We start from the raw sequence: 1,067,045 nt of genomic DNA on the forward strand, positions 1-1,067,045 counted from the left end.
CAGCCAGAAAGAGTAGCCCTTTATTTGTGCAGCTGGATGACACAAAGCAGAGCAGGTTCTGATCAGCAGAAAAAACTTCCCACATAAGAGCAAAGAGTGTGGTTTGCCAGTAACTGGGTTCTCGCCAGTTTCTGCTGCCTGCACCACTACGCAGGAAGGGTAAAAAAAACATGGTGGTGAGGCTGTGGCAGTAAATCAGCTCTTTGCCCAGCAAAGCAACTGTGCCAAGATGACATTCATCCCTCACAACACCTCATACTGTTGCCCTTTGGACAACTGCACCTCTTCAGCCTGGAGCTGGCATCTCCTAGAAATCTCAAAAATGTTTTGAAGGGATGAAAATATCATCAGTGCAAACTCCTGTTCCTCAGCATGGTCTGTTCCCCGGGCACTAACCTTCTGTTCTGTTACAAAAAGAAACTTGCTTTTCCTCCACGCATGTGAAAAACAGGGATTTGTACCTGCGAGCAAATCTGTCACTGCGAGCCTTGTTAGCTTGCCTGTACAGTTACCTGTGCTGTGTTGGGGCTGGCCAGCTCACTGCCACTTTGGGACCACACTTCTCTCGGCTGTTCCTAATCACCTAACCAGTGCTCTCTTCCTGAAGCAGGTTTTTTGTATTGGTTTTGGTTTGTTTATGGTCTAGGTTTTGTGTGTGTTAATGCTCAGGTGCTGACTGAAAAGCCCGAGGGAGTAATACTGCGCTGTGGTTTGGCTTTCCCTGCCAGAAAGGTGGGTTATGCCATCTGAGAGCCTCCTGCCCTCTTCTAAAGTGGAAATGCTTCATTCTCAGAAGGATGTAAAAAGCAATTACCAATGAAACAAAACAGATCTCACACACACAGACACACACCCCACTCCCCCTTTTTGTCCACTCTTACTGAATCTGGGCACCTGTGTTTCCACCGAAGCCACACAGAAAGCCACCTGCTCAATAGTCTTGCTTTTGACTGGCAGAGCCGCTCAACCTGGTGACCAAGCAGAAGAGGCGATGCTTACGGAGGGCAGAGGGAGACTGAAGAGTGTGATAAATGCTGAGGGCAGAGCACAGACAGATTAAAAAGACAGTTTTTCAAAACAGGGGGACCCAAGGGCCTAGGCACGGCAGGGGCAGGCACTGCCCTGGGAAAGATAGTAACTCATCATCTACATGTCAGAATTGCATGTAGAACCAGAAAGGAGAATCCATAATTGTACTGCTCAAGAAAAAAAAAAAAACCACTTTATTTTTTTAATTAATATACACCTGAGAATATTTCATTAGAACAACATTCTTATGATATTCTGCAGTGCTAGTGAGTTTGATATACAGTTATATCACAAGTGCAAGGAAGGCAACAGGGTATTTGAAAAATTTAAACACTTCACCTTGATAACAAGGAGCTTTGTCAGAATCACATATAAAACACAAAGTACTGCCTGAAATAATAATTAAAAAAAACCCATACTTGTCCACCCCACGCTTGTTTTAGCTTTGTAACATGTCTGTAAACTGAAATAGCCGGTGTTTTAAATAATCTGATTGCAAAACTAAGAGTTAAACATTTTTATTAGTAGGTGCAGCCACTTGTCCTCCTCTTTACCACTGTCACTTCAAAAGCCATGCAAATCAGCAGTCCTTACACACACAGAGAAAAAAAAATAATTCTCTGTGCACTAAAAATTACTCGCTTGTTAATCATGTAAAAAAGATACCTATTTATTAAATTATTTTAATTCAAAGTGTTCCATGACAAGCTAATGTAATATTCCTTCACCTTTGTTGCTAAGCTGTATTGCACCAGAAATATTTGAATCTGTTTTGTATAGAACAGGGACAGTAATGAAACAGATAGCCTGCAGCAGTTAGTATCTGAGAAAGGTTAATACTTTCTGTAAACTTGTTTTAGCAAAGCTATTGCTAACTGACCCGTTTATCTTGAAGACACTTCTTTATCACAAGAACATACAACTCACACAATGATGTAACAAGTGATGACTAAAAAAAGTATTATCTATTGTACCATCAAGATATTTCGCATTAATTATATATACTGTAAAACGTTTTAATATATTCAATTAAAACAGTCTAAATAACATCACTTGCCAAATAACATGAACTCTGTTATGGAACGCAAAGACATGCATTAAATTCTAGGATTAAAAATGGATACAACTACAAGAAAAACAACGAGCAGCAAGTTTTAAATGTGCATATGCTGTCAAAACAAAATAAAATCCAACAGTCCACTTCAACCCATGCAAGTCTGCACAGTTCATACATCCACCTTATGAACATGAACGATATGCATGCAATCAACAACTTAACTTCTTGAAGTTCATAAACCTTTTTAAGGCGCTCAAGATCTTCCAGAGAGTACTGATTATTCTGGTTTTCTGCAAGTAAATCAAACAGTTTTTGAACCTGTTCTTTTTCGGTTTTGCTAAGAAGAGCCAGCATCACCTGAAAAAAACAGATTATTTTATAATTAGCACAAGCTGATTGAAAATCGTAGTACCTGACAGATACAAAATCAAGTGTTCCGTTTCCTTTAGGTTTCTGTGCAACTTAAATACACATTCAACCTAGGTTCTTACCTTAAATCTTTCCGCTTTGCTCAAGTAGAAAAGGTGCTGATATACAAGGCCAGGATCTTTCCCAACTACATAATATTCCAATGACTCGATAAAAATCAGAAAGATTTCTCCTTCAAGTTTGTTACTTAGCAGCACTGGCATTTTTTTGGATCAGTAAGGTGTAAAAGATCTGCACAAGCAGCTTTATCCTTATTGGCATTCACTGCGTTTATAATCTGACCAAAGTCGTAAGCATTAGATGGTTCAAATACACAGCTTCTCAGAGGGCTTCAGTGGCACACTCTTTTGAACTGCTCTTTAGAAGTAACACCATCAGTCACATCTTCTGATGTAGCCAGCTGTCCCTCTTCCTGTTCATCAGTCACCTTCACAAGAAAATGGCAACAAATCGTTTTCACGTGGACATGTAGATACCTGAAGCTTCATAACTGCATGCATATATATATCCCTTAATAACATCATTAAATTAAAAGGTAGTATGTTACTCTTCTAAAGTAAAAGAAAGGCACCTATGTTCTTTGCTATACTTCCCCCCCAGAACAGTAACTCTCTATTCATCTTTAAAGGCTGTGGTCAAAAGTATGTATTTTACACTTCCTTTCACTGCTTGGCCCTCCACTGTTGACAGGCAACTGAAGACCGCTGGCAGAAAGCCAAGGGGGACTGTACATATATTCTAGATGCGAAGTTGCAGAAATCAAGCAGAACTGAAGTCAAATCACCAGATATCCACGTTTCACTTTACTGCTGCGCCTTCAGAATCATACAGGGTACAGCAAGCTCTATCAGGTTGCTGGTTTGAGTCTTGCCGTGGAATGAGAAAGCTCAGCATGCTCTGACTGCCCAAATACCCACTTAACTTTTCCCAAATTTCCAGCCTGTATCAAGTTTCATGAATCAGTCGCTAGAAAATTAACCGTGGGTTCAAACTACATTTGCCAAAAGCTATTTCAAGCTACCACGAGTTGTGGAATTAGTATAAACTGACTAAAACTCACTGAACAGGGTCTCCTCAAAGGATGCCAAGTGTTTCAAAAAGTCTGAAGATATGGTGTCACATAGTACAGGGGAACTAGCTTAGTTCATTTGTAGAAAATACTGCATTGTGCTTATAGATATTCTCTGTTTTTCAACAATCCTTAGTATCAAGAGAGAAATCCTGACTGTCTTTTATATAATTATAGCTTGATTAAAATGGAGTAATGATGATAAATTCCAGCTTCTAATTTGCCTTACTTTTCTTTGCAGTCTGTTTTCATGGAACTACCTTGTACTACAGCAGTTAAGACAGGCTGTCTAAGGGGGCAGCTGTAATTACGACAGCAAACATAAATGCTTCCTGCCCCACCCCCAGAAAAATTACCACTGCCAGTAATGTAGTTAGCTGGCCCCTGAACAATGCAGTCACTTCCCAAACCTGCCCTAAACACTCTCCAGGTCCCTTTGTTTGTCACAGCTCTGAGCTTAACTAACGCTATACCCGACTCACACCAGTTACATAAAATCCCATGAACTCGTGACAGTGTGAAGTGTTTCAATAAAACACATTGTTTCTGTATTAATAACTGCAGTTTCCATTATGCCACTATTTCGAAATTATATTATCAAATTACAGTATCACTGTACAGACTGGGAACTATGTAATTTAACTATATATTTTTAAATGAAAAGGGGAAAAAACCCCAAACATTCTTGAAAAATCAGCAAAGCTACAATCCAAAAATATCAGATGACTGAGAAAATCCTTTTACTGCCTAATTCTACCCAGAACTCTCAAGGCTAACATTTTGATCCATTACATAACACTACACCACACGTTTCTTTTATAAGATCCTAGAGATGTTTTACCCATACTCTTGCTCTTTAAAGGAGGATTTCACTCTTCAGAGCAGTAACTTTACTACTAGCGCCGAACAGCCAGCACGCCTGCTGACAATGAACCTTTGCCAGCACTGCCCCAGAGGCTTCCTGAGTAGCACAGCCCTGAAAAGTAAACCTGCTATTTGTCAGCCATATTCTGTAAAACAGGTATTTCAAAGTCTAACCAATTTTTGTTTACAAAGAGCGTGTCCTCAACTGTAGTGCCATCTAAATGTACTTTCTCCATTTCTGCCGTGGTTCTGCATACACTTCAAAGCAGCCCACGCTTTACTATAGAACGTATATAGACACTGAACACGTCACATGCAAGAATCCCCCAGTAGATCCTCAAAATTACACAAAAAATACAACTCCACCCCCAAAAACCATAGAGCTATGAAGTGCAAAACAAAAACTTTAATATTATCTCTTCAAGTCTGTTGCTTCTGTAATGCCTGCTTTTAAAAATGAACAGGTATACCTCTTGTATGGTTATTTTCTTCCTTTGCTTTTGCTGATGGCCAGCTACAGTGCTGCTGTCAAGATTGAGCAGCTGGGTTACCTCCTCTAGTTCCTTTCTTGCTTCAAGAATGTTTGGATCTATTAGAAGCACTCTGTTGAAATCATCAACACTGGCTTGATAATTCTGTAAGTAGAAGGGAATATAATTTTTTCATAAGCACACCACTAGAAAAATAAATTTGAACTACCATACTGTCCTTTAGAATTAAGAAAAATAAAAATGCTAGGATCTTTACAGTAAAGTAGACAAAAATAATCCAAATACAGCCAGTGCAATTTCATTAGAGGGAAACAAGGAAACTGAGGGTGAGTTTGACTTCATATTTTGCAACTAAATATTTCTATATTAAATATGTAATATGACATAATTTATTCTGAGAAACATATTCCCTGTATCAAAGAATTGATTATTGAACATTGCTGCTTTCAAGCATAATTGCTTACAGTTTAACACTTCTTCAAGATTAATATAATGTGTGTCCATCAACAGTTTGCATACTTGCTTTGCCAATAAAAGAGTTAATTAAGCTTAAATTAAAAATACACCTAATCTTCCTGTACTTCAATCCAACAGTCCATTTCTTACAGTTTGAGAAGGGAAATTTTTGGTAATACTTCAGAAGATTGCGATTATGTTACGAACTCTGGGATTAACAGGATTAGAAGGACAAATGCAGCGACAGAGTGGCATTAGGACACAGTTCCTCCATCATCAGTCTTGTCATTTGTTTCGTGTTTTTATTTCAAATTTTGACATTAGAAATTATGAGGTTTTTAGACTAAATTTTCTGGAGACAAAAGTTAATAGTATCAATTCTGAGGAAGACTGGAATATCACATGGAAAAATCAAGACACCTTGAGGGATGGAGCATCAAAAATAAGAATGAAATGTAGCAGTAAACAGTAAAAGACCATGCAGATAGTAAAAGGTCAACATGATCTCTCTGTGCGAGGGACCTAATATTTCTTCTGTTCCCAAGCACTATCATAAGGTTAGTGATAATGACTCTTAAGTCATGCATATCATCATGAAAAAATTCCTCATTTTCCAGCTGAGGTACTTCTTCAGCATTTCAACTGTAATAAAAACATTAGTGTATAAGTCACTCATATTCTTTTTGCTACACAGTGTTTTGTTCAATACTGATGACCAGTATTCAAGGTGCAGACATTGCAGCAAGTCTGTAAGTGAACTGAAGTCTACTCTATCATGAAAGAAGTGTAAGAGAACTAGAATTATTTAGCCTTAGCAAATGAATGCAGAAAGGGGGCAGATTGCTTCCATCAGAAAACAGCTTCTGATTAAGCTAAACCATCTGAATTACAGATGTGAAGATTCACAACTACAGGAAAAAAGATTCTGAAAACAATCACAAGGGTCAGCAAACAACTAACCCTTCTGGATTTAACTGCAGCCTGCCAGACTTCTCAACAAAAATCATGCAAGGTGGTTGTAGGCAAAGCAAGAGACCGGACTATCAGCTGTAGGAGATGCAGTCTGAAGTCCTGTGTCCTATGTTACAGGCCTAATTCATCACACAAGCACAACCTTTTTACTGATCTTCCCTTAACTGCATCTCAGTAAATCTATTTAAAAAAACCCCTCATTTACTTAATTAAATTCCACTGCAGCTTTTGTGGTTAAGTATCTGGATATTTATACACAAATAACACTTCCCAGCTTAGTTAGGTCTTTGCCAAACTACATGCTTTTAGCTCTTGAAATTTTTCATTACGGTCATCTGTCAGCCTCCAATGACTTTTGTTGCTTTTTCTGGTTTTATGAATCACTCACATCCCTGGAATTAGCAATAGTGAAGGCATTAAATCCAATGACAACAAAACATTTTGGGAGTCCCCAGGTCAGACTGGTCTGAAGGAATCTATGAACAGTGTGTTTCAGGTTATGTTTTCGATAATACAAAAATAGTATTTTTTTTCTAGGGTATTAAAAAAAGCAGAAGTTATTTCTCCAATTCTTTACGTTCTTCACTAGTATGTAATCTCCCTTTTTTGGTAGAATCACTTTGCTCATGTTTTTACTCATTTTTTATCAGCTTCAACAATGTAAGGTTACAAATTATTAATACCAGGTAGCTTGGTACAGTTACAGAAAAGATTTTACATAAAATTAAGACACTTCACCTTTGAAAATTAATCAAAGCAAACTTTCAAAATTTCATAGCTCCTGTAACAGAGGAACAAATTTATCACGAACAAAAGATCCCGTGGTTCCTGCTACTTGCATCTGGAATTATAACACGGAATGAGAGCAGGCTAGCACACTACCAAGCACAAACACATTGTCCTCAGGCAATCTGTTAGCTGAGACACAATCAGGTAGTTTTTTGTTAAAGGCATCAAACATAATGGAGGTCTGAGGTAACTATTCATTTGATGGACACTTGCTCAAACTTGGTGGACGGTTGGAGTTATCGCCTCCAGTTACAAAGAGCAACATGGGAGAAAACACTTAAGATGCTTGTTTAAAGACACCTGTAAAATGTAATACAAAGTAGGTAACAGCTGCCATCATGAGCCAACAGAAGTGAGAAGCTGATGACTTAACACCAGGTAAAAGCTGACAGGCAGAGTAAGGATTGCTGTGAAAGTGTAGGGGCCAACTGGTATCACTGAAGAAGGGGAGCCAACAGGATGGAACATGATGATTTGTAGTTTTATAGAGATTTGTAGTCAAAATCAAGATGGATATAAGCAATGTTAAGTCTGCATTTATGACAATCGGGTAAAAGGATACTCAAAAAACTGTGCGTAAGATGAGCACAATACAGTCACCACCACCCACTGTGTAGATGGAAAGAAAAGGTTGAGTACGGGCACTGTTCAAAGAGTGAGAAAGTAGATTACTGACAAAGGTTTGTAACAGAAGGAAGAGGGAGAAAATGAAGATAATTAAACCCCTGGCTCAATATGACAAGCACTCAAATATGAGCAGATGCCAAAAGACGGCCTGCAATTTCAGTCTGGACAGATGAAGACCAACTTGGAGAGAATCCATTTATCATCAGCAAAGATATAATAAACACCTTGACAGAAAAAACAGACCAGGGTACCCAGAAGAATATTAGAACATTAGAACAGAAACTTGCTTAACCTATCTCCAGTCAAGCCTCATTTATTACAATATTTTTGTATTTTCTCAAATTATTACAAGTCAACATGCAGGTTTTTATGTTGCAAAAGTATTTATATAATATTTTATGTGTGCCTAATGCTCTACAAAATACTAAATCATCAGCACTGCATACTTTGTATTCACTCATTGACTCAACTACCTGATTGCCTTTGAAGAGGATAAGCGAGTTTAGAAGTGCTTAAGAATACCTGCTATGTTCTTTTTCCTCACCTGTAATCCTTTGTACGCTAGTGCTCTTCTATAAAAAGCTTTAATATTAGAATCTTCTATCTGAAGAACATGATCACAATCCTGCTTAGCCTCTTCATATTTATACAGTTTCAAGTAACAGAGAGCTCTAACACAGAAAAACAGAATACACTGCAATATAAGTAAATTCTACAGTACTGTAGTGCCAACAGCATCTGACTTATAAATGTTAACTACAATACTTCACACAATTCAGTCTCAATGTGGTATTTTTTAAAGTACATCAAAACCAGTAAGTATTAATGACATCACTGGATGGATTTAAAGAGGGCCAATTCCTGCAATAAAAGTCAAAAATCACATATGACTAATGCTCGAAGTAAGGCAGATACGTTAAGTATTTTAAAAGCAAAGCCTATGCAGGTGTAATATCAGAGTACAAGGCCTGATATAGTATGGATTTTATACGTCCATTCTGGCTAAAAATGTGCTCTAAGTTAAATAAGCAATAATGCTTTCTGCACCTAATTATTACTTGGAAGTCTCCTATTCAAGTGCTGGCCTAATCAAATCCTTCTTAGTTTGTGAAAGCTGGTAAGATTACAGCATAAAGAATTATGCTGCAGAATTAGGTCAACCTTTAAAATAATGCTGTTGTATGACTGTGTTCCTACTTTCACTTTCTCAAAATGTACATTTTCTCTGAATTATTAGTCTTCATATTTGAGATACTGCCACTGCATGTTAGTTTTTAATTAAAATCATACCAATATTCTCAAAAAATGCTGCAAAATGCTATGCTAATTAGAACTTTTACTATTGCTTACTCTATTTATATAAAGATTTAAAGATCTGTATCAGTGACATTAATACTTGTTCCCCTTGGAAAATAACACAGTTTCAAAAAAAAAAATAAATCAATTTTTTTTATTGGAAACACTCATCAAGTGGTAAAAAAAAAGATATTTTTTTTTACCACAGTGACTGAAAGGATCTCTATTTGCAGAGAGAAAAATACAACTCTTGTTATCTCACAAAGTGGTGTTAGATTTTGGACCTTTACCTGTTAGTGTAGATTGTACATTCCTCGGTATTTAACTTCATGCATTCACTGTATTTATTTACAGCTTCTTCGTATTTACCCTTTTTTACAAAATCATTCCCTTCATTTTTTAATGTCTTGAACTTCTCCTCAGCTTTCTCACCTACGTTACAAAAGGATCACAGTGTTACATAAGAAGGTCAGTTCATTAGAGGTATCTGAATAATCTACCCAGACTAAGAATAAATGCCTGGTAACTGAAGTATCTTTATCAGTCTGTGCATTGTTGTTTGTGTCCCAGATTCTCCCTGCTGCTCTAAGAAAGGCATAAACTAACATATCTACATTTGGCACAACACGTATTTCCCCATGCAGCAGGGTAATTACTTTGCTGAAAATAAGGGGAATGCCAACAGACAGCTCTACACCTTCACCTCCTTCCACCTGCCCCTTTGTCTGGTAAAGAATGACTATCTCCACTAAGATACTAGTTTTATTTACAATGGTGGTGATTTAATCAGCAGGATTAAAGGCCTTCTAGATTTCCACCATCACACCAAGACAGCCATAATTTGATCTAGTATTCTTTCTGCAAGCAGCTATCTATCACAATTACTATGCTAAACTGACGACGACAAACAAGTCATCACATCAGCAGGGGTTGGTGATACACCAGTAATATTCTGTTAATAACTATTTATAAAAGAGGTTTTGAGGAACCTGAAACACATAACTAAACTTTTTTTAGCTGATAACTGGGTTCTTCCATAATTGGTTTTCCTACTAAACTCCACAACATTTGTTGCATATGCTTCTGGGTTAGACTGCAATCATAGCTATGTTTGCACTGGAAAACCAATCCTGACCGCTGTTTCGTGTCTCCGTTGTGAGCAAGCAATGATTAATAACATAGCTCTAAGTAAACGTAATGGAAAAATCTACTTTTTGTACCTTGCTAAAGAATATAAGTCCCTTGCCAAGCTTCAGGTTTTAAACACTGTATATAATCAGATAATTTTAACCAGTAATTAAAGTCAGTGAATTCTTTTATGAAAACATGGCAGTGCCCCATGCCAGAAAACTACATGTGGACTTGGGGAAAAAATAAAGTTAGTGACGTGAAACTAGAACAGATTTATGCTAGAAACACAACTAAATTATAACTCAACTTGTAATACAAAAAACAACAGACAATTGTTGCAAAAAAAGTGTCAGCCCACAGTAAGGTTTAAGGACTGACCGAACATTGCTGGCATGCTTCCAGTGCAAGCTATCACTGTCAGGTCCCACTGACTTAGTACCGGCATGAGAAGGCAACCACAACCTTAGAGTCACACTTCAGTCGAGAAACTCGTTACACGGTCTTCACTTAGTATTTCTAAAAACAAAACCTAACCAAAGTGCACTATTTGAAATAGACTGAGGCACGTTTTGCAACAACATGCCACAGAGCACACTTCATGAAGGCAGTGATGGTCAGTTTTGTTAACTTTCCTAACAGGCCAAACACAATCACAAGTGTTCTCAGGAGCCACTTATCTGTGTACTTTTCGCTAATGTGATCTTCAAATCCTCTCTCCTAACAAAATTAGATAAGGTTATATAGATACAAATTTACTACTTCAAAGGTTTAAATAGGTTAGTTACACACCGAAATAAAAATCCACAAGTTGTATTCTTTAATAACAGAAAAAGCCTGGAGTGCGATCCATACAACAAAAAGCGCTTTTCAAGCTAAGCACTTCTGTTTAATAGCAACTGTGCAACATACTAGTTTTCTACTTCATTTTAAAAAAAGTTGAACCCAATTGCTGCCCAATCCTTAAGAGTGATGAACCAGTAATGACAGGTAGTGACAAAAACTGTAATGAAAATACCTGCCACTGGACATTTTAAAAAGTAAGGTCAAATTTTTATTAATCTAATTGAGCTTAAATAACATTCCTCATGTTTCTTAAAAGAAAAACAATTTTCTATTGCAGTAATGCATTATGGACAGATAAACCTACCACTGTTACGTATTTGGCCAGCAACCCAGTTATGCATTGCAGCCTCTCATGTGTTAAGGGGGAATTATCTTCAGCATTACTTTTCTTTATAAGGAAATAAAACTCAAAGGGGAACCAATTAACAGCTGAGAAAAAAAAAATCATACAGTTAAGGCCTCTGCAAAAACAATGTTTAATGTCAATAAAAAATTAATCAGAAAGGTTCCTTCACCTGATTTACTGGAGGAGAAAAATGGAATTGCAATGAAGGGAAAAAAAAACAGGAGGAAGAAAGTTTCCTAAACTACCATCTAACCTAAACTAACATCTTTGAAAGGCGACTACTAAATGGCTGCTGTCAAAGTTAGAATCCCTTTAAAAAAAACAAAAAACAAAATAAATAAAAAACCAGCAGTGTTCTTTTATAATCCATTTCACCACTACTAGCCACCTACAAGTCTACCCTTTCTATTCTGAAGAGCTGAGTAATGCTTTCATGACAATTAAATGACAGCTACAGATTATGTAGTTCATTATGTTACCAAGGTTGCGTGTTTGGGTGGTGGGCTTTTTGGAGAAAACTGTGTTATAACTGTAGTACGATGTCAGGGAAACTACTGATACTTATAGGTCTCAATATACTACTGATGAGTATTTCTGCTATATTTTCTTTTATTTTATGTAACTTCAGAAATTACATGCTGCAAACTACATCACTTGGCTTTAAAAAATATATCATAACTGTGGCTCCACAAAGCACATTAAACCCAATCCCATAAATGACCATCACCTAACTTGGCTTTTCACAAGGTCTCTGATAAGTATTTTCTAAAGCAGTTTCTTTGACAATATTAAATAGTATTCCATTTTTCAATTTATTTTTTTTTTACATATATTTGCATTAACTACATACGATTCATCTGCAACTGTTCTTCTCTGTTGGTATCTGTAGTACTTCTTGGCTTATTCTCTGGAGTAAAGCTTCCTCCATCCCACCTGTGTAGCTGAGCAGCAACTGGGACAACTGGGATTGGTGGCAGTTTCTCCCTCCAACTGGGACCATCTTGATCTATTAGTGTCTTTGTTATTCTGAAAGAGAAAAACCCCACCAACATGACTTTTTATATATTTAAAACACGCTTTAATAGCTTACACCCAAATTAATTAATGCAATGTTACAGTCTTTGAAAAAACTGAACAATTATCCTTAAGACTAATTCAAAAAAAGATCGTGACAGCAGTTAATGGTATTGCACTCATTTAAGATTTAGATTTACTTTAAGTATTCATGCTCACATTTAGAAGACAAGAAGCTGACTTCACCATGATCTGTAAATATTTAAGCAAATGACTAATTTTTTAACTAAGCTCTAAATGCTGCCTACCACATGCAATAAAAAACAGGAAAAAATTATGGTTTGGTTTTGTTTACTCTTCTCAGCTGTTCATAGGTGTTATTTGTAACAAGTGCAGATTACAATATTCTCAGACAAAGCGTGGTAACTAAATTTACCAATGTCAAATGAAATGTTTTACACAACAATTTTCTTAATAGTCAATGCAGGTCACAAAGTAGGCATTAAGTTGCATTTTACAGAACTGTCAGAAATTAGTCAATCAATCATTCTTTATCCCCATTTAAAAATGCAAAGAAAAATGTAAAAAGGGGGGGGGGGGGGCAGAGTTCAAATATTTCTGTACATGAGAAATCCATTCAAGTGGGAATTTCCCACTGCTGTGATTATTTTGGAGAAAGACCTAAGTAAACATAATGAGTAAAGCCATACAAGATTTCATGGTCCCATTATAATTATTGTAGTGTTTAAAAAAAAGAACAAACCACAAATAAATATTCATCAATTACGAGAATAATAGTGAGATAAATGTCTTCTGATGTCAAAATGAGCTTGAGTCAAGTTCAACTGGTGGTAAGTCTAATATCTACTTTAACAAAGGAAAATTCTGAACTGAGTACCAAAGCAAGTCACATTGATACTATAGCCAATAAACCTGAAAATTGTGTATTAGGTGCACTTCTACCTAACACAGGTGTAAAAAACATACTGCACCAACACACATCCAAAAAACCTCAAAAACCCCTTAAGAACCTTGAATAGGGCATCAAGAATGAGATATAGAATGAGCATAAATTACCCAATTGAGTTTTCTTGCTCAGTTTTGTTTTTTTCAAATTATTTTAATGACAGCTATAAAACAAACAAACAAACACACACCTTGGTATATTACTACTGCAACAGAGTCAGAGCATTCAGGAACAAATTCTTTTCCCATTAGGGTCTGATAGAAAAACCAATACAAGAAGCAGCACCTGTTCTAATATTCTTTATCATAAAAGAGAAATTACCAAAATTTTTTAAAGAACTATACAGACTAGAATGGCTATTTGTAGAGCTATGTAATACGTTTTTTTATGTATTACATAATGCTGCATGAAACAAAATTTCTTACATTTTTTAATTGAAAGCAAATTTCTTCATATACAGAACATCACATTTCATAGTATTATCTCAAGTTTTCTAAGCGAACAAGAATATTATTTTTCTGTAGGTTTGCTGCATATGCCCTTCTAGGGCTCTCCTCTGCCTGTGTCATTACTAAGCAACATTTTATAGGACCTACCAACTAAGTAGCTTGTCCAAGTTCTACTGTGCTCTAATTTTACTAAAACTTTAGTTTTTTAATAATATCCTGAATTCAATTGTTAAGAAAAATGTGGCACACTACCCTAAATTAAAGAGCCCTAAGTTTTACTGAGGTTATTTTATTAGAGAGCAAAACTGTACACTTCATTAAAAAGTCGATTCATTACATTTAGGTATTTCCCATAGAAAGTAACAGAATAATTCTACAGTAAACCAGGGTCCCATTGACTTCCTGTTTATTTTTTCTCCATTTATCATAATGGGCTTAAAACATTGGAGAAAAAAACCTGATACATTTCATCAAAATCAACAGAAAGAATCCTGCACGATTTGATGATCAATCGACTGCTTGTAATACAATCATCTAAGCACAGTCTTCTGCAAAAATGCATACCTGTGTGCCGTGGTTAGATCTCATAAAAAAGCTGGGACAAACACAATCACTCCCTACCACCAACACCCTAACTTGACCCAACAATCCCGCAGTTTTGGAATTTATCACAGATTTATTTGTACAGTACAATACTCACATGGGACTTTGTAATAAAAGCTCCCAAGCTATCTAATACAATTTGCTAACTGATACTAAAGGAGTTGAGACAACTGGAACGAAACTTCAACTCAGTAAATGAAAAAAGTGAAAAGCAAATAGTAAAATACTCAAGAGGAAATTAAAATACATAAAATAGGAAAATCACTGACGTTCACAAAGCTAGAAAAATGCCACTAATTAAAAACGTGCTTGAAATGCATTTTCCTGTGACTTGGCATGCACTATTAAAAGAAACAGTCCTTTCATTTTATCTAAAAATCACCTCAGAATAACCAATATAAGACACAATTCAATGATAAACACTCAAATAACTCTTTACACTTGTTTTCAGTTTACTTCTCATAAAAATACGTACTTACATTCTTAATTATTTCCTTTTGATTACAAAATGATCAGGTAAAGACTTTATATTAAAAATCCTACTTGTCTTTTACTTGACAATTATTAAAAATACCAGACCGAACATACATTTGATTCCAAGATTTTGGAAAGCCTGCTTAGTTAGCTAAGTACAGAACGACAAGCTTTAACACATTTATCAAACCCACCCTCAGACACAAGTGAGATTATGAATTTTTCCTGCCAGCTTCCTATCACCATCCAATGTCCCACAGGAACTTAAATAAATCCTCCAATAAAAGCAGGTTGTTAAGACTCAATATTCCTGATATTAAAAAAAATTAAGTTACATTTTGGGGTTGTCCCTTTAAGTTAAAAGGCAGTAAAAGAACCATCATTTTTGTTAAAATTAGTTTTTAAAAGGCCTGTTACTTTGGAAATGAAAATGAGTACTTTGATAAACAATTTCAGTTGAATTCATAAATGATAAAATATTAAAAAATAAATTATAGTTAAAGTTCTATTACGCAGCAGGTCTATGCTTTAGAAACTGAGAATTTGCAAGCAAAACTGAATTACCAGCAGAAGAGAAGAAGGAAGAAGCAGCTGAAATAAGGTGATGGGTTGCCAGGGAGGAAAGAGTAATGAACAGTGAAGCTAAAAACATAAGGAAGGCCTAGAGAGGAGAAAAGGAAGAGTGTTAAGGGAAAAAAGGGAAATAAGCTTATTACTAAGCAAGTTACAAGTCAAGAAGAAATATGAAAAGAGTATCTGCAGATAAAATAAGCCAAGATTTTTTAAAAAGTGTAATAATCACAGAGATACCAAGACGAGCAGCTGTCTCAGTAATCCCAGTGCTCTATTCTCAGTGTAGATACAGGAGTTCAGTAGCAATGTGTTGTGTTACCAAAAGTAATAAGACTTCTCGGAGATCATAAAGTGTCATTATCTCCTTTGCCTACCTCTGGTCAAATAAGCAGAATTTCAAGATATTATGAACTTTTAAATGAAGTGATAATGTGGGTGTTTGTGGCCTTGACTTAAAAAAGAAAAAAAATAAAGGTACCAGAATCCATTGTTAAAAGTCACGTGCATGTGGGTTCCTGCTCAATGACTAATGGCTGTTCTGCTTTCATTAATACTTTTTTTCCCCATTAAAAGAAAAAATGAAAGGGAACAGAAAATCCTATCATTTACGCACTTAAGTACTTACTATATATTAATAAGATACAATTACAATAGTGTGTATACACTAATTTTATGCTATTAAAATAAAATTATAGAAATTGAGATGGCTCTCTTGGCAACAAGAATTAATGCTGGAAGTACTGACACAAGTTAAAATAATATTCAATTATATTTTTTAAACCTCTAAGCTTTGTAGCCAACTACTGTATCAAGCTACATCCGTGTTTCCACAACTGCAGCACACTGAAGGATTCCTGCTTAACACAAATCTCCAACTGCCAACAGGAAGGCTGCTAATATGAAAAGGAAACAATTATCAGGGAAAAGGTATGGACCTTGAAGTATTGGTATCAGATATAAGTTAGGCAAGAAAATAAGTTGAGGAAACAGTAAAAAAAGCCTTTTAAGTACTATATTTTTAAAAACAGAAAGTGACCTACTGCTGGCAGAGGAAAACTGTGAAGCTATAGAGAAACAACTAAATGAAAAGTCAGTCCTCTAGTTACAACGCACTAGTTGTGACAACCCTGCCTCCGAGGGATACAGAACAGAGGGAGCATGTAAAACAAATGAAACTGAATTCTACTTTTCTGATACCAGTCAAAATAAAAAAAACTTGTAAATGGAGTTACCTATTAGCACTATCATTTGCTGCTTGGATGCTGCTGTCTATTTGTAGGACTGTTTTATAATCAATGTATGCCTGTCGATACCGCTCCATAGACTCATTTGCCATTGCTCGTCGTAGAAGAGGCTTAAGGGAAAACGGCTGAAGCTCCAGAGCTCTGGAGAAAACAAAAGAAAAATGCAGGACTGAAACAGAGTAACTGAAGTAATATTAATAAAACTATTTTATTTATTTCATTGATTAAGGTATACACAACTAGATGTAACAACTGTGATTTCAGATGGGCGTTACAGTAACATAACCAAGGAAAATGAGACTAAGTGGTTTAGACATGCAGTTATGAATTTGTTAGTGCTTTTACTACAACTTACTTTACTCAAATGCCTATCTTCCACCTAGAAAACTGCTTCCATCACCAAGAAAAGATTAATGTAATGACAGCTGTTTAAGAACAAAAGCCATTTTTCTTAAGTCATGCCTAGATCTATGGGGATTTCAAGTATATGGTGCATTTGCCTACATGATTTTCAGTTCTTCCTTACACGGAAGTATGCATGTAAAAAACAGATTTAGTGAGACATGAATATACACCTGTCTTTTTTTGGCTTTTAGTTTTTTGCCTGTCTTTTGGCTGTTTGCTCTTCTGATTGTGTCTGCTCAACACTGAGCTCAAATGCTGACACTATGCAGTTAGAGTGCCTTTTCCAGCAATATGGAACAGCAGTCCACAAACCTTTATTTGTTAAAGACCATCTTTTATAAATCAATTATTCTTGCTAAAGAGAAATAAACTTTGAAATACTGAAATTACAATGAGTCTAGCCAATTAGATTTCATGGAATCATAAAGTAATTCAGGCTGAGAGGTCCCCAGTCCAACTTTCTGCTACAGCTAGGGTCAGCTCTGAGATCAGACAAGGTTACTCAGGGCTCTATCCAGTTGGGCCTTGAAGACCTCCAAGGGAATCACTGCACATCTCCGGGCAACCTGTTGCAATACTCTGGACTGGTCATCAGGAAAAGGTTTCTCCTAATACATAGTTCAAACCTTGTGTGGTTAAACTTTTGCCTGATGTCTCTCGTCCTCCCACAATGCACTGCCAGAAAGAGCCAGGATTCATCCTCTGGATAATCTCCTCATAGGTACTAGCAGGCTGCTCTTAGGACCCCTGCAAGCCATTCTCCTCTAAGCTGAAGAAACCCAGCTCCCTTGGACTCTCCTCTGCAGGCAACTGTTCCAGAGTTCACAACCACCTCAGTGACACTTTCACTGAACTCACTGCAGTTGACCACTGTCTTTCTTGTACTGGGGAAGCTGAAAACCAACATAGTTAACATAGATGTTGTCCAGCAACTGCCGAGTACAAGGGGATAATCATTCTCCCCAGTCCACTGGCTGTGCTCCTGTTCATAAGCCCAGGAGGCTGTTGGCCACCTTTCCTGTAAATTGGCTTTGCACCACTACTCTCCCCTAAAGCTAGAGAAACAGTGATTTCTAGAATAAACATTTCCATTTCAGAAATATTTCAACACTCCATTTATGTTGCTGAATGCATTTGAAAAACAGAACAGCACACAACATTGTAATCCCTACAAAACCTCTGCAAAAATGCCTGACGTTCTGTAACTCAGATGAATATTAATGCAATTTCAGGTTCCTAACATCAAGAACGAAGAAAAAAACAGCCATAAATTCAGGGGAAGACAACATTGTTTGTCAAATAGCATCAGTGGGAATGGAAAGCTGCATTTCCAGGGCAGAATGCAAAGGTAATACAGCCAGAGACCAAACCACACCACAGTACTAAATAAATCAACATCAGTGCACAGAAGCCCTACTTCAGTCTCTGTAACAAGAATCAAAAGCACTCCAAATCAGAGTCTTGAGACAAAAGGAGATCCAACAGAGGGGGTTTTATACACTTCTAAGCCCTAAATAGCTGAAACAATACAAGACAAGTGTTAAATACTTATTTTTGTATCACGAATATAAGCACTACACCATTTTTTGCTTTGATTTCAAGTGACATTCATAAATCATCTTTTATGTTACGTTACCTACAGAAGATTTAATTGGCATTGTCAATTCATATGTGTTTGCAGTTTTGCAGTTCTGCTTCTCAGTCTCTAAATTATTTCTACCTCTGTTGTGTTAATTAAGCATCATGGGTCCTTGTGCATCCAGGAAATATGCATGACATTAAGGACACTATCATTAAGTATTAAGAAAGTAAGCTTCCAGTTGGTAGGAGTACAACCCCACACACCTTTGTATTACTGATTTCAATTGAAGTCTTACGTACTTCAAACATCCTGAATAGAAAAATGTGATGGCTGCTATGTACGCCACCTTGTTTCACCAGTCAGCTGTCTATGGTCCTGCATCTACTTTAACAGAATATTTTTAACAAGTCAATTTTTTCAGATGACATTTTTAGAGAACTTTTCTGTCAGGTAGAATATATACAGCAAGTCAAATACTTAGTTAATACAAAGGTACATGCGTATTTTCTTTTTAGTTTTGGGTGGGTATTTGTAATGGTTGGGTTATGCTGTAAAAAACCCCAACAGATTAATTAGTAAGATTTCTAACTTTCTTGGAATCCTTTGGTGAACCTTAAGACTCAATCTCACTAACCCCATTTATGAAAATATAAAAAAAGACATCTAGAAATACAGTAATAGTTTAGTGGGAGGAAGTGTTTGGAAGTTATTGAAGGCATCTGATCTTCTTGAACTCCTGTACCCTTAGAAGCCACAATAAGTAGAAAGGATTTTAGCTCAATTCCTGAACAGCTGTGATTACTGTTTACAACTATGACAAGTATACATTAAAAAAACAACAAACCAAAACAACAAACCAAACACAGAGAACACACATATATATATACACTATACACATGCCTGAAAGCAATTTCCAACAGCTGGCTTAACAATGCTTTTACATGTAAGTTACTGCAGAGCATCACTGAAGTACATTACTTCCTTTATCACTGCCTTTATATTAAAAATTTTAATTCTGCTATGCATTTCTGTGTACACAAGAAGCCTAATGACTGCCCTCATAGAGTAAGAGTAAGTAAAAAGTTACTCCTTCCCCAAGTTCCATGTGATTGTTTACATAACTGACAAAGATACCTGTCATTTAGACAGGGAATCAGACTTCACTGAAGACTGTTCTAAGTCAAAGTGCGATAGCAATGCATCAGTTAAAATGTTAATCATCATCAGGAATGCTATTGCTCTACATGGCAGGTTGCAATTTACCTGTTACAATCCTGAATGCAGTCACTGCAGTTCCCTTCTTTGAGGTAACACGCTGCTCTGTTTGAGTACAAGATACTTAAATCATCTGGACTTTGCTCTCCTAAAAGAGGTTACAATTAAAATCAAAGACCTTTACTAAAATGACATTCAAGAATTAAAGACTTGCACACTCGTAAGTTGCACTGCAGTGATGCAGTTTGCTGACAATGCAAAGCTCTAAGGAGCTTTCCTTTATCACATCACCTAGAATATCTAGTTATTCAAACAAATAAAACGCAAACAGCTCTGCCCCAAGAAAATTAAATATTATTTCACTCATCTTCCTGTATTTCTTGTGATGTGAACTGTCCTCTACTGAGATGACAAAGAATTTACTGCACAGTAACTCCTGCCAAAAATCCTGGAACAGACACGGTTACTTTAATTTCTAGTTCCTTTATATAATCTAAGCGATCCTAGATTTAAGTATAAGGTGTTACACTCACCTAGACCAATGACATATTCAATTGCTTCCGAGTATCTGAGCACAGCTTCTCCAAACTGTCCACTCTTAAATAACTCGTTTCCTTCACTTTTTAGTTTTGCTGCAGTAGGAGGAAGTGAAGTAGAACTGCCGCCACCAGCCGACTGCGACCCTGCTCCATTCGACCTGGAGACCTCAGCTTCAGAGCTTTCCCTCTTTTGATCACTGTGTAAATAGCCATTAACTTCACCTTCGTGGTCTGACAAATGCTTTTGTCGTTCATTCTCTGATGTGCCTTTTTTTAACCCACTCTCGGTGGATTCCTTCTGCTTCTGCGTCTCTCTGTCGCCTGCCTTACTGCCTCCTCCTTTGCTATGAAACTTTCTCTGCGCGTTCCCCATCACTGCCTCCACCACTGCTGCCTCTCCTCTTACTGGCACACCAGTTTCTGCAAGGAAGTTAATGAGCTGAGTTAAGAGCTTGCATCATCAGAAGAAACTATTGTCCTGGCAAAAGAGGGGTGTACAGCCAAAGAACACAGTACCAAATTCTTCAAACAGCCTAATGTTATGAAGACTTATTTGCCTCAGAAAATGCTTCCAGGAACACAGAAAAATTCCTACTTACAAGCAACTTGCAATTATTACTGAGAAGGTGTTACTATGAAATCTTTTTTCTCCTTGCTGGGCATACTGTGAACCCCTGTCCTGTAGTGTCAGAATGGTACAGGGTTCACCTTGCAATTTACTCTTTAAATACTGGCTAGTTTAATACTGATACTTTGATTTTCCATGACCAAATCAAAATGCTTGCATGTTAAAATTAGAACACACAGCTAAGAAACCAGTAATGTTGCACACTTCAAAATTCTCAAATATAACAGAAGGGATAAAAGCTTATAAATCATTCTCAAAAAGGCTTCATTTAAACACGTCAAAAAGCCCTTTCTAGACACTTCTGATCTTTCAACTTTCACTATTATTACTAATTTAACTACAAAAAATCATACAATAAATAAACGTTAATGTTTAATACACTTATTTATTTATTCATTAGTCACCTGAATTTCTAACAGATTGCCACCACAATATTTAAATATAGATTTCTGCAGAAAGCCTGACTCTTGACACTACCAGTCACACAAAGGCAACTCTATGTTTTCGTACTATTAAGATGCTGGGTTTTCACCTTCCCTTAACCTGGCATATTCATCTGTCAAACAGAATTTTTTCATGCCTTCATATACTGGAGTGATACTTTCAATTGATGTAAACTTAACTTCTGAAGTTGATTGAATATGCATGAACTCCAGGCTGCTCCAGCTTACAGAAATTATCTTTTTAATGCACAAATTGAAATCAAACTGAACAGTATGGTAAAGCATAACATTTTTAAAAAGATTAAGATTCCCCAGTGCCTAACAGACAAAAGCTCCAACTGCCGCCTCCTTAGCTGTGATGTCTTTTTTGAAATGTGAATGTAAGTTCATACACCACAGTGGGAAAAATGATAGGATACATCTATTCTACCCACACAGGCATTTTTATAAAACTTAAAAGTAAACTATTTCTATTTGAGACATCAATCCATCCATTCATCCATCCAATCTGACAGTGCCAAATATGCAAAAGAGGTTTAAAGTCTATTTGGTAGGGAGGATGAGGGTAAAAGGCTAGCTGGGTATGTAAGTGAAGACAGTAGTAGTATAATAATGATTTCCTTCGAACACATGCTAAAAGACTTTCATTTTGCATCCACCAAAACAGAGATTACTCTGTATACCTTCTACTAAAAAAAAAGGGAAAAAGCTATTTTAAATGTCACAAGCAAACAGGTGACAGGACAATTTTTAGAAAACATGGCAGAACACTCTTGAAGAGCATTCCAGCTGCTAGAGACAAAGAAAAAGCAAGAAAGGCAGATAACGTGTGATGCGAATGTCATTAATGTCAACATCACTTCCTGAATACAGGAGAAAACTTCTTGAAGTGCAGAGAATCAATCCCAGATTAAACAGGAAACACTCACAGCATTTGGAGTCCCCCTGAAAACAGGAATACTCCTAATTAACTTATTTAGCTGTCAGGATATGCTAATTGCCTAAGTAATTCTGCACTGAGTAAACATGCTTCACAAAACTGTACTGATGGATTTCTCACATCTAATTCTCACTGTCTTTCAGTTTCAGTGTTTATAACATAAACGATATTCCAGTACTGGTCTCTACAGAGTAATGTATTCATGAAAGAGTATTCTGGGCTTTGCTTTAAAAAAAAAATAATAAAATCAGCACTTAGGAAATTTTCTTTTTAAAAGAAGTCTAGATATATTATAAATTCCAAAGAAAAGTTAAAGGTACTGAAACATATGGACAGGATTTTGACCAGAACAACAACAAAGACAACAAATACAAACTATAAAGAATTTTGTTACTATTAAAATAACAAACTTCAAATGGAAGGACTGTCATAAAACAAATGCTACTGAATACTCCAAAAGGAATATTTGAAGGTGTGGTTTTTTTAATGGATCATGCTGTCTTTCATTTAAAATTAATTTTCAGTACACTGAGTATTTATCTTCCAGAAGCATGGCACAAAGATGACAGCAGAATGAAAAGCAATATATCTAAGTTCAGTTCACAATGAATTCACCTATTACAAAGCCAGGACATATTTTCAAGTCTTATCAGCTCTGGACTAGATGAAGGTAACTAGAACGGTCCAAATCTCCACAGATTAATTTTTAATAATGTTAAATATTTTTTTTCCACACACGGTCAGCAAACATCAGTTTTGTATTATGTGTTCTTGGTTTAGCCGATCCAAGATGGTACCTGGATTGTTCTCAGCCAGAACGTGTAACAAATAGACTTCTCAAATAACTGATCTCTGCAGTCTTTGTTTATAAAGAAGAAAAAAAAGATTTACTGATCAGCATTTATACTGACACTGTAATTGAGGGATTTTTCTTAACTTCACCATTACAAGTGCATATCTAAAGTGAATTTTCAATGCTGTTTATTTTAACATGATCTAAATTTTCATACTGATAGCTTGCAACAGCCTAAAAGCCACAGTAGGTTGGGCCCCATTGTGCTACATGTTAGACAATTATAAATTAGTTCCTTCTTCAAAGAGTTTACAATTCTAAAAATTCAAAAATAGCAAATGAACAAGCTCACTGGAAAGATCAAGGAGTATAGAATAACTACTGTATCGAGTGACTAGCTGGCCAAATGTGCTCATACAAGACCAGCTTCTAACCATAAGGAGAACTGACACAATCCATTATTCAAGGCTAGGATGGCAAAGAAGCTTCCTATTCCAGTAAAATTCTAGTCACAGAGATTACTAAAAATTAAGATTTGAATAGTATAAATTCATACACGGCACAAAGGCCAAGTGAACAAGGATACAGAGCAGCCGGTAAGCATTAAACAACAGGTAACATCTCTATCTCAGACCCACAGTGGTAGGGGAGAGCAGAAAGCAATACCAGGAATGCTGAAAATACAACAGCAAGCACAACCGATGGCTTGAGTAGGAAAGAACTCTAATTGTTTCCTACCCAATAGGCTTTGCTTCTCAACAAATCAAACACTTCAAAATGCAAATCTAAGACCTTACTCACTGTTCTCTGTCAAAAGCCGTGAAATATTAACACATATGTTGAAGAATTATCTGTAAAATCAAATAAATGTTTCATTATTCCACATGGAATAATTCAGGAAAAAGTAAAAATGTAAAGACAAAGAATCCAGTTTTATCTGAAGATGTCTGTTTCATAAAACACGTTTAGAAAATCAACAAGAGAAATTCAGTGTGTTATCAACCCATATGTGTTTTGGAAAGCTGTAAATCGGTGATTATGATGACAGCTCTATTTATTTAGGGGCAGAAAGCCCATTACTTCAAAGAAACCACAATACATGGTCAAGACCAGTTGAGAACACAGTATATAATTCATCAAGAATGCTTAGAGTTTTTATACTTATTCAGCTCCTAACAACATTCCCATAAAAAGACTATCTAATGAAAGAAAACTAAGTCACAAGACAGTGGATTGATAGAAGGAAAAACTCTAAGAACAGTTCCAAATCATGGTACTGTTGTGTTCAATGCCAAAGACTTTAATTTGGTGCTATCAAGTAGAAAACAGATTGGAAAAGAAAAATCACAAAACAATTCTCTGTAGCCAACTGCTGTGGCACCAAGTAAATTTAATACACACTGGCAGTGAAACCAGAAGCCAGGTGAAGGATTTAACACAAAGGAAAAAGGCGTTCTGACGCTTCAATGCCAAGTCTCAGTGTACCAAATCAGCAATCTCACGGTGCACAAAACAGGAGGACACGTAAAAAATTTTTTTTAAAAAAAAATTATAACCTGAACTGGGAAAAAGGTCTTACCCAGAAGAAGAATATTCTGTTCACCTCTGAAGTGTAACAAATAAACAATACACAAAGAAAACACTCTTTAGGCAACATCTTTTCCCATTGTCAACTTACAAAACAGAATTTTGTCTGTTATGAGGTTTCTTGTATGTGCTTGAAAGTGTATCTTTTAAAGAGAGATCTGTTGTCAACTTTAGCGGTAACAGGTTGAAAATCATTTTAAAGCACACTTAGGCGTTATTTGTTTAAATCCACTCTCCTTTTTATGAATAAATATTTGCTAAATTTCAGAACTGTTTACTACAGTATTTTTTTAAATTATTGTAACAGATCAAGTAAATACTGCACAATTTAGCAGATTTTTATGAATTAAAAGGGGCTTTTACAATATATTTATCTTTAAACCATATTTATCACTTGAGATTGTAAATTCTATACACATGTCGAAACATCAGATGCTTTGTCAAGCACATACAATTTTGGTTTTTACAGTGCCTGAATTATTAATTTTTACAGTCTCTAGAACAAGCAATTTTCCATCTCCATTGTACAAAAAGGATTTTATTTACTTTAATTTTCAGTTACATAGAAAATGAGGAGAGACTACAGTTTATTTAGACTGTTTTGTTCAAAGCTGAGACATCAACTCTCCAGAGCTAAAGAAAAAAAAAAATTTTGTTGGTTTTCTTCCAATCTCTAAATGATAAGTTTGGTAGGAATGCATGAGGCTTACCAACTAGGATGTGAAATAAATGTCACTAGTACATGACAGGACTAGGACTACATGGAATATATGACTAGATGTATAGAGAATATATATAAAGATGCTTAATCTACTTATTGCTGTTAGGTTCACAGAACATCGCAAATTTATTCAACAACTGCAATTACTTTGTATTTGTTTCCAGTTATACTTGAAAGTAATCTATGAAGATGCTTGCCTCCTAAATCTCAAAAATGCTATGTATATCACATGAACACATGTGACATTGATGTCAGTTGACAATCTTCCCTATGTTTAAAAGCCTAACCTTTCATCAACAGAATGGGAGCCTTCCTATGGAGCTAGAAGGCACTTAGTCATCTGAATGCTCCCAATGGAAAGCAACTCCAAATTAACTCATATTTAAGGCTAGGGGCATGACCCATCCTTTCTTCTACGGTTTTAGCTGAGGAGAGCTCGTGGATTATCTACCAATTTTGAAAAATGTAGCATACAAGTAACACATTATTAACACACACGTACAGTCTAATATTCACACTTAAGATGGAAAACCCACAGACTGATTTAATGTCAAGATAAAGAACTACATAGGCCACCGAAAACACAAAAGTCACAGCTGTCACACCACATTACCTTAAAGAACAAACAGAAAGCAGCAAGGGTGGAAATCAACCTAGGGACGTTAGTTACTCTTGTTGCATGTTCAGACATGCAGCTGAATCTAAAAGCAACCTGCCAGTGCAAGCCTCAACAGCCCCCTGCTGCCTCGCTTCCTCCTGCAAGTCATGTATTCTGATTATGCCAGTAGCTCATCCCAGCAGCTTTGCAGTGAGTCACACGCTACACCAGAAATGGGAGCTGCACTTCAACTGCTTGTAAACTACATACAGTACAAGAATTACACATTGTTTACCTCCAATACATACTTTTGGAGCACACAGATGATCTCTTACATTAAAAACAAAAAGAGATTGATAGTTTTCAAAACAAACAACAACAAAATCAAAATTACATGCCACTTGATCATTTTTGCACCCTTTGATCCTATCAAGGCAGGAAAATGCAGAAGAAAAATGAGATGGTGGGAAGGCTGGAGAGCTGTGCAAGAGAAAGGGCTAAGGAATCCAAAATGTTCTCTTAATGCCAGAAGAAATTCCCAGCTGGGTCCACATCAAAAGGATAGGTAGAAAATTACACAGGACACAGACAAGTAGGCAATTTATAGCAACATTTTCCATGTGCCTCTGTTATAACCTTTCTAGAAATAATTCCAAAGATGTGTAATAAAACTGAACTCTAGATGTCATATTCTGGTCTACTTCAAGTAGTGAATGTAATTTTAATTTTCAAACAGGCAAAATTCTTCGCAAGCAAATATGGATGAATTGTGCAAATAAATATTGCAATATCAAAAGCAGTATTTTTTTCCCCTCAGGTTAAAATTAAATCAGAAATTACATGACATTACCTTTATCTCCACTGCTTCTTTCACATTCTTCTGTGTTTTCCCCTCCTTTTTCATCACCTTCTGAATCCTCTATATCTTGAATAAGTATTCTTTTTCCTTTGCCATGAGTCTCAGACGCAGGCTTTAAGCTTTTCAGTTTCTTTTCAATCTCGAGCAGATTTTTCTGCAAGGGAAAACCCAGCAATAACAGAAGCCTTTTTTTATAGGTATACAAATTGTAATTTATATACAGAAAATACATTCTCTTAAATAATCCATGTAATATCCTGAGGAACTATTGAGATAAATGTTACCAATATAAAACCAGAGAAAATAAATGTGATTCTTCCAAAAGTCAGTACCAAAACCAAGATCAACACTCTATTTCTGTCTCAGAAACTCAGAGGACATCACACAAACGAATAAATACTTTTCTTGATCAAACTGCTTATTAAGCAAAAAGCATTTTAAAAGAAAAAAAGTAGATTGTACTATTGGGATTATCTGGCACGGCCTACTCAGAAGAGCCGCCACGGGAAACAAGGCTTCTTTCCAGAATCTCCAAAAAAGCCTAAAATCTGTTTATGAAAATTTATGCTATGGATATCTGATGGAGGAGTGTAACTGATAGAACTAGAACTAAGAGACAACAATTTCTCTAGCAGTATAGCAGAAGGATGCTGTTGAATAATGAAAAGGTTTGCTCTTCTTGCAAGAACTGCAAATCAGATGATCAAACAGCCTCAAATTCCATACACATTTTTTGATTACTCAATAAAAAAATACTCCAACTGCATTTTATACTTTCAGAGCAGAGTAAGACACACCCCACATTATGCACTATGCTGAATTTAACTCAATGCAGTAGTACAAGGAAGTGCCATTTCAGTACTCACTTCCTCAAGAAAAAAAACAAAACAAGGACAGGAACAAGCAACAATTCACGTGGACAAAGTACCTTGAAGAATTACAGTTACTGACAAGCAATTTACCTTTATATTAGTGGCTCTGCACATGAACGTTCACTCCATATGTTTTCCATACGTTCCTATTTCACCCAAGAAGGTTTTGAGGATCCTCTAAGCAAAGAGCAACTCAAAAAATATACTGCCAAGGGCTTGTGACTTCCAGATGTCTCAGCCAAGGCATAATGGCTGGCACAGATACGGACAAAGCACAGACATCTGCTCTCAGCTACAGAAGCATCCCTCAGCAAAGCTACCAATGTATTTAGATCTCGGGAAGAATTTACGCAGAATGAGTATCTTACGTTTGGTACTGTAAGAAGTCTCAGCACAGCCTATCTGGTCATCTTTTCACCAAGACTGTTGTGGAGTTTGTCAACACAGACTCACAAACTATTTAGTAGTTCTGTCTGGTAAACACAAAAAAACCCCAAAAACCAAAAGCTCTTTTAGAACTCAAATCAAGAGAGAGGTGTTTAAAAAGAAGGTGGTGTGGGGGGAAGGCAGGCAGGTCGATTCCTTGGATAATGTGAAACCTGGGAACTATTCTGGACAGGAATTGAGCTCCAAGAACACCCTGAAAGGGATGAATGTTCATGTAGCGAATTTGACTTAACAGGCTTGGACCTCTCTCACTGGTGCAAGCAATAGCAGTGCTCAAATAACTCTACAGAAAGAAGTAGCAATCAAGCAAGCTGCTAGCAGCTCAGAATGTGCCAACAAGAGCTGAAGAGAATTCAGGTGATGAGGCAATTGCACAGCATCCAGAAGTCATATTAAAAAAAAATTGGAGGGTTATGATGGACTACTAATTAACAAAGAGCAATTTAGTATAGAACTGCCTAGTACTGTAGACTCTCAGGACATGTAGAGACCAAATGCAAGGACTGGTTTCTAAGCCACAAAACACCCCTAAAGAAGATACCAATGAATTTAGGACACTAACCAATCCTCTCCTAAATAGCTTAAGTAATAGTAGTACAAGGACCACATTCTGACCTTAAGTTTCCAAAGAAAGCACCCAGCTTTCTTAGATCCAAAATTTGCTAAGAAGGGTCCAGATTCATTAGAAGGTATGAAACGTTTCTCATTCTAGCCTGGAGGTGAGAAATTATTTCTAACATCACACTGAGGTGAGGATAGATCCCAAGTCCTCTCCTTTTGGGTTAACTTCACCACAACAATAAAACCTTGGCATCTCTTTTGAATTTTTCTTGTAAATAGTGCATCAAACTTAAATACACCTATCCCCAATGGATCTTTTGAGAAAAAATCCTGAGTAACTTTGATCAGCTGACGCTAGCTAGTAAGTGTAAGCAGGTTCAGCAGCAAAATTTTATTTAGACACCTACATTATGTTAACAGAGAAGACTTGAGTGCCTACAAGTTCTCTCAATTAAATAACAAACAGAAGATCTGGTCACATTAAATACCTAATTTCCACCACAGTCATGCACCTACGTGGTCTTGGGAAACTGATCATTGGCATAGTAGATTGACTGTGTCCTCAAAACTCATATTCAAATCAAACAATATAAACTGTACTCACTTTATGCTACACAACTGCATACAACCTCTTTATAGTCATATTCGACTGATTTATCTTTACCTTAGCTGCAGCATTTTCTGGTTCAACACATAATACTTTGGTCAGATCCTCCATAGCTGTCTGGTAATTCTGCAGCTGATTGTGTACTGTGGCACGGCGCATTAAAGCTACAAAGGAGGAAGAAAGTGTATTATTTCTGTATTAAAAGCATAAAGTGGATAAAAAGACACTATTTTTTCTAGCTATATTAAGTGCAAAATAGGTTTTTAAAATTCTGCATTTATTTCATAATGACTGTACTAGTAGTAACTATTCTCTTCATCATTTTTAACAATGCAATTTCACATGACACTCTTTAAGACAGTGATCATGAATTGTGAAACATCTTTTCATCCTGTTCCAATTCTTCCCCTCCTCCCATGCAAATACAGTTAGCTACATTCAAGCTCTTGCCTTCAGAAAGGATTAAATCAGCAACTTCCATTGTTTTCATATCACTTTTAAGGCAATTAACACTTCAGTGTGGGTATTACGGAAACAATGCATTGCATGAATACAAGAGGGCTTACAGTCATCACATGAACAACTAGAGTTAGCCCCATGCTACCACATAAGGATACCCATTACAGACAACAGGACAAACTGCGTAAAACTTCCCTGATCCCAAAAATACTTTTAAAGTTAGTTTGGGGAGCTACTCTGTTCCCTTATTTGTGTTTGGACTTGATCTAAAGCTCAGTTTAGTCAACTAACAACATGAATAGGTACGTACTATTTAATTTGCTAGAAATAAAATAATACATAGAAGGGCAAGTTTGTATTCTACTTTACCTTTTACATTGCCAGGTTCCATGTCTAGTACCTTCTCACAATCCTGCAAAGCACTGTCCCAGTCCTGAAGTTTGATTTCTGCTTGAGCTTTGTTATTATATGCAGCTGCAGTGGGTATTACTGATATACTCCTGAAAAAAGGGAATATTGACCAAGGTAGGCTCGTAGTTAGAAAACCTGAATGTAGAAACACTTCATTATTGGAAGCTGAAAACAGCATTACAACAATATGAATACTGATAGTATAACCACAATAGTGGTTGGAAACTTGTTCCTGCGAGACCAGAGGCAACCATCCACCAAGCAGATTTACCATCTTCAGAGGTCTGTTGCTGGCTCAGATCTGAGATGTTGCAGTGAAGATGTGATTGACTCATCTGTTACTTGAACTATGACCTCTTGCTGCCATTCACATAGACTCAAATGAAACTGCCAAATGAAACCTTTGAGAGTATCAAGAGTAACTACAGAGCTCTGAAGGTTATGCTAAAGAGTACAGGAGGCTACACGAGCTTCTCCTTGATCTTGCTTATAAAACAGAAAGACTCAGGTAGCAGTGGGTGAACTGTCCAGGTCAGTGTCTGGCTGGGTAGCTGGTACTGTAGGTAGGGCTTTAGCTTCTATAACAACAGGATCATCTCTGAGGAATAAGGACAACTGGGATGCATATGACAAAGTGGTGCAAGAGAATCTTTGCTAACACCCTTGCTAATCTAGCAAGAAGAACTCTAAACTGTGTTCACTGGGAAGAGAGGGCAATATGGAAGTGCCAGGGGGACAGCACACTGGAAGAGACTCACACTTCCCTTCTGAAAAAAGCACAGCTGGAGGACAATCTCAAGGGCTCGTACACAAATGCACAAAGCATGGGAAACAGAAGAATAAAAGGTCTACGCAGCTATGATCTCAGTGGGATAACAGAGATATAGCAGGACAACACGTGTGGCTGGAGAGCTGTGATAGATGCATGCAGGCCCTTTAGAAAGACTAGGAAGGTGAGGAGGAGGAGATGCCTTCTAGTCTATGCAGCTATTAAATGTGTTAAGGTTTGTCTTGGAACAGGCAAGAGAGTGACAAGCCAGTCAAGAGAGCTGGTGGGTAAGGGTAAGAGTAAGAGGTCAGACTGACAAGACGGTATCATGGTAAGCATCTGTTTCAGGCTGCTTCATGAAGAGTAAGCAGAATTCTTCTTCAGGCAGCCAGAGAAATCCTCATACTTACAGGCTTTGGTTCCCATGGGGGATCTGAACTACCCTGGTATCTTCTAGAAGCGCAAAATGACAAGGCACCAGAATTCTATGACATTTCTGGAGCAGATTGAGGGCAACAAGTTGATGAGGGGGAATGCTCTGCTGGAATTATTATTCACAATCAAGCACTAGTTGTGAATGCAAAAGTTGATGACAGCCTTGGCTGCAGCAACCATGAGATTGTAGAGTTTAAGATTCTGAGAGAAATAAGCAAAATGAACACTAGAAATGGACACTAGCCCTGGACTTCAGAAGGCAAGATTTTGGCCTGTTGAGGAATCTGCTTGGCAGGATTACAGGAAGAATGCCCAGTAGGGCAAAGAGTGCCAAGAGCTGATCTAAGGACAGCTGCCTCAAAGCACAAGAATGATCCTTTCCAAAGTACAGGAAGTCAAGCAAGCACAGAACAAGGGATGACCAGAGAACTCTTGACAGGTGGCAGTGGTTATAGGCTACCCAGAAGGAATGTAGAGACACTGGCTAAGTGCAAGTGATGGAATTAAGAAAGCAAAAGCTCAGCTGAGGTTGAAACTAGAAAAGGGACACAAAAAGCAACAAGAAACATTTTTGGCTGGTTCCCCCCCACCCCACCCCCCCATCTATCAGCAGCAAAACAAAGATTAAGGAAACTGTGGGACCACTGGTCAATGCAGCAGAGGAACTAGAGAGAAAGGACATGGAAAAGTTTGAGTTTTTTCCAGTTTCTTTGCCTCATCTTCATTGGTAAGGTTTGCTGTCAGGCTTCATCGAGTCTAGGGGCAGATTCTGTAGGAGGGAAGCAGTACCCATAACACTGGAAGATAAAGTTAGGAAACAATACATTGGATATACATGAGTTCCGAATGGGGTGTTCGGAAAACTGGCCAACATTACTACAAGACTGCTCTATATCATCTTCGAAAAGTCATGGTGATTGGGAGAGGTTCCTGGTGACTGGTAAAGGCAAATGTCACATGTATCTTCAAGAACAGCAAGGTGAAGGACCTGGTGAACTACAGGCTGGTCAATCTAACCTCAGTTCTCAGAAAGATTACAAAGTAAGCCTTCCTGAATTCCTGTCCAGGCATATAAAGGATAAAAAGGTGACTGGCAACAGATAGCATAGATTTTACCAAGGGCAAACTACGCCAAGACCTGCCTGATAGCTTGCTTTGCTTACTGGCTCAGTGAAGGAAGGAAGAACAGAGGATGTTGCTTACCTTGACTGTAACAAAGCCTCTGACATGATGTCCCACAGTATTCTTCCAGCCAAACAGGTAAAACATGGACTAGATAGGTTGACAGTAAGGCAGACAGAAAACTAACTAGGCTGCTGGGCTCAAATAACTGAGCCACATAAAGTCCAACCGGTGTCCAGTTACTAATGGCCTGCATTTGGGATCAATATTTTTAAACATCTTTATCAGGGGGTATAAGACGGAATAGAAGACACCCCCCAGAAAGTTTGTCAATGATACAAAGCTGAGGAGAAACAGTCAATAATACACTGGACAGCAGAAGTCCAGTCAAAAGGACCTTAACAGGCCAGAGGAATGGGCTGGCAGACTTCTCAGGAAGTTCAAAAAAGGCAAGTACAAACCCCTGCTCCTGAAACAGAGTAACTCCAGCAACAGTACAGGCTGGGTGCCAACTAGCTAGAAAGCAGCTTTGCAGGAAAGGACCTGAGGGCTCTGGTGGACAACAAAATGAACAGGAGTTAACAGTGTGCTCTCAAGGCAAAGGTGACATACTGCATGCTGGGCCATATTATCAAGACTGTAGCCAAGTCAGCAGAAGTGATTCTTCCCGTCTCTTCAGCACCTATGAGAGGCAAGTGGAATGCCTGCGTGCAGTCTGGGGCTCTGCTGTACACAAAAGGCACGAACAGACTGCAGTGAGTCCTGCATGCCACCGGGATACGTAGGGGACTGCAGTACATGCAATACTTACGAGGAGAGTCTAAGGTAACTAGGTTTGTTCAGCCAGAGTGAAGGGTCAGGGGAGGTCTTGTAGCTGTTTTCAATTACTTAATGGGAAGGTATCAAGAAGACAGAGCCACATACCCTTCTCAGAAGTGCACACTGATAGGACAGAAGGCAAGAGACACAACTTGCAAAAAGGGAATTTCTGATGACATCTTAGGAAAATTTACTGGAGGAGTAGGTAGATACTGCAACAGGCTACCCAGAGAGGTTCTGATATCTCCAAGGATGGAGATATTAAAAACTTAATTGAACAAAGCCCTGAGTGAGTAACCTAATCTAACTTGGCCCTACTTTGATAGGCAATTTGCCCAAAATATCATTCCCTTGCAACCTAAACTATCGTATGATTCTGCAGTGTAAATGAAATTAGTAAGCACAGTGATTTCACTAGAGGTACGCAGAAAAACAGGCAAGACCCATTTATTTTACAATCACATCAGTACAATAGAATTATGTCAGAGCATGGCCTCTGCAAAAGTTTTGACTCTCTTTAGAAAGAAGAGAGGTTTGGTTTTTTGTAAAATGGAAAGTATTCTCTACGTTCACCTTAGAACAGGAGGCCTCATCACAAGACAGTGAATAACTGTACCCTGTGGTTCTTTTTATACAGAACTCTAGTCTTTTTCTATTTTAGCCACATACAAATAACCCCTTCAGAATATTACCAATTCACTCCAATATATGTTTTATTTAAAAATTTCTAAATGTAAGAAAATAGGAATTCTTAATGGTATTATAAAAGTGCCCAGCTAGAACAGCATGCAATGTCAGTATCATATGTTTCAGAAGGTGTACTACAATGCCTCACGGGGGTCAAATAAGAAAAGACTCTCCATTAGGAAAGATTCTGCCCATCCTTACTAATTAATACCTTATTTATGCCCCCAAAGCAGAGATTTTTACTTATTTTTATAGTATGGATTTCCATTTTATTTATTGTATATGAAATACAGCAATGGATGTTTTTTACATTCACGTCCACGTATTAAAAAAACCAAGAAAGATGTTAAGGCTGCAATTCAAGAAAAATAAACCCAAAACACCACTACCACAAATGCCTCAGTTTAAACAGCCTGTGCACTATGCATACATTTGTGCACGTACACACATGAACAATCTCCAGGTAAATTTTCATAAGCTGTTCTACAAAACCCTGCCTTGTTCAAGGACAGTGCTTTAGGTGCTTCCTAAAGTTTTATCTATTCAATATCTATTTTATTACTGTAGCACACAATTTATTCCTATTCATTATTTTCTCCACACTTGACTGCACTGACCACAGATGCATTAACTTTCTCATAATTTTTTTTTTAGGATATCCCACTATAATATCATAGCCCATGAATTATCTTAATATTTCACCTTACCATAGTGCCGTACCATTACCCTCAGTTTGCACTGGTAATTAATACCCCAAGGCTCCCCAGGATGCTTTCAATTTCTAAGTGATAACTTTGACACTTCCAGGATCTGTGAGTTTTTTTAAAGTCCTTATAACTTCAAGGCATGAAGTTAAACATGTTTAACTTATTTATTTTCAATTAAGAATTCTTCCATTAAGAAATTGAGGGTTTTTTAATGTTAGTTTAATGTGTGAGCAGTGAGCACTTTTGCAAGTCAGACCTCTAGTGTCTCGAGATGGGTAACGTGCAAATGAGAAACAAATGCTGGTCTCCCAAAAATCCTGGTTTGTATAAATGACATCATCTTTGAACACTGTGAAAAAGGTAGAGAAAAAGCCCTAGTTCTGCCAAGGTAGCATTCAAAAAATACCTTAACTGAAATGTTACCCTTCCCTTCCTGTTGTTCTCAATTCCATTCACCTTCAACTTTTGTACTTTTGAAACAGATACAACAGAGGTCCTGTAGCAACAACCTCTATTTATACAAATAAAGCAAAAGTCTGAACGTAGACCACGGAGCACTAAATAAGGCACACAACCTGTAAGAGGCTCTCTCGTTTTTCTTTTTATCCTTTTTTTTTTTTTATTTTTGTGTTTATACAATTATTTTCTAGACTGCCACCAATAACAGTGTTATGATGAAGCTGCACACTGGTTTTTTCTTTCTCCTAAGAAGAGGGACTTTTATATATCTAGAATATCAATTTTACTTACTAATAATTGAGATAATCCTACTGATATCATTAATTAGAATTATTTTTAAAATAATTCAGTTTCTCAATTCACTGCTTATCCTTTTATTTTTGCAAACTTGCCCTTGAATCTCAATCTGATGGAGCTTGTGACACCTGCAGATTGCATCCTGTCACTCTCTAGCCACTTCTCTTCCTGATAAATAAAAATTAGTATCAGGATGCAACAGTGCTTTAAGTATTTTTCTGTCAAATCTTTTTGCCCTTTTGAAAATAATCTAATTGTCACTAGTTGCTTCAGTAAGAAGTTGCTTTATTTACACTGCTCTAAAAATATTCACAAGTAATAGTCATTGAAATAACAGAACACAATAGTGTTTACTCACCGAGTGTAATATGTCACTGCCTCCACATAATCACCAGTGGCAAAGGCTTCATTGCCCTTTTCTCTTTCACGAGTAGCAATAAAAATCTTCTCTTTCTTTGTCATGCCTAGGAAAAAATTATATACAGAACAATAAACAACTCGCATAGGTGCAATCAAAACACTGTCAGCTAAAATACTTTGAATGTAATAATCTGTATATTATTTTTTTCAAATAACATGGCTTACTAAAAGATACATATATATATATATATTTTGTTTTCTATAATAAAAACCTAAATTATTCTGATAGGCATACAATTCAGAGTGCAAGACAGAAAGTGGCTGGCTAACCTCTACCATGGGTTTATAATAGCAGATGTATGCTTCACTTCTTTACCACCTAGGGCTCTCAACCTAAACACAACATAATTATTTTAAATTATTAACACCAAGACTAGTTTTTTTCAAATATGTCTCTAAGATCAGTTGGCCTTGTAATAACTTTTAGAATCTTTAGGGCCTGAAAAATAGATAAAGACACTTTTGACTCTATAATACGCTTCTTCAGTTTGCATTCACAGTCTACTACACAGTATTACCATTAAAGAAAAAGTATGTTTCTAAGACATTACCAGTTACATCTATTTTCTTTTCAATTATAGGTAGACGTGGCCTACTAAAGAATCTTGCTTTTGAGTTACTTTCTTCACAGCCTTCATCAATTTTAGAACATTCCTTTTCTACATCGAACCTAAAATTAATAAAAATCACAAATTCAGTAATGCTGTGTATGAAGACTCCTCTACTAATAGAAAAGTTTCCATTATAAACTAAAGGAAAAGAGAAATAAAGGTTGTGTTCAATTACCCATGACTAGCTAGGAAAAAGATGTTTAGTCTTATCTCCTTTCCTTGTGGTGGTGTTTTGGGTTTTTTTGTGTGCTTCTCCTGCTTATATTTTACCTCTCCTCTTCCTCCTCCCTTCTGGTTAAAACCAAACAAACCAAACCAAGAAAAATGTCTGCATCACCTCCTCACCATCTCCCCAGAAAAGACAGGCAAAACTTAAGCAACACTATGAGGCAGCTCAGTTCCAGCCCTATCAAACATTTCCATTAACCTTTACCAAAATACCTATGAAACAGCTTCAATACAATTAATATGGTAAACAAGAAAGATTTCAAAATAGTCTCAGACACTTCCAAGGTGTCTCAGACACTTCCAAGCTACGCTAAAGCTGCTTTTCAAAACAGTGTTTAGGAATTTATATCAAATAAATATTGTCACCACACTCCTATAAAACAAATAGTGTAGGAATTGGTCATTACTCTATCTGGAAACACTAAATTCACTGCTTTTCTGTGTAAGACAATGAAAAATAAACAGCCTTTGTTTTCCACAATAATCTTGACAATATGAATGAATTCTATCTGAAATAGACACACAATTTTGAAAATTTATCCAATTCAAAACATTTTCAGGCAAGACTAGTTGTTCTCCATTTTGATTCTGACCTTTTGCTAACTTGCTTTTACCTTTTTATGATAAAGTTAACCACATTTCAAATTAAGTGTTTTTCAAATATGAAGTGAAACATTTTGTCCAGAAATTGCATAAACAATATTTTGAAGGTTTTGAAACTAACCCAAAGATGTTTTGAAAACATGACGTGCTTCAAACCAGAAAACTTGTTTCAAATAATTTCTGTTTCTGTATACTCATATAATCCAAAATAAATACATTACATGGGAAAATTCACAAACCATAGTATTATCAGCATGCTAAAGCACTTTAAGATAGAGTATATAAAACTGTAAACAAAATCCCCAAATGGTTACTTCAAAGGATACAGTGGAAAGGGGGATGAAAGAATAAATTGTTGCAGAAGTTGTTCTGATAACTTATTTTGTTCACATTTGAGTAGGAAGGCCCCCATTTCTGAAACACCCATGCATGAAAATAACTAATATGCACAACTGTTTGTAATAACAGCATCTTATGCAGACAGGGTTTTTGTAAGGGTTTTGGGTAGAGCGAAGCATTCTAAGAATTACATTACCCAAACCCCACAGTCTCTAGATTTAGCTCCCCATCTACTGCACTGGAAACTTACGTGTCCTCGCTCTGGTTCTACAGCATCACATTCCAGATTTCAGGAGCTAGAGAGATGCTGCTACTACGCAACACACAGAAATACATGTATTTCCCCTTCCATGTTCAATGATTTGGGGGCATCAATCTGTCACATAACTTGGGAGGGTAACATGCCACCACTACATGATGCAGAGTGTGTCTTTGCATCAGGGCTCCATCCACTCTAGAAATATTCAGTTACTGTCTAAACCTCTAATTATGTGTAATTGCATCTGAGCAAACTGATGCACCTGCCTCAAGCTCATTCTTTGAGGTCGGTAGGGCTCAGTGCAGAAATAAGGATTCATCAGTCGTGTTTTTAATTGAGAATTGTGGCTTGAGATACACAGAACATAAAATTTATAAGCCCATGTTAAATAACCCTAGAAGTGCTTTCAAAAAAAGGATAAATTAAGATAATTGTAATTCCTTATTTTTATGTAACTCCATAGATTTTATATCCTAGATATTGAAAGGAAAAATGAAATCTGAAACAAAATCACTTTTATTTCTATTTTCTGCTGACTTGCTGTCTTTCATGCAGCTTGTACAAAAGTATAGATTGACTTGGTCTCAGCTGTTAGCACCACACTGCATTATTTGCATTTTAACAGAACATTTACTATGAAAAACCTAAGTTTCACCCAAGTGTTAGAATTCCCTGAAACGTTTACCGTAATGCTGTATTTCTGGAAAACACTTTAAAAAACCACCACATTCCATTATTAAACAAATATGTAAGATTTAATAAAAACCTAAATGTAATGGATTTAACATACTTGTCCCATTCACAGTAATCCCGTGGTATGTTTTTCTTGTTTCTTTGTTTGTTTTGTAATTTTTTGTTCTGAAAGAGAAACAGACTGTAAGACAATTTTTAAAGCAGGAATTCACAGGCTTTTTGTTTTGTTTCAGCAATACATATTCCTAGTAACTAACACTATGCATGACTAATTTCAGCATAGCCTTGACTACTTAATTCATCTTGCTCTAAAAAGAATCTTCATATATTTCACATATCATTGTATTCTGAGGAGCTCTTCAGTCTCACACTCTCTCTACTGCCCTGTTAAATGTCACAGAGGCACCGAATAAACTTTCAGATAGGAGACTGCTCTTCCTAATTAGTATCTTGTGCTGCCATCTTCCAATTCTTTCAACACAGCAACTCAGAGAACCTGTGCTAAGGTCTTGGGAAAACCCAGCCTTGTGATGAGGTGTTGGATGCTGAGATTGAATCGGTAATTTTGTTTTAAGCTTGCAATTCCCAAGAGAATGCAATGGCACAGATTTTCAAAGTCCCCGGACCCCTCACAACAAGCTTATAAATGTCTGACTTCAAAACACTGCCTGGACTTCTTTTGACTGTTTCATACTCAAGCTAACTCCCAAGATGATTTACACTCATTCTAGCTTTTAGACAAGCTCCATCATTAAGGTTTGCCTTACCTAAAATTTATCCTTAGGACCTTCCTGCAACAATCAGTCCCAACCACACATTCAACTGACTTGCATCACAACCCACCTCCTACACAAACGGAACCTTTGGCATCTCTTCTACCTCTGTCATCAGACATATTTCTGATATGTCCCTCCTTGTTCATTGACTTCAATGATACTTAATAGCAAGGTGTGGCTGCAAACGAGCATTCCACAGTAGAACAGCCAGTTCCCATCTGGTCTGCCCTGGCTGTTGAGCCCTCCTCTTACCTTGCAATCCATCAGACAGTTCAACCAATGTTAAGTGTAAAGTTGCAGATTTACAATTTTCTGGGTGCAAACAAACCATTTGATACGAGATTACAGTACAATCCCTGAATATCTGTACCAGTTCAACCAAGCACGTGATAAACTGGACCAAAGAAACAAGCTGCAACCTCTTACACTAGCTTTACCAGTGGTGACACCGTAACAAGGAAATACTTCTGCAGTTGGATGTAAACACCTCAATTTACATTATGCAAATGTGACCCCCTTCCTGTAAACACTTCTGACGACCTATAATGTTAGGTTACACAAACTTTTATAGCATATAACTTTAGAATTACTCTTAATGTTCTCAGTCTTTCAAGAAGATAGACAAACTGACTGATACATTTAGGGATTAGTACATGTTTGGAGGAGGTAACTCCCAAACATGGCTTCCTGAAACATCAGTTATTATGTATGTGTCCTGGTATATATTACAAACTTACTAATATAAAAAATATCAATTTTTTTTTCAAACCAGAAGTTCTTAACTTAAATAACCACAAAACCAGTGACACACTCAGAAGAAAATTCAAGGTATTTACACTAATGCAACTTTAATTTAGGGAGAGAACTACAGCATGCCCTTTTAAGGAATAAGGCAGAACCATTGATTCAAAAATGCACAGTTTTTAAAATTCCAGGTCTCATATTCTGGGGACCTTTGAAAATAAGTTGCAGATCCAGCAGAGTCAGTAATTTCTCAATCAGTAATATTTCAGAGCATCTTATCCAAGTGGCTTTAATGAAAAAGGTATGTTTGCATGCTGTGGAACTGGGCGGTATGTGGGTATGTAAAGTCTGCCCAAGTCATTTTTCTTGCCAGAACTCACAACGCATGGGTCCCACAAGGTTACAAGCCCAGCGAACAACTTCTGGACCAAAGATCAAAGCAGACTGACTTCAGGTGATACAAAATTTGGCATTGGTTCTCCTCTTGGCCCTGTGTGATGGTCTAAGACATTCTATTCTGTGCCAGCTAACCAGTATTCTTTTTTAGTTCAGAGTATCCAAAATAACATGAAGTCTATATAGGCAGTATCACAATGGATGTTTATAACATAAAACTTGGAATGTGTGTTGCATGCCCTGGACTGTAGCATGAGGAGGTATCTGAGGACAGAAATCTTTCTGGAATAGGAAACTGAGTTTGGCAAAGGAACCTAACTCTGCTGAAACGCCATCAATACAGTATTTTGGAAGTGAGTATCTTTAAACCCATGCTTTAGTTCTGTCCTGGAAAGTGAGGCATCAAAAATAATAATTAAGCAATGTGGGCAGTTAAGAACAGAAAAACTGAAGCTCTCTCCAGTCCTCTTTTTATTTTGTGGTATAGACATAACCTCACAGTCCTGAGCAGTCTGTCCTGAAAGAAAGACAGGGGTCTAAGACAGAAACTTTCATATTGTGTTAAAGAGGGAAATATTCCAAAAATGGATAGAAAAAGAATGAACTTTATGCAAAATCTTCCCCATGATTCCACACCACATAAATAAATAAAAACACCACATAGAATTATAAGCTATTAGTAGTGAATTGAAACTGTACCTACATTTAGTATCAGCATGAAAATTGTATCACAAATGCACCAAACTTGTACCCATTGGTGAAATCCACTCTTTTAGGGTCAATAAGGATTTCCACAACTGGTTTCATTAAAGTTACTGAACTTTTTATGCATCTGAAGAGTCTTTAATCAAATAAAAATGTAAAATTATGGAAGTGGTTTTGGATTTCCTTCTAGCAGAGAGGAGAAACTTATCATGCCAACTTCATAGGTGATAATATGCTACAAAATTATGTGACGCCAGTGCAAAAAATAATTATAGTTTTAGCTGATCAGCTAAACATGTTTAAAACTTGTAAGATCGCACATAGCTTTATCAGCAAGAAAGAAATAACACTTGTTTAAGTATATTATTCTGATTTTTTTGAGATTTCGTATTACAGGTATAAATCTAGTGTATACTACAGAAACATTCTTTTTATTCAGTAATGGTCTAGTAGTGGTATAACTGCACTGCTACGTAAAAAGACTGAATTCTAACACTCATTTTCAAGCCCCCCTTCTCTCTTCCAGGACAGGTTACAATTCACTTCAAAGGCCATCTGCTTGGACAAAAGGAATGGAAATCACATACCACGGATAAGGCATAAGGCTATATTTAGGTTTCCTGGGTAATAATGCTAACACCTAAACATTGTATGGAGAAAAAAAGTGATAAAAACTTGACCTGAAGACTGTTGCATTTTTTAAAATAGAAAAAAAATTTCTGAATAAATATTTTGTCTTTGAATGGAGAACACATACTCTTTAGGAAAACTGTGTATCCTAGATTTCAAGCCACATTCCACCATTTTAGGCTTATATTCTGATCTGGATCCACTGAGTTCACATGATAATTTATTTACCATTTCCTGCTCTAGGAAACACACAAGACATAAATCAAGAGTAAAGCTACAGTGGCACTCTACATCTCAGCAAAACAGTATAGTTAAGAGGAACACGCATTGCAAAATGTGAAAGAGGACAGATTAATTAAAAAAAAAACCAACCAAACCCCCAAAAACCAACTCAAAAGCACGCCTTGGTCACAATACTAACCACTTACAAAGCGTTACACTGAAATACCCAGCCTCTTTGTATACCACATAACAGAGAATGCCTTATTATCCCAAATGTCTTGGTCTGATCTTGAAGTACCAGCTGACAAAAAGTAGTTTCTGACAACATGGGAACATGAATCAGGTATTTACCAATATCCAATTATTCCAATAAAATCTGCCGTATTAACAATTAGTAAGAAATATCACAAGACCTGTAAGGATCCGTTCATAACATTTCTCACTTCCACACTTCCAAAAAGGTAAATCCTTCAGTTAATCTGTTGTAACAGTGCCACAATTCTAAAGAAAAATAGTGAGAATCAGACCGAACCCACCTATGATAACATCGGACAATTCACAAACATGCCATCCCACACCTACTTTTCTACCAGTCCCTCCTACAGACTGCATTTAGTACGAGTAAGAAAAGCTGCTCACAGACGAAACAGATGGCAGGCAGATAAATGAAAAAAAAAACATGAGAAACCCAATACCTAGGAAAAAATGTAACCTTTTATTCTGTAGTTCTGAAGATTTGTTAGGTATGCTTTATGGCTAAAGCTGGAATACCAACTTAAGGTATAAAATAAGGGGAATCAAAAGCTACATGTGTGCAGTAGAACCCAATGAAGAAGTGGCTATAGAGTGAAACAGTGCAGAGGGTCTCCAACATCCACACTGTATGTGTTTCACGGTATTTATTTTGGACTAGTTCCTGTCTGAGCTCATGGAACAAAAGCCTACTGGCAGCTACAGGAAATCTCCTGGCATCATTTCATCTGAAAGGAACCTAGTTCATATGCTTAAACACTACTTTGAAATATGAATCAAAGAACATAAAAGGGTGTTTAAGGAGATTTGATCCAGAAATGAATTCTTGATCAGAATTAAAACATTATTACAGGACACATGCTAGTACTAAGGAGGCACTTTTGTTTAAGCATTGGTCTCTTGCAAGGGAACTACAAGGGTTTTATTTTCTGGTTAAAAAATAAATCTACTAAGAAAGACTCAATGACTAGAAATTTGTGCATATAAAACTTCCTAATTTTAGAAATACATGTAATTAACATACATTAGAAGACTGGAGATACCTGATTAGCAGGAAGACAGCTGCTGGAACAACGAATAGGAGGCAATTTATCTTGTTTTTCATGCAGTGTGTCTGCTCTTGGGAACTGTGGTTTCTTATCATCTTCATACATTTCTGTCACCCAGCTCTGAAAATAAATAAATATCTGTACCTTAAAGCAGGAAAGCAGACAGACTTCATAGCCTACAATGACCCTAACAACTCTCCCTGTAATGCACTGTTCTTAATGGGGAAAAGCAATTAAGACAAAAACCAACTGTATTTTTTTTAATAAAAATCTAAAAAAACCCACAGTTAAAATGGGCATTAAAGATTCAGTGGCATTAATTCAAGAAAATTTTAAAACCCCCAACATAATTCTTTTATCATTTCCTCATTTAATCAAATAATTACATTCTACTTAGGCACAAAAGGAAGATTGATACATCAAAGTGATTATATTACTGACCATTATAAATTAGAGTTATACTGTACCATCAGTTCATCATTAATTGTTTCCCATTCTTCAGCTGTGAAATCAGAAGCTGTGGCTGCAGGCTTATCTTTTCTCAGAGCTCTGCTCCTTGGATCTAAATGCTCAATACGCTTTTCACAAAACAATGTAAGTTCAGGATAACATCCCTCTTCACCAGACCTTTAAAATGCAAAGATATAAAAGTTACAAAAAAGAATTAAACTGCACTGTGTCCTCCACATATCTCTCCAGGTGTAGTCACCACAGTGACTGCAGAGGACTGTTTTCCTGTTACATTTTAATTCCACTATCACTTAACAACGTTTTGATCAGAAAATTCCAGTGAGTTAACCTTCAATCACTTTCCAATGGCCACAGACAATTCACAAATACTATCATAGTGCTCATAAAAAAATGCTTCTGTCATATTCAGCAAAAGTTAAACAGGCACGGCATCTGAAATTACCACAGTTACACAAGATGACTTCATGACAGAACCAAAACCCAGCAGCAGCATTTAAGAAAAACCTGGCATTGAGTTACTCAAACCTTTTGGGTGGTTAGAACAGGACTTAGATTTTCTAGCGTTATCATTTGGAGACTTTTAACATGATTACTTCATATTTTAATTTTTAAATTAGAAAGTCACAAAGAGGTTCAAGGCAAGTAGAGTATTTAGGTAAGAGTTCCTTCAAATTTAACAGAACAGGAATATAAATTGGTAATGAAGGTAAGAAAATACAATGTTTACCTTAACACCCTAAGAATCTTTTCCAGGTGTTTAACATCTGTGCATTTTTCAATGAACTTGTAGTCCAGATGACCGATAGGTATTTGAAACGTTTTAGTGGTTCCTTGGTCCAGCCAAAATGGTACTGACTCATCACCCATACCTATTAAAAGGAAAAAATACAGTGATTCTATAGGCACTTAGTTCTATTTTGAAGCAACGCTTATTAATTTAAGGAATAACCAACTCTGTTATGCAAGCAGACCTACAGCCACAAAAGAGAAATTTCAAATTTGAACACCTGATCACACAAACTTCTTGACAGAGGTTTACTGAAAAAAGTACACTTTGGAAAAAGGCTACGTACAGCTCTATTGCTTGTGCAAGCAGTCAGACTGCTTAAAAAGAAATTGCCAATTTTTGCCTACCGCATTCTCTATTTTTCTTTAAACACAATATGGTACTGTGGTGGGGATGAACGAGAAGATGATGCAGGACTCTCTATTTTTTTCAGAGCGTAGATGTTACCCAACTCAGTGTATCTAATGGAATGATAACCTTTGGCTTCTCTGTAGCCAAAATAAATCCAATTGTCTTTCCTCACTAACTGCATTTTCTGGGCCTCTGATTATTTATGTTACTATATATTATATTGGGTGTTAGATATACATATATATTGTATACATATTATTACATTTCTATTATTACTGTACTAAACCTGCATCTTTTCCAGTAAGTCTGTAAGTGATGACGTGAGGTGTTCAGACTGGGCACTTCCAGCCTCCCTGTACCTTTGACCTGCTCACCTGCATCTTTTTCTATTTTGATTCCAAGCTCTATGGAGCAGAAATTCTCCCCTCATGTTATATAGTGCTTAAAGCAGTAAACAAGTACAGTAAGAGCAGCTAGCTCATATGTGTTAACAACTATGTATGAATATAAACCTGACTAAAATAACTGTGTTCTAACATCTAGCATAGTTACACATATTAGCCTGCAGTCGCACAAAAATGTTTACAATACAGTATCACTTAAATAATTACTAGTTATAATTAGGTATTACATAAGGATAGGATTCTGCCCCCAAAATGTAACGGTTTCAGGACAGGAAAAGACACAACATGCACGGAAAGAGACGAATACAGGAAATAATTAGGGGTAAAACGCAAAAAACATCACAAACCTGCAACCTTTCCTCCCGTGCCGGTGTTTCCAGAGGCGTTAGGAACCGGACACCACACCTCGGTTGCGCAGGGCGCAGCTCTACTACAACACAACTTTCACGCCGCGGAGCCAGGAATTTACCTTCCCAAGGCCACCGAAGGCTCCCCTCACGGCGCGGCCGGGGCGCGGGCAGCCCCAGCCTAGCAACTGTTGCTATGTACAACATGGCGGCCGCGCCCGGGCGAGCGGCGGCGCGCACACGGGGCTGTCTTCCCCGGTGACCCCCGTACAAGGCTCCCCAGCGCCGGCAGACACACCGACGCGACGGCCCGGACTGCAACACCCACCTGCCCGGTGCCCCGGTGCCGCCATGGTGCAGCCGCCACCCGTCGCTGGGCTCCGCCGGCCGCCGCGCATGCGCAGCTGGGCTGTGGCGGAGGCCGCGCTGCCGCCCCCCTCCTTCCTCCGCCGGGCGGGAGCGGAGCCCCTAGGTCAGGGCTGAGCGGGGCGACGGGGGCAGAAATACAGGTTTAGTAAAACATCACCCGTTCGCTTTCAACGGAGCATTTCATTCAGCTTCGAACCACCACTCCCCTCCCAACACCGGTCTCCACAACGCCACGGCCCGCCAGCGCGGCAGGCCCCGGCGGCGCTCGCTGAGGCAGGCCCGGGCCCGGGCCCCCGCCCCCTCCCGGCAGCAGCAGCTGCTCTTCCCCGCAGCTCTCCGGTCGAAGGAAGCGCCCCAGCTGCCCAGCCCTGACCCCCACCGCAGCTCCTGTGGCGTTGGCACTGTCTTCTCTAGCGGGCGGCCCTTGAGCTCGCCCCTCTGAGCAGCCACGGCAGCGGCCCCCTTGTTTCTGTGGTGCAGGCTGGTCAGCAAACTGGTAGCAACTGCGCAGTATAAATGATAACATTTTTACGTGAGTGTATCTGGCTTCCAGGGAAAAACCTAGGCAAGAAATGCCTGAACAGCTAAGATACTTAAGAAAATCTTAACCAAACAGCCTCAAAACAAAATCTGGTAAGTGCTTTTTTACCCCCTGAAACGACCCACTGCAGTTCATTTATGAGCCAGTACACAGTCATGCAGTCCGTAACAAAGACACCTTACTACATTGGTAACAGTTGAACACTTCACATTAATAGCATCATTAACACCATCAAAATTGAGAATTGGAAGCACTTAAGGAGGTTACATAAGCATCAGACACAATCCAGCAGTTTCTTGTAGTACACTTCAATGATAAGGATATTTTATTATTACTTAATACACATCCCAGACAGATGGATGCAAAAAGTTTTGGACCATCAATATAAAACCACTTTGGTCTTTTTATTACAGACCTCTGAGAAGTCACCTGAAAAGCAAAACAAGGTGCTATTTTAGTTTTGGAACACTACCCAGATTAGCTTTATAGCACAGATCTAATTCATTCCTTGAGGTACAACAAAATCAAGAAGCACTTTGGAAATTTGTTTACACACTGCTTCTTAATGTTTACCTTGCCTCCTGCCCTCTTCTGAGAGATGATTTTTCTGGCACTTCGTCCGCAACAGAGGAATTCACTCAAACCAGTGATTTTATGCAATTCACAGCAGTCCAAAGAACATTTAACAAAGTTAAAGTGTAAAGTTGAGAGTAATGAAAACAAGGTTAACTCACTGAAGTTACCACTGAACCTGAAAAAACTATCATATACTCTAACTACAATTTAAACAACAGCTTTAGAAATCTACTGCTGGAAGACAATATAGACAAAATTTAGTATCACAGTAAACTTTAATATGTCAATATCTTAAAACACAAATAAGAGTATGCATTTGTACAGAAATGGATTTACAGAGCAAAGTTATCAGCAAGATTAAACTGCATCATGAAGTCACTGTGTCTTCAGCAAACATCATCGGGCATCAAAAACCACCACTAGGTTAGTGCAGTTAAAGAAAAAAATGTAGTTGAAAAAAGACTCGGAGCTGGGGGGGAGGAGAAGACAGACTGTCTAAGTCTAAAGTCGCAACTAACTACATAAAGCATTTCCAAACTCATCTTTCATCTTTAATGAACCCTACAACACTTTTATTAAAAGGCTGAATAATATCAACAATGCACAGTATGTCACCCAGCAGACTATCATAGCTTATTATATCTTGCATAGAAAATGAAAAAAAAAACCAAAAGAGAAAGCGCCAGGAAAGAAAACAAGGTGCCCAATCACGCTTCAGAGACTTTCCTATAACACTCTGCTCTACTGTCTTGATTTTTAGCCTTGAAGGATTCTTACAATTACTCAAATCTTCTCTTCCGTTTCCCTTATATGGCTTGTCTCTATTCACAGCTTAAGTGCACGTGTAAAAGGATACATCTTTTTGTCCTCTTCTTGTACATTATTCTGTAGCCACATTCTCTGCATCTGATAGGATCTCTTGCTTTTATCTCATTTTCTGTATGACATTCTGATGTGATGGAGTGGGTAAACAAAATCAGAATTGTTAACACACAGATAACTTTCAAAAGTCACAATAGTCAAATTGCAAGATGTGGCAAACAACAGAAAATAACTGTAGTGAATTTGTATGAAAAGCTGAATGATATCAAGATACTGTGACAAAAAAAAAAAAAGCAAATTTACCTTCTATTAAGGTCAGGCAGGATCTTGCTAAACTCACCAAATTCTTATTGCACAGATTACATTCCGCTCTTAATACAACTAGACTGTCTACTAATGAAAACTTCAGCTCAGCCCCCAAAAGACCCAAGTTTACTTTCTTAAAACAAAATAGTTCAGATATTCCTGAAATGACAATTGAAAATCACCAATTTTTAAAATTTTTAAGTTGCTGACTTATCTACATGTAAGAGAGAATTTGACTACTGCACTTCAAAAAAAGCTGACTGACCATATAGCATTCTAAAAAAAATAAATTCTCTGCGATGCACTAAGTAGAAGGTCCACTATCTGCACCACAAGCAGACACAGAGAAAGCATCCTCTAGAGATGGAGACCTTCCAAACAGCAAGACAAGCTCTAATGAATCACTTCCACGTGGCTATCCATATATAACCTGTATATGTGGTACCATCAGTATGTAAAGCTTTAAAGAACATCAGGATCCACACTTGTATTTATGTACACTTCAGTGCAATGATTACACAGTCTTCATTATTAAAACACTGAGTCTCAAATAACAAGTAAAAAAATTCACTGATGTCTTCTCTTTACCTCCACAAATGTAAATCATTGGCTGCTGCTTTGGAGGCTGCACATCCTTCTGTGAATCCATGTCCTAAACAAAAAACACCGAACATGCAAACCAGCTTTCTTTTTTAATTCATTTTTCAAGGCATACACAAACCCTTATGCCAGCAAATAGCATTCATGATGCTTCTTTATGAGCATGACTCTCAGATGCTTTTGTTTAATATTACAGTAAGGATTGTTTCCCTATTTTCAGAGTTTGTTTCAGTATAAATTCAACTAGGAAAACTAGGGTCTTGGAAACAGAAAGATAGGCTTGACAAAAACAGTTCATCCTTTGTTTAAGAGAGTCTGACCAGCACTTGACAAATCACCTTGTTAAAGCCCTCAATATGCCACTCCATTGGAGAAAACTGGAGATAATTCACTAAATTCCACATCTTTTAAATAAGGTTTTGCTCTATCATAACCATAGCAGCATCTTAATCCATGTTAAAGTCTTTTTGTGTCAGTACATTATTGTAAAATATAAGCAGTCACCTATTAGCACTTGAAAACAGCAGTGCCTTCCAAAACAGCTGAACTAAGGAGGATGTGCTCATTTTGGCTGGGATAGAGTTAATTTTCTTCACAGTAGCTAGTATGTGTTATGTTTTGGATTTGTGCTGGAAACAGTGCTGATAACAGAGATGTTTTAGTTACTGCTGAGCAGGGCTTACACAGAGTCAAGGCCTTTTCTGCTTCTCACACCGCCCCACCAGTGAGGAGGCTAGGGAGCAAAGGAAGTTGGGAAGGGACACAGCCAGGACAGCTGACCCAACTGATCAAAGGGATATTCCATACCGTACAACATCATGCTCAGCATATAGAGCTGGGGAAGAAAGAGGAAGGGGGACACACATTCAAAGTGATGGCATTTGTCTTCCCAAGTAACTCTTACAGGTGATGGAGCCCTGCTTTCCTGGAGATGGCTTAACACCTGCCTGCCCATGGGAAATGGTAAACGAATTCCTTGCTTTGCTGTCTTTATCCAACCTACTTTGTGAGTTTTCTCACTTTTACTCTTCTAATTCTCTCCCCCATCCCACTGGGGATGCAGTTTTATGGGGCCTAGTTGCCAGCTGGTGTTAAATCACGACAGAGGACCACAGATGCAACTAAATGACTTGAATTGGTGCTGCTCATACAGCAAAGTAATACTACTGCTAAAGACAGCAGTGCTCTACAGCTATGTATTTTGCAGGGAGGTGCCATGGTTTAGACAGCCTTCGCGTACCCTACAACTGTAAGTAACTGCCAATCTGACAGGGCCAAGAGGCACACAGATGCACCAACGTGCACCAGCGCGCAACCGTTACCACATCGGAGCACCGGCCGCGCTACTCCTGCCCGGGGCGCCACACGTACTTGTGAAAGGCAAACCCGCCCCTTCCCGCCCCGCGACGGAGGAGCCGGGCGGGCGGGCGGCCCTTCTCACAGCCCACCGCCCCCGCGGCCCTAGGCAGCCCAGTTCCGCACCGGGACCACCCCACAGCCCCGCGGTGCTTTTACACAAAAGAAAAGCCTACAAGGTTGGGGCGACCCTTCCCCTGCTCACCACAGCCACACCCCCCACAAGCCAAGGCGACCACCGGCTGCAAAGAGAGGAACCCGAAAACCCCCGGCCACCGCCAACCCACCTGCGTAAGCAACTCCGGGGGCCCGGGCGCTGGTTGATGACGACAACGCGGGCGCCGCCGGAGGCGGGGCCGGTGCCGCCGACGCCGATTGCGCGGCCCGCCCCGCGGTGCCCGGTGCCGCCCTGAGCCGTGTAGCTCAGTGCGTGCCGTTATGCGGCTGGCGGTGCCCTGGTACCGTGCGGAGACCGCACCGCAGCTGTGCCCTGCCCTGCCCTGCCCTGTGAGTGAGGGAGCTGCGGGAACCCTGGGGCCCCGGCCCGAGCGGCTGGGCCCCGGCAGCAAGCGGCCGGCAGCTCCCGCCTCCTCCCTGCTGAATAATTTCAGTTGAGAACGTAATAAATATTTAGCTGCCGGCGTGAACCACTTTGGAGAAAAGCAGTATATTTGCTGGCATTTTTTAATAGATGTTTTCATATGAGTAGCAGCGTCAGTTTCCTAAGCAGAAGGTAGGCAGCGGCGCCCTGGGTGGCTGTGTCCGGCGGTCCCCCACCCGCTCTGTTCGCTCGGGGGGGGAGAACGCCCCGTGCCAGCTCCGATCTACGGCTGGGACCTCGCAACCGCCGAGGTGTTTTACCTCAACGCCCTTTCTCTTTTCAGAAGCATTTTACCTAAGATTTTACCTAAAACCCGCATCTTGATATCTTAATGTCGTGGGTGGTATCATATGTACTTACATTAAACTAAACTTACAAGCTGTGATACTACCTGTTGTAAGGTCGTATTATGAAAGAAGTTGAAATGTCGGCGATTCCCGAACGTACTGAAGTGAAATGGTACTGACGAGATTTTAAACGGGTTTTGTTGCTCTCAGTCCCTGGAGGTATGGATTTTGAATTTTCGATAGACACTCTCTAGAATCAGCTATCATTGCTTTATTCCTGGGGAAAAAAAAAATTAACAAATACTGTGTTTTGTGTATATGACGATTTAAATTACTTCATCATTCACAAGGTTCCCTATTTCAAGGAAAGGTATTTCTTTTTCTGAATACCTAGTTAAAATTGTTTCCTAAGCACCTGACTGCATTGCTATGTATGAGGGTTTATCAGTTGTAATTAATGATGTTGTCCTCATAGTAGCAAATCACCTTCATACATTGACCTATAGCTTATCTAAAATAAATGTGAGGAGTAATGAAGAAGCGCGGTTTTCCTAATTTTGTATGAAGTTAAACGTAATGGAAACACAATGATGATTTTGGGCAGCTCCCTTGCTTCTCCATACCGCTGTGTGTGAATAAAGCTAAATACAACTATTGGAGTGCCAGAATAAAGCACGAGCAAGAAAAACGGTATGTGAAAGGCAGAGCTATTCGTCTCGATTCTGAGTTCCCCGTGCCATTACTGCCGCCGTCCTCTCCTCCGCCAGCGCCGTCGTAGGTGCGGGTGCGTGCCCAGAGTTTGAGGATGGGGGGGGGACACACAATCCTGAACCCTACATCTCCTGGTAAACGCACACTAAGTAATTACCATCTCATAAATACAGAAGTAAAAAACAACTGGCGTTATTTCTCCAGGCTCGTTTTGTATTTTAAATATGTATGCGTTTGTCAGACCGGTAATTTTAAAAGGGCTTGGTAATGATACCACCATGAAAAAGTCAGTTAATTCTGTGAAAATAAGGTCTCCGCTGTTAAGAAAGAAATCATGTAATTGCTCGATTATTGGCATCCTTTAACTGTTCCCTTGGGAAAATAGGACGTTTTGCCAGATCTTAAAGCTTCGGTTACTTCAACCCTTTCTGACAAAGTCCACCTCCTTCGAAAGGAGTGTGCTTTAACAGTGGAACTCCATTTTGATGAGCTGATAAACACCAGTCCTAAAGATGCTCGTTGGATTTAGAGTAGCAAAAGGCTAGGACTACGTGGGAGACGTCCACTGTCCCGTACAGTGAAACAGCTCTTAGGGAATCAGTAGCAAAGGGTGAGGAAAGGCTTGTGGGGCGAGGTGGGAGGTGCAGGGGTATTTTTTAGATGGGAAGGAAATGCTGAGCGCAGCGTGTGTATTGCATACCGTCTTATCTCATTTTATTTGTTTAGAAGCAGTGTTCTCAGGCTTTAGTTGGGGTTTTGTTTGGGTGGGATTTTTTTTTTCTGGTGGTGAGTCTTTTTGTTAAATCACGCTTTTTCGTGTGATGCTTCTGTGTATTGCATTAAATGCCGCAATTAAAACTTGTTACATTTCTTGGATATTTTTGATCCAAGTCATGTAAGTCCATTCGAGTTTAAGTGACAGAGACAGAACATGCAGCTGCTGTGTCCCTGCTTGAAAGAGGTAGCAAGATGTCAATTTCACATAAAAGATTATTTTATAAATAAATACATCTATTTGAAAAAATAATTTCTTCTGATACATGTCAAATAGATGATACTACAGAAAGCACTTTCTGAAAACCTGTATAACATTCCAGAAAGTCTCTAATGATTTCTCCTTCTGGAAAGGAAGGGGCAGATACCCCAATAGCCTTCCTCGTTTTATCCATAACTGCTACCTTGTAGTCATATAAAACAATATTCTTTATCTAACAATGTCACAGTTTCCCCCGGCTCTGGATAGGTAACTAAAATCCGTGTTCCCCCTCGGGCCGTTCTCAGTCTGCCAGGCGCCGCTGCCAGCGGGTGGGCTGTGAAAGGCTGGAGGAGCGGCGGCTGCCGAAGGGCTGCAGGCATGCCACACCTCACGTACGAGGATTACGTTAGTTAATTTCGGCGTTTCTTTGCAAAGTCTCTATTTCGCTTCTTTCAACGTAGGCGTTGCTCTTAGAGTCACACACGAAGATTTTCCATCCCTCGTTCAGACCTGACATTGCGCCGGTGGAGGGAGAAAACTGGAAGTGTAAGCAGGGAAAGAACCAGAAAAATGAGAGATAACCCAGAGTAAACGTTACATTAGCGAGGTGGAGGAATACCCAGCAGAAGGTGAAAAATAAACAATGATTCACTCGGCCTTTCCTATGTCTCTGTGTAGCAAGCACCTGCTTCCCCCCCGGGGAAGCTGCTGCAAGGGTCTGCCGGTTCCCCGCCGCCGGCAGCCCCCCCCCCCCGCGCCTGTTTGAGGCCAGCAGGTAGGCAGGTGAGCCTGTGTAGCCCCACGTTATCCTTACCGAGCTCAGGAAAAACAGGCACCCAAGTGTTTTTGTTTTTAATCCAGATTAACTAAAAACACGGCAAAAACTAGGCGATATCAAGGGGCACCTCCCACCCGATTGACAGCTGACTTAAAGGAGACAAGCGCTCTGTGATTGCTTTGTTCCTGGGTCGTCGGGTACAAATTTACTAATTAACTCGGATTAATTAGCGACGTTACGGCTCAAGCTTAAAGGCTGTGGTGCAGATGAGGTTCATTAGCTGCGAAAGCCTCTGGCTGGCCGTGATCGACCAGCGCCTCTGAAGCCGCCCCCTTCAGCTCTGGCGCCCCCCCGGGAGGGAGCTGAGAGGGCTCTCACAGAGGCGGGAAAGCCTCTCCCTCACAGGGCACCTGAGAAGAAGCAGAGCAAAGGGAGGAACGACTCAGGGGCGCTGTTAGTGGTGGGCTGGGTGCGGCGGAGGCCGTAGGGATGAAGCGTAAAGCGTGAGGAGAAAGGCGAACCTTGCCCGTATCAGTTCGTGCCCCGAAGGAACGCGTTCTGCCGCTCGGCAGAGCCGCTCTCCTCAGGCTCCCCGCCCCAAGGCGGCGCCGCTCTCCCGAGGGCCGCAGCGCGGCAGCGGTTGGTAAGGGCGGGTAGTTCAAATCCAAGCGAGGGAAAGCAGCGGCCGCCGCACGCGAGGAGCCGGTGTGGGTGGAGAGAAGCCAAGCGGCTCCTCGCTAAGGGCAACGGGCCCCAGAGCCAGGTCGGCGAGCTGCTGAGGCGGCAGGATTCCTGCTCTCTCCAGCCAGCCGGGGAGGGAGGCTCCTCGCCTTCACCCCTTCTTGGGGGGCGCCGCCGACCGCCTCAGCCGCCCTCGGTGGTAGGGGGCCTCTAGGCGCCGTTCCCTGTGCCCAGCGACCTGCTCGATGAGGGGGTGAAACTGTTGCTTTCGTGTCCGTCATCCCAGGTGACCGAGAGACTTTCGGGTGCTGCTCCCTAGGTAGTCGTCAATTATCTTCGTCTCTGGGTAATTAGACGTTGTAGTGAACGCGTGTATAGACCAACTGAAAACTGTCTCAGCTGAATGTTTCTTTTACACCTCTCTCTATGTCCTTTCTCACTTTAGGTTATCGGTAGGGTAAACAACACTTTGAATAGAGTACCTTTGCTTTGGAAGATCTCGAGTTGCTTCACAAACTAGGGTAAGTGACCCACGTATTACAGATAGGATTTAGCCATGCCATCTTCAACATTAATACATTTGAAAGTATTGATGACTTCTCTAGTTCTAGATCTGGGTGCTCAAAGAGCAGAATCTTCAGGTATCTGCAGTAAAACTGACTCTGGTATCTTTTAAACCAGAGAAAATATTCTTTTACCACTAAAACTTTGCCTTTGTTTTCTTAACAACGGTGAACAGTGGAAAAAAAAAAGTACAGAAAGCATCTTGTTTGAGGCATAAATGTTCAGTGTGTGTTACTAGTGAATGTAAATTAGTACCAGCAACAGGCACCACTCTATCCTAGGACTCGTGTCTAAATTACAGGCACTATTTACACTGCCTTCTAGTAACCCATGTTTTTACCACTTCAGGAGGCTCTGTAAGATTAGGCTTGTCAGAAATTGTTCCTTGCCTAAACGTCCAAATCCTGTTCTTAATTTAGTTTGGGTCTCTGAATATGAAATATTCTGTTCTGTAAATTGTCAGGAAGTTTGCAGCTGACTTGTAGATCAATTTGAGAACTACAAAATTAATAATAGGTACGAGAAATGTGTAGAGCACAAGAATCTACGCTTAGCAGATATGGATTTTATTCCTTCCTCTATAACTGACTTGCTGTGTGACTAGTCTTTTCTTCCCTGCACATCTGTTTTATGATGTCTAAAACAACGTTAATAATACTTTTAGAATTTACTTCAAGATCCTCAAATGAGAAGGACTTGATGTCATGTATCAAATCCAGTAGACGAAACCTTTCTCCTGATTAAAAAAGCAAGTGCTTATAAAACAGTAGACAAGTCATAAGAGTTTTTATTGGGCATCTCTTATGAGTAGCATGACGCTCAATCATGTGGTGTTCAGCACCTCTGAAGGGCTTTCCCTTTTGTACTGTGTTAGTAAAATGAGACCTTGTGTCAAATTAAATCTTAATTTGCACAAGTAATACGTTTTGGGGGGAAAAAGTAAGTATACAAACCTGAGGTGTATACTGGGATTTACTGTAAAGAAGTATAATGGACATTGTTCACTCGGTGTCTGTAATTGCAGTGGCTTCCCTATAATTTTTCAAGTGCTGCTCAAAATCGATACTGTAAGCTCACAGGCTCCACCTGCTGGGCGTTGGCGTATTTACAGGTTTTCGGCTTTTAGGCTACCAACGCTCCTTTAACACTGCTATTTTGATCTCCCCTACAGCTGCAAAAACTTGTTTTTCTGTGATTTTTACGTTACTTGAAACACAGGTTTGCTTAATTCTTTTTTTATTGTCATATTTTAAATTTACTATACTCTTAATTGTTAATAATATTAGGTATTTTCTCCCATGGAATGTCCTGAGAATGAAACATCAGGGTAATCGTGGGTATGTGACCCTTTTTTTTTTTTTTTTTTTTTTTTTTTTTTTTTTTGGTGGGATTGGGATTTTGTATAGCAGTCTCTAAATAGCATTAAGAGTTTAAATCTCTGCCCATCAGCATTTTTGGTAGGAGTATCTCCTGGCAATGTTCATTAACTAACTGCAGTTCACCAAAATTCAGGGGGGGAAAAAACCCCACATACCTGTTCTTTCTTTAGATTACACAAAGATAAGGTCTTATTGTTACTACAGGTTTCTTTATAGGTCTTCCTCCTTTTACAAAAAGAGCTACGCTGATGTGGTCCTCTGCTCATAGTGTGAGTAATCAACTGAAGAGCAGCAGTGTACTACACCAAGGCACTTCATACCTTTTTCCTATATTTTAAATGCTATTTTCCAGTTTGACACTGTTTTCAGCTTATTGCCTAAAATGTTGAAAAGTGACGCAGATAAAAGGCTAGACACTGCTTTGAGTTGGTCCTGCACTGTCAAGGAAGCTACCCTAGTTTATGTAATAACTAGCTTATGTGTTTTGCATTTGCACTGTCATTTATTTTGCTAAGCAATAAAAGAGAATGAAGAAAAAGCAGCGAGGGAAAACAAATGTGAAGGTAAGGGAAAGGAAGCAGGCCACACTTCAGTTTGTCTTTTTGGAATTATCTTATACTTTGCTTTCCTGGAACAATTCTTCTAAATTACATGGACGGATTTTTTTTTTTTTGCATTTTAAATCTGTTTGATTTCTTACTGATATTAGCATGATTCTGTAGGCCTTCATCCAGGTTCTCACAGTCTGCCGTTTGATATCCTGTTCCTTTTGAACTTCTGTAAGCTGCTGTCTCCTCACAGCAGAAAACAAAACGAGATACTTTCTATACTGCAATGATCTTATAAAGTGCCTGTAGTACGGGTCAAAAAATGCTAATAACCCAAGATCAGAGAACAGTCTGTGTGCACCCACCCACCCACAGGCAATTTGGGTTCCCGCTACCTGTATTTGGTGGCTTAGGGCTTGACTAATTCAGGACTATTGGGATATTAGCAGTGTCTTAGTATTTAGTGTTTAAACCACCTTGTAAAGATTCCTATTTCTGTCTGTTCTGGAAATCAGTCAATATTTCCATGCTTTATGTTTCAAAATACCAGCAATATACCCCAGTAAAAGGTGCTGATTCAAACTTTGAAAGTCTTGCAATGTTGATGTGAACTGCTACATTTTCTGTGAGAACAGCCCTCATACTGGCATTACTCATAACATGTTTTATACGGTTACTGTGTCTGGTGTATATAGAAGGCAGTGACCTGTTGCCACTGGTTAGGGTGGAGAAACTTTGCCAGGTATGAATGTCAAAAAATGTAAGTCCGTATTCTTATACCTCTTATTTAAATGGGTGCATCAGCCACATGTAACTTTTCTAGGAAAATATATAGTAACTCTTAAAAGCTTTTATACTTACAAAGTTTAAAAGAAATAATCTTTCCATGTACATGGTGAGAGGATGTACAGTCAGTCTGTCAGTTTCTTTTAAAGAGTTTAAAACTTCATAAAACTCAGTTTACTGGCAGAGCTGAGCAAAAGCAGAGAGCTTCTTTACAAAGTAACATTAAAATGTTAAGGCAGGTAAGAATGCACTGTTCACTTTGTAACTAGGGGTTAAATTCTATTCACTCCAGGGTCTGTAGAGATCAAAATAACAGGGATACCTGTGGACTTGTGACTTCATGATTAATCCTCTCATTTTTCTTAAGGAGAAAATGGCATTTGTCTGAACTCATGTATTACTGTAGTTTCTAGTTCTCGAGGACTGAACTGTTAGCGGTTGGATGAACCAGTAACACAATGCTAATAAAAGTTTTGATTCTAGTGGAATGAGAGGGAGTTTTCTCATTTATTTCAGTACAAATGAGACTAATAGCTCTTTTGCTTGTTTGAAGTGTTTTTCCTTGGATGAGAATTGACAGATAAATGAGCTAACTGAATGTATGTTTTAATTTGCCTCACTTACGGTATACTATGCATTTTAATTACTCCCTTTAACCATCTACTTGATAGTAATTTATCTTTGTGTTCATGTATAAGCACTGTTTCTACTAAGACTAATGAAAACACTTTTGTCATGGCTGCTAGCTTGATAGACTTACACAAGGCTTTCTCACTAATCTGAGGGTGTTTTTGTGACTGCTTTTATCATTTGTTTCAGAAATAACATTGGTGTCTTCATCTACAAAGTCCAAGTGCCAAGGAGAAGATGTCAGACAGTCATTCAATAACGTTCAATGTTCTTAAAAGAAATAGATTAACATCTCCCAGCAGTAATTTTAAATACTCCAATTTTAATGACACATGTTGTGCTTCAGTATTTTTGGACAGCAGAGGCAACGAGTCAGTAAAAGATCTTGATGTAGACCATAAAGAAGCACCGAGTGTAACTAGTTTATCATTGCTACAAGAGCATTCTGAGCCCAATCATCCAAATACCCTTTTCCCTGTGACCTCTTGTGAAAATGAAATTAATTCTATCTCCTTATCAGAAAGAAGAGAAGCAAATAGAAGTGTAGATCTTTTTGAAACTCCTAGAGCGAGTAGAAAAGGCTCCTCACTACGCAGGTGGCTGCTTTTATCTAAGGCTGTTCCAGCTGGCACAACTGTAGGATGCTGTGAAAGGCAAGCTAGTTCTTCAGGAAGCAGCAGGAAAAAAATATTCTCTTGTGGTTTGAGCTCTGAAGAAAAACTTCCACAAACTACTTCAGATTCTTCAAAAGGTCAAAGTTACAAACCTCTGACAACTAGCACCTCAAAAACTGAAGACTCTAATCCTGTTTGCCCAAAAAGGAGACTTTCCTTTTCACAACAAAGGACTTCTACGCTAGATGAGTCCAAATGTAAGGACCCCTTATTGCTAGAACCAGAATGTTTATCTCCAATTCAGTGTAAGGATATTACTGTTAGTAACACCAATGAATTAAATGAAAGTGTCCTTATGAATGTTAGTGGTGGGTTGCTTAGGACTCCTACTTATGTAGGTGTGTTACCTGAGACCAATGAGGGTAAGTTCGTGACTTCTATCAACAGTCTTGTAGAGAACTTTAACTTTGAACTATGTGATACAAAGTCTCCCCCTGCCAGGGTGGCAAGTTACCCAGATCTTTCAACACCTGAGGACAGTGGATATAATTCACTTCATTTGGACAAATCGGGAGACTCATTGTCTGATCATGAGGGATCTTTCCAAGAGTTCTTCCAAAAACATAAAGAAGGTTCCAACATACTAGATAGTAAGAGAAAGACAAGAAAACTTGAGCGAGTTAGAAGGTTATCCACTCTTCGGGAACAGGGCTCACAGTCAGAGACAGAAGATCATCATGGCAGTCCTTCTACATCAACATGTATGTTAACAGAAGAAAGAAACCTTGACAGTGAAGGCCATGCATTAATTTTAGAAGAAGAGCCTAGTGGAGATGTAGTTCGAAGTCATGGAGATCTCTCAAGAACTCCAGCTCTGAAAATAGTTCATGATATTTGCTTGCAAAGACGAAGATCAGACCAAAGTCAAATATCAGAGAATATTGATGGAACAGAAATACTTGCATTAGAACATGTTCTTGCTGGACTTATTGGCAAGAAAATGGGCCTTGAAAAATTAGATATTTTAACAGAATTAAAATACAGAAATTTAAAACATGTTCTTGCTATAGTTTTAGATGCTTTGACAGTGGAAAGTCTATGCAGGTAAGTACTACTCCCCAGCCACCTCCGCCCCAAAAAGGGGAAAATATGTGTTTCTGCAAATAGAAGAATAAGTTCTGGAATAGCAGGTGGTGTCAATAGAATTTTTTTGTTTCTGAGGAAATTAAAAAGTTTTGTCACCATTAACTAAGTGGCTTTTTCTGTGTAGTTCTAAAAATATATTGTATGGGGGAACTAAAAAACTAAACCAACAAAAAGCCAAACATGGGAATTATTAAACTTAAAACTAAATCATAGTACTTACAATTTTACAATGTATTAAACATTTCTTTAAGCCTAGAAAGCAATTTCTTATTAAAAGTTCCTCAATAATGCATAGTACTCAAAAAACCACTTTCTAGATCTGTTCTTATGTATTTAATTTCATCAATTATTTCTAAGTACAAAGATTACTCAAAGAATTTTGGTTCATGACTAATGTTCTACATTAACTTTCAATCAATAGAATCTGTCACTTATTTTGAAGAATTTAAGAATGCCATGTGTGTTAATAGTTACAAAGGGAATGGGAGGATAGGTGGAAGTGTAAGTGCATGGATGTTTTCAGAACACTTAACAATCAAAAATGCGACTTTAGAAACAAACCTGGTAAGTGGCTTATGTGGGAGCAAGAAATTTATTTAATTTTGTAAGTCAAAATATGCTGTTATTTATATCGCAATTGTTTTCTAGACTCTTCTGTTATTCTATACAGTGGTGCATAAGAGTACAAAAGATCTGTGTTTCATAACAATACATTGTATTAGTATATAGCAGTAGTCTGGAAAATAACCAGACGAGTATATGATATCATGCACAAATCTTTAAAAGGTAGTCTTACTATCATGACTTCTGTACAACTCTGCAGAAATGTGAAAGTGGATACTTTTTTAATTTGTTCCAGTATTTGGAAAGTAAGCAAAACCTGGCGTGAAATCATTGTACAAGATAAAAGTGCAGATAAGAGGAGAAAGTCGTACATAGAACAACACCTGAAAGAGGAAGCTGGGGTAAGGTTTGTCTCAAAGGTAATATTTTTTCAAGTGTGAAAGATGACTAGTCAGAGGAAACTTCTTGTAAAGCTACACAAAGGCAGCTGATACAGTTCCAACATCAATATGTGAAGGATTCTAACAGGAGAATTAATAGCTTTTATTGCTTTTTGAACTGTTTGCAGTTTGAGTACTAGTCTTTCAACCACATAAGACTTTCTCTACCTGTTTTCCTGAGAATCCTGTAGCATCTCTTCCTCAGATGATTCTGGATTTAGATATTAAACCCATACCTTTGTGCCATGCTGTTCCTTATTTTCCATTTCACTCTAGTCTGCAGTGCTGTAGGACCCCCTCTAGACTACTTCCTGATTATTTTCAGGAATGCTTGAAGCTAAGTTTCTTCATGGTGTACTTCTGAACATTGGAAGGACATATAGAAGTTTTTAAAGGGGTATCTAGAAAATCAAACATATTAATAGAAAAGTATTTTTTTCAGATTCTCCACATGTGTATACATATGCACTTCAGTGTAACCTTGCTTTAATTCTGACAAAACTTAGGTTTGCTGTTTCAATGCTTGCTGTTGAGTTGTGTCCTAATTCAGAAACGTGAGGACCAGCAGAGAGTGCTAAAAGGCAGCTAGCTTTTCATCCTACTCATTGGACTCTTTTTCTAATGGTTCCTGTCTCTTGTTCCCTTAATAAATATAGACATTTAATGGGAAATACATGTACTATACATAATTTCCTTTTCTAATGTGTTATTGCAGATGGAAAACCAAAAAAGGTGAAAAATAGCTGCAAATTCTAAGAAAACCCTAATTTGCTTGCTTTTGTGTTGGTTTTTTTTGGTTTTTTTGTTTCCCTTTCTTTATAATTATAAAACTTTACCAGGAATATTTCTTGAAAGCTGAAGATGCTGCCACAAGAGTTAATGTTCTCAGTAGATCTGCTCTAAGGCCTGTTCAAGCTCAAGCCAGAACTCCTGTAGCACAAACACCACCATCATACGCTGAACTTAAACCCAGGAGATGCAGTTCTGCTCCCCATTCAACTAGTAGACAGGAAGAATACATAAAAGTAAGTAGCTAAACCCCTTCACTTTCAGGTGTTATAAAACTTTCATTTACTAGAACTAAGTAGCTTTTCTCTCCCTCCTCTTGCTACAGGTTGCTAAAACGCTTTTCACTGACGAAGCTCTAAAACCCTGTCCAAGATGTCAATATCCTGCTAAGTATCAATTGTTAAAGAAATGGGGACTATGTAGCAGAGAGGCATGTGCATTTGAGTTCTGTATTTTATGTCTGTGTGCATTCCATGGGTCAAAAGAATGTAATAGTCTATCTGCAAAACAGAAGAACAAAAAAGATGCTCTTCCGGGAAGTGCCCAAAGCAAAAGAAATTTAAAAAGACTCTAAATTTGTAAGGCGTGTAAGTCCTTATATTAATTCCTCTTCCCCTTCTCCTAAATTTCGAATCTTGTTCATATTATTCCTAAATATATGCATTCTGAAATTCATGTTCAATGTGTTTTTGACAACTTATCAAGATGCCTTCTCACGTACATATCTTAATCAATTTAATATATTTGGTTTTGAAAAGTGAACATTTTAAAACATTTTATGTCTTGTTTTAACTATTCTGTAGTAGCTAGGCATTTACTAACATTTTTTTAATAAAGTATCTTGAATGTACTCCTCAATATCTACCTTACAGCACCTCATAGATGTTTAAAAATGTGATTCTTGTCTTAATGACAAATTAAAGAAATACACTTAAAAAAATATTTTAAATGGGATTTATTTATTCACTTTAAATTACAGTAAATGCTTTAAACATATATTAAAGTGGGGCGTTAGGTACATATGCACAAAATACTCCCTATATAAATGATGTTACCTCAAAAGCAATATATTAGTTGTCTGAATCTTACATCAGTATAATTATTTTGTTATTCTCTTAGCCTCTGTAATGCAAGTCAATATAATAATGATTTCTAAACCAAGCTGATATTTTGTGGATATTCTATTGTACTGATTTTTACAGAGGTTTTCTTTACTTGAAAACTTCAGGTGATACAGTATATATTCACATATCTAAATATGCTGTTTCATTACCCTTGTTGTGAGCTTACCTTTATACTTAGCCTAACCTTACTTCAGCTCCAGCTACTGGATAATCTTCATACTTCTGCTTGAATTAAAGTATCATCTACTGCTAGAAATCATTTTTTCTCTAGCTGTAGATTGATTAATGGAAATATCTGATTTTGCTCTTGAACTAAATATGCTGATCCTTCACAGGAAAAGAATTCAGTCTGTTTCTTGGACCTCAAATGATTTTTGTGGTGTGATGGGTTTAAAAAAAAAACAACAAAACCAACCCCACCCCCACCCCCCCCAGCAATAATAAATAGCTTGCAATACAGGTGATGGAAGTGGACATGGTATTTGCTCTATGAAGATATATTATATATTATAATTTTTTTCTCTAATTGACATCATCCTACTTGTCCTTTCAAGGAGTTAATTTGTCACAAGCATCTTGCAGAATGCTTGTAGTCAGCTGTGTTTCTTCCCCACTCTCCCTCTGTTTTTGTCCTATGTGTTCTATTTTTGATGTTGTAACTTTACTATGTGTATTTGTAGGTAAGCCTTATCATAGAGATTTAAAAAGTAGTCTGATTAAAAGGAGCTTTCAACTAAGCAATAGGCTGTGTATTTGCCTCTATTAATATTTGTTTGCACAAACTTTTTATTTTCATTGTCTGAAAATCATAACTGAGACTTTTCTTTTTCTGTCTTTACATACAACCTGTGGATGTTAAAGGCAAATGAACCATGATAATTCACTTCAGAATGTTCTAGAGACATCACTTCCTATTTCTAATCTCTAACTGTTGTGAATTGTAATTTGGTTAGTAATTTCAGCATACTTGATTTCTGGGATAGGAGCTCCACATAGCATTTGGAAGGAGGAGCAGCAACATGGTTAGTAAAATGCCATAGAAGTTTTAGTACTAACACTATTAACCAAACATAGTATCATTAAAGAAGGCATCGAACCAATATCTGCCAGAATACCATGTTTATTGCATGAATAAAACTATGAACACTGTCATTACATATTTGTATTTCCTAAGCCTTTGCATTATTCTTGTTTAACATTAGACTGGTAACACTTGAACCGGAAGATTGAAAGAGGAGTTTATATAGAATCTATTATGGCGGAACAATGGAGGGGAAGGATTTTGGGGCAAGCTAGGCAATACAGAGGTATGTGTGTATGCAGTTTTGGCTTAGGAAGAATGGGATCTATTACAGAGGATGAGACTGCAAGTGGGAAGATTGCTAAATTACTTGTTTAATATTTGCATTTCCCTATTTGCTTGGAACTAAGTGTTCAATGTCTACTTAGAAGTTAATTTAGTTCAGAGAGCTCTATTGGATTGGTTCTCTTATTCTTATGAATAGTTAGTTTATACCTTTTTAGAAATGTTTAATAATTTCTGTTCAAGGTTAAACTGACATGATGAAGAACTTTCTAGTCAGGAAGTTTTATTGCATAAGAATCTGACCATATGTAGTTTAACTTTACAGTAACTTAATTTGGATTAGCTTTTTTCTTATCATTGAACTATCAAATAAAATAGAGGATAGTAGTAACTACAATTTGCAATAAGTACAGCGTATCATAGCATGTCAGATTGCTATTGGCATCACTGCATTTTTACCTATGCTAAATACCAATATACTATGCCTCTTAAAAAATAAGAGGGTGTGGGAAGAATGAAGCTTTAAATGCATCCTTGAAATTGATGGGAGAGTTATGACAGATGGTGAGAGGATTTAGCTCTCCTGATGTATGGGTTGCAGTCCAGTCCAGAAATATGTGAGGTGCAAGCCTTGTTTTGAGAACTTTAGCAATGGTTCTGAAAGTATTTCTGAAACAGATGCACCTTTGGACAGAAAGCCATATGGGAACTCAGTTTAAGAATCAGTTCTTAAGTATCCTTTCCTTTTTGAGGAAAAAATTCTGGTAAGCGTTGTGTGACTTGTGTGATCTTATCCAAAGAGTTTGCTTTTGCTAAAATCTGAATAATTCCAAAAGAATAGGGATGGTAAATTGGTTCTGGTATAGACAGTATTTGGTTTTAAAGACAGTATCTTTGATATCTGTGGTGTCCTCCCAACAAGGAGTAGCTTGAGAGAAAAAATACTTTAATCCTATTTCACAATTCTAAACACACCCCCCCATTTTGCATGTTTAATTTTTCCCCTTCTAAATCTGTCTTACAAAAATCTTGAATTAAATATTTCTTGTTCAGTTCAGTCTATCACAAATGTAACTATGCTCTGGTGTTCAGGTGCAATGAGTTCTCTGCTGTCATTGACTGCTATACCAGGGGTGGGTAGAAGTGAGAAAGCCAGACTTCTCACCAATGGGTAATGCTCCTTTCTGTGACAGTGTTTTTTGGTTGTTTTTTTTTTTAAATTAACTTTATTCCTTGACCTAAGGGAGATGTGAAATAGTTGTATACTTGATGTGTGGCTAAAGGATAACGGCTGTAATAAAGCACAAAGTATGCTATAGTTATCTAATAGTTTGGGTGAAAGGAATCAAAATTATTTCATGATATTTGATTGCTTTATTGACAGAAATGAAGCCTGCAGGGTAGGTGAGTCGGAGTAACTTTTTTGAGTCCCTGTTAGTACGCTTTTTTCTGTACAGTGTATCCCTCAATTAGTCTCCATCAGATACCACTAAGCTATAGGAGTCTGGACTTGAATGAGACAGCAAAGGAGAACACAGGTTTCTACTTTTTAAAAAGTCAAAACCAACACCCCTCCCCACAATCCCCAAAACCCCCAAACCACCACAAAAACCAAACAACAAAAAAAACAACCCCAAAAAACCAAAGAAACTCAACCCCTCCTCCAAAACCCACAAATACCACCCCCCCCCCAAAAAAAAACCCTCAAACCTAACATGCAGCCCCCCAAAACTACCACCACCAAAAAAAACCCCAGTCTGTAAGTGTCTAGCAGTTTAGGGACTGATGCCCAGCATCTTTCTTTTTCTACTGGGCTGAATTAATTATCAGAGACCTGAGGTCAGGTACTAACACTTCTAACTAGCACAGCGAAGAAAGATGCAAGGATGCAAAAGTGGTCCTTGGGTAGAAATTACGATGGTCAAGAGTTTCCTAAAATACCATGCCTGTGATTATTCTCCAGCTCAAGAGTTTTTCTTATAATTGACAACAGATCATTGGAAAAGGAGTGAATTGTCTTTCACTTCGGAAGATGAGGATAGTGAGATTAATTTTAATGTTCAAGATAATATTGGGTTTATTTGCTGCTGAAAACCTTATTTTTGCAATGCTTATTTCCCTTCAGACAGGCATGATCTCTAGTGGGAGGAATGATATTCTCTACAAAAGATACGCAGGGAATGCATTTAGTTTTCTGAAGGTAATGGTTTGAGCCAGTGCTGTGGGTTTAAATTCTAAAATAAAATTCTTAAAGTAACCTTTTGCTATTGACAGATGTTGCTGCAAGAATTGTACTTCATAAATCTTTTTTTTTTTTGAGCAGCAACCATAAACCTCAAGTGGTTTGTGAGAAGGAAATTAAAATTACTTAAGTCTCTGATCATTTTTTCCTTGGTGACAAGTATGGAAGAGCTGAGGCAAAAAACCCTGTTATATATCTTTGGAATTGTTTATAGGATAGAGAATGTTAGTATGCTCTATCACTAACTAGCTAAAAAAGATAATTTTTTGGTGAAATTAATGAGCTCAAACATTAGTCCAGTTATTTTCCTAGTCCATATATTGGCTATTAATTAGTACTCCTTAGACAATTTAGGCCACATAGGTTAACTTTAATATAAGAAATAATTCATTTTCTTTCTGTTTTCATAGGCACATGAAGAAATACAGCAGTGCTAGATTAGAAAGGGGCTTCTGGAGTCTAGTGCCAAGCTCTTCTGTCAATTTACCAAGCTCTGTTTTAAAACTGAATAGAATACTGTTTCGTGACCTTTATGTTGGAGACCTATTCCAGATTGTGCTACTATTCATTTAAGCAGTTGTTTTTTTTAGCATTGCTATTTAAATAGCTATTCATTACATCTGTTCCTCTCCTTGGACTTTTTTCCCCTCAATGTTATGTGTAGTATAATTATCCCCTTATTCATTATTTAATTCACAAAAAACTCTGAACTTAAGCCTGTCTTAAAGAAGAATCAATGCAACCAGTATTCCAGGTAAAACCTCCTCAAGATCTTGAATAGTACTAGGGCTTTCTTTTCTCTACCAGAAATATTTTGACAAATGCATATTAAGATTAGCATTTCTTCTATATCTTCTGCACACTCACAGTTCAGTCACTAGGCGTAGTACCCCCACATTCCTCTCACAAATTTTGGAAAGATCTCACTTTTTTTCCCATAGATTCTTACTGAACCTTAAGTGTGTAATCTTGTACTTTGTACTGCTAAGATTCAGGCTTTATTCTTTCTCTACTTCAGTTTCGTGGTGATTTAGTATTTGGTGTAATTATATTATATCTTTATAAGTACAAATTCTTTGTAGTGAGTCTTACAGGATTCTTTTTCCATGTAAAACATCTAGCAGATTCTGTTATCAGTTGTCAGATGCCCCAACAAAATCTGACTGCTGCTTGGAAATGTGTTTGTTTTTAGTTAAACTCAAATCTTGCTTTTACTTCCAGAGCTCCGATTAGTTGAAATTCTCATTACAAAAAGACATTTTTCTTCCTCTTAACTTTGACAAACCTCTGTGCTGTATTAGAACCTGCCCAAACTTGTTGGAAGCCTAAATGCTAGTAAGGCCTTATTGAGCTGGGTGCTAATGGATGACTATTAAAGAAACAGCTCTTCAGCTGAAAATATGGATGGCATGGCATTCTGAATGAACTCATGAGAACTACTGAATACTAGAAACTTAATATAAAAAAAGATTTCTGACTTGGAGACTGGAGTTCATGTGTTAAAAGCCCCTCTAATTTTTCCCCTCCATGCTCTAAAACTCATTCTGAAAACAGTTCTGCGAGGGTTGTTGTGTCTTAATATTCTGCAGGCACCTTCAACCTCTGGCAAATGGGATGTGGAAACTGTGCCTGTATTTCAGCTGCTTCTTTTCAGTCCTGAATCATAGTGAAAAATGTATTTCTGTAAGCTGTTCAAACTTAAGACATTGTGTTATGAGTAGAACCAGCTGAAGAAGTATTAAGGATAGTAACTCCTAGGAAAAGAGGGACAGCTAGCTGGAAAGCAATAGCACCCTAGATAACTTTTAGCAAGACTTACTATGTTTATCATTTGGACATGCAAGTTCATTGCAGAATTAGTCAGCAGTTGTGCAGTAGTCTTCCACTTCAGGAAAAATGTTAATTATCATCCTGAAGTGCTGCTGTTACCTAAATGGCGGACTCCTATCTCATGTTCACTGAGCAGACACTACAGTTTCCTAAGTACTGAATTGGATGTGACACATCATTTGGGACCTGAAGAACACATCTCCTAGAAGTGCTTTGTTATGCCAGCACTCAGTACCTAGCCTGTATGTAGGCCATTGGGATACAAAATGGAGCTTTCCACTAGTATGAATCCATCACATTTTCCTGGTGCACATTTAGATAGATTAGATGCCACACAGATTGTGGCAATAGAAACACCTTTGGCTTTTAAATGCTAATTTTAGTTGTTGAGAACATTCTCGCATCTTGAGAAAAATTTTGTACAGAAGAAACACTCCCACAAAATATTGCATTTTCAGGTTTATCTTTATCCTTTTCCCATTGTATAGTCTGATGTACAAAACTTGTTATTGGGATGCAGTTATTCTCCAGCCTTGCTGTTGGAAGTGTTTCTGTCAAGAAGTTGTTCTAAGACTCTGTGCCAAAGAAGCATGGTAAGATGGAGCATGATAGGTCCTGTGTTCTGGACTTTTTCATTGGTTTAAATAATTGTCACAGGGAGAATGTAATACAACACAGAACAGACAATAAGAAAACTAATTCTTGAAATGCTTTGCTCAATTAACTGAGTTAAATGTGAAACTACCTTAAGGGTTGAACTGCCTTCCCCACTGAAAATAGTGCTTGATTTTAAATACATACATTCTGTTGATAAAAATATTTTATCACAAGGGGGCACCAAAGATTTTTCTTACAGAGCAGAAATTTAGTTTTATTTCTTTAACCCTTACACACTAACTCAACATTACAAATGAAAAATGTTTTGAATAGCTTAAAGCAAGGGTGGCCATAATTCCTCCCCTCAGGAGCTGCATACCAAAATCTTCAAGAGAAGAGTGGCATCCTGGGAAGCAAATTCAGATGGTATTACTTCTCCAGGGCCTCCTTTACAGGGTGAAGCTGTGCTGGGCGCACAGCCAGGTCCTACAGCAACCAGGCAAGACCATAGCATCATAGACTGGCCTAAACAGTGCTTGCTGGCTCAGCTCCTCTTTCAGCCTACGAACTTGGATTATCCAGCAGTCTCCATGCTAGCCTGGTGTTGGCTACAAAGCTTAATTCTTTCATGGAAGTGTTGCAGTTGAAGTATTTGAGAATTGATAACTTCAGGACCTGCATGCTCTGGATTTTGTTTCCCAACTACAGAAAATGTATTTGATAATAAAATCCAATATAGTTTTACAAACTATGAAACTACAAGTGCTGCCTCAATCTACCAGGATTTAAAATGATCACAGGAAAAATATTTTATTGCATGCATTTTATTCATTTATTCATACTTAATTGATTTTTCTGATGGCTACAGTGAACAAGAAAGGGAAAACATTAACTTTTTTTTAAACTCAAAATTGTGAAGGGGCTAAGTATTCCCACAGAAGATATTTTAAAGCAATATCAGAATGGCAGCATTTTCTTTAGTCTCTTAAATGAAGACTGGGTGACAATCTTATCTTAATGTGTGCTTTATTATTTAACTAGGCATTTCTGGAGTCTAGGAGAGCAATAGGGAAGCAGAATACCTATGAAATAAGAAGGCTATAATTTTGTATGCTTTTCTGAGGTATTATTGAAATCTTAAGGAGTACCTATTAGTTATGGATTCCTATACCATTCTTAACATCTGTTGTGTTGACACTGCTGTGTTCTGGAAGCTGATGTACATGAAATCTTTTTCTTCTTTCCTCCTGATTTTTTTTTTTTTCTTTTTTTAGCTGGATCAGTCTCCCAGTCTGCTTCATTATACAACTACACAAGCAGTTATGGCAGTGTAACACAAAAAGGTGGGAACTGGTGGTCAGTGGGATGCGCTGTCTTAAACAGCACTGCTGCTATCCACAGGCTTGATGCATCAGTAATATCTCATGTGGATAACTAAGCTCTTAGCTGCAGAATCCTGGGTTTGGGGACAATTGGGGTTATCTGATTGTAACAGCAAGACTGGAAAGACATGCATGTGTTTAGTGTTCCTTGTTGAGTATATGCCACCTACTGCCAGGAGATGATCTTGTTAAAGGATGTGTTTGGCGTTATTGGCGTATGTTGCTTTTTTTCCTCTTTGCACAAGCTTTCATATGCTTCTTGTGTTAGCCTTTTAGTTGGCTGGAACACCTGTTAAGCTAAGATCAAGGAACTGACCTGACTTAAACCAAGCTACAAGTAATCCTCCCCCAAATTTGTCATGCAATTTGCTTGCACAACTAAAAAGTGGTGGTAAACTTGCAAAGCTTAAATAAGCTCAACCAAAATGTATTACAAACCATGACTCCAGTTTACCTGCATGAAAAGCAGAGAATAGACAATAACAATCCAATCTTTTGTGCATAGTGCCAAAATTTTGGATACAACCCTTGATAGTAAAATCTGTGATAAATAACTGTCACAGTTTTGTTGGATCTGTATCTTACATTTCAGTTGAAAGCTATGCTGCAATAACTGTAGTAGGGCTGCTAGCAAACAAATTTTCTCCACCTTGCTGTAAACTCATGCACTATGCCGATTTTACCTTGTATGTGGTTTGATAGCTGTGGGTCTAGTAGTTCTTTCCTGATTTTCATATTGTCTTCACAGAATGACTATTTCTAATATACTACTTCAAACTGCCATGATCTTGCTGCATAGTTTTTTTCAATTGTCTTAATGCTCCTTTCCAAACTTAGAAAAGATAGCGTGATATTCTGAAGTTCTAGCAGTTATTTCTTAGTACACTCATACAAATTTCTGAAGGAATCAGACGACTGCAAGTATGAAGTGGTTGGTTGGCATGTATGAAGTAGCAAGAGTACAAATGTGTATCACAAGTTAAGTGGTCCTTCCAAATTCTGATTCACTTTCCAGGTATGCCTCTATTCCCTTTATCTTTTTCAAGACCCATACTAAGCGAAGGGAAATAAAACTTTATTTAAAGCCTTTAAACTTGATAAAACACCTCTACCTTGTCCTGATACAATGAAGTTGTTAGATGAATCCTTGGGACATTGGTGATGTGGACAAATCAAGGAATATTCTGAAGTGACTATCCAAATAGAGATTCTTGTTGAGGTCAAGCTCTTTGGACCTGCCTTCCCTCTGACAGTCTTCTCCATTACTGAAAGGTTTCTAATGTTCATAGACCAAAGCTACGTCAAATCTTTCTTTACTATTTATAGAATCACAGAATCATTTATGTTGGAAAAGATCTTTAAGATCATCAAGTCCAACCATTAACCCAGCATTGCCAAGTCCATCACTAAACCCTAAGTGCCACATCTGTCCTCCCTTCAGGGATGGTTGACTACACCACTTCCCAGGGCAGCCTGTTCCAATGCTTGATCACTCTTTCAGTGAAGAAATTTTCCCTAATATCCAATCTAAACCTCCTCTGGCTCAACTTGAAGCTGTTTCCTCTTGCCCTATCAGTTCTTACCTGGGAGAAGAGACTGACACCCACCTCACAGCAGAGAGTGAGAAGGTCCCTCTGAGTCTCCAAACTAAACAACCCCAGCTCCCTCAGCCACTCCTCACAAGACCTGTGCTCCAGACCCTTCACCAGCTCCATTGTCCATCTCTGGACACACTCCAGCACCTCGCTGTCCCTCTTGCAGCGAGGGGCCCAAAACTGAACACAGTATTTGAGGTGTGGCCTCACCAGTGCTGAGTACAGAAGAGACACTATCTCTTCCCTAGTTCTGCTGGCCACACTGTTTCTGATACTAAGCCAGGATGATATTGGCCCTTCCTATATTATTTTTAAGTACTTTCTTTTTTCTCTTCACCTAGACAGTGTTCCAGGAATGTTTTTTTTCTCCTTCCAGAATTCTTTTGAGTACTCGTATTCCCAATAGCTGTTTCCTCAGGTGTCTGCATTAACTTCTTCTGACAGCAGCAGAATTGCATTAAATGGTGCTATAAACTAGAACTAACAGACTCGATACACACAGGCTGTACCACCACAACAGGCAGCTTCTGCTACTTTGCCAACGGAATAATTTAAGGTTTTTAAGCACCAGCTATCTGATGATCGATATGTGCTTTCCTCTCAGGATCTAACTCTCATTTTGGCAGTTCTGCTGTCAATATTTAAATTGGAAACAGGTGCTAGGAAACCTGTTTATGAGATTGCTGCTTTCAGATGCAAAAACTTAAATTTGTGGCAATTATCCAAAGAAGAAAGAGTAGTTACATTTAACTGAAGTTGGATTTCCGTAAAGCTATTTAGGTATTACAGATATCACATGATGAAACATCCACCTATACCTAGGATGGGGTGCTTCTATTGAGAATTGATGGAAATTATTTCCTAGCTGCCCTTGATGATCCCTCTCTATGCCTATCTGCATTTTTTTAACAGTCTCTGCTGCTATTTGGATGACTAATTAATTATGGGGATGTTCAAGACTTCATTGTGACTGCTGCCAGGAATCAAACACAGGTTAGCACCTAAAAACACAAGTGTGCATTTGGATTTAATAAAGCAATCTAATTTACGTCTTCTCTTTACTTGAGCAAGTCACAAGGAGACTTCTTCACCCAGCAGGCTGGCATAGCTTATTCCCTTGATTCTTCCCGTGCAAAATTGTCTCAGCAGTTTTGATCTGATCTGCCTGAGTGATACTTTGAAACACTTTCCCTGGTGAATGGTTGAAAGCATAAATTTCTGAGAAGTATGGAGGAAAAGGACAATGACAGATTAAAGTATTGACTGAAAGTTCACCTCTCCAAATGGCTTACCAGTAATAAGCAGAGGAGGGAGATGCCAGCAGGGATGGAGAGGATCATTTATGTTTTCTCCCCATTTGTCTTCCTGTGCAGATCTCCTTCTGTGCTGGCCTTCTGCTAGGTTACTATTTTCTAATAATTCTAATGATTTGAAACCTACTTCTAGTCTTACTTTCTCTTGTCTAGAATTTTACTGGTATCACCTTTTTTAGAACTTACTCTCCATCCTGTCTAGCCATTTATCTTTTCTACAAGATCAGATGCTTTTTGGGATAGATCATGGCTTTGACTATATCTATGAAACATTCTGTAGATCTGCAGTTCTGCTAGGCTAAATAAAAAAGTGAAAATAAGAGAAGAGCATGGAAAAAGGAAAAGATGGAAAAGGAGGAAAATAACCTTTATCTTTATATTTCAGCTTCACCAGCTGGTGGACTTTTAACTGGCAATATAAAATCAGGACTGAAATGCACACACACAAAGTATTTGACCTAAATGTGTGTTGCTAGCTAAGATAATGAGAAAGTGGTAACGACTGCTGATAGATTCTTCATGAGAGAGTACAGTGTGTATTTCCTGATGAGCTTATTCAAAAATACAATCTTTAAAGCACGCTACAGAGAGAACAAAGACTTAAGAGTTTTATACCAAAACATACAAGATGAAAGAAGGAGACAAAAAGGACTTTTGTTTCTTTATTGACTCGTTTCCAAACTTGAATTCTATCTCAGCTGACTTGTGGCTTCCACTTCTAGTTTAAAAAAAAATACATTTGTCATGTTTCTGTTATTTTTTCTTCAAAAATTACAAGCAGCTAGGGAAGTTTAGGAGAATGTTATATACCAAAGACTATGTCTAAGCCTACATCAGAAAGAAAAAGTGGCAGGAGGAAAAGGAGTGGAATGAACATCAGCTTTTTTTCAAAGTTTTAACATTTGAAATCGTATTAAGTAGTTTGGTTAGAAGACAATGCAGCCTCATATGAACCAGTGCAAATCTACCTGTTGGAAAATTTTTACTTTACATTTATTTTGTGGGCTATCTTGTTATGCATATTTTTATTACATATACATTAGGTGTACATATTTGAAAATTTTCATAATCACAATAGAACATGTCCTGACACATGGCACTAAGAAATTGTTTAAATGTATGACATTCAGTGTTAACCTACTATTTGTTGTGTTATATCGGATAGAATTTGCATACAGTGAATTTAAGCATAGTTAGTACTTTATCAGAATACTGATCACAGCTCAGTTTGAATCTTTATTTCTGGTGAATGTGTTTTTCATATACATAAAACTTTCAGCTGCAGTGCATATATCGGTTAAGATATTATTCAGCTTATCTTTTAAGTTTTGGAAATATTGTTCTTCCCTTTAAGTGAAAAAACCCCCACAAAACGATCTACCCTAAAAAGCTAATTAGACAGCTAACAACACTCCACCAAGGCGATTGGATGTATTATTCTGGCATTTGGTAATTACAGCAGTAATTACTAGCCGTACCCCCAGGAGTGGGAATGCACATCTGGAGTAGAGGGTGTAAAATACCATGTGTTTCTGGGAGATGAAGCCATTTTTCTTGCCTCTATGATATTTGATTTGCTGCTTATTCATTTTTTGACAGTCATCAATTCCTGAACTTTAAGCTGTAGTCCAGTCCCTGAGCATGTGCATTTGTTCTGTTTTTACATGACCATGGATTCCACCAGTCATGTATGAATTAAAATGAAACTTTTTTCACAGCTGAAGAGTATGACTGGAGATACTATACTGTTCTGTGAAAGGGGGCACAAATATTAAGAGTCTTCTGGGAATGGGAACCTCCTTGTGCATCTTGGACATTTTGTGAACACAGCTGATGGATTAGGCTCCTCAAAGAAGCCCTTTGTGTAACTTGCGTACATGACTTCTTGTACAACTGATCGCAGTTGATTTATGCCAAGCTGCTGAAATCAGTGCTGTCCTGGAAACAAGCAGTGGTAGGACCTTTGAGGGAGCTTTCATGCCAAAAAACCTGAAGGTGCCTGAAGAAATTATGCAGACCTAGGATCAGATACTAGCGACGTAGGATGTCTTTCAGATCACAGTTGTGGAACACCTAAAGCCTGCTGAAATCCTCATATGGGAGCCTGAATTCCTTCTTTACATAGCTTTTGTTGACCATACCAGAAATGTGACTTTTTCCTTATATCCTAGAGTACCCCCTCGAGCCAGGGAAGAAACTAACAATCTGGGAGTAGACTGTTCTATGGCTCTTAATATCTATTCTCCTTCCACGTAGGCTATTTATAAACTTCTCCTTAACCGGGAGAAAATGTAGCTGCCTTTGGATTTCTGCTAGGTCCAGGCCTGGGCAGCAGGTGGAAGCAGGGAAGGCTGTTACCAAGTCTGCAGGTTGCATTTCTGGCACATCACAGTGGAGCTGTTTGTACCTGTTAGGGAACAGCCCAGGTTTCACCGCAGCCTTAGCAAGACAAAGCTCCACATGTTTTCTTGCTTAACTGCAGGGGAAGTTCTCTACCATAGGCAGTACTGACTTTGTTACTTGGGGTCAAACCTTACAGCCTGCTTATGGATGCAGGTTTGTTTGATGCATGATGTAAATCCATTGGTCATTAGTGGTATGATTTGAGATTTATATTTTTTTTAAGGCAAAATCCCACGTGGCTTGAGGGTTTTGCTAACATAGGAGAAGCTAGAGTATCATTTTGGATTAAGAGCTGCCTAGGTCAGTTAAGAAAAGAGCATTTCATTTTATTTCTTGCTGCAAGTATCCTCAAATTCCTAGTTCACAGGCATCTCTTTTGGGACCATATCATCAGTGTGCCTGATGCCTACTTCAGAGAGATTTGTATCAGCAGTAGAAGTTATTTGCTTAGCGCTGAGCTCATCCCATGCATTGTTTGCAGTGCCATAGCAACCCTGCCTTGCTGTGAGCCACACAGCAGAGCCAGCCTGCCCCGGTGCAGACCAGCAGTCCCCAGCCAGACCGAGGAACTCTGCAGCTTCTACTTCTGGTCTGCAGTCAAGGATTTCACCTTTGCAAATGAGGCCGTAAACCTGCAGATGGGGGTGCCAGCCCTTATGTATGTAGATCCAGGATGCAGTCGAAGAGGCTTACCACTGGTATGTAATGGTTTCCACCTGGGGTGATGGACTGAATCTGTGTCAGATGAGGTCTGACCCCAGGATGATTGTCTCAAGTACAGACATGGTGATACAAAAGTGGGGGATTTTGAACTGCTAGGTTTAAACTTGCCCAGCAAAATACATCAATCTGAAGAGAGAACTTTACTCCCTTCAAATGGCATCACAAAAAATGGAATATTCTCTTAAAATGGGTGAGATTTGGTTAGCTGGGAATGCCCACAATTACATTTATTTCAATTTTATTGTATGATTCGTAATATTTGCTGTTCAAGGCTCCCAGAGTTTCATACAAATCTGTATTTTTGTTAAAAAACAGTAAGTAACCAAATTTGCTGAAAGAAGTTAACTGATATGTATGAGAAATAATCTAGTTCAATAATACTTGTATTATCTTTAAATCATTCTTGTGATAGTCAACCTTTTTATGCACGGGTCAACATCACTGCATGTTCTTCGAGTTTATTTTACTTCCTTAGGCTGTTATTTTATTTCAGAATATGCAGGAAGGTTGTCATGCTTCACTACTTTTTGTTTCTGTTCGGTAATCATAGCTGAACAAGCTTGACTGTATTGCTTGGATAACGTATGATTTTCAGTTTTTGTGTTTCAGAGCCTCCGTGTATAACAGAAGAAGTGCTTGTAAGTATGCTTTATAAGCTTTGATCCTTCATTTTGTCATGCAACTGTAGAGCAAAAAAAGCAAAAAACATTTTTGGAAACTGTTGTCTAGTTTCTCTTTTCTTTCCTCTGTGAAAGTATGCAGTATTGAGTACTTTCTTACAGTTTTCTCAGACAAAAATTAACTAGCTTGAAAATAAGAAAAAAAAAGTAACGGGAAACTGGAGAATAAGGATGGAAATGGAAAGTGAGATAGGCTGAAGGAAGGAAACAATCAACTGAGAGGTTCAACATGACAAGTTTAACAACCTTCTCCTTATTTACCTTTCTTGCTTGTAGTTCATTGTAGGATTTCCCTGAAGTTTGTCTTCTCATTTGAAGAGATGTTTGCTTGCTACCCCATATGAAATGACACCTTAAATCTTGTAGCATAGGTAACATTTGTCTCTTCCACATTTTGGATGCCTTTGTAACTGTGTATTTTACAGTACAAATGTATTGCTATTTCTTTTGAGAGCCTCTAGATACTATTTTATTATCATAAACAGAAGTAACACGAATTCAGGTAGAGATAAACTATATACCTCCCAAAGGTGGCTGGATCAGTAGCACAACTGAAGTGCATCTACACTCATGCATGCAGCATGGGCAACAAACAGGAGGAGCTGAGAGCCATTGTGCAGCAGGAAAACTACGGCATAGTTTGGAAACACGGTGGGATGAGTTGCACAACTGGAGTGCTGCAGTGGATGGCTATAAACTCTTCAGAAGGGATAGGCAAGGAAGGAGAGGTAGTGGGGTAGTCCTGTATGTTAGGGGGTGTTTGATGGTCTAGAGCTTAATGATGGTAACAACAAAGTCAAATGCGTATGGGTAAGGACCAGGGGGAGGGCCAACAAGGCAGATGTCATGGTGGGAGTCTGTTAGAGACCAGCTGGCCAGGATGAAGAAGCAGACAAAATATTATATAAGCAGCTGGGAGAAGCCTTGTAATCGCTAGCCCTTGTTCTCATGGAGGACTTCAAGTTACTGGATGTCTGCTGAAGGTACAACACAGTGGAGAGGAAATTGTCTCGGAGGTTCCTGGAGTGTGTGGAAGACACCTGCCTGGCACAGCTGGTGAGTGAGCCAGCCAGGGGAGATGCCCCCCGCTGGACCTGCTCTTTGCGACCAGAGAAGGACTGGTGGGCGATGTGGTGGTCAGAGGATGCCTTGGGCATAGCGATCATGAAATGTTTTTCAATTCTTAGAGAGGTAAGGAGGTGGGTCAGTAGAACTGCTGCCTTGGACTTCCAGAGGGCAGACTTTGGCTTGTTTAGGAGCCTGGTTGACAGAGTCCCTTGGGAGGCAGCCCTGAAGGGTCTGGAGCACAGGTCTTATGAGGAGCAGCTGAGGGAACTGGGGTTGCTTAGTCTGGAGTTTTGTACTTTTTCATGATGGCAGCAATAGAGAAAACTATCAAATACTATAGGTAGAAAATCATTAGATTTGTTTCCATAAAATAGCCAAGAAATTGTTGTATACCATTGACAAAAGGATTTTAAAATGCCTTTCAGTGTTAAAAGAGTGACAGAAATCAGGATAGGCCTGGGATATTTCTATTTGAACACAAATTGCATGAAGGCAAAACTGCAGTTTTGGACCAATTTTTAGCACACTTTGACCTCCAGTTGCAATTGTAAGGCAGCTTTTTCTAGTCATAACATGGACTGTGCAGTAGGAAAGATGGCATGGGAAGAAACAAAATGATTCCTGACACAAAAATCTATGCTATAGTATTGTATATACAACTCTACAACCTATATTGTGCAACTATGAAAGTGCAACTATGCTTTCAAATGGAAATGAGGCTAACCGCAGAAAAACTTCCAAAAGCCATAGTAAAGTCTATTGTGTATAGATGCAGTAAGATCAGTAAGTAGTGAAGCTTGCATTAATAAGATCATAAATATTTTATTGATTAATTGACCACTATGTTTACATTTCTTGCCATTATATGGGACTACAGAGAATTATATCCTTGACAAATTAAAAACATGTTACCTGCATATTCTTAAAGAGCTTATATTTCAGCCAGCAATAAATTAATTGTTTTGGATAAGTCTTTTGAAACAATAAAATATTTTCACGGGGTATTATCATATCTAGCCATCTTCAGATTGATCCTTATCAGTGTTAGATCTAATCATGCATTACCCAAACCAAACACGAGGCAGACTGCAGCTTGCTTTTAATGAATTTGTTTGTTGTTTCAGCACTTGCTGAACTAAGATTTCTCGATCTGACTAATTGCCTAGTGACAGCAGTGAGAGCATTTCCTGTTGACTTCAAAATGTTTTGAGTTAGGCACCTTGCTAAATTCTCTTATTTAATCAGTGTCCTAACATCTCCAGGTCCATGGTACTGCAATTGCATTGGACTGTGCACCTGTGATCCAAATAAAGTGCAATCTCTGTAATGCAGAAAACCTTGCTTTCAGTGTTAGCTTTCTCCAGGAATGTGCATGAGCTAACTTGCCTGCCTGTATCAGTTACAGCAGCAACCATAAGTGCTAAGAGAGAAATGTTGGCAGACCAAGGATGGACAAACACCATCAGGTCTGGTTCTGACTTGTCATGCAGCACATACGGGCCTTCCTGAGATCATATTAATGTACATTAACTCAAGATTTCTTCTTTACTTGAGTACAAGCTGTCTCTTATTTCAGTTAGGCACTGTGAGGTTTGGATCAAGGTACTGCGTGCCTACAAGTGACATACATGGTGCGCAAACCTCTCTTTAATGCTATTCCTCACCAGTGCATTTCAGTGCTATGAACTTAAGAATGAGAAAACAAGATTTGTGTCACAAGACTTTTGTTGATATTGGCAAATACTTTTGATTCAGGTGCATTCTCCTTGAGTTGCAAGACAGAAATAATAGAATATTCAAGAAACAGGAACTCCTAAAAACTTTTGAGAAGTCCTCATTTTCCTGAAGACAGGTTTCTGAAGACCAATGGAATAATGTTCTACTTTTACCTTCTGTTGGAATACGGGTGATGGTGTTGACTGCAGTAGAAATAAGATTGGGATCCATACTTATTTATTTGTCAACAGCAAAAAAAAATAATTTATATTCTACAGCTTTTGAGTCTTGTTAGCAGGATTTACAATGCAGGGGTCAGAAAGGGTATGAAACCACCTGCTGATGCTGCCTTCACTTCTGATGAAGTCAACAGGAACCCTCCCAGTTCTGTCAGATTTAAACTATGGCATACACTGCTTGCTTGATGAGCCAGATTATAGATCAGTGAACTGTTTTCTTATTCCCAAAACATCCCCAAGCAGCAGCATGGGAGCAGAAGCAGCCTCTGGTGAACTTTTATACTCCCCTCCTTCCCAGATGCAAGAGAGAAAGGTATAATGTGGGGAATTTCTAAACTGTTAGCGTATCCATATTTTTTCAAGAGTAAACACTCAGATTTTCAGCTTTTAGAAGCTGTTAGATTTATGAACACTGAATTTGTGAATTTCTTGAGAAAGGATTTACTTTCTTATGTGTTTTTTAAATTGCTGAGAACCTCAGTAGTGTGCAATGGCTAGGTTATAATGATGCAATGATTATATTCTCAAAAGTGGGAAATAACATTTTGCAAAAGTTTGCATGCCATATCTCATGGAGAAATAATTGAGGCAACAGTGCATTCAACCCATGTCAGCACAGATTAGTACAAGCCTTGCTTTGTGGTTTTGTCTCCCTACAGGAAGAATACTTAGCCACAGATGATATGCTTGTGGACTACTTCAATGAATTTTTGAGTCTTCCAGTAAGTGCCTTACAGAAATCTCTTGCAAAATACAAGAAATATCTTACTAAGATTAATAGTAAGGTAATTCAACTTAGAATATTTCGCATTTTGCCACTGGGTAGTTAAATGGCTTTTACAATATGTCTGTAATTTAATGGCAACAACTCTTTATTGCTCAATGTTATTTTCAGTATCAGGAAAAAACACCTAGTATCTGGGCTTCTGGGGACATGTTTTCTCTTGCAGATTTATGTATTTAAATCACAGTGCACCAAACCAGTATAATTAGGAAATGAAAGACGCATAAATACTTATTAAAAAAGTATAAGGAGTCCACTTCTATTCCAGTACCACATGCTGACATAACAAATGTTTGTCCTTTTGCATTCTTCTGGTAACACACTCGGTGATTAATAAATATTCTAGCTCAGGAACCAACTCAGTTTCTCTTCATGGCTGTGAAGGTCTCAAAGTTGGCACTTCCCTCTTCTCCCTTTCCATCTGCATCTAGAAGTATGTAGCCTTACGCTGTGTTCTGTGTGCTGATCAGGTTGCAGTTAGACCACCATACCCAGTGCCCTATATTAAATCCATTGCCCTACATTTTGTTCCTTTTCCCCATAAACTACCCTGCCTCCCCACACTCTCACAAGAGTCATATGTACTATCCTGCTCCCTTAATGTAGCAACCTCACCCAATAGTATTCATGGCCCTATCTTCATTCTCTCCATCCCTACACCTCACACCCATACTCCCCTGCAAGGTTGCTCAGACCTTTCCACAGTGTCACAGTGGCTCCTGTGGGGTCTCCCAGCCAATCTACCACAGAGCTGCCCCACAGTCTGTCCCCCTCCTAAAGTACTACAGTCCAACAGACTGCACTACGACAACATATACTCATTTCTGCAGTTTGCTTGGTAGGCACCATCACCAGCATTAGGAAAGGGAAGAATATTTCTTGATGCTTCTTGGACCTAAGACTGTGGTGCAGCCTCTTTTGGAATAAATTCAGTTAGATTCAGGCTTACTAAACTAAACATAGATGTGCTCTCTAAGACAAACTGAACTAGATATAGATGTGCTTTCTAAGCCACATCATAGATTTGTGTAAAAGTACACATAATGGGAGTTGCAGAACTAAGGATGGTAGAATGGTGTTCTAATGCCCATTTTTTTATCTTAAAATAGAATCTGGAGGTATCAACTTTACATCAGTGTGGATTTTGTTCATAGCAGTGATACTGACTTCTTTCAGGAGCTCAGACTTTCACCACACTGCCAGATTTTTTCAAAGCTAGGGAGATACAGATGGAAGAAAATTGTGGAGAGAGGACTGTGTTTTTTCTCTCTCTCTTTTTTTTTTTTTTTTTTTTATTCCCCTTGCAGCTGCTTTAGGATGTCTGCCTAAATCCGAGCCTAACTACATAGCTTTTAAACCCAGATCTCCTTCCATGTGCCACGTTGTTCTTAGCATCGGGATACCATCCTGCACATCTCTGCTGCTTATTTGGAAATGATGGTACATTTTTTCCCCATATCACAGAGGATCGACTGGGTAAGAAGTTCAGCCTACTTAGTCTCTGGGTCTCCTTGGACATGCACAGATTCCAGGATATCTATTAGAGGCCAAAATTCCTTGGCCTCAGAGGGCTCCTCAGCCCACAGTCCTGGAACAGCTCAGCATCTCTGAACCACAGCAATTGTCCAGGTGCTCCTTACAGCTCTGGAAGCCCACAGAAAAGAATTCATGGACACTCCCGAGTAAACATGGTTTTACACTGGTAATCTTAATAGGTTTTTAACATGACACATGATGTCTCTTCTATATATTTAGGAAAACAGATGCTCTATTATCTATTTACCTGTAATGTTCTCATAATTGCTTTTGTTTTCTCATTGGTCTTTTCCTGAGGATTTACCCTCTTCAGGATTAAGTTATATTAATGCCTTGAGTTCTGTGGTTTGAATACCTTATATTCCCAATTCCCCTCTCCTTCTCAGAAGGTTTCTGCTAAAACACTGCATTGAAATTTCCATTGCTTTATTCTTGTTGTGCTTATACACTGTTGCCTAGGAACAGTATTACCCAGGTGTGCTAGTAGTTAGGCAACAAGTTAAACTGAAAATATTGTGTGACTTGATACAAGAAATCAGGGGTAGCGTGTGCTTATTTTAAGAGACTGCTGCTGTGTTGATTTATACCAATAGAGTATGGAAAATTGTAACACTGGGGACTTGCTATAGCGGCAGCAGATTTTTTTTTCTTTGATTTACAGTATATCCTCTCAGATATTCTGTTGTTATAATAATATTCAATACAATCTGACTTGAATATCTAGGTACTCCAAAGATCTACATACTGTAATGGAGGATAGTCTGTACAGAAAGTATTTCTGCAAGATAAAATAATACAAATAAACCTCATGAGGGCACTTGTTGCCCATAATATGGTGATTTCACAGTAGCAGAATTCAATTACATGACACACAAACAAGTTACACCTTCCTTAGTAACTAATCTAAAATGAAAGATTTAAGAGAAACATTGGTCTGGATACATTTCCATTTCTAGCTGGTCAGGCATCCCTAGAATTCAAATCTTTCATCCATGTATTTGAAACATCCCAGAATATGTTTAGCCAGGAGTGAAATTTCAGAAGTCAGAAACTGCCATCCAGCTCAGTGTTGGAGGCTTAAGAAAGAAAGCACAGTAGTGTCAACTTGTCTCCTGCACGCTGCAAGCTGCCTGCTACTCACTCCACTCCAAGTCCATGCTGGGGCCTTACCCCTCATATTCCAGTTACCAGTGATCTTGATGAGGACACACTCCTTATCTTTGCAACCTCAAGGGGTTGCACTAGAAATAAAAGACCTAACTGCATCTCAGCTGAAGCATATTCAGGAGATGACACTCTTCATTTCATAATGAGTCTCTGGCTGTGGGTTTCTCTTGCAGCACAAAGCTATCAAGTAACCACAATTTTATCAACTTCAGATTTGAAGACTACTTCTTTTGAAAGTCATTCTCACTATAAAAGCTCTCCACTGAGTAGTCTGGGATCCAGGATTTGATGCAGGTGATGATTCTGAAAACAAACAAAGCCCAAGTAACAAAGTTTGGGCCAATCGGTCATTCTGAAAACAGAACTGTCCTGAAAACCTAGTGCTGTGGAGAGTAAAACCAGACCTGATCTACGAGAAGCAGGTGATGGAAAGTGCAGGAAGCAATCAGCTCTGCTGCACAGTTCAGGCCCTTCTCTGTTTTGAAGATGGCTGTGAATATTTCAATGCATCAATTTAAGGCATGAATGTGTGCTCATTAGTTTCCTCTTGTCTTTTCCAGCTGTGTGGAGGGAGGCTGCAGGTGCAAAAACAACCTCCCTTAAAATGGCTTTTACATGAGAAAGGCTCTACTTGTATGATATGTTGAGACTTATCCAGGACTAAAACTTGCTTGATATCTTTGACATCCAAGGAAGCAAAAGAAGCATTCCTGACATCTTATTGATAGTGACTTTTCTCAAAATGCTCTTCTCCTTTCTCTTAATTAGGTTGTGGTATGTGGTTGTGACTTGTGTCTTATCAACAGAAGGGAAATCCTGGACTCGTTAAAGTCAGTGGGAGAGTTGCCATTGACCATTGTGTGCAGTGTGAATTTTCCAGGCACTTGATAGAGCTGCTCAGATTCTCTTCTGGTCTGGACTCTCACTGACGTTTATTTATGATACACACATACCCATCTTAAGGAAGTTTTGGCAAAGCTCCTGGATGAGGTCTCTATTCATTCCCACCCTTTCAGGGCCTTAACCTAAGAAGCGGCCAAGCTGTGGTCACTCTCTTTCTCTTGGGATCAAACTACATTATTTGGGGTGGGATGTGGTGAGCATATTTACACATTTGTTAACTGTATCTGAAGTGAAGTATATCTGAAAACTGTTAAGGCAGAGAACAGTGAGATTTATATGTCTGATATCCTGGCAACACGGTGATGGATGCTGTTTTGGTTTCTGTTTTGGGAGGACTGAGAGAAATTTGCCTTCCTTTCAGTTAAGTGTATAACTTTAGGTTTCAGAATTATGTATTCTATTTATTCTTCAACTGAAACCATATTCAGTGTGCACTTGATGGCTAAGAGATTCTTTGCTGTCAAAAATGTACATGCAATTGTTTGTTTATTTAATAGTATTGCTGTACCACAGTCTGAAAACAGCTTTTTGTTGTTTGCTTGGAGAATTTTTCTGAAGCTGAGATTACTACACTGAGTTCATCGGTCATACTGGGTTCAAGGGGAGAACTGCCTGAGTGAAATAGTTTGTATACAGTCTTTGTTGGTATTCTCAAGTCCTTGTTGATCCTATTTATTGTGCTAAATCAATAATGTATGAAGCCCAAGCTTCAAGGCTCCTGCCAAACCTGATTTATTTTTTCTTAATATCTTGAGGTATAATTTGGCTCTGGAGTTTTCCCTCTCTGTCTTCAAAGGATCAAAAATTGGCCCAAACTAGAGAAAGAATGATACACTTAGTCTTTGGTTAGTGTATTTTACTTGTCTGTAAAAAGCCAAACCACTTGCCAAATGTGGGGTAAGAAAGACATTTCTTAGTATATTAGATTGGCACACATAATTTTCCCCCTTCCTTTATAGTGTAGGCTGTCATCCACTCCTTAACACAGGCATCTTCACTGAAGAGATTCCTCATTATTGCAAAGACCTAGAATATTGGTGGTGTCATAAACCTCTCTCATTATTATCCTGTGAAACATTGTAGGATTTTACAGCACTTGGCTTCAGTGGGAAAGGTTTTATGTTTACTACAGAGTATTGAACAGGGTTTTTTTGTGTGGCTTGTAATGTGTGGGAATGGTTAGTGCATTTTGCTCCAAAGTTCTTCACATACTGAAAGGGAAATGGATTGACTGATCCTTTCTCCTGTACTGTAACTGGGAAAATGTTTCCTACAAGAAATCAGGTTAATTATATTTGGTTTTGTGTTCCCATCTGATTTTTGTCATAACATGATCACTTTTATTTTTGTGGTGGGGATGAGTTAAGGTCAGGACCTGTTCTTTTGTTATACTAATAAAAACATTCTGATTTCTCATTCTAGTTTTCTTAAGTAAGCAAGTAATATACACTTGTCCAGAAAGGTTTTAACTATTCTAAAATGCTTTTATATGATAGTTTGATAAGATGCTCTATCTGGTAGAATTTGGGTACAGAATCATAGATCACTTAGGCTGGAAGGGGCTTTGCGGAGGTCTGTAGTCCAGCTTCTTGCTCAAAGCAGGGTCAGTGCTTTAGTATAGAGATCAGGTTGCCTGGCACTTTCTCCAGCTGATCTTGATAACCTCCAACAAACAATTCCATAGTATCTCTGGACAGCCTGTTACAATGCTAATCATCCCCAAATTGCCTTTTTTTCTTATACCCATTTGAGACCTCTGTTGTTTCAGTGTATGACCATGGTCTCTTGTCCTTCCACCATGTACCTCTGTGGAAAGCCTGGCTGTAACTTCTCAGTAACCCCTTTGTAAGTACTGTAAGACTTCTGCTAGGTCCTCTCTGAGCTGTCTCCATGCTAAACAAGTCCTCTACCCTCGGCCTCTCCTCACAGGGCAAATGTTCCAGCCTCTGACTGTCTCAGTGGTCTTCTGCTGAACTTACTGAAATATATGAACATTCTTCTTGTACTGGGGACCCAAATCTGGGTGAAGTATTTCAGATATAGTGTTACTAGTGTCAAGCAAAGAGGATCTGCTGGCTGCTCTCTGACTGATACAAGAAGTATGCATGCCTCCTGATGTTCTTGGGGATAGGTAATTATACCTTGGTCCAAAACCCAGAAGTCTGGACTAGAACCACCTTTTTGAGTCAAATATGTAGCGTATGAAGTCTTAATGTTCTTCTCCCATCAGTGTATGCTATTTTGTTCCATTAGTACATTTGTCTTATAAATGATTTGTAGTCGGGCTCCCAAAATAGCAATATACTTTACATTTTAAAAATCGCCACTAACATCTGTTTCACTACGTTAAAAGTTGCTGTATGTTTTCTGTTCAGTTAATTAGAAAGCATACTGAAAAAAGTAGACATAGAATAAGTTACAAAGGATTAAGTAAAAGTAGATGTGTGTGATAAACTAACACTTAGTTTTCAAGTTGAACAACATGGAACTAAAATAATCTGGTTGTGTCTAGTCATGCAGCCCTATATTTTGGAATTTGGACTTTGTTTGCTTTTTTCCACTAGCAAGAACATTTCAAATCTTAAGAGACTGAGGCACCTTGTTTCTTAGTGTGCTTTCTTCAAAACATAAAATAAATGAGAATACATTTGGAGGTTATTAAGGTTGCACTTAGTCACTTAAAAGCTGGTAGCAGCCCAAATTAGGTTTGAAAGTAAATGAAATGTACACATAGCAAATTGGGAGGAGGACTGAATGAAGTATAGAGAAATCCACTACACATAAAAGGCTCTTTAGACTGCTGTTCAGTACATCTGGAGAAAAAACACTAAAACCTGCAGAGTACCCTGGAGAAAATTAATGCCAGAAGAGGCACAAGGTGTCAGAGAACAAAAACCAAGTCATGATTTCAACTGAAGTTAGGTAACTAAACAGAGTAATGCAATTCGATGCCTGGCTCTAAGCAGTGACAGTCTGATGTCATAGGCACGAATCATACACTTAAAGCTCTCACATGCTATGTGCTTTGCCAGGCTGAGCCTCCACAGTGGGAAGTTATGGAATAAGCAGGGAATGTTGTAACCACATGTTGCAGCCACATGGTTCGATCCTGGGCATTGCTCTACAAGACGTTGATCAACAAGGGGGCTTCAAACAGAAGCAACAAAATAGCTAACACTGATGTGTTTACTTTGGAATTAAACAGGTGTGAAGAAGAATAAAACTGGCCTGTAATATATTTTTATATGTAGCGTGTATTCAGCATATCTAGTATGTATATGAATTATGTCTATGTGTGTGTATATATGATATATGAAAAAGTTCAAGGAAATGAAAAATTCAGTGCTTGAAAAAATAAAATAATCTTATTAAGTGCAGGGGAACGACAACTGTACAAACACCAGGTGGGATCCTGTCTGGAATGAAGCCAAAAAGAATTTTGGCACTAGGTCTGGATATGGCCAGGATTTTCTTCAGTTCTTAAATACAACATACGCTTTTGTTTTCCAGCTCTGTGCGGAGACGCTTATATGCTCTGGTTGTATATAATCTTGTATTCATAACTGTCTTGGGTATCCCCCATTACTTCTATAAAATCCATCCGTATTTTCTTTCTTCATTTCAAGTAAGAGAATTTGAAAGATAGTCTTTTAGGGAAATACCTAATATGAGAGGTCAAAAGATGAAAGATGGCTTTGTTTTGATGTGTACACAAGTAATGGTTTTTTTGGAGTTGACAGAAGTTACAATTAGCTGAAGTTGAAATTTGGTCTACCCCATGTATTACACAGTACCTGTCTGAACTAGTGATGTACAATAAAACTTACTACAGGCCATAGGTTTTGGTAGGTGTTTGACCTACAAGTAATAACATGGTGAAAAGCCTTTCCTACATATGGAAACCTTCAGATTCATCCTCCTCAAATGCATCTCACATTTAAAAGGTCAGCTTCATTGTTAAACTTTTCAAGCCTTAATTGTTTGTGGTAAAGAATGAGAGAATAACATTGGAGATTTGATCACGTAGGTAAGTAGTCCCCTGCAGAACAGTTACTAAAGTCACTGTGAATTATATATTCTAAACATTTGTGTACTGGATCTATTATTTGCATGTGAAAAAGACTGGTCTGTGTTCTAGAATGAGTTAAATTCTTGACAATTAAGCATAGCTGAGACAAAAAGTAGGAATGCTTTGGAAAGCTGTACAGCAAAGAGACTAAAGAAAGGAATACAGAAAAATTACTATTTCAGACCCTGAACATAAGCTACAGCAGGCAAGAGAAAGAAGCCTTGTAGTACCAACTTGTGTTCTATAGGATGCTTCTATACGTCAAAAAGTAACTTTCTTAAATGAAAGAGTTCCCTTTTCTTTTGCAGACTTTTGTCCAGCCAGTTAAGTTTAACTCTGACTTTGGGGTTTTTGAAGTAGTTAATGATGCCCCACAATGCCTGGAAAGCCAGCTGAAAAAAATTCCACATGATCAGAAACCTCCAAACCCTATTTATGATGTTCTAAGGAAAGCAAAGAATGATGGGCAGCTCTCCAAAATGCGCAGCACTTCTCCAACCTTCTATATTGATCCAAATTACAACACTCTGGTAAGCATCTTATAGCCCCTGATTTTATATTTAGATCTTACTGTAGAGATACTGGCAGTAGTTATTGTTGTGTTTGGCTTGGTAGCTTGGGAAAAATGTTAATTTATGTTAGGAAAACATAATGATGGGCCAGATTATGCCCTGCAACGCACATGTGTCTAGCAGACAAGTGAATGGAATTACAGATGTACATCCTGTAGCACAGAATTTTGAAGATTCTGTAGGGCAGGATTCAGTTGTGTGGTCTGAATATTTTTTAATATTAAAAGAAAAAATATTATGACAACAGTTACTTTAGTAGTGATCCCTGGAATGTGCAAATTGACTGAAACTAATGCATCTCAGTCTTTCCTTATTAATTAATTTCCTTGTGTGGCTATGAGCTCATCTGTGGTCTGGCAACACATAAGTCTCTCTTCCATTAATTCCCAAAGGATTTACATGGTTAGCATCAATTGAAATGGCCAGAGAAAATAATCTTTGGCAACAAGAAGGCTAAACTAATGGAAAGATAGGTTGGATTTTAGAAAAAAAAATCCTGTTTCAGACTTGCTCAGACAGAATCAATTTTGGTTTTCTTACCTGTTTACTTTCAGGGCTTTTTTCAGTATCAAATTGGGCAAGTTAAAATCAGGAGTTGAAGCACCATATACACATGAGAGGATACAAGACGGTGAAGTTAGTTGTGGGAGTTTGCCTCTAAACAACAGCTTTGAAGGAGAAAAAGTATTTCACTGGGATACTTGGTTTATTCCTTTCTTGCTTATTTTGCATTGGTGTGACCGATGTGACTTCAGTTCATTTCATTCAAGGCCAGTCTAAGGTCTTGCTACATTTTCAGAAGGGGCTGCTCTGTATTACGTCATAGCTGGAAAGCTGAGGGAAAAGCAGGGAGTTGTAACAGACTGCTGCTTCGCTTAGTGCGAGCTTAATGATTTTCAGAAAAGAAAACAGTGTTGAGAGAGAGGTCAAAAGGCAATGATGATTAAGAAAATGATAGTAATGTGAGACTGCAATTATATGCATCTAAACTGGACAAATGTTACAATAAGACAAGGCTCACAGACACCCTTACTGTGTCAAATAATTATTTTCACCAATACTTTGCTTGAGAGCAAAAAAGCAGAAAAGCTAGTCTGGATTTCTTATTTGCTCTCAGGATTCAATAGAGGAAATATTATGTGCTTGTGCAAGTGTGGTTAACCTTGCTCTTGGGGATAACATCACATCATGGCAACTGTGAATGGCCTTTCTTGACAAATTCAAAGTAATTTCACTATTACTTACATCTTTCATGTGGTTTGAAGCAACAAGGCTCCTGTATTATTTAAGAACATTTCTCTGGGCCATTTTCCATAGATGGGAAGCACGATAGCCCTTTGAGGAGCTGTACCTTTCTGTACACTTCCTTCTCCTTTTGAGGGGAAAGGGTGATATTTCTCATTTTTGATTCCTCCTTTACTGGACAGGTAACATAGACGCATTACGCAGCTCAGCTTGGTATCTCAAGGTTGAGCTGGAACAAAAGGCCTGCAAAACAACATACCAAAAATTGTTACTGCCACTACACAAGGTGAAAGAAGGCAGCTTCATTCATTGTACTACGCTGTAACTGAACCAGAAGAAGTCACCCCAGACCAACTGCATCAAGTAGTTCAGTTCAAATCAAATAGGATTTGATCTTTCAGGCATTGGGTGATGCTGCCTTGTTTGATTTGACTGCTTTCTTTACACTAAAGAGATTGAACATTACATTGCTACAAAAAGTTACCTTGAGTGGCCATCACTGGCACATTACTAATGAAAATGAGCTATAACTGGAGAATCTCAGTAGGCCCTTCAGGCTACAGCCTGAATTAAAACACATCTTCCCTAAGAAATACACCTAGTGGTATTTTTCTCTGTATTTTACTTCCCTCTCAGACTGTTACAAATTTACAGGTAAGAAAAAGTTCTCTGCATGTGTGCATGCGTAATTGCAAATTATTGATATGGAGGTAAGTATCTTCTTATCGGTATTCAAAATCAACATGGTGTAAAATATATTAAGAAAAAAAAACTGCAGAGTTGGGTAGAATTGATCACAACTATGGAAAGAAACTGGCTGGCATCCCACATACCTTACTTCAGAGAAACCCCAGTTCAGCAAAGCACTTAAGTATGTGTTTAACTTTAATCAAGGGAAGTTAAACACATGCTTAAACTTAAACACGTGCTAAAAGCTTTGCTGGATTGGGTCCCAGCAAGGCCTAAGGCTGACTGGGTAAGGAAGCTAACCAAGGTAACAAACCCCATCAGATTAAATGTAGCATCTTTCTCTGTGCAATGAGAAAGACTAGAGATTCTTTTGTTCTGATACTATACATAAATTTGTGTACCAGCCATGTACAGATGTGAACATGTTATGAATCACTCAGATAAAAAACTGGGCTGTGAGTCAGCAAATACATAAATATTAAATGCCAAAATAAAGAGACAATCTTCAGTATTTCAGAAAAGCTTGTCTGTTACCAAAAAGAGGCATACACTATGTGGTTGGGAATAATTAGCCTCCATCTCCACAAATTACATTGTATGAGCCACTGCCAACATAAGCTTTCCATATTTTGAAGTATTTTCTTCTCTCTAAATGAAACCACCCACTTTCTGAGTAATTCAGATTTTTTTTCAATCCCCTACAGATATATATGAGGCAGAAATAACCCTTGTCCCTAATGGATTATTAGCTCATGGAAAGAAAATTTAAAATGTAATCTGCATAAACCGATTATTTGATATAGCAAGTAGCATGATCCTTGCCCAAACTTCACCTGTTTTTATGGACAAGGGGACTTACTACATTCTTCCAAATCGTCAGTCTTAACCACTAAAAGGAAAAATGCACCTCAGATAAATAAAACAGGCTATCCCCTAAGAGTGGAAGAAATATGCTCTTAAAAAACATGTTACAAAGTGTGCTGTGTGTCATTTCTAAGGGAAATATCTATGGATCACTGTGGTTTATAATGCTCTCTGTGTGAGACCCTAGGCATAGTTTTTTGGTTAGCTGGCTCTGTGTAGCTCACTGCTTAACACCTCCCTTTCACACCGCAAACCACTCTTTGGAGGCATCTTCCTTTCTGCTTTGAGGAGGCACTCAGACCTTCGGAGCAGAAATCTGTTATGGGCACGACTCATAACACACTTAGGTTTCCACTATCATAGTTACTGTATGCAATGCAGTTATGCAATGCTGCAGCATGGAAGTGGGAAAGGTGGTAACTGATTGGCTTTTTATTTTTTCAGTTTTATTTTTAATATCCACAGTGCTCTCGTTCTGGGGGATAATTTAACATAAGCATTCCTTATTCTTTGAATTATTGAGGAAAAATGTGATAGTGTTTATGTGTAACATGCGATAAAGTCAGAAAAATTAGCAGTTTCCTATTGCAGAAAATTTATGAGCGTCTAATTTGTATTTGGAACTGTACAGTAAAAGCATGATTCATACACACATTATTTCTGAAGGAAAACCACCCATGATTTGTTTAGAAAACTGCACACATAGGTGAAATCAGATTTAGACCTTTTTAGCTGTTAATAGGAAAGCAAATTAACTCAATTGTCCCAGCATGATTAAGGCTAAACTGGATAATAAAGGTGATACTCACTGTGTATTTGTCTTCCTGAGACAGCTTCTGTAGAAGGGGGGTGGAGAGAATCAGTTACATGGCAAACAAACCAAGAAAGTCAAGAATGTTGCAAAACTTTGGCATTTCTTTTTAATAGTGTCTTGACCGAGAACAGGCAATTCAGTGGATTAAGAAAGAAAGGCTTCCAGCATTCCTAGAAAGTGACTGTTACTTTGAATACAGGTATTGCAAACTTCTACGCTGCCTTTCAGTTTTAAATTTGTACATTTTTCTCTTCTGTTTAATTTACCTTGACAGTACTCTTAACATGTTTTCTCCCACCTCTAGTCCTGTTTGTTTAATTTTAGAATTCTAGTGACCTGGATAAAGACTTTTATCACTCATAATTCTGTAATTTTCCTTGACCATGAATTACATACTATATCACACTGTTACAAAGAGAGTAAGGATGGGGTTTACTGATTTCTAAATGTCTGTTCCACAGAGATATCATGGTAGCAATACATCTTTCTCTGTCAATATGTAAGCCACATAAGTGGAAGTTATGAATCCATGAAATCTATTTGGAAAAAACAGCCAGTCCTTTTTATTTCAATTATTAGTTTTGTGTCTTTGGGCCCAGTGTCAGACTTCCTTTTGCAAGGCCCTTTGTGGGATGCTGTGGCATAGTCAAATGATTTACACACTTGCTATATTTTTCCAGATGTCCTTTCAGCAGATGTTCAGGAGATTTATTGTACTTTTTGGGAGGATCTGCCTCTACATTTCTTAAGGTTATGTCTGGATGCTGATAGTTGTGGTGTGTTTCAGAAGCCCTAAAAGAAGAGGCAGCCTGGTAGTGCAGTTCACAGAACTCATGTTTGCTGATTGTCACGACAGACTAATTACTGGGGTATAGATATCTACATTAAAAATTTCAAAATATTTTAAACTTTCAATATCCCAAAGACTGCACTTTTCCTCCATCTCTCTGTTAAACTCTGGAATGTCTGGGACAGTCAAGGAGAAAACCACGCAAAGAACAATCAAACCATGAAAGAATGCTTTATTTTACCTTTAGTAGCAGTCTGCTTTACAGGTATCTCAGCCTTACGAAACACTAGCTTTGATCTTCTGCTATAGCAAAGTATTTCTTTGATCAAGCAGAGTTACCTATGAGTATTGGTAAAATACTCAATACATAAAACTAACTTGAAGCATGGACCTAATTTCCATTGACATCAGTGATTTAAGTGCTTTCCTGAATCAGAATCTAGATAAACTGAGATGCTAAAAGGAAAACTTGCGTTTAAAGGTGAAGACAGCCTAACCCTAGAACAAAATGCTATTTGCCCTCAAATATGGGGGACAAACAAAACTGGGCATTCGTTCATGGTTGCAGGCTCAGGCACAGGCTTCTTTTTCCCTTCACATGCACCTTGGTTGGTTTTGTACTGCTTTCTTAGTTAAGTTCTGCTCCAGTTATTGCAGTTCTAAGACTGCCTTTCCTGAGCACTGCGAGGTTCATGCGAACACAAGGTAGCACTGGCATGCGTTTCAGTACTATGAAGTCCTCATACAGCAGCCAGCTGAATATTATAGCGCCAGCTGTCTTGTTATCATCTGAAAGTTCAATTAGTATGATTGCTGCTGTGCACTGCTGCTGGAAGATTGCTTGTATCAGGAGCAGGAAATAAAGTGCCTGGTGGTGAAACAGGGCTTCTGCAACCTGGGAGAATATTTCCATTTTAGTGATTAAAATGTTCAAGGGCTTCTGGGCAGGGCTTGAAACTGCATAGATACATGCGAGGTCATCCTGACAGAAATCGGTTTTACTGGTAAAGCTTGATAATGCAAAGCAGGCCACCATCTGTAAAGCTGGTGGACTATGGAGTGACAACATTGGCATTTACATATGTGACAGCAGGCGAAGGGTGAAATAATAAAGCTGATCATTAAGTTCTCTTTAACAATTTATTTTTAGATTGATCATGTTTTTTATTGCCTATTCTGGGGAAAATCAACTGTTTATCTGATTAAAAGCTAAAATCAACTATTGTCTCAACATTTAATTTCAGGCTGGCTAAATTGATATCACAGGTAGAATGGAGCAAGACTGGCATTAGTTTCATTATAGATAGTGACTACTATCCCTGGATAAGGAAGCAAGACCCAAGTTCTCCCCCTCCTGAGGAGGATGACATCTTGTTGACTATGAAGAAGTTCTACATATCGCTTGGCCAGGTAAATAAGCATGTTTAGCGGGTGTAACATCAAGAGAGACTGAAAGTATTGGGTTAAATTATTGTAACTGAGATCATAACGTAATTGGACAACTGATTCTCTGAATATCCCTTATTTTCAAAGCTCTTTGTGCTATAGAAGAAGGTTAATGGATTGTAATAAAGCTTAAACAGAAACAGCGTTAACAGTATGCTCAGCAACTGTTATACAGCTCTCTTCACTGGGAGCTATAACTACAGAAATCTACACAGACTGCACAAAATGCCTATAGACACTAAGCCCTCTGCTCTCAGAAACACTGCAATAAATAGAGAAATTTGGATTATTCTATGACATTTCTTTTCCTAGGCTACAGTTTCCCAGACAAAGGATTGGTTTACATTAGCACAACAAAGTGAATCCACGAAAACTACAGATTCATTTACGGATCCTGTAGCTTCTAGTCAAATTCAAGATATTCAGCGTTTGCCTGGGCAGCATGAAAGAGACGATTCATTAAGTGAAAACCATAGCCTTCTGGGTAAGTAATAGGGGCTCAGCCGTAGTATTTATAACATAACTCTGACTAGGTGGAAAGAAAAGGCATTCCAAGGAATTGCTGCTAACTCCACTTACTACCTTCTGAGTATCACATGGAACCTTAGGCTGCAGACAGGGATTTGTTTCTTTCCATAGACACAACATTGTATCAAAATTAGAGCTAGTAGCCAAGTAGTGTTGTGGTAGTAGAAGCCTCTTTTCTCACATATTTCTATAGATATCTCAAAGTTTCAGCTGAGGTTCCCCGCCACCCCCCCCACCCCATCCCCCCATTTGATATGTTTTGAAAGACTTTCTTGTCTGGATTCTTTGGGTATTTGATAATGTATGATTTGTACTGCAGCCACTTTCTTAGGTTATTTATGTTGGGCACTTAAAGGCCCTTTGGCTGCCAGTTTTTATGAATCGTATAGAACATGGTTGCTTGTGACGTTTCTGTCTGTCTGTCAAATTTAACTGAAATTGTTCAGCAGGTTTCAAAGGTACTGAGAGAACATACAGAAGCACATATGGACATACCTGATTGCATAGCCTTGCTCCTGCTCTGTAGGCAATAGCAAGATGAATAGAGAAGACTCAGCTCATATGTTAGTTCTCCCCCATTTTCATAAACGAAAACATTTTAGACTCAGTATTCACCTGGTGTAGGGGTCAGGCACTAGAAGCAATAAAGGGCATCAGCTGAGTTTTTCAGAGCCAATTATAAAGAGTTCAATAGCTGAAGGTATTTTCTTGGACAATCCCATTTGAATTCCTTGCTCACTGCTTCAGTTGCATCAGGGTTATCAATGAATATCTTGAGCAAAACCCTGAGACACTTGGCTTTTGATTACTCAAGAGCGGTGTACCTCTCTCCCTAATTGCCTCAGGTCTTATGAAATTATTCTTTATGGTTTAGTTTCACAGAACCGTTAAGAAGCTCTAATTTTGATTGTCAAGTGAAAACATTTGAAATAACTTTAGAAATAAGAGAAGATATTTTAAATCACACTGGTATTTATTTTAATGTCAACATATTGTGCCATATGTACTTATACACAAAATTATGTAAGTGCAGAGCAGGGAATCTCTATGCCATATTCCTAATCCAAGTGTCTCTCTGTGACAGTGGCCAGCCCTGGAAGTGGCTTATTTTGAGAACAAGTTGGAAGGAATGTCTAAGTGCCACAGTCATTTATTGCCTGGGCCTTCATAGAGCGTTATGTAGACATTACAAATATGACTTTAATGGATCTTAAAAAGGCTTTAGCTCCTTTTCTATTACAGCCTTATGTACTGCATGTGCGCAGAGATTGTAGCAGTCTCCTCACTGACAATGTTTTGTCTTAGTGATACAACAGAGTATGAAAGCCTGCATATTAGCTTTAATAAAATATAGAATTCTATAGTTTAAACACTGGATTGATATGAAGATGTTGAGCCACAATTGAACTATGACTTTTTTTTTTTCTTACTTTCACTTAGATTCTGCTGCTGTTCACAATATCTGAGTTATTCTGCGCAGTTTTACAGGGCTGACTTGTACAGTGACAGCAGCATTAACCTAGTATGTATAGTCAAGGTCATCTTTGCTAACATGCTCCAGAAGTACTTGATTTGCTGAAAGTCTGGCAGAAGTAGAAAAGATATTCGAGCAAGTTAAAGCAGTAAGTTTCTTTCTCAACAGACCAGGATGGCAGGGCATGCTTAATAGGATGGGGATAATGAGGAGTCGAATAAAAGGAATTAAGTAGAGAAGTGTAGACCAAAAGACCAGGGCTGGTTACTGTTCTGAACTTGTTAGTTATGAAACATCTCTAAATGGAAAGGACTCATTTCTGGGTGGCAGACCAGACTGCAGAATTGTTAAATGTTTACAGAGCCCTTGACATAATAATTTGCTTTGTTGTCCTTCTATGTATGTCAAGATTTTACCCAACTGACAGAGGTCTGTTCGATGTTTTAGTCTTTTGCAATAATCACCATAAGTAGACAAATAATTATCACTTACTAGCTTCCTCAGGCCTAAACAAAAAACAGTCCTGCTGCATACAGTGACTTTGATCAAACTATGACCAAATGCTCAGGAAGAAACCAGGCCTTGCAGCAGAACAAGGTGGTTTAAGAAGTGCTGAGGAGCTGGGATGCTCAGCTGAGTAAACAAGAAAATTGGCTCCAGGGGGAATTGTTCCTGAACTCTGCTGGAATGAAACAGGGAATGGGTTTCTGAGTCGTGGGGCTGAGTTTCTAGCCAGATAGCAACAGCAGAAGTACCTCTGCTATTCCCTGCTCTGCAGTATGACATGGTCTGATTGTTCTGCAGCAGCACAATATAAAGACGTTGCGTTTTTTTAACTTGGAAATGTGATATGCAAGAGAACAGTCCTGAATCAAAAGGCTGTTCAATTAACTTCTCTGATTTAATTGCAGAAGCAGGTTCCCTGTCTAAGGAATGCCACCAATGGAGTTTCCTTTCCCCTTCAAGGACAGTATCAGCAAAAGCCGACATTATTAAGGAGACATCCAGAGAGGCTGAGGGGGGTTCTTCTGTGGCCATTGCTGAACCTCCTTCCCACACTCAGTTAAGAGTTTATCTAGACCCCAAATGGGACAATGCAACAAAAGAAGAGAATGAACAGGAAAGCAAAACTTTTCAGACACCGGAAGAATTTATCCCAGCTTATACTCAATTTGTAGCGAAGGAATCCATTTCAGAACTGACCCACCAGCCAGCTGCTGACATTGAGGGTGATGTGGATTTCCACAAACAGCCTGAAGAATTCAAACACAAGTTAGCAAATAATGTATGTGTCTGTGGTACTGCAGAGTCACTCTCTTCCCAAAGTTCTTCTCCATTTACTGTCTTGGACTCTAAGGGGGATGTAAGAGAACAAGATATGGAAGAAGTAAGCTTGAGATTAAGTTCTGAAAGTGATGGGGCAGACAGCGGGGCTGCCTGGTGTATCAGTCACAGGACTTACGACACTGGCAACAGACATGAGTTTGAAAGATTCAAGAAGTTAATTAAAGGAACGCTTGGGGAGAGGTACTTGTGGCTCTGGATGGATATTGAAAGACTGAAGGCTTTTAAGGACACTGCAAGACAGCAAAGGTACTTCCATTATTTAACAGTTATTCCCATTGTTTTAATACGTAATTGTAACCCAGCTAGAAAATGCAGGTTTTGAGATTTCATAATAAACTGTAATGTTCGAATAGAACAGACACAATTAAAGTAATCACGAGTGTTCTGACAAGGTAATTCAGGAATGACTGCTGAAGCTGATAAAACTTTTTGCAGAGTCATGTTTGCAAGGCTTACATGAAGTCAGAATTGCTGTAGTATTAAGGCTTTGTTTGAAAGAGATTTGGAAAATAGATGGCAACACAAAGAAAAGAAGAACAAAAGAACTTAAATTCACAAGTAGGGCATTCAGTATGACAAACTGCTTTAATGAAAGGCTCTGCTGGATTCAAATTGTCTGTTCTGAGGCACTGTACGTTTTACCTTATACACAACCTGTCTCTAATTTGTGGAAAAATTGTTTTGGCTTCTGCCACTTGCAATTAAAAACATGTTGCATGACAACAGTTTAACCAGTAGGATGAACTGTACTGGTTTCTGCATAGCATCTGATACATGTTTATGTGACTATTTTTGTTGACTCAAGGCAACTCAGTAAGATGAAAAAACTCTATCTGTTGAGCAGTGGAGACTTCTTCCTCGGTTCAGAAGTGTTACTCAGACTTGATCTACTGCATGGAGATCAGTGGAATATAAGGCATTTAAGACTGATTCAGCCTGAAGTATTGAAACCTCTACTTCTTTACTGGTATGAAAAAATGAACATGAATCTATTGTTTACAAATTTTCCTTTTCTCTGATAAGCATATTAGGTTTGTTTCATCTCACTTATCTCATTGCAATTATAGGAAGCAATGTCATAAATAGTAGCAGATGTTACCTCCGAATTTTTGACTGAGCCTAAAATACACTGCGATCTGCTGAGAAGCCGGGTAAATCTGCCTTATTGAGCCCTTGTTATTCTACTGCCAGAGCATCTGAGTTACTTTATGTATAGCTGCCTTGGATACCATTCAATTAAACTTTAGGCTGCAGGGTAGAGAAACCCCTCCAGGCACAGAAGGCCAATTCTGTCCTAACCTATTCCCTAGATTGCCCTTCTCAAGTTTCTGAGGATGTTCTGCATATACATCTATATGGAATTTGACCCTGAAACTTTACTGTTCAATGTCTGTCATATAAAATGCCTTTTACATATTGACAGCTTAAGCAAGAATACAAATTCTAATGTGTTTCCAAAACATAACCTAAAGTTTTGAAGGTCTTGTCTCCTCCCTAAGGGGGATCAACAAATTGCAGGCATAAACAAATGCCTGCAATTGTGAACTTTGCTGCAGAACCTCATGAGAATTGTGGTCTGTATCTTGTGACCTACAATCCTTTCCTATTCTTTGCTGTAGGATGGATGGGGTATATCTTCCTGCAGACTCATAAAAAGGCAACTATGTAATGGTGCAGAATTTGCAACCTAAGTTTATTTATGTGTAGCTTTCTTTTAGGTTTGGAAGAGTGCAATTTCTAAAAATATCTTTAAGACTAACTTTTAATTCTAGGTACTTATAGCATCATCTCTTAGAATCATAGTATCACTTAGGCTGGAAAAGACCTTTAAGATCAAGTCCAACCATTAACCCAGCACTGCCAAGTCCATCATTAAACCATGTCCCTAAGCACCGCATCTATGCATTTTTTAAACACTTCCAGGGATGTTGATTACATCACATCCCTGGTGGGCAGCCTGTTCCAATGCTTGACCACTCTTTCACTGAAGAAATTTTTCCTAATATCCAATCTAAACCTCCCCTGGTGCAACTTGAAGCTGTTTCCTCTTGTCCTGTTGCTTGTTACCTGGGAGACCCACCCCCATCTGCCTACAGCCTCCTTTCAGGTAGCTACAGAGTGGTAAGTTCCCCCCGAGCCTCCTCCTCTCCAGACTAAGCAACCCCAGTTCCCTCAGCTGCTCCTCATAAGACCTGTGCTCCAGACCCTTCAGGGCTGCCTCCCAAGGGACTCTGTCAACCAGGCTCCTAAACAAGCCAAAGTCTGCCCTCTGGAAGTCCAAGGCAGCAGTTCTACTGACCCACCTCCTTACCTCTCTAAGAATTGAAAAACATTTCATGATCGCTATGCCCAAGGCATCCTCTGACCACCACATCGCCCACCAGTCCTTCTCTGGTCGCAAAGAGCAGGTCCAGCGGGGGGCATCTCCCCTGGCTGGCTCACTCACCAGCTGTGCCAGGCAGGTGTCTTCCACACACTCCAGGAACCTCCGAGACAATTTCCTCTCCACTGTGTTGTACCTTCAGCAGACATCCAGTAACTTGAAGTCCTCCATGAGAACAAGGGCTAGCGATTACAAGGCTTCTCCCAGCTGCTTATATAATATTTTGTCTGCTTCTTCATCCTGGCCAGCTGGTCTCTAACAGACTCCCACCATGACATCTGCCTTGTTGGCCCTCCCCCTGGTCCTTACCCATACGCATTTGACTTTGTTGTTACCATCATTAAGCTCTAGACCATCAAACACCCCCTAACATACAGGACTACCCCACTACCTCTCCTTCCTTGCCTATCCCTTCTGAAGAGTTTATAGCCATCCACTGCAGCACTCCAGTTGTGCAACTCATCCCACCGTGTTTCCAAACTATGCCGTAGTTTTCCTGCTGCACAATGGCTCTCAGCTCCTCCTGTTTGTTGCCCATGCTGCGTGCATGGGTGTAGATGCACTTCAGTTGTGCTATTGATCTTGTCTCCAACCCTGGCATGCCACCCCCAGGCTCATCTCTACCGAGTCTGGGTTTATTTCCTTCCCCCTTCAAACCTATTTTAAAGCTCTCTCAATGAGCCCTGCTAACTCCTGACTGAGGATCCTTTTCCTGCTTTGAGGTGAACCCTGTCTGTTGCCAGCAGGCTTGGTGCTGTGTAAACTGGCCCTTGATAAAAAAACCCAAAATTCAGCTGGTGATACCAGGCCCAGAGACAGGTGTTGATCTCTGCATTCCTCCGATTACACGCACCATCATTCCCTGCAACTGGCAGGACAGAAGAAAACACTCCTTATGCTTCTGATGCAGTAAATCTTGATACAATAAATACCATCATGGGGAGAATAAAAAAAAAAACCAAAAACACCACCCCCCCCCCCGCCAAATCACTCAGTATTTAATGTTTTGGGAAAGTCCTACTTATTAGCTTTTTTTTTTTTTTTTTCCCTAGGGCTCCCAGATTTCGTGTCACTCATTCAACAGCAATAGAAACTGCCAGTGCAAAACTGAAGCTCTGGCACACATACCAAGAGAGACCAAGGGTGGACATTGATCCTTTTCCACAAATAGTATCACTTCTACCATTTACACCTAAATCTTGTGTGCCTAGGATAACACCTTCCCTTCCTCAGGTAAGTAGGACCACAACACTGAAAACCAAAGCCTCGTCCCATCAAAAATAATGATAAAACTCCTTGAACTCAATGGAACAAGAATTTGGTACTTTGTTGTTAGAGTGTCAAGATTTAGCAAGCTGGTCTGTTGCAGATGTTTGTATATAAAAATGCAACAGAATATTACTATATTTTATGCAATGGATTGCTAAAAAATGAGTTAAATTACCTTCTCAGTTACATTCTGGCTATTTAATAAGCCTTTTGGATAGATATTTTAGTTCAAAATACTCAGAACTGCAAAATAAGTACCTAGCAGTGCAGATTCTGTCTTTCAATCAGCTTTATCTTAATACAGAGTAGTCCTTACAACTTCACTGCAGTTATCCTGAATCTACCCCTCATGTTTGTAGAAAGGGCAGAGTTCTGCTCATTTTCTATCACCACAGTCCTTCAATCAGCTACATGTGATTTTTGCCTTCTCAGAGGGCCATGAGCCACACAAACAGACCTTTTCACAGCATCTAGCTTGCAGGTGGCCAATTCAATTTTGACTCTTCTCCTTGAAAGTCTGAATTTGAGAGGTAACTGCAATAAAAGCTGCAGGTTTCCAGTAATGCAGTGTTAAGCCTCAGGGAAGAAGGTACTTGGAGATTGTGAATCGAGACTGTGGTTCCAGTATCAAGAACTGGGTGGGCTATGCCACAGATCTGTTCACACACATCTCTGTTACTTTGAGGTGGATAGTTTTAGACTATGATTCTATTTGTAAAAAAGTTAATTCATGGAGGCAATGGAGGAAAAACAGTGGGATAGATTTCCTGTTCAGAAGAAGTTGGGTTCAGGAGCCAGATTCCTGCTGATCACAGCAGGAATGGGAGCCAGAAGCAGCTGCCTCTTAAAGACTAGTTCTGGCTTCACAAGGTGTGCTAATGACCCAGGACTAGCTGCAGGTCAGGCAGACAGGATCCTAACTCTGCAGGTTTTCCAGTCCCTGTTGAGTTCAGCCCTTGAAGAAAACTATGACCTGGCACCTATGAACCTCACAGAATCAGCTGATGGATTTCTTCTTGCTGCTTTTTTCTTTATTCTTCTGTGAGAAATCTGGACTTTGGAGTCTTCCAGCTGCACTGTGCTTGCAAGAGCTTAGAATGAGCAGCAAGTCTGGGTCAATTTCTGAGGACACTATGAATGCAACTGTTGTCTCCAAAAAGTCAAAGCATGATGTTGTTCAAAATAAGTCAGTGATGGTGTGGCAGAATGCCCCCTTTCTTTCCCAGTCTGAATGAATGTATCTGCCTTACAGTGAGCTACTTCATCTTAGGAAAGATTCACAAAACACGTTCACATATTCTTCACCTGACATCCTCTGTAATTCTGTAGAAATGCACGTAACATATTTCTACCCATTAAAAACATAATTTTTAAGCTATAGTGGATATTAAGGTATGCTGAAAGATCTTGCAAGATATTCAGAGAAGCTTTTTGCAATTTGTGGTTTTACATATTGTGATTGACAAGGAAAAACAGTTCTGAAAGCCCTTGAATGTTTTTGAGTAGTTAATAAGAACATTAAGAAAACACAAAGGTGGAAAAATGATCAGAATTGCCTTATTTTGCTGTTATGCCTTTTAGAAAAGTAGAACAAAATCACCAACAACTTCATTAAAACTAGCTATGCCAAATTTCTCTTCGAAGAGATCATCAAGATTATCACCTACCCTGCCATCAAGTCAAAGCCCCCGAAAGGATGACATTTCTAGTAGTAGAAAGTGGTAAGTACAAAAATCCCTTGTACATCTTTCTGCACACCAACATACTTTGAATATTTATGAAACATTTTTAGAGCTTACTGTTTTAATGAATACTTTAATAGAATCATCTGCTTAGTGAAGCACAGTTATGGTACAGATCGCACGCATGGAGAATTCCTCCCTGGCTGATTAGTTTCTTGTTTGTTTGTGCCACAACAGGAAAAAAACTATTTCTCCAAATACAAGTGTTTTACACTCTCTTGTGTAAAGTTGATATTCTCTACATACATTAATCTTCTTTTAACCCATTCCAGTGCTCGCCCTCAAAAATATTCCGTGTCAGTAATTTCCACAGGGCCACATGAAAAAGTATTCCTCTACTTTTTCGCATTTATTATAAATTTGAACTCCATGTACTTTTTCCTCTACTATTCACTATGTCATTTTGCCTCTCTCATGACCCTTCATTGTTGTTTATTTTATCAGCAGTCCTAGTTTTTTCTTAAATATGTATTGAAGGTTTTGTTTGTTTGTGGATCCAGGCCAAAGTCAGTGAGCAGAGACATGATTCAGTGCATAGCTTTGGATGACACTGAAGACTCAAAATACCAGAGTCATAGAAAATACACCTATGCTGAGCTCCTCCCTGTAAGTACTACTTGAAAATATTAGTTGTCTTGAGTCACGGGTTAAAACACTTTATTCTGTAATATTAAAGGGGAAGTAGTCAATGATGGGGAGAAATTGGTTTGATTATGTGAATGTCAATGCCTTATGCAGAGGTATAATTAGAATATCAACATTTTCTGTGTGGTATCTGTCACTATTTGATAGGAAATCATCACACATACAGAGGTTTATTTTCACTAGAAAGCGTTGATCTTCTCCATGGTGACCATGTGTTCAGTAGGCTATTATGGAAAATGTACTGGTTAAATGTTTCAGTGGAATTGTTGCATAGGAATGTATACCAGACTTACAGTGAAAATTGAATCTACCCTAGAAAGTCATTAAAATAGTAAAACTCATAAGGGGAAAATGCATCACATGTACAATTCCTCTTTATTGCTTGTGTACTTTATTCTTTTCTTTGTTGAATTATTGCCTGCTAAGCAGGCTCTCAATCCAGCAAGCCTCAGGAAGGACAGACTGCACAGAAGAGCCTTTGCTCAATAACGGTTAAATTGCTGACAAATTGAACACGTGAGATGTCAAGATCTGGCAATTTAAAATATATCCAAAACCTTTCATGTTTGTGGAATGGTCTCAAAACAGTCTGCTCTTTCATGGAGGTATTGATACCCATGGCCTCACAACTAAAAAAACCCAACATATTATGAAATCTGGGCCTGTTTACACATGCATGGAGTCTGCTGATCATTTGAGCACGATTGATTGTTTTTCACAACAAAATCATACTTTGTTTATTACTTCACTGCAATAATTTTACTTCTTTGTTAATTTTGACAGAAGAAAAAGCTAGTCTTTGCATTTAGGGGAAATTTGCCACCGTGAACTATTCGTTTTTATACACCTTCATCATATACTTTCAAAGTTTCCCTCTGGCTGAGGGAGGACAATGCTACCCATTTACACTTACAGGGCTAGACTGGAACCTACAGTCAGGGCCCAACATTTGACATCACAAATATGATGCAAAAGGGAATGCAGGGATTCATAGTTTAACTTCATATGGGGGAGGGGGATCTTCCTACTCTGCCTTAGAAGTCTGGCTTCTCCATCCCTGTTACTGTTTGGAAAGAAGCTGGTTGTTAGCCACCACACTCATCTGCTCTCACTTCTGCTATCAGAGACAGCAAGTCAGCCAAAGTTTCTCTCTTGTGATAATCAGAAGCTAATTTACCTTTGCAACCTCCTCTGGATACTCTGTGAGTGTTGTCAAAATGGATGTACTCTTCCTTGAACACTCCAGGAGCTAGCCACAGTAAAGCGCATGGATTTCTTGCCCCCTAAAATGCTCATGATTTTGTTGCTGATGTGGTGTAACCCCAGGAGACATATCTTTTGTTCCATGCTAGTTAATTGTTTTGAAGCTTTACCAAATAACCACCTGTTAACTTCTCTTAATTCAAAACATAATAGGCTGAGCTGAGACAACTTTTGACAGCTCAGTGATATGGTTTAGTATCATTGGAATTCCCTGGATTCACAGCTAAAGGGTTAATGATAGAATTAAGACCAGGTTTGTTTTTCTGTTTGAAGTATTGAGGAACCACCTAAGGGATGTTATGGCCATTTTGCTGCTCTACATGCCTTCACTCATCAGACTTACTCCATTGGATGTGACTATTTAGTGGGAAAATGGTATGGAGAGCTATGATCAGTTGCATATGTTGTAGAAAATGGAGCCTAGTTTCTTGGGATGAAGATACTAATTGAACACACTGCATGGCCCTCCATTGTAATGTACTGACATTTGAAAATAATGAAAGCCTCTTGTTTCTTGCTGTATAACTATACTTTTTTTGTCCAGGGGAAAAGTGCTGCTGGCAGTGTTGTCTTAAGGGGATCAAGAATGGAAAGCATGCTGCAGTCTCTTTATTTGGAGAACAGAGCAGGCTACTACTTCACACACTTCTGTGAGAAGTCAGGGAATAAGGTATGAGCATTTTCCTACCCTGTGATAATTTAGTCCACAATTGACTGAATGCCAAGTTTTAGAGGGCAGTCAGACTGGAAAAAAAAAAAAAAAAAAAAAAGGAGAAAGAAAGATTGATGACTGGATGACTTATTACTTGTGAGACTCCAATCCCTCAACAATAATAAACTGTTCATGTGTATATTCATACTAATGACAGGTCTTAACCAAGCTGTCAGATCTTAACTGTCTCAAACCTATTGGAAATCTGATTGTACCATCAGGGATAAAAAAAGACTAATCATTTTTAAAAACTAGCCTTTAACTTGGCAGAAAAAATGAGGCCTTAACCCACAAAAACATCTTTTAAAAAGATGGAAAATTTGCTAAGCTATTACTCATGATAATCTCCCTCCTTCTTACTTGTTGGGTTAGTGATGTCCAAAATCTCTAACGTTTTAAAAACGTTCTTCTGCTTCCATGAAGCTTCTTGGATTTCTGAGAAACATAGCACTATTTCTTCTCTGCAGTCAGCAGATCCATCATTCATTGCTGGGTGTGAATTGAGGATTGGTTGGAACAAGTTATGAATCTGAGTCAGTGTTTAGTGGCTTTGCAGAAAAATTGAGTCTTTAGGGGAGATGTGAATGCAATCAAGATGGACATCTGTTTCACTGCTGGCACAACCCAGAATCCAGCAGCAGTAGCTAGAAATGTCTTTGGCTACTAGAATGCAAGAGCCAATGTTTCCAAAGCTGGATACCTTCAGCTAAAAGTGTTAAATGTGTATAGATAGATATCTAAACAAAAGTAACTTAGTTTTTCATCAGAGATAGGCACTCACCCACATGTCCTCTAGCCTTTGCAGGTGCCAGGCTCCTTTGAAAATTTACTTAAGGTTTTGTCTACAGCTGTGGAGCCTGTTTCACTCATATGCCGGATCTGGCAGGCTTCAGTTTGTGAAGCAAAGTTCCTTGCCCCTGTCTTTTTGGAGCACTTTATTGTCCAGTGATGGGGTTTTCAGGGCATTTTAAAGATCAAAACCCCATAAGTACATGATTAAAACAAAGAACTTGGGGAAAGATCTAGACTCCTTCTCCTGAAAGGTCTTTTGATGTTTGTTTGAATTTATGAAATGAGGCCAAGCCTCTGTGCCTCAGAAATGCATGTAATAAAAATGTAATGATAGCCCCAGTAACATGTCAAGTACACAATATTTAATTGTTTTGGTTATTGTTGCAAAATGCTATTACACCATGGCACAAATTCTGTGTGTCCATTATCAGCATTTCTTATTTAGTACTGGCTTTATGCCGTTGAAATGTGGTTACTCTTCAAATGTTAACTACAATATTAACAATTTTAATGACCAATGATGCATAAAGGATACAATAAAAGATATAGTATCACAGTGACAATGCTATTAAATATGTTGTCCTTCTGCCAATATACAACAGAAGATTAAATCCATCTTAAATTGAGCTTGATTTATGATGACCCCAAGGAGCTAAATAATTACTTGCATTGGAAAGTCAGCCTTTTATAAAGCTGTGATTTTTGGGTAGCAATAACTTACAATATTTTTCATCTCTAGTTGTGGAAGAACAGTGTGTACTTTTGGTTTGACCTACAGGCTTATCATCAGCTATTCTACCAAGAAACTCTTCACCCTTGTAAAATACGCAAGCAAGCTCAAGTAAGTTGTAAATAGTGTGTTTTCCCTTCACAAATATATTTGTTCATTCCCTTCACAATTACATTTATTCATTGTATAGACTGAAAAGAAGATAGAAATTAGAAAAGTTTCCAAATCTTGACAACTCATGCTGAAGTAAATCTGAGTTGTGGACAATAAAAGAAGCTCTTTGGAATGTTTCCATGGAATTTCTTGATTTAAATGTTAAACACGCATAGTTTGACTTCTAGGCTCTGCTGTCTGTTCCCAGTCTTATCTATTATACTCAGTTTACCTACTCTCCCCTTTGCTACTCTGTCGTATTTGGAAACTGTCTGCTTAGTGTTAACATCAGAGATAATATTTTTACTAAATCATGTAAATGTGCTGCACCTTTCCTTCCATCTCTCATGTGGATTAGACTTGCAGGTCTCACAGTCCAGACCTCAGATAATGACCTTAGTCATGAAAATAGGTCTTTCAGTTTGCAGTCCTGTTTTTCTGATTTTCAGGGTACCATTATGCTCTCTTCACAGTTGTCAACCCCACACCCCACCCCCATTTGATCTTTAGAGCCTCATTTACTGTCAAGCAGCACTGATATTTCCTACAGATGAGCATACACTTTAAGTCAGGGAATAAACCAAAAGTGAACTGGTTCACCACAGCCCATAGGTGCTGATGGCTGTCACTGAGCACAAAATAGTCCCATACTGCCAGGGAAGGAGGCTGCAGTCATGTGATATCATTAGAAGTACACCAAGCAACTTTTAAAACCACTTTGTGAAATGTTGGTCTGTTTTTTTCTCTGCAAACTTTGTGTAGGAGTATATCCTACCTGCATATTTCAATATATGCTGTAATAGAGCAAAGCTACTGCATATGTCATTGGAACAAGTATCTGTAGAGAGCAGTGGAGAATAATATCTTTGTACAGCTTATGTTAGTGAGCATCTGGACTTCCTTGAACTTTTCTTCTTTTCCTGCACGGAGGTTTTACTGGGACAAGTGACAGAATTTTGCATACTTGTCCAGAATTCTCACCTGAATCAGTGTTGTTTGTACAGAAACTCCAAGCAGGGTCCAAGGCATGGACGACTCCTTCTCTCTTGTCACATGTTGGCCGACTTGAACTGCTACCTTATTTAGTTGTTTTCCTCTCCAGCTCTACTTACAGCCTGAGGCTGAGACCAACTGACTGTACTCCACTAAGACTGACTGTCTCCTGTATCTGCCCAGGCCTGTGTGTGGCTAGGGACCCTGCTCACAACAGGCTTGCAAGTTAATCACATCTAGACTGTGTCTTCATTTTCCTATATGTTTTGTTGCATGACAGATCTTAGGTTACGGTCCATGATGGTTTTCAATTTGGTTTCATTTCACTTACACTCTTACGCTCTTTCTGCAGTGGTTGCATGGCTGAAAACTAAGGCTCCGGTCTTTTTTACTTATCTTATTTCCAGTGCCGGCCTGGTGGTGACAGCAGAACATTGTACAATCAGTATTACCAGGCAATTGTGGAGCGCTACATACACATAGCCATTAAAGTAAATACATCAAAACGAAATACATGAAACTGTTCCATTAGCATAACTAACAGCTGAAATGTAACATAACAAATCAACACATGTGCTGCAACATTTGGTATCATTCTCAAGCTTGCCTTTTAAGGCTACACAAAAATTGTTCTTGTTTTCGTTGGAACACGGTAAAGAGTCAAGCTGCAACCAATCTACAGGATCTGCTTATGGAAGAGATGCCTTCCCAAATTCTGCACTCACCTTTGGCACAATAAGATACTCCTAAGAGAATGTGAATCACATTCACACAACACATTGTCATATATATTTTAGTATTTATTACAGAAAGAGACATCCAGAGTATTCTGTACATGTTCTGCCTGCTTCCTGTTAGAAACAAGAGCAAACCTGGATTGCTGTCTATCTGCTACTCATTGTTTCATTTGTCAGGCATTTTTATTTCAGCTTTATGATAGAGTAAGGAAATGCATTCCAAGGTGTATATAAATTCATCCAAGCAAAGAAATTATGATGAGAATGAAATCTGATGGATAAGAACAATGATGAATACTGGTAATCATCCAGGAACGTATATGGTTATTCACTATAAACTTACACACAGAAGTGTAAAATAAATTGGGAAAGAAAAGCAATAAAGAAACACATATCATAGTTTTCAATAAAAAAATAGCTATTTAGAGTTAGAAAATTTAATACAGTTATAGGAAGTACAGTATTTTAACACTAGAATCAATTTAGATAAAGGGAGTTACCATCACTGTGAACTTTTAGGGTCAGACACAAGATTTATGTTAGTGGAAAGTGATGATGGGGGTTAAGGCAATTTAGCCTTTCTATTTAAGACCAACCAGTGCATTGTATTCTTTCAACATACGATTCTGTCAAGCAGCTGCACAAGGCCCTCATTTGGATCAGAGCAATATCTATGCTTTTGGGCAGCAATATAAGCACTCAAGCACTTGGACTTAAATGTTTTTGTGTTTGTTGTAGTCATTCTGAGATTGCTTACCAAAGCTGCCTCATCTGGGGATAAATTCACACCAAAACCCAAGGCTGGAACAATCCCTGATTTGGAAAGTCATAAATGAGACCAAGGTCTTAATCTGAATTTCCTAAGCATTTTGTATCTTCAGATTTGTGCCATTATATGTAATTTCAAGATGCAAACTCTGACCAGATTTCCAGACAGGGTTTTGGGTTCAATCCATCACTTATTCTAATAGATTTATAGAAAAAGGTATAGCTGGCAGGTAGGAAAATTCTTTGTGTTTTGCAAAAAGAACAAAACATCAAATAAATTATGATGTGCACTTGACGTCACACGCTTAAAATTTTTGTATGAATCTAATAACGTTTAAGTTCATTTAATCTATTTTTTCCTGTTTATACTTTAGGAGATTAGCAAATGCAAGTTTCACTGTTCCACTGAGATTCAGAAAACCACAAGAATTCCATGACATGGGAGTCAAAAAAGGCTATGAATATTCTTTTTCAAAGGATAAAATGTATTTTCCCCCTATACCTTACTAACTTCATTGCCCACTGTTGAAGGTTGTGAACACTGACACTTTTCTGCCTTTTTAGCATGTCTAGAATACTTTCCAGTTGATTTTCCTGCAGTCCTTGCATTCATATCAGTGCAGATCTACAGATGCACCTGAACCCTCAAGCAAGGGAGACAGGGATGAAAGCTCCTTCTCATTTCTCCCCTATCAGCAAGTGCATGCATTCAGTTTCTCACTTTGTGATACTTTCTACTCGGTGAGTCAAATCCCATAGCAATGGATTCTTACAAGAATTTAAGCAAAAAGATGGCATCATGCCAGATCCTCAGACACTGTAAATCTCTGTCCTTCAAAACTGAAGAGGCCATCCTGATTACAGCACTATGGGTCTGGCTGGTCCTTTGAGTTTGGAAAAGTGCACTCTTATAGGTAGCTTAACCAACTCTAAAATTCTGCTTCACACCAGCCCTAACTATTTTTTCTTGAAAAAAAAGGTCTGTCTTTACTATGTTGCAGGTTTGCATGTGAAATTATACAGGACTGGGGGTACTTCTGCAGGTAAAGCAGATACGGCAATATATAAAGACAGGGTTTATGTGAGCAGCTTGTCAATAGTGTTTGGCCAAAGTTTCCTTAGTCTGAGCAATTTCTGACTCTGTAGGCTGATATTTTTTGTCAGCTCTGAAGAAGAGTAGCAAATATATGCAAGTTAACCCATTTCATATGAAATCATGGGGGAAAGAAGAGTTCCTCCCAGTAAACTTGTGGAGTGTTTGTTTCAGCTTTATTATTAAAACTATGCTAAAAACGAGCAGTCATTTAAAAAATCAGGTTAAATGTCTGTTACACTATTGAGGACCTATCTTGGACCCTTTTCACTGATATACACACACCCTGTGTGGTTTTATGAGTCATAGCAGGTGGAGCAATGTAGCCCTAGTGACGAATACAATTGTTAACCCCCTCTTTAAAATGTCTCTTTTAAAAAATGCCACATTTCCCTGTCATTGGACTGGTCCTTTCTAATTTGGCTGTTTTATACGTTAAATGATTTGGATCAGACTAGAACATGATGTAACTGAAAATTTAGTAGTGTTAGGGTTCTTCAAAATAACTTCCAACTTTTGAAATCACTATGAATCTAATTAATACTGTGTTAAATCTAAAATTATTTGGGGATTTGCTGAGAAGGGCATAATTTAGGATAAATGTGGTCTTGTTCTTCAGCTAGGACTCTTCCTGTAGATGTCCTCACTCTCTGACCTTACCCTTACACCTGGAGGTCTTTACTGCACTGATAATATGGGCCACAATAGCCACAAACCATCTTTGCTTTCAGCGATTAGATCTGTGTAGAAAGGGGATGGAATCCTGCACAGATGGTAAATATAGTAGTCGCAACACGTTCTGACTGGGGGATGGATGCCAGCCATCATAGCCCTGTATTCCTCAGCGTCCTGGTATCAGGGGAGTCTAAAGGGTCTGTTTCAAATTTTTAAGGTGCAAAACAATCGGGATGTAGGCTGGTACTGTTGCTGCTTGAAAGAAAGAGTCTTATAAATCAGAATTTCATTCAAAACAAACAGAAACATAATTATTTAATGTACTCAAATATTCTCCTACTGTGTTTGAAATTTAAACCCAACAGTGTTTTATTAGTGTTTGAACACAGAGTAGATGTATTATTTTCTTCTTTTTTACTGCTTTGTACATCTGCTAGTTACAGCTGGATTTTAGCAACATAAGGAAAATGAGAATTATCAGAAACCTGCATCCTTCATTATCAAAACTGTGTGATAATAAATAGTGAAGACGGGCTCTCCAGTGCCATCCTAAAGAGAAATTCTGATTTATGCTACTAATCTGATCCCCTGTCCATGTATTTGAAAACTAGACTTTGACAATATGAAGAGAAAACATTTACATGTATATGAAATTTATTACATAAGCATCCTTTTTCACTTGAGTTCATAGCTGCACTCAGAATCATGATGTATTCGAAAGATATTCTGGCATGTCTTCTTACAAGATATTCCTGGAAGAAAGTGTTTTTCTCTGATTTTTCAATGTGGGTTTTTTTTTTTTTTTTGTAGCAATTTATGAAACATTAAAAACCCAAGAATTTGACTTAGGGGACTATTTGGAAAAAAAATTCATCTGAAATAAATAAAAAAAATTATACTTCAAGAATGAGCTGCTAGTGAGAAGGAAGCATTCTCCAGGTTCAGTTTTCTTCTGTTTGTACATGTTAAATGTCAAACTATGTGCTTCATAAAAAAGCAGATGGTAATCCTTGCTTTGCTGAGGATTTAGACCTCAGTTGTGCAGTGGTATCTCCTGTTATGGATCCTGTAGCATGATGGAGCTTCACTAATATTGAAGAACTGTGGAAGAGAATCTCCATACAGAATGAAATCTTATAATTTTTCATTAATTTTAACTTTAAATTTACAAATTCCCATCTATTCAGAAGAAGTAAAAACCCCTCACAAGCTGACCCAGCACATATTCTGCAAAACAACAATACAACTTCATGAATAGTGCAGTTGCTATACTGATTGCGGTTATCTGAATTTAATTAAGAATAAACCACATACCTCCAAGCAAAAATTACATTAAGCATTATTTTGTGATCTAACTAATTTAACAAGTAGGAGTAAAAATAGTAGGGAGGTCAGTTATGGCAATAACTGAATTTTGGACGAAATAGTATTATTGGTAAAACAAGGCAGGTGTAATTAGATATACATTCAGAATATACAGCAGGGCAGTGGGGACAAATATGCATTCATTCTTTCCTTCAACGGACTGTGACCATTGGAACGGATGACAGCTAAGAAACAGTTTTCTTCTGTTTTATTGTAGTTCCTTTATGCAACTTACATTGCCCCATCTGCCAGTATGGACATTGGACTTCATCAGAGTAAGAAAAACATGATTTATCAGAAAATTGACCCAGCTTTTGAGGATCTTTTTGACCCAGCAGAAGAGTATATCCTCACTGTTCTGCTAGAACCATGGACGAAGATGGTGGAAGCAGACAAATATACTTATGGAAAGGTAACTGATCTGGATGATACTGTGAAAAATATTTATGTCATGGAATAAAATTACAAGAGCCTTCGTATGCAACCCTGTTACATTTATAGTCAGGAAGGGAGTATTATGGGATGTTTTGCTTACCCCTTTCTAAGCTAATGTGTGGAATAGACTGAGCTTCCTGTGAGCAGACTTGCCATCTGAAAAGAAGGTCAGGCTTCAGTAGACCTCTTGGTCTGTGAATTAGGGAGGAATGCATCTTGCTATGGCAAAATTTTCTCTTTCACTCCGGAAGTGTCATGGATCTGCAATCTTATAATTGATAAAAAGTAATTTTCTTACGATAGATTGCCCACAAGCCTTCTATGTTTTTAATGATAAGTACAAAATAAGCTGTGTTTCTAGAGTGTCAGTGCAGTGATACTAGGTCCGTATTAATTGTATTGAGTATTTCTTAGTGTTTACAATGAAAATGCAGCTACTGCTTAGCATAAGAGGAAATGTGATATGGTGACCCAGCTGTATGTACCCCCAATACTTTTTAGGTAGCTGCCCTGCTGTGTAAGGACTAACTGTGCCCTGCAGGCTTCCTGAAGTAGGTGGCTCAGTGGTGTACTCAGTTCTAATCCCAGAAAGCCCCTGCAGGCTCATGCACATTGGAGGAGATGGCTGCAGTCCTGACTCTGTTTTTGACAAATAAGAACAAGAAATGATGGAGGCAGTGGTGGATGCTGTGGCTTTACGCTCTTCGTAAACTTATCTGCAAGTTACCAGTTGTAATCAGACTTCTAATTCCAAGTCTTTAACATCTCTCTCTTGGATATGGAAGGAGAAACTTACAATGGGGAATCAGGAGGTGGAGCGCAGGAAGTTAGTTCTTGTTCCTGTTTTTCTCCACTATGACCTTAGATGAAGCATCTCCATTTTTACAGGAAATATCATCACTTACTGCTGATACTTCTGTCAGCATGTAATGAGAACATGCATGCACTGCCCCCTGCAAAACATTTTTAAATGGGGAAGTTCTGTAGTACAATGTATTTTTCTTACGATATTATGCATGCATGTATGAACAACTAGGAGAACAGATGCCTAAAATCAAAGTTGAGAACAGTTTTCTAGGCCTTTTAGGTGGTGGCCAGTATAAAACATTTAAGAATATAGAACAGAAAAAAAACATTCAGCAGTACTGCCAGCTTCAGCACCTTGCAACTGAGAAGACTAATGAAGCAGAGCTCTTATCCAGATTTTTATGTTTAATAGTCTTTGATGATTTTTCCCCCCATGGGTTTATGTGAATGTGTCTTGAGTCATTTTACATCTTCAGCCTCACTGTAGTAGTAGGTTCCATGGTTTAATCATGCAACAGGAGAAAAAAGAAAAGCTTACCTTAGTTTGTTTGCAGACTTCTCCCTGATAATTTAACCTGGTACGCCGGTTATTTAACCTGGTACGCCAGTTTGGCATGTCATGAGGAACTTGTCATATCCTCAATGTTGTTATGCTTTTACGTGTTTTGGTTGTGTCCAACTTCAATTACATTTCTTTGAAACTCAGGAATCCTGGACTATTTGACCTCTCCTCTTACAGAAGGTGTTCCATACCTTAGTTACACTTATCATCCCCATCTGTATCTGTTATTTTATATTTTGATGCGATACAAGCAGTACTTGAGATCTGGGATGCACTAAGGATTACCCAGCGGCAGAATCAGAATTGTGTTTTCTGTTTTGCTCTTTGTTCCTTTCCTAATCGTTCCTATGCTTCTAATTGTCTTTTGACTCCTGGTGAACTTTGAGTGGATGTGCCAAATGTAAGCTAACAGCCAACTGCAAGGATTCCAAGATCTCTTTACTAGTAACAACTAATGGAAAGCCCTAATTTGGAGCTCACTGGAACGACCTAATGTTTATTGTCCTTGAATTCAGCTGCCCTTTTATCATGCGGATGCTAAAGTGTCCTGAAATCCTGCAGTTCTTCACAGTCAATTTATTTTTTTGCTCTGTGGAATCATTTTGCAAACTTTGTTGTATCCTCACTCACCGCTTTTCCAGATAATTTCTAAATGTTTAAAAAACCAACCTCAGCACAGACCCCCGTGAGACTCCAATAGGAACCCCACCCCATAATTTATTTCTTTATTTTTTATTTTCTATCTTCTAATTAATTCACAAGGGGACTTTCCTTCTCATCCTGTGATAACTTAATTTCCTTAAGAAATTTTGAAAGTTTGAACATTGAAAAAAAACTTACTAAAATGAAATATACTAATCCAAACACATCTGCAAAATAATATTTTTGTTTTTCAGCATCTTTTCTAAGCTTTCTGATAAATTTTTTTTCCTAAGCTATTTCAGCTGTAATTGCTTATGACCTGCAGAATACTGTGCAATTGACCACTGCTTTCATTAATCTGAAATGTTATTTACTTTCAGGCTAGTTTTACAGTACAGTCTTTCATAAATCTATATTTTCCATGTGTATTATCAGTACTAGTTGTCTAATATATATTGCCAGTCCCCACTAAGTCAAGTCATTGACTCAATCGATTATTAGTATACATCATTTTTGTATAAAAAGGACTCTGCTTTTGACGACTCTCTGAGTGTTTTCATTGCTTCTAGTGATGGAAGAATTCCTCCAGAGTAAGAACTGAAAATATAAACTTTTGCTTTAAGTTAGTGCACGTGTCATTTTATACCTCCTTGAGTTAACAGAGGGATGATCTATTACCTTTTCGGTTTAGATGATGCTTTGCTTTGCAAGTGTAGTTACGTGCAGACTTCTCGGTGCCCTAATAGCACAAACCTCTTAATCAGGGCACGAAAAACCAGAACTTAATCCTTTTGAGTGCACAATACATGTGTTTCTGAAGAGTTATAATACACAGACATAAAACGACCTGTTCTAGGAGGCACTCGAGTCTCTTTGTACTAGGCGCAGCCTGATGCTTAGACGCACTCCTTCCCAGCACAGGAGACAAGGTCTGCTTTGTATTTTGTTCAGTCCCTGGCTCTACTCTTCCCCTTTGTTCTACCATACAGCAAGATATATTTGGCCCATAATGAAACAAGATATTTTATCAAGAATTAGGTGAGTCCAAAATTGTTTATTTGGGACGTGGTCAGTATGTATCTATATTTTTATTTTTAAATGAAACATGAAAACGGGAGTTCCTTTTTATTGTTGACTCTCATCCTGTCTCTGCTTTCTGTTTAAACTTTATGAAAAATGTTCTGAATTATTTTCCTATTTACTTTTAAACTACTTATTCTTTTAAAGGAAAGAATACCCAAAAGCACTTTAAAACAGTGGAATAGAGTTACACTGAGCCTGAAGGCATTCAGATAACACGGTGATTAGTGTGGTATTCACACTTAGACAAAAGCGTAATGAATATTAATCTAAAAACTCTCTTCTCTCCCTTGCACATCAACTCTTGTATAATAAAACCACAGCTTTCTAATCTTTGTAATGGATGTGCTAATCGGTATAACACATTGACTCAATTTTGCTAAATACCCTAAAACCCGCATTTGAATGGTTCAAGAGGGTCACCAAACCGTTGGTCCGTTATGCAGTTACTGAATGTTTGCACATAACCTGGAGAACGGCTCTAGTTATGTATATAAGGCTTCTAATTTAGTTTAAAAATGCCAATACTTCATGAATTCTAATCATGCACAATTTATTATTTTAAGGCATTACCTGGTATAAAACTAAGGAAGGGGCCAAGACTGAAAGTCTGAAAGCTTTCACCTTCATTGTTTAGATATTATAGCATCTTAAGTTTCCATTTCTGGAAGTCTGTGGCACTCTATCTTTTTCACACTTCTCACTGAAAGTCATTGTTTTAAGACCTTTTTGTGTTTCTCAGTGGCACTTTGACACACTATTTGCTGGTATAGGCAATCAGGTAAGTCTGACACAATATACATAATATAATATATACACAATATAATTGAGTAATTTTTAAAACACAAAGTTCTTTTCTTAAAGATATAGTTATTTAGTGGTGTTTTGTGGAAATCTACATTAAATTAATCTACATTATAATTTTATTCTACCAGAACTTTTAACTGAATTGTTTGTCACAAGGATGTGACTTCTAGTGTCTTTTAAATATCAGCCTCATTACTGGCAAACGTATTCTTTTCTGTCCACTGTCACTGGCAAAGTGCCTGACCAGTTCTCCATCTTTCTATAATGTGTACTGTAGGGATGACATAAGATATTATTTTTATTAGGTGGAGCTGGTGGAAGAAACTCGACAGTTGGACTCTGTGTACTTTAGAAAGCTCCAGGCTTTGCATCAAGAGACTGGTTCCAAGAAGGATGAGGTAAGACAAGTACCTACTAACAAAAACAAATGCTTTCTATCAGAGGGGGTTAACACTTTGCGTATCAGCAATAAAAGACTGACCAAATCCCAGTCTGGAGAGGCAAGTAGTCTGATTTCTACCATTCATTTTGGGGAATGATTAACAGCCTTTTTTTAATTACGAATACAGGTCTTCTGTCAGTTACATCAATATCAGACCACTGTATAATTGCAGTCAATGAGATAGTTTTCACTAAAGTCTGTGGAATGTATTTTGGGCCCTTATTCTTGAGTAAATATATGAATTTCAAGTAAATTACAGGTATATATTGATTTATTTGATTATGGAACCCACACACACTGGTATGTTTAAAGCAAACATAGAACTAAAGCTGATTAAGAGCTGGAGCCTTCATTTTTTTTCTCAGCAATCAAAAACTGTTGTAGAGGAAAGTTGTCTAATGCAAGGATTCCTAGACTGAGCAAAATACAGAGATGAAAAAAGCAGTTATGCAAGGGAAATAATTTCTTCCCTCAGAGTACTGTTGCTGACACGTGTCTGCCATGCCACCCTGATGCTCTCAAAGAAGATCAGCACTTGCATCAAGTTCACAAAGAATCGACAGGTCCTAATCTATCTGACCTGATCCACGACAAAATGAAGTTAGAACAGTTCTGGGCTTTTCTTAATGAGCATTCTGCAGGGTACGTTTCTTTGTTATTATTATTTTACCCATTTCTAAGTTCAGAAGAAATTTTTGCTGGGGATCCTGGCTATCTAAATGTTCACAAGATTTAGTTGTTTTAAAGAATGTGTTTGTATATTTATGAAATCCACATGCACATTGTTCAGGCAACTCAATTGTCTTAACATTTTGGGGGTAAATATTCTCTTGTCATAACATGTTTGTATTACAGTTCTGCTTTCAGTTTCTGCTTTGATTAGTGGCAAACCCCTGAGTAGAGCAATTAGCCTATAATAAATAAAAATTTATATTTTTAAGTACAGATCTAATTTAGTACATTTTAAAGATTAAAGCTAGATGTTATAAAAATGTACAAATAGAAGACAGCCATGTTATTCCCACAGTTGTGAAAGTAACTGCAGCTGTGTGTTTGCACTGATCTGAACAGAATAAGGTATCATCTTGTAGCAGATACAGTTTATGTAGGGTTTTTGAAAAAGTGAGCCCATTTGTTTAGAAATGAAGATCTAAACAGAAGTTCCAGCAGAAGTAAATGTCAGTTTGCCAACCCCGCAACTGCCGCCACCCCCCACCATCACCCCCCACAAGCCCCACACTAATCTCTATCCTGTTTTAGGAAAAGGCAAATATACTTTTTAAGTAACTGCTATCATGTCCTTAAATTGTCATTTCCTTCCTTTAATCTAGGTTCCCATGAGCTGATGTTTTGCATATTGCCTATTGCTTCTAGTCAAGCACTGCTATTACATTAGCTTGGATATTGGTCAGCTTTTTTAAAAGTGTCCAGAGATGGGTATCTAGCACAGGATTCCTCTGGCCAAGACTCAGTGTCATCACTTCTGCTTATCATCATAGGTTCTCTTTGTAGTCAGAGAGAGAAATACATGCTTCTGGACACAATTCTTCTAATTCTGAAGGTAACATCTAAAACCAGTTTGGATGGATCATTTCTAAGGACGGCTATATCTGCTCACTGACTACAAAAAGACTGTAGGTAATAAGTTCAGATAGAGATTCTCATGCGGTGGGTGTCTATGGTCAAGTGACTTCTGAGTTGTCTAGACCAATGGTCTCCAAACTTTTCTCGTCATGCATCCCATCAGTAAAGAGCATGAACCCTCAATATATGCATATTTATTTTTTAATAAAGTATATTAATGTGATACTGAAGTTCTAATATTTTCTTCCTGCCTCCTAATGAACTGTCTCACATACCTCCTGGGGTGCACACACCCCACTTTGGAGACTGCTGGTCTAGAGTTCCTCTCTAACTGGGGAAACAGTAGGAATCACAACAGGTCACTGGCTAGGATGGGGTCCTGGACAGGTGTGCTGAACTGCATCTGGGACTTCTGGCCTCTCTGTTAATCATGGACAAGTATCATATTAAGTGACAGAGCCAGGCAGAGAAATTTTTAACTTACATAGAAATTTTCTTTTGTAAAAATTAATGATGAGGAAAAACATTTGAAAAAGTCTCACAAAACAGTGTTTTAGAGCTGGGTCCAGATCTAGTAACTCTGAAGTCCAGCTGGCATGCTATAGTAAAAATCCTTAATGGTGCTATAAGCTGAAGGGATCCTAGAACTAACGCAGTCTGGAAAATTTCAGCAAAAAACAACAAATGTGTCATTTGCCTTTTCCATTAAAATTTATGGTTCTGTTATTGCCCAATTGTAAGTGACCCAAGTTTTGGGAAGGCTGATGAGTACCTAGGCACAAATTCTGGTAAACTAAACAAAGTTCCATTAATTAATATATTAAAAAATATATAGGGTATATTCACACAATTGCAGGACAATTTGTGTTACTTTGGGTTAGTGAGTTACCACTTGTTAGTCTTGCCAGACTAACTGAATATGCACATGCTCCTGATCTGTTGAAAAGAAAAAGTAGAGTGTGCTAGGATAAGCCATCACTGTAAACAGTTTAACCTAACACAGTTTAAGATTATATATTTCGCATTTAAATAAGGGACATATTTGATCAGTTGTCATAAGCAGATGCCAAGAAGTAACTCCATAAACCACAGTAACTGTAACTTGGATTGTTTGCATTTGGGTGAACTTATTCATGTTGTGAGGAACTAGTAAATGAAAGAATTTCATTCTCAATAGAACTTAGGTCTGTAAGGGTCTCAAAATACTTTTGAAAGGGGGACATCTGTTCTTAAATCAGTCGGATGCTTTCAAAAGTTTTACTCATAGATTAATGCTTTGGAAAAGCCAGTTAGTAGCTGAATGGAAAAGTGAAACAGAATTGTCTGAATTTAATGTTTCATACTTCCTGCTGCAAATACATTGAACATCCTCATTAAAATACTCACAAAACTTCAGCTAGTAAGATACTATCAGAAAACAGTCATACAAATTAAACTGAAATTGTAGGTATGTCACTTATTCTGTCCTCTGTTTTAAAGAACAAAACCAATATATGTCCTATTAAAACAAATTGATAGTATACACTCAAAAGACTATGAACAATACATAGATCAAGAATTGCACATGGAGATTATTTGTCATTACTGGGAATAATGAAATAAGTAGTAGAATCAGTAATTTTTGAAAACGTAGCCCACAAACCGCCCTAGACACAAGATTTACCATACATAGTTTTTCTCTGCCTACATGGGGTAGGAAGGGGATGATTTCTGGGGCTGATGTTCCCGGCTGTCATCCCTGCTCTTTTCTCAGGCAATGTGATGAGGAAGCAGAACAAGAGGTGTCGACTCGTCTCTTGGTGGCTCACAGCCTCAGTACTGCTTCAGATTCTCATCTGTTTAATTTTTCTTTCTGCCTGAGAGCTCTGCGCTATGGGTCTGGTTCACAGTCCCTGCTGGATTTAGCAGTGGCACATTGAGGAGATTACTCCTTTCAGGGTAGCCCAGAAGGGACCCTAAATGAGACTCCTAAGATGTGTGTTTGATCAGCCTGTTCAGCAAGTGCCACAACCTCACCAGATGGTACCGGCAAAGAAAAAAATGACATAACATTTCAGTCCAATCTGACCTGGTATTTAGGACTTGAACACTTTGGTGGCTTGTGGTTAAACTAGTAACTCCCTAGAATGTTGATGAAATTAACTCACTATTAAAATAACATTCTGTTTAAATTTGTTTGTAGCATGGATCTCATGTGCTGGCTAGATATTGAACAGTTCAGAAAGATGCTCCACAAGGATAAAGAAAAAAGGGAGGAAAAATCTAAGGACATTAAAAACAAGTACTTAAACAAAAGTTACTTCTTCGGACCCAACAGCCCAGCTACCAGAGAAAAACAAGAGCAGGTATCAGCTGCAAAAGTGTTCATAATGAACAATCACACTGAATGTGACTGAGATAAAAGAAGCTTTCCTCCAGCTTTTCCCCAAGCCATCTCCTCAAATCTTACCAATATTTTTGGCCAGACATCTGGTTCTGTTCTGGTTGTGGGGGTCCCTTCCTTCCTGTTCAGGCTCTTCCTCCCCTCTCTTTACAGAACATCTCTCTTAAACCCTGATCTGAGGCCGCAGCCAGAGCTTGCACAACACAGCTCAGAAAAAGTGTAAAAATGGCTTTCAGGCAGAGTAACTTGTCTCAGCTTTCTATTTTAGTATGTCAGTAAAGCCACAGACAGCAAGTCTGAGCTGTGGTACTCCGATCTATCTTTATACTTCAGGAAATTTACTTGGTCAAGCTTGGGTATTATTTGCTGGAGCCTGTATTCTATTATAGGTAGGGACAATTGTAATCTGTCCCTTTTATGAAAAGTACATGTGAGCCTTGGGTAAGCATGCATTAAATGCTTTGCTTACAGTTAAGCTCATGCTTTGCTAAATCAAGGATGTAGAGAGATAAAGGACTTTTGGTATACACAAAAGTTTATGTCATGTGTTGTTGTATTTGGATTACTTAGCTAATGCATTCAGGTGGAGGATGGGGACAAATCCTTCATGATCGACTTTCGGCAGCGGTTCTGCTAGGAATTCAGCAATGTGTCCAGGAGAGATTAGAAAAACAATGGCTGCCATTGTTCCTGGCAGATGAACACCATGGGGCGGAGAGACAAGCAAAGGTAATTTTTTAACAAAGCAACACATCCTGGCATTGTTTTTGTTTGGCTCATAATTTGCCATTCAGATAAAATGGTTCAGAGGAAAAGCAGTCCACAGCTCACATTCAGTCATTGAAAGAGATGCTGTAGCATGTACAGGTTGAAGCATTTAACTCGCTAATTGTGAAGGCAGTTCCTCTGAAGGCTTAGTCTAGCTGACAGTAGTTAGATCCTAAATCTGAAGGAACTGGCGTTAGCTCCATTGCCAGCCAGGCTGCCAGGGGAGTAAACTAATCTTTGCTGTAGTGCAGCACTCTCTGTATGCCATTTTGTCCTAGTCATACACTTGCACACAGAAGAACTGCTGCTTTGTGTAAAGGATTTGCCCAAGGGGACAAGAACACAAGCAAATGAATGGGCTTCCCACGCTGTATTCTCTCTCTTACACTGCCCATATTCTCCCATCTGGAGCTGCACTGCCTGTAGAAATGACTCCAGGACTTGTGAAATTCTGCTGAGTGGGGAGGTTAACTGCTGCAAGCCTTAGACCAATTGGTTACTTCAGAAAGTTGCCAGAAAAGTGGGAATGAGGAGCCTTTCACTCCTGCTGGTTCATTAGAAAGACTGGGGAATGGGCAGAGCAGCTAACATCTGCCTTTTATGAGAGTGCCTCTGTAGCTGGGATCTGTGTAGGGGCAAATAGACTTGTTTTTTTGCACTTCCACAACAGCTCTGAAATGTGAATTACACAGCAGAGGGAAACTTTACAGTTCCACCAAGCAGACACATATGCACACTGCATTGATTCGTAAAACTTGTTTTCCATGATCTTTTTAGCATCAAGAACATTGTCAGAAGTGTTGTCACAAGTGCATATGATCTGGATCCTTTTCATTGATTCAGAGCACTAAGCAATCTGACAAGTATAGGTTCTGGCAAGACAAATTTTAATTTTAATAACGATTATGTGATTAAAACAAAATTTCCTAACCCTCTGCGTTTTTAGCTGAACTCTGCCTTCTTTACAAGGCATGGCACAAGACCATGCAATAAGGCTAAGTTGCTTCCAGGTCTGGAAGCTAGCTCATGCCTCTTCTTGCACCTGCTGCACTGTACTGGCAGGGAGAGCAGCCCACGCAGTTTGGAAAATGCTGCATTCAACACTAATATACAGTTTAGAGGATATACATACTTCTAATGAGCTTTTCCTAACTCCGTTTATGTCTGACTGCTCTTTTCTCTTTCTTATTGCAAATTCAGAGGATGAAAAGGTCCTTTGAAGAAAGTATTTTAGAAGAAATGAAACCAGATGACATTCTCCACTTGGCTTCATATTTCACAGTGACCAAACACTGTGGGCATGCTATGTAGTCCTTATTCAGAAAATCTGCCCTTGATTTGAGGTGTATTTTTGCTACAAAGACGCTGCAGGATCAAGACTATATTTCTGATGCAGCTGTCCAAAGGAACTGAAAACATTTCATTAAAAAAAAAAAAGCCCCAAATTTGTTCCTAATATAAGTGATCCCTCAAAACATGATGGGTAAGGTAAACTAGTGGGAAAGCACAGTCTGCTGCTATTGCTTCTTGTCTTCTCTAACTCCCCGGTCTTAATGAGCATGTGCTCATTTATAGCTGAAGGGATGTCATTCAGAGTGGGTCCACAACAAGTTTCAGATATAAAAATGTATACAAAGACATATCAGCTATTTACCACTGTGGTCTTGGTCATTAGAAGGCTGAACATAAAACAAGAATTGTTAAAAAATACAATAATAATCCTTTGTTCAAATGTAGATAAAGGACATAACTGAAGATCTTTCACACCAAAAACAGGAGAAGACAGCTAGGATGTGGAAGGCAAGTGAAGTTTATTATGTCTCTTTTGTGTGCGGTTTCACTGTCTTTTTTGTTTGGACCTTGCACATCCTTCACAGTTTCCCTGCTAACAGTGTGAGGCCCAAATGTAATGCTGTCAAAAGCAGGCATGATTGTATTTGCTGTAATGGACTGATTACTCACATTACTGGTGATTTTAGCTCCCTGCTGGATGTTCATGGTAAATTTCTCGCCCTTCCTGGCTGGAAAGGTCACACTTGAAAACAACGTCTCTTGTTCTGGGCTTTGGAGCACTCTTAACCCTCCTCAAACTGATATTGTACCTTTAATTCACTTTTATCTGTATTTTGCATGCAGTGGACTTATTGGGACAAGCTGTTCATTCCAGCATCTGGTAGTTTATTTATTATTGCAAGTGGATTACGTGCAGACACAAAAGGGAATGTGAAGTATGCAGTGGAGTGGGCAGGTTTAATCATATCTCACAGTATCTGTTTCATTTAGAATTGTATTTTAATCTTACAGCACTGAGATAATATCAATTTTAAACATCTTAAACCTTTATAATAATACATTTCATCAGATGTTTGCCAGTTTTTTCCTTTTGAAGAGCAGTGAACTCTTCGTGATTGCCAACATACAAGTTGTGTACATTTATTCAGTTGAACTTTTATTGTCTGTTGAAATCAAACTGGAGACCCGGTCACCAATTATCCATGCAAACCATTAGCTCGAAAGGGATCCAAAGTGCATGTGGGTTCTGTTAACTGAGTTTTCCCTTTGTCTGTTTGTCGGGAAGATGGTTATTTTCCATGTTCTGCTTCAAGATTGTTGACCCATAAAATAAGCAGTGTTCGTATATTAGTATAGGGACGGGAGCAATGTTTTGTTCTTCCCTTCATGAATATGCCCCAGAAGTAATTTTCCCCACAAGTTGTCTAAATCCTGGTCACAGGGGATAGAACATGTTTGGAGAATTGGAGGAGGGCTGAGAAGATCCCACCTTTCTGTCTAAGTTCAGCTGACTTTATTTTAACCAGAGGACCTTTTGGACAGCCACCACCCACCCTCTTGCAAGGGTAGGCTCTATGGTAGGACATTAAGCCTAACCCCTGTTTTTAAGAGAAGCTGCAGAAAGACCTTCATCTTAGAATCAGGTTAGATTTCCAGGACTGTCTGCAACAACTACAAATGTTTCTGTCCCATGCTGACCATTGAACAGCACTCCATCCCTTGACGACTTCAAGAGTTTTATACCACTGTTAGAAGACAGTTTTCATTCATCTATCTGATAACAAAAAGGAGTCGTTTGGCTTGCTCCTCAGTGGCAGCACAATAACTGTTCAGGAAGGCAGGCCAGCCTGAGCTTAATTTCAGACAAACTATCCCTGCATAAGCCATCTTTATTTCTCCACCCTTTCCTGGCTGCCTACCGCTCTGTGCTTTGCAGCATGAGGATTTCCAAAACGCTTTGATGCCTTTAAAGTGTGTTTTACTATTGGTAGCTTTATTCCGCAGAGAGCAAACTCTCTGGCTTCTGTTGGTGATCATGGCAACACATTTCAAAGCTCATTTTGTTGGTGAGATCCCTGTCAGAAGCATTTTACAACTTTAAGCTATGTGGTTTGTCTGTTCCTTTTTCTTTGTTGTTTGTTTGCACAAAACTCAAACTGTTCTCTAGAAAAGTAGCCTGTTGCCATAATCAATAACAATAGCTGTTTCCATACTTTATAGTATGTAGTCATATGGTCTAAATCATTGTCAGTCATTTCCTCTCCCATCACGTCTTCCAAAAAATGTTGCCCAAACCAAACTGGAAAAAAAAAAAAGAAAAGAAAAAGAAAAAAGGAGAGAAAGAAATGAAACCTTGCCACATTCTATTGTATCCATGTCATAAACTCATAAACTATTGAAAGTTAGGGTCAGTGCAAAGATAAGAATCAGACAGTTTATGCTAACTAATGCTTTTGTTATTGCTTTTTGAAACAAAGTTTATTTGGTGCATTTATTTCTTCTTTCAACAGCATGTGGACAATAAGCGGGTTTCTTCATCTAGTGAAATAATTGCTTTCCGCAAAGCGCTGTTGAATCCAGTGACAGCAAATCAATTTCAACACTTTGTGTCACTGAAAGGAGACCTACTGGAGAATGGAGTGCTCTTTTGGCAAGAAGTACAGAAGTATAAGGTATGGTGGTAAAATGGAGCAAGGGGAGTATCATTGAATTTGTAAGCAAATGCATCCATTACTGCATATTAGGAGAATTTAAACAAGAATATCTCTTAAGAATTTCCTTTTTCATAGCAAAAGCTCTTTCACCGTTTAAACTATTTTTTTCTGCAATGAAAATCCTCACTTCTTAAGGGTAGCTATTTTTAAGGACTTGAATGTATTATCCCTGTATTTCCTCAGGCTTCTGCAAACTGTAACATTCTTCTGAGTCTCGAAAGGGACACTACCAACTAGCTAATGCTCAGATTTTGGTATACCTCTGTTGAGCAGTAGAAAATATGCAAGCATTAAAATGTTCATTCTGTCTTTATAGTTACACACTGTTAAATAATGGGATTGTTGCCAAAGTTGTTAATCCCTCAAAAATCAGAGAAAACTTTTAAATTCTGTCAAATATACAGATGTAAAGATAGTATCTACCCAAAAAACCTGTATGTATAATGCAGACCCCCAGCTCCCTTGCACTCTGTGCACTCACATTTGACTGCAGCTGAGGATGTGGCCAAGGTGAAACATGATGGGGAAGGTCAGCAGGGATTGCCTCTCTCCCAGATTACATACATGTGAAATTGCTGCTGTGTGGGGTGAAACATAATGGGCGACTTCTGGAGTGAGCCTTTAAATCACACTGCAGCCCCCTAGTAGCACCCTAGACTGAATGCAGGAGCACCAGGGATCATTCCCTTGTTCATCATTCCTTTTGTCTCTGGGACATTACTGATGCAAAAGTGCTACTGGAGTGCAGAGCCTCTCCCGGGCTCCTAAATGTAGCCTGGGTGCACATGGCAGGCAGGGAGAATGAGGTTAGCTAACAATCTCAAGAATTAGGAGGTAAATACAGTTGATGCTTCAGTAGCACTTGGAGATCCTCTGCAGGCATGTGGGTATATTTTCACTGTTTAATTTTATGCATTTGAATTTGGGGTCTGCTTTAGAAGCTGAAGCTGCTTTGTTTCCAGGAGGGAATCACCCCTCTTCACAGAGGCTTCGATCTTCAAGCAGGGAATCATCAGCCAAAATGCTCGCTGCGGGTGCTGTTGTCTCTCTCTGGGTTACAGAGTGACTAGCTTAGACTAGAAACTGGACATGAAGGCACCTGTAGTTCCATCACATAAATCCTTCTTAAAATATTTGATGATTTTCAGACTTGTGACTTTTCATTGCTACATGGTGGAGGACATGTAAACTTTCTGCAGCTTAATGTGGAGTGTAGATTAGACTGTTTTCTTTGTGGATCTGCTCTCCGAAGAAAGCCTTCGTTGTTTTATTTTTGTGGTGTCGTGTCTGCCCCCCCCCCCCCCCAATTCCCCCATTTGTGTTAATTTTATTTGTCTTCTTATCAAGAAAAAGTACAATCTGACCGTATTTCTACAAGCATGCGATTTGTCATGGTTGGCAGTTGATGCTCTTTATAGAAGCAAAGGGCTGGAGTAGTAGGAGCGCTGTGGGTCAGGCTGAACCGGAGGAATATTGCCAAGGACGTGGGCAGCGCTTTGCACAGTGCATACTTGTGTTGTCTGAGCCCTGTCATGCACTCAGTTTAGACAGAACTCCCTTTAGGAGTCAATGACTGCATTGCTCCTTGTAACCCATCAGGGTGGCAGCACATCTTGGGAGAATAAAAAAAATATATTTTATTTTAAAAAAATATGAAGAAATCTAACTCTGTGGATCATTTCCATCTGTTCCTCTATGCTCATGTCTCATCTCTCTTCATATCACATGGCTTGTTTGTCTTCCCTCTTACTACAGCTCTGTGCTTTTTCTTCTATGCTAGATCAGCAAAGGAAGCCATAATATGTTCTTAGGATATATTGAGTATGTTTTTGTATTGCCTTACTTTCCTCATTGTAGCTGTTATCATTCTCTTTTTTCCTTCACAAAACTAAAAAGTATTCATAATCAAACAAGCCAGCTCTTTCACATACCACATTTCTGGTGAAAAGCCTTGTATTTAATTTCTTCACAAAGTGAATATCCAGCCTCCTATACCAAAACTAAATGCATATTCTTCATTTAAAGATCTCTTTTTCTGAAAATTCTCTGAGTGTTTACTGTGACTCTAGTAGATATATGTGACAACCTCCTAGTGTTATAGACATTTCCTGGTGTTTATGTATAGATGGAAGGTTTGTGTTTCAAAGCATGTGAGGGAAGTTCTTCGAATCATTTTTCCTTCCCATCAAAGTCCAATGGTAGCATTCTCAGAGTGTGAAAACACAGTAATAACAGGTTTTACAAGAACAACAGGATCACATAAAAAAAAGTGGAAAACCCCCAGTGGTCCTTTGGGATCTCACCCTTGTAAATTCAGGTTTGTTTTGTATTCTGTCCCTCACAGAGTTATTTCAAATACTGAGGTTTTGGGAAACTAGAAAATCTTACTGAGTGGTGAAATTAGATTTCAATGATTTACTGGTAGCTGAAATTGTCCCCTCTTGCACCAACGTTCCTGGTCATGATACTCTGTACCCTCTAAATAACTGCCCCCTTTTCTTGGAGTATTTAGAGCATTTCTTTGTCTTGGTACCATGGCTATGCTAGTCATAGCAGGCTCATTGGGAAAATCAGTGCATTTCACACCTGTAGGTGAGTTTTTCTTTTCACATATACCTCCTATTTGCCAGTAACGTACTTAGACTGAATGCAGGATAAAACTAACCTGTTCCATCAGAATGTGCAGGCAGAGGTTATCCCCTAAAAGCAATGCTTGTTACACATCTGCATTTGCAAACCAGAAGTTCCATTCATGTCTTAACTATGTCTTTGACCATGCACATTTGCAATAAGAATTTTGTCCTACATACTGAAGGAATTTATTGTATAATTATTTTTGTATGACTTTTACTCTTTGATCACTGGGCCCCTGTAAAGGGTCTTGCGTCTCTCCATTGACTGAAAATGCTATTTTTCATCTTTCAGGACTTGTGCCATTCTCATTGTGATGATGCCACAATCCAGAAAAAGATCACAGCTATTATTGACTGCTTTATTAATTCCACCATACCCCCAGCTTTGCAGATTGACATCCCAACTGAACAAGCAAAAAAGATTTTGGAGCACAGGAAAGAACTAGGACCTTACATTTTTAGAGAGGCACAGGTAAGAAGCTGGGAGAATATCTGTTAATAGGTCTGGCTAGAGTCTGTGTGCCCAGTTTTTAAGGACAGGCTTATGTGACAATTTGGACTCTGTATGTAAGGCTGGGCATGAAGGAGAATGCTATAGTTATGCCTTTCAATGAAGATTGAATGGTGGAGATGACAGAGGAGCTTCAGATATTTACTGCTCAGTAACTGGACTATGTCTGACAGCTAGCTGATCTTGGAAAGGTGTTACCCAGGTCTGTGTTAGGAATTCTGGCAGTAGAAATTAATTCTGTCTATGTTTCTAGTTGCTTGTTCTTTACACCTTGATTAATGTCAGAGAAGTAATCTGCACTTAGAAAGTTTGTATTTTTTTTGTAGTTTATGATAAAAAAGCAGATGTGAGTAAAGCACAAGGACAGCTTAACTTACAGAACAGCTTTCGCTTCTGTTACAGAAAGTCTGTATTAAATGGCTGTAGACAATTTTCTCTCTGATCTTTGTACTCATCAGACAGAACAGCAATTTGTGAACCTTTACTACAGACTGTTTTCTAATTCCTTGTTACTGTCTTCTCTGTCTTACCTTCTAAACCCAAGAAAGCTAGTTCTTTTCCTATAAAATTGCTGTCAACACATTTAAACATTGACTGTGAGTCCATAAAGTGTTTGGATCACAAAAGATGAATGGTTTGTCAGAGAAAAGGGTTCATATAGGTCCTAAGAGGAATACAGCCTGTGTAAAACCCAGTGAACTCCAGATATGTGGCACAAAACCAAGGGAAGAACTTGGCCCAAAAGCTGTGACTGGAACATGACAGTGACTCACATGTCACTTTCAAGTCTGTTGAGCCAGAAGCAAGTGAGGTGCTGAGCATGCTCGGCTCGTTTGAAGCCAAGTTTCTCAATGAGAATTAAACGTCTAAATAAATTGAAAACTGTAAGCCTTAGTACGTGCAGCAACAGAATTCACTGAACCCCTCTGTTTGCTTTTTCTAAAATTGTTTTTCTTACTCTAGTTCAAAAACGACCCTGTGAGAGATTATATCATTTAAAAATTATCCAAGATTTGCTCATAGATCTGTAATGTGGTTTAAGAGCCTTTCCAGAGGCAAAAAAGTATTTCCTTTCTCTTAAGGAAGGAAAAAAGCTCTCTCCCTAATGAACAGAATATTTGAAATACTTGAACAGAACAGTGGTGCAAAAGCAATCCTACTGGTGTATATTTTATCAAGAGTACTTGTAAAAAATGATGGATGTTTTCATTAATGCAAACAATTGTTTAGGGAAATATAAAAAAAGAAAGTGCCTTTTAACTGTGTTTTAGGAAGATTTCTCACCAGTAATAAACACACTGATGAAAAGCATGTGCCGAGCAAAGCTGGGCTGAAATGTCAGGACACAGTACGTGGGAGGAACAAGGCTGTGTATTCAAAAAGAAATAGTTATTTCATTGTCATGGTAAACTACATTTCATTTTACAGTAAACTTGGTTTTCTTAATACAGTCAAGACCAACTTTCTTTTCTTTCTGTGCAGATGAGTATTTTTGCTCTTCTGTTTAAATTTTGGCCGAAATTTTGTAAGTTTCGAAGCAATTTGGCTAGTGACAAAATTCTACTTGCCTTGGAGAGAAAAAAGGAAAAAAAGATGCGAAAGAAAGAAGGCAAAACAGCAGAGGTAAGGCTCACAAAATTTCACGTGGCAGCTGACAAACTGCATAAAAACTCCTTCATGAGCAAACATTCGTGAATTCAAACAACCCTTTCTTAGCCGGATCCAAAGCTACCTAAATCCTGTTGTTAGAATTCCAGCTTTACATGGAACCTGGTCCTAGGGCAATTAGCTCCCAATCCTGTTGATGCATATACATATGTTTAACTTGAAGCAGATGAGTCAACGGAATACTCCTTTCATTAAGCAGGGGGAAAATGTATTTTAGTCATCTTTTGTGCCAAGAGAACAGCAAAAAAGAGGGCTGAACTAAAAAAAGAGTAATCTATGTACAGTCCATGTGTACAACGGGTAACTGCTGACCTGTTTGCATTTCAGTATGTACTGTCCTATTTTAGAATTTACAGTTCTGGGTCACTATTGAAAGCAAAACAGAGCAAAACAAAACCAGATTTCATATCTGTTTTTCAGAAGGAGCATTTGAAAAGTCTGCACGTTATTTTAAAAAATATTTATGTTCTAATTGCTTTGTGTAGTCTTTGTCTTTTCTTGAGTGTTTCTCAGCTTTGACAGTGAAATTGTTAGACTGTTCACAATGAGTTTCCAGACAGTTTCAGTACATTAACAGAACTGTGACCTCTACAGCGGAATGCTTGCTTGTAAAGTTGTTTTTCTTGGAATTTTATTATTAAAATATATTGGACTTTTTCTATTGATTATAGGCTTAATAAAAGTTTATTTTTTACGAAATGTGATTGTTCAGCCAGCTTTGAGGAGAGAACATTCCTTTAAGAGCAGAGAAATCATTGGACATGCAAACTATCAGAAGTAGCATTAAAAGCTCTTTACATATTTTAAATACTGCGTACAAATGTGTTGAGATGTTACTCATGATGAAAACCATATGAGTACCTGGACAGATAAAGACATATATGCTCATAAGAACATGTACAAATTGTTGTCCTGTTTTAGACACATGAAAACTGAGGACCAGTGAAGCATTACTCAAGGCCACACACCAATGTCAAGTCAAGTCTAAAATCCAAGAACTCATGTTCCTTTCTCCAAAGCACGTTGCCTCCATACAGATATATCTGGCAAGGCCATTGGCAATACTTACAGTGCAAGAATGCAATATTTCAAAGTAATGCACTTCTGTGATTTCACAGACTTATTTTTTCCATCTGTTTGTTGCCTGTCTATAAGATTTCTGATTAAGATCAAGGAAGTAAAGAGCAAATCTTGGCCAGGAGGGCAAAAGCCTAGCTTTTATGGAGAACAAATGGGAAAGGTGAATTACCCTTCTAAGCTGGGAAATAGGGTAAGAAATTTTAGAAAATGACAGGCAGAGAATGCAGATCAGTAAACAGTTTGCAGACTATATTTCTCACAAAAAATTATCAGTGAACCAATTGCCTTTTAAAATTTCTTGAAAGAGTAAGTGGAACAGATAAGTTTGTGAAGCCCTTTCCCCCTTCTATTAATGTTTAAAGAATTTGCCATTCCCTGTTCTCTTGTCTGAGATTTCTGTCCCCTCAGTGACAAATGATTCACTATCCCTGAAGGATACTGCAACAGCAGGTTGGCAGCTTGTATAAGGTGATGATTTCTTGGCATTTAAAATAATGTCTATGCTCCTCTGCCCCACCAGGCTCATGTTGAAGGAGTGGAAAGCTCTGGCAAGGGTTAGAATTTTTTTTTTTTCTTGTATGTGTTTCCCCCCTGCCACCACAAATCAGTTGCCATTTGGGGTTTATGTCAAATGGAACAATCATGGTCTTGGGGGAGGAATTTTACTTTCTCCTTCCTCCCAGATTTTTGCCTGGGATGCCCAATCTACCTGGGCTCACCTCACTTTCTGAACTGACTGGAGAAGAGTTGGATTTTTATGTAGTATATTGGAAAAAATAGGCAGATAAGGAGGTTTTGACTGCATGACTTTGTATTATTTGACTATCTCAGTATTTTTTGTGTGTGCCTATTTGTTATTTTTGGAGCAAATCCTATCAAAGGCTTCCTGGCAATGGACAGTACAGGGGAGGAGTGGCTGACAGCAAGGGACACCATGCAAGCACTGTACAATGCTAAGACCTCTTTTAAGCTTAGTGTCTGGAAGGCAGGGATGGGAAGGTACAGGGTAAAGTAAGCTTGAACTGAAATAGTTGCTTTAGAAGATGTTGCTTTCGGAAAGCATGGTTTGCTTCTCTGTTTTCACACATTTGCCCTTAGTGTGGCGCAGATATATGGGCTCATCTTTGGCCCATCTGGGGATTTATTCACTAACGCTAGATGCACATGCCACATATTTTTAAAGATATCATTAGTCAAATTTTTCAGATTGCCTTGATGCCAGTATTTGTAATTTGTTGTATATACAGTTGCATTTTATCTCCAAAATAGATTTTGGATTTTTTGCTTTCAAGCATACAAAATAGTTTTAATTTACACTGCAGACCTGTACTTACTCTTTCCATGCCCTTAGCAGAGAAAGGTAAAGCCATAAGCATTAATTTTCCTTTTCCATGTTTCCCTCATCTCTCTTTAAGCATCTTAGCAGTAAGTTTATTTATTAGTAAGTGGTGTAATGTCATGGGATATGACATTGCCTAATTTATTATGAGAAGACATTATTAAAGACCTCACTTAATGCACCATTCTCATTGAGAAAGCTAGCAAATGTAAACTGTAGTATATTAGTACACACACTAATTCTGTATTTGCTTTGGCATCCCGGTTCCCTCAGTTGAGCATACCACAGAATTTAGTAAGCCTGCTTCTTGGAGAGGAGATAAACATCACACTGCCTGCACAGTTCTATACCCAAAAGTCACTTATAGATGATGGGTTCATAGGAAAGTGGGGATGACGAGGAAGGAAAAGGCACTTTGGAAACAAGGAAGTAAGATATTCTGATCCTTTTCCAGATCTTTCAGGGACTTTCTGAGTGACTTTAGGAACCATTTGACCTCTAATTCTCACTTTCTCATTTGCAACATGACAGGGTTATATTACCCACCTTATGGAGATGTTGTGGGGTTAATTATGTGAGGTTAATTATGAACATTGATTGATGTTCAGAAAGAGTCTTGGGGCCATCAGACAAGATGTGCAAAGGTGCAGCCTTAGTAAAACACTAGAGCAACATGAAAATGACAAAGTTAATCACCAGTGCAGTTTACCAAGGGTTACAACACCTTGTCCTTCACTGTAAATGTTTTAAATCAGATTGCTTCTTCTCCTAACATGTATACTGTAGTTCATTCACAGCTACTGGATCAAGCTGGAATTAATCATGACAAATCCTGTGTTCTACATTTATATGTGAGGCCTAATTAGAGGGTCACAATGGCCTCTCTGTCCTTGAAATACATTCTGTTGCAGATCTGCCCTCTCACTTAGCTATATTTTGGAGCAGGCATTGAATCTGAAAGGAGGACAGACTGCAGGAGTGTAGAGGTCAGGAAACTTTGATTAGGACAAAAAAAAAAAAAGCCTTAAAAAAGCAGTATCTTTTGCTATTTTTTATTATTCCCAATGTGATGAATTATGAAACCGTGCATTACAAAACGTTACTGCGTATGACACTATCTTGTTTCCAATGGCAATTTTTAATCCCTCAGACTTTGGTTTTTACTTTAGCTCAGTAACTATTGTTTACATCTAATTATGAGTTCTTATTATTGGCAGGGTAAAGAAGTGGGAACAAAACTCATTGGTCTATCAGGCAGTGCTTTTGTAGATAACATCAGTGTGGAGAGAGGACCTGCATCATTTTCAGATGGATATGAGTGGCAGGTGAGTAATAAACATGTTCCTACAGATATCATAATTCAAGAGAGATAAAATGATCTTGGAAGAATGGGAAGGTGGAGTTTGGTTTTGAAGACTACTGTCACATGGTTCTTCAATAAATTTTCATTCTTCCACAATTAACTTTGCTGGTATAAGTTTACCTACCTTACAAGTGATTTTTTCCTTTATTTATTTATTTTTTTCAGATTTAGATTCTCAGTAGTATTAATATATAACAACATATTAAGCTCTTTAGGTGTGTAGATTTTAAAAGAATCTTTATTTAAATGTAAATAGAAGAAAAGGAAGTTCAATTCTGGAATAAGAAGCTTTTCATTACTTGTGAAATTCATATCCAGAAAGAATTTGAAACCTGTTCTGCTCATATGTCAAAACCTGAAGCTGAACTAATTTAGAAAATCTAGGTATTTGAATAGAAAATCTGGCAGAAAATAGCTCTTCAGTACTTCTTCCAGAACAACTCTCCTGATGCATCAAATCTCTAGTGAAAAGGTAACAGTTTTATTAGAGAAACAGGAAGAACAGACATGCCACCTTGGGCATATCAAGGGGTCTTTCATAGCTGAGTTGACACTGCCATAACATAATTGGGAATCTATGCGACCACATAATCAGAACTATGTCAGATGATGCAAGAGTAAATCACACTTCAGCCACTGCTTGTATTCCATAGAGCTCTTCCCATGACATTACATTAGCAATGAGAAGAACATAGAAGCAGGCAGCCTAAAATACCACTGAAATATGAAAATGCAGTTCAAATGGCATAGTAAAGCTTACACTTTTATCCCTTAAACGGACCTTTTAACTTTTGTTCATACTTATTAAAAAAAAAAAAGGCAGGTTGAGTGAGCCAGTATATCAATACCATATGCCTAAGCCCTCAAAAAGAGGCAGGTAATTGCAGAAAGAGCAAGCATCTTTTACATAGCAGTTTCTTCTCCAAGCCCCTTTCTGCTTTAGGAAGATGCTAGAAGTCATGAGTCATGACATGACATGACAAATTGGCCCCAAACTTCTCATGTTGTAGGGAAAAAAAAAAGCCCAAATAAAAGTATAGTTCCCATACTGATTTGGGAGAGTGACCTAAAATTTACATGGAATGCAAACTGTGGTTGTTGCATTACAAAAAGCAACATTTGTTCCTTAGAAAAGAAGAGGATGACACCTCCTGTTGATCTGCCTGTAACCGTAGCAGTGTTCTGCCTGAGAGGGCAGGCAGAAAAAACTGTGAGGCTAATGACAGCTTTGATGATTTGAGAAAGGACACACTGGAAGGATGTGGCAGAGAGATAAAATCGAGTCCTCAGTAGCACGAAACAGTAATATTTTGGGAGGGGAAAGGTCTGTTTTATTTAGGTTTTGAAGACAAAGGGAGAGAGAATAGGACTCAGGCAAGGGATGGAGAATAAATGAATGTAAATATCACATCTGTCGAACTTGCTTAAACTGCATTTCATGGTGTTTTGAGATGTGCTTATTTGCAGCAATACTATTTTTCCCATTATTCCAATATTGTAATGAAAAAAAATCCTTTTCTTAATAATTGTGATTATTTAATAACAGGGATATAACATAAACAAGGGTTTTGTCTCACTTGAAATGGATCAGGAGCTGCTAGCAACATGGTCTGGAGGCTGATGGTTTTTAATGGTTCTTGCAGGCTTCCTGGTCCTATTCCAAGTACATAGAAGCCTTGGAGGAGGAGAGAATACTCCTTAAAATGCAGGAAGATCTAGAGAAAACCTCATCATCATCATTCCTTACAGGTTGTTAACCAAGTTCTGTACTTTAGGAAGACAAGTTTATAGTTTAGGTGACATTCTCTCAGTATAAGGATTTTGTTTCCTCTGCCTTGGAGTTGCATACATAAACCTCTGCCTTCCTTATGCTGTCTGCAAGTGAGTTGCTCTTTGTACCATTCTTCTGAATGATAAGGTTTCTAAGAAAGGGAAAGTTGCAGGGAATCAGAATTGCCTTTACTGCCCAGGTCCCACTGCAGAGAGGAATATGGCCATTTCTTCATTCTGCAGTGACATGGCAACTGTATTTGGTTCACATACACCAGGGGTCCTCAAACTTTTTAAATGGGGCCGGTGTGCGGATGAAGTGGCAGGCAGTCATCTGTGGCTGCTTGGTTTCCCCCCAACCCCCAGCGGGGGGGCAGGGGGGTTCTGTAAATACCGGGGACTGGACTGAGGACCCTGGGGGGCCGTATCTGGCCCGCGGGCCGTAGTTTGAAGACCCCTGACATACACATTTCACCTCCCTGGTTTCTTGTGCTTCATCAACTTACATATAACCAGAGAGATGAAACTTTCGTTCTCACCAGTTTTTCAGTTTCAGGGGATGTAAGAGGCATTGCTTCATCCTTGTTTCAGCTGTGAATATCCTCTTAGGTCTTCCCCAAGGACATTATGACCTGTTTATTCATTAAGTGACTCCATTTAGCAGTAGGGCTAGCAATAGCACTATGTAATATTAAACCCCTTCAGCTTCCCGTCATTATAATTTTCTTTCCATATGCAGGTACCTCATCTATGTCCTTTCTGAAGCCTGGAAACTCTGAGAAATCCACCATTTCTCCAAAGAGTAGTGTGATTTTGGAGAAACACTCAAATCTTCCTAAGAAACAGAAAGTGAGTACTGGACGACCAACAAGTGTGCATTGAAATTTGGATTCTTAAAAGCTATTTTTCCTGCTGTCAGTGCTGATGCTTATTAGTAGCAAGTTACTCCAATCATGTTTACCTGAAGCTGTACAGCCTCAACATGAAGGCAAGTTTATTTTTCACTCCCACTGTGGTTAGTGGACCTAACGTTGACCAGATGGAATTTTGTTGCAAAACGGTCATCTTTGAAATGCATTTATCTAAGCTTTCCAGTTAAAATATTTTAAATAGGAGCATGAGATGACTGGAGGAAGCTCAGACCCCATGGAGTTACTGGCAAGGGCCTGACACAGAACTAGCAATAGATCATCTCTGCCGAAGCCAATTAAATATTAGAATGGGAATAATAAGTGTGACAGCAAAGAGATCTGATAAAGACAAAACCCCTCAGATTTTGCTTCAAAGCTTGAATTCGCAGATGGAAGAGTCCCCTGGAGGTTTTGTTTTATTTCTTTAAGCCTTTGCTGAAATTAGATGGACTTAAAAAATTGATAGAACTTGGACTGTTGCTCCCCTTCCTTTTCTGCTCCTCCTTCTGCTTCTAATTCTATACTGCAACACTGCTGTTTTAGGCAAGTTTGGTGTCCTGCCTTTACTAATCCTCCTAAACTTCTCAGTATCTGAACACACTCCTGTGGCAGGGTTTTCTGCAGGTGGCTTCAGAGAAAACTAGCATTCCTTGGTCTTCCCTCATGTTCTCTTTCTGCCTCCTTATCACCTCCTCTAGTTGCAGCTAAAGTCATCCAGTTGTCTCTGCCCTTGTGCACCTCTGCAGGTGTTACTATACTTCACACATGTATGCCTTCCTGTACTGCAGCTGTGCTTTGCAGGCAGCTGTATCCCTGTGGGGACTCCTTGCACCGGGGCTTTGGCCCTGCTCCGTGGCTCAGAGGCCCCCAGCAGGCCCCAGTGCTCAGAGGGCCCACAAGGCACCAGCAGTCCCTGCTGCGGCCCAGCAGCTCCTGGCCCTCCCTGTTACCCCAAACCCGCGAGTCGCATTTCTGCCAGGCATCAGGCTGTGTCACAGGCTAATGCAATGAGGAAGTAACGGCCTTGAGCGGTTTGAGAGGTCTCTCCCACCACCTTCAGTTGCAGCCCACTCTGGAAATTTGTCTGCCTTGCCCAGTCCCTCCCAATAACTCAAGTGGTGCCACTGCTTTCGAGTGGTTTCCTCTTCTTCCGCCATGACACCCTCTGGCAGTTCTCCTCAGCCGCGTTCTCTGCACTGATCTGATCACCGCTGGTGGGGTGAGACATCTACAAAAGACCGCTGCTGCTCTTCATGGGACAGCTTCTCTCCACTTTGTTACAGAGGAGGTAACACTTTGTGTATGGGGTACAAATGCCCAGGCCCTGGCAGCGGCCCCTGTGAGTAGCGGCCGGGGCTGCCCCATGCTGGGCACAGCTGGCTCCAATGTACCTGCCTCAGGGCACAGGTGAGCCCCGCAGCCATGATGGTGGCACTCTGAAGAAACATATTTAAGAGCAAGGAAAGCCAGAGGGAGGAAGAGAAAATAAAAAGAGTGAAAAACAACATAGGGAACACCCAGGCCACAGGAGGCAGAGGAGGGTGAGGAGGAAGAGGTGTTCTGTGGTGGAGCAGATATTCCCTGCAGCCCGTGGAGGACCCATGTTGCAGCAGAGGAAAAGAGTGAGAAGGAAGAAGAAACTTCCCAGTGCCTCACCAAAGGGACGGAGTGAAACCTGTGGTGATAATAAGGAGGGGAGAAGAGGTGCTTGGAGTCAACTTGAACCTGGGAAAGGGGGTGCATTTTCTCTAAGTGTGTAAATGTTGGTTTCTTCTTTTTCTTGTTTTTGGTTTCCCACTACCTAAATCAGTAATGATTTATTGTAATTGGCAATAAATTATTTTCCCCAGTTTAGCCTGTAACAGTAATTGGTCAGCAAGCTCCCTGTCTTTAGCTTGACCCAAAGGCTTTCTCTTTCCTGTTTTTCCTCTTTCCTCCCCTTGTCCTGCTGGAGGGTGGGGAGTGAGTGGAAGACTGGCTGCTAGTGAGGGCCAACCCAACCACTCTTTGTTTCTCTCTTTTTGATGTATTTATTGGAGAACTGTTCTGGCTATTTCAACTGGCTACAACAGAGCGATGACATTGTGTTAACTTTTGCAGGCAGATAAAATCTCTCTGAGGAAGGGCATGAAGAGACATTCAATGGAGGTGAGCAGGAGACACAAAAAATAATGTGGATGCAATGTTTGTCCTTACGTTTCCAGAGCAAAGGTAACAACCTGGAATATGATTAACAACCACGGGACATTAGTCAAGGGTAGAAAATAAACATCTTCAAATGTGTTCCATATCAACATGATTGTGATACTGGGTCTTGTGTTACTTATTTGGTTAATAGTACACCTTGAGGATCAAATCAGAGTAAGATTGGACTGAAACAACTAGGTGGTCTTGGTCCTAAAGATCTTATGATCAAACCCAGTCCTTCGGTGCCTGATCTAATGAATAAGTAATTCTTATAATCTGCATTGAACTGACAGTCCTGAAACATTATGTCCTGGCACACTATGCTCTCAGTACTGCAATTCACACAACTTCTATTCGTCAGGGATAACTCATGTGTCTGAGCTACCATAAAATCAGATGCTCTCGTGATTTGCTCCCAATCCAGTCTAATTCCTGGTCCAAAGTACACCTTCTGCCTCATTTCTGAGTTTTGATCCACAAGAAAGGCTTAAAATACATTGGGACACAGATGTGATTGAGAACTTCAGTAAAATGTCATTCTTCCCAAGGCATTACTCACTGGAAGGTTGCAGGAGCTCATTGCCTTTGTGTAGCTCTCCCTATTTTCTTGTTTCTTTTCACAATTTGAAGAGTTTTAGAAAGAGTTGGGGCAGAGTTGATGTGTTGCGATTAAGGCCAAAAGATTAATTTGGGAGTTAAGAGGGGGCAGGGGCAGAATTAACTGCTAGGCAGGGGACAGGCTGATGGTAGACCCCTCGACATTTTTCAGACCACTTAAAACACCAGTCCCCAGCCACAAAGTTGTTTGGCTCCATTCTTCTCTACATGTGTGTAACGCATGTAAGAGAAAGGCAGATCAGTGAGCTCCAGCTTGGTGAGTTCCTGAGGACTACCCCAGAGTTAGGGATGGGAATTTTTGTCTTCTGCTAACCCTCCCAACCTCTTGGACAAGGAGAACAAGCCACGTAGCCCTGTCCCAGTTGTCAGAAGCAAAGGTTCTTCACTTGGAGCTCTTAGATAACACTGCTAAGGACCATTCATGAGTGCCTTCCTCCTCAGTGTGGACTGGCAGGTAAGGACAACTAATAGTCTTTTTCCTTTTCACTCTTGACACAATGACCAAGAGTTGTATGGGATTTCCATCAGGAGTTGCTTCAGACAGGCTGTCAGGGCAGAAAGACACTCTTTCATGGATATAGCTGCCCTGCTCATATATCCTCACAGAAGGAGCAAGGGAGATCATTGGTTCAGTTCCTACTTTCCCCACAGTTCAGTTTGCTTCGTGCTTATCTCCATTCCTTTTATGTTTGGGTGGTTTGCTCGTGTGACATTACCTGAGAAGGATGTCTTGGGTGGAAGCCACAAGGGGGTAAACCATAAAATTCTTGTCCCTGTTTTTCACATTTTCCCAAACTTCACAGATGCAGTAAACTTTAATGCTCAGTACATCTGGGGACAGTGGAATGTAGCATCTTGTAGTGAGCAGAGCACATGTGGTACTGTGTGGCCTACCACTCATTAATGTGAAAGGCAAAGAAGAATCATGAAATGCCATAAATGCAGTGATGTATGTCAGTCTAAAAAACATGTGAAAGGCCACCTTCTACTGCTGTGGTCAGTACAGTGCACGCAACCAAATGCTGGAGTGCAGCAGTCAGTTTCTGTTTTGTTGTATTCTTGATTTCATGGCATTCTGAGACAGTTAAATAACACATAGACAATGCTTATCTTATGCGGGTAGCTTTGACTTGAATCGTATTTGGATTACTTCTAAAATGAAAAATATTATCCAGATATTTGTCACAGATGATAAAAGTCCTTGTGAATATGTTCCAGCTCTGCCAAATTGTTAATGAAAACTTACCAGCCCCCATGCAAAAAACTACTGTCCCAGACAGTTGCTATGATTAATACCATACACGGCTATCAAAAACAAACAAAAAAAAAGAACTTTGTGTACTTCAATGAGTAGAATTTTGCAAGCTGGCTCTATCGACTCAAAGTTCCACAAACTGATGATAACCCTCAATCCAGTTTGCTGTTCTGTCTCCATGTTAACTGAAATATATATGCATGTATGTATGTGTGTATATACACATTGTACAGTCATTTAAATGCTGTGTCTTTAGCATGCAGCTGAGGAGGATCACATGTATTAATAATGCTAGAAATACATGTCATATCATTATGCCCATTTTATATGTTAATTTTAAAGAAATATTGAGCAATTGGACAGGTAATATATTAGGAGACAGGCACCCTTTCATTTCTGGGTTACTGAATCTAATTGGATCCAATGGTAGATTCACCATAAATGCTATTTAGTGCTATATCTGAAATGGTATAGTGGTTTTAATCTCACCCCGAGAGACCAAGTAATGATTATTGCCAGTTCCAGCAGGGAGCCTGAAAACTGAACAGGTGTAGAGACCTAACAACCTCAGAAAGCTTGCTCTGCTGTTGCCTTTTTATCTTGCTCTTGAGATCTGTCCTCTCTCAAGTTGCTCATCTGCCACCTGTGTGAGCTCAGCAGTTTTAAAGAACTGTTTTAAAGTTTAAAAAACAACCCCAGCACCTCTCCCTTTAGACAACTAAAACTTTATTCCTTGTTTATTTTAACTACATATACTTTGCCACTTTCAGAAGTCTATAGCAGAACAACAGTTCTTTGTGGAGTTTGCTGCTACAGATAATAAAATCAATTCTGTTTTCAGATACCTACAAACCTAGAAACTCCTCTGGATAGATTTACACTTTAGTGGTGTTCAAAATAAACAATCCAAACATATTCATTCAGACTTACTTTTGTTGTTCACTCCCAAGTAATGCAACATATTGGGACTACTTTGGAATGTTTTTAAGCCATCATTCGGATTTGTAAATATTTACACTTAGATGATATTACTGGGTATTTCACTTTTCTCTCCCCAGACCTGTCATGTTTATTAAAACATTTTATTATCTTTGAGGGTGTGGTCCTGAAGTTGCTCACGCAGATACTTTTGATGTCAACACTAGCTGTGACTATGCACTTCAGAAATGGCGTTATACATTTCACTTTGACTTCTCTGCTGCTATTGCATGACACAAAGCACCAGACTGTGAGATGAATTCCTGAAAATATGTAGTGCTTGATTATGTTACTAAGGTGCACACCTAACAATAGTTTACACAAGTGGCAGTGGTGGTCACCAGGCCATTTAAAAAGGGCCACAATTCCTTCTCATTTGTGTCTGCACAATGCTGCTCTGCGATGGCTTCTGTACATCTCATGATCTCTTTTTAGTGGCTGTTTCTGAGAGTCCTGTTAATGAGGAACATTCTTAGACTCTGAGCTGTGGATTTTTTTTGTCCCTTTCAAGGTGTGCATATCTAGTATCTAATCCTCAGGCACTGAGATCAGCAACAAAGACAGGTGCTTTGCAGGCACAGCAGTAGACCAGATTCAGCAGACCCAGTTTCTGTCATTGGTTTTCTTGTTATGCAGTACTGGGTGGCCAAGGCCAGACTGCTTTGTGCCACACCTTCTATGTCTTACATGAGAAGGATTATTGTGACTCACTTTGCAAATATGTTTGACTTAAAAAAAGAAAAAACCTGCATGAATGAGGTCTACAGATAAAAGCATCAGTGAGCTGGGTATTTTCATAAATGTGGGACTCTCAGTTTCCTGCTGTTGAGAGTTCTGAAAAAGGGCAAGTGTCCCTTCATTGCTCATTCCGTCCCTTTAGTCCTATAAAGTATTACAGATCTGGGGACATCTTCTGTCCTCTGCCCCTTGTATGCTTGTGAAATGGCTAGCCTCAATCCCACCCAACACTATTGTTCCAGCCAAAACTGTTGACTTCAGCTTGTGTGTGTGTAAAAATGAATGAAAAGAGACCAGATGTTTCAAGGTTCTGTCCCAAACTCGGAACAGAAAATCCTTAAATTATTTATGTTTCTGATGTTAAATATGGGGCCAAACTGATCATTGTGCAGTTGTCTGGGGCAAACAGAGCTGCAGGAATCCAGCTTGAATTTGACCTGTTTAAACTGTCCCGTTACATTAAACTGATGATTTTTGTTACTGCCTTTTCATAGAAATGCTTTTAGTCAGTCATTGTGAATTGTGTCTGAATACAGCTAAGATGGGGTTAACTGGTATTTTTTTTTTAAGATTATGGAACATTGCTGGTTTTAATACATTCAGTAGTTGCTGTAAAAATGTTAGGGAAAGACAGGTTTGAACAAAAATTTTAGATCTGGATCTGTACCCACAGTTCAAACCTACCTCTAATGGCCTGATTTGGAGCATTCCCAGGATTTCAGCGAGTTATAATTCACATCTGTGTTTCTAACTCCTTCAAGCATGATTGTTTGAATGTGCACTTTTGGAACAGGTCCATGTCTAATAAGCTAAATTGTAGTTCCCAAATCAGAAGCCACATGGTTTTGCTATATAGTTTTTTATTTTTCCTCTTATTATGTAGCCTTCAAATAAGGTTCGGTCAGTCCAGTACATTGGATTAATACAAAACACCAAAGTCTACACTTTCTACCTGCCTGCTAATGAACTCACACGTTTTGATTTCTACCAGCAATTTAGCAAAGCATTTGCACAATGGCCACGATGGATACTTCTCTGCCAAGTAATAATTTATCAGTGCACTGGAGCAGATTGGAATTATGCAGGACCCACTAAACTGTCCTAGTATGGTAAGGGTAGTCAAGGTATAGATGAGATTCTCTTACTTTTAATATTCATTGAGCCAAGCTAATTTATATGTCAAGTGCAGGCTGCATTTACTTGGATTTTCCACTATTTCTCTACTAATTAAAATATTTTAGTTTCATGGTAACATATGTGAAAGCGTTGACAACAGCATTGCTTATTCCACATGTTAATTATGTATTTGTTCAGAGTATGCTGATGAACTGTGTGCATTTCTCACGTTAAGATTTCATTTCATGTCAAAGGAAAAGTGGAAATGTAGTAAGTGGATTTGTGCTTTTAATTTTAGATACTTCTTTTTCCCCTAAAAAAATCTTGTCTATGATTCCTCTGTACCATATGCATTTGGAAATCTTTTGTTGGCAAGAAGTTTAAAAAGAAAGTAATCCTCACTTCTCAGAAAAGGATTTTTGAACAAAGCAGTGCAATTGTGCCATTAATGAGAAAGTTAAATGAAACAAATGACAAGGCGAGCAAGAAAAAGACACAGCATCACAGTCAAGGAATGCACAGGGACACAATATCTTATGCAATATTCCCCATCTGTCAAAGTCAGTAAATACAGAGATTTAATTGGAAATACTCATTATAATAGGCCATAGTGCCTATGGTTCAGTAAATGCAATCAACAAGCTTATAGCATTCTTCGTAGTTTTCACTTGTAGGCATCTTGATGGATTTCATCCCAGATGTGAGACCCAACTGATCTGTGCTGGTTTTGTAAACCTCATACCCTGATTTTTTTGAATACCACTCATTTCTGGAAAAGGTACTTTGGCAACTGAATCTGTCACACCTCAAGAGTAATTTATACCTTTACAGTTTTCTGTGTGTATATATGTGTGCGCAGCCATGTATACATATCTGTAAAATCTGTACTTCATGGATTTGTGTGTGCTTGTATGCAATAATATATACACTACACACATATATGCATAATATTACCTTGTTTGGTAAACTGTTTTACTGTTAAAATCACATAGTGCATAAGTTTGGTGTATACCACCTTTTTCCTAATACAATATTCTAACCATTTTCTTCTGTGTATTTTTTTGAAATGAAGGTCTTTACATTTCATTAAAACATTTGAGTTTGTACTTACTTGCATTTGAGGGGACAGAGCCATTACACTTGCTTTGTGGTGGAACACGGCTCTTTCCAGAGGTCTGCACAGTTGTTGGAAGGAGAAAATAAATGCACTTTTGGGGAGTTCTTTTTCCTCTAGAAAGCATATGCAAGAAAAAAATTAACTTTCTCTGTGTTTTTTCTCCCAAATGAGAAAGTAATTAATAGCATGTGTTGGGCCATTCACTAAAGACTACGATAAATGATTTACAATTTTCAAGCTAATGAACTGAATGCCTGATCTAAAAAAGGAATGTGTATGATGGTGTTCATCTTCCAGTTATGACCTTCCAGTTCAAAGATCATCTTAACTCCTGTCTGCCTGATCCTCAGATTTGTTGAACTTGTTCTCTTAATTCATGTCTTCAGTGGTGCTCAACACCTGGCAATCGTAGGCCTTCAGAAAGCTGTTCAAAGGATGAAAATAGCAATCTTTTTCTTTTTCTTGTTCTTTTCTTCTTGTTCTTTTTTCTTTTTCTTGTTCTTTTTTCTTTTTCTTGGTTTTTTTAATTTATTTTTTTTTAATTTTTTTTCCGTGAAACACCAGGAAAGTACGGCTTTGTCACTGAGCTCCACACGAAATTATATTAAAAAAAACCAAAGTGAAAAAAAACAAAGCACAGAAATATATAAGCTTAGTTGGGCTTGCCAAGGTAATATATAGTACTAATCACAGATTGTATTCTGAGACGATAGTTAAGCATTGGAAACAAACTGCCCTCAGAGCTTTTGGTAACCTTACTGTCATCAGAGGGGTTCTAAAAACAGATAAGATATGCACATCTGCCAGGAATGACGAAGTATATTAAGACCCATATTGGGGCAGGGGAGTGAGTAGATGAACTCTTGAGGGACTTATTTTCTCTGAATCCATATTCAGGTTTTCTGAATACAAAAGCTTAGCCTCTGCTAAGGAATCTTACGAGAGTCAAGGGCCGTGACACTTCATTTGCTCTGCACCCGAAACTCCCACTGAAGCCAATTATTCAATCTAATTTAACAAAGACCACAGCTTCTCTGGCTGTGCAATTGTTGGTAACCATCAACAAACTGATTCATCTACAATTGGGCCAAATGTTACAAAATCTGTTTCTGAGTTCTTGTTTGTACCCCCATCATAAGATTACACCAAAATTAAAGCATGCAGTACTTGAACTAACTTCAAAGGCTGAGCTTGCACTTCTAGCTAGTTCAGCCTTTTTATTGGTTCATGTTTTCCATTTGGCTTCAACATCCTGTTCCTTACTGATGCCCTTCTAGAGTTTCATTTACAAATATTACGTCCCTGGTTAGTGAGCCATGCTAATTAATACTGTGGTGGAGGCTATGGATTATAGTAATCTCATGCCTCCTGCTTGGAAAAACGCTGCAATTTTTCCAGACGTTTACATGTAATGCCATATTGAACATGGCCAAATTTGTCTTAGGAAAATGTATCCTGAACTCATTTAATCAAAATATATTTAACTAAGGTTGCTTACGCTGTTATCTATTGCCAGTTTTGTTAATCATGAAGCTCAAAAATTTCAATGCAGTAGAAACCCGAGATCCACAATTTCCTAATTAGATTATTTCAAATAAAACAGTAAAGTTAAAACAGGCTGGTTTAAGTATACATATTTTTAAAAGTTTATGCGAATAACAAGTTTGTTAAAAAAACACAAACAGATGATTTGACTACTTTCTGGAAGCCTCACACATTTGACCATGCCCCACCTTTCAAACCTGGGACCACAGTCTAACATGGATTTTAGCTCCACGGGGGATTCTGTAGACAGAGGCTCCCTGACTGCTGGGACCTCAAGTGTTGGTAAAGTTATGATTGTAAAGAAAATCCATTATATTTGCAGCACCACCAAATATCAAATAAAAGCTATGGAGTCTTTGCACAACATAGCAATTCTAAATGGATAGGTTCTTCCAACACTAAAATCAACAAAAGCAATGGCATTTTTTAGGAAGAGGGGATATATTTTATTAGACCAGGTGATGTACTTGGAAACAACAGACAAACTTTCAGGCTCACAATTTGTTAACCAGGTCATAAAGAGGTCAAGAAATACATAATCTCTGGGGTACTTGTTATTGTATTTTTGTTTTCAATTGTGTTTGGAACTCTCTTTTCATATACAGACACAATCTGGTTGATGTGACTGCAGTATGATGACACAAGTCTGAAAGCAACACTCCCCTCTCCTTCTAGACAGTCATTTAAGATCAGAAAACAAAACTTGGCAACATTTTGGAACACTTACCACGTCACCACCTCAACATGAATTAAAACAGTCTAAAATGAGAGGTTTAGAAACCTATGAGAAAAAGTCTAAAAACTTGCCACAGGAAACAATTGCAAAAGTGGCACTTTACACATAACCTGGGCCAGTCGTTTTTGTCAGAATGAGCTCTGTATTGTACTGGGTAAATCAAATAAAGGGCATAGATGTCTCTAGGTTAAATCTTACAGCTCCAAATTTTTAGGTGTCACTCTCTTGGGGTGCAGTCCCTAACCTGAGCAAGGCCTCTTCTCCTCTCTACACAGCTCGCTCCTCTGAGAGGAGCACACCAAGCCGAGAGCTGCCCTGAGCAAGCATGTTGAACCTAACCAAGGAAGGGGCCAAATGTAGCGCCTTGTGGAGAGTGAGTCTGATCTTTTATTTGAAGGAGGCTTTCCCACTTCAGAGCCACTGTTTTATACCCACAGGTAAGTTGGTCTGTCATTTTCTGTGAGAATTAGTTCCTTGAGCCAAATTACAGTTGTATGAACAGCAGTAGTTGGCCACTGTCTAATTTCCTAGAAGTCAGAGGATCACTGGTCACATCTAGGAAAAACAGAAGGTAATAAAAGGTCTGGTCTAAACCCTACTAAGGTATGAAGAACGCTTCTTGTTTCCATGGCATTGGACTACCAAAGGGTACCCATGAATCTTCTGCTCAGACTTACTGTAACGCGTGCATGATCAAAGTACGGGTAAATGTACCAGGTGCTTGCGTGTACAGGATTGTCACCAGTATTGCTGGGCAGGTCATGCAGACATTGTCTGCCATATGATAGCTTCCATACGTTATATGGTGTTTGGAGGCAGAGAATTTTACCTTGTGTGGAACTAAACCATGTCACAGTGCATCAACCAAGCTGTGCTTTGAAAAGGAGTGTGAAAACTTGGTCTTTTGTCCTTGTGTTGCGGTCCTTGCTTTCATTTTCAAAAGGAGGATCTCTGCTCCCATGCTGTTCTTACCTTGGACACTTTCTGGAGCTGAACCCAAGCTAGGAATGCTTGTGGCCTACATCCGATGGGCTGTCAGTTGCTGGATGTGACTGTAGAGACTGTAGAGACTGAATTACATGTAAGAATTTCATGCACCTATTGGTTAAACTGTAGATTGGAGTATTTGTCTGTAAAAGTGGTTTAACTCCACAGGTTCCTGGAAAAACAAGGACGAGGAATGAAAAAACTCTCTCAGAGTAAGGGACTTCTATGCAAATACAGAGGAGTAAAGGAATGACGTAAAAACATTGGGTTTGATGACTTTATTTCCATTGCAGACAGGCTACATGACATTTAAAACCACAAAAGAGAGAAGAATCCTGGCATCATGTAAAGGGCTTTGAGCAATGAAAAGGGACTGGAAAGAGGTGCTTCTGTGGGTGGGTTTTTGTTTTTTCCTAAGAAATCAGATGATAATGTAGAACATTTCTGGCAACAAATGATGAAGTTAGACTTGTCTAAGTTAAACTTTTAGGTAAGAATGACACATACGTGGAGTGTTACTTGTTTAAAAAGCCATTTATCTAAACAAGGTTTTCCTGTTAAAAGAAGCAGGGTGATTGTTTCAGATAGGCCCTCTGAACCTGGAGGACCTCAGAGTGAGAACAATTAATACAGAACCATATTCCAGAAAACAAAATAGGGAGAAAAAAGCATCACATGAATGTTAATGTCTACGCTGTGGAACCTGGTGTGTTTTCTAGTTCTTGGGCCTGAATGCACATTAGCCATGTCTTACCTGCAAGTCGGGAACTTGGGAAGTAGCCAAATCTCTCTGTTAACAATAGAACTCGTGATGATACCAACACAGCATCATTCACATAATTATATCACTATTTGATGTGTATAAAAATACCAAAATCTGTCTCTTTACAAGTTGAACAAAACCTAAGAAATTGCTTTTTTTTTGAGGTTTTTCTATTTCAGAAGCATGCATAAAATCAACAAACGCTTGTGAAATCCCTGTCCACTCCATTTATTCCGATTTGAACTTTTGCTTTTTTTTCCTCTCATTTGTTTATAATGCCCTGTTGGAAGTACAAAAATATTTTTCTTGCCCCTACTAGTTTTTGCATTTTCCATTTAGGAATCATTGATTCACCCTCATTTTTTGTACAGCTGCCATTCCAAATCTGTTAACTTCTTGTGCCACAATATCTTTCTTTGTTCCATAGCACCATTGGTTGATGTCAATGCAGCCGTGGTAAGAGAGTATTTGATTAGTTAATTTCTTGCACAGAAATGGGAGGAGGAGCACAGATGTATGCATTTTCATATGTGGCACATAGCATTGTTTGAATTTTTTTTCTTTTGTGATAGAGAGGTAGATTTTATAATAAATCAAACTATTGAGGAATGCAGCCAGTTCAGGGGATTGCTGATGTCCCATGTGATCTTTTTCCAGTAGATTTTTGGTTCTAATTTGATCCAGATTATGATTATCTAAAGACTTTTTGTGGCATGTGCAAAATCACTTGATTGTCACAGTCCTGTTCCGAGTCGGCTCCAGTCCACACCACAGAAAGTACAATCCTAAGTATCACAGCTGGCACTCTCAGTGGAAAATACAAGGATATACTGCCTGAATTTTCTCTCAGTACAGTCAGAGGTAGATTTTATTTTAAATTTCAGTGGAGCACAAGGAAGAAATGATTTAGCATTAATGCCTTCCATCACTCCTCAAAAGATGATCCCTTTCAGGGACACCATGAAGAAAGCTCAATTGTTGCTGGCACTGCAGTATTTTGGAGAGGAAAAGAGGACTGCAGATTCTAGTTTGGTAACTGTGACACCTTTTGAGCAAACAGTCCTAATATTCATGTCCAAAAGACAACTGGAGCAGGTGCCAGAAACCTCAGGGACTGGGTGTACTGGGAAGGAAATAACTGCTGTTGTCTCTGTATCATGCCTCTGTCTTTTTAGAAGGGTTCTTTGCTTTGATGCATTTGGATACATGGGGTCCACTCAAGGCCAAAACTGCATTCAGTCTTATAATCCACTCAGAAACCGGAGTGGTAGGAAGCAACTCTGAGCACTGACTTAACGGAGCTGATTATCTCCGCCCTCCTTCCACGGCTCTTCCTCTAGTGTATCCTATATCCTTTTTTATCCCTTATCTGCACAGTCCCAAACTGCCCTTTATACAGTACAATAAGGAGTTGGCTGTATATTCCACAGTAATGACACAAAGTAATAATAACAATTAGCACTTTGTTTAGCATCTTAGCTATAACAGAAAGACGCCTAGCCAGCCGTACCTCAGGCACATGGGGAAACTGGTCACACAGAAAAGAATTTGATGACCTGGCCAGCCATGAAGTAAGCTATTGAAAACTGCAATCAAGATTTCTTTATTTGCAGACCGAGGTCCATCCACCAAAATATTCTGTCTCACCAAGACTGGCGCTTATAGGAAAATTCCTCATATATAATTTATAATGATAGTAGCCACGAAACCCACTCTGCTTTTATTCCAATTGATTTCGTATCCTCTTTTTCTGACATTGTGTAATAAAAGGGCAAGTTGAGCCGAGCTTTTTAAGGTCCCCTAGACAACTCTCCCTGCCATTTCCTTCCTGGTCTCACCGAATGACTGCATGAGCTCACCTCAGGAACAGCAGCACCCTTGTGGACCCACGTATTTCCCAAGATCCCCCACATCCCCCACAACCCCGTTATAGACACATCTTGTCATTCTTTTCTCATGACATCATTAACATTTGGCTTTTTGTGTGGATCCACATGGGAAAAACTCTCGGACAGACATTTTTCATTTTGGTCTCAACTATTGTAACAAACTTTTCTTCAATTTGAGGAACCTTGTCCAAATCACATCTATTGAGACTGCTGTTGCGAAGAACATTCTCCCAGCTCGTAGCTACAGCTGTATGATTTCTCTCCGCAATTTTCTACTGTCACTTTCCTCTTCTTTAATCCCATCGAAGGAAAAGCAACTTCTCTTCAGTTTTAAGGGGCCATCTCCTCTGTCATTTGGTATTGGGATCTGCTGGCTTTGGCAAGGGAGCGCAAGGGTGGAATGAATACCTTGCTGCACAGGAGAGGCTTCATTTTTTTCAAGGCAGGAATTTATAGCATTTAGTGTAAATCCCACTGAGGGTCCCCAGGAATAAAAACGACAATACCACATGCAGGTGGTGATTAGGTGGAAGCCATGGGCAAAGCACACATGCACCTCATTTCCAAGAAAGGTAGGAAAGCCGGTGGAGGGATACCTACAAAGGATTACAGATGGCTTGTTTCTGGGCTTGGCCAATCACTCTTGGTGACCCGTGTAGGTTATTATTTCACGTATTCTGGTATTATGGCTGTTTGGGTTTGATGGCCGCTCTGAAAATCTGGGAAAGCGCCCGACGTGCGCGGCAAGGGCAGAGGGCCCGGCCTGCCGGGCTTGCGGCGGGCAGCGAGCGCCCGCAGGGCCGGGGGGCTCTCGGCGGGCGGGAGCGCGGCGGCGGCGCCCGGCTCGGCCCGGCCGCCTCAGCTGAGGGCGCTGCTCGCGCCCGCCTCTGCTCTGCGGGGCGCTCGGTGCCCGGCGGGCCTGAGGCGGCGGCAGGGCCCCCGCTGAGCCCTCCGGCCGGCACCGCAGCATCTGCCCGGGCGCCCTTCAGGCGGCGGCGGCGGCGCCCCCCCCTCGCTAACTCCCGCTCCGCGCCACACGGGGCCCGCGCCGCGCGCGCTGCCGCGTTTGGGCTGAGCCGCTCGCCGTACCCGGGCGGCCGCCTCCCGCGCATGCGGGCTGCCGGGGCCGCAGAGGGGAGGGCGCCCGGCCGGCGGGGCGGAAGGACGTTGGTGGGCCCGCGCTGAGGTGAGGCCGCGCTGCCGCTCCCTGCTTCTGCGGCCGGGTCCCCGCTGCCCACCACCCCGGGGGCTGCCGGCCGCCGCTGTCCTCGGCCGCGGCCCCCGCCCCGCGGCGGCTGCCCGTGACCTCTGCGCGTCCCTGAGGGCGGCGGGGACGGGCGCTGCGTCGGGCGCGCTGCTGGGGGGCAGGGGGCGGCCGCGCCTGCTGTGAGGGAGGATCTGCGCGGGGCTCGGCTCAGCCTGGCTGCGGCAGCTTTCTCCGTGGCCGGAGAGGGGTCTGTCGGTGGTGGTTCCTCCTAAACGTGGGAGGAGAGCGGGCTGCGGTCAGCTCCAAGGCCTGTGGGGACCAAGGCCCTTGGGGACAGCTGGGCCGCCGCCAGGTCTCCGCTCCTGCTGCGCGGCCCTGTGGGCGCAGGAGGCGGCGCAGAGGGCAGCGCTGTCCGGGACTGCTCCCGCCTGGGTGCGCCTTCAACCTCTGTTCAGAGAGAGCCGCCTGCTTCAGCCCCAGTAACACCTTACCCGACAGAAAAACATCCTTTAATGCAGTAGGGTTTGCAGTTTGGAAAAAAAAAAACCCAAACCAGGTCAAGAGGCATGTGCTTTTCCTTAGAAATGAATAAAAGGTCGTCAATGTTCTGAATGTCTTCTGAGGTAAACACCAGGACAGCAGGCCTGAAATGGTAGACCCCTGCGGGGAGGGAAGGATTTAGTATGAAAAGCAAAGGCCACTCTTGATTCCGTGAGTACTGGATGTAAGGAGTATTAAAACTTACTTAGATTCACATCATAAATAGGTTGTCCTTGAATGTTGTCCCTTAAATCGTCTCATTGAAAAGTCAAATAGAGGAGTGCTGTTGCTTATGTTGTGAAGATTATTATTACACAATATAAAAAACATAATTTTCTGGAATAGAGTTACAGAAAATTATTTAAGTAGAGCTTCTTGTCCCACAATTCTTTTTTTTTCCTCCTTTCTTCTAGGAAATATCACCATGTCGTCTGCATTGTTGCCTAAGCCACAAATGCGTCGCCTGTTGGCCAGGCGGATGAAGTTTCACCTGTTTGGGGCATTCTTTGTGTCTGTGGGATGTGCAGCTTTATACAAGGTGAGCCCCATAGTCATTCAGTTATAAACTGGACTCATTAGAGTGTTTTAAGAATTCATAATATTTTTTTGTTGAGATGTGGTTGAGCTGTTCATCAGAAAGCTTTAGCAGTGTATTTTTGTAAGCATGTTTCCAGAACATAAATAAATCTTCCTAATCTTCATTTGAAGAAACGATACAAATAACCTGATGCTTTAAGCTGTTGTGATGAAGATCACGCAATTCGTGACAACTTAACCTCGAGTGTCCTAGTCCTAGACTGCTCTTGATCATTTGCACGGTTGATGTATGTTAACTCTAGATAGTCTGTGTTTCTCTCTGTCACAGTATCTGAGGCTTGAGAGAGTTGTCAAAAGTCTTTGTTTTATCTCTAGACTGATCCCAGAAAAGTTGCTCATAAACATTTAGGAAAACCCAGCCTTCACACTGAAGATGTTAGTGTGGGGAAGACTAGTATGGTACTTTTAGCCTCTCTTTTGAAGTATTGTGTGGAAATGGAGCATTACATTTCCAAAAAAGCCCACTTACAGACTGGGGTTTGTTTTTTGTGGTCCTTAAGACACTTCTGATAAAAGAGTGGTAGTTGTTCTTGAGCACCTTTACTAAGTAATTCTCGGATCTCATACACAAAGCAAGCAACAGAGTTTGAATTTCTGTGGAAGAACTGGATCTTGGTTTGTCCGTTGGACTCATTCTAATACTATTTGCAGCATTTGAGTACTCAGGAAGCCTTTGATAAAAGTGACTAGCAATTAAGTTAATTTCAGGCTGTTCATCACGGAAACATCACAGCGGACTTAAACTTCTCAGAGATCAACAAATGTCTATCAGAAACAATAAGCTTGCACAGTTAAAGCTCAACATTACTTAACACATCTGTTAAGAGGTAGGCAAGTTTGTCTGTGGTCAGACTGACAGTATTATTTTATTAACAATCTGTGGATTTATACCTTATTTGGCACCCCATATTAATACACTAGTAAGGCAGAAGACAATATTTAAAACAAGTAACATGGATCTAAGTAGTGATTTACTTTGTTAGATGTTAGAAACTGTTGGAGAAAACCACCGTGGACTTTCCTGCACATTTTGGGGGGCTTTTTGAGCATACCCCTGCGCTTCAGTATCTAAGGAGTCAGGATTGTGTCTTTTTATGTCGGTGAGCTGTAAGGGTGGCTTAGCACTCTTGTAAAATTTTACCAGACTTCTGTAGTTGACCTACAGTGTAGCTGAAATGTAATGCATTGTTTTAGGATGCCATATCATCTGGAGTTACAATTTTGCAGCTGCCTGCAGGCACAAAAATTGCCATACCGGCATGTTTTTACATCTAAAACTATTAGCAGGGAGGGCATTGGACACTTAAGTGTCAATATAGGTGGAGCGTTTCTGGATCTTAAAGGAGTGATGTACTGTCTTGTAATGGGCTTTCTTTTTAAGGTTTTACTTCAGACATTGTTTTTTCTGACCAATGGTCAGGTAGCCTGAACTGTGGATTTCAACAGTAACAAAGTAATATGTTAGTAATTTGAGCTGAAGGATTTTAAGAGTGACAGCCACTGACACAAATCATAGCAGTGATAGAAAATGTGTTTGTAAAGCTTTGCAAGCTTTAATTTTCTCTGCGTTACTTTCCAGTTTGGAGTTGCTGAACCCCGAAAGCGAGCTTATGCGGAGTTCTATAAAAACTATGACCCCATGAAGGACTTTGAAGCCATGAGAGCAGCTGGTGTGTTTGAGTCTGCACCACCCAAATGATGGTAAGGCACCTTAGTAGTAAGCTACTCTGCATTAGAACAAGAGTAAATTTGTTTCAGTGAAACACTGTGCTTCTGTTTGGAGGCTTTTCCTTTCTGATCAAATAGAAAGGTGCTCCCAAAGAAAAAAGATCCAAACTGCCTTTGAGAGACCACTGGGTAATAAAACCTTGAAGAAATAGGGGAACTAGGGAGTGAAGAGTAAGGGCAGAGTAGAAAGTTCCTGAGTACCTTTTGGGTAACTTGTTTAATTGTGTGATATAGGAGACTTGCACAGAGTGATGCCAGGCCTTTCCCTCCTCACGCAGCCATGCAGAGGAGACAAAGCTGAACTATAAGACTTGCCTGATACCACTGTTACATTGATGCTGTCACATCTTGAACTGCTTAGCTTCAGGCGATCTATATCTACTGCTTATGTCTTGTGGTGGTACAGTGAATGAGAAAATGGAGAGGCTGTTTCTCTCTCATAGCATGCATCTTAATGCAAGAAACAGAGACTGTTTGCACATATCCTTTCGTCTCTTGAAGTAGTGAGAGGAGGAAGATAACTAGTCATGAGGGGAAATATATTTACATACATACATAAATATATATATAAATTGCAGTGGTGTGCAGTTCTGTATACTAATATTCAGATTTTTGCCAGGCTGAATTAAGCTTGAATTGAACTTTGTTCACAATGCTGTTTTCCTAACACTTAACACTGCCTTTTGTTTGAAGACTACCAAACTTTGTTCTCCCTTACTTGTCATAACACCAGGAGAAAAAAGTTTTGATTTCAACCTTGTCGTAGTTATTAATAAGCACACCCACTGAACAGCACAAGCTTATGATGAGACAACTCAATAAAGAATTCCTCCCCCTTTCTTGATCCAAATCTCTTACACCGAGTTCTCTGTTTCTCTTAAAATGAATTTAAACTAATCTAGAATGATAGCTTTTTCATTCTTTTGGAATGTTTTCATATTGTGATCATTATTGTGATAATCTGTGGCTCTAATTATCCTGGCCAGCTGGATTTTCTCAGCCTCTTTGTGTAAAGAAGCAAGATTGAGTAAAAGATTTGTACTTAACACTATTAATGCTTAATTCTCTTGTGTGACTATCTATAACTATCTGGTTTCTGCATAACACAATTACATAAAAAATGCAGAGCTCCAGCTCTTGTAACAAATTTAAAAAGAAAAAAAATATGGCAGTTTCTCTGTTTCTTGGTGTGGTGTGTTTTTTTTTTTTTTTTTTTTTGTGAGAGAGGGAAACTTCTGTTCTTTAGCTATGACTGCAACAAAAATAATGAAATTGCAAGTTTACCTGGTTTTAATCTTGGTAATTCTGCCTCTGGTTTGGTCCTATTGCTAATATATAGGCACTTTCAAACTTTTCTTAGACACTGGAATTGCATTCTTTAGTCAGGTGGCCTTCATCAGAGTATTCTGAAAGACCATCTGGTGGTAAAATCATTTGAAACAAACACTGTCAACAAGGATGCATGTTGAATACTTAATTGGAATCATGAGCAGGATTTTTTTCAGTGCAAATAGAGCTCCATTCTTGGTTAACTTATGTTCTCATTTGCAGCTTAAAAAAAATAGTTACACATTGTGTGCACCTGTTAAAATTAAATGTTTCCTAAACATCTATTCCATCCTTTAATTACGCCAGCTCAAAAGAAAATGTGAAAGACAGATCTTTAAATGTGATTTTGTTTGAATTGCTGATGCTTCTTACTCCTTAGCCTATTTATGTAACAACTGAAATTTTTCACTCCGTAGTAGTAGAAAGAGGTGGGCTTTTTTTAGTGCCTGCACAGGAATACTTAAGTAGAAGGAGAAAATGCCAGTGTTTCAAGTGTTCTGGAAAGACTTTGAAAAGAACAAGTACACAGAACAGATGGAAGACATTTTCATTTGCCTCAGTAGTCTAGATCTTAGCTGTGGAAGCTGGATGGAGGTTGAATTTGATGCTTTTTTTGGTATAGTTACCTAAAGGGTGCAGTCATGCATGCATTACATCTCCTGTTTTATTGGAATATATTCTGTACGTGGCAGTGAATACAGTGTTTTAATGTCATTGAACACTCATTCCAAAATCAGTACTTGGCCCGAAGATTAAGGAGAGGGTAGGGTAGGCAGGGAGGGGAATTCCTCGGTTAGGGTGTTTGTTAGCTTGGCATTCTCCACGAGTTTGTTTCTGCTGGGCATGCGGGCAACTTGGTACCTGAGGGTGAATTTACACTGTTTCGTCTACTTGTCGTGGCCTTTGTGTGGTGACACTGGTAATGGAAACGAAGTGCAAGTATAAATTCAAGGAGTATTGTACCTCTGCTGTGTGCTCAGTAATAAAGGGGCAAGCTAAGAGTTCGGTGCTAACCACTTGCAAGACTGTTGTCATGGAGCAGAGCTGGTCTTGGATTGTGTTCAAGGTAATGGGGAGAAGCAATTTGAATTTGGTTTTCTTCCTTCCTTGGTAGGTTGCCTACACCACTTGTTTCCTCTCTGGCTCCTGTCTGAAAGCTGCATTCCTTTCTCTTTCAGGCCCTTAGCAAGATTGATTCAGTTATCAGTGTGGCATGTACAGTGAATCTGATGTGCTGTGCAGTATTGTTCCAGCTCTTGATTTGTTCCATGTTTCACTTCTGTTTGCCACATGAAGGGTGTGTGAATCTTAAAGCATCAGGAAATAACAGGGGGAATTCCTCTAGACTAAACCACCACATAAACATTTCTCTCTATTGCTTTGCATTCATACATACTAATATGTTTACTTAGAGCGTGAAGTTTGTCCAACATAACTTAGTATTTTTCTTTTTTTCATCTTGCAGATCCCCTCCAGTCTAAGGAGACTTGATGACCGAACCTTATTTGTTCAGTGAATGGTAAAGTGTAACGCACTTCGGTGCATGGCATGCTCTAATGTAACTCAATAAATAAAATACATATGTCAGTGGCGCTTAGTTGTCGTCTTTAATGTTGAAATGCTTAAATGCTCAGATGCTGGGAAGAGTGGTGGTAAGTCTTCATAAATTGCTCAAGATTACCAAGTCAAGTTTTCTTTCCCCCAGGAATTATTTGCATCTCTGTTTTGGCCAAATTCCACATTTGATCACCAAGTATATCCCTAAGCAGTTACAGCTAGGTTGTCCCAGCTGCTGGTGGGAATTTGCAAGAGGATCGTTGTTGCAGGAAGGGAGAGGCTGGATTTCTGGAAGGGTTGGTGTTACCTCTGGCTTCACAAGGTGAACTGACCTTGAGGCGAAAGAATTTGGATAGGAATTCTGGAAATATACTAGCCAACCTTCCTATCTTTTTCTACTGCCATCACTGTATTGCCTTCTTACAGCAGCGAACTGTTACATCAAACATCAAGACCTACAGACTGCAAATGCCCGCTCTTATACGTGGTATGTTACTTTGATTGGAACATGGACTCTGAACTGCAGGTACGTTCATATATATTTGATGTACAAGGGGAGAGAGGGTAAAACCAGACCAAAAAAAAGAAGAAATACTTACTTTAGGGTGTTACAGTAATGAAAAATCTTTGTGTGCTGCTTTTAGACACGTACAATCTTTTTAATATCTGGAAGTAGTCAGCTAAGCATAGTTTTGATCTCTGCTACATGCTGTGTCGTCCAAGACCTGATGCTCTGTCTTCTGCCAGGAGACCCGTCATTCAGAGTGCAGCGTGCACATTGCCGCTTGCCCAGGTTGAAGACGGTACCAGGACTGTAGCTCTTGATTGCTGAACGTGGGTACCAGGAGAGGAGCCCAGGCTGGTTGTGTGAAAAGGAGGGAAGGCTGGTATGAAGCAGCATGACAAATTAAGCCATCTGTGTTGTATTTGAAGGTCTTCAGTTCAAATGCTGTTTGGAGTAACTTACTATTTTAAATGGCTCATTAATGATAACACTTAATAGGTATCCGTGAGCAACGTTTGGACTAATGCGGGGCGTGCAAAGAAGTAATGCATTTGATCCAGAACACTATTCCAGCACAACGTGGGATTGTCTCTAAACTTTCCATATAGGCAGTGTTTCCTTGAAGCGAAGAAGGAATTCAATAGAGGTGCAGGGGAAACCATCTAGTAAGCAAAATATTCCTGCTCCTATAAATGTAAACCAGAGCTTAACGATAGCAAATGATACCTGTTTATCTTCCCAATGTACAGTATAAACACTGTACGTCATTAAGCGCTGACCAGCTTTTTCTCAGGCTTGTCTGCAGGTTTAAATAGCCAGGGGTCGTCAGTCATACTGACAGCTTCAGGGGCAAGGAGACTTGCTACTGCTAGGTGTGCAGGCTAATAGACCTGACTTCTCTCGCAGCTCTAGCCCCCTTACATTCTTCCCAGTTGCTATGAATTACTTTAATTCTAAGTTTCTTCTGAACTGCTATAGCAGAGAGCAGGTATTGTTGTAGTCTGTGTTCCTTCAATTACCAGCCCATAATGATTTAAAGAAATGAGTTTTGTGAGTGACGATAGCTTTTTTTAACCATATGGCAAAGATGTCTTTCGCTTTTCTTTTCATCTGTGCTTTTGAGAGTCTGCGGGTTGTAATTGTTGCTTGTTGTGTGTGTTACGGTTTCACAAAGGATGCAAAGCAAGTGCTTCCCTTCGGTGGGCAATGCCAGCCAGCCCGTAGCTTGCTCTCCTTTGCAGTGGGCAGGGAGGGCGATGCTGGGTACCTAACGTAGTAGGCAGAAGGGCTAACCCTTGTCTGAAATGGGTACCAACCCATCCAGTTTCCTAATTTTCCTTTTTTTATTTTCTCTCCTTCTTTTCTTTTTCTGCCTTGGCCAGCAAGAGTTCAGTTAATTCCATTTTACAAACAATTGGGAGTGGGACTTGGCATAGTACAAAAAGAAGACCGCTGTGTGTGAGACCCTCATCAGCTGCTTGTGATAGGGTCTGGCGTGCTGTTTGTAAGCGATGTGGAGCTGAAAAACATGCTTGTCTGCTCTGAGACCATCCCTACCCTCTGTAAAGGTTTTTTGCTGTATTTATGTATGAAATGCTATATAAAAAAGAATTGTTTGACCTAAACTACTTTGGGAAAGGTTTTGCTGTGCATAAGCTTGACTATGCCTTCAAATTTTTGGCTGGCTGGCTTTATTCTCGAGTGTTTGAGGAATGATTGATTGTTCTGGAAGCAAACTAAAAAGACAGATCTGAAGTTGCGAGCTCTCCAGGTCTAAAGAGCATTATGAGCGTAGGCATGTTTTAAGAGTACGCATTGGAGTGCCTCAGCAGCTAAGTACAGGCAGCTGCTCTTTGGACAACTTTGTTTTCATAGTTCACACAGCTCATATGTAGGAGAGGCTGATTTATGTGCCGTCTCCACACTGTTTCCATACATGTGGTCAGAAGGGGGAGAAAGAACCTGCCTAATGCAGTAAAGATGCTAGCTTAATTCACTGAAGAAGAGTGTAATTTAAGCAAGTGTTTATTTCAGGAGAATATAATTCAGGAAAAACACAAATGTATCTCAAACAATGGCTGCATACAAAGTTTTAGAAATTAAACTGCTGCCTTCCCGCATTTTTTACGGGTATGTTTGCATCCTCTTGGCTGGTTTGTGTACTACATATATAACGAACAGATTAGTCTTAATTCAAATGGTGACTAGAGTGCTGTTTTGTTCAGTTATGCTTTTGTGACTAAAACTTCTCAGCAAGCTGATCATCAGTTTTTACTTCCAAAGTGGTGCCGTGATCTATTGCATTTTCTGGTACACGACAAAAGTCCAGTGAACAACTGGAGTGTCATGGGGTCTGCATCACCTGTACATCTGTCTTGCTGTTGTACATGGGGACCTGTTGATTCTCTTGTAACCGAATGACCAAATAGCTCACAAAACCAAGTATTACAGGAATAGCTTTATTATCTTTAAACAATTCCATTATATTACAATTTATCCACCAATATGCAAAATTATAACTATTAAACTATTTCCATAAAATATTCAGGAATGAAGCATGTTTGTGTATATACATATACATTTTTTTTAAATAGTGTTAATTTAAACGGTGACTAAGTTATTAAATCACTCTATGAAATGTTGATAACGGATGGGCTTATTTCACAGTCGGAAAAGGACAGTGCAATCCCAGGCTTCTGTATTTTCAGTACACAAGAGACACAGCTTTTAGAAATACCATTTAACAAAACCAAACTCACAAGAAAAACATTGCGGTTACTACATTCTTATTTACTGTGCATTTGGTCATATCAAGTATGCATAGAAGTTACTAACTAGAAAGCATATGTATCTGCTCCAAATGATGATCAGACTTTATTCCAGTTCTTGTCACCTATTCCAACCATGTTCAGGATTCCCCAGACAAAACTCGTGTCCGTAAGTACATGGAAAAGGGGAGAAAAGTAACACGCATAGTTGAAAACCAGGTAAGCTTTTGTTTCTTAAAACAAAACTGCCATAGCCACGTTTGGTTTATAAAGTAGTCTTAACTCCCCAGAGACAGTAATTTCTTGTCTACTACAAACTAAAACATCTGAAAAATAAGACAAATAAGCTTTCTCTGTGTCTTGATGTGTTTAACATTATATTCATAAGCGTATTGTGTTGGCATCATTAACTATTAATATAATTGGTGCCCGTGGGTCCAGGCTTTTCAATTAACTTGAAAAAAACCACCAAACCCCACCTCATTTTGCTTAGCACTTATTTGAAAGGCCACGTTTTTAAATATCCCTGGGTTTATCTGTTCAAAGATGATAAGCATAAAGTGAATTAGGGCTTAAGTGACCACATACTGTGCGGTGGTAACAGATCAGCAGGCTATACTTGGCACCCGCCCAGCTACGTTACATTGAGCTCATAGATTTTTGGTAGGTTTTTAAGGAGACTAAGCTCTGTTTCTTAAATTTTTCAACTGCATGTTACTGGCTTCCAGCTAATGACCAGACAATGTACAATGTCATATATACATTGAACATCCTTCTGAAAATTTGATGGTGGATAAAATAAAGTTTCTGTATACAGACAGTTTTAAAAATAAATTCACATTGTAGTTCATGTTTTGTTCTCCAAACCACACAAAGGCACTAGTTTACATGAAGGACTAATGTCCTGCAAAACTTCAGTCAAATAAAGAAGCTATTTTAAGGTTAAAGTGGTGCTAAACCCCAGCTGTCACTAGTAACTTAAAACAGCCACAAGTGGGTTTTTCAGATTTAGTGGGGGAAAATGTTTTGCCTCAGGATGTACGTGTTGGGGGGGAGCGTGTCTGTGGGGGGAAAGGCTCAGCCTGAGCAAGTTTTTACAGCTGAGTTATAAACCTGTTTTATAACAGAAACTAGCAGATCCTTAAATATGATATAGTAGGTATTGATGCGCATTTTGCGTGTGTGGTGAAAATGTCTGCATGCAATTTTTCCTTACTCTCTGATTTTTGGTTATTGAAAAGAAAAAGGATTTTGATTGAGCTATAGTCCAAGGCTGTTCCTTTTCACTGTATTCATTTGCTAGAACACTTTCCTTCCAGCACTAGTATTTTGGCTGGAATGCAGGAATGTTGTCAAGATTAGAAAAGCTCTTGGGCTTTGTTATCATCTCCTACTTCCTCAAGAATTATATGCATCTCGACTTGATGTAGGTTACTGCAAAGAAAGCATTACTTTCAAAACGGTATTACTATACTCACCACAAATAATTATTAATTAAATCCTTTCCTCAAGGCTTTATTTTTCACCATGGTGAATTTGCTAATGAATACTTGGGCAAAATTTGGATCAACTACATACTGATACGTTTTTGTTATGGTTGGAAGGTGTTCCGTAGCCACAGTTTGCAACGCTGGCACTGTGGAGGTGCTGGGAGCGAGGTGGTAAGATGTCTTTGTGACGTAGTCCACAAGGCGGTTGTACTGCTGTTCTGATAGTCTCTCTCTAGCTCCATCTGCCTGAAATCGGAGAAGATAAAATAGTTACTGAGTAACTGACTGTAATGGAATTTGGTAGTAAGGTAGAAGTAACTTCCACATTACTTTCTGTAGTTAAAAATCTCCCCCCCCCCCCGGGATCTTTCTTACAATAGTTTAACGGCCGTTTCAATAAACAGCGATCTCCCATAGTTTAATGCTTGGTCGATTAGTCCTCTCCCTTGCTCTTTTGGACACTTCTGAGAAGCTCTTCACTCTGCCATAGAAAATCTAAGCAGTATCTCTTCAGGATTTCAGGACTGGACACCTTGGTCAAAAGTAGGTCTTTACAACAGATCACTTCTTTGTAGACAGGAAAAGCATCTGAAACCCTTTTAGAAAAATGCCAGTAGCTCTTGGCTGTGCTCATCAGTTAGCTATTCTAATTAGCAAAACCATTTTCTCACAAAATAAGATTAAAGAGAGCCCATAGCTGTATCTGGGCAGTTAAGTCCTTAATGTATTTGATTTAAAATAAAGACTAGAAGCTACTTCCAGGTGAATGTTCTATGACAGGATATATCCTTCTGCTTCTGGTAACCAAAAAAGCTATTCTGGGTCAGAGGACACACACAACTGCATTTTTTTAAAACAAAATATTTTTTTGTTTAAAACATAAACTAAAGATGGTTTGGGTGTGTGGTTTTTGGAGAAAAAATTCAGGTGTCTACACAAACTGCCTTTTCCACCACCATGAGTTGGAAGGACTCCTCTGAACAAATGCCTCTTTACAGGCTGAAATATGTAGAGGTTCAAGGCTCTAGGCAAGAGCTTAAAGCGATGAAGTAACCTACCTCTAGTGGAAAAAAATACAGTAAAACAAGTAACGGTCAACAGAAAGGTGGCATCTACCATACGGTTCTAACCAGATAAGGTTATTAGATGAAAAGCCATGGGCAAATCTGGCTTTGGAAGATCACTCTGCTGTGCCCTTTATCTGAAGAAGAAATTGAAGATGACTATGTCTTGCTTGAGAAGGCAGGCATGCAGCTAGCTGCATGGAGTCAAAAAGACGCATCTCAGGAATGCCACCATGGATGCTACAAGTGATATCACTAGCAAAGTCATTCAAAATAGAAGTTATTTCCAAAATATGACAATGAACGAAAAGGCAGAAGCTGTCCTAGGGCTAGGCTCTGAGGCTTCCTTGTCTACACTTGGAGAACTGCCGACCGGTTTCATTTTTGCAGGGTTTAAAATGTCTTTGCTTGTCTGACGTTGCTCTGCGGATTCAAAGACTGCTCTCTTCTGACTGTCTTTCAGGGACTTCTACACACGCCTCACTACCTGTGATGATATTTTGAAAGAGTGCCATTGGATTCAATGTAACATTCACGATCAAGATGTTGTCACATCTCTGGACTGCAAGGCTCATTTTAAACAAAACACTGCTTATTTGAAGAAAGAATTAATATGATTGATAGACAGTGACATATGTCACACCCACATCAAAACATTCCCCTCTGGTTTTTTACTGTGCCTTTGGAGATGGATTTGCTGCTCGGCAAGTAGAAACACTCCTGTTTTCAATCATCACCACAAAAAATGCTGAAGAAAGCAGGCTGCATGAACAAGCCTAGAAGCTCAAGGTTGGGGTCTATGCCTAGAAACAACAGAAATGAGGAAATAGGCAGAGGAGAGCATGGTTTCCATGGATGACCTTAAAGGGAGGGAAAAAAAGCAGAAGGCAGGTTGCTGCAGCAGAGCTAACAGTAGAGAATGGTGTCTCTACTGTGTCGTCAGTCTGGTGGCACAGAAAAAGAACCTCAGCAGTCAATCTGTTTTGCCACTCGAAAGGAGAGAAATACGTTAATGTACCACCTACGTAAACCAGATTTTAAGTTACGGGGTAAATCTTGCACGTAGGTGGCTCCACGCTTTTTCCTGATGTCTGCTTCTAGGGAGGGAAACCCAGGGGACGCTGGTTATAGCTCTGCCTCCACACTGACCAAAGGACCCAAGTGATCAAAGGAGATGGAAAGGGTGCTGGCATCTCACCCACCTACTCGTCATCCAGCCCCAGGCTATATCCCACAGATACAGCTTAATTATTCAGGAGGAAATATTAACTGCACTTGGATGGTCTTCCAAAGTAACTGGGACCCTGCCTGCTTCCAGATGACTTCATCTGCAACCATGTGCTTCTCCAGCCAGTTTCAGTCTAGCTTATATTGCCAAGACAACAGAAACTTGGAATTGCTGTTATTGTACGTTTTTTCCTACATGGGACCTAAAACTGTCACTGAGTGTCTTAACCCACTGCTTTGAACAACTACAATGTTAACAGCCAGACCATTCAATGAATCAAACCTTAATCAAGGGCTGCTTAATGCACCTGCTAGAGGCATCTTAAAGATACCATGTCCTTTCATGCTAGGAGGCCATACTTTTGGGTTAAGAACTCCAGAATTGTCCTAAAACACCTCCCATTACGGCTTACAAAGAGTAAGCCTTCAGCAATTCTGACTCTATGGTAGCTACCAGCACCTTTGTTGTGCAGTCCAGATGTGTACGTGGCACTGATGGGCTGCTTTGTGCGCACCGACTAAGATTTGGTTCTTTAAGGTTTTTTTTCACTGTTTTATAAAATCCAGAGACTGGTTTTCAGCTCCAGAGATGATAACATGTAGCACTACCATGAAAACCCTGTTGCAGATCATCACAAAGAAATTCTGGAATATCTGAGATTCCAGGGTCCTTCAATTTTTTCCTGTCATCTTGATGTTACGAGCTACACCAAGAACAGCTGGAAGAGCAGGCCTTTTGAGTTTGATGTGTCTGGAAGCAAGCAGTGTCTCAATTACTTTGGAAGATGATCCAAGTACAATTAATGCTTCCCTTTCAATAACAATGTTGTCAGTGCTGGAGTTTTCAAGAATCCATCCAGGCTCTTCCTAGCCAGATGGATTAAGTTATATGTTGTGAGATGAACAAACCATCAGGCAAACCTATTGCTGAAGGAGTCAAAATATGCTCTATAATATCTCTGGTGATTACAGCTGTAGAATAACTCATGTTTGGTTTCCTAACAGTTCCAAGAAGCTGAGGAGAGGGAAGGGGAGAAACTGTTTCGGACAGAGCTAAAACAAAACTTTTGGCAATTATTTTTCTGAGCAGTAAGACAAAAAAGTGGATTTTTATAATGCTGAAACAAAATGTTTCAATTTGATGTATTACTTCTAGGATCTTTGACTAATTGATCAGAAAAATAAACATAATTTACATTTGGTAACATTACCTCTATTTTGCTAAACTCTCTGTAATATTTTGGTTGACCTGACTGGGCATTTTCCAGCTAAAAATTCTGGCCATCTTTACTAATGTACACGTACAGATGTGCCTGCACCTCAGCTGAGGACATCTTCAGTGCAACAAGGTGGCCTGCCACTAATGTTTATGAGTCGTGTCTCTTTAGGTGTAGGCCTGAGGCAGCTCCCCTGCAAGTCACAGCTGCTGCTCCTAAGGTTCCTTTCCTTCATCACGTTCAGAGTTTTTAGCAGCTCTTGTTGGGGAGCCGAAGGGGAGGCTCTGGCTCCCACCAGCACCGGTGCCCGCTTGCATCACCCGTAAACGCTTCTTGAAGAAATTCATTCCAATTTCTGTATGTGTATCCTTTACTGATAAATGTACACTATTTCGCTAGTAAAATGCTGGTCTGTTTTTAATGTGATACCCAGTTTCTATTGAGCTCACTCACTGAAGCTGAGCGTGCAACTGAATGTCCACCCTTTGTACCACAAAGCACCCCAAGCACCACACAACTGACGTGCTCAGCTGCAGAAAGGAAGTCACTAAGTATGAAATTTCCCAATCCAGCAAGGCAAAAAACTAATAAACATCACTTGCAAAAGAATATTACTTAAGTCCCGGTAATTACAAAAACTTTATGAAGCTTTTGTAATCTTGTATTGTGTAGGTGCCTTAGCATAAAAAAACCATTAAACTTGCTTACTCTTGTCTGCCTTACTTTTAACTGCTCCTCCTTATCACACATTTCTTTAAATTTTCACACAAATTTTCAGCATCAGCACCTGCATTCTGAAGGAATATTTTGCCAGGTCTGTTTTGTACAACATCGCTCAGCTTTTGCTGTGTTGCCGTCACTGACTTTGCTCCACCTGGGGCACAGGCACTCCTCACCGCTTTTATCATGCCATAGATTTTCACTGTGTTCTCAAGAGCTGGCATCAGCAAAAGAGATTCTGTACCGAGGTGGAGTGGCTCAAGGCTTACAGCTCCTGGCACTGCTATGCCACCGGAGTAGAACTCCCATATTTCTATCCAGAACTCCAGAAACAACCATGTTATTTGGTCCAGCACCTCCAAAGCAGGTCACATTTACGGCATGTACCAAAAAGTGTATGTGGGAACGCTGGACTCCGCACCTGCCACGTAGGGTTGGGCTCTGCGTGTACGGGAGCCACTTGCCCAGAAATCCTGCACATTCTCAGCTGCAGCAGCAGTGGGGACTAGAATTAGGCTCCCTGTCCCTTCCCTTCTCTTCTTCCAGACAGGCAGCACCTCTGCCTCATCACCTTCTTGCAGCAGCCTTTGGGCAAGCAGCCCTCTCCCCAGAGCAGCAGCCCGCTCCTTACCCGTGGATAGCCAGATACAGAGACAAGAGCCATCGCACTGCAGCCTAATGAAAAAAGGTCTGGGCTGGTGTTAAAATCAGGGTTAGGATGGGTTGAGTGCATCAAATGCCTTAGGGAGAACAAATTATCTTCCTCTTCCCTCCAGGACAGTAGCTCTGGACTGAGCAGGATAGTCTGGATTCAGTCTGATGTGCGCCTCCAGCAAGCACTCAGCACTCAGGAATAAAAAAGCTCAGCTTTGCCCACTTGCATCAAAATTTAAGTAATGCCTCATGTAGCTCTGTGGTGAGAGAAGGCAACTTCAGTCAACAGTGCGCTGTGAAACTGAGGTTAGTGGAAAGACAATAAATGTAAATAGAGAATTCAGCACTAAAAGAAAGCTTTCACAGAAAAATCCAAGTGCCGTCAAGACACAGATGAAGTCCTTGGTATGCTGGAATCAACGGCAAAACTCCTCAGTGACTTCAGTAAAGTTAGGAATTTACTGAAGGTGCTGAAGCCTCCCCTACGTTTTGGCACACTTCACGGGCTTTTACATGTTCTTTTCTTATATTTGAAACGGATGAATTTCTGGTATAGCAGTCTACGAACTACCTGACGCACTTTTATAAACAAAACAACCGGGACACGCATGTTCGTTCTTGAAATGATCTCTCATATGACTCCACTTAAGAATTTAATACAATAAAAACATTATTTCCCAAAAGTGTAGAAATATAACATTCTTCTACCATTAAAAGAAGATAATTCATCCAAAACCTCAGTATTCAAATGGCTTAGAGATCTTTCAAGATGAAGATGAAGGTTTTATGCTCTTACTGGCGAACACCCGGTGCATCCAATCTCAGCAAAAGCACTGATCCATTTTAAAGTTAGCTTTTGCAGAAGCAGGAAGATCTAAGCCAGCATACAGAAGATCTAAGCTAGATACAGCTAGCAGCCGAGCAAACCACTGCATCAGAAGTGGCAAGGTAAGAAAGACACCGAAAGCAGCACGCATCAGCACCACTGAACTGTTAAACCAGAATTCACAGCAGAATCAAAGGAACTGTTCTCACTGTGACTTTGTAGGCACAGGCAGCAACGCTGACTTGCCAAACAGCGAACACCTCACGCACGTGTAGTGAAGAGATGAGAATCTCTTCAGAGAAGAGGTGATGCCTACCGACAACCCAGACTTCCTCTACTTCTTCCCCTCAGAAAACTGCTGTCACAGATACGAAGGGTCATGATCAATAAAAGGACAGAAGGGAGGAGACATGTCCCTTTCACCCAAAGGGCGACACCGTCAGCTGTGAGGTTCAAGAAGACAGGTCTCCCTACCCAAAGGTGAGTACGCCTGTTGCCAAAAGCATCATCATCAGTGTAATGTTATCTTCAAATGAAAATCATACTCAAGTCTTTACCTCCAAATCAGAAGGCACTCTCTGTTGCTTTAGCTGCACCTTCAGCAGGTCTTTTTGTAGATCGTCTTCCAGACAGTCGATTTCAGTCACGGGGAATGCCTGCTGCTGCGTGTCTTCACTGATGCTGACCACAAAGAGCACCTCTGAGGTAAGCAGCAAGCAGCCTTCATGCTGCTGGCCTGATCCACTTACAATCATGACATCTAAGGCCATATGGACCTCCGGCCTTCCTAGAGATTGCAGCATTTTCCTGCATTATCAAGGAAAAAAAAAAAAAAAAGGAAAGAAAAGAAAAAAAAAAAAGGAAAAATAGAAGAAGAAGAAAAGTAGTCAGTGTTATGTGTTGGATTGACTTCTTTTGATTGCTCATGTTTTTACTTAAGCCTGTAGCTATCACGTACAAATACAAACTAAGCCAGGGAGTATATTTCAAATCTCCATTACTGAAAGATGTAAGACTTAAGATTTAGAGAATGAATGTGAAACTGTTACTTATCAAAACTTCTTAATCATTCACTGCAAAATTGGCCTAATAACTGTACTAGGTCAGCCTATTTCCCATCCTAATAGAAAAATTACCCTGAGAAATGGCTTACAAATTCAGTGCAGAAAATAAAGCTATCTTCACTAACAGCTGTTTCTGGAGATGTGCAGTATTTTTCTTGGGCTTCGTGCAACGATAAATAAGTAAGAACTCACTGAATGCCACTAAATAAAGATCAGCTCTGTAGTTCCAAAGCTGGAAGCAGATCAGCAGCCCATCATTTGCAGATTGGGTTTCTATGCACTACCTTTGTGTTTAATGTTCCCAAACAAACTGCCATAACTCAGCCTTTCCTAGGGAAGCAGCCTGTTAACTTGACCAAAGGCCAGAACCTATTAATAAACAATGTGCATGTAAAAATGAGCAAGTGTCTAAATAATTTTACCAGACATATTTGACGTGGCTATTTGGAGCCTGCTCAACGTGTTGATCATTTGGATGACAGCGCTGCTTGGGAAGCTGAGAAAGTCCAGCTCCGTGCAAAATACCTGTGGTAAGAGAATTTAAGTTTCTTAGTAGTTGTTTTCTACAACACAGTTACATGTTGCAGTGATGTCATCTGTTTAGAGCAGTTCATAAAATAGTGCAGATCCAAAATGATGTCACATCTTTGGAAGCTATAGTCAAGATAATTCATTAAATATTACAATGCAAGAGTTGTGCACTTAACCCCAGTGATCTTGCATTAGCAAGAAACAAAAAAAAACCCCACTGCATGTTCTCAGAATCAGCCATACACTTGCAATCAGGAGAAACATAATACTCCTGAGGGCCATCATCTTAGAGTTAGATCGGACGCATCGCTTAAGATTTATGTAGAAAAAATCAAGACCGTTTTTAACCTTCTTGCTTAATATTAAAATACTTCCATATACGTGTCACAATTGGTACAAATTAGAAGGCAAGTTTGCCTAGATACTGTATTTAAATGTTCAGTTACTTAATCCAGCTGTTAAACACAAATCCATATACATTTATGAGATCTCCCGGGGCATCTGGTTTATTGTGAATTCTTCTTAGTGCCAGCACAGAATGGAGACTACAAGAAGCAGTTAAACAGGTTTCTAAATAGACTATCCAAAGCTGAAGATGATACAGTATGTATGCTTTCAGATGGCTTGTAAACTTTTAAAGATGAGGTATAATCACCAGAAAGAGTGAGTGGGCTGCAAAAAATCCACAAATTAAGTAGTTTGAAAAATTTTTACGAGACAGACAGGAAGTAGGTTACACAGCAAGCACTAGTGTTGTGCAGTTTGGTGTAAAGTTACTCTTTAAATAAATAAAGACATTTTCTTTTGTCTAATTAGGCATTCCATTGAAGCAAAAGGCATTTTTGCATAAGGGTGTCAATAACTTAGATTCCTTTTTACACAATGGATAATAACTTAAACAAAACATCAGCGCTGAAAAAATAGCTTTAATTTTTAGCACACATGTTGATGGTAATACTTAAAAGCAGCATCCCAGTTGTAACAGTTGGCTTACCGAGGTTCTCAGCATTATGTGAGTGAAAATGTTATTTACAGATGGAGAAAGAGAGAACATGTGTTTATTTCTGTGTGGTCCCCCACCCCTCGGTCCCCCCCCAAGAGGCATGGTCCCACTTCCAATCCAGTTGTGGGTAAGAGTTACTTGAACTCTTGTGTGTTTTCCTCTCACGCACTGTCAGCTATTACTGATACAGTTTTTATGTTTTTTCCTGGCTAACCCTTTTTGTCACATGCTCGCGGAAAACATGATGTCTTGTATACAGTATCTGCAATGAAGAAGTGTCGCTCTACTTTACAAGTTCCTTGATAAAGACTGCAGCAGAATTAAATCTAGAAAGAATAATGACACGGGCAGCAAAAACAACACACAGGTAGCCGACGACAGACACAAGTTTCTGATTTTACCAATATGGGTTTTACACCTATGGGATGCGTAATTCAGGAGAACAGTTATTATTTACACTCCTGCAAACGAGATGAAGGTAACTTGAAAGAACTGTAATAATTAAATGTTTCATTATTTATTTAAATAGACTGCTTCAAGGAATGAGTTCTGAATTTAATGGGAAGCACAGAAACAATATCCTAAACTTAAGCCCTAGGAGAACTACTTGCATTCTAATCAACAGATCACAAACGTAAATATTGTTAGTGATTAAAGGCTTCAATCTTCAAGATTTGTCTGCTTTAATTAGTGAAGCAAAATTATTGACACGCTGTCCTTGTATCAACAGGTCTCCCTGCTTTCCTTCCCTGACTCCCCTCCCCTCTTTTAAATATCCAGACCAACAGCTTTGAATGACACTAGAAGCAAAGAAACTAGTCTATTTTTATATTTTACAGTTTTTGGTCATCGAGAAGCATTCATATCGATCTGAAAGGATTCACCACCACTGCCACTAAGTGCTCAGCCTAGCTGGAAAACCCACCCCTGGTTGTTAAAAGGTTGCCCGTGTATCCAAAAACGGGACTGTGTTCTCACAGCTCCCCAGTTTAAAGGGGATGATGCTCCCACTACATGAGTCACTTCTTTCTCCCAGGAACATAACTGTCTCTTTGTGTAGAGATAGCACAATTCTTTCCTTGCCATAACAAAGCAATCTCAAAATAACGCTCTAATTGGACAGAGCGTTGCTCTAATACTTTTACGTTAAAAAAACTCTTTTGTAAGCACATATGTTTCTGAAACTAATTCTACTGTATTCCAAGAATTACTTCATGCTTTCTGCATTCCATGTTTCTGTGGCTGTACAGTGCTGATCGGTAACACAAGAGAGAAGCACAACATGATGGCTTTTAAGAAAACCAGCACAACATTTATTTAACTATTTGGTCATGACATTTCTAAATCTTTCTCTAAGTCACACGGCTACTGAGCCGAACAAGAAAGACACAGCAGGTTGTATCTGAAGAGCATTTTACAATTTAAATGGAGATGCTGGAAATAGAGAAACTCACCGTAACCTGTCTGGGAGACGAGCTCAGCTGCCCCTCCGATAGGCTTTGTGAAGACGCCCATGATTCCTTTCCCCACACCCGAGATGACCCCTCTGGCTTTATGCCCAGCTGAAGCTTGGGCCTCAGATACTCGCTGAAAATTCTGCATTGGCTGATCCACGATTCCAGCAATTGCACCTGAAAAAACAAGAGTCCTCAGTAATTAGTGAAGATTAATATCCCAGAATAAGAGGAAATCTTACTACTGGATCTGAATGTTGCTCAGATTACAACTGTACCCCACCCTTCTTACACTGCTATTTAACATGCGACCAATTAGCTAAACAATACCTTAGCTTCAGTTTATGTTAAATCTCTACTTCCCCCCCCCCCCTTTTTAAAAATGTATCTTACTTCTTTAAACATTCAGATCACTTAACTTGACAGCATGTTTTCATCTTTTAACTGCTTTCGCTACATGCTTTTGCCGAGTTAGTTTAATTTAGCTCAGTCTGCGTAGCTATTCTGAAAATGCTGGGCTTGGAATAAAATCCAGCAGTTTCAGAAGACTTGAGCTTGCTATGGAAATGAGATTTTCACGTAAGCCTGAGACTGACTTCATGAGAATAAAAACTGCCTGTATTCAATAGATCATTTTTATATCCTCTTCCACTGCCAGAAATGTTCATAAGCTAATGCAACTTTTGATATATTACTAAGATCAGCAGAATTGGACTTTGAGACTTTCTGTTACTTTTTTGTGAAAACGATCATATTTTACTTTAATGCACACGGGTCAAACTTTTACAAGTGACACAGTGACCTTCCCAGCTTTTAGTATCAACAGAGAACTCCAACTTAAATCTTCCTAAATGTAAACAGGTATGTGAGGTGGTACATTTCTTTGATCTTGAGTTTACACTAGCCACTTAACCACAGACGTGTCTCTAGTTATTGCAATTTTGATAGATAAGCTATTTGGAAATTGCTAAGAGTACAAGGATTGGACAAAGTGACATCAGTTAGAAAACGATCTGCCTGATCCGAGGTTCTTTGCTCAGTGAAAAGCAAATTTGCGGCTCCTCGGCTGGCTCTCAGTTTGCACCTTCAGCTGCAAACGTCAAGATAAAGCAATTACTTAAGGAGCAGGACCAAGTGTCACCTCGGTAACCAGGCATTTTTACTGCAACCTAGACATCTCTGAAGATTCTGCTTTGTATGTGGAAGCAAATCCAGGCATATTTCCACAGATCTGGACAATCACAGCCGAGGTATTTGGCCCCATGTGTTTACCAGCGTGACATGTTCTAGTCAGCTAGCCACTAACCGGTTTTCAGATGGTTTTAGTTACCGTTACTGGATAAACGGAGAAGTTGCTGACTTTGAACAACAAGAACCAATATTGTATGCTGGTATTCTGTCCAAAGAAAAGATGACGATGAGAAGCAGCACACATTTTCCTAGATCCTTGCCCCTGGGATACCATCTATCAGCAATTCAAGAAACTTGCATCACCCGTAAATGCTTCTTGGAGAGATTCATTCCAATTTCTGCATGTGTATCCTTTACTGATAAATGTACACTATTTCGCTAGAAAATGCTGGTCTGTTTTTAATGTGATACCCAGTTTCTATTGAGCTCACTCACTGAAGCTGAGCGTGCAACTGAATGTCCACCCTTTGTACCACAAAGGCCACGACGCTTCCTTAATGCCAAGCCAGAGAAATGATACAATTTTCAATTCAATTCTGTTTCATTAGTACTTACCAGCTGCTCCTGCTGCTTTACAAAAATAATACCCCAACACTGCATTACACAATTGAGATTGTTCGTCCAGTCTTTTCTTTTGCACAATGTTGATGCATTTGAAGGCATAAAACAATACTTGGTGTTCTGTGAAGTTACAGTATTACGTTACCCTGTGACCTCCTTCACCCTATCTATTGAGGTCATCCACAGCAACTGCACTTTCAGAACAGAAGTTATTGCCTTATTAAATGTAATCCACCTAAGTCCTAGCACTAGTAAATTATTTACTGCAATACACTTGAGCAATGTTATAAGGTAATAATAAATAAGAGCCTACTCCAAAGGACCTGTGGTATGCTCCAGGCACTTCTCAGCTGGAATTAGGCCCAGAGGACAAGGAAACAGAATGGAAACTGCTGTGACTGTGTTATATAAGATTATTTATATAGTACCCCAAATAACGTATAGCTTAATTAGCCAGTTGTTAGTACTTCCACACTTTCTGTGATTCTGCCATTTTATGTACGCTCTGAACTTGTCTGTGAAGCTATTGCCCTTTCGTACCTCAAATCCCTTTCCAAGTCCTGTCTTTCTACCTGCAAGAAATACAACCAATTGTCTTCTCTCCCCTCTCTGCTCACCCTTCGTAATCTCTTAACTCGAATTGCAGCTCACTGACATAACTCATTCACATGCTGTGGTCATGCCCACAAATCACATAATAAACTATAACCTTACTCCTTTCATTAAGGAGTGGCTGGTCCTACCAGCCTTGCACCGGGGAGCCAGATCTATGCAGCTCCTTTCCTGTGTGCTTCATGTGTGGGCAAAGGGGAAAACAAAAATAGGTCAAAGGCTGAGCAACCTCAAATCCCAACAGCAGTGAGATTACGGTGACACACATGTGATGTTCATTGCACCTCCAAGCACCAGAAACTGTGCGAGGCAGATGTCCCCTGTCTCCATGTGGCTTCTTCCTTTCTAACATAAAGTCAGTGGTAGGAGCACCATGCTGGATAGACTTACCACAGAAGGTCTTTCTCCCCATGTTTCGGTAGGGTATCAGGGAAGCAGAGCATGGAACCACATGTAGAGTTTCCTCCCTTCCCACTCTCATTCTCACAGTCTAGAGACAGCTATGGTGTCCTACTGCTGTCCCTTCTCTGTAATGTCCCTTGCATATTTTTTTTTTTTTTTTTAATGAAACCATTCTCCATTTTTCTTTCCTTCCTTACCCTAGGCATTCAATTTTATATGCATGTCCACATATGTACACACAGATTATGTATGTATAAAGAAAACCTCAATAAAATTAAACACCAAAGAAACAAAACAAAAACATATTCTTCCATTACTGGACCAAAGAGGTTCCAGCCACACCGTAACATCTGCTAAACATCAGATGGGGTGCACTCTGGTTAATACATGTTGCTCAGTAACCATAAAAAAGATACTTTGATAACTACAAAATTCAGATAGTTCAGAGTATATCACTGTATTACTTCAAGAAGAATTTGATTACAGGCAGCAACTGGTTCATGCACAGACTGACAATGTTTGGTGAACACAGCACGGCTCACAGAGCTTAGCAAAGCTCGGGTTGCTTGTGACAAACTTTCAGACCAAGAAATAATTGGAAAAAATCCCCCACCAGGAGAAACTGGCCATGCTTTGCCACGAGACTGGAAGCTAGCCAAGCTGAAACCACTTTCGCTTCCTTTTCTTTTCTCTGTTGTCCTCCAGGATTGCTGCAAGTGTTCCACACCAAAAATACAGCTGAGGCGTAGTCTCATCACAGCAAACATCGCATAAAAGCACAGCTAAAAAAAAAGAGCACCTGTTGGCGTGTATTAATGCATTTGCAGAATTAGCGTGTGGAATAGCACACACTTTCAGGATTAGCACTGGCCCTTAGTATCTTGCTTGTAGATATGCAAATGCAGGGTGGCCCCGATTCAGTGATAATTGCGCAGCAAGAACAACCACCACCACTCTTAGTAACAAAAATTTGAACTTCTGAAATCCAGAATTTACCTTCTCTAGCAGCAGCGTTACACTGTCAGTCAGTATTACTATCAAGTCACTTTCCCCAAAAGCAGGAAGAAGAAACTGAAATGTTGAGCACCTTTGCCATTGTGCAAAATGTCTTCTCTAACCGTTGTCAGCTTTTCAGTTATTCACAAATGCTCACCTTCCTACAGGGAGCTACTTCAATTTGGTATTTTTCACTAGGACCAGTAGTTGGAAATAAAGCCTGTAGTTTCAATATTTTCTTTTACATGGTTATAAATTATTATTTTAAGCTTGACCCCATCACGCAGAACGCAAAAGATAGTTCCTTGGTGGGGAGTGCTCATCACCCAAATATTTCAAATGCAATTTGACTGCATTTTTGTCTAATCGTATAAAAGAATAACCACACCTATCACAAGCTTTTGCTTCTTTTCATGCACAAATGTTACTAAAATGACCCAGAAGTCTCCCCCAAATGAGAAAAGATGACGACAGCCGGCCAAAGATAACAATCAAATCAAACAACACCCTGACAGTGCTTGAGTCATTTAAAACGAGACAGGACAAAGCACTTAAGAATGTACCACAGGGAACAACTTGAACTGAGGAGGAGACAAGCGTACATGATTTTGGCCCTGATTCAGCAAAGCACTTAAGCACTTGCTTAAGTGCTTTGCTGAATCAGGGCCACCATGAGCCAGATTTTCAGAAAAATCAGAAATGCGCTCTTGTTTCTGCATAGATACCACAACGTATGTGAACTGAGGGCTCTTCTATGCCTGTGCCTAGGCATGAAATCTACTTTTGCAATTCTTTAAGCTGTTTGCATGAGTCAGAGGGCTTTTACAAACATGACAGTGCTGTGAGTATCGTAGAAATCTTTTTCACACTTCTCATTTTTACAGTTAGAAAGTCATAGAAATTACGGCTTCAAAGGGTCTTGCTCTCAGCATTCCTGTGCTCATCTGAACTCTTAATCCCTGTGAAATAAATTCACATAGCAGCCCCACTTCATTTTATTATGTATGAAGAACCAGTGTTTTCAGAGTAAGCATGTTCGTATTTACTCTGAACATGCCGGTGAAAGCAAGCAGCAGGGTGATACCTTCCCTTCAACTATGACTGCTTTTTTGGGGGAAGCCACAATAATCTTTAAAGTGAATAGTCAGGACAGAAACGGCTTTTTGATGTGTTGGTAAAGACTGAAATGTAGTTCTATTCATACTTTAGGTCTCAAGACAATGTACATGAATGCTGCTGTGTATACAGAGAAAATGGACTTTTTAAAAATCAGGTTTATATTAAAAAAATTATGCCTGATACAAATTCAGTGGAATATTTCTGATTCCTCCCTTAGTGACAGATCCCATACTTGTCAAGTCCAGCAACACAGTGACTATTTATCCAGGTGCTTTTTTGCATCCACACTACCAAGAACAGAAGTATTTAGCAGGGAGGAATCTCTAAATAGTAACAGTGGGAGTAAGAACAAGATCCTAGCTTGAGGAGGAACACTGCTGAAATGCTAACATGAACCCCTAAGTTTCTAACATGAAGTCTGATTTCTTAGGAAGTCAGGGACACTGAAATTCTAACTCTGTTTCAGTTTGTTTTCAACTAAGGCGTACTCCTGCAAACAAGGGAAGCCTTGTGCACAGGGAGGTACAGGCATGGCGTATTCGTGCATGCACGTTATGAGTCCCCAGCTTTCCTGAACAGCAGAAGCTTTGCCTTGTTACCACCAAAGCTACAAAGTTTCAGGATGTACAGCTCATGCTTTTAGCTCGGAAGGATTCTGGCCCGTCAGTGGAGAGCCACCATGTTATCTTGCTGTCTTTCTAACAACTGAGCCAAGATCACCACACCATTTCACCAGCACATATACACCAGGCTGACACAGTGCTTCTAAAAGTATAATCTTTCATCCAGCTACTCAACCTGACTGCCCTTAGTCCAATAAAACAAGAAGGAAAAATAAAATGTTCTCCAAACTGCCTTTGATTTGCAACGCCAGTAACAGCTTACTATTGGGATAGTAGCTACTAATACACAAAATTTCTCCTTTATGCACATTTCTCCCAGGACACTCACTTGCCGGTTTACAGGCATTATCAAATGACAGTGCTTCACATCATCTAATGTTATTGCTTAAAATAATTTCCAGTAACTTAACCCAAACTTGTAACATTTTTACCACTTCCTCTTTGGGGCTTTCAGGGTTGCGGTTGCAAATTTAGTTGTGTACACTACTGAAGATTAGGAAAGAGGACAAATCCTTTCAAGCTTCAGCTCTTCTAACCTTTTGCACTGCACTGCTTTTGGTCACTTTGATCTCTAAGGGATTCATACTCTTTAATACGTACTGAGGAACTCTGCCAAACAATACAGTTTTGCATTCTTTAGCTGTGTGACAAGTAGAAATAACCTAGAAAATTCAGCCCCTTACTGCAAAACTCCGTGCAGAGATTTTTTCTCATGTGGGTTAGTTTTCAGATCTTTAGGTACTATTTTGAAACAGGCAGAGTAATCTTCACTTCTAACCAAACCACTTGGCTACTTGATGAATGTAATTACAGTGAAACAGGATTATCTGTGTCTCTTTGTAAAAGCAGAATTCCTCATCAAAGCTTACTTAACATCTGCACTAAGTTCAAGTGGTTTTCAGACAGAACCATGAATCCCCGATATCTACACTGCAGCAAAACCAAGCAGGTTCAGTAGGCATTCCTGTAGCACTGGAAAGTAAACATCAGTGTGATGACGTCTTTGTGCTGACTTGGTTGCAAGTCATCCTGCCCAATGCAAAATTATTCTTTTCTTCTCAGATATACATCATGTACCAATGAAAATATTATTTCACAAAGAGAATGCAAACTCATTCTATATCCACAATTATTTTATCAGCAAAACACATATACAAAGGCCGCTAAACCTTGATAAAAAGAAACTATCTCAAATACATACCGTGAGGCTATTTCACAAGAAAACACCTAAACAAGCATAACTCGCAATTATAACTCACATGTAGAAAAGTCTGGTGAGCAGATCAGAAAACAGTATTATCACTCAACTTGATATTTAATAGTACATTACCTAGAAGGCTAATGCCTAAACGAGAGAGTCCCTGTCTCAGTCCTTCTCCCAGGCTCTCTGGAAGCTGCCTTCTCCATTCTTCTTGTCTGTTGTAATGTTCCTCATCCAGTGACAGCCTATCCATATTCCGAGCAAGACTTGTTGCCAGATTGGTAATTGACGTCAGCGTACCTAAATACATGGAGATAGACATTTGGTTCTGGATCAAAATGCTTTAATTTAAAACATGGAGATGTTCTATGCCTCACTGCAATACTGAGCTTACGAGCAGAACAGCAAGTCAATTGAAAAGTCGCCCATGTGTAGCATGCTTTACTATTCGTTAAGCATCACCACCCTGCTTCTCGGGTCCACGTCACGCCTGTCACATTAGCTTGCAACAGGTTTGCCCCGCCAGTGGGAACAACAACTCATTCGAACATCCTTCCCCAGTTTCCAAACTTCTGTAAGGCTAATCTAAACGGAGAGGTGTATGTGTGTGTGTGTGTGTGTGTGATGGAAAGGTAAACAAATATTTACAGAAGGAGCCCGCGAGGCCGCGTCCTGAGGGAGCCCAGAGCAGCCGCGAAGGGCTGGGGCAGCCGTGCCGGGGTCTCTCGGGCGGCCGAAGCCACGCGATGGCACTGTTTATACAGGCTTCGCACAACAAAAGCTGCTCCTGTTCTCAGGCCAGCCCAGCCCTGCTGTCAAAATCTATCCCCGTACTTACACAGTTATGACAACTGCATCTGCTTTTAAAAAAAAATAATAAAAAAAAATAATAAACATGATGAGGCGACAGAGTGTAGAATTTCTGATGGTTAGCAGAAGTACAGAACACCTTTAATATTTCTGCAGTTATCACATGAAATACTGGCTGAGCCAATCTCCATTTCCCACTGGGAGGTTTAAAATTCTGAAGTTTCTGAAACATTCTTATGCACTGTAGTTAAGCGGTGATCTGTTTAATACATAAGATGTTATATGTGAGCTTTGTTACCCTCCCAGCATTTTGCTGCAGCCTAGCAAGCCAAACAAAGCTGCAAGCAATATTGTTTAAAACTTTAACACATCCTTTAACAACGCATGACAACAAAGCAGTAGTTGGAGCAACAAAGTGAAAGCTCTACCTTTGGAAATGTGTTTTACAAATGATGTTGTTCCTCTGGAAACTCCACTGACAAACGCTCCTGGGCCTCTGGTCAGCCCTTCATAGGGGAGCCTAAAGAAATCGGCTATGCCATTCCCTATGCTTCTCACCAGACTAGCCGGACTTCCAAGAATTTCCAACGATCCGACAACCCAGCCTGTGCGGAGAAACAAGACACATGTTACGGCTGCAAAAACTGCAGAAGCAGCAGTTGTGAAAAGGTTATTCCTTAATTATCTTTTTCACACTAGAATTCATCGCATTATGAACTTCCTTTGAGCAAAACACAGGAAATAACTCATCTACTATGAATTCAGAAATGGCAATCTTTCATACTTCGTAAATCAAAGAAATCCTTTTGGCAAACTCACAAATAGCTTTAGAATGACTTCCTTCCAGGAGCTTCCCGTATTTCTGCTAAAAGTGTGCTAGGGAGGCGGATGCTAGAGCCTCACAGTTACGGAGGAACAGGGCTGCAAGTTCAGAGCGCTGGGTTGGTTTTAGATGCTATAAGGCAGCGTTGTGATTTCACATCCTTAGTGATAGAATTGTGACAGGGAGTTTACACTGATACAATGTACTGCTTTACGGGAGTGTGCAGGTCAATTGCTTGATGGAGTGTTAGGAAAGGAGATGCAGATTTTTGACAAGTGCTTAAGAAGTTATTTTAAATCCACCCCAACCCTTCTAAGCTGATCATTTTCTTTCAGAGTGCAGTGAAAGCCAGACAAATGTCTTTTGCTCAGTACAGTTGTGTAAACAGCAATGACATCTACATGCTGATTAGGTTACTCATAGGGGAGTATTCCTTATGCATATCCCAGGAGAGGTATCTGTGGATCTGGTTTCCTATATAAACGCAGGGTTGCCAGCAGCTTGCTGGATGGCCAAGCACACAGCAATCTGTTGCTGGAAAGCTGTTTGCAGGTCTTGCCTTTCTCAGGCTGGTTGGCAGCAGATTTATTAAGGAAATAGTGCTGCATAACTTTTTTTTTTTTCGGCAGCCCAGAAAGAGCGATTCAGAAATGGCAATAACCATTAAAGAGGAACCGCCTGGTCCTTGAGCCCCGGTACCATGAATTTCAACTGCCACTGCCAGAGCGACACAAGGCGCGACAGAGCCAGGAGGCTCTAAGACGGACAGACTGGCCTCCTGCTCTCCCGCTGAGGGCCCTTGATCTGCGCTGCCCTCCTCATTCCCATCTCATCACCACAAACTCCTGCTATCCAGATGCTTTTCTTGTTTTCTATTAACCCCTCCCAGTCACTCCTGTGGAAGGCTGAATCATGAAACTGAACAGAAGAGAAAATGTTACTCATATGAAATAAATTAATCTCATACTATCGTTCTAAGCTCCCGGAAAATCTATTATTCTTGTTGAATCTGTCCCACATTTCAGCCCTGGCAGGTTGAGAACTCCAGCATATGTAGTACAAAAAGCAGGAACCACAGTGGACATAAGGGAGAGGGTGGGATGGACTATGAAAACTAAAAAACAAGTACTACTGGCAACGCGACAAGCGGAGTGGCAACGAGAGCTGTGGCCCCACGATGCCTGCCCTAGAAAGGCGCATCCCCCTGGCAGTCCTTCCCTGCTGGGGACCGGGGGAAGCCAGCGCTCTGGGCTGGGCCTGCGACTCCCTCGCTGTAGTATTTTTAATAAATTATCTGTGCCACTGTGTGAAGTGATGAAAAGCTGGAGGGGTGGGGAGGCGTGTACAGATGGAAGAGATGCTCTTTCTGCTTTTTGTGATCAATAATGTTGCAATAATCCCTTAGAGCCTTTTTTTTTTTTCTTTTTTCCTCTAAGTATTCTTGGCATTCCTTGTCCTGAGGTGGTGGTGGTATGGAAAGCTGCTGCACGACACTGCGGCTTCGTGCCCTGCAACACCCCCAGCAGGCACTGCCAGCCTGGGACACCGGAGACCCCAACTCCACTCACCTGTTCGGCCAGTCAGTGTGTTCAGGAATGAAAACCAGATTAAAACCAGCAATGAAACCAGTTAAACACAAAGCTGAGGTGTTGCCTGCTATCCCAGGAGTGGGCTGTTGCAGCCTGGCTCTGGCCTGTGGGCTGTCGGTTTTGGGAAGCTCTGGAAGGACCGTCCTCACCCTTGGGGAGCATGGGAGGAATGTGCAACCTGCAGCAAAAGGGACGCTCCTTGGCCAATGCTCAGAGCAAAACAAATGGCTCCTCACTGCCAGTATGGACTACCCAGCCCAAGGAGGAAGGTGTGGGAGTAAGTCAGGAATACTGTACTCCATGTCAATTACCATTTCCCAAAGTATGCTTAGAAATTAGATCTACTAATATGAAATAATTATGACTCCATTAGCAGAGAGCCACTGCATTTACTTTATAGGCAACTATAGGGTTAGATCTAGCTGAGACTAGTGATATTTTTAAATAGAATTTTATTAACTGCTAAATAGAAGCCAACTTAATTAGAAAAGGATGGGAGACTTCCATTGCAAATTTTGCTAATTTGAGACAAGCAATGCTAATCAGCATATTTCAGCACAGCTCTCCAGCCCTGTTCATTGCTCACAAGATATGGATTCTGGCCGCTCCTTTGCAATGTATGGGGCAGCCTGATACACCCCCCACTAGCTGGCTTTGGGGCAAATCCTGCCCCCTCCCACAGGGCAGCAACGGTCTTGCACACAGCTAAGGACAAAATGAGACTATCCCACTTGGAGCATAAGGCAACAGCTGTATGGGAATGCCATTTGTGCAGATGCTACGATTTACGCGTCGGACAGCGGTGAGCAGAAAGGGGTCAAACAACCCATCATTTTGCTCATTAATGTGGTTAAAATGCAGGACAGTGAGGTCCTCTTCCACAAGAGACCAACCCAAGAAGTATAACTCAGCTGTCGGTGAGGAAAGGACTCAGGGTTTGCAGACCATATAACGCTTTTTGCTTGACTTCTTCCTTTTTAACTTTGTTGATACAGTCAGCCTTTTATCAAGTGTCACAAACTCTTCAAAATAAAGCATCTTCTTTGCCCAAGGAAACATTAAGTGATACAATTCACCATTTTAATCTTGATAACCCCTTTCAAAAAATACATTTTAGTTTTAGTGCTGTAAGTGGGATTTAAGAAGTAACTAAATATATGCTTATGTATTTACCTGAAAAGAAGTTCCACTGAAGCAGACTTTATTTCTTAACATTTAAACCTGCTTGATGTCAGCTACATCATGAGCCCAGAGCAAGGGGTGGCCTGTGCACTGTTGTACACTGCAAGGCTAGTGCAGGAGGAAAGACCCAGGGCCAGGTTCAGGAATCCCCAGCTAGCATATGTGCCTCACCTGGGATGCTGCAGATGAAAAGCCAGTATAACCCCAATTTCCTGCTGCAGTCTATCACCACTTGTATCACCACTCTGAGCCAGTTGGGGGGAGAAATATTCACGCTGTGGACCATATTTGGCCACAGTTTCACTCTTAATTAGCAAGAAACTAGATCTCGCCTTTTGTACTATGGGATTTGACTGCAAAACAAATCCAAGCAAGTAGCAGAAAGAAAAACCTGCAAATTTTGCAAGCAAAATAATGCAAGAAAATAATGAATCAGTGTACAATGTTCTGGTGCACAATTGTGTATGCAGTTGCCACAATCAGCTGTGCAAGTCAGGTATGCATACAGTGAAAGACCAGATCAGCATCTCACTACTTTGATTTATAAATACCTGAAATGCATGTGTACAATTTTGGATACTGTGCACAGAATTCAGGTCACAGCTCGGCCTGCAGCACAAATGGAAGCATCAGGATTTCAGACATTCTGACCATTAGTATTGCAGGAAAATACATTCTACATTTCAGTGTGTAGTATGTGTGCGATCATGGACAAGCTTCCTCCTGTCTCAGGTACAAATTCCATTCTACACTTAGACACATCAGAGACCAAGTTTCATGACTTCTAAATTAATATTTATGGGAAACAGAATGTACCTGCTAACCTAATAGAATAATTGCTCACTATCGATCCTATATGGGAAAAAGTTAGTAACAGCAAACTTCATAGTTCTTGGATCAAAGGACAACAAACATCTGTGTGCCAGTTTAGCATGAAGGCTGTATGAAGAAAGACAGATTCCTAATCATAAACTGCAGCCAAAAGGAGTTTTAACAACAAAACAACATTCAAGGCTATAATTTACTTCTGAATGCAGAGCAACATACTGAATAATTTGATTAAATTTAGTTTTGGGGAGTTTATGTGAGGAATGTGGGTTGATTCTGACTAGTCCTATAATATAAAATGACAAAACCTAAGCCAGCTAGAATACATTTTTATGCTGTGTTCAGGGTTTCATAAAGCCTTCAGGCAACTGGCTAATGTTTAGCACAACTTTACAAATCTTCATTGGTGTCTGTTCAGCCATTTTATTTTCCTTCTGTCACATGGCAGGACATGAAAGGTGTCTGAAAATATCATTATCAAACACTGTCTCAGAAAAAAAATAATTGTACGGCAAACATCTAGGTTATTCAGCTTGAGAGACAATCACAGAATCCTGGTCCCTAATAAAAATGTTACACGTTAAGGAAATGTACTGACCTGCTCTGAAAAGTGCTCCAGCAGCATAATGCATGGCCAAAGCATGGACAAGTTGCCTGGCAGTGGTGAAGATGGGTCCTCGCTCAAATACAGAGAAGGAGAGAGGGGTGTGATCTGAGGCTATATACAGTTTCAATGAAGCATGAATACTGACAAGGAGATTAACAGGTTGTATTGTTAATTTTCTTAACTTCACTGGCTTGACTAAAGCTCTTGCATGCTCTCTCACTTGTCCAGGCAGTGTCAGGGTAGTATCTGAAGTATTCATGGACTGACAAGCAGTTTTGTTTTCTGGAAGGTATGTATCAAACAAAGTCTTAATGTAGTAAATGAAGGTGTCCTCCACATACAGCCTAGCTGGTTTGAGCTCAAAGCTGAGGTCATTGATGTGAAACATGAAATTCTCTTCCTTGGAAAAAACAATGCAGAGTTTTATAAAGCAGTTTTCCTTATAGCTTTCCAAATCTTTGTTACAAACAACGAGGTTGTTCACTCTGGACCACTGCATGGTCTCATTTTTCTCTCCTTGGCACAGCAGAACTGCAAAATGGAAATTGGATTTGCTGTACAACTGATTGTCCAGTTGCAAGTCTTCACAATACACTTGGAGACTATGAAATTGTGGGAGGCCTTCTATGGCATCCCGTGGGAACTCCTGTGACAGGGGTCTCGGGTAGCTGGTGGTTGGGGCCATGTGGAGGAAAATGTTGTCTGCTGTGAGACGCAGAAGTTCAGATGACACTTTGTGGTTTGTAATATCATCAAAAGCAGCAAGACTTAACTGACTGATGAACACTTTCAGTGACAAGGTCTGCTCTTGAATTCTAGATAGGAGGAAAAAGTTTTGTTACTTCACGTATTTTGAGATGACCTAGCACCTTACTTTCTCAAAAACCTATCAGGAGACACGTTCTCTATTATATATGGAAAACTCCTTGTGCAAGTCCCATTAACGTTAATGGGATCTAGCAGCCTTAATCACCACAGTGGGTACCACCTTCAGAGGTCTTCTAAGAAATTAGATATTACACATCTATGCCAGGTTTCTCTTTCTTTCTTATTAGTCAACAGGATATTTTGGACAGGAACATCTCTATTTATACAGTAATTCCCTACTAAATTTGCAACAGAGCCAGATACTGAAGCAGACAACAAATACCATTTTCTGGTAATTCAAGTACAGCATCAGCTGTTACAATATTTTCTGGGAGCTAATACTGAGCGTTACTATTATGGATAATGCACTTCACATCACATGCAGCAAGTGCCCTCCAGTGAAGCCACCACAGCATTTTTATACCAATGGCACTGAGGGCCTCCCCCCCTCCAGTGTTAACTGCCCATTGCCAATTTAACTAGCAAGTGGGCTATTATGTACTGCTGATGACCAGTTTCTTGGGGATTAATACTTAATTACAGTGCAAATAAAAACAGTACAACAAATTCCAGTCTAATTGTAATGGCATTGCTGGAGGCCAGGCATTCTGCATCTTAGAAATAGGCAGTGTTATAATTGCACTTGAATGGAGCTGAGGACCAGGCTGCAGTGTGTTATGGAAGTGGGAAAGTCTTCTAAAGAGGAGTGAATGCAGTAATAAGTACAGGTAATTACTGACTGCAAGACTATTTCTACAGCCCTTGCACATCAAGCTTCCTACCAATTTTAGTGGGAGCTTGTACAATTATGGATGGCAGGGCCTGCCTAAATAGTTTTTAAACTGATGAACACGCTTAAAATTAATTATGATGGAATGTGTCTATTTTTAATGAACAACTCAGGACTTCTTTTTGTATTACACATCTAGTGTTTACCCTCAAGTGACATGACTTTTGATGCTAGATTGTCCTTTTTAAACTGTGATATACAAAGCATAACATATGGTCTAAACATATGCCATAAAGCATGCTGCAATATTAAACAAAACAAACAGTTAATCCAAAGTTCTTAAGTCGGTTAACACTTTGAAAGCTGACTGACCTCTCAGCAGTATTTGGCAATGCTTTCTATCATCTTTTATGTGCTTTATGTACCTGTTGAGGTTGATCTCGACAGGTCCTGCTCTTCCTTCTGGGGCCAAGGTTATGACTATTGTTCCACACTGATGGGCAATGTCCACATAAACATAGCCAAAGCCAGTTAAGAACACAATCTAGTGGAGAGAGTTAGAAACACATGGAATGTTGAAATGACTGTTTTTAATGTCATAATTCAAATTAATTCTATTAATGCCTTCTGGTTGAGATCTTTTGCTCAAATCATGATACTGTTCAGGAAAAACAGAAACAGATTTCAATACTTCAGAAAATAACAGATCTGATACTTTAAGTATTTTGGTTGTACAGTACGATGAAATTTGCATCTCATCCTTCAATTGTATAACTGAATACTGTTAAATAATATTTCTTCTCCAGAAATAAGGAAGATGTGCTGAGGAGGAGGGAGATTGTATGAAAAAAAGAATAAATTAGGAATTTTTGATTTGTGATTTTGGATTAAGGAGAAAGGCATACTCCTGGAGCTCTGCAAAATCCCACCTTCTACACCAGAAAACAAACCCTAAATTGACATTAATTTTCCTATGCCCTAGCTCAGAACTGGTTAGATGAATGCCTGATAGCATGATGCAAACCACATAAAGACTACAAAATAACATTTTGGATTCATGAAGACTTGCTTAACAACTCAACACTGAACACATTTTTAAGCCATCTAAACTGGTTTTGTGTGAAGACCTTCACAAGCAACATGGTGCCACACAGAAATGGGAAAAGTCTATTGGAAAGCATAAAACGTCTAAAAAGACAGGAAAATGGGAACTTGACAACAGGTTTGTGTCTTGCTTATAGATGTGCAAACTTTAATTCTAAACAATTTGTCCTTAGGAATAAATATTCTACCTAAAGAAATGACATATTGTTTTTGGAGCTTAATTCTGCAATATTTCCATGCAAGTTTTGTGTTTTTTCCAGAATATACAAGATTAAAGTCTTTTTAGGTTTGGAAAACTCCCAGCAGTCCTTGTTAGAGCAAGTTAGCTTCTGTTTTCTTGTAGGTCTACTATCAACACAATTGTTTACTAGACCGTAATGACACAAGTTATAATTTAAAGTAAAACTCAAGGAATAACACAAATATAATAGGCTAGCACAGGTAAAATAAACAGTTGTCTTGAAGAATCTTTCCTGCTTTTAACAAGTCACCAGAAAGAAAAGCACTTGGAAGTTCAGTAGGATCAGCACTTAAAATGATTCTTGTTACACGATTTATAATAACCTTGCACAGATAATGAAATTTTGTTCATCAAATTACGTCTTCTTCTTCTGAGAATTACACATAAGAGTATTTCTAATTTTGATATTCAGTTTCAATCCTTTGCTTATCTGAAAGAAATTCACAATCCTGCATGATAGCATTGGGAAAAAAAGGACATTTACTGAATTTTCAATACAGCTTCATTATTCCAAAACCCCCTCACTGACAATCAAAGATTGGTCATTGCAATTCCAATTTCAGATGGTTCTATCAAATCCTTTAATTTTAGTAAATTAATAATTTCTTCTTTTTAATAGGATAAGTAGTACCTATCTGTGACTAGGTAGAAAGAATACAAATTACTTAAGATCGTCTAAATCCCAGTTAGTTCACAATCGGAAGAGAGTTGTATGTGAAGCTATTAGCCTATTCCTTATTTACTTGTATTTACATTTTCCTAAGAGAAAGATGGAGTGAGAAATCCTGGGGAAATTCTCTACATGTAAATCCTAAAACTTCAATAACAAAAGGCTACACTTTTTATTTGAAGAGTTCTTCAAGTAGACAATGGTCCCCAAATGTTGTCTTAGCATCTAATTCCTTCTAGGAGCCAGATACTTATAAAGAACCCTGGTCTGGCATAACATTAATGACTGAAATTTGAAACCTTGCATTGCCTGACTGGCTTGCTGAATGAAACTGAACTACTTGCTATATAACATAACACTCAATAATCAAGAGCATTTTGTGATTGGTCCCCAGGGAAAACATCTGAAACTAGTATTTCTTTCAAAGAGCCAAGCAGTTTATGTTGATTCCATGTAAACTAATGACTTCAAAGATGGAAAAAATTCCCATCAAAAAGAATTACTCCAGTCAAGGCAGTTTTCATTTACCTCAAAACAGGAGAAAAATAACAGAAGGAAAGAAAAGGTTTTTTTTTGTTTTGTTTTAGAAAGACACAAGTAGCTTCTGTGAAGACACAGAGGGAGAATGACAGTGATAATTTCTACAAGATGTAAAGATAAAAATCCTGTGATAATTAAGTTACCAAACAGAAAGATTTTCCTGGATCCTGGGGGATTCTTTGCTTACAGGGCCTAGAAATTTTCAGGACTGATTTTTCCAGGGAACACCAGGTTCATTAGAAAGAAGTGAAAAAATTTCAGTGCTAGAAAGCCTGTATTTTTGACCTAGCTATTCTTAAAAACAACCAGCGAAGAAGGTAATCTGTATTCTAAAACTTCCACAGGAAGGGGTTTAGGAAGGGCAGCTCCCAAGACTTAAATAAAAAACCCCCTAAAAGCAGCAGAAAGGATATGCTTATTGCAGAGGAACAATATAACGTGCAGGTCAGGAAGACAACCATTTATGCTGTGAACTAGGAAATAGTTGATAATGATTTACTTGTGTTCCTTGATTGTTGATGTCCACAAAATCACTCCATTCATTTACTAATTCATCGGATGACATCACTTTCAGCAGAATGCTGGGCAACAAATCTCTTGTTTTGCAATCCGGGTAGCTGGAGACTTGATGGTAAAGTTCATGATGAACCGAACATTCAGCTGGAATCTTTCTACAGTAAACTTCAAACTTCGGTGTATCTGAAATTTCATAAAATATACAAGATTAGGCCTTTCTAAATCCCGTATGAAATCAAAACTCACCTATGCTTACAGAAATTACGGTTTCTGTTTGAAATATTACCAATAAATAAAAACATTACTTTTCTATTGGTTGGAATTTTACATATTTGGGTTTTTTCCTTTTCTATGTCATTAAGATTTACACAGATAATGTTCCACTTATCATTACATTAACAGACTGTAACTGGAATATTGACAATATGTTTTGTGTTACATTTGCAAATCTGAGGAGATTTAAATGTTCCATGGGATTGAACTGATGTCATCAAAACTCCACTGCCTACTAATTTCCTACAGCCAAGTCACCTTGACAGCTGGAACCAGGGAGACCCAAAAGCCTGGAGCCATGTAAGTTCATACTCCCGACCTCAGGATTAGCTCCAATAGCTTCCAGGCTTCAGTATCTTCCAGAGTCTCTCACTTTGAGACAGACCTTTATGAGGGCCATCAAGTTCTTGTTGTAACTAAAACACATACTGAACTCAACTTTGTATTGGAAATACAGTAAAATAATTTATACTACAACAGTGCACTGTTTCTAATTACTGCACACTACCTACCTTTCAAGTTTTCTTTCACAAGCAATGGAACAGAACACCTATTATGGATAATTATACGAGGACTAGGATCTTCTGTAAGTGTTAGGTATGTCACGCCAAGATGCTCTTGATAAGTCAGTGCTATAGCTCTACAAAAAAAATAAAGCAGATATATTTGATTATGCATGTTTTGGATGAAATCTTTACATATTATTACCCTGGACAATTAAAAACATTCAAAACTAGCATCTGTAAGATTCTTTATGATCAAGTTCCAATTTATATACATTTAGGCAAGTACATATCTCCACTGAGAATTGTATTTAAACAGAAGGACACATGGAAATAGCAAAAAAAAAGCAACATTAGAGAAGAAATTGCTTCACAGAGTCTACTCATGAGTTAAACTGAGCACGTGTGTTTGCAAGATGAGAGCCCTAGCCAGCAGAGATTTATATTAAATTAAAAACATGAGATTGTAGGCCCAAATTTTCAACATAAATCTTTAAAATTTTCCAGAAGAATTTGCACGCATACTTCTCTGATACACATGAAATATATTTTTAACAAATACATAAATCTGCAACTGACTGCTCCACTGGAATGATCCACAATGCTATCACCCTTTCAAATGCTAATGATATGGATCATCACTAAGTAAATTTCTAAAATTAAAATAAATTAATTTAGTTCTGCTCATTCACTACATAAAACGTCTTCATGCATAAACACAAAAACTTTTTTTTTTTCTTGTGCAAATGTATTGGCTATTTCTATAAAACTTCACCTCATGGTGATTTTAAAAATCCAAACAGTCTGAAAATTTGGTTAGGAGCAGAAAATCCTTTATGTCTATCTCAGAATTACAAGGAATCCTTTTCTTGTTTTTCCCATTAAATTTTTTTTTTCAAATCTGAAGACTGTCTAAGAGTCTTTGGTATCCACTATGACACCTCTTAGACTCTGCAGAGGAATTGTATGAGGGTTTGAATGATATCAAGCACTTCAGACAAGAGAAACAGCATATCACTGGTAATATATAATGATGCAGCTTCTCTAATTTCGGCAGATTGTTTCTTGTTAATACCAGTATAAGTATGAATAGATTCAGATATCAGGTCTGAGAACTGAAGTTGGGCACCTGACACATCATTGGACTGTTACTTTTAACTAGCTGGATGGATTTTTTTGTAAGCAGAATGCACATTTGGGTATTTCAAGCTTTAAAACTTGGAAATCTTTCCTTGTTGTAATCTCAAAATAGTTTCATTCTTTTCTGATTTTTCTGTTTATCTTCTTATTATTCTTACTAAAATATATTTTTACCTTTTATAAACAAACCCCAAATTTTTCTGTTGTATTATTTTACACTGTCCTTGAACTCGTTACCCATAAATTAAAGAGAACCATAATCTTGAATAAAAACTTTTCATGCTCTTTTGTATGCATGTAAAAAATAGCAGCCCATACATTTTAAAAATTGTACAACTTGTACACGGTCATAACATTAAACCATTTATAATAAAAGCATCAAAACCATCAGAAGATAACAATTTTTGAATTGAAGTAAGACTTGCCTTTACATATGTGGGGCATGTGTTACTCTGACTTTTGCATTAAACTCTTATGGTTTCTTACTAGCTGAGGCTTTACAGCAACAAGCAAAGTTCATTATTCGTGACTGTTCAGGGTACAGTACCTGGTACAAAATCCACTTTCAGTACAAACCCCTGTGGGCACTGCCACGCTCTGTCTAGCAAGCTCTTGTTTAATGACAGCTGGTAGGCTCCACAGCTCGCAGCTCGCACCGTAGCTGCCTGGACTGAAACTCAGCAACATGCGTTTTTCAGAAGGAGGCGCTCCTGAATTTAAGGAACTGGTGTCCGACATCAGGTCCCAGCAGGGCACAGCACTCAGCCCCTCACTGGGTGGTGCCCCAGCTGGACTGATGCTGAACACTGTACTGTCTGGTGAGTGGAAGCTCTGGAAAGGAAAAAGATGGTGGCAGCATGACTTGCTGGTTCCTTACAGAAGTTTATTCATGTTGATCTTGCACAGAACAGCCTCAGGAGCCAATAACTGCAACGAACTAAAGGTTGCACTAAGCCCACTGCATTAAAAGTTATTTGGCCAAATTCTGTCTTCAGGTATACTTACACAGTTAACTGAGCACGGTTATCTACAGTCCACTCTCAGTTCCATAAAATAACCCTACCAAAAGCAACAGTTACATCACTGTAATGTAACTGTGAGAAGAAAATCCATTTATAGATATAAAACTAACAATGGATTTTAGCCTCAACATTCTTTCAATTCCCCGTCCCTTAAGACTGCCACAAAATGCATAATGCACAAATGTACATACCGATGTGAAGAAAACTAATGCAGAAGGAAAACAATACAGAAACAAGGAACTTTAAAAATTTGTTTATCTGCCAACTCCTCTAGCAAGTTTGACTCTGAGAATTCTTTCCACATATTTTACTATAAAGGTAATCTTCAATAAATATGTATAAATGGTTGATTACAATATATTGACCATGCATACATTTTGGTTCCTGTAAGCTAGTCCTTAAATATCCTGTGTGTTTATTCGAAAACTGATATTCATGATTTGATGCAGTTCGTTGAAATACATAACCTTTGGGCACGTCTCTAGTTCTGCAGCTTTGTTCAGATAACTGGAATCTTCCCAAAAGGATAACAAAAAGTTTTCAGCTTGCCAGGCCAATATACCTCTTTTACACGCGAACTCAGTAAAAATTCTGAGAACAATTTCAACAGCTACTACGGATTACTCTGCTTATTTTACAGAAATGGCCATTAGTGCCTGAACAGATGGAGAACAGGCAGAACTAATTCTGCAATGTGCAAGAATCTCCTGCTTTGCACAGATTTCTGATCACAGATATTACTGGAGTTGAATTTACCCAGGATTCTTTATTTTAAATTAAAATTGTACAAAATAATTTATCATTATTATGTCTAAAGATTTCTGTTCAAGCTTTGCTATAAGCAGTTGAGACCATACAAACCTAACCACCCGTGTACTGCAGAGGACAAACTAAACCGGTGTCCACAGTGCCTTACCTCTTTTCCTGAGTGGGGTTGGGAAACAGAAAGCTGTGGCCTATAATAGATTTGATATGATGTATCGTTGATTATTGTTGTCTTATCTTCTATCTGTAGAATTTGTATACCTTGTCGAACCATCGAAGAAATGCAGAATTGACACAACTGTATGATAATAAAAACGATGATGAGGTCACACACAAAACATATTGAAATATAGTGACTGAACTGCCATTTTCTCTGTGACTGTGGAAAACCTGTCTATATTGGTGCACTTCCTAACTGGAGCCACATCACATACTTTTGAAGTTGCATCTGTCAATGTTTTCCATCAAGATTGAGAATTCATTAATTCTTTATCCAGGGGATATTGTATTATCTTGATGAGTTGGGCAGAACTTTTTTGGTGATCTAATTCTTGAAATTATACTTCATACACTGTTTATACTCTCATTATGTTTTACATGTATTAACATAATTAGGGAGGAGCTTTCACACTGTGTACATTTGATTGATTTCACCTGCTATATGACTTTATTTTTAAATAATGAAGTTATAAATCATGGTAATTTTCTTCTAACCTTTTGATGACCTGGAAAAGCACCAAGTTTTATTTCAGCTTCAATAAAACCTTCTTCGTCCAACGTTACTACTTCCCCATTATCAGCGTCCTTCCATTTCGGGGAGGTCACATTATGAACCAGTTTAATTGCCACTGATTTATGCACAGTATTAGTATTTGCCCAGTATATTCCAACCTGAAAAGCTTCCTGCAAGTGAAAAATGACCAATTATCACTCGTTAACAATTTGATACACTTCTACTAGAGTTAAATGTAGTTTCCAGTATAAAGTCAAACTCATTTCCTGCCTTTCCCCCTTTCATTCTTTCTGTGTGATACAAAAATAGAGAAAACCACTATGTGAATACAGGACTGATCCTCACGCTGGAATCAAGACCATAGCCTACACCGAGACATGTTAATAGGTATACCTTTTGTTTTAACAGACATGCATGGGGGAAATAAAGGATGGTAAAATAAACAGCAAGTATCAGATTGTACAATTGGAATCGACCAGCTGCTATGTCAAATTATTTAAATTCTTACAAAAATAAAAATATTAGGGTTGTGATAAGAAAGCACATGCAGGGCCAAGCTAAGGTATGTCAGAAGATCCGTTACACAAAACTCTGAATTCAGGAAGGCAGGCAGCCTGAAGAATCTTCCTTATTTGTAATTCACCCTACCTCATTATCAAACCTTTCTTGGTAGCATAAAGCTATGAAACAACTCAACCTAAAACACTCAAACCAAACATTCCTTCCTGTCTGTCAGCTTTGCTACTGTGGTCAAAACACTTCCCAGATGACAGGCTGGCACAGCAGGGGCCAAAGTCTTTATCTGGCCTTTACAGCACTTCACTTGGGCTGCTACATTATGCCCATGTTGTGGATTCACTGCCTGAATAGGGAGGAAGGCGAGAGGGCTGCTGGATCAGATGGCATGCAGGTCTTCTTTCTACAGTATCTTAGAGACAATTTTTAACTATGCATGTTTAAGACATGTTCTTCAAACACTGCTATCAAGTACGTTGTCCTACACACTTGGTGACTCAGTGAATGCGGCAAATTTCTGTTGTTATTTCTAGTCCTCATTGTATGACTAACAGATACAGTGACTGGAAGGTGGGAATCAACTGGGTTAACAGCAATTCTTCAGAATCGGCATGTTTAGCAGAACTGTGCCTGTTAACGTGAATGGCAAAGTTACCTCGAAGTTGGGAGGTATAATTACTTTCCCAGTAGGTACTTGAAGAACGATCTTCTCTCCTTCAAACAGCCAGAGGTCCCACTTGGACTGATTGATAAGCAAAGCCCAGGGCAGCAGTTCTATCAGCAGCGTTTTAACACACGGTTTCCACACTGACAGCTTTACCCGCATTGGGCTATCCCACTGGGACAGCTGTTCGTTGCTGTTCAAAAACAAACAAAAAAAGATAAAGCCAAAGGAATAATGAATTCAAGATTACAAATAAGAAGCTGTCATTTTCAGAAATTTGCGGTTTTTTGATTTTGAAATAGAAAACCAGTCTCCTCTTACCTTATCATTCTGGAACATACTGAGATGCTGCCAGACAGATCTAGCTATATGCAGGCTGTAAAAATGTATTTTTAACTATACAAACTCAACCTAAATTTGGTCAATTAAAGAAACTCCTTAACAGATTTACCACTGTCCTCCAGAACTAAACCTGTGACTTCTGTAGTTACAAAAATAAAATCACATTTCCATTCTTTTTTCATCAACTCCTCCTACAGCAACTCCCTGTTTCTGTACTGAGACAAACAACTTCTGAATAAACAACAGTTTCTAGAGCTGCAGTAAAGAAGATGCATTCACAAAAAAATAGTTCCATTTTTTTAATCCTTGCTGATGTCATCTTCTCAGTGTAATCAAGGGCAGCCCCTAGGCCAAACTACTTTTTTTTGCCACCTGCAACAGATTCTGCAGCTTATATACAGGAATCATGTAATTACTGAAAACACATTCACTGTTGATCACATACAGTCTTCTTGAACATGATTCCAGTTTATCTGAAAAGGCAATGCAACAAACATGAAGAAGGTTTAGCAAAGAATTACCTGTCTGAATCCTTTCTATTATATGGCCATGCAGGCTGGGGAGGATTAGCAGTGCCATAGAACTCGGACAGTATTTGGCTGACATTGCCACCTGGATGGGATTTAGTTGTTATCTGTTTAATTAGCGTGGTTGAGATAGGGACTGCACACTCTGATGGATCGTCTTCCTCCCTGTCATTGAAAATAAATTCAGTCACACAACAAGATCAAGCATGAGTAGCACTCACATTTTCTTTAATGAAGCTTTCCAAGCGTACTCTGCAGTAGGAAAACTCTTAAGGTAATCACGGATGAATCAAGTTATGATGTCTTAACAAGTTCCTGAGCATTAGCTGACACGCCTGAATTTGTTATGACACCGCAATGATCTTTCTGTCTGAGACTCTAGAAACTTCAGTATTCTCAAAACACATTTCAAGATCATTTAGGAATTTATTTTGCAAAACACAAAAACATGGACTGCTTAAGCAAACAAATGCCAAAGTGCTTAGGATAGTTCTACCAAATTTAATATTTCCTATCACAGCATTTCAGGCCACACATACTTGTTCTATTGTATCTCCTCTGTGTATACCATACTTTACGAAAAAAATGCACCAGAAGTTAAAGTGTAAATTATTCCTTCTTCTCCATAGAAATGAACCATTTTCAAGGAAAATGAGTATTCTACCTGGCTTGAAATGTCAGGTGGTGTGTAAGATCAGGCTCTATATTTTGCAGTGCTTTCTCTTGTCCTTTCCCTGGAATGACTTGTGTTTCATTCAGTCTCAGACTTCTTTTCTCCAAATGTATGATAATTGGGTCTGGAAGATGGCTCCTTACAATGAAAAGAGGGCTGAAAACAATCTACAAAAAGAAAACAATATACTAATTTATGGCTAATTCTACTCCAGTATTAGAACTGCTGAAAAAAGCTATTAATAAATCTTTGAAGTGGTCATTCTGCCCTTATTTCATTATATGACATATAAGGCATAAACATTTAGATTTCAGAGATGTTAAATGTACTTACTAATCGTTGCTGCACGTGAGAGTTGGGCTCTAAAGTCAAAATTGTGCACCACACATATGTAATTGAACTCTTTGAAGATGGTACCTGTATGCAGACAGATCAGAAGCATTACACTAAAATTATTTCAGGATGTTGATGTTCAACATTTCATATCAAATAGCAGTCTAAACAAAAAAGTCCCCACGTCACTCTGATGTTTTATTAATGCTATATTCCATATAGCTATTTTTAGTCATACCTGAATGACAGTGCTGTGTTCTGTATGTTTAGAACTTAGACAGACGTCCTGGGACCAGTCTTCATCTCCTGTAGCTTTCACACTCAGCTCAGTCAGCTCATTGTTTTCTAGGACATATGAAGGCAACTTCTGCTTGGCTGCAAGGCAGTTGATGTGTTCTTTAACAACGGCCTGTCCATCCTGACTAATGTAGTGCTGAACCACTTTCAGTTCAATACTTTCGGAAAGGTAACTACAGACTGTCTGTCTTCCACAGATTAGGATCTAAAACATACAAAAATATGCAGCTCATATATAAACAATTGTGAAAAAGAAAGGTCAAAATTGAATTACAGAGTGAAAACCTGTAAAAGAATAATCTTCCTATTTCAGGTTTTCCCAAGCACTGCTGAAGGCAGTGAATGGTAAAACATTATTTTTATTGGCCAAATGTATGTGCAATTTTATAGAAACCTAGGCATTAAAACACTTGAAATATTGCTAAGGCAGTATCCGGGCTTGAAAGAAACATGTAAAATATCCACTCTTGTTCCCACTGAACTCAGCAGTACTGCCCACCGCTGACATAGCTTTGGTTTGGATTTTAAGAGTACTGTTATGGTCTCTGAAAGCTGAGCCCTTTCTGAGCAGACACAGCGATGTACTTCAGAAGAAAGGTTTCTTTCACCTTGCTTTCCCATCACAATCCAGTAATCCAGACCTGTCAGTATTTTTGCTGTTCTAAAGCTTATAATTCCATTAAATGGCTGTACCATATTTCTGTATTTAAGTGCACTCACCTAGAAAATGACCAAATTAGACCCAGAGTTGTTGCTGTCCATCATGCGTGAATTTTTTAACATAGAACATATATCTGACTTTTTCTAAGCGATACCAAAGAACAGCATTCCACACGTATCCCTGCTACAACCATCTTCATTTCCTTTTCATTAACAAGGGCGCACACCATAACTACAACCTACCAAGCAAAATCTCAGCAGGGCTTTCAGTGACACCAAGCACTGTTTTTGGCTGATTAGCTATATTCCTGTTGCACAACATAAGGTGCTCTGCCATATCCATGAACTGAACATGTTACGTCCACCACATGCTCTGGCTTCTGCCAATGCAGGCAGAATGACTGCAGTATTATTACAGATCTCTTGACAAAGATAGGATGGGAAAAAGTACTGCACAGCAGCCCATTTTCAAATGTTAATTTGGTCATACCTTCTTTCTCTTTTAACAATACAAAGGCCTGAATTACAACCCAGAATAAGATATGAACAGTTTCTTAAAAAAATAAAATAGAATTCTGCTTCTCAAGAGCTTAAAATGGGCAAGAGAGTGTGTAACAAGCACTCAGACTGGAAACCACACAAAGGGATGTTTACTAGAACATGTAAAATATGTGGTGGCAATTGAGCTTTTAAATGCTGAGATCCATACCAAAGTGAAGAAAAGAGTTGTAAAAACTCCTGAAAATGACCCCAGAAAACTGTTATACTTGTTTTTTTTGCACTCAGATGGAGAGAACAACTAGTAAAGTAGCTAATTCATGAATAGATAAGTTTAAACTACTCATGTTATTTTTTGAAAACTGGATCAAATACTTACTTGCTTTTGCACTCCACTGAGCTGCTGAACCTTGATTATAAGTGATGCTGTCCAGCCCTTGTACTGAATAGTACGAATAAAAGTCCCTGTATTGTCCACACCGAATGGTTCAGACCACCGCCAGTTTCCCCAGCCTTCAATACAGATGTGTAACAGCTGGAAAGAAAGCAATTACTACTTCAATACATAACTGGGAAAAAACAGCCTTGCAGTAGGATATGAATTCCCATGGCAGTGAAATATGCTTGGGTTTAGAAGTCAGCAATGCTAAGCGCACCAGTTCCCTGAATGATCCCCTCATTCTGTGATTCTGTGACTTCAGATACAAGCAGAAGAATCAACAATACCATAAGATGGCTATGCATCATGCATTTCTATAAATTACCTGCTTTAACAGTGTATTTAGGATGATAAAAACGCAGCACACAACTGTTCAGAAAAAAAAGGGTAGGTAGACTAGAGAGCATAAAACAGGAAATAAGAGATTTTACTGCCCTTGAAATAGTTCTAGAAATCCACCCTCTTTATTACCAGCAAGGTGATATGGAATGCAGGTCCAGGCCAGATTTTTGGCCATCAGAAAAAGACAGAAAATTACAAATATCCTTCCCTTCAAAATAAAGAAGGATGCAAATCTATTTGTAGGTATACTTGCATAGGTCACATACATATGTGTGTTAAATGCAGAACTTAGCGTATTGCTGAGAGATGGGAAACATTTCATTTCTTACACAAATGTGGTGGCAAGTTCAAGCTTGACTGCATGAGAAGAAATTTAACTGCATAATTATACTCCCTGTGTGATTTATTCCGGAAAAGGAGTGGCTTTTTTCCAGTTTAACTTAAATCACTTCCAGAGCAATACAGTCTTTCATCATTTGAAGAGCCTTTCATCCATTTACCCACCATACGCACTTACCTCTATCCCATGGAGATTCTTTAAGCCAGAGTAGTGAAAATTGGTACTGTTCCATGTAGGTCAATGAAGTTACATAAATTTACGCCAGCTGAAGATCTGGCTATTTAGCTCTGTATAGATCTTTTGTGGCTGTGCAAACTTAAGGATGTGAGTTATATATAAGGGATCAAAGCAATAAGCATTCTGGGTAAAATTTATTCTTTGCAGAGGGCCAGCACAGAGCCTAAGCATCACTTAAGTCCTTTAAAACAGTTATATAAAGGCCTTGTGGGAATTCTTTCTTGAGGGTTGAATTTCACTCTGATTTTGGACATCTGTCATTAATTAATTTAAGTAATTGAGAACAGGATCAGGCCCAAAGTTTGATTATTTACACTAGAAAAAAATTGAAACCTGTAAATATTATGTTCTCCCATGATTTGTTTCCAGAAAGAGATAGCACTGGCCATGGGTCTGGTCAGTTGGACTTAGTGAAGGGCTGGACGTTGGGTTTTTTCATTGTTTTAAGAACCAACCACAGCAACAACTTTCAAAGATATTACAACTCAGTAGCCTGTTTGCAATTTGTGGTATCCTCAGCACAAGTTACACACAGAACAATAACATCCATTCAGTGGGTGGCTTTTGAATTTGCAAGAGTGATGACTGTTGCATTCAGATTCAAATTAGTTTTAAGCTGGAAGCACAAAGGCTAATAAGTGCCAGTGTGAACATGGGCATGTATCTGGATATGCATATGCGTGGGCACAGCTTTATATTCAAGAATATGTTGAGGGAAGCTGTGCACTAGGACATTCAAACTCATAAACAAACATGCCTCTTTGATTCTTAAGTATTAGTTACAGAAAACGAAAAACAAAACAAAACAAAAATTTCCAGTTGCAGTGGCTGGAATCAGTTCAGGTTCTTACAGAGGCAGCTGGGAATAAATCTCATCACATATGAAAACCAAGAGAAACAAGAAAACTGTTTACTTTGGAGTTTGGTAGCTGGAAATGACAGCCGAATAATGAGAAAAGGTACTAAGTGGTTAGTTTCAGCTAGAAGGCACACAAAATACGGTGTACTCCAAAGACAGATGTCATAGAACTGCCATAATTGATGATTAGGAATTGTATGTAGCTCCAATATTAGGATGTCTCCCACCCTGTATAAACAGCTTTGCTCACGAGTTAGAATGTTCCCAAGGAACACACGGTCAGCTTTCCCTGAGCAGTCATTAGCTGCCAAATGCTGCCTTACTAATTTTCTTTGTAGCACTGTGATTAGTCTGCATTTAATTTCATGGTTCAGAAAGAAAAATAAAAAAAAGCTATTATCATATATTGGAAATTTCTTATTTTATAAACATAGTATTTGTATATTAGTAAATGCTACGTACAAAGGAACAGCCCTCATCAGTTAAAGATATCTAATATATATGTATTAATGACATAACAATATAAGAATTGGGTGCTGTGCACATTTACTTTTGAGCCATGAGCCAAGAAACTGCATTCCATAAAAATGCAAAGGAATCTCTGGGTGAATCAGTTATTTAAATGTGAGATTTCTGGAATAAAGCTAGAAGCAATTAGTAAATGACACTAAGTGATACAGAGATATATGGCAGGAAATAAAAATTGAAGTAATTTTAGAAAATTGAGTAATCAACTGTTAGTGTTATTTCAGCAGAAGATGTCATAATAGATGGCGTCAGATACTCAACAAGGCAGAGCTCTGATGTTATAAAACTGACCTAATACTGCAGATTCACAGTAATTGCCATGTAACTCCCTTTCATTTATCAAACTTTAAGTAAATCCTAAATACTTATTAGACAGCCTGCTTAAAAAAAGTTCAACAAGCATAGCGAAGTATGGTACATATATCAGGAGAAAAGAAAAGTCATTGCAAAAAGATACAAAAATATTCAATGGACTTTAAAAGCATTCTAACAAATATAATCCAGTGATAAGTGGCAATTTATAGCTTAGAATTTAAAACAGACTATCTATTGTATATGAGAAGATCAGCACTCATGCAACCATTTGATTTCTGCATTTTCTGTTACAGAAACATATCAACAGATAACAGATTTTTTTGTTTTGACTAGACTTGGCCGAGGTTTGGATTTGTAATTCTGAGCCATTATGAATTTCTCTTTTTGGGAGGGAAAGAAATTGCCTTCAGGGAGGCAGACTAAGATGAAGGTGCTCCTAATGGAGCGAATGGCTAGAAAAGCTGTATTGGTTATCATGCCTCTTCTCAGAATGTTTCTATTCACTCCTGAAATTTTACTTAGGTTTTCAGCTAGACGTGCGAGTGAAGGATACAATCTGAGTAAATAAAGCTAAGTGTCATATGACAAGGCATGAAGATTAAAATGGAGGATTAAAAATGAGACTAAGAAGGGAGCCTGTCCAGAAAAGGCAGCATTTTCCAGCTGTGTAAGTAATTTAAAGCTTGTGCCCTCAGAATGCTTAGTGATTCAAATTTGATTTCTACTTTGGTTGCAGATCCACTGAAGTTAACTTGGATTCACTGTAGTTACATCGTATCTGTCTTCTAAGTGGAATGGGAAAACGCTTTTTGAAGAATAAGGGTTATTAGTCTCAACTCTGTGAGACTGTGAGAAATCAAGTGAGGACCTGGTTGATGGCGTGGCAGCAGTTGTACAAAATAGTAAAATAAAAAGCTGTGATGATGCAGCAGCATGGAAGAAACAATGACATGGAGATGGGACCTTAATTCTAAGACTTGAAGCTAAATGAATTTTTAATTACAAAATTAAAGGAGAAGAATGATACGTATTTTTTCGTTGTGTTTTCAGGATACAAGGTGGCCCTTGACCAGGATTAGGACTTACAACAATAAAACCAATTAGTATTTGAGGAAACAGCAAATGAAATGTTTATTCTGCAAATTACCAGCTGCAGCAGCCATCAGAAGAGTTCGAATTTCAGTTTGGCTTCATTTATTCATAGGACATGAGAGATCTGACCAGTTCTATGCCATCAGTCCTTGTAAGAAAGAAGGCCAGTACAGAGCATGGGAGAAAGCAATTTCTATCACCCCTATGCTGGTTAGTAGAAAAAAGTTCACACTCGGCAGACAAACTGACCCTTGTGGGCTCCTGGACACGTTGCAAGCCTCAATACAACCTGCAAAGCAGGCCTGAACCTCGCAGGAACAAGTTGGCTTTACATTACATACTGTGGAAAAGAAGTCTTTTGGTTCAGGAACAGTAGCCAAGTTATGAAGGTTCATGTGATTCAACAATAATATCAATCCCTATCCGCCCCAGATATTACTTAGAAAGTCAATTACATATAATATAATATAACCATTGATTTTTAATGCAGGACCCCAAAGAAAAGCAGCAATACATTTATCACTATCTGAACAGTGTAAAATAACATACTTTTTCCTTTTTTTTTTTTTTTTCCTGATGTTGCTCTGTAAATGACCTGGGAAGGTGAGGAGCGGCTGAGGGAACTGGGGTTGCTGAGCCTGGAGAAAAGGAGATTCAGGGAGACCTTATTGCTCTCTGCAGCTACCTGAGAGGTGGCTGTAAACAAGTAGGGGTCGGTCTCTTCTCCCAGATAACAAGAGATAGGACAAGAGGAAACAGCCTCAAGCTATGCCAGGGGAGTATTAGATTGGGTATTAGGAAAAATTTCTTCACTGAAAGGGGGGTCAAGCACCTGAACAGGCTGCCCAGGGAGGTGGTGGAATCATCATCCCTGGAGGTGTTTAAAAAACATGTAGATGTGGTGCTTGGTGACACGGTTTAGTGGTGGACTTGATGATCTTAAGGGTCCTTTCCAACCTAAACGATTCTATGATTCTACATAAAGTACAAAAGGTTGTGCAGAGAACCTGTAACATCCCTAAACAATAAATCAGGAAAATATCCCTGTAATAACTGACATACAAGTCACAGTTTCTAAGTTTGAACCCACAGAGTACTGTATATCATCTTACATTTTATATAACCCAATACCTGAAAGAATGGTAACTTGAAAATAAATAACAATGAATTATGATCCTGCTGCAGACGCAACATAAATGAAAATTTGGCTTCAGCCTTTTTTTTTTTGTAGGAGAATGAGGAGGTTCTTACTTATATTTATTTCCAAATCTACAACTGCCTTGAAGAATTATGTTTATAAAATTCTAGCAGAAGTTGTGCTTTGCAGGCACACTATTCAAAATAAGAGAAGAAAAACTTTAAATGGGTTCCAGTGAAAATATTACTAATATACTAACCACTACTAATATCTATTCAAGAATTTGTAAGTGTATGTCGAGGAGAACAGAAAAACAAATGATAGAGATCTTTTCCCTCAAAATCTATATAAGTAGCAAAAAAGTGGCACAGAGCTGTTTCAGGTTATAACCAGTAACTCAGCCACATTCTCATTGAAGTCATTGCCCAAATCAACACAGGAACTGATTTTTACACACTACACCTGCTGCTTCAAGTTAAGGACAGTGAAAAGTGAAAATGGACTGTTATCATAACCCCAGGAGAAGACTGGAGAAAGGTTTGGGAGATGGTATTTCAAATGCGGACTTCCCCTCTGCAACATTATTTTTTGCACAGAAAGGAAATTAATGAATTTAAATCCATTATTATTTGCTTCTTGAGAAGACACTGCTGAAGTTTGAGTGTGGGGAAAATTGCTAGTAATAACTAGCATGTCATAAAATATTTTTGCTGTTTATTCGCAAGCAAACAACCTCTGCAAAATAAATTCAGGGGACTCTTACATGAATAGCTGGTTTTTACATTTGCTGTGATCCCTAGTGGGACCCTCCGACTGCCTACTGTCTTGCAAGAAAGAATTCCTTAACTCTGAGTAAATTGCTAGGAAGATCTGATCTCTTTTAACTTCAGAGTTTCACCCTACGTATCGTATGCTCCAGCTCTTCTAAAAAACACAGCTGTCTTGGAGACAAACATGACTTCTGACATAACTGGGGCCCATCCCACAAAGAACTTGAAGATCAAGATAAGGAGTGCAGACTGACTGAATCCAATAATAACGTAGGAGCCAGGAGCAGAGCACAGTCTGTAGAGCACAGGAGTGATGTAGCTTCTCTTGCCTTGTAACGATATCTAACAGACCCTTAACTTTCATTAAAATGTGCAAAAGGAACTCACAAGGTCTGGCAACTTTTGCTCGAATTGCTTAAAGCCTCAAACATCATCAGTTTTGAACCTACCACAACTCTGAAAGGGACTATATAGTTGGGGGTGTCTTATACCTAAGGAAGGTCAAAATTGAACGAAATCTGAGGAAAACATGGGGGATGGAGCAGAGTAGAAGAGCAAGCATCAGACCTCAGACTTATTACTGAAATACTAGCCAAACTAGCGAGACTTGCAGGAATCAGAGTGAAAGTTAAAAGGGAAAGGTTAGGTTCCCTGTAATGTAGAAGATCCGGGCTGGGAAAAAATGAAGGAAGGAAGGAGCTTTAAGTTAAGCCAAACAGTTGGAGGGACACCATCAACAGTTGATAAATCCAAATCCTTGGTGTGCTATAGCTGTTTTCATAACATAAAAAAAGTTGAACAATTTTTAATTATACCCTAGAGTAGCTTCGTTAATATTGAAATTAATTCTAAATGTAAATAACGCATATGTAACTATCTACTACTACAAAAACAGCTTATTTTAGGCATATATATTTAGTTGTGTTAAATAATTCAAATGGTCAATTACTGCATCTCTCACTATGCTAAATTAGCAAAAGAAAAATGGATAATTTTACTGATGTGAATGTAAAAGAAATACAATCCTTTTAAAACTATTTATTTTCATTTAACTGAACTGCCTTGCCATACTAAAAAAACATTTTGCAGAGGTTAAATAAAGTATTTCATGGCAACCGCTGCCTCTTAGTGCCTGTGTAACAAGAAACATGAGCCAGCCAAAGTTGTGCAAGTTGGTTTTCTTTCCCAGTAAGAGAATGTGGTATCTAAGACCTTGTCCTAACTCATTTTATCCCCAAGAGTAAGTCAAGTAAGTCAAGTATGAACTAATGCCTGGAGGGAAGTCCCTGACTCCAGAAGTATGGATTATTTCACATTTATCTTACAATCTGCTCTCAGAGTTCTTAAAATTCACTAACTTGGCAAGTTGGGAATTATCATGAGAAATGAAATAATTTCATAACTATGAAGTCATCTAGCATTCCATGAATATGACACTCAGAGGGTTTGTCCATGCTTGGGCATTATTCTGACCTTTGGATAACAAGCTGTTAGATAGTTTTGCATGGAAACAATTAGAAAAGTGCCACAGCATAACAGGGACAACCTGATCTCTTAACTGAGTCGTCATTTTAATTTCAAGGATTTTATTAATCATTGACAAAATGTACATGACAACATTTGTAATAATATTTAAACAAATCTATTTCATATGATCTAAAATGATGAAGGATTGTGCTGTTTACGCTGTTCAGCTGAACTGCCATTCTGAAACACGCTAAATTTACAGTGATTTGTATTTAGCATTAACTAAATCAACAAAGTTTATATAGATACCAAGATTCTCGGACCTTTATAAAGAAAACTTGCTTCTGTCTCAACAGTGTGTGGAAAGACTGTGCTTCCATATATTTTCGGTGAAATTACCTCAGTGCTATTTTTTAGTCTAAAATTCCCAGCAAGAGATGGCTGTTGAAAAATGTTAAAAGACCAGAAGTGTTCTTGAAATTATTTCAAGGGCTGGGACAAGGGAGGTATCGCCCCTCTACTAGAAAAGCCTGCTGGCCAGCAACGTGGTTGAGTCAAGAGGAGTCAGCTGTTAGCTTTGCCATCTCCTGGGACATGGGAATCCAACATGACACTCCTGACTGTTTATCAGTCCAGTTCTTCAGTGAATCTGAATCTGATCAGAGCGAAACAGAATGGGGAAACCCTTTGACATCACCAACTTTCAGATGAAGAATGAACATCTGAAAAATGAATCTGAAGTTCCTACTGTCACCACACCCACTCCCTAATGTGTGATTTTGTTTTTTTGCTGGACTTTTCCACCTTTCATCCTGCACTTCTATTTTTCATTTAATGAGAAACTTACATAGCGGCCATGAAAATGGAATGCTTTGCATTGCTTAAGTCAGTGACTAAAAGGACAAGCTAAAGATCAATGTTTTAATATTTAAGCTCTCCAGATGTCAGATGGCTAATGCCATATGTTGTGCTGGTGGTCTTTAGCAGCTTGGCTGCAACTAACAAAAGGTATCAGTAACAAGCTACAGTTTTAACTCTTCCATTTTTCGCTTTGCTTGAAATAATCCTCATTTTCAAAACTCTTTCCAGTTTGTACCGTTAACTGAATTACACCATTATTAGGAATACAGCATAATCAGAACTACACCATTAGTAGAACTATCTAGAATGATGGTCAAAAAGACGTTCCCCCCAACAGAATAATTTTAAAAATAACCTGAAAACATTAAAGAAAAATATTAAGAGGAAAGTCTTACTTAGTTTTGGTTTTATATATAATTGTTTTAAACTTTTCCTTCTTTTTCCATGTATTTATGAAAAGGTTTAAATGATTTTTTGGGTGGTTGCTACAAAAGGCAGTGATAATTAGTTATGAAATGTAGGTCGCATTTAGTTAGCTTTCTATAAGCTTGGTTGTTATTTCTCCCTCACAGAACTGGAGGAGTTACGTCAGTTGTAACCCAAATGCAACTACTGTCACCTGATGAATAGGGATCCTGTCTCACAATCTGAGACTTGCCCAACCGCACAGAGCACAATCACCCATTTGGATTGCTCGCCTGTGGGCTAGGGCATCACTGGTGTTTGGTTTCTATGAGAAAACATACATCTTTTCTGAAAACGCGACAAGGGATGTACAGTGCTCCAGTGACTCTAAAAGTCACCAAATTCTCTAATTATTACACCAGCATACACATTTATAACAAGTCTGTGGCCATGGCGAGATGGTCCTTCATTAGCCTGCCTTCCTCTTAAGTTTTGACTTCAGTGTCAACTGCAACTGTTTACTCTGGCTGAATTTGCTCTGCACAGGCTACTGCACTCACGTACAACTCAGCAGTTTTGCATATCCACCAACTGACATATGAACTAAAACCACAGGAAATTTGCCATCCCTGCTTCCCAGTGAAACTTGAAACTTGTCAGCAGTGGAAGTGGGCACAGCTCCTGTTTAGAATCACCATCCAAATTTCACCCTCTTTCTCACATGCTAAGGCTGGCATTTTCCAGGGCTGTAGGGGAGTTACCCACTACACTTCTCCCAGGATCTGTAAAAATTTCAGTAACTCTTCAGCACTGCACTGCTGCACATCAAGCAGGGTGGCACAGGTCTCTAGTCTCCCACTCAGCAGGAGCTGGGTATATATTAAAAAGAAAATTAAAAAGCTTTGCTGTTTCATAAACACTTTTTTAAGAGATATAAATTCTTGCCCTGCCTTGAATCAAGATGAAAAGTCCCATTTTTCACCACCACTCAAGACAGCCAACAACATGGTTTCATTGAAATATTTCCTGTTGATAATTTTAAAACATTTTATTTCAGTTTCAGTGTTTATCCTTAAAAAAACACCCAAGAACAGAAACTGCATTATTTAAACTACATAAGTGGGGTGCTTCTGACAATTTCAAATCTTTTCTAATGCAAGCACATGCTGAGTTGAGAGACTTGTCCAGTTTGACCCTGTTCTGCAAACAATTTCAGTGAACAGATGCTTCTGGTAAAAACAATTCATTAAAAAAAATTCCCCAAACCTCTAATGTACATCACAGAAAACAGACACCGATCACTTAGTTATAAAAACCTGGCAAGCGATCTTCTTTTGCTTTTTTTCAGAAGCTTCAGTTTCCACAACCGCTCAGTTTTACAAAAAGCGGTCGTGCACATCCAGTTCTACCCTCAAGTAACTTCTAAACACTTCTGGCTTTCCTCAGTCTTTGTTTACCTTCTCTCTCTGATGCAGCCTCAGTGTGTGACTCCTGAAGGAACTGGAGCATTAGAGATGGTTGAGACCATACAGAAAACCAACGAATCAACACATAAAACCACCAGTAAGCTTCAGCAACTGCTGTATTCGAAGGGTTGTTTCTGACATACCTGCGGGGACTTGTGAGAGCGCCAGCTGTACTGGTGACTGTGGAGACTAGCCAGCAAAATATTTTCATCCGTATCCACCTGGCCAAACCGCAGTGTCTCTTGTGTGTCATTACAGATCACAAAATGGCTGAAGACCAACTCCTCTGCCTCAGGGCATTGGTTCTGAAAGGAAAGGGATATGAAAGCCAGTAAGCATCAGATTAATTGCAAGACATTTGGCAGCTGTCTGCCCAGTGGCGACTGTTACAACGCAGAAGTGCTTCAAGATCTCTTGCCGTTAGCTTTTGGTCTCATAGTACTCCGCAAAAATTACTGTTTGGATTGACAAAATATATCCTAAGACTTAACATATTTTACTTTATGTTTATGTAATGCTAATCTTAGAGATTTAAAACTACAATAAAAACTAGATTTCCTAACATATAAAAGATTTCAATGAAATTAAATTCAGTGGGAAATGACATGTCGCGTAGGGCAGACGGGGCGCTACAAGCATGAAGAGGCTTCTCTATGGCTGACAACTGATCTCTCAGGCCAACAGGCTGCACTTCCTCCTCCCCAGCTGCTGCTTCTACTATGAAATGTTGCTGTGGGTCAGCAGCAGAAGACTGTCTCTCTCTCCTGATACCACAACACTTAGAAAAATAACTAAAGAAAAAGCAGGAGACATGGGGAGAGTATTTTCACGGCTCCACAAGGCTAGTCTGAAAACACATCATGCAATTTGACAGTCTAATAGGAAAAATCAAAAACTATCATGGGTTTTAAAAGTATTTTAGATTTTACAATACTTTTTCTTCCTGCCTGCAGCATCCTTCCATCCCTCTTTTTCTGCTTTTCATCTGGCTACTTGTCACTCTGTTGATACAATGAGACTATATGATAGTCATAAAAATTACCAGAGCTACAGTTCTTCCGGCCCTGAAGGCACGAACTATAATCCCCTGTACGGGAGAGGTCAAAGTGTGACTGACAATTTGATTTGGGGATCATCTCTTGTGTATTTCTGTCGTAGTTGCTGCTGGGCTGCACCTTCCACTTACAAGCAACTACCGAGTAACCATAACATCTACACCCAGAAAGCAATATTTGGATAGTCTTCATGCAATTTAATGGGTATAACAAAGAATTCATCTTCTTGTGCTTTCTGTTACCTCCTTCTGACCCATCTTTCCTAGCACATACTTTTGACAACGCTTTATTGTTTGTTGGTTCCCTTCTCTCCACAATATAGCCCAGCTGCTCTTTTCTCATCCTTTCTTCCCATAACATTTTCTCTAACTTACAGGACCTCCACGGTCTTCAAGAGCTGACTCTGTTTCCCTTCCTTGCTCTCTCAGTGGACATTTAAACAGACATAATGAAGCTAGCACCTCCTCTGTCTATTATCATATGGGTCTCTAGTTCTTTGATAACAATGTGCCTGGAAGCCTACAGAAATTCAGAAATCAAATGTGAGAGAGAGAAAAACGTTTCCTCATCGATCCCTATGGATCTTTAATTATCCACAAAAAACAGTTTGGTACATTGCTAGTAGCACATTGCTGGGTGATATACATGGAACAGATTTTCTGAAAAGTGAAGTGTGCAAGATATGTCCAATTTAGCATCCTTTGAGATATGTTCACTACTATTATTACCTTCAGAAGAACCTAAGGTGCGTCTACAGGCAGGTTGGAATTCCTTTTGTGACAATGTCAGAATGGTTGGCATTTGTGCACAAAAATATTAACCCTAGGAGTATTTAAGCATGAGAACATTTAGATGAAAGCTTCTCTCCAAATCTCTTGAATTCTTCTGCATAAGATCAAGTATCTTCTGTGAAACAAGAGTCAGGTGAGTATAACTAAAACTGCACTTTTTCAAAGCAGTAAAACTCATTACAGGGCAATGTGTCTGTATTGCATTCAGTAGCAGATCTGGGTATGCTAAAGGCTGACATTTACAGTGCCACTTCAGAGCGCAGAGTTTATTTTGGCATTTTCTAGTGGTGGATCTATGACTTTTTACTGTAAAGCTGCCATACCCACACACCCATAAGTCTACCACAAATATATGTATTTTCCTGTTACAGCTTTGCAAAATGTTCTTTATAAAAGGGAGCATTTACTATCCACAGAGCTCAGCATGTTGTTATAGTCAAACCTAGATATAACCTCAGGGGAATTTAAGAAATTATTTTTTTTCATCCGATACATTTTTCTTGCTGGTTACACAGAGACTGGAAGAACATCACCAGAAGATTATGAACTTCCTTCTTCTCACCTGAATAACTATAGTTTCAAGTAAGTTAGAACTTGAACTGTTGGTTCTTGCACCTTCTGAAGGGAGAAAAGAATCTAGCCATGTTTTTGCATGCATAAAACTTCTAAATTGTACCGGGGGAATGTTATCCCATCAGGGATTATTAATAGACTTGCACACATTTTGGTGCTGATGAATGATTGCCACTAATATGCGATTTAAATGCCAGATTTGCTACTACAACTCACTGCTTTTAACAGCAACGCTTCTCAAAGTTAAGCAGAAGAGGTATTTAAAGCTCAATTTTATAACAGTTCCAAAGTATTAATCAAAGAGATGCCAAGATTTGCATAATAAGGTGTTGCTCCATGCTGCCAGGCTTAAGAGAGAGCTAGGGGTGCCTCAAGTCATGACAGTAACAGCTGACTAAAGGATTACCAAGGAAGCTTGTGGATATTTAGCTCAGTATGGCAACTACACACTGTACAGGCAGGGTTCGAGGCAACTCCTATTCTCCTTGTGGTAAATGCAGGAGATTTTTCCCAGACAGAGCACCACCCATGCTTCTTGGTTCCTGGGGAGCTACAGCAGCTCCTGCACTCATCACAGGGAATTGGATCCCGAATTTGCTACTGAAGTCTGACAGCAGAAGCTTCTAGGGTAAGCAGAAAGGGACCAAAAAACCCCAAATCAATAAAACAACAACCCACCAGCAAAAGGATGGAGTGAGGAAATCTGGATCGATAAAAGAGAGCGTAGAGAAACCAGACATAATAAAAACAAATAGAATTGGGCCATTTGTGAGGCAATAATGCTAAAGGGCTGAATGATGACTCCAGGAGCTGAAAACACCTAAGTGTGGATTAGCAAAAAAATTCCCTTTCTGAATTAAAACAGCAAATCAAAAGAATCAGTAGCAGATCAACAGCCTGATTAAGATAAAGATAGGGTCAGTTGCTGGGGGACAATTTCCTGCCGCTCTTTAGATTACTTTTCAGCTGTTCTTTTCTCTCAGAGAGGAATGGAAAGTGTCTCTCCTTTACTGGAGTTTCAAGTATTTTGTGAATTCTATTGAGAGAGGGGGAAAACATCCCACATAATACTAGTCACCAGGCTTTCCTTATCTCAGGACTTTCTGCTCAAGTCTCAGCTCACAGCTATTTCAAAGCATTTCTGGGTCTGGGAACCTCACCTCCCACCCCGCCAGCATAGATGCCTAGGCCTCTCTGTACGCACAAAGTTATTCTCTGTGTGCTTCACAAGCTACTGACGACCTGTGCGAGCCTTCTCTCTCTCTCTCACACACACACATACACCCCCCCCCCTCTCTAGTACCTAGTAATGTTTTTTGGACAGAAAGTCTTCAGCAATTTCTCATCTCCCTTGAAGTTCCTCTAAGATAAAAGAACATTTTCCTTCTGATTGTTTAAACTTCATTCTCATGTCAGTATCTTGACATTATCAGCTAGAAAATTAAATTGAAGCTACACGCAAATTTTCGGTACCCTTTTCCTTTGTTCTCTGTGCTTATGGTAGAAAGATGGGGAAACTACTGTGATCACAGATGTCATTTTGACTGATCCCAGCTCATTAAGAAAACTTATGCAACTGCCAACAGAAAGGTTAAGCACCATACGGACCTCGAGGAAAAGAAGTTCTAATGGTTCAACACAGGTTTAAACCAGGAGCTTTTATAAATGCTGAGGGGTTTAGGAAAACATTTGTATCGTGAGACCACAAAGGAATAGTTTTTTCCCAGGAATACTCACTTAGTACCATACCTGGGGAGCTGTTTTCTCAGCTGACCCTGTGTCTCTACACATCACAAAGCACTAATGCTATAAAACAATTTGTGAAGGTTTAAATGCACAAAGACATAGGAGAAAACACCCTCCCCCCACAGAGACATGCATTTGCTATCTCACTTGATACTCTGTACGATGTTGTTATTAAATAATAAAACTAAATTAATAACAATCTTGGAAGTTCACCACCCAGTTATTTGATTATTAAAACCATGACTGTAGCTTTGCATTTAGATGTGCATTAGCCTGATACTGCTTGTATTTAAACAGGTATTTCAGATTAGACAGTGAAATATGTCAAAAGGGGAAACTGTTTTTAAAAAGTGCTAATCCTCTCAGATTTTCAACATGTGACTTACAAGTATAAAGCAAGTTGTACGCCTGGTGTTTTTTAAGCTTAATCTACTTTCAAAATGTTCATCATTACTTAAAAAAAATAATAAAAAAATCAGTCCATATCTAGGAAACAAAGACACTGACAGAGGCTTCTGTTAATCCTGAACTCTTGACCTAAAGGTGCAGGGCCAAATTGTTTCATGCTTCATCTGTCTGTCCACTGACTACAACATCACTTGTTTCAGATATTAATCCAGTAAAAAATATGTGGAGAATTCAAATAACCTTTCCTGCTTATTAAATTCACGCTTCTAGTTGGCAGCATTTATACTGTATTTTGTGCGAACAGCAAACATCAAACAGGGCTTATCACTGGGAAATTCACTCCCTCCCTGTGCAGTATGTGCCACCCCCCGAAACCTGGAGGTAAAGCCACATACAAAATATCTTGGTAACAATTAATTTAATAAGCTGTTCTGAACCCACTTGTGTGTTAACTGTTCCCTAATTTCAAAGCGATGCAAGTTTTTAATCTCAAATACTCAGGGTTAGATACCCACCACATCAGAACATGGTGGCAAGTACCCTTGACATGAGAGGAAACGAGAAAATTACAGCAACAATTACAGAAGTATATCCTCCTGTGGCTCATGTTAACATTGCCAAATCCATGTATAAATCAGTACCAACTATTCATAGAATGTACCTGTCAGCAATATACTATGAGACATATGGCTCTACTTAATCAAATATACAATTCCACTTTTTCAGCTCAGAATATTCCTTCAAGGCACAGAGTAGTCAGTCAGTCATTCACACTGTGATGTGGTTTAAAACATTTAAATATTTATGCACCATATTTTATTTATATATATAGCTATGACTGAGCAATCTTTTTTTTTTTCCATCCTAAGAGGAAACTGACCTTTCTGAAGGCCATTTTGCAGTAGTTGCCACACATGTCTTAGATGAGGGACTAGTACCAAGTAAGAAATATTTTGGGTTTAAACGCCTACCAAGGACTCTCTTATACTTTCTATGTTTGTTTTTTATTAAAAGCATTGTTCAAAATATGACAAAAACCAGCAATTGGAGCTACAAAGATTTTTGTTCACATTGATATTTGAGCCAGCTGTAAAGATTTAAATCACACTAGATCTTGTTTTATGAATGTCCTTTTGCAACAAGAAAACCGTGGAATGCCCTTAAAAAAGAATTTTTTGATATAAAACAGATGTTTCATCCTTTTTTGGGGGCTTTGTTATTGTAGTGCCATGATAGGTAATTAATTCCCAGGCTCCACATAGGTCTTCAGGCAGATGAAGAGAATGATTTGATTTCAAGGCTATAGTGGAGTAAGGGAATTACAGGCCTTCGAGGGGTCATTGCAGAAGCAAGGTTCCTTATGCCAGGACTGGCTTCGGCCATTAATGCTGCTTGCACAGAATGTAATGTGAAACTAGTGTTGAGCTTCACTAAGGATAGAAGTAGTAGCTGGAAACAATATGCTCTACCGCTCAGACTGAGCTGTGCTTACGTATCACGCATCACTCACCTTTTCATAAATTAATGGAATATTATGCATTTCAAGACCAAGACTCTGATTATTCTGATATAAATCCATGTAGTTTTCACTGAAAACTCAAACAGTTCTGGCTACATTTGCCTTTACATATAGCATCATGTCTCCTAATTTTCATTGCTATCATGGAATTAACATTATAGTAAAAAACACTTTTAGTGCCAATCAAGCTTTTACATCTGCAATATTTTTATGAATGCAGTTGGTATTCTAATTTGCTATAATCACAAGAGCTAGATTTTTTTCTTATTATTGTATTTGCATACCTGCTGCAAGCTTGAATTGCTTTATTAGAGAATGGAAGTGCATATTGGCCCAAAGTTGATGAAAAATGGGGTCACATATCGTGCAGTCCGATAGTTTTCCACTGTGCTGCTTGAAAAGAGCAGTCTGCCCCCAGATTTTGAAAGGTTTCACCACCACTCTGCATAGTACGTTCGGCACTCCAAAAGTTACGTAGCTTGAGCTGAAAACTGTATCTCCTGGAACATCGACTCATCGCTCCACTGCCGAAGATATATATGAGGCTCATCCAAGGAAATTATCATGTATTCTAGTTCAGATGGCATGTTCTTATCAGATAAAAATGGCTGCAGAAAACTTTGGCAGAGCTTGAAAAGTAAAAGAACAAATGACTAGAACATCACCATTGCCACATTCTGTATGTTTTTGTAAATTATATTTTAACTGCTTGTACATATGATGAAAACAGTAAATTCATAGAAGAGTGACATTCTGAAATCTGAAATTAATCCTGTTCACACTGTTTATTAGAGTAAAATAGAACTGTAATTAATAGCAGCTGCAAACAAAAGTATCTGCAAACTCAAATCCTTCATGGCAAATAGACCAGCCAACCAAACCGCTTTATGTATACATTCCACAGTACTTCACGTTGCCACCTATTCAGAGCAGAGACCATATTACTGTGAGAATTTTTGCTATAGTAGATGTAGATGATACTCCACACATAGCAAATTGAATACAAAAAAAATTTAGCAATATAATATTTGCTGACATGTGACTGTACAGGGTAACAGGCTCCACCATGAAAATTGTCTTTGCTGCAATTACAGAGTTCAAGACCACAAACCCACTGAGATGCAACATATTACCCCATAATACTAGGAATTAAACAAAACAGTTTCCTGAGACTAAAGCATGAGAAATATATAATAAAAAAGATTTTATCGTGTTCACTGAAGTCCTGCAAAGTGCTGAGCGCTGTGGCAGCAGACACTGCGAGGCACGTACACCACTTGTGTAACATTAAGCATGTGAGTCTTTCCATTGATGTTATTATTTATGTTGCTGGAACCCCTCACATGCTTAAAATTAGCATATGCTCAAGTGCTCTACAGATTTGGAACCAAAACACTCATCACTTTCCAGGATCAAGCCCTATTATTCTACAAAAGCATAATGGATACAATAAGTTTTATGCTCCCTTCACATATAACACAGCACAACGGAGCCCCAAAACTTAAGGCCTTTAGGTGCTATAACAAGAACAACAACAGCATCAGCATAAACTCAGTTGCTGTTGAAAAATGAAACAGCTGGGTTTGATTTTAATCTGATTTTTGCTTTTTCCAGTACGTGTAATTTTAAAGATCAAGCATCTGGAATTGGAGTGTAATAGTGAGGAAGATTATGTACTGATAGAGGTAGCCAATAGACAAGAAATTATTTGCTAGATGTTGAGTGTCAGTCCTGGTATGATTTGATAATGAATATATTGTAATACTTGCAGAAACACAAAAACTACTCATGAAGAAAGCTGTCCCTGTCAAAATTATCTAAGATATTTGCTCATCTTCCATGAAAAGCATTCCTGGCATTTGAAAATCAGACAATAATCTAAAGATCTCTTGGAATGTATTTGCCATTAATGCAATGACAGAGAGCACTGAACAAAACCAGATGTAGCTCCAAAAGTCATCATAATTGAAATAACAGTTAAACCTGCAGTTCTCAGAGCTCTTCCAAGGAATTCTTACTAAAAGAGTTGCAAAATCATCAAATATTTTAATAGTACTGTTAATATGCTGGAAAATTTAAAAGATCAAATTCATTCACTAGGATGGCTCAAAACTGAAATGGCACTGCTGTCACCTAATCAGACTACGAAAAAACGGACGCTTCTACAGTTACCCACTATGGAGGGAGGAAGGGGGCTGATCAGCCCAGTCCCACTGCCTCCGTATGTACTTGCTCAATGCACAGAAGTCATCAGTTTACCTTCAGTCTGTATCCCTGCTGGCTGTGGATAATTTATTCAAGAATGCCTGTTAAATGAGGCAATGGGGACTACCGACAGCAAAAACAGCAAATAAGCAGCATGTATGAATTATAACGGTTTTATTCTTACTATAACGGACGTACGTACCTGTGCCTAGCTGATCAAGATGATGGCAGAGGTGACTTCCAAACAGGTCAATGGATCGACACACTCAGTGATGGCACAAACCACGGAGTAAAACAGGAGTCAACCCTGGTACAGGCTGCTAGCGCGGTGGGGGTTACAAGCTGATCGCATGCACTTTGTGAGCCAGATTCACTTTCTGAGCTGCAGAAGGTAGATAACAAAGCGGTAGTTCAGCACTCCTGGATTTTATTGCTTACAGTAGGACTTGACATGTGCCGTGTTGGTTTGCTGACATGGCCCACTGTCATCGTTTTCTTTTAACTGCTGATGTAGTGTATGTATTTTTTTCAAGCAGAGCACAGCAGATGAGACTGCAATCCAACAATACTTCTATCACACTGCACTTTCAATTTATAAACTGAAACACTTAAATCACAGAAGTGAAGCATATATACAGAAATAAAACCAAAATATCAGGTATCTTTAATTGCTGAAATAGCTAAACAGAGTACATTACCACTATTAAAGCTGTAAGGATGAGCTTTAAACAAGTTAATCTGGTCAAGAGAAATTTTTTTTTCCATTTTATTTTAAGGAAATCAGTGCACAGCCATTAAACTACTTCCATGCATAAACCCTGTCCCTGTAAACTTTCTTTCCTTTGCCCTTCTCACTCTACAGTCATCACTTAAAAAGAATCTCCAAGTGTTACAAGCTCAGCCTGGAGCCTTTTACTAGCACCTATTACAACATATTAATTCTACATTTAAAATGCCACCCCATTGATGTCTTTTTTGTAGCTGTGCTCCTGACGCCATGAATTTCCAAGCATTATCTTTTGGTCCCTTGAGAGAAACTAACACTACATCACAACTCTATAGGTTGCTAAGACACCACTGAAGTACAAATAAACTATCTAAATTAAGCCAAATCTACGCTTAATGTTCCTTATTCTCACTTTCTTTGCAGTTTGACAGTGAAGAGTTTTTGTTTAAAAGCATAGATTTGGTTCAAGAAAACAGAGTCCATGTCCTCAATCAAATACTGCTTGTATTTTTAAAATAAAATTTAACAAAAGATTAAGTAAGGCTAACTTACTATCTCTGTCAGAAAGTAATTAGCTTTCATAAAGCACCATGAATGGATTTTCATTGACTTTTAAAGATATTTTAAATTCAAATACTGGTTTTCAAAGGAATATGTCTTAGGCTTTTAGGACCAAATTTTTCATAATTCCATGAGTGTTACTGCAAAATTATGCAGAAATATAGTGGTACTCCAAAAGTTCAGCTGCCAATGTGTAGAATTCCATGGACAGGTAACTCTAATCAGTATATTTTGTGTTATAGTAACTAGCTAGTATGGTATATTGTAGATTAAATTCAACTTTAGATTTGTAGACATCAATTAAATACTTGTGTAGCAGTAAAACCAACTGTATTACCTAATTATCAAAGAATCAAGACAGGATATTAAGAATGAATTAAGCCGGTGAAGATGAAAGATAGATCACTTAATCAGATTTTTAGCTGCTTTCCTGTGCTTTACCTTTCAAATTGCCTGTTTCATTCAAAAATGGTGTTGTAGGCCTTTTGAGAACTGCCATCTTTGGAAATAAAATATTCTTGTGTTCACCACTAGAATATCTATGGGACTATGGGCTGCTTTTTCTTTGCTCTGCCATGGATATTCCTTAGACTGTTGGAACAAAGCACGGAAGCAAATCCAAAAGCCACCAACATTCTATGCTGATTTAGCCCATTTAAATACTCTTTGAACCCGTGAAACTGATTAGTTCTTCAGAATAACTGTCAATATTTTAAGAATTGTTGCTCATTGCATTATGATTAGAACTGAAGTCAGGGACATATGGAATGAAATAGGAAAGGGTAGAGGTGCAAAGAAATGTTAACCAAACTATGAGGAACTTTAAAAAACAGAATTACATTTTGATATTCTGAATTAAGACTTAATTTGCTACAACAGTTATAACACTCACTGCAGTACAAAGAAGGAACATTTACTTCTGAACTTAGAGGTTTATTCTGAAATTCCAGATTTCATTTCCTGGACACCTATTCCTTTTTATTTCCTTAGATATGTTTTTTCAAGATGGATATTTTCACAAAATAAAAAAACCCAAACCCTCCAATTCTATTTAGTCAAATTTTATATACCTGCTTCTTATTGATTGTGCATTTTACTGTGATGGGACCTTTGTCTTTTCTCACTCATAACTGCTTAAGAGGCTGGGAACAAAAAGATTCAAAACGGCGTTTTGTTTTCTCATGGACAGTTAGCTTGGAAACCAAAAGGGTCCACCACTGGAGTGATTCCCCTAAGAAATTCAAAGTCTGACCACATGCTTAAAGAACCTAACCAGAGAGAAACGGAAAATGAGGGTGGGAGAATGCTGCTCCCTGGGACAGAACTGGCCTTGCATCCTCTCCCATGCTAGGGAGGGACAAGCACTGGCAGTGAAGGACTGAGAGAGGCAGGACAATGTGGGCTATACCATGCTTTAGAAGGCAAAGTCACTCTACAGAGAGATCACCTTCTAGAAATCACCTGAAAAGAAATGCAACAGGGATTCTTTCATCACTGCTTTCCTACCTGCCCAGACTTCATTCAAGTGTTACTGTTTTATCTGGAAGGGGTCCATAACCCAGTTACAGTACAAAATATACTAAAAGCAGCATCCAAATTACTATAGTATTGCCTTAAAAAAGAACTGTAATAGAGATCATTATATTGAATGAATACCTAGTCCTTAAAATCACTACCATGACCTCCAATTTTTAAATTAAATCCCACTTAAACTTTTTGCTGAGGTAGACTTCTGTCAGACCTTTAGCACTGCTACTTTCTCTGTTTACCTTGCATAGAGCACAGAAATCAAGACACAGTCCATCACATACTGGGTGCGCAAGTAAATAAAGCGGTGTTAGCTGAAAACCCAGGAAACTTTCAATTACGCCTTGGTGAACATAGTAAGGAGCATTAATATGAGAGGTAGATCTGATTGTGAAATCAAAATTTGGACATCAAATAAATAAAATATCAAAAAAATCCCACATTCTCTTGGCTGCTTTGGAGCTACAAAACACAGTGTGGACTGTCCACAATTTTTCAGCTGGGGAGAAAAGGAATAACCAGCTTCTACTGCTTTGTGTTTGGCACAACATGCTGAGGGATGGGTGTAACAAAACCAAGGGAAATTCTAAATAAAGCTGACCTGTATTTAGTAACAGATTTTTTTTTAAATCCTGTGAAATATCAGGATTTTTAAAATGGAAAATACCTACATTCAAAGTCATCATGCAAAGCAGTTCAAGTTAAATATATGGCAACTGGGAACAATGACTTAACAGTGACCTGCATTATTCTTGTTATTTTAAGAGTGGAATATTTAAACCAAAACTGCCATTTGTGATGAAACCACAACATGGGAAAATATCCACTGGGAAGAAGAAAGAGACCACTTAACTCATTTAATTTATGACTCAAATGCTGGTCTGAACCCAAATTGTTAGAGGTCAAAATCCAGTACATCATTTACTTTGAATAAAAGCTAAAACAATTAGCAAGAAACATGATCACAATTCCTCACATTAATTTTAAAAAAGTAGCAATTTAATGCTTATTTAAAAGTTTTTCTACTTGTTTCATGGTTTGTATCTTAAGGCATTTTCAATTACTATTTCACATTAGTATGTCAGTAATTATAAAAATACTGTTTACATTACACAGGAGATACACAAATATATAAAACATCTTGTAATGTAACTCATTTAAACAAAGAATGATAACCCCTCCCCAAGCAAACCAGGGAGGGGCTTCAGTGTCTCACCAACCAAACAGAGCTATAATAAAAGTAACTTTGATTATAATTTGCCAGTCCTGCAACATGAAAATGCAATCTATAAAAACAATCTCCTTTTAATCCCTATTTTAAGGTCTTCCATAAACAGTCATGGATGTCATATATGATTCCTTCCATAGACATTACAGTAAATCCCCAAGGGGATGCTAAATTATTTCACTTAGGACTTAAGATTTATTTATTCATTGAATAAACATCATAAATGTTCATTCAAACCGTAGACATTCATTGAATAATGGTCTACAAAATAAACAACACACAATATATACTATGTCCCTATTCAGATAGCTCCTTCATTTTTATACATCTAATTATTCCTGACAATCTCCGAAAGAGCTTGCATACAACAGGATCTGGATCTGACATCTTTCCATATTCATTATTGATGTACTTCAGCCTGCCAGTACTGCTCAAGTATCAGCTGGATCCACATCTTCTCACAACCTTGCTGCTTTCCTGTCACATGAGACACATAAGTTTCATACTTTATAACTGATGTTAGGAATCAGCAATATAAGGTACTTAAACACAAAAGGATCAGCTCTCTGGTATTAATAACTAGCATAGCAAAAAGCCCTGCAGAATTTGAAGGAAAAAATATTATCATTGAGCAGCAGCTGCATGCATATGGCAGCTGTTAAGAGTCTGACCCAAAATACAGGATCAAACTAAGAAAACAAACTTTGACAAGACAGCATTTTTATACTTTACAATTAATCATGAATTAAATTTGCTAATCAGTCATACACTTACAGCATGTAACTAATATCAAATCATTATGAGTCTCCAGGAAAACTGAGATCAACTTCTACACAGTTTTTGCTTCTCTCTCTCACTCACAGATACTTCAGCCTTGAAGTTCCTTGGTCTACTCGGTATTAGCTTTAAGCACAGCTCCTTGTGGCTCTTCTCACAAGTCTGTAAGATCTCACGTTAAACACTTGCTTTAGGAACAAGCCTAACACTGAAATTTACCATGACATGGCGCAGTTTCTCTCTATCAAAACCAAAAAAAGCTTGGCATTTTTTCATCTAGTAGAATCCAGAAAACATTTTAGGGTGCTTGGTAACAAGAAAATATCCATGCCGGTAGCAATATGTTTGTTTGATGAAGTCACATTTTCAGCAAAGTTACTACCAGCACGGACTTCCTAAATTCTACTAGGGGTCTGGAAGGGTTGGCCTTCTCTGCAGGTCCGCAGTATCTGTCACCACCTGCTAAACAAGGCTTCCCTTTAACAGCATGTGATCCTTTGGGGCTTAACCGTTACTTTAAACTTGTTCTGTAGCTGTAACTATATGTATTTCAGTGCTTCCAATCTGTCTCAAAACCTCCAAGCCAGTGACGTGTGACTGGTATGATTTGCTCTATTTCCAACAAAGACAGTGTGCCCAAGCACCATCGGTCAAGGCCTCATCTCTGAGGAACAGCTGCTCCTTTTCAGACCCGTTAGTTTTCTCTGAGGAGGATCACTCCAGGTTGGTCAGGACTACTTCTTCCACACCAGTCCTTCCTGCAGTTGTCCTTAAGAAAGCCTGCAGTGCAGCCTTGCTTGAATATAGAGATCAGTTTGAATTTCTATCTGGAACTGCTGCTGAGACAGGGAATATAACCTTTCCTTTCTCTGGTTAAAATAGAGGTTTTCCTCATGTACCCCTCTCAGGTTTCAGGATTCTGGATGGAGTTTGCCCTTACCTGCATGAATCGTCAAATTCCCAGTCTACTGTTAGTTCATGTAGGTGTAAACTGCACATCTTGACATCATTATAAATTCCTCAGGCCACCAGAAGTGTCAGGACTAGTGACTGCAGTCTCTGTACATGAGCCTAAGGAGCTGTCAGTTCAAGACACTTTCCCTTGACTTCCCTCTTTCTCTTGTTTTTTTACCTTCAAATGCTTCAGTAGTGTGGTGCATGGTTTTTGCCGCCTTCTTTCCTCTCCTGCCATCCCTATTCTATTCAGTGAACTGCTAAGGCTTCAGTTTAATTCCTGTTCTTTCAGTTGTAGTTTCTGCTTTAGCTTTTCATATACACACACAAACTGGAAGACGTAGGGCTTCTAATATCATTGCTGCGGCCAGAGCAATTGCCTGCCCTAGGGTCTTCTGGTACCTCAAGGCCATTAGGGTATTTCTACCCCTTTATAACTTAACACCCTGATACTACTGAAGACGGTCACTATTGTGGAGCAGGCCTGCAGCCTCCCAGCTGAAAATCATTAGGTCAGACCTTCTAGGCAGGTTAATTAATGTCCTGTAAATATTTCTGATGTTAATCACAGTCCAGACTGGTTTTATACTGTATTTTTTTTACTTATCTGTATTTCTTTTTAACCCTAGCCTCCTTCTGAAGGATTACAACTCATTAGCTTATCAGAGCTCCCTGAATGAAAAATACTGCATATAGTGATGAACCCTATTTGAGCAGAGAACAATAAACATGATTACAGTGCCAAATGCCTGATGAAAAAAAAAAAATCTACTAAATTTCACTACTTCATTTTCAGTTCCCACCGAGTTCACATTTCTGTGGTGTTAAGCTGACCAGGAAGGCAATTTTGCCAAGGTCCCACAATCAGAGGAATTAACCTTGTCTAAAACACTTAACTTCTCAATGATGAAAATGCATTCTTTCACAATTAACATCAAGAAATCATTTCCAACCTGATACTATTAATGGAAACCAGATGTTCAATTTTGTTCATTGATTTTGTTAGACATGTTCATATTTCCTGATTTCTCTGAATTCTATAGCTGCATGTAACATACATGTGGATGCTACACACTCATTCAAGCATGTGTTCATACACAGGCAGCAACAATCAGCAAATATCAATGATCCAAAAGGGTCATGTGGGGTTTTCTGCTCCAGCTACAAAATGTTAAGAAAGTCTTTGAAAGCAATTCCACTGCTGTTTGTGAAGAGAACTTGTACTTGTTTCTTCTTACTCTACTTTATTAATTAAAACTGAATGAATGCAAATAGGCAGAGTATCTGTCATTGTACATTGTTTCCAGTTGAAAACACGAAGAAAAATGGATCCCCAGCATTTGAAAAAACTCATTAAATTTTTTCACTGTTAGCATAGTAAGCAAGCTGTATGAATAATAATTATGTAACGCTCTTGAAGTACTCCAGTTCTGTTTAATCCATTCAAAACAGACACTTCGCTTATTTTAGTCATTGACTTGCACTGAGGACAGAACGAAGGTGATGTATGGGGAGTGCATGGAAGCAGAATGTTTACTACTATGTTATACAATGGATTACACCTCAGCCTTCTTTTGATAATTAGCTAATTTTACTGCCCTGTGGAGCTAAGAGGTTTCAGGATATGGCCTCTTTGTCCACAATTTTCAGTAAACCTTGTATTCAGAAAATGGATGAAATGACACTGCCAGGCTGCTTGTAAAAGAAAGCTCTTTTTGTGCACACTCCATCACCTCGCATGAAAATGAACTACAGTCAATCTCATTTAAGACCAGCTACTCTTACTGCATATGAAAACAGTATCTTTTTTCCTAAGTATCTGGAAAAAGATTTCTCAAGATGTAGCGTTACATTTCTGTTTCCCTCCTCCTTTAAAATTACCTTTGGTCATCAGCCACATTCTGACTGCTGTTCAGGACAATCCTCCACAGATCGGAGGCTATGAGCTCTTTCTGATCATTCACAAGGTTGATACTGGGCAGCTGTAGTTCACAGACTTTGCTTTCTGATAGACTGAATTCCCGGAATGCAACAAATGATTTCTGAAGCTCATCCCAGTACTCCAAGCTGCAAGGAATCTGTGATAAAAGGGAGATGGCATAATTACTTTATGCTTGATTGCAAATATAATGGGATTTACTGTACACACTAAAAGTGCAAAACTAAAGTAAGCTGTCATATAGAATATCAGAATTGTAATCCTTACTCAGATTCTGTGCTGTCTTGACTTAAAATATTTTTAGAATGTCATTGCAGTATAACACTTCAAACCTTCTCTTACTAGGTACAGAAATAGCTACTTGTTCCATAGTACACAAGAATAACAAAGACTACTCAAGTAATCATTATTTGTACTATGCAGCCAAAAAGTCCATCAGATGTCATCACATCATGGTAGCAAGGACATTCTAATCATCATTAATTTTTTTTTTTGCTTGAACCAGCTCTTTTAATTTTATTGCATAACAAAATATAAATGTATTATTTACCCATTTATTTTCATATTAAAATGATCAAAGACGCAGAGTAAAAATTACGATAGACAACACAATACCTTGTGGTGAGCCAACACATGAATAAAAATCCTGGAAGAAATCATGAAGTACTTGTAATCACATGATCTTTTCTTTCATGGAATATGCTATTATAGACAACTCTGTGATTTTGGGAACCCAAACCCAATAAATACATAGCAGCTTCTGTTTAATCACATCCCTAATTTTAAGTCTGTAAATAACTCACTTGGATTACTCCTGGATGCATCACTGATCTGGAGAGAATGTTATTAAGAGGCATTTCTTAAGACAATAGAAAACAAATTTTAATAAAAGCATAGATTTAAAGGGTTGTGTCTTAGGCCTCCTTTTTTGGGGTTGGGGATAACAGCATGATAGTGAATGAGAATATGAATTTAAAACAAATGCAAACTCAGTAAGATATGAAGATTTTAGAATTAAGATACAGAAATCCACAGTTACTGCACTTGTACGTGTCAAGAAATACTAGAAATCAAGCTGACAAAAAGCAACTAGTACAAAATGCACGTGTATGTGCTATTACCTTTTTTATGCGTGTCTGTGTATAGACATACATACATAAATTACCAAGAAAAAGTAAGAATGTGGTAGATCTGCAAGTAAATCTAGGCACAGCTAAAAAAACCTCTGTAAGTATTCTTCCTTGTTGCTTAGTAAGGACTATAATGCACATGGAGGCGACAGCAGGCGGATTAATTAACAGGAATGAAGGTTAAGAAGAAAAATTCAGGGAGCTCAGTGGTTCAAGCTGAGGAGGGCAAGGGAACATATATAATCATCAAAGAATTCTGGAGGAATTACCATGTGGAACCACAGAGCCTGAAATATGGACTTTTACTACATCTGTCAAGTCACAATGATACCTGAAGACTGAAAAAAGAAACCACAGTCACCAACTTTTTTTTTAGGTCAGGATGGAGGGAAAAAGAAAAAAGTATCTGATAACTACCAGCAAAACTCTGATGCTAGTAATGTATATAATATAAAGTAGCATAGCAATATCAATCAGGAGTGCTGATTTAATTTCAAAGATTAGAGTCTGAGAAAAGGGATTGATTTAATATAGAAAAGCACAAGTCATATGTAAAGACAGCAACGCATTTGTTTAAAAGCTGCATATTCAATTGGAAAGGGTGAAGATACGTAAATGTCAGCTGGAAAATTCTGAGGCAGTATGATGATGCCTGGAAAAAGCAAATGTCATCCTGAGAGACATCAGGTGAGATACTTCCAAAAAGGAGGGGCAAATATTAATCGACTTGTGTAAGACACCAGTGGGGCCTCATCTGGAACGTAGCACACAAGTCCACTTCTACATGTTAAAACTGTATTAACTCATGGTAGGATCTGTGCAGAGCTGAGGACCAAAGGAAGGAAAACAAAAGGAACGCGACTGCTCTACCCAAACACCTCAGGAGACAAACAGTTAATAGAGGAAAAGGTCTACACGAACTATGGGTCAAAACTAAGCTGCTCTATGAATAAAGTGTAAGGCTAGAAACCTGAACAGAAAAAGGGAGGTTGAAGGACAGCCGTGGTGCTCAAGACAGCTGCTTTTAAAACCTTGATTTGTTAATAAGATGGAGACAGTAACAAGCATTGCCCCAGTGGGAGCAGGCTGGGCTCGATGAAAGTTGTTTTCTTTTCTGCGTTGCTAACTCTACAATGGTGCTGTGTACAACAACAGCAGTATGAAACATTACATTACGGTGTTTGTAGCCATATTTCAAAGTTATACTATATTTATTGTTTTTGCTCTTAGCGGCATTACAGAGTTTTAGATTTCTTCAAAACTTCTAAGTGTTCAATTAGTTGAACCTGCAACGCCTGTGGACAAACAGTCAAAATTGTAATACCATAGCAATGTCCCTACCTTCAATTAGGGATATATCCAAGGTATTCTCCTATGTTAACCCCAATGGCAACATCCATCATCCACTATCTTTCATACCACATGGTGTGGTCATTTACACTCTTTTTTAAACACTCTTTTTAAACCTCCACAGTCTTCATTTGTGATAAAACATTTGATTTTATTTAAAATATTACAATAGTTGGCATATTTCCTATAGCATAAAGTCTTGGAATTATATAATTACAAAAGGATCTGTATAATTTCTGACAAAAGGTTGCAGCCTTTCATGGTTGCACAAGTACTTCTACATATAGCGATATTTATTTCTGCATATTTTTAACTCTTAGTCCTTATAATACCTGGAGATTTTTTAGGACTCTGATTTGATATATTTGAATACTTGGTTTGGTCTTGTGCTTCCTATTGCCTATCAACACTTAAGTTACCTTTTCATGTTGATGTTGTTGAGTAACACATGTGCAACAAGTCTTGTAAAGCTATCCTATTATTTAGGATATTTATTTCTTTTAGATTACATCTCACAACAAAACTTTTTTTTTTTTTTAAAATATGGAAATCTCCCTAATGAGACTCTCACAAGATTGGATTAGAATAGCAAGTAGCGGGCATTTTAGAAGAGGCTAAACAAGGTGAACGAATTCTACCTATTCGCACAAAGATTAATGAGCTGGAAGAACAAGTAAAGAGCATAAAAAGGACTCTCACAAGTGGTACTACAATACGAAAACCAAAACTATCAGTAAGACTAGAGGAAAATGATATAGAGAGACTGAAAACAAAGACCGAAAATAAAGGCAGAACAAAACTTGAACACCCCCTCTCCTTCCCCCCCCGACTTCATATCTGTTGTTTAAAAAAAAGAAAACTAGGAATTTTAAAATTTCCACCCACTCAGTAGGTGGTGGAAATATTGAAACTTATCTTGAGGAAAATGTGGCAAAGTAAAATGATCAGAACAATTATGCTATAAAGAAGTAATAACTCCTCTTCAGGCTCTGATAACATAGTGTATTTGCCTTTCAGGAACTTCATGGTAACCTCTTAAGCAAATTATGAAGAATTTGGAAAGGCACAGGAATGACTGCTGGACTCAGCAGTATGAGTAGCCAGAAAGAATATACCACCTAACAAAGCAGGCTGGTAAGCACGTTGAAAAGATTCTTCCTCTTTATTTTTGCTCATGATTTTTTTTTGTAATTGTGTTGCAGTATGTTAATAATCTACCAGAGTAAGAGACAGTATCTTTTAAGGCATCATCTGCACATTAGAAGTAAAAAGTCAGACATGCCTTATGTGATTGCTTATATAAAATACAGCTCATGCTTTGGGACTGTCCAAACTGTAAGCTTTCTAGTTTGAAACTTGCAAAAGACTTAGTTGATTTAGAATTTCTGATTCCTACATATCTAGCTTTATTTGTTCTAGGGGGTTTATTACAAATGCCTGATCTGGGTAAGTTTAAGGAAAGATGGTAGCTCTGGGCAATATTAGCTGCCAAAAATAATAGTTGTGAAAGCCTGGAAATGGGCTATAATGCCAGAACTGAGTCATAGGCAGTGGGAATAAGTGAATTAGCTGCAACAAGAAATTCCCCATATGTAGAATTAAATATGGTACTTTCACCTTAAAATATTTGAATAAAACCTAAGCTATAATTCAGATAATTGTTACCTCTTAGAAAATGTGACGGCTAGTGCTGCCTCTATAAAACTAAATACTAACGAAGCATATCTAACCACAAACTTCTTTGCTAAAAAGCAAGCATGCTTCTTCAACAGACACTTCTCCAAAGCTTTTGTCTTCTTTCCCAGGTCTCAAAGAAAGTTTTAATTGCTACGATTTTATTCACCTGTAAACTCCAAATGGAACCATTACTGTACAGCCCCTGTCACTTACATGTGCATAAAACTGTGGGCTCAGATTTAACCAAGAATCTCCAGGTTCTGCTTTGCAAGAAAACCATGTACTATGGCACAAACACTTACTTAGAAGGATGATTATGGCAACAGAGAGCAAAACAGCAGTCAAATGCTTTTTATTCAGCAGCATTAACAACAGAGATCAGAAGCAGAAGTGAAAAGCTACATGAAAAGAGCCTAAACTTTGAGTATTTATAACAAAAACTGTTAGTAAGATAAATCTAAAACAAAGCAGAGAATTTGAAGGTTCCTCCTTTTTCTCATTACTGCTGTGGACTATAGACATGGGAGATCTGAAAACTGCATGGTACTGTTCTGATGAAGAATGAAAATGGTCTGTTAGTAAGTTTTGATAGGAAGGGAAGCAGCTCCCTCCCAGTGACAGTTCCAGTCCTGCCCCCTATAAGTAAAGGACGCAAAGAAACAACTCAGCTGAAACAATTGCCTTGGAGCAGAAATCTTTTGAATTAGGAGTGTGTGGATTCTTGTTCTCTGTGAATCTCTGTGAATACATAGTACTGTAACACAGACATTATGAGGATCACCTCTGTGAACATACATCAACTCTCTACAAAAGCTCTCAATTTCAGCAGAGCTGAAACCTCTGTAATTTTCCACAAAAAAACACCAAGCCCCAAACAAAAACTCAAAAACCTTCTTATAAATTTGCATCCTTCAAGTCATTTCCTGCATGCTTGTTAACCTATCAGCAAGACAGTATTAATAACCAACACAAAGTATTCCCACTAATGTACTACAACGTGATAGGTCCTGTTTTTTGTTATTCATCTTATCTTGTGTCACACATTACCTGTACCAGAATAATTTAATTCCTATTTGGAAACTAGGGGTCAAGAAATACTACAGACTCTGTTAACACTATGTTACGTATTAATATTTTCATCCATACGTTGTACACCCTATTGACCACATGGATACTCCTTATTCCCACTTTAATAAAACGCAATGGGAAAGAACTGACTGTTGATCCATATGTGCTTTTTAAAGGCTTTCATGATCACAACATGCTTCTAGATTTTCCTGTGACCTGATGTTATCCTCCCAGCTTTAGACTGCTTTGCTAATCTGGATTTGAAAAGCCTTGGGTGCCCACCACACATCACTAGGTATGTTTCTCTAGCTGAGCTCTCTAGCTAAGCAGAGGACCAACACCAGTGCACTTCCACAAGCTGTCACCTTACCATAACTGATCATACCTACAATTCACTATACATCTTGTCATAATGCGAACAGGTACCAGACACAGACGGCATTGCCATTTAGGATATAAATAAGTAAAATACCTCCATTTCTTAGCTAATCCCATCTTTTGCACAGACATCTTTTTTTATCTCTAGGAAAAAGCTACAGCCATCTGCCTGCTATTTTAAGGTTGCTGAATGAATCTATATAACAGTATGATTGCTTTATTATTTAAGTACTGGAGCATATAATTTTTAAACTCAATATAAAAAATGGACTTTTAACTATACACATGCAGATCTCTTTGGCTGCAAAATACATCTTGTCCAGCTGACAAAGAAAGAGATTAACAGCTGGGTTACAGAATGTGCTTGATGTTGCTTTCAGTGATGCTTCCTTTTGATTCATGTTTTTGCTAGAAAATAAGCTTTTACAGAATAAATGCTTACTTCTTGAATCTCAGCCCCTCAGATCGTGGGCGCTTCCTCTTGGAAATGAAGTTATCCTTGTTCCAGAAACAATTACTGTACAAGAAAATGTACACAGAAGGCAGGAAGCGTGTGTGTGTTTTATCTACTCCAAGCAGGGCCACCTAAGTGAATGAGAGGCAGAATACAATACAAACTAGCACTTTGTGTCAGACACCAACCCATGCTGAGATTTTAGCTCTAGTTTCCTGAGTGTGAATAAAATGATTGCTCTGTAATAAAGCTATTCTGTTATTAGGATATTTTACTGTTTTAAGGCCAACTGCCTTAAAAATATAATTCTGCCATTAGGTGAACAGAAGTCACAGTAGTAGGAAATAAAAAGCTTTATCCCAATTTTTATTAGGGAAAAATTCTTGGCAATAACTACCAAGAACATGACTATTAAATTTGATTTTGAAGTATTATTTATATAAAAATCGCAAAAGAACCCTGCAGAAAAATTTATTATGTAGAAAATACGCTCAAAAGAAAATTAATATTAAACAGAATAAAACCTCTGTAATATGCCTGTTCACATGACACACACAATCCAATCTGACCACTGGAACAATATTTTTGGACAACTGTAGGCCAATTCAACATCCACATTCCTGTTCAGCTTATGTGACTGACATTGTGACATCATCCTACAAACTGAACTGCCTGTTGGAAAACATTTTTTCAGCCTTCCTCAGGGCTAAGACTGTGTCATATCAGTGTGGAAAACAGCCTCTCCCGGCACAGGTCAACTACCAATTTTACCTTTTCATGAAGATCCAAATAAAGGAAAAAGATGGTGGTTTACAGTGAGGTAAAAATTTAGCCTAGTATCAGTAGTATTAGGAGTAATAGCAGTACTAAGATTAAAAACATTCTAGCCGTACAAAGTATTTGCTGCTCCCCCAGTTCATCTCCTTTGTGTTTTTATTACGGTTTTCTGTACTTTGACACCATTTTGATGTGTTACATACCTGTATATTTTTGGGCAGTAAAAGTTATTCCTCTATGGTGCACTCTCACTTTTCAACATTCAGGAATAATCAGATACCATACCTGGAGAAATTTTTCAAAATCTACCCATATAATTTCTTCACAGAATTTTTATACTTCTCTTTGAATTTGGTTTAACAAATTTTGTCCTCTAGAACATTTAAGTTACAAATACTCACTTTAAAACTGAATATGCAGTATCTGCTTAATTTAATTTTTTTTCCCTATTCATATTGAGGTCTTTGGCTGAATAATGAAAATAACTACTATTTTGCTTTCTAAGTAATAACATACACCTCAGCTCTTTCAACATTTAACAAATTTATTTATGATCCAATTAGAATATTTATTTTATTTAAATTTACATCTGTACTGTAGTTCATAAAATAAATATTAAATAGAGTTATAATAAAGAGATATGAAAGACAACTCCTGCCTTCTGAGAGAAACTGTTCTTTAAAAAATACATAACTGCCTTTTAGCTGACTTTGGAAAAAAGCTTCTATACATCTTCAACTAATAGAAGCTATAAAAACCCCTTTGTAATATTGGAACCAGTTGAGAAACCACAAGTATTCAAATGCAGGAAATCATGATTTTATAACATTTTAATGTGATCTACTCTTGGGAAACAAAGTTAACCAAGCCCTATTTCTGTACAGGAAATATTCCACTGTACAGTTGTAATACATTGTGGTGAGGGGTACAGCTGCAATTTTTTCACCTGTAATGCCCCACTGGTATTGTGGCTTACTGAATTGCATCAAGATTGCCTTCCTGTCCGGAAAGCCCTCTAAGTACAAACAAGACTCTAAGCCCAGGTTTTATTTTCCCTTGGTATCAGAATATGGTAATTTAAGAGCCCTGAGAAATGTTTTTTAACCTTTTAGAAGAAATATGTAGCATTCTTTTATTAGGAACTATGTTCTTTGCCTTTTTAAAACAACATGTGACCAACTTATCAATTTATCAGGCTAGCAGGTTCAGAGCAAATGCAGGTGTGTATAGTAATGTAATCTGTCACAGATACTGCCTTTTTTTCTTTATGGAAAATTACTCTAAACACACTAACAGCTTTTCTTAAGAAAGCACAGAAGAGCGCTATGCTATAAGTGAGATTTCGGCATGACTTTTTAAACAGGAAAATGTATGTAGTATTAAGTGTCAAACTCATTTTTTTCTACTAATTGTCATTCATCTTGAGACTGAGTTTATGTGAAGATCACTTGCTTTTCTAATAGCAAAAGCAACAGTATTTAATTTATTAGGAACTTAATTTATTGTTGCAAGTATTGAGAAACAAAAGTATATAGACAGGAGATCTTACATTAGGGACTTACCTACTTCTTGCAGTACTCCTCATTCTCTTTTTTTGATACAGGAAAAATCTTCCACATTTTATGGAAGGTGTTTCATTTTTTTAAGCTTCAGTATTTATTAATAATATAAGCATTATTCTGTTGAAATGTAGTTACCTCTGGGATTGAGGGTAGCAGCCTATTAATACCTAAAATACTGTGTAATTTTTGGTATATGGGCTATTTTGACCACATATTTTCACCACAGTAAAGCCTGGTTCCTACAAGCAGTGCCACAAGATCAGCATACAGCAGGAAGGGCTTGGGTTTGCAAAGTTTCATAAATCAGAGTTACAAAATCTGAAAAGTACAGAACACGAGGAGAGTGTAAATCTGTCATTAAGATAATCTGATGGTTTCGTCAGTCCTCTGGCACCCGGTAGAATTTTCACTGGCTCAGTAACCCCAAAGGGTAAATTTCAGTGTGATGCACAGGCAAATTATGCACAACTTCCATTAACATTCCCAACGAGTTACGCTTAACTCCCTGCAGACTGCACAGAAACTGTAAGCCAAACAATACAGTCTCATCTCAATGCAGTGAACACTAAGATCACACAGCAAAATAATTAAAATTATACACACAAAATACAGTAACAAAATAGTAAAGTCTAAGATAATCCTGCTCTCAGGCAAGGAAGTTCACAAATAATGTTTAAAGCTGGAATTCCTAAAGAGAACAGGCTCTGTTTCAACATCTGCTTAAGACTCACTGTGTAACACTGCAACTCCTTTAGCCCCTAAGTCCTTCCTTGCAAGAAAATTAAGACAATACTTATCATCAATAGTCAGAGTCTTAACTCTGGAAAATGTGCAGAATTCTGCCCAGCATCATAAAACTTGCTCACATCCAGATCATCTGAAGTGTAAGTGGCTCAGGCTGTAATGCAAGCCTACAGCCCTCAGACCAGTTGTTTACATGATGGCCTGCATCCTTTTTTGTATACATGCATGGATGTAAACACTGCTTCTACTGACAGAAAAGCAGTTTCCTATATTAGAATAAAAGGCATTTGTTACAGTCTAGTTTATGATCAGATATGCTCAATCATTATTCTGTATTCTGTATTTTGTTTCAAGCTTGTTGCAACTCTTCATGCAGTAGAGATCATAAACCCACCATATACAGTCTATGTATAGTAGAGGTATGACTAGTACAGTCATTTTTAACAATATCAAAAGGCAGAATTAACAAGAAATATAAGTTTTAAAAAGCAGAACCCCAGGCAAAGCACCAAATCTGCCTTCTGAGCAATTCACAACAGCTAGACAAATTATTTCATCATATGTCTAAAAAGTCTGATTATTTGAAGACAGTACTGAACTGTCTTCAGCATCTGGCAGCAGATTCAAAAATTTGCAAACCGACAGGTTTATCAATAAGCATGGTTGAACTTTACAGCTTATTATCTAATAACACTATGAACTTAAACTTAAATCACTAACCTGTCACACACAAATCATCTGGATTTCCAAAATAGTTGTTGCTTTGGGAATATAAGAAATAAATCAAACATGAATAAAATTTGTGGTTTCCCAAAAAGCTCTTTTCCCAGACTCTCAAATGCCCAGCTGAACACTGTAGCCCCAACAGGGAACGAAAAGTAAAAAGGAAGCAGAGCCAGCCAAAAATGAGGTATTCTCTGTTAAAAGGAAAAATGAATGTCTTTGACATTGATCATAATTCTTTTCCTGTTGACTGTCATGTCAAATCCTTCCTGGAATAATGACTTACAGTAGGTCTAATGTCAGTCATTTTTAAGCTCATGCTTCCTTAAGCCACTGTTAAAACAACCACAAGGTGTTAGAAAATGACTGTTTATTGGCTGACAGTGTTGAAAAAATCAGATTCCCAACTGCAGAGTTTGCAAATGTTTTATTTAAATAGCATAAGCATGTAAGGCAATGCAAAAGACCACTTTTTTGAATCATCACCTTTTGAAGTTAGAAATATTTTATGTTCTCCTAAAAGAGATTTCACCATATCTGTAAATGCTCTGAGTAAATTTAACCAGAGTGGTTTTATTTACCTGGTCTTTCTTTATTGTTTAATAAAGCCTGCAAGTTAAGCCCTTGCGGCCTCAGAACTATACTCACTAACCTAATTTTTGCCAGTAGACTTTGAGATTTGGTTAATTTAATCACCACTTTTCTAAACCATGACTAACTACTCTGTTTATTAGGATACTATATAAAGAAGAAAGGCCAAAAAAGGAGACCTTAGCACACATTCATCTTTTCATCAGCCATTATAATGCTGACTACACTTGCACGCAATAGGAATCCTGGCAGGTACACAAGGGAAACATCCTCTAATACAAAAACCTGTTAGGGGTATAGTTCAGTAGATATTTTATTTTAACTTCATATGGAGAAAAGAACAAATGCCATAGATTATCTTCCTTTTGTCTTGTAAGCTTTAACAGCTTGCATCTCTCACTGGATGACAATCCAGGAGAAAGAATTTTAAGTCTGTGTTGGTGATGCAGCTTAAATAAATCAGAGAGCTCAGAATTTGGAGCATTACACATTATACGACCAATTTGATTAGACAAATATGGTTTTCTCCACCTTTTAAATCCATGGCCACTTGTGTAAATGCTCTTGTGACAACACATAGCTTTTTGTTTGAGATATGGGGCAGTGCCAGCAATATCCCTTACTGGAAAGATAATGCTGCTATGGAATGGCAAACACTGAGATCTCTGTAAAAAGTTCACTAGCTAGCACAGGCCTGCAGCTGTACAGGAAATCATTGGCATGTCCTGTTCACCTGCTGGCACAGAAAAGCAAAATACCTCCTTGATGGCATACAAGTTGCTCTCCTATCTTGGTGAGCCCCTCCCAACCTAAACCTGTCAACCTTGCTCTTGGTAAAGATAAATGATATAAAAAAACTGGCTCAGATGAAATCACAAAAGTAGAAAAACCCCACAGGCTAATCAGAGGCAAAGACAAATAAATCTGAGATTCTCAAGATCGTAGGAACCCACAGGAAGACTTCAGGAAACTAGACGCATACAAGCACAGTTTTAAGCCACACAGCACGGATATCCAACAGCAGTTTCTTTGAGCTTAAATGCCTAAATGTAGCTACCTCCCTATTGGATCTGTACAATTTGAAAGTCACTGTTGAATCACTAACAGATTTTTTTTTCCTGCAACTCCTTCCTTCAAATTGTAAAAATACCACAGAAAATACCACTTACCCTTTCTCAAATGCTGCAGCCTGACTGATCCAAGGAACTGTACAAGCATGGTTGAATTTAGCTTACTTGATAGCTCTGAAATACAGTCCCTTACGATGTGGAATAAATTCTTCTTCAATTACTCTTTATGTTCTGGGACAGTAGCATTTTCTGCATAACTGTAACTATTTTCAGGAATTAGAAATTGCTCCTACTCCTTTCTTTCTTATGCCATATTTCCCAAGCAACTGGAACAATCAGGATGGAGGAAATGGCCACAAATTCTCTTTCAGCTGTCCTCATAACCAGCTCAAGCCAATGTTATCATTTGGGAGATGAGAAGAAAGACTGTGAAGCCCTTCCTCTGCAGTTTAGACTAGCACACTCCTTCCTGTTCCTGAGTTGCTCACGTATCTTCTAAACACCGATATCCCTGCAGGAGACATTTCTATATACCTTATAAAACATATCCTGCTTGAAGGCTGCTACCATGCTCTGAAGTCCTCAGTGGAAGACATTTTATGGACTGATTCACAAGAACGAGAATCATCACGACCAAGAGATTCCAACTTTAACTGCTACGTAACAAGTACATCACAGAGCAAATAAAAGACCTATTGTCACATAATGATAAGCTGGTTGCCTTGTAGAACACAGTTAACTGTTAAGCAGGGAAACTGAGGCATACCTTAGGTCTTCACATGTGAATACTTGCTGAGACAAATCTATTATCTGCACGGTTGTTACTATAGAAATCATCTGCACAAGAGTGTCCTAAATGTAACTGTTTGGAGCAAGAAGAATAGGCTTTGTGTCTCTGGTTTCGTGTACATACTTTCTTTAAACACATACTTTGGTGAAGTACTCACTGACTGAAAAAGGGAAAACGTAACCCCCATTTTTAAAAAGGAAAATAAAGAAGACCCGGGAAACTACAGGTTGGTCATTCTTACCTCTTTGCCTGGCAAGATCATGGAGCAGATCCTCCTGGAAACTATGCTAAGGCACATGGACAATAAGAAGGTGACTGGTGACAGTCAACATGACTTCACTCAGGGCATATTGTGCCTGACAAATTTGGTGGCCTTCTACAATGGGGTTACAGCATTGGTGGATAAGAGAAGAGCAATTGATGTCATCTACCTGGACTCATGCAAAGAATGTGACACTGTCCTGCACAACATCCTTGTCTCTCAACCGGAGAGACATGGATTTGATGGATGGACCACTCAGTGGGTAAGGAATTAGCTGGATGGTTGTACTCAAAGAGTTGCTGTCAATGGCTCAATGTTCAAGTGGAGACTGGTGATGAGTGGGCATTCCTTAGAGGTACGTACTGGGACTGGTGCTGTTCAACATGTTTGTCGGCAACATGGACACTGGGACTGAGTGCACCCTCAGCAAGTCTGTCGATGATACCATGTTGTGTGGTGCAGTCAACATGCTGGAGGGAAGGGATGCCATCCAGATTGACCTTAACAGGTTTGAGAGGTGGGCCTGTGCAAACCTCATGAAGTTCAACAAGGCCAAGTTCAAGGTCCTGCACGTGGGTCAGGGCAATCCCAAGCACAAATACAGGCTGAGTGGAGAATGGATTAAGAGCATCCCTGTGGGGAAAGACTTTGGGGTGTTGGTGGACAAAAAGCTCAACATGGCCCAGTAATGTGTGCCTGCAGCCCAGAAAGCCAACTGAACACTGGCCTGCATCAAAAGAAGTGTGGCCAGCAGGTCAAGAACATTAGTAGCATGTGAAAATGGGACAATGAGGGATGAAAAATTAAATAGAAAGGGGCTGCAACATCCAGTAAACAGGAAGAACAAGTTCAGATACTCTCAGTCTCCCAAGATATAATCCTGATGTAGTTTCTTGCAAGTGCATCTAGGATTTGCTGACTTCCTTCAAACAAATATATCAAAGCGCTATTTCAAAACTGCTAAAGAAAAGGCAACATGCTATGCCATGGCAGAAACATCAGTTCTTCATTTTCCCTCCACAAATAAAAACAACAATGTTGGGACTGTAAAAAAGGAAAGAAACTTGATCAGTGAAACTGCTTAACTTTGCCACAACACAAGTAAAGGCACAAGGAAAATAAGCTCTTGGGACAATCTGGAAATAGCAGCAAGGCAAGGTTTTACAGAAACTGTATAGTTCATATCAACCCTTATAATCTGAAGCTGTTTGCTTATCCTTTGGCTGCAACAGATGACACACAACTTCATTATCTAGAAAACTTCTCTTACTGGTGAAGCTTGTGCAAGTTCCAGGAATTTGAAGAACAGCCACAAAACCAAAGAGACTTCTAAAACCTACCCATGATTAAAGTGATATGCCAAAAGTTTAACAAAGGTAGATAGTCAGATGAAATGTCACAGCAACTTACTTGGAAAGAAAGAACATGCAACTGGCAAACTTCTAATTCAAGACAAACTACAGAAGTGCACCTTTGCCTGGATTTATGTTAAGTAATGGATTAAAGGAGACTAGTAACATTAGGTGAAACTATGGGTTCTCCTAGCATTTGAACATATACACAATCCTGGGAAAGTTTTTAAAATATATTTTTAATATACTTTGATATCATTATTGTCTTCAAATTTAGATCCTTTTTTTCAAAAAAGCTCTTGCAGATGTTCCTCTAAAGTTTCATGTCAAGAAGTGCATAAATGTGTTGCTTTGTCTTTTTTTTCTTTATATTTTGTGAATTTTCCATATGTGCTGAATACTCAATACATAAAGAAACAGATACATAGCCATACTTGGGAAAAAATGGAAGGCCTCATGATTAATTTAAATCAGAACCTAAATTTTGAGATGAGTATTTGGTAAATGTAGTTTATTTAAAAAATTTTAAAATCAACTCTGTATTACTTACTCTACCCACATATCTATGTTAGACTAATAAAAAACATGCATACTATCCATGTTTAAAATGGCTGTTTATCTACATAGTGTGGAGCTGCTCTGTGTAGGAGGTGCACGGCCATTTGTGGAAAATGTTATACATCACCACCTAGAGCCAGGCAACAGTTATTGCCATAATTAATGGCCCACTACCAAAATGTGGATCCTTCTGTAGGCATTTCTGCACTCCATGTGCTGCCCAAGACCACAGTTTTTGAATAGATGTCCTCTAATCTGGCTGATATCTTTCATCTCTTCTCTTGTAATTAAAAGCTCAAGGTAGTAATATAAGACTTACTACGAATTAATTAATCATAAAATTGACAGACCATAAGAAGAGAGCATACTACAGTAAAAAGCATCATGGTGGGAAGGTATACAGGGATGCTTGACCACAAACTTAAAATGAGACTGATGGACACAGTTTTCTGAGCTCAGTGCATAAGATTAAACGCAAATCTGAAGAATTACATGAGGACTAGTAGAAGCTGACAGAACCTGAACACTGGTAGCTGAGTGCTTCCCAGTCTCTACCTTACTGTCCGAGGCAATTGCAGAAGAAACAAGAGAATTGCAACTACCTTCTTTTCTCTGGACTGCAGCACGGCAGCACAAAGCAGCAGAATGTGTGTGCTACTGTAAGTCCAGCTAGGTATGCCCACTTGAAGAAGAACCGATATTCCCCCTGTAACAAGGTCATATTATTACACAAGCACATACATTAAGCTCATGATGTCTGTTATCTATAATGGGAACTTAACGTAATTATACCAAAAACTTGGTGTGCTGTGCTCTGAAAATACCATCCTGAAAGAAGGCAAATTGCTGGCTTTCATAGCAACCTAATAGGGTCATCAAGACAGCATACAATAATACAATTTTGATCTTTGATTCAAACCTCATGCCAAGTGGAGCTGATTTTTTTTCCCATTTAATTTTAATTTTCATATAACTGAAAGGAGCTGACATTTGGCTGTCTAGAGGGCAAAGAAATTGGCAGGACACTTACATGATCTCACTAACAGTATGTGCATGGTAATAACATTATACCATTTATCTGAGGAAGATTATCCTACTTATCCATAACTGAAAGCATATTGGTGAGTAATTCACTTTAAAAAGCAATTTTTAACATTATAGCAATAATGAAATAGAATTCAACATTTCTGAACAAATAGGAAGAACTGGGAGATATTTGTTTCCCTTGACTCACAACACTATTCTGATTAACAAGCAGATTGAAATTAAAAAAAACCCACAATTTGTAATACAAAAAGGAAACAGATTAACAAAATTAAAATTGAGCTAAAATCAAAATAGGTATGCAAGGAGTAAGTGAATTTATAAAAATGAATTACACTAGACAGGAGAGAATTTAACTTCCTGATTGTGTATCTTAAAAAGCAAAATTTCTCAGAGTTAGGGATCAGTCTAATTGTGAGATATGGTCTATTTTGGGGGCACAGTCACATAAATGCAGTGCTCAGCCCTCCTTTGAAGGGCAAACTGGACTGCCCACTTCAACCCTCTCAAAGCAAGATGAGGGAATAAAGACCCTTTTTCTCTACCTTGTAGATCTTACTAGAAGAAGTACAGCCATCTGCCATCATGTGGGAGAGGATGGACAGATTGGAGATTTGAGTTCAATCATTCCACTGAATCTTGGCAATTTCAGACCAGGTCTTTCCTCACATGTTTCAGTGGCAAATCAAATGAAGTCTGTGTAAAGACTGATGGATGAAATCATAGGAAGCCAGAATAAAAACTCTGTATGCTTGCAAACAAGAACTGATAAATTTGGCTATAGCTTATTATGTAATGGAAAACCTTTACAGGTAAGTGGTTAAAATGCTTGTACAAGTAGTTTTAAAACTAAAGATGTGCTCAAGCTGTGGAATTTACTTCCTATTGATTTTATAGAGCTCCTGACATTTGTTTTGTGCTAATTTTTAATAAACCTAAGTTTGAAAACATTCCCTTTACAGCAATAACGTTTTCTTTTGTTAATGAAAGTAGAAAACTCTCATTACCCACCTGAAGAACATCTCCAAGGTCAGCAGTGCTGATATCTGGGTCTTCAGTGGTATTAAAAGGAACAGGATTAATTCTCACAAGAGTGAGCACTCTGGGTTCTGGGTACCTCCACAACATCATTCCTGGACTATCCTCAGTTTCATTGTAAAACACAACTTCATAGGCACTGGGCAATTTTTGTGCTTCTGTCAAATGAAAGAAAGTTGCAATCTGTTATATAATTTCTAGAAAGAAACATGCTGGTTTATGAGACCAAAGTAGTTAAAAATAAACCCCTCAGGATCAAAAGGAGAGAAAATAAAAAAGTAATTTCCCTGACTTTTAAAAGATTACAGCTTAATGGAAAGAAATCAAAAAAGTATTATTCTTTTTTTTTCATTCTAGCAGATGTCTCTTCAACTGCTTTTCCAAAAAACCTAAAGTTATTCACTGTAAGAGGCAAGAAATCTTTAATAGCTTACTACTGTATTTTCTTTATAACTAAAAAAAAAAATAAATCTTGAGCAATAATACAATATTATTCTTCTTACCTGCATCTTGTATATACTGGAACAGGCCTGTTCTCAGATCATCTGAGGTATGCTCAGTTTTTGAGGCTTGATTCCTTTCCGTGGAAAAACAAGTGGGGTGCATACGTTCAGATACGAATGTCTCTACACTGCTCTTATTAGTAAGGTACTGCCACAGAAGCTCCCGGAGAAGAACTAAACAGTTCAAATGCTCTTGACCCCAGAAAACCTTTAAAAAAAATGGGGGGGGGGGGGGGGGGGGAAGATAAAGGAAGAGACAAACAATTACATACAAATATTTAGTAATTTTTGAAGGAAAAATCTTCCCAAAACAATAGGAATTTTATACAGCTTTCAGCCTGTTCTACCTTAATTGCTTTCAAGTATCCTGAATGTGACAACAAAAAACAGGAAGAAAAAAATATTTCTACAAAACAATTTGGTGATCATTTGAAGGAAAGCATTAATTCTTGTCACTTACAATGGATGCTGATGTTGCCTGGAAGAGCACAGATCTTAAAAGTCATATGCAAGAACTTGCATCTGAGTGCAGTACATAATGCTAGGGCTGGTCATAGGTTTTGCAGTTTACAATATGACAAAAAATACCTTAAAAATGCAAAGTTTAACCTGTTCAGAGAGCTTGTTGCTCCAAAAATGGAATTCTGAGATGCATTAAAAACTGAGTAAGAGATACCGCCAAGAAGATGACTAGAAAGACATACAAAAGGAAGTGGTAGCGAGGCGGGGTAGGTCTCTTCTCCAAAGTAACAAGCAATAGGACAAGAGAAAATGGCCTCAAGTTGTGCCAGGGGAGATTTAGATTGGATATTAGGGAATATTTTTTCACCAAAAGGGTTGTCAAGCATTGGAACAGGCTGCCCAGGGAGATGGTGGAATCACCATCCCTGGAGGGATTTGAAAGGCGTGTAGATGTAGTGCTTGGGGCATGGTTTATGATTCTATGAAGGACCATCTCAAACACAAGTCTTGAGCATATACAGCATTTGAACTGGATGTGCTTTAAGTTCTCAGAGTGAGGTTTAAGTGTAAAGTTTTTTGAAGTTTAAAACAGATATTCAGAAAAATATCTAATAAAAATTGGCATTAAAAATCCAGAAGATTCATACACTTTACAGCAAAATAAAAGGCAAGCAGACATTCCTTTCTTCCAGCTTTAACAAGCAGTGCTGCTTTTCTCAAATCAAACTTCTGTTTGAGAGAATCACAATAATGGGGACAAGTCCTTTAGTCTTCAGGTACAGAAGCGGGCCCAAAAGCAACAGGGAAGACAAGGAAGCAACTAGCAATTAGTAAAGAAATAAGACTTAGAACCAGCATGAGGTGAGATCAAAATCGCCAGACAGTAGAAGTCCATGGTAGGGGCAGGAGTAATGTAACAAATCAGGTGTGCACATGAAGAGTAGTACAAGTTCTTTTCACTAGGGAATACAAATTTTCAAATACGAAAAAAAAATAAATATCACAAGGTGCCTAAAGAGAGTGTAGTACAGCTGTCAAGAAGGAAGCTCTTCCTTCGCCTGCATCTACATGTAAACCTGCAGAAAAACTCAAAAAAGACCCTCTTGAATCACAGCTACAGCCAGTCCTGAGCTAAATAGTCCCGGGCTACGCAAGTCACCTCCCTAACTTAGCGCTTCTCTACTGCAGTTTGTAGAGTACCTCTGGGCTCAGGGTCCTACTCTTGGTCTAGTACCACCTCAGAGGAGCTCTGTGTCACGTGAGCTGATCCCAGAGGCCTCAGTCCCCCACTGATAAAGGGGGAGAGGAATGCTTCCCTCCCCGCTATTTTTATCAATTCTAGTTTTAGGCAGCTGAAAGTTGAGAGCATGGAACTCCTACTACCATATTCACAGATGAGGCACTGATTTCACGTAAGCTCTCTAGGCCCTGCTGCAATACAAATTAACAGTAGTAGAAGATGACATCCTGGTCAGAGCTGGTAAAATCATTAACTGTAAATAAATTAATTTGAATCAGAATTGCTAATGCCTTTGTCAGCATTCTCAAATCTATTCTGCCAAACCAAATAATTATTTTCTGCAAAAGCTAATTATCCCAGTGTATACTCTAAAAATAAATGGCTTTTGCAGATTTATAGACATTTTTCTGGTCCTTGTCAAAACCCCACAATTTTTTTTTTGGAAAAAAATCCACCCAACCACCCCCCCACCCCCAAAAAAACCAACCACCCACCCCAACCAACAACAAACCAAACAACCAAAAAAAACCCAACCAAAACCAAACCAAAAACCAACCACCAACTTTTTATTATTAACACATAGTGAAGCCAGGTACCTGTGAATAACAAATCCAAAAGAAGCAGAGAAACAAACTGACTTAATTTATTAAGATATAATTTTTAAGAATTTGTATTATTCAATTAGCCCTATTCCCAGCACTGTGGTTTTAAGAAATTTGAATGCAGATTCTGAGAAAAGACCTAATGACATGACTGTGTCAAAATTTCCTTTCTGTGTTTTATATGCTTGATTTATATATTTATTTTATAACATTTGGTGTGAATAGATACTACAATAAAAATAATTAAAACAAGACATATTTTAAAGCCCACTTGTTTAAGCCCCACAGAATCTATTTTTCATTTCAAGAACTCCCGTGCTTCTTGGACTGGATTCAAGTTGTGGGCACTTTCAAGAAGGAGACGATAGCATGGAAAACTGAATATTAATTGCTACAAACAACAGTTTATAATTACTCTCCTGAGAAACTGGTGTAAGTTTAAAAAGAAAGGATATGTATTTCTTAAAGCTACCCCTAGACATTACAGACACATAGCTCATGGACAGACAAACACACACACATCAGAACAGGGTCCTAGATATCAAGTGTTAGTAAATTGATCCCGTAGTTTGAAGGGAACACACACGTACAGCTACAATACATGGCTTAAGCAGTATTTAAAAAAAAAAAAACAAAACGCTGTACATAATTTTTCAATCAACAGCTTCACATGAAAGAATAGATACTTATTTTAAAAGGTAAAATAAAACCCACTGAAAACAAACAAGCAGAAAACCCTAACCCAATGAACTGCTGTAGGCTGCAAAGCTCTACAGGTTTTCATGCAAATTTATTTATGAAATCTCAATTATCCGGCCAGTCCAGCTCAATAGCAGAACCATCAGCAACTTATACAGACCTGCAGCAGTCCTCCTCTCAAATCGATGTATATTTTTGGAATAGATTGCTCTGGGCCAGGATCACCACTGTGCTTACACCACTTGGCTTCCACATTAACAGAGCAGCAAAAAGGGCCCATCAGAGATCTGGCTCTTTCTTTGAGACTTGTTTTAAGTAGGAAATCTTTTATGTCAAGGACAAAAGATGATCCATGGATTCCTGAAAAGAGAGAGGCAATTAATCCCACGGGTGGGCATTCTCCCAACATTTATGTGCTTATTTCCTGAATTCACTTTACCATGAGCCTGGGAATCTCTGCCCTCCTGAATTCACTTTACCATGAGCCTGGGAATCTCTGCCCACAAGCAATTGCTCACACAAGTAGCATCACTGACTCAACTCTCATGAAAATACTTATGCGGACAATTGCTCTCCTCTCCAAGCAAGAGCATCGTGGTTGGGCCACAAGACTTGTGATTTGTTTTTTTTTACCTTGCTCTTCCGACGCTGTTGAGCACAGTTTATAGTGTTGCAGTTACGAAGCAGGTATGTCTCATGCATATGCCTTACAAAAAACTATTTGCCAAAAAATTATGACTTTTTACATGTGTGAGTATTTTAAGGTTTATGAGAAGAGACATTTTTCATTAAACCATGAAATCTTTTTCAAAAGAGTGTATTAAGAACAAGAACAGCTGCTTCGCTTGATTATATTTTAAACTGATAAGAAATAGGTATTTTGAACGATTCTCTCTGCTTTTGTTCAGGTTAGTTATTATAAAATACTGCCTTGCTAGACTTTAGAGTGCTTAGCTGGAGAATAAGGGCAATGTTTGAATTCAAATAATTCAAAACAATTACTGTAACTCAAAATACGTAACGTCTGTTTACCAAAAAAACAGTTTAATCCAAACTTTTCATGTCACAACCATTTGCACTTCACACAGCTTTATAAAACATAAAAATGATAATGGCAGGTTAGATTTATGACAGAACTTACATACTCTCATTAAAGATGCAAACATTTTTAGGAAAGAAACACCATCTAGAAATGTCACATCTCTTGTGAATTTAACTTACTGCAAATCACTGTTTAATAACACAAACCATACTTAATATCACTGTATTCCTTTTGTATATTTACATTAAAAATACTGTATCAGAGACTGGGTTAAGTTTTTTTTTCTCTTCTGGTGCTCATACCTGGACTCAACTCTCTGAATACTGGATGTCATTTTCTAATCAAACTTTGTATTTGCAAAAGGCAAAAAATTAAAAACCACCTAAGGCTTACACACAGATGTCTCAAGGTACAGTTCCATTTTATATTTTCATACCTTTGCTTGTAGAAAAATCCCACAAAACCACAACACGCTGTTCTGAATACATGCATTAAAACTTCTCCCATGAACCTCTTCTAGAATCCAGAAAGAAGCCTGTCTGCATCCTGGGAGTTAAGATTTCATAATACTGAGAAATATTTTATAAATGGAAGAATTTTTTTTTTTTTTTTTTTAAATCCAGCTTCTACTAGGAAGGTGGGCTAACAGTCCCCATAGCAGTAACGGCATTGAACCCAGATCAAGTAGGAGCCACAAACAAGAATCTCTCCCTTGAGCAGTCTGGAGTTCAGTCAGAATGATCAAGGGCTCGAGCAAACAAACCTTTGCCTCGTGCCAACCAAAAGGTCTGTTGTTACCAATTGGGAAAGGGGTTTTAGCTCTGGATTGTTTAGGCTGGCTTCTGAACCTCTGGATTATTTAAGCTGGCTTCTGACCCTCTGGATCTAGTCTCATGTGGAACAGGTTTATAGGACAGAAACTATTCAGTGTTTTTTCGACACTGAACTTCAGTGATAATCAAGAAAACTAACGTCAACACACCCTGACGCCCCTCCTTTTGGTCCTGGTTCACTCGATTCTGTAAACTGTGGAATGAAGCAGCTTCACATACAGCCTTACACCAAGAAAAAGAGGTGGTTTTACAGGAAGGGCTCACCCTCATCCCGCTATGCTCAGTCTAGTTATTTTAAGAGGCACTACATGGAATATCTGGAAATTCAATTTTTTTATACTCTACATGCAATTTTGATTATAAAGAGGAGAAATTTTTGGTAGCTATTGCACAATTCTGCAATATACAGAAATGTTCTATAGTTTTATTGGAACATGTGCCAAGTTGCAGAAATAACAAAAGGGAAAAAGGAATGCCAGAATACAAGTGATTTTATTTATGTTTTCTTTCACTGGGATTACACTTGGAAGGATTATGCTTCGCAGTCTTTTCCTGTTGTCATCTCAACTCCAGAAAGTACAAAGAAAACACAATATTCAGTGGCTTAGAAACAGAAGTGAGCATTCCGCACATAATACTGCTGGTTCAAAATTAGCAGCGCCTTTCTCAAATGCCATGTAAAAAATGAGAAATGAAGACACATTTAATAATAAGAAAGTGTTGGTAAATTTTAAATAAATGAAATAATACAGGACACATCCATGGATTGTGTCCCACAAATACCAGGAAAAGCTCAGGGACTCAATAAGAGATTCTTGCTTTCTCGCTGCAACCCAGATTGCTCTTGTATATGCAAGAATGACACCCTCGTCCCTCTTGGATAAAGAGATTCTCAGAAAACATTAAGCTCTTAACAAAAAAAAAATAAATAACGCAGAGTGCATTCAGACAAACTTGCACAAAATGATGCCTTGAGGAACCTTAAGGAAAACAAATGAAGAACAAGTATGCGTAAACCCTAAAAACCAATAGTGAATGAAAAGATCTCTGGGCTTGAGGAAAGCTTTAACGGGGTACCATTACTATGGAAATCCTAAAAGGATGACAATAGAAAAGAAATAATCTCACATCATAAGGGAAGGGAGTAAAGAAGTACCAGTATGCACTAGAAGTGAGCTTATTTTAAGATTGCTAAATGCCATACTAATAAAGTGTATGCTCAGTTAGTGAAGCTGCTTTCCTATGGCTAAAGCAATTAATTATCTCAGAAAGGTAAAGATGCAAAATAATTCTCCTGTTTTTCTCCCTCCCACACACTATTTTCAGTCAGTCCTTTCACACATCTCTCACAAACTTCTATTGTAGAATTCTAACTTCAGTTTAAACAGATTAAATCAAAGTCTCCATTTGAAGTGAACTTGAGATGGCACCGCACAGAGGTAATATATCTTCATAAACGATTGTTGTGGTATGTAGAAGTTAATTTGTTCTGTTTGGATTATTGCTCATGAACACCAACACGCTTTGCAATGCGTGCAATAATTTACTTCTAGGAACAAATAGTTTCAAGACTTTTAAAATACTCGTCCAAGAGACTAATAAATATGAAGCACTTGCTTTGGACAGTGTTTAAAAAATGCTGCTAGCCCTCCATTGTCAGACTCCACCCAGACCCACAATAGCACCGCAACGTGCTGCCACACTAACTGAGCAAAATACAACTTACACCAGGCTTCTGGATGCCATTGGAAGGATCACTTTTATGATGACATATACTCAAAAGGAATATCCAGGTATTGTTATATGGTTGGGAATAACACAGGAGCGTTTAGAAAAAAAGCTAGTACTTGCTTAGTAACGTCAAGAAATGAACTTGTTCAGAAATCAGATGAAGATCATTACAACAGAATACTGAAGAAAATTTACTAAAAGACAACATTTACTTTGATATTCTAACATCTTTCTTTTTTACTCAGTAGAGACGATTCATGCTAACATTTACGAAGACAACTCATAGAACCCGAGTACCCTAATTTAGCTATAAATACAGATATTTAAGGGTTTGTATATAACTATAACATAGCTATATTAGCATTTACCAATACTAGGAGGCTCCGTGTGTGTTAAACTTCAGTGTGCATAAATCCATTTATATGTGTAGGAGAAAAAAAGAGTTGGCCCATTTTAACAGATGCAGAAAATACATTAAAAGAAACCTTGCTTTACAGTAACAATCACTTAGTGTTTAGGCAAAACAGGTGTTAAGAAAGAGTTCTGTTATTTTTCCTGGTTCACAGACAAAGGGAGAGACAATGTTTTGACATTAACTATGGACTTTCTGTTTTCAAAAACATTTTAATACTGATATTTGAATCAACTCCAAATGAAACAAGTAAAAATGTAGCAGGAGTTTTTTTTTCCTTCTGTTACGCTCTGTGCGTTTGCTCTTCCTTAGATAGCTGCAAATCCTGTTTGGTTCATTGCACTGTCACCTAATACAACATAGAGCACAATTTTAATTGGCAAACTTCTACATGGGAAAAGAGTTGTAAGAAAATGGAAACACATGTATTATAATAAATATTGCAAATAGCAGTGGACTGTACTTGAGCTATCTTTTGAAAAACCTCTTGGAAGCTAGTAGCTTTGCTACAACTTGTAGTGCTAGGAAGAAAACTTTTCCTGAGTGTGGGGCAGCTCAGAAGCAAGACTGTGTCCCAGAGCACAGAGGCTGCCACGCTGGTTTTAACTGGGCAAGATGCACATGAGTGATGCAGTCTTCCCTGACCGCAGCAGCTGGCAGACTGCATTCCCACCCAGAGGGTCACGGTGCGCTCTGAAGGAAGAAGTCCAGGCTCTCCCATGGGCCCTCTGAGCCTGGGCGGCAGAGATACAATCTGGCTGCTGAAAGTTAATTGGCAAGTGGTTTTCCTTACTACCTTCTGCTTTAATGCCACACGTTACTAAGGTGATAATCTGTGATATTTGCTTCTGAGCATTCACTTTTCATATTTGCAACTTCAGCAGCTGGCCTGAAGTTGCCAAAGATACCAAGACAGCTTTGAATACATAAATATGTTATATCTAACATATTGACAGAATTATCTACATTACTTTTTCCTCTTAAGAGAACTTCAGATTCATCATGTAATGAGTAGTTATTCTACAGTTACACTGCTCTGTTGACAGGTACCCTTTACAAAGCAGCTTCTGAGAAGAAAGGGTAACAAAGCTATGAAAATAATTACAGGGGAAACTCTGCAGCTAATTTAAAAGTCAGCCAATTTATTCAAGTCTGGAAACAGCAGTAGCAAACAAATGTTGAGACATAGTAAAGGACAATTTTCCAGGAGAGACTTAGTTAACAATCCGCTGACTGCACTGGATTTCTCATTAGTGTCGAGTTGAATCTTATGATAGTTCATTCTCCCCACGAGAACAATATTTACACATTATCAATTAACTATTCTTTGGTGAAAGAGAGTTTTTCAGCATTACATGGGGACACATGTGGGCTCTGTAAAAACATGAGATGTGTAACACACGGTAAACAGAAAGTAATGATCTTAAACAGGCCAAACCCTTGAATTCGTCACTAATAAATGTCCCCATGCATTCAGCAGTCCTGGCTGCTGGGAGCCTGTTTTCTTCAAGTACTTCAAACACTAAAATCCAGGAACATTTATTATTTTAATCCATTACAGGCAGTGCTTGATTTAACTTTATTGGTTGTGGTGGTGGTAGTAGTTATAGTGGGGGTAAAGCTATGTTCTTTTACACATCATTTCAAAAGGGCTTAATTATATTTTATAGCTCAGGCCAGGAATCCTGCTTGTTTTGTGTCTAACAAGGTTCAAACGGAGTTCAGGTCAGTGATGAATCAGAAGAGAAGTCAAAGATGGTTATCTATTTGAAATGAGCTCATCTCCCTTAAAGAAAAACTGGGCAGGTACATCATGTTCATTACACTACTGCATACTAAATAGCTGAAAAATCTCAATTCACTTGCTGATTTAGTAATTTTGGATTTTGTGATACCTGATCAGGGAGAGCATATTAAAGTTAAGATGTAAAGGGATTTTCATTTTTGGTCAAGGCTGTCTTTGGTATACAATAATTTAGAACATATTTGTAAAGCTCTGTATTGCTCTACCTTATCTTAATTAAGTGGAAAAAATGCATAATGGAAAACAACAAAAGTAGCGTTCATTTTTTCATCCATGAGTTCAGCTTTCAAAACAGAGTGCTATATTCATGTGAGTAATACTTGTATTACTTGTATCTTGTAATTCTTGTATCATAGATGTAATTCTTGTATCATAGACACTTTAATTCTAGATATAAGCGGTTTTTAGAAAAGTCACTAAACATTCCTACTCCAGCTTTATAGATGGGCATGGGGAGGTTCTTCAATTTAAAAACAATCTATGTATTTCACATCTTAATTTTAGGTGGTTGGTTGAAAACTTTGGTTTATTTTCAGGAGATAGCCAGGACCTAGAACTGTCACTGATTTATAAAGTTGTAATACTTAGCACTACTAAATCAGACAGTGAACAGTTGCACAGTAAACGAAGCATTACAAAATAGTGGATGCCTCTCAAAATGTAGCCCTATATAACTGCCACAAGGTTGAACTAGAATTACAGTGTTAGCGTCTTGCTCCTCTGCTCTGTGCTTGATTCGCTGGATTTCAACTGCTTTAATAAACGAGTCCATGAACTAGAGGGTAACTGCTCTTTATAAATAAACCATCCTGAAGATAGTGCCTGGCAGAACCTGAGCTCTTTGAGCCTCTGTAACCCAGTGAATTATGCTTGTGGAAGTCCAAGGATTGACAGATATACCCAGGCCACACAAACCAGACAGGTTTCCCTACACTCCTGGGATGTGGTTCCCCAGGGTTAAGGCTAGGCCAGGTCCAGGCTCCTATGTCTCTATCTTCCCTTCTCTTCAATCCTTCCTCCCCATCTCTCCTTTACATACTTCTCCAAATTCTCTTTGTGCCAGCACGGTCACTGCAGTGTACCTGTCCAGTGAGCCAGCTGAAGGAGATGATCTTGCTGGGAACTTTTCTTTCCTGTTGGGTTAGTTTTTCAGACAGATCAGTGCCCTGACTCAACTCAATGAACAGCTGCCTGAGTAACAGAGCTAACACAAGGCAGAGTGTGGAAATGTGTGGCCACAGTAACCTAAACTTCCTATGGAATTGCACCTTTTGTTTGGGCAGCAAGCTGGTGATCCCCCCCCCCCCCCCCCCCCCCCCAATTTTTGTCATGAAAAAAGAAGAGATCTGTTGCCAGTATGTAAACAATTTAAATAACTTAAGGAACTGATCCTTAAGACTGGGCAATAATGCCTGATCTCTGTGTTCTGTACCTCAACACAGCAAAACGTAGACTGAACTGGAGGGATTGCACAAAACCATAAAATGTACAAAGAAAACTTTCAGCTTTCACTGTTCTTTGTATTTTCTCATGAATGTAAATACCCTATAGAATTGACTACCATGAAAATGCTCTAACACCTACTACTGCCACATAAAGCATTGGGACCCACAAAACAAAAGAAAAATATCTGAAAAACCCACACAATTACTTTCACAATTAAAGTTTAGCAGATTACAAAACCAACCATATATTTGTTCTGAATCAAATTTCATTTGGAGTCTACCTTTTAAAGTTGAGTTATTTAAACTATAAATGCAGTTCTACAAACCTAGCGCACAATGTAATCAACCTACAACTAACTTTTTGTTTTCTCCCCCGCCCGTGAGTTAAGGTGCTAGTTCATCAGTAGCAATTCTGAACCCTGTTACAAAGTATCAGTAGGGAATCTAACCAGGATTAATAGTGGTACTCAGTCCTGGGATTAGGTGGTGTCCTGTTTCATGGATTTTAGGCCATCTGTTCTTCCCTCCTACATTATACTCCTGCAGAACTATAAACGCACCTCCACCTCAGGGACTATAGAAAGGAATTAGAATTCTTCTGCTTTTCATTATCACAAGATTCAGTAACTCATTTCACTGTCAGGATAATCCCCTTTTACTCTTTCTTTTGCGCTTGCAGGGTATGCCAAAATGACAAATAAAATCCCAGATGTTAGAGACCTGATGAGGTCTCCACCTTTTCTTGAGTGTTGGGTTTAAGCTACTTGGGACATGGTGTCAAATCTGACAGCACCCCGATGCCCACACCCAATATTCATTAAGGTTTGTTAGTGATTTGTATAGCTGTCTACAAGCTACACTTCCACCTCAATCCTCAGTGGCCATTTAAATATTTAGTTTGTCCTCTGGCTTTTACTGACAAAGAATTAATTTCCTATTGTTCAAGTGTTGGAAAGAGTTTATATTTCTTTCTAAAAGTAACAAAGGTCTTCTGGGTGTTGTAAATGGCTTGTTACTGCTGCATATTATTTTAGGTAGTCATATCTAATTCAATGTTTTATTTCCCCATGGGCTAACTTGCCTATCTGCAGCATCCAAAGGCTATGACAACGCCTTAGCAGAGTTTCCTCGAGAGGGTCAGTTAACTCCAGAATGAAATTTGGTCTTTGCTCCACACCAATTAATAGCTGAATTTAATTTTGAATACTTCTGTAAAGTATGTAATTTCTTTCAGGTTTAGTAAAAATACTTGTGATTATCATACACTCAACAAGTGTTTATTCCCCCCCCCTTATTTATATGCTAAAGTAATCATCTCTGCATGTAGGACAAAGGGCTGGGGAATTCTGTCTATGATCTTTGGAATATTTTATGTCCCTAACTCCCTCAGTTCAGACACTGAACTGCAAGACTTCCCTCCTGTGTCCAGCCAGACCAAAATAAGGCTGCACCGAGAGGCTACAGGCTTCTTGCTGTCTTTCACTCTGGGGAGGGTACAGTCCTCAACTTCTCTCATTTATCTGCTCTTTTGGCAGGTAGGTAGTGCTAATTTCAACACCAAGCCTAAATTAATTGAAAGCCATATGTTTAGAATTGCATTCTATTTCCTAGTATTTCTTGCTAAAAATTATTTCAGCTTTAATAGCATGTGACTGTTCTAGAGCAAGCTACATAGCTCAAGTGTGATAGCAAGCAGTCTAAAATCTGGGTACATGGCACTCGGGAGCTCTAACCACTTTGTAGAAGATGCCACATCCTTTACAGGATGAAAATCACTGAACCAGGTCTAACGATAGTTCTTGAAGTTGGGGTTTTTGGCAACAGTACAAATAAGCTGCCAAAAATGAACTAGATGTTTGTTATCGGCTTGTATGAAATGGGTACAAGTTTTAACTTGTAACTCTAAGTCACAAAATATAAAACAAATACAGATAACCATTTTATTTAACATCAGTATGACTTGAACTCCTACCCTTAAGGGTATCTGAAAAACTATACTGGTAGCCTTTTCTAAAGTAAAATGAATATCATCTTTTTTTGGAAAGGGATTTTGTTTTGGTTTGCTTTTTGCCAATATACTGCACCACATTCTACAACAGTATTACTTTACTAAAACCCAAATACTCGGGATTTCACCAGGAGTATGGAGGAGAATGTAAGTATTCCAGCAGAAATAGTAACCATGTTGTTATAAGTAACTGTTGTATTAAAACATGAAAAATGTCCAAAAAATTAAGTCCCTTGACACACTAAAGGTTTGGGGTTGTATAACAGTGCAGCAGGATATGTAGAAATGGAGGTGTTTTAATTTGATCCAACTGCAATGAGAGTGTTCAACACTTACAATTTATTTCATTAGAAGTGAAATAATTCAACTAATTAGCCCTTCTGTTTTTTAGAAGCTACATCTTCTACTTTCATGAGAAATTAAGACAAAAAGTTAAAACTGAAGGCCTTTAGTTTTCATGGTTAAATAGAAAGACTAGAGGGAAAACTGATAATTAAAAAAAAATGTTATATGGCAATCTTCTGTCTTGATTTCAGCAAAAAAAAATAATAATCAAAGCATTACACAAGGTCACACACTTTTGTTTTCCCCCTATAAGCAAGGAAAAATGCCGACAATACATTCTTGTGAGTTTTTTTTTGCTAAATAATTCCTAGCAAATAGGATTCCTTACAAACCAACTTCATCTCCTACGTTAAAACTCATCTGGAAAAGGGGTCGTTTACAGTGTTTATAAAACACTGCCACATAAAATGTGTAAAAAAACATATTTCACTAAAAATAGCTTGCGTAAGTATGGGATTAGAGTAGTTTCTACTGCTATAATTGTTCCTTTGTAGTTTTTTCCATGATGTTTCTGAACAGCGTTTTTAACTATGTTTATTAAAGTCAGCACATAAAAAAGGATCAAAGAGAAAGCTAGTGAGAACCAAAGAAACCCCAAGCGTATTGTGTTGTCTCACTGGGGAGTTATGCAGATTCAAGTAAACAAGTGCAAATTGTTGAGGTTTTAATGAAAATTTTCTACAATTATTGTATCTGAAGTCATTCTATATAATAACATCTGTACAGCAGATGGCCATACTGTACAAAAGGCAAGTAATGCTCCTTTTTCTTCCTCTGTTTTAACAGTACATCTGAGATGACTACTTTTGTCATTGTGCTTAGTTTGGTTCAGCAAATAATTTGTAAAATGCAGCTGTTGCAGATGGTCACAATAGTTATTTGACTGTAAAATCAAAGACACAGTGAAGTATTTGGGTATTAGTTTCATTCTGTAAAAAAAATATCTGACATTAACCCTGTTCAGCTCAAAAGGTATATCTATAAAGCCTTTTGTAAAAAGAAAATTAGCGAAGAACTGACATTTAAATACTCCTTGCTCAAAAGACACAACTACTACACTTTTTTCCAATTGAGTTAGCTTGCATAATTTCTTTACAATAATAAAACAAATCTAGTTAGTAACTGTGGTATTCTTCTGAAGTATTTTTAACACAAAATTATAACACCATTTCCCTCTCACTGAGTAATTTATCTTCGTTCCTGAAGGTATATTTTCCATTTTGGTTTCTATTAGCACTTTCATTTCAAATTATTAATTTTAGATAAAAGTTCAAACTATTTATTAAATGAATTTTTGCCAGTTTCAATCAGTTTTGTGGAAGTGTGTCTAAAACAATTTAGTGCATTGTCACAGTAACATGCAAAACCTCATGCACATGTATTTTTCTTATTATAAAGCAAAGGTAAGGCAACTTTAACTGGAAAAAAATGTGAAAAGTGTGTTGATGTCTGTTTATTGTTTGGTTATTAAAGTTTTTCATACAGAATAACTAATTACCATTTTCATTAGATTCAGCATCAGTGTTGCTTTACTTAACAATGCTTGCCAGACAACAAATGTACTGAAGATTCATGTACAGCTTGTGACATGAAAAATAGTTTGGCTTCCTCAGACTGCCAGAAGAACTAAGAAACAGAACTCTGTAGCAGAACATTTCTGAGGCTTAACGTGCAAGGCAAGGTACATTCTCTTTCTGGGAGGATGAAAAACTCCAGGATAAGTGATATGCACTGCTGACTTTGCCAAATTGCTTTATAGTACAGTGACAGAACAGGCTCAAGCTTTGATATATCAGAGCTTGCTGGAGACACTATAATGTACCATGAGACAGATAATGTACAAATGATAGAGGGGAAGTGATGGAAGGAAAGAGGATTATTACACAGAAAGAAACCTAGAACTATTTAAAGGACATTAGAAAGGCCTTTTCCTCAGTTGCAGTGCTTTCTGTGCTAGGCTTGTGATCTGATTGGAAAAGTTCCTGCCTGTGCTGTTGTTTATTTATGGATAAATCAAGAGTTTCAGGCTCCAGCACTTCCATACACTTTCATGTCCTATGAACCTTACATTTTTCATTTTTAACTTTTAAAACAATAAAGAAGCCATGAAACTTGCTGGCCTAAGGATAAATATTTCTGATGAAAAAGAAATAAATCACCACCTCGCTTGGCCTACAACTTGTTCCTTTCAGCTAAAGACCATTTTGCCTCACAAGATACTCTGCCAACTACCTACATCTGGCTCATATCCATATCATATAAATGTACCATCTTATTAATGTTATTAAAAGACTAATACAACAATTTCCAAAGACACTTAAAATTGTCTTTATTTTAATGAGTCTCTGGTATCCTGTTAATTATACCCAAGCTGTGAAGTTTCCTTGCAGTTCTGCAGTAATGAGGCTGGAGCACCCGTTTTCCCTGGGTGACTCTCAGCTGTGCAGAGGAAGCATGTAAAAATTTAAAACTTCACAAGCCTGGAGGAGAATAGTGATATGACTCAATAGTTACATAGCAGCATATGTCAGGGCTCTGAACAATTATTTCTGGTTTGGTTTTTTTTTTTTTTAACAGAAGTATAGGGTCCTAACAAGAAAATGTAGTTAGAGAGTGAAAACTGTCAAAATCTTGCCCTTTGAAGTATGTGCTGAATTATCAGAATACCTGAATAGTGGTTCTGGTAACCACTATTCCAGCCAGAATTCCATCAATAAATTAGTAATTACAAGCTAGGGGATATTAACTACAAAATTAAGTACTCTTTGGTGCTGCCTTACTGCAAGGGAAACTCAGGTAATGCAGTCCACTAGGTATTTGCTATTTTCTGTTGTAGATTTATTAAGTTAGCCAGAGGAGTTCCCTTCAGCGGCCCATGCTTTAAAATGGTTACTAGACCACCACTTGAACAAGTCAGTAGCACTTCCAACTTGGAAAAAACTCTTACCTGCACTTTTATGTCCACTTCTAATATTCAGGCTCCCAGTGAGGTTTGATAAAGAGACTAACAAACAAGGTTTACTGGGATGTGGGATGGTTTCCATCAAAATAACCACTTGAACAGTGTGAATGGAAATCTTCTGGAAGCAGGAAAGGGCCTGCCACAAATTTTCTTGTACTGAAGCCTTTTGCACAGCATTGGTGTGTGCAGCAGGTAGGAAATCCTTTGTACTGGAGTGCTTGGTTATTGAAGTGACATCTTCATCTGGAATAATGCCAGCTGGTGGAGCAGCCTCCTTCCTGGGCTCATCATCATTTGTGGTTACAATTTGCTTAAAAAACTGGTTTATTTGATCAAGTCTGACAAAACTGAGATTTGCTTTTAAAGGTTTTGATATGTCCACATTTATGTCAGCTGTAGGAGGGAATCAGAGAAAGAAGTATGAGAAGCTATAGTGCAATTATTCAAGCAAAGTAAAAATATTAGAAATTTAGTGGAGATAACATTATTCCTATCATGTTTAATTAAAAGAATAGAATCAATGGTAAAAAATCACGAAACTGTTTTTAGGAATAAATCTGAACCAAAACATCATGAAAAGTACTAGAAGCAATTTTCACTATATACAGTTTTAAAGCAAGAAACATGTCACAACATGAATCTTATTTCCCTGTTTCTTCCCAGGGATTACCACAGCTAACTGAAAGACACACACATTATTTGAGTGTGTAGGAGGGAAAATACATTAGTCCTTTTGTGTCAGAATGAAAATACACTTCACATTCTCTTGAGTTTTACATCCAATAGATCTATTTGACTAAAATCCAAAGACAACAGTGAACATTTTCAACACATTTAAATGAGTGAATAACATGTATATTTTGTTGTTTCCTATACACACCTAATGTGCAGTATTCTTCCATGCATTTTCAAGATGAAATGTAAAATAAAAAGCAAATATAAAAACAGAGATATGTTTAGATTTCTTTGTTTTCCAGGAAGATTGGAATAACCTAATATTTTAAAAATGTTCTTTGTCTCCTTAGTGAAGGATTTTGGTACTTCCCAGACTATTAAATTCTCACAGAATTTTTAGAAATCACAACTAATATGAAAAACATTGACAATAGTGATATTTTAGTAGCTGAGAAGTTGCAATTACCAAGATTATTTCACAGATAGGAAGCAGGATTTTATGATGCCTGAAACTCATTTCTGTGCTGCTATCTGCCTTTTTATCAGTACATTATACTTCATTACAGAAATCTAGCTTTAACTTAGGTTTTTAACATGTTTCATTTCAGATTCAGCTTTCATCCAGTAATGAGACAGCTACCCTGGGCACAGGGAAAAGCCTGCTTTTCACTTTGCTGTTTCATTCCCACAGCCTCACCCTCAAGAACCAAAAAATGAGTAAAATTTTGTGCATTTATCTAAACTAGATTATACGTTCAGAGAAAACAGCACTACTTAGTTTCAAGTTTCATTATAGATATAGGAAATACTGTTAACGGTTTTACACAGATTAATGACTATTTCATCAAAATTAGGACCTAGTTTCAACTTGTCCAGGATCACGCTCTACTTTTAATGCTGATGGAAACTTAATGAGCTTGTCTTCCACTCTTTAGGTAAATTACAAGTTTTAACAACAATGGTAAAGGGCTGCAGGAGCAGAGCTTTAGAGCTGCTCTTAAGCATAGGTTTATACTGACTTTAGAGAGTCCCAAGCACATGACAAAGCACTTTTATGACCCTCCCAAAATATCTGGGGGTTCTAAATTTACCTTAGGTGCTTTAGTATCTGAATAGATAATTCTCTGATTTATAAACTAGCAATTTTTCTGCAAAGAAAAATTTATTAATGGCCATGTAAGATTTTTTATAGCTGAATAAAAAACACCCAAACTTAGCCACTGCTAACTAAGATTTAAGACTGAAAAACTATTTTAATTGTAACTTACAATTTTAATCAATGGTTTTCTGAAAATACTTTCTCTTGTGTTAAAGCCTTCTATGCTGAAACTGTGGCAAAACACTAGCTAACACATGACCTAGTGGAAAGGCATGTATCAAAGCTAGGAAGCTGGACGTTACAAAAAAGCAAGATTTTTAGGCACCCAAACTCACACATGATCAACTTGGAAGATTTTTCAAAATACTTGTGTACTGATATTTTTAATTAAAACCAAGGGAAGAAAAATGTCATAACACTTTGGAAAATCTCTCCAACCTTCTTGGCACTAAAGAACACCCCAAGAGTCGCCTGCCTTTTTGCACACACCCTTGGTTCTCTCCTCCATTTGAATGGAAAAAGGAGACTTACGAAGAAAGTAGAGACCCATGTGACATTACAATATTAATTTACTTACGATACTCAAATGGAAAGGAGTGTTATTCTAATAAGTTTTTTAAAAAACCCCAAAACAACAAAAACCCAATCGAACAAACCAAGCAGCATTTTTAAAATGATCCAAGTCTGAAATCCAACTTGCACTAGGATTTGGGTTTCTGAACCATTTAGGCACTTTCAAATCAAGTCCCTTATCAACTTAATTTTCTCCATTAACAATGTAGTAATAAAGGAGTAAAACAGAAGATATGTGCTTGGCTTTGCTACATAATTAAGTCTGTAAGTTAATAAATGAGGAAAGGACCCTTATTGCTTGGTGTGACAGCTTTCACAGCTAACTGCTTTGCCAAAAGCACATTTTATTGCCAACACTTTCCTACGGTAGTATAGCCCAGAAGAGGAAAAAACCCACAACCCAAGAACTACTTAGACATAAGTTGATAGAACAGGTGGAAAGCTAAAGCCAGAGAATAAACTGATTGAGAAAGATTTAAAAGGAGATGAATTCAAGAGCAATAGTTCTCTCTTGGGCTTCCTCAGGCCAGGGCAGAGAAGACACAGGCTGCTGGTGAAGCTCAGTGGTGGAACATGCACAACACCTGGGGTGCTGGGCATGTGTTTTATCACTGCTGTTAGTCACTTGTTTTCACAACCACCACACTCATCTAAGAGAGCAATAAAAAAAATGGACGCTAGGACACCAGAGAAATGCAAATGAACTCCCTGTTTTCTGTTTGGAAACAACACATGTCACACAGAAAATGTTGTCATGACTGATAGCTTGACAAAGGCTTGTATTAAGTTATTATTATCCAGTGAATCAGCTCTGACCAAAGGTGGTGGCAGCCAGGAGCATAATTGCAGAGAATGTAATTCTGGAACCTTCACTGCAAATATTTTAACCATCTCATAATGACATAGGCTATTTTTACAACTGGGGAAAGATTATATAAGGAGATTCTTTGGCATTTTAAGTAAAATGTTCAAAAAATAAAAATCCAATTGAGCAATCAATATTTTTAGTCTTTGTCCCGTTTTACAATTTATACATAGCACTGTAAAAGAAACTTCAACATTTCTTCAAGAAAAACATATTTAAGTGATGGACAAACAGTGAAAACTGATGAAATATGAAGACCTATACATAGCAGCTGGTGAAAATAGATGTTCAGCAGCTTCTTCAGTCACTCAAAATGGGCTAAAAAGAGATGTTTCAATGTAAACGGTCACCTAGATGCAGCTGAAATAAAATTTCCAGCGTGCAAAATCCAAGGGAGACAGTCTTTTTAGATGATTTTAAACACCTTGGGAAGCAAATCACGCAGCACTGTGCAGATTCTGTACCGGTAGGAAAGCACTGGTTCCTATAATACAAACTCCTCTTTGAATTGTCCAAAATTACCTCGGAATCATGACAGAGAAAAAGGTAGCTCAAAGCTGCCTTTAACTTCTCAATTACACTGACAATTACATTGTCGATACTCTCTCTCCTTTGGCTGCTAGTGCCTTGCTACCACAATTATACCCCAATGCTTTCTTTAGATTAAAGGCATAGTAGCAATAACTTATTTTGCCAGGTGTTATCTATTTCCAGCAAATAAATAGTAAAGAAATTACTGTGTTTGTAAATAGATTTCATTCAAGTGAGTTATTTCTGATTGTGTTTATATCAGACTGAACTAGACAGTATTAGAGCAGTGTTTTTTTTATTACAGTGTAGCATTTGAGTGCAGAATTTAACTTGTTCTTTCTCTCTCTCAATTTCTTCACTATGTCTCTTTAGATTACCCATTAAATCCATGTCTGTCAATTATTAGTTTCTAATTGCCCTTCACAACTTTCTGAACAGCTACTAGGAAACAGAATGATGAAATGACTATTGAGTTAAAAGGTGATTAGATAAATATAAATAAATTACACTTATTATATGCTCACACCACACCAGGAGATGACTTAAGAGTGGAAGGGAAAGAATCACATTGCAATAATGAAATCAGAGAGGGAATTCGGGTCCCAGAGGCGATTCTACGGAGTTTATGTTAATGTACACCTTGTGGGGGACCAAAAATCAACTGGAATAGTTTCCTGAAAACCGTTTCCAGCTATTTTCTCATTTAAAAAGTTCCAACTTCACTTGACCCATTAGTCATCATATTACTTACATTTATTATGTATTTTGAAATCTATTACAAAAAACCCAATGGATTCAATATGGCCTGTTTGAACAAAATCATAACATCTATAAAAGAAAACCTATGAGCAGCACTCTGAAACTTCTGTCTGAAACAATTTCTTTCTTTGTCATTTTATTACTTTGAGCTTCAGATAGAAAATTTCAGGGTTATGTGTATTTTACCCTTGTTCTCCATAACATTCAGATTTGTACTGTGAAGATATAATTTTATGCTGTGAACTTCGGATAATGATATTATTCAAAAGGACTTTTTATTTGGTGGGCTAAGGAAGAATAAGCAACGCAAAAATAACAAAGTTCCTAGCAAGTTGCTTTAGGTCAATCCCAGCTCTTACTGAAGTCAGTGGGCTTATTCTAATATATGCCATAACTTAATGTACACCAGGTTATTATTTCCATGACTAATAAACTACCACAGTATACTCCTAATCTGAAAAACCAGAAAGTAAACTCCATGAAAATTATTTATAAGCTTTATTTATATGACTGGGATCTTTTCACAGACTATGAGAAAAGTTAAGAAAAATATGGCATCTTCCAAGAATGTGTTCCCTTCTCATACCCCTCATTCTGCAGTGAAACTTTTATTTTTTATAGCTAATATAGAAATACCAGGTCTTTCTCCCTCAGCGTGGACATGGGTCTCATTCTCCTCTACCCCAAGAAGGCGGTAAAATATTAAACTTCTTAATAAATAGTACTGTCATAGAAGAAACTACTGTTTGCCCTAAACTCTTAGGAGGATTGAATTTCCTAGTCCTAAACAGGAGAGGAGCAGACAACAGGCAGGAAACATTTCACCACCAGTAATATTCTTTCTCTGGGAGCCACCCATCCTGATGTAGGGAGTTTAAACAGAGGAAATCTGAGGAAAGTAAAGGTAATCTTGAGCCCTGATTCTGATTTGGAGTCAGGGTGGCCCTTCAGTAACAGAGAAATGGCTGAATTGCAAAAATTAAATTTATAAAAATAGGGAAGAGAGAGACATGTAAAGAAAAGACTAGCTGTACTGTTCTCAATTGTCCCTGGTCAGGCATCAAAAGAGAGACAAATTAAAAGAAATTGAAAAGCAAGAAGAATCCAAATGAATTGTTTTTATCCTCTAATTCATCATTCCCAATTTGGATCAAGGGAAAAGAAAGGAGAAACTTGAGACAAGGCTTCAGAGGCCATCTGCAGTCCATCTTTTATTCTGCTTCTGTGAGACAGATGCCAATTAGTCTGGAAGAGGCTGGTAGTCACTGCTCAGTATTTCTACCTACTGCTGTCTGTGTGCTGCAGCTCTACAGAAGCAGCTCTCTAAGGCCAATATGGCAAACTACAGCCTTCAGGGAGCTTAATCAACCTGAGCCATACAGGGTGTTCCCCAGCAATAACAACTCCTACTTCCATGACCTAGTATGTCACTGACATTATGGAAAGGTGACACTAAGACATTAACAGCTCTAGCTAGCCAGTGCCTGAGTTTCAGATCTCAGACAAGGGTCAGAGTGATGTCATTCTATTCATTTTTAAAAATTGTCACAATTGAACCAAAATAAATTGTTGTAGGTCAAGACGACCAAAGATACCATGAATAAATGATGGCGGGTTACTGCTGTTCATAGGATGTTGACTAAAATTAAGCAATTGTGCAACTACCAAATAACCTACAGAAAGGTGTCAAGAGTTGGGTGGTAAGGCCAAAAACTATAACGGGGACATTGGGAGCCACGACCATGAAAAGAAAACACTCATTAAGGGAAATGTTAACTCTCTCAAAGAGCCAGGGAAGTTGAAGCACAATATGGTGGCATGAAACAAATTTTTCCAGATCATGGAGCACGTTTGTGGAAAAGAAAAGAACCCATAAATACTAACTCTCTATGATGTGCTTAGCTGCTGAATAATACATATACATTAAGACATAAATGGGGGGGGGGGGGGTAAGAGGATTTCAGAAAATAGAGTGAATGTGTGAGGTAAGTTTTAAAAGAATGCTGCTGCACTGGAAAAGATACCAAGAAAATATTTCCCAACTTATCCATGTGGCTTTGGTGTGCAGTTTTAATTTTCAGTACTTAGCCATCTAAGAAACTAAATTTAAAATAGGTGTTGTAGACACTGCTTTCAGAAAAGTACTTTGATAATTTTATGCATTATTACACTGGTATTACAGACAATAGATGTGTCAAAACCAAAGCAATACCTACAGGCTGGTACACCTGTTTGGAATATTTCTCTTTGCCTTCTTAATCAAATAAATATCATTTCATGGCTACAGTGTCAGTGCTTTAAAAACTTGTTTGTAAAAGAGCAAAGGGAAAAAAAACCTACTAGAAAGCTCAAAAGTTTTGCAAATGACCCAGAGTTAATTAGAAAAGTCTGCACCCTGGCTAGTTCCCCTTCTCACGTGTCAGCTCTCATTAAATCAAAAAATTCTCATTTCAAAGTTAACAAACACCATGGTTAACAAAACTGTTAAACTGGGATCAAGTGGGCACATTCCTAGGTTTATATATGATGTCATGCTAAGCAGCCCACAGCTGAACTTGCAAGCAGTATGAATGATTTTTCAATATATTAAGTATCTGATCTAATGCTAATTTTCTCTCTATAGGCTAACTGTGCTGGGAACAGGTGGCCCTGCTTTCAATTACGGAGGGCTAACATGCCAGTGTGAGGCCTGGATTAGTTCACCTTCTCACAGGGAATTTGCCTCGGTTGGGAATGGATTTATTATGGCTTCACACATGGAATGGAGCTCATGTCAGCTGAGGGCAGTGATACATCATATGATTCAAATTAACCTGCTGTGGACTGTTCCGCAGGGCTGATATTGTGTATTAAAATGACGACATTTTTAAAACAGCTTGAAAGAAACCAGGATTGCTGAAGTGCAATGGTTCCAATTTGTTCCAACTAATCTATCACCTGCTGGAGATATTATTCTAGTGGGTTTCTGGTAGCTGCTATTTTCCAGGCTTCTCCATACCACTGACCTTGCTAATGGATACAGTTGTTGCCTCTGCAAACAGGGGGGAAAAAAAGCCAGAGAGAGTACCATGGTGCGGTTTTGTTTGTTGCTTTTTAACCATAAACCTAGCTCCAGTGCCATGCCCCTCGTGGTGTCCAAACTGTGCCACAGAGGGACTGGCAGGAAAGAGCAATCCCCCAGGTCACCCAGGTCTCACTTCATCTTTCAGTGGGACACGGCATTTCTTTGTTTGTCTGCATAGTTTCTTCTGTAGAAAGGATTTCAAAAGGCAAAGCAAGTATCAAGGACTGCAGCTGTTTTACACCTAGCCTAATGTCTTCCCAAGAAACTGCTGGGGGAAGAGGACTTTGGCATAAACCATCTATATTTTGCATGTATGAGTATTTTAAGGCAATTTGTATGAAGCTGTACTTCACAAACATGTTTTGTATCATTTGCATGCAGAAAGAATACATCAAAAAGGCAGCTTTTATAGCTAAGAAAGCATAGTTGTATTAAAAAAAATCCAAAGAAAGGACTAGAGGGTAAAGAGAATAGATTTTCAAACACTATTAAAACAAGATGGTCATATTTGTTCCTCACCTAATGAATAATATCTAATACTGAAGCAATAAATAGTTCTTTTACATGTATTAGACGAGAATTAGATGTACAATCCAGAAACAGACTGATTATAAAAGAGAAAGGGTCATGTAAACTGATGTAGATGGAATTTAAAAAATTTTAAATAATTAGTTACTGTAGAAAGAGAAAGAATAGTCCTTTAATACATTGTGGGGTTAAAGTTGAGGTCTGTTCCCACAGGCCTGATGATGAATGCTTATTTCTCCTAGGATCCTATTACCTTAAATCTGGAAGAAATGTCATTTTTCTTTAGTTGCCAAAAATGTACAAAATAATCAACTCATGCGGCAAGAAGTGCATTAATGTATCCTGTTATTCTCATTTAATTAGTGGTTTCCAAGTTTAGCTACTTGCTGTAGTTTTTTGATCTCCAAGCTAATATGGACTGACAACCTGGTTTCCTGTGTGGTGAAACCATATGATTTTTCTGTGGAACACTATCTACTTATCTACTTCAGCTGACAAACGATTTACAAGGAGTACCAGTTTTATCTAACACAGCAAACACTTGGAACCACTTGCAGATTTTTTCTTTTAACTGCTTGCATAGTAGTTTGCATCATACAGAAGATAGGCGTTTGATAGTTATATTTGAAATTTAACCTCAGCACACTAACAATGTATTTTGCAAGAAAAATGACATTACAATTAAACCACTGAACTTTAAACACTCATAATCTATACAGAAAGCCACATAGTTAACCCAGCTGCTACATCCAGACTTTTGTCTGCATAGGCACAGCTTCTAAAAATGTGCTGACTCTTTCAAACAGCATATCAGCTGTACCCAACAAGCATTTTAATAATTTACTTATTGCAGTTATAAAACACAGATACATAAATGAATATGAAAACGCACAGTATGCCTTAGAAAACATACCACTTAGCAGCAGCGTTATTTGCCAAATGTTCACCCAAAAAGTGTAGGCCCTCGAGGCCTGCAACATAAGCATACTTCAGCAGTGCCTTTATTTATTCAATTTATTAATTGTGATGTCTTCCATCACAAATATTGTTTGTCTGGTGACCTCACAAGAACTTCCCGGAGTTTTGCTCAGGTTCTCATCCTCAATGAACAACTGCCAACTTAGTCAGGATCTGGTGGTGTAGGCACTTTCTCCAGGCCTGCTGATGGCCAAGCTACCTCATTCTGGAAGCAGCTGTGGTTAGAAGACTTTCCCCCCCGGGAGAGTTAGTAACTTATTTTCCAGTAGCCTGCTGAGGAGCTGTCAAGCTTTCATAATGCTTTGTATGTGCCATTCTGATGCAATCATATGCGGAAAGTGCCTTCCATTACTCATCCAATGAAACCTCCAACCACCAAGGAAGGCTTCTTGGTAAAGGTTAGTTCATTTGAAGAGGATCTCACAGTGGCAACACCTAAGGTTAGAAAAATCTGCAATGGAATCCAGAGCTGTTTTGTTATATTATGCCAGCAAAACACTTCGTTAAAATTCAGAGTAATTACTGTTGAGTCATGTGTAATGGTAGTTCCAATTAGCAGCCAAAAGGTGATAAAAAAGCCCAATGCCATTTGGCTAAGAAGAGATCCTGCAGGAAATCTCTGAAGTTTGATATGCTTCGTGAAAATAAACAGACTGGTTTATGATGCATTAATTTATTGGGTTTTAGATCCCTATTTAGTCATATATCATGGAGGGATTTAACATCGATTCAAGATCTGACTGAATTGTTGAGAATGAAGTAGACACTTAGACTACTTGTGAATATATACTTTGCAATTTATACCAGCTTCCACGTCTGCTAGTTTAGTTAGAAGTCTGTCCTACTGGCAGGAGAGCATCAGGGAAAAACCTTCAGCTGTGTAATAAATTAAATATAAAGGCTGCGCCAAGAAACTACATTGAGAATCTTCAGAAAAGGGGAATGCACAGACAAAGGGTCTGGCAATATGGGAATCTGCCAGATGTGGGGAGAGAGAACAGAAAAGAATTGGGAGAGGGGGTGTGTGTGTGTATGTGTGTAAGGGTAAAGGAAAACCAATCTGGGAGCAGTAACGGAAAGGCCACTGATAGCAGGTGTTTCTACACCTCCTGTGCTGGTCACGATTAGAATGAAAATCCAATATTATCAATTAATCCTTTAGTCCAAATGGCAGTAGAACATGCAGTAGGTCTGAAGGTTCAAAGTCCTATTAACAAAGCCAAACAGGGATCAATATACAAAAGTTTTGCATTGTCAGGTGGTTTTAAAATCTTCTCTTAAAATAATGCTAAGGCAGCACAGAAAACAAAAAAAGGGGTAGTGATGAGGTTGTTCATGTACTTTATTCTTTCCTCGAGACTCCTGCCTGCCTACCTGCAAAAAATGGATTTTCAAGTTATGTAATTGAAGTATTTATAGTCAGCAGGTAAATATGTATGTCTTATTCTCTGGTTTTTCAATTTGCTGTCCTGTGGACTGATACGCAGAAGTGATTACTGCTTCACCCAAAACCAATATTAACTGTCTCCAACATTTAAATTTCTGTATTTTAAGCACCACCGAAAATTAAATGGTGAGTTTTAAATTGGTAACCTTAATATAATAAGAAAATCCTCAATTTCTGTGCCTCAGTTCCCTTCTGTGAAAAGGCAAGGGCATACTATTCCATCACCCATGGGAGGGTTGTACAGGTAAATTAGTATTTCTGTAGTGCTTAAATCTTAAAGCAGTAAGCAACGCAGAGGAAATATGGAATTCTGCTGTAGAGGCAGGTTTAGATAGTGTGCTGTAAGACTGTATGAATAGGGAAACACAGTACTGAAGAGTTACTCACTAAATGACTGATAACAGCTCATTCTGCATGCTGACTGAAGTAAGGATACTGGGGGGGGAAGTTACACAATTCAATGAATTATAAAAAATATGCAGAAACAAAATGAATTGCGATGGCACAGGTAAATGTGAATGTATTTTCTAACTTTTAATATAACTTCAATTATATTCTATGTAGTAATGTAGTTATAGATACAGAATTCACAAAATAGAGAATGGATGACATTTCAATTTGCAGGAGTTTCTGACACTCTAGGAGTGAAACTTCAAGTCACATTATTTTAAGTAAATGCTAATACACATTCATACTACACCACTTACATTTTGTGCTAATTAAAGAAACAGAATAACACTATTTGTTAAATTTTACAGTATCAGCACTTTAGATGATAGGAATTTGCAATGCCAGGTATCCAGATGCCAAAGAACTCATAGGAATGTGGCTTACAAAAATGTTCAGAAACATTTTAAAAGCCAGCTTTTATAAAGATAACTAATAAAATTTCAGTTGTTCTAGGGCTAGAAGCAGGTAGGTTTCATTCCACTGGAAATGTGCCAACTTCAGCTCTCCTGAGCAGTAAAATTTCTAAATTTACCTTGGGAAGAGAATAAATACTTAGACCTTAAACCTATGACTGGTCCATGACGGACCATTCCTCAACTTTGACTTCAATTCAGGGTAATTGCTGGAGGAAAATTTCACATTCATTAGCAAAGAATGCAACATTTTTCTTATTATCTAACGTGTGTGTCTATGTGTGCATATCTACAAATAGATTACATTAGAAAATACAGATTGAAGTGCAATGCTTACCTGGTCCATTAAGGAAGTCTTTAATTTGCACAGTGATAAAAGGAGGTGGAATACCACTTTTAGCATCTACCTCTCCTGCTACTGTCTGCAACCAGATCTTGCAATAATCCAGAGCTTCTGGTAGAGTCTTCCCAGGATCTATAGGTGATAATGATCATAGTCATTAATTATATTCCAGGAATTTGATACATAGACAATTGATTAAAGAGTATTTAAAAGTTTAAATTGTAACAAAGTAAATAATATTCCTAATAGAGCTGTTACACGTAACATTTGTGCCTATAGACAGATGCATGTGTATAACTATGCATGCATACACAGACAAGAGGGCAAAGCTGTAATTACACAAAGTATAGGAAACCCACAGAAATACCAAGTGAAATATGAGTAAAAACCATCAGTTACCACAAGATGACTTTAAATAGCACTCAATTTTAGCATTAATTATGATGACACTTAAGCAGTCCTTACAAGAGAATTTGTGCTCAAAACCTGCTACTTCTATATTGTATTTTCACCACCAGATAGAAAATAATAGATAAATTATAAAGGTTAAAAATCCAGAATGCTACCAGATCTCAGAAACAGAGCATAATGACAATATGGTTGTATCATTCTCTTTGGAGTTTCACTCAATAGCTTATCAGTAGCTATTCTTGCATACCACCTTGAATTGTATTCCTTTGATCAGTCTATAATATTACAATAGTACATTAAAATTAACTTCCTCCAAGTGCTATTCTTCATTTTCCACATATTACAAATGGCAAAACCAGTAGTGTAAACAGCTTTTTAATCTTCAGCAGCTCATGAACTTCATTATAATAGTCCTCAACTCTGGCACTACAGGTCTTAAGTTCTAAATAATCAATTATTCTTTGTTATCTAGACTTGCTACATTAATTATGGAATGTCTCTCATCTGCAATGATTTAAGGAGGTTTTCCTGATGTTATTCTCTTCCATTATCAGTCAATTAAAACCTACTATAATTACTTTATTTGAATTTCACTGAATGGATTGCTTTCAAGAGCACTATTTACATACCCACTATTATAGTCAACATATGGTATCGTGGTATCACAGTCATATGTGGACTGGGTATATAAAGCCAGCTTTGGAATTTGTATTTCTTGACCTTATCATGTGATTCATATAAAACTTGGCACATATGAACCCTTATGTGATTTCAAAGAACCTACTGAAACCAATTGATCATGACTTTAGATCTATATGGAAAAGATCAAAAGTTAGCACATTCTTCTGTTTTTATTTGATCAATTTTCAGGCAATGACTTTACAGCAGTATTTGTAGTGCATGGCATATACATTACAGCCTTTCCTTCCCTTTATTCCTGCTATACATTTATAAAAAGTCAGCTCTCAACAGTTATTTAAGAGCTGTCACTGCACACAACAGATTTGTATATTTTCCACGTGAATTTCTGTATTTTTATGGTTCTTAGCTCTTTCCTTTAATTACATTAACCAGAATGGTGTGGCACACTCCCTTTTCTGTAGTAACTACTTTAGGGAGTATCTTGTTTCCTGTGTCTGGAGTTTGTCTAGTATACTGAAAATACTAATAGTAAAAAATCTTTACCACCAAAGTACACATCTTTTGCAAAATCTAGGGATCTATACCATATCATCTTGTTCTGTGCTAGCAGCTCATCACAAATAAATAATACACTAATGTTTTTCAGAATATATAGTGTAAAGCACTGTAAAAAATTACTCAGCATTGTGCAATGAACATCACTGAATCAATTAAATTGATCTCTAAGTTACTGTTCCTTCAGAAGTATTAGTATAAACGTTTAGGTGTACCAATATGGGGCAAAATGTTGCAATATGCCACTATTTTGTCTCATTTCTGAAAGACGTCATCACATACTGTACATAGCAACCTTGATCATCTGCCGGCTTTTCAGAAAATCCAGTAAAATTAGTCAAACATTTCTTTTGAAGAATACTTTTATAGGTATTCCTATTACCCTAAAATGTGTTTATGTTATAAAATACCTAATAATTATTTCAAAGTTGCAGCTGTTTAAAGATGAAAATATCTTTGATGAAAAGAACTTACATAGCAGAAAATCCTTGGGTGACATAATACATTAGCTATACAAACCCTGCCCTCAAGGCATTGGGAATTGCAGCATGTAAGCACAGAATAAAAAAAAAAAAAGGAACCATGGGGCACTCAGATTATTTTGCTCTCTCATGTCTCCAAGGAGCACAGTACCATCACCTCTTCATTACCTGGGGCACTGCAGGACGGGGATACACAAATAATGAGAAGGACTCAAGAACTTGCAGATCAGGAATACAACACAAAGAAACCTCAATGCACAAAATTTGCCTGAGTCCATCAAAACATATTACATTTAACACAGCGCTGGCCTGACTGACTTCAAGCTTTTTTTTTTTTTTTTGTTCAAGTGAAACTGTGTTACTCTGAAATAATTCTGGAAGCAGGGTAGCTGCATTGACACAATTTTACACTAGAGGCAATAATCCTAAAGGATTATGCAAAGACTAATTTGAGTGCTTCCAAACATATGGCATATGGCTAATTTGGAACCTGGGTAACAGACCGCACCATACATCGAAATATGCCAGATAGGGATTAATAAGTAAGTTTTTACATAATGAGAAGAAAGCTAAAAATCCAGAGGTTTAAAAAATGACTGTGGTGGTGTATATCTCAAAAACTTGAAGGGAAATCCAAATAGGAGCTATAAAATGTATCTGGCTAAGACAAATTCATTTACATCAAAGGTCAAAAGACTGAAATATGTCTATCTTGGTTAAAATACTTTTTAAGGTAAAAAACAGCATACATATTTACATAGGATTAAAGATCAGGAAAGGAATAAAACAATATCTATCAATCGATCCCTATGCCAGGGGTACAGGAATTGCCAGAGAAGCAATCAAATGAAAAAGAGAAAGTTCAGGCTGAAAAGTGAGGAATTCCTGATGGGGAGAGGTGTTAGAAAAAGGAGTCTTCTCCCTCAAGGAAATGATGGAAACATTCAGAATGTTTAAAAATACACTTGACAGAACACTATAAAATATACAATAGGGAACAATTATGCATCAGCAGGGAACTGGTCTGAATAATATATTATAATAGGTCATTTCCATTTCCATTTTCTATGATTCTCCCAAAAATCAACACTTAAATTTGCAGTTATTTGTATAAAGAAAATGCTGGAGAAAACCCAAGGGATGCATATATAAGTAAAAGGAGAGGCTAGAATTACTCCACAGCAAGCCAAGAGAGAGAAAAGAAAGTCTTGAGAAGTGAAGAGCAGTGAAGACGGCCAGAAATTCTATCCTCTACACCATGTCAAAAATTTGTCTGTGGCAGCAAAAGAAAAATGGTGAGACAACTATCACAGATTGACAACCAAGACCGTAATTTAAAATCTGTAAGACAGAAGTTGAGGCCTTCAGTATGTCCACATTCGGAGACACACACACAGAGCTTTTTTTATTATTATTAGAAAAAAATAACCTCTAACTATTTTTGAATCTACCCAAACATCCAAAGCCACTTTTGGTCTTGTCAAGGCCCAGACCTCAGCTCCAAACTTTACAGTTTATGAAATATCTTCCTAACCTTAAATTGAATTTGCAAGCTTTTGATTTCACTGGCTATCCCCTCATTATTATGTCAATGGTAAAGCACAAACCCCAACCTTCTGAAGAAGGGGAAGGAAAGGAGGGAGGCAGGAGAAATTTCACATCTTGAAGATTTTCATTCTCCAGAATGTGCTTTTTTTCCAGTTTGCAACTGAGAGCCAGGGCAGCTCAGGGGGGCATAGCCTGTGGGAGGCATTAATAGGGGGGAATCTGTGATCCACAGCACCCCAACAGCTGCCAGGCAGGAGTGATGGGGCTACCGAGCGTGTGCACAGGACAGCAACTTGGCCTGTTCAGCTGGAACTTTACCCAGACCAAATGAGTTCTGCAACATGCTTTTATTTCAATGGATGAATCATATTTTGGTCTGCAGTCAATTTTAAAAGCCAGTACGATACTGCAATCATCTCTGCATTTCAAACTCTGAAGTGGAACTTTTGGTCTTTGTTTAAAAATGGTTTCCACTGGAATTTAAAGAACACAAGTGGGAAAACATTTCTACTAGAGTACTCACAAGTGCTGTGTCAGGAAGTTAAAAAATGAGCACTTACAGTAACCTGAAGAATGTACATTCCCAGGCCAGCTTGTCTTTACGGGTGGGGGCTGCACCCCCCACATCCATGGATGCAGATGTACTGGACAATAAATATACTCAGAGGGGAACAGGTGACACTCCAGCAAAACTCCCTCAATGCTATGCTAAGGGAACAGCCTTAAATCCTCTCTCTGCCTTGTAGGAAGCACAGACTGACAGAGAGGCAGTGAATCAGACTTCCTGCCAGAGCCAGCCTGCATTGCTCTCCATGCAGCCTGGGCTTTCCATTAGATCAGAGGTTACATGTGGTCTTAGCTACTGCATCTGCTCTTCATGGACCCCCTGCCATCAAAGGCGTGGGTGTAAAAAAAAAATAATAAAAAAAAAAATCAAGAATAATTCTGGATGGCCTCACAATGCCTGATTTTTGCAAATGCTTCACTGGCGGAAGTTGAAGAAATTCCATGCATAACAGATATTTACTGAGAAATTTTCTCTCCCTTAAAACAACCAAGCAACACAACCTCCTCTCTGAAAGTAAACAAACAAACAAATAGAAAAAAGATTTTTCAAGAATGCCCAGAGCACAATGGTCAGGAAATGAGGCAATTTTGTATCTGGATTACATTACCTGAAACAAAGCAAATAAAGATTTAAAAAAATATTTATAAAAGTGGCTTATGAGATTACATTAAAAACAATTGCACCCACTTTTATTTAAGTGGAAATGGCCAATGCTCTGTTGCAAAAACTAACGGTTAGCAGATGCTTTTTTATTAAATGTAGGATGAGCACTGAATAAAAAAAGCTTGTTTTTTAGTGTCTCAGGCTATTTATATAGAATCTTACAAATAAACGGAGGGAGCAACTAGTCTTTTTAATGGTGGTTATAAAGCAGTTAATATTTATTCCACTAATTTTATTTTGACTTGAAGTTCCTATACCTGGCAGTAGCATAATTACTATCAAACTGTTCAATTACGAAAATAATTAAAACCACAAACAAAGCAGTTTAGCACAACCATAATAAAACTGAGCCAACATTTTAATAACCTAGTAAGTCGTCTCTTCCTACAAAGTGACTTGCCAGTGGACTTGGTTGGACAGAAGGACTGGGGAAATTGAAAGCACAACCATCAGGTCTTTAGCTCCAAGGCAGGTAAATGCTCCCACATACAGACACTGGCCTGATGGAAATGTGCTGCTAATTGCTAATTAACATAGTAACCATACTTTCGTTTTAAATAGCCTATTTATTTCTATTTTATTCTGCAGTTCTTATTTATTTCATGTTTCAGGAAGCAAGCAAAAAATAACACTGCTAGTGTCAGAGAAGCCAAATTCTTTGGATGAAGTTTGGTGTTTCAGCCACTGTGCAACGCCCACTCACAAAAAAAGTGATAGCTCAATGTGCAAGATCTGAATTTTAAGCTCTATTAACTTGAAATTTTCCAAAATAAAAACAAAAGCCTTGTCCCAAATGAAATATATATGATTTCACAAAAATATTAAAAAATTATTTCTACACATGTTCAAAGCATTAAACCATCATAAGGCGGTAAGCTTAATTTTGTCACCAGCCCAGGATTAACTATTATTATCTTTAAAATTCATGCTGGTGCGGTCTTACAGGACAATTTCCCTGTTTTATTCAAAGTTTCATAAAACAGACTCTCATCTAATTACCTGTCAGAAGCATTTGTAAATTCTAGAGTATTCTTTGTTGACTTACAGGTGAACAATGTATTTCTTAGAAATACAGTAACAGGAGATTAAGGATGGGATATGTAACTAGATCCAAATTTCTACCAGCTTTTCTTTACACTAAATGTCTTTTTTGAATGAACATCCACCAAAAAATAAGACTTCCCTAATTTCACCAGAGAATTTTGTATTTGCTTCTTCTTGCCTTGCAAGATTTTAAGTTATTTCAGAACTAGATTTTTTCTTTTAGAAAAGCCATAAGAAATCATAACACAATTTTTCATAAGATCTGAATCTACTGTTGAACTAATAGTAAAGTCTTCAGAATTACACAAATGATTCAAAACAATTTTTCCACATGCTTTAAAGCATTCCTAAAATATTCCTATGCAGCATATATGGTGTGAATATATAAACACAGAATGACGATATGAAATGACAGTTTTTATTAGCATGTTTTGGATCTAATCTACATATCCCATATATAGCTTAACTATGTAAGCTTAATCATATTAGTATAAGTAACGAGAAACCATCCCCATAGGAGTACCAATAAAACTTTTTAACAAACATCACATATTTTTCCTTTTGCCCAGAAAAGTCTCAAATTTTTAGGCTGTGATGAAATTTGCTGTTATAGGCCTGACCTTCTGAGCTGCTGCTGTGCTGCTGCCTGTCTCCATCATGCGATGTAATGTGCACAGTGTTTTCATCAGTCCTGCTTGCCTAGTCCCACTGTTGAAGCTTTTTTTTCTTTCCATTTTTTTTTTTAAAGGGGGAAAATGCTACATCAGCTCTTATATTCCAGTTAAAATAGAGCTTTTATATTTAGCTTGTGTCCTTTTCCCCATCTTATCTTAGATAATGGAAAAAGCATTGCATACATACATATAGACACAAGAGCAGCAGTCTTCTAGAGAGTCTAACTGGAAATGCTCTTTAGCACCACTCACTGTAAATTAAACGTCATTTATGCCCTCTTCCCACTCTCCAGTCCTTGATATACAGAGAAATATAGGAATATAGTGCACACTTATTGTATAGAGGGAAAGAAGCTAACCTATTTCTTTCAAATAAACTTCATGTTGTTCTTCATTTGGATGATACATCTTTCAGATAAAACTGTCAGCAAATAGTCACAACATCAAAAAAAGTTGGTGTAGTGAAGACATCAACTGCAGCAGCAAAGAAAATGCCATGCAAAGCTGCTGATGCTGTACTATATGATATGCAATCTATAGAGTGTGTATATATGTACACACACATATACATAAAACAGATCATGGTTATTTTCCCTCAAATACAGGTGCTAGAAATAAAAAATGGAAATTTCCAAAACTAACATGTTACTACAGTGGTATGACAATATTAATCCTGAACGATGCAATTACAAACACAGCAGGTCTTCCTAAACAGGAGGCAATAAAAACTTTATACTATCTATTTTGCTGTGTGAATTAGTGTGTGACTTGAAGTGTGGATTAGTTTTATTAAGTTATTAATATATTCAGGATGCTGGTTTTAGGCACTAGAACTTTGGCACCCACTTCTCAAACTCTTTTGAGAAGAGCCCTAATGCTTCAGTAACAAGCACAGAACTCTGATACGCAAGTAGGGTACTCGATACTACCCACAAAGCAGCAGCATGAGATCAGAACTTCTGCCTTCACATAACATCACTCCTGCCTCCATACTCTTTTACCTTTGCCTGACATGGAAACAAAAAGCCAAAGAAAAGGATAAGACTCATGTAGAGCTAATCTTTGATCCTCCAAGACTATCTCTTTGTGTCTCAGTTAAACAACTGCTGGTGACTGAGAATCTCTCAGGCTGTATGTTCCTACTATCTTAATTATTTAAACTTCTTGACATTCTTCTGTACTCTCTGATCCACTTTCAGTTTATAGGAAGACCTTATTACAGCTTGTGTTTTCTAAAATCGCTCCTTTAAACAATGAAGACGGTGAAAGACTTCTGAAATTAGTTGTATGGGCAGAATGGAGAGAACTTTATCCGGTTTATTGGAAACGTGGTGGCAGCTTGTACAAGGACACACTTGAAAGTCTCAGACATGAGAAATGAATAAGCCTTACTGCATTTTTTCCAAAACACTAGGTTAATGAGGTTGTGATCTTTACCTTAAAACTACTCCAATTCTCCTCCAATCTTTGCTTTGTTAATTGATTTTTAAATTATTTTCATACTAATTGCTACAATGACTACATCTTATATAATATTTAACAAACATACATGAGAACCTGGAGTAAATCAAATTTGTGACACAGCTGTGTTTCTTTTTAGACAGGACTGCAACAACAGAAAAATATGAAAATGGAAGAATGATAAAAGAATATGTGGCAGAGAATGAATCTTCTCCCTGTTTTAATTATCTACTCTCTGGGCTTTCTAATCTTCCTCAGCGTTTAAGCCCTCTTAAAAATTCCACCATAGTTCAGATTTCTGAAAAAGATCTATTAAACCCAGAATTTTTAGTCTTTTGCATAAGCACACCATTTTGATGACAATTTTCAAAAGATACAATCTCATTCATTAAAGATTTGGTATAGATGCACAAAAAACCATGCCACTTTCCACAACTACTGGACTGTATGAACGAACACTGGCAAGAAAAAACGAGCAATGTTTTTTACCTACAGCTTTCAATCAGTGAACAATTTAAAACCCCACTGCAGATCTTCATGTCCTCATTTACAGTTTTTTTGGGGTAACACTCTGTAATAATGTATCTCATTAAATTCTTATACTCAGTAGTGGTTGCCAGACAAATGAATTGCAATACTTTGATTTCTCTCTTCAGCAGTACAGGCAAGACAGAAAAAGAAAATTCAGATTTTTTTATACTGAACAGTTATTCCTATATTTCTTATTATAAACTTTCCATATGAAATCAAAAAAGAAAAAAGAAAAAAAGCCATTCATTAAGAGAAGGAAATTCTTGCAAAATCCTATTACTCAGCTGAATGAAAACTTAAAATACATGACATCATTAGATGCCATTTGGAAGATCACTGTAATTTTCTTAAAGTTTATGATCAAAACACCCACTGCTTCTGCAATGTTTATCTTTAAATTTTATCAGTAGGCTAGTATAGGAAAACATTGTGATATTCAGTCATAAAAAATGCTTTTTATGAAATCAGCATGGCTTACAACACTTACTTCCTTAGAAAACATTGAGAAATCAGATTAATACAACAAGCCCTATCGCAATCCGGTAATGAGAAAGTAATATTGAAGAACAGGAAGAACTAGCTGCTAAAAGGTTAGATCTTAATTAATGTCAAACAATTTTAACACTTAAGTTGATTCAGCTGTGGGGTATAAGCCTAAAAATATGTCTATTTACCAATTGATTTTCAAAGATGCCCTAGAAGTCTCTCTAGCTGTTTTCCACTACTCTAGTAACTTTGAGATGCGCAATTATTTTGGCAGTTACCACCAGGAGTGAATGTTAAATGCTTTTACCTGTACACTTGTAGTCTGAGGATACTCCTTTAAGACCAGCGTCGAACACTGATATTTCTACCTTTTGCTTTCTGTGGTGGCAGCTCAGGAGCACAGAGGGCTGTGACACCACGAGGTAGAGAAACGGCTGCAGTTCTATGTCCCCTGTTCCCCTGCGGCCAGGCTGCCGAACAATAGTTATACCCAGGGCTTGTCGAGCAGACGATCTTGTGGAAGCATGCAGACTTTCCAGTGACAAAAGACCCGTTTTTCTCCCAGTAGACATAGGAATGTTACTGTTCAAAAGATCATCTGCTGTGACGGAGGAAATGCATGGCTGACTGGGCTTCTTGGTACCATGGCTGCCACCTGAGCCTGCTTCTGGAAGATTTAAGGAGCTTTTGCTTATTTTCTCACCATCTTTCCGATCTTGTACTGATTTTGATTTAGGTAAGGCAGTGCATGAGTAAGTCATCAAGGAGATGCGACTTGCTGTAACAAAAATGTCAAAGGGAATGAAATTGAGATTCTTCACAATGGAAGACTGGCGGGAAGGACGGGCAATGCGGTGCTGGCTGGTACCACTGTGCTGCTCGATCTGAACAATTCTGATCTTAACACTGTCACTGCCAATTCCACTGTCCTGTGCGCCACTATAACGGGAAGAAGTCTCAACTGTTCCTCCATCAGACACATCCATTCTTTTCTGCTCCTGTTTGGAAACCTGTAAAGGAAAATATTATATTACCTTCTGATATCCATATCCCAACTATTTCCATTTCAGTGGCAGCAAACAATCACTATATAAACATGATGTCAAAAAGGAGAATTATAAAAGAAAATATCTGCCAAGCTAACTTTAACACAGTAATCACTCATGGAAACACAGCAGGTGTCTGTTCCAATGAAATGATGACTCACAACAGATGAATTGCCAAAAGAACATGTGAAGGAAAAAAAAAAACCCCAAACCCAAACAAGGAGTAATAATTTCTAGGCTTAAACTACCTCTTTCTTTTTAATTTAAACCCTTTCCTTAAACTCTAAAGAATCTGCAAGAAATTTATGGCTTCATATAAAACCATCTCTCTGTGAAATAATGCATTGTAAATAAAAAGTCTGGTCAGAATTGTTTTCCAGTTTTGAGGATGGATACTCAAAAAGTCCTCTTTTGTGCTAAAATATTTTACCATGATTAGATGAAATAAAATGTAATATTAGTCTACTGCAAAATCACAGCAAGACTAAATGGAAACTGTACGCTGAAATGTATAAATATTATGTTATAGAAAAAATATTTTTCTTAAGAGTCATGGAAATGACAGCTGCCTTATATAAAACACCAAAGTTGAAGGAAACATCATTGCTATCTAAAGACTGGCTCTGCAACTAGGTACAAGTTCTTAGCTTACCAAAGCTCACCACGGCTACATACGGTCCTGGCAGTGATATTCACAGGCTTTCACATGAGAAATCATTTCATATAGAAATACTTAAAAAATATAACATACACCACTCAAACAGAAAAAAGAACATTCCTTCTATCACAGGAAATGCAAGTGTGAAACAAAAAATTGCAAGGCTGTGTCCAGGGACCACATAGTACTGAGTCAAAATACAGAGATATCCAAGACAAGGAAGTGCTTCAGGAAGAAAACACGTTCCATACTGCTTATGAAACAAGTACAAATCCTACAAAGAGCTTGAGGATGAGGTGGGGAGCATATGCTAAAATATTTGGGAAAAAAACCCTGCAGAAAATTAAACAAGAATAAAAATAATAATTATAATGATATATGGCTAACTCCGTGGATTCATATGGAGTTTAGAGTCTTGCGTTCACCCTGTATCGCTTTCATAGTGTAACTAACTCTTCCACCTGCGCTGCCCAGAAGTGTTTCTGCTTGGCTCCATACAAGAGCTAACATAAGAAATGCCCAATTCAATCAGACTTGTGACCCATCCAGCCCAATACGCTGTTTTTGACAGCACTAGGAGACTCTGTGGAGAGACACCACGGATCCTGGCCATTTCCAACAGTCTGTTTCTCTCCTACCTCCCAGGCATCCACAGCTGTTGCATTTGCAATGCCAGTGGTACGTACCTGTGTAGTTGTTTTAGTAACCATGCCTAGACTTGTCCATTAATTCATCCACTTTCTTTTTGAATATCCTGACAGTGTCTGGCCTCCAAACCTTCTGTGGCAGCAAGTTCCTTTTTTTTTTTTTTTTCCTTTTTCTTCTTGCCTTTGGTTTAAAACAAAGTGCCATTGCATTTCTCTGATCTCTTGTAGTGCATGATTTGAAAGTTCAGGTCCACATTCAGCTTTATCACTGTTGCTATGACTTTTTAAACTTTGATCATAGCCCCCCTCAGCCTTCTTCTCTCCAGACACAGAAATCCAAACCTTTTTAGTCTCTCCTCACAAAAAAGCTGCTTCAGCACCTTTGATCATTTTAGCTTTCCTTCTCTACTTCTGTAATTCCTCTATGCGCTTCCTGAGCACTCTACACAGTATTCAAGAAGTGGGATCACTATGGTTTTATGTAGCAGTAAAATGATGCCTTCTGTCTTGTTCTCAGTCTCCATCCTGATGATGTCCCATATTTTGTTGGGGTTTTTTGGCTACCACTGCACATTGAATCAATTATTTCATTTCTTTATTCCAGGACCTACTTCAATAGTTTCTTTTTATCTTCTCCACTCTAGTGAATCTTTGACAAGGGAGATACAAACTAGGGCAAACCATACCTTAACTTCCTCTTGAAAAATGTAATAAAGAATTAAAAGTACTTAGAAAACTTATCAGCAACTTAACTAAAGGATTGAAGGACAGCGAATTACTGAATTTCTTCAAATATTGGCCTTTATGTGTTATCATTAATAGATTTTACATATACTGCAGAAATTGGGCTGTCGGGGAGTTAAAGAAAAGCAGTTTTTTAAAAGGTTCCTTTATATTGTGTTTTATGAAACAAAGGGAGCAACCCCCTCTCCTTTTCTTTAAGGCAAAGAACATACTAGAAAAAAAGTATTACAGAGGAAATGCTAAAACAGAACCATTAACTAGCTGAGATTTTCTTTGAAAGGGTTTTTGCCAGTTCTGGTTACAATCTTTTCAGATTCACTCATGTACATATTTTTCAAATAACCAATAAAATTCCTTGCGGCTGATTTCTATGGCAGACTCGTATCACCGAGTTGTAAATGTGATACCACTTTTAATGCAGCCTCTGTAAAAATAACTAGGACCATTTTAATGAATTACTACATTGTGAGCCAAAAAATCCTGATTCCTCCTGATAGCCAAGCAAAGTTAGGCTATTTACACCTCAGCCTCTCTGTCTGGTAAACTATAAAGTCCTTTGCCCATATCCTGCACTGATGGTACTTTAAAAAAATGGTATAGATCATTTTATTGCTCCTGTGTTGAGGGCAAGCAGAAGGCAGAAAGGATGAAGCTGAGAAACAATATTGCCATATCATTTCATGGAAATGCTGCCTGAAACAAAGTAGAAAGCATATGCTGCTAAACCTGGCAATCTTTAATTGCTCCACAGCACAGTTCAGTCTGATGAAAAATCTTTTTTGAAAGCATTGTTCTGTAGTGAATGATGCTCTTATGGGTACCACATGGTATTCTCTTATTCTCCTCTATGCAGCAGAAATTTCTACAGCTACCTGACATTTAGATTATGCTTGACTTGGCTAGAGGGACTGAAAAGACAATGTCATCTACTAAATTATAATCTTCCAGGACGAAAAGCATTGCATGTGAATGACAGAGTGGAGTGAGACAGCACAGTGCTTCTGGTTTCTGAACCAGATCCTCTCTTCTAAATAGATTTGACATGAAGCCTAGTTCTTTTGTTCTGCCTCTTCTTCTAATTATTTATTAAAAATGCTGCTCTACAAAAAGCACCTCAAGAAAGGTAAGAAAGTAGCTCTGCCTTCACCCCCATTCAGACTATAGTTTCTCTGTGAAGACTGCTGCAAGGGTGCTAATTGGTCCCAACTGCTGAGTTTCCTGTTATGCGGACATTCGACTACAGAAACTTTACCGAGACTCCAAATCAAATCACGCAGGTCACCAAACAGCAGTCAGATGGTAACTTCTGCTCAGTACTAAGCAGTACGGAATATGAACCAGTGCCCGAAAGGTGAAAGACACCATATCCTATTACGGTTTTCCATGCCACCCGGTTCCACATGAAACTTTGACTTACGTATACTCTTACAACATATATTATTAAAGGTTGGAACAAGTGAGCAATGATTTGCAAGACAGCTTTATATAACACAACTCAGTACAAAATAAAGGTGCAGAAGTACCCCTGGAACTTCTTGCATCAATTTCAGTTCAGGAAGCATCAAGCCTTCCAATCAAGTTTCACAGTTAACAGAAAATGCATCTAGTAATAAACTTGGGAATCATTTAGGTATTTCTCTAATGGGATAAGGAGATGAGAGAGAATGACTCTCAGTATAACAACTCTAGAAAGATTCGTCGCTTTATTATGGAATAAATGGGCCAATACTTTAAAGATGTCAAGAACAGCAATATCAGCTTGCTGTTAGCAAATATAATGGTAACATTTATCATTGGGCTGTATTATATCAATTCTCTTACTCTTTACATAACCCATTTAAAATGAACAATAAAAGTTTTCTTTAATTAGCTACTGGTGTGCATTAACATGATCATGATCAAACCATAAAAACCAACTGTACATTACTCTGGTCCGCTATCCCATGTGTTTTAAATTATTTTAGTTGAAAATGTACTTTGAGTCCCTTTTAAAAGTTCGACCTTCTGCTTTCAGAGAATTAAATGCATATTACTGTAGTGGAGAAGATAATGTTTCAGACCTCCAGGCATATATTAAACACACTGGCAGCACATTAGACAAAATGCTTTACTTATTAGATACTTCCTATTCTAAACAGTGTCATCAAAGGCTAAAAACAAAATCCATATAAAAGCTGCGCAATGCTTCCACACAGAACCTGTGCCAAAATCCCTGTACTTTCCAGCTAATGAGGAAAGGATGTGTACTCTTAACATATGAATGTAAGATTTTCCAAGCATTCACATTAGGAAACAGGACTATTGATTCCACATGGCTTATGTTAAATGAAACTGTATTGGTAAAATAACCTTTAAGATATTTGGCATGATAACTATAATTAAACAGTATTCAAAGGAATAAAACAAAAGGGAATTTGGTTCCACAATGGCTAATTAAAATAAAATGAAAAAACACAGCATGTCATCTATCAAGATAAATTGTTATTGTTTAAGAACTATTTAAATACTGTTAAAATATACTTTAAGATAAAATCTAAAAGGACTGGAAAAATATTTGTGGCTTAAAAATGGATAGTTTGGTGAAGAAAAAAGTATAGGATGCTGAAATTTTATGCTGAGATAATAGCTTTAAAGCTTTGAGCATAACCAGATGGTACTTAAATCAGAGGAATTCTACAGTTTCACTCTCAGAATGAGTTGCAATATGGAAAGGTTTTCAATATCTAGAAAAAGCATGTCAAGATGACAGTTTACTTCTTAGATCACCTCAGTGCATTTTCTTGTCCTTTCACAGTTATATATCCTATCAATACTAGAGACCATAGAAAAGGTGTTGAAAGCTACACTAGTAGCTTGGGAACTGTGGCTAATTCTTCCTTTTCATGTTGAGATAGGTAACTTTACTAGCTTAACCCCTTGGGTTCAATAGGGCATATGACACATCTATCTAGTAGAAGGGCCTGGAAATAGCATGTCCTGTAGAACACACACAGATATGTACATCATAAAATCAAGAGTAAATAAATATATTTGCTTTTCAAAATTGGCAAGTAGTCCCATCTGAGCTCACTGCGATCTTAACCAGGTAACATTTATTTTCCATTCTTGATACAAGTACGTAGAGGGTAGAGATGTGTCTTCAAAGTTTTCACCCCACAAAGTGAGGCAATAAAACCATCCAGGTAAATATACAACCTAATACTTTAATAATTAGCACATTTGCCAGATCTCAGAGAGGTGTTTTACAACTGGCAACATTTTTTCATTATATTTTCACTTTCTTAATCTCTCAAGAGTTTTCAACAACAAATGTAAGCATGTGCAAATTTCACTATAAGCATTTCTATTTTTCTCATACTTTACAGGATAATTCTTTAATTAATAACTGTAAGCAACATAATCTTTGGAAGTACAACTGCTCTAGATCAAAAGCATCTACATCTGCTTAATTTTTCCAGCTTCTCATATTAATTATGGTTATATAATAACACTATTGAAGTAAAATTTCCAGCCTTCTGCACAGCCGTTCCTTAACTGATCAAAACCCCTCCGCCAATCATGAGATCATTCTTCACATTACATAACGTATGGAAAGAGTCACAAGTGAGAAACCACAGAATCAAAGTGCCAATCACATCTGCTCTGTTACTGTGGCATGTGACCTAGTTTTATTTGCTAAAAAGTAGTCATATTTTCATGGAAATAAAAATCTTGCCTACCGCACAAACAGCTACAGAAAAGGAATATGTTCCTTTCCCCTCCCCTCCCCGTTGTGCTTAAACTGGAATTACAAAGAAAACACTGCATAGTTTTTTTCTGGCTTTGTTCTAAGTACTTAATCTACTCCATCAAAGCCTTCAACAGTTTGGAAATTTATTTAATGTATCGTTGTTTTATGAAAAAACTTTTCTTGGTTAACCAAAGTTTGCTACATTGTTCCACTGAACACTTCAACTAAACCAATTTTATTTTGCTTTGCACATGAGTTGTAAGATTGACTGAAATTCTGACCATTATGAAAATTTTGTAAATTGACATATTAATCTTACATGGAAAATATAATAAAAGACATACATACAAGCATATCAGACTGCTAAATTATGTCTTCCAGTCTAATGAAGTTTCTCTAAATTTTAAATTAAAACTTCAGTCCTACAATTTAATCTAGACAGACTTGCTTCTACCTGTATCAATCCAACTGCAGAAAGAGTTCTGTATAACATGAATCCAATGCTATCCTTCAAAAAGGAAACTACTAAATCAAGCCAAAATGAGGCAGCAAAAATATCAGAAATGTCTGAAATAGTTTATTTCACATAAAAGTCAAATATATTTTTTTCTACTAAGGAATTTTCGTTTCAACCAAAATTTGCTGCAAAACAAATGATACCAATTTGCAGTGTAGCGGTGTACATGAGCTCCCAGACCTACAGAAATACTCCTGACAGGAATTCAATTGTAGTTTTCACAATACTTCAGGAATTATGTGAAAGATGTGATAGCAAGAAGCAATACAAACTCAGCTTCTTTATGCAATGTTTTTCCAGCTCCTCAAAAGTAAAGTGAGAGGCTTCATCTTGTTAAACTGTGATCCAAATATTCATAAATAAAAGCTGTGCTAAATGTTCCAGTTGTAACATGGGTATATGCAAATGCTAAACCCTTTCTAACACAACAGAATTATTTTTTTTAATCTTAATATAAACAGTATGTTTATATTGCTACCCTATGAAAGGCCAATACGAAACTTTTGTGCTTCAATTTTCTTTTTCTAAAGAAATGTTTTTAATTTAAAAAGAGCAGGCTGAAATCTGGCAAAGTCGCTTGTCCAACAGTAATTTTTCATTAATATTTTTTCTAAAAGTATTAGGTTTTTTGGTGTTAATTTTAAAATTTAATTTCAGAATTTTAAGTTTGTCTCGTATATAAAAATATACAGATTAAAAAAATACACATATTTACTTTAGACAAGGTGTGGGTTTGTTCATTTTCGCACTTTTTTTTTTTTTTTAAACCCAAGAAACAGCCTTTTTCTATGGGAGTTGCTTGCATATTTCACTTGGCCATTTTAAAAAGTAGTAGTTGAAATTTCAGCTTGATTTTGCACAACATTCTCTAACATTTCAGTGTTAAGATTTCACTGTAAGACTGCAGTTTTACCAGTCTCAGTTTTGAGTCACACTTTCATGCAGAAAGATACACTGAACTAAATGGTAGTTCACTGTTGACCTGATCTTACAGAAAGCAACTTTTGTCTCATCAAAGTAGCTGAACCTTTCAGGAAGCTGAGTTAACTCTCATTCACTGGTGTGACTAAGTACATCGAGAAAAAAAAACCCCAAACAACCCCACAACAAAAAACATTTAAGGACTTATAATTTTAAGTCATTAAGGCTGTGGCTTCACAACAGAAAGCTTGCTCTCAAACAGCAGAGACAGACCAATTACCTAATTCAGTGCCCAGTATGGCTGTATAAACAAGTTTGCCATTGGAATTGGCATGTCACAGCCTGCAGTGGGATTCTTTTAAGTGGTCTTGCCACTGACCAGTCCTGGGAAATCACAGAGCTACTGGGTGGCACCTACCACAATATTGGGCTTAGATGCAAAAAATCTGGGGTCCTACACACTGAAGGTTTTTTTTATGAGGTGTTCAATCACAGATCAAAAACTTTCTCAAGTGATAACTGTTTAAAGTAAGAATTCACTGAACTCCTAGATGCAAATAGATACAGATATATCTGATGATTCACTGTTATGACATCTGGAGATGAGAAATGTAACAAAATTATTTACTCCCATTGGAGTAAATTGGAATATTCTCCCATTGACTATTATTCAGTGTTTCGTAAATAAATGAAAAGATGCAGAAGCAAGTGTCAAATACACCCTGGCAGTGATTCAAAGCAGGATTCAACAAAGCCTCAAAATGAACATTTAGGCATCATTTTCTAGGATAGGATGTATGAACAATGGAAACAGTCATTATTGTAATGCAGTGAAGTAACCTGGTACTTGACTTTCATAATACAGAATCTACCTGCAGCCTCTTTAACTAAATAAGCATACAGTTAAATGAACTATCCCCAAAATCAAATGCTACAATATTTTCCTTAATACACATTATAGCCTTTATCTGTTTTCAGCTTCTTAAAGGCAATTAAAGTAACTAAATCCGCAGCAGATTAGAAGATGTCATGTACAAATGTTGCCCAACTAAACAAACTTCCTTCTACATTATTTCCAGTAATGTAAGTCAGACTGAGTCAGACCACAAGCAGAAAAATCCACAGTACAGGAGTCTCCAATGAGAAATGTCCAACTGCTGGCACACGATTGCTCACTGAAATGTGTGCTGGGATCTAGACTGCTTCGCATTTTAAAGCTTCCAGATGTCTGGAAAATTATCTTTTCTGCCTTTTTTTTTTTTTTTTTTTTTAAGGTTGTTACATCTTACCTGTATCAAACCAAATAAACTTCTATCTAGCCTAATATTTGACTAAATGATGTTTCAGTTTGTCAAGAGTGTCTTATAAAAAGACTACATGAGGAAGTAAAGCACATGAAGTGGTATGTGAACTAAAGACTAGGAAATTAAGAATTCCAGAATATGCTTTTTTTGGTAACAAGGCCATCACAAAATATCCCCATTTTTAGCAAGTTTTTTTGTCACAGCCTTGGTATGTAATTCCATACCAGACTGAATTTGTGTCTTTTCATCTGTGCCTTGTATGACTGTGTAAAACAGCCAGATCAGGGTCTTGAAGCATCAAAAAAGTAATCCCAAGAGGCAAAAACCCCAACAAAACCAAACCCCCAAAACCTGAGAAAAACTGTACTTGGTTTTTTTGGCCTGTTCTGTTTCCTGCACTGGTTCATTGTACTACTACAAAGCAGAGACAGAAAAGGACAGTCTGTGGCAGTGCAGCTTGGATTAGCTTAATGAGCCTCAAAATTGCATCCGAAATTGTGCTCTCTGAACTCATTTAAAAATAATTAAAGAGGAGAATTGTGGTATTGGAACAGGAACGAAAGGTCAGAAACAGGACCTCGGTAAGCCCAGTTCAGAAGCAGATGACACATGGAGCTGCATCTTCAGGCTTTCTGACTGATCAAGCCTGGCAGTCTTCCAACGGTCTTGGTGTCTTAATGCTAGGAGGCTGCTTCAAAGCAGCCAGCACTCAAACCATGCCGAAATTTGACTTTACACCTTACTGGAAAATCGATGGAGAATTATTATGAAGCACATCCTGCAGCAGTCTACCATTTTCACAGCTTCTAACTACAGAACCAGGATTTCACTGGAGCCATCTAACTGTGTGCTGACACAACACTGAAGACAATTGGAGTGCCTAGATACAAAGACAAGTTTTCTTCTTAACGAAAAACAGTTCTGGCCTTTACATGCTTCTGTATGGCATTATTATGGCATATTCAAGATGCAAAAAGATTGTAGATATTACGCAATATTATTTACATTTACTGCTTTTTCATGAAAATAACTTTCCAGATTTGGGCTGTGAAGTTCCTGTTGGTTCACTAACAAAACAATTGCTGCTTTCTTCTGCTTTTTCCCTACTTGTTGAATGTTATTAAAATACTTCTTAAATCTTATTCTAAGCATAATTTTTAAAATTATGCAACTGCTGCAGTGGCCATGCAGAAAATATGCACTGTTGTAAACGGAAATGCACATGGCATAAGAACAATACACCTGTGGTCCATATTTTCAATATATTTGTGAGGTGCTGCCTTAAAGTCAGTGTTCCAAATAGCTATGTAAAGTATCCCTTTCTGCACACTATTTTAAAAACATTGGTTCTCATTCCTAATACAGAAAAAACAACCTTTGAAAAGCAAGCTCATTATTGTCTGTTTTCTGGAATCTTCAGACAGCCCGAACAAGAGATGGACAGAACTGCCATATCTATTTAACACATGGTAAAACATGACATCTACAAATGTCATTTGAAATGTTCATCCTTTACTATACTGCTACAGAATATTTTACCAAAAACAATCTTTGAGAAGGCATCTTAGCATTTTCTGTTAGTCTCTAAAGCCTTTTTACGTTACCAAACCCGCAGTACATGCAGTGGTGTGACACAGCTATGAATTACTTTTAATCACATCTTTAACCTACAGCAAAATAAGTTAGGGAGAAGTATAAAATTAATGAGTGGAACAAAAAAACCTCTCCACATAAAGAAGTAATGTTCTGCTTGAATTATTACATAAATACTAACAAGCTTTAACTGTTTAGAGTGATGACCATTATTATGTATGTGTAAATATAATCATATATACAAATATATAGTACAAAAGTATGTAGTGGTTTGTTTTGTTGTGGATTTTTTTTAATTTTATTTTTTAAGTAGTTTTAAACTTTATAGCATCTACTGGGGAATTCCCAGTCTGTCAGAATGCAACAGACATGAATCTGGGAACTTGCTACTGAATTCAGGTTCAGCTTGCTGAAAAATACATGAAGCCTTGTTCAAACAGCCAGGACGTGCAACTTAGCCAAGATAACTTTCTGACTTTTATTATTCTGGTAGCTGGGCCATACTGACCCTGGGTATAAATCCATTTGCTATGCTGGGCTTCACAAAGACTCAATGAGACACCCAACTCCTAGCAGCCAACTTAGAAATTACTTTGTACAAACACCAAGGATCCAAGAGACACAATGGGTAAAATCCTCAGATGTTCAACATGTAATAAATATTTATCTGGCGAAAAATTTTCAGGAGCATGTAGATCAGTTAGGTGCCCATCTCCCACCAAAAAAATAAAGAGTTTGGCAGATAATTTCTTTGTGATTTTGAATCTCTCGTACTCTCTTCTGTCCCTGTTTTGGAAGGCAAGGAATCAGCAAAAGTAGCTGAACTGTGGAGACCAGACTGCATATTCCAGTAGGAAAACAAGAGACATACAAGTTACTGCAAGAACACAGGTAAACCAATGGAAACACACAAACCTAATTATCCCTGTAGCTATTAGAAGAAAAAATGCCTGACTTCCTAAAATACTGCCTTAACTCACTGTTCTTCAGACAAGTATGAGTTTCATGAAACCTGTAGGCAGGATCCCTACTCAGTAAAGATAAACAGATTTTCAGTTTTATAGATTCTCCGTTTTAACCAACTTTCCAATAATATGCAATAGATGTTACTGTTCTTTTCTGTGAATACTAGGTTGCTATTACTCCTCTGCTTTGATGGAGAAAGTTAAAATTTGTGGAAATCTTTACTTAGGAGGAGTCAAGAATGAAGTTTTCAGTCTTGATTCATGCAATGAGTCACAGGTAATTTGAGAGGAAGGTACAGTCTCAGTGAAATGAGAAAACTTGGAAATACTGCCTAGAAACATGCACTGAGGAAAAAAATTGCTAATATGCAAGGTTATTAAGCAAACTCATTAGGCATAGTAGAAACACTGAAGTTGCATACTATGTATGAACAACTGAGAGCTTTGTCTTCTCTCTAGATAGGTACTGGCGGCCAATTACCTGCAGAAATAACTACAGAGTAATTGGAAATAGCTGCAAACCTGAATCTGATTCAGTAAATGTGCATCGCATCATGTGCACCACTCATGTCAGTGACTCATCACAATCATAATCTATGATTTCACCATTTGATATAGCAACCAGTAACTCAGAGTGAAGCTAGCTGTAAAATTGGGAGTACTGTCCTGCTCTTTAATCTCCTCTATACCCATCAGAATCACTCTGCAATGTAAGTCAGTGTGACAACTACCTCTACTATCTAAAATGGGAATACAAACAGTACTGGATTTTATCATACTTATCGAAGCCACAGAACCTATGCACATGCTTTGTGGCCTTGTCACCAAAGGGTGACAGTGTACTAAACTGTAGTTCACACTAGTTTTACTATATTGGCTTTTGTGGTAGATGTAGAATACATCATATTAGAAATAAATGAAATACAGCTAGGCTCTTTATTATCCTTCCCGTCTGAACAGTGTTATCTGGGAAGAAACACTATTACATTCTCTGCCCCGTTCAAGGAAAGTCCAGTGCAACATTCAAATGATCAGGGTAAGTGAAAAATTATTATTACTGAGAAAGTGAACTTCCCTGAAAGCAGGGCATAAACCAAAAGCAAATATTTGGGATTTAAAGAGGCTCAGAAGTCCACATAAACCCAGAAATTAATGCTGCTGATCAGGGTGAGGATACTAATCAGGGAATTATTGTCTACTTTTGGAAGCCTCAACTGAAGCATAAAGTTCAAACTCTATTCTTCCATTCAAAACATCCAGTTTAAATTCAGCCACCTCAATTTTCACAGTGTGACTGTGGATGCAACTTGTGCAGCATTGCAGGGGGATGAATGAAACTCCCCTAGGAAATTTGAAATAGATTTTAAAAACTGCTTAGATTTGCAGCTTAAAACTAAATTGTGTATTTCTACAAATTCCAAGTTAACACACAACTCAAAGCATTTGTCACAAGAGTTTTTCACTGTACAAGACCTCTGTGCATGTGTGCACATCCACATATATGCCTATGTCCTTTTGAATAATCCTCATGTTTTTCCTGCATATCCCCAAAATGGACCCCTTCTCTTAAGGCTTGCTATTTTAGTGTGACTTTACTTCAGTCCTTCACCTCTTTTTTTTATTTCACTGAAAAGTAAGATGTGTGCTTTGAAGAGTCTTAGGAAAATCACAGCCATTTTCTTAATACAAGAATTGCATCTAGATTTCTACTGGAATGAAAATGTTTGCTCATAGGAAGTATCAAAAAGTACCGCACAGCCCTTCAAAAAGATATCTGCCTGCTGCTTTGGCAACAAACTCACAGAATGAAAAAGAACTTCCTAACAAGGGGAACGTGGTATGGTGATGACTCAAGATACTGGCAAGGACATTATTTTGCTAGTGTGCTTGAACTAACCAAAGATCACTTTATTTTCAGGAAAACATCCGACAAGTGGCTATATGGGAATCCAAGTACTGGTAAAACTACCAGGAAAATGATGCAAGTATTATTCAGTTATTCTAGATCAGAGGTTTTATTGGCATTCTCAAGAAGTTACACTTTTGAAACTCTCTGACATGATCAAGCTACAAGTTTATGTTTAAAACTGTATGAACAGAATAGTTCAGTGGTCATGTATGTTTCAAAAGATTTAGCCATTCCACAAATTTTAAGTACTGCATTAAATGCAAGACTCCACAGAAACCAAAATAATGTCTAGACCACCTGGCAAATCAAAATAATACATAGTCTATTTGCCCAATATAATACAAATAGTCTATCTGTCTTCATCTGAACTACTAACACATAACTTGTAAAATAAATGAAAACAACTTGGCTGAATGGAAATTGTGAAGCAAGAATCTAACACAAAAAAACTTTTTATCTACTTTTAACAAAGATGAGGGAACATTTTTTTTTGCCTTTCCAAGAAAGGGAGGAGTCCTCACCAAGTTTTTCTCAAGTGAAATGAACCCATTTCAGATTCACCAGAGGCAAAAACTCTTTATGGAGCAAAACCATCATTTACAGATTTTCAAGATTAGTTTCTCCTTGGCCTGTGATTTTCATTCAAGTGGGAATAATCTGTACAGGGTACAATTTCAGTATTGCTAGAATAGTGTTCCACCTAGTCTTTATAGTATGAAATAAGATTCTACTGTATTGCATGCTATCAGACTTAAGCAAACAAAGATCAATTTTAACTTCCTGCACAACACGTCAAACTATCAGCAACCACAACACAAAAAGTAAGAGGGCAGTGATATTTCTACCTCAAGGGAAAGAAAGTGTTTGTTAGGCATCAAGATACTTGGGGTTTAATTTTATTAGAATCTTTCTTGTCATAAAAGAACTCTCATACAATTTAAAGGATTAAATCTAGTAAATCTACTTACTACCCAAGTGGATAAGATTAATCTGTAGAACAACCTGCACTAAGAAAATGAAGTTATACATGGTGTAAATGTCATCCATCAATTCTATACACACGTGTGTCTGTAACATGCTAAATTTGTACACACATCTTTGTGATATTACGTACTTGGAAAAAAACCCCACACAGACATCAAATTAACTCATAGAGCTTCCTTTCACATTTCAAGGTTTCAGGTCTTTAACATGAACAGAAATAGGAAATGTATGCCACCTTACAAGTAAATATTCATCAGCTTACAAAGGTGCTGCAGTTTAGATAAGACTGATTCAGATTCATCCTTTCACTAAAGTCTAATGAATAAAGAATTCTGATCATAGATCGGAAAATTTTTAGTTTAAAACATTATAAAATTATTAAACTATAATATGACTGTAGCTGATCCTGATCAGCACAAAACTGGTTGTAAATGGCCTCAGGATATTATTGCTCAGACTCATGCAAATTCATTTGAGAGGAAATAGTAAACATTACTTAATTCTGTCCAATAAAATAAGCTGGACATCTTGAACAACTTTGCAACCATTTAGTTTTATATACATAGAAGGTTATTCTCTTTTATGCTTAAAGTCACTACCAAAAGAAAATTTAACATGAATATCCATGTCACTCTTCAAACAGAACAAAACGTTCTTGAATTTCTGCTGGAATAGACAAATGAGTTTTTGAGAAAATACCCTCATTTGTTTCCTGCCAAAATCTCTGGCATGAGTTACAGGATGTATCATTCTACTATGCAGCCTCAGACAATGCAGCATTACCTGAACCTGAAAACAGACTATAGCTGCCCAGAAAAGTTGAAAAAGTAGGAAGGCAGCTAATATTATTAATTGCAGTACACCAAAAAATTATGCCTCATTCTTAAGGGAGAGGGAAGTATAAAGTGAAGCTCCGGCCTTAAAGAAATCAGTATGAAGCAGCATATTTATCCCTGGTTGACCACTGAACTGAGTCCATACAAGCCACACAAGTGGCCAGTATTGACTGCCAGCTACTGAGTAACAGCTTTCTCTCAGTGGGCAACACCGGTTTTGGTTTCTCACCATTTATTACCTGATTTTCATAAAACAGATAAAAAAATAAGGAGATCAACATTGAGACTTCTATTCTGCTTTTTAATTTGGCAGAGAACACATAATATTACATACTATTTGAGGAAGACTGACATACACAATGACCATGTTAGCTTTATTTACTTCTAAAAATAGGTTAAAATGCATGAAAAAGACTCTTCCTCATGAGGGAATGCCAGAAAAGTGTGAGGATCCTTTCTGTAAAGAGAACAGGGAAGTTCAAAATCAAAATTGCTCACCGCCCACTGACTGTAACTTCAATTAAGTCTCTACCAGCTTCCAACTATCTTTTCTCCTTTTATTTTTAAGCTTACCCTTGAAGAAAAAAACCATTATTTTGCTTTAAAATGAAGAGAATTAGAGAACCCATGTGTTTATAATTACTGTCAAGAATCAAGTTTTCCGCACTACCAAGCAGGTGATGTTCCATACAGGAAAGAAACTGTAACTGGTGCTGTCTAAAGGTAACGTTGCCACAGCGTCAAACTTTACTGTATACTAGCGTTAGATGACTTAAAGGAGCAGATTAGTCAAGATCAAAGAATGCAGAACCCTCGGTCATACATCATGTGACCTAACACTCAAACTTTCGTCTCCTCATCAGACAATTAAGCAAATCATCACTATGACACATTCAATGTCCACAGTGTGAGAAAGTCCAAGCACGTGTTCTCTCACACTTCTGTTTAGGGTGAGTTTGAGCCACTGTGTTGTCTTCATTGATTTTGTCCTGCCTACGCTTCAACAACCAACTAGGTTTGTTACTTATGGCAAAGCTACAATAATTCTTATAGTTTCAATGTTTCTGGTTTTCTAATCCTTTTCTGCAAAAATGAACCAATATGATTTCTTGCATGTGTTCCATAATTTAAAGAACAATTTGAATTTTGGACCTATTTAATAACAATATTTTTATTATCTCTGTAATTAATACTTCAGATTTTTTGGTTAATACATTAAATGATCTGAAATGGCAAAGTTTTAAATTAACTTTAGATACCATTTAGTTTTTAAAAGCATTTTATTTTGATAAGAAACAATAATATTTAAGTTACTGATAACAAATATAAAATCCACAAGTTATGTTCAAAATATCGCTAGGCGGAGTATGCAATAAAGAGGTTGGAGAGAACATTTCTGTTGTTCATTTCTATTCCACTAAGGGTACAAGACAGAAGAAATGTAATTCATTGAGCAGAGACAAGAAAGTCTGGTTCAGATAACCAAGTACTGTAGGCTAAGGCTGGGGGGAGGTGGGAAAAGGTGGACCAAACCCTAACTTACACTTAAAACTCATGTAAAAATTGTTCTATACCATGAGGCTCCATCTTAAAACACATTGAAAAATACCAAAAGAAAGAGAAACCCCCCCAGTCCACGAGAGGTTAATTACTGCAAATGAGAACATAAAGGAAAATCAGCATTTGGGGTTTTTTGATTGTTTGTTTGTTCATTTTTTTCTGATTGTAAGTTTTTTAGTTTGCTGTCATAATTCTGCACCCCCCCACCCCGAAAATAAGAAAATAAGAACAGTCCCCACGAGGTATTTTCCCATTAGCCGTATATCAGCATGGCAGTGCCGTGACACCTTAAGAAAGTAGGAAGCCTTTAAATGCTATTGATACAAGAATTCACAGTGTTCTGATGAAACCCCTATATATTTTTCCTTTTATTAACAACACAAAACATATTTTGATGTTGAAGCAATATTCCTTGGAGTGTCCACACAAGGAAGATTTGAAAGTGTGCCTATCATTTACAAATTTATTTGCAGATTATTGTTTTGGGTAAATTCCTCCACAGCTATATTTTATGTGACATTTTGATATGCATCAATGTCCTACCACATTAAGCGGTTACAGAAGATGTTAAGGAAAATGTCAGAGAAATTCATCCTGAATAAGTCATGGTGTTTAAATGACTATGGGATACAACTTTTGATTTTCTTCCACATAGTTTCTGTGCTTGTGAACATCAAAAACTAGCAAGAAAAAATGGTTTGTTCCTAGCAAGAAGCAAATACATTTTGAATCTATAATTTCAAGTTTGGTTTTAGTATACTAAGAATTCTTTACCTTGTAAGTTTAGTATCTACCTTACTTACTATGTTTGTTGATCTTTCTCAACTACGTAAGTCAGAAAGCTTTTTATACAGACACTCCATTGTAAAATAAAAATTTTCTTAGCTTTGTATCTCAAAGAGAGACCACAAACCATTTTTTCACTTCAATTTTATATTTGCAGAATTTAAGTATGAAGATCTCTTAAATACAGCCATTCTGGTTGCAAGAATCAGTTTAAAACATTTGGTTTTTTTCCTAGTAGTTCTAGGACAGACACTAAAGACCACATATATTTACAGCAAAACAGATTTTCCTTTGTTTTCTAGTTCTTCATTTTCCTTTTTCACATTCTAAGTACATCACTCAGATTGATAAGAAATGCCACTCCTCCTTATCAAAACTTCGTGAGCTTTTAGGTTATGGGAGTGGTTCTCTTGTACAAATTAACATGCTGTGTACAAGGTATAGTGTGGATTTAGAGCACAAAGAAGTGGCCTCACTATAAAGGAAAGGAAGCTTAAGACATCTCCTATTGCTGGTGACACAAATTAGAGCCACTCTGAAGATCTAGTTGTGGCATTTGCTTAGGAACTACAGCTTTCTGCAATCCTTCTGATCTGAGAAAATGTTTGCCTGGAAATATTCCATTATTTCCAAAAAGATAAAATAAACACAAGTGTGTATAAGCAAGCCTAATTTTAAGCTAACCTTTGTCAAGCTGCTTCAGAACCTCTGTCAAACTGCTTCAAATCTAAATAATCCAAATTCTGTTACTGTCTCTCTATATTGTTTCTTAGGCTGTTATCTAAAACTTTACACTTTGTAGCCTAATTAGAAGTTTTATAAAAACACATGCTTTCACAAGTACAATCATGAAAAGAAAAGGAAGCTACATTTAATGATTCATTAATGCAAAACTGCAGCCCACACTTCTCACTTAATGATGTAATTGTTAACAATTATATTAATGTTAGATTAACCTGCTGCAATAGATTTGTGATTCTCCAATTGCTGTAGTGCTAATCCACCAGAAAGCATCTCATAGCTCAGGATATCAAAGATACAGTACTACACACTGTGTGATCTGCTCTTGCCTAAAATGAAAATCTAAAGCTTAAAACATGTGGCAAAACTGAGCAGATATGCAATATCTGATCAGTAATTGTGCAAACTACAAGAAACACAAAATTCCCTGAGAAGTATTTTTATTGGTTCTCATGTCAATACCTATGTATTGGGACGTTTCTGGGATGTCACTGTTACCATACACAAAGTTTGCTTCTAGTCATTGCAACAGATTTCAAATGCATAATGCAAAAAGTCTTTAAACCCTCAGGAAGCTATCTTCACACAACATTACCTTTTTTTATGTGCCAACACATTTTTGGATATCAAGACATACCTAAAATTGTCTGAGCTATATAAAACACAAACCCCAAGACTGTTTTGGCTCTCTAACACTGATTACCTTGGACTTCAAGAATCAAAAAGATAAACAGTTCCTTCAAAAGAAACTTGTAAAGGAGAATGCCAGCTTCTTAGTTTCAACATACTAAAAATACTTCAAATTACACAACCTTTCCATAAGGATGCTAACCAGTCAACACAACATCTGTGCAACATGTGCATCTGCCACTTCACACACTTTGGCTGTCTGGCTTCTTAAGTAGTATTATCTGGAACTTGTTTTACCAGATTTCTGATTATTATTATTATTTTTAAACAAAATACTAATGGAAAACAAACTTACAGCTTTTTTCAACAAAAAATACGGTACTATTTGATTTTTTTCTTTCTCCACAGAAGTAATAAATTGATAACCTTGACTAAAGTTTTATTATTCTTCACCCAAGAGCTTGCTCTGTTAAAGTACCATAAGCAAGAAAGACTGCTATAAACTCCATTAGCTATCATTCCTTCAAATTTTACATGTGATACAATTGTAATATCACTTTTGTATGTACCTCCTGCTGATCATGTTCTTTATCTTACAGTGAAGTTATAGCAACAACAAAAGGTTGATGAGACTTCCATAAACAGAAATAAACTACAAGAGAACATAAAAATGGTCCTACTGGGTCAGACCAAATGTCCTTCTAGATTCCTGTTCTCTGACAGCTGCCATAAGCGGATGCTTAGGGAAAAAAAAAGAAGTATAAATTAAGCAAGCATACAGAAATACTTCCTCAGCACACTCTTCCAGACTTCCTGAGCCAGCATATTACAAAGTCTAATTTACCAGAAATGCTTTCTTAAGCCTAATCTGCAGTGATAGAGAATGACTTATATCTTCTGCAGATATTACTGCAACATCTCTAATATGACAAATCAGTACACAGTTTGATCCAACTAGGCTAGAAAGGAATCAGCTGCTACAGATGCATTTTTCTATGCCTTCTCCCTTTTGGAGACCTCTAAGTTAACAATTTGCTGTAATTAGTGTGTTGCTCATTACTCATGGAACCATCTGCTGATTTTGTGTGGGTATCTGAGCAGATAGGAATTGCACTCCCCCACCCCTTTTCCCATTATTGGGGTGATTACAAATAACATTCTGCTCACTATGAAATATCCAATCTTCACATTAGATAGACTCAAAAATATTTTTTGTGGTAAAAGAACAAAATGCTGAAGTTGAAATAACTTTTTCTTCTTCCTTGTTCCCTCGCTCCCCCAGTATTAACATAATTTATTCAGGAAGCTGATGGGTTGTCTTTGCAATTTATCAGAACACTGTGGTTAGCCTTATGGAACATGTCATATCTGCTGGTGGGGTTTACTTGAAGTGATTGGCCCAAACCCAGGTCTAGAAGCAAAATATCATCTGGCAGGCTGATGAACACTGCTGAGGCCAGTGCTTGGGTAGCCTAGGTGAAGTGCTCAAAAGGCAAATACCTAGAAGCAGGTATTACAAAAGCAGAAAACATAAGCCAGCAGGTTGTGCCTTGAATTTCTGAAAGAAAACAAAGATCCACCCATACCAGGTTACTCCCCTTTTTGCTCAACACTGCCTCCAGGTGAATGACAGCTTGTGTCTACTGTATTGGCTTTTACTGCAAATTAGGCTTGAAATATGTATCATTCATGAATAAAAACTCCAACTAGACACTTCAGTCTCAGGTCATTCTTCGTGTGACCATTTTACCAGTACATTAGAGTCCATCCCTCACCAGCTCAATTGTTAAATACAGTTCCTCCTCAACTTTAACAAGAATTCTTTTTTCACATGTTTTGGGGGAAGAAATAACTTCTTAAGCATCAAATTTGTGCAGGATCTACTGTATTCTAATGGCTAGCAACACAGAGATAAAATAACAGTAAGTACACTGAAGGATTTTGGAAGCTTTGTTCATTGCTTAGGCAGAAATAACAGAACAACAGTAAGCACCAGGGGATGTCAGAGAGGGATCCAAAACAGGGACAATTTTTTGGTTTCTACTGATACTGTGAGCACATATTTCCATGTTTGTAACAAGTGATTGCTGAGTGCTGCATTCCTTACTGCAATTAAAAACTTGTGAATAAGAAAAGAATGACGGATGCAAAAGATGATGAATTTGGCTACGATTCTTTCAAGATATAGCTTATGCTGTACATCAGCTACCTATCTAAACTGCAGATTGTATGGGATAAATATGGACTTGTAGCTTACTGAAGCATGCATTTGGGCTAACAGACAATAAAAAAACAAGATCATGTAACTTGACAAATAGAAATGGAGGCGATAGGGAGAAATACAGCAGCAGGAGACAGAAAATGGGTGAAGACTTTAGATTACATCCTCTGGAAAATACTGCAGATATTTAACTTGACTTGAATTTTAAAAGCATCTTGTGTTCACTAGTATAATTGATTTCTCTCCTAGAGCCATAATCCTCACAGGGATTTTGTGAAGAACAAGTAAGCATTTCAAAGAACCTTTTAAGTTCTTCAGGGAACCCATAAAGTAACTGCACTTTGTATTGCTCTAATGTAGATAGTTATTAGACAGTAATGTTCCTCAGGGTAAATCTAAGCAAATATATTATGTATAGCCTTACTCTGAAGCTTATGGAAGAGTACTTTTTAAAAAATAATGGTGGTAATGACTTCAATGACCATATTTGATTGGGGAGTATAAGATTTACTGACTTGCACTAAGATATGTTATCCATGCGTGCCTACCTGGATAGCAGTAGAGCAAGATGCTTATCTTGTTTGTATTTAATTTCTTGTTCAAATAGGAGTTCTTGTATTTTCCACTTCTAAATGCTAGCATGACAAATAAATGCTGTCTTGCCAAAAATCGCCATGTGGGAAGTGATGGACACCAGGAAACAGACTTGTCAGACTAAGAAATTAACTCCTTGAGAACTCACCTGTTCTATCACTGATCAGAATTAAAGCTACTTATCATTTATAATAGAAAGACTTTTACTTCTAAGTACTTCCTAATTCTTCTAAGAATGAGGAAATATGGCCCTTTTATTAACATTGTACCTATAATCTTAGGTGTATCACTGAACAAAATCAGAACATGAACTGTACTTCGCTCATATTTGTATTTCTTTTCCACACACTTCTGCTTCTGTTGTCCATGTGCAGGTATTATATATTCTTCTTGTAAGTATTTGGCATATATTAACTCTGAAAAAGTGAATAATTACGAAAAGACAGCAACATTCTTTGCCCCTCAGGTAATTTATCAAACACCACATATGCGTCCCTACTCTAAACCTGTCAGGCAGATCAAAGCAATATTCTTTGCAATAGTAGACTATACTTTATGAAGAAGTCAGTACAATAGGTTTACTGTACATCAAAGATGAATTTATAAAAAAGTGTAAAGCCAGGGCTTATAATAAGTAAAAACACAGCCCTGGAGACCTGGCATGAAACTCTTTACAGAATATTAAAACACTTAAAAGAAAAAAATATTTACTCATAAATCATCATTTATTATTTTTGTGTACACTAGTCTTTACAACATTGCCCTATAAACCACCAAATATAGTCCATTTGGATATCACACCTTTAAAGTTTAAACAAGAGGTTGCTACTTCGATGACTGTCTATATTTATGTAATCAAAGCATAATACAGAGAACCACAACGTATTTTATTTTTGAGGCAGCACACAATTACTCAGTCCTCCTATTTACCAAGAACTTTCACTGAAATCAAGCTTCCTAATTGAGATTAATGATGTTTATAGTTGCTCAAAAACCCTCAGGATTTATCTAGTCAAATATTTGGAAGAGTGAAGTCTTTTTCACAACTGAAAATCTGTTTTTCTCCCCCATTTCCCCCCATTTTTCTCCTTCAATATACATGAAAAACATTTTTCCAATGAGATTCAAAGCTAGTATATATCCAGTATATTTTCTGTTTATTCTTCCAGCTTTAAAATCTAGTTAGCTATTTCAAATATCATTTCCAGGCAAAGGGGAAAAGAGGTAACACAGACTGCTACTCTGACATTTGGGCATTAAGAGCAATTATTGAATTTCTGAAATCACAGATTGTCATTTTTAAACAAAAAATAAGATGCAGTTATTAGAAAAATGTTATGAATTACTATAGTGGATTCGCTATCACTGAATGATTTTACTATTTTTAGAAAAATCCTTTATGAGACAGACAATCATTTAAAAATCTCTCATCTAAAAATGTCTCATCTAAAAATGAATTAATTGAAGGAAACTTGCAATTTGAGGTAATTCCAATCAGTCGTCTTCACTGTCACCTTAATCAAAGATTCTATAAAACTCTGAATTATCAAAACCCCCTAATGACAGAAGAGCGAGCACACCTGTCAGCTCTGCTTCCAATGTTAGACAGCTTTCCAAAGCACATCCTCTTTATTTGCCCAGATCAGTTTTAATGCCATTTCTTTCAGCCTTAACACTACTTGTCTCATTCAGACTACTCATATGACTTATCTGTCTGAAATGACACCCCTATCTATTTTCCAGTTGATACCTTTAATTTCATTTTGGTAATTTATATTTTCATTAAAGTTTGTTAAATCTAATTTACTTAAGTTCATAAATCAGTAAAAATTCCAGTCATTAGTTCTACCTTCAACAGTGACTACAACTGAACAAATCCAGTATCAATACCAATCCTTCAAAGCCCACTGGATGCATACAACAAAAGCCATGTGCACTGATGATTAGATAATCCCTTAATGAAGCCACACCCATTGCGACTGATGAAACAGTGTCATTCAATGTAACCATGCTTGGAAAAAAATAAGAGCAAGTAGATCAGTTTAAGTTACTGAATTAATTATTGGGTATTTGTTTAATAGATGCCTGCAATGACCTAATATCATTCTAACCTGCAATGCTAAACTGTTGAAAGAACAAAGTTAAGAACAGCTCTTGGCACTTGGAAGATTATAATAGGCTAATCAGCAAGTTAAACATTTCTCTAATAATTATTATTCTGGTTATACAGTCATAATAAAATATTCCAGGAATTCAGCAACGCCAAAACTTCAACTCTTCTATTTCACTACTAGAGCAACTACAACTTAAAACAGCATTCTGATCTTACTTTCAAGCCACAAGTACAGAATTCTATTTTTACTTGTAATAGTCTGATAAAAACTAACAACTCTCAGTATTACATCTTCTAGCCCTACCAAACAATATTACGTCAGTGGAATCAGATCCATTAATCTGGTTACATTTACATTGAAAGAAAAAACATTTTCTGAGAAGTCATAGTTTTACTGAGTATTTACAGTTTACTGGATTAAGGTATGTCTGTTGGTTTTGCACTTTGAGACCCATACATAGACCATTCCCAATTATAATAATACTTCAGGAAAAAATCAGACATACTACAAAAGGTATTATAATTCTAATTACTGAGAGAAATTGGCAGAGCCTACTTCTATCTAAATACAGAGTTTTATTTCCTGCACTACTGAATGTTCTTTGCAACCTTTCATTAATAATACTTTTAAAAGTCTTCAGATGTCTTTGCAAAAAGCATGTAATAAACTTCTGAATACTGTCAAATCAAAAACGTGCTAAATTGTCTAGCTTTGTCAGATAACCCAGAGACATGAAAGAACTAGGACAGCTCTTCCCTTTCAAGCCTAAAGAGCAAAATTTCAAATTCAGTTTTCAAGACTGCCTTGAAGAACTGATTGCAACAGATTCCTAGTAATAGCATAAGCAAGTAATTGTACGAACAGAAAAATGTTAATATTGGCCTCATTTGAAGGTCTACATTCATTTTTATACACTGCAAAAACAAAGGTAAAATTGAAAAGCAATCAAAGAGATCCTTTCTAGCAGATACCAAGTAGCATCCGTGCTTTTAAAAACAGAAAAACGGTATGATCACTTATGCTAGGAAAGTTTTGCTGGCTATACTAAAAAACAATTTCAGGATGAGACTTCTGCTCTATTCCTGTATTTCACAGAGTCTTTAAAAAACAGGGCCTACATTTTTCAGGTTTGTGAGGTTATTGGTAGGAACATAAAGCTATTAGGCACAAAGACCTGCAATTTTCTGATTGCATGCTTTTTAAGGGGAGAAGATTAATTTATTGTTCCTACTTTGCACCAAAGAGGACTTGCACTAGAAACGTCATTAATATAGCAATATACATTACCAGAGTATAACTGCCCTAATTGGACTGGTAAAACAGCTAATTTCTCTTTCCATTTACTTCAAGTACCCGTGCACTTCATCAAGAGTAAGATAAACCTGAGATAACCTACTCTAGTAGCTTCTAATCGTGTTTTCAAACACTGAGAGATTACAGAAATATCTATTCTTTAGGACAGGCATACTCTAAATTACAGATATAAACTGACTCTCACAAAAGAATGTAAAGTACTTTGAAAATGCACAATGCATGTTTTATAGCACAAAGTATTAAAACATAATTTATATCCAGACTGAGACCCAGACAGAAACTGTTAGAAATAGTTTGCGCTGAAAAATTATCCATTGTAATACTGCTGATTCTTACTCATTTACCACAAGCCAACAGGAATAGAGGGAAAAGGCAATCATTGCATTCTCCCACTTTTCTTTTGAGAAAGAACATCACTGCTCACAGCCAGACACGTAATGAAGTTCCCTTTAGTTAGTTATTCCTATAAATAATGAGCTGCACATGCATATTTTTTTTGGTGTTGAACTGAACACTATTGGATTACTGCCTTTCCAAGACTTAAACCTAAAATTCTTAAGCTGAGTTTCAAATAAAATTTAGACCATTATGCTGCCACAGGAGGCTGGGGGAGGAAAAGCACAAATACAAACTTTCTTTTTGTTTAAAATCTTCAAAAACCAACCACAATTGCTTCCCTGACTCCAAAAGTCAAATGTTTATTAACACATCAAAACCAGCTGATGTAAACTCAGGGTATTTCCAGTCTTAATTACTTGATTGTTTAAAAAAACATCATAAATTTATCATAATGAAGTCTGGATTGTTATTATAATTAATAATCAGAGTTTTTACACTTCAAATGAATACATGTACATATAGTCCTGGGCTAAAGGCAGGGATAAAAAAAATAATATCAATTTCCTATAACCATGAATCTTAAAAAAGGTAAATTACTAGTATCCCATTAGATTACTACTAGATTTTTACTTTGCTGAGTACATACAGACAAAACTGAAACAGAAATTACTTTGTTTTTGAATGCAATGTCCATTACTAAATGAACCCACACACTGTTGGAGAACCCTACATTTCTCTATAAAACATTAATTATGTTGGTTGACCAGAAGGGATGAGTGTTCATCTATGTAAAATTTCTATAAGAAAATAAGTTCTATTTCCAGTGTGTGAGACACATGTGTAATATCCATGGTACCTAATGCAAAACATCAAAAGAAAAAATGTTTTCCTTCCAGTGACTGGTGTCAAGCAGGTCACATCGCTTTACGGTACTAAACATCTGTTGGGCGTGAATTAATTTCAGTGGCATAGGTTTTCTTAATGAGCGATGTGCCAAAACTGTGATACAATGTAGATAGCCACCTGCTTTCAATCTGCTTAAATCCAGTCCCTTGAAAACTTTCCACCTCTTTCCTCAGTATACTCTCATTTACACATAAAAGAAGCAAATAAAATATTAATTATATAAGAGCAAGAATTCAACTTAAAGTAATACAGACAGGAATCTTGAGCAATGTCACAGTTCTGTCACTGCAATTTTTTTTTAAATACACTAAGCTTGCTTGCATAAAGGATACTTAAATTTAATTTCTTAAAAAATAAAGAACAAACAAGCTCTTCAAATCCTGCTGTTGAAGAGCCACAAATGGCTGTTCAACTCAGCCATGGAAAGATTGCTTTCTTTCCAACAAAACAGCTTAAACATTTAAGAAAAAGCTGTCTAGGCATGAGCCCCAGTCAGGTGCCACAGAGAGAGAAGGTGCTGAGAAACCTGCTGGTTCTCTGAAGTTTATCCATAACTGAGGCTGCAGGGCCAATAAACAAATATGTCAGCAGTAGGCTCTCTTCTCACAAGTAATTATATTACTGACAAGTAATTATACAACTTGTGAGAAGTAATTACAAAATAATTGTAATTGTGAGAAATATTATTACAAGGTAATTCATTAACTATTGATAATTTTTCACTGTTTATCCGGGGAAAAATAAATTAGATAAAGCATAGAATAAAAATCCATATTTCTAAGTTACAGTGAAAATGTTTCAAATTTAACTCAAAACTGCAGAGTTTGTAACTGACAAAAAAATAACGAGCAAATAAAAAAAAACCCCACACACTGAAAATTCCTGGAAACAGGAATGGCTGTATTATTGCTAAAAAGATTAGTTTTGGAGGGGAGAGGAAAATAGGAGGAATAGCCATATTATCAGCTGACTGAGCTGAACTTCAAATGAAATTTTGAAATGTTGGGGTTTATTTTAATTTTTGACTATTTTAGACAGTGACTTAAGAGCAAGACTCATGTAAAGTCAGAATTGTATCAGGCAACAAGCTCATGACAGATAAGTGTGTCTCTGATTTCAAACCTGCTCCTCATTTTGATGGGTCTTCTTGTCAGACTTGGAATACTTTATACAGAGGGTATGATGTAAGATTCTGGCTTTAGGTAGCTGAGAGGAAAGTCTTTTCCGCAGAGAAACTATTCCCATCATTGGTAAGCAATGTGGTAGCTGAGAACAAGAGCTCAATGCAGTGTACGTGTCTAGTCAACTAAGTTTCTACTGGATAAGGAAGAAGGTCCTCACCTAGATGAGTAATTGACCAATTGGTATCAATTAATCGACTACGAGTAAGAGTACAAGGCCAGTTTAGTGATTCATGGTTATCACTGTACTCTCATAGTGATCTATGCCAGGGCTGATCACATTCAATATATTCATGAATGGAAAAAGGAATGAAGAGCAATGTGAGAAATTTTTCTACGTATATTAACTTATCGAGGGTAATAATGACAAGGGCCAACTGTGAAGAAACCAAACCCCTAGAATGCTGAATGACAGGGCAATAAAGTAGCAGATTAAATACAATACGGGTAAATGTAAAGTGATGCAAGCAGGAGGAAAAAAACCCCAACCAACTGAAAGGAATTTAAAACGATAGCCTCCAAGTCGACTATTGTCACCTAAAAAGAAGTTCTTAACCTTATTATACACAGTTCTGTGAAAGAGTCAGGTAGCAGGAGAAGGAAAAGGATCAGTAGCAGACATAGCCCCCCAATTCTCTTATCAAGAATTACAGGAAAGGGAGATGGAACAAAAGGGAGAACATCACTGTGATGATACATAAATCCATGCGTGACTGACTGTATCTTGAATACTGGGTGCAATTCTGCTCTGGACCATGCCTCACTTACTCCTCAAAAATGAGCACTGTAAAACTGAAAAAGAGCCAGAACACTAACAAAAACAACTAATGGAACAGAACAGTTTATAGGTAACAATCCTAGTTAAAAAAATATCCTAGGATTCTTCAACTTGGAAGAAAAGACACAATGAAAACACAGTATGATCCAAGCATGTAAGATAAAACGTCCCAGAGATGGTGACTAAAAATATATTTTTTTCCCTAAGATAACTTGATTCAAGTATAAGTAAATAAACAAATAAACAAACAAAAGGTGGTGGTATTCCCACTGCATATAGTCAGCCATGGAAGTCCTTTCCACAGTTTATTGCAGATGATGAAAATTTGGATGAGTTTCAACGGCAACTGAACAAATCCATGAGAAAAAAACCCACTGAAGACTGTCATGTATATAGATATCACCACTATCTCTGCAAGTGCCTGAGCTGCAAATACTACATTACAGCTGCAAAAATATTGTAGGGGTGCACAATGATATCTGTTCTTATATTGTTTCCAAGTCATATGCTAATGTAAGACTAAATAAATGAGCCTCAGTTCAAGCCACTATGGCAATTACTGTATCACGTGCCTTAAATATCAACTATATTTACCTAGTCATGTCAATCATATTTGTCTAGTAATGGGTGTGAAATCTTCGTATTAAGTCCTTTTTACATTCTGTGCAGTAAGTTAAAAATACTGATGTATTTGTTGCAGGAAATATTCATGAAAATGGAAGGTACTTACAAAAACAAGAAGACCAAGCTAGAAATTTATAGTGGTGCTTTCTACACTTAAACAAAAAAACCCAAGCCCCAGGATATTATGGTACAAAAGGATTAAGTATGCCATCTTTTTCAAAAGATGACCCAGGAAAAACCCAACAGATTTTGAACAAAAGAAATCTGCCAGTGAAACTATAAGGTAACAAAGAAAATCTTCAGATCTGGTTCTTTTAAATTCAGGAAAAAAACCTGGAGACGGTATCATGATATTACGAAGGATTTTTGTTTCTGTGTGAGAAACAGGACAAGTCTTCAAATAATTTCAGAAGACAAAACCACATTTATCCTTGCTTTTATCACTTGATTTCTAAACCAGAGCAACTCTGCAGAATGAAAAGACTGGAGGACTGCATATGAATATCCTGAGTCAGGTCAAGATTACTGGAAGTTAAGACACTTAATGTGTGGATTTCTGAAACAAAGTAGACTGTAGGAGACAGAGAAGAAACAGAGGAGTCAGGAGACTGACAGAAGGAAAGAATGTTATATTAGCTTTATGACTCAAGAGTGGGTTTTTTTCTGTGGGATACTGGACAGAATACATACATAGATCAAAGAGCATCCCCATCTCTGGCTTTCTTAATAATGTGGTTCATCCCTGCCCCCTTTAAATATGTTTTTTATTTTGTTAAAAAGTATAAATATGTAAACTAGTTTGAAAACACTGGTTTCAAAAATAGCCATGTGTAATTCTTTATATATGGTTATTTTTAAAGCAGACTTAATATGATGATTACTTGATATTAATGAAAACCAAAACTATTTACTGTTGGTAAATCCACATGCCCTAGGCAGTCTTAATACACTGAAGTTCCGCCTTTTATCTTTTTATCTAATAAAAAGAGATTTACCTGCTTAATGATTTTTAGGCTTCAGAGAATGGAGTTCACTAATTTTTTGCCATTTTAACAAAGTGTGGCTTATTTTTTGAAATCCAAGGCAGATGAATAGAATTTACTGAACTTAAAATCACACAAATTCGGAAACAATAGGGGGCTGTTATGATTACTTAGAGAAAATAACATTAGAACCACTTAAATCATAAAACCACATCAGGTACTCTTCTGATACGAAAAAAAATCAGTGAAATGATGCCACCTCAACATCTTTTTGTCATGTCCCTTGGCAATGTTCTACACCAAATAAGATTTTCCCCACATCCAAACTTGAATAATGTCTTCTTTCATTTCAATTATATAACTCTTTGTATATCTCTATAATTCTTTATACAACTCTATACGATTCTCTCTCATCCTTGATGTTTGCACTTCTTAAATATTTGTGGCTTCACAGCTCCAAAACATTAATCTTGCCGCCAAGGTGTACGCATTTGACTCTTGTGATCCATTCCCTGCCCCATAAATCATACCCAGAATACCAAAATATTTCGTTGTCTTTCTTTGGAATACTGGTTAGCTTCAAAGGGCTGCTTGCTGGAAGAGCTGTCATCAGCCCACACAGCTGCGACCCTTGAGTGCTCACCTTGCTGGACAAAGAATCAGCAGGGAGGCCTACAGAAAGAGTGCTAGAGAGAAGCAGAAAAAGAGATGAGCTTTATATATTCACCTATTTCACTCGGACATTTACTGAAGCAGTAGAAACTATTTGCTCTGAAAAAATGCAAAGCATTGCAAAGTATCAAAGAAGATGAACACAGCTAAGTGACAAAACTAAGATGAACAAAGCAAAGCCTGACTGATGTGCTTTGCCCTTTGTTGGAATCCACAAAGCAGATACCTATCAGATTACCTTCTATAATAAAATGGCTGGATCTGTGGACTAGGGTAGAGCTGCGGATGTCATTTAGCTCAGCTTCAGCAAGGCTTTTAACACTTCCACAATATTCTTGTATCTAAGTCTGGACATTACAGTCTGGATGGGTTAACTACCCAATGGATATAAAACTAGTTGAAAGACTGAGCTCAGAGAGTATTGATTAATGGGAAGCAGTGAATATATGCACGGGCAGTGCTGCTATCCACATGGACCTAGACAGGTAGATGAATGCATCAAACAGGAACCTTAGGATGTTAAATGATGACAAATGTGAAGTCCTGTATGTAGGAAGGAGGATTCTCAGCAATGACGCAAGCTGGTTACAAAGCAGTCCCGGTGGACAGAAGCCAGTGATGGGTCTGGGCAGCAAAGGTGGCCAGCAGCATCTTGGACCTTATTGGCAGAAGCATGGTCAGTAGACTGAGGGAAGTGATTACTGCCTTGATTACTCAGCACTTGTGAGATGACATAGGGAATATTGTGTCCACTTTTGGTTCTCACAGGACAAGAAAAAAATATCAACTGAGTTCAACAAAGGGCACTGATATGGTTGCAAGATTAAGACAGCAACATCAGAAGATGATAAAAAGTTTAATCAGACAGCACCCATGGGCATGTATACAACTACCTGATTGCAACCCATAGAGAAGACAGTGCCAGACTTTTCTCAGAGGTGCCTGGTAATAGGATGACAGGCAATGGACACAAGTGTGAACACAAGAAACTCCAATTAGATATTAGGATTTTTAAGATTTTTTTTTTTTTTTAAAAAAAAACATTTGGGTGGTCAAGTAGGCTGCCCAGAGAGGTTGTGTAATTTCTCTTTGGAGGTATTCAAGACTTGATTGAAGCCCTAGAGCAACCTGATCTAATTAGGCCTGCTGTAAGCAGAGGCCTGGACTGTATGAACTCTGTAGGTTCCTTCCAATGTAAATTATTCCATGATTCTATCCTACCTTAAGCTTTGTATGCTAAAACCAATTCAACTGTAACTATATACATATGCATAACTGTATTTGGACAGACTTTAAGAGGAAACAAATACAAGATGAATATACAATTCATCACTACTGACTTTTCCTTTAAGTAAGGCCTCATACTGTAAAAACAGCTTCCTGAAAACAGGTGAAACACCACATGTTTAAATGTGGTTGAACAGCTTGCCTGCAAGAAAGATACACAATCTAGATTATTATCTTAATCAGTAATAGTGGAAGTACCTAAAGGAAAGTGAAACAGACTCATTGCCTTTAGTCACTGTCATATGAAATTCTATCCATAACCTGAGTTCCCATCCAACTTTTCTTTTGCCTCCCAGCCTTAGTGCTCAAAAGTCCCTTCAGAACTTAAATTTCCCTAAACCTTTTCACTACGTCTGAACGATGTAGTCTATATGCTGGATTGTTTTTTCTTTAAAGAGGCGAAATGGACACCTTCAGAAACAAGAGGTTTTTGCCACTTTCAGTAGTCAGTGGTCAGAGTTGTAAAAATTCAAATGCATTCCTAAAAGTTCTTTCAATATCTCATCTGCAGTGTCTTTAAAGTGGCACCAATGCCTAACAGACAGGTGAAGAACTTACCATTTGTGCCCTCTTCCTATTTTAAGCAACTCTTGAACCCTACAGCTTCTGTTACAGTTCATTTTTCAGTACATAACTACATTTTTTTGACAGATACTCAACAAAATCTTTGACAAGAATGTATCTCAATTTTTTCATTATTCTATAAGAAGGAATAACTATCAATAAAACCAAACTTCACTTACAGTCAGTTATCTCAAGAAATTCAAAGCATTCCTTTATCCCTGTTCCTATTCAGAGAATGCCTGTGTGCACTGTTTTTACATACTTTTGTTTACTGTGTGGTTACTCATTCATTCATGAGTCCCTGAAGAGAAGCATTGTATGTTTATAGGTTCTGAATACCCTTGAAAATAACTGAACAAGTACTTAATACAAACAATAGTGTAAATTAATGTACAAATAACAAAATAATATTTATTAAAAAATGCTCTATTCCTTTCAATTAAAAAAAAATAATCACAGCCATGCTATCTTGGGGCAGGTCTGGAAGACAGGTTTCATATATTCTGATTTGGAAATGCAAACTGTCTTGGCTTCTCCATTTCATTTTGTACTTTCCCATGGGGAATATAGTTTCTTTTTTTTTTATTTCCTACTCTTCTGCTAATCATGCTTAAGCATCTAATAGAAATACTGGTGAAAATCCTCAAATGCTATCAAATAAGAAGCTCTAAGTCTGCAAAGCAAATAGGCACTGTGGGGAAAAAGAGATCTTAAATCTACTTTCTATAAATCATCTTGCTGGATAAGACTGTGTTGAAAGTAAATGCAAGAGGAACACTGCAGCAGAAGATACAGAGCACAGATTCTGTGTATCACTATGACCTGCATAACAGCCTAGGTAATTTGCAATATGTTAGGAAAGCCTTTGAAGGCTTCCTAACTTCCATTTTTCTCTTAAAATATCAGACAGAACACATCCAAAGGTGTTTGAGGAACTGGCTAGTGCCACTGCTGGGATTCTCCTTATTGTGTGAACAGACATGTTGTCTGTGAGTCTTTAATATCTGGAAAACAGTAAATATCATGACCATCTTCAAAAAAAGCAAGGATGAGAATACAAGGAACTTCTTGATAGACAGCCTCATTGTAGTCTCTAGGAAGGTGGCAGAACCCATTTTCACATTTGAAGCGAATTCCAGGCATTTGAAGGCTAAAAAAGTTTCTGGAAACAAACAACATGGATTTACCAAACGGCAAATTCTGCTTTACCACAATCTGGTTGCCTCCTATGATGAGATGATTGATTCTGTGGATAGAGAATTGGATGACCTCTGCTTTGACCTTCAGAAAGTTTAGACAGATTTTTCCGCTGCAGACTTGTGTCCGAACGATTACGTGTGAACTGAATGCATGGACTGAAGATGGGTAAAACCCACGCTGGACCACTAAAATCAGAGAGTAATGGCCACTGTTCCAAAGTGTAGCTGAACTCTAGTTACACAGTGACATTCCTCAAGGTCTGATCATGTTTAATGTCTTTATTAAAGACCTGGGCAATGATACAAAACCTACCCAAAGAAATAGGTGATGCCAGACTGAGGGGAGCTGATACATTGAGGGGTTGTTGGGTTGCCATTCAAAGGGACATTGACAAAATGGGAGAATGGCTTAACAGAAACCTCATGAAGGTTAAAGTTTAACGCAAAGTCCTGCACATGAGATAGAAAAATCCCGAACTAAATACAGGCTGGAGGCCAACTGCTACAGAGTAACTTTGCAGAAAAGAACCCAAGGGTCCTGGTGGACAACAAATTGAACAAGTGATAGCTGCACGCCCCTGTAGGGTTGAAGTCTAAGTAGTTACTGGGCAGCATTTGGGCACTGTTAGTACCAGCATAGCCAGCAGATTAGAAGCGAGATAATTTCCTTTTATTAGATACTTGTGTGTCCACATCTAGAATACGCTCTAGCTCTGAGCTCAAGAGTAGAAAAAATATTGACAAAACTGAGTGTGCAGAGGATCATCAAAAGAGTTCACAGGTTTTATGATTTATGACAATTTATGAGGAGGGTGACAGCACTAGGTTTGTTCAGATAGAAAAAAGAGACCGCTAAGGATGGTGGTAGGGTTTCAAAATGCTGTTTCCAGTTACCTAAAGCAGGGTTATGAAGAAGATTAAGTCAGACTGTTCTTGGAGATGTATAGTGAAATGCTAAAAGGCAATGGTTAAAAGTTCTACTAAATAAAATTCTGAATTAATATAAAGACAAAAATTTGCCAAAGCAAGGCTTGTTATCAAAGGACAATTACCCAGAGTGGTAGTGCAACCTCCTTCCCTAAAGATAAAGATTTGACTGAACAGTGTGCTGAAAAACCTGACCCAACTTTGACAGCAGTGTTCTTTTCAGCAAAAGAATGGCTTCCAGAGGTGTCTTCCAAACTAAATTATGCTTTGATTCTTTCAATGAAATTAGCAGGTGTGAAGCTGCCACGTACAGGCTTCAGGCTTCATTCATTGAGATGAAAACAGAAGCATCAATCAGTGTATTACGTTTCTCTCTGTTGACTAAAGGAGAAACATGAGGTTAATAATAAATGTGCATATATTAGAGGGTGGGTTGACTTCATACAGGCACAGGAGATTACAGAACACTGAAGAAAGAACTGGACAAAAAGTAACCAGCTATTGGCTTCTACATTTTCAGTAAATCAAGATATAGTTCTACAGCTTAAAGAGAAGGCAAACATAACCTTGAACCAGAAATTACTCCATTACTCATCACAGGAGATCTCAATAATGCAAGGGAGATACCAATGAAGAACAAATAGGTATCTTGGGATGCAATCAACAAAAAGCTTTCTGAAATGATGTAGTAAATTACTTTTAAGTTTGTACAGTCCACATGCAGCACTTCCGCACAGTGCCAACTCAAAATTAAAATACTTGGCACCCATTCAAATCTCCTGATTCTATCCATTCCACTGACAACGGGAAAACAGTGCTCCATAAGTGCTCCACAAATTATTTATTGAAGATATTCCCATACTTATTTATTTATATTTCATCTCCAAAAGAAGCCCTGGGTCTGCAAAGTATCCAAAGAAAAGAAAGATACACTGCATTTCTTTTCAACATCTTCCGTGTTTCAGCATGGTAATGAAACGACGCCCTTAATTTGTCTCTATCCTTGGGAAGGGATAAAGGAGTTGGGGGTGATGTGATCCCTAGATTAGCAGATACAAACAAATTCTGTTGGTTTTTTTTTTTTTTTTTTTTTACAGGGTGAGCAGAAAGGAATATAAGTAGTTTGGCTGTTCTAGAGCATTCCTCACTTGCATCCAGATTCACATGCATGCTGAATCTGTGAGATCCAGGAAAGGAAGGGAAACAGTTTCTTCAGATTAGCCAGATTCTGTGAAAGGAATAGTTGATTGTGACTTGCTCTTTCACTTTTTGCCTAACTCTTTTTCTTACTTATGAAGATTTCTCAATAGGTCCAATAGCCATTCTAGTGGAATTAGTGCCTTGTCACACAATAGCTGCTACTGTGTTAAAGATGCTGTCAGCCTTACTAGATTCCTGGTTCTGAAGATAAGAAATACATATTTTGTTCTTAGGGAAAATTTTTCACTTTCTTTCCCCCTACCTTTTTTTGTAACAGCTCAGCAGTTTAATAATTTAAATTTACAAGTCTGTCACAGTCAGTGACTAGCCTTCAATGTAAACTGAGCTATCAACTTCCAAAAATAAAGAATGACACAGTCAAGAGATAGTTGCTGAACACTGTAAGATCACAGAAAAAATATGAGATTAATTGTTCAGAAGATGAAGGACCTTTGATGATGTACCTATCATCATTCTTACTGAAGAAATATGAGAATATTCGGAGGTGGATTGAATCTTATGGAATTGAGTGAAGACAGTTAATGTGAGTAATGTTCACCAGGCACAGAGAAAGTGTTTACTGGCTTTAGTGAAGCATAGCGTAGTATGTGAACTCAAAAAAGATGCCAAAGCTTCAATGAAAGGTAAAGTCAAATGGCAAAACCACCTCAAAAAACTACTTCAAAACTGATTTACTTCATCGTTTACGTAAGATAAATCTCCTTGTACATATGATTGTTGCAGAACCACTTTAATCTAATTTACTGAAAAATAATCTTGTTAAAATAACACTAATCCTATTGTTAGAGCAACACTAAAATGCATTTTAAAGCTAACCTACCAAACAATAATAAAACATGTATTTAATTTACCTATATAATTTTGTCTAAACGATACAAACCCATGATCAGAGCTATGGTACACTAAAAAAAACCCAAACAGCTGCACACCAAGCAAAAACCTACCTCGGTAGTGCTACTGGAAGGTTCCAGTCCAACCATATTGGCTTGTACCAGCTGCTGAAGAAGTTGTACTTGAGCTACATTGAGAAAGAAATCCAAGTTTGTTGTCACATTCACCTCCAAAGAATGACCACATACCAAGATTTCCTGTGGAGAAATTAAGGGAAAATACTAGATAACAGCTACTGGGGAAATAATTTTTAGCTTCTATATAACTGTATTGTGATTCTCTGCTGTAGTCAATGCTTCAACATCGTATATAGTATTAATTCAGTCTTTTTGGGAGAAAGTGGTGTATCAGGCTTCTAAACAAGGATGTGGCTTATTCTTTCATTTACTTTAAACAGCATAATTACTAATACAAATTTTGCAAGAAAAGCATCTCCTGAGTGAGGTCTTGTTTCTATCTCTTGGTAGTATCAAACAGTGGACTGTTAGATTTATATATTTTTTTAATTTCCTTGGCAATTACTCCAATTCTTTCCTTCCAAGAAAAGGATGTACTTTTTTTTTTTTTTTTTTTTTTTTTTTTTTTTTTTTTGTTAAACGTAAACTCTGCTTGACTTACAATGAAACCATGTATTGGAACTCACTGATAACCAACTTAATTGATTTCTCTTTGCCTGTAAAGCATTGTTAATACCTTGGCAAAGCTGGGTGGATGGCCACTGTTTTACTGGTGTTATCTAGGACAGAATTACTTGTTGGCAAGCAATAAAGAGATGAAAAAAAATAATGCAGTAAATTTGCTTAATAATTAAAAGTACTGCCCCTTCTCATGAGAAGGTTGCACAACATTCAAGCTCTTCATAGTCTAAACTAGACCTCTCCCTTCATCAGGGAATGTCATCCATGGAACATGTACAGAAAACACTGACATTTTTGAACAGAAGCATTAGTAAAGCTCAGAGGTTGTGTGGGGTTTTTTTTGGTTTGTTTTTGTTTTTGTTTTAATTTAATAACTTCTACGCATCTTAGCCACCTACTAAGCTTTCTGTCTTTTATACATTAAAAAATTTTCCATCTGCCCTTGTGATGATCTTTTACACAAAATATGAAGTTGTCAATTTTTTCTTTCTATACCCATTAGCTATTTTTTTCCAACAATATACACCTACTGCACATCGCAATGCAACACATACCTAATAACCATTCACACTCCTGTATCAGTTTTGCTCTTCCCAGAAGGTAGCCATTATAAGAAATACTCCTTGTGAGCTGAAAAAAACCTTTCTGATATTTCTCCCACATAAAATGTTTTAAATTCTTGAGCTACAAACTAATGCCAAAAAGGAAGCCAATACGTTTTCTGTGTAAATGCTTCACAGACCAATCATTAACAGACTGCTAAAAGTGATTGTTAAATCTGGAGTACCTTGAAGTACTCACAGTAATGGTTTGGGAATGGATGCTCTGTGGCATTCTGTGGCTTGAAAATCTTGCTAAAAGAACCCAGTTCAATTTTCTTCTTATAGATAGTGTATAGATTGCTTTTTCAGGCTTTATGAGAAGCTTGTGAATACAATGTTTTGTAACGCTGTACTATAGCACCTCTTCTCAACACCTTTCCATCACAAATCTTTTAAAAATATTGCTGGAAATCATTAAAGGATTCCCATTTTCTGAATTGCAAACAGGCTTATCTACCTCTGGACAGGCTGCCTTTAATATCAAATACTATACACAAATGCTTTCTCCAGCAGAGGAAGAACATTTCACTAGTGACTAAAACATTTATTTATTTTTTCTTTTCAGTTGGCGATCTTTGTATTTGGAAACACAACTGGACATTTCAACTGGTGGAAGAGTAAAATATTAAGATTATCCACATATTAAAAGTTATGCTATGTGTGTTCACATTTTATACTAACCTCTGGGTGTAAATTCTCTGTAGTGTCAATTTTTGTAAAAATAATTGCAGGAGCTGCAGTTATTCGAACTGTGAAATCAGTTAAAATTGGAGTTAAAATTGCTCTCCTTTCCTGTTGCCTCCTTATGCTAAAAAAAAAAAAAAAAAAAAAAAAGAAAAGAAAAGAAAAGATGAGATGACATTATAAATTGTTGAGGTACAAAAAATTCTCATATTCTTCTCTACATCCAGCATGTAGCATAAAACTGCTTCAATACCAGTTTGGCATTTCATTGCTAACTCAATAAGCATGAAATATCATCATTATAAATCATGTTAATTCCAATCCTGATGGCAGATTTTTTCTTTCATTTCACAGAAAATGTATGTCTAAATATTTGACTTCAACCCATCTTCAGGTAGATAAGTTGGCCATTTGACATTGCTGCTTCTACTGTTTAACAAACTATACAAAATCATTTGAGCAAAGAAAAAAAACTTTATTATCGGTATTTTTCAAACTTGCCCTTCACCTTATGAATAGCTGCCCTGAAGCTTGCATAATATTTGAATTAATGCATTGAAACTCTGTGGTGAAAAAATTCTGCACACAACATAACTGACACAAAAATCAAAGACATGGAAAATTAAAGAGCAAATCTCATGAAGCTCTAGGGATTGCACATTAACTTTATAATAACTATTGTCAGTGATGTTTAAAATGCCTTGAAAATGGAGTAATGTCAGTCTTCCTCCACTGCTTCTGTCACTGGTTGTTCCTAGTTGGTACCTTTCCATCTAAATATCAGTGTTTGCTTGCCAAGAATATTTGTGCCATTAAACTTGATAATTACATTTGTTTTCCATCTGAGTGTTTTGTTTTTTGTGTTTTATTTTTTTCCTTTAACCAAATACTAAGCCTAGAGGCACAACTATTATAGATGGATCACTAATAGCTTATGACAACACATTCCAAATAGCCAGAATCCTCTGGGTCAGGTCAAATAAACTATTGCCACAAAATGCCATCTAAGAACCTCTGATCGGGGCGGGGGGGGGGGGGGGGGGGGGGGGGGGGGAAGTAATTAGATCAAGATGGTGTTCAGCCCCTAAAAGAGGATACAGTTCAAATTCCTGGGAGAACTCTTCCATCCAGATAGTTTGTTAATAATTCCTTTTTCCTGTCATCATTTATAGAAATGCTAAATACCTGCATTTCACGAAGGAGAACTCTAAAAATTATCAAAAAGTTATTGGTCCAAGGTAAATTTTCCTGTGCTTACAAAATACAAATTTATCAACTGTGAAAAAATGCACGTTAAAAGTATACACTAAATTATGCAAATATCATGATATAAAAAAAAAAAAAAAAGACCAAACTATACTGCCATACAGAAGAAGAAAGCAGATCTATGCAGAACTCTACAGATATATCTGCATGTCTGTTAGGTAACCCTGTATTACCTTTATCTCACCATCTCAAGTAACAGAGATGCAGCAGTTTGGACATGAGCATAAATCACACAAGTGAGCCAGACGCATGAACTATGCAATTAGACAATTAGTCCTTACCATCAGCTACAATTATCCATGTTAATGTCATTAAACACTATAGTTATATGCCTGCCTATGCAGAAACCTCTGGACTGCATGTGGAATAGGTAATTAAATCTCTTGATTCAGGAATGGGTATCTATATACATAGCCTAGCAAAGGTAATGGTTCTGAAACTGATTCTGTTGAAAAACAGATCTTAAATGTGATGGTTTGTAGGCCAAGAGTTAGGCTGAAAAGAAATCAAATAGATAACATGACTGTAATTCAGTCAGCTTCAAAAGAGTCAAAATCCATAGATGACAACTTACTGCTTAAACTATTTCAATTTTGATGCTTCAAATTCTACTAAAAATTTGCTTGTGTCCTCAAAACATGTTAAAAGCATGGCGATCTATAAGGGAATATAAACTGTCAGATGACAGTAGGCCTTAAAGCTTTTAAATTTATTTAGGGCAAGAGTATACGGAAGTTAACAGCAGATGCCACAGAGCACAGAGCTACTATTTACTCAGCTCAACTCTAAAAAACTTATGCTTCAGCTGACCTTTACAAACACTGCTGAGCAGGCTGCACATTACCATAAGCAGTATGCGGTATGCTTAAGAGCAAGCCAATTAATGAGTGTTAGAACTACCATCTTACATTAAAAGCTCTAACATTTTGGTCAGCTGTAGCTCCACTGGTATCTAATGATGACTTTTAGAGCAAGACTAGTCTAATTAGATCCACAAACCAGAAAGCAGTGGTTAGCATACATCTTCAACTAAGAAAAGGGTGTTAGATTTTGCCAGTTCTACAAATGCTTCTCTCGCTGCCATCACCTTCATTTTAAATTTAAACCAGATGACTTCCTACCCAATTCCTACTTCCCCTTCTCAACAGGATGAGACAGAAATGCCTTTGCTTTTGAGAAGAATGAAAGACCTAAGTAGCAGAACAATACTATGAAAGAACACACAGCTATACATTAGAAAACTTCCAGCTGAAGGGGCATAAAAATGCTAGGAAGTATGATTTCAATACATGAAAGAGCTGTAAAAGCAAGTTACTTGTTGAACCTCAAACCCACAACTGGCTCTCTGCAATCATTGTTCAAATTATTTTTCAGCTCTTACATATTCCCATTTCTTCATTTTCAAATGCTATTCTAGTAGATACCTAGTACATCACATCTTAGAGTACTTTTTTTGGTAATATACATTGCTGATTTTTTTTAATCTTTTTTTTTAAAAAAGCATCCTTACACGATATCCCTGTCCTGCTCTACTTAGTACTTTCCATATTTCTAGTTGGTGAATGTGAAGCCCAGCCAAATCAAGTATTAGCAAAATAATTGTAAGTACAAACAGAAGGCAAACAGAGCACAGTAAATAATGAAGGGAGAGGATATGAGAAAGAGCACAAAAGGAACAAAGAAACAAATTCCACGTTGAATTATTAAGTCTTCCACACTGCACCTAAGTGCAGCGTTAACTTAACACAGGTGTACGCCACATGAGCTTATGAAAAAACTTGATTGTGAAGAGCGTAATGATGGCTCTATGTCTGCAGCACATTCATTCCATGGTTCATTTATGCATCTGTTATATATTTGTCTTGGAAAAAAAGGAAAAGCTAGTACTTTTAGAGATGTTAAAGCAGTTGATCATCTACACTTAAAAGTACAGCACATTTGAAAGACCATATGCTAATACAAAGCAACAAGGCAGCAAAGCAGTTGTGATAAAGCCTGGAGATGCCTTTTACTCAGTGCTGAATTTGGGCTGTATCTACACAATAATATGAACTCTGGTTATGGACCATGTATCCACACTGTAAAAGCACAGAACAAAAATGGTCTCTGTCCTCAAAGGCTTACAGTGTAAGTATAAGAAAAACCACACCTGCAGACCAAGAAGTAAGAGAGAACAACTAACAGCCCCATCAATAATGATATCTGTACAGTGGCAACCTGAAAGCTGTCTTATGAGTTTTTATATTACAGTATAACAGGAAAAAAAAATATTGAAGGATTTGGAAGACGACATTGCAATAACTTTGTGAATGATCACAGGAAATGTCTTTATAACATACAGGTTAGCCTAAGAGTGAGCAAGAAAGCACTTTGACAATTAAATGCGGCAGCCCTGGTAACTGGTACAATGAGGTCTGATGAGCAGTGAGCGTGGATGTGTCAAAATAAATGAAAAACGACATGTAAAGGGAAAGGGATAGACATAGGAGTCTGGAGGTACCTTGAAAGCAAAGACATATCTAATGGATAATATGACAAAAAATGTTGTTGGGAAAAAAAGAGAAAAAAAATGTGAAGAACAGTATTTTGTAATCAAAGCAACAATACTTGATTACATCAAATCAAATCATCAGTATCTGATTACATCCATACAGAAGCAGCTGAACTTATACAAGGAGGAAGGACTGCCAAAGAGATGATGCTGCACTAATTAAGGAGGTGTGATGATGTTAGACTGGATAAGCTGTGAAAATGCACAAGGAGGACTGCAATTTGGCCTTCTTATATGGAAAAAACTAATTGAAACAAACAGAAAATACTGGCCAGTAAAGCTAAACATAACTTAGATGTGAAACTTGGAAATGTTCCCCTTATAGTATTTTTCTTCATAATACCATACTGAATCTAGAGCCCTTATATACTTAAAAAATACATAGGTCAGGGAGAAACTCATATACATTCAATACATGAATGACAATCAAAGAGTTTACGTATGCAGTTTATGTATGCCATGTAAGTTTACTCTCTACAAAGAGATGAATCCTCACAAAGAATTCTGCAAATTGCAAAAGCAAAAACCCCCATGTATTAGCACAGAATAGGCCACGTAATCAAACAGTTTCTCTAGTAGTGTGAGGCATGCAAACCCGAAGATGTTATGTTGGTTAGCATGCTACCTTAGGACTTAGGAAAGATTTTTCTCTTGCAGGTTTCCCTTTCCCATGTAGTTATAAAATCAGTTAATCCCTGATGCAAAAATGTATTGGGATAACTACTAATGACATCATCATGCCTCAGATCTCCATCTCCCAGTGGACAGAAGAGTTCACATCCTTTTAGCTCTCTGAGGTATTGCAAAGACACATCAAGAGACAGTGAAAGAGCATAGCAACATTTTTAGGGCTATCTAATAATGAAAATTAGACAACAAACAAACCTACACCATCTGGCCATACAGAATTACTATTGTTATATAATTATGCCTCACTAAAGCTAATTTTCATCTTATTAAGACTGCCGTGCAACATTTCTTTGCAGTGGATTAGTAAAGAAAATAACATACTCCATCATACTGAGTAAGGCTTTGTACAAGTACACAGTATGAATACAAGCACGACTAAAATACAGGACTGAATACAAATGTATTGCGTTTTATTCCAAAAGATTCATAGGGAATGCCCCTACTTCCCTATATATCAATCTACAGATCACTTTTTTCTGGTCTTCCTTATTAAAACTGGGCAAGCTGGACGAAAATGAAAACTATTCAAAGAAAAATCTGCAGGAAACCTTTCTGAGGATCCTTGCAAAGCAAGAGTGGTATTTTGTTCAGTTTCGTACAACAGATCATTGGCTCCCTGGTGTATTCAATGAGAGTTGCAGAGAGCTGTTCCAGATGGTGGTATGCCAAGGACAAAACTGTAATGCAGTATATTGCCACACTCAATTCATTACCACACAGAGAAGTAATGCTTTTAAGCTCAATTAGTTTTTTTTTTTTAAAAAAAAAAAAAACCCAGAGTTTATTCAGGCTGCAGGAAGCAGAAGTTGCTGCTGGGAGCTGTAGAAGGACTGCACAGGGACGGGGGCGAGGCCTCAAGAGAGGATATATTTCTTTATTTCCTTCAGGGCTGTTGTTTTTTCCATTGAGAGGAGGGAGAGGGAGGAGGAGATCTGCAAGCTGAAAAAGCAGTTTTCAATCAAGAAAACTTCTTTTGGTTAAGTACTCCCAGTTCCCCACATGCTGTTTGGTAAAGGGAATAAATGTGGACAGGTTTCATTTGTACATAACCTTATTAGAACTGTCTGACTGTTTCCAGTATTCTTTTTATATATTACACCATCAGGGAGCTTTTTATAACATCTACAGTGAAGTATAAACATTTCATAATGGGAAGAGTTATGAGCCCTGATCCTCAGCACAGCACAGCATTTGGATGGTTTTTTTGAGAGATGGCACCCACCCTACTGGAGTGCTCCAATTCCCCCATTCTGCTTGGGATGACCTGCAAGGCACAGGAGGCATCAAACCGGCACTTCACAATAGTCCATCTTGAAGAGTTTTACACTAGACACCTTGAAATATTAAATAATTAGTGTCAAAGCAAGACTGCTTGCTTTCCAAAATACAGTGGAAAAGAGTAAGAAAAATATTCAGACCCATGAGAAATACTGAACTCCAGAAAACGTGGTGAGAAATTTTGAAGGATTTACTTTCTGTGTAGAGAGTTAAAGCTTTTAGATGACAAATTACGTCAAAAGCTTTCAAGTATTTGTTTGTACAGTATCCATAGGTCTTATATTTACAGTGATTTGAGTTTGATGCTGATTTTTAAAACAAGACCAAATTTCCACTCAGTCAACTAAATTACAATATAATCTACTCCAGAATTTTTATAGCTTCAGTTTATTTTTTAAAAAATATAGCAATGTTTTTAGAAATGGGAATGGAAAATGAATGGCTGGTATCTATGCTGAAGTTTCCTGTAAAGTATGTATGAAATATATGGATATAGGTTGGATTCCATACTGTACCACATATCACCTAAGAATTAAAAAATTAGGAGAAATCTCCAAATAGAATCTTAAAACCCAGTGAACCTAATAAACCATAGCACTGGGTCTAAACCATAAGTAAAAACAAACATTAGTATATTAAAACCAAACAAAGAAATTAATCCTAAAATAACTCAGTAAAAAAAAAATCATTATGTTCCAGGTTAAACATGTCTAAGAATTAAAAAAGAAAACAGTGTCACAACTAGGTCAAAGAATAAAGCTTCTGTGGTAGTTGCAGGAAATCTTAAGATAAACTTCGCCCTGAAAACACTAAGCACCATGTAAAACACCATGCAGCCACCCTCTTGATGCATGCTGGAAATATCTCAGTGGATGGCAGAGTTCAATGCAGGTTCTTCCACTTCTCAGCCCACCATTTCCACAGATCATAAAATAAATTCGGATGCGGCAAGACAGACTGCCAACTAAAAAGCAAAATGGCAAACATCCTGTAAAAAAACTGTAGTAAACTTGTAAAATTGTAAGTCAAAAGGACAAGAAAACACTCATACCAACTTTCTCTTTAAACAAATTCAAGCTGGAATTAAAATACTGTATTGCTTACCAGAAAGGAAAAGCTAATGCACTTAATTACAACTGATATAAATTAAAACCCAAGCAGAAGATTCACTCAAAAGCAATTTCAAAATATATATGTTTATTTGTCAAATATATTCTAATAATATTCTGCTGAAGGAAGAATGTCCAAGCAGGGGGGGCCCAGAGAGAGACAGAGAGAGAGATAACTCCGATTATCTGTACTAGCTGCTTCCCTTATTATCTTAATCGCTTTTCAGGAATCCCACCAAATTTCCTACCCAAACCTATAACCATAAAGCTCAGACCAAAGCGTGCTACCAATATGGTTTCAGTCGCCAATGGGCATGAAGAAGAAAGCCAGTTCCTCAGTGGCTGGTTTTGCTGTTTAGCTTTATTTGCAAATTGGCCAGAAGTCCTTTGGAAATTAATGTCATCTTATCTTTCAAGAAATGCCAGCAGCCCTACATTGTCTTGTAAGAAAGAACTTCATGGGCAACTTGCCCAACATCAAGGCCCAAGTAGAAGGTCATACACATTTTTTCAAGGCTAAGAATGTAAAAGAAAAATTGTCTATGGAATTATTAGTTCAAAAAAGAAATAAATCATTAAAAGACAGGAAAGGACTGGTACTACTTATAAATGAGGAACAGATACTACTACTGTGTTCAGATTTTTATCAGTACTCCTGTCACTTCTTACTTTGGTTAGATCAGCTTTTCCTGCCCTCTGTTTTTCAATGATGAACTGGAATTTATTCTTGATCACGTTTTTCCTGCACAGACTCATCCAGAGAGCTTATTTGCTCTCATGATTTCTCATCAATACTTCACTTAACAAAGCTCAGTCTGCATGCCATCCTCACATAGCTTCTTTTTGTACAGCTTGCCTGACTTTCAGAAAAATCTCTGAGTGTCTTCTCATCTTCCTTTTTTTTTTTTAAATTAAACCAGCAATATTTCACTACTTTCGTTATGACTCTCCCTGTTTTTCCATATCACTTTTAGAAACTCATCCCTCAATTCAGATAGGAAGGAATCTTATCTCAAGGACCATAAAATTATGCATGCATTTCATAAAAAATTGGATTGTTTTTACATGAATTAGACATAAAGGAATCTTAAATGAAAATAAATAAATAGACGTGCGGACAGGCATCTTTCTAGCAGAGATGATTCTAAATCCACTAAATGACTTTTGAAAGCTTGCTCTTGACCATCAGACCTTATTCCTGTGAGTTTGAAAAAGAGAACTTTGCTACACAGCCTAGAAAAATTCAGTTTTAAACCACCTGTATGAATTTTAACTATATTAAAACAAAAATAAAAATGTCAAGTTTTCAGAAATTGCCAATAAACCTCCTCTATTTTATATCGGAAAACCTTAACATTCAGAACACCATGAAAGTGCATGCATGCTTTATCTTACAACCATGTTTAACTAGAGGGCAGGGTTTTGCCTGCACATATCGTACAATACACAATAAAGGAGACTCAGCTGAAATATCTCATTCTCAAAATTCATCTGGTTTTAGTTACAGAAGTGCAAAAAACAGTTCAGAACCAATAGGAAATGTTCTCTAACTTAGAAATGTCTAAAGTGGTGTTAGTCAAGCTTTGTAAAAATACAAACAAAAGAATTAAAAAAACCACCCAACACCCAAAAACACAACAAAAAACAAACCAACCCTCCAAACCATCCCATTGCTTGTAGACAGACAAGCTGAAGTTGCAGCCCCAGAGTTATTTTTACAGCCATACAGTAAGCCACTCTGAAGAGAGCTTATAATGGAAACAAAGGCACACAGTAACTAGACAGCAACTACAGTGTAACAATAATAGTAATATACATTTCAAATGTATAATCCAGAACTCTGTGGAAATGGGCATGTAATGTAAAGCAAAACCAATACAGAATTGTTTGATTCAGATATACCGCAAATGATATCTGCGGTGTTTGTGCTACGTATATCTAGAAAAGAATAAGTTAAAGGAAAACTTCCTACCTACTGGCCATGTTCCATTCAAGTGCTGGATTTTGAGAATTTCTTTCACTCTCTGTCAAAACCCCTCCTTTTCCATTTTCCTTCTCTGGTTTCAACTGATTCCAATGAGCAGTACCAATGTTTATAGATTGAAGATCTATTTGATATTGTCTGTCTTCAACCTCTGATCCAGGGTCTCGAAGTATTCCTAGATTCAGTGCTCTCCTGTAATGCCAAAGGAGAAAAAAAAAAAAAAAAAATCAGCCGCAAAGGTCAAAGTCAGACCAATCAGATATACATTGACATACAAAATTAAGAAAATTAAGATAGCAATTTTGCCATTCTTGATTACTTCTAAGAATTATTTTAAGCCCACATATTTTTAAGTATCCAACTGCCTCTCTCCTATGGAATTCAATAGAAGATATATAAATAAATATATGCCAAAATTTAGCCAGATCCATCAAAATCAATATGAGATCAATCCATTGACTTCACTGCCCTTTCAATCACATCCATATGAGCACCCTTATGGGGTAGCAGGACTAATTCATATATACTGAACAGATAAAGGATGCCGCGTTCAAGTGCTCAAAAAGAACAGCTACATATCAGTATTATGAAGAAATTTATTGTGCGACAACTGTTTCACTGTTAAAATTTATCGAAAATTAAAAATTAAATAAAAAGTTCCAAAATGAGGGAAAAACATCTCAATCTTTTTAAGATGGAATTTCAGTACTGTGCTTTGTTATTTGAATTCTTCTGACAAGTGAGGAAAAAAAGCATTTTTGAGTGAACCGTTTTACTTACACATTCTGCTAAATTCTGCTAAGCTTGGGAAACAGTGCAGTGACATCCAATTTCAACAAACCATTCAAGAGCTATTGGATGAGTGGAGGCTGCTGAGACCATTAGGTTTTACTGGTGACCAGTATCAGAGGAGTCTCCTACTACCACTTGTCTTCTGCTAATAAGCACTAGTAAATCTTCCACAAAATTATCTTGCCCTTTCTATACTGGGAACAAGATAGCGTGCACAAACAATATGTGCACTGCTTATTTGATATTATAATAAAAATGCACAATTGCACTTATCATTGTTTTTCAAAATAAGCCAGTAAAGGGAGGATGGGGACCTTAAATATTATTTTTTTTTGCTTTCAATCTGTGATCACATCGAATTGTAGTCTATCTTTATTGATTTCATACATTGAGTTGAAGCTTAAGCTTCTTATTTGCATATGCCATCCAATCTACTGTTCCATTTTAGGTTGTTGTCTTATACTGGAGTCATTATTCAGTATACAACTGCTGTCTGCACAGAGAACTTAATTCTGCAGTTTGTTTAATCATTAAAGCTAATAATTCAAAAATAAGGATTAAAGCAGCACATCTCAACCTGTGATGCATGCACTGCATGCAATATATAAGTATAGGTATGCAACATATAAAGTATGTAACCATCTTAAAAGTGCAATTCCAGTGCTGCCCAAATCCAAACACAGCTGAAACTGCTAATACCATTGCCATTGTCACCAATGGAGTATGCTAGCAATTAAGAAAATTAAGTAATTAATCATATCTACCCACAGAGGCATGTAAATGGCAGGAAAGCCATTTTGATGAAGGCAACTGCCCAGTGAGACAGTATGATGGCACTGTTCAGAAGCCCTGTAATTTTCTCAAATGCTTAGCAGAAATACACTGAAAAACTGTTATGTCAGTAGTGGTATTTCAAAATTAAATGTGGTTTCTTAAAACTCAAGAATGTGTTTGTCAACTTTATACACAGAGAGATCTAACCACAGCAACTGTGTCTTTTATTATTCTTTCTAGGCATTATTTCATCAATATGAATGCAGTTCTGGTGTTTTGTTGGGTTTTTTTTCCTGTATTTTTTTTTCTTTTTTTTAAATTTAAAAAACCACAGTAGATTATTCTATGACCCAGTGTCTATTTACATACTTTGTCTAATGCAAATAAATATTGGAATATGTTTTGTGAAATATTACTGAAAATAAAGCACCAAATTTTGTATTATATGAAATCCACATTAGTATATAAAATACAAAGTATTACACTAATTTCACCTGCATAATGAATTCTCTCGTGCACTTCACAGTAAAGAATATTTTTCATTTGATCTTTTATGAGCAGCTTGATAATTCGCATCAAGTTGCATATAGCACTATATTCCTTAGGCTCATTCAGCACAACCATGACCTTATGAACTAAATTCCTAGAGCAAAATGTGACTGTATTATACCAATCTGAAACTTCCTGTTGTGGCAATGGCTTTCTTCCCCTGATGAATCTGCTTATTTAAATGCAAAACCCAATGAAATCACTCTCTGGCATACATTTTTAGGTGCAGCAAAATATGCAGACATACTATTCAGACCAAGGTACTAGTGCGTTGCATTGCTGGTATAAGATTTGTATATTGGATCTTTTTTTATTTGATCCAATTAATTTTGTAAAATCTCAAGGACTGGATAATGTTTGTACTGCTTTGGGATATCACAGCCGAACACTTTCACGCTGATATAAAAACTGCATGTTCATTCTGTTTCTACTGTTAACAAGCTCCTACATATAATACAAAACTCTTCCTCTGATCCTTTAGACACACCTTTAAAATCGAAGCAAATAAATCATGTTTCTATAATTACCCATTTCAAGAAACACAGATTCTACACATACATGCAAAATATGAAGATTAGTTATTAATGCCTTGATGTTTCAACTAAGCTGGTTATTACTTTCAGAAAATATATCCTGCCAGATTTATACAAAGATCAAAATATAGCCTTTTCCCAAATAAATTATATACACAGAGGCATTTACATAAGCACTCATTTCTGGTTTTCCATATAAACTATTTTCTTAAGTGCATACCCATTTGTTAGTTGTATACTTCCTAGAAGGATGAGAATAAGTTAAACTGTGGCAAAATTGGCCTAATCTTAAGCATACATGCTATGTACGAACTGTGCAGCCTTTTCAGTTCTGCAGCTTTCAAAATCCTTGTAGCAAGTAACATCAGAGAAACAGAGTAAGCCAAATTCATGATTTCTGTACCTGTAGCATAAAAGCTGTTTAACCAGCTGAAATGTACTGTAGAAGTTATGATTTTAATTGCTTCCCCTTTCTGAAAACAACTTCACTATCCCATCTGAACCCTTTGGCAGGTGGTGTAGAATACAACGGTTGGCCAATAATACAGTAAGATCATAAAGAACCAAAGAAGACCATAAGCATGTAACAGGAAACACAGCTTTAATGTTTTTCTTTTTTTAAATTGACTTAGCCTGGCTCAGGCTTTTTACGTGCTTATATAAGACACAGGTCACGTTGAACCAGTTACTACATGCTGCTGAATACGCATAATTTTGAGACCCACTGTAAAGACGTTGTATCTATTCACTTATAGCTCACCCAAGACCTACAAAAAACATGACAAAAAAATAGCATTTAAATACTATACATTATGTAATGATTAAGAGATATTCACAGACTTTACACACAACAGCAATTTCAGTTAGCATTTACTAGATCTCTGTGTGCACTCACTTCCCCTCTCAAGTACAGAGATAACAAACCTATCCAGATTCCAGTTATTAAAGGTTTTGTCTGGTGTAAAGGATTCTTCCTCTTCTAATTCAAAAAGGAAACAGACCTTGGATCAATATAAACAGTCTACAAGAGCAAACCCAGTGGCACCATGTTGGCCCAGGATATAGATAGAAGAGGCCTGTCCAAGAGGACCACGTTCTCTTTTGCTTAAGCTTGTGGGGTCCCAGCCCAAATGTAGCATGAAAAACCATCACTGTGAAAGAGACATGACTGAACAAGTGCAGAAATCACAACAATATTTATCAATGACCTAATGCTCCATAACTGCATTTTCCCCAATTAATTTCAATGAAGTTTCCTAACGTATTCTCCTCAACAACACCATCAAATGTGTTATATCAAACACGGGAAACTGAAACAACTGTTCCTTACAGAAGCAATCCACCACAGCTCCATTTGGAGTGAGATGCTGTAGATGTTAAGAAGGGCACAGAAGAAAAATGTGGTAAACCTAGAGCATCTATGGCAGGGGTCCCCAAACTTTTTAACCAGGGGGCCGGCGTGCAGATGAAGTGGCAGGCAGTCATCTGTGGCTGCTTGGTTTCCCCCCCCAACCCCCGGCGGGGGGGGCGGGGGGGTCTGTAAATACCGGGGGCCAGATCGAGGACCCTGGGGGGCCATATCCAGCCTGCGGGCCGTAGTTTGAGGACCCCTGATCTATGGTAACAATACAGGCCTTTGATAATGCTGAGTTGCTGTAGAGTAAAACCCCAGAGAGGAATCAGCCTTCCAAAGAAAGGCAACTAACACTAGAACCACTGGGAGAGAAACAGAACCTCCCCACCATCACAGAACATACACAGACATCAGACATGATCTTAGAACAGGAATAAAAAACATCCTGTAGCATCACAGCTCATGATGGAAGACTTGGATTTGCCCAAGTCTGGAGAGATTAAAAACATCTATTTGTGAGGAACACCAAAAGGAAGCTCTGTATCTTCCCCCAAGGGTAACCTCAGCTTTGCTTCCCCAGTCTGCCATCTGTCCATAGGGAGACTTACTTGTGGTTTAACCAACAGTGGTTTATGACTGCCAAGATGTTAGAAGCAGTTTATTTTAGTCTCGGTCAGTACAGCAGGCTCTCAAATGCGGTCAGCAGTAAACTCTTAATTCTCACTGTTTCTGCCTCTTTTCCCCAGGAACTATGCCACATACAATTGGCTTTGTTGGCAGCTGTTCCTTCTCCCCCTCTCCAGCTCAGCCTCAGAACTCAACTACTGTCCACATCCACGCTTGCCGGCAGCATACTCTGAATTGGATACCAGCAAATTTTTATTAAATACAAGTATAAACTGCGTACAGTAGGGCTCCCTTGTTTAACGCTTTACTGATTAGCAAGTGATACTATTTTGTTTGTATGTCTATACTCATGTCACTTTTCATTTTAATGTTACATTTAATCTTTACAGGAATTTGTTTAACAATGAAAACTACATTTTCCCTGATTAGTCTTGTGTTGGGTTCTGTACAGCCAGATACATCAGCCTTATCTACAGAAGACACATGGCAGGTGTCCTGTGAGTCAAAGTGGTTGAGGTACCATGGTTCATCCTCAGATGTTGAAGACCCTTATAAAAAGAAAACATCAGTGCTAGCTCCATGAGCCAAAGAAGAATGACTGACCACGCTTAAACATCTATATAGTGGACAAATACATCACATTGCTAACACAAAAGAAGAAGTTATTAATTGAAATCTAACTGAACACACTTTGTAGTCATTAATGGTCATACTTCTAACCCTATAGCAACTTGCAGTGTTTATAGCTTTTGTGAATAGACATAAATCAACTCAGAGAAATTACTTGTGCAATCAGTATGTTAAAAAAAAAAAAGACAAGCAGAGACTGAAACATATACAAAGATTTCTTTTGATTATGCTAGACTGCTTGAAACAATCAATATAGTGAAGCAAAAATACAAGTATAATGGGTAATTTACCTCTATTTTAAACTAATGTTGGATAAATGTCTGACTGGGGGCCCTGGTTCCTTTTTCATTCTGTATATCTACAGATGAACATCACGGTGAAGAGAGGAAACTGGTATAAGTGTAAAAAAGCTAAAGACGACGATCGACAAAGTAGCTATGAAGATCTTTAGGTAACACAAGAACAAGCATATTGGAGAAATTATAGAACTCAGTACTTACAAGTCATCAAAGAAATGATCTTCACTATGTCTCTCTCGATTGCCCTCAGACTTGCCATTTGGACTTCATCACTGCCCACTTGGAAGACCAGTAATGGATCGTAATCACAGGGCTGTACCAGACAAGGGAGTTTTCTAGTAACGTCCCTTACCCAGGCCCCAGGGAAGCAGCAGACTTCCCTATGCTTTGGGTCTGGTTGGCATATCAGGCCCTCTGCTCCTCAGAACGGAGCTCCCAATGACAGCCACCTTTCCTTTCTTCCTATGCAATGCATATATTCATAATGCAAAAGAGAAGATATTTAGTTTTGAACATATGGAAGAAGAAATCTAAGGAACTGAGCTCAGTGGTTCGTGAGCATTTTGCAGTGGCTGATACCCTCAAAAGGAACAGAAGATGCTGTCTCAGAGTTCGAGGTGACAAACCTAACTGGATGCATGGACACACAGACGATTTAAGCCTGTCAGGTCCAGGTCTTCATAGGCTGTGCACAAGTAGGTTTGGGACTAGGGAGACCGGCTGGCCTGCAGGACGTTTCCTGCTCTGTAAGGCTAGAACACACCAAAGGAAAACAGGAGAGGCAGGTTTCATTCCTATTGTCTCTAAACTTGCTTATTATGTGACTCTGAGCAAACAAATTAACATCTTCAACAGCTTACTCATATATATTGAGGGCATAATGCCAAAATGATGTTTGGAATATAATTAATTGCACAGAAAAATCATCTGATATACAATACTAAAGGAATGCAAAAATAAAAAAATACCTATAAAAATTAACTAGTGTAATTTAAAAATTGAGATACTATTTCTGTAACTATTTAAATATCTTTACTTTGAAACCCAGTAGGTATATATTCAGAGAAAAAAAAAACACAACACCCCCTCACTACCATTAATTATAGTGGTGGTGCCAGGTGGGTAATACTATAATTCCACTTGCTAACCATTTGGGAAGGTCAGATTTTAGTGAACAGGACCACACCAAGGTTAAGATTGGTAGCAGTGAACTGATCACATAAAAGCTACTGAACACATGAAAGGAGTTACAGTAGATCACACATCAAATATTTGGGCCCTGTGCTTCCTTCCTCTAGTCCTACGGGCAGGAAATGCTCTACATATCCTGTGAGATGACCACATTTAAAAGTAGCCCCTTGTTCCAAAGGCTCTAGTAGAATAATTGCCAACAAAGAGGCTGAAGAACTTCTGCAGTACAGTTGCCTTCTAGAGCTGTATCTGGAACAGTCTGAATGATCCTATGACGGTAAGGTATGGTAAACCATAAAGGAATTTCAGTCTCTAAAAAAAAAAAAAAGTGTAAAATGAAACAAAGCTAAAGTTTGCAGCTGTGCATTTAGATGTCATCTGTTTAATTACTTTTGTAATTTTATTGTTTAAATTCCTCAGCAAATATAACAGCATGAGCAAGTCTGGATTTTTAAAGATCAGTTTTTCATTTTCATCCTGTTTAATGTTTAGACAGTTTGAGGAATCCTGTTATAGTTTTGAAGCATTCACCAAAATTCAGGGAGCGCAGTATAAATATACAGTTGACAGACTGTATAAATGATAAGTATGCACAATTCCAAAGAAAGTTCTGTCTGATATTTTTGGATGCCATATGTTTCTAGAAAAAACAAGTGGAATAGAGTTTCTCTAAACAGAGTCAGTGAGGAGAGAGCCTGAAGAGTTTAAGTGGGTGGAGTGGAAGCCTGGGCTGGGGGTCAGCAAAAAAGCCAAAATACAATGTAACCCAAAGACTTCTATGCTTTTGTTTCATGGTAGAAATAATTTTATCTCAAAACTTAATGTTGTTTGGGAGTAAAAGGGTCTTTAATATTGATTTTTCAAATATTTCATGTGTACTTGGTTTATCACATAGCTATTGTAAACAAACCTGTGATCTTCCTATTGCTTTCATCCTGTATTTTACTTTGTTTTAGTTGATTCACCTCGTTTAGTGGTACAATACCTCAGACTTTTCAGATGTTCTATAAATTCACCTGGAAATACTGAGGTTGAGTTTCACTGAACAGTCTTCATAACTGATGCATGGAATTTCTCTAAATGGTGTGGTACAACCTGGTACAGTGGTACAAGCCAGAAGACATACTGTCCAAAGTGTGTTTGATAAGCTGACATGTGACAGGATTTCTTTTTGCTGTTGTGTCAGTATATCAAACTCATACCTGGACATCAATCAAATTCTATACAAAATAGAGCAGAATGTTAGAAATACATTAATACCATCTTTTCTTTTATATTAAACAATGTGTACAAATGCATATTTTCAGCACGTGTATACTGTAACAGATTGTTTACAGTATAGATAATACAACAAGAAACTACTGTAAAACACAAATATTTAACTTTCCAAGTCAGTTCACATTTATCTTTAACACTAATTAAATTAGTTTCTCAAGATGCCACTTGTATTTTCTTTTTCATTTTGCAGAATCATTGTATTCATAATGGCAAGCTGGAACTATTTTTTAAAATACTGTATATGATGATGTAAAATATGTCAATAGCCATGTCTTAAAAACAAAATTCCCTCCTTTAATTCTTTTCTGAAGTCCTTGCACTGCTTTTTCCCTTTAAATATCACTGGGAAACTGTCCTGGTAGAAAACTCATTCCATATTCTTTATAACATGTATTACCTTTCATGTTAAAACTAGTATTTTGTTTTCCTTAAAATCCCATTAAACTGTTGTTAATGGCATTTCCAAATTCAATGTTAATCTATGCTAACAAGATATATTGAAGGGGAGTTTACTTCTAAACACACTTCGGGAGGGGGGCGTGGAGAAAAGAGATGCAAATATCTTAATTTATTTTCAGTGATTCTTAGCACTGCAAAAGGCAGAAAATATTCCTAATCATATCAAAATAAGGATATATTGAGTAGTATGTATTTCACATTTCCCCAAAGAACTAAAATTTATCTTGTATGCAGTAAATGAAAGTAAAAGATTATGATCTGACTAGAAAAGCAGTATAGTTTCAAGCTTCTTCTAATCAGGTTGTAGAAGAAACCAGAGCCATCTATACGAGTCTGATCATCCCACACGAATCATTCCCTGCCAAAGGCAAAGAATGGCGGCTTTCACACACATTATAAGCTGTATGGGAGTACCTGAATCTTTACTTTTTTGTGCGTTTTAAGGCTCTAATGATACGCTTAAGGCATGCTACTTTTTAATTGAATATTCTTGAACTTATCTCCAGTATGCCTTTGGATCTTATTAGAAAATTTGGAATTCTGCAGAAATGCAGAGTCACTTTATTTAAAATAGTTTTAAACACAAAACTGAGCAGAGGAGAGTAAAATATGGAGGTTCAAATAGACCTCCCCCAGCTCACAAGTGAAATTGCAGCCAGTTCGGCACAGCTAGTGTCTTGAAACCAGACTGGTTGTTGTTTCTCCACTCTGAAATGCAATAAATACATATTGTATGATCCTAATATTTAGATTTATCTAGATTTACCAGCATGAAAAGTAAGATTCAAGTTGCCTCAGGAATGCACCAAGACAGGCTGGATGGAAGAATGACTCTTTAATCCTGAATAAAGGGGCAATCTCCAGCTGTTGAAATGATCCTTTTGCAGTGGAACGTGGAAAATTAAGAGGTGTCAAGACAACTTTAGAAAAGGAAGTAAAAAACACCTAGCCATTGCAAAAATCAAGTGACTGTTCGATTACCCAATTGAGAAGCTTATAAACTTCCTGTTGAAAACACAATTAGCCTACTTGAGAAATTCAGGTTTGCCTGAATGTAGAATTTCTTTCATAGGAAAACAGTATTTCAACTGTTTTCAAGCTTTATTCTTTTCCAGCTTTCCTCTTAATTTACATTGCAAATGGACAGGTTTCTGAAGATATTGATGCATAAGCGAATGTCAATTTTCTTTGATAATTGCCAAAGTCTCGTTTTTCCGACATGATGCATGTCTGCATAATAATTGCATGGACTGCATTTTATTTTCAGACAAGGAATCTGGTGTACTCCCACTCTTCCCAGTCCTCCTCCTTTTTTAAATATACTATACCTCCATAAAATTACTTTTCCTGAAAGCACATCTTGAATATTTGTACCTGTAAGTCTGAACTTTTCATTTCATGATTTAAATTAAATTCAACTGCTTTTCTTCAGCTATGTCCTATATAATGAATAAGTCCTGACTTCAGAGGTCAATGTAAAATCATCAGCGCCCACAAAATAGCAAGGGTTCTACCACTTTCAGTTTCCAGAGACAACTGCACCTTTGAGTTCACATAGCTGTGGGCTGGAATTCTTGCTACACAGACAGAAGCTAACCAACAGGCAAGACCTCGGTTATATAGAAAATTATTCCTCCACTTCCATGTTTAGTTCTTTCTGGAGGAAAGTTGATACTAATCAACTACATCCTAAATAAGCATTTCCAGGTTGCTTAATGTAAAGGCAGGCATGCTCATTTTAATTCTTAAAGGAATGAAAATGCTGAAGACAAAATGAAGAGCTGAAAGGCAATTGTTCACATTGGTGTTTCTCCTGTCTTCTTTTTATAAAATATTAGGACTTGAACAATCAAGATAGTGTTATCAAAACACAGGACAACACACAATTTATCTAAGTATTCTCTTCTCTCTGCTTAGAGAATTCTGCTTGTAACATAACAAAGTACAGAGTGCCCTCAAACTCCCTTGTCTTGCATTATTCCGTAATAGATTTTTGTAGGTTTTTTGTCAACTGCTTGAGAACCCGATAAAGCATAGTTCCAAAACCTTCCAGCTTTCATAAGATCTGTTATAGGGATTCCTTTCCTCTCAGAAAAAGCTTTTGAACATCCGTCTCTTCCATTACGAAAGTAAAATACCCTCTTCAACAAAGCACTTCCCCACCAGCATTTTCCAGTTTGTTCTGGCTTCGCAGGAGGACTGAAGCAGAGGAAGGAAGTGCTCCACTACACCATACTTTGATCATGGAGATTATGATACACCTTTTGACAGTATTTCACCAGTATTTTCTTTCTGGGATTCAAAGTAAAGCTTTTAGGTATGTTATTACTAGAGACCTCATCTCCTCTTTACTACATTTTTTTCTATTCTTTCTCAAAGTATGACTAACCGAACCACACCTAAAAGTCAAGCACATTCTTCTCAACTTACAACCACTGGAGAAAGTTTTCAAGAACTAACAACTTTGACAAAGGGTGTAAACTTCCTAGAAATCTAGGAAGGTTTTCTAAAAGAAACTAAAGCTACTGAGAAGTATTTTGCACACCACTGAAAGAAAGATGTTTGGAAAAAATTAGTCCATTCAGTGAAACATCCAGAAGATGTGGAAGGATGCAGCAAAACTTCAAGAGATCTGCTTGAAAGGTCAGTTTACAAACAAACTTCTGATACATAGATTCTTGCCTCAAAATCTGTAGCCAAGCTATGACTATAAGCCACACATTTTGAGTCCTATTCTTACAGTCAACTTTAAATGCACTAATTACTCCATATTATTAAATAAAATTACTGCAACTTAAATTTACAAATAATTTTTTTAGATTGAAGTGACTGTAGCTTTTTGTTTCTTCTATGATGAAAAATACATTGGTAACTTCTAAAATAAAAGCATACTACTGCTAGATCTTAAACTGTGATACCAATATGTTGAACTCTTTGAAAGTAAACTTTTACATCTGCACAGATGCACCACTTAAAAAAGGTTATTTATGTAGAGGCTTTTTAAAATATTTAGAATATGCTTTAAAGGATGAAAGCCAGAACAAATGAAACCTGTTAGGAATTTGACATCAAAACTAACCTTTAGGACAAGAGTATAAAATACATAAAAATCTTAAGAGAACCAGAAAGAACAGGTAAAGGACAACAAGCAGAGCCCAGATTTGAGAGAGTTCTCATTCATTATGAACTGTTGCTGAAGTAACTTTTGGCAGCAGGAGGCAACATATTCTTAAAAACCTACATCCTGCCATAGGAAGCCACAGAATACACCACTGCATTTGTAAACATTAAATATAAAGCCTTCACACCAAAACAGCTAAAGCCTACTATTCACCATGTACACAAAGCTTGTTAGAGATGTTTTTTTAACAGAGGTTTTAAGTAAGCTCCAATTACAAGGCAGTATTAGGCAAAAGTCATCCTCATCTACTCATAATATCCCCGCGTATTCACAGCATTGACCATGAAGACTACAGATTGCAATGTCTGGTAGTTGAACCGACTCCATGAGTCATCCAAAACATACAAATGGTACTGGTTATGAAGAAAACTGAGTATTACTTTCTGCCTGGAGCCAAAAAAAATAAATATGCAAGGACACTACACAGAAACAAATCCACACACACACAAATACCCAGCTCACTACACTGCCCATTTGGAAAACAGCAAATTCTATCATCTGTAGTTAGTTTGAGTCCAGTTTAGTAAATGTAGTTGCTTAAATTTTTTATGAGCTGCAATGTGTGAAGAATACAACATGTAGATTTTTAGAATTATTTTTAGAAAGCAACTTCTACAACACTTGCAGTTACATAATATATCAAGCATTTTTTTCTTTATTATGCCAAAAACATGGAAAAATCAACCATTGCAAGCTGTCTGAAGAATAAAATATCGAAAGACAGTCTGAACCAACACATACCAGAGGATTACATTCCTCTGAGTTTTGCTTTAATATACACAAACATATATACACATCCAACCTTAAACTGGGAAACAGAAAAATTTCAGATTTGCTTTGCAGCTGGTTTTGTTAATCTGCAACTTTCTTCCTGTTCCTTGAAACACTGTCACATACAAAGATTAAATACTAGCTAAATAACTTTGGTTATCAGGAAGAGTTCAAATCTCTTCTGTTCTTATCCTGCAAGTACAACATATATCTATGAACTCCGACGTTGTATTTGTATCACCTCCACCCACACCTATATGATTTTTATTGCTGGAGAACACACACTATCATACCAGAAAAATGGAGTATATGTGATTTATGTCAATCGTTGACACTGAACTCAATGGAGATGCCTGATACTATCTCTGTATTTTATTACTCTCAACATGCACTTGTGTTAGCCATTAACATACCAGTGTTAGCCATTGCCTTCTCAAAGAAATAAAAAAAACCCAACAACGCATCAGAGGGTATGAAAAAAGTTTTGAGAGGCTGAAGAATGCTACATTTGTCTTTGTGTCCTACAACTAATAAACCCCATAAGAATACGAACCAGTCCTAAAAACCAAAAAAACCAAAAAAAAAATACCCCAGTGATGTATTTATATCTTTAAGGACAATAACTTTTAAATCTGTTTTTTACTGCAGCATAATCAAGTTTAATAGTAATAGTGGGAGATAAAGTAGTGTGCACAGTAAGAGCTTAAACATAAGAAACATTAAACGTGACTTTTGACTGTACTGAAGGTGGCTGAGCACTAAGTTATCTTGGAATTTCAGTAAGGGCAAGGAACCATACTCACTTAAACAATACAATCTGAGTTGTTCAGGATAACAGAAACAAGAATTTAATTTTGCCATGGGAGCTTTGAATAGTATCCCATAGAGAAATATTCTCAAATAACATGTAACCACTCTGTATATTTTTCATAATCCTTTTTGTTAAATAATTGAAAACTAAAGTAGGAACACTTAAAAATGTTAAATGGAAAAGAAAGACATTGGAAAACAGTTTTGCAAAAGAAAGAAATCTTCTATCCAAAAAGTAGTTTAAGAACTGTGGTATGAATTTGTCATAGATAAAACCCTGTGAGGGACATCAGAGAACCCACAAATATTTATGGAATGAACCACAATCTGTATACAGAAGTTAACAAATGTCTCATTACAAATGGGATATGGTTTTCCCAGTAACAGAAGCACACAACTTGCATTATATTTAACTTGAGATGCTGTTATAATTAAAAATACTACAAAGAAAAAAGTTCGCTTTATATATTACTGGAAAATACTTTACAACTAACAAAACATTTGTTGAAACCAAATCTGATTGAAATTATATTTACTCAAAAACAGTTAAGAAGAAAACTGTATAGAATAATAAGGGTTTTAAAGCTTTTCTGAATTATTTTACAACAGTTATTTATCACAGCCAAGACTTTTGGATGTTAATTTTCATTATGTAAAACAGAAAAGTAACCTTGATATGTGGATTCAAACATACATTTTAAGAATCAGCAAAGGAAATCCTGGGAAGAAACTATAAGCAGTTTGTGTAAAATAATTTAACGTTACTTTAGTAACTTGCATAGGGGAACCCCTCCAACTCTTAAAATGACATTAATTCCCAAGGACCAACTATTTATTTTCTCCCACATTAACAGGAACCCAAACACCTCTGCTCATTCCCCCCAGTATTTTACAGTAACAAGCAAAATATAAAGCTACTTGGTTAGAAAAAAGGAATGATTAAAGAGAGGTAACTTGAAAGAAGAAAAGAAATGTAAAAACTTCAATAATGTTGCTTTATAACATAAACCATACAACAACTCACATAAATATTTGTAGCTTTCAGATTACCTTTTATTTTCCTGTTTTACAGCTCATCTGAAAATTTTTCATTGCATTCAAGTTGCTGAGCATGTAAACTGTGAAAGGTATCCTGGGATTTTGAAATGGTATTTAATGTCTTCTTTTTCTTTGTTTCTGTGCCTTTTTTTGTTTACTTTTTTTAAACTGTTACAGTCTGTTTAATAACGTTAATACTGAATCTGAGAATTTTATTAAAATTCTGTTCATAGTGTCAGATTCTATGCTGTATTTCAAAAGCCCCAAGCATGATGGCAGATTAACTGACCTAAGCCCAGGCTGCTGCAATACTACCCTTCTGCTAGGGCTAATGCCTGTGTGACTATACAATAAATAGGCTCAGGGCAACGACCTGACTGAAAAAATTGCCTGATGCCTCCATCAGCTCCCTCAGCCAGCTCACTATACACAACTACAACCAGCAAGACCACACCGCTGCAAAGAGAAGTAGGTCTCTTAGAATAGCTTGAGTTTAGATTTGCAACCTAGGTGGGCACAAAACTCATTGCCCAAAGAGAACCATAGTTTCAAGAAATATTAAAAATCAGGATTATGCCCACCTGACTCTGGGCTGCCCAAGGAAGCCCAGGGCCATGCTTCACTCCTTTAGCCCCTCCACTGGGCATGGCTAGTCTGCACATCAGTTGCTTCAGTGGGAGGTTGAGAGACCTCTCTATTCAAATAGCTCTTCAAACATCTGACATGTTTTCTCTCTGCCATGGTAAATCAATAATTAATTTGGGAAAGAATTAAGAGTTTGAAAAATATTTTCAAATGGGAAAAAGGGCCATTATTGGAGTTAAGGGAAGCAAATCATTACACAACCTGATTTCCCTGAAGAAGGGGTGTTTCAATGCTGGTTGAGAACAGAGAGAGACATGAGTTTTCTGAGGGGTTAATTTAAAATGTGCAAAAGGTTATGAAACTAGGTGAAGAAATTATTCTTGCTAGGGAGAAGATGACAAGAAGTGCAATAACCTTAAGGTCTCAATAAAAAGCCCCCACAACCAACTATGCATAACAAGTACTTATCATCTAAAGATTAGGAAATATCAAGGCAAGGAGTTCAAAATATTTAGCATTTCGGTATATAAAATGATAATAGAATATAATGAAAAGCTCAAAAAGATTAAAAATAACCAAAATTAAAACAAATTTTTATTTGTTTGAATTTATTTTGATTAGCTTCACCATAACAGGCTTCATCACAGCAGAACTGCAGCTTTTTGGAAAAAAGGAAATGGAAAAAACTATGTCAAACAGCACTTCAAACCAGTACAAAGGAAATCCTAATCTCTCCCCCACTCAGTCACCATAAACATATTACAGATTTCAAAACTGAAGTTGTATGAACTTCATGCGTCAAGCTCCATATATACCACAGAGCAAATACTAATGAACTGTGTTAAACCAGTGTTTGAAACAAGAAATATCACAGGATCAAGGAAACTCTGAGTTCAGGCTGCCACGTATCTTTACCTTAGCCTTGACTTTGCAGAACATACAGTAGTTAAGATCACCCACAGCTGAGAAGCCTTTTTATAGAACAAAGTATAGCACACTAGCTCAACAGTGAAAGCAATGCCCTTGTGAAAGTTTCACTTTACAACTGCTATTTACTTCTGACCTTAAGCTGTTAAATGATAGCATCTTTATTAAATAGTCAAAGAAATGAAGTACATGCTACAATAAGTTATATAAAATACGGCACTGAACACTTTGTAGACTCCTTTTTTGAAGAGATGCTTCTCTCATGCCTGTCTCCCAGCTTCACAGCTAAACTGTCTGACCTGAGAATTTCATGACCTGAACCTACAGGCCAGTTGGAAAGGAGTCTGGAAACCTATCGCTAATTTAGTTCTAAATCACACACAGGTGTCAGAATGAACTACACCTAAATAATGAAACGATCATAACCACAATGTAAACTCAAAAGCTTTACCAGAAAAACTAAATGCAGTGCCCTAAGCACTAATAGTGAGATCTTCACTCTCCTGCAACTCCTTCACTGCTAAGCAAGTGGACTAGAGTGAGGCAAACGGCCAAAATAAGGCTTGAACATGGAGCATGAAGACATAATTTACCCACTGAAGTGTGTGTGCAAGCCAGACATAGCTGGTCAGGCATTGACCTGGCACTGATACATGAGGCCAGAGGAGACTAACGCATTGCCCTGCACTGCTAAAGAATGGGCACCTTCACAAGATGCCCAAGCTCAGAGTGCTTCTCCTCATCACACCTCACCACTGGAATCCCTCCCAAACATGTATGCAAGTTCCCATGACCTTCCAGGTCAAATTTGAAGGAATTTGAGAAATCTGTGAAGTTGCTCTTTGAAATCTCTGCCTGTGTCTACAGCAGGACTATTGGGCACAAAACGCATCTCTGTGTATCTCAAAAAAAGTAACCTCATCCCCCCTCCTCCTCACAGAGGGCTGGGATGCTGCTGGGGTGAGGAACACAGTTGTGCAAATACCTCAGCCAAGTAGGAGCAGCATTACCAACTGAAAGGAAAAGCTTTGCAGATAGAATGCATATTAAGTTCTCAAAACAAAATTGAAAGTATCAATAAATCATTGAGGAGGGATGTTATTTTTAATATTTTATTTAATACACACATTGTTTGAGAGTTACTAGGAGACTTCAAAAAAATAACTTTAACAATTTTACAGATTTCACCTTTGCTCTGTTTGAATGAATTGGTTATTCCTTTGAATTCATTCTTTATTGACAGTTACTTGATCATTTTTTTTCCCTGACATATTTAATAAGGTTTCCAAAAGAGCTGCCTTGACTAACATCAAATGGATGCTTAAATAGCATAATAATGCCAGCACTCTCTCGCAGGAATGTTTCTATAAAGCATATTTCATTTTGCTTTCTACGAGGAACTGTACAAAGAAATTAAAATGTACTATAAGAATCAGATTCGGTGCTACTAAGTGAAAGAGAAAACATCAGGTGGGTATGTGTATTGACCACACAGTAATTAAACTGATTAATTAAATAGAAAATACAGTTGGAGAAATGCTGTTCTTATTACAAATTTATTTTGACTATCCAATTAAAAGGAAAAGTATTTCAAATACTGTATTTAGGCAAATTAGTTATGTATTATTGCAGATTATAGTAAAACTCACAATTAATGAAATTTCAAGTAAAAATAAGATTGGTAGTTAAAGCTGAACATTCTAAAAGTTGAATTCTGAATACAAATTTAGCTTTGAATAGCTTTTGGTATTAGATAATTAACAAGCTACATTTCTGAAACTAAATGGGCAGTTCCAGCTGTTATTTTACAATTAGTTTCCACTGAGGGTTTTAAATTAATAACTGTTGCAATAGAGTCAAACATGCCAATGTTAATTAGGAGTGGCGTTTCCATGTAATGCTATCCATATTTATGAATATTTTACTGGGCGAAAGGTCTAAGCAGACTTTTTTCTTTTTCATCCTCTCTACTAAAGATAGAAGAAGAGAGAAATGTAAAGCAGGAAAAGTCTTCACTTCCAAGCCCTGTTCCAGTGAGAGGTATAGGATTCTTACGGAAGATACGTGACATTCCTAAGGTCCTTATGCTAAAAACCCCATGGGTTCAAGTACAATAGCAAAGGACAGTATTTAGAACTTGCTATTTAATATGAACATTTTGATTTAAATCCCAATTGAACAATTAATAAAGCTAAAGATCTATGCAAAAAAATCTAAGATTGCATATCCCAATTAAATGTAGATATAACCCTGTTAAAAAAAGAAGACATATTGTGAGGAATAAAAACATCCTGGTCTGAAATCTGAAAAATTAGAAAATAAATTACAGGAACAAGTTTAAAATACTGTTACAATTTTTTTTTACTTAACACAGGAAGAATAGAACAGAAAATGGTGCCAGCTTAACTCGGTTTTATAACCTCTCAGTAATAAAAGAAATATTTCCATTTGAAATAGTAAGATTTTTTTTTTCCTAAAAGTTCTTTTCTATATAACATTACCTCTGCAGTTTTGATCCTTTTGAAATTGAAGAAAAACTGCAATAGAGATTTTATGATGCACTGTAACTTTCACTTTTTCTAATCCCCTATGGTATATATGCACATTTTATTAAGCGGCTCATTATTTCCATCAAAAACTACACATGCCTACATTTTTTCACTGATTATCTTTGTTGCCTTTATTCAAAGAAAAAGATAAAGAAACTCAGGTCGCTCAGCATTAGCTAACTCCTTGTTTGCGTACCAAATAAGCTTCAAGGAAGTATTCAAAAAAATAAACCAGAATTTTTCCATTAGAACCTTTATAAAATAATCAGCTCCTAAAAGGAAATTATTCATATTAGGTCTGCAGTCTAGGAAACATTTAGTTCTGTTAATACTAAATTTCAATGAAAAAAGATATTTTTTTTCTAACTGTTAATTGGTTTTAAAAGGAAAACATCAAGAACGAACCTTTTTGCTCATACCACAGTTACAGAAAATCCAGGATTTTTGTAACAATAATTTAAAGATAGAGTTTTTTGAATACAAACATGTCCCAAAGCAATTTAATACTGAACAAAAAAATATTCTGAAGAGAAGATGCTTATAGATGTGGGTGCTGTTGAAAAGTTTTGAAAAGCAGTTGATTTTCCAAACCACATTTGAAAGAAAAAGCAGATTTCCACACAGACTTCTGGCTATGTATGTGCTTCTTGCATAAACTCCTTCCATCATTCTTTCCTTCCGCTCACTCCAGCACTATCAGCACAGACACAGAAAATTGTTTATTACTCATCTTTTTTAACTGAAGGACTTTTGTGGGCATTACATGATTATTACATGCATGTTCTAGATAAAGCTCCTTGAAATAAAGATAAATAGCAGATATTTTATAAGAGAAACAACATTGTTTTGTTATTTGTAAATGTTTGAGTGTCAAAAGAAAACAGTAGACTATAAAAATGATGAACACAGCAGATTAGACATTTATGATAAAAAAGACTTGTATTGATGAAAAGTTTTATGAAAAAATAAGAAATAATTTACAGCTACCTTTTCATGATTAAATTCTTTACATGTAATTTTTTTGGGGGTGGGGGTGTTTAAAGAATTTCCATTTACATTCATAAATTGAAAACAGTCTAAGGACAGCTTTATGCTTTGATCTATGAAAGATCTATACATGAAAATGACCATGGAACATTCAGACCTGGACTATTAAGCTTTGATGTATGACATGAGTGAAATCCTTGGATCTCAAAAATGATGAATCCAGAGTGTAGACAATAATTAGATTTTTTATTAGCCAAGCTGAGGAAAGCTTGTGATTCCTTTCAACTAAAGTTTCAGAACTTGATAGTTTAGCAATATTAATTCTGAACTTTATAAGCAAGGCTTTTCACAATACCCTCCAAAGAGCCTGTATTCTCTGTGCTCTTTGTCAGTCGTTTCATTTTTGTATTAACAATATTTTACCTTAAAACTATTTCATTCTATCTGTTCATGGATACTCCCTAAAATTCTATTAAACAGTGTTTCATGTCAGTTTGCTAAAACAACCATGCTGGGGATGATTGGCAATTATCTACATAACCAAGCAGGCAATTTGCACAGTATTTGGTATAGCAGGGCCCTTATCCCAATTCAGAAGTAGAACTAAATGTCATCTCTATTTCACCTCCATGCTGCTTCATATTTAAGCAGAGCCATGCATCTACATCCTTTTATTTTTCAGTCAGAGAAATAGAATTGCTGGTTTTTGTGATGAGGTTCTCAGCCATTACCCTATTGATAACGTCCAGTTCTGCTGGTACTTACCACAGCTAGTGCTATTCATTGTTATAAACCCCCAACATACACACTTTTTAATTCAGTCCTTTTTATGTCATGTTTCCACTAACTAAAAGTGTTCAGAGATTCCAACTATGATCAGCTTAATTGCACTAAACACCGTTTGTATATACAGGACAATACTGTTGTAATCTAAAAAGGTGACAAAATGATCTCACAGAATGTGAGCTAATTGGGCAGAAAACTGGTTAAGATGACTACAGACACATTTGATTAGTTCCACTTCATTAAAGCATTATAATTTATTCATGCTGATATTCTACACTAGACACTTGTATTAAAAGAGAAAGAACTAAGGAAATGACAAAGGGAAAACACATGAAGACGCACAAAGAAAGAATTTTGGCATTTTGAGCTACCCCAGGAGATGCTACTCTGTTTGTTGCAGCCATCTCCATACACGGAAAGGGACCTTCTGGCCTGGTGCCCTCAGAATTGCTTTATATCCATCAAAAGTCTGTTCTTGTGACAAGTGATTAACAAACTAATAAATAATCTGCTAGGTTTGTTGTCCAGAGAAAGACTCGAGCAAATTGATCTAAATTGCTTTGAGTAGGAGGCTGGATGAGATGAACTAGAGAATTCCCTTCCAACTGAAATTATTCCATGATTCTTTGATTCCCTTGGATTTTTTTAACAGAATCAGCCACATAACTGCTTGTAGCACTCTCCACATAAAACCATATATTTATGTTTTTAGAGAAGTGCTCACTGCTAATAAACTGTAACTGATGTCCTCCAAAGTGATCAGAGCATTGCTACAAACACAACTGAAAAGTCTCTGTGCAGCTGGCATGCAGTTTAGTTCTTAATTTCATTACACTACTACTGTAGCAGAAGCATATCTTTGATGTTAGGTACCAAAGGTCCATAGATGAAGAGTTTTATGAAGATCTTGAGGAAAAAAACTTCAGCTGGAATTTTTATCTTACTAGACACCACAGCACCAAACAAGAGTGAGCCCAGGACTGAGAAATGCAATTTTTTTTGCCTCCAGAGAGATCACTGTTTTTTCCTGTAGTTACAGCATTTATAAAAAGTCCCTCCAATGTAATTTCTCGGATACCAAATAACTGGCTTTCACTCCATCAGGGCATTAACATGATTTCCCTGTCTCAGCGCTCTTCCTCACCAAAACTGCTAGACCTTTCTTTGTTTTGTCAAATGTATTTGACCATTCATTTGGCCACTTCACAAGTTCTAACATACACATGCTGTTCATACACAGCATGACTACACAAGGCAAGAAATGACCACATCATCTTGTTTTTCTGCAGCCTGCTAAGTCGTTTCCGAGCAGCAGCTCCCCCAATCCCAAGTTCAATATGATCAGGTAGCTAAACCCCCCAAAAATGTGGCGCTCTCCTTCACTGTGTAGGAGAAACTTCATTTACTCTGACTATCTGACTCCTCCAGTTTTAACTAACTGCTTTCCCCCCCTCTTTAGCCAGGCTAGGTACCTGCCTCACTTGCATCCTTATGCAAAAACACCTTTATTTTGTGCCCTGTCCCAAGTTCTTCTGGTATCTACAAGAGTTCTCCACAGAACCAGCAATTTCTTGATGGGAACATACAATTCTGGTCATATTTGTTGAAGACAAACACACCTTAGCTGGGGTTTAAGAATCAGAAATTCAGAAGAAATCCTAAAAACAAACTAACCAACTCCTAGGATTTAGTAGAAAAAAAAATGAAAAGGAAAAATTGTCTCTTACTGTGACCAGCTAAAAATGTGAAATTTCAGGAGCCATATATTTACTGTAATGGTACACGCATCTTTGTTTATTATGTGTATCAACAGTCAAAACTAAATTAATCCATTTTCTACTAGAGGGAATAGTTATTTTAAAACTAATTTTTATATGGTATAAGAAAACTGAAGTTACTATGTCAATACATTCCTTTCCAACTTCCAATAATCACCTGAAAAAAATATTTGTGCCCAAACTTTTGGGACATATTGTTTTTCCAGTATTCTATTTTCAGTTTAGTTCCCTCTACAAGTTAAGTAAACCAAGACACAGATGGAGCCACTTCAGCTTACAGGCAAGAAGCGCCCCAGTTTATTTAGTATGCAGCCATACAAGATTTACCTTTCATGCACTGGCATTCTGTTAATGATATATGAGCATATTCAGTTTTTAACATATAAATTTATGGGACAAATTTAAAAGATATTTGGGGATTCTATTCAGCCTTTAGCCAAGAAAAAGTTTCTCTGCCTTTCCTAAAAGAACAGTTTCTAAATGAGAAGCAAAAATTCTTCTTTCTCATGAAACACTACAAAAGTGACATTAATTGCATGTGGTTGTAGTTCAGACCTAAACAGAAGACTGTTTAAACCAAAGTGACACCACAAATTAAGTTTGTATCCCCACTCCAGAAACACTGCAAAGACAGTGGTTCAGACAACAATTTATTTTCTTTTATTCTATTAAAAGCAGCAGCGGCGAATTACAGGAGAAGAGAGGGTGGAAAAGACCAGAAGATGACATGTTGGGATTATTAGAATGCTGTAGCAGCTAATTCTTCAGTAATCAACAGGCTGCTATAATTACTTTTTTTTTTCTAGAGCCTCTCACGCTGGATATTGTACTACTTGTACCTCTGTTGATATTTACTGGGAAATCTTTCACCAAAATACATGAGCTACACATTGTGTGGGTTTGCTCATTTTACTACTTGATTTTTAAGCATTCTGTATTAGCTCCAGTTACACATTTTTGCTATCTAGTACCATCTACTGTGGGCAGGTTGAAAAGGGTAAGTATTGAGTTACAAAAAAAATTGTCATATTTGGAGAAATAAATACTAACATCAGGCTCGTGTTAAAAATATCCCACTGTTGGTTTTTCTTCCTTGAATACAGACTGTGTCTCCTGCCCTAACAATACAAAAACCTTTGTATTGTCTTATTTTCTGAAGAAAAATTGACAAATGGTAAAGTTCACTCCACTGGTCTAACAGCAGTGACTGCCATGTAAGAAAATGAATGGCTATCTCCAACCATGCTTCTGTAACTACAGTATGTTCTGGATCAAAGAATATGTTTTAGAAAATGCATCTACTTCAACTCCAAACTGGAATCTTGATATTTTTAATTAAAAAATATTTCTTTATATTGCTCAAAAGCATTGAGGCTTGCTTAAACAGATCAAAATAGCAACCCTCTTCCCAAAACCAAACGACCACCCACGACCAACTTCAATATTGTCTCATAAAATGCTGCAAAGTAACTTGACACTCTGCCCCGACGTTATTTTAAAAACACTAAAGCTAGTATAACTGGATGATTAAAGGAACAAAGATAAGACTGAGTCATATGACAGCTGCTGAGAAATTAGAAGAATGGTCATTGAAGCAGTTAGAGGAAATTACTGAAAATGGCAGACATTTCTCAGAAAAAGACACAGGAGGCATGAGGTTGTGAGACTGGTTACAAAGAAACCAGTAACAGTCAGATGAGAGATGTCTGTGGCCCACTGCTTATTTCTACCTTACTCATTTGCTGTCTTGATTTCTAAAGGAGGACTGGACCATATTGTAACTGTATAAAACTATGAAAACCAAATATAGACTGCAAAAACCTAGTCTGGGACATTTATGTATATAAGACCCAGAAACCCATAATGCAAAAAGACAACAGAATCTTTAAGCAATTGAGTGACTTCTGGTTTGAAAAGCACAGAATTTCTGTATTTCAGGTAAAGCCACAGACGCAAAGATACGAGACTCAAACACATAAACTGGCAGAGCTTCATTGATTTTAGATTTAAATTGCATCCTTTCTGTTGCTTACTCACTGACTTATGGCATGCATACGAGGAACATTGCATAGTTCCCCTAGGTGACAGAAACGACCTTATGGAAGCTGGTACTTGCAGCTTCCACTCTACCATAAGGGATTTTTCTGATATATTTTTGGTTGCTGTGAGAAGAGCAGAATCTACATTTGGTTCTATAACTCTCCAAGAGTCTCCTTGGACAAAGAGGGCAGAAGCAGGAAGAGCCTATGCAAACATTGGAAATATCTCTTTTATCTGTGGGTGCACTGAGAGTTGGATGAGGCCCTGTCATCCAAAGCGATTGCTGGTGCCAGGCTGCAAGGTTTCATCCACGAAAACCCCATCATACAATAGATACCATGCTCATTTTAAAAAAAATAAAATAAATTATAAACTACTATAACTAAACATACAACCAAACCCACTAATTTAAATGTTTCCACATGGAAATATAAAGAAAAAGACTCTCTAACAACTTCTAAGTGATCAGAAGTGAAACTGGAGATATTTCATGGTCTCCTAAAAATCCCAGTCTTGACAAAAAGTAAAACTTGCTGTCATTTTCTAGGCAGTAAATGTTTTACTGCTGGGAAAAGATTTTGATGTTTGTAATTTCTATTGAAGAGCACTATGAAGTAGTTAAAAATATTTCCACATCTGAAAAACAGACCAACGGGAAGTATAAGACACTTGTTCATCTGTATTTCTGTGACTTTTCTCACTTGGTATTATTTGCAACCATACTTTCATGTCTGGCAACAGTGCCAACTCTACTAAGGATCATATATTACTTTTATCATGTTGATTACATATGTTCACCAGTTTTGCTGCCTATATATGATTAGTGTGGTTTGCACATACTTAGTGACACAATCCAGAGCATGACATTTTCACAGAAAATGTGTTTACTGGCAAAGAGGTCCTTAGAAGTTTGCCTTCTTTTCAGCTTTGATCTACATGACATCAGGAAACCTACAGTTTGAATATATGTTTACCATTTATATTATTAAGATCTATCTCCTTCACACTATATGGCTACTGAGCACTTTGGTAGTCGCAAAAAATTTCCTTTCCTCTTAGGTGAACTTAGTAGTAGCTGAATAAAAAAAAGCCTCTTAAAATGTTCTCATCTGTGAGCTTAAGCTTTATAATGACTTGACATTTAAATTCTGTTATTCATCAGCACTTCACAGAAGAACTTGATTTGTCTAAATGGATTTGAAAGCCCACAAGTGAAGAAAATCAGAAAAACCTGCTTTTGAATATCAAAAGATTGTATGTGAAAAGTATTTTTACAGGCTGCACGTACCAGTTTTATTGATCAATTAACTTCTCCCAAAAATGAATTTTTCTGAGACCATATATTAAAACCCAAACCCTTCCCCCAACACTTACTGATAAATGTCTTTTCTGAGCACAGCTCTACTAAGGGGGTTGTCAGCCTGAGGAGCCATAGAGACAGATCCAATCTTGAGAACCAAAGTGTCTTCTTTAATTGCTGGATTAGCTGTAGTTAGGAGAACAGAAAATATGTTTGATTAGAAGTCAAATGCACATAGCAGAAATGCTGAAAACCTATTTCTTATAAAAATCTAAATAAGAATGTCTCCTAAGGATTCAGTTCTGCTCAGGAGCAACAACTAGTGCAAAAAAAAAAAAAGCCATGAAATTAATAGCATTGTTGTGATACCTAAGACAAAGCTACTGTCATTTAATTTCCCCACAGAGTTTTATCACGCAACTAAATCCTGGTCTGTGATTTCTCATTTTCTCTGATGCTTTTTTTTTTTTTTCTGTTCAAAATTATGTTAATCCCACAGACTACTTTGTGATCTGTCTGTTTGTCCAATAATTATCTGCTGATATATTAGCATGTAACACACTCTGAATCATACACCCTTTTTAATATGGGCCTAGGTCCTTTAGATGTAAAACACTACAGGATATTACGATGTAATCATCCTAGAAGCATTTGGTATGGGTTGCAACACACATGAAAAGTTCAAACACAAGGAATGAAACAAGAGAATCTGAAATCTGACACATATACAAAGTACAAGATGTAGTACTGGACAGTAAATTTCACATCAATAAAAAAATTATTCCAAGAAGAAAAAATTCCATTTTCTACTTCATCTCTATCATATTCAAATTTCACCCACATGTACAAATTCTTAGTTTTAAAAGCAGTAGTCATACTAGAAAACCAAAAAGTTCTGCCCAGAAAACACCAGCATTTCTTGTAGCAAACAAAGTGTGTAAATTTTCCTTACAGGAAAAGACTGAGTCTACTGCATCTCCTTCTCAGCAGACACAGACATACAGAAAGCATTTGGATAAGTTTCTGCTCAGAAGACTGCATCGTAACTAGGAAGGCCCCTGAGAACATGTGATGCAAGGTCAAAGAGTTCATCATCTGAAGTGAAATGGTCCACTGCAACACCAGCGTGACACATAACAAGGACGGAACAACATCACACTCACTCCCATGCCCAAGGAAATTCTGCAAGACTCTCATATCTGAGTTCTGAAAACAAAACGATAGTAGCAGAACATAGTTTAAATATTCCACTGAAGAGTGAAATTCCTGGTGTGGAAAGAATTAGCAAAATCTATGAGCTTAAAAAATGGCTTCTTCAGACCTGTTAATGTATCTGTGAATAAGACACCATGCTTTGCAGCTATACATACACATCTGTATATTTTTAAACAGATATATGAAATCACATAATTCACAGAAATTTTAATAAAATACTTTGAAACAACTGTAGGGAATGCTGCAGTAAACATGCAGCAGAATGGTAACACAAGTTCCAACACACAACTAAATCACAACAGAAGAGATTTACGTAAAAGAATATCATCTACTTAAAAAGCAAAGTCAAATTCTTTAGATCCCCAAAGCAGAGCAAAACCATATACAGATGGTTTGGTTGCCAGAACTAAGGTAGAAAAGTTAAGCTGACAACAAAGTCTTGTTTGTGACTAAATCAGAAACCATCTCTTCAACTTTTACATCAAAAAACACATAAGGCATTGTACCAAGTATTAGAATTGCTGCCACTGTACATTTAACATATTGGATTTTTTTTCCTGATACTCACATAAGAACTAGGAGCAAAGGTATTAAATATACTTCAAATTGTAATTGCATCTTAATTAGGTGGAAAATGCCTTAATCTGAGAAGTGGTTCTTAATAAAATATATCTTAGGCTAAGAATTTTAGTTTTTCTCTCACACACTGCAAAGCAAAATAAACACAGGACTACTCATCACAGTCTCTATTATGTAAGCATTTTAGGATTTTTTTTTCAAGGCTGGACATGGTTCTTTTGTGTACAGCTTCCTGTAGGTCAAGAAATTAAGTCAATCTCAGAAAGCACTACAGGAATTAATATTTTCAGCTGGTTTCTAATGAGTGGTAATCTGAGTCATGACTTAGGATGATGAATTCATATCTCCATTCAGTAACTGATGAATGATGTCTTAGCTTTTCAAAACGTATGAATGATGTAGTAAACATAACCACAGTCATTATAAATATATTACAAAAATGGGGGTGGGGGGGGTGGGGGTGGGGGTGGAAGTTCTATGCTACACAACATAAGTACAATCTTGGAAAACCTTACATAACCAAGCATAATAATGTTCAGAATCTCACTTGGTTTAACCCACTCATCTCAGTCGTCTCTTTGCTGAGCTAAAAACATTATGCTCTTTTAAACCTTCCTGGTAAGGCTTCTTCTTCAGCACTTTATTAACGTTTGTGGTGCTCTTCTGTACCCTCTCCACTTTTACCAACACCCATTTTTTATAACAGAAAGCAAATTGGACATGATATTCAATTATCTGCCACATACAGAAATACAGTTACCTTCCTTATTTCATTTCACTTATGTCCACTGTGACCCTTAAACTGTTTTCACCCACTGTTTCCCAGGAGAGCCTCTCCGGTCCTGAATAAATACTCTGCATAAATTGTTTCCCTGATATTTAACATGAGCTTTAAAAGATTCAGTATATTTTCAACAAGCAGTGATATAAGCAGTGATCCAGATGCATGGCCTATAGAGTCCTTAACATTATTTTCTTCTGGAAATACTTTGCAACATACGTTGATGCTAGCAGCAATGGTTTTATACTTACTTTCAGATTATTAAATACCAATTCCACTTATTATTCCCAACTGACAACTTGGTTTTGTCGTTTTTTTAGACTTCTACTTGGCCATTTTTAATTCATTTAACATTTCCACAGATATTGTATGGGGATGTATTTAAATTTGAATACCAAGAGACACAATGTCAAACTCCTTACAAAATTCTAGAGCGTATCAAAACTTTGCTAACATTTTATCAGCTAAGAATTGAAACCATAATAAAGAATGGAAGTCAGATGTGTTTAACAAGATTAATTTTCCATAAAACCATGTTTATTATCATGTAACAAATATGTAATTCTCCATTAACTGAATCCTGTAGTTGATTTTTTCCTTTATGTTCTCTGAGGGAGACTAATAAAAGCACCTGTCTTCATTTTATTTTAAAATCACACTTTTCATTTTACTAAATATACCTCCAGCTGTCTAAAACCTGCTCTTCCAAGGCGTGTTAAAAATTAGCCTCAGCAGACTAAGATCCCTGAGCACAAGTTACTCTTGATTTGAAACTGTTTAATAGTAAGCAAGGAGGATGTTACAGACCATATGTTATGACAAACTTCAAAGTAGAGAGTCATGCTCATGTGACAAGAATATATCACTTCTACAAATGCAGGACATACGTTTATTCAGTATGCTGCCTTTTCTTTTTCACTATCAACAAATTTATCATGTCCTTTCTACTGATTCCTGGTGTTTTGCTCCTAGTACGCACTAAAAAAAAGTTCTATTGTCCTCAACCAGCCAGATGTGGATTTTCCCTGTCTTCACCACTTCTTATCAGTTTTTCGCAATTCACATTTTTTATTTATAGTGTTCTGCTATGCAGTAATTCTTGTTTCTATTTGTTATATATTGCTTTTATATATCTAGTTGTCTTTACTTCTTCACTAAGTGTGGGCTGTTGGCCAGAGCTTGAGACACACCTGATATATTAACAAATAAACTCTGAGGGAAAGCAGTATTGCTTATTGTCTAGGATAAAATACTGTCCTGAAGTCCACCAGAAAAACAAATGTTCATCTGGTGCTGCTGCAAAACCCATGAAACTAAAATGTTATAAAATTGTGTGGGTATATGTGTGCATGCATGTGTGTAAATTCCTCAGGGGAAAATCCATGATTTTGATTATTTCACAGTGTTTATGTACCACAGTTCACTGTGCAAGTTTACTTTTGGATTGCAACAATATAGAACAGATTTGCTTTTTATTTTTTTTTAACTTGACACAAAGTCACAATTACATGTGCTTTTTTTTGGGAGGATAGTTTTCATAGCTATCAGTAGGTACAAGGTATGCACAGCAGATGACTGAATAGATGAAAAACTGAGGTAATTGTTCTACTTTTACTGCAGTGATAATGCAAATATTATTAGATTAAAAATCTCTCTTAATCAATGAATGAGGTCTTATGGGGGCATAATTCCACAACATATAACTTTTCTGACCTTGCACAACAGTAACACGGGTTATATTCAACTCTTACTCCTTATTACTGTTTCTAATTTCTATTGTTCTTGAAGACAATAAGCGGTAGAAGAGAGAAGCAATTTATTTTACATTTCAGAACAGATGAGTTTGGGAAAATCTGGGGTGAAAGAAGAAATGAACAAGGATGGTACTGATTTTCATAGTGCTAATATTTTAGAATTTTCCAGTGGAGGAGATTAGCTAGGTTTCTTATTCATTTAGTAAAGCTAATCTTTAGCATTACTCTTTAAAAGCATACATAATTTTTCTTCCTACATCCATGTTTAACCATGGCAATTCTGTTCTTTGCATACATTTTCAAGCAAGGGATAGCAACAAGACAAAGTTCTTTATAATTTCTGTATCATTTCTTTTTTATGAAGTATGCAGCTACAGAGCAATAAAAACACTTTTTTTAAAAAAAAAATATTTCCTTGACAGCATGCCCTAGAACTCCCTTCCAACTAGGATCATAATTCTTTCTTGCCAACATAGCCAGTCTAATTTTATCTTACTGTGTTTTCAGCATTCCCAGTTGGAAAATTGTAGAGGATGCTGGCAAAAAAACAATCTATGTAAATTCTCACTGTCTGCACTTCTCACAATTAGGTTATGAGAAAAATCTTAAGACTATACTCTTAGGATTATATTTGTGCTATCACACATCATGGTAAAAAAACCTCCATACCTATAGGACTTATGTAATCATATCATGATACCACTAAAACACTTTTTTTTTTTTTTTAATTTCTAGAAGAATTGTTGGTAATGGAAATTATCACATTTCTACTAGCTATTACATGGTGTAATTTTAATGTCAGCATCTTTTTACTTACATATAATGTCTGTAAAAGGGGTGTAAATGTATTTTACATATTAAAGGAAAACAATTTCTTACCGAAAAAAAAAGATTATCCATAGTTCAATTGGCTACTTACTGTTGTCTGAAAGAACAGCTTATGCTATCCACACCTCTAAATATCTGAAAGCCTGTTACATAAACAAGTCTGAACAGCTTCAACTAAGACTTGCTAAATAAATTACAAACTGTATCATCTGTTAGGCATCAATCACAAAGTACATTTTAATAACGTTCTTCAAACTCAACTGGAATATCTACCTGCTTTGCTATTGCACCATTTTCTAGGTGCTAATTTCTACAACAGCTAAGGTTTCCTGCTTACGCTCCATTGCTGGAACAGGCATCTACGGAACACTGAACTGGTATCAGCACAATTAGAGTTGACACAAGAATAACCACGGCAGAATTGGGTAAAGTTCTCTTTCCACAATTCTTGACCTTTTTTTTTTTTTTTTTTTTTTTTTTTAATAACCACATTTTAAATGCAAGCTTTATAGATACCGGGAAAGTAAAGGTCAAATAAGTACCTAAAACCAACTTTCCAGCAGATCTGCAGAGACATAGCATAAATGTGAGATTTTCCTATCTCTGACCCTTAAAACTGAAGGCCATAGCAATGGCCAGCAATTTAACTAAGTTGCAGGATTCATCTACAATAATGAACAGAAAAATCTCTACCATAAAATACTGTACCTTCTGTAGTATGATGATCTTCCTCATTTTTGGGAAAGAAGACTCTTATTACACCAGTGTTGATATAAATCAATGGCAAGTTGCGGGAAGTTAGAGCATGAGTCCTCATAGGTTGGCCTGGTGATTTTCTTTTCTCCTTTTGGCTCCTTGACAACCTGGCTTGAAAAATACTTGCAATCGCATTAAGCAAAGGAAAACAGAGGACCACATCAAAGGCTTGAGCAGAGAGAAGGATCTCATGAAGAAAGTGAGGAGAACCATCAGTGTGACCTTCTGATAGCTTATGGAATGTTCTTCGCTCATTTCTTGATATCAGTTTATGCCGGACGTTTTTTGTCACAGCTTTGGTGTAAGTGAGAGAAAGAAATCCATGCTGTTGGTGTGAGCCATCTAAAAGTTTTGCAGTTGTCTGTTTCAAGGGGAAAAAAAAGAAGAAATAAACTGCTGTAAAAATGTATGCATATAACATCCATCAACTACCATATTTTCTGTTAGTTAGGATGTTTATGGTTCTGTATTGTCTAATAGCCTTCCACTGCCTCTGAACAACAGAAAAAAATTCTTTTGTTTTCTTGAATGGACAATTTGCCCATAGTATGTCCATACTTCCGTGTATTGTGTCAGTTAAAAAACCATGAATTGCTGAACATTTTCTCTTTTCTGACTACTTATATTGTATGAAATTAAAATCCAATCAGCCAAAAAACCCCCGATGTATTCAAGAGTCTAAATTTACCAAAATTTTCCAATGACATTTCACAGAGTTATATATTTTGATTTCTTCTTCACTTTATAGACATTTTCAAAGTAGACTTAACTCCCTTGCATTGTTCCCTCTGTATGTGCAGACATCATAGGTGCTAAAATAATGCCTGGGTGCTAAGATAGCTTCACTCCATCTAAACATGGGTGTATAAACCACCCATAGTCAGCTATATAAGAATTGGGCTGATTTTGCCCTATCACCTCTGAGTATTTAAAGAGAATAGCTGTACCACGTGCTAAAGCATGTCAGTTAAATAAAGATACATTGCACTGTACTTTAGAAATAGCAGATTCTTCCACTTTGGACAGATTTCCTAGCTAAAGATAATCACATGCTTCACTCCCAGAAGATGTATAGTACAGTTCTCATGTTATCTTTGAAAGTCTTTCAGTCATACATTTTTAGTGAGTGAAAAATGTAAAAACAGTAACCAGGAGAACCATTATTTTAACAGTGTAATAAACACGTTGACAGAATTCTGTAAGATTGTTTAAATATTAGCTTTAATCATACAAGCACAAATAAAAGCAACTACATTTTGCAAGTAGTTGCTTCTTTCAGCATCTTAAAATTGATTAAAAACAATTTAATGTAATTAAAACCTTACTAACAGAAGAACAACTCTTTCTAAATAAACAGGATATATGGCCTAAATGCTGAAAAACTGGAAGCTGTTATGACTAAGTGAATTAAAACATATAAGTTAACTTCCTATAGGAACTGAAACAAACAGAGTAAGAGAAAGTATTATCAATCAATATTCATGATTAAAGTAAATCAGAACACACAGAACTTCCACTAACATAAAACGATTCTATAATGCCATACATTTGTGAAAATAAAGAGCCCAATATCATAAGATATAAAGTCTTCCAAGGATAAACAAGCAAGAAAAGAAGGGGTTAAATATCTCACACTGAGATATTCTGAATCAGCAAGCTATGTTCCAACCATTCAAAAGAAAAACTTAAATATGAAATTAAGTGCTGCATTATCATAATTATAGAAATAATTTTAAAAGATTGCATAAAGTTATATTGCACTAATATAAAGTATTTAAACCCCTAAGGTATCAGAATTATAAGAGCAAAATGCAGCGTTCAGTAGTAGCTTTTACATATTTGGTCTCCAAACACTACTCTCTGTGCTCTCTTTTAATATAAACGAACCCCACCAACTTCAGTGGACTGCTGTTATGTACCAGGTTGTGAATCATCAACCCTCACTCCCATATCTACTAAAAAAGGACTAACAACTATTACTAAAGGGTAAGAGGGAAATAACACAACTAACATAATATAAGCAATAAATATATTCAGTAAAAAAAAATAATTAGATTACAAGGAACAACAGCCATTTGAGTTTGTTGTGTTTTTTTACTCCAAGTGGCATTTATTAGTGGAAGTTCTGTAGTACAAATTTGTTACAAAAAGATTCTTACAGAGGGGAAGAAGCCAGAGAAATTACTGAAAGGGTCCTGCTTGCTGATGGGTCGAACCAACAAGGTACGTCTGTTCAGCTTGTCAGTACAGGAAAGGAACACACCTCCATATTGCCCCAGAGACCAAGAATCTTCCCCAAAGCTTGAGGTAATAAATGATACATGGAAGATGAAAACACAAAAAGCAATAAAAAACCCAAGACAAACCACAACTGCTATAATTAAAAAAAAAATTATTAACATTAAACTTGCAAGTCTTATGTAACTGCAAGATAAAGCCTACGTCATCTTTTCCTGAAAAGCTGAAATTCAATCAGATAAGCAAAAAACTGGTAAAAAAAGAAAGAAACATCATCAAATCCTATGTGAAAGGACAACCTACAGCCAGAGGTCTAGAGACATGAGAATAAAAGTATACTTAAATTCTGCATACAGGAAAGGGACTTACCCCTGGATTTTCAGCCAATAGCTTTATTAGAATGAGGAGGAGAATAATTACAAGAACCAAGAAACTGTGAAGGAAAAGCCGTACTCATGTATATTACAAAATCACAGTATTACTTAGAAAAAATAAGCTATTAAGTAGTAAAATGTGCTTTGTACTATAGTTCTTGTAATAATTCTTTTTAGCATATGTAAGAATAAAGAAAAATACATTGCTTAAGAAGAGTTATTCAGGTAAGCACTTTATTTTACTAAAAAAATCTCACCAAAAGCTTTTCTCTGCATTGTAGAAATATTCCTTCAAAATGTCCTGACTGCCAGTCTCCCCCTGGCCTGGAAGACAGAATGTTTACCTTATCTATTCTCTGCTTTTTGTTTTAGTCCACAGAGATTTAAGAATATAAAAAGGTACTCCAAAGGCATTATGAAATATAAGTCAGAACAGTAACAATTTTGTTAAGTGGCATAAGTTGTGTTTTGTTTTTCTTTTTCAAGCCTCAATATAAATTTAGCAAACAAGAACACCCTGAAGTAAAAAATGTTTCTAATGGAGCATTAGGCTTTTAGGACTGAAGTACCTTCTCTCAAGTTTTCCATAGAATCTGTGGACAAAGAAGCTTGTTAAGAGCACCTAGCTGGGATTCCAAAGCATTTTAAAGCATCATGACTTGACGTTAACAGAGTTTTAAAAATCAATTATTTTTAAATGATTATCAAATCTGTACAGACAATAACTACATTTGTAACTTGGGCAAAAGAACAGGAATTTAAATTTTTTTTAAGACAACTGATCAGTAAAAGAAGTCTCAGAAATGGCGATAACTTCGCTAAGTTGATACTAAATCTCCTTCCTATTGTACATAGGGAACAATAAATGTCCAATAAGACCCTGCAGACATTGGCTCCTAAGTTAAAATGATTTGTGATCCCAAATATTTTAGTCATTTTCAATGCCAAAAAATGTTCTGGAGCTTTTAACTGTGGGGTTTTTTTTCCTCCTCCTCTCAGGGAGTAACATAACTATGACTCTATTTTCTCTTACTTTCTCTCCCATAATGGAATCTGTTGATCTGTAATGGTAAACTAACCCAACTGATCAAAGACTATATAGGCTCTCTCTTATTTTGTCAAGACTAACGTGCTAATGGCCAATATGAGCTAGAAGGTAACACGTGCAACCTGCATACAGAAGCATGCGGCTGGGTGCCAAATGAACATAGTCACATTAGCGCAGCAAACTATTCAACTAACAAGACTGGCTGAAGTTGCAAGACATACAGTAGACCTGCCTACCTACCTACCCTAAATGTACTTAATATTGATGATATACTAGTTAAAATTAATTCATGAAATTTTTCTCAGGTGTGTTTGCATAATGCTATGCCACATCACGTAGACACAGGTATCAGCTCAGTTCCCTGCATTATGGCGTTGCTAAACCACAGCAATATAAACAGCTCCATTTTTTAGAAACGTCTTTTTAATGTCTAAGAGCATGGTACCATAAATGATTAAATAGTGGCACTTGTTAATACATTATCAAGCAATATTTAAGGAATTTCCCATTCAAAAATTCAATAAAATAGATTAATTTCATTTAACAGACCAACAGAGCAGTAAGTGTGAAAAAATACTCTCCTGACTTGTAATGATTTCTATGTATTTCTTTGGAATCAGATATAATTCTGAGAAAATATAATTCTGATATTTATTACTTAACAAATTAATATCATTACATGAACATTGAACAATTACTTTGAATTTGATTTAAGAATTGGGAAAAAAACCCAACAACCCGCCACCTTCTTTCAGCCTGAAATTAAAGCAAATAACTCTCAGGAATTACCTGTTTCTGTAATGGTCAATATTAAAGCTTTCTATTTTACATTTGATTTTGGTATAAACATCCTGCATATCCACTGAGGCACTGAGATCTTCTAATTCACTGACAACACAAACCTCTGCAATAGTCAAAGAAAATAAAAATTATTAGTTTTTAATCTGAAACTTGCAAGTTTTTAATCAGGAAATATATCTGAGACTACGTTTTGTAAATAGGATGATGCTACTTCTACTCAAAGGTTTTTCATAAATCACTTTTTGATTCAACTGTCACACAGACAGGAACCAAAAAAAATAAAAATCCTAGTATCCAAACCGTCTTATACAAATGTGTAGAGAGATTTATATATGGGGGTTTAAGTTCAGGTGTTCATAGTATAATTCCTGAACAAAATGTAAAACAACATTTGCCAAGGTATTTCCTCTAACAGTACTTGAGATTTTTTCTCGCTCATGTAGTTCTTTAAAGTCAAAAGTTCAAGTACAACTCTTTTAAAATCAGCGTTAATCATTAGTCTACATATTTTTTCTCATTTCTATCAGTAACAATATTAATTGGTAAGCAGCAGTGTTTCCTAACAAAAAAAAAGAAATATTTCTAGTCCCACAGTACACTTATAGAATCCAAATACCTTTCAATTACGATCCAAATTATAATCCAAATTTAATCTCAAAAATAAAAAGGCAAACTGTGTTCAACAAAAGTTGAAAATTCTATGTCAAACTCTATTAAATCTCCCATGACTTTAACTATGAGATTATGTTAAATTTAAATTTCAAATTATCAATACAGAGCTATATGTCTATATGTGGACATACACAAAACACACTACTAAATCATATCAAATTGAAACATGGTTACTTGTAAGGCAACTTATTTCAAATTTGATATAATGGCATAAACTTTCCCCTCCATGTGGAAGGATCAAAGTACAACACTGAATTCTAATTACATGCACTAACATAAACTACTGCTTGTCACTCTAGTTTAAAATATAGATCCAACCCATTTTTTCATTACAGCGCTTAATATTGCCAATACATGCTCTGAATAGCTAATACTGTGCTGTAAAATACTGTATGGAATTTAAAACAGTACATTAAGAGAAAAAATGATGAATACCTGTGCCATTATTTCTAGGATCAGGAGCAAACAATTTTATAGTAATTTTTGGCAACATCCACTGCATCCATAGGCTGACACGTCCACTTGAGACTCCAATATTACTTGTTGTTTGTTCCAAGGTAATGGAGTCTGAGAACGGAGAATCATCTCCACCCTGAAGAGAATCACCCTATGAAACAGATGTAATAGCTGAGGGAAAACCAGGTATTGCTTTTCACTGCCCCTCTTATTTCTTCTGTCTAGACTGGTGTAGAATCCCAAACTATATACAGACTCACCAATAGTATATTGGAATTAAGCCATTTTTTAACATCAGGGGGAAAAATACACAAAATACATGCCCCTTTTCTTACGTACAGATAATAGATTCTGGCAAAGATTACATGGTAAAAGTATAACACTCCATGACTTCGTTCCACTTGGCATAGTAAGCTTTCCTCATTAACTCTACACTAATGAAATACTATAATCAATGAAAAAACACAGGCTGATAGGAATGTTCTGAGATGTAATGGGAAAGGGGATAAACAGGCTTGTGCATATCTGAAAGGCAAAGGAAGAAAAGAGTTGTTGGAGCTGCTAAATGAAGAGCCACCTAGTACGGCCGTAACACTTGTATAGAAATGTCGTGGTTTAACCCTGGCCTGCAGCCCAGAGGGACACGGAGGAGAATCGGAAAGGAATGTAAAACTTGAGGGTTGAGAGAAGAACAATTTAATAGGTAAAGCAAAAGCTGTGCACGCAAGGAAAACAAAGCAAGGAATTCATTCACTGCTTCCCATGGGCAGGCAGGTGTTCGGCCATCCCCAGGAGAGCCGGGCTCCGTCACAACTAATGGTTATAAACTCGGGAAGACAAATGCCATAATGCCAAATGTCCCCCACTTCCTTATTCTTCCCCCAGTTTATATACTCAGCACGATGTCATATGGTATGGAATATCCCTCTGGCTAGTTCAGGTCACCTGTCCTGGCCGTGTCCCCTCCCAATGTCCCGTGCCCCTCCAGCCCTCTCGCTGGCAGGGCCCAAGGAACTGAAAAGTCCTTGATTCAGTATAAACATCACCCAGCAACAACTACAAACACCAGTGCGCGGTCAGCATTGTTCTCCCACCAAATCCCAAACACAGCACTGCACCAGCTACCGAGAAGAAAATCGACTCTATCCCAGATGAAACCAGGACAAGTACATACATACTGGGTTTGGGTTGGTTTTTATCCCCCTTTTTCTAGCTGCTTCCCTGTAACTGCTTGGGAAAATGATTTCACAAAAAATAGGTTTTTGTAAGAATTGGAAACATTTCAGTTGCCACTTATAAAATATTTTTGTTGTTGAAAAAAGGAGATTGTCACTTGCATTATTCTTAAATACATGATATGTTGACAAATGACCTTGTAGAAGCTTCTGTGCCATCAATTATCTCCGATTATTCTGTAAAACAATAAGGGCTCTACAAAGACAACACAAAGGTTAATATTTTTTAGGAAAAGAATGTGACATATAGAAGCTATACTAAAAATCCTGTTACAAGCCTGTTATCAATCCTGAGAAGTGCTGCAGGCACATTCTGGTAATTCCTGATGGCACAACTGAAATATTTACTAGCCATATGACTTCATCCTGCACCTTTGCTGGAATTTACTACCTCCAAATAGGAAAGTTACAAACATATAATTGCTCATCAGCTCCTAGTGTTTACAGCCTGTTAAACTGAATGCAGTGGACACATAAGTCACTAATGTCAACCAGAAGCCACTAAAAATCCACCAGCATCTTCACTTACAACTCCACCAAGTGTTGCAAGTTTTCTTCATTATTCAAGCACAAAAGGAAAGGAACAGTGCATTGTCACTTTGATCCATTAAGACCAAGTTGTTTCTAAGATTTACAGACCAATAAATGCCCAAAGTCTTAACTTTCACTGGAGGTTTGGGGAATTAGGAATTGTAAATTATGAACAACTTGTTTGGGAATTTTGAAGATTTATCTAATGACAAACCAAGATGATTTCTATGGAAGACACGCTGGAATCAGATCTACACAGAAAGCACTGCAGTTTGACTGAATCCATTTTAACTGTCAGGCAAGAAATCTGACAGTAATAGGCTCACTCTGCAGTCCAAGACTGGAGAATATTGAGTATGTAAATTCTGTTAGCAATCTATTTTCTGGACAGGTAGAACTTAGCCCAAACCAAATGACAAGCTCATATGGAAGCATTTATGCTGATAAATCACATTTTCAATCAACTCATGCCTACAGCTTAATTACAGGATTTCTATCACGGATACTTGTTCTCTTATCACCAACCTAACCATAAGAGAAGACAAGAAGGAAGGTCAAAAAACCTTACAAAAGTTTTGTATGCTATTCATTATGACTTTGGGCTATCTGACATACACCAAATGGAGCAGCTGACATTGTGCTTTTAGAATTCATTGCATAATGAAAGATATGATTACCTTTACCACTTTTGTAGAGGAACGCTGAAACACAGCTTCTGCTTCATACTTTCAGGTCTATGCCATTCAAATTAACATTTACTGATTTTTGTTGTTGTCTCAGCAAAACTCTTAGAGGACACAGAGAACTTTATCTATGTGCAGTAATTTTACCCTTGAAAAATTCAGTGATACCTACTACAACTGGTAAGAAACCATCTACGTTTCTCTAGCTGACATAGAAAACTTACCACTCCAGATATTCATTCATATGAGGAAGGGAGAACTGGTGCAACTAACTAATATATGCTACTGGAAAATAATACCTAAACACGAGACTATAATATCTAGAGCAGTACAACAGATGTAATATGAAGTGTTGAAATGAAAATTAAGATTCAATTCACCTTTAATTACATATTGCGATGGTGTCTTCACATTAATCAAAAGGGATGAAAGGAAACCGGTATATTTCTATTTGTTTTTTCTATTTATTATATAAGGCATTATTGCTTAAAGCTTTGAACAGACTACATATAGAGCCAAAGGTGACCATCTTTTGAAAAACCACTAGACTCCAGAGGTGCAAAAAGTTACCTGCTACTACTAGAAGGTTTCTTAGTGGAGTATATACACATTTCAATCACCTTATCTCACTTTTGTTAACAAATAAAAGGAAAAAAAAATTCAGGCCACAGTTCAAGTAAGGCAAACCTTCAGGCTAAGTACGGATGAAGGGAGATGGTATACAGCACTGTTATGTTAATTCCATGGTGAAATTACATAATCCAGAAAGAAAAGAAAAGAAATATTCTACTTTCATCAACTGAGTTTTAAGAAAAATCAGTGGTATTTCCACAGCTTTAACTATAACTATAGATTATAGTTCATTTTTAAAATTTTTGTTCATTTGAATATTATTGTTAATTTTTTAAAATATCACCATTGTTAGTCCATAAAACACATGTTGCTGTTTGTTTCTAGATCTAAGGAATTAGATTTTGCTTTATTAAATGTCATTCAAATCATGGTGGGCTTTTGATCTTCAGATATCATTTTGAAGAGGAAAACAAAGAAATATGAGTCCAGTTCTAACTGTACCATGGTTCAACACTAGCAATCCATCTAATAGTGTCTTTTAATTATGAATCTAACTAGCTAGTACGTAATTCAGGTACGTGCAAAACTGTCTATGTACAAATCTGTGTTGACTGTATTAAAGAAATCTGTTTTAAAAGAAGTCACCATAGGAAAAAAGATACCTTGGCAGTTACTTGAATTAGAGCTGCTGTTTCTAAAAGTTAAGTAGTTCAAACTTGTAAATCTGTGGAATTAAAGACTAGTGCTATTATTACTAATCAGCAGTGACTGGTGAATCAGCAAAGAAAAAAATGCCTGTTTTTTGCAGAAGAGTTCATGACAATGAAAACATTCTCTATGGGAAGTGTTTCCTTGGTGTACAGAAAGCAAGTGCTGTTCTGTTTGGGAAGATTTCCTTAAATATTAGTCACACTGTTTCAACGAACCATGGACACGGCATTAGGTGACAATGTACAAGTCAGACTGAAAAAAAGATATTACTCATCGGATTTGTGAATGCCGTGTAGGAATGAGATTGCAAAGCATGAAAGAAAAGCAACAGAGACTTTCAACCCACAGGAAAAAATAAGTAGCTCATCTTCAGGAGAACTAATAAAAGGGTAAGAAAATCACGTAGTATTGACAGTAGTAACCTCTGGAAAGGTGCAATCTATGCTAGCATCTTAAATATGAAAGGGTAATAAACCAGAATGCATATTATGTATTTATTGTCCTTAGATGGGTTCTGTCTGTGATGTCTTTATTCTACATAAATCTAGATGTCTGCTATAAAATGCCTGATCACTTATTAAGGGGCAGATCGAGAGAGAGAATATAAATGAATGAATGAAGAAAGGCGCACAGAGCTGGAGATACCCAAGACCTGCAGAAACAAATTGAAGAAAACAAACACCTATGCCTTGGTCTGAATAAAGTTCTTGTTCTGTAAAAGAATTAGTACTTAGAGGCCTATCAATTAAACGTGTGATCCTCATGGAGTCCATAAAGGCAGAAGTGCAATTAGCCCAGAAACTAAGATGAGAAACACCGTGCTTTCTAGATGAGACAGTCAGGTACAGACTGGTTTGAAGTAGCTGGACAAGGACCAGAAGACTATCAGCAAGATTAGTCAGAAAAAGAAAGAACACTTGTCTGTGTATGTATATATTTATTTGCATGTGTGATGGAAGGAGCAGGAAGCCGTAATAATGGGACTTAAGGAAATACATTTGAGAAGTGAGATTCTGAATGCACTTACAGAAGACAAGTGACAGAAACAAGAGATGAATGGATGAGTCTGTGGTGAGAGAGGTGGTAACAGAGCATAGAAGAGAACAGACAACCAGAGTTAAAGGAGGAGATTCATCCAGTTCCCTTCAAACAGACTTTCCGGAAGGAAACTTTCCTATACCATTTTATCCACCCATCTCTCTAACATCTCTCTTTTAGAATCCTTTCTTCCATGAAAGGTTCTTAACTGTCACCAAGTTGTCAGTGTGTTTAAGTCAGTAACAGCCGGCATATAAACAAAATGGGAGAAAGAACCTTCTTAGGTTAACCTTCAAAGTTAACTTGTTCTTTTTTTAATTCAGCTACACACTATGCCTTTCCTTCCTTCCTGCTTCCCTCCTTGTCCTTCCTGTTTTGAGCATTTTTTCTCCATTGTGTTCTCATTGAGCAAACTTCCTTATACAAACACACCTGAAATCCCTCTCCAAGCCATAGACTTAATATGACCCTCTTTCTTTGTTTACTCTTCCTTCCATTTTTCTCTTACATTGTCTGCAAATTTATATTTTTAAATGTACTACAGCCTGTTTCCTGCTGTGTATCTAATAATATTTAATGCCTGCCACAGTAGGTTATCAATTCGGAGAAACCTCAGATAGCTTATTTCACTAAGATCCACCCAACTCCAAAGTAAGTGTAGCATAGCGGACATACGGCAACCAACAAGGTGAAAAAACAAAGGGGTGGTAGAACCTGCTAAATAACATGTTCAGGGCAGAGGTTAACTCCTTTCTGCAAAACTGTAACTCTTATTTTCTATTTGCATCCCCAGCAAAATCCTTCCTGCCTCTTATGAGACCTTTTTGTCCAAAGACTCCTGTCTCCAAGTACTGTTTACTAACCTTGTCTTTGCAAGACGTTTCCTACTGTCTTCACAAACAACTCTACTCTCTCCAGTGCCACTTAATTGTCCTACAAGGCAGCACTGACAGACACATGGTAGTAGATAACTTTTCAGCACTGTAAGCAAAACTCAGTTTTGTTTCTTCAAGGATGCCAGCACTTGTCCTTGGAACAGAAAAGTATGGGGAAGGAATGAAAACTGGGAAATAGCCTTGGAAGTCCTGGAATCAGGCCTGGAAGTCCCCCAGCATCTGAAAGGATGCAGGTAGAGCAGCCACTTCTCCACTTCTAACCAATGTTACTCCTTATTCCTTCTCCTGAAAGAGCAGACTCCATTGATACTGGCATAAGCCAGGAGGCAACAACTACCCCAACAATTTTGACATCCTCTAACAATACCTGTCCACCTTCTTCAAACACTAGCCTGCCTCCCCTCCAACTATCTACTCTGCCTGCTTGTGAAGTTATAAAAAGCAAGAGCAAAAATGTATCATTCCACAGCTGGAAACACAGTACTTTGAGAATCCTGTCTCCCCTTTTAATGAGTCTTTACTGCAAAGTCCTCATTCTGACATCAGAGAAGCCTCATCCTATTTCATGACTTGCAATCACCACAATATCAGTTCTGAACCTTTAAATGCCTGTGAATAAATTCCCTTCTTGTTTCTTTCTTATAACTCATCCAAATGGTTCTTTGACGTTCTACTTTCCACACCTCCATAATTTGTTTTTGAATGATACTCCTATAAAGATGATGCTTCTGAGTTGGAGTTTCATTGTGTCTGGGATGACTGTTCTCAAACCCCACATGTTGTAGAGACATTGGAGTCAATGGTATTTTGAAACAGGGGGATCCCTTCAGCGGGGAAGCTCTGAAGGAAGGAGTGAGCCAAGGCCAATTTCCCTTACCTGAGATCCTCAGATGGATTTCACAAGGTATCAAATGGAAGCCAATTAAGGGTGATGATGAGAAACAACAATTATTTAAACCTGAGAATATGTTCATTTACAGTTCAAGTCAAATTTCAAGCCAGTGTTGATGTTCTGTGGACTGATTTGCTGCTCTCTACTCTTTTTCTTCGATGAAAAGCATTTTTTAATTCTTCTTTTTTTTTTTTTTCTTCTTTTTACACAGCTGGACCATTTTGCAAGTTCTTTTTGTAGAGTAGGCACACTTGATTTGCCAAACTGTAACTTAAAAACTGTGATGGAGGGGGTGGTGGGGTGGGAATGAGAGACTGTCTCCTCCTTGCCCTCCATACACACCCTCACTCTCCCACTGGATGTTACAAAACTTTTTTTGCATGAAAATCAACTTTGTTATAATATTTTGGCAGATGTTTAAATTTCTGACAGTTAAAAAAGAAGAAAGCAATAGTAAATTAACCTTAAAGGGGTATAGTTAACAGCAAATAAGTACTGCCACCATGGCAAGTTTTGGATTTTATAGTGGGGTTCTTTTATTTTTATAATTTACTATGTTGTTTCATGCATTTTTAAAACTTTTTTTTTTCCACAGAGAGCTGTTTTTGTTTAGTGGTTTGAGTATATAGATAACTTAGTTCTGTGGAAAACTGAGGATATCATTTTCCCACACTTTTCTTTAAGCTTATTCTTCTGAAGATACTGAAAGATGTACTATGCCTCTCGGAGAATCAGCCAGTTATAATTTTGGCACAAGGTTACTTATAACACTATTTGTGAGACTCTTGAAGAACTGCATTTATTTAGCATAACTCCAGACATATATAAAAAGGAAATTACCTAAAGAATGTGCAATCAATTTTAAAAGCAGCAAATCCTGAATTTTAGGGAATGTGCCCCCACCAACTTCCGAGTCTATGAAGTTTACAAAAAAAGAGTTATGGGTACAGGCCCAGATGTATCATTAGAAACTACTTCCTCCTTTTTATAAATACATAATAGAATAGGCCTGTATCCTGCATCTGATATGCTATAACCAAAAAAGACACAGGCGAGGAAAAGAGGCCAAGGTGCTCGCAGCTTTAACTACTATTGCTGGAGCTAAGCTTTTGCTAGCATCATTCCAAGTGCTTTATGTTTATGCTTGTCTGATCTGCAGAAATTTCTCACACTTTAATTTTTATAGCATGTGAGGTGGCTTTATTAAATCCCATTCAAATTGTCTAGCACACAGTTGCATAGCTGTAGAACAAAACTTCTTTCAGCAACACACAAGTAAGGCCTCCGCATGCAAGTATTTCTAAAGATGAAATTGAAAAAGAAAACCAGTCCTTGAATTTCTAAGATTCAAACATGCTGATATAGAACAATGATACCAGAAATAAAGGAACTGTGAAGCTCTGGACAGAGCCGAGAGGCAGACACCTGTACGTGCAATTGGCAGGGTTTTGGAACGTTCTACCACAGGGCCTCCAAGTCCTAACCAGGGCCTCAACTCACTTAGGTTTGCACTGCAATTCTGTACTTGGGTTCCCATGTTCCCATTCAGTATTCCAGGTCACTTGTATGTACTGCTGCTTGGACTAGCTGGCTTGATGGTACAGCTAAACCTGCATTAAGGCGAGGCTTTCAGTGACAATGTCTTCTGTTTGCAGCTATGCCAGCTGCAGAGCTTATCAGCAGACATCCCCTGCTGCTCAATACCATGTCCCTGTCAGAGGTTACTGGGTTACTCGCTCCACCCATCCTCTACTTCAACAGTTCAACGTGAACATACTGTTTAAATTTCTTCTGCCACTCAAAGATATGTAAACAGTTGAATTGGCCCATTCTCTTTCTCAGTAGCAGAAGCACTGCAGAGGCTCCTCTGAAGGCAGACATTGCTATGTGGCTATCCTTTGGGAGGTGAAAAATTAAGAGACTGCATTTCTTCTTTGCCTTCTGTTAATGGTGCTGTAACCAGAACCATTGGGCAGAATCACAGGGCATGAAAAACTGATGGTCTGCAGTAGTGGCTGCCGTCTTCTTTTTTATTTCCAGTGAAAAACTAAGAAACTGGAGAGAATAGAGACTGTGCTCTCGTTTCTCATGCAGTTTCAATTTTCATTTTGGATTTTCAGCACCCAGCGTGGTATTGTTAAATATGTTTATGCATTAATTTTCTGCTCTGTTTCCAGATCTACAGAAAAATCAAGCCAGAGTCAGAAACCCTGAACTATTTTCCCACAACTTCTCATGCCAAGTCCTAAAATACACAATTTAATTCTTTCACCAATTGTTGCAAATTGACCAATATACCGAGTTTATTTTCTTAGCAGAATTTATCTTTGTTCATCAGGAAGATCCAAACATATGGGGCCTTCATCCTTGGCCTGCCTAAAGCTCAGGGATGATCACAGTTTGGCCACACTAACGCTATTCCTTATCAAAATAACTTCTGCGTTCTTGCTCAATCACCAAGCTTCCCCAAGGACTAAACACTTCTACCACTGTTTGTCCTTAAGTAAACAGTAACAAGTGGCCTGTTGTAAGTCCCTACTACCTTTGCTTTTGCTGTTCCAAAGGAGGCATGGTAAAAACGATTAACTGTTTCCAGCCCTCCAGTACTTAAGTCTCTTACTCAAGTTTCCCTGTCTTACCACCACCCAGACTAAAATTCAGTAAGCTAGGTAGCTTTATTCACATAGGACTCTGCTGCTCACTATCAACATGTCAGCATGAGAAGAACCGCACACAACTTAAAATATAAATCATCCACAGATCACATAAACAAATTACTTTTTTGGGGGGTCTTTAATATAAACAGTTTTAAGAGTTTTCTTTCTTCAGATTCATTTACAACAAGCCCATTGCAGCTGAAAGAAGTTTTAAAAATAATCATTTGTCTCCCACAGAACAAAATAACACATTAACTGTAAAATCTCTAAACTTAAAAAAAATGTACCTAGTCACAGCAAAATGTTTCTGTTCGACAGACTTCACGATGTCAAGATTTAAAAATAGAGGAACATATAAACAAAATATAGACTCTGATAAAATGTTAACTTCTAGGAAATCTCCCAAAGTCAAACCTGTAGAAATACATATTCTTGTTTAATTACTCTATATACTTCACTGCTGCTTATCAGCAATAATGACTGTAAAACATAGAGATGCAAGGTGAAGTTGTGGGTGATGCACTTGATTTTAATATATTATCTCCTCTATTTCTTCCATTAAAAAAATTACTTTTACAATAGTCTGAAAAGAAATTATAATTTGTAAATACAGGATGGTATTTTCCAAATCAAACAACATGGACCTAGGTTTGCTTCCACTGGCTTTTTTGCAAGTAATATTAGGCCAATATCAAGTACCTTCAAATTTATGAAGGCCAACATATGCATCTACAAATAATCAATACTAGCATTTTAGCGAATGTCAAGATGTTCAGTACACAGTATTTGAAATGATTAAAATTAAAGGTTTTTTTTCAGACCTACCACTATCAAGACAGCAATTAAGCAAGGTTTTGTTGGTGTTAGATCTCCTGGCCAGTGAGTGCCTGCACTATAACTGCCTCATCTTTTTTTATTGCTCCCTTGATGGAATTCAGACTCCGTGGGAAGGGAAAGGAGTGATTCAGTTCCAACCAGCAGTAAAACCACAAACAGGGATAAATCAGACTCAAGAAAATGGTGGAATGGTACTCTAATCTTCTCAGTTGCCTGCACCTTCCCTTTCCCTGCTACTGTTCACTGAAAGCATGCCTTTTTCACCCATCCTCTGCTTCCATGCAGTATCACTTATTCTCAGTTGGTTAACTTCCCTGACATGCCAGTTCCTACAGTCACCATTTCTGTGAGGTATTAAAGATAACTTTTGCCTTCCTGTCTCCAAACACCACCAATCCCTCTGCACGGCTCAGATTTTCTATACCAGTCTCTGAAGAGTACTTGAAGAATACCATGACATATGAAGCTGACAAGCATTAGATTGCTCCGACACACCCCACCCTGCTTCTACACTTTTTCAAATTAAGATTACTTCTTCAGAAGATGCCTGGAAAAATATTCAGCCCTCAGCTGTACTTTGGTGCAAGACAATGCAATTGGGTTTTAAAATACTTGTTTGGATTTCATTAGTTAGGCTTCTCTGAACAAACAGGGTCTCCAGATAAAAAGTCTCCTGTTTAAGATAGATGTTGTATACAATGATGCATACTTTGGATAGACTGTGGAGGACTATGTCTTCCCCCAGAAGAAAAACCTGGCCTCATTGAAAATAGCATGGTATAACAGACTGACATCTGCAGCCCGTTAGGCAATTTGACAGGAAGGACTAGCTGCTGTACTTTACAGGAAACAAAACAATTAAAAAAAATATCTGTTTACATTTCTTGCCTACAAGGCCTGTTGACTTACTTTGCCTCCTTTTGGGGCACAGGCATAGCTGTTATAGCTCTGTACAGATGCTGCTCAGATGTGCCCCCACGTCTATGATGGGGTTCTATGCATATTTGAGCATACTAAGGAGGTTATTTTTCTTCAAGTAAAGTCTACATTATAGGGACTATACCTGAGACACTCAGCAGACTGAAGTAGTTCAAAGGGGCTGCTGGAGACAGCAGAAGTGACCAGATTCTCTCTCTCATCGTTGCATCCTACCCTCTTCAAATAAAGAAGAGGCACAATTTCATGATCACACTATCTACAGCTAGGTATGATAGTAATTAAGTTAGCAAAAGGAGCAGAGGAACTGATTACTCAAAGGACAAACAGCTTTCACTGGTGAAAAAGAAAAAGTGAGAATTCTGTGATTCTATATGATTCCTTAGCTAATTTTTCAATACATATATTTTTAAATTGTCAACAAAGAACAGGATAGCAACCATGTCATTTATAAAGAAAATAGAGCTTGTGCTTTGATACTAGGAAATACACTGAATAAATTCAGACAGCCACCAACCGCAGAAGAGAATGTATTACGGAGATACTGCCAGCCATTATGTTAAAATTATTTAATTTATATTGTCTAAAATAGTCTACTAGAAATGTGAGAAGAAAGTATGTTTCCTTTTATTGTTTCTCACTGGTTGGCTAAGTGTGATTCTCCTGCCTCTTTCCCTTTCCCACCCTCAACAGCACTACACAACTCACAGACATCAGGACTATGCAGTCTCAGAAGCAATGTTCTTAACTACTTTACACCTGATGATCTGTAAAAGCTTCAAACACTGAGATTTATTTTTACTGACGGCCACCAAAAGATTAAAAAAGCAAAAAATATCAGGTGAAGTGATGACTATATTGATTTAAAATGGTGGTAGAGTGCTTAAGATCATTGCCCCTATGGCTTAATAAAAATTTGTTTGGAAAATGTTATTTTGTTTACATCATCTAGAATAAATATATTAACTTGGTTATCCTAGTAGGTGATTTACCTCATTCCAACTGGTAGCTTGACATGGAATTAGTTCTAAGAGTGAAGGCATAATTATGTTTTTTGAGGTTCGGTTTTTTTCATACCTCAGTCTTTAAATAGAAGAAAGCACTAGGTCAAGATGTTACATCCCATAACAACCAAATCGTTTAGATGAATCCTCCACTGGCTATCCATTCTATTTCACCTTACAGTACCACTAACTTTTTTCAAGAAATCACAAGATGGATATCAAAGGTGGTCTTCAAGTGTAAACACTGACTCACACAAATAATAGTACCCACAAACTCAATACAGCATTTTTGTAGCTATTAGTCTTATAGGCATCTAAACGCTGGCTTGACTTCCCATGACGAAGATTTTCTCCAAGACTTTTTTCAACCAGAGTAACTAAAAACCTTCCCCTTTCTCTTTTTTTACTGTTGATTAAAATCCTACATACTGTTTTGGTACATACTACATGCACCTTACATACTGTTTTGATTTTAAGCACCTCAATATACCTAATATTCCCACCCAGTTAATCAGAAATGGAGTAAGATTTTCCTCAGCTGTGGAGGCAAAAACATTACACTCCTACTTCAACAACTCTGTGAATCTTTTCCTGACAATATAAAAATTAGCCTTCTAATTCTCATTTTCAATTTCTGACAAAGAACTTCTTACAATCTCAGATATCCGGCCGTCTAGATCGTCTCCCACCTCACTGTCTCCATTAAACAAATGACACCTGCCTCAGTATGCTTTTCCATCTGTTGTGCTGGCTTTTTCTCCTGGACTGCCTTCCTACCACAGCCCCAGACAGAACACATTGGGCTGAGAGCTCTGAAAGGAGCTGCCCAACAGGAGCTCTATTCCTCGGTCTTTTGGTCATATGAACTATGGCTTCATACAAATGTTTTATCCTGTTTGTACTTTTCTTTCCTCTCCCATGTCTTTAATAAAATCCTCAGAACATGGTCAATTTCTTAATTTATTTATCCTGTCTAAGCACAATGATACATTCCTTTCAAAGCAGTTTTGAAATCTCAGTTGTAAAATGCTATGTCAACTCTAAATCCCCTATAGTGAAAAAAAATTCCAATATTAATGCCATGTGTTTTAATAGAACTTTCTATTCTAACAAGATTGAAATATGGCCTTAGCTTCAGAGTGGAAAAGACTGAACACAAATTCTAACATTGTCCTTTGTTGGCTAATTCACCAAACTTCGTTTCGATCGGGGAAAATTCATTTAGCAAGTGTATAACATTTGTTGAGAATAGAAAGAAAATTAAATAAATGATGAACAACATTTTGCAAGGGCTAAGATATGAACACTGAACTCAGACCCATATTACCAAAATAATCTTGGTAACATATGGATTAAAACAATTACTGAATCAGTTTCAAGTAATGTTCCAAGTACAGCATGTACTCCAAATACCGCTGTCTATATAGAGGGTCAAAACCAAATAGTTATTTATAAAGCTGATGGTTTCTGATTTTCATGAGAAAGGGATTTGATGCGAGTAGGTGGAAAACCACTGTTGGTGTCACCATTTGCTTACCTTCAATTCTGCATCCATGGCAAAATTTTTCCCAACTGAGATCACACCCACATAGAAATACACCAAAACCAAGGGTATTCAAATAATCTAGAAACATTTTAGTGAAACAACTTAAGAACTGAAACTCTAGCTCAAACACATTTTAATGACGGTTATCTCTGTGCATGTGTGTGTGATGCATATAAAAAGTAAGTACTAGCAATCACCATTTTTTTTTCTCCAAACCCGGGAATTAATATAAACCATACACAGGGTTGAAGCAGTACTGGGCAAATATTGTTGAATATGTAATTGCACTCAGCATTCAGACTGCTGTGTATGTGCCCGCATTCCAGAACTGTTCTAGAAGGTGTGCCCAAAATTACTGTGTTTATCCTGAGAATAAAACCCAGTCTCTAAGAACAGTCTTCCTGCTTTCTAAATAGCTTTATGTTACGAATGAAGCATTGCATACATAGGATATACCATTGGTATACATTCAGCTCATGCAGTTTTGGCTCTCTCCTGGAGCACAAACAAGGCCAACTCATTATTCTGACTAGTAAGCCTGACACGGGCACTAAGAAAATCATATATAGGCCTATTGAGCTGCACAGCCTCCTGTGACCATCCGTTCTACTACATAGCGGCTACCTGATGACTCATAGCTAATGACTCACAGCTAATGAGACTTATGGATGAATTTTAACACTGTATTCATGTTAATAAGAGAATTAGCCTCCCTTCCTCAGTATGGCAGAGAAGCAGAACTCCTTCCCAGGCCTCAGAATAATATTTTACAGTCTTAGGCACACACAGAGATTAAGATCAGGTACCAGACTGCTCCAGGCAGTTAGGCAGTGCTATAAATTAAGGAAGCAGAAATACATAAAACCAAGTGGCCAATCTTTCTTATATTTGAAGCTGCACACTCAAATCCTCATGTGACAGAGTTACAAAAGCACTCCTGAGACATGGGACAACTGGGAGAGGGGAAGGAGCGGAGCTCCAGAACTAGTTCACAGATGGAGGGTAACAATAGCCGGATGGACCTGGGGTGAGGGTACCGCTGGGTGTCCTGCAGTGCCAGCCTTGGGAGCCTTGTCTGCCCCTCCACCTCCCTGGATTGCCAATATGCCAGTCTACACACAGCAGCTCTTCACTGACTCGGGCATCATAGTGACTGGCCTCAGCCTGAGAGGATGACTCCTGAAGCTACCTGGAATGACTCACAAGCAGCACAGGTATCACAGGTACTTCCAAAACACCTGTTACTATTCCAGTAATTCTGGACTTGAAAAATCGCTTATGCTGCTTGACCTGAAAACACTAACCATAATTATCTGACAGGAGTTAATATTTGTTCACTTCGAAGAGAAACAATCCAGACAAATCATAAACTGAGAACCAATAAGCATTTTTCTTTTTTCTCCTTCCTCTTGTTCCACCAAACTGAGTAATGAAGTACTCTTCATTAGTTTACTGGGGCAAAGCTACCTTCCATAGGGACACTACTGCTCTTTCTGATTTTTCTGATTCTTACTCGGCTGCACACCACCACACCTTTTAAGTCAGAATCGCACGACATTGTGTTACGAAAGCCTACCTCTGTAGTGGTCCCAATGTCAGCAGATGGGCTGTATGTGCTGGTATCTGGTGGAGCGGTACCAATGCTACTTTTAACTGGAGAGCTAGGAGGAACAGGTCCTGTCATGGTTTCAGTATAGACAGAAGACTGATATAGAATTCCTTTCCTCTGAACTTTATTCCAAACTTTACTTGTGATCTCAGCCAATTCATATAGAAGCTGCATCTAAAAGAAAAAAAAAACAACCCACCTTGAATTAACCTTTCCTTAATGAGGTGAAGGAAAATCAAAATCCTCCACTGAGACTTTGAATGTAGCTGAATTGAACTTCTCACCATATATATTGTTCTGATAAGCAACTACATTGCAATTAAAATAATTAACATCAGTTAGAGAATAGTGATTTTGATAGAAATAATCCACGTTTTGTCTAAACATATGCTAGGTAGCTCATAAAACCGTAACCAATAACATAGTCTTGTAAAACGTTTACTAAAATCAATTTTAACAATTAAACAAAGGTAATTTATCATATATTTTGTATGTACAGATACTGCCTCTAGAAAAAGGCAAACATATAAAATTTATGAAATACTAACAATGCAAAAATTATTCATTTAAATCATATTAAAACAATGGTCCCACAGAGCATATGAAACTGTTCTGGCTTTGGAAGAACATCCACTATCAGACTCAACAGTCTCCTAGCATATGTCATTCCAATATTCAGAAATGCACTGTTTAACTTGCACATTGTTTGACTCAGTTCTAAGATATTTACACAAGTTTTTGTAAATAAGCATTAATCACTGAATTTGTATGACAACATAGTGCAATATACTGTATAAAACCAGCTAAGAGAAAACTGAAAACAATATATAAGCAGATCCACAGCTGGATACCATACCCAACTTGCCATTATAAAAAATGGAAATTCTCATATTTATAAGAACTTTAAGCCTCAGGACACATCTACTCTATGAAGCTGGCTTCTTATGTGGGCAGAACAGATGCAGAAAAACACTGTTGTCAATCTACATTTTGATATAAAACAGTACTTGATTTTGTGCGTGAGAATGTGTGATGAAGTCTCTAAGTACATGGTACAATCCTTTCTTAAGATGTGAAGTGCTGGAATTTTATGAAAAACTTGTTAATTCAGCTTGGATTTTCTTTTGAAGTTTCAAGGCTTACACTGAGCAGGTCATATACTTTTTTGACAGAATTTTTCCTTAAATGAGATAAACTTCTCAGTACACTTTTTGTTTGTCTGTAGATTGCTCTGTATATGAAGACAGTAACTCTGGCTGTGGTAAAAAGCTGTTTTAGTTACGCTGTAAAATATTTTGAGTCTGTAGCACTCACTCTGATGTGCACTGGTAACCTTTAAATTACTAATTAAATATTTCTAAGTTTTCTTGAGTCTTTTCCATGTAATGCAGGAACATCAACTAATAATGTCCATCTGATTGATTGAGTAATATAACATTAACTGGTGTTGACACTTTGCTGGCAAGACAGGCTCTAGAAAATTAATAGGATACAGGCACATGTCCAAATCGTACATGCTTGCAACCTCCTCTCCCACAAAATATTTTTTGGTCAAGAAACCAAATGATAATTTAAGCTATACTTGTCTTAATACAGAAGGGGTTCCAGAAATTTAATTATGCTACTGATCATAATGGCACAAAATAACACAAAAGAAGAAATTCTGTGTTTACATAGATACTCACACGAGGTAGAGAGGTTTGTCATCAGCTGATCCAGTGCTAAGGAGTTTAAATCTTATTGGGGTTGCAACAGTTATAATCACTAAAGCTTATAATTACTTATGTTACGAGAGAGATATTTTTTTAAAAAAACGCTCAGGCTAGAATCCTTGCAGCCACTCTGAAACAGTGGCTATTTCAGAGAGCAGTAGCCATTTCTCCAAACATTGCCAGCAACCAGCTAGCCAAGTAGTATGACCCTGCTATGAAACCAGAGACAAACCAACAAATTCACCAAGAAAAAAGGCACACTTGGATTAGAGGGAGATTATATTCATCTAAATACATTAAAAAGTAGAAAATACCAAAAAGCCTCACACTAAAACCTCATTAAAACATAAAGGTGGCACGTTTCCACATGTAAATAAAATTTTAAAACTTCAGATCACAAGCTAAAGTTATCTATTTGATTTTTAATACACTTAATTTTATTCCATTGTTTGTTACTCATTAAAGTGGAAGGATTTCTACTTCTCTTGATGGCTGCACTTTTTCAGGTGAATAGCTTCAATATTTTGAAAATCCATTTCTGATTATATTAGAAGAGCTAATGTTAAGTGTTAAGTCCTCTTTCTTTTATAAGTACTTTTGAGCATAACAGTTAATATACAATAATTATTTTTAGTACACTTTATACAAGAGAGGAAAAATGGTATGACAAAAATAGGAATAACTCTGCCAGTATTTGTTAAAAAGTTTCCCCTTCTCACTGCTTCCACTGCCTCTTCAGCAAAACCACACATAACTCAGTAAGACCCCACTGACTACTTGGCAAAATCTGTGAAGTTCAGTATGCTACAGCAGTTTATACTTAAAAAGTAATACATTACTACAAAATTGAAAACTACAACAAAAGACAATACCCTGGCAATTTTGCATGCTGGAAGTATCTATTGATTTTAAAGGGATACAACCATCACAACATGGTTTCATATTACATCATAATAGCCATATAGTAAAATACTTCACCTTTGCTGCCACTTAACAAATTCAGCATCACCTACTTTAAGGCTGTAATCTTTAGATAAAATACAGCCCACCACTCTAAAGTATAATTTTATAGTTAATCTACCATGAATTTCACAGAACCATTTAGGTTGGAAAATACCTCTAAGATCATCAAGCCCAACTGTTAACCGAGGACTGCCAAGTCCACCACTAAACCATGTTCCTAAGCACTTCATCTATGTGTTTTTAAAATACTTCCAGGGACGCTGATTCAACCACCTCCCTGGGAAGACTGGCCCAATGCTTGACCGCCCCTTCAGTAAAGAAAGTAGTCAATCGGTTTGCTACATGTACATCTCAAAATATTTACCAATTCTCTGAACAGCTGCTATATCAAGGTGAATTTTGTACAGTTCTATGAAAACTAATACAAACTAAGGCAAGTTTCCATAGGCTGTGAAATTATCACACATGAATTCATTAAACATTGTGGAAATTCCACGAAGTTGCAAAGCAAAGCTTTCCAAAGTCTTTAAATATAACATTTAAAATGCTCAGCAAAATCGTAATTTTGTCCATTCCTATTTATACATTTATAACACAGCAGCAACCCTTTCTGTGTGCAAACACACCTGTCATAGAGCTTTACAAGTCTGAGAAGACCTTGCTAAGGCTGGTCAATTTTTTTATTTGAGGCTGGTAAATTTTTATTTGCCACATCCAGAGTGCAATCTTACTCCACCAGCCCTCTTCCTAGTGCGTGAGCCCATACAGTGCAAAAGACAATGGCATATAGTAAGTGAGTCAGAAATAACTCTGATAGAAGGCAGTGGTGAATGGGGCAGGAAACCATACACCGAGGATAAAACACACTGTTTAAATCACTTGCTTCATTCATAGAACATGGAATGAGGCAAGGGGAAAATTGCATGTAACTGAGAAACATCTTGTAATGAGTACACACAAAAGGGATAACATTAAAATTATATCAGCCACCTTAGCTTTTGCATTCCCAGACCCGGGCCATAGGTCCCTAAACCTTTACAAACGTGATGTGCTGTCTATCAGATCAAAATTGTAATACTTAGTGTTCCTTCCCTGTCTTTCAAGTAAAATCAAGCAATAAACAGTCCATTTTGTCCATGACGCCCTTTGAAAAATCTTGCCTACAGCTGAAACTTAGGAGCACACAGCATAAGAATGCAGAGCCCTACTCAGACCTGAACAGATTTGTAATTCCCAGCAAAAAGAGTGTTCTCTCCAGCACCACTAGAAACGTTGCAACTTTCAGGAAATTGTTATTCAAGCTGCAGTCAAGATTACTTGATTTTGCACAGAAAACCTGCTTTATTTGGAACTACAACAAACTTGACTTAGGTCAGTAAAATACAGGGTGCGCTTTCTGAAAATCTAGCAACACCTTTGCCTTTCAATAAACATAAATGAGGTGGTAACTTCTGTTTACACACATTGAACTGTTTGTTTTTTCCTTTACTATAGGATACCATTGTTTGCCTAAAAAACATTTTATGTTCGAAGAAATGCTAGTTCTGGGAAAATATGGTAAAAAAATTACATTAAACCACTTCAATATATGAATCCACAGTGACAGCTGAACAGCACCACAGCATTTAGTGGTACATCTGCAATTCATTTCACTCCATCAGCCAAAAGATGCATTTATACTGTAGCTATTACATTTTGAGAAGAGTTTAAATTACAAAACATGAGAGAGCTTCAAAGCAAATCTTAATCTAAGCACCTTGATCTTGATGGCCCAGTTAAGAAAAAATTAAGATAGAAGAGACCTTCTTCAACCAAATGCAAAACAATTGAACTTAAATCAAGTTATTTTTAATTTCCTTTCATAAATCAATTAAATGTACCAACCTGGGGGTTGGAGCATTTTATTTCAAGGGACTCAAGGTCGACATGGAGGCAGACAACAAATGAGTGTCTGGATTCTGGCCCCGAAGCAAGCAGTTTCTGTGAAGTAACAGCTAAAGTAGAAGTACAGCCCATTGGTTCCACTAAATTAAGTGTCATCTGTTGTCCGAGAAGAGTATATATACTGAAATGATGCAGACTAATAGTCCACGGAAAAGCATCACCTAATGATTAAAAAAAAAAAAAAAAAAAAAAAAAAAAAAAAAAAAAAAAAAAAGGGAAACAGTTAAATAATTGCATAATAAAAGCCAGGCCATTATTTTCTGAAAAATCAGTAAAGGCCTTATCCTAAACCCCCTTAGAAATCAGCAAGTGCAATCAACAACCATTAAACTGATCTCAAACTGTCACAAATATAATTCCATCATCAATTCCATTCAATACCTCAAAATCTAAACAGTAACACAATTTTTGCAAGTTTATTTTTTAAAAAATGAAATCCATTGGGAATTTTAATCCCATACTGTGAACAAATGTGTACAATACAGTCTTTAAAAGAAGTCTTTTTGCTTTGTATGATTTTCCTCAAACTGAGGAGTATCCACAAACCACTCCACACTTATTTCAGCATATGGATGACAGAGGCAGTTCCTTACATTATGTTCTTACACGTTTACAGGTTTTAATACTAAAAAGGAGAATTTTCTTCCTCCCAAAAATTTACAGCTGGCATCTCAACAAGGTGGTGGTACAGAGTAAAGCCTATTCCAATGCACTGCTCAGCTAAGTGAGACCTTGATCACAGTGCAGCTCTTTCCACTGCCTCCACTTAACTTCCTACAAAGAAAATGGTGATGCATTTTGTAAAAACAAATTCCTACAGACATACACTGAGCACTTAATTTCTTACATTTAGGAAGGAACCTACCCAGAGAAGTGGTTTGCAGCCTAACATGAATTGTTATCAAGAATAATTCATAAAGGAATTGGCAGTGTCCAGCTGAACACCAACATGCCTGCAAGTTTGGTACAATCCATTTTCTTTAAATTGTCAACAGATGGGAAAGAAAAGGAAGTTTTCAAAGTAGGACCACTGAGAGGATTATTTGGGTAGGTCTTTAAAAGGCCAACAGGAACTCTTCTTAGTGAGAGAAAACCTTCAACAGCTCTACCAGCTAGAATTGAAAGGAACTGAGAATACAGATTATGGAAACTGAAACAGAATCCCTGTGGTGGGCTGACCCTGGCTGGATGCCAGGTGCCCACCAAAGCCATGCTATCGCTCCCCCTCTTCAACTGGACCAGCAGAGAAAATATGGCGAATGGCTTGTGGGTTGAGATAAGGACAGGAAGATCGTACAGCAGTTACCATCACAGGAAACACAGACTTGACTTGGGGAAATGTATTTTATTGCCAATTAACACCAGAGTAGGATGAATGACAAATAAGAACAAATCTAAAACCACCTTCCCCTCACACCTCCCTTCTTCCTTGGCCCAACTTCACTCCCTTCTCTGCCTCCTTCCCTCTGAGTAGCGTAGGGGAACAAGGAACAGGGACTGGGGTCAGCTCCTCACACATTGTATCTGCCACTCCTTCCTCCTCACGCCTCCCCCCTGCCCCAGCTGGGTCCCCCCACGGGCACAGCCCCTCAGGCACAGCCGGCTCCAGCGTGGGTCCCCGCGGGGTCACAGCCCGGCCAGCAGCCCTGCCCCAGCCCGGGCTCCTCGCCATGGGGCCACAGGTCCTGCCAGGAGCTGCTCCAGCGTGGGCTGCCCATGGGCTCACAGCCGCCTTTGGGCACCCACCTGCTCCGGCGTGGGGTCCTGCACGGGCTGCACGTGGGGATCTGCTCCAGCATGGACCTCCCTGTGTCACCAGCCTGCCGCACCGGGGGCTGCACCACGGGCTGGGGGAGAATCTCTGCTCCGGTGACTGGGGCACCTCCTGCCCCTCCTGCACGGGCCTGGGGGGCTGCAGGACTGTTGCCCTCACGTATTCTCACTCCGCTCTCCCAGCTACTGTTGTGCAGTAGTTTTTTCCCCCCTTCTTAAACACGTTATCCCAGAGGCGCTACCAGTATCACTGATGGGCTCAGCCTCAGCCAGCAGCAGGGCCATCTCAGAACCGGCGGGAACTGGCTCTGTCAGACACAGGGGAGCTTCTGGCATCTTCTCACAGAAGCCACCCCAGTAGCCCCCCGACTACCAAAACCTTGCCACACAAACCCAGTACAATCCCAAATACGGTAACTGGGTCCTGGAGAAAGAATTTACACTCTACAAGAGACACTGAGCCAAAACCCCAAGAATGCTCAACAGATATGAGAAAAATGAGATAAAGATACATAGGTAATTCTTGTTTTACCTGAAAGATATGGTTCTTTGCTTTTTAGAAGTACAAAAGCGTAACAATTATTTCAGGTTTTGGGTACACTGGGATGGGCCCTCGAAGTCTCACAGGGCAATAAAGAATTCAAAGCAGTGTATTTAAACAATATATGGAGAATGTATTTGCTGCCTGCTGTGGCCTGTGGTCAACACCATCCCACTGAGAAATCACAACACTAAGAAACAGCACAAATTAAATTGTGATTACTTAAAGGAAACTTTAAAATAAAGTTTTGAAATTAAAATAAAGCTGGATGCAAACATCTTTGTACCATATTATTTTAGTAAGAGTTCTATTGTTTCCTCCACAGGTGGCATCAGTAATAAATTTAGATGGTCAGGACTGTGTATCAGAAGAGTCCATGTGTCTCATCCTAAGAAAAAACTGAAAACCTGAGTAGTTTATTTTGAAGCTATTGCGTACTGAAGAATTCAACTCAACCAAAGGAACTTGAAATACTTTGGAAAGGTTTCAGATCAGAAATTTTGAAGTAGTTAGCGATCTATATTTTTTCCAAGTTCAGTCAGCCAAGAAATATAAAATATTAATTGTAATAGATGGAAAAAAATCAGATACAAAGTCAACACTAATGACACGTTTCTATAATCAATATGCATGAACTTTGTTTTTCTCCATTTAAAAAATATTTGTTTCTAATGTATCCATTAAGACACTTAAACTGCTTTGATAATGTCTTAAAATTTACAAATACAACTTTCAGATCTTTGGGAGTTGACTGACCTAATCATCAGACAAGTTTCTAAGAACTGGCATTCAACATTTATCTATTTGCAATAGCTTAGCAATACTTCTTTCCTACAGAGTATCTGAATGATTTTTCCAGTCTATATAATTACCAATTTTTGATATGTGCAAGCACTTTCCCTGGTAGTTATTTGATGCACTTTGTTTCTTAGCTAGAGTTAATACTTACAATAAGCCTTTCCATATGTAGGACATACAATATTGATAAATGTACATAACTACTAATAATTGTTCTGTTTGCTCTCACTTTTATGTGACACACTATTTTAAAAACCGCATCACAGAAGTGGCAGTTCTACACCACGTTGTGTATACAGCATTGACAGTTGTATGAAGAGAAATTTTGTTTGTTTAGATTTAGTAATGGTAGGAGAGAGATCATGAAATCTTTGTCATGCATATGATCTGGAATCTATTCCCAGGCTTGCTAAAGGTGTTCTTTGGAATCTTCAAAATGCATCTTGACTGCTTTGTCTTAGTTTCTCTTTCTGTACCCACACTGCAGGGTCTTCCCTGCATGTGGAAACATGGATTTCCAATACGCTTATGTTCTCATGCAACACGCAATGTTTAAAAATACAAAACTGCAAAACATTACATGTTAGGTCACTGTTGTGTCTCCTCCCAGTCATGCAACAGGGAAGCAGTTGCAGGGCTGCATAATCTTAGATGCACCCAGTCAAAAGCCCTAAGGGCTCTGCCCAAGTCCATAGCTTACTTTCAGCAGATGAAATTTAGTTCCACAGACTTCAAATGTAAGCACAAACACACAGGCTTTTCTAACTCAAACCCAGCTCCTAGACAGCTCTAGCAGCTGAACAGAACATTAACAAGTTGTTTATGCAGAACTTCATTGCTATTCTGATACTGAAGAATGTCACAAAAATGTAAGTAGTAATATTATAGTCATTAACCATAATATATAAATTAAATACAATAATTACCATGGTTTACACATGGTGACAATGAATATAAACTGAAATAAACTGAAAGAGGGTAGATTTAGATTAGATATTAGGAAGAAATTCTTCACTATGGGGGTGGTGAGCCCCTGGAACAGGTTGCCCAGCGATGCCCCATCCCTGGAAGTGCTTAAGGCCAGGCTGGATGGGGCTTTGGGCAACCTGGTCTGGTGGAAGGTGTCCCTGCCCATGGTGGGGGGTTGGAACTAGATGATCGTTAAGGTCCCTTCCAACCCAAACCTAATTCTATCGTTCTGTGAAATACCATGCTATCTGAATGTCAAATATCAATCTCAGAATCTACAGAAATTATTTTTCAGTTATATTGATGTTAAGCATTTTTCAGTTTCTAATGCAAGATGATAACTTCTAAGAATGCCAATATACTGCTGCTCTATTTAAAACATTTAACTGCCTTTTTTGCAGGTTTATATCTTTATGCTTCTATTATATTGTACTAGTTTATGACCAATACATTTCATTTTAATTAATTCACACACTACTATTAGAAGCCCTAATATTTCCCTACAAGTCAATTGCCAAATAATTGAGTTCAAACACATGCTACAAAAATCTGTACAAAAGGTTATATAATTTGTCATATTTCACAAACAAAAGCCATCTCAGATTAAAATATTTGGAATGCAGGGATTTACATGATTGTCAGTATACTACTATCTATATGAGAACATGAATATGATATCTAGCAATATCAACAACAATTTTAAGATATTTTGAATACTGGTTTCTAAAATGTATTTTACTGTGTCTTACCTGAATATCTGTATCTTACTGTATCTGACATAACCAAACACCAAACATTTTTACAAAGATGAATTCATAAAAGTTACTGGTATAAACCTAAAGAGGAACATTTCACATGTACCAGATAAGGATTCTTGGGGTGGGGGGTGGGGGGAGAAATTGAAGCAGGGAGAGCAGAGTAAACAGACTGAAAAAAGCAGTAAGCAGTAACTAGTTTAAGGATATGAGTGGAAGCCAGGAAAAGATTCTAAACTAAAATAATCAAAATAAATAATTAATACTTAATTAATAATTAAATTAATAATCAAAATAAACTTCAAACCCAGGAAGATTTCATAGATGCCAAAAATGTTCTCTTTGTTACTCTAAATCTTAGTGCTTTACACTGAAGCAAAATTTTAGTTCCCTTCATAACTTAAATTTATTTTCCTATTATAACATTTTAAATTTTTGGAAGACCACTTAGCAGTCCATAAGTTCTGATCATAAAACATTTCTCACCCGACTGTAAATTTACCACATTTTATCTTATCACTACAGCTTGGGACTTAGAGAGTATATAGATGAACTGTTCAGCATTTGAAGTTGGATGTACACAAGCATGCACAGATAGTCACGACTCACCCTAACAACTTCTCTAAAGAAATCAGTTCTGCTAAAACTGAGTTTCTAACTATTTAATTTCTTCTTAGCAACAGTTTTACTTGAAGAGCTGCTACAAATAGGACAGAGTTCCCCTCTTCACAAGAAGCCAAAATGGAGAAGCCAAGGGTCAACAGGTACAAGTTGCACTGGGAGAGGTTTCATCTTGATATAAGGAAGACACTTTTTAAAGTAAGAACAATCATTCACTCGAACAACTTCTCCAGGGATGTGGAGGTTTTCAAGAAGCGACTGGGCAGGGTGCTGGATCATCTCATCTAGGCTCCCTTTGCCATGAAAGTTTGGATCAGATGATCATTCAAGGTCGCTTCCAACCTAGGCTGCCCTTTCATTCTGCGCTTCTATTTTAACACCCTCAGTGAATACTAACTCATGGATCTATCATCTGATTGATTTGAACCTTTTTATGAACTTAGGTAGTTGTATTTGTTATTCAGCATAAGTTCAACAGAATATCTCATTCTTTACATAGATAAATCCATTTCTGTTTGTATATTACTTAGCATGACTGAGCTAAGGAATGTTTCTGAATTGAAGTACTGTACTTAAAATGTTCTTTCAAGTATTCCTACAAACTACCATTACCTCAGAAAACAATCCTATCAGAAGTTTGAAAACAAATGGAAAGACCTGATTGTGGGATACTGTACGAGATATGTTAAAAGTATGTTGAGCTGCTGAGTTCAGTAAGTCTCTGAGAAGGCTGTAATATCCCCAAATGATGGTGCGACTATGCTCCCTTCTCCTCTTCTAGTTTTCCCACGTAATAAGAAAAATGTATGTGAGCACACAGCTTTCTTAAAAGTAACAATGCATCCTTGTAAACAAGCTTTTTGCTTATATCTTCTTTACAAAAGAAGGAATGATTCAAAAAATAGTTTCCAGGAAAAGCAAGGTTGAATAAATATAATTTCAGAGGGATGGTAACATGTCTTAAGAATGATGGTATGTCTCTGAAATCTTGTTCAAAGACAGAATGCAAATTAAGAGACTCTCCCCATAAGAGTCCATGAAAATTAATTACCTCTACATGGGAAGAAACAAAGAAGGTGCTTAAAAGCTTTGAAAAAAATATTTTTAATAGCCTGTTTAAGGGGGCATTTTGGCATGGGAGAAGGCAATAGCTCCATTACAGAATCAAAAATATCAAGATTGTGAGAACTTCTGTTTGGCATTATTCCCAGAACACAAAGCCACATACAAATAAATTCCTTACCATAGGCTTTATCCCAGCCAGGAGGATTCTTTTCTCTCACTAGGATCCTTCCTCCAAATCTGCATTTGACAAAACTCAAATAACTTCTTACTTTCATAAACGGTTTAAATTACATCATTGGTTTAAAACCAACTGAAGACTTTGGTTAAATTTATCTATCTTTCATCTGTCGCAATGATTAGCAAATTAGATAATTCCTACGAAAAGTTATTAGGAAAAAGACATATACCTTTCTCTCTTTCTTTCTTTTCTTTTTTTTTTTTTTTCCTTTTCAGTTGGCAACATCTCCAATATGACTTTCAGTATTAAAAACTATGATTTAATTTTGTTGCTGTGAATTAAGGCAGAGGAGAAGCCTTATATACGTACATATATATATATACACACACAGAGAGAGGTCCAATATAAGTGACAGAACAAAGGGAGAGGGAAGAGTGTTACAAATCCAAACGAATCTCAGAAGGCAGGAGTAGCTCCTGAATGTGCTTTTGACTTAATTTTTCACAGCATACACTTTATAATTGTTTACAGTTCAGCAATAAGTATCCAGTAAACAGAGTAACTTCCCCAGAAAATGCTGTCACAAAAGCAATGGAACAATTGCTGCAGCTCCCTCTCCTTACCTTCGAATGAATACACAAAACAGCAACAGTTCTTTCCAACTAATATAGTTCAAGAATACAATACTGAACTAACTGTACACCAGTGTACTGGTTTTGGCTGAGATAGACTTCATTTTCTTCATAGTAGCTGGTATGGTGCTATGCTTTGGGGTTGTAATGAAAACTGTTGATGACATGGGGATGTTTTAGTTCTTGTTGAACAGTGCTTGCACACTTGTTCTGCTTCTCACCCCACCCCACCAGCAAGGAGGCTGAGGGTACACAAGAAACTGGTGGGGGACACAGCTGGGACAGCTGACCCCAACTATCCAAAGGGATATTCCTACCACATGACACTGTGCTTAGCAATAAAAGCTGGGGGAAGGAGGAAGGGGAAAGACATTCGCAGTTATGGCATTTGCTTTCCTAAGTAACAGTTATGTGTGATGGAGCTCTGATTTCCCAGAAATGGCTGAACACCTGCCTGCTGATGCAAAGTAGCCAATTAATTCCTTATTTTGCTTTGTTTTTATGTGCAGCTTTTGCTTTACCTATTACACTTTCTTTATCTCAACCCATGAGTTTTCTCACTTTTACCCTTCCGATTCTCTCCCCACACCAAGGGGGAGTGAGCAAGTGGCTGTGTGGGGCTGAGCTACCTACTGGGTTAAACCACTACAACCTTCTGTGAATTTCTGTGAAATTTTACACTTAGTTATGATGAATTCCATTAAAATAAAACCAAACCCAAGACTCAAGACTGTTAAGGATACTTGCCTCATCTATTTCCAATACACACTTTTTTTGTATTAATTTCTGTAGAACAAGATTTTTACATCAGTATTTCTTCAGAATACTGCTGCAAATCCATTTTACCATTTACTTTGATAATTGCTGAGGGCTCTCTTTTAAAAAAAAACCAAAACGTATTGCATAAACAGCTTGATTTCACTTGCTAGGTCCTTTGCAGCTTATCCCCTCCTTTCATTTCTCAATCAGTCGTGGAATGTTAAAAGCCGATTCTTCTCTCAAATTGGTCTACAACTCAAACCTCTATCAAATATTAGCTTTTCAAACAAGAACTACTGTACTTTTTCTCAGCCTATGCACAAGAGCAGCCCCCCATAAACACTTGTTCAAACCTTCTCAATTTTTTTCTGGTGAAATCTCTATAAAAACCTTACTACAATCCCTACAGATTGTAGTCAACAACACAGTTGTTGACTATCATGATGACCAACGAAGTCTCATTCTTTTCTTTTGATAGTTTGCTATATTTATTAATTTCTTTTCTCACCTTACATTGAATCATAGAATATCTCAAATTGGAAAGGACCCATAAGGATCACTGAGTCCAACTCCCTGCCCCTTGTAGGACTACCTAAAAGTAAATCATATGACTAAGAACATCATTAAGGTGAATTTTGAACTCTGACAGGGTTGGTACTATGATCTCTTCCCTATGGAGCCTGTTTCAGTGACCAACCACCCTCTCAGTGAGGAGCCTTTTCCTAATTTCCAGTCTGAATGTTAGATCCAAGACTGGGTTGGGATGTTTTTGGTTGCTTTTTCTTTCCTTTTTTTTTTTTTTTGTTTTGGATTGGCTTTGGTTGTCTTTTTTTTTTTTTTTTTTGCCAGCAAAGGTGGCATGAGAAGCGTTTCCTAACCTGCCTCTATTCTGTCGTGGAATTCACAACTCGCTGTGCCCTGCTGTTGTGTCAAATCAACTGTTTGTGGCTACACAGTAACTTGAACGACAAAACCAGTGGAGGTAAAAATTGCACTTCTGAATTGTTTTGGCTTCAACAAATATACAAAATATATCACAGAACTAACTCTTTGATGATGAGTTTCACTTTAATCTCCATGGGGCAAACCTTGTCATTAATATTTCTAGCCATCAATAATACATAACATACTGCTAAAAATGCAGCACAACATCAGTAGTTTTCAAAATAAAATGAAGATCACGTCCATAACAGTAAAAAATGGAAATTAAAGAGTACGCTTTTTTGAGTTTATCACACTACCTTCTTCCAGAATAGGTCTCAGCACAACAAAGGGAATCTCCTGCAGTGGTTCCATGTGTTTGTGTCCAGCACTCATAATCTTTATTTGGGGCAAGCAGACAACAAGTGTGCCAGGCATACTGGCTTGTCCATGGTACCAGCTTCGCACAGTCCCAGGAATGTCGCCCGATACAATAGTACTTGGGGAAGGCAGGCTCTCATTCGGAAAGAATACACAACAAGATTGCACTTCAAGCTGAAAAAACAAAGGCAAGAAAGATCTCTCAGAAACAGATCACCATTTCCCCCCCACTGCCCCCTGCTGTGGAGCATTCAACTTGGTACAAAAATCTCAGGATACTCATCCATCACAGTTGACTGAATATAGTTTTAGCTTTTAGTTGAATTAAGAGGAAAGATGACACAAAATGTTGGAAAACAATATATTCTTGTAAATTATGATTATTCGACGGGTGGAAAGAAGTGTGATTTTAGTCTATAAATTTGATCAGAAAGGTGCTGCCATATAAACAGAACATACATCTATCCACATTTCAACAGCTTTTTACAAGAAGTGTAACTGAGTCAGAAAATGTTCTCACAATAAAGCTGAGAAAGCCCTCCTCTTTTTGCAGTTCATTAGCTTTTGCTAGCAGTAGCTAAGCCTCTAGAATCAATCAACATTTTATATGCTGTTACTTTCTATAAAGACTTCTATAAAGGCCTATTTCAGGGAAAATTTTGTCTTTACAGTCAACAGTAATGAGCATGTACAAAATGTTAATCATCAGGTAATCTTGGAAAAATATAAACTTTAGTGAAAAACTGACTTTAAAATAAATAGATAGGTGCATACATACAAAGAGAAATGAAGACAGTTCACAAAGTTTATACAGCTTTTGTCCTGTTTTCATTTCAAATCACAAGTGCTGCGCATAATTTTATATGAAACGGCACTTTTTTGTCCTTTCTTTTCAAGCAATGCTGTTACTCTGAAACATTTCTGACCATTCTGCCATCTTCTTATGAGCTTCTAGCAGGGCTGAGTGAGCCCAAACCAAGAACTGAACTCATCACGACTTGTTAACTCAGAGGTGGTGTAAACTCCGGCCTGTTAGTCTTCCTTGGCTCTTACGAGTAATATTCTGCACCTGGATATCAAATAGCCCTAACAGCCTCAACCCTTGAACACTTGGTTAAAGAGAACAAGCTATGATTCAGTTCATTTCTTCACATTGTTTGGAAAAGTCTAGTGTACAAAATGTTGGACACAAGATGTTATTTGTAGCTGTGATAAAAGAACATTTGTTTGCTGTAAACTTACGTAACAGAGTATTTCAATCTGACATAATTTAAAGACATCACAAAACTGATAAACAATGTTTGTACTCCATACCCTCCCCTAAAGGCTAGCAGTCCCTCAAGACCGCAATAGTGATTTGCAATAGAGCTGGAATTCCCCAGCACCATAAGTACTTTGCCAGCCTAGTGAAGAGAACACAGATATTCATCTTTATTTCAGCATTTTTGTGCCCTTTTGCTTAGACAAACTGACAAGAATTCACTGCAGAAAAATACAAGTAGAATTTTGCAAAAATAAATACATTGTTACATGAAGTCTGTGTTTGTTTCTAGTTTTAGAACTGTTTGAGTTGTAAAATGAAGTTAATTATATCTTTGATAAGTAGTTTATTGATCCAAGGTTACAGAGTGTACTTTATTTATACTGGATGAAAAGCAATGGTGTATTGTTACAGATGTAATAGATTTGGATTTTATTTTTTTTTAAACTGGTAAATTAGTCATTGTGTCAATTTGCAAAGATTTGTACAGTGACACATTAGATCATTTTCTGGTCTATTAGTAATAGACTGCAGGTCAAGCCATTGTGGGATAATGATAAATAGATGACAAAAGAACTTATGATCAGTATAACTTTTGTAACTTTTGTTTTATCAGAGTGTTTGCTGAGTAAACAGTGTATAAAAAATCATCCATTCTTCATATATATAACCATGACTAGTAAAGTCAAATGCTGCCTGGATATACAAACCACGTGATCATAATAATCCAAAAATTGCACCAACTTGGAGAGATACTATACTTCATCGCACTACCACCAGCAGGATCTACAAGTGATGCTTTACAAAGAACTTTTGAGAAGAGATCTCAATACTCAGTAAAGTTTTTACACTTAATTTACAGTTTACTACAGCTTTGTACTGAAAATGAGTTGTTCAGATCATTTTTGTTTTATTTTACTTTGCTGTATCAAGAATACAAGGAATACAAGAATACAAGGAATCATAAGTTTCACTCCTTCAAATGGCTGAGGGAAATTTATCTACTTTGCCATTCATTTTCAAACAACTTAATGGGAGCTGGACCATGAATTTTGGTAGGGCTTACATGACTGCATCAGGCCCTTCATATGTAATACTACAGATTTGCTTACAGGTATGGTTTGCTTACTCGTGTTTCATTCAAAGTTTTTGCAGGAATAAATGAATTTTGCAAAACATCATTGCAGCGTTTCAAAGGCACAGACAATGAACATATGGCAGAATTCTGAATTTCAAAGCAAATCATGCCATTGTTATAATTACTTAAGAAATTGCCCACTTGGATGCACAGCAGCCCAGTAAGTATAAAACTGAATTGCACCTGTTGAAATTCACAGAAGCGGATTCTGCTTCCACACACCTATCAATGGAATTTATGTACATGTAGCCGACAGAATCTGGAGCTCTGTGTAATAACAAGTTCCAGTGAAGGAATGGGAGAGTGCACCTAAAATGATGGAATTATATGTTGGACAAAAGCGAGAATGTGTGCTGCAGATTGCTTCACCAATCGGAAAGTGCTTTAAAATATATGTAATCCAAATTCTTAAAATTAAACTACATCAATAGCATATATTAAAGCTATCATATAAATCTTTTTACACTTTTTAAATAACTGTTAAACTGTGTGTCTAAAATTGTGAATTTAATGTAAAATGTGACTGATTTATGTAACTGAATATAAATCTGCAGCAGTAAATCTTGCATTAATGTAAGGATCTGACAATCCAAGGGAAAGAAAATGAAGTAATCTGCCAGTAAGAAGTCCTCAAGCTGGGGGTCAGATCCTGTTCATGGAAACCATCTGGTTGGGACCCTCCAAGCCACACCAAACACAAATGATCTTTTAAAAAAATATCCTGTTCATTAATGCTTCGCAGCTGCACTGAGTGTTACTTCATTTTTCCATGGCAACATCCTTTCTGTTTCAAGGATCTTATTTCAGTTTTGGTAGCAACGTGTTCTTTTGCCAATACTGAACACATTCATGTGTTAAAGAGAAGGAATTATTACAAATTCTTGAAACAGAATAACCCTCTATTTTCATTTCTATTATGTCAAGGCCCATACATGCTAAGTAACATACACTAATGATAAACCAATGAGGTAAGCAGTGTTTTCGCTTCTACTTTTAAAAAGTTACGCAAACCATATTGCTCTAAGCTTTTAGTAACATACAAGCCTAAGAAAGGGCAATGACTTTAAGACTCCCATATGAAAAAGAAAGGATTAAGTTACTGGAACAAACAGAGTATTTTGGATTCCTATTTTTTAAAAAAGAGGTTATTGCTTGATAAAGAGAACAGTGAAATAGAAACTGCAAAAGAATTAGGTCTTATCAGCTGGGGAGGGCAGGTAGGAGAGACTGCAACAAAACAAGTGACATGCCATAATAATCCTGCACAAGTGCAGGAGGGACAGATTGTACAAGTCTTTACAGCCTTTCATGACAGCGATACCATAAGGAGATTCCCTTCCCTAATCCACATTTTATAGCTATATAAACCAATCGGAGGCATTGAAGATGACCCACAAGGTGACGCTCACATAAAGATGTCTCCTGGGAAGTGGCCTCTCTACGCATTAACCATGATCCATCATACGCTCTTATGTGGAAGGGCTAACATGTTTTTCTGAGAGTTTCAGGTACAGAATGTCATCTCATGACGACTCCCAAAACTGCAAAGATTGTCTCACATAAGGGTTCTGGTGCAGTCATTATTATAAAACCACATCTCAGCTTCTGACATCCAAATTAGCTCTTCCCAATTAGGCCATCCGCAGTTGAGCCAGACACACACAATTTTTTAGCATTTAAAAAGACAGGCCAAAAATTCATGTTTTGAAGCTAGACAAAAAGTAAAAATTATATAAATGGAAAGCAGAGCACATAAGTAAGAGAACTAGAACAGCAGGCAATCTGTACACAAAAATTAGTATAATAAGGATCAGTTGCATCTTCTCTGACTGCTTAAAGAACAGTGTCTCAGCACTATACAGTATTTCTATTCATTTCTAAGAAAACTTGAGTTTTAAAAAGTTTTTATTTAGTTATGGAAAATCTCATTTTTGTCTGTTTGTGGTAAGTGAGTGACTTAAGAAATCATCCTCTCTCATAAGTGCTGAATAACAGCTGATAGCTGTAACTGCTAAGTTACAAGTCACAGAATCTCTTCCTGACCCATGAATAAAGATCACCGTTCAAAGAACAGGAACTCTACAGTCAATTCCATCCTTACATTTCTGTTCTTTCAATCAGTGTTCCACTTTGACTAAAATTTTGTACAAGTTATATGCTTTAAAGAAAATATTATTTTCAATAATTTCAGGAAACAGACTCATTTTTTCAAATAATTTCAGGGATATTTAAAGGCATGTGGAATAGCTGGATAAGTTTTATATGTAATAATTACACTCTTATTTAGTTGGCATTCGTTGCAACATTACTCATTAATTCATTTGCTTTTAATACAGATCCTTCATTGTTCTCACTGGAATTCAGCATTAACAACCAATTAAAAATAATTGTGTTTATACTGCTCCACTATTTTAGCAACTATTAGTATGAAGAACACGTGAAGAGTATTACCCTCCTACACAGTGTAACTGCCAAAAAGACTTCAAGGCTGGATATAAAATCCTACAACAACTAAATAATAAAAACAACTTTTTATAGTGAAGTATGAAAGTCTTTTCACTTAAATACTAATAGCTTACCACAACTCCAGTGCACAAAATCTTCATGCAATGTTCTATCATGAGCAAGCCAGGGCTAGGGCTAAGCTAGTACCAGCTTTGGATCCAAAATAAACTTTCCAGTTACTTTGGTTCCAAACACATTTACTTACTCAAACTTCCACTAAAAGAATAATCCTTTCATGATTTTAAGTTACGAAGTTCTGTTTTATCTGACGACAACTACAGACCTTTCTGTTCTACAATCATTAATAAAAGATCCAGAAACATGAAAATAGCTTTAGAAAAAAAACTTAGAGTCTAAGTGGCTCCAGTATTTAACCAGACAAAATATTCCAGAAATTTGCCTTTTTCATGCCAGGTGATAATAAAATACAGAAAATCTGTATGAATTTTACACATATATATATATATTTAGGTGTTTAATAAAATGCATATTATGTTTAATAAAATAAATACACAGTACTTGAATTGAAAAACAGTCAAAACCCTCATCATCTTATCCTCTATACGTTGCCTTGCACAAATTTCAGCTTTCCCATTTAGGCTGGTATTAAAGGAAAAAAGCTATATATATGCATTTGTGTCTTGAAAATATTTAAATAAAATAGACATAGGGACTACTAGCAATAAGAAAAAGCACAGCAATGATATCTATAAATCCTTTGCAGTTCACCAAGAAGGAGTACTGCATATTTGTTTGGAAGCACATTCTTGGTCTTTTCCTGTGTGTGCTTCCTTGGAATCTGTTGAAACTTTTCGCAGGTAACACGTAACATCCTTCTGGCAAGACACTGGCACATACTTTACCAAGTATGATCAAAGCATACCAATGAAACATACCAGAAGCAAGCTGTTCTGTTAATTCATAGAGCCATTTAATGTCAATTTAGATAAAACCTAAAAATAGTTTCATATTTGTAATGATGAAAACTGAAAGAATGAGCACCTTAGCAAAAAACCCTGTAGAAAGTAAACAAATGTAGAAATCTTCTGCCAGCATTAGCTCTGATCCCTGAATGTATTATGTCTGAAGAGCAATATACCTACAAATTACTCTCTGAGAAAATATGTGCCCATCACTGTTAACAGCTTTCACCTCCACAAAATAACCCACTGGTTTGAACACAACCTTTATTTTTTGGGTTTGTTTTTTTTTTTTTTCTATTTGGTAACAGGCAACCTTCATTTTTAGCTGGTCGGTACCTTAAATTTCTTTGAAACGAATGGACTGCTGGCTGCTCACATAACAAAGCGTACCTTCAAAAATGTACCAGCAGAATACCTTCGTCCTGATTCCATTTTCCCCATTTATAAGGGATCCAGCTCTTCATCATCCTCATTATTATTTTGACTCAAACTGTGAGCCTCATTTATACAGGGAGTCTCACTGTGCTAGGTACCACCCAGACACATAACAAAAATACACTGCTTCCTCCACACAGTTTACAAATTATCTCTCTTGACTCCCCTTATCTAGCTATTTTAATCTCCAGTGGCAACAACATTAAGAAAGAAAGGAAAACAAGCAAAATACTCAGGAAACAATGATGAAAGAGGCTGGCTGCAACCTAGAGTTATAGAATGCATCTCCTCAACTTCAGTATGGTCTGCAATCAAGTTTTAAGTCTGAAGTTTTTGCTCAGGCAAAACTTAAACTTTCAAACTGTCTAGTCTTTTGAACCCAAAGGCCTTTGTGCATGAAGAAGCAGCAAAACAGACATAGGTTCTGAGATGCCCCTGTATATAAATAAATGTATTTCTTAGTAGGAAGAAACATGCATTTAACAGTTGCTTTCTGTCACCAGTAGGGGGGGGGTGTATTTTTAAAACTTTATTTTAACACAGTAGTTTTGCTACTATATGCTGGTGTGCCATAAAATACCAATCTCACAGAATGTACTGTTCAAAAGGCACAGACTATAATAATTCTAAATTAGGGTAATAATTGTTATATACACTTGATACATACTTCGAAGATCAGAGTCCTAATTCTAGCATTTCTAAGCCATCTACTATTTGTTCATGCAGTCCTAACAATGGACTTCAGTATGCTGTGGATATCAGATTTTTGTGGATCACATCCATATATACTGCTACATGAAAACACTGTTTTTACTGATCAGCAATCACCATCTAGAGCAGTCTAGGATGAAACTGCCTAATCTGAGCGGTCATCTACTTGTCCTTTATGAAAGAGGTAGATAAGTAAGCAGCTGAGCCATCTGTTTAACACCATACTGTATCATACACCCCAAGGAAGTACTTAACATACACACTTTCCTCAAATACTTTTAGAAAGGAAGGTATTCTGCAAATCTAACGATGGGTAAAAAGGTGTATAGCTTACAGGAAAGCGTGACAAGAATTTTATCTTCATATGATTTTTTAAGGCTCTTCCCCTTAGATATAAAAAAAATATTTCAAAAACTAATATTCTAAAACCAAAGCCTTCTTTGCTTAATTTACCCAAACCTTGTATTTTATTTTTCATTCTGTAAGACTTTGAAACTACTGAAATAAGACAATAAAACTTTGGAGCTCCTTTAAAAACTCTGTAATAAAAAGCACTGGGATGCATAAAAAGTACCATAAAGTTTGGAAAGACATCGGGTTTTTTCACTTCCTTTTCATCTTACCTGAAGTGTAAGGCACTTAACTGCATTCCACACTATTCCAATAAATTCCTTCATTCTTTCTTCAGGACTTCTGCAGCTTTCAGATGAGTTCAGCATGGTTTTCACAGGAAGTGACAAAGGACGAGATTCTAATGCAAACAAAACTCAGTTACACAATGAATATATAACTAAATAATGTACTTACTGGTAGCAATGAAAAAGATTACTTATTTTAAATTCTAAGAGAGATTTTCTCTCATTGTTATCTCACTGTAGATGTGATAATAGTGTGTCTACTATTAGTTTTCAACTTGGCAATACAACTGTATCAGTTAAGCCTGGTGAGAAACACAATAAAATGAAATGCTTAAAGTTTTTCAAAACATAAACTGCTAAGAAAGTATTATGAAGAACGCTTGACCTAAGCAAGTTAAGACAGTTTTCAAAGAGTGATAATCTATTCTGTGATGGAATAGCAATCCAAGATGTTTTCACATACATTGCTGCCAGTGTAATCTAAAAAAAAAATATTTCAGTTTTCGAAACTCACACAAAAATGAAAGTCAGCCCATATTAAATTAAATCCTTTGATTTGTTTTCTTTAAAAAATTCACCTAAAAAATCTGAGTATTCTTCCAAAAAAAGGCAAAAAAATTTCAATCATTTTCTTACTTTGCCAAGCTTAAAGACATGAAATATTTCAGCAAAATTCAATGTTTTCTAGTAAAAAGAGAAATTTCCTTTTTTTTTTAGTTATTTAATAACACAAATATGAAAAGATTTTAGGTAACAGAAGCATTTAATTGAATACGAGCACAATAGAACTTCAAAAGAGGACTAGCAAGGGATCAAGTAGTAACTACCAATTCATTAAAGACTGTATGAGTGGTACACAGTTCCTCCCATCATTTCTTACAGAATATCATTCCTCTTACACTTTGGGATGCCCTCCAAAACTATTGTCAGCTTCTTTAATATTTCCAGTTATGGCCTACATGTTGTCAAGCTGACAAAACTGCAGGAATAAATTACAAAATCTTCGTAACTTCATTGTAAACTAAATTGAAATCAGCACAAGTGTGACAATTTATGTCTCCCAATTATACAGCTAGAAGAAATCTGTGGCATACACTACAGAAAAATTCTTAAAACAAAATTATGCTATCAACTGAAATCACGTAAGCAGAAGTATATGCCCTTTGATATGCACCACTGGGTCTTCAGTCAGTTTTTATCATGCAAGGAAACATGCGAAGGTTTAAAAATGAAACATCTGAGAGGTGAATTTCTGCCAAGAATGTGCAATCTTAATGCCACTTGAATTAATTTGTGATGTTTTCCTCATCAAGGCTAGAAAAGACCATATTTGATTAATATTTAGACAAAATCCTTAAAAAATAGTATTTTTAATGATCTGAAAATAAAAGGAAACATCAACTTTATTAAACTGAATGGGAATCAAAGATTCAAAAAGAGAGGTGGTCAAAAGAGTAAAGAGGATTTTTATGGTTGCAGTATAATTAGTCCTCTCAGATATTCCTGGCTCCAAATGTGGATCTATTAGAATGCTAAATAATGAAAACTGGATCATAAGAATGTAAAAAGCATGACATTTCAGGATTGTTTGTTGTCAGCTGTGCTGGAGAGACAAACAAGTAAATTGTTCATATGGAGAAGCAGCATGGAGTAGCTATTTCATAATATTTTCTCATGTGGATGCTTTCATGCCATGCAGTGAGTATTCCATCCACATTATGAATGGATTAAGTTAAAACAAAGACATTCAGTGAGGAATAGCTGTTCTGCTTTAACTTCTTACCCTACCTCAGTTCACACCATCTTCTCTGTGTAGTCAGGCCCTACACTACACACATTACAAGATAACAATTAGGTACAGCTTGAGTATCAAGAAATATTAAAATAAAAGAGTTATCGGAGCACTGTACTCCAGAATACAAGTGTGGATAGGGGTGAGAAAAGTATACAAAGTCACCGTGAAACACTGGAAATCTCACAGGCAGGAATGCTTCAGGTCAGGATGAACAGATGAATACAATGTAAACTCATATATTCTACAGCAGAATCAGCAGGGAATATCAACATCCTACATCATTTAATAAGTGCATTCCTTGTGAGCAGGATCTAAAGCTAGGTTTTGTTCCAGTCTCCCACATTTTGTGTGCCGGGAAATACACACTCTGCTAATTCGCTCTCAGTTAGGGGAATCAACTTTCTAATGCCATAAACAACTATCTGTGAATTAAAAATAACATTAGCTGTCCAAAGCACTACTTGTTTCTCTCCATATATACACAATTAAAACCCGCAAGGCTGGTTCAAATTCCAGGAATATCCATCACAGACAACAGCTTCACCTTAACACACATACTCAACCAAAACACCAAAAAAAAAAAAAAAAAAAAAAAAAAAAAAGGCAAGCTTTGAAACCCAACAAACAGATAAGGAACCAGTCAACCAGAAATCATGGAAAGTAGAGAAGTACTAAGAAGTGTTTCAGAGTGGAAAGAAGCACAAAAAAAAAGTGAACTCCTGAAAATAAAAGAAAAATTACATCCTCTGTTTGGTTTTTTTTCCTGTACTGCTAAGTCCCACAGTTTTGTCTGAAGGGATGCTGGGACACAATGTCTTAATTCCTCGTCAGCAAGGCCATCAGTAGATGGCAGTTGCTAAGAGACTGTAGCAGTCCGCTGCAGCTATCGTGTGTTTGGCTAGTCCTCTATAGTAGACATGTAGACTGGATCAGCTCCATCTGTCTCGGTATGAAGGTTAATCTCCTAAAATAATTATGCTACTCAGCTACTACTGAACTGAAAACCTAGGAACATTTCCTGGCACTGCAATCAGCCTTGTGTGGAAGCCAGGAGCCAGTCAACAATAGCGAGATAGAAAATATGATTTGTATGAAACACAAACTGATGAGGAAAAAAAAATACGGAGGGAGGCTGCCTTCAGGTTACACAAGTGGAGTTTTTAAGAAAATCAGTGTACAGGAACATAAAACATCCCTACTCTCATCTTTTAGTCCCACATTATATATTTTACAAAAATACCGATTACACACTAAAACCATTTCAATCAACTATCAATCACTCAAAGGCTGCCACCCTCACCATCAATTTCAGAACACACACTGGTAACGTACAGAGTTTTTAAAAAGGACTGATCAGATCAATCAGGATTAAGCTACCAGAAACAGCCTTTTTCAGAATTCATTTCACAATATATGGTCAAAGTATAGAGTGAGTTCCAAGTGGCAATCCCGCAAAATTAATCTTAATTATACTCTCTTTGTAGAAGACGCCACTAAGCAGAACTTACAGGTAAAAATTCTAGACAGAGGTGTCTTTCTTATATAGACATATACCTCCTTTATGTTTTTTAGCCTACTGAGAACTGGCTGCTTTAGAAGTCTGATCCATAAAGTATATAAAAGTTTTTAAAATAAAAAGACCTTTGGGGAAAATGGTTCTGTTCTCTCCTATTAATATTCAGTGACCTAAGAAATATGGAAAGGAAAATAAAACTTCTCAAGTGTGAAGATTTGGGGCAAATAGACATTTCCTCAAATAAATCAAAGCACGAAAGACCACAGATCAAATTTTTCCACTACTGGATTGAGGACTAGTGATAATCTGTACTCACCACTGGCCTCACGCTTTCAGTTCCTCCTCTCTCCATACAGCTAGCAATTGAACTAAAGGGAGGTAAAATACAATGCTAATACCTTATTCCTAATTTTTATGTGCTACAGATCTATCATGACTCGTCCCTCTGGCACAAAATGATGCATTTCTCCTGGCCCACTGCATGCCTCAGACACCTCACGCATTAAGAGGGCAGCAGCTTCTTTCTGGTTGGAAAAGGTTATCCTGCTGCTGGAAAACCTGTCATTTCAGTGATCCCCAAAAGTTCAGAGGGCTCCTGCTGCAAGACAAGGTTCACAGACAAACAGCCATGCAGCAGCCTGCAGCAGCACACCCTCTCCACCATTCCATCATATGACGGTACTCAAAATGCATCTGTCATATGACCTCAACAAGCTGGGCAAGCTTTCCTTCCCACATCACATCATCTGTCTGTCATATAGCTTCTCACGCATCAGAACTGAGTTAAGCTGAGAAAAATCCTATTGCAAACTAATCATAGTTACTAAGAGGCTGTGACAGCAAAACACATGAACATTAATAGTATTTAAAAGAAGAAAGAAATCAAAGGAAAGCATACTGTTATTACGTGGCTCTTTCTGGAAAGATTTTCTTCTCTGCTAAAATTAGAAGTAGTCTCCATAGTGTCAAAAAGCTCATTGGGATTTCTTAATTCTGTTCACGTTTTCATACATTAGATATGGCTTTTTATGAGAAATAAAAACAAAAATACCAAGGTGTCTGCAACAAATGCATGCCATTAAGGAACTGATCAAGGGGTCTAAGGGATTATAAATGAGATTAAAATGCAGTGGAGGAGAAAATTCAAACTTCAAACAACTCTGAAAAAATCTAAATGGCCTACAGATTATTTCTTTGTGAAAGATTAATTGGTTTCTTCATATGCAAAACAAACCAAAACCTACCCTCCTCTCACCCTGCAAAAAAAAAAAAAAAAACCACAAAAAAACCCAACCAACAAACCCATCACCTACTTAAAACTTACTTGCTCTTTTCTGTAAACCAGCGGGCTTTGGTTTCTATGTATAATAATGTGCAAAAGTAAAAATTCAGTGAAATATTATACAAAAACTTGCTTGTCCTTAGGTTTACATTCCAGTTCTCCTAAGTCTACATACTTTTATGTTTGCAACACAACAGAACTAAACATATATGTTTATATATAGATATATGAAAGCATTACAACTGATTCACACTTGTGTGTGTGTGTATATGTATATGATGGCCAAAGAAAAATAGAATGCATTTCCATCTAATAATTTGGAAATTTTTCATTTCCAAATGACTCCATGATTTAATATTAGAACATTATACATCTATGAGAAACTGAAAAAACATTGAGGAATATCTTGTTAAAAATACTTCCTCTCTTAATATACTATTATTCCCCACAATCCAATTAAAAATAAAAAGTAAATCTAAGTAGCAGGCTCAATGCAACCATTAGGTGAAGCTCAAAGCTGTATTTACCAGTATTTTCAGAACCATCGGTATCCATCAGAATTGTTTCAGAAACATTCACATTTGATTTTTTCAGAATCTTAAGAGAAGTTGTTCCCCTACCCCCATTCCGGGATGACTGATATTTGAATTATTTATCAAAAAAATAATGAGATATTTTTTCTAAGGATAGACTATGACGATCTGCATGTAAAAATGTTTGCACTCTTCATGAGGATGCTTGAGAATAAAAGCAGTATGTAAATAACAGCAGGAAGTCCTTTTAAGCTTATAAAAATACACAGTATATTTGCCCACATACTGAATAGTCTTAGCATAAATAATTCCTTTACTGGGCATTAAGCATTTTTGCATTCTACTTTATTAACAGCGCAGATAATACGTTACTTCTATCAATCAAGATGATAATTGAGCCACACATTCCCTGACAATGAACCAGAGCAAGTCCTTTACACCTAGGGTAACAGCAGCAGAGAGATGTAGTGTCAAACTTTGAATGGTCATTCGGTGAATTAGCAGCAGACTAAGTGTTAAAACATACAGGCTTTTGACTTTTTACTCAACATGCCTTTTTATGGAGTAAACGTGTCAGTAAACAAAGACAAATGTGACATTAACATTGTTGTGCAAGCAGAAAAGATCTTTCTGTGTGAAAGTGGGGGTTGCCTAGAGAATGACTATGGTCAGCATTTTGTCCCACCATATTCTTAATGATCGCTGCACTGTTTCTGGCAAAAAATACCTATTTAGTTCTGGGAACAAAAATAAAAAAGGACTGACACTTTTGTACAAATCAGTAACAGCCGTTCTCAGGCAAAACTGAGCTACTATATTGGTAATTACAAAAACGTGTTATATGTGCGTTCACATCTAAAGTCCACGCCTGAATTTATCTTAATATCCTTTACCATTAAAAATAAATTTTATACTGTAAAGTAAGAATTTCAGCCTTTGGATTTGCAAAAACTTTTCTAGTAAATGCAGGAGAAATTCTGCCCAGTGTTCTGTCTTTTTAAAAATATACTGGAAATTCATTAGTCTTTTAAATATCTAAACATAAACACCCACTGTTTCTCAACTTTGAATTTCTCCACACAGAAAGCATGTTTGATATACTACATTGGCTTTGTGTTACTAATATTTTTGAAATCCACACAATGAACTGAAGAAATCGTGTCATCATAACACTAAAGTCATTCTACTAGCTCTGAAAACTCACAATAATTAATTTTCAATATAGGTATGTGAGAGTCCAGCCATTTAAAAGTTACTTTAAATCATATGTGCCTGGAAACCTTCCTTTTAAATAATCCTTTCAGGAACTAAACCCCATTTACAAAAATCCTAGTATTTTCAGGCACCCAAGGTAAATGTGTGTCAGATTTAAATTCCTGTACTTTACTTTGCCTATTTAGCATCTATTTAATTTCATTCATCCTCCCAAATAAATCGTCAGTCATACCTTTCATAGCAGGCATGAATAAACGATAATCATTCAGTTCATTGAGCAGAAATAGTGACCTACTAATTCAAATACTTCAGATAATCCATTGATTTCTCACCAGCCAGACTCCTCTCACATTTGCCAGTTTTTTTGCATTCCAAGAGCTCATTTTAGCAGGAATCTAGTTCAGCATTCTAGTTGTACTTTAGGGAGAAGAAAAAATAATCAGCAAGTGCATCCACTTTTCCTAAGTACAGGTCATATTCTGCCACGCTGTACTGTAAGAAAGTTTATTAACTTCAGATGCAACCTCAAATAAAAACACGAACACAGCATCAGTCGTTCTACATAATATAGACGTCTACATTTAAAGCTTCCTCTTTTCTCCACTTCTCTGGGTAAGTATTTAATAGTGGCTCAGAAAGATCTCATGTGTATACTTTGCAGGAATTTTAGGAATTACTTGAGTAAAGCTTTCAAAATCGAATTACTAACACTTCCCATAACAACCGAGAAGTTCCAGTTATATTAAGTATCTAATGACCAACTTCTAAGCATGCTATTATATCTACACTATCAAATGTTAGGAATTGATTGAAAGGAAAGGTGGGGATCTTTCCCTGGTTTCCTGTGGAAAGAAGGCATACGCAATCCTATACTCCATGCATATGCACGCAACTCATTTGCTCGTCCTCTGATTCGTTTTTCATTTGCTGGTAAATATAAATAAAATTTGACAGGATATATAGCTCAAAGATACTAGATTTCTACAAGTTCTGGGAAAATAAAAAAAAGTCATCAAGTCATCAGGGTGAAGAAGGGAGAAATTGGCAACAGGAGCTGTGTCTTTATTCAAAATCAGACAATTTATACAGGACAGACAATACAACAAGCCATCTAAGACAGAGTTTTGAACTTTCTTGTTATGACACTATCCTCCATCTGCTTGAAATACAAATGAATAGTAGACTAGGTGTAACTTAGAACTTACGAAGCTTTAAAACTCTTTAATTATTTCTCTATAAGACCAATAGTTCTACAGAACAAAACATCAATGTTTCAGAAACGCGAATAAGAGAGTTCTCCAAACTGGAATTATATCATGTCCTATCTTTGCCTCCATATGTACACCTGCAGAATGAAACAACACTGGATTCTCTTCTCAGCTTTGAACTTGTGACTGATGCTCCATGGTAATACTGAAGTTGTAGTCAAATTAAAGACCAGTGTGCTCTCTGATCTGTGGACCTGATCAACCTGGCCTATGGAAAAAAGCTGTCTAAAACCCACCAAGAAAAGTTGCTAAGAAAAGTCAACTACCAGGATTCTGTGTGAGAAAGAAAATCAATAACCTTTGCAGCCTCCCTAAAGAGCTGCCTTCAATAAAAGTTCCTCATATCAAAGAACATGTGTGAGGCTACTTTGCCATTGCTATTGAAAAATTAGATGTCATAGTCACTGGGTTACACCTCACAACATAGTATCAAATTTGCATCTGGGGTATCATGGTTACTTCCAAGCACTGCTAAATATTGGCTGCCACAGTAGATGTGGTGAAATCAAATTTCGGTGTAATGGCTACAAAAAGACCTCACTAGGAGGCAATAAAAAAAATGAAACCCAATTTAATCTTTAAAAGTTATTATATTTTTCAAAGTGAAAATAATTATAATAATATAATAATGTCATATGAACAAAATCTACAAGTTATTTTAGTAATGAATGAGCATCTTGAATGTGTGAAAACAGACAATTTAGCTTTAATCATTATTCAACAGTGCACAGCACAGCATTGAAAGGCTTTCCTATCCATTTGCTTCAGCCCATATCATCTTCCTGTATAGGTATGCTACATAAGCTATGCATAAATATATTTATACAGACATATAGCAATCATTTTGCCACTATACAGATTTAAGAGCTATATTTCTATGTATACCTATGGGTCTGCAAATCACTTCGCTGAACTCACAGGCAGCTGCTGAATTGCTGAGAATGGGAGAAGTGTGTGAATTGAGGAACTGAGGTAAATACTACTTTTTAAAATATTCTTCATCACTTTACTTGTTCACAGACATGTCATATGAAATTTAAACCATATTAACTTACTCTGGTTTTGAAGCTTGTGTAGTTAAGGAGATTGAAAATTACTACATTTTGAAATTTAAGAAGAGAAAACATGGATTTTCACAGATACCATATAAATAATAGTTTTGCTCTTCCCATGCTTCGTTTTTGGCTGGGTGTCAGCAGCCATTAACTAATAAACTGAACTCAAGATCAATGTTTTAAATCATTTTACAGCTGTGATTACAAACTGCTTCCATTTAATACGCAGGGTTGGTTTTTAGCAGTTCTCAAGGAAGTGACTGCTGAGATCATGCTAGACTTAAAAGGGGTAAATTTGAAATCAATGAACATCATGATTTTAAAGTACAATCTCTTTCAATCTGCAAATACTATGCATATGTGCTTGCTATCAATGCAGGAATCTCAGTTTTCTGACAACCTAAGGCATCTGTAGCTAAAGCATTGACGATGAAGAAATACGAGGCTTACAAGGATTGCTGGCGTTTTACCTAGAATGCTTTTGTAGCGTAGGTAGCATTACACCTCCTAGACCAGTGTGGCATTCCTGGTTTAAAAAGGTGAGACAAATAATGAAAGAAATTATTCTTGTAAACAAGCAGACAGAAAGTAGGTGAAATTAAAAGAAATGAAATAAAAGTTAAAAATTGTGGGAGTGAGAGACCTAGAAAAATTAGAAAGGAGAACAATCACAGGCACTCTATTTTTAGTTTCATAAGCTAGTCACTCATTCACTATACTCCAGCACATTATATACCTGTAAAGGAACAAAATGTAAAAGAAAGGATCTACTGAAACTTCTCTGAGAATGAGATCTCACCTTTCACACTTGCATCCATCCAACCTTTTCTAACCACTGTAACTGGTGGCTTTGTAACAAAGCAGAAGCAGTATTTTGTGACATGACATATGTGTTGGTTTTTACTGTCCCCTGAATCTTCCACTGCAAAGCCAATACTGACAAAGAGGGCACAAGACTAACTCCACAGGTTCTAATATCACATGAAGTTTCAGGAAGCTATACAGAGAACAAGCCTGTATGGCACTGCAGTGTGACATAAGCTCTCCTTTCTTTCTTTCTTTCTTTCTGGGAAATCTCTGTAGTCTACTGAAGCAGACAGACCACATCCCTTAAAATAATTTCATTAATTCAGACATCTGATAAACTGAATGAGTAAAGTAAGTAGTAGCTAACAAATGAAACCTTAAAAGCAAACTTTCTGGTTTTGCAGCAATGTGTGCTGTACTAACCAACTGAAATTGTATCTAGATATTGACCTCAAATTAAAAAGTGGAAGAAGTTGAGATACACAGAAATCCTTCTTTTACTTTTAGGACATTATAAATAAATTTATCATTTTATCATTTCTGCACTCACACACACAAACCTCCCCAAAAAAAGCAAAACTAGCATTCATGGCATTTCTAGATTTTGAACAATAACATTTTCCTTTAGGAGACTATTCCAGTGTGATTACATTATATTACTCAAGGTAAAAAATAACAAAGGCTAAAGATCAAAACTGGCTACCAGGCTCAGCAGGTACCAGGCCGGGACACTAATTTCCAAAACTCAAGCGCAAAGCTACTTCCACAAACAGTGACCTCCTGTGCCAGCAAATAGCTGGTTTTTGAATGTCAAATATTCAACATTACAGAAGTTCTCTAGCGAATTACACCTTTGTGCTTTGTCAACAGGCACAGGTAGAATTAACTTCAAGAAGAAATAAATCATATCATTTATGATGTAGATATAGCCGAACAGATGATAAATATAGTCAAAAGAAGAATATACTTAGTACTCATTTCATTACAGACAAAAATAAAGGAAATACATAAATGAATGATAAAAACAAAAAGATAAATGGTAAAACCAAAGGATATTCAAAAATGAAATAGAAAGAAGTCTTTGAAATTACTCTTATTTTACTACCAGTGATAATATGGCAACCCACATATCACTCAGAAAATGGATTCTCTGGTTTTAGTCCTTTTTAATCTCAAAGTATCAATTAAGCCTATCACTAACAGACAAGATTGTAATCTCAGTTTCAGCAGACAACATCTTGAAGTACTTCATGATTATCTGGAAATAAACATCAATGCAAAGGAAAAGAGAATTTGTTCCATGGATTTCAGAAGGATTACTAAAAGTCTCAGCTGGATAGTCACTTTTTTTGGATGATCTCCTTACTTGCAGACGGTACTATATGAATAAATTGCCTAGAAAATCCCAGAAAGCCGTAACATCTTGATTAGTGATAGCTAAGTTTAACTTTAGCACTCTTAAGTGGGCAGAAAATATTCCTCAATTTAATTATTTCTTCAACTCCACAAACAAAAGTGTCAACAATAGCATTTTCTATGGGACAAATTTTGAAAACAGTGAATCTTTCCTCCTTATGCACAAATCTTGACTTCCATACATGCCAGACTTTAAGCAATGTGAACAGACTGACTGAAATCAAAGACATTAATCAGACTTTATAAAGTCTGATAAAATTATGGACTGAAACATTAAATATCAAGGCCAAAAACAGATGTTCTATCAAAAGCACATCTCCTTTATCTCATTTTAGAAAATGTGTTACATGAAATTATCAGGACCCCAAAGATAGTACCTAAAGAAAAATGACAAGAAAATTAAACATGTATTTCCAAATTGCAAGTTTGATGCTATTTTTTTAATTTTAAAAGTTCAAATTCTATGGGAGAACATTTCTTTAAAACTGAAAGTTGTTCCAGTATTTGCACAGCCGATGCTGTTCAGTTGTGGATGAATGTTATTGATGGAGGTTGCAAAGGCAGAATGGCTAGTTTTAAGTGATCATACCTGTTACTGTTTTTGTTTTGACAGGACTGCTAGCATACTCAGAGGCTTGATTTGACTGCTGCCTTGCCAAAGGTGCACTTCCAACTGATGCTTCATCCTCTTTTTTTCGAGTTACTGACACACCAAGCGGAACAGTTCCAACAGACTGCTAGAAAAAGAAAAGCCTTGTGAACCCCTCAAACCCAAAACACATTAATACTAAATTATGTCACTGTCATGAGAAGCATGTCTTAAACTACGTATTTTGAAATGTATAGAAGACAACCTGAAATGATGATTGGAGCACATATATTTTCAAAACCAATTATGAAATGCTACATTCAGACTTGCACTTGTAATTCTTTATTTTAGTCCTGTCAGTCTGAAAAAAAGTCCTATGATAACAAAAAAGTGAAATAAAATTTATTAACTTAAAATACCATGCCTGTTAGCCAATCAAAATGTACGTGACTGAAGTTGGATGATCACCAAAGCTATATAATTATCTAAATGTTCAATAGAAACTGGAAAATTTTAGTCAGATGTCAAGATTCCGATGTTTTGCAAAGAAATTTATCAACCATCATTGAACTTCAAAAGAAAAGACACATTCATATTTATACATTATTATATTTGTTCCTCACATCTTAAATATAAAATTTAATTCTCACTACTAGTGATTTTGAATTGTTTTGTCTTCCAAGCGTATCAATAAATGAGAAAATGCTCAAAATATGACACTGCTAAACAAAACTGAAGGCATTAAAATCTAGTTTGAAGGACTGCATCCATATTTTAAGATTAGAAAAGTGAAGTGTATTAATACACATGGGTTCTGGAACTAGAGGTCCACAAACGAATACAGTTTATTAGCTTTGTTACTTTTTTTTTTTTTAAATTAATGTGAGCTAGAAAAGACAAAATCATTAAAAAAAATTAGATTCTCTGTTTTGCTGGACAGTTGGCTGTTAGCATTTTGCCGTAGCATTAGCTACTATGTAAATTGTAGATTTATCCTAGTTGACAAAAGCAGAAAATTTCTATTGTTGATATTGCAGAGGATTACCATTTAAAGATGACTAAAGTTTTTTTGTAAAGATCAGACACTAAGATTACATGCATCTTAATCAATTTTTGTGTAATTTAATTTTGTTGGTATTGGAGTGAAAATGTAATCCATATAGCTGTGTAATGAGAAACCTCACACGTTGCATTAGGAATCTCTGTGGGAAACAAATTCGTGTGAGGCAGGCAATGTGCTTGTAAATTTTCTCCAATAGAAAACAGATCACTGAATCAAGCAGTGTGCAACACGTGCACACATACAAAACCCCAAAACAAACAGAAAAATCATTTAATTGAAGGAGAATTACTTCCAAACGCCTTCGCCATTTTCCACTATAAAAGTAAATTAAAATAAGAAGGACAATCAACTATTTAATCCTACTCCAGTGAAAACAATCAACATATATATACAGTGGTATGCAAAGTTAATAGGAAAATACTAACGTCAATGACAAACAGAACTCCCATTTGTCCTCCTCTCTGAACCTACGAGCATCAGCTTTGTCTCCAAAAGAACTAAAAAGTCATTCCGGAATACAGTAACATGCCACTTCGGTGTCCTCTAGCCATAACAACAAAAAACCCCACCAGCTTGGAACAGAAGAGTTTTACACTACAGAAATACTTCCCACATGCATAGAGAGCATCTGAAGATTTCTAAACTTTTGTCACACACTTTACATCACTTATTTTCAAGATTTAGCAGTTTATCTGATACCACCTTTCCTAAGGCAAAGGCATGTGCAGCTCTCCCATGACAGCAACTGTTGAGCCATGATTTGGCAATTCTCAGTGTAACGCTGCAAGAACACTGACTTGCCAAAGTGAAGCAAGGCTTTCTGAAGAACGAACACAGACAATACAAGACAGTACAAAAGGCAAGAGGATGGAAATACCGTCTGAAGAAGCAGTATCTATTTCTGAACCACTGAAGAAATGGATTAGCAAAATATAATAATAATGGTACACCGCTAGTCATATAGTGAAAAACATCAAGGCTATCGCAGCCAGAGAAAGCTGGAAAAAATTATGACCAAATATTGAGTGCTTGAGTGCTGGTCTGGACAATGAAACAGCTGTTTCATCTTTGCTCACTGAAATCAAGCCTGATGTTGCTGTTGATGACACCCAGTACAATCTTGTCAGGTTTTTGGCAAAAGATTTCTGGTTAAAAGAATGCAGAAGATGAAAGATCAGCGTCGAACTAGATGGAAAAGGATCATCAAGATTTGGGTTTTAGCACAAACTGATGAGGAAATTGTGGCTTGTGAAATAGCAGATGACAAGAGCCCCACAGCTGTATGAGAAGATGAATCTGATGGGAAAGGAGACATTGCAGGCAAGTGTTATCATAAGCATTTCATCACAAGAATCCAAAAAGCAAGCTACAAAGTAATAGCTAGTCAAGTTTAACACACCTCCTTAGGATGTAAGCTTTACGGTTACTAACTGGTAATGTTTCAAAGAAGATAAATAAAGAACATTTAACAAAGTTATGGAACTATAGCAACATTTATATCAGGTTTTGTTGACGTGAAGTCAAAATCAGATTCTGTTCTGGATTACTGACCACAGATTTATCAATGCAATAATGTTTTGTGGCTATTGTATGCTGACTAGTAGATTAGTAATAATTCACAGCACTCAAAATAAGAAAATTTACTACTTCTCCAGTATAATTATTACAATTAACTTTTAAAATGCTGGCTAAGAACTACAGGAAAGCTATCCTTTTCCACATCTAAATTTTACTGACACAAATAATCTAATACATTACACACCACGTTAAGTATGTGTACACAAAGCACACACATATATACACTATTTATGCATGTAAGTGGATCAATAGCTACAGATTGTATTTTTTACTTCATACTGTGTGATTGCTCAACTTGCCTTTGGAAATGATAAAGATCTACAATCAGAGAAAGGCACAGAACAATAGCTAAAAACCAACCTGCCAAAAATACCAAACCCAAGGTATTTCCTGATTTATGTGGAGACACGCCAACTAACTGAAGCTAAAATAACCTGTAAAAAGGGCTAGTGGAAATTTTCCCCAGGTAGAATAAATTGATATTTTATTTTACTTGGGATTTTCAGTAATTAAGTATTTTATTTCCAAATTGTAACTTCCCATGAGTGTGAGGCTAATTAGGATGCAGTCAGATCTGGGAACATGAGAAATGCATTCTAAAGAAAACTTGACCAACTGAGCAGATGAGTATCTGTACTTCGAGTGATGCCTATACAGTCACCTCCCTGGTAACAAACCAAAGGCAAAAGAATACTCCAAGACAGGAACTTAAATATTATTAGTAAAGGAAAAAATGAAGCGCTAGTTTGTGAAATGTTGGATTCAGAAGCATCAGCCCAGATGCAGCCATCTTTGACATGACAGCAAACCCACCTACCCCATATGGTGGATGCTGCATGCACACAGACTGATGTGTAGATGTGCAGTAGCTTGAAACCAGTAAGCAGGAAGAAAAATTAATGAAGTCTTTGGAATGGGGACAGAAGACAGTTCTAGTCAAGACAAGATGTTTTATGAACATCTAAGTTCTGTTATGCAATTACTATCCGCCTCGGAGAAGAACATGCTGCAAGACTGTCCGTGCTGTGCCAGAACAAGTTCCAACAGCAAGAAGAATAAACCTTGCCCACCTTGCAACACGTTCTAATATCGAAGTCACAATTGTTGCTTGACTACAGTTACTTTTCATTGCTTTGATTTCTGAGATTAATATAAGCATACACCTAAATTGCTTCAGAGAACTCAAAGAAAAGCATTAGCCTAGTTCCTAATTAAAATTAAATTAATGAAATTAGATTAGTTAAAATTAAATTAATTCCTAATTAAAAAGAATAGGCATGCCTAACCCTTGGAGTCATGAAAGCACTTTCTTTCCTGGGAGATGAACTTGATAATTCAAATGAAATTCTGACACAGCTTCAGGTAGGAGTTTCAGGTATGCTCAGAAAAGTGCTCTGCCAGGATAGAAGCCCAATCACTGACTAGCTGCAATCTTTCCCAACTTAGGTTATGGACTGATGTCAGCCAAGAACCCCCTCATTTTCACCAACTGATGAAAGCATTCTATCAGCAGTTTCAAGGGGCATCTGAAAGTACAAGATACAAGGTTCAATTCCCGTACAGCTTTAGTTCCTCAAGTAAGCCGCAACTTCTTTCTTATGTCCCTCAGCAACTTTGTGTTCCTTGGGGTAAGAGATGACAGATCCCAATAGAGATAAACACAGTGCTTTTGGCCTGCAAACAGTATCAGAAATCAAAGCCTATTACAATTTCTGCACACCAAGTAGATAATTATGTCTACTGTAGAAACATGCTTGTTTCACCAAAGCCTTTCCTGCTATTTATCAAGGTAGAAAAGAAAAACTAGAACTAAAGGAGGACAACACAGCTCCACCCTCCACAGCCAACTTTGCTACAACATGGAAAAAATCTTAAATTTGGGTACTGAAATGTACCCATACATTATGTCGTTCATTCACTGCCATTCATTATCAGAAATGTTTGGCTCTTAAAAGACACACAAATCTGCAATATTCCAAAGGCCATCCTAAACCAGATCAAATTTGAGGAATTAATTGTTCTACATGAATCTACTGACCAAGTCACGATGATAAAATTATTTCATCTTAGGCAAACACTCCAGAGAGACCTCTGATTGAAGAATTGCCCAAAGCATACCATCAAGAATTGCTAATATTCTCAGCTCACAATGCACTTCCCATAAAGCAGCGAAAAGATTTTATAACACAGCAAAATTCCTAAGATAATGGTAGAGAAAACACAAAATGAGCAGAGAAAAAACTTGAAGAAAAAAAAATGGATTAAATTGAATTGTTAATGACCAATTCTGTAATCTACCTACCCTGCTGATGAAAAATTCTTGGTTTTGAATTGCGATACACATTCTTCCATGGTATAGATGTTCATGAAAAAAGGGAGAAATTCGGATTATGGAATTGGTTAGGTGTATTACATTCCAGTGCTTTAAAGCATGATGAATCTGGAAGACGCGCAATGTCTTCTCCTTATTTGTTCCTGTACATCACTAAAGAGGTCCTCCCTGCACGGCTGGGTTTACATCTACTCCATTACTGAAATGCTCATTAAATTAGGCAGCAACACACAGATGTGTACAGAACAGCCAAAGAGAATGACAGAAATATGCAGCTATACATCTTTCTATTATACATCTACATGTAAGTGTAGGTAGACATTTTTGATAGTTTAGTCTTTACTACAATTAGTCATTTTATCTCACAGAAATGACTTATGTAAGGAAAGTATTGACCAGCCATGAAGGCTTTACAGTAATGTGCATTTGAGAAAGATTACATGCACTCATTTATATATTGACTGCAAAAAGTACCACATACCTGACTGTCTCACATCAAAGTATAGCTAATGCTTTTTTACCAAGGAAAACAAACTCTTCAAATATTTATCTGTGCAAAGCTAAGTATGGGCTTTTATAAGAGAGTAAATATATGAAAACCACTACTGATTTACAAAAATAAAACAAGCTACATCTGAAAAAATCTTCAAAAAATAGTCAACATAAAATATCAAATTTCTGCAAACAAGGCCTCTAAATGTAGCTTTGTTTTGCTTTTTAATAGGCAGGCAATGTTAACAAGCAGTAAACAGCATTCACAGAGGTCAATCTCCATAGTGGTATCTTTCCCAAATTCTGTTCAAATTAGCCTTTCGTAAAACATTAAAGAGCACAGCTTTTCAACATGGATTTCAGACCAAAGAAATAAAACAGGCTTAAGCATACATTACAGATACGTTGAGTTAAAGAACTGTTAAAAAGCTGTAACTTAAAAAGTAAAGCAACTGGTGCACATACTACACTAACACATCTTACACACTTCACAAAAACAATCCATACAGACTAAAGTATCTAAAAAAAATGAAGGGCAATTTTGACTAAAACATAGAAGAACATTAAAAAAAAATTCAACTCAAACTTCTGTGCCAGTTTAAACCCTGCTAAAATCAAGTACAGGTTCATCAATCATCAAGAAGAGTACGTAAAATGTCTTTCGAATTTACTGCTCCAGCTTCATGGATAACTACCAGTTACTGAAAAACAATGTTGGTAACAAAAGCCTATTTCATAAAAGGCTAACAAATTCCGGGTGTGTGTGTGTGTGTGTGTGTGTGTGTGTGTGATTATTTTTAACACCCAGATAATGTAAAATACTTGATTTTGATGTGGAACTTATGGATGGACTGCGACATATCTGGCTCATACTAATTTTCCTTTGAGCACTCACACAGACTGTATATAAAACAGAATAATCAGATTTTTATCAGATTTATTCTTAATGCATTGATTCTTAAAATGTAGAGCTGAAGAGCAAAACATTTACATTCAAAAAATTTACCCATGTATCCAACATAATATTCTTTATAAACACTGATATCTTTAAATATTTCTTAGTATTGCCATTTCATAAGTATAACACACCAAATGTCAATACAAAAAAAATTGTCATTCAATAACTTCCTCCAGAATGCTTTTCACCTATTCTTCAGGTTTTGAACTGAAAGAAAGCAAAATCGGAGGGTTTTTTTTAATTTATTCTGTCATATTAAGTACTAAAAAGTTGAGAAGCAATGTATTAAACATTTGAACTATTACATAATAGGTTAATTAAAAAATGGCATGAAAAAGTCACTCTTTATCGTATACATTAAGCCAGGCTGGATGGGGCTTTGGACAGCCTGGTCTGGTGGAAGGTGTCCCTGCCCATGGCAGGGGGGTTGGAACTACATGACTTTTAAGGTCCCTTCCAGCCCAAACCGTTCTGTGATTCTATCAAGCTCTGGTTGTTGTGGTTTTTCTTTTTCTTTTCTAACAATTTGCTGCATGTGTAGAAGGTGCTGAAGTAAAATATCTTTAAGATATGTCTAGTTATACAAGTGAAAACCTAAGGATTTTGGAAGTAAGGTTTGAACTCCAAGTTGCAGTACTCTGATTTATAACGTTTATTCCTTACTCTGTACCAAGACTCAAAGTTATTTCAGCTCAGTATTATAAATAATAAACTAATACAGCTTAAGAAAATCAATTCCAGCAATTGCTGCCACTTTAATATATGTTCTGTCTTGGGTGTTCTGAGTTTGGGGTTTTTTTTAACCCACTAGCTGGCAAAGGTTTCTTCTGGTGGTGATTACTGCACACTGTACAGCACAGTGCTTGAAACAGGAAAGATGATCTTCCAGTAGTTTCTTTTTCTAGACAAAGCAGCATGTAGTATTTTGCTGTGCTGATTATCTGGAAAGACCATCAGCTGGTGATTAGGTGAAAACACTCTCATGACAACAATTATCTTTTCCTTACCTCTTCCCCTCTCTGTTATCAACCTGTGGAGGATTTTTTCTCCCTTTTTCTGACACTAAACTGTATTCTCTTCCGTTTGTACATTATTCAGAGCCATTAGATATGAAATCAACACAAAATATTTTTGAAAAATGTGTATAAGCTGTATAAGTATTATGTAATCTTAACTAACTCCTTGTGTTCACTTGAGTTTAAAAAAGGAAAGGAGTGGGAGGGCAAAAGAGCTAAAAAAGAGCCAACTGAAACATTTAATTGTCTACGGGAATACACATTGAAATGAAGTCAGGAAACTCATAAGCTGCTTTTCTGCCTGCAAAAGGCTTAGGTACTGAATGCCTTCTTCACCTCAGTCTTTACTAGCAAGACCAGCCTTGAAACCCAGCTACTTGGAGACTAATGGGAAATGATGAAGCAAGGAAGATGGAACCCTCAGTGGAAGAGGACAAGGACAGGGAATACCTCTAAACATATATAAGTCCATGGGTGCTCATGGGATGCAGCCACAAGTGCCGAGAGAGTTGGCAGATGTCATCACAAGGTCACTTTTGATGTTCTTTGAACAATCATGGCAATTGGGAGAGGTGCCTGAGGACAGGAAGAACGTAACTGTCACTTCTATCTTCAAGGGCAAGAAGGAAGACCCAGCCAGCCAGCCTCAGTCCTTGGGAATGTGACGGAACAACTAATCCTGGAAACCACTTGCATGCATATGAAGGACAAGAAGGTGACTGGGAGTAATCAGCATAGCTTCATCAAGTGGAAGTCATTCTTGACCAATTTGTCAACATTTTATGATTAAATGATTGGCTTGGTAGATGAAGGGAGAGCAGTGGCTATTGTCTACCTTGACTTCAGTAAGGCCTTTGATGCTGTCTCCCATAAGATCTTCACCAAGAAGCTCATGAAGTAGGGACTGGAAGAACAGACAGTGAAGTAGACTGAAAACTCGTTGAATGGCTGGGCCCAGAGCACAGTGGTCAGTGGAGCAAAGTCTAATTGGACTCCAGTAAGTAGTGATGTACCCTGGGGTCAACAACGGGTCCAATCCTGTTCAATATCTTCATTAATAGGAGGAATGATTACTATGCCAAAGGGTTGTGCTGCTATCCAGAGGGACTGTGACAGGCTGGAAAAATGGGCTGACAAGAATCTCATGAAGTTCAACAATGAGGAGTACAAAGTCCTGCAAATGGAGAGGACCAACCTCACATGCCAGTATATGCTGAGCGCTGCCCAGCTGGAAAGCAGCTTTGCAGAAATCATCCTGGTGGACACCAGATTGAACAACAGCCAACAAACTGACCTTGCTGCAGACAAGGTGAATGGTGTCCTGGGCTGCACTAGACAAAGTACTGCCAGCAAGTCAAGGGAAGTGATCCTTCACCTCTATTCAGTGCTGGGTCTAGTTCTGGACTCCCCAGTACAAGAGAGACATGGACATACTGGAGAGAGTCCATCAAAGGGTCACGAAGATGATTAAGGGACTGGAGCATCTTTCATACGAGGGACGGTTCAGCCTGGAGAAGAGAAGGCTCATGGAGGACCTCAAAGTATAAAAATACCTGAAGGGAGGGTGCAAAGAAGATGTAGCCAGGCTTTTCTCTGTGTGGTGCCCAGTGACAGAACCAGAGCAACGGGCACAGACTGAAAGACAGAAAGCTCCCTCTGAATGTGAAGAATCATGTTTTTACTGTAGGTGATGACTGAGCACTGAACGGGCTCCTTATTGAGCAAGACCTCATACAACTTACCGTAATAACTAACAGGATTTTTCAGACTTCACACATAAGAAAACTAAAGAGTTTGCTTTGACTTCTGTTCAAAGAGAGATATTAATTCTACTCCTAACTAATATCAACACAAGCAGCACTGGCTTTGCCATATCACCTTTTAACGAAAACATGCTGCACATTATACCGTACAGTATGCACAGAGATGACAGAACTTACTACTACAAACTGTTTCAGTAGTTTCCTCTATTATTACTGGGAAAATTTACAAATTATAAACTTGCAACAAACATGTTAAATTAAGGACATCAAAAGCATGCAATAAACCTCTGTGCTTCTTTTTGTGTTTTGTACATATAGACTCATTATTTCATTTCTACCAAACCAAATTTTGTAAGAAGTGCTACTACCCATGATGAAAATTCAGTTATGCTCCTCAGAATGGCATTATTCTGACCTGTGCCCAGTATCACCAACTAGGTAAAAGGTAATAATGGACAAGCCAATAGATACAGAAGCGGCTTATTTTATGCAATGCTTTCACTTCAGCAAAGAAACTCAAGAACTACACCACTTTATTTCTAGTAGGCATGAGAAGAATTCAAAAGCAATATGCAGATCCGTTCAAGCATTGGATTTTTAGACTCCAATGTTCCCATTGTTTCTGTGCTTCAAAGGGGACAATGGAAAACTTAGACATGTGTGTCGAAATTCAGAATGGATACAGAAGAACAAGTTATATTTACATCCATTTACCCTAGACCATATAGCCACAACAGCAACCACACATATCATTATTCAAATACATAACCGCAGCCACATTTTCATATGCAGTGACATTTTGTAACAAGAAGGTAATATGCTACAATGCCATTCGCTGAAAGCATCTGGCACTAAATATTGCACTGTATTTCAAAAATTATGCAGAAGCCTTAAAGACTGGTTCTATTTTCAATGTTTCCTCTTTTTTTTATTTTATTTTGCAAGTTAATTTAAAATAAATGTAAGGATAAATGATGTAATTTGCACACCATACAGAAAAATAACTTATGTAGAAGGGTTGCATATCAAGTGAATTTCCAAATTCTGGACTTTGTGTTTATCTAAAGAAAATGTTAATCCCCTTCTCCTGCAAACAGTTGTCATACATAAAATTCCATATAGGAACAAGTCAGAAAATTTCCTTCTAATGATAATGGAAGCAGCAAAAAAAATTAGTGTAGTCTTAATACCCAGGATTTTAAAATCTTTTACTTCTAGCCTAAATATATGAATAACCTGTTAATATTCAGTGATTATTGTACCCAACTTCACTTTTCATTTAAATAGCTTCTCTCTCCTTTTTGTGTTTACCTTTAGTCAGACCTTTTAAATCCTCATTTATCATTCATCACATTTTTTCAGACACCATTTCAGAACATATAAGGACACATAACATAGTGTACTAGATAGTACATAAACACGGTTAAAGAGTTTGTAACCTTAATGTACAAAATAGACACAGTTGGTAAAGGAGGGGAGAAAGTATCAAGTAACATCTGTACAAACTAAGTAACATAATGGCCTCAGCTATCACACTAGTTCTACAATTACTAGCTGCTGGGAAGCAAATAGAGTCATTTTAGTGATAGTCTAACAGTAATAAAGGAAAAGCTGTAGTCTTTACTGGGCCATGTGTACCCCACACCCCAACACAACAGTTTTTCTGCTTCTTCTATTCATTGTATAAAGTATCAGGAAGGCCAAAGAGAATTACTATTCTTGGTAGCTTCATCACCTTAATATTAAAGAAGACACAGTATGGCTTTATGGAAAAAGTAATTGAAAATTTACATCTTTTGTAAAAACTCATTTACTTCCATACTTACTTCTGTCCTATCATGTTTCAGCTTACAATGTTAAGTATGTTCTGGTATTTCTAACTTTTAGTGCTTTCAGACACCAATCCATTACATTACACACAGTGAGTATTTCAGTAAAGACATACATTATATGTACTACCAAACTGGCATTATAAACCTAAGAATCCAGGAGTAATGATTAAAAGGTAAACAAATCTGAAGTTCCGGTACGTAAAGGCATAACTATTTCTGAGGAGCCAGACAATCAGAAGCTTTCATGGCTATAGCTGCGGTTCCAAATAAATTAATAATTTAACTTATTGAACTCAAAATGTTATTACTTGATAGCATGTGTACACAGAACCAAACATACTAAAACATTATAAGAATCTGTTTTCAGATAAAACTCACAATTTTGACCTGCTCAAAATGACAGAGCAAAACACCTCTTTTAAGCAGAAATTAAAATTTAAAATATCTTAACAATTAAGATATCTGAATCACACATCAAACTTCTAAAGTGATGTACTTTATTTTCTTCCATTGCAGTTCTGTAAGACTGATGGTTATAGAATCATAGAACCATTCTGTTGGAGAAAGACCTTTGAGATCATGAAGTCCAACCATTAACCCAGCACTGCCAAGTTCACCACTAAACCATGTCCCTAAACACCACATATACACACTTTTTAAACACCCCCAGTGGTGGTGATTCCACCACCTCCCTGGGCAGCCTGTTCCACTGCTTGACCACCCTTTCAGTGAAGAATGTTTTCCTAATATCCAATCTAAACCTCCCCTGGTGTAACATGAGGCCATTTCCCCTTGTTCTGTTGCTTGTTACTTGGGAGAAGAGACCGACCCCCCCCTGCCTACAGCCTCCTCTCAAGGCAGCTGCAGAGAGCAATGAGGTCCCCCTTGAGACTCCTCTACAGGCTAAACACCCCCAGCTCCCTCAGCCGCTCCTCACAAGACCTGTGCTCCAGACCCTTCACCAGCTCCGTTGCCCTTCTCTGGACACGCTCCAGCACCTCAATGTCCCTCCTGAAGCGAGGGGCCTCACCAGTGCTGAGTACAGGGGGACGATCACCGCCCTGGTCCTGCTGGCCATACAGTTTCTGATACAGGCCAGGATGCTGTGGGCCCCCTTGCCCCCCGGGCACACTGCTGGCTCATGCCCAGCCGGCCGTCAGCCAGCTCCCCCAGGCCCTTTTCCCCCAAGCAGCTTCCCAGCCGCTCTGCCCCAGCCTGCAGCGCTGCCTGGGGCTGCTGTGACCCAAGGGCAGGGCCCAGCACTGAGCCTGGTTGAACCTCCTACAACTGGGCTCGGCCCATCGGTCCAGCCTGCCCAGATCCCTCTGCAGAGCCTCCTGCCCTCCAGCAGAGCAACACTCCCACCCAGCTTGGTGTCACCTGCAAACTTACTGAGGGTGCCCTTGTCCAGATCATCGATAAAGGTATTAAACAGGACTGGCCCCAGCACTGAGCCCTGGGGAACGACAGTTGTGACCAGCCACTGGCTGGATGTTACTCCATTCACCCCCACTCTTCGGGCTCAGCCATCCAGCCAGCTTGTAACTCAGCATAGAGTGTGCCTGTCCAAGCCACAAGGAGCCCGTTTCTCCAGGAAAATTATGTGGGAGAGTGTCAAAGGTTTCACTAAGGTCCAGGTAGACAACATCCACAGCCTGTCTCTCATCCACTAGGTGGGTCACCTTGTCACAGAAGGACATCAGGTCAGTCCAGCAGGACCTGCCTTTCATAACCCCATGCTGGCTGGGCCTGATCCCCTGGTTGTCCTGCACATGCTGTGATGGCGCTCAGGATGACCTGCTCCACAACCTTCCCTGGCACCAAGGTCAGGCTGACAGGCCTGTAGTCCCCTGGATCCTCCTTCCAGCAGATGGGTGTCACATTGCTTGACCTCCCGTCTTCTGGGACCTCCCCAGCTACCCAGGACTGTTGACAAATGATGGAAAGCGGCTTGGTGAGCTCCTCTGCCAGCTCCCTCAGTAACCTCAGGTGGATCCCACGTGACCCCATAGACTTGTGTGTGTCCAGGTGGAGCACCAGGTCGCTGACTGTTTCCTCCTGGATTGTGGGGACTTTATTCTGCTCCTCATCCCTGTCTCCCAGCCCAGGGGCCTGAGTAGCCTGAGGGTAACTGGCCTTGCTATTAGAGACTGAGGTAAAGAAAGCATTAAGCACCTCACCCTTTTCCTCATCCTCTGTGGCAGTGTTTCCCCCCGCCATCCAATAGAGGATGCATATAATCCTTGGCCCTCTTTTTGTTTCTAATGCATTTATAAAAACATTTTTTTTTACCGTTTACAGCAGTGGCCAGCCTGAGTTCTAGTTGGACGTTTGCCCCTCTAATCTTTTCCCTGCATAACCTTGTGACATCCTTACAGACCTCCTGAGCTCCCTGCCCCTTCTTCCAGAGGTGGTAAACTCTCCTTTTCCCCCTGAGTTCCAGCCAAAGCTCTCTGTTCAGCCAGGCTGGTTGTCTTCCCCACTGGCTCGTCTTTCGGCATAGAGGGACAGCCTGCTCCTGCACCTTTGAGACCACCTTGCTGAAGAATGCCGTCTTCCTGCACCTTGGCCCTTCAGAGCTCTCTCCTAAGGGACTCCATCAACCAGGCTCCTAAACAGGCCAGAGCCGGCCCTCCGGCAGTCCAAGGCAGTGGTTCTTCTGACTCTCCTCCTTACTTCTCTAAGAATCAAAAGTACATCTCTTGATCGCTATGCTCAAGGCGTCCTCTGACCACCGCATCACCCACCAGCCCTGACCTGTCTGTAAAGAGCAGGTCCATTGGGACATCTCCCCTGGCTGGCTCCCTGACCAGCTGTGTCAGGCAGGCATCTTCCACACACTCCAGGAACCTCCTAGACATTTTCCTCTCTGCTGTGTTGCATTTCCAGTGGACATCCAGTATATTGGATCTCCCATGAGAACAAGGACTAGCAATCTTAAGACTTCTCCCAGCTGCTTGTAGAATATTCCATCTGCCTTTTCATCCTGGTTAGGCTGTCTATAACAGACTCCCACTAGGATATCCGTATTGTTGGCCCTTCCCCTCATTCTTACCCATGAACTCTCAACCCTGCTATCACCCATCACTAAGCTCCAGGCAGTCGAAACACTCCCTGACATACAGAGTTACCCCACTGCCTCTCCTTCCCTATCTATCCTTTCTGAAGAGTTTATAGCCATCCATCACAGCACTGCACTCATGTGACACATCCCAACCACACTTCCGTGATGGAGATGATGTCTCTGTCTTTCTGCTGCGCAATGGCTTCCAGCTCCTCCTGTTTATTGTCTGTGCTTCAGATGTTGGCATAGGTGCACTTCAGCTGTGCAACTGATCTTGCCTCCAACGCCAGCATGCCACCCCCAGGCTCATCTCTAGTGAGGCTGGTATTATTCCTTTCCCCCTTCGTATCTAGTTTAAAGCCCTGCTAACTCCTGACCTAGGATAGAATAAAGGAAGAAAAGAGCTTTCTCAGTCGATAAAATTTTGACCATAACACCTGCTCAAAAGCATCATGTCTTACAGCTGTTCTATTAAATGTTCAAAAATTATTAACATAATACAGAGCATTTTTGTTTTGTTATACAAGCTACACCACGGTAATAAGCCAAACCTTTTCCCATAAGCAATATGCAAAGCCATAACTTTGACTAAAATCCTTATCTGAGTATAATTATAGTATTACATAAAGAAAAAAGTCTTTGGTTAAGAATAGTTTAATACAGCTATAGTTTCCTTTTCAAATGAAGTTTCTCCATGACTACTCCAGATATTGCAATTTTTATTATGTGCAGTCTATTACCACAGTTATGTTTAACAGTGAAACTAGTACAATGTTGACAGATTTATAAATTCACATTTAAAATAATTTCAAATGACTAAGGAACTCTAAATCACAGTAGAAATGTGATACAGTAATTTTAGTAAGAAATAGATCACTAAAACATTTAGAAGGCTCTATAAGGTAATGACACAAATCACAAAATAGCTACTTAAAAAAAAATTGATTAGAATTTTTGCCACTGGTGCAGTGATCAAAACCATGGACAAATAGGTTTCCTAAGGTTATCACTAAACCTTTCTAGTCCCTCAGTATAAAAGAGCAATCAAAAGAGAAAGCATTGAGTAACAGCTGATTATATATGTTAATGTTAATGAAAGACTTCTATATGAACATTTGAAATAACCAGGCTCAATTACATTTTGGAAGGATACATAACAGTACTGCAAAAGTAAATAAATCTCTTTTAAAAAAGCCATATACCAGGAAATGTTGTGGTGCCCTAGTTATGATGCTGAAATGAAGAGCAACTCAACACATTTAAAAATTATGTAAAGTTATTAAAATGATAAAGCAGCAATTGACAAACTGAAGGATTTGAGATGATGCTGGTGCAGAATGAGCTTAACAGGACTCAAATTAACGTTTGACAATCACTACCTAACAATGTTCTTTACACACAAGAAAGAGATCATGTTAATCCTCCCATTTCAAGGCCTCATCTGAAACTTCCCTGATGTGCACAGTGTTCCGTAATTATGCGACAAATACCAAAAGTTTCTTATATCAGCCACTTAATAATTGACCACTTAAAACTGAGACAGAACATCAGGCTACACAGACCACTAATTTCATCAATTATGACAAATTTAAGTTTAAGAACATTCTACTAACCTGCCAAAATAAAGTTAAGAATAAATTTAAAATCAAGTAAAACCTGTGTTCTTTCCAGGTCAGGAGTATGAGGCATGAAAACTTAGGTCAACAATACGTCAAAGAAAACACTGTGCCACACAGACCCACAGCCTTAACTTCTTGTACCTTTTCCAAGCACTTCATACGCAAATATGTGTTTTGACATTATATACAGAATCTGTTAAAACGTTCACTTACATCATTTTCAGAACTGCATAGTTCATCTCCACTAAAATGTGTTTTAATAAGAACAGTGATTCTGTAACAAGTTATGCAATTATTGGATAGACCAACCTAAATGGTTAAAACATGATTTACTATTCAGATTCAGGAGGCTTATGAGGTTGCAGTAGTTAAAACTAGTTGCAAAAATACTGATCCTAAACCACGACCATTAAAAAAATATTCTCCCTATTCCTTTAACTTAATGTTATAAATGAAAACATTGTGAAATGAAAATTTTAATATGCAAAAGTTAACATTTTAAATAATTCAAAATAAGATCAACAGCATGTGCAGCGAACTATAAAATACAGGGTGAGAGAAAACAGTGGAACACGAATGTACTACTGACCTAATACAGAAGAGAAAGTTTCCCTTCCCCTACTCCTTTCCCTCCAAAAATACATACCTGTTGAATGTGTCTACTAGCTCGTTTCTGCGGTTGGTAGATAAGCCAACTATACAGGACTGGATCAACATTAATTGCTAATCCCTGTATGCTGGACAAGAGTACTGCACCTGTACACGGTAGAAAAGAAAAAAAATATGTGAACCATCTGCTAAAGAATTTCCATATATGGATTCATTTTTCTTGCAACAAATGATCTTTGATTAAGACTTTTTGTTTGGACTGGACTTACATATATATTTATTTTAAACTCCAATCAAGAGTAATAATTAAAGCATAAACTTCAATAACTTCTTGAAAGTGAGAAACTTGCCAGCACTGCCGGTATTATGGACACGGACACACACACAAAGAGCAGAGAATCACATTTTGATTTTGCTTATTACAATTTTTTTGCCAAGAAAAATGCTTGTTTTCACAAAGTTGTGTGTGTAACCAAATATACTCAACACCTTTCCTCAGATTCTCAGCCAACAATAACATTATGCAAGAAACAAGTCAATGAGACCCTTGACAGAAAGAGAAGAATATAATGCATGACTCCCCCCAACCTCAATAAAGAACAATTTGGTCTAGGACAGTGGGTTCTTTTAATAAAGACAGGTCCACTTGAGGTTAGTGGTCTACCCGAAGCTGCTCAGTACAAACATTTTTCATGTAAATGTGGTTATAAATATTCTTTAGTGGACTAGGTAGGTAAAATTAGGCACATTTTTTAACTCTGCTAATACTGGCGGTCTCAGTACTGTGAGCTCTTAGGATTTTATCCTAAGTTTTACAATATTATCTTATTTCCTTTAAATCTCACTTTTGAAGTCCTAGAATTACAAGATAGGGCTACTGTATCTTCATTTCTTAAAAGTAAACTTCTAGTTTTCTGATGCTTGTGAAGAAAAACTGACATAGGAAGCATTAAAACTCAAATTAGGAGAAAAACTATTCTCAGTATCCAGAAATCTTAGCATATACTTCAAGCGAAGCACACTAAAACGTAATTTATGAAGCACCATTTCTGTTAAACCTGCATTAAAAGTCTGATGATATATTAGTGAGAGTTTTGTTTTAATAGCAGAGAAAAAGTATCTATTGCAGCAGAACTTAATCAGAAGCAAATAGATTAATATAATACAGAGGTATCAATTATATTGAAAAAATAGTACTAGCGAGTAGTAATAGGCAGCTATCTTTTGACAGAAGTTTTGCAATTTTACAACAAATAAGTAAATGGAATAATGAAATTAACTAAATAAATTCAAAACAGAAATCCTGGTTACTGGAAGGTCCCAACACCAAGTTCTAGAGAATTACAGTAGTTCAGTAATTCAAAGAATCACAGTTCCTAAAGCAATATATACTATATTTACTCTGTAGTACACAATATAATTACACAGCAATCTGAATTCAATCATAAACTCAAATTCAGAAAGCTTGTCACACAATTCAATGTACTTTCCAAAAACCAGCAAAAACATACGCCTCAAAACACATAATACATCACCAAAACTGTAAACAGAAAAAAAAGAAGTTATGACTTTATTGTACACAACAAGATTTTAAAACCAGCTGAATTCCAAATGGCAGAAGGCCCACCAACCTGGGGCAAGGCAAGCAAAGCCTGATGAATACAATGGGAAAATGGCAGTCAAGAAATACTCAAAGATAATTCATTTGCCTAGAACAGGCTTGTAGTTGGAACACACACTGTGAAGAGCTCCTATATGCAGACTAGTCTATGTGATCTGATGGTTTTAAATGTCAGTAATATACCTTAGAAATAAATCTGCAATTTAAAACAAAGCTGATGTCAAGCATAAAGTCAAGGGGTAATGTGCAAGAAGAGCGGTGAATATGCCTTGCAGTGGGATCTGGAGGAGACTAGAAAAAGTAAGCAGAAGGTAACAGAGGATTGATAAAGTATACACTATAATCATTAACTTTTATAAGCTACTTGGATGCCAAAATAAGAGAATCCTGCATCTTGAAGAGATACTGCCTGTTGTCAGCAATACTTAATGAAAGGTTTAATGTTTATGTGATGTGACAAGTGGGAGTCAGAGACCTCCCAAAGAGTGAGGAATAAAGTCAGCCTACAGGCAAAGTCAACAAAAAATCCCATATTTATAACAGACTCCTGAAAAGAAGAAGAAGAAAAAAAAAAGTGTTACTGTAGCACATGATGCTCGTTACTTAATTTAGTTTCTTGTTTACTGCAAAAAAATTAGCTAAAACTAAGAAGTTCAATACAATTAAGTCATGCTTTGAACTGAAACTATCTTTTCCCTTCAATCAAGTCACACTAGCACAATCCCATAAAACTCTGAAGTACGGTAAAATAGAAAGCAAAATAGTTTATTTTTCCAGTTCTTTTGTCTTTGATAGTTTGTGTCTGGGAGGGAAAAAAAAAAAAACCTAAAAAAGCAGCACAAGTAGTCAGATAAGCAATTATATTATTTGCCTTTCAATTTGACTGTCAGGTAATTTTGGCCTTGTACCAAGCCACTTCTGTCACATTGAATTACTGAAATTTACTACCATATTTGCTGTTCGGCCACTATAGTCAACAAACAGTTTAACAACAAACACTTATGTAAAGTTTTCTGTGTAACAGCTTTACTCAAAATAAATAACTATGTGGACAAAGAAAAGTTTCTCAGATCTTTCTCCTCCCATTGCCCCCAAAAAACCCAACTCAAACATGTGTTTTCATGCCAAGAAATAAGAATCCCCCCTCCCCCACAGTTTTCCAGGAAGATCTCACTGATGTGAAGAACAAGCTGTAAGTTGGCAGCAGCCTCCTTCAACATCTAAGAAAAAAAATTAATTGCTATTTCGTCTCTGACAAAATGCAATGCTTGAGTTCCCTGGATTTCATTAAGACTGTGGTGAACTTTCTTTTCTCCCCTCCCCTTTTCTCCTTTTAATTGAATTTACATTTCAGAAAAAACAGACCTTAGTCCCATTCCATACTAGGTTCCTTTTCCTTATCCCAGCTCTTGCCAGAGTTATCTATTACATCTATCTAGTAACTGATTTTAAAAATATGAATTGAACCCAACACCACACAATCTTCAAACGTTTGAGAATTTCCTCAGAGTCACGGTGTTATCTGCCAGGCACAGTTTGGGCAAATAATTCCTTTCCACCCCAACGTTCAAGCTGTCCCCTGAAGGAACGAACCAAGGGGAGGCTGCAGGCGGACAGCAGAGGAGAAGGAACAGGAGGCAGCAGAGCACAGCTGCGCTTGGCACTCTTCATCCTGCAGACAAGCTCCTTGACAAGCTTTTTTGGGCTGACAGCTGCAGCAACAGCACTCGTCTTCCCAAGGGGCAAGGGGGGGAGGCTCGCAGAGGATAACCTGGGGCCTCCTGCACTTGGGCTGGCTCTGCCGCCAGCTCCTCCCACCTTGACGGCTGAGCAAAAGGCTGCTGGAGGAGCAAGGAGGAGCGGGGTCGCTACCCTGGGGCTCTAGCCCTACCCTCTCCTTCAAAAGGGAAATTCAAGTATATAGTAAGTGGGGCAAAAAGGGAATATGGTACTCCTCTGGTGAGGCAGAAGAGGACACCTGGGGGGTGCAGCTGCAGAAAAAAAGAGACCAGAGGTGAAGGCAGGACAGGTGAAATGAGGCAGAGTCAAGCAGCAGAGTGGTGGTGCTGAGAGATGCTCAGCAGTGATGAAAAAATGCAAAAGGGCTTCAAATATCACAGAGACAGAAGAAAAGGATGAAGGCAGCAAGGTGCTGAAAGAGCAAGGCAGAGGTGGATGAGCACTTAGGGAAGGAGAAGGGAGATAGCAACATCTGGTGAAAACAGCTGTCTATTTGGATATGTAAGAATTTTGTGAAAGAGTAAACTGCATTACTGAGTCACTCCCAACATTTCAGTGAAAAAAATTTACTAGGAAGAGTAGACGATAACATTTCAATCATAAATTTACTTATTAAAACTCAACATTTAACACAGTAAACAGTAACAAACTATGATGCACTAGACATTGAGAAGCAGCCTTGCTATTTGCTGCAGAAATAAAATACATTTTTCTGCATGTAATAAAGGATCACCGTGGCAGAATTCTTCCTAAATTCTGTTCTGTGTGGATGCAGTATCCAAACACATCTATATTGCTATTTCCAGTAAAAACTTTTAACACATTTTAGATATTCCCCTATAAAATGAACTGGAAAACCTCCACAGGAAACTGACATTTAGTTATAGTTAATGGACACTTTCTATTTGGGAGGGATCACAAATATGAACAAAGGGAATGATCTACAATAAAAACAAACTTTGACAAGTTTTGTGTATTTTTAGTAACTAAGTAACTAAAGAAAACATTACACCATCTTGCTATATAAACCACACCACGAATTATTTTAGCATTGACCTCATGGCTCCTAGATGTCTCAGGATACGCGAATGATAAGCAGGTGCTGATACAGGTTGAGTTAGTATTAATTTAGTATTCAGTTATTTTAAAGGACAACAGAAAGAAGAATTAATCTTTTCACTTCTTATCTTATGGTTCTGACAGGCATTTCCACTAAGGCATACTGCAAAAATGCAGATCTGCATATTACACCCAAATGAAGAGTTCTTTTTTTATAAAAGTATATAGGTAATTAGTTCTTTCTGCTAGTTGACTCAGAACAGATGCACTGTAAATCACTAAATGTGGAAATATCTAACTCTGTTTAATTTTAGCCTGGAAGTCAACTAAGGGAAAAAGAGTGCTCTTTACTACTCTGCTTACTGCCAAAATGGCTCACTCACCCACATTCCAAACAGGCTTTACCAATTAGCTATCCTACGGCTCCACAGCCATTTTCAGTCACATCCCAAGCTGAATGATGAGGGCTGAAGCAGGAGTTAGAGACTGAAGTTTCACAGCATAAAAATTAAACCTGCAACCTTTTTGTCCACTTTGGAATACCAATAACAAGGCAATATGATTGTCCTGGAAAATAATCGACTTACGTAGGAGACCGAGTCCTGCATTTCATCCTGAAGTGCTGAGTCAGACAAGGGAAACAGGTATTTCAAGCTACAACAAAGTTTATGTGATTGTGAAAAATTATTTTTACATTACACCAGCTACAATAAGTTAATAATTTTTTCTAACTACTGAAATATATGTCTGCATGTCTCCCTATTCAAGGTTGACTTGAATGATTACAGATGGCCTTTTATGTAAACATTATCTCAATTTTATCTCAGAGAAAAATCTCCAAGTCTACTGTACTTTCATGGAGTTTTATGTACACCGAGTGCTTAAAATAACTCTAAGATCAATTAGTTCTGTTGCTTAGACCAGTATTAGAGTATTTCATTAAAACAGAAGTAGTGGGGTAGCATTTTCCCATGAACTAAGGCTCTTTGGTCTGTAACATCAAACAGTTCTTTCATACAATAGTTATTCTTTACTTAGGCATACACACAACAATATTTTAACGCTATTCCTTTTGGGTTCTCGTTTTTGTTTTTGTTTGTTTGTTTGTTTCTCTTTTTAAGAATAAGCTTTTGATCTTTGGAAACATTCAGCACGAATGTATCTCTATTGCTATCATGACCTTGTAACTCTCCTGCTGAGGTTTATAGCAGAAAAGCATCAAGTGCTGAAACAAAAGAGGTCAGCATCATTATTTTTATTTCAAAAATAGAGAAGGTGAGGCAGAGAGGTTATTAAATCACACAGCAGGACAGCAGGACCCAGGGATAGAATTCAGATGTTAAAGTTATGTGCGCAACCAATTACCTACTGTAACTAGAAGTAAAAATAAATGTAGTGGTGTGAATCATAACTAAATCACTTGGGCCCAATTTCAGTTGAACATTCTGATAAGCCATTGTTAGGATTAAAGAAAAGTCCTATCTCCATCAATACATATACTGATTTATGGAATTATAACACAGAATTATAGTCAAAGATATCACATAATAAGGTAAACCACAAAACTACTAAATACACTGATTAACAAAGGGCTGTATGTCAGGCATAATTTTTGTAAAGTACAAGGAGCCACATTTCTGCAAATCAATCCAAAGCAAGGTGTAGAACAACCCTCAGTTATTTCATATCATCTTTGCCCTCTGATGTTAAGAATGGAATTGATTCCACTTAGTATTTTGTTGTACCGAGGAAAAACGCTATGACATGTTGAGATGCAAGTTTTCACAAAAATGCAAGAACATTCATATTTAACCTGTTCCCTGTATGTTTTTGGGAAAAAAAAAAAAAAAAAAAAGATATCTTGAAAGGCTGCTTTGTTTTCCAAAATTCATTTCAGCAAAACTTTAATTTCCTTTAGAGAATATGGTGACGTTGGTTCATAGTATTCATAATATATATAAATATAAATAAAAATCATAATAATATTTCTATTAATAGGCAATAGCAATCAAGAAAAGTAGCACCTGTGTAGGCAGCTTTAGTATACATAAATGTCAGCTTTATTTAGATGATTACTGAACTGTCTCTATGAAAATGTAACAGCAATATTCCTATGCTGAGCTGCACAGCATCTCTTCCTTAACTTCAAGGTTTTTAATGCAAGGATGTCTCATTCAAGTATCATTTCCTCATATTCACCTTATATTTAACCATTGCACTTACTAATCTGTAATTATAAGGAGAATGAGAAGGTTTACATTCAACTGAAACAAAGGACTATACACGTAGAAAGGATATATTATAACGACTTCAAAACCATATTGTCAGGAATTGAATAAAATGATCATTTTAGAAAACACAAAGTGTTTAGAACACTTGCTTTGTTTTACTTATTTTTATTTTTTAAGGGGGGTGTGGGGTGTGTAAGAAATACAACGTTCAAGTTGCCCAGAGTTATGTTTCCATCCAGAAGATGTAGGGTGACCCAAACTGACTCCAAGCAGAGGTTGTTACTGGAGAGAGCACTACGCAAACGTTTATTCAGAAACCCAGAAGTTCTGACAACTAGCCACTTCAATTACAAAAGGTATCTACCAAAGCCTGGTCCCTTTGTCTTTTTTCACACCAAAGTTCCACTAAAAAGCTATCTAACATCTGACGTTGCAAATCTGATCATCTATCTGACTCTACATCCTTAGACAGTGTTTATTATGAAACTTCACGGATAAGATCTGCTCTGCTAGCATCGTGATACTTTCACATATGGAAGAGATAGCTCTCAGGCTACCAACAGTTCTGCCTCTGTATCTGGTCCCACCAGTTACCTGTATGACAAAGGTTACTTAGACCTCTAACTAATGCCATAAACTACATTAACTCGGTCATACCTGACCAGGTTGTCAGAACACTAACAGAGGTTTGAGAATTTTAGCTTGTTTAGCTCTGTGACAGAAGAATTCAAATAGGCATTGTAATGTCACGGCTGTTCCTTTTCACCTTCCATATGGAACCAGTACAACTCACAGTTACTCGATCTGGTGGATGAAGAGGAGACACTAAGTAGGAAGTTATTTGGTGCTCTGAAGAAACTATGAGGCAATTTACCTAATTTTTTATTTGCTCTATTTGGCTGAGACCTCCTTGCTCTTATTTTAAAGGCTGTGGTGGCCATTTTTTAGATTCACAGTAATTACATGAAGTGGATTTCTGATGAACTACAGAAAACAGATGCCTTCTCAAGCAGACTAGGAATGAAACGTTTGTATGGATATTTTTTGTTAAACAAGAATTTTGCTAATTACTGTATTTAATGGACTGAGATTAGCAATGAGAGTAAAGCAGCAAATCCCTTCTTTCATTTGATCCCAGGAATCTAGTGCTAATGTTGGATCATGTTCTACTCTGCAACAGAAATGTGCACAAATTTAATTATAAAATAAGAAATATGATGGCTCAAAACTAAGGAATCAACAGTCATAAGGACAAAGACTAGTTATGTAGTCTACTGGAATTCCCTACACGTATTCCACAAGGTTTCATAAAAGGCTTTTGAAAAAACTACACTACTTATAAGCAGTAAGTGAAGAAGTTAAACAGATAAATAATTTGAACCTGGATCAAAACAAGTGATAGGAAAACACAGTAATTTTCACTATGGAAGAAGGTAAAGCCCTGCAGGGACCTAAGCTGAGCAAGACATTCCAGGAGATTAATGTGGTGACCAACCCTGCTGAGCTATGCAGAGTAACCAAGAACAGAGCTGATCGAAGAACTTCCAAAGTATCCCACCTGATTCAATACAGATAAACATACTTTTCCTACTATATCGCTGCCTCATATCTTAGCTTTACATATAAAATGATAACTGAGCTGACTGCTTTCACTCAGAAAACATTTCCGTTTATTCTAGAAAAGGGTTAGCTCAGTGTGCAGTAGGAAGGAAGAAAGAGGCAATAAAACAGAAAACATCATCTATACCACTGCATAAATCCATTGTGTATGCAGACACTGAGAACACTGAAGGCATCGCTGGTCAGTCAAAAGGGTCGTTTTAAGCATTCAGACCTGGAAACTTTTGTTTCACAATACCATTCATTCAGTATTTATGCTCCCTGATTCACTCTACGCTCCATGCCAAAAGCATTATACATTCTCCAAATCCCAGAGCAGAGAGCACAGAAATAAAAATGTATACACACATGTATCTTGAATTTCGCTTACTGGTTAAGTAATTTTCTTCATTTCTAAATGATTGCCTATTTACTACAGTCAACTCCAAAGCAAATGGGTTTTGAACAACTCCAGGTCCAAACCATCTGGATGTGGACCTCAGAGCCTTAGACAAACTGCAACAGCAGAACCTCCTTTCCAAACGCAATATGATTTGTAGATTTTTATGACTGTCTTGTTCTTGGTAAGTATGCATACAAATGTGTAAATACCACCAGCAGCTGTGCTTCAAATATTGTTTACACAGACATTAGTTGATGAAGATACGGGGGTCTCCAGATATGCAACAAATGAGTTCTAATCACCACAGCACAGTTTGATTAAAAAACCCTCCAAATTCCACACAGGAACTTCTGCACAGAGAGCTTCAGCTTTGCCTAAAAACTTCTACCTGCATGTAGATATTCCCAACCCTCTTTGAGGGAATGCTGGATATCAGAAAGACTGTTTTCTTGGTAAGGGAAGGCCTCAAACTGCCTATTTAACTAAATTAACTTTTTATTCTTGCAGGACAACAGGACTGCAAGAACAGCGAGAATCAAACAACCCTGCAACAGCCAGGTAGTGGACTGAAATTGAAACTAAAGCATCCTGATGGACAAACGACTTATCTTCAAGATCTAAAAGACAGCCTGCATGCTCCAGCTGAAAGCTTGCATAAAAGCAGGGCGAGGACCATAGTCGACTTGAATAAGCAATCTCTTGTGTGATCTTTCTTGCTGTGAATGAGGATGTTTTCAATAAGGGATAGACAAGGCTGAAAAACTATATGCCCTATTTTGAGATAGTTTAGTGCAGGGCTGCTAACTACGGCCCGCAGGCCGCATATGGCCCCCCAGGGTCCTCAATCCGGCCCCCAGTATTTACAGACACACACACCCTCCCCCCAGCCGGGGGTTGTGGGGGGAAACCAAGCAGCCGCAGATGACTGCCTGCCACTGCATCCGCGCACTGGCCCCTGTTTAAAAAGTTTGAGGACCCGGGGTTTACTGCAAGGTTGATCAGAGTGCAAGCTCCCAGGGGAGTTCTAGGTGAATAGCTCATAGGGAGCAAGAAAACACTGGAGAAACTTAGAGCAGAGGTCTCAAAGCTGATTTAAATAAGCTGGGTTTGAAAGTATTAGTCATATAGAACCATTCCTGGACTTGTGGTGCATCTGTGAAGTCAGATGTGGCACAAGGACATCAGAAAAGCAGCACAGATTCACTTTTGTCTTTGAAGGACAGACTTCCTCTTCACTTTATAACAAAGACATCTATAGCGGGTAATTCTCGGCCAGAAAAACAGCCAGGAAGATGACGTTACAATTATCAATATCTCATTCAGCTTTAAAAAGCAGAAAATAGCTGAGGTCTGCTCCAAGGCTCTGAAATAATGGGAAATAGATCCTTGCTGGAATACTTGGTTTTGTCCATGTCCCAGCAGGGAAGAGAGAAACATGCTATCATCTCTCTTCACGCAGAGAATAGTATCAGTCATGATCCAAATGTATGACCCTTAACTAAGCTATCAGAATGCCTAATTAGCCCTCTCAACTTTCTACTAAAAAAACCCAGCACGGTGAAGCTTCACTGTATTTCGTTTACAAACCATGATTTCTATGACCTGTAGGCAGTTAACCATGCATTGTAATATACATAAGCACACTGATATCAGGACTGCATCCTCCCTTTCTCTACGACTGCATTGGTAAGAGTGCTACCACACCACCTCTGCTACTGTAGCACAACATTACAGAAAGATTGTAAACTAATGATATAGCTAAAAGCCAGCAATGCCTCAATATATCTCCTCCTAAGTGATTTTCAATACAATCTCCTGTTTATTACTTTCATAATACAGGTTTTAAAGTAAAACCAGCAAATGCTCTAAAAACATCCAAGATGTTTTTTAATACAGTTCAGCTTCTGTATTTATAAACACCTCGCTATGTGAGTGAAAATGCTATTTTGCAATTTCTTACAGCAGTATTCCTCTGGGAAATGCAACAGGATTCTTCCCCTATGGCAACAGGGCACCAAGGGAGCTATTTTCATTCCTTCTTCAGCAGCTGAACATTTGTAGTGTTGTGACTATGGATACCAACTGGTCTTGCACTTTCAGTTATAAAACTGAAATCTTTTCAGCAGTAGATACCTCATGTGCCTTCTCTTAAAAGTAATTTGAGTAATATACAGCTGTGGTCTCTTTCCTTATTTCTTAAAAATTACAGCTTCCCAGAGGCAACAGGAAACACAGAGAAGATTTCATATAATTTCTTAGGTGTTCGATTAAAAGAATACAGACACAGAGGTTGAGAAGTAAGAAAATATTATAGGAAAGCAAGCAAGCTTTACAGTAGAAATTCCACAGAAGATTATGCTATTCTATAGCAGAAATGTTAAGTAGAGGAAGAATAGGAAACTATGTGTCTTCTAAACAGAAAGTCCTAATTAATTCATATATTCCTGTATATTGTTTAAGAAGACTTCATGCTTTACACCAGTGATACAAGATAGCAATAAATAGCATATAAATTAGTTGCCAAACAATGAGCCAGAACAAAAATAGCCACAGTACATTACGCTGTCAAAGTTGTGACACTACAAGAGAGGTAAAGTTACACAGGCAGTTCCACTATAAACTTTTTTTTCATATGTGCACCCCAACAGAACTTGATACATAGGGCTCAAGATGAAAGCAAATATTTTCTTAAAAAAAACTCCAAACAAAAAAAACCAACCAAACAAACAAACCCAGCAAGAACAACAACAAAACAAAAAACCAACAAACAAATGAAAATCCAAAAAACAACAGCTTTGAAAAATGTGAAATCTGTAGTGCTTGGTTACTTATTGGGAAAGAAATACAAGTTCTAGATACTATGAACATCAAATGGTCAGGTTTTCTAATGGACAATCATGGTCATTTCTGCAGCTATCATCCGCATAGGCAATAATTTCAAAAGGGGCTTGTATTTGTGAATGACAGTACACACAGAAAAAAAAAAAAACCACTTCATTGTATGTGTGCTCAATTTACACAAACAAGGAAAATTACATTTTAGAGGTCAACTTAACAACATCATATCTTATTATTTGGTTAACACCAAATTTGAATGAAATTCCAGTCCTTTACAGATCATTTGATTTTGAGCTTTACAGTACCATTTTGATAGACTTACACCTGCCATGTAAAACCAAAACGCCTTCCTCAACTTACAAAACCTAAGTGTAAGAAAGAAGGGAGAACAAATGAGCAGCTCCACGTATACCGAAATGCTTGTAGCAAGACACAAAAAGGCATGGACTAAGTGAAATCTCAGATGTGGAAATACTGCCGTTTACACCTAGAGGAGGGGAGCCAGCTTCAACAAGTCTTGGGAACGCGCTGCAGTTTCAAAAGATTCTAGAAATATTATTTCAAATTAACTATACTACATATTGGAGGACTTTCACAAGGAGGACAAGATACACAGTGTGTAACTAACTGAAAAATTCCCACACAGCATAAATATCAAGGAGAAATGCCCTGTTGCTGCATATTGTGAAATTGCCTAAAATTCTGATTGCATTTATGTAACAGCATGCTGAATGCATGTAGTGCAATCTGGATCCCCTCCCTGCCGTTTTGTCTGTTACTTGTCTAACTTTTATCTGAGGTGCTAGCAAACTCAGCAGAATAAATAGCTTCCTTCATGTAACCCTTTTGTAAATAAACATAAATCCTACAAATAAACAATGACTACGAATCACAGATTCAGTCACCTCTATATGAAATGTAAAATTGCACCTTCACTGGTATCAATTTTACCCCCTTCCAGAAGAACTCCATATACTGGTTACAAAGAGGAATTGATATGACTTGTGCTCTAATAATAATTAGATAACTTCCTAAACTAGCATTTATGCTACTAGAAATGTGCAACAATTCAGACTCTATAAGCAATGGTGACAGTCACTATGAATGTTACAGATACAGATTAAAGTAGATTCTTAGCTGGGCAAGGGAAAGTTCTTTCACAGAAATGAAGTACTTAATGTTAAAAATGACAGGACAGAAAGGATGCAACACTAAGCACCAACACAAGTAATACTGGAGGAGACTGCTGATCATCCCACCTTTATTACTCAGGGCAATTTTGAAGATATTTAAAGTAGTTTAAAAAAGTGAAATAATCTTCTAATTCATAAATGTTCCCAAGTAAATGTAACAAAAATTCTGAATTCCTGAAAAAACTTTTCTCAAGAATGTAATGAATGTTACCATGATCACCAACAGACAAATAATAAAAACATGTCTTTACAGGTCATATAGAGGGCATAAAAATCAAAAGGATTGAGTTAAAGGTGATGTTTAAATCTTCATGGTACAGTACAATATAAATTTTATAAAGTATCATTAAAAAGAAAAAATAAATGAAAGAATTCTTACATTCAGAATATCATTAAGGATATCCAGATTGCCATAATTAGTTTATCATAGAAAGTTGCTTTATTCTTCTGCCTGAAACAAAACTGTCAGCCTCCAATGCAGCAAGCAGAAAAAGTAACTGTTAGTCTTTGCACATCAGAAATTAATGCACAAAACTACAAAGCCAAAGTTTGTGCTGCTCGTTTCTACCTGCAGTGAACCCAGAGACGGTTATGTAAAGTTTACTAGTTGTTTCAAAATTACTGAATCATTTAGCTGATTTAGAACTAAGTTATCCTTCTCAATACCAACATGCTTGTAAACTTCGAATATACAATTAAGTCAGCTGTTAAGATAAATTACTGTGAAGATTCAGAAGAGCTAGCTGTGCTGCATCCAAAAAAGTGAAACACCTAATACAGTAAACTAATTTTCATTTAGACTGAAACATGCATTCTTGAATGCTGTCCAGACTCATGATCAATATCTTCTCACTCATGGGGATCTAATCAAGAACTTATTAGGGACAGGCTTGCTACATCTCGTAACTAATATTTCTGAATTATAGGAAATCTGTATTAGATTAACTACACTTAATATACTTTAAAGCATTAGTTATACTATTATGTAAACATACCTATTTTAAAATCAATTCTTTAACCTCTCCCATCATTCCTAAACTTTTTTTAAAAGTTAACACAAGTTACAATTTAATTGATTATATACATTTTGATTAATAAAGCCAAAATGTTGCTTTGTTCAGTTAGTATTTTAAATCACTTTCTAGCTAAACTGAAAGCAGGAATTTTACTTTCACTTTTGGCCTTCAGTGAATGGTTCTCCATTAAAAATATCAACAACGCTGTCCAGCTGGCTATTATTTACAAAAAATTATTTATCTATTTTTTAATTATTGTTTTTTAAAAGCACATTAACTTCTCCAATATGGGCACTGGAAAATCACAGGTAAGGTAAATTAAAAAATGCATCTCTTAACTAGTAGAAGTGCAGAAAGCTGCTGTCATACATTTAGGCCACAGTGGGAGTTTTTAAATTTGTTGCCTTGAAAAACTGATTTTTAAGTGAAACCAGCTTTCACGTTTTCACAGTGTCTTCTGAGAGAAATGTTACAAATAAACAGAAACATGTAACCTTTAGTACTATTTTGGCAGTAAGCTGAACACTGCAGCTTTATGATTTTACAAACCTCATTTAAGATTTTTAGCAAAAAAAGTGTTAAGTAAACTGTATAAAACATCTGCACAAGCATTAGAAGAACACCGAGTTTATTTACAAAGCAAATATTCCTGCAGATGGCTAACGATATATCATGATGTCTTCACAAAACTAATTTTCTGAGCAGATCTTTTGGGGATGTGCTCCAAAAAGAGTGGTATGTGCTCTTGCGTCATATTTTACAGATCAGCAAAAATCGTACCTGCTACAAACTACTTTGATCAAGTTTTCCTGCATTTGTTAGTGCACATGTCAAACTATTAAAATTATAATAAAAAAGTAGCCAAATCAGGTAAAAACAATAAGAAAATAATTGAAAAGAGTTCTAAGCAATCAAACCTTAAATGGAATGTTTACTTATAAACATGCTTTAGATACTCCATGCAATTTTAAATTTTCTGCCTGACACCACGGGTTCTGGGTCCTATATGGTCCCTACCATGTAACCATAGCACTGGCTAAGCAAATTGTTTTCTAATCCAGATATCTCGGAGTTGTATTTCTATGCTGGGGCTGGAGAGATGCCAGTTCTAAAAACAAGATGTGAACGTAACAGCAAGCATACTATGTAATTTCTGTACCTGTAAGAGGAAAAAAGCTAGAGGAGTTTACCTCATCCTCATTTTCTGGATATTAAAGGAGATAATTCTGACCAGCTGGTTCTTCACCAGCTCATTAACCTCATAGTCCTTTATTATGATTATAACACTCCACATAGAAACCAGATTTCTGGAATAAAATGCAGATGTTTATAAAGTCTTGTGCCTGTTTATAGCTTTATGTTTTGTGATACTAAGTGGATACTTTGCTTTGGGGTTGGGCTTTTTTTTTTGGGGGGGGGGGGGGGTGTCTATGATTTTTTTTTATGTAACTGGTGAGATCGTTTAAAAAGCGGCTGATGGATAAGCATTTCAAGCATGCAGTTGTCATTCTAACAAAACTCCATCTTGGATCATGGACTGAATAATCTTGAAGTTCCATTAAGTCACGGTTTAAGAGAAAACCAGTTGATACATACCGCTAACAAAAGGAGCAGTACCATACATGCTGTATTTCAGTTGCTTCTCACTCCTTACCACATCATTAATTTTACGTAGAATAAACTATCTTCTTTGTTGCTATTGCTGCATAGCTGGTTTCTCCTTCTATGTAAGTTTATACCAAGTCCAAAGGTTATTAAAATCACATAACTTTTCCGTAAATATTCATCTACGCTCAGCTATCTCCAGAGTGACAACTAGATGCTAAACAGTGTCCCACTGAAGAACATGACAAAATAGTTCAAAATAACTCTGTTTACTTAGCTGTTTTCAGTCCAAGGCAAAAGCAGATGAGTAGTTAATATGACTGCCTTGGAAGTTTTCAATTTCATGTTCTTATTTTACAGATATATTTAAAGAAAATAACCTTTGTCTTTACTTAAAATGCAGAGAATTTGCCAGAAAATAATTTCATGTCGCCAACAGCTAGAAATATCCGAGTTGTGTTTGCACAGTAACTAACTTAGGGTACCTCCTTAATTTAAGGAAAATAACTTTTATTCAGATCAATCCGGCTGTGTTTGTTTCTTTCTCTGTGCCTCAGAGAAAGAAACAAGGACACTCACAACAGCAGCCTGCTACAGTTATGGACACATTAGAAGTACATTATTTAATAGAATCTGTTCTAAATTCTTGTACCCTCAGCCGAAAAGCTCCCTCATGGATTGCTATGAAAATAGCAAGGTACACTGAGTGAGCAAGCACCTTATTGTGCAGCTTGTGCTGCTTGCTAGCTATGAGAGCATGTTTACATTAGTGTCTGCATCTGTCGTATCTCAGAAGACCTGACAGCACCCTAAGTTATTTCATTACATGCAACCGTCCCTAGTACCCTTACACGGTCTTTGTAACTCAGAAGTTACATGCTGAATTCCACACTAATCCTTCTCACACGACCACACGACTCATAACATCTTCCTGCACAGCAGCAAACCTTTATCACAAGCTGCATTATGATTTTCTGTTTTAACAATTTGGAGCACATTTACAAATCTACAAGAAATATCATTTAAAAGCCTAAAGGATTCTTGTTTTTGAATAGATGATTGTCTGGTTCTCCTTGTTTGTCAACATGTTCAGCTACACAAGAGCAGGATAACAGATTTCAATGGAAGTTTAATGCATGTTTTTGATTAAAACAGGCTAAAACTGAATTTTATTCAAACTCCCAGCTACTAAGAAAAAGATGTTCCATATTTGAAATAATTCTAATAATGACTAAAGAGAAATACTATGATACTTGTAAATCAAATCACAGAGGTATACTAAAAGAAAACACAAAAGTGATATTTAAATGTAAACGAAACTCAGTTGTGAAAAATACAGTAAGCAAACATATCCAATGTCAAAAGATGCTGGAGTTCAAAATTTAGGATAAACACAGATGGCAAGATTAACCTTACTTAAACCTTGACTTTTAATTGTCCTAGCTCGCATATTCATAGGCTACAATCAAATCAGATATCGTTTAAATATATAATACATGATAATACAAGAAAGTTGTAAGTCTCCTGCCCAAGAGGTGTGGTATAAAAGTAATACACCAGTTAAAAACAACCCCTCAAACATCTATTTCGTGTTAGACCGCAACTTAACGAATACTAATTGTTGCTTAAAAAATCAAGGCAACAAAAGGGTTCTCGGACATGAAAGATGAGTATTTTTAACATCAAAGAACCTACTGTACACTTCTTTATTAGACGTGACTTTTTCAATTAAGTGGAATAAAGTAAATTAATGTAATAGATCATCTGTGGATCTAATCTGAATTTTTGTAGTGGTGCCCATATCTTATACTCTGCAGCTGTAGTGGCTAGTGAAGTAGTTACAGACACTGAAAAAAAGACAGTCTTTTATAGATGAGATTTTGAACATCACATATTTCATGTGCAGAACATTTTATACTCTGAAATTATTATAAGGAGAACACTATGGGGGTAAGCCATTTAGTATTTACAATTAACCATCTACTGATAAAAATTCAGAAATTAATTCAGCCTTGTATTATTCTACGGAAGAACAATCATTAACGGTTTCTTCCTGATATCAGAAAAACCCTTAGCATTAATTCCTCTAATAAGAGATTAGAACACTACTGAGATGTAGAATTTTTATATAAATATATATTTATTATTTTTTTTTAAACAACGGAAGAGATGACATTTTATTTAGAACACTCCTCAAAAATTATATGCCATATTTATTCCCACTCTCACAGGATAAGCAGACTGACTCCTCCAGCCCTAGCAAAGTCTTATGTCACAAGAGACCACCACATGCAGGAAAGGGATAAGAAACCTCCACTTGAACCAATATGCCCAGCTCCCAGCACCTTCCAGCATAAGTAGCCCTTCCTCCCAGATGGTTTAGCTAGGACTCCCCGCCCTGGTGGGGCATGCTAGCTGGCACATACTAATTCTGTACATTCTTTCAACTCTCAAGTAGTAGCAGCAATCTCTTGCTAACAAACACATAGCAGACACACTGCTTGTGAAGTGCCTATGTCAGGTAACACCAAAACCAGCACTACCTCCAAGCAGCTGGTTGAAATGAAGCTACAAAATTAACTTTCACAGTAGGATTCTGTCACGTTAGATATCTCACTGGGAATTAGAAAAAGTCATTTATTCTAGCCACAAACTTCACAGTACTCCAGCTTCAGTATAGTGTAAGTCAAATAATAAACCTCAAAAGTAATGTAAATCATTATTACATGGAAGTTACTTTCCTGCCATTACGGCCACATTCAGAAGCAACCCACAGTTCTGAGTGTCTTTTAAGTATTTCCCGTTAGTGGAAAATGTTTTTAAACATTCTCTAAGCTGAAAACTCAATCAGATAAGTCTTTGGTGAAGCAACTTTTCCTCATCATTCTTTCATTACAAGGTGAGTATATAATGTAAAATAACAAATTAGATTTTTAAAAAATTGAGAGAAGCTATAATCTCCCTTTACTGAGATACTATTCAAAGGCAACACAATTTTTGTATTGTCCAATGGAAGCATTGAGTTGCCACACACAGTGCATGTTTTTATTGATTAATAGGGAACTGTGGATCCTAAAAGTCAGCCCATGAATCATATCTTAGGTGCCTGAAATAAGAATACATGAGTCAGGCTTCCAGGCTAAGAAGGAAGGGATGAGAGGGAATAATAATGATGATGATGATCATAGTGATAATAACAACAACAACAACAGTAACAATAACAACAATAATAATAATAATAAAGATAAAATGAACAGCCACATCAAAACCCAGGAAATGTATTTTCTACGATTTTCTTCTGAGATCTCCCAGAGCAGTTATTGGATCAAGAAGGAAAACAAGTATTATCAGGGAATAAATTATGAAAAAAATCCTCTGTAGTTATCGACTATCTCCCAAGGCATAAACAGTATGGCCCCCTAAAGAGACCCAGCAGTGCCCTCTGGTGATCCAGGTCAAATTTAGCTGTGTTACATGGACAGAAAAACTGACCAGTGCCCCCACAGAAGCTCCAGTTAGAGGACTGTTGGGGCTTTACAAAGGAGCACATCCAATTTGCACATATTGGTACCGTTCTGTGAAATTTTTGCTACAAAGTCTACTTTGTTGGAATGAATAAAAATTGTGGTTGCATTTGGGGACAAAAAGGCCCCACTATGCATTGTGTCCAATATACTCGTTGCAAGTTGTCAGTCCTTTCGTAACGCTGAAGATGACGGTGGTAGACCGCACAGTTTCAGAAGATGAGACAAAAAGCATTTTTCTTGTTTGCTTGGGTGATTTTTCACACACACACACCCCTTTTTTTTTTTAAGTTATGTAGGAGATTCTCACATGAACAACCTGGCAGGTTCCCACAAGAACATGGTAGGCTAATTGATTTACATCAACTAAGTGCAGCAGATTGGCATTATCTTTTGGTCCTTTGATAAATTTGGAGGAAACAATGGAAAATGGTGGCATGTGAAATTCTGACAATGTTGCTGGTCCTAATGGAAATCCAGTATTCAAAAGCCACCCAAAGTATTTAAAAGTATTGGCAGTTAAATCTACCAGGTTGAATTCCCAAAAGAAAAGCTTAAAAATATATTTTTAAGGCATAATTAACTTAGGTTCTTAATATACTGATATAATTACTCACATTTTATATCATATTACTTCCAACTATGGTTACTCTTGCTAAGTTCTAATTTTTCTTCCATGCACTGTTACCTGACAGCTTCCTTCTATCTGCCTCATCTTTTCTTGCAATTCTTATGTTATATTGTTCCCAACACAAAAAATATTTTTATTCTCATCAGCATCTTTCCTTATTTCTTCAAATGTAGCCCCTCAAGTACATTTAAAGTTTTCACTTTCAACCCGTCAGCATACCCCATACTCTTACATACATGTTGTCCTACTCCTACCCTTTTGGTTTTGTTTCTTACCTATGCTGAGTTTTCTGAACCTGTAATACAGTTTATTTTTTGAATGTACCATTTATTTTTACAGTGTGACAATTAATGTAATCTGATTTGAAACTCCATTTTGGCAACTGAAGTTTTATGACAGTCATTATATATAGGTCTCATACAGCAAATAATTATCATCTATAAAGTTCCTACTACGTCTGTATTACTTCTATTTGAAATTTAAACAAAAATAAATAAGAAAGCAGACTTGCTGCCTTGCATGCATTTTGATGCGGTAAGCCAAACCTGAAAACAACCTTTCAAGTTTATTCTTCAGTTGAATAAATTTAACTGGACCATAAATAAAAACGAACACAAATTCAGAAAAAGGGGGAGTGAGAAAACCTTTAAGATGGGATTTTGATCCTTTTCCAATACAAGTTATGATAATAGGACAAGAAACTTCTACATTTTGGACTCTCACTTCAGATTCAGAGGAATGGTGTGAACTCAGACCACGTGGATCAAGAATTTTTTTTTTTCTGAAGGAAAATAAGGCACAAGACAAGGAGTGTGTCACTCAGCTCCACTTCAACAGCTGTTCTTCCACTCGATTCTATGTCAGCTAACTTTTCTCTGTAGTCATTTTACTGCTATCTCCTGTGCAACTGGCTTTTGTATCTGCCCTAAAATGGCACAGAAGTGCAGCAGATGCATTACCACTGAGTATGACTGATTCTTATCTGGCTACACAGTGGGTTCAGAAGTAAACCTTTTAACCTAATTTCTTTCCTAAAATACTATTACTCCTGCTAATCCATATTACATCTTATTTATCAATAGGTTATTAAGGAGATGAATAATATGTTGCCAAGCTACCATTTTGTTTTCCATAGTTCAAAAAAATGTTTCCATTCCTTTTCTGTTCACCACAGTAAAAAACAACATCCACTGTCAGGCACATGATTTGCTGATCTCTGCCACTTAGCAGCACTGCTTATTTGGAAGGCAAACTGGTAAGAAGTACGATCAAGAATGAATGGATACTTTTGTTGCTAACAAATAATCAGGCAGAGCTTGCGAGCCTTACAACACGAGGACATTTGTAATTTCTCTTTGTCTTTACGTTATTTTGCATTGGTTTAATTCCAAGATCGCAAATGAAAGCCTCAATTTTATGATAAATCTGAAAAGTTACCGAGAAGATAATTTACTAGTATTTACAAAGGTTTACAGTAAATATAAAAGTTGCTGTAAATGCCTACATATCCCCTATTCCTTCTACAGACAATGAGCAAACACTATCACCTACTTTCCAAACTAGATTTGCACTTCAGAGGCAAGATAATACCTTTCCATTTGAAAAATTAGTTTTATCAATTTACACAAAGGATGGACATAAAATAAAGGATTCCATACAGCTGAAGAGAATGAAAGATCTCCTAGATATCAAACACAGGAAAAAAATATTGCTGTATGCAGCAAACTTTGTTATTTGGTACCATTTTAATGGTCTCAAAATACTGAAGAAACCAAAAAGGGTACTTTCAGCAAAAGAAGTCATTATTGACTGCATTTAATAGATTACAAATTGTTGTCACTGTGTAGAACAAATTTAATGTTGCGAATGGTAACATATATCAGTATGTTTAAAACAAACTGGAGCTAAGCAAGCATATAGTGTAAGTATAACACTGACTTTGTACTTGTAAACATCCTTTCCACAGAAAGCCCTTTGGGACACTCAAAGAATTTACTGAATGAGCTACTTGGAATAAATAAAGAACACTCGACTTGGCCTGTAAGAACACTCAACTTGGCCTGTAACACTTTAACTGATTAAAAAAAAACAGTTTTAACTGTTCCCCTAGTTGCCTGGAAATGGCCATTTAAAAAAATGCTGCTGTGGCAATAGTAAATCTTTATTAATTCCTCATTTTTGGATTTTCCTGCATGGGACTCGTTAAAAATAATCTTTCAATCCAACTAGTTCAGATTGAAAATTCAGTACTATACAGAGAACCACATGAAAGTACAGAAAACAAGTAAGTTGTTTGGTTTTTTAAAAACTTATTCACAGAAATCAGATAATTCTGGCAGTAAAATTAGCTTAAGTGATAGTTACGTAATCTAAATAAGAAGATGCATTTCTTGCAGCTTATTACCATGCTTACCTTTAACAAAAATCACTTTTAACTCAGTTACCTGTTCCAGCTACATGAATTTGTTCAAATGTCGTTAGAAATGACCTGTCAAATTTTATTTTAAAAATCTTGAAATGGATTTTTAAAATTTGCAGCTGCACTTACAGCTTTAATTTACAAATAAAGTTTAAGTGGTTGAATCTCTATTTATGAGTAGAGTTAATTTTCTAGAAAACTTGAGGGCTACAGGTGCATTTGCAAAATTACCAGTTGTAACTACTTTAAAAGTGCATTTCTTTTCAAGTTGTCTGTTTGAGAGCATCAACACCTACCTTGCCATAACTTATTTTGTTTGGATATCGAGCAAATAAAAGCAAGTTAAAATTTAAAAGCTCAGAGTTGACAAAAAAAATATTTTTGAAACTGCTTTATATACAAAATCCCTTCCCTATGTCCACTGTACATTCTGACTATATCCATATGGGGGCAGTAATGTTAAAGAAAATAAGATACCCTAAAGCATTCACCTCAATTAATTTGTTCACAGACAATTTCTTAAACACAGATTTCTCAAGACAATACTAAAAAAAATTTTTTTGGAAGGCTACTGCTCCTCAGAACTCTGTTTAAAGGGCTACCAGAGAATAATTGCTCTTTTCATCATCCAGAGACTAGATCTATTTCTCAGTGTATTTAATTGTCCCTATGAATAACATACCATTATTTTCACATTGGACTTACTAAATCTAAAGCAGTATCCACATTGCAGCACTGTCTTAAGACAGGCAGCAGATGGGGAGGACCTAGCTCGTCCATAGTGTCTGAAGGAACAAGGTGCTGAAACAGCTATTATGGATTGTCACCAGATTAACACTTCCTGGACTAGGAGAACTTTATCTTAATGTAAATTACTCTATCAGGTCAGCTGCCTTCCCCCTCCATGGAGTAGCTGGAATCTCCATGGGATAACCTTTGCCTGCACATTCAGAGCAGCAGCAGCTTCTCCCTTGAATTGAAGCTGGCCTGAATCAACAGCCCCATCAGACTCAACAAATGAATGTTCTTTGAACCTTCATCCTGTACCCCTCAGGCCATTCCCAAACCAGCCACAAAAAAACCACCATCACATGTAACTGAAAAAAGCCGGTTCACCCACAACTTTTCCATGAAACTAGATGATTAAATTGCCACCAGTTATTCAATGGCTTCCTGAATGTACTGGTAATCTACAAGGAAGAAGTCATTTATTGTTAGATGAAGGGTTGTAGGAACACAGCAACCAGCTCTATGATTTATTCCTGGTCTGTCTCTTCAAATACGAGCTATGGAAGCATAAATGTTTGCAATGTTTTATAGAAAAATCCCCCAACAAAAATAAAACCCCAGAAAATAACCAAATATACAGTACAGTGTTCATTACCCTGATCCCTTCACTAAAACTTACCATTACAGTCCCCCAAACAGCCTTCTGACCTCCCTAGCACAACAGTATTCAACCTTTTGTCATGAAAGTGTTTGGGAGTGCACCTCTGTGAAAACAGGCCATCTAAAGTACAGCCTTTGTACCACTCAGAAGTTTGAAAATACACTGGTTTAATGCAAGTTGCAATATACTGTGATGTTATAAACCAACCAAGAAGTAAAATAGAAAGCTTCATTTTGTTCAAGATTCAATGACAGGTTTTTTTTTCCTGCGTAAGTTATCATGCAGAAGTGGAGTTAATCGTATCAACAGAACTCCAGACCACTACTTTTAATGCTGCGCTAACTGGAGATGGAAATTTTGTATCAAGGTTATCTTCTAAAACTATGTAACACTTAATTGGCTCTAAATACATCAGCCTAGGTGGTAAAAGATCTTGAGTCTACTCAACAGGAATCATATGATTGCCTTAAAAATCAACATATCCTAAAACCTATATCATTTAAGGTGCAAAGGGTATGACACTTGCATCTAATTTTGAAAAACTGAGTGGAAGCCTTTTTGCCTCCAACTGTATAGACACATTTCAGGATGAAAATCATTCCCATTTCCCTTCAATGAAAGTAAACCTATTTCTCCCTCACTCTGCATTTCCCAAGGCCAAGTCTCTTCTTGTCTCCTCTTCACCATGCAGTCTCCTCCATCTTCTTCTGCAGTTCATTCACCGCTATTCATAAACATCTCCCAACCACCCTTTCAATTATCCACAGGTTTTTCTTCTGTTCATTCACACAAAATCACAGAGCAGAGGCAAATAGGAAAGTAATTAGAAATAAGACAACTTTGAACTGTAAATAAATAAATAATTGGAGTCCAAGAGTGGTATTTCAAACAAAAATCACAGTTATTTCTAAATACTCATTTCATCTCAGAACTCAAAATGCTAAATACCACTGAGGTCCCACCACACTGGAAAATATGCAGACACATTCTACAAAGCAATATAGTAGTTGATACAAATCTGGAACAATTTCACAAAATGTTTTGACATCAACAAGATGTACTTGCTGAGCTCCCAGCCACTTTGGAAAAGAGGAAAAATAACTTGGTTCTCTATACAAGAATACAGAAGTAAAAGTTTAAAACCTAGCTTTGAAAAATTCTAATGAGGTCTGCAAAATGACATATGGTACCACAACTTCCAGGTGTAATTTTATCACCGTAGAAAATGAATGCATAATTTATGATGATAGCTTAGATTTGATTACCTTTTTTTTTTCCTAAGGATTTACCAGAATGTCTGATAACTTCCTTAAGACTTCTGTAAAAAAATGAAAGGAAAATGAGAAGAAAACTTCCTAGTTTCTGGCAATGTTATCCAACAATGGTGATGCATAACTGTTTCAAGAATTCAAAGGAATGAAAATGGATAACAGGATGGGAGAAGACACTAAGCATAATTATAAATACATTGGAGCCATGCAATCACTGTCAAGATGCAATAGCCTGATGTCACTTCTAAAGTAACCCGTCAAATCAAAGCTTGACTTGCAGTTTTTAAAGCAGGAGGGATGAGCTCTGTTACTTTTGAGGCAAGCAGGGACTACATGAGGACTAAACAGCACCCTTACTTAGAAAAGAATGACAATCTTGAAGTAGATTTCCGGGGCAAGGAAAGGAAAGCCTTATTATCTGTGTCTGATCATTAGCTCACGGAACAGACACTTTCCTATATAAAGGGCAGAAAAGGGTCAGAGCCACAGAGCATGTCTAGTGATTATGTTGATAGCTATCATGCCAACCGACAGCTGGGGGAATTGTGGGGTGTATTACACATGAAGTTGACTTTATGGCTGCAAAGGTATCAGCTTTCTTCATAATTTGGAACTAACAGGGAGTTTCCTCTTAAAGCAGACAGATTTTTTTCCTGGCCATTTGAGGAGTATCTTGGTTGCTAATGCCAAGAACCTGTACAAAGAGGGAGAATGCTAACAACTGTCTTAATTGCACTTCTGACCAGAATATCCACAGAGATCTAGACTAGCAGAGCTACTACATCAGATAAAATTCTTTCCCCAGCCATTTGTTTGTCCTATTCAATCAGGATTTCTCATATAAGCATTCTGGATTTGGCACTAGCATTTCTATTTTTGCTTATGAAAAGATGTGCTGAAGGGTTTTCGTTTTGAAAAGCAAACATGAAACAGCCCTGGTGCACAGGTTCATACTGAAATAAATATATACATATATATTTTAAGATACACTAATTATATATTTATATTACACATTTTTATATTTACGTATTAGTTTGTAAATTAATATATTACTATATCACCATATATTAATCCTTGTGTGTGTATGGGGTTCCTGGTAAAACCTCAGGGGTGCTAACTTGTTAAATCAAGAAGATACTGTGTTCTCCTTAAGTAACAGAGCAATGGGGCAACTGGTCCCAGGGACTATTCTTTGAGTTTCTGTTAGTAACTGTTGCCAGGGAAAAAGAAAACACAGAAAAAGAAAAACCAGGAGGAAAAAAAAAAAAAAAAGACTTTGGCATATGTATTTTTTTAAGTCATTGAGTCTAGTTCCCTTACCACATAGAACCAAAACACACTAGCCAGTTTTACCTACTGGGTTGAAAAGCTTGCTGTTACCTAAAAGACAGCATATTCATAGTTTAAAAACAATTGTAAGCACACAGCAATAAATAAATCAATCCTGAGCTCCAGAGGTTGTAATTCAGGCTATTGTAAAATTTACTGCCCAAGTTGAGTGGAATGCAGACTGATTTTTGCCTCTGAACTTTGTCAGACATTCCTATTTATTTCAACAGACATAGAGGGTTCCCCTTTCTCAAATGGATAGGATCAAATTATTGGGTACCTTTGATTTCATTAATTATCCAATCAGATTACATACGTATTTAAGCCAACCTAGGACTGCTCTGACAGACAGTGGGATGTAACCAACTTGTGTGCTTCTAACCACAGCACCTTTAATATTCAAAGATCAATCAGAACATAAACCTTTTGCTGACAACCAATTATATCAGCTAAACCCAACAACAAATCTTTGGGATTAGATACTGACCTGCCTATTCTCTTCAAATGAAAATTCCGATATAAAGTTAAGGATAGGGACAAAAGAACACTTGCATATAAATACGTATATATATAAACACACTTATATACATGCATACACATGTGGTCAAACTTTTTGTCCCCCCTACTTCCTCATCATCGCCCTTTAAATCTCTAGTACCCACCTGTTTTTTTATTACATAGTTAAACAATTACATACATCCCAAAATACATGAAACTATTTCACTTGCATCAAACTACCAGTTCAGACTAGATTACCTTTTATCTACAGTGCAGAGCCTTTACAGGATGACAGAACGATGAAATCTATTGCTCATCTGAGATAATTATGTACCATATAATTTATTTATTTAGGCTTGATTTTCTTTCTCTGCACCTTAGATTTTTTTTTCCCCAGTCAGGGTGGCTATTATCTTAGGTCTCAAGCAACTGTAAGACACATTTCTAACTTCTTTAGATGCCACGTATGGACGAGAAGCTTTCCCATCTTATAAATCGGAACAGACACACACCATAAATATATCCATTACCTACATCTTCTACACACAGAACTTGCTTCTTACTATGAACACTCAGTTTCTTTTTCAGATCTCAGAGTCATTATTAAAAGCCAAAGCTTTATTCATAATATGATGTTTGAAATACGTACTATGGTTACATGGACCAGGTCCATTTAGTACTCAGCAGGAAACACAGGTAACTGCCGGGCTTTAGTTTGGATGTGCCAGTAGTTACTTGAATGTCTGTCAGAGGAAACTCAAAAATGTTCCTCCCTGTTTTGCTGACCTCCCCTCACTTCACTGGCAGCTAGGCTGACTGGGTGCCCTAACAAGGCTTTTTCATCTCTTGCTTCTCTGCTACCAGACCCATTCAAAGAAGGGTTTTTGAGGAGGAATTTCAATGGACACAGGGAAACACAATGCACAGCAACAACTTAAAAAGAATAAAGACATGAATGAAACTGAAAGACACTTGGATGATTGGCCAGTCTTTCTCAGGAGGGGACTGGCAGCACTGTGGCCTCACCGCTGTCGGGCATTTGTGGGACAAGGGCCCGGACTCCTGACTCCTTTTCCCATCACAGTTTTTTGCACCTTAAAAATATGCTCGGGAAAACGGTCATTCCTGCCTCAAGGCAAAGGCAAACCTATTCCTGGGATTGCTTTTGCTCAAGGACCTTGGAGCACTTGGTGAGTAATGCAGGAGGGATGGGGAAGTTTGATACGTGTCTCAAGGGAGTTTGATTTTGTGTGAAAATAGCCAATGAACTGTGTGATGTTAATTGTTACAAAATATTGTATATTGTCACTTCCGTATGCCTATTAGTACACCTAGCACTTTGTGGCACCCATTTCTACCACTCTGGATTTGAAGATCTGAACATGACTCCTTTTCAATTGCCACACTAACCAAGAATTACTTTGGTGACACTGCCTAGAAAGACTCGTAACAGATGGAGCCAAACATCATGGACTAAATGAACTCAAAGGAATTCAGAGGGATGGTCCACAGACTATGGGAATGATACATGTGTATTTATGTTAACAAGACAGAAAAGATGAAGATTTAACAGAAAACGTAGCATGACATAAATGGTATGGAATAAGGTGTGGATATTGTCCTGGTCTCAGCTGCGATAGAGTTAATTTTCTTCTTAGTAGCTGCTGCAGTGCTGTGTTTGGGATTTGGTGTGAGCGCCATGCTGTTAACACACCAATGTTTTTAGCTGTTGCTGGGTAACATTTATATTAGCTCAAAGACTTCTTAGTTTCTCAGGCCTTGCCACCGAGAGGGCTGGAGGAGCACAAGAAATTGGGAGGGGATACAGGTAGGACAGCTGACTTGAACTAGCCAACGGCATCATATTCCATACCATGGGATGTCATGCTTGACATACAGACTGGGTGGGGGTTGGTCGGGGGCTGCTGATTGCTGCTGGAGTACAGCTGGGCATCGGTCAGCAGGTGGCGAGCAACTGTATTGGGCATCACTTGCTTTCTTTTCTCCCTTCCCTTCGGATTTCCTCCCTTTTCCCTTCTCCCTCCTTTTCACTGTAACTGTTACTATTATTATGGTTTTGGTTTATCTTATTTCAATTACTAAACTGTTCTTATCTCAACCTTCAAGTTTTACATTTCTTTCCAACTCTCCTCGCCATCCCTCTGGGTGGGGCGTCAAATGAGTTACCAGCTTGGGTTAAACCACGACAACCACTTAAAAGAAAACTGACCTTTTTTTGCTATTTGATCATCTTGTCAGCAGCAGATTTTTGAAACAGAATTGTTTTAGCCTTATGTATTTACCATACTACAATACGCAACTTTTCTACACTATCACCATTAAATAAATATATATATATTCAATCTCATGAGTTGCAATCTCATGAAACATTTGTTGGCTGGAAAATGTGTATGAGTTTACACATGTAGTGTGAGTTAATAATGGTTGAGTTTTCTATCATCACAATGGATTAACTTTCACAGAAATAACATATAGCCAAGGACCTATTCATAATTTGGCACAATAATAGATGGCAAGTGTGGGATCACTTTACAGGTCGTAACAGTGCTTTCCAGTAATACTATTATAATTAAGAAACCATCATCATTGCCATTTAAGACAAAGCAGTGCAAGCGTTCATACTTTCAGTCATAAATATCAAAGCTATCCTCCAGGAAGTAAGTAGCGTTCAGCATCCCCATTCTTTTCCAATAAAAGTTGTGGTCAGAAAAATTAGCCTGTTGCATTCATGTAACCAGGTTTTGTATCTTTTCTTATAAATCTTATCAACAGAAGCATATAAATAATTATGCTAGTATTGCCATTTTCCAGTACTGCAAAAACACTGGAAGGAGCCTGCCCTGCAGTCTGCAAGTCTAGTATGCACAGTAATTGCACTAGTGGATTCACAAACAGAAAAATACACCTCCTTTTCCCCTCCAAAAAAATTATTATTTCAGTTATATAGAACATTTCTCCTTATCACAGTAAAACTATTACTAAAGAACTTGCCACGTTTTTAGATCATCCTCCTTTTTACTTCTTCTTTACCATGGGTTATCAGTCACTGGAACAGTCTTTGCAGGGAAGTGATCAATCTACCAACCCTGTCAGAGTTCAAGACTCATCTTGATGACTCTCTCAGTCATACAGAGATTATAAAAATAAACACAATTTATTTTTAGGTAGTCCTGTGAGGAGCAGGGAGTTGTACTCTATGATCCTTATGGGTCCCTTTCAACTTGAGATATTCTATGATCCTATCTGTGCTCAGGGTTAAAGCTACCTGTGCTTCTCACCTACTTTAAGAGCACAAGCAGTCTAAACAAACTACTGCACAAATTAACATACTAAAAACCTCTTGAGGAGACCTGTAAAGACAATAATGTCTAGTGTTGTGCTTACGAGGGTGCAATCTCTTTCTATTTTTGGAGAAGTATGGCAAACTTCTCACACTACCCTAATAAAACACAACTCACTCTCATGCTGCTAATTTAAAGCACTGCCCTAACCCTGCTATAATGCTATCACTGCAGCTACTGAGTACATTCCTCACCACAGCAGCAGAAAGTCTATTAGTTTCTCCTTAGCAGACCTCACAGAAGAGGAAACAAATAAGCAGCAGAGAAAGAAAAGCTTGATAAGAAAGGTGTTAACAAAGGACATGGCTGTCAAAGAGCTATGCCACAGACAAATCTATAAATTAGCTGCATAATCCAATGAGACTACAGTGACAGCTCTAAAGCCCCAACGCCTGCTCTTTATCAGGCGAAGACAGATCTAGGTCTTTGACATTTTAGTGAAATAGAATTATTACTGATTTGCGTTATCAAACCAAGAAGCCAGAAAGAGCGAACCAACCAGCAGCTAGCTGATATTTTCAGCATCAGCCACTTGCTATTAAGAGAGATAAAGGCTTCACATAATCCAACTATTTCTACTTCCTTAGTACTTCAATTATGGGATTGTGGTAGAAAAGTACTATCTGAGGAGACATTTAGGCTCTTCCTAGTAAATACAAGAAAAAAAGGACCTACAAATTAGTACATTAGGTCTAAAGTTTTAGCTTGAATTCTGTCAGACATGAAGCACACGAGAAGTGTCTGATTTCTGACAATCAAAAAACTCAAATGGTTATAGTTCAGTTTCCAACATCTTTTCCTTTTGCAGTATATTAAAAATAAAATAAAAAGCAAAGTAAACAAAAAAAATTTATGGAATCTCTGCTTTGCTAAAAAGGATAAACATAAGCAGCCGAGCAATTCTTTAAATCCACATTTTGAGATAAATATTTATGGTAGAATGATAATTTTGCTCCTATGATATCAGGGTCATAGTTCATGTGATTAAGCATCAAATGCCTTCCAGAAATTTATGCTCTCAACCAAAACATCAGAGCAGATCTATGTAAATAACCGAAGTATATTAACACTTTTTAAATGCCAGTCACAACATAAAGTATTTGTCACAACTTTATTCTAATTCCCCAAGCCTGAGGATTCAGATGATTAATTTTAAATGGTTGCTTCCTACATTTGAGAAGCAATATAATTTCACAGTTTCTGCAAGTTTCTTACTAGCCCCCAATTTCTCTTTTAAGACCCTCTAATGCACTTACTTTCTTTTTAAAAGGTATATGTGATACTCATGAGGTAAAAATACAGTGATCACTGGGTTTAAAGGAGCAAAAAGGGACAGCACAGTAGAAAGAGGTAAAGGAAAAATACTGGAAACATTCATTTTATGAGGTTCCTTGCATTACATGCACACTAATCTGGCTTTTGCTGGGCTAGTTTTCCAACCCCTACTATCATTAAGAGACTTCCTATGTTCTCTTCTGGCCCCAAGTCTTACCAAGTTCATGACCTTTTCAGCAAACAAATATAAGTTTTACTAGTACTGGCTTAAAACCACCCTGTTGAAAAGTTGAAAAGGATTAAAGAAAGGCTCTTGCTATGAACAGCTGAAGAACCATCTTTAGTTTGGAGGGAAATAACTTATTCCCGAGCCTTGGGAGTGCATAGGTAGTGACCCTCTGCATCCTCCCCAAATGCTAGTGCTCAGGAGAGTGTGAGAGTTCCAAGACTTCTAAAAGCTCCCTACAACTTTGGTGAGGGCCAAACACACACATTGATGCCAATGGGGACTGTGAACTCAAGGATGCTTGATGGATGGAGTGGAGGCATTGTAACACTGCCCAAGAATCACATTGTGTGTACAACGGTTTTACACCCCCACCAGCACCCCATTTTTTTCCAAATGTAACAGATCTATACGATGCTTCTTCACAAATGATGCAACGCTATTCAAATCATCAATTCCACGTGAAGGAAACTTTCATGAAGATTTGCCAACAAAGTTAGTTTATTAATAAATACCACACTTTCAAGTTAATTAAATGTAGCTAGAGATCGAGCACTAATCCACTTCTGGTTGACTTACATTTTCAGGCTTCTACTCTCACAACAAGCTCTATCATGCAGTTTTAAATCAGGCTACACAACCATTAATCCTGGACAAACACTAAAATGTCATATAAGCTGAAGGTTTATATGTTTTACCAGTCAAAACCAATGCTGCTTCTTTCATTCTAGTGAAGCGAGTAGTAAACACAAGTAAATATTGTCCGTTTGTGTCTTACATTCTAAGTTCTGTTTTGAAGTAACAATAGTTTATAAACTGAAATATCATTGACCCTTTGGTAAAAGATTGTAGGTATCTAATTTATATCGTTCTTATGTTTTGTCATCATCCAAGCAATAAATATACCTTTCTAAAAGAAATGCGAAGTATAACCTCTAGAATTTTCATCTGTAATCACCATTCTTTTCTTTTCCTGAAGCAGCACATGGAATAATTCTTCAAAGAGAGACAACAAAATACATTATCAAGATCTGCTTACTCCATTCTTAGCTGTAATTTAAGAGTAACTAGCTAATGTTTTACTTTAAAAACTACATTAGAAGCAAATTATACAGATAAATCGTTTAGTACTAAAAATATTCTAATTAAGCAGCAGATCTTGGAAATAAAGAGCATCAAAAGAAACCTGATGCATCATTATATTGGAAGTTAAAAGAAAAAAGTTCAGTGCCCCTCATTCTCTAATCATGAAGGAAAAGCGAACACTTGGTTAAAGACACATTCCCACATTTCAGAGACTAAAAATGTTTTTATTTAAGACATTACATGAATATAAAAAAATAAAATAAAGCAATTTGAAAACCCAAAAGAACACTATCTATGTGATTCTAAGACCTGACTGTATAGTACTTGGAGTTGCCATTACACACCCTTTATTTTCTGACACTAAAATGCTCTGTTATATCACTGTCAGCAAAACTTGCCCCGTTAAGCCCACTTACCTCCTTTTGGAGGAGGAAAAACAAAAACTAACCCAGTTTGGCTTAACGAAGACCTAATCGGTACACTTTCTGCTCTGAGAATTAACACTGGTTACATTACTTCAAAGAATAACATGACCTCCTAGGGTTCCTCCGGCTGCTTCTCTCAAACCACTGCCATCACCTCATCTTATCTGGCTTTCAGCCAGCTTGCTCTCATCCAAATCCTCTATCTTCATTAGGCACTGACAAAGGCACTATCCAAAGGGGACACATGCAGCTGGGTACCATCAGTGCAATGCAATCCTGTTCCACAGAACAGTATACAACCCGCTCAACAGATTGTTAGAATTCAAATAGTTCAAGCCTACAATTTAAATCAACTTCTAACTTTTGCTATCAAATAGAAGAAAAAAAAAAAAAAAAAAACACGCAAACTTTTGAAGTCATCTGAATGACCCGAAACGAGCATGAATGAACCTCATAAGACGCAAGACAACTGACTGCATCTTACTGAGAGCACACCTGAATGCCTACAAGATGGAGCCAGCTGCAATCTTAGTCTTGACTATGTATCTTCCTTCTATTCAATATATCAAACAATGTCCAAGACAATTATTGGTATTAAGTTGCATATTACTTTTCTAAAGGTTTTTCTTCATATATTTTTTATTTCTAAAATTCAAGAGGAAGAGCAAGTACTGCAGAATTCTACAGCTTAAGAATTTAGGAGAAAAGCTCCAATGAAGACTAGTAATGGCTCTATATCTGCTAACTTACCACATAGGATTTCTGTAATAATCAAAACCTATCAGTACCATGGACTAAGTGAGAGACAGCAGTAACACAAGATCCATCCACCTAATCAGTTAATTCTACTGAAAAGCAGGTGGCAGAACTTCCCTGAATTAGCCCTGAAACACATAGCTGTATTTGAACATATCTCCTGAAAATGCCCACATTTGGTTTTAACATTTCCAGTAACAGAGAACACATTGATTGCCCTTCACATACTGCTCTGATCATTATCTTCATTAAAATACACTTCTGAGTTTAAATTGTTCTAGAATCACTATTCATTCTTGCTAAGATTCTGAAAAGCTTCAAAAATCTCTTTCTTTATCATTGTTCATAGATTACGAAGCTATCTCTTAACTGTCTTTTTAATAATCTTAATAAACACTTCATTATTTAAAACAGGTACATTACACAAGCCCACATATATTACATCAACATTACAACATTATATTTATTGTGCTACTGTACATTTTAACAACATTTGGCTGACAGAAGTATGCAGCTCATATTCCACTTTCCCTCATGGCAATTTTTACTGGCGTTACTTGTGCTCCACATGGATATGAAATTCCATATGCATATTCCATAATTTATCTAGAACTGGCATGCTGGTACTACAAAGGTTATCCCCTCTCTCTTTAAATCCCCTTTTCTTCACCCCCTACATCCAAAACCCCCAAAACCTGTATTCTTCCAGTACTACAAACTTGTTTTCTCAAAACTTCATGAAAATTGCAAGTAGTGATCTAAACTGATGCTCACCCCATTCTTTCATTTATCTTAGATGCAAATGTGTAGGTAAACACAAATGCCAGTAAATAGGCAAATTTGAGTTTCTTCAGGTTTGCCCCCTGCCCCTGTCTAGTATCAGACAGCTAAGACTGATTAAAGTACTTTTAAAGTTACCTAGCAAGCAAATGTTTAGTTTTTCATACCCCCACCGTTTAGTGGTCATTTCTTTTTCCTTCAATCTGAATCTGTATTTATTCCTAAAACAAGCTGTACCCTTTTCTCTGTAGTACCACTACTTGTCACTCCATGTCATGAAACCTTATCTTAATGCAACTGCCTGTTTGTACTTCAGCAAGAAATAAAAACACTCTTATGGAAAAAACCAGACACACACACACCCTCCAAAACAAGCATCAACTCTTTCAAATCACAATTATCCATCCCTGTATCTGGTAATGTTACAGGGAGAGCTTAAAGCCCTTCAGGTTAACCATTCTGATGGAGCAGCACCTCAAGTACTGAGAGGATGAAGTGACCAAGTCATTAAGGAACGGGGATCTGATCAAAATCCTCAGATTGGCAGTTATGGGTGGGCTTTATTGTAACACAAATAAATACACCTGCTTCACCAGACCTGACCTGGGCCCTCAACTAACAAACATCACTGTTACACAGAACAAGAAACAGCTCATCCATAGATGTTTTCATTCCCTTTACACCAAATTCAAGATCAGGTCATGCATGAACAATGTAACTAATTAGCACTGGACTTGTATAAAAATTTCACTGCTTGGGTCCTTGGGAACTATGAAGGAAGGTATTGAATGTATTTTCCCCAGAAAAGCAATTACAAATTCCAGGAATTTAAATTAGTTTAGTCAAATGTTTCCCAAAGTACCACTTTTGAAAAGTAAGTAAAGGTATGGCAAAAGCAACCTTCCCCTTAAAGAAAATCTCATTATAGTATATTTCTGCACAACTAAAAAGAACATAATTTATAAGAATGTTCTGAAATAAAAACAAATTTTAAAACTGCATTAAAACCAAGGGGATGACCCTCAACTTTGCCTCTTTCACCAAGACCAAATCAACAGAAAATTATGTAGCTTACTTTTTAATTACTTTCTGAAATTCATACCACCACTAAACTTCAAAGCCCATTTTCCAGCAAAGAAATCCAACTGCTAGCTCAGGGGGGAAAAAAAAAAAAATATATATATCCCAATGCTTTTATCTCTTAGCTACTGTCTGCAAGGATCTCCTCCAAAACTCCCAAGTAAGGACTTTATGCATGCTCGAATCTTACAACCCATCCTGCATTCATTACTTCACTCCATTAACATTCCACGCACTGAGCCCTTTGCTAGTTTTATGAGGCGAAACCACAGAATGTCAGGTTAACAAAGCCCTGCCGAGAACATTCCCCTCAGTAAAACTGCTCATCAGGACTCTGTTTACGTAGATTTGCAATGAATTATTAGCATTATGGAGCTACAGAAAAATTAGAAAGGTTGGTAATAAAAATACACAACTTATCTCTATACCTATAAATAATGCTGACTGCTTTCTCCATCACCAGTGACATTTCATCCTATCATTGTTTATTAAAAGAAATTAAAAGCTTAATTAGTATACTACTACTTTATCTTGGGATTTATTTTTTTTTTCCTCAGTTTGCTACAGGGTGGTAAAATGGAAAGGTTTTATGGCATGTAGGACATGTGGACTGGATGTTTTGTGAACTGTTCTGACTTAAAATTATTATTATACTGGTATCTGCCATTCATTTGATGATGCAGATGACCTAAGTCTATATATTCTCATACTCCACAAACATAAAGATAATAATTAAAAAAAAACAGACTAGGTCTGTTATTCTGGGGTCTGCCTTACCAGTATTTAACATTTAACCAGTTAAAAGTATAAATTTAAACACTTAACCAGCATTTCAATGAATAAAGTAGTAGTTGTGGAATTTATGTATGAAGAATACTAATAGTATAATTAAACTATTATAAATGCACAGATCAAAATTAGTGTGTACACACCCGTATATCCACAATAACACATAGGCACAACATTTAGGTATTCACACTGTAACGCATTGCTACAAAACCATGTACATAAAAATCTTGGTTTGGGTTGGTTAAGTTATATGACTTACACTTTATGTAACAAATTTTTAAAAGAACAGAATACGAAACCATCTTGAAAAGATGATCGCCACAGGAAACACTTTAGCGCAAGGGAATTTTAAGCACTGTCTATTTTTAATCACGGAAAACATTTACACAGTTCATACAGATGACTTTACTGCGGTTTAAGAACAAAAACTGCTCCTCTCCAAAGAAGAGATTTTCTATATTTTCCAAAGGCCACTTAAGCTTGGGAACAGAGAAATTCTAATGCTGAGTTAGCTGGTTTCGTGTTATACCATTTCTCACAAACAGAAGCACAGTGAAGGCAGTTCAGGTAGGAATAATTTGCATGAGTACTTTCAGTTAGGTTCTCATTGCTAGTCTTGAAAGCGGCATCAATCAAATATCCCCCGTTCAAAAATCTCATTTACATGTGACACTACACAAACATTGTAGTAACTTGAAGTCCCAACTCCTACTCAGTAGCAACACATTGCTAAATTACTAATTTTACATTTTCCCTAAAAAGAGGAAAAAAATAATTGTAAGGTTAAGGTCATAAGTAAATAATGAAGGCCATTTTCACAGGAACACTGCTTATACAGTGGGAACTTAGAATAAGGACCACCTCCAGCAGGCAGCCAACTGCATGCAGAAATCACTACCAAATATTTCCAAGATCCTCAATACAACTTGCTCGACCTCCAGTAAAAGGCCAACTCTTTCAGGCAACCGCCTGTTGTTGGTCCCTTGGGTGGTCCAAGACCTGGGTGGTCTAGTGATTTTAGCTTGGACAGTTTATTTCAGCTTTTACTGTATTTAACTGTCTCACTTCACATTTTATTCTTCTGGAGAAAGAAATCAGACTTCACTAAAACAAGTAACAGTCTCTTATTTCAATCCTGCTTCCTGAAAATTAATATGAGTCTTATGAGAAAACTGTATCACAAAACCAAAACAAACAAACAAAAAGATTTTACACTACACTATTCCAAAACGAGATGAAGGACCCTAAGAACCCAAAGCAATCCTGAACATATAATACATCTGCAGAGCAGTTTGAAATCTTTAATGTTAAGGCTACTATTAATGCCCTCATACCACAATTTCTAGGAGATCCACCTGACAGAACTGTTGCAAGCAGCATTTGTTTCTTTTTAGTGTGGGATATAAGAAGGAAGAAAGCAAGTCAGTTCAGGTGAGGTTTCTACTTCCACTGTTGGCTACGTTGCTTCTGGCACCTGGCTGAGCTCTGCTTTGATATCCACTGTATGTGCTTTACAGGCAATCTGTTGCGGTGTGAAGTTGTTTGAAAACCAATGGCATGACAAAGTCTTATTTTAAAACTGATTATTAAGACATGTGACTCTCCAGAAAAACAACAGCAACAACAGAACTGCACTAATTACCGAAACCTAGCATTTTACCAAGTAATGGAGAATAGTAACATTGCATCTGGATGCAGTTCACCATACTGCAGTTTTTCAGTATTTTTGAGAAGTATTGTACAACAGTTTTGCTGGGCCCTTCTGCAAGTTCAGGTTTATCCTTTATTTTTCCCATCATACTTCTTTTCCCCCTCTACATGTTCATATTCATTACATACATTGGACATGAAAACTCAAAGATAATTATCATTAAAATATATAAATATTTGCAGTAGACAGCTCAGCTGTTCCAAATAGCTATATAAACATTCATTAGAAGGTCTAGGCAGATTAAAATCCAAAGAATATTCCAGCAAGATTAATTTTGCAGACATAAGGCAGATGCTAGATGGTATCAGTAAGTGGAAATAAAGAACACTAAGTGACCAAAACAAAACCAAAAAAACACACCTCACCAAAGAATAGATGCTCATAAATTAAAAAAAAACAAAAACAAAAAACCACCAACCAAACAAAAAACAAACCACAAAGAATTTTGACCGAATCAAAAAATCCCATTTGAAAGTCTGGGGCAGGGAAGCAGCACTTCTACATTCTTCTACAAACAACACGTTCTGATTTTTCAAATGTACTTCCCCTTTCTTTTTTTTCCTATAAAGAGATGATTATATTCCAAAGATTCTTCTCACAACGCAGAAAATTTATTATTAACTAAGGTCAAAGAAGTTCTGAAAGATTCAGCGAACATACTTGCAATCGCTTGAACCTCTATTATCATCTTCCAAGCTGCCTTCAGGAGAATTTAGTAATAACGTTGCTATACATGTTTCAAATTAAGAGTAATTTTAACAACACATTATAAAAATCTACTTCATTATTTTTGTTTATTCCTAGCTTAGTAATAATGCATTAGTCATTATACCTTGCCTCAAAGATACATTGTCATTACATCCTTTGGGAAAATGAACTGTTATTGGTAAATAGGTGTTTAAGGGCAATACTGGATAGGGGCGATAAAGATAACCACTACCCGATTTCCCAGTGAACACAGTTCTTCTGGAGAAAAAAAAAAAGCTTAAGTTGTTACATGAGAAAATTTTTTACAACATACTTGCTTCATCAGAACTGTTTAATCTTTTAGAATACTTTAAATTAATAAATACATTTATTTAATAAACTAATTTCTCCCTATCAGCATTAATGATGGTAAATTATGCAGTACCCAGAAGTTAACAACATCAGCTGGGTGAGGACAGTGAGCATGCCCCAGGACAGACACTGCCTTGGGAGACTCTGTCATTTCTTCACGCAAGATCAGTCACTGGTATTTGAAGCAGCGGGGGGATCACTCTAGAAAAATGCCTGCATTTGTTTCATTTAAATATATTTTAATAGCTTGAGCAGGCAAAAACAATCTTTATCCTTACACTAAACAGAGAAAAATCCTTCTTTGACCCAAGGACAAGTTCCAAGTACCTTGGGGGAAATCTTGCTGTGGGACAGAAGCAGCATTTGAAAAAGCATGAAAAATATCTTTAAATATACCTACGAGTGCAGCAATAAACATGTTTAGAAACCTTCAATTTTAGAATTCTGCTATGTAATTGATTCTCACATGGAAAACGTATGTAAAACTGCTCAAATCATTTTGCTGTTACACAAACAAGCACATGCCTAGAGGGGACAGAGTAAAGTAACCGGTCTCCTTATGATGAACAGTGTTAACTTGCTCTGGCTTGCCAAGTCAGTAAGCAGTGTCAATTTAATGGCAATTAGCCGAGATCAAAGTTGAAGTACCATGAACAAAGCAGGTAAAACTGACAATATCAAAGAAAGGAAGTATATCATGGATGACTGAAAAAAAACCCAAATTTATTTAGAATGTTTGGAGCTCTTAATAGAAAAGGACAGATCCTTACACAATGTTTATTTTCAAAATAGTATTACTGATTAAGCAGATTTCTACGAGACTGCTTTCATGGGTAAACTGGACAGAAAAACCCAATAATGAAGTAAACTGTTCTATAATAGCTCCCATTGTGGACACACAGCTCAGAATGATATTTACTCAAGAAATTCAACTCCGAGTCAAAGTCAAGCATTCTCCCTCCTTCCTGGAAAACAATTTATCAGCAATTCACAGCAACAGAAGTTCACAGGCATCAAAAAAGGCAGAAGGGGAGAGAGTTCATATGTTTTACATGCAGTAGGCTTCAGGGACTATTAGTAATAGGAAAAATATTCCTCTCATTAAATCTACATGTCTTAATCAAGACTGACATAAAAAACCCCTATAAATTTTAATTATACATGATTAATCTGGGAAAAACAGCTTTGAGGTTATTTTTAGTGCTTAAGGAGACCTCTGATTCCACATGGTAGTAGTGGAAATTCAATACCTATCTCAAAGATTAGACGCTTAAAAAAACCTATAGTATATCCACTAACATTTAATACATAACTACTACTACCATAATATTTCAGGCTTCGTGTAATACCTTCCAAGCATCTGAAAATATTCTTATGGCAATTCCCATAGCATTTTACATGGATGGTAACATATATTTACAGAAGAAATGATACACAGAGAAGTTAAGTAATTAGCCAGGACCAGTAATTCAATAGAAGAAAAGGAATTAACCCAAGACAGCTTCTTTCTACTTAATCACTAGCCCATTCTTTTAATACAGGTAAAATAATAAACAAGAAAAGCAAGTTGCAATGCTATTCGAATTAATCACGTTAAACCTAGGCACAAAGAAATGGTCTGGTATAATAAACCAATATATTGTTGACCTTAATGTGAAGGGTAAAGACCCAGCAGTTCTTCAGCAATTAGTCAGAGAGGTCTGAGAGACTTGCTTGAGCGAGGACTAAGTTTCTCAGAAGATCAAAGATAACTGGTTTTACACTCTGCCCTTAACCAGACGCAGATTCACACTTTCCATTACTTATTTACATTGACCTTATGACTATTTTTATAGATCTACCAGAATAAGTGTGCTTTTACTCTTTTACTAAATTTGTTTAATTAAGTTAATTAATTACAGCTTAACTGAAATATTGTACTAAAGACCTCACGCAGCTTTCAAAGTGTAGGCTGTATCCTAATTTTTTTTTCTTTTCTTTTAACTAGCAGTAAGGATGAGGTCAATAAATTGTCAATTAATAACATACTTGCTTTGATGGCTCTTCAGTAATTTACTTTCATATCACTTCATAAATTTCTTAGGAAAACTTCTGGGATCACTGATACAGTACCTCTGCCATGGGAAAATTTGGTTTAAATCTGCTCTGCTGCCAATAAACCAATAAGACTAACTGGCTGATAATCCTCCCACACTACACTGTTTAGGTATATGCACTCAACCAGCAAAAGTTTAATTTGTTCCGCTAATGGCACAGAAAACTACTCAAACTTATTCACCATATAAATCTGAACTTCAGTCTGCTACTTTTTGTTATTCCTTAGGCAGAAAATTCAAGCTATTGAATGGTTTGTAATTCAGACTATTTTATCTTTTCCTTGATCCAAAGCATAACAATAATAATGGATGCTATCAGTAACTAAATATTAAACTGTACTTCACAGAAGAAACATGTTAAAAGGCCTTAGAAAAGTCAGAATATTATTTGTATTGGCACACTGAACGCAAGGCATGTTAGATGGTTCTATGTGAGTGTAACGTTATTCTTAAACTACTGCACTAAAACCAGTGATGCAAGTCATTCCTTTACATATTTCAAGCTGCCATACTTAACAGCTTTTGTCTTAGGATTTCTAATGGGATGTCACATATCTTTATTGGGTACAGCCTATTTGTTTGGAAGATAATTTAATTTATAAAAGCACACTAAAGATTTAGTAAATAAGCCATACAGAGCTCAAAATACTGTTTTTTTTCTAAAGTTACATTGATAGCATTGATACAGGTTTATATGAACTAAAACATTTATTATGTATAAGATAATGTGGTGTGCAAACTTCTAATAAAAGTATTGTGGGTGTTATATATTCATGGCAGGAAAAGACCAGGTGGAGTCATGTAGGAATTCTTAAAATAACTATTAAGAAACTATTATGTCATAAGATATTTTATTATTATCCTATCTTACAAAGGAAAAACTACTAAAAAGTTATCAAAAAACCCTCAAGCTGTTTTCTATCCCACCATATATAAGAAGAGTTTGTCTGCATTTCCCTAAAACAATGTCAACTGCACTGCAATAGTACTATCAGAAACTAGGTAGAATTCATCAAAAACCACCAAGTGTTTGGCTGGCATTCTTCCTGAAGTATGAAGAACCAACTGGAGATTTTCCACAGGGATTGATAAAAGGATTACAGAAACTGTCCTCCTGTTGGATTTGGAATCCTCTGGGAAACACGAACATCTAGGGCTAGAAAGATTTATACTCTCTCTCAAGTTGTAGCTCTCTGATATATTTATAGGTGTAGGTCAAACAATGACCTGTGGATTAAAACACCGTATTTCTAAGCTTTCCTCCCAAATCTCAACAATACTCAAAACATCCTATTCACAGATACGAGAACATCTCTTGTTCTTTCCTCACCCTTAACACACATGAACGTTTATATACAGGTACAGATAAACATGAAGACATTTGGGAAAATTATGACAGCTATCTGGTAAGAACTAATTAAGTAATCCCACTTTTTTCAACTGTAATGAAGAAATCAACTCTGGCCATTCCAAATGCTTATTTTGGCATTCCAGTTTGAGAAATGTATGGCAAGACGACAGCTTTATCTCTTTTTTAAGAAAACAAAATTCTCTGGAAATGAGTAAGAGTAGGACTGCAAGCTGATTTAGCTTCACAGATCTATTCATTAAAATAAATGCTTCTATTTGTCACACTGATTCTACTTCTCTGAAGCAAGAGAGGTAGGAAGCCTTCTATGTTCCAATGCTGTTGGGAGTTATGGCCCTGTAGGGTGTGAATCCTAAAACAACTATCCAAAAAGGCTAGGTCAAAGGCTCAGGAGCACACAAACAGCAGTCCTACATGCTGGCTGCCATGCTATCAACCAATATCCTCCCCTAGAAAGAGCATTAAGTAACAGAACATGCAGAGATATCTGTATTAGACAGAAGTCGCAGAACTTTGTTTGCACCATGTCAGAAAGCATGGCAGGAACTCAGATGTTGCTTTATTTCTCAAATCCAGGACTGAAATGCTGCTGGAACTGTTCCTGAGTTATAGTGGTTCCCAATGTAACAGCATTCACTTGCAAGTCTTTCACTATGGGACCTCACAGAAAATGAATGAAAAACATTTTGTTCCCTTAGCATTACTTCATGCTACTTTTGTTGAAGCATGGTTCTTAATTACTCATTTCTATGCTCTTAAAAACAAATGTTCTGGCATCACTTGCTGAAGTATACTCACACCTCAATATAAAGAAACCATTTATTGGAGCTAGCTGAGCTTGCACCATTTAAGAAGAGATGACAAACTGGCAGCTAAAGCCAAATACAGCCAAGCCACAGTCAAGGTGACAAGGATTAGTGCATCCTTCTTGTAAATATCTCTCCATCATCCTGAAGCAACCCATCAAAGTACCTCAGTGGAAAAGAGCAATGTAAACCATTTCAAAATGCTCTCCTTTGCACAACAGCATAAGATAAATAAGTGTCCTCCCTGGCTACACAGAATCATAGAACCATTCAGTCTAGAAAAGACCTTTAGGATGACTGAGTCCAACCGTTAACCCAGCACCACCAAGCCTGCCACTAAGCCATGTCCTTAAGCACTGTATCTACATGTCTTTTAAATACCTTCGTCCATGGATGGTGACCACAGCATTTCCATGGGCAGCCTGTTCCAATGCTTGACCATCCTTTCAGTGAATAATTTTTTCCTAATGTCCAATCTAAACCTCCCCTGGTGCAACTTGAGGCCATTTCCCCTTCTCCTGTCACTTCTCACCTGGGAGAAGAGACCGACCCCCACCTGCCTACAGCCTCCTCTCAGGCAGCTGCAGAGAGCAATGAGGTCTCCCCTGAGCCTTCTCCTCTCCAGGGTAAACAACCCCAGTTCCCTCAGCCGCTCCTCACAAGACCTGTGCTCCAGACCCTTCACCAGCTCCGTTGCCCTTCTCTGGACACGCTCCAGCACCTCAACATCCCTCTTGCAATGAAGGCCCCAAAACTGAACCCAGGATTCGAGGTGCAGCCTCACCAGTGCCCAGGTAAAGGGGGACAATCACCACCCTGGTCGTGCTGGCCACACTCTTTCCGATACAAGCGAGGATGCTACTGGCCTTCTTGGCCACCACTGGCTCATGTTCATCTGGCTGTCAACCAGCACCCCCAGGTCCTTTTCCACCTGGCAGCTTCCCATCCGCTCTGCCCCAGCCTGCAGTGCTGCGTGGGGCTGCTGTGACCCAAGTGCAAGACCTGGCACTGAGCATTGTTGAACCTCATACAATTGGCCTCAACCCATGAAAGTCCCCCATGAGAACAAGGGCTAGCAATTGTGAAACTTCCCCCAGCTGCTTAGAGAGTATTTTGTCTGCCTCTTCATCCTGGTTAGGCTGTTGGTAACAGACTCCCACTTTTGTTGGCCCTCCCCCTCATTCTTACCCATGAACTCTCAACCCTGCCGTCACCATCACTAAGCTCCAGGCAGTCAAAACACTCCCTGACATACAGAGCTACCCCTCCGCCTCTGCTTCCTTGTCTATCCCTTCTGAAGAGTTTATAGCCATCCACTGCAGCACTCCAGTTGTGCAACTCATCCCATCATGTTTCCATGTCATAGTTTTCATGCTGCACAACAGCTTCAAGCTCCTTTTGTGTGCTGCCCATGCTGCGTGCATGGGTGTAGATGCACTTCAGTTGGGCTATTGATCTTGTCACCTTTTAAGGGGAAGAAGTCCCAGTTCCTACATGACCATTCTCAGGCAATTCTGTTGATGCTGACACATCAGTAACCCTTGCATCTTTGCTGTCAAATGGATCTCCATTTCCTGCTTCCACTAAGATGGCAAACTGAACGACCTTGCTAGCACACCATCCCTCAAACACTGGCATGCTGCTCCCAAGCTTATCTCTGGTGAGCCTGGTTTTATCCTTTCCCCTCTTCAAATCTAGTTTAAAAACTCTTTCAATGAGCCCTGCTAACTCCTGTGCAAAGAGCAATCTCTAAGAGGTATTGGAGATACCTGTAGTAGGGCTGCCTTGGACAAATATTAGTGAAGATTTTAACCATCATCCTTCAACATTTAAGGTGGATTGTTCTTGACTTTTTTTCCCCATGATCTCTGAGCCTGTAGGTGAATTTGCTGCCACTGTGTAGAACACACCTGTTCCTTCCATCACAATTCTGAGATAGTGATTTTGCAGAGGAAAAAACATGTTTGTATGGGGTGTGTCAGAGATGCCCTGTTCCAGGAAACAGACTGAAGAAACGAAGCACAAGGAATCTTAATTCTACTTGTAACAGAAATGAGAAGGAAAATGCTACTTGACCAGTTCCTGAATGGTCCTTAAGTACCCCTGGAGTCTCACTGACTGCTCTAAGATGATTATGTATGTATACCCTGGACAGATATAACATGGACATTTGTTGTCTGCCAAAGCGCAACACAAAGTTCACACCGCCCTTACACTTACTCCAACAAGCCGAAGTGGGTGTTCCTGCTCTCATTCACCTCGTGTCATGGCAGGTTGTACAATCCCTGCAGTAAAAGAGTGGCTACTTCTGTACTGTTAACTTGGGAAGTGTAAGGATACTTGAGACATCTGGCACTTCCTATCAAAAACCTCTGATTGAAGTGTAATGGGATGCACACTCTTCAGTATTGTGCAAGCATTTGAAGAAAAATTGAACAGTTAATTCCCGACATGCCTATTTTCTCAAAGGGAAACAGGGTATCAAGCTGTGAAGTGAAGGAAACCTGGCAAGGCATTCATCTGCAAATGATTGTGCAAGCTGCAACATCCCAACAGTGCAGAGAGAGATGTTCTTTTAATACATGGCTTTTACCAGCTATTATACTCTTATACCTCTAGTGAGTATGCAGGTAGCATTTTTGAAATTGCTACACATACATGTGCTTTATTTGAATATTTTACAAATCCATAGGATTACTACTGCCTCATTACAAGCATAATAACAGTCAGAGAAAAACCTATGTATTATAATAAAACGAATTAGGTCTTAAAATGAAGTTGGAATAATCTGTGCATTAAGTGTGCAGAAAGCAGATAAATATTCTGATTCTTAGGTCCTAAATGTTCAAATCGCTCTTGAAAATAGAAAGTCTTGAACTGAGGATGCAATGATTACAATAACACTAACCTTGGTTAGCAATTAAATGAGCATATCTCCCTTCAGACTAAAAATGTAGGCAACAGCTAGTAGCTGACATCTCACTTCAACATTTTACAGCTGCTCTAAAGCAAAGACTTTAGACATTTGAATGCATGCATGCATCCTATTTTCCCAGGATTTCAAAGTCCATATCCAGGCTGCTGCTCAGCCAGTATAAATGAGTAACTCAAGTAGGGCATGACTGCTTCTTGTATTAACTTGATAAAGATGTTTCACTCAAAGTGCATCAACAGTTGTGTTGTCATCCCTTTCACAGGCTTATACTTACTCTGTGTTACATTACCAGTGAAGAAATTAAAAAAGTATTATTGGCTTCAAATTATTACAAAATTTGTGACAAGAAAAGTAATTAGTATTATGAAGAGTATAAATATACATTTATTACAACTGTTTTCAAAACTCCAAAACACAATCAAATACACCTTAGTTATTTCCTGGGATTTAAATTAAATTTTATCAACTGATTGCAATTTGCACTGAAGTTTTATTTCATTAGATTAAAAATGCAACTGCTTAAAGGACTGATATGTGCACTTTAAAATACACACATCTATTTTCAGAAAATTATATATACTGAGAATTAATTTGTATCCATCAAGTTTTCCAAAAGTTGGTTTTAAACCACAATTTTAATGTAATAGATTCATTTTAACCTTATTCTTGAATAATGACTATTATCAAACATGTACAAAGCAACTATTTTGCAATAATGTCTGAAAAATACTAATCCAGGGCTTGGGCTGAAATATCTTTCAAATATGACAAAGACATATTGAACATATTTCATTTTCTTGTCTAAATTTTCACGTCACAACCTAGAGAACAGGTTTGCTCCATACTGAATTCCTCTTATCACAGCAGGGACATTATAAGAGAGCTCAAAATTAAAGAGAGAAGAGAATTCATATTCTCCTTTAATTTATAGACAACCAAACATGAACATAGTTATACTAAACAAAAAAATATACTGTATATATAATTTATTCAAAGCCCAGTCAGGAAAATATATCCAGTTTATTTAAAAGATGATTAAATACATCTGACAGGTTACCCTCTATACCATGGACAAATACAGAAAAGAAGAATACTATTCAGAGATGATGATCCATCACGTGCACTGCATAACCCTGCTCACTAATGTTGGGCCGAATACTGTATTTAATGCTTCATTAGATTCAATCATACGTGCTCTCGTTTTTCCAATGAGAATTGTTTCTATTTACAAAATGTCCATTTTTCTCAATTTTGGGTGGGGAAAATAATCCCTATGATCACCAGATCTAATATTATATTTTATGTCGTATTTAAGGAATGTTTCTGTATGGTTTAAGTGGTTTTTACTCCAGAAATAAAAAGCACTTTTGAGGGTGGGGGGAGATGGGAAGAGGCGGTCAGCCTCTGATTTATTCAGATTATTCTGGTATCTAACAATTTTCAGATTATACTTTACTTCCCTGTATGGTTTGTATCATATTATTAGAACATGGTCTTTTTTCCTCTGGCATGACAGTTAGTTATCAACACTGAATTCAAAAGGATGTGTCTCAAACTCCAATCAGCCTGACTCCTTTTACGTCCAACTATTCTCCCAAGATTTCTGGACATGAGGCAGTACAGTCAAAACTACTTCTCCAGCCTGGCACTGATGCCAGCAAATGGCCCAAGAAGCTGTACAGAAACAGATGATACACATGGACTAAGAGTGGAAGAGTTAGCAGATGCAGGCAGACTCTTACTGCGCCAACCATAAGGACATTTTTTTGTGACTCCACATCTCTTCAGTTCTCACTGTCAGGGCCCCACTCCTACATGCATAACCATGCAACTTTCTCATTAAGTTCAGGTAGTACAATCCAGAAATGATTAGCTATTCTGCTTGCAACCATAAAAGATCAAATCTGTAAATCTCCTGGAGAATGAACCACGTGTGGTTTGGTGGGTTTTTTTCCAGATCTGTATTTTCAAGATGAAGTAGACGTTGGGAATTAGGAAAACACTTAGGAAAACTAGACTTTGCATTAATTTGCTCTGGTGTAAAATGGAGCTCAGTATTAACAATGAGGCAGAAGATTGTCTGAATGGAAACTCAGGACTTCAGTCAGCAAATTACTTGAGTCCAGCAATAGTTTCCTAACCGAACCAGCTGCAAGATTAGAGCAACACCTAGAATCTTCTCTCTCAGACACTTCAGAAAAACATTTTTTTTTCTTTTCAAAATGCCTTTTCCTCTACTGAAGAGTGTAAATCACATTAAGATTAAGAATTTAAAATATTTAGCTATCGAATTAAACGATACTTCCACTATAATCCTACCACGGCATTCTCAAATAGATTTAGTACTCCATGTGATACTGAGAATGTGAGGATACCTCAAATATACAGTATTTCTGTTTGAAGTTGCTGTTATATACAGATTTGCAACACTAAATGCTGACATATAAGTAGGATATTTTTAACTATTCAATAGAACTGAAGAGTTTCACAATGCACTGATTTACTTGTATCAATTTTCGGTATTTCTGCCACCTTACACAACAAGTACATACACGAGTATCATGCACATATTACTTCTATTTCAGTGCACAGGTAAAAGGAAAATGAAATCGGCTCATACAGCACAGAAGTGATTAAATGGTCTAAAAGTGACTAATGGTTCCTGCAGTACTAATTTCTATATGATTTGCAGATTTTTGATAAAAATACAGATAGTTTTTGAGAAGCTTCATAGCACATAAAGAAAATTAATGTTTCCAAAGTTAGACACCCTGAAGATAATCTGTCCAAAATAATTTTCGGTTTGGTCAGCTATAGGTATATGTCTTAGTTTGGTGCTCACCACTGGGGTTATCTAACTGAATTAAAGAAAAAAAAATTAATAAACTGCTAAGATTCTAACCTGCTTTGTCTAATCCTGGCTGCGAACTCTTGCTTTCTACATGAAACAACTATTCAGTCACTTAATAATGGCACAAGTTTATTTTGTGATCACAAATGACTATTTTTAACATGTAAAGGAACTTCTGTGGGAACTTCAGGACAGTAATGTTTTGGTGGAAGGGGACAATGTGGTTGACTATTCACTCTGTGTATTTAAGACTGCATCCTAAACCATACAATTGAAACTTTTAGCACATTTGTGTGTATTATAACCAGAACATTGGAATCTTGGGAGTGACCGGTAGCTTCTTTTTAATCTATTACAGAGCTGAAACATGAAAATCTCTGATAAAAAAAATAATCCATTTAGGTACAAATATATATTTAGATCTTAGTTTCTGCATTAAAAAAAAAAAAGGAAATACTTCATTTAATGCTGGTTTTCATCATTTGTGCCACACTTCTGTTCAGGAGAATACTATTTAATCACTGTTACTAAAATTAAAAAAAAAAAAAAAAAAAAAGACTAGTCAAAATGCATTTATATTTTAACATCATTTTCAGTGATATCTATTTAGCATTTCACTACAGGAAAATAGCTATGTTCTATGAATCATTTACATCACCAAAGTGGTAGTGAGAGCAATATAATTTCATTATAAAACTTGGAAACAGTTTAAACATTATTTGAAAGCAAACAGTTACAGTCCCTTATGCCCATGTTTGGGAAGCATCCAAATGGAAGTTAAAGATGAAACATGGCATTTTTTCAAAATAAGTAGGAGCTATCCCAATATGCTGGCCAACATATATTGCCTCAATTAAAACCATATTTAAATATCCAAAGTTGTGCACCAGCAATAGCTGAGAGCCTATGCCTGTCAGGTTTCCAAAACTCTCTGCAATCATCAGTAAATATCTAGTCACCTTGCTGAAAAATCCTTCTCCACATGCCACAAGTAGAATCAAGGAATTATTTAGGTTGGAAAAGACCATTAAGATCATCACGTCCAACCATTAACCCAGCACTGCCAAGTTCACCACTAAACCATGTCCCTAATCACCACATCTACGCATTTTTTAAACATCTCCAGGGATGGCGGTTCCACCACCTCCCTGGGCAGCCTGTTCCACTGCTTGACCACCCTTTCAGTGAAGAATGTTTTCCTAATATCCAATCTAAACCTCCCCTGGTGTAACATGAGGCCATTTCCCCTTGTTCTGTTGCTTGTTACTTGGGAGAAGAGACCGACCCCCCCCTGCCTACAGCCTCCTCTCAAGGCAGCTGCAGAGAGCAATGAGGTCCCCCTTGAGACTCCTCTACAGGCTAAACACCCCCAGCTCCCTCAGCCGCTCCTCACAAGACCTGTGCTCCAGACCCTTCACCAGCTCTGTCGCCCTTCTCTGGACACGCTCCAGCACCTCAATGTCCCTCCTGAAGCGAGGGGCCCAAACCTGAACCCAGCATTCGAGGTGCAGCCTCACCAGTGCTGAGTACAGGGGGACGATCACCGCCCTGGTCCTTCTGGCCACAGTTTCTGATACAGGCCAGGATGCTGTGGGCCCCCTTGCCCCCCCGGGCACACTGCTGGCTCATGCCCAGCCGGCCGTCAGCCAGCTCCCCCAGGCCCTTTTCCCGCAGGCAGCTTCCCAGCCGCTCTGCCCCAGCCTGCAGCGCTGCCTGGGGCTGCTGTGACCCAAGGGCAGGGCCCAGCACTGAGCCTGGTTGAACCTCCTACAACTGGGCTCGGCCCATCGGTCCAGCCTGCCCAGATCCCTCTGCAGAGCCTCCTGCCCAACAGCAGAGCAACACTCTCCCCCTACTTAGCATCACCTGCAAACTCACTGAGGGTGTCCTCAATCCCCTTGTCCAGATCATCAATAAAGATATTAAACAGGACTGGAAGTAGAAAAGGTAAATGCATTTTCATAAATATATGAAGGATAGCCACGTTATCCTACACTGTGATTGAAACAGAAGTTATCAGTTGAATCCACATTTACATATTTATTTTTTTTCATACCAGAAGTTTTAAATATGACTTTTTAGTGGAGCCGAAGTGAACACAGATCCTATGGAACACACATGCAAAATAAAAGTAGCAGAAATAATCTCATACCTGCCATTCCCTAACTTTTATATATTCAAAGTGTTTCAAGTTTTAAAAAAATAAAAGGCTTTTTAAGCAACTCTCTTTTTATGTTACTTTTACAGAATTTTCTAGGTTATGTGCTGTTTAAAGACAAGATGGGGAGATTTCTTTCATACACTTTAAAGTGCACATACCCCATATTACCCACCAATCAAGTGTTCAAATCTTCAGCTGCCAGTACTGAAGCACAACCTCCTGTCCCAAGAACTACAAGATCAAGTATACTATCTATAGGCACAACACGTATTTTGAGTTAAAAGAAAAAGTCAGGGAATGAGTTTCTAAAGAAAAAGGTATAAACAGAGGAGAATCAGACCTTCCAAATCCCTCACTTCAGAGATTTCCTAGTGCAATGTCTCAGGTTCCTGCTATTTACAGTTGAGTCCCAATCTTCAATGTTCAAACTTTGTTCTTACTTTGCCATATTACCAAACTCTTCAGTGATACTATTAAGGAAAGGAAATTGGAAAAAGGCAAAAGCACTTCTATGGCTAAAGACATTACTCAGCTTCCATAGTGCAGCTGAACACTACATCTCAAAGTCAGTCAGGCTTGACAGAAAAGAAGAAATATATTCAGGGAACTTAATTACACAGGCTGACTTCCTAACAAATGATAGGACAGAATGCAGCTTTTTCAATTTTTTTTTTTTTAATTTATATATATATATATTTTTACGTATCAATTTTGCAAGTATAATTTTACAAAACTAAATCAATATTTAGTCACCATTTTGGAATTCTAAGGTACACGTGTTGCTGAAGGATTTATGTCATATTGAGAGAATCTGAATGCAATGTAAACAGAGAGATAAAAAACACCTCTTCGCCCAGAAGCATTTGCAGAATTACTCGATGGGAAGTTGAACAAGCTGCCTTATTCCTGCATTGCACAATTACCTTTCTATAATCAGAACTCACTGCTGGTTGCCAGAATTATGCAACCCACCAGAAATTACGTTAATCTAGTTACCGTAGTAGAGTATGTCCCTCCCTGATGCTACTCCCATGGACATGCAATTTTTTATTGGAGCCAGTACAGTAACAGACTGCACTTGAGGACAAATTTACTTATCTCTTAGAAAAAGTACTAAGTGTTGGGATCTTTGTAAGACAGCAGATATAGAGGTGATTCTGGTTTGGAAAAATATTTGATGCTTAACCTAGCTGTAGCCCACAACATTTTGAACTGTGAGGGTAATGAGGGAGGATGGAGCACACACAAGCTGGTAAATGTACAAGACTAAATGCGCTTTAAAAAGAGGGTTTCGCTTTCTCAGATAGGTATTAACTAACTTGCATTTACCACTGTTGCCACCTTGCTCTTCCCCCACACCAACCTCCCAGCCTGAACTGCTTGGCCGTACCACCAAGTACTGTCTCCCACTTGAACTTCTGGTAAAATTAAAAGATGTCTGACATTTCGTTTACTACCATCAACTAATTTCAACATAATAAAAGAGAAAGAAAGGCAGGGAGAAATTGCTTTACCACAAAATACTTCTGCCCACAAGTTCTGTAACTTGGGAAATTTCTAAGTTTAGCCTCACAGGTCAGGCAGTTGAACTGCTATTTTTAATCCAATTTTGAAAACTACAGGACACTACTAGAAAAATTCTTCTAGAAATGTATACTTAAAATTGAATTTTAATTCACCTTACTCCAACATGACTACATTAATACTGTTTTCAGTAACTTACACTATTAGCATTAATTTTTTCCAAGACAAAATAAGTGAATAACCCAGATTTTAAAAGCAATTAAGAGGATATAAATGTTGTGTGCTGCAAGAGCACAGTTCTCAAAAGACCAGAGTCCTGGCAACTATCATAATCCTTTTGAAATTGTGCATATTAAGATTAAAGATCACTTTGTTCCTCTATTCCCACAACTAGTTGGTATGGTAAAAAGATCAGTCCCTTAGTTTTATATGTAACATCTTTAACATTTGCTCTCCTTTCTGTGCGTGTGATTAAATGTAACATTTTGAAATCCCAAAGTTCTGAGAAAAACATAAATCCTTGTCCACAGCTGCTGTTTGACTCTGGAAACACATGCATTTTCTTTTCAAGCATCTACCATCAAAAAATCCCAAAGGACTTGAACTGGAGAACACCTGCATCTCTTCATTTAGTTCCAATAACAGAGTCTAAACTTCAAAATTACAAAAATAGATGCTGTGTTCAGCTGCAGTTACATTCTGCCCCTAATTCCCGTGAACAAAAATGCTAAGAGCATGAAATCATTCAGGCAAGCTCTGTCATCGAGAGGATAAGATTTTTTGCACCAGAAGCCCAGTGGGAACTTGATAGAAAACTGGCAACAATTACAGATAAAGTACATAGTGAAATCCTCAGGGAGAGGAAAGGAAATGTAATAAGATAGATGGGTATAATTTTTACACATTTATACCCAAACCACAAATGCGAATTGTCTTTAATTACTCCAATATATTTAGCATTCTTACTCATCCATTGAGTCAAATCTTTCTAAAATACTTCAAATTAGTTTATGAATTCTCTTTTCAAGTTGTTTGGGTTTTTTATTTATTTACTAGCACAAGCACTCACTTATATTGGAACTGAGAACTTAAAATTACCATTGTTCCAGCTTTAAAATCCAGGCTTTGCAGTGTCCCCAGTCTAAGCAGTCAAAATTAAATTACAAAAAAAAGTCAATAACAGGTTTTTTAAACTGCAAGAAAGGGGGAGTTGGGGGCATTTAGGTGTGTATGCATAAAACCAAACATATGTAAAAACTCTCACCTCCTTTCAAATAAGTTCTAACAGATAGAAATCAGCTGGTTTATGATAGGAAAAAAAAAATGTTCCTGCTGTTATATTTATGGCACTTTTTTCATGGTCAACGATATGATTTCTCCAGTCTTAAAAATATTTTCAATTCACAAATTATTTTTTCCTGGGGGTGGGGGGAGTGGGAGGAAGAATTGCATGATCTTATCTAAATTTACAACATATTGATAGTGGAGAAAAAATCCAAAAATCTTTGGAAGTTTAAGGGAAATACCACTTAAATACCATCTTTTAAAGTTGAATATTGGCTCTTCAGCCTTCATGCAGCTTGCACAAACCAAAGGAGCCTTCTCACTCTTACTTTGCTCCACTGGGTGTATCAATTTATCACATACAAGCACAACATTAATACAGGTACTTTTGTTTACTCCCTTCTTTCACTGCTGCATTACTGAATATTTAAGCTTATCTCATAAAAAACTTTATTAATTGTATTTTTTACTTCAGTTCCTCTTGATTTATATATGTAAAGCTCTCCATACACCGGCTGTGCACACACTCTGATTATTCAATATGGCAAACCAAATGGAGCTTAATCAGCTCACCTCATCTATTTAACAGCTGCTTATAATTAAATACTAACACCAGCATTCATTCTGAAATCTCCCTATTTCTCTGAAAGGCCAGGTGAAACAAACAAGGTCTGCAGCTTGCTCTGAGGGTTAATAAAGCCAGGGTTATTTCAGAGAAGCAGTAAGAAGACCTTCCCAAGCCCTGGGGTAATAGAATAATCTCCTCTCTTGTATTTATTTTATATGCTGCAGTTTAGATAAAAACCAGTGGATATGCTCCCCAGTCTTTATAGCTATGCACACAGATACCTGGGGCAGTTTTTCATACAACAAAAGTACCCAAAATTAAAAGCACCAGCATGCAAATCTGTATTTAAGGACTGAACAAAATCATGTTTTTATTCTTTGTCCCCAAATACTTCCTCTGCCATAAGTGGATCAGTTTTCCACTGTGCTAATGACATGTTGTGTAATCAAACAGTAAAACACCCATGCTAACTAACAATCAGTATATGCACTTGTTATGCATGACACTTTGCCTGTATATGCTATACATCATACTCTTCAATGCAACCCTTTTTGTAGTTACATTTTCTAGGTTTTTTTCCCTTTGCTGGTTATACTCAATGCAGTATGGCACTACTAGAACCATGTGGGGTTTTCTCCTCTACATTTCAGCAGCAACAACTAAAGGAGCACAACATAAAATACTAGTGCAAAATGCTTTACCACTTAAATAGCAAATACACCCTCAGCCTTTGCAGGGCCTAGAAACAAGCAGTAAGAGGAAGATGCACAACCATCGTGAAAACCATGGATTATATGATTCAAGTGGTACAAGACAGTAGACAGTTGCTGACTTAACAAGGGCAGGAGGAAAGGTCCCCTACCTTCTCCAAGTAAATATACCCTGGTAAGACCCCTCATGCCATTTGTACAACCTCCTCCTTGGCATTTAATATCCAAACGACTGCTCTGATTTTAGACCAAGCCATCTCCCATACAACTTCATAGAAGCCTAATAAATTAATTACTCTTCCTTCACTCATTTTTGTATAAGCAATACATTTTCAAAAGTCACTTGCATAGGCATTGTGTTCCAAGATTCTTCCAGAGCACCCAGAAATTCTCCTGCAACTGTTTCTCTTGGTTTTACACACAAAAAGAAATGATATCGCTCAGTCTTAATGGAGGTGGCTAATTTGCAACCCTTCAGCTTTGTACAGCTCCAGTGCACCCCCCTGCCCTACTGCACAGTATGACCAGCAGCTCCACTGACATTGAGTTTGCAAAGTTTTCCGATAAACTCAGTTATTTCCCCCCATATACAAGGATTCAGAGTGCTGGGTGACAACTAACTCGGTCTTCCCCAAGCTGTAACTGCTGCCCCCCTTAGCTTTTTTGAGAGCATCAGTTACACAACTGTATATGTACTTTGCAGAATTATCTGACTTGGCCAACCCCGGCCTTTATCTCCAGTGATCTGGTAACAATGAACACTTCTGGATGATTTTTCTCACCCCTCCTGGAAAGCTTTTTTCATTCTTTCTGCAAGCAGGTTGCACTAAGCTTTTCTCTGTAGTTCAAATTCCTATTCCAGAACATCGTATCCAAAATTATTAGGATAAATTGCTCAAATAGCACTACTTCAGTACTGCACAATCATCTCCAGTAGTACAGCTTTAAACAACCCTTTTAATCCCGAGGCATAAGTTGAATTTGCTGTCAAATTATCCAATATAGCTTTCTTAATTCCCAGAAGTGACTGCAACTGACAGCAAAAGCATTTTTATGCTCTCAAATCACTTCATGCTTTCTCTCCATGTAATTTTCACAGTCATAATGAAAAGGATAGCCATATCTCCTGTATTTAATTGCCTCAATTCCTTCAGCAAGTCTTTGAAAGCAAAGGCTTTTATTAACTCCCTCATCCTTTGTACAGAACCTGAGTTAATTTAAACATTAATATTTCTAGTTTAATTTATATTTTTAAAAATTGTCACTCACAGGTGCCATCTTACAGATCTAGAAAAGCAGAGCTACAGTCTGAGCATGCACGTTAGCAACTACCACTGACTGCACACACTCAATACAACTTTCCTGAGGCATTATGGGGGTGAGTGAAGTGTCCAGTAAATTTTCAGTTCTAAAATCTTAGCATTTCATATATATATATATATATATATATATATTTATAAAAAAATATATCTCCATCCCTCTACAAAACAGGTAGATCATACAAACCAATTTTCTGCCTCTCAAAGTCCCTGCATGTGAGTCTGGCCAGCACTTCATTTGTCAGTGCCTCAGCTGTTACGGGCATCTCGTGTCACAACCTACCAAGTACTCTACTATCTAACCGGACTTTCCATAATATTGATGAGCTAAAATGTATGAAATCACTGTGACCTGTAACAAAGACAATAATTCTGTAGTATAGGTAACTATGCACAGCTCCTTTAAAATGTAATTAATATTCTAAGACAGAAGTCAGAAAATTAAACAAAAAGTCCTGGAAAAGGGCAGAAAACATAATATTCAATGAAAGTAACAAATATCAACATTTAAAAGCTACTTATGTGACACAACAGGTGCAACAGATTCTTGCTTTTTTAAAAAAACAGATGTGAATAATTCAGAGACTTGAATCATTAATTTCTTTTCAGTAACGTATTAGGTGCAGGAACTTAAGATAACTGTTATAAAAACATTGCCATAAACATTTCCAACATGATGCTCTCCAAGAAACATAAAGTACAGTTACTGAAAAAATAACCTAACAACTGCTGGAGTGCACAGTGCTTACAAATATTTACTTTGCATAAGAATCAAATGTTGCTTACATATGCACATAAAAATTACAAAGACTGTAATAAATTCACTGTTACTTTTCAGACTAATAACATTCAACAACCATTACACATGAAAAAAATTACAGGCAAAAAAAGCATGCACGCTTGTCAGTTTACTATTGTATTTCATAATATTGGGTTTTTTCCCTGTATTTGATTCCACTCTTCACATTGTAACAAGATAAACTTTTAAAAACCACAAAAGCATGATCATTAGAATGCACCATACTGACAGCAAAACCTAGATTCATGTGCATTTCACAAACTACATTATACTTATTTTAAACCAGATACACCTCATCCTTATCAATGTTGCTCAAAACAGACCGATGTTTTGTTTAAAGCCCAAAGAAACCATAAGAATGTCCGGTAAGAGTATTTACACCCACAAAATCAACAACTCTGTAAATATTAACTTTTTTTTCATTTAAATCCACCACGACACCAAGTTTGATGACAGCGAATGTGTGCTCTGTAGCATTTTAAAAATTACTTTTTTATTATTAACAAATTTTATGATAAAAAATTCTAAATATAAGTTATCCTGCAAATTTATATGAAACATTTTGAATTCAGTATGTCAACTTCCGTATATGAAGCTGAACTCAACAAATGAAGGGAAGAAAGAACTAAACTAGTATTTTCAACATGGATCCTGCCCGCCAAAGAAAGTTAACAAAAGTTTCTGTATAAATGAAAGGCAACCAAAGTCAATGAAACATTCCTTGTTGAAGAACACGTGCATCAAAACGCTGCTTTTAGGTTTTGTGTCTCACAGCGAGCTAGAGTTATAATGTCTGCAGTATGTGAAAAAGATACTTTGGCATTTGGTACATTTCATGTCAAGCCCCTCTTTTGAAAATTACATTGGATAGGAAAAATGTAACGCGATACCAGCTTAACAAGAGTTTTGCACTTACCAGAATTATGGCAGTAGTCCATATACTGTGGAATTTGAATTGTAAAGGCTACCAAATCTGGAGCTAAGAGAGATTCTGGCTTTCTGCTCTCATTGAGCCATTTACTGCTGTGTAAGTCTCTGGTGTCAGAAGGGCCTTGAATTAAAGGAATCAGCTTCTCTTTTCCACCATCACCTAAGATAAAGATTACACTCCTTACAGCTTTTACTGTAACAAGATAAATTTTCAACAGATAAACATTCACTAGTCCAAAGAGAACAGCTATTAACGTTGTAAGTACAGAATTCAAAGAGGAAACAGTAAGAGCCATCTCATGCAAACTATTAAACAACTTCCTTAATGTTATCTTGTAAATGTCGTTACATCCAGGAGGATTTCAAATAAAGTAATCAATTCTCTTTACAACAGTAATTTCCATCCCAACTTTAAAAAATTAGTGTATTTAAATTGAGTTCATGGTGATTTTTTAAAAATATTTTTATAACGTTGCTGATATTAGCTGCCTTCATATATGAAAAGATCACAGACATTGACTGGAAAAGTTCCTGTATGCTCTTCGAGAAAAAAATTTTTACAGAAATTTAAAAACTGTTTACCAAAGAGCCCTCAAAAACTTCACAAGCAAAATACATACTTATACCTTTATAGAAAATGACACTTTAAAAAATAAAAAGGAATACATGGAAATTACACTACAAATAAAGCAAAATGCAACTACTCTGTGTAATACAAAAATGCAGAGTTATTCCAGCCTCTTTGGTGCTTTTAGATTAATATTTGTCCCAGCAGAAAAAAACCCAGTATCTTTATTTTTTTGTTCAGTGTAAAAATTGACTATTCTGGGGCCAGACTGGATCATCCTGGCACACTTAACAATAATAATAAAATACCCCAAAACAGAATACAAAAAAACCTCTCTGATTCATAGGAACAATGAGTAAATTCTTGTTTCAGTAACTCTCCTTGTAAAAAGCAAGGCCAATTCTCCTATACAGGCAATAAAGTTTTACATGGTCCAGCTGCACATACCTGGGGCTTTGGCACAAATTTTTATTGATCCCACGGTCCCAGAGGCACATTTGACCAATGATGTGCCGCAGTACTTCAATTCAACATTCTGGATTGAGCCCTCAAGAGTTGGCAGGGGATTCTTAGATTTCACACCTAATAAAAGAAAACTGCAAATGTACTAGCTTGTTGAATTTAAATATTTTTATATTCCTTCACCAAGGCATTTAAACTTAATTATACTTTAATTATCTACCTTAGATGTTCTTATGGCATTTTTGTTGTGATTCACAGTTTTTAAATGGAAATGAGAGAATGCTGTATATGGGCATTTTAATACAAATATTTGTGCATAATACGTATATATATATATATAAAATACTGTGAGGAAAACACACAAGGCCACTTAGAAATTGGAATAATAAATATGGATATATACACTTACACACACTTTTGTTTTCACTTTATAAGTGCCACCTCGACTACCCTCTTTCATGTTTTTATTATGACGCTTTCGTTTCAGGATCTTAAAATGTCTGTTTTCAGCTTAGACAACAACATTTTACTCAGTAGCAACATAAAGCATTAAATCCATGCAGCTGAACGGCACAGAAGGCCAACAGCACACTTGCCATTTTTCAACGGAAACTGGAGTTCAAACCTTGCCTTAGGTCACAAGTGGAAATCAGTTTGGTGGTCTTTCCTCAGCCCCCATTTGTGCACACCAGAAAACTACCACACCGGTTGGAAGGAACCAGTGCTATTGGCAGTCACTTCTGAAGAGCTGCCTAGAACCGTGGTGGCAGGCAGCAGGGGATCTTACAAGTCAGGACTGAGATATGTTGGCAGAGTCCAAGGGAAGCCCCCAAAACAGCCCCAGAGCATGGGTGGAGGGAGCCAGCCCTCCTATTCTGCACAGCGCTGCCTAGCAGGAAAAAAATACATAAATTTACTTGCAAATTAGAAATAAATAGTTTCAACAACTGTAAGTAGTATGAAAGGAAAACCTAACAGAAGTTACCATTTTTTTAATGTTTTTTCCCCTCATGCAAAAGTCAGTTGGAATTTGTCAGCAAATATGACCAGCAGTTTGTTAGTTATGCAAACATTAGTATAATAATGGAACCGTTTTCTTGCATATGTAATTATATAGCATTTGTTCCGAAATCCATAATTATGCAAGGCAAGTATTATGGAATATCAGAAGAGAAAAAATTAAAAGCATTTTGATATGTATTTCAAGATACTTAAAGAAACTGAGTACCTTTTTTATAGAACTCAGTTTTTTGCACAATCACTTGAAGGCATAACGCAAAGAACAACCTTCAATATATTAACTAGTAAAAAAATATTCCTAAAAATTTACAGGAAACAGAAGATTTAGGATTAAAGCTAGTAGTTCTGCTTTGTTCTCTGTGCCTATTTGAGTTCCTAAACCCTGAAGTGTATTTGGTAGTGCATGTAGAATCATTTGGTAAGCAGACTTCCTGATATATATTTAAGTTTTGTTCTGGTAAGACAATAAAATAATTTTTCAATAAAAAGTACTTTCCAAGGTAGGAAGAGAGAAGCAGCATATGAAGGAACACATGGCATTCAGTAAACCAGACTGCCATGTGAAAACTAGGTTCCACATTCTGTCCATACTTACTCATCAAAATTCAACCTGTCTTCTGTGTTTAAGGTATACCCAGCCTTCGCCCAGTTTGTGACTCAGGCAGGCTTCAGGCTCAGAGAAAACGCGCACTGCCACCCTTTCCTGTGCCTGCTACTACAATACCCCATGAGTTCTCAGTCTGAAAGATCAACTACCAGTTTTAGTCTCTGTGAATACACCCTCGTTCTCAGTCTTGCCTGGGGTAAGCTGCTTTTAAAGCTGAAAATCCTCTTTGATCTAAGGCGTGGTATCAGGCACAACGCATGAATTTGTCAAAAGCAGATAGGGTATCTGTAGGTATTTCCTGGTCTTGGCTCTGCCTCTTTATACTTCCTATAAATTTGTGCTAATAGAGGCCATTGTATGGGGGAAACAAAAAAAAACAAAAAAAAAGAGAGAGAGAGAGAGAAGGGGGGGGGGGGGGAACCCTGTCTTTTCCCCTGTCTTTTGCCTATTCCAAAACTAAGATTATAAAATACTGTCAGTAGCAGCCAAGATCACAGTCAAAGCAAAACAAATGTAAGTTCATAATCTGACCCTCATCTTTCAAGTCTTCTCAAAACTGGTAGCTTCTTGCCGTTTTCATATTTCAGCAACTCTCTTATGCCTCAAAATACAAGGTGTTATGTCCGATACATTTCTGTCACTTCACCATGTAAGATTAAGTACTTTTAAAGCTAAGTATTTTCCATATCCTGGAGTCCACCTTTAGATGCATTACCCTGGACAACCCCTCTGCATTAAGACTAGAAGGTCTGTTACATGTGTAACAAATACATTTTGTATTTGAAAACAAGGAACCAAGTTTCAAGTGATCATGCTCCCTCTTTGTTTCTGTTCAGTCCTACTCCCTCACCAAATAACTTCTGGACTCATTGAATTTCAGCAAGGTATGGCAGTGTTACCAAAGATATTTATTTCCTATATTCTTCATGAAAACGCATGGATATTTCTCCTGTTACCTGACCAGTCAGCATGTGTATGACAGTCAGCAAAGCACAGCTCAAACTAGCCAGTGCGCTGTTTTTCACCCAGCCAGAGTTAGGGATCGTGATGGCAATCTAGGAAAGCTGAATGCCTCTGCCTTGAAGAAACCTACAAACCCTCAATATGTTACCATATAAGTAACAATTATTTTTTAATGCATACAAAGTAGTAACTGATAGCAGTAATAAGCTATTTCTTTGTGGAACACCTGTTAGGGGGATATGATGAACGCTTTCTCAGTTGTTTTCAATTATTTGAAAAGAAAATAAAAAAGCATTAGGAAGACACAGCATAATCATGGCCCTCATTTTCTACGTTGGTTTTCTACATCCTGCTCTCAGTTTTAACACCTGATAAACACAGCACACCACAGTAATAAAGAAGAAGTTGCAAGAAATATTAATTCTGCTCAGGTATCACAGCTCTGGACCGAGGGATACACAGAAAACCCATTTATTAAATATTAAAATCCTATACAGCACATACAATAAAGAATAAGGAACTTAGGATGTCTAACTAGACTTTCACCATGAAGACGACAAACACCTGAACCTAAGGTGACTCCCCTTGCCTAGGTACAAGTCTCTTTGTCAAAGTGCAGAAAGTTTAGAGACTTTTGGTGAACCATGTATAACGAGTATGTTTAATATAGAGAAACAGCACATCTTCAGTCTCTGAACTTTTTTGGAAATTATGAACCATCCCTCATAAATTTGTCAAATTGACAAGCTGCTCTGTACAGAAGAAAGAAGCCTTGTTTCCTACGTAGACCTCTGACTATCTGCAGTTTCCATCCCTGTAATGTTAGTTCTTCCCAAATATTGTTCCTTATTATCTTTCATTATGATAATACCATTATAAAATCAAAGTCTCAACAGTTGTACACATAGTGAAAACACACCTTACATAGTTAATATCAGCAAACAAATGTTTAAGCAAGTGAAGACTAAGGCTTCCTTCCCTCCCCTCAATGTTTATAAACTTTTCAAAGTTGGGTCTTCTTCAGGAATTAATTGATCAGGAAGATGTTAAAACCCCTAGAAATGTTCCATGCCTCCAAATACTACCACAAATTCAATATTATTCAATATATATAGTATAATAGTGTTGTTCAGGCAAACATTTCAGGAGATTTTAGTTAAGACACTGAGTTTGAACTCAAAGAAGAACCAGGGAAACCAAATCTATCGTTTCCAACAGCAACATTATCCAAATTCAAAGTCCTGTGAAAGAAGCATGAGAAAGCCTTATTTCCAAGGTGGATGACAACAAAATAGAATTTTTGCTGTACTCGTTCTTCTGGAATCACACTTTCAAAAGCAACACTGATTTACTTGACTTTGTTGCTCAGTGTAGTCAAAACTGGAGAAGAGAGCAACAACGGTAGTTTTTCCATACACCTCATATTTCCTTTAGCTAATTTATTATTTTTGTCAGGAACATAGTAATTAAAGACTTTATGGAGACAGATACATATACCTGTCTCCACCAAATATAAGCTACAGCTGCTTCCAGATAAAAATGACAATTTCTTAGTTGCGTGATTTTCATACTGGAAACATCTCGCTCTATTTGCAGTAAGAATCAAGTGTTTCCTTCCTGATATGTAACCACATTTATAGCTGGTTATCAGTCTAGTTCAGTTGAGACTATCACATAAATACAACATATCACCAAAGACCTAAAAAGCTGTTGTTTCCATACTGCAGAACCCAAAAGTAGGCATAAAGATTTTCAAACTTAAATTCTACTATGCCTTGACAAATTTACACCTTGTGCACACTAGCTTACTTTAATTTTAACTCCAAGTGCAAAGAGCCATTCTGTTCTACAAACATGCACAGAAGTATCACACCATTGACAAAGGTTCTCCCACACTTTAAAGCAGGCATTCACATCCTCCCCCCAACTTTTCTGGTCATGGCTTTGGTCCTCTCCATGTACATAACCCACCTACACAGCTTGCCCCAAGTCCCTGCATTCAGTGATGTTCTATGTGCAACCAGAAGGGAATTAACCTCCTATCTAAGGCCTGAAGACAGGTCAAAATTGTGTTTCTATAGATCAGTCCAGCATTTCTGCTTACAAGTCTATTAATGCTAAGCAATCATTGAATTCAAGGCGTGTTTAAAAAAAGTGACCCAATTAGTCATTGTACTAGTGGCCAATACATCTTTTATTAATTTGCTCATAATAAAGTAAATTTGCATTGATTAATGGAAAAACCAGCAGACAAAAATCTAAACTTATCAATAGAAAAGACAGGAAACCAGCAAAAGAGGTGTGGTACTGATTCTGAGGACAAGAGTCAGGACTGTGTGCCGCCAAACCCCTGAAATATAATAAATAATCCTTTAGAAAGATCAGAAAAGAGAGAACTGCAAAATATGAAATAGGAAATGAATAAGGCATGACTAAAACTTCTAGAAGCAGCTCCACATGAATTCTCCCCATATTTAGGTTATGGCCTTAGAAGGAAAAATTTCAGTATTTAAAGCATGAAGTACCAATAAACTATGGTTTGGCAACATGGTATAGTAAAAGACTGTCACATACATGTCAAAATGATTTCAAACTCAGTAAAAAGATCAATCCATGAATAAAAGCAAGGAGCTATTATCCAAATGAAGTAACATTTAGGCCTCAGTCTTACTGGAATCAAGAAAAAAAATCCAATTATTTTCACAGAAACATATATTTAAGTTTTACATAACTAACACAGAAAAGCTAGTAAGAAAATCTAAGCATAAGAGAAATGTCATTTCTTTCACGAGAGAGATTCATTTGCATTTGATCCCTGCTTAAGGAGTGCCCTCAGTGAAAACTTTGGAAAGTCTCTACTGGACTTGGTTAGAGAGATGACACTTCTGAGGAACTTGAAGATAAAACCAAACTTAATTCCTTCCTCCTTGCAGTCTGAACATAATAGAAGCCATAAAGAGCAGCTCTAACTGGCATCAGTCCTACTTCTCACATTCAAATCACTGGGGGAACATGAGCTTTCACGTTCTTTATTGCAGTAAAACAGCAGCAGCATAGGAACTTCAACATGTCTTTGAATCACTGTGCTTCCTCACACACAGCACTTGAAGGGAAAACACTAGGGTTTTATGTTGGGGATTTTTTTCCCCTCTTTTTTTTGGTGTGTGAGTGTTTGTTGTTGTGTTGTGGTTTGGGGGGGGGGGGGGGGTAGGGGTATTTTTTTTTTTTTTTTTTAAATTGGAAAAATGGAGGGTTTTTTTCAAACGTAGAAGCCAGGTTATAAATACTTCCTCAGTTTTTTCTGTAGTCAAACTAAATCTTTGTGATGGAGCTCCACAAACATCTTTACTGTGTTCACAATTACACATTTTTAATCTGTCACTATATTTTGCAGCCCCAACATAGACGCTCACAGGCTACTGTTTTCTTTCATCTTCAAAACAGTAATTCAGGCAGCTTATTTTAAGCAGGAGTCAAGGGACATGTCTAATTTTTTTTTTTCCTAACTCAGCTTTATTTACCATTACTATTGCTATTCTGATTATCATAATTATTTTCTTGTAACTGTGTCAAGCAGTTTTCAGTCTACATACCACTATTCAAAGAAACGGTTATTTCATCCCCACGCACTCCCAAGACCTAACAGGGATGTAACAACAGGATTATGGTTGACTTGTTTTGCCTGTAATGTAAATTGGACATATTTTCTTCTGTCTTAAGCTTCTTGTGACAGAGTTCCACACCTAAATGAAACCTGTCCTAAAAAATAATTCTGCTTTCATTTTCTCTTCAACTATGGTACTCAAAGAAAAGTAAATGCATGGAAAAGTGAAAGCAGAAAGAGAAATACTCTCTGAAGAAGGTCAAGCTGCTTTTTTCTTGGGCAACAATGCAAAATATTTACCAATGTATCTACTGATCTCGCCATCAAAACATAAGCTGCAAAAGCTGCATGCATGCACACACATTACACAAATTAAACTCGTCACATACTTCCAGTATTTTCACAAGCAGACTTCAGGGCCAAGCACACAGCTAGTCATACACTGGTCTCCACCTTGAAGATTAATATTAAAATCTCAGTAACTAACCACTTTAATCCTTAAACTGCCTGTAAACTAATTAAGGCTTCTCCATTTCCTAAACGCTAAAACAGGCATAGGACTGTCATTTAATAATGAAGATTTACAGATTGCAAAAAAAATTCCCAGCTTGCTAAAGAACAATACCCTTTCACCTACAGGGAGAGGCACTTAAATCTGGCAAATCCCTGTTGCTACATTCCCGTTCTGACACTCCACTCAAAGGCCTTCACACAGGTCCCCATCTGCCTTAATCCACAAACTTCTTGATTTTTCTAAAATCCTACTTCAAATGGAAAGTTAAGCTGTGATTCAAAGACTGAAAATTAATATAGAAGAAATCATGGAACACTTGGAATAGTATGTTTAAGTCATTCTAGGTCAGAAGCACCTCTGAATAACTCTTCATGAGAATCTGTTTTAAGTGATTATCCAATCAGGTAAAATAATACTTTGAATGCTCACAGAAGAACTAAACAGCTACTGGTGAAAAAAAAAACACTTTTCTGAAAATACACCAGAGTTAGGAAATGTTTCCGAACTCTACCCACTGTACTCAGGCCGGCCAGCAAACATTCACAGACTTACTACCCACAACCTATCAAAAGGACAAGGACCATCGTGAAACACTCTCAGTGTAGGGTACAGAAAGACAATCCATGCATAGCCTGACTGCTGCTCCTTTTGATCTGAACAGCCAACAGTTAGAGAAGGAATACCACCTTTCATCTTTAAACATACACAGTATTGCAAATAGCTCTACAACCTTGCTGTGAGAAGTGTAGTTTTGGGCAAATTATTATTATTAACCTCACTATTGCTAACACTCGGGCTATTCAGGCATCGCCAACTATAAACATATTTAATTGAACCTATTATTTTAGATTTGGTAACATGACACTGGTCAGGACACAAGATTAAAGTGGCTTTTGTGGCACTGTTCCTGCTGCTGTACCTGAGGTTCAAAAAGAAGAAAAGGATTGATTTTCCTTTCTGCACAATTCAACAGCTGCATTTCCGATAAAGTTGTAGCATTTGAGACAAATGCTAGAAGCCCAAGTCAATGCATTAAAGTAACTTCTGTATTCCAATAAAACACAGAAACACTAGCAGAATCTGAATTTCTAACTCCTAAAGCATATCCTATCAATTCTCATATCTATACACTGTCAGTAGATAAATGCTGCAAGTGACATGGATGTCAGTGCTTCCAGAATACAGATAAATAAGAACTTGAGAAACTTTCACAATAGAGTATTTGAAGCAAGATCCTGAAAAAGACAGACAGATGCACAGAGGAAAGAGCTTACAGTTTCCACCACTAGTAACACACCCTTTGGGTGGAAGCATGCACAAGCAATGGGTTGCTTCCATCTTAGAGATGTAAGCCTTCCATCCCTTTCAAATACAGTAGTTTTGCTATATCTGAGGTGAAGTTCAATAGCTCATACAAAATGTCACTACATAAAGTATATTAAAACACTTTCCCTCATTAATATATGCTAATACGATTACAAAAAAAACCCAAAGTGCATTTTCTATGCTGAGTTTCTATTAACTCTAGTTCAAGGTCAATAACTTATCTTCAAAAACAGTAAGCATAAGTTGCAATATATCTTAGGCTCTGGAATAAAGCCTACATTTTACAACTCTTCCTTTATTAAAAAGGTGCATAGCAACTAGAGAAAAAGGACATCTACAGCCTTCCAGGACAGCAAAATGTGGGATGAAAGAACGAAGTCTTAGATTAACCAGAGCTCATCTGAGATCTCATCACCATCTGTTTCACCTGTGGAGCTCATTTCTCTAAAACACATCTATTTAAATAAGTTATTTAGCAACTGTGAAACTAATAAAGACTGGTTTCCTATGAGTCTGTATTCCTCTGCCCTTAAAAAGCTTCATTCACCAGAGCAGACACAAACCTTAAAGTGCTATGTAACACACCTACTACACAAGACAAGAAACTCTGGCTCTTGCCTGGACCTACACATGATTGTGCGCTTCCCTGTAACACAGACGGCACCTGGTCACCTGCTTGCTGTCAGACAGAATATCTAACAACCGATATCTGTCACAAGCTCAATTTGAGATAATTGCATATAGGACAGAACAGTTATGGGCAAGTAGAAAGGTCAACAAAACGAGGATTCTAGAGGATGGACACAGTAATTCTTTTAAAAGTAAGGAAATCGCAAACACCTATAAACATTTGAAAAAATGGTGTGTTCAGTAACAGCATTATCAAAAAAAAAAAAAAAAAACACAAAAAAACCCAGCTAACATCTAAGGTGCAACCATTAACAGTTTGGTTTCCTGAGTTAGTGGGGATAGTGTAGGAAGCAAAAATAAAAATCTTTCAGTTGCGAGGTGAAGGCGGGCAGCAATTGTGTGGTTAAAAGATTGACAACAGAGATTGCTGTTGGGGACACTAACTGTCAAGGATTAGGAAATGGCAAGAACACAGTAATTCAGACAGGGTGGGCAAGTAAAACTCAATAGAGATTACATTGAAAAAGATTAAAATACAGTATAACAGTATTACCTTGCACAGCCTCCCCATGATTTCCCTCCTCAGAGACCACAGGCTGCTTTAAACAACACAAAGATCTGAGGCTACCCTTTCACATGTAGTTTACCATGTGCATAATTACAAGATTTCAGTTTCTTTAAAGATGAGTTTTGTTTCTATCTGGAGTATCATTCTTACTCAGATTTTTTTATTGCACTGCATTTCTTTATGATATCACTGTGCTCCTCCCAGCAATTTAAATACACATTGTTTAGGATATAAACTTAAAAGCACAGTCCTCTAAATTTAACAAAAATGTTTATATTTTAAATGTTCTATGCAACTACTGAGGACTTAAAGGAGAAACACTACATTTAATGTCTGGAATGGCAGTTTCTTACACCAGGAGGATATTAACTTTAATCCTTGAAATCATTAAAGAAACGTTTGTAGAAATATTTTTAGCCTCTTTATCTGGTCAAAGTACTGGAAGTTTAGTCGTGTCTGTACAAACCAATCATTTCACCAGCAGTTTTATATTTCTTTAAAGCCTCATATAAAAAGCACCTGCTTAAAGTGAGTAATGGAGTTTTATATTCATTGCACTTAGGAACAGCGTATGTAACCTATTCCGTTTTCCTCCCTTGTGGAATATATTTCAGCTTATATTGCACAGCACATTACCGATGTGTATAAAGACTCTCTGATCAGCAATTTGGACTGCAGACAGCAACCTGCATGAGTATACTTTTTTCCCCTCCTTAAATACAGTATCCACTTGATTCACCAACACAAATTAAAACCATCCTTTAAAGATGATGATCTCACCCTCACAGCAAATATATGAAGCCCATACAGGCTAACACCATAACAGTGTCAGGCTACAATCTACTGCATATACCCTACACAAGTAACAAGCAATACACAAGCTGTTGGCATAACCAAAAAAAAAAAAAAAAAAAAAGACGCTTATATATAATCTTCTTTGGCCAAAGAATAGAAAAACTCCACCAGTGTGATTAATTTCTGAGAGATTAAAAATCTTACTGTCTATTAAGATACAAAAGTGAAGAAAATCCAAATGCAAGGGAAGTCCTGTAACACAGCATACACTAAGGACACACAATTTAACCTTGGATTTTTTTATTGGAATCAGCATTTTGTCAAGGAAAAAAAAAAAGGCACAAAAAAGGGTACTTCCATGCAACGGCTTATTATAGCACATGCTTGTGACATACTTTATAATTCAAAAATGTACGGAATTCTTCAACTCAACCTCAGCATAAGGTGTCCCTGCAGAATTATTTAGTACTGCATTTTGATAGAAGTCTAAACTTGTAATAACCTAACAATAACGTTCTTCAATTACCACAACATTCATATTGGACTCAAGGATGTAATACAGGCATAACCACGTAACAAAAACAACATACTATTTTCAGTAAGCTCCTGTTCTTAATTTAAGAAAACAACAGTGAATTTTGATAGGACAAGTTAAATAATTTTTGCAAAGACTTCTGCACGATTAACCAGAATCATACAATTGCATTCATGAATTCATTGTAATATGTATTACTATATTATGCACAGAAAGCACATTGATTTCAACATATTACAGTGTCCTTGGCAGACTGATATATTCTCTATGCACAGAATTGTATCTTCACAAAGCCAGATGCTACCTTAGATAGTTACTCTTTGCATCCTCTTCCATCTGCATATCTGTACATTGATAGTTTTAAAATTTGCCAGAATAACTTAAACTAAGCATAGAATTACCTATCAATATTACTGCACACAAGTACTTATTCACTGCACTAAACAGGAAGAAGGGCTATATTACATTAGCTTGATTAGTACCTCATGGAACACTGCAGAAAGTTTTGAGGTCAAGGCAAGTTTACAGAGCCCATGAGAAGTGGAAGGAATAAATATTCTATAGTCACACATTTTAAGTAGTCTTATCTGTGATTGGAGAAGTGGGTAGTACATGTTTTCTAACTTACTGTAACTAGGTTAGCACTACAGTAAGTTAAAATTTTAACTCTGATATACTTAGTACAGTAAATCTTGATAAATCCACCCAGTATTAAAATACCTGAGGATGAGAAGACTTCAAATTTAAAATTAAATCCTCATAAAACTTCACAGTCTCTTGGAATCATATCCAAAGGAGAATTTGAAAAGAAAAGTCAACTTTTTAATACAAAGGAACATTACTATGATCTTATTCTTTTTACAATGTTGTTTCTTTTGCCAATTAGACGTCCTTACCATAATTTCAAATATGTACTGAATACCCTTATAGGCATTATAGCTTGGCTTAGTTTCTAAAAAGGAGGCCTATATGAATGCCAGTTGTATGCTTTTCAACAGAAGGATGTAAACTTATTTAGCGACCCGTTTTTCTCTTTCATCTTATCTCTAGTTTCTGTGTAGATTTATAATGCTCATTGTTTCCAATTTTAACAAATCACCTAATGGCAGAAAGGAAAATATGTTAACCTTGGAATTATTTGCAGTTGTAGAAATCCCTTTTGTCTGGCTCATGCAAGGCCTGCAATCTGTTTTAAACACAGATTGTCTGTCTTTTGTCTGACAGCCACCAAGCTGCACAAATTACTTTCTGCCTGTTCACCTGTTTGCAGCTGTGTCTGTAAGCTAAGGATTCTGTAGTTTGACTTGAGCAACCACTCCAGGATTGATGACATGTGCTGCTGATAAACTGAGCAATTTGAAGAAATTACTGGCTAAACTTATTGAAAGACATCTGTGCATGAGCTGAGAACTAGAAGCCTTCAATTGTGTGTTTGCAACCTGCAGTGGCGGCAATCTGTTTGAAGTGATAGCCTTCTGTAAGAGAGCTGGCCCCGACACAAAATACGAAACCATCTTTGCAACATATTTCCTCACACACCAATAGAATTTTGCTCTTTTGGTCTTAAATACACTTCCTAAATAGAGGACATAACAATTAAGACTTCCTAAACTCATCTAGCAGAGAGAACTTCTTTTGAAGTGTTTCCATTCTTTACTCAGACTTGGCATTCTGCATCGTTCCCCAGCCTTCTCTGCTACACAGAGTAGTTCTCAGCAGTTAATGGTAGCCCCAGCATCACACAGGCACACTTAGTTCTTTATGTTAGCCAAGATGACATGCCTTTGCAGTATTATGGGGCTACAGCTCACCTCCTTCTCCTGCTTGCAGTATGCCATTACCTCTTTGACTAACTAATATCAACACCTGAAATTTCTGTTCTAAATTTTAGTAATCAAATTGTATTTCTAAACCTTGTGAACCTGGATAATTTCTGAGCTTCTTGGGGATATTGGCAGACATTAATTTTAAGGTCAGGAAGCCCAAGACTGCTATCTCAGGGTGAACATGTGCGTGCACATGTATGTACGTATGAAATTCTTTTGGTTTAGAAAAGCTCCACCAGACTGCTGAGCTGCGTGTGATGGCTAGTCATTTCTGTGTGTAAAAAGCTGTACATTACATTTACCAAAATAAATTCTTAAGTCCTTTGGGACACATTCTATAGCAATATACTTCAAGGTTGCTCCCATTTCCTTTGTTCTTACACATTTAGCATAGATGTGTTTCAAGTGCAGATTGCCACAGAGTTAGCCACAGCAACATTCTATATATCTTCAATGTTTTATTAGTTCAAACAACAAATTAAAAACCTAACTAAAATTGCTTGATACAGTAATGAGGGGAAAAAAACAAAAAAGTAACTGAATGAAAGTGTGTTAAGCCTAAAAATATAACTAGGTGCTTAAGGAACTTTCAAAGTGTGCAGTCAGAAGCACAGAAACTGTCCACTTCCACATCTGCACATGAACCCCTCCCCCCTCAAATGGTCTTTTTATGCATTTATAAAGGATTAAGTACGCAGTACTTTAGTATACACAGTGAACCATCAAACCAAACTATTCATTTCACCTTGTCTTTGCAACTTGTTTATACTAAGTCAAGATACTGACTGAAATGATCAATCTAGATTTACATGTGTGCTATTTGTTAGTTTTAGCAAATGAAATTAGTGCTCCCACTATAATTTCCTAAGTATTTGAAGGTAAGTATTACCTTTAGAAGTATCTTCACAAACAAGGTCTACTAACAATAACACAGTTTTCAAAATACGTATTATATTTGATGAAAAATTATCACTGTGCTTAAACACATTTGAAAATAGGAAAGCAAAGCTTTCAGGTTAAGTAGCCATATAAATTGGGCTTTCACATTTCAGAACCCATAAACTGGATTCAACACAGAGCTGAAGTGACCTCCTGGAAAAAAAGGATATATAGTATAGTGTATGTGCATACAATAAATCAAGTCTTGATTATGTGCAGCTAATAACTCTACATCACTAATAATAAACCCCTTAAGATACTGTGCTATAGCAGATATCTAAGTAAATACAGTACATTTTTATCTTTACCCTCTATGCATATTGTGAGTTCAAGCATTTTTAATGTCAGCTTTTATTTTAGAAGAGCTAAGTCGTGAGAACATTCTTATGTACCACTTCATAACTCTGACACCAAGTATGTATAAAAAGATTAGCCTTTATTTGGTATAAAAATCAGTTGGCAGTTTTACATCTGTGCAATGCAACATAAATACCCCAGCTGGCATCTCAAGCTCACACACATATGGACTTCAAAACAGAAACTTCCTTATTTGCAGCACTGCCAGGGTAATTTTGTATACTCTGCATACTACAGCTATTTGTCAGGCCTCTGCAGGTGTGCACTGCACATAAACACACAGCTGTAGTCTAGCAAGCCAAGTGTTCCATCAAACACATAAAGGGAGACCTCAGCAGCTGGATTAGTCATCCCTGCAACAGGTCCAGGGAGAACAATATGGGTTAGTATTTTTGGAAAAGCATGGATGGTAAATTTATGATTATGCTGGCCTTACCAAATAACTGCTGGATTGTGTCATTTTTATGCAATGTCTACTTATTAAAGTTTTTGTTAGAATGGCTGGAACAGACTGAATATTTTTTAGTTTTTAATATAAACAATAAGGTAGTTTATGTATAAAATAGTTTATTAAGTGCAAAACGTTAAAAGGTTTTCATGCTAGTGGTTTGTTTTTGACAGATGTTACAATTATTTGCATTGGCTTTAACAGACAAATCACTGGAATCAATTATAGTTAGTATATCATAAAAATTCTTACTAGTTATATATTATACTTTGTCACATTTACTATAACTACATAGCATTTTTCTATCTCTATGTTCTTTCCGCTGACTGCTCAGATCACAGGTGAATTTCTAAACGACTTGATAAAAAGAAGTACAGAATAAACACTTTACTGTACTTAATTTGCTTGCTTGTTTAAGTATGATTTCAATGTTTAAACAAAAACAACAAAAAACAAAAATTACTCTCAGAACTGTCTGGAAGACATGAGCATCCACGGAATTTCATGGTGGTCATACAGATGTTAAAAATATTTTAATCAACCAGAAAAAGCAGTAAGACTAATTTTATGCAAGTTTCCTTTAAGAAACTTCATATGTCAAAAGCAAGAATAAAATGAATCAGTAAGAAAACGAATAAAACCTTTAAAACAATCTGTCACCTATTTATCCACAACGTTCAGTGTACAGTATGTATTTTGGCATTTAAAAATTGCCTCAGAAAAGATGAGAAACTATGAACACTATGAGGACAATTCCTAGATTCATTTCATACAGTAAACTTTGAGTTCAAGTAATAAGCAGGCACTTGTGCTTGCTTCTTTTCAGTGTTTGATTAGAACAGGGGCCCTAAAACTACAGCCCGCAGGCCAGATAGGGCCCCCCAGGGTCCTCAATCTGGCCCCCGGTATTTACAGACCCCCCCGCCCCCCCGCCGGGGGTTGGGGGGGGGGGAACCAAGCAGCCGCAGATGACTGCCTGCCACTTCATCCACACACCGGCCCCTGTTTAAAAAGTTTGAGGACCCCTGGTTTAGAAGCACAAAAATTTACCAGATTTTACCCATAACTCTCTTTTCTGACAATAACATATTTACTCACTCAGCTCTTTCAAATTTCATGTGCTGGGAGGGAGGAAGATGTCAATTCACCACATCAGTAGGGTGGACGTTGACTGGCACCGAGAACATTACCACATTTTCCCTTGCATACAGCAGTACTTGCCAGCACCTGGGAACACTGTGAGCAGGAATCCATCCCAACTGCCCTTTCTCCATTAAATTAATTGCATGATTTGAAGAAAGAAGAGAAGGGGCTTCCTAAAGGTCACTTTCTTAAACATGCCCTAATAACACTTCAAGACCATGTATCTGTCAGCCACCAAGAATATCACTATCAGTGGCTCAGTAATGTACATAAAGGTTATGTTAACATTATGGTAACGTAAGATCTCATCATTAGAATGAACTACTGATAGGTAACTAACAATCACATAGTGATTTCATGATGTGGTATAATAGGTAGCTGTTGATTTAAGCCCAGCAGTTTGTACTACATGATGAAAAGGCACCACAGACAAGAGAGATGAACAACACTCAGCCATGCTCTGTATGAGCACCACTAAAACATGTCGTAACAAAATCATAAAGAAACATTTCAAAAACAAACAAGTGGACATTTAGAATATAGGGAAAATGGAAATAGCAAAGTTAATTATTCCTTTTATGCAAACAGCTCTGTCTTTCTAAATCAAAAAAGAAAAATCTGTAATTCCAGGGATACATACTTAGCACCCATCCTGGGTCTACAGCGTACAAAAGAAACATGTATAAATCTTGAACTATGGAGTTACTCTTTTCTGGTAAACTGAAGACAGAGTCCATATTAAAGATACAAGAATAAATGAAATACGGCAGAACCTACTGATGGTTTTAGGGCAAAGTTATCTAAGTTTAATTTCATATTATACCAGTGACAAACAAACCATATTTAAAAGAAAAAAATAACTGTTTAATTAAAATTATCTTCCATCATGTAAGAGCTCCTGAGTAATCAGCAAGCCCTACTTCAGAAAAACATTAAAACATTTTTCTTGAAAAACAACTAAAGGTGATCACAACATAGTAGAGTGCAAAATAATCTCATATCACACAAAGTCAAACTGTGCCTTTCCAAACTAACTAGCCCTCTTTGCAAAAATCTGAATTTTCAGAAAATCTTTAAGGAACAGTTTCTGTGAATATTACCAAAAATTTTATAAGAGGAAACAGTGGACAGAAGTGTTAATCAATATTATGCAGCTAACTGTAAGAGAACAGAAATCAGAGGCGGGGGGGCGGGGAAGAGAGAGCGAGGAGAATGGGGACAGTCATTAGTTTTCCCTGGGCGTTACAATGATACAACAGGTTACACGGGGATCTGTCCGTCAGAAACTTGTGTTCTAATGCTGGTTTTGTTAGGTATTTCCTGCCCAACATCAGGAAAAACATTCAGCTTCTGGGCATTAATTTCTCTCTAGAGAAAGACAAGGTCTTACAGAGGCATTTACTCCTTAGATAGGGAAGGATTCATGTTTTGTAACAGTTTTATTAATATTATATAAATTAATCACTACACAGCACAGAATTATTACAGTGTTACTGCTATATATGTAGAAATAAAAAAAGTTTTCTGCTTGTATACAGAAATAATTTTAACTTGATGTTACAGAAAAGTTATGTGGATTAACTGAAAGTCACAACAATTGCAGTGTTATACTGCAGTCCCACTGCTGTCAAGTCACTCACATTCAACTTTTCCATAAAGAAAGTTTCAAAATCACCTATGAAAATGACCGACCCAATCATACCTTCTAAGAGTATCATTACATTTTGGTATTAGAAAGAAATGGTGTTCCAGTGTCCATTACTGGGGGTGGAGGGTGGAATGTGCTAGTAAGTGACAAAAGACAAGGAAGGAGAGGCCTGAACACTCTCATAGTAGGAGGGCTCCACAAAAGGAAAAGTTCTACAGAAGCCAGCAGAACATCAGAACCTACTTCCCTGAGCAGACTAAATATGGAGCTTGGCTTGGCCTTATTGTAGGTATGGATCTTAGTATGGCCTGAGCTCTTCAAGACAACCCTTTCCAATTAGGAAAAAAAAAAATTAAAAAAAAAATCTAGGCACATTATGTTGCAAGTTTCCCCTAGCCTGCTCCCATATCCTGACTAACTGCATTCCAGTACAATTAAACCAAGCTATATACCCTTTACTCTGTCTATAGAGCTCAGAGAAGTAAAGTACTTCAGAACAGAAGGATGGAAACAGTTCTTATTCTAGTGATGAAGGATGTATCTAATACAGCTAGATGGCAGGGATGAGTACACTTTTTTTTGCCTATACAAGTCAAACAGTATTCAGAATTTCTTCACAATCAGATCACCTATACCTTCGTTTTCTTTTAAATTAAAACTGAAATTCAACAATTTGTCCACCTTAGCTAGTTGGGAATTAAGGTACAGTTATATTATGCATACCTTAATCAGATCCTGCCTAAGACTGTATCAAACACTTCTAGAATAAATCAAATCAAGAAATCTAGGAGAACAAAGGCACTGCTCAACTTCTACATTTTCCGCTGCAGATAGCATACAAATTTTTACACCAATAATAAAAGTTAAAGCATATAAGAATGCCCCACTTGGGAACTACTCAAGAATACTGATGAATGAAAGCACTGTTCAATAAGAGCATTTCATGTCTCCAAATTTTTTATTCATTCATTGAGGCCAAACACTTCCCTGCAAAACATTTAAGCCAGCAGACCTTGACAATTTAGTCAAGTATATACATCTTGCTTACTGCAGAAAAACTACAAGCTACTGCTGAAATAACTAAAAAAAAAAAAAAAAAAAAAAAAAAAAAGGCTTGGCTTGCAGTTAAGTTAAGTTAATCAATCAATATACCGTATTGAACAAGAGAATCCATAAACAATTCCTGGAAGGATACAAAGGTGTCCTAAACTAAAGTTTGAGTTTGAGTCTCAACAGTGAGTTTTAAATTTTAGAACATACCATCACCAACATACTTAACGTTCTGTAAGAAGCAAGAAAAAATACTGTCCCCGTTCAAAGAGCCTATCAACTGAAAAAGAGACAAAACCAAGGTGGGATATGCAGCAATAAATTCATTTATACAAATGGATGCAAATGCAAAAGTAGTAAAAAAAATTTTTTTTGCAGCACTGAGAAATGGAGGGAAGAACCGCGAAACGTTCTGTAATTTCAGTCTTTATTCTAGTTCAATCTTATCCTGGTAAACATCACAATTAAAAAGCTACCCAACATCTTAAAAAGCATATTGACTGTATCTCCACAACATTTTAAAAACCTGATAAAGCCTAAACTGATAAAGAACTTCCTATATTGAGAGCTACACTGTTGCCCAAACAGCTGAAGCAACACTATCAAACTGTAACCAATTCCAGACCCCTTTGGGCATCACACAGACCATGCTTACTTCTCTCTCCATTCCTACCTCCACTTTTTTTCCCCATTTTTCTTAAAATACAAGCTTTTTTATAGGGTGACTGTAATACGATACTATGATCATTGCTGATTGCAGTTAGAAACAGACCCTTCTAATCCAGCTGCTCTCCACTTCACCAAATGCCATTTAAAAGCTACTTCATAAAAACATTATTGCTTCATACTTAAAAGACATTAAGTCAAGATTTTGGAAATTCCATTCACTTGATTTTATCAGCAAGTGCACTATATGTTAGATTTATCATTAAAGCAAAATCCATGAGAACTGTTTTCCAGACTTCAGCTAATGCTCTTATGACACATTTGGCCAATGAAAAGGGATGAAAAACAGTAGTGCTTTGAAGCAATAGCCAGTAAATGCCGATGTGGTTTACCAAGAGTGGGATGCACAACATATTAGACCACAGTTAATGAAATTAAACCATTTCTTATGTTTTTAAAATGTGTCCTGTATTACATGCTTGGAAACTACACAACTGCTTCATCTTTGAGATTTTACTTTTTTCTGTAGTAAATTTTATCTCTTACATCTACTGGTAATTAAATTGGTAAGCAACTACCACTCTTCTGTATTTTATAATACTATTTAAGGCAAAATAACTCAATAAATAAAATGCCTGTTCCTTTTTGTTCCCCCATAAAATTAGAATTTCATTTTTATGTTCCTTATTCAAAGATCTGGGGAAAAGATTACTGTGAGGAAAACAGGCTGAAGTATTTGCATACTACCTACTTGTCTAAGATGTGCATTGATAAGTAGTTTCCTTCCATAACATGTCCATGAAATGTGGATTTAATGTAATGCTTTCTTTACAGTTCAACAGAAAAAAATTCTCCCGGCACATATTTTGGTGCAGTAGATTTTTCAAGCTTTAACTCCAGTCTTTATGCATAATTTCTTCAACAAAGCAATTATGTGGCTTATTTACCAAAATAGAACACTGTCCTCTACTCTTCCAAAGTCTCGAAGAACAAAGCAGATAATGAATCTTCAAAACCCATTTACGTCTTCAGCATTTTTAAGTATTTGCATACTAATTATAAATCTATGTTTAAAGCCTAGCTAAAATAAATCCTTAAAGAGGACTACCTGCCTCCATTATATAATAATGAATTGCACATTACCCTATTTACATCAATAAATCTATGAAAACATAGGGTTTTTTCTCAGAATTTAAGACAGAGCACTCACAAGTGAAAATTAATTTCTTTCTAGTGGTCCAACTAGCTGCTGTCTCAATCTAAAAATTCAGTTCTCCTAAGTCCTTCAAGCTTTCCAAATGAAGTTCTTCACACACTGTATTTTAACAAGTTAATTTATGATTAAGCAATGTTAACGAATAAACTTTTCCAGTTACAATAACTAGTTAACAGTAAACAGAGATGGTCAATAGTTCAGGTCATTTTTACATAGCTTTACTGCAAGAAGCCACCGCTATTCCTCCCCAGGGACTATCAAGCCACAATCTTGCTAGTTATAGACATTTCATTAGTAGAGTGAGGAGATTGATATTTGAGACAATAGTCATGAAATAGCATCAAAACAAATCTGTAGGAGGAAAGGCAAATGGCAACAGACCTTCTACCACCCCAAATTAGAAGAGCTACAGTCTTCTGTTTGCTACTTAGAAACATTTTATTGTCTATTTGGGAAAACACCTAATGAACATACGGGACCTTCCCATTAACAGAACATATTTTCACACAAACCACTTTTTTCAGATAAAAACATTTGAAAGTAAATAGTGGAACTCTCAATGCAACTTCCAATGCTGAGACTATAATTTCTGTGTATCTTAAAACAGAAGTGTCCTGAAGAAAAATAAAATGAGATAATTATTGTGCTTAACAGAAAACTGTCCTTATTAGCAGAAGTGTTGGATAACGTGGTCTTTAACACAAGTTCCGCTGCACACCAAAGTGACAGTGAAGCTCAGATCACATACGCTCATTTCCATAATCATTTTCACATGTCTAGAATGCATTAAATACAGTACCATCTTAAAAATGAAAAGCAGACATTCCTTTGGAAATTAATTCAATATTTAGCATGTCACACTCAAAAAAGATCGCCTCCTTTTATAACACAGAAAAACTGGAACATAATAAGCATCCTTATAGTTATTTATTATTTCATTTGCCTTAATTTTGTCCTATGGGCACAAGCATATGCTATAGTTGTGGAAAGATGGCATTCATGTCTAGAACACTATATTCTAACAATGTGAGCCATAAGTCTTCCTCTGAAAAGAAATGTACAGAACCTAAAAACAAAAAAATCAATACTGAATCTTCATTACCATGCATTTCCACATACCTCACATTAACTATTCCTGCTGCCTGCCTTTGATCTCAATAGTCTCCAATCACCTCCCAGAAAGAAACAAGCACACACAACAGTACACTACTTCTTACCAGACTCCTTCCCCACACACAAACAAAAATTTAACGTATCTTGAATCCACATCCACATATGCTAGCATTGCAGAAGTTAGAGCTAAGGGGTCCATGCAAAAATGCTAATTATGAATTGCTGTGAATATTGCTTTTCTTTATGCTGACTTTTGAAGAGGATCAAATTCTACCCTACAGCCTCTGACTGGGTTATCCATACTCAAGTTAATTCTCATGTTAACTTAGCTCTGAGGGTAATAGCTTATGGAATAAAACTAAAATTACTGTGTCTCTTAACAGTGGTATTGTTGCTCATTTGTAATTATTACTTCCAGAGGCAAGCTTGTGGTTCTTCTCACCATGGCAGATTCAGCTCAACTATTAAACCCTTCACTGTGAAGAACTTTATTCTTTCTTCTGGATAAACAGGATATAATCTGTGAGCAGTCACTGAAGAATTAGTAATAGGCAAGTAGAGCTAAGTGACATTCTCCCTGAAGATCACACTACAAGATAGGTTAAATTAAGCTTTACCTTGCATCATCTTTCAGGAGTTTTCATTATGCTGCTACAACAAATTCAGAAGTTTCACATATGGGAGTGGAAATCAGTTTTGCAGTGCTAAGAAGCTCCTATGCAGCAAATGGAGAATAATAACGAAACTTTTCAAACTACATCCGTGCTTTGAAGAACTTGCATATAAGCAGGGGAGAAAGAACAAATTCCTCTTTAAGTTCAGTTATATGATAGAATAAATAAAATATTCTAATGTCAAGCTCCACCATTCAGATCACAATGTATTAGCTACTTCTTGTAGTGGTTACACAACATATGACAGTGTAGTTCCCAAGACCTCAGACAATCTCAATAAATACAGGAAAAAAAATTTTCAACACACCCACCAGAATGCTTAATTAATAATCAGACATGTGTTTCAAATGAATTCCCAGAAGAAACAGTTAACTAATAGTCTTTTCACAGAGTACACAGAAGCAATGTGTAGACCAGCTATATGAAATGGCAACTGATGTTAAAAACATTAATTTTCAACAGGCTTCATCCTATCATGGGAAACTACACATGTGCCAATACTTTCACAGGTGGAAAGATCTGTGTTGTTATCTTGCCAACCCAAAGTATTTCATTGCAATAGGAGACAATACAGAAAAGGCATAAAGTATTTACAACAGGAAATCAAGGAAACGGAAGACTATATTAACATGATTTGCGAAAGTCAATTTACCCCATAACAGTGACCCAAATTAAAAAAAAAAAAAAAAAGGCAAATATTTCTAACACTGGTGGCAAAGCTAAAATAAATGTACTATCCTAATACTTAACATTCACATGTCCACACTGATGTGGACACACCTAAACACAATGTGTAAAATAAAAGAAAACAAGACAGAGATCTTACTTCTTCTAAAAGGAATGGGTATTTTTTTCATTTCCTCTGCTAAGTATGTCATTGCTGTAGGGTAAAGCCAAAAATATCCAGATGTTTTAATTAGAAAGATTAAGAATTATCTTGCTGGTGATCAAATTTTGGTTTTCCAGAAGACAGTTGTTAGTGTTAGAAGTGAAGGCTGCTGATAGTTTTAGAAACCTACTCATTCAGAATGACTCCAGCAACTTCCATACAGATAATGCATCTGCTGTACTCTTTAAAAAAAGGAACACAGCAGGTTTGTAATTCATTAAGCTGCTTTCCAGCCACACATAAACATTCCCTAAAGATTGGCAGAAGTCTAAAATATTTCTGCTGCAATTGTATAAACTAATTTGAAAACCAAAAAAAGTAATTGTAAGTATCTTAGAAAAATGCCAGCTAAAGACATCTCATCTGTGTTGCTGATCAGTTACTATGTTTGTATAGGTGTATTTTTGATACTAACACATGACATACCAAAGAGAAATATAAAGAAAGAAAGATGAAAACAAAGGAAAACACTCCCTTTTGCTCCAGTTGCACCCAGTGATGACAAACCAGGTAGACCATTTACAAATTCAAGCAACTGAAGGAAAGGCCAACCTTCCTTAGCAAATAAAAATCCCAAAGGAAATGAAAGTGGAAATGAAACCAAGGGGAAAAGGTATTTGGCTCTACACCCTAAGAATTGCCTACAGCAGCGTATTACAGAGAGGTCCCTGGAGTCTGGCTGAGCTTCAACAGTGACAGCATCACACCATGAATATTGGGTCATCAGTGGCACAGTCAGCTGATTAGGAGATGAGGTAATATATTTACTTATTTTAGTAAGAAACTGCAGAAAATACAGCCATACAGCCTGATGCACAGAGATTTTTTTGACAGATATCAAATAAAGCAAAACACTGAAATCAATCCTGTAATTAGGGCATAAGTGACCGAGAGATTGCACCTTACCTATTTACATGGAGCAAACAAAACTAACCCCACCTACCACCCCCAAAAAACCCAAATTCCAAACAGAATAAATTCATATTTGTTCCAATGATACTACATGAGAAGGTCTTTTCTTGTTAACAAGAATTATTTACAGGCCAGGTGTGGTAGGTCTTAGGAAAAAAACTGTAATAAGTTTTATACCATGGATAATATTAATGCTCAAAATACTTCTGAATAAAAATAGTAATTTTCTTTGCACAGCATACCCATGCAGCTGTACAGACGCTTGCTTCACAACTCTTTACCGATGCAGGATCCCTTTGCAAACAAAATCTTCACCTATACCTTTCCTATAATCAAAAATTTCTATTATCTTGATTCCTACTCTAAATTTGCTGTCTTACATCTCCAAACTAGGGAAGACGACAACCTTTCAGTGTGATTTCCCACCCACCCCATCCCCACTTTAGGGCCAGAAAAAAACAGCTGAATTTTTTTATGGCAGCCTATCTGCAGAAATCCCACCATATGAGACTGGCTACATAGTGTCAGCTTCTGAATTGACCACCAAATAGTAGCAGTATATAAAAGAAATGACATCTTTGCTTTACACAAAACTACTCACCACTTCAAAATTGAGGAACTAAATCCTACCTACACACTGACTACAGATAACTGCTTTGTAAATATTCAAGGTAGGGATGTTATTGAAAGATATTTCAGCTGTTTTACCTCTCAAGAGTAAGGCACAAAGTATTTTTGGCACAATGCCACAAGTACGTTACAGAGTAGCAGAATGTAAAATTTCATCAATTTTGACATCCTTCTGATTGAGGCACCAAGAAACCTATGCAATTTATGCAAGTCCAGTGCAAATAATAAGTGGGTATTAATAATTATTTTAAACACACAAAGAATGCAAAAATCTTAACCTGCAAGATCGTGCATCTTTCAGAAAATAAAAGAAACTGATGCATTACAATGAAGAGCTTGAGATTGCTTTAGAGCATGATACCAAGACCAGCTTATAAATTCATTCAGCTCTGAGGTACTCTCCCTTGGGGAAATGCCATCATTCCCTCTGCCTTGCGTTGACTCTAGTGCTCATGTGGGCACATTATAAGCCAGATAAATGACTAAATATACTGAAAAATAACCCCCAGAAGGCACAATTTCCAGCTAGATCTACAAGCTGAACTAATTGCTCACATATCTGCCTGATCATCAGAAGGTGTGCGAAAGCTGCTGTCAGGAGTGGAAGGGAAGACCACCCCTTTACACAGTATTATGACCCTACAGCAGCTAAAAAATAATAGGAAATCACATTCTTTGTAAGACAATACAGATGAGGTATTAAAACTCTCTCAAGCTTATGAAAATGTCTACAATCAAAATCTGGCTCTCAAACACCTCAATAGTGTATACAAAACTAAACAGTTCCCAAAGTTTCAAAAAGGCTATGCCTTTAAGAACTAGACCCAAGTTTTATACATTTATTCCTTGAACCCTTGAGGCCTTCCATTAGGGGTATGATTAGACTGGAAAAAATAGTTTAAAAACCAATGTGGCTTAAACACACTGTGATCACGGGCCTGAAGGTGGACGAAGCAAAATTGAATCCTTACAAATGTGATACAATAATTACAAAGAAACAATACAAACCACTGCTTTGTTTCTGGTTAATGTATTTAATATCCTTCCTTGCAAAGGTAAATATTTGTTTGGAGCTACTGCCTAGAGACCTCAAGCATCAGGGCCCTGTTGTGCTAGATTAATGATTTTGAATCGTTACTACATTAACATATTTAAGTGTTTAAACCCACTCTTTGCCATGATATTTAATATGATTTGCCATCAAAGTTAAAAAATTATAATTTTGATTCATAATATAAGATACTACCACATATTACTAAAGGATGTTTCGAATTTAAAGCACTTAGAGCCTAACTAAGGATTTCGAATCAGGGAAATGAGGAGACAAATGTGTAGGCAGGACTGACAAACTTAGGATTTGCAGGTTCTACCTTGCATCCATGCAAATAAACTGACTATAAAAATATTACCAACTAGTGTTCAGAAATTTTGGATTTGATTTTTTTCCCCATAAAATGACATAAAAATTAATAACATGTATTTCTTCCACAACATCCCTGTAAGTAATTACAGATCACATATGCTCAGAAGAAGCTCAGATGCTTTGGATTCTCAATTCTCCTATTGACATAGCATGACACAGAAAGTCCCTGTTGAGTTGTGGGCTGCTATGATTCTTCAGTATGGATGCTGCAAATGTGCAGGAGTGAAATCCTCTTTGTATAAATTTGGTCTATATTTCTTGTTCAAACGTATATAATCCTGGATTTTATTTCAGTGGATCCCAACAACAATGTAATTCGAATCATACTGTGCAACTGCCCTATTACTATCATTTGACTTTCTTCCCAAATCATATATTTTGCAATGCATGATGGTAAGGTTTTTCCCAACAGTTCTATGAAAAGGAATATTTCACCTTTGAAATGATGAAAAGTTCTGAAATAAGGAACAGAAAAGGCTATTTAGTGTGTTTTTAAATAAAATATTCATAACATTATACAAATGTCACTAAACCAAACTGATGCACAGGCAGTCTTGATACAGGTAAATGACACATTAGTATGAACAATCATAAAAAATGCGTAAGGAGTAAGAAGCCTATTTAATGAAAAAACATAGAAATGTTTCCATATGTTTTATGAAGTATTCTTTACCCTTTAAACAAGCACATTCAGATTTAGTCGCTGGCTTTGTTTCAGAGAAACCCCATCTGTACACTACATCGCTTACAGGCACATCTCAGTCATGCAATAGCTATGTCACAGCTCATATATCAAATAAAAATCACATTCAAGGCCACACAACCTTATATACCCAAAGTCTTCCATTCTATTTAAAGTAATCCTAAGAGAGCTCTTATTGCACCTCACTGCTGATGTCACATGACTTTTGTTGGGAAACAGAGTCCTACAACTGAAATATCAAACAGTTCTTAACACAGATGAGAATGATCTACAGGACAACTCTGTGGTACTTATATATTCTGGAAGTCTTTTTTTTTTTTTTTTTCCAACAAAGAAACAGGTGTGGAACTAAAGGTATAAAAATAGTAGCCCTGCACAACATTATGTTGTACTGTGAAAAGCAGGATAAAACACAGGCAACTCAAAGTAGGCTTAAGGAATTCATCTGACACATTTAGATTCCAAAGCTAATAAAGTTGATTGCTCACATCAAGGACAGAAAGTGAAGAAGTTGTTATTTCACCTTCACAACATCAAAGGTTTAGTGCCAGAACAATCTCATTTCAAACTCAACCGCATGGATAACCGGTAAGTCAAAAGGCTTCTATCCACATTACATGGCAGTCTATAAACCCGTTCACTTTTCTAGCAAGGAAAAAGTATGAACAACCGTATTAGAAATCTTTGAAATTATACAAACCCAAGCCATCTCCTCCACAAAACAACTTGAGCAAACAGAATGCTGCCAAAACAATTCTCTATTTACTTTTTTTCTGCCCCTTTTTATCAGGAAGTTTCCTGTGCCAACGAGAAATTGTGCAAAACAAAAAAACTCTGAGATAGATAAATACAAATGCCTCACAATGAAAACCGGCTATCTTCACTTAAATATAGAGATTTATCCTTGCCAAGGTCTAGAATTTCAACATAACTCTGAATTACTGCAATAGATATAAACATGATTATTCAACAGTTGTTTGATAACTTCCTAAGGTGGTAAAGAATGTTTCCAGTAACATCTGAAATAACTGAGTCACTATAAAACAAAATATGTTTGTTGGTTTGGGGGGTTTTGGATTTTAAATGTTACACTGATGAATGATGTGGCAATCACTAGGAAACTGTATTACACTTACTTAACTTCAAACAGTTAATGGAGTTTATCCTAACAGAATTTAATACCTTGTACTTTAAACAGTAAGTAAAGCAAGAAAAAGATGAGACAACTTCTATAACATGGCACAGTCAACAAGCTTCACAAACTTTTCCTATGACTTGGTACTGTAAGCCTAAGCCTGGATTCTCCTAATACTGATGAAACATTTCATTTTTCAATCACCATTCACTAAAGATAAAGCTATTAGGTTAATATGCAACAGAATTAACAAAAGCCTCATATAAATAAAACATATACTCAACAAGATACAAATTAAATATAAACCAATAGCAAAACACAGAACTTCAGTTAGCACCAAAAGCTAACAAGGGTCAACTGCATTAAAAAGGCACAGCCTGACTGAGAGGATAGTTCAGAAATCAGCTGGGTCCAGTTAGGGATCTGGGGAAATAACATTTCAAACAGAAAATAATTTGTGAAGCATCAAGTAACACAGAATGAAAAGGAAAAGAAGGAAGCCTTGTCATCATCCATTCTCAATTCTTTTAAAATACATGCCACAGGATTCCTCTCCTGTATTTAGAAAGCAGCATTAATCTATCAAAAAAAACCTGCAGTCTCAGTAAGTTGCTGCAGTCATTAACTATAGTCAACATTAAAAAGCATCTTTTACTGGAATTTGTTTTGACTACTGGAACTTATTAAACCTCAATTTGCTAGACAGAAAATTTTCATTTTGAATACATGATGCAGTTGACTCAAATATCAGTAGATTTGCCTCTTACAAGGCACTCTTCCAGGCTTGCAAGTAATTTCTGCTACAAGTATCACCTCCCGCTCCAAAGGCCACATGACCCCTAAGATAATCAGTTGCTTTTCAAATGCCAAGATAATGACTTGAACAACATTCAGAAGCCAAGCTGTTCTTCGAGGCTTCTGGGAGGTCAGAACAACGTACAGCAGTATTCTCATGTAGGACAGCCATGGAGCCATTTCTCAGCATTACGCTCTTTTTGTTTGTACACTTAAAATCAGCAAAAACTAAGACAAAAGAATGAAAAGATATTCCCCACCTGAATAAAAAGACTTAACCGAAGGGGTATACGTTTATTTAATATAGGTAAAAGTAAATTACAGAAATTATAAATATTTTCACTCTTTAGTTTAAATAATCATTCAAAGGCTTACAAAAAGAAGAAAGCATACTGACACCATGGCCAGCAAGTTTCTGAGCTCCACCTGGTAAGCTGTATCCAAGACAGGGAAGCACCCATAAGGGTACTCTGGCTCTGAACTATGTTTTTAAGTACAACTACACTAAGAAGTCATTTTCTAATTGACTAACAACAACAACAAAGTCTCTGTACTAGTACTATCTCAATGAAATAGAACATGACTTCCAAAGTATAGAAGAAAATTCAAGTTTTACAGAAATGAAAGGCATATCTTTTCCCTTTAGATTATGAGATGCTAGAAAGAGCTCTACTGACTACAACTTATTAAACAATGTATTATTAATGAAAAAAGTTTCAAAACAGCAAGAAAGCAAAGTCAGAGTTGGTTAAGGACAGCTATACTATAGTTTATGGCCCTATTTTACCTATTGTATCTGCTCAATTATTTTTTCTATCATTTTGGGTAACAACTGCAAGTTACACCGCAGGATAGGAAAAGGAGGGTGAGCCTTAGAGAAGAATTGCTTAAAAGACTATTCCTCAAATTTCAGAAAAGTTAATAAACAAATTGCAACTCTGACATTTTTGATACAAGATCTTAAATCACCACATGAAGAAATCTGACACAATCACCATTTCATCATGGTTTCAAGGAGCATCTACCTCTGCTTGAGAGGAGCCAGTACTCATTCCCACATGTAAGTCATCAGCCACCTTAAACTCATCTCTTAGCCTTTCTTCTACCACTGTAATCAAATTCAAGAATCTTAGGTCCAAGAGAGTCTTTCATCTGCCCTGGGATGACTGCTTGCGATAGGTGACAGCAGGATGACACAAGAAGTTCCTCGGATGCTGCCCTGGAAGAGTGAGTCAGACCCCTCTGCAGGTGCTGGGTGTCCACATTGGATCCCCCTTTGCCACTCCTTGCTCAGGCAGAAGAAACCTAGAAACCCAGATCTCCTCTTGGCACCATTGGGTCTTTTCAATATCCTACTCCTCAAAACGATTTTTTTTTTGCTATTCTTTGTAAAATTTTCAAACTGACTTCTTAAGTATTTCTGTGATCTATCAGAAGCTTATACTTCCATAAATGAAGTGTGGACTGGAATTCCAAATAGTTAATAGTAGGGCATATAATTAGGTTGGCATATTAAAGCTTCAAGTTTCTCCATTCTTTGCAGTAGAAACTTTTAATGTTCTATCAATGCATAGTAAATAAACATCTCTTCAGAATATGTTCAATTATATACAAACAACAGAGTAAAACACTGAAAGAGCAGACTGCAAAGGAAATTAAGGAATGTGATAGATACACAGAGAAACTGTTACTCTACACACAGAAAACATTGCATTACAGCAAACAAGAAAGGGAAAACTGAAGAAAATCTCCCAAAAAGCTAATTAACATACAGGTACTTACGCCATTTTGAAAGATTAAGAACAAAACCACCTGGCACAATAGAACAGTCTCATGTTCACCCTGGAAGCATTTGTACAGTTCCAGAAAAGACTGGGCAATGTTATAGAAACTTCATAACTTAGATTGGCTTCAGAACATAACAGGGAAGGTAATGCACAAATTTCGTTCTCTAGAAAATCATCCATTTTACTTGTACATGTGCTTCAAGGTATTCCATTATAAATTCTGCAGCTTCTTTTTCTGCAGCCCAATTTTCTCATCACATGCTACCATACCAAATGCAGCATCTGACTGACTACTTGATACACAAATATTAGGAAAAAAAAAATTTTCCAGTGAATTCTCTGAATCTCATTTCATCTCACAACCAGATGTGTGGACTTAGTGCTTTACTGTAATGCCCTAAAACTCATCACCAGCTCTTTTCTATTGACCACATTCTTCTCCAGTTTTTAAGTTAGAACAGCTCTTTACTGACATTGTTAGGAAGAAACTCTCCTAAAAGTATATATTCAAACTCAGGCAAATCATTCAAATGAAGGTAGCAAATGAATTGGGAAGGCATCAGATGGGAAGACTGAGATCATGACAGTAGTTTGGTCCAGTACTATTCCCTTTTTCATGTAGGTTTTTTCCCTGTATTTAAGGGAATATTCTCTACATGTAAATAGAGCTTTTCAAGGCTTTCAGCAAATTTACAGAAGGCAAATTTTATGAATTAAAGAAATAGTTGTTCTTAATTCTGGTAGAGGTACTATCGTGGTGATAAGCACAAATCTGCTGGCAAGCTGTGTTTCATTGATAACATATGGGATACTGCAACATATGAATAGATAGCAGCATAAAAGTGATCCCACTGGGAAAGTAGCCTGGACATGAAGTACACATCAAAGCAAGTTTTATAAAAAGCTCTCTTGAAAGACAGAAGATCAAGTGCTTAGCACTTTGGTGATCACAACCACCTCATCTAAGCACAGCGGACAGAATACAGACCTAACTGATGAAACCAGGAGCTATGAGAGCTATAGCAAGATGCATTCATATAAACTTTCAACAGAACTGCAAATGCTGTTATGTCAGTGCCTCAAAGCTTTGCTTTAAAGCTTACAGCCAGTTTAAAAAGAGCAAATATCTATGGACTCCTAATGTCTCTGAAGTGATCTGGTTTGCTGGCACAAACAGTATATTTTTAGATGCAATTTCTTAAGACCGTGCCCAGAATACTGCAGCTCACCTTTCTGAACTATACATTGTCTTCATCATAACACAATTTCACACCATTTGAAAAGCTGTTGAATACACGCAGACACTATGTTCTTTAGAAGCTAAGTAGAACTCTAAAAGAATCTGCAAAAAGATTAAGCATAATAGATATCTAACAGGTGTTTTACATTGTATACCCTACAATTCTAAACTTGCCAGTCAGACATTTACTGCCAAGAGCAGACTAAGCACACGGTCATAACCACTCAAAACAGCAAATACTCACTGTCAAGCACTCATAGGAAAACTGCATTTAAATCCTGGGAAGCATGAAACACAGTACAACTGTTTTATTTAAAATAAAAAACAATAATTAAAAAAATTGTTCTCACTGTTCTTGATTCCTTGGTTTGTAACAGACCATAACAAAAAAAAAAGAAAAAAACAAAACAAAGCAAAAAAACAACCACCACCAAAACCATCACTTTTTGCTTTGGTACCCTTTTGATGGAAGGATGGAAGAGAAGACCACCCTTTGCTCCCTTCTGGCAGGTAGGGCCGCCACTTGTCTCCCTTCTACTGGGTCAAAGCGGACTCAGCTCTGACAGCAAATCACAACAGTCATGTGATGTCCAAAGTGTCTCTAAAAAAACACCATTTATTTTATTCCAAACTCTAGTCATCTTTTGGAAGTGTGAAAGTTTGAAACCTTCTCTTTTACCAAGCAAAGAACTAAACCAGGCCCTTTAACTCCTACTTTTGCTGAGGCTCACTGCAGATGGATGGCTGATATTCTTCACATCAGCAACAGAACTGAGGGTCCCGACACAAAAGTGTAATTCCACATCCCATGATTTAATTAGGGTCTGGACTTCTGAGATTATATGTTGTTATGTAAGTTAAACAAGAGCAATAGCATTTACCGTAGTCCTTCAACAGCCAACATACCAGTAAATACAACGTCAGAAAGCTGAATGGACCCAGCTATCAAGCAGTGGGATACTACCACATTTGGAGGGTGTGGTTTTGCTATCTAAACTGAAAACAAAAAACAGATAGCTTCTGAGTACAGTCCACTAGCTCACACTAAATAGATTGATACAGAGATAGCAGAGAGGGGATTTTTCAGGAAAAATTGTCTTTGAAGAGACAGTAAAGTGATAAAAAAATACATTGCGGAAGACAGATGAAAATGGAAGCCTCAAGGACTCCTTGACCTCCTAAAACCTCTTTATGTCATCAAGGAAACTCTTCTTGGTCAGCTTGCAGTAAAGTATGCGACTAGTTTATTAGTATTTTTATTTGTTATTACTTTTCTTTACACATTTATCTCCAGTAATTCCAATTACTAACATATCTAGTTTAAGATGACTTGGCTACATCAAAAATCTGAAATTATATATACGAGAATGAAAAATGCTAATACAAAAATAAAACAGTTGCTATAAAAAAAACCACTACTGTCAACAGCTGTGGTATGTCACACAAGCTAAATAAAAAAAAGAGATCTAACATAACAAGGAAACTCAAAGCCTCTGCAGAGGTGCAAGGATGTATCACTAGCTACTATTATGTTGGGATTCTTGCATCTTTCTCTGAATCATCCAGTATTCACTTCTCTCAGAAAACAGGTAGAGCCAGACTACCAGAGACTCCTGCTAAGGTGATAATTCATGTGAAAAAGAACTACATGTAGTTTCTTAACAAGATCAGGCCTCTTAGAGCAATGAAGCTTTTCCTCTTCCAACAGGAGATTGAGAAAAGACACATCAATGTCTTAAATTGGAAAACTTGAAAAATTACTGTAATACCTCAAAATAAACTTTTGCATCAGTCTAGATTTAAAACATTTCTATAGCACTGCCTGAAAGCTGCATTTCTTAATTCCTATATTTTGTACATAGTCACTCTCCATGCCCTGCAATAACTGAGGAGAGGGGAAAAAAATTATAAAAATCCCCAGCTCAGAAAAAGCATCTTTAACATGAAAACAAACAAAAAAAACCATTTGAAGCTACCATGCAGGAGAACTTTACACCCCCATACCCAACTGATCAGATCTCATGCTATTTATTAAAGAAAAGCAGAAAAAGAGACAAATCTAAAGGAGAAAGGAAAAAGATCAGAACAAAGAAGTCCAATAATGAAGAAAAGGGTCAAATGTCCTGGGATCTGACATAAAAACAGTATAAGAAAGAAAAGATCATGGATGAGATGCAGCTCAGGGTAGAAAAGCCAAGGTGTAAAGTCAGGAGAAATCAGCATAAGAAGGCATAATATCTGGATTTATCAATCATGTTGCCCTCACAACAACGACACCCCACCCCTCCCACCCCCGAAAAAAAGCAAACAAATGGGGGGGGGGGGCGGCCAGGAAGTGAGATGAAAAACTAAAACACACAAGGTGTTTCTAGAAATAGCTCTGATTACTTTCTCTGAATCAACAGCAGCCCTTGTTCCAAAGTATGTTTTGGAGGATGTTAAGCAGATGCAGGAGCTCTTATTTTATGAAAGACAAAGCTCCCAAAATTCAGGAGCTGTGGTTATACACAGAACTCTGACATCTCCTTAGAATTTGACCTTTTAATTAACATATCACATAGTGTGATATGTATCTCTATTAAAAAAAAATCTACAACAACACTGCCAAGTAAGGAACACTTCTGTACAATAGTACAACACTTCAAAGCAAGATCAAAGCAGTTACATGTGCTGTGCCATATTTAATTTTCCTGTTATGCTTCACACAAACAGAAGGGACATACACTGGATACCATTAAATAATACTGTAACAGAACACCTGATTTTCTTCATTTATCCCTCTCTAATTCCCCTCCATAAGCAAAATCAAAACTGTAAAATGTAAATTGAAAAATTTTCTTGCTTACTAGTTTCCTGAGAACCTGTCACTGACTTCGCCTTATTGTTACTATCTTTTTATGTTACTGTGTATTTCTACTATTGGTAGAATTTTTCTCCAGAAGAACAGCCCACCTTTAGAGGTATATACTGTCCTAAAAAAGTCATGGTCAAAACACTGCTCTAATTGCAGGTTACTATTTTCCAGTAAAGATACACATTCTATCCTTACCATTACCTTATTACATGTACCTTGCATTAATTTCATTCTATGACTATGAGGTGGAGTAGACACGTCAGAAAAACATTCTTTACTACAAGGGTTGCAATGACAACTGCTCATACAGTCTGCACTTCAACAGCTTAACAACTCTGCCACAAGATATATTCCTGGAAAACAGTATCTTTTCCTTGACGATCTGTGTAATTACAAACTGGGATTTGGATCTATAATCTCTAGGTTTAAAATAATGACAACATATGTGGCTTTCTAAAAAGCCTGATTTAAAATAATAACAAATCATGTGGCGCACCAGACTAGCAATTGCTATTGCAGTACATAATACTCTGGTATCCTTCTGTGGCAAGAATACCATTGGCATTTATCATCTTGTCACAAGAGCCAAAATGCCCCCACAAATGGAAATTAATTTTCCATGTCAGTCACTGGAGTTCATTACGTAAAGGTAATTTTAGAGCATACTGTATTTTGTAAACTATTAGTATGATAGGCACTGTAAAATAAGTTTTAAGCAGCAGTCCAACTGTTTGTAACCTGTGATGTGATTTCAACTTAACGCAACTTTTTCTTGTTCAAGATGACATTACATAAGCTCACTACTCAAGGTCAGCCTTCAATATTACATTTGCAAACAGAAAACATGTTTCTACCATGTTTAATAGTTTATACAAGTGCTTATTCTTAAGCGTATCTACTTCTGATTATGACTTGGGTTTTTCCTAAAGTAAGGACTACTACTACAGAAAACATTTTTACTACAAGCAACTTCTTAAATTTTGTACGTTCTCTACATTTTTTTCATTTCATTCATGTTCCTTAATAGGCTATTACATTCAAAATTTCCTTGCTCATATTTCTTGCCTCATCAAGAATCTTTAATTAGACTTTGCAAACTGCAAAATTTCCCACTCTGAATAACAAAGAGAAAGCTACGCTATAAGGTGTTCTTTTAAGTGTTCCAAGTTGTTTCAGGATCACAAAGCATTTTTAAGTTTAACCCTATGACGGGGGGGGGGGGGGGGGGGGGGGGGGCGGGGCGCCGGGAAGAATCACCCGGTGCTCTGTTATTCAAACAAAACTGCTGACCTGCACAGCATTACCAAATGAACAAACTATTTTGTTCAGACCAAACAAAATGCAAAACAGAGATACAAACACAAACTTATCTCACCTTGTTTTTTTTTCCCCCACATGCATAAACCTGAGGACAGTGGGTTTTCTTATTCCAAGAAAAGATATCCAATGAGACTGTAACAATCTGTATGGGAAAACTTACCTAGAAATTTCTCTTCTGGATCTACGATAATTTGGAGAAGGAATAAATACCTAATCTAGTCACTATCTTTGTGCTATTTTGTAATGCTTACAATTCTTGGCACTTGCTGATGACATAAATGGGGAAGACCCACGTACACACATTTTTCAACCATGTCCACAGAGAACTTACAACGCTTTTATTTGCCCAAACAGACTAGAAAATGGAAGACATGTACGCTGTTTGAAGAGATGAATGGCATAGAAAGGGGTTCTTATACTGAACTGTAACTGGATACTGAAATTCATAGCTGACATTTTAATGCACATACATGGCATTTACCTGAACAGTACAGAACCATTAGAAAGGGGAAGGACTGTGTGTATGAAAATATTATACCTCAGTTTTACAATCTAAATTAAGGATCTGCTATTATTTGTTTATTGCGAGGGGGTTATCTGTTTGTTTTACATTCACTCCAACACTGGCATACTGAAACAGCACTACAGAACGTGATAGCACACACGAAAGGTTTTTAAATAGCAACTACTGAAGCCTGTGAAATGAAATGTGAGCAAAACCCTTTAACAGGCAGTTTTAGCAGCCTACAACAGCTTTGTTTACATTTTAATATGAAAGGAGGTCCCATGAAGCCATAATCAGAAAACATACAATTATTAAACAAAAATTATTGATCATTTGTTTGTGTTGTATCACCTGCCCATTTCTTTCTCAGAATATCTCCCTATATAAATTGATCTTATCTCCTACAAAGCAGGGCTCTAATCTAAAAGAGAAAAAAAGAGATACCAACTTCTGAAATTTCCATAATTTTCAAACTACCACAGAGTGACCATCTGAGCTGGAAGCATTCAATGTCATACATTAGCATAGTTATTAATCAGACAACAGTGTGACTGAGCTTGTATGCACCGATAGCATCAAAGCTCAGGTTAAATCTAGTTCGCATGAGAATTAGAACACAAAACAGATTCCAGAGGCACCATCACCAAGTTTCACCACTAAGACTCCTCAGTTACAATTTTGCTTTAATGTTTGAAAAGGTGAAAAACAACCGTATTACATTTGACTCATTAGCTGCCTTCCAGTATGTACGAGAAGGTTGTGGTGAAGACTGAACCAGGCTTTTCACAGTGGTGCACAGTAGGAGGATAAGAGACAATGGTCATATATTGAAACAAGAAAGGTTCTGCCTGGATAGGAGGAGAAGCTTTCTCACTATGAGAACAGTCAAGCAGTTAGAGGTTGCACGGAGTTAGGCCATTCTTACCCTTGGAGATTTTCAAGGCCTGACTGAATAAAGCCCTAAGAAACTCCATCTGATCCCATAACTGACTGTGACTGTAGCAGAAGATTGAACTAGAGACTTCTTGCAGTCCCTTCCAACTTGGTTTTTCTGGTGACCCTATTATTTTTTGCCAGGGGCAAAGAAACACTTCCCTTTTGCTCTTCTGAAAAGCACTTCTTCAGCAAACGGTAGCGTGACTGGGGTCAATACTTCTGCTGCAGGACCTCTGCATGCACCTTTTTATTAAATCAGACACAAAAAAACCCAGACCAAGGCCTTCTGATTCATGCTTTATTCTTATTTTCAGCAACCACTGAGGGCTTCCTGGTTCACTAAAAATTTGACCAACTTCTCTGGGTTCTCCCCAAAAAAAGAACATTTCCTTCTGTTATCTCTGAAGCTTTCTTTTGTGTCTGCTCTCAGCTCTTCTCAGAAATTGCCCAGCTCCTATTATGCAGCAAATTCATGACCTAGGTTCTTCCCAGTCTTCTCATCCTAACACTGAATACCAGTAGCTTAGTCTCAATGTGCTCTATTACTCTTCGAAAAGAAGCCACCACCTCAACCTCCCTGTAGATTTTTTTCACCTGATGCAGTACCATGGCAGCTAGAACAAAGCAAAAAGGCAGCCTACCTCCCTGCTGTCCAAACACACCTTTCTTAATAGAACAAGAAATAACATAAAGTTAACAGCTGAACAAATAAAACAGGTGCTCTTAGTCACAGCTTCCATTGCTATTTGTGCAAATAAACTACAGACTCTGGAGGAAGGGCACTATTTATAGCTCTATGCTTAGGTGTCTTGGTTTTGGTAGCCCACCAACATACCCAACAAGAGTTTGCTGTTAATTTCAACATACATGCTGAAATGAGCTCTCCTGCAATGCTGAAACACAATTCAACTTAAAAATCTCATATAAATTTATGTGTATCTATCAATTTCATGTATACATGTATTCCTTTCACAATCTATTCTTTTTTTTTTAGCTTTTTTTTCCCTCCTTGCCTGTGCTGTTGACACTATGTATACATTCACTTTCACCACAACAGACATTTAAAAAGCCTCAAGTGTATTTTTAAGTACACGAGATTCTTTAGGACAACATTACAAATGAGAGTTAAGCTTGTACAAATGCCTTAAGTATGCCTACCACCATTCTTTCACCAGAATGCTGTATTTTTCATTTTCAAAGCTTATTAATGTATATTAATTAAACCAGAAAAAATAAAAAGGCAACTATAATTACTGGTTTACATGCATGTTAGTTCCTCATTTTGGGCCACTACAGAATCATTGCTTTGGACAGAGCATTTATTAAGGAGATACTCAACAAGCTGAACCCCACTGATGACATATTAAAGTGATAAAATATCCCACCTATCCCATGTTCATAGTCAGTCAGTTCATGACTGAAGAGTATCACTGAAAGTGTCTACAGTAAGAGCAAATACAGATTATACACAACTATATTAAGCTCAAATAATTAAGATAAAGAACCAGTTGTGCTTAGGTTGCTTATCCACATTCTGTTTCCAACCGAAATTAGAGTTGATAAACTACCACAGTTTCACAGAAATGTATAACATATAAAAATAACACTATTTACACATTGCATTTAGAAGCCTACAGGAAGGACAAAGACACATGTGGGTACCATCACCCATGCGAGACAGTAAAATGCTTACACTATGCAAGTTTCATGCAGCTGTGTCCTGCCACTCCCAAGCAATTACTTAAGAGAATACACTCTTAACACTTTGATTTTGAACATAAACTTGGTGTCATAGTCCTCAAAATGAATGCAAAAACTGGCCACATTATGTGGAACGAACAAAGATTAAATGTCAGTATGTTGCAAGCAAGTGACAGAGCTTAACAACCTGGATTACCACTAAACTTCGAAATGTTGGGCTTTTGCTGGGTTTTGGGGTTTGGTGGCAGGGGAGCAGGTAAAGAGGAAAAAAGTAGTTCTCAGAACAGGGGTATTAGAAAAGCAAGTCACTTATTTCAGTCTTTTTCCTAAGTGGTTAAAAGAACTATGCAGCAGCTCCACAACCCTTTTTTATATGTACACCTGGGAAGAATACTGAATCCTGTTACTTGCCTCAGTGTTACCCTGATGTGGTTTAGACCAGATGTTTAAATGTTCCAGTATGTACATTTTCTTCTCTTCTTCCAAGGCAAAAGCAAAATAAGAGGAATATTTGACTTCACTCCACAAGAGACCTATTTAATAGTTTGGCGGTTAAGTAAGTAAAGGTAGCTTGGCTAAGTCAATGTTGACGACATACAGAACGACATGATCCTAATGAGTTGGAAAATATTGGCTCTCATGAGATTCAACCAGATGCTACTGCGCTGAGAAAGCTACTGTATTATTGAATTTCATTTTTATGAGGTAAAATTTATTATTCAACCATTAAGGTATCCCACATGAAATCTTGCATAAAATAGTTTTACAGTTACTTTCTGGAAAGTAGATTTTATTTTAACTTTAAGACATCATTTACATGAGGGATTCAAATGCCTATTTGATCACCTTCAATAGAGAAATGTAAGGTCTGCAAGCAATTTAAAAAAAAAAAAAAAAAAAAAAAAACAGATTAATGGAACCGAACTGTCAACAAAATAATGAACTACCTGAATAGGACAAGGAAAAAGTGGTAGCAAGTTCCAGTTTTCCAGAGTAAACTAAAGCCATGTGTGACTGTGTATGTTTTCTTGGCAGGCTGAAATGGTTAGAAACCAAGTGCTTCAGGTACCTACTAACAAATAATGAAAAACAACACAGTAAAATCACTCCTAAGATTAATATTGCTCAACCTCTGAAAGATCTTAACTGTCAGTATTTTCCTAAAATTTGGGTATTTTGTACACTTATTTTTGTAAAAAAAAATAATTTTGAAAAAAAAAATAATTGTAAAAGAATTTGATTAACATCAATACATCTACTTGCAAAAACGTAGAAGGCATGATACATTTCAGTTTCATGTTTGTTTCCACATTTGTAGTGGATGAAATGCAAAATTGGAATATTTCACAAGCATGTGCTATCATAAGAACCACCATATTATTTAACTGACATGTAACATATTGTTGTGCTTGTCAACCAAAAGGATTACAGAATAAAACCAAAACACAAACTCCTATTTGCGCTAGTATGAATCTTTCCAGTACTTGTTATGGTAAAGCCTGTTCATTCAAGCAATAAGTTTCATTGTTTATATTTATCTCGCATGTTTTAATTGTTTTGACTTCTCTGAAGCCTAAAAATACCAGCTGACATTTGAAAAGAACCTTCACCAAGTAGGCATTTAGAACTATGGATTAGAAAAGTGCTAAGGTATCACAGCAACCAAGGGAGTTAGGTGCTTTCAAAAATCTCATTAAGCCACTACCTGTATCTTAGAATTCCAAATCAGTTCTAATTAAAAAAAGTGTTCTTAGCAGAATTAAATAGTCTTAAACTAAGAATGGCACAATAAACCAATTTACAATAAATATCTAGTGTAAAAAACATTTATCCTTCTTGAAACACTCATTTTACCTGTCCTCCACCAGTTCTGAGCTCAATCAGCTAGTCACAGTACCACACACATATTTTACTGGTTGTTTTAAGATAACAGACCTCACTAATATGTATAACAAATATATATTTTAAGTAGTACAGGCACTTAATTCTTAAATTCTGCCAGAAACCAAACACACACAACTTGCTTTTGAGACTTCAAAACTTACTTTTTCAGATAGCTTACCTTCAGACCTGTTAATCAAAAGAGAAACTCTGAGACTATCTGATAAAGACAGAAAGTCTAATAACCAACAAACTACAAAATATTTGAGGAAAGTGTTTTTCTCCTAAGAGAAAAAGGTTTCTGGAGAGCAGGGGGAGGAAGATAGATGGGGGACCTAAGAGTATTTATCTTCAAGCAATTTTCCCTTCCTAGTATTCCATCAATCTATTCCCAACAAGAATTTGTACAGGAAACAGCTTGAGAGTTTGTTCTGAATCCCTACACCACCTTCAGACTGAACTATTTTTGAAGCAAGTTCTGAATGAAACTGTAGGACAGAACCGCAGATACTAGCTATAAATTCTGTTCCTGTGTTTGTGGAAACAGACAGCGCAGAGCTCCCTTTTTAAACTACAGCCCGAGAAAGTCTATCAGCAATTACCCAGCAGACAAGTGCCAAAGATGCCTTCATACCTTGTGAGACTCACAGCACATCAAAGGGCCAACAGTCATGTGCTCTCTGATGTTCTCTTCTCCTCCTGCAACCCATGCATTTGTACCTGTCTTCAATAATAAACTTTGGCTTTCTAAACTTTTACTGCTTTTCTACTTCAGCTCTTTCTACCAGTTTCTCCATGCTTTGTCTTCCCCTGCATCTCTCTTCCCTTTTTATTAGCTGATCCTCTTTTTTTCCTCCTTTTCCATTTTTTCTTTCTTTTTCCCCCTAATTCATCTGTTCTTTCCCTATAGCATGTCTCAGCTCATATTGTAAGCACAGTTTCAGTGATGCAGTTTTAAAACTACAGAATATAACTGTGTTGGAAAAAAAACATAGAACTATTTTTTAGCAGGACCATAATTCCTGCTAAAAAAGATCTATGCTGAGAGGATACAAAGGCTCATGGTATCGCTCTTGAGTCCAAGACTGAACGAACATGTTATGGAGGCACATCACTCACAAAAATCACCTGGCACAAAGCCTCAATAAAGACACAAAGTTGTCAGCAACAACTTTTTCATCCCAGAAACTCCCTTCAATCACCACACAGAAAAGCGGTAATACAGACACAGGCAGTTGAGAAAGATGTAGGCTATGTAAACCCATTTGAGACTAGCTACGTACAAGTAGTAAACTATAGAAGTGAAATTTGAAGTCTCAGTATATTCCCAAAATTGGCAGAACAGATCCGGAATGGTAACACATAACTGGAACATTTCTATAGGAGGGCACAGTTTGTTCACAAAGAACAAGAAAGCATGATGTTCTACTCTTTATCAACAATGTGTAAAATCCTGTGATCCAGACTGTAGGCAGGCTCTCCAATTAACAGCAGATCATTAAAAACAGGAAGATAAACTACATAAGCCCTTTCTTTTATTTTGTTTTGGTTTGGTTTTGAGAATATCATCATGTCTGGGCAGGGCTTTTTTATTTCTTTAACAGGGAGAAATTAATCTAAATAAAACATAGCTGTTTGTCCTGCATTATTTCTAATAATTTAGAAAGACGGCTTTAGAAGTTTGAAAATGTAAAGGTAGAAGATAATTTGGGCAACAGTACTCATGAAACACACAGTTTATGATTCCTGTAACAGCAGAACGAAAGCAATGAATTTCAAGAAAGAGACCCCTGGGAAACAGGAGAAAGTGCAGATAATGGAATCTTTAATAGAATTATTATCTTTTCCTGCAAAAACACTACAATTTTGTAGAAACAGTATCAGGGAAAAAAAAAAAAGGAACAAAGGGAAAGAGCTCTAAAAGAAAATAAAGCAAATATGTTTATAGTTGCATTATTTGTACAAAACTGATCAAAGAAACAGTTAATCTACAATACCACAAGGATGAAAAGCTATTTCTTGAAGTACTTTTGTACTGCTTCTGTGAATAGCTAAAAATGAGCTGTGATCAGATGGAAAACACGATGCTATTCACAAAAAGGCTGTTATTTCCATGAGATGTTAGGTTATACAATAAAAGCTCATCTGTAAACCTGCAAAGACACTCAGAGACCCAATGGCAGGAGGAGAAGCCCAAATAATACCCTGCTGGGCTACTCTCAGGCCCAGCACAGGTGCCCATCAGCCCAAAAGCTGATCTTCACAAGCCCAGAGAACATGGGGGCATGCAATGGCAGGCAAGAATGCAAATCATGTACTCCCAAGGAATATTCATCAGCTATTCTTTTATGTGGTAGAAAATAATCTGAATTGTCAGTAAAAGAATATCAGTGATTAACAAATGTGCCTTATTTACTGAAAAGTCCCTTATTGACTACATTATCCTCACAGTTACTTTAATAAAAAGAAAAAACCTAATACACTGAAATTCCAGTTTCTCTGCAATTATAGTCAGGTTTTTTTAGAAGCTTAGACACACACATTACTGTTAAAGTATACAGAAACTGACTAAGTACAAGGATAATTTTCAAGAAGGCACAATACTGTATTTTACACAAAGGTATTCCAACAAAAGGTAGTAGACTTACAGAATCAACCAAGACAAGAATCAGAACAAAGGGAGAAAGGGGTTGACAGCAATCATTTCATAGCATTGCACTGAAAGCTGCCTTCAGCTAGTTAATGCTAAGTACTGCTATAGAGGTATAAAATTTACCAAGTCAAATTAAAAGCAACAAAAAAGAGAAGATCAAAATAAGTGTACTATACTGTTCATTTACTGTATGTTAAGTACTTAAAATGTGTGCTCCAGATTTCTATTCCATAGATAGATTGTTAGCATGGGGTATCACAGTTCATTGACCCGAAGGATTGAAACATCTTAAATGATGGAACATGTTAAGTCTGGAACTGTGCAAACCCTAAGACCATCAGAAATCATCAAATGACTATATTTTCACATTTCTCCAGCCTTCAGAAATACCAGTATTTGGAAAAAAACAACCCAACCAACCAAACAAAAAAACCTCACAATCTCATCCTTAGGTGATCCCCACAGAATAAAGAAATTAAGAGAATCAGGGACTTTTGGGAAAGAATGAAAAACTAATCACTTAAAGCGGTTATTTCAAGGGTCACACATCTGAAAATATAACAGTTCTTTTGCACCACCAGATCAACATAGACTCAACTTTAAAAACACCTACAGGACTGAAAAAGGAAAATAGGACTGAGAAAAACAGGACTGAAAGACTTACAGTGGCAGTCTAATCTACCATTCTATTTCAAGTTATGATTTACTACATATGAATGATTCTCCTCACATGTCTCTGTTAAGACTGGTAATGATGGAGATTCCAAAATATCTCAATTATTCTTATGTGTTTATACACAACAGATAAACGATAGTGGATCTAAATCATTCTAGCCTGCACAGAAATATGAAGAAAAATATTATTTTCTCCTGGATGACATTTATGCACTTGAAGACTGTGGTCTCTCAGCTGATCAAAATCCTTATACTTTCAAAATCCATGGGTGTTTTGCCAAAGGATGGTAGGTAACCAACTTCATTACTTCTATCATCATCATGGAGACCTACGTATCTTCAGCAGTTTCACAACATTAAGTAACGTTTATTTATGAAACTGGATGAGAAACATCTGCAGCCCCTTAAAAAAATTCATTCTATGCCATTAATAAAGCCCTTAATAATCCAGCTTCACCTCTGAATGATCTTAAATTACAACATTACACCATATAAGGGAGCAAGGGTGGATGTTTCAGATGAGGGAAGCATGGAAAAATTATCCTGTATGGGAAAATTAAATGCATCCAGAAATTGGTGCCAAGGAGTGAAGCTTGGTGGCTTAGCTTACATCCTGGATAAGCTATAAATACCCATATACACACAAAAAACATTCTGTCTGTTAACTACTCTAAGTAAAAACCTGGATTTAAAGTATATAGTTGTGCGCAAATTCACTAGCGGTACTCTCTACCATAATACATACTTAACCAAAAGCATCACATATTTACCTGAAGTTTGGAAAACCTCATTCAGTAAAGCTTCATTTACCACCACCGAACTGACATTTCCAACAGGATGACACCAGCTCTGATAAATAGTTTGAAGTAAAAGGGTTTGAGCTCTAGTTGCTTGAATTGTTAAATTAGGAAGCTCAAATATGCATTCTGTTAGTGGGACATGAGCTCGCTTGGTCCTGTTTAAAATATTGAGAGAAAAGAAAAAAGAAAAAAGAAAAAAAAATCATTATTTTGGTGTATAACAACAACAATTTAAAAACTTAGACACAGAATACCAGACTATCAACTGGTAGTTTGTAAGATTGGAACTGTGTGTCTTCAGTTTCCTCTTGCAGGAGCTAATTCTACTTAGACTGAAATTCACCCAAAATACGACTTCTGTTAAAAGATTTAACTTTACATCTCCTTCCAAAACATGACAGGAAAAGTGATGTACTTTAATCTAATTATCTCTTGGTTTTAAAATATTTAATAAAAGCAATCCCAAGTGCTCCCACCAAAATAAGAGCTACTCATAAAATTGTGCAGTTTTTAAAAACACAGAAGAAATCCGTTCAGAAGTGGAATTTTCTGAATTTTTTTTATTTAAAACCTTACAATGAATCACTAATTGAGATATGTCTAGTGATCCAATAAAACATAAAGACAATATCCATACAACCAAATACAAAGACCTCCACATTTCTCATAATATTCCATAGTTGGCTGACATTGACCTCACTAAGTGATTCTAATATTTTTCAGTGCCTTTTGCCTTATAATTAGGGAGCAGGAACACGTGGGGAGAGGCAAGGGAGAGTACTACAAGGTAAAGGACATTCTCTTTGGAAATAAATTCTGTGACAATACAGCCCACTATCAACACAAAGGCTCTACCCACAACTGTAGTGAAGTCAGCAAGTTACTTTTGCTTCCTACTATAAATACTAATGCCTAAAATTAAGCAACAGTTTCATTTGCTACATTCAACAAAAACTGCAAAGATTATTAATCATTTTGAGCCTCTTCCTGCAGCATGCTTATAACATTATTATTCCTGCCCTAATTGACTCCTATTCCATCACCGAAATGTGTATTTTGTGCTATTTAGCATTATTTTCCCTAATGTCCACAAAATTTAATCACTGGTGCACAGATTAGTTCATTCTCATTCTGGAGAACCTCCTCCATGAGAAGATTTTAGGGAGAAGCCTAAATCCACATGAAAATTAAAAATAGTAGGTTAATGTTCCATAGGGAATCAAAACCTCAAATAAGGGAAAGCAAAATCCCCTACCCCAGAAAAAAAGCATCCTTTACCAACACGTATGAGACACTGACAATGTAAACACATTCCCTTGCATACAGTGAATGGCTCTTTAGATCCACAAAATCGAAGCCTTCCAAGAATCTGTCACAAGCAGTCAAGAGGACACCACATCTCCTATTCGGCTCCGCAAGAAAATGCTTACAGCCATATGACCTAACACACATCAGATCATTCTTGCAGTAGCGACTCTGCAGGAGGCTCCATGAAGTCAGAAACGAGCCATTCTTGATGCTCAAACTCTAAAAATCTGTAAAAGCATGAAGTGACACAAAACTCTGGCAACAAGTAGCAGACTTCATTGCATATTCAGCACCTGATTAGGAGAGTAGCCCTTCACCAAGCAAACTGTGAAGAAAAAAAATGTTTCACCACTTCTCAGACCCATGATCATCATGATATAGAAGAAAAATAGGCAAATATTCTGCTGCTAACACTTTTGGCCTGTAAGCGCTGGATAAGGACTGTGTGACATATGAAACATGGCTTGGAAACACAGACACTGAACATCAGAAGACATGTATCAACTACCATGTTGACAAGTAGTAAACCCCAAGGTCATGTCATCACTTGAATTTGGATTTACACATAAAAGCATCCACCTTAAGTCACAAACAGATCTCCTCCCTCAATTCCTTGTTAGTACCAGCAAACACCTAACTGAAAACCATTTTCTCTGGATCAAGAGGAATAAGAATCAAAGACTCATTTAGGTTAGAAAAGACCATTAAGATCATCATGTCCAACCATTAACCCAGCATTGCCATGTCCGTCACTAAACCATGTCCCTAATCACCACATCTATGCATTTTTTAAACTTCTCCAGGGATGGCGATTCCACCACCTCCATGGGTAGCCTGTTCCACTGCTTGACCACCCTTTCAGTGAAGAATGTTTTCCTAATATCCAATCTGAAACTCCTCTGGTGTAACTTGAGGCCATTTCCTCTTGTCCTGTCACTTGCTATCTGGGAGAAGAGACCGACCCCCACCTGCCTACAGCCTCCTCTCAAGGCAGCTGCAGAGAGCAACAAGGTCTCCCCTGAGCCTCCGCCTCTCCAGGCTAAACAACCCCAGCTCCTTCAGCTGCTCCTCACAAGACCTGTGCTCCAGACCCTTCACCAGCTCTGTCGCCCTTCTCTGGACACGCTCCAGCACCTCAATGTCCCTCCTGAAGCGAGGGGCCCAAAAGGGAACCCAGCATTCGAGGGGCGGCCTCATTAGTGCTGAGTACAGGGGGACGATCACTGCCCTGGTCCTGCTGGCCACACTCTCTGATACAGGCCAGGATGCTGTGGGCCCCCTTGCCCCCCCGGGCACACTGCTGGCTCATGCCCAGCCGGCCGTCAGCCAGCTCCCCCAGGCCCTTTTCCCCCAGGCAGCTTCCCAGCCGCTCTGCCCCAGCCTGCAGCGCTGCCTGGGGCTGCTGTGACCCAAGGGCAGGGCCCGGCACTGAGCCTGGTTGAACCTCCTACAACTGGGCTCGGCCCATCGGTCCAGCCTGCCCAGATCCCTCTGCAGAGCCTCCTGCCCAACAGCAGAGCAACACTCTCCCCAGCTTGGCGTCACCTGCAAACTTACTGCGGGTGCCCTTGTTCAGATCATCGATAAAGATATTAAACAGGACTGGCCCCAGCACTGATCCCTGGGGAATGGCACTTGTGACCAGCCACTGGCTGGATGTTACTCCATTCACCACCACTCTTCGGGCTTAGCTGTCCAGCCAGCTTTTTACCCAGCATAGAGTGCACCCATAGAAGCCACGAGGAGCCAGTTTCTCCAGGAGAATGCTTTAGGAGTCAGTGTCAAAGGCTTCAGTAAAGTCCAGGTAGATAACCACAGCCTTTCCCTCATCCACTAAGTGCAAGACCTGGTCACAGGAGGAGTTCAGGTTAGTACAGCAGGACCTGCCTTTCAAAACCCCATGTTGGCTGGGCCTGATCCGTAGCTGTACATGCACAAGCTCAGAATGATCTGCTTCACAACCTTCCCCAGCACTGGGGTCAGGCTGACAGGCCTGTAGCTCCCTGGATCCTCCTTCCTGCCCTTCTTCTAGATAGGCATCATGTTGGCTGACCTCCCATCTTCTCCAGTCACCCAGGACTGTTGACAGATGATGGAAAGCAGCTTGGTGAGCTCCTCTGCCAGCTCCCTCAGCACCCTTGGGTGGATCCCACGTGGCCCCATAGACTTGTGTGTGTCCAAGTGGAGCAGCAGGTCACTGACCGTTTTCTCCTGGACTATGGGGACTTCGTTCTGCTCCTCATCCCTGCCTCCCAGCTCAGGGGCCTGAGTAGACCGAGGTACTTAATTTATCTCATCAAGTGTTAAGATATCTACAGTATAAACAAACATCCATATCCCAGATGGCTGTATAGACCCTTTTAAGGTACATGGAAAGAATAGAGCACTGCATATTTATATATATAACAGAGATCCATTCATTCTAGACCTGAAAATTAAATGAACTGCTTTCTGTAGGTCACCATTTCTGCCCACTGCCTATTAAGGGAGATTATGATAATTACCTCAACTGTGGATGTCTATACCATAGATCAAAGTTTCACAGATAAAGCCCATCCACAAAAGCCAATTCCATTGCTCCTTACTAAAAATAAAACCAAGGGAATAAAAGAAAAACTGACTCCTATTAAAGAAGATACTCATGAAACATTCTCTGAAAATGGATGTAAACACAGATGGAGGACACCGAACAAACAAAACCAGATGTTGTAGCCTTCTGTAAAAGTAATCAGTATTCCTTAGACCAAGGCTTTTCAACCTCAAAACCTGAAATCAGGATTACCTGTCTCAGAAATGTTGAGAAGGGAGAGGAATCCAGAAACAAGACTACCTCTGAATTGCAACTCATTTGAAGCTAATGACAATCTGTGCTGCTAGATTCAAATGCCATTTGCAGAAAAGACATGGATGAAGGAAAAACATTTTGTGATTATATGAGAGAACTCAGCCTTGTATCTGGTAGTAGATATTTCCTTCAGAATGGAAGGACAAAAAAAAAAGTTTACTGTCTGAATGACACTATCAGTCTTTGAAGTTTGGATATATCATACTTTGGATTGGTACAGCCCCTGTGGCTAGGAAAAATCAAAACACAGTAGAGGCCTTTTCAGAGGAAATCCTCTATTAGCCTTGTTGGTTTGTTGTTTGGTGTGAGGTTTTTTAATAGCAGTCACTGACACCAAACTGAGAACAAGAAAAATTGTGTTTGTCCTGTTTGGGGGAACTAAGCATCTCCTACCTGCCATTACTGCTGACAGCCATGCAAACACGTTTCTAGTGTACAGGAGCAGACTACGTGCCGGTTTTGCTGCCCAAGATCACTACTCTATCGACTGTAGCACAGTAGGTCACCACAGGGGAAAGAAGTATCTGTACAAAACTCCTGAAGCTCTTCCTGTTTCTCAGTTTGAGGTTCAAAGACACTACACACCTTTCTTGACAATGTAACATACGCCCCAAGAAGTACAAACAACATGTGGCCATATGAGAAAGAATGCATCTGAACACATTTGAAATCTGTCGATGCCAGAAAGCCAGTTAAAAATTTTTTTGTCTACACTTCCAAACATAAGCTACTTAGAAAATTAGAACTACTTTAACGAGAGACAAAACAAAAGCTGAAAATAATACCAGTATTAAGTCAGGCAAACAGGGAAAGATGCTGCCTGGTTGGAGAGAAAAAATAAAATAATTAAAAAAAAAAAAAAAATACTCTCACTCACACAGACAGCCAAAAGGAACTAACAGGCTGGAACATGTTCTGACAATTTCTAGCACACAACATGCACAAGAGATCACATGAAGATCACTCTCTTGTGGACACAATTAGCTAAAACGTATCTCCCATTTCAGCTCCTCAGATACACAGACATTCCTCCACATAAATGTGTATATATTCATATAGTCACTAGAAGAAAAGCTCTGGGTTCCATGAAAAGCACAGGAGGGACTGCAACACCATGGCCTTTTCTAATGCTGGTCCCAAGTTAGAATTTGAACTTGCTTTCTAAGAATTCCCTAGAGTGTAAGTCCAAGCTCTGTAATTTATCAATGTAAACAGAAAAGGTGCACTTTAGTTCTGTAACTGAAGGAGTATATAAAGTGGTTCTGTACTTGGGAAAATCCACCCCTGTAAAACAAAATACTATATACACAATAAATCAAAAAAATATTTTAAAACTCAAGATTAAACAACACAAACCACTTTTATGCAGAACTGAAGTTGGAAAACTAGACATGCATATTAGCAAAGCTTTTGCAGGCATTACATGGAAAGAAATGGAATGCATGGTGATATCAATCAGAATGTTCCCTAGTATTCCTTTTTTTCCAAGTCATGTATTGAGACCTTTTATTATTTAACTCATTACAGAAGTACACTGTAACATTTTTCCTTTCTGTTTTTTCTTTTTTGTTACCCTTTCAGATAACTTACATCATCTACCTTTCCCTCTTATTTCTGAATATTAATTTGCAGGATTAAAACTAAGTATTTCAGTAAAAAGTGCCTGAATATTTCAAAAAGTCAAGTTCCCTAATGTAAAATGGGGAAGGAAGGAAGAAAGAAGATGGAAAACCTTTTACAGCAAAATTCAGGACAAATATAACTCCACAAATAATTCCACCTAAAATAACACATTTATATTAGCAAATTCATGTACTTCAAGGGGGGTGGGGGGGGTGGGGGGGTGTCTGTAAAGAGCTTTAACAATCACAGCATGCAATATGACAGTGGAAAAGATACCACTTGAAAAGTTTGACTACTCATTTAATGCGTATTACAGCTACTGTACTGAACTATGCTAAATTTGAAACTTAAAAGATTCACATAAAAATACTCCCTGATGGGTAATAACAGTGTATGGATATTTTTTTTTAACATATGCAAATTCTACTCTTATTGTACTTTAACAATCCTATAACAATAAAGTCTACTAGTCCTATTGAGATAACTTTGGAGGGACGGGAAGTTGAAGAAAATAAATCCTTTATTATAGAAAAAAATCAAGGCAGGGGAAGTATTGTAACATGTGTGCAGCAAATGTTGCTTAAACAAAATTTTAACTAGACCTGGCTAGTGATGAAAGTACATTTATAATTCAGGATTTATTATAATAGTTTTGAAACACAAATAATGCGTTTAGAAGAACTTAAAATACAAGTTTGCTACCAAACTGCACCTGTTAATACAGAAAATCCATCATTAATAAGGTACTGAGCTATATTTAACCAAGTTTTATGACCCAAGAGATATATTCAAAGCAATAAGTGAAAATACAAGTACAAATGATTTTTTTCAGTAAACCAAGTCAGACCTGTGTTTCTATATTGTATCATTAAATTTGTATTAAGCAACTGAATGTGACTTCACACCAAAACTCATCACCATATTAAAACAGTTATGGCACATAGCTGGAGTCTAAAACCACTATTTAAACTGCACTTTAAAACTGTAACAACAACAGAAATAATTATTTCTCAAATCTTTACACTCAAGAGTTAAGATGCAGTTCTGAACATATGTTCATTTAACTGAACAGGTTAAAAAACTACCAATTCTAACACTCTTCTCTAGGGGAAAATAAATCCTAACCTAACTAGCAGGATAGGCTACTCATTAAAGCTGAACTTGGACAAGATCCAGAATAAATTTAAGGAAATATGAACAAGCAAGTCTTGCTGTGTAGTGGCATGGAGTGAAAATGAATCTGTCCTAATTAAATGATTTTTAAATACTCTTTGGTTGTACCCAGTTTGCTGACAAACTGTAATACAGACTTGCTGAAATATTTTGATAAATCTGGCATACCATTAAATAAAATAGTTTTCTTTGCTGTTTTTGAATGAAAACAGGAATTGGTCCTTATTATACACGGTGCGTAGGCACCAATATAACCAATCCATGTAAGTTCACTGGCCTGCTATGAAATATTTTCAGTTTGTAGACTTTAGTAACACAACTCATTCTTTTAAAATCAACACCTCAGAGTGATTGAAAGAATATAGTGGTGAACAGCTGGGTCCAGAGGTTTATAGAGAGTCCCCAACTGCAAAGCTGGAACCTGCAAAACGTTTCCAAAAATTTAATTTTTGTTATTACTCATATCCTGTACAGTAAAATACGATTAGTTCATTTTTTCCAAAATAACAAAACCAGTAACCTGCTACTAGAACCTAGCAACTGTGCCTTCGAAGAACCTGAATGTAATTTATGTGCCTAAATAATTTCATTCAGCATTTGCACACCTTTCCTCTAAGGCAAACAGAAAATGTATGCTGGTTTTATATTTGACACAAACAAAGGCTTCATCTATGTATCTACAACATACCCATATTTCTATTTATCTGATCTTATCAACTTAAAGAAAGTAACTATTTTGATCCTTTTTCTTAACATTTAAAGCAACTATTACTAGGTAAGGGAAACAATGTCTAACTACTTAATGACAAGTATCAAAACTCTGAAAGCAGCATGCCAGGAGATGAAGAAAAGGAAAGGAAGTTAACCACTAGTGTCTTCAAATTAATATTTTTTAAATGCAAGACTTCAGTCACAACTACTCACAATTTTAAAAGTCATCTCACACATCTGCACATGCTAACACAATTTTTAGTCTTCAGGCAACAACATATGGTTATTTGTGCTAGAGGACTAAGTTAATTATTATAAAAAATAGTAATTAAACCCTCTTTGGAACACTTCATTCCAAAAACACCTCCAAGACTGATGTCTTCTAAACATCTCCCGCTCTTCTACAGACTTCACTAAAGGCTGCCTGACATCTTATGTCATCTTTTACACATGTGAATTTTCAGCAGCTTCAGCTGCTTTTGCCTCTTATTTGTAGGAAACACTGCTAATCACACAGTTTACTACAAGTGGGAAAACAATAAACTTCATATTCAACAACTTTTTCTTGTTTTCAATGATCTAAAAATAATTAACTTTTTCTTTCTGAAGATTTTAGATAGGGAATTAGAAGGGAACAACACGATCATTTCAAAACTGACTACTGCATATTATTTTTTAACATCAGTTCTGGAATGAAAATTGTCAGTGATTAAAAGTGTTTGTTAAATGTTAATTCATATGTGAACTTCAGAAAAAACACAGATTTCCTTGAACCAATTGCAAAAACAAAACAATGCAGACAAAGTACAAGCTTCAGTATGTCTTCGAACATGAACAGAGATTACCCATTCTCAATTCTCAGTACAGAGTGTGTTTTAATGGAACAATAAAATATAGCATTACAGCAAAGTAAAAAATAATAATGCATTATTCCAAGAACGAAAGAAAATTTATTAAAAAAAAATCATGCAAATATCTAAAAGGAAGAAACCTTGTAAAAAAACCCCTGTGAAGCAAAGAATGCAAGACTCCAGACACATATATTAAGAGCTCTAAACTTGGATTGTTTTTAAAATCATTTAGGTTGGTTCATTATACCTGGATATCAAAAGTTATGATCATTAGATTAAAAAAGAATCATTGTTACATGCAAGTAATAACACTGGTTTGTTAAGCAACAAGGAAGTGAGAAACAGTGAGACCCGAGCGGGATCGTTATTGTAACTTTATCTGCTGTGAGGCACCAAGAGAAAAATGCCAAAAGCCGCAAAAAACGCTGAAGACCTGGAACGTGAGGGTAGGAAAGTCCTAAATTCCATCAGCTTTAATCTAGTCACACCAAGCATGAGTCTTTCTGTCCACTGAATTAAAAGTTTAAGAAAGAAGGCAAGAGAGCAGACTATCTCCACTTAAGTCAGTGCCTCAAAATGTGACAGATTTGAACAAAAATTTGATACCAACAAAGGATAATTCAACAAGGGGTTGGGTTTTCAGTCTTATTTTTGGACACATGATAAACTAAGAAGGCTGCTGAAACTATATTAAAGGAAAATGTTAAACCTGCAGCTACATTAGAGAAACACTTAGGATGTTCAGATCAAATTCAGCTTACTGGCTTTGAAAAAGCTCAACAATGGGACAAATGCTGAACTCCCATCAAATTGCAAGTAGAGGTCTGTCACTAATTGCTACTTCTTCCTTTGGAGAAAAAAAAAAAAAAATTTCTAATCGCTAGTCAATACTTGTCTCCAGAAAGAGTCATTGAAGTCATATGAGCAATCTATAAAAGAATAAACTTCCAAGTTTTCTGCTCTAAGGTGATTACAATAGTAATCAGTCTTCTTTATGTGCTTAATATATATGATTAGCTTTACAATCATCATCAACCAACTGATTTCTGTGCATTAAGTTGTATCTTTGAAGAACTGCATCTTCAGAACTCCACAAGATGTACGGGGTAAATCAGAAAACAAGGGATAAGAAACTCTCTTCATGGAATGCAGTTAATAACAATTCAGGACTTTTGTTCTTTCTTACACTTTAAACATCCATTCTTTATTTCTGTGAGAAGGTCTGTAACTTTTTTACTTTGATCTAAGAATCTTATTGTCATTGGTTGTGGATATTAGTGGGGACGAGGGAAGGGCTATGACATTTAGCTGCATTATGTTCAATGAGATCCAAATATAAGGACCATGAGAAAAAATAATAGATACTCATAACAGTGACTAAAGGTCAAAACGTACTAAAAAAAACAAACCATCACCACCAAAAATAAGAACCCAGAAAGGAGTCGGGGAGGAAGCAAGGACTTTCTAAACAGAACCACTAGCTCGATGAAGGTAGAACAGAGGGAATCGTACCAGAAGCAGAGCACTTTTCCATCTACTATTTGAGTTGTGCCTTACATCTTTTCAGGAGAACTAGCTCCTGCTTTGGAAAGCAGCAAGGTCAAAATGAATTAGATCATTATCATTTACCTCCTGGTAAAAGATAGTTTCCTGGGAGTGGGGAGGGATGGAGGTGTGTGTGTGATGAGGAACCAGCTGGAACTTGGAGATGCTGTAACTGAACAGCTGCAGATGAGCAAGACCACCAAAACCACCAGAGTTAACCATGTAAAGGTTGTCAGCGGCCATAAGCTTCTGAAGAGCAGAGATCTGCGTTTATTTTATTAAAACAAAACAAGTGTTACATTATTTTGTAGCTTTTTTAAATCCAGTATCATTGCTTTGCATACCAGTGTAATCCAATCTCCATAGCCACAGGGGTGGAACGGTGTTTGGAGAACTGCCTTCCCACAGGACAGCCTGCTTCACTCTCCAGAGAAGCAACCTCATCTTCTCCCTCCTTCCCCCTTCACACGCTCCCAGAAAGAGCAGCAACAGCCATTAAATCAATCCTCTAAATCTGCCACACCGAGCCATTTGGTTGCCATTAGCAGGTAAAACAGGGAGCCAGGAGGGCTCAGAAACAGGCTGGTGCTCAGTGAAGAGAGCTGCACTGACAAACGCAGTCATCTACTGAACATGATGCCGCAAACCAGGAATAGGACACAAAGGATGCTTCCACTTGGCAAGGAGATCCATGCTTAACCTGGTGTTACCAGGGAGCAAGAGTCATGACTACAGCAGCCCTGAGAACAGCAACTACTTCCATCACCTTTTCAAGCTGTCAGAATTACAAGCAGCAGCTCTCAGAAACTGTCCTGTCAGTCTGAGGGAAACTGACACAGTCAATTCAGCAGCTAATACAAGATATTTTTGTAGGATATAGGATTTGATTTTATAGAAAAGAATTCTATTGAATTACTAGGAGCACAAATAAGGATATTTTTTTATATAGATTTCTATCTAATATAACCTTTAATAACAAAATGAGTAAGGTTTTAAAGTTACTGTCAAGTTACCTTTCTTATTCCCAGCAGAGCTGCAAAATTTAGCATCTTAAATACAAATCAGTTATCTTGTAATAAATTCATTTCAAAATCTGCAGATATTTCATTTCATGGTCTATTCCATTCTATTTTAAATACCAAACTCTTTTCCTACCCCAAATTTGCAATGACTTTCCTCTTTGTTATTTCTTAAAACACCTCAGAAATTATCAAACATGTTCAAAAATTACACACACATTTATGAGAAAGCAGCCCAGATCATAGGCTCTGTCTATGGTGAGAACCTTTCTACAGCACAGCTGACCAAATGTGACCCTATCCTGTAGGAGAAAAAAACTTGAGTTTAGAGCTGTATTTTATGCAGAGGAGAAGTCGCTATCCCAGAAGTCTGACCCTTCTCCAAACAGCACAGAAGCAAGGGACTCAAGAATGCAGGTGAACAGAGGCTCTGTTCTTTTCTCCTCTAAAGATATTGCCTAAAGCAAGGATATTAGCCAGCATTGAAAGTTAGGAACAGTGGCTTGTAAAGCCTAACCGAGATAGGAGACAGGAGCTTCTTTCTGGGGAGCAAGGAAGAGGAACTGCTTCCAGCAGGAACAGTCACAAGGGCAGATCCACAGACTTTGCCATCTCACAATAAGCTAAGTAACTTGCAGAGTACTCTCCCAACCCTTGTAGAAACAGAAGACAAAGTGACAAAAGCTGACAGTGTCATTTAAGAAGGAAAGCGGCACTAAAATGCCCACAGAATTATCTTTTCTCAGGTTTCAAACGGCAAGAGGAAAAAGGAAGAAAAAAACCAATACAGTGGAATTAATAGATTTGAGATTATGGCAGAAGGATGGAGAAGAGACACCAAGAAAACAAGAAACAAAAACGCAAATGAAAAGAAGTATTTTTAGAGTATTCCCAAAAAAATGCTTGGAAAATGGGAAGAATGTAAGAACAGAAGAAACTCAAGGCACGTGTGAGGAGAAGAAGCTGTATGACTAACTTCCTTCAAAGTGCTTGGAAACTTAAAGTAGGGGTCAGGAAAAATAAAATTATATTTAGAGCATTAAAAGGAAGATCGTTGTGGAATGAAACGATGATAATGGAAACAGAAAGAAAATACTCATATCTAACTCATACACACACTAAAGCGCACCACCCTCTTTACTGCCCTCTTTGCAAATTTCTCACATATACCTTTTTTGAATACATTGTCTTAACTCACCTCTAAGTACTCCCATGAAAATTGTGTGAAACAGGAAAAAAAGTGACCAAATGTAGATAAACTTGCCTAAACATTCTTTTTCCTGGCAATTATTAACAGCTGCAAAGTTGTTAGAAGATGGTCCACAACTCACTGAAAGAAGCACAAAAATCCCATTTTGTTTCCTCTCTGGAAAGTCCAAAGATCTTCTCAGGAACTAACACAGTGTCAAACTCCCTGCTGAAGATGCAAGAGCCAAACACAACCCCAACTTCAAGTAAACACTAACAGCTTATCTGAATGAGAAACTTTGTCCAGAAAGGTAAGTTGGTTAGGCTGAGGTTTTCTGTGAATTTCTTCTAGAAAATACTTTAGCATACTACTTGTTTTGTTTCATGAATAGATAAAATCTTCTGGTGGAAGACAATGCACTTACAGCAAGAGAAAAAAAGGTTGTTTGAAATTCTGGGATTTTTTTTATATCTAGACCACAAAGGTCAGAGAGGTAAGAAGGTGCTCGTCTGCATCAGAAAAAAGAAGTATCTGAACTAAAATATTGGACTGAATGGAGATGCCACAAACAGGTGCCCTTCAGTTTCAGGGTGCAAGTTGCAAGCAAGTTACTTGCTTATTTGCCACCTAAGGAAGGCCAAGTGTCGGCTCCAGTAACAGACTGGGGCTGTGCATACTGTTTACCTGTTGGCTTGCTCCCTGCCAGTCTCAGGTCATGGCAGCTGGCACTTTCTCAAACAATGCTGAAGGGACGGACCAAGCATGCCAGAAGCTGTCCCCAGTCTGGACTCTTCCCACAAGCTTCTTAGCCTTAATTCCTAACCCCCTTTGGGGAGTGGAAAGTTACAAAAGCTACAGGTAGGCATGTGAGCCACAAGAGGCAACCAGGTCTCAAGGCCACAGACTGATTTCTTGAATGTTTTGTTTAGTAGGATAGATGGATGCCAGCTCAGAACCCATATTTCTCTGTGTGATTCACAGATACATTTAAAATGGCCAAAAAAAAAAAAAAAAAGGCATCAGTTGCAGGTAAAATGCAGGAGAAATAAAGGACAAACCCTCTCTGTGAAGAATGGCCACCAGTCGATCTTTCAGGCCCAGGGTTTACACGGGTAAAGCCTCCTAACTGAGGATATCGCTGAAACCCTAACCAGGTATTTTCTACAGACAGTGGTAACACTAAGTAAGAGAAACAATTTCCAAATACATTCAATACAAAAGGGATATATATTAGGGATTCAAATTTTCTTTAGTATTTATGTTGCCTAACAGCACTTCAGCTTTAAGACAGTAAGTTTTTCATACATTTCCACCAGTCTCAAATAAAGCAAAATGTAGCTTTAACCCTGAAAGTCCTACACATTTTAAAATAAATACCCTTTGCTTGTTTCTAGTACAAATGACAGCAAATACTGATGGCAACAGTTAAAACAACCAGGAAAAAGTATTCACCACGTGCAATCACTTTCCCTGGACAGATATTAGTTAATAGGCTTAATTTCACTGAAGAGCCTTGACAATTCATTAGTCTAAATAACTACACTGGAAACATTACAGATGACCACCCTTCACTGTCAACTCTGCTGAATTTCCTCCTCATGGACAATACTACAAAAAATACAACTGCTTCCAATTTACATTGATTAAAAGTGCACTTTTAACAGATCTGCTGAATGCTGACTGCCACATCTGCTGAGAAGCAGTAACATTAGATCTGGACCTGATTAAAAAAAATTAAACTAGAGGTTTCCAACTGAAGCTAATTTGTAGTCACACCAATCAAGCTGCAAGTCATGTACTCAAAATGCAAAACCCCTCTTGGACAGAGATTTGTTATTGGTGACTGACAACAGCTCCTTCCAGAAGGGTATATTTAAGAAGCGCCCCAAAATGTTTGTGTTGCAACTTGATATGTTAATATCATTGCAGATAAGGAACTGTGTAGAACACTTTCTAAAGCATCTTCATCCTTATACACAAGCATAGCCTACTTTAACTTTTATAATGAAAGGTAAGTTATACCATGTTATCAATGAAACATCATTCTCCTGTTAAAATTGTTAAACCACCCTGTATTACTGTTCACAATTTGCTCTGATATATTGACATACCTACTCCTCAAATACAAAGATGCACAGTAAACCAAACTTCTGAAAGTGTCAAATCCACTGCTCACAAAGCTGTACCAAAACCAGCTACCAATAAATTAAGAAAAACAACAAATCTGATTTAGTATTATGTCCTTTGATGCATTTTCTAGGCTATGGCAGAGAAGTGCACAATGCTGAAGCAATCCAGCAAACTCCCTAGACTGATTGATTATTCACATCTGAGGCAATTCTACACAACCACCTTTGCAGAACCCAAGAGAATGACTGTTTCTGTCTGCTTTTGCACACTCCATGTCATTGGCATCTCTCAATAGTTTGAACAGTTTTTTACATGTGCTAGCTCTGACTCAAATGGTGCTGATGTGGCTGAAACTCTCCTGGGCATCTGTTCAGGCATGCACTCTCAGATCTTTTCTGTTTTGAAGGATATTCTGAATTTTCATCTGGCAGTTATATCTAATTACTGACATAACTAATAGTCACAACTGAATGCCACAAAATGAGTTTCCTGTGTTTTCAACCTGTTTCTGCTTCTGACCCAGGAAACAAGCATGCCCCTCAACTGCCCATGTGAAACACAATCCACACCCAATCTAAACTGACATAACTCTTGATTTACTGTGACTAGTCAATAAAACAGGCTGCCAAAATCAAGGTGTAAGTGTCAGTTTATTGGAAAACTTCCTAGATTTATGATCTAATGATCTAATGTTCGCAGTTGGTGGATATCTGGGCTCTGCTTCCTGCCAGCAGGGTCCACTTGCCTCTTACTAGCACAACTGCGCTGAACTGCTTGACAGCTACATCTCATGACTCTCACAAATCTACTGTGATTTCTAGTTCTAAGCAGCATTACTCCACTGGATGAGCCCTGCAAAGATGTTTCAATCAAAAAAGTAACAACAAAAGACAAGTAATTCATCTGATCCCCCATTATACACTTTTAATCCTCTCTTCAGTGAGCAGCAAATCCTAAAATCTCCCACTGTCATCACAGTAGTACCTTGTTGGTAAAGATCATGTCAGCAGGAGCCTATTTCCTTGCTAAAGAGCTTCTTACCATACAAGAAGCCAGATCTTCATCTACCACACTGCTTGTGGATCAACGTAAATTGTTCTCACTTTGGTCAATTCATTGTGATACCATTAAACATACACAGGATTTTCAAGATGACCCATAAAGCAGACATGACAAGGTGCATATCTTGAGTCATATAGGAGCTTATCATAAGCCTACTGCATCACACACAAAGTCAAACAATTAACTATCAATATGAATATAGTCACATGGCACACCACTACATGGATTGTTTAACAGAAGGATGTCTACCTGGTAAAAGGGGACATATGACAGAAGAAAATGGAAGTAAAGCTGTATAAAAATACAAACACCTCTACAGTAACAAAAATTACACAAACCTAAACAGCAATAACACAAGGTCATTAGAACCCTTAGTTTTTGTAATGTTTAATATTCAAGTTAGAAATTTTTAAAAACTTAAACTAAATTATGTGTACAAAGCAACCATTTGGCAACTTCACAGTGACAAAGTCAAAATAAGAGCTAGGAAGTCAGGTAAAAAAAACTCAAAATGCTAATGTTCAAGTTGATGGCAAAGTATGTTTCTCAATATTATTGTATAACAGCTAGCCAACAGGAGGTTATGACCTATCGTGCCAATGTAACGTAAATGTAACAGATTCTAGAGACATAGTAAATAATTACCTTTACAGTTAAATCTGTGTTGAAATACTAAAACCAGCTATATTAATGTCCTTAAGGGTTCATAAAAACAAAGCCAACAGAAAATATATATATTCCATGTGAGGATCCCTGTATCTAGATTTCTACAGTGATGTTTGAGTACTGTAAAGGCACACATTTTAGCTATGTCAGGACTGTAATCCACAGCATTCAAAAGTGAAACAAGTGACATCATATCTCTGAGAAGCTGAGGTGCCCAGCATGACAGATGTGACCGACTTTAAAAGCAGAGAAAATTTTATCCTTTTGTCAGCTTTTGTCAATAATGATTAGCTCTTCAACAAAAACACTGAAGGAAGGAGACACCGTGCCAACACAAATCAAATATCATTTTGTCAAGAATTCTTCCTCAAACTGCTTGACTAAGATTTGCACATTGCCTATGTTTAAGCTGAAATTTATTGCCCAACACGGTACCTGCAGAGAAAAGCTCAAAAGAAAGAACCTTTACAAAAATTATAACCATTTAGTCTCAAAGATTTTTTTGTTGGTTTATTTACCAGTAACTATCTACATCTACTTGCAAGTTTCTATTCCAGATTTTTGTTCTGACAGAACAACAACTCAAGAACAATCTATTAACTTCTCTGTACTTTCAATAATTAAAGTACAGGCCATGAAAGCCTATATACTAACTTACCCAGCCAGTCCTCAACTCATTCATAAAAGGTTCATTCATACCCTCAAATTTAACACAACCAGCTACCAGTCAAGGCCATACTGGTGCTTCCTTGCAGACAGCAAACCAGCAGCTATCGTTCTGGTTTCAAAATGAGAAAGAGGAGACTCATTATCAAGGAAACAGACTCCTTGAAAGCAGACTACTGGACCAAGAAGCTTAACAGAAAGGATGCAGGGATAGCTCATGTCATCCTCATTTATAGCCTTATTCCACCAGTGTTTAGAGTCTCAAAAGCTGTCACCGGTGGAGACAGTGAGAACCTTCCCACAGATCTGATAAAGAAAAATGAGAGACTGGAACGCTTGTCAAAGGAAGGGAATTTAAAGAACACTGGTCAAGAAACGAAGAAAAGCAATAAAATAAAACACATAACTGGATGAATATCTAGCTCAAAATATGTAGACGACACCCTTCACTATCAATCCATATACCGGAAAAATAAAGGAAGGGTATTCAGTATTTATCTTTTTAAAGTTACTTTAATATTCTTCAGAAGTAAAATAAAGTGATATTTTATAAGTGATTGATGGTTGTAACACTGAAGTGTCTTACACTAGATTACCTCATCTGTTGTCACAGATATTGTAGCCAAAAAGAAAAAAAAACGGGAAAAAAATCAGCTAATTCCTCTCAAGATTTCTGTTTAGCAATAAACATTCTTGTCATTCATTCTGGGCTTTTAACCATATTCTGCTAATTCTCAGTTGTTTTTAGACATCCTCCTGAAAGCTTTGAAAGCTGCTTTACAATCTGGCATGCAACACTATGTAAAGCAGTTGTAAAATATTGACATTAACATTGTATTTTGCATCTTGTTATGCTTGACAAAAACAGAAGACCAGATGTTTTTACTTTCATATAAAAATAGATTAGCTATACAATTTAAAAGATGTCCAAGACTAAGTTAACTAGTGAGCTTGAACATATTTCTTTTGAGAAGAAAGTGTATTAACTGAAATTAAAACAGACATCAATCTAGTAGGGAAACAAAACAACACTTTTGTAACATTTATGGTTATTTACTGGGCTGATATTGCTGAAATTTTATCTGTTAGAACATGCTACCAAGTTTTATCAGCTAGTTTTAAAAAATAGTTTAAATAATTACTGCAGTATTTTATACATCGTATACATTTTGAGATTATTATATTGAAACTAGAAAAGAAAGCTATTCTACTGATTTATGTCAGAAATAAAGTTGAGATTTTCACTGCTAACTCAAAACATACTACCTGAGGGATTCCATAACAGTTCATAAAATGTCTTTGTTTTTAAATGGTATGGTCTGTAGTATATATTTTCTGTGAAGAAACAGAAGAACACATGTAGCATCAGATGTGTGTACTTTAAGAAACCATGGAATGCGAAATCTAAAAATCCAAATAAAGCAGGTGGTATAATTTGAGGGGGGGGGGAAGACTGAAATTAAGTTTAATGACATTACCAGGTTATCCTACCAGACTAATTCTCACTCACTGCATGACTTCAATGAAGCCCTCAGTCCTCATGCTGATTTCGATTTAGTTCAAGTGCTATTTGATGCGTTTCATCTGGAGTTTTATTCACTTCAAACTACACTTCATTTAACCAGGCTGCTGCTGTACTCATTTGTTTTTCTACTTTATTACCCGCAAATTGGTGTTGCTTAGTTTAGATAAATTGTTGGAATAAGTTAGTTTTATATAATTATTTCACACTGTTAATAAATAAATAAGCTTTAGAAAGATACCATATCACAGAAATAAGGGAGAAAAGTATTAAAAGTATTGTGTAATATACTAGACCACAATAACTGTTGGCCTTATAAGATCTATTAACAAATGCTGATAGATGACTTGCTATTTTAAGGCAGGACCATTCCCCCGCCTCCACTCCCCAAAACTACTGCTCATTTTATTTTTCTATATTATTAGTCTACCATACTCTATTTTCCAGCTGCGCAGGTATCATAATACAATGTATTTTCAAAAAAGAGAAAGGAGAGAAAGTGAGCAAAACTGAAAGCATCAGAGAAGCACAGTACACGAGAGACAGAATGTGAGCGCAAGACCACGCACACATGAGCTAAAGCATGATGGCAAGCATGCAACAGTGCTTCTGAAAAGGCATGAGAGACCAAGCATAAGCAAGCAAGAGAATGAGCACAGCAAGCACAAGCATACACAGAAGAGTACCAGTACACTCATGAGAAAGCACTACTGCTTGAAAACCATGAATTTCCCAGACAGATTTTTAACTATTTTTCATCTCTAAATTTTATTTTATTGTGCAATACTAACATGGCATTTTATAATGCTAGTAAATAGATTTAAGATTACCATTAAACACTAATTCTAGAGTTTGCTAACAAGGATCACTAACAAGAGCTTAGTGTTAAATGTGAGGTCATGTCAGGAAAGGCTGTCAATCCTACCAGAGTACTGAAGTACACTGATTAGTGGTGATTATGGGTTATCATGGTAACATTTATTATTTTTTTGCAAAATGCTGCAGCAGACCAGCAATTCATTTGAAGTGGTAGGTACTTTTCTGAACTATTGATGGAAAATATGAGAAAGTCAATTAGGCTGCTACCACCTGGTGGTGTGCTATTTATGTTAAAAACCTCTTAACACTTAACATGGTATCACAGCTTGTGAGAAAAAACACACTAGCATATTCTGTATGTAGCACTAAGAACAATCCTAGATGTAGTCTTTTTTATCTATAAACCATTAAACTTTCACAAGCAAATGAATTTTACAAATTAGCTATACAACACAATGTTTGAAGTCAAAGTATTTTAACACATTAACCTGTTTTCCTGTTATCTTGCCATTTTATCTGAGATTCTTCGCATGGATTTAGTCATACAGTAGTATTGCAGACAGCTACTGCTCAAATAAGGAAAATTAATGTCCTGCCCAAAGTATTGCCAAAACCCATTTTCTTGAAAATCGTTTTTATAAATACAATTTATTAATAAATTACACACTGATATTTACTTTACAAGTTTCAACAGCAGAGCTAAGTTTAAATACTGAATTTCCACGGCATTGAAGTCACTAAAAATAAAATTTGTAGAGCTCATTTTATAATAAAGTACAAAATTGTTTTCAGAACAAAAGTGTTTGCATTTAAAATCTGAATCTGAACAACTATAAATAGTTTAATACCTGGTCACAACATTAAAAACACCTCCTACTGTAATGAGTAACAGGGAAAAAAGAAAAGTGGCTAGCAGAGGCTACCTTTTTGTGGAGTTGGGGTGTTTTGCTTCCCCCCCCCCCCCTTTGTTGTTTTTTATTTGGTTCCATTTAAAACAGAAGGAGCTAACTGTTCAGTTAAATACAACAAGCTTGCCATCAGTATGTAACTTCATATTTTCTATTCACTCAAGGAAGAATGGAAATCGGTTCACAGAATTCTACAAGGTCTAGAAGAAAGCCATTTACTACAGGGCTTGCATAGCCTGCTCTCTCAACCAAACAAGGGTCCGAAATGTTTAATAACAACCATCCTTACAAAGAAATCTATTCATGATAACAGACTTAAGAGTAGAATATGATAGAAGAGACACAGAAGTTTAGGGATATATATGACGCTTGACATTTTGAAATCATTCATTAGAAATGTAAAAGCAGTTGAGTACATTAAGGTACTAATTAATGTAATTAATGCTCACCAATATTTAGGAAACTTGATCTGCTTGCCATAAACAGCAGTACTGAATGAGGGGATAACTGAAACAGGCATGCAGTACAATCCTTTATTGTCCAAAGAAGTCAGTGCTGCTTGAAAACCAAATATCTGAAACAAAGTAAGTTGGTCAAAGGGTATACTATCACTTAATTAGATCGCTTCCAAGTTACTTTTATAATATACACATTTTTAAATATACTCAATAAATATTAAAAAGTATATTATTTTCAAATAATTCTTTTTCTCCAAAACACAAATGTAACTAGAAAAATCTATCTAAAATAATGTCCCAATAGGAATAAATATAAAAATATTTCCCTCGTTCAAAAATAAGTGTTAACTATGTTCTGATGAATTTAAAAAAAAAGTGCTGAATTATAATTTATCAACTATAATACATTATTCTATGTCCTTTAAATTTGCAGACTACACATTGCCTTTCATAAAAAAAATAAAATCACTTTTTGTAATTATAATAACACTGGCCTAATAAAAAAAGAAAGTGGTGTTTTAGGAAATTATAAGCTTGCCTTCAAAGCTTTTTTCTTAATACGAACATCTAAAGAAAGGTTCATCACAACTATTCTTTATAATTTTTCCCCCGTTCAATGGAAAACAAATGGTTGCAGAGTCAATTTTTTTAACATGCTGTATCACCATTTATGTAACAGGACACTGCAGCCTATATTAGAGCAAGCCAATAAACCTTTTAAGTATCAAAATTCCATGTTTAAGACTCAGAATTCCACATTTTCAAAACATTGATCAAACAGCTGCTAAAAAACTTTTTGAAGAGAAAAAAAATCCCCTCAAACTGAAGAACATACAGATAACTTGCAATATTGCCACCCCAATCACTTCAAACGTGAAAGAAAGTAAACATGTCATCCAGAAAACTCAAAGCTTGCCATGCAACTCTGGGACAGACTTTTTTTTACACAGATAGTAACAATTTTGTGGTTTAAACCTCTATTGAGATAACAGCATGGAAGCAAATGGATAACTGGAAAATTTAGCAAAGCTAACAGTACCAGTAGCAAATATTCACATTTTAGTAGCACCCAAAAGGTTTCAAACAGCCTAAGCCCATCCTAAAAGGTTGGAAGGCCTATTTTAAAACTCCTCTTGAAATTTCACTTTTTCGTTCTACTAAAATCTCAGCAGATGGCAATTGAATAATCTCAAAGTAATTTTTCAGTAGCTTTTTAAAATTCCCCCAACCTCACAATAAGAACTCCTTTCACGTAACGGGTCTTTAACGGAGAACATTCAGAGGTTTTCCTCTTATAATAAAAACAATGAAAATATTTGGCAACAGTTTCCTATCGCACACCCTCACTATCATGGCTTTGCTCTATCAATACCACTAGAAGTGATGCTTTTATCTCATAATATCCTATCAATTTTCTAACTGTAATTCACTGCAACCTACATATTCTATGAGTGTTATCCTAAGAGGGGAAAGGTTTCTTTCCAAATTATTTTAACTCAATCTTGCCACAAAGACCTTGAGGCTTCAGTCTGCGTAGTTTCCTCATGTGAAGTTCTCTGCTCATATTACAGGTCAGAAGCACCAATCCCAAACAGCATCCTGTGAACTCTATTTACTCTGTGTCCTTTTAGATAAGCTGAAAACTTTCTCCCAAGAAACCTGCTAACACTTGGGATTACCTAGGCATATTCACTTTTCCTCAGCACACTGCAGTAAGAAACAGATCTCAAGCCTTCTTTTACCTTCAGATAGCAGTGTGAGTAACAGTAATGAAGCAGGTTGTCAGATGGCTGGCTGAGGTTGCTGACCACATGCACCAGTTGCTCGGCGTACATTGGCATTGAGTACTCCAGGTTAACCTTATCCACCAAAATTCGGATGGAAGGTAAAGGCCGCAGGGGCTGGAAGCTTGCAGCATTTAACAGTCCACTTAAGTTCTAGGAGAGAGGTGGAAAAGACATGCAATTATTACACTACAGATGTATTAGCTACTGTATCTACATATTTTTACCCCCACACACATACAAGCAAATCTACATGTAAAATAAGCTGTCTCCAGATACCATGGTCTTATGGTCATTGTAGTACGAATCCTCAAATGTTTTCAGAATAATTTCTTCAAGGTTAAAGTTCACGTATAAAACTTTTTATCCAGAATTGCCTTGAGCACCCATGTCCAGGTACTGGCAAGCAGGGGTGGCCTCTGTGATGGGAGACTGAGGCTGCCCCATCCCCAACACAGTTGGTTCCAGCCAGTGCTACAGCAGCCTCATCACAGGACACAGCTGAGTCCCTCGGCCAAGCCAGTCACACTTCTATGGAAACAGGCTTAAGAAAGGGCAAAAATGCTACACAGGCTGAAGGACTCAGGTGACAGGGAGTAAGAAACAGCAATACAAACAGCAGGGTCAGAGAAGAAGGTGGGGGAGGTGGGGCTCCAGACACCAGAGCAGAGATTCCCCTGCAGCCCTTGGAGGTGACCACACCTAAGCAGATATTCACGCTGCAGCCCGTGGAGCATCCCACACTGGAGCAGAGGGATATGCCCTGAAGGACACTGCAGCCTTGTGGACAGCCCGCACTGGAGCAGATTTTTCCTCAAGGACGGCAGTCTGTGGAAAGGACTCACACTGGAGCAAGGGAAACGGTGACAAAGAGGGAGTGGCAGAGATCAACTGTCATGGACTGACCGCAACCCCCCATTCTCCATCCCTCTGAGTTGCAGGGTGGGAGGTAGAATAACCAGGGAATGAAGGAGTGAATGAAGTTGAGCCTGGGAAAAAGAGGGGGCGGGGGAAAGGTGTTATTTTGATTCCTGGTTTTGCTGCTCACTATCTATATCAATTAACAATATATTAAATAAATTGTCCTGAAGTCCAGTCTGTTTTGCTCATAATGGTAATTGGTAAGTGATCTCCCCCTCGTTATCATCTTGACCCATCCTACTCCCCCCCCCCCACCAGCACCACCACCATTATCCTGATGAGGAGGGGGAGTGAAAGAGCAGCTGGGCGAGTATCTGGCAACTGGCCAAGGTCAACCCACTACAAGAATATATCAAGTGAAAATATTTTGTTCTCTAAAATATGTGTTTACATTTTTATCACTCCAAAGCACTATCACCATACTAAACTCATGCTGACCTAACCTTTACACTGTCATATATTATTACATATTCAGTCATACCAGACATCTCGACAGAAGATAATGTCATTAAAAAAAAACCAAAACAAAACAAAACACCCACACCAAAAAAAAACCCCAACACCAAAACCCCAAAAATTTACACATCCAACTATACTTTTAATGGGTATGATGAAAAATAAGTACTCTATCTAGTACAAGACAGACAAGATTCTGGACATACCACAGTGAGTTTGTTGGAGGGCTAGCAAAGTGGTTAGGGGGTTGGAGCACATGAGCTGTCTTCTCTCAGGAAAGACTGAGACAACTGGAGTCATTCAGCCTGCCGAAGGCCAAAGGGAGATCCTACTGCTATCTATCTACAGCTGCCTGCTGGGAGGGTACACAGAAGAGGGAGCCAGACTCTTGGCAAAGGTATACTGTGAGGGGACGCGTGGCAAAGGACACAAGCTGAAATGCAGGCAATTCCAAGCACGCCTATGTGCAAGCTTTTTATGGAATTATCTGTCCTTGGAGGGAATCCAGCACTTCACTGGACAAGTCCCAGAGCAACCTGCTCTACTTGGGCTTGCTTTGAGCAAGATGCTGGACTACTAGAAATCATCTCCAGGCATCTCTTCCAATCCAAATTACACTATGAACCTAAAAAATTATTTAAACTTGTATCAAAATATGACAGTAAGTTGATGTATATAAACTTTCAATCTAAAATTCAAAATTATTATTACTTTAAATAGGCTTGGCTTCACTCAGGAAACAAATTGAAACGTCAAGTAAAAAAACAACACAACCCACAAACAAAAAAACCCACCACACCACCAAAAAGTTCATTTGAATTCAACTTGTTTGCCCCAAATATACAATAAATATGGGGCTATTCTTCCATTATAAAAATACCATCTGCTCATGCCCATAAAGTGAAAAGCACTACAGTCCACTGAGATATTCTGGGATGAAAGGAAATAATGCTTCCCATTAGGCACCTGGCAATGTCCTGTTTTCCAATATTAGAAACTTCTGAATGTATCGTAACACATCAAGAGACAACAGATTTGTCACCAGTTCAGCCACTCCAGGCAGCTTAACTGAAAAGCAGCCTAAATTTAAGAAAACGATACACACACTCCTGAAGTACACTCACTGAATAAATGGCACATACTTGAGATTTTACATATGTTGCAGCCTTGAGACTAGTGATCCAGGTATTATGTATGTTAGTGTATTTCACTTCACCAATGAAAATGGCTATACAAGCACACTGTAACACCATAAATTAAGACATTCATTTTCCACACTCTTGCACATACACATATGATCTCAAATCACATAAACATGCTGTAAATAAGCACATTGTATAAGAAAATACAGCACAAGTTAGATATCTGCTGACTAGGGGAGTGTCATCTATTACACTATCAAGATAATTTAATGTCATTGTGTCACCGCATCTTAAAAAAAAACCTAACCAAATCAAAAAACAATGCATACATACCTTCTCACCCATGATTACAGGCATCAAGTGGTCTAGCAAATTGAATTCTGCCACAGGGATTATAATTGTACATTTAAGAACAGTGAATGTTGTAAGTCGAGTGGGAATGTATTCCTCCAATGATACTACTTCCTCCGAGCTTGGCATAGTTCTGTTTCCATCCATAATATCTAAAATAAATCAAGATTACATATATTTGACTAGAATACATAAACAATCTCCCACAGCTGCTGTTTCAGAAATAGTTAGGGACTAGCAAAAAATTGAAAGTTAGTTTCAAAACAGTTCATATTTTTATTCCACACTGGTTCTACCTAAGGCTAAATGCAATCATAACTACACCTTCCTTACTTTGAAACCTGTACAGTGCACTCTCAGAAACTCATCCTGTTTACCATAGCTAGTTTCCCTGAATTTTTATCCTGTACAACTATTATTTCAAACTAATAAATACATACCAACAGGAATAATTTTGTAGTCTTAGAAAAGAAAGCAAGCTAGAGCTGTCAAGGGAATAAGCACTCCTTAGTCAGCAAGAGGCTTGTAATTGAAACAAATAGCCTCCCAAGTGTCAGAAATTACCTCAGGAGGTATATCCAACACTGATAGGGATTTTATTAATTTTATGTTAATTTTATGTTTATTTTAAATTTTGTCCTTAGGATTCAAAATCCCCTGGCAGATCTGGAGTTTAAGTATTTGGAAGTTGCACATTCAAAGGAACTGAATTTTGTCTGGTTTAATTCTGTATATTTGTATATATACAACAGGAACAAACCTGGATTAGTTCTGCTGTATGGCTCATATTCATGTTCCAGAGCACAAACTATCATTTTCATTATCCGGTGTACCGCACTGCTATCCAATCGAAGATTGAGTGGGCCCACAATAAGGTTTTTTGTAGACATCTCCTGAACATTTCCAAATTCTTCACTCTTTACTGAAGAAAGGTCTTGCTGATTTCCAGAAACTACAACAAGTTTCATAAATGACAACAAATTACACCAAACAATTGGACATCAAAAAAATTTTTTATCAGTTACTTTTGTTTCAAATGCTGTGATCAGGCTTATAAATAAACAGAAAATATACCAATGCAACTTAAACAAATATGCAGTGACTGGTTTAATGTATTTTAACATGTTTTAAAATTCTCTTTATAGCATCTTCCTTCACTGACACAATCTGTCCATACTAACATAAATGGCAAGAAAAGCTGAGCTTGTCAATACTGGGCAGCGGGAGCTGCAGCTGCTGTGGACAGTTGACCTGCAGACATTTTGTCAAAGAGATGTAGGATCTGTCAACTTCTGAGTAGCTGAGGCTTTGTGGTTAAGCAGCCTGGGATGGTATGCTTCACAGCTTCAAGGCAAACCTTACTTTAAAGGCAACTGAAAGAAAGCATGTTTTATTTCTGGTGCCTGAGAAGTTTTACCCTTCAGGGGAACATTCGCTTTTCCCTCCATCCTTTACTATACTCATTCAAACAGTATTTTTAATGGAGGAAGGGGGCTTGGTTGAAAAGGAAGGATAGGGGGTTTCCCTCATGTTTAAATCATACTCTATAGAATGTTCTGGATTGGTTCTAAGCACTGGTGAGGAGAAAGGTCCTTGAATAAACCCAGACTATGCCAAACTTGACACAGAGCTGGCCTAACAATCTATAGACTTCTACGGGCCTATACACTCAGCAGAGGAATTAACTTTGTCCCTAAAAGCCCAACAACAGCTGATGGTAAGAACATCTACAGCCTCTGCTTCCCTTTGTGTTTTGCTTACCTTTTCTGAGAAGAAAAAGTAAAAGCAAATGAAAAAAGGACAGAAAGATATCACTTTATAAAACCTATTCAAATCTTCAAATGGAAGTGAAGTTACAACTCTTTTTAATAAATCCTGAAAAAGATATTAAAAAAAAAAAAACAAAAACAATAGCATACAGCCTGCTGTCATAGTATGCTTTATTTAATACACAGTTAGCATCCATTTTTATCCTTCCTATTCTACACAGTATTCAGTTTATATGAACACTATAAAGCAGTGTAAAAACCAAAAAATATCCAGGCCAAAAGCCTTTAGAAGTAATAACAGCCTACCCTTTCAAAAAGGTGAAGGAGGGGGAAGACCCATTTGTATATATTTTATGTGTATGAACAATATACTGAAGTGACAGAATTTATACAAAAAACTTTCTAGAATAGTTCCATTTAATTCTAACTAAGTGCAAAGAGAATGCGATAGAAAACCTACTGATTCTACAGAAGTAGATGATGACAGGTTACTTTTGAAACTTCACAGAAGCATAAAGGAAAATAATTTCTCGTCACGGAGTATTCAAGTCTCCATGAACTCTATGTCTAACTCTAACTGGAAAAAAAAAAAAAATCTTAACACGAGAGTGCTGCATAATGAACTTGCCACCAAAATAAATAGGTACACATTTTAAGTACAACAACTTCAAAAGCACGCTGCATTAGGTCTGCAGGTCATGCAAATCAGTGATCGGGGAACTGACAGACCACACAGTGTTTCAGGGAAATTACTGTTTTGTACTGAAATATACCACACAAAATAGAAAATTAAAAATTAAAAATTAGAAGGGAAGGACAGACAGAATTTCAAAATAAGACTACTGTGCATGACTATCTATCTTGTTTTCATTCAAAATACTAGAAGTGATTAATGCACTTCTATAAGTGACAGATGAAACTCTTGAGGTTAATGTTATCCAGGAGGCACTTGTGGTTTAATCAGTAATCCTATGCTTCAGGAAAGGTTAAAGGTGCAAAGAATGTGTCAAACCAAAATTGCCTTGACAGATAAAAATCTTACAATCACAGTAAGTGCCACCTATAACTTAATCTGAGTTAGGTTTTTTAGGGGAAGGTGGTGTGCACTGATTGTAACTAAAATCATAGTTAATGTCAAAACAAGAAACAGTAAAATGTAAACTTATACATAAATGCTTTCATATAAGCACCATGTATTAAAAATGTAGCAAGATTTGTGTAGTTTTCAAAATCTTGAGGTATTTATACCTTCATTTTAAAGAAATAATTTACACCTATTTGTTCATGTTCTGTTTAATAATTACATATTTGACTCACAATACAAAAAAGTAAGCTAGAAAATAACTAGCAGATGTCGTCCCATTTGCTGTTGTGAAGAAAAAAAAAAAATTAAAAGTTCAGGTTTTAAGTTCTTTATTCTACAGCTTTACCAAGCATTTAAATTATTAATGAAAAAATAATCAATCTAGTCATTCTTGTATGTAGACAGGTAGCTGAAATTAGAGGAGTAATAATGAAATTGAACCACACAGCAAGGCTTGATAGGAAGCCAAGCTACATCTTCTGATGTGATTTCCTGGTGACTGATGCAGAAAATAAAAGCCAAGGCCCTGAGAAAACAAAGTGAAAGAAACAGAAGAGAAGCCGGGCAGAGGATAAGGCAGTCAGAAAATACCAGTAACCTGGCTTTGAGGGGGGAAAGTGTTTCCAACTTCAGCGACTTCTGAAAAAGCATTACAGTCAGAAAAAGATATGTCATTATGCTCCTTGTGCATTCAGAGGAACAAGACAAAATACTCCACAAAATCCATTTTTCCTCACGATCAAATTATCTGAGCATATTCAAATTTCTATACTAAAATTCAAAAAGGAGGTAAGGCTTACCCTAGGTCTTCAGCTTTTCTACAAAAAAGCTTTGCACACAATTGAACAGTTAATTCTTGATTAAAACCAGAAGCAGGCTGCAGCAGAAGCTTGAATTAATGTACATTTTCCCAGCTTCACATGACACTCATGGTACAGAGGGAAGCCTCAAAGCCAGGGAAGAGTAAATTACCTAGTGTATCCCTTTTATCAAAGGCAACAGCATCATTTATTTCTTTTCATAAACTTTGCATGATCCATCCTCTAACCAACCTGGAAGCTTTTATTTCTGGCTCCCTTTATACTTAATGTCCAACAAGTCCAGAAAACAAAAACATTAGGAGTTGAGACTTCTCTTACATAAGAGCAAATACATTAAAAAAAAAAAAAAAAAAAAAAAACCAGATGAGTTGGACTAGGTAACAAGGACCAGATAAACATTTAGTCACAAAATAGCAAGAAGTTCCAAACAGATCTCCACTGGAATAGTGTTAATGATGATACACACACAGATGGGGAAGAAAGCATTATTAGGCAATAAAACTGCAGAGCAGCAGCTATGGATGACAATCTTCCCAAGGGTGGGGGAAAATCACATCACAATTCATGATAAGAATATATGTATAAAAATATATACATATTGCTTGCTGATACATTAACTCCTCTGTCCTGGTTTGTAGCACTCAAAATAGATACACTTACTGCACTGAGTCAACTGTATTGTCTCAGGTTTAGAAAAGTATTGATAGGAATCTGAAAAATTAATTAGAATTAGCCAACATGTATGTCTGCATGGTTTAGGCTAATATTTGCTCAAAAAGTTGTTCAGATATGTATATTGAAAGATTAATTATCTGCACTATCACTCATCCTTTCATTTTTCTTCATAGGAGAAAATGAGTGTCCTTTTCATCTTCTGCAAGAGGTATATGATTGACTTCATACCAGGATTTCTCAAAAGTTTTAATTTCTAATTTTTTTCAAAGTCAATAATGACAACTTTAAAAAAAAAAAAGACATAATTTAAGAACTTTACCACTGCTACAAGAAAATTATTTTCAGTTTAGCAACTGACTACAAAAGATACCATTGTTATTACTTATATAGAGAAAAAAAAAAAGGGAAGAACAACAATCAACAGCTAACCTCAAACACATCAATGAAGATGAAACCATTTTAATGATCAATCTGATGGTCAATCTAAGGTAAGTTAGGGGACAGTTGGCTAAGGACCAGTTGGGCATGAAAAGTCTTTGTTTCTATTATTTAACAGGGTAAACAATGAAGAGAGGTACCTTTGCTACTGGTGCTTTCCATTGTGTACAAGTAATCCATGTAGAAAGCCCCAAACCTCTGCATTCCAGCTACCTCTGTGTACATCTCCTACCAACAAAGCAAAGCAAACAAAGAAAACGTTGTATAAGGAAAGAATCTTGAGATTACCAACTGATAGGTTGGTATGAGGGAGATATATTTATGTTTGGATTTGTGCATCAACACACGGAAAGGCTTATCAAAACAAAGGACAGAGGTTATCCCAAAGAATTCACCTTTCCGATAGGTAATGTAACTTCTATTTGAGGCCACACAAAGGCACATCCATAATTCCAGTGGACATGGTGACCAATTCATCAATAACATCTAGTTAATTAGTACCTTTAATGGAGTAAATATTCTTCACTTTACCTCTTGCAGTCAACAGATCTGCCTAATTAAATACACTGAAAAGTGAAGCTCATTCATTCTTGCATTTTTATTTAAGGAAGGAATAGGAAACTTATTAAGACTTCATGCCATCATTGACATTTATACATAATATGATCCATTATTAAACAGCAAGTTTGCTTCCCCTCTTGCCAAAAAATAGGCAAATCATAAAAGCAGCGAAAACAGACCAAGGAAAGAGTAAAGCTTAAAACTACAACATACTACAGAAAACTTTTGAACATCTATAAGTACTTGTGATTTCACTAATCAGTTCCATTTTTTATGGGTTTCTTCAGGGTCACACTTCATCAGTAACTGAAAAGGTGAAAATAGTAAAATTTAAATTTAAAAGAAAAGAGATGTATTCAAAATTGCAAATGGCTTACCTGTACAATAGCACAGAACTCCACCTATGAACACACCTGGAAAGGACCACCTTGGTCATCGTATCCAGTACTTAATAATTGCAGACAATCAGGGAATATCTTTCAGTCATTGATAGTCTCTGTTGTTGTAAACTTTACTGCACAATTTAGAACAACAGAGACTATCAGTGACTGAAAGATTGCCTCTACTAAAGGCAGAATTAGCAAGACTTCCTTTAAGTAGACAAATACAGCACACAGGCAGTAAAATTAACATTCCCCAAGATTTGGTTTCAAAGAGAGCACTTCTTAGTTTGAAGACTACGAACTACTTACTGCTTGGCTTTAAAGAAGTATGTGCTGGTAAAGCTTGACCTTTTGCTAGAATTCTCTCGTATCTGTTTTTCTCTGCAGATGTCCTGTAGTTAATGCTTTTGGAAACTATAGCATTAAAATCAGCTTTTGGAACAGGAGGGGAGGTTTGAGGTTTCTTTTGGATGTGTTTTTATTACTTTTTTTTTAAAAAAACACAAACAGGTTTACCTTTTTTTGGCCATCTGCAAAGTAAGATTCGATTAAACATGGCACAGTAATGAAAATCAGCCCTCTAACAGTACACAGATCTAAATATTTGTTAGAAGTTCATTAGAAGGCATTAGAAAAATTTTTTCTAAGAAAAATGTAATTCTCTGACCTTATGATGAGCTGCATCCAATATAAATTCCGCACGTATACTATTATTTTCTGGACTTCTGTAATCAAATAGTGAGTTGGTAAGGTATGTCATCCCTTTTGCGCTCAAATTTTCTCCACAGTTAAAGAAGTAGGCCTCCTTCATGAGGTAGCAGAAAATAGTAATAAGGCAGGGTAGAAAAATACATTAAAGTCAACAGAGTGCTTTCCATTCCATCATAACACACTAATGACACGGTAGCAGCCCTCAAGAACTAACTTAATTGTGAATGAAGATAATTAAAATAACTTCATTCAAACAACATTGAAGCTCATGTCCACTCCCTCCCCCATTTCCAAACTCCAAATGGCCTGAGCTAGTGAATATTATACAGCCCATGATACAGAACATACTAGTTTAATTTTAACAGAAAAAAACCTCAGATCATTGTTACTCTGAATTCTGCCTCATTCTCATAACTACACACGATTTTGTCATTACATACTCCACTTTTCTGACGGACCAATGCCTTTCAGATGTTTTATCTGTCCTTTTCACGATAAACAGTTCCTTCAATGTATGACCTGTCGGCTACCTTATCACTCTTCCTCATTAATCTGGATATTTACATGCCTTCTCCATATGACAGACTCTCTATCCTACTGAAATCAACACAACTTTAACATCAAGAGTTTTTCTTCAAAAAAAGTTATTCATACAAGGTCAACTGTTTTCAGCCATCTATTCTCCATCACATAGAACAACGCTGGAAGCTTTAGGAAAGGCACAGTCCCAACTATAGCAGTTCAGAAAGGAAACAGGTGAGGTGGTATCAACATCACCACCAGTCTCACAAAAGCAGAGATTTTCTTAAAATCATACCCTAGAGGGTGCGGAAAAATTAAGAGCAAAAACCCAGCCGCTCCTTATGTACTAGCTTACAGGCAACTCCTTCACTCACCCACCCACCTCAATCCAAAAATCACTTCTCCCATGATTTTATAACTCACAATCTCATAGCTGTTGCAGACAAGGCTGCCATCCACAGCATATCTCCCTTGTATCTAACAATGCTAGCAGAACATCTTTTACAGGTGGCTCATCCTTGCCTCCCCAGCCTATCTTTCTGGAAAAGCCAATGGCTATCCACGGCAACACACCAGTCATGTAGTACGCATCCCACCACACCTCTATAATCCAAACAATGTCATACTCTACAGCTGTGTAAGGATATCTAATTATTCTTTTTTGTTTTCTGTGCTGCATATATTTGTATACAAACGCTTAAGATTGATGCCAAGCCATGCTGCTCTCACAAGGGAAGTATAAGAACCTGTCCCGTCATACTTATGATAGTCCAGTATATGATCATTTTCCAAAGGAGATATTTGACATTAATATAGTCACTTCATATTTTCTTCCATACTCTTTTCTCCTTAAAATACTTTCTAAGACTTCACCGAACACTAACATGAAGTTAACAGGTCTGTTGTTGGCTGCATGATTTGTTTTAACTTAAACATGGATAATAGTTGCTGTTCTCCAGTACTTTAGGACACTATTCTATCTATAGTCAAAACAAAAATCCTCACTATGGAATTTAGAATTTCATGCACAACTTCATTAAACATTTTAAGAGTAGTTCACATGGATACATGATTTTTGTCTTAAATAATTGAAGCTTTGCTTTTATGTAAAATATAGAAATTAATATTGTTTTACTCTTTCATTTGATACTGCTCTCATCAACCTTACTGAAAAATGAGGTAAAAACCACTAATTCAATTTGAGCCACACTTCTATTATCTTTAGCATACAGTGTTCCCTTTTCTTCCCTTCCACTCTTCAGTGGATTTAAGTACTTTCAAAGGTTTTCAACTGTTTTGATTTGTTATACAAGATCAAAGTATGCAGACATACATAACAATAGCAAGTAGTGGAGCTGTCAAAAAAACTTAATGTTTTGCAGCTTCTAACTCTTAGATATTTGTCTTTCTAACTGTAAGGAATGGACATTGAGTTTTATATTCCAGTGACATACTCAAAAAATTTAAATCACCATAGGAACAGCAGCCTTTCCAATTCTTGCAATCAAATATTTTTAGTAAAGCATACCAGCACTGTTTAATCAGCAAGTCAACTGACATTTCAGTATACTCACTTCATCACTCCTACTCACGTTGTCTTCAAAATCTTTAATTCCCATTATTCCTTTAAGGCATATAGCTTGGCAACCAACAAAACCTATTTGGCAATCAAAGAAAAGTTCACCTTTCATAAGGACCTAGTGAGGAGAAAAAATAAAAAGTGATATTTTGAAGCATTTGACTCCATGAGAAATAGAGAAGATGGACACAAGTGAACCCAAATATGTTTAGGATTATACATTTAGAGCTTTAATAAATAGCAAGTTAATCAGAGAGGGCACTTAGAAGAAGGGATTACTTTAGTGTCTGATCAGCAGTAAAAATTTAGGTAAAATTATCTATCTGATTATTACAATAAACATATAAAAATAACAATAATAATAAACATAATATAGCAGAACATAAGAAACCAGTAATGAAATATTTTCAAAATACTTCATTGGTACCTATTTACTACATTATTTACGATGAATCAAAAAACCCTGATAATAGAACATTACCTCAACCGTGGTTCCTTCTTGTTCCCAGCATATAACTTCTTTGGATTTTACTTTCTGAGGGCTGTAATAACTACTTTCAGCTTGCATTTCAGTGAGCTATGAAACAATAGGATAAACACCTTATATTATTCAATATTATTATTTAACAGCAGTAATGTCATTAATATATGGAACTGAAGATGACAAACTAAACTATGGGACAATTTATTAACAAGCAGGAAACAGGTGCAGTTAAACAGCTGTAATGCATTATCCATATTAGAACTTCTAATATTTAACTTCTGGTTGAAGGATGCCGTAATAGAAAGTTTTAAATCCACTTCAGTATTTTTAGCTTGCTTATCTAAAGACAGACTATGTGAAAAGATGAAACAGATACACAGCTGCATTATTAATATGATATCAAATTAGCTTATAAATTGCTGTAAAAATCCATAAATACATTCTTTATTCTTCCCAGCAAATAATTAAACATCATGATAACATTAAGGAAACATTTTGATTACAACCATACTCATTTTTGTTCCTTGTCACAGCAATTGAGAGAAATATGCATTTATATTTCTTGCATTATTTCTATATGAAAATTTAAAGTAGTAAAATACACAGGCTAAAAAGAATATAACCTGCAGCTAAGAAAAAGGAGAAAAGAGGCACAAAATAGTGAAGGTTTTATGCTTTGCATTAAAAAATACTTATGTTTTATTATGTTGAGCAGCTTAAATAGTTCAAATTCTATTTTTTTATATAAAAATATCCACAACTTCCATTATTTTCAAGAGTGGATGCACATGGATGTTTTTTCAAATTTTTAATTTGTAATCCAAATGTCCAAGAAAATTGGATGAAAAAAAAATCGCTGATCACCCTTCAGCTGTGTGCGATTATTGCAGAGGAAAAGCAATTAATTGATTAAAAGAACTCAGACATTACAAGAATAATTTTCACCATTATTAGAAAATGCTACATTTAATTTGGCATGATTTTTAGCTGGAACGATATCAACTGTTCAGAATGCTAATGCAGAAACTTGACCTTATTTTTCAACCAAAATACAAACCACAAATTAATTCCATACATTCTTTGCATGCAAACAGAACAATGAATTCTATTTTCCTCCTAATTGTCACCATATTAGTATCATACATCACTTCACATTTAAAATTTATAGAGTATAAGATGTTACGTTTTAAGTACTTTTTATCACTTCCTAATATAAAATGTATAAACTTGCCAATGAAAAATTAGGGAAGCCAAATCCAGCCAGTCATGTTCAAAACAAGATGTTCATACTATTTTTAATGAATTTTCTCACGTAAGGAAAGAGCACAAAAAATTACTACAGTATGACAAAGCACAAAAGAAAGATGCTGAGCCATGACAAATGAGTAGTTTTGGTTGTTTGTTCATTTTTAAGTGGTATCCCAGGGCTATAATTAAAGGAGAAAGAAAAGATTTTCCATTATTTATTTTTAGCCTGGTTTGCTGTTTGGTTTTTTGGTTAGGTTTTGCTTGTTTGTTTGGATTTTTTTAAATGAAGGCTGAAGCAAATTGACACAAAGGCACACGATATTTGTTGATGTCCCCAAATTTTGCAACCAAATGTGCCAGAAGACTGAAGGCTTAAAACATCAACCTCCTGAGAGAATGCCTCCAGCTCCCAAAGTCACTTGCCTCATCCTTTCTAACAGTTGCCAAGCAGCTAAATGCTCTTCTATACCACCAGAGAAAAAATGCTAAGAGAAAGTAGCCATGATGCTCCTCAAAACTCTTGTGCACAGATGACAAGCCAAACAGGCAATAAAGGGACAGGAAGCTGCTAATAGTATTGAGTGTATAATCAGGCCCATAAACATTTTATGATGGTTATGGAATTACTGCGTTAATGTGAAAGGCTCAAAGTCAGAAAAATCAGCCTTAGTTATTCTGCTCCTCGTAGAAACAGTATTTCCTGTTCTGAAGAGTTCTGACTGTGCTCTATATATGTTTGATTGTAAAACCAAGAGACATTTTCTATTATAGTTGTGCACACAGAATCTCTTGCATATAGTTTGGCACGTTATAAGTATTTTGCCAATTCAGAACCCTGATTTTTACTTTCTGTCAGTACATCTCAATATCTTACTCAGACTCTTCATATTCCCTTCTGCAAGCTTACGGAAGGAATAGAGAGAAGCCCAACAACTATTCTGAGATTTGTTTACAGAAAATACTCAAATCTTTCTCTGCATACATAGTTTATAGCTCAGAGCATATGTGTAATTTATCCTTTGTTTCTTTAATTCAGTTCCAGCCCACGGAAAATAATTTAAACATTATCAATTTAAATTCATATTCGCACATATTATAGGGTTTTTTTTAAAAAAAAAAGCATTCCTCCAATTCAGAAGTTATATGAAGCTAAAGCTTTTTTTGTATAGAAATATTTACATCAACTTGATGGATAGAATACTGCAATAAACATTCATAGAAAGTTTTTTAAGCTTTCTCTCCCATCAAAAAATACCAGTCTAAGTAAATTAAGTGGTTTCCCTTCAAGATTAAAATGTTAGCACTCACATTCTAGCTCAAATAGCAATTAACAATGCACACTGCAATTAACAACACATTATGAAGCAAAAGGAGCTTTCTTGACATTATTGGTTGTTATTTGTTAATTTCATATTCCATCTCAAATCAAATGGTATACAAGCACTCAGATAATCTTTAGGTACTTTCTCAAGAAGCCAAATAAATCCTATAAGACACAGAAAAATACTTACCTTAAATGTCACTGTTGCCTTTGTACAGTAAAACCCAATTGAAATAACGGGATCCTTGAGGGACTGAGATTTCTGCTGATGTAGCATTGTTCCATCATCAGTTCCACTAGAATCATTCTCTTCATCATCATAACTCACAATAGCAGGAACCAAAGACCAAGCCCAAGAAACCCACCCTTGCTGCTGGTCATCGTCTTGATGCAAATAAGGATCTTGATTAATATAATGTGTAGAATGTTGCATCACAGAGCTTGTTTCATCTTCTGTGCCTTTTAAAACAAAAAATAAGTCAAATTTCAAACCAACCATGCTCAAAAATTAGTTTAGTATACTCAAAATTATAGTATGTGAAATTTAACTAGGACAGTACTCCACATACCATTCTCTGATATTTGGTTTATAATGATAGAAAATAAGTAGAAATACTAAATTTCTGAATGTTTCCAAACACTTGATTCATTAACATTTTCCTCCAATAAAATATTAAGAGGTTTTGCAGTCATTTTATTATCATGCATTTGCAGTGAGACCAGAATTTGTCATATATACCATACACTTTCAAGATTTCTTCCATTAGAGCCCTTCTGAAGTTGCAAATTAAACCCTACTAAATAACAATATATTACAGTCTTAGTTTTTATTTTTAAAATGAAATAAAAAAGGATTTCAATTGAAGAAGCCATAATAAAGAAAATGTAAATGTATCACAGATCCAAAAATTAAGGTTGAAAATCTCCTTTGTTTAAATGTCAGCTTTTCAAGTATTCAAAGACACAGGTTTATCTATGCTCAAAAAAACTGGTACACCACCTGTAAGGTAAAAAAACCAATGCTGGTCTTTGTGAAAAAAATACTAGACATAGCATACAGAACAAAAGATACAAGTCTAAGATTCACGATCCAAATAGGTAACACTGTGCATGTACTAACAGCACAATTAACTTAGCCTATCTGGCTTCATCATTACTCTTATTGGACTCCCAAGGGGTATTAACCACTTGAGAATTCCCATAGACAGTACAGGATGCAGTACTGTTCCCACAGAGGAACAATATTGAATGTATTACTTACACAGAGAACAGAAATACGCATATTCCATATTTGGATTTACTTTTTTTTAAAAATGGAGATCCCATTCTTACAAGTTTTGGAGCTTTTAGTCTTTCAGTCTAGTTATTTATACACTTGTGTAATGGGAGAAAGCATAATAAAAAGAAAAACACACTCATGAGAATTCTCTGCACATGCTTAGAGGAGAGGACACCTCCACCCACAAGGGCAATGCAAGCTTCCTTCCTGCCCTCATCATAAAATGATGCCAGAGATCAGATTTCATTCCAAATGTAAATCTTGAAACACAGGAAATACAGAAGAGGTGTACATGAAGTCTCAGAAGTGGCCAAGAGGCAGAAGGAAAAAGAATTGATATGGAGCATGACTCAAGTAGCTTAGCCCAGATTGTTGTTGGCAAGCACAAAAGAAATGGTAGAAGGTCTGTCAAAAGAGAAAAAAAAACATGTGGAGGTGTAGGACCTGGGTCAGCATAGCCATAAGATTAAGCCATCATTTAGCACACCACTTGCTGCGGTATGCATACACACAGAGACAGCAGTACAAGGTGCCAAATAATAGTTTGGTTTATAATATTTATTAATGTTTTGGAAGCTATTACAATCAGATAGAAGAGCAGCTAGATTAAAATGACGGTATCTATATACTGTGCGACAGAAGATAGAAAAAGCAGAAGATAGGTGTATCTTCTATCACTAAACTGAAACTACTACAACCGTTATGTAATCAACAATCAAACTCTGGAACAAATGCACATGAGCAAAGTGCTGGGTAAAATTCCTGTTTTACATACATGAGTTCGTTAAAGGACAAAATGCTCCTACTCATCAGGTTTCTAAATTCACTCTTGCTAGCAACCCGTAGCGAGATCACACTGGAATAATCTTGCTTCACAGTGCTGGGCAGTAATTCCAGTTAAGCACATTTAATATCAATTACAGAATTGCAGTGTGACTGCATCTCACTGTTTCCATGTTCAAATCAAGCTTGATCTCCAGAAAGTCACCCTCTTTTCTTTTAAAGAGTTTGAGATACTTATCTCTAAGAGTCTGGAACCTGCTATCTCTCACCATGAGTCTGGAACCAACCCAGTAGAAAAATCACTCCCTTAGTATTTATTTATTTTTCTGCCTGTGTTAGCCTTCAGCCAGGTAAAGCTGATCCAGCTTAGCCTGTGGCTACATAAATACAACTGCTGGCACTAAGAGAGAGGGAATGCATCACCATCCCTGCTGGCAACAGTATAAATTTTCATCAGGTTGAATCAACCATGAAACTGCATAAATGAAACCTGGTAAGTACTTGACAAGCACAGCTGTAGATGCTCATTCTTGTATCACTAAATAATGTAAGTATTAAAATCCATTTCCTCTTCCATATTTTACCTGCTATAAGCTAAAGAAACTACTGCAAACTCACAGCTAAGAAAACATTATCATTAGTTATGAATACAAAACTTATGGAATAAATCATGTTTTAAAACAAACAAACAGATAAATTTGCAAGGAACCAGAGTTATCTGGCCAATAACAACAGGTTTGGTGTTGATTTTGAATATGCAATAGCCCTAAAATCTGTCCTTGCAGCATGAACTCTCCTTGGAGAATCTCAGATGTAACAACATATGCTTTCAGTGCAATAAATATTTTCTGTATGCCTTTCCTTTGCATATATTTATTACGTAAGGAATGCACAGAAATTACTAACATACAGGAAAAAAAAAAGTTCAATGTTCGTAAAAATCCCCCCTAATATGTTTATACTATTTAGTGACTGTGTTGCCAAACTACATTTTATTCAGAAGATGCTAATTTTGGATCTATACCATAGAAAGACAATAAATTGACTGTCACAAGATAACTCATATTTACTATGCTAGTAGCTTAAATTTTTTATGTTTAACTAGTTTTACTTCACAGTACATCTTAAAAAACAGTGGGACTCATGATCTATGCACAGACATTACACTCGCACAGCAATATCGATGAAGGGGATTGCACACAACTGGAAATGATACCAACACCAGCAGAAAGTAAAATCCTACATACCAAATTCTCATCTGAAAGGTATTCCACATTTCCTTTTGAAAGCAAGTGTACCACCAACACTTTGTAGTTGAAAATCTGATCCCATCATAATTATAGCATGAATACAATATTACAAAGAAGTCACACACTCAAGTGACAGCACTTTTACACACCTAGGAGGTATCACACTTACTTTGTACAAGAGAACCCACTACAGTGATCTGGGTAGCCATGAATCAGTACTGCAAAATAGTAAGACTTAAAGGTTTTGTCTTATTTCTGCATTGAGGAAATCATCTTCCTTAGGCTCTGAAACCTACTAGACCAAAATATGCTCCCACCTTACAAACGCAAATGAAGGGGGGGGAGGGGAAAACATAACTTCCTTTTACTGCCGAGTTGTACAGTCCACTGGATATGGATTGTGACTAACATAAAACAGTTTCAAGTTCACTCTAGATAATCCACTCTTTCGAAGTATGTGCCTCCATCTATTAAACAAGCATCCCCCAGCTTCTACTCCTAGTCTACCTGTTTTGTCTTACTGTAAATTGGAACTACCCTAGTGAAGAACTGATGGATCAGGAAGGAGAGATCGAATCACCTTCCAAATTTGTAAAGAAAATTCCGAATAAAGAATCATGCCACAACAATCCTAAAGTGCTGAAATAACACCAACAATTAGCCTGGAGTGCTCCCTATGATACTATTTGGGGTTGCTAATCAATTATTTTAATTCCAATTACTTAAACAATATCCCAACCTCAATAAAATTAGAATCAGATGTATGAGCTATTGAAGGGTGAGCTACAAAACAAATGTCAGTGATTTTATAACAGCAGAGCCAGGACAAGAGGTAGGATATCTTATTTTCTATTTTAATGGCAAAGAAGACTAAACAATGTGAAATATCACAACAAAAGCGCAAGTGCCTCTGGATTGAGGTACCAGTCACAGGACAATTAATCTTAGATATATAACTGCAGACACCCAGTAGGGAGAGGAAGTTGTTAGTTATCTACAATGCCAATCCAAAACGTGGTTTTGTTTCATATCCCACATACAAGTTCAAGTGGATCAACTGGAAATAAACTTTGCTTACTGAAAGCACTTAAAAAAAAAAAAATTTGCTTGCATTCTGCCATCTACATTAAGCCATTTTTAAAATCAGCAGCAGAAAACCGGCCTGATATTTAAACTTTTATGTAATAAGTAAAACCAAAAGGTCACCTGTAACACATGCCTTTCAAAGATTTAATCAGATTTTTGGGGGTCTATACTTTAGAAAGAGTATTAAAGTTTTTCAAGAAAAAAGAAAATGGCAAGATAACATGACATGGATGTTTAAAAGGCATTCATAAAAATCTTATTCTCTACAAAAACGTTATAGTTCCTACAACAATAAAAATATTTAATATAAATTTAATTTCCCCAATTCAGGGAAGATTTAATCTTGACTTATTTAATTTGCTACTCATTTTAACTGCTGCTCATTTAACTGATGTTAACAGATGTAAGCAATTCTATGTGCCTAAACACACAGTATTGCAAATTAATGAAATCTGAACATCTCCATAAATGAGCTCGATACCAGTTCTCAGCATATGGGATCTCAGTGCATTGTAACTGGTTGCTATTACAGATGCCTGAAACAAAGTTACTCACTGTCACACTGGCCGTTAAGACAGCTGCACGATGCACTGACCCCACAAGCCCCGTTATGGAAGTGTCTGTCTATGCTGCATCTTTACAGTCTGTTGAAATATGGATTGCAAGTATACCTACTGTTCCTTGAGAGGATATCTGCATGTACACACAAGGAAGAAGCTCCAATAGTGGAGCTAGGTGACTAGGGGGGGGTAGAGGGAAGGAAAAAAAAAAGAGACTGTGGGATTTACTGCACAGGTCACTTAGCCCACAAAACATGTGAACACACTGAGAGCTGAAACAATATTATCTGCCTCAGTACAAAGATCATATGTGTATCTCCATCTCTTTAAACCTCAAGAGAAGACAGACAAAAAGTGCACGGATGAAAAATACACAGGCAAGTGTAATTTGGCACACGTAGCCTTTCATCCTGACATAGTTTCAGTCAAACTGGGGATCATTTTCTCCACTGTTTAGGAGTAACTCTCCTCTACCAGAACTCCTTAACACAGTGCACAGGTGCTCAGTCAAGTATGGATAAGTAAGTCTAATCTCTCCCATTTTTATCCTAACAGAATATTGCAGAGTCAATTGCTTCTCCAACAACTAATGTTCACCTAGAATTTCTTGCTGTCACAAATTATTTGCATCCGTTCTCTCAGTCAACTCAAATCTTATATTCAGCCCAAAGCTATATTAAACTCATTCTCTTGATCTGCTCTTTGTTCCATTGGTATCCCAAAAAAATTCCCTACACTACTGCACTTACCACCAAGTTTTCAATAAGGAGCACTTCAGCCCACTACAAATTTGAGTTTGATAGGGTCTATGCAACATTTTATTCTGTTTCGTGTTGTAAACATGTTTACTCATATTCACACAAAGGCTTGCTTTACTTTCATTTAGTTTTTTGAGAGTAAAGATCATGAAAAGGTCAGCGTGCTTTACAAATATTAGAAAATTTCACAATATTCCTCTGGGATAGAAGGATACCATTATATTGCCATTTTACACCTGGGAAACATGCTTCATATGCTGGAATCACATCTGCCATGGATTTCATTTCATGAAAGAAAAAAAAAAAAATTCATAACACAGAATCTCAAGGCAATCATTCAGTGGCGGCAGCACCAGGAACCGTAAAACAACTCAGAAGCTCAGTAGATCATACTGATCATGATTCCAGCTTCTCACATCTGTCTCAAGCTTCTTCCCTAGCATCTCCTAACATCAGCATGCGGACCCATCCCAGCTGCTTGCTCAACTGCCCTGCATCCCCTCCCTTAGCCATGCAACTTCTCATTTTCAGTCCATTGTCTTTCTTTGCCCAGCAAGTGCTAGACTTGCTCTGCTTAAACTTCTTCTGTTCTTCAGACCTCTCAGATCACTCTTTACTTAACCAGCTCTAGTATTTCAGCCTTAGATCATCAACCTCAGCAACTCCATCCAAATGAATTCCAGCTCTCCCTTGCATCCTGGTTTCTTGTCCCCTTTCATGCCTAAATTGTTTTCATTTCTATTAGCATTAGTCCATTTTTTCCACCACAAACCAAAAGCTTATTCTCAAGTCACAGCCCACCACAACTACAACTGCTGGTTCTGCCATAGGCTCTTGCCCAAACCCTTCTCACTTTTCTGTCTCTCTGCACTGAAATACATCCATTTCCTCCTTCACACTACCAGTACAGTCAGACATCCAAGCCCACAGTGCAGGGAGCCCTCAACCCCTCAGAAGCAAAAACGCTGTCCAGCCCTGAGCAGCAGCATGGTCCAGTATGCATACAGTACTAAGTGAATTTACACACCACACTGACACTAGTTTCTACCTGTATTTCTAACCTGTAATTTTACTTGTGTATTTTGAATGCTTTCAGCCTAACAGAATTTGGGCAGACTTTACTCAGGCAGCAAAAGAAATGTTCGTGACACAGGCTACCCTGCTGCCTAACCTCAAAGTTTTGGTCTTACATTTGGATATATAAGAACAAACAAACGGCTGCTGGAATATTCTTGGACAGAGGTAGGTAATCAATTATGTCAACAATGACACAATAAAAATAAGTTCTGTCCAAAAGACTAAGAATTAGTGATTACTGAATCCAGTAAATTCTTTTAACTGAAAGAGTGGGGACTGCTTAGTAATAAATGCTGGGTTAAATTGTTCAATGAATTTTCAGAACCCTTTCAAAGAGTTATAAAAATATAATCTATAAAGGAGGTCTGTACATTATTAAACTGTAAAGGATTTAGGCACAATTCCATCAGAATTAGTCTTGGATTTCATGAAGTGTTACTCTTGGAAAAAATGTGGCTCCTATAGCTCGGCAGATAATACATGTAATTTTTTACTGTACTTGATTACATATTTTTTTCTGAAATTAGTAGCACATTTGAAGTTCCCTCAGAAAAGTCCAAACCTGTGGTTAGAAATTTGGATGACAAATGCACCATGGAAGTGGGGTTTTACTTCCTTCTCATACACAGATATAATATGAAAAAGAAAAAAGTAAACTCGCAAACTGATGGTACAGGTAACCTGGTTAATGTGAATTTGGCACTCCTGCTTAACTGCACTAAAGAAGAGGAAAAAATCATTAGATAATTTAAAGTTTTATTTATGGGTCTGTACGCATGCCTACACATATACTAAACTATGCAGGGAACAAGCATAAATAGTATGAAGGAAAACAGTTGGTAACAGTTTTAGCCTGTACGTGGCAAAGCATTTTGCAGTGAAGATAGAAATGAATTCGTTTAGAACTGTTTCTACAGCTCTGGCTTGGCCACCCAACAATTGCCATCTGTTTTGTGTTCTGAAGGAGACAGTTCTGTCAAATAGATATGAACATATAATTAAGTACAACGACAACGTTTGAGCACAGCATAGTTGAACAAAAAAATGCATAGAAAATGACAGATTTCCTCCTTGGTTGTTCTTGGCATTGTAAACCTTAGTCTGATTTCTGACCCTTCTGACAACTCTTGGGTACATCAATGCGAAGTTACATGATATTATTTCTTTTTTAGATGGCAATTTTATGAAAAACTAGGAAGTTACATTCATAGTTATTCAAAAAAAGAATACAAGCCAGATTTACAAACAGCAATTGCAATTCAACCTTCCTGAGGAGATACATTAGAAATAAAGATGACAAGAGATGCACAGCCAAAGATTTTACTCATATTTGGACATTAGAATCTCAAATTCCATTCCAGATGCAGAAGACTCGGTAGGCAGATGCTTTTTGTTTTAACTTTAATCTTCACTGAAACTGTGTTTCTGTTTCAGCACCCATCTCACACCCTAGCCAAAAGCCAGGCAAACCCACATACCTCTCCTATCCAGCTTCCATAGTCTTCCACAGCTACAGCTGGTCGTCCCAGTCTTCTCATTACCCAGCTAATCTTTGTCTCCAATCCTTAGCTCTCTTCATCTGAAACTCACTGCCTACCAGTCCCAGATGTTTTCATATTGACCCATATGATTTCTCTAGTCTTTCAATGTCTTTCCTATACTCCAATTATGCTACTCTCCTTAGTAGCTACAGGAACACAGCTACAAAGTTCAAGCAACTCTTAATACATCATAATTCTCTATGGTATGAAAACTTGGCCAAATTTGTGTGAACTTTGATGGGGACAAAAGATAAATATTCATGGTACAAAGACAAACCTCTGAAAGTAAGGGTAATGCAACTCCTCATAGAAAAGTTCTTAACCCTTTCTTGTGCAAATAGCACAATCAAAACATCTGTTAGATACAAGGAGTTCTTACAATGCATACTAATGATTTTTCTAAAAACTGTATGCTTTTTAAGTCTCAGGAGAAAATTAAGTTAGCGTTTTCAGAATATTTATCGAGTACTTCTAATCATATGTCTTATACAAAAAACCTCCACATTCCTTGTAAGGCAAATAGTTTCCAGTACAGAAAACTGAGCTTTAGAGAAAATACAGGAGAACTATTTACAGACTTCTTACTCGCTCAGTTCCACATAGCAGGAGCATGGCAGAGAATTCTACATCTGTCATGACAGTGAAACTGTTATCTGCGCCAACCAACACTGCAGGCTGTAATTTTCCAAAAAAAAAAAAAATTTCCACTGCAGCCATTCTTCCAATAATGTATTTATTGCTTGAAGCCAGAGAAGACAGCAACACAGGATAAAAAAAAATATATATAAACTTATTATGTAAATTGAAAATGTATTTCTTATACAGAACAAAATGAATTTAATAGTTTACAAAAAGTTTCAAACTGTCATAATACTATGAACATAACCATAGCTTAAGAGTGCCGCATCACCTTCACATATAATTCTAAGAATTTCTAGAAATTATCATGCTTTTGGCTGCGTGATAAGTAACTCTTCCTGCTCTCACAGATCCAACTTCAACCTTGGAAAGATATCCAAGACACTGTCTTGAAGAGATTAAAATTAAAACACAAATCTCTAAACAAGTTTGCTGTTTTTACAAGTGAACTAACTTCTGCTCTACAAAAGCACAAAACCAAGAAGATTCAGAATTTTGAATGGAAGTCCATTCTCCTTCTTTTATTTAGTGCTTGATAGATTGCAAACAGTTTCAAGTTTGGATGTTCAATCACTAAAAAGACAGTACAACATAAGCCAATAGGACTGCTTGACTCTTGAACATTCTGTGTCTGTATTTCACATAGAAGTGAATAAACAGGAAAGTATTTAAGTTCTAATGTCTACTTAGACTTACATTTCCCTTAGATTTTAATATAAACTAGACACCTATATGCCTTTCTTATGTTGCTGCAAATTCCTAACAATTCACCCAATATAAAACCTGAACACTCAAATACATGACATGACACAAATAGGAAAAAAAAAATAAAATAACAATAGTAAAGTTGGTAGCTCCTAACAAAGCCACATAAAATTGAGGCTAGAATGAAAGGTTCACAGCTCAAAATACATCACTGTTGTAACCCTAACAATATTTGGGAAGCAGCAGATGGGAAGCCATCGCACCAAGTTAAAGAGAATTCCCCTTTCATCAGTGCAATGCTCCTCAAAAGATCATGTCACACACAGTAAGTTACAGTGAAATTTCATTGTAGAAGAGGAAATACATGTTATACCAAAAAAAAAAAAGCAGAGGAGAGAAAACAATGTAAAAGGACAGAACAGAAAATATAGTGCAAAGTAACACTTTGCTGTCTAGAACAAATGCTGATATACCTAGTTCTCAATAAGTTTCCAAGGAGGATGGAAAAATACATCACTTGGAACCAGCAGCAGCCACATTTGAACTAAATAAAGTCAAAGTTGCCTAAGGACAGCTGCCTTATTGCACAATATAGCAACAGATAAATCTAAAGCACCCTGCTGTGTCATAAGTCCTAAAACGGTCCTTTTTGATAAAGTTTAAACTCAATTTACTCAGGACTATCAGAATACTTTTCAGAACATAACATGAAAAAGATGTCATAGCACTACAGAGATGCTTTGCAATGACTAGCCTTGGTCACTTATATTTGTTAAAAACTAAGAAATTCATGTTTTTAACATTTCTTTTCTAAATGTAAAAATTGTATTTACCTGTGATATTTCCCAATATATCTTTAGTGTGGCAAATCAAATCTTCACCTTCCCCATCTTTGAAGTTGCCTATTTCTCCATAATAAAGAGCAATCCCAAGTTGCATTACACGTATAAACATAGGAAGTTGCTGATCAGAGATGGAAAGTTTCAAACTTTCAACTAATGTGTGAATCTATAAGATGAAAGAGAACAAAAAACAAGTTATAACAAAGCTCTGTCATCATTAAAGCCAACTTCTAAACCATACAACAACACATGAATTTTGTAAGTACATTCTAATTTCTAAAAACAAAAGCTGCAGTACAACACAAGGCATGGAGCTGCAAACAATGACTGTCAAAAGCATACACTCTTTGGGTCGCTACACAAGAGATCTTCAGGTTGAAGAGTCAAATGCAATGGATTTTGCATATAAAAAAGTATATATACATATTTTTTTTACAATTGTTATTGAATACATTTCTAAAACATAAGTCACATAAGCACATCTGATTAAACTTTTCATTATAGTTACATAAAAATCTCTGCATGCTAAAGAAAACCTAGGTGTGCTGGTTTTAATATAGAAGGTCCTTCATTTTGGTTCTTTCCCACTCCCAAAATTGCTGCAAGTGGACAAGTAACGGCCTGGGGTGTGGAAAGATTCATTCTAACTAAAGTGCATAAAACTGACTTCTCTGGATATTCCAGTTCAAACATGCAATTAAGCAGTTTTCTCTAAATGAACGCAAGCTTTGTAAGACTGTAATTACTAGGAAGAAAATTTATCCTTCTTAAAATATTTTACCTATTTTATTCAATACTTCAGAATATTGTTATGAGCATGTGATCATGCCACAATGACAAAAACACTTGATAAGAAAGCTACCTTCCATGAAAATAAGAGCTGCATAAAACAAAATTATTGTAATAAAATACTTTCTGTAACATTAGACATATTTCTAGCTCCAGGTCCAGTTTCTAAATATTGTGGATTAAAATAACGGAAATAATAAGGCCAACACTGATATGTGGTTACTTCCAATCTGGTTCAAGGAACATGAAAAATTACCGTAAACAGTACTGCACAACCACAAGCAGGTAGAAATACAATATTAAAATAAATAATTGTATAAAAATATACTATCATACTAAGACCACACTAACAAATTTATCAGAATGGTGCAGGTTGGAAGGGACCTCTCGTGATCATCTAGTCCAACTCCCCTGCTAACGCAGGTTATATGAGTAAACTAATAAAGCCACAGCCTTACTCATACAGAATGAGTCACAATATAGTATCAGCCATTTAGATGGACTACAGGAGAGATTTTCAGTATCAGAACTCTGCTGCTATTTAAAATTCTCTGAAAGAAAATTGCACATAAAATCCTAATATACATTTTTTACATGAAAAATTAATCCTTTAATACCAATGTTCAGGGCCAGTTGATTATAAGTTACCAATAATAAAACTTGTCTGTGCAGACAGACAACAGGAAGGATAAGGAGTGTAAAACTATCTCAAAATATGGAAAGGAAAAAAAAAAAAAAATTATGTTGTTCAGAAGCCTTTTAAGAAGTCACACAAGGGGCATATTTCATAGTGAAGGACCAGAACACTAGGTAGCACTGCAGCCAATGAACCCACTATATAATTATCTTACACTCCTAGACTTCTTACATGGTACTACCCTCCCACTGTGAGCCTGCTCTTACATTGCCAGTGAAACACATCTGCCCCTCACTAAGTTGCCTCATCTCACTAAAACTGGCAGAAAACTCTTTCTTCTCATCCAGTTAGCCTTCTGTCAACACGGTGAGTTGATTTAGAGGACTGACAGGTGAGACAAATGTCAGTACTGCTGCAAATAGGAAGAGGTAGGACTGACATCCTCAGTGCAAGTCAGTTTGTCTGTCTCATGGTTGTCTCATACCATGATGATTTCAACAAGAACAGCAACACAAAGCTTAAAACTTAAATCATTTTACATATGTTTTGCCTCCTCCTCCCATGTATAGTATTCCCATTCTAAAATTGAAAATAGGAGCTTAACGTTACCAACTTAAAAGCATTCAAATACATATCCAGGTACCCAAGCCCTCCTTTTGAGAAGTCTCAACTTAAACTCATGAAGATCAGTTTGGCCAAAATTTTGCAATAGACAGAGCAGTCAAAATTATACAGGTTATAGAAACATTCTAGTCCCTAACAAGAAAACAAAAGACCACATGCTACTGCAAACATGGAAGTCTTGGAAACTTTCACTCAGGACTGAAAAACAGATGTTCTTTACCAAGAGAACAACACAGAGTATGAAAATTTTCATTATAAAGGTCTTCACAGATTTTGAGAGAAAGACTGTGTGCTGCTTGCTTTTGTCTTTAGCTGGGAAACAAGCCACCAGAACCCAAGCTGCTGGCATTCCATGATCTACCCTTCAGACACCCTGAAGCTACAAAAAATTTATTGCAGTGGAGACTTTAAAAAGCTTGAAGCATCCTTGAATTAATTGCATTAATGAAGTTGTTCTATTTACTGATAGCTGTCTTTACTTCAACTGTAAGAAAACAGAGCTATGTCCATTCAGTATTTTAAAGATGGCCTTTTTTAAAAACTGCACCCTGATCATCCACAGTGCACAATCTCCACGCATACAACAAATCAGAAAGTTAGCAAATGTAAAATTTGTGAGGGTCAACAGGTTTGTAGATCTAATTATTGCATAATGGCACGGTAGTGAAATATTACAAAAGACTTAAGATTAAAAAATTACTACCTTTGGACAATTCTTCTTTGGATCATAACAAACAGTTATTAATTCACTTCAATATTAAACTAGCATCATGTATAAATGTTTTGATTTGAGAACATTTCTGAATATATTCATAAACAGTATTTTATGTTTAAAGATTGAAGAGAAGAAAAAGTAAGGAAAAAATTTAAAAGACAAAATTTAGAAGGAAGACAAAAAGAAAGATAAATTATGTGCAACAAAAAAAAAAAAATTCAGACTATATAGAAAAAAGATTAAAGACATCTTGGAACAAAACTAAGCATGCCTTAAAAAAAGGGCAGAGGCAATAAATGACTACCAACAAAGGTAATCAGAAAAGTTTAATACCATTTTAATCAAGTAACTAATGCCTCAGTGCATTCCAGTATGAGTTTTATTTTACGCCAGTTTCCACTAAAAATTTTAAGTAATAATATAATCATTGTCATTTTTACAACAATAGTATCATTTTAAACTATATGGAAGGCTGTGTCAGCATTTCCATTGAACTGTGCTGTCAGAGACTTGCAATCTGATCACAAACTTTTGCTCTGCAAAACTGGTATATAGGACTTCCGCTGGGTACAGATTACTTCTCCAAAATTCACAGAACTGTTCAGCTAGTTTAAAAATCAGGCTTTTTAACAATTACTGTCTAGATGCAGTAATCATACTGTCACCACAGAACGTGAAGACCTTAACTGATGAACTTATAGACAATCATATGACGACTCCTTACTGGAGTTCATATAGATTCTAAATGTAAGGCACATGGTTGAATTCCTAATATCATTTAATATACAAGTTCTTGAATACATAATTTATATATATATATATACACACAAACTAAACTACACACCTGAATATTATTTTTTATTAAAACTTGGGAAAAGCCTATATGAAGTCTGCCTCTTAATTTAAGAGTTCTCAACTAATTTAATTGGCACCACTGGCATTCATTGAGAGGGGGACGGAGGGAAGATGAACCTTACATATTTAGTCTCTCCCACTCTTTTTTTTTTCCCTCCAACCCTCAATTTTGCTTCTGCACTACAAAACATAAGCATGCCACCAGTGCCAGATGTCCACGAGTAATACTGCACCACTGCTCACTAGGAACTGAGCTTGGCTTGCTAATCCATTTCACATGGTTCCCTAAATAGTGTTAATACACTGAAACTTCTTGTTATTTATAAGAGTTTGAACTGCATTTGAAACAGTAAGTAAAAAATCCTCTCCATCTTATTGCAGGCATATTAAAGAATACAGGTTGCGTTTTTTTCTTTACGAGATTGCCTGCAGACATATTTTTTTTTCCTTATAATTATTGTTCTGTTTTAAAACTTCAGGAAAAACAGAAAAGCTTAGACAGTAATAGCTTACATGCTATTACTGTACATAGACTAATTGCATCATATGAATAAAAAAATCAAAAAAACCTCTCCTTTAACAAAAACTGCATTAGCTTTTCATTTTACATTTCAAAGTATATTTTGAAAAACTCAGCTTCACAAATGAGTAGCAAAAAAATTATTTTGGATACCTACTTTAATAATAGATGGCATTTTGGAGTTGAGGTTGTCATAAGTAAAATGCATACGAGTCTTGAAGGAACATTTGTAGAGCAGAGGTTCCTGGTAAAATTCAATTTTACCACTAGCATTTCTCTTATCAAGACATACTGTGCAGTCAGAGAAGTTGATCATCTTTCTCAGTACCAGATCGGTGGCTTTTAAAACAAGTATATAGGTTAAAAAAACATACTGCATAAGAAAACACATTTATGCATAACTTATTTTATCTAGAATAAAAGAAATCAAGATAATTGTGTAGTCATTATTTAAATCATCAGCAGAGTACTTAAATTAAATTATTGTCTTCAGTCACTTAAGCATCATAGACTTTTTCAGCTGAATACTTTAAAAGTGAGGACTAATTAGTTACATGCAACTCAAATTTTAATCCATTCACTATGCCTCAGACCTGTTTATAAAATACGAGTACTGCTTCACGTGCAAGCATAAGACCAAATATTATTCTCATTATTCTCCCAGAAGGTCTTGCATATTTTCCCCAAAAGATTTCTTTAAAATCTTCCAAAGTAAACAAGAGCTATTATAGTAATCTTAACATGAAACATATATTGTAATTTTGACATATTAGTTTCTAATAATTTTAGCCAGAACAAAGAGATCGGTCCAGTGGTCAGGAAACCATACATTACATTCCCCAATCCACTGGAGATCTTCCGTGTGATCTTGAAATATTCTTACTGTGCCCAAATTCCACCTCTGCCAAATGTCAGTAAGAACACCTAGACTGATAGGTGAATGTTGGTAATTTAAAAACTGAGACATTCAGATACTGCAGACCAAGATAAAAATCAAGAAGTAGGGTGGGTTTTTTCCTGAAAACATGCAGCATAACAAAGCCTATCTTGCACTTTGTATGCCACACTCACTACAGTGCAGCATGTTTTACTATCTCTCTAGCCAGCCTGTTTAAAGAATTTTAAGGTCATCACAAACAATTACACTGGAATGCCTTAAGATGCCACTGCACATTCACAAAAACAGAAACAGATTGCCTAAGCACTCACTGCTACCCACAAGCACAAAATATAATGTAATCACAAAAGGATGACAAGTATGAGCAGAGAGGACTACAAAACACTCTATATAATTATATGTGATTGTACAAGTATGCGTTAAGAATCAATTTATATTATTATAATTGACTCTAATACGAAGGACAAGGGAAAAACTGTTAAGAAATGAAGACAGGCAGAAAGTATCTTCCTTTCAACATAAAAAGCCAATTTTATTACACTTGCAAATTTCCAGATTATTTTAAAAGTACCTCCACTGGGATTACATAAAACCAACAACAACAAAAATTTCTCACCAGATATGTCCATAAATGCTCGATCCCAAAACTCATCCACTGTATAGCATTCTGCAGAAGTGATGTTGACTGACAGAACAATATCATCCTCCACATACTTTAATATGAGATTGTTGATCACAATGTTGACATTGTTTACAACACGCCTAATCAAACTCTGAACATAACCTGTAAAACAAAACAAATTCTTAGGAGCTGTAAGGAAGACATGGTCCCAAATTCATTTATTCCTGAAGTCACCATTTCCAACTTGTATTCGTTTTTTAAATCAAAATAAAGTAAGTATCATTGTCCTTTATTTATCAAAAAAGTCACAGGACTTAAAACGTTAACAATCAGTGCAGCTAAATCTATCAGAATCCTGGAAAAGCAATAAACTGTAGGGAAAAAAATTTGTAAATACCAGGAATATAATATAGTACAAGAGATGAATTTTTGGTGGCATCAATCAACTTTCAAACTAATTAAGAAAACAGAAGACTCTGGATTTTTGTAGACAAAGAATTTAAATTACTAACTTCTTTACTTGGAAGATATTTAGAAATAAGTTTGGAAAAATCAAACAACAGTTGCTAGGTTACTTTTCAAGTGTTCATATATTACACTTATTTGCCCCCTCACTTATTTTTTGTAAGTTAACTAAACATTAAATACGCCTAGTACCTTTTCTCACTCTAAAAGCTAATATATCCACATCATGCTCAGTAAGACCCCTGTGAGGTATAACAAAATCAGTTTCTGTCAACAACCCAAATAGCAAGCACCTGCACTGAAGTCTGTTGGGAACAAATTAATTTAAATTTTTTCAGACATAATGTGATTGGAAAAATGATCTTGCCTGTGAGCTCCCAGTATGCAGTAAACATTCATATTTTACCAATATGGTAAAGAAATTAAATACTACCCATATTCATGTTTTACGTATACTAAATGTAACTATGAAGCTAACTTGTTTGTGCTAGAAAAAAGAAAAAAAAACCACACAAACCAGGACTTAAAATCTCTGTTATTTAAAATTTATAACATTACTCACATTTTATCCAAAAATGTGTTTAATACATGCTATAGAGTTCTAGTTTGGTAACTGTGCTGAATAAAGGCAATTAACAATATACAGTTTTCAAAAGCTAGCAATAAATGAGACTCACTTATATCAACAATTGCAATTCATATAAAACTTAAAATGAACATTGAAACATCGTGAGATCAATAACAGCAGACTCACTTTGTTACTTCCATTTTACTCTCCTTCTTCTAGATAGTCATCATTTTCACACTCAAATATTACTTTCACCTTGAAGTATATGGAACATTTTACCATTACTTAAGTGATTTCCTCGAGTTCCACAATTGCATACTTACACAGTTGACATAAGACATTTTCCTTTCTCAGCGTTCAAAGCCTCCAATCTCTTCTTTTATTAAATGCAAAAGATTCTTTCAGCTACCATTAGCAGATTATTTTGATTTTGAACATGTACATTTCTATGTTTTAAAAGTATTTAAATATTAAAATCTTAATTGTAAAACAGATCTCATTTCTTACCGTAACTCAGCTTTCTTAATTTTATACTGTTCTTGAGCATACATCACCCTTTGAGGTAAGCTACTTGCAACAGGACAGAACTAGCCTTTTAACATCTCCCACTAGGATTATAATCGTATTAGAATAAAATCTCTAAAATTTTTAGACCATTGTCTACAGAAAGAGGAAATTCAGAAATGCAGCGGAAGTCAAAATTTTGACAGCTTATACTGTCAGATTTCTAACAAAGTGAATTTACCTTTTTTGCATATCAATCCTAAAATATTACAGTAACTAGGTTTTAGGAATTTTCTCACCGACTTCTTAAAATGGTAACTTATTTTTAGGTTATATGAATTCAGAAAACCAGATGGATTATTTCAATAATTAAGGGACATAAGAGACCCATATTCATCACCGGAGCAGTGTAAACTGACCTGTGGATAAATAGAAGCTGGCACAAAGCATTTAGTTGCTTTTAAGTTCAGCATAGAAATGTTTTGCAGACTATGTAACTAGTGACTATAAAATCATAACCAGTAATTTAATTACTATTTTAAAGCAAGCTACTAATTTCATTGAGGTGAAGCTGTCCCTATGCAGCTGCAGAGTTTTTTGGATATCCTACTTTCAAGGGTCTTTCAAAGTCAATCTGATTTATGTTTTCCTTCTGTGAATGACAAACACTACAACTCCAGCAACATAGCTGGAGGAAGGGGACAAAAACAAAACAAAAAAAAGCAAAACAACCCACACCCAACCAAAAGAAACCAACCAACAAGTTCTGAATACTGCTAAAAACTATCAGTAGGAGAAGAGCAACAATTCTTTCATGTGTCCTTTTGCCCAAAAGCATGAAAGAAGGAACAGAATTATATCTTCCAAATGAAACTGGGGTCATAGATTTGAAACAAACTTTTTTTTTCCACACTTCTGCAAGGCATTTACAAACTACTGGCACAGTATATTGTTAAAAATACCGTACAGGTACCAGATGTCTAATTAAGTTTATCTTCAAATATACTAGAATCAGATTCTCATGAGTGAGGATCAGTCTTTTAAGAAAATTAATATAAATTGTAATTCTTACTATTCAAAACAAAGTAACAAGAACATCAACAAGTTCATGTAAAACACGGGGGGGGGGGGGGGGGGGGGACGGACGGGTGTTTAAAAAAAAGGGTTGTTTTAAGTACAAGTGGGAAAAAAACAGGTGGAGGTTGCTTCTTATTCCTGTAGTTTTTAAGTATCTATGACCATCTTTTCACCTAGAATTCAGGTATTCTATGATGAAGTGACTAAAAATATCAGAAAAATCTGTAGAGGTAAATCCTCTCCCGAGGTAAAAATCCACATGTATGCTTTTTCCAAGTTTTCCAGTACCCAGCAGGCTGCACTGCACAGTAATAACTACAACTGCAGTTCCAGATCCAACTCTCCAAAACATGGTAGTACTACACTTGATATCATCAGACTGGTCACATCTAAATACCTTACGTTTAGCAGTGCTCTATTATTACCAAGGCTTTATCTTTAGCTAAGCTTTAACCAGCTCCATCTCTAAGAATAGCGGAGCTAAAGAACAAATCTTTCAACAAATTACAACAGTAGCATAACGCCTATGTCCTCCGAAATCAAACAAATTAAGCAGATGACTCAACATCTTACTAAAACCCAGGATGTGCAAGTAAAAGCTTAGCAAAGCATATCCTATACCACAGAGAATAGAATCTTCCTATAAGGAGGCCTCTAGTCCTCATGGAAGCTGTTTACTACATAGAACCTCTATATTAAACAGCGTTATTTATGCGTCAAAAAAAACCCACAACCAATTGTATTTAGAGAACTTCACCACACGGAAAATAAATCACAGTCCATTCAATAAGGTAAGATTTCACTACTGCCCTCTGAATCATTAGACTTCCCTACCAACACAGTCTATACAGCTGCAGAAGCAATGTGATTACAATGAAGGAGGTGATACTGCCTTACAGTTTCACAGAATCACAAAGTACATAGACAGAATCTATCAAATAATAATATAGGAAGGCATCAGACCTGGTAATTTGCTACGGTACTGCAAATACAAGATGTGCAACTCATATGAGCACACTTATTAAGAACCACAACTATTCATAAAAGACAACGCTCAAACCAATTTTCAATGCACATCTTGCATCTGGATCTGTGGAAGCACATACCTTTTGAAATGTTTTAACTTCATCAGATGTTGACATTACAACAAGCAGACCTCCAGCCTTTCACTAAGACCACACCTTTCTGGAAGGTCCACAGGTAACCCTGACAGAAACAACCTTGGGCAACCAAAACCCTAAAACTGTCACTGAAGGCAACATAGCCATCTAATTCTTTGGCAAGCCTTTGATTCCAGTTGTTCAAGGTGAGACCCAAAGAACCAAAGCCAAGGCACTGGCAGAGCTGCAGTGCTGTCCATGGTAGGAAATGGTGGATGCCAAGAGTCCTGCAAATCCAAGCTACTGGAGTTTATTGGACATCAGAGCTTTGAGAGCCTCCAAACTTGGCTCCTCAAGTACTCATTCCAAAGCAAGATGATACTTTGTAGTATATAATATTCCACACACTAAATTACAATGTTCTCCTTTGTTCAAGGCAAGTATAAACTTTCTCTTAACGAAAGACAGGAAAAAAGCCTAACACAAAACTGTCACATCTTGTAACCCTTCTAAAATGACATGCCACGAGAAGCCAAACTGCAGTTCCTCCCAGTACTCTCCAGTTTCATTTTTCTACACAAAAAAACACTCCCAAGTTTCTGTGCAAACTCAGAATCAACAGTAATCATACATATAGTTCCTCAGACATTTTTTTATCATAGAAATACCTCCAAGTTCAATTGAGCCGAATTCAGGGCCAGGGTGAGGGTAAGGGGGGAAAGTGGTGACCACCAGTAGGTAAAGACCTCTATAAGAAACATCTTTCAGAATTAATACTCTCAAACCCTTATAAAGGAAGAACCTTACCTTTCAAACAACTCTATAAGAATCTCAAAACAAAATGTCTGAAAACATACAAGAAACAGCTTAATGTGAACCACTGAGCAGTTAATGAGCAGTAGAAAACAGAGTGATCTGAAACAGAAGACCGGAGTAGCAGAGAGAAGATAAAAATCCAACACACTACCCCTGTAGTATGTTTCTCACACTGATCTAACTTGTGTTATAAACTAGTTCTGTAAATTTAAAAATTCAACAAAATGGAAGGAAAAAGATAAAAGGATTAACTATGGTTTTTTGCAATGTGGTTCCATTTCATAATATTTGTGTATTTCACTCACCTTTACGTGATTTGTAGGTGGAGAGAAATATAGCAGTTTAACTTAGACACTGTGGTCACCTGAATGAAATTTAGGTATTTTCTATAACTTCAATACAATCCAGCTTCTGAAATTACGGATTACCTGGAGGTAAATCGGAGTCAGGAGAAGCAGACTGCTGAACTCGTCGTGGTTTTACTGCTGACTTGATGCTTTCTGTGGTACTGCGGTTTGTTGAACTGGAACCACAACTTTCATGGTCTTCTTGCTAAAAGAACAGAAAGCAACTGAGTCAACCAAACACAAATAAAATAAATGTGGGGAGAATGACTTGGTAAAGGTTTGGTAAATGAAACTTCTGTTGCTGTTTTCCCATCAATTCAATCCTGTACACGCGTCTAACTACAGAAAGTATTACAAAACAAGCTGGGCAACATAAAAAATTATTTATAATTAATATTTTCAGTTTTATTTAAAAAAAACCAAACACCTCAGTCAATTATTAATTTCAACAGAACACATTTCATCTAGTTGCATTTCTGCTGAAACATTCCTTCAAAGACAGTGCCTTGCAGACTACCAAAACAAATATGAGAAACTACTGAATTTTATGAGCTTACATGCCTGCTCATGCAACCAGCTCAGACAGTTCCAAGATATCAGTCATGTCCTTCCTAATATAGCTAACTGAAGCCAGTTCACAGAACAAAGTATTTTTGCATATTTCTAAAACAGTAAAACATGGCCCCAGAAAAGACAAGTGAACAGAGGGAACCAGCTCATCTTGAGCTTTTATACTGCTTACTCACCTTAAGGAATTCAGAAGCAGGAAACATGGCTCAATTAGATAATATGATATAAGCCTTACAAGTTGAAATTCGCATACACAAGATCTTAATTAGCTGAATTCAGAGTTTTAAATACCCCACTAATATTCCCATTACATTCCAGAATGACAGTTTAACTACAAGACTCAAGTGCAAGAAAGCCAAGAAAAGTAACGCAAATATTCTTTAGAAAAGCAAGTTAGAGAGGAAGCAAATTCTTACAACTTTTGATCCAAGCCAAATTATCTCTCAGTAGATGTAGTCTTTTGCAGAGAAAGAGTGAAACGCTCTCTGGGTCATAGCACTATTAGGATCATGCAACATGTTCACAAGAAGGCGGCTTTGGGGAACAAATGTCAAGTACTGCAATATGAAGCTATAATATTCTTAAGTCCTCTAACCACCAAAAAGCAAACAGCTTACAGTGCTGTGTTTTTCTACAGGATAGATTATGTGTTTCCCTGTACACTAGCTAGCATTTTAAATCATCTCAGAGAAATTACAAGATGGAATCTTCACATTACTTGCTTCTTAATTTTTTTTTGCAATACAAAAAAAAGTTACATGTAATGATACATTTCAAGTAGAAGTCTACAACTTCAAAAAACACTTGAAAACAGTTTCTTCCCTTCCACTCCATGTAAAGAAAAAGAGAATGCAAAGGAAAATTCTCTGATAAAGTGGTAAACACCAATTCACTAAGACAACAAAAAAAAAAAAAAAAAAAAGCAAGATAATCTTAGCCTGGGGAGGAGAGGGAATAGAAGACTGAACTTATTTGGAGAAATTGCTGAAGACAAACCCATTCATACTTTAGAAGGGTAGAGACGCTTCTAAAGGAGGGTGAGCTACAATAAAGTATTTGAGGTTTTCCAGACATCAATCCAGTATTGAAATGAGCTGTTTCTTGATTTTTATTTTATGGTTAATTGGCCATTTCATTCATAGAGGAGTTTCCCATTCCAACGCATGAAAAAATGAAACGGGTGTTAAGCATAAACTCTGTTTGGAGGGCATTTGTTTGCTTTCTTATCTCTGAGAACTTTCTGATGCTTTTCATCGAGGAAAAAGTCTCCTGAAGACTCTCTCAGAATTTTAACTACAGTGCAATTTCATTAGAAAGCCACCCCTTTCTTCATGGCATACCTGAGCAATAACAACAGCTTTTGCTTTATTTTTAAACCAAGGGTGATGAAAGTCTGTTCATCAGCATGTATACTTTCTAATGAGAAAGGCTCACCTCTCCTTCATGTCTCCAGGTTACTGAGAATTAGATCATAGACTCTTAAGCTAAACTTTTGAAATATCTTTTAACCATACCCTCTGCCTTGGAAATTAGTTCACATGTAGCATGAAAATATTTTTTTCAGATGAGTCACCATACTGCTATTTATTTTTCGATTTTTTTTTTTAAAAAAAAAAAACTAAAAAAACCACATGAGACATCAGTGTGATCAAACACCTCAATTAACACATTTCCTTCTTTCCTCTCAGTTGTGGATTGTACAGAATGCTGCGGTGCAATTATTTAACGATTTGATCTGATAGGATCACACTTATGCTTGCCTCTTAATATCTATGTTGGCTATAAGAAAACGAAAGGGCAGGCAGGGGTATGGGGAAGGCGTTCTATTTTTGGAGTGCTGACTGAGTGTGAAGCCTGACTACGTTCAGGTTTAACTTTTCTATCTGTGTAGTTACACAATCAATCTTCTCATAACTTCACGCAAAATCTATGCAACGTTTTAGTAATACTGTATATGATTAAAGCTTAAATATGATGTAAGAGTGGTTTAAGCTTTTACCACTTTCATAAGAGTTAGGAATACACACCAGCACACTAGGCTGGGGGTGTGGGGGGTGTTTGTTTTAAAGGAAAGGAGCAGAAAACTCTTAGATTGTGCTAATTTTGAAAGAAAGTCTCAAATCTTAACCTAGAAATAAATTCAATACAATAACCTTTTTATACTTCCCTGAGCCACAAGTCTGTTGTGGTGGAAAATGGTTTCAATCATTTAGAGAAAGTTGGACCTAAGTGTAATCAAAACAAAAAATTTACATGTTCCAAGATGGTGCCAAAATGCAACACAAAATTTTATCTCAGAAATATACCTATGTGACTTAAACCACATGAAATAACACAGCACACGTACTTTAAAGCAGAATTCAACCTGACCACACATTTGAAAAACATTTTTTTCATCCTGGACAATATCCATTCGTCTCCTTACATTACGCAATTATTAAAAACGTTTGAGCTGCATGCAGCTTTTTTGAGCATGCACACCAACCGCTTTTCACAACAGCTATTGATACATTACAAAACAAACATTGCATTCTTTAATCACCAGAAGATAACAGTGGCCACGACCTTATAGGAACTACATTCCTTTGTATGCGTATATCCAAAAGCTTTCTGCATCTGCACGCTTCTGCTCAACGTTAACTTTAAGAGTACACTATTAATTTTTCAAACATGTGGCTGTCTCATAAGCCCAGAACTAAAACATGTTCATTAAAGAGATGGGAAAAAGTTCCAAGCAAACTGCCAAAACTAGCATAATTATGAAACTATTTAACACTGGAACCAACTAGAGTCACACACTGTGTCTAGATCACAGTGATGTCATCAGAAACACCCAGCCAAAAGGCACTAAAACTACTGCGCTCCCATAAATCCACCTCACACCAGACGACAAACATTTTAAAGTTGAAGTCAAAATTATACTGGGGGTGGGAAGGGAGTTACATTCTAAAAGTGCTAATAACTATAGTTACAGCATGAGATTTGGTAAATGCCTGTTCATTTGAGCATTAACAAGAGTGACTCCAAACAACAGTCACAAAAGTGGAAAACTAAAAATACTCATGATCTATCTAGAGAGATGACTTGTAACGAAAATAACAGTCACAAAAATATCTTTTCCCACTAACTTGCATCATAAGTAAAGCCTAAATACCCAAAAAATTTAACATGAAGTCCAGCTTACGGGTGGTGTTATACAAGTACACCTTGAATCGGGACAAACAGAAATTTGCACAACCAGGCTCCTTTTTCCCTTTTGGCAAATGTGTCTGACCAGGTACTCAGCTGAAGCACTTTTATAGAGCACTATGGTTACTTCTAAAACCATGCAAGTCACAAGTAACGAGCTAGACACCTAGGCTAGTAAGTTTACATGCGAGTTCCTCAGTCAGTTTTCTACTGCAATATGAAACAGTTACTGCAAGACTTAAAGCAAATTACAATTGACAACACCTGAACACACAATAGATGAGGCTTATTATGATCTTTCCTAATAAGTGGAATTTATCATCTTCATTCATTACTCTGTTTTCTACATTTAAAATACGTACTTGTTCTTCTCTTTAAAAAGAGAATTTCTCATTTTAAAATACATATAAACTATTTAATATGCAAGACTTCCAAAATGCCTCTTAAGTATGCTTAATGAGAAAATAATGTTTTCTCTTGGGAATCACTTAGCTATTTATGCAAATATTGTCCCTCTGCTTTCATCAAATCAAGTTAAAGAAAACAGAGTTCTTAAAAAACACACATAGGAAAATGTGTAAAACCAACCGCTATGAATTAAAATTCTAAAACCCAAACCCAGCTTAAGTACCTACTGCACAACCTTGCAGAGAGTTCTCCATCACCATTTTCTATCTTCCTCTACAAAATTTTGCCTTTTCTGATCCTTTGTCATTTCTAAAACAATGAGCTTAATATTCTTTACAAATCAGTAAGAGATACCTATTTCTATTGCTGTAAAGCATATCTTAAAGTTGCAAGATGCAAAAACTGCAAGAAAGGAACTTATTTCCCACTAGTAGACTGTGCTTATACGACTACATAGTTAGCTGCCTGTGGCAAGACTAAAGTAATATTCAGAATGAATTCATTTTAGCAAGGCCTTTGATACAGTCTTACGCACAGACCTTATTCCCAAACTGTTGAGACACCAGCTGAATAGTGGGAGATAAGTTGGGTGAAAAAGTGGCTGGATTACTGGGTTCAAAGGGTCCAACTGGTGGCTGGTTACTTGTGGCATCCTTCAGGGATCAGTACCAAGCCCACGGTGTTTGACAGGCTTATTAAGGACCTGGAAGATGGAACAGAGCGCACCCTCAGCAAGGCTGTGGATGGTACTAACCTAGGGGAAGGAGCTGAGGGGCAGAGCTGCTATTGATAGGGTCCTGGAGAGGCTGAAGAAATGGGCTGTCAGGAACTCAGCGAAGTCCAGACGAGAACACCAAGCGCCATGCCTGCAATGGAGGTACTCTGTGGAACCCTACAGACTAAAAACCAAACTGCTAGAAAGCAGCTTTGCAGAAAAGAATCCAAGGGTCCCGAGGTCAGCATGCTGAACGTGAGCCAGCAGTGTGCCCTTGCTGCAAAGGCAGCCAACTGTGTGGTGGGGTGTGTCAGCAAGAGTGAAGCCAGGGTCATGATTCTTCCCCTCTCTTTGACCCCTGGGAGACACTGTGTGGAGTACTGCACCCCGTCCAAGGCCCTCCAGAACAAGAAGAACATGGATGTACCAGAACCAAAATCCAATGGAGAGCTACCATGGTGGTTAGGGGGATGGGGCACATAAGTTCTCCCTCAGGGGAGACAGAGACAACTGCAGCTGCTGAGCGTGGAGAAAGGAGATCCCACTGCTGTCTGCAGCTACCTGATGGGAGGGTACAGAGAAGAAGCAGCCAGACTCTGTGTCTGTTGCCACTCATCTTCTCACAGTACGCCTCTGACAAATCTGAAATACAGGCAATTCCAAGCAAGGCAAAAACTTTTTCACCAGGAGGGTAATCAAGTATTAGAACAGGCTGCCCAGAGAGATGATGGGAGTTTCCGTCCTTGGAGCTATTCAGCATTTGACCGGTGACACCCTGGAGCAACCTGCTCTAATTGGACTTGCTTTGGGCATGAGGTTGGAATAGTTCATCTCCAGACAGCATCCCAAACTGCTCTATGATTTCTCTCCATGCAAAAATGAAACAAAAAGCAATACAAGTTTTTAAAAATGTTCTCTTAAAATTACACTACAAGTTTTACTAAAACTGTAAGCACTAAGATGTTGGTTTCAAAAAGGTATCTATGTTCCATTGCTGTACAACTGTCAATATGCATTATATACATACACGTACACAAATTAATTCATACTACACCTCTGTCTAAACTTGCAGCGACACTTCTGCTGGCTAGCACAGGTAGACCAATACTTACAAACGAGTAATCAACCTTAATACAGCCTCAATAATTTCACTGCACAGTTATGCTGCAAAGAAGATTTTACTAAGAGTTAACGACAAACAGCAACAGAAAATGAATTTAATTATTTTTCTAGTGAACAGCAAACTAGATGCATAACAACACTGAAACAGAAAAATCAGTGACCTAAACATGACACCTGTAAATCTTCTGGAAGGTATGAGTTAATAGTCTAATGCACACTAACTTTAAAATTATATACATATATGCATACTTAAAAATAATGGTATAAAAATACTGAAAAGAAGATCTAGCCAAATCAGACTGTGCTACTATTTTGTAGAATAATTAAGGAGTTCACACATACTTCAGTGTGAGTACTCAGACGATAAGCTCCGTCTTTCTCCAAGGCAGATGAGAACATGATGCAAGGTCTTTATTTTCCTACTTAGGGTGGTTTTTTTACAGTACTATTTCATGTAGACACATGTCCAAAGTCAACTCCTTAATTTACGTACTATGAAGAAGTACCAAGGAATTTGGGGCAGAGGTGCAGTGGCAAAGCACCTTGATGAGTGGGGAGAATAAACACTGATAACCTGGTTAAGAATAATGGACAAAAATGGAGCAATAAGAAATAATTTAACAAGGTGTTAGCAGGCATTTGCATCTTGTTGCATCAGAGAAACTAATGGTAGCAGTGACCAGCAAGGCACACTAAGATACCTGCACTAGATCAGGAAGTTACATACATCTCTCAGTCTGTTATCAGCTTTATTAATTCTCTATTAGCATAGCACAATGCGCTCTGAAATAGAAGTATCAGTTAAAAAAAATCATGTCAAAGCTGTGGACAGATTAAAATGCTGCCACAGCAGCCCCAAATGAAAACCAAAAAGCCTGTGGTATGTCTGTTGCACTGATATTGCAGGATGTGTGTTTTGTGTGTATTGATTCCCGGGCAATAGCATCTCCCTGTGATGCTGCTACTGTTTTGATTAGCTGATTATCTGAGGTATTTGGGAGGAACATGCTTTTGTTTACAACAGGGAGCTGTCAAGAGTCTGAAAGCCTATGATGAAGCCATAGAGCCAAACATAAATAAAACAGGCTATTCCCACTAAGTGCTCCTCAGAAATATACCTCAATTTCTCAACAACCAAAGACAAGAGAAGAAATTAAAATTACTTTGCAAGTTATTTTGAGGGAAGTGACTTGTACAAATATCTTCTTCATATTTTTTAAAAAAAATTATATTATAAACTGCTAGCTGAAAATCCAGTAAAGTTTTTGATACATTTACTTTGGTTTTTAAATAATTATGAGGCCAACTACCATGATGTAAGTGCTTTTAAATAGAAATAACTCAAAATGGCTTTTCTGCAATTTCTCCTAGGAGAAGTTTTTTAAAGATTTCAGTCTTCCTCATGTTACAGGAAGTTTGCCCAGTGCTTTTGTTTGGGGGAATATGGGTAGGGGCATCTTAATTCTGTAAGATTATTCTGTGTGTGATACCTAGCACAGTGAAGTTCTAATCCTAGACTAGAGCTGTCAAAGATACAAAGAAGAAAACAAACAGTAAGAAATATTACAGTAGCAACTGGCAGCTGGATTGAAAGAAAAAAAAGAAACAGAGAAGAAGAAAAAAAAGAAACAGAGAAGAAGAAAAAAAAGAAACAGAGAAGAAGAAAAAAAAGAAACAGAGAAGAAGAAAAAAAAGAAACAGAGAAGAAGAAAAAAAAGAAACAGAAAAGGCAGCTCCTAAATGTTTCTTCCACAAAACTCATAGTGCACAGAACTAAGTCTCCACAGAGGGTGATCTGACAGGAAAAGAGATGTAGCAGAAAGACTAATGTTACGTGAGCTCCTTCAGAAAAATCGATGATATGGGGCATCCTTGATATAGGATGGATGTGGCCTAAAACGCACCATTCTGCCCTACATAGTCTCTGTGCCTGGAAACAGGATGAAGAGTTGGCTGGAACAGTTACCCTGAAGGACTGGGAGGAAACAGTGACAGGAAACACACTCCACAGAACAGACTGCAAACATAAGAAGAGACAAGAAGCGACATACATTTTTATACTCTTTCCCAACTTGTGCTCAGGAAAAAAAAAAAAAAAAAAAAACAAACCACAAACCTAATAAGAATGATAAGAATGTTAAAAGAACTGGCATCTCCATTTCTCCTAAACATTAAGTCTGAACAAAACAGAGTATGTATTTCAAGTTGAACATTTTATATCACACATGAAGACTCCCAGAACAGTCTGACTGTTTCTGCTGTCATCCAGCCTAATGCACAATTCAGGGCTGTTACAGGACCACCTCACCCACAGACAGGTCCAGCCACTGAACTGGTCAGCACCACCAACATTATTTTTTTCCTTACACTACTGCATTTCTTTTATGCAGAGTAACAGTATTGAAGCCAGTTTACATTTTTTTCTGTGCTATTTGTGAAAATTCTGGACCAAAGACTGGACATACTCTCATCTTATTACAGGTCCCCTGAAATATTAATTAAGAGTAGCTAAGCACTATTTCTTTAAGCATTTATCAATTATGTTGTCCTGAATACTGCAGGAAAACCAAACCAAGAATGGCTTGATCACATCACTGATACATCAGACAACATCTGGGAACTATTAGCAAACACTTGGTCCATTCGGGTCACTCTTGTCATCAATTCTACCTGCTCAAGGGCTACCACTAGACCCCAACCCTATTTCAGCTGGCACCAAACTCTTCACCAAGACATCACTTTCCTTTGTGGTGGCACATTATTAAAGGTACTTTTTTCCCCCTCCCTGACCAAGTGGGTTGTAGTTGCAGCTCCATTTCACACTTTCTTTCAGCGGTACCTTCCCCCAACACATTTCCTACTGCAGTTTATTAGAGAGCCAGACCCCATGTGCAAGAATTCCCTCCACCAAGCACCTGCCAAGGATGTAGTAATAACTTTTATTACAACATAACCTTGCCACCCACTTCCTTCAGAGGAAGGCAGAATACTGTCCAGACCAAATTTTCTCCTAATCCCAAACAGTATTGAGCAGCATACCTACAGCAGGGCCCCAGCAAATTGAGTAATTCCCAGGTCTCACATTTCTAACATCACAACAAACCTCTGACACATGACAGGGAAAGGCCTGAGGCACAAAGCTTTGCCTGGAATACTTGCTGTCCAAGCAAGCTCTTTTCATTGCTGAGCATCATTTGGGCAATGTTTGGCTTTTGGCAGCTGCTGGGAATGGAAAGAGAGGAAAGGAGGTAATGAAATGGCAGTGGATTATTATGCCAATGTCAGAAGAAGGAGTTAACTGACTAGGGTCTCCCCAGCTGCCACTGATATTCACAAATTTATAGGTTATTATCCTTCACTTGACTAATTCTCCATCAAAACTGTTTGAAATAGTCTGTAGGTTCAAAATTAATGGAGCAGTGAAAACAGAAGAGGAAGAAAAAACTAAATGACAGACAAAATCATGCACATCTGCTTTCCCTAAGATATCAAGCTTAAAACCCAACACAACTGAAAAGCATTGGGGTCATAGATTTTAGTCTAGCAGCCCTTTCTTCCTCACTTACTGTTTGAGATCAGTCCAAGCCAGACTTAAGCTTGTGGCCATTCACCACAGAACACACACCAGGGAATTCTTCCTGAGCTGGGAATGGTACTTTTCAGGATATTTTTATCAGTACAGGGAGGTTCAAACAGGAAAGAGATTTCTCAGCCATAGGCACTGCAATACTGAAACCCTCTACAGTTTTCATTACATTCCGCAAATACAAAAGATGGGGAATTTCATTAAAGAAAAAGTAAGATCTCAGCGTAAAGTATGATCTACAGCAGATTAGAACATCAACATGACACCAGTAAAAAATACTTCCCCTTTTTTAAGAACTAGGCACAATCCTCACAAAAAGAACACTCATGGCTTTAGTGCTATGTTAAGACAAAACTTCACTTCCTAACTTTATTCCAATAGTCATTCTCATGCAGTAAACTTCTTGTGCATTCTATGCACATACATGTAATACTATGTAATTGTATTATTAATGCAATGTATGCATATTTGAATAGCTTTAACAAATTAAAAATTGTTTGGTGAGTATAATAGTATGTCAAATTTTAGAGACTTCTATATGCCCAGCTGAAACATGGTTTGTCCTAATTTACATAGTTGTTAACTTTTCAGCTGATCAAATTCTAAACATGGAAGCTGAGTTAGTGAAGGGTTCCAATTATCTCCAGCTATTTAGTGGTCTCAAGCAAAATCTTCCATAAAAACAAGAATAATTTTACCAAAGTGCTGTATTTAAACTTTCAATTACACATTAATAGTCTACTGTACTTGTAACAACTCACTTAAAATTTTGTTATTTAGTTTTATTCTTTCTAAGTTAGCTTCAACACCACTACACAGAAGAATAGATTTTCACCAAATGTAATTTATCAATTACATCTTATCTAAATAAGATTAGTTAACAAAATGACTAAACTACAAAGCTGGCTGGATGGTTGCAAAAACTTCCTGGTTAATCAATGTAGGAAAAGTATACATAGGTGTAACTTACTCAAAATATGTTTATTAAGGAGTTTTTACTTATCAGTCATTTCTTTTGCAATTGTCAGTCTATGTGTGTACACTATTTTTCAAGGATTTTATTATTTAAAATGCACCGCTTCTCAAATAAGAAAGCTTTTCAAACATTACCTTAAATCTGAACAAACAATAATTTATCTTTTAAAATAGTCACCAATCTATGACACACAACCACCAGAACGCTATATATTAAGAGGCGTAACTGTCAACAATACATTGTAACTGTTTTGAAGTTTTACAAAAGAACTCAGTAACTACAATACACCATGTCAATTTTTATCATATTGGTCTAAAATATAGCATGCCTCCTCTCAGACAGTAGGAACTTATCAGGATCCAGCATTTATTAGTCCTTCTAGAAACTGCTGTGTGCATGCCACTTCCTTGCACAAATCCTGACATTCAAAATTCTTCAAATGAATATTCTTTCCCTGATAGAAGCTAATCACAATGTTTTTGGGGTTGTTTCTTTTTTGAATAAAATTAAAAGCAAAACCCCTTCTCCAAAATCTGTCCAAATAATTTTTAATGGAAAATACTTTTTCTTTTATCCCTGATCTAACTTGCAACGAAAGAATGAGTACAGGTTTAAAATGAGGGATGAAAATGAACATCAGCAAGAAATGAAGTTAAGTGCCCAAGGGAACAAAACATAAATATTCTGAAAGAAGCTGGAGGGACTGGACTGTTACTGTTTGTATTCAACTGTACACTCTAGCCACATGCAAAAAAAGATAAAAAATTGGACAACAGGGTGAAGAAATAAGATTCAAAAGAACTTTGGGGGAAAAAATATGTGTGTGGGAAAGTTAAAAGCCTGGAAACTTCCTCTAATCTCATATAATGCCAAGCAGGAAAGCTCAGAGAGCATTTATTATGGAAGAAGAAAATAACGTATCCTGTTTCAAATCAAAATACGGAACATCATCTGTAACAAAACTACTGAATAATGTAGGCCAAGGAACATACTTAAAGCTAAACTCAAAAATATTATCTTAAATCTATAATTCATCAGGTTTTATCTATTCATTTAGGTTAAGAAATATGTTATATCAATTTGTTTGTTATGAGTACAGGTAACACACCATTAAGTCATCAGCTCATTCAAGTTTCTCCAATATTTATCATTTTACATGGTATATATTTGTTGGAACGGTGGATAGTTTTATCTTCTCCAAAAACTAACTTAAAAGCATACTACCTGCAAAACTATGAAGTCATTTAAGTGCAACTGCATTCAAACCAAATGAAAAGAGCATTTTCCTCGACTGACGTTTTTTATCTGCAGTCCTGAAGAGCAGTTGCAACAAGTAATTCCATTATTCAGAAGGCAAATCCCTCACTTTACAAAGAAAAGTCTTGATGTGAATTGTAGGTAATACAAGTAATTTAAAGATTAAAACAATTCAGGATTGTCCACCCCATGGCAATCACCTAGGGATCAGGTTCATGCTTTAGCACCCTCCTGTGGCACAGACCACAGTTCATCCACTCCTGAATCCACCATATACAGACACCCTCCACTTCTTTCCAGGCAGGTCTCCTCACTACTGACTTTCCCCTCCTTCCCCCCCAGACAGCCTGTGGGCCAGATATTTACCCTACATTTCACAGAGTAGGTTGAGCTATATCATACTTGTGCCTACAAAGTTGGACAATGCAGCTATCCCTTCTGAATGATACACCCTTAAAGTGAATAAATAAACAAGTAACATCCTAAAAAACTATGTTTGTTCAACACAAAGTACTGGTACATACATATTGTTAAAGTGCTCTGGAAAGATAAAGCTCTGAAACATATCAGTTTGAGCCACATTTTTTTCTGAAATCTTGAATAAGAGTGGTCAACTGATTCTGAGAGCTGTTTTCTCAAGACTCACTGTTGGGGAACACAAGTTTGTGATTCATTGCACTAAGAGATTAAGTATTTGTTTTATACTTGATAAGAAAAAAAAATCATCTAGACTTCATATAGTTAACAGGCTGGCACTTCATTATTTCCAAATTTCCTGGTCAAGAAGCCAGGAGGCAAAGAACCACACACCTCCACTTCACAGTGAACGCTTAAATAGTCCTTTTATGTCTATGTGAGCCTCAAAACAAGTTTCTAAGGTATAATACGAGGTTCAATTAAAGAATACACCACATATCAAGAAAGTTACCACAGGACACAATTGTGACCGTGCATCATACTGATATGAGTCACACATCTATATATCCATCTTTTTTAATATACTGAACTGTGGTTCCTACATTGTGACTTTCTGTATGTTTTTAGAAACATGGTCTGCCAGTTAGAACTTCATCCTAATCCTGCTTCCTTCGTGGAAGCACACAGGCACTTACATGTAGGCAAGGCAAGCATTCCTACCAAATGATAAACAGCTGTTTTCTATCCACATGCAGTCTTTTTTTTTAAACTATCCCACAGTTTACCAGCATTAGGATGAATAAATTTAAATAGAAGAAACAATATAAAAATTAAAATACAATTAAGGAGTTGCAATTTTAGTGTAATGGTTAAAAAACAAGAGATGCAATACTGGAGATAACCTGCAGATTTTAGTAGCTCTTTGAAAAATAAAGTAGCAAGAATACATATTAACAACAAAGAGCACCTAAATTATGAAGCCAAAACTTCATGCCAAATCATGATACAGAATATTGTAAAATTATTGATTGTATATATACTTCTATGATTTTCATTAAAACTCCAGTTGACAAAAATAACACTAGCCACAGCGTTATCATCTAAATTCCTTATAAATTTTTACATCCCAAGTGTCAATGCCAAACTTATCTATAAACTTAAGTTATGAATACTTCTAGATATACAGAGGCAGCTTACTAAAACATCATTTCCAACTACAAATTAGCATGCCACGCATAAGATCTCAAAAAATAAAGATACTTCCACCTCTGCTGTTCTTTTGTGCCTGGATTATAATCACATTATGTGCACACTTGCCTATCATATACCCTCTGCTCCTATGTGCAAATGTACTATTTTACATTCTTTAATTACTTCCCAGGAAAGACTACTTTATGAAGGTACTATGGCAATGCTCATCAGTGTAGTATATAAAAAAATTAATATACACACACAGTATATAGAGATATACTTATAGCTAAACTGATACGTATGTACATATGAGTGTGTATGGATATACACACTATATATATTTATATCATTATCTATTAAGAAAAAGTTTATATCTGACACTTTAAGACATTTTACAACTACTTGCACAAATAAGAGGGTCCCATAGATATCTGCATGGACCAAATTAATGCTATGCAGTATTTCCCCTAAATTCAGTCTTTAAAACAAAAACACAGATAGCCTGAATACAGCACAACATTTTCCACAAGTAATCTGTGTTCCTGTACTCAGCTTTGCAAAACAGTGTAGGAAAATCTTTTCCGTGAGAAGTATCAAGTAAGAGGTATTCATCTGTAGTGCTCACAATGTTATATTTTACTAGAAAAGTATCCTTGTATTTAATCAAAAACTTTGCATGTGGTGTATGTTACAGGCCATGGAAAATACTTTTTGTCTGTTACTTTTGGTCTGTTACTTTTGTAATAAACATCCATAACTTTTCATATCTACTTCTGTAAAGATCTTTGCCTGATTTGCTATTTCCCCCCACTCAGGTTTACACTTCAGTGTGAAGCATTTGCCTGTATGATAAGGTTTTTAAAACCTATAGAGATTATAGACTTTTTTAGTCTATAGAAAGTGTTCAAAATATACAGTGAAAACCTTATTTATTACATAAGAATACGCTTGGTTTAGAAAACCAAGCACAGGCATAGATTTTTCTTTTAAAATGCAAACCATCCTCGCCACATCATTTTAGGTCAATCGCAACAAAAACAGTTACTTACATGTATTTGGATTTGAATATTACATTTTTCTGATATCAGACTGAAGACTTCCTAAGCTCCAGACATAAAAAACCCTATATGTCTCAAAACTTAAGAAGCATGATGTGAGATAGCAGAAGATTCTAAACACATTTCTCTTGTTTCTACTTGATAGGGCCAGCTGGGATTTGCTCTAGAATAAAAGCTTTGTACTGTAATTAGACACTAAAGAGGAGACCACATACAGAGACACTAGCTTTTCACTTTCAGAGCTTTCATTCCTGCAAATCACTGCCTTTCATTGGTATGTTCAAATAAGTTGCACAGCACTGATTTTCAAGGGGTTGCATCAAGACATTTATGGATAGTGACCATTTAGATTATTCACACCTTCCTAAAAGCAGGAAAGCACTTTAGGCTGCTGAAGAATCACACATAAAAAAGGCTGGGAATTACCAGTTTCAGGGTACTGCACCTTCTTACTCCTTCCTTATCAATTCCATTTACAGCTGCAGAAAACAAGTATATAGTAACATCCCACCGTAGCTTTGGGTTCTATTCCAAGGGGCAAATGACCGAAGACAACAGGAGCATTTCTCTTACACAGAACACCTCTATGTTTTAATTTTTTGAACAAGATTAAATCTTCACAAAAATATTTTAACTAACTCTAACCTCAACTTCAAGTATCTTCAGAAGCACCACAAACTGAGAGCTGCCAAAAGGAATTTTTGCTGACTGCTCCATCAGTGGCATGAAGGACAGAAAACTGCAGGAATGGAAGAGCAAGCAGTGAAAAGCAGTGGGGCTTTTCAGTTGAATTAAACAACAACAAAAAAAAAATCTCAACACACAAGAGCTGCCTATCCAGTCTAAAAATCTGGCATGTTTCACACAGTGATGAGGAAACAAATACGTAGGAGTACATAGTGCACACCACATACCAGAGGACTCCAACATACTTGGCATTTCTTTTCTGGTCCCCACCCCCTTTATTTTCTCCCTCACTGCTCCTATGCAAATATTACACTTGGCTTAATTTAAGTCCATCCACCCACTCACATTCATGCAACCCAAAACTGACATAGCTCATTTTGCCAAATATCCACCAGTCCCAGACCACAAGGCCAGTCAAGTAATGTTTACTACTAAAGTTTACTGCTATATTTAATACCATTAAACTTGTCAAATTACAATGTCCCAACCTGTGTAACAAGTTCTGGACATGAAATAGTCCTCCTCCTCCTAATCCTCCCCAAAGAAAAAAGGGAGAAAGTACTCTGTCTTTTTGTCTTCTACCCTAGAGTCTTCTGTTGTTCCCCTGCTGCATGTGCCGTTAGCCCAGAGCATGCATCTGGTCAAGCACCAGCCCCGTGGCAGTATATACCTCAGACAGAATCATTACATCACCAGCTGAAGCTTTCTCTTGTACTTCCAAGTGTGCAATAACAAGGCCAGACATATTCAATTTCTTAGGGCTGCTAGCCCCACAAACATCCTGATTCTTTTTTAAGAAATCCTTCATAGGTCTACTCAAGAAACACTTCCAGGCACCGAACTAATTTTTGGGGTGCCATATGTTAGCCCAAGGAAGAAACAGTAGATTCACAGTAGCCCTAAAGATCAGGGAAAACTAGTGTAATTTGTAGACACCTTCTTAAAAGAAAATCAGATTAGATAATTAAAAAGCTCCTGTTGGTCTTAAAAGCCTACTCATCCGGGATAGTAGGAAATTTCTCAATAATTACTTACTCTGATATTGACTACTGAATATTGCCAAAAAGGACAGACTAATAAATGATCAGAAATGGAGGTGGAATAGTACAACAAAGCCGACAAAAGAAACAAGAAAGCAGAGTGGTATAAACAAAAACGCTCCTTAAAAACAGCATCTTTAACACACAAGAAATACACATTCATCAAAGAGTGCAAGTCACAGCACAGCCTGCCACCTGGCTTATCCAAGGCAGGGGTGGGAGGTGGGGGTGTGTGTGAAAGTAGCAGACATTACCATTATTCCCTTTCACAGATATCTCTTTTGCTATGTAAAACTCAAATGCGTGGTTGTCTCTCTGCAAGACTTTAAAAGGACTAAAATTTACGAAATGGCTTATTATACGTAAGATCTCTAAGTTTACCAAAATTGTTTGGAAGTAGTTATGAAAACGGGTCTCTGAACAACAGCCAAACCAACTTAGCATGAGAAAATTCCCATAAGCATCTCACAGCAATACTTCAATCAGCTACAACATACTAAGTTGAACTACACACAGAGTGGTAAATCTTAGTTCCAGCATTATTAAATGGAAAAAGAAACCTCACTCACATTTGACAGTAAATTTTAATTTGGCATCTAAATGGAAAAGTATGTCCAATAATTGATTTTGATCACATAGAGACAATTACATACACAGTTATTACTAGATGTGTATTAAATACCGTAAGATCTATAAAAGTTATTGGAAACAGGTTTTCCCTCATACTAATATACAGTTGTTTAGATGACTACCTTTTAAACCATCTGAATACCCCACAGCACAATCCATGTTCAGAAAGTAGGTGCCAGTATGCACCTCAGATACATCCAGTTGTTCTCGATGTAACAGGACCACGTAAGACAATATAGTTAGAATGAAGATACTGTGTTCAAGTACTTCAGATAAGCAATGAAAGGCATGTCTGTTAACTCTACATACCTAGCGAGGCTGGGGGTTTTTCCTTCCCCCCACCTACTGGAGGAAGGAGCTATGTTTCTCAGGTGGAAGCAGTCCAAGTTTCCAGGTTACTTTGCCCCAGTATTACCTTTCAAGTAGAGTTTGGGACATTCTCCAACTCGGGGTGGGAAGGTAGGAGGCAGTCAGCAGTGGGGCAAGACTCAGATCATTACACCTTTTGCTGAAATTCATGCAGGTGGATTATTGTAGATATATTACAAAATACCACCATGACTGTGTAACAGCAGCTTGTTATGAGATATTCAGTAAAACATTTTATTGAATAAGAGTACAGCAAAAACAGCTGTAGCAAACCAGGGAATCATGTAGCCCTCCAGAGAACCATTAAACTACCTGCTACTCACATGGTATTTTGTGCAGATGCCACTGCTCGGGTAGGAAATTCAAATGGCAAAATATTTTCTAATTAATCTTTGGGCAACCAAACCAATGGTTTCACAATTGCATTAAGAGCAACACATACTGCAGCAATGAAACACATTGGGTAAAGCTACTGAACTACATGTGGGTTTTGACAGCTGGGGAACCTACTGGGCCACACACAAGGTGAGGGAAGGGCTATGGATGGCAATGGATGAGGTGGCCAGCCTAGGGAGTCAGGGGCTTTGCAGACTTCTCAGCAGGTACCACATGAGCAGTGAAGCAGCAACACTGCTGCCCCCAAGCTGATCTCCGGCTGCACCTTAAACCCTGTGGCAACAAGAAGCCTTCTGCATAACCTAGTGTTTGGCCCAGGCAAAAAAGAAAACCGGCTAGCTACACAGCAAACACCAACAGGCAGCTACTTTCAACAGAATAGAGACTAAGCCCCAGTGAGTAGTGTCACAGAATACATACATGTACTAGAGACTACTTTTGAAGTTCAATAAAAACTTACCAGTTTTATCAGGGACTTTTCCCAACAACTTACACATTGCTAGAAGTCTGTCACAGCTGCTGTTACACAGGAGCAAAAGAAATGACTGACTGAGCAGATAGTGTTAACTCACAACACATGGGAACATACTATCTTCAGTGTCACACACACACACAAAAAAACCCACCACACAGCCAAAACCATACTGTGAACCCTCTTTCTACCAAATCACAAGGTACATGACTGCCAATAATTTTTTTCTCCTACACTATGGCAAAAATTATAATAGTGTAGAAAAGTGTTTGCATTTTATATTGTTATTGTATTTTACATACACATTACATATCACTAATATGTTAAATAAATATACTATTTTCTAGTATTTCATAATGATATATATGAAAATTATAGCAATTTGTACTTATAAAACATATAGCAATGTTCCCATGTGAAGGGGTGATTTTTAATTAAGAGACTGGAAAAGTAATGACTCAAATAAGAAAACAGATCATAAGAGGCATGACATTCCAGTGATGAACTGACTTCAGTCTTAAATGCTTGACATTCTAGTGAAAAATATATAATTCTATGATTCTATAAACCCACATATATGAGAAGCTTTGGACAAAACATCAAGTATTTAAACAGTTCACGGAATAACATTTTTTCAGAAATTAAAAGTTCCCAAAAGAACACATGGAAGAACAGGACAAGGGTAGCATTCCCAAGAAAGTAAAGAAAAGGCAATTCTTCCTAAACTGTTTTCCATTAAAAAATTTATCAAGTGAGTTTATAATCAGCTCTATTTATAAATAAAGTGTCATAAAGACTACCAATACATGCATTTTTACTGTCAGAATAAAACTCTATATCAGAAAATTCTATGCACACTGCCTCTGCTTACCAAGCTGAAAGAAAATACTTTGAAACTCCCACAAGAAATTGTGACACTGCTTGACTTTTTTTTAATTATGAGGTTAATCCAAATAGTCTGTTGAAGGAATTGTACTATTCTAAGGGTACCCAAATCTAATTTTTTTTTATCTTATAAATTTCAACTCAAAGAGACAGCATATATAACTGGTTTTGTCAGATAGGCACCTGTTAATCTTTAAGACTCATTAGTCTTTAGGAAACATTTCCAAGCACTGTGAACATTGATAAAAAGCCACCTTTGTCCTCAAATTAGGTGCCAATCTAATTTTCAGCCTAGTTTAGACAACAATTGTGAGTAAAACAAATATTTATGGAAATTGGTACAGGACTACAGGACAAGCTTGTAAGGTCCGGCTTTCTGATGAGAAGCACACTTAGATGCTATCCATCTTCAAAACACAACATGAACCCTTTCCAAAACTGACGTCTTGCACTCCTTCAATTAAGGCCAAATGAATGATGCAGTAGCTCCAATAAATCCATATCAACATTCAAAATGAAGTAGCAATTGAAGCACTGAGGGTTTCTTAAGTGAGAAAGGTGGCTGGAGCAAGAAAGGGAAGTTCTGAATGGCAAAGCATAAGCTCAGGTAGCAGAAAACAGCCCAGGTGGAGAACAGCACCTTGCAGCATAGCAAGTGGTGACCTAAAGTAAATAAGTAGAAATTTGAAACATATGAGACCTCTCCAGCAATAAAGCTTAAGTAGCATTCAGAAAACTTACATGCAAGGGCTGACCTGGACATCAATAAGCATCCCTGGCTTCCCTTGCCCATCTTCCTGCCTGCCCTCCTACCATTTCTAAAACAAGATTTGTAATTGTAGTGCAGGCATAAAATAAAACAAAAAACAAACTACCAAACCCAAACTCCACACCATGCAAGACTAATCTGTTATTCATTCAGAATCATTACTGATCAATCAGTATATATTTGAGATCAAGAAGCACCATACTTCAGTGCTTACTTTTACACAATATGGTGCCTTTCAGAAGCAGAACAGGACACAGATCAAGCCCCTGTTTCTTTTTGAATAGGCTGCATGTTGCAGAAAACCAAAACCAGAGTAAAGACAGAACATTTATTTAGGAGTATACTTGTGTTTCTTAAATTGCAGAAAGATGGAACAGATAGCCTTGCATGAACAAAATCATTTCTTATTCAATAGTAAGAATAAAGATGACAGAACACATGAATTTATACTCAAGAATAGAAATAAATACCAAAAAGAGGTTTATGCATGCAAGAAGCTGTATCAAGACAGCACAGATGACAGGAACATACCACACTTCAATTAATCACAACAGTGCTCAATAATTTAAAAAATTCTCTTGTACTAAGGAAGCTCTTATGTTATTATGATCTGAATGTGTGCATGAGGTTACTTTTAGAAATCGCTTAAAGCACTATATGTCTCCCTAGAGGCAGGGACAGACACTGAAAACAGCACAACACTCAAGTATGTCCTTGCTTTCTGCCTATACAAGATTATTACACATATGCCTTTTGCACAGATCTAAGAAATGCATTCCTTCAAATGAAAAAAACAATAGCATAAAACTTGCATTTTTTACATTTATGTATCATCACTATTGAGATTTTGAATTGGGTGAAGACAGCCAAGAAAATTACATATTCATAAAATGTAAGATGTCATACACCAGATATTTCAGATGGGAAAAACCTCACAGGTCACGCATCAAAAAGTAAGCAATAGTCAAAAACACTAGAACAAACAGGAAAAAAAGGAGAAAAAAAAAAAGAGTGAATGAAAAATAACAATGAGTTTGAGATGAGGCACAAGGGAGTGGGGAATAAGGAATACATCTGTGTGTGGTGCTGCTCTCTGACTGTCTTCAAGCAGAGCAGGATAGGACAAAGTTTAAAGAGGAAGGACACCATCACTCATAAAAAGCTCAATCCCACCAGACCACACTTCCTTTGTGCTTCTGTTACAGTGGAATCTCACAAGCAGGGGATCTCTTCAGAACTGCTAGCAGCAATCCCTGGAGCTTTCTCTCTCCTTGTAGCGCTACCCATCATTTGTTCTGGAACTAGCAAACTGCCTCCCAGTTCTTTTCCACAGAAGATGAGAAAGGAACACATCAGATAGTTCTCTGCTCAAGACAGCTCAGAAACCTACTAAATCAGAAATCATGAAATACCAGTGTCAGCAGATCATAAAAAATTACTTCAAGAGCTAGCATCCATCTTCCATGAGCAAGCAACATCAAGGATTCGTACCAGTCCCACTGGTGCCCAGGACTGGATAGGAACTTGTTAGTGGTATAATCACCAGATTGGTTTAACAATGGATAAAGACATGAAGCATTAGTTTCAAATTAGCTGCAGTTTACCCTCAAATAGACTCAGAAACATATAATTGCATCCCAAGCTAAGAATTTGTGGGCCAGAATCATCAACCTCTAGCCAGGTCAGCACAGCTGGAGGGAAGAAGAATGCTTGCCAGCCAGCGATTCTGAATCAAGTCTATCCCTCACCAGGTGTTATAACACTGGCCAATTCACTGTCATCAGGTTCCTGGGGTCTTGCTGCATTGATACTTGCTTTTAGTACTAGATCAAGACAAGAAGTCAGGGCAGAGGGGTAGGGGGGAAAATCATTTAATTGGAAGCACCCAAGTCTACTTTCAGATTTCTAACACACCTGTGTTTTGGTATTTCTCTTTCAAATAAATGTTTCCAACACTCCTGAAAGCAACACAACTTTCTTTTCTCCCATCAAAATATTCTGCTGTTTTCACACACAAAGTATCACCCACCTCAAGTGAAACGTGGCCCTGAGACACACTAGCTCTGGATGTGACCAGTTCTCTCTCCTTCAAAAGAACATTTCCCTGGTGGTGCCCTGTAGCCACAGGACTCCTGTACTGTATTAGGCACTTCAGTCCAAAAAAAAAAAAAAAAAAAAAAAAAAAAAAAAAAGACAGTAATGCTTCTAAGGAAACACGGCCAGAATGGAAACCCAGACATCCAAGCTAGAAGTCACACCAGCAGAGCAGCAATTTAACTAGATATAACTCAACACTGAAAAGTCCCAAAAATGTGAGGGTCAACACTGCTCTGTGTTCTCCCAAACTCAGTATCTTGTTTCCTGTTTTCTTCCCCCAGACAAAAGAGAGGCTAAAAAACAATACTGGAATTTCACTACAAAGACGACACAATTTTGCAGAAATTATGTTTTCATCAAAAATGCCAAGAGTAAAATGACTCAGCAGCTATAGCATGCTCTTTTTTCACGTTAATTTGGGTTATACACACACTGACAGAAGTTAACCTCAGCTTTTCCAACAACTATGTGCACAGTTCACTTGGTTTTAATTTACTGAGAACAGAAGTGTTTAAACAATCAGTATATGGGTAATAAACTACAGTTTTATAAGCCACATTTATGAGTGGAATACTCTTAGATATGTAATAAACAAAGAAAAGATGAAAGTTATCTTGCCTTTTAGATAACAGTCCTAAGGAGGGAAAGTCAACTGCAGATTTAGCATCATCAACAGCTAGAGAATTTCAGATGTAAAGAACTGTTGTATATGCATAAGTAGATAAAAAAAGATGTCCACCATTAACTCCATGCCACCCAATTGCTTTCAACTTTTATATGGATACAACCATAGTTCATTTTTGTACAAGTCAAGCAAAGTAGAACATCCTTAACAGAGCAGGAAATGAAGTTTTATTCGTTGCACAAAATAAATCAACAAAAATGTAACATCTGCTGATGACAATGAAACCACTAGCATATGCACCCAGGACTCTGATCTATTCTGTCCACCAGATGCTCCCTCCTTGTGGAAGGCTGGTAAAAAGAATTAAGAGAGTTCATTGTGGCTTAAGCAGATTTTTCTCATGCTGTTAAGTATTTTTCTAAAGTTTTACTGCAAAATCTTAATGTTCTTCACAATCAGAAGCAAATATCTAGCATGAACAACCTATAGCCCACAGGCCATATGCAGTATAGCAGGACACTTCATCCAGCTTGTTCCCTTTGGCCTCCTCTCCTAAGGCCTCAGCTGCACACCAGACGACTGCACTGGAACAGGCAGCCTGCTCCCCACGACCATTTTATCTAGGAGTCTTGTAATCTCTCCCCATCATATAATGAGCCCATTTTTAAATGCACACTGGGAAAAGGGTTGAAGAGTTTCCAGGAAAGATGGCCACTTCCCACTGCCAGAACAATGCATTTACCCCACAACCCGGTCACTGTTCACATCTGAGGAACACATGGCAGAGGACTGTCAGGAACAGGCTGAATGAATTGTATGGAGTCAGCAGCACACACTGTCTGCCATCTTTCTCAAGTCTTCATCAAGCCCTGCTGAGGTAAAACTGCAGGGCAGAAATTGAACACCTGGAATCCCATAGAGATGCAGGAAGGCAGAGGCTTCCAGAAGGCAACAGAACTACACATGGATGCAACACAGTCCAGATGATACTCACCTACAGAAAGTGTCCCAGAAGCCATGAAATATGACACTCTCCTGCCACTGGGAATAAAAAACAAACCCAAGAGAAGCCCGCCCACCCGCCCGCAGAGCTGTCAAACAGAACCCAACTGCTCCCCACAGCAGGCAGCAGAGCAGCACGGACTGCATCGATCCGGAGACCCCTCACCTCACAGAACTGCATGGAAAACCACGGTGGTTCTTTGAAAAGTAGTCCTTATTATCAACACAATTCTAAAATACCAGGACTGATGATCTTTGGGCCTAGTTCTAAACGATTATATATTACTGCTGCTGCAGCTGCTGTTAAATCATTCTGGGCAATCCTACACTAACCTGAAATAATGCTGACAGGCTGATAGGAGAGGGAGAAGAAAAAAAAAAAAAGAAAAAAAAACCACACAAAGGTCGTAGGGAAGACACTTCACTACCTCACAAAGCCAAAACATATTTTCAGCTTTAACTGAAAATATTTGCAAATCAAGTAATCCAATCAATAAAGCCCTTGATATGACAAAATCTTCCAGAAGAATGATTCATGCATATAAAATAAAAAAAGGTAAAGTAGCTTTGCGTTATTCATCCTCCAATCAGGTACAATGCATAAGGATTTACATTGAAAATGAAGGACAACACTTGACAACATTCTGGGCTTTTTAGACCGTTGCATTTTGACAGATAGCTCTGCTAGACACCAACCAGTCCAAAGCTGACAGGTGCCCGACTAAAGGAAACCAAGCGAGGATCCACAGTAAGCCAAAGTGATGGCCTCAGGACACTGCTTCTTAGCAAGTCAGCGGCAGAACCACTAAACATGTCAAAGAGATGAGAGGATGGGAAGAAAGAAAAAAGAAATTTCATTTCTCAATAAAAGGATCAGGTTTGCTCCATCTTCTCCACAGGCAAAGAAATAAATATTTACAGTTAAATTCATGTTTATTTCAAAAGTTAGACTTAAACTAGGAATATGACTGAGACAACCAGATGGCCCAGGGTATTGTCAGCAGTACTGTACAATTTCCCTGGGGTTCCATGGCCTGTAAAAAGGTAAGACAAGTTATTTTTCCTGAGAAAAGGAAGTACACATCTAAACCTGAACATTTCCCCATTCTTCTGGAAGAAGCACAACTCACTGGGATATAGCTTATTATGGCTCATACACATTCAAAATAAAACACAATCTACATTAGTTTTTCATCAAAATTATTTAGCAGGAACCTTACAACATTTGCACTTAGAGTGGTAAGTCACAAGCGATAAGTGAATAAAGGGAATTTTTCTGCTTAAGTTCAATAAATGTATCTAATAAATTATAATCGAATCACACCCTTTCAGAGAAAACACCACTCTTTCCAAAAGGAACAAGCTATAATTTCAGAGTACATTTTGTACTTGAAAAAATTAAAAGTATTTTGTCTTTTGGAACTTAAAGATGCTTTTACCAAAGGTAGATAAATTACGGGGTTTTTCCACTACAAAATCTGTAATCATGCACATTCTGAAATAGTAGGGTTTGCTATAATGAGGAGCTAAAATACATTCCAACAAATTTAACTATTCTTTAATCTATCAACAAACGAGGAAAAACTACTTCCTCTCCAAGGAAATATTTTTAAATGCATTACCTCACCTCTTTCCCCATTAAACCAAACCAATCCAAATGCTTCACCCAACTACATGAAACAAAGCTGGATTGTAGGGTCCTGATTTCATGTCAGCTGGAGTGGGAGAAATCTGGAATTACTCCAAAGTAAATCAAGTGAGGTATTCCAGACTTACGCCAGGGAAGGCTGAATCAGAATCTGACCCTAGACTTCTAGGAATTATGCCAAAGATTATATATAAATCCTTTCACCCTATACCTTGGAACAAAGACACTGACTATTGGCATTGCATTTCCTTGCTGTAAGTAGTTCAGAAACAAAGCTAACTAAAATCTGTAACAGTACAAGGATTACTCTTAATCTTTCTGCTTTATACACCTGTATTTACACAGCAGAACAGTTTCTCTGTACCTGATAAAGGTAAATATACCACTTAAATGTTAGTATTTGCACCTGCCTTAGTAAACCTATTTTCTGGAATGTAAATCAGCAAAGTTGTGGGATCTGAGTTTCAACCCTTAAATCTACTTGCCCACCTGCAGAATTAAAATAAATAAATACTTCTGTTGGTTTCTACTTTCAGTAATCAAGTGTATTGAAAAGACTAACCTTGGGGTTGTTTTCTTAAAACTTGAAAAAAAAAAAAAACAAACTTCTGCTCTGAAATTTAATTCCATAGTAACAGTATTGCAGCAATCACTGTGTCTCTGCTCCTGTGAAAATGGGTTCTTTTCCAAAAAATTCAAGAAAACATAGGATGACATCATCCCCAAGTAACAGTTCACCAAATTAACCACAGCAAAAAAGAACCAACCAACTTCTAGCTGATGCATCACCACAAACAGTGAAGACTTACGCTGCGACAACCTTGTTCTGAAAACAGCTGGTGCAGGTTTGAACCCCGAGCTGTGTAACTGCTAGCAATGCCACTTGGCCTTAAATTTTAAATTCAGTTTTTCATCAGTGATGTACAAGCCAGCTTCCACCCTCTAAACACCTTAGTCCATACCTCAAGGAAGCAAATAGACTATGACAGTGAGTAACAGGTCTGCTGGCTGGCTAACACAAACCGATTTGGTTAGTTACCTGCCCAGGACTATCCCATAGCACACTTCCTCAAATAGATGATATTTTGTATCTTCCTCTTAGCTCTACCCATAGATAGTCTCCCAAAACAAACTGACAGATTTGTATTATAGTTTTAAATGTTGGCACTCAGGATACTTAATACATAATGATTTTGGAAACATGTAACATGCAAGTTTCTGGCAAGATGCTGTGCCATTTTCCCTGTAACTTTGATGTGATATAGTTGTACATATCTATATGTGACAGGCAGTATCATAGAAAGACTAATAAGCTCAGAAGCATGTGTCATTGTACTCAAAAGAATCACTCTGAAGCAACTCCTATTAGCAGTTTCCTTAAGTTTATTCGCAATGCAACAGTTTGTTAAACTCTAGCACACCTCCATGTATGACCTGCCAAAGCAGCTGTGTTTTAGAGGTTAAAAGACTTTGAAGTGCAAGACATTAAAAGTATGAGATCTAGAGCCAAAGGACTATCTTCAAGGGTACCTATGTCAGAAGTGAACTTCTGGAAACCAGCAGCCCTGTCACCTTTTGGAGGTACCAATAAATTTGATAATTTTTTTTTACCAGCTGTCCAGAAAGGTTGTGGAGTCTCCTTCTCTGGAGGCATTTAAAACCCACCTGGACACAATTCTTCTGTGCAACCTGCTCCAGGAGAACCTGCTTTACAGGGGGTTGTCCTTTCAAACCCTGACCCTTCTGTGATTCTCCAACATGAGCGCTCAGAGTTGGTTTTAGAAAAAACTCCTGTACATAGCGACACACCCTCTTTGTACTCATACATATCCCAGAGATAGCAAATAGTTTAAATTTAACACATGTAACCTCATCTGAAATCTATGACCATGTGTAAATCACTAGTGTCAGTGGGAGGTATTAACAATTTTTTCTACCTACTAACCTGTTGACTTTTCTTTTTAAACATACCACATTAAGCTGCACACTGAAAGCAATTCTAGTGTATTCATATTCAATCCACTACAACTTTGAGACTTAAAACGTACTCTGAAGTTCTAAAACCCAAGTTACAATGGTCATCACTGCATTAGCTCTCATATTTAACGTATTATGCCATCCATTTCCTTACTATGATGTTGGTTTGCTACATGTAACCCCTTCAATTCCCTAGCAGCACAGCTAGTTTAAAAGGAGAAGGGGGGAAAAACAATGAAAAGGTACTGGATACCATTTGCCAAGGGTTCAACCTGACATCGTTTCCAAGTTCATTTTGCAGGTAGAAATCCTCTACATAATCTCCCTCCCCTTCACTCCCCACACAGTAAATTCAGCTGACCTGATCTATAAACAACCATATCATTCACAATCTTAATGTAAACTTTCTAGAATGTAGCTGTACTACGTAGTGTAAATACTCTGTCTGGGGTCTGCACTTTTCTAGTGATTACAGAAAACGTGAAGATGGTCTATGAAAGACCTCCAGAAGAAAAAAATTATTTGGTTGATTTGAGGGAAGGAAGGGAAGAAGTTAAATATACATTTGACTACCAATCAGCTGGGCATATGTCACAGTGCCTACCCACAAAAGTCAGAAAACAGCCCTGCACTGCTATCATTACCTTACTAAAAAGTGGAATAACAGTGAAATTATGACTGTAACATATGACATATATGAAAATACATGAAGCAACTGTTTATCTATGTACTATGTTCTATTCATATTTCCTGTCCCAACTGTTCCTCCTTACCACCAAGCAGTAATGGAGAACACTCAGATTGGAAGGTGTCGTTAGTATGCATAGATACATACACACACACGTATAAAGAACCAACTTTCTACACCAATGCAGCACAATGCTGCTTCCTCACATGTAAAGTAACATCACAATCCCCCAAGCAAAGAAATCTAAAGCAACAAAGCAGAAAATGGGGAACTATGGTTTTAAATGAGTAAAAGAAGCAGTACTAGCTTCCTCTGAGACGCAAGCTCTTTCTCTCCACATGGGCAACACACTGAACTGCCAACTTTTGAACTATTTCACAAGCAAAGTGGGAAAAACAACAGAAGGGCGATATCTATGGTTGTTAAGTGCCACAAATGTGTAAGACTGCTCACTAAAGTGACACTGTATTGCAGGACAGAACTCAGATGAGCACAGAAACATGATTACCCACACAGAAAACAGAAGCACCTGCTTTCAGTTAAAATAAATAATACAGATTTTGTTAACACTGGCATTTGGCATAGGTTTATAAGTTTTCACGAACATGACTAAAGAGAAATATGCATATTTGGGGGTCAGGCAGTATTACTGGCTATTGGCATACATAATTTGATTTCTAATTTATTGGGTTTTTTTAAATAGAATATAAGTTGCCAGTGGCAAGTTACAGTCAAATACTAGAATCAATTTTAGAGAATTATGGAAGCAAAAATAAAAAGAGGAAGGGGGGAGAGACACAGCGAGAAATGGATTAAAATTACTATTAACTTGCACCCTATTTGATAACAATTAAATATTCTCAACAATATGTGAGTTTCCACAGCTAAGGCATGGTGAAACACTTTAGCCAGGCTTCTATACCAACAAATCTCTACTCCTAATACACTCCAGCTCCAGGGAAAGTCTCAGATTGATACCTAGCTCTTGTTTTCAGAAACTGTAGCCCATATTCAACAAGCTCGTAACACTTCAGTTTTCAGCAAATAAAAAGAATTATTTTCCATCAACAAATACAGTATTGAGAAGAAATACATGAACATGTTTATGAACATTTGTTGATTTAATGCTAGATTTTGAGATTCTGAATTCTCACCATGTTATTTATCAACCAGCTCAGTTTTGAAAATGGATCTGGTCTGCTTCTTCACTCTCTAGTTGAGCTGAAATTGCTAAGTGACATGGCATTGCAATAAACAGACAGCAGGTCTTGAATATTCTCTAGTCCCAGAAGAAGCTTCTTTGGGAAAAAACGTTGGCTATCATTCTGAAAGGTCAGTTCAGTAGGTCAGCTGACAGCCACTCCATATATAATTTCGTGGGATGAGACTGATCAGACAAGGGTGCATTCAGACAACAGAGCTAAGCAGAGCTGAGCCTTTCCTACACTTCCTTGTATGCCATCTTTGACCCTCCCTGGAACACCCAGCAAGCTAATTCAACATACTAACCCAGAACAAAGAAAGAAATCAAGCAACTTCACAATATGGGGGCTGATCCTGTTTTCTGCAAGATAAGCAAATTGTCCAATTCTCCTTACAGTAAGACACATGCCAGTGCATGTGGGAAGTAGGCTAAAGCTGGAAGCAAAATGGAAGGCACTGAGCGAGCTCCATCAGACAGGTAAACTGAAGGACAGACAAGAATCAAGGCAAAATACTCAAAAACCTGAGAAAAGCTGCTGAGATACAGTTTTGGCAAAAACTTAAGAAATGTTATTTTACAGAATTTAAGTCTCTTCTTCCTCTGTCAGTCTTCCCAACATGGAAGACTGAAGAGGTTACAAAAAGAGGAATCTACTTCTACAGCCAAAATACCAAAGCACAATTATAGCTAAACAGGAGTTCCAAGCAGAAAGGAGGAAACAAATTAGGAAGTCAATGCCCACATTTTCAGAGTTAAAAAAAAAAAACCCTTAGAAATAAAAAGCAAAAAATGGGGCAATAAACAAAAATAAAGGGGGAAATGAAGTGTCTGCCCAAAAGCCAAAGGCTTTTAAGCAGTACAAAATCAGAAACGCATCACACAAAACCGTGATTTCTGCAGAAATATGAGTTGATCCAGAAAACTGCAAGCCCCATATCCACATCTGTTTTAGAAATATGAAACAAAATACCTGTGTTCTAGTAATCTGCTCTGAAGAAAAAATAATAATAGTTTTCAAAGCATAGGAGAAAATATATTAAACTACTAAGACTGAAATATTATCACAGTTTCAAGAAATTCAGCACTATTCCCCAAAAGATTCATAAATGTGGAAAACTACTCCAATGTGTCCAAAATTAGGATTGTAGCTTTCCAAAACAGGGCATCCTGACAAGGTCCCACCAAAACAAATGAGAGATTTCTCAGCTAGTCAGGTGTTCCGAGGCAAATGAATTAAATTATGCATGTAATCAGATGAGGGCAGCATGCTTAAACAATGTATTTGGAATTACCTGTAAAGAGCTATGAAAGCCTAAAGGATCACTACCCAAAAAAACACCCCTCCTCCCCACACCTATCAAGTGGCTTTGATGTTTTCTCACCTAACCTATTTATTCATTTGGCTGCCCCAGCCTTCCTCCACGTGCCACACCTTTCCGAATTATCCTTTCCTCTTGCTGTTTGGGAAACCCAGCCATCTTCAACTGATGTTCCACATAAGACCAACTAACTTCAAAAGGCGTGCTCCAAACACATTCCTTGTGCTAAGCTAACACCACCTTAAATCTGATATAGATTGTGAAGTGCCTACTTCTGCAAATAGGCTTGGGACTCTACAGAAAGTCAGAGAGGACTCCAAAAGAGCTCTCTTGGAAACACACATACCAGGCAACCACCCGGTTAACTCAGACTTTACCTGCTGAAGGAAGAACATTGGAGCTAGAGTCTCTGCCACTGCAGGGTTGTTTAACAGCCTACAGAAAGGTCATATATTAAATGACATACAGAGCTAGCACCACACAAGCACGTGAAAAAGAGCTTAGCCTCCAGACCTGGGACACCAATTTGGAAGTTAAAATGAAGTTCATGTGCACTTATATGTATAAAGAATTAAAACTTTAATGTATATAACCCACGTTTATACATAAGTAAATATATTTCTGTCCTTGAATTGAAAGGACAATTGAATTGTTTTTTTGGAGGGCAATGAGATGTTTTAAAACTTTAGAAGCTTTATTTCCTCTTTGCCAAGACCACGTTTCCCAACACACAACAGACATCTTAAAAGACAATGAGCCAGTCTAGGCCAATATAGCCAAACAGTAACAAAAAAACAAATAATCTGTAATCCTATATATTTTAAGTTTTAGAAAAGTAAAAAAGCAATTCAGAATATATCACAAGAAGCCTAGTCCACACGCCTAAGACAAATCCACTGCATGAGTACACTAAAAGATATGAAATGCCACAAATCATGGCAACACAACTAGGAACTTGACGTCTTGAACTTCAACAAAACCCCAAGAGTTGACAGGCATTACTACTTCTAGAAAAAAGCTGGTTTTGAACAGTGGTCCTCCACCAGTATAGCAGCTATAAGATTGCATGTCCACATCCAAATAGCTTTACAGCTACCAGCACTGCATTATGAAGACTGTTTCAATCGTTTTATTGCAAACTGAAGCAAGCCATCAGTTTAAAAAGAACTCGGGGGACAGAAGCAAGAGAACGGGATTTTAGAGCTAGACTTCTGTATTGTGAAAAGTAGAAACCTCCTACTCTCTACAGGTATTGAATTAGGTTCCCACAGTACTTCCCAGCACAAAAAAATTGTGGCAACACTATGAGGTGCCTATGCATGATGAGACCATATCTTGAGGTTTGTCACTATGAAGAACATAAGGACTTGTTCATGCCTAACAAAGACATTCCATCACGACAATCTGAAGTGCTGCTGTGCTGCTAAGTTGTGCCAGTGTCCGTTACCTTCTTTGTTAATCACTACATCCCCATATGCCTAAAATTCTTCCAATTCACTCTGAAATCTTCTTGGCAAATAATCTCATACCAGAACATTCTGCTGTTTATAGAGTTGAAGACACTGCTGGAAGTAGGATATATTAATTTGCTGTTTCCTCCATTCCAAATACATAGATATCAAGTGCTGGTACTTGCCTGTAATATGGGACCTGCATGACTACCACAGACAGTTTTCCTTTTTCTAGTTTGAGAGAGCTTGCATTCTGAGAGAGCAATTCCAGAATGTCAGCAGAATGTTTGCTACTGAACTCATTAGAAAATGAACAGTGATAAAAATCTATCATTCTGGAAGCTAGATTCTGCTTTCTTACCACGTAAACTTTTTCCTGAACCCTTTGAAAACAGGGACATAACTTTACTACAGTCTCAGAAAATACTAGAGGGATGTGTTTTTATAAAAGGGACAGCAGAAGTGGTGCTTGCATCATGTCCATAATTAGATGTTTCACGAGATGACTACTGTCATAGACACGCTAACTATGAAAAGCATAGAAGCAGGATTAAATGTGGTTTAGATATAGACTTTCTGAACCTAGACAGCCAGAACACTTCTGAAAAAAACGCAACTGGTTTAGCGGGATTCACCATGCTCCTAATCTCAGACCGTACCATGGCTGGTGATCACAGAGTACCCATTCTATTCACAACTCACACAAGACAACTGTTCTCATTAATTTCAGTTAGCAGCCGGAGCTCATCAGCATGTGCCTAGAGTATATTTTCTTTTTAGTGTCACCCAAAAGATATCTAGCTGATTAGTTTTGAGACCACCCCATGATGGAGGTCAAAGAACAGTAAGCCTGGACAACTAGATTTCTTCAAAAGCACAAACTTACTACACCACAAAGAGGTACGCAGAGAAGGTCTTCTCCAGAAAACAACAGTCACACTGAGAAGGGGCAACATTTACTTACTAGATACTATTACTCCAGCTGCTACAAGCACTGAAGGGAAAACTGAACTACAGAGACAGCTCCTGGAAGCCTCCTTATTTTGCAACACCTACACCAACATAGAGCCATACCCTTGCCTTGCATTCTCTTCATTACACTTCATAGTTTGCAAAATGCATCCATTTGAGCACAAAAAAAACCCAAAAAAAACCCACCTACTGAAAATCATTGGTGTTACACAATCTCAAATACATTTTGTAACAATGACCAGACTGATTTTAGAGTCAGAGATTCATTTAGGTTGGAAAGGGCCTTTAATATGAGCAAGTCCAACCATTTTTACAAGATCACTCTTGAAATGAACCGCATTCAAAATCTGAGCTCCTTAATAAGAATACAGCCCCAACTACATTTGACTGCTTTTCTGTTCCTGAATCTGCTACCACAGTAAACATGCCTAACACAATGTATTTAGCTTCTCTTTTTAAACACATACAATGTTCACATTTGCAGGACTAAGTATTTCAAGGAATGAAACCATCAAGTTTTAAATCTTTCTAATAAACATTTAATTTTCAGCCAGTGGGAGACAAGCTGGCAGAGAGGAAGGGAAATACATCTTCATTATATGTGTACTGTCACAATAAAGAGACTGGGAAAATGTTACCACAACCAGAAAGTTCAGTTACAATGGGTACTCATATGTTCCCTGCCTTGCTCAGTCCAATGTTTGGCTGCTCGGAAAAGTATCCTCCTAGTCATATCCTTCTCACATAAAGCATCACATGTATTCTCAGGATACTGGGACAGTTTATCATGCCTTGTCCTGATGGGTGTTTTTAGGAGCTAGGTACAACACGGTGGACGAAGACATCACCCAGTATTGCATGGAAAAGAAAGCAAATAGTGCTTACTATCCTAAGTCTTTGTTAGCAGGAACACCTATAAGCAAGGCTCGCCCACACTGACTGATCACTAGGATTAGGCCCCGATTGTCCCTCTATCTTTGTCTGTAGGCAGCTTGCCAACATCAGAGGCTCTCCTAGGAGCCAGGCACAAGTACAGAAGGAATCAAGTGGGACCACTGATATCTTTCATCATAATCAGCGTCAGACATCTGAAATCACCATTACTTAGCCCTGAAAAGGACTTCGAAAAGAAATATGCTGACAAATCCACATGAAAATAATCCAGAATTACTAACATGGTAACTGGCACTTAGGCAAGCAAGCCAGCTGTTCAGGTTGAGGCAACAGAATGGAAGTGGAAGGGCTTCTGCAGCTAGAGTATTAAGAAATGTGCCCACAGGCACCTTCTGAACAAATTCACAAAGGCAATTTCTTCTTTTGCAAGCAAAATTACTGCAATCTAAAATGGCAAATACCTTGCTTTTAAAGTCTTTCATATGAAAGTGCTCGGGGGGGAAGTAAACTAATGGTCCCTCTTACTTGCCCAGCTAGAACATATGAATATTAATTCAGCTTTAAGCAAAACTGTTCAGTATCACCTCTTCAGCCACTCAACTGAAAACACTGGAAATACAAAGACAACAAATGTCTGAACCAAATGCTGCAAGGCCTTTTCTAGCAGCTGTTACAGCCTGCCTTTACTGTTTCCTCTGTTAGAAGAGTAAGTTTGCTACATGTTTTTGCAAGAGATTTGTGGGATGTGGTATTTGTCCCTTAGAAAGATCATATCCTTGAAAGAGAATCTCCTACCTAAAAATACTTCTTTTCACATCAAACAATTCATAGAAAACATATAAAAAAATGGCATAAAACCTAACCAAAGTCCCTCCCAAACCTTCGGAAAAGATTAAACTACAAGTCCATTTACACAAAGGATTTTGTTGCAATTAAAAGTAATATGGGAAACTGTTCTTGTTACTTATATATACATATTTGTATGCACGCACACACAGAAACAGACAAAATCCCCTTTGTTAAATTAAGCTATTAAAACAAATACAAGGAGCATGAACTGGCTGATTAATGATTAATTTCATATTCATAATTTACCTGCGATTATAATTCAATATTAGCCAACAACAGTTTGCTTCCTGTACTTTAATCTTCACCTTAAACTTTGCATACAAGTGTTAAAATTTCATATCAGATTTACCGACTAAAGATACCATTATGAAAATGAGTAATTACCAAATGAAAATATTTCAAACAAAGACCTCTAGCTTCTACAGAAGCAAATGAAAAGCAGAAAGGTGGGCCACTAAAGACTGTTAGTCCTCTGACTTAAGTCTTACCATACTTCTGGCGTCACTGAACAACATACATATACACTCAAACAGAAAAAACAGTACCATTTGTCCATACAGCCACATTCAGTTGAACTACTACAACCCAGGTGAGAAGAAACACAGCAAAGCACTGCTTCAGACCTGGAGCTAGCTTTACCACCCAAGCAAAAACTTCATATAATTATACCCTCAAACACAAGCCTTCTGTCTTCATTTTCAAAGCCCTTCATAACCTGCCTGCACACCCTATCTACCATCTTAATCATTTCCCAGTCAAGATCAATTTCTGCTTTCAGCATTCTTTGGTGGCAGTCTCTACTGACTGTCAGATAAGAATATGCGTCTGCTATTCTGATATGCATGCTCATAGGCTGTTTCTCCACTGTTTCCACAAAGTTATTATATTCCTTCAAAACCTTCTTTGTAATGCCTCATAAAAGGAACAGTGCTTAATTGTCTGTATGCTGATCCAAACAACTTCTTGGTTTCCCTGTGCTTGTATCTAACAGTCTTCCCCGATTCCATTCTTAGTTATCCTTGGGGTAGAAAGAGTTTTCATCTTCATAGTGCATCAGCATATTCCTGATTAAATATATGCTGATTAATATATGCTGATTAAAGGCAATGACTCAAAGTGAAATAGTAATACAGATAATACATTTCTCCTTGAATCTCCTCATTTGCGTCAGTACCAAGACTTAAAACCACAGAATTCAAGGTTGAATATAAGGAAGATTAGTTCTGTGGTTAGTTATGATGTCAGGAAGGTGAAGGAAACAGACACAGTCTTGTCCTTCCCAATTTGCAGTCTGAATTTAAGCCTCTGGTTCAGGCACTGAAATATGATGGCATGGAGTGGGGAAAAGAAATGAGCAAAAAACTTCAAACAGCTTTATATAACAACAACAACAAAAAAAGCATAGGAAAAAAAGTTAAGGACAAAAAAAAAAAGAGAAAAATCCTAGGAAGAAACAGAGCATCAATAGAGGTTTAGCATTGGAATTTCAATTCTAGATAAATGTCCCAAGAAGAAAAAAAATAGATCTTTAACCACCCTCTAAAACAATACATAGCAATCATAAAGAAAACCTCATGGGAGTCAATGACTATAACTTAACAAATACAAGTCAAGTGTATTTCAGAACCATGTTTAAGTGTGTAAGAACTTATTTCAAACTGTACTTACCACCATATGTTTGGTACCAAACACATGAAATAAACGGTCATACTTAAAGCTCAGTGCTGCAAAGGATTATGTTCAGGAGCAATAAAACAGACACAGTTGCATTAAGCTGACAGACATCAAAAAGAAATACAAAATGCCTCACACCCAATTTCTACTTCAATTACTGGCACTGACCAAATTCATAACCAAAAGAGCACGTACAACAGAACACCACTTTCACCACTGCAAAGTTCTATTCCTGATGCACTTCAGCGTCATTTTCTTATAAAGTAGCCATATTTATTTAACATTGTGGGTTTAGAAGTACTAGTATCACCTGTAGAGAAGGAAAAGAAGAAAAGCACAGAAAAGAGGGGAAAAGCAATGACCTTCAAAACACTCAAAAGTCAAAATTAACTGAAAACACCACTAATTCTACACTGTGGGTTTTGCGTATCACTGGTGAACTTACCACATACATTTCTGCTTAGAAAAGGAGAATAGTGGCATAAAACTAGAAGCTGAGCAGTTGCTGTCTACTCCAGACATTTATCTCAGCTAAAGAGATACTGCAATAGCATAAACAACAAAAAAACCAAAACTAACACTGAAACTGAACAAACAATGACAGAGCATCACAGTAAAGTACAGATGTACTAAAGCACTCCCAGAGGGCTGATACTCTTCAAAAACATACAAAGGCAGAGAGCTTTTTGTTCCCCAAAATCTGCAGGGTCCACTGGACAATAGCTTGAAATAATGTAATGTATTTTAACTCCCATACATCTTCCAAATACACGTTTTGAAATAGCTTGTTTCCAAAGAATACATGTCACACTAAACTGAGGTCAGAAACCTTTATTTTTTCGCTCAGGTGAAGTTATACATGTGCTCATTAGAGGCTTCACCTGAGGAAGGAAATGCAGGATCAAGCCAATCCATTTTTGAGAACTAAACTAAACTTTCTTGCTGATCATCCTATTCACTGATATGAAGTTCTTAGGAGAACAGTTCCTACTGGAGCTAAATTCACTGAAAGTTCATTTTACTACCATCTTCCACAGAAATATTTTATTTCATTCAGGTTTCTTAATTCATTTATTACAAAGACTTTTGTACAATTGACAGTTGCACAATGACAATTTTTTTTAACCAAGTACACAAAAGAATTTGTCAGAACATTTTCTTTTGATAAAACACTTTCAAATAGTAATTTAAGAAATAAAATTCAAGCTGTCATCTATTTAAACCATATCCTCAGAAAACAGCATAAAAGAGTTTTCATTTACATTCCTGTTAGTCAAAGATAATCCTTCAATGGCACAGACCCAAATTTTACCCTCCTGAGCGTACATGCCACTGAATAATTTGTTCAAATGTCAGTTGCAATTTTCAAAAATCCTTTCTTGCCTCTGAATCTTAAACATCTGTAACAAATACTTGTTTTGAAAGTGCTTTACATGCATGACACTTGACCTTTTGCTGTATGCACTACAAAATTTAAGGTTCAAATACCATGCAAGCAGGAAATCTCATCATTCTGGCAGTAGCCATCTGCATGGTCCAATATCAAATATTAGTTCTGGGTTGCACAAAGTTATGGGCTACAAATCTTTCTCTGCAACTTCCATAATTAGTTGCAATTTGCTGCTGCTAAAACACATTTCTCATGGAACATCTAACCTCGAAATCTTACCTTAACATTGAAAGGTACAGAGCATTTGGCTGTTTGTGTGCATACATGGGTGTATATGCACATGCACGTATACACATAGATTAACTGTAACTACAGAATGCAAGCACACACTTTGTGGATGGCACACCTAGGACTAGAGATTTCTACTCCAGTAACAAAGGTCTTTTAGCTCTGGAACTGTAGAAGAATATTACAAGCAATATCAAACATAATGAGAAGTGTTTTCCAGTGTTCTTGATGGCTTATACCTCATTGATGTTAAACGCTGTCATGGTTTAACCCCAGCCAGCAGCTAAGCATCACGCAGCCACTTGCTCACTCCCCCTCACCCAGAGGGGTGGGGAGGAGAATCGGAAACGAATGTACAAGTCAGGCGTTGAGATAAGAACAATTTGATAATTTAAACAGAATAAAGAGGTAAGGACAAAAATAATAACAGTAACAATAATAATAGTAACAAAATGGAAAAAGGGGAGGGGGGGGGGAAACGGGTAAAGCAAAAGCTGTGCAGGCAAGCAGAGCAAGAAATTCATTCACTGCTTCCCACGGGCAGGCAGGTGTTCGGCCATCCCCAGGAGAGCAGGGCTCCCTCATGTGTAACGGTTACTCGGGAAGACAAATTCCATAATGCCAAATGCCCTCCTCTTCCTTCTTCTTCTTCCCCCAGTTTATACACTCAGCATGACGTCATATGGTATGGAATACCTCTTTGGCTAGTTCGGTCACCTGTTGTGGCCATGTCCCCTCCCAATGTCCCATGCTCCTCCAGCCCTCTCGCTGGCAGGGCCCAAGGAACTGAAAAGTCCTTGATTCAGTATAAACATAATCCAGCAACAATTAAAAACATCAGTGTCCTATCAACATTGTTCTCACATCACAGCCAAAACACAGCACCATACTAGCTACTACGAAGAAAGTTAACTCCATCCCAGCTGAAACCAGGACAAATGTTAACAGCTCAGCAAGTACCCTAACAAACACTTGGGAGCTTTGCACGACCCTTAATATAACTAGAGGACTCCATGTTGAAATTTAAATGTGAACAAGGCTCAACAACAAAGAAAACAACACACACCACCCTAACTACAAAAAAAAAAAAAAGTTCAACATTAACATACTCAAGTATTTTTTGTTAACTACGTTTCACATATAACAAAATCAAGCCACCGTGTATTTCAGCTTCATTGTGTCAGAAGGAGGTCTTTCCTGACCCTGTGAAACAGTATAAGGGACAACTTACTGCAAGCAACTAAACCAGAAGCCCTTTGAGACCTCTACGTGTAAGAAGTCTTCCAAGTACACTCAAGCAAGTACTGTAACTTCTGAAGGGAAGAGTTATGCTCCAGGATCTTTAAAGCACTCCTTCAATAACACCTTTTGAAAAATACCCAATGCTCAGCAGTGCTACACACAGCTATCTCAAGCAACTAGCACTGCTTCTGCTGGAAGCATGCAGGATGCAATATTGCTCTTGAAATTAATTTCTTGTCTAGTCATAGGAAAATTCTGGCAGAGCACTACTAACACGCTTTTACATCTGCAAGAACACAGCTACAGCTAATAAAGAATTAAAAATAAGCATAAAGGAAGATACTAGCCATGATGAGAACAAGAATATAAGCCTCTCAGAAAACAAAAGGGTCCACGACTTCACATGTCTGATTCTTCAGATGGTTTTAAATAAAGTGACCTATAGAAGCTATTATTCATAACAACCTCTCAATGTTAGAAAAGCATTCATTATATTTCTTACCTGAGCTCCATCCTTTAATTTTAAGATGCATTCCATTGTATTGATAGTGATGACAACTGGTTCTGATCCCAATTTTGTCCATGGTACATGAATCCGAAGTTCATGAATATGCCCACTTAAAAAAGTAAACGGTAGTTTCAGCTCCTAACAAAGAGAGGGGCAAATTAACCACTGAAACATCAAAATTCAAGACATATTTGTAATGTAAAGTAGTACAGGTTAACACAAAACATAATTCAAAATTTATTCTCCCCCCTCAAATCAGCAGTGTGCCATGGGCTCAGCAACAGGCTTTATAATCACTTGCACACTTACATTACAATTAGTCTGCTCAAATTAGACATTTGCATTACCACATCCTTGATAATAAAAGACAGTTTAAAACCACCTCTCTTGCATGAAGCTACTGCAAAATGTGTCACTATTCAAGGGACAAGTAGAAGTGAAAGAAGTGAAAGCAAATATTTAAAATTATATGCGAGCTGCATTATTCTGAAGAACACAAATTTGGAATTAAACATTGGCAAAGCCACAGCAAGGCAATTTCTTCCAAAACATTTGAGTACTTTGAGTTGCAAGAGCTCAGTGCTCTTAAGATTGGCCTGTTGTTGCCCCATTCCCAACAAACTGCTCAGTAAATACAAAGTTATTAAATTCTTTATCGGCAAAACCACACTCCTCCTCACCAAGGCCTAACATGGATGTCACACTGCTTTTAAAAACTGGTACTAGTCAGTCCAGATCACCCAACAAATGGCTAGCACTCCACCCAATTTACACATCACATTTCTGTAGGATAGCCCCAGTGAGCCAGCTGCTCATGCACAGCATGCAGCCGCGCCTCTGCAGAAAAAAAGGTGCCAAGGTTTAGATAAATTCTTTGGATACAAAGTGTTGCAATTTCCCCAGTAGCTTCAGGGGTTCTCCTGGGAAGTATGAGCTTAAAGCTTGTAACAGAACAGTCAGGCTAGAGACCTGGTCCTAGAGCTAGTTACCAAGATTTAGAATAATGAAAATAAGTACTTAGTATGAAATAAAGAAAATACTTGATATTATGTCATAATTTGCAGTATGAAATAAAGAAAATACTTGATATTATGTCATAATTTGCTGTCAGCACTCTCAGTATTAGGTATTCTAATGATAAGGCTTTAATGATGATATATCTTCCTATCTTTCTGATCTCTTATAGCCAAAAATGTCAGGATAGATGTTTAAAAATCTAATGGGGAAAAAAACCCAACAGATTGGAGTGGCTTATAGCCTGGTGTTTGCATCTTTATCTTATAACACGGAGAACAACAGGTGTGAATCTTAAGTCTCTTAGAAGCTGGGTGAGAGTTTTGGCCGTTAGAACATTTTCAGTTGAAAGGGACCTACAACAATCTGCTAGTCCAACTGTCTGATCAGTTTGGGGCTGACCAAAAGTCAAAGCATGTTGTTAAGAGGCATTTGGACAATGCCCTCAAACACTGACAGGCTTGAGGCATCAACCACCTCTCTAGGAAGCCTGTTCCAGTGTTTGACCACCCCAGTAAACAAATGCTTCCTCATGTCCAGTCTAAACCTCCCCTGGAGCAGTTTTAAACCATTCCCACATGTGCTGTCACTGGATCCAGGGGGAAGAGCTCAGCACCTCCCTCTCCACCTCCCCTCCTCAGGAAGCCATAGAGAGCGGTGAGGTCACCCCTCAGCCTCCTTTTCTCCAACCTGGACAAGCCCAAAGCCCTTACCCGCTCCTCATCGGACATGCCTTCCAGCCCTCTCACCAGCTGCGTTGCCCTCCTCTGAAGGCGTTCAGGGACCTTCACATCCTTCTGAAATTGTGGGCCCCAGAACCGCACACAGTGCGCAAGGTGAGGCCGCAGCGACACTGAACGCAGGGACAGGCGCCGCTGGGGCCGCTGGTTGTGCTGTGTCCGATCACCCCAGGGTGACCCAGCACCCGTGGCTGCCAGGGCACGCTGCTGACTCACGCTGAGCCTGCTGTCACCGGCACCCCCAGGTTCTCAATTGTGGTGTTTCTTAGTAAACTTAGGGGCATAAACCTTTGTTCAGGACTTTGGCCAGTTTTGCTAGGGAAATTCTGAACAACACAGGGCTTAAGCAGCTTTGCACCTTGGCTCAGTTTTAGGTACTTAAATGCTTCAACTCAGTACTCCTATGAATGAGTAAAGTGAAATAGAGAAGGTCCATGAAACTCAAAGGTCAGGCAGCCAAGTTCCTAGTCAATTTCAAACATCTACAAGTGGATCCAGAAAGCCTGTTTTCCTACACCACTTGACCCTAGAACTATCACTGCTGTATTGAAGTTCTACGTGAATAAAACGACAAGTGGATTGCATTTAGTACTTGATATGTTATAAAGTCTACCTATACAATATTGCTGTGAAGCTAACTAATGTCATTATTTGCCTAACATCTTGAAACTGTATCAGATCTTAGTGATATGTTTTGAAAGGCCACTATAATCTTTTTCCAAGCGGTTACCCTGCTGCAACTGTGACAGGTTAGCATCTAGAGAGAGCCTCTACTTCAGGGATCCTCAAACTACGGCCCACGGGCTGGATACAGCCCCCCCAGGGTCCTCAATCCGCCTCTCCGGTATTTACAGAACCCTCCCGCCCCCCCCCCCCCCCCCCCAAGCAGCCGCAGATGACTGCCTGCCACTTCATCCATGTGCCGGCCCCGTTTAAAAAGTTTGAGGACCCCTGCTCTAATTAGTCACCCAAAAGAGAAGTCAACTACTCTTACCTGTGAATACCCAGCACCATCACAGTGACAAAAGCTGCTAACAGGACCAATTTTAAGGAACACTCTATTCTGCAGCTGATACCTCCTCAGACTTTCTGTTGATACTATGAAAAATTTCACCTTGCATCCAAGAGCCAAGAGTAGATGAAGTATATTCACTGCTGAATTTTTGCAAAGTACATTTTTCAGCTTGTAAATTAGTTTTGGGGGTTTCATGAACTTTTGTTAATGAAATTAAAAATAAATAAAAAAAAGAAACACACCCATCTCATTCAAGGAAACTCGAGTCCTACCTCAACCATGCTTACACAAAGCCACATATAATTTCAAGTTCCCATTCAAAACAATGACAGTTACAGACTCTCATAAAAACAGTTTGAAGAAAATTGTTAATTTGTACTTACAAAGTGTTTTTTATTCATCTCACTCACTAATATACTGAAGTATTTTAGCTAAAAGCCTGTCTCCTAAAAATTCAGCCTTAGGCTTACAATCAACACAAATAAAATTTTAATCCAGACAGTCTCAGTTAAGCCACTGAAAAGCAAGTACTGGGCGGTTTAGCTACAGATGTTGCTACACTGGTCATAGAAAAAATGAAAAAGTACTCTAGTTTTGTGCAGGGGACACAGAAATAGATGATTAAAAAAATACACGCAATCCAAAAATGCATTACAAGTTAAGAGACAATGCTTTCATGAATTAAGACAGCAAAGTATCACTATTAACAGTCATAGAAACAAATTCCCCTTCCTGACTAGCAGATATGTAATCCATATCACTCATCATCACTCATGTCTATTTAGATCCCGACTTGTGTTCACAAGTGTATGTTATGAGTTTACTTCAAAAGGTATTCTAGAATAGATCTTTTCCCACTGTTTGCTGGACTGATATAATAAATTCTCATTTCTGTCTAGTTAACTGTAAATATTGAAATAAACAGAAGTAGGAATTCCCTCAAAATGAGGGGATACAACCAAATGCACAGCATATTTAGAATACACAGTGGTTCTTTTTCAAAGGAATTTAGACACAGTGTCATCTGACACTATCCTAATTGCATGAGCAAGTTTCCTTAAGGCACTGCACAGAAATCTTTGTTGTGCCATTTCAGTAGACAATATAAAGAAAGTGCATGTCAAATTTAGTAACTTCTTCATAACACAACATAACAAATACCATTTTTATTCCTACTACTTTCTTGTGCAATCCTTCCCCTTTCATTAAGTACTGCATGAAATTCTTAATGTATCTTTTGTACTCATGACTGATTAGACTTTACGTTTTAGATTTTTACAAAATCCTTCAAAGTAATTACCATATGGCTGAAAAAATCCTGGAGTTGACACATAAATAACTGACTGATGTCATGCTAGGCTGCAGACTAGATGATCATAATTCCCCTTGCTCTAAAATCTCCCAGGCTTTGGGGTGATAAGGCAAGTACTTTTTCTACCACATCAGTATTATCTCAAATACCTTTTCTTCACATTCAAGGCTGTATTTCATAAGTAATGCAGTGGCATATAACACAGACACTTACAGTAAAGGTATTTTAATTCCTTCATTTCCTTAAAATAATTTTAAGTACATCAGCATTTTTCATATTTCTTTCTTTCTAAATTATTTCAGATAGGAAAAATCCACACTACGATACAAATCAATGATCTTTAGATCAAGTTCTTCTTTGTCTTCCAATCAAAGACCTCTTCATCTTTCCCTTCTGAGTTTGTAAAACAGTTAACATAAGCAGCTACAATGCTACAGAAATATACATTAGCAGCAAAAATAGCTCACCATGTATCTTATCACTTTGATGCCACTGTGTTAACAGAAAAAATTATATACAAGCTAGTTACCAAGTTCATAGGTAGTTCTGTTACTTCTGGTACCATAGTGACTTCACACAAATGTACTTAAAAGGCTTTTCCATAAAAAAAAAATAAAATATTTAAAGTTTAATTACAAAATACTTTATTTAAGTAGTTTTTGTACAATGTGCTAGTTACTATGCCTAGATGGACAATTTCTTGGAATGATTAGTCTTCTAGTAATTGAATCATCCAAGACAGGAGAAAAACTAACATCAAAATTGTATTAGATCTAACCTTCAATTAAAGTTAATTATTATAAAATTAACTGGCTATTCAAAGAGTGACATAATTATGTACAAAAGCTGCACTGTACCTAGAAGGTTGAACCGAAGTACAAACTAGTACTTTCATTACAGAACTGATATTGAAATAAAAAAAAGGGGACAAAAAAAAAAAAAAGCCAGAAGATTCAGAGCTAAGAGTTATTGCAATAACATTCAGCTTAGTTTAATGAGAGAATATAAAATGTACACAAATATACATAAAAGCATGCAAAGTATTTTCAGGTACTAAAGCATTCTCTTTGAGTTTGATAGTTCTGTGTCATCAGCTATTTTAAATCTTATTTCAAAAGGTATTGCCTCCAACTTGGTCCCAAAAATAAAGTTAGATCTTCTAGAAGACAGACAGCAGTTTACACTCTAATCTTGCCTGTTCTCTGGGATTCTGTTTGGTGGTCTGTAAGAGCACAGCGGGACATGGGAATGCTAACATCAGCTGAAGTGCAAGGAGCGAGGGGAGAAAGCACAGGCTCGTTCCCAAATCTGTTATAAGGTGCTTTGTCCAGATAGCTTGGTGCCTATGCCCATGTTCCCAAATAATCATGTAGAGTTCCACAAAAGCTAGAAACCTCTGAAAATGTTTAAGGCTCCAGACAAAGATATCCAGGGTATATGCGTTTGCATCCAAAGCCCAAAACATGAAGTTAAGGCTGCATTCATGCCAGATAAGAAACAGGGAACCAGGCTGAAGATAACAGCCCAGGACAGAAAGGATGTTAGAAGAGCAGAGCAGTTAAGGTGACTAACGATAGATATTACGAATCCACCCATGCAGAGAACCCAAATAAAATAATATATACTGGTAATTTTTAAGACTTTAGCTTTTCAACGGAGCTCCCTTCCAGCTGCAAAAGCTTAGGGATGTTCGATTACTGCATACTACATACGCTTAAAGAGTTTTGTTAAAGCAACATCTCTTCTGAAAAAAGAATTAAAAAAATAAAAAATACCAAAACCAAAAAGACACCCCAATACAGCCTGTGGGTCCAGGCAAGTTTCAAGGAATAATAAGAGCCAAATAAAGATCACTGCATCTTACAAACACAAAGCCAATAAAGTATTTAAAAAAAAAAAAAAAACACCTGAGCTAAATTTTAGGTTCATTGCATTGCATCCCTGTTCAAGCTGGTAAGACATGAGCACAGTTATATATGACAACATTTGCCTGTACAAGAGCCACAACACCAAAAGACTGCACTGGATATGTGTGTACCCAGCTGATATATAAGCAAAGATGAAGCCAGGAATCACCTACCAGCAAACTGCAACTATCTGAAAGGGATCAACATAGATGACAGCAGCAAAATCCTAATGGCACCAGGTAATATAGCAAATTTGGTAAATCCATCCCGAAGTCATCATTTGTTATTAGGACAAACTTTCCATCTGGTATAGCACTGAAACAGTTTACCCAAAGAGGAGGTTTTCACAACCAAGAGAGGAGATTTCAAGACTCAACTGGAAAAAAACACAAGCTGATCTGACATATTGCTGGCAACAGCCCTGCTCAGCACAGTTGAAATTCTAGAGGTTATCTATTCCTTTCTGATCAGCTCTTCTTTGATTCCATAATATACACATTAAAAAAGATTTTGAATGTTCACAGGAGGAACACACCCTATACAACCGAAATCTAATATCCACATCAGCTGTACCAAGAAAATGAGGAACTAGAAGTCTTGAGAGAAAATACAGAGGCCACCAAATACTTGAAGGAAGACAAATCAGGCTCTTTACAGAAGCACAGAAAACAGGACAGGGTCTCTTGAAAGATTTTCTCCTCTTCCAGAACAGGATCAGAAATACTTGGTTAACTATAATTATTTCACATTTTAAAAGGTATCCCCATGATAGAGACCATGCAGTCTCCTCAGTCTTCTAGTGACTCATAACCCAATTAAAACATGAGAAAATCTTCCTTGACATCCAATCTAAGATTCCCTGAGTATGATTTATTCCATCCTTTCTTGTCATCCATATAACTCTTGCCCTGTCTCATCTCACTTATTAGAAACACGTTTCCAGTCTATTTTATTCCTCTTTCAATGGCCATATTGTCCAAATCTCACATTATTTTTTGCTGCATTTCTCTCAGCTCCTTCACTTGGACTACATCTGGACACAGGACCCTAGGCAAGACTTGCTACACCATGCACAACAGAAAACAGCTTTATCTGTCTCACACACCCAACTCCATAAGTAGTCAACTAGATAAGCAGAGAAACCAACGATCCCTCTGCTAAGACTTAAACCAGTTCATATTGACAACACATTCCAAATTCTGTACCAAGTGTTTTACTTGGTCAGGCTTGTCTTTAAGGCTGTTTAACAGAGCCTCTGATCTAATCCACACAAACCAACTGATCAAGTCTGTCCCTCAATTATACTTAGGTTTAGATACAACTGAAATGATGAAAACTGGAGCCATAATATAGAGAACACAAATCTGTGTTTAGTATGCATAATTAAAAAGAGATCCTCCTTTAGTTTGTGACATTTTGAATTAATTACTCTATGCAATTAGTAAATATGACTGCAAAAGCAATTCAGTTGGTGTTCGTACTGTAAAATAATGCTTACTAAAAGAAGAAAACTGTCTACAACAAAGCCTTTCTCTTCACACCCCATAACTTACAGAACGTGCAAAGAATTACCATTCATTACTAAACAAACAGCATGGAATGAATGTAAGAATAACTAACTGCAGGGAAAAAAAAAAAGGACTTGCATAAGCAGAAAGACAGTAAGTACTAAACAAACGTTTATCTGTGCAGACCAACCTAAATAATGTCGTCAATTTCTTTTAGATCAAAGGCACAGACTGTAACTACTGGAAACAGAACATACCTGTTCAAGTACATCCAGCTTTAACTCAAGTTTACTAAGTACAACATCTCCTCCCCACAGTGACAATTGTAGATCTGAAGGCTTCAAGTTCTTTATGTAGCGATTCACGTAACTCATCAAAATAGGAGTTACATAGGACTCCAGCATTCTGGAGGATATCTGTATTACAGGTCAAGCACTACGAAAAAAGACAAGACAGTGAGATATTACTTACAAATCTGTCAGCCTGATTTTCAATAAAGCAACAGTCACGTTGTTTGGATGTATGAAAAACTGAATTTCAAATTCTGCTTTCTAAACATACATGTCTATACATAGACATACATGTACTTACACCTAAAATGACCTACACGCAAAGATGAAAGCATACATATTTACATTTATGAATTTACAGCTTACATGTATATATACACACATATATATGGGAACGAGTAACTGGCTTGCTCGCTACCAAAAGAAAAGCCAAGCCAAAGAAACAAAAAACAAACAAACAAAAAAAAGAGAACCAGGAGGTAAAACAGCCTACCATGATTCCATATAAAACTTACCTGACAGAAACCCTGTCACATTTAACCGATAAAAGCCCGTGCTTAGACATCAGCTGAGATACACCTCCCGGATCCGGTACCTCGCGCGTCGCGTACACGGCACAGGTGCCCGCTTCGCGCCACCCTCGCCTCTCAGCAAAGCAATACCCTTCACAACCCCGGCTGAAGCTACACCAGGGCTTGCCCACCGCTCCTCTCGCACCCTCTCCAGCACCCCCGCCGTCCTGAGGAGACACCACCCCCCCCCATCACTGCCGCAGCCTCTACCGGGCACCCCCCGCCTGCACCGCCAGGACACCCCTCACACCTTCCCCAGCCCCACACCCTCTCAGGACCCCTTTACCTGCCCTTCCAAGCACTTCCGAAGGCTCCGCGCCCCGCGCCCAGCCACCGCCCCCACCGGGCCGGCCGGGCCGCCCGAGCCCCGCGCAGGCAGCCCCTCCCGCTCCGGCTCCGCCGCACGGGCACTTCCGGGTTCGCCGGCGCGTGTGCGCGCTCCCTCCCACAGCCGCCCCCCGTGTCCCGGGGTTTGCGCCTCAGCCGGAAGGATTTGCCGGCAGCGCCGGGGCGGGGCCGGAAGCCGGAACTGAAGCCGGCCGGAGCTGGTGGGCGGGGCCGGGTGGCCGCTGGGGAGGTGGGTCCCGGTGGACGGGGACGGGGACGGGGGCGGAGCCTGCCGGGTCCCCGGGCACGGTGTGTGCCGCCTCCTCGGGGGGCAGGGGTGCGTCCCGCCTCCCCACAGGGCGCGGAGGAGCTCGGGGAGGGCAGGCGTTAGCCTGAGGGGCGTTATCGTGGGCTCTGTGGCTTCTGCCGACGGCCGCTCCAAATGGCGACTCGCGCTGTTACACCGACGGGGGGCCGTGTGGGGCACACCTGCGTGATGGCAAACGCCTTGGTTGTTTCCGCTGTGTTTAATAAAGATGGACCTTTTCTGTTTTGCTTTTGCGTGGCGTTCTGCTTAGGTTCTGAATTTCACCGTTTCGAACGTGAGAAGAAAGTAACTCCGACACACCTTCGCCTTTCCGTGTGCCCAGAGCTCTCCTCAGGAGCTGCTGACAGAGAAGAGCCCTCCCCAACAGCCCCGAGCCCTTTTGGGTTGCTCCTGGCTGCAAGGAAATGCCCTGGCAAGGTGTGAGTTAATGGTTCCGCCGAGGTTGGCATGTGGATGGTCTGGAAAAGAGCTGGGCCCTTTTTTTTTTTTTTTCCCCAAGCTGAAGTGCAGTAGGCAATGCCTGTGGGCATGGCTTTGATGTACAAAGTGAATAACCCTTTACAAAAGTCCCTGAGTTTTAACGAAAAGCCTGACATATGCTCGCTGAGTTATATATTCCTCCTGGAAATTCCAAATCCTGTGTGTTGAATCTGCACACTGTAGTTAAGTGGCTGAAAACAGAAAAGAAAGCAATATATGGCGTGTTGGGTAGGTTCCTCTGAAGCAGAACCAAGGGGTGAGCTCTCAGGTAGGAGTCTACCTCCTGTAGCAGTACATATGTTGAAATCTGGCTGAGCTAATCAAGGTCTGAAGGCTCCAGCCCCTGATGGGTTAGCTGCCTATTCTGCCTCTGGTATACACACGCTGAGTTAATCATGAGCCTACCCTCGTTTTACATACACCATTGCCTTGCTTGATTTGCCATCTTCACTCATGAATCACAGCTGGTAAGACAGCGTTCACCTCACAAAGAGTTGAGGCAGCAGCTTGGACTGCTTTTCCTCTTAGGATAGTCACCACTCCCGCAGCTCATACTCGAGCATATGTTTGAATTTCAGCAGCTGTGGCATGTAACCTGTGGCTAAGAGGTGACAGAAGGCAGGTGAGAGACAGAAACATTTTAACAGAATCAGTGGTCCTTAATTAAGGATGTGCTTCTGACTTACAGTTTCTCTAGTGCTAACATTCTTGAAGAGTTTACACAACCACTGCATGTTTCCATCCTTCTGCTAGAGTTATGGGAGTGTTGTGTTTTACTGCTAAAACTTTTTGGGAGTCTGCACTGCAAGCCAGCTTAGTGAAATAATCTATGTTAATGGAAGCAACCTTGTTTATAGCACAGCCTCCTTATAGAGTTGCATTGCCAGAAGAGAGGGGATGTGCCAACAGATAAGTGTAATGTTGAAGCACACCCTCAGCATGCATCAAAAGACCTCATTTCAACAGAAAAAAAACATTCTTCTGTGTCTTTGTCCATTATGTGATTACTTTTGAATGACACATGCTATCAACACTGGAATGTTTTCTGAAAGTTTGTAATTGAAGAACAACGCCCTATTTTGGTGAAAAATCAGTAAACTAGAAGAAGAGCAGGGGAGACACGTAGTGCTGCTGGCAGCTGCTTGGCAGACCTAGCAGCTCAGAACAGCTCTGTAATTTTCCTGGCAGTTATTAGCATTTCATTATAACTACCTCCATCTCAGTTCAGTTCAAGTATGTTGACGCCCTGAGTAATTTATTTCCTACAGAAAAAAAAAAAAAATGGGAGGAAGGACTCATGTGGGAATCAGCCTTTGACAGAAAGGAAATGGGTGGCATGAAACAAAAGTAGCTGGAGAGAGTTACAAGAGGTCCCTGCCGTATAAAGGATGAGAGCAGAGTACACCGGGAATTTGCAGGTAACAGGTGGTGTGTAGTAATGAATTTGGGCATACTAAAGCAACGAGGGCATGTCTGCTGGAAATATTAGCTGCCTGAGCTAGTCCAATTTATTCGATATTTAAGCAACTCGGTCAAACATGCAGGATATGTATAACTGAAATGTGCAGATGTAGTGGTATGCACATTTTGTTTGTTCATGTAACTTGAGCAATTCCAAATCTCTTAAAAGTTAACAAAAGTAGATACATTTTAACCTGGAGACTGGGAAAGCGTATACAACATTTGGCCAGAAGTGAATATTGGACAGGACTTCAAGGGAGTCCTCGGGAAATGTATCTACCTGCAGAGGACTGTATCTTGATGAAAGAGATTGTTGGTGTGTTTCTAGCTTCCATGTTGTGGCTGCTGTGGCTGATCTGCCATTTTCTGCAACAGAAAACAGGATCAATGAAGTGCAAAATGGAGGAGGAAAATAGAGTTCATAAAAAACGAGGAAAGTCAAGGAAAGGTAGAGGATGGTTAAGTGACTATCTCACTACCTGAGGCTGCAGTCAAGAGAAAAAAAAAAAAAAAAACAAAACAACACAAGGAAATGAGACATTTATATAGATTTTTAAATGTTTGGTCCAGGCTGTTTGCAAGACATGAAAGAATAGACATGAGAGAATCTGAGGTTACTGAGAAGGAGACTTGAAAGACAACCTGTGAGAAACTCCTTTTTGCACTGAAAAAAGGTTTTCAGTCCTCTAACCTTCTCCTTCACTATGTCCCTAAGCTAACATAGGATCCTTTCACTGGGTTAACTGACCCAGCAAACTGCTGTCTATGCCTGTCCTGCTCCAATGCCTCCAGATACAGCAGCATGGATGTGGGCAGTTGGTCCCAGGAACCTTCAGTCTATTCACGTGGGAGAAGGCTTTGCTATTTTATGATTCTTTATAGCCTACTGAGGTGCACCATAGCACTAGACTGATGGCATGAAAGAGTTGGTAGTCCTAAATAGTCAATGCTAATAGAGATATTTTAGAAACATATGTGAAGGAAATAAAAATTACTTTGGCTTCTTCCTCCTCTCCTGCACTAGGTGCTAAAACTTGGACTAGATAATTTGTAACATTCCTTGTTGGTTCATTTTTCTGGTTTTACTACAAATTATTGTTTGTACTAAATTATACTGTATATTATTTATATCTATATAAATGTTTATATATTCTAATATATTAAAACATATTATAAATATATTACAATTTGCCCTCTCTGTTTTAAAGGGAATTTCCTGAGCTCATGACTAAATTGACTAAAATTATGTATCTTCTTATATTTTCCAGATATTTCAAAACTCCTCAACAAAAGCATGCAATATAAATCAATCTGTTTCACTATCAGAATTAGCTTATTAGTGTTGTCATGTTATCTAATTATTAAATCATATATAGCCATCAAAAGACAGGAAACAAAAATTGCCATGCCAGTTTTATTATTGTGGGGTTATTTTCAAGTTCACCAAAATGCACACAGATTTGGCATTTAGAAAAACTAAAACCAAATTAAAACAAAAAAAGTGGATGTTAGGTATATTCTAGATTTGAAGGTGAAAATGGTTGTCTATTGGATGTTTTCTTCGTTCTTCTATTCCCTAAATTTTGCATGAAAATCATACTGAAAAAACTTTCAGCTGTAAGCTTGAAACATAAATTTTCTTCAAGTGTTAATGAAAATCGACTGAACTGTGGCACCTTTAAAATGGAAAAAAATGTTCAAAAAATTAAAATAAATCTAGAAATTTTAACTGTGATAATGAGTGAGAGTTTGTTGAAAAAATGAAGTTCACACTAAGGAAAACTGAAAAGTATCAGTTTAGTGAACGAAGGTCATAAAGTTCTGGAAGCAAGTCTCTTTTGTTGTATCATCCCAGCTCATCGCTGCCTCATCTGGCTTCTTATGAAATTGCTTTTCCCAGCACTTTCTGGTAAATTTAAATCCTGCAGCAGCTTGGGGACAGAATGCTCAGGGCACTGTGGAGCAAGGCACATCTGTGCAGATTCGGGTGCTAACCTAGCTCAGGGGCTGTACCAGCTTCCCCCAGTGTTTCCTCTGTCCGTGAGTGTTTGCTCTGAGTTAACAGGGCAAACGTCTGACAAACCCCCTCTTTAGAAGGGTGCACAATGGACTAACAACCAACTCAAGCAGAGTTAGCAAGGTTGGGTTGGAAAGGGTCTGGTCCAGACAGTGACGGTGCACTCAAATGTAAGAATTTAACTACAGTAACTGGTGTTTTAAAATGTACACTGCATACATAAATACTTTTTACATATATTCAGATTGCTTTGGGAATCATTAAACCTCCAGTACAGAGGCTATATTGCATCTCCGGAATACCTGTGGTACCGAACTTTTTTATTCACGCACCAGACTGAATGAAAGACAAGATAGAAAACCTGAATGGAACAGAGTGAGAATGTACAAGTAATGCAGTTTTGGTCTTCTAGGAGTATAATTTCCAGTTAAATCATGAAAGACATGTGTGCCCAGCTAAACCAGGAAAGTTAAAACTCGAAAGTGTTTTCCAAGTTTTTTGTTGAATTGGTAACAAAGGGGAGCAACTACCTGTCTTGCAGTAGTGAAAATTTAGGGTATATAAAGATATTTGACCTGTTCCAATATGCTTAAAGGGATTATGTATCCTTTGGGTGTAAAGAGGTATCTTTGACTTCTACACCTAATTATGAAATATATCAAAAAAAAGTCAGCCAAGAAGATATTATTTCTGGTTCCAGTACATGAAATGTATGTTTGACAATTTTAAAATGTGTATGTAAAGAAAAATGTAATTTATTACTGCCTCCAGGCATGAGGAGATTTATGCACTGAAAGTTTCACACAGGTTTTTGCTTGACTGTTGCTGTACTGTTCATGCAAAACATATGTATTTCTAATGACAATTTCTTAGCACACATTCTTTTAAAATAGTACTGCTTTTCAAGAGTTAAATGATCACTTTTCTCCTATATGTATAGATTTGTATTTACAAAAATTTACAAATGTTTATTTTTACATGTGTTTGTACTTATAATTTTCAATAAATATGAAATACATAGATATACCATAAAAAATCAAATAAATATTTATGAATATCATTCTGTTGTTATAGGTTTTCCTGATTTTAAAAATATTATATGTTATCAAAAGATAAAAAGTAACTGACAGCTTATTTCTGTATCATTTTTTGGTTCTTTAGAGGAAGAACACAGAAATGGCAAAGCTCAGGAATGTTTTTGCTTAAATTATGCTAAAATCCAGTTCTTTTTGTTATTTATTGGAACCTGATTGGCAGCCACAGCTCCGTGTAAATAAAATCTATTATTTCAGCGCTGATCTCCTGGATTTCTTGGACTTTATAGTAAAGTAAACATGGGTCCTAACACTGAAATCAGTCTGCATAAATTGAAATCAGACTGTGAAAGAGACAAAAGGCTAAAGAGAATGTGTAAAGCATATAATTGAGATACTTGGATCTTTTTTGTGAGGGAGGCTTTTTGTCATTTCCAGAACTTCTGGTAATTTTTTAGCTTTTTGTCCTAGCATATAGCTTACAGGCCTTAGGTAGGCTTATTTCTTTCTCTCTAAATTTACAGACATTAACATTAAAGGACTTGATGTATTTTGTCATGAAATTAAGTAGCTGTTTCACACCTCTCCAAAAATCACAGGCTATAAAAGTTCTGCACGGATCCTACTTCTGATGGAATGACTGCTCAGGATTCTCTCTGCTCCTGAAAAACAACATGTAGAGTCGGGAAAAATTGTCTGCACACAACAAGAGGTGTGGAGATAGCGGCAGCCTGAACAGATGGGCAATGAGTGACCGTCCTTGACACCAGAAAGGAGACTGCCCCAATGCTCAAAGCCAGAAGCCTAATGATTCGATTGAGTTTTAAACTGAGAAGACACAGCAGGTGAATACAGCTCAGAAGGTGTAGAAGAGACCTGGAAAAGGTGATTAGGAGATGGATACACCATCTGTTCAATAGGTTGCAGTTTTGAGACGTTTTTGTTTTGGTTAGAAGTTTTGAGACACTGTGGATTTGTTCTTGCTTTTCAGCAAGTGCCCCTTACTGTCTAGGCAGTCATTATCAGCTGCTTGATTTCCTGGGGTTTTTCCTTTCATTCATGTAAATTTTTGTCCATGTTCAATATTACTAACAACATTAATCCAGATATGAAAAGGAAGTTGGAGGAAGTGGAAATTTCTCCTCTGAATCTTAAGTTCACTGTGTTGGCAGCATTGCCTATCTTGCGTTTTATTCCAAGGACTGACTTTTTTTCTCCAGTCCATACTTCTGTGCTCTGGCAAGCCCTTATATAGCCAGAGAAATATCATTTATTAGTCCAAAGACCAATAATTATACCACCCAGTTTAGACTTTTTTTGAATTTTAGTTCAAATCAGTGTTCTTGCTGCCATTTCAATTACACGGTATACACCTATTATTTTCTCCATATAATCTAAAACCTGAAAGGATGTGAAGAGTGTTGACTCACCCCAGGTATTAATGGTAGCCAGAATTTGAGACTGTTTTATAAAGCACACAAATGTTTATAGCATGATTTAAGTTCTGTAAAAGATATTGCAAACAATTTTATTAGTGATGGCTCTCACTCTTTTCTGAATCTTGCTCCATCTTGGAAATTCTGAAGGTCTATGTGAGAAATGAAGAAAACGTGACTAACCCATTCTATTAGTAATTTACATTTGTGACACAGACTGCAAAAATAAAGCTTGGTGACAACTGAACACTGCATTTCTGGTAGCTTGTTCAAGCTTTAGGTAGATACCTCATGCCTAAGAACAAATACGTATGACACTGTGAGATGGAACGAACTCTCAAAAATGAATTCTTAGTTTTCATTTCAAAGGGTGACACAACATGAATCACCTGGTTTATGGTAACAGATCTCATACCCTTACATCCAGATGTTTTATCATCACCCTTATTGTGTTTTCAGACAAACACATGACATTTCTAGAAATGCAAATTAGTCCTAATAACTTAGTATACTGAAAAGATATTCTCTTCCTAACAGAACACAGCTGCTGATTTTAATTCTGGTCACAAATTACCTGGAAAAACTGAGCCATTTTAGGCTATTTTCTCTTCGTACCTCTGCTTTCTCTCATGTTTCACACAGTTTCTTCTTCAACAAGAAACAAATCTGTGTGAAAAATGAGGAATAGTTGTATTTCATAGGAAAGTGTATTTGCTTCTTTCAGACATACAAATTTGATGCCGAGAAAGGATGAATACTTGTTTTAGGGAAGCTGGACAAAGTAATTATCAAGGTAACCTAAACTTTACTAATGGAAGTTTTCCATTAAAGGAGGGGCAGCTGCTACTAATTAGCAAAGATTAAGTTCATGTTCTCACCATCTTATGTCGCAGGTATCACAGCATCCTTTTCTAAAGCCCTTGACAGCTGCAAATCTACACCATTTCTCTACTCTACAAAGTACCAACCTCCTCTTTGCATCCCTGCATTACGTTGTCTAATCACAATAGATATGGAGGATTTAATTTTCAATGCTTTGCATTTCTTTCAAGTACATCATCCTTACTTTCCCTCCTTGCAGCAGATCCATACTCACTTCTGCTCTGGCAGTGATGCAAATCATCCTCCCGACACCAAGTTTTTCGCTCTGTGTATGATATCACCTAAGTAGTCCTTTGTACATGGAGACAATATGTTTTAAACATCTACAAAGACCCTCACTATACTTTGCCATCTCCTTTTTCAAAACACACTGTCACCAGGATGTCTACCAAAATGACAACAGCTAGAAGCAAGGGAACTGACACCCTCCTGCCTGGTGGATCACTGTCATACGATTATGTCCTTGGGCTCCCCATCCATCAGTCATATCTCCATGTTATCTGTTACCTTAGGATGTAATTAGGTGCAACATTTTTTCCTGTGGCAAAGCTGATGTACAAAACACATGCCAATTGTTATGTCTTGGGAAAGCATAAAGCCAGATGACACCTTCATGTTGTATATTTTTCAGGCAAGGACCACCATTTTGTTCTGGGTTTTTACAGTGTGTTGTAAAATAGTACTTTGATTCCCAAGTTCAGCTTTTAGCTCTGCAGCAATGCAAATAATTTTGGTAGCAAAATCCTTTCAATGAGATCCAACCCATTGGACTGGAATAATGTAAATCCAGTTTGCATTAGTTGGATGGTCTTTAAAACCATTTGAGTTAAAAGCATGGGGGCATTGGCTTATGGAGAATTACATGTCTTCTAAGCTCTTCCAGCTCAAGGGATTCCTAGCAGCAGACTATGTGAACTGGCAAGCGGACTAAAAGCCTTCCTGTTCGATGCAGTTCTCAGAATTGTACACTAGATAAAGGCAGGGTTATAGTGACTGTAGAGAAATACAGCCAAAAGAAAAGCAGTATGTAAATATGACCTGGAAAGTAGATGAACCCAAGTCTGAGTAGAGCAGGAGTTTAAACCAAAACATCCTAGAACTTCAGGGAGCTGGGAGCACCTCCAGTAGGTCTGTCTTTGTCCAGATGCAACAAGAAATGAAGCACTTCTTTCCAGACACTGAGGCAAAAAGGAATGGACAGCAGATGTGTCACTTTTCCCAGCTGAGCAAACTTCTGATGGACTGTTTCACTCTCACTTTACAAAGACGAAAGAACAGAGTAGTACAATCCCTCTTAACAGCATTGTAGCAGACACACAGATCCTGATCATCTTGTTCTCCGGGGGTGTGCTACCTTTTGTGCTCTTTCATAGATGGTTAGCACTAAAACCACTGAAACATTACTATCTCCAACTGAGTGAGAAGCCAAAGCCATATCACAGTAGTTCTTTGCTTCTGAGTCAGTGGTCAATCCGTTCTAAAAAGACAAAAATTCAGAATAAATATTGTTATTATTCTACATATCCTAGTAGTATTGTTTCAATCTGTCGGCTGTACAGTCTGTGAGACAGTGCACTGGTTAACATTGTAAAGGCTCCTTTCAGAACCTGGGAAGTTAGAACATATATTATTTTAATGAAAGCATAGATTGTAGAGGCTACAACAAAATCCACAGGAAGATCCTAAATCCTCCAACACTTTGGATTTTTCAGCAGCCTGGATTTGGATTGACCCTAATAATGTGTATACTTAGCGCTTAGAATCACATGTATAAGGTCCATAGAAAATACAATTTACCAGCTGTGCAAGTATTTTTCTAATGACTCAGACTCTCTGCTTTTTTGTTATTGTATAAAAAAGTGATGCTTTTAAACTGAGCAGCATAAATTACATTGTTGCTTCTCTGCTGTAGTATAATGTAACCTTTTTCCCTGGTTATACATTTTTTTTAAGAGTGGTATGGAGAGTTCTATGTGCCCAGTGCACCTCCTGGAGTCTGGTAGTTCTCTACCATTCCATTAGAGTGCCTTGCAGGCACTTTTCCTATCATTTATTTTCTAATCATCAAAGACATAAAATGTTTCTGTTAGCTATTTGTATCATTGGAGGCATGAGATACCTCTGCTTTTGGATGTCCTCTGGTTGAAAGCATACCTTCAATTCTTAAGTACTTCATTGCTATGGCAAAAGAAGTGTTGCCATCACAAAACATACTTTTTGTGGGCTGATTCTGTAAAATAAATTCCCTTACACGGTAATTTACATTAGTCTTCTATGAGACAAAACCTGATCAAAAAAATCCCCTGTATCTGAGGCAGTTTCTCTACAGGGAAAAAAGTGGATGAATAAAAAATTTGTTTCCAAGCATGGAAGATAGCAATTTTGTTTTCTCTCATCATTAAGAGCCTCACTGGGGTAAGCAGGATCAGGACATGACTGAGCCCTGCATGTAGTAATTCTGGCTAGAACTGAGTCAAAAGTATTGTATTACAAAATCATCACGCATTAATTTTTTTGAAGTTTTGGCACAAAGATTGCACCATGCCATCAATCATTAAAAGGTATGTGCAAAATATAGCAAACACCTCAATCAAAGGCAAAGCAAAAGATTCCTCTGCATGACATGTTCTTTACAGAGACAAAATTAAGATGACAATACAATAAATCAAAACATTAAACTGGAAGATGTGTGGTGTTTCTTTCTGTGTAGGACACATATATGACCAATGACTTACTGAATGTCCTGCTAGTTGTGAAACAACCTCCCCTTTAGTGAGACTTTCACACCTGTGAATTACTTTGCAGAAGGGCTACAGAACCTTATTTTATGCTCACTTAAATGTATGGCTGAAGCATCATCAGGTGGCTTGCCTTTGGCTTAAAAAGTATCCAATACATAGAACACAATCCTAATGGCTAATGACTGCCAAGCTGATACAGTGTGTATTTCAAGAGGCAATTTAATGTAGACTTTGGTTTTGATGTACCACATACTGTGCTATAAAAGCCCATCTTCCAGTATAATTTAAGTTTTCCTAAAGTTCAGGTCCTTGTTGGTAAATCTGTCCTTCTTTCAGGATGTTAGAAGAAACTTTTACTTACTTTTCCTTACAAAATAATTACAACAGTTTCAAATGAAACATTAAAAAATGAACGTAGTTTCTTATATTAGTGAAATAAATATATAGGGTTTGTTTTTCAAGAAAGCATTACAAAAAGATTAATAAGTAATGCAAAAATGTAAGTGTATAAACATAATTTTAACACTTGAAACTAAGTTCATGCATCCTCTGTTTATTGACAAAAAAATTCTATTATTCTAGAGAATTATATTTGTAAAATGTTATTTCCTTAAATATAGTGATGCAGAAGAATTTATACTTCTAATTGCGTCCACTTCTATTTAACTTTAGTATTACATACATGCTTGGAAACCTAGCTTTCAATGGGAGCAAAGTATGTACATAATTAGTAATGGGCCTTCAATCATTATCCCTCTCATGTTCCACTGTTTTCCCGTATTCCAGCAGAGTAATGTGCCCTTTAAGCTATTTTTATCAAGTGTGACACCTTTGAACTTGTTCCAAGACCATATTGCCTTAGATGTGACCTTCTGGTGTGGAAGTTAAATGTTCTCTGAAAATCTTGCATATAACATGTACTTCTCTATATTTACTCTTAATGTAATATCTTCAAAGAATACCAAAAAGTCAGTGAAACATGAACTTTTTCTATAACAGCCTTAGAGCCTGATCCTTTATACATGACTTCAGTAGGATTTACACATGTGTAAGGGCTGTGGACCATGTGTGCAAATATGGACACATGTTGTATCATATTAAGGTTCAATAATAGGGTTGGCCAGGAAACAAGGATTCTGTTTCGTGAAAAATTCTGAGGTTTTGGCATTTGGTTTCATTCTGATGCAGGGTGAAATCAAGACTTTTCAGTGCATTTTCAAAGCAAGACAGTCCAAGAAGGAGACAGACAGACAGACACGCCACTGAGGCTACGTAGTTAGTTACCTGTCGTGGTGAATCCCCATTTCAGACACTGCTTCAAAACTGACAGCAGTGATTTGAACCTGAATGTGCCCTGGGCAAGATGAATTTCCTGGCTACCCCATTATTTGGTGTCCATAAGCAAGTGTTAAGCCATTCCTCCTCATTTTGACTGAAATTCTATTCCAACCTTCAGGTGAGCAGCTGTGGTCCTCCCTCTCTCAGCAGGACAAGCAGCACTGTTCAAAAAGCCTTTAGCTTGTGGAGCATCATCTAGCTGAGAGGTATAGAGTATGCCAGGGGACCCATGTGATGTATTCTATCACAGGGCAGATGACAGACCGTGGTGCCGTACTCTGCTGCCTCGCAGGACTCTGTAAACCTGTGTCCAGTGGTATTCCCTGAGCAGCCACCATCCACTCAGCAGGCACTCGTGAAGCAGAGTTTGGGGACCAATGATGTAAGCAAAAGGGCTGGGACGATGGTTTTATATCTCAGCTTTTAATAACGTGCCACAAGATTTCCTGTCACTGGAGTTGTTTGTGTGTTATAGCTGCAAAATGTTTGTCCAAAAGTGTCAGCTTTTCTCTGGGTTTACAAGGAATCAGGTATCCAAGAGAGCAAATTTTGTGTTTGATGAATGGTATTTGGTTAGAAAATAAATGCTGAATGAGTATGGACCCCATCAGCTCTGCTTTATTTCCTCTCAAAGGAAAGTTAGCACTATTTGATTTATTTCTTTAACACAATACAGTGTTGATAAAGACTTTGAGATACATATTGAGATACTTACGCATTTGAGATATACCTGTATCACTGCAATAGCAATATCAGCAATTTTTTTCAAGTGTACCCTGAGCATTTTCTGTCCTAAAAATAATGCCATAACATTGCGTTGACTTTTTCTGCAGTGATGTTGTAGACAATGATAGTAAAGCAATTCTCACACAAATTACATTTCTATTTGGATCATACTATAAAAATTAACTTTTCCAGGCTAGATATAACCTCTAGCAAACATTAGCTGATAATTTATTTTAACTGAATATGTATTTGAATATTGATTTCATGTAATTAAAACCCAAAAGAAATCTCAACAAGCTTGATTGAAATTCATATGGACAAATGGAATATGGCTTTGCCTGTGGGTTGAAAAAGACTTGGAAATAGTAGTGGATGCATATTCTGTTTGGCTGCTTTACTGTCTGCAAGCACTGAACTGTGATAATGATAGGAAACTGTTAAAACCAGTAAAAAAACTTTTTCAAAGAGGAAATAGCAACTGGCTGATAATGCTTATTTTAAATTTGACAGTTATAAAACTGATGAACAGAAAAAAAATTCTAAATTTTCTCTGAGTTTATCTAAATGTACTCTCTCTGTTTGAAAAAAAATCAGACTGCATTTAAAATAAAATATGTTTGCTTTCTTCATCATTTGTTGGTAGCATGACCCAAGACAAGTTTCTGGTACATTTTGCCTAAGGGCCAAAGTAATAATTCCAGTCTGAATGTAAAATACTATCCAGCAATCTGTCCTAGATCTTGACATAAGAATTGGCTAAGTAGACTTTTCTTCTGTTCTTTTTTATTAAAACAGTATTTCAAAGAGTAATTTTCCACAAAAAAAAAAAAAAATTGGAGCTGCCCTCTTCAACAATCAGATGATGTTTAACTTTTAACATTTATGTGGTAGCACCAAAGAGGCACGACCTAGTCAAGCAGGGGCAGCTTAACAGATGATATGGAGTGTAAATCCTGAAGATCTGCTTCAGTGTGCCTGGTAAGTATTACAAGTATGGATTATTCCCACTCTGTAGATATGGAAGAAAATCAGGAAGATTATAACTAGATTTTGACCAGGACTTGGTGTTAGCGACAGGATTAGAATTCAGGAGTCAATTGCCATCGAGTTTAGTTCCTTAACTCAGACCGCTAGGCACGCTGCTAGGCACGCTGCTAGTATCTGGAGCTCCTGTGGCTGGTGGTCACACCGGAGGCCACCCAGCCTGAACAACCAGAGCTCTGAATACACCATTTTTTTGGCTCTCCAAACTGATCCACTCCGCTACCTGCTGTGGGTACTTGCTCACGTGGCTGCGCTGCACCGGGCCACAGCCAAAGCAGAAGATGATTTCTTTTCAGAGACATTCTGGGATTGACCTGTTTCACCAAGGATGTATTTTAGCATTGCGTTTCCCCACTATATGCAGGCAGATAAAGTGATCTGGCAAGACTACCTGCAATAATTCCCAGCTGATCATGTGTCAGAGCTCCCCAAACCCAAGCTTTGGTTGCCCTGCATTCCAGAGCTCAGCTGGGAACAGCTGTGTGAGGGAGCATGAACGACCCTCCTTGTGGGGAAGAAAAAAGTGGCACTAATGCCCACTCGTATCAGTAAAACAACAGGAACACCGTTCTAACAAATCCATGAATGGACTTTGTGGGCTGTAAAATCTCTTGTCTTGAAAGACGGAAAGCATCCATCTTCATGTGCTACTGGTTCGCCAAGCGTGGTATGAGCAGCAGGGATCTCACCGCCATATAAAATATAAATATAAAAACAGAGTAAGCAGAATGTTTTAAAACCCTTGCTTTGAAAAAGCTGGAGAAACATTTGCCTTTATCTTGATCTTGGTGTGTAGAGGCAAATGCCAACCAGAAGAGGGAGTGCATGTCAACTGGAAGGCTGTTCCCAGGGCTCTACTGGCTCAACTAATTATCCTGCTGACAAATACAGCCATGTTGGCAAAATAAATAAAGAAGATAAATCCGGGCTTGCCTTCTGGAAAAGGTCAAAGCTGATCAGAAAGGAACTGATACTTACATACCCCATTGAACTGCCCTGGCAGAAGTATTTCCATGTTTAAGAGCGGCTGGGTTTGAGACAAAGATGTGTCACTCTTGTGCGTTCGTGTACATCACTCGGCTCATGAGAGCGACGGCAGGCTCCTTGCCTTGCCTCTCCTACTCACAGCTCACACAGGGATCACTTCTGCATGGAGCACGAGTCATTCCCTTCTGCAGAGGCCATGACTATTAATTGCTTTTCTCTTTCACTCTCTTTTGCCCTCTTCTTGTGACCTTTTTACAACAGGTTTTACTTTTCCTTTCTCCTGCTGCTGGTTCTCCAGCTGTCCTCCTGCCCTCACCTCCTTAGGCACTGGTGTGCAAAGATGGGAAGCTGCAGAGGGCTGGCTGCCTGTGACACCCCTGCTGCTCTTGGGTGGCTCACCCTGCTCGCAGCGCAAGCACCAAGCGACTCCAGCCATAGCTGGCTGCAGCTGGGTCTGTTGGCAAGAGCACTCGGCTTCAGGAGAGGTCAGGATTTGCTGCCACGGGACTCCTCCTGCCATCTTTTCCTGCTCCCTCTGCCACTGGACCACAGATCCAAATAGTTATCTTGGCATCAAGGCTGCACAGCTATGACCGTAGGGTGCCTCAGAGGGGTTGCATGTGAGTAATTGGAAAGCACTGATCGCTCCAAGAAGGACTTACCATTCTCCCTTCAGCTTTGCACACATCTGAGGAGGTTTCTCTCCCTCTCTTTTTAGCTTTTTCACCCTGTGCTTATTTTTTTGTAGTTCTCTCTTCTTTCCCCTTGGCTTCTTGTGCTCCCTCTGCCCCCACTGACCCTTATTTTTTGTTCTTTCTCTCAGTCACATTCTTTATCCTCCACACCCCATTTTCTATTGTTCTTTTTATTCTTATTTCCTTTAGCTACACCCCCCCTGCCATTTTCCTTCTTTTGCTTTCCTCTTCTTTTTTCTTTTCCCTGCCTCTGTGCCCTTAATCCCATCTTCAATGTGATATCTCACATCTTCATCCTACCAGAAAATAGTCCTGCTTACAAACTCACATCTACTTTTCTTTCTCCTGCTGGTTGTGCCACTTAATACATCTTTCCTTCCTCAAAAGGAAGAGGCTCTGATCAAGGTTGCAAACATATTTTTCAAAATGGTTAGAATTAAACAAGGGTTTAAGGAATATTAATTCAGAGAATTATTTTCTCTTTAATGTTTAATACATTTGCTTCTGCTTAAATAGTCATTGAATTATGTTATAGTATATTTCAGGCTTCACAGCAATCAATTAACATATAACCAATAAATTTAGAAGCATTAAAATTAAATTGCAAAGCTTACTTTCATTTGCAATTTTCCTGATCATATGTGTAAGTTACATCTCTGCACACACAAACTAAGAAGCTAGGTATAAGTATTCATTGCTTTCTTTTTTAAAATCTGTCCTACAATGTGACTTTTTGCAAATAAATATTTTTTTAAAAAATATTTGCAGATTATTATTTTGGGTTCAGTAATTAACCAAAACCAAAAAGCGTTTTTGTTTCTATATTATTAAGGCAAACAGAAGAGATGTAAGTGACAGTTCTATTTACATACTATAATGGAACAAGAGACCATTAGGCTTTACATAGTATAGAGTAACTAATATTATTCTTTTCCATCTTTTTTTTTCTGAGCCACTGAGCCCTTGATCTTTTTAAACAACGCTAGGTCAAGTCAGCTATCTAAGGAATAGTTTGCTAAAGAAAACAAAAAAGCAATGGTGTCTGACAGTCTTCAAATGCACTTTGTACCTTGTTGTTTTAGTGTCAGCTATTGACAGATCTAGTTGGGGAAATTTCTGGTCCTATCAGCAACAACAATTCAATCTTCTATAGCACTTTTCACATCAGAGCACATTACAAATAGCATTATCATCCCTCTGTTGATAGCACAGGAGGTTAGGGTAGGAATAACTGACAGGTTATAGGTACAGGAAAGATCCAACTGGAAGGAATAAAATTCCAGCAGAAAACAAATACAAAATTATGTCTTTCATTGGCTTTCCCGCCCCCTAAAAAAATGTTACATGAAGAACTTTTCAGGCTGAAATTCCCCATCCTTTGATCTGACATTAGATATAGTTGTAAAAATAGTGAAATTAAGGTAACATTTACTGACACTGGTTTGGATTAGTCAAGTTTTTTCTTTCTTTTTTTTTTTTTGCTTTGTTTCTTTTTTTTTTGTCCTTTTTCTTCTCTAAAGTACAAGTTCGGTCTCTGAGGAAACATTCCCCCTCTACCACACAAGTGGTAAATAAAATCTACAAATAAAATCTACTATTTCCCAAAATGTATAGGATACAAAAAAATGTATTCATTAGTGTGAGATATAAAAATGTAGACTCACACTTCTGAAATCTATGGCTGTTCCTTTCACACTTGTGCCAAAGGCAAACAAACATAATTCTCCCTGGCAGCTGAACGACATTCCAAACAGCCACCACATTAATTCACTCACCTCCATCAGCCTCCGCCTGCAACCTGCACAGCTTGCTGCCAGGAAGCCTGGCAATAAATTCCCAGTCTAAATACCAAACAAGGTAGAAAATACCATACAATGCATTATTGCAAAGGACAAAATGGGCTCGCTCGATAGGGGTACCAGGGAAAGGGCTTTTCTACCACGTTCTGGACTTTCCCTTGTTGCACTTCTGGAAGTCAGCAGCTGTCACAGAAAATGTAGTTTTGCACTGGCAGTCAAAGTCCGAATTTTTTGCTCAAAATTTGAGTCATTTCGTTAGTGAAGTCTATAGCTGGATGGTTGATTAAAACTAAGATTATGTGTGCCGGTGATTTGCAAAGCAATGATGACACCTGATGTGATTATAAGGGATCAAGCCTGGAATTTCTGTGTATTCAACTGCTTCTGGAGAAGGGTGTTGTGGACACCACGCTGCAGCTCTGCAACATCTGCTTGTGCAGGGCTTCTTACCTTCTCTCCTACAAAATGTATATGAAAATGAAGGCAAGTACCAAATAATAACACCATCTATAGTTATACATTATGTTTATTTACTTTATATATATATATATATATGTATTTGGTTTTTTATATATTTTATATGTATGTATGTACAGAAAAACATTCCACTTTTTTCTCAGTCTTTAAGTTGTTTTTGTTTTAATTTCAAGATGAAAGCCAAGAAATAAAAGTAATTCTGTTCTTGGAGGAAATGGAGTGTACCTCTTTTGCCTAACAGCAACTGCAAACAAAATGGCCACAGTCTCAGGAGACAGATAATTTCTCATCAAGTTAAAGGTAAAGTATGCAACAAAGGCATCACAAATCCAAAGGTTGTCAAATACAGGCTATTTTGAAGCTTTTCTCTATTAGCCTTTTTCAAAAAAGTCATGTATTCTGAAATAAAATGAACACAGTATGATAATTTTGTTTTCCCTGCAATTATTGTCAGGAGTTCAGCCTGGAAGAACTCCCGACAATCAGGTTCTTATGAGTATGAAGATCTGGGCTGGAAAACTCAAGGGAATAGCTGTCAAAAATGTTATGTCTGGTTTGGCTTAAGGTTGTACTCAGCACACAAGAAAGTCAGCCATTCTGTACATTCGGGCCCCAGCCAAAAGTAAGTGGAGCAAAGGCAGTAGTAAAGGAATAAAGTCATTCTCAGCAATGTAACAGGCACTTCGAATCTCAGAAAAAAATTACTTTGTGTTTTGAGCAAAGTTGCTGACAATAATTTGATGCAAACTGCTTCCACCCATGTTAGTTTTACTAACTTTGTGTTAGTACACTGCCTTTAGGGATGGCAAAAAAAGCTCGCTCTGTTTGATTAGTCTTATATCTTGACTTTATCTTTTCAGAGTATGGCAAAGCTGATAAAAATACAGAAGTTCACACAGAACAATTTATTTGGTTTTCAGCCAAACCTTTGATAAAATTGCATGTCCTGAGCTTCTGTATCAGCAAAAGTAGCTCATTTTTGAGCAATAGGGTAAGTAATTCTTTGAAACGTATTTTACACCTTGGAGAAGAGTTCTAGTCAGGAGAACCTTATACCCTGTGGAACTATAAATTTTCATGTTTTCTCTGAGTGAACACCTACTCCACATTACACCAATGACTTATTTTCAGTGTTTCTTTTTTGGGGGGTTGAGGAATCATTCATATAATCTCCATTTTTCTCGTTCTTTTTAAATTTGCACTAGGATCTCCACCTGTAGGCTGTTTATTATGTTGAGTGGCTCTAGTTTCTGTAGAATTAGAGCTACAGTGAGCTTTCTATTAGAAATTGAATTCAACCCTTGTTTATTCCCTTTTTTCAAATTCTAATTGCACTACATTCCCTTCCACCAGATCCTTGCCTGGGACAGGTTTTTGTACTGTAAGGTACAACCTGTGCAAATGTCTCACTTTGTTTTTTTCTTCTGACAGCACAGTTGAAAACTTTTGGTACCCAAGTTTTAGTCCACTTTCCCCTAGGACTGTTATTTTCTAGTTACATGCTTTCCTGCTTTATGATTTTCTTAATCTCAGAATAATTCAAACTTTTTTGTGGACTTCCTGCAATATCAGCATAGGGTAAGGAGCTGCAGGGTCAACAGGTCTTGCTATAATGGCTAACTAGACAAGGACTAAGTGCTGCAGCCCTTTCACATTTAAAACTCCTGTTGACCTCAACAAACCATAAGGAGATAGGCGGGTTTAACTGTCTTCACCTCAAAAAGGGTATTCACTGGGAAAAGAGGACTGGAGACAAAACTGCTTCACTTAAGGAATGGCTAGGAGAAAGAAGTATACCTTAATTTGCACTTGCAAGTCTTCCAGTGCTTCAGGTTTTTTTCACACCAGCTGCTGAGCTTGAAGTGGCTTTACTTTCAGGTTATTTAAAAGTTAATTTCTTTTTTAAGAAATTACACTGTTCTGCTGTATTTTTGCTCTACCTTCTTAGCGGAGACTTACAGTCTGACCTCCAGAATAAGAAATGCTTTTGGTCTAGGGGGATGGTGGTGTTCAGTTTTGAAAAGTCTCAAGATTTTATCTTAAATTTCAATATTTGCTTCTTCCTTTATAACTGCCATACTTGGACGTGCATGAACCCCTGACCGTTTTAAGCTTCTTTTTCTTTAAGTGTGTTTCTACCCCTCACATTTGTAACATCTGAAAATACAAACACAAATTTGATAAAAGGTTAGAAGTTTAAAAGATCCACCTTATTTTTTCTGGAACTTAAGATTTTTAAGCCAATCTCGTTATTTTTGATGCCTGTAGGATGCCAGTCTTAAGGTTAGCAAAACGGTATGTTTCAATGTGAGTTTGAAAACAGTGAACTTAACAGAGCCTTAAAGAACAGCCGATGAAAATAAAACAAACAAAAAAGAAAGAAAGAAAAGAAAAAACATGCAGACATTTGTAATTCAGTTACTCTTTAACAGAGACAAAATTAAGAACCTTATTTTTCATTTTTTAAGACTTCCATATCTTATTTGCTGAGTTTACAGGTCAAAAATCTGTTTTTTTCCAGCTGCCAACCTGCAGCTTCCACCTGAGATTTGTAAGTAAAAAATATTCATTCTGCCTCATAGGTCATTGCTGGTAATAAAGATTCTGCAATAGGAAATTAGCTGACAATTTTGTTGATGATGTGCAAAACAGAATAGAAGCCAGCTCACCCTCCCAGAGCTCCATGGCTCTGCAGTACTAACAATAGTAAAAACAGACGCTTGGTCAGAAAAGTAAGCAGCTCTAATTCCAGGGTATGCAGGGAACGGCTCTGTTGAGTAAGAGTGTGTGCCTTAGTGTAGCAACTTTGCTGCCTGTAACTCTGCTTTAAGCCACCAGCACTCAGCGCTGGAGCAGCGTTGCGTTCCAGCAGCGAGCATCTGGCTCTGCCTGCCTACAGAGGTGCACCCCCGGCTCCCAGCACCACCGGACTGGGCTCTTCCCTGCTGGAGGGAAAGGAAAAAGAAAGAGCTACTAGGTTTTGGGTAGTAAGGTCCTTCAAATGGAAATGCCAGCAGAGAGAAGATGTGCTCTGCTTAGTTGGAATTAGTCACTGGAGCAAACAGGACTCAGCTCTCCTGGGCAGCTGCGTGACGGCTGGGAATATTTTCATCATAAACGAGAGCTGCTATCTTTCTTTCTTCCTGTCCCTAATAAAGAAATTACAGTGACTTTAAGAAAGATGTGCTCCTCGACCCAGGATTATTATTCTTAAATGATCTTCACGTAAAACTTCATCTGTACCAAAGAATCGCCAGAGATTTTAAAACAGCTGTGGCTCTGTCTCTCACTCCTCCCCACAGGAGAGGGAGAACAAGGCATGAACTGGGACTATGAGTCTACATTTTTTCACAGTCTGTTCCTTGGGAATAGCAACTACATGCATGAGCCGCTTGCAACCCCTTACAAGGTTAAAATCTTGCCTGTGGCAAGGATTAGTTTAGTGAAAATGCATAAATAACATGGGTTTGTCTGCAATGATACATTCAGCTGTCTGACGCAGTATTATTACCAAGAATAATTAACTCAGCAACGGGGAAAACACACATGTACACAAATGAGGTGCTGATATTCATGAGATAAATTTCATTTATCATGAACTGTCTCACCGGCTTTCTTCTCTGTATGCCATCTAGGCCTCTGACACTAATGTGAAGCATCCTGAAATAAATCAAGAACCAAATAACCAAAAATACAAATTGCTAGATAAAAGTTTCCTTTCCTTTTCAGAGGTGGAACAAGCACAGGTCTTGGGTAAAGTGGTATTTAGTGATGCATCTGAGATAAATCCAATGGATGGAACAGTGCAGGAGAGGGAGAGCTCTAGAGATAGCAGAATGCAAAATTATGGCATTATGAAACATGGAGCAGCTATTTTGTGGGGCAGGGTATTCTTAATCATAAAATGTTCCCTACTAGGCTGTCTAATTTGACTCATGCAAAATCGGTAGCCTGAGTTCAGAACAGAGTGCAAATACATTCAGAATAAAATAATATTTAACTTTCAGATGCAGGGTACTTCAGGACTATATTGTTAACTCTAGCATATTGGAACTAGTTTCATTGGCAAACCCAGTAAAAACTCACAGATGTCTGTCACTAAAAGAAATTAACCTTATCCAGTTTGTTTCTTCCCATAAAAGTAGACAACCATATAAATCCTTTTGGACATTTGCCAAATCCTTCTGGATAATCGAATGGAGATGCCTTGGAGTTTTGAACAGTTGTATTTCTGCTGTGAATCTACAGTAGCTTTGTTTTATTTTTGTCCACTGTGAACCTTGCTTGAGGAATGCCTGCTCTGAGGATTTTGTCTTCTCCTTCCCAGTAGGATTCTGAATGCAGTTCCATTCTGTGTTGGCTTGTAATGTAATGAAGCCATATGAAGTGACATTACTGGCCACGAGAGGATCACCGGAGAGATTAGCACACATATTTCTCTCAAGCATCTGCTGAACAAAGTAGTCTGAAGGAGGAGACATTGTCATTGCAGCAGGCAAGAAGAGACAGTGGTGTGGTGCAGCACTTCTTATCAAATAAGAGGAAAAAGAGAAATCCTTCTCTGCTTTCAACACAGGAAAGGAAAATCTTTGCTTCACTTCTGAAAATATTTATGGAAGGGAATAAAAAGTCTAACTCTAGTGGATGGGCATCTTCTGTTACAGAGCCACAGCCCTGAGCCAGGCAACGCTCTTTCAACATCAAATGACAACACTGGGAATTTTGATCTAGCAGTGCTACAGAATTCAACGCATTAAAAATGACTAGTTTATATTCAATTTTCAATCAGCTTTTCCAAGCCAAATCCTTTTCCTTGTTTACATTCATGTAAATCCATAGAGGAAGTAAGATGAAGTCATTAGTCCCTAGGTTACACCGCTGTAAAACTTTGTTTTTCTAAATTCCATGACTCAGCTTTTAGGGACTTGTTTTGTTATAATTTTTAGCAAACATTCTGAATCCAAGGAAAGTTCATCACCTGGCAGTCTTTTTTTCTGAAGGAGTTTAATACTGAAAAGGAATCAAAAAACACTTAGGAGGTTTTACTTGGGACTACAAATATTGTGAAGGCACAAGTTTTGCCAAGCAGTTAGCTGGAGGCCAAATTCTGCAAATCCTAAAATCGCATGATTATTCCTTTCTACTTGAAAAAGTTTCACAATTTGAAGGCCTGCCCATGTGAATAGGTATCTGCAGGATTTGGCCTTTTCTGGCAAGGCTGAAATCACAGCTTTGCTGTATGTAGTTAACCTGTGTTTTGTTTAAAGGGATGCCGTCAGGAAAGTGGAAACAGATTTTTCTTAACTAAGTGCTTACAGTTGAATTTTAAAATCCTGCCCTTGTCAGAGGTTAAACTGTTCCCTGCCTCACTCTTATAAGCATTTTAAACTATCTACATTAAATACTGTAAATAGGAAATAAGAAGAATGAGAATACAATCTAAGCACAAGAAAATGAAAAAAAAAAAGAGTAGTTTCGTTGTCCTTATAGAAACACATAAAAAGACCATCCAGCTGCTTGTGTTTAACCAATAAAAAGTACGGTTTAACACCAAAAGAGCAATTTATCCTGTGAATTAAAACATTTAGAAGGCCTTATTAGCAACGGTGAGCACTTACGCACATGAACAAAGTCAATCCTCGCATGCACATGCTTAAGTACTTATTAATGCAGATAATGCTGTAAAACTGGGGTAAAAAGTATATAGAGTAACTGGACATGGTTCTGGTTAGAAATTAATCCAAGAAAAGCCAAAGATCTGAACCACTGCAGTAAAATAAATGGGGGGTGGGGGTGTTAGTTTATACATAGAAGTGGGAACCAAGAAACTAAGCCAAACTTCTTTCCACAGCATCCCTTTCTGTCTTGCTGGACAGGATTAAAAATACTGCATCTTAGACCTATCTCTAGTGCTTACTTTCTCAATTGTCTTGACTTGTTTCCTCGGTAGAGAGAGTTGGAACTTTATCCTGTGAGGGTGTAGTTGGAAATGTTTATATACACATCACTGAACCTATTGTGCCTCCTGTCCACCCTCTCTCAATGTCAATATACTCTGCATAACATTATCAGTAATGCAGTGGTGTAATTAGCTACAGAGACCTAACAGTGTGTTAATAAAAGGCCTAAGGAAAACAAAAATCCAACTTCCAGCAGGAGCGCCTGTCTAAACATTTGTTTCCAACTTCCCAGGCTTTACGTAAAATATAGTGCATCTCTTCTCTAACAATACCTATAAATAAATGGACTTCAGTCAATTTTTACTCTTCAAAAAATTACTCACTGGCTTATTATTCTGCTTTTCTTCTACTTAGTTTGTTTTCTCTACTTTTGCCTATCTTGCCCTACTGTTTCCTTTAATTTCTTACCACCATTCTAGATTTCTTGTACAAATTTTGTTGTATTTCCATTTCCCTACTAATTTTCTCCTTTCATACTTTTTACTCTATTTTCAGGTTTCATGTCACTTTATTTCCTCTACCTAGGAAGTTCTTCTGATTCTATATTCTGGGTTTCTTCTCTTCCACTTTTTGTAGCCTCTTTCCTGACTGCCCTGGCTTGTTTTATTCACCTCCACATCCTTCTTCTTCCTGGCTCTCTGCTCCCCTTTTCTAGCTGGTGCTCCCCTTCACTGCACCCTTTATGTTTATAACCCACCTGTACTTGGAAACCCTGACTGAATGGTATAGAAATAGCTCAAGTAAGCCCAGGAGGGAAACTGCTCTTATGTTTCCCTGCAATGAGCCTGAAGAGAATAAACAACATGAGGAATGACAGAGAATTTCCCACAACATGGCAAAATCTGTGAAACTTTTAAAGAGACAGGAATCTTTTTTTGGTAAGTCAATGGGGCAGTGCATAGGTACAGCTAAAAGCCCCACTGCTCTTTGAGGGGGCTTGCCAAGGCAAAGAAGAAAAATTTTGCCCAAATTTAAAAAAAAAGCCAAAATCACGAGAGATGTAGCGAGCAGCTGGGACTGACTGTTAATACTTTTCTGTCACTGCAGCGCATTTTACACCAAAAGAGCCATAACTCCCAAGCAGAAAGTTCTCACCCTAGAAAACTCCACGTTATCAAAGGCAATTTTAAAAATTGGCTCTTTGTATTTCTTCAATGCCTTCACACTATTTCTTCCCTTGTAATTTTCTTACCTTTTACTCTTTTAAGATGTTTCCTCTTAGAATGTGCAAGAGCTGGTCACCCCCCTGCCTTTTGTGTGCTGTCCCTCTCTGTGTCTCTGGATCACTCCCATCACTCTTTCTCCTTCCTGTGTTACTCAGCCTGACTCTTCATGCTCTCTCTTTGTATTAATATTTTAACTCTGATGTTTCACCGTATTTTCAACAGCATACAGGTCTTCTGTACTAGCTTCTTCCCACACTACACATTCTATATTTATGCCCTGCTGGCATCGCCACAGAAACTGTCCTCTCTCTCTCCTCCCACTTGCATGTGCTTTCATTCTCCCCTGTGCACGTACCTTGCACCAGCACTTCAAAACTACAACAAATACATGGATACTTTCAGATTTCCCCAGCATGTGTTTATACATGCAGGCTCCACAAATCTGTCCAAACCTTGCTTATAGGCTTTATTCCAGTCCCAATTTATGTGGAAATTGTATTACAATCTCCTACTGAAACATACGTTCAACCTGTCTTCAGCACACGCACCCCACTTCCTTCTAGATTGGTTTTCCACATGTGCACAGAACCTCCTTCTCATGTGTTTTCTCCTTTCCTGATTGAACTATTCTCAGATGACTTTTAAGGAGGTTCAGATTTTGAGTTATAAGGTATCAGTTAGAGAGAAAGTACTTGGGTGAGTGTTGTGGGGGACAGGTTTGCTCCTCCGGTTTGGAAAAACTCTCCTGTTTTCCTAGGAGAAGGCTTTTGGGGATTTTATTCCTGAAAGGAACAAGTAGCATCTTTGTTTTGAAAAGCAGGGTTTTGGTAGCAGCTTGCTGAGCAACTGGCCTTGGCCAATATCCTTACTTAATGTTAGGAGAAAGCTCATTCAACCTTTCAGAGGACAGTGTTTATAACATGCTTTTGTCACACTTGGGTTTAGGCTTTTGTACTTGCCTTCAGGCATGTCAGAGAAGAAACTTAAAACTAAGAGAAGAGCAGTTTTGTGACAGAAGTGAGGTTCCTCAAAGCAGTGCAAAGAAGGACAACCATAACTACTGATTGCTATGTGACTAATGACTGAGGTGCAAATGGTACAACACTACCATCCCCTCTCAGGGCTGGCAAAGTGGCACAGGCTCACACACCTTACAAAGAGTCTGATTTTATCAGAACTTGGAGAAAAATATTTTGCAACTTTTCTCCAGGTAATGTCCCCTCCTCTTGCCCACCCAGCTAAGGACACTGCAGAGGTGTGACTTCCAGCCTTTGTGCTGCAACAGTTTTATGCAGTCTACCTAATGTACTGGAGGTCAGCAGAGCGCTCTCAGCACTGCAGCTACATTTCCAATCTACATCACAGGAGAAAGGCAAGCACTGACAGACATCATGGTTTAGTCTGGCTGGGCCCTTAGTCTACTTCACCGGTGAGCCAGAGCCTCAGCAGGTGGCACACACCAGCTACTTAGTGAAGATACGGAGGAAGCGTTTCCAAGTGTACTTGGAACTTAAGAACTTCAGAACTGTGACTCTTGGCCTCTGCAATGTTCCCCTTGCCAGCACCCTCTCAGCTCCCATGAGACTTCCCCTTGGTGATCACTGATTCACTGAAAAGTAGAATCCTGATGGAAGTTTATCGGACCTGCCTGTCGCCCTGTGTTTCTTCTGTTCAATGCCTCCACCACACAGCAAAACTGTGTGCTCCAATGCACACGTGCTGCCTTCAGCCTTCAGGCTATTCTCAGGCTCTCCACTCAATCTAATACCAATCTAACTTACTCCTCAGCTTCACTGGGACATTTTTACAAGGAAAAAAGTGCTATTCAGCTCTTCATACTGGAGTTAGACATCCTGGTTGGTGTGCCCCAGGGTTCTGGTTCCTCAGATCAAAACTGGGGATTTGGTTAAAACACAAGGCAGCTCTCTTCTGGACAGGGTGCCTGCATTTCTTTCTGATGGAAATGGAGGTACAACGGAGCTCAGGAGGAAAGTGATATGTAGTGAGAGCCAAACTTAATATGGGATTCCTATGCAGATATGTTGCTTGCTTAATTTCAGGAACTCCAAAATGTTTCCAGGGCCACCAGTTTAGAGGTAAGCTCAGCTCATGGTGCCAGCCAGGGAAGCTCTCAATGCCTGTCAGCAAGCAATGTTGAAAGACTTGCACCTTACATGTGCCCCAGGAATGTCAAAGTGTTTTCTGTCTTACAAATAAAGCAAGAGTAGGAAGGAGGATAGACTTGGACAGCAACTCTGAGATCCAGTGCTTGTCTTACAGCCAACTATGGCCAGTCTTTGATAGCAATTGGACTAAACCATCAATTAAATGTTTGTATCATTTCAGAATGAAATACCAGCCACCTTCTAAGGAACTAGTTTTTATTTGCATAAAATGATGTCACATCTTTTTTACACTCACCTAATTTTTCTTATGGTAAGCAGTTTCCAGACTGATTCACCTGTATGCCAGTTATGCCACAGAACAGACTCTCATCCAGTGGGTTCTGTTGAGGGCTTGATATGGCTTTGGTTTCAAAACTGCATAGTAGCTGCTTCCTCCTGTATGATGTGTGTGAAAAAGCAGGAACACAGAATTTCCCTGAGGTCTGAACTCACAGAAAGCTCCACAAAAACATTGTTTAGCCTCTTGCATTAGATAAAGTCCAGGAGCCTAGGACATGTCTATACTGCTGATGAAACTTCTGCCTCAGCTAGCGTGGGTTGATAAGCAGTAGAAATGTGCCTGAACGAACGAGTTCTGCCTTACGCCATCCTGCTGCCAGACCCTGTCTTCTCATTTGCACATCTGTGCCGTGCCAGCTTGCTGACGTGGCTCACTGCAAGCTGAGGGATCACTGCTGGGCTCAACACGGAGACAATGCTAACGAGTACCTGACTCCCAAGGAGTGGTGGTGGGCAGAAGGAGATGCAGAAAAGGGAAGGAAGGCTGACTGCTGCCTAATCTTTTCCATTACATTCTCTTTTATTCTTATCATCTTCTTTACATATATGTTTATGCTTTTCCATACTATTTTCTCTCCTTTCTCTTATTAGATTAGAAGAAGTATCTATTGATATTTCTTCTTCCAAGACTCTTGAATATGTGGGAAACCCTTGGTGCAGCTACTGGAGAAAGATGCTATAGCGAGACAACAACTTAAGCATGAGGCTGCCATCACACCTAGCAGGGAACATACTCATGCCTTTAAATGTAATTACTATAGCCAATAGGCAAGCATATAATATGAGGAAACAGAACTGAGGTATTGCACTGAAGATAGAAATATTCCATGGCTTTTGTGTCAAGGTCACTATTACTAACAGGCTAAAAACATGAGTGGGAAGAGTGTGTGGCAGTACAGTTGCATGTGTATGTTTAAGGGCAGAAAGTCATAGACAACTTTTAACAAAAGCTTCTGACACTGCAAAACTAGACTACTTTTGTATATATACAGAATTAAACTTTAGCCAGAGCAGTCCTGAAGCATGAAAACAGAGAAAATTAACAAGAAGTACTCTAACAGATAGCAAATCCAGCTATATACCATTTTTAACCAGGGATAAAAAAAATGTGAGCCTCTGCCCAATGCATGTGTGAAGTGGATTGTTTTCTTTTTTTTCATTCTTATACAGCTGGTTTCAAGGCAGGGATTTGGAAAATATCTGAAAAGAAACTTTGCAAGACAAAGATTTACAAGTGCTTGTGTCTAGCTTTCTGATAGGGTAGTCAGACATCAGGGAAAAACTTCGCTTGCCTCTCAAGAATATTGGAGCTATCAAGATGAATTGGGCATAGAAGACAGTGTATGTAAGGGCAGCTGGATGACTGAAAATAGAAACTCTTGAGAATAAAGCAGAGCCATTTTGGAAGACAAGTCTGTATCTGGAGAGCCAGAGGCACAGCAAACTGGCCAAACTATATCAAGGATATCCAGGAACCTGGTGAGCAGATGTGAGACATGCGGGGAAATGTGGTCCAAAGAGCAAAAGAGACTATGAAAAACTGCGGCATCCCTAGCAGGCCTTGGAGCATAGTAGTAATGGACCTTTTGAGAAAATGTACCACAAGAAGTTACAATTTTGAGCTAAAAGTTACTTACACAGTAAGTATTCATATGTCTCTTGCAAATGCAGATGCAAAGTTAAAGCACTGCCACTGTCACACTTGAGTTTAAACTTAGCCCATATTACTTTGGGTTTGTGCTGCATGTTGTGAATTGAGACTGTTTCACAAATGAGAGACCCTACATAACCCAGGAGTGTGTTAATTTGGGTGGCACCACCACTTGACCACAGTATGAGACTGTATCTCTGCAAAAAGTGAAGGAAATATTGTCAGCCATTCCTGAATAAGGAAATACATGTACCAAGAGCCCGAACAACATCTTGAGGCTGCACATGATGTTGTCTGCATACTTCTGCATCCATAGCCCTAGCATTGCTGTTACTAGTGGTGATGAGAGGATGAGGAAGAATGGTGTGTGTGAAAAGACAAGAACATGCTGCCACCAAAAACCTAACTGCCTTCTAAACAGGAGACCTTGTTGTAACTGGAGATCTCCGCAGGACAAACTGTGATCTTGAAAATACTCAGGGCATTGAAGAAGTAAATTCTTGTTGATATAATGCAGCAATGAGCAAGCATGTGCTTCTCCAAGACATTATTACAACACTGGGACATTGGCACTGCTATGAAGGGTAGTAAAATCTACCTCCACTGAGATATGATCAGCACTACATCAAAAAACTACAGCCACTGGAAGGACTGAATGCGAGACAGCCTTTTGGCACTATCAGAAGATAAACACTCATTAAAGTCCTACGGGGTATGTCCAAGACTCTGTGCTACAGCACAGTGTGAAGCAACATCTCTCCAAGCCCTGAGGAAAATATCTTAGATCCCACACACAGTTAAGGAAAGAGATAGAGACATGAGTGTGTTAAAATATGTATGATGCTGATGACTTTAAGACTTCAAGGGTGTGTAAGAGGATGCTAAGCACATAAATTGGCCATGGTATTTGCACTTATATCTCAAATAAATGCAGTAAATGGGACATTACTATAAACATAATCCCTATAACAACATTGTCACAGGGTAATTTACTATAGAAAACGTCCATCCTTACCCTGTACTCTTGGTTGATATCAATAACATGTACGAACTGAAGGCCTATCTACGCTGCCACAGTAAACACAATGACAGTATCAGCAGCAGTACCTACATCAGATTTAATCTAAGTATTTCATGCAATGACAGTGACTATGCACAGGAACAAGGTTTAGCACAAGCTTTACAAATCTCCCAGGGGTGAGTGGCTGGTTTATGTAAGTGCCTGTGCAAGTCACAAATGACTGATGACATTGTCTGAAGTGCTGTGAGGATGCTTACTCATTCTCCAAAATGAAGCAGAAAATGACTTTGAGGAGGCGCTTGTTCAGAGGAGACAGCATGCAAGGCTGAAGGAATACTGCCAGGCTATGGAATTGTCTTGTCTCTACCCTTGCTTAAAAACTGAATGATCCCAGGCTTTCACTGTCCTGTAGATTTTTAGAAATCTGCTTCCAGGCACAGCTTTGCCTCCCCATGTGCTCCCTCCTTACAACCTCCTGGGACCAGTGGTGCTCAGGGAGGGGATGCCACAGGACATCCCTGCCCCTTGGCCCATCTCCACTGCACTCTAGAATGGTTGAGAGCAAGTTCTACTGGGTGGAGCCACTGCTTTGTCTCTTCTTTTTCCTTTAGCATTTGATATGCTCTGGAGTGGAGCTCCTGAAGGTCAGCCCTTTTGCTCCACAAAGCACTAAAGTTGTTGCATGCAACCACATGCATAAGCATATATGAGAGTCAGACAGTTAGGGGAATTCTTCCCTGCACCCATGTCCAGCTATGTTCAACTTGGATATAATCTGATCCTACACAAGGAAGCTAAAATCTCTTCTGATATACTTTTTTTTTTTTTTTTTTACTTCTAAATTACTCATAACATTTGAAAATTTGACTTAGCCTCTGAATGTTGAAGGTCAGTAACCTGCTGAATGTAACCTCCCAATGGGTGCTGCAGCCAAAAGGGATCCAGGAGCACATATGAAGTGTAAGCTTATGTGACTGCTACAATTAGTGTTAGTAGGACTAGTGACATACAGCTGTCCATTCCTGATGTTCACAGTCCATAAAGGATGCTAATAGATTACACAGACTATGGAGAAGAGCCATGGGACTCATTAAAAAAATCTGAAAACATGTTTTATAGCAATAGACTGAAAGAATTTAATCTGTTGTTTTAAGAAAGAAGAGGCTAAGAGATGAGATGATCACAGACCATAAGTATCTATGGTAGGGATATGATTTTGATAAATATGAGTTAGTCTAGCAGACAAAGGCATAATAAGATTTAATTGCTGGAAGCTGATTCAAGGCAAATTCAAAATAAAAATAAGGCACAAAAATGTAAGGGCAAGAATAGTTATTCCTTGAAACAATTCACTAAGGGTTGCTGTGGGCTCTCCATCACTGGAAATATTTTAATTGAGATTGGCTGCTTCTCTAAACTTTGTGCTCCAGTTCAAACAGGAATTAATTCAGGGAAGTCCCATGGCTTGTATCATAAAAGAGGCCAAGCCAGATGATCACAGTGGTCCCTTCTGACTTTATTATTTATGAACTCTGATATAATCAGACCCTAGCACAATATAGCCATAGGCAAAAACACTTCCTATTCATCACCGATTATTCTAAGAAATGTTAACATCTTCTCATTATTTCATCAGGATAAATCAGGCATTACAATTTATGGCTGTATTAAGCTGGTAAAACGTAACTGTACTTTCATGTGCCTTTAACTCATTACCTTAAAAAACCTCGAAACATTTACCCAGCTCATCCTAACTATTCAGCATAAAAAGCATTTAAACGTTGGGAACAATGAGTTCAGGCTCCCATACCGCTGAGTTGTCCTTCAGTAAGAACACACAAAATGTATCCTAATAAATGAGCAACCCTAAAGTAAACCCTGCATCACTATCACCTGGATGTAACTACACCTAATGTCCCCTTGATCTTTGCACAGAACTCTCATTGCGTACACAGCAAGGGCAGTAAATGGCTCTAAGGAGGCAGATACTGTTTCACAGAAAGGTTTAAGACAAACACAGACAGCAGAGAAGTGCTGATTTAGTAACACTGTTTTACGGCAAAGAAGGTCACAAATTGGCAGCATTAGTTTTATTTTGGTTAGCTGACAAGTGCGAATAAATGCTGTACAGAACAGGTAGTCAAGTGCCAGCAATATTTTTCTTTTGAAAATGTTATCTTCACTTAGATCTTCTTCAGTAGAATATCATCAGTCAATCATAAAGCTGGCTGTTCCAGCCAAATACTTTTACCATTACACAATCCTGTGTGAATTCTGGGTTCACGCAGTGGAGACATAATCCTGCAAACCCTGAAGAAGATAATGTTTTCTAATCCAAAAAGAGCCCATTTCCCCTTTATAGATTAGGAAATGAATCTTTTCAGAAAGTGACTTTTAAAACAAGATAAATTCCTATGCCACATAGATTGACTTAACTGAATTTACAGAGTTGGACCTTTCAATATTAGGCAGAAAGACAGACAAATAGCTAATCTCCAGCATGTTTTTCTTGCACAGTCAAGTCAGTGTCTTGTGACCAGATTCACACAACATATCTTTTTACCTAATGTACAATGTTTAGAAATCACATAGCTAAGAACAAGCAATGGACTTAACAGTGACTTTAAGCAGAAAATAGAAAGACCTTTGTTGAAATACCACATGGCCAGTTGTGTCATGTTATCCACTGATTCACACCAGCTGAATTTATCTAAACTGTCCAGATCAGGCTCTTTGTTACTTATTTGTTTAAAGTTATGAGGGATTACCATATCTTTAAAAATCATAATTCTATTTTTCATAATCATAACAAGGAATTTCAAAAGAGCTGTGGAATTTCATCGATCACCTTCTCTTCAGATCTAGATAATATTTTAAATGATGGTAAGTAAATGTCACATAATATTGCCACAAAACATTTACATGCTTATCATCAGCAATACAGGAGATTAAAAAGGCAAGTGGATTGACTTAATGAGCCAGCAAGCAGCAACTTGTGGGTGAAGTTTAAGTATGCTACAGAATTACCAGCAGGGCTCTAAACAGGTAATACCTTCCTCGGTTTGGCTGTTTTTTAATCATCCTAACTGCATCTCTACCGTCACATCCTCCAAATCTTATCCTTTTTCTGGCTGCCTATGACACTTTCCCACTGCCTTCCCCTCTAGACAGCCTCCTTCCATTCCTGACATTGTCTCTTCTGTGTTATGTGTTTTTCCTTAGGTTGAATTACTTTTTCCTCTCACTGGACATTGACCTAATTTATACTACTTGAATTCATCTTGAAATGACTGGAAGCAAGGTCAACATTCACAACACACAAATGAGTTGTACTTTCTTGGGTTTCATCCCCAAACTAATGTTAAGACAAAGAAAATGTACAGTAAATATATTGCTGATAGACGTAATGTAACAATTTGAGCACAAGAAGATTAGATTAATGGTTTTGATATGGGCATTGTCTTTTGGTAAAGGAGTTATCTTTTGCAGTATAGCTTTTGATTGCCAAACATGCATGGATTGACCTGCCTACACCAACAACGAACAATCACGCTGTGTGCACTATCAGGACACAAAAAAATCTGTTAGCTGAGAAAAGAAATGAAAGACTAATTATTTCAGTCCCAAGGAAGAAGTAGCAAAGCGACCTAAATGAAAACAAAACCCCTGAAAAGAGCATTGCATCACTGAGAAGATGAAAGAGGGATGTCAGTGATATCTTATGATTTATAACAGCTTTGCAGTTGCAGCCTGTGATGTGTGAGTGTGACGTGTTTTCCTAATAAGAGGAATAAGTGCTCCAAGTTGATCCTTAAATAAATGTATAAAGTGCTGAAAAGCACGAGCACAGAGTATGGCTTGAGAAGTGTAAATACAGATATGAAATGACTGCTCTTGAGTGCAAGAGGCTGGCTGATAGAACAATAAGAATGAAAGAATATAGTGTTCCTTAAAGAGTTTACTGTTTCGTGAGAAGAAAATGAACTTACTGTCTTCAGTCCTACACTCCACCTTTCTTTCTTCCATTTATCATCTTGCCAAAATTATTTGCTTTGGAAAAATAATGAAGATTTTCAAATAACAACCCTCCTTATACCTTAATACATTGCTTCATTTCTTCGAAGTGCTCAGCAAACATTGGTAAGTCTTCCTAACATAGCTCTAAAATATTACTATGAGATAGGGAAACTGAACCCTGCAGATGAAATGACTCAGCTGAGGTCCTGTATTTAAAGCTTCTAAGTGACATTGTTGCATAAATAATATTAATGAACAACGCCATTAAATAGCTGATAGTGGAATCAAAGGTGGAACACAGGATTTCATGTGTCTTCTTTTAACACTGTGGACCACACAGCCTGCCTGTAGAAATCTATTTAATGATGGTCTTCATCCGTATGTTCTTACTTTGCTGTATGAGCCTCTTACCAATGAGTAATCGATTCCTGAGCTATCAGTTTAATAAGTTACACATTATGCCTCACTTGCACATTTTATCAAATGGGATCTGTGATCCATTCTAAACACCTTATGTGCTTGTAGTATGTTGGGAATCCAGTGTGACCTGGAGAGATCCAAATACTGCTGGATGCTCCATGACTCCAGCAAATGAACATGATAGTCTCCACAGCTTTCTGACTAGGAAAATGTCCTTATATTAGAAAAACTGGTTCCACAATTAACAAGCCAAACGGAAAGAATGAAGATGCATCTTACTAACATCAAGGTTCCTTTCATGATCAAGCTGAAGCAAACTTAAGGGACAATGTGAGTCCATTTTGCTGTAACTGCGCATGCTTTACTTTTTCTTCAAGGAAACTTTTAACCTATGAGCAGCTTTGCAGAAAAAGCAAATACACAATACCCTCACTCTCACTTATCCAAATACCTAAGGTTTAGGTTTGCCCTGGTATGTTATTAATAGGCAAAAAAATAGTTTGTTTGTAAGAACACATCAGAATAGGACAAATACTGTAGAACACCAACAGAGTGCAATAGAATGCATAGAGCTATGTATTCCGTAGTACGCTATAGTAATGTTTTCTGAAAATATGTTCTTCAGCTGGATCATCCTCATACAGATGATCTCTTCTATGATAGCATTTTGAAGATCTTAGAAAGCTTTTTCCAAAAAAATCAATTATTTGTAAAAATGTCTGGTACGAATACTTTTATATGTGACTGCTCTGCACCTCTGGTGACTTTACTTAAAATTTAAGCACTTCTGGGCATATAGTTAATAGGAAGCAATGTCTTTCTGCTAACTCACTGAAATACCAAATCCAGCATTCTGGATTTGGAACACTCCCTTGAGGACTTTGTGACCATAAACCAATAAACAGATTACATTCATTCGCATGTTTTTTTCCCATCAGTGACAGATAATGTGGCTGTGCCACAGCTAAGGTAAAATGGAATGGTCAAAATACAGTTTCTTTCATGTCTTACAACTCATCAAGAAGCACCAGGATAAATGCCAAGGCTTTCAAAATCTTGAATCAAATGCAGAGGCTGAACCCCAGAGGTTTAAATAAGGACACTGACATTTTTGACTATCTGGATGGGGACATCACTGTCACAGGGCAAGAATACTCACAGCCCAGCTGCAAATGGGTAAAAATTGCACTGAAAGCAATCAGCTTGGGAGTATGAGGCAAGAACTCCCACAGTTTTCTTCCATCCTCCCCCAGCCAGCAATAAAAATCCCACAGAAGAGAAAAAGTTCCTTTTAGTTTGGATTTTAGATGTTAAAAAATAGGTATGTCACTTTTACACGGTGCCTGATGTATTAAGTCTCAAATAACACAAGAATTCTTATGTAACCCAGTAATCAGTGGACTCAATTGTTTATAATATGCCAACAGTAAACGCAGGAGGAATTTATAATCATATTTTCATGGGGAGTAAGCCAAAACCCCTTCTGCAACTCAAACAAACTGCTTCATTTTTTCATTTTGGACAGGTTTAAAACGCAAAGAGATATGACAACATGTCAGATAAATTTCTCTTGTGGCATTTTCCCCACAGAGGTGACGCAAAGAAAAGTCAGAAGATTAGCTTGTTATGTCCAGTGTGTATTTTGTAGTTATGATACAGGTGGATGGTTACAATAGTCTGATGACAAAATCTTTACAGAAAAAAATTACCAAAAAATTACTTCACTAGCTATATTTTCTATTCTTCCTGTCAATTCTCTGCTTTTTTCCTCCTCAGAATGTTCTTTTCTTTCTCAGCATATCTCTCCAGTAAACTTTGGTTTTTTCTTTCTTTCCTGCCTCTTTTAGACTCCTTCAACAATGGAAATTAAGTGGGGTTGACTGAGTTGGTTCAAACACAATAGAAATACAGTTCCAGTGCCTGGAACTTAAAGACAGATTTCCCCTGACTGATGTCTGCTGGTTCTAGCTGTTATGAGACAGTATTTTAAAATTATTTCTCAGATGTTTCTTCTTCAGATGAAATGGTCCCATTCTCAGGAGGGAAAGAGACAATACCTTCCTCATTTCCTCACTGCTGGCCATCAGCTGCTTTTTCTCCTAGGCTTCCCTCCTTGCCTCCTCCACCCACTCCCATCTCTACCCTGAAGCTTCCCTCAGGAGAGATTCCAGCTAGGAATGTGCTTGAGCACCCCAAAATCCATTCCATGCCCCTCTAAATGTCCCAGCACCGGCAAGGCAGTGTTCCTGCATTGGTTTGTCTACAACAGGATTTACAACATGGTAGCATTGTGAAAACACATCATTTCACCCAGGATCATTTTTAGACACAGGTCACCCTGGGGCTAGCAGGGAGAGGCAAGCAGCCCTCCCTGGAGCCAAAGGGGGCACTTTGCCAGGGGAGCAGGACAGGAGCAGAGGGGATGCCCCCTGGGCACGCAGGTGGTGACTGGCGCAGTGAGGTAGGGGAGCATGTGGGACAGGAGTAGGAAAGGCTTTTTGTCAAGGTGCAGCAGTCTAGCCAAGGAAACGTGAAGGGCTGAGTGGTGACTCAGATACTTGTGGACTGGTGGGCATTCTGGGGGGTCCTCTGCTCAGTGTGGTTCCCTGATACCTTCCTGATCTACCTGTGAGCCCTCAGCCCCTGCACTCCTGCCCTTTTTTGCCTTTGCACCTCACGAGTGTTTTGTTGTTGGGTTTTGGGGATTTTTTTGGTTAGTTCTTTCTCCTCTGGGGACGTCTTGACACTTTGGTTAGCCCATTAATGCCCCAGCCAGCACAGAGCCGAGATAACAAAAGCTTCCATGATCTCCCATTCATTTCTGCTCAGAGGGAAGGGAGAAAGGGTTGACACCCTGGGGAGGGAGAGGGTGTAAACAGCGATCAGACCAATGCACAGCTATAATTTCAGTCTGTGAAAGTGGGTTGTAGTGGAGAAAATTAAGATGCTGTTTTTCCCCAAGCTCTGCAGACAGGCCAGGCCAGGGACAAACTGGAGAATGTTCTCTTCACCTGGAAACATTTCACAGATTTCTACTGACACTGATTCCTCTCCCAAAGTCGAAACCCTGCTTTGGTTCAACACCTATAATTATGCCATAGCTTTAAAGGCCAAGATGTCAGCTCAAAGTGTGCAAAACTGCCAGTTTTTCCCTTGGATTTAGGGCAAAGCAATCCTTTCTGCACTTGGGCAAAGGCACTTGTCTTCAATGATGAGGCTAAGAGATTTGTGCTTGAAAACATTCTTGGTAATACAACTTCAAGATGCTTGGCACAGATGAACTCCTGTGAAAGAATCTGATACAAGAAAACAGATGAAAGCTGCAACGTGGTTGAAGGGAATTGCAGAGAGTGGATTGAGGACAGGATTTGGCCTCTACCAAACTACTGAACTTTCATGAGGCCAAACATGATATGGAAACTGTTTCAGTGAAATGTACTCCACAGAATCAACATGCCAGGGAGCCTGAGCAGCTTCATTTATCACTGTTCCACTGCTGGTGCTTGTCTTTACACAGGGTTATTACTTTTTCCATTAATTCCCATGTCTGACTCTCAGTCCCTATTGACTTCTAAGGATGCAGAAAGATGTTTATAACCAAATCTGTGCATGGTTCCTTTTTTAAAAGAGAACTACAGTCTAAAAATCCTTCTGACCAAGAATGTAAGAGTTTGGATGTTGCACTGAAGCCATTGAGAGTAAATGGGAAATTAATTGCTACAGATAGGTGTGGCAAAGAGGAATACTAAATGTTAAAAATACTGTCTTTAGTATAGAAGAGTGTGGCAGTACCCTAGCTTTTTAAATACGGAGAGAACAATGGACAACGATAATCTTTGAATTTGAACAAAATTAGTCAAGGATGTAGTTTTTTCACTCTACATCTCCATTAGATTAACTTACCTTAGCTTTCCCACAGTGTTTCTTTGAAGTAGCCCAAACACCACTGGCTAGAAGAGCTTTCCACTCTATTTTTCCCATACATGTGTTGAAGGTTGTTCATAAAATGATTTCACACATATACACTTATTTTCATATGGAAATCTTTAACTCATGAAATGAAAAGAACTCTTTTCATATCCAATATTTATCCTAGTTACACACTTTTAAAGTGATGATACTGATTTGTGCCACTAAACAAAGAGCACATTAGTATTGCAAGCAGTCATTTTCCATCCAGCTAAGCCTTCTTTGGAATGTAGCTGTCAATTTTTCCTTTTTCAGACCCTGAAGGAAGTATCCACATTTATTCAAAATAAAGAATCCAAACTCTTGGACTCCTCAGAGCAAAATAAGCCAGAAGGTGGAGTTGCAACTGTAATTATGATCTCTTTAGTGCCTGAGGACAATGTCTTTAGTTAACTGGATGCATTCCACTGCTACTAATGCAGTCTGTTCATGTTTAAAAATGTTTATTTTGTCCTATCTAGTCATAGCTTTCGATGCTATTGACAAATACAAGCAATGTGTGTATCCAATAAACATATGAAAAGAATCACTGAAAACATCCCTTTCTTACTGGCCAAACATCAGATTCAAAGAATCTTTTTCATAAACTTACCTATTCTCTTATTTGATGCAAATGTGATAAATGTGATGCTTATCACACCCTACAAATAGTTTTAAAATTGTTTTAGAATAGTGTATATGTACCTAAAATGGAATTATTCTCATCAATTTTTCATATGAAAATATGGAAATTACAGATATCAGGGAATTGTAGAGACCAGAGACAAAGTGAACCTTTGTGCACTTCAGGTTATAAGCAGTTTGTCCTGGAAAGAAAGTATGGAAACATTGCAAAGTTACAATTCCATGAGAATATTTACTTCCAGCAGCTTTCCACTCTTTGCACAGTGGATTCTGATGAGAAGCTGCTTTTCGCTTCACATTAAAACTATTCTAATGTTCTTTGCTACAAGTAAATATTACTTGAGATGGGAAAGAGCTTTAAGACTGTGAGCTGAGAAGTACAGTGAAGTGGAACTGTGCCTGCTTGTAGTCTCCACCTTTTTCATTTGAAATGCTTGCGGAATTTTTTTCATGGGAGGAAAAATCTTTTTCTGACATTATGCACTGAATCTTCCTATCAAAATGTGATTAGCAGAGCTAAAGAGTCACTGGCTCAATACCTTAAAAATTAGCACTTGTTTGAAATGTGAGAACATTGTCTTGTTGCAGGCATTCAGAAATCATACTTAGCTGTCAAGATTTTGCCGTCTTGTATTTATTTTCCTTTGAAAAAAGTTCACGCCACAGATCTGAGGCAAGCTATGCTGTTGCAAAACTACTGTGAAAACTTGCCTACGATAAAGGAACTGAGAATTGTAAGTTATTTACGTAACTATGAAACAATTTTGTACTTCTCTTATACTACAAGTTACTCAGCTGTTCCAAAGGCTCAGAAGCTGTGTGTGTGCATCTGTGTGCATGCATATGCATGTGCGTGTGTAGGTTGTATTACATAGAATTTTCATGGCAGTGGATTTTTTTAATCTACAACCACATACCTCAGAAAACCTAATGCAGGTGTCTGTCTTTCGAGCTAAATGAAAAGAGCAATGTAGCCCCTTCAGGAACAGGAGGCTGGAGGCAATGGGAGATGCCACCCAAATCATGCCACAGCCTGATGAGAAGTAGGCTGAGCTCAAGCCGAATCCACTGTGGCCTGTGGCGGTTAGGAAGCCGTCTGGTTAGATGGGGAGGGTGTGTGCATGTCTCACTATCCGTAAGAAACAGCATCCAGGGAAGCAGTCCTGTTATGGGCCCAAACCAGAGCGGCCTGGCTCTACCAGGAACATGCTGCACTACAGGAGCAAGCTTGGAAACTCTGAGTAAGAAAAGTGCCTGTTGTTTGTTTCGACTGCATTCAGAGAAACAAGATTCTGAGTACATGCTTTGTAAATAAACCAAAGACATTCCTGACTCCTATCATCAATTTCTCCTCCTAATGGAAAAAATCCAGCAAGTTTCCACTCTGCGAATAGGGGCAATAATATAAGCACGAACACGGGGTCAAGTCAAGTGCTATCCTCACTTATGCTGGTACATCCCCTCTCAAATCAGTGCTGGAAAATGGGTCCCTCGATAGAAGAGTCAGAGAGATACTTTCTCTTGTAGTTGAAATTTCAAACCCAGAGAACTAAATGTAGAGAGATTGACCGTGCTCGTTCCTTTGGCTAGAAACAAAGTTGCACTTGCAACAAAATGAGTAGAATTTGATTTCCCTGAAAAGTTTTAATTTATGGACCACCATTTTTCTAGTCCTGAATGTACATAGTTAGCTTGCTCAAATCCCTTCTTCTTCAGCCTCCCCAAATGCAAAACAGTTCTCGCATCACAGTAACAGGCTGCCTCATGAGGAGGTGTGAGACCCGATTTCAGACTCAAATACTATGAGATCCTTTGGATAACAGGTAATGGGTGCTCAGTTTCTGTATGGTCAAAATTATTTTTCCATAAGTGCAAGTCTTTAGGAAATATAATTATATATTTTTATATTAAAATCATATTATGACATGTATTTTATATTTCAAGTAATATAAGTGAGGGGAGAGAAAACGAGAGACAGCTTTTCTATATGGCAAGCCTGAGTAGTCCACTGTTCATGAACAGAAAGATTCAGAAAAAGTCCTCAGAATAACTGTAACTGGTGGCCACACACATCCTTTAGGATTGCAGTTCACCACCGTTTGATACTGTAGCCTCTGTATCAATGCCATATTATAGTTAAACACTAGCAGAAGCCTTGAAATTTTCTACCTTCTGTTTAAAAGTCACCTTTGAAAAAACACCTTTATTTCCATTCAAAAATGGTATTTGAAGGCTTCTAACTTTTCATCCTGGGGTACTGTAAACAAGAAAATGCACGTGGGGTTGAGCGCAGCCACTGACATAAAGGGCATAGCTGTGCAACACGCACCAGGGTTGTACCAAGAGCATTCATGCGAACAGCCTGGTGCACTCTAATCGTGTCTTGCAGGAAGACAGGGAGGAGAGCATAGCGGAGACGTTTAGGGTTGAACTGAACAATTTTTTCTACAAAGGCTTTCACTAACATAACCCTCTCTTGTACAAGAGAAGTCCTAGTGCATGAGTAAGGTTCCTGACTGCTGCAATAACACAAGTAAGATAGCTGATCCAGTAATAACTGGACTGTGAGTCAAAAGACAGTCTTATCAGTCTTACTATATTGTTTTAAGGATCCACCTCTCAACCATATTTCTTCCTTGGGGTGTCTTGCAAAAGCAGGGCAGCACCCAAGAAAGCACAGTAGCCCAGTGTCAAAAAACAGCTGGGAGGGAATCTGTCAGACACTGACTCTCCAAAGCTGCAGAAGCTGGCAAGACACAACAGATGTCACTGTGTGCTGGAGTGAAAAGAAATAACAACTCCAAGATGGACAAAGTCTCACAAGGCATATGATCTGTAGTTATAAAGGGGGGGGCGGGGGGGGTGGGGGGGGGTGGGGGGGAAGGATAAACCCAAATTAAAAAAACTGAGGTTCTAAAGGAAGTTGACTCAAAAGCCCAGAGAAACAACTAGACTAAAGGAGTGACTGTGTTTCTGATCTAATGACTTCCACGTTCCCGGCTAATGTGGTGGCCCAGATTTAAGAAACGGGAAAGGATGGGGGCTTTTTTTGTTTGAAAGCAGGCAATGAAAGTGAAAAGCAGGAGGATGAAGCAGGAGATGTACCGTAGGTCTATGAATCATAAGCACAATAATGACTTCTACATTTCTGTTTCTGGAGGAGGTGGTCCAGAGATGAAATGCAGATAAACCAGGAAAGGAAATCCAAGTCAAAACCTGAAAGAGCCCTTTGAAAATTGATAGGGGAGCATAAGAAGGAATTTCCAGGGGACTTGTTAGATAAGTGATTGCAGAGCTAGGAGAATCTCAAGAAGACAGAAAGAAGACAAGAAATGAGAGGACAGAACTGCAGGAGGATGGTCTAATTGCTGAGGAGAAAAGAGAAAGCACAAAGATGGTCCAAAGTCCAAAAGGAGCAGGACTCAGGCTAAGGAAATGCGGATGGGAGAGGTCTGAAAATACTTCCCAGATACAGACCCCATTTACTCACAGCAAGTTAGTGTAATTGATGAAGTGCAAGTCCAATTACATCCCCACTTGAACACATCCCAGCCAGCCAAGGATTTTTCCTCTCAGCTGGGCTGATGAGGGCTTCCCAGCAATGGAACCCCCACTGCCTGCCAGGTGCCCCAGTCCCTTTTCCTCCCACCCCAGCTGCTCCTGGTCCTACTTGCTCCAGTGCATCGGCTCTGGTGCTTACCCAGCCCTGCATTAAGCCAGAGTAGAACTAACCCAACAAAGCAAATAGTTTTCCACCAGCTTAGTGTACTATTAAGCAATACTTTAAATAGCAAAGAAAATACATGGAATGACATATGGAGACGGTTTCCCACAGAAGCATTAAAGGGAGTTTAGCACAGCGCTTAGTTTCAAGACATATGAGTATCTTTGATGTCTGTAGCCCCACCTTTACTACTGCTTGCAGTCTCAGAATACCAGATGGAGAGCAGGATAGGTATACAGAGGCCAGTGTTTACACCGAGCAACAAACTAAGAAGGCTACAATATTTAATAAATAGGAGATCCATTCAGAAGCGCATTATAGCTGCATACATTAGAAGCTACCCAAATTGCAATGACAAGTTCTCATCACATTGATAAACACCTTATATATTTAACTGAAACTGCAAATACATCAACCAGATGTATCTCGTCATAGCCATAACACATTAGATCATAAATGTGGAGACCAAAGGTGGGAAGACAGCCTTTTTCTAAAGACAGGCATGGAAACGCTATGCCAGTGAAGAATCAGGTGATATTAACACTGTAACACAAAAGACAGCTGCACAAGTCAACATCTTATTGCCATAGGGCTGCCCAGCAGTGCCTGCAACATTTAGCTGTGGTGGGCTCTATGTTAGGCTTTGTAGAGCACACTGATGTGAAAAAAACCAGCCTTAGACAATCTTAGAAAATGTTTTACCTAGACAGCAAAAAAATGCTGTGTGGTCATATATACATAAATTCAGATTGGGAGTGTAGAGTTATATTTTATAAATATGAAATTATTATTCAATTTTATGGGAGTATGATAGAACGCTAACAATGAAAAATATTGATAACATTAATGTGTAACATAGTTATTCCCCCAAAAAGAAGGAAAAGAATATAATTATCAAAGCACAAGCTATTGATAATAGTAACATGTAATGTAGCTATTCCCCAAAAAAGGATGAAAGGAATATAATGATGGAAGCATATGTGTGGAAGCAGGTACACACTGCAATAGTACATTTACACGCAGAGAACAGCCAAGGCATACAGGGACTCCATTTGCAGAAAGCGCTTGGTAAGAAAGAACATTATATGTGGAGGAAGGAATTAAAGCTGAGTGTTTTGCTCTCTTGGCTCCGTTTCCGTGTTTGCTCACAGAGCAATTGCTGACTTCAGCCGAGTCCGACTTACTGTTCCGCCTCACCTCGGCGCTCACTGTCAGCACTTGCATTTTCCAGCCTTTGCAATATTGCCTGTTCATCACGAGCACAGTAGTATACACAGGTGAGCTCGAAAGGCCATGCTACATGTGTACCTAGCAGAAGGAGCTATTTATTTGGACAGTTAGGTGACACTTGTCACTCAGCTTTCTGCCGAGTGTTTGGGAAGGGCAGGCTGCCAGGGTACACATGCCAAGGGCAGCTCTGTCATAGCTGTGCCCAGGTTGGGAGGGCACGGCCGTAACGTGGTGCCACTGACAGAGTTTGTTCAGGTTCACAGCATTTTTGTGGAGGAGGGAGACACGTGGAAGCTCTGGTCTCCCCAGGCTGCACGGCCCATGCAGCTCAGCAAAGGCAACACAAGGTGTACAGGCAATGGAAAGGTCCTCATCGATCTGTGTGTTAAGAGGGACAGCAGCTGGGGCAAAGCTGGGTGAGTACTGGCCCCAGAGCCAGGGAAGAAAGCAGAGAGCAGAGCTGCCTTTCAGCAGAAAACTCCCTGGAAGGGCTGGCCAGGGATTCCGGGCAAAGGCATTGCATGCTGCTGCCGGTCCCTCCTCGGGTTCAAGAAAGCAGACTGTTTATTCTTTGTAAATAAACAGGATTACACCAGAGAATTATTATCAATCTCATATCCAAAGGAAACACCCAACAAGGCCTTAGATGCTGGCTCACCTCTCAGGCCAGTCCATGACAATACAGCTGGTCCAGTATCTGAAATGTCCTGGAACACTTGCAGGAATACCAGCACTGACTGGCAGAACTGGACACTGTCCCACCCCACCGGCACTGGGGGGAGAGCTTCCCTTTCTACAGTAGCCTGGCTCGGCCCCAGGGCTCCACATGTGGGGTGACACCCCCAGGGAAGGGAGCGTGGGGTGTCAGAGGGCTTGGGCAGGGAGTCTGGGGCGACTGGCCGAACTGCTTGTCTGTGGTACAGAAATTGTGTCATCTACCTCGGATAGCTTTAGTATCACCAGTATTGGAACCCAGCTGGAGCTGCGTGGCCAGGTGAAAGGGGACAACAGGTCTGCAGTATGATAAATCTCTTTTTAAAAGCTTTACCTGGGAGAGAGTCTGGCGGGACGTCAGGTCTCACCTGCAGGTACATCACGGAGGCAGTCCATAGCAGCTTCTCCGGGGTCAGGCTTTGTCCTCGGATTCAGGTGAGCAGGATTTTGCCAACAATAACCTCGTCTTTCCATGAAGCAAAGCAAGTCAGCTAAATCCATGTCTCTTCTGGCCTGGCTAGAGGCGTAAGTCACCAAACACAAAGTGATACCCAACAGCAGCTGAGGGCAGGAAAGGCAAAAGTCCCGCTTTGGATCCAAACCTCAGATGGGAAGTGCACGGGCAAAATACGATCACTCACGCTTACCCACTCTTGCTGCCATGCTGAACCCTTCGAAAAAATTATGTGGGATCTTTGTCATGAATGACAATGGCTGATTCCACTTCTTATCCCAAAAGACTCCACTAAAGATCCTGAGGAATTTCTTAAGTAACCACATATGTTGAACTGTTACTTATCTTAATGAAAAAAAGATAGTCGCTTAACAAAAAGATATCCAGAGATGAGTTCATGCTACAGATTATACAATATGTAACCCCCCCCCAAAAAAAAGATACAATCTTAATTTATACAAGCACAAATTTTCCATCTGAAAATACTAAATGTAATTGCTTTCCGTCATTTGAAGGAAGTCCTGGCTCCACTGAAGTCAATGGCAAAACTCCCATTGACTTCAAATGGATCAGGACTTAAACCTTTGCCTTTAAGAACATGCTGACTGATTTTTAAATATTTAAAAAAAAAAATATCGAAAGAAAAATGTGCTTGTATTTAAAAGTTTTGATGCCAAGCTTTGTCCCGAGTGGATTACTTCAGCCCTGGTATGAATCTATCAAAACAGATTTTAAAAATGTAAAGATGAACACACCCTTAAAGAATAGCCCCTCTTTGCTCTTCTACTCAGGTCCGTGCAAAGGAATTTTGCACAGACAATAATGTGAATAAAGGAGTAAAGAAAAAATAACAAGCTAAATAATATCTAGCCTTACAGATACAGTCTGTTATTTAGAAATAGGCAACATACTGTAGTTCTAAGTATTTAATAGCAAAAATATTTATTTCCTTAGCTTCAATTTTATTGAGATGCCTATTATTCAGGAAATAAAATTAATCTATTTAAATAACTTTACTTCAAGTAAAATTAATTAATCAGAGATACCTAATCTGAATAAAAAATAAATCTTTTCCATTTCATTTAATGTCTTGCACAATACAAGAAACTTGACAGACTAAAGGTCTATCTATCACTGTATCCTGTCTACAGCAATTTTTAGGAGCATTTCTTTAAGGACAAAGTATAAAGCCAGGACAAGTATAGAAGTATCAGGACAACATTTTCTAAAATGCAGTAGATGCGGAGTTCATGAAAAGACTTTATTCTTTCTGCAAGTTCATCTGAGATTTTCTAAATCTGTTCTGTATCTGACAATACTGTCTCGTGGAGATCAATCAACTAACACTGTGGTTTGCTGTTAGCGTAGATCACATTAAAACTTTTGCTTAAATAAAATATTTGCACCCATCCCATTGTAATCTTGATCCGTTTGTAGTAATGTTAATCAAGAAAAATCTCTTCTGTACTTTCACATTTAAGTAGAGAAACAGCTGGTGTCTTTTGACTCCGTCTGAAAATTAACCAAGCTCCTAAACTTGAAATAATATCCAAACTAAACAAGTTATGCAGTTGTCCCAGATGCATTAGCATAGCTTGTCGATCATTGCAATGATAGTGGGACATGATGACGATACTATTTTGCTATATTAGTTACAGTGATACCAAAGAAAAAAAAAAAAGAAAGAAAAAAAAAAGTACTCGATGCTGCAGAATGTTGTAGAAACAATTTCTCTACTTTCTGATTATGATTAAATCTTGGTGTGCTTTGAAATCCCTAATGTGTAATGCAAACCAGGATTTGGGGTGTTAGGAATGCATCCCCACCCTTCTTCCAAAATGTTCTGTAAATTATCATCTGCAGACCCCAAATCCTTTAGTGGAGGGAGGAAGGAAGGAGAGGGAGGCAGGGAGCAAGAGAAGGGAGGGGGTGAAGGGGTGGGAGGGGGAGAGAAGAGAGATTAGAAACACTTTTCACCTCTTGGTCCCGTCAGTGTGCTCAACGCCGAGAATCGTGCTTCAAATCCAGTGTTATCGTTAGGCCTGATTCAAAGGAAGTGAAATAGTCTACTCAGAAAACAGTGGAAAAAGTAAAGGTCCTGAAGAAGTAAGTGCTGCATGTTGAAACGTATGCATGTCACACCCCATTTGTCTTTCATATTGAAGAATAAAGCAGCCTGTCCCGCAGCAGTTATTATACACCATATTCTTTATTTTAAAAATGCAAGAAATTTGGCACAAAGAACAAAAAATCAACTGATGAAAAGCATTTATGTCATGGTTTAAATTAAGACCTTTGTAATGCAAGAATTACATCAGCAGTGGGCTTAGCTTAATGAAAATAAGACAGTGCTTTTAAAGACCATGAACGAACAAATCCTCTCTGCTTTCCGAAAGAGAGAAAAGGCAGATACAGATAAACAGATAATTTAAGCTGAAATCATAGCAAATCACACTTTGCTACCTATAGGAATTACTGAACTTTTTATTCCACTGACAGTTTTGTGTCAACGAAGTCAAGCAAGAAGTTATTTTATACTCACATGTGGATTTTAAACATTTTCAGGGAATATTAGGTATTACAAAGCCTTTTCAATATTCTCATTGCTTGAGCTTCTGATTAAGATTAATTGAAATTTTAGATTTTCCTCTCTTTTGATGTGATTTTGGTTTTGGGTCCACCTGACAAGAACTAAAAGTTCTACTTTATCAACTTTTTAAAATGTTTATTAGCATGTTATTTTGCTGTAAGGATGGTTAAAAATTTAACAAAAAATCATTTTGAATGAGAAGAAATTAATACAAGCCACTTGTAGCTACTAGCAATGATGTACTAATGATCTGATTACTGTTAGAATATGTAGGTGGAGGTAGCAAAAGGGAAGTGGGTCTCTTCTCTTTTATATGTATTGTTTGAAAATAAAATATTTTGATAAAATATATGGTTTTTATATATATTTATTATATATATATAATTATATAGTTTGATAAAAGAACCTTTTAGTTTTATTCTTTGTGCACGTTTTTACCTTTATGGGTCTGCTGAATGTTTTATGAGAATATAAGTGGTAATTTTCTGACAAGAAAGGGACATGGTAAAGCAAGATAAAATAGTGGTTTCTAGTGGACATGAGCATAGAGTTCAAAATCTAGACAGAAAACTTCCTACTGTAGCATGGTGAGTATAGTTATATATGATTTTAATATTTCTTTACTGCATTTCTGTGACAGAAAACTGCAAAGCTGTTGGATTGAATCCATGTTTTGCTATTATTGATGACAAATGCAACTGGTTTAGTCACAAAACATTGTATATTTTGGGGGGCGTGGGTAATGTATATGTGTCCAAATATATATGTGTTATTTACTCTCTCTAAAAAAAAATAGACAACTAACAGTAGTTGATTTTAATTATATCAGCCTTCCGGGGGGGGGGAAAATTACAGTGTTTTACATTACTGTTTCTTTTCATATATGAATTATGAATTATTCATGCACATGCTACAAAATGAAGTTATCTGAAATATTTGGGGATGTAAATAAATGATATGGGCATGCACAGCACAGAATGGCACCAATATTTATGTTTTATAAGCATGTTTTAAAAATATATTGTTTCTGAACAATGTACTCAAGCTACTGCCAATATTGTAGATTATGATGTATATTAGCACGTTGCTAGTCAATCTGGTTTAAAGATTCTCTGAATTACTTATGGAGAATAAATTATTTCTGAACTGGGTAAAACAAGCTATCCAAATCCTGAAAGATCCTTCATTCTAACATTCCTCTATGCATCCGTTGGGATTTCCAGGAAGACAGTTGGTTCTGTGATAAAACAAGCCTTGTCCTCTGCACCTACATGCACTCTCAGTAACAAAAGGATGAGCAGCAGAAGTTTTCTCAAAAAAAAAGGTTATGTCAGTGTTTTAGAAAATAATTATTGTCTTTCATGTTCAGAGGACTTCTGGGAACTGTTTGTTTTATTTTGAACAAGTGCAGAAAGCAATTGACTTTCATTTTCCACTTCCTTTGGGCTGTGGGAATGAAAGGGTGAAGGGAAGGGATTTGGAAAGACAAGGCTCTGTACCCAGAGCAGGTCAGCAACCACAGGCGGTGGCGATGTGACCAGCTTGAAATCAGCAGCTGATGCTGAAGGTGATCTTGCGTGCAAGAAGGAAAGGAGATAAGGGAGTTGGATTTGCTGCTCTTTTTATTTGCACACACAGAGGTTTTTTATCAATCAAATACAACCCTTCCTCTTGCAACTCTTGTCTCTCCGGGAGGACTCAGAAGGCTGTTAGGAGTCTGCCCAGTCCTTGAAAAACAGCAGACAATACACAATGTTTACGAAGAAATACCTTCCTCTCGCTAAGCATTATTTTCAAGGAATTTAGGTAGGAGCTAAACATAACAAAACAATTTCAAGCTGTCTGAATTGAAAAAAATGGCTTTTCTTCCAAGAATTCTTTGCCCCCTTGACTTCTGTCACGTCATGTCAGATACCTTGTGCTTCCATCTTCTCTAATGTCCACAGTCCCCAGGAAATCAAGGGGGTTAGTACCTACTTTCCTAGCAGCAAAAAGCGGAAAAATATGCCAGACTTACTTCATACCTGATTCAAGAGAAATCTAGGCAACAAAAGACCCTAACACCTAAACCACTCGGCCTTTTACAGATCACCTTGAACAGAAGCTGGTACCAACAGTAGCGTTCCCTGGCAGGGTGGCAGCTGTGAGCTGTCAGGGCAGCAGGCGCAAGAGGCTGGCATGGGAGGCAGAGGAGGTCGGTCCCTGCCCAGGATTTCTTCCCCTGTTGTGCCGATCCGTGCCTGCACGCTGCCCTGCTGCTATGACGCTACGCTTTGTGAAAATGCAATAAATACACAGAGCAGCCTATCAGGATAGGCTACTAACTGCTATAGTAGCAGTTATCCCCATAACTGCTACTTCTGTTTTGCCAGAGGACTTGACAGATGCTGCTAATGAAAAGATAACATTGCTTCTCACCCTGCCACTGGTAGGTGGGTTTGAGTAGGGATCCGCTCTCCTGCCCTGCTGAAGTTTCTGAGCTTTCAAAACACTTCCCCTGGCAGAAAGGGCGCCAACATGAAAAGCATTTGTGCCAAGGGACTTTTTCTTGTGGGTAAGATTCTGACAGACGAGATTGTCAGGCGGGATCCTGAGTGAGATGCTTCATGTTGTTGTTTACAAAGCAGATATTGGTCCTGATGCGCTAAGTCAAAACAGCAGGTCTTAAAATGTGGTCAGCGAAGCATGATTTCTGAAGAGCTGGCTACTCACCTGGTGCTAAATTCCTTCCTCCTGCTAACTGCTAAATTGCATTACACACAGACAAAAGCCCATTAAAGGTTTTGCTTACATTAATTTTCTTAGTATTAATTTTCCATGTCTGCAAGGGTTCTTACTACCACAAATATGTTATGCAACTGTGGGCTATACGGCTAGATCTGAATCACAACTGCTATCTATTAAGGTATGAGCCACATCATGAAATTATTAGAGAATGTCGGCATTAAAAAATGACTATATCTCCTGTTTAAAGCAGATTTATATTAATAGGGATCCTCAGCCTTAAGTGTTTTGGGAAAACAAGCCATCCCTAAGAAGCTTGATGTGGAGCTAATGTTTGCAGGACCTGATCTCTGCAAATGTGTGTGCTCATAAATAGTTTTATTCGTGACAGAAGCCGTACAGAGTTTAAGGGCTCGTTCTGTCAGATGACATGCATACGTGTTTGCAAAATGGCCGCGCAGGCAGTCCTACGAGTATGAAAGACTGCACTTTGGTAGGAGACAGGGGAAGAATCTTGCCAGCAAAGGTTATTTGAACATGTTCACTTTTTTCTAGAATACGGTAAAAGGTGCTACAGCTTTAGACTTCAAAGTTTTGAAGATTATTTGCGGTTAATCCACCTCTGTTACAAGCTATAACAAGAACTCTGCCCATGTTGTAAAAAACCACTAATAGGTACTATCTTGACTCTAGAGCCTGACAGCCGCCCACTTTGGGAATGAGCGATCAGCGTCTACCTTCCCCAGCTGGATGGTCAAATTACAATAAATGATAATTAGCAAAGTAAAACATAAACCGTCTTCCTGCATGCTCAAAAGAAAAAAATTGGTTACAAATGCATTTTTCCAATGCTAAACTAAATTTTATTTCATCGTATATGTGTGATTTTTTTTCAATAGAAAAAGCCAAACTTTACCCTCCTCAGCATTCAAAGCTGAGCTTCATACACAGACACATACTTATACACAGGCAAATTTTTGCCCTTCCAGCTCCACTGATTTCAGTCTTCTCATTTGTAATTGTCCTGACACATTCCTGCTTTTAATTTTAATCGTCTCAGATTGTGACTCTTATTTGGAAGCTGGAGCACTTGGACTAATTCAAAAGTACTTTCTGAAAGAAATATTCTTTTATGCAGCATTTTGTAACACTACTGTTGTAACATATTACAAATTAGTGGTGTTAGACCACCATAACAGAGACTACCACTTCCCTGCTCTGCCCTTCTGAAATGTTTACTTCATCCTACAAAAAAAGCCTATCTAATTAAGCCTCATGATCAGCCTCGTTGCATAAATATGTGTTAGTTTCCTTGGGTTGCTAACAAGAATACTGAGACACAGATGGGTTAAATGAGTTGTTAAAAGCCACACAGTAGCTGCATTTTTATTATAAGGGTTAGCTCGAAGGGTAGCTTCACTGATTTAAAATATGAACAAAGGAAAGAGAATCCATATGAAAAACAAATGAAAAAAATTCACCCTCTGTGGACAAATTTCTGCTGAAAAGGATATGCACAGTGATCAAAGCAAAGTTTAAAGAATGAGCGTCTGGAAAAAAAAAACTTTAAAAGATGTTTTAGTTATAATAATGCAGTTATCCAAATGTCAGTGAATTTGATCAAAGCTGATCTACAGAGCTCAGGTTTAGCATTAGGTGAGTCATTTTCTTTTATTAGTGATGCTTTTTCATTCAAATGGGTAAAAAGGTGAGAGTTTGGATATGTTGAAGGTTTCATTGGCTTACAGTAGGGACAGACAAATGAGGCCCACCTAGTTTTACAATCTGGCCCACAGCTACTTTGTTTTTAATAAAATGCAGCATATTGAAAGGGCATGTCTCAACATGTCTTGACCCATCCAAACTGGATCAAGATGGAGAGCCCTATATTGAAACCAGTCCACTCCCGGGATGGGGCCTATTGTCCCCGGGGAGCGGGAAGGGTCCCTGTCTTGCCACAGGGCAGAAACCAACCCTTGCTCTTACCGGCCACGCACCCACCCTTTTCCTGGCTGCTTCAGGGGGAACATATTTCCAGGCTCCAGTGCTGTGGGGAGCCCTGGAAGTTTATTCAACCATCTTGACCAGCCTTTGTGCTACCACAGACTGTCTAAATTACTGGTGAGCGCAGCATGGAAACCAGAGTGGTGTTAAGTCCTTGGGGGCAGTTTGCAAAGCCCACTCGATATTGGGGCAGGGATCTCCTCCTTCACCAGCACTCCAGCCCACACCTGTGTGAGAACAGTCCGTGGGGCTCCCCAGGGAGAAGGAATAATGCACTGGCCAAAACCACAATTTCTTCTCTCATGGCCCCTGAACATCACCTACAATTGCTGTGAGGAGCATTTCAGGGTGCCTGGCAGAGGAAACCCCTCAAAACTAGATTTAAAAATAAAGCCACCTTCCTAACCCTCTTCATTGCGGCTAGGACACCATAATGGGCTCGGTGGTTTGCTGGGATGCTTAGACAACGAACCATGTGATGGCAGGACAGGGGTTTCTTGAACGCCATTGGGAGGTTGTCTACTACAACGAGGCCCTGATCCTTGGTTGATCTCAATGCTATTAGAAAAAATGGTATATTAATAGCAGTGTTAAAGCTGAGAGCTCAGGGAGCTGCTACTTTTCACAGCTTGCGACTGAAACTGTGTAAGTGCACTTTACAGCGCGTTCTCTCATCTGCAATTTCCTGTTGCTGAAACCTGAAGAATTTCAGTCAAACCAGGTTGCTGCCTGCAAGTGGCTGTGGGGCAAAGGCCACAGAGCGGTAGAGCAAGGAAGCTCCCGTGCCATTCCCTCATCTGATTAAGGTCTTTGCTGTGGGGCTTTTAGGAAAATTAACCTGTTGTGCCCCAGAGTTTAGGGAGACAACCAACTAAGTGCCGGACAAGGTAGCATCAACCTATAGCTCGGTCTCTTTGGTGGCAAGTGTCCACATGCAGCCTCTTACCCAGCAGTACCGTGTAGCAAAAGCCAGGTATCTCATCCGCTGTAGGAGAGGGGAAGTGTATTTGTGTTTATGAGGGGGTTAAAGAATACATAAGAGCAGTTTCTTGGCAGCAGCTGAGATGCTGAACTTTCACACCCCCTGTTTTCCCTGCAGTAACTTGTTCATCTGCCTGTATCCTCACTTCCCAGTTGGAAAACCCTGTTGAAGCAAACAAACAAATGCTGCCCCTGTAGGGCTAGACTTGGGTGAAGGCAGAGAGGTCCCCACCTACAGCCCTCGATCCTGCACTGTAATCCCAGCTCATTTGGATTTATTGGGTGATTTTAGGGAACTCAGCCTGTTGTGCCCCCAGGAAAGGACAGGACCATGCGACTGCATCACAGTCCAATTTTCCATTAAAAACTTTGTGCCTCTAGAGTATGTTTTTTCTTTTAACTAGGCAAATGAGACTCAGAAACATGTGAGTTGCCCACAGCTGAACTGCTGAAAAACTGTTTTTCATTTTTTTAAATGGAAGTTTAAAAATATGAATCATGACAAAGATATGGTTGTAGCTTGGCAAGAACATGACATGTGATGGTATGAGCTGCCACATGCCTCTTAATGCAGCATTAATTTCAAGACCCACTTTTCCATGAAATAAAATTTGAGGATAATGTGTGCATGACAAAAGAAGACAATTAGGATCTGACCCTTTCACCCAGACTCATTCTGCTATCTGTGTAACTGAAATCCCCTCGAAAGCTTCCTTGTCTTTCTAGTGTTTCTCTGTGGCAGCCCATGCCCATGCATCTCCAGGATGGGACCAGGCCATAATTTCCACTGTGGAGTGGGCAAAGGAGGCCACGACATGGAAATGAGAGGTAGAGTCATGGGGTGCTTGTGTGGTTAAATGATTCATCCCAGCAGAACCAGCTCCTGGACTAAATCAGGGCCAGGTTTACATTGTACCCCAGCCAGGTAGCCTTGAAAGGGCTCTGAAGGCCAGGGTGCCCTGCAGGCAGGTGCGCTGCATTTGCATTGCCCTTGCTGGCAGCCTGAGCATGCCTGGGGCTGGAGCTGCCCATGAATCCCATCTGCCATCACAGCTGGGCCTCGGGGCCTTCTAGAAGGGCCCCTGAGGGTCTGCCTTCCCGCCAGCCCAGTGCACAGGCAGACAGGGCAGTGCAGAGCCGGCACCGCACAGGGAGCCACGAGGTTGCGCTGGAAATATTAATTAGGGCCGTCTCCAGGACTGGCTTCAAGGGCACTCCGGCAGGCAGCCTGTGACTGTACATGGCTCTGAGTTGCTCCCTTGCAGGTGCTTTGGTCCTTTTCCTGCTGACACACTGAGCGCTGAGCAGTGCTGCCCAGCTCAGCCTGGGGGGGGCATGGGACCTGGGGCGGAGAGGGTGCCTCTGCGATCTGGGACACTCGCTGTGCTTGCTGACTGCGAGCCCCCGATGAACGTAATCCAGCTGTCTGCCTGTGTTTATCAAGCCAAAGAATTTACAAGGTTTGAATAAAAGGACCCTGATTTAGCAATGAAAGCACCTAACTTCTGTGGAAAGTATCAAGCCTGGAGCAGCCAAGCCCGTTTTCACACAGAGATTCAAGTACGAGGTTTCCCTGAGTGATCAGTGTGGCACACGGAGCACAGGCTGCTTTGAACGCAGGCAAACTTGCATTAACACGATGGGAAGGAGCAGCTACATTCTAGCACACCAGTGATCCATGCAAAATGGGTCACCGGGAGATTTAGAAACTGTACTTTTCAATCCCAGCCAAAGAGATAGATACGTCAAGGCACGCTGACGTGAAGCACGACTGACACACCTTGAGGCATCTTCAGTGCACTGAGTGGTAGTGACGCCAAAGGATGTCAGCTGGCAATGTCAGAGACAGTGCCTCGTAAATAATCTCAGAGGAAAAAAGAAATAAAGCTTTTACTTCCTCTTGCGCTTGAAAGACGAAAATCAATCAATCAATCAGTCTGCTTCCCCCAGACGAGCAATCAAGTCTCCAAAACGCCCTAGTGTGTAGGAGAGCCCTCATGAGCATGCAGCCAGGAGCTGCTGCAGGGGTGGGAGCCCCAGGGTGCTGCCTGCGGCACCACCAGCGCTGCCCGCGCCGGCAGGTTTGCTGCTGATCCGCACAGAGGAGGTGAACGTTGCTCGTTTCAAAGCCAGAAGTCCAGGGGATTTCTGCAGAGGGAAATCTGAAAGAGCTGGGTTTTGTAATCTTCCAGCTGCGGCCCTCAGCCCTGTGAGGCGATGGAGCCACTCTCTGGATCCTACGAGAATTTCAGGGAAGCAAAAGTCGTGCTGCTCCCCTTCTACAGACAGCAGGCTGGTGGCCGATGGACCCTGAAGACCTGGAGAGTCGCTCAGCTCTTCCCAAGCAGCCCAGGGACTGCCCGGCACCCTCCTCAACCCCCTTTCCCTGCGGCCCCAATGGAGGACAGCTGGTGGGAACACTCCGCCAGCTCCCTAAAATCCAAACCAACCCCTTGACAGCTGCCAGGCCTGGCTGCTGGGGCTGGTGGTAGCCTACAGCCAGGAGAAATGCCACCTTCAACCAGTGGTACCAGATCTGAGAGGAGACGTCTGTCCATCCCCTGGGGCCGTTGCATGTGCCCGCACAACACACAAGGTCCCTGCCGGGGCCATGCTGCCCATGTGCCCACCCTGCTGGTGTGTGGGCTGGGGGCACAGCTTGCTGGCACTCCCCACAACGACAGCCATGCTGCTGTGTAGACCACTCACTTCAGGCTGAGCTTGGTGTTTTCCGTAGCAGTAAATTTTAAAATAAGTTTTTAAAGTCGATCTGCACTGCAAAGTTTTGCCCCGACACTGACAGAGGAAGCAGCCCTCCCGGGGAAGGCGGCCATGCACTGCTGTGGCTCAGCCATGTGGGGATAAAGGCACGAGGCCACTGCACACAGGATTATATATGCTTTTGGGTCCTGCTCTGCTCATCATAGCCCTGGCTGGTGTTTGAAAATAGCATCTGGGAAAGGGTGCTCAGGCTTGCGATGGAGGTTTGAAAGAGGGGGAGCAGCCTGCACTTCCATTGCCTTATTTCTGCAGATTTAGAAAATATGTTTAGTGTTCTCAGTGTAGATATTTTTGCCTCTCCTATTTGATAGACCAGAAGCTTCTAGAAAAAGTTTCACAAACAGCCACATCTATATTTTTGAAAGTAGAGATTAAAATGAATGTTTTATACAGATGTGATGCCTTTATTTTGAATGTAAATAAGCATTTTTAAATCTAAGTGTTCCTCCTTTTAATAACTTCAACAAGAATAACTTCTTGGCTACCCTATTTTTGCCTTAAGTACACTGTTATAAGTACAAAAAAGAACTAATCAAAGCTTCCATAAGTAGGGAGGAAAAGAGGTGCCGAGAGGAAAGAAATATAAGCTGGAAACAGAGTACAATATTAAAATAAAAGCAACATATGCCTAAATCCTTGTGTAATGCAGTTTGGTAGATCAAGTCACTCCTTTACACATAAAGGACTATACACAGTTACAGTATTAGGAGCATAGAGCAATTAGAGGCTGTGACCCATCAGTGCATCTTTGCTGACTAGCTACAAACTGTCTTGACATTTTGGGGCCAGTACATTACTTTTTCACTCACCTGAAATTGTTGGCTCCTCTTGACCTCCATGAGGGCCATGAAGTCCAGGGGCTGCCGTGCTGCTGCCAACAGCACTCCCACCCTGAGCAACCAGGGCTACCAGGTCCCACCTTCTAGGACAACACTGCCAGCTTTGTGCCAGACAAAGCATGCTTAAAATGGTCTGAATATGTCTATGACACCTGCAGTGATGCATCCTGAGTGCCATGTGGACGTGGCATCAATTAATGGCAACAGCAAGGAAGGACCAGCAGCACGTGAGAAGTACCATGTCAGGAAAACAAGCTCTGGGTCAGTGAAGAGAGAGAGGCTTGTATGGGCTGGTGCCTGCAGGACAGATAAAGGCAACAAGTGGAAACTGGGATGGTTGAAAAAGAGGGAATCAAGAAGTCTGAGTAAGGGAATTTGCTTAGGAAAAGGAGGTTGAAACACAGAGTAAGACATGGGAAGGCAAAAAAGAAACAGGAGGAAAAAAGTAGAGAGTAGAGGAGATGGAGAGGAGACTAGGCAGGAGGCAGGGTGTAGTACTGGATGAGGCCAGGGTGAGAGAAGCAGCTCCATCCAGAAGTAGAACAGTGAGAAGAAAGGAAGAGCAAAAAGGAAGGGGTGGGTGGGTGGGGGGTGTTTTGGGGGATGGTGTGTTTCAATAAATAATGGGGTTTTCACACGTTTTACTCAAATGGCTCAAACAGTGGGACCCTTGGCACCAGCCCTTAGCCCCAGCCAGACACAGCCATGCCATTTTCCTGGGATGCTGCTGGGCTGTCTCCCGTTCAGATCCAGCTGTGCATGTTCCTGAGGTGGTACCAGTAAAAAGCTGGGCTTTGCCAGCAAAGCTGTGCTGGCATCAGGAATAGTCTGTGCTGGTCTGGAATAGCATGGCGTGCTGTAGCTATGTAATAGATGACTTCATAGAAAAGCATTATGCACACATAGCTGGGCTGAACGGCCCTGCTATCAGTTGCAGACAGCATCATTTCAGCAACTAATGCACAAAAAGCTCACTTTTCAGATGCAACCTAAAGGACGATATTTTTTTAATCTGATTTGCCCCCCCCAAAATGGAGATTATGGCCATATTATATCTTATTATCTGCTGGGTTTTTCCCCTGGTGTTTAGCACAGCTAGTCCTTTTCCCTGCTATTCCACTGCAGCTGCTGCCTTTAACACAGCTAAAGGTACAGAAAGAACGGTGCCAGCCCAGGAAAAAAAAAGGAGCGCTGAAAAAGAAGGGGGAAAGGAAGAGAGAGGAACAAAGGGAAGTGGGAGGCAGGTGGTTTGGGAAGCTCCAGGAAACTGAGGAAGCACAGAGCTGCATGCTGTGTTCTGGGACTGAGCTCCAGAAGGGAGAAAACTTCACACAGACACAAACAGCAGTCATGGGAATATTAGCGTATTTAGTGTTTGCATTGTGAAAGTCAGGATGGCACTTTATGGCTATAAAAACCCTAGCCCTCCCCAAAAAATAGCTTTACAGAACTTGTTTCTGTTCCCAACAGGTCAAAAAACCGACAAACCGTATGTGTATTTTAACATGTTCTTTACAGCTGTCTCTTAAAACTCCCAGGGAGAGATGAACTTTTAAAAAGTGAATGGAGCGTGTCAGTGCCACGGGCAAGTGTATTGATAGTGAAGAGAAATACTAAATCATCCTCTGATATTTTAAGACGATAGCTACTGGTTTAAATTTAAAAACCAGTCCAGGGGCCAACTGTTAGAGATACTTGTCATTGCCCTTCTTCAGCAATTTGGGCTTTGTTCTGGCCGCTGAACTTTTGAAATCCTCAGAAGACAAATTTACAGTCTGTGTCTGCTCAGGGGGAAGATTACTAAACAAGCAACCCCAAACAATTAAATAAAACTGTAGCTATATGCAATCATTTTGATTTCATCCTTTGATATCGTTCATGTGATTAAGTTCTTTCCAAACAAACTGCACATAGAACTTAGCCTAGGAGGCGCGGACTGAGCCCATATGTATCCTGACAGGGGTGTTTACTTGAACGGAGTTATCCCAGCCTTGCTGAGCGTACTTGGGGATGCAAAAGGGCCTAGGGGCAGGAACTCAGAGAACAATAAGGATAGAGGAAATAACCTACTGGAAGAATGGGAATGCATGGGGGAAAGAAAGATCAGTCAGATAGGAAGAAATCAAACACTGTGAAGATGCCTATGGAGAGGGAGTGAGAGATGCCCATGGAGCAACGTTTGGAAAGGAGTGGTGTGGAGAGAGGAGCAGTTTGGAGGGGGAGGACGGGAGCTACCAGCACGGAGGACGAGAAATGCAGTCACAGGGTGCAGCACCCCAGCGAGGCAAGGGGTGCAAGTCAGGGGTCTGAAGAGGAAGACAGGAGATGGCCCTTAAATAAACTTTAACTAGAGAGGCTGTTCTTCGCCCAGGAGACCAATATTTCTGGCTGCAGAAACATTTTTTTCCCTTCCCATCTTGCTGGACAGGAGCAGATGGAGAGACAGGCTTTCATCACGTAAGAAATTTTGGCTGATTGAGACTGCCATGGTCTGCCCGGCATCAGTGGAAACTCAGCTGGCTGCCTTGGCATGGGGTACAGCAGGGCTGGCAGAGAGGAATGGGCATGATAGCCCTCTGCCGAGGTAGCAAACAGATAACAAGCAGCCACAGGCAGTAATGCAGCCCTTTCTGCGCGGACGGCCTGACAGCAGCCCAGACACTGCTGGTTTTGACTTGCTACTCATTAACAGGGTTCAGGCAGTGTGGTTCCCTGCCACAGGAACAACGATGGATGGGGATAGGGACACCACAGCCACCCAAGCTCTGTCAGTATCTGCTCCCCACGGGCCTGCTGGCACTTGTGATCCCACCATGCATCATCCTGGAGCCCTGGCACCCTGCTAGGTGGAGCCCTCCCCGCTGAGCTGGGTGCAAGGGGCTCGCTCCCCCCAGTCCCAAACAGGGCTCCCTGAGCTGAGCCGGAGGGGAAAGATTTCTCCCTGCCATTCTAACCTGGTCCTTAGTTTGGGAGAGGAGTAGGGCAGGATGGGTGTCCCCAGCCTGGGAGAGAAGAACTTTTGGGGGCCCCAAACTACCCAAGACACTGCAGAGAGGGTGCCAGAAGCATGAAAAGCAGTAGGATGGCAGAGGAGGGGATGCACGTCCAGGACTGCTACCCTGCAACACGTGAGGGGAAAATGCCTCAGCACTGGCACCAGGCCTTCCCAGAGGGGACCAGAGGCACTGGTGAGTGGCTCATAAGGGTGGCAAGGGAGGGGAGCCCAGGGGGCGGTGCCACCACCCTGTTAGCCTGCATACCGGGTGCAGGCACTGACCACGCAGCACCGGCTGCCGGGCCACCAGGTCATCCCGACGGGGAAGGGCTGAGGGCTGACAGAGGTGGCGAGGGAAGGAGGGAGCAGGAAGGCCCCCACAGTGGGGTGAGGGTGTCCCGGGAGGGGAAAACAGCTCCTCTCCTCGGCCCTCCTCTGTCTGTCCCCCTCTCCGGGAGCGACCTTCGCTGGGCAGCGCGGACGGAGGGGGCCGTGGGGGGGGTCCCCGCTGCCCGCGCCACCGCTCTGCGAGGGGCCCGCAGGGGCCGCGGATGAGCCCCGGGGCGGGGGGCGGTATTTGCGCCTCGCTGTTTGCGTCCAGAGCTGTCGGGAAAGAATCGTCTTCTGCAGGATAAAGTCCCTGTCTACGCGGGCTGAATTGCCCGTGTCCAAAGTCTACTGGCAGGAGGCTGCCTGCTGCAATCTCCGCGAGAGGGATGACTTTTACAATATATGGGCAGATTACAAATAAGTTACTAATAAGCCGCTTTGGCGTAAGAACGGCTCTATGCATTATTTCCTAAGATGTGTTTATTTGCAAGTATTTCTTTCTTTCTCTTCTTAAAAAAAATAATCGTTCTGGAAAATAAAAAGTACAGAAGTTAATATTTAGACATTCATACTATTAAGTAATAGAGCTATAAACTCTCAAATACGGCACTTTCATTTTACTTAACAATAGATAACACAACAGCGACAGCGAAACAGACCAAACAAAAGCGATCACCAAAATTGTTGTGACAGTACAATTACCCGGCTAGGAAATTTATTCAATATGCTTTACCACCGCATTGACACAGCAGGAAAAAGAAAGCCCAAGTGTTCAGAGAATAATACAACAAGGCAAGAGGTATTTGGAAAAAAAGAAAGGATTTATTTTGAAATACACTTTTAAGAGATACTTTGCCTCCCCCATTTGTTATCGATGTGCATCTGACACGACGATACAAAACAAACAAACGAAGAAAACCACATTCTGTACAGAGCTCTAAAATGAGCCGCGAGTATCTACAAGATGAGCTTTACGCCTGGGTGTGGGTTGGAGAGGGGCCCGATCCTGCAGTCCACACTCTCTAAACGAGTTTCGCAGACATGTGGTAGGAAAGCTTGGCCCCGAATCTGCGTGTGTCTCCGTGTCTGTGTGTGTGTGCGTGTCATGAGTTCCTACAATACAGTCCTTGAGTAAAATGGGCAAGTTGGAGCTGCCGGAGCGGGCGCGGGTCCCTGGCTGCTCTAGAAGTCCTGCCGCGGGGTGTGAGTTAGACTGTGCCGCCGTAGATCACAGTTTCGCCTGAACACTTTGCCGCACTGCTCACAGTTGTAGGGCTTGATGTCTGTATGGGTAAGAAGGTGAGTTTTCAGATTACTTCTTTGATTAAAGGTTCTTCCACATGTGGGACATTTGTGTGGAGATTCCTGTTCAGATTTGAAGCAAGCAAAGGATTAATCCTTCACAAACTACCTGGTTTACCGTATCACTGCACTTTTTTCTTATCGCAACGCACAACTTGAAATATCGGGGTTGGACACGAACGACAGCAGCCCCGGGCGGACGGCAGACCGCCTCCCTCGCCCTGTCCTGCCCCAAAAGCCTTATTTTCTATTCTCGCTCCGTGGCACTTGGCGCTCCTGGGGCGCACGGAAAGCGGCCGCCGCACCGCCCTCCCGCTCCGGGGCTCCCGCTGCCCGACCGGTTGCGCGGCGGGGCCGGCGGGCGAGCAGGGCGCTCCGCTCCGCACCGTGCCTGCCGCCGCCGAGGCAGGGCTGGAGCCCCCAACGAAAAACGCCTCGAAGCAGCGGCGTGGGCAAAACCAAACCCGGGCCTCGCTGCCCGCCGCCAACCGCGTCCCCGACGGCTTTAAGCCCGTCGCCCGCGGCCGCCGTTTTTCCGCGGGTCTCCCGCGGCCGTTGAGATAACCGCCGGCCGCCTCCCGCCCCCCGGGGAAGCACCGAGCCGTCAAGTGCCGGAGCCCTCTCGCTCGGCTCCGTAGCGGAGCCCCGTGCCCCCGGCAGCCGCCGCCCCTGCCCCACGGCGGCGGCACACGCGTGGAGGAGGCCGGGGAGCGCCGGGCTCACCTGCATGTGTAGGGTTTTGTGGACCGCCAGGGTCCTGGACTGGCAGAAGCCCTTCCCGCACTCCTGGCACTTGAAGGGTTTCTCTTTGGAATGGATGTACCTGGAAGGCAACCCGAGGTGTGAGCAGCGCTGCCGGATGCGCGGGGAGCACCCACCACCGGGACCTGCTCCCCCAGGCCCGGCTCCCCCCCAAACGCCCCCCTCAGGACCCGCTCCCCCCACCCCACCCTCAATTCTGTTCATGGTGAAACTCCTCTATCCGTTCAAAACATTCGCAATAATTCCTATCGAGGCGTGATGGCACTCTCCGGTGACAGATCGGGACAGCATGTGCTCCGCCGGCCGGAGCCAAGCCCGCTCTCCCCCGAAAGCAGCGCGGACCCTCCGCCTGGCACCGGCCGCGGGTGCGGAGGTGGAGGGGGGCGAGCGGGGGGGCGCCCAGCTGTGCCCCGTCCTCCCCCCCGCACCCCCCAGGCCGCGCTTCGGAAGCATAACAACCCCGGGGGCTTCACCCCTGCCCCCCCCCGCGGGTGCCCGTCCCACGCGGGACGCAAGCTTTGGGTGCCCGGGTCCCTCCGGAGCCGGAGCGGGGGGGTTCCTCCTGCTGCCCTCCCGGCTCGGCCCGGAGCGGCTCAGCCTCACCCCCCCCCTCCCACCCCGCGGCTCCTCCCTCCCAGCCCAGCTCCCCGCGGCACGGCCCCGGTCGCGGTGGTCCCTCACCGGTGGTCCCGCAGGTGGTCCTGCCTCCGGAAAGCCTTGTGGCAGATGTCGCAGGTGTAGGGCCGCTCGTCCGTGTGGGTCCGCTCGTGGATGAGGAGGTTGTAGGACTTGGTGAAGTGCCTGCCGCAGAACTTGCAGATGAACTCCTTTTTCGTCTTGGAGGGCAGGCGGCCGCGGGAGGGCTTCCTGTCCGGGGACAGCTTGCTGATGCCCGACAGGGGCGAGGCCAGTCCGGGGCTCAGCTTGGCGAGCTCCCCCACCTTGGGAGGGTCCTCCTGCGTGGCGGCCACGGCCAGGTTGGCAAAGTCAAAGCGGGGCCTGTCCTTGTGCAAGGCTGGGAGGACGTGGGCGATGGCCCCTTGCTTGGGGTGGAAGAGGTGCGTGGCGAAGGGGAGCGCGGGGAAAGGGAAGCGGGAGTCCACCAAGCCCTGGGCGGCCGCCATCTCCGTGATCGTGGAGCGCGTGATTTCATGCACATTGGGGTAGCCCAATGTCCAGTGGTTCATGTGCATGGTTTGCACGGCGCTGAGTCCGTACAGACCTTGCAACTGGTCCACAGCTGCGGGGAAGGTGTTCACAGCCTGGAGGAAGGAGTAGTTGGTGAGTTGCAGGGATGGGTGCAGCGGGATGGGGGCTGGCAGAGCCTTGCTTCCCATCTTCCCGGGGCGGGCGCAGGCCGGCGGCACAGCCGGTGCCTCTGCTGGGCTTTCGAGACGGGGAGAAAATCCTAGGAAGGAAGGAGGGAGAAAGAAGGGGGGAAAGGCTTTTACTGAGAGCAGCGTGGTTCCCCTTAGCCGAGGCGAGCGCAGCGGCGGAGCCAGGGAGGGCCAGGCACGGCTCCGGTGCGCGGCGTCGCCGCGGCCCCAGCGCCCCGCCGCAGCCCCGGCTCCCCTGCTCCGGCGCGGCCGCCACCGGCCCACCGGCGCGATCGCTTCGACCGGAGAAGCTAAAGCGTGAAAAACCCTACAAAGTATCGCTCCCAGAAACACACACCTCGAATTAAAACAAAAAGGAGAAAACGCAGCGCCGAGCAAACCGAAGGTGCCGCGGATTCAAATTAAACGAATCGTGGAAAAACACACCAGGAACGGAGCCCGGGCCGCTCCGTTCCCCGCCACCGTCCCCCCGCAGCGCCCACAGCGGGGACCCCCAGGGCCGCCTCCCTGCGGCCCCCCGCGCCGCCCTGGCCCCCGGCGTCGCTCCCACCCTCCGCCCGGCCTCCCGCGGGCGCGGAGGCCCCGACCCCGACCCCTCCTGGCTGAGGCCTCCCCGGGCAGGAGCAGGGTGCTCACGGAGAGCCGAGGCAGGCCCGGGGGGCGGCGGGGTGGGAAGCGGGGGGGGGGGGGGCAATAAGCCCCGCGTTTATCCCAGCTCGGCTGCTTATTTTTCTTCCTTCAACAACTCATTTATCAAGATAACCGAGGGAGCGAGAGGCAGCTCCTGCCCCGCACGCACACCTCCCACCCAGCCCCCCGCGCCGCAGCGATCCCACCAGCGGCGAGGAAGCGGCCGGCCCGCAGGGAGGCCTCCCTGGCCCGCCCAGGGCTGCCCGGCAGCCCGGCACGGCGCTCGCCCCGCGGCCGGCTCCCTCCGTCCCGCAGGGCCGGGAAGGACGAGCGCAGCCCCGGCGGGACGGAGCCGTCCGGCCGAGCTCCTCGCACCCCCTCCGCCGTGCCCCGGCCGGGAGCTCAGCCGGAGCGGCGGGGCCGTGAGCTAATGAGCGGTGTGTGACTGTCAGAGGGTTTCGCTCAACCCATTCAACCGCAACCGCCGGGCCCCGCTTCTCCCGCCGCCCGCGGGGACCCCTCGGCGCCCCCGGAGCGACGCTCCCCTCCCGCGGGGCAGGGGGCACCGGCGCGGGGGGCAAGCCCCTGCCCTCTCCTTTATTTTCCCCTTGTTTTCGGGGGTGGGGGTCTCACTTCCAGTAGCCGGGCGGCTGCCATGACCCAGGAAAGCGGCGAAAGCAAGCGCCGGGGTCTCTCCGGGCCTGTAAACAAGAGGTAGGGCCGAGGGTGCCGAGCACCTCCCGGGATTTAGGTAGAGGGGCTGGTAATGTGTAGTTTCCAAAATAAACAAGAACCCTTCTCACACCCCCCCCTCCCTCCTCCAAAGGTCCTAAAACAAAACAGCCAAAGCAACCACCAAAATAAAGGGAACTCGGAGCGCAGAGCAGCGCCCCGGGAGCGGCGTCCCTGCCCCTCCGGGCCGCCGCCGCCCGCCGCCCTCACCGCCGCCACACGGCCCGGGCCGCTCCGCTGGCGCCCTGCAGCCTCTGGCCGGCAAGAGACTTTTCGATATTTTTCCAAAAATAGCGTTCGTCCCCGTTTGTGGCACTGCACCGAATTGGCCCTCCGGGTAAAAAATACGGCAACGCAGCTGGGTGTGAATTGCGGCGCTACCCACCCCTGTTTTCGTTTTCCTGAATCGCGGCTCCCCGGGGTTTCCTCCGCTGCTGCCCAGATTTTCCCATTTGCGATTGTATCGAGACCGGGGACAGCGTTATCGATACCGCCTATTATCTATAGCGACCTTTTTTTTTTTAATTATTTTTTTTTATTTCGGGGGGGGGACGACACGGTGATTTTATATAGAGAGTTATTTTTAAAGATGTCGTAGTGTGAGTTCCTATTCGTTTTCCGCCAGGAACCGACCCAGAGGCAATACAATCTCTTTTCGCGGGCTACTGCCGCGGCTCCTGCCCCCATCCCGGGCTGGCTGCGCCTGGGCTCGGGAGCCCCCGGCTGCGAGCCACGGCCGGGGCGGGCGCAGCGTTTCGGTGGGGCACGGCTCCGTCTTGTACAGCCGCCTTCGGTGGCTCCGTGTGCGGATGGCATTGCGCGGCGCTCGTTTTCGTGTCAAAGAACCAAGTCCGAAAAACTATTCCGAACACGAAATCCATTATTTTAACGCAGACACTTCAAACTACGCTGTCGTCTTAACCACGGTACACCCGTTCCTATTTGTACTAGGAGGCAACTCTATTAAATCCTACCAAAAAGGGGCCAGAAGGTGCTTCCGTGCATGATTTTAAGGCTACTTATAGCAAGGTGCGGGGGGGGGGGGGGGAAAGTCAACCAAAAACGGATGTTACTTAAACCTTGGCACTTCCTTTTCCCCTTCCATTCAGAGCGCTTAATTAAATTAAGCCCGGTGCCTCGGCGGTACACCCCTCTCTACCTGCTTGCCGCCGAGCTGCGGGCCCGGCCGCCGCTCCCCTTCCTCCCGCGGCGGGGCCGCGGCCGTGCCCCGAGGGCGCTGCCGCCGTTCCCGGGGAGCGGGTGGGCCCCGGGGCCCCTCCGCTCCTTGCCGGCCGCGGCCGCCGCTGCCCGCGCAGCCAGGTGTTTCCACGGAGCGATGACTTTCTCCGGGGTCAGCCCCGGCGCCCACGCACGGAGCGGCCCCCCCCCCCCCCCGCGGGGGACTCGGCGTGCGGGACATCGACCGCGCGCTCCGGGGGCCCCTGCCGCCTGGCCCCGCATCAACGCGCCCGCGGAGTGCGGGGGGAACCTGCACCCCCACCGCCGCGGAGCTGCAAACTGAAAGTAACGCCGGAGGCCCCGCGCTGCCCGCCGAGGGGACGCTCCCCCGCCCGGGGCCCGGCCGCGGCCCCGCCGCCCCGCTCCCGCCGACGGCAGCGGGCAGGGCGGGCCGGGGGAGCCACTTACCTACCGCAGCCGGCTGCTCCTCCCTGGGCACAGCCGAGGCGGCGGCCGCGGCACCTTCACGGAGACATTAGATCCACAGCGGGGGTGCTCAGCGGGGCCGGGGCCCGGCGGCGGCCGGCATGTTGCGGAGGGCTGGGCGGCGGCTGGGAGCTCTGGCTGCGGCGGTCCCGGCGCCCCGGCATAGACCGCCGCCACCCGCCCGCAGCCTCCCGCCTTCGACCCCGGCGAGGCTCGGCGCGAGTCTGAGCCGCCCCCTGCCCGGTCCATCACATTTCAGCGGTGAGTGGCGTGGAGCGCTGTCCCCGCCCGCCCGCCGCCGCCGCCGGCCCACCCCGCGGCGCGCACAGCCCCGCGCTCGGGGCCGCGCCGCTCCGCCCCGACGGGACGGGACCGCCCCCGGCCCCGGCCCGCCCCGCCGCGCCGGCCCCACTGTTTACTTGTGTTTGGGTAGCAACTGGGTTTTAAAGGGGCAGGACGCCCCCCGCTTGTCGTGTCCCGTCCCGTCCCCCGCGTCACCTAAGGTGACTTCTCCCCCCGAGCGCAGCCCGGCGCCCCCCGCCCCGCTGCCGGCCGCGGCCGCGGGGATTTGCGCGCCCCCCGCGCCGCACCGCCCGCAGTGCCCCAGCCAGGGTGACACAGGCGGCGCGACTTGCTTGAATACCTAAAATAACACCCCCAGACCCAGGGCGTGGGGGTTCTGTTGCCGCCCACGTCTCCGAGGGGACCTGTAGGTGCAGGTGACGCTCACGTCCAAATGGCTCCGCGGCCGCCGCGTCGGGTCGCCCTATGGACCGACGCTTCAGCGATTCGGCTCTGCCCTTCAGCTGCTATTTAGGCAGATTCAGAAGGACAACCTGCGCCGAGGTGTCCCCATGCGCGGTGACTAAGCACAAAATCTCTACCTGGAACAGACAAATAGTTTCGAAAGCAGTTTCGATTTATTACCGGGGAATTTGCTGCTAAATGGGGCCTCTGAGACCCTCTTCGAATTTCTCGATTGAAGCACTGTGTTCGGTTTCGTCGTTAGCTGCAATACTGTTGGCTGCAGACGGCGAATTTGGGTTGAATTTTTATCTGTAACATTATCTTGTTCTGTGCGTTACTTAAATCATGTACGGGGAACTTATTGTATAATCTGGACTGCAGATTGGAGGTAGGCTTTGAGAAGTATACAAAGATGACGGAAGAAATGGCATTTAAAAACAGCTTTGAAAATTTTTCACTGTAGAGTCTGTGCCGGCTAATTCGAGCCCGCGGAAGAGAAGAGGACGCAAGTGACGGCTGCATTGGGATTTTTTTTTTTCCTTTTAGTATACAGGAGGAAAAAAAATTAATCAAAGAAGGGGAATAGGAGTCGGCAGAGGAAGGTCTGGCTGCGTTCCTCGCAGGGCAGCGCAGCCCAGGCTGGCGGTCGGGCTCTTTTTCATTTCTTTTGATAAAGTCCCGCTTCGAAAACGCCTTATTTAAATCCCAGTCGCCCTAAATAAATAGTATGTCGTCTGCTGGGCAGTGAGGACATCGAGGGTCACAGTTGCGGGAGAAGGAGCCATTCCCGCGGACAGGGTGCGCGGTGGGTGCGGGCGGCCGCGGGAGCCTGCGCGGGGCGAGGGCTGGGGGGCTCCGGCACTGCGCGGGGGAGGGATCCCCATGCCCTCGTTGTTTTGCTTTCCCGAGCGAGGCCGCTTGCTTCAAGAACGAAGTGGAAAGGGGACTTTACAGCAGCATTTTCCGTCCCCCACTGCTGGCTTGGGGATACCAGGGACTACCCCCCAGACACAAGGATCGGAGGGAGGTTGTTTGGGGAGAACGGTCATTTCTTGCCCTTTACAGCGAGGAAAAATAAGCTGCACTTGCTAGGGGAAAAAAAATAACAATAACAAAGAAAAACCGGCCCACAATCAAACTCAGCTAACAAAAAAACCCAAACGACAACAACCTCCCCCAAACGACCAGGCAACGAAAAAGCCTCAAAGCGGAGGGAACTGGGGAGCGGGGACGGGGGAAGCCGGGACACGGAGCGGTGCAGAGCCGCTGCCCGGGCTGTTCGCTCCCCGGCCACTCGTGGTACTTTTCGGCTACACCGAGAGCGGGGAAAGCCGCCTTCTTCCCGCTAACTGGCGGCGCGGCGACAGCCCAGCACGTCTGCGGAGGCAGGGAGCGCCCGGTGACCCCGGGGCGCCGCCGCCCGGCCCGGCCCGGCCCGGCCCGGCCCGGCCCGGCCAGCAGGTGCGCGGCGAGAGCTGGCGGCGAGACCCTCCGGCACCGACGCTCTGCCCGACGCCTCCGCCAGAGCTCGGGGTCCCTCGGACGTCGGGGGACTCCGCCGCAGCGGGCACCCGTCGGGCAAGGGTGACACCACGGGGGGCACAGGCCGCTGCGTCCCGCCGGAGCCCCGCACTTCCGCGTCACGTTTCCACGTCCACCCCGGGCGGGCCCCTCCCGCCCCCGCGGGCCTTCCCCCCGCCCGGGCAGACCCCATGGCCCCGCTGTGCCCCGGACGGCCGCGGGGCACTGCCGGGCGGCCCGGCGGGGCGGGGAGGGGGGGCCCCGGAGCCCCGCATCGGGCGGCGGCGGCGGCCCACGGTGCTGCAGCGCCCCCTGGAGGTCGACGCGGCGCCCTGCCCGCTCGGCCAGCCGCCGGCACCGGCTCCGGCCCGCTCCTGTCCCGCGCCCGCGGCCCCCGGCGCGCAGCCCTGCCCGCACCGCCCGGGAGAGGGGGAGGCGGTGCCCCCAGAAGAGGGGGGCGGCAGCGGCGCTCTCCGCCCACGGGTGCTCCGCGCCGCCGGCTCCCATCCGCGCGTCCCGACGGTGCCCACACCGCCGCGGTCATCTCAGCCTTCCCCCGCTCCCCCCGTCCCCTCCCCCCCCAAAAAAAAACCCGCGACCACCCAAACCCCAACAACCCAAAGTATCCGGAGCGCTGGACTCCGTCCAGGGCAGCAGGGAGATAGGCCGTGTTTGCTTTCGCTGAGAGGAACTGATTAAAGTAGATCCTCCGCTGGCAGCGCAGCCTGGGGCAAACGTTGACCACCCGCCCCGTCCTGAGCACGGAGCGCACCCGGGGAGGGGAGGGGGTGCGGCGGGCCCCGCCGCGGAGCGCCCGGCGCGGCTGCGGTGCGCGGTGCGGGCGCGAAGCGGCTCAGACCTCAGCAAACCGCCGCTGGTAGCAGCGGGCGGCTGCGGTCGCTGGGCGACTCATCCCCGCTCAAATGAATGGGGCAAAACCTTCGGTGGGAGCCCCGGGGGTGCGCCCGCAGCCGGCGCCGGAGGGAGAAGGGGCGGCCGGAAGCGGAGTCGGCGCGTCCGGGTGTTGCTGCAGCACCGACCCGCGGGGGTACCCGGGCCGGCTCCGGCTCATGCCAGGGGCCACGCCGAGGGAAAGGGCCGGGAGCACGGCCTCCGGTGCAGGGCACCCCCGCACCTTGGTTAGGGAGGCGCCCCGACGGCTCCCGACGGCCGCTGGCTCGGGGAGCGCTGCCGGGGCGCGCAGGGCAGAGGTGCCGCCCGGCACCGAGCGCACCTGCCGGCCGGTGCCACCCCCGGGCTGCCGCCCGCCGCCCGGCCAGGCCGGTGCTGCCGACGGCTCGGGCTACACGCGCACCGAGGGCTGGCTTAATCGTTATTATTATTATTATTATTATTATTATTATTATTATTATTATTATTATTATTATTATTATTATTATTATTATTATTATTATTATTATTATTTAACAGGAAAACGGTGACCGCCCGTCGATCTGGCATCTGATTCCGGTGGTGTTTCTCGGTGACTAAATCACTGCCTATTTCACTCAGATTTATTAGGGTGGGATTTTTTTGTTTTGTTTTAATGCACCCGTCAGGAAACGCCAAGGTTTCACGAACAGGCGGAGACGGCCGGAGGCGCGGAGGCTGCGGGGGACACCGCCGATGCGGCTCCCGCTCAGCGTCTCCCTTTCCACTCCCTCCCCCCAGACTCAGGTCCCCGTAAAACCTCCCCGTGATTAATTGCCACAAAAGAAGAAAGCAATTAAGCACACAACGACCTCAGCGGGCTGCACCTCTCCCGCGTCTCGCACAGGCGCGCAACCCCCGCTCCGCCTCGCCCGCCGCCCGTGCCCGCGGTCACCGGCTGCGGGGCTGCCCCCGGGCAGCAGGGAGCGGGGCGAGCCGCCCCGCCGCCCCCCCGACGGGCACTGCCAGCGCCGCCCGCCCGACGGATGCCTCCTCCTCGCCCCCCCCTCGCTGGGGAGCACCGAGGCCCCGGGGTGGGGGGGAGTGTTGCTTTTCAGCAGCCGCCGTGCCCCGGCTCCCCGCTCCCGTCGGGTGACCGCCCGCCTGACGGGCACACCGGGAGAAGCGCCAAAGCGGCCTCGGCCGAGGCCAGCGCTGCCATGTGCCCGGCGGTGGTCACCCCTCGTCCCGCGGAGCCTGCGCGCTGCGCCGCGGCGCAATGGCACGGTGCGGATGGGGCGCGGGAGCATGCGGGGGCGGCCGCCAGCACCGCGGGGACCGGGCCGAGGACGCCGCCCGCTGCGAGGCTGCCGCCTTGCCCCGACGGCGGGCCCCGAGCCCAGGAGAGCCGGGGCGGCCCCGGGGGTCTCCGTGGAGCCAAGGCACAGGGGCTGGCACAGCCGGAGGGGATGCTCTGCCCCGGCCCTGCGGACGGGGATATCCGTCGCCTGCCGGGAGTGTGGGTGCCCTGCCCCGAGGCGAGCCCAGCACAGCCCAAACCCGCAGCTTACTCCCGCTCACCCCAGCCTGCTGCCTGCTGAGCTCCTCGGGGAAGAAGAAAAGCGTTCGATAAACGCACTCTTCTAGCTTAAAGCATTCCTTCCTCCGCCATCAGCAACGAGATGGTTTTGTGGTGCCTGAAACGAGCAGTTGTCAAGACAAAGAAATACAACGTGCCGTACTTTATTATAGTTTGGTTTTAAACCATTTGGCTAAAGTCTTTCCTGCCGTCAGGGCTGAAACACTGAGCAGGGCTCTTGCCTACAGCCACAGCTGGGAGCACAGACAGCCGTCACACGCGAGTGGGCCCCTTGCTTATCGCTCCATACCTTGCCGCGCCCCTGGAGCCTAGGGACTGCAGAGGGTCCCCGGCCTGGCAAGCGTTGCTTACTCTCGGGTGGTGGCATTTTACCTCGCTTGGTGAACGTGCCAAATAACAGCCCGCAAGGTGGAGGGCGGCGGGGCTTGGGGGCCGCCTGCCTGCTGCATGGCCGCGGGTTCATGGGCTTGGCTCCCGGGGAAAGGGGGGCTTCAGGCACTGATGAAGTTCTGCAGCTGCCTCGGGCTGGAAGGATCGTGAAGTTTGTAATCTCTGAGCCAACTGTTAGAGGGGAAATCTAAGAGAAATATTGTATGAAAGCAATAAATTGGTTTAAGAAATGCAGTTGTACACTTGGTCACATGCCTCGTAACTCACCTAGGACGTGAGAACTCCAAGGCAGCAGAGAGCAGGGCCCATACATCTTGTCCTGTGGTGTATATTAAATAACTCCTTTTCTTTTTAAGAACTTTCTGTATCCCAGCAAATAACTTGTTTTTTGTAAATAAAATTAATACTGTAGGGTGAAAGTCAGCAAACAATAGAAAAGCTCAGAGGGTTTTTTCCAGTTGTAAACATGCAGAATCCATATGGTCATTACATACATCTGTGGGTTAAGCACTGATTTGTTTATGCAAGCCTGATGCTTGTGATACTCTTAAACTGGGACTATTCTGTTGAATATATGTACACTGTAATCCCCTTTTACCTACCCTCTGCATGTGTGTTTCCTGTTTTCAGCATGCATTCTCGATGTGTAAACTGTGGTGAAGGATATGTTATAAACCAGGATACTACAGAGCATTTCAGATATTTTCAGAGCATTACAAGCATGGTGCAAGCATATGCAAATCATCATTTACAGATGTGCACAATGTCTGTATTAATCTCTGCATGTTTTTTCAGTTGTTTGTGGCATCTAATTCAAAGAAAAGGACAATAATGGATATTACGAAAAAGTACCAGTTGTTCCCGGGCAGACGCACCCCTAGAAAGTACAGACAATCCTCACTGATGAAACTCTATGCTTTTTAATGAAATCAGGATCTTTTAAAGCGAAGCTATTGAAGATTCCTGAAACACAAGGAAATCAAGGGAAAACTTACCATGGTAAGGCATTTGAAAACTCACATGCTTAAGTTCATTGCTACCCAGGACAGTACCTAAGCAGGTGCTTCAGTTTCTTTATGTGTCAAAGTCACCTGCTGATTGTGTGTTTTACTGCTGGTTTAAAAGACCTCCTGAATCAGGGCCATTATTTTCTAATTGTGTCATAAAAATAAATAAATGAATAAAAGCTTATAAAAAACCCAAGAGCAGTTACCATTCTAGGCAAGATTTTTCATGGTGCCTGCTTTCATGTCCTTTTCCGTGAGTTAAGTTGTTGGCACCCAGTCATCTGCGATGACCACCTTGTTTCTGCCTTAAATGCTGGTGTTCCCCTCACTTCTCCTGCTGCCACTTCACAGCACCACTGTGAGCACCATCCTGTCGGGTGGAAGGACGGCTGCTCCAATACAAAGTTTGTGCGTGTGATGCTGACTGATACACTTGGGAGATTTTTCAGAGCAGAACAGCTTGGATCTAACTTGCAGCATGGGAAAAAGAGCCCCTTTCCCCCATGAACTCTCCACAGCCACTGTGGAGAAAGATCAGGGCAAGATCATTCTGGAGTACAGAAAGGTTGTACAGTCAAAGAAACAGCTGGGAACAGGAACAGATCAGTTCAAGAATGTATCTGAGTTGGGCAGGGACCAGTCAGAAGACTTTTCGGTAAAGAATACTCTTCGATCTCCCTTCCCCTTCCCTTCCCTTCTGATCCCACCGAGCCCTTCAGATGGCAACACGTGCACCCAGTCCGTCATGGCAGACAGTCTCTGGTCTCTGGGTATCGTGAGCCAGCGACAGACAGAACGCATGTAAAACCAGGATGAATCTTGAGTTGAGACCCAGCAGTGGATTTCCACCTCCTGTGTTCATGGACTTCTGCTTTCTGTTCCCGTGCTGATACAGGTCCCTGCTCAGAGGACTGGCATGCCACTTGCTCTCCCTAGTTCCTTTTCACAGACCCCTCAGAAGTATCTGAGAGACCTACACAGGCTGGTAAATGGTAGGATGAAAACTAGAAAATGGATGTTTCCCCTGTTCTGTCCATACTAGACGTCCATCTCAAAAGGACTATCAACAATTATTGCAGATCTGCCTTGTTTGTGCTAATCATTTCATTTATTTGACCTGCTCACCCATGATAGGCTGGTGAAAACTGTTAGTTCATTATGCTATTCTTTTGAACACCCCTTTGGGAACTGTTTCCAAAAAAAATACAAATCCAATTCATTTCGGCACCAGAACTCATTTTAACACCAGAGAAGTGCTGAAAGCTGAGGATGTTACACTGCAGCAGAAACAGAACTGCCTCAAGGCCTCTTATTCTCAGCTTTTCAGATCAGTGAAGAGGGGAAGGAGATACTGTCAGCCACACTACAATGTTTCACATGTAATACGTATTCCCCTTTCCCACTTCATTTGTCCTGATGATTACTGACTGTTAAATGCAACCAGAAGCTTTTGGATTTCACTGTTGTTGTCAGGCTGCCTGTCTCTGAACTGCTGGATGGACCCACCTGTGCGGAACAGCACTCTGCTGTTTTGGGAGGCGGGGTGTGCGTGGAAGGGTGACCCTGGGACAAGGAATGCTTTGGAATGACAGTCATCCCGGCTGTGATGGGAGCAAGGATCAACGGTGTCTGCAAGACTAGAGGCTTTCAGGGAGCCTAGGACAGTGCCTACGGAGAGTTGTGAGGAAGCCTTCATCATTAACAGAAATGCTCAGGACAGAGAAATCAAAGATAATTATAGTAAGTGAAAAAATATATTCTGGATCCAAGAAAGGCCCCACAAGAAGACTCATGAAGCCACCTGAAAGGATTCTTGAACAAAATGTATCTTTTCCTTGAACTATCTACAAAACCTGAAAATAGAGAAGTCTCCATGATTTTGGCTGGAGGGCTTTGACCAGTGTGGTGTGGTAAGAATTTCTATTGGGAAGAAGTGTCAGGTAAATATAACAGTGTGTTTATTTCAGTGGGAGCTGGTATGAGAGTCAGTCGGTGGCCACAGCAGCAACACTGACACTCCTGAGATCTGAAAAGACCACCGATAAAGGTCATTAGCTAAGGTTAAGCAGGGTTAACCCTGACCTTTCTCCAGTCTCCAAGCAGACAGCTCTTAAGCAAATACAAACCGAAGTTATTAAAGAACTTAAACAACTACATTAACAAAACAGAGTGAAGCGGAGTCGGAATTGCAGATCTGTTTTATTCAAAGCATAATATTTATAGATGACAGATACTGAAAGGCAGCAGAACTGGTTTTAAGGACCATCCCTGTACCTAGATAGTGGAGGCACACTTGAAAGCATTTTGTCTTTTGAACGACAGTGAGACATGAATTTAAGTTTTTCAGAATGAGTATTTTAATTCCTATGTGCTTGGTTAAGAAGAATATTAGAAATACTCGACTTTCTGTTAGAGTTGCAGGTGGAGCCTGAAAAGCTAAAAGGTTGTTCAAAGCATCACTTAAGTCTGATCTAGTTCAGCATTAGTCTAATGTTATCTTTTTTCCCCTTCAATGGTTTCAAGAAGATATATAAAACCAGACCAGAGCTAATGTTTACTTTTACAGCTAATGGTTCCTCAAATCTGAAAGAACTTCTAAGGAGTAGATAAAAGCAGCTGCAGAAGTAGTCTAGAAATAAACATCCAGAAGAAAACATAACTGCAATCAAAGTTCCAGCTGTTCTCGTCTTAATTCTTATCAGTATTCTTTTTAATCAGCCACTTTTTGAAATCAAAGGCTTATTTCCAACAGCTTTTGTCCATATATATATATATATATAAGTCCCTTGAAATATTACAGAAGTTCTGTTTCACATCAAAATAGTGTACATTGTCACTGAAATTATTAATTTTCTTTTCCTCATCCCCCATATTCACTCTGGGCCCCTCTTTTGCATCTGGCATGTGTACTGATACTCAAGATGACAAATACTGATAACTGCGAAGTTGCAATGCTGCATACTTCCATAAGGCAAAGCTTAGCCAAAGTTAGTCATTGATTTATGTCCTGTATTCTGTTCAACAGCACAAGTTTTTTTTTTTCTAATTCCATACCTTTAATCCTTGCCACCTTCAACCTAGTGTGTGTCAAATTTCCATCTTATTGTTGCAGCTGTGGTTTCTTAAAATGAAAGTACGCTTCTTGAAGTCCCTGACACATTCTTAAGTTTATTCACAGATTTAAATGCTCAGTTGTTCAAAACCGCCTGAGCTCATTAAAATGTGATGGTGTGAGGTTTTTGCCATATTAAATGGTTGATACAGAGGTTTTAAAAAACAAATGAGGGATGCTGGGATGACTATTTTTATTCAGCCCAATCTGTAGATAGTGTGGTAACTTAGGCAGAGATCATAAGCCTAGTGTTCTTTTTAGCGAAGAGGTTATTTACAAAATACACAAGGCAGAAAAAGCTCTCCCACACATAAAAAGCCTTCTGCAGGTGTACAGATGAAAGGAAACAAACTCTGCACTGTCTAGGTACCATGTTACTTAGGATGACTTCATGACCCACAGCAGGAGACAGCCCACAAAGCAGATCAGTTTCAGAAGAATCTATATGCTTACAAAAAAGAGCTCCCAAAAGTGTTTTTATGATGACCTTCACTGTTTTAAGAGAGCACCCAGCTTCCCTGTGCTCTCTCATGAAAGATGGACCAGAGGCAAGATGCTGCAAATATTCCTCCACGAGCTTGCAAATGAGTCCTCCACGCTGACCCCCGCATGTTACTCTTCCTGTAGGCGAGCTGGTGAAAAAGACCGTACCTTTGCTTCAGCCATTTCCATTCAAAGTCCAGCGCAGTAACTCAAACCCGCTTTTATCTTTTTTAAAAGCTAAGAGGTTAGTGTTTTCCACCAGAGCAGCTGAGACATGTCCCATTCCAGCAAAAGGCCAAGAAAATAGCTGAGAGCAGTAACAACTTAAACCGCTGCAAAAAACCTGCCAGAGGACATCTGTCAAAGCCCAAAGAGTTCCAGTTATGTATGATTTCATTTGATCCCAACGGCTAAATAATGTACAGGAAAGATTTAATAATGTTATGCAGATTATGTGTGGAAATGTAAAAGGAACCGAATACAATGCCAGTTTGAAAAATCTTCATGTGCTCATAGCACTGTTATTGCTGCACAGTCAGAAAACACAGCTTGAGCAACAGACTATGATAATAAAATTAAAAACTGGAATTGCTAGAATATTTACTCAGGTGAGACTATTTGATTAAAAAAAGATGACTTAATATTTTCCCTCTGCCAGGAAATTATCAGTGGAGGGAGCCCCATTCCTGTTTCCACCACATCAGTTCCATTGCCATGCGAAACCCTGATAGTGAAAACGTGGTAACCAAGGATCGCTGCTCACAACACTTCCAAGTGCCAGTGCAAAGCAGACTTCAGCTACTAAAAGAACAACAAAAATGAATGGCCCCCAGCTATACCTGCTTGCAAGTTTGACTTACGGCATCTGACTGAACTAGAACTGCTGAACTACAGGTACGGTCCCTTTTGCCAAGTCGCTTCCAGAAACAGTAATTTCTGGCAGAGAGGGGAAAGAGGCAGCTGCAAGGGTGATGTTAATGGCCACCACAGGATCTGCCAAATGGTGCCTGTCAAATCTTTTGGTAGTGTAATGCTCCAATGCCGTGTGGCACAATTTAAATACTGGCAAAGGAGGGAGTATTAAACAGGATTCTTAGCCAGGATGGCCATAGGCTTCATCATTAAAAAAACAACCTGAAAGCAGAAGCAAATGGATCCTATCTGGTAATACCTAAAAACCTTTGTGCAGACTCTCACAAAGGAAGCAAGTGTAATGTTTCCTAGATTTCTTGAGGCTGGCACTTGCAGTGGCCTTTCTTTGGCTGGTGCTTTTATCTCCCTTGGGACAGCGGTTATAGTTTTAGCAGCTGAAAACTTATGCTCACCAGTTTTTCTTTCAGTGGAAGGATATAAGACTTCTCCTTCCAATGTTGGATCTTTATTTGCAGAGAGTTCCAGCAGGTTTCTTAGGTTTCTCATTTCCTCTTGCTATTTCTGCTCTCATCTGTTTTGCAAATGGCCACCATAATGTTAAGCTTATCTAATGGCCAGGCCTCTGGCTGGAAGAATGCCAGCAGCATTCTGAAAATCAGTCATCTGAAAGCATTCAGAGGAGATGGCCATCACCTTCTCCCTGAACCTCAAACATAAAACTTCTCTGATAAGCACATACTCCAATGCCATGAAAAGCAAGAGGTTACTCTTAAATTCAGATATCACTAACTGGCTTCCTTGGGTGACACTTGGACACTCTGCTGAGTTAATCTCACTGTACAAATAATAATTTTTTTTTTTCAGTGTTTGGAAAAGATACTGGTTGTACATACACACAGTAAAGAGGGAGCGCCCCCATGATGGCTTCACTGTGAACGCAGGTTTCATTCTACGGTTGGTTCTCCTTATTTTGTTAATTGGGATCCTTTTTTTTCCTCACTGGCAGGGTGTAGTCCAAGGCCATCTGCTCCTGGCTTTTGACATCAGGCATGGCCGTGGCAGTTCCTGCCATCAGTGAGACTTAGGGGCTTTGTCACATGTCCTGCTGAGAAAAGTGGCAAGGGCAGAACAATTTTCTTTCCCTTGGTAGGGGGAAGTCTGCAAAAACAAAAGATTTGTTGCAGGTCTTTATGGGCAGACATACACACAGGACAAAAATCTCATGAATTTTGCTACTGACATCGGTGAGTTCTGGATTTTATTCAAAAGGAGGAATTCAGTAGGAGTACTAGGTCTCCAATTTAGAAACTTGAGAAGAAGCCTAAAAAACTGACCAAGGTCTGTCTAAGACAATCTGAGGACACAACATGTAGCAATGAAAATTGATGTAAGAGCTAACAAGCTTAACCTTGCAAAAAGAAAAACAGAAGTTTGCCATCATAACATTTTTTAGTTCTGACCTGAGAAGGAAGAGCCTAGAACAGCTCCTATAGATCCTATAGGAGGACCAGTTCTGTAAGGATGGGTTCTGTGTGGAAAAATCATCCCTCATTTGGACTTGTTTCCCCAAGGAGGAGGAGGAATTCTGACCTGGTGGGAGATAGAAAAGAAACAGGCCCAAAGGAGCAAACCGCAGTATGAAGACACCTACACAACAAGTGATGACCCTTTGGAGTAACCTTACTTTGGAAAGAGGACTGACAACAGGAGGAGAAAGATCTGCTGGCTGCTGCAACGTCTGTCTGAAGGGCTGGTTCTGTCAGCGCCAACAGAGAGAGACCTCCTGAGAGCCTGCTGGGAAAACAGTGTTTCCCAGCTTCCAGGGATCCCGCTGTCTCAGCGCTGTGGGATCTGCTACTGACCACAGCGGGAAGGCTGCTGAGTCAGCCGCTGAGCGTCAGTCACTTTCCACTCTGATATACCAGAGGATGCAGGAAGCTGAGAGGCAAGAATGCATGACAGCACTAGAGAAGGTGTCATAGTACACAAGGTAAATGCCTTTCTGGAAAAGAATTAAAGAAGTCATACACTTAATACTGTTTTATTAGACTACATAGTATAGCTTAGCTTATTTATTTTGAGTAAATAAGAACATATTTAGAAGGAAGATTTATTTAAGCAACTGTAGTAAAAAAATGAAGCTTAGAACAATAGATATGTAGGTATAAACCAGCACGGCTCTAGGGGTGTCAGCTGGTGACTTACATGGGCCGTTGTTCCATTGATTAAACCTTCTTAAGGCCGAGGAATCCAAATCACAGCGATGTGACTCCCTCCAGCTCCTAACTCACGCTCTAAGGTCCTATGTTAGCCTTCCTGTCTTAAGACTAAGACAAACAAAAATAGAATTTCTGGAATCCATTTTATTTCTGAAGGATATTATTTAAAAACTAGACTGCAAGAAATTAGTATCACAGACACACCACTTAAGAATCAATTTCCTAGAAGCAAAGCAAGTTTGGGGAAAACCTCTCAAACAATCCCCCTTACTGTAAGACACCTGTTCTCCTTAAAACCCTTTTTTTAGTGGAAGTCACCCCAGCTGAATTAAATTTGTTTCCCTTGGGCCTGCATTTTCCTTAGCCAACACAACAGCTGCACCATGTGGAGATGAGCCACAAGAAGTGTAACAACACATGTTTGTGATTGCTGTATCAGCTTTGGCAGATTTAAGTGCAGAGGTCTTTAGCTGCCTTCTATTAGAGAGCCAGCTTTACAATATACACAACATCTTGCAAAGCAGTAGCAATAATATATTTAGTTTTATGTATTCCTTGTACATGCTGGTACAGTAAAACCAGAAAGGAACTGACTATTACTTATAGCTATAAATATTGTATTAAGCACAAACATTTTCTTTTGCATGTAAAAGCAGGAACAGAACAGGAGGATGGGTTAACTACAATAAAATCCCCTGAGACCCCTGTGCTAGTTGTTATCCAGTCCTGCAGAGACACTCAACCATTCAGAATGTGCAGCAACCCTGTTATTTCAAAGCTGCAGTAAATTTAATCTCTCCAAGAAATTGCTGAATTCCTGGAAAATAATGCATAATCTTGGTTCAGTGTGCCTTTTTTCCCCCTCCCCTCATTTCAAGAACAGGTGCCAAAAACTGGTCTTGTGGAGCCTAATTCAATATACTTTAGAACACAAGTTTTGAAGTCTGCTTTTGAGGCACTTAATTAAGAGCTGTTGAATATCCAACACCCATCAAAACGAGGTACTTGTTTTTGAAAGGTCAAGATAAATGCCAATAATACAGCAGAGAATCAAGTATTTGTGTTTATAATGTGTTGTTCCTGTTACTTTATGTAAAATGAGTGCAGTGTATATTTGTTAGTATTCTAACACTGTCATGAGACTTTAATCTTCCCACACATTTTCTCACTTAAAATTGCTATACCATTGCATATTGTATAATATGCAATGCATATTATACATTGATATTGTAATGCATTATACATTAATATGCATTGCATATTATACAACATTGCATAAGCTACCCTGTGACTCTGAGCAGCAAATTTTCCCACTGTCTAAAATTTCAGATGCTTAGTATCTATTCCATGATAAGGGGACCACTTCTACACTGTTTGTCTTCTGACTGCATTGTTCCTAATCAAATGAACCTATGACCCATTATTAAGAGGTTATGTCAAATAAATGATAGTGTCTAATGTGATCTGCCTCCAATTTTGACCTTTCCATCATCCTCTTGGGAGATGAAGCAGGCCGAGTATGGAAACACTAGTCAAGCAAAAATCTGCGTTTATATTCACATTCCCATGAGCAAATTAGACTCTTCTTTGAGAACTGATCACCAAAGTAGTATATTTGAAAGAAAGACTCTGTTGATGTTAACAGATTTTGGATCAAGTCCTAGAGATTTTCTGTCTAGTTTGAACTGCATAGAGCAAGGATTTACCGTCTACTAATCTTAGCAAAGAAGAGACACAGTATATATCAAAAGATATAGTTTGCTTTTTTTTCTTCTGTTTCAGTTTTTCATTGTTTTACCTGGTACTCAAATTAGTACATTCATTTTAAAGTTAGCTTTAAGGACTTTATACTGCATATTGCTAATCCGGTAAGAGCAGCTTAATACCACCAGTGTAACAAATTAGATGATGGAACTACAGAAGAGCTCAAGGATGAAGCAATAAAAGTTGTGTACTGGCCAGTTCAAGGTTACACAAAAACATTGAGCTCTTTCTTGTTTAGAAGACATTGAAATGTGATATATGAACACAAAAGAAGTAATGTCTTTAAATCTTAAAATGATTAGCAGTTCTACTCTGTAGGGATCTATGGGAGGAGATGGACTCCACCCTCAGGAAGATAAAAGACCTCAGTTTTCTCAACTGGAAGGAGTGATTCATTTTAGGTGGAAGTGGTATGCATGTGATATTCCTCATGTGGTAAATTAACTGTTTCCATTAAGAAAGCTCCAAGCATATGGAATTGCTCTGTTTTCCTTTGCTCTGCAGAGAAAATTATACCACCAGAACATTTTCTTTTTACTAAACCCAGCCCGGGTAAAAATGGGCAGTGTTGATGGCCGTTGAGAAACAATTTTTTGGTATTAAAGAAATCCATTAATCTTCCACTGTTTTTTTGCTTGCAACTAAGAAAAGTTATTTTTAGTAAAGGAATAGTGGAAAAAGATTAGGTCTCAAATTTAATGGCGTTCAGTTAGCTCTCTAGATAGTAACTTGCTTTATGTTTTGCTCTGTTTTTATAGCCTGACCTATGTACACTCAGTCACTTCAAAGTTTTGTTTTCGGCAGAAAGTTCCCTTGCTCAGTAGTGACAGTAGTTTAAGTACTCATCCCGCGTAGTGGTGAGGGTGCCATAAAACTCCCCTACTGAACCAAACTGAACCTGATTAGAAAAGACTCAAATCAGTACATCGTATAAAGCTGGTTCTGTGAAACATTATTTGCTGCTTTGCTGTTTCTTTAGTACACAGTCTGCTTGGGGAAGGCTTCCTGCTGCTTTTAAGAGCAGAATGGGAATGTAAGTGCAAATCTTAATCTTTTTCTTGTTTTGAATACATTTCTGCTTTCCATGGGATCTTATCTTGTAATCAGACCCATTACTTCAGAGTCAGTCATGAAATGGCTGTTACGCCACTGAACTTCTTTGGTGAAGTTTTAAGACTAGAATTGTATTTAGTTTGGGGGGGGTGGTGGTGTTGGTTTTTTTCAAGTGTGACTGTATATGTTATATGACTAGCTTATTTGGACTTGAATTGTGAACTTCTGGCATGTTTTGATTGGGAAAGGTTGGAAAAAGGTAGGAAACTGAAATTTTGTGGCTTCTGGATTTTAAAGCGTTTAGAATGAGTGATTCTTCCACATACAAAACACTTGCTTTGTAATATCTATGAAGCAAGCCGGAGAATTGCTTCAGAAATAAATAGGGTTTATTAAAAAAACCCCCACCACCAAGCTGTATAAATGAGTAAATTGTGTTTCATGGCATTGCTTTTGTAGTGCTCAGTATTCACAATATGCTTTCTAGTTGTATTGGGTTTTCCTTATTTGTCATTTGTTGTTCCTTGTTCCATACCTATGCTTCCCACCTTTTTATACTTTTCTTTGAGTGTGTCTGTGAAAGGCCCACAAGGGCAAGGAAACTTCCCTTGTTTCAATCTGAAAGAATGGGTCTTGTTAGCCTCTTGAAAGCATTGTCCCTAAAAATAAAAAAAATATGCAAATTCCCTAAATATTTCTGTCATATGTTCTTCAAACTCTCAGCTCAGGAGCTAAAGGAAGATCGGAGAATTACAGCCTTCATGGTAGTGGAAGCCATGGGCTGAAGGCTGTGTGTATTCAGGCAGCTGAGTTCATTTTGTGTAGTACTTGCTGATGATTCAATCGTTCTTTAGTTATTGATACTAGCTTCCATTCCTAACACAGGCATCAAGCCTTGCTAGTTAAATGTTATTTATTTATTCTCCAGGGTGTGAGCACACTTCTTTGCAGACTGGAGAACAGATGGTTGCCCCCAGAAAGAAGGTGCATATTTTTGTGTAGAAGGGAATCCAGAGAAACCCTTAGTACTACCACAACAACAGTAATTGTTTTACAAACTCCAATGAGATCTTTTTTTTTCGAGTTGATGGTAATCTGTAGATCCCACGAGCACAATCAATGCAGCTGTAGTACAGACTGGAATATCTTCTGTGGTTAACTGTAAATAGCAACTCTGTATCCATGGTTTATTTTTACCATAGTGTGCTACAATAGGAAAAATAGCAAATGCTAAGTCTATATATAGGCTGTTACTAAGACTGTGAGCTAAATGGTTAGTCAACAGAAAAATCCTATCCTAATCAACAAATTAGGTCTAGTAATAACATTTTGGATACCAAAATAATGTATACCAGGTAGTGAGAGGAATTGCAGCAGGGCAGCTAATATTTCAGTATTGAGGGTTTTTACTGCTCTTTTTAACATCAAGTAGGAATTCTGTGATTCATGCTGATTTTAATAGAGTGGATAAAGATGGCAGAATCTGTACCTATATTTCCTGACTATTTTCTGCATATTTCTTTTGCTGGACTAGTAAATAGTCAATTTCCTTTTATGTGACATCATGTGAATAATTCAGGAGAAGAAATAAATCCCAATTGTTCTTTATTCCTAAGCTTGATTAAAAAATTACTTTAAAAAAATCTGAATTGTAGTCCAAACTTGAGAAGATGATGTTCTTTTTGTATTTTATTTATAACTATTTTATGACTGACAGGGTTAGGAAAGTGTATAACAAATTCTTAGATAAGCCTTCAAGGTTACTTCACATTAGACATGATAGGTAGGAAAAAATACAGGCAGAAGTCAGTTTTTCTTATCTTCTGTATAAACAAGCTGGTATTTCATTCAAGGCCTTTTCCTTAACTTTCAGCATACCAGATCGCTATCAGGCAGTCACAGGGAGAGACATGCAAACATGTTGTTGTTGACTATTTGTCTACTGAATTTATGAATTGGTTTCTAAGGAAGGCTCGTGCATTCATTCTGTTGGTGCCTGCCTGCCATTCCTTGCCTTTCTTCCCTTCACAATCATTTGTGACTTAGCTGGCCAGTATTAGTCACGTTTGATGAAAAGCTGGTGGTCTGTAATTATAGTAAGTTCTTATTTTTATGAAACTCATAGGTGATGGGTAGAGGAGGGAATGCTGTGTTTGTGGGGCTGTCCACCCCGCAGCAAGGGAAAAGGGAAACTGTCCTTAGGTGCTGGGTTTGGAACCACACTGTGGACGGATCTGCAGCCTTCTCCTGCAAGTTAAACATCTTCTCCTACAAGCTAAACAGGAGATTATGATGCAGACACAGGATGCTTGTAACTCCGTGGGGTAATGTTGGGGTGGGCCAAGGCATGGTGAGATACCAGCGATGTGGAGGGGATTTAAGGAGCATAGAGCTGGGGACATGCTGAGGGGTCTGTGCGGGCAGTAAGGATATTGCAGGTTTGGTGTGCCGAGGCGGTGAACAGAGCTACTGTGGAATGATAACAGGGGACACTGCGGGAGAGAGCACCGAGGACTCTGTGAAAGAACTGAGGGGCTACTGCAGTGAAAGGGTAGAAAGCATATGGGGAAAAGAGCTAGGTTGTGAAAAGTGCCATGGAAGTGATGAGGGACTACGGGTATTTTGCTTGGAGACCATAAGGTGTTCGTGACATGCATCTCTTGGAAAACATGTACTATTAATTCTGCTGTTTTCTAGTAGCACCATGTATTAGTTACAACGCATGTTGTTTAAATGAGCCTAATCGAACACGTTCTGAAGTAAATGCTGCTTTTATTTGCTACCAAAGTAACTAGATAAGGTCCCTGCTACACTATAACATACATAATTTATTTACATGATGTTTATGAACGGCTTTGAAGTATATATTTGGAATTTAAATCTTACCATTAGTAATACCTGTTAGAAACTCATACACGAGTCTCTCAAGTAATTTTATCCTTCTCTGGTTTATTATGAATTATGTGCAACTGAGGCAGGATGGACATCTTGGAACTTTTTTGGTCATATATTTAGGGGTTTGGGGACTGGCTTAGTTTGTAGTTATACAGTACCTCATACTTGCCCATGCCATTATGATTCCTGATTCCATTGCAGTATAGGCAATTATAATATAAATTATTTTATCTGTTTACAAAACTACATTATAATATAGAATAATTATAGTACTCAAGATCTAAGTATGGCCTTCATCCATCCTTTGGTCTAAGGAATTATATTTGATGTCGATGCCAGTTCTGCAAAGAAGGGAGTCCTAGTGCATGCTGATGAACTGGTGAAGTGGATAAATACTTCAGAAGAAAAAGAGTAATTCAGTTTTCTCCTCTATTTTTAAGATTGGGCTACATTAAACCTTTTCTTACTCACCTGCCTTCTTAGATGTGCTATATAGTTCCACTGTTGGAAGAAATCATGGGAATACTCATGTAGATTGTCTGCAACTTCCTCATCTCCATGTTGTCTAGACACCAGCAATCTCATAGCATATTCATGCCTCCAGAACATCTAGACTTCCCTTGACTCAAAAGCCTGAATGAGGTAGTAGAACAGAGGCAGTCTGTTTTCCCTTTCAAAGTTCCTTCTTTGCTGGTGGCTAGGTACAGTATTGTAATGAATACCAAATCAGTGTTATATTTCACAGCACAGTTCCCAAATTCATGTTGCAGGGGAAAGGTGAAATGGTGTTATTTATTCCAATACAATTGACTAAAAATACCATTTGAAATTATAAGAGATGAATAAAGTGATTTGAAAAATACTACGGTATATATATTATCTTCTTATTGGTATTTTATTTGCGACATAAATGTACTTAGAAAGTGTGCTGGCAGTTGAATAAAGCACAGGCATGTTTGGTTTTTCACACCTTCCTTTCTTCAGTGGCATAGATGGAGAACACTCCTGCTCCCTTCTTCCTCAGTTATCAGGTAGTCAGGGTATTTTCTGGGAGTGGGGACTGTGGTATTAAATAATTTTGAGTTAAGAGAGTGAATATCTGAATCTGCTGTTCATGGACAAATTTTCCTTAGACTGGTTTTTGTCAAGTGTTGTTAAAGGGGAAGGGAAGAATGGCAGATCAGGCTGCTTAACCAAACTTTTTCCAGAGAAAGAAATACACGTGTGAAAGGGGAGAGGGAGCACTTATTGGGTCCCTTTCTTTCTTGCTGTTACAAATATAATATAGTACCTGTATTTTTCCCAAAGCTCCTTTTCCTTGCTTGAATGTATAGTTTGTTACAGCCTTGACTGGAGAGGAGGAGCTGGAAAAACCTGCCTCCTCTGAAATAACCTGAACAAAATATTGCCTTAAAGATTTGTGTTAAAGGATATGGAGACAGCCCCTGCACTCCAGGAGTATCACAGCCAAATAGGGATGTCAGGCTACCCTTCATTAGGTGAAATTGGTGAAATGTAAGTAATAATTGGTCCGTGGGTATAGCCAAACATCCTGTAAAACGAAGTTGGATGCTAGCCATGTGGCATCTTCTACCTGCCTGAGCCCTCTTGTCCTAGAACTGGGAGATGGGAAGTCTTGCAGGATTCCTCCTGACTACTTTGTAATGTGCTTCTACCACACTGGTTTTGAGGCATCCGCTGGCTCCTTCTCCTGGGTGTTTTTTTTGGCATCTCCTACAAACTGTTGTCTGTGGCATGGACACATCTGGCAGTACTGCTGGTGAGCCACTCTGGCTTGTGGGATTATACTTGGAAGAGCTCCACATTAACGTGTTGTGCAAAGGAAGATGTTCTATTGCAGTTTTTCCATGACTCAGAAAAACAAAGAAACCTGAAAGGTCATATGGTGGTGTGTGATTTGTTTTTCGGGTTCATTCAATATTACCATTGTGCATTTAGCCCAACCACAGTGAGTCAACTTGGATTGGATTGACTCAGTCAAAGTAGAGGACTTGCACAATAGTAGGACTTCAGTCATTCAAAATTCCCTTGCTAATGCACATCAAAAGAGATGAAATTAGGTATGGAGTGTGGATTTTTTTTTTTTTTTAGGGAGCAGTGCTGTTATGCTTGTACATGTAAAATCAGTTCAAAGTGAAACTTGGGGCATCTCAGTATTTTTATGGATCTTGACAAAGTGTTTCACTACCATGAACTTCCATTCGTTATGCAAATAAACCTACTTTCAGGAAAGCATACAGAAACTGGCTTGAACATTTAAGTTTTCCTTGTGTTGACTTGGCCGGACCTACTCATATGCTTTTTCAGTTGGCATCTTAAATTGCTACACAAACAGCAGAAAGTCAGAAGTTGTAAGGTGGAGAAATTGCAGGTAACTATCAGATGGTACTTGGTGGCCTTAACTCTGCTGCTTGAATAATTATGTGGCAGTTTCGTATGGCTTTGCTGGGTACCTTGTATGCTTTGGCATTAAAAAGCGCCAAGCTGCCAGCGTTCTTCACTCCAAAGCTGCACCCTGCCACCCGAGCCAGCTGCGGAGAGCAGCCCCCTGGTCCGACCATGACAAACCTCAGGCCCCCTCCCTGCTGTGCTCCGGAGCCAGCTGCCCACGAAGCGGTTTAAGGGTTCAAGGAGGGGCTGGAGGCAGCCCCGCACCGAGCGCGGCCGCCCCCGGCTGGCGCAGACAGGCGGATGGAAGGCGCGGCCCGCCCGGCGGCGCTGCCCCGAGGCGGCGGGGCCCGGGGGCGGCCGCCGGGAAGAGCCGCCCTCGGCCTCCGCCTCAGGCCGCGGCTCAGCCCCAGGCCTGCGCCTACCCACGGCCCAGCTCCCGGCGTCGGGGGATGAGGTTAGCGCGCGGGGGAGGAACGGCTGTCCGTCGCGCCGGCGGCGCTTCAGGGCCCCGGGTCCCTGTTCCCTCGCCTCCCGGTTGGCCAGGCTCCCCCAGGCGTCGCTCCTGCGGGAACGGGTAGGGTATGTTCCCGGAGGGGACTGCACCTCCCGGCGTGCCCCGCGGGCCGCAGTCGCGCAGAGCTTGCCGGGAGCTCGCCGCCTCCATGTTCCTCTCCTCCCGGCGGCGCGGCACCGCCCGCTCGTCCCGCGGTGGGGAGTGGCCTCGTCCCTCCTGCCGCGCTGAGCGACTTCCGCGCCGCCCTATCAGCGCTTCCGATGGCACGGGTTGTGGCCACTGAGAGGCGCGGGGGGGCGGGCCTCCGCCGGCAGCCGGGTAGGTAGCGGTAGTGGCGGTTGCCTGAGAGAGGCCGGGAGCGACGGCGGCCGAGGGAGGGCGCGAGCTCCGTTTAAAGGGCCAGCGAGCTCGGGCGAAAGTTGTGAGGAGTTTAGCGGCTGCTGGCCCGGTGGTGCGCAGGGGCTCGGCCGGGAGCCCCCCTCCGGACGGCGGGGCCGGGGCCCCAGCAGCGGCATGGAGCAGGCAGCGCCCAAGAGGTAACGACCCTCCCCGGCGGCCCCTTCCCCTCCCGGAAGCGGGCGCGGCGGCGCGGCCGGGATGAGGCCTTGGGCCGGGGGGGCGAGCGGGCGGATGGGCCGGCTCGGTCGCTCGCCAGCTCGCTTCTCCTGCGACCCCCCGGAGGCCTCGGGAGGCTTTCTGGTCCTGGGTCTGTGAGGGGGGCGGTGGGGCGAGGGCGAGGGTTGAGACCCGCCTGGCGACCGGAGGGGTTGTGTGGTGTTGGGGTGTGTGGGTGCGCGCCCTCGAAATAACCGCCCTGGGTAAACCTCCAGGTGGAGGCACGTCCTTAGGGGCTGGGGGAGTTACCAGAGGAGCGTTTTAATGCGAAATGAGGGGAACTTCATCGCTGAGAGGAGTCCTTTGTGGCCTGGGGGTCTGTGTGCTTTATAGCTCAGTCTATGGGAGAGACCGACATAAGTAGTTATTTTTCCCCGTTAGAAAGTGCCCTTGTGTCCTGCTGGTGGAGGGATGCTTGTGGGGGTGGGGGTTGCATAGTTGCGATTGCAAATCAGAGAGTGGGAAGAGGCAAAAATCAAGAGTATCCCCACGGTCTGTGTGTTTTCAGAAATACATAGGTTACCTGGTCATACTAATTACTACATGGTTGAGTTTTTGGTTTTTTTGTGTGGTTTTTTTTGTTAGCATTTATCATTTGACTTCTTTCTGTGTGCATGTGTAATGATGTGAAACCGTGAGCTTCTGCTTTAAATGTGACACTGTCATCTTAGTGCACAAAATAATTTTGCTTTACCTGTATTTAATCGTATTATATTTAATTGCATATTTAAATTGGAACAATCCCTTCTGGGATGTAGTTACATACTACATAGAATGTAGTTGTGTGGTGTACAGAATGTAGTTACCCAGTTTACATCTATACTTACTGTCCTAGAGCTCCAAGTATTTTACTCTTGCTTCCTGTTAATGTAATGAAAAATCTAGGCACTACACGATGTAAATTGGTGGTAGAAGATAATAAATCAGTTTTTATGTTCTACTTTAAAATGTTTACATTCTGCATTTAAAGCCTTTAAAATTCTTTGAAACAACTTCCTGCAGGATGACAGGACTTGAGAATAATGTAGTTTTGAACTTCTGTTTTCTCTCCAATAATGCATTAAATAACAATATCTACTACTTGAAAACTTCAACCGAGAATTGATTAGTAGTTGTCAATGCAGAGCATTTTTAGCAGGCAGTGGAACAGTATTTACTATTGAAAATTCTGACCAAGAACTGATTTCTAGTTGTTATGCAGAGTGGTTTTAGCAGGTAATGGGGTGAGGAGGGACAGGACTACACTGTAGTTTCAGGCTGACAGTGCTGCATGTCTCAAATAAAGGAAGTAGGACAGGTACCAGCAAGGATTTGGGACAGGAAATCGGAATGTCTGAGGAGTAATCGACGTTACCAGCGCTGTTGTGAAGGCTGAGATCTGGTGATGTCAAAGGATTGAATGTAAAACTTGAAGTTAGTGTAATCTACAAGATTATTATTTTTTTTTAAGATCTGGGGTTTGCTCTGACCTTGTTACCTAGCTGGAGGTATATTGTCTAGCCTAATTGAAAGTGAGGAGCTCTTTAAATCCTTAGATTGGGTCAGGAAGAACTACAAAGGTGATGAGAGAACTTATAAAAATGTGACAGAGTTTATATTTCCCATGTTTTTTGAAGCTTATTTCTGGAAATTTGAATGTGATGAGAACTTAATGGATTTGTTTTTTCAGTGGGAGGGAAGATTTGAACTCAGTTTTTATAAATGTGTATATGTATCCCCTTTATCTGTGTGTGTGTGTGTGTTTGTTTGTTTGGTGTTTTTTTTTACCATTTTCTGATTGTTTGTTATTCCCAACCATTCTGCTAGGCCACCTTCTTTTTTTGCAAGTCCAGAAGGAGTACAGATTATCTTTTGATCCCTGCCTTGGATATGGTGGTGGCTTGGAATGGATGTGCTATGTTTACTTGGTGAAATAGATGTGGGTGCTAGGCTACTTTGTGGCCTGTTGTCCTCAGGAGCGGTTACTGACAGGGATCTATTACCATACCTGTGGTGCAACACATTAATCTAGAGGTAGCAAGAATTTCATCTGAACATTCAAAGCTGCATGGGTATCCTAGAATCCCAGTGTTCCCTTACAGGTACAGGGCACTTTTATTCCCACTTTCCCTGTAAAGGAATATACAACGCGGTTGTGTGTTGTGTAAATCTTTAAAACAGCCCTTCAGAAAGTAGCAGTGATGATGCCCAAGTGACAGGCTAGGCCACTGTGGCTTTTCAGTGGGGGTGCTGTCAAAATCACTAGCTTTCCTGGTTTGACCCGTGTATTGCAACAGTAACAGAGACTTCTAAGGAGGAGTCCTTTTCAGTATAATTTTGTTTACTTCTGAAAGTAATTGGAGTAGGTGTTCTGATTTTATACTGAACAATTTGTGCGGTAGTTGACACAGTGTTTTCTTGCATCTGAATTTTTAACTGTTTCAGTTGTTTTCAGATGTGTTATTACTGTTGCATTTGTCTGTCTATGTTGGCATACTCATGTACCAGGAGATAGGTTGCATACAGGGGAAAAGTAGCTAGAGACAGAATTTTGTCAAATACATAATCTTTAATTTTGCCCATCTCCTGCACACTGCTGCCAAATAAAAGGCTGCTTAACAAGCATGGAGTGTGTTGATCGAGGTTTTCCAGTCCTTTCTTTGAACTTGGGCAGTTTTAATTTTCACCAAAATGTGACTTTTCAAGTTTTGTGGGAAAGGTGAAACATTTTAAAAATATGAGCTTTGTGTGAAAAATACGCTGTTTTTAATGTTCACATCAATGGGCACATAAGGTCAAATGGATGACAATTGTTGAGTTCCTCCTGAAAATGATGGGACAGAAGTGTAAGTTTACTTGAGTTTTATTGGTAGAAAACTGAACATATAGTACACAATACAATAATGTAAACTGTCTTAAACTTGCTTCTACTTGTGTGAACAGTGTAAAGCAATGTAACTGTCTCGAGGCTTTCACATGCCACCTCTGTTTCTGATGCCTGCAGTGATTTCTCTTGATACCTTCTCTTTTAAGATATCAGCATAATTGATCCCAGCCATTCTCTTTTAAGTATTTCAATGTGCTAGTTCTGCAAAATAAAGCACATATCTTCATGTTTCATGGAGCAGCAGTCCAGTTTTCCATAACTGATGACAGTCATTGATAGAGTTCTATTCTTTAGTCCTGCATTTTTGTTAGCTTTCAGGGTTTTTTTTATGGCTATCTCTGTGGCACATCACCAATTTATTTTTCTGAAATCTGTAAGCAATGACTGTAGGGCACTAAACTCATACTTTGTTTTTTCATGTTGGGGGTGTGGGTGTGTGTGAAATAGCTTTCGCTCTTTCAGATCCCAATTCAGATTTTTCTGATTTTATGCTATGACTGGTAGTCTTGGGTCCCTCTCATTGTTTCTAGGCTTTTCCACATTTAGTTATGTGGAGTTTTGCCGATGTATTCAATGATGCATAAGATTCTCGTCATGCTAAGTGTGAATGTTTTCTCCTGTGAGCTGGATTTATAGAAGTAAAATTCTTTGCTAGGATGTGTTTTTCTTGCTGAAGAGACCAGGTCTTATGCAGAACATCAAACCTTTTTGGAATTAAGAAGATCCTTTTGACAGCTCTTGTTGTATTGTAGTTTAGTTAGTCCTGCCTTCAGGAACAACTTTCCTTCTGGAAGATGGCTGAAATAGCCCATAGTCACTACATGAGAATTTTCTAGGGAAAAAAACCCAGAATGACTTCTTACCTAGGTTTTATACTTGTCTTCCACGCATCAGTTTTAGACTTTCTCACAGATACAGTGCCTGAATCTACTAATTTATTTGCTTTGATTTAAATGCTTGTGTTATGAAAGCAGCACGCCCATGAGGGAGAGACTGAAACACCTTTTTCTCCGATTGTTCTTGAACCCTTTGTCTCTTCAGTTTTGTCTCCCTCCTGCTCCCCTCGTATTTCTAGTCATGCCTTAGCGGGTAAGCATTTTGCTGGGTGATCATAGTAGTCATTTCTCATGTAGAACACTTTAATGCTTTTAAAAAAAGCAGTGATCCTTCTGAAATGTTTGACTCTAAATCTTGTCTTGCACATTTTTTAAAAGTGTGGGTAGTAGCACATACATGAACAACTCCTGATTAAGGAGCTAATTCTGAAGTTTTAGATGTGTTTCTCTGTCCCAAGTTTTAGTTGCTTATTTTAACCAATGAGATAATATTTCTAGTCTTCTTTTCTACTTAGTGCTTTACAGCCAGTTACAACAGTCATCTTCCTCCTCCTTGCTTCTCGTGATCATAAATGCTTTCTCTGTTGCAACCCTTTCAGGGTATATTGCATGCTGTTCTGTAGTTAAAGAGCTGGGAATTCTATTAAACTTCTAGAAATAGAAATCATTGAACAGTCTGAGTCATTAGGATCTTTCTGTGGTTCAAAGAATGTAGTGTTAATACTGTAATTTGTACATCGGACCTAGCATCTGTACTCTGAAATTCCTGAGATTGATGAGTCTTTCTTCCTCTAAATAGGTTTATCGTTTAGCTGCCTTAGTGTTAAGTATTATTTGATCTTATAAGCTGCCTTAGTGTTAAGTATTATTTGATCTTGTAACACATTTGTAAGAGTTGAATAATGTGAATGTAGTTTTAAAACTACAGAATGCTTATCTCTTTGGTCTCCTGGTTGTTTCTCAAGTGCTCCAGATAAATCTGTTATTTGACAGTGGCATTGGTTTTGATCCATTTATGCAGTTTGTGACTTACCCTAACTCTTCTCAAGCGCTCCCAATGCCTTGGCGTTAATGGTGCTGCTGGAACCCTTTTAGTATGGATTTTATTTTTTTTTTCTTCTCATTTTAGCAGGCATTGGTCTTTTGATGGGCAGGTGGAAGTCTTTTCTTCTTAGACATCTTTGGTTGAGAGGAAACTATGTTTTCCATTTTTTTGCAGTTACTAAAAAGTTCATTCTTTCTGTTGTTCTGTTGAGTACGTTTTCTGTTACTCAGCTCTTCGATCAAGTGAGAGACTTGGCTAATGGTCATGCTTTTTATTTTTTGAGGCTCTGCTGGTATAGTAAGCAGAGGATGATTATGGTAGCTTACTCTGTGAATGTTGCCTTTAAGGCTGCAGATAACCTGATCAGAGGGAGGAAAAAAGAAGCAAAATGAATAATTTTGGTTTTTTAATACCTGTCTACAAAATCTTCCCCCCCCCCCCCTTTATTTGTCTCAACTTACACTTGTTCAGTTTTTAAACGTGTGCTTCCCTGCAAGATTTAAGTTCCAGCTTTCTGCTTCCTAGTCTTTAACAAGTGAAGAGAGGGTGAAAAAGCAAGCTGAGCTGTTATGTGTTCCTGTGTTTCATTTGTAGGCCACTCTTGCAGACTTCATTTAGCTACTCTCATTTGAGTTTTTGGCTGTTTTTCTTAGTGTTCATAAGTTGTGCCTTTCCTTTGCTGTGGAGATTTTTATTCTCCCTTAAACACATGTGCTTTCCAGCTTCCTGCCTGTTTGCTGTAGCAAACTCTATGGTCTTTACAGCAGTTCATGCACCCTTCCTTATTGATTGTTGATGCTTTTTGTATTCATGTCATTGCTACATCTGTGAAATAGTTATTTGATATATAAATATGTATGCTCCCTGCCCCCACCCCCCTTAATTTCCTTGTTTAACACTAATCCATATGACCTGTGTGGTTATACAATTACTTTAAATTTTTGTCTTCACTTAGATGGTTGGCAGTAACAAGTCTCTTCTGACTCGGGAATTCCTTCATCAGTCGTTTCACTTTAATTTTTATTAGTTCTTTATATCACAGAATTGCATCCCTTCATATGAAGGAGTTTCTTTTGAATGCATTTTTCCAATGTTAAGACTTTATAATCTTTTCTGTCTGTGCCTGCCTTTCCCTATTTTGTATTAATTTCCAGGAAGATGTCACAGGGTAACTTACTTTCCATAAATTCTCAATGATCTGCTGTGCTTCAAAGTTTCTTTTTTTTTCTCCTTTTTTTTTTTCCTGTTTCCTTTTTCCTCCTCCTGCATATGGAATACATTGTCTATATCTAACACTACAGCATTAGCTATTCTTCCCCTCATCTTCTACTTTAAAAGTACCCTTGGCTATCATGTAATGTGAACTTTTTGATTCAATCTTGCAGCAAAATTCCCTATAACTTTTTTAGGGTGAAGGATTTATGTGTTGCAGCTACCCAGCATCGCTGCAATGTGTCTGTGGTTGTATTTTCCTGGTCTATGTTCAGTGTCAGCTCCATTGCAAGCTTGCAGCCAAGTTGTGTTCAGAGACCTGCCTGGAGTCTGGAGGGCTGGGTAGATTGGAATGCTGGAGACCAAGGAAAGGCTAGGGCTGCTTGTAAAGGACAAAGGACAGTGGTAAGAGTGAGTTGAAGGTGCTAGGAGAAATAGTAGGGTGATATTGAGTGATTTTGAGACTGCGTGAGAGAGAACTGGAGGGCAAAATATGGTGGTATGTAACAAGATATTTTGTTGCACCTGTCCCTTTAACTTCAAAAAGATGCAAAAAGGACTGCTCCAACAACTCTTAAGAGTACTCAGCTCTTGGAAGTTCAATGTTCTGCTGCCACCTGTGAAGGTGAAGTGCTACCATCTGCTCCCAGAGTCATCTTGACTACAGTCAAGTTTTTCTAACTTGATGTAAATCACTGGCTTATGAGTGATATCATTTAGAAAGTGGATACCTCATGTGGGCGAAGGATTGGTTTATACTTTCTTAAATAACAGCATGGTGTAGTCTAGGCAGTAATGAGCATGTGTTTGCATGCTGGCTGCTTTTTGACTAATGGTGAACTTTACAGTAGCCTTTGGCTGTTTCTGCTTCAGCAAAGGAAGTGGCTTGGACAGTGAATTGGTCCCATACTGCTTTGAATTGAGCAAACATTAGTGGAAAAGTGATAATGACAAAAGTTGTTATAACTTTCTTCATCATATGATGGTTGATTAAAATTTTATTACTGCACTTTAAGCATTTTATTTTCATTGGAGTGTATTTTTTTTGTCCGCTGATTTGTATGAAAACTTGCTTGAGTTCTGTGTCTTTCCTTCCCACAAACAAACAAATAACTTTTGTCTGTCTTTTAGCAAACTGAAAAAGCTAAGTGAAGATAGTTTAACTAAACAGCCTGAAGAAGTCTTTGATGTTCTGGAGAAACTTGGTGAAGGGTAAGTGCAGCTATTTATGAGGGATGGGATCAGAGGGAAATGGTATATAAAGCATGTGTTGGAATATTAAGTTACAGACAGAGTGACTGTAAATGTCCTAAGGAATACTTCCCTAGGCAAGTTTTGATAATAAAGCAAATGCATGCGTCAGTAGACTTTCATGCTTCCCCAAATACATCCGTGCATTTTGATGTCCCTTTTTTATTAAGGCAGCAAAGGTGCTTGCATCTGTACTGGAGTTAGTCCACATCTTGACAAAGATTATTATTCAGAGGTATGTCTTTCCTGAAGTCCTGATAGAACTGATTGTTTTGCAGCCTGAAAAATCCCTCATACTTCTGTGTGAACATATGGCTTCTGTGACTTTTAAAAGTTTCTGCGTAATGGAAATGAGAAACAGGGTTTTTATATCTCTCTCTCTCCCCCCCCCCCCCTCTAATTTTTAAATTCTCTCTTTTTAGGTCTTATGGTAGTGTGTTTAAAGCAATACACAAAGAATCTGGACAAGTTGTAGCAATTAAACAGGTCCCCGTGGAGTCAGATCTTCAAGAAATAATTAAAGAAATCTCTATAATGCAACAGTGTGACAGGTAGGTATGACAATTTTGCTCCCTCTCAAAAAGTCTACGTGAAAATGTGTTTGTACTTGTAAATACAGCTGAAATATATGCAGCGGCAAACTTTTTTTTTGCATGGAAAATTAAAGCAGTTTGTGTTGGACGATTTGCTGAAAGGAACCACTTTGCCAATTTCCTGCTATCCTTAGTTTGGATTGAAGGAAATACAAATAGTGTCCCTAATAGAAACTGATGAAGGAATAAGTACTTGCTTCTGCTTAGAATTTTCCATGCTTGCTTCACTTTGCTTGCACTGGCAAGCCCAAAGGTTAGTATTTCCTGTAAATATCATAGGCCGTGTGAATTCTGAGTTACTTTTTTCATAAGATCGATAAAGATGTTTCTGGCACAAGATTAACAGCTAGCAGTTTAACTTACAAAATGGTATTCTGTCGGTTGCCTCTTTCATGCAGGAACTTAACCTTTAAAAAGGGAACAGTCTGGTAATAGTTTTGAAGAAGGACTGTTACCTTACACTTGTTCACAAAGTATCTTATGATTGCTAGTGTTATAGGAATTCCATTAACATCAAGTGTCTGCAAGGATGTAGAAATTAATTGGCATTTCCTTTCTTCTATGGAGTTATCAGTGTTTTTATTTGTATATTTTTGGGAGATAATCTTTTAAGTCTTTGGCTGTAACTTCAAAATCAGGTTTACTAGGGTGAGTATTCATGTCTGAGTGATACAGGAGTCTGTTGCTTGTTACCTGAAGTGCAAACAGGAAAGTTTTACACTCTCTAGTTAGGTGAAATTTTAAATAAAATATTCATTGCTTTAGTCATGAACTTGGTGAATTGTATTATAGCAAGTGGTCTTTTACTTCTGAATTGTGTTTGTGCTTTTGTGGTGTTTCGGTGTTGTCTGTCTTTAAATGAAAAATTTGCTCGTTTGGCAATGAGCAGTACTCATCTCAGATTTAAAGATAATCCTTTTAAGGCAGTCTGAATTCATTCAGATTTGTTGCTGAATGTTTTGCTCAGGTGCTAGATAGAGCTTGATTGTACCATTCCACAGCATGATCTTGTCTATGGGGTCATGAAGGAGAAGAGAAGATTCAGATATTTATGCTTAAATATAGAGGTAGAGACCTTGGAGTACATTATATCTAGTATATGAGAATGCAACTGTTCTTCAAATTTCTTTAGAACCTCTGCCAGCAAGCCCAAGCCCTGATCTGAGTGTTTGTGACCTATGAACACACTGAACCTTGTAAGCCATTCCCTTCTGGCACTGAGTGCTCTGGAAGCTAGAAGGTTGTTAAGTATGTAGGCAGGGAAATGGAAGGAAAAGGAAGGATTTAAGTTTTTTTTTCCCACATTACACAAAGATGCGTGATAAGGTCATTTCAGGTGTTATTAAAAGGATTTGGGACCTACTGGTATTTTTGGGCTCCTCTTAATCCTTTTCGTCCTTATGAGACTTTTTTTGTCTGTCTGGCCAGCTGAGTTTTTAACAGATACAGATTAAAAAGGAAGCAGCAATCTTTCTTTGTCTGCTTAACTGTAGAACTAGATTTGATCCCCAGAGTAGGTCCTCAACTCTTCCTCTGCACTGGAAGAGTAGTTAACAATATGTTTACTTTGATTCTTTTTGTTGCTGTGCTCTTACTTCTTTTTATCTCCTCAGCTTTGTTTCTTTCCCTGTACATAAGGAAGGCATTAAATAAATTAGAAAATAGTGCCATAGTACCTTATGAATTCTCAGAAGGAGTTCTTCTGTGGGGCCAATGATAGGGTAGCCGTCCTTAGTTGCTGCATGGGGTTTGAGCCACATGAGCTGACTGGAAGCAGTGGCATAGGTTCAAGAAGTAGTATGTTAGTTAGTCTGTTAGTACTAGACCAGGGTTGAAATAGATACTTAAACCAAATGTCTGTGAAATATACTGATGGAGGAAAGAACTGGTGATACTTGAGAATCTTCTGAATTTTCACTTTTCTTATACACTATGCTGCTTGTGACATTTTCATTGTTGTCCTATGTAGGCCTACTCATCATCTTATTTGTGTGTCCTGCCCCGCTTTTCTCTGCCCTTGTTCGTTTTTTTTTCTACTTTTTTTCTGAACAAACATGTTGCGTTTGGTATCTAGTGGATGTGTACTGTTGTATTACTTATACACACCCCTCCTCCTTCCCCAAAGTTAGAGTTGAGAATTTTAGAACACAAACTCTTCCTTCACTGGACAAAATGCAGCCATTCTCTGGTTGAAAAGAAGGGTTGGGCTGCAGCCCTGCATCATGTCCTTGTATATACATTGTGTGCCTTTGTGCAAATACAGTGAGTGCTGTGCAGTACTGACGGGAGGGATGGTGCACTTAGTGCTTTATTTTTACATGTGATGATTCCACTGATGTTATAGAGAAGCACTGAGCTGTTGCAGCATCTCAAATAGAAGGTGATTAAGTCTTAATGCTTTACCCTTCCTTCCTCCTCCATGCCTGTTGCTAGAACTAGCTATACTGTATGTGCTGAAGCTCTTTTAAGGGGAAAAAGTGTAGATTCTAAGGCAAGCTATTGATATGGAAAAGGCTGGCCCATGTAGTTAACTGGGATGAGGCTTTAAGCAAATTTAAACAGTGTTTTGAGATTGTACAGCACTTGATATTTTCAAGAGATCATCTTGTTCTGATTTTTAATAATACCCAGTTTTTGCTGGGAACACTAGCATAGTGTAGATCTGGCAAGATACGGTCATGAAAACCAGTGGGTTTTCCTTCAGAAGTAATAGTAACCTTCCTCACTTCAGGAGTTTATAAAAGGCAAGATCTGTATGGCATACTTCTAAATGGTAGACATTTTGACTAGCTGGGAGGGAACTGACCAACCTTGCCTTCTGTAAAAGCAAGTTGCTATAGTACTAACAGTTGCTCTCTAATGAAGTAGTTTGATGATAGTTTTGACCATCTTTTATAAAGATAGCACCATGTTGCAGGAATCAAGCATAGGTCCTCTCTTTTTTCCTCCATCAGCTTTCCAACAAAACACGTTGCTGCCGAATGTTTTGGAGCAAAGAATTGTATTTCAGGATCAGCACAAGTGTCTGATTCCACCCTTCAATGCAGGTGTTCTGACCAGAAGCCGCTGTCTGAGATCTCAGTATCTTACTTCCTGACTTTGTAGGAGGTGGATGGCAATCTAACTGTAACCTCCTTTACTTAAGTTTCTGCAAAAAAACCCCCAACCCTCCAACATTTAATTTCCATAAATACACCATCTAATCACTTTTCTGAAGGATGATCATTGTTACATTTACCACATCTGTTTCTGCCCTTCTTTTGCAATTGCTTCCAAGGAAGTATTATGTCAAGTGACAAACTGATGAGTAGCAAAGCAGTATGTTCTGTTTATGACGGTACTGTCTCCTCACATGAGACAGTTCAATATGGAAATACATTTGCAAATCCAGAAGTCTTGTTCAAACCAACACTACATTCTGTTTAACATTGAGGTCTAGCCCCATACTTGAAATAAGTTCATGCTTGCAAAACCAGGAAAACATGGGTGAGTTTCCATGGGTTTTTTTTTTGTGTAGGAGAGAAGAAAACAAGGCATCCTCTCAAAGAAGGGAAATATCCAATAACTTTGTGAGAAGAGTTAAAAATTGAGAGGCCTTAGAGGAAGGAAAAACAAAGCTTTATATCGGAAGACTGGTGTTTGGGAAAACTGTCTGTATTTGAATATCACTGAAAGCTTGTGAGAGAGAGAGAGTTACTAGTTCTTTTATTATTTTAATAAACAGACTATTTGAACAGGGCATTAGTTAAGTGAATTACAATTTAAAAGTGTATTTGATTACACTTGCTCTTTAGTGTGTGTCAAACTAATTTCTAACAATACTTGTGATTATGATATTTTTTCTTCCCTGCTAAGAATTAATCTATTTGACTTTTTTCCTATCTAGTCCCTATGTTGTCAAGTACTATGGCAGCTATTTTAAGAACACAGATCTCTGGATTGTTATGGAATATTGTGGAGCTGGCTCTGTTTCTGACATAATTAGACTTCGTAATAAAACGGTGAGTTGTTTTTTTTTTCCAAAAAATGTATAACACTCTTTAAAATTAGACTGATTTAAGACTACAAGCTAGAAGAGTTATGAGAGAAGATCTTGGCTGATGCCAAGGGGTGTATTTCTGCCTTGGTTCCTCAGGAAACAAGCTCACACAGTTGCTCTGACTGTTTGTTCCTCTGTTGAGTCATGATCAGCAGAAGCAAATGGCAAAATTGTTTGCCGTTTCTTCTCTCTACCCTTCCACCTCACTGTCTGTCAGCCAGCCACTTGGTACATGTGTGGTTTGGCAGCAGGCATAGAATTGTCTTGCTCTCACTCGGGAATTAGAGAGTGTGAGAAGTAATTGGCATTACTCAAGGAATGAGGAGACAAAGGGACAGCAATTGAGGAATGTGAGAGGGAACCAAAATGAGGGTTGTATGGAAGAGCCTTCATGGGCTTGGAACAGCAATAATGAAGAGGAGGATGCAAACCTGTAGGAAACAGGCTTTGTTAATTTTACTTAAGAAAGGGCTTCTCTGAAAAATGTTTTGTTGTAGATGTCAATTAATCTTTAGTTCCTTTGAGTCCATTGTCTTCAGTAGCAGGCTGTAACGCAATGTATTAATTTTACAACCAAGAACTGTTAGTTTTTACTTTACATTTTGTAAACACACTCTGAAATGTTCCTTGCACCATATCTGGGAGCAGAGAGGGAAAGAGAAGGAGAAAAAAACAATATTTAGAAAATAAGACATAGTGGAAAATGGAATTAGATTTATTAGGAAGTTGGAGTGATGTCCAGAGTAGAGGGAACCCCTTTGGAAAAGGTGGCTTGTATCAGGGCTGCTGTAATGTTGAACTGATGACTGGGGAAAAGCAAAAAAAAAAAAAAAAAAAAAAAAGGGAGATAGCTGGAGTTCCTGCAGCCTTTAAAACTGGTGTCATTACAGCTGTATATTATCACAGTCAGTAACTCCAATAAGAAATGGTGCAAGCTAGTCCAGAATTAAAAAAAAAAACCAACAAAACTCCCCCCCAAAAACCCCCCCCAAACCCTCCAAGATTTAAAACAGGGTTTAGAAAAATAGAGAGCTAACTTGTGTGTACATCAATAGAACATGCTAGAATTTTTTATTTAAAAGAAAAAGGTGTACATACGTGTGTGTTTACATTAAATAAATCAGGCAGTCTAGTTTCTTATATCTGTTTTAGGATGTTGACATATTAGAGCTGTTAGAGTTTTGAGGGAATCTCATGTTTGAGTCTCAGAGCAAATGCATACCAATAATCACAAAAACTAACTCTTCTGCTGTTTGTGGTTAAGGTTGATATGATTAAATAGCATAGATTCTATTCTGAGAAATAGAATAATCAATAAATACATGTAAACTTAACATACCTTTTATAAAGGCAAGTCGTGTAGCACATGGCTGGTGGAGTCCTATAAAAGAGTTGTTGGGCACACAAATAATGTTGGTTAGTGTAAAGTTGGTCTGGAAGTGCTTTGTACTGAAAGGTTTGTGGTTAGACATCCATACAGAGGCTCTTCAAGAAATACACCTGTAGTGCAGTAAATAAGGAGTTCTGTCATAAATGGGTAGTTGGTTTAAATATAAAAAAAGAGGGCATGAGTAATAGTAATTTTTGGAATACTACATGGGTCTGTGCTGTCCTCTTTGGGAAAGAGGGTAGAAATACTGATGAGAGAGGTTGTATTCCTAATAAGAAAAACAAGGAAAAACATGAAAACCTTTAGGGTACTGAGTGTCTGGCTGAGAAAATAAATTTATGTGAAGAGAAACATTTGTCTTCGTGGGGGAGGCAAAATCTCTATACAGGTTCATGAGTGCTTCAGCTTAATGTTGAGAAATAATTGAACAAGTAAAGTGGTTGCCAAAGATTACCATAGTACCAAGGACATAACAGAGCTCTGGAAGCTAAAGAAAGGTGACAAGGGTTATCAGAAGTAAAGAATACTTCTCCAGAAGGAGATAGCAAATGGATTAGGATACTTGTGTTGAGAACGGGTACTTGGAGGGAGCGGCATGGTGGAAGGTTTTGAAAATCATGAGTAGCACAAAACCCAGTGAGTTAGACATGGCTGTATCTTACTGTTTATTACAAAACAGGAGATCACTTGTGTTAGTAGATCCAAACCAAAATTTTTTTCTCTATGCATGATCGTAAGGTCTACTGTATAGTTATAGAAGATCTTATAGAAGCTAACAGTTCGTTTTCCAAAGGCATTTGAATAAGACCAGGAAGAAATGACTGGGCCTAAATGCAAATGTTTAATGGCTGGAGCAGGAAATCCATATGCTTCGGGTCTCTGGGAAGGTGAAGCAGACAGCTATCACCGTTTACTTGACATGTGCTTACATTCAGACAGGCTACTGGGCTAAACAGAACTTTCATTCTGGCTTAGGATAGGTGATGTTCTGATGCATATAACAAAAAAAGCAAAGCAAACTCCTCCTTTTCTTCACTTGCTGTACCTATGTCTTGGATGTTTTAGAAGTTTTAGATGGAGGCTTTGGAATTGTTTGATTTCTCCTGTTCTTTGTGGAGCAGTGACCTGATCACCCAGACTGCCGTGTGATGGAAAGCTTATGACTGTGTTACTGGAATGAGGCTGCTTAAAGTACTTCAGCATTCTGTTGGTGACCTTCAAAAAACTTTTTTTTTTTTTTTAATATGGAAACAAGAAATGGTTTCTCTGTACTTTTCAAAAGAAAAAAAGAAATGTCTTCACTTGGAAGTGAGGGGGGAATTGATTCTTATTTTGTTAGAATATTTATTGAATAGGCCCAGATACAGAGTTATGTGTTCTGTAGTTTTCCTAAGTTGTCAAATGAAGACTGTGGCTGGGCCAAGGAAAAGTTTGTTTCTTGCTTCTCCCATATGTAAGGAAAAGAAACCGAGGAAGAGAGAATTGAAGTAAGAGCCCTTACTTCAATGCAGTGGTTGTTAGGGTCATCATTTGGACTTGATTTTCTTAAACCTCTTTTTCAACTTGCATGAGTCTATGATCATACAAAATAAGTCATGGGAAATGGTGGATGTCTCCTCATATTTGGGGAGGAAACATTACTATAATTTGCCCTTGTTGCTTATCTCTAGAACTAAGAATTTATCAATCTTTTTCCTGTATCTGTTTCCCATACTTCTTCAAAAGTTTTGTTGTTTGTCTAGAAGGTGAATAGCACTAGGCTTTGCTCTAATATACCAAAAATGAGGGATGCAGAATTCCAAGATACGGAAATTACTACTGACTGTTGGGAGCCTGTTCATATAGAGAGGTTTTCAGCTTAACAGGAGCAGGTTTTTGTCCAAGAGGCCCAAGCCACTACTTTGAAGTTAAATTGACCCCTGGAATTCTTCCCCAGAGTCTTCTAGTATGCCAGGCAGATCAGATCAGCACTAGAGCAAGCTTACGATGCCTGTTAGCTCACTGAGATGTGGTGTTTATTGGTCCAAGGCAACAAAGCTGTACATCTAGTTTTGTCTGCTTTTCTTAGAGACTGATTTGTGATGTACATTTGTCTTACACAGTCAAACTGTGGGATGCTGCCAGAAAGGGCAGTTCTGCTGTTACTCTCTAACCTAGCTGACGTGTTCCTGTGTTTTCCATGCCTTGGATGCATTGATTGTGTGTGGCTGCAGGGTGATCTTGGATAAGCTTGATGATCTGATGAGGGAACTTCTTCCTCTAGCCTCTTCTCCACCCCCTTGTGAAGTAACTTGGGATTTATTATGGCAGCACAGTGGCTGGATGCGATGCAAGAGTGACATTAGGAATGAGCAGTGGGGAAAGGGAAGGAAAATAAGGAATGAGACTGACTTTTCCAGCGGCAGCTTGCAATAGAATAATTACAATGTGAAGCAATACTTTTAAGTCCTGCTGGCTGCTATTAACATAGTGGGGAGTACTGACACATAGGCAACCCTGCCTTTCTAATTTAGGGTGGACTTGCTAATCCACTGATCGTGATTGAGTCATCCTAATCCTCTCTTTCAGGGACCAAATACAGTTGGCTGTAGCATACCACACAGTGGCTATGCAGTGAGTTTGAGATAAAACCTTATATGGGGCAGTATCGTAAGTGACAAGCATAGCAATGTACTACTGTACAGGTGGTGTGCTGTTGGGTCCAGAGGTCCTGCATCTTGTATCTAAACTGTGACTTCCTTTTGCATACAAATTTATTTATCAGTTACATATACATTGCCTCATGTGTTCTTGTTGATTATCTTCTGCTGTGTTTTCTTATCTAATTCCTGTTTTCTTGTGTTTAAGCTCCAGTAATTCAAATGAATAGTGTATCTGAATCTCTGGATTCTGTGTTTAAATGTCCTGGTTTTGCTTTCTCTATATGCTACCATGGGGGTCCAGGGCAGACCTTTGTTACCTTTCTACGCTAAAGGTACTTTGCAAAATGTTATTTTGCAGTTTTAAGCAGTCATGTTTCTCAATAACTTCACAATTAAAATAGTTTTAATTTATATGCCTTTGCTGCAGTAATGTGATTTGCAGCTCTAGATTGGTTATTAGGCCTTAGATAACTCCTATGTTTTTCTGTTTAAGTAGCATCTATCACTGTGTAGCTTCCTCAGTTGAGCCCACATGGATTAACTAATAGCCAGACAGTCTATACACAAGGACTGAAATTCCTTCTGTGCTGGCTAACTTGTTTGACTGATCTCGGTGGCCAGAAGGTATGGCAATGGACAAGTCCATCCTGGACATACTGCTGACCATGTTCTGTTGGTAAGCCTTCTGGGAGGTGATTTGAATCAGTGGGCCAGTCAGCTGTGTTGCTGTTTGGACTGGTCTTTAGGCCAAGACTCTTCAAGTACTTTTCTATACAGCCAGACTGAGGAAGAAAGAAGTTGATCCTAATGTCCTGGTTGCCTTACTGTGTATCTAGCCTTACAAACTAAAGTCAAAAGCTTCTGCAGTGTGATGCAGAGGTTATTCAGTGCTTGTCTAATAAAATCCTTATTATGGTTTTGAATGATTGACTGTTAACGATCACAGATTACACATTGCTGCTGGGTGGCGTTATCTCAATTTTTAGGGATTATTTTTCCTTTGTTCTTTCATAGTAGCATTGTTGATTCCTTCAAAAATGGGTTGTGGTATTGGAATCTTAAAATGAGATTTTTTTTTTTTGGTAAGCTTTTTTGAAACATTGCGGTAAAACTGTACCCATCTGCTTGGAAATGGGCTCATAATAGAAAAGTAGTTTTCATCTCAGGAAAAGAGGTGTTTGTGTGCCAGAAATAAGGTGCATATTATATGTTAATTGTCATGAAAGAAGAGCAAGTTAGAGCTACACTGTCATTCATCTGTTTCCAAAAAAACTGTGTATGTATATATATTTACAAACAAATAAGGCAGTCAAAGAAAGCATTCAGAAGTTGGGATGTTCAGAGCTAAGACTGGCCATGCAGCATCCTCTGGCAAGTGTGCAGTGTGAAACGCTAATTGTTCCCTCTTCCCCCTTTTTCTATAGGACTCAGTGTTAGTGGATCATGCTCAGTCAGTGAGGAATCACTGTATATGCTATTAAAATAGTATATAATCTGAGGTCTGGTGTTTATTTGCAAAATACTAAAAGAGGTGATCTGGAGACAGAATTATCTTTTCCAAAATTTATCTGACCTTCATCTTTCCATTAAAATAAATACTGTTATTAATTAATCGGATACTACTGTGAACACCTACAGGTCAGTTCTAAGGAGAATTAGCTTCCTGGATGGTATCTGTAGTTTCCCACCTAGATTACCCGAGGCAGGTGCATAAGATGTTGGAGATCACTTTGTGGGCAGTTTTAAAACTGTTGGTAGCCACGTAATATTAAAATGCTTAGCATCACATAATTCACTAACTTTCTGTATTTAAAGTGTGCTTCTTGGAAAAAGCTTACAAAATACTGCTTCAGTTCTAATGGCTGTACTTGCTGGGTTTCACTATGTTTATATTTGCTACTGATCTTTTTCTGCAGTTGGGTCACCACTAAAAGCTGAGGGAGGCTATATTATGTTGAGAGGGGGATAGAATTTTCATGCTTTTTCTATCTGTACAGACTGTCTAGCTGCATATTCCACAGATGTCATTTCATTCCCCACCTTCCCCCAAGCTTCAGAAAGCAAAATTGGGGAGATTTTTAGGACAATGGCAGGAGTTGCATCTGTGGCTTGAAGTCAGTTACTCATTTTCAAAGAAAAGATTGTTAGAATTAGTTAATGTAAGCAGTAGCTGTTTTCCCCTCTTGTATATAGTTTTTGTTAATGCCAGTTTTAAGTTGCTGAAACAATAAAATGGTTATGTAAAAACAGAATGTAAAGGAACTTTTACTAATGTGTTCAAGTCAGAGACAGCTGTTCAAATGAATGTTTAACATAAATGAGAGGTCAGTCCTCTATTGCTACCCCATATACACCTTGCATCACGAAACACTCACAGTGTCTTATTTTTTTAGTACTAAAGGGTGGAAGTTTAACCTTACTGCCTCCCCACAGTGCTTTTTCCTCTCAAGGAACCCCATCATTGTTTGCCTTGGAGAGCTGTAAGTATCGGCTGAATTGTTAATGTCTTTCCAGATTGAGTCAACCTCTCTGCTTATAAAATTCTAATCTGGGCAATAAAATTTGTCTCAGTCTGAGGAATTAAGCCAGGTTTCATTAAGGTCAAAACAGCGTATCCTTCTTCCATATATATTTTACTTTACAATAAAAGATTATGTGTTTAAAGTTGGGGTGGATTTATTGCTGTATGTTGTGGTGAGGAATTATCGGAAAACTGCAGGTAAAAGAAAGGTCACCCTGTTGAAATTGGATGTTTATTTTAGAGGTAGTGAGGAAGGAGGTGAAGAGTATGCCATTGATTTGGAATAAGTGATGATTTTAAGTTGGAGAGGGACCTCTGGAAGTAATCTAATAGAATATCTTGTTCTAAGGAAGGTGAACTCTGTAGTTTGATTAGGTTAATCAGGACCTTGTTCAGCTGAAACTTGAAATCTGAAGAGGGAGAAATACAACGGTTTCTGCAGCCCTGTGAACTTCTTTCTTGTATCTAACTGAACTTCCTTTGTGACAACTTGTGACTGTTGCCCATTCTTCTTTTTCTTTGCTACTCTGAGAAGTTTCTGCCTCTGTTGAGGGTACTTTGTTATCCCTCCTTTAGATTGTTTAAAAATGCATAGAAATATTCACTCTTCTTGAAAGACTTTAAAGAATTCACTCTGTCAACTTGGTACATCAGGTGCTCTAGCCCCCACTGCTGGATGTACCAGTTTGTCAGCATCTTTCATAGTAGCCTGAAACTGGGTGCAGCATTCCAGACTTGGCTTTACAAGTGCTAAATAAAGGGGAATATTTGCCTGACCCGACTTGCTGACTGTGCTTTCCTAATGCTCACCAATATATGGTGAGCCTTCCCTGCTGTGAGGGTATATTGCTGTTCAGCTTGTCTACTGGAGCTGCCCCAGCACCTTTCCTGCAGTTGTGCTACCTGCTTCATTGATCCTCAGCTCCTACTATTCATGGCATGGTGTTCTTCTGTCCTAGGTGTGGGACTTACAGGTTTGCTGCAAACATAGTTTCTCCAGCTCATTGAGGTCCCTGTGAGTGGTTAGCTCTGCCTTTTGGTGTGTTGACAGCTTCCCCTCTGTTTCATATCATCCACGAACATGGTGGGGATGTGTTCTAGCTCAGGTTCTTGATGAAGATGTCAGGAGTATTCACCCTAGTATCAGCCATCTAGGCATATCACTTATAACTGGCTCTTGGTTACATTTTGAACCACTGTTGAGCCAGCTGTTCTTCCACATCTTCTCCGTGAGTCCTCAGATTTGGCTAAAAAGATATTATTTGAGACTGTCAATAGCCTTGGTAAAGTCAAACTAAATTATGTCCTTGGCTTTCTCTTTATCGTCACAGGAAAGTGGCCAGGTTAATTTGGCATGATTTCCTTCTGGTCACCTTGTGCTGGCTGTTTCCAATCACCTTTTTACCCTTTGTGCGTCTAGAAATCAGCTTCTGAGAGGATTTTCCCCGTAATATCCTGGGGACTGAGGATAAGCTAGCCAGCCTGTAGTTCCTTGGATTATTCTTCTTGCCTTTTCTGAAGATGTTGTCATAACGGACATCCCCTGATTGCTGTAACTTTTGAAAGTTGGTAAGAAGTAGCCTTGGGTTCGCATTAGCCAGCTCCTTGGCACCTTTAGATATGTCTCGTCTGCTCCCATGGATTTGCATTTGTCCAATCTACCAGAGTAACTCCCAATCTATTTCACTTTGCTACTAGGCAGAGACAGCTGAGAGCCAGAGAAACCCTACTACAGATGGATGCAAAGAAGATGCTTAGGAGATTTCTGCATTGTCTGTCAACAGGTGGACCGCCCCATTTAGCAGCAGGCTAACATTTTTCTTGTAGTTTTTTTCCTTTCTTTCCTTTTTTTCTACATGTAGGCCAGTACAAGCTCTTTTTGCTGTCCTCTGTATTGCTGTCCAGTTTCAAATCCACCATGGCCTTGGCCTTCCTTATTCTGCCCCTTAGTATCCAGGCAGTACTTCTTTATTTGTCTTTAGTAAACTGTTCCTGTTATATGCTTCAGTTTTTTGCACTTTATCTCTGCCAGGAGTTCCTAGTTAATTCAAGATGACCTCCTGCTGGTTTTGCTTGTTATCTTGCATGTCAGAAAGGACTGTTTTCATACTTTGAGGAGGTTGCCCTTGATACTCAACCAGCTCTTCAAGGCTCCATTGCCCTTTTGGGGAGCATGCCCTGGAATCCCACTTACTAGGTTCTTTAACAAGCAGAGGTTTGCTGTCTGGAAATCTGGTTCTGCTGCTTGCTTTTGTCGTTTCCCTCTGTAACTTAACCTCCACCATTTCATAGTTACTTGCCAAGGCTGCCTCTGCCATCCCTGGCAAGTTCTTACTCTACTCATGAGTATCTGGTCTAGTGGAACATCTCCTGTAGTGGGCCTGTGCAGCACCTGCAGTAAAACTTATTACTGCTCCTGTTTTTTGTACCTTGCCATATTGCCCTCCCAACAGGTATCGAGGTGGCTGACACCCCACCTCCCACCCCCCATAAACAGTGGCCTATGATCAGAGGCTTCTTCCAGTGCTGATGACTTCACCTACATCACCTTTTTGACTGGGTGGTTTGCAGCAGATGGCATCCATCTTTTAGGCTGCCCTTCTGGTTTTGATTTATAAACTCTCAGCAAGTTTAAGGGTTCCATAGCAGAGCTGCATGTTCATGTGCAGCTCACCCCTACCCACCTCTCCTCCTTGTTGTGAGGAGCCTGCACCCATGTCTCACAGTGTGTTAGTTGTGTGAGCTATCCCATTGAGCCTCTAATTCAAGTGACATCATCGTTCTGCAGTTGTGCACGTGCTGGCAGCCTTTCCTGTTTGCATCACAGGCTGTATACTTCTGTAGACAGGGTTTCAGGTGTACCCATCTGTCCTACTTTCTCCAAAAGCAAGGGAGAAAACTTCCTCTGGAACCCTCTCCAAGCTTCCCTGTTCTCTGTTTCTCCACTTAAATGAGGGCTTTGGTTTCTGTTCCCTGGGGAACCTAGTTTAAAGTTCTTTTCACTAGGTTAGCAAGCCTGTTGGCAAAGATACTCTTGACCTCCTTTGTCAGGTAGATCCTGTTTCTCTCTAGGAGTCCTCATTCCTCTGAGGATCCTGTGTTCATAAAAATACTAATACTTCGCTGCTGTTAGCAGGCCTGCTGGAAGGTGGTGATCTGAAGGTGTATCTGCTTTTGCTTGAGGCTTTTCCCCTTGTTTGGCAGGATCAAGGGCAATATCATGCTGACCCTTGTTCACTTAATACAGGTTATTCAGGATCTCCCCTGGAGATGCTGTCAGGGTCAATGGGGGTGGTGTGAATAGGTGTGTAGTTTGTGAGCCAAATGATCTGTGTGCAAATGTGTTTTATATAATGGTGAAGCTGTTTTTAAACAGCGACAACGCAAGTAAGTGCTTCCTGTTTGAAAGGCACGTGGCTGTGCTGTTTTAACTGACCTGTGGTTAGGACTTCCACTGAGCCTCTTGACCTTATTCACAGTGCTTTGTCAGAAAAGGACTTTGAAGAACCAAAGTAACTAAATCTGTGCTGATCACAACTGTGTAGACGTGACAAATCCATGTTGCTGTGCTACTTAATCATAGTCAAAATCTTTTTTTCTCATGTTATTTGTACTTAGTACAGTGCTGGAGAGGCTCTGTACTGTTCTGCATTACTTCCAAAGTTGTGCTCAACATCTCGTTAGCCACTTCAGTAATTCATAGATGTTGTATAGTAAGTTGGAACTTGGTAGTAAAGAATAAGGGCTAAGGAATCAGACTTCCATATGCTAATCAGTTCTTGATCTCCCTGTGTGTACTTACTAGTACTAGCTGATGTTGAGCATGTGACCGTGGGAGGTGCCTGAGATTTCCTTGAAGTTTTCCATATGAGCTGCTAGATATGTTTTAGATAATTTTATGTTGCTGCTGACTGTAGTAATTTTCAAACTACAGACACAGGATTCAGATTTGTTAGCGCTATCTTGAATTATCCAGTATGAAAATGCTAATTTGAGAAGAGAAAATGGGGTCTGTTGCATATTATATTCAAGAAACATTACAAAATTTAATGTTACTGGGATGACATAGTACAAACCACAAAGCTGATAATCACCTGATTCTAACTGATAATCACCTGTGCAGTGAAGGGTCATTCAATAAACATAACAGGGCTTATTGCAGCATATTTTCCATATGATTGTATGTGTGCAGCATGACTTGAGCTCAGTAAGAATGATGCTGCCTCACTTCCTTCACATGATCCTATGCTTAAGTTGTTATACTTGAGTAAAACTGGTAATTCTCCTATGGTAGTGAGTTCTTATTCCAGTCATTATCGTAATATTTAGGTGTCTCCTTAGTTATATAATAGGAGGAAGAAGGGATTATCCCCATTAGTTTGGGACAATTATTGAAAGTCTTAGACCAAACCTTGCTGTCATGAGTGAGGTACCAAATAATGATATCTAAATTACTTAAGATATAAGCTGTGATTTTTGTTTGAAGAAGTCCTCACACAGAGCATATAGATCTGCTTAAAAAAAAAAAAGAGTCTGAAATGCGATTGCTGTGAAAGAGATGTTCAAGGAAAGTGGCCTCAAGAGAGTGCAGTCTTACTGAAGTCTGGAGCAGACAGTGGGAACCAGAATTTAATGTTGACTTCAGGCTAGAGCTGCAACTGTAACAACAACTTTTCTCTCTGAAGCTTTTTGCCTTAATTCATAAGTTATACTTCAAATATTAAAAGCGGGAAGGGTATTGTAGTAACTGTCATTTATTCTCCCCTGCTCATTTGTTCATCTCTCCATCCTTGTCATCACGTAAATGAAGAATAGAAGTATGTGAATATGCTAAGATCGATGATGTTCCAGCTTCATAGCTTCTGCTGGAAGAATGTTTATACCATGGTGCCTTTATTTGCCATGAGAGTGGATTTACCCAGTGTACTTGACCTAATCAGACTGTTTAGATGCAGTAATGTGATACTTCCTGGAAGCATCGGGCTCATTGTGCATGTATTACTTGGTGTAAAAAGAGCAGCTGGGAATGGACTTAAGCAGTTAAAGCAATTCAGCTGACCCAGACCCCTTCAGAGGGGCCCTCAGGAAGGAGAATGCCTGTGAGCAGAGAACCTGTAGATGAGTTGTCCCAACAGCTGCATGGATTAGGTAGTGTGTGATAGACTGCATAAATGCATCCTTAAGTCTCCCTTGTGCATAGTATTGATAGCCAGTTAGATGTAAATATGTGGATTGGCTGGTATCCTAATAGATGTGGAACACCTGAATTTGCTGTGATCTGCTTTGCTCCAAATTTCCATTTTAAGGACTGGCTTCCTGGCTAATGTTTTAATGTAGGTTTTATCATTCACATTCATTTTAATATTTAGCTTGCATGTGGTTTTGATGATGAAGGATTTGAAGCTGCTTCATGGTTGACTCATATTTAGAGGGTAGCACCAACCCATCAAAGAGACATAGCATACAGAATTAGAACTAAACAAAGATACCAAGCAGATAAATGTTCCATAGGATTTTAAATTAGGATCTTGACACAACTAGCAATTGGAAACAAAGCAGAAAGATAATGTCTGTGAAGTTATACTAAGATGCAAGGTATAGAGCATGCTGTGCTGATGTAAGAATGGTGCTGTATGTTTCAAAGCTCGAAATAACATAAACCAACCATTTTAACAGGAAGCACAGTACCCATATGGTTTGATCAGGAGTAGTACGGTGTAAGAACCATACAGCCAGACCAGGATAGCAACGCTGACTGTAACATATTCCTGGTATTAAAATAGTAAATACTTTTGGTTGTTCTGTGTGGTAGTTACCAATGGCATTATTTGTATGATGACATTTAATTGCTGTTAGAAATGGAGTACTGGATATTAAATAGATTAATTCTTGTGCTATGACCTACAATAATTAAGTTGTGTGCTATGGCAAGGCATACCATGGGCTGATTCTGTACTTAGCTGTTTCCTTAAGTTGAAAGTCACTTGCAAGGGCATAGTCACTACACTAAATACATGGAGGAGAGCCTGTGATTTAGGGTAAAGAAGGGAAGGAGACAGTTAAGAAGCATTCTGATGTGGATTTTAAGAGTTTATTTGTGGTTTTGTAAGATTTTTGTGAATAAATAAACAATGGGAGGAGCTTTGGATCTGTTTTTGTATGCTTTGGTCCCCTGTTGCTTGCAACAACCAGTAGACTCAAAAAAATGTATCTGCCTCCACCTATTTCCCCAGATTGCATCAGGTTTATATTAGTTTGTGCCAGCTAATCTCTATATGATGTAAAGAAGACCTATACACTGTGTTTTGCTGTGCTTTAAAAAATAATATTAGTGTATTTTTATGTATTTCCTAACAAAACAACTTTTTCTTGTATATATGAAGACATAAACTGTTGATGCATTTAGATAATCTGTCTTTAGGAATATGTGTTGCATTTGGAGTGAGAATAATGTTGATAACATACTCGTGTTTTTAGTTGTTGCTAAACAACGTTTATACTAAATCAAGGACTTCTTGGTTTCTTGGGCCCTGCCAGCAAAAAGGCTGGAGTGGCATAAGAAATCAGGAGGGGATGCAGCCAGGGCAGCTGACCCAAACTAGCCCAAGTGTTATTCCATACCACAGAATGTCATGCCAAGTATATAAATTGGGGGGTGTTGGTCGGGGCCAGGTTGATTGCTGCTGGGGGACTGGCTGGGCATTGGTCAGCAGGTGGTGAGCAGTTGTATTGTGCATCACTTCATTTTTTTTTTTTTTTTTTTTTAATTTTTTCCCCCTTCCCTTTGGATTTTATTCCTTTCGCCTTCCCTCTCCTTTTCATTCTTCTTCTTCTTGTTATTCGTATATATTTATTTCAAATATTCAATTGTTCTTATCTCAACTCTTGAGTTTTACTACTTTTTCTGATTCTTTTCCCCACCCTGCTGGGGGGCAGGGGGGGAGTGAATATGCGAGCGGCTGCATGGTACTTAGTTGCTGGCTGGGGTTAAACCATGACAGATGGATTTGGCAAAGTTCTGGCAGAAAGTGTTACACTCAGCCTGTCATAATCCATCCACGATACGGTATTTGTTAATAGTCAGAGCTTAAATTGCTTGTAGTGTGAGTCTTCAGATAATCACAGTTCTAGTGTACTTAACAAAATTATTAGATCATGTAATGAGGATTGTCTTTTCTCCAGATACCCTTCTGACCATACTTCAGTTTATCTTACAGTTGATTTAAGTCCCTTCTTGCTTGACTCCAGGTCAGGTAGATGGCTTTACTCCCTCGGTCCAATGCCAGGAAAGCTGTCTTGTTTGAGCTGTGTATTACTGGGTTTTCAGTTCTTCTGGCACAAAATTCTTTGAAGTCAGCATAAAGTAGCACAAACAAAGGCTTTAAGCAGTGTGCTACTGAATAGAAATGCTGAAAGATCTCGGAGATAAATGGCAGGCAAGGAATGCATAATGCGCAGCAGAGGCGGTAACTGCTTGCGATGGAGCATGGAGCTAATGCCACCATCAATTTCATCCTCTGCTGGCATAGGGAAAGGTGTATAAAAGTCATGGGGGCTCTTTAGGTATAGCAACACATGTACTTGGGAAAGCAATGCCAATTTGAGCAGCTCTTACTCTGCTACATCCTTGTTGACTATGCCATGAATTGAACTGGGGAACTGATTTGTTGGCAAAATAATTTGGCAGACAGGTTTATTTTTAACTAGGGTCAGTTACAGTTGTTCAGTGGAAGGGCTGACACACAGTGGGAATTACTGCTGTAGGTTGTACTGAGAGGAGGGACTGGAGATTGGCACTGCTGTTTAAATAAATGTACGCGTAACTGTGCCCTTGGGCTCCACGCCCAGGTTTTATGAGACTGGATAGAAGCTGGAATAGGGAAGTAGTTCTGTTTGTTAAATAATTAAAACTTGTTATGAGCAACTTGAGTGGATATAATCTTGCTGACTAATAATTTTTTCCTTTCTGTTGAGTCATTCTGTTGGCTCAGAGTGATTATGAGTGGGTTTTTTGTTTCTTGTGGGCTTTTGGTGGTGGGTTTTTTTTGGAGGGAGGTGCAGATGTGTACCAACACTTTCAAAACCGAAGCTGGAAGAAATTGCTATGGCGTAATTTAATTTCTGTATAGGACTGGTAGAGAAAGAGGGGGAAAATGCAACCCAGTGTTGCAGCCAAATTGGAGTACTCATTTTGACTTTTGTGGTTTCTTATATTTCTAAGAATGCGTCAAGTTCATTTGCTTAGTTCTTACTGTACTGTAATTGAACAGATTCATTTCAGATTTCAGTTACATTAATAGTTTGTTTGTATTTCCTTGAGAAATTGCATCACATGGAATGAAGTGTGTGTGTGCGCTTGCTTTTATTCTAGAATAGATGTTGATGCAAATCTGAGAAGTGTTTTCAGGGGTTTAGTACCTGCAATTCACTCTTACTGTTTCTCAGATAACGCTTGTTCAGGAGCTTAAGTGTTCCTATTATGTTGATCTAAAGCAATGAAGATAAACCACTGTGCTAACTGATGACTTACTCAGTAGTCCATGTAGTTTATGAAGCAGATACATATTTTTTTTTTTCCTACTGTATTTGGTAATGAAATATCTGTCAGCTTGTTGCCAGTTTATACTTGCAACTTATTGTATCATTTGTGATAGTATATAAATTCTACAAAATATTGAAGTAGTAAATAAGAGAAACATTTTGGACTGTTCAGTCTACACCAACTTATTATTTATAGTAGGTGTTTAATAATTGATTTTTTTAATTTATTTTTTTTTTAAGCTTTAAAGCTGGAGTTTGTCTGGTCTGCTTAAAAATAATAAAAAAAAGGCAAGCAAAGAATTCTTAGTGTTTCTTTGTGATGCTTTTACAGAGTTCAGTAAATACCCCTATTGTGATTGATTTTTTTTTTCTTTTTTTTTTTTTTTTCTTCTTACTCTTCAAATTTTCAGGTTGTATTCAGTTACTGGACTAGTTTGAGAGTACCTTCCTCTTCATTGTGACTGAAAAATAAACAGCAAACATGATATGAAAAAAAGCTGGGTATAACTGTGCAAAATGTATTGTTGACTTTAGGAACTCTAAAGTTCTAAAGAGCCTCAACTCTTCTACCTTAATTCACAGAACTAACTGAAGGCCATGCTATTATTGAAGAATATAAAGAAAGTTTTTAAAAATTCAGCATGGTCATAGATGATAATATACACTTGTAAACATTATGTAAGTGAATGTTTTTTTTAGAGACAAGAAGGTATTAACAGGCTGCAACTACTTTAAAAGTTGCAGGCTGACATGTGGCACTATCTTCACATAGTGGTAGTTGTGATATAGTCAGTGTCAGCAATATTAAGATTTGTTAGTTGTACAAATTTATCGCATGATAGGAACATGATATGTTATAGCATAGCTCATGTGGATTCTTTATGCTTAATATTAAGAACTAACAGGAAACCTTTGCACAGACAGCAAACTAATCAACATTTACAGATATTTTTAAAAAATACAGTATTTGTGGCTGAAATTGAAGAGCTATATATTCAATCTGATTTTTTTTTCCGATGCGGATATCATCTGGCAGTTTTTGAGTTATGCAGGTAATTTAGAAAAATCCCAGAAGTTCAGTGAGCATTCATTCTCTGCATCAGTTGGCAACAAGAAGAACGGTGTAAGAAAAAGCCTGTAGCATCTGGTTGGTATCCATTCTCAGTCATCTCTGTAATTGTCTACCGTTAAAGGAACAAGTGATTATAGTTATTGGAACTTTCCAGCATGAGAGTACCCTGACATCTTAGTTGTCCTTTTTCAGGGCTGAGTAAGGTTTTGGGAAGGTCATCGGGGCATATCTGTATGGGTGTGGTTCTACAGCTTCGTGTCAGTATGGAGCACAGGCAGAGTGAGAAATACTTTTTTTAAAATATCAACATTTACTTACGTTCCATATAAAATGAAGGCACTAGCCTTAAAAGGAATGGCTTATTTGACAGTCTCCAGTAAAATTCTGTAAACTAGTTGGGAACTATTTGGGTGTTCGTATTTCTGCATGCTATGTTATTTCCCTACAGATAGTAAGTAGCAAGCTATCCCTAAGAAATAAATTTTTCAAAAGCTTTGCGAATAAAGAATTATTTGTTTTGTTTTCTGTACATCTATATCCCTTGCTCTTTGTTTGGGTTTGTGGTTTTTTGTTGTGTTGTTGTCGGGTTTTTTTGTGTGTTTGGTTTGTTTTCGGTTTTGTGTTTTTGTTTGGCTGTGGGTTGTTGTGTCCGTCCCTGTAGGTGTCATCCGTCCCGTCCCCTCCGCCCCTTATCCCCCAAGATGCTTTTATTTCATTCTCTCTAATTTGTAGATTGCTGGCAATGAGAAACTAATAGTGGTGCAGTTAGGAACAGCAATAGGTGGACAAAAGCATGATACTACTAATTGTAGATTTAGCAGAGGCGTTCTATGTAGGAATTTGAGAAATAAAGAAAATGTGGCATTCCTTTCATCTATTTCCAAATGTAGGACTGTGCTAGTTTGTTGGGCAAACTGCGTAAAGTACTTAAGGGCATAGAAGTTTGAGGAATAGCTGTAGCCTTCTACAGTAGAGAAATTATTATGTCTTTTTCCAGGGAAATATTCTTGTGTGTGCCACCTAGTCCAGTGGTGATCACCATTATCTTTGTCAAAACAAAGGTAATGCATAATTTAAGAACTAGTATGTATGATTTTAGTTATAAATACATTAGTTGTATGTTGTAGAAACTATGCAACTGTCTTTATGAAGGGTGTCAACATGTAAAGAGGAGTAAGTTGTGATTAGCAGGCAAGAGAATATTGCATATTCTGCCATCTGATCTGCATCAGTCAGCCCCTTCTCTAGTTTTGTAGCTCAGTTGCTCTAATTGGACTCTAGATGTGTAAAAAAAATCTAGCGATATGGATCAAGTTAGTAGATAGAGTTTTAAATTGTAAATGCTATTGGGCATATTCCTATGTTAAAATACCTAAGGTACATTGTTTTATTTGTTTCATAATAATCATTATGAAATGATCATGTTTTGAACAGTTCAAATACATAGACTCTGTATATACCTGAAAATGGTTTTGTGTTTTCTTGCAGCTAACAGAAGATGAAATTGCAACTATTCTGAAATCTACTCTTAAAGGACTTGAATACTTGCACTTTATGAGGAAAATACATAGAGATATAAAGGCTGGAAACATCCTTCTTAACACTGAGGGACATGCAAAATTAGCTGATTTTGGCGTGGCTGGCCAGTTAACAGTAAGTACATGTGGAAAAATCATTTAAAAGGCTTTAGTGCTCCTAACTATCTTCTTTTACTTTTGTCTTTCTCTTCTGCCTTGAATTTTGTATCTGAGGAGTGACTAGTGGTAGAGCTAATGTTCTTTATCGTGATGAGTATTTAATGTATTGCAAGGCTGTTTAGTTTTTTTAGTTGTCTGTTTTTATAACCCAGTGTACTTCAAGTGCCTGATAATCCTACTTTAAACCTTTGTTTGAGGTTTATGGTTGTTGTCACCTATTTGGCCCCTGTAGGCTGATGGACTGAATGTGGTCTTAACTGGAAGTCACTACCATTTGACCTCTGGGTAGCTAGTTTTACTTTTAAATGTAGTAATAATATAAAAAGAATATGAAAATAAATATCCATGTTTTAATTGCATAAATAATATAATTACAGGATACAATGGCAAAACGTAATACTGTTATAGGGACTCCGTTTTGGATGGCTCCTGAAGTAATACAAGAGATCGGCTATAACTGTGTGGCAGACATCTGGTCCCTTGGTATCACTTCAATAGAAATGGCTGAAGGAAAGCCTCCATATGCTGATATTCATCCAATGAGGGTAAGTGTCTGTGGTGGTGTTTTCATGTTTGTTGTATTAAACAAAGAAGAAACACTCAAACTAGTACTGGAATTGTAAAACTAATTTTATGATAAGATTTTTAAGACTAAGGGTTTTTACTTGCTGTCTTGCTTTCTATTTACTGCGGTTTGCCTGTGTTTTAACACATCTGTATCAGGTTTCAGGATGCTTTTATTTCCACTTGAGAGAGAGCTAAAGCAGTACGTGCTTAATTGACTTGAAGGCAACATAGAGTGAATTCTATACTGTACCTGCATTTGAGGAGTTCCGCAACCAAGAGGGGCCACCCTCCTTTGAAAGGGAGTTTTGAAGTAAAGATGACCGAAGAAGGATTCAGAATTATCCTACGTGAGCACTGCTGATATTAATAACCCCTGGCAGTTTTTATTTATTACTGACTCTTGAAGTCTGTTACTGAGTTAGTTTTTGCAAAATAAAATGTAAATAGATTTAGTTGCTTTGTGAGAACTAGCAGTTATAAAGGCATTATTTGGAGAAGTTCGTGGGGAACAACGTTTATCTAGGAATAACTGTTGCCACTGTTAGTCATGCTTTTATTTTTTGAAATGAGCTATAGAATAGCCACACTGATTGCACTAAGCATCAATAAATACTCTGTTCTTGTCCATTTGGTATTAATACAAGGCACTTTATATTGCTAAAGGCAGATTTTTTTTTTTCAGCTTTGTGATTTGCTGAAAAAATGGCATGCGTATCAGAAAAATTTATTGAGTTTTCTTTTGCTGGTGCCTCATGTATCTGGATCTTAATATAAGGAAGCCACTGCTGTTGAAAAAGGAGGTAGTGTTTATATATGAATGCTGTAAGGTGGTGCATATATGAATTAAGTGTATTTAGTGATGTTAAGTTCTTAATTTTTGTGTGCGCTTTTTGGAGCAGAGATGTTTCCTGAAGTTTTATGGCAGTGTGAAGCTTGGTTAAAGCTAACGAGCATTTTGCAGTTAGAAACATTACATAATTTTGGAAGCAAAGCTTAGTAGTTTTCCTGCACCGTATTTTTTCTTTCTGTATAATTAACTTATTTTAAACTGCTGTTCAAACTGGAAATACTCAGATGAAAGCTGAGAACAAAATTAGTATCTCTGAAGCTTGGTTTTGGTGGGAATGTAATTTAAGATGAAATAATATTTTAAAAATATTTTTAAGGACTATTGATTACAAATTAAATACTTTTCATCATGTTGGGTTTTTTTGTTGTAGTTCTAAGGAAGATGTCTTAATTACATCTGAGTTCATTTTAACACCACGTAGTTGCACTAGCTGTTGAAAGATGAGGACTACATTATCAGAGAGGATTTTTATACACATGACAATAGCTGCTTATAAATCAAAGGTCACAGAGTTTGAAAGCTTGTGAATCTGTTTAATTCTTGTAATCAAATGAATGCTATCAAAGGCCAAAGTAATTTAACACAACAATTCTGGATTACATAGAACATGTGTTCTTGTTAATAAATTATGTTATGGTTTTTAAGGGCTTGTATGCAGTGAGTACTCTTTTGTATATTTGATACCTACGGTTTTTCTTAATTTTTATTAGTGAGTTGTTACAGTGGTTAACAAGAAATACACAGATTTAAGTTGCAATAGTTTTCCCAGTGTCATATGATATAGCTTCACAGGACTTTTGGACATATGTAGATGCTTTCCTACTTTGTTTTAGTTATGACACAGAATTGATACAGGCAAGCATGAAAGCTTGGGCAAATTTTCACTGCTTTTTCTAGATGTTGCTGGAGTTCTGTGGTATTTATGTAAGGCACAATTTTGTTACTTGGGAATGCATGTTGAAATTACCATGTGCGCTATGTTGCTGTAGGCTGGTTGGCACTGCCACAAAGGTAATGCACTGCCAGTAGGCCATTTCCTTGTCAACTGCATTTACAGCTTAATAGAAATATTACATGACTTCTTTAAACAAGTGTTTTGGCAGAGAGGAAATAGCAGATTCCATGCAAACAAGCATAGCTTCCTCTGCTTAACCACACTAGCTACTCCAACGAATTGTGCTAGTTTCAGCTGGGAAAGAATGAGAAGGGGGGGGTGTTGCAAAATGGAATTTCATGTTGGGGGGGGGGGGGGGAAAGCAGCAGGGTTTTTTTCTGTTTAAGTATTCTTATTTTAGTATATTTAACTGTGTGAAGTGTCATCAGTGCTATTTCACTTGTTTCTGTTGCAAACCTGAGTTCAACAGAACCTGCGGTTGTCATACTTGGTTTGAGGCTCAAAGGTCAGGACCATTTGCCAGCCCAGTAAGTCCAGTGCTTTATTCATGTAAAAATTATGGAATGCCTCACGTGTTCAGTGTCAGAGTCCTTCTATACTTTTGCTAATGATGAAAAGTGAGACTGCTGTATTTTCTTGTGAGTTTTCATCGAAGACAGTGCGTTTTCAAGTAGTTTTGAAGGAGCAAGACTGCAAATGGTCTCAAGGTTGCCCTAAAACATGGTGATACAGCCACTAGAAATAACAAGGAATTTGCCGAGAAGTCAAAAATCACTCAAACCTGGATAAGTTAACACATCCAGCAGGGCTAAAAGCATGCTGAATGTGGTACTCTGTGCAGCAGCCAGGGTTAATGTGTGATAACAGTGTTTGCATCTGCCTTTGATTGCTTTGCTGGGATGAGGAGTTACGAATTTGCAGTGGACCTAATTAAAGAGTGCTTCAATGTGGTTCTAGAGCAAGACTCGATCTCCTATTCTGAGGCTGCAGTGATATGTTTCAACAGCTGTGTTCCTGTGTCCCCCATTGACTGCGGCATGTATGCTGTCCTCTAGTGATAAAGCATTACGTCCTACCACTGTCTTAATTTAATTCAAACCACTAACTGCTTTGTTCAGTCTCTCCTCTTCATACAGTACTTGTCTTGATTGTTTCTGTTTGTTTCTAAATAGCTGTTTTTTTAATATATATATTTTTTTTAATCTGTAATCGAGGCATAAAGGTTGGCACTATTTTACCATAGTAGTTGTGATCTTGCTTTTTGGTAAGCACTGGTAAGATGCTCTTGAAATATCTTCTATGTTTGCTAATCAAGCCATGATCTCAGGTGGTTGTACCAAAGAGTTATTTCTGGTAGAAGATCCTTTAAGCTGCAAAGTTTTTGCCTGATCATAATCCACCTGCTGCTGATACTTGGCTGTATTAACCAGTAGATTAACAACACTTTGCCATAAAGCTAATCTTAAACCTTAAGATGGCTGTTTTTCAAGGACCTTTGTCTAGGACCATCCTTACCAAAATTTACCACGCAATGACATGATCACTTACTGTTGTGAGGCTGTGATTTATATGATCAACTTAAGGCAATTTCATTGTGGGCTGCTGGCTATAGAGGCAGCCTATCCTTAGCCAGGAGTTACTGGCCTTTCTGTCAAGCGAACACTAGCATTTTTGTGGCCTCACGTGGAGCTAGATAAAGGAACTGATGTTCTGAAAAGTTAACCTGACAGAAACTTTCTAGAACTGAGCCCCAAAAGTTGTAGGAGCCTGTGGATGGACAGGGGAAGTGTGTTGAATGGGGTTACTGCCTTTGACCACAGCCATGCACTGAACCTTGTAGACCAACTGTAAAAGTGCAACCTACATTTTATAAAACTTACTGCTCTTTGCAAGGTCAACACTTACAGACAGGTTGGTGTGCTTCAGCTAAACACTGGTAGCTCTCTTTCAAAAAAAAAAAAAAAAAAAAAAAAATCCCAAGAACAAAAAACCCCCACTGCCACTAAATAAAAAAACCCCTACCCCAAACTCTTTTCTTTCATGCTTATCAGGGAACTGCAATAATTCACGTTGCTGTGGTATGGAAGAAGCTGGTGGTAGATGTGTTTTTTTCAACACTTCACAGTATTGGCCTTTGTTTCTTTAGGGTGAGGTTTCTTGGAAATGGACATGTGGGCATCACATGTTCTGCAGTGATTTGGAGGAAGCCAATTTGAACTGCTTCCATTTGCCTTAAGTCCAATCATGATATTTATTTTTCCATGGCACTTACCCAGATTATCCATGCCTCCTGCTTAGCCTGTGTCATTTCCAGCCTGGACTAATCTGGTTGTAATAACCTTTTATTCCTGATGTATTTTATAACAATCTACCATTTCCCAGTTTTTTATTCTCAGCATATTGCATTAAAACTGGAGATAGAAGTGAGAATTATTGCTGTGTAAAACTGTAAGAACCAAGCAGGGTGTCATGTGGAGCATCGCTGTCTGATTGAGAGCAGTTTTCCAGTCATTGAGAAACTGGTTTCCTCTATGCTTTTTGTGCCAGAAGTTGAAGAGAGGGGAAAAAGAAAAACCAGTTCTGGTGATGTCAGATGTCTTTCTATGTAGTCACTCTTGCATTTCTTCCCTCCAATGGATGGAATTGTCTCATCAGTTTCTGTTGTTTTCTTTGAGTGTTCACCTATCTTATCTCAGCATTACTGCTTTTAATTTAGAGTAGGTTTATAAAAGTATATTATATGGGGGTTTTATTTTAGTGCTTTTGCTTATCTTCAGAAAAGAGTTTGAGTTAACCTGTAAAGGTCCTTTTCCTTTTAAGAACTTTCAATGAGACACTTTTTGTTAATTTGTAACGATCTTGCCTGCTGTTTCTAGATAGTGAGCTAATATTTAAAGAGACTTAAAATATGGATTTTTTGATTGTACGTTACTGTTCATTATTTTACTGCCTCTTCAAAATCTTGTGGGAGAATGACAGTGAGCTGTGGTAGGACTACCTGAGTGTGATTCCTCAGGGTGGTCATAATTCTTCAATACTTCTGTTGGGCATTCGGTGTTATGATGGTTCCCTTACAACTAAATATCCTATGTGCTTTTAAGTCATTTAACATGTCAAGATTATTTTCAAATAGTTAAGACTTAAGTCTTGAAAAAAGCATGTGAGACCCTAACTCATCCAGTTCTTTGAATGGTACGAATGCATATCATTAAAAGAACAAAAAAAGTTACGACTTCTGGATTTTCCTTTGTGTCTCATTTTGTTTTTCTTACTAAAATCCTGTCCTGAGAAATCCAGTTTTGTGTGTGTTGTCTTGCACAATGCCATAGTTATTCTAAATTTGTAAATAATAAATGATGATTTTAACGTATAATGTATGTTTACAGTGGGGACCCAAGACACTGATATGGTATGGTTGAAACAGTAGACTGGAATTGGAGATGTGCCTTGCTGCAGGCTTCCTGGAGAGCTATTGGAAGACCTTTGGACCTCTCTAGGCTTTAAATGGAGTTTCTGCACTTGTTTTAAACTGACCTCAGTGCGGGTGATGGCTATAAAGGGCTGGTAAATACCTGTAAATACCTGTTCCCATGCATTTTCATCACCCATTGTTGTTGGAATGAACATTTAGATGGCCACATGATGAGCTGGATCAGAAAATTGATCTATCTGAAAGCTAACGACATAACAAGAAGTAACTTTGTTACTGTGGTGCTTGGACTAGGTGGGGACACAAATATATGGTGAGAAACTTTAGGAGAATTGGGTGATCCCTTCTTGGGGCTCGGCCAGGTTGGTGCTGAGGTTGACTTAAAGTAATTCTAAAACCAGAGTCTCAGCTGTCCATTTGTAAATTTATTATAATTAAAACTTATACAGAAGTTTCCTTAAACAATTATTTATGTAGGTATGTTAAAGGTCATAACGCATCCAGATACCATCATGCTTGGGAGCTATAGCTGTCGGTGCAGTGCTGCCATGCTGGTTTTGCTGCTCTGGATTTTATTTACCTTTTGAAGGCAGAGGGAGTCTGAGGGGAAGGAAGGAGACTGCTCTTGCTTTTTCTTATAGACTAAGTAGTGTCTGCAGGCTGCAGAACTCCTCTGGAGATGGCACATAAAAATGCCTGTTGTGCAAAAAAACCAACACAACACCACCACACCACCCCCCCCAAAAAAAAAAAAAACCAACAAAAAACAAAACCCCAAACAAAACCACCACAAAAACAACCAAAAAACACCAACAAAACCCAAAAACCCCACAAAAAAACCCCATAACTTTTTTTGTTGCCTGTCCTACTTGTTCTTTTGGACTTTTTCTAGCTGGGCCTATCAATAAAATGAGACAGGGTTCTAGACCTTTCATGGGTAAGTGCCTGTTCCACAAAGCCTTTCTCCTTCTCCACCTCATCTGTTCTTCCATCTTTAGATGCTACTGCAATGATACAGCTGAACTTCATGGGGTAAATTTCCAGTGGCCTTCAGTTTGCATACCGCTGAAGGCAGGTGTTGCTTCACAATACATTTGCCTCTGCAGTACAATTATAGCCAGAATTTCAAACAGGTGTTATAACTTTATTCAAGAAAAAAATATGAGCACAATTAATGCCAGCCAGTATTTGTCTAACAGAAAATAAAGTATGTTCTCTATATAGATAGGGGAAAAAAAACCCCAAACCCATAAATGTCAAAGGAGTTTCTTCTCACATAAATCACCATGAGAAATGCAACTCCATATGATAATAGCATATGTAGGATTTTGACAGTGTAGTAGTATTATGCGGTTCGAACCAGTTGCACCTATACTAATACTAGTGCTGATCTGGGTATTGTATCTTTGGTAGTTTTCTTTTTTTTTGTATTAACAACTTCTGTTCAGGGTTGAACTCTTAAGGAAGTGTGACTTTATTTAAGGGTTCTTAAAAAAGAAATTTTTACATTTTCATTTAAATGTGCTGCTGCTTCTTTAAATCAGTAAGCAACCCGTCTACCTGCTCTGATCAAAATGTGAATAATTGTTATATGGTGTTTTTTGCATTAATTAAAAAAACAGATAAGACACTCCTTTCAGCAGTACAATTTACAAAAGTGTCATGCTTTTTCATTCAAGATTTTTTTTTTTTTTTTTGTCATCTTAATCTTGAGGAATGATCAATGTTTATAGTGTGTGAACAGACCTCTTCACCTGAACTGCTTCTGGTGTGGTACGTTATTGCTGAGGTACAGGCCAGCTCCTAACACTGTTCATGATTTGGCTTCTTTCAACAAGGCTTCTGGAATTGAGAGGTGATAAATATTGGGTAAATTAAAATAAATAATTGTGTACGTTTGAACTTGCACATCTGTGTGTATTCAGGTTTTTTTTTGTGAGCAAATACTTGATGTGCATACCTAAATGAGATATTCGCATAGACTTTGCTAGAACCTTAATATCTGCCTATTGGACCTACTGTTAACTAGGAGAGTTGCTCTTTCTGTGAGTTGTGTCAGTTAGTGCTTGCTGCAGTTGTAATGAGAATTGGACTTGGTTACTTATTTTGTCAGCATTCTTTATTGGGTATGTAAAAGCAAGTTTTCCATGGCTAGTTATATGTAACTTAATTTGAGAAAATATATTTATAAATTTTCTGGAATACCATTAAGGCAACTGTTGACTATTGCAGCAATGTCACTTTTAGTGTGTGAAAAGAGCTAGTTTTAAGGTATTTGGTAATTGTGTCAGTTTGACTTTAGTTTTCATTGTGATTCAGTTACTTTTAGCAGTGGATTGAAACTAAATGAAGTGCAAACTGGTCCTGCAGAAAAATAATTGTTTGTCCAAGTTGTACTTGTGGCTCATGGGCAAATTACTCATAAAGCTGCAGACATCCTGGAGTTGAGTTTATTTCAAGTTATATATGGGTCTCCAAACTTGAAGTTACGATTTATGATTTTTAGTTAAAATGTACTCAGTATTCACTTATGTATGTAGTGTGAGCTAGGGAGAGTTCAGGTGCTTTCCTCCTTAGGCTCCTATTCTTTGTGGAAATGCTAGGCATAGATGTAGACGTAGTACCCTTTGAACATAACTTCTTTTTGGTATTTAAGGCCTGCAGGATTAATGGAGGAAACAAATTTCAAAAGGATTTAGTTTGCTTATTTGCTTGTGACTAGCTCTTCTATGGACTTCCTGTAGAGGAGACAGCAGGGAATATTCTGACCAGTGAGGAGGTCAACCCAGGCAAGTGTCCCTGGGGTATAGTCTAGTTTTTTGGTGATACAGAGATATTTTTCAGCATGCTAGCATGCAATTTTAATGAAAGTTCCTGTATACCAAGCATGGCTTATCCGAAAAAGATAAACAGAGTAAAAGAAATACTATGTGAGTTGTCCTCAGACACTGAAGATAAGTTTAGAGGTGTCCAGTTGCAAAACGTATGAAATAAAGCCTGTGATATTTTACTTATTTCCTTAAATTGAAATTGATAATTTCAATGATGATTGACTTTGCCAGATGCAGTTACATGTGTTGAGCCTCCTAGAGAGTGATGTGCTAGCGTGGCAGCATCCAGTTTCCATGACCTGACAGCTTGCTATGCAAAGGGATAGTATGCTTAACATCAGCCCATTTCATGTGGAGAGATTTTGTTATAATGTTGTGAAAGCAAGCTAAGAAAAATACCATTTGTTCTCTGGCAAAACTTAGAGGTGATAAAAATTTTTCTCCCTGACACCCCGAGGAGCTTTTTGAAGAAGTTTTGTCACATTGCTTTATCAAGAGCCTGTATTGCCTTCTTCCCACAGAAAAGATTGACCGATCTCTCTGGTTTGTGGGACGCTGCAGAGTACAAACTGGATACATACAGTAGTTAGTTCTCTTTCCCAGGAGATCTGCAGAGGGGTACAGAACTGGCCTGGTAATCAAATTTCTTTTAATCAAAATACTACTTTGTCAGTATCTGGCTCTTCATAGAGAGGAAAAATGGCATAGAGCAGGATGTAAGGAGCAGAAGAAAGTAAAAGAGCAATAATGGCAAACAGGGTTGGATTGAGTTGAGTTTTAGAAAGCTAGAAGATACTACCGCGGTAAGACGGGATAAACTGTGTGAAGTCTGGGAGAAGAGCTCACTAATGAGAGGAAATTAATGCTTTATAAAGGTTCACATTCATTCATATTTGTTTGTCTAATCAGCACAGAATAATATGACATTAGTATTGATGCACATACTATGAAAACATTAGATTACTTGAGGTGTGTACAATGATTACATTGAGGGATGAGCAGGCCCTATTCCAATCTGTGTTGAAGCTTTTGAAAAGTCTATAATCCAATGTATGTGACTGTGGTCTTTCTGTAGGTATTGCTTTTCTTATCTACTCTTCTTTTCTCTTGCATCTCTTTAAGTTGTATTTCCCCTTAGTGAAGAGATGGCTTGAAAGTTCGTTCACATAGTAAAACTGTTGCAATATAATTAAAGTCGAGTTAAAAATATTTGTCATTATAGAATCTAGCATAAATCTTTAACTGTGGTTTAGAGAATGCATCTTCACTCCTTCATATCACTAGCTATTTTTTTTTTGGGTAGAATAAATAATGTTTATTACTGTTTAAATAATTTATATTTTTAATTTTTTAATGACACTGGGTTTACTTGTATATGTGCACAAAAAGGAAATGCTAATCTGTCATGTGTAATAAAGTAGCAGAGTGGAGAATATTTGAAATTTGGACTGGAACTGGAGTTTAATTTGAATTAAATGGAAAACATTTATTTCATGCTTCTAAATGAGGATTTAATTAAAATTAAATTAGTTCATCTTTTTAGACTTACCCCTGAATAGGAAATTTGAAACATACTTCAGTTGATGGTTGGTTTTCTCTGACTTTGATTAATCACTTTCAAAGTAAGCGGAGGATCAGTACAGTAATTTCATAATTACACACCAAGTGAGTTAACTTGAAACTTAACTAAAATAACTGTAAAGGAAGTTTGATCTTGTTTAGTTTCATGTAATGCTGTGTATCTTTGTGTATGATTCAGATTCTTAGAAGTGCTAATCTGAAAAAAGGACCATACCATGATACTGCCCATTTATTTGCAAGATACTTTAATAGGGAAATGTTTGACCTGGGAATATTATTTTTCAAAGATGTTGAAACAGTAAATGGAGGCTGAATGAAGCCATGAAATTGATGGAAGGATTCACGTAGACTTGAATGAGCATTGCATCAAGCCCTACATTTGTAAGCATTGTTAAAGATTATTTGATGAAACTGTTAATGTGGGTAAAGCAAGCAAAGTATTCAACAAACCTAACACAGCCTAAGTTACCAGTATTGTCTGCTGCTGAGCTGGCTGCTTTCTCCCTGGACAAATGTTAAAAACAAACAAGCAAACAAACCCTTGCCAGAAAGCTTATTCAGAAGCTTTAAATCACTATAGATCTGATAATTTGTGATGTTAGTAAAACTGTAAACATAGATCAAAGTGCAAAGCAAAACTATTTTGCAACTTGAAGATTTTAAGAAAATTTTATTTTAAATAGGCAATTGGTAGTAAATCGTCAAGATGCATTAAAACTAGAATCACAATTTTAATGTTACGAGACTTTTTTATTAATTAACTTCACAGGCATTCTTATTTGCAAAAGCAATTCCATCATTTGTACACATTGTTGTATGCTGTATTTATTCAATTTCTTTTTAACTTGCACTATGGATGTGGAAAACTACTCAGCAAGCAGCAAGGTGTTTATGCACAGACTTATGAGAAGTCCTTTTAGTAAAAATTCTACAATACCCTGCAGGATATTGTAAAATACACCACAGATTTCAAAACTTTTAAGTGAAGAGCTATATATGTATTTACTACAGATGCTTCTATTTCTTTTTATTTCTATAATCTTTCAAGTTCCAGGATTAACACAAAATATACACGGTTAATTTTTATTCAGAGCTCTGGCAGCTAGCTTTATTGAAGAGGAGGGAATTTGTGTATTGCTTTTAATTGAAGTAGGTCTATTTGGATTTTTGTATGTGACTAGTGTCTTGTTAAGCCAAAAAAGAGCGCAGTAAATAATTTTAAGAGGTTCTTGGAAGCTTGAATCAACGCTTATTTTTTGAAGTGAGTTATATTTGTTTTTTCTTAAACTTTGACATGTTTTAGGTCAGTATAGCTAGTTGACTTGGAGGAAGTGCTTTAAAGAGATTTGACTACTGTATCGCCAAATTCTTAGCGTGTTATTGCACTTCTTTTAAGCAAAAGTGTATTACTTGGGTTTTGGTTAAAGGGGTATTTGTTTTATTTTTAATCATATGGGAGAAAACTGCAGTCAGATTAGGAGGAAAGAATTAAGCTTCTATTGCTACTTAAGATTTTTAAATGTTTTAAATCTCTACTGGTTGTTTACTTGGTAAAAAAAAAATCTTAAAAATTTGCTTAGATTGAAAGGAAGGTAAAATTTGGAATGGAGAAAGCTTATTAAGACGGTATGTACCCTGTTTCTGTTTTGGTATTATATTGCCTTAAATTGTACACTAGGTCATTTTTAAAGAGGATGATGCATCTTTAATGAAAGAAATTTATTTATTTAAATGGAGGGGTTGCCAATCAGTCTAAATTTGTTTCAGTTAAAACTTGATGGTCTAAAGACAACTTATAATCCTTTTCTTGTTATAAAGTATTGTCAGATTTGTAGTAGTATCGTTAAAAAGTTTATGGAAACTTTTTTTTAAGGTGGTTTAGAATAGAACTAAATCTTTAATTTGTATTTGATGACACCTGTTTTCATTTTGTTTCCCCGGCAACACCAGTGGTATCAAAAATTGCCCGTAGACCACCCTGCTTTTAGAGAAGAATGAAGGCAGCCTGCCTTTTTCATTTCGGCCTTTAATTTTACTGACTAAATACTTACAATGAAGCTCTAACAGTCAGTAGCTTGTGTACTAACTCGAATGGTTTGGGTATGCAATTTGTGATTTTTCTATTAAAATTTTCTGTACTATGTAGTATGTTATTTTAAAAATGCATTGAGAGACTACATAGGAAATACTTTTGATATCCCATGGCAGAAAAATTGTCTGCCTGCAGAAGAGTAAAAGATCATAGTTTTTTAGATAGCATGGTATGTTTTTAGAGCTGTATGCATCCAAATTTTTATTCCAGATGTAAGTTCTTACTATTGACATTCCTGTGGGAGAGAAGTAAACCAACACAAGTGTTACCTCCAGATTCCTACTTTCTTTTATGCCTCCTTACCATGTCTGAGAATTAACACCGATTATGAAGATCATACATATGACATTCTAAACACATCAAATCTTAATGCATTATCAGTTTCTAGTTTTGTTTCAGAAAATCAAACATGGACATAATTCTTTGAAATACTGCTTAACATTACCTGCCTACCTGAAAAATGGCTTTACCAACAAAAGCCTCCTCTGCAAAGTATATTCCTAAAACTCCATGCTATACTGGTGATGATAAAAGAAAAAAAAAAGTTGATGTTCTACTGCAGCAAATCAGAACTAACAGGAGAACTTCTGATTTTTAGTGAGAATTAAAGAAACCTGGGGGAGTTTGGGGGGGAAGTTTCAGGTGTGTTACATCCTCCATTCTCCCCCAGAAATGTAGAACAGTTTTGGAAGATAATGATCTGTTAGAAAAGACTCTTTTAGTGGGGAGGGACCCCTGGTGGAATTCAAGGGAAACTATGATGGCTCCTGCAGTGCTTCCCAGTGTCCTGATGCCATGGCTGTAGGCTTGGTGGTAGAGATGTCGGCCCAGTAGTCTCTTTGCTCCTTTTTTCATGCTATGAATGTTTACATAGGTAAACGTAAAACAGGTAGCATTAGCAAGCACAACATTTATGGGCAAACTGACATGCATGTGTTACAATATTCATGTTTGAACTGGGATGTTCCTTAAGAAATGTAATAATCATGAACTCTGACCTTGGGACAGAGGGCATGTCTAAATTGGGCAGGTATGTACAGGCACAGGTGAGCTTTGCCCATACTGTAGTCTTTGTACTATTCTCTAGGAGTTTCTCCAGAGTAACTGTGTGTGCACTTTAAATATTTCAGTTTTTTTTCAGATGAGGGAGGAATGTTACTCCATCTTGCTTGTTGTTTGTTTCTCTGAATAATACAACCGATTTGTGCAAACTGTATTTTTTTGATACTCAGAAGCAGTAAGCATTTGATATTTGGGGTTGAAAATGAGCACGTGTAAGTTTCTAACTTTTAAAACAAACTGAAGGAGGAGCTTTAATGAACACAGTGTTGTTAAACAGATTAATTGAATTGTATAGAGCAATCAGTACAAAATTTCTTAAAAGTTGATCCTTCTTGCATTCATGTGAATTGTAATATATAAATATTCGGTAACCCTGGAGAGCAACAGGATGTGATGCCACTTCCTTGGTGTAAAAATGTGGAGTGTGAAGTAGCTGGAAGGTTCTTGCTAGAGTGGAAATACAACAGTAAGCTGACAGTGCTAGAGAAAGCCTTAGTGCCTTAGCCCTGGCTGAGTGGTAGGACAGGCTAAAAGCCAAAGGGCACATCTGTCTGAATAGGTGTTTTAAAAGTTGATGGGCGCTCAGATAGCAGTGCTGTCAGAGTACGTGACTTGGCTCCAGCTCAGAAGCAGTAAGAAGGTAAGCAGCCTGCTTTTGCGTGTTTACTTGTAGACTTTGATTTATGCAAGAAGGGGTCAAAGCAGGCTGTTGCCCTTTAACATTAGACTTGTCAGCTGTTGTATATGGGTGTTCTTCTTAAAAAATGATGCAGTTGCAAGCATCCCCTTCACATCACAACTGTATCTGTTTTTGATTCATCTGCCTCTTGAAAGTGTTTTGTTGGTAGATTAAGTGATCCCTGTGCTTATTATTTTTCACATCTGTTGACAGGTGGCTTAAGACTGACCTGTATTTAGACATGCTTTGCTTTCAGCAAATGTTATCATGCAAATCAATTTCCTCACATTTGAAAGAAAGGAAATCAAGTATTTGGTGCCCTTGTGGGTTATTGACATTAACATCGGGTTACATACAGATACACAGGAAATAAAGCTTTAATAAAAACAGTCTCCTTCTTCATTTTTGTTTCCTTTTCTTTATCGCCTCATCCTTTGTAAATATTTTAACATAACTGCAGAGCAAGGGTAAAATTATGTTTTCAAATAATAGTATTTGAACTGTGGTGTTAACTTCAGATTAAAAAAAAATCAAAAAGACTTTTTATTTCTGACTTCGATACAGTACATTTTTGCTTCCTAGGGCAACTTGAACTCATTGTCTGGCTTTTTGTAGGGTTTGTTCTTGATCTCTTAGTGCTTTCTTTTCTTATGAATGACGTCAGTGGGTATAATGTTCATTTTCATAAGCCATTAAAGGCTATGCATGTTCTCCAGGTATTGTTTCATGCACTGAGTGCATTCTTTTCCCACTGCTGCTTAATAGTCTCCTTAGGATGTTACCTTGATTGCTTACCTATATTCAGAAAATAAAAAGACGGTTGGCTCAGCTTTCTTTCAGACCTCAAGGGAACTTGCTTGCCATAAAATTAAGCTTTACTATTAAGGGAAGAAAAAGGTCAACAGTGAATGTCATAATTATGTTTGTAACATAGTTAACTTGTAACAGTTACCAGAAGACACATGGTGACTAGATGGAGACTGGCAGCCCTGGCAATTACACAGTAACGTTTTTTCCCCCCTTTTATAACATTACTTTGATCAAAAGGCTGTCTTGGTGCATGTTACTAAAATAAGCAATTTCACACTACAGAATTTCAGTGATTGACAAATGTCTCTACCTTTTTCAGTTTCCTTTGACAGTTATGTTTTTATAATAGCCTTGCAGAGTGACTTTAAAGGCAGCAAACTAGATTACTAGAGGCCAAGGCATCAAATCAGGAGCTAAAAACAACCACTGAAAATGTCTTCCTTTAAACTGGAGAATTATCTAGGCTCAACCGCTGTAGTAGACTTACAAGGTGAGGTGACTTCTGCGTTATTCCCTTTACTAGCTGCTTTTTTGCTGTCATGTTAAAAATTTGAAACTCTTATCTCATGATCACTATGCCCAGGACAGCCTTTAATAAATAAAATTAATTTGTAATAATTATTTGTGTTTCAGTACTTATTTGTAAACCTTCAGGAAATTTTAGTATTAAGTTTCTAACAATTCTACTAGGCTTTTGACACTGAAATGATAGCTTTTAGTTTCTGTTGAGACTTCAGAATTTATTAACATATGAAGATTATCATATGCAAGAGAAATTTGTTCTACAGAGTAAAGCGCTGTTTCTAATGCCTTTGCATGTCAGCTGGTGATAAATTATGACACCAAGTCCTGTGCCTTAGGGCTTGCAATTCCATAACGTTTTTCAGATGCATCAACTCAGCATTGCCTAATTTGTTAGGAAATTGAAAGAGAAGTTGTTCAATAATTCTGACGAAGTTGTGCTGCTAACATCTGTTTCCAATAAAATATTGGTAATATGTTAAGAATTGGAAAGAATTGTGTGATTACTGGTTTCAAATAACCATTCTGATGATAGTCAACGAGAGATGGCTTTTCCCTCCTTGAGAGTCATTTATATGTGTGGGAAGTCCAAATGGCAGAGAAATCTAATGCTGGGTGGCATGTGAAGTTAAAGTGTGTAGTTTTCGGATACTGTTCTTCATGGAAACTCTGGAAAATTTGTAAGGTCTATGTTTTCACTTCTTCAATTTATCATTAAGTGTATTTATAATTAAGGAAATTGGTTGAGTATTCACTACTAAACCAAAGGTGACTACTTGTTATAGACAATTAAAATATGTATGCTTAGCTTTTTTAGTTTTAATAAATAGTGGTTCTCAAAAGTTTTTTGTGTCTTTTGGCAGGTATGGGATATGTTCTGGAAGTGGAAAGTGTTAGATGGCCGTGTTTTTGAGCCAGTAATGGCTAGCTGGTCCCCCAGTGTAAGTTAAGGCCGAACATTGATACTTAGTCTGTGTTGTTAAGCTCAGGCAAGACCTGCTAAGAACTATTGTCTTATTCCCTGATTTCCACATTAATTTTCCTTTTTTCCACCTCTTCTCTTACCCTTCATGCTTTAGCTAGGCAAAGCAGGCAGGAGAGAATGGGTAAGTAAAGCCAGAGGGGTGAAGCTTGGTAAAATCTCCTTGAGAGACTGCAGTTCTGTTTCACACAGCTTCTCTCCCTCTCTCCCTCTCTCCCTCTCTCCCTCTCTCCCTCTCTCCCTCTCTCCCTCTCTCCCTCTCTCCCTCTCTCCCTCTCTCCCTCTCTCCCTCTCTCCCTCTCTCCCTCTCTCCCTCTCTCCCTCTCTCCCTCTCTCCCTCTCTCCCTCTCTCCCTCTCTCCCTCTCTCCCTCTCTCCCTCTCTCCCTCTCTCCCTCTCTCCCTCTCTCCCTCTCTCCCTCTCTCCCTCTCTCCCTCTCTCCCTCTCTCCCTCTCTCCCTCTCTCCCTCTCTCCCCATGTATGAAAACTGTGCATTTGTTTGAATTACAGTTTTGGTCTTCATGTATGTGAAGTTTGCATGCTGGAGGAAGGGGATGTACTGCACCTTACTCTAATTTGGTACTTATTATTTATTTAGCTTCAGCATGTTAGGAACTTTAGTAAAGATGAGAACTCAGCCACGGTGATCTCTTTACCGAGGAAGCCTCTGCTTTCAGATTTTTCAGCAGTACTTGTTTTCACCTGTGTTCTGTTGTCTCTGCATACCAGCTTCCTAAGTAAAAAACCCAAACCTGTCTATGAGGTCAGGGTGTGCTTGTGAGTAGCTAATGGAATGTAACTGATACCTTGTAAGAACTCACCCTTCCTTAACTGCTGTGCCTTTGCTCATGTACTTCAGAGTTACGTTTCGTCTCTGATATGGATAGCCTTGATAGGGAAATACATGCAGATCTTGTTCAGAGGCAAAGCAATGGATTTAAAAAACTTGTTTCAGAAGATAAATAGATGGTCAAGACCCTCAGAATTTTCAGGAAAAAATGAGCATTGTATTCTTCATAATTTCTTTCCCATGTTTACAAGTTACTTCCAAACATGTGGAAACCTGCCTCCATTGCACAACGGCGAAGAAAACAAAGCATTTTTATTTTTGCTGCTACTTTCTATGTATTTCATATATATATATTTCTTTGACATATAAGTGTATATACAAAATCCATATATATATCTATAATCAAAGAACGTGTGTGTGTATATACATGGCGTTAGTTTTTTTATATACAGATATATATATGGGTAACTCTCCAATAACTCTGTGTGTGTATATATATATGTGTACACTTACACACACACACGTGAGCTCTTTGATTATATGTATTTGCAAATATTGCTCTGTTACAGCTGGATATCTTCAGGCAGACAATAAAGTTCAGATTTACTTAATTATGTTTTTAATTTCCATCTTTACCAACACTCCGATGACATTGTTCAGTAACTTGCATGATGTTTTCTGACCACATGAGCATTAACTGTTGGTCTCTGTGTAGCTCTTCATGAAATGTTCATGCTGAAGAGGTGTGATGAACTTAAATCTCCATCTGATAACTAACCTGAGGCTCTGTCAGTTTTATTGCTAAGAATGGATGCCTTGGGAGTGCTAAACTAGTGTGTAAAAAATGTTTGTTGTTTATGTGGGTCTGGTTAGGCATTCCCAACATTAACTGGATGTCAAATATGTCCTTTAGAGCAGAATTCATCAGAGGTCCTGGTAAATAATTCTGTATTAATCTGTGCTGTTAGGCAAAGTCACATGAAAACGTTTTAATGTCGACTTCCAGTCATTGGATATTGTCATGTGAAAAATATAGCAACAGGCATTGAATCTCTGAATCAACTTATCCTGAATTTATCCTATCTAAAACTTTTGCTGCTGTTTGTAAGATGAACTTTTAGTAGGTCTTGTGCTTGAATTTCAACTGAAGCAACTGAATTACTTGTTTGTCTTTTCTCTTTACATGGTTCCCTTCTAAATAGTTGTGTGTGTCTAACATAGTAAGGCATTACAGCACAGCAATCTGTAGCAGGCAATCTCATACTCTTCTTAGTTTCCTGCATGTAAAGGAAGGGTGGAGGAACCTTGCATCTGCCTTTCCTCCTTTTGTATGTCAGCTCACTTAGGATTGTCTGTGGCATGGGGTCCTCAAACTTTTTAAACAGGGGGCCGGTGCGGTTGCTTGGTCGTCGTCCCCCCCAACCCCCGGGGTGGGGTGGGGCAGGGGGGTCTGTAAATACCGGGGAGGCAGATTGAGGACCCTGGGGGGCTGTATCCGGCCTGCGGGCCGTAGTTTGAGGACCACTGGTCTATGGAGTTTGCTGCTGCTTAGAATAAAGAATGGCTTAAATGAAATTTTCTTCATTTTCTTCGAGTGAATGCTCTTTATCCTGGTTGGATCGCTTGTTTGATCATCTTTATGGCATTCCTAGCTATGCTTTTATGTTCCCTTTTCCTTATGAAGGCTTATTCCTTTCTTCAGTGGGCATAGCCATTTATGGACAAAGAAGATAATTCACTGGACATGGGGCTTGCTGGGGGCCTCGGTTGTGCAGTGCCTGGGGCTGTGCCACAGGAAAGGCCCTTCAGGGTATACTATGCTGGTTTTGAATCATAGCTTCAGAACATCACCCTGTGTAGCTCCTTGTGAGGAGCCAAGAGAAGATGCAGGAGGAGTAATTGAGGTATCACCCTCTGTGCTTTCTGGTCTTGCTGTCTGTTCTGGATAAGCCCTTGCTTTATCACTTGCACTTGGTGCTTTTTTTTAGGCTGAGTGCTATGTCTTCAGGCAGAGCACCCAGTCTTTCTCTACCTGAAGTTTGAGCCAGTAGTCTTCAGAAGCTTTCCAGATCTTGCTGTCTTCCAATTCAGTTGCTCTCATTTCTGATTTGAAATAGATTTAGGTGCACTTTGCAGCCTGGTGTAAGGCTAAATGTGTAGGGTTGCAGAGGGAAGACGTTGGCTCCAAATACAGTAATAGAGGAAAGACTCTTCCAGAAAAATGTAAGGACTAATAGACATGTAGTTCATAGGTACAGTCACAGCATTCAGCACAGTCTTATGGTGGCCCAGTTTTATGTTAGCATTTTGCTTTGGTCTGGTTGAATGGACTGTATGTCTGGAATTCACATCCACACTTTGTTAGCTCGAACTTACTTTGACAATGTCTCTGAGACTTGGGTTGCCTGATACAGCTTCAGTCTTCATCTAACAAGACTGACACTATCATCCACCTCTCATCATTCACATCAGAAAACTCTTGACATAAAAGTTCCTCTGTGGCCTGAGGGCATTATATGTACATATGATCAAGAGGAGAAATCCCCAAAGAGGGATTGCTTTCTCCCAGATGAGGGTCGGTTTCCTGAGAAGCACTGACAAAGGAAGGATGCAGAAAGTCCAGGGAAGTTCAAGTCCCTGTGAAGCTGTTTTTTCGTTGTGCTCAGTTTTTATCTTTTTACCCCGCATATATACACTAGTGTAATGTTTCTCAGAAACAGCTTCTGCTAGTTTGCAGAAAAATGTCGATCTGGGACAATGTTTCAAGACTTATCCTTTCAGATGGGGGACTACCAAAGGAGGTCTTTTTGCCTTGGAATTTTGCAGGCAGTCACATTCTATGTCAAGCTTTTTCTTTAGGATTTTTATCACTTGTGTTACTTCTGCATTTGTTGGCTTCCATGAGGTGCTCTTTTTCTTCAGTCCTGCTGTATTTGCATGCTAGGCACCCTATTCAGTTAGGAAGTGTGCTGGAGTATACTTGAGGTGTTCAAAAGCCATCTGGACATGGTCCTGGGTACCTGCTTGAGCAGTGGGGTTGGACAAGATGACTTTCAGACGCCCCTTCCAATGTCAACTATTCTGTGATTCTGTGGCTCTCTGGTATCCCTCAGAAATTCTTTTGAGTCATTTGCTTCTATCTGTACCTTTCAATAGTCTTCCTTTCTGTTGACCTTGGATCTTCAGAGAAACAGAGCAGTTTGATTAATCTGTGACTTTGTGCAGACTCTTATTTGGATTAATTAGTGTATTATGTTGGTACCACCTAATACTTTTTTTCAAAATTGCATGTGTTCCTCAGCTAACATTATAGATGTCAGGCATGCTTTAGTTTTCTATTTGCTTATGAATATATCTTGTCTCTACTGTCTCTGCTGTAGGGAGCTCTTTAGATACTGTTATCTCAAGCTGGGAACCGTTATGTTGGATAGAAGCATTTCTGTGAAGCTGCTTGAGTGAAATGAATATGTACAATTAGAGCAAGAGAGGGAGGTGAGATCTTAAGCATTTTTGAGGTGTGCCTTTCTCAGATCTGCAGAGCCTTCACTTGGTAGTTCCATACATATACTGTAAAACATTGTGCCATTTGGAGGCTATTCAAGTGAGATGAGTCTTGATCAGAAGCTCCTGAGGATGTTTTTCGTGTGAACTGTCTAGTTGGCTTGGTGGACAGTTATCATCTTGTTAGAAGAGCCAGGAGTATGAATGCGAACATATGTGTTGGAGAGAGGGGAGGCCATTTACATGTAACAGTGTATGGCTGCCATGTCTTGAAGAACCTTTGCATTCAAAATTCCTTCCACCCTTCTGCCTTGAGGTCTTCTGTGGAAAGTGAGGACAAGCTGCTGGGAATTAAGGGTATGATCTGGCCCATTTATATGATATCAGCATTTCTAGTTCCTGCTTCAACTATTGCTATATTGTTTGCATACTTCTGTGATTGCAACAGCCATATTGCTAAACTGTAATATTTCCAGTAATACAGGCTGTACATTTTTGTTTCCTGAACTGTGAAGGAGTATTGCTTTTGTGTGTACCTACAGTTAAAGGGCTCTTTTTTCAATTTTTTTTTTCATTGCAGTGTCAGACATTGTAGGGAAGCTATGATAAATGTCTCTGAGTGGAACAGAATGTAATAGGTTAAACCAGACATTAACAAAAATTTAGAAAATGTGATTAGTAAGTATGTGTTTGGGCAGAGCAGTACAACACAGACCACAGATCAGAAGCAAAACCTATAAAATTTCATCCATGTTGCAATAAAATTTTCCAACTTAAATTTTGGAATCTATATACAGATGCTTGCTTTTTTTTTTTTTTTTTTTTTTTTTTTAATTCTCCCTTCAGGTTTGTTTAAAACTTGGTTTAAGCAAAAACATTCAGATGTAAGGCCTGTTCGTGCCGTTGTGGATCTTTTGTCTCTGTGTCTGTATATCTTTCTGGCCTCAAAATGTTACATCTTATGCTATGAACTTTTTTCTTAATTACATCAATAATTTTTTTTTTTATGTCCTTGATCCTGTAGAGTGATATCACATACAGGTAACCAAGCAGTTTATCCACGTGACTTCTGTGTATGGCATCTAGGGTGTGTGATATTTTGAAAATGATGGCCAAGTCTGAAGGATATCTATTTGGTGTTAGGTTCTATTATCATAATGGCATCTAATTAGCATGTGTTTTGTTATGCACCTGTTTTCTGTCTTGGGTGAAGTTTGTTAAAAGCTGAGCAGGTTGTGCTGGGAGGAGGTAGAGATGGGTTATAAATAAACAAACTGGGCTACTGTTGTGTAATATACTTCACATTTTACTTTAACAGTTTTCCACCTCTCAAACAGTAGTATAACTTCTGGAAAAAAATGCCAAACCCAGGCATGATTAGAAAGAATACTGTTGACAGATTTGTAGTCAATTACACTGTCTAAACTAATGTTATATTTAGTAGTATAGATTTTAATTATAATTTTATAGGTAGTGTTATTGTCAGAAAAGATTCAGCCCTTGATCATGACTAAAACATTAGCAAAGACATATTGTTTATTTGGTTCTTAGAGGTAAGCTTGAAGATTTTCCTGCCTCTCTGAAACTAGTTTCCCTGCATTATCAGTAAAGGTTATTGTATGGTTAATTACATGGCAGTTCAGGTTGATTTAAGAATACAAATATTACTGCAGAAATGGAAGAGGCATAGGCCGTTATTATTTTTAGTGTTCACTAAATCTCCAGTGCTATGTTTTTCTTTTTTACTGTGGTAAGCTCAAATGAGCAGGCTTGAAAAGGTTAGTTAGTCACTGGGGATATTAAAAATAAAGTGGAAACTACATTGTTTTTTCTTCTTAGAATATTTAAAATGTGCTTTTTAAAAATTGAGTGGAGAAAGAGGCAACGAAAACTTTTGGTGAGTTTGTATGGATCACCTCAGGATGGGAAAGAGATGGCTTTTAAATTAGTACATTTCAATGTGAGAAATCTGAAGGCATGCAGGAAAAAAAAGGTAGTTTTTAAGCTTCAGTTCTGTGTTTGATGTTAGTCAAAATGTAATTCAAGCAATTGTATTCTGTAGCCACTGTATAACCTACCCAGTGGCAATCAGGCCCCCCTCTTTTTTTTTTTTTTTTTTTTTTTTTTTTAGCTAATTGGCCCGTGTTTAGCTTACCAAATGTCATCTGGACTTGGTAAAAAGCAAGTGACCTGCATTGAATTAGTGTAATTGTAATACAAACAGAACATCTCATAGTTTTGGTCTTAAACAGGAAAAGAGAAAGTTGGAGAGATTTTTCAGTTTGATAAATAAAACTGAAGATACAGGGAGCCAACTTGGCCTTGCAGTTCATTTTACCTGTTGACTATCATCTTTTACAAAATAATAATTGGCAGTTGAATTTTGTCTGTTTTGTCTCTGGAATGTGTTCTGCCTTCTGGAAGAATCTTCCTTAGGATGTATGTCATGCCAGTTATTAAATCATGCCCAATCATTGCCAATTCCAGTTTCATCAGACACAATACCATTTCAGAGAGGTAATTTCTTTTTCATCTATCTAGCCTGTCCAGAAGTTGCTATATTGTTTTACCTCTTTACTTCTGTTATTTGCTAGGATTATTTTTGGATGCTATTATGTAGTTAACACTTTTTGCTTTCTGTTTCAGAGAGCAATGGCTACACCTATTAAGATAACAAAGTGCCATGAAGAACTGAATTATCGGTTCCAGTGGTGTATTTGAATTTTCATTCTGACTTTGATCTTGTAGTTGGTGTTATTCATTTTGGTTTAAAAGTAGTGTTGTTTTTTAAAATGTGAGACTGGTGTCATTCTGTAAGTAACACTATGCCTTGGTTATACTTCTCTTTTCATTTGGTTCTTCAAGTGTCCAGATTTTACTTGGGGATGCCTCCTGCTGCTTGTGCGTGCATCGTGGCCTGTTGAGTAGAAAGGAAAGAAGTTAATTTGCTCTAGCAACTACATTTCCTTACAGGAAAGCATGTAGATAACTTTTACACTAATCTGGCAATGAAATTAAGGGGCTGCAATGTAAATGATAGTCCTAGGAAGCTACTGGGGAGAATATTGGAAATACTAGCTAGGCAAGGACAGTGACACTGTTCTCTGTACATACCTGGTAGTCAGGAAAGCAGCGCCTTTGATTCTTCTATTCTCTCAGTACCTTGGGTGCCAGTGCAGTTGAGGCAGTTGTTATCCTTTTTTTGCTTGAAGACAGACATAAGATGTAAGAACTTAATACTCAGTTACTCTTTCATAGACTAGAAAAATCTTGTGTAATTAATTAGACATTTCCATTATTTCAGTGGGGTGTAGGCATTTAATATCTGGAATATTGTAACCTGTTGGTTTCATTTTAGTTCTCAGTTTGAACACTGAAAGCGAATGGGTTGTTTTTCTTTGTGCTGGTGGTTGGCTTTTACTGTTACCTGTTTATCTGTTGCCATTGTAAATGGTAAAGTAGGAAGCAGCAAATGTTGTGAGCATTGTTCCTTTGTGTTACATGTTTCTTCCATTAAAATGATCACTCTTTCTGTACCCTGGTTGACCAAACAAGATAATCCTAATTATCTATTTATTTGATTAGCAAAGTCACTTTTATACATCCCAGTGAGCTGTCACCCACTGTTGATTTTTAAATTCAGCATGCAGATTATTTTTCTAGCAACAGTCTTATTCCACTTGTGACACAACTAGTTTAAATTCCTGCTTTCTTTTGTGCTACCTAAAACCTCTTGAAGTATTAACTCTTAAATTAAGTCCTTACATAATCCACATAAAATCAGAGAAGAGAGAGCAACCTGTGAATAATGCACATGGAGTTTAATTTCATTTCATTTTTGTGTAATGCACTCTTCCACTGAACTTTCAGGTTAGACATGGGGAAAATATTTTCTGAGATCACATGATTTGTGTGAATGCAGCAAATGGGGAGGTGGTGGTGGTAGAAGTGGTCTTTGAAACGCATGCCCAAATTTTGATCATACAGCTCTGAAACTCTGTTTGTCTTTAATTTTTGGTAGAATACAATTGATAAATTCTGGAACTTCTTGGGTAGTTTATTGGAAACTTCCATACTGTTTAACCTGAATATTTTTTGTTGAAATTTAAAGTCATTAGCTCTTCTTCTTCTGTTCTTTATAAATTTGAAAGAAAGAATGTTTTCTCCCATTTTGAAGTGGCATTTAACATGTTGGAGACTGTTAGTATGTTTCTCGCTATAGTCACCTCTTCAGACTAAGCAATCTTAATTAATTCAATCTTTCCTTGTAGGCTGTGTTTTTTAAATATCTAGGCAACGTAGTTGCTCTTTTTTGAATCATCTTCAGTTGTTTCTCATCTCTGAAAGTGTGATGTCTAAAGCTGAACACAGTGCTGCTGCTGGAGGTCTAGTGTATCCTGAGTAAAGAACAACTACTGCATATTTCTTGAATACCTTCTGTCATTACTACTGTGTGTGGTTATGGCAGAAGTTTCACATTTAATGTCCAGCAAGTTTACTACAGCTTTTTCTCACAAATATAAGTTACTCACTCCTTGGCTTTTTTATTAGTAAATATACTTGCAAATGCAGTTTTTCCACTTCATGTCTCAGTAAATGTTAATATGTTTCTGGATGTAATCACTGCCTCATTTTCTCAGAAACTTCAGAAAATACTGTGGGAAGAACAGAAAGATTTTATTATTAAAATAAGCTATGTTGATGCAGTTTTCTTGGAGGGAAAGTAAGTTTTTCAGTCTGAGTAACAAAATTGGAACCTTGTATGCATTATGTTTATGAATTTTCTAGATAGTACTGAATCAGGAGTAAAAGAAACTATGGTGGAAGATGACTAATTTAATTATAGGAGTATTCCCTGGGTTCAGTCATGTCATGTGCCTCTTCAGAACTGTTTCCTTGTTTTGTAACTGATAAGGAGCTAGTTGTTAAAGTTCAATGCTGAAAAAATAAAAAGTTGTTCAGGTTCAAGACTCTTCATTTTCTAGGTCTCTCAGATTCTGTGAAAGGGGTATTTAAGTCACAGCAGGATGCTTTTATCTGAGTGAGGTACCGATATTCATAAAGACACATTGATCCTCTTTTGATTTCTGGGCACCTGTATGACTGGAAAATATCCTTTAGGCAGTGAGTAGCCTGGCTTTTGAGCAGAGATCTGTCACAATGTATAATTTGGTCGGAGAGGCTTTTAAATGTTGGTGAAGTTCCCTGCGGGTAATGGTGGAACCTCGAACTGGCTAGTGGTCTGAAGTGGCCCCATCTCTCAGTTATGGTGATTTCCACATAAAGAGAAGATTTTGCCATTATCAAAAGGAAATTTTCCCTGTACAGCTATGTTTATAAATATTTTTTTTCCCCGAGTCTACGTCAAGTAAAAATTGTGTTAGAAGGTTAAACCACTACCTCAGATACTTCTTTCAGTCTAAAAACAGCTTAATATCTGTTCCTTTTTCTTCTTCTACCTTAAAAAAGGCCCCACAAAACTCTTCCTTTGCTCAAAGGAAAAAAATCCTAAAAACACAACATGTGCATACATCTGTGCACCCTTCTTCCTTCCGATTAAATGTATCTTGCTCACTTGGTGGTGAGATTGAGGATATGTTGCAGGACAACAATCATAAATTAATTTTTGGCTCATTTAGGTTTTTCTTTTGGTGAGTGAAATTGTTGGAAATACTGTCCTACGTGGTGTTTGAAGCTCCAGTTTCTTTCAGGCATTTGAAACTTTTGTGTGTTTGCAAGATTTGCTGTCTTTCATTGTCTTGTTTTCTGGTAGCGTCTGGATTTTTTTAGGCATCGTGGTGTGGGTGATTTTTTTTTTTGTTTGGTTTATTTGTCCCTGGACACTGTAAAAATGTGGAGATTTGTAATCATTGTGGATGTGATCTTTCACTATAACCTTTCAATAACATGTTAAGCAATTACACTGTTATGTACCCATATGGTATTATTTGCAAGTTAGGTATTTTTCTTTGAAAATTCCTGTATATGTAAATTTAAAAAAAAAAAAAGTTATATTCAAAACCTTTAGCTGCCTCGGGTGGTTTAAGCACAAAATCTTGAGTAGCATGAATTTATTTTGGTTTTCAGTGAATGTCTTTGCTTTAAAAATTGTGTGATTTCATTTATCTAAAACACTTACCCCCTCCCACCCCAAAAAACCAACCAAAAAACCCCAACAAAGCTAAAGAACAGTGAAGAAACCTTCATGAGATTGCAGGTATTTCCATGCTTTATTTTTAATTTCTATAGACTTTCAAAATGCGTTTGTAGCCCTTCTTTTAAGGCTTGCTCTCTATGTTAAGGGAGGGGAGAATTTTGATGATCAGATTGTCTTCCATTGTAATTTCACTGATATCAATGAGTTCGTAACCTTGCAGATGAAATGGGAACTTGAATGTTACATCTCTAAACAAAAAGGAAATGGGAGAACAACATACAGTTGAAATGCAGAATTGGAGAGTGTGCTGAAGAGTTGGGTTCAGGAAATCGAAATAGCTCTACGGAATTGGATAGAAAACCTCAAACTATTCCATTTTAAACTAGAAGATGGGAAGTTGGGACAAGGTAATAGTCAAAAAATCTGCAGTTGCAAGTCATGAAGCATTCCTCAAATCTCAGGCAATTATTTAAATATGTTGGAAGAAAGCCTGGAGAAATGTTGATAGGCCTGCTGGAGTTGAAGGGAGAAGAAGAAATAAGGCCACTGCAGATAAAGTTGTTTCTTTGTGTATAATTCCATCAGGTAATTTGTTGAGTTGCTTCCAGATCTCTTTGGATAGTACAGGTGATGACTTGTGAGAGTTCAAGAAACTGAAAAATGAAACAGAAAAAAGAGTCCAACCAAACAAAAAAAACCCACCCACCCCTGAATGAATTGGTAAATTAACTGGCAGTAGGACAGCACGCTGAGATGATATTTCTGGGAAAAGACTGGTGGTAATAAATATTTTTATTACTCATCTGAAAAAGGGGTTTGATAATGAACAGACATATGCAGATGACACAATCCTTGTAGATGAGTTAGCAGGAGGAACTTGCTCCTTGTCTTGCTAATTGGATAACAGCCAGTGCAATAAATTCTGTCTTTTTAATATACCAGTGCAGATCTGTTTCAGGATATGGTAGAACTTTAAAGTTATGATATGTGATGGGATTTAAAAAAACAGTTGCATAAGTGAGCTTGTAAAAAAAAAAAAAAAACAACCAACAAAAAACCCCCAACAACAAAACAAAAAAACAAACCAACAAAAAACAACCCCCCCAAAAACCAACACAAAAAACCCCAAACCCAGACTGAATGAACTTGTGTCCTTAGAATCCCAGCTTCTTCAAGCTATTGTCCCAGAACATATTAGCTGCAATATTACTTGGAAATGTAAAGCAATTTTTTTAAAGGAAGTATGGAATCGTAGAATATCTCAAATTTGAAGGAAAGGACCCATAAGGGTCATAGAGTCCAACTTCCACCTTTAATAGAAAGAGTAAGTTCAGAGGTGAATCTTCAGGTGCAGTTCTGTTGCGTGACAGTCCTAGGAAGGTAAGGGTTGATTCTTTTCAGTAGATTTACAATGGCAGTTAGTATTGCAAAATATTTGAGATTGGTATCTTTACATGCTTGACCTATTGTCATGCTGTCAAAATGTTATGAACTTACTAGCAATAATAAATATACAGGTCAATATAAATGGCTTATCTTTCAGTAACTCATCTTTGCTGTTAATCATGTGATTATTTTTTCCATTATATGTCTTTTCTCTGTGTTTATTACTTTATTACTTTACATCTTAAGCGAATTATATTTTGCTTTGAACAGCGAAGGTCATCATTCCAGAAGGAAGCTTGTGACAGTGAAAGGCTGTTAAGCCACTGGTAACAGTTGTGGGTTGGATTTTTTTTTTTTTTTTTTTTTTCTCCTTTCTTCTCCTTTCTCTGTTCTGGTACTTTATTAAATGCTCCTAGTATTAATATGTGAGATGTCTGTCATTTTCTCCTAAAGTAATTTGAATGTCCTTTTTACTCTCTATTGTGTATGTGATTTAATCAGTGGTCACTCCTGAAGAACTGTTGAGGTGAGCACAATAGAATTGCATGTTAAATGTCACAGGTATTTCCCTTCATTAGGATTAAAAACTCCCTGTCAGTTACTGTTCGTCCAGAAGTTCTCGGACTAAATCTCCACTTACTCCTTCCTGCGTTTAGGCCTGTGTTGATAATACTAGCTGTGCTTTGCTGGGAGCTTGTGAGGCAGGTGGGTGTAACAGCACGGCATTCTCCTTCTGTTATCAGTTGGGATGAACAGTCCTGCTAACTGGTAGTGAAGGAAGTGTCTTGTTTGCCTGAACAATGATAGGCATTTTTAAGTTTTTGCTTAACATCAGAAATTTAATTTTATTGCTAGGAGTAGATGTTTTTTGATATTTGGTACTATCAGTTTTTCCAGTTCTGTGAAAGGGGAAAACTCTTTTGTTTCGCTCTTGATCTAGCTTTCAGGATAATGTAATTGCTGGTTTGGTTTTTTTGTGTGTGTTTTTTTTTTCTTTTTTTTTTCTTCCCCCCCCCCCCCCCCCCCCGATGGCATTTCCAAACATTTTTCTTTTGATAATTCATTGTTAAAGTCAACTGAAAAATAAGTAACTTCAATGAATGTTTTTTTCCCCTAAATTGGTAACAGCTTCTTCAATATCTTAGCTTAAACCAAGAATTTATTTTAGCTAAGACATGGGAGAAACAGTTATAGATTGGGTGGCTAGATCAGTCTGGAGTGTTTGACTGAACATATCTTCAGTAAATGCTTTTTAAGACACAGTTTCAAAAAAAGTGTTCATGGTAAATTAAAAGGGTGAAATTTATTTGACAACTTTTGTATTTTTATGTTCTTTAATTCAGGGTAAATTGTACAGCTCTTCCTGTGCAAAATTGAAATTAATGCTCTGTTTTAGTGAGTTTCTTCAAGCCACTTCTCTGTTGGAAGTATGTTGAACTATAAGACGGGCAGTGAAAAATGAAGAAACTAGTACTGCATTGGCCACTTGATGCACAGTTTTGATTTGAGTCGTTCAGGTTCTTCATCTCTGTAGTTCACGTTGCTCTTGTCACTGAGATTAATCAAGAGTAGCATTTACCTCCCCAGAAAAGGAAGATATAATTGGGTGAGTGAAAATAGGTGCATGACTGAGAAGCCACTTTTTTCTTTCCAAAAATGAAGAGTAAAATTGGTATTGGCTGCTTCAACAGAAGTAGTATTTCACACAGAAAGATAATTAAGCTTTTCAAACATTTTGAATCCCACAGTTAGGCATTTTATCAGACTCAGGGGACCGTGAGAATCTCCTTCGATCAGGTATCTGATAGATGTCTGTTGGAACCAGACCTGTTTCTAATTCTGCACAGAAAGTGTGAGCACACTAAAAGATCTGCATGAATTTCTGTGCATATGGGAGGAGGAAGCTGGTGACTTTCAGGGTGCTTCTAACAATTAAATTTATTATCTACACTGAAGCAGATCACAAACTGACTTCCTTGTCTTCAAACACGCAAGGTGTTCAGTAACTTAATTTTTCACTTTTACTAAGTTTTGCAAAAAGCTTTGTTGTAATGATATTGGAGTTCTGAATTTTCAAAAAAACCCAAAACTACCCAACAAAAAATGTTCAACAAAGCAAAACCAATGTAGAACCTGTTAGTATCTCACCCTTACTTTCCTGCTGGTGTTGCATTTCTAGACAGCTGCTGAATTGTGTAATTGAATAATTAGCGGTGTTTCAATAGCCTTTTCAAAGGCTATTCAGGAAGGAGGGGAAGTTCTATGACATATATCACAAAGAAGGTAAAAATATCTTTCAGCTGATTCTTTGTTTCTAAAGGTAATAAAATGTTATGGTATTTAGTATTTAATACCCCCAGCCCCAGAGGATTTCATACTCTAAAATGTGTTACGGAGTTTTTCTGTGGTAGATTGATAAAATAAGTAGTATAATTGTGGTGCCAAAACCTGGAGTCACAAACTGCATTTGGCTGTCTTGTATCCTTACCCTTTTTATAAAAATATTTTCTCTTTGTAGATTCTAGCAATGGAACTTCATAGCATGAAAATTATAAAGTTGCCACAATATAAAAATCTTCACTGTCTCCTTCAGTAACAGTCATGATATGGGACAAATAATAACAGTAAAAATTATACTTTTGATTTCCTTCTATTTATTACACATCACATATCTCAGCTAACCAATAGAGATAAGTCATTCAAGGAGCTAAAACCCAAAAGACATAGCACCCCTACGGAATTCCTGTTGATCATTTAATGTGTTCATGGGCTGTGTGAAATACAGATGCATTACCCTGACTGACAGGAAGAATAAGATGGAAGGATTTTCTGATTAGGAAATTCCAAATGCGGTATATGAGGGTCTCATTTTTCTTTTGGCGTTTCCTAATTCATCATCATCACTATAATTACGTTTTCATGCCAATAAAATTGTCCATAAAATAACCTTCATGGAAAAAATGTTTTCAGCCTGGACTTCATTTAAAATGCTAGGACCTTTCAAAATAGTGAAAAGAAAATCATGGGCTGACCTGTGCAGTTCTGCTCTCATATAAGACCTGGTCCTCAGTCCAGTGTTCAGCTTAACTGTAATTGCTGGTTATCAAGCAGGTAAGTACTTCCAGGCAACGGTTATGGTAGAAACTGTTAGATGATCTAGTGCCCAATTCAGAAGTGGTCACTGAAAGCTGCCCTGGCTGATGCATCTTACCCCCGCCTTTTGTTGGGTACATACTGTAATCTGCCTTGGATTCTGGTTTCACTGCAGGATGTAGGACATCAGAGCAATGTATGAAAGATGATTCAAAGTAGAGCTGGGCTCAAGGTTTAGAGGTGGAAGGGCCAGTTCAGGACAAATTTGGAGTGGACTCTGTATTGCAAACAGATGAAGACAAACACCGGTTAAGCTGCCGTGGTCCCTCAGGCCTGAGTTCTAACATCTTACAGTTTAGAGTTTATCATTTTTTAAACGATGATTGAGTGGTTAAAAGTGAAGACTTGAGCCATGTGGTCTAAAAACTTGGCTGTACATTTGATGTGTTACTTGAGTAAGACTTGCCAGTCTGTCTCAGATACATAAGGAAATGTGGATAGTGATGTTGTAGGTGGGAGAGGGAGAAGAGTTGGCGCCAGCTCTTTCATAGTATGTCAGAGGCTGTCCCCTCTGTTGAACAATTTCTTCCTAATGTTTCTTGCAGTTGTTACTGCCAGTTCAGCCCATGCTGTTCTGCGGATGGTAGATTATATTTGGGTTTTCTTTTAAGCAACAGTTGCCTAACACCAACCTGTTATTGATGGCATTGCCATCAGCTCTACTGTGAGAGCGGAGCTAATACCCATAGCTGTGGGAAACTTCTAGAGAAAATTACAAGTGGAGTGGAGGCAAAAAATCGTGACAAGTAATGGTTTGGGAGAACGGAGAGACTGGAGTAATATAGGGTAAGTTGAAAGAAGCATGAAAAAAACAAGTCTTTTGGCTTTCCTACTTCCCTTGGCACCTGTGGAACAGAGTGACTGGAACAGCTTAGTTTTGTTTTAAATAGGAGAGAGTTCTTTTATGATAGAAGAGATGTATTTGACAAGAAATGGAAGCGAAAATGAGGAATAAGTTCCTGTCAGATAAGCATTTTGTTTTTATTCTTGGAGATTTGGGACTAGCTTTATAATTCTCCAGTGACTGCTTTGCAAGCTGCTTGGAAGGAAACAGAAGTAGTTGGAAGCTAAATCATAGACTATTTTGAAAGAGAGGGAACTTAACTTTTATGCAGAGAAATATGCAAGCCAAAGTAAGGAAGTAGGGGGGGGAAGCTGGAACTGAAAACCAGCCTTTCGGGCTAGTTTAATGAAAGGGAGTGCTGCGAGCTGGAGGGAGAGGTACATGCTATCGAAGTGCATGGCATAATTAGCAAGTTGGACTAAACGTTTGGAATAAGTAGTTTCTGTACACATCAAGTTTTTTTTTTCCCACCTAACACAGCTCATGTCATATATGAGGATTTTAAAAAAAGCCTGCAGTTTAATCATTAAATGAATACATGTTTCTGAAGTAGATATTTTCAACAAACATACAAAGCATAAATGTGGATTTAGGACCCTAACTCTAGCTCTTGAATATCTAGTTTTGTGGCTTTTATTGCCTGCCATAAAAGAATGATTCATGAATTCCCTCTTTCTTCTCATTGTCCTTTGTGAATTATAAAGAAGTAATTTCTTTGCTGTGGTTCTTAGCTGCTGTTTGGTTGATGAAAATAATTGGCAATGGTAAATAGTTTTCCTACAACATTGGAGCTGAGTAGGACTCTGAAACTCAGCTTTGCTTACCTGTGGAAAGACAGGTCAATGTTTGTTATCAAACAGGAGGTATACAATTTGACACCATAAACAGAAGTTACCAGTCTTCTGTTACAGCTGTGTATTTTCAATTGCTACTGCAGAGCTAGCTGTTAAGAGTAGCTGAAGATAAGATCAAAAGTCATCAGTTCAGAGTTCAGAAGAGATGATTACTTTCAAGGACAGAAACAGCTCAATTTGTTAGCTACTGCTTTATACCAGAAGTGCTTCACTTGTGATAAATTGTCAGTACAAGTGGAGTAGGTGAGGCCAATTACAGGGTAATAGAGTGCCACCTTTCCTATCTTGAGTTCATATACTGGTTTGGCATGGCTGCCCACTGCAAATATAAAGCTATTTTAGCATACTTCTTTATTAAACAAAATGCCCAGCTCTCTTGTAATTCTTGTATTAGTCAGATAATGATCCTCAGATCTTTAGTCAGATAATTAAATGAGTCTTGTAAATGCTTTGAATTAAAGCAAACTATACAGTACTGAAATAAGTTTTCATTAAAATTACAGTAAACAGGTTTGCATCTTTTGCATGAGTTCTGCTTTTCTTCAGCATATGAGAAGAATTTTAGAATGAGGATTTGAACAAGTTAAACCAACTCTCAAGGTCAGTCAGACTTCTTAAGAAGTATGGATAAATCTCAGGAAGTTTCCTCTTCCTTCTCCCCATGTTTCAAACATAACCTGAAGCTTCTGGTGCCTCTACTGTGTTAACAGTGTGCATAATGTCTCACTTCAATTTTTTCCCCTTTTCTGAGTATTTATTTATGCCTGTCCTTGTAGAAAAACTAAGAACTACTACTCCCTTTCACGTTGAAAAATGTGGTTGAATTGAACATGCATTTAGAAGAAAATAGCTTATTATTTCTGTCAATAGACCTAGCTCTAAATATTTTGTTGTTATCATGTATAAATCTTAAGCAATGATACTGAATGCATGTGCGATATTACATACAGAATTTCAAAATTTCCAATTATTTTTCAGTAGTCTCAGAATTTTACTGTTCTTTTTCCCCCTACAAGTGTAAATCTATAATTAGAGGAAAACCTGGAAAAAATCACAAAGAAAATGGCACAACATATATAATTTTAAGTAGGGCAAACCTTTTTTTTGTATAGTATAGATCTTTTTTCCTAGTTAAAAAATATGTCTGCATATGGTTCTTGACAGTGTGAAATTTCTGTTACATAGGTAAAATGCTGCCTGTTCAATTTCATGTAAATTATCACTGCTAGTAGACAAGTTACTTGATATTTGTCATCTTTTCTGAATCTTTTTAGAAAGAGCATGTTTTAAAACTACATCTGAAGAATTACGAATGCAAAAGGAAATAGTAATCCTACCAAATTTCCTAAGCAATTCTCCTGAAAAGCTTAATGCAGTTAAGAGAGGTGAAGGTGAACTTGGTTTTTCTCAGCAACTTTATATGTGTCTGTTTAAACAAGCAGTGCTGTCATTTCTACTAAGAATTTCTGAAAGAACAAAATCAGCATCCTCTTTAAGCAAAAACAGTTCAGGATTCCTACAAGTTTTAGGGAAAGTTTTAGAATTACATTTGACTTGGTTTAGTTTTGCGTGTTTGCCATCTGCAGTGAAAAAGTATATTGGGAAAAAAATAGGTAATTTTTGCTTAGTGTATGTGCAGTATGATATGCTATTGAAATATAAAAATGAAAAACAATGCAACTTCATTGAGCCAAATACTTACTCCTCTTAGAGTCACCATTATCCTTTATAAAACTCCTCCCTAGATAGGGCAAGCCGATGGCATCCTGGCTTGTATCATAAAGAGTGTGGCCAGCAGGACGGGGGAAGTGATCCCTGTACTAGTGAGGCCGCACCTTGAATCCTGAGTTTGGTTTTGGGCCCGTCACTTCAGGAGGGACGTTGAGGTGCTGGAGCGTGTCCAGAGAAGGGCAACAGAGCTGGTGAAGGGTCTGGAGCACAGGTCTTGTGAGGAGCGGCTGAGGGACCTGGGGTGGTTCAGTCTGGAGAGGAGGCTCAGGGGAGACCTAGCTTTCTACAACTGCCTGAAAGGAGGCTGTTGCGAGGTAGGTGTCAGTTTCTTCTCCCAAATAACAAGTGACAGGACAAGAGGAAATGGCCTCAAGTTGTGCCAGGGGAGGTTTAGATTGGATATTAGGAAAGATTTCTTCAGTGAAAGTCTTGTCAAGCACTGGAACAGGCTTCGCAGGGAAGTGGTTGGGTCACCACCCCTGGAGGTATTTAAGAGACATGTAGATGTGATACCTGGGGACATGGTTTAGTGGTGGGCTTAGCAGTGCTGGGCTAATGTTTGGACTTAATGATCTTAAAGGGTTTTTCCCCACCTAAATGGTTCTATGATGTCTCAAGATGGATAAACAGCAACAGGTAAAATAATGAGTGATGTGCTCAGAGGGGTACAGTGTAAGTAGGGAAAATCTAATGGGAAGTTGTTACATTAGTAGCAGATGGATTTAATTTCTGAATCTTGATCTGAGTGGAAATCCTAGTGTACTTAAAATTTGACCTCCAGATTCTTAGCCTGATAAGAAAGGTGGATCAAGCAATTTATTTACTTGGCTTTAGTGCTGTGGTGATGTGCTTTGTTTAAACTTGCTGTTGTTGTTTGATTTTTATCTAGGCTATTTTTATGATTCCTACAAATCCTCCTCCAACCTTCCGAAAGCCAGAGCTCTGGTCTGATGAATTCACAGATTTTGTGAAGAAATGCTTAGTGAAAAATCCTGAACAAAGAGCTACAGCAACACAGCTGCTACAGGTCAGTATTTAAGTTACTGAGGAAATGCAAGTTTTATGGCGCTTTTCCTCTAGTCTCGAACCAGAACTGTTGTGAAAATTTCTAAGGGCAAATCTCATTTTTAACTGTTATCATGCTTTATTTCTTTTCCACTTTGTGCTCTTTTCTCTGTCAGCTCCTGCATCTCTACCCTCATTTTATTTCTCCTTTGCTGCCTCTAAAAATTAATTACTCTTTGTATAGTTTAGGGATGGTTCTTGCTATTAAAATTGGATCTTTGCTTTTTGGTTAGAGGCCCTCGATAGATCTCAGGATTTAGGCAAGTGTTAAGCAAAGGACTTGAGCCCAGGCTACCCTTCAGCATGGACCACCCATGGAGTATATTCAATCTTTCTTTCTAGTCACGTCAAATTAAGCAGGCAGGTTGCTTTGTGCCCTAGAAGGGTCTGATACAGTTGGACAGTATAACAAGTTTGTTCTTGGACTGTGTTATACCAAGTGGGCACTTTAAAATTCGAGTCACTGTTGGCAGTGTGGACCTATGGAACCAGGGCTGGGCGTGTCAGGCTTTTGCCCACTTGCTGACCTAAGCTTCTAGTAGCTGCAGAAATGTAACAATTGCATCTTTTTAATGCTGACATAGAAATAAAGTAGAGAAATTTCAAGAAACTATGAAAATCAAACAGGAAGGACTGATCTATCAAGAAAGATTTAGTCCTTGTGAAATAGACATAATTTTACAAGGGCTACGCGTTTTAGTGCATGGGAGAGGGAGAAAACATGAAGAAAGTTTTTCTCCTTTGGTCCCATGTTTGTGTTATCCACTGCCTTTCGGGGCTGTCATAATAAGCCTACAAGTAATTAAGGAAAAACAAAGAACAAAGGCACTGAAAGGGGGGTGGTGTGTGGTGCTGGTGGTGGAGAGATTTCTAGAAAATTTGTAGTATGTTCTATGATGATAGAAATGGAATCTAAATCTTCCTCTAAATAAGCTTGCGTTGATAATGAGACAGAAATGAGAAATTTTGCTAGGTCCTTTGCTCCTTTTACTTTCCTAAGTCATTAAACTTGGATAATTTAGCATTTTTTTACTCTTTTCACTACTACTGGTAATTATTATTCTTAATTTTCTTTGTTCATCAGTCTACATAAGAATCTGATCTTCTGAAATTTCATTTATAAGACACTCATGCTAGATTTATTGTGATTCTAGCTAGCAATAGCCTCTTAAAATGTAAATCCTAGTAAACTCGCTACAAGGAGAATATAAAAATTTTGCAAAGTAGTTTCCAGTAATAGATCATCAAATTCATAAGTCATGTTATGAATATTTTATTTATTTTGGTGTTCTCACGGTGTGGAAAATAAAATTTAGACTGCAAGGACAGTAAAAATTGAAAGTTACAGGTCATAGTATGATGTATAAACAGTACTTCAGACCTTAGAGATCTGAAGTTCATATGGTTAGCTGAATACTGGCAGGTGGGTAGAAGAGACTTGCAATGTGTGCAAGTAAGAGAAAGAAAGAAAACCCCCCACAATATAACAGCCAACCACCAAAACCCAAGCAAGCTTCAGTGATCCTCTTTCCATGTGCTTACCGGCCAGAAAAGCAAATACTGTGTCAAGCACAAGTATGCGTTGCCTTTTCCCCCAGCTGGAATTAGGAGCGCGTGTGATGGAGCTGGAGGTGCTGTGGGTGCATGTGAGTGGGAATCAAAATACTGCTTGAGGGGAAAGATCATGGAGGAAAAAGGAGAGTAATTGAATTAATGTATAAAGGGAGATGTATAGGAGACTAAGCTTCATCAATTCTGTTCTATGTGGAACCATTTTTTAGTATTTAACAATAAATTTCTGAGGTGCTTAGTTATGTTTTGCCTAAATTTTGTTTGCGTATAATGATGCAAAAATCAGAGTTTTTCTAACAGCAGGTGTTCACTAGACAGAAAAATGAATGTAAATGGTATAATGCCCGTTGTCTTAAATGAAGAGGTGATGTTTTAAATGGCCTTGAGTTAAAAATTAATCTTCCTGGTAAACGTAAGGTATTTCTTTGCTTGTTCCACATTTCAGCATCATAGATCAAGAAACGTTTTATGACATATGAAATACAGGTTTGTTGAAGTAGGCAGCCATATTTACTCTGCTTACAGCCACTAATTTATGCTGTCAGTTTGTTAAGATTAATTAAATTCTGTAACTGAATATCTGAAAAAGTTTGGTTTTCTATGTCAGACAATCACCACTCTATTTACTACTTACTGCACATTTCCTTTGGAAAATTATATCCTTAACTATACAACAGTTGTTATATGATTACATTTCCCAAGGCTTGCTTTTATTAAAAATAAAGTATAGTTTTAAGTTCTGAAGCAGCTTAACGATATTGTATGTTGTGTTAGTGTAGATTTTAATTAACGTGTAATGTAAAATACTATTTATCACTGAAATCTATGGTGTTGAGTAACACTTATAATCTCATCTGAAGCATAGCTATTGTAATAATGTTACATAATCTAATTATTTTTTTTTCCACCTCCTAGCATACATTTATTAAGAATGCCAAGCCAGTTTCAATTTTAAGGGATCTGATCACTGAAGCTATGGAGATAAAGGCAAAGCGACATGAGGAGCAGCAGAGAGAACTAGAAGAGGAGGAAGAAAATTCAGTGTGTAGCTTTTTTTCCTTTAACTGTCTGTACTTTATACAAAGTCGCTGTTTTTCCCCTGCTTCCTGTACTTGTGTTCATATACTTTTCTTTACCAGGTTTCTACCTGTTTTTTTTAGCCTATGAGGGCTGAGTGTTCTACTTTTATTTATGATGAGTAATACTGCTGTGAGTAATACTGTATGAGTCAGTTTTCAGCACTATTCCATGAGAAGTCCTAGTAAAATATTTTTTTAGGAAGTGGGAAAAGAAACAATGTCAACTTCAGTGGTTTGGACTAACATTAGAAAAAAAACCCCAACAAACAAAACTGTTAAGGTTCCTCTTTCACATATGGGCTTCTAGACAAGTGGTTTAACTTTCAGTTAGGGGGACTTAACGTTGTTGTTGTTGGTGGTGGTGGGTTTGTTTGTTTTTTGGTTTTTTTTATGAAGTCTAATGTATGGAATAGTTATGATGCACAGTAAGTAGCGATTACAATATGGTTTGAATCAAATTGCACCTATAAAGTGAAAATGGTGACAACATTTCATTATTCAGATGGCATTGTCAGCATATGTTGGAGGAGAGAAGCAGGTCATGATAAATAGGTTGCATTTAGAATTGTTTGGCAATACTAGGAGTAAGTTAGTGTTCCTGGCATTATTACTCTCCCTACATGATTTATTTTAGGGCAGTCTTGTGCAACACAGCAGTACGTGCTTTAAAGAAGTGTATTGCCACACATACAATGAGAACCAAGGTCATTCAGGAATAACACACAGAGAAGATGGAGACTGGAATGTTAGTAACAATCTTACAGCTTTGAGCAAACAGAAAAGAGCAGTGCAGTAATGCAGTCTGCCCTATCCCAAACTGTAGAATCCTTGTTATGTGTTACAGAGTTACAGGTTATGATCTGTTACAGCAATACTCCTCAGGCAGATTCTGTGGAGTATTTTATATCCCAACAGACACTATGGTCTTTTGTTCGCTCGTTGTTTTTTCTGTTCTAAGAGTATTGACAGCTTGTGTTTATAAAGATGGTTTACTCTGGACTGTATTTGTGTAGTCAGTAATAAAACCGGCAGGGAAAGTTAGGATGTTGGTTTCTTTGACATTAAAAAATGTTGCCTGTGTGGAGATGTGTGACTTGACATGCAGAGTTGGTGTTTGCGACTTGATATATTGAATAATTGGTCTCTGAAGAGATTAGGGTTTTATGTCGGTAATAAATCAATGTCTTTACTGGCATGCTTTCCTCTCTACTACTACCTCCTGAACTGTAAACCTCAAACACTTGGGTGTTGTTGATGTCATGCATTAACCCAAAACTAGGTATGACATCTAATTACTTAATCTGAGGTTCAGATGGACAATTGAATTGCTAGGCATGGATGAAATAATCCATGCTAGCTCAGTATGTGGTGTATACCTTCCCTCTCCCACTGCTGGGTGGAAGGGCACAATGCAAATTTGGTCCACCTCAACTGAAGAAGCATTTAACAACTCCTCATGCTTCTTGCGTGGGTACAAGTCAGAATGTAATGCTGCACTCCTTTTGTTGTTGTTGAGGTGGTTTTTTGTTTGTGGGTTTTTTTGTTTGTTTGTTTTTCTTCTGGATTATTCAATGTTTAGTATAAGGAAAGCCTCAAATCCAGGACTGGGGCAGGAATCTGATATTTGTGTTATCATTGCAGCAGAACAGAGTTTTGCCATGTACTTTTGTAGTGCAGTTAGGGAACAGGTTGAGTTAAGAAGCCAGCGAGACTCTGCTTGTCACTTAGTGTAAAAGATAAGTGCCTCAAATCTGAAAATAACAGAAGTATCATCTTTGGTTAGCGGTGCTGAGAGCAGGGTCACAGAAGGAGTTGAGGTTGGAAGGAACCCCTGAAAGTCATTTGGTCTAACCCCCCTCCTCAAGCAGGGCCACCTAGAGCCAGTTGCCCACGATTGGGCTGTCCCGACAGCTTTTGAGTATCTCCAAGTTGCAAAACTCCACAAACCTCCCTGGGCAGCTTGTGCCAGTGCTTCATCACCTTCACAGTTAAAAAACAAAACAAAACCAAACCAAAAACCACCAAAACCAAACCAAACCAAACACAACAAAAAACCCCAAAAAACCAAACAAACAAAAAAGAAGTGTTTCCTGATGTCCAGAGGGAACCTCTGATGCTTCAGTTTGTGTCCATTGCCTTTGATCCTGTCACTGGGCACCACTGAAAAAAGCCTGGCTCTGCCCTTTTGGCACCTTTCCTTCAGATATTTGTACACATTGATGAGGTCCCCTGTGAGCCTTCTCTTCTCTAGGCCGAACGGTCCCAGCTCTCTCGGCCTTTCCTGATCAGAGATGTGTTCCAGTCCCCCTCATCATCTTCATGGCCCTTCATTGGACTCTCTCCCTCCATGTCTCTCCTGTACTGGGGAGCCCAGAAGTGGACCCAGCATTCTAGGTGTGGCCTCACCAGTGTTGAGCAGAGGGGAAGGGTCGCCTCCTTCCATCTGCTGGCAACACTCCTCCTAATGCAGCCTGGGATGGCATGAGCCACCTTTGCTGCAAGGTTGAATTGCTCTTAAAAAATAAGTGCAGTTGTAGTCTATGGGAATAGGGGCTGTAGTCATATATCACTGCATAAGCATCAACAAACCTAGAACTGGAAGTCAGCCTCTGCTTGAGGAAATTGCTCTTAAATATATGTCAGAAGGTCAGAATGGATGATAGAGGCACAGGCAGAAGAGATAGAAGGTCAGTCATCATGGGAAGCTTGGCATTAGCGTACCTTGCTCAATTGTTTTTCAGGATCATGGTGTAGATTTTTAATGGACAATAATGACAGTCTTGAAGAGGGCTAGAGGCAGCCCTTCTGGTAGTAACAAGGGACTTAAGAAAAGAATAAAGGAGTTTGAAAATTTAATAGGCGAGTAATGGAAGAGGCCAATTTGAGTCAGAACTGACTTCTCAATACAGAATGAAGTGACAGAATAGAAGAAAGCCATGAAAGGGGGCTTGTGAATGAGACTTAGAAAATAAAGGTAGTAGAAAAATAAAAAGAGCATGACTTCAACATAATGAAAGACAGAAGGGGAGAAGTTGGAAAATGGGCCTTTGTTAGTTGTATTACCTCGAGTGGAAGGATCATTAGATTAGAGTTTAAGATGACAGGCAAGAAGGATGAGAAAGTCTGGATAAAAGCTTTAGCAATATTAATGTTTTGAGAAGGCGGCTGTTTGTTGGGGCAAGCCCTTTGTACTGCTATACTTGTAAGACTTCAGAATTATTAAAAAAATAATAAAATACATTGAACATGCACACAATGCTGTATAGTATCCTTGGAGTTAATCATTGATGTTCTTTTAGAAATAGTTTTATCATCCTTAGTAATTTGATGTCTTGCACTCCGTTTCAGTTTTCTACGCCGATAGACTATAATTAATTAACTACAAGTAATAAAGAATATCAAGTGATATTTTCAGGGCATGTTGAAAGATGGATCCTGGATATTGGGCTCATATATTATGTTTGGCCCTAAGTACATGCGCCCTTGTAGCGACATTTTTGAGCTAAGTAGTTTGCTTCCTCAGCAAGACGAGCTCGCTGACTCTATGGGTGTATCTTAATGAGGTAAACTTTGTGAAGGCTGGACTTAAAGTATTGAAGGTAGACTGAATGCAAAGCACAAAAGACATTAATGCAAAGTATTCCTTGGTATTTAAGAGCATAAGACACATATAAGCGTTCAAGTGGGTGGTTACTGCATACTGGGAAGGGTCGGTTACTGCTTGAATGACACATTCTAACTTTGCGTAGCAGGTTATTGGAACTGTTCTTTCTTGGGGTAAACACAGAATGGTTAACGCTTACAGTCTTGTATCTGTTTTGCTTGCTGTGAGAGAGGTCCTGTAGTAGGCGAGGCTACACAAATAGTATGTAGTCCAATTCACTGAGAGCTCAGGTAAGTCCGGCTCTCTTACCCTATGTGTGCATTTGAAGAGACGGTAATTCAGAGGATGTGTTTGCAATACCACGGTAAGGTGACTGAGAGTTTAACTGTAGTTCTCCAGCAAATGGCAGCTTTGCTCATGACAAAGAAAATGGATCTTTTTTTAGAAGTAGTTTATGTCATTCTTGTAAACTTCAGTAGGGATAAGGAATAGATCTTTTTGAGCTTGGGGGAAGTTCCGATTGTAGAGAAAGACCACATGCAAAGGTAACAAGATCCGCCCCTTGTCAGTAGAGCAAACGAAAGGGAAGTACTGACTGGTGCTGCTGGTGAAGTGGGAGGTGGTGCTTGTCAGTGTGATAACTTTGTATTTTTTATCCTCATCAAGGATAGATAAATTTCATTATTCCTAGAGATTATTCTGTAGGGGTTTTGTGCCTTTTTCCCCCCGTTAGCTCCATCAGCTTTATTGAAGGAAGAGCATAAGCCACCATGTATTTACTACTGCAAAAATATCTTGTAATAGAGATGAGGATGTCCAGGTATTTTTGTTGTAAGGTTTATATTGAATAGTTAAACTTTTGAAAAAGAGTGCTGTTATAAAAAGGTTAAGTAAAAAGTGCTCTTTTGTTACTATTTGTTTATGTTTTTATGCTGTTGACAAGTTTTAATTTCCTAAATTTTCATAGGGTTTTATGATTCTAAAAAAATAATCTGTGATTATGTTTGTAATTGGGATGAAATCTTTACTTTTGTTAAAACTGTTGATGTTATACTTGATAGTAAGTATGACTTTTGCTATCCATAAATACATGCTCTTAATAATTTTGTATCGCTTGGTAAAGCCCTGAGTGAAAAAGGTTTGGAAATACTTAGCTTTAATAGAAAAAGTGACGGTACAAGTGAATGAAATGAAGAATAGTGATGGTGAGGTGAGGAGGAGGGATTTCCTTGTTGACAAATACAGTTTGTCAAAACTCCTTTTTTGGTAGTGACCTATGAATAGCTTTTGTGTTGTCAAAATGTGGAACTAATCTTCTTCTGAACTGGTTTTAATAATTGTTTGGTTGTAATGCAGACTTCCCATGTTTTGCAACTGAGTTTTAATGCAGTACATCATTGTAAGAAATTCCAGATTCATTGAGAGATAGATAGATGACACCAGCAGCTTGTCCAGCTGCAGTCACTAAAGGTTGTGATCAGTTAAAAGCACAAAACCAGCCAAACTAGGAAACAGCAGGGCAAACTGTTACAATTTTTTTTTTTTGATCAGAGAAGTTTTCTGTACCGTGTTTCCTGAACTTGTATGATTCATGTACTGCAAGTCCTGAGCAACACGTTGTGTAGGTGTGTTAGAGGCCTAAATTAAGTGAAATTCTGGAAAGCATAGATTTTAGTTCTTAAAGCATGCTAGGCAGAGATTGATCAATGGACCCATAAGTTATTAAAGGAAACCAGGATAAAACCCAGAAGAATAAAATGAAAACATTGGAATATCTGTGTCATTTTAAAAAAATGCAAACAAAGAGCAAATCCCCCAAAAGCTTCCACTTCGTTCAGTTTGAAATAATGCTTAATTTCAAAATAAGCTCAAAGATTGTGACTTTGATTTAATTTGGAACTTGTTTGAGGAACTGCCAGAAAAACAATAGACATTCTTTTTATATTTCTGAGTGTTTATTCTTTCCCTTCTGGAAAAGGAAAACAGGTAATATGAGTGCCAGTTTGGTATACTGTAGTGGATGAAGTCAGCAGTCCAGCACTCAAGTGTAAAGTTAAATAACCATCGCACGTTCCTCCTCCTTGTGTACCAGTTTTCACAGAACCCTGTCAAACGTACAGTTCAAATGATTGTACAGGTTTTGATAAGCAGTGATGGCAGCAGTTCTAGAACAAGATAATGACAATCCCTACGTTATCTTGTGTAATAGTAATGACAGTAAGTCATGTGTAGATTTCTTCATGTTTTAATATCTATAAATATTTTCAAATTGTATATGGAATTGGAGTCACTGTTTCAGCTGGAAAATAATAGCCACATAGCACATAGATTTTGGAAGATAATGCCTTAAAAGTGGATTTTTTCAAATGATATCACTGTGAAGTCCTCACTATAGAAGTGCAAAGGCAGACTTAAACTTGGAGAAATACATATTGAATAACACCTAAAAGCAAGAGCAAATATTGATGTTGGTGCTAAGTAGAGTCTATCAATGTTAAAGGTCTCTCACGGGCATTGAATTGAATCCATATACTATTGAAAAAGAATGATTTCGGTTAACCTGTTGGGGACTTGAATTTATTGATCTAAGCCCCCAAGAATTTCCTATGTAAAATGTAAGCACTTGTGCTCATTACGCACTGGTATGTGTTTTGGGACCCATCTAGAAGAAAGCTGTAAAATGTTCTATGATGTTCATTTTGTTAGAAAACTAGATTTAACCCTAGCAGTTATGTTTGCGTACATTTTTCTAGCTTTAATTCCCTCTTACAGCCATATATATGTTGTAATGGTCACTCAGGTTATAAGTGACTTAGCTAATTGAAATTAGAATGGGGTGCGAGTGGTTTTGGAGAATTAATCAAGTGCAACGATTTGACAGTTATGTGAATAATTTTCAGGATTGATTCAGGTGGTTTTCCCTCAAGTGAGGAAGAGTCATATCCTAAAATTTCTTATTTTTCTTTTTTAACACTGTCTGTGAACTTTATATAGTATGGGAAGTTGTCAATTGTAACATATTTTTTGCTGTTCAAAATTTTCTATTATACAGCTGTAAATACATGACCAGGTTGAGTACAGTCTTCAGGTTGGTATCCTTCCAGAGAGAGATAATTTCATTACAGCAGTGCACTCTGAATTGATTTTTATGCCTGTTATGAGAGCTGCTGATGTGATGAGAACACCTTCTGACAGCCTGACATGTTTTGATAGGTGCTGAGGTAATTGTACAGATTTTTTTAATTAAGCAAAAATTGCAAGTGGTGTATTCTACAGAAGGCTAATCCCAATATCAAAGTTTAAATGTTAGTTTAGTCATTACTAAACGTGACCAATCTCTTCTTTTGTGCGTTTTTTGAAGTGTGATGTGAATTGGATGCTGAGGCTGGGCAGCTGTATTATGGGAATGTAAAGTTAGTCGTTGCCTGGCAGCTTGCAGGAAACATGTCTAAATATTTATTTCTGTGGATCTTTAAAGGAATGAGCTAACAAGCAGCTCTTCCTGTACATTTTGTTTTACATTTTAATGTCTTTATTATGTGAGGAATGTTTAATTGGTTTAGAATATTAAAACAAGGAATTACTACTTAAGCACTCCATTTTTGTTTTTCTTAGTTGTCAACCACTAAGCATCTATCAACAACTTAGCCAACCATCAATAATCAGTTATTCATATTTGCAGGCTTATTTATTCGTTCGTACAAAAGTTTCTTTGGCTAATCATACATCAGTTATGAGGAGTTGGTATCTCTTTTTGGAGACCTTAAGAAATAATTGCTATAATTATTCCTTTATATATTTACAATATTTATATAGTTATTTCAAAGGAACTAGTGAATCATTTGGGTTATTCTGTATTTTAAATCTCATACACCAGGCTGTATTTTTCAGAAAGTTTTTATATTTACTTTCATGCATCTTCCATTTGTTTGTATGTATATAATATATCTTATGTATCTGTGTATATATGCATGTAACTTTACATGACAAAGTGTTAAACTTTGTTTTCATAGCATTTTTCCTTCAGCCCAAGGAGCACTTGACATTATGTGCTAATTAAATTTGATTGCAGTCTTTTAAGTATCCTGAAGTTACAAATATGTAAAGATGACTTTGTTGAGTTAAATATAGCCACCAAGGGGCATGAAGAGTTTTTTTAAGAGCATATTGATAGAATCCACAGCAATTTAGAGCCAGAAACCAATTATAGGAAGAGCAAACGCTTTCGTTGCCCATTAGAGTGAAAAAGGGATGTAACTGTGTGCAGAAGTCACTGATACTGGGCATCTCAATTAAAAGGAGGTAGGAAACAAGCTTAAACACTGTTTCATGATAGGTCTGTTGAATTTGATGGGATTTGAGCGTGTGCTGAAAGTTTTCATGTTTTCCTGATGGGTCTAAGCTTAAATGTGTGCTCAGCATTAAGCATGTACTGGGGTTGTAGTTTGGCTTTTGTACATGTTAGGAACTTTTACAAAATCCTTCTTCTTGACCAAACTATATTATGTGTTTATGTAGCTACTACAGTGATTTTACAAAAAGATAGCTGTGACTACAGCCACGTTTTTCAAAGGTGATGATGAGGTGTTAATAGTAAATGAAATTATTTTACAGGATACTAAATTTTGCCAGCATGTAAATCTTATTTTAATGTATTGCAGCCTAGTTAGCCGTCTTTGGTGCCCTCTAGTGGTGTTCTTACATGCGTAAACCGTAGTGGAGATTACTAAAGGCTAGCTGCCCTATTTGCTTAATCTCGTTTAGTTTTTGCTTTATCAGCCTTCATCCCCTTTTTTCCTATGAATGTTAAAAATGCATCAGGAAAAATCCACTAGTCTTAATCACCTCGGCTCATTTGTTTCTATCACGATGTAGACTCGGGTGCAATGTGCAAGGCCGTCTTTTCTAAGCAAACTTCTCGTGGTGATGAGATCTTTTACATTACAAGCATATTATGAGGTCTTATAGGTTGTTTCTGCTGAAGTATTTTTGAATTTTTTGCCCTGATAATCAAGTCTCTGTGATTGCGTTTTGATGCTTTAAGGGTTGCTTTTGTTAATCTTCTAACTTATTTCAGTAAATAAGGAGATCCAAAGAGTTAGTCACATAGGGTTGCAGGGTATAGGCCTGGTTTTACTTGTACTTGCTTTATGTTACAATGTTGTGCAGTTTCTGCAGTTTATTGTCATTTCTGTAGCATTTCAAGATGAGAGTTCTACGTTCGTGCACTGTTTCTGTTGCTGTATATTGGTTCATCAGAAACCCCTGTCGAGTTTGGTGCTTATTACTTGTACATAAGAGAACAGCAGTTTAATTCCAGAGTTAGCTAATTTTATTGCTTGGTTCTTGGATCTGTTTTCATAAACAGTATGAGAACATGACACTTCAGCTTTAATACCTTATATTTTTTTCCTGGTTAAAATTGAGATTGTGTTTGGTTTTATTTAATCAGTGAGTTTACCTTTTTTAACAACAGATCAGAAGTTCTACATCAATATTTATGAACGGTAAAAAGAATTTGTATGAAAGAATCACTTCCATTTCATGTAAATGGGCACTTACATAACTTGGATCCACTGGATATTTTTATATAGTTATTTTTCCAGATCCAGTATAGTCTACTGCTGTATTAGCTAAATCTCGTACTTGTGAGAAATACTGCAATGATAGTTCTGGAAACAGTCTGGCTTAACCCACAAAATTAATTATTCTGGAGCATGCACAGGCCCTGGAAAAAGTTTTATATTCCTCTCTCTCAGTACATCACTCCTGATTTAGGAAAAATGCTATTGATCAGAATTCCTGTGTGCTTTCCTTTTTGGGACAACTAGTCTGTTAGTGCTGAGGTGGACTTTTGTGATCCTTAAGCCTTCTAGGTACTAGAAGGTAATTGTTCTCATTGCTGAGACGTAATAGGAAGACAAAGACTTTCGTCACTCTTATACTGGAAAGTACAGTGCCGCTTTTTTGGAACAAATCCAGATCCTTGATTTGTCTGAAGAAATAAAACATCATAGCAGGAAATATGACAGTGGTCACTTAAGACTCCATTTCATATTTCTTATTGTTAGCCATCGCTTTTTTCCCCATGAACTTCTAAAATAAAACTTTCAAGCTTCAGGAAAATGTTTCGTTTCTGATTTCAATTTTAGTGAGTTTAGGACCATATGCACTGCAAGTGGCTATTAGTATTAGTCAAGGAAATCTGTAAATCAAATGTAACTGTGCTTCAAACAGATTTCCCTGCCTGTGAGTTAGAGGTGGTGCGTTTGTAGTGCTTAATAGGAGAAATGGCAATATGTTGTGAGTCAGTTTTGTACTGTATTGCAGTACTGAAAGAAGCACTTGGAAATAACTCAGTTGTTCTGGCACTTTTAAAATGCAGTGCAAAAAGGCACTTTTGGCCTTTACTTTCTGAGTACCCTTGTTAGAAAGGGAAAAATACAACTCACAGAAAACACTGCATTTAGCAAGAAAATTTTAGGGGGAGGAAGTAAAGAAAATTAAAGTTGCCACCAGGAGGAGCAGTACCAAAATATTCTCATTTATTTACTGGCATAGTCCTCTTGTGCTGCAGCTGTAAACTGTCTGTGTCTTTGGGAATATAATTTTTTAAAGGGTAGAGTACTAAATACTGTGTTTTAGAATGCAAGTGAAAAACCCAGAGAGAATGCAAATGAAGAACTTTTACATTTTAAAAGATAACTTTTAAAAACATTTTATAAAATGTTTTACATTTCATGATTTTATACATTTTATAAAAGAACTTTATATTTTAAAATATTATAATCAGGAAAATAATGGTGCTTTTGACATTGGAAATTTTAATCACAGATTTAGGTCTGTATCCTGGTTTTAGTATGCTATGCTGTTAGCCAAAGTCTTGGAATTAAAATTAGATCTATCGGTGTGTCTCTTAGTTGAGACATAATAGAATTATTTTCAGGAGCTGTGTATCAGTATCACTATTAACCACAGTTTGCTGTATCTACTTTGATCAGCCATTAAAGAAACAGGCAGTCGGGCAACGTAGCTGGCTTGTGCACGTATGTCTATACTAGAGGCAAATTGTCTGCTGTGTCAGGGAATAACAGAAAAAGAAAGTTCAGTGAGAAACAGAAAGTGCCAGACCTTGTAGGGTTTTGAGGCTTGGGTTTATTTTTACTGGTCCTGACTTGTGTCCCCACACCTCCTGCCCTTATAAGTCTCTTCATAGTTAAAAAATTAAAATATATAAAGCCATACAAAGAAATAGGAAAAGGAAAATTTGTTGGTGGGTGAAATCTTGTTTTAATGTAATATGTAGCAACAAGCATGTTATTTGTAATGGGCAAATTAAAAAAAAAAAAAGAAGTGTTATGGTCTTTCAAGCTGTGTAGCTAGAATATCCCTAGAACCAGGGATAGAGTTCACTTATAAATGAATGCAAGTGAAGTCTTAACACAACAGAGGAAACGTATGGGTATATGGTTATAAAACTGGTGAAAGTATTTGTATTTAAAATATAAAAAATTGCCAGAGAGTGATTTCATAGTGATGGGTATTATTTCTTATATAATCAACAAGTACAATGTTTAAAATATTTTTTTCTTTTCTTCCCCACCCCACCTACCCCCCCACCCCCCTCAGGTAATAGATTTTACTCATATAGAAAATGTGTATCGTCTGTCATTCCTGAAATGCTGTGATGTTGTGTGTATAATCTAAATCAGATTTTGGAAAGCAGTGGGATTTCCCATGAATGTTTTCAAATATTGGTATTCCATATGGATTTTATAATTCATTAACTGGATTGTGATTAGTTCTCCACTTCACATTCCTGGCCCATTATTGTCACTGATTCAAAATGCTACTGTATCTCTTCATTATATTAGCTCCCCCACCCACTTAGTGGTTAAGTATGGGCTCTACAGATATTCTTTCTGCATAGTATCAACCAGTTATTTTGCTCCTCTTGTGACAGAGGTTTTTAAACAGAGCTGAATACTTGAAGTAAGCCAAGTTTATTTCCTGTTTCTGAGGTGAGCTTCCAAATAGCTAAATTGAACAGGGCTTTGTCATCAGAGTGCTGTGCATAATGTAAGATGCTGTGCGTGATACGTAGTTAAGGGTGACCAGCACAAATTCTTGGTGGTAGTCCATTGCAAAACAACTAAATAACTTTCTATAAGTTGTGGTACTGATTTTGGAACCCAGGGAGGTATAGCGGGTCATGAAAATAACTGAAATATTCAAAACTGGAGGCTGAAGCCAAGTGGGTTTGTGAGCCATGTTTCTGGTATATCCACCCTGTCATACATTTATGAAAAAGAAGAAAGATATTTTTATTCTCCCTTGATATGGAACTTTTTTAAATTTGTAATTTCTTTTAAAGTTTTAAACCTGGAAGTTAGCAGTACAACTAGGTCACGTGAAGATACAAAATAATGAATAAGCATCTAAACAATTGTTTCTTCAGGTTTTTTTTAAATGATTTGCTGCATTCTGGCAAATGTTTCTCCATAGGATGAAGATGAGCTGGACTCTCACACAATGGTGAAGACCAGTTCAGAGAGTGCTGGTACCATGAGGGCCACAAGCACGATGAGTGAAGGTGCTCAGACAATGATTGAACACAACAGTACTATGTTAGAATCGGACTTGGGGACCATGGTAATAAACAGCGACGATGATGAAGAGGAAGATGGGACCATGAAAAGTATGTTGTTAATTTTACTTTCCATTTATTTTAATAATGTAAAATGTATTCTCACACTGCATGAGAACGTTGTATCATCAGTGACTTTTAAGTGTCACGTTCTGTAGTTAAAACAGGGAGAGGAGTATTTGTGTCTCTAAATGCTCTCTATAGTTTGTAGAGAAAAAAGTGACTGTAGTAGGAGATTCAAAGCAGAAGCCTGGTTTTGGTGCTTTGCTAAGTCTCTCTCGAGGACTCTAAAATTAGCCTTCTGTGAATTCTCCTTCTACTGCTTGTCTGTTGCTTTTTGCCTGCTGTCCCACATACATTTGGACCAGTTCCTTGGAGCTAAACTGATGTGATTATGTGAGAAGCTGCTGCTTCTATGTCTCAGTGGTCCTGGGAACTCATTGTGACTCTCCATGGGTTCAGCAATCAGTACACATCTTGCTGCGAGATTGTTTTGTAACTCATGATCAATTAGCAGATTTTTATTTTATAACTAAGTTATTATTTGAACATTTGTTGGAATGTAATTCAATAATGCTTCATTTAAGGAAATGATCAAAAGATTGTTGAAACATAAGTAAAAAGTCCAAATTGACTTCAGCAGCATATGAGGGGAAAAAATTTGCAAATGTTTTAAACTATAAAATTATAAGTTGCACTGAAATATGGATAATACACGTTTGTTGAATAGTTAACTTACTTATGTGCTCATTGTTTGGCTGAAAACTACTGCGGAATGAGGCCCACTGAATATAATAGAATTATTTGCTTGAATGAGCAGCATCAATAGATGAATCTGACTCAAGCTGTAGGTGCCTGATTTCATGAGGCACAATGTAATGTTTAACTCCAGGCAGTTGTTGGGGGTAGGAAGGTAATATATAAAGCCAGTGTCTCAAAAGTGGAAATCAATGCCAAAGAAGTAATTGTAGAATGCTTTATAGCAAACATGAAGTTGCATTTGTGCTAGCACATACACATCTGATGTAATTTCTACAAGATTTAGTGGAAGTGCAAAGCAGGAATATGTTGTGGTTTAACGTACAGCAAATTGGAAGGAGGGAGGGAAGGAGGGCTTTTATTCATTTTGTTTGTTTGAGGGTTTTTTGTGGTTTGTTTTGTTGGGTGTTCTTTAGTGTTCTCAGCAATGATAGAAAACATACCTGTTGATTAGTGATTACTTTAAGCAGGATCATTGACCTTATGAAAACACTTTCTAAGTGCTTTAAATTGTTTTCATGCTGAAACAGAATGTTTGCCTGTTAAACTGTGAGGCTAATGAAGGGTTAGTACAAGTGGTCTCAAACTCATCAGTTTCAACAAGTTAAGGAAAGGATGAGTGATGCAAAAAAAGGGTAAGATATTACAAGCAAATTTGGAGTAAAAGATAATAAAGTAATTGTTAGGGTGGAAGTATTATGAAGTAGTATTTAGTGCAGTTTCTATGCAGCATGTCAAATCATTTTAGGCTTGATATTCAAGTTCTATATAAACAGTATACCAAATAGTACAACACTATCCATGTAGTTTTTTATGTGCTGAAAGGAAATACCTGTTAGTATGCCAAACAGATCAAACAAGTGGCATTAGGTTTGCACTGCAATCTCTTATCCAGTGGATCCTAATTGTCTGCTATGTTGCTGGAGACATTTTTGTGTACTGTTTTTTTGTATTGTTGTTTTCAATTTTTAATTGTTTGCAGTAACACCTGTAGTTAGAAAGGGAATTGCCTTTCTACACCTTGGCATTTAGTCAGTGTAATTCTTAAACCCATTATTCCTTCTTGTCAAACAAGAATATAGAATCCTTGGGCTTCCTTCCCCTCCCTCACCCCATAGGTGACTGTCTTGAGACTCATAACTCCAGCAAATAAGAGCCAGCAAACTGAAGGTAGCCTGATGGCAAGTGATGGTTTCGTCATTCATCTGGCAGGCAACAGGATTAGTTCCAGCACTTACTTGCTAAACTTTCATGTATTTTGCATTACACGCTCATCAATTAAAAATGAGAAATAATTCAAGAATGGGACCTCTAAATCTCTGAGCTGAAAATAAATACAAATCATGTCCACTGGAGCTGGGCCTCCTCTGGTTCTGTGATTCATGTGCTATTGGCTGAAACAGGAGCAATAGCAAGTGTCCTAAGTAAATGTCACCAGGAAGGAACATAAAAATCCTTGCTCTCCCTGGGAGGCAGACAGCAGTTTTGTGCTTTGTGCTTGACAAAGACACAAGATTTTGCAGATTGGTTGCTTTTTGGAGTGTACCTTTATAGGCAAGGTGGGCAGTTTTCTAGATGTTTGTGTGATTTGATTAAAATAAATCAGAACAGCTTAAAAGTGTTCTTCGATACTTGCAAGTAATAGAACATTGCAAGCAAGGAGCTTGAAGAAATAAGCATTTCATTTCCTTTCTAGAGACACAAAATATTTATGACAAACTTTTTTTTTTTAATTGCTCTTGTGTTTAGTTTCATGTTTTGTTTCCTTCTGCCTTTTGTTTCCCTGCTCAAGGACAAAATAAGAAACAATAATAAGTTTTTATTTATAAGTGCCCATGCTTAGAGGCTTCTGGGAGCCATGACAGAACGTAACTAGAACCATATTTTTTTTCACAAATAGGGAATTGTGCCCAGATAAAATTGGGATTTGGAACAAAAGAGGCCTGTCATCCTACCCCAATGTATAATATACAGCCTAGCAATAAACAACATTTATGCCTTCTTGCTTAGTATGCCTGTGCATGCTCTGAGCAGAGACTATGCAGTGTGTACCTGGAAGGAGGGAAGAAAATGCAGAATACAGAGAGGTGGGAGGACAGAGCTTAACTTTAGGAGCTTTAATGTGGAGTGGAAGAAAGAGTGGGATTGATGGAAGGTAGTAATAATTTTATTCAGTTGCCTGGATTGTACTTATTTTCATGTAGATGATTTTTCATATCTCAGTTCAGAGACCGGTGTCCAGACCAGCTTCCCCACATTCTCTTTGTGGCTTTTCAACAAGGCTTAGTCTTAGGGCCTTCTGGTGTGCCAAGAGTACTTCTGATTGCTCTCCTTTCTCCTTTTCATTAACGCTGCCCCCACTGCATATCTTTTTTTTCTTTTCCCCATTAAATCTATATTTGCAGTCTGCTTTGGGCTGGCAAACAAGAATTTGTCCCTTCTTGCCATTTGGACTTACTCTGAGTTTCTAACTGTTGCTTCAGACTTCAGCAAAGCTTTTAGATAGCTCATGGTTGGTAATTAATACAATAAAAGAAGAGAATAGTAAACTAATGAGTGCCATTTGACAGATAGAAAAGTGGTCAGGTTTTTGTTTTATTACTTTTTGATGTGTAAGACCTGAAATGCTCTAGGTTTGGTCAGTATCATTCTTAAACACATGCTTCCTTCTTATCAAACAGAAGAACAGAATCTTTGGGAAAGCAGACTTCTTCCTCTCCTTCCTCTCCCTAGGTGATTGTCTTGAGACCTGTAACTCTGGCGAACAAAACCTAGTGAACTGGAGGTAGCCTGATGGCAAGTGATGGTTTCATTATTCAGCTGGTGAGAGGCAGGCTTGGTTCCAGCACTTAGCACTGAACTTTCTTGTGTTATTGTATTATGGGATCCTTGATTACAGTGGGACGTACACCATGCTGCAGAACCTACATTTTGGAAGGAGGATTCATGAGTTGGTTTTATTTATTATTTTTTTATAGATTTCGGTGCATCCAGTGTGAGAGATTGTGCCATACTGTAGGTCAGTCTCCTCTGCGATAGTAGAGGTGGATGCTTGGGTAGTTCTGGAGTGATGCTTCATAACCCTTAGAAAGGCCTAGAGTCCCCACAGCTGGTTTTTCAACTGAAAGACAAAAGCTATTGATATGTGTTTTATAGCAAACTATGACCCAGGTCCTACAGGAATTCAGCAAGGAAGCTAATTATGGGTTAGTTTCAGTGGTGCTGTAGCCTGGCCATTGATATTTCATGAATGTAGTTTTGTTCAAGCATGTTTACTGTGCCTGTGTTTAGGCTGTTTCTTGATTCCACATGCAGGTGTCCTACTCCTGTATATATAGAAAGAGATCATAGGTGTTCCCAAGCCTATTCCGGTCCTCGAGCCCTCTCCTGTGATTGGTGATGAAGTTGTTCATTTATGCCACCAGTAGTAGTATGTTTTACAAATGGGAATTTTTTTCAAAGAAAAACATCATGTTGGCAATTCTGCTTCAAGAGCTGTGGCACAATGTTAGCTTGACATGGGTTTTCTTTGTTTTGCTGAAAGCAGAAATGAAGTATAACTCAGCTGGAATGAGCTAATGGGTTTATAATAGTAGTGTCATTGAATATTTTTTCCTTTTTTCCAGAAGGTGGAAAAATGGAATGAAAGTTATTAAACCAGTTTTACAAGGCTCGTTCTCAGGAAGCAATGCCATGTTTTGTGCAGGAAACTCTTTTTGCCATTAAAAATTATTTAAATTTGAGTTCATAGTCTTTAAAAGAAAAACTTTGAAGGCTTCAGCTGGTTGAAAAATATGTGGATTTTGCATTTAAATGTCTGTTGCAATTATTTCTGGTAAATAGGTATATTATAAACAAACAAAAGACTGAATGAGGCCTAAATTTGAATGAAGACTCGGGTGTGTAAGTCACTGTGATGTGAAAACTGCAAACTTAGTAACCACTTTGTTACATAGCTCTCTGTAGTCAAACATTTGTTAGATACGTCCTTTGGTAGATTCCCAGCTGCTGTGGGCTAAAGAACTAGTGATCTAGTTTCTGCTGATACCTCTTTGCAATTCAGAAACTAAGTAGACTGGCCTCTAATTCTCTGAGGTGGTTGTCTCATAGGCATGTATTAGCAGCAGAACTTGTCACAATTTCTGCTTAAAATATGGCTGAAGGAGGTGGCTGTGGCACTGTTCTGCATAGTAGTTTGCTGTTAAGTGCACTGGCCTGGAGATTGAGGTCAAAATTCTAGGCTCTCTTCAACCTTATTATATGCACAGCTCCTGTTTCCCATTTTCCAGGAGAATTACTGCCACTGTGTTGTAGGCTACCTTGTGTGGTGAGAAAGTAGTGGTAAGAATGTATGAAATAGAAAGCCTTAGTAGTATATGTTGTTGTGTAATCTGTTGTAGCCTTTGTAGTAGAGGCAGTAGTCCAAAGAAGGCTAAAAGCTGTTTGCAGTACAGCTTCTCACTCTAATACTGACAAAGCAAAGTATTTTGAGGGAATAAAGCTACTGACAGGATCTTCACAGGAGCACTGCAGACAGGAGAGCCTTATCCCTAGTTTCACTGAAGAGGCAGCAGCTGGAAATGTTCCCCAATTGCATGGCAGATGGAGATCCCCAGGATGGGGAAGGATGTGGAAGTTTGTGGCTCTTGGCAAAAGGAGGAAAGGGCTCCTCTGTAAATTTGCAGCAGTGGAGGGGGTCCAGTGCCCTGGCAGCAACAGAGCAAGAGAAAAATTTAGAGACTTCCCATAGGAAACTGAAAAAACAACAACCCACAACCCCAAACCTCAAACAAACAAACAAAATGCCATCACCACCACTTGTCCCCTCCCAGGAAACTGTAGTGAGAGACTCCCTTCTGTAGGAGATGGACACCCTTATCTGCTGACTTTACTTGCTATCTAGGAAGAGTTATTTCTTGCCCAGGGGCCAGCCCCACAATGCTGAAAGGCTGCCAAGGCTTGTCCAGTGCTTAGACTATTGTCTCCTGCTGCCTGTCCATGTGGGCGCGTGTGCCAATGATACTCTGAGGAGACCTTGAGAGTGACCTCAAGAGTAACTCTAGGGTTGTGTGGATGTTCTTGATCAGGGTGATGAAAGGGAAGCCTTGGAGGAATGGATGAATCCTATGGGTCAACACTTGGTTGTGCCTCTAGTGTTGTTGGCAGAGGTTTGACTTTTATGACCATGGGACCCTCTTGGAGGATCACACACTGCTGTGGAGAGAGGGGTTCCACCTGACAACGTCAGGCAAGAGTGTTTTTGGTCCACAAGTTGGCTCTGAGTTAGCCAGACCAGTATGGGGGAACATATGCGTGGCTTAGCCCAATGTAGAATATAAAAACTTAACAACAGCAGAACTTTTTAACATTTAAAATAAATTTAATATTAATATAATAGGTTTCTTTTGGAAATACATGACTACAAAAGCATTCTTCTTTATGGTTTACGTCAATTGAATTTGAATTTGATCAAAACATACGTTAGAATGTAATGTGCTTGCCTTCTTATTTTGAAATGTGCGTTTGGGTTTATTGGTTTTAGTTATGATATGTTTTTGAAACAGTGTAATAGAGTTGGTGTTTTGTTATGTCATTGCATCATTTATCTAGCATGCTTTTTGGAAGAAATTCTCTTAGGTAACTGTTTGGGGACACCCCCATTATAGTATTCTTATCGGGGGCATTGCTGAGGTAGAATGTATGTTTTCAGTGTCCATGGTGGTCTCTGCATTCCATAACTTTCCAGCAGTTTCTCAGACCGCTGTTATTGCGGCTTTTTTCCTAATCTTGAAGTCCTGCAGTGGTCAAGGATAGGGATGACAGAAGAGACTGATATTCTTAAATGTTGAAGCTGTTGCAGACATTTTTAAACGTGAACATCTCTTGTTGGGAAGCAAAGAAAAATTAGAAGAACTGGAAAATCCAGATCCTCCTAGAATGGAAGAGTATTACACAACAGGTTTTCAGTGCAGGTGTGGAGTGATACTGATTGTGCTGCAGATTTTTTGGGGCAAAGAGATAGCTTGTGTGAAAAGTAACTTCCTGGACAGTTGAGTGAATTGATTGTTCTTAAAGGAATCTTTATATATTGTATTTTCAAATTTCTTAGTTCTTGAAAGACAGTTGACAGGATATCGTTATTTGGTTGTTCCTGACAGTTAGAAAAAGTCCTTTCAGACTAAAATGATCTTCTAATAACTTTACATTTTGCAAAAAGAAGCTCAACCTGCATCGGTCTACTCTGGCATATAAAGAGCCTGAGTCTTTTATAAAGTCAATACAAAAGAGGTAGGAGCCTTCACAAGGCCTTTAAACTAGTAAGTGTTAACCTATCCCATTATTCATGAAATATTAACTAAACATGTAGGTTAACTAGAAATCTAAAAAAAGACTATTTTTTTGCATTTCTTTGTAAAAATAAAATAAACCCTTAAAAATAAATCTTTGAGTAAATTCCCCACCCCCCCACCCCCCCTTTTTTTTTTTTAATACATTGAGGAAAAAACCAAACCCGGAATAGCTGTGTCCCGTCATTTTCCAGGCATATTATTACTGGTTTTGTGTGTGAGTTTTTGTATTTGCAGTGAAGGTAAGCAGCTCTTGATCTTTTAAATGGGTTAACTAACTGTATACTAAATTTGAATTGTAAATTAGTTCTAAATTCTTACTTATCAAAACAAATAGAAGTCCAAAAAGTGTAAAATAAATATGCTTTGCTCATTTTGGAGTAATTTCAGTCCTGTTGACCTGCTTTCCTTAACATGCATTCAATAGCAAAGCATTTGGGGGGGTTGGTTTGTGTTACTTATGTAGGTAGTCTTCTATTACATGTATAAGGAAGATATTTACCAATAGCTCTAAAACTTAAGAGCAGTACTTGGAATATCTGTAGTGGTTTCTGTTTCATGAGAGGAGGGGAGACTGTCTTGTAATGGGCCAACATTTTGGTACTTAGAGTTTCTAACAGACACTGGTAATCTTGTTTATAAGTGTATCTCAAGGGTGAAACATAAGTACAACTGTCTCAGCAGGAGAAAAAAATTGGCTGTGAAAGGCCAGCAATGTGGTGTCCTATCTTCTTGGTACAAATAGTTTCAGGGTTTTGGGGCAGTAATCAATAAGTAAGAAAAAGCTTATGCTAAGAAAACGCATTGTATTTCTGTTCTTAATCCACTTCCTTTTCAAAATATATATTTTGTTAAAGTTTAGATTCTTCCATTTTTGCCCTTTAGTGCTTATTTCTGTAGTTATTTGTCATCCATGCTGTTTACTTCTCATCCCTTCCTCTGTCTCAGCCTCAAGTGATCCAGAAACCTCATTCAAGTGATCTTGAGTTCAGTGGGGGCAAACTTGGGAGTTTCTGGAGAAAAGAGGTGTCTGCTGTGTGGTCTCTTAAATTCAACTTGGATTTTAGTTCACTGCATGCTTTTGTTATGGTCGTGATTGTCATTAATTAAAAGATGGTAAGTAACAATAAGCATGATCTGGGATTAGAAAATAATATTAGAAAAGAACATGGCAACAACTGAGAAAAATCAGCTAAAAAAACTGTGAGGAGAAGGTACGTATGGAAACATGGCAGACTGAACGGAGGAATCATTGTGGAGCTGGAGAGAAGCAACTGGAGGCAAGTGCAGTAAAGCCTAGAACAAGATAGTAGAACAACACGTTAAAAAAGCCAGAAGAAATCTTACTAGAACAAAATAATGTAGAAAAAGCAGAAAGAAAAGAACAAGTAAATCAAGATGCTATAAAAGATGGCAGTACAAAAAAAAAGCATGAATGAAAAAAAAATAGGCCTCTATTAATCGTGCAGCAAAATCAGAATGAATTAAAAAATCTTGAGAGGGGGAATGGGAGGAGGTGATGAAATAAGAGGTGAAAGGGGCCCGGGTGGGACACACCACCTCACTTAATAAATTAATGAAAACAAATGTAAAGCCAGATAAGATGATCAGCCAGTCCTAGTGATCATGTTAAACACAAGCTCAAATGATGTTTCCAGTGGGTTACCTTTTCACTTGTTTTAACAAGTAGTTCAAATAAAAATTCCCAATTATTTTATTATGCTTATAATCAAAACCCATAATGTTCTCTGTGGGCTGTGTTTGGAGTTTTTTGTTTGTTTGTTTTTTCCCTAGCTTAGTTATTTATATCTCTCATCCTGTTTCATTTTTTGCTTGTGGAAATGTAGTTCATATTTCTCTCTGTAGAATGTGTTATACTGCAAGCAAGTACACATTACATGAATCGGTGTTATGCAGAATATAGTTTCTGAGGTGACAGTTATGTAGAACTACTAAAGCATTTCTTAGGTTTTATTTCTTGTTCTATTTAGTAATGATTATGCTTGGAAATTCACAGATGAAAACAAATTTTAGTCATTTAGGGTTGTAGATAATTTTTTTTTTTACTTTTAGTTTCATGAAAAGGATAGTATAACAGGAGCTCATGCTGATCTTTATCTGCTTTGTAAAGCTGTTGCAGCTGTGCAGATGATGACAAAAATTCCCCAGGGTTTCCACACCATGGAGATAGGGTGTTTTGCAGCCGTCTGTAGACTGTGATCCCATAATTTGCTGAGACTTGTCATCGGCAATGAATTTGATTAAGCAGTATCTAGACAACAGTTTGTGTGATGATTTTTTTTTATGTTCTTTTTCTAAATAATTTTTAAATTGCACCTTCGGTGAAACTGATGGAATCCTGTTGCTTTCCTACAAGTGCCTGTGGACCAGGCTGTGCAGTTAGGGACATTCAGCACCCAAAGGGATGCTTAGCACCTTGTGTTATTTGGTCTCTATAACAACAAATAGATATCACATGATGTAACTTCTAATATTATTTGTGTGTGCAACTCTGAAATGTCTTGAACATTTCTCCACATTGTATCTTGCTACAAAAAATAATCATTCTTCGGCTATGAACTTTTATGCCAAAGATCCTCAGGGGAAAAATGGAGGCTTGCACCACATACAGATGACTGTATTGGTTTCTGTAAAATCCAAGAAAATTAATAAATAGATTTTATTTTATAGTGCAGTAAATGTTTAAATATTTCTAATTTCTTTTTTCTTTTTTTCTTTTAACAAGGAAATGCTACTTCACCGCAAGTTCAAAGACCTTCTTTCATGGACTACTTTGATAAACAAGATTCCAAGAACAAAAGCCCTGAAAACTGTAATCAGAACATGCATGAACCTTACCACATATCCAAAAACGTTTTCCCTGATAACTGGAAAGTCCCTCAAGATGGAGACTTTGATTTTGTAAGTACATTTTTATTGTTTAATTTCTTGCATGCTGTTTATGTTTGCCAAAAATAGTTAATCCCTTTTTATAACTGTGTTCATACAAGTAAAATAAGTAAACTTTCATGAATACCATTGAATTATCTAATCTTAATGTCTCATCCTGGTTGTTGAAATAAGTGCATTTGCTTAATGCAGGACCTTTTTAATGAAGAGTGGTATGACGTAAAGAATATACTTATTTGTAACTGCTTTTTAAAAGTATTTTTCGTTCTTTTAAATTTATATGTTATATCCACCTTAAAATTTGATCCAGTTCCATTTAAAAATAAATAAATTGCTACAGGCATGGAATATTGTCATGTTTGCTGAGTATCTCGGTAAAATGGTAAGCATTTCAAACTGGATTGGAGCCATGTAATCAATCTCCTTGGAGATGGTTAAGATCACCCTACTGTTTTGCACAGGCTAGCTTGTTGGTACTATTCCAATAGTGAACATCTCTCTACATAGACTGGCATTAAATAGAATTATTCTATCTGTTTTAGGGTGGGGCTTTTCCCCCCTCCAAAATGTGTGTAGTTTATTTCTTTTTGCCTATGTTGCAAATTATGACAGGGCAAAAAGAAAATGCTTCTAAGTTACAAGTTGCTGTTAAAGTAAATAATTACTATGTAGAGACTTGTAGATGATTATACCTGTTTTTCAGCTTTGTTATTTTTTAAACATGTTTGAATGAAAGAATTCATTTTAGCTGTTGTAGATTAAACATGTTCTTAACTACAGTGCAGTAGCTAAATATGATCACATGGCATCTTTTTGAAAGTACACTTGGGATTTGGAGAAAAATGTTGTGTTTAATTTTAGGTGACAGCTGTAGGTGTGGGATTTTTTTCCCAGCTTCCACTTACTGCATTTCTACATAAAGCTGACTCTTAAATTTAAGCTACTGGAGTAAAGCCAGTTACATAGCACAGTACAAGCTGTTACTGCTGGAGAGTTTTGATTAAGTTGGATTTTCGTTTGGGTGGGGTTTTTTTTTGTAGGCGCTATTATTATTTTTTTTACCATAAAATGCAACAAGTCATCATCCTGATAACTGACTAACAAAATAATTGTTTGTACTATTCACTGGAAAATAAGTGACTGTTGTTTAAATGGGGTTATTATAGTGTCAATAAAATTGCCTTTAGAACAATTTAAAATTAATCATCTTTTCCATTACTCGTTAAGAAATGCAATAAAAATGGTACTTTTTGTAAAAGCTAAGATCCTGATTCTATAAGTGCTTATTTGTGAATAATCTGTACATGGATAATGCTGTGGAATTTGTTGACATTGCTTGTACATATGAAGTTGCCGCCTTGAAATAGGAATTTGTCCTAGAACCAAACCTGAGGCATTCTGATCTTCAGAAACTTAACTGCTCTCTGTGCTGTAGGCACACCTTGCTAGTGGTCTTAGACTGGCAAGTCAAAGACTTCAGCATCCCAGATTCATAGAATGGTTCGGGTTGGAAGTGACTTTTAAAGGTCATCTAGGCCAGTTTCACTAGTTGCTCAAAGCCCTGTCCAGCCTGACCTTGAACAGTTCCAGTGACAGGGCATCCACAGCTTGTCAGGGCAACCTGTTCTGGTGTCTCGTGGAGGTTAAGTGATGTGCAGTTTGTCCTTGACTTTCTAAAAATGCAGTGTTATAAGGCTTGTTGGTACAAAATGATTCTGATGGAGGACCAAAGAGGATTAAGGAAAAAAAGTGAATTGATATTTGCACGGGCAATTTATTTAGTGAGGTTGGGGTGGGGATGTGGAATTTTGTTTTAAGCATGACAAACCCCAAATACTTCCATAGATAATTCAGCCTAAGAAAGAGTTTAGGGAGACTCTTCAATAATGGATGTATCACTTCAGCATAGTACGCTCAAGAATACATTTCTCTGAAGCACCTGGTACCAGCTGAGGTCACACAAGATTTTGGCTTTAATGGCCTGCTCGTTTGAACCATAGGCAATTATTATTTATTTATATATTCTAGAAGCACTTCTATTTATATTTTAGACAGTGAGTAGCAATATTGTTATGTGGCCTGCAAGAGACTTTCTGAAAGGATAAATCAGTGGGCAGCATGCATAATATATTGTCTACTCTTTGTGAGATCAACATGAATGTTTTCCGTTGCTGACATGAAGTCTATAAATGATTCATAAAAGGAATAAATAATGGAAACTTTTTGTACTAAATAATTCCATTCTGTTTTGTTTGGAATTAGCCTTAATGGCATCTGGAAAGGGATCCTAACAGTTAATGCTGACGGTCATAATTTTATTTAAGGAAAGGATTGTTACACTAGAACTGAAATATAAATGATCAAAATCTGACATAATGGTAGTATATTCTAATAGTACTCCAACTTTCTGTGTGGAAGAGGAGGGTTGCTGTGTAAACTGGAGGTCACCAAACTAATTTGCTGGATTATACCATTATCCTTACTTATCTGTATGCCTTTGTAAGCTGTACATAGCATTCTGGTGCTAGCAGCCATTACACGCTTTACTTGTGACCCAGAGCAGAATGACAGTGCCATGCTAAGAGGTATTTAAGTGTATCAGATGGAAAGACTTAGAAGTTTATTAGCATAAGTATCTGTTACAGCATAAACGAGAGAAGCAGAAATGCCATTAAGGTGGGAGGGAGAAGGGAAAAGGAAGAAAAACCAGTCCTTATATAAATCCCAGCAACTAATCAGTTTGCTTATTTCTATGACCTGCAGAACCGGGAGCTAATTCTTGTAGCCAGATTGTATATTTACTTTAGGTTGCAGTGGTATTTTATCCTATTCCTAGTATATTTTACTGTGTGATAAAACAATGCACATTTAAACAAATACTATACAAATACATGTAATACAGATACAGCAGTTAGTCTTACACACTTGCTGATGTTTTTAGGTAATGTAAATAAATGGTACAGGAAACTTTTCACATGAGGTGGATAAATGAATGTGTAAAATAATGCAAAATGAACTTAGCACTAGGTTTGGTTTTAAAGTTTTTGCGTGGGCATAGTTTTCTGCCCTGGCATAAATGTTTTGAGAATTCCTTGCCAATGAAAATAGAAGACTTTTCCAAGAAAACAAGATGCTTTGGTCATCAACCTGATCTTTAAAAAAAGTAATTTTAGCAGCATTTTTGCTTCTGTAAGTGCATATTTATGCGCTTTTTTTTTTCCACTGTTGATGTACATCTGTTTTGAATGTCAAGAGCTGATCTTACTACTTTTTCACTAATGCCATATGGGAATTTGAGCTCCATCTCTGACTGTTGGTCCTATGAGCCTTCAGTTCTGTGACCCATCTGTGCTGGTTATTGATGTACCATTTATGACTTGATGAGAAAAAATTGCCACAGCAGATCTTCAAGTTTTACGTTGTATTGAATCAGGTACATGGCAAATAACTTTTAACTAGAGTTAATTCTGGTACTGTATATTAATCTTGAATATTATGTTACTCCAGATTTACCCTGTTATGTATGTTTCAGGACTAACATGCTGGGTTTTGTGCATAAGGGTGGTTTTTTTCTTCCAAAAGCAAGAAGAGATGTAGGATAAAAACCAAAAAAAACCCCAAACCATCAACAGCCAAAACCAAAAAATCACAAACATTTTTTTAATGTTGTCTCTTCTGTGACTAGGCATTTGTATAAGGTTGCTTTTTTATTTTTTTTTTTATTTGTGGGGTTTTTTTGTGGGTTTTTTTGTTGGTGTGGGGTTTTTTTTTGTTATTATCTGGTTTTGTTGTCTCGGTATAAATTCTGAAAACCAAAAGTAGGGGTCTTTTACATCAGTGGATCTTAATGAAATGTATTTCTGGGGAAGTACTTCTAAATGTTTTAGTTTTGTGTCTTTTGATTTCAGCCTTGGAAATGGAAGTGTTGAAGCCATGATTTGATATAAATCAAAACCAAAAAACAAACTAGTGTTTATTCAAACTTCAGCTTTTATATTAAAATTTGAATACATATTTCACACTCATGGATTTTTGTTTTCAGTTAATTCTTTGAGACTATAGGCAATTGTTTTACACATTTTCATTATTTTTAAGGGGCATGCAGCAGATGGCAAAACTAAAGCAACAATATTTTAGCCCTGATCCTGATGTGAATAAAACCCTGATGTTTTATTCACAACAAACTTTGATGCCAGTAAGTCTAGTCAACAAGATAGTACTTATTGTGAGGAAAAGCGGCATAATGTATGTGAATAAATAAAGATGCAGTAAAGCTATATAATGCAAGGCTATGATATTCATAGAAACGTTAATGATGTATGGTATAAGCAGCTTTTCATAATAAAGATTAACTTTTTAATGGACCAGCTTTTTTGACTTAGCTTACAAGTCAACAGTTTGGATCAGAGTACCGAATTTAGAGCAAATGATGTGTGTGTTTTGACCATCTAAGGGACAAACAACCTTTAAAGAACAGTTGTTTTTTTTATAGGTATTATGTATTCATATGACCATGTTGCTGTTAAGATAGCTTTGTTCTTTCCATGGGGAATGTTCAATGTGATCTATGTACGTGTTGGAGAGAGCTGTGTATTAAATGAGCAGTATAACTGCAAGGTGTTGAAGCAGCTTGCTCAAATTTCTTCTTGTTTTTCACAGTTGAGGATTTTGTGATATTTTATGTTAGCATTTATCACATTTTTGTGGGCATTATAGAAGGTTCTTTTCACCAAAAAAGATGAACTTTTAATAAGCAAGAAGTGCCTGAAATTTTTGTTGTGGGGGGGGGGGGGGAAAGGTAAATCTTAGCTTGCTAGATTGATGTATGATGTGTACATGATACATAGGTTAAATAACCTGCTGCTTACATTTTTACTGTATCATGATATTTTGCATCTCATTAAGATGCAAAACTGCTCTGTAAATCCTTCTGCCCCTTAGTAAAGTGTGTTAGCGTGGGACATGATGTTAACAAAGGATTTACATGAACTGTAATGAAGTAGTATCTAATTGATGTTAACCTGTGAATTAATGTGACTCAGAATGAGTTGCTAAACTTCATTTGCACTGATTGAATATATTAATTGATTTTAAATGAGTAATTTACTTTTTGTTATGAGATGATAAAATGTAAAAAGGCAAATTTATTTATTATAGCAATGCTAGGGTAATGATTTCTGTCTTTAGCAGAATTATTTCCAAACAGGAATGGTATCCAGATTGTTAAATATTAAACAGTGAACATGTAGATCATGTTTTGCAGTAACTGCAGTATCATGTTTAAGTATATGCGTTTTGGGTGATTTAAAGATTCTGGAATAGCAACAAAAATTTAAAAAGCCATCTGTTATGCTAGGCAGAATATTTCACTGGGTCTCAAACAGAACAAATATGTTAGAATATAATCATTGTGAAATAATAGCATTGCAGATACTGAGCACTTCAGTTAATATTTGTAAATGTGTAATGTGACAAATGATTCAGTAAAAAAATAAATACCACAAAATGACTCAAGACCACATAGAATTTAATTAAAACGTCAGTAATAAAGTTAGGCAGAGTCAGCCTCATTTGAAGTACTACTTTGTCCATAACCTTGGCTGGGTTTACTCTGACTTTAAGCAGCAAATCAGTTTGTTTAGTACAGTGTTCTTTATAATTAAAGGGAATGAATGTATTTAATCTATTTTCAGTCATTTCAGATTTCTCTCTAAGTTGAAAATTTAAAATGAAGTATTAACATATATTAATTTTGCTTTATTTTTAATTAGTTCCTTGAATATCATTAAGCATTTCCCGATACTGACAGGAAAAATGTTTTCTTAACTAAGCAAATACGAAACTTAGGTTTCTGGGTTTGCATGGGCTGTATGCATATGAAAGAAACAGAAGTATTGCCAGTCCGCATGCAGAATTTCATTCACTTCTGTTCAGACATGGCTAACAGAGGAGAGAGACTGTAAAATGAATCTATGCTTTATGGAGCTCATTTTGCGAGGACAGTGTGAACCTCAGCAGTGAAGGTTTTCTGTACCTCTTATAATAGGAGGCTTTTACAGAAGCTTCTTGTGTGTTGAGGAGTAGTTTAAAAAAATGAAAGCTGTCAGGTTAATTCAGTGGAAGAGAGATTCGTATTAGGAGTCCACTGTGGATGGTTTGCAGGTCATGGCTGTGGTTTATTGGGCTTATCATTTGGCTGTTCAGGCAGGCAGTAAGAGAGGTTGTGCCAGCCTGACATATGAGCTAAAAGTGTGGTATTGGTTGTGGGGGTTTTGAGTTTGTTTGGGGGGGTGGAGGGAGATTTGTTTTTTGAGGGGGGGTGTTGTGGTGTCTTTTTTTTGTTGTTGTTTTTTTTTTCCTCTCCATTAGGTAAAGAGACCGGACCAACCTATTACACTGTGGGTTTTTTTGTTGTGTGTGTTTTGGTTTTGTTTTTGGTTTTTTTTACCGTCTGATTTACCATCAGATTTAACTAAATCCTGTTTGTATATTCTGACCACAAAAGGACACTTATTTTTCTTGCAGTGTGTGGGGGGAATACACTACCTGAGCAGAGTGTTTCTCCGAATGGTATTGAATATAGGATCCTCTCTCTTTGATTATGTCCCTTTGCCTATTAGTATAGAAGTGAAAAATTGAAAATCAAGCCTAGTAATTTGGTCTTATTTTTAACTAAATTGTTTAGGCTGTAAACAGAATCAATCCTTTCTGTTTATCTTAAATTGTAGGTTTACTTTAAAGCTGTTACTCTGATCGCTGAGAGACATTCATATGGAAGTGCCAGTGCTGCACTTGTGCGGTTTTGTAAGGTGGATCATGCTATCTGACTAAGATTATATGAATTCTTTTTCCTAAAAAAGCACAGAAAGCACTCTTCTAGGCCAGAAAACTTTTTGTGTTTTTACAAATACAAAAACAGAATTCAAGATTTTTACTTATCATTGAGATGTACTCTGAAGATAAGACAAGAGCTCAGGCTTGAATTGCAGCAGTTTATTTGAAGCTACGTAGTAAGAAGAACGCCTAATAGGATAACAATGTATGACAGCAGATTGCCTCAGAGGGTTGCTAAAGTTGCTGCTATTGTGAGCGGTGAAGACCTGGTTAGATAAACACGTCAGGAACAGTTTTGGTGGAGTTGATCCCACTTGGAGCAGAGGGTCGTCATAGGTGACCTCCTCCTGTAAATGTTTCCGATGGCCTTATATCCTGTGGGTTTTTCAGCTACTGCTGATGGCTAATGTTTGTAATCATAAAAGGTGTTGAGAACACATAGGTCTTACAAGCTCAAGCTCTCAAAAATAGTGACATACTTAATTCGTTTATTAGCACCATCAGTATTTTGGGTAACCTTGACAATTTTTGCAATTAGCAATTAACTGTTATTTCCAAACATGAGTCTGCCTCTGGAAAATTTCAGCCAAGATTTGGTCAGTAAAACTTAACCATGTTTTCTCTCCCAAAAGTTTAAAGTGTCCCTGCTGTCTTATTTTATCATGTCGAATAGCTTCAATATGCAATGTGTTTTTTAATGGCAAAATAGTTTCAAGTTAGAAGACACTTAAAACTTATATTTCAGCTGACTTTCAATTCTTAGTATAAAGTGAAGAATGAAGCTGCTTCACTCTAAAGAATTTAAATGCTTGCATCATCTAATCCCCTTCTTTTTTTCTTGTTAGCTGAGATGGAGAGACTGAAGTGTAGCTCCAGTGTATATATTCAGTTATACAGGAGGTCTGTAATTTGTGCATAGTTCAAGGAGAACAAATGCAAGAAATCAGTGAAGCTGATGAGCTGGGGCAGCGTTGCTGCTTTAAAGTAACATCTTGTTACCTTAGTAACCAGTTGTCTGTACTAATATACCTCTTTGAGATCATTGTGTAATAGCAAAGTAATGTGTATAGCCTCGAAAGAACTTTGAATTACTTGGAAAAAACAGTTGTGGCCGAACAACTTTGAGATGATCCTTTTTTGTCCATCAAGCCAATTCAGTTTCAGGTCTCTATTCTGTTTTCCTTTACAAAAAAAAAAGGGGGGGGGGGGGGAATTAAACTATGTTTAATCCACATAGTTTCCATGTTGCATAATCACTGTTAATCTCAAGACAGCATGTCATCTTTGTGTGTAATGTCTAATCCCCAAACTGAGTGCTGACACCAAGGGGTGCATGTCCTACTTCAGGGTTTCAGCAGAGTTCTTTGAAATCATCTCTATGACAGTATCATGCAAATTTACCACCAAGAAACAAAATCTGTTCTCCTACTCTTTGCTATGGTGATTAATGGTAATGAAAGGAAGTAAAAATAAAACTTGCCTCAGGAGAGTGGGCGACTGGAATTTTTCAAGACCATTTTAAGTTAATTCTTGTAACTCCTTAGTTTTGAAGAGGATTTCCTTCCTCTTTGGTAAAACGAACAATGGATGTTTTTGGGGTTTAGCTTTTTTTACAAACACCCCCCACCTCCCCTTTTCTTTTATTAATTTTTACTGGACTCAAATAGGAGTGTGAGAAATTGTCAGATAGGAGTCTAGCAATTTAACAAGAAAATTTTTGGATTAGTTCAGTGTCTGTGTGGCTAACTCTAATCAAAAAGCTTGTATTAGATTTCTGTGCCTCATGTTTTGATCAGCAGCCAATAAGTACCATGTGCAGACTTATATATTAGGCATAGATGTTAACAATATTTCATAAACAAAATACTGGAAATTAAATGGCTGACATTTAATACTATTGAGCTTTCTGAAGAACAGAAAAAATTCTGTGCGGTTTTTGTTTGCAAATAACTTGTAGAATTTGAACAAGGAGGCTTCTGCGTTAAGGAATTGACTTCAATCAGAGAGCTTATAATATTTGGAGTTCTTTGTTATTTTGAATTAATACCTTCAGATATCTGATTAGATTGGACTTAGTACACATTTACCAAAACCAGGGACTGCCCAAAATATTTTGGTTTACATGTAAATTTTATTTCCTTTTCTTATAACTTGCATAACTCAGAGGTAAAAGGGAACTCGTATGAAATTTAAAAGCTAGTAAGTGTATTATAGAAATACATATTTTTTTCTCACTTACTTGTATTTTAATAAGGTGTGGAATATATACATTAAAATGATCCCAAATGTCATTCTTTTACATTAGATCTCTATAGATGCCTTATAGCCCACATTTACTTCTGTTTATTGGGACTTGTAGCATTGCTGTGCGCTAGTCATTTTATTTTTGGTGAAAAAGATGAGGTTTTTTATAGAGATATGTGCAGTGTAAATCTTTAAGCTAACTGTTTGGAGACTTCATTTTTTTTCATTTGTTGTTGTTTGTGTTTGGATAAAAGTATGCCTCATGGACAGCATGAGTACCTAAAAAGGTACAAAAACCTGTGTAAAATCACCCAAGGTGCGACACACACATACACGACAAACCCACGAAATTAATTTGGTAAGTTTTTATACCTACTTTAGTGTTATATGAGTAACAATTTACAAATAAAGCTATGCAAGCCCAATAGCTAAAGCTGTAGCTGTTGAGAGACTCTCTATAGAAGGGTTGATCTCGTACTTGCTAAAGTCAGTGGCAAAGCTGGTACTGACAGTAACATTAAGTTTAGCTGCCTAGGTTGTTAAAGAAACAACTTTGATTTGTGTGCCTAAATGTGAAACTGCATTTAGGTTTAGGGTTAGAAAATCCACAGCTTAGACTGTTTCTCTTGGTATTCCTTAGTTTAGGGCAAGTAAGCCTGGTTCCTAGGAAAGAAATACCTGAAGCATTAACACTTATTTAGCGTCTGCTTAAAGATCTTGGTATTGCTTACATTTGTTTGTGTTGCCAGTAGGAGCTGTACAGATATAAGAAGAGTAATACAAAAAAATTTGTTTCTTAACCTAAATAAGATGTACCAGGACAAAATTGCTCTGTAGGAGAACTTTAAAGGTACAGTAGCGTAGTTATAGCTGTTTCAAAAAGCTGCTTGATGCTCAGCTGAGAACCCTGACTGTGTCTCCCTGACGATTTTTAGTGTGCCATAGGGAGAACTAAAACAAGTTAGCTTACACCGTTTTGAAGAATTTTACTTATTTTACTTTGCATTGCAGCAAACTAGGTTCATGGATAAGGTTAGATCTTCAGCTGAGAAGCAGGAACTTGGCAAACTGTGCAGCCTTGACTGTATGAGCACGCTGTAGTACTTGTAGATATGAATTAGGTGGCACTTTCTGAAAAAAAAGTTTGAATTATCTTTTCCCTCATGGTGTCACTACAGCCCAATATATTTAGTGGTTTTTTTTTTAATTGGAATATTCTTCTTTCAAGTAAGAATGGAGGGAAACATGTTCTTCAAAGATACTTAAAGGCCAGACTTCCCCATCACCCCAAAAAGTTCCCCAGATCCAAGAAGCTCTTTTAGTAAAAATGAGCTGTCGCAAAATTACTCTCTCTTATTTTTGTTGTGTCGTCTTTGAAGACTGCTTTTTGGCATAGGGAATTATTTCAAGAAGCGTGTGAATTGAAGTGGAGTCTTTCTTCCTGGGAGCTCCTTGGGCATTGGTCCCACTGGAACCCAGAGGAGGTGGTTGTATTTTTTTGAAGGTAATTCATGTGTGCAAATACTTGGTTTGGTTTTGTTTTGTTTTTCTGGATTATCACTTTCACACAGTGGTCATTTATTTTTTTGTTGAAGTTAATCGTTACTTTAAGATTGCCATTAATTATAGTCACATGTTCTTAATGCCATCCACACAGAAGAAGAATGTACACTCTACAGAGATGGATAATCAACTCAAGATGAGAATATTATCCTGATAATGCTCATAGAGCTATTTCCATGGTGCTTGTGATGTGTGTGTGTGTATAGGGTGGATTGGGCTTTTTATTTTGCTTTTTCAAAGTTAGAAATTCCATTACTATTTCTCTCTAAAGAGTTTCCATTAACTAATAGAATACCACAATGAATCCAAGACAGAGACTGGTATAAATAAGTCTACATTCAGACAGATTCAATTAAAGTAATGAAGACATTAAACTGGAAAATGAAACTGATGCTTGTCCTTCAGGATTTTGTCTGTGACAAATGATTCCGCAAGATATGAGCCCCTGTGTGCAGCCAACCTTCAATGCTACTTCAGAGAAATGAAGGAATCGGTAGGAGCATGTTGATCGTAGCGCAGCTTGGTGTGTACATGCTCAGCTGTTTCATTTGTTGTCTTTTGAGCTGGTTAAATTCCTTGTCACAGGTTTCAGAGAGATGTAGTTTACAGTAGTTGTTTTTCACTACATCAAGTTCTCTGATAACTGCTAGCATGTTTTGAAAGGTACTGTAACATACAGCCTTTTAAAGGAATGATGCTATGGCCAAATAATGCACCTTTCACTTACACTCAGTGGTTAACAGGATTTAACTCCGAAATTGTGCAGTGCTTTTTTATTTAACAAACCAAAACCAAAAAAAAATCCCCAAACAAAACAAAAATATCACAAACCAAAACAACATCAACAACAACAAAAATAAACCCAAAAATTTAAGCCCCAAACAGTTTTCAGGGTAAAGGATATTTGCAGAGAAAAATAGGTGGAAAATAGCTGGTGCCACTGAAGAGGATTTCTGAAGGATTTGGGGTAAAGAGCAGTAGGTGGAGGGAGGTCAAACTCCATGTTACTTAAGCATCCCTACAGCCTGTGAAACTCAAGAGCCTTGTTTTCTCCTCTCTGCTGGCAGATGACTCTATGGTAACAGCCTACTGCTCATCTCAGAGGTGGGCTAATTCAAAACTACAGAGGAAGAGAGCAACACTAGAAACAGTGGTTAGTTTGAAACTACCTGACCTGTTTTCCATGTTTTAAAGAGATGTTGCTATGGCAACAGCAGCTCGCCAAGGACCAAGCACTGCTAAGTTTCAGAGATTCAGCAGTCATGTACGCATGGAGGGGCTGTATCACTTCCAACACCAACCGGGGTTCCCTGCACCCACCTTTTTTACAGATACCTATGCTACCCTAGAATTAACATGGGTACTTTGGAATACATATTATATAAAACATAATGGAGCAGTTTACTAATGTAGCTTGATTTTGGCTTGGTTCTTCCTTTGTGCACCTTTTCCAACTTACTGCAGCTTCCTAAAATAAAGCACCTCCACAGAATGATAGTTGCTGTATCCAATGGTCCTCAAACTGTTCTGTCACCAAACACCATGATCATTTTGTTCTGCAATTCCATATCCCATGTTGTGGAAGTCAGCAAACATAAGCTGTTTGACCATGGGTTAGGGAGAAATTAATTCCAGAGCTGAGATGCCTTCACTGAAAAATAGCCTGACAGTTTTAATCAGTGAGTTATTACCTGAAATACCTCTGCTGCTGGCAGTTGCCATTATAACATATGGGGGAGAGAGGATTTTGCAGATGGCCAGTTCAAGAAACTATTTTACAGCTTTCAATTGAAAATCAGTGCAGCAAACTTCACCTGGCATCTGGAGTGTATTGTGCTTATTGTGAAAACTGTCACTTAGTAAGCGGACAACAGTACAGTATGCTAACAGAAATGTTTGGTTACTAGAGGTGTGATCCAATGTTCAAGTTAGTGCAATTTTTTTTTTCAGAGTGAGAAGAGTGGTTTTAATGTGGTCTGTGTCTGAAAGGAAAGTACATTAATGCTAAGAATAAATTTCAGGAGAAATCCTCATCATAACTATACCTTGGATTCACAGGAGTAGGTGGGAGCCCCAAAAAGCACCTTATTTAAAGTAGTACTGGAGCCTCTGCCTTACTGACTGTGAGCTAATGAGAAGAACACTAGCCAACTGCCTTTTCTTTTTTTTTTTTTTTTCTTTTCTTTTCTTCATTTCCAAATCTGTTAGCGTTATCTCAGACTTGCTCACATTGAACCATGGATTGAAAGCCTTCCTCCATCTCTAGTAAGCAGATTATAAGGCCAAATGTGAAGGAGAATGCTCAGCTATGATGTTTCATTTATTCATTATCTGGGAAAAAGCGATGTGATAATTGTGAAGGATTCTCAACTAATTTTATTAAATGCAAAAAAGTGATGATAACCTGTGTTCAGGTGATGAAATCAAATGCTCAAAATGTAGGAAGTGATGCATCACTTGACTTACTATGGGCCCATTCTTTTGAGTTTTAACCCAATGTGATACAATTAAAGAATGTGTTACAGTGCTTAAATATAATAAGACAAAAACAAAATTAAGGTTGCCTAAGGAGTTTTAAGATGTTCTTCCCTAATGTCTTTCAAGTGTTTGACTTAACATTCTTTCGAAGTGTTTTATACATAGAATTGTAGAATCTAATTTCATATCTATTTAAAAAGGAAAAGAGGAAGAAAAGCCACACTTATTCTGTGCAAGCACAACAGCCCTCAGCTACACAACATTGGTGAGATTTGAATGCTGAAGTGTTAACCACTGGTACCCAAATCACGGTGTCTTCTATTGTTTGAATAAGTATGCCGACTGGTAGAGAGAGAAAATCAAAAGGAAGAATAGACAGTTGGGAGTCTGGATGGAGGGAAGAGAAAGAAACAAGGAAGATTGACTTAGTGTTTTTCTGGCTTATGGGATAGGATTAATCCAGGCTGGTCACACAGAGGTATTTCTCTGAATGAGACACAAGTGGCTTTGAGCAGCGGTCATTGTGGCAGATAGTCGGTCCAACCCAACCTTCACATGATAGTGCATGTAGTAGTGGCCAGTAGATTTGTTATGATGTATACTGTCAGATGAGGACAGAGACTGTTTAGGTGAGTAAGACTTGATAGTTCATAATTATTTCTTCTTCCATGAGAAGTGGAGCTAGCCTTAAAATGCCTTTAAAAAGGGGGTTGGACTAGATGGTCTTTAAAGGTCCTTTCCAACCCAAACCATTCTATGGATGTGCACTTGCAGCTCAGAAAGCCAATCCAATCGTATCCTGGTTGGCATAAAAAGAAGCCTGGTCAGTAGGTGGAGGGAGGTGATTCTTCCCCTCTGCTCTTGTGAGATCCCACATGTAGTACTGCTTCCAGCTCTGGATCCTCAGTACAAGAAAGACATGGACCTGTTACAGTGGGTCCAGAGGAGGGCCACAAAAATGGTCAGAGGGCTGGAACACCTCTCCTGAGAGAGTTAAGATTGTTAGCCTGGCAAAGGATTTGGGGAGACCTTACTGTGGCCTTTCAATGTATACAGGGATCTTTTAAAAAAGACTTTTTATCAGGGCCTGTAGTGATGAAGCACTTGACAAGGGGCAGCAATTTTAAACTAATAGATGGTAGATTTAGGTTTGCTATAAGGCAGCCATTTTTTTATAAGGCGGGTGAGACACTGGAACAGGTTGCCCAGAGAAGTTGTAGATGCCCTGTCATTGGAAGTGTTCCAGGCCAGGCTGGATGGGGCTCTGAGCAACCTGGTCTGGTGAAAGATGTCCCTGCCCATGGCAAGGGGGTTAAAATAGATGGTCTTTAAAGGCCCCTTCCAGCCCAAACCATTCTATGATTCTATGAAAACCATCAGGAGAGAATGGCAGCAAGGAAACTGCTTACCCTCTATCCCGCTATGTTGCTGGGGGATGGGGAGCAGGGGTGGGTAGAAGAGTCTGTAATGAAGGAGTAAAGTTGAGCCTGGGAAAGGGAGGAGGCAAGCTGTTGCTTTAGTGTTTATCTTTTTTTCTTTTTTCTTGCTACTCAAAACTATTTTTATTGGCAATAAATTGAATTTTCCCTATGTCACGTATGTTTTGCCCATGATGCTAATTGGTAAGCAATTCCCCTGCCTTTATTTTAAGACATGAGCTTTCTCATCCTGTTTTCTCCCCCTGCTCTGCTAATGAGAGGGAGGGAGTGAGCAGCTGGGTGGGCATTTGGCTGTTAGCCAAGGTTAACCCACCACACCTGGTAAGACTAATTTCAGCAGCTTTCTACAGCTAGAAGTTCATCTCCACCTTTGATATACAAATAAGGGTTTTTTGGTCTGTATCAGCTCTTCTTTGTCTTTTCCTGATACAGCACGTCTGTCATGCAGCCATAGCTCAGTAACTAATAAGCATCATTGCAGATACTTGCTTTATTGGAAAGAGTGCCAGGTCTGGTTCCCCCTCAGTGATCTACAGCAAAAATACCATCTGTCCTACAGTTAAGATCACTTCAGTGAGTTTCTACATAACTGCTCACACTTGCTGGAGACAGAGATTCAGTCTGGCTGCTTTTTAATATCTTTTTACAGAACTGTCCTCAAATTGCCCCATATCACATGTACAGAAGTACTGCTTCCAAATTCCTACTCGTTAAAGTCGGCAGCTTTCTCTGGAACTTCTCAGAAGAAGGCTTGTCTGCTGTACAAGGGCTTCAGGGTGGCCTGAATGTGTTACTTGGCTTTTTGCTGGAGTAGCTGGCTGTCCTCAGAATCGTGATCAAGTCAGAGCTGGCTCAGAGCTTTCTTGGTGTTTTGCAACAGTTGGATGATTGCTGAGTAGGTATACTAGTGAATGTTTAAGTTTTCCAGCTGGTGAAGGTCATCAACGTGCTTTGTTTAGATACACCCTAAAGGGCAGTTGTGGTTGAAGAAATTGATCCCACCTGGCCTATCCCACCTTGTGCTCCACCATGGCAATAGAGTACTAGGAACAATTGAAGTCCACCAGGATGAACAAACACAAGGCATAAGACCTTGGTGCTCTGCAGAAAAGATAATATGTGGAATTGATGTATTTACTATCGGACTCATTGGCTATATTTCTTGAGATCCCTGATAATATGGCGTAATGGAGACTGGAGAATAGTATCTTCTAGTGTTTACTACGTAAGCTGGGAAAATACATGTATAGAGTCATAGTGACTTTATGTTGGAAAGAGCTGTGTAATATTGCACTTTGTGTGGTTCCTGCAGAGTGTGATTGAAGCCAGGAAATCAACCTGCCTGTGTTCTTACTGAAGTCACACACATCCAGGACTGAGATATCAAGGGTTTTTTTGGTTTTGGTTTTTTTTTTTTTTTTTTTCCCCTCCAGTTTGGATGAGAAGGTTTAGGAAGATTGTTCAGCGTTTCAAATGGATGGCAATAATGTCTGTATGTGTAATGATTTCCCCACAAAAAATAGTGTAGTGAGAATAGCATGCTGGGTCAGGATCTACTGCAGGAGCGGGTAGGAGTTTGATTCAAGTGCATCCGCATGAGTACAAGTGTGCTTTGAGATCTTAGAAATGTGTCCATCCCCGAGGCTTGCAGATTTGTCCTGATAAATTCCATATGTGCTTTTTTTAAGCATGGTGCCATTACAGAGGGGTTCTGGGCATGATGCAGCTCTTGAGAGTCATTGTTTCAGTCATTGTTTTCCACAAGACTTTATGTTTCTTCATCAGTTGACCTGTAGGTTGAGCTTGTAACGGAACTTCTTCAAGAAATTATGTTCATGTGTATGTTCCTAACTCCACCTGAAGGCCCATTAAAAATTACTTGGGAACCTGGATGTGAGAAACCAAGTATGCACGTTTACCGGTTGATGCCTCACACATGCAGCCTTCACAACATGGCTTTGAGTATATATGCCTATGAATATTGCAAAGGCAAAAGAAAAAAATCTTTCCAAGATTGTGCATAGAGCAGCACATTTCAAAGATATTCTAGTTACTGCTCAATAACCTGTTTTAGGCAGTAGTATATATTCATATTTACAGAAAGGAAAAAAACCCTTTGGGAATTAAACAGAATTTCAGGAAGTATACTTCAGCATCCACTAGTTAATGAAATAAGGAGAATTAAGGGAGAACAAAACGTAAGTTTAGAAGAATCTTCCACTTGAAGAATCCTACATCTAAATCTGTGGTTCTTTACATAGCAACCACTAAAATTTTGGGGTTGTTAACTTCAGACGCTACTGCAAGAAAATGAAAATAGTGAAACCACGGTGAGGCTGCAAGTCTTCTGGTAACATTGGAAACTGTAACACTCCTTCTTTTTTACTGCCAGGTTTATGGTTTTGATTTCCTACCTGGGGATTTAGAAGAACTGGGATTTATATATATATATAAAAAAAAAAATATAGTAAGGCATTCTGGGACAAAGAAGGGGAAAAACTTCAGCAACAATCAAAATTAGAGGAAAGCTTGGACTGTGATTATTCTCCATGGCAATACAACCTAACTGTAACTGTATTAGAGAAGCAGAGTTGTTGAGGTAAATAGTTGGTGTACTATATTGAGTGATACTTTTGTATGCTAATATGACTGTAGAAGACATTCACGTTCTCTTATTTCAGCAGTTACTGGTATTTCTGTTAAAACTGAAATTCCTTGGATATCCATATGGTATGAAAAACAGAAAAACTAGAAACAATATGGCTCTTGAAATTGGGCAAAAGAGGTGGTTTTGAGCTGCTGCTTTGTCTCTGTTGTAACAAGGTGTAAAACCCCAGTCATCTGATAATGACAGAAGTAAAAAATTGAGTCAAACACTGTGTTATGCTTTCCTGTGTAAGACTAATGATAGCATCTGCAACCCTTGTTTTAAATGCTTTCTCTTGTGTTTTAATTGCTTCTGCATGGTAACACTTAATGAATGAATGGCTAATCAAGTAATTTGTATTAAATTAATTTTAGAATGTCACATATCACAAGTTGCGCAGGAAGTGCCCTTTATGTCAGCTATATATTGCCAATAGATTCTCTGCCAACTCTGATTTGTTACCTTTTCTGGTATGAACTCTGAAGATCTGTAAACTTAATTCTGATTTAGATTTTTCTAGCCAGTAACTTGTACTGGTCAACTATGTAAGTTTTCTTACCTTTGTAAGATACCTGCCTATCTCTAGCTTTGCCCCTCTGAGAATTCATACTGACCCTCGTTGATCCTCTCATCCCTCTTTGCAAATACCAGGTTCCTACCTCTAATTCAGCATGGCAGTAACTTGGCTTACCTGTGTTATTTAAGTTGCAGTTTACAACTTGTGTTTGTTACCACTTCTTTAGCCAGGAGCCTTATCTTCAATTCTGTGAAAAAAATGTGCAGGCTCTCAGTAGAAGTTTGCTCGTGCCACCCAATTGTGGGTAGACAGGGTTATCTTGATGATACCTTGTATTTGATGAAAACTTGCTTCTGCTATTGATTTGTGGGCAGGCAGAATTTCTCCAAAGACCTGCTCACTGTTACATGAGGATCGTTAATTTCTGACCTTAGATCTTCAGGGTTTTCTTAAACAGTCTGAAAATACTGGTTGTTTGGGAAAGAATCATACAAGTTATTTTTCTCCTTCAAATCAAAAGCAGCTAGGTCCAAAAATATTGCAAATAGATGGTTTTCTTACAAAGGGTATAAAAGGAGACTTATGTAGGCTGTTTTAAAATGTTTTGTGGCCTTTCAAAATTTTTATTTCCGGTAAACTTTGGTTTCACTTTTCCTTTATGTTTAAATGAGCACCTAACTTAAAGAAAACATTAAGTCTCAAAACCACAGAAGTCCACCGGTGATATCCATTACAATTCAAGGATCAGAACAATGATTTGTTCTTTCAGTGGTTTCTGAGCTTCTTACACTTGGGGATGTGTTGACATGGTAATTTGAGTATGAGTACATGTAGAGGTCGTCTTAAAGTAAATTAGCAACTACATAATGATTCCAATGTTTTTCTTGTGTACTACTGTTATTTTTATTTAGTAAGGTAGTTCTTATTGAAACCACTATTAATCTGAAAACTGAGAGATTAAAATTACTAAATGACCTTTTCTGTATCCCTACAGAAGTAGATGTGCTACTGAATGCTTTTTCCAAACTAGCTTACCATGTCTGAATTTAAAGTACTTCCATAACTTTCCTTGCAAGCCTATGTCACAATTTTATACATCTGACGGCTAAACAGTATTTTTTTATCTTCAGTTTAAAATTTTATGATGTTACGCCTAGTTATAGCTCTTTGAACAATCTTAAACAATTATTCCTCTTCCAAGGAGAATTAATTTACTCAAGTTATATATGTTATTAAATCTTCCCAACATGTCTATCTTAGGGAGAATATTGCACAAATAAAATTATATATGCGTAAGTGTATAAATACCCACACCAGAAATTATTATAAAGATTTGGAGTTCATTTCTACTTTTGAAGGTCCCTGGAGCATAACCAAGTTGTCATTAGCTGCCAAGAATATGATCAGTTCCCCCCTTGTCAATTCCGTACTTGCATCATGAGCATCCGCAGGTGGGAATAGCAGCTGGTCCTCCAGGAATACAACATCTGTCATCAGACCATTAATTTTTAAGTTGTGACAACCCATCCTTGGTTCTGGAACTGCAGTACAGGAACAAAAATATAGTAACTGCCTTGTAATCTCTTGACAACAGCCAGGGAAGGTAAGTATGTCCATGTGCCCTCTTCCCTAAGGAGCTACTTTCTTGCCCTGTACATTGAACAGACTCTAGACAGAGTCAGAGAAAAGGTTTTCAACATCAGAGTCTTTCCTTTTGGACACAAAGGCAAAGCATTGTCAGGTTAAAAAAACCTAACAAACAAAACCCCTCATTTGTTTCATGTGTGAACTGTTTTAAGATTCCCTGTAAATAAATTATTGGTTTCACAGAAGGAGGAGGCTAGCCACTGGCAGACAGCAAGGAATTTATCCTCAAGGATGCTGCCAGGGTTATTAAAATAGTTGTGTAGTGTAGAAAGCATAGATGGAGCCATTATCTTCAGTCTCAGTATTTCATTCATGTAATCCAGCTGTTTGTAGGAATGCTTTTTTGGAGTGAATGGTTTTCTGCTTGGACTATATTGTGATGTTTTATGGCTGGTATTAAGGTCTTGAAATAACTAAGTATCTTATCTTATACATAGGTTAATTAAGTTCATTACTAGAAATATGAATGCCAAGTTAAGGAAACAGTCTTTGAAATTTTTAGGGTTGTCTCTTGATCCCCAAACAAAAGGGGGAGAAAAAAAAGGGTTGTGTACTAAATTTTAGGATTGTGTTTTTATTTTCACAATATATTTGCCGCCTTGCAATATTTTTGACAAGTACATTGGACTGTCATTCTAGCTCTAGAAATGATGAACTGTGTGCTTTGAACAGTTCAGACATTAAATAACGTCAGTTTATTTGGGTCAGATTTAATTGAACAAAAAGATTGTCCTAATTTGCCTATGTTGTGCCTGTGAAATGGTGATTTCCCCCCCTCTTCCCTAGTTAGGGAAATACTTTTCAGAAAAACCTGTTACTCTTTTTGGTTTGTAGGCATTCATTTCAGAGTTCATGGGAACTCGGCTATATTAGAGTATTTTGCCCTGCGTAGTCTCAAGGCTTTTCTCTACATTAGCTTTTTAACCACTGGTGCTGACTTTATTCTTCTGTGGTAAGGTAGCACACCTATGTTGCTCCAGGTTATGTTTATGTCACTAGGATTGTTTGACAGGCAGGATTATTTTCATTTCAAACTACCACAGCCATGCCAGATCTGAAGGGAATGAAACACTGTTCGAACCTATGACAGATATTTTTCAAAGTGTATTCCTGAATGCTATTATTTGTGTGTTTGGCATAGCCTGTGTTGTAAGACTAGGGTTTTCTGGTAGAGCTAAAGCAATATAATGGCACTGGCAGAGACCTTTTGGTTGAGAGATGACAGCAAGAAGGATTCAGATCTGAGTATTTATTCAAGGACTTTCTTAATTGTAGCCTTGTAATGAAAGAATGAATGAATGCTGTTATCAGGAGAATGGTGGCAGAGGAACAGGAAGTGATTCCACAGTGAACTCGTAGCAGAGTTGGAATAAGATGCAAGAGTCCTGCCATCAGGTTTCATGTGAATCATAAACTCTGCTTACTCCCATCTATCTCATCTTCACTTTCAAATGATCTTCTACTTCGTGACAAGTTTATCTCATCCAGATTGTGTCCCCTTCTGGGCAGTTTGGAGTGTGCTAGGCAATGGAGTCTTGGTTTGGATGCTGTTGCAGTTTGTATGCATAATAAATGATGTATATCATTATTTAATCAACATCTATTACATACATGATTTATGTTGTAAAATCTTTTCTTACCATTTCATTTCTTTTTAATATATTCATCGAATTCCATCTGTTAGGTATTAAAAGTTTGGGATTCTCTTCTTTATTAGACAATCACTGTTGTCCTTACTTTGCCAGCCAAGTAAATTAAATGATGGATGTTTGTCAGCATTCGTGACAACCCTGAATATATTTGTTTATCTGTAGAGGGTACTGTCATATGAATTTGTGTAACCTAATGATGGGTGAAGATTTATTTTTCTCAACAAGCATCTACCCATTCGGACCTACTGTGCATGCAAAACACTCTTGACTTTCTTGTCATCTATGTTCAAAACGTTGGCTGTGTCAGCAGTGGCGGTAATCTGGTCTCATGATGAAACATTTTTCAAAATTTCTAATAACCAGCTTCTTTAGCCCTTGTGCATTGCAGTACTCTGTTTTAGAAGTACACAGTGGTCAACAATACAGAACATAAGCAAATATTCTGAGCGTGCATCTTTGAAAGCCAGTTGTTTATGAATTAGCCAGTATTGCTGAACATGCTCAAATTTTATGTGCTGTCTCTCCTTAATACTATTATTGACATTGTTTACCTCAAATGCACTGTATGTTCACTGTTTTGGCATATTGAAGTGGGAAGCTCACGGGCTGTAATGATGACCAAAGTCACAGGTACAAGGCAATTACTAGAAAACTTTTGAGGAGGATGTGTACGGAAATTATTCCTGTACTAAAATGAATTTGCAAAGTCAAACCCCCCCCCCCCACTCCATAAGGTAAAATTATATGTGATCTGGTTATGTTACAGAAATCTTAGGCTTTATTGAATTTTGTGTAGGTGTTACATTCTCTTGACTTTAAATCCCAGATGCTTTATTAAATATGCTGTACCTCATTTCTTAGCACTACTTGCTCACAAAAAGGAGTGTAAAACCTGTATCACGTATGAGAGGATCATTCACTAATATATTAAGGCATTCTTGTAAAAACAATTTGCCACTGAAACTCTTCAACACAACTGAAGAAGGGATTTAAGCACATACTGAGTTTCAAGCAAGTAAGTAACCACATTCCAGCAGTAGGACAACAGATGTATTTAAGTTTCTTGTGTCAAAGCCTTTTGTTGCCTTTTGCAGCATATCGTCATTGCTGTAGCTTCACATTCCCTTTATTCATGGTTGTGGTACTCACACAAAATCACTAGTTTCTGAAAAAAGTTGCTTCAGCTCCAACCGGCTGTTGCTTGTCAAATCTAGATTTAGTATAGTCTAACACATTAAAAGTATCAGTAGTGTGAACTTGGTGTTTACCTATAGAACTGTTTATAGCACTATTGAAATCTAAGAGGGATTTGCATTAATAATGAGGAAAGCCATAAAGAGTGTGTACAGATGTTTCCTAATGCAGTAAGTCTGTTGCTCTAAAAGCATATGATCACATTTGGAAAATTGCTATTGCATGTCTTGGCAGTTCGTTAAAAACTGAAAACTTAAAGTTAACTGGTATTTTGATAGACTAAGTTCAAGGTCACCTTTTGTTTAAATGATGTTTTGTTTTCTGTAATTAGACCATGCCAGGTGTATTAAGTATGTAATTAAAAACATAAGGTTTGGCTAATTCAGAATAAATGAGAATGAAATACAAGGTCATTATTCGTCTCTAGTGAGACTCCAGATGAACAGTGCACATGGAACTATTTATAAAACATTTTGCATGGTCAAAAATTGCTTTAGGTTGCTGTCCATGGCTTTTAAATTAAATGACTCACAGATTTTTACAAAAGTACCTGTAGCATAGAAATATGTTCCCATGCCTAGTGTTGAATTTGAATGGAAATAAAATATATATGATGCACAATTACATGGCATAGCTTTAAAAAAGAAAAAATTAAAAAAGGTAGTAAAAGAGCCTATGAGGCACTCTTCAAAACGTTATTAGGGTGAACATCCATCCACTGACAGCCATGGTACCAAGCAGCTGGTTCAATGCATCAGAAATAATACCTGAAAGGGAATGGACTACTTTTGTATTAGGGAGTTTAATTTTTTGCTCTGTAAATAATCTGTGTGGTACAGTGATGGCAAATTTCCACCACTGTACTACACAGTAATCAAACCTTAATGGAGGCAGAATTCATCTTATAAGTGATAATGTTCCTTCTGCACCTCTTAGCTGCATAAACTTCTCCTGAGGCCCCTCTGGTTCCCTGCAGTCTGGGGCTGGAGCAGGATCTAAACTATGGATCTGACCAGTCCAAGGCAGAGCCTGTAGAAGACTTTTGTGGTCTCCTGTTCCTCGAGGTTACTGGGTTTTTTGTTGTTGGTTGGGGGGGGGCGGCTTGGGTTTGGGTTTTTTTTCTTACTATGTGTATTTTGGGAAAAGTTAAGTTGAAGACAAATACTGTAAAGTGTGCTGCTTTGACTTTGTATATGCAAGTGAAAACCCATGGATTTGTCTTCAGAAATTAAAATAGTCCAGAGCTACAGGAGTACATAAAATTAGTAGTTACAAAAGTTATGTATGATTGGATATTGGAGGGTTGGGTTTTTTTGGGGGTGTGTGTGTTAGGTGGGGTTTGGTTTTTTGGCCTGTGGCTTTTTTTTGGAGGCGGGGTGCTGGTGTTGTTGTTTTGCTTTGAAATCTTTTTGTTTGTTGTTTTTTTTTTTTTTGTTTGTTTGGTTGGGTATTTTTGTTTTGTTTTGTGGCTTTTTTTTTAAAGAAAATTAAGACCACACTCTAAAATAAGTCCCTTTGAAATACCATAGATTGGCCTTACTGAATTCAGGTGAAACGAGGAATGTCTATACTTTGTTTTCTTGGGCTTGGGTATTTTGAATATTTCTATGCAGTTGAAATTATAAGAACTAGATTGTTTAGTTACACATTTGCTTTAGAGCTACAGTGTACTTGGAAATGCTTTCCTGTGAGAGGCCCCTGTTCTTCATGGTTTGTATCAACATCTTCACTCTGTTTAAAAATGACCAGGAATTGAAGAGAGGTGCCTCAGAAGGACTATCAAGAGTAGCCAGCCATGTAGAAATGCAGTCACCAGAAGCAAGTTGTTGAGTTTCATGCTTATGCCATTTTTCCTGGGGGTGAAATTTCAGAATGCTTACACAAAATAGCTGGACAATTCCTCTTGTCATTTGTAGTTCTGTAGAGGTAGGAATAGATTTCAACAAGCCCAGAAACTGTGACAAATGGGTCAGCATGAGGGGATAATTCTTAATCTTTTGCTTATATCTCATTATCTGTTTTAGAATTCAGGCTTGTTAAATTCCCAGGTGAGGAAAAAGGTGTACCATGGTGTTGCTGGGCTGGTTTAGTTCTAATTGTAGGGATGTGATAAGGCTTGAAATCACTTTCATGTCAGATTATGACTTATTTTTCTAGAGCCCCTTAATTCTTTTCATGGTTTTGCCTTCCCTGTGTTTACTGCTACATAACTAATCCTGTTTTCTATTGTCTGTGGGGGTTTTTTTTCCCTTAATCTTATTTTCTACTGTAAAATGAGTTCATTATTTTTGCAGTTTGTCCTGACAACCTTGGATCCACAAATGTATTAGTTTCTTGGAACCTGCTGCCAAACAATCACACTGGTTTCTTATTACATGATAATCCTAGTCTTAATTGGGGAAAATGAAGCAACTGGTTTGAGTTGTGCATTGTAAAGCCCATCTCAAAAAGCAAGCAAAGGTGACTGAAGGTACCCGGGCTGTGTGACGCTGGTGCTGTGTAGCACATGCTGGAGCTGGCGTAACTGGTAACCTAGTGCAGCTGCCAACACTCCTCTGCAGCCCAGAGGCTACACAGCTCTGTGTCCATCTCGAAGCTGATATGTACATAGAGTTGTGTGGTGGGATCTAACAAGACACTGAAAGAAAGAGGGTCTACGTGCCTACACCTACAGCTGTATATGGAGGGTCTGTAACTGTGCAGCTCTGGTAGCAGGCCCTGTCTGGGAATATGCAGTCCCCTTAGCAAAAGTGGGTGCTGGTGCCACAGCCGTGGGAATGCCCCTGCCTGTTACCAGACCGTGTTTTATGGAATGCATACTAGAGTTTTTGAGGTAAAAATTTAAATGAGTGCCTGATGTATGAAACTACTGACTCAGGATCTTGGTGATCCTGCCAGCTGCTTTTGCAGGACTGACTACATTAAAACCATAAAAAAAAAACAACAAAAAAAAAACAGAAGAAAAGAACACCAAACAAAAACCCCACAAAACCAAGTAGTTATCAATTTGGAATGCTATGTCCCTGAGTATATATAAACATGTAGCATAAATCATACTTTAAGTGAGATCTGGTTTGCCTCTTATTATCAGCGATACAAGTTTCTTCAACTGAACAAAGGTGAAAGATTAAAATAAGACACATTCCATTCCTGAAGTTAAATGAAAGCGTGCTTGTGCTTGATATGATGGGAAATAGCTTAAATAATATTTTATTCTTTAAAAAAAAAAAAAGAAAGAAAAGTATTTTAAAGCTGCCAAGAACTTTGTATGCAGGTGGCTATCAATTGAGTAAGTGTCAGGTATTAAAGTGAAAGCTGGCTGGCTGATCCATATGGGAATTTTTATGAGTAGTTTTATTTTTTTAGCCGATTGTGCCAGCAGACTTTGTCCTTTGTTTTGTCTTGTACCCATCTAAATACATGGTACTTCAGTGCCAGGCAGTACATGATCACAACAAATTTTTTGTGAAATTGAACTAGAATTGCTGTGTTCAATGCATTCATGAACATTATATATATATATATATTTATGTACAGGTAATGTCTTGCATACTTGAAACGTTCTTTAAGGGAGTTTCTCTGCTTGCTGTGGTGGTTGCGGTTGAATCTTTGCTACATTTGTACACAAAGTGTACATTGATTTATGAAGAAAAAAGCACAAAATAAAAATGCTGCTTTTTATTACTTCTGTTAATAGCAGCCGTGTCTACTTGTGAAGCAGGCAAGAGATAGGATTGTGCTGTAAATACATGCAAGACTTTGTATCAATTTAGGGAGATCTGCAGGAGACATCTCAGTAGGTTGGTAAATGTCTTAAGATTGCTTTTGGTAGATGTCAGGCTTGTGCTGGCACTGGTGCTTTAGGACTAGATGGACAGTGGTAGGAGTCATTAATGGAGAGTTTCCTGTCTCAGTTGCTTGCCAAAATTTCCTCTGTATTTTTTCTTTCTTGAGTGGATATACTAGGCCACCACGTTTTGAGTATGGCAGGTCTTGTAGTTTTTGTCTGTGAGAGGGTTATGTTAAGAAGTGGCACTTTACTTTTACAGTGTACCTATTTATAAGTAAAACTGAACCATGTTTAGTCAGAGTAGCCATCTGAAACTTGTTCTTTGAAATTTTCAAAGCAGTCACTTGAAATCAGTTGAATCCTTTAAATTAGTGCGTATGTCATGATGATGTGGTACAGGGTACATTCAGACTGCACTTCAGGCTTTGTTTCACAAAAAGCCATCTGCCTTACAAGATAGGTACTGTGATAGCTCACCACATGATGGTCCTGGACTGCATAGTGCCCTGGATAGCAGGGAGTGAAAACCCCCCTTTCCCCACTGCCTTTGGTTTGTCAGTTTAGGTTGGGAATAATCTTAGCCTGTCATTTTAGTAACACCTTGAGTTGAGTGCATCCATCACACCTCAGTGTGACATGTTGCATAGCATAAAGCTATGCATTCAGAAAAACTGAATGAGATGTTGTAGTCCTTATCCGTAAAAGGTGTCATTACTTCAGGAGTAAGATGTATTTTTCTTGCGGTGTTGTGGGATCTTAGTATTTGGAGAGGTTTTGTAGACTATGCAGTAGCTGACTTTGCAGTACTTGTAGATATCCCCACCCCCCGTTTTTTTATATTCAGTAGGTCCACAGATGCCTTGTAATTCATAGGACAGAGAATTTCCTAATAAACATTCACTTTCTGGTGAAATGTTTCCTAATGAGACAGTGATTGTGACTTAAACTTTTATTGTAACTAGTTGTGTTGTTTTAACAATACTCAAAATGTATGGTATAAAGTGAATTAGTAATTTCCTCATTAAAATATTTTAATTAAAACTTTTTTGTTGAGTCAAGATTGTCTCTTTTTTCATCAAAGCTGTCGTAACAGTTGTGGACTCTTCATATACTGCGTTTAAATTTGCCATGTTTTTGATAAAGCAATGCTTTTACAAAATGGTAAGATGTGATGCTGAGATGCTGGAGACTTCTCTGAGACAGAACCTTTTGAATGCTTCCAAATTCAGCCAGCCAGCTGCCTGAGCAGTTAATTGAGCACAGGTCAAGATCCCAGCAGTAACACTGAAGGAACATAAAAGGTGGACTGTCAGTGACACCTTAAACTTTTTATCCAAAGATGGTATTTCTTCCGCTTCACGAATGTGAGGGCTTCTTTAGAAACATATTTGATGAGTTAGATTGTGGTTTAAAATTCATTGTTCTGTAACTGCAGCATTTAAGTAGATCTACATCCACTACAGGGCATAATTCACATTCTTTTTATAATGTGAGAAGAGAACATTTATATAGAGAATAAAAGAATCCATGGTACTAGATTCTTGTTCTGTTGCTTTTATTCCCTTTTCACATATTTTTATTTTATATTAGAAAGGCATATAAAAACGTAAGAAATTATTGCAATAGTTTGTTTTGTGAGATGGTGTTATGAAAAAGTTTCCAAAAACATTTATTGTGTAGCCCACTGATAATGTCTAATGATCATACAAGAATATTTACTGTGTGCACTTTGCATTTTAAAAAAGCTTTGTGAAGTAAGAAAAAAGTTTACAATTGAATTTTCTATGTCTACTATTCCCAAACCCACAATAGTTAGTACAAAAGCTTTGCTTGTGGGTATTAAATTTTCACTTACAGCTGGTTGGGTTTTCAGATCCCCTGCCATTTCTGGTATAGGTAGGGCAGTCTTGTCATTTCACTGTCAGCTGTAACACGAATCCTAAAGTGTTCTGAGGATACACCATCTTTGTGCTGCTTCTAAAGTAAAAATACCAGAAAGAGAAAAACCTCTGTGATGGTTGCCCCCAGCCCTGCAGAATCCCGCACTGTTGTATTTAAGTTAGTTGTTTACTGTTCTGCTTCCACATTGAATTTGAGGAAACTACTAATCCTGTTGCCAGAGATTTGGGGGAAATATTTCATATGATTTAGTACTTGTAGTGTATAAAATCAATTTTATTCACTTTGTCATAAAAGCACAGCCATCTTTCTTAGAGTTTTATGATTCCCCTCCCTGCCCCCCAAACCTATACTTATCCAAAATGGGATACTCAGTTTTACTATATGTTTTCTGTTAACATTTAATTGTATTGGTGTTTCTAATTTTTAATTACCCTGTACAAAGAAGATTTTTGTGCGATCTTCCTGTATATTGTTTTTGGTCTGTTCCTGAGGAAATGAGATTTATGTGATTGTGCTGTTTGTCCTGATAATTTTTGAGTCGTATTATCCAAATTCAGCAAAGGTGGAGGTTTCAAAGGAAATTAATTTACTACAAGTTTCAATACTACTACTACTAATAATAATTTGACTCTGAGAAGAGGGATCCACATCTATACCTATACTCAAGTATTGGTTGTGGTCTGAGGTCCATAGTCAGCTGTTGTCTTTGGCCTGCTGGTGGGTTGACCTTGGCCCCTGTAGCTTGGAACTAGGGATAGATGCATGGCATCTTACCCCAGACTTCAGGAGACTCGGATTATGGAAAGAGAGAGGCATGGCAGAAGGGGGCACCTGCTCATTTCTGTTACTCTCCATGTATCAGTGATAGCGGTAGGTAGCCAGAGAGCTGAGTCCATTCAGATTGCTCAAAAAGCATCTGATGCCCCCTTGTCTTCCCCTCCCCTCTCTTCCAGCTCACCCTGCGGTTGCAGAATTGGTAGATCTCATGCAAGGAAGCAGTCAGGAGCCCAAGGGTTTCACGTGACAGGACCAACCCTTTGGGATACCTCCTGTCATTAGATCAGATTAAGTGTCGAATGAAGCTACTTTTTTAATCTCTATCCTTTTTTTCAGACTGCTCCCAAGATTCTTGCCTTTGGTTTAGTTGCATCTCACCTGAACTAACTTTTTATGCAAGAATTCCCTTCTTTATGTAATTGTTGCCATATGTCTGCTGAATCAAATCTAAATTTACCGTCTTTGGTTTTAACTCCATTTTAATCCCATCTGCTTTTTTGTCCTTTTTTGAAACAAGAGAGATGTGAAAAGAAAGTGGTTTTCCTTGATTATGTTCTCAATACAAGTGGATAACATCTAAAAAGGAGTTTTACTAGAGAGGTTCGATTTTGGCTTTGTTAATTCTTTAAACAAAGAGCTGTAAATGTATTATTTTTTCCACTGTACACACAACTCTGATTTTGACTGGTCCGTGTGTTGGTTCTAGCTTTGATACAGAAATATCTGTGTAACATTTACTTTTATTTTAGGAGAAATAAATGCATTAAAGATGTTTTGCTCGTAGGTAGGAATGTCATATTATCCAGCCTGTATGACTTCCATGTTAAACAAAATTCAGGCTCCAGGATGTTTTCTCTGAAAGGTCGTTGGAAAGGTGAAGAGCAGAGATGAAATGATATCATTTCATGTTTACATTTCTTATACAGTGCAGTAGTGTGTTGACCTACAGGAAAATAGATCCCTACATTAAGTTCCTAAGTCAATTGTTGTTCCTCCTGCTGGAGGGAATTTTAGAAAACCATGTAGAACAGGCACAATTTAGTTATTACTGTATTCTGGTTTTGAGGGCTTTTAACTATTTACATTGTGCAACACTGCAGCAATATTGTTGTAAGCAAGAGATTGTTTAAAAAAAAAAAGGCAAACAAGTTTCTGTCATAATCTCTGCTGAATTTTTATGTAATGTGTTTTTGTTTTCTTGGAGGTTTCAGCTAATCTGCTTGTGATCTGTTGGAGAATGTTGGCAGTATGCCATATAACTGTTTTTTGATTTCCCCACCTTAACTGTCCTTTTCTATTTCTCCACCTTTTCATAATTCTATCCATGAACTTGTTTGTGCCTAAAATTTTCCTTAAGGCTAGTGCTGACATAACTTGTTCTATTCTTATCTGTTTCTATGGCATTTCATCCTTTATTGCTCAGTATTTTCTTACACAATTTTCTATGGTTGTTACGGCAACAATAAATAACAAATTCGTCAATTTTCAAGTGACACTGCTTTCAAAATTTTGCATGATATTAAATTGCTGAGCAAGAAGTGAGATATTTTCAACATAGTTAAGCAAATTCATATGATTAAGTTAAATTACTGTGTAGTTTTGCAATGTTGCTGCTTCTAGGCAAGGTGTTACGTACTGTGGTGCTACTTGGGAGAGTATAAATAGAATACCTTTGTGGAAGTAGGAGAAATTGTTAAATTACTGAAACTACTCCTTTGCTGTTGTTATTCTAATAGCTAGGATCTGGTAAATGTGACTGGCATTCCATCAGCAGCAGCAGCAGCCAGGTTAGTAGGCATTTAGTTCATAATTACTAGGGTTCCCTGTGCAATGCAGACCATCAGATGGCACAAATACAAATTCCCAGAATGGAAGATATTTGGAGATATTAATGTCAAAAACAACAGAATGAGATATTTCTCTAAGATTGTGTTTAAAGCAAGAGGAATTACTGATGGAGGAAAGAGAAGTACGGTTTCAGATTGAAATGGGTGAGGGCTGCAAGAAGCCAATACCTCTGTGAAGGAGTGTTGAAAGTCAGCATCACTAATGAAAATGGAAGCATTTAAAATTACTTCAAAAAATGAACTGATGGACCAGGTCCACCATTTTATTTTTTTTTGTATACAACATGATTGTGTTACTACTTTTAAAATAACTCTTCATGTATTTGGGATTTTAAAATATTTTGAAGTAATTACTTGTATTCTTTGTGCCTTTTAGTAGAGCCTTTGGTAAATTTGACATTTGCTGTAACAAAGGAATGTGCTAAAAGAAATATTTTTTTTTTGTTTTCTCCAATATGTTTGATTTTACAGCATTGTGAATTCTCATAATTTATACGCTATTTGTAATTTCACCTGTATGCAAGTGTGTGTGAGAGATTAAGTAGGAATATTATAATGAAACTAAAGTTTTCAATGCTGTCAAAAAAACCCCAGCAAAACATTGCCACCTTCAAGTCTATAGCTTTCTTAAATTGTTAGTGTAACTTCTCTGATGATAGGATGCTGGGATATCTGGTCTTTGATTACGCTCTGATTTCATACCATAAGAATGTAAGGTCTCCAGCTGTGTCAGCAGCGGTAGAAGTTTCACAGTATGCAGAAAAAGAAATTTTTCCCCCATCCAAACCTGGGCTGGCGGTTTGTTTCTTCTGGGAGAAAAGGATTGGCTAGGTAGTCCACTGCTCAATATGTGTGGTAGTTCAAAAAGGCAGTTTGTATTTAAAACCGTAACAGCTTTTCAGAAGATGGTGGCTTAAAGCCAAAAGCCACTTCTCTGTCACCAGTAGAATCTACCCAGAAAATCATTCGAGTTTCCAAATGAAAACACATCTCTTTCTTTTGGATGGAAAGGGTAGAAAAGACTAGTGTTGGGAAGTTTTTAAAATTATTACGTTTCTGACGTTCTTAGGAGTTGTTCCTGTATGTTAATACCAGGTGTGGTATTAACTATTTGATATGGTGCTTATGACAGGATATAAATTTTACAAAGATATGGTCTGCAATACCCCCCCCCCCCCTTCTTCTACCACATAAGGTGAATTTTATCAGCATCAATTCCAGAAGGTATGCTGTATATTTATATGCTTTTCTGAGAGTAGTTTTTCTTCAATGGTAAATCCTAATGCCCACATCCAGACATATGCAGTAACTAGATCAAAAAGTAATCTGTGTGTGTTGCTAAATTCGTATTTAATACAGAAAGTCCAGGACAGATACACAATCTTTTGGACACTAAACCTATGTTTCCCTGCATTTGTTTGTGCTCATGCATACGCATGAGATCTGTTGGTGATGAGGGAGTTGTTCACATCTTCTCTGTTCTTACAAACTCTGAACAATGACACTCAATATGTGACCAGTCCTATTAATTTGTGCTTTGTCTATCTTTGGTGTTACGTTTTTGAATGCAGGATAGCATTCAAACTGAGGAATAGATGTTCTGTAAGTAGAACCTCCAGTGACTTGTTCTAAATGAATTGCAAGAGCATTTAATAACCTCAGCATTTACATTTTCGTCTTTACTTTGGAAAAGCATTACTCTGAAGACGGTCAAAGCAATTGAACTGCTTTTACAAGGCACTGTAAATTGAAATGAAATTATCTTTGGCTTTTAATTACTTCTGAAAGTGTAGTTGTGAAACATAATTTTGTTTAATGATGAGTCTGTGAGCTGTGTAGCAGTTGACTGCATTGAGCACAGATTTTGTTTGAGTACTGACACCTTGCATTTGAGGATTGCATTTGTCTGGCTTGTATTTTCCTTATGCTTTTTATGTGGCTTAGGAATGTGCTGGACGGATTGTTTGGCATGAGTTGGAGCTTGATGGGAGCTCTCATTATTTCCTGCCCTGGTAGTTAGGGTTGGAAATAATATAGATGAGGCCCTTGGTTCTACTTCAGTTTCCAAATTATGATTATTAAATCAATTTTAAAACCTAGATTAAATTCCCAACGGTGTTTTTCTGGAGAGGGTTTTAGATTTGAAGTTACAGACACTTGAACATTACAGATGTTCAAGTGCAGGACATGTAGATTTTCGATGCTGATATACTATGCAATGAATAATGTTTTATAATTATTTTTCTTTTCTTTATAAATTTTAACTAGAAAACTGAAACATAATTGAAACCTAGATAGTCATGCAAGAGATAAATTGGAATACCAGCGCAGAGGCCAGAAGGATTCTACTGAGACTCAGGTCACATCATAAGGGTTTGCAGAAATTGTACTAGTCCCTAGTTGTGGGTTATAAAAGTGATATCATTTACTCCAGAAATGCCAAAGTGGATTACTGAGCACTCTAAATTGGAAATGGGATTAATGAACAGTGTGGGCACAAAAGCTTGCACGGTACCTGTTTGCACTGAGTAATAAATCACAACTATATCTGCAGATTATAATCTGAAAAACCTAATTGAACAAACTAGTGTTGTTCTGCACTCTGGGACAAAGCAAACAGATCAAATGTTGTAGACCCTTCTAGGAGATAATACCGTGAAGGTAAGGAAGAAGTGTGCTGATTTTTGGCTTGATTGCATTAATGTTTGAGTCATAGACAAAATATTTGATAACAAAATATTATTTTGGCAATTCTGGACTGAGTAAGTGGACATGCCACTGAATCATTGAATCTTGTTCAATGAATAAATGGAGTTTCTAAACTAATACAGAGTGAGCACTGCAATTTTCACAGGGTGGGCTGTGTTTTAGAGAACAGAATTGAATTGTGTTTGTGTACTGTTCAGTGCTGAGGTAGCCTGGATTTCTTGCTCGTTGAGTGCACTATTTTTTTTAATTTAGTATTGCTTTTATTTGTACGTTGGTACATGGGCTTCTTGATTAATGTGTTTTGACATGAATGATCGTCAATGAATATCTTGTTCTGTACTTTTGGGATATTTCTTAGTGTATTCCTTGTAGTGAGAGTAGCCTACTACATGTCAGTAAAGGAAAAGCTACTGTGTACTATTTGAAAGCTGCTAGCTAAGTGGTGCTATTTGATGGTCCGTTTCTGTATTTGTTCACTTATTTTAGATCTAATTTAGTCTGGATTAGAACCAAGACACTAGCTGTCTACTAGATTTAGACCATCATAAGGTGGATTTCATCAGGTTGATTAAAGGTTATTTGGTAGTTGGTGTTTAAGCTTGTGTTTTACAAATGTGAAGCTGGTGCATTTTGACAAAAGAAAAACTAAATCCACTATAATGAACCAGCTGAGACTGAAGTATCTGATTGGTGTGATTTGCGGATAAGACCTCAAAAGAAGGCAGCATTAGGAGGAGATAATAAACTGTTGTTTAAGGTGTAAAGAGATTTTTTAAAATCTGCTTAGTTATTGAGCATAATAAAAAAAGTGTCCTAAACAATTTTAATCAGTTTTCAAAACATCAGAGCTGTCATAAGCAAATGAAATCTGCAGCACCTGTGTCTGGCGAGTTGCTGAACACGATGCAGGAGTGGAACAGGACCCTTCTGTTGTGTGGGGGCTCTCTGGGCTGTGCTGCTGCTATTGGGAGCCCAAATCTTTTAGCGAGCTGAGTTCTTTCAGTGCTTAGGAAAACTGTGAAGCACATCCAATTGAATAGGTAGTCAAGCACTTCTGTAGGGGGGAAAAAAAATCCAAAAAATTATTGAGGAAGGAATAAAGAAAATTTGAGGATCTACAGACTAAGAATCATTCTTCAAAAGCCACCAGTGCTTCTGTGTAAAGGTTTAAAGTTGTACAGAAAATGAAACTTGGTGCTGTCTAGCAAAGATGCCAGCAGCCTTGGGATGGGGGATTGCTTCTCCCCTCCCAGATCACTGCAGGTCTCTGTGCAGTGTCCACGTGCTGTGCGTTGGTGCTTAGGCTCAGGTAGGCTTGGCTCTCGTCCTCTCCCCGTTCCCTCTCAAGGCGGTAACCTGCATGCCGTTCCTGTGGCAGGGATCTCTTCTTCTCCTTGCTGTGACTTAACAGCTCAGTTAAATCTCTCTGCTTCGCCCTGGCTTTGTTCAGTTGCTGCGTTCAGATTCTGCTTTTTCTGATGTTTTGCAGACCTCATTCAACTAACGTCTCAGTTTTACTGTCTTTGTTGTGTTTTCTTCCTTCTCCCAGGTATTAAGAAACCTGGTGTTTGTTGCCTATTACTTGCCCTATGTTTCTGGACTATAGGATTTTTTTCTGCCTGTTTTGTACTGAAAGTGGCCAAACCCCATCCTCTCTCGTGCGTGACTACCAGAATGCTTTCTGCATGAAATAAAACCCAGCAAACAGTATGTCTATCATTTTTCCATTTATTAAAGATGATGTGTTATTTTCCTAGATCCTTTCTGAACTGGATGTTTTAAACTGAACCGGATTTTCTTCCTTATGAAGAATCTAACTAAGTCAGGGTTGCCCAGCAAATAAGATATAAATTTGCATGTGCATTTTGGGTTGTGGGGGTGTATCTCTCCTCCAACAGACTTTTCCTGTTAGGAAAATTTAGTTTTGCTGTATCCGTTTTTGTTTTATTTTGGAGTATCAACATCTTGTACTTTTGAGAAACTTGAGATTCGCTTATATTGTCCCTTACTAGGACACAGAGGTTTGAAGTTTAAGGTTTAAAATTCTTCTAGTCTCTTCCATTGCTCTTCAGGTTAAACACTTTTCTGGGTCTGGTTTTAACTTCAAGGTTATCTATGTGCATGCATGTGTCTTGTTGGGTCACAACTCATTACTCAAGGAGTTTTCATTTTTGTTTCTATTTTAAAAATCATAAATGGAACTACTGATTAAAAATAGCTTTAAATTATCATTATGCATTTAATGAGTTTGTAGATTTTAATACAGTTTTCTTTTTAACCTCAGGATACCTATTTCATGTTATTTATGTCTTTAACTTTACTTTTCAATATAGATTGACATTTACAAAATATTTTGGCCAAACTGGGAACGTCTTTCATATTTTATTTTATCTTTAGGATGTTTGGGGGTCCTGGCTGAATAGTTTTATTTTTTTAAAATGACACTTATCCAAGTAGTTTGTATCTTTGTTCTTAATACAGCTTGCATTTACATGTAGATTAGTATAATTTTACAAGAATGTAATACTTTTATTTTCTGAACATTTTAAAAATTATCTTCTCATGGAAGAATCATGTGTCAAGGAGGCAGTGCCTTAACTTATGAAAATTTTTGAATATAAAGGTAACATTTGGGTTTATATAGTTGAATGATAACTACGGTTTGCTAAAATGTGATACAATGAACTCAAGGACGTTGTAATGTACCTGCTGATAGCTGAGCTCTTTATCAAGGACAACTAAAAGCATGTGCCCTAGAGAGCTACAGATTAATAGAGATAAAATGTTGAGGTTTTGATACTACTTAGTTAGTACACTAAGAGCTGTAGCCAAAGAATTCCTTTTCATTTTAAAGCTTTATATTTTGGTTTGGTAATATTTGAAAAGTTGTTTGAGGTTTTTTTGTTTGATTGGGGTTTTTTTCCAAAAGCAGAAATGGCTTGGGGGAAAATCCTTGTATATTCTTAGATCAGGTGTGGTAGCTGCTTTGCTATCAGCATTGTGTAGGTATATTTGCAATCAATTTTAAATAGCATGGTGGGTATCCAGACGGAGTGTTGTTCCTAAGCATTAGATTATTTACTCTGTTGGGAGCTTCAGTAAACATTTATAGTACTCTTCAGGGCTAACTGGTACCATTAAGCTTGGGATGCCTCGTATAGAAAATCACAGTAAATATATATCTAAAAAACCCACCCACCAACCATCAAGATCTTCTCTAAGGCATTTCAAACTGTGAATTTTTGCCTAAGATACTCTAAAACTAATTTTTAAAAACATCCGTGATGGATGATGCAGTTCTAAACAGAAGGTGGTAGTAAATTAAAGTGTCATGCTTCGGTAGACTCAATTGTGCATAATGTAACAAAACACTCTCTGTAAATGACCTAGGAAAGAGGGAATGGTAGGATTTTTTTCCTTCTATATGCTTGTAAAATTGAATTATTAAATTTATTATCTGTCAGATACTAAAAATTTGATCTCAAATGTCCTTATTAATGGATGTTTACTAGCTGCCAGTTTTTTCAGATACATTACCTGCAGTTTATTTCCCTGTGTTCAGATTCTTCTGTGTTTTATTTATTTTAGTGAAAATTATGTACCTTGCAACTACATGAACATCAGCTGCTATTGTAGGTAAAACCAATATAAATGATATTTGCACTGCTTTGGATATGAGATAGCATTAATACGTACTACGTGACCGGTTTTATCAGGAACGGGGCAAAATTGCAACAGACAGGAGTTAGCACTATTGCTAATCTTACACAGTGTTTCATGATGATCGGTGCTTTTCTTTAGATTTCAGTTCCTGTAGGCAGGATTGCTTATTAAAGTTTTTGGCTAATAAATTATTTTTTTCCTGAACTTTTTAGCTGTTTTAATTGCATAAATTTTTAGATTCTGTTTGCCTCCTCATGACTCAGAAATGAAAAGGGAAATAAAATGACACCTCTCTCCTCTTTAAAAACGTCTTATTTTAGGAATGCAATTTTAAAGGGTAATTTAATGAAGGTGAAGGACCCAGCTCATAATTTTTTAATTTTAGGATTGGCAGTTCTTAATGTGCTCAAAGGAAGCCCTGGGCAGTATTCAACAAAGGTATGGAAATGCTAGTATGCGCTAATGCTATAGAAAACTCTCCCCCCTCCTCCTTGGTGATTTTCTATTGGAAAGTAACTTTGTATGAAGCTAAAGAAAGCCTTCCAGAGCTGAAAAATATTGATGGTAGTGACAAAGATTTAGCCTTGTGGTGTTAAAATGATGTACAGTTTTAACATCTGAGCACAGAGAACTCTACTAGTAAAAAATAGAATTAATCATGGGACTTTTATACACCATTTTAGCCCTTAAAAGACTTTTTAAAATTACATGAAGTTGTCAGTCTTCAATTTTTTTTCTTAGTGCTGTGTGCTTATTTTACCCCCTCAAAAAAATTATGATAACTGCAGTCCTGTGTAATGAACTTTGGCTTTTGGAAGTTAGGTTGTTAGCCCCTCTTTCTCACAAATTGTCAAAAATAATGATAGTAAATGAGGTCCTTCTTTTATTTGTGTATCTCCGTATTTTGTGTTTTTGCAACAAGGAGACTTGCTCTTCAGATGTGCTGAAATAAATGCTCTCACTCCATCCCCCATCCAAATTTCTTTTCTTGTGACCGATTTGCCCACTGTAGTAGTGGCAGCAGGGATGGGGATGGCAGCAAGTCAGGGCTCAGATGTGTGACTGGTGGGTGTCTGAGACCACTCGTCAACACTGCTGAGACAAGGTCAGCATGGGTTTGCTGCATAAGCAAACATAGAGCAGTTCTCCCATCCAGTGCTGCATGGGAACAGTCGGACAGACACTAACCGTGGAGTATTTCCTTGCATAGAAGCCTGAGACAGCTACTACATCAGTAAGATTCACAGATTTTGGGTGTGAATTTGTAGTCAAGAAAAACTGGTCAGAAAGGCCCACCTTGTACCTTTTGGATCCCGACTCAAGTATAACTTCTTATACTACTAAAAAAAAAGTTTGAAGTCATCAGTGGAGCTCATTCCATTAGAGAAAAGAAAACTCTGCTCAGCAGAGGGAAGGGAATAGCTGGAGAGAAAAAGTTGCTCTTACCTGAGGCCACTAACAACACAAAACAATCCAAGACATGCACTGATTAAATCTTAGAAAGTGCTGTAGGCAACCCACTTTTGCAATTGCCATTGTTGCAATTATTGTTGTTAGCCATTCTGTTGATAGTTCATATTGTAGGAATTACTAGCAGATGGGAAAATAGATGACTCAGAGTACAGTATTAACAATCCATATTTTTTTAATCAAAGGTTTCTAATAAGGCATGTTGCATCTGTAAGATTCATTTAAGCAGTTGCTAGGAAGAATTTGTTTTTTCAAGTAAACACAACAAATTTGATGCAGATTATTTTTTGATTGAATCTCTATTTTCTTAACAATTTAAACCCTGAAAATACATTCGCTTGTTTTCATTGCACCAGCTTAATGGCAGTATTCCATAATTTAGTTTGATAGACTGGAGGTTTGCAATGGTAATTCATGCATTATGGAATTACTAATGAAATCTAATTTTATCATATTGAAAACATCACAGGCCTAGAGCTTTTATTTACCTCTGTTAGCTGTCAAGGGTCGATTAAGATTATAGTGTGCTATATCCACCAAAACTTTGGCTTTCACCCCCCGAAAAGTTTGGATGGCTACGGCTGTGTGCTGGCCAAGTGCAGCTGATGAGTTCCAGACTCTTTTCCAGACCCCTTTGCCTAAATCCATGGACTGCAAGCACCACCGAGTCAGATGCCTGTCCTTCATCCCGACTTCTGTGCTGGACACAGGTGGAAGCCAGTAGTCAAGATTTGCATTGAACCCTTTGACTTGATGACTTCTGAGAGCCCGTTTTTTGCTGTACTTTATCTCCTTCCTTTTCGGCTTATGCTACAGAACTCAGGTCTGTAGATGGGAACACATATGTATTTTCCAAGTGCCTATTTTGGTTTAAATTTTCATCGGTGTGATTTGACTTAGGAGTGTGAACAAAGCATGTATGGTGTGGGTCCTTCTGCAGGCAGAAATAGTATTGACTGCAAGTAGTTATTCTTTGGTTCGCTGAAAATACTGGTGCATCTGGGGTGCAAGAAGTTAGGCTGAAAGAAGGAAAAAGTAAAAATTGTTGCTCTTCCCTTGCTGAAGTTTGGTTCTGGGAGATGACTGCATCAGTACGTGAGGAAAGAATTCCTTGTGTTGCTGTTCAAAGACATGTTAAAAAAAAAAAAAAAGGCAACCAACCTGAAAACCAGTATTGACCAGACTAAGAATGTTTTCTGCATCAGAAATATTCTTCTGATGAAATGCTAAACTGTGCTGTATTTGACCAACCTTGCATGATAACACTGGATTATTTTTTCTTCAGCTACAAAATGTAATTACTACTTCTTAAAACCCCAGATTGATTGGCAGTGGTTCCTGCCGCCTTCACCCAAGGGGAGTGCAGCTGTCTCTGCACTAATTGTAGCTCTGACCCGTGCTGGGATCACAACTGGATCATTTTGTGCCTAGAGCTGCCCCAGCTTTTGGATTTTTACTGTATCCCAGCTTAATGAGGACGGTCACATTAAGAAAAAGCTTGCTAATGATTCTTAATCTGTTCTGCTGCTTTTTAACTTCTGCATGTAGCCTTTCTTGGAGAAGTGTCTAACTCTAGGACAAGTAAGTTGAAAAGTGAGCCAGGAGCGGGTAAATGACTGATGTCCCGTTTGTTAAGAGTTCGAGATAAGGTACTACAGATCTCCTAAGCGTGTGGCTGAGTTGCCTTTTTCGAAGATTATAACTGAAAATCCTAGTTCAGTGAAAAGGTTAGTTAATGCTTTGAGTCTGTGCTGGTTGTCCCAGCTCAAATTGGTGCTGCTGCAGAAGTATCTTCTGTCACTGGAAGCTTGTGTTGGCGGAGCTCCTTTGTGCATGGGTGCCTTTCTCCTGCCAGGGTTTCCCCCTGCATCAGGGAGAAGAGAAGGCAGAGGCAGGAGCTGCTGGCGCTCAGCTTGCAGCTCTGGGAGCTCCCCCCACCAGGGTGACGGGGTGACTGGTAGCTGGTCTCTTGCAGGCAAAGTCGAATTCCTTTGCTCTAGCCAAGCCCAGTAGAGAATTTCAGTGGGGCTTCCTTGTGGGTGCGACTGTGTCTTGGGAATCCTTCAGCTCATAGAAGAAATTATTCAATGTTACCTGGCTCTGGAAACAGCTTTGCTTTGGGTTTTTTTCTTGCTTCCCTTGTACATTTAGTGATTAGGTTAACAAATACAGCTTTCAGGAGAAAAGTTTGTTTTCTGTACGCATCTGATTTTTCTACTGGAAAACTGAGCATGCATACCTACTCTAAAAGACTGTATGTATGTGTGAAACAGATGCACACGCTTTCTGAATATTATATTATTATTGCATGTAATTGATAGATTCATGGCATTATAAATTGGAGTTTGGACTGTTGTTTTCCCATACCCGTGTGATCACCCATACCTGGTGATACGAAGGGTCCCAGTGGAGGCAAACACTTTTACCAGAAACCATTCACCTTTGTCTTAGAGGTGGCCCAACTTGATGCTAATTGCTATCTGTTGTGTGGCTGCAGCTGTTTGATCTCCGAAAGGATACAATTGATTTGGAGTGGCAGAAATCGAATTATCTATCGTTCGCAGTCAAATACTATCCCAATTACTGAATTGCTGCAGTTTATGGCTTTTAAAAAGCTATCAAAATATTATTTAAAGCCTTTTTGAGTTCCTGTAGCTTGCACAGCTGAATGCTTTCCTCTCCTTTCCCATTAATGCTGGTAGCCCCAGTAGTTACAACAACAAACTATGTGAGAGATTATTTATGGCAGTTTAAATTGCAAACTGGTTGCAAGTGAAAGTAAATGAGAGCTGAGCTTTATCGCTTTAAGAATTTGAATCAAAATATGTATCATGCAGGGGAATAAATTACATAGGAATAATTAAATCTCTTGAGTTATTTCTTCACGTCTCATTTGATATATTTGCTGTTGCATTCAGTGTTTGGACTTTTGCAGGTTTTTAGGGTTCGTGAGGTAGTATCTATAGCACAAACGGAAGTCAAGAAAAAATATTTTTAAATTTACCAAGGAGACATGTAGGTGCATGAACACACGCACATATCCTGGATTCAGCTGTGGCTGATTAAGTGGGTTTTGCATCTGATGTCAGAGAGTTAACTCGGTTTCCAGTTTCTTGATGTCCCTGTTTCCTGTTGTTCGCTTCCTTTGAATATCCTGAGCATCAGCCGTTTATACAGATGAATACTGTGGCTCCTTGGGTCCCCTGGGTGATGTGGCTGAGATCATTCTGAAAGATTCTTATTCTTTGGATTTAAAAATTCATTCTCTTTATATTTTAATTTCCATCCCAGCTGTCTGTGATCTTTAAGGAATATTTAACTCTGTTTTCTGGCTCTGCTTCTTGATTGAAATTTAAATAAAAACTCACCCATCACATTCTTCTTTGACAATTTATAAAAAAAATGCTTTTCTGAGCAGAATAATTATGTGATTGCATCAGTTGGGGTCTATTCTGTGCAGTTTAAGCCTGATGTCTGCAGTGGTGACTGAGAGGGAATAAATGGCTGCCCAGGCTGGCCCAGAGCGGGTAGGAGACTTTATCAGTGGCAGTTCTCACAAAACACTCGCACACGAGATTATTCACAGTGCCTTCCTTTAGTCTCTTTGCTGGTCCACGGAGCCCCAAGTATCTTTCTCCTGTCACACATGCTAAACCCCATGGTTTTATTGCTCCTCTTGTTTGTGCTGTGTTGGGATCTGTTAAACAGGGGAATTCGCACTGTCGTCTCTTCTCATACTGCAAATCTCTCTGACACTTCACTCCTCTAGAAGAGTTATCTTCACTGAAAAGTGTCTGTCACGTGCCAGTTACATTTACCAATAGGCTACAAATGCAACAGAATGGTGATTGTTTTTTTTTTTTAATAATCTATTATTTTTCTCTGAAAGTGGAAAGGTGTTTTTCTGCGAAAGTCTTGGTGCCTGAGGAATTATGATTCCTTTCCCCAGTCTTTTCTTGCATATATCAAATGGGAGAACTATGGTAGACTGGGTGATACTTAATTGCTTGGGAGGCAACTCATTCCCTCCTAAGAAACAGAAGGTGTCATTTCTCCTTGGGATGAGCTACTGAGGTCTCTGAAGCTCATATAGATCTAAGGATCCTTGAGTCCTGGAAGATATTTTGACTTGCGGGGTTTAATTCTCATCTTCATTAGGAATCTTCTGGTTAAAATGGTGTTGCAAGAAAATGTGCATCATTTTCCATATGCTCTTCTATGAGTTTCAGATCTGCAGTCCCTCTTTATTACGATTTTAAGTTGTTTACTATGTACAATGTAGTCTGTTAACAGAAGTTGTAATGCTGGGGTTTGGACTGTATGTAGCAATATGTATTGCTAATTTATATCCTCAGATGCTGATAAAAATAAAGATCAAAAGTAATATTACATTCCTCAGGGAAAACCGATCAAACTGTGTGGATGGAAGACTGCCCTAGATTCATGAATGAAGTATTGACTCATTAGTAGGTTGATTCAGAAAATGTCTTTTTTCTTCTGAGTTAGGTGGTGTGCTTGTGTGCAGTGTCAGAATATTTGCAAATAAAGTATAGATTATCCCTTTCCTAGGTTGAAATTATTTGTACTATTTGAAATTTGTTGATATTTTTCACACTTTGTGAAGAGTACTTGGCACATAGGCAATTCTGACGAGACAAATGCAGTAGAGGCACTAGACGTTACCAGGAAAAAAATACTTAGGGCAGCCAAAGGAACATATTTCAAATGTTGGTCCTTCCCTGCAGTAGCAGGTGGGCAGTAGTGCCCAGCGTGCCCCAGCACCTGACAAGACTCCAACTGTGCTTTGCAGCAGCCAGCAAGCCAGCTAAGTGATTGACTTGTTATATGACCCATCGCTTTTAATGAATGAAATGTAATGAACTGTTTAACATCATGAGAAAATATTTTTAGAAAGAAAACAGCTTGGTCAAAGGTTCCCTCCCTCCATGAATTCAGGAAATTAATTCATGTGTTATTGAAAGACTGTTAGCAATATGCTTTGACTAGTTCTGGCAGCAGACTGTTGAGGAGGACAGAAGCCTTGTCATTCTTATTAGAAAGTACCTCTAAATATCTGTTCAGACTATTCCTTTCAGCAGGTGTCTATTTTTCAGGCTTCTATAAGAGAATGTAGTTAAGTAAGAAGTATTTGATTAAGCAATATAATTCATATACATGAATATACCTGTGTATACAGTGGGATGGGTTTTTTTCAGCCTAATGAGTTTAACTCCAGCTCTGTATTTATTTGCAATCTATTTGCAAGGTTTGCAAAGTGACTTTTTTTTTTTAAATTAATTAGATGTACTGTGCATGTTTGTGTTTTCATATGCTGTTAAATTATTTATCGTGGAGCATACTAAGAACTAAGGCTTTTGGTTATAAACAGTTATATGTGTGTATGCATACACTCAGTGTGTAAAAACACTGCAACTGAATTAAAGGATTATGAAAGGTGGTGGTTTCATTTTTGTTGTAAACAGGTTTTAATATTTTTTGTGGGTTTTTTGTTTGTTTGGTTGATTGTTTTACAGCTAAAGAATCTGAGTTTAGAAGAATTACAGATGCGATTAAAGGCTTTGGACCCTATGATGGAACGAGAAATTGAAGAGCTTCGTCAGAGGTACACTGCAAAGAGGCAACCTATCCTAGATGCGATGGATGCAAAGAAACGGAGGCAACAAAATTTCTGAGTTTATTTTCAGAGATAATCCTATGGGTCAGTGTGGACACTGGTAACTTTTTAAGTCTGAAGGAATCAATTATGAGAGTTTTCAAAAACCCAATCTTCTGAATTTTCCTTCACAAACAATGACAATTGGAGCAGTGAAAGAACATACATATGGTGTTCTGCCAAGGCAGCGAAACACACTACCACTTGTTTGTATTTTCAAATGTTTAATGTAATAGAAGTTTAATCTGTTACTTCCCAATCTTTTTCAGGTGTATAGTGGTAACTCAGTGTTGTACATTAGGAGTTGTGTTTTGGAGCACCTGGAACTATTTCTTCATTGTGCAACACTACAGAGCCTTATGTTGCAATGTGTTTTCCTCCCACTTAGTAGCGTATTTATTATGTAATCTTTGGTTATCCTATTTATTTTATGCCTGTTTTATTTTTTTCTTAGGAAGTACTAGGATAATATTGTGGAGAGCAGAGCCAGATTAAGTGAAATTGATATTGTAGTATAATGAAAAGAAGCGCACCACTGTATTATCTTTTAAAACTCCAATTTCAGTAAGCATCCCAATTCAGGACAGCACTTCAACATGTACCCAGCCCATTCTTATAAGTAGGATTTAAGTATAAAATAAGTAATAGGCACGTGTTTTTCTGCTGTCCTGAATCAGGGACTGTGGTTTTAAATGAGCAATACTGTTGTTATGCTACAGAGCATTCTTTTAGAAAGTATTTCTGTCATTTTTACGCACACTGAATGATCTCTTATTTAACAAGAAAACAAGTGCCTAATCAGTTTTGATTTTTCTGTTATGCAGCAGAAGCAATACCTGCAGTCACTCCTTCAGTGTAAATTTCCAATTGCTATTGCAATTCTGACCAGTATAAACCTCTATTTTGCACCGTAGTTTTATAATGAAGCAACAGCTACAGTTTCTGAATATGTTTTTGGTTCATTTATGGTTTTTATCACTGTTTTGAGGGAAGAGGGGAGTTATTAGTGGTTTGGATTGAGTTTGGTTTCACATTATAGATATGAAGGGATAGTAATTTAAAAGCCAAAGAAAATAAATTAAATACTTATATATTAAGTACTAAAAAGAAGCAACATTTTGCAGTCCTCTAAGGGTTTTGTCCTGAAATCACTAAACATTCAGAATTCCTGTAGTCTTCTGTTGGTAGACTTTGGGGAATCAGAAAGGCAGGACCAAGCTCTTAATATCTTTTTACAAGTTCTTCTGTCTGGTTTATATTGTAGGATATCTATCTAGTAGGCAGAATTTACAACATTGCAAGAAATATTTCGGACTTAGCAGAAAATGTGATCCACTTTCTGAACAATCTACTGTGTTCTCTACCGATATCTTTACTATTGTTGCCTTTTGTGTAAATAACTTTACGTGATAGTCATACTTCTTTAAACAGTACAGCTGAAAAGATCTTTACGTTCAACCTTCAGCTGTTAAAACTTTTAATGGTGACTACTATATGGGCATCTTCTGTTAAATGTTTTCTGGAAGTTAGTTATCATCTCATACCTCTTAACATTTACCTTTGTCATATGTGGACCATTTAGTCGGAGCAGTGCTGATTTTGGAAATGGTGCGTTATATCATAAAGCTTATGGAAAAGGAAAACAGAAGTTTTCACAAGATCAGCATGCCACAGCTATGCTGGGACTTGGGTTCGAGGTGTATACAGCCATTGTTGTCATTGTCATTCTGTGTGTGTGTTTGCGTGCATGCCACGCTCGTAACATGTAAACCCTAGAGTCAAATAAATTTTAATTGTGATTGCTAGAACATCCTTACCCTCAACTCTCTTCATAATTTCTTAAAGTAATGAACATTCCTTATGGGAAAGCAAGAACACAGAAGATCTTAAGAATTACTTTAGGCAAGGTACAATGCATCTGGTAGTCCTATGCCTCACGTTTATACAGTGAAATGATGTAAAGTAAAAAATGTTATGAACATATCACCATGTCATTAGATTCTAATCATAATACAGCAAAAAATAACAATACCAACCTCCTCCTATTAGTATGATTCTTATTTATTTTAAATGAATTTCTAATTCTTAAACTTTCTATTCTCAAAAACTCAAAGGTATGTGTGTGTACATATATTTGTGTAGGTATACACATATATATGCATATCTATATATATAAGAAAAAAGAAAAAAAACAGGTTCAAATCATCAGGAGAAGAACCTGGCTTGCCTTTTCTTGGTGTGCCTTTTAAGCGAAGTGTCACTGTCCAGACACTCTTGCTTGCATCACAGAATCATTTAGGTTGGAAAAAGACCTTTGAGGTCATCATTAGCAGCTTTCTTTGCCCTTACTCTCTTAAACTTTTCCCACCAAAATTAAGACTTTGGTTTTGAATAATGTGGCTTTACAGTGTAACAAACAATGTAATAAAATGATAACAGTTTTCATATTTTGTGTGTGCTGAAAGCTTTAGTAATGCAGTGCACTAAATATGAATTGTCTGTCCAGAGGGACTCTAGTGCAAGGCTGGTTTAGACTAGAGCTCTTGTGATCTGACATCTGAAAGGTATCAAAGGATAAAGGACATCCTTTCTTCAGTCCTGATCTGTCTGCATAGAAACAAATTGAATTAATTTTGTGCAGATGCAGGCAAAAAATCTGAAAGCCATGGAATAAAATAAACAACTGTAAACAAGCTACTTCATGGGTGGAAAATAGCTTCTGATATACCATAAACTGGGTAGTTATAGGATGTTTTCGACCAAAGAATACTATCACCAATTAATATGAAATCAGTAATGCTTCCCTTCTGATATGGTGCACGCTGCAGTCAGTGTAAGAGCTGTCTTTGGCTTCAGAAGCCAGTGTATTTATTGGGCTCTAAATTATGTGCAAATGTAACATAGAAATAGGTTTTATACTGAGAGATGGATACAACTTATTTTTTCTTTCTTCTGTTTATAAAAATCAATCAAATCGTCCATGCTGGTGACTACACATCTCTACTGGAGGATGGGCATCTCTGTAAAGGAAGTGTGACAGTATAATAAATAAGACATTTTAAAAGCAAGCCTTGCAGGAAATCTGGTAGAACTACTGACAAGTTAACCTTCAGTAAGATTTTAACCAAGCAATTTCTTGTTTGCTTCTGACTTTGTATGTTTAGGTTTAGTAAGTAAAACAAATTTTGAAAAATCATTACTTATTACTAAATATTTGTAATAAAAGCTAATTTTTCATGCATAATTGTAGTCTTGTTATTCATTCTAACTGAAGCAAAATTAAGTTAATAGTAACCATTAAAGTTCGTTTCCATAGTCATCTCTCATGCTTTTATTTCTTTTCTCTAATACTGTGAGCCCAGATGTGAGTGCAGAAAACCACATCTCTCAAAGTCAGCTCTGGGAAGGATTTTTCCAGCTCAAGACATTGCTGCAAGCTCTATAAGTTCGAGGATCTCAATGGAAGCGTATCAGGCCAGTCTAAAGACAGAAATCCTCAAATACTTTGTGCAAGTCTCCCTCTCTGCACTCTGAGGTTGCTAAAGACCTATCCTGAGAGAGCTGAGCGCCACCCCAGTACACTGGAAGTCTTCGTGGACATCCTTTCCTTGGAGATACTATCAGGCACTAGCAGCTTTAGGTACTCCTTTAATTTTCTGGTGTAACGACAAGAACAATAGGTTCTTGGGTGGCTTAACTAGGAAAAGCAAATGCATTTAATGTCTCAAATTTGATTCTATAGCCCATTTATCTTCTGGGTTTTTTTCAGAATTACTCTCTAAGAATTTGCCCACAAAGACACTTTAGTAAAAGGGACTTGTGAACAGAACTCCTTAGTGAACCACAGTATGTTTGAAGTGACAAAATTCTACTGCTAATCTGAGTTAATCTGACAATTACTGGATGTTATAATTATTTACTGTTTATTTACAGTAAATAATAGCTTGCCTCTATTTGTCCAGGTACGTTCAGATGAGAGTGCACAGCGAGTGGCTCAGGCTGCTTCTCCATCCAGTGTATTGAACTTCAAATATAAATATGGCTCATGGTGAGTGAATCTGTGCACGAGTACATGAGATAACCTTAGTCAACTTTAACAGGCACTGGTGCTTCCAAGCAGAATGTATACTGTATAACTTCTGTAAAGCACTTTGTGTGCACACTCTTTTATCCCTGTGATATAATGAGGATTACATTTTCTTTTTAATTGTGTATGTGTTTATAAAACTAATTAAAAAGACCTTGTGACGTGAGGAAGCCTTTATTTCTTTGCATTTGTAAACATTAAGGGCTCCAGCATACTGTGGCATTTCTTTCTGTACGTCTAAAGGCAATGATGGATGTTCTGTGATCGTAGAATCATTTAGGTTAGAAAAGACCTTTACAATTATCAAGTCCAACCGTTAACCCTGCACTGCCAAGTCCATCACTGAACCATGTCCCTAAGCATCGCATCACGTCTTCTAAATACTTCCAGGGATGGTGACTCAACTGATTTCCTGGGCAGCCTCTTCCAGTGCTTAACAACCCTTTCAGTGAAGAAATTTTTCCTAATATCCAATGTAAACCTCCCCTGGCACAACTTGAGCCTGTGTCAAGCAGCTGGCTGGGAAACCAGCGCTGGGTTATTTCTAAACCCGGCAGCGGTGCAGCAGTGTTATGGCCACTATTGGCAGTGAAAGCCTTGGAGAAGGCAAGTCCTGGGTAGCACATGGTGTTTCTCGCCATTGTGTTGTGCCAGCTGAGGTAATGGCTTACTCTTTGGGATAAGGCAAAATTACGCTGATAGTTCAGCCTGAAGTCGTTAAGTTGCACTTGGGGACTTGCTCTGTTAAGTTTGTCTTAAAATACTTTTTCACAAATTGTATTTCTCCTCTCTATTCAGTGTATTCATTATGGAAAGGGACTACTATTTACACAATGTGCTCTCATCCTTTTTTCTTTTTTTTTTTTTTGTTGTTTTGTTTTAATTTGTTAGGGTTTTTAAAGAATACTTGAAATTTCCTCATATTTTGCTGCTTCTCTTCCCCCTGCTCGGGAAGATGAATGTGGGCGTTATGTTTAAGAGCATTCCCCGAGCCAGGTATTCTTGGGACATGGTGCACAAATGCAAATGTCAGCAACAGCTTTCATTTGAAAAAAAGGGGGGATGTTCAGATTCCAATCAAGTCTTTCTCTTTCAGCATATTTGTTAGTCCCAGACAGACTGGATACTAGGTACTTTTTTCCATCGTTTGCTTCACAAATTCCTCAGGATAGATTCATGCTTAGTTTCACTAAGGCTTTAGAGAGTCTTCTAGGTTAGAGAAGAGCTATATTTGTCACAGAAACAGAAAGAAAAAAACATTTAAAAAAAAAATTCTTTGGAGAGAAAAAAAACATATGGCACTTGCACCTGGCCAGGTCGCTTATGAGGCTAACTAGGGGTATGAGGAAAAAAAAGTGTTGGCTGACAAAAGCAAATCAGGTAATCATCTATGTAATTTACTGTTCTACGTTGCTGTTTCACATCTGATTTTCTTCCGTTCATGTTTATAGTCTTTTATGTTTATGTCCTATTGATTCAGTTGCCACTTTTAAAGGTAGTTCTAATTTTTAAAAATTTTATAAATGGAAACATACCATAACAGTGCCAAGGAAATAAAAATGGGAAAAAACCCAACATCAAAGTCACTGACAGGGTGGTGTTTTCTGCTCCTTTGCTCCTCCACTCCTTTCTGCAGTCACGGAGGATTTTGACTGCAGGTGATGCTTGTCTCTGCATGGAGAGACTTCCCATGCTCTAATCCTGGGCAGACGTGGATGGAGCTGGTTTTATCAGAGGGCTGAATGAGCTGTGCATCTACTCAGGATGTCATGTAAGTATTGTGCCCTGCTGGGAACCGCTGTCCCTCACCTACCCTCCTCCTCCTTTCCTTTCCCTGCTGTAGTGGAGGCACTGAGTCTCCTGCAAAGTGTGAGGAAGCAACACAAAGCAGTGAGTACCACGTTGCCACCGAGAGATGGTGGTGGGTAGCACTATGCTCAAACCAGTGCCTTTGGTCTCGGAGGCCTTGCAGGAGCCAGCTCCTGTCTCGGGGACAAGGCCACGTCACGGTGGCAAATGGCTTTTGATGCAACTTTACTTTGTTGGCAGGACTGTAGCATAGCCATAGCCCCCGATGCAGGTGTGGGCATGCCCACACCAAGGTATCTGAAAATCACGTTTAACCCTTGGAAAGGAAAAAGTTCCTTGTGTCTGTTTTTATATTGAGGTACAATAAATGCTTAGTGGCCCTTGTCTCGGTGCAGTGGAAGTCTGTGTAAAGGCATTAGCCAGCGGTTGCTCTATGCCTTGCACCAGGACATTGCTTAGTCGAGTGTCACAATCCCTTGGTCTCCCAGGTGCTTACTGTGGGCACTAGCTTGGCTAGAAGCGATGGTGGGAGCAGGAAGTTTTCATGTGCTGTAGTAGGCAAACAGCCAGAGTTCTTGCCTGATGCTGGTACTCGCTGTCTGGGTGCGAACAGCTGTCTCTAAAGGCCACAGAAAATTCAGAGGGGATAAACTGAGCAGTAAGAAGGGAGCTGCCTGGAGCAAGCCAGCAGGAAAGCATTGGAAGGAGTTAAACTAAACTGATTCTGGGCCCTAATGCTAGTTTTCTGTCTGTCATAATGGGGGGGAAAACATGAATGATATTTACTCACGCACTGCAAACACCAGCAACCTTCAAATTTTTTTTCTGTAGGTGTCACGACTTCAGAAATTGAATTTGTAAATATACACAGCCACATGCTGATATATCTGATATATTTTTCTCTGTCAAATTAATTAAACCGTATGTTCTTTACCAAAGACTTGGACTCTTCTGCCTGTGGCTATTTCTTCTGAGGACAGATATTTTATATTGCAGTATTTGTCCTTAGCCAACTCGTAGAGAGAAACATAGCTTTCCTAGTCCTATTTCTCCCCTTAGGGACAGTATTTGGTGCTGAGCCATGTAATTGTTCTTCTGCTGTACACAGGCGTGTGCAGGCACAGACGCAATCACCCCTCCTCTACCTCCTATTGACCCTTTCATTCCCTTGGTGTCACTGAAAGGACCGATGCATGAGAAGATGGTCCTGGCCCTCGGATGTTTATAATGCTTTTTTCCCCTCTTCAGATCCTTCTGCTGCTTTGCACTCCTCCTGGGCTTCCAAAGCCTGTGTGGTTACTGTTAAGGAAAAACTTGCAGCCAATACATCAAAGAGGGAGACCAAAAGCTTTAGATTTGATTTATCTGACACTAAGCCTTTAGTGTGATGCCTTGATTGGTATTTCATTTTTATTACAGTACTATGGGGTATACAGGCTTAACAGCGAGAGGTGTCCTTTTGATCTCTCATTGCACATGAAAACAGGTGTCATAGTCCAGAGATTATGGAGGTCAGAGATTATTTGAAGAAGGATTAAGTAGTTACCATTTTTCTTAGCAACCATATCCAAAAGCACGAGATTCTTTTTTAAATGGAGGCCTTATTTCAGTCTGTAGATAAGTCACGTTTATTTGTCATATACCAGTTTTCCCTGCTGAAACTGTGGAAAAACACTAGAATTTTTTTTATAGTGTTTTGTAGTAAAAAATGCAGAGACAAATCAAACTCTGTACTTCTAAATGCAATTAATGAAATAACTTTTTCTGAGTCTCCTAAAATCCCAGAAAAGTTTTTTTTTTGTCTTGTTTTTCCTGGTAGTTGATCTTTACAGAATAAAGACCGTCCAGAAAATAAAGGGGTGACTGTATTAATGTTCAACACTGCACTGATTTATATACGCATGGAATTGCTTAATCTAAATATGATTTATCTCTGAAAGTGAACAGAAGTCTCTAATGCATTAAGTACTGGTTCAGTATTTCAATAAGTATAGCTGAAATATTGCTCTGACTCATTCCAAGAGTCCCTCTCGTCCCGTTAGAAACTCTAAAACAACCCAAAGTAATCCGGTAACCCTCTATGGGTACATGCTAGAAAATGTGGATGGGCTATATACCTGTTGTACTTTGTTCAGCAACCCATCACCCTATTAAGGAAGCGCATCCACCACTGACTGCTCAGCTTTTCTAGAAATATCTTAGCTTTCAGGGCTGCTTATATTCCACAACGTACCGTGGCTGAAATTGATGTCAATAGTGTTGTATTAAATTTGATAAACCTATTTCTCCTAGTTAGTGTAATTATGACTCTTATGCTGACACCCAGATGTTTAAACCCAAGTATGTAATTATTGAGATAAATAAGGAATTGAGAATTTCTAGGATCATAGGACCAGCAATACAGTAGCCCCACATCCTTGCAATTAATGCAGATTTCTTCCAGGAGTGGGTATCAGTTTGAAGCCTTTTAAGTGTAGTTAACGCTGATTTATTCAGCCCATCCACTGACACAGTTTTTATACATCTCATAGCACTTATCTTCAGTTACTGCCTCCACAAAACCCACAACAGTTAGGTCGTATCTTGCAGCTAAAGTAGGAGGAAGTCTTAGTTGCAAAGTGTCTGACTAATATTTTACTTTGTAGACAGATGCTGAAGTGTTTAGTTCAGCTCGTTGCTCTAGAATGAGGAGTGACAATCCAGTCCTGTTGAAGAAGAGATCACTGCTGCGTTCCTGAGCCATCTTCCAGCTTCTGTCCTGAGGCTGCCCAGGGCCGGGTGGGCACCGTGCTGCAGACCCAAACATCTGCTGTGTTCCCCCCTCACAGCAAGTGACCGAAGCTGCGTGGCCTTACTCCCCAAAGTACCGCGAGGCTGCCCACCTTGTGTGTAGAGCTCCCTGCTGCTGCCCCGAGCGAGGGCAGGGTATGCCCAACACCCCTGGCTGTGCTTAAGAATGTGGGAATCTAAGCTTTGGGAAGCTGGTCTCTGATGTTTGGTCCAGATCTCTAAATGAAACCACGCCAGACGTGGCTGTCCTGTGCACTTTGCAAGGAAAGAATCTGAACACTCTTCCAGCTGCAGCTTTGCTTTCTGTTCAGGCATATTTGTCTTCTATTCTGGACTATACAGGATCAATGTTTCATAAAAAGCCCAGAACCCAAGCAGACTAATCTTTCATTCACCATGGCTTTTTTCTCACCTTCTCCAGCAGGATGGAGAGGTGCATTTTGCTTTTCTATTTGTGCTTTCTCAGGATGAAAAGCTGTCGCGTACCTTGTTTCAGGAAACATTAACTGTCTGTCAAAGCCTTTTTCTTCCATATTCTTGGCACGCCTAGACTGACCTCTCTCTGAATCTAAAGGGATTCTTAAGAAAATCAAATGCACCTAGAAACACCTGCAACCTCCTGTTCCCAGCATGACTCCCATCTCCTGGCGTGTTAAATGGTTTCAGTGCTTTGAGGCTTCTGCCAAGTGTGAGGCAGCACATTTGTATTTTTGTGTGCTAGTGGATGTGTCAGTGCTGTGTAAGAGCTCGCATGAGGAGGTGTCCTTTGTGCTCTCCAGCACTGCCCTGGCAGCACTGGTGGGAGCTCCAGTACAGTTCCAGTGTGCTTGGGGAACACAAGAGTTGGGGGCAGGGCTGCTCTCACTAACGGAAGTTTAAGGAAGGATTGGTGCATTTTTGCCACCAAAAGCATAAGCAAAATTCCCCTGTATTTATAAAGCACTTCCAGTACTGCAGCTGAGCATTCCCATGCAAAAAACAACTGTCAAACCTGGTAGCTCACCTGCCAGGCTGAACACGAAAGAGTCTGAGGAGGAGCTACATCCTGCCTTTGGCCAGTTGAGGTGTTCCAGTTGTGGGGACCTGCCTTGCCTCTCTGCTGACACTGCAAGAGAGGGGGAGGCGGGTGGGGGTGACCCACTCTTCCTGTAGGTGCTTGCAAGTGGCACCAGCCTCTTTCCAGGTTTCAGCTGTTTTCTTTAGAGCTGTGCTCCCACAGGGAACACCGAGAGCCATTTCACCAGAGAAAAATACATCCAGGGCTTCTTCCTCTGGGTTTTCAGGGTAGGGCTCAAAATGTTAAAACAGGATCATGCTAACCGCAACAGTTGGAAGCTGTGCCTTGGGATGGAAAGAATGAAGGAAGGAACAACATAAAGAACAGATTTTCCCCAAAAGTAAACCATGTTTATGATGTGTTATCTTTTGCCATACTTGGAAAAACCTAACATACAGAGGTGCTAGCTCATGATCTGGAGTGCTTAGGCACCAGTGCAATAGAAATAAATTAGAGTTTACTTGGTAATTAAATAGCTGGTCATTAAAGGGGCTGTACTAGGGTGTCGATGTGCAGAATGTTTCCTAGGATGGGAGTGAACATAAATTTCAAAAATAGCATAGTAATTTAAAATGCTGATTTCCACTGAAAGTTGGTGGGATTAACATTCCTAAATCAGGAACTCCAGCCACTCGCTTTGCGGTGTTACACCTCTAGCACGTCACCTGGTCATCACATGTCATGGGGGCTGCAGGAATAGCCACGTCAGGACATGTCAAACAGAGAGGGTGAAGCAAGAGGTACGGGACTTGAGATGGGCAGAGCAGTGGCTGCTGGTAAGCAAACCGCAATGTTTGAGTACCACTCATTTTCCAAATGTGATTAAAAGTTTTCTTTGAAGGTCGACAGTGCAATCAGTGGAATAGTCTTCTCAGAACCGCACAGACTTGTGCACCACACAGAGCACCTGCGCAGGTGGTGACAAAAAGCAGATGTTGGGCTGTGCATCTGAAAGTGGGCAGCTCTTTTAGGGTGCTTTAGATGTATAAAAGAAATTGGCTGATTTATAGCAGACTTCGTCTGATCGCCAAAAAATGTAGCCCTGTTTATTTCTGAACAGGGATCAGTGAGAAGCCAAACCCCGTTGGTACCCTGAAAGGGAAAAAAGAGTGGGAGGTGCTGATGTTTCTTTTACACTTCTGTGAAGCTGAAGAGTTGGATTTGTGCCACTGCCTCCTATAGCCAGCCATATGCATTTATCCAAGCGAGGACTTGCATGATTTAGGGTTGTGTGTAAAGGGTGAGGCGATGTCAGGGAAACAAATTTCTGCAGTGTCCAGTGGGAGGTCAGTTTGAGTCTCAACACCTGCGAGACTATTCTCCATCCTCTGTACTAGCAGGAGAAATAAATACCAGAGCCAGACCTTTGCCAGCAGTGTCATGCTGTCTTGGGAAACACTTTCTAGACTGGAGGTTGCCTGGTCCAGTTGACAACCCATGATTTTATATATGAGAGGTGAAGAGATCCACAATCCTTAATGAGGGGGATGTTTCTTAACAACTTCAGTGATTGCTCTGAAGGCACAGACATTACGGCTGTCTCTGAAACAACTAAGCAGAGAACTGTTGCTTTGAATAACGTAATGCCCGTTGTTGCCTATTGTTCCATTGTTAACTCAGGAAATTATTCGAAGGTGAGAAGCATTGTCTTATTTTTCTTCTTTTTTTTTTCCTTTCTTTTGTTTTGGTTTTGTTTTTTTTTTAAGGAAAAAGGCAGAATCAGTAAAAGATGCTTCAGAAACTGGATGGGAATATTCTTCTAGCCCTTCCTAAGTAGTGGGTGACTTGAAAATAAGTTACAGGAGATCAAACTAATTTCTAGTGTAACTTAATGGGAAACCAGGTGCATAAACTGGAGGGGAAAAAAAAAAAAAAGAACATGATGAGAAAAGAATAGTTCTGGCACAACACCTCACCAAGGGATATGAGTGGTGACTGTGGGTTGAATGTTGTTTGAAAGTACCGTCAAAGGTAGATTAAAGTCAGGGGTATTGTGAGAGGAAATGGATAACTAGCACAGAAAGAGAAGTTACTCCAGGGACTTTCTGCTGCTTGTATGTGCACAGCTGGGGCCTCTAAGGATGGGGGTAGTTTGGGAAGAGATGAAAGGTCATGTCAAGTTGATTTAGCACCTACAAGTCCTATTGGTATGCTGCTTAGTCCCTAATCTGTGAGGTAGAGAACAAGAAGCTTGCGCTATTTGTTCAACTGAAAAATGAGTTTTCCCTCACCACAACCACGAATTAAGAGTATTTCTAAAAACAGAAATCTAGCCTGATCTGTATGTTTAAAACCCCCCTAACTTCACAATGAGATCCAGGTTTCTCTTTGATTATAATATATACGCAGATTATCCTGAAATTTAAATCGGTTCTTAATCCCTGGTGAAAGATACTTTTAAATGCATTTAATTTCCATTTTGTGGCACAAAGCCGAGTTCTTGAGTGTGTTACACGCTGCTGGGACAAGAAACGCAGTACAAAGAGCACCAGATACAGTAGTTCCCTGCAGTCTCATAAATTCTGTACAAAAAGGTACAAATACTGGAGGTATTAAAGTGGAAAATTAAATGCAAAGTTCTTTGTTTTTAAGTTTGCAGTGTGAAGTAGCTCATGTAGCAAAAACCAGTCTGCTTTCAAAATGGATAAAGTAGTCTGCAGGGAAAGAGAGAATTAGCAACTGATGAAAGTAAGTGAATAATAAACCAGGCAATGTTACAGAATCTGAACATACATAAAAAGCTTAATCACAATCTATATATAGATTTTACATCTCAGGAAAATAATGTAACATATTGCTTCTCAAGGACATCTCCAACTCTCATAATAGCCTAGAAATAGTACTAGAAATCAAGATTCTCTAACAGTTTATTTCTGGCAATAAAGTAAGTTGCCTCTTTTGAAATATTACATAATCCTTATTTAGGCAATTCAAAACTTTCAGCCAAAAGAGAGTAGGCACAGCATTGTCGCTGGTGCCAAGAAGGTGACTGTCCCAAGGAAGGAGCAGCATGTGCCAAGTGCAATGTTCTTCATTAAACTGCACATCCACAGTAAGCAGATTTCTGACCACAATTTCCAAGTTTCAGACAGTGGAGCAATTGGCCAATTAGTCCCTCTAATCCTTCATTTCTGACCTGCTGTTTTACAGAAGTGAAGGTGCCCTGCTCTTACTAAACAGTGGTTGAAGAAGTCTGGCAAAAGTACTGACTACTCAAAAAGTACACCACCGCTTCTCCTCATTGAGGCATTGGAGAGATTGAATCTTTCCTTCAAAGTGTAAACATTGTGTCATTTTTATTTAATTAGAGATGAGGATTCTCAGCTTATTGGACTGAGCCCTAGAACTTCATAAAATGGCAGGAAGGGTGTGCCTCATTCTTCCTTACCTAGATATTTCGGGGGAGCTAGGACAACAGCACTACTTAAATCGGAACAATTGTTATCCTCCTCAGTGAAAAATTCTATTAGTCATAAGCAAATATTAAAACTGCTGCACAAAGCGATCCAATACTGCACAATGCTGGCTCAAACAAATTAAACCTAAGCAGAAGTAATGCAGAAAAAAAGGCTACACCCCATAGGATGGTCAGTGGAACACGACTTGCCAAAATGAAAACTAAAAGGAAGCTTGGCAGGTATAATCCTGTGAAAATAAGCATGTAAGGGCACATGGTTGCTGTCTATAAATACACCGTGCATGCAAACACTAAGAGGAAAATGAATATATTTAAGCTAAAGAACAGTGGTGGCATGAGAAAAACACCGATATAAAGCAGCCATTAGTAAAATTATGCTAAAAATTGCACAAGCCTTGGAGAGCAGCACAGCTCTGGAATGCTCTTCTGGAGGAGAGGGGAGCAAAAATCTGACTGCTTTTAACATGGAATTAGTTAAGTTTATGAAGGGAATTCCTGTGTACTGTGTAAAGTCATTGTCATGATAATGAGAACATATTAAATTTCAGTATGTTATTTATTTAGTGTCTTTGATCCAAAGCACTTATATAAAAAAGCAATAATGAAAATTCCTTTCAACCAGTACAATAAAAGTCATAATTCCTTGGGGTATTTCATTTTCTTTAGTAAAATGCAATTTGGATACGTTCCATTCAATATTTGCAGAAATGACAGAGCATCAGCCCTACGAATAATAATAAATCTAGAACATAAGATAAGCTGTAGGTTATTGAAATGATGTGTTGCAAAGTTTGGATCCAACCTTTGCAATGCTAAACTAGCAACAGCTGAGGGGATTTGTGACTCTTTGGCAAGTTTACAGGTCTCTTCAAATAACTGCCCTGAAAGTCATTGGTTTTCAACTCTGTGAATCTACTGCTTGTGAAACTGAGATAAAACCACAGCTTGGAGCCGAGTGCTCTGAAGGCCCCCAGCCGACAGACCTAGCGAGAACTTGCAGTGTCCTTGACATCAGAGGGAGGGTTTGCCACCCTTGCAGCATGTAACCCGACCGGAGTGTTTGTGCTATGCAAGCCCAGCTCTTCCTTCCCTTATTCCTTTCATGGTATTTCAATTCAACAGGCAACCTAGTGCTGTGCCATGTTTTGGGTGGGCGTTTGTAGGTGTGTGATAGTTCACAGACATGCAATACGAATCAGGGATAAGACTATTGAATTTGTGCCTGTGACCCAGCAGAGAACTTGAACCAGCCCTCCAGAAGTGAAAACCTCAGCAAAATGTTTCAAGTTTGGACACCTGTTTTGGGTTATCCAGGTCTACCTTCAGGGCCATGTATATGGCCCTTCGATTTTCAAGGACAGCAGGTAATATCTTGGCTATTGACTTTGGAATTTGTGGAGGGTATGCTGAAATCTCCAAGAGTTTTATTTGGTAAGGTTAGAAAGGACCAGCTTCCCTTACACTTCATGACCTACATCAACTGCTAACTGACGTGAGAGGAGGGTATTCAAAGGAAATGGTGGGAGTGTGTGTGGGTAAGTTATTTTACACTGTGTATTCTGTGATAGATCAGTGGGCAAACCAGGAGTCTGATCCTGGAGTGCTCAGCTTTCTGGTTTTAAGTGGAGCTGTTACAGCAACACTGACAAAAGTTCCAGACCAGACAGCAGCCTCTAATAGCCTAAAAATGGAAATTACCCATTTGTACCATCTTTGCTTTATTCTGCCAGTTGGGCCACTCCTTGTTGTGGTATACAAACACAGGCTTCCAAACATGGCAATTATAGCTTTATTATTTTAGCTTTTAACTAGTTTGAATTTATTTTCTGAACCTCTCTAGTCTTCACAAGTAAAACAAACAAACAAAAATAACTAACTGGAACATTGTATGTAATATATGGGATGGAAAAGCAGCAGGATCTGAAGAGAAATGCTGTTCTGCCCACCGAGTGCCAGTAGTTCGTTTTATAACACAGGTCCCTGGAAGTATAAAGAGAGGGAAGCAGCGGCTTCTACCTGTTGGCTGCAAGTGTTTGATCTCTGTACAACTGCATAAGGGAAAAGACTGAGCACTCAAACAATGTTATGCAGACTCATGATTACTCTTGAAGATCTAGATGATCTGCTAACACGTCTTCTTTTAAAAAAAAAAAAAAAAAAAGTACAGGCCAGACCTTGAAAGGATTTAAATTGACTGCGTCACAGAAGCAGGTAGGAGGATCTGCCCACAGTGAGTGCAGTATTAAGCTCTTTTTTCTTTATCTGTTCCTTTCTTAGGCCCTTATGCTCTTCCTTAGCTGTAAGTTGTGAGTTCTTTTCTGAGGGAAAATGTGACTTACAGGGTGGGTTTTTTTTCCCCTTAGAATTTCCTTGGCAGAAAGCTTAATGAAATTGTCTGCCATCAGCACTTGCTTTCAAGCTTTCCTGATAAAATTAGATTTTATATCTCGGCATCACATATGGCATCTTTATAATTAGTCTTTTTGCAGCATATGAATGCCAGTTCCTAAAATGCTGCCTGTACTGTTCATGTGGGAATATTTTGCTTCATTAAACAAATCCAAGTTTTTCATTGGAGCTTCTAATTGTTGAAAACCCACGTTTTTGTGTGTCTAATCTCAGAACCATTTTGATGGACTGAAGTACAGCGTATCTTCAGCTTCACTGGAACCAAGCTGTTTGCAGATCACTTCTGGAAATGGGAACCTGAGATGTCTTCATGGGCCTCCATACCTAGAGTCACTTGTGGAAATGTAGTCTTTGAACACATCGCTATCTTAAAATGAGGGGTGGGCTTCTTCAGACGGCTCAGAATTGACCTAATCTGGGAAGCAGAGGTAAGTCTATGCATAGAAGATTCTGAAGAATATTACTATACATAACATTTCAGAACAAGAACACCCAGTTTTTAACACACGTGTTCAAGAGTAAACAAACTTCCATTAAAATGTGAAGCGCAGAGGTGTTTTCAGACATGTGACAGAATTACCGGTCAGAAAGATGGGGAAGAGTGTTCCCAAGTCAGTGATTCACAGGTGATTGTTTTGAACTGTTGTAAAATGCGTGGGAAGTCCTAGGACAGATACCAGCATAGGTGATAGTTGATTTTTTTCATTACTTGTGTCACAGCTGAGAATTTTTATTTCACTTGGGTACGCTCATTCCTCTGCTCAGACGAGGAGGAAATGCACAAAGTAACAGATCATCACTATACCACTAGCACTAATGTGATGGAAGTGGTAACATTTGTATGGAAAAGTCAGCATTTAGTACCTATGCAACAGGATGAAAATGTGCAAACTGTCAACTTGTAATAGAAACTTCTTTAGTTTCTGAAGTGCAAAGTTAGTGCAGTGTCAGCAACACTATCCTCTAAGAAAAAAGAAGACAAATAGGAAAACACTTATAAACGTAGCTCTTGATAGCTCTCATGCAAACTGCTGTCAAACTTGTACACTAATGCAGTGAATCGTTCAGGCTGAGCTCACTGGGGGTGCTCCTGCTCATATTAGTAAGACTGGCCATAAGGGATTTAACTTTATAAGCATAGTAGTCCCTTAAGTTGACTGATGGAACTTCTTTCATGCCGTCACCAAAATCACAGCTTCTCATGGCACTCTCTAACTGCTTCTGACGCCTATAAAAGTGGGAGAATTTATTGAAGATCAGTGTAATGGGAAGCACTACCACTAGGATACCGGCTAGGATGCATGCAGATGCTGTCAACTTGCCAGCAGTGCTCCCTGGCACAACATCTCCGTAGCCAACTGTGGTCATGCTAACAGTAGCCCACCACCAACAAGCAGGGATAGTGGCTAACCCCTCATTCTCTTCTTTCTCAATGGTGTAAGCCACTACCGAGAAAATGGAGATGCCAACAGAGAGGTAAAGTAAAAGAAGCCCCACCTCTCTGTAGCTGTACTTCAAGGTGGCTCCAAGAGACCTGAGACCTGTGGAGTGTCTAGCAAGCTTTAAGATGCGAAAGATCCTCATGAGTCTCAGGACTTGTGCAACCCTGCCTAAATTTGCTAAAGTCGGACTACTTTCCACCACCAGGTTGACAATTAAGGTAATATAAAATGGAAGGATAGACATTAGGTCAATCAAATTCAGGGCATGCTTGAAAAATTTTAAAAAGTCAGGAGCTACTGCAAATCTCGCCACCAGTTCAAAAGTGAACCATGCAATACCAAAATGTTCCACGATCTCAAAGCGAGGATCTTCCTCGGTGTTCCCGTTGCTGTCAACAATCTGAAAGTCTGGGAGGCTGTTCAGGCACATGGTCACGATGGAGCCCAGCACCACCATTATTGAAAGGACACTGAAGATTCGACTTAAGACCGAGTACCCAGGATTATCCAAGGCAAGCCAGAGCTGCCTCCTGATGTTTCCAAAGGGTTGTTTGTCAAATTTAGAGGCATCATTGTAGAACGCCAAAATCTCGTCAAAAGAAGATGTGGTACTTTCCTGGTCACTTTGTTCCTCCCATTTCTCTTGGTCTGGCTCCATTTTCCTCCCATGGTAGCTGTAACTGCAGCAGGAGTCTATAAAGAATTCATTGATTCCCCAGTATTCAATCTCCTGGCTGAAAGAAAACACGCAGAGTTCACCCATCACATGGAGCTTGCCGGTGTTATAAAAATGTAGCACGTAAGGAAAGAGCTCGGGGTTCCTGTCAAAATAGAATTCATTCTTGGTGTCATCATAGTCGTCGCAGAGCTCCAGTATCGACTCCTTTGAGTGGCAGCTCAGCAGTTTGCCCAGCCTTGTCTCAGGGAACCTTAATAATGTGTTGGATCTCATCTTTTTCTTAAAGCCTCCAACGTTGATGCTGATCTCATTGTCTTCAAAATTCGCCTCAGATAAAGCCTTCAGACTCTGCCCTGTCATAGTGAGCTCCTTCCAAAGGTGTACAGGGAATGAAAACCTAGGATGCAATTGCACAGAAAATGGGCAGAATGAGCACACCTGCAGCATGTTCACCTATTGATGCTTGCTTGCCTGCTTTTTCTTTCATTCTTTCTTTTTCTTTCTCTCTCTCTCTTTTTCTTTCTTTCATTATTTTTTCTTTCTCTTTCCTGCTTTTTCTTTCTCTTCCTTCCCTTCCTTCCTTCTTTCTTTCTTTCCCTGTCCCCCTTTTTCTCTCGTTTCCCCCTTTCCCCCCTCTCTTTCTCCCACCTCAGGCGCCGAGGGCGGCTCCTTTGTTCCCGCTGCAGGCTCCCGCCCCTCCCCGTACCCTTCACCTGGGCTGCGGCTGTCGCTCCTACGACACCCCCCTCCAGCCCCCGCACACACCCCCGCCCGGCCCCGCCGTTACTCACGGCCTTTGTGCGACCGGGTTCGCGCGGATCCTGCCCCTCTCTCCCGCTGCGCCCCGGCCCCGCCAGACGAGGACCCGCACCGGTCCCGCCGCCCGGGGCCCCGCTCCCCCCGCGCCGCTCGCCCAGTCGCGCCTCAGGGGCCCGAGCCCCGCGCCGCCGCCGCCGCCCCCGCCCGGGGCCCCGCTCAGCCCCGGGGGCGTCGCCGCCGCCCGCCCCGCTCGGTCCCCGCCGCGGGGGAGCCGCCCCGCCCCGCCGCGCCCCGCCGCGCCGCGCCCGCCGTACCTGCTCTCAGCGGCCGCGGCCCCCCGCCGGCGCGCCCTGCTGCCCCCTGCCCCGGCCCGCCATCGCCGCCGCCCGCGGGGGCCGCCAGGGCTCGCCTCGCTGCCGCTGCCGGAGGGAGTGCCGGTGCCGGTGCCGGTGCCGGTGGCGGGGCGGGCGGCCCCACCGGCCGCGCGGTGCTGAAGGGACAGCGGCCGCGCGCCGCCCCGCTCAGCGGCGGGAGGCGGTGGCACGCGCGCCCGTCATGGCGACGACCCCCGCGGCCTGCCGCCCGCCCCCGCCGCTCCCCCCTTCCCCACGGGCCGACCCCGCCGGGCGAGCGATCGGGGCCGCCGCCGCCGCCGCGGGACGGCAGCGCGGCGGGCGGGCGGGCGGGCTGGCGGGGGCTGGCGGCCGCGCTGCCCGGCTGAGGAGGGGCGGCCCGGGAGCCGGTGCGCCGGCGGTGCCTCCGCTCGCTCGCTCTCGCTCCTGCCCCCGCGCAGCGCCGGTGCGCGGGGACGGCAGCGGCGCCGCAAACTCGGGTTTCCTCCCCCCGCTCCTGCCTCACGCCGGCTCCGGGCGGCACAACTTCCCCGGGGGGGGACGGGGGGGGGGCGCCCAGCCCGCCCGCGCTGGCTCCGGGCACCCGCGGGCGCGCTGCCGAGGCGCGGGGACGCCCACCCGCCGCCCCTCACCCCCTGCCCCTGTGCCCCCCGCCCCGTCGCCGCTGGAGCCCGGGCAGGGGCCGGGGGCGGCCCCCAACCCCCACCCCCTCCACCCCCCGTCGCGGGCTGGTCCCGCCGCGGCCCCCAGGCTGCGGTGCCCGGGCAGGTCCGTGCGGGGGCTGGGTGTGGAAGAAGGGGGCACCCGCCAGAGCCAGGTGCTGCCCGAGGGAAGCGGGGCCGCGCGTGGGGGCTGCCCGCCGCCCCTCAGCCGCCGGCCGGGACCCCCCTGCAGCCGACCCGGCGACAGCGGGCGGGCGGCCCTGACAGACCGGTGACGGCGGCCTGGCCTCCTGGCCCGGCGGGCATGTGGCGTAAGGCCTGGTGGCACGGTCACCGGTGGCAGCCCCCCGCGGCTGTGGGGACACCTCCCTCCTCCCGCTGAGCCCCAGCATGAGGCAGAGGTTCCCCGGGGAGAAGCCCGGCCTCGGCTGTGGGGAGCGGCGGCTGTCCCGGCGCGCAGCAGCCCGGTGCGCCAGGCCCACCCTGGGCAGGGGGCCGGTGGTGCAGGGCACAGGTGCTCCCCGGCAGGTGCTTTGCGCTGGGCAAACCCGCATCGCCTCCTGCCAGCTGACTCGTGACGCCTCTCACTCATGATCCCACGCATCTGGAGTCCAGCTCCTGGAAATGGATTGTCGCCCGTGGAGATGCAGGGGGATGAAGCCTCTGCGCTTGTTTTCCCCAGCCCTGGCAGAGCCCCAAGCACTCCAGCCCTGTGCGTCACCTTTGGCTTGTTCCTTAAACTGTTGAAGGTGGAGAGAGGTTATACATCCCAACTCCAACAGCACACCAGCCCTGTTTACAAGGAACCCCCAGTACTGAAGACAGCCCTGTCAGAGGCCAGGTAAGTGAGCACACATGTGGAGTGGGGCAAGTGAAGCCCTGGTGCATGCCGGTGGCTGGGTCTCCAAAAGCCTGCTCATCTTCCCTACCTGGGGTGTTGTGATCACCCCACCATGTCCCACTGATGCTGGTGCATTCTATGGCCGGAGTCCCCAGACCTCTGGGGACACTCTCACAGCAGTCTGCATGGACCTATAGTGCCCTCAGCCCCCCAGGGGTGCTTCAGAAGATCCGTGCGTCAAGTGTGCTACAGATGATGCCCCTGCTTGCCTTTTCTTGGGTGGTGCTTGCTCTTGCTTTGCTCTCCTGCTGGTGAGTGCTTCCTTCCTTGTCTTCCCCCTACAGTGCTCCCCCTGCTACAGGTGCCCCGAGTCAGGGCTCTGGGTCCCAGTGTGCTTCACTGCATGTCCAGTGGTGTCTCAGGAGACATAGAATCCACACCAAATTATGCACCATAGGCTGCCCTCCCAGCCAGGGAAAGTGCCGCCGCCTCTCGGTTCAGTCCCTCCAGCTCTTCCCCTCCTGGGAAGGGGCACACAGGAGACAGAGACTGAAGATAGCAGGGAGGAGGTTTCACAGGTGCAGTGGTGACCTGTACGATTCCCTGTAACAACGACTTCTCATCTCCAGAGAGGCAGCTCTCCTGCTTCCCAGTGGCAGTTATTAAGTTAGTTTGCGACAGCCTCCTCCTCTTGGGGCTCTGCTGGTGAATCACTCACTGGGGAGCTCTAATTATATTGTCTTTTAATGCCTGAGGCAAAGCATGGCAGGACACAGGACTGGGAACCACCACGTTGGGATTTCTGAGTTGGATGCCCCACCACGTTCCACAGGGCTTGGGTAAATCACAAAACTTCTCTGCTGTGATTTCCCACTTTCGGAAAACAACAATAAATCATATCCCTCAGTGACGTTGCAAGGAATAGTGAGCTGCTGCTGGTAGTGCATTCAAGTGATGTCTCTGTGTTTTCACCAGCTCTGTGCTCTCCTAGGTATCTAGTGGGGGCTTTAAACATAGTGAAATATCTTTAGCAAATCTGTAAATTTTTTTTTCATTACTTTTCTTTCTTATTCTTAAATTAGATACTTTTCCCCTAGTGCTGCTTTGGAAGAAACTAAGTGGAGATATGTTTAGAGCATTTCCAAGCTTTTATACATTGTTCTTGCTTTCTAAGCCACTTGGCTAAGAAAAAGGATCATAGGCACCCTCATACCCATTTATCCACCTCTGTTCTTATCTTTACTGTGGAAAAATCACTGGTCACTTTTCTAACCTGTATTTTCTTGTTAAAAGGCACAGTGAAATTTATGCAGAGGTATTGGAGATAAACAGCAAAGTAATATAACTGCGTAAGGATTTAACTCCCCCTAGTCTAATATAACTGCTCCTGTAATTAGGGCTAATTGCCTCAGCCGGAGCATTTTGCTAATAAGGCTAAAATGCTTCCAGCACCCGAGACAGTTATCCAAAATCCATCTCGATGTTTCTGCAAGGCATGCATTCTGCTCCACAGACACACAAGCAGGTCAGTTGCTGACCACCTAGTGCTTTCGCCTTTCTCAGCAGTAAGTACAGGATGAATTGCTGTGGACATGCTATCACTGGTGGAATCAAAGGGAAAAGGTCTGCTTTGATATGTCAGAAGGAATCAGATATGTCATTTTTGCACAAAATGAGCTTGTGATGGATCAGATAAGAGCAAATTTTGGGATGCACTAATAATAAATAAAATAAACATAAAGCAACACTTTACTGCCCTGTGGATGCTTCTTAGACTGGGGAGAATGCAAGAGAAATGTTGAGGTGGGGCTGGGATGGGAATGTAAGGAAGCGTGAAAGAATTGCCTGTTGGAGTAGGGAGATAAGTGAGTGACTCGTGTCGCCATGGGGCACGGTTACAAAAGCTCAACTAACTTTGGGCCTTCTGGTTATAGCTGTTGACTCTGAGACTGCGTGAGAGAGACAGGGCTTGTTTTACTGGTATACGTGGTACCATGTTATTTAAGGAATATGAGAAGGTGCCAGCGCTGTGTAGAAGCATGGGGCATGTACAGGTGCCGGTCAGGGTGCCAGTCTGGGTCTGGGGACATACTAACTGTGGTGTGTTTGACTGTACACCCTGCTGTGGGCTTGTGGTGACCCGAACTGTGAGGGAATGTGGAAATTGCTGCTACCAACTTGGTGTAGGAAGCTGCCGCCTGAGAAGCCATGTCCTCAGACAACATCTCCTGTCTGGTCCCTGTTGGCTGCCCCACCGGTACAGCTGCTGCGCTACCCCACAGTGAGTTTAATGGTGATGAGAACATGACCCAGGCATGATACACTGGTATCTTAGATGCATTGTCAGCTTTGGGAGAAGTGAAACTGCTATGACTGCTACTACTTCTACAGCGTTAATGACATATTGAATAGGGTCTAAAGGAAGATATGGGGCTTAAGTCAGTGGTTTTATTGGCACTTCCACTTAATGGTGGATAGATTCACTTTGGACTTGGGGACACAGCCACCTATTAGGCTGAAGGTGGAACCAGTCTGAATTTAATCCTTGCTGGAAGGTCTTCCTTTGGCCCTGGAGCCGGATTCAAATGTACATTCTTGTTGGCCATTCCCTTTTGCTCCAGATAGAAAATTCTGGAGTCTGTGTTAGTTTAAGATGATAGATATGATCTCTTTTTCCTTGCAAAGCCTCACAGGAGGCTGGAAGCGAAGCATTAGTGACGGCATTCCTACTGCCACAGCTATTGACTGCAGCCAATTGGTGCATATGTTTAAAAGAAATAAAAATAGTTTTGCACGTAATGCTCATTTAAGTACTGGAAAAGGACTGTTGCAGAATATTACCAAGTCTGAAAGAATGAATAAGTTGAAAACGGATTTAAATTAATTCATAAAGGCTATGTCCCTCTCTGGATATTTAACCAAAAGATCTGAGTACAGCCTGAATTTGACAGAACGCCATGTATGAGAGAGAATATTAAAGAGGAGGGACTGTTATAAATGCACTTTGTTCTTACCCCCTCATATCAGCAAGGTAGCCATTCTCATGATATTTAGTCACTGGTAGTGTATGGCCAGCTTTTTCTACCTGGAAGTTTAAAGAAAGCTGAGATTAGCCCCACTGGAGGATTTCTCAGCTGTTCTCAAACCTCCCATAACCACAGGCAGAAAAGAAATGCCATTTGTTTATGAATCTGCTGCTCTTTCTGTAAATGCCCAGACTGACATGCCTGCTTTTCTTAGGAGGCAAAGGCTTTGCGCAGGCTCTTGTGGCGTTTGCAGTATAAAACTGGTGAGGGAGGAGAGCCAAATGCTTTATTAAGCTAGAAGTTTACAAGGCAGTGATAGCAATGTCTGAAAACAGACCTCCACTGTGACAGAGTGGAACTCCAGTGGATCACAGAAAGGCCATTTGGCAGCTAAAGAAACCAAACATGAATGGAACATTTCATTTTGGCTGACAGCACCTCAACAGAGTGACAAATACTGATCTTTTGCAGCACACTGATTACATGAGCAATGAAATTTTACTGTGATGCCTCTGCGGTATTATGCCTTTTGTTGTGAGATGACATGCTTAGTCACTGTTGTGCCTGCTCCACCTGATGATTCTTGACTATGAGGGACATACGATAATATTTGCTTTTGCAAGTCCTGTGGGGAGCATTGTCTTCTTTAATTAAATCACCATATCCCGAAATCATGGAGTGCAAGGCAAGAAAGGATCATTAGATAATTGTAATTTTCTTTTAGTATAGATCGTAGAATTTCAGCCTTCTGTCCCCTACTAAAAACTAATGTCTGAGATGGGTTAAATGAACCACACCTACAGACCCCTCTGACAACATATTAAGAGGAGCCTGCAGTGACTACGTTTACATCAGCGTTTCACTTTGGATTGGGATTGTGCTTTTGAAGTGACCTTCTTGATCAGCTCTGCTACACTGATTTCGATTACATCGAGTCTGAAACTATATTCCCTTTGGGTGAACACAACGCGAAAGCTGAGCTGCAGGAGTAAGTATTGCCAGTAGCAATCAGCAATGGGAAAGAACGGGTTTCAGAGCTGAAGTTTTGGATGTAAGATGACTCAGGGGTCACTTTCCCAGCAGCACTGATGCAGTCAGCAGTGGGCGTGACCTCTTTGATATTTGCCTAAATGGAGATGGGGAGAAAGATCTTGCTTGCATCCAGATTATAGCTATTGATTTTAAACTGGGGCTAAAAACCCTACTTCTGTGCTGTCAGTCAGCTGACTTGGAGCATTTGAAGGCTATTTCATTTGCATTTGGAACCTTCCCATGTGTTTCTTCCCTTACCCTTCTCACGCTTCCGTCTATCTGGAAAACAAAGCCATGGGAAATCCAGGACAGCATCGCTCCTCTGGGCAGATCCACAGATTTGATATATTCTCAGCTGATTTGCTCTTGCTGGGAACATGCCTCATGCTTAGATGGTGCAGCATGTTTTGTCTCCATTTTTCTTCTGTACACTTTTAAAGATGAGGGAAATGCTACTTGCTCTATGCAAGTGAGAAAAGGCTCACCCAAAGCTAAACTAGGCCCCTTATTCTAAAAAGAATAATGAAGATAATTTCTTGTTTGCATAGATTTATATATCTGTGACACAGGGATCTTCATCTTAAATGAAAAAAAACCAAGTTGAACTCAAGCAGGAAAAGCAGTCCCTACTTGGAAACATTTTACTCAAAAAGCATGAATATGAGAAACCCCCTCCTAACTTACATCTATTTCAGTCTGGGAGGAAAACTGATTTTGATTATGAAACCACCATGCAGAAGGGCAGGAGAAGCCTCTCAAGCTACGTGACCCATGCTCACACACTGTCCTAACTTCCTGGAGTGGCATATTTGCACAGGTTAGTAAACTTCAAGTCAGGATTGTTCAGTGTTGTAATGATGGGACAGCTCTGCTGTTGTCACCATTGCCTGACACAAGGATCAGTATTATCTCCTTCTTTCTTGGTGCTTCCTGACTTTTTCAGGGGGAGTTTGGAGTTAGGAGACCCTTAGCTAAATCCTGTGTTACAAACAAACAGCAACAACATGGAAATTGTGCTGGTAACAGCTGGAAGAGACTGCTTCTTCTGCCAAACACAATTTTTTAATCCAGTGACTTCCCCCTCAACTCTTTGGATGAGTTTCTGGTGGGCACCCAGCTCTTCTCGTCCATATAGTCACACCACACAGCATACACCTTGCTATGATACTTGTCTTACAGCCCTTCACACCCTGTTAGCACAGACCTCCCCAGCACGCTCTCTGCTCTGCCTGGCCCGTCTCAGGTGCAGCCTGAGAGTGCTCTGCAGAAGGGTACCGCCAGGCAGCCTGCCATTGCCTTTTGTTGCCCAGCCTTGTCACTAGGGGTATTGGCAAAGGTGGACCGATCGTTTCATGGCCAACATCCAGACAGCATGAGGCTAGTCTGCAGTGGGCCAAGGTGGAGCTTGGAATCATAAGCATCTTTACTTAACCTTAAGAAAAATTAGGGGAGCATAAGAGAATGTTACATTTCATTGGCCCAGATGTATTTTACATCTGAAAATCTTAACAGCCAGCTAGATCAATGAATGAGATAAAACAAATAAGCAAAGGAAATGGAAGGCAGGCATACCAGCAATGTTCTCTGCACCTCCCAAAGGTGTTTCTGCAGGGAGGGAGCAGAAGATGAACTATCTGCTTTCCATTTCTGAGTTGCCACCGCCACCTCTCACTGGCTGCCCAAACAGCTTGATGCTGTAGTGTCTGGTGTCTGCGGCCATATTCTAGTTTGAGAGAAAGCTCTACTGAACCTTTGGCTGAGGTCATACGGGTTTGAGTGGAACAGTTTTGGGGAGCTAACATTGTTAAGACCCAGCTCTAACCACAGAGGACCATCAAGGGGCTCCAGCCCTTTCTGCTTCCCAATACTTGTACAGCTTAGCGCAGATTCAGAAGTTACTGGCTCCTGCCTCCTAAACACAGGTCTCAGCTTCTTAAATATGAAATAGCAGTATTGTCTCTTTTTTTATGAAGCCACTCAACATCAGATCTTTTGTTTTATCTTCATATTGCTTGTGAGGGATTTAGCTGTTGCACTGAGTGCTCCAGTGTTCACAATTCTTCAGTCTCCACTTTATTTGCACCGGTTGTTCCGCCAAGAGAAGAGCAAAGTTTGCCTCTGAAGTCAGCCTGAATGTGAAGAAGCTTAAGGATCCTGGGTGACTGAAGAAATAGCAGCATGTCTCTGAAAAGGCATGGTCCCAAAGTGGCAGCACAAGTATATCCTCACTGCCCAGCATCACCAAAAGGGAGCAAGTGAAAGGTACATCGCACCTAAACAGTTTCCTGAGGCTTCCCAGCCAGGTTCTGTGAATGCTCTTGCCCAGTTTGTGTGGACCATTCACCATTGCCTCATAAACCGCCACATGCAGAGTTTGCCAGCTAGGAATTTAAGGTAAATCTGTCTCTCCTTGAGGTGTTTGTAGCAAATAGTCTGGAAGGGCACTCCCTGGGAAGTACATGACTAGTACACAGTGCCAACAAAATATGTTTCTGTAATGGTATCGCTTCCAGCAACTTCTCCTTTTTTTGGTTACAAACTAAAGCACAAAGAGAAAGACTTTGTGCCACACAGAGCCTTACTGTGATTGCTATAGGTTTTTTGTTTGTTTGTTCATTTCCAAAAAATGCTGCTTAGTGGAAAACAGACAATTTTAACCATTTGTTCTTTAACAACTGCCCACACAGCAAAAGGAATTTAAAAACTTTTTCATAGCCTGCATAATACTTATGTCTCATTTTTTGAATGGGAGAGCACCCCCCACAAAACATATTTTCTTAAAAATACTAACAAACTGTTTGCAGCAACAGACCATCTCTGAGTCATTCACTGTAACTTTGAAATGGTAGTACCTTTCCTGAAATGTATCTCAAAGGCATTTTGGGGTGTAACTTATCCTAAAGGTCAGACCTGCCTATCTGAGGGCTGATTGAGAGTATGCACATTCTTATATGCCTCCAAGTATATTCTGGTTGTTAAGAGATCTCTCACTAGTGGATGAAGGATCAAGAAACTATTTCCTTTGGATTTGATTCACTTTGATATTTTTGGATTATATTTAAAACAAGAACAAGCCAGTTTAAAAAAAAAAAAAAAGGATCACTAAATAAGATTCTAATTAATGTTTCCCGCTGCTATCACGGAACAAAAGGTTTTAAAGTTTCTGAAACATGTTGGGACATCTGTGCTTACTTTCTATACACAATGCAGAAAGTCCAAAACATCATGGGAAACCTTATTCTGAAGGGATGCCAGTCCAGATCCATGCTCTGAAGAGTTTCATATGGTTCAGATCAGTTTATAAAAAAAGTCTCTGAACTGTTTTATCCTTAGCTAACATGATTTTAAACTTCAAATTTTTTAACCTCAATTCAAGAAAGCACTTAACGATACGCTTAATTATAACCACCTCTGGTTTTCAGAATCATGTTTTTCTTTGCTCTCCTGGAGTTTGTTATTCCTATAATAAAGAGTAAGAGGAAATAATGAAGTAATTTTTTTCGAGAGTGTATACAATGGAATTATGAGAATACAGCAGTAGTTTAAACTTCACTGTTCGTCTCTCTGACTGATTCATTTCGTATAAAGTCAAGTGAGGGCCAGCATGTTGTGAGCAGAGGAAAACCTGAATTCCATTTTATTTGTTTTTTCTTTTCAAACTGCTGCTTTGTGGAGCAGTTCTGAACTTCACTGCAGTTGGGATATTACACTAACCAGCTGCTGATCAAAGACTTCACTGAATCTAGGTCAGGTCTAATTTGTGAAGCTCGCAGAGTTAGTCACTATGGCAGCTTTCTGAAAGGTACAAATGGAGAATCCATGAGCTGTGGGAACAGAATTATGGGGCTTCTTCTCACCATCAGTTTTAATGTAATTTGTTTTATTTCCTTTTCCAGGAGTTCCTTTTTCTCAGAGTTCCTAGTAAAAGAGAGATTAAATGTGACAGCCACATCTGTTTTAGGAAATTCCCATGGAGATATCAGATTGGTAGCTGGCTCAAGCGATCTTAAAAGTGAATGCTTCTGGTCTGAGCAGGTGGTCTATGAACATTATGAAAAATCTGTAGCCTTTTATAGTGACTTTCATCTCAGGATCTCAGAGCGCTCTATAAATATCAGTTGATCAAGCCTTACAACATCCCTGGGAGGTGATCACTTTGTAATTGAAGGGAGTGGGGTTTATGGCTCACAAGTTCACCACTGGCTGTGAAATCCTATTTGTGACTCACACAATACGCCACAAGTAGAGCAGATGTATTGCTGCAGTGTCTGGAAATAGCTGTTTGAGATGTAGCAGTGCTTGTGCCAGTGGTGCATGGGTTCTTCTTCCCTTCTGATGTGCTCCACTGTCCCTTGTTCTCCCATTCCTGTTTCCTGGTGTCCCCTGCCAAGTGCACACACTAGCCATGCATTCTTACGGATGTTCACCTTGTGCCATATGTTCTGGAGAGAACTTGACATAGACGCAGGCTTTTCAGATTGTTTCTCTGCAGTTCCTAGGAAAAAATGTGTGCTAAGATACACTTCAGCCAGCCTTCTCCCAGGTGTAGCAGTGGGGAAAACAGCAGTGCTCTCCGTTCTCAGTATTGTCGGGGTTAGTTAAAAGGGTTAACTTGGTATCACAGAGACCATGTCAATGGACAGAGAACACCTGACTGAGCAATGTCCTGCAGCCAGCAGAAGCAGTCCCATCTGCCCTACAGGTGGGCTGGAGCATAAGGTTCACCAGGGCATGTTTGCCTCAGTGAGTATTACTTTTGTATTTAGAAGAAAATATGAACAGGCTTATTTCAGAGCCCAGTCATAAAATGACAAATACTATTTGTGTGTGTGCATCCACAGATAGGGGTGTGTGTGTGTGTGTATAAGCACTGCTTATACAATAACCACCAACACTACTTAGACTTTAGGACAGGACTTTGGTACAAAATTAATGGTTTCTATGGTGTTTTTTTTGTTGTTGTTTGTTTGGTTTGGTTTATTTGTTTCTATAGCTGTAGAGGCTATTTATGTTGAGCACACTTTGACTGGCACCAAACAAAGTTCAGCCATATTCTAGCTCCAGTTGTGACCTCTTGGGCCATAGCCATTCAGGCCCTCCAAAGGCAGTGTTAACTTCCTTCAGTAAATTGTGGGATGGGTGCACGGGGAAAGATCAGTATTTCCAGATGAAAATACACCCAGCTGCATGGGTAAAGACATTAGGCTTTGTTGCCTGTGTGATAACACTCAGGTTATAAATATCAACTTTTGACAATATCAGCTCACAATCCATGATGCTGGCTGGTAAATCCTGGTTTGTTGTTTTAAGCATTCTGTAAAATACAATTGCCATCCAAGGCTGAAAGGAGAGTCCCTGCCAGTGTTAGTCTGGAACTTGTACTGCATATTATACCTCTTTGTATAATAAGGTTAATAGTACCAACTCTATCCCCAGCCAACATTTATAGCACAAAGAAATCCTTAAATACAAAGATATTTGAGGTTTTAATGCTATTACACCAGAGGATAACTTGACATCAGATTTTCAAGTTGTTACAATTTTTAAATTTGCTTTGTGAAGAACTGTACCTTCTTATCTCCATAGCAGTCAGCACATCTAGATCTCCACCCTGATTGTGACCTCTGGATATTGCCATAATATAAATATTAAACAAACAAAATTATTGATAAAAAATGGACAGGTCATTTCTTCCCTTGATTTGTGGTTTAAAAGATATCCATGGATGTGTGTTGTTCCTAGCCTATAGATACCAATAAGTTAATACATTGGCCAGTGTGTGAGCATAGTGTCACTGAATTAAAAAAGCTAAGGATTCTTTCCAAGGGTTGACCCAAAGTGGCTGAGTTCAGCTTTCAGTCCACTTACATTTTGGCTATGTCACTACATGCTACAGATTTCTTAGCAAAAATTACTGAATGATAGATGGAACTGAAAACAACCTGGGAGAAACTGGAAATTTTGGGGGGGAAGAGGAAGCAATCAGCAAGTTTACTACTGTAAAAGTTTGTTCTGTACCCCAAAGAGGGGATCCAGGAGAATAGTTTCTTGAAGATTAAAATGTGTAATAGCAGGCAAACCTTTGTACACTCAGAGCATCCAGTTGCAACACAGCAAACAGTAACCTAGAAACATATGTGGTAGGCAATAACACTCATAAATCTTAAGAGATTATGTGTTCCTAATGTGAGACTTCAGACTGATCTATTTTGTTAAGTGCCAAACTTCAGCATGATTCAATCAAGTTTTGCTTAATCTGAATTTATTTACTCTTTGTGATGGTGATTCATCGAACATGTCTGTATTCCAGTCTGTTGAACTAATTTATCAGGCATTTTGATGGACTGGTGAGTTGTCTTCTCTGAACATTTCATGGTTTATTTATTTATATCATCTGGATTGTGTAGAACAAGAACTGCAGTTCTGCTAAGAATTAAACGTTCCTCAATGATGCCTGTAGTAACGGGAAACACTCTCTAGATAGGTATTCTTTTTGCCATGTAGCCAAACCACTAAGCCAGGAAAACTTCTCTTACCTATAGATCTAATTCCCCTAACTAAATTCCTGTGTTAACCTGGGTAGATTTGTATCAGAGATACAACCTGGTGAAGATGGAGGGACAACAGTGGTAAGGTTTCTCTGTGCAGGACACAGGGATTTCCTGGAGACTGGCCCAAGAGTATAGAACATCCCAAGAAGAAATAAGACATGAGGGGTTTGCTTACGTAGCCCAGTTAACATGCAAGTACCGGGCAGAGAGGCATTTTCACACTCTGGCTCTTGTGGATAATGATAGTATGAGACAGGCCAAGCTGGACTTCAGCATAAGCTGGCAACTTATATACATTCCCTGAACTGTACTTGAATTGCTGGTCTCTACTGAATTCCATGTCACTATGACCACACTGCTGTGGTGACTTGTTAAAGCCAAGTTCAGAACAGCTGTGAGCAGCTGGCGTGCCTACCTTCAATGCAGGTACGTTGCTTTGGCCTTCTCTTTTCCAAGGGAACGTATCTCACCACGGGATTCTACCTGTAAAGGAATTAAAGAATAAACATGTGGAAGAAGGAAACTATTCCCACAGTGGAAGGTGCTGATTTTCCATACACACAGGTGCAGAATAAGAACCCTCCCTCTTCCAAAGCACTGCAGTCTGCTAGGTCTGGGCTCCCCAGTACAAGACATAGACATAACTAAAGCGAGTCCAGTGAAGGGGCATTGAGATGTTTAAGGGACTGGAGCACCTGGCATATGAGGAGAGGTGGCAAGAACTGGGTCTGTTCAGCCAGGAGAAGAGAAGGCTCCAGGGGATCTCAATAATGCGTATAAAATAAGTGATTGGGTAAAGAGGTGCAAAGAAATTGGAGTCAGAATCTCAGTGGTGCCCAGTGACAGGACTAGAGGCAATAGGAACAAACTGCAATACAGGAAAGTCCACTAAAACATAATAAAAACCCTTCTTCAGTGCAAAGGAGGTCAAGCACTGGCATAGGCTGCCCAGAGCAGTTGTGGAGTCTCCCACCCTGGAGATATTAAAAACCTGACTGAACATGATCATGGCCAACATGACCCTGCTTTGGGCAGGGGATTGTTTAGAGACTCCCCAGAGGTGCCTGCCAGCCTCAGCCATTCCACCAGATTAAATTTAAAATTCTCAAGTATTTGTTAGTGCAGATTTTCCTGACAATTGATAGTGGTGAGCAAGGCATTTCAGTGTATCAGGTAGCTCTTAACCCTCTTGACTCTTAAGCAAAGGATGTTCTTTTGGTCAGCAGCCAAACAATGGATATAAATTAGAGATCAAGCATCATTAATGGAGCAACAGTACTAGAACGTGTGGTAGTAAATGTGTACAGTTATGTTGCATGAGTATCAGTTGACAGTGTAAGAAGTAGGGATGTGATTCAAATACCAATTAGATGTGCTTTATTTGGTACCATTCAAGGCCTAATGTTCCTGCCATGCCACTGCGCTTGATCAGTGGCATCAGATTTTTGTCCCTTTGTTTATTGTTGCTGTTCTATGGACGATATCGGCCCTGAACCTGGCTCAAAGCCTTCCTTAAGAGTTGTTTCATTTAGGGATTTTGCCTACTCATTAGAAACAAAGTAATTGTAAAATCCTGATACTATGTGGATTTATGCCATAAGTCACTGAAGTTGCAAGTAGCAATGGTCAGGCAAAAAAGTTTCTTTTTTCCTCTCATACTTTCTTCTGAGATCCCAGTGTACTGAATTTCTTTGTAGGTTAGCTAGCCCTAGATAAAAAAAAAACGAATCAGTTCATATCTGAGAACAGGGAAATGCATCTGAGATATCCCAAACACATTTGGCATGTTTAAACACATCCTTTCAGCTTGTCTTCTTTCACGCAGCTTCTGAGTGATGTTAATAATAATATCATTTATTATGGATGATTGATGCTGTGATTCTTGCTTCTACATCCCAAATGCAATACTTCCAGCCTTGGCTTCTTTTATTCTTCAGGGAAATGCATTAGACTTCAATCATTCTAGGTATTTACAGCTGGAAGGCCAAGACCCATTTGTATACAGGTGTAAAATTATTAAATAAGCAGAGGTAGCTCAGATCTAATTGTTTTATTAGTGCCTCTATGTTGATTTTGATTGAGGTAAGAGATTTACATTGCCAGGAAGAAGAAATTAATGTTGCCTTTATGTATAGACATATGTATTAGATCATTTGTGAATTTTTAACATGGGAAAACAGCCATATTTAAATGATAAAAAGTATTTGTGTAACACCACTGTTACTTGCTGGTGTTACTTATCTTAAAATAATACTTCAGAAGTCAGTGTAATTGGAAGTATATAAAACCTGTGGAGATCAGAACGGATATCTATGATTAAAGTCTTATTTTAGATTCAGAAATCAGCATAGGGACTATGCACAGTTTCAGGAAGAAAGTACTTAGCTTTCCTATCCAGTTAGAAATCCACAGTGGGTTATTTGTCCCTAAAATGTATGGAGACAAATGTAGCCAACTGACCCTCTTTTAACAATATGGCTTTATTTTTTTAGATGTGAAGGATAGCCACTATGCTGGTATACCTATAAAATTAACCAAACCCGAGGGAAAGAAGCTGGAGTAACAGAAGGAGATGTCAATTTATTTGAAGAGTATCTTTTTCATGAAAAGAAGAGTATCTTTTTCATGCAAAGCTGTACCACTGTTTGCTGTGGAATGCACAAGTCATATCTGAAGATATACAAATGCAAAAACCATCTGACAATAACGGCTTATCAGTATTAGCAGCTCAGCCAGTGTCTCTCCACTCACTCGCTGAACTGTGCAGAGGATACAAAAGTTCTGCTGTTTACCCAGCTGTGGATCAGCTGGTTCCACATGAGGAATTTGTCTTTCCAGTTTGCTTTTGTAAAAAACCTAAGAAATGACTTGAAACAGTAAAAAAAAACCAAAAAAAAAACCGTAGAAAAGAGCATAATAATTGCCAAGCCAGGCTTAGGAATGCCAGAACTAAAATTGCGGTAATTCAGGTCTGTTGTGTGCATTGTCTTCCAGTTTCTAATTGCATGACCACAGACTGGTGCGGTTTTTAAATTTTTTTTTCCTCACTGCAGAGGATGGATCTTCTGTGGGATGAATCATGGTTACCTCATTGCAGAAGCTGTGGAATTTGGAGAGTGATGGCAGAGGATTTCAAGATAGGAAAGGATTGTACTGTGGTTTGGGAAACTGAGCGTTGTCCTGGTATTGGATTTGGTTGCTATTATGGATTTTGTTGTTCTTCTCCTGAACATCATTCCTGTGTAACGCTGGGCTAGTCACTTAACTCAAAACTTTTCACAGATGGTAACTGATTTTCTGGAAACCCTGACAGCTGGAATCTGATATGGGATATGCTGAACACTCATTATTATGGAAACTGTGCTTTGAAGATAGGTTTTAGATGCCAAACCCCCCTGTTCTTAAGCATCTCAAATAAGAAACCAAATCCTATGGTTTCTTTTGGCAATTCTGAGTCAATGATCATGAGTGAACATGGAAGGTAATGCTTACTTCTCATCTTCAGAAGCCCTGGGAAGATAAATTCTCAGTGTTTGTAGAACACCAGGATCCTACAGAGGAGAAGGCCATAAAATGCCTTTTTTTGGAATAAATAGCTGTGTTTCAGCACTGTGTCAGATGATCGGTGTCATACCAGGTATAACAGGGTAAGATTTTTCAAATATTGATGCTGCTATTTTTGTGTAGTGAGTTAGCAGAGAACCATAGCAAAGACTTTCATAGTTCATTTAATCCAATTCCCTGCCTGAAAGCAGGATTACCTAGGCCTGATATATTCCTGTTAGATACTTGTCTAAGCTCCAGTGACAGAATTTTCATGATTGCCTGATTTTCCATTGCTTTACTTTCCTTACCATTAAAGAGTCTTTCCCAGTAGCTTACTGAAACCTCCCTTTTGTTGCACTGCTTGCCCAGTCCTCAGGGGAGAGGGAGAAAGGTTCGCCTGTGTGACTGCCTCATAGTGTACCTGTAAAGGCTGCAGAACAAAGATTATGCCTTTATTTCCAAAGAGATTTAAAAATGGTCTGCAACAGCACATGCTAGGGGGTTGACTGCCTGGAGAAGAACTTGGCAGAAGAGGACTTGGTGGTACTGGTGGACGGGAGGCTGGCCATGGGCCAGCCATGTGGGCTTGCAGCAGAGAAGGCAAACAACCTCCAGGAATGCATTAGGTAGAGCATTGCCATCAGGTTGGGGGAGGTGACCCTTCCCTGCTGCTCAGCACCGGTGAGACATGTCTGGGGTGCTGGGTCTGGTGTTGGACTCCCCAGTACAAGAGAGATATGGATATAATGGAGCCAGTCCAGTGAAGGGCCATTAGGATGTCTAAGGGACTCAAGCATCTGACATGCAAGAACAGGCTGTGAGAGCTGGGGCTGTTCAGCCTGGAGAAAGTCTTATCAACGTGTATAAATACCTGAGGGAGGAGTGCGTAAAGAAGATGGGGCCAGACTCTCTACCATGGTGCCCACTGACAATAAGCACAAATAGGAGACGCAGGAAATTCTGCCAAAACATAAAAAAATATCTTCTTCAATATAAAGATGGTCAAACACTGGCACAGGCTTCCCAGAGACACTGTGGGGACTCAGTCCCTGGAGATATTCAGAACTTTACTAGACACAATCATGGACAACCTAACCTTGTTTTGGGCACAGGACTGGCTAGACGCTCTCCAGGGATGCCTGCCAGCCTCAGCTATTGTGTGGTTCGGTGCCTCTAGGATCTGTATGTAGAAAGGATGAGCCTGGCATTTACCTCCTGCACGTTGAAGAGATTGTGCGACTGTTCTTTGCACTACAATTGGAGATGGCTGTTTCACTCATGGGCTGTGTCTATAATAATGGGAATCAAAGTAGAAACAGTTAATGTTTGAATACCTTTTATGATTCTGTATGGTGGGAGTTCTCCTTTACTCATAAGGATCTGGAGTTTGGGTGCCTTCCCATCTCTCTGCAGTAAGGCGTAATTGTTTTTTGAAAATTTATTTCCATCCTTGTGTAGTTTTTCAAAAACATTGGCTATTACCTAAGTAAAGAAATACAGATTGTTGCCAAGTCTAATGCTTCCCTCACCAGTGATGTATTAAAATGCTCCTCACTTTCACTTTTGTCCTTATCTTCCCCAGACAGCTGCGAAGCCAGTTCCCAGTGTCTTATGCTTGAAAACATGATTTTCAATAGATTTCTTTTCTCCTTCCCTTCAGCCCAGAGCATGAGATCTCATTTTATAATGCATTAAAGCTGCTTGTCTGGGGAATGAAGCTGTTTAAATGAAGGGTAATTTTCCAGTATATTCTGGACATTCTTATGCACACGAAAGAAGTTTTAACACCTTAAAACAATGATCCTGTAAGATATTAATACTAGATTAACCTACCCCATAACCAAAACTAGACCTCAAAATTCCCTTTCCCTTTCCTCTTCCCCCTCAGATTGCCTAAATTCCTGAACCATCTGCATGTCTGTCAGCCAAGTTCCTCTTAATCATCAGCTTCTAGTGCTCCCTCCAAATCCATATTATGCTGAGAAGCTGGCTTTGAAGTTCACAATCCACTCTGCCACCCTGCCCTTTTCTTCTGCTCAATGTTTTTCACATTCCCTGCACCTCCTCCCTTCTCCTAGAGAAAAGAGTAAAAACATGAACGGGAGGGCTGGTAACCACTGCTCCCCCGGCTCGGCTGGGTGGTTAGGGTGTTCTTTGGGGAACTGGGAGATGGGGGCTGAGCTGCAGCCTGGTGAAAGGGGCAGGGCTCAGGTTCCTCTTGTCCCTGAGTAACAGTGCAGCCCCTGAGCTGTGAAGTGTCAAGGTCCTTAATCTGAACCTGACTTTTTCCGAGGTGGTACATGCTGTGAGGTCACTGACTTTAGTTCGTTGGCCTCTCTCTTATCTTTGTTTTTCATTAGCTGTTCCCTGCTTTTATGATTTTTTTTTCCTTTCCAGACAACTGTACCATGAGGGCAGTTTAGGGGAGAGAGAGGCTTACCTCTTCTTAGGATTTTACAACAGATAAGATGCATTAGCAGACACAGTTTTTATCTGGACTGAAGTCACCCTGGCTGCCATTGCACTCTATATCCATTCAGTCCGTCCTCTCAAAGACAAAAACCTGTTTCCTAAAGCCCATTCTCTCACTTGTTTTTATGCAAACTGTTTTTAAGAGATTCAGAGAAATGTCAGACCTCTCCACAGGTAGCTGTTTCACAGGGCAATATGGCTTATCCTGTCAGTGAGTCAGCCTACATTTCTTTTAGCTTGTTTCTGACCCTTGATCCTCCCCACTCCATAAATCAGTCCTCCTCCTCCTCCTTTGTGATGTTTACACTGTCCAAATAGATAGAGGTCCCCAGAGTGGTTCCTCACCTCCAGCAGATTGTCTCAACATTAACGCCTGAGCACACTCTGCTCTCTTTGCTCAGCTGTCATGCAGCCAAACTCATCTCATTGTCTTGATTCCTCATAAATCAATAGATCCAGATACTTACCCTCTTGCTTCCTTTGGGATGAGTCTGCTCCGCAAGCTCACAGCCGGTTTGTTGGTCTCTGCCGCTATTAGGACCTTCCGTCTCCCTTCTTTAAGCACATTTCTCCACTTCATGTCTGCATTTGAGGTTGAACTTCCTCCTGCAGACTACTGCCTTGTGCCCATCCACTTGGTTGTTGTTTTGTTATTTCCAGCCTGTCTAGGTTTCTTTATGTTTTGTGTCTGTCCCCTTTGCTTTACAAAACACCTCTCTAATTCATAGGAGTCATTACATCAAATATAAATTGAATGAATATGGTATTTACTGCTTCCTTCCAGATCATTAATAGACATTAAATAAAACCAGACTTAGAGCAGATTTCTGTCCCTCCTTTCCCCCTCCCCACACCCAATCCATGCCCCAGATATTCTCCCATCGGCTCTTTATGTTCGTGTTTATCTTTTGTTCCTCTTTGTTTATGGACTCACAGCCTGTGTTCAATCTCTGTGACAGTGCTCATTTCCCAGCCAACTTGCATTCATTTTTCAAGTAATGTTTTGTAGCTGAGGCTTTTCTCAGGACTGGCTGTAGGCTTCGTCTTCATTTCCCTCATCTGCGGGTTTTGTAAATCAATAAGAAAGAAGTGATCATATTTGTTTGTCAAGATTTAGTCTTTGTTGACTCTCCAGGATGACTTTCATACTGATGCTAAGCAAACGCACCATCACTGGTGATGGGGAATGTGCTTCCTTTTGCACCAGCAATGAAATTACCCTGTGCTTTTCCCTGCTTATTGAATTTATTAATGCCATTGTATTTATTAATCCAGTCCCTTAACAATGTGAAATATGGGTCATGATGGCCAGCTGGTTGTTCTTCCATGCTGACTCTCATCTACCTCCTGCTAGCAACTACTTTATCCATCTACTTAGTGAGGTTTCTGATTTATAGGAAGAGGAAAGAGATTGCCATTGACAAATTCTGAGAAACAAATTGTGACTGATCTAGGAGGGTGGAGGCAGGAGGGAGATTCACGTGATTAAAATGTCAGCTGCAGCAGAGTCAACATCCCTCCCACATTGCAGTAGGATCTGTAATGACTGCATCAACCTGCCCTCTGAAGGCAGGATCAGGTAGCAGGAGGTCTTGCACCCCATCACTTATCATTGGCACTCCATGACATGCTGCTGCTGTGGCTCAGCAGGTTGGTGCAGAGAAGGCACTGAGGGGAATCACTAAGATCTTGCAGGAGAGACAGGCACATGGGGATTAGCATCACTGAGAACTGATGAGGTTATGAGGACAAACACTGTGTGGGGTTTCCATTCCACTGTTATGCATTTCTGTTCATTTCTCTGAAGTCCATCAGTGCTGAGAAATGCAAGCAGAAAAATCTTTTCTTTCCACAAGAATTATGTCTCACTGTCTTGCCAGTCTCTTCTTGCCCTTTATCTTAGGGGCAGAGTTCAAGTCTTTCAGCACAAAGAAATAATAAAGCAGTCCTGGTCAACCTGATCAGTGGTTGCTCAGGCCATTAGCAGACTACCTGCTGTGAGTGTTTGCTGGGTAGGCTTTGGGACAGAGGATTTGCAAAGAGGGCTTTCAAGGTGAGCAGGGTATATGGATGTTTATAGCTCTTGAGTAAGAAAAACTGATACATAGTACAGACAAAAGTGTGAACTTCCACATGAGGGGAATCGATGGAGGGATTCAGAAAGGGCAATGTGAGCAGAGGTATGGGCCAATGCCCACTAGGGTGGGTGGTATGACCTAATGTTTGATCCAGCATTAAGATGGATTAGAAGCAAGGCCAGTGACCATAATCCAGGCAGGCTGATACCTGGAATTTTTTGGTGCAGAGGGACCATGCTCAGTGACCAAGTGGAAGGTGCAAGACCCAAGGAAGGGTTCTGTGCCTACAGCTCAGTCAGTAAGTTAAATGTGTGCAGGCTGAATCTCCAGCACTGAAGCTAACTGGCACAAGAGAGGCCTTAAGTTCACTTAGCTTCCAAAAAAGGATGACTACATGTGGGCCCTAACTTGAGTTGAGTCCCAAATCATGCCTTCAGACTGTTTAGGAGTGTTTGTTGGTGCTGACTCAAGGCATGACAAGGGTTGTTCTTACAACCTTACAGTTACTGTGATTGAGTTCAGTGCCTAGGAACAGTGCTTTTCAATTTACTTACACAGATGGTGCTTTATACACAGCAAGGGACAAGACAGAGTGTGGGCCAGAGTCTGGAGGAAAGGGCAATCTCCAGTTGCTGTGGACTCCATCACTCACAGCCACACATGTCCCCCAGTCCCCTATGGCACACTATGGAACCCCAATAAGGTCAGACACCAAGCCTACACAGCACCTAGCTCTTGCATCCTCTTGTCTCCAGTTGCCTCATGCACAGACACACACACACATGCACTTGCACACACACGCAAACGTCTCTCCCAATTGACCCTGAGACCCCATATTCTCTCCAGAAGTTGGCCTTGATCTCCTGGTGCCTCCAGTAGCCAGTTCTTCCAGTTATCTCATTCGCAGACATGCACACACCCAGCCCAGGCTTATGGCCACTTTGATACCTGGCTCCCAGGCCACTTCTACCTGCCAGCTAGTCTGGCTTGATATTTGCTAGCAATGGCACACTGTCGCACGAACCCTCACTTGCCTGGATTGCTGGCATCCCAGACACATAGGCCTTTATAACTTTTGGTCCAAATTCAGTATGCTGGCAGATAGACACTCACGAATGCAGAAAAGAGTCCCCTCACCCAGAAAAATAGAGATGGAGGGTAATGAGAAGACAAAAGAGACCATGCTGGTTGGGTGCAGGGCATGGTCCAGCAAACATACTGACCAGCCACATGTTTCCATGCAACCAGCCCCTTTTATTTCCTTATCCCTCTCCTTTCTCATGCTTAGTTCTCCAAAACAATCTTGATCAATCCCTCTTCCCATCTGTGGTCCTTCTAATCATCTCATAATAAGTCCCATACCTCCCCCTCAGCCTGGAAGGTGCTCTGGAGAGACTTTCCATTGAGTCACCTTGCTGGGTGTCAGCCCTTGCCCTTGAGGCTAATTATGTCTCAGTGACAGCCGCTGGAAGGTTTGGGTCAGGAGCTCTGTTTCTCCGATAACAAAGCTTAACAGACATAAAGCAGCATCAGAATTCCCTGATAAAGGGCACATTTTGGAAATAAAATAAAGAAAAATATAGCACCAAAATGTGAAGGAATGTATGGATGAAAAACTTACAAAAAAATCAAAACCTGGTTACTGTTTCATCTGTATTGACCAAGACAGAAGAATGGTTTCCAAGGCAGATATTAAAGGCCGCCTGTTGGACTCTCCTTGAAAACATGATGTCTAGCAGTCACGTTGGCAAGATGTAGAAGTCAGCTCTGTATCATTTCCACAAAGACAGCAACTGACTGTGTGCTTCTGGGTGAAACCCAAAGTGCTTCTCTGAACTCCAGCACAGTGTGTTCCACTTAACCCACAACCAGCAGTATGTTTTCCTTAGGTCTGGATTGTTGGGACCAGGATATAATTTTAGAAGTTGCTCAGAGGGAAGCAGACAAGCACTGTCACTCTCACCCTCTATCGCTGCTCCGTGGCTAGACAGTCAGGTTTGCAGTGAACGGGTCTAGTACATCAGGTTTTATGCCTCTTCCTCTGCAACCATGCACAGAGGACAGGCATTGGACTGGTCACCTTGTGGAGCACTTCTTGGGAATGTTGGGCAAGGAGGCTGCTGGGGTAGATACGCGTGGCGATGAATGAAAAGAGCATTTCCTTACCTTGCATCGAACCATTGAAGTTTTTTCGCTTGAGTGGGGGAGCAGAAAGATTATGGACCTCTTGTTGCTTTGTTCACAGTTGCCGCTGTGATGCTGGAGATACTGATTATTATGAATGAGATCTGGATCTCTTGGCCTTAACAGAAGTCTTGTTATAGAGCCACATGCTTTCTGTAAGGATGGTTCAATTGATAAGGACTGTAGTCTGAAGATACTGCTTACGTCAGTGAAGGTTACTGGTGATTTTGTCAACCTTATGTAAAACTCATGGAACCAAGACAGCTGTAGCTGCAAATCCACCAACTGAGGAATGAAGAAATCAAGAATTTTTGCTGTTTGGCAGAGGTAGCATAATGTTGCACAGAGATCATGGTTCTTAGATTACACGGGAATAACAGTGCAGAAAAATCACATTTCCATTACTTTTAGGGAGCAGATTTTTCAGCTTTATCCTCCACTTAAGCATGTAAACATATTAGGGTAAGGGGATGGGTGGAGTGCTATGCCTTCCAGTGAATCCTTTAGGAGCTAAAATCATTAAAGAGTATTAAGCTTCTCCAACTCACTTTGATGCCAGAGTACAACAGAAGATTAGAAGCCACTAACTACTCCCTGCTGTCCCTGCTCTTCAGTTTTACTAAGTAGTCTCAGCTGCCATGGAGGATCTGGACTTTTCTGTTCACAAGTGAAAAATATTCTCAAAGACCATGCTTATGAAGACACAAAGCATCGATTGCACCGAGCCGTGTTGCCTAAGTACTCTGTTTAAATGGGTAAAGCCACCCATGGCTTGAATGACATCTGCAAATGTCATTAAGACATTACTCTTCAGCCAACACGGTGATTCTAATGAGAGGGTCCCCGGGACAGAGCCACAGCATTAGTGAGCTGCCAGTGCAATTCCCAGCCCAATGCACTGTGCTGAAACCACATCTGCAGTAATGACACCAGACTTGGAAGGCTTGGTGCGGAGAGTTATAGCCAGCGCTGGTCTCCGGAGAGAGGAAAAGGGAAGGGTTGAGAGTGACTTTGCACCTGTGAAACAATGTGCTGCTATTACGATGCCCAGCACCAGCCAGTCTGTGCTCTAGGGAGGCCTGGAGTGCTTTAGAAAGCTTTTTCCAACAGCTATGGTCACTATAAACACAAACGGAGAAAGCAGCTATTAAAAGATTTTTTAAAGGCTCTCTGTTGGCTTCTGCTCTCTCTAGCTGCTTTCGGAAAGTTAAGGGTGCAATGAACACCAAATGATAAGCTTTGCAGTCCCCAGAACTCCTGAGACCTCAAAGAAGCCTGTTGGTAATTGTTTTAAGCTAATGACTCCCTGCAGGTTGATTGGTGCTTATGTGCCAAGGGGTGAGAGGCTGTAGTTATAGAAGTTAGGAAAACAAATTGTCTTTGTGTGAAAGAACACCAAGCTGCCTGCTCAGTCTAACTCACTTTTACATCTTTTATTTTAAGGTTTGTTTGCAGACTCTGAGCTTGGGCTCTGCTGATTAAATAGTCCCCTGCTAGGATTTACTGGGATAAATCCCTGAACCACAGTAGGGCATTGATAGCAGGATACTGTCTCTCCCAGTTAAATTAACGGGGACTTCAATGTGCTGCATTTAATGCAAATCACATTGGCTATTAGGTTCTTGGGAACTTCCCTCTCCTGGAAAAATAGGAAAAAAGATAATCTTTTCAACAGATGGGAGTTGTGTTTAGTCCCAGTCTGTGACTAATCAACTGTCCCTCAAAGGTATTAGACTTGAGCTGGAGCTGGAAAATCACCTGGTCTCCAGAAAAGCCAGCAAGGAGACTTCATTCCAGTTCTGGATTCTTCAAAGGACTTGGGTACATGGGTCCTGTCTGTGTGGATCTGTAGGAGCCAGAGCACAAAATGTGGTTCCCAAACACACCCACTCAGCAACTGTCTAATTCTAGAGACATCTTAGGTCCCGGGGGAAAGGAGCAAGAAAGGCAGACTCCTGCTGGAATTTAGCATGAGGTTCCTAAAACCAGAGGGGATGCCCAAACCTGTTGTGCAGTGTCTTTGCAGAGCATTAGCCATGTGTGCCTGCCCAGACAGCAGTACAGGCAGACACAGGCAGGTCAGAAGCTGCTAGCTTCAAGCTACCTGGCACATAGGGCCAGACACTGCCTATAGCTGTCCAGTAGGATAAGCCGAATCAGGATGTCCTAACCCTAAAATCCTGAGGTTAATACATTTTACTTAGGCCAGAGGTGGGTGAGTGAAAGCAGGTGAGATGCAGACCATTCCCCTGTGTTCAGTTGCCTCTTGGCTGCCTCGGGCAGTGAGCCACAGCCACAACAATGTGCCACCAAACAGTGCTGCCCCTCAGCACTATGCCTCCAGAGGCTCCTTGCTGGTTCTCCAGGGAAGCTGGGGCCAGGAGCTCTCTGGCAGTGCCAGGGTCTTGGCTGAGATGCCAGCTGTACAGTGAGCACAGTAAGACTATTGCCTCCCAGGGCAATCCAGTTCTTCCAAGGCACAAAGCTGACCTGGCTTCTGAGTTAGAGCTGGGCTTAAACGGGTACGTGTGAATAAAAGCAAGGTCTGAAAGAAGACAGGGGGATTCTCTGATGGGGGAATGTTCTTCAGAGCATTGTATACAGAGTTGAGGTTAGCAGCCCGCCTGGACCAGGCAGAGAAGACAGCTGCTCCAGGGAGAGGATTCCTCCACGCCCATGCAGCCTAATGGCCAGCAGTGCAGTAGGCACAAGGTGCTTTTCAGGCATGAGGTGGGGAGGTCTAATTCAATGACAGATCCTGTGCTCATGTGGCCACCTGCCCTTGGCTGATCAGAATGCACCTTGTTGTTAGTAATGGGGATGTACACAGTTAACTCCAGAAAGCAGAGTGGGAGCAGGTGGACCTGCAGGAGATTCAACACCAGAAGCTCAGGCAGGCTAGCAGAGGAGCAAGGTGAGCTCCACAGAAAACCCCACTTGTTCATGGAAGCAGGTCCAAGGAGGGGCGTGGGGTGGGGGGGTCTGTGAGTCCTGTAAGCCAGGGACTAGGATGAGGACTAGACCTGGGACTGCTCAGCACCAACTGCAGCAGGTATAAATGGAGATACTCTGCTGTCTTGGAACTTACGTGGAAGTAAAGACCCAAAAAGTATGAAGTGAATGTGTAAAGACTCGGATCTTAGCTCTGACCACGGCTTTTCTTCTTCACTCCCTGTACCAACATGAGGAAAATGTGTGATTTCAACCTTCAAGGGTCAGTACTGGCCATTTTCAGCTTACTGGGGAGCTATCGGGGAGCTGGCAAGCTGGGCAGAAAAGGATGGATTTGGATTTTCCTCTAAACTCTCCCTGCAGAGCTGAGAGGCAGAAATTCCTCACGGACCATCAGTCCCTGCCGCAGCCTCGGTGACTGTGACGGGGATTCCCCAGCAAGCATCCAACGTGCAGCCTGTCAAACCTGCATAAAAAGCCCTCTGCAGCAGACCTGTCTGCCTGACCTCAGCTATGGGATGCTACTGCAGGGACTGATGAGGTAAACGCATAGCAGTGGACTTGGTTCAAGCATTCATGTGCTTGTGCATCCACATGTTGAAAGGCAAAAGAGATCCAAGTGCTCTCCATTGATCACATAAAACTCACACCTGAGAGTGGGCATCTGCCCAGCCTATCTACATGGCAGGTGATCTGGGCCTTGAATACAATGTTAGAGCCAGGTTTGGCAGGGAATATAGACATAATAGCTAGAATTCTAGCTTCCTTTTGAAACAAGGATTCATTTGTCAGTCCTGTTTTTGATGTTCCATCGGTAAAAGTGCTATTCTCGTTATTATTTCTAACATGATTTTCATCATTACCAGCCCCTGCATTAGTTCTAAAACAGTAGCACGAGCCCTTAATTTTTTCCATCATGTACAGGCATTGAAGTAATTCTGTAAATGCCCCAGCAAATAGGACACAAGCTTCTCTGGGAACCTGTGCATTTTATGTAAGATAAGTATGTGATCATTTTGAACTCAAAGGCTATTTTTGTGGTGTGGGGGAGAGAAAGGCAGTTAGAGCTGAGAGCCTGGATGATTTCAGAGGCATGCTGAGCTTTATTTACCAAGGGAGGTGAACTTTTCCCCTCTCTGGAGCTTGAGTCTTTCAATACAATCGCTGCTAAATTTTCTGATGAAGCCAGCTTTGGGGAAATATTTGTATTATCCGCTGAGGGAAGAGACACACACAAGATACCTACACACTAGAGCATGGTCTTTTCCTAAAGAATTTAAACTGGTCAGCGTGGGATGCAAAGTCTCGAACACAGTATTGTTATTCAATCTGTTGACAAGAAACTTGCTCTTTCAGAATCAGCAGCATCTTCACAAATCTCGTAATAGGCAGCTGCTGCTTAAAATAATGTAACACAGACCAACAAGCCAATTGAAGGCAAGAGCAGTAGATTGCTTACACATTCATGCTTTTCTTCAAAAATTACAAATTGATTACACCCCTCTCTGAGAAATATTCCTACCTATGGCAATGCTCAGCTATATCTAGCTGTAAGCTTCCAAGTCAAATAAGCTAGTAAGCGCATACACATTTATGTTTCTCTTGGTAATCATGACCTTTCTGTAGTATTCTGCAGGCAAATGCTCTAGCTGTCAGTGATATAATACAGATGCAAGTTTCTCTGTCAAATAAAGCTGTGCACTAGACATGCAATCTCATTATTCTTGAAATCAAATCAACATGGAAATATTTTTATTTCTACAGTAACTTAAATTAGCAGAAAAATTGCAACTGACTATAATTCCCAAAGCAACTAAAAGGTATGCAGTTTGGAACTTGCTTCTCTAATAAATTGACTACTACAATCAATACGGTCTGTATCATCTACATGAAAAGAGTGCTTTCTTCCCGTCCATGCAATAAGGCACATAATCACCTCTGCAGGCCAAGAAATCCTTCAGCAAATTACAAACAAAAAAATATAACAGAGGCTCGCAGCAAACATCTGAGCAATTTCTGTCATGATGGTTTTGATGGTATCTGTCACCTCATTTTAGATTTCATTAAGTGGTATCACTGATCAATCAAAACTTACAATTATCCATTCCAAGAACATTTCTCTGCCTATTACACTTGTTAGGAGATGAGGCAAATTTTTTAGCAGCGCAGTTCGTAGATACAGGGGATTTGTAAGCCCACAGGGGACTGCCAGCTGAGCCCAACCTCCTGTGAATCTCCAGCTTTTCAATTACTTCCCATTGCTTCTGAGTCCAACAGCTAGGTTTGATGTACTGAAATTTAGCTTGCAGAAAGGCATTCAGACTTGAACAGGGGACATTATGAGAAAATAAGGAAAATACATCCCTTTCAAATTTTTTTCCCCCAGCAGTTAATTGTTCTCACTGCTAAGGATTTATTTACAATGTGAATTCATTTGGCTTCATCTCCCATCCAAGGTTCTTGTTACACTTTTCTCTATGAAAATGAAGCGCCCTTTCGATTGGGTATTTTCTCCTATTAATGTGCTTGTAAATTAATTATTTGTCTCCTTTTTTTAAATCAGGCTGATCTATTTAAGTCTCCCAATGTAAGGCATTTTCTCTGTACGTCCAATATTTTGACGTCTTCTTGCAGCTTCTTCAGAACCCTTCTAAAAAACCTGAGAAAGAGAATGCTGATGATACACAGAACTGTGGTTTCAGTGCCCATACTCAGTGGCAAACTTCAGTTAGTTTTGTTCACTATCAATTCCTCTACATTATTGCATTGGGAATTTCTGGTGAAGTATTTGTTTACTGGGACCTAGTCTGAATCACTCATCCCAAGCTAGGATCTCTCCTTTCTGCAAAAATTTGGTTTCCACTCCTTGCTCAGCAGTATCAAACATACAATTTACCTGTATTACAGGATATTTAGACAGAATGAGAACAGTCTCAGTCTTGCATAACTGTCCAGCCCACACAATTATTTACCTTTCTGTTACCAAATATCATATTAGCAATGATTTTATCCTTCCAGATCACCAGTGAAGATATCAAACAGTGCCAGGCTCAGCACAGGGCCTGACAGAGCCTTAATAAAGCCAGCCTGATTCAATAATCGCTGTCACTATGATATGTCAGTTCCTCATCGACTTAGGATTCGCTTTATTGATATTTTCTAACGCTATTTTAAGAGCATTGTGTAACACTAGATCTAATACCTTGCAAAGGTGGAAGTGTATCATCTATACAGATTGCCTTTACCAGCCGAAGATGTGATGAAAATTAAAGTGGGGTTGTTGGAAAAGAGCTGCTTTTTATCTACGTGTAGTTGTGAACCTCCTGAAAAAACCTTGATCAGATCTAGAAACTTGAAGTTTAACATCCCATCCCCTCACTCTGTAGAGAGAATAACTGCATAATGTATGTCTTGGTGGTGTGGTCCCAGCCATAAGCTCACGGCCACCAGCAGTTCCCAGAGCCTGCTGAGGGCTCAGCTTCTCCCTCCATGGCCCCCCTGAGAGCAGCTGCACCCACCACCACACTGCTCCTCTCTGCAGGCTGGAGAGATGGTGCCATTGGAGGCTTTTATTGATATTGATTTCAGTTTAAGAAGAGGAAGAACAGAGGGGTTTTAGGCCACCCTGGTGTTGTCCTCCAAGTGCTTGTTTAGCCCCGGGATGGTACTTGCTCATCTGTGGTTGTTTTTTTGTGGAAGTCACTGTGACTCTCCCCTGCAAAATGCCTTCTCCTCCCCCAGGAGCCAGGGAACATTAGATGGGCTATGGTAGCCCTACATGCGTCCGTTTGGTGACCTTTTCCATCCTTTCACAATGATCTTCTGCAACTGGAAAACCTGCATATGGCTACATAAGCCAGCTTTAGGTTAATTACAGAGTGACAGAACAGCTCTGATCGCGCCAGCAGATCAGAATTTGCTGTGTAACACTTGGCTGGCAATTGTAACAACCCTTTGAGTGGCCAAAAAAACATTTGTGGGTTGCAAACCACGTGAAGACCCTTTTCTTCTCTTTGTGATTTCTCTTCCAGATTTGATGATTTCTCCTTGATGGCAGAGCACTGCTCTTTTCCTTTGTAACTGAAGAAGCTTATTGCTAGTTTGTGAGTTTCTGAAGAAGTGTCACCCTTTATTGCTCATATGCAGCAATGATATTAAAAATAAACCAGCCAGTTGTCACAGATCAGAAACATTCGTATGAATTAGAAACAGACAGTCAGCAATAGCTGGGAAAATCCATCATCAAAAGCTTAGAGGGTTGTAGTGTAGTTTAGTTAGGTCACAGGTGAAGCTTTTTGAAAATAGGATCAATAAATAGGTTTGTATGAACTGTGAGTGTATTTTTAGTGAAACAAATTTTAACTTGGATTTAACCATTTGCCCACAGAATCTGCAGCCCAAGCCCTGCCACGCTGAGTTACTGCTGGAAAGGCAGGAGAGGAAATTGAGCAGAAATGAGCTATAAACAGAAATGAAACTAACTCAATTATTCTAAGTCCTGAGCCTGAACATAAAATGGGTGCCATTAAAATATGGAATTTTCACACCACATTCATTTATCTTTCTCTTGGCAAAGTCTGGGGAATTCAAAATATTCCCCCCTTACAGACAGTTCAAAAGTACGAGTGCTGTCTTCTGTAGAGGATGTGATACCCTCATGATGCCAATACAGGATATTTATATATGTATGAAGTGGTGTGTACCTCTTCTGAGAGCTCAACTCTCTGTGCAGAAGGACTCTGGTGCTGAGAGCTTTTCTTCAACTAGGAATGTGATGCGAGGGCTGTGGGAGAGGTTTGGAGGGGTTGTAGCAGGATCCTATGATAGCAGAATCCTAATAAGATGCCGATGCATCTTAATGCATTATCTGCTGAAATAAGTTGTACACCCACGAAGTGAAGGTCTGTTTTCCTCATGCATATGACAACCAAAGGAAGTTATCAACTCATATAATAAATCCCTAGAATAAGGGGCAGGTGGTGACCAGACTGTGATCCGGTGAGTAAACTTTGTGTTGCTCCATATTCTGGTTTAGTGGCAAAGTTACTCTCTGCCACGGAAAAACTCCACATATGAGACAGTGCTGCCAACACAGATTTTAACACAAGTTTTATCATATATCTGCTTTTTTCTTAGAGCTGCAAAGTAATTGAGTGAAAATTTTAGGCTTTATTTAAAGAAGAAGGGACAGTAGAGGAAAAACTCAGAACGTGATGCACATGCATCCTAACGCCTCAGAAGACAGAGGGAAAAAAAAGGAAAGGGATTGATTGATCTGTTAAAAATCTCCTACTTAAACTAATTTCATGATTTCTATTTCATTGGCATATCTCCTGAGTGTTTGACAGCTCTGGGCAATTCAGATGCTGCGGCAAGAAACCAAATGGAAAGCAACAGAGGAACTTGAGTTAGTGAACTGTTGTCGTGCGCATTCCTACCAGCCCAGGTAAAAGAGCAGTTTGGCTGTGTTTGCACGCCGTTTTTAAGCTAGCACCTGTGTTTATGGACACGTGGGGAGCAGCTCCACACCAGCTGAATGCAGGCCAGGGGGGTGCTGCATCAGCTGTGGCCCTGGCTGGAGCCAAACCCAGCCAAACCCGGCTCTTGCTTGCACTGGCCCTGGCCCATGTGTGGTGTGCTGGGGGCTCATGTAAGACCCTCAGGCTTGAAAAGAGTGGGAAAGGTCTGAAAGGTTGAGGTCTCTTGGAGCTTGCTTTTCATGTAAAAGGCAGGACACACCTTGCAGGGTTGCCCGACTCCTGCAGGATGAGCTTGGGCAGAGGGCACCAGCCCGCTCCGCCGGCAGCGGGCCATGAGCAATACACCTGGCCTGTGGGAAACATGAGTTGCTTGATCCACAGCTAGTGGCCATACTGGCTGTCCTTGTGACACCTGGTGGTGGTCCTGCCTTGCCGGGCACATGGCTATACCTCTAGTGTCCATCTCCATGGCCCCTGGACTGCACAGTCCTGCTGGGGCCAGAGAGGGTGCTTGCCTGCAACAAGGGGAAAGGGGGGCTGCTGGGTGAGTGTCCCTGCTTTTCCAGTCAGGATGCACAGACATTGGCCACAGGGATCCCTCTTTAGACATGAAATGTGGTGAGGGAAAGGGTTGGCTACAAACAGGCCTCAGCCAGTTTGGATAAGGAAATGAACTCATGGCCAGTAATAATATCAAAAGGACAGTAGAAAAATCACAGCTGCAAGCCTGGAATACAACACAGCCACAAAATAAACCCTAAAAGTCCCTGGAGAGAACTGAAGAGGTGCCTCCACCCTTTTAGGTTGTCAGCAAAGATCTCAATGGCAAAGTGAGTGGAAGGCATCAAAATGCGCTCAAACCCCTGCATCCCTTCAGGCTCATAATGTATGCACCTCGTAACTCAAGAAATGCAGGCACCAGCTCAATGGGCAGACAACATGTTTTAACCTCTTTCTAGATATTTTTTTTTTAATTATAGGAGAAAAGAGACAATTGACTAATCTATTACTAGGGTTCATTAATTTGACTCCTCAAATGGCAAGATGAATCACAGAAACTCAGTTGTTTTCCAACTCGAAGAATAGATTTAAAATTTTCCTTTCACAAACAAAATTAATGGGGCCAAAATTTGACAGTTGCTGCTGGCAGGTCTCTTCCAATGAAAACAGGTGTCCATCACATGCTGAACCCCCTTGCAGAGCCAGAGCCTGTAAGCAGAGTGCCTTGCGCTTCTAAGTCTTTCTGAGCAGGGGCTGCAATCACGAAATCTGTAACATAAGGACCGTGTTCTGAATTACAGCACAGGGAATAATTGGCAGTGACTGACTTGCCTAGTGAATGTTATTGGCCTTCCAAGTAGACTTGCCCCAATGTTCCTAAATGTGTTCAACGTGAGCTGCTCATGCACAGATGTCTGTGCATCGCTCTGGCTTTGCTAGCTCAGTTGGAAGCAATTAGTGATGTTAGTGTTTGATGCTCAAAATTCAGGCTGCAGAAATCTCAGGAGTTTCTTTCCTCCCTCAGAGTGAATGGTTTGTGTTGTTTCAGAGCTCCAGTTAAAGGAAGCATTCAAGCATGTGCTGATCGATGGATGGGGCCGAAAGCAGGCTCCCAGGGTAAATTGTGTGCAAAGCCGAGTTCATTGTTTTTTCCTGTAGCGTTTGCTGATGCTGCCCCATTCTGGCTCACAAGCCTGCAAGTACACTCATCAGCCAAATTCAGTGCTCCAAGCAACTTCCTTACCAAATTTGCCGAAGATTCATGTTCCAAAAATCTCATCTTTCAGTTCTGAAAACAAAAAAAATGTTGTTTATAGTCCTCATTACTGTGGAATAATGTGAAAAATGTATAAAACTTGTCAGTGCTGTCTTTAAGTCTTTGTTTTTGACAAGTGGAGCTCATTTGAGACTCTAAGTGCTCAGAAGGCCATGGATAGATTCCTGACTCCCAGCTTAAACAAGCTTTGAATCAAGACCTGCGTGCCTTGAACTACATCTCCACTGTCTTGTAACAGCAGTCTCAGGACTCCCATCCAGAGGGTTTGTGCCAGCCATCCTTACTCCTACCCTCTTTGGCATGATCAGAGATATAGCCCGCACACATGCTCCAGGGGGTGTTGGAATATGTGGCCAAATACAGCCGCACGATGACCCACCAACAGGCAGTCTTGCAGAAGCAACCTTTGGTGGTCACCACGGCAGCCAAGTGACCTGGAGATGCACGGACTGCTGAGTCCATCATCCTTCAGAGCTATGTAGATGTAGATTATGAAACTGAATGCCAAAATCACAGGGAAGACAGATGAGGATTTGAGGCCACAGTCTACTGAGAATGTAGCAAAGCACTTAAGCAAAGCAACAGTCCAGCAAAGCACTTAGCATGCACTTAACTTTAAGCCTGTAAGCAGTTCATTTTTGAGTATTTGTAATTATAAGGAATCAAAAGAGGGAAAGCTTTTCTGTATTACATCGGTGAGCAGATTCATAAACGTGCAGTGCAATGTTCTGAGGATGACTACACGTTTTCCTTCCTTACTGAGTGAAATGCAAAGATGTAAAAATGTCCTGTTGATAATTATTAGATTGATTAGTAGTTACTGAGAAGGAAAGTCAAATGATGATAGTATCTTTATTCCTCAAAACCTGCCAGGTAAAGAGCCACTCTCCTTCCCCAGCTCTTACTAATGGTCTCTTATAATACTGCATACCATGAGTCTGTGAATATATAATACTGGAAGAAATTCCAGCTCTGCATAGTGTACAATCCATCCTTGTATATTTAAGCTGTATGAGTCACAGTGCATTTAGAGATATCCTTCCTTGTAAGTGTGATCTATTTACAAGCATGTGTAGGTTTTCAGAGTTTCACAATAGCTGGCAGAAGAGCATAATTTATCTAAAAGCGCTCATTTTATTCTGGCCTATTTGCTAGTCATGTGAGTATAGCTATTTTTTGGAAAATACAGCATCTGACTCTAAATCCAAAGTAAAATTTTGATCCTGCTCTATCTGAGGTGCTTCGCTTGCAAGAAACTTACCCCTGACAGGACTTTGACATTCAACAATGGGTGTTTTAATGCAGAATAAATGTCAATTTCATCCTTCTGTTCCTTGTAGAATCTGGTATCTCCATGTACTGTGCATATTTCAGAAGTTGAGGACATTCAGGCAAATAAAAGCCACTGGATTGTGCCTAACACAAAGCTGGTACAGAATATAACTTTTACGAGCCTCACAAGACTAATTTAGACTCAGAAATCTTTATTATCCTCATTCCTTTGTTGAAAGTAATAACTGAAACCACAAACTACCATCAGAAGAACCACCCAAGCAGCGAGTTGGTCACTGGCAGATCTTTTATATTAGACCACTGGGGCTAAATTCCATTTGTGTTTCTGTGCCTGATGTTCCTATTGACTAGCTCCAGGCAGCTGCCTACTTACTGCCTTATTTAGGTCCTATGAATCACTCTCCGAGGCTCCACCACTGCCATAAGGAGATAGGTGAAATTCAGGCTACAGATTTTTCTACACATATGCAAAGACAAAGCTGATTTCAGTGCAGCTGTGCATGACTGTGGGGCTAGGTCCACACAGCTGCTGGCTCCCTCTTCACTGACCTGGTTGCACCTACTCTTCCTTGCAGGTTCTCTATCTGTGTGTCATACCAGCGATATTCTCTTGGATAACAGCAGCAGGCGAAGGCCTCCCTCTTAGCCTTTTCCTCCTGAATTATATCAGATTGTATAAAGCAATGATCCATATTAGGGATATGGAAATTCCAGGGGCATATGGAAATAAAAGGGATTTGTGAAACATTTTGAGATGTATTGTCGGAGCATGTTACATACAAGCTAGATGCTATTAACATTATCAGTAACTGGCAATTCAGCCCAGAAAATTAATTCAACAAATGTAGCACTGTGCAGAAAAGTGGAGCTCTCACTTTTGAAGGCTTTGCAGACCACGTTTACATTTACAAGAGGTGTCCCTAGAATATAGGTGCCCCATAGATTGAAACTAACATTAAGTAAAGAATAGCAAAACAAAGAAGTGCAATGCAGCATCACCACTCATCTCCATATGCAGAAGTGGACAGGCTGTATGGTACAAATGAGATCAGTCACTGATTATTCACATCAGGTACCTGACTGGACACAGGGGGTTCTGCCTAGAGACCCATTTCTGGATGCATTTCTGGAGTGTAGGAGGGTGCAGTAATCATTAGTAGTCAGCTGTTGCCCAAGTACAGAAGGGGGACACAGCTTGGGTGTCTACCTGGACCAAGGTGCTCAAAGGCACTCACAAGTCCAGGAGTTCACACATGACCTGTGTAAGCTTTTATCAAAAGAAGCACTTTCTGCCATGGGGTACATGTTCACACCTCACCCTTTGGAGTTTGCTCCTGTGTATCTGATAGAATTTAAAAGCAGCACAAATTTACCAAACGAGAAACCATGAAGAATCCCTCTCCTGGAGCAGCAATCTCAAAATCTCACAAAACAGCTCTGTGAAAGCCTCCTGCAGCCAACTTTGCAGATAGTTCCTTTCTGTGGTTTCAGGCAAGTAAGAGCTGTGCAGTTCTCACCCTGTTGAAGTGAATAGCAAATACCTCAATGACTAAGCACAGCCAAGATTTCACCCAGGAATTTAAGGGCTACAGCACTATAGTTTCCTTTCCTGACAACTGGGAGAGATGGACAACAGCTTGTTTGGGCATATTTAAAAACAAGCTGTTGAAAGGGAATATAAGAGTGTTGCTAAAACCCTTCAGGCTTGTTCCTTATTTGTGCTATAAAACCTGACACAGAAAAGCAGGAGGATTTGTTTCTGAAGGTTAATGCTCTTTCCTTTATACCCAGCGATAGCACCATGGTGTACTGCTTGGAGGAGCAGCTCCAGGGAGTACCTCAGTCCTATTTTGCCATGAATAGGAAGGCTGATTTCACTGCTGCTGTTGGAATGCTCCCTCCCTGCACACTGTTGATGAGAACAGATTTTGAGGGGTGCCTCCTTTTGTACAGAGATGTCTTTTTCTTTTTGCGAAGGATCAGCTGTGCCACATAACAGGTACTTACAACTGGGGGTAAAGTGACCCTGAGCCTCCATTCAGGTTCTTCTTGCAAACTCCTTTTCTAGCTGATCTGCTCAAGCACTTTGTCAGGAGCATGAAACTGTTCCATAGTTTGCTTCCCCAGTATTTTTCAGAGAGCCTCTGTAAAACTTTCTGAGACTGGATGTTTCTTGGACAGGACACAGCTTACCTGCACACAGACCTTTATAGCTGCTGATAGTGCTCCCTCCTCGGGGTTGTGAAGAAGAACTTTGCTTAGTGTGAGAAGAAGGGAAATTCCCTGTTTTTCTCGCACACGCAGCCCTGGCACATGCGATCCTGGGGAGTGAGAGTTAACCACAGGAATTAGGAAAGAATTTTCTGGGACTGCCTTATTCAGCTTAGAGCCTTGTCACTGGGACAACTCCATGGCTAAGACTAAGGTACTGGAGTGACTGCAGCAAGACCATCACATTCAAGTGATGCTGAACAGAAGAAGCAGGGGCCAGGCTATGATGTCCAGGCTCATATTTACATACTGCACTCAGTCTTGAGGATATGCAAACACACACCTGGTTTCTCTAGAGTAAATGTACCCAGGCCAAACATCCTCAGGCCCCAGCTAGATGAGAACATCGTTACATCTGAGTCTAGAGCAAAACTTGATAACTTACCTTAAATATTTTTCTTTGCCGTGCCACTTTAAAAATAGAGTTTACCAGGTAGAAATGTGCAGACATGTTTTTCCTAGTGAGGAGCATTTAAAATTTATTCAGGGAAGTGTTTCTGTTGGTCAAGTCTGCATATGAACATGTTCAACAATAAGTCTGAGACACGATGCAGAGATCAGCCCCTGAGATTTTCTGTGTGACATGAGATCCAACTGCGTAGAGGAACGAAGCTGGGTTAATTAGCATTGATAACATACAACTGTGGGCTGGCTTCAGGGCCGGTGGGTTGGCCGGTGTAGATAAGGTGCAGCTGTGGCTGGTTAAGTGGTTGAGAGGCAATGAAGAGAGAGCAGCCGAGGAAGAAGTAGAGAGAAGGCAGAGAACACACACCCTGGATGAGGTGAGATGAGGAGAAGGCAGCAGAGGACTGTGTGAAGAGTGTGCTGGAATAAGATGGTAAAAGACCTTGTTGCAGCTTGATAGTTTGGAGAGTGCAGTGATACAACTGCATGATTTTCAAGTGTCTTTCCACCCACAGGCTCTACATCTATTCTCTCTTGCCCTAGAGGGGAAAAAAGTCTTGAACACGTGAAAAAAGTTGGCATGTACACTGTGGGTCAATTAGGTTGGGGCTTGAGACAGAACCCTTTATATTTCTGTGTCTGACTTGATTTTTTAATGCATTTTCCTTGTATGTTATGTACTTCTTTTTTTCTTTTCCATTACGCACCAAAAAGTGTTTTCTTTAATTTCCTTGATTTTGAGAAATTTTGTACAGGCATGAAAATACTGCAATATTTTGGTAAGATTTGAGTCATTCTTGCAAAAAGGTAGATCTAGTCAAAATCTATTCACTTCCATTCAGATAGCTGCACACTTAATTCACGTAAGATTCAAATGCAGTTCACAGTAAGACTGCATGTATGCCAACGAAGGGAATGGTCTCCTTTAGGTGGCCTCTATAGTTTGGACTAGATTCCTCATCTTAGTACTGCGAGTCATTTTGACATGTGAGTTTTGTTGTGTCACAAAACAAGAGAGTCTAATCTGAGAAAAACTTGTAAAATATTGGCTTGGGCCAAATTGGTCTGAATTTTTTCCCTGTCTTTCCTACTCACTTTCAGGAGCTGCAGTAGTCCCACCTTCCTATCTTGCCCTGTAGACAGAAAGGCTGGGGCTTGTCTCAGTCCTCCCAGGACTTAGCTCTGCAGCTGAGAATCTGACAGCTCTACCTGAGGCTCTGCAGGATGCCAGCCAGCACCCCTGCCCTGACCCAGGGAGCCGAGACCCTATCTGAGCCAGAGCTTGCAAGCTTCTCACTTTTTGGAGTCTTTGGGTCTCCAGACTCAGGGTGTGCTACCTGGCATCCCTCCCCCAGCCCTGCAGACAGTGGCTGGCTGCCAGAGGTCCTCACACTGGGGCTACGCTGCCTATGAGCAGAAGTCCCAGCTGCCAAGAGCCGATGGCAGACCCGGCCAGCTGGGCTGGGCTGGCGTCATGGACCTGGAGAGAGGGGCCCTGGTTTTGCATATCCTGCCCGTAATCCAGGCAGGGTTGTGCTTATTTAATTTAGTGAAAGCTTGAATGAACAAGAGATTTTTCAAACAAAAACATTGCAGGAGTAGAAACAAAAGATTGTCTCATGAAGTATAGTTTTGTCAGGAAGATTCCTTGCTATGTTTCCTATGATTACAGGTCGCCTCTAGAGCTAGCAAGATGCTTCTTTTCCAAGAATGCCCATAAAGTCTAAGATATGAAGCAATGAGCCCACCTCACTGATGTTTCCTATTACCCACTATAGCAATCTGTATTACCTTTCTCACCTCCCGCAGATTTCTGAAAGAAAAACTAATCCCATCATGATGGAGTCTGACCAGTCCAGACCAGATGTCCTTAAGAGCGAGGAGTCGCTCTAAGGATCCCTTCTGATCCTGAAAGGTCTGTAACACAAAGTTTCTGTAATTGTACTAATCTTCAAAGAAGCAATGTGAAAATTCATGATGGGGAAGACAAGCCACAAAAGTCAGTATTTTAAAAAAATTTATCATTTGCCAGGACTGCCAGCTGCTGGCCAGACACTGAATTAGCTGCCTTCCTCAAACAGAGATGTCCCCCATCTGCTGAATAAATGCTCCTTTTGTGCACATTTTCACAGCTGAGGTTTGAACCAAGAGCCTTGTGGTCTGCAGACAGCAGCTCCACAAAGACAGCCAAAAAGTTTCTTGCTCTGGACTAGACAGGCAGGAAGCTAAAGCCTTTCTCAGCTGGAAGCATTCTTTGCCTATCTCACAACATCCCTTCCAATCATATAAAAATCTTTGAAGGAGAACATCTCCCTGCAATCCTTCACAGAGCGAATCCACTCAGGCAAGGCATATTTTTGGGAAGGAGCCAGCTTTGCTTGGTGGTCCTGGCTTTTGGCATCCACCGTGACTCAGTAGGGAAGAGAGAATAAATAAAATACTATTAAGAGGTACAACAATGTTACCAAATGGGATTGTGCCTTTCCCAATTAGAGTTGTTTTTCCTATCTCCATATGTTGCATATTACAGAGCCCTTTTGTTGGTAAACATATCCATGGCTCCCTGCAGGGGTGCCAGGGCCACTCACCAGCAACTTGGAGACTGAAATTGTGCGTGAAGTCCAATATGCCATGCAAAGATGGTCTTGTTTCCATGTGTAATCTACTATAACACAGAGAGGCTCTGAGAAGCTGGAAGCTGCTGGCAGCTGACATGATGATTCTTCCACAGGTACATCTCCCTAAGAAAAAGGAGGGAAGTTGGGAAGAGTCTTAGTGATTTTTGTTTCATTGTATTGTGGATCCACAGTAATAATAAAGCAACTGAAACATTTCCACTGCTCCCTCCCACCCTAGAATCTCTGAGACCTTACCAAGGACTATGGTAACAGTACATTTGTGAGTCAGGCAATGTTATTGCAGTTTGTAGTTGAGATATGAAGAAACAAAGTGATTTTTTTCCAGCACTTAGACACGGGAGCTGGTAACAGAGGCTTAACAACTCACTGTGCATCAGTGGAGCTGTGTCTGCGTTTCTGCTCTCAGCCCATGGCAGATCCAGCTTAACTGTCTTTCTCTGTGGACCAAGTTAAGTTGTTACCTGGCCTTTAGTGGCAGACTTAGAGGTTATAAACACACGCACAGACAGTTACTGCGGCTTAGTTGTTGTCTGATTATCTGCATATGATGGTAACTTGCTTTTGTGTCTAAGCTTTGAAATCATCTGGCAAGTTGTTGGCAGAACAGGCAATAAAATTCCCAGATCCTGGTCCTCAGAGCTGTGCTTTAAGCACTGGCCTGTCAGTTCATTTAATGCCGCAGCAAACCAGGCACAACTTTGTAACGAAGCTTGAGCATGAACCACAGGAGACTGAGTTTTCTAGTGTAGGTACAGTACGGGCTTTGAAATAGGATCTGTTTCTGACTCCAGCTGTTATTTCGTTAGCCTTTCCTGGCTAACTGAGTAAAAGCTGATGGGCACCGGAAAATTTCTTTGTCGTCTGTTTCTCCATTAATTGCTCCGAATGTGTGTGATTCAAAAGTGATGTAAATCTTCATTGCCACCTCACTCTATTTATCTGTTTCTTCAGCAGGCTCTCATGGTAACCAGCAACTACCGTATTTAAAGAATGCACTGTACCACACCTACTCGGTACAGCGCTTTGCTATGGTAGAGTGAGAGAAAGAGAGAAAGAAAGAGAAAGGCAGGAAAAGAGGAAGACAAAAAGGGTGAGAAAGAGGCTGAGGTTAAAACTAAAAAAAAAAAAAGAAGGTGGAACTTCATGTCCTTTATCAGAAGAAGGGAAAGATTAGATTTATTTCTGGAGTGACTATGAATACCAGATCAGCTAACTGCAGTTTAGGAGGTCTTTCTATATAGTCTACCCAGTTCCAGTTATTTTAATTCTGTGTTGCCAGCTGGCCTCTGAAGAAATCTATTCAGGGTTCAATTCTAAACAGTAATGTTTGGGAAAAGTACAATCTAAAACAGACAGATCTGTATGTGTTTAGGTTTTGCTTTCTTTCCACTTTTAAATATTAAAAATTGACTCCAGCTGTGGGGTAAAGTAACGCCCAACCTATAAAGACACTGACAAATAAATCACAATGCAATTTGCTGTGCATTTTCTGAGGTCTAAACACCAGCTCTTGAAAGGAATTTTCCATGATTACATCTTGGGAAGATATCTTCACTACCAACAACTTGTTTGACTTTTATACATCTTAAAAGTCATCGCATTCCAGCAGGGCCAGACCCTGCCATTACTTCTCTGGCACGTATCTCAGGAGTTAACTGAGCTATCTGATGTTACTTAGGACATATGCAAGGCTTCACTATCCCTATCTAGCATGTTGTTAACCAGAATAGCTACCTTGTGTTTTTATCATCCACTTTTTACAAGGGTAAATTGCTGATCTACTGTTCAGCCCCTTCAACTGATCAATTCTGTTTCAGTCCACTTCTTTGGTGTGTCAGGTTTAGGCAGCCCTGCCTGAAGTTAAAGATTTTTTACTGTCCGTCTCAGAATGACTGAATAGCAGAAGGTTTCCCAGTTCATCAGGGTGCAGCCTAGAGAAGTCATGTTTATCTCCTGAATTCTGATCCAGCTCACCCTGGCACATTCTGTGGCCCACAGCAATCACTCCTGCCTGTCCTACATTTCCTTCTCAAAAAAGGATAAATATTTAGTGTCTGAGAAAGGAAGACGACGATGGAAATTCCATCCTAAAGGCACCACACTTCTTTTTTTTTCAGGGAGCGGCCATTAATCCACAGAGTCCCCTTCATCTGCAGAGCCTGGGTAATAATCTAGACATAGCTCTGATGTTGATATCATATTTTTAAAATTATAAATTAACTTGCAATTGAAAAAAGCTGGCTTTGAACCAAAACCCCTTGAACTATCCTGTTTCAATTATTTACAAAACATTAAAAAAGAAAGTTTCTGGCCATTGCCCTGTTCCTGCCAAAAGTTGCAATGTAAACTTTTTTGTGGGGAAAAATAATTAAAACAAAAATTCCTGACCAGTTCTGCTCTGCATGGCATTTCACTGGCGCTTACTTCAGATCTGCAAGTTGGTCTCCCCTTGAGAGCCAGCCTGCGGAAAGCCTGTCCCCACCAGGGAGGGGATTTAAGAGGTTCCTGCTGTTCCCTGCCTCCAGCTACGCTACCACTGCCTCTGTGGCACTGGCTCAGTGTTTTGTGTAGTTTTGTTCTGAACCAGATCAGTGGAAAATAAAAAGAAAAGGCTCTGTTAAATTATGCTTCGGTTTCTACCGGATCAGTTCCCTGATCCAGCCAAAGTTTTGCATTTTCCTAACAAGGAGAATGGGGAAAAAAATGTTAGTGAAGGTGCTTGGAGCCTCCTGCAGATCTGCCTGGTCACTGGAGAAATCGTAAAGTGCAACTTTACTTTTAAAAGACATCACTAGGCTCACAAACAAGTTGTTCTTGTCCCGACACCTTCGCCATCCCTGTTCAAACACCCACACAACAGGTTCACTCGTGGGCAGTGTCAGACCATTCTTCAGAGCATCACCCTCCCCACGTTCGGCTGAATCTTTTTGTTGGGGTTACTGGACTTCTTACCCTCAGGAGGAGTGCACTCAAGAGCTCCTCTTCATCCAGAAATCCAAAAAGGAGAAACAAAGGCATGTTCTTAAGCTGAATAGAAACTGCAACGTAAGAATGAGGTAACTATGAGAATGACTTAAAGGCCCCAAAGCTGTTGCCAACAGCAAAAGCTGCAAAAAAATCCAGCCAAACCAAGAAGGTTTCAGGGAATGCAGCTGATGTAGAAGGTGAAGAAATCCTATCAAAAAGGCTGGAAAACAAAAAGTTTTAAACCGATGCACAATATAATTTATAGTAACAAGGGGACAGTGTGTTAGGACAAAGCAGGGAAGATATATAAAAGCTTAATTTATTGTGGTGGCTTAAGCATTTCATGCAGAAAAGCTTAATAAAACTTGGAGAACCAAAGAATTATCAAAAGCGATCTCTCACCAGAAGCAATTGACTTTGAACTGCAGCAATATCAAATACCCGTCTTTAAGAGGGGTGGAGAAAGGGTCTAGAAATACATAACTTAGGCAGCTGTGCGATGATGTAAAGTTATTAGAATAAATGCATATATTTAGGAGCACCGAGATTGAAAAAATACGAAAAGAAATAGGAACATGGATTTGTCAAGAGCAGATCACGTCAAAGTAATCTACTTTCCCTCTTTGAAAAGAAAAGGACATCATGGAAAGGAGGAAGTAGATATGATCTATCTCAGCTTTAGTAAGATTTTTGGCATTTTTCTGTATGATGTTCTCATGCAGAAACTCGGCAGTCTGGTCTAGCTGAAGCTGCTATAGGGAAGATGCCACAAATACTTGGGAAATGTAATTTAAAAGGTACTCAAAAAGTAGTTCTCAAGGATTTGCTCACAAACAGGAATAGTTGCATGCATGAGGTTTCATAGAAATTTGTCCTGGGCTGGTACCGTTCTGTATTTTCATGAATGACTTGAATGACAGAAGAGCAAACATGCTTGTGAAATTCACACATGACCACCACACTGGCAGGCTCTTTGGGGGCCAGAAGAATTTTAAATGATCTTGATAAATTTAAGAAATGGTCTGAAAGCAATTAGGTGAAATTCAATAAAGGCAAGTACAAAGTCCTAGGCTCGGGAAGGGAAAAATCTATCACACAAAGACAAAATAAATGCAGGAATGTCTCTTTCTAAAAATAAGGCAATTTTTGAAGCAGAAAGGACTCAAGATTGTAGTCCAATTTTAGTAGATCCTGAGGGCAATGAGAGTGTCAGGTAATGAATGGGCACTCCTCTAAAACTTTAGCCTTAACTTTTCACCTAGATGAAAGATCACAGAAGTTCTCACATTTCCATTTCCTAAAAGATGGGGAAGGGGCAATAAGCTGGCTTTGTTCTCCCTCTGTGCTGGGACTCTTCCTTACTGTGCCACTGCTATAAGTTAAGGTGTATTTGGAAATTCTAGGAGGAAAGAATGAGGAAAATTATATGCCTTTTGTTTTCTTCATAAATATCAGTACATCAATATCAATAGCCTCTCTGTTTTCCTGGTTGATAATATCCTGCCTGGCCACATGCAGTTAAATCAAAGCAGGCTGTTAGGGAGAAGCTAGCAGGAAATGAAACAATGTAAACCGTAAGTAAGCATAAATGTATAAGGTCCCATAATGGAGGATACCAAGAGTCCCTGAGAAAGCAATGGGAATTGACTGATAAGAAAATGGCCCTTCCCATGACTCTGAGTGAGCGCAAGGTTTGTTACCAGAAGGTTTTGTTTCCTGGTGGGGAGGCACGATGGCCACCACAAGAAATCTTTGCTGAACGACAGCTCTGTGACAGGTTATTCTGCCCCGATCCCAGCACAGGGTCAAAGGATAGCAACAGGCCAGGAGGATGCCAGTGTGGAAGGCAACAAGGGCAGAGGCATCTGGAAAGAGCTGCTGCAGGACAGGTGCCCACCCGGGGAGGGAAAGGGGCTGCCTGCCCGCTGCCTGTGCTGCAAGGGGGCTGGAGCTGGTGCCCTCACCACCTTAGCTGCTCTGCTGCCCTGCCAGGATGAAGAGACGAAGCTTCATTTTAATGGTGTTGATGACCCTGACTCCCTCAGGTTTGCTTACCGTGACAGCATCTTAAATATCCTTACTTAGGCAGAGCAAAGCTAACTTGGCTTTCGGAGCAGTTATCACCAGTGAGGCTGCTCTGGTCAGCACGGTGGGTGGCTCACCAGAAGGTGATGCAGGAGGCTTGCCCTGCAGAGCAGGATGCACTGCCTGCACCTTCTGCCTCCCCTGCTTTGTGTGGTGGGGTTCTGCGTCTGCTGTAATTTATTAAAAAAAAACCCAAACCAAAACCCAAACATTCCTGTGGATATAAAGGGCGTAGGCATTTCAGAGACCTTGGGAGTTAAGTGGGTGTAGGAGAGAGCGTGTACGTCCTACGTGACCCGGCTGAAGACTATGCAGAAAGAAAGGGAGAGACAGTGCAGCGCTGGAAAAACTGAGCAAGTGACAAATGTTCTCCTTCTTAGTAAGTGAGTAAGCAACAAAAGAAAATAAATACAAATTCACTGTTTTGACTCTGAGACAGCTCTTGCTGCCTTCAGCATGCGGGCTGTTCCTGGACACCGCAGCCTCCAGCACCATGCAGTTTTAATGAGGTCTCTGCAGTCACACAGACAAATTTTGAGGAGATCAGTGGTTTTATACAGGAGGACATGTGGGTTGCTGCTGTCTCCTTTGTAAGCTTGAAGAAATTGGTGGCAATTTTACAAACAAGCTAAAGATCTCAACATTAATATACCAATTAAAGCTACTCAGCAAGTTAACACCCGCTCTTCCAAGGATGGCGATTGATTAAAATAAAAGCTTCCATCAAAATCCCAAACGATCTCAGTATTAAATCTGACTACTGTGCAACAAATGGCACTTCCTTCTCCTTGTCATTATGCTGTAATGGCGAAATAGAGACAATATTTTTCCTTTTATTAATTTCTCTGGTTTGATTACATTATCGGTCCTGTAGAGGCTGTCAACTGCCACCCAGATAGAACTAGGTTTGTGACAACTTGATTGGCTGATATAAATGAATTGTGGCTCTGTGGTGAGAACTGATGGTGTTAAACCAGTATTTGCTGTCTGAAGAGAGACACTATTTGCAGAGGAAACTCATTTCTGTGCAGAGGTGTTTAATTGTAATTCAAGCACTTAGGATTTTGCAGATGGGTGATTTTCACTCTGTGTGTATTTACCTTCTCTCCTGCTGGTACCAGCTGAAGAAGGAGATCATTGCTGTCAGCTCTGAAGTATCAAAGTGCCTTTGGAGAGGGAAACATCACCCATGGCTCCTGTGTTTGCTGCCAGTCTCCCACAGCCCTGCACACCAGCATGGCAGGTAACAGGGACACCTGCACTTACGGCTGGACTTTCCTTGCTGCCAGCAAACATTGCAGGACTGCAGCTGAAGGCATTGAGCCAAGGACCACAAGGCTGTGGCGATGCCTGTAGGATGCAAGGAGTCACTGTGGATTCATATGACACATGAAGAGAACACATTTTACTTGCAGGACAGCAGTACAAAGCAACGACCACCCTTTCTTCTTCCTTTTCTACAACCAGGTTTTCTGGGTTTCCACCATAAACACAAATGTATTGCCCCTCCTAGTTGCAAAATGTGAGAAATCCAAGTGTAGAAGTCAAGCGGAGCCTATAAAATGCTATGTGATTTAGGTTTCTTAAATTCGCCAGCTGAGATCATGGCTGCGTTTGAGGACCATGCTGTCCCTGGAGATACTGTGGTGCCTTTGCTTGCCAACTCTAAAAGAAAAAGAAGGATAAATTAATCTCTTATGTGCTGAGGATGTGTTCAGTGATCCACCTAGCTTGGAAGGAGTTTATGAAAAGGCTCAGTTCTACAAATGTTTATTGTTACATTACTGTGACATTGTTCTGACAGAAAATGTTGGCTTCATATCAATTAGCTAGGAAAGAGAAAAACATCCTAAACCAGGCTGTTAACTCTAGATTCTCCTCTGGTTTTGAGGAGCAAGTAATTACAACAGATTCTGCTTTTATTTACTCGGCTATAAATCAGTTGCAGCCAATGGAGTTTTATGTAAGGAAAAATGTCATGAGTGAGACCAAACAGATCAGATAATCCCTTGGTCTCCCTGCTGACAGGGTGAGGCCAGCACTTGCTTTAGCTCTCACACCATACCAATTGCAAGGTATTATTATTACTATTACCATAATAGTTTTTTCCTCCTGCAAAGTGCATCTGTGTGTGGCAAGACGCTGAGTACATCAATGTAACTTTCCATGTCCCTTTCCTTCTGTGCTCTCCTGTTGCTGCTTCTCCCCTGTCCCTCACTGCGCTGTCCCAAGAGGACTTTTTGTCAAGCGTAAATGTTGAATTGCATGTCAAGCTGAAACTCTGTGATTTTGAAGTATCTGCTTTTGCCCGTAGGAAATCATTAAGAATCACTGGTCAGCTAGAGAGCCAGGGAGAATGCCAGTATTTGTGGTGTATACCTTGCAAATCATAAAGTAACTCAGAGCTGTGAGGCTGTGTAAGTGCCCACACTACATGTGTAACAACATGCAAATGCTGCAGCTGAGAACCTGGCTCTCCCTTGCTCTGCTCACCCCTGAAGGTACTTAGTGCAACATTCCACTCCTCAGCATGCACAGACATCCTATTCAAGATCCAGCTGTGTTAATGGAAAAGAAGCTCCTGGCAGGTGTCCCGTTCATCCCCATAGCTTGCTCGTGTGGGTGCAGGTGGAAGTGCTTTGTAGCCCAACCCCAGCATTGGTTCAGGACAGCAATTTTAACAGGTTTAAGTCATCTGGGATGATTTGGACTTGCCTGCTTGGAGGGATGGGGCTGCCCACATCCCCTTTGGTGCTAACAGAGGGGAGGACAGCAATCACAGGTGCACCCAGAAAGGCAGGATGCAGCCTTCTATATGAACAAGTGCACTGGCTTCATGGAATCCATTTAAAGCTGCCATAACTAAGCTGATGCATCTCTGTACATGCAGAACAGGTGTGAAGTCTCACCTGAGTTTGTTACAGTTGCGTTACATTGGATTTGAAGCACACAGGAATAGAGCTTGCACCTGCCTCACACTGGCATCTTTGGACACTTTTGCAAGACTAACAACTAAGCCCAACATGAATGTTGTTTGTTGGCCTTGCAACTGGAAAGAGACACCAGTGGGATGGTTTACACTGGGAAATTACATCATGTTAGAACATGTTGCTGGAGACTCTTGCTGACTACCACAGTGTAATTTCCCGTCATAAACAAGGCCTGTGAGACAGCTGTTGGGAAGCCGAGCATCAGCGGACTGGGCTGATCCTGCTCCCATCTGAGCTCCTTGGGCAGTGGGTGACTCAGCCGCACGCCGCAGGTGCTGCAGCCAGGGCAGGGCTGAGCCCCAGCCCTCAGCATCATTCCAATGGCATGGTGCAGGCATGCTGTGTAGTTTTGCTTGCTGGGTGTATGTGCCAGCAAGATTTTTTTGGTTGTTTTTTCTTTCATTTTTTTTAATGGCCTTCAGAGAACTAGATCATGCTTTGGATTTTTTTTACATCTCAAAACAAGCAAAATCCCCCCTCTTCTCCTAATAACTTTGGCAGGCTTTAACCAAGATCAGAACAGAAAGTGTCAATTAACAGGCTGTCTGCTCAGTTCTGTGACTGAATGGGCAGTCAGTGCTTTTAGGCAAGGATAAATATAGCAAAACATTGCACAGGTTTTGAGGCTCTACTATTTAAAATTCAGTTGCTCCAATAAGCAAGGGTTCATTGGCTCCGTGCTGTCAGGCAGCTATGAAGAAAGAAAAAAAATAACACCTACAAGAACATTTAATTTAAAATTTAAATGGGAGCCTATGGTTTAATTACATATAAGGAAAGGTTAAATACCAAAAGATAGTTGGTTGTATTTCAGATTAGGTTATTTATTCCCAGGTCAGGCCAAAGTAATCAGTTCTCTGCTCCTGTCTCTTCAGTCACCCTGTGCACATGCTGCATCACTTTACACAGGGCCTCGGTGAGGGCTGGTGGTCGTGGGACTTCTCACACCAGATTCTTAAGCAAACTTGAAGTAAGGTGTTATTTTTGCATACTGTAGTGTGTGCATATTTTATAGGGTGAAGTAGGAGATTTTACATCAAGATAAGGGTAACTGTAAGCAGAAAATGCTATAAAACTAAACCAGAAAGAAAAAAGCAAAAAGTAAAAAAAAAAAAAGTCTTCCGTCAGATCAGCTGATGTCTCTGATTTTCCACAGGGCTGTAGGATTGCAACAGCTGAAATGAGAGGAGTATGCAACCAGGGCTGGGGCAAGAGGGATCTGGAGAAAAGGACAATTTCTTCCAATAGCAGTCCCCGTTAGATCACTCTAAGTCATCTGTGAAACCTCAGGACCAGTCCCATCTTTTAGGATCAATTTTTGTTCCAGGATGAAATTTGAAGAATTGAGAGATGAGCAGAAAAAAGCTGGATTACCTTTGGAATTGAGAAATTTCAAACACTGAAAGACGGTAAATTAGGGACAGTCCTTGACATCTGAGGTGGCAGGAAGACCACTTTGTGCAGAGGCTCTTCTGGTGCAGCACAGTCCTTGGGCTTGCTTCATACACACAGAATCACAGAACACTTTGGGTTGAGAGCAACCTCTAAAGGTTATCTAGCTCAAACTCCCCTGCACTGAGCAGGGACATCTTCCACCAGATCAGGTTGCTCAGAGCCCCACTCAATCTGAACTTGAACGTTTCCAGGGATGGGACACATCCTAGTCCCTAGTCACTTGAAAGTCTTTGCCTATCACTGTTCTCTACTGAATAAATAGGAAGCATTAACTGTAGGCAATAGTTTAGGCCCTGCAGGGATACAATACTTGAGTCATCCCTAGAGGAGCTTTCTCTTAAGTCAAGAACACCTCCCTTTCAATTCCTGTGTATTTTTTCCCTTGTGGTTACTATCACACACAATGTTACTGAGTAGCAGCTCACATAAACACTACATTTACAAGGGAAGGAATTTATCTCTGACAGTTCAGCAGCACCAGCATGTGCTGGAAAACAAGGGTGCACCACCAGACAGCATGCTACACATGGGGCATCCGAAACAAACAAGCTGCTTATAATTTGACTGCACGCAGCCAGCTAACACAGTTTCAAAGTAGCTGCTTTCAGTACCTGGTAGCATCGAATCAAACTGCACAGTGCAGAGAGAAGTTGCTGTTGGTCTCCATGTGAAAGTCATTATTAGGGGAAAGAATTATCATTCTGTCATGTTTGTACAGTGGAGTCTTGGTCTGTGCTGGGGAATTGTAGGTGCTACCAGACTGCAGATTTTTAACAATAACAGACAGCAAATACACCCTTCTTTGTTGAAAATTTGGGGATTAGAGGAATCTGTATTCACATCTTCTGACAACATAAAATTGAGCTACTGGTACTGAACTAATTTATTACAAAAGCTTGATACTTGCAACATGTTATTTTAAACCACTGATGTATTTACACTGGAACACTTGCAAGCCATACCTGAGGCTGACGGGTGACGTACAAAAGCTAAAATACCTGGCAAATATGTTTTCCGTTGAAATGTTTTAAATGAAAAATTTGCATTTCTTCATTCTGTCTTTTCTGTGGCAAGACGTTCATTGCTGGAGGGTATTCAAATGTTCATTTGGAGATCCAAAACTGAGTTGTGCTTTTTATTAGGTTTAATTAAAAAAGAAAAAAAAGAAAAAAAAAAAGGCAACATTGCAAAAAATTAACATACATTTTCCAAGCTGCTTTATCAGTGTTATGACTGTTAACAGTAGGAAATTCGCATTCAATGACATGTAAGGCAAAAATAGCGCAAGGTTATTTTAGACGACTTTGACCTGAATGTCTGTGCAGCGCTGCAAAACCAATTAAAGCTGGAGTTCAGCACCGCAGCCTGCTGACCCCGGTGCCCATCCCCTGCACCGTGCAGCTCCGTGGCATGCCAAGCAGCCTCCCCAGCAGGCTGTAGCAGAAGCTGCTGTGCAGCAATCCCAGCTGAAAGCTGAAAGGCAGTGTGTCCCATATCCCTTTCCCCTCCTGCCACCACAGATGGGCATGAATATCTGGACTGGGAAGGGCTGTGGCACTGGTGTGGTGCCTGCCTGCCCACTGGGATGGCTCACCTCCCAAGCTAACCCGCAATACTTTTAGCCAGCAATTAGAATGTTTTTTTCTTCTTCTTTTTAGTAGTCTTTGTCTACATTTGGATTTTCAAAAGTAGCAAACTCAGGAGCTGTACAGATTAAATAAATGCAGTCTCAGAACTCCACTACAGGCTTAATGGCATAATCCCTACTTTACCATTCCTATACCCCAGGACAGAGGGGAAAGGGAGGATGAACACATACAAAAGATTCATCCTGAAGGATAACATAAAAATAGAAAAGGCAGGGGGATGAGACAAGACTACAGAAACAGCAAATACAGATTGCATTCAATGTAAAAGGTTAAGGGAAACCTGTTATGTCCTTCAAACACCAAAATACCAGTTCTCAGAGAGAATCTAACTCTCCCTCTAGGAAGAAAAAAAAAAAAAGAAAAGAAAAAAAAGAAAAAAAAGAAAAAAAAGAAAAAAGAAAACCTCTTCGAAATGTCAAAGACCTAAAACCCCCTCTGGTTTACAGTTTGTCTCTGTACCTCAGCTATTTATAAAGTAAATCTCCACGGTTTCTGTCATACATTTCAGTTACACATGTCCTGAGCTAGCAAACTAGTGGATACAAACCTGGTTTGTATAACCATGGCAATAAGTGAAGATAGCTGTGCACACTCTAAGCCATGCTTATTTAAATAACAGGAATTGCTGCGTTTGATTTATAAAGAGATGAGTAGGTTTCTGCATGAAACTCTGCTAATAGCTGAAAAAACCTGTTCCACTCTATGAACCGAAAATGGGCTCTCCCCACCCACGCATGCATCTGCGATTTGATCACCAACCTTTAAGAGAACCCCACAAAACCTATTCCATTTAAAGAGTGTATTACAGGGCAGAGGAAAACCTTGCAGGCTTGAGATTTCGGTGGAGTCCATTTATTCCACATGTTCAAAGACTGGATGAGGAATTGGAGGATCCACAACCAAACTGAAACCTCTCCATGTGTTACACACATAAGTCACTCTTGATTGAAATCCTGTAAATCTTTTTCCTTATATAATATGTTTCCTTGTCTGGTATAGCTTGATTTCAATTTATACTGCTCTTTTTTTCTTTCCATCATGTTCAAAACTATAATAAACAGTCTGTAAACTCTGTATCGCAAATGGCTTTCTAATAATAAAAAAGGTATTTTCAGAAGAAAGATCAGTTCCTCATGTGTAAGTTGACACTTACACATCCACTGTCACGCAGTCTGAGGTAAAAAATAATAATAATCTATTCATCTTAAAATCATTATTATATGGTAAAAAATATAATAAATATAGGAAGGAATGTTCTACAGACTCTAAATAAGGAACAAAATTTCTGGCAAGAAAAGAAGTACTTTCCCCAAAGAAAGTTAAAACTCCTGGAGCACCCCTGATGGAGATATTTTCTATATGAATTGTTTTTCAGAACTTGAATATACATTCTAACAAAACTGTCTATGTCTAGGAAAACACCAAATCATAGGAAAGATATGTATTTTTTCCACTAATGAAGTCAGCTGCTTTTTCAGTGAAGTGCTTAAAATCCATCATTTGTCTGAAGAAAAGGTAATACTCCCTCAAGAGATACCCCTGCAAAACTCTGTTTATTTACACCATGATAGTATTCCTCACTGCAGCAAACATCTGCACTTCTGCAGCAAATGCTTCAGGGATCTCTCCTTGCTCTTTCAGGAAACATCTGTGTCAATACACCTCAGTGAAGATGTTCTCTGTGAAAGAAATCTATCACCATGTTCTTGATTTATTATTATTTACTGTTGTGCTGTCCAAATAATTCGAAAATGTTATCCCCATCTCTGAAGATCTGTATAGGTTTTGTTTGCTTGGGTGGTTTTACAAGGATGAAAGCAGCATTTCCAAAACACTATAGTGAGTATTGCTGTAGTTAAAGCAAAAAACACTGGACTTTGATCTTTGGCATTTATAAAAGCTAGTTTATAATCAGGATATCTTATCTGTTCTTAGAAGGCGAAATGGTACATTTATGAAAACAGAACTTCTAAGGAAAAAACCCTATTGAATCTTAATTTAAAACGCAAAAGCATAAAAAGATTTTGTCCTTTGTAATGTGAAGAAAGCTTGTTTCCAATTCTCCAAATATTTTAACAAGCAGTATTGTGTATATACAAGGTTTGCAATATCAATTGACTGGTTATTAAACATATCTGAGCTCTTCTCCTGCTCCCAGCGCACTCACACACACACGGACATATGTGATACTCATGTTAACAATTTATTTCTTGGAGGGAAGAAACCAGTGTGCTCTCTGTCCAGTTATGCTGGAGGTTGCCTCAGGTTATTTTAGTTTTTATGTTTAATATTGCAGGGATTTTATGGATTTACCAAAATACCATAATTTTTATTTTTAAATCACCTTTTTTTTTTTTCCAAGCAGATCCAATCCAGATCGGACCTTATCATACTCTGTTTCAGTTCACTGCTACCATATGTAAGTGTTGTCAAGGCTGTAATACATAAAGTATCTGGCTCCAGGGCTGGTTTCACTGTGGTTTTGGAATACAGATTTTATAATATGCAGTTTCCTTCCTCTGAAGTCAATGGGCTATTCAGTGGAATAAGGTTTCTGAGGCACAGGTCAGATCTTCAAAGGCACATAGGCATCTAAATCCTGTGTAAGGATATTCCACTGATTTGAAGTGGGGTGCCTGCCCTATCCCCTTCAAAAGGGGGAGATTCCCCCAACCATAGCTAGAACGAGGTTAAACAGGCACTCAGACACGTCCCAGACAATCTCACACTTCTTGTCTGCTAGCTGCACTGCTAGGCCACTAACATAAGACATAGGAAGAACATGCCCTTCTTTATGGAGAGCCATCCTCAGATTGCTCCAACTCATGCTGTGGATGAGATTGAAAGACCTGATGGATTTTGTGCCCTTGGATTGCTTGAGTTTCCATGATGTTACTGCATACACACGTGCAGTGAGCTTGCTGCACAGATGGTCTGCATACATGTGCCTCTAGTGTGGACATCTGATGCCTCTGGGGCACACCAGACTGGTTGAGCAGGAGCAAAGCAGCTGGATATCACATAGGCAACAGTGCTGATAGTGTCCAGAAGCACTGTGCTTTCTGTGTCTTCACTACGAATGTGCAATCTCTGAAGCTGCCCCAAAGCACTAGATCTGCTGTGTTCATGCATGGTGACAACAGCACGTGCCTCCAGCAGAATTTATCTGCTGCAGCACAGTAGCCACGGCTGCAAAGTCTGGAGGGGTGCCAGTGCACTTGGAGCTGTTGTACTGGACCTTCAACCAAAGCTGCTGTATGTCCAGAAAGCCAGCCAAACAGCAAAATCCTCAAAACTGAGTTAAATCTCCAAGAGAGAAAAGGAAGACGTGCTGGAAAGCTCAGCTGTATGGCATTTTGCTCGGCTGTCCCCTGGGCTCTGGCTAACTGGTTTGGACTTGTGCTTTCTGATAGATGAATGTTCTCTGACTTCTTGGCATGCATGTGGACAATGGCAGATTTAGGTCAGAAATTACACTGGCAGAATAGCAGTTTCAGCTCTGTACAAGCTCATCAAGAACAGTTTTATAAGGGCCCTCCAGGCCAGGGCTACAACAAAGCCTTGCTGCTTTAGCTGTTTTAAAAGGTGCACATGGCTGGAGGAAGAGGAAAATGTACAATGTGTGTACATGTGCACAAAATTTAAATCTTCAAGCCACCAGGACACAGACTGGACATGTATTACAGGTCCTGCCAAAAGACAGGCACTAAGAGGCAGGGAAGAAGCCTGGCTGAAGGTTCCTGAAGGTTTGCCCTTACTCTGAAGATCTGTGTCATTGATTTCAGTAGGAGAAAACAGAGCCCTCATGTACATAGATAATAGTCTAAAACTTGTTTTGAGCAGGTATTAAACTAGGTCATCCAGAAGACAGCTTTGGCTTTGTGGCATTTGCCAGTGGGAAGGAGTACATCAGGAAAAAAAAACCCAAACAAATTACACCACAGTTTTCCTGCTACTCATATTTTTTTTCCCTAAGTCATCACCAACCACTCTGTGCCCACCTCCTTGGTGAGTTCTCATGTTCCTACATAGCCAGAGCAGATACTGCTGCAGTATTTGGAGCCAAGGTGTATCTTCCATAACTATGAATATGAAAAGCAGGTCTCTGGATCCCCAGCAAGCTCCCCCCTGCCCTTGCCCTGGATTCAAGGAAGATCTAAGTCTTTGGACCCATGCTGGGAAGCCCCAGGGAGGTGCAAACTGGGGACAGAGCTGATCCAGACCTCTCAAAGGCCTGCAGATGGGGAGAAGGGGTGAAGGGAAGGTAGATGGGCACCCCCCGAGGATGGAAGAATTGAGCAGATATTCAAGAAAAACTTCACAGGCAATTTCTTCCAGTTAATCCCTGCCATGATTTTTCCCACAGCAAAGCTGATCCGGTACATCATTTCCATGAGACAGAAGACAGTTTTATCGCTGCTCACTTCTCAAGAGGTCTTAGACACTTGCTTTTAATCATATAGTGTATGCTGACATCTGGTGGCATTCAGTAACCAACTCTTGGTTAAACAAATAGGTTTTAGTTTTAAGGAGTCTGCATTCTTATTTTCGCTTAGTTGGGTCCAGAAACAGGATTTCTCCCAGACCACTTCTGGCTGAGGATTAGTCTAATGCACAGGTATGGGTCTGGCATGGTCCTGGATCTCTTGCAAGACACTTTATGTGGGCACTGGCCTCCAAGTAAGGAGGGGGCTGTCAGCCAGAGGACCTGACTGTTCAAACACTGTTGTTCCAGCACAACATGGAGCAAACAGCATCTTACCATTCTCCACGCTGAACGCGCAGAATCGCTGCACGAAAAAGGAGTGATGCAGAACAACCATGGGCTTTACCAGGAACAAAGGCACTGTAAATTCTTAAGTGGTAACACTTCTCTGTAATTTATTTTATCTTTATTTCAAATTGGAGAAAAAGAAGCAGAATGGCATGTATGAATAGTGAGTGAGAGGTACCAAAACCTCGTTTCATGGCAAGTGGGAATAAGTAGCATGCTGTCATGGTTTAAAAGATGCCCATGATGTAGCTGTTCCATTAAAATTTGGATTTAAATCATGTTTAAATTTCATTCCCTCCAGTCCTTATCCTGCTTTTGATTAGTTTTAAGAGCAGTTGATGGTCTTGTGATTTGAAGATTTTGCATTTTAAATTTTGTGTACATGATCTGGAATTTTATGTGAAATTGTGGGTTTGATCTTTGACCTCTGTTTACTACAGTCCTGATTTGCCACTAATTTGATAGCAAACCGTAAGGACCTACTGTAAACAAGCTGCTCACTTTACATAGCTATGTTTGGCTCCTAAATGAAGAAGTATGTACAGAATATACTTTGGGTACTGTAACCTCCTAAAGAAATAATAAAAAACACATCGCTGCTTAGTTCTCCAGGTAACTTTTTTGGAGAAAATAAGTTGCATGCCTAATATAGAGAGAAAATACAATTCTCCTTCATCTTAGGTTTGTTTGTTTGAAATTGTTCTTTAAAGTATTTGAGAGCTCGGGACGTCTCTTTTGAAGTCAGTGGGAATTTTGCCATCGATTTTAAAAGGATCAGGATTAAGCCTAAATTGATAGGGTCTAAAAGGCAAAAATGAAAATGTCCAAAGTCTACAAATCTCTCACTGATCCACCATCCAGAAGGGAAGGACAAAAGCCTTCTCCAAGGTCTGTAATGTACATCTTGATTCCAGGACTCCAGTTTTTCATACATTTGTAGACTTCAAGATGGAAAGCAAGTTCCAGTCAGGACTGTAATTGATAGCATATGGAGTAGCACACAGTTGCACCATGGACATGCTGGGGGAAGGGAGATGAAAGCAGCCTGCAAAAATCAACTGACTGTCTGTACATATCTTCCACAAGTTCTCCTGTGCTAACACTAACAGTACACCCCGCCTGCAACCCACCCTAGGCAGATTCCCCAGCTCACAACTTCAGGCCTTCAGGTACAGCCCTACCATGGGAGCTGACCCAGCAAGTCTGCTTGTAGACCTTTAACTCAGAAGTATGTCTAATCATCCTGCCCAGGCTTGGCACTTTTTGCACTAATCTGGCACTAACACCCGTGTCCTCTGAGCAGTATGTAAAAGCAAGGTCTTCAGCTTTCTCCTGTGTCACCCAGCTGGGACTATCGACCCCAGCAGTGAAGTTCCCATCACCTGGGCTATATCCTCACAGCAGAGCACTGAGGTGGTGGGAACACCTAGGTATACTGGAGGAAGAGCTGTTTTCCTATTTGGCAGAGGAGGAAACCATAACCTCTTTCATTTTCTGGCTTAGAGAGTCTTGGTAACTGTGACCAGAGCCCAGAAGTCAAGGATGTGGACTCTTCTCAGATAAGATTCTCAGATACAGTGATGAAGTGTAAGCTCAGACAAGTGATGGGACATGGGCCAGCAAACATGAAAAGTCCCCGTTTCCTCTTCAGACACACATGTGCATTGAGTGCCTGAAATGAAGTGACCCTGGTGCTAGGTCAAGCTATCCATGGATGACTGCAGGACGCTAAAGCAGCTAGAGGTAGGAAACTGCGTAATGACTCTTGGTTTATGTGGTCCCAATATCAGACAAGCCAGAGTTCAGGGAGACACATGGATCAAGCACCGTCGGAGATCATCTGAACCTGAGGCTGACAAAGCAGCCATTGCAGTCTCCAAAGCCTTGTGACCTAATGGAGGAACATCATTTTCTGTTAACACAGATCCATGCTTGGTCAAAAAATATTGAAGAGAGGTACAGCATTGAAGGGAATCCATGCAATTAAAACCCCACAATAGTCTGTTGTGTCTCCATAGCTCAGAAAAAAACCAACATGTTAAAAGCCTGATAGGAACTGCTAGAGAAGGTGGATGTAATTTCTCAGGCTGTGTAGTCCCTTCTACCCCAAAATGACTGGCAGTAGAATGGAAAGACTCAAAGATTGCCACCTTGCAGACTACTCAGTTCAATAAACCTTGAGATTTTCTAGCAAACCAACTCAAGCAGCATTTTATTCAGCTTCACAGGTGCTACCTCCTGCTGTGTGCTACTTAGAGGGAGTGAGATACTGCCCACAGGGAGAAACAGTCCTGTCCTGATTCTGATGTGGGTCAGCCACCACAGCCAGGCACAAACCTGTACTTCAATTGCCTTTGCCCAGGTGTAAAGACAAAGACAGCAATACCAAATCAGGTCACCTTTCTGAAGATACTTTCCCTGAGGTATTTTTTGAGTTACCTCAGATTTCCTACAGTATAACAAGGACAACAACCAAAACCACACACACATGGCGCATTCTGGACATGTCCCCAGTGATGTGACCCTGACTCTAGTGTCAGATCTCTGCTGTGCTCTTTTGTTAATGTATTGTGGTGCTCACTGAAAACACCTTATATTGCCATGTTTTTTAGTGGCTCTAGTCTATTCTGCTGGCCCACCTGGCAGAGGACACCCCTGCTTTGGAGGACCCTCAAAGAGAACTCGACTTTGGGCAGAAGCTTGCAGCACAGCTGAGCACCACTGAAAACTGGAAGTAACATTCTCAGTCAAAACATCCTGCAGTTCCCATCTTCTGCTTCCATTTCACAGGACATTTCCTCAGAATATTTTAAGGTTCAATCCCAAGGGCTTTAATACCTTTATACCAATCAGAGCAGCATCACTTCCAGCCTGAAAACAGCAATGTGCAAGTATAGGGACACTTGCACATACTGAGTTGTTTTTTCTAATGCAGAGTGGTAACCGAGCAGAAATAGTTTCTAAAATGTTGTTTACTTTCTTAATAGGGCTGACTTACAGTGTAAAGAAAAGTTAAATTAATCTGAATAACTTAGGGCCCTTATACATGCAAGACAATCAGAGGTTTTTAATAAATAAAGGATTCCATAAGGGCCCCTGGTGTTTTTAGACAGAGGGGGCATGTCTGGATCCAGTGTGGAACAGTGATCCGTCACTGCTAGATCAACTTCAAAAGCAATTCAACAAGGGCTCCTCATAGACATTACAGAAAACCTGTTCCAATAGCTTTCTTATGCAAGAGAAAACCACAGTCACATTTGTATTTCGGGCAGTGAACCAACAAGAATGAAGCAAAACAACAGCAACCATCCTCAAGAGATATTTTGGGTTTCTCCTCTCCTCCCACTCCCCTTAAACTCCTTTTCAATCTCTTACTAGTTTGTGCATTTTTGACAAAAGAACCGTACTGCATGAGGTCTCTGGCAGGCTGGTGGGGACCGCTGCAGCTTTAGCTACCAAATTCCCCAGCCCAGGGAAGTATCGACCTCTTTGCTCCCCATTTGGAGCTGGCTAAGAGGTGACTGTGGGTGAAGAAGGCAGAGGAATGGGAGAACTTTCCTCAGCCCAGCAACCCTTGACAACCAGTTGCTGCTTTTCCTCTTCACCCCAGCATCTGCTATCCAACAAGTGCAAATTGAGGATGACAAATAAGAACATTAGCCTGGTGTTTCTGCTAAAATGATCTGCCTTGAAGTAGCTGATGTTGACACTTAAATTGTCAGCAGACTTCCAGTTTAGCGCTCCAGTTAGAAGAATGGGTCCATTCACACTTCTTTCTGAGCTATTGTTTCAGCTCTCACTAGACCAGGCAAATATCACTGCAACAATTTGCACTCCAGTTCCACTTTAAAGGGTTTTTTTGCAACCATAACCCAAATTGCCTAGAAACTTTTTTTTTTAATGTAAGCTTACACTCTGGAGAATAATTATGCAATGCTGTAAAAATAGTCTGCAGCAATTTACATAGCTGTGAAATATTGGAGCTGTTTTTTTCCAGTGTACCTATGTATACATGGCTGTGGCTAACTCCAGTATTTATAGAGGACTCATCGGAGCTGTGATCACAGAAACTGGTATTTCAAGTTAGGCCACACACGTGACAAAACTTTTCTTATTATGAGGCAAGGTTTTGTATTTTGGTGTGTTATATCATCATCTAACCGAAGCACTACCTTGCCACTTCTGCCCTTCCTGTATCACCTTCTAGGCTGGATTCAAATAACCATCTTTGTGGCTAATGCAGGCAGTGGTTATGCAGTCAAGTAGGAGAGTATTAATTTAACTTCAGTTTCTTTCCTGTAATTGTGTGTACCTTCCATTTTTGAACAAGTTAATCATACTGAGGGGCTGTGTCCTCATTTCTCTCTCTGCAGTCAGCTTTGCTGCTGCTCATTTCTATTAGGTATCGTGTCTCCTTGCCTGTGGAAGCTCAGTCCCCAGCCTGCTCTCCTGCATGCTGGCTTGATCTCTTCTCTCTTGACGTGTCTTGCTGATGGTAGGACTAGTAGTCCCACTGGAAATGGCCAATAAATCCCACTTCTACTTAAAATTAGAGAAAATTCTGCTGTAGCAGGTAGTAGAATAACGCCCCACTGACCCTTTGTGTGCTCTGCTAATTGTCAGGACTGTGGACATTTTGAAGCCCAGCTGCCCAACAGGATAAATTAACACAACCCAATACTTCCAAGGTACAGTACGAGCTCTCTTGACTGCAAGCAGTTTTGTCCAGAGCCTGAAGATGCAGTGGCTTAATTATTCTTTTCTGTGCTTCTCTAGAAGCCTATTTCTGTCTCACATATAATTCTGCTAAGCTCCTACCTTGCTAGCTCCTACTCTCCCTTTTACTGAGCTTTTTTAGTTGTCGTTTTCCCCAAGACAGCTTAAGTGATCAATCCAAAACTAACAGAATGAATGGATAAAGCCACAGCCTGGGAACGAGCCTGTTACCTGAAACATCTGCAAAGAAACTATTCAGGAAATACTTAAAAGTGAAGAATATATGACAGAAATAAGAATTTAGGCAAGCAACTATATGCACGTGGGACCAACAACTGCTGACTCCTGCAACCTAGCAGTGAGGAATTAATAATTGACCATTAGATTTAGGCACTGATTTGAAGGAGTTAAATTCCCAGGGTGCCTTTTCAGAGCAGGGTGGGGCATTGAGGAAGTCAGAGAGAGAAAATAAAAGGCACCTGAATGCCCTGGAAAGGAAGAGAAGTAGCAAAATTTTCTGTCAAGCTTCCATTCCTCCCCTATGCTACAAATGCTCCCTAGCTGAGAGTGTCCTGGTGCCCACTGGCAGCTGCAGCCCTTGGCCACACACACCTTCGTGGGGAGTGACCCGTGGCGGCAGCCTTTCCCACACCAGGAAACGAGTGTCACATCCTGGTCTCGCTTGCCTCTACCCACAGCCACCCGTCCCCACTGCTGTGACAGTGTGTGGCATGGCCAGTGGCCAGGGCCTGAGGGTGGGCACATGGGCATTCTCCCCATTTCGGAGTGGGCATCCTGGAATACATCCTTTGGGGGGCCAAGCAACGGGAGCGGGCCCCTCTCCAGCCCCTGGTACAGCACACACAAGGTAAGTGTTGACTGTGCAGCACCGTGCTGGGGCTGTGGGAGCAAGTGGGCTCGGGGAGAGAGGGGTAGTTGTTTCAGCCTCTCCCCACTGTCCTCTGAGAGTCCCCTTCCAGCATCTGTTTGCTGCTGACATCTACTCCCTCTTCACCGTGGCTTCCCTCTTCAAGCAGCCCTTTCTGAGCAGGAGCTAGGCAGAGCTGTGCTGCTCCGCGCTAGAGCATTGCTGGTTTTTGTCATCAGTGTTTCTGTTGCTGTCAGTGCTGACAATGTATTTGGGCAACTGCAAAAGAAAGACTGAATTAGCCCCCAAGAACTAGCAAGTTGAAGCATCTGCTAACAATAAAAATGAATTGGAGATTGATTAAACCCTTTACCTTTTCCCTGCTTTTTGCCTCACAAACTAGGAGGCATGGGAGGATACTCAACATTCTTGTTTTTCACTGCATAAGAGACAAACTGATTTTTACGATGCAAAGTATCAGTATAAATTGTGCATAAGATGGCTTGCAACTAACTGCTCTCCTTACTCTGTGAGCAGCCCAGTAGCAGGTCATAGCCCGGGGAAGGTCCACAAAGTTCTCCCCTCTGGATTCTGCATTTGCTACTGGGTGGATATCCAGATGGCAGGAGGCATTTCTCAGCCCCTTGTTCTCAGAGGGAAGGAAACCTGTGAATTCCTGTGCTTGGCTCCCCGGAGCAGCAGGACTTCTGGCTGGTGGCTGTGCTTCCCAGGACTAGAGCTGGGATCTCTTATGGGAAAGGGGAGTGTGGAGCCAGGTGTTACTGTGGGTTTGGGAGTCAGCGTCCCAGGGCTGGCAGTGCTTGCAGAGCTGCCAGAGGAAGGCAGCAACAGGGAACCCCTTCAGCATGGGGATGCCCAGCTGCACGTCATGGTGGGGTTATCAGTTTACTTGCAAATTTACTTGCAGTTTACTGGGATGCAAAACATCCCAGCCCTGCTCCTGTACTCCTCAGAGTCGATGTGTGAGGCTTGCTGTGTTTTAAACCTGGTAGTTTTCTGGGAAGACTTGAATAATTTCTTTAGTGTTGCTTGGTATCTTCGAGCAAGACTGATTTTTCTGTACTTCCATTTACTTGGCTTGAGGCTTTGGAGAGGTAATGGGTGACTATGGGTCATGTATTGCTGCCAGCCTTCTTTTTCCCAATAGTTAAATTCTTTTGTGCACCCCCATTTTCACATATTACATTTCTGGAAATAGCAGGAGCTGTTCTCTCCATCCCCAGCTAATCCTGGCTGTGATTCAGGGGATCAGCTCTGTCTCAGGTTTTCAAACAGGGGCTCTTTCTTTTTCATGGGGCTTTTTCTTTTCTTAAGGCCATTTAATCCTCTTGGTTCGGTTTGAAGAGGAGCTCTTTGTTTTCTGCCTCTACAAGAGATCATAACTGCACCAGCTCCCAGCTGCCTGGAAGCATCCTAGGAGAGCTGAGGTGGATTGCTTTTTGGGGAGTATTTTTTCAACCCCTTCAGCCACACGAACCATCAGGGGGTGAAAGAGTGAGATCCCCTTTCAAGAGCCCCTGGATGTGACAGGCTTGGCATGGCTGTGGGTCACAGCTGCCTAGTGCCACATGGGCACTGGAGTCATCCAGAGATCAGCAGATCTGACACATGCATTAGGGAAATCCGTGGCACTAGAGTAAGCCTTAAACTATGTCTGTAAACATGCAGTTCCCTGGAAGAAGTTAAAGTGCCTGTGTCCATGTGGCTGTGTAGTATAATGCCTCCTTGTGCTGGCATTACATTTTTTGAGGTTGTTTGGGTTTTTTGGGGTTTTGTTTGTTTGGTTGGTTTGTTGTTTTTTTTTTAATTGGAGTTATTCTCCTGCCAGGTCCCTGATGAGGCTGATTGGCGCTAGCTATCAGCATGAGGCTAGAAGGGGGAATGTGTATTCATAGGAAAAAAAGGGTGGAGGTAGGTCTTCTCTTTGGCATTAGCATGGATGTAGCTTGATTGATGCTGCTTGAGGAACTGCAGCTCTGAAATCAGCAACACGGGATCCTGTGCTCTCACAGCCTTCCCTGTTAGTGATGCAGCAAACTCAGATGAAATATGTACTTAGTTACTTGAAGTATTTCCTGACAAACTAAAATTGTTGTAATATTTATGCGTCTGCTGGAGTAATGAATGTATGAAGCCACCACTTGTGGACTTTGTCTGCTTAATAGAAAGTGTATATAATTATTTGAGTTCAATCATTTCTTACTTCCCTCAGCACTTCTCAAAGGTTGCTTGTTTATTTCCAGTATTGTCGTTTATGGACCAAAACATTTCGCAAGTACAGTTGAGATGATTATATATAATACTGATTATGGTTTGACTTTGTGTCAGAGAGGGAGGAAACAGCTGAGTGAGAACAGTCAACAAAGGCTGGGATGTAATCCTTCTGCCATAACCCGGTGTTTCACACGGCCGTCGGGTTAGTCTCTGTGTGTAGTTGCTCAAGTGCAGAAGCTGAGCTGGAGATGGAAATGTGTTTCACTTCTGCTTCTTTTCCTTCCTTTGCCTGTTTATTAAGAAACTTGGAGTTATTACTGGCTGCCCAGGCGCTCACCTTGAGAGACTGTTTTATTCCATGGGTTGTGGCAATAAATCATTTTGGCTCTCTGTTTGAGGTCTAAAATGTAGACAGCTCCTTCAGGATGAATCTCCAGCCTCTTGTCCTGTGACAACATATCCCAGCCTGTCACAGGCCATACATTCAGGGGGCGAGTACGTGCAGCCAGGCAACCTGATCCTGTGTGTGGTCTCATCAGTGGGTTGTGGTGGCTGCTACCAGGTGCAGTGAGAAATCCCACAGATTAAACACGCCATTGTGAGGTCTTTCTATGCTGCCTTATGTCATGTATATGAAATCCAGACTTCATAAGTGCCACAATTAAGGTTTTTGGCTCGTTCTGTTCAAGGAGAAAGTCTTCAGTACCTCAGCTCACCCCACCTTGCTAATGGCTTGATGTCTAGTGCCACTGAGGCTCAGCAAGCTGAGGGCATGGTTTGGTCCCAGTTTCTTCCAGTGGCAGCACAGTCCCTGCTGGTGCTTCTGGTGCCCTGTGCTGTGAGACACCCAGTGCAGGAGGGCAGGAAGCTGCCACCATGGCAAAGATGATTTCTCCATTTCTCTTGGCTGAGGAAACACCCCAGAAACACTGAGGACCTCTTCAGCTGGCACTGCCACCAGAGAAAAGAGTAGTCACGGCCCAACCTACAAACATTCACCAGGATATTTTAATCGCTTAAACAATGACATTTCCAACCAAGTTTTTCAATCGGGGAAAGCTCTAGAACAAGCTGAGAAGTCCATGGAAAGCATGTGCAGGAGCCAAAAGGGCAGCATGGCTGTAGCACACCTGGGTTTCAACCAGGGCAGATTTCCTCTGCAAGAAGCAACCACCAGATATTATCAGGCTACTAAAGGTGAAGGGAAACCATCCTGCTATTTTCCACTTCAGGTGTTTTGTAGGACTTTTAAAATGCCATTTTCTCAGTCTGTGTAGGGTATGTCCTGCTGCAGTCTGCTCCCTGATGGACCATGGATGTTAATTGTTTCAGGTTAATCAGTAAATGAGTGCCTGAGCATGGGGAGGGTAGAGACAAACATGTCTTCACCCAGCTCTCTGCTGCTGTAGTCACCTGTGAAGACTATGATGAAAAGTTTTTCCTCTTTCCCCCCCAGCACCTAAAAGTCTTCACTGAGAGCAAACAGGGGTGTCAAAACATTGACTGTGTTTCATTGTGGTGTTCTTTACCTGTCAGTTTTCAGAGTTCACACTCATTCGGTTTCCTTTATCTTATGAGGAATGTGCATGGGAGAAAATGCATACTGTTTTGTTAAGTGGGGAATATGTGTTATTTTCAGCCCTTATAAATCAAAAGTTAGGAAGAAGGCTTTGTTCAGCCTTTCAAATATACCTTTTTTGAATCAGTCATAGGGATTCCAAAAGTCAAAGTCTATAATGAAGAAGCATTGCAAACAGTTGCTGCCAGCACTGATGCACGCTCTTCTGGTGGTGTTCTGCTGTCAGGAATTTAGCAGCATGGGCTTAGTCCCATTTAATTGGGCTCTGCTAGAAAAGGATGGGTCATAAATGCAGGACTGTCAGCTAGGACAGCTTTGCACAGAAGCTTCCAGGCTCTGTCAGAGCTGTAGGTCTGATCTGCTGGGGGTTGTGCTCTGATTAGCTTTTGTGTGAGTGAGAAGCTGACATGAGAAAGCAAAATAGAGCACTTGAGCAAAATGGATCACCCATATCTTTTTTTGCAAGGTCATACATCCATTCTGCCTTGCCAAACATCAACTGTTCCTGCAGATGTAAAGATCACAAGGTGTCTGGTGTGAAACAAGCACATAGCTTACATAAGCTGCAGCCTCCGGGTTAAAGAAAGATCAGCTGCTGCATGGGAACTTATTTGTTACTCAAAGGGAAGGGATGTAAGTACAGGAGAGCCTTACCCCTTGCCTGTCCTATTGCACGGTATCATAAACTTGGTTTTATCGTTGCAACTCTCGGATTCCTTAGGGAACATTGCTTGCAGTGACTGAAGGAAAAGAGCTGAGTGGGAGTAAGCCACGGAGCTGTTTATACCTCTGAATATAAAGGAGGCAAGTCTGGAACAGAGGCCCTCAGTGGGAAAGTAGCCCAAAGACTGGAGGTAGTATGCAGCTTTCTGAGCCAGCCTGAGGGGTGACCTGCCTATGTGGTTTCCACCAGGCACTACTCTGGGTCTCGGAACAGCCTAATTTCCTAGTGCTGTGCTATTGGCAGACATCGATCACTCTGGGTTTCTCCTACCAAAGCCCAGCATGATGCTAGGCAGCAGGTACAGGAAACCAGCTCAGCTCCACGTTTTGAGCTTGGGGCATGTAGACCCAAAGCAAATGCTAGTGATGGGAAATATCATCCTGCATCTATTCTCAACACTTTCATCTCTTCAGCATTCCTGGCAGAGCTGCTTGAATGAATGCTTCCTAGCCTGATAGCCAAGAGAAGCTGGTGAGCTAAGCCCTTTTATTTAGGCTGATGACTCGCAGTTGATTTTGACCGAAGCAGCCTTGGTGGCTCCTCCTGGACACCTCAGCCAGGACATTGGAAACAACTGCCCTTGCAGGGCTGGGGCAGTATTGAGCACCAGCTATAGCTCCACGAGTGCCTGTTCCCTGATTCTCACTAGGCTATTTTTCCCAAATCTCAGACTGTTTTCAATGCTTCCTCTCCCAATAGGTGCTATCATAAAATGAGTTTTCAGTTTTTCTGAGCACATTAAAGAACATGTGCATTTGATTTTTTTAAATTATTAAAGTGACAGCGAGTTAAATAGGAGCTGTGTAATTATGCTAATCTGTTTAAAGAGGCTTGAGAATGCTAATTTGCAAATTTCTAGGCAATAAGGAACGTTACAATTCTTGTCATTTGTCAGAAAGTGGGGTGCAGAAGACAAATGCAAGGAAACTCGTGTCACAAGTTATACATTTCCTACCTAGTGCAGAAATTAGTTTTGCTTTGAACTCCTTCAGAATGGCATTTTACAAAAAGACTGGGGCATAGAGCAGACTCTGTCTGATATCCAGCTCAGCCACTGACTACAGGGCTTAAAATACAGTCACTGCTTTTCAGCACAATGATCTGGAGCAGCAGAATTGGATTTAGTCTGAAGCTAGCAGAGCAGGGTGAGTGCTCCTCTTGCCTCAGTCAGCACCAAGTAGGAAAGACCACGCATGGGACAAGTTTGAATCCCTACCCTGCTTGGGAGGTTTATTTGCCCTCCCTGTCCCCAGCTTCTAGACTACTTTGCAAATAATAGACTTTAAATTCAATTGGCTGTGTCTACTGTGTTGGTTTCGGTGTCTCCAGCCTTGCCTGGGAGTTGCAAAGTGATGTAGGGTGAAGGTCTGGTTGCCCAGGCCAACACCTGTCTGCTCCTGAGATTTCATAAGGTTGCTGTGTTGATATAGGATGTTGCTGCTAGCCAAAGAGGTGGTGTTAGCCCATCTTGAATCTGCTTCTGCGGCTTCGTTTGCCCTAGCACTCATTTTGACTCCTTGATGAGGCAATTTATCTGGCTAAATCAACAGGAAAATGTTCATTGATATTTTATTTTTTTTTAATAAAAGTTGTTCCTTTCATAAAATCTCACCTATGACACTGTGGTCCCTTATGATTTTGTGACCCAAAAAAGACTTTATTGCTCTTTAAAGCTGAGGTACGATTTTCTCACATAAAAAAAAAAAAAAAAAGATGTCTGAATCTTATCCTTGCATGTCTCCCAGAGTCTGCTGGATCTGATTAACTCCTGTTTGAAGAAATCAAAAGAATGCAAATAACTCAAGTAGAAATTTGACCAAACTCAAAACCCAGGGCTTTAGAAAGATGAGCAAACAGCAGACTGTGGACTTTGGTCAAAAGGGAGATGAGGACCTTTGGCTAACCTAATAATTGGAGGCTGCAATTACTCCATTTGGCGTTTTGGTGACATGTATAAACTGTTATGTTCATGTTTATAATGTCACCACAGCTTGTCCAAGAAGAATGGCATTTGTTAATATGAACAGTTGGGAGATATGCTTTCCATTCTGTGACTAATCTGGACTTTGAAACTTACTGCCAGCAGCTTCAAAAGACAGCCAGTTGGTGTGCGAATCAACGCCAGGCCTGGAGCAGAGATCTTAAGAAATGTGGCAGTGATATTTGCAGGGTGTGCTCAAAAGGACACAGTCAATACCAAACTAAACAGATGTGTACTGCCTATATTGAGGTTATACCAGTATAACTCCATTCTCTTCCATGATGACCATGGCTGATTTACATCATCTAGGCTAGAATCTTAGGCCTTGTTTGATGATATGAACTGTTTTGCCCTTAACAGGGGGTTGAAGAGAGGTTATGGAACTGTGACAGAGAAATCACGGGATCATTGGGGTTTCATTCTTGGATGAGGCATGCAGTGACTCTCTGGCTATATTCCCCTTCGTATCCTGCTGTGTTCTGCAGAAACATCCCTGTGAGGCAGAGGCATATGGTGAATGCAAGATCTCGACCATGAGGAGTGCCAGGTTTGGAGGAAACCCCTCCACATGTGGAAGCAATGACTCACAGCAAAGCAAATGCTGGCTCCTTGGACATGGCTTCTTCATGCTGGCTGAGGTGAAATAGTAACATAGAAGTACAGATCTTCTTGTGGACAAGCCTACCTCTTGCTGAGATTTAATCCCCTAGAACGAAATCAGCTTAACGGGAGCTAAAAACTCTGCCAGAGTCTTAGCTAATGTGTCTGATGACTTAGCTGTCATCCTGCTCAAAACAAAGTCATGTGGCCAGCTGATATGGATTGTGCTTGAACCCCTTTTCTTCAACAGCCAGGGATATCTCCACTGGAAAGAAGTTACTGTGAAAAACAACCAAAATATGGGTTGTGCATACATAACGGACTTGTAGCCAGATAGTTAACTCCTAATTAAAACCAAGTTTAATTTTCTGGGGCTCCAGCTTGTGAGTAAATAGATCATGACTCCATTTACGTTTCTTTATGACTCTAATGTACTATTTCTTAATGTTTCTTTTCCATTGTTGTGGGAGTTTTGGTTATTTTGGAGCGGGTTTTCCTGCTTTGGGATTGCCACAAGGTTCTTGTATTTATTGACTTCTAATGACATCAGTCTCTTTCCTTTGTTTCTATCTCTTTTGGTGACAACCTTTTGCTCCTTGCAGTGATTACGGCACCATGAACATTATTGTTCAGTGTCTGTGTTACCATGTGGCAAAGACTCAGTCATCATGTCAAGATGATGGAGAGCAAAGCTTGTATTATCTGCAGAAGCTTCAGTCAAACAAATAAAGCAGCTTTCATGTGATCAAGACTCTAGATCCATCTCTTGACTATTGTACTGGTTTGGCCAGAGTTAATTTTCTTTATAGTAACTTGTCTGGTGCTGTTTTGGATTTGTGATGAAAAACATGTTGATAACATGGGGATGTTTTAGTTTGTGCTTGCACAGCATCAAGGTGATTTTTGTTTCTCACACTGCCCCACCAGTGAGTGGGCTGGGGGTGCACAAGAAGCTGGGAGGGGACACAGCTGGAACAGCTGGCCTCAACTGACCAAAGGGGTATGCCATACAATATGGTGTTATGCTCAGCAATAACTGCTGGGGGAGGAAGGAGGGACTTCTGGAGTTAGGGCATTTGTCTTCCCAAGTAGCTCTTATGCATGGTGGAGCCCTGCTTTCCTGGAGGTGGCTGAACACTGGCCTGCCGTTAGGAAGTGGTGAATGAATTTCTGATTTTGCTTTGCTTGCTCGAGCAGCTTTTTCATTACCTATTAAACTCTCTATATCAACCCAAACTAAAGAGCAATGTGTGGTTTACAAAAGCATAGAGATAATAGAGTCTGACTCAGGAAAAGGGTGCTCAGTTATTCTTCATTTTTTTAATTCCTGAAAGGGAGTAGACACAATTTATCTTTGTGGCCCCATCTCTATAGTAGTCCCTGTCAAGAAGAAACTTGCTAACCATTATATCCTAAACTGACGCTAAAATACCGGATTAAAAGACAGCAAGTTATATACTGGGGAATCCACATAAGGTACAGTTGCTGCAAGATCAATAATACTCCAAACTGGTGAAAAAACCCTCACCACCTTGTTATCTCTTTGAGTGCAACAGAGGACATAAAAAGGTGGTATAGGTACCTAGAAGGGATCATCTAGCTAAACAGATTTCTGTTTTCTGCAGCAGAAGACTTCTGTGTAGTAGATGTTTTGGATTTTTGTGAACTAGGTACCTAGCCCTCATGTCAGCACCTACCGTGAACGGAAAACAGTAATCAGTACTTTAAACCAGGTTACAGTTGGTAGTAAAAGGTCAAAATGCACAAGTGTAATGTGTGACAGGGAAACAGCTGGGAAAACACGAGCTCATTGCCCGTATCGCAGGCCCCTGCAAGAAATTTGCATATGAGATCATTTTTAAAGAGTTTGTTATCCCCAGATTTGCATCTTACAGTTTTGACCAGAAGTATCTGCAAATTAAAAGCATCCAGTTGTGTGTTTGTGTGTGTATGCACCCATATACATACGTGCGAATATTTTAGAGTGCAAGACCTCATGTTTTTAAATCATCACTGATAAACTAGCAGTTGTTTATATTTAAATGAAGAATGTTGCTAACCAAAAGGCTCTCCCTTCTGGAGTCCAGTCATTTTTTTGGCATTAGGAACTATCTGTAAATGATTAAACTCTCTGTGGAAATGAAACTAGGAGAGCCAAGTGCGTGAGGTGCAGGAAGGGAAGCAGGGAACGAATATACAGCACCCCTGCTTTGCAGGAGCAGCCGACTGGAAGGGCCTTTGGGCTGCCCATTCCCCTACCATAAAATCAAGTAATTCTTTTAACAGATGGATCAAACTTCATTCTAAACGCAGTCAGGTCTTTTCTTTCTCCCCTCCCTTGTTGTTACTTCTGTTAGAAGCGGTTCTGAAATGCCGCTGGCTTGGAAGTGTCCTCATTTCCAGCCTGCGTTTACCCCTGCCCCACACGTGTGACACCGGGCTTGAACAACTGAGCGTGTTCACTTGGGTTGTGATGTGGAGAAACATTTTCTATGCACATCAAAGGAAGGGTTAGTTATAGCTAACAGAGGATTAATTGAGACAGGATGGGAGTCCAGCCTGCCTTTGTTGGAAAGTGGTGCTGGAGAGGTGCATGCAGGAAGAGGCTTGTCATCCCTCTCATGAGCTCCTCTCAGCTGGTAGAGGGCAACTTTTATACAAAAGTGCTTTTTAAGTTTTGGTAAATAATGTATTGAGCTGGCTACATTTCTGTCAGGCTTTTGTGTATCTGGTTTAAGTGGAATCAGAAATAGCTCATTCGTACTCCAAGCAAGACTTGTACTACAATAACAAGAGGGCATGAGCTAGCTATGCTTGGTTTGGAGGCATGTTTGTGTGCACATGCAGAGCGAGCCATCTCCCCAACAGTACACTGTGCCCTGCTCTGCAACCTGATGTAAGACTTCACAGTGCTATTTACTCAGTTGTTCGGGTAACTCCCTTTTGAGCATGCCTGTCTTTCTGAGCACTGGCAGAGCTAGTGCTCTGTCTAGCAGGGCATGAACTGGTACGCTCCAGCTCCCCATGAATCTTGCGTCCCCCTTCTCAGCTCTCCGTTTAGGGGTCCAGGGGGCCACATGAAGCAGGGAAAGGAGCAGCACAGCCTCTGCGCATGAGACAGTAGCTTCTGGGAATTAATATACCTAGGCTTCAAATGGCCTGGCTTGAACCTTACCTTGTACACCAGGAATTAGTGTCAAACAGCCATATAGAAAGCCTGCTCCTGGGCAGCAGTAGAGAAGTTGCTCCTGGGCAGCAGTAGAGAAGTTTCCCCAGGCCGGCTGGCTGTTTTGTGGGAGAAGCTGGTCAGGCAATGCTGGCTTGCCTCCGTGTTTCTCTTGAGGGACCTGGCAACTGGCAAAAGTTTATAATCCTATTCTTGCTTTTCCTGGTATGTAATTTCTATAGTTGCCATGGAGATGTTATGTGATGGTCCTTGAGAGAATCTATTAAGATTTACCAACTATGACTGACATTTTCAGACCCGTTGTTATACAGTCATTGGAGAGGTTTTTATTTGCAATCTGACAGGCAGTATTAAAAACATGAAATGGTCTCTGCTTATGTGGCAAGGTATCCTGGGCTGTTCATGTGAAGAACAGTATAAAAATCCATTCTGACCCTTCTCCATTCTCATATTTATTTCTAATCTTGAGATTTGTTTCCTGAGAATAAGAAAATGAAATTTAGAAGTTGGAACGTTTGGTTGTAACTCCTCAAAAAGAAAAAAAAATGCTACTCATAATGCTTGTTAACATTATAGTGGATTCATATGTTTGTATATTGAGTGAGCGTATAGAAATTTACTTCAGTATAGTTCACAACTAATATTCTTCATATCGGTTTTTGGACATTAATTAAAGTAAGCAAACTGATAAATACAAGTAAGATCTCATGAGAATGATTAAAGTATGGAGATGAATGAAAGGGTCCCACTTCACTAGTTGCTTTATCCTCTCAAGTTCCCACACCTTTTCTTCTGTAAACTACCAGGCTCTCCTTCCAGCCTTTACAGTTTTTCTTGTTTCTGAAAAAGATGTATTTTAAATTTGCGAGGTAATGAAAAGTAAAACCTAGTAAAGGCAAGGATACTGTAATATTCATGGGATAGGATCCTTACTGACTGTGGTCTACAATCCAGCCTGCTGACCTGTGTAAAACCTACAAACTGTCTTGTCTTCACCCAAATTTATCCTGACTTAGAGTCTCCTCTCTCCTTCTGTTCCTAACAAAGATGGTGCCAAATGTTTTGATCCTTTCTTCCTTGTATATTGAATGATATCCTTTTTCTTTATGTCACAATGAACAAATCAAATATGTTTTCATTATGTGTTTCAGCACAGGTAATTGCTCCTTTTATTTCTGCTGTCCTTCAGTACTTCATATGGGCCTGAACCCATATATGACTATATGAATTGCACTACGAAAACCATTGAAACAAGGACCTTCTTTTCTTTATACATCTGTAAAGCACTGAGTACAGCCAGAGCTCTGTGAATAATAAGAGCTAAATGATAAACCTCTCCTAATTCCACATGGTGGCTCTTTGAAAAATATGGTTTTTGTTAAGGATCCTGAATTCCCCTTGTTTCAGAGTGAACTCAGAATTGGAAGTTTAGAAGGCATTTTCTTGCCCCCCGCCCCCGCCCCCCCCCTCCCCTGTTATTTCTTATAAGACGCATAGAGATCTGACAAAATCCTCATTACTGGTAACGATGTGTAGTTTTTGAAGCAGTATATGCCATAACATTTGTTGGGAACACCTTTAGATTACAAATAAATGCAGAAATGAAGAGTAATGAACAGTTTAACTAGCCTTGATGAGTGAGCTGACAACATACATTTGAAGTGGGTTTTTTCTGCTAGTCAGTTTAATTTATAGACATAGCAAGTTTCCATAAATAATGACCATATACCTTTTACTCAATGCAAATTAAGTTAATCTTTCTAAGTTTTCATTTCACAGGCCTGGCAACGGCAGTTTAATGTGCATTAGGAAAATATACATGTAATATGGATAAATTGCATCTCGCTGTTTAACTGAGTCTGCAATGCAGGTTTTAGTCTGCAAGGGATAAATTTATTAGAATTAGTGCCAAAGATTTGATTTCAGCCTGGCTTTCATTTGCCGTAAACCCCTTACTTTGACAATAAAAATAGACCTTGCATGCAAAATGCCCATTTAAAACACTGCCAGAATGATGTGTAAAGGTGCTAAGGTAAATAAGCATCAGGTCTGGCATGATGTGCTTAAAGCAGGACTGTATGCAGTAATATGCCATACTGCTCTTCATTTGAATAGCAAGATGCTGCCACTTCACTTGGCAAATGGATGGCCACCGTCCTCCCCTTCCTACACATGGGCTCATGCAAGAGCCTCCCATGACTGGGATGGGGGATGCCAGGCGAGTGCTGAGGGTCCCTTGCTCAAGATGAATTTGCTACTTCTCGAACTCATTCCCTCCAGCAGCCCTGGTACAAGCTGCTTTCACCACTGGCAGACTGCGCGGGGCCACCATTTTAAAACCCTTGCCACGGCTTGTGAATCTTGATCCGCTTTTCGTGTTAAACATTGGCAGGTGGCTTATAAAGAACACAATGCTAACGGGGTCTGTGTTGGGAGGGTTATGTCAAACCTGGAACAGTGCCTTTCCAGCCTCACAAATTGTTCTAAGGCAAACGAGGTGGTGAGGGAATGGGGGGCCAGAGGAAGGAGGCAGCCCTCAAGCCAGCTATGCCACTGAGGAAAATGTCAGCAGATCCACAGCCTCAGTCTGTGGCCCATGTGTTGGGGACTATCTAGAAGGGACTGCAAAGCCAGCAAGTGACATCCATGGCTTGTTCCAAACCATATTAAGGTGAAGGAAATCAAATTTCTGTGGTTTTGGTGTTGTGGTTTTTAACTTTCTGGAAAACTTAAGGTCAGAATATTTCTGTGATAAGCCTCATGCATTTGGAAGTACTGGAAGAATGGGTCAACAGTTTAAAATCTGGGGTCTGACAATGTGGCCTGTACATTTGGACAGACGTTTTGGTGATGAAGGGACTTGCATCTTATGCCAACAGTTTTGAATATGTAAGGCTTTTTCCTGTAGAAGTCCTTAGTTGACTGAAGGAGCACCACAACTCTGAAGTTGTGTCTACAACTGAATTCCCTCACGGAGGTTTGTCTCAAGACTTAGGTGTGGAAAGCCCCGCAGTGCTGCAGATGATATCGCAGCTGGATATCACAACTGGAAACTTGGTGTTAAGAGAATATCATATTTGTTACTCATAAACCTGGCTGTTCCACCAGTCCTTTAGCCTCTAAAGGACATTGAATGGCAGGCAGTGCAAACAGTAAAGCGTTTTACATAACAAAATGGGAATAGAAGGGCTGTGGTGGCCTTCAGGGCAATACAGCAACCATTTTGGTTTGATAGGGTGATCTATCTTCTGTCACAGGTCATCTTTCATCAAGCATGGTTTTACTAGCCTGAGATATGGTATCCTATTTTTTCTCTCCCGCTTTGAGCGCAGCTGTATGTGATGGCTCTTGTGCATTAGAAATCGCCTGCTGATTTAGGATGCACTCTGATTTGTGAAGTTTGCAATCTAATTTTCCTCTTTAATGCATTTTTTCTTCCCTGTTGTTTTCTTTAATATTGGCATGTCTGAGTATGACCTTGTGCAAGACAGTTTTGCCATGCTATAACTGCATGGTGTTACTGTACTTTCATCTCATCTCCCTGAACGGATCCATGTGATATTTGACCTCCTTGGGGCATTGTACTCTGCTTTTAATCTTTAGGGGTCTGTCCAGCCCAGGGTTTGGAAGTATGGTGCTATCACCATACTAACCAGAGCTCATTAACACATGTCAGTCTAGAGCAGGCAGCGCAGTATATATGCCAACAGCAGCACTCAGGTGAAACGTGTGGTCATTACAATAAAAAGACCTGGGCAACGAGGATAAGATTTGAACCCTGACTGCTACTATGAATTTGCCTTGATCATGCACACGTGCTGTTTTTCCTTATGTGCAGATACAGGAGGTTGCTTAAGTTGGGCACAAAGGGCTGTCACCTCAACAGCTTTGCATGTGTTGCATGTCAAGGCCCTGAAGGCACCCACAACCCTGCCTGTTCCCAGATGCCCCCAGAGCTCTCCCACCCTGCCCATGGCCCAGGACCCCATTTTGACCCCCTGGGGCCACCAACCTCTGCTCCAGCAATGCTGGTCCCCAGCTCCTACAGGCCTGCCCTGCCCTGCCCAACCACAGGTCCTCACGCAGGCCCATGTCCCTAGCCCAATGTCCGCTGAGGGGAATATCAATCTTGGTATTTCACAGGGAAGTACTGAGAATGGCCACACATGTCTTGGTATTTCACAGAAAATGAGAAGACAGAGAAGATGCAAGTTTTTGACCTGTTTTCTGTTCCTGGCAATTTATGGAACCTGTAAGAAGATAGACTGTTGGGAGATGGTTCCTATTCACCATGTTAGAAATCTTACATGTCCCACAAGCATACCTGAGCCAAGCTCGCCGGTACCTGACAAAGCAGCCACCATGGTACAAAAGCAGTCATTGTTCTGGAGGGGAAACCAGTGATGCAGGGCACTGGAAAACAGCCTGCTGGAGTCCTTGTCCCCATCAGTGCCCATCAAAGGGGCATTTGATGCACAGTCTTTGGAGGCAGGTACTCAGGTCATCATCAGTACCCATAAGTGGATCTGATTTTGCAAATTGTTTTAGATGACAGATGGAATACATGGCCCCCTTCACTGCCCCACCAGCTGTGTGCGAGTTTTACCTCCAGGGATGAATGAGGACCCTGCTTTGGGCTAGCTTGAGACCTGCTCAGTTTCCTCCCTGGGGGGCTGGTTGCCTCTGGAGTCCTGCACAGTGTCTGTGACCCTCAGCTGAAAGCTGGGAGTAAGGAGCTGCAAGGGGTTATCCAGAGATGCAGCCATAAGGGTAGGATCAGCTGCTGAAACAGAGAGCTGCAGAGAGATTTGGGTTCTCTGCTGGGAGTAGTGTGGATGTATTACAATTACTGATGTGAAAGCAATAAAATGATGGGGTAAATGAGGCAGCAGTTTCTGTTTTCTATTCCCTGCTGTCTCCTTTTTCTTAAACCCTTCATGAGGAGGCTGACAAGGCCACTTCTCCACCCCCTCACAAGGGAGCATGTTGTCATTTAAAAAGCACAAGTCTTTGGGAGCAAGAAAACAATTTTGATTTAACTGCTGTTTTATTGAAGCTGCCGTGTGTGCGGGATGATGGAGGGGGTGCAATAATCCACCTGTGAAATTGTCAAACTTTGCACAAGATCAACGCTCAGGATTTGATGCTACAGCATCAAAGCCTCAGCAAGGAAAAACCATCCCTCTGCTCCTGTGGGGCCCTGGGTGGGGACCCTTTGACAGCATTTCCCCAGCGTGGAAGGAGCCTGCAAGGCTGCTCATGTTCCTGTAACAGTTAGTGCCCGATCTCAGCAGAGACGTCTGTGCCGAGGTGTGCTGAGATGTCTTGTCACATGCTCCCTGCTGCTCCCAGTGAGGGGTGTTCTCCAGGCATGGAAATGCACCGTGTGTGAGCCCAGGGCACTCTGCCGGAGTATCTGGTAGGGGATACGGGAGTGTGAGGAGAGGACGCAAGATGGGGTGGACCTCCAGTGGCCAGGCACCAGAGGGTATGGGCAAAACTCTTGAGTAACGCTTCTCCCTGAATGCTTCTTGTACACAGGCTGTGGCACCAGTGCTGTAATACTTAGCACAGAGGGTGTGCGAGTAAAGGGAGCCCTCTCACCTCCTGCATTCCCCTCTCTGCATCCCCTTGTACCCACCAGTTAAGTCTTGGTGACACCTGGCAGTCAGCCAAGCATTTCACCCAGAGCAAATCTGTTGTCTGCTTTTCCTTCTGAGCCTAAGCCACTACTGAAACTACACGGGCCAGAGGCAGCTGGTTTCAGCTGTGTCTCTTAAATGAGAATATTATCATCCATATTTAATAAGGCTGTTGTTTCTTCACAGTTTTGTGGATGCTCTTTCCTAGTCTGGGAATTATCTAGCCACAACAGTAATACCCGCCATCACCACCACCAAGAGCTTGCTGGACCACACGCTGCTCTTAGCAATAGTGGATGCTGAGAGGCAACGGACTCTGTGGCTGGTAGGGTAGGCACTGCCTGCTCGGAGTGCCCAGCGACCACCTTGGAGGAGAGTCGTGAAGGCTGAGGCTGTGAGCACTGAGTTGGATGCTGCTTTACAGCTTGTAAGCAATAGTTATGCTGAGTTATGGTACCATAACCTTGTTTATAAAAACTCACTAATTCTATGTTTGTCTTCTCCGCAAGCTAGCGGGGCTCCTCGCAGCACTGCACCAGCGACCGTGAGTGGGTCTTGAGCACACCTATGACAACGTACACAGTGCTACGTTTTGAAAGTTAGACAGGGACTCTACTGTGTTTGAGCTTGCTGAAACAGCATCTTCAAATGACTGCTTTCCAAAATCATGAATCCTGCTTGAAAGTTTTTAATTTCTTAACTTCATAGAAAGTTTGCAAATCTTACTGAAAATTAGACAGGCTGGTTAGACAAGAAGTTGATGAAATAACACAATACATTAAAGAAACTGTCAGGACACCTGTGTTCCTGGCTGCCCTGTCAAACAGTGGATATGTTAACTCTTAAGATAATTGTGTTCTAATGTGAATGGTTTGATTGCTGTTGATTTTCTTTCAGGATTATGTAACAAAGCAGGTCCTTTTTTAGGAAAAGAAGAATACATATGTTCAGCTGAGACCTGTCTAGTTTTTTCTTTCATGAGATTTAAGAAGGCTTTCTACTGAAGGACAGCAAAACCACCTCCTGCACAGAGATGCCCTTTCCATTCCCAGCTGTTTAAGCCCTAGTCAACTGTGCATATATATTTGTTATCAGTTTACTCGGCGCCGCATGAAGTCAGTGATTGAAAAGTGCAATATTTTGCTTATGATTGGGTTACAATGTGCTATCAGAAAACCGCTGTTATATTGTTGTTCTTAAACTAATACATATTTTTGTATTTGTTTTGTGATATTTTAGACTCAGCTCTGGGGAGTTTTACTTGCTGCTGCTTCAAATTTTCTGATTAGTGTCTCTCTGAGTATACAGGTATGAAATCATTTCTCTTCATTCAAAGTTGTTTGTATTTAGCAAGTAACTTATGTTACAGTTTGTTTTTACGGTGAAGTTCAAACACAAATTTTGTTGCATTTAATAAAAATTCCCTTTCCTTAACTGTAGTTTAATGGTGCCCTGCTGGAGTTGTTGGCAGTATGATAGCTCTCAATCTGTTTTGTGCTGTTCGTAACTCCTCCTCCCCTTTGTAATGTGCCATAAGAAAATACCAACTGTGGCCCACTTGTGGTCCCACTGGACATCACATGAACCTGTCTCAGAGTGTCCATATCTAAAATGAAATTGACCACAAGGTCTTCGGTGCTGCTTAATGAAGTGATTAATGTAATTAAATATGTATAGGGACATTTTATTTTTATTTTTTTTTGCAATATTGGGCCCCAAAACAACTTTGACCAATTTAGTTAGGATAAAATAATCTGAGTAAATATTTTAAAACATAAAAGCAATGGGAGGTGCTGATTCTACAACTATGGCAAAGGGTTGTAGGATTAAATTTATAAAATCCTTTCTGTATTAATACTTAGAATACATACTTGGTAGAAAGTTAAATAATTCATTATAATCTGTATCTTTTAGACTTCATGGTATTTTTAGGTCTTCTAATAAAAGGTTTTAAAGTGCAAAAGACATTGTGTAAGTTGTCCAGAAAAGGTATTTTTGCTAGCTTGTATTTTATGAGTTGTTTATGTTTCATATAAGGCTACTTCTTGCTTTTTCTGTGAAGGATGAAACAGAAAGCTGTGGAATATGAAAACTTCTACCCATAATAATCCATCTTAGTAATGCTGGAAGGTTCTTCAATGATTCCTTTCTATTTTAAGTATCTCTGGTTGAAGAATCCCATAGAAAGCAATCTGTTTAGCTAGAGATAGAAGGCAGGTTGAGATGACTGCAGCTTTTCCAATGAGCTCCAACCTGCTGACAGTGACAGTACTAGGACAGGCTCTGTTTCAATGGACAAACTCTTGCTGGTGAAGTGGAAATTCGGCCTAGCCCATAATAACAAGGTTGTTCAGACCTCATACCTTTTGTTTGCTGGAGGCATTGAGTGCCAAAGTGGATGCTTTGCCGGGGGAGGTACTGAGGCATGCAGACAGACCTCTTGACTTGCGATCATTAACAGGGTTTACTGGATTTGAACTATCTTCCAGCTTTTTAAATGCTGTTTAGGAAAACCCAATAGCTCTGCATTGCCATTTAACAGTTTCAACTAACATTTTTATTTGTCCTTTAAAATAGGTTTTTCTCCATTTAGTAACAATAACTTATAAATATGAATAATGACTTTCCCTAGATCTCAACATATATATTTTCACACTCATATTAAATGGACAGGCCAAATTTTATTGTTCTCTCTCCCTTTCCCACCTTGCAGTCGGTTGCCTTCCCTCCCTTCCCTCTAGTTGATTGTCAGCTAAAGAGCAGGCCACCATTTGCGATATGTTTCAGCTGGATTATAAACAGCCTCCACCTAAATACCACCCACATACATTACTATGCAAAGAAGGCAGACATCTGGAGAAAGAAGGCTGCAAGGGAGCCACTGAACTCACCCCTCTGTGTTCATCGCAGATCTTTTCAATCACCCTGTGCCCTCAAAAGAGTTGTTCCTACAAGAATCTGGGGAAAAACTAGAGCTCAGGATTCAGTTTTGTCCTATTTGGTTTTCAGTAGAAATTTGGATTCTTGATTTGACTATTATTTCATATTAATTTCAATGGGATCTTTATTGGACTTCATTTGTTTATAAAAATGGGACGTGCAAAATCCTGGATATTACTGTGAATTGCTGGTCTGTGGCTCAAGGAATTTTGATTTCCTTATGTTCCTTTTCTCCTTGGAGGGCTAAACTTCTTCGTAGAATTTCATCCCCTGAACATGTACCACAGCATGAAGCTGCACTAGTGTTCTGCATCCCCTCAACAAGAGGAGTGACTGAGACTATGGTATATCACAGATGTTACTGTTTGGCCCGTACTCTGTAGCATAGCCTACGGAGTAGAATGGGAGTATGAGGGAAATTGTTTCAATTTCCCTGGGCCTCTACAGGGACATTTCCAAAATCAAATAAGAAGTGATGGAGAAAAAAGATGTATTTTACCACCATTTATAAAAAAAAAAAATCAAATCATTTGGTTTCAAATTTTTTTGCCCCATGTACAGAGAAGCTGGTGAGGAATCTGAGAAAGGAAATGGTACCCTGGGAGCTAATGTGGTAAACATTGCATCCTTCCCAATCACGACACCTTCCTGATGGAGACTCCCTGGACTCTGTTTCAGAAGACCAGTGTGATCAAAGTCAAATTATTTTGTTATATACAGGTTCTTGCTGTACATCTAGAGAGAAAACAATTACAACTTGTGTCAATGATACCTTCTCCATGTAACAAGAAGTGTTTGTGAAGTATTACTTGAGTATATATTATGCCTGTTGATACAGCGGTAACTGATTTTCCTTCTGAAAATAATGCCATACCTGAGATAGTCTTCTAACTTCAAAACAGATTACAGCCAAATCCTAAATTCTACCTAATTAATTTAGAGTCCTCCCTACAGCAGATGTGATTAAGTGCTGCCTTTTTATTTTGATGTTTTATTTCTGGTGAGGATATGTATCATAGAGAAGAAACACCATGTTTTCTGGGTCCTCTTCTCCCCATTTGTTGCCACAGTTCTGATTGTGCCTCATCTCCTGGCTTTGAGTATTTCCAGATTGGCTGCACAACTGCCGAGCTGTGCTTTGAGAGAAGAAAAGAGGTGTGCAGTCACAGCTAGGAAGCACTAACTAAGTGTTCCCTTAGTATTTTTCAGGTTTATTCAGACATCTAATTTTTCAGTCCTTTCCATCATGGCTAAGACATTTGAAGCAGCACTGACTGAACACAAAGCAGTGTGTCTGCAACAACAAGATAAAAGTCATGTTTAAAAAGAAAACCTTAACGCACCTGGAATTTGAAGCTGACAGCCCCCTTAATTATAAGAACACAATGGAAGTCTTTCTTTTCATGCCTCTTCCTAATAATTAATTTTCTAGAAATGCGCTCATCTCCGACTGGCTTGCCAAACAGAGCCGAAGCCCTACTACACGAGCAAGCTGTGGTGGTGTGGGATGACCCTGCTGGTGCTTGGAGAGGTGGGCAGTTTCACAGCCTACGGATTTGCCCCCATTGCCCTTGTTGCTCCACTGGGATATGTATCTGTCATAGGTGAGGTGGTTTGCCATTTCTTGCTTGAGTACATACTTCAATTGAATGCTTGTTTGTGACTAGAGGGGTAATACGGCAGAAACTGCAGCAGGAATGCGAGGAGAAAATGTTAATGCTGTGGTTTGAAAAGGAATTATGCGTATAATTACATGAGCTGACAGTTTAACAGAAACCCTCGACTTAACTCAGAGACTCTTTTAATATCTTTCTTTTTCCATAGTTTTGCCTTTTGTGTCACTCTATGCTCTGCTGGTTCCTCCCGGCTGGTTCCCCAGTGCTGCACCAGCGCTGCTGGCTCTGCGCGCCCTGCAGCGGGGGGCTGATCCTGCGGGCTGCGTGGGGCTCTGAGCTGCCTGCACGTGTTTTCTGTTACCGTCATACCAAGTGGTTGCTGCTGCCTGTCCCCTGCCCATCACCGTGATTCATGTTGACATGGGCAAACTTGCTCGGCTCTCTGAAGAGTGTGACAAAACGGGCCTAGAAATTTCCTGAAATGTTTAGTTTATTTATGGACATTTTCAAAGTTATTCTTGAGTTCCATCGTGTGCAGATTAATTGGGCTTTAACAGAAGTCCTATCCTTAAGACTCATTTGATATGATCTTACTCTTTACTTCACATGTTTTTTTGTAATTAAGGTGTTAACAGATATGAGACGTCTGGGTTTTTGATAAAGAAACATGCATTTAAAAATATGTTATCATGTTGTGCTAATGCAAAGCAGAGTGAACAGGGACATATTGTACAGAGGCTGTGAAAACAGGAATCTTATCGACTCATCCCTTAATCGAGTCGCTTCATATCCACACCTGAAACATCCAGGGCTGAGACATGGCAACAGCTCTGCACACACTGGAGCTCATTTGCTTGCTATTGACAAGTGATAACATTTTGTGGTCTGTCTCTGGCTAACAGTTTCAGCTGGGAAGTGACATTCCAGTGAGTGATTCTGCACAGAAAAGTAGAAAAGGTGAATTATCTTCCCAGTGGACCACCCAGCTGTAGTAGAAGGAGGTAGCCAACCATAAGTGGGTGCAATTTAGCAAAGAGATAGTGAGGGAAGGAAACTGCAGGCAATTTACTGTAACCTTTAATGTTAAGCTGTCGCAGAATTTTGGAGAATGAGAGATAAAACTGTGGTATTTCACCATGGTAGGAAAAGATTTCTCAAAGAAAGGAATGGGAAATTACTCCAGTTGAAAATGTAAATTAATATGACATATCCCAGTGTGATTTTGGTGGCAGTAGTTATATCTTTAACAATTGTAGACCTTTCCAGATGTCTCTGAACATAAAGGGACATCGAACAATCTAATTTGTTGCTGAAACTGAGTAAAATGCTAATGTGGAAAACTAGAAAGAAGTGAAAAGGAGTGAGAAGGGAAAAAATTCCACTGGTTATTAAACTGCTACAAAGAAGAGGTCACATTTAGTGTTGATTTTCATCTGGGCAGATTCCTTCTTCTTTACCTTTGCAACATGCAAAGAAGCATTGCGTCTGTTTCCTCCATTCTTCATTTCCCCTTGCTTGTAACAACTGCCAAGAAACCATTTTCCTAACTGTTATATCTTACTGAAATTCTCATCCACTTTTTTGGGGTTTTTTTGACTGACCCAAAATGCTTACCCTGGAAGACCTCAGAAGCAATTTAATATCTTATATTCCATTCCCATATATCAGCTGACAGTATCAATTTCATAGCCCAAACAATAGAGATATCTGAAATTTTATTTAGTCTAGCAAACATTCCCTTAAGGAAGGGAAAGTAAAAATGATGTAGACAGCCAATTACAGCAATAACTTCCCAGTAACATTTCCTACCACTAGATACTATCCTGTCTTCTGAAATTAAAGCCAGAGAGAGACAGCATCCTTTTAATTTTAGAAGAGTTCATCATTTAAGGCAATGACAAACTGACCAAGACACATGTGTATCATCTGCTAACAGCTGGGCAAAGGATAATTTAGGCAGCAAATTTTCCAATTTAAAAGACCAAGAAATATTTTTCTCATTAAGTTGTGACCTCTTTTAGGTGGTTGAGGGTGGACTTTGCACTGTCTAGTTGGCAGTTGTTTCAAGGTATTGTAGAATGTGTGTCTTTCATAAGTTAATTTTTTAAATGAAGAAATTAAGCACTTGATAACAAACTCCAAATGTGTATCTGAACCCTAACTCCACCCTTCTGATAAGCATTGTTTTCCAAATTTGCTGTCAACGCATCCCACATGGTAAGAGCTGACTCTCGCTGACACTGGGTACTCAGTACCTGTGGTGTACTGAGGGCAAATGTGCTTTGCAGTATGCCCAGTCATCTAGGGGATTCTCTGAAGATCTCTGTCACTCTGGATCTACACAGAAAGCTTCCCTTGCTTGGTAACCAGGGTTTTGGAGGAGGATAAGGCAGACTGGAGTCTCTGCCCAGAACGGATTTGGGCTGTACCCATCATATATCTCCAGACCTCTGAGACAAGAAGCATCTTGGGTCTTAAAATAGATGGAGCCAACATCTATTATGCTCTGCTACCACATTTAACTGCATCCAACTGAATTTTGCACTTAACCCGGTATCAATTAAATAGTGAAAATTTTGTGCCTCATTCTACTGAGCTGGGTGCTTCTGGTGGCTGGTTTTAGAAAGCATCCAGCACCACAGACCATGAATTGGCATGACACCAGTAGACCTAATTTTTTTTTCTTCTCAGAATTAAGCTACAAACACTGTATTTTTCTTCTTACACAGTGGAAGTATTTCTGTGTGTGGTTGCAATGATGCAAGCCCTACATCTGTTCAGGGTTTTAAATAGTTTGAGAAGACAGCAGTTGTTTCCTTCAAGAGGAGAAATTGGTAAATTTTCAGTTTAGAAGTGGAGGAGTAATAAATGTTTGATGTGATCATTAAAGAGCTTTTTATACTTAAAAATTAAAAATAATGTTTTACATGTAGCTCAGGTAATTTTAGGCTGCTGTGGTCTTTAGCTCATTGCCTTGCTTTTGCCTGCAGGAATAGCTCGGGAAAGGGGGTGGTGAGGAGAGGCCGGTCGTATCACAGATCATTTCTTCTGCAGTTTTCATCAGTCTGTAGAGAGTTGTTTTACACTAACCTCATTTAGACTGACATCGCTGAGATCCCTTTGCATTTTTGTACGCTCTTCTAAATAGCTGTGGGGCAAGGAATTGCTTTAGGCTTTGAAAATTGATATCCCTGATGGGTCTTTAGTAACAGAGTTCTCAAAATCCCAAGTTCTTGGGCCACAAAGATGTTACATTACAATGAGTGGGAGAAATCCATTTCTAAGAGAATATCTGAGAATCTTTTTCCTAATGAGAACTGGGAAACATTCACCAGACTATTCTTTAAAATACTTACTTGCACTTGTCTAGAAGATGCAACAAAAGGATTTTCAGAGTTCTTCCTTCCCTCTGCAGTGTGTTTGTCCTATAATACAGCTTTCAGAATTAAGCTCACCTAAATGGTCTTTCTTTTGAGCAATTCCTCTGGTATTTGGCTTGCTTTTTTATTAGGATGTTGGCATTAAGGATAGGGAAAAATGTTTCATGTTTTGTCCACTATTTTTCTAGTAATAATATTTAATCATGTTAGAAATGTTACATGTTCACTATCAGGATAGCTATCAAGAAGTTATGCACCAGCTGACTAAATTCTGTTATATCTTCCTTTGTATTCAGGGCACCATTAATATCTATCACATAAAGTAAGAATAGGTTTGAGCAGTCCATTAGCTGTGATGAATTTGTTTCCAGATGTCTTAGGCAGAGATAGGTCTCTCTCTGTTTGACTCCGGCTGTGCATACAGGTATTCTTTAAGTTTCTCCAAATTTGTGTTAATTATCCCTGACACAGAGCTCTGGCCCTGAAGGAAAAGCAGGTCCCTCCAGGTCTAAATGCATCCATCCTCCTCATACCTGGATCCTCTCCCCTGCCTACCCTAAAATGACCCGCAGTAAGTCAGCAGACTGGTTTTCCTCGAGCTCCTGCCCTCTGCTTGAGCAAGACAGTAATATCCAAGGTGTAGGCAGGGTAAGGTGAAGGAGGTTTTAAGCCGATAGTCTCAGGGCAGGGAGATTCTCAGGCATGAATAGTTTATACACAGTCTCCACCACAGATATGGTGCTACAGGCACTCGGAACCAGCTGTGATTTATCTTTTGGTGCCTGCAGAGTGTACATGGACTCGCCTGTCCTCCTGCTCTGTGCACCAGCATTAGGGGCCATCTGTGCTTCCTGTCCTTATGTCCCACCCTGTAGCCCTCTGTACGAGAGAGATTTCAGTCTGCTCCAAGGCTGTGAGCACAGCTCCTTTCTCCAAACCAGCTCCTTTCCTTCTGAATGCGCTTAATAAAAATGTTTGGGCGCTTTTTTAAAATATTGTTTTTTCCCACTGTCCTTCAGCTAAACCACATTCCTCTCGTGACCAGCAACCTCATAAATTCAGCCTTTTCCCTTGCCCCTGTCTTAGTGTGCAGCCTCTGGATCCCCTGTGGAAATACTGGTACTTGCCCAGGAAGACCTGCTCCTCATTCTCTTCCTGCTTAACCTCCTCCTCATTTGTGCTGCAGTGATCAAACGACCTGCCTCGGTATCTCTCCAGATCTTCCTGACTGTGTGGCAGACAGGGATAGCTTGAATTTGGGGATGGATTAAAGCATTTCCAAGTGCTTCTGTACTGAGATGGTCCTGAATCTCTCCAGCTTGGAAGGTAGGCTGAGGGTCTGTCTGCTTAAAGCATACTATAAGGCCACATCTTAAAATGTGACCAGCAGCAACTGCATCCTCATAGCCTGAGGACTCACTGCTCAACAAACTTAGTGTAAAATCAATGAGGTGAGCCTAAAGTGCTTCATTAGACAGAGGCAGACCCTTAAGTTGCATAAAATAGTGTGAACGTTTGTTCTCAAAGTGGAATGTTTTTCTTGTTGCACAAATTGTGAGAAGTCCAAACATTAAACAATAGTCTTTGAGTCATGGTGAGTGCTCCTCCTTCTGCATTTCGTCCAGGCCACCAGTGAAACGGGTACAAAACTATTCTGCAGAATGGGTGGTTTTAAATTGATTTACCTGACTGAATCAGTTAAGCTTAACAGAATGAACAGTTGAGGCAAATATTAAATTTTGTGATTTTATTGGACAACACAGAAGCCGTAAAAGCAATCTATGCATTTATGAAGAGAGCACTAATCTATTTAAAATAGTACATGAAGATGTTCTAAGAACTGAAAAGAGGAAAAGGAAGGATATGCTGATGTTTGAAGTTATGAATAGTTATGGAAGGAATTATTTAGTGTAAGACAATAAAAAGATGAGATTCATAAATAGCCTCTGAACCAGGAAAACGACTTAATAATGAAATATACTTATATGTGAAATAGTTTTGTGTAGGGAAAAGTAAGTGATAGACAGTATTTCATTTGACTTTTTTAAGGCTGAATTGGGCAAAATACAGAAAATGCGCTCTGTGGAGCAGTATGTATTTTCTATCTTTAACTTCTCTTACGTATTATTCCTTTCTTAGAGAAATAAAACAAGAAACAATCTTAACTGCAGCCTTCATGTCTAGGAGGCAGAGGAGTTGTTTTGTGAGCTGGGTTCTCACCATTCAGTGTCTGCTTGTGGCAGAACCCACATATCACACTACTCTTTATTGCTATTTGTGCTGGAGAAAACCTGCATGTGAAGATAATCATAAATGATCACTCTCCTAAAAGAATGAGCAGCTGAGTAAGCTACATGTAGCACCATTATAGCGCTCCCTTAAGGCACTTAATTGCCTATCTCACAGAAAAATGGTAGAAAATTCCATTTTTCCCATTTAAATTGAAATTCACATGCTGCAGTGAACATATATTCATTCTATAATGTGAATACATAAAAATTCATTACATAGTGGATACGTATCCATTCAATAATGAATGCAAACCAGCCTCGTTTATGTTGATGTGTGAGAAGATGAATTTGTTTCAATAAAACAATTATGCTCCTGAACAAACTCTTTTTTTTTCCCATTTGCTACCCAATAGTTTTTGTTTATCATGGTTTTGACGTAGTTCCAAGCAATAATATTTTTCATTTGAAATACTAAATCTCTATTTCAAGATTGAAGAGCTTCATGAGCCTTCAGAAAGGCTCTGTCATAGAGATATTTTACAGGACCTATTTACTTATCAATTTGTGGATATTAATATAAGCATGATGCAATCAAGGCATGAAATGAATTCAAGGATTTCATTAGGTTGTATTGGTTCTGTAATGTTTAATTCTTAACAGATCATGTCCCAGATTTTCTGCCCTTCTCTTGATTTAGCAGGCTCTGAGCCACCACTCTCAGTGGGACTAAGATCTGTGTCTAGGTTTGGAAGTTTTACTTTAATGATTAGTTAAAAAGCTAAAAAATGTTCTGATTCACCCAGAAGTATACAAGTCTTCTCAGACAACCAGGGATGCAGTCTTTGCTTCAATGACTTACAGGCTGACACTTTAGGCTTAGAGTTGTACATGTGTTTTACTGCTTAAAAACAGTGGTTTAAAAGCAATGAGGCTTCAGAACAATGATAATAAATTGCTTGTCTTGTTGCCAAGCTGTTTCCTTGGTCTGCTCATCTGTAGAGCTCGACATAATGTTCAGTGATTTATTTCCCACACCAGTGCAATGGTGTAGGAGGAGGAGGCATACAGCTTCTGTGGCAGAGGGGGAACAAGAGGACCCTGGTGTAGGAGAGGGAAAAGTGGGATGGGGTGGTAGGAAGTTGGACTCATGCTGCGGCAATGGAGTGAAATCATGTCGAGGGGGAAGCGGGCTAGGAGGAAAGTGCAAAGGTGTAACATCACTGGTGGTGAGGAGGAGAAGTGGAAAGATGGCAGGCACCTCACCTTGGTCTGAGGGCTGGTAGGAGAGGAGTCTGGCGAGCTGAGCACAGGGGTTTCAGCAGGGCTGCGTTTAGGAGCTGAATTTGGAACTCGGTAAGGGCTTTAACTGGTATATCTGGTATGCTTGTTCGTAGCCTCTGAATGCCTATTTACCCTTCTGCCAAAGGTTTACAGGGTTCTAGGACAGCTCAGGTTGGAAGAGACCTCAGGAAGTCCCTAACCCAACCTCCTGCTCACAGCAGGGTCAGCTTGGAGGCCACCACACAGAGAAGAGATGGCAGGAGGAATGTGTTGGCCATCTAGCATATTGCCTTTTCTGCCCTTTCTGGAGGACATCATGTCTTAAGCAGCTCAATGCACTGGGCTGGAGCCCAAATGAGTTAAGGAAGAGGGGCAGGGTGGCTGTGAGGGCTGTGCATTTCTCACTGAGTTCCTGGGGCACACTTTGGTGCCTGCTATTTGTCTTGTCAGCCAGGGAAAGCTGCAAGCCAGCAGAAGGCAAAATGATCAAATGCCAGCCTGCACTCCTGGGGCTCAGTGTCCCTTCATACCCCTCCTCCTCTGGCCCATCATTTCTTGTGAGCCACTGTCTGCATCGAGATGATCTGCCCTTGGTTTCTTTGTTATAATCTGGTTCAAACCCACCCCACAAACTGAAGAACATAAAAGACTATTTAAAAGTCAAATCCACAGTGCTTAAGCCCCAGAAAATTAACAAAATAAACATTAAAATTAAAATATTGTGTTAGCCAGTGTGTAATAACAAGGTGCTCTCTTGGCTGTGCTACCACAACTTGCTTAAAATTCAGCCCTGAAGGTAATATCCAGAGTCTGCCAGGCTTCTAATGAGTCATGTACATTCTCTAGCATCTGATCAGCTCTATGTCACTGCTTCTTTGCTTAGATTTACCCCATTTGCTTTTCTTCTTCGCTTGAATGGACACGAAATGTTGGTGGCTCATCCGTAGGGGCAGGTGTCTTTTGTGTTCAGTCTTTCCTGGGTGTCACTCTCCTCACACTGGTGTTGTGCCTCCCCTCCCACTTCAGTTTTTCCTCCCATCCCAGATGGCCTAATGCATGTTCTTAAAACCTGTCCTATTTTTAGATTCCTCTACATATTACACATCATAAAGAACATTAATTATACACACATTCTGTTAAGCTCATGATCTCTTGTGCATTACCACCCATCTCTGGAGAAAGAGCTTGCCACGTTTGAATGTATTATTAAGGTGGATGACAGGCTGAGTGACAAGTTTCATTCTCTGGCTGCGTTCCAGTGCCTCCCTGTGCCCACTGCCAGCCTCAGAGTTTGTGATCCCCCCGAGCTGCCGTTTGTCATCTCCAGAGAAGTAGGCAGTGGAATTTGGGGCATAACATATCTCGCCCTAATTTGGATGCCAACGCTGGAACTGAACCCTAGGTTGCATTTACTAGATCTCTGCTGAGTGCAGAGTCCAGATAATGGAGTCCTCAAAAAAAAAAAATTTTTAAAAAATCACTGAGGCATCAGTTCATTAAACAACTGGTCTTTGCTGTGTGTGACAGGGCTGAGGTGGGGTTTGGGAGAGCTGTGACAGCAGGGAGACAAAGCAGTAATTAATTCCTACGCTATCTTGGGCTAATGCTGCTTCTTTTCTGTTTTTTGTCCTCTTTCTTTTCTAAACCTAGGTAGCTCTGCTATTACCAGTGTTGCCTGGATACCAGTGTCTTTTTTACAGCAAACTTGTCACTGAAACATTGAAGAAAGAAAACTGTGTCAGGCAGCTTACTTTCAGTGAGGCATTTTCAGTTAAGATCCTTTTATTGCACTTAATCATTTGTCTAGATCTCCATTACTTGATACAGTTTAAATTTATGACTTCTACTACATCTGATTTTCTACTGACTGGATAACGCAGACATGATGCTGAATTCTGGTTCTCGATTTACCTCTTGGTATGAACCTTTACAGATATATAACTACAGTACCTCTACTAGCTAACCACAAATTAAATTTTCCATCAGAACAATAGAGATAATGAGGCAAAGATGGTTGCAAAAAGGTTAAACTGTTATTTCAAGAATAAACCAAGGATTTCACACTGCAGGCAGGAACAGAGCTTTTGTAACAGCATCCCGTGATTTAGGTTCAGTGTATCCCTTCACTGTCCCTCCTGGGCAGAGTCTGTCTTTGAGGTTTCTAACTGAATCTAACGTTACCGATGCACCTCTCCCAAAGGCCTTTCCTCATCTCTTCTATGCTGGAGCTATTCAGCCTCTTTTGCTTCCCATTAGAAGTAAACGCTCTAACGTTGTGTGCTGGAGTACAGCCGTCTCTCCCAGGTGGCCAACAGAGTCATCCATCTTTGGTCGAAACCCCTTCTTCTCTTTCTGGCGGGTGTCCACACTGAGCTGCTTACCAGGAATCCTGGCCTGACTGCTGCTGTCCCTCACCCACCCACTACTGCCTACCCCAAAGAGGCAGGGCTAGGAGCTGGCAGAGGGGAGATGCAAGAGCTGGACAAGGGAAAGAGTTGCCCAGGGAAGAGGAGGATGTTTCCAGAGCTCACTTCCATTTTTCTTCTTCCTCATTACAAGTCACTCTCATATGTTGGTTCTTCCACCTGCTTATTTGCAAACGTTGTGACCACTCTCTCAGTTCATACTGCTGCGCTTTTGCAATGGCTTTCCTCCCCTCAGTTGTACTGCTGCTACTTTATTTCTAAGCCTCTAATACATTGAATTCTAGAGAAGCAGGATTTCATCCCTCCATGAGGCAATTTGCCTTGAGTAAGTCCATATAGTGTATGGTAGGTAGCATATATTTATGTGTGTGTATATACATGTATACATATAATGTAGGTAGCAACATGGTGAGTGAACCGATAAGGCTGATCAGTGCCCAGCTTTCCTGACACTTCTACATATGACTGAATCAGAGCAGTTTAAGCAGTGCCTGCGTGGGAGACGGGAAGGGTATTGCATCTCTTCAACCATGCGAGAGCCTGCTGGATACATTTAAAACCTTACAAAAACTGAGGGTTGGTTGGTTGCCGGAATGGACTCCTGGCTGGTTATATCATGGTATGGTGCAACATCAACAGCCACAAGATATATTTAAACTTGGCCCAGGGCAGCTTTTTGCTGTAGTACTTGATATTCTAACAAATATAAAAAGTGTCTTTATATTTCTGTTATAGGTAGTGCATTTATTTCTGTCTTATTCCTAAAGACCGTGAGGGCTGCTGATATATTGGGTAAGTAAGCGTTTGCTAATATGGACATGTGTGTCGCCATATGCTTAGCAAGCTGTAACTCTCACGCAGCCCCCCACCTTCACACTCCCACTTTCCCGAGCAAGTGTTTCAAGGCAGATACTCACAAAATTGGGAAGAAGTGACAAAAAGAGAGAGAATTTTCAATGCATGTGGAGAAGACTGCATTCCCAAATCCTCTGCTTTTATAACCATAACTCGTTCCTTATGTGTCCTTATTGCTCAAGTTTATTTTCATTGTCTATTTTTGCCTCTGAGGTTGTATTTAGTGTTATCTTTATGAGTACGACACAATTTTAATAAAAACAATGAAGTTATTGAATTATTCATTCAAATAGAAGTGTTGTTTTTTTCTTACTGCATAGACATTGCACAAAAATTCAAGCTCAATTAAAAGTGACAACCTCCCTTTTGGTATTAATTTTATCACTTCAAAGAACAAATAATCATGTTGTCAAGTGTTTTGTTGGGAAACAGAGTCTTCACTGTAAGAGCATGTCAACTTTTTGTCTGTGTCCAAGATTTTTTTTGCATATCAGGACTGCCCAGCTTGAACACAGTAATGGTGACAGACAAGCCCATTGCAGGGTTTGGGTTTTACACCAAGCCATCTTGGCTGGGACAGTGTACCTGAAGTTGCTACAGGGCACCTGATATTTCTGTGGGGTTCCTAGCATCTAGGCTTGATTGTCCATACTTATAACAAGGACAACTCAGCTGCTCTCATAAATGTTTTGGAGAGATCTGTTCGGTATTGTTCCAGGAATACTATACAATATTTATTTAGGTTTAGGTTCCAAGTTTGCCAGCTCAGCTGCTACATTCAAACCCCCCTCCCTTGACTGATCATGTTTCCCTTACGGCCCTCTACATTGTGTGTTGCTTTAACTAGCGTTCAGCACTGATTTATTTTATTTCTGTGAGTTTGACTTCGCAAGAAGGATTTAACAATGTTGCTACATTCCATAGGAATGAGCTATATGATGGGAAATATGGTGATGTTTTTGCAAGCACATAAATATAGAACAGTTATGCTTTTACAAAGGAACTGTGTGCAATAGCAGTGCCAGCAAAACCCTCCGGATGTGCTTTGTTTTGTATTCCTGAGCCCTGTATTCTATACCGATTTACAGGTTTGCCAAGAATTTTAAAGATTACTTAAAAAAAAAAAAAAAAAAAAAAAAAGATTAGCTAATGTCTTCCTTAATCCAATACAGTTTATGAGCTCGGGATCAGCCCACTTCTATCTTGATACCTCGATGAACATCTGCGTTTGTCAACTGGCTGTCCACAAGGCAGAACTTCCAGATTTTTATTAAAAGCCTAATAATGCGAGTTTGACCTTGAAAAGACGCCTTGGCAACCTAGTGGCTGATCAGTCTTTTGCAAATCAGCCTTTTATAAAAAGCTCGTAGGTCTGCAAATACAACAGGGAGCGGCCAAAATGTTGGCTTCATGACAGCTTAGCATAAGCATTGCATGGGAACATATGTGTTGTGCCTAGTGTTTCCAGGGCAGGTCCATAGCTGGTGCAGATCTCGGTGGCCACACCGACTTTGGGAGAATTACATTTATTTAAACTGGTTAATGATCTACCTGTCTGCCTGAATAAGCAGCTTGTCCTTTCAGTTTAGGATAAATTCATGTGACCTGCTTTGTGCCTGTGAGAAAGACAAAGGATTGCTTTCCTTTTGTCATGCACTTGGTCTTAGAATGGAGAACATTTGAAAATGCACTGCTGGGTTGGAACCCTAATTCATGAGCCTTTACTGACAGCTTTTTTCATATATCCAAAATCCTTTGAGTCTTCAGTAACAATTACACTAGATAGGACCACAAAGGCAAGGCAACCCAATTACCTAAGCTGAGATCTGATTAAACGGACTTAAATTGTCTTCTAGAAACTATTCCAAATCAGCTGGAAAGCAAGGATGACCATGATTACCAAATATTGTATTACCAAAATAACGTGTCCTTTTATTTCAAGGAGGAACACTGGCAGTAACAGGGACTTACTTGTTGGTGACATTCGCTCCAAATGTACCCCAAGAGCTCACAGCAAGACGAGTACAGAATTACTTAGTGAGCTGGCCTTTTTTGGCGTATTCAGTGAGTATCTGGTTCATACTACTCCCTAAATCAGAAAACCTGGGGTTATGGGGCTTTTTGCAGAATTATGAATTAGTGGCAGAAAAACTGCCTATGAAGATAAATAGATAAATTGTGTGATTCTCATAGGAGAGAGAGCATGGGTCATCAGCCCAGGTCCCAAGCTGAAAATGTGCTGAACCAAAAGATGTCTTTCAAGCTGTGTGCCAGAGGGAAGTCACAGTTGTGAAGGATTAACAAGAAAAGAAAAGTTTTGGGGTTTGGTGGGCCTGAGGGAAAACCTAAATATTGGCACTGATTATATTTCCTATATATGTGTTTATGCTACACTGTCTGCATGTACATCTAATTTACAATGCTTTTCTGGAACATGATGGACTTGTGTGCTTTTATAAATCAGGCTATGTATGCTCTTGTTACTGCTTTTTTCTTTCATATCACTGTGTTTTGTCCCCACGTCGTTAAGCCTGGCTGACAGGATCTTTGTATGGAGTTGAGATGTGAAGAGGCAGCTGGCTTCATTGCCACTCAGGTTAATCTGAACCTGAGTTTGAATTCAAATGCAAAAATACCATTTTGATTAAATTATCTGTATACAAACTTCAAATACCATACATCATCTTTGATGTATTTAATTAGCATCAGGAACAAGACAAGTGGGTAGGAGGAATTTCTCTCTCTCTTCTCCTTTGGGATGCTGAAAATTTGTTGCTGCAGCTGAATGTAAAAGATGCAATATAGGAGCTTCAGAAGCAGCTACTTTTTTTCCCAGGAAAGTGACTCACTTGGATTAGATTATTAGTGCCCACGCTTTTCTCCGTAGGAATCTCAGTTACAAAGCCACGGAGTCGTCATTTTAAGGACCTTAATCTCTCAGCCAGCCTGCAGACTTTACATACATCTAACTATCCATGAGACTACTGATTAAGCAGAAAGTACATGCTACCACCAGAAATATTGATCCTCTTGCTCAATTTTTTGTGCATTTTAAAAGCTCCTGAGAGATGGTGATACAGCTCAATGGAAAAAATCCATGATCATGCTGCATAAATCACAACATGCGCTTTCAATCAGGCAGAAGAGAGGCTTTTGAAGGCAGTGCCCAAGCATTTTGCGGTACTCAGTAGGGGTGGCTTCAGCCTCAGCAAGAGCTTCAGCAAATCAGCAGAGGGAGAGGGACATCTTTAGGAGGGGGTTCAGAACAGGGGTCTCCGTGCTCAGTGGAGGACCCTCCCTCTTTCCCACTGAATATCCCCTTTACCATGCAGTTCCACCTATAGATACTAAAGCAGCCTGGCATTTTTGGCACTGATTTTAAATTGCTGACTCACCTATTTGTGTATAGGTGGCGGAGTGAGAAAACTCTCTATCCACACCCAGTGACACCAGAAATTTCTGTGCCATATCCTGTTCATATTTTCTTAAAAACAACAGGTTCCTGGAAAAGGGCTTTTCCCCATCTGAGGACTTTTTTGACTTCATTTCAGGAAAAGTTAATCAGAACACAGTTGAATGCCTAGGAAGACTGTGCTGTATTCTTCTTAGGAGGCATTATGAGGTGGTGGTAGGTAACCCCTGGAGTTTCTTCCCCCCCCCTTCTTTCTTTTCCCTGCCTCAGTCAGCATCCAATTCTGCATGTACCACATGGGTTGCAGGGAAGGACGGAGCAAGTACACAGCAAGTCTTGTTGACTCAACAAAATATCAAGCTTTATTTTTTCATTCTGCTCCCTGAATTCATCTGTTTTGAGCTTCTTCTCTCCAAAAAAGAGGGTGGAGTGAAAGGCATCACAACAGACTCCGAGGTACCAGCCTGATTATCCTGGTATGCTGCTGGCAGTTCAAGCAAACCCAGCTGTAAACATTCCCTTTGGGCAGGGATCTAGCCCTTCATGACTGTTTGTAAAATGCCTAGCACAGGTTGGCTACCAAGATATAACAAGGTGCAGCAGAAGTTGCAGAGTTTCCAGTGTAAAGATATAGTGAGGAGACGGTACAGCAGTATAACGCAGCCCAACTGTCTTTCTAAAAGTAGCCCCAAAGTGTGGTCTGCTGAGAAATACAAAGCCCCAGTGGTACAAAATGTTCTGTGTGGGTGATAAACCATTCCTATGTGGCACTCCACTGGCATCAGAGTACTGCAGAAATAGCCTCTAGCTCCCACATGAGACAACTTGGAGTCACCTTCTGAGACTCTGCAGTAGCACAATCATGTCTGAGCAAGAATAGCTATCCTAGCTTGGTGTTTTTTTCTTTTTTGTTTGTGTGCATTTTGAGTCACTACAGAAGACATCAATTATAGATGAAGCTCTTAGGCTTCCCTAAACAGAAGCATAGTGAGTATTGGGTTGTTAATATTTAATCTCTGTAAAATCAGGTTCAAAGCATTTCTGCTTTTCCTTCAAAGTGCCTAGAAGACCATCCTGGTTCACAGGTCTCTATGTTGCTGTATATCCCAGAAAAACAGTTGAGGCAGACAATGTGGTATTTTGTTCTGGTGCCTTCTGGTAATGCTTAGAAACATGGAAAACATCATGATTATAAAAAAAAAATGTTGATGAGATGTGGGTTTGAGGAGACTTCAGTAGAGATTAATTATAATAGCAAAAATGACTGTAGGCAGGTCAAGTTCCTTCAATTCCACTAAATAGAGTATGTGAAGTTGATATAATCTACGCACTTCCCATTCCTGGACTTTGTATTTAACACTACTACAGCTATCAACTATGGGAGCGAGCGCTGTTTTGGGTCATTCTCAGGAGGCAATAGTAAGCAACAGCTGGGGCACTGCAGGAGAGTCCCCATCTGCGTGAGGTCCTGTTAGGAGCCATGCACTCTGCTTGCAGCGTGACTCAATGTGATGGTCCCTCCCTCATCTTGTGGTAAAGATGACCATTTAGTGGGTCACTGAACAGCAGAGAACCATGGAAGAATAATTTGGCTGCTGGGCAGCACGAGGTGAGAACTAACTGTTTGAATTTCACGCTTAGTGAAAAGCGTGAGACTTGACAGAGCTGAGTAAGCTTAAATAACAACCCTGAAAAGCAAACATCAGTTTTCTCCCCAGGTTTGGCCATAGGACTGCCACCTCTGGCTCTACACCGCTTCTGTGGCCATAGGACTGCCACCTCTGGCTCTACACCGCTTCTGCTTTTGGGGCTTCCCCAGGAGGCAGAAGCAGCCAAGCACACAGACCTGTGAGCCCCTTCCAGAACTGCCATCAGGGATCCTTTTATGTCCTTCTGATGGTTTCGCTTGGCTGTTTCGGAAGTGAGTCTTCTTAGTGGGTTCATTTGCTTTTAAACAGGAGGAGATCATAGTGGATCTTTATGGTAGCTTTAGCAAGAGAAGTGATGACAGGATGAGGACCAACAGAAGGCAGATGGACAGAGCCAGCACCGATGACCTGGCTCAGTGAAGGCTGGTGGTGCTCGGACTGCCTGCCACTCTGGGAGTCCAAGTGAGGTGGAAGAGGGAGTGGAATGCCAGAGCTGGTGTGATGGAGAGGTTTCAGCCAGTGACTGTCGCTGGGCTTGGTTTTGGATGATTGTTCTTGCATAGTTTGAAATCTGATTGACAGGGCAGATGATGGTGCTTCCCTCTATCAGCATTGTGATTGAAGTTCTCAGGGGATATAAAATGAATCAGTACCTGACATGTAGCTGACTGGCTGCCGTAGGGCTGCCTCATGGGTTTCTGCACGCTCTGTGGCAACCAGTCCAAGAGTCTGGGAGAGGTGATGGGTGCTCAGGTTTGCACTGGGGGGAGGAAACAGATGTCACAGTGCTCTGTCACCTGGTGCCATGGCCCCATGCCAGCCACACCATCCTGTATACCTGTCCTGAACTGGCACATCATGGAAGAGGACACCTGGGACATCTCTTGAACTTCTTTCTCTAGCCTGGGTACCTTTCCATGTGGGGAATATTTATTTAACACAGTTTTCTTCTATTCTGTTAGCATTTGTTCACTGTCAAAAAAGCAACTGAAGCTATTTGGAGGCTGTTGTAGCTGCAGCCTGGTCATGCAATATTCCCCTCTGGCCCTAAGATGTGTTTTCCAGTGGCACAATGAACGAAGCTGCTACTTTTACTTCTGCTCTTGAGTTCCCTCAAAACCCTGTCGTAGTTTTCCATAGGGAGGTCAAGATGAACTCACCTGTCTGCAAATATTAACATGACTTCTGCTTTGGTTCCTGATTTAGACATACCCAGTGTTACACTGTTGAATGCAGCTGGGGGGGCTGGACAAGTTACTTACTGTCAAACTGAAGCAAAAGACTTTTTTGTGCAGCTGGTGGCCCAGCTTTCACCTCTGGGTGCAGGACCGGTTGGAATGATGTCACTCTGGAGGGAGATGAGGCCAGCACTTCACAAGAGATTGCAAAGATTATTAAGCATGGATAAGTCCAGGAATGCTTTTTTTTACCTAAAAGCAAAATGCTTTATTTATGCAACGCACCTTACAAAATAACCACCCAGCTTGCCTTTTTTTTTTTAATCTTGTGATAAATATTTGACATTTTTTTAAAGAAAGATGGTAAAAAGTCCAAATTTGTGTTTTTAATGTTCTGAAATGCAATTGTTTCTCAGTTGTCTTTGGGAGCAAGGGATCAACGTGAAGGTAAATAAAAAATGAATTGAAGCATAACTATGTTCTGTTCATATTTTTGAACACTATTGAACTGGGGAAGGTGTGAGTGTAGTAGAGAATTTTAGTAACTGAATGTAGCTGATGACTGCTTCCCTGCTGCAGGCACTCCAAAATGAGAAATTGGCCATGTTACAGCTATAGCCACCACTAGTAACTGTTAAGGCACTGCTTTGGCAATTTCATCGGTGCAACACCCAGATATTTTTGAGCCTAATGTTGCCTTATGGTGACTGTTGGCTTAAGAGTGGAGTGGCATTATAAACAATAAAATAGTAAGATAACACCAAGGAGATAAAAGGAGGTTTTTCTATGACTTGTTTTGCTGGCAAAAAATGACAATAACCAGATTCAGCAATGATGACAATCTCATTTTCTGTCTTATTTCTCCCATTTGATTACTTTCCAACATGCACAAACTTCTCTTTCTTCATCCTGTCTCTAAGGTTACCAGGCTTCTCAGCACCTCTCAGTGCAGAGGTCCATCATCCCTGTTTTCCTAAGCCTTAAGGGCTTTACAGAAGCTTTTTGGCTCTTGCACTGTTTTCTTTAGGCATAGAGGGGTATTTGGGTAACATGGGTAGGAGGGAGGATACCCATGCTTTTGAGATGGCAAAAGGCAAGAGTTCCTAAAGGAAGCTGCAAAGAGACACATTAACAAGTCAGTAAATTTAACTCTCTGTCATTTAGTTGTCAGATGTTAGTGAAGGAGCAAGTCTGGACCATGCACAGTGAAGGTAAAGCTGTTTCGGCAGCTGCAGATGTCCTGCAGTGTGGTCTGCTAATGTGTCATGGAGCTTTTCAAGGCAAGCTCCTGACGGGTACCTGTGATTTGAGAACCACCACATAAAATCAGTGTTTTCCTCCTTACAATGTACAGCAGAAAGTTTGAACAAAAAGACAGTATTTGGGGGGATTTTTTTTTAGTAGGACTGGGGAGAAGGGCAAAGAGGGTACCAAAAATAAGCTTGCATGTCACGAAGAGTGGCACTAGGAATACCACTATAGCTAGAAGGAGAGACTGCTGTTCCTCCAGGTAAGTGCTGTACTCCATAGGAATTAGAGTTTCTGTAAGAATTATTACCAATAAACATGAGTGTCTTTACTGTCACATTAAAAAAGTTTTCTCAATGCTACCAGTGACAAAATATAGCTATAAGTCCAAAAAGGAAAACTAAAGAAATAAGGAATGCTTGAAGTTTAACTTGCTATAGTAGGAAAGATAAATGACAACAATTGTTTGATAGCTTAGTCAGCTGGCAATAAGGTTAGTTTTTAGCAAAATATGCTTAATAAAGTAATTCTCCTTTGAATGGTTAGAGAAGTGAAAATGAATATGACATCTCAAAGACTTTGAATGAACCATTTATTACATAGTTTCACAGCTCTAACTTTCTTCCTTTTTATTTTCAGATCTTAGAAATTATAACATTCTGCATTCTCCTCTATTTTTACAAAAGAAAGGCTGTGAAACACATCGTGGTTTTGTTAATGATGGTAGCACTACTGGGTAAGAACATATTATTTGCTTAATATTCCTGTCTGTTACTTGGTAATTCCTTGTCAGTCAGTCTCCCCAGCTAGTTTAGATTAGGGTCTTTTCAAAGCAGAATGCTGAAGGAGAATCATTGAAACATTTCACATGATTCTTGCTGCGGTGTCCCTTTGAAGCGAAAAGCTGATTATGAAACAGTTTCTGTGCTTATTGCTGAGACTATTTCTTTTTACAGATTTTCTGAAATCAATATGCAGTGTGCAATGCTATTCTGAAGCTTTTTTGAACTAATGCTTTAGCTGTAGATCCTGGGAGAGCTGACTGTTTGAAACTTTGTTTTGGACAGCAGACTAGTTGTGAAAATCAGTTCTTTAAAACAGAGCGGCTTAAGACTGTGTAATCACCTGTAAACAAATGCAGTGGTATGCTGTAACTATACGGGAACTTTTCTTTGAATTATCTATGCCTGTCTGCATACGCAGCATTTCTTACTTTACCACCTTTCCAAAGTGGGCCACTGAAGTTTGCCTTCTGATTAACTTTGGCACAATAGCCAGGAAAACAAGGGAGGATCAATTTATCAGGCAGCTTTCCCTAAAGTTAAGCTTAAATCAGTTTTGAAAAATGTCAGGAGGCTATCTCTGAAGCCCCACGACTTGCAGGCATATATTAAAAATTTGTCACCACCCTGTGTCTTCTCTCATCCCTGTCTTGTCACTTCTCCATGAAATCTTGGTGAGACACCACATTTCTTTGCTTGAAGGGAAAGGTGCTTGAACTGTGCCATTGAAACCCATGGTTATATTTTCACTGAGTTCCGTGGGTGCATGTATCAGTCTGCAAAGGCTTGTAAAGCACATTTCTAATAGAGCTGGTAATTAATGTTTTGATAAAAGAGAATATCACTAAAGCTTGCCAGTTACACAATTTGGATTTAACTGAATGAAAAACTCTTGCAGATTTATCAACTGCTTTCCTTCGGATCCCTGAGTGGTTTCTCACCCAACTGAAAAGCTCAGACTTTCAGATCAACTTTTTGGGACAGTCATCCCATTTAAGTTTCCCAGCATTAGGAGCATTAGGGTTTGTAACTTTGCAGATGCCTTGAAGGATTTCCATGCTCCCTGCATGAGGTAGAAGTGGAAGAGTCCCAAAAGCCTTAGGTCTAACTGTTTGACTGCTCTTCATTTGAAGGAGTGAAGTGTGAGTCCAGCTATCCCCTAGCTCCTAGCACGGAGCCTAGCCATGCTGGCAGAGCTTGCCTCAGCTGCTTTCCAGCTTCCAACCCTGCCATGAGGAGCATGAAGCCTCCTTGTTGCAGAGCTGGAAGCCTGAAGATCCCCAGATGGGCTTCTGCACTTGACTGCTGCAGCTCTGGGCAGACCCACCACAATGGGTGCCCCAAGAAAGGTCAACACATGGTTCTGGGAGACCTGGGCCATTGGGCTGTGTAGCCATGCGTGCTTATTTTGCTGTGGAGCCTGCCAGCCCTGATGCCACCAGTGGCAAAGGGACACATGGAGCCGCTGAACAGCAGCAGGGCTGCAAACCTGTGCCCCAGCAGGCACTAACTGTGGTTTGGTGGTCAGGCTGCAATCAACTAAAAATAGCATTTCAGCTGGTGGCTGCTGAGGTTTTGGTGAGCATACACAGCTTGAGGAAATATGTGTCATTATTTCTGCTCTATTAAGAAAGACACAAACAAACAAGTCCTGGTTCATGGGAACTTTTGCAATACTGACATTTTCCTTGAGCAGGAAACCCAGAACTGTGCCTGGCTGCGGTTCCTGCACTGTCCTGGTGCCTGGTAGTCCCCACAAAGCTACGCATAGAGCCTCCTGCCTGTTCCCCAACCTTTCTGCTGAGCAAAGTGATGGGGGGACTGACCCACAGAAGGCCCTGGCTGCGGGAGGGGTGGGTGAGGCTTTGTTGGGGTCTTAGAGGCATCTCGTGGAAGAGGGTTTCTGCCTTTTCTCCTATCTGCATGGATATATTCCTGGTGGAGGGTTTGTACAGATGTACACTAAATGTAGAAAGGCTTCTTTAAAGAGAGGGCAGCCTCTGTGTTTCACTGGGTACTGAGCTACTTTCATTATGGGGAAAATACAGCGGTGATCGTAAAATCTGCAAACGTTTTGCTTAGTACAACCCTGCAAGTTCATTTGGTGAGAATTACCTTACCTCATGTATATACTGGGAGTTATCATAAGTTTGAGGGGAAATATTTCAGCTTAAAGTGGGATTTCTGAGTTTCCTGCCCCAACAGCTGGGAAGTGACATCATTTGTCACACTAGCCTTGGGTGGGGTGGGGGTGGGGGAGTGTCATTTTATCAGAGATAGGAAAAACATTCTCTAGGTTTTGAAACTTATTCCAGGCCTACTTTAACTAAAAAAGATCATTCCACTTTTCAAAAAAACCTAAGCCAACCAACCAAATAAATTAAAAAAAGCCCAAACAAACCGTGATGCTTTCTTTTTCTAGTTTGTTAAAATTATAAGGGGTGGAAACTGCCCTTTCATCAGAAATAATTTTTCAGCAATCTTTGCCCACAGTTAGACAATTCATACTACTAATTTTCACCTGTGTTTGTTTAAAGTAACTCACCCATGTTAGAGTAGAAATCTCAATTTTTACATAGTCTGTTTGTTGGGGCTTAGGGGTATTTTGGCTTCTTATCATACCATTAGCATCACTGCAGGCCAGCATTTGACCTCTTCTGCTCGGTTTTACTGCTCTGTTTTCTAAACCACTCCACCTATTTTCTATTACAGAGCAAGAATTGAAGTACTTGGTGCAAAGGTTGTCATGAAAACAGTGAGTTTCATGATGGTGAATAGGATCATCACAAGATGTATGCAACTCTTAAACTTCCCCTGAACTTTTGGACTTGCTATAAGAAAAATGCTTGCAATCAAAACCACAGACCTGAATTCATTTTTCTTCCCCCACCTTTTCTCCCAACCCTTGGCCTGAACTTTTTGCACAGTGCAGCTCTCCTTGCCAATCTGAATTTTGCAGTTACAGGAGGATGAATCAGTCCACCGAAATCCAACACTCCTCAGCTCTGCAAGAGGGTGGAACTGGATCCCAGCTGGGGGATGGTGCTCCTGACAGTTAATTACCTTTCTTCAAAGGTCTTCTCTGCACCCTGACTCTTTATCATTTTTGGTTTCTTTTGAATTTGTTACATTTCATTTGCAGTAATCACAACGTACTTGGGTTACCTTCAACAAACCAAGAGTGCACTCCAAAAGGAAGTCTAAAGTACCTCTTGGTTGAGCTGTCAGCCCCTTTTCTAAAAGATACGTATTGCAAGACTTCTCTGAACTGGTGACATGTATTAAAATCATTGCCTGCTGTCTGAGATTTGTTTGTGGTGATGCAATGACAGTGACAAAATGGATTGAAATATTCTATTCTGTGGGATAAATCCAGTAAGTGGTCTTAAGAGCCTGGTCCCTGAAATGAAATGCAGACCTCTGCGTTGGTTCTCTGCTCTCTGTACATAACCCATGGGGAGAGTTAGGTGCTTCGGGATGTGATCCCAGAAGCCAGCTTTGGCCAGCTTTGGCCAGCTCCCATCTCAGCAAAGAAATCCTGAAGGTGAGGAGTTATTTTAGGCTGCCGGTGCCACACACAGGCTGCTATTAGGAGGTGTCCCGGCTGGTTTGAACAGATAACAAGACTTCACAGACTTCTGAATAATGCAACATGGGCTCCAAATTAGCAGACGGAGTTAAATAAAATGTAGATGTGGAGGTTGTTGTACCACCTCTGATCGGTAGCCCAGTGTTTAGGGCACATGCTCAGCAGTGGGAAATGGATCCAGTTGTTTCCTCACCCTGAGCTCAGCCTCTCTCTCTCACACATGGCGCTAAGGCCACTCAGAGTTCAGGCAGTAGCCCCGTAAGCATTTATAAAATCACATACTTGGGTTTAGGTGCCCAAATCCTAGGTCAACCTTTTGAAGTGATCAGACCTGTGGTTCTGACCTGGAACCTTGTCCTCCCTTGCTGGTGCTCTGAGGTTGGTGCTATGAATCCTGCCCTGATAATCTCTCCCCTTCCCTTCCAGCATCGCTGACTGTCATTGCTGTAAAGGCTGTGGCCAGCCTGATAACAGTCTCTGTGAAGGGGAAAATGCAGCTAACTTATCCTGTCTTCTATATCATGATTCTTTTAATGGCAATTTCTTGTGCTTTCCAAGTCAAGTAAGTAAGATTCTACTTATCTCCTAACCTTTGTACACGTTTTATCTGTCGTTTTTATTCAGTACTGATACTGACTCCAGATACAAGTTGCATTTAAAGGCAACAAATTCCTGGAAGAGCCTTGACAGATGTATGAATTGCCTACAGCTGATTGTATTGTTTATTTAGGCTTTATTTCTCTTTATAATTGATCATTATAGATGCTGCCTCCTTTCATTAACACCTTATATGAGGCCTTCCCAAATTTACTTCTAGTTTTGGCACAGGTCTTGAACTCATTAAATTACATTTATGTTTATGTAAAGTTTTGGGGGTTACTTTTAGAAACCTTCATTGCTGAATAATCAAATGGCCACGTTTACCCTCATTATACATGTCTTTTCTCCAGCTTATGCCACTAGTCAAACCAAAGAAGAGAGTTTACCCCAGATTTCTCCCTGCCTCTGCTAAATCTGCATGTTGCACTTTGCTACCCTGTATGTCTGTAACTTTTTAGGAAATAGTTAACTTCTGTTGTGCAGGGGACATCCAGGTTTTTCCCACTGGCCTCTGGCCTGTTAAATGGTTGTTTTATGCTGCCTTTGCAGATTGCTGGGGGTGGCAGCATGGTAAAATACGGCTTGCAGCTGAACAGAGAGTCCATTCCCTTTATGCCGGTCCCTCTGCTTCAGGTGCTGATAGCATCATTCAGTAATCTCATCTAGACTGCACCAGTGTGAGTCTGAGTGTTTACTTGCATGATTATTTTCCGGTAGAGGAGCCAACCCAGCTTTCTCGTGGCAGAACATATCATTCCCATGTGGAATCAGAAAGTCCATGCGTTATTATGCAGTGACTCTCCACGGCTGACTCAGGAACTCCCCTGTAACAGATTATAGAGTGATTTACATCCAGCTTGTCTTCGCTGGGAGAACAGCTCAGGGCATTTAAAATAGGAAATAAAAGCTTGGTAAATAGGAAGCCGCTGAATTAACCTCTCCTGCTTGCCAATTTTTTCTTTCTTTCTTTTGCTGGACCAAAATTAAAACAGACATGAAATGTGGCCGTTTCTTTCCCTGGGCTCATTGTCTCTTTCTCTCTTCTCTCTTGGACACATTTTCTAAAGGAGACAGTGTTGTCAGTCTAAATTTTTCATTTTATTTGTTTCCTTTCTTATTTTATTTGACTGTCATGTGTTAGCTCAGAACAGCCTGTGCTACAACATCCTCCTAGATTCAGTGCTGGCCCTTGGTATCGGTTTTAGTCCCTGTGACCAAGTTTGTTGCAAATGGGAGAAAATAATGAGGTGTTTTCAATGACTTCAAAATCCTGACTATCCTGTGGATATGTAGGATTTCTTTATTTTTAAAACACCATGGAGACTGTTCAACAGTTGCTAAAATAACCATGCAATTACTTTAATGGCTAAAACAGATCCAAGCTTGGATTTTTACTGTGCACATATATTGTACCAGTGAAACATTTAAGTGTGGTTCTTTTTATAGGTTTTGAATACACTCTGCAGCCTCCTGATTTTTCTCTTTTGGTCTGAAATGCACCGTTCACATAACAGAGTATCTGCCGGTGCATCCAAGAGTTCACACTCATGATTCATCACCCTGTGGGTAAATGTTGATAGCTGCGGTCTCCTTACAAGTGGGTTAATTGCTTTGCCTTTTTCATCCACTGATGCAGGCTGTGCAGGTTGCTCCATGGCCAATGTCTTGGTCTTGCAGCTTTGTGTGCTGTGAATGCTCCTGCCGTCTTGCACACTCTTGCTCATGGTTCTGGTGAGGATTTGTGTTGCCTTTCCGAGGAGCACAGTAGAGAGTTTCCAATCCAAAGAGCATAGGTTTGGAGCCACCTTCCTGGACTTTCTCAGCAGAACAGAGTGTGTCTGGGGTATGACTGCATGGATAAACATACAATTATGTGTTTTAGCCAAGTTGGATTGAGCAGTAGCAGCAATGTGGACTTCAGCAAAGTGAAACGGTTGCTATGAGAACTCGCGTGTTCGTGTCTGTGCTGGAAATCTACCTTTACACAACCTGTTTAAATTAGAGCAGCTTGTCCCTGGCTGCTTGCAGGCAGCGCTGCTTCCAAGAACCGATGCAGACCATGAGCAGTAATACCCTAGCATTCCTCCCTTATCTGTGGTAGACAAAATTTTTCCAATAGTGCTTCAAAGGACTCTCCAATGACAGCCTTTGGCCAGAATAATCCACACCAACCTTCTTGCTTTCACCTATTTGTTTGTACTCTGCAGTCAAAACCAGAAGGTAAATTCAATACACATGCACATCTGTTCAGGGCTACTTGCTATTGTGGTAAGAAATGGTCACACTTACCATTAACCTGACATAAAATGGCTTAACCTGACTGAAGGTGCGATGCACCTCCTGTGGGCACCTGAAGGTGCAGTAACGCTTGTTTTCCAGGTTCTTGAATCAAGCAATGCATCTGTATGAAGTGACAGCAGTTGTGCCCATTAATTTTGCGTTCTTCACTACCAGTGCCATCATTTCAGGTTTGTTTCTGGCCTACTACCTCCACAGAATGATTTTCTGAACATCTGGTTTCCAAGAATTACTGCCTGTGAATAGGAATACAAACCAGTCAAGTCTGTCTTCACAAAAAGAAGTTTTTCCTAAGTGGCAGGTGTTTAAATTCTGAAAAACGAGTAAGTTCACAACTTTTGAAGCAAAATAAAAATAATCAAATTCTAGCATTTCCAGAATTGAGATGTATGGTTTACTATGCCTTGCTGGCTTACTAGGACTACTTGCATCTATCCTAGCCTCCTCTTGACACGCAGTAAATGCATTTACCATGTGCACACCAGTCTCTCCGTATCGGAACTGGTAGAGTAATTTTAACAGCCTGGCAAACTACTCAAATGACAACCAGCTGTGTTTCATAGTAGTTAGTGTATATTCCATTTCAGAAGGTGGAATTCTAGGTTAAGTGAAGGAAATAAAATGACTCCAAAGACTTTTTAAGCATTTAACTTTTTATTCTGGGTGAGAACTTTGAACTCAGTGTTGTTAAAGAGGGACTGCAAATCTTGGAAATGGTGCACAGCGTAAGAACACGAGCAGGGAGGACGACTAAGATGCTGTATCAGCAATGAGCCAAAATGATCATGTTGTTAGAACATTTATGACTCATTTTAACACACGCTGGGGGCTTTCCTGTCATTGCTGTGCAGGAGTTTCTCATGCAGAGCTGCCATTAATGAGAAGGGGAGTTAGCTTCACGCACAGATTGCCTCAGCACCTGTGTTAGAAGAGACCTACACTTTGTGACTGAGAGGAGACTTGTGCCAAAAGGGGGTTGCGTTCTTGTGACCATATGGGGAATTTTGGCCTTGTGCCTCCTTAAAAGATCAAGTACCTATTCAGGAATGGCTTAATAGCTTTGAGACTGGATATACATGCATTTGCACCAGGTTAGTTAAACCAGCGTAGGGCTTAGAAGAACAACCTGTGCTGAATCTTGTGGGGGTGCTCGTAGAAGGTACCTTATCTCGTGATTCCCTCATCCTCAGTTACAGCCTTTGAAGATACAGTCACACTTCAGCTGCACTAGTTCACACTGTGCCGTTTCTAAGCAGAACTACGCTCATCAGTGGTTTAAAGCTAATACTTGGCTGTGAACTGGGGCAGCTGAGATCCAGATACACATCTGGTTCTGTCACCTCCACTGCAGAGGTGCTAATTCCTGGAAGACGGGTGACCAGAAAGAGCTAGTGATCCTTTCAGCCAGAAAGATTTGGCAAACTTGGCTGCTGGAGGCCTTAATTTGGTGTAAACATCAGGGACACAGCTAGTTATGAAAACCTGTTCCCAGTTGGAGTTAAGATGTCCACGTGGTCTGTTGGAGTGGCTTAACTAAATCCATGAAGAACCTGTTAGCTATATTGGTATGACTCTGCCTGTGAATGAGACCTTGAGTTTGACCTGCATAAAAGCTGTTGCTGACAATGCAAAAAATATTTGCATCTGTGCAGTTACTAACACAGCACATGCTCCAGCCTGATAGACTAAATCTTCCCCAATCCCATGCAGTATCTTGAGAAAGCCTAGATAATGGAATATGGGCACATAAAGTGAACCCATCACAATGTGTATTAATACCTTATTTGGGATTTTTTTTGCTCTGTTTGAGCATGACACTGTTCCTGACCCTCCCAGCTGTAATTCATATCACTTGGAAGCTAGTCAAGATCTGCAATTCTTGTTTCTGTCACATTCCAGGGGTCATATTTTATCGGGAATTCCAAAGTGCAGCTTTGCTGAGCATGTTCATGTTTCTGTTCGGGTAAGTGTATCAGCCTAAAATCTGCACTAACGTTTGTACTGAAACAGCATTGCCTTGCGGAATCCCTTCTTTTCGCAGTAAGAAGAAACCTATCTTGTTATTAAAGTATTATGGAATAGCCATTATAGTAGAAAAAAAAAACATTAAAGGAAAGATTGATGTCTCTGCTTTGGGAGTTTGGAGGCCTGGTTTTGAATCCAAATATGTAAAAATGTGAGACACTTATGAACTACTAATCTCATGATGGAATGAAAAACCAGCAGCATGTGTTTCTCCAGCAGGAAGGATAAATCACTGCTCTCCACCAAAGATCATGTTATAGGGGGTGCTTTTACAACTGCGAGACATCTTCTCCCATGTAACCTTCTGCTTGCGTGTCCAGCTGGTCTTTGCTGCCACTAGGCATGGGCAATTCTATGGGTCGCTTGCCTGTGAGGCAGTACTAGAATCTCTCTCCTTCATCTTCCTGTGCCAAGAAAGACACAGCATGCCTGTGGAAAAGTTCAGAGCATGCTAGGAAGCTGTTAACAATAAATATTTGAAGAAGGGCCTAGGTGTTGTGAGAGTAGAGACCTGCTGGCTACCAGCACTGTAACAACTCTGCAGACAGGTGACAGTTACTTGATAATGGGCGTGAGATGGTTAAAAGCATCTCCCAGAACTGCTGGGGGTGTCTTGCCACTGTGCTGTCAAATAAATGGGGCTGATGGCTGCAGACATCTTTGTCCTCTGCAGTTGGACTGGAGTAGGTGAGCACAACAGCTATCTTGTCTGATTGCAGGAAAAGTGACAAAAAATGGAGATGAGCAAATTCAACCCATGTCTTTGGCAGGCAGGGATTAGTGGCTGTGCATCCAACACAGAGTGGATAGAAGATTTATCCAAGCATAGCAGTTTTTCATTGCTCCTGGCTTACAGCTTGCCCCTGAGACACACAGTCAGATGAGAAAAACAACAGAGATGTTGATTGTCTGCAGCTAGCCTGAGTTGTTAATGAAATTGCAAATGCTAGAATGCTAGCTTAGATGCTCTGTGAAGATTTGCTCAGGGATTCGAATGTTGTGGTCTCACACTCACAGGCATTTGATTAGGTATATATTGCTGAAAGTGTAATTTTGCCTGCGGAGCCTTTGGAACAGATAATAAAGCTTCGGGAGGCAAAAACTAGACTGAAAGGGAGCCCAAGATGAATTTATAGAGCTGCCAAGAAGTAAAGTTTCTTTATAAACTGAGCAGCTTGGGTTTGGAATTCCTTGAAAAAGATAAATGGAAAAAAACCAGTCTCATTTCAGATGCAGTGAACTGTTTCTAATGATGCGATGCCACTGTTATTTTGCAGGTGTCTCCTATCTTTCCTTGGTGTATTTGTAATTGCAAGAAATAAAAAAGAGGAGCATTTACAAATTCCTTTTATTGACTGTGGACATATTCCTGGTAAGTAAAGCTTTTTTTCTTTCTCTGTTTAAAAATGAGATATCAGATAATGGGATGACCTGGGAGAGCTGAGTCCCAAATGTGCTCTAGTCATATTTAATAAATATACTGTTCCCCTAATTTATATTCCTGTTCCAAACAGATTTTTCAAAGTATTTTTCAGAGTTTTTCCAAGCTATTGTTACAACCAGTCAAATGAAAACAATGATTACTGGAACAAAGAATGTTTAAATGATGGATTGGTGGGGGTTTTGTTTTATTAAAATTCTTCACAGAGTTATTGTTTTTGCCTTCTCTCACCCCATTTCCTCAGGACAAAAATTGACAGGCAAAATACAACCAGATTCTCCCAGTTCATGCTATGGCACTTTGAATAACGAAGACGCCTCGGTGAAAAGTCAAAGCTGAAAGAAGAAAGCACCTTACATGCCAACGACCAGGAGGAATGCCACTGCACCAAGGACCAGAAGCACCTTTTTGCTGGACAGTCAAGTGTATGTTGAACTCCTGTATGTTGATGAGTCATAGTGTTATTTAATCCTACTTAGTTTATCCCATGGTCGTCCCAAATGTGTTCTGAAGATAAAGGAAGCCTTAAGAGAAACTAAATGACTGTTAATGAAGTGGAACAGTCTCCTAGTATCCATGCCTCTTGAGGGTATTTTTAGAGTCTTAATTGCCTTGAAATGCAAACAGGCACAGAACAGGATTATAAAAATTCCCCTTTGAAACCCCTCAGATCTGTGTAGATGCTTAAAGACAAAGGTGGGAAATGAGGACAATTTTTTTTAAGTGACTTCAAAGTATTGTGCTATATGTATAATACCTTTACAAATCTGATCCTTCCTGTTCAGGAGTCAAAACTGTGGGTTTATGTATAGTATACACAAATACATTCACACAAAGTATTTTGTACTGTGTGTGGAGGGAAAATCCTGATTATCTTCTGCTGTCAGATTAATTCTCTTATCTTCCAAGGAAATTAGCACTTGTGTGAGGAGAGGGGAGACGGCATTTGCCATAAACACAGGCACCTTTGCACAGGCACACACTGGAGGTGCCCAGCCAAGGCAGAGCCTGACATTTTACATCCTCCCAGAAGAGTCCCGTTGCACTGGGCTGTGCTGGGCTCAGCTGCATTACCTGTTAGAATAGTCTAGCCTGAGGTTTAACCTCTGCTTTCAGGAAAACAAGGTTTTAGTGAAGGAAGCAGAAAGTTCTCCAGCAGCAATGGGGTAGCCAGGCTACCTCCCTTGATGTGTCTTGAAAAAATGCTCCTAAAAAAAAGAAAAGTAGGGCAACTCTTGCCTCCTTCCTAAACCACTGGTAATCCTGCATGAGGAAAGGCTGTGAAAAACAGGATCAGAAAGAGTCACAGGAACAGTACAGTTTTCCCTTCGTTAAATAGTAGCGTCTCCACACTGACTTGAAGAGCCAGCAGTGACAGGGAGCCATGGCAGCACGGGCTCTGTGTTCAGGTCTGGGAGGTCTCGATGTCCCTCAGTCCCAGCCTCCCGGTGAGAAAGCTGCTTCTGGGCACCCATCACAGGTCTACTCACCCCGGCCTGGTAGCACTGATCTACCTCAGCTGGTACAGCAGGGGTCAGACACCTCTGCAGAAACAAGTGAAAGTGCTCTTGAATAGCGTTCACATCTTGGACAAGATGTGAACCCAGAGTTTTAGGTCTGAATTAATCTGCAGCAATGGATAGGGGCCATAGGCCGTGTGTATTTTGTTTCAGTGGGAAATGAGGTCTCTTCTTTTTCCCCATTTAAAAATAGGTGCATTTATAACAGGTACAGCTGAAGGTCTGTAAGGCAGTTTCATTTTAAACCCCACGAACTGCACACAGAGCTGCAGCTTTTCCTGTGCCGCAGTGTCCCACGAGCCAGGGCGCGGGGGAGCTGCTTGTGAAGCTGTTTTCCAACACGGACCTTTTCCAGCTGGCACAGGATGAGACTCTGTGTCTGCACCTTACTTGTACCAGCTGTCTGGCCGTGGCCTTCCTTTCCCCTCTTACAGCTTGAGTTCAAGTTTCTAAAGCTTAAAATAAAAAAAAGCACATTCTTTTCGTCTGCTTTCTCCGGGGAGTAAGGGCATGCCTCTGCCTTTCTTTTGCAAGGCAAATTTAAGCCGCTTTCTAAGTCTCAAGTGAGAGCACGTGCTAAAGGTGGAAACAGGAGGCCTACAGGTTTTCATTCTGTGACCTGGGAAACAAATGGGTGAAAGGATTTAGTTTTGTTTCTTTTTCAAATTATTGGCCTTGGGCAGAAATCTGTTTCCATAACTCAGGAGGGTTGGAGGAGGTTTCTCTTTAAAGCAAGAAACCAAATGTAAAAATCTGTGGCAAAAGTTATTATTTATTTTAAACTACCGTATTTGTTCTTGAACAACACTTTTTTCCTTCCTATGGGTTTGTACAAAAATTAAAAGGGTTAAAATGTTTTCTTTAAACTCCAATGTAATTGGAATTAATTTATGGAGCAAAACACTGGTGGGAATTATGTGCAATTAAAAGGGATTTGACATGATTTTTGAGATGTGAACATGTTCCAACTAATTAATGCATTATAAGATCCGAAAAACTCAGTGATGAGAATTCATTACTGCCTGCCAAGAAAGGGACATGATTTGTTTCCAGAATCAGTTTCTAATCAATGTCACGTTCAGATTGTGCTTGCGATATTTAGCTCGCAAACACCACAGACAAATGCCTGCTAAAAGAAAAGCCTGTTCACTGGAAGACAAAAAAGTCTCTGGAGCCCTCCTCTTTAATAACGAGCTATTTTCTTGCAATGTTTTTCCTGACATCAAAAATGTGGGCCAGATATAAGCTGCAAAACTTGCACCTGCAGGCTGAACTTTCTTGAACGGATCCTCCACGGGATCCGAGGAAATCAAACCACGGGAAGGCGTGGTGGGCAGGCAGCGGCTCACGTGGTCCCCCAGGCTCCAGCTTGGGATTTTTGACCGACCAGAACCAGCAGGACTCGTTTAGTGCTTGTTCCACTGCTGGTCACGCTGTGGTGAGAGATGAAGTATTAACTGGCCACGGGCCTGGAAATGGGAGCTCTGGGGTAGAGCAAGGCCACTTAATTTTTGCCGTAAAATATCAGGATGCGTTTACCAAATGGTTTCAGCTGGCAAAAAATAAATGAATTTTGGACTGGATTTGTATTTCTGCCTGTGGTAGGGACCTGGCATTCACCTGGTGGTCACCTGCTCCTTGCTACAGCACAGCTGTTGGTGGCCTTGTATTTTGTGTGAGGGCACTGGTCACCTGAAACCAAAGGGGAGAGGTTGAGCACTGTAGGGGCTTGGGCTTCTGTGCTTTGACGCTGTGGTTTCATGCAACTGGCAATCTGTTTGAATGGTTCCGTGCTGCTAAAATCTTAACCTCCTTTTCCCAGCAGTGCGATCCTGCATGGCCTCTGGCTCTTTGTGAGCCAGTTCAGTTCACTCACCCTGCAGAGAACATCTGCTTTCTTCTCCTTGCTGAGATGGCTCTCTAAGCTGAGCCAACTGGGCTGGCTGGAGCGTTTGGTGGGAAGGAGGGGAAAAGGAGGAGGGGGAGTGAGATCCCTGTTCTTCAGGGGGAACTATTACATTATTTCTCTCCTTCTGGGGAGCTTCACTACACAGCAAGCATCCTGCAAAGCTCACCCTTAATGTATCACCGTGCCTCAAATACAGCAGTTATGAACTTCTTGTAGCACTTTTAAGTGTCTGACTCCTGAAGCAAAACCCTGAGCCAGACTCGCTGGGTTGTGCACGGTGAGCATTGAGTGGCTCCACGTGGCACAGAGATAGGCAGCTTGTGGCACCAGGGGTGTCCTGAGGTCAACCAGAAGCCCGGACACATCTGACTACAACTTGTTCTAAAGACTTATTTTTTTCTTTCCAGCAACTGTTTGCTACAAGGTGCATAAGCAGTGCTGGAAGGATGGGCTGAAAAGTCTTCTGGACTCAAAATGGTCTCCCCTTGCGCTCTCTCCTTCCAACCCACTTTATGCAGGATCGTTGGTTGCTTGCAGAGAAAAATGTTGCCTCCGGTAACACAGGAGTGCAGATGATGAGACTGAGCTGTCCTCCAGCTTGCCCTTGTGTTACTGTCCCCTGAGACGTGGCCTTTTTGTTGTTTAACTTTGTTTGTTCATTCATTCCTCCTGGAGAAATCAGCTGGACTGTTTTAGCAGCTTAGCCCAAAGGAGACAGAGGCTAATTACCATAATTATTATTAGAGGGCCAAGCTGGAAAACTTACAACCTGAGGCCACTTCAGGAGCAAAAGACAGAAAATGTTTAGTGCTCTGGATTCTCAGGAGTTTGAGAAATCCAGTGTTTGCAATGTTTCCGGGTTCTAGGATAGAGTTAGGGACATCAGTGAATAACTAGCGATTCCATATATTATGAATGTGGGGTTAGTTTGACTTTTTTTTTTTTTTTAAAAAAAAAGAACTTATGTGGAAGTGAAGGATGACTACTCTCTGCCTGGAGAAGCAGAGAAGAAATAAGACATTCCCTTGGTAGATGGGACGTGTTTTAACCTTTTAAAGCTGGAAGATGTGTAGGGGTACCTTCCAAGCACCCTGGCTGAAGTAACCATTGAGTTATACAAGGAGGCAGCACTGGCAAATACATCACTACATTTTGAGCAGTCATGACCATTCAGAAACAAACCTTGTCCACTTGCCGTGTGCTTCATCTGTTCAGAGCACATATAGCTGATCTGACCCCTTAGGCTGCACATAAACATATTTTTGAAGCATGCAGAACAAGATGCCTGGAGTATTGTGTCAGTGCCTCTTTGACACATACTGTTTCCCATGCAGAGCTCTTGCCAGGTCCTCCCTGTGGGGAAATGGGACCGTGTGGTGGGCATGCACCACAGGCTTACTCTGATAAGAAGATACGGTACTGCCAGGGCATTCCCATCACCTGGGAAGTGTTTATGGAGTACTGCCCTACAAGGAAGCTGTGCAAACCTACAGACTTAGATTATGTTCCTTTCACTTTGTGATTCCCACCAGAGTAAGTAATGGCAGTTTTTGGTATCCACAGGAGAGGAATTATTGGCACCTCAGGAACTTCCAGTCACAATAGACCAGACCCTAAATAAAGAGTTAGGTGGCTGCTGAGTAGGTTTCTTATTTAATCTACATCCCAGGTTTGCAGATAGGCCCCTGAAGTTTGCCCAAGCCTTTGAGGGAGAAAGTGCATGTATTAGTATAAAATTGCAGTAAATTTTGATTGCTAGTGGGCTCTGGCGTCGGTGCCAGGGGAATTTGTGTTGATTCACAAGGTGACGATGAGGAGGACAGTGTTTGGTGGCAGAATCAGCAACGTGTTGTGGTGGCAGGAGAGTTTTGCAGAAGCACAAAGGAATGATTCCAGGGGACCACTAATATCCAGTGGTCTCCTTGATGACAGTGTCAACAAGGCATTTGTTGACAGCTTTCACAGTAGAGCTACTGTAAAGAAATGATTAAACAGGTGGTTCTAACACTGACTGTTACACGAAGTCAATGTATTACTGTAGCCCGTGGCACTAATACGTTAAACATAAAAAGTGGCCTGTGGCCATTGACGAAGGAGCCAATTTCTGTACTTCTCTAGATCACATTGGGAAAAATAGAAATGATTGATTTAAGCCTCCAGCACAAACATGTACTTGCCAGCTCTCCAGTTGGAGATTTCCACTCTTGGAATAGGCATTGCCTTGCCTAGATGAAATCTTTGGAGTCTGCTGCCAGGTCTTTTGCCAGAATCATTAAACTGCTTGAAAGAACACCACTGTCATTTGTCTTGTGTTTGATAGCTGGTGGGCATAAATCCAGAGCAGCATGAACACAAGACCAGGACTTTTCGGTCGATTTGAAAAAAATTGTGAATGTTTTACTTGAGTTTCAATAGCATGTGTAGCGGGCCCATAGCTTTATGCCATCTAATGCTCTCAAATGCCCTCAGCCAAGAGTAAGAGAGAAAGCTTGCGTGGCACAGAGGCTGCTAATTAGGCAGTTCTCACCTGTCACAGAAGGTTACCGCTGGTAACACATCGTACGGCAAGAGAGTACAACAACAAAGGGCAAGAGAGTACAACAACAAAGCACTGGAGCTTCTATTCAGTTTTCCAAGAACAGCTGTTCTGTGTTTTACAAGGGAAAGGAGCTGAGGAACATGATTTACTATTACTAAGCATCGCAGTTACCCATGTGTTTATTTTTTCCAGACAGTATTTAACAGTTAACTAACAGGCACGTCCTGACAATGCTGACTGGATGCTGGGTGCGTGGATGTGCTGCAGGATTTGAGGCAGCGGTGTGAATAACGGCAGGTTGCTGATATGAGAAGGCAGCTCCCTGTCATCTGGCCTGGCCTCCTGCACAGCTCCGGTCAGACAACCTCCTCCAAGCACTTCTGTGTGAACCCTTTGGCCCATCTACAGAAGAAGGCACCCTGTCCTTTCCTACTAGTGAAAGTAGAAGATCCACCAATGCCATTAGTAATTTGTACTAGCAATGAGTCACTGCTTGCTTTTGAACTGTGCCTTATGTCTATTTTAACTTGTCTGGATTTAGCTTGCAGCTATTTGTCTTTTGCCAGTGATTTAAAGCACTCTGTAAAGTCCCTCTAGTAAAATACAGTAAGATGACTTGGGCTTTTCGCTAAGCCAAACAGACGGACCTTTTAAGTCTCTTACCATCAGACATTTCTGTCAGCCCTCAGATTGTTTTTTGTAGTTGTTTTCTGCTCTCTCTCCATTTTTCCAGGGTCTGCAATTAGTCAAACACAAAGTAAAAATCACATCCTGGCAGCACTGAAGCAGCAGCACCGAACTGGACCAGACCCAGCATGCCATGATCGGGTGCCCAGCTTCCCCCCTTCCCACAGCTGCAGCCTGGCCACCTCTCCCCAGGGACGCTTTCTGTTTTGACACTGTGATTTAATAGCGGCTGTTTTGCACGCCTAGAGATGCAGAAGCCTTGGTTATTTTCAGCGATTTGACTTCTGACTCATTGTTGAGTTTGGTGATGGTCCAAAGAGTAGGTGCTCAGAGGTCCCTGGGGGGCCAGCACAGCAGGAGACCCTGAAACCCACTGGGCCAGGGGCTGGCACAGACACGGTGGCACCTAGCAGTGGTAGTCAGCAACCTCACAGAGCTGCCCTTTCTCCAGTGCCTGAGAGATTTGAGAGCTCAGCCCAGATTTGAGGAGAGTGACTCATTCAGTGACTGTTTAAGGTGCAGCAAGTAAATAGGCTCTGGGAGGGGTGCCTGGATATGGGGAGACCCTGCCCAGGTCAGCTGGTCTCTCCTCAGGGATGGTGGTGGTACATCAGAGAGAAGAGATGCTGATATCTGTCATACACAGCAGAAAGGCTTCTGCTCTCTCTGTCCCTTGCTGCTCCCAGCCTCACAGTGGGGATGTGTTTTGAAAGCTGCAGCTTGGGCATCTCCCCTCTGAGAGGACACAAGCGACTTCTAATGCCAAATGGGACATCCAAACCCCCAAAAGCAGCGGGATGTGAGTGCTGGCACTGGCCTCCTTGGCTCGTTCAGATGATCAGCCATTGCCTCAGGTTATGGATGTCCCACTCTGAGGTGCCCAAGGCTCCTGTGCTTCTGGTCCTGCTTATTCTCCCTGCACAAGGGACGAGTGTCCCCCCAACCCTTTGGGGGATGTAGGTTTTGAAACGCATTTGTGTTGGAGAGAAGGTTGTGGTACAGTTATAACCCAAAGGTCCCATGTTACACCGCAAAGTAGGCGCAGCTATTTTGCTGGTACCCTTGCAGAGTGAATAGTTTGAATTTGGTGCTTTGAGGTGTTTGGGGTGTTTTTTCTTAGTAATTTGAAATGGACAGATCAGTAATGTCACCTCAATTAGCCTGAGGTAATTTGTGGTGAAATTCTTAATTAAAAAAAATAAATCTGCTTTTAATAGTGAAGCCTTTGCAAATAAAAGGCCATGCTGGAGCACTTTGAATGTGATTACAATGACTCACATTTTTAATGGCTTTTTCTTAATCTCAAAAATGGCTTTTTTCCAAACAAAGTCCTACAAGGCCTCATATAACAAACAAGGGTTACTGCTCTTTTCCACACATAACATGAAAAATATCCTTGAGCGGAGCGAACTGCAGCCCATCTGCTGTAGCTTGGCCCGGCGCGCGGCGCAGCTCCCTGACCATTACGCATGGCTCTTGGTAAAGCAAACCACCTGCTTCCTGCACGAGGGCCCGCCTCGAGCCTCCCCAGTGCTTCTCCGAGCAGGAAACCCATCCAAACCGCTGACGGGGATGACAACCTTGGCATTCCCTTTTGCTGCATTTGTTCTTATGCCATTTGTTGTTCACTCAAGTGCTCCGTGGACTTTCGTCTTCTTTTCCATCCAGACTAGAAAAAGGCAGACTGCGCCAGAGATAAATAGACTCTTACTTTCCTGTTTATCGCACTCCCTTGCTCTCCAGCTGCAGTCAGCAAAGTCTTCACTCGGGAACCCAAAAGGGCATCCTTGAAAGGGGAAGAAAAGGAGAGAGAGAGAAGTCTTGGGGCAACTTTGCCAAGGAGTGACCTGAACATCAGCCCCCTCCTCCCTGATTCAGGGTCTGATGCTGCAGATGTTTAACTGAGCTGAGCCTTTCATGAATCCCGCTTATGTCAAACAAGCAGTCACATGAATTCCAGAAGTATCCTGGACGTGTACTTCCCAGGCACTTTACCTAGGCTCTTACAGCACATACTCTTACAAAACCATAATTTTTCAAAGACTGTGCTGAGTAAAAAATGGCATTTCCTCCACCTGCTGCATCACGCTGCACAGCTCTGCCAGCTGAACAGACCGAAGCCAACACCATTGCACAGCACACGTCGAGCATCCTCGTGTTGCCCTCATTGTCGATGAAGAGAGACCTCCCCTCATCTCACCATCAGTGCTCAAAGCAGATTAGGGACCATTCGCATAACCCCATCTATCAGCTACACTGGGGGGGGGTGCCCTGAGCCCGAGGAGGTAGGCATGGCTTCAAAGGATGCAGCCCTTTACAAAACAAATGTCTTTCTATGGCCTAAGCGAGTTCAGGGTACACAGTGCTCCAGGGTATCTCTCAGTGGTCAAAACATGAACGTGAAGTTTAGAAGCTCAAGTTGAAATCCTTTCCCAGTCTGAACTGGAAACCACTAGCTACATCTTCAGGAAATTGAAGAACTGGGCTTTTGGCTCGTTCTGCTCAGCCCTGACCTTGCTGCTGCAGTCTGGAGGGTGCTGTGGTGGCACTTCATATGTCTGTCAGAACAAGATGCTTCATTCCTCCCACATTAAAAAGAAAAGAAATTCAGGGCTGATGGTTTGCTAAGAAATAAACAGTTTTCACTACCTTTTTCTCTGAAGAAATTAAGCCGTATTATTAAATCGACTGATTACAAATGACCATCAGTGGCACTCTGAGATAAAAAACTCATATGAAAAATTTCACTTAGATGGTAGAAATTTGGCAGAGTTTTAAGATTAGCACAAAAAGGGATTTTACAGCAGAGAACAAAGCAGTGCTTCCAGCTGTGCCTGAAACTGGGACATTTGCCTTCTTGAAACAGTTATTTGGAGGAAAAAGTGTTTGCGGATATGTCTGGTTAACTGGGTGCTTGTGTGGCACAGATTATCTCGCTGGTACCAGCCCTATCATGTGTTCGTTAGCATACAACATGCTTTGCCACTCAGTGCTCAGAGTCCATCTTTGTATTTCTTTCTTAGAGACTGAAGATGTGCAAAATGCAGTAAATACCATTAGAACTGGAAAAAATACTTACTTACTATGCATAAATAAGGGTTCTAATGCAAAATAAAATTACAGCTTTAAATGTGCCATTATGAACCGTTGGCCACAACAAAATCGTAGCTTAAAAATGTATTACACCTGGCCGGCCAAAACTCTAGCCTATGTTGCTTTGTTTTGTTATGCTAAATGGTGGCTTTAAACATACCACGCCACAAGTGGAGGTGGGCTGCAGGGGCTGTATGAAACAGGGTAAAATGTGCAACACACACCGCAGCAAAACATTGGTTAAGATGATCTCAACATCAACCTACAAGAATACAGTCATGCTAAAAAATTATAGGAATGGTCCTAATGTTATTTCAGCAGATGTTGGTGCTCACAGATTGCAGAAGACACAGCGGGTACCAGAGTCCCGCTCAGCTGCTTTTTTTCAGCTGCTTAGTAACTAACAACTAAATAAATTGCTGGGTTGAGCTGAGGGTTACTGGGAGGTATTCAGATCTTTGCTTTGAGTCTGCACTTAGAACAGACCCTGTCTCAGCACAGGTAAGTGACAATTCTGAATTCCTGTGTGCTTGTGGGTATGGCAATATTTTAGTTCCTTTTTTCAAAAAATTGATTTTAGGTAACATAAAACCTGGCCTTCTCCTCTCTGGAGCAGCTGCTCCTGCTGACCCTTTCCCTCTGTTTGCCTTTTGCAGTAGGACTTTGGGGTATTTCTGTGTTCCCTGTGATGGAGGAGGCACTAGAGCTGCTGGCGATCAGGGCACGAGTTTGTCTTCTCTGCACACTTCTGTGTTTGGCATCTTCTGCTTAGTCTCATCCTGTATCCCTTTGGGTCAGCTCCAGATGCAGCATCTGTTGGGTGCTCAGTGGTGTCTGGGTAGGGACCCTGGGTGTGACTGCAGTACAAATAATTTGCGAAGATAAAAGGTAGCATGAACACAAGAATAAATAGGCTTGCATGTACCATAAAAATGTGTCTGGAATTATAGTTTCCAACAAGCCCTGGTAGATGCAAGCTCTGGAATAAGACTGCAACAAGCTTTACAGTAGAAACAATGGGAACAAGAAACCTAACTAGTCTTAAGATGGAGCCTGCAAAATGTATGATAGGTTTGTCTGCAATAGCACAGGACCCTCTGGTGGTGGAGGTCTCTCCCCACCTTATGCTCTGCAATCTGATATAGCTGTTACATTCACTCTTGGCTTCTGCAGCTATAAAGCTGTGACGTGAACTTCTGTGCATGGCAGAAAGCACCTCCTTGCTGTATAGCGGCGCTGTGAGGGAGGGAAAAGATTTGCATTTGTACTGAGGCTGTGCAGTAGCTGAGGTATTCCAGGAGCAATATTTATACTGGAAAAGCCAACCCAGCCTACTGCAACAGTGGTAGTAAGGGCTTCAGCAGCATCTGAAGTAGTGTCCAAGAGACAAAAGGAGTGGAGTAAAATAATATAAAACTGCTGGGTTTTATTATTAACACTGTTGCATTTAGTATGCTTCATTCATGAGTATTAAACACCTGGTGGAAGAGAGAAGCCTGAAGCAGAGATCTGCCATTGACTCTAAAGCGTGCAAGACAATGAGTGAGGTAGATGTTTTGTGCTTTTCCAAACACATAAGATAGGGGACACCCTTCTCCAAAGCAGTGTTCCTCCATGCTTTTTAGTCCAAAGATCCTCAAACGTTTTGAAGGACTAAGCTGCAGGTTGCTTGAGCAGTGTGAATGTAGCGGTCTTCGTGAATAACCACATAGAAATGTGTCCGCCCTTTGAAAGTTGAGACTATGGGGGGTGGGGTGGGGGCGGGGGTGGGTGTTGGGCAGTTTGGGATCGGGGAGACAGTGGGGACAGTTGCTTTGTCTTAGAGTGATTTCACAAACCATTCTCTGAAGTCTTTCAGACCACAAGTGGTCCCCAGAGCACAGGTTGAGAAATACTCTCCCAGACACAATAATATCTGAGAGCAGAACTGCACTGTTCCCTAAAGCTGCCGAGTTCCTGAGGGATCGCTTGGAGAGCAGGGGGTGGTTAGACCTCTCCATTATTATTCACAGCTCTCACAGTGCAACAGAAAAATGTGCTTTAATTGTCGTCATAGCAAAGGAAATGTTTAAACCCCAGTGCAAATGTAACCCATGCTGTTCTCCTGCAAGCATGTGTGGAAAGCCTGAGGTGTAGGATCTCCTGGGTATTTCCATGAACTGGAGTATAAAATCAGAGCTGGTACATTCAACGCCTTGTATGCTCTAACTGATGTCAGTGATGGTCAAAACATGCAAAAAGTGAGAGGGAGTATAGATTTTAAGGAAAGTTGCATCAGCAGTCACCAATGTGAGAGCATCCTAAGGAAGAAAGGTGGGTGGGCAGGCAGGCTCTAGAAGATATGCACAGTGAATGCACGGACCTTGAAAAGAGCCACAGTTCCTAATGGGTTTCTTTTTTTTTTTTTTTCTGGATGGAGGAGTAGCCTTTTAAGAGTCTGCAAATGTTTTTTCAGTGAATGAGAGGTGCCTCAGAAATGAGACATACAAGGATAGTCTGACTAGAATTGGTAGCGTGCCCCCTCCAAATTTCCTTTTGAATAATAATACAACATAAATATTTAGGAGTCTCTTTCTGGCACTTACAATGGTCTTGCTTTTCTGTTTTCTTTTCCTTTTGAGGAACACTTAAGAAAAATACCTCTTTTCCCTTTGTCAGTAGGAAAGCAATAAAATTACAGTCATCTGAAAAATACTGGCATTAGCTCTGAAAAGACATAATGCAGGAGTATGTCAAAGAAAAAAAAACAGAAAATTATTTTTTTGTTATAGTTTGTTAAAGATAACTGAATTCCTCTAAGTAGCACATTTATCATCATGAGTGTCAAAATTTCCGAAGGTAACCTTCATTAAGTCTCTTAAGAAGCCAACCATCAACACCCACGTGATTCAGTCTGAACAGCAAAACCAATAATAAAACCAGTAGGTGTAATAATTGCTGCTGTTCTCTCCCCAATACTTTTTTCTTTATATGAGAGTACATGCATGTGTGTGTGTCTCTCTCTGTGTGCGTAAACCAGACATAAATCTAGCAAAGAGCAGAGCTTGCTTGTCTCTGCACTTACCGTGCATTGATGACTCAAAAATATATCATTCTAAAAAATACAGAAGTCTTCCTTCTCCCATATCAGCCCCCTACAGGAAGAACTTTCTTTTTCCTTCCAAAATCATCACTTAAAACTTTTTAGGACTAAAACATGACTAAACCTAAACATTTTCATTTGGAGCAAGCATTTTCCAGCATGTTTGAGTGGTCAGCTGTGGACATCATTTGGTTACTATGAAATTATTTGGAAAGAAAAAAAAGGGTTGTTAGAAGTGATTTCATTTTGTTTTCAAAGATTACTTTCTTGATAATGTTATACAGTAAACCCCTAATAGCTGGTTTATAGGCCAGCTCCACAAGACAAACAGACCAACTACATAAAGAGAAACAGCGAAAAAATTGGCCTGGCCAAGGAAAGCTTTCCTAAGATAATTAAAAACAACTTGTGCCTGCACTGTGAGAAAGAAGACAGCTTTCAAAATGTTTATCTTTGAGCTAAAATACAGGTCCCAAGCCTGAGTTTGAAAAGCAGCTGAAAAATAGTTGGCCCTGGTCAGGAGCGGGCGCGGAGCCGGGGGTAGGTGGGCCAGGCTGTGAGCACCATGCAGGTGGGACCAGGGCCAGCAGGCCAGCCGGGATGGTCCCGGCAGGAGGTGGGCAGGGACCTCCTGCCTCTCATCTCTGTTCAGCTTCACATCTCAGAAAGGCATGTTCCCCTGGTCTGAGGCGTGTCCTCCTCCAGCTATCTCACAGTCACTCCTCGCATACGGCTTCCCAGTAACCCGCCCCAGCACCTTCAGCCTCGCAGTTTCTCCCCGTCAGCCCCTCCATCCTTCAGCACCTGTGGATGACCATGCGGCACTGCTGCACAGCTCCTCTGCCTCTCCTGCATCTTCTGCAGACCACCCCGCTGGTGGCATATCTGAAATACTCCCTTCCTGCCAATACGTCCTTCTCTTGTTGTGTCTCTTCACGTTAGCTTCACGTCAGTTATCTAGGCAACAGTTTATATGAAAAGTTGGGGTGAGAACAGAGATTGACAGAGTAAAAAGGCTTTGGTTGTAACCTCGCTTCCAGTTCCCAACTTTAGGAAACGGCCACCTCCTGGTTCCAGGTTTCCCGGCATCACAGCTGCTTGCAGCTCGGTGGTTGTGTTTATTTTGGAACATTTCCTTCACGAGAAGAAAGAAAACAAAGTTCAGCCATTACCACATGAGCGGGAAGTGAAGAAAAAAACCCCACTCCTCGTTATAAAAATATACGCAGCCCTTTTCCCTGCTTCCCCCACCCTCCAAGCAAGACTTCAAAGCAAAAGGCAGTCTCAGGCAGTGACATTTGCTATGGAAATACATTCATGGAGTGCAGCACAGGGCTGGGTCCCAGAGGAAATTTTTGTTCTTGACTTGATAGTTACAAGAATTTGAAAATCACCTAACGAGCATGTGGGGTAGGGTGTTAGTCTCAGTCACTCATTAAACCTGCACCTGGTGCATTTCTGTGCAGCAAACAGCCACGCGCAGGACTGCCGTCTCCAGAAATAAATGGCTTGAGGAAGCCAAGGGTCTGGAGAGAAGGATAAATCCCATGCCCAGGGTGAGCTTTTGCAGAAATGCAAAATTATACAGTAGTGCTCTCCCCTACAAGATTCAGCCCGGCATGTTTGGCTGTGCGTTGGCTGCAGATCAGAGCTTTGCTGAAGCTGCTGGGCCAGCTCCTGCTTGCTGTGGAAGTTTATCTCCTAGTGATGCCTGCAGAAGCTGTTGGGCTACAAAAAACCCAGTGTGCTCCAATAATGTAAACAAGTTGGACATCTAACCAGTGAATATGGTCACAGTGGAACTGTAGTTTTGAAGATTCATTTCTCTGAGCCCTAGGGAATAATAGAGCCCAATAAACAACACAAGGAAACAGTAAATGCCGGCCACCTCATCAGAGAAACCTGCACAGAAGAGTGACGTCTTTGGGCAGGGATCATCTTTTACTTGTATTCACTTTCTTTTGGCTAACAGTGGCATCTCTTAGTAAATACCTCATCTGTCCTCACTGCATCTTGTGCTATTAAATGGCTTTGTTGACCCAGGAGATGGCACGGAGGCACAGAAGCCCTGATCTCTTGCAGGTGAGATCTCATCTACAGATGAGACACCACATCAGCTGTATCAGGAACAGCGTGTAGCATCCAAGGGGAAAAGATAAAACACCATACTTGTGGAAAAAAAAATATTAAGAAAAAGTTTCAGACCCAGCAGGAAAAGTTTCTGAGGTTGAGAACCATGTGTTGGATATCCTCCAACACTGAAGGGCTACTAAACAAAAAAGACATGCAACATCAGATAAAGCCAGCAATGCATCCAGGTCATTATCCCATCCTCAGCCATAACTGGGTGGAACCGAGCAAAGGGCAGAAACACCTGTATCTGGTAACTGCGCATCCAGTGAAAGTGTTGATGGTCTCCTTATCAAGAGTCAAGGCTTCTAGGAACACGTTCTTCTAGGATGAATGCAGCATTGTCTTATTGAACCAAATGAAAGGGGGGAGGATGTGTCACCAAGTCATAAGGGTAAACACCAGGGCAATGTCTCCACGTGCTCATGTGCTTATTGCTGACAAGTTAATATTCCATTAAAGCCCTGAACACACTGGACACATAAGTAACCTTGCAGACATCTGAAGTTAAGAGTCTACCTGCTTTGTTGCACGACTAGCAGCTAAGGCTTAGGCAGACTCCTTACAGCTATGGCAGCTCCACAGCAAGTACTTGCACAGACAGCGCAAAACACAAATATGAAGCTGATAATTTCAGCAGTGTGTTAGAGGTCTGTAGCAATACAGGAAAGGGCCAGAATGGATGGTGGCAAATAGTGGGGAAAAGGTCATGAGAAAAACAAAAAGAGGGACCTAAATTGTATTAGCAGAAAAACAGGGCATGACCCTACCATTTGGCAAAGTTACAGAAACGTTAACCTTTGGAAATGCTATTAGTTCACTGCTGTTGGAAAGTTGGCTGGAGAGGCAACGCTCAGGACTGACTCAGTTCTAGGGTTTCTGCTGCGCTAAGCACAGTAACACACGAACACACCTCCCCTCTCAGAGGCACGCTCGTAAGGAACAGTCACTAAATACTGTGTTATTCCTAATATTTTGCTACCCTAGGCAACCAACCACCAACTCCACTTGGCATGACACAGCCTGGAAGAAGCAGATAGTCTAGAATCAATTTGCTACTCCAGTTGAGTTTGATTTTATGATCTTAACACTTGTCATTTTGGGAAGGAACAAAACATTTGCTGTTCCCAGGGTATGCAATGCTACTGGGAAGCCATAAATTTTAATTCAGTGCTTTATTTCCCTTGTGAAGAGATGTTGTTCATATGTGCTGTCACAGTTGGGGGTTCCTCTCTTTTTTTTTTTTTTTTTTCCTTTTGGTTGCTTGTCCCTTCATTAAGTTGGAACACACTCAGAAGCATGACAGCTTTTGTTTCTATCAACGATGGATGTTATAGTGAGAGTTTTGGTCTGGTTTCCTTGGACCAGGAATTGTTTCACATGAGTTTTTCTGCTGGATGAGCTGGCACTCCTCGCTCCTCCTGGCTGCCTCTCCAAGCTCTGCCAGTTACTATTTTTCTTCCTTGAGTATCCGGCTTGAATTTGAAGTTGCAGGAAATGGAGATTGATGGGTTTATTCTTTAGAGGAACAGAATCAATTCAGAGTACACGCGGGTGCCCAAAAGAGACTTAGGGAAGAGAAATGCCCTGCAAGTTTATCCAAGGGTATTTCAGGGCTTGAAAGTGGAAACAGAAAACTTATTAAAACATTTTCATTTTTTAATTGAGATTAATTATGTTAAGTTATTGGAAAACCATACTCCTATAGAACTTTCTGTAAGATACATTGCTTCATATTTGGGGGAAAAAATACTTGGATGTCTAAAGGCTCAGAGAAAATACCTGCTTTTCATTCTTCCCCCTTGTATTTTCCACTCAAAAAAATTTTACCATGACAAAACCTGAAGGTACATACAGAAAAAATGTCCGGTTAATTGAACAGTGCCTACTGCCGTCTATGAAAGAAGCTAAGTGATAACCTAAAGGAAAGAAATTTTAATGATGGCAATCAACGTTCAAAGGGGAATCTTTTAAGGGTTTTCTATAATTTTATGTTATGTGACAAAAGTGTATCCTGTCTGTGAGGTCAGAAATCCTGTTTAGCTCCTGTTTGAGAAGCAGACTCCAACTTCAGTTAGGAGGTTGGCTGAAGCTTTTCGTATTTTTCAGTGCTCAGCGGTCTTAACATTTTGAGGACTGAAAAGGAGGAAACCAACACTGCAGCCTGTATATATTTCTCCAAGTCCAGGTCCCCATAGACTAATTTATACTCTTGAAAATATGCAAATTAATTTTACAAATGGATCTGGATAGGAATCGGTTTTTAATGGTCATCAATTTAATAACCTTGCAGATAGAAGAGGTCACCTCTCTTGCTTCTTCATAAACCCAGAAATCTAACTGACATGTGAAGCTCACTGTTTTCAATGGTGAAAGGAAAGTTATTATTTTTGGTAGGGTTTTTTGTTCCCATCCCTGAAGGCCACATGAAACCTGGCTACTGTCCTGGGACTTCTAGTTCAAGTTATTGTCTTTATAGTCCCTGGAGTTAACCTAATAGCCTGGGATCTTGTCTGTAGAAAACATTTGGAGAAAAATTAATTTATGTTGTATTTCCTGCATATTTTTGATAGCTGCTTGGCCAGACTAACAGCATCCCTCCTTGTACTGTGGGACAGTAATCTTTCAGCTTTTGATGGCCTTTTACAGAAGGAAATCTGAATGAAAAATACACAGTATTTCAAAATGAAGGCCATGATTTAATCAGAGTAGGGCCAAAGTGGAATTCAAAACACAGATACGGCATAAACACAGCCTTTCTCTCTTCTATGGTCTCTACTATGCTTCAGCAAGAAAGTTGTTGAAAATAAACTGTTTCACACCAAACTGCAAGGGCACTGTGTCTGAACTCTTGGGGGGAAGTCAGCAGAGGACCGCATGGAAGGATTTGATGAGAACCAGAGCGGGGGCTGCAGACCCGAACCCCCCAGGGCTGAGGTCCCCTCCGGGGTGCTGCCCAGCTGCACGCTGCTGGTTTGAAATACCGAGCTCTTAAAACCCAAGCATTTTAACTGCTGAAAGAGATCTATTACTCGAGACACATGCTAATGCTGTGGAATCTATACCTAACTCTTCCTTTGATGTGTTTTAATGTACACATTAAAGTGTGTATGCTATAGAAAACAGTCACAAGTCTACAGCATTACAACTACAAAAACTAAAGTGCTCTAAAATTGTAAGAAATTAAATAGAAAAAAATCAAAACAGCAAATGGACGGCTGCTACCATTTACACAAGAGACTCCAAGAATCTGGCTTAGTGCCCATCCAGAGAAACAGCCAAAAGTCTGTGTCATGGTGGCACGTGTATCAGTTTCCTCGCTGTCCCGTACAAGTACAGGTCTTGGAAAAAACTCCAGGTGGGAACTGGATTCACCTTTCCAGCCCTGGAAGTGATAGATGCCTGAGGCACTGCAGGCAGGTCAGAAAACAGTGCTTCATGCATCTTTCTGCCTTGTATAGAAATGTGAATGACAGACTGTCTTCCCCAAACATGTCCTTGCTGCAGTATGCATTTATGCTTTACGTTACAGGGAAGCCTTTCCTAGGACTTCCATTTTTCTGATGTGATCTTATTTTACTGCATCCACAACATAGTATCAACAGGCTGCAAGGGCACCTTCCACTAAGAAAGGAGATTTTTACAAGTTAATATATAAAATAATATCCAAATTATCTTTATAAATAAAGAGAAAACTCAAGCGTCAAACCATAGTCCTTTTAACAGGAGAGATTAAAACCACCTCTGGCTTTGAAGGTTTTGATTTTAAAGCTGTGTTAAGCCTCCTCTGCTCCTCAGGCAATCAAAGAAAATTATTTGCTCCAAGGGAAGAAGTGATTCAGATGTACGTTCATTAGGAAGTCTCTTACCATGTGTGTCATGTGTGTTCACCCATGTGCAAGCACTTGCACAGGAACATCTTGCAACATTGGTGAGCTCTGGCTTTACACCAGCGCGCAGTACAACAAAAAGGCGTTGATTGCATACGAGGTGAGAAACAAGCCTTCAGGCAGGGAATTGCTATTTTCTGGACATTTCTGGTTTTGTTGGACAATTTGAAAAGGAGTAAAAACCCTAGCCTTCTGCATGTCTACTAACCTTAAAAAGGATAGCTTTGTATGAGGTTTGGTTGGGGTTTTTTCTCCAATGAACCCAGAATGCCAGGATTGGGATCTCCGAGCTATTTGTTAGACTCGGGCTCCCTTCTACAACATCAAAGGACTCCAGAGCTTCACCATCAGCGCAGGAAGGATGGGCTTCCACGGCTTTTGACAGAGTGCTGTCACGTTGCTCCAGGAGCAGTTTCCGCAGAGGCTGTTTTCTCAGGCTCCAGAGCCTGTCTCAGCTGGCAGCTGCAGGATGCACCCACCAGACCGGGTACGCTCCTGGAAACCTCCTCAGTCCCAGCATCAGGTTTGGGGATGCTTTAGGGGCTACGGAAATCTGTAGTTTGGGGGTTGCCAGTTTAGAAGTTGTGCCACTGTGTGCTACCTACAGGCACAAAAGTAAGTTCTTAAAGACACTAATAGAAATTACTGCTAAATTAAAAAAAAAAAAATAATCTACTGCTTAAAAATCATTAACACCTCAAAATACAGTAGCTCAGCGGAAGTCTTAAAAGGACTAATGGAAACTACAATTAATTGTCTTTTAAGACTTTCCCCAGACTACCATTTTATAGATGCACTAATGTTTATTTTCATCTGTTTCTCTTTGAAAAAAAATCTGGTTACAGTTCTTAGCCAATTTCATACATTTTTGTGATTTCATTTGGAACCCCCTTGATATATTTGCCAGCTAATTTACAAGAATTATTGCATTGTAAAAATATTCAGAAAACCTGGATGCAATTGATTCCTGTAAGACATTTTGTCTTACAGGAAAATAAATTATCTATCATTAACCCTTTAATCCCTGCTGGCCTGTATCAAAACCACTTCCATGTGCACCTTAAAAACATAAAAATCAAAATCACTGTATTAAGCAACTACTAATCTGGAAAGTGTGTTTTTAATTGCAGATTTACAATTTGTTCTTCTGTGCACCTACTCTGGATTTTTTGGTGTGCTAACGAAAAGTAACAGACTCTGACACGTGTGGTCCCTCTTTCTCACCCAACCCATTCAGAGCAACTGGGTTCGCCCGTGGGTGAAGCTGCCTTGGGTGACACCTGGTACAACCGGGTAAGATTTTTCAGAAGTACATGTGTGGTATTTATAATTAATTACAATTGTAAATACATAGGGTTCATCACTACAGCCACAGTTAAAACAACCGGGGCGTCTGTCTCAAGAGGGGAGGAGGAGGTGGCTTATTTCTGAGATGGCATTTCAGCTCATTTTTGAGTGATAAAGCTCTAAACTCAAGTTTTGCCTGTCCAAGTTTTATTTCATTCTTTTGCTAAAAGACAAAAAAAAAAAGAGCCTTTTTCATATTGTCCAATGTGAAAAAAAGAACAAAACCAGAAATTAAGTGATGTGTAAAAGTGAGCCCCAACAGGCACACGGGTTTACAGATGCATGAGCTCTCCCATCTGTCACAACCACTGCATTCTCTTTAAAAGAAAACATTTTCTGGGCTAAGAAACAAACAGCCCTTCTCATCCTATTTATTTATCTTGAGATGAAATGAAATACTGAATTGCACCATCCTTTCTAGAAATTACAGCAAATCCTCACATAGCGGCTCAAATTTCATGATCCAAATTTCTTCCTTCAGATTTCTTTTTCATTCTCCGCTTTACTCTTGCTGTGTCCTGGATGTCTTTTTGATTTCTGTTTCTTAAGAATCAGGTTTAGCTATGCAAGAATGTTAGATTAGCAGCACTGCTGTAAGCCTATGATGAAAAGACAGCTAAAATGTGTCAAGCAAGCTGATGCTGGTACGTTACGCATATTTTGGAGTGTCTAAAAAGTTTGGGGTTTTTTTAAATCATTCTGTGTAGGCATTTTTCCTACTACAGAAGAAACTGTTTCTTTAAGGAGAACCAATTCGGTAACTGAAAGCTGTGTTTTGTCTGTTCTCTTCTTTTGTCACCCCACCTACTTTGCAAACTACCTTGAACTGATTGATTTTATTTTGTCCAGGGCCAAGCAAGCTCTGACTTTCAAAGCTGCCACAAAATATTTTCAGCCCATCTCCTAGGTGTTTTCCCAGAGTTCTCATTATTCAGTACAAGCTTACTTGCTCTTGCAGGGATTTGTTGAGACCAGTATTCACAAAGAATTGTAGTACAACTGAGTTGAATTTGCATGACACGCAAACTATGGGTGCTATTTAGGTTGCTGACCTCTGGGAAGAGCACTTAGAAGTACGGGACTTTGGGTGGCAGTTTTCTGCATGTTGTACGTTTGGAACACAAAACAATGCTAGTGTTTTTCTGCTTTTCTTGGTCTTAGCACTTCAGAAACCTGCCATTGGTATTTTATTCCCTGAAGCTCTGTTCCTACTACCTACCTCACGTGGGTATGTGAACGGATCAGGTTTGACATATCTGGCTCTTCCAGATTTACAGCACTGAAAGAAAAACTGTCATACTGCATTTGACAACCCTCTGTCTGTGTGTGTGCCATGATCCCCCAAGGCTTCCACCTCCATCGAGCAGGCTGTCACCCTGCCAACTGTTTTCTCAGATTTGCTTCAACAACCCCAGCTGCCTTTCTGCTAGGTAACTTCTTCCATTACTTACACACTGCTGAACAAACTGATTGCCCTGAACATCTTTAACGTACACACAACAATCTGGCCACAGTCCCACCTCACTTCATTCCTCAGGGTAATCACCACCCTGTTCTGCAACTTCATTTTCTGGACTTGCAATGGTAAACAATGCACATCTCAGAGCCACGAGACCCTCAGCATGGTAGGTCCGCTAGTCACTGTGCCTGTCTTAATGGAGCTGGCAATTACCGTGGAATTCATGGTTCAGGCTGGGAGAAGACCTTTCACCAGGTGAGTCTCAAGTACCTTTATGCAGCTGCTCTGAGGGAGCCATAGGAAGAGCTACAGGAGCAATGCGTTAGCATTTGGGCTCTTCACAGTGCTACAGATGATGCCAGAATTGCCTTCTGTGCTACATTTCAGCTTCCAAAAGCTCTTGCCAAGCAAGAAATGAGAGCTAAGGGTTCGGGCTGGCATCCATTTTGAGAAACTTATCTGGGGAACAGCATGGGAGCCAGAGAGCTTGTGAGAGCTTCTTTCACTGGGTGAGAGCTTCCTGGGTTCCCAAAAACGCTCATGTATCAGAGCTCACAGGAGCTGATCCAGATGCTCCGGGGTAGTTAAGCAAGAGATAGTAACTGCAGTCCGATACAGCCCAAGAACAGATGTATGCTGCAAGCTACACCTGATTCAACATGATGAACACAGACATACTGTCCAGCTGATGCACTATAACACAGGTTTAATTAGCCACAGTTTGATTATCTGGTGTTGACACAGTTTTTATGACTAACTCACCCTTGAGACACTCCGAATCTGGAAATCCCAACCACAGATAAAAATTTCCTTGCAGCTACATAAAGTCACAGTATTTTTCTGACAAACTTTGGCTGAGAGTTTTGAGCATTTTTAACTTATCGGGCTTGCAGTGCATTTTACAAGGAGAGTGAAGTCTTAAGGCATAAATCATTGACTTAAAGGAAAACAACTGTGTAACAATATTACAAGATACACAGAACAGGATGCACTTGGATTCCAGTTTCTGTTCATTGGCTCACCAGAGACAAGGATCATAAATCAGAAATAGAGAATGGAAATCAAAGAGAAGTAACAGGAAGTGTCAAAATGAAAACCTGGCAGAAATTACCAATAGGAGGAAAAGAAAAAAGACTCCAGATGTTTCGGTTTTTTTTAAAAAAAAAAAAAACCTGGGAAAAATTCAGTGAACAAAAGATCTACAAGCAGAAAAGAAAAAATGATAGCTTGGGTAGAGGGCTTCTCCTCTTTCTTTCTCACATACAAGCCAGGTCTAGTGAGGCAAGAAAATATGTATTTAAATAAGGGAGGTGAGGGTGGGGGGAAAGCCATATAAACATCACCTCCCCTCTTTTCTTCCCATGAAGCACAGCTCTGGAAACTCTGACCCTAGAAATATTTCAATTGGGCTCACAATTCAAATGGTTCATTAAATCCAGGATTATTACCACGAGAGAACTTGATCAGAGCAGCCAGGCTGCAACGTTTAAGGGGCTCCTTATTCACACATACCTACAGGCTGCAGCACTCGCAGCCACAGGGCGAGGAGCTGTGAATCCCAGCCCTGCGCAGCACCAAGCTTTTCCTCTGGGGCCATCTGCCGGCTTTTGTGCGGATGCTTCTCGGGATGTCTCTGGAACGATGATTGCTTTATCAGGTGCACCGAAGGTGAGCGATGCTGGAGCCATTTGGCATCATTTCTCATGGAGCTGTGGTCCAAGCTGTGCTGGAGGCTGCACCTTTCTGTCCCACGTGCTGCCTAACTCTGAACTGGCACACAAGTCTTAAAGTGGTCTTCTGAAGACTTAAAAAAAAAAACAAAACCAGCCCCACTTCCAATACTTACCTTGTGATCAGAGATATTCATCCTTCTGCATGTGTGCCATATTTAATCCCACAATGGCCCTAAACTTTAATATTTGTGGGGGTAAGATATTTTAAATCCTTCCTCCAAGCAAACAACTTCAACCAATGTGAACCTATTAACCTAAAACATTTACAAACAAAACTGTGAATGAGGGAATTAATTTGCAGACTGATACTTTGGAAGACAAAGCCATTAACTAATCCATATTAAATGTCTTAAAGAATCAAACTTAGCCAGTAGACTCCTGAATCAAGAATAGATTACATTTTATTTGTACATGATAATTTCAGGGTAATTTTACCAACTGGCATATATTTGTATTACACTGCTACTGAACTACTGTTTATCACTGTAAATTCGTTTTCAAGCTGCTTAACTCAAGAATGGCTAGAAGCTTAAGGCTACCGTTAAAAAAAACCCCAAACACCACCAAAACCGACCAGCCAACCCACACTGCCCCAGTCAAATCAAACACTTTTCTCCCTTCACCTCTCTAGCATACTTTACAAGTTTTATGGCTGTTTGAACAACATCCATAAACCATACTGCAACATGAAGAAAACTTCAATCCTAGCACATTCCATACAGAAATAATCTCATTTTTAAGAAACCAAAATATCCCCTATTATTAACAAAAAATGTATGCTGACCCACCAGCAGCAAATTGCATCTGAAAGGATTATTACCTTTCAAAAATATTTTTCTCTCTCAGACTACAGAGAGAGATTGCTATACTTTCCAATTTAAGAGCTCCAGTTGCTATAATTCAAGATCATGTAGCTGAGCTATATTTTATTTGCATTTCATTTAAGCACAGAGATGCTCCACCACAGTAAGTACCCTTCTGCTTTCTGTGCTAGTTTCTCTACTTAGCTCTGTTCCACTGCAGCCACACATATTCAGACACGAAGAATTGTGAGAAGCCAGTTGCCATATACACGGGTCCAGATCACATGCGGTTACCTATGTGTGAAAGTGCACTGGAAAGTTACAATCCATCTGACCAAAAGATTTCTGAAAGGACAATACAAAAATTTCTGTGTATTGTTACAGCATCCACTGCTCTGAGGTGAAAAATTAACCATATACTTCTTTACAGATACAGCAGACCCTGATAATGGATGCGTTACTGCTAGAGATCCTTAGCAATGCAGACATCAAAAGTAATACTAGGTCTGTTTATGCATTAGTTATTTTCATGAATAATGCTACAAAGCTTTTTAATTATTTCATAATCCTCAAGATGTTGTTTGGGCTCAGAACCACCTCAAATTTGAGACATATCAGAAAGGCCACAGAAGACAAAACAGGCATTCTTTGGTATTTTTGGTGTTCTACTGTGCTGCAATGATATTTAAACCTCAATATTAAGTCTTGCAAACCTGTACTGTAAAGATGCTGGAGTTCTTAACAAAACGAGTCCTTTTTTATCTGCTGGCTGCCTGTGTAACATATAAAGCAACCCTGTCAAGCTAACAAACCCCAGTGCTTCTCCACAGCCCGCAGCCAAGGAAAAATCCCCTCGAGTGACATATCCCAAGAGAGTTCTGGAGCAGTGGGAAGTAACATCTGGAAGAGCACCTGACCAAAGACCAAGAATGAGGTCTTCATGCTCCTCAGTTGTTTCTTTATCTGGAACATTCAGAGGGTCACCTTCTAGAGCCTTCCTGTTATCCTTTTTCTTCTTCTTCTCCTCTTTTAATTTCTGTACCTTGTGCTTGAATATGTCACAATGTTTGGGTTCCTGAGGACCACAGAAGAGTTTGTCTTTGCTTAGATGCAGCAAGTCATCTTCTGTTGGGATGCAAATCATGGCATGTAATTCAGGGTTCCCCTTTCTCAAGAGAGACAAGGTGACCCATACGAGAGCCCTTGGATAGCTCATCAAGATTGGCATAAAGACATCTTCAGTCATTTCCTTCTGTCCCAGTCGAGAAACAAGGCGGACACGCCGATCTTTTCCAGCAGTGGGATAGCACCAGGCTGATAACTGCATTAGTAGTTTTTCACTCCTATTAAAAATTTTTACAAACAAACATCAAGGATAGTTATTAACAAGTAGTACAACAGAAATCCAGCATCCCACATATTTACAAGAACACGATTAAAAAAAGCCCTAGGGCTTTTTGTAACCTTCCAAGCCAGTATTTGTATCACTTCTAGCACAAAAAGCACACGGGTGAGTGCAATTCATGTACAAGGCTATTTCTTCAGAAGGAGGTATTACTTGTTATAAACCCCCCAAATTTGTTGAATCACAAATGCTCTAAAACCTTCAGTGTCGTTAATGCAGCCCAGAACTGCCAGTGTTTTCTTCCCCTGACAACCACACAAAAATGAAAGACTGCATTCAAGCACTTAACAAACACTGTTGCTGCCCTCATGTGTTGCACTGGAATGCAGAGGATTCTCTATTTTCTTTATAGACCTTACTAAGCAGTGCAAGAACCACCTGTGATATTGTATTAGAAAAGAGAATGCAAGCTGATTTACACAGCAACAGTTTTAAAATCACAAACATGAGCTTCTAAAAGCTCCATCCACTTGGAAGCAGACAAAGTATATGTCAACTCCAAAACCACACTGAACTCAAATGCATTACATTTAAGATATTTACTTCATCTAGTCACAAAGTTTGCTGGGAAAACGCAGTAGAAGCACTTCCACTCAACAGCAATCTGTTTATTCTCCTCACTGTACTTGGATCAAATAGTTCTCTCATCCTAATAATCAAGGCTGAGCTCTTGCCTTCCCCAATTCAGTAACTCCCAATAAAGAAGTAACACCTCACATGCACGCATCACTTTGACATACCTGAGAACAATGAAGTCACTTGTCATAGTTTCATCTCTCTCACCAAAGTTTTGGGTGCCTGTAACATCCTCCGTCTTTAGCACCCCTTCGGAGCTTGTTACTTCCATAGTCTCTACCTCACCAGTCTCAGGGGACGCTTCTTTGAGTACTTCTGCTTCGGGGTCACAAAAGCTATGCCCTTCAGTTGCACAGCGCTCAGGGTGTGGGGAAGAAGGATGTAAAAGTTCTCCTGAAGCTTTCATTCTTCCTTCCCAGTTCTTTGTCAGCTGCCCCCAAGGACAGAAGAAAGGGGACAGAGTGCCCAGCTTGACATAATTTACCCTTTTTGCCGGTGGACGTCTAAACGATAAATCAAGTAGGTAAGAATATTTGTTTCATGGGCCTTTATTCAGTCCTTAGCATTTCAAAAGGTGGTCTGCTTTGTCCTGCTGGTCTAATAATGTTTTCTGTTTTCAAAACCAAGTACTTAGAACAGAAAGTTAACTGTGCGTTCCCTTTGTAATGTCATCAAACAAGAAGTTTAGTTATTCTTCTAGACAACACTGCTCTATTCCCGAGTACCATATCCTTTCAGCCATGCTGGGTATTTCTATCAACTGTGACTGCCACCACCACCTTTTCCCCTGAACTTCTCCTACGTGCCCCTCCTAGCAGGAAGGGGAACCAACACCAGCTGGTGCAGAGGACACTTCCAGCTACTACATGCTCATGGTTAAGAGTTCTGTGTTTATTGCAGTGAAAATGAAGGTAAACTTCAGAATACCTGGTATTTAAAAGCTGGACACTGAAATATACCTCTTCATTCACTTTATTCTTTAACATTTAGGACACACTTTGATATTCTGCCTCTGCCTTCTCCTACTTCTTCCCTCACTTACTGCTAGGGGAGCTTGAAATAGCTTTATTTTATTTTCATATACGCTTGTTATAGCCTCATAACTGAGCATACCTCTGGGAATAGGTTTTAGTTAATTTCTATGCCTTATTTAGCAGAGCTTTTCTGTTAAATATATCTAGGATTCTTTTCTTTTTTATACACTAGGATTTAAAACACTAGTGAAAGATCTCAAAAAAGTCCAAGTCTAAAGAAACACAAAAGGTAATTAAGGGAGTATTTTAAGCAGTACCCATTTTTTTTTTCTTTCTTGTAATCAATTTTTAAGTTAACATTACCGTTTGAATTTTTCAAGAAGACTGGTTTCCAGTTCTTTGGCAAACTGCATTCCTGCCTGGCAGTCTGGGAAATCATTTGGAGTGTGAGGTATTCTTTGATATTCAGAATGCTTTAAAGCCTCTTGCAAGCCACCAACTCGTACACCTCGATATATCTGTTATAAAAACCAAAACCCAAAAAAGCAGTGTTTGTACTGATTCCGGGTTCCTAACTGAAACAAAACATTAATGCTCCAGAAGCTACTGCCTTAGAAAATGGAAATCTGTCACTTTAGCTTTCATAACAATTACCTTAAGTATGGTTTTCAGAGTTCTAGATGCTCCTTTCAACAAAAATGTTAGTCATGCTCTTATATTTAATTCTGAAAAACCATCAACAGAACTGAAAAGAATTTCACAGGCTCTGTTCTCGTACATTGCCAAGAATGCTGTATTACTTCAAAGAAGTCACTGCCCAATTTATTTTAACTGTATATTAGGTATCACTGCAATTAATCCCCCTGCACACTCAAAAGCATAAATTTAAACTGCAAAAAAACATTAAAACTGCCATCTAAACATCCACAGCCAGATGCTCCAAACAGCACCGGAGGAACATTCAAGCCTAACTCAAACTTTGTGTTTCAAGCTTTCTCCCAAACCAGAAGCTATCAATTTGTTGACAGAGTGGTGGAGATAGCCAAGCTTGAAATGGATTAGCAGCAGGCACCAAATGGTTTCTCTTTAGAGGCATGTGCCTGTAGAAACACAAAACCGAAGAGCTATAGCATCAGTTTTCTCTCCTTACTCCCCACTCTGATTTCGTGCTTTAGACTGCCCTGTGGGCACAGTTACACCCAACAGAAGACAGGGAAAGCTATTATCTATTTTTAAGATTTTAAGACCGAGCCTCTGTCATCAACCAGTTCATACACCCTCTTCTAAAGTGAGATTTTAATCTTATAATTGCGCATTGGTTACACAATGTGAAGTACACTCTCTAAAAACTATTATTTTGAACCAAATTATATGATTTGTCATATTTACTTGCAATGTGCAATGAAAAAAACTTACAAAAGGAATCCAGAAAGCCATGCCCCAGCCCTTTGGGAGATAGATATCCCAGCCACTCCCCCATCCTGGTCGATCTTCTCCAGCCATTTTCCCTGGCTGCTGCACCAACAGTATAGGAATCTTAGATTCAGAAGGACCCAAATCAAGGTGTGATCCAGGTACCAGTAATTGAGCTCTCATATGGTTTAAATCCTGAGAAGGAGGAGACATTTCCCATAAGTTAGTAATCATTTCTCCCTCTTCCAGATACTATTCCAAGATACAGAGAAGAGGTAAGCTTATAAGTAGGAAAAATATACGAGTAACATGCTACATGTTTGAAATTACCTTCATCAAGACATGAAAAATGTGTTGGTTGTTTTTTTTTTTTTAAAAAAAAAAGGTATTAAGCACCCTTTTTCTCCCCTTCTTACTTGCACAGACCTTGATGGAGAGCAGGTACTGAAATTCAGAGCAAAAATATACAGCACAGATGAAGGAGGAAAAACAAGTATTGCAACTTGATATTTAGAGATTTGTGCACAAGACTAGACCGAACAGGTGCTTTCAGACAGTCTGTCAATACATGGAGAAAATCTGAACTACATCCAGGGAGATGAGAAGAACATTTGGTCACAAAACAGTTTCATACAAAGCATGCTGGCTCCAAGGCTTTGTCAATCACCACTTGTTTTATCTCATTGTACCGCATTAAGAATACATTTATAAAAAAACAGACCATCAGACTGCCTCTTTACACATCCCTTCTGCATCAGGTGTTTCATAAGGTAAACATTACCTTCCATGACAGCACGAAGAACACTGTCATAGACAAAAACTGCGCTAGTGTACTACTTTATACGTACTCTGCCTTTTTTACACTACATCAGCCTGTTTGAAAGAGCACAAAACTAATTTTCATAAAGAATAATTAGAGAGAAGTTTCTGCTATAAAAATATTTTCTCTTTTTTATTACAATAGTGCTGAAAGTTTATCATCTCTTGCAACTAAATCATCTTTTTACCCATGCATTTTATGGGTTGCTCCTCCATTGTCAACAGAAATGTCAAGATAGGAGATTTCAAACCTGTAACAGAACATTTAAAGCTCCCTACAAATTACAGGTTATTGCCCAGAACACCCACAACAGAGTGTGCTGCAGTTCAGAACCAGAGGGATTTATTCCCTTCCAGCTTCTGTGATTCTTTTGTCAGAATTATCCTGGCTATGACTGAGGAGTGAATGGCCACAGCCTCTCTGTGCCACTTCATCCCTTTTACCTGCTGCACGAGTCAAGGGGATGTAGGAAATCCAATTCCAAACCCTTCTGACAAATAAACATACAGCTATTTAGTCCCGTAGACAATCCAAAAAAGTTTTCTTTTAATTGAATCATGAAGAATAGCTGTGCAAGAACATTACACAAAGGCTACAGAATAACAACTCAGCAGCTGGATACTATGACATTAGGAAACTACTGCTTTTGGATTTATACAAGTTTCAAGAGTCCCATTCTATGGACTCTATGGACCATTAGCCATTTCCTTCATGGCAATCTACCTTCTTAGTTACCTGCTCTGAGATTTTATTTTCAGTGACGTTCTTACAGATGTCCTGGTCCCAGATAAAGCTGTGAGCACAGTCTACAGGTACACCCTCCAGGTACAGCTGCCTAACTTTATCATTATCTACAAAAGAAGAGAACCTTCAAACAAAATTCAAATATTTTTTGTGTCTTCAGAATCAAATTACCAAACCCACTCCATTACCGTAAGTACAACGAGCAGACAGCTAAGGAAACAGACTATTAAAAGCTTAACAAGGATCACTGCTTCTGGAGTATTTTGCTATCACATTTTCCAAATACAAAATATGAAAGACTTAGTGTTAGAAGCATTAACATGGTGTTCTCTTACAGACATTTCTTATTACAAATAACATCACGTTTGGCAATGTAAATTACATCTTTAGCAAGCCACCTTTAATATTCCGGCATTTGACCTTTCAGGCAGAGCACACAGCTCAACAGGTTTGGTAAAAATCAGAAAGAGCAGCATTAGACTGATATATTTCAGGCTTTGTAAGTAAACTTGTAAGAGAAGCAAGGACGACCTTTATGAAATATACATACAGGAAATATTTTTATGGATATGACTAGCATGCAACTACTCATTTAGCACTAGCTTCCCACTTGAGATCTTTCCAGGCTCTGTGCTTCAAGGAAGGGACTATTCTTTGCTTATGTCTACACAAACCAAAAGTTGCGTGCATTACTGAAGATAAGTAACACTTTAACACTGATTGTTGAAGTATGAAATAAATCTCTCTCATCTTCAGTTTGCAATCTAACCAAAGCAGAGAAAATGTATACCTGCCTTTGGTGATCTATCGATTAAAAGCCTTCTGTGTACAGTACGTAATGCATGCTGATCCATATTTTAAGTGAAATAATTCTTACTAATAAACAATACAGTGAACTGATTAATAGTTCTGCGATTAAAACTTACAGGGACTGCTGTTAATTCTGTGATCTATAAGTCTTACATATTAAAGGAACATAATGTGTTGGGGTTTGTTTTTTAAATCACTTCGTCTATCAAAAGAAGATTCAGCTGATTTTTCCAGTTAAAGTTGACAAAGACTTTAAGCACAGAACATAGGAATTATTCAGTAGTACTAACAATACAATAGGTACTGCTGAATATAATTGCAATAATTATTCATTTAAAAGCTATAATCTTCAATATGTCCCCATTACTAAGAGTTGCAAAATACTTCAAAAGAAATCTTAAATACAGCAGCACTCCCGACAGTTTGACAGTGCTATTAAGCTGATACTTGCTATACATTCTTGCTGATGAGTTACATTTACGTGAGAGGGAGAAAAACTATAAAGAAATTACCAGATTAGGGTGGCATAAAAACTATAAAGAAATTACCAGATTAGGGTGGCATTCCTTCAAATCAAGAACAATATAACTAAAAAGGAAATCCTGTCAATTCAGCTAGAAGAATTCCTTCTCAGACCAAAGATTTACGACAGGAACCCAAGCAAGAAACTAAGAGCTCAACACTTCTAGAGGCAAAGCACATTCTATCTGGAGATACAGCAAGTATCAATGCCTCAAAAGGAGGAGGAAAAAAAGACAGCAACAAAATCATGTAGTGGTGGCGGGGAATTCCTTCCTGACTCTTACAGATAACCAAGGCAGAAGGGCACACAATTACAAGCAAACATAAGGTTAAGGAAAGTGACTTTTCCATCTTCTGTGCAGAAAGCATTTGTGAACGCCAGAATCCCTTTATGTTAAAGTACTTAAATGTTCTAATTCCTTCAATGGTAAATTATTCACTGTAACTTTCTCTGATTGTTTTTTACCACTTCTTTCTATTACCACAGTTCAGATTGTCCTTGTCATATTCTTGGAGTTTTTTACAATTTCTATATTATATAATGGCATTAATATTTTTTTTTCCTCCACTTTAGAAAGCCCTTTTAAGTCAGCCTCTTTCCATCACCACAGTACATCCAATATCCCCCTCACTACCCTAAAATATACTTCTCTCACTTGGCATGTTCTTTCTCCTTGATCCTCACTGAACTTGGAGAATTAAATTTCTCTACTAAGCACACTATAACTCAACTCATAATCCCATATCTTCATACCAGTTCTCTTATTTCTTACCTCTCTTCTGTTTTCTTCAGCCCACCAAGATTGCTGGGGAAATAACCCTACTGATGAATAAGTTGCTGATGATAGCAGATGTTAGAGGTAGTATAGGAAATAGGGAGTTGGATTACTAAGCACACAAAGCTCAGGGACAATCAGCACATTACCTGTTTCTACTGGTGTTAATGGCTGGTGCTTAGACCATACAAGCAGCTAGAGGAAAGTTTTGTTCCATTTCAAGCTGTTCTGATTTGTGTAGCTGATTATCTTAACAGTCTTAGAAGACAGGCCTAAGAGCTAATAGTTCTTCTATTTGAAATTTTTCCCTCCCTCTGTGAGGGCATAGCAGAAAAACTAGAAATGTAAGCACTGCTCGTTCAGACCCCTATGTGTGTAGTGGCACGTGGTACCAGGACAACTGATGCAAGAGGCGTGTTCACAGGCAAGGATTCAGGCTGTGTGTCTGCAGAAGGAACTTGAGCTCACTTATCTTTCATGACACATTTTCCTTCTATGTTTCTCATACACTGATTGTTTAAAAGCTCTACCGTATTCCATGTTGAGTAGTTTTTAAAGCAGTGGAATTTGCATTCTCCCATAGAAGACAGGAAAAGCACATCAAAATGTTGAAAGTGTACTTTAAAATGGAGGAAAGAACAGAACTAATTTGCAGTCATGCAAGCACTGACTGCTTCTTGGGAGTCTTTACTTCCAGAAGGCATAAACCTGCTGAGAAGGCAGTGAAAAGTAATTTATTCACAAACTTTCCATCCCCCAGCCTGAAGAAATGAGGACAGTTCTTTGATTAAATCCCATCAGCACATGTCTGTAACACATGGCTTGCACACATGCATATATGCATTCAGAGTGAGAGTAACTGGAAGAGGCTGATATTACATTTCATTTGTTAGCATGTTACAGGGAAAAAAACTACACACGCATATCTTAGAACAGCATTTGGAAAAAAAGAAGGGATAAGGACAGATGCGTACCATTTCACACACTGCATGTATGACAATCCACAAGCAAAGACGTGGCTGTAACTTACCTAAACTATTCACTCATTTGACAAACATGCATCTTTAAGTTAGTAAAGATTTCCTAAGAAAATCAGTTCGCTTTCATACAACATTAAAGAACAAGAGAGGCTAAAGCACATATAGAATCTACTAACATACACAGTGCCATTTCAATCTTACTAATACTAATCCTAGTAGTATTTGAATGTCTAGGAAGCAAAAAGGTAGAAAAAGTGTGGAAAAACAGCAAAAGTTCCTTTTTATTGCTCAGTCAACACGTCATTAAGGCAAATGAATGATTACTAACATTTCTTAAATAAAGATCATCTCACTGTATGACGACATCTGAGTAATGCTATATCAAAACCAAGGCTCAGAAAGTTTTTGTAGTTCTATGGTTTGTAAAAAGATTTATTCTTACAGAAGGGGCAAATTAATACCACACAAATGGAATTACAGATCTTAGAGAAGTGTTCTTATTGGGTGGGTGTTACTGTGGAAATCTTGGTAATACTATTGCTGTAGTGATGTATACGATATGCCATGATTAAATTCCTTCCTTTTTTGGTTAAACAAATGGCCCTTCACAAAACTGAAGGACAGTCTCCATTCCTGGGTTACCCTTGACAAACGAACCAGTAAAATGAGAGGACAGAACCGATTGGAAAAATGCTGGCTAAAATACTAAATCAAACCAGAATAATCTTTGGGAACATGTTGCTTCTGATCAGATTCTTGTTGGCTATGTCCGTAATCTGTCTTCAAATGTGGCCAATAACAGGTCCTGGGGAAGCATACAACGCTAGAATCAGCATGTAGCATTGCGTTTCCTCACTCTGCCAGTTCCTAGCCACGTGTGGCTTACAGACTTCTTCAGAGGTGATTCTTTTGCACTGAGCAGCCTTCAAAATGTTGTTCAGATATTTAACTGATTTTTTTAACTCCTGCAAGCCTTCCAGGCAATCAAGGAGGCTTATAGGAAAAAGCAATAAATCGAAGTGGTGTATAGAGGCAGTAAAACATGCAACAAGACCCCACACTCCAAGATTACAAACTAAGCTGACAGAATACAGGAAGACCTTATAATAGGTCCTGAAACAGCGAATAGTGGAAAGAAAGTATAATGCTTGCATAAAGAGAACAGATTAGACATAAAATGCATTCTGCACAGTAACTCGTTGTGTCTAGGCTTCCTTTTATTTACACATATGGAATTTTACTTTTTCTTTCAAAACCACTGATAATTAAATGCACTTGAATGTCTTCCCCAACTAGAAAATTACAAAAGCATCTGAGCTTAATAATCTAACATGGATTAAATTTCTAGAAGTATTTTAAAAAAAAGTAACTTCTCTGCTTTTAACTACTTGAGCAAGGTGGCCTATTAAGGCAGAGATACAGCACAGGCAGTAGCTGTCACAGTCAACTATAAAATCAGGTTAAGAACAACAGTCTTTGGAGAGTAACAATAGCCTCCTGTCCTGGTTTCAGGTGGGACAGAGTTAATTTTCTTCTCAGTAGCTGGTGCCGTGCTGTGTTTTGGATTTGGTGGGAAAACAACGCTGATGGCACACTGATGGTTTTGGTTGTTGCTGGGTGATGTTTATATTAAGTCAAGGACTTTTCAGTTTCTGAGGCCCAGCCAGTGAGAAGGCTGGAATGGCACAAGAAATTAGGAGGGGACAGAACCAGGACAGCTGACTGAACTAGTCAAAGGGATATTCCATACCATATGTCATGCTGAGTCTATATAAGCTAGGGGAAGAAGGAAGTAGGGGACGTTCAGACTGATGGCGTTTGTCTGCCCAAGTAACTGTTATGCGTGATGGAGCCCTGCTCTCCTGGGGATGGCTGAACACCTGCCTGCCCATGGCAAGTGGTGAATGCATTCCTTGTTTTGCTTTGCTTGCGTGTGCGGCTTTTGCTTTACCTATTAAACTGTCTTTATCTCAACCCACCAATTTTCTCACTTTTACTCTTCCAATCCTCTCTCCCACCCCACCATGGGGGGAGTGAGCAAGCGGCTGCATGGTGCTTAGTCGCCAGCCAGAGTTAAACCATGACACCTCCCTTTCCAACTAACACCTAAGAATACTCAACAATGGAGACAGGAATGTGTCAGACCTCAGTCTTGAGTTCCTCAGGTTGGAGAGATGAGCTACCAAGTCACAGGATTCCCCCACTGCATGTGTAATGAGTACGCAGGAGATTGTGAATGATCCTGTAACTCTTCCTACACAGCATTAGGAAGTCACTCAAGTGGGCAAAGTAGAAAACAGCAGCCCTGCTGAACCATTAGTCCCTCCTGTTCTCTCTTTAACTGCTTCTATTCCCTTACCATGATGTCCTTTTGATTTTCTACTAGAAGACAGATGTATTCTCCGTCTTCTTTCATCTTTCTGCCTACTCAACTTATTTAGTACTGTTGTAACATCAAGTTCTTTAGCAGAACCTAAATTAGAAGGTATCACAGTTTACCTTTTCTTGCTAGCTGAGCAAGAACCTTCTCTCTCTCCTGAATAAAAGTCAGAGAGGACACAGAGTTTTAATTTCATGATGAAAACAAACAAACAAAAAAAAAACAATGCTCAGAAAGGAACCAGAAACCAACACCAGATGTTCTGAAAGTTTGTGGTTTAGATTTTTGCAAGTGAAGGGTAACACCAAGCAGAAAGACCTCAAAAGGCCATTTCTAGCCAGCTAAAGGAACACAGGCATAGGTATTTTCTTCCCCTTGACTTCCTCTCTTACATCATTACCTCTTCACCATGGCCCTCTTTCCTGAAGGATAACCAGCTCTGGCAGTGGGAGAGAAACTACTATGAGACATTTCCAATGCCTAGATGCCTTCCGCTGATCTTGCTTTCTTGAACACATCTTCACAGACATGACAAGCAGAATGAAGGGAGCTGAATTACTTCTTGTAGTTGCTAAGTCCTCTACCAACTCAAACCCGTATCTGTAAACAAGTGCTACATAGCTCACCTTACTTCTCAGCAGAAAGGAACCAAAGTAGAGGTCATGCATGCTGCAGAACTTCCAACAGGAACATTAATGATGATAAAGTTAGCTGAGCAGAACTAATTTACAGGAGAGAAAGGCTGTCTAGATACAGAGGGTAGATAGGAGGACGTAAGAAAATCCAAGTAACAGAGAGTTGTGCAGAGCTGAAAGACAGTAACTGAAATAGGTGTTCAACATGACTTAAGGAAAAAGGTAAGGCTAGATTATTCTAGTGTCTTGCAAACACACTATCAAGGAAATGAAGTATTTTCAAGTGTCTGGAACCTTCAACTTGTCCTATTTGCTACTGTTTGCTAACTGGCTATTATGTTTCTTGTATTAGGTGAAGCAGTCTGTGTCCAGTCAACCTAACTGTGTACAGTGCTGTGTAGGCGCTTCCAAACCCTACTGCATATATACTGCATATACTCTTGCACATTTTTCAAGGACATTCACATCCAACTGATTTTGAATTTTGCACTGAAACATTGTCTAAGTCAGCACTGAAATGAAAGTTTCAGAAGTCATGCACTTTTCATTCTTAACATAACCAGCATCTTGGCCACTTGAAACGCTAATCTTGAGATGCTAGTTTTTTTCAATGGAACCGCAACTTTCATCCTTGTAGGGCTATAAACCAGGAACAGCATCAGGAAGCCTGAACACCAAACAGAAACTTACGAAGTAGCTTTTAGCACCTGGTTGGCCTTGCCAGGATTCGAACCTGGATCATCTGTATGGTCAGACAGAGGCTTCCACTGAGCACAAGACCAGCTTTGGTGCATGTCCCTCCCTCAAAATTGCAGTTCTAAAACCTATGCAACTTTTAAGCTGTTTCTGTTCTGCCAGGGGCTGTGGAAAGGGGAAGGAAACATTCTGAAAGCAAACTGTAGAGGAAAACAGCAAGACACAATCAGGAGATGACAGTAAATGAAAAAAAAAAAAAAAAAAAGTGTTGAGAGCAACTGCATCTCTTGCCTTTGGCAGTTCCAGGAGAAGCATAATATAAGCAAGGCATTTTACCTTGGTATTTTTCAAAGTCTGGCACAGCTTTTGTCTTCTTTTTTGGCAAATTGACTCGAGGATCTCCAACAGTGAGGCCCAGTATTGTACCTGGTGGCATTTCTGATGGTGAACTTATCCCTTTAAAAATACACAGATGAACATTGCCATGAAACTACATCTTTTCTGCACCATTTTGTGCATTTTTGCCTGCAGGATGTGATACCACTATAAGCCAGAGAAGCAATCCAGAGTACTCAAATTAACGTGCTTTGAAAACTCACCAATGCTTGTTAAGTGTCCAATAACAAAAGACAACAATAGCAGTGTAAGACTTAGTTTGCAATTACATTTGTGCTTAGCATAGAAGGGAGATCACTCTCACAACTTACATACTCAATTCATTCTTTGCATTTGGTAAATATCTTAAAGAGCCATCTCTTAAAGAACAACCAACCTTTGTCTTACAGTTGTCTTCTAAAGAAATGAAATTGAAAAATGTTTTTGAAGTTTTACCTCATCTCTACTTAACTGCCTCACATTGGATAGCTCAAGTATAGTGTGAGATCTACCAAAGCCAGCTCCTTACCTGCTTCAGCACTAGAAAGTGAGAAGATGTTGTTAACTTTATGGTATTTTACAACTCAGCCAAATAAACAACTATTTATTAGAAACAAAAATATAAAGCAAGGTGTAACACTTTTACTTTGGGTAGGAGCCTACCATTTTATCTGTGGAGGTATGGTACAACTTATTGCCTTAATTTGGTGTGTACGGGGGGAGAGAGTGTGAGTGTATCTCAGACTGTATCCCTCCAGCAATCTCAAATCTAAGTTCATGAAGATAAGAAACAAGATTCAGTTTATACATTGAGAGTTTGGACTACACAGAGGATTAAAATTCCCTTTAAAAAACTTAATGTAACACCTCCTGAGTCTTTGATGTGCCACAGTAATTACCTAAGCACATGCTCAACGGCATCACTCTCTTGATCAAGAAAAAAATAAGCATTTCCAAACTGAAGTCAATTTATTAGTATGCCAGTTTTGACTACTGGAGTTTAAGAGTTTCCCTTTCCTCCCATAGCACCCATATGCCCAAATACCTTCTAATAGCTCAAAGATAGCACTTTGACATTGATGAAGCGATACTTTTTCAGAGTCCTTGCAGTTTTCTACCCACCAGTTATTCAGTCCTGTCTCTGAATCTGCCATCTCCTGGAAAACAACACAACTAATTAAACTCAAGTGGTTATTCAGTATTTGCTACCAGTATGAATTCACTCTCATTTTGCCTTAACCACTATGCTTGCTTTCTTCCTCTTCAAGTTTCAAACCAAAATTTTTTTTCCTGATGCGGTCTATTCCTATACTCCACTTTACAGTAATCCCCAATAAGCTGTTCAGTTTAACCTGTGTTCCAAAAATTAACAAAGCAATCCACAATGCTTCCTAATTCTGTCATTAATTATTTCCTACAAAAAGCCAGAGATTTCATGGCCTCGTCATCTTTGGTGCAAGTAACAAAAAAACCCCCATTAAAATCACAGTGATGCTACCTGTCAAGAGGTGGACAAAATACTAAATCCTGGAGAAACTGCACATTTGACTGAAAATGCAGAAGTTTTCTATACCTTACGTGTCTCTTCCTTTAGCTCTAGGTGCTCTAGCCCTTTGCTTAGAGATATGACCTATGGTTTATCAAAGAGAATATAAATTATTCTGGACCTCTCAGCAGAATACGTCACTACAGCACAAACTACACAGCCCTACTCAACAGCACCATTGTTTCTATTTTCTTCCTATCCTGGCTTAAAATCCAGATAGGGGTTCTTCCCAAGATTAGCATTAGTCAAGAGGTTCAATATAGAGAAGCTAACAGAGTAGAAATACATAGGTTAGACTTTATAATAAGGAAGGCCAGATAGTTTATAATTCCTTCTAGCAACAAAAAGCTTGCACATTCTAGAAACCTTATCAAAATTACAGTAATATCCAAACTGCCAATTTCCTTACTGTTTGGAGAGAAGCAGCTTTCAAGGTCTCTGTAAGGACAGAGTGTGATAATGGGCCAATCAGCCGATATCTGAGAATCTCCATGGTTCTGTCACTGAAACAGAAGAAAATTTCAGGTGAATTTGCAATCATACAACATACAATATTTTTCCCCAGTACTGCTAAGCCAGAATTCAGCTATATTAAGTGGTTAAAGGTCATGGTTTCTGACTCTACTATAAACAAACCTGATCACAATGCCAGTAGTCTGTGAGATCCAAGAGTAGGACTGGAATGCATCTCTAGTGCCATCACCAATTATTTTTTTCACTGGCACAGCTTTTTCTCCTTCTTTATCCTCCATCTTCCTTTTCTTGCCAAGGCAAGGAACAATATCTGTTTGTTTTTGCTCTTGAATTGATGTTGTAACAGGCTCAGGAATATAGATTTCCTCAGGCTCTGAACACTGAAATATTGTTTTTAACTCTCTCAATATGCCCTTAAGAAACATGAAAAGTTTGGATTATGATAATAAGCAGTGCATTGCAAAGCTTAAATACAGTTTTAAGAATTACACTCTACTATTTTATTTTCCTATATGAATTTAAGGGAATAAACTTCATTCTGCTGGAGTCCAGGGCTGGCTAGCAAGAGCTGAAAGTAATACTGAATGTTGCTAGGAATTTATTCTCGCTCAAATTAATGTAAGAAAAATTGCTACTACCCAAAATTTTACTTTTTTTTTTATTTTTATATTTTTAAAGTTCATAGCTAAGTACCAGATCAGGATTATCTGTGATGAGACTAAACTTAACCTGTTGGGTGTGCCAGTAGGAAGGATGCGAATCAAGCAACAACATATTACAAATGTATCCTTAAGCAAGTGACACTAGAAAACATTTAACAAGCTCAAACACTAAAAAATTCTCAGAGGCATGCACCTTCTGTACAAGCTTTATAAAAACAAGCTGTAGAATATAAATATTGTTAGAGTGGAAACAGTCTTCCAACTTCCAGTTCCTAAAGCCAAGTATCATACCCAGCTCTTCCACACTTTTCAGAAGGTATCTTCAGTATTATGTATTGTACATTTTTAAAGAAATCAGAGTTAAACTATACAGAAAAAAATACCTGTTTGAGAGCTGGATGTACCCAGATCCACAACTGTCTGTTTTCAGACCCATCCCTGGGTTTCCAAATGAATGTAACAGGACCAAGCATACCCTCAGGATAACGATCTGCTTGGTAAAGATTCAGGGAACCCTCAAATCTTCCAGATAGACAACTAGCCTCTTCAAATGTTAATCCTAAAGAAGAAGATACTTATTGAAAAACAAAAAAATCTCCTGCTTAAAAGAAAAAAAAAAGAAATTAATTCTGCTAATCCTGTATCACAATTAGTTTATTAACAAGCAACTGAAAATCAGAATGTCTGGTCCTAGTACGAGACATTTTAGTTATGTTTTTCAACCAAAATCACAGCCCAGTATCAACTGTTACTACTATTGAGATTGGCTGGGTATTAAAAAAAGGAAAAAGATGGGTCATCCTTTAGTCTATTCAGTATCTTAACTTAATTTTGAACTACATAAATCTTACCTGTCTCAATGCTACATATTCGAGCAAGTGGCTTCAGAAGCTCATTCTCTTTACCAGTCAACTCCAGGCAACAATAATATGATAGGTCCTGAAACAATAGGATAGCGGTAAAGTGAGAATAACTCTTGAAAGTGACGCTGGCAAGGAAGGACCAGACAGAGCTTCACAATTTACCCCAAAATACTCATTTTTTATTCACTAAAATTCATCTCAAAGAGAAATGAGTTTTCTTTTTTAACTTAAAATCTCTAGTTATAGAAGGGCTGTCAGGCATTCCTCTCATTTGACAGCCAACCTGCCTCTCAAACCAACAGACCAAGAAGGCCATGGAACAAAGCCCCTGTCTTCACTAGCATCCTGCTCATGAAGACGATGCAGGGATTCTCTTCACCCCTTAGCTCTTGAGAAGACTGAAACTGTCATATTTCAGTCATAGTTACCATAAAACTCTTTTAATGGTTCATCTCCTTCCCTCTGATACTCACCACCCTTCATCACAATTATGAAATCACTCCTTTCGTACTTAGCAGTTACTAACAGCTGACACAAAAGTACTTCAAAGAGACAGAAATACTCCTTATAACTGAATAGTTGATTACTGCACCTTGGCAAAATAACAAAGAAAACTGACGTAAAAATAACAAAGAAAATAGACTGGTACCTGAAGAAGGCAGTGTTTTGCCATGGCACGGTAACAAGCCCTGTAGCTCTTCTCCGTAGGGCTATTTCCTAAACAGTATCCCCATTTCTTTGCCATATGAAATCTCTTTGCATGCCAAATATGGGTCTCCAGCCAAATATTCTTTCTTTGCCTGCGATTAAACTCTGCTACCAAATTTATGTGGCGCCTTCTAGCTTTGCGGCATTTAGTCTTTGACTGTTCTTTTTTCTGATGTACAGCTTTCTCTGCCTGTTTTTAAAAGAGAGGATATCGAAGTAAACCTCAAAAGGACAAACTTCTGCAGAAGAAAAATGCTGACATATATAAGCATACAGGAAGCACTAGCATTAAGTTATACTTTATTCTGATGTTAGTTCTCCATAATTCTTGAGGCTAACTAACATTCTGGAACTTTATACACAAGCCCCATCCACACAAGTGCATCAAGGTTTTACTGGAACCCATAGGTAAACCAAAATCCCCACACATTCAGAAACCTACTAGTGAACAGTAAGATCTGCTACTTCCTGTGTGAAGGTTTTGCCCAACATCAATATATCCACATGATCAAATGAATATGACATTAGGAACACCACGAGATTTGAGCTGGTACAGAAGCAGTATGGACTCTCAGACTGTCAGGTAGGACTCTAAGGGTTCTACAACGTGTAGAAAGCGAACAAGAAAGGACTGTGGTGATGTCTTGACCAAATTCTTGACAAATACCCAGTTAAGGTCTGAATTATTATGGGTGAGTGCATGGCTAGAGAGGAAGGCTCAACTGTCTCAATGTTTGATTTGTCTTTTTGTGAAGAGAAGTGGTAGAAATAAACAGGGACTATAAAACATAAAAAAATTCTTAGGGTGTCCTTTGTAAGCTCACCAAGGAAGAGCTGACAATAAACCCCTCCTGCAGTGGACCCTTTTATCATCACTACTCTAATAACTTCTTAAGACATCCAATAAGCACAAATCCAGGTGTTAGTGACATCTACTTGAGCTACCATCTAAAACTGAGGTGTTCCTGCATTTTGAATCCAAATGTCAGTCAAAGTTTGAGAACCTGTAGGGAAGTTTTGCAGATAAACTCAGGTCTGAACATTAATAAATGTACAGCTGAACACTATGCCTTAGCTATGCTCACTATATAGTTTATCAAACACTATAAAACGCACTTATACCTCTTTCCTGGCAATCTCTTGGAGCCGTCTGGGTAGGCGTTTAATATTGTGACTCATAGCTCGCCTTCGCATGTGCCTAGGTAGAGTCTGGAAAACTAGAGAGTTTGAAGACTTCTGTGCAACTGCTTTCAACATGGCATTGATCTCAGCAGCACGAGCTTGAGCAAAGGTAGAAACTGGAATGAAAAGAACTGCATTAGAGCATGACAAACGGCAAAAATCAAAGGGGAACACTGCACGTAAATTACTGAATTCCAGTAGAGTATTCCTAGTACATCGGTCTCATAAGTTTTTGAGATAAAAGTAAATACTGTATACTGTTATTAAAGAAAATTCAATTCTTTAGATATTCTGAAGCTTACAGATATGGTGAAGCAAATACTTATAAATGAATGAATTCAAAAGCCATGATATAACCAACAATTTACGCAAATAATGCAAAATTAATGCAAATAAAACTATTAGCATTAAGTACTTCTTGATGAAATTAGAGCAGCGATCTTTCAGATGGTATTCAGAGAGCTGAAAAAAAATCTGCATGGAAAAAAAGGGAAGCAGTAATCATATTACAGACTGTTTTAAAATGATCAAATAAAATCCAGAGGTTGGTCTTGTTTTCTGCTTATGGAAGCGTATCTACTATCACAGTAACACCACACTTCGGAAAGCTAGTCTGCTCTCCTAAATAAATGTTCTGTTAGATGAAAAGTTGTCTTTAGCTCACATCACGGGGAAAAACAGTTTCACTAGCTGTATTAAAAGCACATGGCTGTCAGTTCTCATTTTGCTGGCAAAGAGAAACCAAAATGCACATTCCTCATTACAATTAAATACAACTTTTCAACCCAGAGGTCTGAAAGGACTCATTAAACAACAGCTGGTCATTCATTCCAGTATACAACTACTACTGTATTTTGGAGAAAATTACGAAAAACAGAAGAACATAGCATCAGTTCTAATTTTTGCTCCTGAACAAAAACAAAGATAGACAGCAAACAATCACCTGCAAGTTGCCCGGGACATAAAAATCATGACATTTTTCTTATATACTAACCTGTTATGTATTTTGGCATTTCCTCAGAAATACTCTGACGTCCTCCTTGCCATCCCCCGCTTCCTCTGCCTCTCTCTCCTCTGTTTTGTCCTTTTGCAAAATATTGGTCTTTCCTGTAAGAAGGCCCAGATGACTGATTCAAAAATTTCTGCTGATGATACTGCTGCTCTGAACAAACATCTCCTGCAGGGTTTAGAGATAAAAAGAGTTAATAGAAATGCAAAGCAGTCTGAGTAACTGATAACACAGTTTCTCCTCGTAAGATTGCATTGCACATTCCTCCTCTTTTATATATATATACCTATATATATACCTGCAAAAGTAATCAGAAGAATTAAGTTTTTTTATACGAAGAAATAAAATTTTTGCACTGTCCTGCAGCAAGCCTAAAGTAGACTAAATAACTTTTGTACATTCTGAAAATGGTATCCAATCCAGACTTTGTCTTCAATACTCCATCAGATCCAATAGGAAAGATCTGACTAAAATCTTTGTCTATGCAATAAATAAATAAATAAATAAATAAAGTCTATGCAATATCAGTAGTGATTTTTACTACTGTCTAGTCAGAATTTTAGCACTAAACAAGAAAAGTTTGTATTTTACCCTCTTGCCCCTTGATTTTTTCCCCCTAAGCAAATGTATTCTTGTCTCACTTACATGTATTTCTGTTACAGCAATAAATAAGGTAATCATGATACATGTATGTTGGTGCAGTAAGTTACTTTTCTGGTACAAGCATTTAAATCAATATTGAAATTAAATAAAGTCTACAGTAAGCTTCCTAAGGTATAGGAATACTTTTCAAGAGTGATAAGCACCCAACAATACTTCAAGTTTAAGAGGGCCTACAACTCCATACTTAAAGATCTGTTTATATTCAACCTATTCAGTTCAGTCTTCCTTAGGGTTTCTAGTACAACTTCAGATACAGTTCTCAGGCAGCTCCTGCTGGACAACTGGACTAGAAAGGGCCCAGCCAGCCACTCCCACCACTCCACCTGCATCATGACGAGTGCTTGCGGGAACATGAGGCCATACAGTTCAGGGAGCTTCTCTAGTGAAAATCAACCTGCATGTCCAGAGAAATGGGGCAACAGATTAAAAAAAAAATCAGTTTTCAGGTTGATGAGCTTCTTAAACAAGCCTATCCCATTGTCCCAAAAATGCTACCATTGGCATGAGGAACAGCCAGGAGCAAATCTACCTCCTGCAGCATCAATTGATGTGAATTTAAAATGGCAAAGAACCTCCTTTTTCCATTTCAAATAAGCATAAAGCTTAAGTTTTATGTTCAGCAGCAATGCTGTTGCAGCCTTGACGCAACCACACATCATGCAGAACTGCACTAATTCAGATGAAAAAATAGTTTTTACATGGAATAACTCTCTGATCTGGGTTCTCCACATGGCTGAGAGGAGCGCTGTCTGGACAGCGAGGTAAAGGTGAGAAGGAAATAGCTGGGAGAGAGGGATGGATGCTGCCTCAGTAAGCAAATCTGTGTAGACCTACAGCCCAACTCAACTGTGCAAGGGTAACTGGACAGCAATTAACTCATACCACAAACACACTCTTTCACTATCAAGTTTGCCTAAGAATGGAGGAGCTAAACATTTTAATCAGAAGATGGAAGAGTTTCAAAGGACAGTGACTGACTTATTACCTAAAGAAAAATTAAATTATTTCAGGTACTATGTAGATCCATTGTTTTCTAACTCCTATTTATACTTTTTTTCTTTCCTATGAAACAGCCCTATAAAACCGAGATACTGACTAACACTACAAAAGAATGTTATATGGATGAAAATGCATGCTATTTAACAGGACAGAAAAGCATAACCATGTAATCTTAGAAGTTCCTTGTTACAAATAAAGGTAGAAAAAATGTGTTTAATCTGGCAGTACTCTGGTAATGATATTCCAAAATCTTCAGACAGGGCTGTCTATAATTTGCTACGTCATTCTGTCTGCCTAGGAACTCTTCAATCACCTAAACACGCAGTGACACTTAAGCATTTTTTTGTTCAACCACAAAGATGCAATTTGTCAGCTTCTGAAGGCCTCACAGTAACAGGCCCTGCTCTTATGTATGCTTTTATTTTCCCCCCAGAAATAACATAGGTAACAAAATAAAAAAATGAAACTGGGGAGAGGCTGGGGAGGGGGGGGTGAAATCAAAGTCCGCCTGTAGCACACAAGATGCAGGTCAATGAAAAAAGCATCTGGCATACAGGTTGACGGATTCTTTCAGTCTTAAAGGTCACCTGCGTACAAAATGCTCCAGCAATGACCTAGCAACACTGCCATTTTAGGGAAACGCCTTGCTGCCTCCTGCCAATACTCTCCTATAGATACAGAAGCCACAAGCCCCAGAAGGCAAATTGGCTGGGCATGCTGATCGGATGGAAAACCAGCACATTTATCATAGGGCCAGCAGGCTAAACCAGCTCCTCCTGGGGCTCCTAGGTCTGACAGAAAGAGAAGAGAGATCATTGGATGTGGTAAAACGCCTAAATTAATTTTAAGACTAGAAACCCCAGCGGGTGGGTAGGGATTTGTCGTGTAATCAAAGGGGTGATTGCAGAGAAGCGCACGCTGACGAGATGCAGGGCAGAACCAGGGCTAAAGCACCCAACGGCTGGGGACGAGGCCCCGGGGCTGAGGAGACAGGGACACCCACCCCGAGGGGAAGGGGGGATGGCACCCAGCCCGGGGCGCGGGGGGGGGGGGGGGGGCGGGGGGGGGGACCCAGCCCCGGGGGGGGACGGGACGGGGAGACCCAGCCGCGGGGAGCGGGGGGACACCCAGCCCCGGGGGGGTGCACCCCCTCGGCTGTCACCCACCCCGTCCCTGGGTAGGGGGAACCCCCTCCCCAGCCGTACCTGGAGGTGGGCAGGCTCTGCCCCCGCCGCCGCCGGGGCAGGGTCCCGGCTCTGCGGGAAGGGTGACGCTGGCCGGCTGGTTCCTCATCTTCTTGGCCCGCTTCTTCTCCCGCGCCCCAGACATCTCCGGCAGGGCCCGGGGGGCGCGGGGAGAGGAGGCTCACAGCAACCCACCCCTAGGCGGGCCTGAGCACGCCCGGCGAGGGCTGCCAAGCCTCTCCGCAGCGGAGGAGAGCCGGGGAAAGGCTGGCGGTGCAGCCGCGGCCAAAGCGGGAACGGGAGCAGTCCCCGGCCCCGCAGCCACCCGCGGCGCGGCCCCCACCGGCTACACGCGGCCGCCCGAAACCCCGCAGCGCGCATGCGCGCGCGCACACGCCCACCCCGCCGCCCCCGAGGGACTACATTTCCCAGAACCCCCCTGCGGGGCGCTGCGGCACCAGTGGGCGGGGCGGAGCAGAGCAGGCGGGCAGGGGCAGGCGGGCGGCTCGCTGAGGAGAGGGCAGGAGGGGGCTGTCGGCAGTTATGGCCTCGCTCGTGAAGAAAATAATCAGCACTGCTAAGGCTCCCCCTGCGTTGGGTCCATACAGGTATGCCTTAGCGAGACGGAGGTCTCTGGGAAGGAGCAGGAGCGAGCGGGAGCAGGTTTTGCCCGTCGGCAGGGGCCTGGGGCGGTGGTCTGCCAGGCAGCCCTGAGGGCTGTGGTGGGGGTGGGCTCCTCCATCAGGCATCGGACTCCCCTCCGGTAACCCCCCAGGGACACCTGGGGTCCTACAGCACGGACGGGTCTGCAAGGCTGGCGGCGATTTAGGCGCAGTTTTAAAATGTCTCTCAAAAAGCCAGTTTGGGAAAATAATTCTGAAATCAGTGGTAAGCAGGGGTTTAAAATGTGAATGTTGACTCTGGAGGTGATGGGAAGTGAAGGTGGAGCCCAAACCAGGATGCGCTTTGGCTGCTGGAGTATTCGCTGCCTGGGAATTGCAAATCTCTTATTCTGAATGTGACTTCCAGCAGGTTATAGGTGCTTTTCAGTCTAAAAACTTAACTGCTGTAAAACATGTAATATGTTGCTCACTGTTTTCACAAGTAAGTTGTTGCAATGGCTCTGAATGTAATTTTAAAAAGAAGTGCTCCCATTTTTAATTGGAGAAAGGTTTCGCTTTGCTATTTGGGTGTGAAAAAATACTCAATAACTATAGTAGACCCTTGTAGCTAAGGTACTGAGGGATTTTTACCAAGGCATTTTCTAAGAATTTTTAATTCTGCATTTGGGCTTTGTTTTCCCAATACAAGCACAGATTCCTTTGGTCTAAACTTTTTCCCCTGTAGCATCTTAGTGCCTTCCAGGTACGGTTTTGTCTCTGTTACTTTGTAACTGAGCTTTCTGCTCTTCAAACTGTGTGTCCTTTACGGGAATTACAAAGATGGAGAAATACAAAGTGTCGAAGCAGAGCCCTGACATGAAGGTTAACTTCTGTAAACAAAACTGTTGCTGGGGGCAGCCAGGGGCCTGGCTTGGCTTGTAGTGAGAAGAACATCTAGGATACGGGAAGGTGATGCTTTAGCTGTGCACACACAAACCACTGGCTTAGCCTTCAACATAGCTCTCCACTTCTGTTGGGGATTAACTGCACTCCAACATTTTGTGCTTAGTAGTTCTTAATGAAATACTGCTTGTTAAGCAGCCTTTTAATTGTATGATGGGTCTAACTTCAGTACGTTGATCAATAACTTAGTTTATTGGTTTCAGTAAACTTGTCAAAGTCCAGTGAGCAGAAGTTGCACAAGAACTGCTACATCTCTGCTGTGGAGTCTGAACATAGTAACAGAGGAATGTGGGCTTAATAGAGAATGAGGAATTGGGATGTATGGGCTGCCTTCCTGGTTCTGCTACAACCTTTCAGTATGCTTTTTTGGTGACCTATTTTTACTGTATTTTTGTATTTCCTTTACTGCATCCAGTTTCCTAAACCTTGAGATAGGTAGGTGTATATATAAAAAGATATGTGTGAGTGTGTATGTGTATATGTATATCTCATTAATGTTAATGGAGCCAAGATACTGTTGTGTCAACAATCATCTATGTAAAAAAGATCAGATCATCTTTGCAGTACATGTCTTTAAAGAGCATGCTTCTCAACACCATCTCTCTGCTGGATAACATTCTTCTAATGTCGTAATGTCTGTCCAGTTATGCACTTGGGTATACTGAAACCTGAATGACTCTAGGCACACCAGATTTCTGCTGAATCAGGGATTAATGAGTAGCTACAATTGACTGTAGTTATAGGATACATTTGCAGTTGAAGTATGATTGGGTGTTGTGTAGTTGAAGTTTCTCTGAGCTTCGCTCATGCATTTGACTCCTGTAAAATTATACCCTTTAGTTGGTAAATTGTTAATAGTCTCAGTGAATGGAAGATTCCACCAGTAAGCTTGTCAAGAGAAGGAACTTGAGGGGCAAAGAAAGGGACCCAATAAGACTGCTACAGATGTTGATCTGGCATTGGTATGAGAAGGCTTCAGCTTGTTGGTGTTTTTTCCTAATTATTCACTATTTAGGATGCTCCAAAGTCTTTGTTGGGATAAATGATTTGTTGTTTCATTTGCTTTATAATAACCAATACGAGACTTTTTTAGAGAGCTCATGCCTTCTTGTTGCATGGTTTTCTGTGCTTCAAACAGAAACAGAAGTTTGTGGTCTGAGGGCCTGTGCCTCAAACAAAGCAAGACATGGTAGGAAAGAAAATAAAATGAGGGAAGCATATGTGTTTGGTTCATACATGTATTTTCTATCAACAAGACTGCATCAGCTAGAAAACTACTTCATTCATTCAAACATTTCCTATGAGGACAGGCTGAGAGAGTTGGGGTTGTTCAGCCTGGAGAAGAGAAGGCTCTGGGGAGACCTTATTAGTGGCCTTCCAGTACCTGAAGGGGCCTAAGGGAAGCTGGGGAGGGGCTTTTTACAGGGACATGTAGTGACAGGAGAAGGGGTAATGGCTTTAAACTAAAAGAGGGTAGATTTAGATTAGATGTTGGGAAGAAATCCTGTATGGTGAGGGTGGCGAGGCACTGGCACAGGTTGCCCAGAGCAGCTGTGGATGCCCAATCCCTGGAAGTGCTCAGGTCCAGGTTGGATGGGGCTTTGAGCAGCCTGGTCTGGTGGAAGGTGTCCCTGCCTATGGCGGGGTGTGTGTGGAACTAGGTCATCTTTAAGGACCCTTCCAACCCAAACCATTCTATGACTCACTAGTTTTTCTTCTTTAAATGGTGTAGTTTTGTGATGTACTCTGGTTTCATTAGTTGATAATAGAGAAAATAATCACCACATAAGATATTTTACCATAGCAATTTAGTTACTGGCTATTTTTTCCCCTTGTGAAATTACAGGAGAATTTAGGACAGGGGTAAAAGAAAAGATGGGAGTGATGGCACTCTTCAGATTGCCTAACTGTAATCTTTTTATTGAGTCCCCAAATTAGGTTGGTCCAATGTGAAGTCAATGGATTGAGACAATCCAACTGAGTCAATCCAATTAAGAGAGAAGATATAATAAAAATATTCTCTGGAAGAGTCCCCTTTCTTTCCCCACTGGCATTAAAGGGAAGCTAACCTCTTAATTTAGATGCTTCAGGGAGGTGCCTAACCCTACTTTGTGTAACTTGAGACACTGCTGAATTGTCAAAACTATGTGTTTTCTTGTACAGTGGGAAGAGATAAAAAAGCCAGTGTTGACACACCACTAACACTTTCAAAAGAGTCTTTTCCTAATTTCTCTGTGAAATATTTTTAATTACCAGCTGAAGAGAAGTAAACTATGTCCCTTGTGTAATGTTTGCTAGGTAGTTTAAATCTTTGTTTTAATCTTTTAATCTCTTCGTGGTAATTAAAGACATTAATAATTGCCAACTCTACTTCAGCAAAAACACACCTGACATTTATTTAAAAATGTTTTGCAAATAGCTTGAAATCTTCAATCTTCTGAATTAACCCACCCAACAGGTCACTCAGGTTATTTGGTGAGAGGAAAGTGATTGTTCTGGGAATGGAGTGATCTAGAAGTTGTGCTGACTGGCCAAATTCATGACTCTGGAGGAATACTGCCAGAGAATTAGTGTGCAGGGCTTCAACTTACAGCTGTAACTCACTATCATGGTGCTTGTTTGAGAAGAAAAATGTTCAATTTTCTAATCGGCATTCTTTTGATTTTTCTTTCTCCACTTCCCCCCACCCCGTTCTGCAGCTGAGATGTAGGTGAAAGGTATTGTCTACCTGTCAAACTAGGGTGGGATATATATCTGGGCAGGTCCAAAAATTGTGGAAAATTGTGTTTATTTACTCTGCCTCCCCTCTGCTTTATGCAGTGTGGAAGCTGTGTAGCTCAGTTTAGTGTTGTGCTGCTGTGCTCATACCCTGTGCCTTTGCAAGAATCAGGGTTTATTTCCTCAAAACCAGAGCTATGCACTTCCATAGGTGGTCTAATCCCAGCTCTCCCAAAAGCATACACAGATTGAATGTGTGGTTGTGCGTACAGACTTGTGCATGGAAAACCTCAGTCCTCTGTCTTTCTGAGATGTTATAAACTACTGAAGAATATGTGAAATGTGCCTTCAGATAGTTAAATGTTTTGATGGGGAAACATTAAACCTAAAATGTCACTTGTTTTCAGCCAAGCAGTCCTAGTAGACCGAACAATGTACATTGCAGGACAGATTGGTATAGAACCTTCCACTGGGCAGCTTGTCTCTGGAGGGGCAAAGGAAGAAGCTAAGCAGGTAAGAAGTCTTCTAGCAATAAACTTGTAAGGGAGTTAGCATGTGTGTAGTCAAACACGGACTCATGAGAAACTGAAGACACCTAGAGATCACATTTCACACCCTCTAAAATAAGGGAAAAGCAGGAGGAAGTCCTTCCATTCTAACCCTGTAATTTTCCACCTAAAGAACTTGGAGGGCAGGGGAGGAATCTGTATTTCATGTATGAAAGAATCAATGTTTATAAGAAAGGTTAAGACCTCAGCAATAACCCTGGCTTGAGTCAGGGAAAGATTTTGTTCCCTTAGTAGCAAAAAGGTGATGTGACGTAATAGGGTGAGATGGAGCTGCATCATGCATTTACATCTAATGAATGGATGCTTTAATATTTGTGTTTATTAGAAGTTCCCTTTTATTAATTTCTGATTTTGCTTACTCACTGAGGACTGTTGATGATTTGCTGGGTGAACTTACAGTATAACGTGGATGCAGCCAAATTAAAACTATATATTTACATACTTACCTAAATACAACCAAGCTGATAGTTAAAAGATTTTTGCCTTGTTTTTCATTAGGCTCTAAAAAACATGGGAGAAATCCTGAGAGCTGCAGGCTGTGATTATGGCAATGGTAAGTGCTGCTGTGATGGTGGCAAACAAATGGTTGGTTTTACCTGGATTAAAAAAAAAATGCAGTGGGCTTAAAAAACAAAAAGGCTGTTTGCTAAACATTCAGTTGTTATCAATAGCTGGAAGAAACAAAAGGAATCATGAGTCTGGGTTACAAAATACAAGAATAAGTCAGAATGCAAGTCTTTTTGGTGGGTATCAATGGAACACTGCTTTTCACCGGAAGTTTCTGCCCACAGTGCTAATATTTTAACTCTAACTGGGGAAGCTCAGATATAGACAGAGCTGCAAATGACTACAGGCATTTTAAGCAGCCTAGGCTTTGCTCCAGGTACAAGCAGGTTTGTATCTATGGTGCTAATATTCTAGGAGCTTTCAATACTTTTTGGGGGGAAGGACTCTTAACAGTGGAGCCAAATCAGGCTTGGGCAGTCATGGGTAAAAAATTTAGTATAGACTGTATTTTCAGACCTGTTATGGACTCTTCTGGCAGCAGATATTATATAATATAGTTTATTGCCAACAGTTGGCTTACAACAGCTTTTTTAATTGACCTGCTTATCAGTTCTATGCCTCTTGGAAGAACTGGGCTTAGAATGAAATTTAAAATGGATATTTTCAGAGCTGGTCAGGAATGTCTAATTCCTTAAAGTTTTATTAAATAGTAGCTGTTCGGATTTTTTTAGGTGGTAACTCTAATAGTCAACATCTGTTTGCAAAACTTTTCAAAATATTTAGAATACTTGAGAGAAATTTATGAAATAAAAGCAAGAAATGCACTGAAGATTTCAACTTCTGTATACAAGTCAGAGGTCTAAAATAACGGCAGTTGTGTAATTTCTAGTTGTGAAGACTACGGTTTTGATGGCAGACATGAAGGATTTCAATGATATTAATGATATTTACAAACAATGTAAGTAGATCTTTTTTGTTTCTGTTTTACTAGTATGGCTTGTGGAACAAATTATATTCACATTAGGCAAAGTGTTTTAATGACTCAGATTGTGTAGTTCCAGAATCTTCGAGATTCCAGTTGAAATTTAATAGTAAAAAAACCCCAAACACCCTAATTTGCAAGCATCAGATCAAGCACAGCCTACTTTCCAGTGGATTTGTGTCCTACCATTCCACTAACTCACTGTCATGTGAAGATCAGCTCCTGCCATCCCTGCAGGTTGATCTTCCATGCCTCTTTACCTTGACAGATGCTGTTATCCCTATGTAGTTCCACCATAGGCAGCCTTTAAATGCTTATTTTCAGATTTTGTATCTCCATTTCTTTAAAGTCTCTTTGGATCTTTTTATACAATACCATACACTTTTTATACAAGGATGAGCCACACTGCTCCACTTAAGGGAAAAACAAACAAAAAAAAATGCTTGGTCAGCAAAACTGGATGTAGACTGAAATAGGTCATTCCAGTAAGCCATATTCTGCAGAAGCATTTGGGAGAGTATGCACATAAGTTCCTTATTTACATGGCTTTGGTTTTTAATTAGATAGCAACATCTGGTTTTGAATGAAGTGTTATTGATGAGCTATCAACACGCTTTTCTGCATGTCAAAGTGTGTGTTTAAGCAGGGTAAAAACAGACCAGCTGGATACTTAAGTTACTTGTTGCCTCCTGCTTGTAGTTCAAGACAGCAGTTGCTGTTCTTTGTGAGCTATTATCCTGCCTTGTCAGTGCAGGACACGGAAAGTTACCGTTTCTGAGCTTAGTGTTAACTCTCACTGGTAAAACTTCAATTTAATTACACAAATTCCTTGGAAGTGTTCAAAGTCAGGTTGGACGGGGCTCTAAGCAGCCTGATCTAGTGAAAGATGTTCTTGCCCATGGCAGGGGGCTGAGTTGGACTAGATAATCTTTAAAGGTCCCTTCCAACTTGAACTATTCTATGAGTCTATGAATTCAGCTCTTGCACCTTTACCCTTCTCCCCCCCGCCTTTATTTTGCTGTCCTGGCCCATGTCCCTTGACCCATTGTTTTAATATCCTTGAGCGCCAGGCCTAACTGGGAATGGAGGAATAGGTCAAGGGACTATTTTTCCTATGCCTGCCTTTGATATGAGTAGTGTTGGCCCCCTGTTGACTTTAAGCAGATCTGGCATCTTTGCTCATGACTTGGCAGGGGCCTGTTTCTCCCTCTTGCTCTTTGTGTGAAAGAGCACTCTCCCATTCCCTGGTGTTTGCAACTGGATGATCACCATTCTGATTTAATCGTTCTTTTTCGGCCAAGTTGGTGTTGAGGCCATGCAGTGTCAGCAGACTGCAGGTTATCACTGGCCATTAGAATCACAGCTGTAGCTGGCTTCTTGATGATGAATGGTAGCTTGCTGAGATGTTGGAGCAGTCAGTGACCAAAAAAACCTAAACCAGCAATGGGGAAATGATAGCTGGCACCAAAGACTATTTGTCCTGTAGCCTTGAACCTGAAACTGTTCCAATGACTACATTTTATACAGATTACTTTGAACTGTGTTTTATCAAGCAAAATTAAGTGATTGGTGGATGTTTCTGCTTAAATTACAGTTTTCAAGACAAACTTCCCAGCCAGAGCAGCCTATCAGGTTGCTGCTTTGCCGAAAGTAAGTGTCACTTTTCCGCCTACAAAAAGTTTTCTGAAATTCCTTACTTCTGAAGCATTCTGACAGCTTTTCTTATTATGGAATAGCTTCAATTGCAACTATTTGAAAGAAGACTCTGAAGTATTTAGTTTTTTCTAAGTATACAAGTCTTATTTCCACACATTATAAGATATCTCAATATGAGAGAGAGATTTCTTGATGGTGAAAGATGGCTACAACGCTAGAAATCAGGGGCTATGATACTTAAGTAAAGTGAATTTTCACTATTACTTAGTTCTAGCACTAATTTAGCAATGTTATCAGAAGTATAATCTCCCTCAAATGTCACTCTGTTCATACAAGATTGTATTATACATTCAGTTGCTTTGTAAAAAAAAAAAAAAAAAAAAAAAAGATATTAAACTCCTAATATGTTTCCTCATTGTTTTCTCACAGGGTGCCCGAGTTGAGATTGAAGCTATTGCCATTCAGGGACCCCTCCAAGATGCTTCAGCCTGACTATAAATAGAGACTGACTATCCTATGACAGCCATTTTAGATGTAATACTTCTCCCTGACATCTGTCTGTTCCTACAATTGACTATCAGCAGTTAGGTACAGTTGCAATCAGTAAACTTACTGAGGAAAGGTGCTTGCTTCTGGATTGTGGCCTTGGATTCTCTAAAATATGAGCTTACAGTGAATTCTCTGCTGGAAGACCCTGAAACCTCCTGCTAAAATCAGCTGAGCCCGATTGCAGGACAGGGCCCTTAGTTTGTGCTGGTGACTGGATATTAGGTATTAAAGTACACACTTGGGTGAATGTATGACAGCTATACTGTGGGTGATCTGGATATGGAAAAATAATGATTTGTAATAGTAAGCTTTTCATAACAATTTTCCCATTTCTTTCATTTTTTCTCATATAAGACAGAACACTTGAATTGCATAGTGTGCATCTTCGCTTTGGTGTTTTGGGGAATTTTGTTGTATTTGTTTCTGAACTGTGTTAAACTTTACAGAATAGATTCCTGTTGGGACTCACATTTTTTTCATATGGAAGCAATTGCTTAAGAAAGTTAATACTAATTTCAGAAAGAAGAAAATTATGCTATTCTGAAGTAAAGCGCTAACTTTATTAATCAGCTGTAAATGAGTAACCTGTAACCTTTTTCATAGCAATTCAACTTTGACTGTTTTGATTTTTAAAAAAATATATATCCCATTTAATAAGAATAAATTATGATTGCATCTCTAAAACTGTGCTTGTCTGTTCTGGGAACAAACTTTTCCTGATTATGCTTCTATACTCCATTACAAAAAAGTCCGCATCTTGTTTATTCAATAGAAATAATTCAAACCATAAGAATAGGTTTATTATCTATCTCCTAATAGCTAAGGATAAAAATAATCTTCCAAGATAGGAAGCTTTCAGCTACCATGACATTATAGTTCTTGACATTTTTCTCTCTACTATTAAGGACAGAAGCATCCGCTTGATGGGGTGATTAAGCAATATTGAGAAGTCAGACAGACTGGTGATGCTAGTAAATTATTCCATCCCTCTGCATTTATCTTCTAACCAAGTTGAAATGGATATCGTGGTTTTAAGGATCTGGTTTGAAAGTCTGCTATCTCATGTTGGAGTTGATTCCCTGTCTTCTCCACAGCCATATGATTAAGCACACTATTAGTTTATTCGGGGGAAAGGAGCAGAAATTCTTCTCTGTTGTAGTCTGTTCACCTCAGCGTCTTGCTCTGTTCTGTGAAGATGGCCATCCAGTTAAATATGGGATGCTATTGTCACTGTATCTTCACTTTCTTTGTGTAGGGAGTAAAAACAGCTAAATGCAGCAGCTTGAAGAATGTACTGTTTCAGTGGCAGAAACGTGTACTTTGTTTATCAAAGGTACCGTGAGACGGAATCCTGTAGGCTGCTCATCCCAGAGGCTGGCTGCTGCTGTTTGTATGCCAGGGTGCCATGACTGAGGTGCTTCAGCAGCTATTTCTAATCCCATCCTGTGTGACCAAACCCACTCAATTTTGGTAAGCCACAAAAGCAGCAGTATAGCAAGAAGAGGGCATAGCGCTGGTTTGCCGCAGGTCAATTCACAGTACTGTGGGTTCAGCTGTCTAACAACTGAAATCCAAACTGAAGTTGTCCTGTGGGTATCATTTGTCTTCTGTGTATAATGCCTACTGATGCTCATGTCTCATACTCCTAATCAGTTAATGATTTTCATATGGTAAGCATGCAAGACAAACCCAATCTGGCAACACTGTTGCTGTCCACCTTTGCATGGCATGTGCAGATACTGCCTTGTCTGAAAATCCCCCTGCGTTCAATACCACAGCCACGTGGTGTGAATCATCTCCATCCTTAGATAAACTCTAAGTGTCCCACTTGTGGTTTCTTACCTTCCTGCTTGTCAGCTATGCTTTCCAGCTCTCATTACTTTTCAGTTGCACTATTGCAGTAACTATATTTTGTATTTTTCATGCATTCCTGGTATCACTTCAGCATACGCCAGAAGGGCAGTTGGAAAGCTGTGAGAACAGTCAGCCCGATTTTACCCCTTCTAGATGTGATGTGAAGTGGCCATTTCTCCTGCTTTTTACTAAGCTTGTAAATTATATCTTTACAGAAGAGAAGATTCATAATGAAGTTGTCACAGCAAGTATGTAGAGATGTATGGATTTTTTTACAGCACTATCTTGCTTTCTGTTGACAAAATGGAGATGATATTTTTATTAGAAGCATGATAATTCTTTTGGTATTTCAGACTGAACTTCCAAGCAACAGCCTTTGAAAAGCACCTGACTTTCCTGCATAGAAACTTCTTATACATAAACTTTGTTAGTTTTGGCTTCTGCTTTTGTTCTCTCTCTTTGGCTATAATATTCATGTCTTTTATTCTCTACAGCTCTGACTCAAGAAGCGATCCCACTGAAGAGAAAGCATAATCAGACTTGTTAGGAAGGAGCTAGTACTAACATGAATATAACTTTCTAGGAAACACAGATCAAATGTTGCTTCACTTTGTCAGTTACAACTAATTAAGAATAATGTAATTAAACAGAGTTACATTTGAAGGTTCCTAGTTTCTTCGTGTTTCTCAGTTACAGCTTTGTTCACGTATAATTACTTTGTTGGAATATATTTCACTTATTTGTAGCAGACTTAGTTAAAGTTCACCCTCAGCAGATGTCAATAGGGTTGAACATGAGCTAAGCTCAGCCTTGTATATTCGCTGTGACTATACCCCTTCCTACCGCCGCGTTATTTCCCCCTGCCTTACTTGTGCTGTGCGGCCTCTTTGCCAACTTTGCGCCTAACACTAGATGGCGGGTTTGGTATTTTTTTTCTGTGTGTGCGCTGACTTGTCCGTTTGCTGATACAACTTTTTTATAGAGCTCCCTCGGGTGACTTTACTGCTACAAAGGGGTGTGAATACACCGTTGCCATCCGCAGTAAGGTACAGTCTGAGACTGAAAGATAAGTGAAACACCTGGGGGAGAAAAAAAAGCATGCTGGATGCAGCTAACAAGATGAAATACATTACTACCATTTAAATTGTTTCTATCAGTAAGTAGGCGCCATTCTGCAAAAAGTCAGGAATTAAAATCCACTTTTAGCTCTATGATTCTTTAGCTTTTAGCTGGAGACCAGCTTCACAGTTTCTTGAATGGCTCAGGTCTAAATATGTATTGTTCAGATACAGTCTCAAAATTGTATTGTCCAGACACAAGCGTCAAAAATACTAGAATAACTGAAATAAACTCTCTTGTTTACAGCTTTAAACATATCAGCTCTCAATATAAACAATCAGTCTTCCATAAAGATGTTTAAAACTTTTATTTTTTAAGCAGAGTTATATTACTTGATTCTGTTCTTTAAAACAATAAGGCTAAGCCCTTTAATTCTCCAATATAAAAAGCAAGTCTCATGGCTATCTCTTAGGTTTTAGTTCAGCAAGTATACAAACAGTAAGTCCTGGTTTAACTAGAGGTAAGTTAAACTTCACTTTTATTCATCTGCTAGACTGAGCTTCTAGCATGCAAAATATGAAGTTGTAATTCAGCTTGTGGCATTCCAGTCGCACCATTTAAAATTTGTTTCAATCACATGTAATATAAAAAAAAAAAACCCACAACAACAAAACAGGCCCTCTATTTCTATGAAAGTCAAGAAATACTTAAATTTGCATGTTCTACCAGGTGTTTCTTTTAGTAGTTTTCTTTCTTCTTCAAATGATTACATTATCTACACATTAAGCAGTGCAAAAATGAAGTTCAGTACCTAGTTTTAATGAAACTTTGTCCTCTGTTAAAGAACATAACCAAACTCAAACTGTCCTAATCTCCTGCTACAAGCACCTTGCTCCTGCTGCAGCTTTTACCTGAAAGCAGTTTCTTATTGAGTGAAAGAGCCAACACTAGCCAGCTGGATTGCTGATTATCTTCTGGGATCCTAGCACAGTGTGCATGTGTGTCTGCACAGAGCTGACAGGGTGCAAATTTAGCCTTTTCTAGGGCTGTTTCTTGGTAATTGAAGCAAAATTCCAACCAGAACTTTCTTGTTAGCTTGGAAATTAAGTTTGTTCCTTCAAGTGGCCTGCCCAGCGCTCCCTGCGGCACGAAATGATTACTTCTACCTTGGATGAAGTTAAGGGCTGAAGATTGTCTAGCTTTTGATAAACATTTTTGGAGATTGTTTTGTATTTTGATTATGGGTTGAAAAAAAAAAAAGCTAAGGTATATTGCCATATCTCTGGAGGCATATCTTGTAAACACAGACATTGGAGCATATCCTCCTCTCAGCTTCTATTGTGAGAAACATTTTTGATCCACAGACCAATTTCTGCCTTTGGCAACGTCTGTGATGTCTGGGGTTTGCAGAGGCAAATAACTGCATGTATTTTGGCTCTTTATGCATAGTGCATGCTTTGGTAGCTTACAGACCATGCACACTAGACCCCAGTGTGCTCCTGAAGGTAAGGAAGTTCAGTGTACATCTAGCAGCCATGTTTGGATCTTAGGTTTTAACATTCCATGTTTAACTCATCGTCAAGCATATTTCATCTTTTAGAAAGAAAAGGAAAAATACCTTTCATCTGTTGTTGTAATTACAGAATATGTAAGGACTGATGGTAACTGAGAAGAGCTGATACTGTTGAGTCGTTGACTAGCTGAGATTGCTCTTGTTACCATTAGCATTGCTTAATGACCTGAAAAAGTTGAATGGTGAGGTAAGAACGTATATTGTCATCTGTCTTGTAAAAACAGCGGTAAAAAGAGTGACTGAGGTGAGCAGGTTATCTTGATTCCCTTGTATCTTCATATTTTATTTCCAAATGCAGCCTCCTCTGTTGCTGCTAATGCTACTGACCTCTGTCACAAAACTCCTCTTGGTTTATTTATGCTTTTAAAACATTTAATATAACTAGTCAAACTTCAACTCATGATCTAACACACAACTTGCAAGTAGTCAGCATGGCTCTCCCGCTGATTTAATCTCCTGTGTTTGGGAGCAGGGCTGTGCTGGCACAGGTGCTGGTGACAGAACCAAATTCCCAGCTCGCAGGAGGAAACCAGCCATGACATGCAGCTGAAGGTGGAAGTTCTTGGTGTGTCCTGGGCCATGGATGTATGCCCAGCCCAGTCCTGTATCACCCCAGGGAGTCCTCATCCTGCTCAGTAACCATTCCCCCACTCCTCAGCTCTCCAAAGTGCATGGTATGTCTCTCATGGCTTTTTGTCATGCAACAGTTTAGGTAGGTGGACAAAAAGTTTGTCTACTTCTGTTTGAATTTTTAATTCCCACTTTCATGTCAATAGCTTTTTCATAGAACTAGCTACTTGTTTTTACTAGCCTTCTACAACAGAGAAGTTAAAATAAATAAAAAACTCCGCAACATCCAAACTCTGCAATATCCACCTAGCAAAAAATCCCTAAAAAAAAAAAAAAAGAAGTAAGTATGCATTTTGGTTCTAAAAGTTTATGGTGTTGTCTAAAAAAATTGATGTGAAATGAAGCTGACAAGTTTGTAAAAGCAGAAACCCTTCAGTTTAGCAATACAGCCAAGGAATATCAGCTTATACAAAAGGCTGATAGGCCAAGGATATCAACTAGATTATTTAATACAAACAAAATTCAGCTGGAGTCAGATGTGCACATGCAGCACAAAATCTAGCTCTTAGAGGGGATTGGTATGATTTGCTAATGACAGTAAAAATTGAGTCCTTTTGTACAATAAAGCTAATAAAACAGCAACACATGCTTGCCCTTTTTAGATAACTGACCTTTTCTCCATGTTCTACTTCCTTATGCCAGAGAATCCTGTAAACACGGTCCCCAGTAATATATAATATACAGTCCCTTTGCAACATTTACCATCAGAACAAATTTCTACTCTCTGTCTGATCATCACACCAATTATATTCAGGGCCCATTCTCACAGGAAGTGTTGGAAAGCTTTCCCATTCCGCTTCACCTCCAAAATGATTATTCAGCATTTTGGAAAATAACCCAGACAGTCCCTGACAGCATACTTCTCCTGGAGGACAGCACTCCAGGGAAATATAATAGATGACCTCTCCTTTGGGAACAGGCTTATATGTGTCTCTGGTTAGAGATCTAGTTTAGAAGACACAAATGCGTATGAGAAGCTGCACAGCTAAAGACAGGTTATTAATCACTGTCGTTGTTAACAGCTGTGAAGTTCTCTTTATATTTTGTGTGCTAGAATTTATAAGACTAAAACATCCTACTTACATTTTAAAATGCCCTCTTCTCCCTGTTTTTGCAGAAGTCATCATATATATTGAACTTCTAGCCTTTAAATACATTTATGTTTAAAAATGGAGAGTGAGCAGCAGACACCCACTTGGGTCCTGGACACTGTACCCTGTATATCTTACATTTTCTGGAAAACTAACCTCTGCAGTTAGTTACAGCTCGGTAAATGGGCACTTCCATCTTCCAGTCCTCTATGTGCTATACACTTCAATAGGTCCATACACTGGTGGTCCAGGCACTCAGAGAAATTACCTGCATACTACCATTAAAAAAAAAGAAAAAGAAAGAAAAGAAAAAAGCTACACTGTATTTTTATCCTGTGTAATGCTGGTTGGAGATTTCAAAGGTTTGAGTTAGTTATCTGAACCTGGGAAAAGTCCTAATTGAAAACTGAATGGTTATACAGCCGCTGGAAAGCTATCCCACTGTGCTAGCCGTGTACAGAAGGCACTCTGGCAGGGAGGTGAAAGTTCATGTGTTTCAAACACTTGAAGCCTTGGCAGCTTGACTCCAAAAAATATGTATAAAACTTTTCCTGGTGCCTCCCATTCATGTCTGTAGCTTGTGGCTCAATCCATAAAAGCATTTCTATTTTCCCAGTCCAATAAAATTTAAAAATATTCATGTGGACAGAAGAGAAGGCCCGCGAAGAGGGTGTTCGTAGAGATACAACTTCTATTCTTTGTTATTAGCTGTCTCTGAAACACACAGAAAAAAATAATGTAACAATTAATTGAGGGTACAACTTGATAGTCACCACGCCTTACAGGAATTCTAAGTGAAAGTTCCCTGGAAGCATCACAGGATGAAGGGGGTATCTGCTTTTCTCCCGATCTTTAAGAATGTTCTGTGTGGACCTGGAACAACCACAAGCAGCCACTGGCTCTGCTTCCTCTTTCCCTATCCCGTTCATATGCAGCCCCCGAAACTACATGTGCTGGCCATCAGCAGCTGAGAAGGTATGTGTCTTGCTGGCTTCCTTGGTAGGTAGAAGATGGTGCCCAAGGGGATGACTGGCAGAAACCATAGTGTCAGAGCATCCCACCCCAAATTACTTCTCTCTTAGGCAGAAGACCCTGCAAAGATAGGTTGGGAACATGAGAATGTGGGACTTCCTTGTAGCGAAGTCCCATGTGGTGGTATTTCACAAGGCTGGGTAGGGAACACAGGCAAGGAGGGAATTTTGCATGGGAATGCAGGTGACAGGTGAGAGACATCCAACTGCAGTGATTCTGTGACGTGTCTGACAGTTAATGCGCATGAACATTGGTAATATAGTGTGAAAAAAAATTCCCTTTACTGGCTTTGAATTCAACACACCCAGTATGTCACTGCAGCACTCCCTGTTCAGAGCTGACCTTGGCTACCTTTAAAACGGTATTTATCTTGCACTAGCGTCAGCTCATATCTTCTTAGTCGTACCCTCTCGGAGGTGAGGCTCTGAATGTTTTTGATGTCTCAAAGTAAGAATTTTTCCATTCCCTTTAGCGATCTTGCTTCCCTGCCCAGAATCTTGTTTTGGTTCTTCAATATCCTTTCAAGATGGAAGAATTGCTGCCTTACACAACAACATCCCTGATTTAAACGGTCACTGCTCCATTCTTAACATTGTTTGCTCTTCTTGCCCACAGCTGTTCTCTGAGCCGTCTACATCGGCACACTCCTATCATCTGAAACGCATTACAGACATAGAAGCAGGGCTGCTCTTTCTGCTTCCTTACAAAACCGTTGGGGAGGATATTGTCAAGGCAGGTAAATGCAGAAAGTAAGTATTTCAATAAAGCTGTCATCATCACATGATGAAACCTCTTACTCTTCAGAACAGGATGCTCTTCTTTGAGGTTTCCCAGAAACAAGGTAAGTGCTTTGCTGAACTCACAGCACAGCTAATTCTTTGCAAAAGCAAAGGGGCAACACATTAAAAACAAGTTGAGTGAATAAACTTTCTCAGACTTCATAGGCAAAGCTATATGGCATAAATTTACAGATCTTGCAAGAGAAGAGTTGCCAACAGCCAACAATACCTTGGCTTCACAGGCTAGCTTAAAAAGTAACAATATAAAGGTGATCATTGTTAAATGAATGAATTAAAGGGAGGTGAGTGCTTTTTTTTTGCCTTTTTTTTTTTTTGATCACTACTTCTCTCATTCTGCCTGAGTAATCACAAGGTCATGAAGGTACATATGCCTTGATCAAACTGTTTGACGCGCACCCTACTGCTCTTCCAGGCTGCACTGTTCATGCTGCAAACCATTTTCCTTAATCCTGTAGCACAGGTGAAACATGCTGGCTTGCTGCTGTCAGCTCAAAGACCAGAGCATACAATAGCACTGGGAAGGAACCAAAAGGCCTCTCATCCCAGGTGCAAGAGGTTCATCTGGAAGTCATGACAAGTGCTTGTGTAAGCTACCTCCCACCCTTCCTGATGTAGCTCTCCTCTTCTGAATTACAGAAATACCAGCCCAGAGAGATTTTGAGCATGGTTATCTAGGCCAGTGGTTAGGAGGGAGGGGAGCGGGGAAAAGCAGTTGCAGTAACTTCACTGGGGGAAGGGAGGAGGTGTCAGCATCGCCTGCTCATCCATACTTTTCCACATTCCAGCAATACCACAGGGTAACCCCTATCTTCTGTGGCAAACCCCTATCTTCTGCAGCATAGAAATACTTCATGTGATGGACTCAAAATAAATGATGTAGGATTCTCAGTGAATGTGGAGGAAGAAGAAATAACTTTTGCAGAAAGACTGTGATGACAGAATTGTGAGCATAATTTCCAAGTCTGCTAGAGGGACAATCCTATCCCCTTGAATTCTCTTCACTGGTGTGATGATTTTGCAAAAGCACTTTATTTGGCCAGTGATTTTTCCTTCCTACCATGTGACAGCATTTGCTGCGCAATGTGCTTTCAACACAGCACTATACTGCTGATTTCAGCTGATAAGGAAAATGATCTAAAATATGTGTGTGTGTGTGTGTGTCTACAGGGATCTAAGATGACTGACTGGCATGGAATGGAAATCACAAAGCAGTATTAAGGCATTAGCTCATAACAACAAGCCCCTGCAAATAATAACCAGCAGAGTCATGTTTTTAACATAGGTTTTTTATTTTCCAAGACTGCGTGTTACAGTCTAGCATCTCCCCCAAAGAGGGATAATTTATCACCAGTAAGACTCATGTATTATATAAAGACAACCCATGTAAAAAGCATGACTTTCAATAGATTGCTTCCAAAAATATCTCTTAATGTAAACAAAAATATTTATGACTCTCTTTCTCATGTTAAAATGCAGAAAGCAGCTGTACACCAGCAGGAGGTTGACAAGATATGCTCATTAAGGACAGCACAGTCTTTTCTGTCTCCTAAACAATAACCCATGCAGTCCTTCCCTCCTCTGTCAACATACCTATCTCTGTCGATTCTGTGCTATTCACAGCTGCTCCTGTTTCTTCTTTTGTTTCAGGCCCTCCACTTACTATCTCAGTGAGCAGCTCAGTTTCCACCTGTTCTCCCGTCTCACCTGGGAACAGTAACCACGGAGATCAAATTAGGATCCACTGAGAAAAGCACCAAGTGCCCCGGCTCCTTTCCGTAAACCTGATTTTGCATTGTCAGCCCTCCAATGCCCCCTACCAAGGTACCCCCGAATGAATCCATAGGGAACAAACAGGATGATCCCAATCACTTCCCATCGTCCAGCTACATGTATTCCTTGTGCCCATAAAGTTCTCCTCCTGATGCTTTCACAAAATCTCCTTGACGCTCTATTCAATACACAACATGAATACTATTTCTGTTCAAATTATTTTTCCTGGATCTTATTTTATATATACACAGTTTTATTTGCAATTGAAACAAAACAGAAATAGAAAACATGGTAACGTGCCAGTCTGGCTAAAACTGTGCTTTTCCTGGGAAGCTGCTGCCTAATAAATTTACTCATACAGCTACTGAAGAATAAAGGAAAGCAAAACAAATGCTAAGAATCATATGCACCACAGCACAAAAATGGAAGGTCCCCTCCACCATTTGCCTCATGGAAATGAAACAGGAACAAAACTCTTTTTCCCCAAAGCCTTGTTCACTTGCCCTGCAAGCAGCATGAACCCTTTGGTGGTCAAAGCTCCGTAACTGATCTTCAGGCAAATGGTCAGCGTGTTTCCATGGGTGTGCGGTTGTACCACAGCATTCAGGGCACACTGTTCTGCCTCCAGCACTATGCCTCAAAGCTTAGAAATTGTGATTATTGAAACTGGAGTTTCCAGCTGAGCAGAACTACATGTTTTACAGGCGAGCACCCCAGTCATTTACTGCTTACATAAAACAAGACCTTATTCCGAACGACAGATGCTCATTTTATGTAGAGAAAACCTTGAAACTCTTTTGTGAAGAGACATGGGAGAGGCTAAGCCAACCACCACACTCAGCTACTGGGATGCAGAGTCAGATTTATACAGCCAGTTCAGAGGCACACAGTGAAGCCACAGGGTTAGTGGCAGTGCACGTAACTGGCTCTGGGCTTCACACAGACCAGTCCTTCCGCATCTTACACCTCTTCAGGGCAAGCGTGGAGTGAGGAGGCTGCCGATACCAAGTTTCCTTGTGGAGAAATACTTCTCGTGTGCTTCACCTGCTTATTCCCTGAAGAAATGCTCCCCCAGGAAGTATCTGATTCCACACCAAGCTGCTTTGTACCATTTAGGAGAAACCTGGTTCCTCCTGTTAAGTGTTCACCTGCACATGTAGCCCATGAGAGACACATCCTCTGGGCACTAACCCGAAGATAAGCACAGCCTGCAATCTCTGGGAACGAGCACACATCCTGCTAAAGGTCCCTCTCACAGCACGTGGAAATACCTGCCGTCCCAGACACCACTGCTTCCTCATGTAGCCTTCCTCCTCAGCCAGTCATCTTCAAAATTTTTGGAAAGCCCAGCCCCATGTCCCTCCAGCACTGCTTCTATTCTGCTTGTGTAGTAGCCAAGCTTCTAGGACAGACTGGATATGCAAGGGCGCATCAAAGAGAGGCTTTCTCTTCTACATTCAGGCATGCACCTTCCAAGTTCATATGCATAGGGACAGTTGCTTTACAATTAATTCACGTAACTAAGTAGTAGAGCCTTTGGTCTTTGCAAATACTAAGGAATGTGTCTAAGCTACACAGAAAAACATTTTAAATGAGGGGTATAGTGAGGCATTTTACCTACTAGAGAACTAAAAGGACATGAAATAGCGAAGATAATGACTGGAAATGCTGATTAAATTTATTACAGCTTGGACTGTTGAGCCTGAGGCTTCCCCAGCCATGTGCTTCTATGCCCCACATTGTACAGACTCCCTGGACCAAATTCTGACTCCAGAAGCTCATACGAGGCTCTCAGTGAAGTCAAAAGGATCCATGCACAACTCCCTGGAGGCAGAATTTGGTCTTCTGCATTTACGAAAGCACAAATATTACCCTCAGCGAGGTGGTCCTCTTCAGTAATATGTACTTTCTCGATGATTTCCCCTATGGAGCTGTCACTGCCCTCTGCCAGCCCACTGGCCTCTGCCGGTGCTGGTGCCCCAGTGTCTTCTCTTGGTGCTGGAGGTGAAGAACCATCGCTCTCCTCTTGCCACGCAGATGGCAGCTCAGAGCTCTCCTCCGCTTCTGCAGGCAGGGGCTCAGTGCCCTCCGGCTCCTCCCTTTTACTGACTGAATCAATCTTCCCCTCTACGGCCAGAATCACAGATCCAGCCTCCTCTCCCGGCAGATGCTCGCCTGGGTTTGTCTCCTCAGAGGCAAGACTCACATGCTCCACTGGGTCCAACTGTGTTTGGTCAGCTATGGTTTCATGATCGTCTGCAGTCGGGGTGTTTTCACCTGATGATCCTTTCAGTTATGATAGGGCAAGGAAAGAAAAAAAGAGAATTACAGGTAATTGGTGAGGGGGCATGTAAGCTAGATGAGAACTAGACCCACAGGGGGGCTGCACAAGCACTGTCAGTCAAAGAGCTCCCACCTGGCTATGGACAACACTTCTTCACAGGTCTGTAGAGGATGGTGCTGCTCTTACACAAAAAGAAAAGTTTTGGCTTGATGCACATCATGTATTTTTATATGAAGAAAGCTGACCTGTTTACAGGTCAATGTCCTATTACATTTTGCCTTACAGGCCTGAAGTGTGCAGGAGGTTTGCTGGTGACAGGACACTGTGCAAGAAAGCACCTTTTCCTGCCCCAAACCAAGCACAGGATCAACGTGCCCAAGGGAGCTGCTGCTCTGGGCTGCACGTGGGAGACTTCTGGTGGTGCTGCCAGGTGGGCTGAATGAAAAACACTGAGAAGAACTTCCTCATCCCAGAGAGTGAGCAGTGCTCATTTCTTAAAACAAAACCCAGTTTGTCTGTCCTTTTAAATACTAAACAACCATTCATATTACACTTTGTCTAATAAAACATTCGACAACAGGAAGACTAAACAAATTAAAACTTCCACTACTTTCATCCTTCACCAACTTACTGGTTAAATAAAGCGATGGGCCATTTTGGCAGATAAGGTTTATGAATAAAGAAGTGGCAAAATTACTCTGACAGGTATTTAAGGATAACAGTTGAAGAGTCAAAATGAGCTATATCTACCTATCAGACTAAGTTAATCACTTTCTGATTAAATTCAGTTTGACAAGAGCTTGTATTTAACCTACTCCGAAGGAATGTCAGCATGAAAACCCTGGGAATTCATGTACAAAATCTGTTTACATAATAATTACAAACCTGGAAAAATTGTGTTTTTGAAGAAAATGATGATTGCAGTGTCAAAGCCAGTGAGCAGAACTATATGATACTTCATACACACATAGCTGAACAGCAAAAAATCCCACAAAACCAACCATCCTGTCCTTAAAACAGGCCCTTGAATACTGCTGCACTTAAGATAACTTCACAGTTCTTTTGAGGCATTCAAGCAAAGCACCTCCAGCAAGCATCACCCGGTCAGCGTGTGCCCACAGACCTGGGGAAGGACAGTTAAGCCAGAAGAAAAGCAAGAGCAGGGAATCTGGAATGTCAAGACAGACAGAAAGCTTTGACTATGGGACACGTAAAATCTCATTTTTTCAGGGAACTGTAAAGCTGTCCATGGTCCAACTGACCCCTCCACATTCAGAGAGGTATAGCTCAGCTACGCGCCTCAGACCACAGACCCACCCAGGGCGGCACACTGCCTCCGACAGCTGCCAAGGGGCAGTGGAAAGGGCAGAGGGACCCAGGGTTTCAGGCTGTCCATGGACATCGCTCTGTGAACCTGCCTAAGCCCCTTTTCAATCCATCTGCACTCTTAGGCTCCACCATGACCAGTGGCAATGAGGTCTACAGCCAACTTACACCCTTGGTAAAACACATTATGGCTGGTTTTAAGCCTGCTGCTAGTCATTTCATCAAGTGACATAGTTCTTAGGTTACAAGAAACAGCAAATATATTTCCCTGCTTACCTTCTCTACATCTTTATCACACTGTGCCTTCCAGGCACACCTTTTCCTAACCCGGAGCTCAACATGAAACAGCTACCAAATCAGATAACTGCAAGCAAGTCTTAAACTTAAGCTACTCTAAGTAGTGATTAAAAAAACCAACTGTGTATGCTCAGAGACCAGACACTTGATCTTTTCACACTTTTATTTTTTACCCCTTTAGACACTTCTCATGCCTTCACCTTGCCTGGTACCAGGTGAACAGGGAGCATTTAAGACCTACAGACAGAAATAAATGAGCCATGAAAACTAGCATGTTACACAGTTTTCAACTGGTATTACCAGTAAAAGAAACAATTCAAACCCATTATTACTAGGAATCTCCTGCCTTTCCTATAAACATTGGCCCTGTAACTGCCAGCTAGCCTCTCTTCATCGAGATGTTTTCTAGAGATTGGGTTATAAAATACCGCCACGCAACGCGAGAGCCACACCACTGGGAGCCCTGGAAGCATTCCTCTGCTCTCATCTGAAATGCAAAGAATTCTCTAATACGGAAAAAATAAATCTGCCCAGTAATCTGTTCAATACCTTTATTCCCAAGAAGAATGAACATCATGTGGCAGTCAACATTCCTAAGATGCCTTCTAGTTCTATTTCATTTTTTAAATTACAGGTTTTATTTTCCCTGCTGTAGACAATTTCAGCTGGAGAAATAATGACAAGCACAGTGAATTTAAGTGGACCATAGCTACAGTATTTTTTGCTTTGCCTTCTTTCTTTCCTTGTGGAAAAGACTCACATTTTTGCGAGTTACTCATCAATGGAAGGAAATTAAATACCTTTTTTCCCCTGTTAACACATTCAGAGAAGTTTCTTTCAAATTACCCTCTCATTATACTAAATTAGAAACTAACTAACATGTCTGGCCAGTAACTACCCAGTTAACGGAGATCTTTCAGCTGTAGTTACAAACCACTTTATCATTACCATGACATTAGTTTATGTATTTAGTACATTTCATAACCTATCCTAACATGGACAGAATTCCTAAAATGCTCAGAATAAATTACTTCAGTTGTTTCCCTGAGCTCTTCAGTGCTCCTGTGCAAACCTCTTTCAGCAGAGGATGGGAAGGCAGAGGAATTCGGTACACGGACCAGGTGAACAAGGCAGCAAGTACAGTATAAAGAGATTTCTGCTGGTGTTTTCAGTGGGGCTCCTCGGTTTGCAGCAATATGCTGGCTTCACTGCCACATAGAGAACGCCCACCCATGCAACCTGCCATCATCTCTGCGGTCACAAACCACACCACCGCCAGACAACACACGGAAACTAAACCCATACAGAAAGCACAGATGCTGCAGCCAGAGTAACAGCAACAGATGACACTTGTAACTCAAGAATACAGGAAAGAAATGTAGCACAATGAAATACAAACAACTTCTCTGTATTTATCTTCAACATCTATCTTTCTGGAAAGGCCACTATCTGTACCTGCAGCCTCAGGCTCTTCAAAGTGTTTCCAAACCTCCCTTCGAGCCAAGAGCTAAATACCACCAATATGGAAACAAAGTTTCATTGAACTTCCACTGAAGAGCAAGGATATTCTTATGAAACATCCTACAAATCCAAATGCCTTGCACCCACAACACCCAAAATTAATCCTCTATGACTTGAGCCAAACTGCAGTCACAGGAGCACTGCGGGTGCTGCAGCCTGGGCTGGGGTTGTAAGCAAAAGGATCGCTGGGTCTGCTATTGCTAGTTCGCTTTTTTTTTTTTAATTATTTTTTTTCGGAGCGGGGAACAAGGTATTATATAAAAGCAGCAGCCGCACGACCTGTCTGTAAAATACAATTTGAAAAAAAAAAAGAAAGTCTGCGGAGAGGCGCGGAAGCGACCAGCCCAGCCCTGCGCAAGCGGCAGCGGGTTGCGGGGCCACCGCCGACGCGGCGCAGCTCCCCCGACGGCGCGGGCACAGCGCAGAGCCGGGAGAAACCTGCCGGCCCCGGCCCCCCGCCGGGTTTGCGCGGACGCGGGGACGGGCCCCCCGCTGCTCCCCGCAATGCGCCCTCCTCCGCCAGCCCCGCGGGCAGCCCCCCGCCCGACCGCCCGCCCCGGCCCGCCCCGGCCCGGCCCGGCTCGGCTCACCCCGCGGCGGCGGCCCGGCGGCCGCGGCGGCTCCGGGGGGCGGCTCCGGGGCGCGGCTGCGGGCGCTGCTGGAGCAGCCCATGGCGGGGCGCGGCGGCCGGCGCTGCAGCCGCTGCCCGACTGGCCGGCCCGGGGCGGGGTGAGGAGGGGCCGGAGCTGCCGCCGAGCGGCGGAGCCGGGGGGGCGCAGGGGTGGGCCTGGCGATGGGGACCGACGCCCCCCCGCCGGCGGGGGACAGCCGTCCGGGCGCGCCGCTGTGCCGCGTGCGGAGCCGCAAGGTCTGCGGTGGCCGCGCGTTAACCTGTTGCGTGTGCCCGTCGGGAAGACCCACGAGCAAACATCCAGCCAGGTCAGCGTGGCGCAGGGGGAGAGCCAGCGGGCGGGAGGGTCCAGGCGCGCGGCAGGGGTATCAGGCGGGTTTGGAGCCAGGCTGATGTGTGAGGGTCCACGGAGGTGGCTGTGTTGTGAACCCGCGGCCGAGGCTGCGGGCTTCCTGCGGGGAACTGCAGAGGAGCAGCAGGTCTGGGCTACCTGCACGTAGGGCCTGCCTGGTACCTGTAGGCATTTGTAGTGTCCCAGGGGTGTGTGCCTGTCCCCACATGGGGCGGGGGGCTCAGCCCCGTTACTGGCCCTCCCTGCAAATGGCAACAGCAGCAGATACACCGGTGGGACTGGGATGGTGAGACCCTGGGGTCACAGCAGCTGGGAGGCCAGAAGATATCCCTGGGTTGCAGAGTCCTCTGGAGTCAGCAGTCACCGGTAACAAGCTTACCGTTGGCCTTAAAGGTAAAATCCAGATAACAGGATTTTTATATTTGCATATAGTCAAATCAGCAGATGTCCAGAGAAGTCCAGGTAGCTTAGAAACTTTCCAAAGGGTAGGAGTGAAGAATGTTGCCATACATTTGCTTGCATAAACAGGTCCAGTGCATTTTATTTATTGCACGCAAGACATGTTTCATTATGTCCTTCACATTTAGAGCAATCACCCATTCTTCTAAACAAACATTTTTTATCCATCCAGAAACTTACCCAAATTGTGTTGCCTTTGGACAATTGTCCAGGGTTTGTTGATGTCCTGCAGCCAAGGTGGAGCAGTAGCAATAAGTCCAGCCAAGGCTGCAGGACATACGGAAATCCTGGATATGCTGTATACCGTATGGTATGTGTGCTATCACTGTAGCACAAGCATCAAGCTCTGGTACACCTGGAAAAGACTGATACAGATAGGTATGTACTGTATGGATGCAAGGTGACCCTGGAGCCGTCAGACTCACTGTGTGCGCAGCGCTCACCGGGTGCACCCGTGTCACTGGGGAATCAGCTGGCAAACATACACCACATTAAGCCTAAACACATTAACATCTTCCTCGGCTCGAATTCATTTGTAGGACACTTTAAAAACAGTAGAAAAAAACATAGGCTGTGTAGGTTTCACTGTGGCTATATTTAAGATTTCTACCAGACACTAGACAGTGAAATGCTGGTAAATTTAGCATTAGCAAAGCATGCTGCTTTGCACAAAAGCACGAGTGCAATAAAGAGCTTAGCAACTTAATTTCAGAAATATGTTCATGCTGCTGGCGTGAAATCCTGACAGTGCTGTGGGTGGCATCTGGGTTGGCTCCCTCCACAGCACCTGTGGGGTCCCTGCACAGCACAGATGTGGGTACCTCTGTGTCAGAGGTGGATGTGTGTGTGAAGACACCCCGGCATCCACCTGCTGCCTACCAACTGGGATGGGCTCCGCTGCCACAGGTCAGAAAGCAGAAGCATCTGTGCTTGCGTAGGAGTCTTGACAGCGGAGCAAGCTGCCTGCAGACAGCATGTATGCAAGGGAGGGATGGCAAACACAACTGATATCCCACCTTTCTTCTGTGATGTCCTTTCAAAGAGCAAAGCAAGGAGGCCAGGCCACCAGGACAGACTCATTGAACGTTGGGCACTGAAGAAAATAGAAAAGGAAAGCTACATTCAGTTTTTCCTCTTGCCTGCAGAGCTTTGTACCTGCTTCCCTCCGTGTCCTAACCAAAGGGTAAGTTGTGCAGAGTGCACCTACCATCCGTCTTCCTGAAACAGCGGAGAAAGGAATTTAAGATTTATGAGGCCAGAGAGGGAACATGTGTGGGCATGCATCGCATCGGCAGCCAAGGGTGCTCAGTGGGGGGCACAGGGGCAGGGCTGCTCGGTACTTCACATTCTTTAAACAGGTCTTGGCTAAGGTACAGAAATAGGAATGAGAACCCGAGGGCCGTTCGGCAGGTGACTGCTGAAATCACTAAATAACAATTTCATCGTCATCTCCCCTCCTCCCACGGGTAAAGAAGTTGCATCTTTCCAGCAGGAAGGCGGGGTAGAACGGAGCCAGTGCTGGAGCTGGAGGCAGGCAGGGCCATGGCAGGGCAGGGCTGCAGCTCAGTGTATCAGCTGTATTGCCACGTACCGGGTCAGGCTTGGACAACTCGTGCCCTCTGCAGATCATTCAGCACAAACACGTTCCTGAGGGATGACACGCTGCTCTGCAGCTGCGTCTGTGCCACTGTTCTACCTTGCTGGGAGCACCAGGATGCCCACCCCTCCACCAAAAGCGGTAACTCCCATGGGTTTACCATGGGGCGGGTTACACATGCCGATCAAGAGTTCATTGTGCAAACACGGACTGGTGTGTGCTTCTTTCTTCAAGCCTCTGTACGTCCAAGCAAACACCACTGAGGCCAAGACAGGGCTGGGGCTGATGCCAGTAGGCTCACGCTTTTTATTTCTACTTTCTAGATAATATGTGTCATTGTTTTAGCATGCTAACCTTTTGGCCAGCATCAGTGGTAGTGACACACACTTTCCAGTGAACAGTCAGGATGAGGAGCTTTGGAAGTAGGAGTCTCAGGGTTGGGGAAGTGAGACATAAATGTGGGACTGAGCATGAGATGAGGTTCCTGGGTGGGTTGCTGGTGGCATGAGAAGGCAGGGGCAGGGAGTGAGAGGGTGTGGGAGCAGGGACTGTGGCAGCGGCACGCACAAGCTATGCCCCATGCTTGCACAGAGTCCCAAAGAAATGACTGCAAGTGATCCAGCAGCGGTAGCTTGATGTTGGCAGAGGGAAATCCTTGGTAGCCTTCCCGTCCCTTCCGCTGGGCAGGGCACCTCTCCACAGCCTCCCTGCCTTCTCTAACCTTAACCACACTGGTACTGCCCCAAATGAAGGCAGTACCAAAGTAGCTAAAAATAACCTTTAACAACAAACAAACTAAACAGTCACCTTGGAATTAGTTGTTTTTATAAAGCAAAACTATTCTATTCAGGAATATAAACTGGGAAATTAAAAGCAAATTAAATTTGAAGTGTTCAGGGATAGCTCTGTCTCCAGAAGTAAAGCAACAAATGCCTACGTCCCCTTATACGCAAGCAGAAATACACTTCCAAAAGCAAACTTCATAAAGATTTCTGTAAGGTCATGGCAATTTTTAAGTTCCCCAGGCCAGTACTACATGTTCAAACTTATTTCACTCATTCCACAGCTCGCTAGCTGTTAATAATGTTGAATATTTTATATATGATTCCTACTGCAGCTGTTGAATTTATATCTACTTTCTGATAGACCCAAATCCAGTAAACTTTTCAAAACATTATATTAATCAAGAGTTTTCTTTTTTAAAACTGTGAATCCTTTTCTCAAGTCTTTAGGTATTCTGTACTGAAAGACCAGTACTGACCAGGCAATAAAACACTCTAACTTGTTTATTGTGACAGATAATTCAGGCCCAACGTTCCACTGATGCAAATTTGTGTAGTTCCATTGAAGGCTGCTCCGTGATGCTGATTTACGAACTGCAGAGAACTGCCTTCTGGAACTGCTGGGTTTGTTTTGCCTGGGATGGCAATGACTTTGGAACTTAGCTCCTTGTAATTTCCTGGAAAGGAGGGAACCCAAAGATCTTCTCATCTGACCAATTACTATCGTTAGAAATCTGCATCTGTTAATTTCTGCACAATTTGGCTTTTAGAAGATACACCATACTGTTGTACCGGCATGATATTTAAGCTGGCTACACATATAGGTCTACAAATGTATGTATTTACGTATGTATATATTTATATATGTGCATACATACATACCCCTTAGCATCCTTTTACTGGCTGAAAATACATCCAAGGTGTGCAGATACCCAGGTATTCATGATAGACAGTATTTAACCTCAAGATTTCCCCACTCCCTAATGAGATAACCTTTCTGTGTCTGGCCCAGTTTCCTCTACAGCTCTTTTCTTTCCTTCTTTCCTTTCTCACAGTAAGGTCGCTGGAAGAGCGGCCTAGCAGGGGTTTGCATCTGGATCCAGCAGGCCTGCGCGTTACTGGGATTCCAAATTCTCAGTTATCTGAAACAAAATGCTGCATGTGTCTGCCTGCCAATACAGGGGATGGTTCGGGGTGTGACCCTGTGAAAATCGGATGAACATGTTTGCATTTGCCGTAAAAGTGACGCTTATCAGAGAACACAGCCTGTCACTTTTAATAGCCCTGACAAGTGCAAAAGAGAAACCAATGGCTGCAGGTGTTCACACAACGCTGTGTAATTGTGCAGAGATTTTGATGGGACTAAAAACATAAGAAAGGACTGGATTTTTGCATATTTTCATCCTATCAAATAGTATGCTTTGGTCATATTGGTAAAATAAAGATGTAGCCTAGCTTTTCAAAAGATAAGTCTTCTTTTTTTGAACTGAATATTGTCTTTCAGGGTTAGTGTGTGACCTTTGGCACCGGAAGGATAGCTAAAAGTATGCTGCCTCCCCCTTGCAGTGGCTTTAGCAGAGGTTAAAACTTGAAAGCCCCCCCTCCATCACATCACACACATTTCCTGGTTCTTTGCCAGTAACGGGTCAGCACCTGTTATTGTGTCAGGCACCCAGAAGCTCTGACAAGGAGCAAGTCCTGAGCTTTTTGCTCAGGATCACTGCCTGCTGATGCTCAGGGAAGGAGTGTAAGCAGCGGTACAGCTTCAGATGTTCTTCTGCGTCCCTGGCTGCCAGGATGATCCCCACTTTCTCTCAGGGTCAGCAGTGCTGCCACTTCAGCTTTATAAAGATCTCAGAAGTTCAGATAATTTAACAGGCTCTAGGATGTCCATGTACTGCTCGTTGTCTAGGCTTCAGTATTATTTTTTCTCTTTGTCTTCGTCCCAACCTTTTCTCTCAGTTAACTATACACAGCACCTACAACAGCACATGTAACTAACACACACACCTTTTCCCTTAATGCCTCATTTTACTGTCATCGGATTACATGTCATTTTTCAATGAACAATGCGACCACCCCACTGACAAGCTGACAGTATTATTACCATTGCGTTTGAGGGGGTAACATTTGGGTTCCATAACGTGGATAAAAAGTTGCTTTGGGATTT

General features: G+C 39.1%; 12 protein-coding genes across 24 annotated transcripts; 6 read left to right on the top strand and 6 right to left on the bottom strand.

Annotated features, from left to right (window-relative positions):
* Window positions 1-1,191: 1,191 nt before the first annotated feature.
* Window positions 1,192-46,379, bottom strand: SPAG1 (sperm associated antigen 1). 3 transcript variants are annotated; one of them, XM_037378943.1, is made up of 19 exons: window positions 46,301-46,378; window positions 44,811-44,952; window positions 44,080-44,239; window positions 43,607-43,732; window positions 38,936-39,003; window positions 36,657-36,775; window positions 36,044-36,149; window positions 30,349-30,479; window positions 29,578-29,684; window positions 27,025-27,187; window positions 20,459-20,884; window positions 19,974-20,073; window positions 16,712-16,864; window positions 12,250-12,425; window positions 9,370-9,511; window positions 8,328-8,454; window positions 4,919-5,083; window positions 2,578-2,942; window positions 1,192-2,443 (listed from the first exon to the last, which is right to left on the bottom strand). In XM_037378943.1, the coding sequence occupies exons 1-18, from the start codon at window positions 46,368-46,370 to the stop codon at window positions 2,847-2,849; spliced, it is 2,577 nt and encodes an 858-aa protein (XP_037234840.1). In that variant the 5' UTR covers window positions 46,371-46,378; the 3' UTR covers window positions 1,192-2,443; window positions 2,578-2,846. The 3 variants fall into 3 exon arrangements, with proteins under 3 accessions (XP_037234840.1, XP_037234841.1, XP_037234842.1); XM_037378944.1 differs by lacking the exons at window positions 1,192-2,443; window positions 2,578-2,942; window positions 8,328-8,454 and having other exon boundaries at window positions 4,935-5,083; window positions 46,301-46,379; XM_037378945.1 differs by lacking the exons at window positions 1,192-2,443; window positions 2,578-2,942; window positions 8,328-8,454; window positions 9,370-9,511 and having other exon boundaries at window positions 4,937-5,083; window positions 46,301-46,379.
* Window positions 46,380-47,714: 1,335 nt separating this feature from the next.
* Window positions 47,715-50,926, bottom strand: POLR2K (RNA polymerase II, I and III subunit K). Of its 2 annotated transcripts, none has more exons than XM_037381825.1 (4): window positions 50,830-50,926; window positions 49,175-49,238; window positions 48,315-48,407; window positions 47,715-47,877 (listed from the first exon to the last, which is right to left on the bottom strand). In XM_037381825.1, exons 2-4 carry the CDS (start codon window positions 49,233-49,235, stop codon window positions 47,855-47,857), a joined length of 177 nt encoding a protein of 58 aa, XP_037237722.1. In that variant the 5' UTR covers window positions 49,236-49,238; window positions 50,830-50,926; the 3' UTR covers window positions 47,715-47,854. The 2 variants fall into 2 exon arrangements, with proteins under 2 accessions (XP_037237722.1, XP_037237723.1); XM_037381826.1 differs by lacking the exon at window positions 50,830-50,926 and adding an exon at window positions 50,748-50,810.
* A 3,653-nt stretch (window positions 50,927-54,579) lies between these two features.
* FBXO43 (F-box protein 43) lies at window positions 54,580-62,972 on the top strand. 3 transcript variants are annotated; one of them, XM_037382131.1, is made up of 6 exons: window positions 54,580-54,922; window positions 55,022-55,097; window positions 58,673-60,201; window positions 61,103-61,208; window positions 62,087-62,272; window positions 62,362-62,972. In XM_037382131.1, exons 3-6 carry the CDS (start codon window positions 58,721-58,723, stop codon window positions 62,608-62,610), a joined length of 2,022 nt encoding a protein of 673 aa, XP_037238028.1. In that variant the 5' UTR covers window positions 54,580-54,922; window positions 55,022-55,097; window positions 58,673-58,720; the 3' UTR covers window positions 62,611-62,972. The 3 variants fall into 3 exon arrangements, with proteins under 3 accessions (XP_037238028.1, XP_037238026.1, XP_037238027.1); XM_037382129.1 differs by lacking the exon at window positions 62,362-62,972 and having other exon boundaries at window positions 54,580-54,895; window positions 61,103-62,116; XM_037382130.1 differs by lacking the exon at window positions 62,362-62,972 and having other exon boundaries at window positions 54,580-54,862; window positions 61,103-62,116.
* A 15,387-nt stretch (window positions 62,973-78,359) lies between these two features.
* Window positions 78,360-140,936, top strand: RGS22 (regulator of G protein signaling 22). Its single transcript, XM_037379061.1, has 26 exons — window positions 78,360-78,422; window positions 80,914-80,976; window positions 89,022-89,243; window positions 93,012-93,097; window positions 94,933-95,098; window positions 95,447-95,618; window positions 98,048-98,729; window positions 99,289-99,450; window positions 101,919-102,099; window positions 103,717-103,856; window positions 104,378-104,483; window positions 106,330-106,455; window positions 108,029-108,130; window positions 114,021-114,215; window positions 118,442-118,534; window positions 119,054-119,220; window positions 122,345-122,507; window positions 123,116-123,274; window positions 125,051-125,113; window positions 127,117-127,278; window positions 130,246-130,425; window positions 131,947-132,087; window positions 135,769-135,876; window positions 137,558-137,663; window positions 138,424-138,533; window positions 140,696-140,936. The coding sequence occupies exons 1-26, from the start codon at window positions 78,360-78,362 to the stop codon at window positions 140,765-140,767; spliced, it is 3,990 nt and encodes a 1,329-aa protein (XP_037234958.1). The 3' UTR covers window positions 140,768-140,936.
* A 12,642-nt stretch (window positions 140,937-153,578) lies between these two features.
* LOC119145098 (cytochrome c oxidase subunit 6C) lies at window positions 153,579-159,517 on the top strand. The gene is made up of 4 exons (XM_037381198.1): window positions 153,579-153,710; window positions 154,685-154,809; window positions 156,448-156,569; window positions 159,391-159,517. Exons 2-3 carry the CDS (start codon window positions 154,696-154,698, stop codon window positions 156,565-156,567), a joined length of 234 nt encoding a protein of 77 aa, XP_037237095.1. The 5' UTR covers window positions 153,579-153,710; window positions 154,685-154,695; the 3' UTR covers window positions 156,568-156,569; window positions 159,391-159,517.
* Window positions 159,518-162,430: 2,913 nt separating this feature from the next.
* VPS13B (vacuolar protein sorting 13 homolog B) lies at window positions 162,431-639,346 on the bottom strand. The gene is given in 65 exon segments (XM_037379063.1): window positions 162,431-164,491; window positions 170,511-170,760; window positions 171,440-171,542; window positions 174,006-174,182; window positions 180,840-181,010; window positions 181,949-182,125; window positions 186,541-187,364; window positions 188,572-188,690; window positions 191,201-191,400; window positions 192,003-192,130; window positions 193,681-193,964; window positions 195,072-195,218; window positions 195,635-195,823; window positions 196,825-197,026; window positions 197,697-197,867; window positions 198,367-198,542; window positions 198,709-198,792; window positions 198,947-199,210; window positions 200,543-200,698; window positions 210,566-210,727; window positions 212,831-212,886; window positions 216,799-216,972; window positions 216,975-217,132; window positions 218,918-218,977; window positions 218,979-219,101; window positions 226,375-226,571; window positions 242,974-243,158; window positions 243,504-243,711; window positions 246,667-246,866; window positions 259,074-259,481; window positions 270,808-270,945; window positions 280,186-280,888; window positions 317,318-317,461; window positions 319,186-319,312; window positions 328,055-328,258; window positions 353,379-353,490; window positions 359,170-359,578; window positions 361,377-361,518; window positions 363,667-363,781; window positions 364,786-364,957; window positions 379,922-380,128; window positions 384,514-384,734; window positions 393,906-394,140; window positions 401,563-401,690; window positions 413,054-413,201; window positions 429,417-429,526; window positions 487,634-487,807; window positions 488,663-488,797; window positions 533,129-533,313; window positions 553,645-553,769; window positions 555,396-555,590; window positions 558,290-558,459; window positions 559,068-559,259; window positions 563,235-563,322; window positions 564,706-564,843; window positions 566,846-566,968; window positions 567,332-567,427; window positions 570,094-570,362; window positions 580,415-580,589; window positions 584,721-584,902; window positions 586,078-586,245; window positions 591,042-591,165; window positions 630,520-630,663; window positions 638,279-638,456; window positions 639,170-639,346. Coding segments are annotated over 64 exon segments (12,144 nt in total). The 5' UTR covers window positions 638,426-638,456; window positions 639,170-639,346; the 3' UTR covers window positions 162,431-164,245.
* A 60,579-nt stretch (window positions 639,347-699,925) lies between these two features.
* OSR2 (odd-skipped related transciption factor 2) lies at window positions 699,926-705,945 on the bottom strand. 2 transcript variants are annotated; one of them, XM_037380717.1, is made up of 4 exons: window positions 705,725-705,945; window positions 702,060-702,786; window positions 701,340-701,439; window positions 699,926-700,597 (listed from the first exon to the last, which is right to left on the bottom strand). In XM_037380717.1, exons 2-4 carry the CDS (start codon window positions 702,713-702,715, stop codon window positions 700,523-700,525), a joined length of 831 nt encoding a protein of 276 aa, XP_037236614.1. In that variant the 5' UTR covers window positions 702,716-702,786; window positions 705,725-705,945; the 3' UTR covers window positions 699,926-700,522. The 2 variants fall into 2 exon arrangements, with proteins under 2 accessions (XP_037236614.1, XP_037236613.1); XM_037380716.1 differs by having other exon boundaries at window positions 699,926-700,679.
* Window positions 705,946-727,005: 21,060 nt separating this feature from the next.
* STK3 (serine/threonine kinase 3) lies at window positions 727,006-866,508 on the top strand. Of its 4 annotated transcripts, XM_037379957.1 has the most exons (12): window positions 727,498-727,738; window positions 734,908-734,988; window positions 735,450-735,578; window positions 739,507-739,621; window positions 757,314-757,478; window positions 757,900-758,067; window positions 793,128-793,265; window positions 795,791-795,916; window positions 808,064-808,256; window positions 818,058-818,233; window positions 862,129-862,217; window positions 862,538-866,508. In XM_037379957.1, the coding sequence occupies exons 1-12, from the start codon at window positions 727,716-727,718 to the stop codon at window positions 862,761-862,763; spliced, it is 1,629 nt and encodes a 542-aa protein (XP_037235854.1). In that variant the 5' UTR covers window positions 727,498-727,715; the 3' UTR covers window positions 862,764-866,508. The 4 variants fall into 4 exon arrangements, with proteins under 4 accessions (XP_037235852.1, XP_037235854.1, XP_037235851.1 ...); XM_037379955.1 differs by lacking the exon at window positions 727,498-727,738 and adding an exon at window positions 727,006-727,142 and having other exon boundaries at window positions 862,129-866,508; XM_037379954.1 differs by having other exon boundaries at window positions 727,502-727,738; window positions 862,129-865,512.
* An 8,068-nt stretch (window positions 866,509-874,576) lies between these two features.
* On the bottom strand, window positions 874,577-900,015 carry KCNS2 (potassium voltage-gated channel modifier subfamily S member 2). 2 transcript variants are annotated; one of them, XM_037381872.1, is made up of 2 exons: window positions 899,669-900,015; window positions 874,577-880,356 (listed from the first exon to the last, which is right to left on the bottom strand). In XM_037381872.1, the coding sequence occupies exons 1-2, from the start codon at window positions 899,779-899,781 to the stop codon at window positions 878,886-878,888; spliced, it is 1,584 nt and encodes a 527-aa protein (XP_037237769.1). In that variant the 5' UTR covers window positions 899,782-900,015; the 3' UTR covers window positions 874,577-878,885. The 2 variants fall into 2 exon arrangements, with proteins under 2 accessions (XP_037237769.1, XP_037237770.1); XM_037381873.1 differs by lacking the exon at window positions 899,669-900,015 and adding an exon at window positions 881,033-881,077.
* Window positions 900,016-941,444: 41,429 nt separating this feature from the next.
* Window positions 941,445-993,105, top strand: NIPAL2 (NIPA like domain containing 2). Its single transcript, XM_037380747.1, has 11 exons — window positions 941,445-941,784; window positions 958,972-959,040; window positions 962,105-962,276; window positions 972,342-972,398; window positions 974,404-974,525; window positions 980,588-980,684; window positions 984,746-984,881; window positions 987,299-987,387; window positions 989,117-989,180; window positions 990,520-990,614; window positions 990,928-993,105. Exons 1-11 carry the CDS (start codon window positions 941,680-941,682, stop codon window positions 991,020-991,022), a joined length of 1,101 nt encoding a protein of 366 aa, XP_037236644.1. The 5' UTR covers window positions 941,445-941,679; the 3' UTR covers window positions 991,023-993,105.
* A 21,343-nt stretch (window positions 993,106-1,014,448) lies between these two features.
* POP1 (POP1 homolog, ribonuclease P/MRP subunit) lies at window positions 1,014,449-1,037,631 on the bottom strand. Of its 2 annotated transcripts, none has more exons than XM_037380761.1 (15): window positions 1,037,293-1,037,631; window positions 1,034,411-1,034,593; window positions 1,033,357-1,033,532; window positions 1,032,176-1,032,424; window positions 1,031,515-1,031,602; window positions 1,031,047-1,031,222; window positions 1,030,164-1,030,381; window positions 1,029,937-1,030,030; window positions 1,029,027-1,029,138; window positions 1,027,943-1,028,062; window positions 1,020,799-1,020,914; window positions 1,019,247-1,019,438; window positions 1,018,194-1,018,348; window positions 1,017,021-1,017,359; window positions 1,014,449-1,016,218 (listed from the first exon to the last, which is right to left on the bottom strand). In XM_037380761.1, the coding sequence occupies exons 1-15, from the start codon at window positions 1,037,414-1,037,416 to the stop codon at window positions 1,015,561-1,015,563; spliced, it is 3,000 nt and encodes a 999-aa protein (XP_037236658.1). In that variant the 5' UTR covers window positions 1,037,417-1,037,631; the 3' UTR covers window positions 1,014,449-1,015,560. The 2 variants fall into 2 exon arrangements, with proteins under 2 accessions (XP_037236658.1, XP_037236657.1); XM_037380760.1 differs by having other exon boundaries at window positions 1,030,164-1,030,414.
* Window positions 1,037,632-1,037,744: 113 nt separating this feature from the next.
* Window positions 1,037,745-1,045,974, top strand: RIDA (reactive intermediate imine deaminase A homolog). Of its 2 annotated transcripts, XM_037380462.1 has the most exons (6): window positions 1,037,745-1,037,879; window positions 1,041,962-1,042,067; window positions 1,042,622-1,042,676; window positions 1,043,520-1,043,588; window positions 1,045,207-1,045,262; window positions 1,045,698-1,045,974. In XM_037380462.1, the coding sequence occupies exons 1-6, from the start codon at window positions 1,037,815-1,037,817 to the stop codon at window positions 1,045,758-1,045,760; spliced, it is 414 nt and encodes a 137-aa protein (XP_037236359.1). In that variant the 5' UTR covers window positions 1,037,745-1,037,814; the 3' UTR covers window positions 1,045,761-1,045,974. The 2 variants fall into 2 exon arrangements, with proteins under 2 accessions (XP_037236359.1, XP_037236360.1); XM_037380463.1 differs by lacking the exon at window positions 1,043,520-1,043,588.
* The last annotated feature ends 21,071 nt before the right edge of the window (window positions 1,045,975-1,067,045 follow it).

The sequence above is a fragment of the Falco rusticolus genome, chromosome 3, assembly GCF_015220075.1.
Source record: "Falco rusticolus isolate bFalRus1 chromosome 3, bFalRus1.pri, whole genome shotgun sequence".
NCBI lineage: Eukaryota > Metazoa > Chordata > Aves > Falconiformes > Falconidae > Falco > Falco rusticolus.

Coding starts and splice junctions, on each gene's coding strand:
- SPAG1 (XM_037378943.1), bottom strand. CDS start 46,370: ATGCGCGGCGGCCGGCGGAGCCCAGCGACGGGTGGCGGCTGCACCATG. Junction 29,685..30,348: donor GGAACCTGGCAATGTAAAAG/GTAAAGTAGAAT, acceptor CCTCCTTTGTAG/CTTTAATGCGCCGTGCCACA. Junction 8,455..9,369: donor TGTACAATCTACACTAACAG/GTAAAGGTCCAA, acceptor TTTCTGTGTTAG/AGCTCTCTGTTACTTGAAAC.
- POLR2K (XM_037381825.1), bottom strand. CDS start 49,235: ATGGATTCACAGAAGGATGTGCAGCCTCCAAAGCAGCAGCCAATGATT. Junction 48,408..49,174: donor AATGATTTACATTTGTGGAG/GTAAAGAGAAGA, acceptor CCATCACATCAG/AATGTCATACAGAAAATGAG. Junction 47,878..48,314: donor CAAGAAGAGGACAAAAAGAT/GTATCCTTTTAC, acceptor GCACTAACCTAG/TGGTGGTTTTTGATGCCCGA.
- FBXO43 (XM_037382131.1), top strand. CDS start 58,721: ATGTCAGACAGTCATTCAATAACGTTCAATGTTCTTAAAAGAAATAGA. Junction 60,202..61,102: donor ACAGTGGAAAGTCTATGCAG/GTAAGTACTACT, acceptor AATTTGTTCCAG/TATTTGGAAAGTAAGCAAAA. Junction 62,273..62,361: donor GACAGGAAGAATACATAAAA/GTAAGTAGCTAA, acceptor CTCTTGCTACAG/GTTGCTAAAACGCTTTTCAC.
- RGS22 (XM_037379061.1), top strand. CDS start 78,360: ATGTGGTGGTCAGAGGATGCCTTGGGCATAGCGATCATGAAATGTTTT. Junction 98,730..99,288: donor GACACTGCAAGACAGCAAAG/GTACTTCCATTA, acceptor TGTTGACTCAAG/GCAACTCAGTAAGATGAAAA. Junction 138,534..140,695: donor ATCTTCCTAAGAAACAGAAA/GTGAGTACTGGA, acceptor TAACTTTTGCAG/GCAGATAAAATCTCTCTGAG.
- LOC119145098 (XM_037381198.1), top strand. CDS start 154,696: ATGTCGTCTGCATTGTTGCCTAAGCCACAAATGCGTCGCCTGTTGGCC. Junction 154,810..156,447: donor GATGTGCAGCTTTATACAAG/GTGAGCCCCATA, acceptor GTTACTTTCCAG/TTTGGAGTTGCTGAACCCCG.
- OSR2 (XM_037380716.1), bottom strand. CDS start 702,715: ATGGGAAGCAAGGCTCTGCCAGCCCCCATCCCGCTGCACCCATCCCTG. Junction 701,440..702,059: donor GACCACCTGCGGGACCACCG/GTGAGGGACCAC, acceptor GTTGCCTTCCAG/GTACATCCATTCCAAAGAGA. Junction 700,680..701,339: donor ACAAAACCCTACACATGCAG/GTGAGCCCGGCG, acceptor AAATCTGAACAG/GAATCTCCACACAAATGTCC.
- STK3 (XM_037379957.1), top strand. CDS start 727,716: ATGGAGCAGGCAGCGCCCAAGAG. Junction 727,739..734,907: donor GAGCAGGCAGCGCCCAAGAG/GTAACGACCCTC, acceptor TCTGTCTTTTAG/CAAACTGAAAAAGCTAAGTG. Junction 795,917..808,063: donor AAGAGGAGGAAGAAAATTCA/GTGTGTAGCTTT, acceptor GTTTCTCCATAG/GATGAAGATGAGCTGGACTC.
- KCNS2 (XM_037381872.1), bottom strand. CDS start 899,781: ATGAAGTGGAGAAATGTGCTTAAAGAAGGGAGACGGAAGGTCCTAATA. Junction 880,357..899,668: donor ATCCCAAAGGAAGCAAGAGG/GTAAGTATCTGG, acceptor ATTGCATCCTAG/GTTTTCATTCCCTGTACACC.
- NIPAL2 (XM_037380747.1), top strand. CDS start 941,680: ATGGGCATTCTCCCCATTTCGGAGTGGGCATCCTGGAATACATCCTTT. Junction 972,399..974,403: donor GAGGGCTGCTGATATATTGG/GTAAGTAAGCGT, acceptor TTTTATTTCAAG/GAGGAACACTGGCAGTAACA. Junction 989,181..990,519: donor ATGTTCATGTTTCTGTTCGG/GTAAGTGTATCA, acceptor GTTATTTTGCAG/GTGTCTCCTATCTTTCCTTG.
- POP1 (XM_037380760.1), bottom strand. CDS start 1,037,416: ATGTCTGGGGCGCGGGAGAAGAAGCGGGCCAAGAAGATGAGGAACCAG. Junction 1,030,415..1,031,046: donor TACATCCAGCTCTCAAACAG/GTATTTTTTTCT, acceptor ATGTTTCTTAAG/GGCATATTGAGAGAGTTAAA. Junction 1,018,349..1,019,246: donor TGGCTTTCTGGATTCCTTTT/GTAAGTTTTTTT, acceptor TTTTTATAACAG/ATATATCGAGGTGTACGAGT.
- RIDA (XM_037380462.1), top strand. CDS start 1,037,815: ATGGCCTCGCTCGTGAAGAAAATAATCAGCACTGCTAAGGCTCCCCCT. Junction 1,042,068..1,042,621: donor CAAAGGAAGAAGCTAAGCAG/GTAAGAAGTCTT, acceptor GTTTTTCATTAG/GCTCTAAAAAACATGGGAGA. Junction 1,045,263..1,045,697: donor AGGTTGCTGCTTTGCCGAAA/GTAAGTGTCACT, acceptor GTTTTCTCACAG/GGTGCCCGAGTTGAGATTGA.